At 37.6% G+C, this 1,137,603-nt stretch overlaps 2 protein-coding genes and 1 long non-coding RNA gene across 5 annotated transcripts; 1 reads left to right on the forward strand and 2 right to left on the reverse strand.

Annotated features, from left to right (window-relative positions):
- Positions 1-188,089: 188,089 nt before the first annotated feature.
- FER (FER tyrosine kinase) lies at positions 188,090-654,184 on the forward strand. Of its 3 annotated transcripts, XM_082651708.1 has the most exons (21): positions 188,090-188,108; positions 203,427-203,572; positions 230,723-230,990; positions 262,445-262,618; positions 279,003-279,102; positions 310,460-310,643; positions 312,904-313,041; positions 313,649-313,768; positions 336,298-336,420; positions 349,297-349,486; positions 397,390-397,482; positions 402,742-402,789; positions 415,314-415,517; positions 424,783-424,905; positions 494,521-494,577; positions 502,111-502,226; positions 504,905-504,999; positions 547,840-547,963; positions 626,598-626,752; positions 648,646-648,768; positions 649,952-654,184. In XM_082651708.1, the coding sequence occupies exons 3-21, from the start codon at positions 230,784-230,786 to the stop codon at positions 650,092-650,094; spliced, it is 2,517 nt and encodes an 838-aa protein (XP_082507834.1). In that variant the 5' UTR covers positions 188,090-188,108; positions 203,427-203,572; positions 230,723-230,783; the 3' UTR covers positions 650,095-654,184. The 3 variants fall into 3 exon arrangements, with proteins under 3 accessions (XP_082507834.1, XP_082507833.1, XP_082507835.1); XM_082651707.1 differs by lacking the exons at positions 188,090-188,108; positions 203,427-203,572 and having other exon boundaries at positions 230,607-230,990; XM_082651709.1 differs by lacking the exons at positions 188,090-188,108; positions 203,427-203,572; positions 402,742-402,789 and having other exon boundaries at positions 230,607-230,990.
- On the reverse strand, positions 624,484-720,982 carry LOC309820761. Its single transcript, XR_014296545.1, has 3 exons — positions 720,859-720,982; positions 719,991-720,043; positions 624,484-624,569 (listed from the first exon to the last, which is right to left on the reverse strand). It is a non-coding gene; the product is annotated as an uncharacterized lncRNA (long non-coding RNA).
- Positions 720,983-783,320: 62,338 nt separating this feature from the next.
- PJA2 (praja ring finger ubiquitin ligase 2) lies at positions 783,321-862,134 on the reverse strand. Its single transcript, XM_082650262.1, has 10 exons — positions 862,014-862,134; positions 835,210-835,327; positions 833,698-833,898; positions 831,182-832,232; positions 819,404-819,589; positions 807,523-807,708; positions 801,942-802,053; positions 789,581-789,695; positions 789,086-789,207; positions 783,321-786,503 (listed from the first exon to the last, which is right to left on the reverse strand). The coding sequence occupies exons 2-10, from the start codon at positions 835,238-835,240 to the stop codon at positions 786,378-786,380; spliced, it is 2,130 nt and encodes a 709-aa protein (XP_082506388.1). The 5' UTR covers positions 835,241-835,327; positions 862,014-862,134; the 3' UTR covers positions 783,321-786,377.
- Between the last annotated feature and the right edge of the window lie 275,469 nt (positions 862,135-1,137,603).

Raw genomic sequence — 1,137,603 nt, forward strand, 5'->3', positions numbered from 1 at the left:
TACAACCATCTTTTTTAAAGGAGTAGAGAGTCATGCTTTCTTGGAAGGATAAAAGTCAATCTACCTGCTTGTCCTCTCACCTATTGTCACTTCACAAACAACCCAAAACTTAATTCCTTAAAACAAGAACCATTTCATTAAGCTCAAAAATCTTCGGGTTAGGAATTTTAGCAGGGTGCAGCTAGGCAATTATTCTACCCCATGGGACATTGATTGGGATCACTCAATTGTATTCATTTGGTGGCTGTTTAAATTTGGAGGGTCCAAGAAGGGTTCATTTACATGTCTGGTGCCTTATTTGTGCTGACTGATGTGTGGGCTCAGGTGGTCACCTTTCCCTCTCCTTTAGTTTGAGAGCTTCTCCACGTGGTCTTTCCACAGGGTAGTTGAACTTCCTACATGGTGGCTCAGGGCTCTAAGAGAGTGTGTTCACCACGGCGGGAAGTGAAACCTACCAGTTTCTTAAGAAGCCTGGACCCAGATACTGGCACAGTGTTACTGTTACCAACCCTCCAGGGTCGGTTCCCAACAAGGGTCCTCCTGCCCAGTGTCCTTCTTGCCAAGTGAACGAGACCCAGTTCCATCCACAAGCAAAGCGAAGCTTTATTCTTTGATCAAATAACAGAGAGGTTTAAGCTCCGCGCTAGAGTACATGCTCGCCCCTAAAAGGCCCCAGGTGCGGCTGCTTTATAGGTTTATTGTCCTTGGGGAAGGGAGGAGGCGGAGTTCTCACAGGTCGGGCGCAGGTGTGCTGCTTCCCGCGCTCTAGACCAAAGCGCCGGCACAGTATCCCTGCGCTCGGCCAGCCGCCGCCATCTTGAATTGCAGTGTCGTGCACAGCGCTTGCGCGCATGTCGCATGGAGCTGAGGTTTCGGGAGCAGCCGGTTGGCATGAGGGGCTCTGGTCTGAAGCGACAGGTGCAAGGCCTTCACACGCAGCACCCTGTGAGCAAGTGAAACCGGACCAAGCACAAAGGAAAGAAAGGTTAGACTTTATTATCCAGATTCTGCTTTTATTTCCCAAGAATTGTTAATGGTAACAAATCCCTCCTCCGCCTTTTGTCCTGCCCCTCATTATTGAGGGGTGCTGAGGAGTGAGGTAGTCTTCTGAAACTATTTCCTGCTGGGTCTGTGTGTCGTCATAACCACCATTTGTCTAACCTTTCGGAGACAAAGAATGCCAGACAATTTAAGGTACATGGCCCAAATATTAGCAAGAGAATAATGGTCACAAGTCAAATTTTTCCTAAAAATGAAGATATCTAGGTCTTTCCCCTGTAGGCACAAGTGTGCCCTGATGGTGAGGCTCACTGCCACGGCCTGAATCTCCCTGGTCACGCTTTCGTTGTTTTTCCGGAAGAGAAGCTTCAGGTCAGAGGTTCACACAAATGGTCAAGGGGGGGCATGGCCCCAGGTTGTCTTTCCGGAGTTTGGGGCTCAGGGCCCTCTTCACTTGAGTGTGATGTCCCCATGGAATGATCCCCTGCACATTCAGGGCAGCATGGGTGGTTAGGATCCCCAGGTGGGGTCCGTTTCCACTTAGGGGTGAGTGGGTCTTGCAGGCTGACAGTTTTCCAGGTTTTTAGGTGCACCCAGTCTCCTGGCGGACGGGGTGGAGAGGCAGGTCAGTGGGTGCACACAGCACCTGGTTACCATATTCAGTGAGACCTTTCATGGTTGCTCCTACCTGAGGGCATACTTGAGTTGTTCCACTTCAAGGGGTTTAACGGGTCTCTTTTCTCAGGCTTGGGGAATGGATCTACCATACAGGAGTTCAAATGCAGTTAACTTTAACTTATTCCTTGGGGTTAACCACATGCAGAGCTGGACAATCAAAAACAACTTAATTCGATTTTCTTGGGTTTCCTGATATAGCTTGGCTCAGGTCTGTGTCAAGTTCTAATTGAATCTATCTACTTGCCCAGACAATTGAGGTCTCCAGGATGAGTTCAAGATCCATTTTATGTCTAGGGTATTGATTATCCCCTTCATCGCTTGAGACACAAATGCTAAATCATTCTCACTTTGTAGGGATCCTGGAAGCCCAGACTTGGAGATTATTTCTTTCAGTAATGCTTTGGCCACTTCAGCTGCCATTTCAGTTCTAGCAGGAAATGCTTCTGTCTGTCCAGAAGTTGTGTCTACTTGCACCAAGAGATACCTGAAATTTCCCGGTACTCTTGGCATGACAGTGAAATCATTCCGGCAATCTTCCCCACGATATGTTCGTCTGGTCTGAATGGGCCTTGTCTGGGGACCTCTCGAGGTGGGGGTGTCTAATGTTGGGGTTGTTTATTGTGCAGATGGGGTGCGTCTCAACTATTCAACTGGTTATACTTTTCATGCCAGGAATTACCATGACCTCAACTGGCCAATTATATAGGGCTTCGCTCCTATAGTCATTTCCTTGATGAGCCTCCCTGATGGCTTGACAAGCTGTAGCCTGGGGAAAGAAGTATTGCCCATGATCATTAACTAGCCACACATGGCCTCCTAGATCTCTGCTGAAGTCCCGTTTTCAGGCTTTGTCTAATTCTTCCTTTGTGTAGATTGGGGAGTAATTGGATGGATCTGGCCTTTGAGGTATGAGAGGTAGTTGCCGAGTTAGTGGTTCTAGGGCCACCCTTTTGGCAGTCATGTCCTCTTTGTTATTTTCCTTTATTACCTCTGCATCCCACTTTGGGTGACTCCTACAATGAATCACTGCCACCTTTATTGGAAGCTGCACTGTTTCTAGGAGTCTCAATATGGTTAAGCCATGTTTCACCTGCTTATTCTCCTCATTAAGCATAACTCTTTCCTTCCAAATAGCTCTGAGTGCACGTAGGATGGCATACACCTACCGGGAGTCTGTGTAAACATTTAAAATCTTCCCTGTCCTGAGCTCTAAGGCTTGGGTGCAGGCTATCAGCCTGGCCTTTTGGGCAGAAGTCCCTGGGGGTAGGCTTCCCACCTCTATGACTTGGGTCTGGGAGGCCACTGCATATCCCACCAGCCTTTTTCCCTCTCTCATAAAACTGCTCCTGTCTGTGAACAACTCCTCTTCAGCATTTGAGAGAGGTTTACTTCCTAGGCTGGGAGACTGGAATCATTCGTGACTGTGGTTTCTATACAATCACGCTCCGGGGACTCCGTTTCTGTGGGTAGCAGGGTGGCAGAATTTAGCATGTGACAGGTTTCTGTGGTAGCCACTGGGTTGTCTAAAAGCATAGCCTGACCTTGAATCGACCTTCTGGGGGACAGCCATTCTGTTCCCTTAGAACTTACTAAAGCCTGAACCTGGTGGAGTCTGTACAGTGACTGGCTGACCAAACGTTAACTTTCCAGCCTCCTTTAGCTGGGTGGTAGTAGCTGCTCCTGCCCGTAGGAAAGTAGGCCATCCATTAGTGGTTTGATCTGATTTTTCAGAAAAATAAGCCATCATCTGAGTGAGGAGTCCCAGTTTTTGAGCTAACGCCCTGAGGGTGATTCGCCTTCTCTCCTGAATGTCAATATCAAAAGATGTAGCTAAATCTGAGAGCGCCTGGGCAAGGGCCTGAAATAATTGCTTTTTCAATTCTTGAAAGATCCCTTTGCATTCTGGGTTCCATTCAAAAGTAGTATCATCCTTTCCTTTCAACTTTTCACATAGAGGCCTTGCTATTAGACCCTAGTTAGGGATCCAGATGCGGCCAACAGGCCATCCCCCAGGAAACCCCTCAGCTGTCTTCTAGTTTTAGGACGGGCAATGCTGCAAGTGACTTCTTTCCTTTCCTGGGATGGCTTTCTCTGATCTTCTGTGAAAATGAATGCTACATAGGTCACCCTAGTTTGTGATATTTGAACCTTTTTCTTGGACACCATATATCCTTTATCGGCTAGGTGGTTCAGGGTGGTTACAGTATTTTTGTCAGAGGTCTCTTAGTAGGACTGGCCATCAGAATGTCATCTACATACTGGAGGAACGTTCCTTCTCCAGACGTAGATCTTTTAGGTCTTTAGCTAAAGTTTCCCCAAAGATGGTGGGGGAATTTTTGAACCCTTGGGGAAGGACTGTCCCGCAGTGTTGTTGTTTTTGTTGCATGTTTGGGTCCTCCCATTCAAGACTAAAAATTTCCTGTGACTCTGAGGCTAATGGAATACAGAAGAAGGCATCTCTTACATCTAATACAGAATGCCAGGTACTAGTGTACAGTAGAGTGGCCAGCAGGGTGTAGGGATTGGGGACCACTGGATGTATATCCTCGATGGTTTCCTTGACTGCCCTGAGGTCCAGCACCATTTGGTATTCCCCACTGGGTTTCTTTACAGGGAGAATGGGGATATTACATCCTGATTGGCACGATCTAATAGGCTCTGGTCAATTAGGCCCTGTATAACAGGAGCAATGCCCCAAAAGACCTCCTGACAGAGAGGATACTATTTTCTGTTGGGCCATGTATGTCTGGGTTTTAAATGGACTATTATGGGACCAGCTCCTACAGCTCATCCTACCTGTCCCTGGGCCCAGAGCTCAGGATTTACTCTGTAGAAGCTGACTTGCTCTGGCTGGGGAGATTTGTCCTCAGCCATTAACATTATCATCTTGTGCCCTTTGTCTAAGGCGACGGCAATCTCCAGTTTTTCTTCCATCAGGTGGATAGTAGCCTCCAATTTATGTCAGCTATCCCTTCCTAGAAGGGTTATAGGGCATTTGGGAACATATCAGAAGGAATGGGTAAGAGTTTGTTCATCCAATTTGCATTCTAGTGGCTCTATGAAAGCCTATTCTTGGGCCTTCCCTGATAGCCCCATAATGACTGAGTTTGCCTGATCTTGTGTTCAGAACCAAGTAAGTGGTACTGGTGTTGACTAAGAATTCAACAGACTTTCTCCCTATTCCAGTGTCACCCAGGGCTCCTCAGAGGTCATTTGAAGTGCCAGCTTAGGACCCCCTGGGCCCATCATCCTTCATTGATTTGGACCATCTGCCTTCAAGGGGAGTGGCCGGGAACTGCCAATTCTGTCCCCCTTTGGGGGTGAGGAGGGCATTCTCTCTTCCAGTTTCCCTCTTGTCTACATATGGTGTGCTGACCGGGTCCTAGTTTCCTTGGCCTGCTGTCCCTCAGTGGGGGGCGGAGGTCACTCATTGGAGTAGAGGCTCCGTGGGCAGTTAGTCAAGGTTCCTGTACCTACCAGTTGACATTGGAGGGCAACAGCCAGAAGGTGGGTTTACATCCAGGCCTTTTTATCCTCTGACTTTTCCTCCTCTATATCTCCGTTTTTAAACACCTAGTAGGCAACCGCAGCCAAAGATAGGGTTATCTGGTTCTATTTCCAGTTTCTGAAGTTTATGTCTAATATTGGGGCACTTTGGGAAATGAAATATGACCTCAGGATTGTGTTCTCTTCTGATGATTACACAGGGCCATTGTTAGTATAGATTTGGAGACATTCCCTCAGGTGCTCTAGGAATGCCGAAGGGTTTTCTGTTGGCTCCGATGGATTTCCTTCAATTCCAATTGACAGGTTTCTTTCCTGCTGCCTGGATTCCCTTTAGGATCATATTTTTATAATGGATCAGTCTCTGTCTTCCACCCTATTCTCCGTTGTCTCAGTGGTCCCAGCTGGGTTCATTATCCGGCACCATTTGATTCCCCCATCTGAAAATATTATGACTTGCATCGTTTCTGTTTTGTTGTCTGCTTCCTCTTGGGCTTTTGAAAAGATTGTGGCCTTTTCTTCACCTGTTAGGAGTACATTGAGGTGGCTCTTGCTATCAGCTCAGGTGGGGTCATGGGTCTGAAAGTTTCCCCTAATCAGGTTCAGAAGCCTCTCTGGATCTTTCCTCAACACTTACTTTGACTTTCCCAGTTATACAGATCACAGGTGGTAAGTGGGATGTGTATCTGGATGAACCTTCCTTCTCCATGGGTGACTTGTCTCAAAGGGTGTTCTTTTCCTGGCAGGTTGTTGGGCCCTTGCTGGTAATGATTCCTGCTTCATGTACTTGCTGGACTGGGTTCTGAGGGAGGGGTCTGGTATGAAGGGGGGCCCTAGGGCATCTTGAATTGCAGTGTCATGTACAATGCTTTTGCACATGGCCTGCTGAGCTACAGTGCTAAACTTAGCCATTTTGCACCAGGAACTCTGGTCTGAAGTGCTGGGTGCAAGGCCTCTGCACGTGGTACCCTATGTGCAAGTGAAACTAGACTAAGCACAAAGGAAAATAAATTAGACTTTATTACCCAAGTCCGATTTTTATTTCCTGGGAATTGTTGATGGGCTTTGCCAGTAACGCTACTTCCAATGTATTCCGTCAGCCAAAGCAGTCACAGAACACACCCAGATCCATGGGGAGTAGACATGTTCTCCCAGACATATACCGAGGATTAGGGTCAATGAATTTGTGACAGTTTTTCATCTGTTGCACCATCCTTTTCCATTGTTAGCTAGTAAACCTGGATAAGGATCATAGGTACTCATTGTCAGGCCCCTACACATAGGCTCAGTCCACGGTCTTAAGCCAAACTCAGTCAAAGCAGAATAGGTCAGAAGGTGACTAAAATACCAAATTGTCTCTTGGACAGTTTTTTATTTTGTTTTGTTTTTAAAATTGTTTTATTTGGGAAAAGTGCATCTTACAAAAGAGCAGCTGCAAAATACAGAGACCTCTGCAACAATTACTTGTTTTTGCTTAACGTGAAAGAATGAGTGGTATCCAAGGAATCAAAGCAGTAGATGGACAAATCAGGGGCATCTTCAAGTTATTTTCAGGAAATATCAAATTGTCTGAGAGGAAAGCCAGATAATGTAACACTGGGCAGCAGGTTAACCTAATAATTAGGACAATAACTCCAGCACCTTGGAGTCAGGGGCTAAAACCAGAATGTCATTCCTTCATTCATTTACTTCATTCCATTTAATAAATGTTTATTGAATGCCTACTAGGTGCCGGTTAAAATTAGGCACAAGGGTGAGCTACTTGTTCTTCTGGAGCCTATAGTCTGTTGGAGGTTAACAACAAATGGATAAATGATTAAGTAATCTACAAAATGTGACAGATTTGTCAGAGAGTGAAAATCTATTGGTGATCAGGAAGGACTGTTTATGGAGTGGACGTTTAAATCAGATTACCTGAGTGTTACAAAGGAGTCAAGATCAGAAGGAAGCACGTTCTAGACAGAGAGAGAAGTGCCAAGTAGAAGGAGCAGAATAAAGGTCAGTGTGTTTGGACCAACATGAATGATGGGAGAGTTGTAGGAAATGAAAATGGAGAGAGGCAGATGTCAGATAATCAAGGGCTTTGAAAGCCGTGGTAAGGAGTTTAGATTTTATTTGGAGTGTGAAAGGAAGCCAATAAAGGGATTTGATTCAGGAGAGTTACATATCTTGATCGATGTTATAAAAAGACCTCTCTGGCTACCGTGTGAGGAACGGACTATGATAGCACAGGCATAAGAGAAAGGAGACCATGGATTGGGAGTGGGGTGTGTGTGTGTGTCCAAGGGAAAGCTGAAGTCTAGGTATTCGTGGTGGAGATGGAAACAATGGATGGATTCAAGAGATATTTAGGAGGTAACATCAATAGGGCTTCATAAAGGATTGAAAGGGGTACAGAGGGAGAGGAGGCCCTCAAAGGGGAGTCCTAAGTTTCTGATAACTGAGATCCGCTGTCATCTCAACCTGCCTTGTCATCCAAACCAGGACAGAATATTTACTTAGATCATTATTTTCACTCATCTCAGCTTGCTTTTGGGAACGAGGCTTCTCTATCACCATGTGGCTTTTATAAATGCTACCAGCAGTGAGCACAGAAAAGTTCAAAGACACTAAATATATTTTCAAAGTGCCTTTCAATTCACTAAGGAAAAAAAAGGGGGAAGTGCCTTCCTAACCCTTTCACCGTCAGCGTATTTAGCTGAGCCAAGTAACACAAGCTTTCCCCTATGTGAGTGTCACAGTGCATCTTTGAAAAGCAGCTAACCTGATTATGAAAATGAAATTGAGAGACTCAAGCTCTGTGGGACACTGACTTGTTCTCCCAGCTTGCACAGAAATAGCTCTGGGATACCTTACTTCCCTGCCACATGGTGCTGCTGCCCTTGATTTATTTTCTCAGATGAAGGGATGTTGAGTGATCACAGCTCTAGCTTTGTGCTGTCATGACCAACCTTAATCAATTATAGCCTCAGATTCTGGGCCAGACAAGAAGCCAGAAGAAAATCTGAGTGAGAATTATTTTCTGGGCAAACCTTTACAACTCTTCAGATTGTAGTTTATCATTCCAGGGTGAGTGGAAGGTGAGTTGGACACCAGAATAAAAATGTAGTTTATTGATGTGAGGAGTGACAGACAGGCACACTCTGAAGACATAGCAATAGAAGGAAATAAACATGCTCCATTAGCCAGATGTTGTGGTCTCTGTCAAGGAAATGCCCTGGGTTCAAATTTTCAGGCCGGCTTGGCTTCACTGCTTAGCTGGTTGCTGATTTTCCTTGTGTAAATATTTCCAGGCTCATGTGAGAAACTTGTACAAGTAAATTTAAAGGTGAGGGCTTCCCTGGTGGCTCAGTGGTTAAGGATCTGCCTGCCAATGCAGGGAACATGGGTTTGAGCCCTGGTCCGGGAAGATTCCACATGCCGCAGAGCAACTAAGCCCGTGAGCCACAACTACTGAAGCCTGCGCGCCTAGAGCCTGTGCTCCGCAGCAAGAGAAGCCACCGCAATGAGAAGCCCATGCACCGGAGCGAAGAGTAGCCCTCGCTCCCCGCAACTAGAGAAAGCCTGCATGCCACAGGGAAGACCCAGCACACCCAATAAACAAACAAACAAACAAACAAATAAAATCTATTGAAAAAGAGAAAAAAAATTTTTTTAATAATAAAAAAGATAAATTGTTCTTCCTCGGTCTAAAAAAAAAAAAAAATTTAAAGTGAGAAACAAAACACATCAGTATTCAAAAGTCACAACCCTTACCTCCAACAAATAAATTTTGCTTCAACAAAACTGCTTCCCTGCCTCTTCACTTTCAGCAACGTGCTATGCTCAGCGTGGAGCAAGAGGTTTTAGAATTATTTCTAAATCAGTCCAAATGTGCACAAATAAATGGAAATATACAGTCAGTACCTTCTGCTCTATATGCACCAGGCTAAGGATTGTACTTAAATGTGTGGACTAGGTATCTTCTGCTCAGGGCTACCACATGGGATGACTCCAGTGGACACCATTCACATTGTGTTCCCTTTGAATCCTGTCCGCTGGGCAGTGCCAAGGGGTACCATACACATGCCCCTTGGAGTTGTGGAATGAAGCAATCTCTTTGCTCATCCATCCATGAACCAACCTCATGAACCTATTAAATGTCTCTTTCCCAGCTGTGGCATGGTCTTGGGCACCTAGAATGGCTTCCAGGCAGTCTTGGCCTTACAAGGCTGCAGACTTTCCCCTTCACCCTGGTGGCGTACACTGCTTATAACTGGGCTTTTGCTTTGGTTTCTTATTTTGTCCTACTGGTACTAGAATCCTGCCCTAAACCCCACCCAGCACTTTTCATTCCCTTCTCTAGGTGACTGGAATCTGTTCTCTGTACCCATCATTTGGCTTTGGTCTTGTCCCACCAAGCTAAGTTTGCTTCAGTTTACTCCAGAAATTCTTTCTAGCAGAACTCATCTGCCAGATCCAGCCCAGATCAGGCTCAGGTGTGTTTGACCCCCTAAAACATTGTGACTCGTCCTGCTGTGAAAGCAAGACCAGGCTTGATCCTGCCATTTTGGGATTATTCCCTTCTTACAAGATCGCTTTTGAGGGTCCTGTGGGCAGCACAAGGGATGACATTATCCCATTATAGATCCATATTTTTGGACACTTCAGTGTGGGCCGAGTTATAAATTACTTCAAGAGTCTCTGACAGCAAAGTTTTAAATTTAGTTCATGAAACATGTCAATAAATACCACATTCTTTCTATTTTTTTATATGAAAAGCTCAAAATATTTGGAATATCAATTCCCAAGCATCAGATCCTCTTAAATTGAGTCAGCTAGTGACATAAACTTTCTTGTCCTGCACTGTAATTCTCTCCTTCCCATCCAAACTCCCCTATCTTTTCACCCCATGGAAACCTTAGGAATTTGGACAAAGGGAGGAAGTTAGATATAAGAGATGTAAGCCACAGGGTATCTTCAATGGTTGTTTTCCTTGTGGTGAGTAAGATGTGATCTGTCCTTATCTTCCAGAAGGGACTCATAAAGCTTTGGATGTAATGAGTTCTATTCTGGGAAATAAACCAAAAATTGAAGTTTGGATTTTTTTTTAGTGCTACACTCCAGTCATCCAAAGAAAATAATGAGTTAAGTATTTATAAATACTGTAATATGACTTAGTTACACTATATCTGGACACAGATTTAAGACACATGAAATCCCTGTGCTCCCTGGTGGTCCCCCCAGGGGTGACATCACTTATTATGAGGTTGAGAGGGAGTATCTCAAAGAATGTAGTGGAAAAATCCCAATGCACATGTAATTGGTTATGAATTCCAGAAAGTTCACTGTGTTCATACCGGGAAGACTGACTGCATCTTTTAGGAATCAAGAGGCTTTTGCTGTTACCACAAAACTGTCTGTTTAAGATGCTATTCCTCCCGCTTATGAACCCAGATTTTGTTGGTTAGGAACCCAGATGTAAGCACAGGGACCTTCGGGCACTGCCTTTTTGAGAAGAATGGGAGGTGGGGTATTTAGGGACAAGGGGCAAAACACCAGTCCTTATCTCTTACAACCTCTCCCCACTTTCAGAGTGAGGGGATTTGGATAAATGACCAAAGACTGTTTCCCTGGTTCTGTGCAGTAGCCGTATATGTACTGGTATAGTGAAAAGAGCCCTGCTTTGGCATTGGACTCACTGGCCACCACTAGTTAAAAGTGCCTTTAATCTCCCTGAATCTGTTTCCTCATATGCAAAAGTGGGGATAAAAATACCTACCTTGCAGGAATCATTGTGAGAACTGAAGATGATAAATAACTGTTATTTTCATGTTTCCCACAGAGTAGAAATTTATAGCCAATAATAGCTATTATAAGTATTTGTAATCATTATTATTTTCTTATCATCTCTCTCTTCTATTGCTTCCTCCTAAGAATTCCTTATAGTGACAGCTAAGTCCTGAGAAACATTCTCTTTCTTCCTTTCTCTAGGAGTGACCTAGGTACTGAGGCAGAAATATTGTCCACTGTTTCCCCCACAAATTGCTGAGAATTCCTCAGCCTAATGCATGCCCTGTAAGTCTCCTTACTCAGAACCTGAATGCACAGGAGCTGTCTTGCTTTAGTTATCTTTGTGGGGGTCCCCTCTCTCATGCTCAGGGCCCCCCGGAGACAGTCTGCACCTCCACTTTACCACTTAAAATCTGGCCATTGAATGAAGCACAGCATCTGTTCATGGGAGGCTAAGTCAATGTTTGCCTAAATAGAGGAATTAGCTTCATCATCACACTTCACTTAGATATCAAAAATGGTCAGACACTTATTTCTAATGTTTAATGCCTTTCGCACCATAATCATAGACTTACCCATGATTATAGATTTTAAATTTATATACTACTCAAGTGTGTAGAAATGTACCTTTTTTATATCTTTATGATTGAATTCAAATGACTCAGGACCCCACCCTATCCCCACTTACCATTTCTTCAGATGGTGGGAAAAATAATCGTGACCTTACAGATTAAAGATAATTTAGTCACATTCAGTTTAAAAATTAGTCTCTCAGCTAATTAGGTTCAGTTCAGGGTTTAGAGCCATACGGTTCAGAGTTCATAGCCTATCTTTCCATCCCCCCAATGGTACTGGGGTGCAGGGGGAGCTTATGTATCATTACTTATGTTGGGGCAGTGTATGTGGTCTATAGTCTGGCCTCAGCTCTTCGTCAACCTCCATTGGCTCTTTAGAGATCAGCCTCTGTAGCGCTTCATCTGCTGCTGATGTACCTGGTCACATTTGGTTGGGGGGCTTGGACGGAAATAAGATGCTGATGTTTGTTGTTTCTGCCAGAGCCTCTGGTGAGCAGGTCCATATCTTCTGCATCTTCTTCACCCCACCTGGGGCCTCTTTTAGTCTCCAGCTCCCCTCTTTGCCTAAACACAACACTCTACCCTTCGTGCCCATCCATCCTGTGACAATGCTAGCAAACTGAGAGTGAGTCTCCTCCCACAGTTCCAGACAGGAAGTGGAGCAGAAATCTCTTCCACTTTCAGCCTACTCCCAAACCCCCTGGGATTTTCATAGTCTTAGGCTGAGGATCAGGGGATGGGGGACATTACTGGTTATGATTCTGATAGCTCTTCCTTCTGTCCTCCTTGCTAAAAGAAACCCAATTTTGTTCAGGGTATCAAAGTTATTAGTACAAATATTTACCTTTTCAGACTTCTTTTTGCTAGGCATGGGCAATAAGATAATAACTGAAAATTACTGGGTAAACTTCTCAAAAGTTACTGTTTCCAGGACTTAGAAAAAAAAAAGCTGACATGTGCCTTTAGCCTTTGCCTTTCTTCTTCCTTGTTGATTAAAATACATATGTGATGCCAGGATGTAGAGTGGGCATCTTGTAACCAGCAAGACACATACTAAGGCAGCAGTTATAAGCTAGGAGACATTGATGATTGAGTACAGATTTGAGCTACTTATCTTCAGACTTCTTGTTAGAGAGGAAAAAAGAAAATCCTATTTACTTACACCTCTGTGATCAGATTACTTGTACATGAAGCTAAAAGCAGTAAAAATTGATTGACTTGTGCACCATATTTATCTTAGTCTTGCTGCCTGTAAATATACCTCCACCTGAACCCCCCAGATTAGCAAGTGTTCTTATTGCCATCCTACATGTCAGGAAACCACTGTTACATCATGGTGGGGAAATAAAACTTCCCTGGATTCCTTAGTGCTGTCGTAAAAAGCCGAGCTTCCTGAGACACAGAAATATAAATGATATAAAGATAGAGAATATTGGCTTCCATTTCCCCTGGACACATTTTCACATATCATAAGGATTAGATCTGTAGCCATTTGTTCCCTAATGATGTAGCTAATTGCTCTGATCCGAAAGGATAATACAACTTTTCTTATCCCTCCCAAAGCCAAATATCTGGAGATAGGCACCCAGATTAGCTCCTAGGAATATATCTGTAAAAATATATGAAGCCAGAGACCTCTCTAGGTGGAACACTCTAGGCTCTCTGACTCCTGGAGAGACTTTATTTACAATCCAGATGGTTAGGGTAAGATCCCAGCATCCTTTTCATCCTCATCTCAAAGCAACAAAAGTTTTTTTTCCCCTTCTCTTGTTTTGGGAGGAGATTAGAGGCAGCTTCTCTCCTGTACATAAACAGAAAATCCATTATTCTTCACCCAACCCCACCCCTGCCAACACGAGTTAAAAGCTTCCATGGCTCTCATCGAGAAGCCTGTGGGACTAGGTTTGGGGGACTCATGCTGCAACGTTATTCTGGTTGTTGATCTGGTTGTGTCAATAAAGAATTCTCTGGCCCACATGCCTCCTGTCTCTGCAGTATTCACATATTAAAAGTAACTGTGCAAGTGGTATAACATGTCACAGTTCTTGAGAAAACAATCATATCTTTATCCTTGCTATTCTTTGGTCCATTTTATAACCTCCTTTTGTTTTTTTTTGCGGTACGCGGGCCTCTCACTGTCGTGGACTCTCCCGTTGCGGAGCACAGGCTCCGGACGCGCAGGCTCAGTGGCCATGGCTCACGGGCCCAGCCGCTCCGCGGCATGTGGGATCTTCCCAGACCAGGGCACGAACCCGTGTCCCCTGCATCGGCAGGTGGACTCTCAACCACTGCGCCACCAGGGAAGCCCTATAACCTCTATTTTTGATTCCCCGTAAGTTCAGGCTCATTTAAAACTGCAAGTCCTTACTGGCTCTAAACAACCTGACTCTCACACTCTTGTGTGAAATGGACTTCATGAACTTAATGAAGAAGTCCAAATGGGAACATATAAACGTTTGTCTTTCCTGTGTTCTTCCCTCACTCTGAAGAGCGCCTTTGGAGAAGTAATCTTATAGGAATAAAATATGAGTAGTATAATACTTCACAATATTAACCTGTTGTACTTTTTTGTACTAGCTAGCATGACATTGTCATGTTACAGATGCTATAACCTTTCATGATATTGTAAATTTAACTCTTTGTCAGGTTCCTCCAGGACCACAGTAGCACTACCTCTGCTGACCTTACTGTTCATTTTGCACTGGGCCATTTCCCTCTGTCTCTTTTCTCCATGTCTTTCCTGCATGGACATGGTAGTTTGCATCTTGGGGAGGTGTAACGTGTGTCCATCAACCTCTTTTTTTCTTTCAAATTTGGTGGATTAAGTGGCCAAAAATTCTTTGATCCTTTTCCATTGAGGGGGGATGTTTATTTTCCTTCCCTCTAAGTCTATGCACCACCTGTGATAGTGACCAGTATAATACAGCAGAAATGATGCTGCACTAGTTTCTGGGCTGCTTCCACTTCTACGTCACAGGAAACATTCTCGCAGCCCTAAGCCACCATGTAAACAGTTCAGTTACCCTGCAGAAAAGATCATATGGAGAGGACAAGGGGCCCAGCCAAGCCTAAGCTTCCAACCCTCCTTGTCAAGGCATTGAGCACATGAAATAGATCATCTTGAACCTTGCAGATCAGCCCGTCCTCCAGCTGAATACCTTAGTGACTCTAGTGGATGCCCCATGGAGCAGAAAAATTGTGCAGCTGAACCCTACCTTAATTCCTGACCCGAAAATTATGAGATATAATTAAATTGGCTGTTGTTTTTAGCTGCTAACTTGTGTGGGGGGGAGTTTATTACACAGCAATTGATAACCAGAACACCCTGGTTCATTGCTGTCCTTCCTCTTCGTTGCTTCTCTTTGTCACTAGCATCTATTTTTTCCCTTCTTCTGTCTAGGACAGCCTCATAGCATCCCCAACATTGATTTTACCCAAATGCTATTTATTATGATAACAGTGGTTCAAGGAATCATATAGTTAATTGCCAGACAAATTGCTTAATAGCCTAGAATATGAATTGTAATCATTATGTTTAGATATCTTCAGGATCTAGGTCTGTCCTCTACATGGTGAGACAAAGTATTCACTCAGAAGTAGATTGTTTAAAAGTTCTAATCAACATTATCATTATGCTGATGGAAGTATTGGTATTAATAAATCCTAAGCAGCCTCAGGGTTTGAATCTCTTTTCCGTTTAGATCTATCAGAATTCATAAAACAAAACTTGGATTAATGCAAAGAAGTATATCCAACATGCAGTGATGTAATTAGTGTCCAAAAACGTAGGGGGAAAAAAACATTTAAAAAATGTTCAAAGCAGAATCAAGATTGAAATTCCAATATGTTTCTCAGAGGGATTTAGAGAGAGATGAAAGGAAGAGGTGAAGTGATTGCAGTATGTTTGCGTAGTCATGCCATTTTGATTTTTCTTGTAAAATTTTAGAACCTTTCTTCCTTCAAAGTTCTTTTTTCCAACAGAGCCTAGCCACGTTGCATGGTAGGCAAAACAGGTCCAAGGCCCCTCAGCAGTGGAAATCGAAATTATCAGACCCAAGTTCCCCTTACTCTTCTGAAATGAAATTCATAGGTAATGTGATCTATCTCCACAAATATTTTGAACAAAATATATTATGCCTTAATTTTAATGTAAAAGAAATAAATGGAATTTATAATACAGTATTTTCATAGGTAAGAATTTGGGCTCAATATTATAAGAATAATGAAGAATCTGGTGATGCACACGCACACATATAGAATCACTATGATGGTGACAGCTACAAATAATCTAAGTGTGGTATATTGGTGACTCAAATACCACCAGCACTGTTGCCACAAGTGATATGGTTTTCTGGAGTGATGAACAACTGTTGGTAACATACTGAACAAAACAAAGTAAAATCATCCTTTAATTTACATAGTTGTTGCATTCTGATTCAAAGACTCTGTTATATATTAAATTCATTATACATTAAAACTATCCCTATTTACTTTGTTTTCATGAGTGTCCAGTGGGCTATTCAGAAGTCATATGGCTACAGGACAATTTTCTATTGTGTAAGATTGGTCAACACGTGCACAATATCTAGCATCCCTGTTCCCTCCATCACTGTGGTGACAAAATTCCTTCCACAAATTATAAAAAATCTCCCTAGAGTAGGGTTATCAGATTAAATCCAGGATGCTTTGTTATAGTTGAACTTCAGAGAAACAGAATATTTTTCAATATAAATATATCCTATACAATATTTGGGATGTACATTCACTAAAAAAATTATTTCTTTGAAATTCATATTTTACTAGGCATCCTATATTTTTATTTGCTAAATCTGACCACCATACCCTCAAGGGAGGTACCGATCTCTTGCGAACCACTGCTCAGCAGGCTACTCTCAAGACCTCAAACCAAACCTCCAGCGTCTGGAATCATGACCCCAGGGCACATGGCGGCATCTCACAAGGAGAAGAGATAGGCAGCAGGGTGCAGGGGCACAGCCACTTTCCCTTTATGTCATCCACTCAACATGCAGAAGTTCTCTCATATCAGAAACTGGTTTTGGGGTCACTCCAAACTTGCCTATGGCATTGTATTTGCTTGTCATTCTGTTCTCTGTGCTAATTTTAATTTAAAGGAACTTACAAAGGAATCCAAGGCCAAATTTTCCTAAGAAACCATTTAAAACATTTCCTTTATTAGGAGAAAGGGACAGTTAACCTTTCATTGATTTTCACATTGGCATATTTTCTCTCTGGAGATAATGAAGATAAATAGAGAAATAACATAGTACTTTATTGCATCTTTTGCTGCACATATTTCTTCTGAATACCAGAGACAAATATAGGAGATATGAAGAGAGAGGGGACAGAGGGAAGAGAGAAATAAAAATATATGTACATGTCTGTCTCTCCGACATGACTGAGAGATTTCTTGAGGGGAGATGTCATTATTCATTCTCATGAGTTTCCCCAAAAGTGCCTAGCATAGTACCTTATAATGGTGGAAACTCAGTTTCTCTCTAATGTGATAGAAAGAAACAAAGGCACCAGAGTAAAGTAGATTTCATATTAAATAACATGACAAATGTGAGTCAAAAATAAGTAAACTAGTTTTACAAGGTCTACAAATATTTTGGAGCAAATTGCCTCAACTTTATAGATGAAAAAAGTCAAAGAGGTCTTCTGTGAATAATATGTTGGAGATGGAAGTTAGGCCTCTTGAAAATAGCACCAGATTTCATTTCATTTTCCAAAATGTGCTTAAGAAGAATGGTGTCAGGAGGTACTCTAGGAAAAACAAAAGTTTCTTTAGTAAAAGAAGATAGAAAGAGGGAGTTCCTTGGTGACCCAGTGCTTCAATCACTGGTTGGGGAAGTAAGATCCCTCAAGCCGCTTGTCACAGCCAAAAAAGAAATAAAAGAAGAAGATAGGAAGCGTTTCATACTATCCTTCTCTACTGCAGTTCACAATGTACATTATCCTTTTAAATTTTTGAAAAGTCCTACAGTAAGTAAATTTATTTCACTGTGATTAACTCAATTTCCCAAACATATTTAATCATGGATCTCTGTCAATATCATGCCTAGGAGCTTTAAGAAATAATGTTCTATTTCGCCCCAGAAGAATTAGAAATACATAAAACTGACATTGGACTTGGCAAGCCGTGGTCAGAGACTCCCTGGGAACTGAATTCTACCCTAGAGTTTCCTGAGTACTGTCCTGTGAGTATAGCTGCATCAAAATCACAAAAGGAGCTTATGAACATACAGACTTTTTGATTCTATACCCCAAAATATGATTCTCTAGATCTGTATGGGGCTCAGGAATGTGTATTTGTAAAGTTCTATAAGACTGTTAACTACTGCCCTTCTAGAACTTAGTCTGGAGGAGGGTGTAAATTACCTGATGTTCTGTCAACACGTATTAAGGGAAGGTAAAATGTATACTGCCTTGGACTTATGTTTCCTGTGATCCCAGGCTTTGAGGAACTTGCTCTGGAGATATTTGCACACGTGAAACAGGGGAAAATGCAAGATCATCTAAAATCAATTGCAGGTTTTTAGGCTGTAAAGGCAGACATCTATATGGTTACAAAGAAAGAGAGAGACTTCATGGAGTCTTCAGAATTTAGGTGGAAGGCTGGATTTTGGACCTATAAAGAAATAACATTTTGAATTACATGGTATTATGGGTTGATTAATGTCCCCCTGCCCAAATTAATATGTTGAATTCCTAACCCCCAGGACCTCAGAATGTGACCTTATTCGGAATAGGGTTGGTTGTTGCAGATATAATTAGTTAAGATGAGGTCATTCAATCAAATATCACTGGCTGTCATAAAAAAAGGAAACTGGGACACAGACATGTACCGAAGGATAGCGCCATATGAAGATGAAGGAAGTGGTTAGGGTGATGCTTCTACAAGCCAAGAAATGTTAAAAATTGCCAGCAAACCATAAAAAGCTAGGGCAGAGGCACAGAACAGAATCTTCCTCACAACCCTCAGGAGGAACCAATCCTGCTGACACCTTGCTCTCAGACTTCCAGCCTCCAGAACTGTGAGAAAAAACACTTCTGTTGTTTGAGTCACCTAATTCGTGGCACTTTATTATTACAGCCCTAGCAAATTAATACACAGGGACAGAAGTTACCATAGCCCATGAGGTTATCTTCCTATTCCTGTGTCTCCACTACCTCCAGAGTTCCCCAGCCTCTGATGCCTTCAACCCTACTACTTCCACACCCCTTCAGTAGCAACCGTCTGTGGATAAGAGGTTAGGAAAGCTGTTGGTAATGATAAAAAAAACTGCCCCCCTCCTCTTTCCACTTCCTCTACAATCCTCCATATTATAAAAGCAAACATGGCCTTTCAGACTCATCATTATTATTATGTATTACTATTAGTAATAATCGTAATTAAAAAGCTGTATTGATTATATACAACTAAGAAGCTTAGAGTTTGCTTCTTATTACTTTTTTTTCCCAAACACACTTAGGAGTTGAGCTCAAGGCAGGAGAGAAGCACAGAATTTCGATGACACAGTTATTAAATCACTTAGCATAAAAACCTGATTCTGAAACCAGTTCCCTTGACTTTCAGTTCACACACAACACAAGTCTAATGGTTGTAGCAGATGCTGTTGGATCTGGCCCATAGAAACGTTTATCACTCACCATGCTGGTAGACTTAGTTATCACAAGCACTCAAAACTCTTTGTCTGAATGCTTTCTCTCAACCCAATCAAGAACAGGCTAGCTGTTCCTCTGGGAACAGCCCTCAGCCAGTGACAGACAGGGGTTAAAGGGAGAATATCCTACTTTACTTATCCTACAGGTGGGATAACTCTTTGGAGTATTCCCAGAGGGTTTGAGCCCCAGTTGGAGCTGTTACCACACGCTCATTTTTAGCTTTCTTTCCTTCCTCTTTCACATCCTTATCCACTATGATCACTTCTAAAATAAACTACTTCTACTCAATTTCTTATCTCAGGGTTTGCTTCTAGGGGAAGCCAAGCTAAGACAATGATATAATGGTATAATTAATTTGGTTAATTTTTAACCTGTTATTTTATGCATTGATCTGTTTGTAGCTGGTGAATCCCTCTACAGAGCCCAAAGTAATTTTATTTCATAGACATGGCTGTCATTGGGGTTGTTGGTAAATATTGTTTCTCCTCTCCCCAGGCATATGTAGAATTGCATCTCCCCTCTCCTAAGACAGGTATGGCCATATGACTTGGTATGGCCAATGAAATGTAAGTGGAAGTGATGTGTCTTTAAGGGCCAGTGCCTGGCCCCTCATGTTTACTTTTCTCTGTCTTGGTGAGTGGTGGACAGACCCTAAGATGATCCCAAAAGACCTCCACACCTTGGAATTCATGTCCTTGTGCAGTCCCTTCGAGTGTGGGCTGGTCTGGTGACTTGATACTAACTAATAGAATATGGCAAAGGTGATGGGATGTCTTTTCCCTTATTATATCACATAAGATTGTAAGTACAACCTTGCAAGCACATTCTTTTCCCTGCTGGCTTTATTGAAGTAAGCTGCCATGTTTTCATTTGCCCTGTGGTGAGGTCCACATGGCAAGAAACAGAGGCCCCCGTCCCAACAACCTGCCAGGTACTATTTCTTGCCAACAACCATATGAGCTTGGAAGTGAATCCTTCCCCAGTCATGCCTTCAGATGAGACTCCCAGCCCTAATGCCTTGATTGAAGCCCTGTGAGAGACCATAAATCCAAGGACCCTGCTAAGCTGTACTTAGATTTCTGGCCCACAGACCCTATGACATAAGTGTGTGTGTTATTTTAAGCTGCTAAATTTATGATAGTTTGATACACAGCAGTAGAAAAATAGTTGGCAATTGTGGTAGCACAGAGATGTAACCTTCTCCCAGCTAGGTCTTGGCTGACCCAATGAACATGTAGTATGATTGAAAAATAAAACTTTGGTATTTAAAGCCACTATGATTTTGGAGTTGTTACTGCAGCATAGTTTAGCCTATCCCAAATGAATTATAATGCAAAGTCTTTTGCTCTCCTCCACCTGGCTACCAGATTTTTTAAATAAAGAAAAAAAAAATCCAGCTGTGCTAGTCACCTCGAGTTATGCAGAAAACAGAATTTTACATGGAACCAAACTTGGTTAAAAAGTCTTCCCCCCTAAATCAGTATTCAGCTATAATTATCTCTGTCTTTCTCAGCTACTGGTTCTAAAATGTGACCTCATCAAAGTTAAGACATATTCAGATCTCATCTTTGACATGCAAATATCCTAATACAAAAGTGCTAATACCCTGCCAACTTTCAGAGTAGTTGCCTCAGAAACTAAAAAAGCTAGTTCTATCCCTGTGGAAAATAACAACAACCCAGCCTCTAGCTCTAGTTTGATGATTCACCTTTCTGACATTTTGCATTTAGCAGGAGGTTAATTAGACACAATTGCAACACTGCTGTGCTGCCCTAGGGCACAATACAAAGGGCCAATTTGGAGACAACTGTATCTTAGAAATCCTGGGAAATACCAGCTTGAAACTTCCAGCAGGTTTAAAACAGAATCTTCTTTACAAATTTAGTGGCTTTATTGGAACCTTAAGTCTGTGGCATAAGCCCTAATTGGGCTAAAGTTTCCATTGCAATGATCTGCTCAAGAACATAATGAAAAGTCAACTTTCTGATGGGTTTATCTACTTCCTGGCTCCAAGGCACAATTGGAAATGCTAATATCCAGATGCCCTTCTACATAAAGAAACTGAGGACTTTTTATTTGAATTATAGTGTGCAGGTTTTTCTGTAACCTGAACTAACTCACAATTAGAAAGTGAGTATAGAAGAGACAACCAACTGCTTAGCTCTACGTATGTTATAACAAAAGGAAGAGGTAATCACCCCCAGGATTGAGGGCATTTCCTGGGCAGGCAGGCAAGCCTCAGGCTCCACCTTCCAGTCCTTGGTTCCTTCAGACCCCAACTCAGGAGGCCCTTGCTCTTCCTTCGGCCGAAGCTTCCTTCCTTCAAGACTTTGCTCAAGATCACTTCTCCCCCTAAAAACTCAAGTCATTGGAGGAGACAGGTCTGGATTCCAGTCCTTGACTCCTCACTTACTAGTTTACATGAATTTTTATCAAATTATTTTACCTTTATAAACTTCGGTTTCCCCAAATGAGGATAATCGCTCAGAGGTTGTGGAGAAGATTGGGTAAGACAATAAGTGGAAAGCCCCTGACCCAGGGCTGGGCACCTTGTTAAAGAGTTTTGACTACTTTTTTATACCATTCATTCTACTTAGCTGCTAATTATGATTGGCCTTGAAATACCTGAAAAACGGTTAAACCTGTCACAATTGTGTTTGCTCCTCAACTAGCTTCTAGGTTTCATAAAAGCAATGACCAGTTGTCATTATTCTTTATATTCAATGCAACATCTAACACATAGTAACAGTTGGTTTTATGGTGAAAATGGTGAAGGCATTCACCTTGCAGGACCTGTCACAGTGCCTTGCCCTCAAGAGTGACTTAAGGCATTGAATGATTGGTGGGACACACAATAGAGGGGTCACAGTAGCGCTAATTTCGGTGACCTTGCTGGAATATGATAATCTCACTAATGTGAATTATAAAGTGACCACCTGAAATAAATAACTTGTATTTTCAAGATTTGTGGGCAAGAAACATTCAGTTTGCTGAGCTTTATGAAGTTAAAGAGTGATTTGATTTGCCTCTATATGAGTGCCTTCAGGCATATTCTTGTATTAATTAAGTCTATTTTTCAGGGGTTTTCAGCAGTGCATGCCCCAAGTACTCAGGCATGAAAGGCAAGATCCTCTATACATATTCATATATTTGGAGAGGAGATTTGAACTTCTCAGGAGAGGGTAAATTTGTGACAAGGAAGGTCTCAGATGCTTGAGGCTGTTTCCTCTTCCAAGGAGAAATGTTCACATTGGCCTCTTTTATGGAATGTACAAGGGAGTACACACATCTATGAAACTTCTAATACCCAGAGACATTGTCCTGAGTCTAGAATAAACTCTTTAATGTGTAGCTAAGCAGGACTAGTAAATAATACAAGTATTCTAATATATTCCATTTTTGCATTAAAAACCTTTGGAAATAGAATTCTGATAGCACACAGAAACCTACAGACAGCTTCACTGCCAGGAATTTCTGTCAGCCTGCAGCTGCCCTGAGTCTCTGCTTAGCCAGCCTTCTCTCCCAAGGATAAAAGGGGTGAGTGACAGAAAACAGGCCTGTTCCATGTCAGTCTGAACAGGTGAGGGATTTTACCTAACAGCACAACAAATTGGATGATGCATGTTATTCCTCTGCCTTTTTGCCCTCCGTGGGTGGTATATTTGCCCTAAAGTTTCACTGAAACTGTCAATTTTAGTTTCAATATATATTTTAGTACCAGTTACTTAGCAGCAAATGTCTTTCCAAGAGAGCTACAACTTGTGGTTCCATACTTAACCACATCTCTCTGTTCCCATTTCCCAATTACACTCTTGCCTTTTCCAAAGGATCTGTAGGCATGTCACCTCCTGTCTGATACTCCAGTCTCTGGTGAGGAGATGTGAAGTCTGCACATGCACACTACTCTGGCTTGAAAACACTGCTCAGGACGTATGTCTGCTATTGTCATCGTAAACTTCACAATGTGTTATATTGTACCTATTATGTTGTATGTTGTCATTGTTGATTTTTAAATATGGTAATCTTGACATGAGACGTTTATTAGTGAATACATCAGGTGATCATATTATATCATTAGGACAATGAAAATGATAATGACTGTGCTGGATCTTACAGCAATTAAGATTTTCTGCGTTGTTCCATTAGTCAGGACACAGGCTAAGCTGAGGTAACAAAGAGACCCCAAAATAATGTAGCTTAAATTAGAAGCTTCTTTCCTTTTCATGTAACAACTCAGAAGCAAGCAACCTGTGCTCCATGTGTTCATCCAAAGACCAGGCTGCTGGGTTGGCCCAACCATGCTTAATATGCAGCTTCCGTCTCTACATCTAAGGCAGCTCCTCTTGTTGCTATTTCCCCCGATGATGGGAAGGGGGAAAGAGGGAGCCCAAGGGAAGGGGCTTCTCTTTATGGTCATGACCAGAAGTTCCCACATTTCTTATGCTCTCATCCCAATAACCTGCATCCTATTCAGCCTCATGTAACTACGACGCAAGCTGAGACATGTAATTTCCAGCTGGTCAGTGATGTGCCAAGCTAAAACTTAGGGCTTTTATTTTTTAAGTAAAAGGAACAAAGGAGAATGAATCTGAGAGATAATTAGCACTATCTTTTAAATTCCTTTCAATGTTAACCAAAATGGAGCAAGAAAAGAAACGGACCCACCAGAACAGCCAGGAGAGGCCACTTATCTTTGTTATAAAATTCCTCTTTGACACTTATATCCAAAAATGTTTGATGATCAATTAAGATACATATTTCTGGTCTCCGTCTAACCTTTGTGACATTTATGGAATCATTGGATCCACCAAATAAAATATCAGTTCTAGAAAGCATAGAAACAAGAGGCCTACTCAGACTGAACATTATTTCCCACTATTCTTCAAGAGTTGCTAGATTTCCTGCACAAGATGGCCGTCTTTGGCCCAGCTACAGACCTTGTGAGCCCCATGGTATGGGAACCAACACTACACATCCCTCTTTATGGAGAACCAACATGTGGAGAGCAAAAAGAGGGTGATCAGTAGACATTAATAGAAAAGACTGACCCAGAATGCATTAGCAATAATAACAACAACAACAATAATAGATCTTGAATGTGCATGTGTTTGTCAGATATGTACAATTACATTCAGTTTAGAATCGTGTGGTTTTGCTAACTGATAAATAAAAGAGGTCACCCTCTCTAGGGCTGAACCCATTTTCTATTTTCATGAGGTATAAATAACAGGTAATTGATCAGTGATAAAAATGCCTTTCTTCTTGTTAACCTTGCTAAAATAGAATTTTACATAGTATAAGTGTAAAGCTCAAAGCCTCAGTTTATCTAGCTCAGGGTTCTTTTGGTTCCAAAAAATAGTAGATGAAGGAACAGTCCTCTGACAGCAAAAATTTAATAATTTAAATGATGGTTAAAATTTGCACACAAAACTTATTGGGAAAATATGTATTTAAAAAATATAACTACAGGGGAGACCTTCAAGATTGCGGAGGAGTAAGACGTGGAAATCACCTTCCTCCCCACAAATACATCAAAAGTACATCTAAATGTGGAACAACTCCTACAGAACACCCACTGAATGCTGGCAGAAGACCTCAGACTTCCCAAAGGGCAAGAAAATACCCACGTACCTGGGTAGGGCAAAAGAAAAAACAGAGACAAAAGAGCAAGGAAAGGACCTGAACCTCTGGGAGGGAGCTGTGAAGGAGGAAAAATTTCCACACACTAGGAAGCCCCTTCAGCACCCATGTGGCGATGGGGGGTGGGTGGGGGGAAGCTTCGGAGCCATGGGGTAGAGCACAGCAACAGGGGTACAGAGGGCAAAGCAGAGAGATTCCCACACAGAGGATCAGTGCTGACCAGCACTCACCAGCCCAAGACGCTTGTCTGCTCACCTGCTGGGGTGGGAGGGAGCTGGGAGCTGAGGCTCGAGCTTTGGAGATCAGATCCCAGGGAGAGGACTGGGGTTGGCTGCGTGAACACAGCCTGAAGGGGGCTAGTGCACCACAGCTAGCCAGGAGGGAGTGTGGGAAAAAGTCTGGACCTGCTTTAGAGGCAAGAGACAAGGAGAGGGGATTCCTTCCCCATCTGCCCACAGAAGGCAGAGCAACGCCTAAATGAGCTTCAGAGACTGGCCCAAGCCACGGCTAGCAGCTCAGACCCCAGAGACAGGCATGAAACGCTAATGCTGCTGCTGCAGCCACCAAGAATCCTGTGTGCAAGCACAGGTCACTATCCACAACCCCCAGGAGCCTGTGCAGCCTGCCACTGACAGGATCCTGTGATGCAGGGACAACTTCCCCGGGAGAACACATGGTGAGACTCAGGCTGTTGCAATGTCATGTTGGCCTCTGCTGTCACGGGCTCACCCCGCATTCCAAATATAACTACTGTACCCCTCCCTCCCCCGAGCCTGAATGAACAAAGACCCCCTAATAGCTGCTGCTTTAACCCTATCCTGTCTGGGTGGGAACAGATGCCTGAAGGTGACCTACATGCAGAGGCAAGGCCAAAACCAAAGCTGAACCCCAGGAGCTGAGCGAACAAAGAAGAGAAAGGGAAATTTCTCCCAGCAGCCTCAGGAGCAGCGGATTAAATCCTCACAACCAACTTGATGTACCCTGTACCCTGCATCTGTGGAATACCTAAACAAACAACGAATCGTCCCAAATTGAGGCGGTGGATTTTGGGAGCAACTGTAGACTTGGGGTTTGTTTTTTCCAACTGATTTGTTTCTGATTTTTATGTTTATCTTAGTTTAGTGTTTAGCGCTTGTTATCATTGGTGGATTTGTTCATTGGTTGCTCTCTTCCCTTTTATTAATATTATTTTTAAAATAATTTTTACAATTTATTATTTCCTTCCTCCCTTCCTCCCTTCCTCCCTTCCTCCTTTCCTCCCTTCCTCCCTTCCTCCCTTCCTCCCTTCCTTTCTTTTCTTTCTTTCTTTCTTTCTTTCTCTTTCTTTCTTTCTTTTTCTTTCTTTCTTTCTTTCTTTCTTTTTTCTTTTCTTTTCTTTTCTTTCTTCCTTTCTTCCTTTCTTTCTTTCTTTCTTTCTTTCTTTCTTTCTTTCTTTCTTTCTTTCTTTCTTTCTTTCTTTCTTTCTTTCTTTCTTTCTTTCTTCCTTTCTTTCTTTCTTTCTTTCCTTTCTCCCTTTTCTTCTGAGCCGCATGGCTGACAGCATCTTGGTGCTCCAGCCTGGTGTCAGGCCTGAGCCTCTGAGGTGGGAGAGCTGAGTTCAGGACATTGGTCCAACAGAGACCTCCCAGCCCCACATAATATCAATCGGTGAGAGCTATCCCAGAGATCTTCACCACAACGCTAACACCCAGCTCCACCCTACAGCCAACAAACGCCAGTGCTGGATGCCCCATGCCAAACAACTAGCAAGAAAGGAACACAACCACACCCATTAGCAGAGAGGCTGCCTAAAATCATACTAAGTTCACAGACACCCAAAAACACACCACTGGATGCGGCCCTGCCCACCAGAAAGACAAGATCCAGCCCCACCCACAGAACACAGGCACCAGTCCCCTCTACCAGGAAGCCTACACAAGTCACTGAACCACCCTTATCCACTAGGGGCAGACACCAAAAACAATGGGAACTAAAAACCAACAGCCTGCAAAAATGAGACCCCAAACACAGTAAGTTAAACAAAATGAGAAGACAGAAAAATATGCAGCAGATGAAGGAACAAGGCAAAAACCCAGCAGACCCAACAAATGAAGAGGAAATAGGCAGTCTACCTGAAAAAGAATTCAGAGTAATGACAGTAAACATGACCAAAATCTTGGAAATAGAATGGAGAAAATACAAAAAATGTTTAACAAGGACCTAGAAAAACAAAAGAGCAAACAAACAATGATGAACAACACAATAAATGAAATTAGAAATTCTCTACAGAGAATCAATAGCAGAATAACTGAGGCAGAAGAGGGATAAGTGACCTGGAAGATAAAATAGTGAAAATAACTACCACAGAGCAGAATAAAGAAAAAACAATGAAAAGAATTGAGGACAGTCTCAGAGACATCAGGGACAACATTAAATGCAGCAACATTCGAATTATAGAGGTCCCAGAGGAAGAAGAGAAAAAGAAAGGGTCTGACAAAATATTTGCACAGATTATAGTTAAAAACTTACCTAACATGGGAAAGGAAATAGTCAAGTCCAGGAAGCACAGAGAGCCCCATACAGGATAAATCCAAGGAGAAACACGCCAAGACACATAATAATCAAACTATCAAAAATTAAATACAAAGAAAAAAACAGCTAGGGAAAAGCAGCAAATAACATACAAGGGAATGCCCATAAGGTTAACAGTTGATCTTTCAGCAGAAACTCTGCAAGCCAGAAGGGAGTGGCAGGATATATTTAAAGTGATGAAAGGGAGAAACCTACAACCAAGATTATTCTACCTGACAAGGATCTCACTCAGATTCAATGGAGAAATTAAAACCTTTACAGACAAGTGAAAGCTAAGAGAATTGAGCACCAACAAACCAGCTTTACAACAAATGCTAAAGGAACTTCTCTAGGCAGGAAACACAAGAGAAGGAAAAGACCTACAAAAACAAACCCAAAACAATTAAGAAAATGGTAATAGGAACATACATATCGATAATTACCTGAAATGTAAATGGATTAAATGCTCCAACCAAAAGACATAGACTGGCAGAATAGTTACAAAAACAAGACCCGTATATATGCTGTCTACAAGAGACCCGCTTCAGACCTAGGGACACACACAGACTGGAAGTGAGGGGATGGAAAAAGATATTCCATGCAAATGGAAATCAAAAGAAAGCTGGAGTAACAATTCTCATATCAGACAAAATAGACTTTAAAATAAAGACTATCACAAGACACAAAGAAGGACACTACATAATGATCAAGGGATCGATCCAAGAAGAAGATATAACAATTGTAAATATTTATGCACCCAACATAGGAGCACCTCAATGCATAAGGCAAATGCTAACAGCCATAAAATGGGAAATCAACAGTAACACAATCATAGTAGGGGACTTTAACACCCCGGTTTCACCAATGGACAGATCATCGAAAATGAAAATAAATAAGGAAACATAAGCTTCAAATGACACATTAAACAAGATGGACTTAAATGATATTTATAGGCCATTCCATCCCAAAACAACAGAATACACTTTCTTCTCAAGTGCTTATGGAACATTCTCCAAGATAGATCATATCTTGGGTCACAAATCAAGCCTTGGTAAATTTAAGAAAATTGAAATCATATCAAGTAACTTTTCCAACCACAATACTATGAGACTAGATATCAATTACAGGAAAAAAAACTATAAAAAATACAAACACATGGAGGCTAAACAATACACTACCTAATAGCCAAGAGATCACTGAAGAAATCAAAGGGGAAATCAAAAAATACCTAGAAACAAATGACAATGAAAACACGACAACCCAAAACCTATGGGATGCACCAAAAGCAGTTCTAAGAGCGAAGTTCATAGCAATACAACCCTACCTCAAGAAACAAGAAACATCTCAAATAAATAACCTAACCTTAAACCTAAAGCAATTAGAGAAAGAACTAAAATACCTCAAAGTTAGAAGAAGGAAAGAAATCATAAAGATCGGATCAGAAATAAATGAAAAGAAATGAAAGAAACAATAGCAAAGATAAATAAAACTAAAAGCTGGTTCTTTGAGAAGATAAAAAAATTGATAAACAATTAGCCAGACTCATCAAGAAAAAAAGAGAGAAGACTCAAATCAACAGAATTAGAAGTGAAAAAGGAGAAGTAACAACTGACACTGCAGAAATATAAAGGATCATGAGAGATTACTACAAGCAACTATATGCCAATAAGATGGACAACCTGGAAGAAATGGACAAATTCCAAGACTGAACCAGGAAAGAATAGAAAATATAAACAGACCAGTCACAAGCACTGAAATTGAAACTGTGATTAAAAATCTTCCAACAAACAAAAGTCCAGGACCAGATGGCTTCACAGGCAAATTCTATCAAATATTTAGAGAAGAGTTAACACCTATCCTTCTCAAACTCTTCCAAAATACAGCAGAGGGAGGAATACTCCCAAACTCATTCTACAAAGCCACCATCACCCTGATACCAAAACCAGACAAAGATGTTACAAAGAAAGAAAACTACAGGCCAATATTACTGATGAACATAGACACAAAAATCCTCAACAAAATACTAGCAAACAGAATCCAACAGCACATAAAAGGATCATACACCGTGATCAACTGGGGTCTATCCCAGGAATGAAAGGATTCTTCAGTATACACAAATCAATCAATGTGATACACCATATTAACAAATTAAAAGATAAAAACCATGATAAGCTCAATAGATGCAGAAAAAGCTTTAGACAAAATTCAACATTGATTTATGATAAAAACCCTCCAGAAGGTAGGCATAAAGGGAACTTACCTCAACATAATAAAGGTCATATACAACAAACCCACAGCCAACATCATTCTCGATGGCGAAAAACTGAAACCATTTCCTCTAAGATCAGGAACAAGACAAGGTTGCCCACTTTCACCACTGTTATTCAACATAGTTTTGGAAGCTTTAGCCACAGAAATCAGAGAGGAAAAAGAAAGAAAAGTCATCCAAATCGGTAAAGAAGAAATAAAACTGTCACTGTTTGCAGATGACATGATATTGTACATAGAGAATCCTAAAGAATCCTAAAATGCTACTAGAAAACTACTAGAGCTAATCAATGAATTTGGAAAGTAGCATGATACAAAATTAATGCACAGAAATCTCTTGCATTCCTATACACTAATGATGAAAAATCTCAAAGAGAAATTAAGGAAACACTCCCATTTACCACTGCAACAAAAAGAATAAAATATGTAGGAATTAACCTACCTAAGGAGACAAAAGACCTGTATGCAAAAAACTGTAAGACACTGATGAAAGCAATTAAAGATGATACAAACAGATGGAGAGATATACCATGTTCTTAGATTGGAAGAATCAACATTGTGAAAATGACTATACTACCAAAGCAATCTACAGATTCAATGCAATCCCTATCAAACTACCAATGCATTTTTCACAGAACTAGAACAAAAAATTTCACAATTTGTATGGAAATACAAAAGACCCTGAATAGCAAAAGCAATCTTGAGAAAGAAAAATGGAGCTAGAGGAATCAGGCTCCCTGACTTCAGATTATACTACAAAGCTACAGTAATCAAGACAGTATGGTACTGGCACAAAAACAGAAATATAGATCAATGGAACAAGATAGAAAGCCCAGATAAACCCATGCACATATGGTCACCTTATCTTTGATAAAGGAGGCAAGAATATACAATGGAGAAAAGACAGCCTCTTCAATAAATGGTTCTGGGAAAACTGGACAACTACATGTAAAATAATGAAATTAGAACACTCCCTAACACCATACACAAAAATAAACTCAAAATGGATTAAAAACTTAAATGTAAGGCCAGATACTATAAAACTCTTAGAGGAAAACATAGGCAGAACACTCTATAACATGAATCACAGCAAGATCCTTTTTGACCCACCTCCTTGAGAAATGGAAATAAAAACAGAAATAAACAAATGGGACCTAATAAAAGTTAAACGCTTTTGCACAACAAAGGAAACCGTAAACAAGACCAAAAGACAACCCTCAGAATGGGAGAAAATATTTGCAAATGAAGCACCTGACAAAGGATTAATCTCCAAAATATACATGCAGCTCAATGTCAAAGAAACAAACAACCCAATCCAAAAATGGACAGAAGACCTAAATAGACATTTCTCCAAAGAAGATGTACAGATTGCCAACAAACCCATGAAAGGATGTTCAACATCACTAATCATTAGGGAAATGCAAATCAAAACTACAATGAGGTATCACCTCACACTGGTCAGAATGGCTATCAGTAAAAATATCTACAACCAATAAATGGCTGGAGAGTGTATGGAGGAAAGGGAACCCTCTTGCACCATTGATGGGAAGGTAAATTGATACATCCACTATGGAGAACAGTATGGAGATTCCTTAAAAAACTAAAAATAGACTACCATATGACCCAGCAGTCCCACTCCTGCTCATATACCCTGAGAAAACCATAATTCAAAAAGAGTCATTTACCACAATATTCATTGCAGCACTATTTACAAGAGCCAGGACATGGAAGCAGCCTAAGTGTCCATTGACAGATGAATGGATAAAGAAGATATGGCACATACATACAATGGAATATTACTCAGCCATAGAAAACAAAATTGTGTTATTTGTAGTGAGGTGGATGGACCTAGAGTCTGTAATACAGAGTGAAGTAAGTCTGAAAGAGAAAAACAAATACTGTATGCTAACACGTATATATGGAATCTTAAAATAAAGACACAGACATAGAGAATGGACTTGAGGACACTGAGGGGGGAGATAAGCTGGGATGAAGTGAGAGAGTAGCACTGACATATATACACTACCAAATGTAAAATAGATAGCTAGTGGGAAGCAGCCTTATAACACAGGGAGATCCGCTCGGCGCTTTGTGACCACCTAGGGGGGTAGACTAAGGAGGGTGGGAGGGATATGTAAGAGGGAGGGGATATGGGGATATATGTATACATATAGCTGATTTACTTTGTTATACAGCAGAAACTAACACAACATTGTAAAGCAATTATACTCCAATAAAGCTGTTAAAAAAATGTAACTACAAAGAAAAGTAAATAATTCTAAATACATTTCTGTTATTGCATTTTATGCAATTCCTAAAGAATAATGCAAGTAAATTTAAGATTTTTTCCACTATAGATCCAAAGTCATATTTGTATCACTGTACTGTGCAAAGCATATTTGCAGTTCAGAAGTAGGTAGATATTTTTTAAAATATCATATTACTCATGATTGTATATAATAAGACTCCTTGGCTAGTTATTTCTGTGTGTATGATAAAACATCCTATGATCTACTTAGTAAAGCACTCCAAAAAAATGAGGAGGATAAAATTTTTAAAATGTGATTATGGAACTAACATAGAAAGTCTTCCAAGGGGAAAAAAAAAAGGCATTGCTTGTTTTGACTCACAAAATTATAATATAGAAATTCCTTCATTATTAATAACTGAATATTAATATGAAACCACTCCTTTTAAAAAACTGATGAATTGAGGTATATAATGTTGTAAATTAAAATTTAGCCACATACAGCAGATTCTTAGGAGAAAAGATTGTGTGACGAAGATAAGAAATTTCCAATTTTCAGATTGCTTTTCAATTTTCTTCCTGTTAAAATAAAAAGTGTGATTGAATTTACACTTTTGTCTTCCTCTCATCCTCCTATAAGGTTAAGAATTTCAGAGTGAAAGTTCTGCTTGGTTGAGTTTTATAATAAGAATCTTCAAGTCAAATACAATTAGGGTGGCCTTCAAGGACTAACTCAATTCTATATTTATACTGATATTCAGCTTCAACTTGTGAAAAAGCAAACCAAACAAGCATATTGTCTTGGACTTAGGGAAATTTAAAGTCCAGAGAGATTTCCATTGTGATGTTATATCGAAAATTGGGACTTAGCTTGGAGCCAAAGCAGTGAAGCCTTGTGGAAGGGCCAGTAGGTTAATGGTAGAGCACCAAAGAAAGGCCAACAATTGGGAAGGGGAACTAAGCACAAAAGCAGGCAACAATCTGATAACTGATGACATCTGTCACAAGCAGGTTACGTGCTAAGCAAGGAGTGGTAAGACAGGGGAGAGAATACTCATGTTGCTTCCATGAGAAGGAGAGAAAAGTGTTCTATGCCAGACTGGTCAGATTTAGAGGACATTTTCATATGATAACTATTGTTTTTTATGTGCATTTTGTTTCTCCCTACTGCATGTATAGTTGACAACTTTAAACGCTTTTTTGAATATCTAATCTTTCTAGATGTTACGAAGCACATGATACATGTTAAATGTAGAAGTAGTAACACATCACATTTTGTAAATATATTTTTGTTAAAATTCATATGAAATGTTTTTTGGGAGGAATAGCCAAAGCACCTCTTTAAGCAGTACACACGGGAGGGCAGAGGAGAAGGAAGTAGAGCTCTATGCCACAGTGTTTATACCGAGGCAAGAATTAACCACTGTCTCTTGTGTTCCTGTGTTTTATTTTACTTTGCTATGTATATTGTGTGTATCATGGACAAATGAGTCCTAATTTACAACATCTAGTCTTTGTAGATGTTAAAGAGGTTGCAGTGTATGACAAAACTAGACTTAATAACCAGTAAATTTTGTACATTTTGCACAAAAAATCCTGGGAAAAATTATCTTCTGAAAATTTGAGCATTATATCCTGCTGGGTTGATAGAGGAATGAGAGGAGGAAAGGATTTTAGGCCAGCATATTCACATTTTGAAGATACTTTCAGATTAGAACTGTTGTTACATGTGTGCAGTTTATTCAAGACTGTTGTGTATATAATGGAGAAATTAAGTCCTTATTTGAAACACTTAATCTGTCTAGATATTTAGAAGTGCCTTGTGTGTGTAAAATGTAGAGGTAGTAAAATATCACTTTGTAAATACCTTTTCACTAAAATTCATAGGAAATATTGTCTTTGGAGACTAGAATTGTTAAATCACCTCTGTGAGCAGTATACTATCATCTATACTTGTTCATTGGTTTGGAGGAAGTGGGAGGGAAAAAATTGCAAAAGGTAAAGGCTAGTATGATCACATTTGGAAAATGAGTCCTAATTTTGCAACACCTAATCTCTAGTTGTTAAAGAAGTTGCCAGTATATGACAAAGTATTTAGTAATATTAGCACATTTTGTACCCTTTGTGTTGAAATTCAGGGGAAACTTGTCTTCTGTAAATGACTTTCAGATATGAATTTGTTCAGCCACCTCCAAGCATTACACATGCCTTTACTTGTCTACTGAATTGGTGGTGGAGAATAGGAGATGAGGAGGGAATTGTTTAAGGCCAAAATGGTCATATTTAAAAGATACCTCAAATTATAACCATTGTTATGTTCATGGAGTTTTATTTAGCAGTGCTGTCTGTGTACATAGCAGACAAGTAAGTTTTTATATCTAGTATTTCTAGATATTTAGAAGTGTTCAATGTATTTAAGAGTAGAAGTAGTAAATAGCACTTTTTGTAAATAACTTTAAAAAATTGATGGGAAATATTCTTTGGAAAAATGAAATGGCTAAACCACCTCAATGAACAATATACTCTTTGTACTTGTTCATTGGGTTGAGGAGGTAGAAGGGAAGAAATTCCAAAAGGTGTTTTGTTAGTGTGTAATAGAAAATTTTAGCTTATCTATATGTTACGTTTAACTGAACTTTGCTGTACAATTATTTTTACCCACCTATCTATCCTTCTTTGGTTACTAAATCCTGCTTTCCTCTCAGAATCATCTCATCCATTTTCATTTCATGAAATGAAACTTCCTCAGGGAAGTTCAGGTGACTCATCTAGCCAATCAGAGCACTGCATTCCCTAATTTGTAGTTATTGGTTCAGAGATGGACACACACCCAGTCAGAGTTAATGAAATAGAATAAGACTTTTTGCTGGGTCTGCTGAAGTAAAGGCATAATTTTTTGCTGTTAGACTTAAACCTGGAAGGTTGTTGGCGTGAGATTATTGGTGCCATCTTGTCACTATCTGGAAGATAAGAATGAAGAAATGGAAAAGTTGCAGAGCCACAGAAAACTGGAGACACACTAGATCCTGATGACGTTGTTCCATTTCCTTAATTCAGCCATTTCTGAAGCCAGATCCACACTTGACCCATCAGATACATGAAGCAATAAGTCCTTATTTGATAAGCTACTTCTGGTTGAATTTTTTGAAACTTGGAACCAAGAGAGTTATGAACAATCAACTGAACAGCATGATAATTTGTTAAGAAATAAGCCAACTGGTGTGCCATTTTTTTCTTGCCCTTACTCCTGAAAAGGAGGTCAACACAGTGTTTCTGAAAGTCTGAGCACATCTCTCAGGCGGAAGTTAAGTGTTTTTCCATTTCAGGCTCACTGAAGCGACTTGCCGTAAAACAACAATAATCCTTTATTACCTCTTATGATTTCTGTGAGTGGGGATGACTTATCCCTGCTCCACAATGTTCAGGGGCTGAAATCTTCTGAAGGCTTATTCATTCACCAATCTCATTGTTGATCCTGGCTGTTGGCTGAGGACCTAGCTGAGGTTGTAGGGCAAAACACCCACATGTGGTCTCTCTATATGGTTCGAGCTTCCACACAACATAGTGGCTGGGTTCCAATGGCAAGTGTCCTGAGAGAGAGATCAGACAGAAGTCACAGAGCATTACTTCCCCCACATTTTGTTAGAAGTGAGTACTGCCTACATTCATGGAGAGAGGAATTAGATTTCATCTTTTGAAAAGAGGAGTGTCAAAGAATTTGTAGACGTGTTTTGAAACTACCACAAAGGAGAAGGGGAAAAAGAAGAGTTTCCCTGACACTAGGGAAAACTGGAACAGTGTATTTTTCTGATAAACAATTCCTTCCAGATGTCTCATTATATGTATTTAGGTATGCTTGGGAGAAATTATGTGGGTTTCTCTATCAGCTTTTCTGTGCGTTTTCCAAAGTGGACTCTTGGGGATATTATGTAGCCATTATGATTTTCTGAAAGTTTCTGGTTTCTATATTATTTCCCACTAACAGAATCAGGACTCCTTAGAAAAATGGTCGATTCTAGGTGTAGGGCAGGTAAAGAACAAGCTGTTTTGCCAAAAAACAAATCAGTAGTCAAAGATTAATGGAGGTGTATTAAAAGAACACAGGAACCAGCTTGAAGGGACTCCCACCAGTGAAACTTGAGATAACTTTAGCAAAAGAAGGATAATTATAATTTCTGGTTAAAAAGAAGTTGAATAAATAAAACTTCATGAGGCTTGTTGGGTGCACACAAGAATAGGTGCATTTCTGACATTGGCTATTAAGAAAAGGATGTGTGATGTAGGGCAAGAGTTGCTAGGCTGATCAGGTAATCGCTAAGACAAAGTGAAAATTAGATGGATCACCTAAAATTGAAAGAAGCTCACCAAGGCTCTGACTTGTACAGTATACAAAAAAGAAATAAAGAATAATGTATATGTTGGAAACCTTCCCACCACTGTCCATTGGGTAAAGAACATATTTCAAATCTGTTTTCAGCCAAAGTATATTCAAAATGTGCATTTTTAAAGAAAATGTTTTTCTTTTGTGATATTTGCAAATTCTGGAGAAGTGACTCATGCCCACCCAAAATGTGCACATAGGTTGGGAATTCCCTGGAGGTCCAGTGGTTAGGACTCTGCACTTCCACTGCAGGGGGCATGGGTTCAATCCCTGGTTGGGGAACAAAGATCCCACATGCTGCGCAACGTGGACAAAAAAACCCCAAAAAAGCAGAAAAAAGAAAAAAAACGTGCATATAGGACTTATGAAGGCCGAAGGCTGATTTTTTTTTTTTTTTAACATCTTTATTGGGGTATAATTGCTTTACAATGGTGTGTTAGTTTCTGCTTTATAACAAAGTGAATCAGTTATACATATACATATGTTCCCCTATCTCTTCCCTCTTGCGTCTCCCTCCCTCCCACCCTCCCTATCCCACCCCTCCAGGCTGTCACAAAGCACCGAGCCAATATCCCTGTGCCATGCGGCTGCTTCCCACTAGCTATCTACCTTACTACGTTTGTTAGTGTGTATATGTCCATGACTCTCTCTCGCCCTGTCACAGCTCACCCTTCCCCCTCCCCATAACCTCAAGTCCCTTCTCTAGGAGGTCTGCGTCTTTATTCCTGCCTTACCCCTAGGTTCTTCATGACATCTTTTTTTTCTTAAATTCCATATATATGTGTTAGCATACGGTATTTGTCTTTTTCTTTCTGACTTACTTCACTGTGTATGACAGACTCTAGGTCTATCCACCTCATTACAAATAGCTCAATTTCATTTCTTTTTATGGCTGAGTAATATTCCATTGTATATATGTGCCACATCTTCTTTATCCATTCATCCGATGATGGGCACTTAGGTTGTTTCCGTCTCCGGGCTATTGTAAATAGAGCTGCAATGAACATTGTGGTACATGACTCTTTTTGAATTTCGGTTTTCTCAGGGTATATGCCCAGTAGTGGGATTGCTGGGTCATATGGTAGTTCTATTTGTAGTTTTTTAAGGAACCTCCATACTGTTCTCCATAGTGGCTGAACCAATTCACATTTCCACCAGCAGTGCAAGAGTGTTCCCTTTTCTCCACACCCTCTCCAGCATTTATTGTTTGTAGATTTTTTGATGATGGCCATTCTGACTGGTGTGAGATGATATCTCATTGTAGTTTTGATTTGCATTTCTCTAATGATTAATGATGTTGAGCATTCTTTCATGTGTTTGTTGGCAGTCTGTATATCTTCTTTGGAGAAATGTCTATTTAGGTCTTCTGCCCATTTTTGGATTGGGTTGTTTGTTTTTTTGTTATTGAGCTGCATGAGCTGCTTGTAAATTTTGGAGATTAATCCTTTGTCGGTTGCTTCATTTGCAAATATTTTCTCCCATTCTGAGGGTTGTCTTTTGGTCTTGTTTATGGTTTCCTTTGCTGTGCAAAAACTTTGAAGTTTCATTAGGTCCCATTTGTTTATTTTTGTTTTTATTTCCATTACTCCAGGAGGTGGGTCAGAAAGGATCTTGCTGTGATTTATGTCATAGAGTGTTCTGCCTATGTTTTCCTCTAAGAGTTTGATAGTTTCTGGCCTTATATTTAGGTCTTTAATCCATTTTGAGCTTATTTTTGTGTATGGTGTTAGGGAGTGATCTAATCTCATACTTTTACATGTACCTGTCCAGTTTTGCCAGCACCACTTATTGAAGAGGCTGTCCTTTCTCCACTGTACATTCCTGCCACCTTTATCAAAGATAAGGTGTCCATATGTGCATGGGTTTATCTCTGGGCTTTCTATCCTGTTCCATTGATCTATCTTTCTGTTTTTGTGCCAGTACCATACCGTCTTGATAACTGTAGCTTTGTAGTATAGTCTGAAGTCAGGGAGCCTGATTCCTCCAGTTCCTTTTTTCGTTCTCAAGATTGCTTTGGCTATTCGGGGTCTTTTGTGTTTCCATACAAATTGCAAAATTTTTTGTTCTAGTTCTGTGAAAAATGCCAGTGGTAGTTTGATAGGGATTGCATTGAATCTATAGATTGCTTTGGGTAGTAGAGTCATTTTCACAATGTTGATTCTTCCAATCCAAGAACATGGTATATCTCTCCATCTATTTGTATCATCTTTAATTTCTTTCATCAGTGTCTTATAATTTTCTGCATACAGGTCTTTTGTCTCCTTAGGTAGGTTTATTCCTAGATATTTTATTCTTTTTGTTGCAATGGTAAATGGGAGTGTTTTCTTGATTTCACTTTCATATTTTTCATCATTAGTATATAGGAATGCCAGAGATTTCTGTGCATTAATTTTGTATCCTGCCACTTTACCAAATTCATTGATTAGCTCTAGTAGTTTTCTGGTAGCATCTTTAGGATTCTCTATGTATAGGATCATGTCATCTGCAAACAGTGACAGCTTTACTTCTTCTTTTCCGATTTGGATTCCTTTTATTTCCTTTTCTTCTCTGATTGCTGTGGCTAAAACTTCCAAAACTATGTTGAATAATATTTGTGAGAGTGGGCAACCTTGTCTTGTTCCTGATCTTAGTGGAAATGCTTTCAGTTTTTCACCATTGAGGATGATGTTTGCTGTGGGCTTGTCATATATGGCCTTTATTATGTTGAGGAAAGTTCCCTCTATGCCTACTTTCTGCAGGGTTTTTATCATAAATGGGTGTTGAATTTTGTCAAAAGGTTTCTCTGCATCTATTGAGATCGAAGGCTGATTTTTAATATGGCATATGTTTCCCACAGAAATTATCTGCATGCAAAATGACAGGATCTGACTACTTATGTGTAAAATCATTTAACTGCAAGTGACATTGATGTAGTGCAACTTCAGGAATAATCTGGACCCCCAAATATACCATAAATGTGGAGCACTAGAGCTTTCAGATGTAAGAACCTGACTAATTGCTCCCCTGCTCCAGAAATAGTGGAAAATATTTTGAAAAGAGATTCAAATTCATTATCTGTAGTCTGACTTATACATTCTTTTTATCTGTGCCTTCTGACCTCCAAGCAGTTCAGCTTTCCCATTGGTCCTATAGACCACTTTAGTGTCCCCAAGGCAACCATGAATGAGAAGAAAGAATAGCTAAAGAGGTCTCTAACTCAGGCAAAAGTTCACCTAGTCAGCTGAATGAACACAAGGCAGAGACTCCTGTCTGTGTCCCACAGTGTCCTAAGTCTACAGTGCCTAGGACAGATTGGGGACTCAGTCAATGTGTTAAACTGAACATTTGGTATTAAACTCAGTCAAATTATTCAAAACAATAGCAAAGCTGCACTGACTCACAGATCACCAGGCTGAGACCATTCTCCTTATGAGGTTACAGCTACAATCAAGAGAAGACAACCAAGATTTTAAATCTAACCTCTCTGTTTTTCAAACTCCCCTCCTTTCTTTACCTTACACAGGGCAAAGCCTGCATGTCCATTATGGCAAAAAAAGACCCTGCTCAACCAGAGAGCACCCAGAGATCCTATTTGAGGGGCTGTTATTCAAACTGTTAAACCACAGTGACTCATAGTTTTGCATTGCCAATTTGAAGTGAAGAGTGAAATTTGAAGCTGAGAAAAGCAATCAGCATGAGTGTACAAACCATGCAGATGGCAAAGATGTCGACAATAAACTTTGTCATGACATCAATAGACTCACATTCATCTAGGAGAGAAGTGCAGGCACACGGTGAATTCGAATGTAACTTCCCTCCCCAGTCAATTAGCAACCTCAACATGCTTCCTCGACATGGAGGAAGAAAGAATTTCCAACTGAAAATCTTTCTGTATTTAAAAAAAAAAGACTAGAAAAACCTTTCCAGGGAAGCCTAGGTTCCTAAAGTTGGCTCATTAGTGGAAAAAAAAGTTGATTGTAAATGAAAGAGACTGAGGTACAAAATCAGGGAGTAAGAAAATCAGAAAGAATTACTCTTCCTTGATATATGAAGTAATATGTAGCAACTACTAGAAAACTGGTACGTCCTTGAGCAGAGTTTTACTTCCACACACCTAGAAATCCCAAAATACACTCACTGTGAAACAGAATTAATTCCCCACTGTAAACCAGGGTAAAAACAATCCTTTGGGAATGACTCAGATAATAATTATTATTATTATTTTGATCCTACAAACTGAGACTGTCCCAATCCATTTTGTAAGTGAAAAGAATTTTAGGGGAAAAAGTTTCGAATTATCACTAGGATAACTGGAGTAAAGAAATCTAGAATTTAAGGAGATACTGGAGAACATCCACCCAGTTCTTTCCTTAGGCTCATCATTCTGTCCTTATAAACCACATGCCTTTCACCGTCATTTTTCCTCCTAAATAATAACCCCTGAAAATCCAATTTATTTGGAATAAGTAACTTGGTCAATCAAACACTCTGAGCCATTAGAATGTATTATACTTACAGGCTTAGCAATAATTGAAGTAAGTGAGCTAAGAAAGAAGAATAAACAATTCTACTACCGTCCTTACTTATCTGAGTCTAGTTTCCTGTAACTGGATTAAGGTCAACTGAAAAATAAAAGTTAAAAACAAAATTAATTTTAGGGAAAAAACATTTTAGTTAAGCACTTCTCAAATATATGACTTTCAAAAGAAGGTCCTTGTTATGGATAAGTAGTATCCAAGTTTTAAACCCAGCCTTTAGAAGCACATCTTCTGCCAAAGCTGGGAGACCAGGCATTGTTTGGCTCTATCTTTTATACCAGTCAGGACACAGGCTGTGTGACATGAACTCACTGTGACATCAATTGTCTTTCATAGAATTCTGAATTCTGGTTCATGTTCAGGCATGTTATAGAAAAATAAAATGTTAGAATATTAGTTTTAATCCTTTCATTATAGGTCTTTCACTTTTGAGGTTTTCGTTTTCTCCAAAGAAAATTTTCAGGGTTTGTCTAATCAAAAACCTATTTGGGAATTCAATTTTTAAAAATGGAACAAAAATCAGGCAACTGGGGAGGATAATCATGTCTTTAAAAGTCTAATCGTAGAAGAATGTTAAAATTTTATGTTTTAGTCACAAAATGGAACACTATGTAGTCATTTTAAATGATCCATATATATGTTGACATTGAAAAGATTTTTCATACTATATGATTAAGTGAAAACAAAGTTACAAAAGAGAAGGTAAACACTTGTACTCATCAGGTTTGTGTGACTACTAATTTCAGTAACTCAACCATGTCAGTCCAATTAACTGAGGGTTATTTTAGCTACAAAGGGATTCTTATGGATTTCCAGAAACACAAACCACAGTACAGTAGGGCATCATGAAAACAGTTGTGGAATCTGGGAGGACATCTAGCCCTGGGACAATTCTCTTCAGATATACAATGACAACACAGGAAGTAAAATATGACCAAGGGCTACTTTAAATTATTTTATTCTGCATTTTCACCTTAGCTTTTTGTTTCACTGAAAATTCTTAATAATTGTCTTTCATTCAAAGCTATTTTTAAAAATTTTTTTTCACACACACACACACACACACACACACACACTGTATTTTATTTTTACAAGAGATAAACTGACACCAAGCATTGTAAATGGATCACCACAACAAAAGCAACAATGATTGCAATTACCAAACACGAAACACACTCATAATATTGACATTCAGTCCAGTAATCCTCCACTGTAACAGCTCCTTTACTTTGCAGTGAAAATTGATTTGTATATTTTTTGCCTCTGAGTCCTTGTGGGATTTTTTTTTTATTCAAACAGAAAGTCACAAAAATTATAATCATCCTCATCAGTTCACTCAGTCCCATGTAATTAATTTTTTTTCATCTTCATCTTTTGTTAGCACTTTTCTGAATTCATCAGTTTTCCATTAGAGTTCTGAAAATGCTTATTCATTCAGTCCAGCAGTTTAGTCAGTTACTAGAAACCTGTACTTGTCAGAGTGTTTTCCATGAATTCCTTGAAGGTGAAACCCTTTTATAGGAACCCTTTTATAGTTTTGCAAAAGCATCAGAGTACACCCAGAACTGTCTGTAAATGACAAAAGACTTAAAAATGACCATGGTTAAAGATTTGATAAAGTTCATAATAATGCAATTAACAAGGAAATTCAGTTATTTCTGAGATACACATTTTAAAGTAATAACTAGAATTATGACTTCTTATACGAGAACATATAAGATTTTTAGAAATTTCATGTAATGTCTGAAACATTTATATTAACATATTTCCATACAAATAACCCAAAGAAAGTTTAGTATCAATTTTTTTTGTTTGTTTGTTTATACTTCAGGTTCTTATTAGTCGTCAGTTTTATACACATCAGTGTATACATGTCAATCCCAATCTTCCAATTCAGCACTCCACCATCCCCACCCCACCGTGGTTTTCCCAGCTTGGTGTCCATACGTTTGTTCTCTACATCTGTGTTTCAACTTCTGCCCTGCAAACCAGTTCATCTGTACCATTTTACTAGGTTCCACATTCATGCATTAATATACGATATTTGTTTTTCTCTTTCTGACTTACTTCACTCTGTATGACAGTCTCAAGATCCATCCATGTCTCAACAAATGACTCAGTTTCATTCCTCTTTATGGCTGAGTAATATTCCATTGTATATATATACCACATCTTCTTAATCCATTCGTCTGTCGATGGGCATTTAAGTGGCTTCCATGACCTGACTATTGTAAACAGTGCTGCAGTGAATATGGGGGTGCATGTGTCTTTTTGAATTACGGTTTTCTCTGGGTATATGCCCAGTAGTGGGATTGCTGGATCATATGGTAATTCTATTTTCAGTTTTTTAAGGAACCTCCATACTGGTCTCCATAGTGGCTGTATCAATTTACATTCCCACCAACAGTGCAAGAGGGTTCCCTTTTCTCCACACCCTCTCCAGCATTTGTTGTTTGTAGATTTTCTGATGATGCCCATTCTAACTGGTGTGAGGTGATACCTCATTGTAGTTTTAATTTGCATTCCTCTAATAATTAGTGATGTTGAGCAGCTTTTCATGTGCTTTTTGGCCATCTCTATGTCATCCTTGGAGAAATATCTATTTAGGTCTTCTGCACATTTTTGGATTGGGTTGTTTGTTTTCTTAATATTGAGCTGCGTGAGCTGTTTATATATTTTGGAGATTAATCCTCTGTCCGTTGATTCATTGGCAAATATTTTCTCCCATTCTGAGGGTTGTCTTTTCATCTTATTTATGGTTTCCTTTGCTGTGCAAAAGCTTTTAAGTTTCATTAGGTCTCATTTGTTTATTTTTATTCTTATTTCTATTACTCTAGGAGGTGGATCAAAAAAGATCTTGCTGTGATTTATGTCAAAGAGTGTTCTTCCTATGTTTTCCTCTAAGAGTTTTATACTGTCTGGTCTTACATTTAGGTCTTGAATCCGTTTTGAGTTTATTTTTGTGTATGGTGTTAGGGAGTGTTCTAATTTCATTCTTTTACATGTAGCTCTCCAGTTTTCCAAGCACCACTTATTGAAGAGACTGTCTTTTCTCCATTTTATATCTTTGCTTCCTTTGTCCTAGATTAGTTGACCATAGGTGCATGGGTTTATCTCTTGCCTTTCTATCTTGTTCCATTAATCTATGTTTCTGTTTTTGTGCCAGTACCATATTGTCTTGATTACTGTAGCTTTGTAGTATAGTCTAAAATCAGGGAGCCTGATTCCACCAGCTCCGTTTTTTTCCCTCAAGACTGCTTTGGCTATTCGGGGTCTTTTGTGTCTCCATACAAATTTTAAGATGATTTGTTCTAGTTCCATAAAAAATGCCATTGGTAACTTGATAGGGATTGCATTGAATCTGTAGTTTGCTTTAGGTAGTATAGTCATTTTCACAATATTGATTCTTCCAATCCAAGAACATGGTATATCTCTCCATCTGTTGGTATCATCTTTAATTTCTTTCATCAGTGTCTTATAGTTTTCTGCATACAGGCCTTTTGTCTCCCTAGGTAGGTTTATTCCTACATATTTTATTCTTTTTGTTGCAATGGTAAATGGGAGTGTTTCCATAATTTCCCTTTCAGATTTTTCATCATTAGTGTATAGGAATGCAAGAGATTTCTGTGCATTAATTTTGTATCCTGCAACTTTACCAAATTCATTGATTAGCTCTAGAACTTTTCTGGTGGCATCTTTAGGATTCTCTGTGTTTCGTATCATGTCATTTGCAAACAGTGACAGTTTTACTTCTTCTTTTCCAATTTGGATTCTTTTTATTTCTTTCTCTTCTCTGATTTCCGTGGCTAGTACTTCCAAAGCTATGTTGAATAATAGTGGTGAGAGTGGACATCCCTGTCTTGTTCCTGATCTTAGAGGAAATGCTTTCAGTTTTTCACCATTGAGAATGATGTTTGCTGTGGGCTTGTCATATATGGCCTTTATTATGTTGAGGTAGGTTCCCTGTATGCCCACTTTCTGGCAAGTTTTTATCATAAATGGGTGTTGAATTTTGTCAAAAGCTTTTTCTGCATCTATTGAGATGATCATATGGTTTTTCTTCTTCAGTTTGTTAATATGGTGTATCACATTGATTGATTTGCGTATATTGAAGAATCCTTACATCCCTGTGATAAATCCCACTTGATCATGGAGCTTGATCCTATTACCGTGTTGTTGGATTCTGTTTGCTAGTATTTTGTTGAGGATTTTTGCATGTATATTCATCAGTGATATTGGCCTGTAATTTTCTTTTTTTGTAGTATCTTTGTCTGGTTTTGGTATCAGGGTGATGGTGACCTCATAGAATGACTTTGGGTGTGTTCCTTCCTCTGCAATGTTTTGGAAGAGTTTGAGAAGGATGGGTGTTAGCTCTTCTTTCAATGTTTGATAGAATTCACCTGTGGAGCCATCTGGTCCTGGACTTTTGTTTGTTGGAATATTTTTAATCACAGTTTCAATTTCATTACTTGTGATTGGTCTGTTCATATTTTCTATTTCTTCCTGATTCAGACTTGGAAGGTTATACCTTTCTAAAAATTTGTCCATTTCTTCCAGGTTGTTTGTTTTTTTGGCATAGAGTTGCTGGTAATAGTCTCTTAGGATGCTTTGTATTTCTGCAGTGTCCGTTGTAACTTCATTTTCATTTCTAATTTTATTGATTTGAGTCCTCTCTCTCTTTTTCTTGATGAGTCTGGATAAAAGTTTATCAATTTTGTTTATCTTCTCAAAGAGCCAGGATTTAGTTTTATTGATCTTTGCTATTGTTTTCTTTGTTTCTATTTCATTTATTTCTGGTCTGATCTTTATGATTTCTTTCCTTCTACTAACTTTGGGTTTTGTTTGTTCTTCTTTCTCTAGTTCCTTTAGCTGTAAGGTTAGATTGTTTACTTGAGATTTTTCTTGTTTCTTGAGGTAGGCTTGTATTGCTATAAACTTCCCTCTTAGAAATGCTTTTGCTGCATTCCATAGGTTTTGGATCATCGTGTTTCCATTGTCATTTGCCTCTAGATATTTTTTGATTTCCTCTTTGATTTCTTCAGTGATCTCTTGGTTGTTTAGTAACATATTGTCTAGCCTCCATGTGTCTGTGTTTTTTACGTTTTTTTCCCTGTAATTCATTTCTAATCTCATAGCGTTGTGGTCAGAAAAGATACTTGATACGATTTCAATTTTCTTAAATTAAAGAGGCTTGATTTGTGACGCAAGATATGATCTATCCTGAAGACTGTTCCGTGTGCACTTCAGAAGAAAGTGTAATCTGCTGTTTTTGGATGGAATGTCCTATAAATATCAATTAAATCTATCTGGTCTGTTGTGTCATTTAAAGCTTCTGTTTCCTTATTTATTTTCATTTTGGATGATCTGTCCATTGGTATAAGTGAGGTGTTAAAGTCCCCCACTATTATTGTGTTACTGTTGACTTCCTCTTTTATAGCTGTTAGCAGTTGCCTTAAGTATTGTGGTGTTCCAACGTTGGGTGCATATATATTTATAATTGTTGTATCTTCTTCTTGGATTGATCCCTTGATCATTATGTAGTGTCCTTCCTTGTCTCTTGTAACGTTCTTTATTTTAAAGTCTATTTTATCTGATATGAGTATTGCTACTCCAGCTTTCTTTTGATTTCCATTTGCATGGAATATCTTTTTCCATTCCTTGACTTTCAGTCTGTATGTGTCCCTAGGTCTGAAGTAGGTCTCTTGTAGATAGCATATATATGGGTTTTGGTTTTGTATCCATTCAGTAAGCCTGGGTCTTTTGGTTGGAGCATTTAGTCCAGTCACATTTAAAGTAATTATCGATATGTGTGTTCCTATCCATTTTCTTAATTGTTTTGGGTTTGTTTTCGTTGATCATTTTCTTCTCTTGTGTTTCCCACTTAGAGAAGTTCCTTTAGTATTTGTTGTAGAGCTGGTTTGGTGCTGCTGAATTCTCTTAGCTTTTGCGTGTCTGTAAAGCTGTTGATTTCTCCATCGAATCTGAATGAGATCCTTGCCGGGTAGAGTAATCTTGGTTGTAAGTTCTTCCCTTTCATCACTTTAAGTATATCATGCCACTCCCTTCTGGCTTGTAGAGTTCCTACTGTGAAATCAGCTGTTAACCTTATGGAAGTTCCCTTGTATGTTATTTGTTGTTGTTCCCTTGCTGCTTTCAATAATTTTTCTTTGTCTTTAATTTTTGCCAATTTGATTACTGTGTGTCTCGGCGTGTTTCTCCTTGGGTTTATCCTGCCTGAGACTCGCTGTGCTTCCTGGACTTGGGTGGCTATTTCCTTTCCCATGTTAGGGAAGTTTTCGACTATAATGTCTTCAAATATTTTGTCTGGTCCTTTCTCTCTCTCTTCTCCTTCTGGGACCCCTATAATGCGAATGTTGTTGCATTTAATGTTGTCCCAGAGGTCTCTTAGGCTGTCTTCATTTCTTTTCATTCTTTTTTCTTTATTGTGTTCTGTAGCAGTGAATTCCACCATTCTGTCTTCCAGGTCACTTATCCATTCTTCTGCCTCAGTTATTCTGCTATTGATTCCTTCTAGTGTAGTTTTCATTTCAGTTATTGTATTGTTCATCTCTGTTTGTTTGTTCTTTAATTCTTCTAGGTCTTTGTTAAACATTTCTTGCATCTTCTCGATCTTTGCCTCCATTCTTTTTCCGAGGTCCTTGATCATCTTCATTATCATTATTCTGAATTCTTTTTCTGGAAGGTTGCCTATCTCCATTTAGTTGTTATTCTGGGGTTTTATCTTGTTCCTTCATCTGGTACATAGCCCTCTGCCTTTTCATCTTGTCTCTCTTTCTGTGAATGTGGTTTTTGTTCAACAGGCTGCAGAATTGTAGTTCTTCTTGCTTCTGCTGTCTGCCCTCTGGTGGATGAGGCTATCTAAGAGGCTTGTGTAAGTTTCCTGATGGGAGCCACTGGTGATGGGTAGAGCTGACTTTTACTCTGGTGAGCAGAGCTCAGTAAAACTTTAATCCGCTTGATTGTTGATGGGTGAGGCTGGGTTCCCTCCCTGTTGGTTGTTTTGCCTGAGGCAACCCAATGCTGGAGCCTACCTGGGCTCTTTGGTGGGGCTAATGACAGACTCTGGGAGGGCTCATGCCAAGGAGTACTTCCCAGAACTTCTGCTGCAGGTGTCCTTGTCCCCACAGTGAGCCACAGCCATCCCCCCTGCCTCTGCAGGAGACCCTCCAACACTAGCAGGTAGGTCTGGTTCAGTCTCCCCTGGGGTCACTGCTCCTTCCCCTGGGTCCTGATGCACACACTACCTTGTGTGTGCCCTCCAAGCATGGAGTCTCTCTTTCCCCCAGTCCTGTCAAAGTCCTGCAATCAATTCCCACTAGCCTTCACAGTCTGATTCTCTAGGAATTCCTCCTCCCATTGCCAGACCCCCAGGTTGGGAAGCCTGATGTGGGACTCAGAACCTTCTCTCCAGTGGGTGGACTTCTGTGGTGTAAGTGTTCTCCAGTCTGTGAGTCACCCACCCAGCAGTTATGGGATTTGTTTTTACTGTGATTGTGCTCCTCCTACCTTCTCATTGTGGCTTCTCCTTTGTCTTTGGATGTGGGGTATCTTTTTTGGTGAGTTCCAGTGTCTTCCTGTCGATGATTGTCCAGCAGCTAGTTGTGAGTCTGGTGTTCTCTCAAGAGGGAGTGAGAGCACGCCCTTCTACCCCACCATCTTGGTTCCTCCTCAAAGCTATTTTAAAAACTTAAAAATTGAAAAGAAAATTATAGCTGAAGTTGTGAAAGCTAATAATGCCTTTATATCAGGATATTTTTAATGTGCTCATAATTTGTATTTAATTTTTTCAAACTTTTGTATGAACATCTGTTTTCAACTATCTTGGGTATATTCATAAAAGTGGATTTGCTGGGTCAAATGGTAACTCTATGTTTAACATTCTGAGGAACTGCTAAACTATTTTCCAATATGGCTGCACCATTTTACATTCCCACCAGTAATGTATGAATGTTTTAATTTCTCTGTATCCTCTCCCACACTTATTTTCCTTTTATTCTTTTTTTTGGCTATAGCAACCATACTAGTAGGTGTTAAGTGTATCTCATTATGGTTTTGGTTTGCCTTTTCTTAGTAACTAATTATATTGAGCATTTTTTCATGTTCTTGTTCACCATTTGTATATCTTCATTGGAGAAATGTGGATTCAAATTCTTTGCTCATTAAAAAAAGTTTTTTGGGGCTTCCCTGGTGGCACAGTGGTTAAGAATCTGCCTGCCAATGCAGGGAACAGGGGTTCAAGCCCTGGTCCAGAAAGATCCCACATGCTGCAGAGCAACTAAGCCTGTGTGCCACAACTACTGAGCCTGTGCTCTAGAGCCTGCGAGCCACAACTACTGAGCCCACATGCCACAATTACTGAAGCCCGCATGCCTAGAGCCCACGCTCCGCAATGAGAAGCCACTGCAATGAGAATCCCATGCACAGCAACAAAGAGTAGCCCCCACTCACCACAACTAGGGAAAAGCCTATGCACAGCAACAAAGACCCAATGTGGCCAAAAATAAAATAAAGAAAAATAAATTGAAAAAAAGTAACGTTTAGTAAAAAAAAAAAGTTTTTTAAAAATTATTGAGTAGTAATAGCTCTTTATGTATTATTAATACTAGATCCTTTTCAAATATATGATTTGCAAATATTTTCTCCCATACTGTGGATTGTCATTTCATTTTTTGTTAGTACCTTTTGAAAAAGAGAAGTTTTAAATTTTTATGAAATCCAATTTATCTTTATTTTTTTTTTGATGGCTTGTGCTTTGGTGTCATATTTAAGAAACCACTGCCTATTCCAAGCTCACAGACTTACACTTGTGTTTTCTTTGAGAAAGTAAAATTTTCTATAAGGAAAATGAACAATAGGGTTACATAAAGTATGGGGATCAGGGTGTCAGATAAGGCCTCTGTGGAAGTGACTTTTGAGCAAATATCTGAAAGAACAGAGGAAGTAATACAAGGAAATATATTCCAGGCAAAGAGAATATAATTGTCAGAGTCACTGGAGCCAGAATGGATTTCATGTGTAGAAAGAGTAGCAAAAAGGCAAGCGTAACTGGGTAGTATGAAGAGGGAGGTGGATGAGATGAATTAGAATTGGTAAGCAAGGGTATTGTAGACGCTCATGACTATAATAAAAAGTTTAGACTTCACTTTGATTGTCATGGGAAGGCATTGAAGGGTGTCATGTAGGGTTGATGTTTTAAGGGTTCACTCTGATTGCTCTGCAGGGGCCTAGAGTAGAAGGGAGACCAAGAAGGAGGCTAATACAGTGTCCGTGTGAGAGTTAATGGTGGCTCAGACTAGGCTAGTAGCAGTGGTGGTAATGAGAAGTGTTCAGATTCTGGTGTGAATTTACATTGTGAAGGTCAATTCTACGCAACTGATTGATGAGTTAAATGTGGTGTGGGGAAAAACAAAGAGAAACTAGTTCATGTTCTTCTCTGGTTTCTTTGCTTCTCATTCATTCACCCAATAAATATTTTCTGAGCCCCTTTTATGTGTTGAGAACTGTGTTAGATACTGAAATTAAATGGTGCACGATAACCAGACTTGGTGGCCTTAGTGTTTCTAGGATAATGGAGAGAGAGGTGTTATTCAAATAGTCACAAAAATAAAAATGAAAAAATTTAACTATAATGTATGCTATTAAGGGGAGTTCACAGACCTATGAGAGGCTATAAGAAAAGAATGGGTATCCTAAAAAGTGATGTTTCAGCAAGGTGGGAGAAGGAGTTGTCTACGAAACAGGCAATAGTGTTCCAGGCACAGGGGCAGTACGTACAAAGTCCCAAGAACACAAGAACAAAGCACTAATAAAAGGCTCATGTGGATGCAGCGGAGAGATTATATGGTACCTTATTGCAAGCCGTGTGAAGATTTCTGTCTCCCTCTTATGTAAGATGGGCAGTCACTGATAAAATGTAAGGGGGTGGAGGATGGGGTGGGAGCAGTGGTGAGAGGATTGGATTTACACTTTTTTGTGGAGAATGGCTTAGAGAGGGGCTGGAGGGGTTGCAGGTAAGCCATTTACTCTAGGTGAGCAAGAACAATGTCTTGCACTAGGCTGGGGCTACCGGATGCATGATGGTGCCGTTCCCTGGGATGGGGAACAGGATGAGAACACTGCCCTGGCACAGAAACCCACTTGATTTCCTTTCCTCTGTTGTTCTCATAGTTTCTGCTCCCACAGCTTTGACTTTCATGTGACTCTTGCTTAATGTGTTCACCAAGGCCTCTCTCTTCCTACCTCTACTTCAGTGTCACTACTAACTGCTTCAGTTTCTCAGTTTCCCAATTCCAAATTCCTGGTAAAGGTTTCTTACTGGCCCAGTTATTCTTTTTAAGGCAGGTCACATAGACCACGGTTGGATCACCAGCATTTGTGACAGATGCCCACTAGCCAGGTCCAATCAGCTCTGACCTTTAGAGCAGAGAAATGATACAGGCCACATGGTAAAAACAGATGCAAAGGTGTTTGGGATTGGTAGACATTGATAGACACCTCCACTAAGATTCCATTTTGGGAAAAGGAGCTACATGTAGAGAGATAGATATCAACATATATAGAAATATATCTGATGTTGTATTTGGGTTTTTAAAAAATAAGCAGGAAACACTTTATTAAACTGCAGTAGGAAAGTGATCAAATACATTGTTCATTTTAAAACCATCAAGATAACCATCAATCGTTTTTATACAATATAACTTGAAAAAAAATCTTAGTAAACTAGCTTTTGAATCTTTTATATTAACAACAACCACAACAAAATCCAGGAGTCCACATTGGATAGAGAGAAGGAGGGAGAGAGCGAGACCCTATTTTCCACCTTCGGAGGGACAACAGTGCCATTCCTCACTCTGAAAATTGCAATGAAAGACAAAAAAGTAAACATTTACTAAGCCTTTTTAGGAGAAAATATAGTTTATTCCCAGCTCAGGGAAATGTCTTTATTACAGAAGAACATCAGCTAATAGATGTAGAAGGAATAAGTGAATTAGAAAAAACACCGTTTTGCAACACCATTTGAAAAAATGTTCCAAATAAAAATAATCAATGGAGGCTAAAATCATGAGATGAAAGATTGTGAGGAGCAGAATATTTGAAGGGTTCTAAAATATCATCCCACGGATTACTTGCTAATTGCAAAGGAAGTAACATTCATTCCTAGTGGAGAGATCATGTAATGATCAGTTTACCTAATAGTTCAATCTTAACATCACTAACAGTGGGGAACCTTCACATTTTCTGCCTTCTGATGTGATACACTCTGAGAAGCATGTTATAACCTACAGAATGTTCTTGCCAAACATATTTAACCTCAGTCTAATTAAACTTTAGACCTTTTTGCTAATATGCAGGATATAATTTCAGAAGAGGAATAAGACATCAAGAAGAATCAGACAAAACCAAAATATGATATGAGACATTTTTCTATAAGATGACTGGTTTAATTTCTTAAAAAGTCAATGTCAGAGAAAAAAAGAAACAGAGAGGGTAGAGACCTAAATACACACACACATTATAAAAGATAGTTGGATAAATTTAATGTAGAGCAGAATTAAAATGATATAATGATGGAATTACCATTATTTTTCTTAGGTATGATAATGGTACAGTGGTTTCATAGGGGAATGTCATTACTAGAGTCACCCACTTAGGCTGATCAAGGGTCCTGGTTTGCCCAGGACTGGAGGGGGTCCTCAAGACACAGACATTCACTTTAAAAACCAGGAAAATCCTGGGCAAGTAAGGATGAGCTTATCGCCCTAAACCCACCAAAGAATTTGGGGGTGAAGTGACATGATATCTGCAATTGATTTTCAAATGTCTTGACAAAAAGTTATAAAAGATAAAACAAATTACAGTAAAATGTTAACATTTATTTGAGTAGTGTATATATGGTTATTATCTTACTACTCTTTCACCATTTATATATGTTTGAAATTTTTCATAATAAAATGTTGGGGAAAACACATTTAGGTAACAAAAGATAATGCAAATATGAAATTAGACAGGACTGAAGTTCTATTAGAACCTGAAACTAAACTTATTAGAAAAAAATATTAGAAACAAAACCTATTAGAAACTGAAAATATAACAAAAGTGAATAGATTAATAGAAGAATTGAAAGATAAAATTAAGGAAATATCCCAGAAAGTAGAGCAGAAGAACAAAAAGATGAAAAATAAGAGATCAAAATGAAAATCAAATTAGAATATTAATTTAGTAAGTTTTAATATTCAAATAACTGGAGTTCCAGAAAGAGGAAAGAAAGAAAAATAGAAGGGAAGAAATAATCAACAAAGTAAGTGAGGAAAGAATTCTAGAATAGCACAGCTTAATTTCCAGGTTGAAAGGGCACGCAGTGTGCAATACTTATGGATAAAAAGAGATCTACATTGAAGTACATCACTGTGAAATTTCAGGACACAGGACACAAAGAGAAAGAATGAAAAAGAAACCGGCCAAATATTGGGCTGGCCAAAAAGTTCATTCTAATACGTTAGAAGCTGGAATACTAAAGAACCTAGAATACTAACGATGTTGGAATCAGAACATTTTAGAATTTTCACTAGCAATATGGAATACTAAAGAACCTAGAATACTAATGAAGTTGGAATCAGAACATTTTAGAATTTTCACTAGCAATACTGGAAGCTTGAAGGCAATAGAGTAATGCCTTAAACAAAGAAAACGGTCCTAATCTAGGTATCTGTTTCCAGCCACTCAATGTGTAAGAGTAACATAAAGCATCTTCAGACATACGAGTCCCTCAAAGCATCCTCTTCCATTCCTGTATTTTCAGGGCTCTTGGAAATTAAGTCAAGAAAGAGGGAAACATAGGATAGAGGGACAAGGAGAGCCAATAGAATAGGAGACAGAAGGAATGCCAGGATGATGGTGAAAGGAGATCCCAGGATGAGAGCTGTGCATCATACCTGGAGAACTACCATTCCAGATTGATGATGTCAGAAGTTTCTGTAAGGTCCTTCTTTAGCAAGCTAAAATGGAGGTAATGCTAATGAGCCTGACAGTCTTGAGAGGAGCCTTTGACAACTGATGGCAAGCCAGGGGATGAATTAGTGATAAGTAAATTTAAAAATCAAGACAATCATTAATTCCAAAGAAAAGAAAAAATTGTGCAAGAAAGAATAAGTTACCAGAGTTTGCCATGTATTTCAACTATGGACAGCATTTATGTAATCATAATAAAATAAACCCTGATACTTATTAACCTAACAAAATTATGATACAGTCATATTGGGAGGACAAGGTAAAAGAAAGGGAACACATGAATGGTAGGATCAGGGGAGGAAAAGGAGCCAAACTCTATTTTTTATAATGGGAAGACAATAATGTCTAAAATAAAAATTAATGATAAAAATTCAAGCACATTATTTCAAGTCTTGGAGGTAAATACCAAAATTCAGCTAAGAGTTAAATGTGATATCTCTTGGAGAGGTAGATGCTGGAGTGGGAATGGAGGACTTCTCTTTTTCATTAAAAACCTTGTAGAACTATTTGATTCTAAAGTATGTACATATAAAACTTAGGTTTTATTAGTTAAAAATAAAGAAAGATACAGAGAGCTGGTAAAGGATTGAGTCCAGAAAAATAGAACCTGTAACAAAACTTATTTTTAAAGGAGAGTATGGAACCATATTTTTAAGTCTGTAGAAAAAATTAAGAAAAATAGCTCTTTTCAAAATGTAGTCTGAGAGACTTCCCTGGTGGTGCAGTGATTAAGAATCCGCCTGCCAATGCAGGGGACACGGGTTTGAGCCCTGGTCCGGGAAGCTCCCACATGCCGGGGAGCAACTAAGCCTGTGTGCCACAACTACTGAGCCCGTGTGCCATGCCTAGAGCCTGTACTCCACAACAAGAGAAGCCACTGCAATGAGAAGCCCATGCACCTCGATGAAGAGTAACCCCCTCTACAACAAAGAGTAGCCCCTGCTCGCTGCAACTAGAGAAAGCCCACGAGTAGCAACGAAGACCCAACGCAGCCAAACATAAATAAATAAATTTATTTTTAAAAAAAGCAGTCTGAGAAAGTTATAAAACATTTAATACATCCATAATGGCAATGTATAAAATAGATAATAAGGGCCTACTGAATAGCGCAGGGAACTCTTCTCAATACTCTGTAATGACCTATATGGGAAAGAATCTAAAAAAGCATGGATATATATATAACTGATTCACTTTGCTGTACAGCAGAAACTAACACAACATTTTAAATCAACTATACTCCAATAAAAATTTAAAAAAACCAAAATGGCAATGTTTGTGACACACATCCAAGCATAAAATACTTAAACAGTGTTAAAGAAATACGTCAAGTTATTTCCAATGGAAAACTAAGGCATATTGCTGAAAACAGACAGGAGCGTGGTGGGTGGAAAAATGAACAAGGAACAAAATAGATGTGTAATCAATTTTTAAGAAATAAGAAATGATTTGGGTCAGCATCATCTGGTTGTTATGTCGACAGATTAAAAAGTTGTGGTGCAGCTATTGAAAGAGAAAAGTTGTAAGCAACCAGAGCACAGAAGAACTATGTCTAACAGAAGGCCGGATCTGCATAGAGGGCACATCCTACCAGGACAACCCCCAAGGAGGAGAGAGGGAGAATGCTGCCTAATTGATGGATGTAGGTGCCAATGGATCATTGTATCTGAGCCCTCCAAATCTTATTTACAAAATTAATTTAAAACAGGCTTGAATAAGAATCTAGTTATATTAAAAATGCTTGGATGATTATAAACAATTGGCAAATGATTAATGACAGCATAATTAAGTCTAAAGCAATGTGTAGTGGGGTGTTGCAAGGGTCCATATTGGGTCTGGTCTAGTTCAATGCCTTTAATGAACTGGAAAAGGAAGTGAATAGAATTTAGAGATGTTACTCAATTTTCCACTGAGTTCATGGCCCTAAATAGAAGGTTTACTTAGCATGGTATGGATGGCACTCAATCTGGCATAGAAAAGGATGGATTACAATCTCGAGTCCTTCACCCTTGAATGCTTGCCTTGTATATTAGAATTAATATTCTTTTCACCTGGCCCATTTTGCAAGCCCTGGCTTTCTCTAAAACATTTTTCCTCTGATTCCCTTTATACTACTTTCTGCTGAAAGTCATGTGAAATGGCTCTCCCTTTTCCTATATGTCAGTTACTGTTACTCTCTCAGGGCCTGAATTTATGCTCTGGTTTCTTATATATGCTTTTAACATACAAGTATACTCATCATACTTGAGTATACTTGTATACTGAGTTAAAAACTATAACTATAAACTGAGTTAAAAATCTGACCACCTGTGAGTTGGACTAGTCTCTCTCTCTATATATATATATACATATATATATACACATATATATATATGTATATACACACACACACACACACATATGTTATATATGTTGTTTGATCTAATACTTACACGCCCCTTTCAAAATCTGATTCTTTAAGATCTCTCCCTTAAATCATGGGCTAAACCATGCTGTGTTATCTCTTGATAAGACATTCTGCACTTTATTACCTAGTTAGGAAACTCCATCATTCTCTGTGAGGTTGGCTCTCTCCGTGTTTTCCACATTAGCTCCCTAAGAGAAGTTGCTAACTTGATTCCACTCTTTTTTTGCTTTTTTTTTTTTTTTTTTTTTTTTTTGTGGTAAGCGGGCCTCTCACTGCTGTGGCCTCTCCCGTTGTGGAGCACAGGCTCCGGACACGTAGGCTCAGCGGCCATGGCTCACGGACCCAGCCACTCCGCGGCATGTGGGATCTTCCCGGACCGGGGCACGAACCCGTGTCCCCTGCATCGTCAGGCGTACTCTCAACCGCTGCGCCACCAGGGAAGCCCTCTTTTTGCTTTTGATAGCTTATTAAATAAGCCTATTTCATGAAAATGTTCTCATCATTTGAAGGCAATGAAGTGCCTTGATTATCCATGCACTGGGTATTCAGGTGGGGAGAGAATCCACTAATAATGCAAAGCCTTCATTATAGCCAGAAATTTCAACCAAAATCAACTTTTTCACAGTGGATAAACACAGAAGGAAAAGTAGTATTTGATTTTCATATTTGCCTTTTCTCTGTCCTTCATACTTGGAGAACTAAGGAGGGAAGAGTAAAGATTAGAAGAGCAAAGGGTAAGGATAACAGCTTGAGAGCTTTATTAAATTATCTACGTGTAGACAGTTAACCCTAATTGCAAAAAAATCTTGATTTTGTAAAGTTAAAAACATCAAAATTGGAAATTAGAGCAAAATGATGAAATGGGCAAATGTATTTACCTCCCTTCCTACCTCAAATCCCTTTTAAATATAGAAAATATATTTTATGGTGAATAAATCTTTAGCAGCATGAGAAAGCAAATTTTAAAATTATGCTGTCAACAGATAAAAGATTGTGAGAAATTCCTGGAAGATAGAAAGCATATGGGACAAAAATGGAGAAAAAGATACCCTCAAACACACATACCACCACCACAACCAACAGCAGCTACAGAGGTAACAACAGATCCAGAAAAACTGCAAGCTCTGATTAAATAGCAAGATCAGGAGGGAGTCTTGGGACAGCTGTTAGGAAAGTTAATTAGAGAGATGAGCAAAGAACAGCAGGGCCGGTGAGACCACCAGCGCAATCCATCTCAGCAACACTTAAGAAAGTTCCTGGTTGAGTGTAGGACATTAAGAGAAGAACAGACTTCATAGTTCCTGGATATCCCATAGAAAAAAAGTCATTTTCCTGGAATAAAATGTCCTAAGAACCCTCATTCCTCATGTAAATCTTCCTTATTTTGGATAACTTGTAAAACCAGCGAGTCAACACACTTCCATCCCCACTCCACTTGGCTAATTTTCAGTTCACTGTCCTACAGGAGAAATAGCGAGCCTGTAGGGGAAACAGATCAACACTTACAGAAAAAAATTATGCCTCTTCTGATAGAATTCTGAGATGGCACCCAAGATTCCGGCCCCTTGGTGTACACATTCTGTGTAATCTCCTTCCCCTGAATGTGGACAGAACCTAGGAATACAATGGGATTTCACTCCCATGATTAGGTTACTAATAATTTGACTTTGAGTTAATCAAAAGGGAGATTACACTGAGTGGGCCTGGAATTATCAGGTGAGCCTGCAAAAGAAGTCAGGGAAATTCAAAGCAGCAGAGATGTTTTCCTGCTGTCCTTGAAGAAGTAAACAATCATGTGAACTGCATTTGGCAAGGCTCTAGGAGGTGACAGTTGCCCTGAAGAAAGTAACCAAGGAAGTGAGGACTTCACTTATTCAACAAGGAACTGAATTCTGCCAAAAACGAGTGAGCTGGGAAGAGGACCCTGAGATGAGATGAGACCCCAACTATGAGTCACATCCTCATTTCAGCCTAGTGAGAACCTGAGTAGAGGACCTAGCTGACCCACACTGACTCCTGATGCACAAAAGCTGTTAGATAATACATTTGTGTTGTTTTCAGCTGCTAAATTTATTGTAATTTATTACAGTTGCAATAGAAAGCTAATGCACTACCTATTATTTTGACCTATTTTTTTCTGTCATAAGAGTACCCTGACAGCCAAGAATACCAAATGCGTGAACAAGTCTGAGATGGATGAAGAGAACAAATGACTTCTGAGAAAGCAAAGATAATTCAGAGACCAGAAAAGAACGTTTTAAAAAATATATTGATATTCTCAGAATAGAGAGGATATTTATCCATTAAATAAGAAAATACCGCATTTAAAAAAAACACAAAAAGTTTATTTTAACTTAAAAACATGATTGTTGTAATTAAAAAAAATAAATAGAAGGATTTAACAATAAAATGGATGAGGCTGAAAACAAAATTAGTGATGTAGAAGATCAAGTTTAGAAAATATCCTAGAATACAAATTAAAAGAAGAGAAATGGAGTAAGGGAGAAAGAGAGGGAAGGAGAGAGAATGAGAAAGAGTACAGAAAATTGGGCACATGGAAAATTATCCCAGAATAATAATAATAAGTTGTTTAAATATGTCCATTAAATATATAAAAACAACTTCTAGAAGAGTAGAATCAGTATGACTGACTTTCAGATTATTAGCAGAAATATTAAAAGAGAAAATTAAAATGCAATTAAGCCAATAAATGGTAAAAATATGAAAAAAAGAATAATTAAAAGGTCAATAGAAACATAAGATGAAAGGGAAAAGTCCAAGTATAATACAAAAAAGTGAATGAGCTTCCAAGTAAAATAACCCAGGGTTACAGAAAAAAAAAAAGAAAAAACCAACTGTATGCTCTTAACCAAGAGACAAACTTGAAATGACAAGAAATTTAAAAAATAAAAGGAAAACAGATATTCCAGACAAATGCTATAAAAGAAAGAAAACAAGTGTAACAATAGATTTGAAAGATAAAATGTATTAAAAGAAAAAGAGAGTGATATTTGAATTGAACAAGAAGTTATTATCCACCAAGTCATTATAACAGTCAGGAAACTTTATGCATCTGAAAAAATAGATTTGAAATATGCTGACAATCACTGATATGTAAACTTATCATTAAGTTTACAAAGAAAAGTCAAAAAAACAATTTAGGGCTTCCCTGGTGGCGCAGTGGTTGAGAATCTGCCTGCCAATGCAAGGGACACGGGTTTGAGCCCTGGTCTGGGAAGATCCCACATGCCACAGAGCAGCTGGGCCCGTGAGCCACAACTACTGAGCCTGCGCGTCTGGAGCTTGTGCTCCGCAACAGGAGGGGCTGTGGCGGTGAGAGGCCCGCACACCGCGATGAAGAGTGGCCCCCGCTCGCCGCAACTAGAGAAAGCCCACGCACAGAAATGAAGACCCAACACAGCCAAAAATAAATAATAAAAAATAAAGAAATAAAAATAAATAAATAATTTTTTTAAAAAACACCAATTTAAATAGGAGATGTCAACTTACTCCTCTCATAAATAGTTGACAAAATAGATGAAAAATAAACAAGGGTATTGAAATAACAAAATTAGCAAGTATGATATAATAGCTATACAAAGAATTTTGAAACCTAAAAATTGAGAATAGTGTGGTACACACTCCATCAGATATCAAAAATTTATATAATGTTATAGCAATTAAAACAGGGCAGTATTTGAGGGGCCATTTACAAATGTATGTATAGAACAGATTTGAAAGTTCCAAAAAAAATCCAAGTATATAGGGGTATTTAGTATAAAATAAGGGAAATGTTTCAAATGCATGAGGAAAGAATATTTAGTAATAGTTGGATCAATTAGTTATCCATTTGGAAAAAGACAAAGGGAAGATGACTACTCTGTACACCAAAAGAAATTCCTGTGATTAAGGAATTGTCTATATAAAATAAAACCCTACAAAAGTGTTAGAAGAAAATATAGGAGAATATTTTTACAACGCTGGAGTGGAGAAGACTTTCTTTTTTTAAAAAAAAAAAAATTATTTATTTATTTTTGGCTGTGCTGGTTCTTCATTGCTGCATGCAGGCTTGCTGCTCGCAGGCTTTCTCTAGTTGCATCGAGCGGGGGCTACACTGAACTGCGGTACACGGGCTTCTCATTGTCATGGCTTCTCTTGTTGCAGAGCATGAGCTCTAGGCGCGTGGGCTTCAGTAGTTGTGGCACGTGGGCTCAGTAGTTGTGGCTCGCGGGCTCTAGAGTGCAGGCTCAGTAGTGGCACGTGGGCTTAGTTGCTCTGCGGCATGTGCGATCTTCCTGGACCAGGGCTCGAACCCATGTCCCCTGCATTGGCAGGCTGATTCTTAACCACTGCACCACCAAGGAAGTCTGAGAAGACTTTCTTAAACAATACCCCAAAGTCAGAAATCATAAAGAAATGAAAGATTTGACTATATAACAGTTTAAAACTTCTGAAAGACAAAATGACATCTTAAAGTTAAAAGATGAGTAACATACAACCCAAAACAATATCAGGGTTATATAATGAGTTCCTAAAACTCATTAGGAAAAAGGCAAATATTCAAACATTAAAATGCATACAAAGCACAAATAGTACACAGAAGAAAATAAATGAATAGCTAATAAAGGTAATTTAAAAATGGTTCACTTCTTTAGATATGAGAGCAAAGCATATTAAAATAAATAGGTGTAATTTATCCTCTATCTTATCTGAATAAATAAATAAAAATGAATATCCACCGAGGGCAAGGGTGTAAGGGAAGCAGGTATTCTCTTGCATTCCTGGTGCACAATGACCAAGCCTTTAATAGAGGACAGTTTTGTAGTACCTAGTAAAATCTTTTGATTTTACCTATGACCTAGAAAGTCCACTCTCAGATATCTATCCTAGAAAAATACAAATGTGCAGAGTAATGGAACAGTAATGTTGTTTGATACATTATTTGTAGCAGTGAAAACTAGGAACAGATATACATCAAATAGGTTATATGATGCATGCATTACTATGAAATATTGTATGAAGCAAGTTTAAAGAAGTGGGGTGGATCATAGGGCAAGGTTACCACGATACATCATTAATAGAAAAAAAGCAAGTTGAACTATAATACATTGTTATTTAACTTCAGTATTGTTAAAGGTAAAGAAAGCAATACTAGATATTTTTATGTGTGTCTATACATATATGAATAAAAGGATAAAAGTATGGAAAGTTACACACAAAACTGTTAAGAGCACTTGGTTTTCTCTGGAGAGTGGATTCGAATTTGGGGGGAGTGGTAAGGATTATGATCTTCACTTTATATTCTTTTGTACTGTCTGTGTTTTTAATAAGGAGAATATATTTGCAGTTTCCTTACAAAAATTGATGATAAAAATATTTAAAGAAGAGCACTTCTCTAAGCAGTCTGTATTTCCCCTTAGGGGTTAATTTTAATTTAGCCCCAAACATGTACAGAGAAAAACACACACTGCTTTCCAAATTAATTAATACTCAAGTGAGTAAAATTAAGAAAAGGTGTTATTATTTTTTTCTGTCTCATTACTGGGAATTAAAATAATTACCAAGGAATTTCTTCTAGAGACTGCATATTCTTACTGAGGAAAAATGCTGGAAAACTGAACAGCAAGTTTCCATGGGCTCTAATGAATGGGAGGTGGGAGAATGCAAAGTGTACAGAGATATTCAGGAACAATGGAGAAGGTGAATTGTGCATTGAACTACAGATAAGAAGACATCTATACTTTAGTCATGTTGTCCAAATGCATATATTTTTCATACTGATTTGAGAACCTATACCCTGGGTGAGCATGATCCCACTTAAGGGGCCCTGAGACCAATTCCCAAAGGCGTTACTGTGACAACAGTTTAGCAGAGTCTCAAGAAATGCATATTTGAAATGACAGGCAGCAGGCAGCTGAGTATTTCTCTATTACTTTTTAAAGTCATATTCATGTGGATCTGATCAAGCAAATCTTAGGCTCAAATCAGTTCCTATTTATTTACTGAGAACCAACCATGTGCTAAGCCCGGGACCAAGTTCTTTCACATACATACCTCATTTATTCCTCAAAACAACACACAAATTAACAAGTGTGAAAATAACTGTGCTTATTGCCTTTGAAACATGAAGTCAATCTGAAGATACGCAAAAGCAGTTTAGAATCCCGTTCCTTCCTCTATTACATTCAGAGATTTAATGATTATCTTAAAGGCTGAATGATTTTAATGCTAAGACATCAGCATTTAGAGCTTATTTTTGTCCCCCACCTCCCGACTTTTTACAAAGACTAACTCAATGGTGCTCAAACTTTAAAATTACTATTTAAAGTTACATACACAAACCACTTTAGAAATTTTCAAAGACTGTTTTGACTACAGGGGATTTCTGACTTACACAAATGACTTTAGAACCCAATGCTACTGGAAGATGTATAATCTAAAAGACGTGGGATTGATTCCCATGTTTTTAACTTCAGAAGCTCCTATACTTATGTACACGTTAGATTTCCAAGTTTGATCCTAAGTCCATTTATCTATGAGGACAACATGTCTAGGGACAAAGTATATTTGTGTAGAGACAAGATCAATTTGGTTTCCATCATAATCATGTACCTGTTTTTCTAAACACATTCAATACTACTATGTTTTTGCACTTACGGGATTTGACAGGGTTTGTAACAGATCTGGAAACAAAGCACAAATGTGACAAACTTGCTATGGGCTAACAACCAACACTGTATCACCACACAACTGCTGACCCCATTTTCTACAGAGGGGGCTGATAATGACACTCTTGCACAAGCACACAGCTTTGCTTAATCTCTCCAGATTCCTAAGTGAAAGTTGGTTTGTAGAGGAGCTTCTGTTTTACAGTCTTTATTCCCAACGCTCCCACCTCCACTATATTATGTCAAAGCAAATTTGGTCAGTTAAACAAAGGGAAGGAAGAGAATTTCATACCATTAATTACCTTCTCCTGACTTCTATGGATACTGAGATATTATTAACACAATGCAACTATTGATGTGTATCCATCACCTAAACTGCTGTTACCACCCAACAGTAAAGTGGGGAAATGGCAGCCTATCTTTCTACACTGCTTTATTATAATTCATTCACTGTCTGTCTCTCCAAATAGAATAGTTTTTTAAGGGCAGGGATTTCATCTGTACTGTTCATCTTTGTACCCCCATGAATAGAAGGATGTCCAGTATCCATGTAGTAAAGGAAGAAAAGAAAGGAGAAAAGGAGGACGAAAGAGAAGAAGGAAAAAATAGGAGCAAGAGTGTAAGAAATTAATTGATCTTTATTACAGTTCTTATCTAGCAATTATATTTCCTATTATACTTTTATGCAACCAAAAATTGTATTTGACAAATGGGACTTCCCTGGTGGTCCAGTGGTTGGGAGTTCGTGCTTCCAGTGCAGGGGGCGAGGGTTCGATCCCTGGTTGGGGAACTAGGATACCACATGCCGCGTGGCATGACCAAAAAAAAAAAAATTATATTTGACAAATGATGCAAGAGAATCAGTTCTCTGCATACAGATTTTATTTTCAATAAGCTTTTGATCTCTCAAGTCAGTTGTCATCCTTATGAAAAAAAACCTTTTTAGAACTTTTCCTCTCTTGCAAACGAATTTGCACTATAAACCAAGAAAACTGCTAGAAAATCTTCAATATCCTGCTGATCTTTAGTTCAAGTAAAGAAGGGAAAATGTGTGTGTGGTAGGGGGGTGAGGGGTGTGGCATAAATCAGAAACTAATAGAACTGAACTGACTACCCACAAGTGATGAATGAGAACAGAATGGAAGGAATAGGGAAGGAAGTGAGACCTTCTAAATATATCTTTTTTTTTTTTTTTTTTTTTTGCGGTACGCGGGCCTCTCACTGTTGTGGTCCCTCCCGTTGCGGAGCACAGGCTCCGGACGGACGCGCAGGCTCAGCTGCCATGGTTCATGGGCCCAGCCGCTCCGCAGCATGTGGGATCCTCCCGGACCGGGGCACGAACCCGTGTCCCCTCTATCGGCAGGTGGACTCTCAACCACTGCACCACCAGGGAAGCCCCTGAATATATCTTTTAATATAAGTTTTACCTTTGAATCAAGTCAATGTTTTATATATTTAAAACAGTATAATTATAACAAGGAGGGGAAAAACCTAAAATTGAACATAAACAAAAACAAATGAACCTAAAATTTTTCATATCAAATTTGTAACGAGCACAAAAATGCATCAAGTAACATCTGAACACAGTACATTATATGTATACAGTATATGCACTCAGAACTGCAAAGGAATCTGGGATTTTAGTTGGTTTGTTATTGGTAGTAGTATAAGTATAGTGCTTCTAAAATAATTTTATTTTTATTTTAGAATAGAGTAAATGATTAAATATATCAATGTTTGGAACCAAAACTCTCACTGAGGGAGTTGAAATACAATAAGGAATGGAGGTGGTGTTGAAATGAAATAGGTAATATCAATACGAACTCACGATTAAAAACAGCCGTCTTATTTCTTCACTTCAGTGAATGTCACTTCACTGAAATGACATTATTTAGAAATAATGATGCATGTGGCAATGTGCACATTTAGTGCTCAGGTTTCTCATTGCTACTCCCCAGTAAAAGGAACCAAATATCCATGGAGAAATAACCTGACTCCAGGCCTGAGGCAAGGAAAACACAAAGCAAGCTGGAAGATCTTATGCTAGAAGGAAAATGCTCAAGGACAAATGACAACATATCAAAAAGTCACAAGAGCCAGCTTGAGGACATTGTGACTGGCCAAATTTGGAATCTGGGACAATTTGAACATCAAAAAGAATAACTGTGAAAGATAATACATTGAATTTTAAAAATAGAGTGACCTTCTGGCTTCTTCTTAGGATCTGGAAAGTTGGAAGGAGGGTCATTCCTACCCTAGGAACAGGCAAATGCTGCATATTTTATAAAATCATTTTTCTTGAACCCATAAGAGCTAAGTTTTCAGTGTGTCCAACTATCATGAAATCTGAGTTAAGAATGGATGCCTTCAGGAAGAGAGAGTGCATGAGCCCTGGTTTGCCTGAGGCAGGGCACCGAGGAAGGTAGGGTCACTATGCAAGCAAGTAAGATTTCAGGTCACTTTTAATGAATTGCTAAAAGAAGAGGGTGAGCAAGCATAAGAACAGAATGTCTCTGGGAACCTCATACACAAGGATGTCATAGCACTTCCAGGCTCCTCTCTCAGACCCCAGAGGGTGCTTGCAAGGGGATGCTGTGGGTAGAGAGGGTAGATAACCTGCCTCCCGGGACTGGCTGGGAAGAGGAGAGCAATGGTCACTGAAGAGACTTGACAACTAATTGTAAGGAGCCTGGCTCTTTAAACAAACAAATAAACTACATGACATTATTGAGGAAATTGAGGAAATCTGAATACAGAATTTACATAAGAAAACTTTTTCAATATGATAATAGAATTGTGGTTATGTAGTACTTTCATGGTTCATGTCCTTGTTCTTAGAATATACACACTGAAGAATTTAGAAGTGAAGTGTAGTAATGTCTACAACTTACTCTTAACTGGTATAGATAAAATGTGTGTGTATGTGGATAGAGAGAGGGAGAGAGAAGAGAGAGAAAACAAATGTGGCAAAATTTTAACAACTGGTGAATATAGGTATAGAGTATATGTGCATCCAATTGTATTAATAGTCTTTCAACTTTTCTATAGGGTGTAGCAAAGAGTGAGGACCTGTTAACATTTGGGTTCAGGTGTTATTTGAGTTTTAAAACTTTTTTATTGAAGTATAACAGCTACAACATTTATACAGAGAAGTAAACAAATTATGAGTGTGCTGTTGGATGCATTTTTATAAATTGAGCACACCTGTATAATCAGCACCCAGATAAAGACACGGTGTATTCCTACATATAAGCCCACATATAAAGCAAAGATGTATGTACTGTGTAGACCCTGTGCTTTGAGTCAGAAGGCTGGGTGGGAGGAATAGTTATACACATGATCCAAGAAGGAGATAAATGCAACTTTCCTTACCTGTCCATGTAGTACAGGTAGATACTAACACAAGGCCTACCTGTTATCTTTGGCTAGTTGACCATATGTACTAACAAGGAGACATAGGAGAAAGAACATCAAATAACTAAACATCCTAAAAGGTAAAAAAACTATACTTAAAAAAAATTTTTATTGGAGTATAGTTGATTTACGATGTTGTGTTAGTTTCAGGTGTACAGCAAAGTGAATCACTTATACATGTACATATATCCACTCTTTTTTTAGATTCTTTTCCATATAGGCCATTACAGAGTACTGAGTAGAGTTCCCTGTGCCATACAGTAGGTCCTTATTAGTTATCAATTTTATATATAGTAGTGTGTGTATGTCAATCCCAATCTCCCAATTTATCCCTCCCCACCTAACCCTCTGGTAACCATAAGTTTGTTAGAAAACTATACTTTTTGACAAGGTTATTTCATTGAATTCAGTTTGGCATTTTTTTGGTGACCAATGAAGTTGAGTATATTCTCATATGTGTATTGGCCATTTGGATATTCCCTGTTCAAGTAAAAGTTTATTTTTGTATTGTCTGTGTTTTTCTTTATGACTTTCTTTACGTAGCATGTTTCCAAGTCTTTGGTTGGTTATCTGTATCACAAATATCTCTCCTCATACCATGGGCTGTAGTTTTGCTCCTGTAATGGTGTCTTTTGATACACAGTTCTTAATCTTATAGTTCAGTTTATCAATTTTTTTCTCAATATACTTAAATGCCTTGTGTGTCTTTTTTTTAATACATCTTTATTGGAGTATAATTGCTTCACAATGCTGTGTTAGTTTCTGTTGTACAACAAAATGAATCAGCCATATGCGTACATATATCCCCATATCCCCTCCCGTTTGAGCCTCCCTCCCACCCTCCCTATCCCACCCCTCTAGGTCGTCGTGAAGTACCGAGCTGATCTCCCTGTGCTGTGCTGCTGCACCCCACTAGCTATCTATTTTACATTCGGTAGTGTATATATGTCAATGCTACTCTCACGTCGCCCCAGCTTCCCCTTCTCCCCCACCGTGTCCTCAAGTCCATTCTCTATGTCCGAGTCTTTATTCCTGCCCTGCCACTAGGTTCATAAAGATATTTTTGCCTGTGCCACAGTCATGAAGATAGTCTCCTATCTTTTCTTCTAAAACGTTAACCTTTCACCAATTAGAACGTGCAACCCTCTTAGAATTTATTTTTGTATATCCTTGGGGGGATACAAATTCTTCTTTTTTTCATATGGACATCCAATTTACCCGGCACTAATTGCTGAAAAGATAATCCTTTCCCCCACTGCGCTGCATTGTCACCTTTGTGATAAATAAGTTCTGGAGATCTAGTGTACAGCATGGTGACTATAGTTAACAATACTGTATTGTATATTTGAAATTTGCTTAAGTGTTCTCACCAGAAAAAAAGAAAAGATGGTAACTATGTGAGGATGGATATGTTATTAGCTTGATTGTGGTGATCGTTTAACAGTGTATACATATATCAAAATGTCAAGTCGTACACCTTAAATGTATACAAGTTTTATTTGTCAGTTATACTTCAATAAAGCTGTTAAAATATATAACCATCCTAGATAATAGATATTATTCAAGTAAAATACACTGATCCATATTAATCCCTAACTTTAACTCTCCATTCTTGAGTCTAGTCATTTCGCGTCACAGAGTAGTCAAGGCAAATAATGATGAAAAAAATAGAAAGAAATTTGAGTTCAGAGTTCACATGAAACTTGCTAAAATCCGATCTCTTTGCATTTCCAGTCAATACATTTCACTTCCTTTCATTTTGTTCCTTTTCACTCACGTTGAAAGGAAACAAAAGTGGAGCCATGTCCTAACATTACCTTTTGTTATGCAGGTCATGGCTGCTATCACCTTCTCTGTGGGACAGCCCCACATTCCCAGCTGTTCTATATTATCATGGTCTGCATATAATCACTCTGTCTTTCTCCTAATTTTCACATTCCACTTGCAGCTCCTGGTATCATTTTGGTGTTGTCTCTGGGTGACAAAGGAGTGTTCAACTTTCTCTCTTTTCATGAGAGTATTATGTCATAGTCTCTAAAACTCAAGAAATGCCATAATATCTTTGTGAAACCGATGATAATACTGTCAAAGCTACGGAAAATTTCTTTAGACAAAGGAAAAAAGAATAAATCTTTGTCAACAAGCTTCTCTATCCATTAGAATAAGAATTTCATGCCAGCCACATTTAAAGTCTTGTAAGATATTAATACCAATCAGTGTTTATTAACATTCAGACATGTTCACAACTGTTGTAGCAGCTGAGTGCCTGTAAGTTAAATTGATTTTAGTCCTTAGCTACCCATTAACACCATTGCTTCCCATTTCAGTAATGGAGTACAGTTGTTTGGGGGGTGTTTATGAAATGACATCTATTTGATTTATAAGTAACTTTGACTAGGAAATCTCTGTGTGTTAGAATGTAAATGATCGGCTCCCGCGCTTTGACTGCCACATTGCAGCTGTGCATTCTGATTTCCAAACCATAAGAGACCAGAAAGATCTGGAAACACAGCAAATACTTAGTCTCTCAGCCTAGAGCAGATGCATTAGTGGAAATAGCTTTCAGATTTGCTTTTAACCGGCCCAACCACAAGCCCACTAAGGGGACTGTGTGAGGATGTAGTGAAGAGACCTTGGGAGTTTTTCTGAATTCAAAAGAAGATATTTTTTTTGAATTCTGGCTCAATATGCTAACAACCTATTCTCAGACACATTTTAACCCTAAAAAAACTTAGAGTCTGACATGCCTTGTATTGATTTGAGATATTCAATCAAAGCAAGCTCCAGAGTTATAGAGGAAAGAAAATGCCACCCCCTGGTTTTCTGCCCAAATGGAACTTAGCGTCGTTTCAGAGATTTGCTGGAACCAACCTGGTTGCAGACCCCAGGGTCAAGACACCTCCCTCTCATTCTCTGAAAAAGTCTGCACAGAGAGAATAGAGGGATTGACAGACTGTTCCTCTGCTTCCGTGATACTCCCTTCTGAGTACTTTTATTTAAAGAATTTTTTTTTTCTTTTGGAAGAAAGTGAGTACACTGGCCAAGAAAAGATAACTCCAAGTGCTACTCTTCTCTACTGAGGGGAAGAGTCAGGGAAACATCCCAACCCAAGCCCACTTTTAGATTATAACTACCTACTTCCTGAATTTTAGCTTGAGAATTGCATCAATTTTATTTTAAGCACAGCAGAAGTCCCAACAATGTTTTGTACTTCAGTGTTTTATTATTCAAGGCTGAATCACAATGTCCCTTACATAGGTATTGCAAAGCAAATTTATAGATGTGCTTACTTATTTTCCAGGGGGATTCTTTTTTTTTTTTTAATAAATTTATTTATTTTTGGCTACTTTGGGTCTTCATTGATGCACAGGGGCTTTCTCTAGTTGCAGCAAGTGGGGGCTACTCTTCCTTGTGGTGCACAGACTTACTGCAGTGGCTTCTCTTGTTGTGGAGCATGGGCTCTAGGCGCGCGGGCTTCAGTAGTTGTGGCTCGCGGGCTCGAGAACACAGGCTCAGTAGCTGTGGCGCACAGGCTTAGTTGCTCCGTGGCACGTGGGATCTTCCCGGACCAGGGCTCGAACCTGTGTCCCCTGCATTGGCAGGCAGATTCTTAACCACTGTGCCACCAGGAAAGTCCCCAGGGGGATTCTTTAAGTACCAGATTCTTCTTTGTGTAACACTAAAGGGGAAAGTTTGTATATGAGGACAGGTTCCCACTGGGCTCCATGGCTAGAAGGTTTTCTGAATGCTGATGTGCTGAGCATCTCCATTTTAATTTACAGGCAATATTATTGTTTCCACAGACTATAAATATTTTTTAGGGAATTTTATGGAAAAAAAGCAAATAAATGACTGTAGAATTAAGAAGGAAATGTAAAAACTTGCAGGTCACATTTGCAATAATATAGATAGTAGAAAACATGGCAGGAAATGGGAGGTAAGAAAATATGCAAGATAGAAGTACAACCTCATGCATGCATCAGGAAGAGGTCCAGTAGGGTTATCCTCACAGAAAGGACAAGACAAAATGCTTTCTTTGCGGGGAAGAATGGAGTTATTAGTTGTTGGGACTGGGGAGAGTGGACCTAAAATAATATGATAACAATAATGAAACCCACGTCTGTTTCATGGATAATTTTTGTGAATCTCCATCCTAGATTCTTGTCCATTCTACCACATAACACCCACCTCACATGTCCTATACTTTAAAAACTGAGCGGTCCCGAAGTGGAAGGTTTACAGATTCTTCAAGGCTGTTCATAGTAGTTGTCTTTCCTCTTTTTTCTGCCCTCCCCTTGTCTAAATCTCTGCTTCCCCCAGACTAACCTCTTGGCTCTGTACCTTCAGTCCTGCCTCTGACCCTTTGTCTGCCCGTCTCCTGCAGCGTCTGCTAGCTTGCTTTGTCCTTTGGCTCTCTAAACCCTCAGGACAAACTCTCAGATCCACACCAACAATTTATGCAGTGCCAAGCCAGCCAAACCACCATTCACTTCCCATAAGAGGTTCCGAGTTCACGACGAGGTCCAAAGCCAATGATTTCTATCCATAAGGAACTCACAAGCCAGGCTAGGAGACACAGGCAGAATTTTTCGGAGGGATGTGTGTGTGTATCTTCCTGTCTGGTTTTGTTTGTTTGTTTGTATTTGTTTTTTGGAAGGGTACGTCTTGATGAGGGAGAAATTATATGGGTTCTCCTGGACTATCACTTTAGTAGTTTTTAGAGGGATATGACCACATTTTTCCTAGGACTGCTGTTTTGCTCTGCTGCAAATTCCCATGCTCATGCAAATAGGAAAAGGGAAGAGAAGGCCGTGGAAGTGAAAATACAGAATGGAAACTTGCATTACTTGAGGTATGAGTAATTTGCTCCCCAAAGGCATAATATTTCCATATAGTTCTTATTCTAAAAATTAAGCAGGCTCAAGGTGGGAAAGGGTTACTGAAATCTGCTTTCTTTAAGTCATACCCCAAGACGAAATATGTAATGAAAAGAGCATAGAGTCAGGTCAAATTCTAGTTCACTCACTCTCTGTGTAGAAACCTGGGCAATTTACATATTGTCAGCCTCAATATCCTTACCTGTAAATATGGAAATAATAATTCGTATGTAACAGGGTTTTCTAGGACTGTATGAGCTAAGGTATGTGAAAATCCCTTATACTGAGGCCTAGCCTTAAATAGGCACTCAGTACCTACTTGTTTCCTTTCCCTTCACTATCTTTGTGGATGCCAAATAAAGAAGCTAATGTACTTTAATTTATTCTCCCATTCTTGTGGGGATAACAGTTATTTGAGCACATTAGAATGAATTCGTTGTGCATTTTCACTGACTTATTCCCTGACAGGTGTCTTTAATAATTAGTCCTTTGCAGTCCGAGCATGAGGATGTACAGTATATGCATTACAGAAACAAAAGTTGTCTTTAAGCTGATCTAATAAAAGGGATGGATCTTAAAAACACACTCTGAATATACCTAAAAGCACTATTCAGCAGAGAAGAGCAGTAATAACAGGGAAATATTCTTTTGGAATGAAGAGGTAGAAATCTGGTTGAAGCCAGCTGACATGTCACCAAGCTTTGTGGCCCCTTCCCCTCTTATGGCTCTCAGACCTTTTATACCTTAACCTCACAGGGGATGTCACAGTTGTGAGAAGTGCTTGTTTGTTCCCAGACCACACAGCAAGTCGCTGATCTGTGTTCTGTCTCTGGCCTGTACTCGAAGCTTGGTGCACTGGACTTCTCAAATGCAGTCTGTTCTCTTGGTGGCTGTTGACAATTATGATTTTATAGCCTGAAGTAATTTGTTTGAGGGAAGGAGCTGCAGCTTTGGGTATCCTCTGCCATGATTGGTGGGATGGGCTTTCAGCCTCCATAATAATGCACAACAGCTGCTGAAGAACATCTCGTTCTAAGTGACACCACATTGGAAATGGAGAACCAGCCTCCACAGTCATTTGTACAGTCATTTGTATGATTGAATTTCCCATTTTGAGCAAGGCAGATGACATTTTTATCTAAAAACAATTTAGCTTTCTTTCTTTGGTGATCTAGATCTACCAGCAGAATACAAAACAGGTTATGGAAAGAGGGAGGTCTGGATGGAAGGAAATGAAGCAAAGCAATAAAGTGAGGAATTTGCATCCACCTGTTTTTGTGCACAGTGATAACACAGTAACTATTTCTGCCCTTGAATGCTTACTCCCTTAAACTGGCTCCTCCCCAGTGCTCATAATAAAGAAGGATTGGAACAGCCAGAAGTTTAATTTGTATTTATCACATGGTCGAATTGCTGGGCATTTGAGCAGCTTGGGAAACAGGATAGCTGCCTGGGTGAGAAGTGAGAGCTGTTCTGAGACACCCCAGGTGCCCTTGCACCAGAGCCTTGAGCAATTTAGACTGGCTGGCATTAACTAAACTCCAGCTGTCTTCAATCCGGCAGTTCCCTCCCTACAATGAATTACTTCAGGCTGTAAATGTGTGGTCTTTAATCTGTTGTCACGGCTGAGTTGGCATCAGATTGTGCTCTGCTTGATTGTGACATCTAAATTCAAAAAGGGCATTGTGATGGGGAAAGGCTGGGCTTTAAGACATAGTTCCATGGATGGCCCCAAAGAATGGCATTTGGGGGAAGAATTATGAGCTTGAACCACCAAATCCAATGTTAGTTCGCTGCAACTTCTGAATTATTTGTGTTGTCTCTTCCAAATTTCCCTTCTTCTGCTCTTTCTCTTTGAGAATTTCCCAGAACTTCTTTTAAGAAGGAGGGAGGCTTTTCCCCTGACTTCCCACAGGCCTTTTTCTGTACACCTCTGCACATTTCACAGACACAGAGCAGGAGGGTTGGATTCCTGCCTTGGCAGGTTTCTACGTACCACTCTGACCACATCTTCCTCATAACCTGCTTTCTTTCTAGTTAAACATGTAGTTGGACATAAAGTAAACCCAGGTTTACATATGAACTACTCTATTACCGAGTTCATTCTTAAGGAAGTGGTTTGAATTCTACTTGAAAACCATGTGTTGGGCTATGCTTTAGCAAAAAGGAATAGAGTAGCAAGGGCTGAGTCTAAAATACAACTGTGCTGGATACAAAGTGGTGTCCAGGGACCCTCTGCAGAGCTCGCATAGAAGTGCAACCAGATCTCTAAATTCCAGGGTGTATGTGTAAGGTGAGTGGTAACCTCATCTCAACAGCTGTTTCTCCTTTGAAGGAGGACTTGTTCCTCTTTCTCTTGACACTTCTACAAGCAGGAAGAGAGCTATGAAGGAAGAAGTAGCATAATAGTGTTTCTTTCCTGGCACAGCCCCTTTCCCAGGGTTTTCCCATTTTTACCAACAATGAGGCATCCTCTTTGCTCTCAGACTTCAATCTGGAAATAAGAAAATTATTCTATTTGAGGGCAAGAGGAAAAGAAAAATGGGTCTCTGAGTCTGGGAAGAGAAAAACCTTCTTAACATAAAGTACTCTGAAATAAAATGCTTGTGAAAATTGATAGCTGGACTGAGATTTCCTTTCTCCTTATTACATGAGGAGATTACATTTTGTCAGGGGTACATGTTGAGTTAATACAGGGAGATGTGGAAGCTATTAAGTACAACTTAGTTATGAACCAGAGCTGCTGTCTCTCTACTGATGTGACAGAAAAACTGAAATTTAGAGAGAAATTCATTATTTGTAAACAAGAAACATGTAGCCTTGTTAGTCATTGGCAGCCATCTCACTCCATGAAGGAAGCCAGGTTGAGGACCAAACCAACACAGTGGGAGGGCAGAGCCAGCACTACAGAGAAGTGGAGCCAAAGTCCTGATCAAACCATGCTTGAAGGCTGTCCTACCACCAAACTGTTTATCACACGAACCGATAAAGCACTTTTGATGTTTAAACCACACTGCATGTTCTATTCCCTTCAGTCAAATACATCCTAACAGACACAATTTATTCCCAGAAATAAGGTGTGGAAAGTAACAGACTATAAAATGTGAGAATTATTGAATGGAAATTAGGTAGTGAATGTACTTTATTCTAGGCTGGGAAATTGGCAATCATTGTCATATGATAGCAAAACAATTGGTTAAACGTAAGGATGGTGATCATGTGCCTAATGAGGATATAGAACTAGAAAAACTGGTAAGAAAAATTCAGTAGGTTAGAATGCCTTGTGGTCTTCAATTTGATCCTAAAATAAAAAGGCAAGCTTAGGCTTAAGAGGGCTTGTACAAAAACAGGGAAGAAAGTACGTGTTTTCTAAGAGAGGCCCTCTCTGGAAGCTTGAATCTAGCAGTGCTGGAAAAGCCAAGAGAATTACAGAGAAAGACATGCAACCCTGATGAAAGCTCACCTGAAGCCCCAAACATAAATGATATAAGCTATAAATCCCCCTTCCAAGCTCAAGTTGGGGTTTCAGTTACTTATAGTTACTTATCTTCCATTGAAGTTTTACTTACCTTTAGTTACTTTCTTTAAATCAATACAACAAGGCCTAAAATGTGTTGTTGCTGTTGCTTTTTAACCTTTATTCCATTGTACTGTTTCTGCCTCTTCCAAGAGATTCAAGATTTGAATATTCTTCTCTTGAGTATCTGGCTTCTGCCTAATCCTAAAAGATAGAAACGCTAAATGCTATATATTTGAGTAGGGTGACTCCTTAACTACATGATATCAGATCAGGATTCAGAAAATAAACCTGAGTGTGTGCTTTAGCAATGGTTGCATGATAAGACATTCATCATTAAGGCTAGCTCTGGACGAATCTGGTGTCTGAATGGTGAACCAGCAGCCTCTTCTTGGTGTTGGCTTGTAGCTTTCTCCCTGCCTTTTTACTGAGGGCTTGATGATTTCTCCTGGGGCCAAGCCTTGGGAATGTAATTCTCTATACCAGGGGTCCCCAACCCCTGGGCCGCGGACTGGTGCCAGTCTGAGGCCTGTTAAGAACTGGGCCGCACAGCAGGAGGTGAGCGGGGAGGCAAGCGAGCGAAGCTTCATCTGCCGCTCCCCATCGCTCACATTACCACTCGAACCACCCCCACCCTGGTCCGTGGAAAAATTGTCTTCCACGAAACCGGTCCCTAGTGACCAAAAGGTTGGGGACTGCTGCCCTACACCTTCTCTGCCTCCAACATACACATTATCTCTCTAACCCTTTTTTAAAACTCCCTTCTTAGGATGGTCGTGACAGCAATTGGATAGTCTTTTCCATATTCTTTTTTTTGATGTGGACCATTTTTAAACTTTTTATTGAATTTGTTACAATATTGCTGCTGTTTTTTGTTTTGGATTTTTGGCCACGAGGCATGTGGCTCTTCGCTCCCCAACCAGAGATCGAACCTGCACCCTCTGCATTGGAAGGCGAAGTCTTAACCACTGGACCACCAGGGAAGTCCCCATATTCTTTTTTTTTTTTTTTTAAATTTACTTATTTATTTATTTATGCTGCTGTGTTGGGTCTTAATTTCTGTGCGAGGGCTTTCTCTAGTTGCGGCGAGCGGGGGCCACTCTTCATCGCGGTGCACGGGCCTTTCACTGTCGCGGCCTCTCTTGTTGCGGAGCACAGGCTCCAGAGGCGCAGGCTCAGTAGCTGTGGCTCACGGGCCCAGTTGCTCCGCAGCATGTGGGATCTTCCCAGACTAGGGCTCGAACCCGTATCCCCTGCATTGGCAGGCAGATTCTCAACCACCGCGCCACCAGGGAAGCCCCCCATATTCTTACCTAAAGCAGAAATGTCCACGGATTCTCAAGATCTCAATTGTAAGGTTCAGAAACACAGTTCCCACTATCTGAAGAAGGAATGAATTAGCTCACATAACACACCATGGAAAAGCTGGGATCTGATTCCAGGGATGATTGGATATAGGACTCAAAAGCCAAACAGGACAATCGCTATGTGTGTGTGTGTCTCTCTGCAAGTTTCTTCTCTGCTTCTTTCCATAAGTCAGTTTTGGTCTTCCAGGCCAGCTGTCCTTATGTCCTTCCAGGCTCTAATGATGGCCAGATTTAGGTTTACATCCTGATAACTTCCTGACCAGATATGAAAGAGAGTTCTGCCCAGCCAACTCCAAGTATGCAAATCTTGAGGAATGATAGAAGCTATAAGTGCTCTCATTGGCTTCACGTAGGTCACAAGCTCTACCACAGTCACTGTGGCCTTGGGGAAGAGATACAAGATTGGGCCAACTTGGGCAGGTGCCCACTTTTCCTGATAGAAGAGGATCATCTGTATCTCTCTACAGAGTCATGTGGTTGAAATGAGTGAGGAGCACTTCCCAAAAGAAGCGGAGGGGGTACTGTTCTAGGGAGACACAATAATACCTGTCTGTCCACTAAAGACAGCAGTGCCAGCAAAGGAACAATCTGTTTGGTAGTGAAGTGGACAAATAGTATAATAATTGCTGACTCACATGCAATATATCCTCAATAAATGCTACTGAATAGATAAGTTAGTCTTGAGTTCTCTAGCTTTAGAAATGGATTTTACTCATTTCTCTGTCTAGAGATTTCTGTTTGATCTCTGTCTCACCCCTATTCTCAGTCTGGAGTCCTTCCACCTAACTTCTCAAGAAACCTTATGACTCTTTCAGAAATAAAGCTACCAGTAAGTCATGCCATTGACTTGCCTCATTCCTGTTGAAAATTGAAATATTTTCTCCTTCTCAATCTTTGCTATCCCTCAGCCTCAACTCCTGGCTCCTCTTTGAACTTAGTGGTTTCTATAGCCACAGTCATGACAGTTTCCTAGAAGAATCATCCTGTCAGCCAGATGCAAGATTTATTTAAGGTATGTAAACACCAATGGCAAAAGTACAATTACACACACAGACTATATTTAGGAACCTTCACATGGGGATGCCTCCATTCATGATAAATCCCTGATATATGCCGTTGGTGACAAGTGCAGAATGAATACAGGCATACCAAGAGATTTCGTGGGTTCAGTTCCAGACCACCACGATAAATAACTGCAATAAGCCGAGCACAGGAATTTTTCGGTTTCCAAGTGGGTATTTAGAAGTTATGTTTATACTATACGATAGACTATAGTATGTACATACCTTAATTAAAAAATACTTTATTGCTAAAAAATGCTAACCAACATCCAGCCTTTCATTAGCTGTAGTCTTTTTACAGTAGTAACATCACAGATCACCATAACAACTGTAATAATAATAAAAAAGTTTGAAGTACTGTGAGAATTACCAAAATGTGATACAGTGAGCAAATACTGTTGGAAAAATGGCACCAATAGAGTTACTTGAGGCAGGATTGCCACAAACCTCCAATGTGTAAAAAAACAGTATCTGCAAAGTGCAATAAAATGAAGTAAAGCTGTACTTCCCAAGTCCTATTTCTAACCAGCAATAAATGTGGAAAATCGTGAAGCCAGTTTTTGAGGGGTTTCTCTTTGAAATTTCTTGCCAGCCGACTGCCTTGTTGCAATCAAACATGTGGGACACAGACAAGAGTTCCTGAAGAGTGATCATTAGGTGACTATAAATAACCAGGAGACAAATGTCCACTGGAAGCACAAAGAGGATTCGCTTGGCAAATAATGTAACAGAGAAGAAGTAGAAATGGATAATTGCTTCCTTCTTCTTTGTACAAATACAGAGAAATGGAATAATCTCTCAATGTCCTAGAAATAAAAAAGTGCATTCTTCTGAAAAACAAGGCAATAAAATTATGTATTGCTTTGGAAGAAGAGTAGACTCAGGATCACACCATTTTGCAGCATAACTACAAGTAAGAAGCTCAGATAATTTCAAATAGAAACACATGGTGTACAGCATTACCACCATGAATCCTCTGAGAGACACAAGAATCTAAAACATTGATTCTGGCAACTCTTGTATGACTTTCCATTTACAGCAAAGTTACTGAAGGGGAAACATGGACTGCCATTTTGCAAAAAGGATAATCTCAAAAACATGGCCATCTTGAGAACAAGAACATACAGACATTGGACTATTTATTTCTTGTCTATTATTGCTAGATTTCTCAGAATTCACGAAAACAGAACAAAATACTTGGTTAGCATTTACTAAGATGGAAAAAATAAGAATCTCCTATCTGGTATGTCAGATTAGTCATTGAGAAAAATGCAAATTGAAACAGCTTGTGGGGAAAATGTGATGTTCTGTAAATATATCTAGCAAGTTTAAAAAAGGAAAGTGTAGAGGATAAAAGGAAGCTCATAATATTAAGAGCAGCTGATGTGATTTGTCCAAAAATATCAGAAGTTTGTACACTGTGAGCTTCATAGTTTATCACTGATGATGTCAGTCTCTGTTATTAATTGAATGATGAGCATTCAGAGTTAATTTCAAACACTTAATTTTTACTGTGATTTTAAAGCAAAATAGATTTCAGGAGAAAATCATAAAGATTAAAAATAAAAAAAATTTAATTTCAAACCAAATAAACCGTTTATTTATGATATTAAGGATATTCTTCCCAAAGGAAGTCACATTTTAAGCGCATACATATTGTATTTCTCTTTGTAAGAGATGAGTGTGAATCTCAAGATTAATGGCTAGAAGATGACATAAGTGAGAATTGGCATTTCCTTAGATAATTTACAGTTATCCAAAAATAGTGTAGGCAGGGATCAAAGTAAAAAAAAAAAAAATAGAAGAAGAAGCAGCAAGTGACTTAGAACTGACCACAGTCATGGAGAGATGATAGATGTGGCCAAAGCTAGAGCATTAATAGAAACACAGTGGAAGAAGTGGTAACATGTAGTACTGGGGCTTTTGATCCAGTACCCACCCATATTGGTGGTGTGAAGAAAGTTCATAAGTTGATTCCAGGAGTATGTGATATCATGGAACGTTTGCCCTAGAAGAAACCCTTCAATGAGCCCCACCCTTCCATCTGACAGGCAGACCAAAATGGGCTGGGGGATTAGCTCAAGGTCACAGCGTCTTTCCAGCTCTTTCTGTCTGAAGACCACTTACAGGTGAGAGTTTCTCTAGTTCTTCTCACCATCAGAAACACAAAATCTTTGAGGACCTTGCCTGTGGAAAAGAAGCATAGGTTTAATTTCATTTTTTTTTAAGTCTTCATTTTCTGTCTTTTAAAAAGCAGTTTCAAATCTGTGATACAGAATATATATATTCTGGAGAAGTCCAAAGTGACAGAGCTTTTTCATTTGACTTGCATTTTGGATCAGCCCACACACCACCTGGCGAATATTAGAATCTCAGAATGTTTGCAATGAAAAGGCCTCAGGGAGCATTTAGAAGCACATCCCTGCTTAGAAATGGCGGGCTCTCTCACCTGCTGGAGTCTGAAAGAAAGCGGTGAGGCAGAGCAGGTTATGGGTCCAGCACTTCTGACCCCCACTCTAACACTACTTCCACTGTTCCCTGCTTTCTCTCTAGCTTTCAATTTCTTCCTCAGCAAGAAAAAAAAAAAAAGAGAGAGAGAAATAGGAAGTTCTCATACTGACCTAATATAGAAAGCCTTTTAATTATCTGACATTTTTGCCAATAATCTGTAACATCTATTTGGGGAAATTATCATTCAGGTAGATAAATCGCTAGTCCAGCCCTCTCATTTATAAATGATCATTATTCATGGACTGTTCGGGACTTGCATTTTAAGAACCACCTATAGCAAATGATTCTTTCATTCATGCATTCATTCAGCAATTATGTACTGAGAAGTTACTCTCTGCCAGAAACTGCTAGATATGGGGAGAAAAAAGCCCTTCCCTTAAGAGGCTCATGGTCTAGTGGGAAGGACAGATGTACATCAAACATAAGTGCACTTCCATGTTATGAGTGCTATGCTACAACCACTGTACAATATAGTAACTTAGCACAGCAGTTAATTGACTCGCAGTGCCAGGGGAGACGTCTCACTTCTGACACTTCTGAAAACTTACTTAATCTCTCTGAGCTTCAGCTTCCTCCTTTACAAACTGTAAACGAATAATAGTTCTTATGGCATAGGTTGTAGGAGGATTAACGGAAATATAACTTGTAAACATGACTGGCATATAGTAGGTGCTCAATAAATGTTAGCCACTGTTATTATTCTTTCTACAGTAGAAATGAAAAAGAGGCAGTGTTTTATTTGACTTGTGAGGGTCTAAAGATGCTTCATGGAAAGGATTTTCTCTAGTTGAGTCTCGAAAATGAACTAAATTTCTGCCAGGTAATTGTGGGGAGAGATAGGTTCTGGGCAAAAGTTACATGAGTAGAGAGCTAAAAGCAGGGCACAGCCTGACACATTGGAGAATCTTCTGGCCATAGGGAGTAGCCAGTATTCAGGATGCAGGCCTGGCTCTCCCGCACACAAGGCCCAGACAGGGCCAGGGCCAAAATGCTATGTGTACGTGGTTCTGTCCTACTCTCCCTGACCTGGGCCGAGCCAGTCCTATGCCTTGGCCTTAAGTTGCTTATTTGGGAATTAAAGTGGTAAAAGTAGATGACCTCTACTGTGCCTCCTAGCTCCAAAATGCTATAGTTTTATCTTAGGATCTAATCAAGTCAAACCAGAAGATTCATCATGTGTATGGTCCAAACTAAGTGAGTGCTATGAGTTGGGAAGCTGCTTAAGAAAGATATCAGTTCTTCTGTTACCAAACCAAACTTGGGTTCATTTGCCCGATGTGCAGCAAAGCCAATTTACTGATCCTAAGTTTTGGTGGAGGCAAGGACAGCATTTATTGCAAGGTGTCCAACATGGGGCCAAGCAAGTAGAAAAAGCAGCCCATGCTCAGAAGACTTGAACTCCCCGATGGCTTTTAGGGAAGTGTTTTTAAAGACAAAGTGAGGGACAGGGTCACAGCTTGATCAGCTTATGCACGGTTCTCTGATTTGTTGATGGTGAGGTCACAGGGGTCAGCATTACCAATCCTCAGGCTCCAGCTGGTCTGGGGGCTATGTGTTCATGGTCATCATGCAGTTAGCTTCTTCCACCTAGTGGGGGTCTTAGTGTCTGCAAAACAGCTAGGACATGGCTCGGGATATTACCTGTAGCCATTGAGGAGGCACTAAATGTCCTTGACTTTGTTTTATGACTAAACTATTATTATTTTGTCTTACTTGACTGTTTTCCTTTGTTTCTGCATTTTCTCACTTCTCTGATTAAATTTGCTCTTTGGAACTTGAGGAGGGCCTAGGAGGCTAAAACTTTTCTACACACAAGAGGCAGGTACTGGACATGGGAGTTTGGGGGTCTGTCTCTGGCAAGGCCCCTCAGGGTTCCTGCTCAGTTTCATCTCAAGGAAGTCTGTGTGGGGAGGTGCAGAACTGTGGGGAAAGGGTGGGCACAAATTCCTGAGCAGCCACTGAATTAAAGGATCAGCTCCTTCATCCTCATACTAATGACTACCCAAAAGTGAAGGATTGATGTGACTCAAGTATAGTACACTACTGTCTTTCAAACTTGTGAAATTGTTCAGTTTTTTTTTTCAAGGTGTTCAAATGCTTCTGCTTTTGTCATTAAGTAATTTTTCAATCAGTGGATACTAAATGTTCTGCTCCTACAATGTGGGGATCAGGAAACATTTTTAACCTGTTAAAGGGTCTTAAGTATGAAAATCCTGAGAATCACTAAACTAGACACTGCTAAATTGCTATGAATTGACTTTTACCTCAAGGTTAAAAATTAATCCACCCAACCTGAAACTTTAAAAATATAAAGAAAGTAAAATTATGCCCAGGCAAATAACATGACACTAAGGGAAAGTGAAATATGACAAAAATGGAGAAGCACCTCCTGAAGAATGAATGCAGTCTTTGTTGGAGCTTTTGGAGTTTTTCTGTACCAGAAATCTCGTACTGAAGATACTGATAATGTGGGACATTGTGGACATTTGTGGACTTTCTGTAACCACTCCTCACCCCCATGAGTTTGAAAGCTCCCAATAAGACAATTTACATAGAAGACATTTGCATGGCAGAAACCACCACCAGACTAGGTTAGTCCTCATTGGCGCTGACTGGTGTGATAGTAAGAGCCTTTCATATTTTCAAAAGCCCAGGTGAGCTCCATGTTTGAAGACAGGGTTCATTCATAGTGGAAGCTGCCCCAGGAAGGGTGCAGGACATAGGCCAGAATCTCAAAGACAGTTCTCTACCCTAATCCAGGGGTATTATCTCCCATTCATGAGGCACATCTCAGAATATTCACATAGATGTTGTTTTAGGAAGATCAGGCTCCAACCTAAGAGATACAGAGTGGTAGTGGGGAATTGGGTTCTGAAAGAGACAAGTGTGTGAAACTTGATAACAGCTATAACTGGCACTGAGATCACATGCACCCTTCAGTCTATCCATAGGGTTCAAACCTGACTTGAAATGTGGTCTGTATTTAACAAAGGACATCGTCTACCTCTGCCACTTCCGCTTGCCAATACTCTTCTCACAGGTCTCTTCAACACTCTCAATGTTAAGTCAGTGGCAGTTTTTTTAGATTTGAAGAGACTTTCTCACTTCTACTTGTATACATAATTCAAAATTATTTTATAATTATATACAATAATTCAAAATTAATTTATTTTGGGTTGTTTTTTTTTTTCCTTCTTAGAAGAATTTTCCATTTATGGTTGGAGGATTCGGGAAAGGTAATTGCTTATGGGTCCGACTGTAGCAAAACCCTAAACCAAAAATTTGGTGGTATTCTTCCTTTGAAGTAGTCACAGCTTCCATATTTGGTTATCTACAATGTCTCAGAAACAAATCTTGCTTTGTTTCTCATGTCACTGAGATGCTTCAAGGGTAATAGGCAGCAAGTGGATGCAAAGTCTGTTGCCTTCTGGGCTTTGTACTAGCTAAGATGAAAAGACAACAAAGGTGAGATGAGAGGAAAAAAATGGAGCTCCCCATGATGACCAGCACTGCCACATATAATATTGCAGCACAAAGTCACTGCACTGCTAGCCTGAGAGTCCTGGAGTAAAGATGCCAGAAGGAAAGGAGATGGGCCCCATGCAGGACACACGCAATTTGCATATTTTATTTCATTTAATCTTCACACTAACCCCTACTGATTTATAAATGAGAAATCTTATGTTTCAAGAGATGAAGCAACTTGCCCAAAGAGCTAAGAAGTGACAGAGCCAAGATTAAAATCTTACTATAATTTCAGGCTCAGGAGAAAGGACTTATGGAGAGTAAAAAATTATTGCCTTGACTGGTACATGAAGTTTTGTTGTTAAAATTAATTTTGTGTAGTGGTTTTCCAAATATATTCTTAGAAAAACCACTTCTCTGAAGTTTTAGTGGTTCTTCAGTGGTTCTAGAATAATCTATTTTAACTTCATTCACAAGATAGAGTTCTAATTTTAATAAAACACTTGTGTTATATACCAACACCTAGGAAACCATGAAATTATTCATTTAAATTCTTATTGGTTAATTTCATAAGTAAATGTTACAATTTGGGACTTTCAAAAAAAGGGAAGAGGGGATTCTAGTAAGAAAAAAGTTTTTTTCTACAGTTGGAATTCTGTCACCATCCCATTTCCACCATCCCATTTCTCTGCTTCTCTTTTAAGCAATATTTATTGAAAGAATTCCTATTTTTGATCACATCTCCTAAACCCCCATGCTGTCTATAACCCACTCCAATCAGCATTCAACCCCATCTACTTCACAGAAGCTTACTCTAGTCTGTGCCAACACTCCCTTGGCCAAATTAAGTCAGCCAAATTTGGGGGTTTTTTTGGTTTGTTTTTTGTGGGGTTTTTTTGGGCTCTGATTTTATGTGACCTCTCAGAAACATCCAACATAGATGACGCCTCCATTCTCCAAACCTCTTGCCCACCCACACTCCCCCAACCATGTCTTGCAGGATACCACGTTCCTCTGGATCTTCCACCTTATAATTTGGCCCCTAAATATTGGGGAGATCAGCACTCTCCCCTCTGCCCCTCCCAGTCACCCCTTCTTCTTAGGTTATCTATCTAGTCTCAAGACCTTAAGTACTATCTACATAATGATAACTGTTACTAAAGTAGGTTCGATTTGCTAAAGCCCTGACATGCCGAAATCTGCAGCAAAGAGAGGATGTATTTGCAAGTCAATCAAGCGAGGAGACAGGAGAGATCTCAGATCTGCCTCTCCCAAAGCAAAGGGCTGGGGTAATTATAGGATAAAGAATACGAAGCAGGGTGGTCCGAGGCACGGGGAACGTGGGGAAAGGTGATTGGAAAAAGGTGTGGTAATCGTTCTGTCCTGTGCGGGGGTAACTAAGCTACAGGTCTCTGCACATTTAAAAAACTGAGGCATTTGCCAGGCTCTGAGGGTGGAGCTTTTGGCCCGCTGACGTCAGAAGGTCACCAAACTGGACACTCGCGCATGCCCAGTTGGAGAGTTGGTGGTTGTAACCAGTCTTAACCAGCTCAGCTGGAACTAGACACAGCTGACTGCAAACTTCTTATCGTTTAGGCTACGTGCGGCTTGGGGGAGAGGCAAGTCTTTTGAAGACAACCTTGATGAGCGAAGTCAGGTGAAATGGATTTGACTAATGACCATCCGTGGTTTCATAACTAGCCCTGACCTTTAGATTCAGACTTCTATTCAGCTGCTCACTTGGTATCTCCACTGTCTAACAGATGCCTAGAACAAAACTCTTGAACTTTCCCTTCTCAGTCTATTTCTTGCCTATTCTTCCCCATCTAGGTAAATGACCTGACCATCTACTTAGTTGCTCAGACTAGAAGTCACCTTTGACTCCCTTCCTTGACTTCCCACAGCCAACTTATCAGCAGGTCCTGTCAGCTCTATCTGCAAAATATATCCTGAATCACTCTACCTCTCTCCAACTTTGTTGCTGCCATTTTAGTCCAAGTAACCATCATTTCTCCTGGGTTCCTGCCCCGGCCTTCTGCTTCCACTCTTTCCCCCTTCCCGAAAAATCTATTCTCTATACCATTAGCTCAGGGTTTCTCAACTACAGCAGTACTGACCTTTTAGGCTGCCTGTTTATTTGTTGTGAGGGCTGTCCCAGGCATTATAGGATATTCAACAGCATCCCTGGCCTCTACCCACTAGATGTCAGTAGCACTTTCCAGTTGTGACAACCAAAAATGGCTCCAAACATTGATAAATGTCCCCTGCGGGGGAGGGCAAAATCTCCCCCTGTTAAGAATCACTGCCATAGCAAGAGCAATTTTTATTTAAAAAATGAATCATAGATAATAATGATAATAAATATTAAGGTAAAAATAAAAATAATGTCACCTCCCTACTTTAAAACCTCCAGTGACGCCCCAGGTCTTTTGCGTGTCCAGGAAGGCTCTGCATGATCTAACCGCCAATTTCTCTGATTTTAAGGCTCCCGGTGGCCTTACTTCTATTCCTCATATAAATTAAGCTCATTCTGACCGCAGGACATTGCCCTTGCTATTCTTTCTATTTAGGATACTTCTCCCCTAACTTCCTAACTTTTGCATGACTTCTCTCTGCGCATAATGGATCTAGCTTCTCGGCAATTCTTCTGTCACTGCTCTGCCTTATGTGTCCCACTTTACATTTCCACATCTCCTTTCTTCATAGCATCTACAGGTACCTGAAATTACCTTATGTCTATGTTTGCTTGTCTGTCTCTCCAACTACAGTGTAAGCTCTGTGAGGGGAAGCTCCTAGTCTGTGGAGCACCCTGACTGCATCTCCAGTGCCTAGAATAGTGCCAGGCACACAGTAGCTGCCCGAGTAATATTGATTTTTAAAATTCTTCACGTCTTGGCTAAACATACTGAAGGGGTTACATGTGAAGCTTTGCAGTCTAATGTTTGCAGGTGTTTTTTAATAGAACAGGATACCTAATAGAACAGGATACACAGAGCTCAAATGAATTCCTGTGTTGACACCATGTGTTTGATGCGACAAATGTGGAAAATGCCCCTTTTGTAAGGAAAAGCTGCTATCCTGTTGGGATTGTGATTGGAGCCCAAATGCCAATAAATAAAGTTTGGCAAAGTTAACACCATGAAACTCTTCCTTTTCAAGTGACCTAAGCTGTGTGGAAACCCATTCCCAGAGGCGAAAGCCTAATGAATCTGTCTCCTGTGCCATCGAGCCTTCTGTTTGATATAAGCTTTGTCAGGGGAATGAGGTATTGATGTTTTAATGTCTGTGGATTATGGTAATGTGCTTAACTATATTGATCTGTTCAGCATTCTGTACTTGCTTTGGCTGCCATCCCAAAAACTCCAAGAGAAGGAGGTGTCCAGATGGTCGTAACACGGGCTATGAAAAGGGATCAAAGAAGTAGCACATCAGTGTTACTCATAAAATATTAGACATCACATTTTGACATTTCACTTAAGCCACAAGCCTAATGGGAAGGTGCTTAACAGGCTAAATTAAGCCTACCTCTGACAGAAATCGTGTGTGTGACAAGAATAAGAACTTCCCAGCTGACCTGCAGTCTGGGAGGGACAGAGAAGTAGCTTTCCATGGGTGAAACCTTGGACTGTGCCATTCAGGCAAGGACCTCAGAAGTAATGCAGGAGTGGATCACACAGACAGAGGAGGCACAGAGCACTGGGGGGTCCAAGAAGGCCTGGCAAAAGAACCAGGGCAAAAATCAGAAGGGTGAAAAGTACTCGGGCTGTGAAGTTGGGCAGTCCTGGGGTTAGCCCCCAGCTCTGCCACTTGCTGATAACTTCTAATCTGCATCCCTGCCTGTGGGTGATTTTATATCCTGATGCTTTCTCTTTTTTTAACCTATAAAATGAGGTAAATAATGTGTCTTCTCTCATAAGATGGAAGGAGAATAAAATGTGCTAATGTAAAGTACCTGCAGCAGAATAGGCACGGCAATTTTCCTCTTCCTTCTTCTCTATTTCCTTCCAGACTCTGTAGTGTCTACTCTAGATAAGACACCATGTGCATTACCTACCTGACCTTGAAATCAGCAAAGACCTTCAGAGAGGGAGCCCAGAGTCACTCTTCTGTTCCCAGCAGAGTTTTTGTCAGCTGCCTCAGAGGAAAGATTGGCATGTGTGAGTTGCTGACATTGAGTCGCCCTCTGTTCTGTAAAGGTGATCTAAGGTTTGGCAGCAGACATTGGGGGATGGGAGGGAGTGCTTGAGGGAGCATCTGCACCCACTACCCCAAATTGCCAGCCTACAGGAGAAGAGCAGGGAACAGCGGAACCCTGTCTTGCTAGGCTGATTCTCGTCACAGATGCCACAGACACTTTACAGCTATTATAATAAAAGCTGAGTCTGCCAGCCCTGGCTTCATAAGATGAGGGAGTAAACAATAGCTTGTAGATTAAATAACACAGGACATTTTACATTCAAGTTTGAGAGTTTAGTAGAAACTGAGAGCATAATAAATAAAAAGGACTGCAATAGCCTTTAATAAAGCAAACAGACCAAGGAGTCATTCATTTACCATATGAAGGATTTGTTTTCCAGGGCAATCATGCAAAAAGGCTTAGCCTATACTGCAGATGAAAAATTGGCCTGACCCTATCCTGCCCAGCTGAATGAACTCTGCAAACAGGATTTTCAAAGTGCTCTTTTTCAATTAATGTTTTAATATTTTGAGCCTTTTCATGGAAATTATAGCTTTAGCTGCTCAAGATGACTTAAGCGACTGCCTGATTTACAAATGCACCCAAGCAATGCCAATGGCCTTTGCAAATTAGATTTTTAAAATAATTCACATGGTGGTTTTTTAATGTACTCAAGTGCTTCCCATATGCTGCCTTCTAGCCTCACTCTGAAAAACAGATTTTCAGAGCGTAGTGCACACTTCACCTCTTTTTTCATACTTTCCCTTTCCCTTTTAGATAGCTTCAAACACTGCTTTTATTTATCAAAATAGTGAAAAGAGAGTCATAGGACTCAAGATGAGATGTCAGTCACCAAGGTTTCCTTCACATTGAGTCTCGGATCATCGCCAATCTTCAACCCTCTCTCCTCATCTAGCATCTGTATTTTTGCCACAGCCCCTTGCTGTTTGATCCACTCCATACATTGTGGCCAAGGTGTTCTTCTTAAAACATTGCTCTCATCACTATTCCCTGCTCAAGAAATACAGAAACACCCTACTGCCTCCAGTCTAAACTTTCAATTCCTCATACTGGCTTTTTTTCTCCATTAAAAAAATAAAAAAATAAAAGGCTATTTTTTAGAGTAGTTTTAGGATCACAGAAAAATTGAGCAGAAAGTAAAAGAGTTCCCCTATACTCCTTCCCCCACATACAAATAGCCCCCCTCCCCGCCCATTATCAGCATCCTGACTTAGAGTGGTACATTTGTTAAAATTGATGTGCCTACATTGATACATCATTATCACCCAAAGTCCATAGTTTACACTAGGGTTCACTCTAGGTGTTGTATATTCTTTGGGTTTTGACAAATGTACAATGACATGTATCCACCGCTGTAGTACATACAGAATGATTTCACTCCCCTAAATCCTCTGTGCTCTGCCTATTCATCCCTCTTTCCTCTCCAATCCCTGGCAACCACTGATCCTTTTCCTGTCTCCATAGTTTTGCCTTTTCCAGAATGTCATACAGTTGGAATCATACATTACACAGCCATTTCAGATTGGCTTTTTTCACTTAGTAATATACATTTAAGATGCTCCATGGCTTTTCATTCTTTTTAGCACCGAATAATACCCCATTATCTGGATGTGCCAAAGTTTATTTATCTGTACACCTACTGAAGGGATTCTTATTTGCTTCCAGGTTTCAGCAATTATGAATAAAGCTGCAATGAACATTCATGTGCAGGTTTTTGTGTGGACACAGTTTTCATCTCATTTGGGTAAATCCCAAGGAGTGCGATTGCTGGATTGTACAGTAAGAATACGTTTCATTTTGTAAGAAACTGCCAATTTATCTTCCAAAGTGGCTGTTCCTTTTTGTATTCCCACTAGCAATGAATGAGAGTTCCTATTGCTTCACATCTTTGCCAAGATTTGGTGTTGCCAGTGTTTTGGATCTTTGCCATTCTAATAAGTGTCACAGCCTGACTTTTAAATCCTGATTTCAATTTACCTTGTCTCTCCAAATGTGTTTGCAGTTTTTTCAAACAAGAGCATCCTACCGTTGTCCAGCTTGTGTTCCAACTGAGCCTCCACCAGCCTCAGTTCAAGCTCTGCACCTTTACCCATGCTCTCCCTCACATGAAAGTACGCCACCTTCTTTTGCGTCAGAATGTCCTTTGCTCTTGTCTGTGGGATCTTCTTGACTGTACCAGACATTATTTCCCTTCCTTTGCTATGAATTTCTCTAAGGATACGGTTGTCAACCCTAGACAGCTTAAAGAGATACTGGAGGCTAGGTCCCATCCCTAGAGATTCTGATGTTTTTGAGCTGCGAATAAGGACTTTTAAAAGTCCTCCAGATGATTCTAGATGTGCCCCCAGTGTCAAGAACCAAACACTGGGACTTACAGTCTTCACTGGACCATCAAGTACATTGTATGATCCAGTTCTCTGGAGGTAGGACTCAGCACCAGCAATTTTTAAAGCTCCCCAAGTGATTACAATGTATAGTTAAGATGGAGAACCACTGGCATTCTACCTTACAATTTGCTTCACATGTATTTTCACTACCCAGTTAGATTCCCAGTTAATAAATGAGGTTTCTACTTTTTGATTGCTGATCCCACCCCACCCCCTATTCCTAAAACACACTGTAATACTGAACACACAACAGAAATTAGTCAGTAAGTAAATATCTAAGCAGGTAAGTAAGTCAATCCTTCTGGTGGCCTGTTTGATTTTATCAATTGTTGAGGTCCAAGGATTAGAAGCAAGATCATAGGTTTCAATGTCAAACTGGTTATTTATCTTCACTCAAATTAAATTACTGCCCTGTCACCAAAGGCTAAAAATTTACCCTCTGCTAATTGCCTGATAAATGTGCCATCTTTTAGAGCAAAGACCAGCTGAGCAAGTGTAGATGATGTGGTACAGCCTGTCACACCATTGAAGAAAAGAAAAATGTCAATAAAAGATGAAGAAAAGAAGCATTCACATTCATTACTGATTTTTTGTTTTGAGGATTTTGCTGAGTCTTGTTCCATGACTTTGTTATGATGCCATCATTATCACTTGCTGACTTAAAAAAAAAAAAAAAGACTGTCAACCAGACAACAAATGCTACTTGCTGGCCCACCTAAGCTGAGCTTCTAGATTTTTCTTACCAACTTCAGCCCATCCTGAAAATATGATTCAGCCCTCTAGAAATTAGTTTTCTTCATTTCTTTACCAGGCACAAAGCATATCAGGAAAAATCCACTGATGGTCAGTCACAGCAAAGTTTCCAGGGAATGAGTCCCTTCCAGATAGTGATGGCAAATATTAGTCCATTGACTCAGTTCTCTGCTGGAGTGGTTGAACTTTGCCTTTCCTAAAATTCACCTCTTTTAAAGTTTTCTGCTCACTGTGATGCTGCTATAATATCAGAGCAGTAAGAATGTTTATTTTGTGAAAACATATTGCTTTCAAGGATGCACATGATGTTAAAGTGAACTAAGCCCATCAAAATGCAGAAGCCAGGTTTTGGTTCAGAAAGTTGACTGAAAACCTGTATTTATTTCTTCTCCCCCATGTCCCATAGAAATGACAGTAAAGATAGCCAAAGAGGGATAAATCCATAGTAATATGTGACATGCCTCCTTTCTTTTACCCTTTCAGAAAAGAAATCTCCTTTGAGTAACCTTTAAATAGTTCTCTGAAATGTGTTGATAAGGTCCCCTGATACCTTAAGGATGTAGAAATCCTCCCTCTCCTTTATCATTTATATGCTCTTCTAGGTGTATATAGCCATATACATCAGCAATACATTATGAGCTGGCTTGTCCTGGATGGACCAAGCTTTGGAATGTTTGCCATGCCCACAGACCTTTTAGGACGTGATCTTCCCAAAAGTTGCCTCACTGTTGCATGTGGTCCCAGGTGAATGAACAAGGGCAGCCAATCAATAAACCTACTGGCTGGAAACACTTTAGGGGGCCAACAGGTGAGCTTTGCCTAAAAAGATCTCTCTCAAGAGTTCTGAATTTAAGGCATTAGAATGAACCATTCGTTTTGGGAAGGAGGTGAAATACACAAGGAGAGACAACAAAGTCATGAATAATCACGAGTAATGAGAGGGCAATAAATAGAAGCCATATAAAAAGAGGAAAGTGCAGAGAAGTTGGTGGGAAAGAGCCGGAGTAGTAAAAGCAGAGATAATAAGTAGATGAATGGACCAGTAGAAGAAAGATAGGGCTTTGGGGAATCCTTTTTAAGGACGGTCTTGACCAGCATGCTTTTCTGGCTTTTAGCCTTTCATGAAAAGAAAAGTCCCATACACTAAAAATATCAGTGCAGGAAGTTGGAAAAAGGCATAGACTTTATAAAGTTCCTTTTCTAAGCTACTTACCAAGGCAAACACAACCTCCCAGATTTTTTTTCTGCTTAACTGTAAAGAAGCTCTTCAAGTATTTGTAGCCTATGGCAGTGAGGAAATAAAGGGAAAAAAGGTCTAGATTTAAGTCCTAGGATTCCTTTTGAATTCAACATCTGATTCTATAGGTTGTGTTTATATGACATCAAAGTAACTATTTTAACTTGTGGGGTAAAAAAGGAGTCTTTGACACCACATAGACAAGAGACTCAAGGATTTTTCTTGTTTAACCTCTCCAGTTAGCATCTATAGAAAGAGCCCCTCTTCTGCCAGACTGCAGTGTCATTATTTTCCTCATCCATAGAGGAGCTGTAAATCACTCAGAGGATAAACTGTCAGGTGCTATATAAACACTGAATACAACTGAACATTCCTTTCAAATAGTGTCATGGTAAAACTCACAAGGCTCAAAGAATTTGCAATACTCTGAAGAAGAAAGCAATACAATAGCCTCAGAAATACTGACATTGCTAGTGAAATAAATCTACAGTATTGACTTTGAGAAAAAAACAAACAACAAAACAACAACAAAGTCTATATGTAAAAGGAAGCAACCAATGTTAAAGTAAGTAAAGTGTCTTCCTATAACCAGAAATACTGCTGCTTCCCACAGGTTTAAAGTGCTTTTATGCTGCAAAATTACAGTTTACAGTTGCTTGTGTGATAAAGGAAGTGCAGTGGAATTGCCTACCTATCTTCTGGAAGAAACAAAAGCCAGGTATGAAGTAGGAAGGAGAAAAGCTATTTCCTGTTATTTTTCTCAGGACTTAAAGTCAGTTCACTGCAACAAATGTTAGCTTCATTTCTACATGGAAAGCCCTCCATTTTCCTTTTCTCTTTGATCCAAGTCGCACTAGTTTATTGAGCATCTACTCTGCGCCACTGGTGAAAGATGCTGAATATTTAATGACAAAGAAGATTCACTGGGGGGAGTGGGATTCAAATGGGGATAAGAACCTATGTGGCTGGAGGGCAGAGAAGATACCAGATGGGAAGTAACATCTGAAAGAGACCTTAAAAGAATGAGCAAGTGGAGGTGGCTACAGATTGTGTTCCACATTGAAAGAGCCACACAAGCCAAAGCATGAATATACAGTCATCAGGCTCTGAGACAAGAGCAGATAGTTTGGCGTAATTGTAGAGGGGTAAGAGGAGATGCTTGAAAAGGTAGATGAAAGCTGTATTAGTCAGAATTCTTTAGGTTCAGGATTCTTTAAGCTCAGAAATTGGCCCACAACTGGAAAGTCAAGGGGTGCTCTGGCTTCAGTCATAGGTGGATCCAGGCACTCCCACCTTGCTCTCTAAATGTCACCTCTTTTCTCTCTGTTGGTTTCATTATCATGTTTTACCTGTTAACTCCTGGCAGCTTCAGTCTTTTATCATACCAATTCTAGCAGTCTCAACAGAAAATGAGCTTCTTTTTCTCACCTGTTTAGCCCAAAGACTCAGAATAGAGATTCACTGGTCTGATTTAAGTCATTTCTGCCTATCCCTGAACCCATTACTGTGTCATATGTCCACTCCTAGAGCCAAGAAGAGGGATCGCTGCCAGCCAATCCACATGGACGAGGGAATGGGGAGTGGGTCCCCATAAGGAATCTTAAAGACACCTACCAAAAAACGAACTGACTTCTGGGAAGGAAAAACAGCAGGTGTCCCCACCAGGGGCCATATCTTGGGGGCTCTGAAACCAAACTGAAGAATATGCACTTGATTCAGCCATGGAGAGTCACCGAACATTTTTATGCAGAGAAGCAGCATAATGAGAGGTATTCCAGAATGATCTAGCACGAAGATGAAGGAAAAAATAAGACAGATGAGATATAAGAGGATCCAGTATAATTGCTGAAAAAGAAAATGAGTAAAATCCAGAAGCAGAGCCAGGTCCATAAAGGTAACAATGGGAAACATCAAGGTAATCCCAGGAGGCAGTAAGGTGGGCATAGGACAAGAGCAATCCGGGAGCAGAGAATGACCAGTCGAGCTGGTTTCCATGTTCACACCCATTGGTTGTGTGTGAGGTCCTGACAGGTACTGAAGAGCAGTCAAGGACCTGGGGTTTTGCCCAGGTGGTCACCATGGATAGGTAACAGAGGTAAGGAAAGAGGACAGGGCAGATTGTTTGTGTGATCAGCTGATTCTTTTCTTGATCTCTTCCCTAATAATTGAAAGGTTTCATTTCTTCCTTCCACTGTCTTACTTTTCATTATTCATATATATTCTAACCCTTCAAGGTTGTTAGCTGGTCTGTATAATCTTTCTATTCCCAAGTCTCTAGCTTATCGTTGTCAAAATTGCTCCTCTGTGGTTTATCAGCTTCCCCCCGCTTACCTCTGTCACATTCATTCCAGCAGTTCTTGTGAAAGAAGCCATTCCATCACGGAACTAAGAACTTTGCTCTGGATCACAGTTACTGTGGCCAAATTATTAGTCTTCTTTTTTTTTTTTTTTTTTTTTTTTGCGGTACGCAGGCCTCTCACTGTTGTGGCCTCTCCTGTTGCGGAGCACAGGGTCCGGACGCACAGGCTCAGCGGCCATGGCTCACGGGCCCAGCCGCTCTACGGCATGTGGGATCTTCCCAGACCGGGGCACAAACCCGCGTCCCCTGCAGCGGCAGGCAGACTCTCAACCACTGCGCCACCAGGGAAGCCCCAATTATTAGCCTTTTGAATCCTCAATTTCCTCATCTGAAAAAAAAAAGTAACCATACCTACTTCATAGGGTTGCCATGAAGATTAAATACATGTCGTGCAGAAGCAATAATGATGTGTTTAACTTACCCAATTTTGTGTCTTAGTGGAAAATAATTTGCGAGGAAGGAGTTCAAATCTGGATAAGAATTCCATCTTTCTGTTCTTGAATTTTTTACTCCATTCCTCATGGACCCTGTTCCATACTACCTTCCCTAGAAGCATATGGACAAGCTCAGTGTGAGGTTCCCATGGACAGTCTTCACTTTCACAGGTCACAGCAACTGAACAGATGGAAGAGTGAGGTGACCTCCTTCACCTTCACTGTGAGCACAGTGAGGCCGTTGTCATGGCAAAGACTCTCATGGTCCTGGGTGTGCAGCAGCAAAGGAGGCTGAGGCGAGCTTCCAAACCTCTGAGCTGCTATCTCCTCCTTCACAAATAAACCAGGATACCGTTAGCATTAGTTCCACCAAGGTGAGGACCTAGGGGTGTGTGGTGTGTGTAGGGTGTGTTGTCACCAGAGATATGTAGGAAAGAGGCTGGCATGTAATAGTAAAGGGGAAAGGAGCAGGACAGTGTTACAAGCACAGACCGGCAAGTGAACTAGGAATACAGGGGATGAGAAGGAAATGGTGCCATCTGGAAGAGATGCAAAAGGCAGGACAGGGTTGCCAGAGCCCAGTGTGTGTCTGAGGCCAGCCTCTATCCTCTCACTGTATAGAGGGTAGAAAAGAATAGAAAGCGCTAAGGAAGCCCAGGAATATCTACTTGAGAAAATTCGCTTTACGAGATTTTCTGCTTTCTTCATTTGCTACGGATTAGAGTCAAGAGCCTACACCTTCTTTATTCTTTAAATGTTGTGGTATCCCACGAAAAGAGTGAAGCAGGAGGACGTGGACAGCCAGCACAGGTGGCCTTGGAGGGGAACAGGAGGCCTGTGTATACTGCAGGTGCGGCCGCGTGCAGCAACACTGATTCCTCATTCCCACAGCGGGACCAGGCCAGCCCCAAGAGCATATGTAGGAACCACTCTTTAATGAATCGTGCTATTTTGAAAGGGCCGTTCATCTATCAGGCTGACCCAAAATAAATACAACTGTCACAGTCGGAAGCCCTGAAGAAAGCCCTTCTCTTTGGCACTCTGATTACAGCTGGAGCTGACATTCCACAGAATGCAATGATTTATGCAGCAGGAAGATGACTGGCTGCGGGGCAACAGGGAGATTTTCTTCTGCAAGAATTTCTGTCGTGGCCTTTCCTGACCCTTCACCCTGGTGATTGAAATTTAAAAGTAAAATGAATGCCTTTTCCATGAGTTATTGAGTTTTTCTACCCTGTACTTAGCATAACTTGCTACTTGGGGGGGGGGGAAGGGATAAAGGGCTCTGTTCAGTCAAATGTCTGAATTAATGATCTCCCTAAGCGTCTTGGATTTAAATGGTAGGTTTGAGGGTGTAGAGAACATGAGTGTTTTCAATGAGATGTGCAGCTTTAATAGGGCTTGTTATAGAAAGAGAAGCTAATCAGCAAAACGGTGATGAAACTCCAGCGAGGATGACGACCCCAGTTTGAAGTGATTTTGAGCTGTTCTGGTGAACCAGAGGAACTTGGTTTCCAAGTCCTCTCTGCTCACGTTGACCTGGTTTCAGGAAATTGATTCACAAAAGCACCAGCCCTGACACTATCAAAGGGGGGTGGTAGAAAGAGGACAAAGCGTATTTATCTTAGATTTGCCAAAAGAAATCTGGTGATTTAATTGAACAAGAATGGGTATCAATGAGAGCTGGGGGCAGAGAAAGCCAAAAGGAACCATATGGCAGCTCTCCATTTCCCTGAAATTGCTTTACAGAGAATTTTTATATTTAAATCAAAAGTTTCCAAGATCTTTTTACAATAGCCATCTGACACTACAGGAAGTCAGAGAGAATGGATGTATGTTGTACTACAGTGGACACAAAACCTGTGCACTGAGCACCAGCCTGTGGGTTGGCACTGTTTCCTTCTAGCTAGAAGTTTACCCTAAAGCCGTCAACATCTGCAACAAGGCAACTTAAAGAGAGCGAGGCTGGAAATACAGAGGTCCACATTAAACAGCTGAGATAAGCAGTGTAATGCAGAGAGAACAGCATCTGACTGGAACCAGGAACACCTTCATCCAAGCTGGCTACTTGGACAGCCCTCACCACAGCAGCCTCACACGGGAAGGACAAAGAGAGGTCTGAAAGAGAGGCTTCCTGAAAGCCTTCCATCCACTAAGCATACCTACCAAGTGTCAAGAGCCAAGGGACTATACACAGAAGCGAGGCACAGCATTTGATGAGTAAGAAATGCCTACATAAACAGCCATAATGCAAAACGCAATATCATAAGCATACAAAAATCTCATAGTTTGGGCTTCCCTGGTGGCGCAGTGGTTGAGAGTTTGCCTGCCAATGCGGGGGACGCGGGTTCGTGCCCCGGTCCGGGAAGATCCACCGCAGAGCAGCTGGGCCCGTGAGCCATGGCCGCTGTGTCTGCGCGTCTGGACCCTGTGCTCCGCAACAGGAGAGGCCACAGCAGTGAGAGGCCCGCGTACCGCAAAAAAAAAAAAAAAAAATCTCATAGTTAGCTTTCTGGCAATCTCTGGGACCCACCAGGCCTATCAGTAACTGCCTGGCAAGTCAAGATGTGACTACAGTACCCAACAAGCACTTATTTAGCACCACCGGTTAGAAAGTCTACCCCACAAGGCAGGGGACTTTTGTCTGTATGGTACACTGCATTACTGTTCCCAAGAGAACAAGAACAACAACAATAGCGGCTACCCCTTCCTGAGGGCCAATTATGCCAAGCACTGTTGTACAAAGTGTACATGTATTAACTCATTTCATCTTTTCAACGACCTAATGAAATAGACATCATTATCCCCATTTTACGGGTGAGGAAATTGTGACAGATCGGAAAATCAACTTGCCTAATATCTGACAGAGCTAAAGGACAGAGAAGCAAAGATGGAACCTGAGCCAACCACTGAAGAACAGGTAGGAGGAAGGTGTGGAGGTGGCCAAGCAATAAGAAACGCGGAAGTACAATATGAGATAGTTAGATGCAAGTCAGATTGCAAGCCAGGGTTTGGCAGCTGTGTCAAGTTTGTACAAGGGGATGACAGATGACAGAGAATGTTCTTGCTGGATAGCATTGAGTCTAAGGCTTCTCACACTTTAATGTGCATACGAATCACCTGGGGATCACGTTAAAATGTAGACTCTGATTCTGCCAGTCCTGAGATTCCGCATTTCTGACAAACTTCCAGGTGATGTGATGTTCCTGGTCTAAGGCTTCAATTTAAGTAGAAAGAATCTAGTTGATTGGTCCTGAATACTGGCCTAAGAACCAGTGCTCAACAGTCTATACAGTCCACAAAGCTAAGTAAAAACAATAAAGACAAACTGAGTGGTTTTGGTTTTTTCTGCTTACTAGATTGCCAAGTTTTTTAATAAAAGGATACCACTCAGAACAGCCAGATGGAAGAGGCTCACAGGCCAAGGTATGGGGAAAGGGGTACAGTTTCCATGCCCTCTCCAGGTGTGCCTCCCTCCCAGCACCCCCATGTGTTCACCAGCCCAGAAGCTCTCCGAACTCCAGTTGCTAAGTTTTTTATATAGTTAACTTTATTCAGTGTTTTCTTTGTATTCATGTTAAGTTGTAATTCACTTTATTTGCAACACAATCCTATTAAGATAGACTAACTGTATGAATATCAAATTTAATCGCAGACTAAAACACTGGGAACCCTATGTCAGTCTCCACATTTTTTTTTTTTAAATCTAGGAACCAATGATGTGATCCAACTTCTTATTTTATAGATGGGGAGACTGAAGCCTGGAGTGGAGAAGTGCTTTACCAATTGATAGAAGATGTAGGCTGGGAGTCTCCTCGTTCTGAAAGGTAAAGCTAAGGCTACAGAGGTAGGTAGATTAGAACACACTGCAGAGAGCGTTACTTGTCACATTGAGAAACGCAGATTTTCTCATATAGGCAAAGGCAAATTATTGAATATTTTGACAGGGAGAAGTGTCAATGAAAATTCTGAGTTAGGGTAACTAATCTAGCAACACAGCACAGCATAAGTGCCCAGAGGCTAGGAGATCAATTCAGAATCTTATGCCTTATTAGCTTGATCTATAAAATAGAACCTAAGGTGCCACCAGTTATAAGAATCACTTATGTATCCCAAAGAAAGAAAAATTTCTGTCAATAGAACTATGAAAAAATGATTTCTTATTGCTTTGGAATGTTTATTTTATACGTATTGAATTGCTCTTATATACTAATTTAGACATTACTTTTCTATTATGTATTATTCTTATGCATTCATAAAAATAAACCATGAGCCAAAAGGATTGACTAAGGCTATGGTTCCCAAAATATGCACCAAGCCACCTCAAGGAGCCACAAGGAGTGGTTCCTCAAGGAGTGAACTAACAGGGGTACCATGGGATGGTTTTATTTTCAAAGGAAACACAGTAATACTTGACATCTGTTAGACACGGTACCAACTATGAGCTCAAAGTTATTTATAATTTCAACATTAGATCAGGCTACACTCCTTTTGATGACGTCGTATTTTGTGAATCTGGGTTATTGGCAGTTGCTGCGATAAAAAAGCAAGTACTGAAAAAAATAACGTGGAACGGGAAATGAGGATGGCAGTGTCCAATTTGATTCCAGGGTTTGGAAAGTTGTGTACTGCCTCCAAAGCACATGCATACCATTAGTAAGTAATTCTAGTTATTTAAGAGTGAAATTAAAAGTCATTTTTTCAAATGGCTATTAAGTTGTTGAACCAAAGCATTTAAAAAAAATGAAACCGTTAGATAATTCTTGTAGCCTGGGGGTGCTATGAAAAAGTACTCAGACCCTAGAAGTGTCATGAACCGAGAAAGTTTGAGAATCTCTGGGGTAAGGTATTCCTAAAGCTTCTTCACATTCATAGTGCAACTCACCTGGATCACTGTTTGTTTCAAAGTAGTCTGCACGCATGTTTTATCTATATAGCACCAGCCTCTGTGCCATGGATGCATTGGGGATATGCCATATTTTTAAGAATGCTCCACTACTGTTTCTGCAATTTTTAAAGCCCCATTCACCCTGAAAATTTTGTTGCTGGCAAATATCCCAGTTTGTTCAATAGAAGGTTTTTAGGCAATAACCAGACCTCATATTCCTTCCTTGAACAATCTATTAGGAGCTAGCAGTTGAGAACAGTGAATTACATTTATTTCACCAGGAAAAATATGTCAGAATGAGCTAGCATAGGCAATGACAAATATACCACTACTGCTATCTTCTGTTAATACACCACTACTACTATACCAATAACAATTGTAAGTTGACATTGAGAGTAAAACCTATTACAATTTCAAATATATTAAAATGTGAAAAAAGGTATATGTAGCAAGAAACCAACAAAATATGATATCTGACTCACAATGCCATGAGAGTTGAGGTAATAATGCGAAAAGGTGTGTTGTAAACTATAAAGCACTACCAATATTAATCTGATTAGGCACCAGGAGGTAAGGGCCTGGAGGAAGGTATTGAAAGAGGCCATAGAAAAAGGGCTACAATGTTAAGAGGCACTGAAGTAGAATCAACAGGATTTCAAAATTAGAACACAAACTTGGGTCGTTCAGCAACTCTCAACTCATGAAGATTGTCCTGTAAGTGCTTGAGGTACCTGTACCCACCATAACTCATAAGTTAGAACTTATGAGAAACATACAATCCACCTGGCAACTCCTTGATCCTCTGTTACATCTTGTTCCAAAGTCATGGCCACAGATTCAAGTTACATGTGCTTTACCCTGATATTTATTCAGTGGTAGAATCTAGAGCCCTTAGTAAAATTATGAAGAAAATGTCCTAGATATTTACAGAAAATCACATACATTTCATTCTTGAAAAGCAGTTTAGGTTGGTAGCTAAATTTTAAACTGGTTTTGGTAGAAACAGTCCTAGGTTATAGGACTGTTTTTCTTAAAGCATTTATAGGACTTTTTTTCCTTAATTGAAGTGTAGTTGACTTACAATATTAAGTTAGTTTTGGGTGTGCCAAAGAGTGATTTGATATTTTTATAGATTATACACCACACAAATTTATTATAAAATACTGACTATATTCCCTGTGCTATACATTACAACTTTGTAACTTATTTATTTTATAACTGGTAGTTTGTACCTTGTAATCCCCTTCACTTATTTTACCCCTCCTCCCATCCCTCTCCTGACTGGTAACCACTAGTTTGTTCTCTGTGTCCGTGACTTGTTTCTGTTTTATTATATTTATTCATTTGTTTTGTGTTTTAGATTCCACATATAAGTGAAAGCTTATAGCATTTGTCTTTCTCTGTCTGATTTATTTCACTAAGTATAATACCCTCTAGGTCCATTCACGTTATCACAAATGGCAAGATTTCATTCTTTTTTATGGCAGAGTAATATTCCTCTGTGTGTGTGTGTACACCATATCCTCTTTTTTCTTCATAAATGTATTTATTTATTTTTGGATGTGTTGGGTCTTTGTTGTTACACGCAAGCTTTCTCTAGTTGTGGCAAGCAGGGGCTACTCTTCATTGTGATGCACGGGCTTCTCGTTGCCGTGGCTTCTCTTGTTGCATAGCATGGGCTCTAGGTGTGCAGGATTCAGTAGCCATGGCATGTGAGCTCAGTAGTTGTGTCTCGTGGGCTCTAGAGCTCAGGCTCAGTAGTTGTGGTGCATGGGCTTAGTTGCTCCGCAGCATGTGAGATCTTTCCAGACCAGGGCTCGAACCCATGTCCCTTGCATTGGCAGGCAGATTCTTAACCACTGCACCACCAGGGAAGTCCCTACACCATATCTTCTTTACCATTCATCTGTTGATGGACATATCTGGGCTATTGTTAACAATGCTGTTATAAACATTGGGGTGCATATATATTTTCTAATTAGTGTTTTTGTTTTTGTTTTCTTTTTATAAATACCCAGGGGTGGAATTGCTGGATTGTATGGTAGTTCTATTTTTAATTTTGGGGATAACCTCCATAGTGTTTTCCATAGTGGCTTCACCAATTTACATTCCCACCAACAGTGCACTAGGTTTCCCTTTTCTCCACATCCTCGCCAACACTTGTTATTTGTGTTCTTTTTGATGATGGCCATTCTGAGAGGTGTGAGGTGATATCTCATTGTAGTTTTGATTTACAATTCCCTGATAATTACAGTAGGCACACGAAAAGATGTTTAGCATCTTTTCGTGTGCCTATTGGCCATCCGCATATCTTCTTTGGAAACATACCTATTTAGTCCTCTGCTCATTTTTTAAATTGTATTGTTTGTTAACTATACCTTTTTTCAGCTGTGTGACCTTGGATCTCTAAGCCTCAGTTTCCTCATGTCATAAAATAGAAATAATTATAATACCTCCTTCATAGGGTTGAAATGAGGATTAAATGAGATAAAGCATAAATCACAGAGCTTGGCTTACATTTAGTATTTAAATGTCAAAAAGACCAAGATATTCTAGTTCTTTTGCCACTTCTTTGACATAATTGGATTCATTTCTCATGGGAGTTTGTTCTCCTGCCTAAAATTTCATTTGGAAAAGTTTCATGAGCAATTAATAAACTGAAGCCAAATGTGAATCATATGTAGAATCTTTTCACTCATTCCATCTTCACAAGTATCTCCCTAGTCTGTGCCGCCACCGTGTTTTCACTGATGAAGAATTATTCCTTCTAACTAGAAATCTTGCTTCCACTCTCAAATCACTGGAATCTGTCCTCTACCCACATTTCTAAATTTTCTTCAGAGTCTGTCACTACTCATGTTAAAATACGTCCAGCAGCTTCCCATTGCACTAAGAATAAAATGCAAATTCAGTACCTAGACTTTCCAACTCTACTGTTTCATCTCACTTCCTGCCATATACTTACCACTTCTCTCCACCCATGTAGACCTGCCTTTTTTTCCTTCAACATGCCAACCTCATTCCCACTGTAGGGACTTTTTATGTTCCCTGTGCTTAGCACTTTTCACTCTCTGGCGTTTTCCTTGTTCATTAATTTATTTAACAACCATGTTTTCTTCATCCACCCCCAGCCCCAGCCTTCCGAAGGTAAACTCTGTGATAGCAGATATTTTGCTCTCTGCTATATACCCAGTGCCTAAAGCACTATCTGGCATTTATGAGGTATTCTATAAATAATTGCTTCATCATAAATAAACACATACAAATTAAACATCAGCAAAATACCATTACATATGTACCCTTCTGGGTACACATTTCTTAAGAGACAACATTCTGTAAGCAATAAATAAAAGCATATATTATAATTCATATCTGACAGTGAAGAACTGAAAGAATCTTACCCAGGTACTGATGAACTGAATTTGCGCAAAGCCAAGGAAATTATGTTTTATTGTCACCTCTCTTTGTTTTAAACTGCTCTGTAACCAAAAGCTCACTGTAAGATTTTTCCTTTTACATCTAGAAAGTCTTCTGGTTCTGGTTCCTGAAAGATTTTCTTGTCAGTTTATTTGCTCAGACAATACGTCTCAAAGATTGACGTTCTATTGCAAATTGAATCCCTTGCGATTACTTGATCCTCCTAGCATTTAACAAGTAAGCTATTCCAAAATTCCAGGCTAGTAGTATGCTCTGAATAGCTATCAAAGGAGGAGACATTTATCTCCCTATGTATCAATAAACATATAGGAATCTCCCTTTCTCTCTCCCTCTCTCTCTCTCTCTCTCTTTTTCTCTATTTGTTATTGGTGGAGAAAATGTCAATTTACAGTAGAGGTTTATTTCTTTAAATTCTTTACTCATGAAGCTGGCAAAAACTGAGAGCCAGATACATTTATTCCATTCTGAAGGACTAGTCTCTTTCAAGCAATCAGCAGTAACAGCATATAAATCTGTCAGCATAATAGTAGTTGTCTGAGGAATATCTGTAACTTAGTTACTGAGAAGGTACAGCAGAAGAAAATGGTCCTCAAACTCTGAATCAATGTAAATAAGGTTCTATTCAATTCACTTAAATTAAAATGTTAATTGAACAACCACTATTACTCTCCAAGTACTATGCAATAGCAAGTCAGACACCTGAAGAAAGAGCTTTAGGAAAAGTGTATAAAGTGTCAAGCACAAGCCTAGGCACACAGAAGGTGCTCAGCAAACACTGGATTTCTCCCAGAGTTTCTTGATTTTGTGCTGTGACTCTGGGGATGTGTCTTTAAAAGTACTATCAAGCAACTCGACTCAGATATACCCCCAGGTGGGCAAAGGTGGGGGCAGCAGACCAATGGGGCAGCCTTGTCTGTGCCCAGCATGGGGCAAGACACTCACATACATAAAATCTCATTTCTGTCCTCATAGATAGGTATTTTATTCCCATTTGCCAAAATAGGAAACGGAGGCACTGGGAGATTAAATAAATTGCCCAATAATGTGTGATAGATACAGAATACAAATTAAATTCTTCTCATCCATAGCCATACTCATCTCAATCAGAACACATTTATTGATCACCTTGAATCCCTGAGGCTGAGGATTCCAACAAACAGGACATGCTCCAAATAGCCAAAGAGCTTTCATTTACTGTGGGATGATACATATAAAACAATTAACTTTCTTTTTAACATCTTTATTGGAGTATAATTGCTTTACATTGTTGTGTTAGTTTCTGCTGTATAACAAGGTGAATCAGCAATACATATACATATATCCCCACATCCCCTTCCTCTTGTGTCTCCCTCTCACCCTCTCTATCCCACCCCTCTAGGTGATCACAGAGCACTGAGCTGATCTCCCTGTGCTATGCAGCTGCTTCCCACTAGCTATCTATTTTACATTTGGTAGTGTATATATGTCCATGCCACTTTCTCACTTCGTCCCAGCTTACCCTACCCCCTCCCCATGTCCTCAAGTCCATTCTCTACTTCTGTATCATTATTTCCATCCTGCCCCTAGGTTTTTCAGAACCATTTTTTTTAGATTTCATATATATGTGTTAGCCACAGTATCTGTTTTTCTCTTTCTGACTTACTTCATTCTGTATGACAGACTCTAGGTCCATCTACCTCACTACAAATAACTCAATTTCATTTCTTTTTATGGCTGAGTAATATTCCATTGTATATATGTGTCACATCTTTTTTATCCATTCATCTGTTCATGGACACTTAGGTTTCTTCCATGTCCTGGCTATTGTAAATAGGGCTGCAATGAACACTGTGGTACATGACTCTTTTTGAATTATGGTTTTCTCAGGGTATATGCCCAGGAATGGGATTGCTGGGTCATATGGTAGTGCTATTTTTAGTTTTTTAAGGAACCTCCATACTGTTCTCCATAGTGGCTCTATCAGTTTACATTCCCACCAACAGTGCAAGAGGGTTCCCTTTTCTCCACACTCTCTCCAGCATTTATTGTTTGTAGATTTTTTGATGATGGCCATTCTGACTGGTGTGAGGTGATGCCTCATTGTAGTTTTGATTTGCATTTCTCTAATGATTAGTGATGTTGAGCGTCCTTTCATGTGTTTGTTGGCAATCTGTATATCTTCTTTGGAGAAATGTCTATTTAGGTCTTCTGCCCATTTTTGGATTGGGTTGTTTGTATTTTTGATATTGAGCTATATGAGCTGCTTGTATAATTTAGAAATTAATCCTTTGTCAGTTGCTTCATTTGCAAATATTTTCTCCCATTCTGAGGGTTGTCTTTTGGTCTTGTTTATGGTTTCCTTTGCTGTGCAAAAGCTTTGAAGTTTCATTAGGTCCCATTTGTTTATTTTTGTTTTTATTTCCATTTCTCTAGGAGGTGGGTCAAAAAGGATCTTGCTGTGATTTATGTCATAGAGTATTCTGCCTATGTTTTCCTCTAAGCGTTTGATAGTTTCTGGCCTTACATTTAGGTCTTTAATCTATTTTGAGTTTATTTTTGTGTATGGTGTTAGGGAGTGTTCTAATTTCATTCTTTTACATGTAGCTGTCCAGTTTTCCCAGCACCACTTATTGAAGAGACTGTCTTTTCTCCATTGTATGTCCTTGCCTCCTTTGTCATAGATTAGTTGACCATAGGTGTGTGGGTTTATCTCTGGGCTTTCTATCCTGTTCCATTGATCTATATTTCTATTTTTGTGCCAGTACCATACTGTCTTGATTACTGTAGCTTTGTAGTATAGTCTGAAGTCAGGGAGCCTGACTCCTCCAGCTCCATTTTTCTTTGTCAAGATTGCTTTGGCTATTCGGGGTCTTTTGTGTTTCCATACAAATTGTGAAATCTTTTGTTCTAGTTCTGTGAAAAATGCATTGGTAGCTTGATAGGGATTGCACTGAATCTGTAGATTGCTTTGGGTAGTATAGTCATTTTCACAATGTTGAATCTTCCAATCCAAGAACATGGTATATCTCTCCATCTGTTTGTCTTATCTGTAATTTCTTTCATCAGTGTCTTATCGTTTTCTGCATACAAGTCTTTTGTCTCCTTAGGTAGGTTTATTCCTAGGTATTTAATTCTTTTTGTTGCAATGGTAAATGGGAGTGTTTCCTTAATTTCTCTTTCAGATTTTTCATCATTAGTGTATAGGAATGCAAGAGATTTCTGTGCATTAATTTTGTATCCTGCAACTTTACCAAATTCATTGATTAGCTGTAGTAGTTTTCTGGTAGCATCTTTAGGATTCTCTATGTATAGTATCATGTCATCTGCAAACAGTGACAGCTTTACTTCTTCTTTTCCGATTTGGATTCCTTTTATTTCTTTTTCATCTCTGATTGCTGTGGCTAAAACTTCCAAAACTATGTTGAATAATAGTGGTGAGAGTGAGCAACCTTGTCTTGGTCCTGATCTTAGTAGAAATGGTTTCAATTTTTCACCACTGAGAACGATGTTGGCTGTGGGTTTGTCATATATGGCCTTTATTATGTTGAGGTAAGTTTCCGCTACACCTACTTTCTGGAGTGTAAAACAAGTAACTTTTTAAAAGTGGAAATATTATCACAGAGGTACACTTGGTAGGACAGAAGAGAAAATAGCTCAGTCTGCCAACGTGGAGTGAGGGTGAGGGATAGCGAAGACTTTACCAGGATGTAATAACAGATGAGTCTTGAAAAAATGAATAGGAGCCCATGGGGCAATCTATGGGAGGAGGAGAAAGAGGAGATGGTGGCGGTGTAGGAGTGAGGTGAGTTGGGCATTGGGAACTGCAAATGTGGGTCCAGGGGACTTTAGGGAACAGCAAGTCATTTGATTGGTCTGGAATGTGAATGTGTGATGGGGATGGCAGGAGTTGAGCCTGGAGGAGGGAGCAGAGACCAGGCAGGAGGGCTTTGTGTCCGGCTGAAGAGTTCAGACTATATTTTGAAGGTCACCGGGACCCAATAACAGATTTTTAAGCAAGAGGATGACATCCTTAGAATGGTATCTTCTAAAGGTCCTCCACCAGTGGTTTGGAAGAAAGATTAGAAAGAGACTTATTCAAGGAAGCAGGAAGACCTGAGAAGAGGCTTCTCCTCCAGTCCTGGCAAGAAAGGCCCCAATCCAAAGCAGTGGCTCAGAGATGCTCCTGTCTGGGCCCTCTCCACTGCATAGCTCAGCGTGGTGTGCTCCTTGAAGCAGCTCTGTTCCCTCAGCGAAGTGAACCGACTTCAAGGAACAGGAGAGCACTGCTGTCAGCCAGTGCCTGGCACTCACTCTCCTGTTCAGTCCTCCAACTGGATTTTGACCTTGCAAGAGTCCTGAAATTAGCCCATTAGTCACTCCTTTGCATCGAGTTAAGGAGACCCCTATTAAATTTACAGTAGATGCCCTAAGAGGAACGGAACATTACAAGCCACTAATGCCCTGCCCTTAATTGCTTCCCCAGATTAATTAGGTGGCTCCCCAGCAAGGCCCTAATCAAAGGGGGACAGAACAGGTAAATGTTGATGAGGTGAGGGAGTAAATGAGATTCAAAGCACTGGGCACAAGCTGGGAGGGACTGCACTCAGCAATCCAGGCAGAAATGGAGCACCGAATACAAAGGAGAAGAGTCAAGAAAGAAGGAAGGGCAAAGAGCTTTAAAGACAAAGGAGGCCAGCTGGGCTCATCGTGCATGGATTCCGCTTACATCCCTTTCACCATCTCTGATGGGTCCTCTGTCCTAAAAAGAGATCCTCACCTGGGACAGCAGTGGGGACTAATCAATGTCATTTTTACATCCAGCCAGTTCCTATAAGATGCTGAGCAGAGTACTGGATGCTTTCTATGCGTTCCCTCAGTCAACCCACATGACCATGCTCTGAGCTACATTTACTGTTTCCAGGTTTCCCAGGAGGAAACTGAGGCTCAGATAGCTTAAATAAATTGCCTACAGTCATACAACTGAGCACCAGAGTCAGGATTTGAGTCTAGATCCCCTTGGCTCCAGTATCTTAACTGCTAAGTCAACCGCGCCACGTCTTACCACTCATTCCAGCAATCACTACCTCAACTCTTCTCACTGGTTTAGGGTTCCCATGGCCTGCAGAGGTAGTTTGATGTTTAGAAGTCCTTGGATGCATTCAAAAAACCCCAGTCCAGCTCCATTTGCACCCCATATGGGCACCTTACTGCATCCTCACCATAGCCTAGCACTGCACTCTGTGGTGCACCAGGAGACTCGTAATCGCTGCAGTCTGAGCCCCAACAGAAGAGTTTACATACCAAGGGAGCTGCTGGATTCTTACAGCAGTAAGTGGTGGAACTGGAATTACAATCCAGGTCTGTTTGACCATAAAACAAATGCATGTCTATTCTATGACTTTCTCAGGTGATGCTTGAGATGAACTTGAACAATGAGTCACAGAGGTGCAGAAAAGTAGAAATTGTAGGCAGAGGCAACACTGTCGGCAAAGGCATGTAATGTAGGCCTGATGCGGCAAAAAAATGCTTGGAGTATGATGAGGAACTTAACGTGCTTGTGAGAGAAGACAGATGGCAGGAGATGAGGTTGGAAAAGAAGTCTGGATTGATGCTGGAAGGTGGTGATCTGGGAAGCATTCAGTGGAGGGGAATGCCCTCATTGATGAGATGGTACAGGCATCTGAAAACCATGGGGAGAACACGGCCTGCAGTGCTGTTGGCTGGTTACTACTAAGTTGTATTGAAGCCTCACAGAGGCATAATTAGGAACCAAGAGCTCCTAACAGTTAAAGGGTCAAAGTGAGCGCTTACCTGGTAGTTTACAATGAGGCCTTTATATCCTGCAGAGGGAAAGCATCATAGCTGAGGAGCAAAATCAGGATCTGGTAGTTGAGGTTCCTGAACTCTAGTGATATTTAAGTACTCAGCCAAAGCAGGTATGTGTGATAAGGTAAGGACTGGAATTGGGAAAACCTGGGACCCTGAAATGTGAAATGGGGACATCTGGGTGGGTACTTCTTTGTAGAGCTCCCTGAAATATTAGAGCTTGAAGAAGTGGCCCACTTCTCTGGAGGAAGAGCTAGAAGCCCCAAGAAGGAAGATCCTGCTGAGCTCTTTTCCCCATAAAGCAATAGATAACCCCCTCAGGAGTTAATTCTACCAGCACTTCTGGCGGCGGGCTAATTACTAGGATTAACCCCACATAATCTGGGGGACTTACTGTACCTAAGAAGGAAGGAAAGAGATTTCTGTTGAAGGAGCTGCAAGAGTTAATTAGCATGTATTATATATGAGCTGGGGGATTGTCTCTAGGATTGAATTTGGGCGGGGGGGTACTTGATCAAGGGAATCACAACATAAAACTGGATAAACAAAAATTCAGTAACTTGAGACACTTTCTCAGGACACAGGATTTACCACCCTGGCAAGGACTCAAGGGGATGGGACAAACCTTCAGCTATGATGGCTCTTAGAAGCCTGGAAAACACGATGTCCTATGCTAGACAAAGTAGAAATGCCTGAGTTGCCCTGCACATAATATAGGAGGGAATAAAAAGGCTAAAGAAAGTGGGATGCTAAAGTAGATATATTATTGAAACCAGAAGACCTACTGCAGGATTATATATTCCACAGAGGGCCCCCGAAGATACCAAGGCCATTGGGAATGTGCTGGTGAGAGGGGCACCAGCAACATTCAAGAGTTCAGGGGCGGCCTCGTCTGCAGGCCAGGGAGATCACAGAACTGGACTCATGATGGGAAGTGAAGTAATAGCGGCCAGTCAGTGGAACTCAACCACTAAAAGCCAGAAGGCCACAATTATCATAACAACCAGCAAGGATAGAGGGGCAACCAAGGATATGTGATCCAGGAAGTGGTGGAGAAAATTAAAAGAGCATGGTATCCCAAGGGGCAAAGTTGATCAGTGCCACTTAACATCTACAAGCAGAAGCAAGACCAGAGGGCACAAATAAGCTGCATGAACAGGTAGCCTAGCCCTTTACTGCAGTTGTACAAGAACCCCTGTCCCAGATCACATCTGTGACTATCTATAGGGCCCTTTATGACCAGCTGTAGGAGGGGAAAAAAGCCTAAGCTTGGTTTGCATATGGATCAGGTCAATATGCGGGTACAAACTAAAAATGAACGGCAATTGTATATAGCCGTATTCAGAGATGGCTCCGTAACACAATGGAGAGGCAGAATCTTCCCAGTGAGCAAGTAATATGTCTCATCATCAACTGTGTGTGTAATAAAAAGTGACTCAAGGCAAGAATATATATAGATTCCTCAGCAGTGACCAATGACCTAACCAGGTCATTAACCAGGAGCCTAAAAGGTAAAGCACTGGAAAATCAGAGACAAGAAGTTCTGGTGTAGACACAAATAGATAGCAAATGGTAGCGGGTACAAAGTATGAGGATTTTTGTTTTCCACAGTAATGCCCAGCAGAAAATATCTGCTATGGAAGAGACAGTGAACAAGCAAGTAAAAAAAAAAAAAAAAGCAGTTGGCATTAGCCAGCTTTCATTACTGGCACCGCAGAACGGGAACGATGACCCAGTAGAAGAGATGAAGGCTACACATGAATCTACAACGTGTACTTCCGTTTGCTAAGGCTGATCTAGCTGCCACTGCCTCTGAATATTGAACCTGTGAGCAACAGAAACAAATCGGTGTTGATCCCTCAATCTGGCATTACTCCTTAAGCAAACCAGCCATCTACTTGGTGGCAGGTGAACAATATTGAGACCCTTCTACTTTAGAAGGGCCAGTAGTGCACCCTCAGAGGGATAGATACCTATTCTGGATATGAGTTTGCCTTTCCTCTTCATAGATCCTCAGGCAGCATCCCTGTCTTGAGGCTTACAGAATGCTTGATCCATTGGATGGAATCCCACATAACATGGCATCCAATCAGGGGAACCACTTCTCAGCAAAGAACACAGTTTCTATCACCCACTGTCCCATCCAGAATCAGCCAGCCTCACAGAATACTGGAACAACCTTCTGAAGGCACATCTGAAGTACCATCTTTAGGCACAGCATGCTACAAGCATGGGCTGGCATCAGAGGACCTCTAAATGGTCTCAATAGGAAGAATACATACATCTGGGAACCAGAAGTAGGCACAGAAGTGGCCCCACTTATTTTCACTCTCAAGACCTACTGGGGAGCCCTGTGCTTCTCCCCCATTCAATTCTGAACTCTGCAGGGCTAGAGGGCCTGGTCACCAAAGGGGCACACTCTTGTGAGGAAGCATAGCAAGTGTCCCTGTGAACTACCAACTATGACTGCTGCTAGATCCTCAGGTCCAAGGATCAGCAGGTGAGAAGAGGAGTCACCATCTTGGCAGAGAGAATTTACCCCAACCAGCAGAAGGAGGTAGGAGCTGTATTGACAAAATGAGGGCAGAAAAGATATGTGGAACCTAGATCGTCCACCTGGCTGTTTCTTGGTACTCCTGGCACAATTTTAACTCTATGAACAGGCATGTGCAACAACCCTGGCCTGAGAAGGGTATGATTTCTAAGATGTCAGACCCATCAGGTATGAGGGTTTGGGTTATACCACTAGGTAAGCCAACAAGACCAGCAAAGGAGATATCTGGGGGTGAGAGGAATTTAGAATGGAAGGAGGGAGAGCATGGTTATCATTATATGGCAGTCCTGGAGAAGGGCTGTCCAGATCTCCAGGCTGCTGTAAGGAACATAGTTCCTGATAATTTCTCCCTGCTGCCCCTGGCAGCACTAAGACACACTTCCCACAGGCTGCTCCAATCACTGACTGAGCACAGCAGTGGTAGGAGAGCCAGTCCACTCCTGCTCAACACAATTTCTCTAACAGGAAACTTTTTCTCAGTGATGTCTCATCAGCACAGCTGAGATTTTCTTAGAGCTTCGCTATGGGCTGTGACTTTTCTCATCCAACCCTTCCTTCCTTCTCTACTTGCACAGCATCTAAGAGCTCTCCCTGCCTATGCCAGCTCCTGTATCCTGCCCAGGCATTTCCCTCAATATATCTCTTGCACATCTAATCCTGTCTCGACAACTGTTTTTTCAAAAGTCCCAAACTGATGCACCTCCTATACTTTATGTTCCATGAAGGCAGGAATCATATCTGCCTTGTTTGCTACTGTATCCCCAGTGCCTAGCAACATTCCTAGGAATGGAATTAATGCACTCATTAATCATAGCAGCATCGATTACATGGAAGGAGTGGAATACAGACTGGATGGAAATGGAGACAATAAGTCCAGGACACACTTTCGGGAATACTGGCAGTGAAAGAGAAATAAGACTGGGGGTTGAAGGTAGCTAGAGGAGATCGACAGGAGTTCTTTTTGGATTGGAGAGGCTTGGTCACATTTATATGCAGAGGAGAAGTCACTGAAGAGGGCAAGACTGAAGATACACTTGACATGGAAAAAAAATAAGTGAGGAACAGAGCTCAGATGGGAGTAGAGGAGGAATGAGAAGTTGAACACCTGCCTTGGGGTCTCTCTTTTTTTAGTGTCATAGGAGGAAAGATCATCTGCTGAGAAAGAGAATGGGTAGTGAGGGATAGTAGAGACCATGATGGAGAATGAGGCAACTAGCCCCCAGTGGTGAATGGACACAAGAACACTCTGGGCCATGTGTAAGGCTGACAGAGGAGTTCTTCTGAGGCCAGAATCATGAATCTATAATTCCAGCCATGGGATTTTCTTCAGTATCACTTAGGGGTCCCTATGAAGAACTGGAGATGTTAGACAATTACAGTGATACAGGGTGGGGAAAGGCAGCCTATGAGGAGGGTTCTGGGGTGGAACTACAGGAATGAGAGGAGGTTGATGGTGACTGATTTTAAGCAGTGATTTACCAAGGTCCAAGTTTGGAGGAAGGAACTCCCATTGAGGGCATAATAAATTGACCACATTTCCTCCCTGTATCTTGTCTAATTCTCCCATATGAAAATATTTTCTGCCCACAGATGAGGTCCTGGAGGCTCAGAGAGGTTTGTAGAACATGCCCAATTTCCCTCAATTTTTGTGTATTGAAAAACTCTTCCAAGGTGTAGAATTGGCTCATTCCACAAGAAGGTTTTTCTTCAAGGGAACAGAGACAGTTGCCCTGGTTATGTTCAGACTGGGCTCTGACAAGAATTTTAAGAAGTTTTGCAAATGCGATTGCTCCCAGAAACTTGTTCGCTCATTATGAGGGCCCTCATCCATTATCTGATAAAGATAATTTGAGTCAAGTAAAGGGTGAAGTTCAAAATGAAAGCAATAAAGGATTTATTTTCAAATCTGGTGATGACTGTGTTCCCATGAGCATTCTAGTGGATTTAGATTTATGGACATATGTGACTCTGCAACATGCCTTAAAATTATATTGCATTCCCTGTGGTGCCATCTTTGACAGCTGGTCCCATGTAAATGTGAGATTGGACTGTTAACCACACAACGCCACAGATGAATGTGAGAAGCATGGCTCAAGCTGTCATTCATTTTAATTTTTTAAGAAATTAACTAGAAGAAATGTGAAAAGATTCATTATACACAGAAGAGGAAGCAAAATTTCTTCCCTGATGTTTTCCTATTGGAGTTGAAAGAAATAGTTCACGGAATTATCAGTAATGGATAAGCTCTCCATTAAGGAGGAATTTTATTAAAATAATATTTTAAAAATCTAAAATGAATCAAATCTACCAAAAATTTGTGAATTGTTTAAAAAAAAAAAAGTAGTTCAGTAGGAGTACCAGGAAGAATTTGTGCTACAGGTTGATTCTGAATCACTGTTAATGTGGTAAGACCCTTGCTCATTACAAGTAATACCCAATTTACAGTGGGTTTATGTTTCCATTTTTTTCATAAGTGGGTAATTTAGAGCTTCAGAGACATCTTGCTAAAGGAAAAGAAAAATACTGCCACAGAACCAATATGGGTCAGACTCATAGTAGGAGTTTTAGATACCTAATCCTTTAGATAGCTAATCCTGCAAGGCTGCCCATTTCATAAGTGAGAGAGTGGAGGCCCAGAGGTTACCTGCGTGGAGCTAGTCAGGACCAGCAGTGTCAGTCTAAGCTCTGCATCCTGTGAGAGGGCCATGGCATTCGAGAGGAAAGACATGAAGCTTAGAGAAATTCTACCTAATTCTTAGTCCTGGAGCAGGGCAATGAAGAGGGCAAGTGCTCAAAAGGGCAAGTATCCTGAAGGTCTGGAGCCTTAAGGTTAAGAACTTTTTATTTTCAAAATCCTGACTCTTTTTTTTTTTTTTTTTTAAGAGAAGGAGGGCTCTGTTAATTGAATAAGAGGGAAGAACCCAGCTATAAGTAGAAGAAGTGGAGGGGTGGTGGGGTCTAGTGGTTGATAGTTGTGCCCAGTGGCTGACTTGGGTGCAGAGGCAGCAGATGCAATGATCAGCAGAAAACCACGTAATGATGAATAATAAGGATCTCAATGCAGTTCTGATGAGCCCAACACCAGGCTACTTGGGATTCCTATATAATGCTTATAATGCTAGAGAGGAAGGCCTCCTAAACAGGACTTATACTGAATTTCCTTGCATGCAATATGATTTTGAAAACTTAAACAAAATATCCTTTGTTGTCCCAAAGATTTTTTAAACCAATCCTGCCCAGTTATATACATACCTTCCTGAATGACAGATATTACCTTAACCATCCCAGAAGTTTTTGCAATCCTTATAAGAGGGTTTGATATTAATTAATCAAATGAATTTCTCATTGGTGAGAATTTTAAGCAATGTAAAATAATGAAAATTTAAGAAAAAGTCACGGGAAGATAGTCATCTGGGCTTTGGGGGATCCGTTAAGCAGCCTTGCTCCTGAGCATACCATTCCTCCACTTCTGAAATTATAAGATCTTTTGAAGTTCCAAGATGGTTTCAGCTCTTAAAGTTTCCAAGGTGATTTTCATCTATTTATTTGTTCCCTCTGGTGGAGATGTCAAATGCAGAAGTTTGTGTAACACAAAATATCCGGGTACACATAGCTATTGCTATGAATCAAATCTTCTCTATACCAGGGAAGATCTCCCAAACTACTCTCATTTTATTTCTCAGTAGCCTTTAAAATAACCAGATAAGATCAGTCATTTGGGTTTAGACACCCAGAAACTGATTGCTGGAAGCGTTTAATCCTTAATGTTGCCTCACTGAAATAAACCAGTTATTTGTTTTTGTCCATGAAATAAAACTAGATTGACTAAGGTCTCTTCTCAATATTTTTTTTTCTCTCCTTAATATGTATTACACTTGATCAGAGCAATTAGCCATGATCCAATTCAGGTAGGAAGGTATTTTCAAAAACCTGACAACCAATCTGAATTCCAAATCCATGAAGGAGACTTGCCAGAATGCTGTTAGTGTGTGCAAATATATGCACTGTTCAAAATCAAAGAGAAAATGATGAAATTCTGTTAAAGGTGGCCCAAGATAAAGGCATTGAAACTCCTGTTCCTGAGAACTGCTGCTGAGTTCTTTCTTTTATTTTTTTTTATTTTTAACTTTTTTTTATTTTTTTAACAACTTTATTGGTGTATAATTGCTTTACAATGGTGTTATAATGGTGTGTTCTGCCTTATAACAAAGTGAATCAGCTATACATATACATATGTTCCCATATCTCTTCCCTCTTGCGTCTCCCTCCCTCCCACCTCCCCTATCCCACCCCTCTAGGTGGTCACAAACCACTTAGCTGATCTCCCTGTGCTATGTGGCTACTTCCCACTAGCTATCTATTTTACGTTTGGTAATGTATATATATGTCCATGCCTCTCTCTCACTTTGTCACAGCTCACCCTTCCCCCTCCCCATATCCTCAAGTCCATGCTCTAGTAGGTCTGTGTCTTTATTCCTGTCTTACCCCTAGGTTCTTCATGACTTTTTTTTTTCTTAGATTCCATCTATATGTGTTAGCATACGGTATTTGTTTTTCTCTTTCTGACTTACTTCACTCTGTATGACAGACTCTAGGTCCACCCACCTAATTACAAATAACTCAATTTTGTTTCTTTTTATAGCTGAGTAATATTCCATTGTATATATGTGCCACATCTTCTTTATCCATTCATCTGTTGATGGACACTAAGGTTGCTTCCATGTCCTGGCTATTGTAAAGAGTGCTGCAATGAATATTGGGGTGCATGTGTCTTTTTGAATTATGGTTTTCTCAGGGTATATGCCCAGTAGTGGGATTGCTGGGTCATATGGTAGTTCTATTTGTAGTTTTTTAAGGAACCTCCATACTGTTCTCCATAGTGGCTCTATCAGTTTACATTCCCACCAACAGTGCAAGAGGGTTCCCTTTTCTCCACACTCTCTCCAGCATTTATTGTTTGTAGATTTTTTGATGATGGCCATTCTGACTGGTGTGAGGTGATGCCTCATTGTAGTTTTGATTTGCATTTCTCTAATGTAGTTTTGATTTGCATTTCTCTAATGATTAGTGATGTTGAGCATCCTTTCATGTGTTTGTTGGCAATCTGTATATCTTCTTTGGAGAAATGTCTATTTAGGTCTTCTGCCCATTTTTGGATTGGGTTGTTTGTATTTTTGATGTTGAGCTATATGAGCTGCTTGTATAATTTAGAAATTAATCCTTTGTCAGTTGCTTCATTTGCAAATATTTTCTCCCATTCTGAGGGTTGTCTTTTGGTCTTGTTTATGGTTTCCTTTGCTGTGCAAAAGCTTTGAAGTTTCATTAGGTCCCATTTGTTTATTTTTGTTTTTATTTCCATTTCTCTAGGAAGTGGGTCAAAAAGGATCTTGCTGTGATTTATGTCATAGAGTGTTCTGCCTATGTTTTCCTCTAAGCGTTTGATAGTTTCTGGCCTTACATTTAGGTCTTTAATCCATTTTGAGTTTATTTTTGTGTATGGTGTTAGGGAGTGTTCTAATTTCATTCTTTTACATGTAGCTGTCCAGTTTTCCCAGCACCACTTATTGAAGAGGCTGTCTTTTCTCCACTGTATATTCTTGCCTCCTTTATCAAAGATAAGGTGACCATATGTGCGTGGGTTTATCTCTGGGCTTTCTATCCTGTTCCATTGAGCTACGAGGTCTTTCAATGTGAGGTGCACCATTGTGTGCAGACAGGACATAAAGGGATCAAAGGAACAAGTAAACAAACAGAAAGTGTTCTCAGAACTCCTGCTTGATGGCCTCAAAGAAGAAGCGGAAATCGATCAAATCAAAGCCTTTTTTATAGGTGCTGAGATGGCTTTTTAAACATCAGCATCCTAAATGCCAGATGGTTAATGAAGGTCAGGCAGGCAACTTTCATAATTTGTCATTATGAGTTTAATCGTGTGCCTTTATTAGGAACTGGTGGATAACTTCCCAGTTGGCAATATTTTAGGGAGTATTTTTCCTATAAGTAAAGTTTTAAAAATATGATCATAAAAGTATAGCATAAAAGTAATTAAAAAATTTTTTTGATAGAGTTAGGAAGGCAAATGAACTGCTCGATAGCCATGTTTATGCAGCCAAATGAGATTGTTTGCTTTACTTTCACCTGGAGCAGTTTCTGTGAATCTGAATCACATTTTTGCTGACTTTTGAGTTCAAGAACAAAAGTTGAGGAGGATAAAGCTGAAGCAACCACTGTTAAAATGGCTTTTGCAGTACAGATTTCAGAGGCTAGAGGGCATAATTGTTTTAGCTGATCCAAAGCAAGGAAAAGCAAAACCTATTCATCTGTTTCTTACACAGTGACCTAGAAGCTTTAAAATTTGGATCATGAGTGCAAGTTCGTTTCTCATTAAAAACCAAATCGGTATCTGCAGAAAGGAGCAGCAGAATAAGATGTGCATTTTCTATGGTTGTTGGGGATGTTTTTGCAGAGGCCGTGGGCTTGTGAGAGAATGTAGAGCACGCTCAGAGGGACCCTTTTGTTCTGCATATATTCCTATCTTTAGGTTTATCAAGCGGTCTACTTGATCTCCACTTGGGCTAGTTTTCCCCCAAAACAGCAGCCCTCCCACCAAAGAATATGTATATATGTATGTATGTATATATACAGTGTCATCAAGGATCTTGATAAGTAATTGAATATCATTAGGAAATGAGAAGGTTGATTCCAGGTAGTGAGATTTGACTTTTATGAAAATGGTTTCTTTTCAAAATGTATGAACCTTGATAATTTTTCTTCCAAAGTGGTTAGCTAATCAGTGACATTGTATGGAACTAACGTGGTTTCTACCTTTATTTGGCCTCTTCCTACTTAGGACTTTCTGGGTCTTCTTTGCCATTTTACCTTCTTTATTATGATATACTTCTTATTTCCCCTCCTCACATATTGTATGTGACCCCAAGCCCCAGATCACCTACCTCTTCATTCATTTATTCTACTCCTGTTCATGCCAACATACCCAAATGGAAGGAGAACAGTGGAAAAAGTAACTTCCACACTCACAAATTCCTCCTTAATTTCATCATGTCTTTGCCTCACAAACCACAATTCCTATGACCACATTCAAATTTTTTTTGAATGACAGTTGTCTTTCCCCTCTTTCTGCACACCAAAAGCCCTCAAACAGGATATTTGTAGACTAATGAATACAAGTACTCAAGGAAATGATGGGGGGGGATCTTTAAGAAGTTTCTAAATAAGGGATAAATGTCTCATTAAATAAAATGTTAAACACTTTTTGAAGCAAAGCTTTTCACCTCCACCTCCAAAATATATTCCAAACTTATCTATGGTAGGCAGAATTTTGGTCCCCATGATTGTTATTCCCTGATGTTACTCCAGTGAATATGTTACTTTATGTACCAGAATGGATTTTGCAGGTGTAATTAGGGTCACTAATCAGATGACCTTAAAACAGGAAGATTATTCTGGATTATCCTGGTGGGCCCAATGTAGTCACATGAGTTCTTTAAAGCAGAGATATTTCTCAAACTGTAGCAGAAGATGAAGTCATATTTGAAGCATGAGAAGGATGTGTTGGTGTACCACTGTTGGCTTGAAAATGAAGAAGACCATATCAAGGAAATGGAAACCTAGTCCTATAACCCCCAAGGAATTGAATTCTGCCAACAACCTGAATGCGCTTGAAAGCAGAATCTTCCCAAGAGCCTCCAGATAAGAGCCCAATCCAGCTGATACCTTGATTTCAGTTTTGTGAGGCCCTGAGTAGCATACCCAATTGAGAGATGCTGTGCACAGACTTCGAACCCATGGAACTGTGCTTGTGGTAATTATTTACAGCAACAGTAGAAAACTATTAGACCACTCCTTGTTATGTGGGATTTTGAAAGTCTTTGCTATTTAATGTCTTCATTTTTGCTCTTCTGTTATTTATAATTGAAAACTAAAGTTTTATATCTGCTTCTCAAGCTGTGAAAGATAAGTCCTAAAATTCAAACTTTCCCTTCTTTTCTGATGGACTATTGTATGTATTGGCCTTTTGATGAAAGAATACAATTTTATTTGCATTAGCTGAATGTCTGTCAAGGACGAGGCTCTATGCTATTCAGTTTACAGATCCTACTTCCAATCTTCAGAACAACTTTTATGTCCCAGAAGGGAATATAAATGTTCAAATTGGGGAAGAAACAGTAACCATCTCTGATGGTAAGAAGAACAAGAAATAGTATTCCAAAGGAAGCAGGTATGTAAGGAAACAGTTTATTTTTGAATCTGACTCCAATATACAAAATATCCAGGATTTCAGGAACCAGCTACAGAGCAGAAATGTTTCTATTTTTAAGTCTTATGTCACAAACTGAGCTGTCCAATAAATGAAATTTAAAAATTTTTATATGACAGCTTAATTGTTTACTTTCGAATCCTATAAAAGAAACATTGTGGGCTTCCCTGGTGGCGCAGTGGTTGAGAGTCCGCCTGCCGATGCAGGGGATATGGGTTCGTGCCCTGGTCCGGGAAGATCCCACATGCCGCGGAGCGGCTGGGCCCGTGAGCCATGGCCGCTGAGCCTGCGCGTCCGGAGCCTGTGCTCCGCAACGGGAGAGGCCACAACAGTGAGAGGCCCGCGTACCGCAAAAAAAAAAAAAAAAAGAAAAGAAAAAGAAACATTGTGCCAGACCAGTAAAACAGTCAGGGAAAACTTTATTCAACACAATTGCAATAGGGGAGAGACACTGAATTCAACTCCACTGAAACAAAAGGTGAGAGGATTTTTAAATGCTGGGAGGAGCTAGTGGAAGAGTACAGGGGACTTTAGGGAAGTTGGTCACTGTGATTAGACCATCCAGATTTACTAATTGTCACTTTTCAAAGTTAGGATCCTACCTTCCCCCAGAGACTATGAGACAGGGCCTCTATCTTTCTTGATGAATTACATTTCAAAGGGATGGCTCCCTTGTTCTTGAGAAAGACATTTCTGGGTTGTATAAAATTTACATTACAAAGAGACAAAAGATTTACAACTGCAAGTTTTCTAAAGTAAATGCTCTAGGAAAAAGTTGGTCAGGAACCTATAGTCAAGAACAAGCTTGTCTAAAGTTTAGTCAAGCTGAGGGGACTATTAAGCCTATCTTGGTCAGTCCCCATTTTGCTTACCTTCAGGAAATTTAAACACAGTCTTTTGGGAGAGTTTTGCTTCTCAATTCCAGGATTCATTCCAACCCCTACCTACCTCTCAGCAGTTGAGTTGTGGTTCCAGGCACCCCTCTGAATATCAATTGTCCACCTGCCCAGTTTATGGCAGAATGGTCCATTGTGCTGGTTAGCACAGCTCCTTCAAGACCAAAGGCTCTCTGCTGCTTCTATGCCATATTTGGAGCACAGGAATATTACTTGTAAGTGGCTTGTGAGCCAGTCCGCCTACATAACCAGGATAATTCTCTCTCTGCCACATTTCACGTCTAATCAAACTAACACTTAGCCTGATGGAGGCAACAGGAATAGAAGAAATAAAAAGAAAAATAACACAGTTAATTTCTCAAACATATTTTCCTGCCACACATCCTAAAGAATAGGCGGATTCAGTCAACAGACACAAAAGCATTAAGATGCTAATGTTTTGCATTCACATGCTAATTCAGGAAAACAAAGGAAATGTATCTCATTAGCCTAAAGTCATTCGAGTGACTTTCACCATCCTTTCAGTTTAGTTTCAGTAGTATTCAAAGAACTTGTCAAGATGGAGCAGTAAATTTAAATATTAAATACATTTTCTTTTCAGTAGCACCCAGTATTGGAAACCATCATAATCATTCAATTTTAAAATATGCTTTTTACTCACATATTTTTAGAAGTTTTTGATTGTGTACTATTGTTAGCTATATAGGGATTTTATTTTTTAAGTTTTTTTTTTTGACCTTTCTGATAATCACATTTAGTGAAAAAAGAATAAGACAGAGTATAACATACCACATAGAATGCATCTATTTGTGTAATTCTGCAAAAATAAGGTATAGTCTTTTTTTTTCAATTTTAGAATTTTATTTATTTTTTTTATACAGCAGGTTCTTATTAGTTATCCATTTAATACATATTAGTGTATATATGTCAATCCCAATCTCCCAATTCTTCACACCACCACCCCTCCCCCACCACTTTCCCTCCTTAGTGTCCATACGTTTGTTCTCTACATCTGTGTCTCTATTTCTGCCCTGCAGACCGGTTCATCTGTACCATTTTTCTAGGTTCCACATATATGCACTAATATGTGATATATGTATGAAGTAAGTCTTTCTGACTTACTGCACTCTGTATGACAGTCTCTAGATCCACCCACGTCTCTACAAATGACCCAATTTCGTTCCTTTTTATGGCTGAGTAATATTCCATTGCATATATGTACCACATCTTCTTTATCCATTCATCTGTTGATGAGCATTTAGGTTGCTTCCATGACCTGGCTATTGTAAATAGTGCTGCAATAAACATTGGGGTGCATGTGTCTTTTTGAATTATGGTTTTCACTGGGTATATGCCCAGTAGTGGGATTGCTGGGTCATATGGTAATTCTATTTTTAGTTTTTTAAGGAACCTCCATACTGTTCTCTATAGTGGCTATATCAATTTACATTCCCACCAACAGTGCAAAAGTTTTCCCTTTTCTCCACACCCTCTCCAGCATTTGTTTGTAGATTTTTTGATGATGCTCATTCTAACTGGCGTGAGGTGATACCTCATTGTAGTTTTGATTTGCATTTCTCTAATAATTAGTGATGTTAAGCATCTTTTCATGTGCTTCTTGGCCATCTGTATGTCTTTGGAGAAATGTTTATTTAGGTCTTCTGCCCATTTTTGGATTAGGTTGTTTGTATTTTTAATATTGAGCTGCATGAGCTGTTTATATATTTTGGAGATTAAACCTTTGGTGATTCATTTGCAAATATTTTCTCTCATTTTGAGGGTTGACTTTTGGTCTTATTTATGGTTTCCTTTGCTGTGCAAAAGCTTTGAAGTTTCATTAGGTCCCATTTGTTTATTTTTGTTTTTATTTCCATTTCTCTAGGAGGTGGGTCAAAAAAGATCTTGCTGTGATTTATGTCAAAGAGTGTTCTTCCTATGTTTTCCTCTAAGAGTTTTATAGTGTCCGGTCTTACATTTAGGTCTTTAATCCATTTTGAGCTTATTTTTTTGTATGGTGTTAGGGAGTGTTCTAATTTCATTCTTTTACATGTAGTTGACTAGTTTTCCCAGCACCACTTATTGAAGAGACTGTCCTTTCTCCATTGTATATCCTTGCCTCCTTTGTCATAGATTAGTTGACCATAGGTGTGTGGGTTTATCTCTGGGTTTTCTATCCTGTTCCATTGATCTATATTTCTGTTTTTGTGCCAGTACCGTATATACAGATTCAATGCAACCCCTATCAAATTACCAATGGCATTTTTTACAGAACTAGAACAAAAAATCTTAAAATTTGTATGGAAACACAAAAGACCCCAAATAGCCAAAGCAGTCTTGAGGGAAAAAAACAGAGCTGGAGTAATCAGACTCCCTGACTTCAGACTATACTACAAAGCTACAGTAATCAAGGTATAGTTTTGTATATAATCTCTGTACATGAGGATGAAGCCTATGATAAAATTTTTAGAGATCATTTATGTGTTAAATATGGATCTGCTGTTCACATCAGGAATAAGCATCATAAGTCCATGGAATGATTTCTGAAAAGATTGAGAGATAAAAATTGAAGACTTTTTTTTAGAAAACCTTGCAGTTTTAAATAACATAGCAGACATCAACAAACATTAATGTTGAACTACTCAATTCATGATGTTGCCATGACAACAGATCTCAAAAACTGAAAGGCGAGGATAAAGTTGAATGAAAATTTGGGTTTTAGATCTTATGCTCAAATCCTTAATTTGTTTAAAAAGAAATTTTCCAATGGACAAGGTTCCTGTAGGAATCCCTAGACAATAGTACTTCTCTCTTTGCCTCCTAAGGGTTTCCTGATGCTGCCACTGCACCCAGCCTCTTGAGTCTTTCTGCTTCCCTTGACTGTTGGTTGAAAAGTGACAAAAAAAAATTCCATTTCTTGATAGTGCAACAGAAACAGCTTGGAATGCTCCAAGAGAGACTTTAATAAGAAAACAGAGAAAAACAAAAAAACAATATGAAAGCTCCCCAAATCATTTTTCAACGATTCCTAGGTGTGTCTCTCTTATGTGACCAGTTATGGAACTATGACTAGGGAGACTAACCTGTCTAAGCTTTCCCAGGAATTGCCTGGTTTTAGTAACTGAAAGTCCCACATCCTAGGAAACCTCTTAGTCTTGTGCAAGCTGAAATGGTTCATCATCCTACCTGTCTGTTAGGGGGAATTCCATAAAGGGCTTCTTTTCCAGTCCTTGGACTTTTTCTATTCAGCTCCTCCAGTGTCCCTTGATGGTAGACACAGATGATAAGGTTGAATGAGCTGGTTTCAGTCTGAGAATGGAAGGGTCCTGCTTATTCAGGTATGTTAGTGTGGCAGTAGCTAGTCAGAGGGTCATTGAGCCATGGACTTGTAAATGAGTATTTCACCATAGACCTCAATCAGTACTCTTAGAAACAGATGTCATCAAACTCCAATAGTAGACAGCTGCCCAAAAGTTTATCACAAGTATAGCAGGTGCTGGTGTCAAAGATAAGCTGAGGGCTTCCCTGGTGGCGCAGTGGTTGAGAGTCCACCTGTCAATGCGGGGGATACGGGTTCGTGCCCCAGTCCGGGAAGATCCCACATGCCATGGAACGGCTAGGCCCGTGAGCCATGGCTGCTGAGCCTGCGCATCCGGAGCCTGTGCTCCGCAATGGGAGAGGCCACAACAGTGAGAGGCCCACATACTGCAAAAAAAAAAAAAAAAAAAAAAAAGCTGAATCTTTGGGTAGTGTGAATAGTCAAACAACAGAACAGCTATTCAACTGAGTAATGTGTAAACAGTCAAAACAAAGTGGCTTTGAAGACTTTTTGACCCAAAAGTCCAGCACACTTGGTCTTTTATAGACCGAACACACAAGTATGGACAAAGAGAACACTCTCAGAAATATCAGAATACCATATACAGTGATAAATTACAAGTGGAGGATTGACTTTACTAAAATTAGAGCTGCCATTAACCTCAAATATGAGTGGAATTTTTATAAGTGACTTTTATTCTTTTTTATGTGTACCCATGTAGAAATATATATCTATACAAAATAGAGAAGACAGTGAAAATCACAATGATCTTATTCACAGAGAAATCCACAGATAACATTTTATCATTTCTTCCTGATCTCTCTCTGTATATACTAACACATATATGCATATGTATCATATAGATATAATACATGTAGTTTTCTAATCTTTTTTTGACATAACATTTGTTAGGGACTGAATGTTTGTGTCCCCCTCCAAATTCATATGTTGAAGCTCTAATCCCCAATATGATGATATTTAGAGATGGGGTCTTTTGGAGGTAATTAGGGTTAGATGAGTTAATGAGAGTGGGACCTTCATGATGAGATTAGTGACATTATAAGAAGAGACACTAGCTCTCTCTCTCTCCCTGCCATGTGAGGACACACCAAGGAGGCAGCCATCTACAAGCCAGGAAGAGAGCTCTAACTTGACACCAAATCAGTCAGCACCTTGAACTTGGACTTCCCATTCTCCAGAACTAAGAGAAATAAATTTCTGTTGTTTAAGCCACTCAGTCTGTGGTATTTTGTTATGGCATCCCCAGCAGACGAAGAAAACAACCATGAAAATTTTCCTATGTTAAACATTCTTCAGATACATAAAATGACCAGTCATCCACCATACAGTATGAATGCGCTCTAACTTATTTTACCAAACCACTAGTTTAATTCATTTAGATATACAATGTACACCTTTGGCTGCCCTTCCTATTTTCCAAAAAAGAATAATGATTTTGTTCAGGAATATACTTCTCCTCCATGTAACCTTGCACCTCAAAGAGAAATAATTCCACTACAAAATCCAGGAGTGGACCTGATTGGTCTAAGAATAATACAGTTCTTTCCCAGTGATTGGTTCAGAAATGGCATATGGCCACTTCTAGCCAATAAGATGTGAAGGGAAGTTCTGATGGAGAGATTTGAGGAAGTTTTCTGACATCTAAGACAGAATCATAAGAAGTAACAGACTCTCTTCTTCTTGAGGCCATTGTGAATTGTGGATGTGCAGCCATCTTACTTTTCGCCAGCTCTGAAGACTGCAGAAGAGATTAATGAAACCTAGTTCTTTGGTGAACATTGATGAACCACTGAATCACAACCCTGAAACCTACCTCCTCCTCTGTATTTCCTGTTATGTGAGATAAATTTCCTCTTTATTTAAGTCAGCTTGTGTCAGGGTTTCTGGTACTTGCAGATAAAAGATTTTATAAATTTTGCTGTTACAATCATCTTTGTACATAAACCTTTGTCTTTGTACATAAACCTTTGGACATATACCTCAGATTATTTCCTAGGATAGAATCTCTGAAGAGAAAATCCTAGGTCAAAGGTAGGAACACGTTTAATATTCTTCACACCTATTGCCAAATTTATTCTGAGAAAGGCTGCATGACTTTATACTCCCATCAGCAATATATAAGTGACTATTTCAATGTACCTTTACTAGCATCAAATACTATCCTTTTAAAACCTTTCATTGCTGTGATGGAAAAATAATGGTACCCTGTTGTGATATCAATTTGAGTCTTTGTTATGGGGGTTGAGTATATTTTCATATACAGTATTTATTAGTCACTTATATTTAGGCATCTGTACATTGTCTATGGCTGCTTTTTCTTATTGTTTTCTTAAGTGGAATTTGAGGACAAGTAGTCATTTTAAAATGTTGGTTATAACATACTTTTTATTTTAGTATCTTTCTAGTTTGGATGGAAAGGCATATTATTACAGGGAAGAAATTTATTTTGGCTTTTTAGTTCATAAAATGAAAAAAACCCCAAAAATCCCTGAAACTCACTAGAGACACAAAAAGCTTCTCTTCTTTAAAAGATGTTCTTATCTATGGAGTTTGGGTAAATTCGTGAAATACTTTGATTGTTGTAACCCAAATTCAAATGGAATCTTCTTTTTGATTTCTCTAATCAGTACTCTTAGGCTATCTAACTACCCATTTTAAAGCTTCATTTATTGTAAAACGGATGGCTAGTGGGAAGCTGCTACATAGCACAGGGAGATCAGCTCGGTGCTTTGTGACCAACTAGAGGGATGGGATAGGGAGGATGGGAGAGAGGCTCAAGAGGCAGGGGATATGGGGATATATGTATACATATAGCTGATCCACTTTGTTGTACTACAGAAACTAACACAACATTGTAAAGTAATTATACTCCAATAAAGATATTTTTAAAAAATACTACAAAAAAAAAGCTTCATTTATGACCTGTTCAGCAATATTTAGTTTTCCCTCTACTGTTTTAATAACTCACTATGACTTTCTTCATGTACCCTCTTGCTAAAAATTGCTTTATGTCAGGGCTTAGCAAATTTGTGATCAGCTGGAGAAAAACATGGGTGTGTGAAAGAAAAAATGAGCTCTAGTAATAATACATACTCAAGATATAGGAGCCAACACTTGTCCATTTTTATTCTGAATGTGCCAGTTTTCAGTGTGTCTGCAACCCTGAAAAATAGCATAATGCAGTCTTCATTATTAATGTGTTCAATTACACCTTTTTATATAGGTTGGCATTAGCTAGGTGCTGTCTTGAGAGAAAAGGGGAGATGTGATTAATGATATGTACTTCCTCATTGCCAAACTCCTCCCATGATTTTGGCTGGATTGGAAAGAAGAATATTGCCAAGTATGGCAGCCTGCTTTGCCCAGAAGCTTTGTCAGAAGGAAAATCTTTGTCACCTTTGGGTCTGGCCTTGTGTGTAGGTGTGCAGGAAGAATGGCAGCCTCCTCAGTGTGACTCAGTAGGTCCCTCTCAGGCAGGAGCACAGGAGCCAGGAATCCTGGATGGGTGATCCCTGAGTCAGACAGGCTTATCCTAGAGGTCAGTCCCCAGACCAGGCAGTGGGGCTGCAGTCACTGAAGTCTCGGGGCAGGGCTTTAGTGACCCAGGAGAAGCTGGCAAGGGGAAGACAGAGTAGCAGGACCAGATAAAAAAAAGCAAATCCTGGAAACTGAAACACATAGTGGTAGAAAGAGCTTCTGCCAGATTTGACTGGCAGCAAAGGAGACTCAGACACGTGGAAGCCCAGTGGTTGGCTCTGTACAACCCAAATTCCAGTTCTGTTGGAAGTGACAAATCTTTCCAAACTAGTTTTAGCAAAAGAGTGGGGTACAAAAGGGTATCATAGGACCCATGGGCAGGAATTCAAGAAGGGATTAGAATCAAGAACAGGAAAATCATCACCAAGACGTGTTCTGCCATCTCTGCTTCCCATTGTCCATCTGCTACATTCTTCTCTCTATGTACCTGTGTATAACTTACCTTGCTCCACACAGAATGTAGCATCTCCCAGCTCCAGAGTTTACATATTGTTGTCTAGCCACACAGACCCCAAATATTTTTTTTGTCACCCTTAGTCTCTTGCAAACGTTTCTCTTTTTTTTTTTTTTTCCAAACTTTACTCTTTAGATAGATAGATAGATAGATGGTAGGTAGGTAGATAGACAGATAGATTCTATTCCAATTTCTATTCACTGATTGGCCCAGCTCTAATCCAATGAGCTGTGTTTATGGCAGGTGAGGTCACAGTGAACAGACAGGACTGTGGAAACTCAACCCTAGGGACTGGAGTGAATGAGGGGTAGCAGGATGGGCAGTTAAGAGATTATTGTGAACCATTTACTCAAATTCTGAATTTCATTAGATTGGAGAGGAAGAGTGAGGCTGTTGATATACTGCCTGCTGCATAATGAGACTGGCCTTTGATCTACGGACACAGCTATTATTGAATTAAGGACAGTAGAAGTCACTACCGATGTAGTTCCTTTCTTAAGAAATATTTCTGAGGAAGTGGCTATGTAAGTGCTTATAAATTGTTTTGTTAAATAAGCATATATATTTAATATGTATTTGTTTTTATACTTTAAAAAAATACTGAAAACTTTCTGCCATGATGGAGCAATAGTGTCTAGATTTGCCCTCCCACCTTCAACAGTTAAAAAATCAGATAAAATATATAAAATGATGTTTTTCAAACATTAAACAATGAGTAATACAGGACTCATAATCTACAAGAGTGGACGCTTATGACTACCCAGTTTACTGCCTGGAGGGGCTGCAGAACATGTAAGCAAACCCAAACACAGCCCAGCACTTTCATGAGTTGAAAGTTCAAGGAGGCCAAGGGAGCTAGAATTTGTGGGGCATGGTGATGGAGAGAAGGAGAGAGAGAGCTCCATAGATCTGCAAATGGCCTTCCTCATATCTTCATTTGAGTAATGATCTGAGTAAGCGTGCATGTGAGGAAACTACCTGAGGCCATGGAATGAACCAACAGAAAAGAATAAGCATAAACATCACTGGAATTAATGCATAGCTAGGAGTAAGTCATGCTCCTATTAGCCCAGATGAAAAGATGTCCTAATACATAAGGCATTGAGTAGACCCCTCAAGGGCTATTGCCTTGGTGGTGGGACCAAATTAGCTCTAGACCAAAGGCCATTCTGGTCCAAACCAAAGCTTAAAAGCAAGCCTCAAAATGATTAAAACTCATTCCAAGTGACTCAACTATGTCCCTAAACAGAGCTCATCAATGGTTATCAAAAAGAAAAACAAAAACAAAACCACTTAACAACATAAAATTCACAATGTCTGGTATCCAACCAAAAATCACCAGACATACGAAAAGCAGGACAATATGATCCTTAGCTAAGAGAAAATCAATCCCACATATGTTAGAATCAACAGACTAAATATTAAAACAGCTATTGTAGATGTATTCCATGAATACATGAATATGATAAGAGAAATTGAAAATATAAGAAAGACCTAAGTGGAATTTCTAGATGAAAATACAATATCTGAGATGAAATCTGAAAACAATACCTGAAATGAAAAATACATTGCGCTGTGTAGATGAAAAATTGTTACTCGCCATCTGCCTTTACAAGGATTAGGTCACTATCCACTGAAGTCACTGACCTTCAGAAAGGAGTTTAGGGCAGAGATCAGGAATGAGGCACCCTGTGCTCTGGGAAAAACTGGCAGAATAGGCCTTCAGATAGTTAGATGTTTTCTGGAGAAGACTTTATGAGCCCAATTTCTTGCATCTTCTCATATCTAGAAAAGCACTAAAATCATTAATGGAGACACATCTGCTCCTTGTGACAAGAAGCAAACTTCTGCCAAAATATGAGCGTAATTGCACATAGCTCCCCTTCGCTAAAATCATATATATACTGACCTCCCCGCTACTTCTTCAGAGCAATTCCACAAAGCTATCATTTTGCTCCAAATAAAACTTACACACAACTCTTGCATTGTGCTTTTTTTTTTCAGTCGACAATGGAATTAACAGCAGATTAACACTAAGAAAAAAAAATTATTGGACTTGAAAATGTAGCAACAGAAACTATCCTCAAAGAAGAAAAGAGACTGAAAAAAAATGAATAGAGCATCAGTGCCCTGAAGAACAGCATTGAGCAGTCTCATACACATTTATTGGAGTCACAAAAGAAAGGATGGGCTGCAAAATGGAAAAAAATTTTTTTGTGAAGAAGTATTTTCCAGCAGAAGCAAGAAGAACTACAGTCCTCCAGCCTGTGGAACAAAAACCACATTCACAGAAAGATAGGCAAGATGAAAAGGCAGAGGACTATGTACCAGATGAAGGAACAAGATAAAACCCCAGAAAAACAACTAAATGAAGTGGAGATAGGCAACCTTCCAGAAAAAGAATTCAGAATAATGATAGTGAAGATGATCCAGGACCTCGGAAAAAGAATGGAGGCAAAGAGCAAGAAGATGCAAGAAATGCTTAACAAAGACCTAGAAGAATTAAAGAACAAACAAACAGAGATGAACAATACAGTAACTGAAATGAAAACTACACAAGGAATCAATAGCAGAATAACTGAGGCAGAAGAATGGATAAGTGACCTGGAAGACAGAATGGTGGAATTCAATGCTGCAGAGCAGAATAAAGAAAAAAGAATGAAAAGAAATGAAGACAGCCTAAGAGACCTTTGGGACCACATTAAATGCAACAACATTCGCATTATAGGGGTCCCAGAAGGAGAAGAGAGAGAGAAAGGACCAGAGAAAATATTTGAAGACATTATAGTCGAAAACTTCCCTAACATGGGAAAGGAAATAGCCACCCAAGTCTAGGAAGCTCAGAGAATGCCATACAGGATAAACCCAGGGAGAGACACGCTGAGACGCATAGTAATCAATTTGCAAAAATTAAAGACAAAAATTATTGAAAGCAGCAAGGGAAAATTGACAAATAACATACAAGGGAACCCTCAAAAGGTTACCAGCTGATTTCTCAGCAGAAACTCTACAAGCCAGAAGGGAGTGGCATGATATACTTAAAGTGATGAAAGGGAAGAACCTACAACCAAGATTACTCTACCCGGCAAGGATCTCATTCAGATTAGATGGGGAAATCAAAAACTTTACAGACACGCAAAAGCTAAGAGAATTCAGCACCACCAAACCAGCTCTACAACTACTAAAGGAACTTCTCTATGTGGGAAACAGAAGAGAAGAAAAGGACCTACAATAACAAACCCAAAACAATTAAGAAAATGGTAATAAGAATATACATATCAATAATTACCTTAAACGTGAATGGATTAAATGCTCCAACCAAAAGACACTGGCTTGCTGAATGGATACAAAAACAAGACCCATATATATGCTGTCTACAGGAGACCCACTTCAGACCTAGAGACACATACAGACTGAAAGTGAGGGGATGGAAAAAGATATTCCATGCAAATGGAAATCAAAAGAAAGCTGGAGTAACAATATTCATATCTGATAAAATAGACTTTAAAATAAAGAATGCTACAAGAGACAAGGAAGGACACTACATAATGATCAAGGGATCAATCCAAGAAGAAGATATAACAATTATAAATATATATGCACCCAACATAGGAGCACCTCAATACTTAAGGCAACTGCTAACAGCTATAAAAGAGGAAATCGACAGTAACAAAATAATAGTGGGGGACTTTAACACCTCACTTACACCAATAGACAGATAATCCAAATTATAATATATAATCCAAAATAAGGAAACAGAAGCTTTAAACGACACAATAGACCAGATAGATTTAATTGATATTTGTAAGACATTCCATCCAAAAATGGTAGGTTACACTTTCTTCTCAAGTGTGCACAGAACATTCTCCAGGATAGATCACATCTTGGGTCACAAATCAAGCCTCAGTAAATTTAAGAAAATTGAAATCATATCAAGCATCTTTTCTGACCACAATGCTATGAGATTAGAAATGAATTACAGGGAAAAAAATGTAAAAAACACAGACACATGGAGGCTAAGCAATATGTTGTGAAATATCCAAGAGATCACTGAAGAAATCAAAGAGGAAATCAAAAAATACCTAGAGACAAATGACAAGGGAAACACAATGATCCAAAACCTATGGGATGCAGCAAAAGCAGTTCTAAGAGGGAAGTTTGCAGCTATACAAGCCTACCTCAAGAAACAAGAAAAATCTCAAATAAATAATCTAACCTTACACCTAAAGGAACTAGAGAAAGAAGAATAAACAAAACCCAAAGTTAGCAGAAGGAAAGAAACTTAAAGATCAGAGCAGAAATAAATGAAATAGAAACAAAACAATAGCAAAGATCAATAAAACTAAAAGCTGGTTCTTTGAGAAGATAAACAAAATTGATAAACCATTAGCCAGGCTCATCAAGAAAAAGAGGGAGAGGAGTCAAATCAATGAAGTGAGAAATAAAAAAGGAGAATTTACAACAGACACCGCAGAAATACAAAGCATCATAAGAAACTGCTATAGGCAACTCTATGCCAATAAAATGGACAACCTGGAAGAAGTGGACAAATTCTTAGAAAGGTATAACCTTCCAAGGGCGAACCAGGAGGAAATAGAAAATATGAACAGACCAATCACAAGTAATGAAATTGAAACTGTGATTAAAAATCTTCCAACAAACAAAAGTCCAGGGCCAGATGGCTTCACAGGTGAATTCTATCAAACATTTAGAGAAGAGCTAACACCCATCTTTCTCAAACTCTTCCAAAACATTGCAGAGGAAGGAACACTCCCAAACTCATTCTATGAGGCCACCATCATCCTGATACCAAAACCAGACAAAGATACTACAAAAAAAGAAAATTACAGACGAATATCACTGATGAATGTAGATGCAAAAATCCTCAGCAAAGTACTAGCAAACAGAATCCAACAACACATTAAAAGGATTATACACCATGATCAAGTGGGATTTATCACAGGGATGCAAGGATTCTTCAATATATACAAATCAATTAATGTGATACACCATATTAACAAATTGAAGAATAAAAACCATGTGATCATCTCAATAGATGCAGAAAAGGCTTTTGACAAAATTCAACACCCATTTATGATAAAAACTCTCCAGAAAGTGGGCATAGAGGGAACTTACCTCAACATAATAAAGGCCATATACAACAAAACCACAGCAAACATTCTCAATGGTGAAAAACTGAAAGCATTTCCTCTAAGATCAGGAACAAGACAATGATGTCCATGCTCAGCACTATTTTTCCACATGGTTTTGTAAGTCCTAGCCGCAGCAGTCAGGGAAGAAAAAGAAATAAAAGGAATACAAATGGGAAAAGAAGAAGTAATACTCTCACTGTTTGCAGATGACATGATACTATACAAAGAGAATCCTAAAGGTGCCACCAGAGAACTACTAGAGCTAAACAATGAATGTGGTAAAGTTGCAAGATTTAAAATTAATGCACAGAAATCTCTTGCATTCCTATACACTAATGATGAAAAATCGAAAGAGAAATTAAGGAAACACTCCCATTTACCACTGCAACAAAAAGAATAAAATACCTAGGAATAAACATACCTAGGGAGACAAATGACCTGTATGCAGAAAACTATAAGATACTTATGAAAGGAATTAAAGATGATACCAACAGATGGAGAGATGTACCATGTTCTTGGATTGGAAGAATCAATATTGTGAAAATGTCTGTATTACCCAAAGCAATCTACAGATTCAGTGCAATCCCTATCAAATTACCAATGACATTTTTTATGGAACTAGAACAAAAAATCTTAAAATTTGGAGACACAGAAGACCCCGATAGCCAAAGCAGTCTTGAGGGAGAAAAACGGAGCTGGAGGTATCAGACTCCCTGACTTCAGACTATACTACAAAGCTACAGTAATCAAGGGAATATGGTACTGGCACAAAAACAGAAACATAGATTAATGGAACAAGATAGAAAGCCCAGAGATAAACCCATGCACCTATGGTCAACTAATCTAGAACAAAGGAGGCAAGGATATACAATGGAGAAAAGACAGTCTCTTCAATAAGTGGTGCTGGGAAAACTGGGCAGCTACATGTAAAAGAATGAAATTAGAATACTCCCTAACACCATACACAAAAATAAACTCAAAATGGATCAGAGACCTAAATGTAAGACCAGACACTATAAAACTCTTAGAGGAAAACATTGGAAGAACACTCTTTGACATAAATCACAGCAAGATCTTTTTTGATCCACCTCCTAGAGAAATGGAAATAAAAACAAAAACAAATGGGACCTAATGAAACTTAAAAGCTTTTGCACAGCAAAGGAAACCATAAATAAGACCAAAAGACAACCCTCAGAATGGGAGAAAATATTTGCAAATGAGTCAATGGACAAAGGATTAATCTCCAAAATACATAAACAGCTCTTGCAGCTCAATATTAAGAAAACAAACAACCTAATCCAAAAATGGGCAGAAGGCCTAAATAAACATTTCTCCAAAGAAAACATACAGATGACCAAGAAGCACATGAAAAGCTGCTCAACATCACTAATTATTAGAGAAATGCAAATCAAAACTACAATGAGGTATCACCTTGCACCAGTTAGAATGGGCATCATCAGAAAATCTACAAACAAGAAATGCTGGAGAGGGTGTAGAGAAAAGGGAACCCTCTTGTGCTGTTGGTGGGAATGTAAATTGATATAGCCACTATAGAGAACAGTATGGAGGTTGCTTAAAAAAGTAAAAATAGAATTACCATTTGATTCAGCAGTCCCACTACTGGGCATATACCCAGTGAAAACCATAATTCAAAAAGACACATGCCCCCCAATGTTCATTGCAACACTATTTACAATAGCCAGGTTATGGAAGCAACCTAAATGCCCATCGACAGACAAATGGATAAAGAAGATGTGGTACATATATACAATGGAATATTACTCAGCCATAAAAATGAATGAAATTGGATCATTTGTTGAGACGTGGATGGATCTAGAGACTGTCATACAGATTGAAGTAAGTCAGAAAGAGAAAAACAAATATCGCGTATTAATGCATATATGTGGAACTTAGAAAAATGGTACAGATGAACCGGTTTGCCGGCAGAAATTGAGACACAGATGTAGAGAAGAAACATATGGACACCAAGGGGGGAAAGCGGTGGAGTGGTGGGGTGATGGTGTGATGAATTGGGAGATTGGGATTGACAGGTATACACTGATGTGTGTAAAATTAATGACTAATAAGAACCTGGTATATAAAAAAATAAATTTAATAAAATTCAAAAATTTTAAAAAAACGTATTTTGCCAGGTTTAGTGAAAATTATAAACCCACAGATGGAAGATGTTCAACATGAAATAAACAACAACACTTTGGTAGGCAGAATCATGGTCCACCAACGATATCCATGTTCTAATCTCCACAACTTGTGAATATGTTACCTTACATCACTTTGCAAGGTAAGGTTCTTGAGATGGAAGATTATCCTGAATTATCTTGGAGGACTCAATATGATAACGATGGATCTTATGAGATTGATGCAAGAGAGAGTCAGAGAAGGAGATGTGACAGTGGAGGCAGAGGTTAAAGTGATACAAGGAACAGGCCAGGAGCCAAGGAACGCAAGCCGTCTCTAGCAGCTGAAAAAGGCAAGGAATGGATTCTCACTTAGAGCCCCTAGAGGAAGGCCGCCCTGTCACCACTTTGATTTTAGCTCCATAGGACCCATTTTTGAACTTCTGACATCTAGAACTGTAAGATAATACGTTTGTGTTATTATAAGCTACTAAGTTTATCATCATTGGTGACCACAGCAATAGGAAACTAATATGAAAGCCAAAGCACATCATAGCGAAACTGCCAAAAAAAAGATAAAGAGAAAAATCTTGAAAGCCGTGAAAAAAAAGAAGAGAGCAGTCAAAAAACAACAACAACATTGCATATTGAGGAACGAATCTTAAAAGCAACCAGGGGAAAAAATGCACAGTATATATAAAGGAACAGACTTGTTCTGAACACACTGACAGTGTTGGAGTTCACTTGCTATGCCTTCAGTATATGTTTTGGCTCTCATTTTTACACAGCTTGGAATACCATCCTTTCATGAGTAATAATAATAGTTCCCCCTGCTTTTTTTTTAATGTGCCCCTGCTAGAATCCAGGCTTTTTGGTTATATTTTCACTATTCCCAACCCCACCTCTAAACTAACCAGTAAGGTTTTGAACCTGAAGATAGATGATTAGTAAATGGAAGAGGCAGGATTCAAATCCAGATCCTCTTGAGAGGATATGCTCATTTCACCATGAGCACTTTTCTTTCCTTAGGGAGAACCTACACATCCATCAAAGCCTTATTTAAGTCCCACCTCTTCAGCGAATTGTCTTCCTCGACAGTCCTGAAGACAATAATCCTTATTGTCCCTGAGCTATGGTACTTTGTCTTTAAGGATATAACACTCCCCTTACCCTCAACCCCTACCCTACAAACCATACACCTGATAAACTCAAGGCCAGCATAGCCCTCATCTGAGCTGACTCTGTAACTCACTTTTTGACCAATGGATTACGATGGAAATGGAACTGCATAACTTCCAAGCCTAGGAAATAAAATATCTAGAAGCTTCTTCCTGGGTCTCTGAAATGTCTCCCTCTTGGGGACGCCAGCCTTCATGTAAAAACTCAGACTACCCTGAGACTGCCCTGCTGTGAGGAAGCCAAATGAAGGAGACACGTGAGGAAAGAGACAAATGTCTGATCAGCCTCTAACACTTCCAACTATTCCCATCCCAGCTGAGGCAGAAGAAAATGATATTGGATGGAAATTTGAACCTAGGTAGAGAAATGAAGAGCAGTAGGAATAGTAAATATGTGCAGAAATAAAAAATAATAATTTTTCTCATTTAAAAAATCCTTAAAAAAAGATAATTGACATTAAGCAAAAACAATAACAGTGTACTATGGCGGTTATAAAATGTACAGGTAATGTTTATGACAATATGACCACAATAGCACAAAGTAAGAGAGGAGAGAAATGGAAGTGAACTGTGGCATAGTTCTTAAAAGATACTTTCAAGTGGTATAATATTATTTAAAGGTATGTTGTGATAAGTTAAAAATGTATATTGTAAACCGTAAAGCAGGTGTTGGCAAACTATAGCCTGTGAGCCAAATCTGACCTGCCATCTGTCTTATAAATAAAGTTTTATTGGAATACAGCCAAACCCATTTATTTTCATATCTGTATGGCCCACAAAGTCTAAAAGATTTACTCTCTGGACCTTTAGAGTAAGATTTGTCAACCCTGCCTTAGAATAACAACAGAAAACCCAGCAAAACAAAGGAGTATAGCTAATAAATCAATAGTGGAGCTAAAACAGAAACATAAAAAAATACGCTTAATCCAAAGGAAGGCAGAAAAAAGAGGAACAAAGTAACAATCTTTCTGCTCCATCTTAGGCAGTTGAGCATGCTGTCCTTGATTCTCCTTCTCCAGCTCGGGCTTCTCCTTCTCAGTCTCCTCCCCAGATTTCTCTTCGTCTACTCCTCTCTGAAATGCTGGCCCCTAGCTACCAGCTTGTCTACCTCACTAGCTTGTCTGCCACTTGCCACATGCGTCCTCCTCTCCAGACATGCAGAACCAACTACCACACTATGTACTCTATGCTGAGTCTTTGCCCAAGATATTCTATCCTCTATGTGGACCTCCTCACTCCTTTCATCCCTCAGTCCCTACACCAGCTGCTGCCCTGTGCCCTTGCTAACTCTGGTTAACTGTAGTTCAAGTTTGAGGATTTAACTTAGACGTGATCTCATCCATCCCCAAAGCCTTCCCTCAAACCACCCCCCACATGCCCAAGCTTGTTTCTATTAAGGCTCTTACTGCATTGAACTGTAATTATAAGTTTACATGATTTTCTTCTCCATGAGACCCTAGGATCCTTGAAGCTAGTAATAATGTCTTACGTGACTTTTTTTATCCCCAATACCTACACAAAGTAGTAAGGTGTTGAATAAATATTTGTTAAATAAATAAATGAAAAGTTAAATGAATATGTACTTATAAAATAAGAATATTATAAAATAACTTGAATAATTATTAAAGGATACTTATGTGCCAGGCACTGTCCAATGTGCTTTACATGCATTAACTTATTTATTTATTTATTTATTTCTGTGGTAGGCGGGCCTCTCACTGTTGTGGCCTCTCCCGTTGCGGAGCACAGGCTCCAGACGCGCAGGCTCAGTGGCCATGGCTCACGGGCCCAGTCGCTCCGCGGCATGTGGGATCTTCCCGGACCAGGGCACGAACCTGTGTCCCCTGCATCGGCAGGCGGACTCGCAACCACTGTGCCACCAGGGAAGCCCAACTTATTTAGTTTTTATAGTAATACCTATTAGGCAGGTATTATTATCCTCATTAACTGATAGGGTAAGTAATTTTCCTAAAGTGGTAGAGGCATTCTGATCCCACAGCCTAAGATCCAGAATATTAGAGTTAAAAGAAACCCTAGAGATTGTGTGTTCTAACCCCTTCACTTTAGAGATGAGGAAGCTGAGGTTCACAGAGCTGATGTGTCTTAATCTTCAAGAGGATAACTGAACATTCAGAAATATTTATAAATTTGTTGTCTTATTTAATTTAAGAACTAAGTATCTTCAAACTATTAACACCTCCAGAGAGTGGCATTGTGTAATCCCATTTGGGTTACAGGAAAGCAAGCAGTTCTTCCTGGCAACTACTGTCTTAATGAAAGAGTGTAACGTGAAGAATTTAATAAACATTTTGAAATCCTTGGAAGAGAGAGATGCTGCCAAAGATAGAGGAAGGTTAATTCAAAGAGAATGTATGGATTAAAACACAGCAACAGAAATCTTTGTACTTAAAATTAAAAATGAAGAAAGAGGGCTTCCCTGGTGGCGCAGTGGTTGAGAGTCCGCCTGCCGATGCAGGGGACACGGGTTCGTGCCCCGGTCCGGGAGGATCCCACATGCCGCGGAGAGGCTGGGCCCGTGAGCCATGGCCGCTGAGCCTGCGCGTCCGGAGCCTGTGCTCCGCAACGGGAGAGGCCACAACAGTGAGAGGCCCGCGTACCGCAAAAAAAAAAAAAAAAAAAAAAGAAGAAAGATAATAGAAGGCAGGAATACAATAATTTTGTTATCTATAAATAAGCACTCATGATGAACACTGTGTGACCTAATTTGTGCTTGTGTTTATGAAAATGTAATATCCAGGAGTCTATATGCTGAGGTTATTTTTTCACTAATATAGACATAGCATGACAAGAAATGAAGTCCTGTATTCCTATTCAGTCCCTGGTAGTCAGGTTTTGTTTGTTCATCTTTGTAAATAAGTAAGAGACTCTGAGACTGGCTGTTTTTACCACCCCCTAAGTAGGATTTAAAATTTTTATATCACGTTTTAGAAATGGTTATATTTGATTATTTCAAGTAAAGTTTTTCTTTTTTTACCTCAAATGTTTATCTATATCTGTGAGCAGATATCAAATACAAAATAATCCTTTGTACAATAGTAATTCTAATGGTGAGACTGGTGATACCAGTTGCAAAGGACAGGTAAAATATGTTCTACATTCCTGGTGTCCTAACACAAAGAGATTATCAAAATAGGTTATAATTGAGACCTAAGAAATAATTTCAGACAAAGCAAACAGGCAGAGAATTTTACAAGAGTAACTTTGTATTCACAGAGTACAAGGTCTGACAGTTTTAGATTAAGTTTTTGCCTAATGAACTTGTAGTAAAAAATTCTCCAAATTCCCAAGGTTGGCCACCTAGATGGGCTCAAATACTGAATGTTAAATTAGAAACAAGACTTTGATTATGATGGAAAAAGGATACAGTCTTCTATTATTCATTTTTAAGTTGTTATTCAGTCTAATTATCCTATGAGGCACTTTTCTAGATTTAAAGAAAATATCCGTGGTAACAACCACATATTAAATAAAAATTACACCCTAAGCCACATTTAGATTTTTTGCCCACTTTTTATTAGAAGACCAAAAAAAAAAAATCTTTAGAATGAATATATATTTCCCATCAACAAGTACAGTTTTCAACTTTTCAAACTCTGGGGACTTTTAGTCTTCTTAGACCCACCTCTGGATTTATATCAATCTCTCGCTCTCCTTAAGCAGATGGGTTGTGGGTGCTTTCTTTTTATGAGGCAATAACTGCAGTCTCCACTAAATAAACTCAGTGGCTGAGGCATTTATAGGAAATAAACTCAAGACTAAAAAGCTAAAGGGTTTTTTAACTTAGGATTTGATAATAATTGAGTATTTCCAGGAGTACACCCTCAAGTTAACTGCTACACTGAACTGGGATCTCTCTCCCCCTTTCCATTTTTCTTCAAGATCTTAACTGACTCCACATTTAAAAAGTAGCTCTAAAAATTCTGTAATTAATTTCTCATTTCTCCATAACAAATACTTTATTTTTAAACTGTCAGACTTTAAACTTCCTGCAAACTCACCAATTACAAAGGCAGCACAGAGCATTCAAAATTTTAAAAGAGAGGGGTTTGGATCTCCTCTTCCTCTACTACAAGAAGCATAGGAAAAACATTTATTGGCACTCATGATTTAGAATCAATTAAAAACTATAGTCATACGATAAGGAAATAAACAATTTTAAAACAGTCCTGAGCTCTGTCCCTTGGGGAAATTGGGATTCGACGGTTTACTACTACCTTAGCTTATTTCAGTTCTGAAATCCAGTTTGTTACCTATATAAAGAAAACGGGGTCTCAAATAAAATGGAGTCTTTGCTTGCTTATTGCTACAGCATGGAAAAAGTAGCTGAACAGATTTTTACCAATTTTTAGGGTAAGTTTAGAATGGTCTGATGTAACAAAAAACAAACAAAAATTAGTTTACAAGGGTGTACACACGATTCATTTTGTAAAGTCGTTAGGAAGGCACTTCAAAGAGACAGGACAGTTTCCTCCAGAACAGCTGTAGGCTTTCAGATTTGCAGGGGCAATTCGATCACATGTACATACATATTACGTGTAAAAGCAGCATTTATTTGACAGTGGTTAGTGATACTCCAAAGCAATGCTGGCTTGGCCCAGTTAATGCTGCCAATGTTTTTAAATATGTAAATCTATAATCAATTGTAGTATGGTCTTAGGAATGAATATCATTTTAGTTTCTCTTTTTATATTATAAGCCTTCCTTAAATTGGGAATTAAAAGCTGAAAGCTAACTTATTTTATGATACAATTTGACTGAAGCAGAAATTCACTTATTTATGAAGTAGACTGTTCTCATACAATTAGTAAAATTTCTGGTGATTAATTGTTTTGAATTAATTCATGTCCTGTAGCAGATGCTGTCAACGTTCCACTCATATCTCATGGGTCCAACCCGTGTGTGTTTCAGTGGTGGTTTCCACGTATACCAAGGATATCCTTCCTTAAGCACCTGCATCTCCTACTCAGCACATGTATGCTACAGGCCAGAAATGCCAGGGAATTCACCTCTTAAGGAACTACAATCGATCAATGAGGGATGAAAACTGGCAGATAAATAGACCAACTTCCTTGCCCCTTGGTCGGTCCGTTTTGAGCCATGTTCTACACGGTATCTCATAGTTCCCGGGGGACTGAGCCCACACAGTAATGTATCTGTTAATGCACGCTTTATCAGCTGTCCTCCTTTCTCTGCCTTACCTCCTCACACTGTGCCTCCTGAGATCACTTCTCAGATGACCTCGCATGCATCCAAAGCCTTGTCTCAAATTTGCTGTGAGGGGAATCCAAACTAAGATAGATTTAAAGCAGTAGCAATTCCATAACTTGGTAGCACTAATTTTTTTCTGTTTTACATCTAATTAGGAGGTTAAAATTATGTGCTTGTCCACCAAGCAGGCCCAGATTTAAATCCTGACTTCCCCTCTAATTAGCTGGGTAATTTGAGCAAGTTACTTAACTTCTCTGAGCTTCAGTCTTCTGTATCTATGGAGTGGGGATAATAACAGCACCTATTTTAAGGTGTTGTGTGTTGTCTATGGAATTAAATAATACATTCAGCATAGTGTAATACATATAGTGCCTAATACAGGCATATCTCAGAGACATTTGCAAAAAAGTGGATATTGCAATCAAGTAGGTCACAAAAATTTGGGGGTTTCCCAGCATGTAAAAGTTATGTTTACACTATACTGTATATTAAGTGTACAATAGCATTATGCCTAAAACATAATGTACCTACCTTACTTAAAAAATAATTTATGGCTAAAAAATGCTAAACGTCATCTGAGCCTTCAGTGAGTTGTAATCTTTTTGCTGGTAGAAGGTCTTGCCTTGATGTTGATGGCTGCTAACTGATCAGCGTGGTGATTGTTGAAGACTGGAGTGACTGCGGCAATTCCTTAAGACAGGACAACGATGAAGCTTGCCACATCTATGCAGTCTTCCTTGCACAAACAATTTCTGTGTAGTATGCAATGCTGTTTGATAGCATCTTACCTACAGTAGAACTTTCAAAACTTGAGTCAATCCTTTCAAACCCTGCTGCTGCTTTATCAACTAAGTTTATGTAATACAATCCTTTGTTGTCATTTCAATGCCTTTCACAGCTTCTTCAGCAGGAGTAGATTCTGTCATAAAAAATTCCTTCCTTTGCTCATCCATAAGAAGCAACCCTCATTCATTAAAGTTTTATCATCAGATTGCAGCAATTCAGTCATCTTTTCAGGTTCCACTTTTAATTCTAGTTCTCATGCTATTTCTATTACATTTGCAGTTACTCCTTCCACTGAAATCTTGAGCCCCTCAAGGTCATTCATGAGGGTTGGAATCGACTTCTGCCAAACTCCTGTTAATGTTGATACTTTGACCTCTTCCCATGAATCACAAATGTTTTTCATGGCATCTAGAATGGTGAATTCTTTCCAGGAGGTTTTCAGTTTAATTTGCCTAGATCCATAAGAAGAATCACTATAGCAGCTGTAGCCTTACAAAATGTATTTCTTAAATAATAAGAATTGAAATTCAGAATTACTCCTTGATCCACGGGCTGCAGAATGGATGTTGTGTTAGCAGGCAAGAAAAGAGCATTAATCTCCTTGTATGTCTCCATCAGAGCTCTTGGGGGACCAGGTGGCCATTGTCAATGAGCAGTACTATTTTGCAAAGCATATTTTTTTCTGAGCAGTAGAAAAGTGGGCTTAAAATATTCAGTAAACCATGTTGTCAACAGATGTGCTGCCATCCAGCCTTTGTTCCCCCATTTACAGAGCACAGGCAGAGTAGATTTAGTATAATTCTTAAAGACTCTAGAATTTTCAGAATGTTAAATGAGCATTGGCTTCAACTGTAAGTCACCAGCTGCATTAGCCCCTAATAAAAGAGTCAGCCTATCCTTTGAAAATTTGAAGCCAGACATTAACTTCTCTGCTCTAGCTATGAAAGTCCTAGATGGCATCTTCCAATAGAAGGCTGTTTTGTCTACACTGAAAGCCTGTAATTTAGTGTAGACACTTTCATTCATTATCTTAGGTAAATCTGGATAACTTGCTGCAGCTTCTACATCAGCACTTGCTGCTTCACCTTGCACGTTTATGTTATGGAGATGGCTTCTTTCCTTAAACCTCATGAACCAACCTCTGCCAGCTTCAAACCTTTCTTCTGCAGCTTCCTCACCTCTGTCAGCCTTCATAGAATGAAGAGAGTTAGGACCTTGCTCTGGATTAGGTTTTGGCTTAAGAGAGTGTTGTGGCTGTTTTGATCTTCCACCCAGACCGCTAAAACTTTCTCCACATCAACAGTAAGGCTGTTTTGCTTTTTTTTTTTTTTTTTGTCATTTGTGTGTCTACTGGAGCACTTTTCATTTCCTTCAAGAACTTTTCCTTTGCATTCACAGCTTGGCTAACTGTTTGGTGCAAGAGGCCTAGCTTTTGACCTGTCTTACTTTTTGATATGTCTTCCTCAACTAAGCTTAATCGTTTCTAGCTTTTGATTTAAAGTGAAAGACGTAGGACTCTTTCTTTCACTTGAACACTTAGAGGCCACTGTTGGCTTATTAATTGGCCTAATTTCAATTTATTGTGTCTCAAGGAATAGGGAGGCCCAAGGAGAAGGAGAGAGATAGGGAAATAGCCAGTCAGTGGAGCAGTCAGAACACATACAACATTTAAAGTTAATTTCACTGTTTTATATGGCTGTAGTTTGTGGTGCCCCAAAACAATTACAATAGTAACATCAAAGATCACTGATCACAAGTCACCATAACAAATATAATAATAATGGAAAATTTGAAATATTGCGAGAATTACCAAAATGGGACACAGAGACACAAAGTGAGCAAGTGCTGTTGGAAAAATGGTACCAATAGACTTGCTCAAAGCAGTGTTGCCAGAAACCTTCAATATGTAAAAAATGTAATATCTGCAAAGTGCAGTGAAGTGAAGCACAATAAACCGAGGCCTGCCTGGACATACAATACAGTGCCTAATAATGAAGTACAATACAGTGCCTAATACATATTGTAAATATTCAGTAAGTGTTAGTGGTGGCTTCTTGGTTTAATATCTTCTTGTTTTGTTGCTAGAAGCATATAACCTATAGATATTTGTTGAACAAAAAATTAAATTTTAAAAATCACAACCTTGGATGTCTAGAATGACCAAAGATACTTATAGAATCTTAATGCAGGAAGGGCTCTTACAGATGCTTTATCCTCCTCACTTTAAAGTGTGAATGAGAAACTTAGGCTTTAAAAGGTCACATAGCTGGTAACTGGCGGTGCTTGATAGAACACAGGCAGTGTTCTTTACTTCAGCCTGACACTTCCCGAAAAAGCAGGTGGCACTCAAAGCCCTGCCAGAGGCAGCGTGGGGCCCCTACTATTGCCACTCTTGTGCACAGCCGAGACCTTAGCATGTTCTTTCAGCAGCACTGCCCACCAGTACCACTGTTGATACATAACACCCTTAAGCCATTGCCCCAAAGTTTCCCAACCTCCTATTCCTCTGGATTCTTGCTGGCAAAAAACAGCTACTGATTCTAGATAATTTAAAAACAAACCAAATGAACTTACTGTAAGTAGCCCATTGAGCTGGTAGGGCAGCTGGAACCTAGACTCAAAAATGGACAGGAGCGAACAGGGCCAACCTACAGTCAAAATTACATCATAGTAACAGTCTGTGGCCATTGGAGGGATACTCAAACCACCCTGCTGGACTCCACATTCAGGCAGGGTGGCATGAGTACTGACTACCATGAGGCAACCATCTCAGGCTATCCCCTGACCCTCACCCCACAAAGCCACATCCAGTTGGCAAAGACTGGTTTTATCCACCATACCCTTCCCCTCCCCAAGTGCATTAGCTTCTGAGAGCGGGACTATTTGCTGCTTTTCAAGTTTAATCATGGGAGGCAGTGCCTTTTTTTTTTTTTTTTAAATGGTTTCTATGGGAATTTCTTACTAATACATTTCAACAAAATCATTGCCTTTGGTATAACTTAGAATTAGGATTAAAAGTACACGTAATTTTCTGCTCTTGGATTGGAAGAATTAATATTGTTAAAATGGCCATACTACACAAAGCAACCTAGAGATTTAATGCAGTTCCTATCAAAATACCCATGACATTTTTTCACAAGACTAGAACAAATAATCCTAAAATGTATATGGAACCACAAAACACCCAGAATTGCCAAAGCTATCCTGAGGAAAAAGAACAAAGCTGGAGGCATAACCCTCCCAGACTCCAGACAATGCTATAAAGCTACAGTAATCAAAACAGAGTGGTATTGGCACAAAATCAGACATATGGATCAATGGAATGGAATAGAGAGTTCAGAAATAAACCCACACACCTATGGTCAATTCAATCTTTGACAAAGGAACAATGGAGAAAAGACGGTCTCTTCAGCAAGTGGTGCTGGGAAAGCTGGACAGCTGCATGTAAATCAATGAAGTTAGAGCACTCCTTCACACCATACACAAGAATAAACTCAAAATGGTTTAAAGTCCTAAATATAAGACACGACACCATAGAACTCCTGGAAGATAACATAGGCAAAGCATTCTCTGACATAAATCATAGGAATATTTTCTGGGATCACTCTCCCAAGGAAAGAAAAGCAAAAATAAACAAATTAATTAATTAAACTTAGAAGATTTTGCACAGAAAACCATAAACAAAACAAAAGGACAACCTATGGAATGGGAGAAAATATTTGTAAACAATGCAACTGACAAGGGGTTAATATCTAAAATATATACAACTCAATATAGAAAAAACAAACATCCCAGTCAAAAAATTGGCAGAAGACCTAAACACACATTTCTCCTAGGAAGACATACACACATAGCCAACAAGCACATGAAAAGATTCTCAACATCGCTAATTATTAGAGAAATGTAAATCAAAACCACAATGAGGTATCACCTCACTCCAGTCAGAATAGCCATCAAAAAGTCTCCAAATAATAAATGCTGGAGAGAGTGTGGAGAAAAGGGAATGCTCCTACACTGTTGGTAGGAATGTAAATTGGTGCAGCCACTGTGGATAAAAGTATGGAGCTCCCTTAAAAAAACTAAAAATTGACCTACCATATGATCCAGCAATCCCACTCCTGGGCATATATCAGGAAAAGATGAAAACTCTAATTTGAAAAGATACATGCACCCCAATGTTTATAGAAGCACTATTTACAAAAGCCAAGACATGGAAACAACTTAAATGTCCATAACAGAGGAATGGATCAAGAAGATGTGGTACATGTATACAATGGAATGTTACTCAGCCATAAAAAGGAATAAAATATTGCCATTTGCAGCAACATGGAGGACCTAGAGAATATAATACTAAGTGAAGTAAGTTAGACAGAGAAAGGCAAATATTATATCACTTGTATGTGGAATCTAAAAATTAATACATGGACCTAGAGACTGTCATACAGAGTGAAGTAAGTCAGAAAGAGGAAAACAAATATAGTATATTAACCCATATATGTGGAATCTAGAAAAATGGTACAGATGATCTTATTTGCAAAGCAGAAATAGAGACACAGATGTAGAGAACAAACATACAGATACCAAGGTGGAAGGGGGGTGTGGGGTGAATTGGGAGATTGGGATTGACATATATACACTACTGATACTATGTATAAAATAGATAACTAATGAGAACCTACTGTAAAGCACAGGGAGCTCTACTCAGTGCTCTGTGGTGACCTAAATGGGAAGGAAATCCAAAAAAGAGGGATATATGTATATGTATAGCTGATTCACTTTGCTGTACAGCAGAAACTAACACAACATTGTAAAGCAACCATATTCCAATAAAAATTAATTTAAAAAAATAAAATAAAAAGTAAAAATTAATACAGATGAATCTATGTACAAAACAGAAACAGACTCACAGACATAGAGGACAAACTTACGGTTACCAAAGGGAAAGGGGAGGTTGGTGGGATAAAATAGGAGTACAGGATTAACAGGTACAAACTACTATACATAAAACAGATAAGCAAAAAGGATTTACTGTATAACACAGGGAACTGTATTCAACATCTTGTAATAACCTATGATGGAAAATAATCTGAAAAAATATGTATATATATAATGGAATCACTTTGCTGTACCTCTGAAACTAACACTATATTGTAAATCAACTACACGTCAATAAAATAAATAAATAAATAAAAATTAAAAAACATTTCCAGCACCAAAAAAAATAATAATAATAAGTACATGTAATTTTCATGGAGTTGAAAATTGAATACAGCGTATAATGATGGAGTGCTAAAGTTACTCTAGCTGTGCTAAAAATCTTAATATATTCACTGTTAGAGCCCCTTTAGAGATTTTTTCCCTTTCATAAACCCCACAGTAGTAGGCTAACGAAGTTACAACTGTAAGTTTGATAGGATTGTGACTATGACAGGAACAAATTATATTTAAAACATATCTTAAAGTGTAAAATTTTTTAAATTTCATAAGGACATTACAAAGATACTGCGTTGTCTTGTACTCTACATGTTGCTCAAATGTTTGGTGTGTATTTCTCTATTCTCACCAAAGTGATTGTAAGTTCCTTGAGAGCATAGGGAGGCTGTACCTTGTATTATTTTCTTGGGCCCCACAGACCTCCAGTATTCTGTGAACAGCAGACATTTAATGAATGAATCGCTGGCTGGTGTACTAAATGAATATATACATGCACTAGGCATTGCTTTTCCAGGAGTAGATTTATATTAATTTGCAGTCACTTTCTTGCTCTTCATCACAATGAGAACCACTGGCATGAGGTAGAGTCTGTGGCCGCAGAACATGTGGGTTTTCCTGAAATTGGGATTCTATCTTGTTAGGCTACACCAAATATTAGTTCCTTTGCCTCTGCCAGATTCATGTGTCATGAATTCTGCTTAGTCATGAGAGATAGAACAAATTCACACTCCAGGAGGGCGGCAAGGGCAGCCTGTGCCCTTGGGCAAGTTCTTCACCTTGCTTGTACATGCAGACCATAATGGTACCTCCTCCTCTTGGGATCATCCTAAGAATTAGAAGAATGAATAATGGCCTCTGACAAGCACTCCAAGAACGCTAATCGTTGTTATTACTTCTCTCTGTGCGTGGTGTAGGTAAGAATGCTGCACTAGTGAACTCATAGGTTCCATCCTTGGTGGCCCAGTTATTGGCCACACCCCCTCTTGTGCTGTCCTTAGGGCAGGGTTGGTAAACACAATGCAGTCACGGGGGGCTGGAGGTTTTGGTGAGAGGCATAAACCTATAAAGGGCTCTACTGTAGGTTTTAAGATGAAGGTGTTTCTAAAACATTTCTATATATTACAGAGATAGGAGAGCAAATGGAGATGTGGGGTATTCTATATGATTAAAATATCACATGGTTAACGTTTGTAAAAATTTTTAACCTATCTTTGGTGTTGTAATTGAGCTACTAATGCCACTTGTGTTTCAGGCAGTGTGGGATGAGTTGTTTTCCCATCTTATTATGTAGAGATGTGCACAATTGATAAAATAAAAATTTATTTTCTAAGGCAAGTCAAGGAAAATTTAAACATAAAAAATTTCCCTGCCCTTTGACCTTTTCTCTCCCTTTTACTGTGCACAGTGTATCCTCATGATGCGTCAACCAAACTTCTCCCTCCGCAGAAATAGCTGCTCAGCCATTAAGAGCAACATATCCTAGCATCAACAAGATAAATCCTTAGAAGGTAACCTTCCTGCTTAATCTTGGAAGGGGCCACAATGATCCATGACCTACTACTCGTTTTTTATGCTTAGATCTGGATTGTGTAAACCGTCAATGATATGTTATTCAAAAACTTATATGTAACTGTGCTTTGACCTCACCTAGTGGAACAGTTCTTGGACCTTTCTGAGAGGCTGTTCCCAGATGATAGTCCTCAATTTGGCTCATATAAAATCTTCCATTTTTTTCTTAGATTGACTGATTAATTTTTTTGTCGACAAACCAAAGATAGCACCTCCAATTTTACTTCTTAGAATTTACTGTATTCTCAATGATGCTCATATTTAGATTGACGTCGATTGGTGTGTTGTTTGTAATAGCAGAATGTTGTAAGTGTCGTACATATCACCACCACCACCCCCCGCACACATACACACAACTGGGGACTGGTTAAATAATTTGTAGTGGATGGATATTGTGGACACTGTGTGGTTTACGGTCAATTAGCATTCAGCACCTATTTCTACCCCTCTCTATGTTCTTTCCCAAAGGAGAAAACTATTTTTCTCAAACTCACTTACAGATAGGCTTCTGGATGAGAATTTGCTTCCACCAATGAAAAGTGTGTGTGTGTGAGCCTTGGAAGCTGGAAGTTAGAGGGAGGGCTCCTTCGTAATGAGCTGCCAGCTTATTAGTATTTGCAGCTAGTCTCAACATTCCAATGTCTCGTTATCTCCCTTGTCATTATCTAGAGGCAGCAGCCCAGATGCAGCAGTCAGAGTCTAGTCACCAGCTTCAGGGGGAACTGAGGCAGCTGTGGGGCTCTAGCAGTAGAATCATCAGCGATTTGCCAACCTCTGGATTATAGTGGTGTGCCCTTGAAATCAATATTTGGTAACACATCTTCTGCTTCTTGAACCCAAACTACAATTTTGTAAGCACCTAATTTAAATCCCTTTCTATCTGAAGTACTTACTTAGAGTGATTTCTGTTTCCTGCACTAAATTCTGACAGATAAAAATACTATATGGGGCTTCCCTTGTGGCGCAGTGGTTGAGAGTCCGCCTGCTGATGCAGGGGACACGGGTTCGTGCCCCAGTTCGGGAAGGTCCCACATGCTGCGGAGCGGCTGGGCCCGTGAGCTGTGGCCGCTGAGCCTGTGCGTCTGGAGCCTGTGCTCCGCAACGGGAGAGGCCACAACAGTGAGAGGCCCGCGTACCGCAAAAATAAAATAAAATAAAATAAAAATACTATATGGATGTCAAGAAGAATTAAAATAGCTATGGGCTGTAGAACAATATTCAAGTTATAGCATTAGAGTACAAAAATAAAAGTAGAGAATAGTGTGTAAAGTATATTTTCATTTGTGTAAAAATTAATTGTGTGTGTATATTAACTTATATTGTTGACGTGAAACAAATGACTGCCAGATATTTCTCCAGCAAGGATGGGTTTATTCTGGATCAGCAAAGAATTGCAGTTGGGGGTCTGAAACCACCTACATGCAAGTCACCACCTGGCAAGGGAAAAAGAAGTCTTTTATAGAGAGGAAAAGGAAGTTGGGAGGGCTGTAGTAAACAGAGTCCATGGCTTTTCATTGGCTGAGTCCCTGCCAGGAAAGAAGAGAAGTCTTTTTCCTGGCCTCTATTATCGTGACAGGGCATGAGAGTTCCCCATTCTGGCCTCCCAACCCTATTTAACTATGGTTTCTGTTTATTAATTTTTTTACAACATATACGTACACATATATGCTTCTTTATATGTAGAAAAAATTCAAAAAGTTTATATAAGAAAATGAAATCAGTAATTGCCTCTGGGAAAACAAAAATGGAGTCTGAGATAGGAAAGAGATTTACATTTCATTTATATACCCCTTAAAGTGTTGACTTTCTTTTTATATGTTTATGAAATACATTTTTTCCATTAAAAACATTTTTAATTATAAGAAAATGGCAAGTTTTTGTAACAATTTGCAAGCAAAAGGAAAAACACCCATTAACCCACCAACCTGACATATTATCATGTGTTTTCGTGTATGTTTTCTCTAAATCTTACAGAAAGATATGAACACAGACTACTTTATAGTCCAGTTTGGTTTTTTAGTCTGTTTCATTTGTTTTGCTTTTGTTTTGCTTATCATATATAACTAGCACTTAGGAAGTACTGTTCATTTGCCAGGCACAATGGTTAGAAGTTTCCTTGAATTATATTTCATTGAAACCAAGATGTTATTGATGGTAAGATGCACCATTACCTTATGTATCATTAAGAAAGGAATCTTTTTTAAAAACTGCCTGCTAAATTCTTACACAAACCACACATAGGCTTTCTCCCTCAAATGAACCATGTATCTCTGGAATTTAAGCAACTTCTCTCTGAAGGCAACAGGACATTTCTGACACACTGATGCTACCACTCTGATGATGGTTTTACAGAAGGCATGAATTGGTCAGACCAACCTCTCACTGCTTTGAGATTTCTTTCATCTCTTTCAAGCTATTTCACAGTTTCTCTTGCCTTTAATGGCATTGGCTGGTGTATGACAGGCTCATCTGACAGTGACAAAATGCAACACAGCTTCCTCTTCAAGGTTGCTTTGCATGAATGTGTGGAATTGCAATCTTTCTTTCAGGGACAAATATTTCTTTGCTAGGATCGTATATAAGCCCTCCTGCTCTACTTCTGTACCTTGTCCATACACAATAACATTTATTTCCATGCTGAATCATAGTGTAATTTTAAGGCATTTAAAATGGCAGTTAAATTCAAATTGTGTGGTACCACGATGTACATAATTCAGTTGATGTGACAATCACGTGAACAGAGATGGCCAGGTTTACATGTGTAAACAATACCAACTCTGTGATTATAAGACACCTTCAACTATAAGTCACAGCCCAATATCAGAGATGTTAAAATAAATGTGAAAATAATATTCTCCTTAGAATAGATGAAACATTATCCATTTGATCCTCAAACAACCTTTAAGTCAATTCTATTAAGCCTCAAGTAAGAAAACTGGGAAGCAAGGAGGTTATCAGGGTATTTAGCTATTAAAAAGCAGGTCTTTTTAAAATGTAGTCAATCTGGTTCTGATGTCCAGAGTCTTAATCAGTAAGCTATGTTGTCCTCTTGTTGTTATAAAACTTTTCCTTTATTGCTACATACTATTCATAATATGGCTGCTTAGTATTCCATTAAAAGGACAAATCAGAATTTAATAATTATCAAATATTAGATAGATTGCTTCTAATTTTCCCATCATGAGTTATGCAATTAATGTATCAACGCATATGGCTTTTCACAACCCAAAGAGATATATTTTATTTTTTTAAATATGAAAGCAACACATGTTCTAGAAATTTTGGAAAATGCAGAAATTATAAAGAAGCAAACAACCAAGTTATTATAATTTCATCACCTAGGGGCAGTCATTGCCAACATGGTAGGAAGTTTCTTTTCAGTTTTGTCCATAAGCCTTTTCGTATAGTTAAGATTATAGTGGAAATACCTTTCCATGTTCTACTTTATTCTCTTAGAGTGTTGTATTAGTTTCCTGTGGCTGCCATAACAAATTACCATAAACTTTGTACCTTAAAACAACAGAAACCTATTCTCTCACAGTTCTGGAGGCCAGAAATCCAAAATCAAGCAGTGAACAGGGCCACTGTACTCCCTTAATCATAACTGATCAAAACATGTTGCTTTTATAATGTTCTAAGATTATAATCATAAATGAAGAGGGTAATAACCAGTTGTGAATACTGGCACCTCATTACATTCTCTTTAGAAGCTAGACACACTCAAATCAAGGAAGACTCATTCTCTATAGTCAGTAATCAACACTTTTCCTTTTTAAATTTTATTTATTTATTTATTTGGGCCCTGCCACGTGGCTTGCAGGACCTTGGTTCCCCAACCAGGGATTGAACCCTTGCCCGGCAGTGAAAGCGCTGAGTCCTAACTGCTGGACTGCCAGGGGATTCCCAATCAACACTTTTCTTGTTGCTTTAAAATTGGCTTGGAGAGATGTGGATGTGACTCATTTGTGACTGTGGCAAATGACGATGTGACTTCATCAAGTTGACGGGTCCTGTGCCCTGTGTGTACCACTTTCCTAAATAAGGCTAGACACGTTTGCTTCAGGTAAGTGTTCAAAACACAACAAAAATGCTGAGAAATTTCCACAGTCTTGGTGAATATCTCATTGAACAATGTTGCTTTATAAAGAGACTGATGAGTCGGCTGTGTTGGATTTGTAAAGGTTGCTGTCCTCTATATTCAGGTGGTTAATTTGAACGTAGAACTACCATTTTAAACTAAAGAATGGATTTGCTGGAGAGGCAGTGCTTTGTGAAAAGAGGAAATATGAAGTCAGATCTGGATTCAAATGCTGGCTCTGGCTGCTTTATTTTCTGTAACATTTGGGAATTTAACCTACCTTTAAGAGTAAATGAAGATGATAAGGAGTATTTAGACATTTGTGAAGATTAGAGATGGAGTATATAAAAAATATTGCACAGCCAGATTATTTTAGATGGCAGATTATCCTTCTAGAGGATAAGGCAGTGAGTGGACAACTAAAGACCTTGATATTACTCAGATGCCATTAAGCTTCAGTAGCAGTACAGTGTGCTGCCTTAATGCTAATGTTAGCTGCTTTGCATCAACAATGAAAACCAGTTAAATGCTTGGTGAAAGATTTCCCTTTGAAGGCTTATATTCTCCTTCTCCCCATTCAAAAGCAAAGGTTCCTGGAATGAGGCAGTCTACATTTAAGGGTAAATCTACACTTCAGTAGATCAAATGAGTGATTCACTATTTACAGCACATTGAAGAATTAAGTTGACACTGATGCTTTGGCCTTTCAAATAAAGTAAATAAAATGATGAAAGATAAACTGATGTTTCTAGAGTAGCAAAGCTTAATAAAGTGTAATATAATTAGCAGACCAGCTCATGGTGCTTCAGCACTGATAATTCTGACACCAGAGTGATCTTGAAATGACTTATCAATGAAGATATAAATTATTCTCTTTCTTATTGCAAAATAAAATTGTAAACCTGTTATAGTAAAGGTCTTTGGATATATTTAAGTTATTATGTGTTGCTTTAAATTTACAAAATTCTGTAGTATTTAGAGAAGTCTATAGCCCTCTTGGAAATTAAACCAAAAAACTCTTTGGCAAGAGGAAACCCCTGATGACTTTGACAGCAGCTGGGGTCATGGGCTTCTCAAGGAACTGCTGGGACAGAGCTCCAAATGCAGGAGATCACTACCCCAGAGTTGTGAGTTCTTTGATGGCAGAAACGTTGTCATATATGTTCGTTCCTTATACAACACCGTGTGGCTGGACCAGAGTTCATGCTCGATAAATGTTTGTTGGATCAATAGCTTATCTAGAGAAGCATTGTTTTCCATTGTGGTGCAGCATCATTGTTTAGGAAGTTCTTCACATACAAATCCTACGAAAGTAGTAATCCTAAAGTATTTACATTTCTGTTCTATTCCCTTCGTGTTCTCCATGTGTGATATTGATTCATTAGATAGAAAAGGGAAGCATGTTAAACTTATAATTAACCTTTTCTCTTGACATGTAATTAGCTAGGATTTATGAGATGCTAAAGATTTCAATGTCTGAGAAAGGGAGCATAAATAGGGCTAATTTTGTATTACTAAGCTTGGAGTAATACAGTCATTTATTTTCATTGAGACATTATGTATCTGATATATTTTTATTTTAAAGTGGCTAATCTTCTAAAACCTTAGTTATATTATTCTAGTCCAATCCTGGAATAGAGATCTGATTTTAACTTTTTTCCACCACAATTGGGGATCATATCAGTTCAAGTCCACATGAAATTTTACAGAGTGTGAATTCACTTTCATCTTCATTTTGTTAAGATAATTTTATTATTATGCTACTATCATAATTCAAAATTATACTGTCGATAGAGTAACATTTTAGATGAACCAAACGAATCTTATAGGAAAAATATATTAAAATTTATATTAAACTAGAACTTAAAACTCTTTGCACTGTTTTACAATACGTTGCAAGCAAACTTTTATCAAATAATGGTTATTTTGCATTAGATGGAATTAATTTTTAAGGTTTCTTCTCCTTTATTTAGGAAGAAATATTTCCCCCCTAAATTTAATAGGCTACCTTCAAGAGAAAAAAAATGCCTATAGTAAGGAAATAGATTACAAAGTATCTAATTTTTCACTTATTTGGAAAAAAATCTAATTGGCTTGCCCAATGAAATATGAGAGATTTTTAAACTTTGGAGTCTTTCTCCTAAACTTGAAAGTGTCTCACAGTTTCTGTGTTGTCAAGAACATAGACATCCAACCTCACCTGAACTTTTACCTTACAATTCTTGTGCTTCTAAATCTTGTGAAAACCTCTCTAACATCAGTTAGATCAGATATTTTCTTCAGGTCCTATACTTTATCATGCCAATTGATTAAGGAGGCTAAAATTAGCAGCTGGAACTGTTGTTTAAAGCATCACTTTTCCTCATCCGTACTGTAGTAAAGCACTCTTTTTATACTTTTAAAATTCACTTTCTAAAGTTTAAACCAGAAATAGTAGATATTTGCTCCATACTTAGCAATATTCCTTGGCTTCCTATTTATTTCAATTTTCAAATAGGAGCTCTACCTATAATTAGTATCATTATTAATACTATTGTTAGTCTTTCATAAGTACAACTTATGTTCTGCTGATCCCCTTCCCTTCTTGCTAGTTAGATGTATGTGATTATCACTAATAGGCTTATATTATAGTCTTCACAACCCTTCTTTCCCACATTTACTTTTCCTAATCATTTGAATAGCATTTATTTTGTTCTATGATTTAATAATTGTTATTAAACTTATTGTTGTGACTTTTATGGTAAAGAGTCTTTTAAGAAACACATTTTAATAGCATAAAATATGTGAGTCGAAGGAAGTAAAAATGCAATAAAAACAAGAAAGACATATGAGAAGAAAGAAGCAAAGTTAGCTGAACAGTGGTCTTTTGTTTAGGAAGTTCCATACCTTCTTATGAGACCCGCCGTAAATCAAAGATAGGCTGGTCTAGGTTGTTCTTGATTTTTGCTTATGATGGGAAGGAAAAATGGCTTTTAGTTACCTATTCCATTACCTATTCATCAAGAATCTGGGCGTTAGTTTTCATTTTATATTTTGACTACTATCCTCAGAGAAATTCTTTGTTTCCAGTGATTGCAGTGATTTCTCTCTTTTGAGAGCTGCGGATCCAAGGTTAAAGTTGACTATTCCCTCAACCTTCTTACAAGTGTTTTATTAAATGGTACTTGTCTGTGCTTAAATATTAGATAGCAGAGCTATTAGGAAGGAAAGCCAGGAGGATAGCAGACATAAATATCTTTTTCTGTGCTGCTGGGACAAGGTGACCTGGAAGCCAGTTGCTGTGTTACTGTTAATGAGGATAAACAAGCCCTATAGGAAGACTCAGATTGTAGAGGCCAAATCATAATGTTCAGTTCAAAGGGTACCAGGCTCTGTGGTCGGAATGCAGAGATGAATGAGATGCTCTGCCCCATGAAGATTCTTTTTTCCTGTGAGGATAGGAAAGCGCTATAGGAAAGCATCACTATTGGAATAACGTAGAGGAACCCCTCAGTGAGCCAGTGGGCATGTCTCAGAATGAGAAAAATCAGACTTCGTGTGACACAGAATTTTTAGAAAAAAAATAGGATTTTTAGCAATTAATACTATTCATCTCCAACTTTTTACTACTAGACTTATCAAATAGCTGGTGTGCCACTACCATCTTTATTTCCTTGCCACTTCATTCCTTAACCTCTTGAGATCATCCAGCCTGATCACTTAACTGAAACTACATTCTAAAAGGACATAATTTCTTGATTGTTAATTTAATGGTAAAATGTAGATGGAACAGCAAGGTAGTTAGTAGAATGAGCTTTGAAATCAGCAGACTTGGGTTAAGATTCTGATTCCACCACTTACTAACTAGCTCTGTGACTTTGAGAAAGCATTTTTTAAAGTCTCATCTGAGAAATCAGGATAATAAAATCAATCTAATAAGATTATCATAAGGATTGAGAAAATATATAAAGCACCTATCACAGGCCAGGGCACATAGTTGATACTCAATACTTTCATGATTATTTTTTAAAGGCTTTTCACAGTCTTTATTTTTCCTGACATTTCTATAACATGTAAAAAATGTCATCATCTCATACTTACTAAAAATGTTTCTTTCTTCTTCTAGGTCACAAACCTTAAACAATCCTTAATGTTCAATCCTTGTACTGCTATTCTTTATTCCATAAGAAGCTGTTACCCCATTTTACCTAAAGGGATGAAGGGAGTGACTTAAAAAGGCAGTGCATCACTTTGAAAGAAGAAATAACCCTCAGTGGAGGGACATAGCCAACCCAAGACAACCTTGTTGGAGCTAGAGTAGTCAGTATTACCCTGATCTCACTCTCTTCCTTCTCTCTTATCTGCTGCTGGGGCCCCTTATTGGCTAAGAGAGCCAGAAAGCATAGGAAGCCATGGATGGAGTCTGTGTAGTCTGTACTTCAACATAGGTTCCACATGAATACTGACAAATTTTCAAATCAGTTTGTGCAAATTAATTATTCTACTGATACTGTCTTTGATATGTTCTATAGGAAATGCAGCTCTGATCTTTGAATGTTCTTGTGTACAGAACAAATGCAATTAGAAAAAAATTACAGCTAGAATGAATGAATGATCCCATCAAAGAATCTGTTATTTTAAAATATTTTACTCTCCTATTTCTCAGGGTTGTATACAAGCAGGCCTGATTTTGCCCCCAAGGGACATTTGACAGTGTCTGGAGACATCTTTATTTGTCATACTTGTGGATGAGGGTGGGTGCTACCAGCAATTAGTGGGTTTCGTGTGTAGAGAAGCCAGGGATGCTTCTAAACAGCCTATAGTGCACAGGCCAGTCACCCACAATAAAGAATTATCTGGCCCCAAACCAAAATATTAACAGTGCCAGGATTGAGAAACACTCCTCTAGAAGAAACTAAAGATACCAACAATATATTTAAAAAGATAAAATAGATCTTTTTAAAGATATATATGTATATATATTTACACTGAATACACATGTATGACATGTGCTTATAAAGTAATGAGACGGGCTTCCCTGGTGGCGCAGTGGTTAAGAATCCTGCCAATGCAGGGGACACAGGTTTCAGCCCTGGTCCGGGAAGATCCCACATGCCGCGGAGCAACTAAGCCCGTGAGCCTAGAGCCCTTGCTCCACAACAAGAGAAGCCACCTCAATGAGAAGCCCGCGCACCACAACGCAGAGTAGCCCCGCTCCCCTCAACTAGAGAAAGCCTGTGAGCAGCAACGAAGACCCAACACAGCCAAAAATAATAAATAAATAATAATTTAAAAAAATAAATAAAAAAAATAAAGTAACGAGACCACTTTGATAGCATATGAAATTAATTGTTAACATTTCAGTAATGGTCTACTGTTTATGAAATTCTTTCTAAACACTCTCCCTGGCAATATTATCTATTCCCACAGCCTCAACTTTCATCTCTATAATTATGACTGTCAAATATTTATCTCTAGCCCAGGCTTCAATATGTTACCACATACTGATTTTCTGTCCTCAGTATTTCCTGTCACTCGCCCTGCCCTCATACCACTGCATTAGTTTGGCCTCATCCTTGTTTGCCTGGATTACTATGTGACCTCATTGTCCAAGATCACACCGTCTTGTGGCTATAAATAAGGAGACACCTTTTTCTTAGTGCACAAACTATAATAGTCTCAGTTCTGATTCACTCCCAGAAATCAGCTCTCATCAAATTACCTGTCGGCTGCTTCTGAGAGCTCCCAGGGTTCTGCCGTGTAGTCTTCTGAGCAGGTCCACAGGGGTCCCTGCTAAGGTTTGAATGCTGCCATGTCTCCCTGTAAGATCACACTGAGGACTCAGCTGGGCATGGCTTTCTGCAGACTGTTACCAGCACCCCGGTCTCAAGGAGGAGGTATACTGCTCACCCCTTTGCAACTCTTTCTGAAGTACAGGAGGAGCACTTCCTGCATCCCCCACAGTGTAACCGAGTCCAGACTGTAACTTTTGACAAAATTTTACTGCACGTTTGGGAATTTTAAAAAAGGGGTGTAGAATGAGGTAGTTACAAGCTGCCCAGGCCCAGACCCATGCAAAATTTCCATGCAGCGATCTCATTCCCAGCCAGTCCTCACCTGGCAGGGTACCTTCCACTCTAGAAATGCCCCAGGAATCTTTATGCTTGAATTCCATTCCAAACTGATTCTGGGACCAGAAACAGGATAGTTTTCCTTCATTCAGTCTGAGATCTCAAGTATGACTGGAAAAAGAATTTAAATTTCTTGTACACCGCTTACATGGAGGGATATGACCCAGTCCCCCAAAATAATCATATCAGAATACAGTGGCCAATTTCAGTTCATTTACCAGAGGCTGGATAATTCAATCTTAAAATAATCTCTCATGGGCCATCAACAACCTAGTGGAAGCTGGGCTGCACCAACTTTGTGCTAGCTTATTTTCAGTCTCTCCTCATGAAGCATTTAAAATCTCCATGTCAATCTCACAAAGAATCACCTTGTTATGACAGAGATGAGTTTCCAACTAATCTCCTTCCTCCAGTCTGGTCTCATCGAGTTCACTCCTTTCCTGCTGCCTATGTCCCATCAGAAATGCAAATCTGATCACTTCTTTACTTAAGACTGCATAGTGATTCCTCTTGCCTATTTCTCCACCCCCGTCACTTCTCTTTTCCCTACCCACACCCTGTGTTCAAGTCCAGACGCTCAGGTTTCCTACAAATACCTAACCATGGATTCTCTCTCATGTGTCTGCCTTTGCTATTGTCTAGGCCAGGAATGCTTTTCACCCAGTCATCAGGGGGCCATATCTTATTCATCTTCCAAGATGCAACTCAGTTGCCACTCTCTAGGAATCCTCTGTTTGCCCCATCCCCAAGCCTGGAGCGCATTGTACTTATCTCTGACATACCTCTCATCATACTGTAGTGAAATGGTTTGTGTCTTCTAGAAGACCGTGGGAGCTCCCTAAAGGCAGAGGAAATGGTGTTGCCCTCTGTGTTTTCATGCACCTGGCACAAGCATGCAATATAGTAAATCCTCAGTTAAGTTTAGTTGATGTTGACTCAATATTTTCATTTGATCCTCTTAACAACACGGGGAAGCTAGTATTATTTCCAACAGTGCTGGTGGAAAGCAGTGAATGCATTTAATTTAAGACTAAGATGAAAACAACCATGAAAATTATGGTTACAGAATAGAATGTAAAGTTTATGAATCATGACAATGTAGAAACAATATAATTAACAAAGAGGAAAGGAGAATGGAGTGAAAAAGTGGGATGTGTGTAAGTTGTTGATTTTCTCTGTTATAGACGAGGTTATAAAGGTAGGTTTTAAAGCTGACAGATCAAGTAATAAATGTACAACCACATTTTGCTATATAAAAGCAAACAGAAAATATAGAAAAATAATGCAGTTAATTAAAATCAGGGTTTAGAGGGTAGGGAGTGGAAAAGGGTGATACTACTCACAGTGGGGATATATAGATTTAGATATATTTTTAAAAGAAATAGAGAATAAAGTATGTTATATAAAGTTATGGTAACTTTTAGCCTAAAAACAACCTAGAGTACAATTTACTTTTTTACATATTCAGGAGAAATACATGTACAAAATATAAAATATAAATATAAGAATATATGGAGCATATATAGTAAAAAATAAAAACTAGAAAACATAAGAAGGGGTATCTATCATACCAGTAAATTTACCTATGAAAACAAAATGGCTCTCAGAAGGATAAGAAAACAAAATCTAATTAAATGCTATACACAAGATATATTCCTAATACAAAATATCGAAAAATGTTGAGTATTAAAAAGTATAGAAGCAAGTCACAGAGTGAAACAAACATAAATAACTAATACTGAGAAAATACTTGCTATAAAATATTAAGGAAAAGACTGAAGGAAAACAATAGAAAAATGGGCAAGAAACTTGAGCAGACACTGTCAAAGAGCACATCTTTTCATTAACACATGGAAAGGTGCTCTACCTCATTGTTGATCAGGAAATTAAAGCCTCTACAGGTAGCTGTAAGAGTGGGTTTGCCATTCCCCCACAGGTTTCTCTCTTTGTCTCTGCCTCTACAATAGGCAGTGTTTCAGGTGGTGGCTTGAGTTCTGGAGTAAGGATGCCACAGAGGAGTATCCCCAGCCCACCACAAGGACATGACGTGTGAGCAAAAACCGTGTGGCTGGCAGGATCTTGGTGCTCCAGCCTGGTGTCAGGCCTGAGCCTCTGAGGTGGGAGAGCTGAGTTCAGGCCGTTGGACTACCAGAGACCACCCAGCCACACGTAATATCAATCAGTGAGAGCTCTCCCAGAGATCCCCGTCTCAATGCTAAGACCCAGCTCCACCCAACGGCCAGCAAGTTCTGGTGCTGGATGCCCCATGCCAAACAACTAGGAAGACAGGAACACAACCCCACCCAACCTCAACAAATCACAGCTTGGGTCACAAAGAAGTAAAACTGTCACTGTTTGCAGATGACATGACAGTATACATAGAGAATCCTAAAGATGCTACCAGAAAACTACTAGAACTAATCAATGAATTTGGTAGAGTAGCAGGATACAAAATTAATGCACAGAACTCTCTTGCATTCCTATACACTAATGATGAAAAATCTGAAAGAGAAATTAAGGAAACACTCCCATTTACCACTGCAATAAAAAGAATAAAATACCTAGGAATAAACCTACCTAAGGAGACAAAAGACTTGTATGCAGAAAACTATAAGACACTGATGAAAGAAATTAAAGATGATACAAACAGATGGAGAGATATAGCATGCTCTTGGATTGGAAGAATAAACATTTTGAAAATGACTATACTACCCAAAGCAATCTATAGATTCAATTCAATACCTATCACACTACCAATGGCATTTTTCATAGAACTAGAACAAAAATTTTACAATTTGTATGGAAACAGAAAAGACCCTGAAGAACAAAAGCGATCTTGAGAAAGAAAAATGGAGCTGGAGGAATCAGGCTCCCTGAATTCAGACTATACTACCAAGCTAAAGTAATCAAGACAGTATGGTACTGGCACAAAAACAGAAAGATAGATCAATGGAACAGGATAGAAAGCCCAGAGATAAACCCATGCACATATGGTCACCTTATCTTTGATAAAGGAGGCAAAAATATACAATGGAGAAAAGACAGCCTCTTCAATAAGTGGTGCTGGGAAAAACTGGACAGGTACCTGTAAAAGTATGAAATTAGAACACTCCCTAACACTATACACAAAAATAAGCTCAAAATGGATTAAAGACCTAAATGTGAGGCCAGATACTATCAAACTCTTAGAGGAAAACATAGGCAGAACGCTCTATGACATAAATCACAGCAAGATCCTTTTTGACCCACCTCCTAGAGAAATGGAAATAAAAACAAAAATAAACAAATGGGACCTAATGAAACTTCAAAGCCTTTGCACAGCGAAGGAAACCGTAATCAAGACGGAAAAACAACCTTCAGAATTGGAGAAAGTATTTGCAAATGAAGCAACAGACAAAGGATTAATCTCTGAAATATACAAGCAGCTTATGCAGCTAAATATCAAATAAACAACCCAATCCAAAAAATGGGCAGAAGACCTAAATAGACATTTCTCCAAAGAAGATATACAGATTGCCAACAAACACATGAAAGGATGCTCAACATCACTAATCATTAGAGAAATGCAAATCAAAACTGCAATGAGGTATCACCTCACACCCGCAGGAATGGCCATCATCAAAAAATCTACAAACAATAAATGCTGGAGAGGGTGTGGAGAAAAGGGAACCCTCTTGCACTGTTGGTAGGAATGTAAATTGATACAGCCACTGTGGAGAACAGTATGGAGGTTCCTTAAAAAACTAAAAATAGCACTACCATATGACCCAGCAATCCCACTACTGGGCATATACCCTGAGAAAACCATAATTCAGAAAGAGTCATGTACCACAATGTTCGTTGCAGCACTATTTACAATAGCCAGGACATGGAAGCAACCTAAGTGTCCATCAACAGATGAATGGATAAAGAGGATGTGGCACATTTATACAATGGAATATTACTCAGCCACAAAAAGAGACGAAATTGAGTTATTTGTAGTGAGGTGAATGCACCTAGAGGCTGTCAAGTAAGTCAGAAAAACAAATACCATATGCTAACACATATGTATGGAATCTAAAAAAAAACCCAAATGGTTCTGACCAGCCTAGGGGCAGGACAGGAATAAAGATGCAGACATAGAGAATGGACTTGAGGACATGGGGAGGGGGAAGGGTAAGCTGGGACGAAGTGAGAGAGTAGCATCGACATATATACACTACCAAATGTAAAATAGATAGCTAGTAGAAAGCAGCTGCATCTCACAGGGAGATCAGCTCGGTGCTTTGTGACCACTTAGAGGGGTGGAATAGGGAAGGTGGGAGGGAGACGCAAGAGGGAGGGGATATAGGGATATATGTATACACATAGCTGATTCACTTTGTTATACAGCAGAAACTAATACAACATTGTAAAGCAATTTTATTCCAAGAAAGATGTTAAAAAAAAAAAAAAAGAAAGCCTCTACAAACCCACCAGAATGGCTAAATATTAAAAAGACTAAGAAACCAAGTATTTGTGAGGATACAGAGAAATGGGAATTCTCATACAGTTCTGGTGGGTGTATAAATTGATGGAACCACTTTGGAAGACAACTTGTTATGCCATTATGTTGAAGAATGTGTTCTCTATGATGCAGCCACTCAATTTCTAGGTATATACCCATCATAAATGTGGGCATACGTGTACCAGCGGACGTGTATAAGAATGCTCACCGGCCAAAAACAAGAAACAATTAAATGATTGTCAAGAGTAATGATAAATTCATACAATGTAAAACAACACAACAATGTAAATAAATGGATTATAGTGTAAGCAATGACACAGATGAATCTTACAAACATAATGTTGAGCTCAAAAGACTACACACTGTATGATTACTGAATGATTCCATTTATATGAACTTCAAAAACACACAAAACTAAATTCTAATGAAAACAGATGGCACACTTATATAGTAAAAGAATTAAAAGAATAAGGAATAAGTACATAATATTTCCATAAATATCAGGAAAGGACTACATTTAAGGAGAGAGAAGAAGCCGTGGTTGGGAATGGGCATGGAAGTAGGGGTGCTTCTTGAGCTTTACCAGTGTGCTACTTCTTGAACCTGAATTGGTGATTACACGATGTTCTAATTGTAGTAATTCATTAAACTGCATGTTTATGTTTTATGCAATGTTCTATATATGTGTTTCATTTGACAATAAGAAACTTTTTAAAAAGTAAAATATAACAGATTCTAAAAACTTCCCCTGAATTTTTTAAATAGACTTTGAGAGATGTTTATAAATTTCTAGTGTAAGAATGTTTTTCTTTTAAAAAACTTTTGAAAACTAAAAATACGAAAGAGTTTACAATGATAAAAAAAATCTATCAAATACATTATATCTGTGCGTGGAAACTTTATCAAGATCACTCATCTAGCAGATTCACTCCTCCCAAAGGCTATAAGTTCTAACGCTTTTCTCACGATGCTACTATATCTTTGCTTTGAGATAACTTGGGCTGTATTCATTCAAAGTCAACTTTTAAATTTTAAATAATAACAAACCCATGAGTCATAAAGAAGGCATATTCTAAGAGGAGAGAAAATTCCTGAATATGGTGGCATTACTTCAGAGCTAATAAAAATTTAAAACATCTAATTTTTAAAAATTTCTAGTATTCATTTGATATTAACTATTCCTAAAATAAAATATGAAAAGCAAAAAGAAAAGCATTTACTATTGATTTGCTAATAGCCATTTGGTAGACAGGTGTCAAGAAAAGAAAAATGCTTAATGTTATATTATATAATTATGTAAATTAATTGATTTTGTCCCCCAAGGGATATTTGGCAATGTCTTGAGACATTTTTGCTTGCTGCAACAAAACGGGAAGTGGTACTAACGGCATCTAGTGGGTAGAGGTGATGCTGTTAAACATCCAACAATGAACAGGAAAGCCCTGCCCCCCTCCCCAACATAGAATTATCTGGCCCCAAGTGTCAATAAATCAAAGGTTGAAAAAAACCCTGGAATAAGTGAATCAAGAGAAAAAAGTTATCACATATTGTTAAGCAAAAAGGAAGATTACAAAAGATTAAAGTTAAGGGGACTTCCCTGGTGGCACAGTGGATAAGGCTCCACACTCCCAATGCAGGGGGCCTGGGTTCGATCCCTGGTCAGGGAACTAGATCCCACATTCACGTCACAACTAAGAGTTTGCATGCTGCAACTAAGGAGCCCGCCTGCCGCAACTAAGACCCTGTGCAACCAAATAAATATTTAAAAAAAAGATTAAAGTGTGATTCCATTTTTGTTAAAACAAAAGTGATTGTCTCTGTGTATGTAATGTATGTGTAGTATATTTACATATAAATGCACAAAAATGTCAACAGGGTTTGGCCCTCAATGATGAAATCATGGATGAATTTTATTTCCTTTTGCTTTGTCTTACTTGGCTTACCTGGAATTTCTAATTTTTTCTATTGATCATTTATTACTTGAACAACAAGAAAAATACGAAGTTTGGTTTCTACCAAAGAAAGAACACGGCTTTGGCATCAGAAAAGAACTGAGTTTGAACACTGGTCATCTTTCACTAAGAGTATGACCACTTTTATCCTTCTGAGACTGTTTTCTTATTGGGAAAATGAGGAATTAATACCTCACATACTTGCTCCTTTTCTTTTGTTCAGTTTAAATACAACTACACATACTCACACATACATGCATACTTACCCCAACTCAATAGAAAAATGTTGAGAAAGAATTCATTTTACTTCTATCTTTAATGTTTGAAGGAGAGTATATTTATTTAAAGGGTAAGAAGATAGATGATGTGTGATGCTTCTGAAGGGAATTTCTAGGCATTTTCAGACTTTAGAAGTTAACCTCCCATTTATACCTATTTCACTTAAAACTTTAACAATGAATTCCTTTTTTTTTTTCCATTCAAAATACATTCACTGAGTACCTATAATATACCAGGCATTGTGCTAAGCACAGGGAAAACAAATGGAAAGAAAGAAGGAAAAAAAAGACTCAGTCTCTATCAGTAAATACAGTCATACACATATTCACTGGATATTATGGAAACAAACAGGAGGAACAGTTAGGTATACTAGCTTATCCTATAGTACTATGCTTATGCTACTTATGATTAGATCTCTTTTTTAGTTCATAAATAAAACTGATAATTTCCTAATCATAAACAAAAAAGACAAAAAAAGAAAAAGCAATGGATATGAACATATGGAAGGTGCCTAAAGTAGAATTACAGTGCTGTGAGCAGCAATAAGCAAAGGAAATGGAAAAATAAGATATGTACACAATATCCAGTCAGGCAGGAAAGTCGATGGTGGGGTGAGCTAAGTCAGTCTCCATCCAGTTACTATCGGATGGTTCTGAAATGCCTGGTTGGCATCTGGAGTGGAGGGATAGGAGATGAAAGCCTCCTGAGTGGGAAGAAAAGGAATCCATGTATAGTAAACAATTTATATGTTGGATTGGGATAGAATTCTTATAAATAAAAAGTATGCCTATATTCAATAACTGCAACTATTTAAAATAATAGTATTAGTCTATTGTGTTAGCAAACAGTGGTTAAAGGATAAACATTTTCTGGAGTTAAGGAAATATTTGGGATATCAAGAATCGGTGCGCTAAATAAGAACACAGCTGCTTCATAATGCGCAATGCTTTGAACAGATTTTAGATTAGAGAATTGAGATAAAGAATACAGGCTCCAAAAGAAGTCAACATCAACTGAAGAAAACAGTGAAGGGTGCAGCAGAGCAAAAGTTGGAATTGAATATGGTTGGTTTGATAGAAAACTTTGCAAGCAAGTTAGTTTAAATTTGATTTAGAAGGCAATGAGAAACCATAGATGATATGATACTGTTTTCTTCAGCTTTTCAAAAATACCTGTTTTGATCAAACAGGACATAGGAAGGAACTGCATGTTGCTTACTATAAGTAAAAAAGATTAGGACCAAAATTAGCTGCCGGCTTCATTGCCTTACTATGGGGAGGGCAGGGACATAAGGAAGGGGAGAAAACATATGAGTAAAGCTCTCTATCGGTGCTTTGCCAATACTTCCAGCGTGAGTCCTCACACGTACTCCTCCCTAGGCTTGCAATACTAGTAGAATCTGGTTGATTCCTCCACATCTTTTAGGTCTCTTCCCCATCTCCACCTCCTCCCCATAGGAATCTCCCTGTTATAAATTCTCAAACTTATAATTGTGTTTTTTGGTTAATTATTTAGAGTCTGTCTCCTGTTCCATACTCCAACCAACCTCTCATCTTCAAATAAGCTTCAGAAGGGCGCGGACCCTGACAGTTTTCCTCACCGAAGTGTGAGTGTTCTTCTCAGCGCCTTACACTATTGATTGATGCATAGCATGCTACAAGCATGTCTTGAATGAATGAGAATGAGCTTCCGTGTTTGGTGGTTAACAATACCAGGCCCACAGGAAGCGCTCAAGAAATAAACAGCACTTACTGGTATTCACATTTATTATCTCATTTATTTCTCACAAAACCCGGTAAGTATCAAACCCGGTACTAGGATCTAGAAAACTAAGGAAAGTTAAACAGCCCGCCCGGCGTCAAGAGACACCAGAATTACAGCGCCGGGCCTGGGACCAGCACCGAGCACCTCCCTGGCCGGGTTCTTCTCGGTTACCCCAAGCGGCGGGCCACAGTCTCGCCCTCCGCGGCTCGGTCTTCAGCCGCCGGCCTGCCGCAGACGAAGCTCGTTTCCGTGGTTGGAAGGAGGCTCGGGGCAGGAGGCAGCGCCGGGGGCGGGGCGAAGACGACCTAGGGTCAACACAGGCGGGCGCCGGAACCGCCCGAGCCTGTGGCTGCCCAGCAGGCGGAATCCCGCTCCTTGAAAGGAGCCGCTCCCCCTGTGGGTCGCACCCCGGTGTAGGGACTCGGGGTCCTCTCCCCAAAGCACGAGACGGCCCGCCTCTTCGAGGCCTGAAGCTGGCAGCTAAGCCGAAGCAGCGAAACTAACCCGGCGACCCCAGCCGCGCGCCGGCTCTCCGCGGCCGCTCTAGGAAGCCGGAGGAGGGGGCGGGACGGAGTGGGGGCCCTCCTCTCTGTGGTTGGGACTGGGCCGCCCTCCGCCGGAAGCCGGCTACCTTCGGGCGCGTCCTGGCCTGGGTCCTGGGTGAGGCGTAGGTCCGGCGTTAATCCTCCTGCGAGCGAGCTGGAGTAGGAGCTGGGAGAGGCTTACGATCTGGCCTGTGTTCCCCTTCCACGCGCAGGCTGTCTCTAGAAAATCTCTGATTTCTAAAAATCTCGGAGAACAACCGTCGTCAATTTTTGCTCGCAATTCCACCTTCCTTTGCTGCGTGGAAAAAAAGGAAAAAAAATGCCAGTATTTCTTAGTTTGTCTTTATTATCTTCAAATGATTTCCTGTGTATTTCTTAGTTTTGTTTCTAATTCTTGGTAAAGAAGCTTCACGTGGTGGAAGCACATGAAAGGAGCCTATCACTGTGATTTCCTAAGCATTGGGCAGAGTATGGGATTAGGACGTATTTTTCCCCCCATACAGAGCTAACAGCCTTTTTTTTTCCTTTTTAAGGATCAAACATTTGCTCTACTACACTGTAGCCAACTCAGCTAATTAATTCATAAATTTATAAGTACCAAGGGAGAGGGGAAAAATTATACCATTAGAACCACAAATATTAAAGATGAGAAGTTTATAGAGCCCCAAGTACTGAAAGTGAGTGCTACAGATTCCATTTGAAACTTGAGTAACTCTGTATAAGATAAATGGAAATAGCAAGGGAAAATGAAGTAATTGGTATATGTAGTTATAAATGTACAATTATCAACTAAAAAAAACCCTTTTATGACTAGGTTTATTGAAGTGACATGCACTAATCCTTTTTTAAATTTTTAAAATTTTATTTATTATATTAATTAATTTTTGGCTGTGTTGGGCCTTCGTTGTTGCGCGTGGGCTTTCTCTAGTTGTGGCGAGCAGGGGCTACTCTTCGTTGTGGTGCATGGGCTTCTCATTGCGGTGGCTTCTCTGGTTGTGAAGCACGGGCTCTAGGTGCGTGGGCTTCAGTAGTTGTGACACACGGACTCAGTAGTTGTGGCTCGTGGGCTCTAGAGCACCAGGCTCAGTAGTTGTGGTGTGTGGGCTTAGTTGCTCTGCAGCATGTGGGATCTGCTAAGACCAGGGATTGAACCCATGTCCCCTGCATTGGCAGATGGATTTTTTTTTTTTTTTACTTATTTCTGAGACATACATTTTAAAGTAATAACTAGAATTATGACTTATAACATTATAACAGAACATATAAGATGTTTAGAAATTTCATGTAATGGCTGAAACATTTATATTAACATATTTCCATACAAATAACCCAAAGAAAGTTTAGTATTAGTTGTTTTGTTTGTTTGTTTGTTTTATACTGCAGGTTCTCATTAGTCATCAATTTTATACACATCAGTGCATGCATGTCAATCCCAATTCAGCTCACCACCATCCCCACCCCACCGCGGTTTTCCTCCCTTGGTATCCGTAGGTTTGTTCTCTACATCTGTGTCTCAACTTCTGCCATGCAAACCGGTTCATCTGTACCATTTTTCTAGGTTCCACATACATGCGTTAATATACGATATTTGTTTTTCTCTTTCTGACTTACTTCACTCTGTATGACAGTCTCTAGATCCCTCCACATCTCAACACATGACTCAATTTCATTCCTTTTTATGGCTGAGTAATCTTCCATTGTACATATGTACCACATCTTCTTTATACATTCGTCTGTTGATGGGCATTTAGGTTGCTTCCATGACCTGGCTATTGTAAATAGTGCTGCAATGAATATTGGGTGCATGTGTCTTTTTGAATTATGGTTTTCTCTGGATGGCCAGTAGTGGGGTTGCTGGATCATATGGTAATTCTATTTTTAGTTTTTTAAGGAATCTCCATACTGTTCTCCATAGTGGCTGTATCAATTTACATTCCCACCAGCAGTGCAAGAGGGTTCCCTTTTCTCCACACCCTCTCCAGCATTTATTGTTTGTATATTTTCTGATGATGCCCATTCTAACTGGTGTGAGGTGATACCTCATTGTGGTTTTGCTTTTCATTTCTCTAATAATTAGTGATGTTGAGCAGCTTTTCATGTGCTTCTTGGACATCTGTATGTCTTCTTTGGAGAAATGTCTGTTTAGGTCTTCTGCCCATTTTTGGATTGGGTTGTTTGTTTTCTTAATATTGAGCTGCAAGAGCTGTTTATATATTTTGGAGATTAATCCTTTGTCCATTGATTCATTTGCAAATATTTTCTCTCATTCTGAGGGTTGTCTTTCTGTCTTGTTTATGGTTTCCTTTGCTGTGCAAAAGCTTTGAAGTTTCATTAGGTCCCATTTGTTTATTTTCATTTTTATTTCCATTACTCTAGGAGGTGGATCAAAAAAGGTCTTGCTGTGATTTATGTCAAAGAATGTTCTTCCTATGTTTTCCTCTAAGAGTTTTATAGTGTCCGGCCTTACATATAGGTCTCTAATCCATTTTGAGTTTATTTTTGTGTGTGGTGTTAGGGAGTGTTGTAATTTCATTCTTTTACAGGTAGCTGTCCAGTTTTCCCAGCACCACTTATTGAAGAGACTGTCTTTCTCCATTGTATATCCTTGCCTCCTTTGTCATAGATTGGTTGACCATAGGTGCGTGGGTTTATCACTGGGCTTTCTATCCTGGTCCACTGATCTGTGTTTCTGTTTTTGTGCCAGTACCATATTGTCTTGATTACTGTAGCTTGTACTGTAGTCTGAAGTCAGGAAGTCTGATTCCTCCAGCTCTGTTTTTTTCCCTCAAGACTGCTTTGGCTATTCGGGGTCTTTTGTGTCTCCATACAAATTTTAAGATGATTTGTTCTAGTTCTGTAAAAAGTGCCATTGGTAATTTGATAGGGATTGCATTGAATCTGTAGATTGCTTTGGGTACTATAGTCATTTTCACAATATTGATTCTTCCAATCCAAGAACATGGTATATCTCTCCATCTGTTGGTATCATCTTTAATTTCTTTCATCAGTGTCTTATAGTTTTGTGCATACAGGTCTTTTGTCTCACTAGGTAGGTTTATTCCTATGTATTTTATTCTTTTTGTTGCAGTGGTAAATGGGAGTGTTTCCATAATTTCTCTTTCAGATTTTTCATCATTAGCGTATAGGAATGCAAGAGATTTCTGTGCACTAATTGTGTATCCTGCAACTGTACCAAATTCATTGATTAGCTCTAGTAGTTTTCTGGTGGCATGTTTAGGATTCTCTATGTATAGTATCATGTCATCTGCAAACAGTGAGAGTTTTACTTCTTCTTTTCCAAGTTGTATTCTTTTTATTTCTTTTTCTTCTCTGATTGCCGTGGCTAGGACTTCCAAAACTATGTTGAATAATAGTGGTGAGAGTTGACATCCTTGTCTTGTTCCTGATGTTAGAGGAAATGCTTTCAGTTTTTCACCATTGAGAATGATGTTTGCTGTGGGTTTGTCATATATGGCCTTTATTATGTTGAGGTAGGTTCCCTGTATGCCCACTTTCTGGAGAGTTTTTATCATAAATGGGTGTTGAATTTTGTCAAAACCTTTTTCTGCATCTGTTGAGATGATCATATGGTTTTACTTCTTCAGTTTGTTAATATGGTATATTACATTGATTGATTTGTGTATATCAAAGAATCCTTGCATCCCTGTGATAAATCCCACTTGATCGTGGTGTATGATCCTTTTGATGCGTTGTTGGATTCTGTTTGCTAGTATTTTGTTGAGGATTTTTGCATCTATATTCATCAGTGATATTGGTCTGTAATTTTCTTTTTTTGTAGTATCTTTGTCTGGTTTTGGTATCAGGGTGTTGGTGGCCTCGCAGAATGAGTTTGGGAGTGTTCCTTCCTCTGCAGTGTTTTGGAAGAGTTTGAGAAGGATGGGTGTTAGCTCTTCCTTAAATGTTTGATAGAATTCACCTGTGAAGCCATCTGGTCCTGGACTTTTGTTTGTTGGAAGATTTTTAATCACAGTTTCAATTTCATTACTTGTGATTGGTCTGTTCATATTTTCTATTTCTTCCTGGTTCAGACTTGGAAGGTTATACCTTTCTAAGAATTTGTTCATTTCTTCTGGGTTGTCCATTATATTGGCATAGAGTTACTTGTAGTAGTCTCTTAGGATGCTTTGTATTTCTGTGGTGTCTGTTGTAACTTCTCCTTTTTCATTTCTAATTTTATTGATTTGAGTCCTCTACCTCTTTTTCTTGATGAGTCTGGCTAATGGCTTATCAATTTTGTTTATCTTCTCAAAGAACCAACTTTTAGTTTTATTGATCTTTGCTATTGTTTTCTTTGTTTCTATTTCATTTATTTCTGCTCTGATCTTTATGATTTCTTTCCTTCTGCTAACTTTGGGTTTTGGTTATTATTCTTTCTCTAGTTCCTTTAGGTGTAAGGTTAGATTGTTTATTTGAGATTTTTCTTGTTTCTTGAGGTAGGCTTGTATAGCTGCAAACTTCCTTCTTAGAACTGCTTTTGCTACATCCCATAGGTTTTGGATCATTGTGTTTTCCTTGTCATTTGTCTCTACGTATTTTTTGATTTCCTCTTTGATTTCTTCAGTGATCTCTTGGATATTTCATAACGTATTGTTTAGCCTCCATGTGTCTGTGTTTTTTACGTTTTTTTCCCTGTAATTCATTTCTAATTTCATAGCATTGTGTTCAGAAAAGATGCTTGATATGATTTCAATTTTCTTAAATTTACTGAGGCTTGATTTCTGACCCAAGATGTGATCTATCCTGGAGAATGTTCTGTGCGCACTTGAGAAGAAAGTGTAACCTACCATTTTTGGATGGAATGTCTTATAAATATCAATTAAATCTATCTGGTCTATTGTGTCATTTAAAGCTTCTGTTTCCTTATTTATTTTCATTTTGGATTATCTGTCTATTGGTGTGAGGTGTTAAAGTCCCGCACTATTATTGTGTTACTGTCGATTTCCTCTTTTATAGCTGTTAGCAGTTGCCTTATGTATTGAGGTGCTCCTATGTTGGGTGCATATATATTTATAATTGTTATATCTTCTTCTTGGATTGATCCCTTAATCATTATGTAGTGTCCTTCCTTGTCTCTTGTAACATTCTTTGTTTTAAAGTCTATTTTATCTGATATGAGTATAGCTACTCCAGCTTTCTTTTGATTTCTATTTGCATGGAATATCTTTTTCCATCCCCTCACTGTCAGTGGCAGACAGATTCTTAACCACTGCACCAGGGAAGTCTGACATGCACTAATACTTAAATATTCTGCAATTAGAAGAGTTTCTATGTTATGAAGGCAATTTACAAGATTATAGCAAGATGGTGAAGCCTGACTCCCTTTATATGCTTGTTCTTCATTGGAGAGGCTTTTATCAGTAACCCAGATCTTTAAAAAGGAAGCCTAATTCCACTTATTTTCATATGAGTACTCTAATAAATACCAATACCAAAATCAAATGTTTCTTTGTGTTTAGATACAGGTAGAAACATTCTTGCATGGATCAACAAAGAGGTATGGATAATTTAAACAGGAGAAAAAATAATAAAGTTGATGCCTTTGACTAGTTAAGAACCCTAAGGAATTCAGTTTCAGTTGGAAAACCTTAGAGCTATTTCAGAATACTTATTAACGAGCTTATTATATTATCCATTTTAAGACTCTGTCTTGGCAATCTTTTATTCATAGTGGCTCCCTCTGACAACTTCCTCGTTTTGTTGCTGTGTGCATAATGATGTTCTTTAGTATATCCAAGAGAGTTTTTGATGTTGGAATATGCAATTGCTCAAATTTCACTCTAGCAGCTTGAAAGAGTGATAATGAGGTGCTCTGTTTTTTTACTCTGTTTATATGCCCCTTCCAGGTGTATAATTTCATTTAAAAGTTGATGCTGTTCTTTTAGATTTTCTATTCAATAATGAAATGCAAAGCAGTGCTTATTCCCCTAAGAACAACTTCAAGTTTTCTGAGAACTGTGATAAGGACTTTGCAGCGAGCTCTGAAGGTATCATTTTGGGAATTTAACACAATATGCTTCAAAGCCAAATAAAAAGGAAGGTTCTGAATTAAAAAGTGTGGATGAGAATCTATAATCTGGCACTAAATTAGTTGAGATGTAGTGGCAAAAAAAATTGCAAGAAGAAAGTGAAGATTCTGGTTGCCTGTAGCTTTTATGAGTAGAGCTCAACTCCAGCTTAAAATTGTAGGAAGAATTACTTAGACCACAAAGACAGAAGGAAAAATGGTGTTTGAAGATGAGAAACTCAAGCAAGTAAAATACTAAAAATAATAGTAACAGTAACTAACACTTATAGAGCATGGTGCCAGGCACCATGATAAGCATTTTATGTGCATGTTGCCTTTAATCCTCACAACAACCCTGTGAAGTTGGCACTGTTGTTATCCTCATTTGACAAATGAGAGAATTAAGATTTAGTTAAGTAATTTCCCCAAGACCACAAGCTGGGAAATTGTGGAGCAGGTTCTCAAACTTAGGTCTGTCATACTTTTAGAGCTATTAAGAGATTTTTATATCAGCTATGCTATTTTTTACTTTGAAAGATCTGATCTCCCCTCCATTTTGTCGTTTTGCTTGGATGTTGATCATCTTTCTTTCCTCTCAGAATCACTCCTCTACTTCTGAATCAATGGACTTAATTGGCAAAGCAGCCTAGATAACAGTTAAGCGGCTCTTGCATTAGATCATGTGAATTCAAATCACAATACCTGTACCAACAAGCTGTGAGACTATAAATCATGTATTTAACTTCTCTTTGCTTTTTTTTTTTAACATTTGTAAATTGGGGTAATATTAATGCCTACTCTACAGGGTTTTTATGACTTAACTGAGACAATATGTGTAAAAGCACTTGGTACATATCTGAGCATATAATAAGTACTTAGTTTATATTATTTTTGCTGGGACCCAATAGTGCATATGAAAACATTCTCTAACAAGATCCTATGAAGAATCATAGGAGAATGAAGTAAAACATTTACCTCCAGGCCCCTTTGGATCTTATGAGCAGTTCACTCAGGGTTGGGGAAGAGGAGATGAAATAAAAAATTATCAGTGACTAAATACAATCTATAACTGCTGTAGAAAAAGCAATTTCTGTGTATTTTATACCATTGGTGATGCACTAAGTACTAAAGGATTCTTACTAAATTTAGACATTGATTAACATCATTAAATAGGCAGCAAAAGCTCAGGCTCCCTCTGCATGGAAAGGATTTATAAAGAGTGCTTTTTTTATATCAATCAAACAGTGCTTATTAAAGCAGGAAAAAAGTGCTGTTAAAGGTGTTAAAATAGAAGGCTTTTTTTTCCTTTTTTCTGCAGCCTCTCTTTCTTTCTCTTTCTCTTGAGATGTGCTTTTTATTTGCTACTAAATAAAAGACTCTTTAATTTTAAATTATTAGCATGAATTTACTGTTCTTCTTTCTATGGTGTATTAACAATTTTAAACGCGAATATAAGAGCATTTAACTTATATGTAGAATCACCAAAACTACAGAATTCATATTACGTAGTTCATATATGAGTACAGTATATATTTCATTCTTACCAGAACAGTGTAAACTACACAAAACTAAGTTTTTAAAATTTCACTTTTTGATGTGTGCACATCTATCAACCCTCCCTAGCTTTAGCTTGCTAATGAGTAAGAAAGGACAAAAAGGGAAAGTAACGATATGATGCCCTGTCCCCCTTTCCTCCTATATCATCATTTTAGTATGAATAGTTGGCTAATACAGGAAGTAACACAAATAAGAAAGAATATGATAGGATTCCTTGCGTGTTCATATTTCTTAGAATGCCATTGCTTTCTTTCTGCACTTGAAGCAAGTTCTGGTTTGAATGGAAAGCATACCCTCTCAGGCTTGTCAGTGTTCCTTTTAACTCAGTCATAGATGTAACACACTGACCTTGTGCTCTCTTTGAACTCTCTGAACTCTCATGCACTGTGGGTCTACCTGAAGGCTGTACTCATGAGGTATTGGGAATACTACTGAGAACAGAGTGGCAAGGAGCAGTGCAAAGGCATATCTTGCGTATCTTCTCTGTTTACATGTATGTTCCATCGTTCCTTCAGACTTCAGTTACAAAACACAGCTTCAAAGATAAAATTACTAAGAATTTCAAGATGGCTACAGGAGAGCATTAAGTGAAGGACAAGGCCTTCTTAGTGCGGGGACATGTTCAATTATATTGTACCTGTGTTCACGTGCTGAGTGGGCCCACCTTTCCTTAATGTGTATGTATTGGGAAGCTCTGTATATAGTAAGTCTATTATCTTAAAATATTTGGAGGAAATATCCATGTTACATATTTTCCTGGACTCTTGGAATACTGCTGCCCAGGATATTAATTTATTAAGGGCTCCTCATTTGGTCCTTAGCACTAATTCTAGGCCTAGCAAAGGGGGCTGCATTTAAATTTAGCAAATCGTGGCTTTTTGAAAAATGCAGTTGGGCTAAATGGCCTCCAGAATAGACAAAAGCTTCTGATTTTCAGAGAAAATGATAATACAGTAATGTTTGGCAAAAACTGAAACTGAAGAGAATTGCTATTTCAACAAAATCGATAAAATATATAACTTAGAATTTTTCCATTTTTTTAACTTTCTATAACTGTATACTTAGACAAATACATATTCACAGATCCATACAAGACATTATATATAGTTACAAAATATACTTTACCAGACCTGCCCTAGTTAGATATAACCTCCCTAAGGCTAAGATATAATGTAAGCAATTTGGAATCTGTAAGATAATGCCATCCATCCATAGTACTTATTATTTCAGTCAATAAAGTTTCATTTCATTCCATGGGAACATACTGCAATATATCAAGTGTCTGGCAAATACATTCAAGTTTTTAGTTAAAAAGAGGACCAGACTATAAGGGTATATTTATTAGTGTATACATTGTATTTTACAGGAAAGTAATAATGGCTGAGAAATGTTCATTCATTCATCCACTAATGGTCCAGACATATGGATTCTAGCTCATCTGGTCTTTGAAGTTTTCACAGAGCTGAGATTTGAGTTGAGCCTGAAAGAAGGGAAAGCATTTCTTTAAAATCAGAGAGTTGTATGCTGCATATATGCCCTTCATCAGATGTGTGATTTGAAAATAGTTTCTGTGGCTTGTCTTTTCATTCTCTTGCCCATATCTTTCATAGATCAATTTTCTTTTCTAATTTTAATCAAGCCCAATTTACCAATTTTTTTCTTCCCTATGTAGTGCTTTCAGTGTTGTATCTAAGCACTCTTTCTTTAACTGAAGTTCACAAAGATTTTCTCCTGTTTTTTCTTCTGAAAGTTTTGTTGTTTTATTTTATATTTAGGTCTATGATCCATTTTGTGTTAGTTTTTGTATAAGGTGAGAGATATGGGTAAAAAACAAGCCACCAGAAAACTTTTGCATGTCAATGGCCAATTGTTCCAGCAACTTGTTGAAAAGGCTGTCCTTTTCTCCACTGAATTGTCTTTGCACCTTTGCCAATAACCAACTGATCATGTTTACATGGGTATATTCTGGATTCTTTATCTATTCCATTGATCTGTATATCTATGTTTTCACTGATACCTCACTTTCTTGTTTATAGTAAGTCTTAAAATCAGGATAATAGTCCTTCAACTTTGTTCTTTCTTTCAAAACAACAATCCAATTTTTAAAAAAAATTTATATTTTCTTTTCTTTCTTTATTTGGTTGCACTGGGTCTTAGTTGTGGCAGGTGGGCTCCTTAGTTCAGCTCACTGGCTCCTTAGTTGTGGCACATGGGCTCCTTAGTTGTGGCATGCAAATTCTCAGTTGTGGCATGCATATGGGATCTAGTTCCCTGACCAGGGATTGAACCCAGGCCCATTGTATTGGGATTGTGGAGTCCTTAACCACTGTGCCACGCAGGAAGTCCCAACAACTACTGAAGCCCATGTGCCTAGAGCCCGTGCTCCACAAGAGAAGCCACCACAATGAGAAGCCCGCGCACCACAATGAAGAGTAGCCCCTGCTTGCTGCAACTAGAGAAAGCCTGCGTGCAGCAACAAAGACCCAACGCAGCCCAAAAATAAATAAATTAAATTAAAATTTTTTTAATTAAAAATAATTAGTGCATGTCACTTCAATAAACCTAGTCATAAAAGGGGTTTTTTTAGTTGATAATTGTACATTTATAAATACATATACCAATTACTTCATTTTCCCTTGCTATTTCCATTTATCTCATACAGAGTTACTCAAGTTTCAAATGGGATCTGTAGTGCTCACTTTCAGTACTTGGGGCTCTATAAACTTCTCATCTTTAATATTTGTGGTTCTAATGGTATAATATTTTCCCTCTCCCTTGGTACTTATAAATTTATGAATTAATTAGCTGAGTTGGCTACAGTGTAGTAGAGCAAATGTTTGATCCTTAAAAAAGGAAAAAAAAAAAGGCTGTTAGCTCTGTATGGGAGGAAAAAATATGTCCTAATCCCATACTCTGCCCAATGCTTAGGAAATCGCAGTGAGAGGCTCCTTTCATGTGCTTCCACCACGTGAAGCTTCTTTAGCAAGAATTAGAAACAAAACTAAGAAATACACAAGAAATCATTTGAAAATAATAAAGACAAACTAAGAAATACTAGGATTTTTTTTTAAATGGGCAAAAGCTTTGAACAGATACTTCACCAAAGAAGATATGTGGATGTCAAATAAGAACATGAAAAGATGCTTAACGTTATTAGTCCATAGGGAAATGTAAATTAAAACCATGATAATATACCACTACACACCTTTCAGAATGAGAAAACAAACAAACCCACCAATCCACCTCCCCCTCCTCAAAAAAACACTTGACAATACCAAGCTTTGGTGAAAATGAGGAAAAATTGGAACTGTCATGCATTACTGGTGGAAATGTAAGATGGTGCAGCCACTTTGGGAAAAGTTTGACAGTTTCCTACAAATATGTACTTACCACAGGACCTAGCAATCTCACTCTTAGGTATTTGCCCAAGTGAAATAAAAATGATCACACATATATGTGTTAATATATGATATTTGGTTTTCTCTTTCTGACTTAACGTCACTATGTATGACACACTCTAGGTTCATCCATGTCTACAAATGACCCAATTTTGTTCCTTTTTATGGCCAAGTAATATTCCATTGTATATATGTACCACATCTTCTTTATCCATTCATCTGTCGATGGGCATTTAGTTTGCTTCCATGTCCTGGCTATTGTAAATTGTGCATGGAATCTAGAAAAATGGTACAGATGAACCTATCTGCAGGGTAGAAATAGAGATGCAGACATAGAGAACGAATGTGAGGACATGGGTTGGGGAAGGGGGGTGGGATGAATTGAGAGATTGGGATTGACATATATACACTACTATGTGTAAAACAGATAGCTGGTGGGAACCTGCTGTATAGCGCAGGGAGCTGAGCTCGGTGCTCTGTGATGACCTAGATGGGTGGGATGGGGGCGTGGGGGTGGGAGAGAGGTCCAAAAGGGAGGGGATTATAGGTATACATATAACTGATTCACTTCGTTGTGCAGCAGAGACTAAGACAACATTGTAAAGCAACTCTACTCCAATTAAAAAAAAATGATCACACAGTAAAACCTGTATGTGAATGTTTATAGTAACTTTATTCATAATAGCCCAAAACTGGAAAAAACCCAAATGTCCCTGAACTGAGAAATGAATGAACAATGAAATACTACACTGCAATAAAATGAGAGAAACTGCTAAGACATGCTATAACATAGATGAATCTCAAATGCATTATTCTTAGTGAAGAAGTCAGACTCAAAAGGCTGTATACACTATGACTGCAATTATATGACATTTTGGAAAAGGCAAAACTATAGAGATGAAGAACAGATCAGTGGTTGTCTGAGGATAGGGTTGACTACAAAGGGGTAACATAAAGAGACTGTGTTCTGTGTGTGTGTGTGTGTGTGTGTGTGAGGGCAGGAGAGGTTTGGAACTGTTCTGCATCTTATATGGGTGGTGGTTTGATGGCTATGAAATTCTCAAAACTCATAGAACTCTACACCAAAAACAGTGAATATTACTGTATATAAATTCAAACTACATGTGGAGGTGTAACGTATTCTACTGCTGAAGGGAAATGGGGAAAGGTAACAATGAGGTGGGAGGGAAGTCTGGATAGTTAAATTGCTTGTAGATTTGTAAAGGCTGAAGTCAAGGTTAGGAAACTAGATTTACCTCTAAGTTAAAGAATTTGAATGTGGAAACATCAAAATGAAAATGATGGTTAGGTGGCTTAAATCTGTTGACAATGTGTACCATAGAACCTTACGGAAGCAGTCAAGGAAACCAGTTAAGAATTGATAAGGGCTCCCCAAGGGTAAAAACCTTATGTTTGAATAGGAATTTATATATTGAAAATTTATTCGTTTACTCTATCTCAATTTATTGTCATAAGAACCAGTGAAGTTAGAATTATTATTTGCAATTAATAGATATAAAAATGGAGGCTTAGGGCTTCCCTGGTGGCACAGTGGTTGAGAGTCCGCCTGCCGATGCAGGGGACACGGGTTCGTGCCCCGATCCGGGAGGATCCCACGTGTGGCGGAGCGGCTGGGCCCGTGAGCCATGGCCACTGAGCCTGTGCGTCCGGAGCCTGTGTTCCGCAAGGGGAGAGGCCACAACAGTGAGAGGCCCGCATACAGAAAAAAAAAAAAAAAAAAAAATGGAGGCTCAGAATAGCTAAGGGATTTGCTTAAGTTCATAGTATAAAACTGTGAAGCTAAGACCCAAATCTTAGTTGTTTGATTCTTTCCAGTTCTCTTTATTTTCTCACATTTTATTCATTTCCTTCCTGGCATTTATCAAATCTATAGATGGTCTGTTAATTTGTTTTCTTGCTTATTGTCTGTATCTCCTACTTGTCTTCAGGTGAAGAGCCCTGCCTCTACAGTTTCCTGTCATATCCTCAGAACTTCTCACACTGACACATAATAGGTGCTCAAGAAATATTTACTGAGTGAATAACCATCTAAGTTAGAAGGCAGATTATGTCTGGTTTTATTCTTTTTACCATGTATGCTATATGCAGTGATAGAGACAGGTGTTCCTGTTCCTTATCTCAGTAGTTCTTAAACTGGCTGTGCAACAGATTCACCAACAGACATTTTTTTAATGTTTATGTTTATCAAAGCAATGCAAGTGAAATGATAGCCCAAGATCGACAACCTCCAGCCCTAACCACTGTTACTTTTCAGTTCCCATCCTCATCCCCATAGTTGAACTCTACTTCTCAACACTGGTGTTTATCCTTCCTAGCATGAAGCAGGCTTTGAATACCCTGTCTTGATTTTTTCAGAATTAGCAATTATCTACTAACTTCCTACTATGGAAGAAGAGGATTTAACTCTCTTACATGATTTCCACTCAAGAATTTTCTTTACTCTATTCCTACAATATTGTAGGAATTACCATATTGTAATTTTTTGTTAAATCAACATTCAGTGCTTAGAATAGGATGATTATGTAATTATCTTTTTAGGCTGAGTCACATGTACACTATGGTTGCATTTTTTAATGGAAAAATTTTTTAAATAATTTTTTTTTTCCTGTGGCTAATAATTGCTTCATCTTTTATATACCTTCTCTTAAGTCATCTCCAAATCGTGTCATAATGGTAATACATCTCTCCTTGTAGTAAAATGTATCAGGTAATATATTGATCCCATTATGGTTTTTTTGTTGTTGTTGTTGTTTTCTTGGAAACATCAGACTTCCATTCTCCTGCCTCAGTCTCTAACTGGCTGCTTTTTAGGCCCCTCATACAGTTATTATCCTGGAAATTTCCTTCACCATCATTCTATGCATTCCCCTTTCCTTTCTCCAGTGTTGATCCATGTCTTCATCTCTCTTTTTTCAATCCCTCTTTTTGGTGGAAAATACTTTTAAGTAACTTCCTAAGAAGAGGTTTCATAGGAAGAAAACTTTCTGAGATCTTGCATATCTGAGGATACCTTTATTTTGCTGTTAGACGTGATTGATGGTTGGGTTTATAGGAAATTCTAAATTGTAAATAATCGCCCTTTGGAATCTAAAGATATTGGTCTATTTTCTTCTAGTTTCCAGTATCATTGTTGAAAAGTCCAGTGCCTTTCTCTATTATCATGCCTGATTTTTTGTCTGCAATCTGTTATTCTATTTGAAGCATGTAGGGAATTTTCTTTACCTCTGCTATTCTGATATTTTAGGATTACGTGAGTCTTTTTCATTTATTTTTCAGACACTCACTAGATCCATATGATTTGGAAACACACTTCTTTCAGTTCTGCGGAAATGCCTTTCTTTGATAATTCCACTCCTCCTCCGTTCTCCTTTTCTTTTTTTTATAACTTTTACAGTTTAGCTGTGCAATCTCCTGGATTGATCCTAAATTTTCTTTTATCTCATATTTTTCAATTGTATTTTTGATCTTCTTTTGAGACTTCTCAACTTCATTTTGTCATCTACTACTGAATTTTAAAATTGATTTTTTAATTTCCAAAACTCATTTTTTTCCCTCTGAATATTTCTTAAAAAAAAAAAAGAAAAGCATCCTCTTTTTATTCATAGAATTTCTTTCTTTAATGACATTGCTCATAGTTCTGAAATTTTCTTCAGCTCTCTGCTTTGGTTTTGTTCAACTCTCCCCTGCCTCTTCCCATAATTTCTTCTGTTTGTTTTGGTGTCTTATTTTCATGACTGTGGGTTTCCTCAAAAGTGCGGTGATTCCCCAAATGTCTCCTCATATTTAAGAATGACAGAAGCAACCTGCATGCTTGGAACTTGTGGATTGGCAGACTTCATTTTTGATGTGATTAGGCAAGGAATCACAATGTTGGAAGATTCTCCCCTCCCCTCCACTACTCGTGAAAGTATTTTCCTTGGGCAAGTCAGTTGTTTCCTCAGAAAGTGTTGACCTTAAAAACAAAAGCGCCAGGGCTTCCCTGGTGGCGCAGTGGTTGGGAGTCCGCCTGCCGATGCAGGGGACACTGGTTCGTGCCCCGGTCCGGGAGGATCCCGCATGCCGCGGAGCGGCTGGCCCGTGAGCCATGGCCACTGAGCCTGCGCGTCCGGAGCCTGTGCGCCGCAACGGGAGAGGCCGCGGCAGTGAGAGACCCACGTACTGCAAAAAAAACCCCCACAAAAAACCCCGAAAGAGCCAGCTATTTTACCAGTTAAATAAGTTTATTTGGGAATAGCAGAGAATTTCAATTTGGGACAAGCAAATTGTGGTAAACCATAGGCAAATCTGGAGAACCAAGGAGAGAGACTTGTTTTTTTAGAGAAGGGACGAAATTGGGGAGGCTGTGGTGGTTCTTCACAGGCTGCAGGTAGTGCAGCTTGTTGTTGGGTCAGAAGGCTACAAACTGTGGTGAGTGATACCTGCGCGAGAGCTCCCCCTTCAGGGCTTCCCAACTCCACTTTAAATGAGGTTTCACACACATGAAAGGGCGCTCAACATCACTGATTATTACAGAAATGCAAATCAAAACTGCAATGAGATATCACCTCACACCTGGCAGAATGGCCATCATCAAAAAATCTACAAACAATAAATGCTGGAGAGGGTGTGGAGAAAAGGGAACCCTCTTGCACTGTTGGTGGGAATGTAAATTGATACAGCCACTATGGAGAACAGTATGGAAGTTCCTTAAAAAACTACAAATAGAACTACCATATGACCCAGCAATCCCACTACTGGGCATATACCCTGAGAAAACCATAATTCAAAAAGAGTCATGTACCACAATGTTCACTGCAGCTCTATTTACAATAGCCAGGACATGGAAGCAACCTAAGTGTCCATCGACAGACGAATGGATAAAGAAGATGTGGCACATATATACATGGAATATTACTCAGCCATAAAAAGAAATGAAATTGAGTTATTTGTAGTGAGGTGGATGGACCTAGAGACTGTCATACAGAGTGAAGTAAGTCAGAAAGAGAAAAACAAATACCGTATGCTAACACATATATATGGAATTAAAAAAAAAAGATTCTGAAGAACCTAGTGGCAAGACAGGAATAAAAACACAGACGTAGAGAATGGACTTGAAGACACAGGGAGGGGGAAGGGTAAGCTGGGACGAAGTGAGAGAGTGGTATGGACATATATATACACTACCAAATGTAAAATAGATAGCTAGTGGGAAGCAGCCACATAGCACAGGGAGATCAGCTCGGTGCTTTGTGACCACCTAGAGGGGTGGGATAGGGAGGGTGGGAGGGAGATGCAAGAGGGAGGGGATATGGGGATATATGTATGTATAGCTGATTCACTTTGTTATACAGCAGAAACTAACACAACATTGTAAAGCAATTATACTCCAATAAAGATGTTAAAAAAAATTGCATTTCTTAGCATGGTGCTTGGCATATGGCAGGCAGTTTTTAAGTTGGGAGTGAATAGGTGAGAACTGAGAGAATGGTTGAAGAACTAGAAAGATTCTTACTCCTTTCAGAGATCTGAGTTCCTTAAAACTCACACACACAAACACATACACACACACACACACACAATGTTGTATAGCAAACAATTCTATTTTTCAAAACCAGACTTTTATTTAAAGCTACTTTCTGCACATATGTAATAACAAATTCATAAACCACATCTTTCCAGATTTAGATTTTCTTTGTATAAAGATAGAGAAATCCTAAGGTTCTTGGAAAAGATATGCCTTGGTGAAGCAATCCCCAAAGTTGTATTTTGGCTTTGTCTAACCATATAATGCATAAACATTCATCGATTTCTTTCATATTGATTTGACATATACCACAGTATTTAATATTTATAGAAAATTAATTTCTTTTATATTTTAAGAGGTTTACTCACATATGTTTAGTTTGTGCAGTTAACAGTCATTACAAAATACATACCAAACATTAACTTTATTATTTCTGACTCAAAATGTATTTTTAGTTCGGCAACACATTATCATCTAATGTGAGGTCATTTTCGAGAACAAATTAAAAACTAGAAACTAATTACTTTAACTTCATAGTCTTGATATTTTAGACATAGGTATTTTTTGTGGAATATAAATAAAAACAAAATGTTCTTCCAACCCAGAAATTCTCTCCACAAATGCAGTGGAGAAATAATACTTTTCTTATTGAATAAGCATTACACCAGAATGTGATGCATATTGCAGGCAATCTGCAAAGAGACTGCAAAGACAGAAAGCAATCTCACCCTTTTATAAAGCCTAGCAGATACAACCCATTACGTATGTTTTCAAGATAAACAATAACTAGTCATCAAGTAATAGGCCTTGATAACATTGCACACATAATTCATCTTGACTTTATTTCCTAATTGGGGTGACCATCAGAGTTAGCTAATAAGCATTATCCACAGGAAAAACAAATGTCTCATCTTTATGACAGAAGGTAGTTTCGCAACTTGGAAAAATTTGCCCACAAAGTTAGGTTCCTACTACCCCATAGAAACTGGGAGAGAGGGGTGCTATCTCTCTCTCTCTTTTATTTGAGGTATAATTGACATATAATATTACAATAGTTTGAGGTATACAACATAATTCCATATTTGTATATATCTCTAACTGATCACCACAGTAATTCTAGTTAACATCCATTACCATATATAGTTACATAATTTTTTTCTTGTGATGAGAACTTTTTAAGATCTACTTTCCTAGCAACTTTCAAATATGCAATACAATATTATTAACCACAGCCATCCTGCTATTACATTCCTATTTTTTATTTTATAACTGGAAGTTTGTATTTCTTGACCATTTTCACACATTTCACCCACCTCCCACCCCCTGCTTCTGGCAACCATCCATTTGTTCTATGTATCTATGAGGGTTTTTTGTTCTGTTTTTTTTAATTCCACATATAAGGGAGATCATATGGCATTTGCATTTCTCTGTGACTTATTTCACTTAGCATAATGCCTTCAAGGTCCATCCATGCTGTTGAAATGGCAAGCTTTCATTCTTTTTTTAAGGCTGAATAATATTCCATGCTGTATATATATGTATACCACAACATCTTTATCCATTCAAGGGTGCTAGCTCTCTTGACATTTGCATTTCAAAGAGATAGTTCCCAGGTCCTTGAGAAACACATTTCTGGGATATAACGCTAACAAAACACAAAATTACAGAGACCTATCCAGTCTTCAAAATAATTTATATACATTTCAAAGAGATGAAAAAGTATACAACAATTACCAGTTTTCTAAGGCAAGTGCTCTAAGAAAGGGAAATCCCTTCTTCCATATCCAATAGGGAGAATTAAGCTTTTTTAAAAAAAATTTTTGTCTTTACATTTGTCTAATTGGTTATGTGTAACCTTTGTAATTTTACTTAACCTTTCTCAACAGTAGAATAATTTAAGAATAAAATAAAAGTTCTTTTAGGCTTAAAAAATACAAATAAACAATTAAAACCCCCATAACACAATGGAAAAAAATAAAATTCTTGTCTTTACAGCACGTTTTGGTTTCTTTAAAAGAGTAGACATGAAAAGTCCCGTTTAAAATTTGTCTATGTGTAGGGGCGTTCACTACAGTAAAATAAATTACTTTGTTTAGAAATTATTAATTATGAACTAATTATTCACTCTTCTTTGGCTCCCATTGTAATACACAAGTTTTGGAGGAGGCGGGTCGAGATAGGGTTGACCTTAGAATTTGCTCCAGGCAAAGAATGTGGTTCAACCAATGCAATGTACGATACAATGCCTTAAAGAGTCGGCTACAGAAACATACCCTGCAATAGTGACTAATAACACCTATCATACTGTTACAGATCACCTACGTCTCTTTGTTTAGATCAAATTACTCATTTTCCACTAAATTCTTTTGGTGAAGGACGCTTCAGAAACAACCCTCACTGGACGAGCAAACCAACTTCGGTTCTTCACGCATGCTAGACTCTGGAAGAGGTAAGAACTTACTACAGGAGACTACTCACAGGACCTGCTGTACACTTTTTAATAGCATCCATCACAATTCCAGCATTGTCTAACCTGTTTTTTAAAGAAGGTCTCAGGCACTGGGAATTACAGGAATGAGAAAGACACTGTTCCCGCCTTTCAGGCACTTCAAGCCGAAAACTACTTTAAAAGAATCAACGTTACAATAGATGCAAGTAAGATACACAGTAAAAGTGACTGATTCGAAGGGGTGAAGGATGCGTATTTAGGGGTGGAGGGTCCGCGACCCCAAAGCCGCTTCCGTTCCCGGAGATTTCAGCTCCCGGGATCACCCAGCACCCCGCGGGCACAATTAACATTTTAATCACGTCTCCGTCCCCACCCTCCGAATTCCTTTCCGGCTGCCGACCCGCCGGGTAGTCCCTTCCAGGCGGCCCCAGCTTATCACCCCCGGCCCGGCCACTTCCCGGCCGCGGCCAGGCGAGCCTCCCAAAGTTTCCTGTGACGCCGCCGCCCGCCTCCGGCCGCATCCCGCCCACACTCCCACCCCGGCAGCCCTGGACACCGGCTAGAGAGGAGCGAGTTACAGGGACGAGGAGAGCTGAGCCACCAGGAGGGCCGCGCGACCCCACCCAAGCTGGGGAGCGAGCCCGGAGGGCGGCGGCCGAAGCTCTACGCCTCCCCTCGCCACGCCCGCAGCCCCCGGTCCGCGCGCGCCCACCGGGCCTGGTGCCCGAGTCCCACCCCTCCGGGGTCCAGGCCAATCGGCCGCGCCCCGCCTCCTGGGAGGTGGTGGAAGAGGGGGTTGGGGGTCGGGAGGCAGTGCCCGCCTTCGGCGGGTGCCCATTGGCTGAGACCTCGAGGGTGCCCGGAGACCGGAGTGCAGCTGGATTGGCCGCGGAGGCTGGTGACAGCAGCGCTCATTGGTTGTGGCGGCCCCCGTGACGCGGGGTGGCGACTGGCTCCCGTGTCTGAGGGGCTCCTGCTTGTCAGGTTCTAGGTAGGTGAGTTTCGCGCCGCCCGCGGCAGGCGCTGTTACCCGGGGCAACGCCGGGGGAGGGGGGAAGAGTTGGGAAGGCCAGCCGAGAACTGGGGCAACACTCCCTGCCCGCAGTGGGGCGCCTGGGGCTCTGCCCTGGCTGCGGCGGCTGCGCCGGCTGTGCCGAGGGCTCTTTCTCCGCCCTCAGCCATCCCCCCCCTCCTGCCCCTGGCTGCGGGGTCTCCCGTCCATCCTGCGCCCGCGGCGGCGCATTCCTGTTTGCGGCTTGGGCCGGGCTGCCCACCCGGCCGGGCGAGGCCCGCCCTTCCCACCCACCCGGGACTGGAGGCTGAGGGGGCGGGTGCCGGCGCGAGAGGGCTGAGGCGGGCGCGACGGCTCCGCCCAGTCGCCGGGTTCGGGGTTTGCGGGGTGTGGGGCGGTGCTGGGAGTACCGTGGGTACCGCCCATCACGCCCGCACCCCCTTTTCTCGGCGCGATCCCCTCGGCGCGGGCCTCGGGCTGGGCGGCCACCCCCAGTCCCTAGGTGTTACCTCCCCAGCCCCTTCCTACCGCTGGGGCCTTGCGGTCTCCCTGGACCGGCACAGTCCGCCCCCAGCTCTTCTCTCGTGTCAGCTTCCCCACCCCCTGCTTTTATCCCCCACCTTCCGTCCCTACTCCTGTCTTGGCCAGGAGTGACCCTCAAGAGATAGTGTGAAGCTAGCGCAGGCGGGGCAATTTCTGTTCTGTTCTCTTTGCCATTTACGGTTGAGGAGGTGTTTGGAGTCACCTTCGGGTCAGCTTTCTGGTTAGTCTCCTTTAGGATCAACTTTCTGAAACACGCTAATTGAGTTGGTTTTGGTAGGGTGGTACGTCTTGCACAAATTAACTGTGAAGCTGTCGCGTGTGTGTGTGTACATTTGTGATTTTGATATATAGTGTTGTGCAGTGCAATGTCTAATAATTTATTAAGGCTACACTTTCATTTTCGATTGCCTTATGGTTAAAAAACCTTAATCTTTTTTATTCATAAGAAGCTGCATATATTCGTAGTAGTCTCACTGTAAATTTGACATAAATTACTCTGGGTGTAGTGCCGTTTTTTTCTTTCTCCAGATGTTTTAAAATACTAAAAAAGTTTCTTAAATGGAGTAAGCGATATAAAAGTGTAACAGAAAAATCAATAAGAATAGACCAAATCTATTTTAGTGATTAAAGACTAGAAAGTACTTTTCCACCTATGGAATGGGGACAGGATTTTTAAAAACTATTGCAAAGTATAATTATTTCACTGTGCAGTGTTGTCCTGGTGTATCTATCTGTATGGGCTTTAGGAAGACATACTTGTGAAGAGCCACACATTTGTCAGTGAATGCAAAGGAGGGCTCAGTGTATGTTTTGTGATCTGGGGAATCTTTTCTGCTAGTTCTCTTGAGCCAAGTGAACTGTTTTCAAAGGTACTGGAAGTATATTAAGGGAGTACATAGGCATACTTGGAAACCTTTCTCCAGTTTCTTCCATGAAAGACCTTTGGCGAAGATCTGTTTCTCTTCCATACTGATGGTTGGCAGCGTTAAATATATACCATGTAAAATTATTTAGGGTCCGGTTAATGCAGCTTCTGCACTATTTCAGAGTTTGATGTCAGTAGTTGAAGGAATAATTCAGGCTTTTGGTAGACCCTTCCTTTTTATTTCATCTTCAACTGTTATGTAGCTATAACTCTGGTCTGTGAACATTTCACATTTGCCTTTTTTTTCCTCCAGTATTTCATTATGAAAAATTTCAAACAATGTAGGCAGGTTCAGTTGTGCTGTAAATACTCACCATCTACACAGAAATAACATTTTCAGGACAGCTGTTACATGGCATATACTAAGGAACAGAGGAACTGAAATTATCAAGTTTGAAAACCAGCATAAATATGTATCAAACCAAAATATTGTAAAGTGCTTATTTCTGTTCGTAGATGGTAATAGTGTTTATAAAAACTGTAGTAATTGAATTCCATGAGACTATTATAAAGCAGTCCTGTGAGTAGGAAGTCATTATCTTTGTAAATCAAGGCCTTGGTGAGTTAACTGTGTTTTGGTAATCAGAAAAAAAAGAAAATCTAATGAACTTGTTATACAAATAAAAGTCTTGTTTTAAAATTGGACTCTTGTGTTAATAGATTATAGTTTTCTACTTGATTTTTAAATGAGCGTCTTCTTTTGAAGACAGGTTGAAGGGACTATCAATTATGCACTGTTTTGGTAACATACTTAATAAATTGGGTCAATCTTATGTATGTTGTTTTGGAATAAGAATGTGTTTTTGTAATGGAAAAAGAAAGCTTACAAATGTGAACTTCTTTTAGTATAACTTTTCCATGGAAAATGAAGTAATTTAGAGAGATTTAAGTTAATTTTAATAGGACTTAAAACTATCTTGCATGTTGTTTCATGGTGTTGCTAAAGGAGTATTTTAATACAGAACTTCAATTTGTGATAAAAAGAATAAGAAACTGGTATAAATTAATTCACATATGTGTATATTATATTTATAATTTTCCCATACTAAGGAAATTCCTGCACTCTTCTTTAAGTATGTGAATCCTGCTTTTCAGTTTTAGTATGCCCTAAATCTGTTTTTCATACTTTGCTCAGTTAATAACTAATTTCTGAAATAGTGAAATTGAGCTATGTCTCAGAATTTATAGATCTTTGGATTGCCTCATTATTATTTTTCCGTATCTCATTTGACTTTGGCATGCTTATGTGTGGTTTATTTTTCATGCCATGCCATTGAGAGATAGAAGGGAACAAGGAGGTCATAATTTTGGAAATTTGGAAGGAATAAGATGTTCAGATACTTTTTAATCAAAGCTCCAACTCCCCCCCACCCCCGCCCCGCCTTCCTCCCTCTTTCCTTTTTTCTTGCTCTCCTGTTTTTATTATAAAAGTTAAATGCTTTAAAATCAATTCAGAAAACTATACAGAAAAAAAGTCATCAGTAATTCCACGATAGTTAATGTTTTGAAATAACTGAAACTTTTGTTTCTTCTGTAACACTCTACCAATCATTGCAATTTTATGGTCTTCATTGTAGTGTGTCAGCACTTACATCTAAACTTGGAGGAGTTCCTGAACTTGAGACTCAGTTAGCCTAAATTAGAAGAAGTCTCCAAAATCTGGAAGAAAAATGGAAAATAATCAATAGAGGACAGATTAGAGTCAGAACAAAAGAATCAGACCCAAGCAATTACCCACTTTTTCTTTTTTCTTAAGTATAAATATAGTCCTAGTTGACCATATGAAACTGCTGTATGACTGACAAAATATGGAGCCTCTCAGGTTTTTTCTTTGGAATTCAAAGTGTCCAGGTAAGATGAAGTTTACTTAGTGCCTTTCTACAGAAGTTTTCGGATATTTCTACTTGGGGGCGATATTTCATATTCAGCTTTTAAAAAATTTAATGTCATGCATGATTTGGAATTATTTCCTAAACATTAATTTATACTTATCAAACTATGACTAATTTTTAGCCTATACAGTATCACCGTTCACTATAAGCTTAATATTGTCTCCTCCTTTAGAAGATTTTAATTAGAAGACTGAAAAGTTCAATGTGTGTGTTTCTTGTGAGATAGCAGGGTATAGTGAAAAGAAGAGTCATTTATTTTGGAGCCAGATAGTCTGGGTTTCAGTCAGAAATTAGGATTTTCTTTTGTGGGATCTTGGGCAAGTTTCTTAATCTCTTTACACCATAGTTTCCTCATCTGTAAAGTGGGGATGATATAATTGCCTCACAAGGTCATTATGAAGAAGAAATGAGACAATTGAGGTAAAATGACTGAATTTAGGGAGTGTTCAGCATTCACATTCAGTTACTTTCATGGTAGTTTTCATTTCATCTCTTCTAGTATTACTGTGTTTATTCTACGATCCTAAAAGTCCCTAAATTTTAGACTTCGGAAATTAAAATAATGTACATTACGCTTACTTAAATTGAATGATATTTACATTTGTACAAACCAAATAATTAGAAATATCTCAGATTAGCAGGGTTTTTTTTTTTTTTTTTAGCTCTTGGGTTACTGTATCTCAGTAGCAATAATCAGAAATTTACCTTAACTGATTTTTACCTCAAAATATGTCCAGTTTGTCTGAATTCCTGAATTATTTTTCTTTCACATTAGATTATCATCTGTTGTTGGATGGTTTCCCTGAATTCTTTTCCTTTGAACCACAAATATTTGCTTAAAAGTGGTACAGAAAAGCTAAATGTTACCTTCTTAAATCTCTAATGCTCCCTGCCGCCTTAAATTACATTTACTTAATCTGTTTAAAAGTTAAACTTTATTTTCAAATGTAATAATACACAAAACTCTTAATTGAAAGTTTTCTGTCTCCTACAGAAATCTCCTATATGATTGTTTTTTAGGGAGCAACATTTTACAGATATCCCTATTTCAAAATGTGTGTTCAGTAAGTATGGGGTTCTGATTCTTAAAGAACACACACTTACAGTTTAAATGCACAGACCAGCCTATAGTTATTGGGTGTTGTGAAGCAAGCACTGAACTGGAAAAAGTTAGGATTGGAACTAAGTAGTCCTTATTGTCTCATCCAGCAGTAAAACAAAGATTTGTGATCTAAGTCAATGATTCTCAATATTTTTTCTACCCAAGTACAAGATATGTACATGTGTGACATATTCTAATACGTAGTTTTCTAGTATGCCCTCTGTAATTCCATCTTACCCTCCCCCACTCTAGGAAGCATATCAGAATGCAAGTGATTGAGAATGACACTGTTATAGGGATAAACTTGAATCTACTCTGATTTATTGAGAAAAGTGAGTCATTAAAAAAAAGGTAAATAACTATTATTAGTAACAAATACTTGAGACACACCTTATAGTACTATCATTGAGACCCAAGTTATTTCTGCATTTTCCTGAAACGAATGCTTCTTCACTTTTTCTTATCAGTGTTGTAATGCTTACGTAAGAAGAGATTACTAATTTTATGTAATTGATAGTGAAGAGCCTTACATTTTAAAGTCAGAGTAAATAAAATAACATTATCATAGAAAAATTGAAATTAGTTTTCCAGTATAAGTTATTTTACTTGTAGAAAAGGTATTTCCATAGTGGGACAAATGGTTTTAGGAAAAGGGGAAACTCTAAATAGTAGAATATTTATATTCTAGGTGTTTAGTATATAAAAATGCTCTTTACAGTGGCTCAGTCAGAAAAATTTCTTTAAAATTACATTTCTGTGAATGAAATTGCTCTTGAATAGTTCATCCTACATAGAAGTAGTATGTATAATATACAGTTTGAAGTGAAGACTTAGGAAGACTATGTTCATTAGACCCTTAGCATTAGCAAGTGGTATTTCTTGAAATGTTTGTGGACCTAGGATATAACTACCTTCATAAAATACAGATTTAATTGAAAAATTTAGTTGATCTCTTCAGACCCTTAATGATTCTATAAACAGGACTCTGTCATCAAAGTTGTTAAGCAATTTTTTTGCTTCTAAAATGAAGGCTGGATGATTTTCATTACATCATTAGTATACATGCAGAGTTTCTTATTGTTGGCTTTTTTGCCCTGGGGTTTGTAGAACAAGAGTGTTTTTGGCTTAATCGCAAAGCCTGCTGCACTGTCACAAAGTTGAAAAGTTAGTTGTTGGTCACTGTAATGCTTGATGCTTGCTGCTGTTTCTTGGTCATGGTTTGACAGGAGTTGGACACTTCAGGAGTTTGTGTCCCTTCTACTCTCTGTATGTCTTCAGCTTGGAAAGATTTCCCAAGCTTCTCCTGTCAGTTGTTGGAACTTTTTGTTAATTTCACGTTATACCAAGAATAATGCATTTGACTCTTCTACCAATATTCAGTTTTGGTAACAAATGGTTCAATAGCCACCCTAGCAGCCACATGACTTCTTACTTCGTGAGAATGTTTATACAGTGCTCTGACTTTGTCTTGAATTATATTTCCTTCAGAATCACATGCTTTCTATATACATTCATATACAAGTTAGCCATCATTTCAACTTTCAGTAAGGTTTTAAAATTTTGCTTTGGTAGGAGCAAAGGAAACATTTTAAGCATAACCTTTTTGTTTGTTTTAGTATACAGTCTGTGGTGTATGGTGGACTTTCTAATGACACTGATCCAGTCACTGTCACATTTCTTATCCATTCTGAATTTACTGCAAATTTATATATTTTGGTTAAGTACCATCACTTTGTCAGGCCTCTTTACTTTCTATGTATTAAATAAATTGGCAATAGTAGATTAATTAAAGGGAACTGAACAGTGCAGTTGTATCAGATAAGTTTTAATGACAAATAACTTGATGATCATTATCCTGATTATTTATAAACAATTATGTTGGACAAAGGATAAGAATTTTCATCTAGATTTATATATAATAGAACTTTTTGCAAAGCAGGAGGCTGATTTCTTTCTCTTACCAATAGTTATGTGTGTGTATATATGTATATATATAATATATTGTATTATGATTATTTATGCATAGCCCTTTTTTATCCCCTCCTCAACATTTCTAAGGAAGAAACAGTTTCTGTCAGTAAAAGTTTTTGAGTAAATTCAGATATTGTTATGGGGGAGAGGCATTGACATTTCTTTAGTGCCTGCTAAAAATGTTAGGCATTTTTGTACATTTGTTTTTATTTTCATCACAGCCCTGTAGATTGGGTAGCTTGTATTTTCTTTTTGTGATCTGGAACCAATCTTAGGTCATATCCAAGGAGATTTAGCTATAAAGTGATACCTGGGATTTAAATTTAGGTCTTTGATATGCTAAATCTCAAATAAATGAAATGATAAAAGTCTAAACATAGTGAACTATTAGCAGTCCTGGACTTAATATTTTCAGTTTCAATTACTTGGGAGTGACTCTAAAAGTCCATTTTGAAGTATTTGAAGTTTTGCTGAAATAATTTCCTCTTATTGGAAGTGAGACCCTAAGATATGCATGACCTCACCTAACTGCCCAGTGTCTACATCTCACCTTGACTTTGTTCTCAGTGTGAAGTTATCCTGTATAATAACTTTTGTCAAGTGATAAAATGTTGCTTCTTTGTAAAAATTTTCCTGAAAAAGAAAGCCAGCTGCTAGAAGTGAAGAAAAAGTAGAGGCCTAAGAAAGTGGTAGATCTTAGCCAGCAAATGGGCATTTTTCAATATGTTTAAAAATGGAATGTTGAATCCAGTGAGTCTGGATGTGAATCAATCTACCACACCTTCTAGGGAAACAAAACTTGCCTTGTGGAGCATTGTTATTGAATGTTTCAGCTCTGTCAAAAATTCTCATGGGGGCTTCCCTGGTGGCGCAGTGGTTGAGAGTCCGCCTGCCGATGCAGGGGACACGGGTTTGTGCCCCGGACCGGGAAGATCCCACATGCCGCGGAGCGGCTGGGCCCGTGAGCCATGGCCGCTGAGCCTGCGCGTCCGGAGCCTGTGCTCCACAACGGGAGAGGCCACAACAGTGAGAGGCCCGCGTACCGCAAAAAAAAAAAAAAAAAAAAAAAAAAAATTCTCATGGTTTTTAAATTTCTTGAAAATGTCAGGGGTCTTATATTCATAAATTCTATCCCATTTCCCTTTTCTCTCACACTCAACAATAATATTGATAGAGATTTGACTATTTGTAAATAGCTGCTACTTTCTAGAAGTTAATGTCATTCTGACAAATATCTTAAAATACTAAAATAAACAATAGTATTCTCACTTAAAAGATAATATGGGTGTCCTTTTCTGAGTTTCACAATTAATTATAACAATAGTAGCTAGTCAGTGGTGATGGTCTCTTTCTAAGGTTATGATGTTCTATTAATATTTTGGAGCCAATTTACCCCATCACTGAAACTGGCAGTCTAAAATTGAAGTGACTTAGCTTAAAGACACTTGCTATTACATGTCCTTAAGGTAGCTTACATTGTAAAAATAACGCAGAAATGTTCTATGCTATACAAGAGGCAAGTTGTTGCAGGAATGGGACAGAGAGGAAGAAGGTGTGAGATTCTTCTTTTTTTGGTTATTCAACAAATGTTAGTAGAATACTCACTTCATGTAAGGTCTTACTTTATGGCTACAGATAATTTTAAAGCGTAGAGAAGTTTCAGACTGTTTTCTTGAGAGAGAGAGTAGATGTAGTGGAAAGAGCATGACTATTAGAGCTAGACCCATTTAGGGTTGCATCTGTGCTACCTGTAATTAGTTGTATGAATTTAGGCAAATAATTTAATGCTTATATCTTCAGTTTTTTTTTTTTTTTTTGGTTTGAAAACTAACCCCAGTTTTGTCTAACTGGTAATGATACTAGATTTTTAATACCTTTCAGTTGCATGAGACTAAACCCCTACTCACAGTATCTTAGGGCACTGGGACAAACAGGAGTGTATTCTCTTTAGGTATGGATGGATTCAGGGGCTCAGTGGCCTCAGCAAACTCAGTGGCTTTCTCCTGTGTTAGATATGCTCTCAGGTAGGATTTCTCCATGAGGAGCTCCCTGATGGTTTACATTCTTTCAGTTTAGCAAGCCCAACATAAAAAACACTTTTCCTACTCATAGTTTTAGCAAAAGCCCTGGGATTACATCTCATTGAATGAGTTAGGTCATGTTTCCATCTTTGATCCTGTGGTCAGGGGAATAGTATATGATGATAGGCCAGGTCTGGATCACGTGTTAACTATTGGAACTGGGAATAGGAAGTGTGGTCAGCCACGTGGTCTGAACCTTGTGGACTGAGAGTCAGGGTTGGTGGTTCACTGAAAGAAAGAAGGTACTGTTACCATGGGAAGTGGGAGTTGATGCTGGGCAAGCATAACCAAAAAACATTCACTGTAATCCTCCTAGTGTGCATCCATGTCCTCCCTCATATATAAACCCTTGAAAAAATGCCCTCATCTAATATAATGCAGTGTTTCACTTAAAACTTCCAGTGCATTTACCACTTGACCCCCAACAGAGGAAGACAACTCAAAGACTTGTTTAATTACTGCATCAAACTTTAAGTCTAGAATCGCTGGGTAATTTCTCTCAGTTCTGTTTGAAAAGACAGTCTCAGGGTCAAAAAACTTATGGTTAAATCATAAATATAACTAATTGTAATAAAGCCAGTATTTGGTGATAGAAGGAAGATAACATAAGGACAATAAAAACTCTTAATTAGAAAAGAAAAAAAGGGGAAGTAACCCACAGAGATTTTCCAGTCCATGATCTGTACATATTTCATTGGTCAGACAGAGGTGGCAAGGACTCTGCCTGGGCAGTGGAATAAGATTTTTTTTTTTTTTTTTGCGGTATGCGGGCCTCTCACTGTTGTGGCCTCTCCCGTTGCGGAGCACAGGCTCCGGACACGCAGGCTCAGCAGCCATGGCTCACGGGCCCAGCCGCTCTGCGGCATGTGGAATCTTCCCAGACCGGGGCACAAACCCGTGTCCCCTGCATCGGCAGGCGGACTCTCAACCACTGCGCCACCAGGGAAGCCCAGTGGAATAAGATTTTTGATTAGCCAACATGGCTGTCTCTTGTTCTACCACCCAGGAAGATCTTTGTTATTTCTCCTCCTGGTCACAGCCAACATGGGTATTGAGAAGAATTCCCTTACTGGGGCCTGCACAGTTTTAGCAGCCCTTTTGCTATTGATGAGAGCTTGGAGTCCAGGAGAACATCTTGAGGGCTGAGCAGTAACAAATCTTTGTTGGGAGTTTCTTAGTCAATACAACTTTCTTATAAACTTAGTAGGTTTTTGATTTATTTGTATTTGACCAACAGTCTCCCCAGTACCTAAAGCCCAAAGCCTAGTCCTTGAATCAAACTATTGCCCTGGTATGTCTCTAAACAACTTTGCCACCCTAATTCAGTGAGTAGTTCTCCAACAGGGGACATTATTTTATTTTATTTTATTTTTACCTCGGGATATTTGGCAATGTCTGGAGACATTATTATTATCACAATAGGGGGTGGTGGGGTGAGTAGGCAGGTGTCACTGGCATGTAGAGGTAGTGCCCAGGGATACTGTTAAACATCCTGCAATGCACAGGACAGCCTCCCACAACAAAGAATTTTCCAGTTCAATATGTCAATAGTACTGAGGTTTGGAATCAAGCAAATCCTAGGCTTCTCAATCTTCATCTTGGCCTCTGTCTCTAGGCCATTCAGAGCAACTTGTTGAAGTAACGGTGCACAATTGGTTTGTTCCTGCTTCCAGGCTGTAAATATATTTTTGGCTAGGATGGTTGGGGAGGAGCCCAGAGCACCAGGCTTTCCCCACCTTTTATTTTGTGTGGTTAAAGACCCAAATTTTAGTTTAGGGATATTTGATTTTCAACCATGTAAACTGCAAGATAATCAGCTGTCTTGAATTTGTAATGAAAGACTGAAAAGATTTTCCTTTTATTAAGACTTCACTCAAAGTTTGCTTTTCTTTTGAGGGGCCTTACTGAAGACTGCTGCATAGTAGGCAATATACCAACATCCTGACATTTTTACTAAGTGCCCTTCAGTTCCATCCTTACTAGGCAAGTAGTCTGCTTTTTTTTTTTGAGGTGGGAATTTACCAGATGTTTTGCTTATTATGGATTGGTGACTTCTCACCCTATAATACAGGGATACCAGATTCCCTTCATTTTCTTTTATTGACTCAAATCAGTTCTACACTTTAGGGCTGTCATTTGTAATTATTGATTTCCAGCATAAATTTTTATATTTGTCAGTCTTCTTTTGTATGCCAGTGATAGAAATTCAGTTAAAAAATCAATCCTTCCCATCTCTGTAAGTGGCAACTCCATTTGTGTTAATGCTCAGACTCCAAACCTCGAAGTTATCCTTGACTGTTTTTCTTTCACCTCCCCAATACAATGTTTCAGTATATTCTGTTGGCTTCAAAATATATCTGACATCTGACCAGTTCTTATCACCTCTACTTGGGTCACTCTGGTTCAACACCATCTTCTCTCTCCTTCTACATAACTCCTAGCAAGTCTCCCCACTACTACTGGTACTCTCAGAATATTTGCCTCAGAATACTAATAACATTCTTTTGAAATGTAAGAGATTACATCACTTTTTCTCAGAATCTTTCACTAGCTTCCCGTGTAACTCAGAGTACAAGCTCAAGTCCTTAAAATGAGCTAGTTTTGTGGTCCTGCTCTCCCTCCCTCCTGAGGATCTTTCTCTGAACTCAGATTTTACTGTTGTCTCCACCGCTCACCCCATGTAGGCCTCCTTGGTCTTCCTTAAGTAGGTACTTTGACTTACTGTTCCCCCAGCCTGGAATGCTCTTCTCCAGATATCCATATGACTCACTTCCCCATCTGCTCTAGGTCCTTGCTGAAATAGGACTTCCTCTGTAAGTTCTTTGATTACCGAACAGAAATCTGAAATCTCCTACCTCCCCCATACTTGTTACCTTTTCCCACCTTTTCCTTCATTATAGCCCTTATCCTTCTCCTGCTTTTTCTTTCTTTATAGCCCTTATCACCACTTAGCACTTTGCATTTTACTTAGTTATTTTGTATTTTTTTCCCTCTCTCTAGAATATAATCTCCATGAGGGCAGGAATTTTTGTCTCTGTTGTGTGTGTGTGTGTGTAGGAAAATTCATGACACATATTTTAGTAGGCTTCCAGCAAATATTTGTTGAATGAATTAATAAATAAGCCAAAATAGTTTATTGCAACATGTAATTGATAATTCTAAAACACTGATGAGAACACCCTGCAGAGGGAGAGAGATTACTCATTTAGCAAATCTTCTGTAGGGGAGAGGGGGAAAGTGTCATTAGATTTATTAACCTAGACTATAAGTCAATATAAGTATAAAAAATATGAAGTAACGGGACCCCTTGGTGGCACAGTGGTTAAGAATCCACCTGCCAATGCAGGGGACAGAGGTTCAAGCCCTGGTCTGGGAAGATCCCACATGCTGTGGAGCAACTAAGGCCGTGCGCCACAACTACTGAGCCTGCACTCTAGAGCCCGTGCTCCGCAACAAGAGAAGCCACCACAATGAGAAGCCCGTGCACCACAATGAAGAGTAGCCCCCGCTCGCCACAACTAGAGAAAGCCTACGTGCAGCAACGAAGACCCAACACAGCCAAAAATAAATAAATAAATTTATATATATATCAAAAAAAGGCCAAATCTATTCTAAGATAAATAAGGCTTTAAAAAAATATGAAGTAACATAAGAAATATAAGTTAAAAAATATAAGTAAATGTCTTACAGGGAAGGGAACCAAAGGGCTTTATTTCTCATTGGAGGTCTCTATCTTTAGGGAGATATTGTTTCTAGTTTCTAAGTTTGTCTGTTATGCAAATACCCTTGTAGTACCTTTTGCTTAGAAGGCTCTGACTGTGCAGGAACTTGAGAAATCCAGAGAGAATTCTTTCCCATTAATAATTCTGCATTCCAGCAGCTACATCTGAACTCACCTGAACTCAGACGTGATTAAATCTAGAGATAAAATGTTTTCAAAGTTTTCTTCGTTTCTCTTGTCATCCCTTGGCACTTCCTTGGGTTGGCTCACTGTCAAATAGGTACTTACTGTGTTCTTTCAGTTTAGCAACCTCAGCTGAAAGTTTTCTTTCTGATTAGGTCCTGCAAAATTTTGGGATTGAGTCTTATTGGTCCAATTGGGTCACATGCTCATTCCTGAACCACTGCTTGGGGCAGGGAATATGCTGATTGTCCAGACCTGGGCGCCTATTCCACCTGCACCTATTCCAGGAACTTCCTGTTTATTTCAGTAACTTGAGAGTGGAAAGGATCAGTGCCACACAAACTACAGTGATTGACAATAGAGAAGGATGGTTCAACAGAAGAAAATTTAAATGCTGCTACCAAAAGGAAGGGAGTTGAAAACAACACAGGTCCATCACTTACACTCACATGCAACTCACACTCATTTTGTTTCGAAAGCTTAGACTCTTACTGTATGTAGGCATTCCTGCCTGATCTATTTATCACCTAACATCACATCATGAATAAGAAATTTTCTTTGAAAACATAATTTTAAATGGATATAAAATTAAATTTAAATTCATTGCTTGATTTTAGATATTTGGTTTATCAGAATTAGATTTTGGTTTATCAGAATTGGGATGTTACCTATTGGAGAAGTAGGAGAAGTAGAGATCAGAAGGAGAAGTAGGGCCAGGACTGGGGTGAGGCAAAAGAGATGCCTGGGACACAAAGTGTACATCGATACTCACTTTTAGGGTCATGCAACTGCAGGGTGGCACTTGCATGACCCTGAGAGTGAGTGTCTGTAAATTTTGCACCCTGGGCACCTCTCTTGTCTCACCCTAGTCCCAGTCATAATGAGAAGCACATTCAGGGAATAGGAACTATGTTTGGCTGTGAGTGTGAGTTAGAGATGGTAGCCCATATAATTGAGCAAGTTGGTGGGAATGATTAAGGTGCACTAGATAGTAGTTATTATGCATTTTCACTTGTCTATAGAAACCTTTGCTGAGCTCTGCTAAGGATGATAATACCTTTGAAGTAATACAAGGAATATAAGTTTTATTCATGGATTTATAGTAATTTGAATAAGGAAATGTTCCATTTAGAGATACTACCGAGAAAGCTGTTATTTATTTTTAACTCAAACTATTTCAAGTGGAATATTATTTTTTTCATTGAAAAATAAAAATTGTAGAAAAGACTTGAGTTAGAGAGTGTTACATAAGTAATACCTATGTACTTTGGCTAGCTTCCTTAAGCAAGACGTTTGCCACTGCTCAATGTTGGATATGAAATCCCAGTAGAATAGTTGTCTTTCTTGTTCTTAAGTCTTTGAAAATAACTTTCTGTATCATAGTGAGAGACTAGAATATGGAATTCTAGACATCTCTCAAGTTCCTTTGCTGATAGAGAAGAGAAGCTGAAAAAATTTTAAACAGATTGTCCAGTAATTTTGAGGTCTGTGTTTGAAGTGGAATTAGATAACATATGTAATGTGTGTATACTTAGGTACACATTCACTACATTTTGTTTCTTGGAAATCTGTAGTACTGTTTAATATTGGAGGTTTGATTTAAGATACTCGATTGAAAGCAGTATAGAAGTCATGATTAAAACTTCCATATTTAAATATCATTTTAAGGCTTTGACAACTTTTGTCAAAGCCTTACTTTACACCAAAGTGTACAAATCAGAGAAAGCCATAATTCCCCTTGGAATTTCATCCATTCAGTAGCCACTTGTTTGGTGGCTATAACGTTCAGGTATTGTGTAGGATGCTGGCTATATTAAGATAATAACCCCTGTCCTTAATCACGTCACAGTTTAGTGGAAGAAGAGGAATATAATAACACTTTCATTGTATGTTGATTAGGTTTCCAACCCATTCTAGCATTGAGAACCTTGTCAAATCTAGAAAAGTAAAATGCTTGTTAGGGGGCAAAGAAGGAATGCTTTTGGAAACGCGTAAAAAGCTTAGAAGAGTAGGAGACGTGGAAGATATTCCTGATATACTGTGTTTGGTTAGTTTCCTGACCAGAAAGAAAGGAATAATCTTATTTCTTGGTAACATCTATGAAATGTCCTCTGATTCATGCGAAAGTCAAGGAAGCAATGACAATGACAAAGCAAGCAATGACAGGAAACAGAATAGGCAAACAGAAAAGAGGAGCTTGAAAGAAGAGAGTTGATTATAAACCAAGAAGTCAGGGTTAGAAATATGAGGGCATGAGGCAAAAAATGAGAAACTGTGACAGGGCTGTAAACTGCACATTCAACATCAGTGGTAAAGATGAGAGCCAGTGACCAAGGAACATCTTAGAAATTCTCCTAGTTTCAAGGATTGAATGAGAGCAGCCAACATCAGAGCCATGCTTTGGCATACCGAATCATGTTAGACAAAGAAAGTGGGTGTTTGCCAGGAGAATCCTTCCCAAACCTTCCCAGCCTTTGACAAAGTTTTTCTTACATAGTTAGTTATTTCTTTAGGCTGTAATATCTTAACATATTATATATAAAATATTTAAAATTTTGCTTCTTCTAATGTGTTTCAAATTTGAAATTAGTTTTATGCTGTGAAAATGGAGAAAAACATGAATTACCTCTTCAAAACTGAGGAAATAGGTTAGGGAGAAGATAAAATGCATTACTTATTGAGAAAGTTGTGGAAAGAAAGGGGAGAGAGTAAGCAGGGGATGGACAAGCTAGGTAAGCATAGCATCCTGATTTTTAATGTCGTGAGCGTGATGAACTGCCAAAGTTGATTTCCAGTAGGAGCCTACCATACTCCATGTGTCCATTTTTACCTTTTTCTCTGTAGTGAACAGTTCTGACTCCTTGAATTTCTTCTTGCAGCTCATGTTTTCTGCCTAGACATATGACGATTCCCGTGAGACTTCACTGCACGTTTTCTCAAGTGTCTTCCTCATCCCTAATGTGTAATCCTTCAACATGGACCTGCTACTTTAGCTAAGATATGACCAGCAACGAATAGTAGTAAGGTAGGATTACTTTACTCTTCTTAGTAAATTACTAAATAAATTTATATATATATATACACACACACACATATATTAATACATATATATACATATATATAGATATATTTTTTTTTCCTCTGAAACTGTGAAAACAGTTTTGACTTGTTTTAATTTTATAGTGTTCTTTATGTTATTCTCCTACCTAGGCAGGCTACAATCATTTTATATTTGTGTTATTTATTTTTTTGCTTGGCATTTATCCTACTGCATTCTATTCCATTTGTGATTTAGTTATTATTTTTTTCAACTAACACTTACAGACAGCAGAAGCCAACTCTGTATCTCTTTCCCGACCTGTGTGCCCACCAGTCCCATATTTTCAACTGCCTTGTACCAAACTCAGTGTATTTTATTTTTCTTCTTAAACACTTACTTCTTCTGCTGGTTTTTGTATTTCCATTAATAGCATTATTAGTCCATTATCTAATATAGTCCTGTATTCATTTACCTTTTTATTCATTTATTTGATGCACATTAATAGGCTTGTATTAAGGATCAGAGAATTTCCTGGGGATTCTGGTGATATAATGATGGATAAGTTGGATATCCTATCTTTATAGCTTATATTCTAGAGGATGGGAGAGGTTAAGAACTACACTGGCAAAATAATTATGAATTGCAGTAAATTTTTTGGAGGAAAGTAAATGACTTGGAGATAAGGTGGCCGGAGCTACTTCAGATAGGGTGGTCACAAAAAACTCCTCTAAGGAGTTGGTATTTAAGGTGAAACCTATATATGAGAAGGAGCTATTTCAAGGAGGGGGTGTGTGTGTGTGGGGGGGGCATGGTGGTGGTGATATTTTTGGTGGGGAAAGCATTCTCATTTGAAGGAATGGAAGAGTGAAATAAGTCAAACAGAGAAAGGCAAATACTGTGTGTTCTCACTTTTATGTGGAATCTTAAAAAGCCAAACTCATAGAAATAGAGAGTGGAATTGTGGTTGCCAGAGTCTGGGAAATGGGAGAAATGGGGAGATGCTAGCGGTCAAAGAGTGCAAACTCCTAGCTATAAGATGAATAACTTCTGGGGATCTAATGTAGAACATGGTGAATCTAATTAAAAATACTGTATTATATACTTGAAAGTTTTTGAGAGAATAGATCTTAAATGCCAACACCACTCACTCACACACACACACACACACACACACACACACACACACTCAGTTGTAATTAGTGAAGGTATGGAGATGTTAACCAACTTTATTGTGATAATCATTTTACAATGTATACGTGCATCTAATTATCACATTGTACACCTTAAACTTACATATCTTATATGTCAATAATATCTCAATAAAGCTGGGTGGAAAACAAGAAAAAAAAAGGAATAGTGGGTACAAAGACTTTGAAGGAGGAAAGAGCTTGGTGAATTTGAGGAATTTAAAAAATTGCGTTGTGGCTGACATAGTAGGAGAGACGGAGATGGGTAGGAAGAAGTTATAGAAATATTCAGGGCTTTGAAGGGTTTGGCATGTAGTTTGTTTTGTTCTTAAATGATATCATCGTTTTAGCTTCTATGTGAGGAATGGACTAAGTGGGCTGGGACTGAAAGCTGGCAATTTTAGGAGCTAAGGTGAGAGATAGTGGTGCCCTGATTAAGATGTTAGCAACAAGAGCGAGATGGATGGATTTGAGATGACTTTCTTTTTTTTTAGTCAAAATCTATGGATATTTTTGGTGTGGAAAGAGTGTTACTCAAGGATGACTCCATGATTTTTGGGTTTTGAGCAACTGGGTGGGTGCTAGCATCAGGTACAGAATCTTTTTAGATAATTATCTTTCCCATTATCTCAAGGATTAGTTGTTTTACCAAAAGGGAAATTAATTATAATGCTACAAATAACATTAGTGCTGGAAATAAAAGCATCTGACAAATTTGTAATATGTACTAGTTAATACATTGTTTTGCTTTATTTTAGGTGCAAACACATAGTTTTTAATTCAATAGAAATTGAATAGATATTAAAGTAGACCTTTGCACTTCTGTGTTACTTATTTTTTCTAAGTTAATTAGTAGTCATATCTTTCTTTTGTATTTTTTTTGCTGAAGAATTTTTAAAGTGTTTTCAAAAGAGAGGAGTTAATATTGTTTGTGACAAGCATTTGGTTAGCTGTTTTAAATACTTTATTTTTTTTTTACAGTCCTGTGAGTTTTCCTTCTTCGCATTTGGTTATCTTTTGAGTTTTAGAGCTGAGAAGAAGTAGTTGAATAATGGGATTTTGTAGCTGGAAGGTTACCTTAGAGATCATTCACTTCCTCTTCTTTCAGCTGAGACCTAGAGAGCTTCCATGACCTGCCCAAGATCACACAGTTGATTTTCAAGTTTGCTGAGGCTAGTGCTGCTTTTACCCCTTATGCTTCTGTCAAGCTGGCATCTTCTCAAGCCATCTTCCCACCCCTTCAATATTTCATTTTGAAAATGTTCAGTGCTACAGAAAAAATGGAAAATGCGGGACAATGAACACCCATATCACCTTTCATCTGTATTCACTCATTTAATTTTTGCTACATTTTCTCTCTCTTTATCTATTTATATATTTTAAAAACTGCTAGAAACTATATTAAAAATATATATTATATTTATATTATACATAAATATAGAATATAAATTTTTAAGCGTGCATTTCCTAAGAATATGGATAATTTTCTGCATGGTTATATTATCAATATTTATATAAGAAAATTAACATTAATTTAAGAATATGTTTAATATAATGGTCCATATTCAGATCTCCCCAGTTGTCCCTAAACATTTTTTTTTGAGTTTTTTGGATTTAGGATTCAATCAGGTTTCATGCACTGTATTTGATTCTTATCTCTTTATTCTCTTTTAATCTTGAACAGTCCCCACCTCTTTTTGTTTTTCATTATCTATCTGTATTTTCTCTTAAAATATATAGTTTGTGTATACTTAATGTCTTTCTTGAGAATTGCCTGGTTTCTGAGAACATTATTCATCCAAAACTTATTTGCAGTTTGCTTTTTCCTTCCAATTCTCTGAGGTTGCTGGAGATAAAATTGTTTATTACAAGCTTTTCTTGAAAAACATCAATCCAACTTTAAATATACTTTGGCTGAGGTTTCTACATTTGGTTGCATTAAGTTAAAGATAAAAAAAAACTGGGAAATTTATGTTGTATTCAACCCACTGGCACCAGTTGGCAATTGAAATTCATTTAAAACAACTGAAGTCTGCAGGAGTTATTCTCCCACCTACAGTGGCCCACTCCCACCTCCTCACCAGTTGATTATACCTAGGAATATATACGTAGTCACTGTGGACGTTACAAAGCTTTAGCTGTCTAAGTCTTCATCTTTGAAAAATGCACAATTTCAAGTGGGAAGTAGATTGAAATGCAAATGATATATAAGTAAGTTAGTAGAGACAATCGGAGCTAGGCACAATAAGAAAAGATCTAAGTACCTGCTCTCTCTGGTACTTGTGTAGGGCTGGCCTTCAGTGAGTGTTTCTTTCTTCCTTCCTTGCTGGCTTTTGAGTTTCACAGATTTGTTTGGTTTTCTTTAAGAATTGCATGGAATTTAGGAACAAGTGGAGCTTTGTGGGGAGGAAGTGGGAGGTAAGTTTTAAGCAGTATTTTCCAAGTGGGGAGAGTCATATTTTGGTCGAGAGGAAAGGAAGATAAGTGCCAGTGAGGAAGGAACTACTCTGGATGTTTTAGGGATGTCTATGAAGACTTTTCCTTCAGGCAGGATTAGATTATACTTCTGTGTTTTTACTATACTTGGTACAGGGATTCCTTAGAGCAGTTATTGTTAGGTATTAGAACTATTCCTTTCCTCAAATAAGCTTCTTGAGGCTGTGACCAGTACTTTTTTATCTCTGTACTCAAGACTTCACTTAGTGTCTGGCGTATTGTAGACATTTTAAAAGTACTTATTGGATGAATAATGAATAAATAAATGAATGGGGCTTCCCTGGTGGCGCAGTGGTTGAGAGTCCGCCTGCCGATGCAGGGGACACGGGTTCGTGCCCCGTTTTCGGAAGATCCCACATGCCGCGGAGCGGCTGGGCCCATGAGCCATGGCCGCTGAGCCTGCGCGTCTGGAGCCTGTGCTCCACAACGGGAGAGGCCACAACAGTGAGACGCCCGCATACCGCAAAAAAAAAAAAATAATAATAAAAATAAATAAATAAAATAAATAAATGAATGAAAGGCGTTTACTAAGAGCAAAAAGACAAAGATTCCTTTCCTGGGCAACTACAGTAATGGTTCAACCTGTGGTTAGATCAATTTATTGTTGAGGTGCTGAATTAGAGCTAGAATTGGTTCAGGTAAAACCTGAAAAAAATGAGGGAATAGAGAAGGATGAGACTTTTGGTTCAGGAGCCTGGGATATGGAACAGGGATAAAATTGTTCCCTGGAAACCAGAAGCATTCTGTGAGAGGGGTCAAGATTCTGTTATGTGAATACAATTGGGAGATTTTTCTGTCTCATGATATAAATACCTTTGTCATTTTCTGAATAAAAATAAATTAACTATATTTGAGGGAGAAATAAATTTTTTTTTTTTTTTTTGGCCACGCCGTGCGGCATGAGACATCTTAGTTCCCCAACCAGGGATCGAACCTTTGCCCCCTGCATTGCAAGCATGGGGTCTTAACCACTGGACTGCCAGGGTAGTCCCATGAAGGAGAAATAATTTTTAATGTGAAGCATTCATCTCTGAAATTTGATTTTTATCTTCTCAGTCCTCAGTCTTAAAAAAAAACTTGTTGGGGAGTCTTTTCTTTAAATTTTGTTAACATCATAAAATGAATATACCCTCTTATAAAAATACAAGCTAGAGATACATAAAATAAAAAGTGACATTCTTCCCAGTATTCTAACTCTCATTCTTCAGAGGTAGCTAATGTTAAAGGTTTGATGTGTATCAGTTTGAACTTTTAAAACGTATATAGTCATCCCTTGGTGTCTGCAAGGGATATCAATGATGCAGGACCCCCTGCTGATACCAGAATCTGAGGATGCTCAAGTCTCTTATATAGATGGCATGGTGTTTGCATGTAGCCTACACACATCCTCCCATGTACAGGCTATGTCAGAGATATTGTGGGTTTGGTTCTAGGCTACTGTAATAAGGTGAATATTGCAATAAAGCAAGTCACACTAAATTTTTGGTTTCCCAGTGCATATAAAAGTTATGTTTACACTGTACTGTGGTTTACTAAGTGTGCAATAAATAGCATTATGTTTTAAAAAACAATGTACATACCTTGATTAAAAAATGCTTTATTGCTGAAAAATGCTAACCATCATCTGAGCTTTCAGTGAATCATAGTAGTAACATCAAAGATCACTGATCACAGATCACCATAACCGACATAATAGTAATGAAAAGTTTGAATTACTGAGAGAATTACCAAAATGTAACACAGAGACATGAAGTGAGCAACTGCTGTTGGAAAAATGGTGCCGACAGACTTGCTCAATGTGGGGTTGTTACAGACCATCAGTTTGTAAAAAACGCATTATCTGCGAAGTGAAAGAAAGTGGAGTGCAATAAAATGAGGTACGCCTGTACTTTAAATCATCTCTAGATTACTTATAATACCTAAAACAATATAAATATTATAGAAATAGTTGCTGGCATGTGGCAAATTCAAGTGTTGCTTTCTGGAACTTTGAGGAATTTTTTTTTCTTGAATATTTTCATCCACGGTTGATTGAATCCATGGTTGTGGAACCTGTGTATATGAAGGGCCAACTGTATTAAAAAACGTGTGTTTATATTTGTATAATTTAAAAAAGAGGATCATTTGATATACATGTTCTGAAATTTGCTTTTCTTACTTGTCCTTTCATTTCTACTTATACTTCATATACTTCCAAAATTTGTTTGATGTGACTTTATATTTGAAACGTAAGAGGACAGAATCACGAGCAGAGAGTAACAGGCAAAACCCAGAGTTAATCGAATATCTGAGGAAGATAAATTTAAAAAGCTCATGCTAAGGAAAATACCTGCTAGTTTTTATTTGTGTAATTGCTATCTTTGACTTGTTTAATCTCTATGAAATTGTAAAAGTAATCATTTTTCATATGATGCACTTCAGAATAAACACATGAGAGATAATTAGAGTCAAACTTTGAGGCTCATGGAGTACATCTATGGGAATATACGTATATGCCTGACATCGTATGAGAAACATGAGGATGCAGTCATGAATAGGATACTGTCATTCCCGAATGTTATGATAACAAAGGGAAGAGGCAAGAGAAGGCTGCCTAGTGGAGGTGATCTTAGCACAGTCTTGAAATACTAGTAAGAGGTAGTGAAGCTTTAAAAAAAAGTGGCTAGGGGGAAGAAAGAAGGATTGATTAAGAGTTGGAGGTTTTTAGGACAAGTACAATAGAAAGAAAGTTAAGGGAGGTCAGTTGATTCACAGTGTGTAGGGAAAGAAGTAGGAGGGCTCTATGTCCTAGTTTGTCTAGGACAGACCAGGTTTACACCTGTAGTCCTGGCATAATGAAGAATAGCACCTCATTTTACTCTGAAAAGTACCCTAGTTCTGGATGATAAGTGACATCCTTACCCTAGAAGGGAGAGAATATAGGGGGAGCTGATAAATTTTAGAGGAAATAGTGGGTGACTGGAGATCATTTTGAGGTCAAAGAGTAGGTATAGTAGCAGTTTAGACTCCAGAGAGGAGTAGGAAGGTAGTAGGTTATGGTCTAGAACTAGAATAGTAAAATTTACCATTGCAGAGATGAAACAGTTTTGGATTCAGATTATGGCCAGTAGCAATGGGTAGTTGAAATGGACTTGATTGAATGGATCTTTGGAGAAGAGAAAGACTACAGAGGTTAAAATCTCCGTGGATGAAGGTAAGACTTGGGTTGGAGAATAAGATTGGGAGCAAGTGGAGACTGAGAGGCAGATATGGAAATAATAACAGCAAGGTGGAATAGAATCTGGTAGAGCTGAATGGTGTAAATTTCAAAGGAGAAGAGATTTTTGAATAAGATTGGAAGACCAGTGATTTGATAATGGCACTAGGGAATCAGGATAATGTTACCCACCCCTCATCCCCCCTGCCGCTCCCCCCGCCCCCCAGCCCCATGGATGTGGGTGGTGGAATGTAGGGAAGGTGTAGTCTCCACGTAAGAGCCTGTGTTTTGGGGGAACCAGGTTTCTGATGGGAATTAAAGGGTAGAGATTTAGCGAAGTTTATTTACAAACTGAATGGAATTCTAGAAGAACAATTTAGGAAGAAAACAGATTTGTTGGAGCATGACTGTAGAGAAGGATGGACAGGAGTGGGAGTTAGGCCTTGCCTTTTGGGAAAAGATGGAATTATACAAAAAAGTCAAGAATGAAATTGACTTTCCTCCATGTTTTAAAGAGTGGCACAAATTTGGCCTGATATGGGCTCTCTGACAGGCTTTCTCACTGCAGAGTAGGGACTGGCTTTGGCCTAGTTCATATAATTTATATCTGATGAAACCTTGTTGGTTGCCATTCTGTTAGTATATGTGTGCCTTTAATGAGCCCATTTGAAAGTACACATGGATTTTGAAATTATTTTTACTTCTCCCTACATTGTTACTCTCCTTGAAGGAAAAAAAATTTGGCCTTAATTTGAAAACTGAACTCTTTTATAATAATTGATCATATAGGAAGAGTTAAAAGGCCAAGAGGTGTCCGGATAACAGTTATAGTTTGAGAATTTAGGGCATACAAGTTAGTATGCATTGTGCACTTAATCCTTTTAACTTTGTTCCCCTGTTTTCCTTCAAATTAGCCATGGTTCGCAAACATGTTCCCCATTTTTCCGCCTGTGTATCCTTGCTTATGTTCAAACTTGTATTTAGAAAGGAGTCCTCCTCCATCACTTGCTCTTCTATGTTCTCTCTTGTGTGGGTTCTCTCTCTCTCTCATGCTTTATTAGCAATGACTGCTTTTTAATGTCTCTCCAAAGCCGGACACACTAAATACTTTATCTCATCTAATCTTTACAATAACCCTGCAAACTAGGTATTACTATCCCCATTTTAAAGATAAGAAAACCGATCTCTTAGGAGGTTAATTAAAATGCGCAGTTACACAGTTATGAAATGGTAGAGTTAGGATTTCAACCCAGGACTGTTTCCAAAGCCACCTCTACACACACCTTTGCAGAGAGACATGCATGTACATGAGCTCCTTTCATGACTATCCCTCAAGGCTTGCCAGAGATTATTTTTTTTGATTAAAAATAGTTTTTCTAGCTTTAATGAAATATAATTGACATATAACATTGTATAAGTTTAAGGTGTAGGGCATGATACACATATAATTGTGAAATGATCTTCTCTTCTTAATAAAGGTTTTTTGAGTACTCTGCTCAGCTGTACTCTTTCCTTTCTCTGTGTCTTTGTAGCACTTTGTACCTCAGGCTTTTATATTCTGTGAAGGCTTCCCTGATTGTCTCTAGAAATGTGGTACATACTTCCCCTGTATCCCCACTGAGCTCATAACCAATTTGTATTTGTGAACCTGTTTAATTATATGGCATTTGTTTGTTTCCACATTTGTTAATCCTAGTAGGTGGTGAGCTTCTTGAGACTAGGGGCTGTAATTTTATGCATCTTGATATTCCCAGCACTGAGAAATATGCCTGGCAAATAGGTGCTCACTTCTGTCGCTGAATGAATTGTGTCATTGTTACCTGTGAACTTGTCTATTTATTTTTAATACACAGTAAGTTGTTTGAAGGCAGTAATCCAGGATTTTATTTATATTTGTATCCCTAACAGTATCTCTCCCATGGTTACTGAATAAATACCTGTTGATTTATATAATAGCTTAAAACAAATAAACAAAAATTCTGTTAATAATCCTGCTCTGTCCAAATAATTTTAAATATCAGTTCTTCAAATACATTTTTAAAATTAAAAAAAACCAGTTAATTTAAAAGCAAGCATGTTGTTCATTTGTTTATAACCTCACACAGCTTTTATTCAGTGTTCTCTCTCAATGAAACATCATTATCTATTAATGCTGTTCCCATAGGCTGTCTGGCCAATCTAGTGCTGTTTCAGTTGAATTTAACTTTTATTTTAAATTAAGCTAAAGCAACACTTTGAAATAAGGAAAGTGTTGGAGGAGTTTTAGATACCATATCTGTAAGGTGGTCAAGGTCAGCATATATTAACTGATAATGAATGATGTTGTCTTTGTGATTAAACTTTGGTGACTGTTCATTCCAGCCTGTTTAACTGCTTCTGAAAAAGCACCTCATTTTGTATTCATGTGAGGTTAGTTTTTTGTTTTGTAACTGTGGTTATTACTTGCACACTTGGTGGCTTTTTGTGACTTTGTTTCTGTCTTGCTGCAAGCAGCTTAAGACTTTGTTCACATAGTCACTGTTTCTGACTTCTGTCAGTATTGAAAAATATAAAAGGTAAGAAATACCGTTAAGTAATTATTTTTGTATTTGGGCAAATGATTTTATAGTCTTTATCAATGAACAAACATATTCTGATAAACTAACTTGAACCATAAACTGATTTGGAGGGGTTTTATTAATCAAGGAGTATAAATTCAAATTCTATAATTTTTTTAAAAAAATTTTAAATTTAAATTTTTTATACAGCAGGTTCTTATTAGTCATCAATTTTATACACATCAGTGTATTCATGTCAATCCCAATCTCCCAATTCATCACACCACCATCCCCACCTCCCTGCGGCTTCCCCCACTTGGTGTCCATATGTTTGTTCTCTACATCTGTGTCTCAACTTCTGCCCTGTAAACCAGTTCATCTGTACCATTTTTCTAGGTTCCACATGCATGCGTTAATATACGATATTTGTTTTTCTCTTTCTGACTTACTTCACTCTGTATGACAGTCTCAAGATCCCTCCATGTCTCAACAAATGACCCAATTTTGTTCCTTTTTATGGCTGAGTAATATTCCATTGTATATATGTACCACATTTTCTTTATCCATTCGTCTGTTGATGGGAATTTAGGTTGCTTCCATGACCTGGCTATTGTAAATAGTGCTGCAGTGAACATTGGGGTGCATGTGTCTTTTTGAATTATGGTTACCTCTGGGTATATGCCCAGTAGTGGGATTGCTGGATCATATGGTAATTCTAGTTTTAGTTTTTTAAGGAACCTCCATACTGTTCTCCATAGTGGCTGTATCAATTTACATTCCCACCAGCAGTGCAAGAGGGTTCACTTTTCTCCACACCCTCTCCAGCATTTGTTGTTTGTAGATTTTCTGATGATGCCCATTCTAACTGGTGTGAGGTGATACCTCATTGTAGTTTTGCTTTTCATTTCTCTAATAATTAGTGATGTTGAGCAGCTTTTCATGTGCTTCTTGGCCACCTGTATGTCTTCTTTGGAGAAATGTCTGTTTAGGTCTTCTGCCCATTTTTGGATTGAGTTGTTTGTTTTCTTAATATTGAGCTGCAAGAGCTGTTTATATATTTTGGAGATTAATCCTTTGTCCATTGATTCATTTGCAAATATTTTCTCTCATTCTGAGGGTTGTCTTTCTGTCTTGTTTATGGTTTCCTTTGCTGTGCAAAAGCTTTGAAGTTTCATTAGGTCCCATTTGTTTATTTTTGTTTTTATTTCCATTACTCTAGGAGGTGGATCAAAAAAGGTCTTGCTGTGATTTTTGTCAAAGAGTGTTCTTCCTATGTTTTCCTCTAAGAGTTTTATAGTGTCCAGCCTTACATATAGGTCTCTAATCCATTTTGAGTTTATTTTTGTGTGTGGTGTTAGGGAGTGTTGTAATTTCATTCTTTTACAGGTAGCTGTCCAGTTTTCCCAGCACCACTTATTGAAGAGACTGTCTTTCTCCATTGTATATCCTTGCCTGCTTTGTCATAGATTAGTTGGCCATGGGTGTGTGGGTTTATTGCTGTGCTTTCTATCCTGGTCCACTGATCTGTGTTTCTGTTTTTGTGCCAGTACCATATTGTCTTGATTACTGTAGTTTTGTAGTATAGTCTGAAGTCAGGGAGTCTGATTCCTCCAGCTGCGTTTTTATCCCTCAAGACTGCTTTGGCTATTCGGGGTCTTTTGTGTTTCCATACAAATTTTAAGATTTTTTGTTCTAGTTCCATAAAAAATGACATTGGTAATTTGATAGGGATTGCATTGAATCTGTAGATTGCTTTGGTTAGTATAGTCATTTTCACAATATTGATTCTTCCAATCCAAGAACATGGTATATCTCTCTGTCTGTTGGTATCATCTTTAATTTCTTTCATCGGTGTCTTATAGTTTTCTGCATACAGGTCTTTTGTCTCCCTAGGTAGGTTTATTCTTTTTGTTGCAGTGGTAAATGGGAGTGTTTCTTAATTTCTCCTTCAGATTTTTCATCATTAGTGTATAGGAATGCAATTTCTGTGCATTAATTTTGCATCCTGCAACTGTACCAAATTCATTGATTAGCTCTGGTGGCATCTTTAGGATTCTCTGTGTATTGTATCACGTCATCTGCCAACAGTGACAGTTTTACTTCTTCTTTTCCAAGTTGTATTCCTTTTTTTTCTTTTTCTTCTCTGATTGCCGTGGCTAGGACTTCCAAAACTATGTTGAATAATAGTGGTGAGTGTGGACATCCTTGTCTTGTTCCTGATCTTAGAGGAAATGCTTTCAGTTTTTCACCATTGAGAATGATGTTAGCTGTGGGTTTGTCATATATGGCCTTTATTATGTTGAGGTAGGTTCCCTGTATGCCCACTTTCTGGAGAGTTTTTATCATAAATGGGTGTTGAATTTTGTCAAAACCTTTTTCTGCATCTATTGAGATGATCATATGGTTTTACTTCTTCAATTTGTTAATATGCTGTATGACATTGATAGATTTGCATGTATTGAAGAATCCTTGCATCCCTGTGATAAATCCCACTTGATCATGGAGTATGATCCTATTAACATGTTGTTGGATTCTGTTTGCTAGTATTTTGTTGAGGATTTTTGCATCTATATTCATCAGTGATATTGGTCTATAAGTTTCTTTTTTTGTAGTATCTTTGTCTGGTTTTGGTATCAGGGTGATGGTGGCCTCATAGAATGAGTTTGGGAGTGTTCCTTCCTCTGTAATGTTTTGGAAGAGTTTGAGAAGGATGGGTGTTAGCTCTTCTCTAAATGTTTGATAGAATTCACTTGTGAAGCCATCTGGTCCTGGACTTTTGTTTGTTGGAAGATTTTTAATCACAGTTTCAATTTCATTACTTGTGATTGGTCTGTTCATATTTTCCATTTCTTCCTGGTTCAGTCTTGGAAGGTTATACCTTTCTAAGAATTTGTCCATTTCTTCCAGGTTGTCCATTTTATTGGCATAGAGTTGCTTGTAGTAGTCTCTTAGGATGCTTTGTATTTCTGCGGTGTCTGTTGTAACTTCTTTTTCATTTCTAATTTTATTGATTTGAGTCCTCTACCTCTTTTTCTTGATGAGTCTGGCTAATGGTTTATCAATTTTGTTTATCTTCTCAAAGAACCAGGATTTAGTTTTATTGATCTTTGCTATTGTATTCTTTGTTTCTATTTCATTTATTTCTGCTCTGATCTTTATGATTTCTTTCCTTCGGCTAACTTTGGGTTTTGTTTGTTCTTCTTTCTCTAGTTGCTTTAGGTGTAAGGTTAGGTTGATTATTTGAGATTTTTCTTGTTTCTTGAGGTAGGCTTGTATAGCTGCAAACTTCCCTCTTAGAACTGCTTTTGCTGCATCCCATAGGTTTGGGATCGTCGTGTTTTCCTTGTCATTTGTCTCTAGGTAGTTTTTGATTTCCTCTTTGATATCTTCAATGATCTCTTGGTTACTTAGTAACGTATTGTTTAGCCTCCATGTGTCTGTGTTTTTTACGTTTTTTTCCCTGTAATTCATTTCTAATCTCTTAGCGTTGTGGTCAGAAAAGATGCTTGATATTATTTCAGTTTTCTTAAATTTACTGAGGTTCGATTTCTGACTCAATATGTGATCTATCCTGGAGAATGTCCCATGCGCACTTGAGAAGAAAGTGTAATCTGCTGTTTTTGGATGGAATGTCCTATAAATATCAGTTAAATCTATCTGGTCTATTGTGTCATTTAAAGCTTCTGTTTCCTTATTTATTTTCATTTTGGATGATCTATCTATCGGTGTAAGTGAGGTGTTAAAGTCCCCCACTATGATTTTGTTACTGTCGATTTCCTCTTTTATAGCTGTTAGCAGTTGCGTTATGTATTGAGGTGCTCCTATGTTGGGTGCATATATATTTTTAATTGTTATATCTTCTTCTTGGATTGATCCCTTGATCATTATGTAGTGTCCTTCCTTGTCTCTTGTAACATTCTTTATTTTAAAGTGTATTTTATCTGATATGAGTATTGCTACTCCAGCTTTCTTTTGATTTCCATTTGCACAGAAAATCTTTTTCCATCCCCTTACTTTCAGTCTGTATGTGTCTCTAGGTCTTAAGTGGGTCTCCTGTAGACAGCATATATATGGGTCTTGTTTTTGTATCCATTCAGCAAGCCTGTGTCTTTCTGTTGGCTGGAGCATTAAATCCATTCACGTTTAAGGTAATTATTGAAATGTATGTTCCTATGACCATTTTCTTAATTGTTTTGTGTTTGTTTTTGTAGGTTGTTTTCTTCTCTTCTGTTTCCCACTTAGAGAAGTTCGTTTAGCATTTGCCGTAGAGCTGGTTTGGTGGTGCTGAATTCTCTTAGGTTTTGCTTGTCTGTAAAGCTTTTGATTTCTCCATTGAATCTGAATGAGATTTTTGCCGGGTAGAGTAATCTTGGTTGTAGGTTCTTCCCTTTCATCACTTTAAGTATATCATGCCACTCCCTTCTGGCTTGTAGAGTTTCTGCTGAGAAATCAGCTGTTAACCTTATGGGAGTTCCCTTGTATGTTTTTTGTCATTTTTCCTTTGCTGCTTTCAATAATTTTTCTTTGTCTTTAATTTTTGCCAATTTGATTACTATGTGTCTTGGCGTGTTTCTCCTTGGGTTTATCCTGTATGGGACTCACTGCACTCCCTGCACTTGGGTGGCTATTTCCGTTCTCATGTTAGGGAAGTTTTCAACCATAATCTCTTCAGATATTTTCTATGGTCTTTCCTCTCTCTTTTCTCCTTCTGGGGCTCCTATAATGCGAATGTTGTTGCATTTAATGTTGTCCAAGAGGCCTCTTAGGCTGTCTTCATTTCTTTTAATTTTTTTTCTTTATTCTGTTCTGCAGCAGTGAATTCCACCATTCTGTCTTCCAGGTCACTTATCTGTTCTTCTGCCTCAGTTATTCTGCTATTGATTCCTGCTAGTGTAGTTTTCATTTCAGTTATTGTATGGTTCATCTCTGTTTGTTTGTTCTTTAATTCTTCCTGGTCTTTGTTAAACATTTCTTGCGTCTTCTCCATCTTTGCCTCCATTCTCTTTCCGAGGTCCTGGGTCATCTTCACTATCCTTATTCTGAATTCCTTTTCTGGAAGGTTACCTATCTCCACTTCATTTAGTTGTTTTTCTGGGGTTTTATCTTGTTCCTTCATCTGGTACATAGGCTTCTGCCTTTTCATCTTGTCTATCTTTATGTGAATGTGGTTTCTGTTCCACAGGCTGCAGGATTGTAGTTCTTCTTTCTTCTGCTGTCTGCCGTCTGGTGGATGAGCCTATCTAAGAGGTTTGTGCAAGCTTCCTGATGGGAGGGACTTGTGGTGGGTAGAGCTCAGTCTTGCTCTGGTGGGCAGAGCTCAGTAAAACTTTAATCTGCTTGTCTGTTGATGGGGGTGGGGCTGGGTTCCCTCCCTGTTGGTTGTTTAGCCTGAGGCAACCCAACACTGGTGTGTACCTGGGCTCTTTGGTGGGGCTAATGACAGACTCTGGGAGGGCTCACGCCAAGGAGTACTTCCCAGAACTTCTGCTGCCAGTGTCCTTGTCCCCACGGTGAGCCACAGCCCCCCCACCCCGCCTCTGCAGGAGACCCTCCAACACTAGCAGGTAGGTCTGGTTCAGTCTCCCCTGGGGTCACTGCTCCTTCCCCTGGGTCCCAATGTGCACACTGCTTTGTGTGTGCCCTCCAAGAGTGGAGTCTCTGTTTCCCACAGTCCTGTCAAAGTCCTGCAATCAAATCCCACTAGCCTTCAAAGTATGATTCTCTAGGAATTACTCCTCCTGTTGCCAGACCCCCAGGTTGGGAAGCCTGACGTGGGGCTCAGAACCTTCTGTCCAGTGGGTGAACTTCTGTGGTATAAAGGTTCTCCAGCCTGTGAGTCACCCACCCAGCAGTTGTTGATTTGATTTTACTGTGATTGTGCCCCTCCTGCCATCTCAATGTGCCTTCTCTTTTGTCTTTGGATGTGGAGTATCTTTTTTGGTAAGTTCCAGTGTCTTCCTGTCTATGATTGTCCAGCAGCTAGTTGTGATTCCGGTGTCCTCACACGAGGGAGTTAGAGCACGTCCTTCTACTCTGCCATCTTCCTATTAAATTTCTTGTCAGCTTATGAAAATTTGTCTTGGAGAAAGAATGAAAGATTTCCTGTTTCTATGGCACAGCTTTTATTCACTTATTTTTTGATTTTTCTATGTAAGCATACCTTTGTGGTATATTTGAATTTATTTTCAATGTTAAAAAATGAAATGATTAAAGAAATATTTGTGACAACAATATATCATCTGTGTTAACATAAATTTTCCTTACTTGGAAGTATTCAGTACAGATTAAAGTTTCTTTATGCTATATAAAAGCAGTATTTTCTCTGTATATTTGGAGAATGTAAAAAAGTTTCCAGGATGTAAAAAAATTGTGGAGCCAAAAGTTGAAAAACAAGAGGCATTTTAGAAGAAATACTTGCCTATACCCTTATATTTATAAGAAGTACCATGGGAATTCTATTGTCCTGTCAAGGAAACTAGTTATCTGTTTTATATTTTGGTATTAAATAGTGTCCATTTTTGTTTAAGAAGTATGTATTTATAGATCTATTTTATACAGGATGAAATTCTAATTTTTGAAAATATGGCAGTTTTTAATGGTTCTTTTAAAGTTTTTAATCACTATTTATGGTGAATTGAAAACTCAGCATAACTCACTTGATCCTAAATACCAAGCTGAATGCCATTAAATAAGAAAGATTTAAATAAATTTAAATAGTCAATAATGTTTTTAGGACTTTTACTAGTTTTACCTTTTAAGAAAGATGCTATTTATTAGTTTTGCCTTTTAAAAAGATGTGTATTTTAAAAGATGCTATCTTAAAATAGACATCTTTGCTAATGACATGCCTGTAGTTTTGTATAATACTCTATTTCTGCCTGATTTGTACTCAGTATCCACTAAATTATAGAAATTCTTATTTTAAAATCTCATTTGCAAATCTTTTAAAAAATGGGTTTTCTCTTGCAATTATTTATAATAAATTGAATACCTACTGTATATGGATAGTAATTTTAGCCCCAGTGTTATAAAAGTGAAAACTCTGTAATATTCTTATTTTCATGTATATTGTAGTTTGATGGGAGAAATATACCTGAACAAATAATTAAAATATACTATGAGAGGTGTTATATTAATCACAGGTACATACATGATCCCTGAGATCTGAGAAAAGGGAACACCGAAGTTGGACTGGGTAATTATGGTTGTGGGGATGGTCAGAGAAGGTTTCACAGAGAAAACAACTTTACAGTTTAGTTGTTGAAAATTCTGCAGGCAGGCAAGGGATAAAAACATTTAGACTGAAGGAACAACATCTGCAAAGCTACAGAGGTATGATCATGAGACATTTAAGGGTAGAAAACTGTGGTACTGTTGTTTGAGGGTGGAAGGCTGTCTGGGGCCAGCTTGGATTACCAGGCAAAGGAGTTTGAATTTTAACCTATAGGTTAGGGTTGTAAATTTGATACCTCATGTTACAAGTAATAATAGAATTAATACCTAGAATCACTAAGTATCCTAAAGAATGAAGAGGGCTAAGTAGGGATTGTAGGGCATGAGGAGATGCATGTATAATGCTGTGTAGCCTCAACCAGTTAATTCATTTAACAAATTTTTATTGTCTACTATATATGCAAGGCACTGTTTTAAGCACTGGAGATGATAGTGGGGGAAGAGATCAGAGTAATTCCTTGCCCAATTGGAACTTATATTACAAATCAGTCTGTATTGTACCCCCGCCTGCTTGCTCTATCTCTCTCTTTGTAATTTTTGGCTACAGTATGATTGTATAATTTCCTTGTAATTTCTTTTTTCATCTTCCTTATGGTTGACATAGGCAGCTTTTGCTCTATTACTTGTGGAAGAATGTAGCTAAATTTGTGACACCCTCTCCACGTTATTGTTCTTCCCCCGACCTGTAGTTTGAGGTCTGGGCATTACTTTTTTTTTAAATTGAAATTTCTTTTGAGGTAATTGTAGATTAATACGCAATTGTATGAAATAATAATTCCTTGTACATTTGGTCTAGTTTCCCCTCATGGTAACATTTTGCAAAACTGTGACAACCAGGATATCAACATTGACATAATCCACTAATCTTATTCATATTTCTCCAGTTTTAATTGTACTCCTTTGTTGTGTGTATGTTAAGTTCTGTAACATTTTATTACTTGTCTAGATTCATGTATCCACCACTACCATCAAGGTACTGAACAGTTCCAACACTACTAGAATCCCTTGTATCCTCCTTCTATAACCATTCTTACCTCCCTTTTCCACTCTGCAGGCCCTAAACCCTGGCTACCCCTAATCTGTCCTTTTCCCAAAATTTTTTCACTTCAAGAATGTTATATAAATGGAATCATACAGTATATAACTTTGTGGGGTTGGCTTTTTTCGTTCAGCAGGATTCCTGAAGATTCGTGCTAGTTGTTGTCTGTGTTGATAGACTGTTCCTTTTTAATGTGGGTAGTATTCCATGGTATGCATTCACCTGTTGAAGGATCCCTGTGCTGATTCCAGCTTTTGGCTATTACAAATAAAGCTGCTATGAACATTTGTGTACAGGTTTTTGTGTGAACATATGTTTTCATTTCTATGGCATAAATGTCCAAGAGTGCAATTGTTGGGTCATATGGTAGTTGAATGTTTAGTTTTATAAGACACCAGAGTGGCTGTACCATTTTTTGTCTACTAACCAGCAACAAATGAATGATGCACTTTTTCCATATCCTTACAAGTGTTTGGTCTTGTCATTATATTTTATTTTAGCCATTCTGATAGGTATGTAGTGGTATCTCCATGTGGTTTTAATTGCATTTCCCTGAAGGCTAATTTATGTCGAACATCTTTTTGTGTGCTCATTCGCCATTTTTATATCCTTTTCTGTGAAATGTCTGTTCATGTCTTCTGCTCATTTTCTAGTTGGATTGTTGTTGTTTTTAAATGTTGAATTTTAAGAGGTTTTATGAATTCTAGGTACTAGTTCTCTGTCAGATATGTGGTTTGCAAATATTTTCTCCCAGTCCATAGCCTGTCTTTTTCTCATCTTCTCATGGGTTTTCACAGGGCAACCTTTTTACTTTTGATAAGCCCAATTTATCAATTTTTCCTTGTATGGATTGTGTTTTTTTTAAATTTAATTAATTAATTAATTTTTTTTGCGGTACGCGGGCCTCTCACTGTTGTGGGCTCTCCCTTTGCGGAGCACAGGCTCCGGACGCGCAGGTTCAGCGGCCATGGCTCACGGGCCCAGCCGCTCCGCGGCATGTGGGATCTTCCCGGACCGGGGCACGAACCCGTGTCCCCTGCATCGGCAGGCGAACTCTCAACCACTGCGCCACCAGGGAAGCCCTGGATTGTGTTTTTTTGTTTCAAGTCTAAGAACTTTGCCTAGCTTTAGATCCTGAAGATTTCCTTCTGTTTCTTTTTTCATAGAAGTTTTGCAGTTTTACGTTTATGTTTAAGTTTTTGAATTAATTTTTGTGTAAGGTGTTAGGTCAGAGTTCATTCTTTTTTTTCTGTTTTTGGCCTATAGATATCCAATTACTCCAGTACCATTTATTGAAAAGGCTAGTTTTCCTTCATTGAATTGCTTCTGGACCTTTGTCAAAAAATAGTTGAGCATATTTATGTGGGTCTATTTCTGGGTTCTTTATTCTGTTCCATTCATCTACTGTCTATCCTCTACTAATACCACACTGTCTTGATTTCTCATTCACCAAGTTGGACATATTTTTTTGAATACTCTTTCAGCCCTACTTTCTTCTCTCCTTCTGAAACTCAGACGATACAAATGTTGGGTCTTCTGTTATTGTCCTGCAGGTCCCTGAGGCTTTGCTTATTCTTCTTCTTATTTTCTGTATATTTTCTCAATGTTGTTTGGATTGGTTGAATTCTATTCCTCTTTCTTACATTCACTGATTGTATCCTTTGTTGTCTACTGTTGAGCTCATCTAGTGAGTTTTTTATTCCTGTTACTATATTTTTTAGTTCTATAATTTCCATGTTTTTTAATAACTTCTATTTTTTGCTTAGATTTTCTAATTTTACAGTTGTTTTAAGGGAATTTGTAATTGTTGGTTTACATTTGTTTTAAGAGAATTTGTGATCAATTGTTGAAGCATTTCTATGATGGCTGATTTAAAATCATTTTCTGATAATTCCAACATCTGATTCATCTTGTTGTTGGCATAAGTTGATTGTCTTTTCTTTTTTAACTTGTGATTATTTTTCTTGGTTCTTGATATGACAGGTGATTTTCAATTGAAGCCTAGATATTTTATCTATTATGTTAGGAGACTCTATTTCAATAGCCTATTTCAATCTTTTATTTTTACAGGCAGTCAGTCACTCTGGTTAGATTTAACATGCAGTTCTTGGCCTATTTTTGTGGGCTGTGGTTCCAGTGACAGTTTAATTTTGAGTGTGCTGTTATTTTGGTTTGCTTTATCTGGTATCACTAGGGCTCCCACTGATTCTTGATGGTGGTGGTGCTGCTTGAGGGAGTAGAAGACATTTTTCTTAGGCTGAGCAGTACTAGATGTCTATTGGTTAGAGAAGGGGTGAGATAGGATTTCTTTACCATGCCCCCTAGCTGCCCTACAGTCTCTGGTCAGGAAAGGAGAATCTTGGACTCGCAGAGAACAAGGAGCTTCCTGGACTGAACCTCTTGCTAGAGCTGGGTCCCTTTTGCCAGTTCTGTGTACCTGCTCTGGTGTTTCTGGGTGGGAAAGGTGATCCTTGGACCTGTGGGGACAGGGAGGCTTTCTGACTGGGCTGCTTGCTGTTGCTGGATCTCTCTTGCTGGTTCTTCCTGCCTAGTTCCGTTTCTCTTGGCAGAAAATGGGATTCTCAGGCCTATCAGGGAAGGAGAATGCTTCCCCTGGCTGTTTGTTTTTGGTGAGGCTCATAATCTGTCTCCCTTGCTGGTGGTGTCTGGCTTGCCTGATGTAGTCAGAGGGACTCTTGTCAGATCCTGGGAGGAGTTAGCCTACACGGACTGCCTTTTGTTCCCAGACTGGAAGTTGGGAAAAGTCAGAAATGGATGACCGTTTTCTGTTTGGTGAGGGGGGTACAAGATACCCTGCTTCTGTGCTGTTCTTCCAGTCCTAGGGCCAAAGGAGTTTCCCTTTTCTACCTCTCAGAGTTATTCTTTGGTCGTCTCTTTTGCTATTTTCAGTGTTTATAGTTGTGTTTTGTGGGGCTGAGCTGGGAAAAATGGTCTATGCCATCTTGTTTGGGTCAGAAGCTAGGTTTTACTTTTTTTTTTTTTTTTCTTTTTTGCGGTACGCGGGCCTCTCACTGTCGCGACCTCTCTCCCATTGCGGAGCACAGGCTCCGGACGCGCAAGCTCAGCAGCCATGGCTCACGGGCCCAGCAGCTCCGCGGCATGTGAGATCTTCCCAGACCAGGGCACGAACCCGTGTCCCCTGCATCGGCAGGCGGACTCTCAACCACTGCGCCACCAGGGAAGCCCGGTTTTACTTTTTTTTTTAAATTTATTTTTAATTTTTGGCTGCATTGGGTCTTCATTGCTGCACACAGGCTTTCTCTAGTTGCATCGAGCAGGGGCTACTCTTCGTTGTGATGCGCGGGATTCTCATTGTGGCGGCTTCTCTTGTTGCAGAGCACGGGCTCTAGGTGCATGGACTCAGTAGTTGTGGCATGCGGGCTCAATAGTTGTGGTTCGCGGACTCTAGAGCGCAGGCTCAGTAGTTGTGGTGCATGGGCTTAGTTGCTCCACGGCATGTGAGATCTTCCTGGACCAGGGCTCGAACCCGTGTCCCCTGCAGTGGCAGGCGGATTCTTAACCACTGCGCCACCAGGGAATTCCTAGGTTTTACTTTTAATTTTGGTTTATTTGTCATATGAGCATGGCGATAGAGGGGTGGGGAGGTATTGGCTGGGACTGAGTTTGGCCTTGTTGGGGGCCCTGAGATTTACTCTCTCTTATGAGATTCCATTAAACATCCTGTACTTCTGGATTTAATTTCATCCACCAGTTCTTCATAGAGCCCTGGAAAATGGCAAGCCAAGGCTGCCCTCCCTGCATTTTTCTGAGGTCCTGTCTTGGTACAGAGAAGCTTCTTTCTTTAGTTCTTTTCTTTTCTTTTTTTTTTTTTAACATCTTTATTGGAGTATAATTGCTTTACATTGTTGTATTAGTTTCTGCTGTATAACAAAGTGAATCAGCTATACGAATACATATATCCCCATATCCCCTCCCTGTTGTGTCTCCCTCCCGCCTTCCCTATCCCACCCCTCTAGGTGGTCACAAAGCACCGAGCTGATCTCCCTGTGCTCTGTGGCTGCTTCCCACTAGCTATCTGTTTTACATTTGGTAGTGTATATATGTCCATGCCACTCTCTCACTTCTTCCCAGCTTATCATTCCCTATGGTTCTTCAGAACCATTTTTTTTTTAGATTCTGTATATTTATGTTAGCATATGGTATTTGTTTTTCTCTTTCTGACTTACTTCACTCTGTATGACAGACTCTAGGTCCACCCACCTCACTACAAATAACTCAGTTTCGTTTCTTTTTATGGCTTAATAATATTCCTTTAGTTATTTTCTTGATTTTTCCCTAGGTTGGTCTGTTCAGTGTATGCTGCTTCTTTTCATCTTGGAGTATCCAGTGTGAATTCTCAGGATTTTGTTAATTCTTCTTCCTTGGGATATCTTCTGAAAGTTGAGGGGTAGCGTTGGGCACATTTCCATGCTGCCTAGAGCACCAGAATTTTCTCTCTTTTTCCTTTGAAACTATGCTGTGAAACTTGTGGCATAAAGTTTTACTCCTTTATTTGCTGATGATATGTTTAAATTTTTGTTTTTTCTTAACAGTTTTTGTTCTTTTTATTAGTTATTGGTGGTAGGAGCTTCTGAAGTACTTCTTTTACTATACTGGCTTTACCTGAAAATTCCAATAATGACTTTTTGCAGTTTTCACATCTCTCTCTGACATTCGGCATTGCTAATAACTTCTTTTATATCCCATCATCTGTAACTCTGTCAAACCTCTTTTTTGCTTACTTAATCTCTACCCTTTGGCTTTTCTTCTTCTAGTTCCTCCATTGATACATTCTCATGGGCTTTGTCCTTGTAATTCTCTGCTTTTCTGTCAACATTCAATCTATTGGTTTTATCACCTTTAAGCAGCTGACTCTCAACTTTGTATCCTTAGCCTTGTATTTTACCTAAGCATTTATTTCCTGCTGAAATGAATGTATTTTCTTTAAAGTAGCTCCGTATTCTCATTCTTCCATTTCTATTGATATTGTCATCATTTATTATTAAAGCCTTGAAATTATCATTGTATCATCTGTCTCTCTTTTCTTTAAATCCATTTACCAGGTCAAGCCTCTTTGGTCTTAACTCTCACTGACATTGTCAATTATAGATCCTCATTTCTCAAGCTGTATAACTGTAGTGACTTATTAATTTGCCTTCTTATGTCTCATTTTATGTTTTTGCTGTCTTCAAGCTATTTTATACCTAGCTTCCAGATTAAACTCTATCTCTATGTCTCTTTTTAAATTAACTATAACATACATATAGAAAAGTGCACAAATCACAGACGCTCAGCTTTATGAAATTTCACCAACTGAACACACTTGCGTAACTAGCACCAGCAAACTAACCATTTAAAACATCACATTCATGATCTTGTTATTTTGCCTTAAACACCAGTTAAGGAGTTTGAGCCTTGTTAGTTCCCTTAACGTTAGAATAGCAAGAGGTAAATTGGCATGCCGTCTGCCACTGCTTGCCACATATAGCTTGATTTTGGAGACATTTCTTGGTTTACTTCACCCCCTAGTCACTTATATTCCCCATATTGCTTCCTGAAATACATTTCCTTTTTAACCTTTTTATCTAAATCATGGTTTTTCCAACCTTAACTCATGTCTTGCCATTTCTAGGAAACTTTTCTGGATTACTTCAGGTTTCATTAATTTTTTCTTTTTCTCTTCAAAAATTCTTTAATTAATTTTTGAATAAGTAATAGCAATATGTTCACTTAAAACAAAATTCAAATGTACAAAAGAGTATATAATGAAGAGTCTCCTTCCCATTCCTGTGTCCCAGCCACTGTGTGTTCTTCTAGAAATATTTTATGTACTTAAGTAAATTTAATTTTTATTATTTTTCCTCCTTTTTACACAATGTAAGCATACCAACTTCTGTATCTTACTTTTTTCTATTAATAATTGTTAATGATATTTCCCAATCAATACACAAGTTTTCTCATTTTTATATTAGGGCTGAATGATACTCCACTGAATGAATATGCCATGATCACATCTACCACATATGGTTGTGAATGTTGGACACTGAACAGATTCACACAGACTATGATTTGAATGGTACTCCCTAGGATTTCTCAGTTATCAATACAATCAACTGCAGCAGCTTTGATTGTAATTTACCTAGTCAGTTCCTTTTAATTAATATTTCCAGTTTTTAAAAAACTTCCAAACACTACTGAATTGAATAGTCTTATGTATATCATTTGACATCTGTGGAAAAATTATCTGTAGGATACCATTCCCTTTAATTCCTTAAAGTATTTATAATCTCTACGAATTTAATAATTAGACATAATCAGTTAATTATGGAGCTGTTTTTAAAAATTTTTATTATTTGTGATTCCTCAAGGAGTGGTACCATGTATTAAATTATTTTATATTCACCCTGACCTAGAATACTGGTGTACATAAATAAGCCCTTAGGGTGGGTTGGAGTGTTTCTCAGATAGCTGCCAGATTGTTTCCCTTTTTATTCATCTAAGCTCTTCATAATCCTTTTGAAATTCCTAATAATGAGAGAAAAAAACTATTGTCAAAGCTTTGACCGCAGCTAGATGCATTTAGAAGCAGAAGTGATGTTTATTCCAAGCTACAGAATAAAATGAACCACAATCTCCGATATAGTTTTAAAAAAAAAAGCGAAACATTTCACCTTTCTTTGTATTCTTCCATTGAAAACATGGTATGAGATAGAGTATATCTTCACTGAGACTTAGTTGAGCTATAAGTAAAATAACAGAAAAATGTTCTTTTTTGTGACCCATAAAGGTACAGTATATCAAAGTAAATTTTTTAAAGCTACTATCTACAAAGTGAATAAACTGGAATTATCCTACTTGATATTAAAGTGAATAAGTCAATTACTTTTATTGACTTATTTATGTTAAGGTTCATTTAGTGTCCTGCTTGCAACTTTGGAAACCTTGATGGAGTACATTTTTCCACAACCTTTTTCCCGCTCTACTTGTTTGATCATAAAACCAGACAGTTTTCAGTTGGGAAAATATTGGAATTTGTTTTCTATTTGGAAAACCCACACATTTTTACCATCTCTTTAGATGGTATCACTGAGCTTAGAGAGAGAAACCTTTTCTTATTTTTCTGTATAGGTTAGAGGATTTCAGCTGAATTAAATTGACTTCTGATATGATGAGCCAGACTTAAAAATAAAAGATGTGTTTCTTTATTTTTTCTAACTGACCCTAAAAGATTCACTGCTTGAAATTCTAGGAGACTGGAGGGGAAAATAAATTCTATCATAGTTCTTGGGCTTTATAGCAAACAAGCAGGAATAACTTTGGGGTGTCTGATAACTGACCTTTAGATGATTATAAGTTATACTGCAGAGATTTTTTTTAACAACTTTGAGCTATAACTCACATGCTGAAGAATTCACCCATTTAAACTGTACAATTGAATGGTTTTTATTCTGTTCACAGAGTTGTGCAACCATTACCACAATCAATTTTAGAGCTCTCTACTCACTCCAAAAGGAAATCCAGTACCCGTTAGCAGTCACTCCTCATTTCTTCACAAATTTGCCAGCTCTAGTCAATACTAATTTGATTTATGCCTCTAAAAATAGATTTTGGACATTTCATATAAGAAGACAGCACAACATGTCAGTCTTTTGTGTTTGGCTTCTTTCACTTAGCATGTTTACAAGGTTTATCCATGCTGTAGCTTGTTTCAACATTTCATTCATTACTGTTGCCAATTTCATCTTGTGGATACATTGTTTTATTTATCCATTCATCAGTTGATGAACATTTGGGTTGTTCCCCTTTGTGACTATTATGAATAATTCTGCTCGAATATTCATGCACAAGTTTTTGTGTGGGCATATGTTTTTATTTCTCTTGGGTACATACCTAAGAGTGGAATTTCTGGGTCATATATAATAACTCTGTGTTTAAGTTTTGAGGAACCATCCATTTTACATTTACACCACCAGTATCTGATGGTTCTAATTTCTTCACAGTCTCCAACACTTGATATTATCTGTCTTTTTGATTATGGACATCTTAGTGGTGTGAAATGGTATCTCATTGTGGTTTTGATTGGTATTTTCCTAATGGCTAATGATATTGAACATCTTTTCATGTGCTTAGTGGACGTCTGTAAATCTTATTTGGAGAAATGTCTACTCAGATCTTTTGCCCATTTTTAATTGGTTTGTCTTGTTATTATTGAGTTGTAAGAATTCTTTATATAATCCAGATAAAAGTCCCTGATGAGATATATGATTTGTAAATATTTTCCCCATTCTGTGGTCTTATCAGTTACTTGATGGTGGCCTTCAAAGTACAGAAGTTTTTAATTTTGATGAAAACAAATTTACATATTTTTATTTTGTTGCTTGCACTTTTGTTGTCATATTTAGAAACCATTGCCTGGACAAAGGTCACGAAGATTTACTACTATATTTTCTTCTGAGAGTTTTATAGTTTTAGCTCTGATATTTAGATCTGTGATTCCTTTAGATTTAATTTTTTGTGTATGGTCTAAGGAGACATCCTGCTTAACTATTTTGCATGTGGAATCCAATTTTCCCAGCATCTTTAGTAGAAAAGAGTTTTTTTTCCTCCATTGAATGGACTTGGCAGTGAAGTCTGAGTCCTCCAGCTTTGTTCTTTTTCTTCAGGGTGTTTTGGTTTGTTTGTTTATTTATTTGGTTATTCTGGCTTCCTTGCATTTCTTTGTAAGTTTTAAGATTAGCATGTCAATTTCTGCAAAAAAAAAAAGCTTAGATTTTCATATGGATTGAGTTAAGTTTGTAGAACAAGTTGGGCAGTTGCTTTCTTAATATTAAGTCTTTTGGATCCATTAACATGAGTCTTTCCATTTATTTAGGTCATCTTTAATTTTTTTCAACAATATTTTATAATTTTAAGAGTAAAGTTTTGTATTTATTTTGTAAAATTTATTCCTAAATATTTTATTCTTTTTGATGCTGTTGTAAATGGAATTGTTTTGGAATATTTTTTAAATTTTGTTTTCAGATTGATCTTTGCTAATATATAGAAATACAGTTGATATTTGTATATTGATCTTGTACCCTGTAATCTTACTGAGCTCATTTATTAGTTCTAATACTTTAAAAATTGTATTTCTTAGGATTTTCTATATATGTCATGTCATCTGCAAATAAATATAGTTTTACTTCTTCCATTCCAAATTCATTGGAAATTATTTCACTTATTTCATTGTACTGACTGGAACCTTCATTACAGTGTTGAATAGAAGTGGTGAGATTGGACATTCTCATCTTGTTCCTGATTTTTGGGGGAAAGCATTCAGTTATAGTGATTTTTTTTTTTTTACTCTAAAAAGAATGGGCCATAACTTTGCTTTGAAGACTAATTTCCTTTTGATTTAAGATTCTTTTCTTCTGTTTACATACACAGATATGTGCTGATTAGACGGCTCAATTGTGCAGCGTGGAGGATAAGACAGTGCTTTACAAAAATGGGGTTTGGGAGTGACCTGAAGAATTCACATGAAGCTGTGTTAAAATTGCAAGACTGGGAATTACGGTTACTGGAAACAGTGAAGAAATTTATGGCCCTGAGAATAAAAAGTGATAAAGAATATGCATCTACTTTACAGAACCTTTGTAATCAAGTTGATAAGGAAAGTACTATCCAAATGAATTATGTCAGCAATGTATCCAAGGTAAGAAGAATGATTTCATCATTTATTGTCTATAGCATCATAGTTGTCCTTAAGGCAAATAGATCATACTATTGAATAAGCGTACCTAAGTCAGCATTCTAAAATCTTCCAAAATCTTTCTGATTATCAGAATCTCATGGGGAAAGTTTCAAAAATTGTAAAATTTGGGCCCAGCTCCTGATATTCCGAGTCAGTAGGTCTGAAATTTTTGAACTTTGAAATCCTTTTTTCCAATAGATGTCCAGATTATTCTAATGATTAGTTAGGTTTGAGAACCCTTCTTACAAATTTCGTTTTCTTTATTACCCTACCTCCTTGGGTTCCTTGAGCCCCGCTGTTTTCTTCTTTTGACACAAACTTTCATTATAACCCACCTTCCCTGCATTCTTCTGTGAATCATTTGTATAGTGAATCACATGGAGTATTTTAACATGTAGGTATTCTCTGCTGTCATTTCATTACTAAAATACTAATATATTGATGATTTAATCACACATAAAAATCCTTTGGATAAACAATATGGTTTTTTAGCTCCAAGATTATAAAGTATAAAATTTAAAAATAAGGGCTATAAAAATAAAGGCCAAAATTTCACTGCTAATTATCCTTTGAAGGCATAAAATATGAAATATTACACACCTTAATAGTTTTGGATTTTCGCTCTGTTTATTTTCATTGTCTTACTTCACACTTCACTATATTTATTCAAAGTTAAAATTTTTTTTTACCTTACTTGGAAAGTTAAAAAAATTAGTGTGTTTCTTGCACTCATGGGTCTTAGGATTTGAGTAAATTGTAGAAGAAACTCTGTTTCTTATGGGGAATGTGTGTATGTGGTATGTGTGATCAGGTAAAGATCTGTGATGTTGCTGAGAACTCCTAATGTTCATATCTTTAACATCCTTTCCTGGGCCAATGAGATTCCCCAAAGAACCATTCTCTAGTCTCTAGTCTGAAGGTAGGGTTGCCAGATGTAGCAAATTAAAATATAGAACACCAGTTAAATTTGCGTACAATATTTGAGAAATGCATACACTACAAATTATTTATTTTTTATCTGAAATTCAAATTTAACTGGTGTCCTGTATTTTGTTTGACTACTCTGCTATGTTATAGGAATAGATAGGGAAAGTAGATTGAGTGTTCAAAGAGTCATATTTTAGTTAATCCTCCTGTTTTTGGTAAGCTGCCTGGTGTCTCTGAGTCCAAAAGCTCTCTGGTTAATTTTTTCCTCTTGTTTTCTTCTGCACTGGGGGAAGAATAGTTGCATGTCTGTGGGCTGAGCAATAGGAACTAGAATTCTGGCTGTTCCTTATATAGACTGAATCAATCCTTCTGTTTCGGTGCCCTCTCCTTTTTCTTCATTTAGATTTCTCCAGTTCCTGAGCTTTATTGGAGTTATCTGACCCTATAAACTGGTCTTTTCTTCTTTTTCTCCCCCCAGTTTCTTTGAGATATAATTGACATACATCACTGTATAGGTTTAAAGTGTATAGCATGATTTTTTTTTAAAAAGGGCTTCCTCATTCTTTTATTTTTAATAAATTTATTTATTTCTGGCTGCATTGGGTCTTCATTGCTGCACGCGGGCTTTAGTTGCGGCAAGTGGGCGCTACTCTTCATTGCGGTGCGTGGGCTTCTCATTGTCGTGGCTTCTCTTGTTGCGGAGCACGGGCTCTAGGTGGGCGGGCTTCAGTAGTTGTGGCACATGGGTTCAGTAGTTGTGGCACATGGGTTCAGTAGTTGTGGCTCACAGGCTCTAGAGCGCAGCCTCAGTAGTTGTGGCACATGGGCTTAGTTGCTTCCCAGCATGTGGGATCATCCCGGATCAGGGATCGAACCCATATCCTCTGCATTGGCAGGCAGATTCTTAACCACTGCACTACCAGGGAAGTCCAGCATGATGGTTTGATTTATGTTATGTTGTGAAATGATTACCATAGTAGATTTAGCTGATATCCAAATAATAAAAAGAAAAGAAAAAAATTTCTCTTTTTGATAAAAACTCTTAGAAAGCACTCACTTAACAACTCACTTTATCATACAACAGTGTTAACTATAGTCATCATGCTATACATTATATCCCTAGTACTTATTTATCTTATAACTGGAAGTTTGTACCTTTTGATCATTTTCCTCCAATTCCCCCTCCCACCATGTGGCCTTTTCTTCTTGACCTCCCCTCCGTACACTTAAGTTTCAACTTTTCCTGATATGCTAATGAGTTACCACTTACATTTTCTAACATTTTGTTGGCAAGTCTTATCTGTGATTGTTGCCTTTTCTATCTTCTTTGTTATTGCGAATTTATATTTTAAGTAACTATATTATATTTTGGTAGGGTTTTGGAAAGGAGTGAAAAATAGCCATGTGTTTTATTTACTATGTTTAACTGAAATTATACTGTTTAGAAAAGTATGGGACTTCCCTTGGAGGTCCAGTGGTTAAGACGTCCCTTCCAGTGCAGGTGGTGTGGGTTTGGTCCCTCGTTGGGAGCTAAGATCCCACATGCCTTGCAGCCAAAAAGCCAAAACATAAAACAGAAGCAATATTGTAACAAATTCAATAAAGACTTTAAAAATGCTCCACATTAAAAAAATCTTAAAAAAAAAAAGTAAGGTAGTGAAAGGAACAAGAAATAGTATTAACAGGTAAGAAGATTGAGGATTTATGAGGTCAGGACAGAGAAGGAGTCATCAATGTGTATACTGAAGTGTCAGGTATTTTGGTGAGGGATAGATGGAGACAAATGCTAAGATAAAGAGGGCAGGAGAATTTGGGGGGATGGGAAAAGGGGATAGGAAAAGGTGATATAGATTGAGAAGAAGTGGTTTAATTGGTAGTATTGCCTTTCAGAGAGGAAGTGTTGAGAGATAACAGTTGAACAATGGTTGGAAACCCAAAGAAAAACAAGGAGTATGTCAGCTTTTCCTCTTAACTCTGAAAATGCATCACATTATTCTGATTATTGTTGCTTTATAGTAATCTCAAAGTTAGATAGTGTAATTTCTCTTTGTGCTTTTTTTTTCTTTCCAAAATTATTTTGGCTACTTTAGTTCCTGTGCATTTCCATATGAATTTTAGAATTAGCTCATCAATTTCTATAAAAAAGTCTACTGATTTTTGATTGAAATGCATTGAGTATATAGGTAAATTCGGGGAAAATGTATATCTTAACAGTATTGGAGTTCTAATCCATAAACATGGTGTATATCTTCTTTAATTTTCCTAATTAATCTTATATCAATAGTTTTAAGTATATAGGTCTTTTGGGTTTATGTGTATTTCATATTTTTTATGTTCTTATAAATAGTATTTTTCCTAATTTTCAGTTTTCCACTGTTCATTGTTATTATGCATGTTAATCTCATAACCTAAACTTTGCAAAACGTACTTATTTGCAGTTGTCTTGTAGAGTCCATTGAATCTTCTACACAGATGATTATGTTATCTGCAAACAAAGAGAATTTTAGTTCTTCATTTCCAATTTGGATGTCTTTTGTTTATTTTTGTGGCCTTCTTGCAATAGCTAAAACCTCTGGTGCAGAGTTTAATAGAAGTATTGACAGCAGACATCTATGTCTTGTTCTCGGTCTTAGGGGAAAAGCGTTTAGTCTTTCACTATTAAGTATGATGTTAATTTTGAGTTTTTTTAGATATCTTCTATAAGCTTATAGAAATTCCCTTCTGTTCCTGCCTAGCTGAGAGCTTTTTCATTAATTGCTGTTGGATTTTGTCAAGTGGTTTGTCTTCTTCTGCTTAGGTGATTGTATTGTTTTTTCTTTTCAGTTTGATAATATGTTGAAATGTATTGATTGATTTTCAGATGTTTCAAACATTTGAAGATTGTTAAAAAAAAAAAAAAGGGCTTCCCTGGTGGCGCAGTGGTTGAGAGTCTGCCTGCCGATGCAGGGGACATGGATTCGTGCCCTGGTCTGGGAAGGTCCCACATGCCGTGCAGCGGCTGGGCCCGTGAGCCATGGCCGCTGAGCCTGCGCGTCCGGAGCCTATGCTCCACAACGGGAGAGGCCACAACACTGAGAGGCCCGCATACCGCAAAAAAAAAACCAAAAAAAAACCACACAAAAAAACCTTCCCACTTCATCTTTTTGGATTATCCTTGTTTTTATGTCATTGGATTCAATTTGCTAAGAAATTTTTTTTGGAGAATTTTTGTATAAGTGTTGCTGAGGGATATAGATCTACAGTTCCTTTTCCTGTAATACTGTCTGGTTTTGGTAGCAGAGTAATAAGGCTGGCTTCATAAGACAAGTGGGAAGTATTTTCTTCAATTTTCTGGAGAAGTTTATGTAGAATTGGTTTTATTTCTTACTTAGGTGTGTGATAGAATTCACCAGTGAAGTCATCTTGGCCTAGAGTTTTCTTTGGGAGAAGGTTTTTGGTTATAAATTTAATTTTTAAAGTAAAGGCCTATTCATATGATCCTTTTCTTCTTCAGTGAACTATAAGGAATTTGTTTATTTTTGCCTAAGTTGTCAATTTATTTTAGTGTTGTTTATTATTTTGCCTTATTGTCTTTTTAATATTTGGAGAATCTGTAGTAGTCTTATCTCTCTCATTCCTGATATTGATAATTTGTGTCTTCTTTTTTTCTTTTCTTGATTGGACTGGCTAGAGGTTTCTCAATTTTACTGATGTTATATGAGAACCAACTTTTGATTTCATTCATTGTATATTGACATTCTGTTTTCTATTGCATTGATTTCTGCTCTGAAATCGATTAATTTTTTTCCCCATTTAATTTGTGTTTCATTTGCTCTTTTTCTCCCCTGGATTAATAAAGTAGAAGTTGAGATCACTGATTTAAGACTATTCTTCTTCTGTAATACATACATCCTTATAGTGTTCTTAATTTTTTCTGAGTACTGTTTTAGCTGCAACCCAGAAAATTCTCATATGGTTATTTTCATTTTTTTCAGTTCAGAATACATTTTAATTTCACTTTTGATTCCTTCTTTGACCCATGTCTTCTTTCAGTGTCTCTTATATAATTTCCAAGTAGTTGTTTTTTTTTCTAGAGATATTTTTGTTACTGATTTCAAATTGAGTTCCATTGTTTTCAAAGACCCTATTTTATATGACTTGAATCCTTTTAAATTTATGGATACTTGTTTCATGGCCCAGAGTATGGTCTGTCTTGGTAACTCTTTCATGTGCACTTTATACTCTGCTGTTGTTGTTTGCAGTGTTCTTATAAATGACAATTAGGTCAAGATGGTTGATAGTAGCGTTCAAGTCTTTTATTTCTTTACTCATTGTTTTTTTATTTTAAAGAATATGGTTACACATTTTTAAAAAAAATTTATTTGGCTGCGTCAGATCTTAGGTGTGGCACATGGGATCTTTGTTGTGGCATGTGGGGTCTTTCATTGCGGTGTGCAGGCTCTTCGTTGCGGTGCGTGGACTTCTCTCTAGTTGTGGTGCATGGGCTCCAGAGTGCATGGGCTCAGTAGTTGTGGTGCGCAGTCTCAGTAGTTGTGGTGTGCAGGCTCTAGGGCATGTGGGCTCCATAGTTGCAGTACATGGGCTTAGTTGCCCCGCAGCATGTGGGATCTTAGTTCCCCAACCAGGGATCGAACCGCGTCACTTGCATTGGAAGGTGGATTCTTAACCTCTGGGCCACCAGGGAAGTCCCTCTTTACTCATTTTTGTCCACCTGTTCTATCAGCTATTGAGAATGGTGTTGAAATCTCTGATTATAATTGTGAATAAGTCTGTTTCTCCCTGCAGTTTGGTTAGTTTTTTTTTCTTTTTTTTTTTTTGCGGTACACGGGCCTCTCACTGTTGTGGCGCACAGACTCTGGATGCGCAGGCTCAGTGGCCATGGCTCACGGGCCCAGCCGTTCCACGGCATGTGAGATCCTCCCTGACTGGGGCATGAACCCGTGTCCCCTGCATCGGCAGGCGGACTCTCAACCACTGTGCCACCAGGGAAGCCCCCATAGTGTTTTACATAGTAGCTGCACTAAATTACATTCTCACCCACAGTGTGTGAGGGTTCTGTTTTCTCTATAAATTCTCCAATACTTGTTATTTCTTGTCTTTTTGACAATAGCCATTCTGACAGATATGTGGTAATATCTCATTGTGGTTTTGATTTGCATTTCCCTAATAGCTGGTGATCTTGAGCATCTTTTTACCTACCTGTTAGCCACCCATATGTCTTCTTTGGAAAAATGTCTATTCATATCCTCTACCTGTTTGTAAATTGGATTTTGTTGTTGTTGTTTAGCTGTATGAGTTCTTTATGTGTTTTGGATATTACCCCGTTATTGGATCTGTGATTTGCAAATATCTTATCCTATTCTGGAGGTTGACTTTTTGTTTTGTTGATGGTTTCCTTTGCTGTACTGAAGCTTTTTAGTTTGATGTAGTCCCAATTGTTTATTTTTGCTTTTGTTGCCATTGTGTTTGAATCAGATCCAAAAAATATCTCTAAGAGTGATATTAAGAGTGATATTAAGTCAAGGAGCTTACTGCCTATGTTTTCTTCTAGGAGTTTTATGGTTTCTGATCTTACATTCAAGTTTTTAATCAATTTTGAGTTGATTTTTGTGTGTGGTGTAAGATAGTCATCCAGTTTTATTCTCTTGCATGTGGATGTTGGGTTTTCCCAACACCATTTATTGAAGAGACTGCCTTCTCCCATTGTATATTTTTGCCTCCTTTGTTGTAAATTAATTGACCATATATGTGTGGGTTTCTTTCTGGGCTCTCTATTCTGTTGATCTATGTGTCTTATGCCAATGCCATACTATTTTGATTACAATTGCTTTATAGTATAGTTTGAAATCAGGGAGCATGATACCTACAACTTTGTTCATTCCTTCCTTCTTTCTGTCCTTCCTTCCCTCCCTTCCTTCTGTCCCTCCCTCCCTCCCTCCTTTTCTTGGGGACTTTGGTCCCATACAAATTTTAGAATTATTTATTCTAGGTCTGTGCAGAATGCCATTGGAATTTTGATAGGAATTTCTTGATATTATTTCAGTCTTCTTAGATTTATTGCGACTTGTTTTGTGGTCTAACATGTGGCCTATCCTTGAGAATGCTCCATGTGCCCTTGAGAAGAATGTGTATTCTGCTGCTTTTGGGTGGAATGTTCTATATATTTCTGTTAAGTCCATCAGGTCTGATGTTTCATTTAAGGCTGATGTTTCCTTATTGATTTTCTATGTAGATGATCTATCCATTGATGTAAATGTGGTTAAAATCTCCAACAATTATTGTATTGCTGTCAGATTTTCCCTTTAGACCTGTTAATAGTTGTCTTATATATTTAGATTTTCCTTTGTTAGGTGTGTAAATATTTACAAATGTCATATCCTCTTGTTGAATTGACCACTTTATATTATGCAATGCCTTTCTTTGTCTTTTATTATGTTCTTTGTTTTAAAGTCTGTTTTGTCTAATGTGAGTATAGGTATACCAGCTTTCTTTTCATTTCCATTTGCATGGAATATCTTTTTCCATCCCTTTGCTTTCAGTCTGTGTGTTCTTAAACCTGAAGTAAGTCTCTTCTTGGTAACATATAAATTATTCTTTTATTTTTTTAAATTATTTTTTTATCTGTTCACCTACTCTGTGTCTTTTGATTGGATAATTTAGTCCATTTGCATTGAAAGTAAATATTGATAGGTATGTACTTGTTGCCATTTTGTTGATTGTTTTCTGGATGTTTTTGCAGTTTCTCTCTATTCCTTTTTTCATCTCTTGCTTTCTTCCCTTGTGGTTTGATGAATTTCTTTAGTGTTATGTTTAGATTCCATTCTCATTATCTTTTGTGTGTCTGCTGTACATTTTGCTTTGTGGTTACCATGAGGTTCACACATAATGATCTATATATATAGCAGTCTATTTTAAGTTGGTAGCAACTTACATTTGAACACATTCTAAAAACTTTTACATTTTTATTCCACTCAGTCATGTTTTATGTTTTTGATGTCATATTGTATGTCTTTTTATTTTGTGTATTCTTTAACTAATTATTGTAGTTTCAATTAATTTTACTACTTTATCTTTTAACCTTCTAATTGCTTCCTATGTGATTAACCCACTACCCTTACCATATATTTGCTTTTAGCAGTGAGATTTTTACTCTCATATATTTTTCTGTTATAAGTTAGCACCCTTTTGTTTCAGCTTAAAGAAGACCCATTTACTTTTCTCATGAAGTTGGTTAAGTGGTGATGAACTCCTTTAGCTTTTGCTTATTTAGAAAACACTTTAATCTTTCCTTCAGTTCTGAATGATAGCCTTGTCAGATAGAGTGTTCTTGGTTGTAGGTTTTTCCCTTTCATCACTTTAAATATCTCCCTTCTGGCTTACAGAGTTTCTGCTGAAAAATCAGCAGATAGTCTTATGGAGATTCCTGTTTATGTGACAAGTTGCTTTTAAGATTCTGTCTTTAACTTCTTACGTTTTAATTATAATTTATCTTGCTGTTCATCTTATTTGGCATTCTCTGTGCTTCCTGGACCTGAATGTTTCCTTCCCCAGGTTAGGGGAATTTATGGCCATTATTTTTTCAAATAAATTTTCTGCCCCTTTCTCTCTTCTCCTTCTGGGGCCCCCTATAATGTGAATATTATTCTGCTTGGTATAGTCTCGTATGTCTCTTGAGTTACCTTTACTTTTTAAAATTCTTGTTTCTTTTTGTTGATTGTTTGGGTGAGTTCCTCTGCCCTATCTACCAGGTTGCTGTTTAGTTGTTCTACTTTAGCTAGTCAGCTGTTGAACCCCTTTAGTATATTTTTCAGTTCAGTTATTGTGTTCTTCAGTTCTGTGACATCTGTTTAGTTTTTTAAAATATTTTCTGTCTATTTGATATAGCACAGTGAGAGTGTTCATCCATTCTTCTTTTGAGTTCGGTGAGCATCTCTTTTAACTCTATATCAGGTATATTGCTTATCTCTGTTTTATTAAGGTCTTTTTCTGAGGTTTCATCTTATTCTTTTGTTTGGAACATATTCCTCTGTTTTTATCTTTCGCTTGATTCTTTGTAATTGTTTCTGTGTATTAGGCAAAATAGCTACCTCTCCCAGTCTTGAAGAACTAGGCCTTATGTAAGAGATGGCTCTTATTCAACCTTGCTCTAGCTCTTGGTTGTCTCTGGAACCTATGTGATTGTCTAACTAGTCTGATTTATTCTTGATAGGTCTTGCTTATTGAAGGTGTGCCAAGACCTGTCAGTGTTCTAAAGGAAGTGATCCTAGTCAGCCTAGATTCAGGCTGATTGGAAGCCTGTTTCTTAGACAATAGCTTTTGAAGTATGCAGATAGATATATAAAGTCCTATGCGACGACAATTGTATACCCTGCCAACCTCCAAACTGAGGTGCAGATATGTCCCCTAGGCAGCAGTTGGAACAATTGGGGTTTCAGATGAGTGTTTAAGCTTCTTTCTGGGAGGTACCAGCATGCTGTGGTGAGGCCAAGACAGGGTGCAAAGGTGGTGTCTCCTTGCCTGCATTCCCAAAGAGCACCTATGTAGCCTTTAGATGTATTGCAAACCTGAAGCCTGCCCCTCAGGTTGAAGCTCCAGGACAATTAAGGGGCCTTTTTCATGTGCGGATCAGGGATGTTTCAGTCTGCTGTTTATGTAGTGTCGTGGGTGTGGTATTCTGCCCAGAACTATCTTTCTGATTCTTACGGTCCCATAGGGCCAGGAGCACAAGCCCTTCTGGCCACCAGAGCCTGGCAATCAAGAGGAGTCCCCTGTGTAGACTGTGCTTTAGTGAGGCTGTGCGATTATTGCGGGCAGGGTGTGCCCTCAGCTTTAGAGAGGCCAGGAAGGAGTGCTGGGGGAGAGGCACGCCTGCAGTTTTCACAATATTGGAGGAAAGTGTTGGGAATGGGGCATGCCTTCCGCTTTAGGGAGGCCTGGGATGAGCATTTTGGGTGTGATAGACACTTGACTTTAGAGAGGTTGTGTGCCTGCCCACTTGCAATAGCAGGGTGGAGGGAGAGTGCAAAAATGGTACTCTTCAGTGGCACCATCCATGACGAAAATCCCAGTTAATCCCTGTCCCTCCAGCAGATGCTTTAAGGTTAACAACCAAATCTCCTTTATACATAATCCAGTCACTTTTCAAACTTGCCTTTTTGCTTGTTCCTGGAACCAGTGAATCCACACGAGTCCCTCAACAGGAGTATCTAAGATTCACGCAGCCCCCTGGGCCCCCTGGATGTAAGCCCCATTGGTTTCTAAAGCCAGATGTTTTGGGGCCTTGTCTCTCTGGTGCAGGTCCCAAGGGTTGGGGTGCCCAGTGTGGGCACCCTTTGATCCTTAAAAAGAGGCTCTGGACTAGTGAGATGCCTCCCTGCTTTGTGTCACTGCACTGGGGGATAGGGTTTTAGAGTCACTGCATCTCTGCCTCTACTACCCATCTTGCTGTGGTCCCTTTATCCCTTATTGTGGAGGGTGCCGTTCAGTTAGTTTATAGTTCTTTTTACCTGGAATTATTACTTATGTAGTTGTAGATTTGGTGTGTCATGGGAGGAGGTGAGTTCAGGGTCTTCCTATGCTGCTTTGTTGGACCCCGCCCCTCCTTGCTCTTTAATAAGCCTGTCAGTGAGTTAACTCTATCGCTGACCTCTCCTATTCCAACAGTATCACTTCCTTCTCCTTTCTTCTTCCTCTGGCAATGTCACTTCCTGTCTCACCAGTATTTCAAGTTAAACATGCCGGTGTATGCCAATCCTTTTATCTTTTCATACCTGCCAAAACTCAGATCTTCCTTTTACCCCACACTTGTACTTAGGAGGGAGGAATTGGAGAGAAGGAAACAGAAACCAAGTAGCTGAGCCATTTCCATGTTGAAAATGAGCAAGTCATAAGTGAATCATTGTAATAGTTGAATTTGAATCTTTTAAAATATTTTCCATTTCTCTACTTAATATATTTATTCTTTCTTTTAGTTTCATGAACATATGGAATACTGTCATAGTGACTCTTTTATTCTCCCTGTCTTCTATCCTCAGTGTTACTTCTGGGCCAGCTTTGACTGCCTGATTTTTCTGCTCATTTTGGGTTGTATTCTCCTGCAACTGCATGCTCTTGATGCCAGGCATTATGAATTTTACATTATTAGGTACTGAATATTTTTACCTTTCTTTAACTATTCTTGAGCTTTGGGATATGATTAAGTTACTTGGACACAGCTTGATCTTTTCGTCTCTTGTTTTATACATTTGTTAGGTGAACCAGCAGTATGTATAGTCTAGGGTAAATTTATCTCCTCTGCTGAGACAAGATCATTCTCATTATCCAAAGGATGCTCCCCATATTATGAGGTTTTAAACTCTGGCTGTTGGGACCTGGTACAATTCCGTGATACTATGTGAGCTCTAGACAGTGTTTCCTGTAATCCTTATTGGTGGGTTATTTCCACGGCATAGAGTAGTTTCCTCATGCCCTGAGCTAATCAGTACTTAGCTAAAAAAATCTTAGCTAAGTAAGATTTTGGGTGAGTCTTTGCAGGTCTCTTGAGTTTTCTCTTTTTGCAGCTCTCTTCTCTCTAGTACTCTGTCCTTGTCTCTTCACCAGTACTCTATGTTGGTGTCTCTGTGCTCTGTACAGTCTCTTTAACTTGCAGAGATGACTGAGTTCTGCTTGGCTCTTCTTCCCTGGACCATATCCTGGACATTTTCTCCATTCAGTAAGCTGGGATAATCTTAGCGTTCAGTTCATTTATTTATAGTCTCTCAGGGTTCGCTGTCCTTCCTTGCCTGATGTCCAGTGGCTTGAATGCTATCTTACATTTTTGTCCAGTTTTTAGTTATTTTATGCAGGAGAATAAATTTATGCCTGTTTCTCTATCTTGATGGAAGCAGAAATCTTGCAACTAGTGATTTTTATGTCTTTACTTAAAAAAAATTAAAACGTGCAGCAGAGTTTCAAGAATAGAACAGAGATTCCCCTATGAACTCTACTGTATTTATTAATTGTTAACATTTTGCCATATTTGCTCTGTGGTTTCCTTTCCCTCTCAATATAATTTGTGTTTTATATATATAATTTTTGGGGAGAATGATTTGTAAGTTAGTTGAAGACATCGTGTCTCTTTATTCTTAAACATTTAAGCATGTATTTTCTAAGAAGATATCCACAATGTAATGATCAAATTTGGGAAATTTACCATTGTTACCATGCTATTATTAAAAATATATTGCATATCCAGCTTTTGTCAACTGTTCCAATAATGTCCCTTTTGGAAAAATTTTTTTTCATCCTCATTTAGGATCTAATAGAGAAACACTTATTTCATTTAGTTGTTAGGTTTCTTCAGTTTCTTTAATCTGGAACATGTATGTGAGAAGTCACACTTCGTGCTTTGGTAGTTTTTCTTTTTTACTTAAAGTTATTTTTGAAGTGTGTATATTCTGCCTTTAATCCTGAGGGCATGGTTTAGTGTGTTTTTTTTTTTTTTTTTTTTTTTTTTTGCGGTACGTGGGCCTCTCACTGTTGTGGCCTTTCCCATTGCGGAGCACAGGCTCCGGACGCGCAGGCTCAGCAGCCATGGCTCACGGGCCCAGCTGCTCCGCGGCATGTGGGATCTTCCCGGACCAGGGCACGAACCCGTGTCCCCTGCATCGGCAGGCGGACTCTCAACCACTGGGCCACCAGGGAAGCCCCAGGCTCATCTTTTGAATGTTCCTTTTCCAGTCCTTCAAGAAACCCTTTCCCTGAGGGATCTTGGTTCCTTTTGGTAGTGAGAATATTTAGATATTCAATGAAGTTACTCTGTTGGGATATTATGTCTCACAGTATTTTGCAGTCACAAGTATTGCTGCAGTGAATCACTTTGTTACAGATGTGTTTTTGTATCTTTATGAATATCTTTAAGGTACATTCCTGGAGATGGGATTTCTAGGTCAAAGTGTAAATGTCTATGTAGTGTTGTTATATATTGTCAATATAAATATAAATTTCCTTTATAGCTTTTGTACCATTTTGTATATCTACTGGGAATATATGAAACTACCAGTTTCTACTTAATCTGGGCAAGAGAGTATGTTGTCAAACTTATGAATTTTTATTAATATGATAGGTAGAAATGATACCTAGTGTAGCTTTAATTTATAGTTCTCTAATTGTGAGTGAAATTAAACATCTTTTCATATTTTAACAGCTATTTTAGTTTGAGGACTTGTTTTATTCTATGCTAAAGGTGAATTTTACTTTGTGTTTCTTTATTCATCTAAAATTACACCTGTCAGAAATAAAAGGCATCCAAATGGGAAAGGAAGAAGTCAAGTTGTCTCTCTTTGTGGAGGACATGATATACAGTAAGTCCCCTACATACGAACCTTCAAGTTGTGAACTTTTAAAGATCTGAATGTGTGTTCACATGTCCAATCATGTTAAGTTAGTTCACGTGTCTGATGTACATTGTCACATGTGTGCATCTCTGCAAGTGGTTGTGCATTTGTGTACTTTACTGTACAGTACTGAATAGAGTAGTAAGTAGTACAGTATCTTTATTTCAAGCCCAGGATGTCCAGAAGCCAGCGTAAAAGCAGCAGTGATGTAGCTGGTACTGCTAAGAAGTGCCAAGCGATAACGATGGAAATAAAAGTGAAAATAATTGAGAGAGTGGAGCAACAAGAGGAAGAAGAAGTAACTGAAGAATCGAAGAGATTCACGATGCAGGAAATGGCAAAGGGATTTTCTTTTTTTGAGGAGGCACTGTTTTTGAGGCACAGGACCTGAACATAGAATGGTACACAAAGGTTGCAGTAGTTGTTCAGAATGCAGTCCAGGGCTACCGTGTCATCTATGACGAGAAAAAAAGAGCTACTACCCAGACATCACTGGATCATTTTTTCAAGAGGGTAGATAGAATTGAATCCAGAAAGGAACCAGAAACTGTGCCATTAACGTCAGGCATGAGTGAAATTGCAGCTTGCCCTCTGTCTCCTATTGCTGACCATCCTTCAACTCTACCATCTCCCGCCTCCTCTTCCTCCTCCAGTCAGTAACTCTTCTTACCTGTTCACTTGATGCCAGCCCCTGTATGCCAGCTGTTGTACTGTACTACTGTACTTTTCAAAGTACTATACTGTAAGATTAAAAATGTTTTATTTTGTGTGTTTGTTTGTTTTTTATGTATTATTTGTGTGAAAAGTATTATAAGCCCATTACAGTACAGTACTGTATAGCTGATTTTGTTAGTTGGGTACTTAGGCTAACTTTGTTGGACTTATGAACAAACTGGACTTACAAATGCACTCTTGGAATGGAACTTGTTCATATGTAGGGGACTTACTGTATATAGAAAATAATAAAACTACTACCAAGAAACTAATAGATGAATTTGGTAAAGCTGCAGGATTAAAAAAAAATCAATGTACAAAAATCAGTTTTGTTTCTATACACTAATGAACTATCTGAAAAAGAAAGACAATAATTCCATGTACAATAGCATAATAAAATTAAAATACTTAGGAAAAAATTTAACCAAAAAGGGAAAGACCTGTACACTGAAAATTATAAGAAATTGATGAAAGAAACTGAAGAAGACACAAATAAATGGAAAGACATTCTGTGCTGATGAAATGGAAGAATTAATATTGCTAACATGTCCTTACTACCCAAAGCCATCTATAGATACAGTGCAGTCCCTCTCAAAATTTCAATGGCATTTTTCACAGAAATAGAAAAACAATCCTAAAATTCATATGGAACCACTAAGACCCCAAATAGCCAAAATAATTCTGAGAAGGTAGAACAAAGCTAGATACAATTCCTGATTTAAAAATTTATTATAAAGCTGTAGTAATCAAAACAGTATGGTACTAGCATAAAAGCAGACACATGGACCTATGGGACAGAACTGAGATCCCAGAAATAAACCCTTGAATATATGGTCACCTAAGATTTAACCAGGGAGCCAAGAATAGTCTTTTTAATAACTGATGTTGGGAAAACTGAATATTTCCATGCAAAAGGATGAAATTGGACCCCTGTCTTACACCACTCACAAAAATTAACTGGAAATGGATTAAAAACTTAAATGTAAGTGTGAAACTGCAAAGCTACTAGAAGAAAACATAGGGAAGAAAACCTCCTTGACATTGTGCTTGGCAACAATTTTTTGGATATGACACCAAAAGCTCAAGCAACAAAAGCAAAAATAAATAAGCAGCAAAAGCATTAATAAAAAGCTTCTGTACAGCAAGAAACTCAGCAAAATGAATAGGCAACCTACAGAATGGGAGAAAATATTTGCAAAAATCTATTTCATAAAGAATTAATATCTAAAATGTAAGGAACTCCTTTTACTCAAGAGCAAAAAAACAAGTAATCCAATTAAAAAATTATCATGTCAGCATGAGGTACTTCCTTTGTCTCTCCATTTTAATCTACAACCAGTAAAATCCATAACTCAACAAATGTGCCTCTGTCCAAAACACTAGGATGCTGGAGAATTCCACATATCTGTACATCTAAAGCGTGGGTGTCTTGGAACACATAGAGGAGGCATAGAGGGAACACTGAAGGCAGTACCATAATCTCAGACCCCTGACAGAGTCTGAGCCTGCAACCCAAGAGAACCTGGTAGCATTAGGGCATGCAGCACACACAACACCAGCTTCCTGGCTGCAGAGGCACTCACAGCTCCTAGGAACTGGACAGCAGTGGCGGTGGAGCCTGCAACCACATCTGTCTAGCTTCAGAAGTGCCCACCACTCCAGTCCCTCCCCACTTCACCCACAATAGCAGAGCCTGTGCACCCTAAAACTCTGGTCACAGGAAAGACAGCCGTAACCATGGCTTCTCTCCAACCCTCCCATCCCCCAAATCCATGGCAGCAGAGCCTGCTACCCAGGAGACTGAACGTAGGAGAGGCACCTGACATCGTGCCCCAGGGGGTGACACTGCTGACACCAGCAGCAGTAAGGCATCCATAACCCCAGAGGCACAAACAGTGACATCTAGGGCACTGGGTGACACCTCTCACCCGGGTGGTGGAAAGTGGAAACTGCCAACTCTCAAGTATAACTGGAGGCAGCTCAGGTGAGACAAGCCAAAATCTTGTGCTATAGTGCCACCTACTGGAAAACAAAAGGCCTCTAATTACTAACCTATTGAATCCCTAGAATCAAATTTTTTTTTTTTTTTTTTTTTTTTTCTGTAAAAGCTTTACCTAAAGGAAGAAAGGTATTTGCTGCTTCAGATACGCTGGCAGAGGAACAACTCATCAAGCACTGTGAAGAACCATGGTAACACGGCATCACAAAAAGAAAATGACAATTCTTCAGAAACTGAACTTAGTCATAGAGTATTGCAATGTAACTGATAGAGGATTCAAAATAGCTGTTATGAAGAAACTCAGTGAGCTACAAGAAAACTCAGAAAGGCAGTATTATGAGGGATAAAATTAATGAACAGAAGGAATACTTTACCAGAGAGATTGAAACTCTAAAAAAGAACCAAACAAATTCTGGAGTTAAAGAAGTCAATAAATGAGATGAAGAATTCACTAGAAAGCATTGGAAGTTGAGCAGACCATATGGAAGAGAATTAGCAAGCTCAAAGATAGAAATCTAGAAATGGTATGGTTAGAAGAGGAGAGAGCATTAAGATATTAAAAAAAAGGGGGGGGCTGCTTTTGAGGTACAGTGGTTAAGAATCCACCTGCCAATGCAGGGGACACAGGTTCGAGCCCTGGTCCGGGAAGATCCCACATGCCGTGGAGCAATTAAGCCCATGCACCACATCTACTGAGCCTGTGCTCTGGAGCCCGCATGCCACAACTACTGAAGCCTGCACACCTACAGCCTATGCTCCATAACAAGAGAAGCCACCGCAATGAGAAGCCTACACACCGCAACAAAGAGTAGCCCCCGCTCACTGCAGAAAGCCTGCACACAGAGATGAAGACCCAATGCAGTGAAAAATAAATAAATAAATTTATATATTAAAAAATAAAAGAAATTCTATGAGAACTCTTCAACTCTATTAGGAAGGGCAACATTAGAATAGTGGGTATCCCAGAAGGAGAAGAGAGGCAAAAGGGAGCAGAGAGTTTAATTAAAGAAATAATAGCTGAGAACTTCCCAAACCTGGGGAAGGAACTGGTTATCCAGTACGTGAAGCTAAGAGAACTCCTTATAACCTCAATATAAAAAAACCTTCTCCAAGACACATTATGTTAAAATTCTCCAAAGTAAATGCAAAAAAAAAAAAAAAAAAAAAAAAAACACGTTAAAGGCATCCAGGGAAAAAAGGATGGTAACCTACAAAAGAGCCCACATTCCGCCATCAGCACATTTCTCAGCAGAAACTCTATGGGCCTGGAGAGAGTGGAATGACATACTCAAAATATTGAAATATAAAAGGTGTCAGCCAAGAATACTCTGTTCAGCAAAGTTATCCTCCAGATATGAAGGAGAAATAAAGGCTTTCCTAGCAGGGAGTTCATCACCACTAGACACGGTTTATAAGAGATGTTGACTTTTCTGCTCTTCCCCTCAAAAAAAAAAAAAAAAACAGAAGTGCACAAAACTATGACTAAGGTAATAAATAGACAGAATCAGGAAATTGCAACCCTATATCAGAATAGGTTGTTAAACGCTTGATTATTGGATAAAGGTTAGAGGGAAAAAACAGTAAAAAAAAAAAAAAAAAAAAAAAGGGCTTCCCTGGTGGGGCAGTGGTTGAGAGTCCACCTGCCGATGCAGGGGACACGGGTTCATGCCCCAGTCTGGGAGGATCCCACATGCTGCGGAGCGGCTGGGCCTGTGAGCCATGGCTGCTGAGCCTGTGCGTCCAGAGCCTGTGCTCTGCAACAGGAGAGGCCACAACAGTGAGAGGCCCGCATACCGCAAAAAAAAAAAAAAAAATTATGGCTACTTCAATTTGGTAACGAACTCACAACATAAAAGGGATGATTTGAGACAACAAAAATATAAAATTAGAAGAGGAAAAGGATGGAACCTCTGTAAGCAGATGAAGATAAGATGCTATCCAGCAGAAAAAAGGACAATTTTATCTATGAGATATTTTATACAAGCCTCATGGTAACCACAAAACAAATTTAGAGCAGAGACATGAAACATTAAAAAAAAGGAAACTGAGAAAAATCTCATGGAAAACCATCAAACTAAAATGGCAGATAGAAACACAAGGAAAAAGAAACAATGGAAATATAGTGCAACCAGAAAACAAAAGATAAAATGGCAGTACTGAGTACTCATTTATTAATAATCACCCTCAATTAAGTAGATTGAATAAAAAGTCACATTATGGCTGGTTGGATTACAAAACAACCCAACAATATGGTGCCTCCAGGAGACTCATCTCAACTCTAAAGACAAACATAGGCTCAAAGCGAAGGGATGGAAGAAGCTACTTCAAGCAAATGGCAGCCAAAAGACAGTGAGTGTCACCATACTCATATCAGACAAAATACAGTAACGAGACAAAGATGGACATTGTATAATAATGAAGGGGACAACTCATCAAGAAGACATAACAGTTATTAATATATATGCACCTGACATAGGAGCACCAAAATATATAAAGCAATTATTAACAGACTTAAAGGGAGAAATTGACAGTGATACATGATAGTGGGGGCCTTTAACACCCCAATTACATCAATGAATAGATCATCCAGACAAAAAGTCCACAAGGAAACAGCAGCCTTCAATGAAACTTTAGATCAGATGGAGTTGTTAGATTTATATAAAACATTCCATCCCAAAGCAGCAAAATACATATTCTTCTTGAGTGCACATGAAACACTCTCAAGGATAGACCATATGTTGGGCACAAACAGTCTCAATAAATTTAAGGAGATTGAAATCATATCAAGCATCTTTCTAATAACAGTGGTATGAAAGAAACTAGAGATCAATTACAAGAAGAAAGATGGAAAAATGACAGATATGTGGAGATTAAACAGCATGTTCCTGAGTAACTATTGGATCAATGAAGAAATCAAAGGAGAAATAAAAAAATACCTGGTGACAAATAAAATTCAAATAAGACACACCAAAAATCTATGGGGTTTGCCAAAAGCAGTACTAAGTGGAAGTTTATAGCAATACAGGCCTGCTTCAAGGAACAAGAAAAATCTCAAACAATCTAACCTTACATGTAAAGGAACTAGAAAAAGAAGAAAAAATACAGTCCAAAGTCAGTAGAAGGAAGGAAATAAAGATCAGAGCAGAAGTAAATGAAGTACAGACTAAAAAGAAAATAGAAAAGATCAATTAAACTAAGATCTTGTTCTTTGAAAAAGTAAACAATATTGACAAACCTTTAGCTAGACTCACTAGGAAAAAAGAGAGAAGGCTCTGGTAAATAAAATCAGAAACGAAAGAGGAGAAATAGCAGTGGATACCATAGAAATACAAAGGATTATGAGAGAATATTATAAACTGCCATACACCAACAAGTTGGACAACCTAGAAGAAATGGATAAAAATTTCAATCATACCATACAATCTTCCAAGACTGAATCACAAAGAAATAGAAAATCTGAATAGACTGATCAATAGGAGATTGAAACAGTAATCAAAAACATCGCCGGCTTCCCTGGTGGCGCAGTGGTTGAGAATCCGCCTGCTGATGCAGGGGACACAGGTTTGTGCCCCGGTCCGCGAAGATCCCACATGCCATGGGCTGGGCCCGTGAGCCATGGCCGCTGAGCCTGCGCATCCAGAGCCTGTGCTCTGCAACAGGAGAGGCCACAACAGTGAGAGGCCCGCATGCTGCAAAAAAAAAAAAAAAAGTCCCCCAAAACAAAGTCCAGAACCAGACGGCTTCACTGAAGATTCAAAGAAAATTTAATAACTGTCCTTCTCAAATTCTTCTAAAAAATTGAAGAGGAGGGAATGCCTCAACTCATTTTATGAGACCAACATTACTCAGATGCCAAAACCAGACAAGGACAACACAAAAAAAGAAAATTACAGGGCATTATCTCTGATGAACATACTTGCAAAATTCCTAAACAAAATATTAGTAAACCAAATAAACAATACAGCTGATCCTTGAACAATGCAGGTTTTGAACTTCACAGGTCCAGTTATACATGGGTTTTTTTCTGTAGTAAATACAGCACTATATGGTATGTGTTTGGTTGAATCCACTGGTGTGGAACCATGGATATGGAGGGCCAACTGTGGTACTTGAGTATCAAGCAGGTTTTGGTGTCTGTGGCAAATCCTGGAACCAATCCTCCTTGGATACTGAGGGACAGATGTACATTAAAAGGATCATACACCATAATCAAGTATGATTTCTTCCAGGGATTCAAGTATGATTTATTCCAGGGATGCAAGTATGGTTTGACATCCACAATTCAATCAATGTGATTCACCACATTAATAAAATGAAGGATAAAAATCATATGATCATCTCAATTGGTGCAGAAAAAGCATTTGACGAGACTCAGAACCCATTTATGATAAAAACTCTCCATAAAATATGTATAGAAGGAATGTACGGCAATATAGTAAAGGACATATATGACAAATTCACAGCTAACATCATATTCAAAGGTGAAAAATTGAAAGCAAATCCCTCTAAGATCAGAAACAAGATGATGATGCCCACTCTCATACTTTTATTCAACAAAGTATTGGAAGTCCAACCCACAGCAATCAGGCAAGAAAAAGAAATAAAACACATCCAAATTGGAAAGGAAGAAGTAAATCCATCACTATTTGCAAATTTCATGATGTTATATATAGAAAATCCTAAAGACTCCATCAAAAAACTATTAGAAATAGTCAATGAGTACAATAAAGTTGCTGGGTACAAAATTAATATAAAACAAAAATCTTTTGTGTTCCTATATACTAACAACAAACTAGCAGAATGAGAAATTGAGGAAAGAATACCATTTACAAGTGAAACAAAAAGAATAAAATACCAAGGAATAAATTTATCCAAGGATGTGAAAGACATGTACACTGAAAATTATAAGACATTGAAAAAAATTAAAGATGACACAAAGAAATGGCAGGATATTCTATGCTCATGGACTGGAAAAATTAAGATTGTTAAAATGTCCCTATTACATTAAACAATGTGTGGCTTCAATGTAATACCTATCAAATTCCCAAGGACATTTTTCACAGAAATAGAACAAAAAAATCCTAAAATTTATATGGAACCAAAAAGACCCTGAATAGCTAAAGCAATCCTGAGAAGAGAGAACAAAACTGGAGGCATCACACTCCCTGACTTTAACTTATATCACAAAGCTATTGTAATTAAAACAGCATTGTATTGGCAGAACATTGGACACATAGATCAGTGGAACAGAATTGTGAGCCCAGAAATAAACCCACACATATATGTATAATTAATTTATGACAAAGGAGCAAAGAACATACAATGGAGAAAAATAGTCTCCTCAATAAATTGTGTTGGGAAAATGGATAGCCACATACAAAAGAATGAAACTAGACCACTATCCTACACCACATACAAAAATCAACTCCAAATGTATTAAAGACTTGAATATAAGACCTGAAACCATAAAATTCCTAGAAGAAAACATAGTATACTTTTTGACATTGGTCTTAGCATATCCTTCTGGGTGTGTCTCCTCAGGGAAGGGAAATAAAAGCAAAAAAAAAAAAAAATCAAAAAACAAAAAACACAAATGAGACTACATCAAATTAAAAAGCTTCTGCCCTGCAAAGGAAAGCATCAACAAAATGAAAAGACAGCCTACCAACTGGGAGAAGATAATTGCAAATCATATACCCATTAAGAGGCTAATATTCAAAATATATAAAGAACTCATACAACTCAACAACAACAACAACAAAAGACCTAATTAAAAAATGGGCAGAGGATCATAATAGACATTTTTCCAAAGAATACACATAAATGGTCAATGGGTACATGAAAAGATGCTCAATATCACTAATCATCAAGGAAATGCAAATCAAAACCACAATTAGGTATCATCTCATGCCTGTTTGAATGGTTATTATCAAAAAAGGCAAGAAACAAGTGTTAGAGAGGATGTGGAAAAGAGGGAATCTTTGTATACTGTTGATGGTAATGTGAATTGGTGCAGCTACTATGGAAAACAGTATGGAGATTCTTCAAAAAAATTAAGACTAGAACTACCATATGACTCAGCTGTTCCACTTCTGGGTATTTATCACAAGAATATGAAAACACTAATTTTAAAAGATATATGCACCCCTCTGTTTATCACAGCATTATTTACAATAGGCAAGATATGGAAACAACCTAAGTGCCCACCAACAGATGAATGGATAAAGAAGATGCGATATATATCTATATCTATATATCTATATATATAAAATCATACTGTAATGTATACAGAAATAGAAATATAGTACACATGAAACATATAATGTTACAAACCAGCAAAAAAAAAAATAGGAACTTACAACTCAAGAGCAAAAAACCAAACAATCCATTTATAAAATGGGCAGAGGATCTGAATAAACATTTCTCCAAAGAAGACATACAAATGGTCATAACTTGGTACAGTTACTTTGGAAAACAGTATGGAGGTTCCTCAAAAAATTAAAATAGAATGACCGTATGATCCAGCAATTCCATTTCTGAGTATGCATCTGAAGGAAATTAAATTATCATCTTGAAGAGATATGTATGCCCCCATGTTCATTGCAGCATTATTTATAATAGCCAAGATATGGAAATAACCTAAGTGTCCATCAGTGGATGAATGGGTAAAGAAAATATGGTATATATATGCAATGAAATATTATTCAGTCATAAAAAAGTAAATCCTGCCTTTTGCAACAACATGGATAGACCTTGAGGTCATTATGCTAAGTGAAATAAGTCAGACATAAAATAAGCACATTTAGGAATTCAGAAAATCTTTTGAAATAATGCATTTTATGTAAAAAACAATATGTTATAATATTAGTGTTATTTACTATAACACTTAACATTCTGAAAAATGTTCTAAAACTTAAAGTCCCAAACCAGTCATTTGTTTTCCTGGTTTTTTATGTTTTCCATAAAGAAATGTGTACTGTCAGTATTAAAGTGGTACTATTTCTAATTATCCAGTGTGATATTGGGGTTGGTTAGGTAAGAAGATGATTTATTTCTTAATTGTTCTGTTTAGGAAGATTTGAAGTGTGGTTCATTATTCTAGTTAGAAATTCAAATACAGTGAGAGGCCTCTTTCTTTTTCATCTTCATTTCTTCTAACAGACTGTGTCATATCAAGAATGACTCATTAATCTTGGCCTAGAAGGACTTCTTCACTTTAGCTGTTTGTTATTCATGCTACAAAGTAGGTGGCCTACAGAGAGTAGATGGCTTTTCCCTATAGCTCTTAAGCTTGTAATTTAATGATAAAGTACTAAATACAGATTAATGTAATATGTAACCAGTTTATAAGGTACTCTCATCAGTTTAGCTTAGATTTTGTTCTCAAAGTAGTCCTTCATTGCAAGGGTCTTTAGGTTCCCATACTTCTGTATCCTCCAGACTTCTTAGGTTGTTTCCAGTCTAGCACAGTAAGAGGTAGATTTGGGTTGAAGCTGAGCTCTTCCATTCGTTAGCTGTATGATCTTGGACAGATTACTTAATCTCTCCGACACCATTTATAAGATGAAGATATGTGTCTCAGACACATATCTTGATGTAAGGGGTGAATAAGAAAAAGCCTATGTGTGTATCAGAGGTAGACAGTGTTGGAGAGGAGGAGTAAAGGGCCGTCTTGACAAGCAAGGTTAGCTTTAATAGGGGTGGAGTTGGGGAGAAGTAATGGAGAACATCAAACTCACCTCTTGGTTCTGTATTACACAGGATATGAGAAAAGAAAACAGCATTTCTTTGGTAGAGCTTCAAAAGGGAGTATCCTAAGTCTACAGTCTGGTTCATACCTTCTGGAAACAAATGCAGAGCTTTAACTTCTTTTTCCCCCCAGAAGTCTATTTGAGGGGCTTTCAAAAAAGATAAGATTGAGCAGTATCTGGAAGAACTGGTTGGATTGGGGAAGGCAAAGGCTTTGCTTTTGTAAAAAATGTTGAGTTGAAAGAGCCAGTCAAGGAAATTTTGGGGATACAGGAAATAGGGAATAACAGAACCACTTCTCTAGGACATGGATGGGGAATGGGAGTGGGATGCAGCAGGGTGGAGAACAGGAATATTACCCAGAAACTAGAGGGAAGTAGGCAAACATCTCCTTACTGTAATTTATTGTTTTCTTTAAAATTTTCAAATAGGCCATCCCTGTATTAACAAAGATCCACTAGAGCTGGATCAACAAAGCAGTCTTCTGTGGACATGAGCAACAGAGGTCAATGAGTTTATGAGGATGATGAGGGAAGTAGCTAAGTAGAGAACAACCACAGGGTGTTGGAGCTGGAAGAGACTGTGGAGGTCTTTAATTCAACCTGTAACTTTTGGTAGGACAGACTGCTGAGCTTATGTGATTTACTTCTGAAGGACAAAGATGACTCTGGCCAGTTATCTTTGTTCCTCAGAAGAACAAGAAGAGTGGCCTTTAAGTCCAAGAATAACACAAGCAATTGAGGGGCACTGAGTCTAGAAAATTTGAAGAAAAATATTAGAAAAGAAAAGGTAATATAGTTTCCTTCGTGGTCTGAATCTGTGCTTAGACCTTTTTTTTTTTAAACATCTTTATTGGAGTATAATTGCTTTACAATGGTGTGTTAGTTTCTGCTTTATACGAAAGTGAATCAGCTGTACATATACATATATCCCCATATCTCCTCCCTCTTGCGTCTCCCTCCCTTTTTTTTTTTTTTTTTTTGGCTATGCTGTGTGGCATGCGGGATCTTAGTTCCTCAACCGGGGTCGAACCTGTGACCCCTGCATTGGGAGTGCAGAGTCTTAACCGCTAGATTGTCAGGGAAGTCCCTGTTTAGACTTACACTTTTTTGGTAGCAGTAGCAATATTCTGGTAGTCATAATGGCTTTCTTCTTACTGCTGAGATTGGGCAATGACTGAGATGATGTGGCTCAGCATATTTGGTACCACTCTTTAGAACCCAGATATTGACTTTGATTATGTTGATTCTATTTTATTTAAAAATATTTAGTAATTTTTTTTGTCTACATAGTATTTTTATTCAGGATTTGTTTTGATTGTGATGTTAGTGTTTGATAATATGAGAATTTATAGTACTTGAATAACAGGGTCTAAAAAGTTTCAACCCTTTCTTCCTTTTTTAATAAATTTATTTTTAATTTATTTATTTTTGGCTGCATTGGGTCTTCATTGCTGTGCACGGGCTTTCTCTAGTTGTGGCAAGAGGGGCTTCTCTTTGTTGCGGTGTGTGGGCTTCTCATTGCGGTGGCTTCTCTTGTTGCAGAGCACGGGTTCTAGGCGTGGGGGCTTCAGTAGTTGTGGCACGCAGGCTCAGTTCTAGAGCACAGGCTCAGTAGTTGTGGCGCACAGACTTAGTTGCTCTGCAGCATGTGGGATCTTTCCGGACCAGGGATTGAACCCATATCCCCTGCATGGGCAGGCAGATTCTTAACCACTGTGCCACGAGGGAAGTCCCTCAACCGTTTCATTGTTAGAAAGGCTTCATTAGAGAAGCCGAAATCCCCTGAAATTAAAGGACATACTTAACTCAGATGATCCATTTCTTGCTCACTCACTAAGTAAACTCAGTCCTTTGGTTCTTTGCAAATCTCCACCAGATGAGATCATACCTGTAGAGATTTCTGGATACTGGGATATAAACCATGCAGAGGAGACTAGTCAATTCCTGCTATATTTACAGGGGAGGAAATTTTAAATGCTGTAAGAAAAAAATAAGTTATCCAGAAACTCATCAAAATGAGTTATAGAATTGATGGGTTTCATATATGTAATCAGTTTGTGAGAACTATTATATTATCATTATAAAACATTTGAATGTGGGAAGGCTGTTTGACTCAGATACGGTACTGATAGTGTGGGGTTTTTGTTTTGTTTTGTTTTCATGCTTCTTGTGCTGAGATTTATTGAGCTTCTTGAATCTGTGGATTTTTCATTTTCATCAAGTTTTGAATATTTTCAGCCATTATTTCTTCAAATACTTTTCCTATTCCTCTCTGTCTCCTATGATGTTTCTAATTATACACATATTAGATCTCTAAAAGTCCTAAAGTTCAGTGATACTCTGTTTATTAAAAAAATTTTTTTTTTCTCTCTGCTTCATTTTTGATAGTTTGTGTTGCTATGTGTTGTTGAGTTTTGTTTGGGGACACAGTTACGTTACTTGGAAAGAGTTTGATCTTTTGGATTCTGAGTTTAAGATTTGTTAGGCAGGACCAGAACAGTGTTAACTCCAGGGCTAATTACTCCCCACTAGGACGGTAAAACTTTTTTGAGTATTCTACCCCATGCCCCATAAATTTTGAGTTTTTCCGTGTGGCTGGTGGGAACGGGCAGTATTCCCAACCATGGGTGAGCACCAGGTCCTGTTCCCTTTAGTCTTTTCAGCCAGTTCTTTGCCCAGCTCCTGTAGTTTTCTCCCGGGCATGCACTGATCAGTGTTGTGCTGAATCCTGGATGGAGCGGGGCTCACTGCAGATCTCTGGGCTTCTCTCTGTGTACCTCTGTCCTCTCCAGTAGTCTGTCCCATGAACTCTAGTTGCCTTGCTCTTTCCTGACTCTCAGCTTTGTTTCCTCACCCCAGGGATTCTGCTGGTGTCTCCTTCAGTTTCTCCTTCCTGTGCTGCAGTCTCTCAAGTCAGTAAGTCAGGGCAATTGTAGGGCTCACCTTGTTTGTTTCCTTTTCTTGGTGATCACTGTTCTTCTTTGGCTGATAAACAGTGTCTTGAAAACTGTTGTTCCATATCTTTTGTCCATTTTTTGCTTGTTTCAGGTAGAAGGGTAAATTTGGTCCCTGTTACTCCATCTTGGCTGATCTTATTTTTAAAGATTTTCCCAGTAGCATTTTATTTTTCTTCTGGGAAGACGTAATTAGCACTTAAGAAATCAGACTACATATTTAGAATTTAAGATAATTCAGATCAGGTGAGGGTTTGCATTATTATTTTAATAAAAAAATGTAAACAAGTATAAGCTATGTGAGGCCCAGAGAGTTTTCTTCTTGACCTTTTAATTTAACCCCTGTAATGGCCAAGTCCCCTGCCTAAAATTTCTGATTGGGCATTGTAATTGGTATATATCAAACTTTTTACTATGACTTCTAAGTCTGTTTATCTCTGATTTTCTCCCTGTACTTCCCTTAAGAAAATAACTCCAGGAAGACAACTGGGGCAGTTTTAGGCCTTTCACTTCTCTTTGGGATTCCAGCCCTGTGCTGCCTGCTGTCCAATATATGAAAAGAGTGTCATACATGATGCCCCATTTTCTAGTTGTTTTCAATGGGAAGATGAGTTTGATTCCAGTTAGTAAAGTATGTCATGGTCAGAAGAGGTCCTTTACTTTGCTGGTTATTTTATCTCCTCTTTCTAACATTGTTCCTGGTACAAAGGAATCAATCAGTCAATCAAGAAAACCAGTGTTTTCTTGTTTCCTTCATCTCATTTCTGAGTACCTGATAATATGCATGATTAATTTGTTAATTACAATTACTAATATATGGAAATATAAGCAGTGTGATAGGATCTTTACATTTCATACCTGTTGCTATTATATATACCTGAATGGAATAAATTATTTTCTGTGGAAAATTCTAACATTTAATTTTTAAAAATTAATTTAGACTATTTCCCCAAAGTAAGTTAAACTAGTGGGTTTTTACCACTTTATGGAGGAGCTGCTAATATTTCCTACTACCTTTGAGTAGATATTGTTTTATATTTTTCACACTATCACGTAATGATTAAAAAATAACTCATCTTGTTCTGTATTATTTTATTTTAGATATAGTTTTGGCTTGTAGTGTGATGATTGTTCCCTGTTCCATATGAGAGCTGCAATTTAATTACATGGAAGCATCTGTCCTAAATCAGGAGTGATATAGTAAAGGCTGGTGTTTCGTATTTTAGTAAGCCCTATGTTCAGAAGTGCTATCGTGGTGTTAGGTCACAGTGTGTATGTATTTTGAGCAGCTTGTGGATGGAATTTGAGTTGGAATTGAGTGGATGGAATTGAGAAATAATTTTGTTTTGTGATTAGATTTTTCTAAAATTAACTTCAGATATTTTCACTTTTTATTATTTCTTAACCTGTCTGTAGCTTTCAGCATCAGTGACTCTGACTACTGGTAAAATTCCATTATGAGGAACATTATTAATCCCTTAAGCAGGATTCTGTGTAATAAAGCAATTTGAATGTCTGCAGATGGTCTGCAGATGAGATGGTCTGCAAATAAGGAATTATCTTCCACAAATTATCCTAATCAACAAATAATTTATCTATGCTTTGGCCACTGCTATGCCTGAACTAAAGAGCCATATCTGCAAAGTGCTATATCAGTTTAATTATAAATGTTGAAATGCATCTTTTCTCTTTGTTTGTTTATTAAGCATCTGTTAACGTTTTACTCATCTCTCTTTTTAAGAAATATTCCAGCCATGCGTCTAATTCAAGTTATACACCACCCAAACATTTTCTTGCACACTCACTCATTCCTTTTAGGCCAGTGCTTCTTATTGCATTGTGTGCTGCTCTAATCCCTCTGTTGTTTTATCAGTTGAAGATAGACTTGTTAATTTTCCTTCCCCATCATAATTGGCATTGTTCTATGCTATCTAATTCCAGTTTGAAACAATTAAAAAAATCTTTTAATGGCATATTTTCACTTAATGGTTTTATTCTACATTTGTTCCTCTTTCCCTCCCTCTCACCCTTCCTTCTTTCAAAGAATATTTAGTAGCTATTATTTTAGGCATCACAGTGAATACCTAAAATAGTGAACACAGAGACACAGTACTACCCTTATGGAGCTTCCACTGTAGTTGGGGAGACATTAAAAAAAATGGTATACATACAAATAAATAGTTGTTTTAAGTGCTAAGATAAAGAATAGCAAGCATTAGACCTACATGAGATTTAGCTGATTCCTAAAGGAAGAGGTGGATCTTGCTATGTGAAAGAGAGGATGAGCTCCCAGGAAGAGAGAATGTTTAGGAAATTAAAGGAAGACCAGTGCTACTAGAAGTTATTTAGCAGGGTAGATAATGGCAAAAACAGAAGTTGAAAGGATAGACAGAGGACACATAATCTGAGACACTATAGGTCTTAGAAGGAAGTTTGAATTTTTCTTTAAATGAAAAGGAAAGCCAGTGTAGGATTTTATGCAGGAGATGACAATTTCTTTTGCTACTTTAAGGAGAATGGTTTGGAAAGGAGCATGAGTAGAAGAGAGGACACCAATTAGGAGGTGCTGCAACAGTCTCAGCCAGAGATAATCATATCTTCCAAAAGGGGTGGCAGTGAATATGAAGAGAAGTGGGTAGATTTGTGGTAGACTTTGGAGGGAGAATCAGAAGGAGTTTCTGATGGATTGTTCATGTGCAAGGGTGACTTGAGCTTCAGAAGAACAGAGACTTCTAGGAAGAGAGGGCATATTTATTAGCAGTATTAGGTTGTTTTTAGTAGGATCAAGCCAGGTTTTTGTTACAGATAGAAGACAAGTGGAAAGTTCTGATAAGAAGTATAAGGAGTTTTCTAATCATAGAGCAAGAGTTCTTGAGAGTACAGGATTCTATAGATAGTGTCCTGGGTCAGAATAGGAGATATTGAGGGCAATATGGGGTTGACAGTTGGGGTGATAATATATACCTTGGGAGGTTTTGACTTTGCACAGTGACTGCAGTGAACAGGGCTATTAGACAGGATGAGATGTGCCCTCCTGGGAGGTGAAGGGCAATCTGACCTAGTTGTGTGATCTTTAATGTTAGCTTCTAAGAAGGCTTCTCCCTAGGCTGCAAGGACTCCTACATAGAATCACAAAAATTTATTGCTACAAAGCACTTAGAGAGTATTTGCTTTTTGAAGATAGAGAATATTTGTTTTTTGAGAAAGAAACAGATTCCTCTCACTTTATTTTTGGTAGTCTTAATATTCTGCACATGCTATAACAGTGTTTTTCTAACATGGTATTTTTTAGAGTGAAAATATCAAATGAAAAAGGCAAAGCTACAAGAATTACTAGGGCAATTTAAATTATGTTTTTAATCCACATTTGTATAGTTTTTCTTGTTTTCATCTTTGTTAAATTTAATATTTTAATGGAGGAGCTACATTAGTTTTAAATGGCTTTGTGGTATCGAGCATCTTAGTACTGAGGTTATTGAATTTGAAAGTAAATATGATGAGTTCGTAGGCCATCTATCTTATTTCATGTTCATAATAGCATCTCACAACTAAAAATGACCCTTTTCCCTAAAGAAATGTCCTCAAAGATTACTTTTTTAAAAAAACGTATTGCAGTGTATCAAAAAGCAGGATTACTAAGTTAGACCCTGGTGAGTTCTGACTAAGAATTTGCTTCCTTTAGTCTATACTTTTGATTTAGATACCTATTAAATTTTGATTTAGGATTATTTTGGACTACTAACAGAAACAGAAATTCTGTTCATTCACAGATCAAAGGTAATAGTGTAGAAAATTACTCTTGTGAAATATCTGACACTATACCTTGTCTATTTTTTGTATTTTTACCATGGATCCTCTCTGACCATGGAAAGTCTCCAATACCTGTTTCTGAATAGAATTTTGAAGACCTGTAGTGAAGAGCATTCCTTTTATTTTTTTTCAGTATTAATAAGGTAGAAAGTCTAAAAACAGATGACTTGTTCTTCCAGCAGTATCCATATGCCCATTTGTCCCAAACCCACCATTATGTGTGTCTGCTATTGAGGCAATGTGTTGGGCTAGAAAACTCATTGAGAACTAATGGTATTTATTAAGAAAAGAGATAAGATAGAAATGTAGAGAATACAAGTATTTAAGACATAGACAGCAAAAGAAGAGCAGGTATAAAGTTGGAGAAGGAATTTTTAGGAAGGGAGGAAGGCAAGCCAGCATGTTGGAAGATGAGAAGCCATAGAAACCAAAAAAGAGGGTTTCAGGAAGAAGTGAGTCAGTAGGATCGGATGCCTCAGAGAAACAGGTTAAGAATGAATATGGGTAAATTTCTGTTGCATTTGATCATTAGGAAGTGTTAACCTTACTAAGGCAATAGAATGGTTTGGGCAGAAGCAATATATCAGTGTGTTGAAAAACAAACAAGAAGTGGTAAAATGAAGACTGCAAGTGTGGCTTCTCAGAGTCCCTTAATCCTGTCCTAGAATTCTGCAGTCTCTGATTACTGAATTTTGAAGCATTTGTTCTTGAATTTAAAGATATTAAATATGAACCACTCATATAGCTCCTTGCATAATTGCCAGAAACCTGCCATTTTTATATTAATGTAATAATTTGTGTAAAACTAAATATTTAAAGTTCCTGAAGACAGCTAAGTGGAAACCTCTAATACAAGTGCTAATTTTATTTCTTATTTTTTAAAAAGTCTTGGCTACTTATGATTCAGCAGACGGAACAACTTAGTAGGATAATGAAGACACATGCAGAGGACCTAAATTCTGGGCCCTTACACAGGCTCACCATGATGATCAAAGACAAGCAGCAGGTGAAGAAGAGTTATATAGGTGTTCATCAGCAGATAGAGGCAGAGATGATCAAGGTTTGTCTTTCCGTTCTGGAATTCTTTCTTTAATTTGATTTTTAAATTCACTGAAATACTTTATCTTGTTTGACTTTAAAAATTGTTTAGTCACCATTTCCTGGCAAGAAATAGATTTCAGTGTCTCTAATAAGTGGTATCTTATTTTTACTGAATGTACAACATTATTGATTATAAGATATACTGTTACTTTATATACTCTCATGAAAGAAAAAAATGCTGCCAATTAAACGATGATACAATGCTTTCTTATCACTTAGAATTTTTATTTTTTACTCACTGAAATAGCTCTTTTAGGCTTTTAGAAAATTAATTTGCATCGTTTAATTCTATGCATATAATAAAAATAGGCAAAATAAATTAGTTGGAATATTTCTAAATTTTTTTCACAGAGTCTGTCTCTTCTGGATAACTTTTTACAATGGGTTTTGTTATGAAAATTTGCAAATGTACAGAAGAGAGAATAGTTAAATGAACTCCCATTGACCTATCCATCCACATAGTCAATATTTTCTTTCTTTTTTTTTCATCTATACTCTCACCTACTTTTCTTCTACACTGGATAATTTTAAAGAAAATTCCAGTTATTATTTTATCCATAAATATTTTAGTATATATTGCTAAAATAAGTACTCTTTTTAAAAAAACTATGTTATCATTAACCACCTAAAATAACAATAATTCCTTAATATTATTAATTATCCTGACTATGCTCAAATGATTGTTAAATGTCTTTTTACAGTTGTTTCATTTGAATCATGATCCAAACCTGGCTCATATGTTGCATTTGAATAATCTCTTAATCTCTAGGTTCCCCTCACCACCCCACTTTTAAAATGCCATTTATTTGTGGGAGAAACTGGGTAGTTTATTCTATAGCATTTAATTCCTTCATTTTGGATTTTCCTGTTAGCAGCTTGTGATGCAGTATCACATATTCCTTCATCCTCCTATTTTCTTGCAAACTGGAAGTTAGATCTAGAGACTTGATAAGATTTTGGCTGTTTATTTTGGGCAAGAATACATCATAGGTGCTGGTATAGACTTCCTGTTGTTTCATATCAAGAGGTATATAATGTCTGCTTGTTTATCTTCTTCTGATGTTAAACTTGACTAATAGGTTCCAGTGTTGCCAGCCTGCTCAATCTATTAAAAAAGTTTCTTTTCAGCCTTTCCCCTAATAGTTTTAGCAACACTTCATATTCACCGCTTAGATCCATTAGCTCAGTGGAGGTTGTAAAATGGCAATATTTTACTTCTGTCATTTCTGATGCAATTGTTAGCTGGAGTTTTTCAATAAAAATTTTTCCTGTATCAACTATTTGGTTGCCATGAGGTGTAAGGTAGGATAAATTCTTGCTTTTTGATATTAATTTGCCTGTTTGGGACTTCCCTGGTGGTGCAGTGGTTTAGAAGCTGCCTGCCAATGCAGGGGCACAGGTTCGATCCCTGGTCCGGGAAGATCCCACATGCCACGGAGCAGCTAAGCCCATGTGCCACAACTACTGAGCCTGTGCTCTAGAGCCCGTGAGCCACAACTACCGAGCCTGCGTGCTGCTACTGAAGCCTGCGTGCCTAGAGCCCGTGCTCTGCAACTAGAGAAGCCACCACAATGGGAAGCCAGTGCACTGCAACAAAGAGTAGTCCCCTCTGGACACAACTAGAGAAAGCCTGCGTGCAGCAATGAAGACCCAACATAGCCCCCCCACCCCCTAAAAAATTGCCAGTTTGCTGAATAGTGAATTGGTTGTTTAGCAAGTTCAAAAGTTAAGACTTCTAGTTTCCAGACCAGCATGTAAGAAGTTTGGAAGTTGTCCCTCCATCCTAACAACAAGTAAAAAGCTGAACAAACTGAAAAATCAACAACTCTTTCTTAGATCCGTTAGAGAAAGTAGGTCACAGAGCAGATGACTGCCCCCCCCACCCCCCCACCAATTGGAGAGACTGACAAGCAAATACAGAGAATCGCAACTTATCAGAACAGCAGCAGTCTTGGGAACCATTGTTGGTTGTAGAAAAACCTGAACTGTAACTGACAAATTCTGGAAGTTCAGTGTGGACATTTCTGAGGGTTACAAACTCCAGGAGGACCCACTCATTGAGGGGCCTTCACACTTGTGAATTTTACCTCCCAAATCCCTATGAGGTTCTCACAGAGAATATAGGAAACAAAAAAAATCTCATGATCCTGGTAGTGGCAGAGGAAAAGGAATAATTTTGACATATGCTAGAACATTCTGTTTTTAACAAGGTCTGTCGTCAGGACAAACTGTTTAGCCAGAACCTAACTGACCTGGGGGAAGGGAAGTACCCAACTCCAGCTCACTCTAGCCATCCTGTCCCATGTAAGGTGGGGTGGGGACTGAGAAGTACATGTGAAGTTCATGGTCCAGAGGTACAGGCTCAGTGAAAGACCAAGACCTAATCAGAGGGCTATAAAATGCTTCTCCTTCCTTGCCAACTTAGCACCACATTAGTACAGTCCTGTTTACCTCAGTTCCTTTTACCCAGTACATTATACCTGACAATCAAGAAGAAAGAGACAAGGCATACCAAGAGGCAGGAAACACAATTGGAAGAGACAGAGCAAGCATCAGAACCAGACATGACAGGGATCTTGGAATTATCAGACTGGGAATTTAAAGCAACTATTAATAATGTGCTAAGAGCTCTAATGAGTAAAGTAGACAGCATACAAGAACAGACGGGCAATGTAAGCAGAAAGATAGAAATCCTAAGCAAGGACCAAGAAGAGATTCTAGAGTTCAGTAACGTTATGACAGAAATGAAGAATGACTTTGATGGGCTTATTAGGAGACTGAACACAACTGAAGAAAGAATCTCTGAACTTGAGTTTATGTCAATAGAAATCTCTAAAAGTGAAAAGCAAAGAGAACAAAGACTGAAAAAAAAAGTAAACAGCATAGTCAAGAATTTTGGGACCACTACAAAAGGTGTAACATACATATAATGGGAAGGAGAAGAAAGGGACTGAGGAATAGAAGAAATTTTTGAAACAATAATGACTGAGAATTTCCCGAAATTAATGTCAGACACCAAATGACAGATCCAGGAAGCTCAGAGAACACCAAGCAGAATGAATGATGAAAAAACCCCTCATAAACCTAGAATTCTGAACCCTGTGAAAATATCCCTCAAAAGTGAAGGAGAAATAAAGTCTTTGTCAGACAAACAAAAATTGATGGAATTTGTTGCCAATAGACTGAGAAGGAAAGTATGATATAGGTCAGAAACTTGGATCTACATAGAGAAAGAAAGAGCATTGGGGAAAGAATGAGTGAAGATAAAATGAAAACTTTTATTTTTCTCATTCTTAATTGATTTAATGGATAATGGTTTATTGAAAACGATAATAGCAACAATGTATTTGATTATGTACACTCATGTATATATCCTGTGTGTGTGTACATATTTTTATGTATGCTTATATATAAGTGAAATGAAAGACAGCCATAATACTTGGGATGGGAAGGAGGAATTAGGATTATTTTGTTATTGTAAGGTATTTACACTATGCATGAAGTGGTATAGTGTTATTTGAAAGTAGGAGTGGATTAGTTATAAATGTATGTTGCAAACTCTAGGGCAGCCACTAAAAAAAGCAAAAAAAAGTATACCTAGTATGCTAAGAAATGATAGAGAATAGAATCACATAAAGTACTCAATTAAAACCACAAAGACAGAAAAATAGTGGAAGACAAAAATTGGAACAACTAATAAGGGTAACAAATAGGAAACAGTGACAAATATGGTAGATACTAATCCAAGTATATCAATAATTACTTTGAAGGTCAGTGGTCTTAATGAACCAATTAAAAGACAGATATTGTCAGACTGGATAAAAAAACAAAACACAACTGTATGTTGTCTACAAGAAAACCACTTTATATATAAAGACACATATAGATTAATAGTAAATGGATGGAGAAAGATATACCATACTAACCCTAATCAAAAGAAAGTGGGAGTAGCTATATTAATTGCAGACAGGACAGACTTCAAAGTACAGAAATTTATCAGGGATAAAGAGGGGAATTACATAATGTTGAAGGGGTTAGTTCTCCAGGAAGACACTGTAATCCTTAACATATATGTGCCTAACAACATAGCATCAAAATACTGATAGAACCCAAAAAGTGTTAGAATTGTAAGGAGAAATGGATGAACCACTATTATAGTTGGAGAATTCAGCACCCTCCCCACCCCCCATCAGAAATGGACAGATGCAGCAGGCAGAAAATCAGTAAGGACAGAGTTGAACTTAATAATATCATCAGTCAACTAGATATAAGGAACATCTATAGTCTACTTCATCCAACAGCAGGAGAATACACATTCTTCTCAAACTCACATTGGATGGTTCAACAAGATAGACCACATTCTAGGTCATAAATCATACCTTAACAAATTTTAAAAAATGGAGTTGATACAGTGTCTTCTCTGAGACCACAGTGGAATTAAACTAGAAATCAGTAACAGAAAGATAGCTGGAAAATCCCCAAATACTTGAAGATTAAACAGCACATTTCTAAATAACATGTGGATCAAGGAAGAAATCTCAAGAAAAATTTAAAGATATTTTGAACGAAACGAACCTGAAAACAAAACTTATCAAAATTTGTGGGATACAACAAAAGCAGTGCTTAGAAGGAAATTTATAGCATTGAATGCATTTGTTGGAAAAGAAGAAAGATCTAAAATCTATCATCTGAGCTTCCACCTTAGGACAGTAGAAAAAGAAGAGCAAATTGAATCCAAAGTACACAGAAGAAAAGAAATAATGAAAATTAGAGCAGAATTCAATGAAAATATGAAACTAATAAAGTCAACAAAACCAAAATATGGTTCTTTGAGAAGAATAAAATCAGTAAGCCTCTAGCCAGGCTAACAAAAACCCAGTGTGAGTACAAATTACTAATATCAGAAGTGAAAGGTACATATCCCATGGATATTAAAAGGATAATGATGGACTACTTTTTAAAAACTCTATGTCCTAATTCAAAAAGAGTCATTTAGGGCTTCCCGGGTGGCACAGTGGTTGAGAGTCTGCCTGCCGATGCAGGGGACACGGGTTCGTGCCCCAGTCCAGGAGGATCCCACATGCCATGGAGTGGCTGGGCCCAGGAGCCATGGCCGCTGAGCCTGTGCGTCTGGAGCCTGTGCTCCGCAATGAGAGAGGCCACAGCAGTGAGAGGCCTGTGTACCGCAAAAAAAAAAAAAAAAAAAAAAAAAAAAAATCATTTACCACAATGTTCATTGCAGCTCTATTTACAATAGCCAGGACATGGAAGCAACCTAAGTGTCCATCGATAGATGAATGGATAAAGAAGATGTGGCACATATATACAATGGAATATTAGCCATAAAAAGGAATGAAATTGAGTTATTTGTAGTGAGGTGGATAGGCCTAGAGTCTGTCATACAGAGTGAAGTAAGTCAGAAAGAGAAAAACAAATACCATATGCTAACACATATATATGGAATCTTAAAAAAAAAAATGGTTCTGAGGAGAGCGCAGCAACAGGGGTGCAGAGGGCAAAGCGGAGAGATTCCTGCAGAGGGGATCGGTGCCGACCAGCATTCACCAGCCCGAGAGACTTGTCTGTTCACGAGCCGGGATGGGTGGGGGTGGGAAGCTGAGGCTCTGGCTTCCGAGGTCAGATCCCAGGGAGAGGACTGGGGTAGGCTGTGTGAACACAGCCTGAAGGGGGCTAGTGCAACACAGCTAGGCGGGAGGGAGTCTGGGAAAAAGTCTGGAGCTGCCGAAGAGGCAAGAGACTTTTCCTTGCCTCTTTGTTTCCTGGTGTGCGAGGAGGGGGGATTAAGAGCATCGCTTAAAGGAGCTCCAGAGATGGGCGTGAACCGCGGCTTTCAGCGTGGACCCCAGAGACAGGCATGAGACGCTAAGGCTGCTGCTGCAGCCACCGAGAAGCCTATGTGCAAGCACAGGTCACTGTCCACACCTCCCCTTCTGGGAGCTTGTGCAGCCCGCCACTGCCAGGGTTCCATGATCCAGGGACAACTTCCCCGGGAGAACACCCAGCGCGCCTCAGGCTGGTGCAACGTCACGGTGGCCTCTGCCGCCACAGACTCGCCCCGCATTCCGTACCCCTCCCTTCCCACCGGCCAGAGCCCCTGAGGCAGCTGCTCATTTAACCCCGTCCTGTCTGAGCGAAGAACAGATGCTCTCAGGCGGCCTATACACAGAGGCGGGGCCAAATCCAAAGCTGAACACCAGGAGTTGTGCGAACAAAGAAGAGAAAGGGAAATCTCTCGAGCAGGCTCAGGAGCAGCGGATTAAATCTCCACAATCAACTTGATGTACCCTGCAACTGTGGAATACCTGAATAGACAACAAATCATCCCAAAATTGAGGAGGTGGACTTTGGGAGCAATGATATATATATATTTTTTCCCTTTTTCTCTTTTTGTGAGTGTATATGTGTATAGTTCTCTGTGTGATTTTGTCTGTACAGCTTTGCTTTTACCATTTGACCTAGGGTTCAGTCTGTGCTTTTTTTTTTTAAGTATAGTTTTTAACACTTGTTATCATTGGTGGATTTGTTTTTTGGTTTGGTTGCTCTCTTCTTTCTTTATCTTTAATAATTAATTTTTATTTTAATAACTTTATTTTACTTTATTTTATCTTCTTTTTTTCTTTCTTTTTTTTCTCCCTTTTATTCTGAGCTGTGTGGATTATGACAGATTCTTGGTGCTCCAGCCAGGCGTCAGGTCTGTGCCTCTGAGGTGAGGGAGCCAAGTTCACGACGTTGGTCCACAAGAGACCTCCCAGCTCCACGTAATATCAAATGGCGAAAATCTCCCAGAGATCTCCATGTCAACGCCAAGACCCAGCTCCACTCAACGACCAGCAAACTACAGTGCTGGATACCCTATGCCAAACAGCTAGCAAGACAGGAACACAATGCCACCCATTAGCAGAGAGGCTGCCTAAAATCATAATAAGTCCATAGACACCCCAAAACACACCACCAGACATGGACCTGCCCACCAGAAAGACAAGATCCAGCCTCATCCACCAGAACACAGGCACTAGTCCCCTCCACCAAAAAGTGTACACAACCTACGGAACGAACCTTAGCCACTGGGGGCAGACACCAAAAACAACAGGAACTACGAACCTGCACCTGTGAAAAGGAGACCCCAAACACAGTAAGTTAAGCAAAATGACAAGACAGAGAAACACACAGCAGATAAAGGAGCAAGGTAAAAACCTGCCTATTGAAGAGGAAATAGGCAGTGTACCTGAAAAAGAATTCAGAATAATGATAGTAAGGATGATCCAAAATCTTGGAAATAGAACGGAGAAAATACAAGAAACGTTTAACAAGGACCTAGAAAAACTAAAGAGGAAACAAACAGTGATGAATAACAGAATAAATGAAACAAAAAATTCTCTAGAAGGGATCAATAGCTGAATAACTGAGGCAGAAGAATGGATAAGTGACCTGGAAGATAAAATAGTGGAAATAACTACTACAGAGCAGAATAAAGAAAAAAGAATGGGAGAGGATAGGCCCATGAGCCATGGCCACTGAGCCTGGGCATCCGGAGCCTGTGCTCCACAATGGGAGAGACCACAACAGTGAGAGGCCTGTGTAAAGCAAAAAAAAAAAAAAAGAATGAAAAGAATTGAGGACAGTCTCAGAGACCTCTGAGACAACATTAAACACACCAACATTGGAACTATAGGGGTCCCAGAGGAAGGAGAGAAAAAGAAAGGGACTGAAAAAATATTTGAAGAGATTATAGTTGAAAACTTCCCTAATATGGGAAAGCAAATAGTCAATCAACTCCAGGAAGCACAGAGAGTCCCATACAGGATAAATCCAAGGAGAAACAAGACAAGACACATATTAATCAAACTATCAAAAATTAAATACAAAGAAAAAATATTAAAAGCAGCAAGGGAAAAACAACAAACAACATACAAGGGAATCACCATAAGGTTAACAGCTGATCTTTCAGCAGAAACTCCACAAGCCAGAAGCGAGTGGCAGGACATATTTAAAGTGATGAAGGGGAAAAGCCTACAACCAAGATTACTCTAGCCAGCAAGGTTCTCATTCAGATTCGATGGAGAACTTAAAACTTTTACAGACAAGCAAAAGCTAAGAGAATTCAGCACCACCAAACCAGCTTTACAACAAATGCTAAAGGAGCTTCTCTAGGCAGGAAACACAAGAGAAGGAAAACTCCTACAATAACAAACCCAAAACAATTAAGAAAATGGTAATAGGAACATACATATTAATAACTACCTTAAATATAAATGGATTAAATGCTCCAAGTAAAAGACATAGACTGGCTGAATGGATATGAAAACAAGACCTGTATATATGCTGTGTACAAGAGTCCCACTTCAGACCTAGGGACACATACAGACTGCAAGTAAGGGGATGGGAAAATATATTCCATGCAAATGGAAATCAGAAGAAAGCTGGAGTAGCAGTTCTCATATGAGACAAAATAGACTTTAATAAAAAACTATTACAAGAGACAAAGAATGACACTACATAATGATGAAGGGATCAATCCAAGAAGAAGATATAACAAGTGTAAATATTTATGCACCCAACATAGGAGCACCTCAATACATAAGGCAAATACTAACAGCCATAAAAGGGGAAATTGACAGTAACACAATCATAGTAGGGGACGTTAACACCCCACTTTCACCAATGGACAGATCATCCAAAATGAAAATAAATAAGGAAACGCAAGTTAAATGATACGTTAACAAAATAGACTTAATTGATATGTATAGGACATTCCATCCAAAAACAACAGAATACACATTCTTCACAAGTGCTCATGGAACATTCTCCAGGATAGATTTTATCTTGGGTCACAAATCAAACGTTGGTAAATTTAAGAAAATTTAAATTGTTTCAAGTATCTTTTCTGACCACAACGCTATTAGAGTAGATATCAATTACAGGAAAACATCAGTAAAAAATACAAACACAAGGAGGCTAAACAATACAGTACTTAGTAACCAAGTGATCACCAAAGAAATCAAAGAGAAAATAAAAAAATGCCTAGAAACAAATGACAATGAAAACACGACAACCCAGAACCTATGCGATGCAGCAAAAGCAGTTCTAAGAGCTAAGTTTATAGCAATACAATCCTACCTTAAGAAACAAGAAACATCTCAAATAAACAACCTAACCTTACACCTAAAGCATTTAGGAAAAGAAGAACAAAAAACCCGCAAAGTTAGCAGAAGGAATGAAATCATAAAGGTCAGATCAGAAAAAAATGAAAAAGAAATGAAGGAAACGATAGCAAAGATCAATAAAATTAAAAGCTGGTTCTTTGAGAAGATAAACAAAATTGATAAACCGTTAGCCAGACTCATCAGGAAAAAAAGGGAGAAGACTCAATTCAATAGAATTAGTAATGAAAAAAGAGAAGTAACAACTCACCCTGCAGAAATAAAAGGATCATGAGAGATTACTACAAGCAACTCTATGCCAATAAAATGGACAACCTGGAAGAAATGGACAAATTCTTAGATATGCACCACCTTCTGAGACTGAACCAGGAAGAAATAGAAAACTTGAACAAACCAATCAGAAACACTAAAATTGAAACTGATTGAAAATCTTCCAACAAACAAAAGCCCAGGACCAGATGGCTTCACAGGCGAATTCTATCAAACATTTAGAGAAGAGCTAACACCTATCTTTCTCAAACACTTCCAAAATACAGCAGAGGTAGGAACACTCCAAACTCATTCTATGAGGCCACCATCACCCTGATACCAAAACCAGACAAAGATGTCACAAAGGAAAATAACTAGAGGCCAATATCACTGATGAAATAGATGCAAAAATCCTCATCATAATACTAGCAAGCAGAATCCAGCAACACATTAAAAGGGTCATACACCATGATCAAGTCATATTTATCCCAGGAATGCAAGGATTCTTCAATATATGCAAATCAGTCAATGTGATACACCATATTAACAAATTGAAGGAGTAAAACCGTATAATTATCTCAATAGATGCAGAGAAAGCTTTTGACAAAATTCAACACTCATTTATGATAAAAACCCTGCAGAAAGTAGGCATAGAGGGAACTTTCCTCAACATAATAAAGGCCATGTATGACACAGCCACAGCCTACATCGTCCTCAATGTTGAAAATCTGAAATCATTTCCACTAAGATCAGGAACAAGACAGTGGTGCCCACTCCCACCACTATTATTCAACATAGTTTTCGAAGTTTTAGCCACAACAATCAGAGAAGAAAAGGAAATAAAAGGAATCCAAATCGGATAAGAAGAAGTAAAGCTGTCACTGTTTGCAGATGACATGATCCTATACATAGAGAATCCTAAAGATGCTACCAGAAAACTACTAGAGCTAATCAATGAATTTGGTAAAGTATCAGGATACTAAATTAATGCACAGAAATCTCTGGCGTTCCTATACACTAATGATGAAAACTCTGAAAGTGAAATTAAGAAAACACTCCTATTTAGCATTGCAACAAAAAAATAGAATATCCAGGAATAAACCTACCTAAGGAGACAAAAGACCTGCATGCAGAAAATTATAAGACACTGATGAAAGGAGTTAAAGATGATACACATAGATGGAGAGATATACCATGTTCTTGGATTGGGAGAATCAACATTGTGAAAATGACTATAGTACCCAAAGCAATCTACAGATTCAATTCAATCCCTATCAAACTACCACTGGCATTTTTCACAGAAGTAGAACAAAAAATTTCACAATTTGTATGGAAACACAAAAGACCCCGTATAGCCAAAGCAATCTTGAGAAAGAAAAATGGAGCTGGAGGAATCAGGTTCCCTGGCTTCAGACTATATTGCAAAGCTACAGTAATCAAGACAGTATGGCACTGGCACAAAAAGAGAAATATAGATCAATGGAACACGATAAAAAGCTCAGAGATAAACCGTCGCACATATGGTCACCTTATCTTTGATAAAGGAGGCAAGAATATACAGTGGAGAAATGACAGCCTCTTCAATAAGTGGTGCTGGGAAAACTGTACAGCTATTTGCAAAAGAATTGTATTAGAGCACTCCCTAACGCCATACACAAAAATAAACTCAAAATGGATTAAAGACTTAAATGTAAGTCCAGACGCTATCAAACTCTTAGAGGACAACATAGGTAGAATACTCTATGCCATAAATCACAGCAAGATCCTTTTTGACCCACCTCCTAGAGAAATGGAGATAAAAGCATAAATAAACTAATGGGAACCAATGATTCTTAAAACAATAACACTTAAAACACTTAAACCAATGACAGTTAAAACAGATAAACAAGATGAAAAGACAACCCGCAGAATGGCAGAAAATATTTGCAAATGAAGCAACTGGCAAAGCATTAATCTCCAAAATTTACAAGCAGCTCATGCAGCTGAATATCAAAAAAACAAACAACCCAATCCAAAAATGGGCAGAAGACGTAAATAGACATTCTCCAAAGAAGATATGCAGATTGCTAACAAACGCATGAAAGAATGCTCAACATCATTAATCATTAGAGAAATGCAAATCAAAAGTACAATGAGATATCATACACTGGTCAGAATGGCCATCATCAAAAAATCTAGAAACAATAAATGCTGGAGAGGGTGTGGAGAAATTGAACCCTCTTGCACTGTTGATGGGAACGTAAATTGATACAGCCACTATGGAAAACAGTATGGTGGTTCTTTAAAAAACTAAAAATAGAACTACTGTACAACCCAGCAATCCCATTACTGGGCATATACCCTGAGAAAACCATAATTCATGGAGTAATGTACCACAATGTTCATTGCAGCTCTATTTCCAGTAGCCAGGACATGGTAGCAACCTAAGTGTCCATCAACAGATGAATGGATAAAGAAGATGTGGCACATATATAGAATGGAGTATTTCTCAGCCATAAAAAGAAAAGAAATTGAGTTATTTGTAGTGAGGTGGATGAACGTAGAGTCTGTCATACAGAGTGGACCTAGAGTCTGTCATACAGAGTGAAGTAAGTCAGAAAGAGAAAAACAAATACCATATGCTAACACATATATATGGAATGTAAAAAAAAAATCATGAAGATCCTAGGGGCAAGACGGGAATAAAGTCACAGACCTACTAGAGAATGGAGTTGAGGTTATGGGGAGGGGGAAGGGTAAGCTGGGACAAAGTTAAAGAGTGGCACGGACATATATACAGTACCAAATGTAAAATAGATAGCTAGTGGGAAGTAGCCGCATAGCACAGGGAGATCAGCTCGGTGCTTTGTGACTACCTAGAGGGATGGGATAGGGAGGGTGGGAGGGGGGGAGTCGCAAGAGGGAAGAGTTATGGGGATATAAGTATATGTGTAACTGATTCACTTTGTTGTAAAGCAGAAACTAACACACCCTTATAAAGCAATTATACTTTAAATAGATGTTAAAAAATTATTCTGATAGTTTTCTGTGGATAATGAGTAATTTGCCTTGTGACTTGATATATATCTATATAGGTGTGTGTGTATATATATGTATATATATGTGTGTGTGTGTGTGTAAATATCTTAATATACAAAAGATAAAGGAGTATTTTAAATTAAAAATACAGTAATCAAGATAGTTTTGTGTTTGTGAAAGACAATAGGAAAACAAATAGATCAGTGGAACAGAATAGAGGGAGAGAGTCAGAAGTAGATCCACATAATTGTAGTTAACTGATCTTTGACAAAGGGGCAAAGTCAATACAGGGGAGAAAAGTTAATATTTTTAACAAATGGTGCTGGAACAAGGGACCGCCATGTGCAAAAAAATGAATCTGGACACATACTTCACACCATTCACACAAATTAACTCAAAATGGATCACAGACCTAAATGTACAATGTAATAGTATAAAACACCTAGAAGATAAATAGGAGAAAACCTAGATGACCTCGGGTATGAAGATGACTTTTTAGATACAACACCAAAGGCGTGATCCATGAAGAAATAATTGATAAGTTGGAACTCCTCAAAATTTTAAAACTTCTCTGTTTTCCTTTCTTTCTTCCCTCCTCCCTACCTGTACTGCATGGCTTGTGGAATCTTAGTTCCCTGACCAGGGATTGAACTTGGGCCCTCGTCAGTGAGAACGCAGATTTCTAACCACTTGACCGTCAGGGAATTCCCTCCTTTCTTTCTTTTTAAAAACATTATAACTCCACAGAAATGTGTGTGATACGTGTTGCAAATGGCAAAGGAACACATGAGTTTTCATTCAGAGAAATTCTACTTAACACTGGACGTGAGTCATGGTATGAAAGTGTGCCTCCAATCTCAAATGGTATGGCATCTTTAGTACAGAATTTAAGGGAAAGTACGAGCATTGGAAGTGAAACCCAAAAGGGTCTCAGGCACACTCTGGGTGGTCTATAAGCAGTTATGGAACTATAATGACTTCATAAGTTTAAAAGATATAATGAACTCAAAGCAGCCTGATAGGCAAGATAAAATGAACCAGATTGGCAAAATTCTCAGAAAGATTTCAACAACAGACATCAATGTGATACAACAGTTTAAAAGTATGCAAAATGGAAAATAGTTCGAGCCCATGAGACCAGAGCAGTAACTGTGATGGGCAGTCACGTAGATGGAAGTGTCCATATTTCTTGCCTGCTCCAAGCTATATATATATTTTATATATATATGGTATATATTATATGTATTGTATTCAGGTTGTCCTCAAAAAAATAAAAAATAAAACTTCTGCTCTGCAAATACAGTATCAAAGGAATGAGAAGATAAGCCATAGACTGGAAGAAAACATTTGCAAAGGCACATTTGACAAAAGACTGTTATCTAAAATACACAAAGAACTCTTCCCTGGTGGCATAGTGGTTAAGAATCTGCCTGCCAATGCAGGGGACATGGGTTCGATCCCTGGTCCAGGAAGATCCCACATGCTGCGGAGCAACTAAGCCTGTGAGCCACAACTACTGAGCCTGCGCTCTAGAGCCTGCGAGCCACAACTACTGAGCTCATGTGCTGCAGGTACTGAGCCCATGCGCTGCAACTACTGAAGCCCGTGTGCCGCAGCTGCTTAGCCCATGTGCTGCAACTACTGACGCCTGAATGTCTAGAGCCCATGCTCCAGAACAAGAGAAGCTACCACAATGAGAAGCCCGTGAACCGCAACAAAGAGTAGCCCTGCTCGCTGCAATTATAGAAAGCCTGCACCCAGCAACGAGGACCCAACACAGCCAAAAATAAATAAAATTAATTAAAAAAATACACAAAGAACTCTTAAAAGTCTACTAAGAAAACCAGCAACCTGATTAAAAAACAAACACCTCACCAAAGAAGATATACAGATGGCAAATAAGCACATAAAAAGTTGCTCAACATCATATGTCATCAAGGAAGTGCAAATTAAAGGAACAATGACATACCACTACACATCTATTAGAATGCCCCAAATCTAGAACGTTGAGAACCACCAAATACTGGTGAGGTTGTGGAGCAACAGGAACTCTCATTCATTGCTGGTGGGAATGCAAAATAATCCAGCCACTTTGGAAGACAGTTTGGCTGTTTCTTACAAAATTAAAAATACTCTTACCATAGGACCCAGCAATTGAGCTCCTTAGTATTTGTGCAGAGGAGTTGAAAACATATGTCTACACTAAAGCCCACACATAGCTGTTTATAACAGCTTTATTCATAATTGTCAAAACTTGGAAGCAAGCAAGAAGTCCTTTAGTAAGTGAGTGGATAAACTGTAGTGCATCCAGACAATGGAATATTATTCAGAGCTCAAAGAAAATGAGGTACCAAGCCACAGAAAGATATGGAGGAACCTTAAATGCATATTACTAAGTGAAAGAAGCCAATATGAAAAATATGTATGATTCTAACTATATGATATTCTGGAAAAGTCAAAACTATGAAGACAGTAAAAAGATCATTGATTCCCAGGAGTTAGTGAATAGGTGGAGCACAGAGGGTTTTATGACAGTGAAACAACTGTGTGTGGTACTATAATGGTGGATACATGTCATTATATGTTTGTTCAAAACCATAAAATGTACACCAAGAGTGGAACTTAATGTAAACTATGGACTTATGTGATAATGTTGTGTCATTGTAGGTTTATCAATTGTAAAAATTTACAAACATACTCCAGTGGAGTATGTTGATAATCAGGGAGGCTGTGCATGAATCAGGGTAAAAGACAAGTAGGGAATCTCCATACTTTGTGCTAATTTGGCTGTGATACTAAAAGTGCTCTAAAAGGTAAAGTCCATTAAAAACAAAATGTTAACCAGTGAGGTTCTTTTTAAAAGGGAATGATTTGAACTCATTTATATCTATATCATAGTTGTAGATATTTTTGTTTATTTACACAGTGCAATCCTCCATGCTGTCAAGAACATTTGCGATGCAGAATTTGTTTAAAGTGGACTGTGGGATTTTCTTCCAAGTTTCTTATGCCCCTTTAGCAAGTTTCTAATGCTGCTGATTTCATACTCTTCCAGAAGGCTTATTAGAAGTTTTTTAGATACAATCTAAGACTCAATTTTTTCTCAAATGCTTGTTATGGTTTTTTGACGACAGAATCAAAGACTTGGATTTGTCTAGCTTTTGGGTAGAGATAATGACGAAGTTCATGTGTGCATGCAGTGACCACTGTCATGATTGCTGCCTGGCCAACAATGATTGTTAGATGTATCTTTTCAGAGATGTTACAGTGTGAAAAAAAAAAAAATCATGTTAGAACTGGTGAATTATGACAGCTCAGAGTTATTCTGTATAATTAAAATAAGTATTTTAAATTATTTTTTTATTAGAGAAAATATTTTTGTACACAGCAATTAATTATTGGCCTTTACATTTTATTTATTTATTTATTTATATATTTTTTTTGCGGTGCACGGGCCTCTCACTGTTGTGGCCTCTCCCCCTGTGGAGCACAGGCTCTGGACGTGCAGGCTCAGCGGCCATGGCTCACGGGCCCAGCCGCTCCACGGCATGTGGGATCCTCCTGGACTGGGGCACGAACCTGTGTCCCCTGCATCGGCAGGCAGACTCTCAACCACTGCGCCACCAGGGAAGCCCCTGGCCTTTACATTTTAGATGATGACAGCACTATTTTATGATCTGCTCTTCTTTTTAAGAAATGTTTTTTTTTCATATGCTGTTGAATTTATCACCGATTTCTAAGCTAATTTTAGTTTATTGGTTGTAATTGTATATTAAAGAGCACCTCTGCCCCATAAGCAGTAAAATATGCATCTATTAATGCTTTGGAATTTAGGTTCTCGACTGAAATAAATTTAAGCATTAAAAAGTTTTTTTTCATTTCTTTTTTTGACAGGTCACAAAGACAGAATTAGAGAAATTAAAAACAAGCTATAGACAATTAATAAAAGAAATGAATTCTGCCAAAGAGAAATATAAAGAAGCTGTAGCTAAAGGTATGATGCAATTATGAAAAATGTTTATTTTAGTGATTTTTATTCTTATCATTTGAAAGTTATCTTTATAAGTGGTGGAATGATTACACTTAGACCAATTCACATTTTAAAAATATTAAAGTAAGCCAAAATAGACTAATTACCAAACTGTGTAATAAGTATTTCTTTTTTTGTTTTGTTTTTTGAAAATAATGGAAACTATTTTTGAGTAGTTAATGCTATTAATAGAATTATGCAGTACTTGTAATAGAATGCAAGGAATGTTTAAATTTTTCTCATAGGCTTCAGATTTACTCATTTAATTACTGAGTGCTAAATAAGAAAAATAAAGTTGTATTTGTTTAGAAGCTTTTATTGATCCTCTTTTTACCTGTATTTAAATGCCATTAAAATCACAGGTCATTTTATAGCTCAGTTTTGCTTTCATAGCTTAATTTTATATCTATATTGTACTAAAATTTTCATAATAAGCTTTGGAAGTAAATGGAAAGGGAAACATTATGTTTTAATCAAAGATTTGTGGTTATAGTTTTTAAATGTGACTAGTCTTCATATTTATATATTTTTTAATTATAAAATTTTTGTTGTTTTCTGGTTAAATAGAAGGATTATTAGCAACTCTTTTTAAAATATTTTTTTAATTATTAAATTTACCTTTCTCATTTATTAATGTATTTTCTCTTTTTCTTTTACTTGTATATTATTTTGTCATTTGGTTGAGGTAAATGAAATAAACAGCTCCTATATTTGGATATACCTTACACAATGAAAATACTGTTTTTGTTGTTATTCCCAGTAGACTAGAAGAGAGACTGATTTAGATGCAGTTCCCCCCCCCCACTTCTGCCTCCCTTTCCTTCTTCCTCTTGCTCCTCCCTACTTCCTTCCTCTCCTTCCTTCTCTGTCCCTCCCCTCCCTTCTCCCAGTATTCCCTTCAGCATTTACTTTGTGTCTCCCTTTCTCCCTGTCTCCATCCCTCCCACATTTATTTCACGTTTCTGCTTCTTGCAGTGTTTCTAGATGAATTAGTATTCACAGTTTACTTATTTTTACTTATTTTTCTTGTACCTCAACCAGCATTTTGAGATTATGATCTCTTTTTAATACAAACTTATCTTTTAAAATGCTTTCGTAATTCAGTTATGTAAGTTATTTAAGTGAAGAAAAGAAAAAATGCAATAGTGGAAAGATGAGTCAGACTTTGGAGTCAGATAGCCTTAGATGTAAATTCCAATGTTGTATGATTATTTCATAATTTTCAAACTTCGTATACCTAATTATTATTCCTTTTTTATTTTAAAGAGTGCTTTATATAATCAAGAAGTATTTACTGAGCATTTGCTACCCTTAAGTTATTGAGATTCAAACATTCAAGGAGCTTACCCACTTCTAGTTGATATTCTAACTTGGGAACTGCAAGTCTTCACTGTTTTTCAAAATTTAGTCTTTATACAAGGGATCCCCTGCTAAACCATCAAGAGTGATTTAGAAATAGTTTTGTACATTGAGCATTACTACTCAATCTGTCAAAGGGTTAGTTTTATAAAGTTCATTACATAATACTTGGCTAGCATTCTCAAATTAGTTTCCTGTATTATAAACATCCACATATTAAATTCACCCAGAACAAGTGGTGATTTAATCCAACTATATTGTAATCCATCTATGTGAAGTATTTCACACTAGGTCTGTATCTGTTGGAGAATGATTAGTTAGAAAAAGGAGTACATAATTACTCCCAAGTGTTTGATACCTACTTTTAATGACATAGTTTTTGTTTAAAAAATGAAATCTAATTCTGATATCATAATAAAGTTTTAAATAGTTCTTGTACCTAAAGTTTATATTATCAAAGATTATTCACAGGTAATAATTGTTCTTTATTACTTATCTTTATTATTTATTATAGAGATAAAATACCATTCAGTGTTGTATCAGTAGTAAGAAGGCAACTAGAAAATCTGAAGACCGTAGTTTTAATTGATCTTAAGAAATGTATTATTTGACTGAGTCTCCTGAAGTTAAAATATGTGAGCTTATTTACATTTTCTTTCTAAAGGAATTAGTGATGTACTTTTTCATTTTCTGGAATTTGATTACTCCCATTAAATCAATGTAAAATGTATAGTGTATATACTTTTAAAGTAAGTTCTTATATAACTATGTAAATGTATGAGACTTATGTGAATTTCCGTTTTATAATCACAACTATCTTTATACTCACGATTACCTGAAAAAGTATAAAATTATATTTTTGAAAATTTTGTATCTGTTTTCAAACTCCTTCTTCTACCTTTAACATGGAAATAGGTTTTTTTTTGTGAAGTTATTTACTATTTATAAGGATGCTGTGTTGGCAAATTCTTCCAACATTTACAGGCTTTATGTCAGAACCTTAGTTTATCTGGAGAGGCCACAGCAGGCCATTTCTGGAATGGGCTCTAGGAATTGCTGGAGCACTGGTGGTGGATACCGAAGCCGTGGCTCTGGCATTCAGAGTCATTGCTTTAGACATTAGGGGGTCTTTGAAAAGCTATTTAAAAACTCAATCTGATATATAGTGTCCAGCTTGAGAAGACAAGGCTTCGGGGGAGATAGGACCCAGAAATAGCTCCTATAGTAAGTAAGGGTTAAATTCTGGATTTGATCAAGAATTGGTTTGGGAAGGTAGCAGGAATATGACAGAAGAGTAAGGCGCAGAGATCACCTTCCTCCCCACAGATACATCAGAAATACATCTACATATGGTACTGCTCCTATAGAACACCCACTGAATGCTGGCAGAAGACCTCAGACTCCCAAAAGGCAAGAAACTCCCCATGTACCTGGGTAGGGTAAAAGAGAAAAGAAAAAACAGAGACAAAAGAATAGGGACAGAACCTGCACCAGTGGGAGGGAGCTGTGAAGGAGGAAAGGTTTCCACACACTAGGAAGCCCCTTCACAGGCGGAGACTGTGGGTGGCGGAGAGGGAAAGCTTCGGAGCCACGGAGGAGAGCACAGCAACAGGGGTGCGGAAGGCAAAGCAGAGAGATTCCCGCACAGAGGATCGGGGCCGACCAGCATTCACCAGCCCGAGATGTTTGTCTGCTCACCCGCCGGGGCGGGTGGGGCTGGGGCCGAGACATGGGCTTTAGTCGGAGCGCAGGGAGAGGAATGGCGGCGTGAACACAGCCTGAAGGGGTTAGTGCACCATGGCTAGCCGGGAGGGAGTCTGGGATAAAGTCTGGACCTGCTGAAGAGGAAAGAGGCATTTTCTTCCCTCTTTGTTTCCTGGTAAGCAAGGAGAGGGGATTAAAAGCGCTGCTTAAAGGAGCTCCAGAGATGGGCGCGAGCCGCGGCTATCAGCGCAGACACCAGAGATGGGCATGAGACGCTAAAGCTGCTGCTGCCGCCACCAAGAAGCCTGTGAGCAAGCACAGGTCACTCTCCACAACTCTCCTCCTGGGAGCCTGTGCAGACCGCCACTGCAAGGGTCCCGTGATCCAGGGACAACTTCCCCGGGAGAATGCACAGCGCGCTTCAGGCTGGGGCAGTCATGCCGGCCGCTGCCGCCACAGGCTCGCCCCGTTCCCCTCCCTCCCCCTGGCCAGAGTGAGCCAGAGCCCCCGAATCAGCTGCTCCTTTAACCCTATCCTGTCTGAGCGAAGAACAGAAGCCCTCAGGCGACCTACACGCAGAGGCGGGGCCAAATCCAATGCTGAAATCCGAAAGCTGTGCGTACAAGTAAAGAAAGGGAAATCTCTCTCAGCAGCCTCAGGAGCAGCGGATTAAATCTCCACAATCAACTTGATGTACCCTGCATCTGTGGAAAATATGAATAGACAACTAATCATCCCAAATTGACGAGGTGGTCTTTGAGAACAAGACATATTACTTTTTCCCCTTTTCCTCTTTTTGTGAGTGTGTATGTGTATGCTTCTGTGTGAGATTTTGTCTGTATAGATTTCCTTTCATCATTTGTCCTAGGGTTCTGTCAGTCCGTTTTTTTTTTTTTTACTTAAAAAATTTTTTTTTTTCTTAATAATTATTTTTTGTTTTAATAACTTTATTTTTTTAATCTTTATTTTATTTTATTTTATCCTCTTTCTTTCCTCCTTTCTTTCTTTTCTTTTCTTTTCTTTTCTTTCTTCTTTTTCTCCCTTTTATTCTGAGCTGTGTGGATGAAAGGCTCTTGGTGCTCCAGCCAGGAGTCAGTGCTGTGCCTCTGAGATGGGAGAGCCAACTTCAGGACACTGGTCTACAAGAGACCTCCCAGCTCCATGTAATATCAAATGGCGAACATCTCCCAGAGATCTCCATCTCAATGCCAAGACGCAGCTTCACTCAACGACCAGCAAGCTACAGTGCTGGACACCCTACGTGAAACAACTAGCAAGGCAGGAACATAACCCTATCCATTAGCAGAAAGGCTGCCTAAAATCATAATAAGGCCACAGACACCCCAAAACACACCACCAGACATGGATCTGCCCACCAGAAAGACAAGACCCAGCCTCATCCACCAGAACACAGGCACTAGTCCCCTCCACCAGGAAGCCGACACAACCCACTGAACCATCCTTAGCCACTAGGGACAGACAACAAAAACAACAGGAACTACGAATCTGCAGCCTGCAAAAAGGAGACCCCAAACACAGTAAGATAAGCAAGATGAGAAGACAGAAAAACACACAGCAGATGAAAGAGCAAGGTAAAAACCCACCAGACCTAACAAATAAAGAGGAAATAGGCAGTCTACCTGAAAAAGAATTCAGAATAATGATAGTAAAGATGATCCAAAATCTTGGAAATAGAATAGAGAAAATGCAAGAAACATTTAACAAGGACCTAGAAGAACTAAAGAGGAAACAAGCAACGATGAACAACACAATAAGTGAATTTAAAAATACTCTAGATGGGATCAATAGCAGAAAAACTGAGGCAGAAGAATGGATAAGTGACCTGGAAGATAAAATAGTGGAAATAACTACTGCAGAGCAGAATGAAGAAAAAAGAATGAAAAGAACTGAGGACAGTCTCAGAGACGTCTAGGACAACATTAAACGCACCAACATTCGAATTATAGGGGTCCCAGAAGAAGAAGAGCAAAAGAAAGGGACTGAGAAAATATTTGAAGAGATTATAGTTGAAAGCTTCCATAATATGGGAAAGGAAACAGTTCATCAAGTCCAGGAAGCAGAGAGAGTCCCATACAGGATAAATACAAGGAGAAACACACCAACACACATATTAATCAAACTATCAAAAATTAAATACAAAGAAAACATATTAAAAGCAGCAAGGGAAAAACAACAAATAACACATAAGGGAGTCCCCATAAGGTTAACAGCTGATCTTTCAGCAGTAACTCTGCAAGCCAGAAGGGAGTGGCAGGACACATTTAAAGTGATGAAGGAGAAAAACCTACAACCAAGATTACTTTACCCAGCAAGGATCTCATTCAGATTTGATGGAGAAATTAAAACCTTTACAGACAAGCAAAAGCTGACAGAGTTCAGCACCACCAAACCAGCTTTACAGCAAAGGCTGAAGGACCTTCTCTAGGCAAAAAACACAAGAGAAGGAAAACAAGCACAAAACAATTAAGAAAATGGGAATAGGAATATACATATAGATAATTTCCTTTTATGTAAATGGATTAAGGGCTCCCACCAAAAGACACAGACTGGCTACAAAAACAAGAATGGATACAGAATGGATACAAAAACAAGACCCATATATATGACATCTGCAAGAGACCCACTTCAGACCTAGAGAAACATACAGACCGAAAGTGAGGGGATGGAAAAAGATATTCCATGCAAATGGAAATCAAAAGAAAGCTGGAGTAGCAATTCTCATATCAGATGAAATAGACTTTAAAATAAAGACTATCACAAGACACAAAGAAGGACACTACATAATGATCAAGGGATCGATCAAAGAAGAAGATATGACAATTGTAAATAATTATGCACGCAACATAGGAGCACCTCAATATATAAGGCAAATGCTAACAGCCATAAAAGGAGAAATCGACAGTAACACATTCATAGTAGGGGACTTTAACACCCCACTTTCACCCATGGACAGATCATCCAAAATGAAGATAAATAAGGAAACACAAGCTTTAAACGATACATTAAACAGGATGGACTTAATAGATATTTATCGGACATTCCATCCAAAAACAACAGAATGCACACTTTTCTCAAGTGCTCATGGAACATTCTCCAGGATAGATCATATCTTGGGTCACAAATCAAGCCTTGGTAAATTTCAGAAAATTGAAATTGTATCAAGTATCTTTTCCGACCACAATGCTATGAGACTAGATATTAATTACAGGAAATGATCTGTAAAAAATACAAACAAATGGAGACTACACAATACACTACTTAATAACCAAGAGATCACTGAAGAAATCAAAGAGGAAATTAAAAAATACCTAGAAAAAAATGACAATGGAGACACGATGATGCAAAACCTATGGGACGCAGCAAAAGCAGTACTAAGATGGAAGTTTATAGCAATACAATCCTACCTTAAGAAACAGGAAACATCTCAAATAAACAACCTAACGTTGCACCTAAAGCAGTTAGAGAAAGAAGAACAAAAAACCCCAAAAGTTATCAGAAGGAATGAAATCATAAAGATCAGATGAGAAATAAATGAAAAAGAAATGAAGGAAACAATAACAAAGATCAATAAAACTAAAGGCTGGTTCTCTGAGAAGATAAACAAAATTGATAAACCATTAGCCAGACTCATCAAGAAAAAAAGGGAGAAGACTCAAATCAATAGAGTTAGAAATGAAAAAGGAGAAGTAACAACTGACACTGCAGAAATACAAAAGATCATGAGAGATTACTACAAGCAGCTCTATGCCAATAAAATGGACAACCTGGAAGAAATGGACAAATTCTTAGAAATGCACAACCTGCCAAGACTGAATCAGGAAGAAATAGAAAATATGAACAGACCAATCACAAGCACTGAAATTGAAACTCTGATTAAAAATCTTCCAACAAAGAAAAGCCCAGGACCAGATGGCTTCACAGGCGAATTCTATCAAACATTTAGAGAAGAGCTAACACCTATCCTTCTCAAACTCTTCCAAAATATAGCAGAGGGAGGAACACTCCCAAACTCATTGTGCGAGGCCACCTTCACCCTGATACCAAAACCAGATAAAGATGTCACAAAGAAAGAAAACTACAGGCCAATATCACTGATGAACATAGATGTAAAAATCCTCAGCAAAATACTAGCAAAGAGAATCCAACAGCACATTAAAAGGATCATACACCATGATCAAGTGGGGTTTATTTCAGTAATGCAAGGATTCTTCAATATACACAAATCAATCAACGTGATACACCATGTTAACAAATTGCAGGAGAAAAAACATATGATCATCTCAATAGATGCAGAGAAATCTTTCGACAGAATTCAACACCCATTTATGATAAAAAGCCCTGCAGAAAGTAGGCACAGAGGGAACTTTCCTCAACATAATAAAGGCCATATATGACAAACCCACAGCCTACATCGTCCTCAATGGTGTAAAACTGAAAGTATTTCCACTAAGATCAGGAACAAGACAAGATTGCCCACTCTCACCACTCTTATTCAACATAGTTTTGGAATTTTAGCCACAGCAATCAGAGAAGAAAAGGAAATAAGAGGAATCCAAATCGGAAAAGAAGAAGTAAAGCTGTCACTGTTTGCAGATGACATGATACTATACATAGAGAATCCTAACAATGCTACCAGAAAACTTAAATTTGGTAAAGTAGCAGGTTACAAAATTAATGCACAGAAATCTCTGGCATTCCTATACACTAATGCTGAAAAATCTGAAAGTGAAATCAAGAAAACACTGCCATTTACCATTGCAACAAAAAGAATAAAGTATCTAGGAATAAACCTACTTGAGACAAAAGACCAGTATGCAGAAAATTATAAGACACTGATGAAAGGAGTTAAAGATGATACACATAGATGGAGAGATATACCATGTTCTTGGATTGGAAGAATCAACATTGTGAAAATGACTCTACTACCCAAAGCAATCTACAGATTCAATGCAATCCCTATCAAAGTACCACTGGCATTTTTCACAGAACTAGAACAAAAAAATTCACAATTTGTATGGAAACGCAGAAGACCCCCGAATAGCCAAAGAAATCTTGAGAACAAAAAATGGAGCTCGAGGAATTAGGCTCCCTGACATCAGACTATATTGCAAAGGTACAGTAATCAAGACAGTATGGTACTGGCACAAAAAGAGAAATATAGATCAATGGAACAGGATAGAAAGCCCAGAGATAAACCCATGCACATATGGTCACCTTATCTTTGATAAAGGAGGCAAGAATATACAGTGGAGAAAAGACAGCCTCTTCAATAAGTGGTGCTGGGAAAACTGGACACGTACATGTAAAAGTATGAGATTAGAACATTCCCTAACACCATACACAAAAATAATTTCAAAATGGATTAAAGACCTAAATGTAGGGCCAGAAACTATGAAACTCTTAGAGGAAAACATAGGCAAAACACTCTATGCCATAAATCACAGCAAGCTCCTTTTTGACCCACCTCCTAGTGAAATGGAAGTAAAAACAAAAATAAACAAATGGGTCCTAATGAAACTTAAAAGCTTTTGCACAGCAAAGGAAACCATAAACAAGACCAAAAGACAACCTTCAGAATGGGAGAAAATAGTTGCAAATGAAGCAATTGACAAAGGGTTAATCTCCACAATTTGCAAGCAGCTCATGGAGCTCAATAACAAAAAAACAAACAACCCAATCCAAAAATGGGCAGAAGACCTAAATAGACATTTCTCCAAAGAAGATACAGAGATTACCAGCAAACACATCAAAGAATGCTCAGCATCATTAATCATTAGAGAAATGCAAATGAAAACTACAATGAGATATCATCTCACAACGGTCAGAATGGCCATTATCAAAAAATCTTCAAACAATAAATGCTGGAGAGGGTGTGGAGAAAAGGGAACACTCTTGCACTGTTGGTGGGAATGTAAATTGATACAGCCACTATGTAGAACAGTATGGAGGTTCCTTAAAAAACTAAAAATAGAACTACCATATGACCCAGCAATCCCACTACTGGTCATATAACATGAGAAAACCATAATTCAAAAAAGTCATGTACCAAAATGTTCATTGCAGCTCTATTTACAATAGCCAGGACATGAAAGCAACCTAAATGTTCATCATTGGATGAATGGATAAAGAAGATGTGGCATGTATATACAATGGAATATTACTCAGCCATGAAAAGAAACGAAATTGAGTTATTTGTAGTGAGTTGCATCGACCTAGAGTCTGTCATACAGAGTGAAGTAAGTCAGAAAGAGAAAAACATATACAGTATGCTAGCACATATATATGGAATCTAAGGGGAAAAAAAAAGGTCATAAAGAACCTAGGGGTAAGATGGGAATGGAGAGGCAGACCTACTAAAGAATGCACTTGAGGATGTGGGGAAGGGAAGGGTAGGCTCTGACAAAGTGAGAGAGTGGCATGGACATATATACACTACCAAACGTAGAATAGATAGCTAGTGGGAAGCAGCCTCATAGCATAGGGAGATCAGCTCGGTGCTTTGTGACCACCTAGAGAGGTGGGATAGGGAGGGTGGGAGCGAGGGAGACACAAGAGGGAAGATACATGGGAACATGTGTATATGTATAACTGATTCACTTTGTTATAAAGCAGAAACTAACACACCATTGTAAAGCAATTATACCCCAATAAAGATGTTAAAGAAAAAAAAAAGGGTAATAATATATGAAAAAAAAGAATTGGTTTGGCATCAAGGGTTCAGTTACTGGAAATGGAGGTTCAGCAGCAGTAGCAGATCAGCTGGAGGCCTGGGTTAATACTGAAATTCCAAATTCCTGATCCCTGCTGTATGGGTTACACAAAATACGTTAAATTTTCAGTTAGAATTTATATCCAAAGGAACACTGATTTATGTTGTCTAATGTAAAATATAACATTCATTTGTAATATGAATATAGCACCATTTTAGTTAAATTTTTTGGTATTGAATAATATACACTAAATATCAAAGTCATTTTGCTCTATGCTGTGTCAAGGGAACAAATGTTTGTCTTAAATTGACTTGGACTAATTTGGATATTAGTCTACTGATTATTATTTATAACATGTATGCTGAGAACAACCAAAATAATTTTAGCCGATTTAGCTGAAGTTACTAGAGTGTTTCATTAGAGCATGGAATAATAAGTTCTTGGATGCAATATACACAGGTTTTACTTTCCTATAGCATATTAAGTTCTGAATGCTTTTAGTTGGTTAAGCACATTGTTAAGTTTGCCATAAAACAATTTTGTGAATCCATAAAGCTTGTATCCAAACTAAGGTTCTGACATAATGGCCGTAAATGGAAACATTTGCCATCACCTCATCATCAGAAAGAGTAGATGACTTCTCAAAAGAACTCCTATAAGATCATATTGTCTATGAACAAAGATAGTTTTCCTTTTCCTTTTCAATCTGGATGTCTTTTTTTTTTTTCCTTTTTCTTGCCTCTTTGCCCTAGCTAGACCCTTCAGTATAGTGTTGAACAGACGTAGAAAGACCAAACATGTTTGTCTTGTCCCTGATCTTAGGGGAAAGACTTTCATCATAAATATGAAGTTAACTGTAGTTTTTCAAACGTTTTTCCTTTTATCGGGTTGAAGAAGTTCCTTTTTATTCCTGCTTAAGAATGGATGTTAGATTTTGTCAAATGCTTTTGCCATATCTGTGGAGATGGATATTTTTTTTCTTCTTTTACCTTGATATGGTGAATTATTTTGATTGATTTTCACATTTTAAAAATATTATACCATCTTCACATTCCTGGAATAAACTCCTCTTGGTTATGATGTATTATTATTTTTTATGTTGTTTGATATGGTTGACTAAGTTTTTATGGATTTTCAAATATGTCTGTTTCTTTTAATATCTTTGTCTCATTTTTGTATAAGGATAATACTGTCCTCTCTATGATTGCCCCCTCTTAGTAATGTTTGTGTTCAATTTATAATATTTCTTAAATATTGGCAGAATTCACTTGTGAAGCCATCTGCGTCTGCTTGCTTTATTTTTTTCTCTTTTGCTAAGATTTTTAAACTATAACTTCAATTTCTTTAATTCATATAGGCTATTCAGTTTATCTTTTTCTTTGAGTTTTAGTAGGTTGTATCTTTCAAGGAATTGTCCATTTCATTTGTTTAATTTATTGGTACTAAGGTGTTCAGAATACTTCCTTATCCACCTTTTTATATTTGTAGAATCTGTGGTGATATTTTCTTTCTCATTTTTGTTATTGGTACTTTGTGTCTTCTCTTTTATCCCTAATCATTTTGGCTAGAGGTTTATCAATTTTATTAATCTTCTCAAAGATTGGCTTTAGGCTTTATTTTCTTTCTATTTTTCTGCTTTCTATTTAATTGATTTATGCTCTAATCTTTGTTTTTTTGTTTCTTCTGCTTGCTTTAGGCTTAGTTTGCACCAGTTTTTCTATTTTTTCTTTTTTTTAATCTGGAAGCTAACTAAGATCATTGATTTGAGAACTATCTTCTTTTCTTATGTAGGCATTAGTGCTATGAATTTCCCTAAGGACTGTTTTAGCAATATTCCATACATTTGTATGTATTGTGTCTTCATTTTTCTTCAGTTCAAAATACTTAAAGTATTTCCTTTTGGCTTTTTTTTTTCTTTGATACATAGGTTATTTAGAAATGTATTTGGTTTCCTAAAGATTTGACATTAAAAAAGGTCTATTTTTCATTTATAATTTAATTTCATTTAGTCTGAGAATATTCTTTTTGTGACTTTATTCCTTTTACATTTATGAATGCATGTTATATGGCCCATAGTATGGTTTACCTTGGTAAATGCTTCATGTGCACTTGATAAGAATATGTATTCTGCTGTTGTTGGTTGCAGTGGTCTATATTGCTATCTTGGGCCAGTTGGTTAATAGTGTTATTAAAAGTTTTTAGGTTGTTACTGATTTTCTGTCTACTTGTTCCATCAATTGTTGAGAGGGGGCAATTGAAATCTCCCACTGTAATTGTAGATTTGTCTATTTCTTCTCATAGTTTTGTCAGTTTTTTGCTTAATGTATTTTGAAACTCTAGTTATTGGGTGTAAAAGTAGTCATGATTGTTGTATCCTCTTGATGCCCTGACTCTTTTGTCATATGAAATGACCTTTATTATCCCTGGTAGTATTCTTTGCTGTGTTATCTGTTCTATCTGATATTAATATTAGATACTTCGATTAGTGTTTACATGATATATCTTTTTATCATCCTTTTACTTCAACATTTTTTAGTCTTTATATAGTTGAAGTGCATTTCTTATAAGCAGCATATAATTAGGTCTTGCTTTTTTATCTTGATAATCTTTACATTTTAACTGGGATAGTTAGACTATAATGTGATTGATTTTGACAATGTTAGGTTTAAATCTGTCATCTTGCAGTTTTTTTTTCCTCTTTGTTTCATCAGTCCTTTATTCTCCTTTTCCTTTTTTCTGCCTCCTTTTGGAATAATTGAAAAAAAATTATTAAGATTCCCATTTATCTCCTTTATTAGCTGTAACTTTTTCTTTTGTTTATTGTTTTTTCTTTTGTTTACTCTCCTTTATTAGTCTTATTAGCTGTAACTTTTTCTTTTGTTATTTTATCTTTGATTTACCATAGTATACCTTCAAGTGATGTTATATCACCTTGTGTATAATAAGGAAACCTTACACTGGTATATAGTCTTCCTATATTTGTGCTATTGTTGTGATATATTTTACTTTTGCATATGTTTTTAACTTTGTACTATATTGTTAATATTGTTGTTTAGTCAAGTATCTTTAAAATTATAATAAAACATCTTATATGTTTATCCATGTAGTTATCTTTCCTAGCATTCTTTATTCCATCTGGTATCATTTTACTTTTGCCTGAATGACTTACTTTAACATTTCTTGTAATGTAAGTCTACACGTAGTAAGTTCTTTCAGCTTTTGTACATCTGAAAAAGTTTTAATTTCACCTTTGATTTTGAAATATATTTTTGTAGGATGTAGAATTTTCTTTTAGCAGGTATTTTTTTCCCTGTTGGGTCTTTAAAGATGTTGCCCTTTGGCCATGTCAAGGAGAAATCTGTTTTAATACTTTTCTTTGTTGCTCTGCATGTTTTATATCCCTTTGGCAGCTTTTAGGATTTCCTTTTTATTGTTGATTTTGAGCAATTTGATTATGATGTGCGTTCCTGTAAGTTTTTTTTCTCCTTGTGTTTGTTGAGCTTCTTATATCTGATAGTTTATAATTTTCATCAAATTTGGAAAACTTTCAGCCGTTATTTCTTCATGTATATTTTCTATCTACGTCTCTCTTTCTGCTGTCCTTTGGAGACTCCAGTTACATGTATATTCGGCTGTTTGTATTTGCCTCACAGCCAACTGATGGTCTGTTTATTTTTTCCCCTTGTCTTTTTAGCTTTCTGTTTTATTTTGGTTAGTTTCTATGATTGTATCTACACTTTTACTAATCTTGTTTTCTGCAGTGTCTAATCTGCCTTTAATCTCATGTAGTATATTTTTCATTTTAGACATTATAGATTTTGCCTGGATAATTATGATGTGGGTCTTTTCTTAAATCTTTCATGTGTCTACTTAACACATTAACCTAAGTTTTACAGTCTTAGTGGACTTCATCGTCTTTCTTCATTTGTTCTGAAAGTTGTTATGAGTTTATTCACTCCCAGATTTCTTTTTGGTTCTCTGTAATCTCCACTTTTTTTCCCCCCAATTCATTCCCCCCCCGACTTCTCCCCCCCCTTGGTGTCCATACGTTTGTTCTCTACATCGGTGTCTCTATTTCTACTTTGCAAACCGGTTCACCTGTACGATTTTTCTAGATTCCACATATTTGCATTAATATACGATATTTGTTTTTTTCATTCTGACATACTTCACTCTGTATGACAGTCTCTAGGTCCATCCACGTCTCTACAAATAACGCAATTTTGTTCCTTTTTATGGCTGAGGAATGTTCCATTGTATATACGTACCATGTCTTCTTTATCCATTCATCTCTCGATGAGTGTTTAGGTTGCTTCTGTGACCTGGCTATTATATATAGTGCTGCAATGAACATTGAGGTGCATGTGTCTTTTTGAATTATGGTTTTCTCTGGGCATATGCCCACTAGTGGGATTGCTGGCTCATATGATAATTCTATTTTTAGTTTTTAAAGGAACCTCCATACTGTTTTCCATAGTGGCTGTACCAATTTACATTCCCACCAACAGTGCAAGAGGGCTCCCTTTTCTCCACACCCTCTCTAACATTTGTTGTTTGTGGATTTTCTAATGATGCCCATTCTAACTGGTGTGAGATGATACCTCATTGTAGTTTTGATTTGTATTTCTCTAATAGTGATGTTGAGCTGCTTCTCATGTGCCTCTTGGCTATCTGTATGTCTTGTTTGGAGAAATGTCTATTTAGCTCTTCTGCTCATTTTTTGATTGGGTTGTTTGTTTTTTTAATATTGAGCTGCATGAGCTGCTTGTATATTTTGGAGATTACTCCTTTGTCCGTTGATTTGTTTGCAAATATTTTCTCCTATTCTGAAGGTTGTCTTTTCGTCTTGTTTATAGTTTGCTCTGCAAAAGCTTTGAAGTTCCATTAGGTTCCTATTTGTTTATTTTTGTTTTTATTTCCATTACTGTAGGAGGTGGATCAAAAAAGATCTTGCTGTGATTTATGTCAAAGAGTGTTCTTCCTATGTTTTCCTCTAAGAGTTTTATAGTGTCCAGTCTTACATTTAGGTCTCGAATCCATTTTGAGTTTATTTTTGTGTATGGTGTTAGTGAGTGTTCTAATTTCATTCTTTTACATGTAGCTGTCCAGTTTTCCCAGCACAACTTATTGAACAGGCTGTCTTTTCTCCATTGTATATCCTTGCCTCCTTTGTCATAAATTAGTGGACCATAGGTGCGTGGGTTTATCTCTGGGCTTTATATCCTGGTCCATTGATCTGTATTTCTGTTTTTGTGCCAGTACCATATTGTCTTGATTACCATAGCTTTGTAGTATAGTCTGAAGTCAGGGAGTCTGATTTCTCCAGCTCCATTTTTTTCCCTCAAGATTGCTTTGGCTATTCGAGGTCTTTTGTGTCTCCATACTGATTTTAAGATTTTTTGTTCTAGTTCTGTAAACTTGCCACTGGTAATTTGATAGGGATTGCATTGAATCTGTAGATTGCTTTGGGAAGTATAGTTATTTTCACAATGTTGATTCTTCCAATCCGAGAACATGGTATATCTTTCCATCTGTTTGTGTCACCTTTGACTTCTTTCATCACTGTCTTATACTTTTCTGAGTACAGGTCTTTTACCTCCTTAGGTAGGTTTATTCCTAGGTATTTTATTTTTTGTTACAATGGTGAATGGGATTGTTTCCTTAATTTCTCTTTCAGATTTTTCATCATCAGTGTATAGGAATGCAAGAGATTTCTGTGCATCAATTTGGTATCTGGCTACTTTACCAAATTCATTGATTAGCTCTAGTAGTTTTCTGGTAGCATCTTTAGGATTCTCTGTGTATTGTATCACGTCATCTGCCAACAGTGACAGTTTTACTTCTTCTTTTCCAAGTTGTATTCCTTTTTTTTCTTTTTCTTCTCTGATTGCCGTGGCTAGGACTTCCAAAACTATGTTGAATAATAGTGGTGAGAGTGGGAAACCTTGTCTTGTTCCTGTTCTTAGTGGAAATGGTTTCAGTTTTTCACCATTGAGAATGATGTTGGCTGTGGGTTTGTCTTATATGGCCTTTATTATGTTGAGGTAGGTTCCCTCTATGCCCATTTTCTGGAAAGTTTTTATCATTAATGGGTGTTGAATTTTGTCAAAAGCTTTTTCTGCATCTGTTGAGATGATCATATGATTTTTTTTCTTCAATTTTTTAATATGGTGTATCACATTGATTGATCTGTGTATACTGAAAATCCTTGCATCCCTGGGGTAAATCTCCCTTGATCGTGGTGTATGATCCTTTTAATGTGTTGCTGGATTCTGCTTGCTGGCATTTTGTTGAGGATTTTTGCATCTATATTCTTCTGTGCTATTGGTCTGTAATTTTTTTTTTTTTTTTGCAGTATCTTTGTCTGGTTTTGGAATCAGGGTGATGGTGGCCTCATAGAATGAGTTTGGGAGTGTTCCTTCCTCTGCAAAGTTTTGGAAGAGTTTGAGAAGAATGGGTGTTAGCTTTTCTTTAAATGTTTGGTAGAATTCACCTCTGAAGCCATCTGGTCTTGGACTTTTGTTTGTTGGAAGATTTTTAATCACAGTTTCAATTTCAGTGCTTGTGATTGGTCTGTTGATATTTTCTATTTCTACCTGGTTCAGTCTTGGAAGGTTATACCTTTCTAAGAATTTGTCCATTTCTTCCAGGTTGTCCATTTTATTGGCTTAGAGTTGCTGGTAGTAGTCTCTTACGATGCTTTGTATTTCTTCAGTGTCCATTGTAACTTTTCCTTTTTCATTTGTAATTTTATTGATTTGAGTCCTCTCCCTCTTGATGAGTGTGGCTAAAGGTTTATCAACTGTGTTTATCTTCTCAAAGAGCCAGCTTTTAGTATTATTGATCTTTGCTATTGTATTCTTTGTTTCTATTTCATTTATTTCTGCTCTGATCTTTATGATTTCTTTCCTTCTACAACGTTTGGGTTTTGTTTGTTCTTCTTTCTCTAGTTCCTTTAAGTGTAAGGTTAGATTGTTTATTTAAGATTTTTCTTGTTTCTTGAGGTCGGATTGTATTGCTATGAACTTCCCTCTTAGAACTGCTTTTGCTGCATCCCATAGGTGTTGGATCATCGTGTTTTCATTGTCATTTGTCTCTAGGTATTTTTTGATTTCCTCTTTGATTTTTCAGTGATCTCTTGCTTATTTAGTATCATATTGTTTAGCCTATATGTGTTTGTGTTTTTTACATTTTTTTCCCTGTAATTGATTTCTAATCTCATAGCATTATGGTCAGAAAAGATGCTTGATATGATTTCATTTTTTTTGAGTTTATCAAGGCTTGATTTGTGACCCAAGATGTGATCTGTCATTTAGAATGTTCTGTGTGCACTTGAGAAGAAAGTGTAATCTGCAGTTTTCTGATGGAATGTCCTATAAATATCCTATATAAATCTATGTGGTCTATTGCGTCATTTAAATCTTGTGTTTCCTTATTAATTTTCTGTCTGGATGATCTGTCCATTGGTGTAAGTGCAGTGTTTAAGTCCCCAATTATTATTGTGTTACTGTTGATTTCCTCTTTTATAGCTGTTAGCAGTTGCCTTATGTATTGTGGTGCTCCTATGTTAGGTGCATAAATATTTATAATTCTTATATGTTCTTCTTGGATTTATCCCTTGATCATTGTGTAGTGTCCCTCCTTGTCTCTTTTAACATTGTTTATTTTAAAGTCTATTTTATCTAATATGTTTATTGCTACTCCAGCTTGCTTTTGATTTCTATTTGCATGGAGTATCTTTTTCCATCCCCTCACTTTCAGTCTATATGTGTCCCGAGGTCTCAAGTGCTGCATTTAATGTTGTCCAACAGGTGTCTTAGGCTGTCTTCATTTCTTTTCATTCTTTTTTCTTTATTCTGTTTGATGGCAGTGATTTCCACCATTTTGTCTTTCACGTCACTTATCCTTTCTTTTGCCTCAGTTTTTCTGCTATTGATTCCTTCTGTGTATTTTTCATTTCAGTTATTGTATTGTTCATCTATGTTTGTTTATTCTTTAATTCTTCTATGTCTTTGTTAAACATTTCTTGCATCATCTCGATCTTTTCCTCCATTCTTTTTCCGAGGTCCTGGATCATTTTCACTATCATTATTCTGAATTATTTTTCTGGAAGGTTGCCTATGTCCATTCATTTAGATGTTTTTCTGGTGTTTTATCTTGTTCCTTAATCTGGTACATAGTCCTCTGCGTTTTTAGTTTAATCTGTCTTTCTGTGAATGTGGTTTTCATTCCACAGGCTGGAGGATTGTAGTTCTTTTTGCTTCTGCTCTCTGGTCAATCCCCACTTGTTTATGTTGTAGAAAATATACATCAGGTTTACCTATATACTTATATGCACATCCTTCTTCATATTACCATGTAGTACCTTTTTCTAAAGTTAAAAAGTATTTTTTAAGAGTAAGTATATCCTAATTTTATAAAAAATAAGGAATAGCATATTGAACCAGGTGGTATTGAATTAAGTGAATTTAAATATGATTTTGGTTTGAAGTTTTTTAGTTTCCTTGAAGATATATTGAAATATTAGAAAAGATGGTCAAAACAATTGCTTCACAGCTATGTATTCTGATGGCTAGAATTACACTATGGTTTTTTTTTTTTTTTTTTTTTTTTTTTTTGCGATACGCGGGCCTCTCACTGTTGTGGCCTCTCCCGTTGCAGAGCACAGGCTCCAGACGCGTAGGCTCAGTGGCCATGGCTCACAGGCCTAGCCGCTCCGCAGCATGTGGGATCTTCCCAGACTGGGGCACGAACCCGTGTCCCCTGCATCGGCAGGTGGACTCTCAACCACTGTGCCACCAGGGAACCATAAAACTATGGTTTTACATTTACCAAGCCTCAAAATACCCACAAAGACATTTGTGTGGCTTCTCTTACATGGGTAGAAGTTTGAATGCTTCTGCTTTATTGCACATCATATTCAGGAAAGAAATAAGATAGGATGAGCTGTTCCCCATTGTACATGCCCGTACCAGTCAGGCTAGAGAAGTTTGAAAGGAGCTCTCTTCACCCCTTTTATAACAGGAGCAGGGAAACAAACTCCTTTTCAAATTCTTTTTTCTCTATGAGAAACAAAGAAGAATGCTAAAGGATTGGTAATATCCCTGATTATTTACACGCCCTCACTTACCCTAAGCAGACATAGTAAGAGGGTACCTACTGCTAGAACTGTGGGGAATTAGTTGGAAGACTCATTCAAAAGTAAATTTTTCTCTAATTGGGAAGTAGATTTTCTTAAATTGCCTCTTCATGTATTATGAATAGTTCTGTGATATTTTATAGCCAATTAAAATTGATTGGATCCATTGAGTTTTCTCTTTAGAGTACTTTAATATGAAAACCAGTTTGAATTGAGTCCAGACTTGAGACAGATGGTTAAATTTATGTTTAAAGAAATCTAAATTTAAAAAATGAATAAAACTTGGAAAAGGCTCTTTTAGTTGATTTCCTTATTTTGAGTCCACTAAGAATGGCAACTGGCTTTCTTATTTGATAATCACCAAATCTTGGAGATTTTAAAAAATCAGAATCATGTATGGATGATGCATGGAGGTCCTCTAGAAAAGTACTCTGAAATTCAAATTCACCTCTCAGTTCAGCATATGAAAGAAATGCATTTTGGATACATGACCTACTAAAGACCAAAGTAGAGTTCAGGCTATGTTTATTGGTTATCAGTTTTGTTGAAATGACCTGAAAGTGGGAGGATTTGTCTTTTTTGGACCTACTTATTAATACATGATTTTTCAGCAGCTAATTTATGGCATGAATGCTTTTCACTGCATGGAGCTTAATATGATAGGACCTTTACAAGGTCATAAAGAGTAATGGCGCTCTTAGTTATTAGTCTAATTTACATTGGGTTAAAGCTGCAGAAATTAGAGTGACAGCTGTAATATTTGCATCAGATGCTGAGATGTTATGTGGGATGGAATATTCTACATGATTAATTTATATTCTGCAGATAACATCCTAAAAATAATATGAAAGTTCAATAATATGGTTTGTCCCTATTTTGCTTAGTTTTATTAAGTAAACAAAGCTAAGTTTCATATACAACGAGATTAAGAGAAGTTATGTCCTTTTGCTGATTTTCCTCTATATTTTATAGGTGAGCTCCTTAACAATATTAGTTTTGGACTTGATTACTAGAAAGATGATATAAACAGATGCAGAAGGTAAAATTGTAATCTTTCTATAACTTCTAATTTTAAAAAAATTATTTAAGTTTAAATTTATTTTTTTAAAGTAAGAACTATATTAATTTGTGCATTTTCTTGTTATGTGCCAGGCACTGTTATTTGCATAACTGATCTTATAGATAACAGAACACATGGAAATCCCTGCCTCCTTGAGCTTACATTTTAGAGCAGAAGATAGCTAATTAGTAAAATAAATAAATGAAACATATAGTATGTTAGGTGGTAAAAGGTAAAGTGGAGAAAACATGGTAGGTAGATAGGATGTTGAGCGGATGATCAGGTTAGTTGTCATGGAGAAAGACATTTAAATGAAGAGTGAAACAAGTGAGGAAGTGAAGCATGTGATTACCTGGGGCAAAGAGTACTCCAGGTAGAGGGAAAAGCCAAAGCAAAGTCATTGAGATGGGATCATGTGTGGCATATTTGAGGAGTGGTATAGACACCTGTGTGGCTGGAACTGAGAGATTGATAAAGGAAAGTTGTGGAGGTATGAGATGAGGTCAGAGAGGAAGAATGATGGTGGGTGGTACGGGAGGCACAGCTTACCCTGGATCTTGCTGGTTCTTTTAAAACCCTTGGACTTTTACTCTGAGTAAGGTGGAAAACCATTGGAGGGTTTGAGCAAAGGAATGACATGAACTTACATTTTAACAGGATAATTCTGGTAGCTTTGTTGAGAATCATATGTGTGGTTGGGGAAGGATGTAAGTAAGATTACTTCTAGGCTATTGGAGTAATACAGGCAAGGATTCATGCTGGCTTGGACCTGGGTGGTAGCAGCAGAGGTGGTGAGAAACGGGCAAATTCTGGATACATGTACAATTGATTCTTGTTATTTATGGTCATTATATTCTAAAAAGTCACTGTGAATACTAAATTAGCATTAGCTGATTACTGAATCATTGCCCCTGGTGAGCATAACATAAGGGATTAGATCCCTTTAAGCAGGGTCACAACATTTTCGACAGTTGATCAATACATCAGTTTGTTTTTTGTGTGTTTCTGTTTAAAGACACCTTCTTTAGTATATATTGTTGACTCATTAACACTGAACTCACAGCTAGCAGTACTATAACTCACGACTAAACAACGCTATCTAACACATATTTGCTGTATCAGGGACATCACAGCCTCCTTGAGCATAAGAATACTAGGCAGCACTTCAGCACTCTGCTTGGGGGTCATTTTAAAGGCAAAGTTACCATCGAAAAGCACAAAAATGCAAAAAGTGTGGAACTAAATAGACTACAAAAACGAGTTTACAGTAGAAGAGCTGAAACAAAAGGCCGAGCATAGCTTTTCAACCTCAGCTGAGAATGTGTGTATCAGGTGACTCCTTTGCTGCTCTGCATGTGTGCATGTCCATGACTGACCTGAAAAGCACTGTGTGTATCAATTTTGGGATTAAAAAGAAATTTTAGGCAGTAGGTCTGAATTCATGGAAATATAGAATCCATGGATACTGAGGATTTATTATATACTGAAAGTAGAGCTTAAGGATTTGCTGATGAATTAGGTGTAGAGTGTGAGAGAAAGAAGTCAAGAATGATTCCAATATTTTTGGCCTGAGCAATGGGAAGGATGGCATTGTTGTTACTGAGATGGAGAAAAATAGAGGAGGAGCAGATTTGGAGGTGAAGATCAGGCGTTTGGTTTTGAGATTCTTATTAGACATCTAAGTGGAGATGTCAGATTTGCACTTGGATCTCTAATTTTGGAGTTCCAGCGAGACTTCTGGGGTTGAACTATCAATCAGATTGTTAGTTGATATTTAAAGCCATGAGATTTGATGATATTACAAAGGGTGTTAATTAAGATAGAAAAGAGTCCTAAGTCTGAGCCTAACATTAAGAAGTCACAGAAATGCGGAGGACGTTGTAAAGAAGACTAAGATAAAAGGAAAACCAAAAGAATATTATTATTCTGGAAGCCAGATGAGGTGAAGGGATTTCAAGGAAGAACAAGTGATCACGTGATTTGCAGTTGCATGCTGCTAAGACAAAAGATGAGGACTAAAGTTTGGATTTAGCAAAACGTGCGTTATTGGTGACTTTGACAAGAACAGTTTCAGTGGAACAATAGAAGGAAACACCTAAATGGGATGGGCTTAAGAAAGAATGAGAAGAAAAAAACTGGAGATAACTAGTATACACAAATCTTAGAAATTTTGCAGTAAAGGGAAAGAGAGAGATAGGGAGTTAAGTAAAAGAAGTAGAGTCAAGGGGGAATTTTTTTTTAAAGATTAGGAGCTGTTATAGCTTGTTTGCTGACAAAAATGTTCCCATGAAGAAGGAAAAGTTGATGAGGCAGCAGAATGAAGGAAGAATTGCTGGAGCAATGTCCTTGTTGTGTAGAACTAGAGAATGCATTTAGTACACAAGGGAATGGATTGGTCTTAGCTAAGAGCAAGGGCAGTTTATTCATTGAAATAGTGCAAGAGAGGCTACAGCCTTATTCAGATAAGAGGTTAGATAGACTGGTGAGAGCTTGGGGAATTTCCCTTGAGATTCCATTTTCCCCCCTTAGTGGGGTTCATGGGCTCCCTCTTCATACTTATATGGTTCCAAATTCAAAATCACATGGTACATATCAGTAAGTAGACAGTGAAAACTTTTTCTCCCATGTATTACCCAGTTTTTTTTTTTTCCACAAGGAAACCAATATGAAGTTTCTTCTAGATATATTCTACTCATAACCTGTGGCTTTTAAACCATTTCATTAAGAATATTCATCAACTTATTAGATAACCTTGTATATTATAGCACATTATTAGGAGTTTTAGATCATGACTAGTTGGTTATCCATACTAAATATATGGTGATCTCTACACTCCCTCTTCTACAATTATATCCTAACATTATGATGACTGTTTTGTGAACCTCCATCTTAATTTTCTTGTCAAGCATTTTTAAGGAAGAGACTATGAATATGTGTCTCTCACAGAACTTAGGACGTCATGGAATCTGGATAAAGATTTAAAGGATGAATTCCCTTAATTTGCTGTAAATGTTGTTCTCCCACACACTTGACTAGTCTTATGAAGCAGAATGATAGTTTTTTTTTTTTTTTTAAATTCTGGCTGTTTTTATCTATTAATATTACCTATAGTGTAAGCATACCTGCTTTGAAACATACATATTAAAACTAAATTTTTTTCTATCACTGAGACTTTTAATCTCTAGGCTAAATAACTGAATTTTTTAATTTAGTGAATATTCAGGTACTTCTGAGCTTTAATCAATTTTTACAACTTTCCATTTTTAACTTTTTATTTTGACATTATTTCAGACCAACGGAAATTTTGAAAGAATACTGCAAAGAATTTCCATATATATTTCACCCATATTCTCTAAATATTAATATTTTAGCACATTTACTTTATCCTTTTCTTTGTCTGTACATGAGAGAGAAACAAAAACTGGTTCTTCTGTCCTTTTGACATGTTCCTGTTATTTATTGAGCACTTATTTTCTGGCTCATCTTATACCCTTTCTGCTCTAGGTCTTGCTTCATTTCCCTAAGGAGCTATAGTTCCATTTAGTAGAAAATAGTATTTAGAAACCAATATTTGGGCACTGGGTGTGCTCATTGCTACTGGGATGTCTTTGTTTTAGGTCCTTTCAATGGATATAGATAAGAAATAAACAAATGTACGCGCACACACACACACACACACACACATACACACACACAAATACAAATACATCTGTGCCTATTTCTATACCTATTGCTCTATCTATAGTAAAACTGAAGTATTCACATTGATATTTCCAATTCCAGTTGAACACCAAATAGTTCATTCTGTCTTTTCCTATTTATGTATTTGTAAATTCCTTCTCTGACAGTGAGACACCTGGCTACTATTATTCACAATCTACTTACTTGTTCAATCCTAAAATAACAGAAGATAATTTCAGAATTGCTAATTTATGCCTCTGAAAAAAGAAACCTACTGACTACAGTTCAGTATTTGTTTAGACCTCTTTTTGTCTTTAGTCTTCCTCTGTAGTCAAATACTGTTTCCAAAGTTACTTGGATTAATGCTTTCCTTCCCCACTCCTTTCAGTGTGGTTACATTACTCACTGGGAAATACAGTTTGGTTCATTTGTTTCTATTGTGTCCCATTTTAGGTTGTTTTTCTGCTCTTACCCTTGTTGATTTTGTTTATTTATTTTGTTAATGGTTAGACATTAATGGTTTCAAAAGTCAGAACTGTACAAAAGTAGATATTTAGAGAACTATATCTTCTTTAACTATATCTCTTTATTTCTTATACAAAAACTACAATATTATGATATGTTTTTTATTTTGATTTTCTACCTGACATTGTATCCTGAAAGATCTCAGTATTTCAGTTTGTAGATTTCTTTGTTGTTCTTTTTAATTGCTGCATAGCACTTCATTATAAGTTATTCAAGCACTTTCCTATGTATGGACATATAGTTTATTTGTAGTTTTTTCAGTTATTTACACTACTACCATGAATAAGCTTGTGTGTAAGGTTTTTTTTTATTGTTGAAAGAATATCTTAAGCATAAATTTCTAGAAGTGTGAATGCAGAGTCAAAATATAAATGTGTGTGTAGTTTTGTTAGATATTGCCAAATTTCCTTCTATAAAAATTATACTGATTTACATTCCCACTAGATATGTATGAGTATCAGTTTCCCCACATCCTTGCCAAAACAGTGTTTGCCAATTTGGTACATAATTTTGATTTGCATTTCTTTTATTATGAGTGAGGGATTGAGGTTGACCACCTCTTTATATGTTTAAAGGCCATTTTAAAGTATTTATTTTTTAGAGAGTTCTTTTGCCCATTTAAAAAAATTGAAGTTTGGTCTTTTTTTTCCTTAAAATTTTAAGGATTTAAAAGGTATATTATAGTGAATAGCCCTTTATCTGTTATACATGGTACATACATTTTCTGTGAATTTGTTGGTCGTTGTTTGACTTTATGGTCTTTTGTCCACAAATGACGATACTTTAGCTACTCATACTGCTGTGAGAAATAAACGTCCTTTGTCTCTGTCCCAAGAGTCTTGTCTCTTTTGGCCACATCCATGAAACTGAGGCAGCCTAACTTTTTAACTTGCCAAGTAGGATAGAATCTCATTCTTTTCATGTTCTTGACAAAGATTTGTGTCCTTTTATTTTTCTTTATTTTCTTTTTCTGCAGGATTTTTTCTTTTTCCCTTTACCAAAGTCCCTTCGTTTTAACCATTTCTGCCTGAAGTATTACCTTTCTAAGACTGCCTCCTTTATCTTCCATATGCACTTTTACGTCCCTTCCTTGTAGTCAGTTCGGTGACCTACCATTACACGTTTTCAGTACTTTCACATGTAGGGTGGATCTTCTTATTCTTATGGTGGTTTTAGATGAGTCTTAGGCATACTGCTATCTCTTCTCTTCTCTCTTTAGTGCATTTTTCTTTTCTTTTTTTTTTCAGAACAGTCTTTGGTGTCCATGAATGCTTGCAGTGGGAGGGTGAGAGATCATTTGCAAAGATTTGATGTTTATTTTTCTACTCATTGAAAATTTTAAATTTGGACATTCTCTGCCTATTATACTGAGGGTGCAGGTTTTGTTTTTCTTTTTGTTCTTTATTATATTTTTAGGTGATATGTGGGAGATTCAGAATTATGCTGCTGCCCAGCTACTCAGAATCCCCCCATGCACAGCTTTGCAGTTAGAGAATATAGCTTTGGGACTTCCCTGGCGGTCTAGTGGTTAAGACTCCCGGCTTCCACTGCAAGGGGCATGGGTTTGATCCCTGGTCGGGGAACTAAGATCCCTCAAGCCGTGTGGCCAAATAAATAAATAAATAATTAAGGGGAAAAAAGAGAGAGAATATAGCTTTGACCATGGTATATCATTCAATTTATAGGCTATTAAAAAGACTGTGGGTCAATTGAATCTAGCAGTCACTATATGCAAGGAAATGATATTTCCTTGCTTGTTATTTCCAAACTAGAGAGCTTGCTTTTTAAAGGTATTTTATATTGAATTTTAAAATATCACTGTTTTAGTTCCTTGAACAGTTTAAAACTCATAATGCATTTCAATAAATATTTCTTGATTGATACATCAAATTTTTTTATACTAGGAAATTTATTAAAGCTAGCACACTGTGGATGTACATCTTGTATTTTTTTAATGCTTCATAGGAGCATATAATCAAAAAGGTTTTCTCAGCTCTCCAAATTCTGTGTCTTCTTTAGCCTTTGTTGTTAACTGTGCATTGTGACAATTTTCTGCCATTTGATTTCCATCACAACCCAATGGATGGAGAAGGGCACACGATTTAACTCCCAGGATTAAAAATTAGAAGCTAAAATTTAGATTAAATGATCTGCTTGGGTTGCACAGCTAAACAAAGGAGGAGCTGAGATGAAAATTGACTCAGAACATCACTGAGTAAAATAGGTAGCTCATTCATTGTTCCCACATATCATACTTGAACTTTAGCTTCCAAGTGAAAAAACATATGCGGACATTTAGGCCAAATAACTTGTAAGTTAAGATGAATTCTCATTCATTTTCTTTTTACTCAGAGTAATAAGTAAACGTTATATAGTTGAGGAGGAACGTTTTGAAAGAAAGGAAAAATGTTAAGGTGGGAGAATATTTATCCAAATCAAAGCAGAGACTACTTGCAGTTTACTTTTGGAAAATAATCACTTCTCATTTATTATCCAGAGACTTTTCACCATAATATTTAACAAATGGTAAATGCTTCAGAAGTTTATAATAAAAAATACTTGACTTTCTAGACTAGCTTAATGGCTAGTCTAGCCTGTCTCTTATAAATGTCAAACATACATAATTGAGTTTTGCTGGCTTCATAATATTGTTTGTGGCATGACGCCGTATACACACTCTGTTACTACAAACATTAAACGAGTTTGTCAACAAGTGGTGGAAAAGAATTGTAATTCAGTCTCTTTGTGAATTTCATTATGTGGAGGAGGAAAAATTGAATGTTTTTCTCCCTGTTAATTGACACATAGAATAACTCCATTTCCTGCTTCAGTGCTTCTCATCATTTGGAAAAAAAAAAAAAAAAAGCATACAGCAACAGAGGTATGATTCTGTGTCTGTCATTAGAATTTATTCACTCTGTGTACTTCACATTAATTTTAAGCTCAAGTGTAGTTATTTAAAAGTTAAGAAAGTATAATATTGATCTGAGATATATTCTGAACCAAAAAGCTGTGTGGCAGGAATGGTGGTGGGTAGTATTTTGCAATACATTTTACGTGAATGGAATTTAAAAAAATTTAGGGCTTCCCTGGTGGCACACTGGTTGAGAGTCCACCTGCCGATGCAGGGGACGCGGGTTCGTGCCCTGGTCTGGGAGGATCCCACATGCCGCGGAGCGGCTCGGCCCGTGAGCCATGGCCGCTGGGCCTGCGCATCCGGAGCCTGTGGTCCGCAACGGGAGAGGCCACGGCAGTGAGAGGCCCGCGTACCGCAAAAAAAAAAATTTTAGTTGTAACTTTGGTTTTCACACTATTTCTTGAATTTACTTACATAGTCTCTTTGGAACCCTAAATGTTTATTTTAAAACAAATCAAGAAAAACTACAATAGAATCCCGTTTCAAATCATGGCAAATGAGCATGTTTTTGAAACTTTTTGTTCATGTCTACAAGGGAGGAAGTATGGGGTGCATGCCCAAGTACATCTTACAACCAAGTGCACGAGTGTCTATGAGCGTAGAGGACAACAAACAAACCAACAAAAGAGCCTTACTATGACATACCCCATTTTCAGTTTTAGACCCAAAGCTGTTTTTAAAGAATCTTTTAGCATTATGTATTATTATTTTAATGTAATGGATTCTGCCTCAGATGTTTTCAAAAGCATTTGTTTTCTAAATTTGCTAATGACCACTGGTAAGCGATTGATAATTAGATTTTGGCTATGATAGCCTTCTTCAGATTGTTGGTCATACACTGTATCTGATAAAGAGAAAAAAATTATTTGGGAAGTTCTTAACTTTTCTAATGTAATTTTGGATTATAAAATCTTAGTGAGCTGAGTGTTGTATATTTCATGCATCATTTCTACACCAGCTAGAAAGACAGATGGGTAGTGTGCAGCTTAAAAATCTGTGCAAATAGGAGGACAGATGGGTGGTTTAAATGGTTTAAATGTCTCCATGAAAATGTTTGTGTGGAGAGCTTGACTCTTGAAGTTACACTAAAAAATCTAAGTAATTAATTGGGAATAATAGAGTTCATATAAAAAGCAATATTTTTAAAGAAGTGACATAAAATATGGACTTCATTGAATTTACTAGTTATAATTTTTTAACTTATAATAAAAATCAACAAATTAGAATACAGTACTCAAATATTGTTGCCTTATTTTCTTATTATGAACACGTGGACCCCAGAAGACTTCTTTATTACTTAGATTTATCTGCATAATTGTACGTGAACTTTTGAAATGTCTGTTGTCAGAATTTGTTGAATTCCAAGCAACAGCAACTTAAACTAGTTTAAAAATGATGAATCAAAAACAAAACAAAGCAAAACAAAACCAACTCAAGGAAAAAGGCCTTAGAAAGGGCTGTTCTGGCAACTTCTGCAGCAAATGTTCATGGACTTTCACTCCAGCAGGTGTTCAGGCATTAATGTGACATAGCTCCCAGCCAAAAGATTGGTACCTATTTCGTTGGGAATACAATTTGGATCTTGGGTGGTATCTTCACATAGGAGTCTCCCCCTGACTCATGTGGGTAAGCAGAAAAGGGGGTTGTCATTTTAGAGGAAGGCTGCAGGGCTGGCCGTAGATGTATCAATTGTACTGGTTCTTTTAGAAATGTGTTTCTGCAAGAAGGATGCTAAGTAGCAGTGTTTATGGGTAAATAAATATAGTATTCTATGAAAAAATTATTAAAGTAACTGTGAACATGTAGGCAGATGTGTTCCTGAGAATGTTAAAAAATCATTTGTGATTAGCATTATTGAAGTGGTTTATTAATTCCTAAGTTAATGCCATACAGAGTAAGTTACAACTACTCTAGGGATTTATATTAGATGAGGCAAAAAATTTATTGGTTTCTGAATGAACATTTTTAAAAATTCATAATTCAAAGATATAGTTTTAAAAAAATCACAGAGCATCCTTCATAATAAGGGGAAGAATTTTTTAATGAATTTCTTATTTCAGTTATGTATTTAAAAATTTATATGATTATTTACTAGTTCATGGTGTAAAATATATTATCCTGTGGGTTGCAGTCAAAAAGTGAGAAAACCCACTCGTTTGATGGCTAATGTTATCTTTTTCTGACCCCTTCATATCAGAACTGAATTAATATGTTTGCTCCCATCCTCCCACTGTACTGAATCTCTTTCACTCTGTATTAGAATCTCTTTCCAGTCAGCTGTGAAAGGGTTAGGAAATATACTCTAGTGATTAAGTTATTTTCTCATCAACAGGTTCTTTATGTTATAAAGTGAAATAGGTTATCCAGGGCAACATTTTGTGAATAACTTGGACAATTATGAATATCCCTCTGAATAGGAACCAGCCAATGGTCTTTGGCTAGAGAATTATGCTCTGTAAAATATTATATGCAGCTCCCCGGAAGAAGTCAGTGGTGGTTCTAGTATCCAGAAACACTAGAATTTGTTAGTAATAGAGACATACCAGTCTGCTGAAAAGTTCTGTTTCCTTTTTCACCAGCTGGATGTAGTTCCTTGCCTCAGAATTAGAAAAGTGATGAGAAAGGCAAGAAAATTGTTCTAATTCTATTGCTATACCTGAGCATGTTCTGAGTTTCCTCAGTCTGCAAAATCCCTGGCCTTTTCTCTGCTTTTGGCCCTTGGCTGAGGACATTCTCCAATAGGGAGTACTTTTCTGACTCCTGTCTATAGGGAATACCCAGATGGATGCTGAGCCTGAACAGGGTGGAAGCAGAGGAGAGCCTCTGGTGTCTAAAATTCTCAACATAAGATCTATTTTGGGGGAAGATTCATTTGCAGGAGTCTCTTTGGATAGAGGGCAAAAATTAATATATACTTTGAAAAGTTTATTCACTAAATCTAAATAATTGACAAGAAATATTTGTTCAGTTTGCATCAAACATTGAAGATCTGCTTAAAAATTTCATTTATTTGTATAGTCATTCATTTATATTGCCAGTCTGTAAATATTTTCTGAATGATTTTAGTAAAGGAACCACAAAAAGTTTTTTTTTTTAATTAATTTATTTTATTTATTTTTGCTGGGTTGGGTCTTCGTTGCTGCGCGTGGGCTTTGTTGCAGCGAGTGGGGGCTACTCTTTGTTGCGGTGCGTGGGCTTCTCATTGCGGTGGCTTCTCTGTTGCGGCGAGCGGGGGCTTCAGGAGTTGCTGTGCGTGGGCTTAGTTGCTCTGCGTCATGTGGGATCTTCCAGGACCAGGGCTCGAACCCCTGTCCCCTGCATTGGCAGGCGGATTCTTAACCACTGCACCACCAGGGAAGTCCACAAAAAGTTTTAGTTCATAAAATTATCATCTCCTAGACGACTTCTGTATCAAGTTTAAATTTCTCTGTTTGATTTCTAAGTCATTCACAACCTAAAACTGTCCTACCTGTACAGACATATTTCCTTCATTTCCTCAAAACTTGCTGTCTTTGAGCTTACTACTTTGCTTACCTATGGAACATTGCTTATTCTCTTCATGTTTTCACTCAGTATTCCAAATCACTAGACCATGGGTTGTATGTCAAAGACTCTGTTTTGCCAAGTACTCAATTCTCAATGTCTAGCACAGTTCCTGGGGGTGAACAGTTAATAATATTTACTGAATGAAAGGAAGGAAGAAATGGAGAAAGAGAGGGTGAGAGGGAGGAACTGTTGTCTATCCTGTCTTTCTTATACCTTTCCAGACTTGCCTCATCTTTTAAGGTCTGTTTTCTCCACAGACTCCTCTGACTTCCCTGGTCTTTATTCATATCTCAAACCTAGACCTCAGAATTTAACATTATTTACAAACTTTCTTGTTTTCTTGGTTATACAATTTCATGTGCACTGTTGTTCCAGTTTGGTGTGAGCTCCTTGAAGATGAGAAGGATCATACATCTGTACAGTTTTTCAAAAAATTGTACATTAACCTTTATTCACCAAACATTTACTGCAGTGCATGCTTCCTTCAGAGCATCCTTTGTACAAAGTACTGGCAAATAAACACAGTATGTGTTCAGTAACCTTTTGATTATTCATAAAATATATGAAATAACATGAAATAGTGGTAACTCAGTTTGCACATAGTGAAGATAGAACTTTTAAAATTATCTCTTTGCTAACTTTATTGAATTTTTTTTCAGGGAAAGAAACTGAAAAGGCTAAGGAACGTTACGACAAAGCCACGATGAAACTTCATATGTTGCATAATCAGTATGTATTGGCATTGAAAGGGGCGCAGCTTCATCAGAATCAGTATTATGACACTACACTTCCTCTGCTTCTGGATTCCTTACAAAAGATGCAAGAAGAAATGATAAAAGCACTGTAAGATACATTTCCTATTTGATATAAAATCCCTTCATAAAATGATTTTAACATTTTTTTTTCTGCTAGTTCGCCTTTCGTATAAAAATTATCTTTGTTTTGTAAGCTGCATCATTGAACTAGCTCAATGGGTATTTCACACCTCTTCTACCTTGGTTTTCACTTCTGTTTTCCTTTCAGTTTACACTCACTCAACTCTGCAACCTTCTAGCTAGCCCTAAGAATGTCTCTTATTTTTGTATGTTTTTGTTTTGCTCCAGTTAGCTAGAAATTTAGCTGAAAAAAAAATCTTTAGTTTGACAGTGTTAGTTTTTTTTTGTTTGTTTGTTTTTGGCCATGCCACACAGCTTGTGGGATCTTAGTTACCCAACCAGGGATTGAACCTGGGCCCTCGGCAGTGAAAGCACAGATTCCTAACTACTGGACTGCCAGGGAATTCCCTTGACAAGTGTTAAGAAGTGGATATCTACCTCCAGAGGATTGGGTTTAAATCTTGAGCAACTGATAAGCCCAAAGGAAATAACTTTTTGGTTTATTTGCCAGCTTTTTGTTGTATGAGATTAAAATGAACAAATGTTTATTGAAGTTCTGCTGTATACAAAGTACCCTGGTGCTTGCAGATGTAGAGATGAGTAGGTCACAATTTTTGCCTTCAAGGAGCAAACAGCGTTGGTCAGTAATTCAAATGCATACATGTTTACCATACAGATCAATTCAATATGCCACCCTATCGTAGACTTCATCCCCTTTATATGCTGGTTTAGGTGATCCCCCATTTCCCAAAAAAAGATAAAGTGTTTTTAGTCAACTTGAATATGTCAACTTTTAAGGGTGTTGATGAAATAGTGAAATATCTACTTAAAATATTTAATTCATAAATTTAGTAATGTCTACTTTAAATTACATATTGTTGATCTATAAACGTTGCCTTTCCTACTTTCATTTTATGAATCAATATTTTCTCAAACTCTCCATATGAATCTTCAATAATAGTGTCTTCATCATCACAAGAACATCCTTTTTTGAGACATATAATAGTTTCACACAGTGTATTATCTTTACTTTGTAATAAATTTTTTTAGATCTAGCATTTAAAAAAATCCAAGCATAATATCACTGAAATTGAATCCTATGTCACAAGTACTCATTCATATAACATTAGGAGACTTCTTCCTTTTTTTCCCCATTTGTCTTAAAGATGTGTTAATGATCTCCACATCATAACCACTTACTGTTTTGCTTTTTAAGAATTAGCTAGATAGTCTTATTTATATTAATATCATTCAGTACTTTCAATTGTGAGGTCATAACCCCAGGGATATTTACTAAATCTGTATTAAATTTCTCTGCCTCCCTCTTTTCTTTAAACTGTGTCTATCAGGTCATTTCTGTAATCATTCCAAGCTAGCATTGCCTGAAGCAGTTTGAATTTAATTTTTTTTTAACCCAAACAGTATTTTGCTGTTCAGACTGAAGTAATTGAGAGAATGCTTCATAATAAGAGAAATTTTGTAGGATTACTTTTTATGAGTGATGATTTTGGAAAAGAAAAACAAACAAGGCCTTATATTTATTTGGGTATATGCAGGATAAGCTTGTTTGTCCACACTTTTTAAGGCTACTAATGAGCAATGGTATATTTTTACAGCATAGCATTCTTAAGTTGGAGATTGGGTCTTTGTAACAGAATAGTTTTTCCTTTTGCATTTATTAGATAAGCCTAATAACTTTTATGATTATTTTTGCTACTAACTGGAGGTCAGGAGAAGATTGAGATGTCATTGAAGGTATAAACCAATTAAACTCTGTAAATATAATATGAAAAAGAGCAGAGGCCCAGGAGCAAGAGAAGAACCAGGAGCTAGGGCATGTGAGGAAGTGGCAGGCACTGAACGAAACATTAAATAGACAGGAGTTCATCCACAGTTCCATGTTACGGAATCAGCATTTCAGTGGTGATGTTTAGAAACGGAAAGTGGTTAGCACTGGCTTACACTTTGGATATATTAGATAGATATTGGAAGATGTAATGCCTTACTCTAGATCATTTACAATTATTATATTATATCAAATGTAAGTTGTTAATCTGTACACGTGTATAATCCCTTCACTTCACTATCCAGGTATATGAAATAAGGTGGTGTGTTAAATCACCATCTGTAAAAATTGACATTATATTTCATATTGTTTTAAATCCTTTTTGGGCCTATGTTTCCCTGATAAAACTTTAAAATGTTGTTAAATTTTCTTTTCTTTTCAGGAAAGGTATATTTGATGAATACAGCCAGATAACCAGTCTTGTTACAGAGGAAATAGTGAATGTCCATAAAGAGATTCAAATGTCAGTTGAACAGATAGACCCTGGCACAGAATACAATAATTTCATAGATGTTCACAGGTATGTATGATATTTTCATTCTTTCAGTATTTATGACAGTATTACTTTTTTTTTAACCATATAATATTTAACTGAATTAAAATAAGAAATATTGAAGAGCTTATTAGGAAATAGTCTATTTCATTATTAATTTGTTTTAATTATTTTCAAAATCCTTTCTCGATGATAACTAATTTATATAATGATCTTGAAAAGTTTTTCAGTTGTTACTACATCACTGCTTAAACCCATATTAATCCATGAAATTGTATTTTCTTTTTAACAATTACATAATAATAATAAACATGGTTTTCTATTTGTGTTAAACTTTATAGTAATAATATATCAATTATTTTTTCATGCATGCATCATCTTATTTTATACTCATTACCATTGAGGAAGGAATAAAGCAGGTTAATACCTGTATTCTACAAATGAGGAAGCTAAGCTGAAATTAGTTGACTAGATCTTTGAGGCCTAAGGTTTAGTTTGATTTATTCTATTTGTTTTTACTCTACTTTGTTAACATAATTTTAAATAAGAACAAATATTCTACCTTTGGTATGTACTAAGACATATTATGATAGTACATTCATATTGATAAAAATTATTTGGCATACTTTACTAGAACGACGGCTGCTAAGGAGCAAGAAATTGAATTTGATACTTCCTTACTAGAAGACAATGAAAATCTACAGGCAAATGAGATTATGTGGAATAATTTAACAGCAGAAAGTTTGCAAGTAATGTAAGTATTTAGAAAATCTGAAGCTTAAATATTAGTGTTACTACTTACAGTTAAACTTTATCAAATTTAAAATTCTAATTTTTATTTTCTTGGAAGTACTGAAAAGTCAATTAAACATGAACTGATCTTTGGTCAGAGTGAAATGTTTTGAGAAATATGTTAACTTTACCCATTATCATCACTAATTTCGGTAATTCTGAAAATCAAAATTCTGTGTGATGTTACATTCATTTGCCCAGTTATTGCTGATATCTTATATTGGAATAATGCTTTATTGTTTCCAAAATTTATAGAAAATTTTTTTTATCCCATTTCATTCTCTAAATAGCAGAACCATTTTGGAAATGAGGACATTGAGTGTTAGAGATAAGAAGAGACTTACAGATGTCAGAAGCATTTAGTATAAAAATTTGACTTTTGAGTTCTTTTCTCTTTATAAGCAGAAGTATCTTCCGTTATAGGCTATTATATCAATTCCTTTTTCACTTTTTGTTATTATTGCATAAAATTTTAAAAGACTTTTAAGAAATCTTAATGTGTTTTTTGTCCTTTTCAAACATTTAAGGCTATTAACAGTACATTTTAAAATTTAGAAAACATAATTAAGGCATTCTACTTTTAAAGTATATTTAAAGATATTTAACCTCTCTGCTGATTTTGTTCAGGAGCAACACAAAGAAACTTATATTTATTAATAAGTGTTGTATGTACCTATACCTGTGTGAGAACTACAGCCAGAAATGATTACATACTTACTTTCTTTTCAGTATTGGACATGTTATATCATCTGACTTACTGAAATTTTACCTCAAAAGACACAGCCGAAAGTTCCTATCTATGTAATTAAGCAATCTCCCTTCTGTTGTTCAGTGACGTTGTAGTGTTACAGATAATTAAGTGGTAGGATCCTGGGACTAGCTCTTGGTAAGGGGTTTAATGTATTTAAAGTCGTCCAGATGGAATGAAGAAACTAACAAATGCTTGTTGAATTACCTTGTCCAAGATGAAGGCTTAATAGTTACCGGGGAGTGACCGTTGATGAGAGGAATGGAGGCATGGGAGTACCCTGCATTAGAGGGTCTTTTTGAGCAGCCATAATGCGATTCTTGAAGCTATTTCTCAAGTTTTAAGACCCTTCTCAGGAATCTCTCTTTGACTTTAGGTATACTCTTACAATGTCAGCTATCTCTAAACCAGTGGTTCTCACCCTGGGCAATTTTTGTTCCCAGGGGACATTTGACAATGTCTGAGATATTTTTATTTACCAGTTGGGAAGGTAGAGGCCATGGATGCTGCTAAGCAGCCTACAGTTCACAGGACAGCCTCCAACAACAAAGAATTATCTACCAAAAATGTCAGTAGGGCCAAGGTTGAGAAACTCTGCTCTTAACAATAGAGTTGAATGCATGTCATAAAATAGATGGTAAAGTTTCTCAATTCTTGGGTAGTGACAAATTCCATTCCTTAATTCCTGTGCTGCTTGGTGAAGGAACATGACATAAATTACTCTTGTTTTTTTAAGTCATCATATTGACCCCAAATAATTCATTCATTTACTCATCAAAATATATTTACTGTGTGTTTAAGGTTGTAAGGTTTAATACATTCAAGGAGTTTATGCTACAGTTGATCAATTTAATTTAATACACCAAGAAGGAATGAGCATATAGATATTGGAGTGTTATGAGGTAAAATTAAAAATAGCTACCTGTTATAAGCTTATGTAAAATAAGAGATTTTGTGACCAAAGAAGAATTTGTTTTATTGCTTTTTAGGGTATAATTAGAGCAAAACTAGTTATATTCATAAATCATTATTTCTTAATTGTGGTGATGAAGCAATGAACAAAAATGCAATAAATTAAAGGTAATAAATCTTTGAAAATGTGATAGATTTAATTGCTTACCTCTTACTGAGGCAAAACTTTAGCTATATTTTGTTGAACAGTGTCTAAATTCAGGATATGAGTTTAAGATTAGACTTTCCTCAAGAATTTTATTCCAAGAATGAGTTATTCAGTGTGTCTATTGGCACTGCTAAAATATTCTAAATTAATTCCATTAAAACATATATGTATGTATATATATGTGTGTATATATATTTTAATGTAAGAGGAAAATCTTTCTTTTTACCATAATGTTAGTGTATTAAATGTAAACTTATATCTTTTCTTTCCTGAGGTATTGATTTGATAATTTTGTTGTTTATGTTGGAATATTCGGTGCAATAGAAATGAATGAAACAAATGAACACAGAGTTTCCAGAAAAATAAACACAAATGACCAGTAATCCTGTGACAATGAAAGAAATACACATTTTTAAAAAAAGAAGCTATTTCAACTACCAGCTTGGCAAGGATTACGTAATTTGATAGTACCCAGCGTTGTGTAGGATATGGGAAAATAAGCCTTCTTATAAAGTCTTGGCAGAAATGTAAATTAGTATAACCTTTTGGGAGAATAATTTGGCAATATACATCAAAATTCAACTTGCAAACCTTTTAACTTAGAAATTCCACTCCTAGGACTTTAGCATACAAGTACTCAAAGATACATGTACAAGCGTAACATATTGAGTTGGTTGGGTCTGAATCCTAACAGTATGGCTTATTACCTTTGTGAAACTGGACAGATTATTTAATCCTTTTATGCCTCATTTTCCTCAAAATGTAAAATGGTAATAATAATGTCACCCAATTCATAGTATTGTTATGAAGATTACATGTATGAGTAAATGTGGAATACTTAGAAGAGTCCCTGGCACATAGTAAGTTCTGTGTATTAGTTTTTTTTTTTTAATGGAAGTATAGTTGATTTACAATATTATATAAGTTACAGGTGTACAATATAGTGATTCACAATTTTTAAAGGTTATACTCCATTTAGTTATTATCAAATATTGGCTATATTTCCTATGTTGTACAATATATTCTTGTAGCTTATTTTATATATAATAGTTTGTATGTTTTAATTCCTTACCCCTATACTGTCCCTCCCTACTTCGGGCTCCCCACTTGTAACCACTAGTTAGTTCTCTATATCTGTAAGTCTATTTCTTTTTTTGTTATATTCACTAGTTTGTTATATTTTTGGATTCCGCATATGAGTGATATCATACAGTATTTGTCTTTCTCTGTCTGACTTATTTCACTTAGCAAATACCCTCCAAGTCCATCCATGTTGCTGCAAATGGCAACATTTCATTCTTTTTTATGGCTGAGTAGTATTCCATTGTATGTGTGTATATATATATATATATATATATATATACCGCATCTTTTTCTATCTATTCATCTTTGATGGACACTTCAGTTGCTTCCATGTCTTGACAGTTGTCAGTAATGTGGCTGTGAACATTGGGGTACATGTATCTTTTCAAATTAGCATTTTTATTTTTCCAGATATATACCCAGGAGTGGAATTGCAGAGTCATATGGTAGCTCTATTGTTAGTTTTTTGAGAAACCTCCATACTGTTTTCCATAGTGGTTGTACCAATTGACATTCCTACGAGCAGTGTACGAGGGTTCCCTTTTTCCACATCCTTGCCAACATTTGTTATTTGTGTTCTTTTTTTGATAGCCATTCTGACAGGTGTGAGGTGATATCTTATTGTGGTTTTGATTTGCATTTCCCTGATGATTAACTACGTTGAGCCTCTTTTCATGTGTCTGTTGGCTGTTTGCATGTCATCTTTGGGAAAATGTCTATTCAGGTCTTCTGCCCATATTTTAATCAGGTTGTTTGGTGTTTTTTTTTGATGTTGAGTTGTATGAGCTGTTTATAACTGTTGGATATTAACCCCTTATTGGTCATATCATTTGCAAATATTTTCTCCCATTCAGTAGGTTGTCTTTTTGTTTTGTCGATGCTTTCCTTTGTGATGCAAAAATCTTTAAGTTTAATTAGGTCCCATTTGTTTATTTTTGCCTTTATTTCCTTTGCCTTAGGAGACAGATCCAAAAAAGAATTTCTATGATTTATGTGAAAGAGTGTTCTGCCTGTATTTTCCTCTAGGAGTTTTATGGTTTCCTATCTTACATTTAGGTCTTCAATTCATTTTGAGTTTATTTTTGTACATGGTATTAGAGAATGTTCTAATTTCATTCTTTTATATGTAGCTGTTCTGTTTTCCCAGCATCACTTATTGAAGAGACTGTCTTTTCTCCATTGTATATTCTTGCCTCCTTTGTCGTAGGTTAATTAACTGTAAGTATGTGGGTTTTTTTCTGGGCTCTCTATTCTGTTCCACTGATGTATGTGTCTGTTTTTGTGCCAATACCATACTGTTTTCACTACTGTAGCTTTGTAGTATAATCTGAAATCAGGGAGCATGATTCCTCCAGCTCTGTTCTATTTGTTTTGGCTATTTGGGGTCTTCTGTGTTTCTATGTATTGGTTTTTGTTCTTTTTTTGTTTTGTTTTGTTTCTTTGCGGTATGTGGGCCTCTCACTGTTGTGGCCTCTCCCGTTGCGGAGCACAGGCTCCGGACGTGCAGGCTCAGTGGCCATGGCTCATGGGCCCAGCTGCTCTGCGGCATGTGGGATCTTCCTGGACCGGGGAATGAACCCTTGTCCCCTGCATTGGCAGGCGGACTCTCAACCACTGCGCCACCAGGGAAGCCCTGTTCTTGTTTTTTAAATTACTGCTTGGGGTGGTTTTGTACGTTAAGGACTCTGAGCACAATGCTTAGGTTTTTCAGGGGCCTTTGGCTGTGTTTGAGATCTGAAAGATTTTTGTTAGTTCCAAAATATGAAAAGAAAACTGTTACAAGGTATAATACTATGTCATCTTCATTAATTATTAAATTTGGTATATACAAAACATTTCAAACAATTTGTAGGTTAAACTTTCTCACTTATTAATATCTGTGTATGTACACACACACACACACACACACACACACACACACACACACATTTAGTTTGGATAGAGGCCAAGGATTATACAGGTCTCAAAACAGTGACAAAACACTGGAAACACAATAAATATTCATCAATAAGGGATTGGTAAATGAATTATGTTAGGTCTGTACTAACCCCACAATTTTCCCATATTATTCAGGTTTTAAATAGAATAAGATAGGTTTTAATATATGCTTGTATGGAAAGATCACCAGAGTATATGATAAAAAGCAAAAACAAGTTATAGAATAACATTTATGGAATGAATCTATTAATAAAAAAGTACATTTATGTTTGTATATACATAGAACATATTTAGGAATGGAGCTGAATTGATGGGGTATGTAGGGAAGCATGTTGGGGCCAATATTTATAATAATGTTAAATAAATGTGGTTTTATTTCTCATCTGTTTGCAGTTTTATTTGAAAACTTATGTTAGCATGACTCTCTCCAGAATATTAGCTATTTATTTTCCTTCCCATTATGTTAGTTCCTTATCCTTTCACTAAGCATTTTTTCCTTAGTCACATTGCTTTATGTAGTTTTAGAATAGAACTCTCTCAAAGCTCTTTTTGAAAATGCTAATATTTTATGGCCTGTGCTTCCTTTTGTTCTGTATTTTTCCTTAGCCCATCTAAAAGCTCTAATGCATTAATAAAGAATGGTATTAAGGAAAACTTCAGAAACATTTTTCTTTGTTTTGCATTCCTTTATGTTTGTTTGAGTGATCAGTGACCCTATCCTTTGTGAAAGGTTACATTTGTTTGGAAATGAGAATCATTAATTTTTGACTTCTGGAGAATTTTTCCATAAATAGAAGTCATGCTGGCAATCTGTCAAACTGCTGATTAGTAGTGACTATGAAACAAAGAAAAAATTGGATTACATTTCTCTCGGACTCTTCAGAATTCTTGGCTAGATGTCAGATGTTGTGGGTGATTTATTAACATCTTTGTTGAATGAATGAGTGAATGAAGACGGTTTTATGGAGAGATTTCAGGGAGTTTCTGAATAGTGAATCTTGTCTCTGGCTTCTTATTAGTATCACTTAGGGAGCTTTAAAAAATGCTGATGCCTGGGACCTGGCCCAAACCAATGAAATCAGATTTTCTGAGAGTTAGATCTAGGCATTGGAATTTTTTGTAAACTCTCCAGGTGATTTTAATGTGCAGACAGGATTTAAAAATCTGCTGTATCCCGTTAAAACTTTTTGTAGAAATGTGTGTTTTACTTTCTGGGGGGAGGGTGTGTGCAAATTTTCAGAGGGCTTCTTAACCCAAAATGGCTAAGGACTACTGCTCTAGTTGAATATCTTTCATATTTAAACAATGTCTTTTTTGTTAAACTTTTCTAACTTATATTCCTCAAGTTGTATAGCATTACTGGGGAAAAATTAGCATTTTTACAGTAGTCTAATCAGAATTTCTTTTTAACTCTGTTTTTTTTCTGATCTACCATACTTCTGGACTAGTCTTGACTTGTAAGGTATTTGAAGTTTAAAGAGATGCCTTTTCCCTGAAGTTATCTCTTTCACTTTGCTAGTCATAAAAAGATACCTGTGAATTTTTTCTTTTTTTATAGATTCCTAAATATAGCATAAAAATTGTTTTCATTAGCAAACACTCATAAATTTAATAGTTTATACTCTTGGTTGCTCTTTATTGTATCATGTAGAGCTTTCACAAGTAAATGCATGAGATTCTGAGATTATTACACAATTAGTATTTATATCTAAAACAAGATTATACAGTGTTGCTGCCTGCCCCCTTTTCAGATTTGATGGAAATCTAATGATATAATAATAAATGACAAAGTTACTGTATTTACCCATCTAAATATGTGCCACAAAGCATTTTTATCATACGCTCATTATTTATCTATCAGCTATAATTATAAAGGTAATACACCCCCCTCCCCGCACACACACACATATGGAGAGAGAGAGAGAGGAATTCAACTCAGCTATTTGTAGGTTGTTTGTTTATCTCCTATTTACTGGAAATGTTTTTGCATGGTAGATCACTATGTGGTAGAGGGCTATTTCTCAGCCTCTGATAATTTCTAGCACCTGAGATCATGCAGTGCCACGACACACGCGTTCAGGTTGTATTACCTTCAGGCTTGAATCTGAGGTTGCTTCCTTTGTCTCTGTCATCTACAGCCTCTCTCCTTCCCCTCCAGCACCCCTTTGACATCTGCCTCATTTTTGGATCACCCTTGTTTGCCAAAGGCTGGAAGAGGTACTATATTTTATTGACTTTAATCATCCATTTATTAAGATTATATATGCAAATATTTCCTCTCATCTAATCACTACTTAATTGACTAATTGGAGACTCAGTAATTTTAGTTCATCCAAATAACTTGAAAAAAAGTCAGGTCTATAAAATTTGGAACATTAGAAGAATATATTTAAGTGTCTGTTGTGTGGGTTTTGGCATTTTGGATAGACGAGGCATCAATTTGTGATCTATTGCAAACTAAAAGCAGGGTAAATGGAGTTATGAATCCATAGTTTAAGTGAGGCAAATTAAAGGTAGTAAGTTGCTCCAAAATATGAACATTAACATGTCTGCCAAAAGAGGAATTTTGATTAATTTTAGTAAAACGGTATAGAGTAAAGGTCCTGTTTAGTTCTTTTGTTGACTCAATTTTCTAGTTTCAAATGAGGTCTCTTTATCATAAGTTGTTATTATCTATCAGTAGGAAATATATTTGAATTCTAGAAGACTGTGTTTAGCTCTCTAGTCATATTCTAAAGTAAAGCCCAACCGCAGGCCTCATGTTTCCCAGTACATTTTAAAAAATTTAAAGTCAGAACATGTTTAACTTTTACAGTGGAATATAAATAAGATCTCTTAATTGAAGAATGGTAATTCTCTGTGTGGAAAAGTGATTATCTTGGATTTTTTGAGATATGAGTTAGCAAACTATAGCCTGTAGGTCAAATCCAGCTAACCACTTGTTTTGAGCAGTCTATGAGCCAAGACTGCTCATTACACTTTTAAATGGTTAAACAAATCAAAAGAAGAACTATATTTTGTGATATAAAATATAGTGTTTATATGTTTATATGAAATTTAAACATCAGAGTACATAAATAAAGTTATATTGGAACACAGCCATGCTAATTCATTTACCTGTTGTCTATGGGTGCTTTCCTGCTACAGTGGCAGAGTTGAGCAGTTGTGACCATATATGGCATTCTCATCACTTCACACTGCTGCTTGGCATACTATAAATCACAGTGACATGGTTATAATTCAACAGTGTTTTGAATGCCATACATATCATTGTACTACAGCATTTACTTACTTTTTATTATCAGTGCATGCATGTCATGTCAAAACAAGAAAAGAAGAGAAAATGGATTTTGGATGTCACACTTTAAGACACAGTGGAGTGTGGATTATTTTGTTATTGAATTAGATGGCAAAGCATTGTGTTTATCATGCACTGGCACTATGGCTGTGCTAAAATAATAAATGTTGACATTATCAGACTAAACACTCATCTCAATATTACTGACTCACAGGAGAGCACTAGTCAGAAAAATTAAAAAAGTTAAACTGGAATACCTAATCACAGCAGACTTTCTTCAGAAAAATAAAATATGAAAATGTGGATGAAGCCAAAATAAGTTTATGGGTGGCTTATTTGTTTGCCAAGCAAAAAAAGCCATTTATCAGTGGTAAATTAATTAAATAGTGTTTTACTGCAGTAACTGAAGAAATATGTCGAGAGAAAATAAGTTTATGACCATTACTCTTTTAGCAAGAACATTTGCTTGAAGGGTTGAAAACACTGGGGCTAAATCGTTAGTAAATTAAAAAAACACGACAAATGATTTCAACTAAAGAATTACTTTTGATGAATAAATAGCCTGTGTGGATCAACTACAAACAATATTTTCATTGAAGTTGAGAAAACACTAATTCAGTACAAACTGAAGTGGAGTTTGTTACATCTGTTAAGATGTAATTTTACAACTGATGTTGTTAAAAATACGTGTGTATCAGAAGAAGGTTTAGTTGAACAAATTTACAAAGCTTGTGAAAATGTTAGGTGTTTAAATCCTGTGGTTATTCATTGTATTATTCAATAGTAGGCACTTTGTGAAAAATGTTGTAATCTAATCATATGGTTATTGAACCAATAATGTCAACAGTGAACTTCATTTGCTCTCCTGGACTTGACTATCATCAATTTCATGGATTTTTGTCAGAAATTGAAACTGAATATCCTGAATTGCCTTATCATATAGGACTTTGATGATTTAGAACTGGTAAAGTTTTATTGTGATTTCTTTTGAGTTCAGAGTCATGATGAAAATTTTTTTAAAAATCAGAATATCCCTTTCACCAATGGAGAGACTTTCACCAATGGACAGATCATCCAAAATGAAAATAAATAAGGAAACACAAGCTTTAAATGATACATTAAACAAGATGGACTTAATTGATATTTATAGGACAATCCATCCAAAAACAACAGAATACACATTTTTCTCAAGTGCTCATGGAACATTCTCCAGGATAGATCATATCTTGGGTCACAAATCAAGCCTTGGTAAATTTAATAAAATTGAAATTGTATCAAGTATCTTTTCCAACCACAGTACTATGAGACTAGATATCAATTACAGGAAAAGATCTGTAAAAAATACAAACACGTGGAGGCTAAACATTACACTACTTAATAACGAAGTGATCACGGAAGAAATCAAAGAGGAAATAAAAAGTACCTAGAAAAAAATGACAATGGAGACACGATGACGCAAAACCTATGGGATGCAGCAAAAGCAGTTCTAAGAGGGAAGTTTATAGCAATACAATCCTACCTTAAGAAATAGGAAACTTCTCGAATAAACAACCTAACCTTGCACCTAAAGCAATTAGAGAAAGAAGAACAAAAAAACCCCAAAGTTAGCAGAAGGAAAGGAATCATAAAGATCAGATGAGAAATAAATGAGAAAGAAATGAAGGAAACGATAGCAAAGATCAATAAAACTAAAAGCTGGTTCTTTGAGAAGATAAACAAAATTGATAAACCATTAGCCAGACTCATCAAGAAAAAAAGGGAGAAGACTCAAATCAATAGAGTTAGAAATGAAAAAGGAGAAGTAACAACTGACACTGTAGAAATACAAAAGATAATGAGAGATTACTACAAGCAACTCTATGCCAATAAAATGGACAACCTGGAAAAAATGGACAAATTCTTAGAAATGCGCAACCTGCCAAGGCTGAATCAGGAAGAAATAGAAAATATGAACAGACCAATCACAAGCACTGAAATTGAAACTGTGATTAAAAGTCTTCCAACAGGGCTTCCCTGGTGGCGCGGTGGTTGAGAGTCCGCCTGCCGATGCAGGAGGCGTGGGTTCGTGCCCCGGTCCGGGAGGATCCCACGTGCCATGGAGCGGCTGGGCCCATGAGCCATGGCCGCTGAGCCTGCGCGTCCGGAGCCTGTGCTCCGCAACGGGAGAGGCCACAGCAGTGAGAGGCCCGTGTACCGCAAAAAAAAAAAAAAAAAAAGTCTTCCAACAAACAAAAGCCCAGGACCAGATGGTTGCACAGGCAAATTCTATCAAACATTTAGAGAACAGCTAACACCTATCCTCAAACTCTTCCAAAATATAGCAGAGGGAGGAATACTCCCAAACTCATTCTACGAGGCCACCATCACCTTGAGACCAAAACCAGACAAGAATGTAACAAAGAAAGAAAACTACAGGCCAATATCACTGATGAACATAGATGCAAAAATCCTCAACAAAATACTAGCAAACAGAATCCAACAGCACATTAAAAGGATCATACACCATGATCAAGTAGGGTTTACTCCAGGAATGTAAGGATTCTTTAATATACGCAAATCAATCAACGTGATACACCATATTAACAAACTGAAGGAGAAAAACCATATGATCATCTCAATAGATGCAGAGGAAACTTTCGACAAAATTCAACACCCATTTATGATAAAAACCCTGCAGAAAGTGCACATAGAGGGAACTTTCCTCAATATAATAAAGGCCATATATGACAAACCCACAGCCAACATCGTTCTCAATGGTAAAAAACTGAAAGCATCTCCACTAAGATCAGGAACAAGACAAGGTTGCCCACTCTAACCACTCTTATTCAACATAGTTTTGGAAGTTTTAGCCACAGCAATCAGCGAAGAAAAGGAAATAAAAAGAATCCAATTCGGAAAAGAAGAAGTAAAGCTATCACTGTTTGCAGATGACATGATACTATACATAGAGTATCCTAAAGATGCTACCAGAAAACTACTAGAGCTAATCAATGAATTTGGTAAAGTATCAGGATACAAAATTAATGCACAAAAATCTCTGGCATTCCTATAAACTAATGAATAAAAATTTGAAAGTGAAATCAAGAAAACACTCCCATTTACCATTGCAACAAAAAGAATAAAATATCTAGGAATAAACCTACCTAAGGAGACAAAAGACCTGTATGCAGAAAATTATAAGACACTGATGAAAGAAATTAAAAATGATACAAACAGATGGAGAGATATACCATGTTCTTGGATTGGAAGAATCAACATTGTGAAAATGACTCTACTACTCAAAGCAATCTACAGATTCAAGGCAAACCCTATCAAACTACCACTGGTGTTTTTCACAGAACTAGAACAAGAAATTTCACAATTTGTATGGAAACACAAAAGACCCCGAATAGCCAAAGCAATCTTGAGAACGAAAAACGGAGCTGGAGGAATCAGGCTCCCTGACTTCAGACTATACTACAAAGCTACAGTAATCAAGACAGTATGGTTCTGGCACAAAAATAGAAAGATAGATCAATGGAACAGGATAGAAAGCCCAGAGATAAACCCATGCACATATGGTCACCTTATCTTTGATGAAGGAGGCAGGAATGTACAGTGGAGAAAGGACGGCCTCTTCAATAAATGATGCTGGGAAACCTGGACAGGTACATGTAAAAGTATGAAATTAGATCACTTCCTAACACCATACAAAAAATAAGCTCAAAATGGATTAAAGACCTAAATGTAAGGCCAGACACTATCAAACTCTTAGAGGAAAACATAGGCAGAACACTCTACGACATAAACCATAGCAAGATCTTTTTTGACCCACTTCCTAGAGAAGTGGAAATAAAAACAAAAATAAACAAATGGGACCTAATGAAACTTCAAAGCTTTTGCACAGCAAAGGAAACCATAAACAAGACCAAAAGACAACCCTCAGTATGGGAGAAAATATTTGCAAATGGAGCAACTGACAAAGGATTAATTTCCAAAATTTACAAGCAGCTCAGGCAGCTCAATTAGAAAAAAGCAAACAACCCAATCCAAAAATGGGCAGAAGCCCTAAATAGACATTTCTCCAAAGAAGATATACAGACTGCCAACAGACACATGAAAGAATGCTCAACATCATTAATCATTAGAGAAATGCAAATCAAAACTACAATGAGATATCATCTCACAGCAGTCAGAATGGCCATCATCAAAAAATCTAGAAACCATAAATGCTGGAGAGGGTGTGGAGAAAAGGGAACACTCTTGCACTGCTGGTGGGAATGTGAATCAGTACAGCCACTATGGAGAACAGTATGGAGGTTCCTTAAAAAACTACAAATAGAACTACCATATGACCCAGCAATCCCACTACTGGGCATATACCCTGAGAAAAGCATAATTCAAAAAGAGTCATGTACCAAAATGTTCATTGCAGCTCTATTTACAGTAGCCCGGAGATGGAAACAACCTATGTGCCCATCATCAGATGAATGGATAAAGAAGATGTGACACATATGTACAATGGAATATTACTCAGACATAAAAAGAAACGAAATTGAGCTATTTGTAATGAGGTGGATAGACCTAGAGTCTGTCATGCAGAGTGAAGTAAGTCAGAAAGAAAAAGACAAATACCGTATGCTAACACATATATATGGAACTGAAGAAAAAAAAATGTCATGAAGAACCTAGGTGTAGGACAGGAATAAAGACACAGACCTACTAGAGAATGGACTTGAGGATATGCGGAGGGGTAAGGGTAAGCTGTGACAAAGTGAGAGAGTGGCATGGACATATATGCACTACCAAACGTAAAGTAGATAGCTAGTGTGAAGCAGCCGCATAGCACAGGGAGATCAGCTTGGTGCTTTGTGACCGCCTGGAGGGGTGGGATAGGGAGGGTGGGAGGGAGGGAGATGCCAGAGGGAAGAGAAATGGGAACATATGTATATGTATAACTGATTCACTTTGTTATGAAGCAGAAACTAACACATCATTGTAAAGCAATTATACTCCAATAAAGATGTAAAAAAAAAAAGAAAAGAATTTCCCTCAACCATTGTTATTGAACACTAAATTCTAAAAGCTTTGGAAATTAGCTATGTAATGAATTAAACCTAAAATTACAATATCATTCTGTGCTTACATATAGAACTTATACTCCATTAATGTCAGGATGACAACTAATGTTGTTTGAATCTCAGGTAATGTCAGGCAGTTTTATATACTTCCTGTACTGTCAAACATTAAAACATGAAGCCAGATCACCATTCCCACCAAATTTGTAGCTGATGTATTTTTTGAGCTCAAACTACATTTCCAGGTGTGAATTTTGGACTTCGGTACAAATATTTTGACATTTCAAAATCCATTTAACTGTGCAGTTGAGGAATTCCCACATAACTTTCAATTAGAAGTGATGAATCTCAACGTACTGACATGCTAAAAAGCATGCAATATAATTTTATAAATGCTTGCTAAGCAATAAATATGCTCAATTAAAATATGCTCATGGATTGATACTAGTATTTGGCAGTACCTATCTTTTCAAAGTGAAATACATAAAATCTCATTACATATCTTCATTTACAAGTGAATATTATAGTGGATTTTGTTGATAAGCACTAACTTTGAGTCCCAGTGAAAGGAAATAATAGCACCCTCGAAAGATTTCTGTCCTTATTAGTAGACTGGTGTTACAATAAATTGTACCCAGTTATTACTATATTTTGAATTTGTCGATAAAATATTTGTGAATATATTTTTCTCTTTTGCTATATTAATACTTATATAATATCCTTGATTTTGCCTCATGGGGGCAAAGCCTAAAATATTTACTCTCCAGACTTTTATAGAAAATGTTTGCTGACTTTTGTTGTAAGGAATGACACCAATTTAACCCATTGGAATGTCTGAATCAACCTTATCAATTAATGGAATGACAAATAATGCAGTACTCTCACATGTTAAGCAGGACCTCGGGTTTTGTTATGTCTGTTTTTGGCTGTTTTCATTTATAATCTTAACTCGATTTTGGTCTTTGTTTAAACATATACTGCAGTTATATTGGATTGTGTTAGGGAAATACTTTTTGAGTGAGTGAGTTGGGAAGATTTGGAAATATGTAAAATGTTAGAAGGCAGATGATATGTTAGAAGGACAGTTTGATCTTAACCAAATAAATCATGGAAGGCAGGTGGATTTTTTGTATTGAGGTGGATTAGGTTGTATATTAGGAGAAATTCACAACTTTTGCTTGGTTGGTTAGGAGCCATCCTCTTCGGTTTAATCTGTTTAATCTTGAGAAAAGCTAATAGATTTGTGACATGGGAGAGAAGGTCATCCATAAATTGCTATGCTGCTGCAATTGTATTTTAAGAAAGAGTTTCCAAGAAATGGTTTATTTCTTCAACTTATGTAATAGAGAAGAAGTAAATAAGTAATAGAAGTAAGTAATAGAAGTAATAGAGAAGAAGAGTTGTCAGAAAAATTACTTCAGGCAACTGTAACCCTTATTCCACTTGGGTTTTTATTAACCCAAATGTCACAATTAATGTGACAGTATTAGGAATTTGCAATTCATAATGTTTTAGGAAGTTGGGTCTCTTTAAGAGTGCTGTATGATTTAAATAATAATAGCCAATGGTTTGAAGATATACAAAGTATTGTTATAAGTATTAGAAGCTTGTTATTATCCACAATAATTGCTTTAAGCTTTTGTATCTTTTAAATACAACCAAATTTTTAAAAATTTTCTAACTAATGCATGTGGGTGATAAAACTGCAAAATATAAGCATATGAATGTATATAAATTGTATTCTTAAGTGGAGTCATTCTATACATACTCTTGCATCATCTACTTTTCTTAACATATATGAAATCTTCTTAGTAGTGTACAGTGCTTTCCTGCTTTCGTGTATGTAACACAATTCATTTAATTTAGTTATTTATTGGTGGACATTTATGTTATTTCTACTGTAGATTTTTTTATTGCCAGCGGCAGATGCAGATTCTGTCGAGCCTGAAGCTTACAAAATTTGGAGGGGAGGAACATCTAACAGAAAAGCTATACAAATTTGCAAATATAAAATTAAGTATGGGGCCTTGGAATGTATCATGCAGGTGTGGTTTCTGAAGGTTATGTGTCATTAGCATCATAGTAAATTCACCTTTGGTTATTGCGAGTATAAGTCGTGGCACAGTAAACATCCTTGTATTTACAGCTTTGTACACTTGTTGAAGCATATATATTGGATAAATTTTGTGAGGTGGAATTACTAAGATGGAGAATATTAGTTGTTAAGATCATGGACTTAGAGTTTAAGCTGCCTGGGCTCTAATACCAGGTCTTCCACATACCAGCTCTGTGAACTTGGACAAGATCCTTAACCTCTCTGTACTTCAGTTCCTCATATGATAATGAAAATAATACTAACAGTTTTGTTATAAGACTGATGTGAATTTAAGTGCTATTTCTAAAGTGCTTAAAACTGTGCTTGTCAGTCAGTACATGTTAAGTATTATGTCAGTTTTGTGAGTTTTTTTTAATGAGATAGTGTCATTTTATGACATTTAGATATTTGCGTCATGATTCTTTAAGTATACCATGATATCTAATTAAAAATTTTAAATAAGCCTTTTGAACTGTTACTGTTATATTTGTGTACAGAACATATACAACAATGACATCGTAGTGAATAGTTCTTTGAAATTTGCAAACTATTTTTATGTTTATTAAGTCATCTATATATAACCTGTATATACTGGAATGTTTTCCTCTTAATTCATTCCACTCCAGGTGGAGAAAAGGGATAATATTTTCCCCATATAATTCCATTCTTCTAAATCTTCTTTGTCTTTTGTACTTTGAATTTGCAACCGTGGGTCTGTAGAGATTTAGAAATATTAAGAAATTTTGACTTCAAAGGCTTATCTTTACTCAATTTTTTATTTAAGAAGACTTTGCATAAAGCTCTGCTATGCTTTGTTTGTGCTAAGGCTGTAAAAGATTAAAGCCTGAAGAAGAGGTACTATTTTTTTTGACATGATCAAGAGCGAGATAAAGTAGAGGAAACTAATATTATTATTCCTTTTTCTGTGATCTTCTTCTCCTTCCCTTTTTCTTGTCTCCTTTCTTTCTTCCTCCAGCCTTCATTGCTCAACGTAACAGGTAGTAAATTCTAGCTAACATAACAGACCTGCCAGAGAACAGAAGTATTACTAGCTCTTCTAGGCCTTTGTTTTAACTTCTAGGACCTTTCCAGCTCTTTAGAGAATCTAATAAGCTGGTGGTAGGTTTCTTTCTCTTTCTGGGTTAAAATTGTTTTAGCACAAATCAGAAATTTGAAAAGAAATCACGAGTACCACCTCATTCTTCTCACAAATGAGCTGACATGTGTACGTCACAAGTTTAGCATAAACAAAACTTCATATTTAATTCTTCATTGAAAGCTTATATGATATTTTTCAGAAGGCTGAATGATTGCTAAAGGAAGTAGAAAGTATTAGCAGATTTGGATTTTAATATACTTGGCTAGAATTGCCACGTGCCAGTGGTCTCTGATAGAGGGAGTTAGGCAGTCTAAGGTGGTTTAAACAATGGATCAGGACTCTGGCTTTCACCTCATTCCTCCCTTCTTACCCCATTTCAAAGTAAAAAGAGGGCAACACTACAATTAACTAGAGTAACTATGATGCTCACCACAATCAACTGTCTTCCCTTGAATTTTTCCAAGTGATAAATATGAAGAAATCAATAGTAAAACTCCCCATTTTTTGCTTCCTTTTAGATTTGTGGTGATATTATTACTGTCATGTCACATCAAATCAACATGTATGTGTATGTGTGTGTATATGTGTGTGTATAGAGACATACTGTTTTGTTTGCATCAAGAATAACAAAGACATGCAAGCTTATGTTAATTTCTCATGGAACCGAAATTCTTCACATTTCCAAAAAGTTAGAGTTCTTGGAAATGACACTGTTATAAAGGGAAAAACAACTTTTAATTATGAATGGCTCCTCTACTTTCAATGTAGCATTCTTGCAATTTCTCTACTTTACTTGTCCTTAATTAGGAATAATGTATAAATAATATAACCTGTTCTTGAGTTTTATTTAAAATACACTCAATCCTACCTCTGCCTTGGGAGCAATGTTAACTTTTGCATCCAATGTTAACAAAATATTCTTTAAAAAAATAGAAGACAATTTTTTTTTTCTTTTTTTTTGGCTGTGCCATGTGACCTGTGGGATTGTAGTTCCCCGACCAGGGATCGAACCTGGGCCCTCTGCAGTGAAAGCACGGGGTCCTAACCACTGGACCGCCAGGGAATTCCCTAGAAGACAATATTTAAAGTTACTTTTCAGAAAAATATTTTTTATGAAACTAGTAAAATTGGTTAATAATATACAGTTACATTTATAGGGAATATACTATGCTTCCAAATCCATGTTAGGAACTTTAAAACTATTCATCATAGTTACAGGAACTCTTTAAATTAAGTATTAATTTCTGTTTTATTAGGGAAGAAAATGGAAGTTTAGAAAAGCCAAGTAAATATTGAACATGAAGGTGTCTGCTTCTAGACCTGTTGTCTGTTATACCAGAGTAAGGTGCTTTACAAAATGCAGTAGAGGTGTACAATTATAAACACAAATAATTCTCTTAATCTGATGTAGAAAGGTAAAGTGATTAGCTTGACGATAAAATGTTTGCATGAAAGGAGTCAGCCCTGTACTAATGACATCTATATACAGAGAACTAAAGCTTCCCTCACTGCACCACTGCAGTAGGGGTTCATATATCAGTTTAGCCCATATGGTGGGTGAAAATCATAAATTGTGCTGTTCTCACATTGAGGTAGCTCTTTGGTTTCACACTCTAGATAATTGAGAATGATTGGAATCAGGAGAGCCTTGGGAGTTATTAGGGAATTGCAGAAAAAAGCTTAATGTGTGAACTCATGAGAAAAACAAGACATAGAGAACTGAGTTGAGCACATACTTGCAGAGTGTGCAAGACACTGTGCTAAGTGTAAGGGATGTGCTGTGAAGAGTAAGCCATGGTGCCTGCATCTTACAGTTTGGTGGGACTATGTATTTATTTCAGGATGGAGCAGAGAATATGGTACAGTGAGAAGAATTGAGAAGAAACTAGGGAAAGAAACAGTAATAGTCAAAGAGAGGAAAGAAGAAGAAGAGAGGGTTGGAAGAAAAAAGGTCGATGTCTCTTCTACTAGAATGTAAGTTTCCTGAAGCCAAACTTGTTTATTGTTGTATCCCTAGTGTCTAGGAGCATGCCTGACACAAGGTATGCTCTTAGTAAACACCTGTTTAGATGAATGAAGGAAGAATTGAGAAGAGAGGTGAATGGAAAATTGAGCAGGAAGAAAAGAAGAGAATAGAGAAAGGTATAGGAGAGAGAAGTAAAAGAACAGAGGAGAGGAAAGTGATAAAGAGAGGGAAAGAGCTTTCTACCAAATTCAGCTTTGATGCAACATGGCCAAGGCAGTGGTGAGAAGCTTGTCTTTATTACCTCTAGACTGGGGTTGGGACGGGTACAGAGGTAGGGTCCTGTGTTCCAGACTTTCATGCTGATTAAATGAGATTATATATATGGCAGAGTTTTATAAAGAGCAAAGCATTATGTGTGAGTGTTATTTACTTATGTATTTATAGTTGTTAATAAGTAGCTTGAAGCCAGAAGTTGAAATGTAGGTTTCTTGAGAATGACCTCTAATTTTAATACAGTAATGCTTTCTGTGTCTAGTAGTCAGGATATGAACTATTCTACAAAACTGAATTTTCCTGATAATCAAAGCTTATATTGTCATCAAATTCAACAAAATAATTTTACCAGATTTGATGTATGTCTCTTGTAAATATATATATATTCTTAAAAAAATACCTATCTAATTTAACCTTTCCCTTATGATTCTGGATCATTATTATAAGCATCATTGATTATGTTTTGCTATAATATATTACTGCCCTCAGAAACCTGTTGAGATTTATTATGTTGCTTAACTCTTAACATAGATGAAGTAATCTGGATTACTGTTTTTTGAGTTCTTCTGATTATGTCTCATGGTTTTTCTGTCTCTTCTATCTCTATTACCTATTATTTAATAGTTTAAAAATCAAATTAATTTTTGTTATAAGAGATTTAACTAATATAGATAAATATAGAGTAAAATACAAGAGGCTTTTTTGTCCTTAAATCACGCTTTATTCCAATCCCAAACCCCTCAGAGTGATGATGAAAGTTTGGTTTGTAGTAACCTGTTTTTTCTCCACACATAAATACATACATAGTGTATTAATCTGCTATGGCTGCCATGATAAAGTACCGTGAATGGGTGGATTAATCAACAGCATTTACTTCTCATTGTTCTGGATGTTAGAAGTTCCAGATCAAGGTGCTGGCCAGTTTGGCTCCTGGTGAAATTATTTTCCTGGGTGTAGACTGCTGCCTTCTTGTGTACTCACATGACCTCTTCTTTGTCTGGGATTGGAGAGAGAGACAGCATGAGCGAACCCTCTGGTGTCTCGTCTAAGGACACTAATCCCATCATGAAGGCTCCACCCTCACAAACTCATCTAACCCTAATTACCTCCCAAAGTCCCTCTCTCCAAATACCATCACTTTGAGGGTTAGGATTTCAACATATGAATTTTGAGGGAATACAATTCAGTCAGTAGCACATATACACATACATTTATTTCAATATAAATGGAACCATGCTATATGTATTTTTCAGCATCATGCCTTTTAATTTAAGACTTTGCCTTGGAAGAATGTTTTATGTGTGCACCTCATTCTTTTTAGTGACTGTATGCTCTGTATCTTAAATGGATTAAAATTTATTCAGCTATTCCCCTGTTGATGAACATTTAAATATTTTTTAGTTTTTTGTTTTATAAACAGTGTTATAACAAACATCTTCATATGGACTGATTGTGTGCACTTTGTAAAGTATTCTGGTAAGACAGATTTTTAGATGGTCAAAGAATATTCTAATTTGAAGTTTGAGAGACAATTCCAAGTTGACCACTAAAAAATTTGTGCTAGTTTTGTCACATCAATAGGGTATGTGTCTTCCTTCCTTCCTCCCTCCCTCTCTCCCTCCTTCCCTATATTTTGAGTTGTTCTGATTATGTCTCATAGTTTTTCTACCTCTTCTATCTCTATTACATATTATTTAATAGTTTAAAAATCATATTCACTTTTGTTATGAGATTTAAATAATATAGATAAATATAGAGTAAAATATGAGAGGCTTTTTTGTCCTTAAATCACCCCCTATTCCAATCCTATACCCCTTCCATCCTTCCTATATCTTCCTTCCTTCCTTTTTCTTTCTTTCTACAATATTGAGAATACTGAATATTATCACTTTTTCATGCTTGTCAATTTTAGTAGGTGAAAAATCTAACTTACTATTCATTTAATTTGCAGGGTTTTTTTTTTGTGATTCAGGTTGTAAATATTTCCGTGTGCTTACTGATCATTTGAATTTTTCTTGATGAACTTCCTGTTGTGTTTTTTGTCCATTTTCATAGTAGGTTGACTTTTTTCTAAGAGTTTTTCTACATGAGCTTTTGCTTGTAATTCCCAATGCAAATATTTCTTCGAAGTTTGACTTTTACTTTTGACTTTATTTATCATCTCTTTAACTTTAAATAAATTCAAATATTCATATACTTGGGTTATTTAATATTTTGTATATTTTGGGTTTCATGTCTCGCTTTAAAAAGCTGAAGATAAAAATTTTAATGTGATATGATAGCTGTGTATGTATATTTTATGATTATAGAAATTTTATTTTTCCTTTTTGTAGTTGAACTATAGTTGATTTAAAATACTGTGTTAATTTCAGGTGTTCAGGAAAGTGATTCAGTTATATATATATATATATATATATATATATATTCTTTTTCAGATTCTTTTCCATTATAGGTTATTAAAGGATATTGAATATAGTTTCCTGTGCCATACAGTAAATCCTTGTTGCTTATCTATTTTATATATAGTGGTGTATATCTGTTAATCCCATACTTCTAATTTATTCCTTCCCTCCCTTTCACCTTTGATAACCATAAATTTGTTTTCCATGTCTGTGAGTCTGTTTCTGTTTTGTAAATAAGTTAATTTGTATTATTTTTTAGATTCCAGCTATGTGTGTTTTCGTGGTAGAAATATTTCTATTCAGGACCAAATGCATTTTATGTGACCAAAAATTGTCTGGTCTATGGGTACATATTAATTTTACGTATTTAATTGTACTCAAATCTATATATTAATAAAAAATACCTCTATTGTAATATGTGACAACAGAAATAGTTTATATTAAATTACCATGTGACTGAGCCTTACTTTCTTTTCTTTAAAATAAGGATAACAGTATCTATCTCATATGTTGTTGTGAGAATTAAATGGGATAATATATGCAAATAATACTAGATGTTATTTACTCAGATGCCTCCTAAGTACCATTCATTGTTTATACATTAGTGTATTTCATCTTCAAAACAATGCTCTGAAGCAGGTATTACAGTACCCAAAATACTAATGAGAAAATAGATCCAATGAGCTTAAGCAAGTTGCCCAGGATCTCAGATAAAAAGTGGCAAAGCCAGATTATAAATACATGTTATTCTGAAAACAAAAATCATGTTTTTTTCACTATACACTCTTCCTGGGAGATGACAGGTATTTTTTACTTTAGTCCTTTTCTCTTTCTCCATTTTCAGTTTCTCTTTCTCTTTTGCTGTTTGATGAATAAGACTCCCTAAAACAGACTGTCCAAGAGTACTCACTGTGATTATTGAAATGTTCTTTTCTCTGTCCAAAGGGGTAGCCATTAGCCACATGTGTCTGTTGAGTGCTTGAAATGTGGCTGATGGAACTGAGGAACTGAAATTTTACTCTTAATTAATTAAATTTATATTTTTATATGCATTAACTTTTTTTTTTAACATCTTTATTGGAGTATAATTGCTTTACAATGGTGTGTTAGTTTCTGCTTTATAATAAAGTGAATCAGCTGTACGTGCACATATATCCCCATATCTCCTCCCTCTTGCGTCTCCCTCCCATCCTCCCTATCCCACCCCTCTAGGTGGTCACAAAGCACCTAGCTGATCTCCCTGTGCTATGCAGCTGCTTCCCACTAGCTATTTTACATTTGGTAGTGTAAAATTACATGCGACTACTGTTTTGGACATTGCAACCTTAGATATATGAATCCCTTTTTTTTTGTATGTATAAAGTGAGTGTAATTAATGTATTGATTGATAATGAGGAAACTGTTCATTCTAGGTTGAAAACTTTAGCAGAGGAACTTATACAGACACAGCAGATGCTTTTAAATAAGGAGGAAGCTGTCCTGGAGTTAGAGAAGAGGATTGAGGAATCTTCTAAGACCTATGAAAAGAAGTCTGAGTGAGTAAAACAAAAATAATTTGAAGGAAGAAAGTTTAATTGATGTAATTTTACAGAAGTACTTCAGTTACATGGAATTATGGATGTGTAATTTCTAGAAGCTGAAATTTCATATTAAGTATAAAACTGTGTATGGTTGAATTACTTTCTTGGACTCTAGAAGAGTGATTTTGTGTTTTTATCGATATAGTGTATTGATCATATGTCTCAATGTTTTAATGGTTTGAATTATTTTCTGAAAAACCCTGTTAAAACCTGTCTTTACTCCCCCTCATCAAAGTCTACCAGATTCACTGTGAATTCCTTGTTAAGAAAGTGACAGACCAGTATTATCTAGAAACTGGTTTCTACTGTGTTAGAAGGAAGCAAATAAACTTACTAAAAAAGAGCAGTCTGTTTCACCTATAAAAATCCTTCTGATATTTGCTGTGCTGTTTTTGTCTTACTGTTGTTTTTCTTGCTGATTTCTGGATCTGTAAATATTTTCATGGATCCTCTGACATAACTTGTTTTGCTATACTCTTGTTTTTACTGATTTCAATAATTATGTTTTCTACTATATTAAGGTTTAAATTTCGATCTAAAATTTAAAATTTCTAATCTGACTTTGGTCATTGTTTGCATCTCTAACAGGGGTTACTGGTATGGTTTCTCTAATCCTAGACTAGAATATATAAATTTCTTGCTATCATACTTTCCCAATTGGTGTGATTTGTCAAGACTTTCAAGGATTGTGATGTGTAGCATTTGTCTGGTCTATACTTGCTCTTACTTTCTACACAACCTTTCAAATATTTTCTACTTCTATCAAATTTCTGATCCTTTTATATACCCCATCATAGTCAGCAGATGGACCTCGCCTACATTATAGAAAAAATTAGAATCATTAGGTGGCAAGTCCCTTATTTTCTAGATATTTTAGATATCTAAATGCACCACGTTTGTACCCATTCTCTTTCCTTACTTCCATAGAGGATCTGTTCCTTTTCCTGTCTATTTCTTGTGCCTATTTTTATATCTCATCATCTCTTACTTTCCCAGAAATTTTACATTGTTTTATATATTATGTTCACCTTTTCTTCTCAACTGTGTCCTGTGCTCACTTTTTAAATATTCTTAGGTTTTGACTCCTGAAAATAATCTCTACCTTTCTTACCACCCTAGATAACCTGTCATTAATCTTCATCTTTTCCCTCAATTACTGTCTTTGCTTTCTGTTTTCTTAGTCAGACTTGTTGTAAGAGTGCTAATGAGCACTCATTTCCTCAAGTCTCACTTAGTAATTAACCCACAGATATCTGGCTTCTGCCCTGTCACTGTTGAAACAGGTAGATATCTATGAGATCATCAATGACCTTTATATTGCTAAGTTTAGCAATGATCTTACTTGACCTCCTCACAGTATCTTTGTTGACTTCATTTCCCTTGGCCTTTGGGACCAAGGTGACAGATCTTGCTTCTCTCTTTCTGGCCACTCCATTGTAAATTCATCCTCCCCACTCAGCCAGAATATTTTGGAGTTACCCAAGGCATGGCCCTAGGCTATGTCATTCTCCTCTCTGTACTCTATCTCTAGGTGATCCCCTGAAGATGACTCATGTATATTACTCTCGCTCAGAGTTCCCCTCTGAACTCTATGGCCGTGTAATCAGTTGCCTACTTGACATGCCTCCTTGGGTGCCTCAGAAGTACACTAAATTTCTCATATCTAAGGCTGAATTAAAAATCCCCTCAAGGGCTTTCCTGGTGGCCCAGTGGTTGAGAGTCCGCCTGCCGATGCAGGGGACACGGGTTCGTGCCCTGGTCCGGGAAGATCCCACATGCTGCTGAGCGGTTAGGCCCATGAGCCATGGCCGCTGAGCCTGCGTGTCTGGAGCCTGTGCTCCGCAACGGGAGAGGCCACAACAGTGAGAGGCCCGCATACCGCAAAAAAAAAAAACAAAAAAAAAACAAAAAGAAAACAATCCCCTCAATATAACCCAACCCAACGCAACCTAGTTCACTCTTAGTATTTTTTAAAATTTCAGTGAATGGCAACACCATCTATCCTGTTGTATAACTCAGGATATTAGGAGCCTACTTCTCCCACTTATACTATGGCTTTTATTACAACTTGGTGTTAAATGTCATATTGAAATTGATGAGCCTTTTAAAGGTGAGAACAGGGAAATTTGAGTTACTCTGGATATTCCTTTAATAAATCTGGAAATTTTCAGTATTGCATCAACAGAAGATTCTACTGGGATTATAAAAATAAAATTTATCAACCATTGCACGTATAAAGTTAAAAAAATTATCTTTTGTTTTTCTCTATTTGCTAGTAAATCTCTTCAGATGACCAAGCAGTTGTACGTTTTACAGTTTTGTACATGTGCACATTGTAAATGACTCCTGTTTTATAATTTAGCAGATATAAAGAAATACAGTAGGTTAGCTGACCCTCTCACCAGCATGTCTGAGTTGCTGGGGGAGGCAATCTTTAAGTGTTGTCTTATCCTGGTAGTTGTAGATTCTTTGATTTTTTTGGTATGTTCTCTTGACTCACATCTTCGATTCTCTCTTCATCTACATAATCAGTGTGATCCACATTCCTCCACCTACTTGTATTTATCAGAAGATGAGAATGGGCATAGAGGAGAGGAAGCTTAAAGGGTGGTGGACATATGGGAAATAATATCTCTTGAGTTTGTACTCTGTTCCACATACTATGCTAGATGTTTTATATATGTTAATTCACTGAATGTTATCTTCACTATGCTCCCTGTGTAATTACCTGGATTTTACCTTTAAGACTTAGAGAACTTAGATAACTTACTTAGAATCACATACCCAGTAAGTGATAGAAAATGCATGAGTTCCTGACTCCCAAGGTTTCTGTCTGTTTGATCACAGTAATTGCTTGATCTTACGATTTTAACAGTATTCTTAGGAGAATAAATTAGACGGGATAAGTATGTCAAGCAGTTCAGGGAATGAGTCCTGTTTAACCCAAGTTCTGTCACCCCTTTGTTATTAATGGAGTTTTTATTGTTAGCTTCAGGGCATAATCTTGAAAATGTTAAGCATATTTATATAACTAAGTAGTCATTTTGAAATCTCATTAATTTAGACATTGGTAGGGTTGAAGTTTGTCTTTGAATCATATGTTAAAATATTTTGCTAAACAAATAGTCTGAAAGGGATTCTAGGGTAAATGTTTGCATTTCATTTTCTTAATATTTCTTAAGCATTTCCATTTTTTGTGTGTATATGTAAATATATATGTCTACATATATTTATTTAAATATATGATTAAGAGCAATTTTTATCTAGTTTCAAAAATAGATTTATTTTTACTCTGCAGATATTTATAGCTTCATATACCGTGTTAGTTAAAAGTAATAAAACAGGGACTTGCCTGGTGGCGCAGTGGTTAAGAATCCCCCTGCCAATGCATGGGACACGGGTTCTATTCCTGGTCTGGGAAGATCCCACATGACGCGGAGCAACTAAACCCATGCACCACAACTACTGAGCCTGCGCTCTAGAGCCCACGAGTCACAACTACTGAGCCCACGTGCCACAACTACTGAAGCCCGCGCACCTAGAGCCCGTGCTCTTCAACAAGAGAAGCCACTGCAATGAGAAGCCTGTGCACTGCAGTGAAGGGTAGCCCCCACTTGCCGCAACTAGAAAAAGTCCGCATGCAGCAGCGAAGACCCAACGCTGCCAAAAATAAATAAATAAATAAAAAATGAAAGTAACAAAACAATAAAACAAAACTACATTTTTTCCAAATACTAAAAATATCCTATTAGATAATTTACATTCTTAAATTATTTCTAAATTAATGGAATTATGTGAATGTTTACTTAATAGAAATAGCATTTGTGTTCCTATGAAAATATAACATATGAGGGACTAATGTTAAAACCTTTAAATTTGGGTTTAACATAAATTTCTCCAAAGCATCTTATAATAACAGTGAAAAAATAAACGATATGAGAAATCATTTGATAGCTTTGAGTCCTATAATTGAATAATATAAAGTGAAAAATGAACTTAAAGAATGGTTTTTATGTGACATTAAATTCACACTAAGAAACACAGAGTTTTAGCTTATATAAATGATGCAGGTCTCAGTTGAAGTACAGCTATTGCAAAATTTTATTTAAAAAATAGGGTGGGGCTTCCCTGGTGGCGCAGTGGTTGAGAGTCCGCCTGCCGATGCAGGGGACACGGGTTCGTGCCCCGGTCCGGGAAGATCCCACATGCCGCGGAGCGGCTGGGCCTGTGAGCCGTGGCTGCTGAGCCTGCGCATCCGGAGCCTGTGCTCCGCAACGGGAGAGGCCACAACAGTGAGAGGCCCGCGTACTGCAAAAAAAAAAAAAAAAAAAAAGGGTGGGTGAAAGGAATAAAACCAACCATTTGAAATGGTATAATTTTAATAGAACACAAAGCGTCACTCTAGTATACATATCTTTGCTCAGTACTTCCAACGCATTTTTATTCAAACTGAAATAATATCCATCTTCTCCTGATCTATGATCCTTGACTACTGTATTAGAAAATAGTTTATGGGAAAATATACCAAGCAAATGTCATTTATGACTCATTGGCATAAAGAGCTGGTAATGTTACTATTGGTTTTAATGCTTAGTTTGATTTCCAAAAAGTGAATGATTATTCAGTTTTGTATTATGCTGTACCATTATCACCGAGTACTTAAAAATACTTTGTACATTATAAAATCATAACTCTTAGAGCCATGCAAAATCTTAAGAGATCACTTGATTCAACCTCCTTGTCTTTCAAATTATGTGACATCTGAGGGCCAGAAATTTTAAGAGACTTGCAAAGATTCACATCTGGCTTGTAGTGAAGGTAATACTTGAACCATCTGGAGTATTGTTCTGGTTTGCAAACTCAGGTACCTTTTATTTTTGTCTCAGAATTTTTAGATTATATCCACTAGGTGCTATGAATACAGTGAAAGGTTAAGACACATATGGTCACATGTCTCATGAAGCTTACACTTTTGTAGAGTAGACCAGTACAAAACAGGACATTAACAATTGTGATAATTGCTGTGAAACAAGGAGTTCAGATAGAAGAATAACAGAGGAGTACCCACTTAAGATAGGTGGTCAGGGGTCTTGTAGGAAATGGCAGTTTTGCTGAGACCTGAAGGACAGAAAGTGCCCTCCAAGTGAAGAATGCATGGAAAGAGTAGTCAGAAATAGGGAGTAAATAGCACCTGCATAAGTCCTGATCCCTTCAATGTTTTAAATTTATTTATAGCTTCTTGTGCATCTTGTATTATACAATCATGCATTTATTATAATTTTCTTCTTCTTGAAATATTTATAGCTTTTTTGCTCAATGGTGTTATAAGCATATAAAATAATTATAGTGTGTTACATAGTGATTATATAACAGTATTGTTTAAAAAGTAATTATTGGGGCTTCCCTGGTGGCGCAGTGGTTGAGAATCTGCCTGCCAATGCCGGGGACAAGGGTTCGAACCCTGGTCTGGGAAGATCCCACATGCCGCAGAGCAACTAGGCCTGTGAGCCACAACTACTGAGCCTGCGTGTCTGGAGCCTGTGCCCCACAACAAGAGAGGCCGCGACAGTGAAAGGCCCGTGCACTGCGATGAAGAGTGGCCCCCACTCGCCGCAACTAGAGAAAGCCCTCGCACAGAAACGAAGACCCAACACAGCCAAAAATAAAAAAAAAAATAAATAAAACTTTAAAAAAAAAAAAAAAGTAATTATTGAACAAAAGCAAGATGTTAATATATTTAGTAGGTCCTTGTTGATTATCTATTTTATATATAGTAGTGTGTATACGTTAATCTCAAACTCCTAATTTATCCCTCCCCCCTACCTTTCTCCTTTGGTAATCATAAGTTTGTTTTCTAAGTCTGTGAGTCTATTTCTGTTTTGTAAATAAGTTCATTTGTATCACTTTTTTAGATTCCAGATATAAGTGATATTATATGATATTTGTCTTTGACTTACTTCACTTAGTATGATAATCTCTAAGTCCATCCAAATTGCTGCAAATGGCATTATTTCATTCTTTTTTATGGCTGAGTGATATTCCCTTTTATGTATTTCCTAATTCTTGGTGTTAGGATAGTGTCTCAGAATGTCTAAGTGATTGCCGATATGACATAATAGATATTTAGAACTCCTGAAGAAGAATTTAAAAAGGCCTATTTCTGAAACAGATTATTTAGAAACCCAAGGTATATGAGATGATAGAAACCTCACGTTACCACAGGAAGCAGCAGTGAAACTTTTTGTTTTGGCCATGCTGTGCGGCCTGTGGGATCTCAATTCCCCGACCAGTGATTGAACCTGGGCCACGGCATGGGTGAAAGCACTAAACCCTAACCACTAGACCGCCAGGGAACAACCACTGATACATATTTTTAAATTAAATTTTAATGGAGATAATTACAGATTGGCATGTAGTTGTAAGAATTAATACAGAGAGATCCCATAAACCTTTTCAGTTCCCCTTAATGGTAGCATCTTGCAAAACTATAATATAATATCATAATCCGATATTAACATTGATACAGGCATGGTTTGGAACATTTTCATCACTGCAAGGATCCCCCATTTTGTACTTTTATAGCTACACTGCCTTCTATCTCCCACCCCCTCCTTAACACCAGTTAAGAGCAACCAGTAATCTATTTTCCATTTCTATAATTTTGTCTTTCCAAAAATGTTATATAAAATGGAATCATAATGTATGTAACCTTTTGAGATTGTCTTTTTACATTAATTGTAATTCTCTGGTGATTCATCCAGGTACTTTCATTCCTTTTTACTCTTATGTAGTATTCCATAGCATGTGTATTAGTTTCCTAGGACTGCCATTTTGAAGTACCACAAACTGGGCAGCTTAAAAAAAGATATAAATTTATTCTATGACAGTTCTGGAGGCCAAAAGTCTGAAGTAAGGTCTTGGCAGGCTGGTTTCTTATGGGCTCTAAGGGAGATTCTGTTCCATGCCTTTGTCCTAGCTTCTGCTGATGGCCGGCAGTTCTAGGCATTCCTTGGTTTATAGAAGCATCACTCCAATCTCTGCCTCCATCTTCATATAGTGTTCTGCCCGTGTGGTCTCTTTTCTGTATCCAGATTTTCTTCTTCTTACAAGGACATCAGTCATGGATTGAGGGCCCAACCACTCCAGTATGACCTCATCTTAACTAATTACATCTGCAACAACCCTGTTTCCAAAACGGCCACATTCTGAGGTTCCTGGGGTTAGGATTTGAACATATCTTTTTAGAGGACACAATTCAACTCATGACTGTATAGATATACCATAATTTGATCATTCACCCTGTGAAGAATATCTGGTTTGTTTCTGTCTCCATATAGCTTTCTTTTTACTGTCTCCATATAGTTTTGCCTTGTACAGAATGTCATATAATTAGAATCATACATTATGTAGCCTTTTCAGATTGGCTTCTATCACTTAGTAATGTACATTTAAGGTTCCTCCATGTCTTTTTGTGGGCTGGTAGCTTGTTTCTTTTGAGCAGTGAAAAATATTCCATTGTCCAGATATACCACAGTTTATCCATTCATCTGCTGAAGAACTTATTGGTTGCTTCCCAGTTGTGGCAGTTTTGAATAAAGCTGTTGTAAACATTCATGTGTGGGCTTTTATGTGGACATAAGTTTTTGACTCCTTGGGCTAAATACCAAGGAGTATGATTGCTGGATCATATGGTAAGAGTATGTTTAGTTTTGTAATAAACTACCAAACTGTCTTCCAAAGTGACTATACCATTTTGCATTTCCACCAGTAATGAATGAGAGTTCTTGTTGCTTCACATCCTCACCAGCATTTGGTGTTGTCAATGTCCTGGAGTTTGGCCATTCTCATAAATGTATGATGCTATCTCATTGTTCTTTTAATTTGCATTTTTTTGATGGCATATGATGTGGAGCATTTTTTCATATGCTTATTTGCCATCTGTATATCTTCTTCAGTAAGGTATCTGTTAAGGTCTTTGGCCCATTTTTTAATAGTTTGTTTGTTTTCTTGTTGTTGACATTTAAGAGATCTTTGTATATTTTGGATAACAGGCCTGTATCAGATGTGTCTTTTGTAAATCTTTTCTCCTAGTCTATGGATCTCCTTCTTTTTTTTTTAAATCAATTTTTAAAAATTGAAGTATAGTTGATTTACAATGTTGTGTTAATTTCTGCTGTACTGCAAAGTGATTCAGTTATACATATATATTCATTCTTTTCAAAAAATATTCTTTTCCATTATGGCTTATCAGAGGGTATTGAATATAGTTCTCTGTGCTATACAGTAGGACCTTGTTGTTTACCCATTCTATATATAAAAGCTTACATCTGCTAACCCCAAACTCCCCCTCCATCCCTCCCCAAACCCCCTCCCCCTGGACAACCCCAGTCTGTTTTCTATTTCTGTGATTCTGTTTCTGTTTCATAGATAGGTTCATTTGTGTCATATTTTAGATTCCACATATAAGTGATATCATATGGTATTTCTCTTTCTGACTTCACTTAGTATGATAATCTCTAGTTGCATCCATGTTGCTGCAAATGGCATTATTCCATTCTTTTTTTATGGCCGAGTAGTATTCCATTATTTTTATGTACCACATCTTATTTATCCATTCATCTTTCGATGGACCTTTATGTTGTTTCCATGACTTGGCTGTTGTGAACAGTGCTGTTATGAACATAGGGGTGCATGTATCTTTTTGAATTACAGTTTTGTCTGGATATATGCCCAGGAGTGGGATTGCTGGATCACATGGTAATTTTATTTTTAGTTTTATGAGGAACCTCTGTACTGTTTTCCACAGTATCTGTACCAGCTTACATTCCCACCAACAGTGTAGGAGGGTTCCCTTTTCTCCATGCCCTCTCCAGCATTTGTTGTTTGTAGACTTTTTTTTGTGGTACGCAGGCCTCACTGTTGTGGCCTCTCCTGTTGCAGAGCACAGGCTCCGGACATGCAGGCTCAGCGGGCCCAGCCACTCCGCAGCATGTGGGATCCTCCTGGACCGGGGCATGAACCCGCGTCCTGTGCATCGGCAGGTGGATTCTCAACCACTGTGCCGCCAGGGAAGCCCTGTAGACTTTTTAATGATGGCTGTTCTGACCAGTGTGAGGTGGTACCTCACTGTAGTTTTGATTTGCATTTCTCTGATAATTAGCAATGTTGAGCATCTTTTCATGTGCCTATTGACCATCTGTATTTTTTCTTTTGAGAAATGTGTATTTAGGTCTTCTGCCCATTTTTGAATTGGGTTGTTTGTTTTTTTTGTTGTTGAGTTGTATGAGCTGCTTATATATTTTGGAAATTCAGCCCTTGTAGGTTGCATTGTTTGCAAATATTTTCTCCTGTTCTGTAGGTTGTCTTTTTGTTTTATGGTTTCCTTTGCTGTGCAAAAGCTTGTAAGTTTGATTAAGTCTCCTTTGTTTATTTTTGTTTTTATTTCTGTTGCCTTGGGAGACTAACATAAGAAATCATTGGTACGATTTATGTCAGAGAATGTTTTGCCTATGATCTCTTCTAGGTGTTTTATGGTGTCTTGTCTTACATTTAAGTCTTTAAGCCATTTTGAGTCTATTTTTGTGTATGGTGAGAGGGTGTGTTCTAACGTTGATTTACATGCGGCTGTCCAACTTTCCAGGACCACTTCCTGAAGAGACTGTCTTTCCCAATTGTCTTTTATGTATTAGTAACTTACTTTCAGTAGTGCATGGCACAGTTCATTAAGATATTAATACACTTTATTATGTTGAGGTAAGTTCCCTCTACGCCTACTTTCTGGAGGGTTTTTAACACAGCCAACATCGTTCTCAGTGGTGAAAAACTGAAACCATTTCCTCTAAGATCAGGAACAAGACAAGGTTGTCCACTCTCACCACTGTTATTCAACATAGTTTTGGAAGTTTTAGCCACAGCGATCAGAGAAGAAAAATAAATAGCAGGAATACAAATTGGAAAAGAAGTAAAGCTTTCATTGTTTGCAGATGACATGATACTATACATAGAGAATCCTAAAGATGGTACCAGAAAACTACTACAGCTAATTAATTAATTTGGTAATGTAGCAGGATACCAAATTAATGCAAAGAAATCTCTTGCCTTCCTATACACTAATGATGAAAAATCTGAAAGAGAAATTAAGGAAACACTCCCATTTACCATTGCAACAAAAAGAATAAAATACCTAGGAATAAACGTACCTAAGGAGACAAAAGACCTGTATGCAGAAAACTATAAGACACTGATGAAGGAAATTAAAGATGGTACAAACAGATGGAGAGATATACCATGTTCTTGGATGCAAGAATCAATATTGTGAAAATGACTCTACTACCCAAAGCAATCTACAGATTCAATTCAATCCCTATCAAAGCACCAATGGCATTTTTCACAGAACTAGAACAAAAAATTGCCCAATTTGTATGGAAACACAAGAGACCCTGAATAGCCAAAGCAATCTTGAGAGAGAAAAATGGAGCTGGAGGAAGCAGGCTCCCTGACTTCAGACTCTACTACAAAGCTAGAGTAATCAAGACAGTATGGTACTGACACAAAAACAGAATTATAGAGCAATGGAACAGGATAGAAAGCCCAGAGATAAACCCACGCACATATGGTCACCTTATCTTTGTTAAAGGAGGCAAGAATATACAATGGAGAAAAGACAGCCTCTTCAATAAGTTGTGCTGGGAAAACTGGACAGCTACATGTAAAAGAATTAAATTAGAACACTCCCTAACACCATACACAAAAATAAACTCAAAATGGATTAAACACCTAAACGCAAGGCCAGACACTATCAAACTCTTAGAGGAAAACATAGGCAGAACACTCTATGACATAAATCACAGCAAGATCCTTTTTGACCCACCTCCTAGAGAAATGGAGATAAAAACAAAAATAAACAAATGGGACCCAATGAAACTTAAAAGCTTTTGCACAGCAAAGGAAACCATAAACAAGACGAAAAGACAACCCTCAGAATGGGAGAAAATATTTGCAAATGAAGCAACTGACAAAGGATTAATCTCCAAAATTTACAAGCAGCTCCTGCACCTCAATATCAAAAAAGCAAACAACCCAATCCAAATATGGGCAGAAGACCTAAATAGACATTTCTCCAAAGAAGAGATACAGACTGCCAACAACACATGAAAGGATGCTCAACATCACTAATCATCAGAGAAATGCAAATCAAAACTACAATGAGGCATCACCTCACACCAGCCAGAAAGGCCATCATCAAAAAATCTACAAACAATAAGTGCTGGAGAGGGTGTGGAGAAAAGGGAACACTCTTGCACTGTTGGTGGGAATGTAAATTGATACAGCCACTATGGAGAACAGCATGGAGATTCCTTAAAAAACTAAAAATAGAACTACTATATGACACAGCAATCCACTACTGGGCATATACCCTGAGAAAACCATAATTCAAAAAGAGTCATGTACCACAATATTCATTGCAGCTCTATTTACAGTAGCCAGGACATGGAAGCAACCTAAGTGTCCATCAACAGATGAATGGATAAAGAAGATGTGGCACATACATACAATGGAATATTACTCAGCCATAAAAAGAAAAGAAATTGAGTTATTTGTAGTGAGGTGGATGGACGTAGAGTCTGTCATACAGAGTGAAGTAAGTCAGAAAGAGAAAAACAAATACCATATGCTAACACATATATCTGGAATCTTAAAAAAGAAAAAATGGTTCTGAAGAACCTAGGGGAGGACAGGAATAAAGACATAGATATAGAGAATGGACTTGAGGACACTGGGAGGGGGAAGTGTAAGCTGGGACGAAGTGAGAGAGTGGCATGGACATATATACACTACCAAATATGAAACAGATAGCTAGTGGGAAGCACCTGTATAGCACAGGGAGATCAGCTCGGTACTTTGTGACCACCTAGAGGGAATGGGATAGGGAGGGTGGGAGGGAGACGCAAGAGAGAGGGATATGGGGATATATGTATATGTATAGCTGATTTACTTTGTTATAAAGCAGAAACTAACACACCATTGTAAAGCAATTATACTCCATTAAAGATGTTAAAAAAAAAGAGGTATTAATACACGAAGTATGATAGCATTCCCAGAGATATTCCTCACCGGCACTGCCTGTTTTCTTGTGGCTTTAATATGGGTGAATTAATTTGAAATTCCTATTAAGGACAGCCTCCAAGGGCTAAAAGATCACTATAAGGTAACATGTGGCCTGTGTAGTTCTCTAAAGGAGGAATGGGGAAGTCTACTGTCTTTATAATGATGTTATGGGGAAGATTTGGGGACTTACACTCATTCCCTTTGTCCTTATCAGAACATCTTTCCCCAGCTCTAAAAACACACCCCTCACAATATGCACACAGCTTGGTTCCAGGCTGTCACCTTGAGTTGGTTTATTTTACTCTAGGCACAGATCTGACTTATCTATGTTCCATTTAAGATTTGAAATAAAGTAAGATTCTCCTTCAGTCATATCAATTCAGTTTAGGCTCTACACTTCTGGACCTAAGTGTCTGTACTTTGTGAGGTAGATGTTTTAACTGTAAAATAAAATGAATGCTATATATTGTAATACATTTGAAAGCATCTTGAATTTGGTTTTTGCTTCTAAACATTTCCTTCCATTTTGTTAATGCTAACATTTAGTAACTACTGTGATGACTCAAAATCTGTTTAGTTTCATAATTCTTATGATTCTGTATGACTCTTATAAAGAGGAAAATGAAAGAAAATAGGAGCAAAATATACATATATATAGTTTCCTTTAAAGCCTTTATTTCTTAAAGAAGTTGAAATAATTTATATTAATCTGTTCTCTTTTAGTATTGTACTTCTGCTAAGCCAAAAACAGACACTTGAAGAGCTAAAACAGTCAGTCCAGCAGCTGAGATGCACTGAGGCAAAGTTTACAGCACAGAAAGAATTGCTAGAGCAAAAAGTACAAGAAAATGATGGGAAAGAGCCACCTCCAGTAGTAAATTATGAAGAAGATGCGCGATCAGTTACATCTATGGTAAGCCAAAGAGTAATCAAATGAGAAAGTTGAAAGAGTAGTATATAGGTAATAAGTGAATACAAAAAGTAATTCTGGTTGCTGTAACAAATTATTACTCTTGTTAATATGCAGGTCCTATTAAACTTGTTTGTAAATGCAAAATAGACTTGTCAGTCACCTCAGGTCACCTGGAGAGCACTTTCAGGAACCACCTGTAGAGTCAAAGGAAAAAGCTCTTCTCTTGCCTTCAAAACTGAAAACAAAGACTGCAGTTGTTTTTATTCCTGGGAGACAGCAGGAAGGTAGGGTGTTATTCTTAAGATAGAAATAAGAAATAAGGAGAAAGATACTTATTAATTTTTTTTCTTATATAAGAACAGTAGAATTTATCTGAGATTGATGATGTGTTTATTGTTTTCACAATACAAAACACTGATTTTTTTAAAGATGATTTTTTCTTATAAATAGCCTTAAACTACAATAAACACATTTAAATCTAGCAACTAGAAATTCAGCTTTATTTTATACAGATTTATTAACTGTTTAAGAATGCCTAGTTTAATTACTTTCTCTCTCTCTTCCCCTTCTTTTCTTCCTTCCTTTATCTTATGTTGGTGGTTTCTATCAGGGGGCAGTTTTGCCCCCCAGGGGTCATTTGGCCATGTCTCCAGACATGTTTGGTTTTCACAGCTGGTGGATGCTATTGCTATCTCGTGGGTAGAGGCCAGTGATGCTACTAAATACCATACAGTGCACGTTACAGCCCATCCCTTCTTACTCACAACAAAAACTTACTCAAACCAAAATATTAATAGTGCCAAGGTTGAAAAAGCCTGAGCTGTATCCTTGATTTTTCTGTGGGTAACTGTATGCAGTCCGTAAATAGAACTATTATAGTTAATTATGCTATAGGTGATATTTTAGTAATTTTTAGTTTATGTGATTCTAAATAGTACAATTAGATTGTTAAATGGATTCGAATGTCTCCATAGGAAAAAAAGACTGCATTTGAAATGTCCAATTCTAGATAAATCTGGATATGAATAGGAAGTGTTTAAATTATTGTGGTTATTACTATTTTTTATTAATTGAGCCATAGTGATCTATACATTACATTGTGAATTATGGATTATAATTCTTTGCTGTCCTTTACTGTCCTACCAGACAATAAAGATCTTACCATGTAGACCAGGGACCCTACTGGCGTAATTTTCTTGCTTCTTGAGTTTTGATAACTAACATGCATTTTTTTCAGAGGAACTTCTGAAGGTTTATTCTTTTGCTTGGCTTTGAAACCTTAGTTAGTAAATCTTTTGCTCTCTAAGTGTGGTTTATAGTATTTCCTTGTCCCCATGTGGGTGTGGAATTGGTTACTTCATAGCCTTTTTTAGTGGCAGATAGGTTAAAACGGGCTACCTAATTTATTTTAAGTAATTATGTATGCAGATGACTCATGTTGGCATTATTATTATAGAATAAAAGATAGTTTTTCAAGTCACTAAATGATAGCATATCCCCATTTGATAACAGCAGCTAAAAACTAGACTTTGGAATTTAAAATATAACAGTTCATTAATTCTTATTTCATTAAGAACTTGTAATCATTTGGAGTTTTATCTTTCATAATCATTGAAGAAAAACTTTTTCAGTAAATGAATAAATAATGTTTTAGAGAGAATGTATAATACAGTTTAAGAGGCTAAACTGCTTTCTGGTGCTTTCAAACTTTCTCTTATACCCATTTATTAAGTGATAATACCTTATAAATTTTTAGAAAGTGATGTCACGTATTGCATTTATCCAGTTTATTTTAAATAGTTGAAATGCTATTTGTTTCTATACATCTTATCTATTCACTGAAGCAATGACTTTAGTAAGTCTTTAAGGAATTTACAAAGGAACGCTATATGTAGTTTAAAGTAATAAAGTAACATTTTATAAATCAAACAGGACATTCCTCAGATTGATGGCAACTAATGAGTTTTTCAGTATGTTTTATAAAACAAGTAGAAATATTTGCAATTCATAGTTCTTAAAACTAAATAATACTCCCACGTATATCAGTGAAATTTTTGCATAATTCTATCTTTCAGTAATAATTAGAATATAACTTTTCATTTTATTCAAAAACAATCAAAATATTAAAAGTATAAATGATTTTTTCACCAAATGACTGTTTAAGCATTGTTTTATGAATAACATTACCCAAAAAGCTTGAAATTAATGTAAGCAGTTCCATTGCTTTTTCCTCTCTATAAATTCCATCCTTATAAATGGTGTTTCAACAAGGGAAATTTAGTTGAATATTGGAAGAATTGGAAGAACTAAAAATTAAAGCATAATATCATGGAAAATAGTAAAAACTTGGCCTAAATATTATTTAAGAGTAAGTATTAACTATTTTACATGATCCTAATTAATGGCAGTGTTAACCAAAACTCAGACTCTTTGGTGGTGAATGCTTCTGTGGAAGAGTGCCCTTAAGGAACTGTACTGCTGAGATGGGCCATGGATTGTATATTCTTATAAAAATTCCAAGGTGATTCAGATGTCAGGGTTAGAATTGTAGTCAGGCTCTTAGATGTATTGATGTTTATTTTGACTTTATAATTCGATGAGAATTAAGGCCCATCTATTAATTTACAGAAATCTAATAATCTGTGGAGACAGGTAATGTAAACATCTTTGTCAGGAAAAGTCATCCTTCTAGTGTTGTCTTTTTTCACCTAAGTCTAATTTTGGCCAAAATACCAAGGAGAAAATAATATTGATAAATATTAAGTATTGCACAGTAATTCTCTATTATCTGTGGATAAGTATGTTTCATTTATCCATTCAAGCAATATTTATTGAGCACCTACTATGTGCTGAGGATATTTCTAGATGCTTGTAATATATCAGTGAATAAAACTAATGAAGAATCTCTCTTAGAGGTTACATTCTGTGGTGAATGGCAGTTAATAAATAAGTAAATTATGTATTATATTGGAAGGTGCTAAATGTCGAGGCGTAAAAACAAAGCAGGATAGGGGATTGGGGGTCTAGAGGGTCACAGGTTGGGATACAATTTTAAATGCAAATAAAGATAAGCATCATCGAGAAAGTGACATTTTTTATATAAACAATGTTCTTTTTAATGAAAAAAATGAAATAATAGGTTAATAGTCATCACAAAATCTCTGCGTGGTAGGAGTTTTTTTCTTTATCATTTTTCCTAATTTCCAAGATTTTGAAAAACAGCATATGTGGCTTTAATAACTACAAAATAATAAATGTTATTAAATAAATATAATATATTCCTACTGCATAAAATAATAGTAAATAAAATAAAATATCTCATAGTTCTACTTACCATTCAAAGGCATCTACTGATCAATTTTTACACGAGAAAGTGACGTTTGAACAAAATCTTGAACTGGGGAGCTAGTAAACCACTTAATTTCTGGGGAAAGAGCATTCTAGTCAGAGGGTGTATTTATTGCAAAGACTATAAGGCAGGAGCAGGTCTGGACTGTCTAAGGTACAGTAAGGAGCTCTGAGTAGAGGGGAAGGTGAGAGTATAGGGAATGAGATTAGAGAAGTAATGGAGAACAGATCTCAGGACCTGTGGAACATAATTAAGGGTTATAGCTTTTCTCTGAATGAAATGGGGAGCCATTGGGTTGGGAGGTTATACCAGAAGATTGACATGCTCTGACTTTTGAATTAAATGGATCACTGTGTTGATAATATGCTTAAGGTTAATAAGAATGGAAGATTGAGGTTATTACAGCAACCCAGGTGATAGAAGATGACAGTTTGAGCAAGGATGGTATCACAGGAACTAACAGGAAGTGTTTAGCTTATGGATATGTTTTGAAGGTTGAGCCCTTGAGATTTCCTGTGGATTAAATGTGGGGTACGAGAGAGAGGAGTCAAGGACAACTTTAAGGTTTTGCGCGGGAGCACTAGAGGAATAGAATTTGTTTCAAGTGCATGGGAAGAGTACACGTAGAGCAGCTTTGATGAGGAAGAGCAAGATTTCAGCTTGTTTTTCCAAAAAAGAAAGAAAGAGAGAGAGGGAGGGAGGGAGGGAAGGAAGGAAGGAAGGAAAGAAGGGAGAAAGGAAAGAAAGGAAAGAAAGGAAGGAAGGAAAGAAAGAAAGAAAAAGAAAGAAAAGAGAGAAAAAGAAAGAAAGAAAGAAAGAAAAGAAAAGGAAGGAAGGAAGGAAAGAAAGGAAGGAAGGAAAGAAAACAAAGAAAAAGAAAGAAAAGAGAAAAAGAAAGAAAAGAGAGAGAAAGAAAGAAAGGAAAGAAAGAAAGAAGGAAAGAGAAGGAAGGAAGGAAAGAAAGAAAGGAAGGAAGGAAAGAAAGGAAGGAAGGAAGGAAGGAAAGAAAGAAAAGAAAGAAAGAAAGAAAAAAAGAAAGAAAGGAAAGAAAAGAAAAGAAAAGAAAAGAAAGAAACCCCATCAGTGTAGAAATTTGGTAGTTCCAGAGGATGATTTGGACTGGAGATATAAATTTGAGAGTTGTAGACATCAAATGGTATTTAAAATTATTTGACTATAGAATGTCACCAAGTGAGAGAGGATAGAGAAGAACAGAGAAACAAGGACTGAACTCTGGGTCACTGCAAGTTAGGTCTAGACAAGGAGGAATCAGGAAGAGATTAAGAAGGAATGACCAGTGAGGTAGTAGAAAATCAAGAGAATTTGGTGTCCTCGAAAAATGTTCCAAGGAGAAATGAGTTCTAGAATTTTGGACATACCCAGTTAAGGCAGAAGAAACAGTTGTATTGACTGCAGGAATTTTCTAAACTTTTTAATCAAATTCCCAAGAGGAGAACTATAGCACGGAATGCAGCATCTCTGGAAATACTGTTCCAATCCCTTTTCAAAGAATGTCCTGAAGGGACCACTGCGCAATGGAAACTGTACTTTGGGAAATGATGAATTAGAAGACAGATCCTTTCTTACCCATTTGAGTTATTGACACTTAAATGTGCTGTTAATGCTGAAGACATTTGAGTTGTTTACATGGACTATAGACCCAAGGATTATTTTATTTTATTCTTCACTTCTAGCTCTGCAGGCAGAAGAATCTGCCTTCTGGGGCAAATTAGAAGGCTAAACTCCTTGTTGGCTGCCCTATCTGGATAATGATGGAAATACCAAGATTTTCTAGTCCCTGACTAAGCATTGTCTGACTTTACTCTCTCTCTCTCTCTCTCTTAATTTATTCAAAAATATCACATTTGTTTTTAGCTATCCAGTTGTAAGAACATAAGTTTTCAACCAGTGTCTGTTGAATTGAGGAATTGAACTTCCTTTTTACTCCAGAGTAATCTAGTTATTTTCCTTTTAACAGCATGTGCTTTAAGCCAAATATAAGAATTTTTGTTGAAAGAATCTGTTATATGTCAAATATATCTGGCACCATGGAATGAGTTCCTACTTTTTAAATGTTTAGCTATCCTATAAGATAATTGCCTTTACTTTGATATTTCTGAAATTGCACATTTTTAAGCCCTTTTACTAGACTAATACACAACTTATATTTATCTTCTCTGCATATTTTATTGAGTTCTGCTTAATTGAACAGCACTATCAATAAAATCCTGTTTTGTTACATTTTTAACCAACAAAATATCTGGTTTGTTGACTAAATATTGTCTGTATTATGATTCAATAGTAATTCATTTTACCATAATGTTCAATATATTTTCAATTTTGTAGTTAGTCACTAAATTGGAATGATATCAATTGAGATGTATTGACAGCATCATTGAAGCTTTATCTGTTTTCATCATCAGGTATATTTTCTTTTTTTAAATACATAAGATAAATGTTAATTACAAGCCTTACTATCAAATACACTGAGAAAAGTACCAGACTAAGAATCAGGAGACCTGAATTGAGCTTTGTCTCTGCTGTATAATTATTGTCAGGTTACTTAACCTTTCTGAGTTTTCTTTTCCATAAAGGGAGGAAATGAATGTGTACCCACCTTGCCTGACAGGATTTCTGTGACACTGAAGTGAGATTATGTTAAGTATTTTATATATTAAGAAATACTGTTACAAAAAGATTCTATTTTACTTTTTTCTAATAGTGTACCTTAGTTCACATGTAAATTAATTTGTAGATACTTACTGAGTTCTTAAGTATGAATTGTAGATTTTTTCTGTAGGATTATCTTTTGTAGTATTTCTTATTTATGAAGGCAAAACCTTAAATAATTTCTCTGAATATGTAGTACATATACGTGCACAGGTGCCTAAGTGTCTTTTCCTTAGTCCCTAGTTCCCTACCTCAGAGGTAACCTTCCAGAAGCATTGTATGCAAATATAAACATAAATTTATATTATATGCTTCCTGCTCTTTTGACACAAATGGTAAAACATACAATACTGTTCTGTACCTTACTTTTTACTTAATATATTTTAAGTATCACTTTGTAACAGTGAGTATACAGTTACTTCTTTTTTTTTCATTTATTTGTTCAACAAACAAATATTTATGGAATGTCAGGTGTCATTTTAAGTTCCGGGGATACAGTAGTGAACAAAATAAACATTTTTTTTTTGTCCTCATGGACCTTTCACTCTAATTGGAGGAGACAGACAATAAACAATCATACACACACACACACACACACACACACACACACACACACACACACCTACATACATATATATGTCAGGTGGTGGTAAGTTCTTTGGAGAAAAATAAAACAAGCAGGGAGAAAAAGGGTGCTGGGAGGGGTTTTCGTATATATGGTGGTCAAATAAGGCTTACTGATAAAGTGATTTATACAGAGCTCTGAAAGACCTAAGGGAGCAAATGATGAGATTGCCTGGGGTGAGAATATTCCAAGCAGTGGGAAAAGCAGTTGAGAGGCACTGATGCAGGAGTCTGGTTCTTGTGTTGGAACAACAAGGAAGCCAGTGTGGCTGGAACAGAGTGAGCCAGAGTAGTAGGAGATGGGGTCAGAGAAGTAGTGGGCATTTAGATCGCATAGTCACGCAGACCATTGTAAGGACTTTGATGCTACCTCTTAGAGAAATAAGACTCTGAGCAAAGAAGTGACATATTTACATGGTTTACAATTGTTTGTTATTATAAAGATAGCTGGTGAAATCCTATAATTTTACTATGTGTATAAATAGAGATTATATGTAAGATACATTTTGGAAGGTTTTATGCAGTTTATATAGGTTTAGATGTTACTGTCAAAGTAATTTAAAGGTTTCTTAACCTGAGAACAATGTCAGTTATGGATATTAATTACTACATTAATATCGACATTAATATTTCAGTTTTATAGATTAATAAATTCTTGCTTCCAGCTTTCCTGTGGCAAGAATTTTATCATGCTGAACTTTCAGTGGCTTTCTAGACCATTAAATTAATAAATTCTCCTGTAGATCTGATACTTAAAGTGTATTTAGAGGTATATGCTTTATGTTTATTTGATGCATAAATTTCTAATTTATAAAACAAAGTTAGGAGGTGATAATGATTACATTATAAAAAACTTGTTGATTTTTCTAAATAATTCAGGTCAAGATTCCTTAACATTGCTAATCATCAAGGAAATGCCAATCAAAACCACAATGAAATATAACCTTACACTGGTCAGACTGGCCATTATCAAAAAGACAACAAATAACAAGTATTGGCGAAGATGTGGACAAAAGGGAACCCTCTTGCACTGTTGGTCGGAATGTAAATTGGTGCAGCCACTATGGAGAACAGTATGGAGGTTCCTCAAAGAATTGAAAATAGAACTACCATACAATCCAGCAATTCCACTTCTGTTTATTTATCCAAAGGAAATGAAAACACTAACTCGAAAAGATATCTGCACCCCCATACTCCTAGCAGCATTATTTACAATAGCCAAGATATGGAAACAATCTAAGTGTCCCTCAATAGATGAATGGATAAAGATGTGAGATATATATATATATATATTTCATATATATGTGTACACACACACACACACATACACACACACACACACACACACACACACACACACATGAAATCTTGCCATTTGTGGCAACATGAATGGGCCCTGAGGGCATTTTGCTAAGTGAAATAAGTCAGACAGAGAAAGACAATTACTGTATGACCTCACTTATATGTAGAATCTTAAACAAAACAAAACATAAAACAACTCATAGTTACAGAGAACAGACTGTGTTTCATTGCCAGAAGTAGGGATGGGGAGTGGGTGAAGGTGGTCAAAAGGTACAAACTTCCAGTTATAAAATAAAATGAGGGGGATGTAATATACAGCATGGTGACAATAGTTAATAATACTGTATTATATATTTGAAAGTTGCTAAGAGAGTAGATCTTAAAAGTTCTCATCAGAAGAAAAGAATTTTTATAACTATGTGTGGTGATGAGTGTTAAATAGACATGTTGTGGAAATCATTTCTCAGTATATACAAATATCAAATCATGATATTATGCATCTGAAACTAATATAATGTTATATGTCAATTATATTCAATTAAAAAAGATTCCTTTAAATGTTCATTTTTCTTTGGTTCATACAAATGAAGTCATTTCACATCACAGACTGGTTAATGGATAATGCCAGAGACATTTTTGCATCAGACCACTGTATCTTAAGTACCAGGGGGAAAGAAAACAAAATTTCAAGCTGTTTTTAACTTCTATTTTAACTATCTCTGTTCATATTTATATGCATATTCAGTGAGTAAATAAGCCAAATCAAGTATATGGTAAATGAAATGTAACTTTTTCATTTTTATACACAAACACACGCACACATATATACATGTAATATACTATAAACCAAATGAAAAAGCTACCTTTCATTTTCATGTATATATATGTATACATATATATATTCCTAATTTGTCTTTTTAATTATGGATTTCTTAATATCTTAGCACTAATTAACTAGCCAGGGGTTAGCTAGCTCTAAAAGGATATAATAAATGAACAAAGTAAAGTTAGGCAAGAATTAAGTATTGCTATGATTAATGCAAATTAAAAGATTAATTAATTATTCAGTCATTTGGGATTAAACAAGTGTTTAATCATTACTTATTACATGAATATTTTGTACCGGGGTTTTGTGGGAAGGGTGGGTCAAAGATAAAATAGATTTAGAACCTACCATAGGTTTGGTGGTGGTAGATGGAGCAAAAGTAATTGATTTAACAATTAATTTGAAAGTTGGCTGCATTTTGACTTGTATATATCCATATATTAAAACATTAGAAAAAAACAATTTAGGTGCCTAGCAGTACGTAGACATACACTCAGCTGATGTTTACAGAGGGACCGAATAGGTACAGAATTTCAAAATATCTATTTATAGGTTATAATTGATACCATTCAGTATTTTAAAAAAATGGGTTAAATGTTGATGTTAGCTTCTATCAGATATTTCTCATTTTATAAATAATTGTGGCAGTGGTAGTCTAACAGAGTGACAAAGTCTCCAGTAGTGACAGAGATAATGACTAATGAGTTATTGCAATAGAATTGTCACTCTAGAGAGAGCTCCAGCTGCAGAGCCAGACTGCTTGGATTTGTATCCATGCTCTACCACTTAGGAGGCGTTAGGCAAGTTTCAGGACTTTTCCTGCCCTCATTTCCCAATGTGTAAATCAGGAATTACAGTTTTACTTACCCTTGGATTTGTTGTAAGGAATAGTTAAGTTTATACATTTAAAGCGTGTAGAACAGTGCCTGCAACTTAGTAAACTACCATTGTCTTTTATGTGGATGATAATTATCACAGAAATGATGATTTAATGTAAACGCTTATTTTCTGCTAGTTTTTATTCCTTAGTCTTGATATTATTTTTCATTAAGCATGAGTATTTTCTTTTAAAAATGTATCCTGTTAATTTTTAGATGATAGATAAGCGTGTTTGGGATCTACTCTGTATTTGAAGTACAGACTTTCTTGGGTATCCAAGGGGGATCGGTTCCAGGAGCCCCTGCAGTAAAATGGTATGCTATTTGCATATTACCTACACACATGATGATACTTTAAATCATCTGTAGATTACCTGTAATACCTAATACAATGTAAATGGTACGTAAATAGTTGTAAATACAATGTAAATGCTATGTAAATAGTTGCCTGCACAGGGCAAATTCAAGTTTTACTTTTTGGAGCTTTCTGGAATTTTTTTTTCCAAATATTTCAGATCCATGGTTGGTTGGATCTGTGGATGTAGAACCTGCAGATGTGGAGGGCCTACTGTATTGTGTTCTTTAGCCATAATAGATTACAAAGTATTTTTTAAGCAAAGTATCATGTAATTAATTTTACTTATATATTGCTGGCATCAATAGGATTGACCAGCTAATTTTTTAAAGAAAATTTTTAGTGTTATTAGTTTACTGTAAGCTCATTTTTTTCTTCTACTACACTATTAAAATTTGTGTTTAAAATTTTGCACAAAGCAATTTTTATAAAAATATAACTCATAATCACATTTTTTGACAGTTTTCTTTTAGAGTAAAAAAAAATCCTAAATGGCATTATATTTTATAATTATTCATTCCTAAAATAACATTTTTCTTTTAAGTTTGCAATTATGGAAAATTCAATTAACAGTTTTTAATACTTATATTGCCTTTTAAAAATAACTCTCTTTGTTGTCAATTTATGCCATACCATTATTTATTCATTCTGTCAGTTGAAACCAGTTTTTCTTTATACCTCATTGATTTCCTTCTCTCAGTATTATTTAAAGGCTCTCTTTTTATCAGCAGGGCAGGGTGGAGAAAATGTGGAAACTTGAGTCAAATTGTCATGCGTTTCATTACCTTTAAGTAAATTTTTACCCCCCTAAACCTCAGTTTCTTCATCTGTAAAATGTGGTTAGTAATATGCACCTCAGAGGATTGTTATTAGGACTAAATGAGTGATGCAAATGCAAAGGCACATTATAGAGCCCAGACATAGGAAGGTGCTTAGTACGCATTTGGTTTTTGTCCCCTTTCTTTTCCCTCTCCTCTCCATTTCTCTTTTTCCTCCTTTCTTCTGTCTCTTGCACCTTTGTCCCCATTTCTCCTCTTCCCTCCTCTGCCTTCTTATTAAACACAATTAACCAACTTCTATGAATATCTATTGTGTGCCATGGATGGAGACGTCCTGGAGTAAAAGAGAGTCTCTGTACTCAAAAATCTACATTCAGCAGGCAGAAAGTTGCAATAAATAATTGATTAACAAGAAAACATCAGTGCTGTGATGAAATTGGTCATTAATATTCCTCAGGCTTTAGCCTTCAGCCCTTGGCTTTCAATCCTTTTCTTTTCTTTGTATTCATGTTATCTGTGGGCTTTTTTTCTTTCTGTCATGACTTAAACATCAACTGATGATCCCCAAATCTACATGTCCAAGGAAATTAGGAATACTGGAATACCACTCAAGATAAATATAAAAAATGAGAGCAGAGAAGTTAAGTGACTTATGCAAATTCACACAAAAAACGTTAAATGTAATACAAATTTTAATTTAACAACAATTTCATTATTATTCATACACCAATTAGATTTTCTTTTTGTGTGTTTTTTTTTTGGATTAACTGTTAACTGATAGATATAGTATTAACTGACATTCATTCTATGTTAATTCAAAATTAAAAAAAACTTTGGACTTTTTTATTGTAGTTTAGTGCAGATACATTATTTGAAAAGACAGGGGAGAGATCTAATCATCTGAAGAAGAAAAACAGATTTTTACATACATGTCTAATTTGTCATAATAATTGTGAATAATAAAATTACTAAAAATTTCTATTGATAATGAATACAGTTCTTCCTTTTCTCCCATAATATAGTTTTGTTTTTGCATACCCATTAAAAATAAATCAGTAAAAAGCAACTACTTGGCATATAAACCATTGCATAAGATGTTCAGGACATTCTTTTAAAAATTTAAAAATTATCTAATTTTCTTCAACCTGAGAAAAGTATTTCAGCCTCTACAATTTATTTGCTAATTCCTCTGTTACACTGAATAGTATTTGTCTTAAAATTTATGTGTGAGTATGTTATCTTTTCACTTGAATTGAAAGTAGACAGTTGGCCTTTCATGTAGTGAAGGATTCATATATTTTTATCTCTAAAGTCTTCTGTCATAAATTTTGAAAGTTATTTTTATGACATATCACTTTCTTTAATTTAATTGAAAGGTTTAATAAAGAGAATATGTGAATATTATGATTTATTGCTTCATTTGGTACCTAATGAAAGAATTTTAAATCCTAATAAATTTTCTCTTTTATTATAGTGTTCTGAAGAAAATTATTTCTCAGTATTAATATTTAAAAGATTAAGACTCAACTGTTAATTTTTAAAATCATTGGTTTAGTTTGCAAATCCCAGACAAATGATAAGATCTCGGACTAAGGAAAGATTTTCTCTGTCAGAATGTATCTAGAGATCTTTTAGAGTAGAGGCTAATTCTTCCAGATAAGTTCTCAAAATTGCTTAAAAATCATTTAATCCTTGGAAGGAGAAATAACTCTATCAGAAAGAAATCATTTATACTTCTACTGTGTATTTAACTATGTGGTAGATGTTACAAGGGCCTACAAGAGAATATAAACAAACTCAGATCGTTTTATCTGCCTTCATTTTGAAATTTGAATGAATGCTATCATACTGATAATGTTAGAAACATAACATTTGAACAACTAGAAGTTTACATTATTAAAACAGCATAGTTAGGAAGCAAGAATATACAGATAGATTAATAGAATACTCGTCCAAAGAAGCCTATATGTTCTTAATATGAGTATAAGGCTATTTTAAGGAAAACAAAAGATTAAAAGATTATTCAGTTTATATCATTTTAGAACTTAATCTAATGCCACATAAAAAATAAATTTCAGGTGTATTACTCAAATATAAAAAAATAAAGCCACAAAATGACTAAAGAAAATATAAGTGAACATTTTTCTGTGTCAGAAAACAAAGAATTAAATTGCAGAATAAAAATTGGGAATAATATGTGATGCAAATATGACAAGGATTAATGTTTTAACATATGTAAGTAAATCATCCAAATTGGTTTATAAAGAAGGAACGCGTCAATTAAAAATGGACAAAGAACATAAGAAATTTATAATAAAGGAAATATAAGCTTTAATAAAGATATGAAAGAATTTTCAACCTCACTAGTAATGAAAATAATCATTAAAAAAACAATTAGAAAATGAGATTTTTAACTTGTCTGTTACCATCCACAGTGGCCTCCTTTCCACCTGTTCGCTATGCTCCAGCCAGAGTAACCTTTTAAAATTTCAAATCAGGACAAGTCTGGTTATATTGACCCCCACAAGAATGGCTGCTTATAACTTTTAGGCTAAACAGTACTTTTTCTGAATGGCCTGCATAAAAGGCTTTCCTTATATTGTCTGGCCCCTACCTTGGACTCTGACCAATCAGAATGTATGCCTGTCATAACTACCAGGTATGTCCCTATGGAAGAAACAGCAAAAAAAGAAGTATATAAGGGGTAAAGGACTGGGATAAAAATCTTGGAGTAGTCCAGGGACTGACTATTCATCTAGTTTAAGAACAAGTATAGTTGGAGTAAGGTAGTTAAGAGGCTTATATGAAGCTATTAAGTGTGATCTGAAATTTCACATGTGAAGCAGTTTTGACTGGTAGGTTCCAAGTTATGAATGGTAGAATGCAATGCTGAAGTTAAGCATAAATGAGCATTGTTGGAGATGAAGACATCCAAAGGAACTTTGAGGCCTTGGGTATAAGAGTCATGTACTGGAAAGAAAATAATTATAAGCCACTTTCAAAGATCTCAGTAAATAAAGAAGAGTGTCTGAGAGGCCAGTAGATGATAGCATTGCGAATGAAAATGCCCTGGCTTCATTTATGCTATTATTATAGGTACCTCATCTCTTAAAATTCTATATAAAGCTTCTGGTGCTTAAGACAGTACCTGGCAAAGAGTAGGTGCTCGATAAATTTTTCTTCAACGTGCTTGAAGAGATGAAATCATCAGTGTTTAGATTCCGGTCAAATGTTTGACTCCTTTTCTATATATTCCTTGGCATATAAGCACCAAACAAAACAAAACACCTAGTCAGTTAATGTAGAGGGGTAAATTATTCTAGAATATGTTCTAGAAAGTAATAAATTCCTTAGCACTGATGGAAAGGAAAGGATACAGAGAAATAGCTTTAGCTAGCATATTCATCACTTACAGGTAGGCAAAATCAGAAACTCAGTATGCTGTGTCATTTAAGTGGGGTCAGGATGCACTGGGTTCTCAAAAATATCTTAACCACCACAACTGCTTTAGGAAAATTATTTGGCAATATCTACTAAAGGATATGGGCACACCCTGTGACCCAGAAATGAATACATATGTTCCGCAAAAGACATGTATAAGAATATACACAGGAGCACTATTTATAATAGACTGAAACTGGAAACTGCCAAATGTCAATCAACAATGGAATAGATAAACTGGGGGATATGTACCCAGTGAAATTGTCTGCAGTTATAAGAATGAACAAATTACAGTTATATACAGCAGTATGGGTGAAACTTACAAACATCATGTTGAGTGAAAGATACCAGACGTTACATAATCTGTGATTCCACTTATATAGAGTTCAAAAGGAGGCAAAAGTAATCTATGATATATTGGAAGTTAGGATAGGGTTTACCCTTGGTGAGATGAGGGAAGGACTGAAAGGGGCACCCAGGGGACTTCTGGAGTGGGAAATGACTTGTATTTTGATCCATCTTCTAGTTACCAGGATATTTTCAGTCTGAAAATTCATAAACTGTACACTTTTGATTTGTACACTTTGCTGAATGTATCTTGTACTTCAATTAAGAATTTCAGAAAAAAAATTTGCTCTAATTAAGCGTGGGACCAAAATGAAGGCATGTTCCACTGTGTGTGTGTGTGTGTGTGTGTGTGTTAGTTTGTGTCTGTGTGTTGGGCTGTTCATGGCTGTCCTTTCAGAATTACTTGGGACGAGGAGGGGCTTTTTCAACTACACAGGCCATACTTCTGTCTCTCTGTCAACCCTCTTCCTTCACCTTCTTCCTTCCCATATTATGTTTCCTCCATGGACTACATTTCTCCCTACCTTTCTCTTTTACTAACAAGCCATAGTTAACTATAATGCATGCTGTGAAAGTGTTGCATCCTTCAGGTCTCTTGGGGTTGAAAAAATTTTGAGAACTATTAGACAAAGGAGTTTGTCTTAAAGAACTCTTTTAAATTCCGAATGCCTCTTGTGAAAGTAGCTTATTAAGCATTGTAAGATAATAATATGTACCTCAAATCAGGAGCTTGGGGAGCTAAAGAGAGTGTCAGTTACCCCAAAACTGGGTAGTGCAAGCATGTTGATTCTGACTTTTCACTGGTTATTTAACTCACCAAGAGAAAGTGTCTTTGTACTTTCTAGCATTTGATGACAGCATACAATTTAGAGGTCTCACTTTAATTTAGTGGCCACTTATTATAATTTGAAAATTGTGCTGGGGAATTAGATCATAATTATTTCTATTTTGAAAGATAGACCATGCTTTTACAATGATGGAATAATTTGTGCAGATACTAAAGATATTTGGTATGTGAGCAGTAAAACAAACCTGGACTGGCCATACCATGAAAAAACGCTGATCTATTGTTTTCCATGGGAATTTGAAAGCCTGATTTAATTTTCGTCTGCCATTCTTATAGGCTTCTTGGATGATTTTTAGGGATGCTGCCTCTTTCTTGTCTCCCAAAGTCAGAAAGTCAGAGACAGCTTGACTTCTTGCTCTGTGGATGTACAATGTGATTTGGGATTAGGATGTTAAAAACCAAAGAACACAGGAAACCTTCCTCTGTCCTCCTATTTTTCCATAGAGTTCTTCAGCTGATTGACAGGAAGTGAAAAAGAGCTGATGCTTTAAGCTTCAGCTGTATCACTTCTAAGAAAGGCAGCCTAGTAGAATGACCATGTCTGGGGGTCTGAAGATTGCAGAGAGCATGATGTCACCAATATGAGATAATCAGGTTTGTTTTAAATTGTTCGGCGAAAAGACTGTTAGCTCTGGGAATTTGTAATCTTCACGTTGCAAGGTTTTTTGTATAGATTTCATATTTGCTAGTTTATATACTTGTGTCATTCACTCATTGATTCATTTCCTGCTTTAGTCCTCAGAGTATTTGAGGTAGCTAATGATGACAAAATACAGCAAAATACAAATAAAAAAATAAAATCAGCACCAGGAAAAATGGAGGTTGTAACAGATATCAAGACTGGAGGAAAAGCTATGTAGGTCATAGCTTGGATGGTTACTACAGTAGAGCTATTATTTTGTGTCTAAGCTTCCCAAAGGCCAAAATAAATTGTGATAAATTGTGATAATTATGATGTCTCACTATTTTCTAGTTGATTATTCTTAATTTAACTTTGTAGATTTGTTTGTTGGGTTTATGTATAATTACTCTATCGATTTTAAAGATAAGTAAAGAGTGCTGAAAATCTCACTATTATATGAAATGTTCCATTTTGGAGGATTTTTCTAAACAAACTTTTTAATATCTATTACAATTCAAAATTTAAAATTTCCTAAAGGATTATTCTTTGAGAGACAGTGGATTTGATTCATTAACATCTGGCCATATAAAGCCTCATATGTTAGGTTGCTCCAATATGTCATTTAAGGAAAATTACTAAAAGAAAGGAACTGACTGTATGCTGGACATAAACTATTGTTACTGGCAAACAACCCTGCAAGGGAGGAGTGATTCCTACCTTTCAGATGAGAACCCTGAAACTTGAAGAGAGTAAGGATTTTGATCAGAATAAGAGCGGCAGATTCAAACTCAGAATTTTCTGTCGCAATAGGTTAAATTCTATCCAAGCAGTGTTGCCTGTTTACTAAGCCAACAGACTTATAGTCAGAGAGAACTTAGTTCAGACCCTCTCTGTGTTATTAAAGATATGACTATAGGAAAGGTCAACACAACCTCTCTGAGGTAAATATCCTTATTGGTAAAATGTAGCAAATCATAGAAACCTCATAGAATTGTTTTGAAAATTAATGAGATAATGTTTGTAAAAATGTTTTAGCACAGTGCCTGGCATATAGCTAAACTCAATAAAAGGTAGCTATAAAGAAAGAAAAAGTTACCATGATTTCTCCTAAATGTGATTTTTCAGTGTATTTATGTTGGAGGCTATATTCCACTTAAACATATTTTAATTCTTTTCATAGTGTAATACCTAAAGATAACAAATTCCTAAAGATAAGAAACTACCAGCAGGTGGAGCTCAGTGTCAGAGAATCCAAGTTTCTGAAATTGAGCTATTTTTCATCTTATGTTTTAAAAATAAAATTAAATAAATGCATATACAGTTTTGAAATTTATATGTGAAGGCTTTCTATCTTTAACATGCTTACCAAAAGTCATCACCCTGCCACATAGTTCTTGAATATGTAAAAATAATGCTTTGGTTATTCGGATCAACTAAAATTCTTTGTTGTTTCTGGTATTATATATAATGTATGACAGTCATTTGCATGACGAAGACATACTTAAAGTGAACTTCATTTAAAAAGAGTGACTTAGAATTTGATTATTTCATTCAGGAATTGGACTGATGATCTCATATTTAACTTGTCAAAACCCTCAAATCTGCCACTCTCACAGTATTCCACTTCTTAGTAAATTAAAGGTATCACCTTTAATCAGCTGTTAAAGCCAAAAATCGTGGGAATCACCCTTGTGTTCACTCTTTCACAAATCTCACATCCACTCTATCCATAAGTTCTCGTGGTGCTATCTCTAAAATATATCCCAAATCTGACCTCTTGTCAGCATCTTCACTGTGATCATCATAGTAAAACAGTAAGTTGTGGCCTGACTGCTTCTTCCAGACTACCTGTCTGCTCCCTTGCCCTTCCTACATTTTATTTTCTATGTAGTAACTGAGTGATCACAGTGTGATCTTGTGTGATCTCCTGCTTATGACTCTCCAGTGGGATCCTTGTGTAATCAAAATAAAATTTCTTATCAGAGCCTGAACTACATGATCATGTCCCTGCCTAGCTCTCCCCCAGCATGGCCTCCCACTCCTTCTCATCCTCCGCACTCTAGCCTTTCTGATCTTACTGTCCTTTGAGCAGGCCAAACTGCTTCTCATCTCAGGGCCTTTCTGTTTCCTCTCTCTTTAATGCTCTTTTCCCCAGTTTTTCATATGCCTGACTGCCTTCTTTTCATCATTTCAACTCAAATGTCATTCCTTTGAGACATCTCTCTGACTACTCTAGCTGTAATAGGCTCTTTGATTAACCCTCTACTCCCTGCCATCATTATCCTATTGCCCTTTTCCACTTCTTACATAGCCCTTACTTCTAGTTCTTTGCTGCTACTACTGCAATTTTGTTGGCTAACATTTACTATGTGGTAGGTTTCTTTTAAGCGTTTCTATGCATTAAATATTTTAATATGTGTATTTATATGTTATTAACTCATTTAATTATGGCATTTGATTATGTACATATGTATGATTTTAGCATCTATTTTCTTCCCCTATAATCCCTGCTAGCCCCCCAACCTGTAGCTCCACGAAGACAGGGACTTTCATTTTGTTTACTTTGATTTCCTTGGCCTTGAGCAGTACTTGGCAAATAGAGGAGGCTTAGTAAGTATTTTCTGAATATTGCACAAGTTCTTAGAATTCATAATAACAAATAGAGTCATCACATATTTAAGTAAAAAAACCTTCTAGGGGAAAGGGAATATTTTCTAAGGAAAAAATCATGCCTGATTATTCTTAGAGTTCTTTTATATGAAGGTAATAGGGTACAGAAAAATCATCTACTTAGGTTTTAGGAAAGACTTGGCAATGTTCTTTACGAAAGATTGCTAAATATTAAGTCACCATTGGGTGGGAAGTATACTTTTAGCATGGCCCAAGAAAAGATTTAAAATCAGAAATCAGAGGGTACGAATAAACAGATATTTATTTAACTGGAAAACTGTAAAGATAAAGATACCTTAGCAATTAATAATCCCATCTGTTATGGGTTGAATTGTTTCCTCAAAAAGATATGTTGAAATCCTAATATCCAGTACCTGTGAGTATGACTTTACTTAATTGGAAATAGGGTCTGTAGATGTAATCAAGTTCAGATGAGGTTATTGGGGCAGGTTCTGATTTAATATGACTGGTGTCCTTATTAGAAGAAAATATAGACTGACCTGCAGGGAATACAGCCATATGAAGGCCGAGGCAGAGATTGGAGTTACCAGCTTACCCTTGCAGCTATCAACAAAGGATTACCTGGGGCTACCAGAAGCCATAAGAGGCAAGGAAGGAAAGTTCCTTAGAGTTTTGGAGGAAGCATGACCCTGTCAAAACCTTGATTTCAGACTTATAGCCTCTAGAACTGTAAAAAAACAGATTTCTTTTCCTTTAAGCCATGCAGTTTGTGGTATTTTTGTTAACAGAAGACCTAGGACACTAATACAACATCCCTTGTACTTATTATCTATATAAGTGACCTGAAAGACTGCCTAGTGGGGTATCTAGATGACATCAAATTTTTCTAGTTGTGAAGAGAAAACCAGTAGGTACAGATGATCACAGGAGAAATACCTGAATTAGCTTTTTTTCTGGGCTGGACCAAGAAGCAAGAAATCTATCTTCTCTAGATTTTATATTCCTTGACTGTGAACATTAATTTTGTTTCAAGATTTACAGTTTTGTGATTTTATGAGCCTGTGAATTCATATGCCAGGCATCTAGTAAATGCTCAATGAATATTGAAACTATAAATAAATAAAACCACACAGGAAATAAAGAAAGGTAGGAAAATATAAGTAACTCTATTAGGTGTAAAACTACAAATTGTATGTTTAAAATGGTTTAGAGAAAAATTGAAACAAAGGAAAGAATATTGAGAATCAAAACTCATTGTTTCTTGAGTGTGTCAACCTATAGCAAAAAGACAAAATTAATAAATTGCTAATGCATCCTTTGAGACTCCATTTTGGCAACAGAATATTTTGGTGAGATGGAGCAGGGATTTAGCCCAAGAAACATAATATAGGTTAATTGCATAGATTTTTGGAGCAGAGTTGCTTAGATTTGAATCCTGGGTTAACCGCTTATTGGCTGTGTGACCTTGGGCAAGTTAGTTAACTTTTCTGTGCCTCAGTTTTCTCTTCTGTAAACTAGGGCTTGTGATAGAACCTTTCTCATAAGGGTTATTGTGAGGGATTAAATGAGATAATCCACCTAAAACGTTTTAAACAATGCCTGGCTTATAAGGAGCTCCCCACCCCATGTTGTCTCTTATTATTTATTAGTTGTAACATTTTATTAAATTATTCTCAAAATATAAAATGGGGCTTTTCCCTGATGGACATGATATAAAGATGAATGATTGTTATAACAACAAAATCAAAATGTATATATTTAAGCTAGAGAAATAGAGGAAATTATGCAAAGATGTAAGTCTTAATTTTTTTTTTTTTTGAAGTGCATGGAATTGGAAAGGCAAGCAAAGGGTTTAAAAGAAGAGATTTTATGTCATAATTGTGACCCAGGAAAGTTTTACTAAGACTTTTGTATAGTATGTCTCTCTTGCTCTTCTTCTATTTTTTCTTATTTGTAAAGTTTCTTGAACTTTGGTCCATTTTAAAGAATGTGCTGCACAGTACCTGAATATGATATCTGGCATCTAGTATGGTTGCATAGTACCTTCTTTTAAAAAAAAAAAAGAATGAATAGAACAAGGATTTATGTAGCAATGAACAAACTATTATAGAACAGATTAATAAGATAGTAGCCCTATTTTCAAATTAAACGTTTATGCTTTAAGTATCCCGAACCCTCTACTGCTTCTCCAGCCCTTTCACCTCATTGTATGTTGTTAAGCTCAACACATTCCTGTCAGGAAATCTTTAATTTTTATTTAGACCTTAAAGATCATTTGTGTGTAATTTAGATTCTTTCTCTGTGAATCAGAAGAACTATAAAGAATTGGAGAACTATACCTCAGTAAAATTAATTAAAAAGCACTGGATTAAGAAAGGCTTTTTTAGCAAAGCTTTTTGCAAGATTTTTTTTTAAACATCTTTATTGGAGTATAATTGCTTTACATTCATTGTTGGTGTTAGTTGCTGCTGTATATCAAAGTGAATCAGCTATACGTATACATATATCCTCATATCCCCTTCCTCTTGCGTCTTCCTCCCACCCTCCCTATCCCACCCCTGTAGGTGGACACAAAACACTGAGCTGATCTCCCGGTGCTATGCAGCTGCTTCCCACTAGCTATGTGTTTTACATTTGGTAGTGTGTATATGTCAATGCTATTCTCTCACTTCGTCCCAGCTTACTCTTGCAAGATTTTGTTTCAAGAAATGCTTGAAAGTTTGGTCTGTTCTCAGAGATCTCAAGATCCAGAGTTCTGAAGCAGATGACTTCTACAGGTTGAATAGGAAGGTATTTTATTCAAAATATCAATTACAAAATAGATTTATTTCTTAAGTAATGGATCTTCACTTAATGCATGAAGATTTCCTCTTTATTGGTCAATAAACCAATAACATTTGTTGTATATGTCAATTCCTTTCATCCAGAGTTGACTGGTATACTTCCATGCCAACAGGGGGAGTTAGCGTCAAATAGGAGATCCAGATCTGTGCCTTTTCTATCTTGTTTTTGGCTCAGACAGGAAGGTCTGTGGACAAATTGGCTTCTGTGGGCCCACTATCATCAGCTCTTGGTTGAGATTTGAGATGGAGAAGAAAAATAGATGTTCCCATTGTGAGGGTAGGCCGGATCCTAGTTCTGACTCCCAGTCCTGTAAAACCTGTACTTTAAAGTACAGCTCTGAGGATTCCTATCCTTCCACATCTGAAGTCAAAAGAGAACAGGTAAGGGGGAAGGCTGTCTCAGGCCTACTTCAGCCAGGGCCCAGAAATGATCTCAGAGTCCAACAGATCATCTGTTTTATACTGCTTCTTTATAAATGGGAAGAATATTTTTTCTTGACTTCTGAATATGATAGTAGACAAAATTCTTTTGAAGGAGTTCTGTCATTCAGATGTCAAGCAAAGCCCATTAAAAAATGACAGGGGCTTGTTTTCCATTTTCATTTTATTTTATTTGTTTCCTTTATTCACCTCTCAGATTTGAGAAAAATATGTGCTTTCTACTATTCCAAAACATGGGAAGAGAAAAGAGTGCAGTTTTGTTGGATATCTGAGGAGAATCATTGCTCAATTTAAAATCTGTGATGCTATTAATATTTCATTTTTCCTGATTTCAGTTTCTTTCCTGGCTGGTGAGCCCAATTTTACCTTCTTATTTTCAATTTCTGTCAGCAAAGGAAAATAATATTTTTCTTGATTGGTATTAAAAAATTGGTGATAATACCTGATAAAGCTTTTCACAATGATATATAACTGTATAGTTAGTACTAATTTTATAATCAATTCTTACAGTTTAATTTAGAAACCTGGAACACACTAATTTTTTTAGTATTTTAGTGCATAGCATATCATTTCTATAAATAAAAGGAATGGAGTCCTATCTTAAATCTGTTGTTAGTAAAGGATTATGTTTACATGTTATTTTGTAGTTTAAATTTAATTGCCTATATCCAGCAAGTCCCTTAATTAATGACCCTATATTTTAGGCTGTCATTCTTCTAGATTCACTATATTAGGAAAAACAAGTTCTGGCCTTCAAATAAGAATGGTAAATGTCAAAAAAGAACATTTGATGATTATGTAGCCTTATATATTTTTTCTTTTATATTTGAAGAGAGTTTAATAGACATGTAATTCCTGTTTTAATGTTACTAAATTCAATATTTAAGTTATGGTGTTCTAAATATTAGTGTCTTATAGTCATTGGGTAAGTATTATTCATAAGTATAAGAATCATTCCTTATATTTGTACGTTTTGTGTTGTCTTGATTTAAGGAGTCATAAAAATGTTACAGGATGCAGAATCCATTGGTGTCATCTTGTCTAATCTATCATTTTATATATAACAATGTCTCTGAAGCCCTAGATAATTAGTGGCTCATGTAGCTAGCTAGTGACTTGTACAACTCTAATTTTCTGTAGCTTTAAAATAAAGTCCTGCTTCCTTTTCACTCTTCATTTCCTGATATATTTTATGATCTTTATTTGACATTTCTCTGTATTTGTATTTTTTGTATATCTCTTATTGTTTTTGCAAAAGAACTTTATACTTTTTATTTACTGTTCTTGAAATTGTTTTTAATCCTCTTAATTTTTATCTTTTGTGTCAGCTCTGCTGCATGTTTTCAAAATAAACTGGAAAAGGTTAAAATTTTGTTATTTAACTATTATATAAATTTCTACATTGTCATGCATTATTCCTACACTATCCTAAAGTAAACAGTAAGAGTTTTTGTGTTGATGGCTATCAGGCACCATCCTCAAGTAGACATTAAGTATAGGTATGCCCACTGTCTTCAAGTAGGTACTTATTGAACTCTCATACCTGTGAACTTCCACCCATAACTGTAATAATTTATCTTTGGTTATTAGCTAATGCTGGCCTAAATACAATGAGATGTTTTAGACTTATGATAAATCTATAAATATACTTTTAAGCATTTAAACATTTATCATCAGTCTGCTTAGTCAGATGTTACTATACCCACTCAGACACACACATATTCAGATCCACCTCTACCAGCTTATGTGATGATTCTGTACCTGAATTGATTAAAGGAGGGTCCTGTATTCTTATGGAGTCACTATTTATCCTCCTTTCATAGGGTGTTCTGACTTCTTTGGTTCTTGCTCTCTGATATTATTTTATGATGTTTCCAGTGAATCCTTATCACCGTAAGATACATACTGGCTCATAAGTGTTCATTTTAGGCAGGAGCCATCCCCTTTTACCAGAAAGTCAGATTCTGGTAAAAGGTCCAGGCCTAGTTTATCGTCTTCTGCTAAACTTTTGCCCCCCACGTTGCTGTCGCTAGCCATCTGCTCCCTCTGTCAATTAGTGTCATATTAATTCTGTGTTGTATATGGCAGATTCATTCTTTACTGTATTTTCACTTCCCTTAAGCATCCTCATGCAACTCTCATCTTTTCAAAAATTTTTTACTGTGCCCCCTGGAATCTTATTCTGGTAAGCAAACTTCCTTTTCAAGAGAGGATTCATCCTCTCATATCCAGTATAACTCAGTGTTGAGAAGTGTTCCTTAATACTGCCTTTTGTATTCCTTCACTTGATGTGAAAGCCTCTGTGTTTTCAAGGCTTGTGGGGTTTGGTTGTACTACATTTACTCCTTCTCATTGCTGAATTCTTTCATGTTTTTGGTCATTCCTCCTCATTTATCAAAGAATGTGTTCTCTGGTTCATTGTCTGTTTTTCTACCCATAGGTATTTGGGATGACTTTAGCATTCATGTGGAAGATCCATCCAAAATCTTAGTTTCTATGTTCATCAATCAAAAAATAGTATTGACCGAGGGATGGTAGCTAGTAAGCAAGTTTAGGTCAAGAGAATTTCTCTTAAATTGTTGGAATTGGAAGATTGGAATTGGAAGATTGGAATTGGAAGAGAGCTCCTTGGCCCTTGTTCCTCTTGAGTTTCTGGCATCAGCTCTGGACTGCTTACTTTCCTGTTTTATAAGAAACACAAAACCTTATTTGGTTAGGTTAGTTTTAGACATATTTTTGCCACATATAGTTTAGTGCAATTCTGACTGAAGGAATAAGTAAAATTTTAGTGAAAATAGAAAAATGTGACTTGGAATAGTACTGCTATTTTCACTGTTCTTATTTGTTTGTATGTTTTAGAAGGTGCTTGCCTCCACAGGAGCTTGTGTGGCACTAAGATTTTTAAGGTAGAATAATTTTAATGCGTCAATAGATGTTATTGATTCTAATATTAACAAATCTGGCTATCACATTTTGCTTTTATAAATATCTATATTTTGAAGGCATGGTATTCTCCCTCCCCCCCAGCTCTCTAGTCTCTGGTTGAATTATTTGGAAGACTTAATTGCCTCTGCAGATTGATACAGTGTCACAAGATGTTTTAAAGTTATATATGTATTTCAGTGTTTGGTGATATGATAACAGTATTTATGAAAGTAGTTAATTTGGTGAGTTCTTGAGATTTATTGTAGGACAATCTTTTTCATAAGGACAAAAACAAAGATTTCAGGATTTTAAGGGCAAATTTTACATATGTTAAGAGAAAACAAGGTAATTGTACATACTTCAGATTGTCCTTGCTAATTTTATAATTTTAGGTTATTGCTTTATATGCTCAATTTCTAATTAATTTCTGAAAAATGATTTCTTCTAGCTATCAATGATGTAATTTTTGTATGGCATCTGCCTTGAAAGTATACATCTATTAAAACTGTTTTTGCTTTTTTCTTAAGAGGATGAGAGAGAGTGGAAGTGGTAGAAAGTATGGTCAAAATTATAAAATAAACCAAAAGGATGAATGATAGATGAATACTTTAGGCTCTGTATCTAGTCATTTAGCCAAATAATCCCTGGGGTCTTTAAAGTTTACTTTTTGTTATGCTTTTCTATGTATTTAAAAAATATTATATAAACTTTATTCTGATTAAGAAACATACCTAGAGACATCTGAAAACATTGGATATATGTTGAAAATTCATCCCAAAATATAGACTCTAGTAGCCCTGAGGGAACTGGTGAAAGAGGAATGGCATGAAATATTTTTTAGCTTTTTTACTCAATCACAGCAGGTAAAGTATTTCTAAATTTCTAATATTATAGAGGTGTATATCTTGCAATAATCAGTAAAAATTGCTGTCTCTTGTTTTGTTTGGTGGTAGCAAGAAAGCATTGGCCACCTTAAAGCTTCTCTTTGCCCCCCAACAAAATAATCTTGAATTAACAAAACACACAAAAGTAGATTGCAGAATGTATTATTGCTAATTCACTTTAAGTGATTATGGAACCAAGGGCAAATACTTCATTAGATAAAGCTAAATCTTGTAAGTGAATTCCTATCATAACTATATGTTTCCAGGTATAATCGAGACACCATTCGAGTTACTGTTTACTAGAATTCCAGAAATCCTCGGTTACATGGTTTAGCTATTGCATTATTTCACCCAATGAAAGGTTAGCTTTTCCTTTGTATTTAAGTTAACATGTATTTAAGATACATGAGCATCTTATGGAATTGAGTTTGAGAAATGAAGACTCTTATGGCTTGCTGATGATGGGCTCTCTGTGAATGAAGGGAACAGAGGCATGGACATATGTACACTACCAAACGTAAGGTAGATAGCTAGTGGGAAGCAGCTGCATAGCACAGGGAGATCAGCTCGGTGCTTTGTGACCGCCTGGAGGGGTGGGATAGGGAGGGTGGATGGGAACATATGTATATGTATAACTGATTCACTTTGTTATAAAGCAGAAAGTAACACACCATTGTAAAGCAATTATACTCCAATAAAGATGTAAAAAAAAAAAATAAGAAGAAGACCTGTTGATGAAAAAATTGTTCCAGAATATGGCCTTGTTTCAAGGTTAAGAATACTTTAAGCCCAGTAGTAAACCATGTATTTTTTTTAAGAATGTTTATAAAAAGTGGTAGGCAAAATACTGCTTATTTTAAAATTATAGTTCTCTACTTAATCACAAATCTATGCCATTATTCATCTTTGCAATAAGCACAGAATACTTATTGCAAACATAAAATTTTTGAACTCCACAGTTAGCTGATAGTTCATGTAAACTTTACTATCTAACTTAGATTTTGGTCAAGTGTTAGTTTATATTTTATAAATTATTATAGATTTTTCTAAGGAAAAAAAAAAGCAAGTATGATTTGGGGGTGGTGGTGTTAAGTGAGCAGGAACGAGTGACTAACTGGCTCTATGAGTGAGTGAGAGGGAGAGACATAGGTGGAGTGGAGGGTGGCTACCATAGGTGACTGAGGTCATACTGGCTCTGCTCACCAAGTGCCCAGAGCAGTAGGAGCAGGCCGATGGGAGCGAGTGATTTCAGTTTGGGATGTTTAAAATTTGAGGTGTCCTGAACTTTCTTGTAGAGGTGATTAGCAGGCAGTTTGGGATGTCCTTCTGAAGCTGGAGATTAAGACTTGGGAGTGTCCAGTGTAATTAAAGAGGGAGTGAGAGAAAAAGAAGAAAGTAGGGTAATTTGAAAGATACAAGAACAAAAGAGTAAACAGTGCAGTGGAGAGATAAGGCTGAAAAGCTTTCTGTGATTTTGGCAACTTAAGAGGTCCTTAGTGAGCTCAAAGAGAATTGTTTCTGTGGATGGGGGAGGAAGGAGGTTAGGTTGCTATAGACCTAGGAGTGAAGGGGGTGAAGAAGTGAGGTTTCACTTGAGGAAACAGTTTCAGAATATTTAAGAATAAGATGTATTTGAGATTAAGTCCAGAATGAGGGACTTTAGACATGTTACCTCACCTCTCTGAGTCTGAGTTTCCTAAAAAACTGCTGGTGATTTGAGTCTGAAACACAGGAGACGAGGCTGTCTTGGTTATCGTAGAATCAGTGAGCACCCCACAGGAGCAGGAGTTTTTTTCTGTTTGCTTTTTCACTGATAGCTCCCTAGAGCCTGCATTACCATCTGGAATACTGTAGTTGTTTAACAAACATTTGTTAAAAAATGAGAGTGATCACACAGGAAGATGGTAAGGTATGAGGAAAAGGCTAAGACCAGAAGCTTGGAGAACTGGGTGGGTAGAGCAAGTAAGGCTCACAATGGAGACTAAGGAGGGACAAGAGAGAGGAAAGAGGAGAGTCACACAAAGAAGCATTTCAGGAAAGGAGCCATCAGTAAGACACAAATGCTGAGAAAGCTTGGATTAGTTTTCTATGCTGTGTTACCAATCACCACAAACTTAATGGCTTCAAACAGGACCTGTTTATTAGTTCACAGTTCTGTGGGTCCAGTTCTGTGTTGTCCAGGCCTGGCCCAACTCTTTGCTCAGGGTCTCATGATGTCAAAGTCAGTGTGTTGGCTGGCTGCATTCTCATCTGAAGCATGGGGGTCCTCTTCAAGCTCATGTGGTTGGGGCAAAATTCAGTTCCTTGCATTTGAGGACTAAGGTCCTTATTTGCTTGCTGGCTGACAACTGGACGCTACTTATAGCTCGCAGAGGCCACCAGAATACCTTGCCATGTAGTCCTCTCTGGCAATGGAGAATCTTCCTCACACTGAATCTCTCTTAAGCTTTAAATCTCTGCCTTCAGGAAGAGGCCAGTCTCTTTTAAGGGCTCACCTGATTGGGTCAGGCATACTCAGAATATTCTCCCTTTCTTACAGTCAGCTGTGCCACGTAACATAACCTAATCATGGGTGTGAAATCACCATATCACTGTCCTAGTGATAATGCAGGATGTGCATGCGAAGGGGTGGGAACTTTAGAGACCATTTGAGAAATCTGCCTTCCACAGAGCTCAAGCAAAATGAAAACTGAATAGAGACTAGGAGATTTGGCAATACCTTCTTCCAGGATGGTAGTAAAAACCTGGAAATACTACCCAAATTTAAGGCGTGCAGGTAGAGTTTTACACTTAGAAACAAATAGAAAAACACCCAGTTTCTCCATAGGTCATTCTTTCTGTGACCTCTACTCTGAAACTAGAAGTAGGAGAAAAAATGATCTATTTGGATTTCACAGATGAACGTGACTAAGTTCACATAATAAAGATCAGAAAGAATCTTAGAATTTTCTACTCTTATTTAGAAGCAGTTCTAATGAACTTATTTTCATGATTTCTCAGTGTACTGTAGATTAGAAGGAGCAAATGGTAAATAGCGAGTGCAGGCGTGGGGTGGTGGAGGAGAGGGGGAGGAGTGGAATCAAGAATTGTCAGTAGCAGTAAGTGATAACCCATATTTTAACACCAGGGGAGGAATCTGGAAAAAAAAAAAGGCACAAAATACAGACAGAAGAAATTCCAAAACGGAGTCTTATAGTTTTGACTCAGCAAGATAAGGCCAGATTATGTTCATTTTGAACTATGTAAGAAAACAGAAATACAAATTTGATTTGTGAGGATAATCTTTTTTAAAGATATGGTCAGATGAGGCATCTCATTAGTGCCATTTAGTTTTAAAGGAAGTTATTCTTTTAAAAAGTATTAATTTCTATGCATTAAGATATGATAATTAGCTATTTGATTTTATTTTGTACCTTTAAAGCCTTAAGACAATTTGTTGGTAATTTTTTGAATCTATATATAGTCCTTAGAGCGCTGAAGCTGATTTAAAACAATTCTAGATATTAATCCTTTGGTTCTATAAATTATATTGTTGCTACCCAATCAGTGTAGGGAAGAGAACAAATGATGTGATTTAGATTACGTTACAGGTTTGAGTGTAAGAATTAGTATTCTGAGTAAGAACTTCTTATTGTCCTTGCAAAAGTTATTTACCTACTCCAAACTTTGGCTTTCTAATCTATGAAGTGAGGCTAACAGGACCTGCTATATAGTGTTATAGATGATTAAATGTACAGAAGACTTCATGGACAGGGTCCGTGGTGCTTGGCACGTAGTTAGTGCTCAATAAATGTTAGCTACCTTCAGTGTTAGGGCCATTTTCTAAGCATGTCAGTATTTTTTTCACAGAGACTTCAAGCAGTGTATTATGACTGTCTTCTTTGACATAGCCCCTAAAACTTTAGCAATAGTGATGTTTTATTCATGTATTTGAAAATACTTAAAATCATTTGGGTTCTCACTACTTTGAGATTTAATGAATTTTTAGGCACTGAATGAAGCATCTCTGACATGTGGATCCAAACTTTCCTGTATCTGTATTCAAAGGCCTCTCCCCTATCTTAGTGTTTTATCTTTAGTGAAAAAAAAAAAAAGATAATTTTATCTGTCTGATACAGATACAATTTCAATCATATCTAACATTTCACCATTTCGGGTCCCAAATGGCTGTGTGTGTGTGTGTGTGTGTGTGTGCGCGCGTGTGTGTGTGTGTGTGTGTGTGTGTGTGTGTGTGTGTGAGAGAGAGAGAGAGAGAGAAAGAGTATATCTTCATATTAGCAGCATTCCTCAGTCTTATAATTATTTTTAATTAAGATTTACTGGTCTTTTTCTGTTTTTATTACATTCCTTGAGATATGGTATTCAAAATAGTGCATCTTTTTTGGGTGTAAATGAACAACAGTTTTATACTAAATGTTATAAATTTGAATGTAGTAATTGTTTCAATGTAATGTTTCTACTTTAATGTGATTAGAGCCTTTCCTCCCCACCCCACCCTAAATTTTTGAATGAGTGACCAATGCCCAGCATTTGGTTGACTTTGTGGATGTAATCTAGGCCATGTGTTACAGTGGAAAAAGGAGTTAGCTTTGTCATCATATGTGTGTCATGAGTCAAGTCATCTTACCTACTCTGATTTCCATTTTCTCAACTGTTATGAGTGAAAAGGTTGAAGTAGAAAAATCTCTAGCTTGAAAGATTCCTTCTAACGCTGATTCTATATAAAACATGAAAAAAGTGTGATAGAATAAGGACTATGGCCCAGTAATTTTTATACTTATTTTCAATGTTAATCTTTTTACTACATGTCCTATCTGTGTAAACTTATACTAATCAACTTATTTTTTTTTCTTAGTAGTTGGTTGCCTTTGAAATTCCTTCTTTCTTTGCTGGCACCTTATTATCGGAAACAATATTGGACCCCAAAATGTGAAAACCGCATTTGGTAATTAGTATGAAAATAGATGCTAGCAAAGCAAATAAAAAAGTTAGCCACTGTTCCAGCTACTGTACTGTAAATGAATGAAGAGCCAGAGGGAGACAGTGCTGTGACCTTGCTACTGCTGAGCTGTGCATATTGCTGTATAGTTTCTGGAGTTATCAGGGTTCCTGTTGAGAAAAACTGTCTTTGGGACTGCAGCTGTACTTCTGATAGTGGATTTGGGGGCAAGGTGTTGCTGGTCAGCAACCTTGTCTCTGGTCAGAGATTAGGTTCTAAAACCTGGAGTGGGAAATGAACAATAAAAAATGCATATATGCACATTTTAATCTCACTGTATAGAATTTATGAGAATAATGCAATTTTAACCAGTTTTCCTGATGAATAGAATTCATATAAGGGTGATTTTTTTCTTTTTTTATGTGTAGAGTAGCTGATGATCACTTTACAAGGTAAATATTCAGTGATTCTTTGTCAGCTGTGTATTAGTTTCCCAGGACTGCTCTCACAAATTACCACAAACTTGCTGACTTAAAAGCAACATAGATTTATTCTCTCACACTTCTAGAGGCCAGAAGTTAAAAATCAGGGTGTCTGCAGAGTTGGTTCCTTCTGGAGATTCTGAGTGAGAACAGTTCCATGTCTCCCTCGTAGCTTCCGGTGGTTGGCTACTGGCAAACCCTGGCATTTCTTGACCTGTGAACACATCACACCAATCTGTTTCCCTTCTTCACATTGCCTTCTCTTCTGTGTTTTCTCCTCTTCTGTTTAAGTCTTCTTATAAGGAAGCTTGTCTTTGGATTTAGGACCCACCTGGACAATCCAGGAAGATCTCATTTTGAGATCGTTAATTTACCTATATCTGCAGAAATGCTTTTTCCAAGAAAGGTCACATTTGCAGGTGCTGGGTGGACATATCTTTTGGGGGAGGGTGTCACATCCAACCCATTACAGCTGTGTATTATTCTCTTTATCAAGAAAGTTTTCAGAAGTTGAAGCTTTGGTTGTGGGTGAGACCCTTAACTTTGAGAGAAGCCTAGTTCTTTCGGCCTTTCATTCAAATATTTTTTGAGTACCTATTCTGTGAGCCCCAAAAATATTACATAAATTAGCCCAAGGTTATGTGGGTCAAGCAGCAAAATTTAAATCCAGCTTTGATACCAAATTTTTGCTTTTAATCACTGTGCTATTTTGTCTGCCTGGAGTAGTTTTTGCCAGCCCCTGACCTCATACTTCCCAAATACTCTTTTCCAAACCCCTCAAAAAGGAATGTTGTTTAAATTTTGGTCAATAAATGTCTACGAAATTGCTACAAAGATACAATAAACACAGGACTTTCTGGTCTCATAATACAGATGAGACACTTGATTCCAGTCCTGGTTTTGACTTTAACTCAGACTTGAACCAAAAACATCTTTGAACTTCTAGTGAAACAAGATTAGTTTTATGGTATCTCCCAGTTCTGAAATGTTATAACTATAACTATTTTTTAAAAGATTTTTCTCTAATTTTGCCTGTGGACATTTGGAAGTAGAATGCCTTTGCATATTATAATGTGTACTTTTATGAGATAGAACTTTTCCTGTGTTTTGATTATGGCAGCAGCAGCATATTTAGAGAGGGTTAACTAGTTATTGGGTGCTAGGAGCTTTGCTTAGTCCTTTTCATGCCACATTCAATCCTTACAGCAACCCTATTAGGCAGAACTATTATTATTCCGAATAGGCAGTACTATTATTATTCTCAATTTATAGAGAAAGAAATTGATGTACAGACAGTTAGGCAACTTGATATAGATTGCAAGTAGGAGAGCTAGGATTGGAATGCCCCCAGTCTGACTGTAGAATCTGTCCTCTTAACAACTGCTTATATAGCCTTTGTTGTATAGTTTCTGTAATTTAAGTGACATAATAGGGGTTGGAAAATTATGGCCCATGGGCCAAATCTGGCCTGCTGTCTATATTTGGGTGGCTTATGAGCTAAGAATTATTTTTACATTTTTAAATGGTTGAAAAAAATCGAAAGAAGGACTACTTTGTGATATGTAAAATTTATGAAATTCAGATTTCAGTGTCCATAATAAAGTTTTATTGGAACACAGGCTTCAGCCTAGTTGGGTAGGGTGACAGACACCATGTGACCCAGGAGCCTAAAATATTTCCTGTCCAACCCTTTAGAGAAAAAAATGTGCCAGCCAATATCATATTGCTGGTAATTTGTTATTTTAATCTTTTTATTGCTTTTATGGCAAAAACATTAAGCATGTCTTTTCAGGTAATATAGTTTCTTTTTCAAAAAGGCAGATTTTAAATATAGTTTTCAGATTTTTAAAAATTTATTTTTAATATTACATGCCAAAATAAACATTTGTCAGTAGTCAGGGAATGGTAATGAATGTTTAGGAAATTGTATAATTGAGAATTGTATATGAAAATACATTTGTAGGCCTATTAGTAATAGTTTGTAAATTTTCATAGACTATCATAGCAACTTCATAATGCAATGTCTAAAAGTATATTGAATACTTTCTCTATGTTTGAGCTAATTCTATGTAGTAGAATATCCCTTTTTTATCTTGATGACTTGTATTTAATTATTTATATTTGTGAAGATTGACATTCTTCGTTGGTATACTTATTTACCCTTAGTATGAAGAAAGTGATAATATTGTTTAAGTCTCAAGTGAAAATGTATTATTATTTGGTAAATGTAATAACTGTACTTGAATAGTCCAGTTAGCTAATCACGAATAGCCATCCCACACAGATTTCTCATTTAAATCTGTACCAAATGTCTTATTTAAGAGAACTACATGTTGCATTTCTGGTGAAATTACATTCTTATATTTATCTGTCAGATGAATTTTAATAAACTGGTACATGCCTGTTGAAGGGAGAAGTATGAAATGGTATCAGTAATAGGTCTCATCCAGACTAGCCACATGAGATTTAATCCATGTACTTGTACATTTTTTTCTGTCCTGGTTTATATAAGTATCGTTAATGTAAAAGCAAAACTGGTTAAGAAAACATTGTCTTTATACTCTTATGCATTCTGGTTAGTATTAGGCCAAATGATTAGCGTTGTATCTGTGCAACCTACTTTGTTTCATTTCTTTATCTCTCTTCAACATGCATTTCAAAATAATGAGTTCTTTTTAATTTTTTACACCCCATATTATCTAAGTAACGATGCTTTTTGTTAAGGTTATAAGAATTTAAGGATAAACTCTATAACCAAAGTTATTTCTAGCAGATTTGAATCTTTAAAAATACAGTTTTACTTAAACTTAGTTTTTCAAGAATCTTTACCAGTCAAATGATTCAGTGTGCTTGAGTACTTTGCTGGTTGAATTGATTTGCTAAGTATCCATTGGCTGATGTAGTTTCTGTTATACATTTTACTTGTTCACTCTTGGGTAAAAGCTTTAAAATAATGAGAAGTATGTATAACATGCCAGCCAGTATCTAATTTATGTATCTTGATTTTTCTTTAAAATCTTTTCCAGTATTATGGTATTTTTGTAATTCAAATAAATGGACTTCTGAAGAATAATTTTTACAAGTAAACATGAGTAAATGGTAGAGCAAATATCTATATACATTAAATTGTAGAGACCCAGTTAAAATACCTTGTTCTGATACAGAGATTATTACTTTATGTAGTATCTTTGGAACTTTCTATCTCAGCAGACATTTAGAAAACTTTATTGCAATGAAAGATTTTAGAGCCAATTTCTCATGTTAACCTTTGCAAAATAATAATTATAATTTATCTTTATAATAACATAGTTATTAGCTTATATCAATGCATTAGGTACTGTAATATAAGTTTAATTGAAGCCCAAGGTGGAATAACTTATTTTAAGCCAGAAAAGTAAATACGAATTTTCTTAAGTCAGAAAAAGAACTTTGATATACTGAATTTCATATTAGGAATTTGGACAAATTAGGGATAAGAAAAAAACTTAAAACATCTACTTGAATTAAAACTTCCCATCCAAAGAGAGATGGGAAGTTGAAAATGACCAAGGAAAAGAATTTAAAAGAGTTATAGATAAGTAGGGCTAGGTTTAGTGTAGCGTCAACCCTTGATTATCCACTTTCTAAGTATTTTATGGAATCATTTCTCTTTGTCACATAGCTAAATATCATGGTGCTAAATGGAGATAACCCTATAAGACTCCATAGAAATACATCAGTGAACTTGAGAATATGTGTATGTTTATTTCTGGACCACCTTTAAATGCTGATAAAGACATTACCCATGCCTCTATCTTGTTTCAGTCATTTACTAACTGTGCTTCAGTGTCCTCATCTTTAAAAAAGAGAAAATAATAGTACTTGTCTGATGAAGTTGTTTGTGAGGATTATGTGAGTTAATATATGTAGGGCCCTTTAAAAAAGTTTGTTATATATTCGCTTTGATTATATTTACCTTAATCACCACCATCATTGTTATTATTCCATTAATGAGTATATTTAAACTTATCTTGATTTGTTTGTAATTCTTGTTTCAAAGACTTTGAATTTAAAAAATGTATCCATATAAAACAGTTAAACATTTATCCTGCCTTTCCTATATGAACTGTATTACCAGATAATTGCTGATTAACCAAATAATTGATGAGGGAAAGCATCTTTTTATAGAAATATTCCAACTAATAAATGGGAAACAAATGATAGAATTTGAAGAAATACCCCCATTTTACAATACCCCATGATTTAGTGGATGTAGACATTGATCATCAGTAGCAGCTAACATCACAAAAAGAGAGAACCAGACGTTGTCTAGTCTCTGATCCTAGCTGCCAGTTTGTAGAAAAGAGGACAGAGGTCATGTTGGACTGCCCCGTGAGTATGAAATCATCAAATTCACGCTGTGGAAAACTCTGAGTCAAATGGCTGGGTCTTTTTTTTTTTTTTTAACATTTTTATTGGAGTATAATTGCTTTACATTGTTGTGTTAGTTGCTGCTGTATAACAGTGAATCATCTATATGTATACATATATCCTCATATCCCCTCCCTCTTGCATCTCTCTCCCACCGTCCCTATCCCACCGCTCTAGGTGATCACAAAGCACTGAGCTGATCTCCCTGTGTTATGTGGCTGCTTCCCATTAGCTATCTATTTTACATTTGGTAGTATATATATGTCCATGCCAGCTTCGTCTCAGCTTACCCTTCCCCCCCCGTGTCCTCAAGTCCATTCTCTACGTCTGCGTCTTTATTCCTGTCCTGCCCCTAGGTTCTTCAGAACCAATTTTTTTTAGATTCTCTCTCTCTCTCTCTCTATATATATATATACGTATAAAATGTTAGCATACGATATTTGTTTTTTTCTTTCTGACTTACTTCACTCTGTATGACAGACCCTAGGTCCATCCAAAATGCCTGGGTCTTTAAACAGCTGAATTGTAAGGAAAATATAGGGATGGAGAGGGAACTTATTGATTAAAAGATGCTTAAAGATACATTAAATAAAATTTTAAAAATGTTCAAAACTAAAAGTATAGTGTCTAGGGATGCACACTAAAAACTAAAAATAATGCAAGTGAGTGATTTACTGTGGAAGGCATGATAGTGGTAACCTTGGAGGAAGGGATATAGGTGGTTGTGACTGGGACCTGTCTGTCACCTGGAGGCCTTCTGCAGTATTTGGCAAAGTTCAGTTTCTTGAACTGGGTGTGATTACGAGGACATTTACCTTGATTTATATATTTCTTGTGTTTGATTTTCTGAATCAGTTTTTGTAATGATAAAAAAGGTAAGATACTTTAACTATTCTAATTAAAATATTTGGCAACAGTCTCTCCTCTGTCCACCAAATCTAACTTATGAAGTAAAATTGATTTGGAAAATGTATTCATTGATTCACCAAACTTTATGTATATGTGTTAGTACGTGTTTTGCATATCTCTACTCCACTGTGTGTGTACTTTATGACAGGCATTATTCTGATGATCTATTGCTATGTAACAGATCATTGCAAAACTTAAAGGCTTAAAACAACCAATTATTCATTTGCTCATGAGTCTCTGTTTGGGAAGAGTTCAGTGGGGAAGGCTTATCTCTGTTCCACGTATCATAAACTGTAACAGTTGGGCTAGAGGCATTAGGATCCACTTCCTAAGTGGTTCACCCACATGACTTGCAGTTTGGGTGCTGCTGGCTGCAAGTTCAACTGAGCTCTTGTTTATCTTCTTGTAGATCTGTCTCTGGGTTGCTTGATGTTTGTTACAGCTTGAGGTGCCTAGGTTCAAGAGTATATGTTCTAAGAAAACCAGAAGGAAGCTGATTGTATGACCTAGCCTCAGAAGTCACGTAATGTCCCTTTCACCATTGTCACATACTCACCCAAAATCAAGTGGAGAGAACATATGCCCCACTTCTCAGTGAAAGAAGAGTCAGAGTCTTTATGGTAAGAAGGGCATGTGTGATGGAGATATTGTTGAGGCCATTTTGGAGAGTGCAGTATGCCACACGCACTGTCTCAGCTTTGTATACAAAGCTGAATGAGATAAAGTCCTTGTCCGCAAGGAGCTCACAGTTCCTTGAAGTTAACAGATAACAGTGAAGTTAACAGATAATTATAACAAGAATGTGATGAGAGTAAAGCTTGGGTATTGTCAGAGGACATAAAAAGAATACTCTTGATTTAGAGTGCCAGATCTTGGGGTAAAAGTCTGCTTTGGGCCTGAAGAAGGAATAAGAGGTGGACAGGGTAAAAAAAAAGAAAAATATTGGAATAATATTTCAGGAAAAGGAAGAAGCATCATGTATCACTTAAGTAAAAGAAAATATGGTGCATTCTAAATCTTCAGTATTTATATATGACCATATTATAGGTATGAAAAGTTAAGTGGAGAGAGATGGGATTGAATAAGTATGTAGGAGCTATATTATAGAAAAAACTTTTTGTGTGAATTGGGATTTTATTGTGAACTTAGTGGGGGAGCCATTCAAGATAGTAAACAGCAGAGTGAAATGGTCTGATTTACCTTTTTACAAAGGCCACTCTGGGGGCTTTATAGAGAACAGGAGCAAATAACAATTGAGGGCAGTAATGCTGGTGCCTGAACTGAAGTCACATCAGGGAGTCCTGAAAGAAAGGGGCTGATTTTAGAGATATTTTACAAACTTTTGAATTCGGTGACTGATTGGATATGGATATGAGGGAGAAGGAATACCAAGATTGACCTCCAGATTTCTGCCTTCGGAATTCTGTAGTTGTTGGCGCTAGCCACGAAAGAAAGGCTCATAGGAATAGAAGCAGATTGAACTGGGGGAAGGATAATGAGTTCTAGTTGGAGGTCTGGCCTAGAGATGTAGCTTTTGGGCATCATCAGCATGCAGATGATAATTGAAGTGATAGAGATAAATGTGTTTGATTTTGGGGGGGGGCAAGAGAGGAGGGCCAAGGATGGTAATGTTGGGTGCCTGACATTTAAGGGGCAGGCAAAGAAAAAGGATGTTGTAAGGGAGAATGAAGTGGAACAACCAGACAGATAGGAGGAAAACCAAGAGGCAGTGATGTTACTGAAGCCTAGGGAAAAGAGGGGAGTCGTCAACAGGGAAACGTTCTGTGGAAAGTCAAATAAAGTACCCAATGGGTTTGGCAACATTGAGATCATGTGGGAGAGCAAATTAAAATTTCAGTGACACGAGAAGCAAGTGGATAACAAGGAATAAGCAGAGACGGTTATATAGTTGATTTTTTTTTTTTTTTCTATCAGCACTTTCAGGTGGCTAAGTTTCAGAGGGAAGGAAAGTTAGGATAATGATCTGTGGAAAATAAAGTATATTTTAGTTGGACCTCTATCCCAATGTTGAGATTGATCATTGTGGGTGTCAGTGGTCTTTCATCCATTGATAGAGTACTTCCTAATTATCTGCTATTCTTGTATAATCTTCCTCCATTAACTCATCTGCTTTATTTTATCACATGAAGCAGAAAGAAAGTAGGCTAAGGTACTTATGATAATGCTTTCATATTGTATCTGGTAGTTTTTTGTTTGTTTGTTTGTTTGTTTTATTTTTTAATGAGAGGAAAATTCCAGACTCCTTTTTAAGATCAAAAAAAATTTTTTTTGGTGAGATAATCTTTTTTCTTTATCCTTTGATAAAGAGGATTATTGTTTAATTAAGATTCATCCTTTATTGAATTGCTGTTTCTCCTGGTATTATTTCAACTGAAAATATTATGTATCTGTCAGCCAGTTCCATAGATACTATACTACAATTTGAGTAGTACCGATAAAAGATTAGGTTTTTACTTGGAATAAAGTATAGCTATGCAAAGGTATTCTGAATTAGAAATATTACAGACTAATCGTATAATTTCAATGACTTCTATGGCCAAGGAAATCATTGATATTTTTGTCTTACTTTTTCTAATCTTCAGTATAATGCCTGTCTTCTTTCAGCTTCATATCCATTAGATATAAAGTTCTTTATGCTCTTAGAATTTTAAATGTGAATTGTGAGCTTATCATGACTTAAGCGGGGGTGGGGGTGAAATGCTTTCATTTTTTGTCTTCTGAGAATTTTGTCTTCTGAGAATCTCTGAATATGGCTAAATAGTCTTTTGAGGCTCTGGAAAAATTTTTGCTGTGTCTAAGGCCATGAAAGTATGATTAGAGTCAAATGCCCTACACCTATATAGTAGTATTCTAATTCTCTTGGATATGTAAAAACAGAACAAAACAAAATAACTGCTGAGCTTGCTATGTACCTTTGAGCATAGCTATTTGTGTTAAATAGACCTAGATTGGCTGTAAACCACTTCCTCTTTTCCTTACCCATCCTGAGAAGTTGTGACTCCATCTGATTGCTACCAGACATTACAAATATTTGTATCAGCTTTCCTTCCCCTTTATAAGAACATTTTCTTCTGTATAAACTTTTCTGAATCTCAGATAAAACACATTGCAGCCACTTGTAAGGTAGGAAGTTAATGCTTGGCAAGGAGAAAATATTTCCAATGTGTATCTTGAAACAGGAGAGTTAGCTTGCCTAAGGAATGAAGACAGTGAAGAACAATCTTGGTGCCTTTAAAAGCTGTGCTTTCTAAAATGTGTAGGTCAGGCAAACCTAGGGAAGCTTAGTCAAGACATTTGACATTCCCTTTGGCCATTATTTTAATAAAATATAGCCTCTCAATTTTTAGGGCTGCCACTCCAATTGAACAAATCACTTCTTAACTCTAGTTATATATTGAAATAGAAAGTATATAATCAAAGCCAAAAAGAATGTTGTGGGGTAAAAAATTCATCAGGAATAAAAATTTAAACACCATTTAGAACCTTTCAGGTACTTTTATTAGAATCTTCATGAAATTTTGCTCTGAGTGAGATAACTACAGGAAACCTTCCCAGAAAGGCGTTATTTTGAGGTTCAGTCATCTCTGTACTCAGAGAGCTATACAGAGTTTTTACCTCAAACTGATGGATGAAAATATGATTAGTGTTTCTGGGCTATACTTTCTTTGTTGTTATATTTTCTATGTGCATTTACAATAGGTATAAATTAAGGTTTCCTCTATAAGGACAGAGATAGACAACGCTAATTATAAAATCTCTGGAGAACTCAGTAGGAACAAGGGGATTTAGGGAATTTTCAAATTCTCATTATCTCTAAACTTTTTCTCCCATGTAATAATTTTGCTTAATAAAAAATACAATTTTAAATATTTAGAATTATTGTACTATTATTGTACCTTTAATAATTTTGTGAAACCATTGATATGGTTACTTGATGAATACCCACTCTAAATTTTCAGCTGAAAAATTGTAGTTTGGACGATGACACCTAATCAGAGTTCTTCCTGATAGTAAGTATGATATTTGGAGTTACATATTGACTGTTCTAGGCCAGTATGCTCTTCATCACTTATTGATTCTGCTCTGCTTATTGCCTAATGATGAAATAGTGAATGAATTTATGAAAATACCAGTATATGCAATGGATGCTTTATTAATTTAAACAGATTAGTGCCTATTGTATAGGAATAGAGACTTGGTCCTGAGATTTCTAGCTTACATAGATAACTCTTTTAGGGATTTTTTTTTTTTTTTTTTTTGTAAAGAGCAAGCAGTAGCTGGAGCAGGATGTGTGGTAAAGGGAAAGGTTCATCCTTTCTTCTCTTCATTTCTCTCTCCCACCTCCTTTCTCTTACTTGTTTTCCTATGAGAGCAACTTAAATATAAAAGCTGATGGGACAGTACATCAAAGAGAAATCTATTAGGTTTTTTTTAAGGTGTAAAGTCCTTGGGAGGACAGGAAGGGATGAGGTACAAGTAGAGTGGTCACCCTTGGTGGGAGAGAGACAGCTTCGTGTTTCCATGGGAAGAGAAGGAATGGATTTGTAGATTTGAAAAGGGAAGTTGAAGGAGTTGCTGGCTTGTAGCTTCCTTCTAAAGAAGCTGTAGAGGGTAGAACAAGGTGGTTTTAGACACGAGAAAAGTAAGAAAGGTTTGAAATGGTTGACAACGGCAGTGGGAGAGTTAAGAAGAGAATTGGCCAGAGAATTTTCATAGTATGTCAGAAATTTAGGGCTCTTTTGAAGTAATAATCATGTGATTCTCCCCAGCAGTGGTGAGTTGCTGAATGCAGAAAGTTGAATCGATCCACCATTAGGGTTTGCTGCCTGGGGACAACAAAGAGACAGGAGAGCAAGGGAATTTAGAATATTGGCAAAAGTGTCAGTGAAATGATGTGTCATGGCATCTCAGTTAGAAAAAGAAGAGAAGAAATGAGCAGGTGATTGATTGGGAGAGATTAGGAGACTCAGAGCCTTAGGGTTTCAGTGATGTTGGAAAATGGTTACAGTGGAACTGGTGAAAGCAAACCAATGGGGTAGGTGCTTGTGGCCAGAAAGAGGGGAGCTGGAATTAGTTAATTTGGAGCTGTTACATGTGAAGATAATGTCCAAGAAAAAGCCATGACTAATGTAAAGTGGAGGAGAATGTTTTCCCTCCTACTGCCTCATAATGAAAGCCTCATGACAGCATTTCTTGAAGTGAATTTTGCAGAATAATATTTCTTCCAAAAAAAGAGTGCATGTACTAATGCATTATTGAGGCTCTGAGACATGTTGCATTTAAGAAATCTGTTTAAATTTGTTTAACTGAGCATTTCCAAAATCTGTGGAATTACTGAACCTTTTGTAATATAACATCTATTAATAACCATCTAAACTAGGGTTTTCACCAACATGTTGAGCAGTTATTTTGTGTGTCATGTGCTGAAACTGTTAAGTAATGGGAATAAGTAAGAGTAATCATCACAGCATAGTAAGTGTTTATTTTGCAAATAATTTTTACATTTATGTTAATGTATTTCAATATTAAAATATTTATTCTCCTGTTGAAAGTAAATATGTGTCCAAAACATTAAAAATGTTAGTGCATTATTTTGTTAGTGACAATTGTGATATTTGTAATCGTTTATTAGAAATCTTCAGTTACTCATGGATATTCTAGGAAGGCCTGCTGTATTCATTCTATGTAGCAGTCAAATAAGGCAGATTAGTTAAAGCAAAAAAGAGAGTTTACCCACTCACATAACTGGATATATCCGGAAATTCAAACCATGTCATCAAGAATTTGTCTGTCTTCATTTCTCAACTTTTATCTATTAACTTCATTCTCAGGCAGGTGGTACCAGCAATCCCATAGTGTGGAAGTTTCTCTTAGAAACGGGTTGAGGGTGAGACAAATGCTTAGAACATAACTGACTTCTTTCTAAAACAGGTTTCCCAGTTGGATTTTATTTGCTGATAATGGAAACGCAACATTATAAGCGCCACATTCCTTTCGTTAAAATTTATTCTTTTTTGTTACTTAAGTCATGATTTTCTTTTGGGTCCTGCAGTTGCTGATTCCATTCTAATAAAGTCTTGACTGAGGCCTTGAAACTTGAAATGTTCTCAGTTATTAGTTCCAGTAACAAAAGGAGCTCTGAACAGATAAGAGGATTATTGATACATGTGCAGTATGAAAATATCAAACAGTAAAACCATTCATGAAACTTCTTAGATAAAGTTGGAAACTTAAAATCTTTACAGAAATGAAATATGTACATAGTAGTCTTTATGGTGTCCTTGTGAGGTCCTCTGCAGAAAATATAAAACCAATAAACTTCATCTCCCCTACCCCCCAAGAGCAATCAACAAAAGAAAACAAACAAAAAACCAAAAAACAAGAAAACCAAAACAGAATAACAAGAAAAATTTTTGTGATGTCTAGAGTTTAACCCTTTAAATAATCTTCTGAGGAACATAGTCTTTAAAGGCCTGTTGTGATAATTGACTGCTTTAGAAAATGGTAGTTAAATTCAAGTCTGTAACTTTTGATAAATTAATGGCTTCTTTGTCATACTGAAGACCCTTAAATTGTGTCTTTTATTTTCTTGGTTTGTGAATAAAGGTAAATAAAATTATGACGGGTAGGTTACTTGTCTTAATAAAATACATATGAGTGCTGCATCCTGTTTGAATATAGAAAGTCATAAGAGATGTTCATTCTTACCTCATAACCAAAATAAGGAGGATAAAGTACAAAATAATGGTTAAAAAAAATACTCATCAGGGATCTGAGGACAGAAAGAAACCTAAATGAACCAAAGTCCAGAAAGTGGCAAGCCTTTCATAACAAAAACAAAACCAAAAAACAAACAAACAAAAAACCTGTGACTACTTCCATCCTTGGTGGAACTGTGTGATAAGAGGAAACTTCCATCGAAGGGAATAAGAAGTCAACTCAACAAGCTTTTAACAAGCTTGAAAGAACAGTGTGTAGGCTGGTGTGACAGATTAGAATCTGGAGGAGCCCTCCCCACAGAGTGAGGCAGCATCCACTCACCAGCATTTACTCAAGGGTCTTCACCAAGTGGAGCAGAGAATCAGAGAAGGAGACTTGAGAAAGATACTCCAAATGAAGTTCTCCCTGCACCAAAAAGGTGGTACACTGTTGTTGGGGGGTGGGTGGTGTTTGAGGCTTTTGGACAGGAGGACTGAGCACTCTGGATTTTCACCAACAGAAGAAAATACGAAATCCCTCCCAAGTTGATTCTCTTCAGGGAATTCTGGGTCTTCACAGAGTACAGGGCAATGGCCTTCCAAAGGCTAGGAAGGAGGGTAGAAAGTTATCTTAGGGTAGAAAGTTATCTTAGATATATAAAGTAGTGGGTGAGCCTGGAGAGTAAAGAGAACTCCCTAGTGCCCACCTATCCCACACCCCTCCCAAAAAAGAGGGTGCTGGAATCTTGCCAGGGCTCAGATTCCACTCGTAGCTGAAGAAAAACTCTTGATCTAGCCCCAAATATTTGAAGCTGGTGGTGAACTAATTCAAACCAGAGCAGCAGCAGAGGCAAGGCCCAACTTATTAACTACAGCCCCAATTCTAGCAGCCTGACAGAAAAAAGGAGTATGTGTGCCTCTTTCTTGAGGTAAATATTATTGAATTCAGATTCTACTGTTTTTTTATACAAACCATCTGGCACACAATCAAAGATTACATGGTCCACTAAAAAGTAAGAAATGTGACCCACAGCTAAGAAAATAAGCAGACTCAGAGATGGCCCAGGTATTGGAATTATCAATGTCTTTAAAGTAGCTTTTACAAAAATACTAAGGGATCTAATAGAAAAGATAGACAATGTATATGAAAAGATGGAGAAGTTCAGCAGCAATGTGGATGCTATAAAAAATAGAAATTCTAGAACGAAAAATATAGTATCAGTGCTGAGCAATTCATTAGATGGACTTGTCAGTAGACTGGACACAGCGAGGAAAATTGTAGTGAGCTTTGAAGACAGGTTGACAGAAAGTATTCACAAAGAAGCAAAAAGAGAAAAATAGGTAATAGACTGTTTGAGATCATGGGGTAATATCAAAAGGGCTAACATACATGTAATTAGAATCTAGGGAAGAAAGGAGAGAGGGAGGTGGGAGTAGAAACATATTTGAAGAGACAATGGTTAAGTGTTTTCCAACATTTTCAACCCACAGGTCCAGGAAATTTAACAGATCCCAAGCAGGATAATTAAAAGAAAAAAAATTACATGTACTTATTTCCTAGTTGATTATAAAAGCAGTGAGAGAAAAAAGAAACATTATGTATAGGGGAGTAATGACATGAATTCTAGCTGACTTCATACCAGAAACAATGGAGACCAGAAGACAAAGTGCTAGAAGAAAAAAAAAGCCATCGACTTTTAATTCTATATCCTGTGAAAATATCCTTAAAAAAATAAAGGCAAGCAGCACTTTACAACCACTGGGATGATGATAATCAGAAAAACAGAAATAATAAGTGTTGGTGAGGATGTGGAGAAGTTAGAAGGCACATCCGTTGCTGGTGGGAACGTAAAGTGGTGCAGCCACTGTGAAAGAAGTTTGGCTGTTCCTCAAAAAGGTAAACGTAGAATTACCATATGACCAAGCAATTCCACTCCTAGATAAATCCCTGAAAGAGTTGAAAACAGATACCCAAGTACATGTGTACGAATGTTCATAGCAGCACTATTCACAATAGCCAAAAGATGGAAGCAGCCCAAATGTCCTTGTCAATATTAGTAAAACCCAAATAATAATAATAGCTAATATTATAAGCATTCATTATGGTAAAGGAGAGAGGGAGGAGAAAAGAAGGGAAAATGGGAGGCAGAGAGGGAAGAGGGAGGAGAGATAAGGAAGCTGCTGTGAGAAAGATATGTTCAGCTTACACAGGTAATGGCAAAGGGATTATTTTGATCTGTTCAAAATAATTTATTAAATAGAATAACGAGCTTGGGAATAATGAATAATAATGATGAATAATGAATAATTTGTTAAATAGAATAATGAGCTTCGTGAGGGTGTGGCTGAAATTGGTAAAGTGCCTTGATTACTAGACATAGGGACCTCTAATGAAATACTTTCATTCTCATCGTAATGTATTCTTTGTTTAATAATTTATTAGTTTAAGCAAAGAAGATAAATGTACTGCCCTATTATTATATCCCTTAATTGTTTTAAAAGCAGAATTTCAGTTAAGATGTCTTGATAATTTAACTCATAGTACTGTAAGTTTTAAAAAACTGAAATGCACAGTTGCTTACTGAGCAAAATCTATTAGTACTTAAATTGTTGAGTCAGTGAGGTGCTCAAAAGGAAACTGTTTGGTGTACATCTTGCACTACTGGATACTTTATTAAAAGAATTATAATACGTTTTTGCTCATACATTTGAGAAAATCTCCATGGAACATGAATTATATTTCTATATTGAACAGGGAGGGAGCTGATTATAGCCTGAGGCTTGGGATTTATGTCCCTGGAGAAATCATTTAAGAAGATACAGAGTCAAGAAAGCAGGAAGAATGACAGAAAGCTTTACAACCTAGGTTTCATTGAACTCCATTCTGTTTTACTATAAATTTCCTTAGCATCATTATTTTAAGACAAAATCTTAATCATTCAAATGTTCCTTTTGCACATTTAGTTTCCAATTTCATTATTTCAAAATATGAAAATGCTTGACTTAGCAAGGGGGCTTTCTTTTAATAAATGTTCTTAATATGCAAGCATCAAAGAAAAAAAGACAGCATGACAAACTAGGTTACTAGACAGTGAATACTTCTAAAATGGTTTCTCTTCAGTCAGAACCCAATTGCTAAAATAAATCAATTAGAAACTGTTTTATACTTAAATTGTATACCGTGATGGGATGGGAATAGAAACTGTGTATCCTTCATTCTCTCCAGCAAATCAATATCTGCAAAAGACTAAGTTATTTGTTTATTTATAAATGCATTCCTTTTATGAAGGACATATTGATATTTGAAGTATTTCATTTATATTATAGAGTTATCAACAGTTGAGAATTTTTTTCAGGAGACAGTCTTCTCTAGCATTATAATTTCCCTGTAGTTATTTCTCGCAAAATCCCTCCAAATTTCATGGCTGCTTTGCATAAGTAGTCCCAGAGATATTTGGCCCTCAGCCTGGAGTTTGAGCGTGAATGTTATCTTTTTCTTGAATCTTATTGCCTACTGACTTGAATAAGTATCTGACTGTTCCTACAGGGCCAAATAATCACTTTCATTGTTCCTTCTAATAATGTTATTAGATTGAGTTTATTTACGGAAGTCTGTAAGAAATAATATATGGTTATTGCTTCAACAAGCTATTATTAACAAAAAAGTGTTCCATTGTTACCTTTCACTCTCCGTAGTTCATCCTTCCATTGGGGAACAAGTTCTGAGGGTACCCTCAGGCAGGATATAACTAATTGTCCTAAGGGGAGTAACTCTGGTTGCCAGCCTGATGCAGTGGAGCTCTTCTATGAAAGTTTCATCAATAATCAATGCAATGCAAATGGTTGGGGAGTTGAACAATGGTCACGAATTTTTTGAGATGAAGATTTTTATCTAGTCCAGTGTCCTCCTGTTTACTGATATGGAAACTTAAGAGCCACAATAGTTAAGTGATTTGCCCAGACTTATACCCTTTTTCCCTTCTGACATCAATAACCTTATTGTTTCTACCTTAGTGCCTCCTTTAAGAGCCTTGCTTTGAGAACTGTTGTGTGCTTTTTGGTTAAAGTTGTTCATTTTTAATTACCGTGGCATCTAAATAGACTGTCATTTGGAAGAGCTGGGGTGTTTGGGATTTTTTTTTAAATCTATTTCTAGTGCTTGAGAAATCTTCTGAAACAAAAACATTTGGGAAGGCGAAAACTGTTAAAAAGGTATAGCCAAGATGTGGAGAATGGACGAGTGGGGAGTAAGGCATATACAGCAGTTGTTTTGTAATTAAATTTATGAAGAATATGTCACAACTACAGTACTATCTGAAATTTTCTGTTAGACTGGTTCCTTCTAGCTGTGTCTTTTTGTTTTTCCTCTGAGTGCTAATATTTGGTTTTCTCTGTGTTTCCTTAGCATTTCTTGTTTTCTCTCATCTCATGAATTTCTATTTCTTTCTTATTTTTCCCCAAATCATGACATTTATTGAGGGACCAGGAAAATAAAATGCTATAGAGTTCATATGCGTTTGGTTATTTTTCATTCTTAATGTTAGGAAGCTTACATTTTATTTACTTGGAAGACAGAGTGGATGGACATAAGTTGTGGATAAATACCAAAATACCTAGCATAACTGTGTATATACTAGATAGTTTACTACTGCTGAAGGCTTCTTTCTTAATCTCTCCAGGAAAGGAAGGAGAGGCTGTCCAAATTTGAGTCTATTCGTCATTCAATTGCTGGAATCATTAGGTCTCCAAAGTCTGCACTGGGCTCTTCAACAGTAAGTAGGATGAACTCTCTATGCTACTGAAAATAGTCATTGTCTACCTTCTTTCTGATATACCAATGAATATAATATGTAAACTTGTATTTATGAATGGAAAGGTAAGTACACAATTTAACTTTTTGTGGGCATATGAGTCTGTGTATATATGTGTATATTAAAACCCCTAGTAACAGTGATGTAGGCAGGAAAGAAACTTGTATTGTAGATTTTCTGTACTACATATAAGTAGTTACAGGGAGTATTTTATGTACTTTGGGGCTTTATTAGAAGAAAAATATAAACAAGTTTCTTTTACAGTGAAACATGTTTTTATAATAGGGATTACTGTATATCTATTTTTAAAATGTATCAGTTTATATGTGTGTTCATATCTTTAAGAACATTTTAATTAGATAATTGAAGTCTGTTTGAAATTTGGGCTAGGCACATCGCAGTAATGCATAGAATATTAATTATCCCTAGTAATAGCAGCTATAGGCAAGCAAGATAAAAAATATTCTTATCTCATTTATATATAAAATTATAAAGTATTTTTCTTACTTCATGACCTATAAAACTAAATTATCAAACTTTTTATTCTAGCCATGCCTCATTCACAGTAGAGCTTTATAATAGTATTTTATTGAATGATGGTTAAAACGATATTCAGTACAAATTAATTACATGCTTTTCCCCCCATCTTGTGAAGTTTCTACAGAATAATATCTTAATGTCATTTCTTATTCTTTAAAAGTTCAGCTAAGACAATGTGACCTCCTCTTATTTAGAAAAAAAAAGTGTTTCCTAACCTTAGATTAGTTAAATGTCCATTCACATTTTGGATTTATTTGCTCTAATTCCTTTTTAATATAAAACACATGTTCCCATATTTATTCCACTCAGGCAACAATCTTTTATGTACAATTGTGGCAAAGCATCAAGTATTTTAATTAACAAAAAAGCAGGAAATTATATTTTTGTGTAAAAGAGATAGATTTTAACCTTTGATGCTGCCATTGTCACTTCCAATATGCTGAAGTGTTCTATGGGAGTAGAACTAATGCAGACCATCTCATATGGCATTAAATAGCAAGTGAAAATAAAAATAATTATGGGCAAGAGCTACATGATAGAGTAAGTCTCTTTCAAATCTTATCTCCTACTTTTGTTTTCTTAAATTTACAACTTTACAGATAAATACTAGTTCATAGGACTTGTTTTGTTATGATTTGACAGTCAAAATAAAGTATAGGAGACTTGATTAAGAGTTTATAAGAAGTTTCAGAGACTCTATGAAGAGAGTCTTTTGATAACTTTTATTAGAAGAAAAAAGAAAAACAAGTCTAAAAAAGGAAATATTTAAAAACAGTTTTTTAAAAAAGAAAAACAAATGTAGTTCTTGAGAAGAAATGTTCAAATACCTCAGTGAACCGTTTATAAAATTATTTAACATTAAAATGAGTCAGTGAAACACAGGACATAATTAAGTTGTAATAACTCACCTTTATTTCACTTAGGTCAGAGGTCTTTGTGCCAGCACCTAATAGCTGATTTGTGAAAGGTGTCCCCCACCATTTTTTCTTCCTGTGTGCTGTTAGAAATCAAGCTTGACTTGAGTAAAATGTCTGAAATACTTGAGAGCCAAGGCTCATTATAAACTCAAGGTTTCCTTTAGTTTTATTTTTAGATGGAAATGTAGGAGAGTGGAATTTAGAGCTTAAAAAGTTTAGCTAATGACAGAAAAATAAGAATTCTATGGGAATGGGGTACCATTTCCCATGTTTGTTTTTTTCCCTACATTACTTTGAAGTTCATTGTTATGGAAGTTCAGCTTTTGGCTCTAGACAGAGGCAGTTTTGATACATCAGCGTTGATCTGAGGACGAGAGAGGTTTTTTCTTTCAAGACACACTAATTTACATCTAAAATAAAAAAAATCCTATTTGTTCATTAAGATGAAGTTGTATAGGGTTGGCATTCCTAAAAGTGTGTCATGTATAGTATGTACAATCTTCATAATTAATTGGTATAAACCATAACTTTTTGAATATCTGAAAGTATTTGCATATTGTTTTCTCCACTTAAAAGTAAAATTATTATAAGTAATTTTACTTAATAAAATTCTTAAGTAATTTTACTGAAGAATAAAATTACTTTATTCTTCAGTAAAATTACTAAATTGACAGTGATTGATATAGGTTAAAATTTGGTGTTTACAAACTGCTTTTACCTGAAATGAAGTGCCTTTCCCACAAAACATGTGCCTCATTCAGATATACATTTTTAATAAATTTATGAACATCCTTGAAGCTATGAAATGCCCATTTCATTTAAGAATATGTTCCCTCTGTTAATTGAGAATTCTAGGGAACGGTCACTTCCCCCAGTTGATCACATTTTTATCTTCATGATTAAGGCAATCATTATCTCCATCAGTTAAGTTCCCTTTGATATTGCCTGATTTATTCAGAAATTTCATGAACTAAAAAGATTGAGATAGTCTGTAGTTTATGATGTGTGGTACACTATGAATAAAGGTACAGAACTATTTCTGTGAGGTGTTAGATATCCTATTTATTTGAAGAAGATTTTCCCCTTGACTACAGAGGTAACTGAGGTTTTAAGTCACTGCGAATGTGAAGGTTTCAGGTATTAAGTATGATAATCTAAGATGGATAAAATTTAGAGGCTCCTTAATTGTAATTTAAAATTTTTTTCTGACATAATTTAGTATTTTTTGGAGTATTCTAGTTTGGTAAAGGTAACATAGAGGAAGGAAAATTTTTAATTTCTATAAATGATTTTTTTCTTCGTAAAAAACATTTTTTAAAAACCCTGCAAAATGGCAGACTTACGCCTATTTAAATTATTTTATTGTGATATACTTCACGCAACACAAAAATCAGCATTTCAAAGTGTACACACAGTGGTTTTAGTATATTCATTATGTTGTGCAACCATCACCACTATAGAATTCCTGAACCTTTCAATCTCTGCAATAAGCAACTGCATTTCTGTTAGCAATTAGTCTTAATTCCCCCCCTTTTCAATTTTCTGGTAATCACTCATCTATTTTTCATCCCTATGGATTTGCCTATTCTGGACATTTCGCATAAAAAGAGTCACACAATATGTGACCTTTTTTGTCTAGTTTCTTTCAACTTAATGTAATGTTTTCAAGGTTCATCCATGTTGTAGCATGTATCAATACTTCATTCCTTTTTATGACTGAATAATCCCTTGTATGGATTTATCATATATTGTTTATCCATTCATCAGCTGATGGACATTTGGGTTGTTCCACCTCTGGCTATTATGAATAATGCTGCAATGAACATTCACATGCAAGTTTTTAAGTGAATGTATGTTTTCAGTTCTTTTAGTTATATACCGAGGAATTGCTGGGTTGTGTGGTAATTCTATGTTTAAGTTTTTGAGGAACTGCCAAACTGTTTTCCACAGTGGTTGCAACATTTTGCATTCCCACCAGCAATGTATATAATGCATGAGTTTTCCAATTTCTCTACAGTCTCAACGCTTGTTATTTTTTCATTTTTTAAAAATTATAGGCATCCTAGTAAATATGAAATGGTATCTCATTGTAGTTTTATTTGTATTTTCCTGATGACTAATGATGTTGAGCATCTTTTAATGTGATTATTGGTCACTTGCATATGTTCTTCAGAGATATTACTGTTCATATCCTTTGCACACGTTTTAATTGGTGGTATTTTTCATTGTTGAGTTATGAGTTCTTTATATATTCAGGATACAAGCCCCTTTTCAGATATATAATTTGAAAAAAATTTTTCTCATTTTGTGAATTGTCTTTTCACTTTCTTGGTAATGTTCTTTGACACACAAAAGTTTTAAATTTTGCCAAAGTCCAATTTATCTAATTTTCTTTCATTTCACATGCTTTTGGTGTTGTATCTAAAAAACCATTGACTAATGCAAGGTCATGCCAGTTTTCACCTGTGTTTCCTTCTAGAGTTTTATAGTTTTATCTTTTACATGTAGGTCTTTGATCCATTACAAGTTAATAGCTGTGTATGGTGTGAGGTAGACATCCAAATTCATTTTTTTTCCTGTGTGGAAGCATGTTTAATTTAAAATCTTAAAAAAGCAGCAACTATGAAATCTCTGTTTCTTTACTCAAATAAACATACAAAAATTGGAACTAGAGAGCATAATTTTAGATAAAATAAAACAATTGCATTATACATAGGGAAATGAATTAATCATGATAATATTCCCATTGAACTTATCATAGCTACTTATTTTACCATTTTTTTACAGTGTGACTAAAATGTAGAGCTATCTGTGAAGACAGTCTAATGGAACACTTTGATCAACAGTGTTGCTAGAAGGAAGAATGTTAGATAATTAGCTTTAGATGAATCTGGCTTTAACTGAATACAGTATCTGATGTCAGCTCCAAGCATGTTTTCTTTTTTTCCACTGTACTAAAAGAGTTAAATAACCTATCCATAGTACCTCCACGTATTGAGGTCTGCTCCACAGCCAGCATCTTTCCATGCTTCAGGAGGTTATAAATTTGCATTGAGGACTATTTCTCCTAGACTGCTTCTGAAGTCAAGGACAGAGGTGTTAGACAGGATTCATAGTATAATCTGAAAGCCTACTGGCAATCAACAGGGTCCATTTCCATTGAAAATCTTTCAAACCACAATATATTTGATGAGATCTGTTCTAGTCATGTCAAGAATATTGCCCTTTCTCCAGAGCCATTGCTTTACTGCAGAATTTTTGTTATAAGTGGCTGAGCAAACAGTTTGTTCCATCTTACAGCCCCTTGTGAGTACTAGTTGTTCACTGATCTGTGGAGTACAGAACACCCTTATAATAGTAGCACTCTTTGAAAAATGTTCTTTAAAACCAGAATAAAGCACATTTTGCTCCAGATAATTGTTTTTTAGATGTCAGAAGAATTACTATTCTTTTGTCTCTTTAAAATTAATATTTTTCTGGATTCTGTTGACATATAGTTTATTTTAATTTTTGAATTACTTTGCATTTGAACTTAGAAAATAAAAATACTGAAAAATAAAGATGTGCATCCATTATATATAATAATATAGTAAATAAGATTTGTTTATTTGCTTCTATTTAGAAAATTAGCAAACTATCATTTAGCTGTGTTTAAGTTGTATATCAGTTATCATGTTGGTATTGTAACACTTGGCTTCCACCATTGGCATAGGGCAATATAGTTATTTTCATTCATAACATAATAAATTGCTTATTTTTTTAGTGTTTTCCTTTGTGTCTAGCAGAACAACCTTGTACTTCTTCTCACAAGGCGTGTTGTTAAATTCAGCTTAAATATTATGTATTTTAAACCTTGGTTGTCTTCCTTTATTCTGAAGGTCTTAGTATTTATTTATTTATTTATTTAGCCCAGACACTCAGATGTAGAAAAATGAGAAACAACAGTAAATAAAAATTAAATTTCTTACATCATATCACTGACATAAATACACTGAATTCTCCAATATAGTTAGCCATGTTTAGGAAAACTAAATATTATTCTCAGAGTTGCAAGTTTTGAATCACTAGTATTATCATACATAAATTTTCAAGAAGAGCTTATCAGGATTTATTTTCTTTAATTTCATTATATAGAGAGTAAATCTGTACTTTTATGTGTTTGCTCAAATGCTTAAAACAAATAACCCACATCATGTCAGAATGATACTATATTCTATATATGCAATCCCAACTTGATGATAAATGTTTAAATTTACTGAGCTATGATTTCATACTGACTCATTAGAATGATCTGGTAATAGTTTTAGTTGAGATGTGTAGTATAACATTGGCACTGAATAGTTAATGGACTAAAATGTTATTGTTGATACTGTGGCACATTTTATATGTAATATTGCATGAAATTAAGGTAAGGATATTTGATACAGAAAAAATAAAGCTGTAGAAAAAATTGCAGTGATATGATGGGATGAGGGAGAATGAATCAAAGTCACAAGCACAATTGGAAAAAGTAAATGGATAAAAAAGATAAAGAAAAAAGAATGATTACTAATAAAGAGAAGATGAGTAAGGGAACTAAAGCAGGGGAAAAAAAGAGCAAAGTGAGGGGAAATCAGAAGGTAGTGGAGGAAGCAGAAGTGTGAGACCAAAAATGAATGACTTTTAAGAAAATATATTTTGCTAGAGATAGTGTCTCTTGTTAGAGATCCGAGAAGGTGCGTAAAAAGGCAATCGGGAGTTGGGGGGGAGACCTTCAAGATGGCGAAAGAGTAAGACGTGGAGATCACCTTCCTCCCCACGAATACATCAGAAATACATCTACATGTGGAACAACTCCTACAGAATACCTACTGAACGCTAGCAGAAGACCTCAGACGTCCCAAAGGCAAGAAAGACCCTAGGTACCTGGGTAGGGCAAAAGAAAAAAGAAGAAACAAAGACAAAAGAATATGGATGGGACCTGCACCAATGGGAGGGAGCTGTGAAGGAGGAAAAGTTTCCACACACTAGGAAGCCCCTTCATTGGCAGAGACTGTGGGGGGTGGAGGGGGGAAGCTTCAGAGCCACGGAGGAGAGCCAGCAACAGGGGTGTGGAGGGCAAAGGGGAGAGATTCCTGCACAGAGGATCGGTGCCGACCAGCACTCACCAGCCCAAGAGGCTTGTCTGCTCACCCGCCGGGGCCGGGGGTTGCTGGGAGCTGAAGCTCGGATCCCAGGGAGAGGACTGGGGTTGGCTGCGTGAACACAGCCTGAAGGGGGCTAGTTCACCACAACTAGCTGGGAGGGAGTCCGGGAAAAAGTCTGGAGCTGCCGAAGAGGCAAGAGATCATTGTTTCTGGGTGTTCCAGGAGAGGGGATTCAGAGCACAGCATAAACGAGCTCCAGAGACTGGCTCGAGCCGTGGCTATCAGTGTGGACCCCCAGAGATGGGCATGAAATGCTAAGGCTGCTGCTGCAGCCACCAAGAAGCCTGTGTGCAAGCACAGGTCACTATCCACACCTCCCCTGTTGGGAGGTTGTGCAGCCCGCCACTGCCAGGGTCCCGTGATCCAGGGACAACTTCCCTGGGAGAACACACAGCGCGCCTCAGGCTGGTGCAACGTCACGCTGGCCTCTGCCGCCACAGGCTTGCCCCGCACTCCATACCCCTCCCTCCTCCCGGCCTTACTGAGCCAGAGCCCCTGAATCAGCTGCTGCTTTAACCCCATCCTGACTGAGCGAAGAACAGATGCCCTTAGGCGACCTACACACAGAGGCAGGGCCAAATCCAAAGCTGAACCCCAGGAGCTGTGCAAACAAAGAAGAGAAAGGGAAATCTCTCCCAGCAGGCTCAGGAGCAGCAGAATAAATCTCCACAATCAACTTGATGAACCCTGCATCTGTGGAATACCTGAATGGACAAGAAATCAGCCCAAAATTGAGGTGGTGGACTTTGGGAGCAACAATATATATATATTTTTTTCCTTTTTCTCTTTTTGTGAGTGTGTATGTGTATGCTTCTGTGTGTGATGTTGTCTGTATAGCTTTGCTTTTACCATTTGTCGTAGGGTTCTGTCTGTCAGTTTTTTGTTTTTCTTCTTTTTTGAATCACTTTTCAATTTTTTTATTTTTAATATTTGCTATTTTAATAACTATATTTTATTTTATTCTTTCTTCCTTTCTTTTTTTCTCTCTTTTCTTCTGAGCCGTGTGGCTGACAGGATCTTGGTGCTCTGGCCAGGTGTCAGGCCTGTGCCTCTGAGGTGGGAGAGCCAAGTTCAGGACATCGGTCCACCAGAGACCTCCCAGCTCCACATAATATCAGATGGCGAAAGCTCTCCCAGAGATCTCCATCTCAACGCTAAGACCCAGCTCCACTCAACGACCAGCAAGCTACAGTGCTGGACACCCTATGCCAAACAACTAGCAAGACAGGAGCACAACCCCATCCATTAGCAGAGAGGCTGCCTAAAATCATAGTAAGGTCACAGACACCACAAAAATACACCACTGGATGCGAACCTGCCCACCAGAAAGACAAGATCCAGCCTCATCCACCAGAACACAGGCACTAGTCCCCTCCACCAGGAAGCCTACACAACCCACTGAACCAAACTTAGCTGCTGGGGGCCAACAGCAAAAACAACAGGAAGTACGAACCTACAGCCTGCAAAAAGGAGATCCCAAACACAGTAAGTTAAGCAAAGTGAGAAGACAGAGAAACACACAACAGATGAAGGAGCAAGGTAAAAACCCACCAGACGAAACAAATGAAGAGGAAATAGGCAGTCTACCTAAAAAGAATTCAGAGTAATGATAGTAAAGATGATCCAAAATCTTGGAAATAGAATGGAGAAAATACAAGAAACGTTCAACAAGAACCTATAAGAACTAAAGAGCAAACAATGATGAACAACACAATAAATGAAATTAAAAATTCTCTAGAAGGGATCAATCAACGGTTAAGTGACCTGGGAGATAAAATAGTGGAAATAACTACTGCAGAGCAGAATAAAGAAAAAAGAATGAAAAGAATTGAGGACAGTCTCAGAGACCTCTGGGACAACATTAAACCCACCAACATTCGAATTATAGGGGTCCCAGAAAAAGAATAGGAAAAGAAAGGGATTGAGAAAATATTTGAAGAGATTATAGTTGAAAACTTCCCTAATATGGGAAAGGAAATAGTTAATCAAGTCCAGGAAGCACAGAGAGTCCCATACAGGATAAATCCAAGGAGAAACACACCAAGACACATATTAATCAAACTATCAGAAATTAAATACAAAGAAAAAATATTAAAAGCACCAAGGGAAAAACAACAACATACAAGGGAATCCCCATAAGGTTAACAGCTGATCTTTCAGCAGAAACTCTGCAAGCCAGAAGGGAGTGGCAGGACATATTTAAAGTGATGAAACGGAAGAACCTACAACCAAGATTGCTCTAGCCAGCAAGGATCTCATTCAGATTTGATGGGGAAATTAAAACCTTTATAGACAAGCAAAAGCTGAGAGAGTTCAGCACCACCAAACCAGCTTTACAACAAATGCTAAAAGAACTTCTCTAGGCAGGAAACACAAGAGAAGGAAAAGACCTACAATAACAAACCCAAAACAATTAAGAAAATACTAATAGGAACATACATATCAATAATTACCTGAAATGTAAATGGATTAAGTGCTCCAACCAAAAGGCATAGACTGGCTGAATGGATACAAAAACAAGACCTGTATATATGCTGTCTACAGGAGAACCACTTTAGACCTAGTGACATGTACAGACTGAAAGTGAGGAGCTGGAAGAAGATATTCCATGCAAATGGAAATCAAAAGAAAGCTGGAGTAGCGATTCTCATATCAGACAAAATAGATTTTAAAATAAAGACTATTAGAAGAGACAAAGAAAGACACTACATAATAATCAAGGGATCAATCCAAGAAGAAGATATAACAATTATAAATATTTATGCACCCAACATAGGAGCACCTCAATACATAAGGCAAATGCTAACAGCCATAAAAGGGGAAATCAGCAGTAACACAATCATAGTAGAGCACTTTAACACCCCACTTTCACCAATGGACAGATTATCTAAAATGAAAATAAATAAGGAAACACAAGCTTTAAATGACACATTAGACAAGATGGACTTAATTGACATTTATAGGACATTCCATCCAAAAACAACAGAATACACTTTCTTCTCAAGTGCTCATGGAACTTTCTCCAGGATAGATCATATCTTGGGTCACAAATCAAACCTTGGTAAATTTGAGAAAATTGTAATCATATGAAGTATCTTTTCCGACCACAACGCTATCAGACTAGATATTGATTACAGGAAAAAAATCTGTAAAAAATACAAACACATGGAGGCTAAACAATATACTACTTAATAACCAAGAGATCACTGAAGAAACCAAAGAGGAAATCAAAAAATACCTAGAAACAAATGACAGTGAAAACATGACGACCCAAAACCTATGGGATACAGCAAAAGCAGTTCTAAGAGGGAAGTTTATAGCAATACAGCCCTACCTCAAGAAACAAGAAACATCTCCAATAAACAACCTAACCTTACACTTAAAGCAATTAGAGAAAGAAGAACAAAAAAACCCCAAAGTTAGCAGAAGGAAAGAAATCATAAACATCAGATGAGAAATAAATGAAAAGGAAATGAAGGAAACAATAGCAAAGATCAATAAAACTAAAAGCTGGTCGTTTGAGAAGATGAACAAAATTGATAATCCATTAGCCAGACTCATGAAGAAAAAAAAGGAGAAGACTCAAATCAGTAGAATTAGAAATGAAAAAGGAGAAGTAACAACTGACACTGCAGAAATACAAAGGATCATAGGAGATTACTACAAGCAACTATATGCCAATAAAATGGACAACCTGGAAGAAATGGACACATTATTAGAAGAACACAGCCTTCCAAGACAGAACCAGGAAGAAAAAGAAAATATAAACAGACCAATCACAAGCACTGAAATTGAGACTGTGCTTAAAAATCTTCTAATAAACAAAAGCCCAGGACCAGATGGCTTCACAGGCGAATTCTATCAAACATTTAGAGAAGAGCTAACACCTATCCTTCTCAAACTCTTCCAAAATATAGCGGAGGGAGGAACACTCCCAAACTCATTCTATGAGGTCACCATCACCCTGATACCAAAACCAGACAAAGGTGTCACAAAGAAAGAAAACTACAGGCCAATATCACTGATGAACATAGATGCAAAAATCCTCAACAAAATACTAGCAAACAGAATCCAACAGCACAGTAAAAGGATCATACACCATGATCAAGTGGGGTTTATCCCAGGAATGCAAGGATTCTTCAATATACGCAAATCAATCAGTGTGATACACCATATTAACAAATTGAAGGAGAAAAAACATATGATCATCTTAATAGATGCAGAGAAAGCCTTCGACAAAATTCAACAGCCATTTATGATAAAAACTCTCCAGAAAGTAGGCATAAAGGGAACTTACTTCAACATAATAAAGTCCATATATGACAAACACACAGCCATCATCGTTCTCAATGGTGAAAAAGTGAAACCATTGCCACTAATATCAGGAGCAAGACAAGGTTGCCCACTCTCAGCCCCAGTATTCAACAGTCTTTTGGACGTTTTAGCAACAGCAATCAGAGAAGAAAGAGAAATAAAAGGTATCCACATCAGAAAAGAAGAAGTAAAGCTATCACTGTTTGCTGATGACATGATACTATACATAGAGAATCCTAAAGATGCAACCAGAAAACTACTAGAGCTAATCAATGAATTTGGTAAAGTAGCAGGATACAAAATTAATGCACAGAAATCTCTTGCATTCCTATACAATAATGATGAAAAATCTGAAAGAGAAATTAAGGAAACACTCCTATTCACCATTGCAACAAAAAGAATAAAAAACCTAGGAATAAACCTACCTAAGGAGACAAAAGACCTGTATGCAGAAAATTATAAGACACTGATGAAAGAAATTAAAGATGATAAAAACAGATGGAGAGATATACCATGCTCTTGGATTGGAAGAATCAACATTGTGAAAATGACTATACTACCCAAAGCAATCTACAGATTCAATGCAATCCCTATCAAAGTACCAATGGCATTTTTCATAGAACTAGAACAAAAAATTGCCCAATTTGTATGGAAACACAAAAGACCCTGAATAGCCAAAGCAATCTTGAGAAAGAAAAATGGAGGTGGAGGAATCAGGCTCCCTGACTTCAAACTATATTACAAAGCTGCAGTTATCAAGACAGTATGGTACTGGCACAAAAACAGAAATATAGATCATTGGAACAGGATAGTAAGCCCAGAGATAAACCCATGCACATATGGTCACCTTATCTTTGATAAAGGAGGCAAGAATATACAGTGGAGAAAAGACAGCCTCTTCAATAAGTGGTGCTGGGAAAACTGCACAGCTACATGTAAAAGAATGAAATTAGAACACTCCCTAACACCATACGCAAAAATAAGCTCAAAATGGATTAAAGACCTAAATGTGAGGCCAGACACTATCAAACTCTTAGAGGAAAACATAGGCAGAACGCTCTATGACATAAATCACAGCAAGATCCTTTTTGACCCACCTCCTAGAGAAATGGAAATAAAAACAAAAATAAACAAGTGAGACCTAATGAAACTTAAAAGATTTGCACAGCAAAGGAAACCGTAAACAAGATGAAAAAGACAACCCTTAGAATGGCAGAAAATATTTGCAAATGAAGTAACTGACAAAGGATTAATCTCCAAAATTTACAAGCAGCTCATGCAGCTCAATATCAAAAAAACAAAGAACACAATCCAAAAATGGGTAGAAGACCTAAACAGACATTTCTCCAAAGAAGATATACAGATTGCCAACAAACACATGAAAGAATTCTCAATATCTTTAATCCTTAGAGAAATGCAAATCAAAACTACAATGAGGTACCACCTCACACCAGTCAGAATGGCCATCATCAAAAAATGTACAAACAATGAATGCTGGAAAGGGTGTGGAGAAAAGGGAACCATCTTTCACTGTTGGTGGGAATGTAAATTGATACACCCACTATGCAGAACAGTATCGAGGTTCCTTAAAATAGTAAAAATAGAACTACCATCTGACCCAGTAATCCCATTACTGGGCATATACCCTGAGAAAACCATAATTCAAAAAGAGTCATGTACCGCAATGTTCATTGCAGCTGTATTTACAATAGCCAGGACATGGAAGCAACTTAAGTTTCCATCGACAGATGAATGGTTAAAGAAGATGTGGCACATATATACAATGGAATATTACTCAGCTATAAAAAGAAACGAAATTGAGTTATTTGTAGTGAGGTGGATGGACCTAGAGTCTGTCATACAGAGTGAAGTAAGTCAAGAAGAAGAAAACAAATACCGTATGCTAATACATATATATGGAATCTGAAAGAAAAAAATGTTTCTGAAGAACCTAGAGGGAGGACAGGAATAAAGATGCAGACGTAAAGAATGGCCTTGTGGACTGGGTAGGGGGAACAGTAAGCTGGGACAAAGTGAGCGAGTGTCATGGGCTTATATATACTTTGAAATGTAAAATAGATAGCCTGTGGGAAGCAGCCACATAGCACAGGGAGATCAGCTTGGTGCTTTGTGACCACCTAGAGGGGTGGGAAAGGGAGGGTGGGAGGGAGATGCAAGAGGGAGGAGATATGGGGATATATGTATATGTATAGCTGATTCACTTTGTTATAAAGCAGAAACTAACACACCATTGTAAAGCAATTCTACTCCAATAAAGATGTTATTAAAAAAAAAATAGGCAATCAGGGAAATAGAAAGCAGTGGAAGTAAGGTAATATTTGAGTTTGGCCTAGGTGTTTATCTTTTTAAATAAAGTTTTGGGAAGAATTGTATAAGAATGTGAATTTTTTCAGCATGTAATTCTGCCTAGTTATTATGATAGACCATAGTTATATTATTAGTTAAAGACTGAACAAACTCAAATTTTCAAAAAGTACAAAAAATTGTTAATTAAGAAATTTGCACATAAGAATTTTGTTGCTTCATAGTGGAACGTGAACATTAGGTAAAGTATATTTATAATAAAAATAACTAAGCTATCAGTGTATGAAAACAGTGATCAGTTCTACTTTATTGCTTAAAAAAAAATAGAATTTGTCAATTTACAGATAGGCCTTAGTGCCTGTTAACGATGGAACCATTGTTTTACATCCTGTTTGTCTAGCCTGAAGGCAAACAATCATGAAGATCAAATATCCCACATAGTCTTTGTTTTTCATTATTTTAATAATTAACTCATTCAATGCATTCAAAACATAACTTTAGAAATTTGCAAAAAAGTGGCAGGAAGAGCATTATTATTCATGTTTTCATTTTATGTTATGCATTTGTTCAACTATCAAACTCTAATTGGTATAAAATACATTTTTCCTACCTGTGGTTACATTACCCTTTCAGTGAAAGTAGCTTTTAGTACCATCAGGCAGATTCCTTTTCAGTAGGCCGATATTTCTCACCCTTTGCAAGTGTTTGGTGCTTCTCTTACTTTTGATTATATGACATTTGATTCTTAATCTCCCCATAAAATTTCCCAGTGATATATAGCTTTAAAATTAAAGGGGTCATTATGAAATTTTTGAGAAATGTTTAAAATCCTGTGAGTTACTTGTAGTCCCCATAGAATATTATTATACTAGATCTGAAATAATTCATTACTTAGATTATTAAACTAATAACTAAATTTATATAAGAATATTAAAGAATTAAATTCACTTTTAAGGTTATTAAAAATTCATAAAAACTTTTATGTTAGTGTTGAAGTTTTATTTTGCTTGTTGACGCTCATTGAGAGGTTTACTTGTATATTTTCTATGCTGTTATATTTTAGTTTTTTTTTTTTAATGGTTTCGTATTTGGGTGCTTAATTTGAATAAGACTCAGACTTTGATTTTTGTTTTTAAACACTTTTGTCTTTGCCTCTCAAAAAGGATCTCATCTTGTGCTCAAATGTTTGAGATAAAAGCATACAAATCTTCATTGAATTCTTGGGAATTAGCCTGAACTAGGCTAAGAACAAAAATAGCCTCTTATTCTTAAGTCAAGAAAAAAATATTTTCATTTTCTTGTTCTGACTCCTCACTGCATCTTCATTTAAACCAATCTTTTTATTTCACTAAGCTCAGTATGTTTTTGCTGGAATATTCTTTAAGAATAAGGCCCAGGGAAAATAACTAACTAAACAGTTAGCCTAGTCAATCAGAAAAGCTTGTCTTATTAAGTATAACTTGTTAACTGTATTGGATTACTATACATTTTAAAAAGGAGGCTTCCCCTTCCCCATATCTTTGGCAAAAATTTTAGATAACTTAATGACAAGGAAAAGTCTATCCCCACTTAGGCTTAGAAAGCTGTGATATTTGAAGTAAAAAGCTTCATTTCATTTTTGATGTAATTATGAAGGCTTTTGGGATGCTGGGATTTTGTTGCTGGTACATCCAGCATTCTATCACTGTCAAGTTTGCAAAATTGTATTGGAATATAATTGAAATCATAGTAATTAAAACGTTCCTTCCAATGTTTCCAGGGAAGTCCCTGAAAGACCTGATAGAACCAGGCAGGGGATAAGTACAGCCTTTCCCTGTGTATGCCTGTCACACATGTACACACACACACACACTCATAGTGAGTTCACCTTACATTTCGTAACAGTATTGTCTAGGAGCCAGGAACAGAAGATCTCTATAAGTTTCCCTTCCTACCCAAAAGAAACTAATAAACCCAGAGGACTGACATGTAATCCCTATGAAATAGCAATGTAAGTTCCTTCCTATTTACTCCTCTTTTTTAAACAAAGAAACAAACATAATTTTTTTTTCCCCCAAAATGTATTCCTCACCTTCAAATCCTTAAATGAATTTCTCAGTGTTAGTTCACCTTTTGTATTTCAAATGCCCTTCTGACTTAATGAATTTTCCAGGCTCTTCATTCTCACAATTCTAAATAAATCAAAATTTGGGAGGATAGGTTGATTAGGACAAGAAATCAAGCATGTGATATCCTTGTTTGTGATGCTTTTCTATTATGTAGACCTTTTTTGAGAGATAATAGTAAAAAAGTTTTTTGCCAAGAGGTGACATTGAATTTCTTATTTTATTGATTTTTTTTCCCTCTGGAAAAAAGCAATAAAACACTTTGCCATTGGTGAGACTTGGAAATATTTGTATAACAGTAAAATATTTAGTATTTTCTGTATTGAAATGCACTGTGACAAAATTTTGAGGAAATATTTAATCATTTTGACCACCTACTTTAAGAATTATAAACTATTAGTATCAGTATACACAAAAAGTTAATTTTGTATGGATTATGCATTTGTTTTTAAAAATAATACTTTTTTAATCTAATAGTTGTGGCTAGTTCTTTATATAATTTACTTTTTAATCCCATTTTTGGGAATACAATTTAAAATTTCTTTGAAATATAGTATTTATCATAACTAGTACTAAAAGAAAAAGGCTTATTTAGCTTATAAACAATTTCCATGTACAGTCACATCATGTATGCAATTAAATAATGAAAGAATATCATAGTGGTAGAAGTAGAAACCAAACTGCGGACTCTTTGAAAAAGTATGATTGGGATTTCTCAAGGTTTTTTTTTTTTTTTTTTTTTTTGCGGTACGCGGGCCTGTCACTGTTGTGGCCTCTCCCATTGCGGAGCCCGGGCTCCGGACGCGCAGGCTCAGCGGCCATGACTCACGGGCCCAGCCGTTCTGCAGCATGTGGGATCTTCCCGGACCGGGGCACGAACCCGTGTCCCCTGCATCGGCAGGCGGACTCTCAACCACTGCGCCACCAGGGAAGCCCAAGGTTCTTTTTTTGTTTTGTTTTGTTTGTTTTGTTTTGTTTATTGTTTCTTGCGGTACGCGGGCCTCTCACTGTGGTGGCCCACTCCCGTTGCGGAGCACAGGCTCCAGACGCGCAGGCTCAGCGGCCATGGCTCACGGGCCCAGCCGCTCTGCGGCATGTGGGATCTTCCCGGACCGGGGCACGAACCCGTGTCTCCAGCATCGGCAGGCGGACTCTCAACCGCTGCACCACCAGGGAAGCCCCCAAGGTTCTTTTTTTAAATCAGTCGGATGGGTTTTGGATAATATAAAATGGAACTTTGACCAGTAAGTTTTAAGCCTCTTCGTGTGGTACAAAACAATGCAGGCTCTCTTCAAAACTAGTTCTCATTTACCAGAAAGGTACCGTATTTTGTCCCTATGTAGAGTTCATAATATCAACCTGAAAAACCTGATTGATGTGTGAATATTTGTCTTTCATTTATTAATTCTTATTTTTCCAATTTATGACTTTCTCATGAGGCATTGTGCATATTTTGAGAACGTTAAGGATTAGTGCATATTATTATACCTTACCCATAAAGTACTCTTACTGCCTGGGGCAATTTAGTTTCTGTGGGTGATAAATATAAGCAAACAAAAAACTTTTTACTTTTTTGCAATCAGAAAATGTGTGATTTCATCTATTATTAATTAGAAACTTTTCAACGAAACATAACTAGCTCTTAGTTATCTCTATTTGTTATTAGCACTTGGCCTCCTAAAATAACAGATAATTTGCTTTCCTGCTGTGCTCATGACTTATATTCCTCCCTTCTTTTTGCCATATGTTTGTAATTGAACATTGGTGGTTTCAATGAAGCTATTTCACCTAAGGCTTTGTCTGCCATTGCTGTACAGGATCAGGACCAGCCATGTGGCAGAGGTAATGGTTAAGGAAGTCAGGGGAATAAGGATAAGAATGAGAAGGCACAGCAACAGAGCAGCATCAAATGAAGACTTAGTGCTCCTGGGACCCTTGACATGGACAGTCCACAGCCCATGTGATTAAGAGTTAATTCCATAAAAAGATATAACTGAACTTTTAAAATGAAGTTATTTTATGGTAAATTTCTCTGATCATACTCTCTTTTCATCATAATTCTCTGATTGAAAAATTTTAAATATATGGATTTATTTTATGACATGGTGAATAAGACTATAAGTGCCAACTTTAAATGTTGATGTTTTGTGTACCTATGTATGATAGATAGAAAAAACAAATAACCTTCAAGTATTTAAGGATATGTATTTGTGCTAAGCTTCAGCACCAGTGCTCTAGGATGTATTTTCTTTAAAAATTATGAAAATTTCAGATTCATCATATAACTTTTAATTGGTTAATTAAAGGGAAGAACATAGGTAAGAAGTATTTATAATTGCTGTTAGCTTTACCAGAAAAAAATTGCTATTTTCTCTAATTTAGTTTTTTTTCAATATTTGCTCAAGTTCTGTGATACGATCCCCATTATTGAGAAGCCTCTGGCAGAACAGGATTGGTACCATGGTGCAATTCCCAGAATAGAAGCGCAAGATCTGTTAAAACAACAAGGAGACTTCTTGGTCCGAGAGAGTCATGGGAAACCTGGTGAATATGTCCTTTCTGTATTTTCTGATGGACAAAGGAGACACTTTATCATACAATTTGTTGATGTACGTTTCCAATTTAGTTTTTATGTATATTTTGATATAGTTAATTGAGGTATAATTGTAATAAATGATGAATAATTTGTGATAAATGCCTGTAACACTAACTTTAGCACTTAATTTTTCTTTTTTCTGAATTCCGTAAGTAGAGTGCTCTAAAATTCACTAAAATTTTAACCTTTTTAAGGAAATACATATTTTAAAATTTAAAGTTAAGAATAGTTGTTACAATTTACATTAAATTTAAATACATAAATATTTAATGTTTTAAGTTAACTTTGAACATTAATGATCCTTTATATTAAAAATAAAAAGAAATAATGTGATTATCATAATTTTTTTAGAGAAACTTAATTATGAATTTTATGCTCTTGAAACCAGCCCTTGAAATTGCTCAAAAATGTTACCATGAGAGATTTTTAAGAATATTATATTAAATAGTAATAATGAAGTACCTTAATGAATGGGACAGTGATAGTTGAATTGTTTTTATGATTCTTTGAGTATTAAGGGTTTTTTTCCACTTATATATAAGCTATTATTTGTTGGCATTAATGAACAATAAATAGATATCGAAGAAAAATTTTTAAACTGGTCTGGGCATATTGCTTATTCTAATACTGATTTATTTATTGAAGTTTAAGTATTGTAAACTTATTTGTTACATTCTTTATTAAGCACTCAACAGATGAAGAGTGATCTCAAAATTTTGTTTAACTTTACCCACTGAGAAATTTTTAATATTTTTGTCATAGGAAGGAATTGATGCCTCTATTTGTCATTTTTTACCCCATCATATCAAATGGCATGCATTTTCAAGCTGGCTGTCTGTAGGATTTCAGTTTATGTCCAGGCACTATAGTGATGCTAAGTACCGTACAAGAAGATTGAACCATTATCATTACATGAACTTCAGAGGGTTTTAGGAACATATATGTTCAAGTTCATATATAGTTCACATATATATAAGTTCTAGTGATAATATATATTGCATATTATATTATCTATCTACTATATAGATATAATTCTGAGGTAAAATTCACATACCATAAAAGTAACCATTTAAAAGTTGCATTTAGTATAGTCACATCTAGGGATTATATTTAAATGAAAATAGATGCTGTTCAGATGGGTTAAAATAAGTATATTAAAGTATATATTATAATTTTCATACTACTTGTTAATTTTGCATAGTATTCAGACTTCAACTTGATAATTATATTTGCCTACTCTTATACATCCAACCTGTTTCTAATAGTATGTCATCCCTTACTTTCTTTAAATTTGTATGTGCCCTTAAATTATGGATGTAGATAACCTTCCTTATTACAACCAGTGACCATGTTGACAATATTTATAAAATGGTATGAGAATTGTAGAAGGAAAGATGGTAGGTAAACTATAAACTACAACTTATATGAATGTTTCCTTCTATTTTCTAAGCTCTAAAAGTTACTCTTTGAAATATGTCATACATTAAATAAGACTGAAATATTTCCCTTATTACCTCTTATAGTTTAAAATATAACTGTAGGAATTTAACTTAGTACTTTTAGAAACAAAATGGAAAGGGTCCACTTGCAAATTATCACTTGTCTTTAACATTGCCATTTTGTTTTAAGTAACTAAAGTGAACAGCATAATATATTCTAAAAATAAGATATTGTTACAAGTTCACATTTAAAGATTTTATTCGGCTTCCTCTGTCATTGAAATTTTGCAAAGATCTCTTTTAAAGAAGAGAGTACTTGTATTTCTGTAAATGCCTCAGGTTTTCCACTGCCTAATTTTATTTAATTTGCCCTCATTATATAATGTTGAGTTCTTCAATCAGTTGAAAAATAAGAGTTTTAAGGTGAAATCGACTGTTTGGGGAAATTTTAATTCTTTTTCTTCTTGTGGAGGTGAATCTTACTTGGTCTAAAATTATCCCATTTCCTTCCTCATATACCTGTTGTCTGGAAGGGGTTTATAAATGGGGGAAGTCATTACCAGATATTTAATGATTGCCTATTATATTCCAATCAATGAATTTATAATCCATTAGTAGATTATAAAAGCTGTACATAAATGTGGGGTCAGGTGTCCTAAGTGAGGAAGACATAAGGAAATATAGGATTTTGTGGAAAAAAAGTCACATAGTAATCAATGAAAACTTGGGTTTCAGGCCCAGATAAGTACTTTACAAGCTCTGGTTTAGGAAGTAATTGGGGGTAATAGCTGATACACTGATTGTGAGAGTCAAACAGTGAATATATTCTTTGTAATGTGTGAAGTGCTATGCAGATCATTAGGCATTTTTACCATTGTTTGAACACTTTATTTGGAAAAACATACAAATGTACTTTGTATGAAATATCAGTGTAATTGGAAAAGTTAACTTAAAAATTTTCTTTTGGTTCCTATTGAGATTTATTTGTGAAATTTAAATAGTAATGAAAGTATTATTTTAGAATTTATATATTTAAGTTTGAGGTATTCATTGATTACAAATAACGTTATTTTTAGCAACATTATCTCTGTCAACTAGAGTCTAGTTTGGCAGTTGTTTTGAAGCTTTATTTTTGTATGCATATCACAGTTATTTTTTTTAACATGGTGTGAAACTCTGCATGCTGTGAACATTATGACTGATCAAGATGGATGCAGATACTTTAGATTTTTACATTTTTTACTACTCTAGCAGAGAATATCTGGTGTTTTAGCTAGTTCAAGCAAGGAGAACTGTACTTTTTATTGGACACTAATTACATTAATTTCATAAAGCCAGATATATTAAGCATAGCTAAGTATCTGAATCTCAGTGTAATTCTAGTGTTATTTACTGACTTATTCCATAGTTACTAACCTGTTTATGGTGCTTGATGTAAAGCCATAGTTAGAGTTTGTACCTAAAACTGTTTATCTTTTGTCATAAATATTGACAGATTTTCATAGAGATTCAAATAGCATTGTTTCATTTGATAAGTTGATATATAATCAAATCCTTGCTTTTGTATAAGGTAAACAAAAAGAAGTGATAAAACAAAGTACTTCAGAAAAAAACTTTTTGCGCTATTATTAATAGTAAAATACCAATTCATATTGCTCTAATTTTATTTATCTGACACATATTTGCTAAAAACACATTTTGGCAGAGTATCATGTTATGCAGTGTAGGGAGGTGAAACTGAAAATGTATGGCCTACTGCTCGGTGAGCTTAAGACCTGCTAGGTGAGACATTAGTAGAATTCATGAACAGAGAAACATTAAAGATGCAAATTTAAGGATAATTGAGCCAGACATTTGAATTAACATCTGGTGATGAATTTAAAAATCACAACATAGTAAATATTTTAAAATAAAACCTGGAGGAACATCCTCTACATAATGGCATATCATCCTTTTTTATTCATTCATTTCAATCAAAAAATACTAATTGAGCAAGTATTCTATAGAGTCCAGGGATACGGGCCAATAAAACAAAAATAGCACAGAAGTGGAGGCTGTGAGTAGTTACTATGTGAAATTGGGTAGCTCAGTGTATTGTATCATCAGTTCATTCAACAGATATCTATTGGATGTGTATCATATGCTGAGTTTCACTTTAAAGTGATGGATGTATTCTCTGAATGTACCAGACAGGTTTACTTTGTTTTTTTTGCCACAATCTCTAGGCTCTTCGAACTACCTTTTAAATTCATACTGTGGATCTTAAGAAAGACTAAGTGAAAGTATATACAGACCCAAAACTTGTTTGTATGACAATTCCAAGTTTGTGTTCTTATCCTTGTACACTTAAGATTATTTTAACTGTTTTACTCCAGCCATTCAAAGATTCAAGAGAAGGCAATACGTTCCTTGAAGTCAAAATGAAATCAGCATAAGATATCATTTTCTGTGCCCCAGACACACAATTAGGGACCTAGGAGACTTCCTTCTTAACAATAAAGCAAAGCCATTCCAAATCCTTATTAATTAGTTTCCAGGAAATACTAATTGAGTGAGTACTTTTAAGACACAGAGATATAATGGTGGAGCTTACAGTCTAGTGGGGAGGCTCACGGTCATTCGTAAATCACACGCAATATATGTAATTATAAACTTTATTAAGTGCTCTAAAGATACACAGTGCTATGAACACTTTTAACTGGAAAACTTAAGGAAATTACGTTTGAGACAACATCTGAAGAATGAATGAAAGTTAACTAGGAAAAGCCTTACCAAAATGTTACTAATTTTATTCCTCAGATTCCCCAACAATCCTTCCTGTTTACTGGTTTAACTAGTAATATAACTAGTCAGTGTGCTTTTTTTATTTGAGAAAGCTAAAATTTATGTTTTACATTTTTATTGTTGGGTATTACCCAAAAAAGGAGTGTTCTAGCCTTTTGTTTTTATTCAGCTTATTCATCTTGGCCTCTTTCAGAAATGATTTTCCCTCTTTCCTTTTTATTTTTTTCTTATGCGTGCTTATCCTTGATGGTTTCTCAGGAGATCTACTCAGATCTACTACTACTACTACTCAGATCTACTCAGATCTAATATTTCAAATTACACATTCATTGAATCCCCTTCTCATTTTTGTGTGGTTATTCTGTTCTGACTTCCTTGCATAATAATAGTCCTCTGGAAATATGTGTAGCAACAAAATCTGATTCTACTTTTTATTGTTTTTCATCTATATGCATGATTGATTCTTAAGTAGCACAGTGATAAATCAGGAATGAATTCTAGATATAGTGAATGTTTTAAAAACAAAAATATTGCATACTCTTAGTAAAAATTCAGAAATATGTATCACAGAACATGTGCTTCACAGTTAATACGCCCTTGCGGGCTCGCTGTATATTCTTTGAGATCTTAAAAATATATTTTAATTGTGTGCAACTATGTAATTCTTATTTTACAAAGATTGATTCATAACATATTTTTTATTTATACTTATTTTTAAATGATATATTACATGGTTTTTTTAAATGTAATACAAATGACTATCAACAAAATGATCTTCGTAGGAATTTGTAGAAATTTATTTTTTACTACTATTTTTTATTGCTTCTTTTGGAATTCACATAAGAGGTCATTAGTAGCTCCAAAGAGAAATCTCTTATTTGAAAGTTAATGTGGATTCTCTCTGTCACATTATTAGTAAAGCCATGTAGAAAAAATTTAAAAAGAATTCTCTATATGTGAACCCAACCTCAGGTCATCTGAACTATAAGAAATTTACACAGATTTGTACAAAGTCAAATGTAATATTCAGAATTTTGAATGTATCAAGAAACAAGTCCTCAACATTTTTGGTGAATGTATTCTTTTTTTATTTTTAATTGTAGTACAGTTGACTTCTAATATTACCTTTGTTCCAGGTGTACATCATAGTAATTTGATATTTGTGTACACTACAAAATGATCACCGTAAGTCGTTACCATCTGTCACTATACAAAGTTATTACAATATTATTGACTATATTCCCTATCCTGTACAATACATCCTCATGACTTATTTGTTGTTTAGCTAGAAATATGTACCTCTTAATCTCCCTTACCTATTTCTTTCATCCCTCTACCCTCTTCCCCTCTGGCAACCACCAATTTCTTCCCTGTATCTATGAGTCTGTTTCTATTTTGTTATGCTTGTTTGTTTTGTCTTTTAGATTCCACATATAATATTTATCTTTCTCTGACTTATTTCACTTAGCATGATACCCTCTAAATCCATCCATGTTGTCGCAAATGGCAAGGTTTCATTCTTTTTTATGGCTGAGTAATAGTGCATTGTGTGTGTGTGTGTATCTTGTTTTTTATGCATTCTTCTTTAGCCATTCATCTATTGATGGACACTTAGGTCTCTTCCATACCTTGGTTATTGTAAATAATGCTGTAGTAAACATAGGGGTGCATGTATCTTTTCTAATTACTGTTTTTTATTTTCTTCAGAAAAATACCAAGAAGTTGAATTACTGCATCATATGGTAGTTCTCTTTTTAGTTTTTTGAGGAAACTCCAAACTTTTTTCCATAGTGGCTGCACCAATTTACATTCCCACCAGCAGTGCATGAGGGTTCCGTGAATGTATTATTCTTGACCTTAGTTGCTTAGGTGAACTTTATAAGCAAACAGCCATAGCATCATTTTTAGATTCATTACATTATCTTCATCTTTAAGGAAGTGAATTAATTGGTTTTGCACTGTTTTAGGACTCAGAACTTCACTGATGTCAGAGGAATTGTTTTAAACAAATACTTGCTAGGAATCAGTTTCTCATTTTAGCCCATGAAGGAAGTACTGCTGCTTGTATTACTGTATTAGTTCATCATGATTACTGTGTCAATGGCAGAAAACTACCTTTAGATTAAAAACTAGATATGTTCTTAAGAAAGGAAAACTGAAAATTCCTATTATTTTATTCTCTATTTCTCTAGTTATAAGAGGTATATTAGAAATTTATATAAGGCTTTATGACACTAGTGGCTGACTTTAAAATTTCATTCTGTGTGAACTTCATCTCATTACTTACTTTTTATTAAACATTCTACAGGGGCATCTTGAGTTTGTGTGAGTGTGTGAACTTTCCAGTATTCATTTCTATGTTAAGTTGTCTTACTTTAACTTTATAGTCATTTTATATGCATTGCATTTCATTTATTTCGCACACTTTTATTTATCCAGGCAATATATGCCAGGCACTGTTCTTGACCAGAGGGATACTCAGATGAACAAAACAAAGATAAAAATTTATCATCTCATGAGCTTATATTCTAGAGGAGGAGATAGGCAATAAACAAGATACATAAGTAAAATATATGTGATGTTAGATAGTGATAAATTCTAAGGAGAAAAATTTAGTAAGGAAAAGGAGGTAAGAAGTTTAGTTGGGGTGAGAAAATGGATATTGGATGGCCTGAGTAGACCTCACTGAAAAGGTGACATTTGATGAAAGACTAGAAGGAAGTAAGGGAGCCATTACCCAAACGGCCATCCAAGGAACTATTTTCAAGCAGCAAGTGTAAACTCCCTGAGGAGGGAATATGTGTAGTGTGTTTATAAAACAAGAAGAAAATGAGTGTGGCTGGAGGGGACTGAGGGGGGATGGGGGATTTGGTAAGAGATGAGGTGACAGAGATGATAGAGGACAGATTAGAGGGCCCTAACGACCATGGTAAAGACTTAGGCTTTTATTCTGAGGGAGGTAAAAATTTTGTGCGAAATAATGGAATGGTCTAACAGGATTTCCTGGCTCTTTACTAAGAGACTGAAGAAAGACAGAGGGAGAAACTGTGTGTGTGTGTGTGTATGTGTGTTTGTGTATGTATATACACACATACATATATACACACACACACACACACACATATACTTCATTGAGGAATAATAAGCAAATATAATTGTATATATGTAAAGTGTACAACATGATGATTTGGTACACATTGTAGAATGATTGCCAAGATCAAGGTAATTAACACAACCATCATCCCACGTAATTAACTCTTTTTTTGTGTGTGTGTGGGAATGTTTAATATCTACTCTCAGGAACTTTCAAGTATACAAGACCATATATTTGGTTCAGATATTACTGTTATTATTACGTGTTACACATCTGTAACATTTTACCTTTCTTCATGTCTTATTTTCATGTAAGAATGCCTTCTAGGATATTTGGTTATTTACAGATAATCATTATTCCTTGAGAACATGTAATTTACACTTTTAAGTGTCCTTTGAAAATGTTTCTTATCATATATCCAGATTTGGAATTATTTTTGTAATCCAAGGTTTATTATTTGTATGATGACTTAATAATTGAGTGTGTACTGTATACTAAGCAGTGATTTGCATGTTTATACTTGTTCAGGCCTCACACTTTTTGTGTGAGGACGTCCAAATATTATTTCTGTTTTGAAATAAACTGAGGCATTGAGAGAAATTGCTCAGTGCATTGCACATCTAGTAATAGACTACTGTCCTTAGTGTGAAATATTCTTAAATATCTTTACTAATATATCATAGCAGGTCTGGCTGTTGTATGCAACAGTTCTTTAGTCAGTTTATTAACAACTGCCTTGAATTGACCCTTAACACAAACTGCCTTGAGTTGAACTATATAGTTAAGTGTTAAAATAAGCTAGTGCATGTTTGTTCCTCACTTGATGAAACGAAAATATTCATTTACAAAGCTGTATATAAATTAGATTCTGATAAATTGAATCTAATTTTATATTATGGAAAAGGAAGTTCGTGTTTTTTTATCCTTTAACTGGGAAAATAATCTTCCAGTAATGTAAATAGTATCCAAATTTAGAGAGTTTTGAAATTTCTTATTTCTTAGCATAGAGTTTTCTTAAAATGGAGCATGTTTGTATCTGTATTTGTACACATCACCCGTATATATACAGGTGAATACTTTGTGAACAATCAAATGGAAGCCTTTATTACATCACACTGTATTGTAACACTTTTTGCATTGAAAAACAGGCCCAATAAGATATTTTTTTCTTTGCTAAACTTATTGCCATCAATTCATCCCTATGATTACTGACCTACATGCCTGTTTGAAATATGAAGACAGAGAAAAGGGGTCTTGACAGAGTTTGGCAAAATGTTACTAACTTGATGTTTTGAAATCAAAAAGTGCTACGATTTGACTATGCTGATATATGCAGTTTTGTGTCTGCAGCATTTTATTTCTTTATCAAATATAAGTGAATGTGAATGACTGTGTGGTTTTGGTGAAAGAATAATACATGAATAACCCCAGTGTAGAAAAACCAATCAATACTGTATTGATAAAAGGGAAATAAATGATCATCAGAGGTATCCTTAAAATACTTATTATTATATTGGATATACTTCCTCAACCTTTTGACATTATTTTTTATCTTGAAAATTTTATCAAATGGAACATATAAGCAAACATATATACACATATTTCTTGTTCCTTAACTTAAATGTATCCCATGCTTTATTTCCTTTGGTTATTATTTTAGCAAAATGCATTCCAGGTCTGTAAGTTTTTCTTTTTCGTCTTTTTTGTTTTTTAGTAATCTGAATTATATTTAGTCATTATGAAAATTAATTTCTTGATGCAAAGGTAAATTTTTTTAGCATGTTGGAATTTTTTTATTTTTACCATCGTAACCATTTTTAAGTGTATAATAGTTCAGTAGTGTTCAGTATCTTCACATTGTTGTGCAATAATAGTTTTTCTTAAATGGAACTTTATTGATGAACGTAATGTTGCTGAAGCAATGTCTTCATATTTATTCTACTTTATTGTCCTTTCTCCAGAACATGTATCGTTTTGAAGGCACTGGGTTTTCAAATATCCCTCAACTTATAGACCATCACTATACAACAAAACAGGTCATCACTAAGAAATCAGGTGTAGTTCTGCTGAATCCTATTCCTAAGGTAGGTGCATATATTCACCTTTTTTTTTTTGAGACTGCTTTGTGAGTTATTCCCCACAGTAAATAAAGTTCTTAGATTATTTATAGAAGTTTGGAAACAATTATAGTCAAAACATGGAATTTCCTTGGTTTTATTAAGATGGGAGATGGGTTACCTTTTTATTCAGTGTTTGCAAATGGCCTGTTTTTTTTCTTTTTCCTTCCCAGTTTTTCTTGAAAGACTGGAGGCCTTCCTTCACACTATAAGGTTCAGACTTTAAAGGCTCAGTTTATAAAAGATTCTGAGATGTAGAAGTCAAAGAAAATGTCCAGCAATCAAGAGTAAATTAGAATTTCAATTTTGGGTGTTAAGGTTACAATATATTATAAGACACTGGAATTTTTTAAAACTACACTACTCTTCACAAAGCCAGTAAATCATAACTTCACTATGTACAACCAGGTAGCTGGGCGAGAGATTGTTCTAGGTCATTTTTACCTCTAAGATAGAACAGATTGCTTTCATGAGCTTTAAGAGATTTGCGAGGTATGAGGCAGGTTTGTGTTTTTAAGGTAAAACCTGTGGAGCCTGGCCTGGGAGGAACAATGGAGCTGGCTTAACTTCTGAGCACTTTTAATGTTCCAGGAATTGGGTTGGGGTCAACAAAAGTCCCTTTCCTTTGGGGGCCGTCTCATGTGAAGAACAGTGTAGAAATAGGAAAGTCATAAAACCTGGTAGGTTAATATTTGCTGACTTGAGGTTTACATATCTAGGGATGACTTTTAATATGAAGCAAGTGTTATTCCCAAGAATGCTAGTATATAATCCAAATTCACCTAAAACTTTTAAAACTTAATAAACAATTGTTATATTTCCCTTTGTTAGTCTGGAACATAGTGTCTATAGTTGTACTTGTATTATATTAGTCAGTCTTTATTGAGGGGCTGAGTTTTAACATTCTGCTCACAGAAGATTTTAACAGTCAGTTGCTAAATATTAATTCTGTGGCTAAGGAATTGTCCTTCTTGCATAATTTTCTAGAATTCTGAGATGGGCTCATTCTTTGTTCATATTTTTCCAGTCACTTTTTTTTACGTCTAATTGCAAAAAAACCCTATAAAAATTCTCCTTTAGTCTGGAACAGGTTGTCATATTTTAACTCTAGTAAAAAAAAAAAAAAAAAAGTTCTATTAATGTTTTCTCTTTCATCAACGAATAACTGCTGTTGTTTTACAGAATTCTAAGAGTTCTTTTTTTTTAGTTAAGGTCATCTATTCTCGTGGCTTCATTTACTATTAATACATCAGTGACTTGCAAATTTATATTTCCAGCTCAGATATATATCTTTCCCACATCTAAAAATTTTCTACTTTTCACCTAAAACTGAGTTTATCACTTTTAAGTATAAAATTTGTTCTTCCTTTTTAATAAGTGGTACCACCAAATACCTAGCTGCTCAAACCATTAATCTGGGGGTCCTTTGACATCTCTTCACCACTGCCCTTCCTCCAGCACTTTAAGTGACAGGAGTTTTGTATACTTAATTGTACATGTGAAAGTTTGAACTCAATTCCAGTATATCCCAATATGAAGTAAAGTTCACTGCAGTGAAGATACTTTTCAACCGCGTTAGGTTATTGAGATACACCTGAGTTTTCAGAGATAGTGACGTCTCATTTCACAAGCCAACCTAATATTTACATTGTCTCCTTGCTTAGCCAGGTCTAAACTGAGAGATCAAAGCCATAAAAGAGGCACATAAAAATGCTCATCTGGGCTTGGGTAGGAGCATATAATTGCAAATAAAGCTATATCCCTCATAATATAAAATTGTCCATGAAATGAGCTTAGATAAATGGAGTAGATTCTCTGGACTGTTACATAGCCAATTATTCTCTTTCTCCCAAACCCCCAGCACTGGCTGTGGAGCTGAATATCCCATCATTTTATAGCACTATCTATGAAAATAACTAAACTGAAAGCTATAGAAGATTAAGGGGCTACATATGATTGTTTTATGAGGTAGAAATTCGAAGTTAATCTAGCTATTAACCTGATCTAAAGTACTGATATTTGAAATATGCAAGTAATTATCTCAGTGTGTGGTAAATATTGGTATGCATTTGATTTAAAGAATCATATCACTCTTTTAAAAGAAAATCGCAAAGCAGAGGTTATGAAAGTAGATAATTTTCAATTATGAGTGGAGAACAAATTGATATGGATTTTTTTTATGGTGGTATTATCTGTTATGTATCTTCCTTTGGGAAGTGTTTGTACTCTTATAACTGGAATCTCTTTCTTGATTTAATTTGTGTAAGAAGTTAATGTCTTTGACCATATAATGTGCTGTAAAACATCTAATTTCCATCTTGCCAGACTTCAGTTTTAGCCTACATAAAGAATGCTATTTTGGTCTCAATATAATTTCTGTTTATAGTAACTTACTTCTCTCTTTCCATTTATTTCTCTCTTACCCATGAGAATGTATGTATAACATCATATGACTAACTAGAGGACACAGTGGCCAAGGGAGTCTCTTTCTTATCTCCAGAGGTACAGGAAACTACGCAATCTAAATTAGAGAAAGTATTTAACTTTCTCATGATAATAAAGCTAATGAGTGCCCTACCCACTCATGCCCACCCTCCACTGGCTGATTTCTCCTACACTACCTCCCAAAGCCTGTGTAAAGATATGGGAGTGAAGGTCATGTTGTACACGGGTTTTTGATCACTCATAATCATCATCTTTATAATTAGGAAACACTTTGGGATGCACAGGGCCTGTTCTTTATTTAGTTTAGTCTCTGTTCAAATGTCATTTCATCAGAGAGGCCTTTTCTGACTACCATGTGTGAAATAACACCTTACCTCCTTATGTTCCCCTCTTCTTAATTTCTCTTTGTTATGGTTATGTTTACCTGACATTATATTGTATTATGTATTTTTAGTTGTCTGTCTTCCCCCAAGAGAAATGTAAGTTCCATAACGGCCAGAATTACATTTAATAATCAGTGCAACTATATCTGCAGTACCTAGAACAGTGCTAGCCCCTAGTAGGTGTTCAGTAAATATTTTCTGAAGAATTTAATTTACTGACCAATTCCTAGAAGCCAGGTACTTCCAAGCTTTTTATATGCATTAACTGTATATATTCCTATGAAGTAAGTATTGTTATTAACCCCATTCAATTATAAATCAGGAACTGAAGCTTAAATGGTAAATGACTTGCACAAGATAACACAACTCTTAAGAGGCAGAGCTGGGATTCAAGCCCGTGTTCTTAACCATTATCTGTCTAGATTGTAGAGTCTAGATTTTAGACTTTAGAGAAAAAAGTGTTTATTTTAAGGAACATGGATGCGGGTTTAAGGGAAAAGAAGTGTCTTTGATTCCATAAAATGTCAAATTGAAAAAGTCTTTAACATAGCAAAATATAGGTCTCTGTAAAAGGTAAATTATTAAACAGTAATATCAGGTGACAGAGCTGGGATTTTAGGTAAAATATAGGACTTTGTAAGATATAGGTAAGGAAGACATCTAGTTCAACTTTAACATTTAAATGTTGCCTTGAAAGTTTGTTAAGTTTAATATTTCTTCAGATTTAGCTGTTTAAAACATTTTTTTCTTTCTGAATGGAAGTTAAAGTTCATGATTAAATTCAGGCAAGTTAGGAGTGAGTTGCTAAGTTGAACCTTAGACAAATGACTTGCCTGCCGGCTTAAATCAATTAATTGTGGCTTTTTGATCAGAATTTGGTATAGCATGCCAGAATATTAGAAACAGATTTTTGCGAGGAGAGTAAATCTTTCTGTGACTGAAACTAACTTGTCATAAGGTTCCTGATAACAGCATTCTTGATCAAACACATGCAAACAAAGAACAGTTTATGAGAGGAGAGCTTGAAGTTTCAGATCACTTAAAGACTATTAATTTTACTTTATACTTGAGTAATATAGTTACTTCTTCCAGTACTTACCAGATGACTTGTTTTTTATAAAAGGATGTAACTCAGGAAAAGTCAAATTTTCTCTGTGGATTTTGGAAACTGTAAAATACCTTATACTTTCCTGTTTAAAAACTTTTTTTACAGGACAAATAGAACAGAAGGCAAATTTGGAAGACTTTAAATTGTGAAGGAAGAAAAAAAATACATTTATTGAGTATATAGTCTGTTGATAACACTCCACTTCTATTATTATTATTATTTTTTGTTTGCGGTACGCGGGCCTCTCACTGTTGTGGCCTCTCCCGTTGCGGAGCACAGGCTCCGGACGCGCAGGCTCAGCGGCCATGGCTCACGGGCCCAGCCGCTCCGCGGCATGTGGGATCTTCCCGGACTGGGGCACGAACCCATGTCCCCTGCATCGGCAGGTGGACTCTCAACCACTGCGCCACCAGGGAAGCCCCCACTTCTATTATTTTAAAAATATTTTCAACAACTGTGAACTGAGTAGTAGTATTATCCCCATTATTAGGTGAGGAAACCCGGAGGTTGTAATGAACCTAAGCCACATTTCTCGTAAATTTCAGAGTCGTGACCTGAAAATGATTCTGTTCTGTTCATCATCTTTTTACTACAACCTCAGCTAGCATAAATTTTAATCTGTAGTCTTAGTAACGTCAGTAGTTCAAGAACAATTGTTTTCTGTATTTCAGTATTCTAGCAGTATGTAACAGTGAACATGACAGTTATGATCCCATCCCATAAACTTAGTCTAACAAGAACTATAATAGCATGTTGTGCTAAGGGAAATACAGAAAATACTTGAATGTTTAGCCTTCATTTAGCATAGTTTCGGAAGTCAAATTAAACTTGGATTTTAGGCTTGTTCCATTTAATAAAATAAAAGAACCTTGTTATAGCACATAAAATACATAGACTGACTTTCAGGTTTTATCTCAAACTTTACCAGCAGATAATTGTGAGGAGGAGCAATGTTGGTCTCAAAAAATTAATGGACCTTGGAGACCACTAATGTTTCTTCTTATGTGATCTCTCAAAGGTATTTCATGCTTAAGTCTTCCTCAGACTTTCTCAAATATCATAATATTTTTAGTCTGAGGAGCCAGGTTTTTTGGGAGATATGAACATTCTTCTTATCCATCCTGTAAACAGATGAAGGATGACGGGATTAGGCAGATGGTGCCCAAGTGGTTAAAAGAAAAGTCATTGGACTTTTTTTAATGCAGATTGAAAGATAGGATTTGGTATTTACAGCACAAACATTGCCTGAAGTGTATCATTTCATCATTTTAAAGTATTTACAAAATCTTCTATATATGTATGGATGCTGGGAAACATAGAAATATACAAGAAAATATATAAGAGGAACTCTGGTATGAACAGGGTTGCATAACTTAACATTATTTCCTTGTTCCTTGTTGGAGACCATAGAACAATAACAAAAGAACAACAACAACAAAATTAAAAATCTATAAACTGCATTTTTCATGAAACTAGGAACTGTATATTATCCACAGACTTAAAAGTACATGTTTAGGTAGCCAAAAGCAACTTAGATTGGGCAGAAGTTGTGTAGCACAAAGTTAAGAAAAGATGTGATCAAAGAACCAAGTTGCTGTAGATCTTACCAAGCTCCAGCAAAAATACCTGTTGAAAGGGAGGAATTTACCTTAGATTTCTATATTCCTTGCTTGCATCAATGAATGCAGGACATGTGTGGGGAAAATAAAGTTTTATATATAGCTTAAGTGATGCGGATGAAACTGCCCTTGGAGGAAAATTCAGAGCCTTAAAAGCTTAACATGGACAAAACAAAAAGAATGAAATAAACGAGTTAAGCATCCAACTCAAAAAATTAGGAGAAAAATCCACAGTTAAATAAAAGGAAAGCAGAAGAAAGAAACTAACAAAGGTAAAAGCATAAAGAAATGAATTAGAAAACGGGAAAACAAAATATATATAGTAATTGCTTTTTAAGAGATCAACAGAAAATTAAAATACTTGCTAATCTATTCATGAAAACCCATACCACAAGGGGCACATACCATAATCTCTTTAATATATAAAGAACCTCTAGAAATTAATAAAATAAAGACAATCAAATAGCAAAATTGGCAATGGGCATGAGTGGATAGTTCAAAAAATAAAAATACAAATGGCTTTTAAAATATGACATGATTACATTACTCAGTAGAATAAAAGAAAATTAAGGCTATAATGAGATAATTTTTTACCGATCAGATTGGCATAAACTCAGTTTAATAATTCACTTTCTTGGCAAAGATGTGCAGATAAAGACCCTTAGATAATTTGGTAATGGGGTATAAATTAGAAAAACCTCTGTAGAAGGCAATGTGACAGAATCTATAAAAATTATAAAACGTATATACCTTTGACTTCTACAATAGCAATAACAATAACACTTCTACAATTTATCCTTTAGTTATATTTGTATATATATGAAATGATATCCGTATAAGGTTATTCACTGCAGCATTGTTTGTAATATCAGGAGATTGGAAATAATTAAATGTTCATTAACAGGAGTCTAGTTACATCAATTATGGTTCCTCATCCAATGGAATACCATAAATGAGAAAGCATCTATGTACTGGTTGGAGAGAGTTCCAAGATATATTGCTAATAAAAGGAATTAGGCTAAAAAACAGAGTATATATTATGTTATCTTTTATATAAGACGTATGTGAGTATAAGATTATATGTCTGAATTTGCTTTTATATGATAAAGAAATTTTATATACTCAAACTAATAATGATGTTGATGTATAACAGGGGTTACATGTTTTGGGAGGAGGTTGAAATGGCAATAGAGGTATTAAGGGAAACTTTTTAGAGTCTAAATTTGGTATTTTTCACTTTTAAAAAACACTGTGAGTGTATTACCCCTTCAAAAGTTAAATTTAAAAAATATTTTTTTTTGGCTTAAGTGTCGTTTAAATTTTTTTTCATTGAACGTATTATTTTTGTAATGTTAAAAATTTTCTAAAACCATATTTTATGATAATATTTAATAGAACACTGTAAAGCAGTGTTTCTAAAGCTTTTTTTTCCACAGTGCATAGAAAGAAATTACATTTTATATTGAGACTCAGGACACACAAAATTGGAAACGTTGGTATGTATGTGTGTTTATAACTGAGACAAATTTTACAAAACAACTTTTCATGTTTCTTAATGTGATGCACTCTATTAATAATTTCTTTAAAGTCTACATCCAAAGAGTTGATTTTGTGAACCTCAGTTTGAAAAATACTTAAAGGATTTTTAAAGTAGTGATAAGTGAATTTAGAAAAGCATATGGCCTAGGAATGATTCATAGAGAAAGGTAGACTTGAAGTAGGTCTTGAGAATAGGCAGAAAGACTAGGGAAATTATTTGGGCTTATAGTAAGGAAGTAATCTAAAACTTGGGAAATTCTGAGACTTGTTTTAAGGAAGGCAAGATCAGTTCCCTTGACAGAAGAAGACGATTTAAAAGATGAGTAATCTGAAAAGTTTAGTTTAAAGCCAGATTTTTGAGAGCCTTGACTACCACGATTAGGATTTATCTATGGAAAATGCCATTTCATTGAAGGTTTACAAGCAAGGTTTACTAAGCACATCTAAAGTGTAGTTAGTGATAGCTCATACCTCACTAAATTACTGAAGCCTATCCAGCCTTTTAATTGCTTGTAGAATTTAAGGTATTTATTAGCACATTTAAAAAACAGAAAGAAATCAATTTTGATTTTACTGTGTTTCACAAAGAACTTGTGTAGCCATATCCAAATTATATTTCAGTGAATAATATTAAAATATAAATAGAAACAAATTATCAATACCATGGAAAAATAATTGATAGTGAAAATTTAACAACAGTAAATAAAATACAAAATGCAGTTTCCTAAAGACCTATAATAATTTCCACATTGAGCTTGAAATTTAGCTGTAAGCCATTGTAGAAAAAGTGAACTATTTTCATGATTAGAGAGGAGGAAGGTTATTAATTTGTTTAAAGTGAAGTTTTACTACCAATAACTTCTAAAGGAAATTTCTCTCTTGGGATTTTAGATATAACAGTGTCCTTAACAACATTTCTGCAAAAGTTTAAGGACAGATTTCATAGGTTGTTGCTTTCAGTGTCCTTTAATAATAGCCAAGGGCATAATATTAAGTTGTATTTTATACAACTTAATGAAGAACATTCTGCATTGGAATTTTTTGTCTACTTTCAATTTTTGCTGAACAGAATAGTAAAATTCTAGGATCCAGATTTATGATCAAAATAGTAATAAAATTAGCATTAAATACAGTAAAAAGTTTAAACAGGAGATCAAAAGTTTAACCGAAAGATCACACCTATGACATTTACAAATCTCTCTCTTAATTATATACCTGAACAATTTAATATTTAGCTAAGTTTTTCACACACAGTGAAAAAACCTTAACATGGAATGAGGTTTTGTTGAAGTGTTGTTTTCATTCATATTGCCCTTATGGGAAATAAAAAGTCCACAATATGTTGCCAATAATTGAATTTTTAAATTTTATACATTACCTTTTCTGGATAATTTAATGGAGGTTTACCATCTCTTTTACTGTCTTACTTTCCAAATCTTGAACTTAGACATTGAGAACATATTTGATGTTCTAAAAACCCCAGAGTACAATGGATTTAAGTTAGTGAGATCTGGAAAACAACATAAGTCTCTACCAACTAAAAGACAAAGGCATTCTAACAGAGTGTTCTTAATGTTGATTCTTGTATAATTCAAGCCAGGAGAGAAGTGGTCAGTAGAATAGGAGGGACACATGAGAGGTGGTAAGGGGTGAGTGAGGTGAATTGATAAGTAGAATATGGCAGAGAGAGAAGAGGGACCTGTTGCTTCCATGCTGGTTTAGTCTCATAAGTCACACAACCTCTTATCCTTATTACTACTCTCCTATCTCTGCCTCTACAGCCTGTAGCCCACAAAAACTTCTGAGGTAGAAAACCTCTGATGATGATGTGTAATTTCCATTTTATTATGGTCAACTTTAATATAGATGTTCATGGAGTATTCCATAAAAAACATCCGCTTCCTCTGGGCTCACATCTAACTTTTCAGTAATTAGGGTACTTACTTTATTGTCTGCTGTTATTGTTCATTTTGTAGTTTGACATCCCCATTCGATAAGCTCCTTGAGAGCAAGAATAGTTTTACTCATTTTTTATGTATCTCACGGTGTATAATGCGTAATTCACTAAATATCTGTCATTATTTTTTAGAAAATCTGGATATTTAATAAATGCTTGATATAATATTTGAAAAAAATTTATAACTTAAAGATCTTAATACCCTGTTTTTAGAATTATATAAAAATGTTAACTTTTACTGTTTCCAAAGTGGAGCATGGTTTAGATTTATGAATGAGATCTCTTTGGAAATGACACACTCCATTTCAGTTCTTTTAGTATAATAGCTTTTTTCTCATATTTTCATTTCCTTCTTTTATTGATTTATATTAGAAGTTAAATTTTCATGTAGTTATGTTGCTCTTGCAAACTTCATAAATACTTTTAAGTACAGATAGGAAATATTTCTGATGCTCTCGTATTCAGTTTATAAGTATTTTATACTACTATGAACTATGATTGGTTCCATAAAATTCATTTGACAACTTGTTGAGATTTCTCTCTGATATTAACTTTTAAATGGTGAAGCAATCTTATGTAATATTTAATAGTTCTTATATGCAAATTATTGTCCTGTTTTAACCCACTTCAAAAGTGAAAATGAAATACAAGAATTGGCAGTGCTTGTTTTCACTTTTTAAAAGAACCATTTATCTTTCTTTACCATATTAACTAAATTAGTGCTCACCTTCTACTATGTTGTCCTTGAGGGGGACAATTTAATTGTGCCACAAAAGATTTGTCCCACATCCTACTTTACAGAGACTAAATATGCATGCTAAGAATTCTAATGACACTGAAATAATAGGATTTAAATTAGAAAGACCAAGGACATTAAAAAGATATCTTCAAGTGATTTTTTAAAATGAAAAGCCTCATTCATATATAAGCCTTAGAGAAAATGAAACTTTAAGGTTTTATTTCTGTTATTTATATAACAACTGGCATGCATTAAAATTATACCAAAAAATAAAGTCTAATAACAGAAATACCCATAATAGGAAATTATAATCTCGTGGACATCCTTGGATCTTGATTGATAACTATTTAATGAGAAATAGACTCAAGAGCAACAAAGATCTGTTATAATTTCTTCTGAACATGAAGACATTCATGTTCAAATCATGGCCCTTACTGTTTTATGGTTTTATTATTAGAAATATTTTATAATGGTGAACTCAAGAGGTATGATTTTATTTATACTTTCTAGTAGTGCTATGATCTCTTTTAAATAATAAATCTGTATCTTTTTTTGCCCTTGGAATCCAATCACTTCAGTTGGAGACCATGAGAATCATTCTTTACTGTCCATAACACTGAATGGTGAGAGAGTCAACAGAGTTTTTAAAGTCTTCTCTAGGAATAACTTATAAAACACTCCTTCACTCCTTGCAATCTTGAATGTAGGGTTTCTGGAAGGTCATCAGTGTTCATCTGAAGTAAATAGGTCAGAATTATCTAGGAATTCACAGGTTTTAAGCGTGCCTCTGTCTCTTTAATTAGCATTCAGTAAATATGTATTGAGTGCCTATTTTATAATAAAAATTATATTAGGTACTGATTGAGATGATAAATCCTATTCTAGAGGAAATATGGTCTTTTAGAGGACATAAGAAAGGCATCTTACCTTGATGGTTCAAGGAAGCCTTCCAAGAATTGTGAAGGATGACTGAGGGTTTATGGGTAAAGGGTATGACAGAGCATAGTAGATGGACTTAGAGTCTGTCATACAGAGTGAAGTCAGAAAGAGAAAAACAAATACCGTATGCTGACACATATATATGGAATCTTAAAAAAAAAAAAAAAGGTTCTTAAGAACCTAGGGGCAGGACAGGAATAAAGATTCAGATGTAGAGAATGGACTTGAGGACATGGGGAGGGGGAAGGGTAAGCTGGGATGAAGTGAGAGAGTGGCATTGACATATATACACTACCTAATGTAAAATAGATAGCTAATGGGAAGCAGCCGCATAGCACAGGAAGATCAGCTCAGTGCTTTGTGACCACCTAGAGGGGTGGGATAGGGAGGGTGGGAGGGAAACGCAAGAGGGAGAGGATATGAGGATATAAGTATACATATAGCTGATTCACTTTGTTATTCAGCAGCAGCTAACACAACAATGTAAAGCAATTATACTCCAATAAATACTCCAATAAATTGCTTTTGTGAATCAATGCAAGGTTATTAGTCCATTCAGGATTTTCCCTAATTGGATCCTTGTTCATCTGCCCAATTTAGCCCTTCCTTGCCTCTTTTTTTTTCCCTTTCCTTTTTCTGTTCCTTTGGAATGCATATATAAGGATATAGAACCTCGAGGACACGAGGGGAAGATGGCAGAAGAGTAAGACGCGGAGATCACCTTCCTCCCCACAGATACACCAGAAATACATCTACACATGGAACAACTCCTACAGAACACCTACTGAACGCTGGCAGAAGACCTCAGACCTCCCAAAAGACAAGAAAGTCCCCAAGTACCTGGGTAGGGCAAAAGAAAAAAGAATAAACAGAGACAAAAGAATAGGGACGGAACCTGCACTGGTGGGAGGGAGCTGTGAAGGAGGAAAGGTTTCCACACACTAGGAAGCCCCTTCACGGGCGGAGACTGCAGGTGGCGGAGGGCGGAAGCTTCGGAGCCGCAGAGGAGAGCACAGCAACAGGGGTGCGGAGGGCAAGGCAAGAAGATTCCCGCACAGAGGATCGGTGCTGACCGGCACTCACCAGCCTCAGAGCCTTGTCTGCTCACCTGCTGGGGAGGGCGGGGCTGGGAGCTGAGGCTCGGGCTTCGGTCGGAGCGCCGGGAGAGCACTGGCGTTGGCGGCGTGAACACAGCCTGCAGAGGGTTAGTGCGCCACGGCTAGCCGGGAGGGAGTCCGGGGAAAAGTCTGGACCTGCCAAAGAGGCAAGAGACTTTTTCTTCCCTCTTTGTTTCCTGGTACGCTAGGAGAGGGGATTAAGAGCGCTGCTTAAAGAAGCTCCAGAGACGGGTGCGAGCCGCGGTTAAAAGTGTGGACCCCAAAGACAGGCATGAGACGCTAAGGCTGCTGCTGCTGCCACCAAGAAGCCTGTGTGCAAGCACAGGTCACTATCCACACCCCCCTTCCGGGGAGCCTGTGCAGCCCGCCACTGCCAGGGTCCCGGGATCCAGGGACAACTTCCCCGGGAGAATGCATGGTGCGCCTCAGGCTGGTGCAACGTCAGGCCGGCCTCTGCCGCCGCAGGCTCGCCCCGCACTCCGTACCTCTCCCTCCCCCCGGCCTGAGTGAGCCAGGGTCCCCGAAGCAGCTGCTCCTTTAACCCCATCCTGTCTGAGCGAAGAATAGACGCCCTCTGGTGACCTACATGCAGAGCTGGGGCTAAATCCAAAGCTGAACCCCGGGAGCTGTGCGAACACAAAAGAGAAAGGGAAATCTCTCCCAGCAGCCTCAGAAGCATCGGATTAAAGCTCCACAATCAACTTGATGTACCCTGCATCTGTGGAATACATGAATAGACAACAAATCATCCCAAATTGAGGAGGTGGAATTTAAGAGCAAGATTTATTTTTTCCCCTTTTCCTCTTTTTATGAGTGTGTATGTGTATGCTTCTGTGTGAGATTTTGTCTGTATAGCTTTGCTTCCACCATTTGTCCTATGGTTCTATCTGTCCATTTTTTTTTTCTTTAAAAAAAATTTTTTTCTCAATAATTATTTTTTATTTTAATAACTTTATTTTATTTTGTCTTACTTTATTTTATCTTCTTTCTTTCTTTCCTTCCTTTCCTCCGTCCTCCCTCCCTCCATCCCTCTCTCCCTCCTTTCTTTTTTTTCTTCCTTCCTTGCTCCCTCCCTCTCTTTCTTTCTTTCTTTCTTTCTTTCTTTCTTTCTTTCTTTCCTTCTTTCTTTCTACTTTTTCTCCCTTTTATTCTGAGCCATGTGGATGAAAGGCTCTTGGTGCTGCAGCCAGGAGTCAGTGCTGTGCCTCTGAGATGGGAGAGCCAACTTCAGGACACTGGTCCACAAGAGATCTCCCAGCTCCACATAATATCAAATGGCAAAAATCTCCCAGAAATCTCCATCTCAACACCAGCACCCAGCTTCACTCAACGACCAGCAAGCTACAGTGCTGGACACCCTATGCCAAACTACAAGCAAGACAGGAACACAAACCCACCCATTAGCAGAGAGGCTGCCTAAAATCATAATAAGTCCACAGACACCCCAGAACACACCACCAGATGTGGACCTGCCCACCAGAAAGACAAGATCCAGCCTCATCCACCAGAACACAGGCACTAGTCCCCTCCACCAGGAAGCCTATACAACCCACTGAACCAACTTTAGCCACTGGGGACAGACACCAAAAACAATGGGAACTACGAACCTGCAGCCTGCAAAAAGGAGACCCCAAACACAGTAAGATAAGCAAAATGAGAAAACACAAAAACACACATCAGTTGAAGGACCAAGATAAAAACCCACCAGACCTAACAAATGAAGAGGAAATAGGCAGTCTACCTGAAAAAGAATCCAGAATAATGATAGTAAAGATGATCCAAAATCTTGGAAATAGAATAGACAAAATGCAAGAAACATTTAACAAGGACCTAGAAGAACTAAAGATGAAACAAGCAACGATGAACAACACAATAAATGAAATTAAAAATACTCTAGAAGGGATCAATAGCAGAATAACTGAGGCAGAAGAAAGGATAAGTGATCTGGAAGATAAAATAGTGGAAATAACTACTGCAGAGCAGGATAAATAAAAAAGAATGAAAAGAACTGAGGACACTCTCAGAGACCTCTGGGACAACATTAAATGCACCAACATTCGAATTATAGGGGTTCCAGAAGAAGAAGAGTAAAAGAAAGGGACTGAGAAAATATTTGAAGAGATTATAGTTGAAAACTTCCCTAATATAGGAAAGGAAATAGTTAATCAAGTCCAGGAAGCACAGAGAGTCCCATACAGGATAAATCCAAGGAGAAATATGCCAAGACACATATTAATCAAGCTGTCGAAAATTAAATACAAAGAAAACATTAAAAGCAGCAAGGGAAAAACAACAAATAACACACAAGGGAATCCCCATAAAGCTAACAGCTGATCTTTCAGCAGAAACTCTGCAAGCCAGAAGAGACTGGTTGGACATATTTAAAGTGATGAAGGAGAAAAACCTGCAAACACGATTACTCTACCCAGCAAGGATCTCATTCAGAGTTGATGGAGAAATTAAAACCTTTACAGACAAGCAAAACCTGAGAGACTTCAGCACCACCAAACGAGCTTTACAACAAATGCTAAAGGAACTTCTCTAGACAAGAAACACAAGAGAAGGAAAAGACCTACAATAACAAACCAAAACAATTAAGAAAATGGGAATAGGAACATACATATCGATAATTACCTAAAATGTAAATGGACTAAATGCTCCCACCGAAAGGCACAGATTGGCTAAATGGATACAAAAACAAGACCCATATATATGCTGTCTACAAGAGACCCACTTCAGACCTAGAGACACATACAGACTGAAAGTAAGGGGATGGAAAAAGATATTCCATGTAAATGGAAACCAAAAGAAAGCTGGAGTAGCAATTCTCATATCAGACAAAACAGATTTTAAAATAAAGACTATTAGAGGAGACAAAGAAGGACACTACATAATGATCAAGGGATCGATACAAGAAGAAGATATAACAATTGTAAATATTTATGCACCCAACATAGGAACACCTCAGTACATAAGGCAAATACTAACAGCCATAAAAGGGGAAATCGACAGTAACACATTCATAGTAGGGGACTTAAACACCCCACTTTCACCAATGGACAGATCATCCAAAATGAAAATAAATAAAGAAACACAAGCCTTAAATGATACATTAAGCAAGATGGACTTAACTGATATTTATAGGACATTCTATCCAAAAACAACAGAATACACATTTTTCTCAAATGCTCATGGAACATTCTCCAGTATAGATCATATCTTGTGTCACAAATCAAGCCTTGGTAAATTTAAGAAAATTGAAATTGTATCAAGTATCTTTTCTGACCACAATGCTGTCAGACTAGATATCAATTACAGGAAAAGATCTGTAAAAAATACAAACACGTGGAGGTTAAGCAATACACTACTTAATAACGAAGTGATCACTGAGGAAATCAAAGAGGAAATAAAAAAATACCTAGAAACAAATGACAATGGAGACATGACGACCCAAAACCTATGGGATGCAGCAAAAGCAGTTCTAAGAGGGAAGTTTATAGCAATACAATCCTACCTTAAGAAACAGGAAACTTCTCGAATAAACAACCTAACCTTGCACCTAAAGCAGTTAGAGAAAGAAGAACAAAAAAACGCCAAAGTTAGCAGAAGGAAAGAAATCATAAAAATCTGTTCAGAAATAAATGAAAAAGAAATGAAGGAAACAATAGCAAAGATCAATAAAACTAAAAGCTGGTTCTTTGAGAAGATAAACAAAATTGATAAACCATTAGCCAGACTCATCAAGAAAAAAAGGGAGAAGACTCAAATCATTAGAATTAGAAATGAAAAAGGAGAAGTAACAACTGACACTGCAGAAATACAAAAGATCATGAGAGATTACTACAAGCAACTCTATGCCAATAAAGTGGACAACCTGGAAAAAATGGACAAATTCTTAGAAATGCATAACCTGCCAAGGCTGAATCAGGAAGAAATAGAAAATATGAACAGACTAATCACAAACACTGAAATTGAAACTGATTAAAAATCTTCCAACAAACAAAAGCCCAGGACCAGATGGCTTCACAGGTGAATTCTATCAAACATTCAGAGAAGAGCTAACACCTATCCTTCTCAAACTCTTCCAAAATATAGCAGAGGGGGGAACACTCCCAAACTCATTGTATGAGGCCACCATCACCCTGATACCAAAACCAGACAAGGATATCACAAAGAAAAAAACTACAGGCCAATATCACTGATGAACATAGATGCAAAAATCCTCAACAAAATACTAGCAAACAGAATCCAACAGCACATTAAAAGGATCATACACCATGATCAAGTGGGGTGTATTCCAGGAATGCAAGGCTTCTTCAATATACGCAAATCAATCCACGTGATACAGCATCTTAACAAATTCAAGGAGAATAACCATATGATCATCTCAATAGATGCAGAGAAAGCTTTCGACAAATTTCAACACCCATTTATGATAAAAAGCCCTGCAGAAAGTAGGCATAGAGGGAACTTGCCTCAACATAATAAAGTCCATATATGACAAACCCAGAGCCAACATTATCCTCAATGGTAGAAAACTGAAAGCATTTCCACTAAGATCTGGAACAAGACAAGGTTGCCCACTCTCACAACTCTTATTCAACATAGTTTTGGAAGTTTTAGCCACAGCAGTCAGAAAAGAAAAGGAAATAAAAGGAATCCACATCAAAAAAGAAGAAGTAAAGCTGTCACTGTTTTCAGATGACATGATACTATACATAGAGAATCCTAAAGATGCTACCAGAAAACTACTACAGCTAATCAATTAATTTGGTAAAGTAGCAGGATACAAAATTAATGCATAGAAATCTCTGGCAATCCTATACACTAATGATGAAAAATCTGAAAGTGAAATTAAGAAAACACTCCCATTTACCATTGCAACAAAAAGAATAAAATATCTAGGAATAAACCTACCTAAGGAGACAAAAGACCTGTGTGCAGAAAATTATAAGACACTGATGAAAGAAATTAAAGATGATACAAACAGATGGAGAGATATACCATGTTCTTGGATTGGAAGAATCAACATTGTGAAAATGACTCTACTCCCCAAAGCAATCTACAGATTCAATGCAATCCATATCAAACTACCACTGGCATTTTTTACAGAAGTAGAACAAAAAATTTCACAATTTGTATGGAAACACAAAAGACCCTGAATAGCCAAAACAATCTTGAGAACAAAAACCAGAGCTGGAGAAATCAGGCTCCTTGACTTCAGACTATACTACAAAGCTACAGTAATCAAGGCAGTATGGTACTGGCACAAAAACAGAAATATAGATCAATGGAAAAGGATAGAAAGCCCAGAGATAAAACCACACACATATGGTCACCTTATCTTTGAAAAAGTAGGCAGGAATGTACAGTGGAGAAAGGACAGCCTCTTCAATAAGTGGTGCTGGGAAAACTGGACAGGTACATGTAAAACTATGAGATTAAATCACTCCCTAACACCATACATAAAAATAAGCTCAAAGTGGATTAAAGACCTAAATAGAAGGCCAGAAACTGTCAAACTCTTTGAGGAAAACATAGGCAGAACACTGTGTGACATAAATCACAGCAAGATCCTTTTTGACCCACCTCCTAGACAAATGGAAATAAAAACAAAAATAAACAAATGGGACCTAATGAAACTTCAAAGCTTTTGCACAGCAAAGGAAACCATAAACAAGACCAAAAGACAACCCTCAGAATGGGAGAAAATATTTGCAAATGAAGCAACTGACAAAGGATTAATCTCCAAAATTTACAAGCAGCTCATGCAGCTCAATAACGAAAAAGCAAACAACCCAATCCAAAAATGGGCAGAAGCCCTAAATAGACATTTCTCCAAAGAAGATATACAGACTGCCAACAAACAGATGAAAGGATGCTCAACATCATTAATCATTAGAGAAATGCAAATCAAAACTACAATGAGATATCATCTCACACCAGTCAGAATGGCCATCATCAAAAAATCTCAAAACAATAAATGCTGGAGAGGGTGTGGAGAAAAGGGAACACTCTTGCACTGCTGGTGGGAATGTGAATCGGTACAGCCACTATGGAGAACAGTATGGAGGTTCCTTAAAAACTACAAATAGAACTACCATATGACCCAGCAATCCCACTACTGGGTATATACCCTGAGAAAACCATAATTCAAAAAGAGTCATGTAGCAAAATGTTCATTGCATCTCTATTTACAATAGCCTGGAGATGGAAACAACCTAAGTGTCCATCATCGGATGAATGGATAAAGATGATGTGGCCCATATATACAATGGAATATTACTCAGCCATAAAAAGAAATGAAATTGAGCTATTTGTAATGACGTGGATGGACCTAGAGTCTGTCATACAGAGTGAAGTAAGTCAGAAAGAGAAAGGTAAATACCGTATGCTAACACATATATATGGAATGTAAGAAAAAAAAAATTGTTGTGAAGAACCCAGGGGTAAGACAGGAAGAAAGACACAGACCTACTAGAGAATGGACTTGAGGATATGGGGAGGGGGAAGGGTAAGCTGTGAAAAAGTGAGAGAGAGGCATGGACATATATACACTACCAGACGTACAATAAATAGCTAGTGTGAAGCAGCCGCATAGCACAGGGAGATCAGCTCGGTGCTTTGTGACCACCTAGAGGCGTGGGATAGGGAGGGTGGGAGGGAGGGAGACGCAAGAGGGAAGAGATATGGGAACATATGTATATGTATAACGGATTCACTTTGTTATAAAGCAGAAACTAACACACCATTGTAAAGCAATTATACTCCAATAAAGATGTTAAAAAAAAAAAGAATATAGAACCTCAAATTCAACTTATACAAACATGAAGTCATGCTAATTCTTTCCTTCATTCCCCCCATGGCCCTGTTTCTCAATCTTGGTTTTGTTAACACCATCCATTTAGGCATGTAAGATATAAAAAAATAGTGGGAATATTCATATAATCCTCAGTCTTCACAGTTAATGAGTCATGAATTCCTGAAACGTTTGCCTCATAAATGGCTTTCCAGTCTGTTACCTCTTGTATTGCTCCTTGCTGCTGCTACCTCAGCTGAGGCGAATATCGAAATGGGTCTGAAGACGCTTGTAAAGAGTCCCTTGCTTCTCATTCTTGCTAATCATTTGCCCTATTGCCAGGCTTAGATGTCTGGGATGTCTACGTAGTGACTGATCAGGTCTGGGAGATGCTTCAAATACTCTTAAGGAACCTTTGTTTCCTGTTGCTCAGGTTGAAGCATTCTAGCATTCAAGGACTTTTTGCCATCTAGCTCCTTTCAGCCTTTCCAGTTGTTTTTCCCACTAGTCCTTCACATGTCTGAAGTTGCAGCTTGCCAAAATCCTTTTTACTTCTCAGAATGGGATCTGCTTTTTCACAATTTTCGATCTCTGTAATGATGCTGTCTTTTCCTGGGATGTAATATTTTGTGTGTCATTTCCTGTCTAAAGTCTTTCTTAACCCCACCGGTTCAAATTAGATTCTCCTTTCCCTGTACTTCCATAGAATTCTGCACAAGCCATAATTATATCACTTATTTTGTAGTATTAAAATTATTTTAATTTTTGTTTACTTCAAGTTGTGGATCTGTGAAATCATGGACTGTATTAATTCACTTTTGTCTTCCCTGAGCCTGATTTAATGGTGGCACACAAAAGGTGTTAAATAGATATGAGTTGAAAGAATAATTTAAAAAACATAGGATAACATGAACTCATAGATGCAGTTGTGTACAAGCTGTCCAAATACTTCTGGGCATTAATGGAAATGTTATAATTAATAAAATGGGTGATAGTCTGGTCTTTGTTCAGTGCCTTTGGTAGCACCTAGATGACTTAGACTATAATTCTAGTAGCCACCTTCAAGAAAGGAGCAATGAAACTAGAAAAGATCCAGACTGGGAGAATTGTAGGGATTACTAATTTGGAAATGTTATACCACTGCCAATAATTAAGCAAATAGTTATTGTTCAGTGATTCAATGATTTTTTTATGTGTATCATCCTTTCAGGGCATATTCTTAGATAATAGAGTAAATTTCCAAGCTGTTAAGAGTGGGCAAATTATTCCCAGCTACCACAGATCTTGTGAATCAAATTATTTTCTTAGATATTTTGGAGAAGCCCAAGTCACTGATTTGGTTGATGGCAAGTTGTATTCCCTTATTAACCCCTTAAAAATTCTAGTTTGGGGCTTCCCTGGTGACGCAGTGGTTGAGAGTCCGCCTGCCGATGCAGGGGACACGGGTTCGTGCCCCGGTCCGGGAAGATCCCACGTGCCGCTCCGCGGCTGGGCCCGTGAGCCATGGCCGCTGAGCCTGCGCGTCCGGAGCCTGTGCTCTGCAATGGGAGAGGCCACAACAGTGAGAGGCCCGCGTACCGGGGGGGAAAAAGAAAAAATTCTAGTTTGGAGTTAGAGGTTTTCCCTAATTATTTCCTGTAGTTGAGTAGGCAAGAAAGGCTGTTCTAAGGCTGATTCAGGTTGACACCTCCTCCACCAAATGTATCTTCACTGGACTGTTTTTCGTATAAGACTTTAGATAATACACATGATCTCTTTTGAGACCCAATTTATTTTTCTGTACCTACTTCACAGTGTTGTTGTAAAGGCACGGTGATGAAAGCACTTTGTTAACTCTCAAGTACTTTAAAAATGTCACATATTATCATATAGTATGCAATGAAATTATGGCTAACTAGGTTGGAAAGTCTAATATCCATAGAATTGGGAAAATGTATTATCCATTAAGCTTTGGAAGCTTTAAAAAAATCAAGATATCTGGATACTGGTCATCTTTTTCATAATAGTGCAAACTTCCTTAATATCCCTTATGTTCTTATTACAGAACTATGTTTGATCTAGATGTATTAAACAGATATGCTTGCAATCTGGGACAAAAGGCAGGGGAGACACTATATCATAGTGTGTGTAATAGATTGAAATAATGAGTTATACTGAATTCATTCTGAAAATAGAAAAGAAACTAGGTATATTGTGATGGTGAGTTCTCTCACTTAATAACCTAAGACAATAGTGGAGAAATACCTGGAAGTCAAAGTTATTAAAATGGAAAAATGGAACAATAACTGGAAAATAAAGAATTTAGAAAGTCAGTGTTTGAAGGTTATAGGTTATATATTTCACGTTTATATATTAAGATGTATTTCACATATATATATTAAGTCACATATTATAAATTAAGTCAAATCCAGGAGTTCAATAAATGTTATACAGTATTACTTTGAGTGAAGAGAAAGACATGACTTTAAAAAATTATTTTAAGAAGTAATTCATATTGAAATATCCCTTTCCTATCTAAGTATATCATTAACTGTGGTATAAAGTAATCTCAATTCTGTTAACACTGGATATTATGCAATATTACTTCTCTCCATTACCGGTAAAAAAATAATTCATACTAGAGGCTAATTTTGCTATGTTGACTAAGTGGCCGTGAAAGATAGTATGTCCTGTTTTGATCAGTTCTTTAATTGTTCCAATTCCTATGTCTAGTAGAAACCATTCAAGCCAAAATACCATTTAATACTATTTCTCTAATGCTGTTTCACCTGAAGTATATGAAAGTGTGAAACTTCATCCCAGATCCCCATGTCAAGAACTAATGTATTTGAAATTGGTTGATTATTTAGGCATTTTGGCAAGAACACAGGATATACTTAGAAGTCACAGTGAAAAAATTGTGCTTGAGGGTTTGGACCAATAAGGAAATGTGAATTTCCAAACACCCAAGTTGAACATATTTATTATTGTCACCAGATTCCCATAGTCCTCAAGTGGTCATTGAATATCCCCACTGGGTCGCTTACTGAATGGTACGAAGAAGCAAAAGAAACAAGTGAACGCTGGCCTCACATGTTTAGTTGCACAAACATGCGCCATAATAAAGTCTCTTGCTATTTGTCCAAATTTTAGTGAAAACTGAATGTATGTTTCTTAAAAGGGCAAAATAATGACTTATTGGGTGGGGTTTTTTAGAGAAGGTTTTCTAGAAGGGATTTGGGTCATAGTATAGCATATTATACTTCATGATTGTGTCAAAGGCACTAAAGAATAGCTGAAGTCATTTTTTTGTTCATAATTGAAGCTTAGTTTGTTTTAGTTTACTTCCATTGTTTAATAATTTTGGTACACATAAAAAAGTCAGAGCTATAATATTTATTGGCTTATTGATTTATATATATCATCCTTCATTCCAGTAAAGGATTTGGAGACTCTTACAAAGATATCTTTAATAAAACAGACTAAAAATGAGGTGATGATGACACTGGAGTGAAGAGAAAACAGTACAATAACATGTTCAATCAGGGAATAATTGTTATGTAGAAATGTTTATGAGACATTCTTCCAAGTGGATATAGGCCGGAAATTCAGTTGTGTGTTAATAAACAACAAAAGTAGAAAAAAAAGGAAGTTGCTCAGGAGAACAGATATTCATAGTTCTGAAATCTGAGAGAGAGTCTTTATTGAGGAAACGAGCTTTTACTTAATAAACACTTTTGTATACTCCTAAGTCAGACGTTGGTGTACTTTCCTCATTTAAATATCAGAAAAGCCCTTTGAGGTGGTATTATTTTCCCACTTTTGTAGGTAAGGAAATTGAGGCACGTAAGTTAAGTAACTTTCTCAAGAATACTTAGCTATTAAGTAGAAGTTTAGCAGACCTTGGATTCCAACCCAAGCAATTTGCCTTCAGAGTATTTGCTCTTAAACACTATGCTATGTTGCCTTTCCAAGTGGTATAGAGAGGACAGTGACTGTAATTCCATGGTTGTAGACAGTACGCTGAGTTTTGTGTGATTGTTCTCATTACAACCATCAATGATGCTAATGAAGGACCAGTGAAATTGAGTTAATTTAGGAAATATCAGTACTTTCCACTTTTAATTGTAGATCTCCCTAAGTAAGGTTCACCTCCTAGACATTAGGTTTTGAAAGTACATTCCCTGGATCAGTAGCATCAACATTACCTGGGAACTTGTTAGAAATGCAGATTTTCTGGCCTCACTCCAGACCTACAGAATCAGAAACTCTAGAGTGGGGCCTGGCTCTCTATTTTAACAAGTCACTTAGGTGATTCTGATGCTCCCTAAAGTTTGAGCACCGCTATTAAAGATGGAAAAAAAGAGCTATCTTGAACCTATAAATTATCTTAATTACCTTATGTTTGTAATTTAGACAGGAAGAATATAGGAGGAATTTGAAATAAAAGTATGTGTATTCTACCTTTGGAAATCAGAGAAGAAATCACATTTATCAGGTAATAGGCTGGTAATTATTTGAGGTGTAAACAATGACCTCTTTAAACTTTAATCATCTTAAAGCATCCTAATGATCAGGAATCAGTGAAGCAGAAATGCCTATTTTATGGCTTCTTGGAGAAGTTGATGTTCCAAAATTGATTTTCACAGTCTAATCAGAATTCAGAAGAAAGATATCTAAAATGATATTCTGCATGAACACTGTATTTTTTATCTTCTTTTTATAAGCTGTATATTCACTGTAATCATTCTGAAATGATTCTAAGACAGAAAATGATAAAGTTCATCTACTTAATTATAATTTTTAACCCTGTGTTTGGTTAGTCATATTTTAGAGTGGTCAAGAAAGCTAAACTGTAAAAATTATTTTTTCAAGAAATGTCCTTGACTTCCAAGCAAGATCAGATACCCTACTACACATTTTAAATTTCCTCCTCAACATTTTCCTTTTTTTTTTGTAATTATACATTTACTAGTATGACCCTGTTTAAGCCTCATTTCCTTACCTATAAAATGGTGATAATCTTACCTTATTGGTTCTGTTCTCTCAAATGAGATAACACATGCTTGGAAAATTTGTAGTTGTTTTGTAGTCATTTAATACTACTAATACAATAATATCACTACACAGTAAGGCCCATGAAGGTATGTTGCATTGTGTCCCGTAGCACTTACTAAGTAATCAGTATTCAGTGAATGACTTGGTGGATGGAATGATTCTAATCTTGATGAGATGCCATGGCAATGTGGAATTACGTATAGCACCAGTAACAATTTTAGAGATAATTGAGCATCACAGCATTTGTGGTGAAGGAGTCAGTAGCACAAAATTTTAAGACTGATAGCATCTCTGACCAAGAAGTATACATAGACGATGACATAACACATTCGCCCCATCTTATCGCTTTTCTGCTTCCTCAAAACCCCTATTCTCTTACTTTACTCTCTGCTTCCTTAAAACATCTTGGTACTATCGGCCTAAACCAAGTTGAAGTCTAATTATGTTTTGAAATTGAGTTGATTTTTGGCAGAAATTTGGACAGCTGATTCATAGTGTTCTTCTAGGTATGAAATATGTGCAAAGTAGTAAATTAACTTTTGTCATCTTATGACAGTGAATTTTTTGACATGACAGTCATTCTTAGCAGTTTCATCAACACATCAAGCAGATGAGTGGTATTTCTGAGCCATATGGAACTCCTAGGATAGAGCAGAGGGAACAGTAGAGTTACTCAACAGGAGTCTGTCAGTAAAATTTGATTTTAGGCACTTCGGAATTTTAATAGCAGCAGCAAGGTCACAGAGGAGCAAGAGAATCAGCAGAATTAAAGGTCACAGAGGAGCAAGAGATAAATGGTGGTTTAAAAAGTTGCAAGTCCTTTTAGGTCAGTTAGAGTGTGCTACCCAGCTCCTTCTTCCAAAAAAGGATAGAATTGTGAGACAATTCAAGAACCCTACTCAAGGCATGCTAACCTAGATATACTCACATGTTCTTTTCCCCTTTGCTCTATCACCTTTTTTCTCCCTTTTGCTGCCCTCTTGGTCTCTTTCATGCAATCAGCAAATATTTATTGAGCACCTGCTATGCACCTGGTGCTGGCAATGCAGTAGAAAACAAAAGAGACATAGTGCCTACTCTCTTGAAACACGTACTTGGGAATGTTACACGATTTTTCAAGAAGATTCTCTTAGGCCACCTAATCCTACTGGTACTTTTCTGTCTTCTTTGCTTGCCCTACATTCTGAGTGCTTTTGCGGAAGTGAGAAACTCCTAAAAGACTTCCTAGAGCCCTATATCTTATCTTTCTTAGCTCTTAAACTTCTCTTTGTGGAGAGTTAAAATTAATGAAAGCAAAGATCTGGAGGCATGTGGGAAACGGAATTGGGGATATGCTCACCACATTTCCAGAAGAAACTCAATTAGTCAAGTTAAAAATAACTTAGGAGATAGAAGTATAAAAATTGAATAAAGTGTCCCACCCAAACCAGGTAATTATATGCACAAGTGTAAGTATCTTTAGGGTCTAAAACTGGAAAATATAAAATTAAATGTCCATCAACAGAGGAATGGATAAAGAAGATGTGGTACATATACACAGTGGAATATTCGTCAGAAAAAAGAATGAAATAATGCCATTTGCAGCAGCACGGATGGACCTAGAGATATCATACAGAGTGAAGTAAGTCAGACAGAGAAAGACAAATATCATATTATATCACTTATATTGTATGTGTAATCTAAAAAAGAATGGTACAAATGAACTTATTTACAAAACAGAAATAGAGTCACAGTTGTAGCAAACAAAATGATGGTTACCAAGGGGGAAGGAGGGTAGGGATAAATTGGGAGATTGGGTTGACATATACACACTACTATATATAAAATAGATAACTAATAAGGACCTATGTATAGCACAGGGAGCTCTACTCAGTACTCTGTGATGGCCTATATGGAAAAAGAATCTAAGAAAGAGTGGATATATGTGTATATATAACTGATTCACTTTGCTGTACACCCAAAACTAATACAACATTGTATGCTATACTCCAATAAAAAATATTTAAAAACTAGACTCCAGGGCTTCCCTGGTGGTGCAGTGGTTGAGAGTCCACCTGCCAATGCAGGGGACACGGGTTCGTGCCCCGGTCCGGGAAGATCCCACATGCCGTGGAGTGGCTGGGCCCGTGAGCTATGGCCGCTGAGCCTGCGCGTCCGGAGCCTGTGCTCCGCAACGGGAGAGGCCACAACAGTGAGAGGCCCGCGTATCGCAAAAAAAAACAACAAAAAAAACTAGGCTCCAATAAAATTATTTTAAAAATTCAAAAGAAAACATTTATTGAGGTATAGTTGATCTACAATATCATATAAATTACAGGTGTACAATATAGTGATTCACAATTTTTAAAGGTTATGCTCCATTTATAGTTATTATAAAATATTGGCTGTATTCACTGTGTTGTACAATATATCCTTGTAACTTATTTTATACCTAATAGTTTGTACCTCTTAATCCTCTACCTCTATATTGCCCCCCCCCACCCCGCTTGCCTCTCCCCACTGGTAACCATGCGTGTTTTCTCTACATCTATGTGTTTGTTTCTTTTTTGTTATATTCAGTAGTTTGTTGTATCTTTTAGATTCCACATGTAAATGATATCATACAGCATTTGTTTTTCTCTGTCTGACTTATTTCACTTAGCATAATACCCTCCAAGTCCATCCATCTTGTTGTAAATGGTGAAATTTCATTCTTTTTTATGGCTGAGTAGTATTCCATTGTATAGTATACACATCTTCTTTATCCATTTATCTGTTGATGAACACTTAGGTTGCTTCCGTATCTTGAGAATTGTAAATAATGCTGCTACGAACGTCAGGGTGCATGTATCTTTTTGAATTACTGTTTTTATTTATTTCATATATATACCCAGGAGTGGAATTCGTGAGTCATATGGTAGTTCTGTTTTTATTTTTTTTTGAGAAACCTCCATACTGTTTTCCACAGAGGCTGCACCAATTGACATTCCCACCAACAGTGTACGAGGGTTTCCTTTTCTCCACATCCTCACCAACATTTGTTATTTGTGTTCTTTTTGATGGTAGACATTCTGACAGGTGTGAGGTGATATCTCATTGTAGTTTTGATTTGCATTTCCCTAATAATTAGTGATGTTGAACATCTTTTCAAGTGCCTGTTGGCCATCTGAATGTCCTCTTTGGAAAAATGTCTACTCAGGTCTTCTGCCCATTTTTTGATTGGGTTGTTTGGTTTTTTGATGTTGAATTATATGAGCTGTTTATATATTTTGGATGTTAACCCCATGTCAGTCATATCTTTTGCAAATATTTTCTCCCATTCAGTAGGTTGTCTTTTCATTTTGCTGATGGTTTTCTTTCCTATGAAAAAGCTTTTAAGTTTGATTAGGTCCCATTTGTTTATTTTTGCTTTTATTTCCTTTGCTTTGGGAGACAGATAAAAAGAATATTGCTATGATTTATATCAAAGAGTGTTCTGCCTAAGTTTTCCTCTAGGAGTTTTATGGCTCCCAGCCTTACAGTTAGGTCTTTAATCCATTTTGAGTTTATTTTTGTATATGGTGTTAGAGAATGTTCTAAGTTCATTCTTTTTCCTGTAGCTGTCCAGTTTTCCCAGCACCACTTACTGAAGAAACTTTCTTTTCTCCATTGTATATTATTGCCTCCTTTGTTGTAGATTAATTGACCTAAAGTGTGTGGATTTATTTCTGGACTCTCTATTTTGTTCCATTGATCTATGTGTCTGTTTTTGTGCCAGTACCATACTGGTTTGATGACTGTAGCTTTGTAGTATAGTCTGAAGTCAGGTAGTGTGATTCTTCCAGCTCTGTTCTTCTTTCTCAAGATTGTTTTGGCAATTGGGTTTTTTGAGTTTTCAGACACATTTTTAAATTATTTGTTCTAGTTCTGTGAAAAATGCCATAGGTATTTTGATAGAGATTGCATTGAGTCTGTAGATTTCCTTGGGTAGTATTGTCATTTTAACAATGTTAATAGTTCTAATCCAAGAACATGGTATATCTTTCCATCTGTGTCATATTCAATTTCTTTCATCAGTGTCTTGAGAAACATAAAATTTGAATGAAGATTAACTAAGCATATTTGAAAATATAGAAGAAAAATATCTGAGATGAATTTATTCTTAACTCAAGACATGATGCTCTAGAGTGAGTGAATGCCCATCAGTAGTTATTTCTCTACGTTTTTCCTAGTTAGATTTCATCAAGTATTATGCTTGTGTCTTCTCCTTACACTTAGAAACACACAGATGTAACAAATTACTATTCATGTGAAAGTATGTGGGGAAAATATGCTAAAGGATGTGTCAGAAATCAATTGGGAAGGGGATTTTCTTTCAATCAATGGTGGTGAGATAAATTGGTTAGCAGTTTGGTAAAGCAACAATTTAGTCACTGTCACAATATTATACATTTAGAATTGGTTAGAATTACATATAAAAATCAAATCATAATAAAGGAGAATATAGAGTTTAATATTTATAAACTTCTGGAGATGGGACTTTCAGATGTTAGAAAATATACAGAAAATTAATAAGGATAATGTGACCAATTTTAAATATCTAACAATATACTAATTTTAAATTTTAAAAGGAAAATGGTCTGAGATAATAAGAGAAAATCACCAACTTAACTGATGCTGCATATGGTGTGTATTTTTCTTTACTTGATCAGATTAGGATTTTTAAATTTCTTGTATACAGCTATTTCTCTCACTTTGTGTCTTGATAATTAGTATAAGTCTTTGAAAAATGTCCAAGGAAGCAATTATGCAAATATAATTATTATATTAGTAGTATTTCTGCTATAAAAATTTCATGTGGAATACGCATGGGAATACATAACTATTAGTATGAAGGAGTTTAATATGATATAGGTAGACATTTAATACATTTCTGTTCATTTGAACAAGATCATTTGTACTCTATTCACCAATGTTTGATTTAGTTATTTGCAAATATACTGTCCTTTAATCAGTCTAAGGTTAAGGAGTATATCATGATAATTTTGTATCCCTATAGTGCCTTGTACTTACTAGGGACTCAATACATGTTTCAAGAATTGATTAGGTGATTTGAGCCATGCCACAGATACAATCCACTTAATTTTTTTCTATTGGAAACGTACAAAATAAGCTGCTTCTTAACATTAACCTATGTCAGTAAAAGCCAAAAAATATTTTTTAAAAAATTAGCTTAGGAATGAAATAAAATATTGATGAATCTGAAACCAAGCTAATACTTTTAAGATTATTTTAGTGGTCGGTCAACTCAAGCAATATTAGAAGAAAAACGTATGATTTTGCTAACCTGTTGAAACCTGGTAATTCTCATTTATATTCCACTTGTATAGATAAATATTGTAATCAAATTGTAGAAAGTATTGTTGATGAGTAATTTTATAAGTTTCAAAGTGCCAGACTTAAATTTTATAAAAAGTATTGTTAAATGACAACTTGATTTATACATAGCAGTATTTCAGCTTAGAAAATTATGATGATACTTGCTATAATATTGGGGTATACATGTGTATATGTATATGTACCTGCATCCTACCTGCCCACTTATAATTCAAAGAAACAAACAAAAAGAGAAGGGGATTTGACAAAAAATTGCAGATGAAGAGAGAATGAAAGAAATGGATGAAAGGATACCGGATAGTAAGTTAATACCATAGAGTATTTTCAAAGTGTTAATATTTTTGGTGGTTGAAAGAGGTGAAGTGGATAATAGTGTCAAGAGACCAATGGAAAATACATCTTTATAAGACTAGAAATAAGGGAGAAAATGATGAGAGTTATTATTCAGTGAAGTAGAGAGTTGAGTCATCTTCCTTAGCATCTATAAAATAAAACTTAAGGCAATACAGAAACCCTCTACCCAAGTATACTGCAGAGCTGTTCATTTTTAGATGGACATTCATGATTTGTCACACTGATAACTACTAAAATAATCTCAGTACTCTACTCTTAACATTAAAATATGTACATAACTTATGAGGCATGAAATAAGGCTTTTTTGAAAATGTATTCACACATTGTACCTGTGAGCTTGACATAAACATTTCATATTTATACATACATATATATGTGTACACATATGCATATATATATATATATATATATATATACACACACACACACACAGAAAGATATATGTTATACAGTGGTACTCTTATTTATAATGAGACAGAAGGAATGTTATTAGCAATACAGTATATTAGAGAAAATGTCAATATTGACACTCAATACTCAGGTTGCCCCATACACACACACACACACACACACACACACACACACACACACACTCACTCACTCTCATATGTATGTGTGTTTCATGTGGATTCTAGCTTATCACTAAAGAAGTTGATTGGATTATTACATAGTTTAATTCTTTCAGTTATTAGCGAGGCAAATGAAAAAACTATAGGCATATTTTTTAATCATGAGTGATTACAATGAACTATCATGTTTCCTACAAAAACAAACTTAAAAAATTCAAATTAATGAAGAATTACTGATTTGGTCACCTATATGTAAGGCTTTAAAATTTAATGAAAAGATACAGATTTAATAGAAATCAAATGCTTTTCAAATAGATGGACCAACTTTGATATATTATTTTTTAAGGGTTATATATGATTTTTAGGAGTGCCATTTATACCAAAGTTTTACAAAATTTGTAATCTCAAACATGAACATTTTTTGTACTTCCAGATCTCCTACTTTACTCATTTTTTATTCATTCATTCAATAAGTTTTATTAAGTTCTGATTTTTCTTTTTTTTTAGCACTTGCTATTTTACTGAGGAAAAACTCTCTCTAATCAATTTCAAGCCCTCAAGCTGTAGCTTAGCCACAGAAATATGTTAAATCATCTCAATTTTTTTTCTTCTTTTGGCTCTTCTAGTTCTTTTTTCTCCCCATATATATCTCAAATTCAAGATGAGGATGTTCTGATATATAAATAGTTGAGTGAAATATATTGCCTCCCCCGACTAATTCAGCCTTATCTGTCTTTATATCGAAAGCTTAATGTCCAACTTGAGACAGGTTTTGAAGGTGAATGAAAGGATAGGACCTTTGAGCTTGATATTTGACATTTAAATATCATTCTGTGCCCTGTACATTGTGGGGATGCTTGATGAATGTTAAGCAATCGTTATAATAAATAAAATGAATAAGATGAATTGAGGTAAAGCTGTAACCAGAATCAGTCTTACAGAACTGCACAGATTTTAAGAAGTAAAATCTAGTCTCTGTTAAAATAGAAAGTACCAAAGAGTTAGTGAAAGGTCACCTGGCCATAAAGGCAGGGTTTCTCTCTCAGTTTTTTGGTACCCTTTCCTAACACATTTCTTCTCTGAGTTCCCTTTGGGTCCAAGTCAGGGCCCAAGAGAAAAAAAAATTAACCAGGAAACTCATCCTTGCTATGAGTTTTTATAAGTTATGCATCTCCTCCCAATCTGCCTGCCATTGTTAACTTTTTAGTGTCCTCAGATAATTGGTTTTTGTATTTTGTCCAGAGTTTTAGATGTAATCGGTACGAGGGGTAGATGGTAGTGAGATGACTTCATCTTGTTTGTTACTGGAAGTCTCCACTCAAATTGCCTTTTAAGTGATTTATATACATTTTATTTTGAAAAAGATTCTAGAGAATTCTTTTTAGGTTCTTTTTTTTTTATTGGTTAGTTTGGTAATATAAATTATTTCAAAGATGAAAAACTACAGAGAATAAAATAGTACGTACCCATATACAAGCTCATTTAAATTTTTTTCTAATATTTTACCACACTTAAGTTTTTTAGAAATAAGAAATTGAAACAATGTGGATAAATGTGAAGCCCTCCTTGATTCTATTCCTTTTTTAGTCACATTGCTACCTACTTATTTGATTTATCTTTTCCTATATTTATATACTATAATTATACTCTGCTATTTGTACTAGCCAAGTACTGTATTTGTTTTGCATTTGTTGCATGTTTTTCAATTTTCAATTTTTATAAAACTTTATCATTCTGCAACTTGCTTTTTGTACTCAACATTTTAAAAAATTATATTTGCCCATATTAGTAGCTCTGGTTTATTTATTTTAACTGGTTTTAATCTTTTAACCATTTAAAAAATTATGGATATAACACAATTCATATATTTTCCTGTTAATAAATATTTTAGTTTTTTAATTTGCCTTTAATTTTCACTAACACAAACAATGCATAAAGAATATCCTTGTGTAGATGTGAGGTATGTGTGTGAGTTTCTCTTATTATTTATACCTAGAAGTGGAGTAGCAAGATGAAAGGGTATGCACATCTTTAATTTTGTTAAATATTGCTGAAGTTGCTTCCCAATGTGTTTGTGCCAATTTATACTCCAATCAATAGGGTAAAAGAGTTTCTGTTTCCTTGCATCGTTACCATACTTACTATTTTTTGCCATTCTGTTAGATGTAGTTTCAATTATATCCCTCTGATTGCTAGAGAGACTGAACGTCTTTTTCTATATATATTGGCTTTTCTGGTTTCCACTTCTGTGCATTGTATATTTGCTGTTTCAAGCTGAGATCCTGGGTCTATTTTTAGTTCCTTTTGCTAAGTAGGAGGAAAGCCCTTTACCATAACTGTCTAATTCCAGACACATAACACGCAGAAACACAGCAGATGAAGCATCAAGTCTACTTGCTGCTTTGTATCTCTGTTCTTTGAAAGTATTTTTGTTTCTGAGTCCAGCACAGCCTTTTTGACTATTTTTATATTTTATTTGTCATTTGTATGTGTCTGAGGCAGGGGTGGTGTTTTGAAGTATGAGTTCACTGTTTCATCTTGACCCTTTTTTTTCATAAAGGTGATGAGCAAATTATGTATAAGTTGACATTTTATCTAAATTGGCTTGGGATAAAAACACAAACATAAGACCAATAAAGTTAAAATATAAAACTTCTGTATATCAAAAAGCATCATAACAGAATTAGAAAATTATTTGCAACAGATATGGCAGGAATTTATTTATTTAATGTATAGAGTACATATATTCTGAGAAAAGCAAATTCACCCTCTAGTAGAAAAATTGGCAAAGAGAAAGAACAGTTAACAAAAGAAAAACAGAAAACATGAAAAACTGTTTAACCTATGCATTTAAAGAAATATAAATTAAGAAGCAATTACCTCTATCTTTGCGTATCAAATTGACAAGTAATACATTGTCAATGAACGAATGGGGAAATGAGCACTTATTCTCTGCTAGTGAAAATGTAAGTTGCGACAACTTTTCTGGATCGGACATTAGGTATCTAACACTGTGCTGTGCAACACTGCACAGCCAATAGCCACATTGGCTATTTAAGTTAAATATTTCTTCAGTCTCACCACATTTCAGGTGCTCAATAGACATACAGCTAATGGCTGCATATTGCACACAGCAGATATAGAACATTTCCATAATCGCAAGATGTTTAATTGGATATCACTCATCAATAGTTTACAAATATTCATATCCTTTCCCCCCAATAGCCTTACTTCTAGGAATGTAGTCTAAAGAATTATTAGAAGTTTAGGGATCATCACCAAAGCATTGAAAACAATAGTAAAATTTTGGAAATAATTTAGGTATCCACAAAAAAAGAACAGATAAATGATTATAAATTCATATAATAGAATATTATGAAGCCTATTAAAATATGTTTTTGCATTAGTTAATGTCATGGTAATATGCTCATAATATGCTGTTAACTGAACAGACCAAAAAATATTATTTATAGCATGATTATAAATTTACTTTAAAATATTTTAAACTTTATATTACAAAACACGGCAAATTTTTGGTAATATTTTCTGTCAGACACACAAACACACTCGTATATTACTTTCATAGTCACAAAAATTAAAAAATCAAAAGTACATTCGTTTGGGAGCTGTCTGGTTTTGAACCTTATGAAGCAGTTAGTAATTGTGGTTGTTTTAGGTGGTCAGTTTCATTTGAAATTTAGTGTTGGTTGGTATATTTATATATGTAAGTATCACATTGTGTATGTGCAGGTGATATACTTCTCTGTGTGTATGTATGTGAAGGCCTGGTAGAAAACACAATTCAACCCAGATGGCTTAAATGAACAGATTTTTTAAAATGAAGGAACTACTAACAGAAACATGGAGAGGATTAAGGGAGCAAACTAGGGATGGTTAGTTTCCCAGAAACTGAACACAGTATGAAGTCATTACTACCCTTAGGAATAAAGAGACAAGAGACAGAAATAGAATTACTAGAGCCAAGTGTGTCCTAGAGCCAAGATGTTTCAGATAGGACTTCCCAGTAGAAGCTTTAAACCTGAAGAGATGCAGCAACTGCCAAAAACACAGCACCAAGCAAGAGAGTAGTGGAAACAAACAAGAAACACCCAGACCTCTTTTCTTTCACCCTTGGAATCTAACTGGAAGTTCATCAACTCTTCAGAGAATCTTCAAAGTGAAGTCTGAGGAGGGGTCAGGCTCCAAAGGCACAGAACCCCTATAGGTTGCCCTGTTCTGGTTGGAGTTGGATCAGGAGGCAGGTCGGCAAGTAGACAACCAGACACTGCGTGTGCGTGTGCGCATGTATTCATACATACTTGGATAACACTGTGTATATGGTATGCTAATGTTTGGTATTATTCCATGTAGGGTGATACATATATATATAAGTCTATATCATCTATGTGTGGGGGGATTCTGGCATTTTTATATACTTACACACACATACAAACATATACACAAGATATTTAAGTTCCAATAAGTATAGAACACTGCCAAACTGGCTGGAAAAGAATTCTGTTCTAGAGAGGAGACTTCCAAAAAGTACCTAGAGAACCTTCAGGAAACACTTATTTTAGTTACATGTGCTCTTGCACACAAATGAAAGCTTACCAAACACACAGAGTTTAAATATACCTTCAGTTGAAGTTCCTTAAAAGCAAAGGCTTTGTCTTCTGCCTTCTTGTACTTTGTAAACTCATATATAGTGCTGCATGTCTAGGGAATGTCAAACATTATATGAATGAGTGAATCAGTTATCCCATCTTAACTAAATATTGTTTTCCCTCAACCAGAGTTTAACTTAAGACAAATTCATATCTTTATGGAGACCACTTTTAGCACAATTAACTCCATTGAAAGGCAACTGTAAGTATTTTAAATTCTTGTTTTCAACTAGTGTTGCTTAATTCAGATATACTCTAAGATCACCTCCTGGTTTTGTTTACAGTACTTTACAAAGCTACTTATGTGCTCTTCATAAGAACCTCATGAGGCAGACAGCAACAGTATTAATGTAATATCATAAATGATGAATCTTGGATAGGTTAAACAATTTTCCTTTTTTCTTTCTACTCTTCCATAGTGAGATAGTGAAATGAAGAAAGCTATGATGCGTTTTCACTGAGCCATAAGTAAGATTTTGCTTTTTATATTTACCATGTACCTATGATGAAAAACAGCTCTCTTAGATTTTTTGCTTGTTTGTTTGTTTTGTTGTTTTGTTTTGTTTGTAGAGCGCTAACAGAAATAGGGGTGTGGGGGAAGAGAATTGTTATTTACATATGATTTGTAAAGATGAGTAAAAAATTGTAATCTAAGTTTATTCTTGAGCAAGTCTACTTTTATCTTACTTTATAATACAAACATCTCCTAAAATTAGCCTAAATAAAGTGATTGTGATGTTTATATGGTGGAAAGATCTTATCTACCTCACCTCACTTAATTAAGATTATTAAAGCAATATATTGATTCTAAGAGCAAATTTGTAGAGGAAATGCTTTGATAAAATTTTTTTTCAATTCTTTGTTTTAAACGTTTACTTAACTTTGGTATTGAATAAAAGTAAATTACTATGAAACCTATGCTTTGTGTACTCTGATGTGCTAAGCAACTATCTTTATTATTGGAAACGATCTAGTTAATGGCTTTTTATAATAGGTTATTTGGAAGATTGAGAAATAATCTTTAACTTCATTTTATTTAGGATTTAAAAAGTGGTTTTTAATTACATGGTTTATTGATATTTGTTCAATGGAGTTTTGAAGCAATACTTCACATTCTAAAATGCTATTTTTAACATTATATTAGTATAGTAGTCCTGTTGTGTTTTGGTCCAAATTAGTAGAGACAGCAGTCTTTGCAGTGTCATTTCATTTTGAAAGCCACTTTACATTGTTTCAGTCATACCTATGGAGGGATACTTTATATAAAGAGAAATGAAAATTAATCCATTTGAACATATATTCTAATGATTTAGACAAATGTGGGTATGCATTATATAACTTCCACCACAAACTACAGAGCAATTCCAGCACCCTCCAAAATTCTCCTGTGTTCTTTTCTAGTCAACCTAGTCCTTTAAAACTTATCAAGAATGTCACATAAAAGAAATCATGCAGTATGTATCCTTTTGCGTTTGACCTATTTCATTGAGCAAAGTACAAATGAGATTCATCCATATCGTTTTGCACAGATCAGTAATTTTCTCTTGTTGCTAAGTAGCAGTCTGTTGTATGGCCATACCACAGTCTGCTTTTCCATTCTTCAGTTGAAAGATATTTCCAGTTTTTGACAATTATTAATCTAACTGCTATAAACATTCATATACAGGTTTTTGTGTGAACATAAGTTTTCATTTCTCTTGAGTATATGCCTGTGAATGCGATTGGTGGTTTGTCTGGTAAATGCATGTTTATAAGAAACTGCCAAACTGTTTTCCAGAGTGGCTGTGTCATTTTGCATTCCCACCAATAATACGGGAGAATTTTATTCACTCTACATTCTTGCCGGTGCTTGGTTTTGTCACTTCTAAAAAATAATTAAGGGCTTCCCTGGTGGTGCAGTGGTTGAGAGTCCGCCTGCCGATGCAGGGGACACGGGTTCGTGCCCCGGTCCGGGAGGATCCCACATCCCGCGGAGCGGCTGGGCCCGTGAGCCATGGCCGTTGAGCCTGCGCGTCCGGAGCCTGTGCTCCGCAACGGGAGAGGCCACAACAGTGAGAGGCCCGCGTAACGCAAAAAATAATAATAATAATAATTAAGTATTAGTTATTACTTTTAGCCAGTCTCATAGTTATGTCGTTATCTCGTTGTGTTGTTAATTTGCATTTCCCTAATGATAATGATGTTGAGCATAATTTCAGGTGCTTATTTGTTATCCATATATCTTCTTTGGTGGTTACTTTACTTTTGACAACCACATAATATAGAAACCAGTGTATTAAAATGATAATCCTGTACTCATGGAGGAAATAAAGTGTGCCCCTCTTTAACATTACATTATTGAGTTTATTAATACATGGAATTGAGTAAAAATAGTCTTATTGTCTATTTAAATGACAAAATAGTAATTCTTCTCCCTAACTACAACTGTCATTACAGATGTTTATCATGTTGCTTGACATAATAGTTCTCATGTCTAATTGATTCTGCTCCCCATTTCCCACAGCTATTTCCAAACTTTACTATTTTTCTCAAGCTCTTAAACTATTTTCTGTTCCTTCAATCTTAGCAAGTGATCTTGCTTTCTTCTTTTTTCTAAGAACCTGGATAAGAAACTCCTGTGCACTCTACCAACAATTATTTTCACCTGTCCTAACGTGTCTCTCACTTATCCCAGCTCTTATAATTTACCTAACAAGCTTTTTTCTTTCATTTTTCTCTGGTTGATTCACTGTTATGGACTGCATGCTTGTGTCTCCCTCCCCCCTGCCCCAATTCATATGTTGAAGCCCTATCACCCAATGGGATGGTTTTAAGAGGTGGGGTCTGTGGGAGGTAATTAGGTTTTGATGAGGTCATGAGGGTGGAGCCTCCACCATGGGATTAGTATCCTTATAAAAAGAGAAGGAGCCAGGGGCTCTCTTTCCCTGCCATGGGAGGATATGACAAGAAGGTGTTTGCAAACCAGGAAGAGTGTTCTCACCAGACACCAGACATTGTACCTGCTGGTGCCTCGGTCTTCAACTTCTCAGCCTCCAAAACGGTGAGAAATAAATGTTTGTTGTTTAAGCCACCTGGTCTATGGTATATTGTTAGAGCAGCCCGAACTAAGATACTACTCAACCTTGTCCCATCTCTTCTCACCTCCCTTGGGCCTTTGATATATCAGTTTTCTCTATTTAAAAAATATTTTTCTTCCTTATCTTAAACAATCATGGCTAAAGCTTTCGTTCAACCAGTCTTCCTCTGCAGTCTTCTAAAGTAGCTCCTCTCTTTCCTTTCTTATAAAGTACCTTGTAAGAATAATCCATCTTTCTGTGTCAGTTTTTCTCATCAGCTACTCATTTGAAGCCCACCAAAAAAGGCTTCTACCCTGACCACCTTACTGAAATTGAACTCTCAAGTGTCTGAGATGACTTCTCTTTACTAGCTTCAGTGACCTCTTTTTAGCCCTCAGCCTTTTTAAAACCTCTCCTACTTCTTGAAAATTGTGACTTTTTTTTTTTTTTTGCGGTACGTGGGCATCTCACTGCTGTGGCCTCTCCCGTTTTGGAGCACAGGCTCCGGACGCGCAGGCTCAGCGGCCATGGCTCACGGGCCCAGCCGCTCTGCGGCATGTGGGATCCTCCCAGACCGGGGCACGAACCCATGTCCCCTGCATCGGCAGGTGGACTCTCAACCACTGCGCCGCCAGGGAAGCCCCTGACTACATTTTAATAGAACCTGTCTTCCGCCTTTGCATTTTGCTTCTTCCTGGATACAGTCCTCTGTTGGTTCTTGTTTCAGTTGATTATTCCCGTATAAAACACCACCCAAAAACTTAGTGTCTTAAGACTATGTTTTATCATTCCTCATGATTCTAGACTGTTCTGCTGATTTAGCCTGGGCTCACTCACATGTTTGCTTTCAGCTGACAAGTTAAGGGGCAGGCTCACCTGACAGCTTAAATGCCTGGTCTTTAGTGCCAGTCTTCACATCATCATCATCTCAGCCTAGTGTTCTAAGATCGTAAAGATGAAAACTTTCAGGCTTCTTGAGGTCTAGACTTGGTAACTTGCACAGAACCACTTCTGCCATAGTCTGTTGGTCAAAGTAATTAGCAAGACAGGCCAAGATTCAAGGTGAGGAAGAAACTCTATGTCTGGATGGGAGAAAAAAAAGTCACATTTCAAAATGGCATATATATACTTGGATGTGGATATGAAACAGTCTACTACAATTCTTCACTTTTGAAACTTACTCTGTTTTCTCTTTTGATTCTCTTTTTCTGTCCCTCTTGAAATGTTTTGTGCTCCCATTCTCTTACCAGTCTCATGAACGTTTGACCAATAATTATAATTGTCTCCAAGGATTAACACCTGTATTTGGGTGTCTTAAAATAGTACAAAAGGTAATTCATTATCTTCATTCCAGACCCCACACCTTCATGTCTTTTCCTGATTTTATGTCTTTATCCATGAGCAGACTAGGTTTTGGGGCTATCTTCCATTATCTCCCAAATCTAGTGCTTGTGTAGCTCTGCTGACTATAAATCTTAAACATCTGATCACTCTTATTTTCTACCCCAAACTGTTATGAAGGATCACATTATTCTCTTTACTTGACTATTGTTTTTACAGTGTTTTGGAGTTTTGAACATTTTGTTTTTGGCACAAATAAAATGAATTTATTTTGAAAAAATGAGAGACGGCTGTGCAAAAAATACAAAAGAAATTAATTCTTTTTTATGCTCTTGACACTTGGTTCATAATGCTAACATAACACTTATTGTGAAGATGTCTGTGATGGTGAGCTTCTTGAATGTAGAGCTCATATGTTAATATATGCCTGCCATGTTATAAGCTTGCTAAAAATGCTTAGCAAATTGGGTTAGTAAAGATAATGATTACACCAACGTTAATGTTTGCATACAACAAGACAACTCAGCTGGGTTTGTGTTTAAATGTAGAGAGGATGGTTGTGGAGAATAGGGGAATTGCTGATTTAGTTGGCTTTTCATAGCAGGGGTAGCAACATTGCCTTCTGTTAGCTGTCTAGTTAGATATGTGCCGATCAAAATTTTATTTACTTATTTTGTGACTAAATCCGAAACCACACTACCAATTTAGTCCTATTCAGGGGATACTTATAACCCCTCCCCCCTACTTTTTTTATTCATTTTTTTCGAAGTAAGAGCTTTTATTTTTAAAGCAATAACTTTTCTTCACGTGATATGATTTCCAGAAAGTCTTCTCAAAGGTTGCCTTCTTTGAGACTTGTGTAGTGTTACTGTAATGGCATTACATCAGCATTGTACATAGAACTTGAAACCGGAGAGGTTTGTTCAAAGAGATACAAATTTTTCTTGATGGGACATTCAATGAACATAGAGCTATGGATGAAAATAAATGCTAACTACAATTTCCTTTAAATTATGAATTACTTATTTTCTTGCTTTTTCTTTTGCCAAAATGGAAAGGGGAAAAATAAAGGTAAATGCTGGAAAAGTCTAGGAGAACATGATGAATAATAAAGAAAAATTAAAACTACCCAAATCTGATCTGGCAGATGTAAAATGACAAAAGCAAAGGACACTAGAAGTAAACACTATCTTCGCATGCTTAACTCACTGATTTCTTACATTGCTGAACATGGGGAGTGGGATTATCTATTCCCAGAAATCATGAAGTTGTAAATGCATTTTCTGACTTTAGTATTATCTTTGTTTTTAAAGTAATCTTTTTAAGTGTTGATTTTTAAAGAACATTTTGTTCTAAATGTCTCTGTAGGTGTTAATGTGAAAGTATGATATTTATGTTTCCAGAAATACTGTCAGACTCAATCTAATTATAAGAAAAAGTTGTTCTTATGTTTGACAGTTATATGGATCATGACTCTGGTGTGTATGTATGATTTCATAAGCTCCTTGGTTCTAACACATAGCAATGCAGCATTTTTATCAAAGCAACATCTGCTAGCCCCTTTGCAGTGATCACAGTGGAATCATCTTTTCCATTTATAAGTTTTTGCTATTCAAGCTTTTTAAAACTAGGCTGTATCAGTTTCCTTTGTAGTAAAACTTGAAATACCAGTTCTTGGCATCAAATAACTTTTTCTTTTAAAATTAACTTGTAGATAAATTAAAAGTGGTTTAGAACTTGATGGAGAGGCAAATGCTTGACTTTTTAAAAAAAAAACAATAGTTGGAGGGAGCATATAGTCACTCCTTTATTTATGCAACATTAATTGAATGCCCATTATGTGACAGTTTCTTAATAAACTCTGGAACTATAGTGATGACTAAGACATAGTCTCAAGGAGCCCCAGGTCTGCCAGAGGAGCCTGACAAGTAAACAGATAATTATGATACCAGGAGACATAATCTAAGCATGAACAGAGAGCTGTGGGACGCACTAGGGCAGGATCAGCATACCGTGTCTGGGGGAATCAGGAGATACCATTATAACATGTTTTGTAAGATGAAATGGGATCATGAGCAAAACTATATTTTTAAGCAGAACTGTGGTATTCTTACTGTAAATTAAGCCACTTTTGTGCTGTGTCATATTACATCTGTGATTTACCTTCAGTGGCTTTGGGTGCCCCTGAATGAAGTATTTGTATTTCCCTCACTCCTTTTGGAGGACTGGGCCACATTCAGCCAAAGGATCACAATAAGTGGACAAAGAGGAGAATAAAAACACCATGAGCTAAGGCAGCACTTTTCTAGGTGACCTTTTTTCCTCTATTCAAAGCCTGAATTGTCCACCTCTTCAACAGCCAGAGACTATAATTACATGTTTCTGTTTTCTCTCTCTGTATCTGCTTCGTGAGATCTTGGTGCACACCGGGGCACCCTATGTAGGAGAGTGTACAATATATTGTTAATTTTGGACCATTTTATCAGTCCATCTCAATCCTGTAGGTTGATACTAAGCTTGAAGATGATAAGGTCAGGTGACAGCCTGCTGGAGGAGCAGATCTTTAGTAGCTCAGGATCGTTTTTCTATAAAAATTCATTTTATATCAGTCAGTCTGATTTGGACTTGTGCTGAGAATGAATAACAGCAAAATGAGCAAGTTCTATACAAGGTGAAGTTGCAAGCAAAGTACAGAGCAAACTATTGTCATTTTAACTGAGGACCACTTTAATTCCTAAATACACCTGTGTACATTTCGGTGTCTCTGAATATATCAAACCAACTTTTGGTTTATTGATAAAAGTGTGATTATGAATATAAATGACAATTTTCGGTCATGTCTTTTAAGATGAAAAGCTATTGTTGCGAAACAATAGCAAAATTTTGAAATGTATGTTAGTATATTTTGTCAGTGTTTAGAACTTCATTATTTCTTATTTGAGAAATGTATATGTTTTCCTCAAGATTATTCTAGATTTTCCCCATGTGCTATGGACTGGATTGTCTTTTCCCCTTCACCTGCCCTCCCTCCCCCTCCATTTATATGTTGAAATCCTAACCCAGAATTAGACTGTATTTGGAGGTAGGGCTTTTAGGAGGTAGTTAAGTTTAAATGAGGTCATAAGGGTAGGATCCTAATCCAGTAGGACTGGGCGGTCTCACAAGAGGAAAAATAGAGAGAGCTATCTCTCCACATGCATCTAGAAAAGATCATTAGAGGACACAGGGAGAGTTCTCTCCAGGAATAAAATTAGCATGTACCTTGATCTTGGACTTCCCAGTCTCCAGAACTGTGAGAAAATAAATTTCAGTTGTTCAAGTCACTCAGTCTGTGGTATTTTATTATGGCAGCCCGAGCAGACTAATATACCATATTATAAACATGGTATTTTCTTCCTGTATTTCTCAATTCTTTTGTGTAGTTATTTTAAGAATTTTTGTATTGCATGCCTTTTAGTGAAAAGGGTCTAGTTTTTTACAGTGACCTTAAATGTATGAGCTTGAGAAGATAGTAAGGCCTATAGGGGGCATGGAAAGAAAATTTTTCCTAAATTTGTGAATTTTCTAGACTAAAACATCAAATTTGTCAAAAAGATGTTAGGCATTTTGCAAACCAAAATTGTTAGAGAAGACAAGATAGTTATTACAGAATTGAAGATACCATATTTTTGTGAAATTCTAGATACAAAATTTCAAAGCTAAGTGATCTAAGAATTGTTTTGGATTGTCTCGTTTTGAAGCAAAATATTGGATATGTCCTCTGTTCATGATTGCCGAGATAATAGACAAAGGACATGGTAAGATTTTCATGCTTTATAAATAAATATTTGTTACTCATTTTTGGATCCTTTGCCTAAAATAATATAATTCACATGAAAAGATAAAACTTATTTCCATATGATATAAATTTTAATTCTTTTGGTCCAAATAAAATTATATTCATTTAGCTTTTATTCTGTTGACTAATTTTGGAGGATATATATTATATTACTGGCCTTAACTTTATTATGGTTATCTTATTATTTTAAGATAAAATATGTCCTTTTTTGCAATGGATAGATTTTTTTAATTGAAATGCAATAGACATATAATGCTGTAAGTTTAAGGGGTATAGTGTGTTGATTTGATACATTTGTAGATTGCAGTATGATTGCCACTGTAGCATTGGATGCCTATCACATCATATAATTACAACTTTCTTTTTGCCGTGGAAACAATTAAGATCTAGTCTCTTAGCAACTTTGGCATTTATATGATACAGTATTGTTGACTATAATCACTACGCTGTGCATTAGCTCCCGGACTTATTTATCTGCTAGTTCCAATTTTGTACCCTTAAACAACATACTCTTTTTTTTTTTTTTTTTTCCTGGTACGCGGGCCTCTCGCTGTTGCGGCCTCTCCCGTTGCGGAGCACAGGCTCCGAACGCACAAGCTCAGCGGCCATGGCTCACAGGCCCAGCCGCTCCGCGGCATGTGGGATCCTCCTGGACCGGGGCACGAACCCACGTCCCCTGCATCGGCAGGCGGACTCTCAACCACTGCGCCACCAGGGAAGCCCTAAACAACATTCTCTGAATTCTCCCACCCACCACCTTCTGGTGACCACCATTCTGCTGTCTGTCTTTTTGAGTTTGGCTTTTTTAGATTCCATATATAAATGATAATAAACAGTATTTGTCATTCTCTGACTTGTCTCAGTGTAATGCACTCAGAGTCCGTTTATCTTGCTGGCAAATGGGAAGATTGCCTTCTTGTGGCTGAATGAATAATATTCCATTTTATAAATATACACTCCAATTCTTAAACCATTCATCTGTCAATGGACACTTGAGTTGTTTTCATGAGTTGCCTATCGTAAATAATGCTGCTATCAACAAGGGTACATGTATCTTCTCGAGATAGTGATTTTATTTCCTTCAGGTATATATACCCAGAGGTAGGATTGCTGGATCATATGGTATTCTATTTTTAATTTAAGGGACCTACATACTGTTTGCCATAGTGGCTGAATCAATTTACATTTCTACCAACAATATACATGTGTTCCCTTATCTCCACACCCTCACCAACACTTGTTATCTCTTGTCTTCTTTATGATAGCTATTCTAATGGGTGTGAAGTGATACCTCATTGTGGTTTTGGTTTGCCTTTCCCTGGTGGCTAGAGATGTTGAGTACCAGTTTCATGTACCTGTTGGCTGTATGGTTGTCTTCTTTGGAAAAATGTCTACTTAGTTCCTCTGTCCATTTTTAAAAATTGGGATTGTTTGTTTTCTTGTATTGAGTTGTAGTAATTCTTTATATGCTTTGGATATTAAACCCCTTATCTGACATATGGCCTGCAAATATTTTTTCCCATTCCATAGGTTGCCTTTTATTTTTTATTTCTTTTGCTGTGAAGAAGCTTTTCAGTTTGATGTAGTCCTACTTGGTTTTTTGTTTTGCTTTTGTTGCCTGTGCTTTTGGAGTCTTATCCAAAAAATCAGATTATCCACAGAAATTACTTGCACTGACTAGAAAGCATTAGTAAGAATCATTAAAGTTAATACTTTTGCTTTATCCTGCCCATTTAAAAACATACTTGTCTTCATATTGAACATATAAAGATTTAAGGTTGATAATCTATTATGATGTTGATGTAGAGTTAAAATAATACCTTATCATTGGGATTATACATATAGAGAACTATAGGTAACCAAGGTTTTTATACCCCCCTTTTCTCCATTATCTTTTGCCTTTTCACAATTTTCAATGTAGTTTGGCAGTGAAGAATACAGACTTAACTATCAAAACTGAATCCTGACGATGCAGATATGTAGGTTGGGTAAATTTATCAGTCTAAACTTTCATTTCCTCATCTATAAACTGGATTTATGATTGCCTGGTAGGTTTCTACAGATTTAAATGGATTCATACATATATAATCATACACATGTGAACATTATAGTGTCTGGCATAGAGTAATCTTTTAAAATGTCATAGCTATAAGAATTACTTCCCACAGCATTTTAAAGGATTCACTGTGCTCTCTAAGCAAAATATGAACTTTTAGAAGCGCTCAAGTGGTAGAGTTGCATTTCCCCCATGTTGTTTTCTGAGCATCTTTGCCTAGCCCTTGGTTGGATAAATAATAAGGAAAAATGCAAAACAAGAATATGAAAGTTTGATAGCTAGTTGAGTAATAGCACTATTAAACCATGTGACTTTGAGAAGCCACTTGTCTTAACACAAAAGGTTGAAATGTCAAAGCTAATTCAGGCAAATCACAGCTATCATCCAACACCAAAGTATTATAATAATTCAAAAGCTAAAGCAGAAATCAGGCACAAATGTAGTATTTTTTCCCTGAGGGGCTTGTGTCCATGATATAGAGCTTCAGAAAGTGTCCCTTTCTTCACAGGAGGATAAGTTTTGGTTTTGGATTAACAGATAAGTTCCAAACAATGTATGGTTTGGGGACTCTATTCTTTCAGTCCCTTAATTTTACAGAAAAAAAAATTCTTATGTAACTACTTCCTATTCTCTAGCTAGTCATGCCCTCATAAGTCCTAAAATTATAGGTTTATCTACAATAACCAATCTAGAACACCAGTTGTATCTGGCTTAACTTTATAGGTAAGCCCTCCCTGGTAACTTTCTCCTAGGTATATACCAAAATATTAGTAGTAGTAGTGTCAAAGTATGATCAGCAGACCAGCAGCATCAACCTCACCTGGGAACTTTGTAGAAATACAGATTCTTGGGTCATCTGCCAGACCTACTGAGAAAGTCTTGGGGTGAGACCTATCAATCTTGCAAAGTCCTCCAGGTGATTCTGATGCAGACTGAGGTTTGAAAAACAATCTATTCATAACTTTACAAGGAGGTCTGATGGAGGTGCTTCATTCCTTCTGGCATTCTACCCTGTAGTGCCAGAGAAGAAGTGAGTCACAAAGCTGCTGATAACTCTTTCCTTCCCAAACTGAACCTTTGGTACATGTAAATCTAGCTACTTCTATAAAGTTCTAAGACTAATGTAAAGAGATCTGATAATGATTTACGCTTATTATCATCAAGATAATCTTGGAGAAGAAAAATTCTAACAATGCTGTGCTTCCCTAAAAATGCTTTAAAATTTATTTCTTTTGCGATTGACTTCAGGGTAACATTTTTTTAAAATAAATTTTATTTGTTTGTTTGTTTGTTTATTTATGGCTGTGTTGGGTTTTCGTTGCTGCTCATGGGCTGTCTCTAGTTGTGGCGAGCGGGGGCTACTTTTTGTTGCGGTGCGTGGACTTCTCATTGCGGTAGCTTGTCTTGCTTCGGAGCCCGGCCCTAGGTGTACAGGCTTCAGTAGTTGTGGCACGAGGGCTCAGTAGTTGTGGCGAGCGGGTTCTAGAGCGCAGGCTCAGTAGTTGTGGCACACGGGCTTAGTTGCTCCACAGCATGTGGGATCTTCCCAGACTAGGGCTCAAACCCATGTCCCCTGCATTGGCAGGCAGATTCTTAACCACTGCACCACCAGGGAAGCCCCCAGGGTAACTTTTGAACCATACAAAATGGGTCTTACTACTTGGCAGTCAAATTGTTTTTTTTAGCAAGTTTGGCCACCTATCACACCCACTAGATTTGACTCTTAATGATTGACCTTACAAAATTCTACTTCCATAGGTTGATCATCTGCTAACATTGGAAATGTTCTTAAGTTCTGAAGGCAGTTTTTAAAATGGATTCCCAAAGGTGTTTTGAGCAAGAGCAGTATTTGTGGAATAAGTTTACTTAGAAATTGTGCTTAAAAAATATTAATTTAAATATTAATATTTAAATATGTAATATTACTTTACAGTCATAAATAATATAGCATAAAAAATAATATAGCATATATTTGGTCACATCTCTGGTCTCTACCACAATGTAGAAATACTCTGAATCAAATGGCATTTTTATTATCTTCAAAACATAAAGACCATCATGACATTAGTATACCTATAACCAGGATTTAAGGAATCATTCTACCTTTATTCTCCTTGGTTTTTTTTTTTTTCACAAATTTATTCAGTTTATTCAAAGAGGTTTGAATAATTCCAACCACATTTCTACCTATTTCATTCACTGTATTTCTTTTATAAGAAAGCATTTGATTTTCTGATTGTTAATATAGGCATTCTATAGTAAAAGTGATAATACAAAGAAGAAAATAATTATTATTCAAATCCTAGAGATAACTTCTGTTGATAGTTCAGCTTCTTTCTTTGCGATCTTTTTTTTTTATTCTTTTTAAACTTCAAGTTATTTTCAGTATTTTGCTTCACATATTAAGTAAAATTATTCTAGTGTAGCTACTTTAACACATCTGTTCTCACAAATGCCAAAATATTTCACACCCACCTCATGATTAGATTCAAAGAAACAATGACTTTTTGCTCTACTCAGTGCTATCTTACTACCACTATAATTAACAAACTTAGATTTTTAGCTGGTATGCAGGAGCATTGTAAAATTTAAATTTTGGCTAACCATCAGCCTTTTTAAGTTTTCCTTGACCTGAATAAGAGTGATATCAGGGGCCATAATATTGGATTCTCTGCTGTGGAATCTTCTTGGATCTTTCTTTTCATCTTGAAATCAAGAAACTTACAGACCAGTAGTTTCTTTGAAGAGATACAATTTGATACAAAATGCATAGTATAGTGGTATGCTTAAATAATCATCAAGTAATTTAATGAAAATTTGACTCACAAACAGAAATCGCTTTTCATTTTTAGTGTTCTAACAATTTGCTAAGTTCTGTAGCTAGAATCATGTTTTGAATATTCTACATATGCTGAATATAAAATACATTAGAATATTTTCTTCTAAAAGTAAGCCTTTTCATTGACCAGTTTCTTTCTACCTTTTAGCCTTCAGTTTATAATGAAAGATTCTCAGTATTTATCTTAATATTCTATAAAATTACTAAGGCTTTAGGATAACATATCTGCCATCTTATAAAGTTGATAACTTTTACTACACTGTAAGTCTTACACAAATAATATTAGTTGAAATGCAAATGCTTAAGTTTCCTTAGATTTGGTAGGTATTTATTTGCAAAGCATGACCTTGTGAAACATTTTTTCTAAAAGTTGTTGTATTTTCATGGTATCACTGTAAGAACTATAATCCAACAAGTGTTTATTAAATACCAGCGATGTATGTGTCAGACATTACAAGACAGACAAAGCTCCTATAAGTATGCAGCTTACCTTTTAGAGGGAGGAGATAGAGAAAAGTAAACAAATAAGTTAAAAGATAATTATAGTTTAATGTTGCTAAAAAGGAAACAAGTGAACTGGTGAGGTCCTTAGACCCAGAAAGAGTTTACACAGCTCCTGCTGTGGCTCCACTTTGGCACCCCACCAGTTGTACTCTGCCTGCAGTTGAGGAGTTTGTAGCCCCCGGAGTGTGTGCCCACATATGGTTGGTGGATTCCCCTTCAGGGTCTCGAGGATGTCAGATACCCTGCCCCAGCAACCCTGGACCCACCTCCATGGCCTATCCAGGTCCATGCTCTCAAGGGTAGACCATCTGAAGGGTAACCAACAAGTGGCTGTTCATGGCACACACACATGCAGCTTGGATGTGCAGGATGGGGTGTCCACAGGTGTGTATACATGCTAGGCTCCTTGAGGAGTGCGATGGAATCATGAGTGGGAAGAGAAGCAGAAAACTTAGAGAATGAAGCCTGGATCAAACTTATAGCATCAGATTATTTTCTTCTTAAAGTAAGTTTTTTTAATGGCCAGTTTCTTCTCACCATGTTCTAGTGCAGAACTCTTGAGAAGTATTTGACTTTCCAGATATTGGGGGAGGTATATTTGTCAAAGGCATGTCATAGAACATAATTTATGTAACAGTTTAAGTGAATATATAACTTCTACATATTTAGATAAGTGATATTGGGCCCCACAAATGTTAATGACATAACACAGAAATATTATACTACCATTTGAAATCCATTTTAGACCAGATGGTCAGATAAAGTTTCTTTGAGGAGATACAGTTTGACTGAAAGACCTAGAACATGAAATGGGTTATCTATGGGAGAAATTACAGAGATGAGTAAGTCCTAGGTAGAGTGACTTTGTAGTACACATGTACAGAGTTCAAAATCAACAATAACCACAGACTTAGTCTATGTAAAGAATGTAAGGAGGTCCTCAAAGGAGGGAGTGGAATAAGATAAGTGTAGAGAACTGTGGGAACGAGATCATGTCCTAGTATGCTATGGGAGAGAGTTTGCATTTTTTTCTAAGACCAATGGGACGCTCTTGGAGTGTTTTAATAAAAAGGATGACAGTTCTTAATTACATTTTTTAAAAGATCATTTACAACTCTCTCATGCATTTAGAATATTTATGAGGTAAGGATGGAAGCAAGAAATCAGGTTAAAAGACTGCTTCAGTGGTCTAGGGGAGAAATGATATTTACTTGGTCTTAAGTGGTGGGGTTAGAGATAACAGAAAGTAGATGTGTTAAGATCTTTTGGAAGTAGATGCAGCATTTCCTGATGGATTGTCTATGGGAGACGAGGCAGAGAAAAGACTCAAGAATGACTCTTATGATTTTTGGTTTGAGAAACTGGATAGATAGTAGTTAACACTGAAATGGGGAACACTGTGAGAACACATTTTTTGGAGATAGGAATAGAGTTCCATTATGAACCTGGTTAGTTTGAGATACTGTTATACATTCTAATAGAGATGTCAAGTATATAATCGTATGTCCAAGTCTAGAACTCAGGGGATCAATATGGACTCTGTTTCTTGAACATACCGTGCTCTTCCCATGTCTCAGAGTCTTTGTTCCAACTTTGCTTTCTGTCTGGAATATTGTTTCCTTGTCTCTGCCTGGTTTCAGACTCAGTTTAAATGCCAGTCTGTTTAAATGGCTACCTCCACTTTTAGTCTTTACTCAGTATTGTTTGTGTTTTGTACCTCTTTTTTTTTGTAATTTGCAAACATATTTTCACTTTTTCCTCTCCTCAAGCAGAGGGACTGGCTTCTGTCACCTTCTTTAGCCAGTGCCTAGCACAGTGACTGTCACTTAATAGACATTGAGTAAATCCTTGTTGAAGGAAGGAAGGAAGGTCTGAGCAGGATCGTGGTTTGCTTAAAAGGAAAGACAAGGTGCTTGAGGTAGATGAGTGTGAAAGACGATGAACTGCTCTCTTCCCAAAGGTTTGAGGGATCTTGGGTAAGGAGAATGGTTAGTGTTCAGTAAGCACTTACTGTGTGTGAAGCACTGTGCTGAGCTCTTTATAAAAATCTCTTTCAGTGTTTAGAACCACTCGATACGGTAGCTTCTGTTTTCATCTTCATCTTGAGATAAGGAGACAGAGGCTCAAAGAGGTGAGGTTGATGACATAGTACATAAATTATGGCACAGCCATAATTAAAGCCCGAGCACTTTTAACTCCACCGTCTCCTCTCTCAACCACCACATAGCACAGAGTGCTCATGCTGCAGTGCCATAGATCACTACGTTCCTTTAGCCTTTGGAGCTGTAGAGGAAGGTTCTGATAAATCCCATGGAATTGTCCTCAGTACCATTCAGCCGCCTTTTGCCAGTGTCTGCTTCCAGAGATAACTCCACTGACCCCCAAAAATGACCCTGTCATGTGTTCCTTGAGGAGAGGACAAGCGGCACTCCTTGCATTTTTCTTGCTCATGAGGCTGCCACCCCCTACACAGAGTAGAGAGAAGTCCCCAGGAGCAAGGGTAGATGCTAAGACTAGAAGGAAAAAGCTAGAAACTTCATCTCTTTTGCTCTCTAGGGATAAAGGTACTGTAAGATCTGTTTCTTTCTCCTGTTCTCACTGGATAATAAACTCCTAAAAAAAGAATCTATACTTTGCTGTCATTTTAATGAACCCTTGTGCCTTTCACATTGTGTTTGTTAAACTCAATCCCATAAGCAAAAGGGATAATTATCTATGACATAGTTTTAATGGATGAATAATAAGGTATATCTTGTAGGAATTTGATAGACTAAGTTGAACCTGCGTATTGTTCTAGCTGGTTATTTTTAGTCATTCAGTTTCCAGAACCTGGAAAGAGTCTGTATCAGCATTTTGTTTTTTAGTTTTTTTACTAATTCCAGCTGCATGTGTCTCCCTTTGGAGGGTGACTTTGGCTCTGAGAGTTTTAGTCAAGAAAAATGAGATGTTCTAAAGTTCAGATGAATGCAAGTGAGTTGAAAAATATTAATGTGTACAGAAAGTTATACAGCCTTTTTTCAATTAATAGTATACTAATAGAAACAGAAGCTTATAATGTAAGTAGGGAATTTGAGTAGGCATGAATTAAAAATAAGAATCAAAATTCTCAAAAGACAAAAGTATACCATACACATACAAAAACTATTTTATATAACTTGCAGATACAGTAATGAAATATTTTCTAAGGTCATAAATGGAAGTCTTTCCCAAATAACCATTTGGGGGCAAAGAACTTTTGAATTATTTAGTATTAATTTATAGAGCATTTAAACAAGTATTCAATTACTAAAAGCTACTCAAGTGGATTCCAGACAGGCAGACTACTTTGCATACTTGTCAATAAGGCGTTTTATCTAAAGCAGCCCTGATAACTTTAATGACAAAGCTGATCAAATTCTGAATAACCTTTGGACTCTAAAAATAAGCTATGGCTGAAATTTTGAGTGGAACAAATGTGCTAAGCAGGTAATGAAGCAGACTGACTGAAAACCTGTGTATAAAAGAAGAGATAGCAATCATTTCTCAGTATGAATAGTAGAAAAATTACAGATTCTGACAATCATTTTACGTTCTGTATTGTGACATTTTGTTAATTATTCCTTCTAAGGATTATATACTGGGCTTGTGGCTTCAAAATAAAAGCTCTGAAATGTCATGTTGTCAATATGTTCAGAAATTTATCTGCTTTAGGTGTTAAATTTTTGTAGTGAGATTTTTTTTAAGTCTGTGTTTTTGCCTTTTTAAAAAAATACATTATACTGGAGGATTACTCCCATCCATTTGACCATGGGATGGATAAAGCTTGTATTTTCACTATTTTTGGTAACTAAATTCTCAAGTTGGACCTATATTACATTGGCTCTTGCTTGGGAATAGATTGTATTATTATATTAGTGAGTTGTCCTGTATTTGTTTAAGGCAGAAGTAATTACTAAAAAAATGTAAGGGCACAGTGGTTGAGAGTCCGCCTGCCGACGCAGGGGACACGGGTTCGTGCCTTGGTCCAGGAAGATCCCACATGCCGCGGAGCGGCTGGGCCCGTGGGCCATGGCCACTGGGCCTGCGCATCCTAAGCCTGTGCTCCGCAACGGGAGAGGCCACAACAGTGAGAGACCCACGTATCGCAAAAAAAAAAAAAAAAAAAATGTAAAAATGAAAATGTTGCATTAAAATATATCTCTTCTTCACTCTTATGGAAGAACTCCTTTTACTGAATTTTGAATATGGGAAAGATATAGGGATAGATAAGATTGTTCTGTAGTATCGTTGGGAGTATTTTAGGTGGGCTTTTTTCCTGGAGAAGTGACTATTCTCTTAAATCATTCATTTAAATTATACTCCTAATCACTCTGAGTTATCTGCTTAATCTAATTTCAAATATGTCCCTATATCCCTGTAAAGCTCTTTAAAAGGATTACTGTAGGAAGAAATGTACAGCCATCCCAGAGCAATTTGGCAGGGATTAATTGGCATAATAAATGGTGACCATCTGCACCCTGTGGCAGTCCACCAAGAAGCACGATTAGTCTCCTGTAGCCCAGGCAGACTGTGGCTAGTTGTCTTCCATAGAACAAAGGAGAAGCTGCTTATTTGCTACTTTGTTCACTTCATTTAGAACAGCTACTTTTATGAAGCCAAAATTCTAAAATTCAGGTTTTAACATTTTAAAGCTATCATTAGGTTTTATTTGTAGCTATTTTTATAGCTCATGCCTATTATTATACCTATTCATGTGCAAAAATGAAGGATTACAAAAGCCTAGTGTTTTCATGAAAGTGGAAACTATTATTATGACTTAATTTTTTCTTGTTTTTTATGATTTCTTTAAATTTTAAAGAAAAATTGATAGAGTTACTGCGGGAAAACGGAATATTTGTCATATCTCATCTAGTAGGAATAAGTGGTCTAGAGACTGAAGTTCTTATTTTAGGTTATAGATTATAAAAAAATTTTACAAAATTGATTCATAATTCTGCCAGCTATATGGAGTCATTTTACTTAACTACAACTTTAAAGTTTTATTGTGACTTTATTTTTTGGCCCCCAAATTGTGAATCTGCAAAATGTAAGGCTTTAAATTAGATTATAATCTAGTAAATTCAGTTCAGTGAAGAGCAATCTATAATTGAATTACATAGCAATCGTTTGCTGAAAGCGAAGTATATAAAACATAAGTCAGAAATCTTCTTTGAGGACTAGAACTTGAAATAGAACGTATAACCCATTGTGTTTCAGTTAATTGAAACTGATAATTGCATGATAGTCAGTCTCTGGACTTGAACGAGTCATATGCATTGCTTTAAATATATTACTCTATTTGGGGGGGCAGCGTAAGTTGTTAGAAAGGACATAGCCAGCAAAGTCAGAAAGATGTGGGTTCAAACACTGTTTCTGCCATTTGCTGCCTGAGGAACCTAATGTCTCAGAACCTGAAAGCCCTGAGTGTCTTGATAGTCCCACCCCACCTACTAGTTCACTCTTTCACTGGAAAGACTCACATAGACTTACTAAAGTTATACTCAAGGCTAAGATTTATTGCAGCAAAGGATACATGTGAGAACAGCAGGAACAGCAAAGGAGAGGTCAAGTACAGGCTTTCTTGCCCTGTTTATGCAGGAATTGCATGGGCATGTCTTTCCACCTACAAACTGCAGAGATATGCTCAGGAAACTCTGAGTCTTAGAGTCCAGAATTCTGAGAGGGAGCTTATCACATACCTGCTACCTGACCAGCCATGGTGAGGACCTCAAAACAGGTACCAGATGCACAGCATGACTCTTCAGGTTTATTTTAAACAAGCTAATAACATGTTCATCTTGACCTGCCACTTGAGGCATATGGACTAACATTACTCAGTAACATTTGAACATTCCAGAAGTTCTCAGTTTTGACTAAGGGTGTGCTATCAAGGTAAGCAGGAACCAAGTGAAACTGATCTGTTGTGTTAACTCTTTCCTCACACGGAGTTAAATGAAAGTTAAAGGGGAATTGTCCCATGAGTTACTTTTCCTATGTCTCTTCTATCCTAATTAACGTTCTGTTGGCTTCAGTATCTGCCCCACTGGAGTATCTGGGGTGCAGAAAACGATTCATTGAGGAGTAGAGAGAAAATATTACAACTCTTTATATTTATTTTTGATCACATCCTTTTAGTTTTCCTTCACCCAAGAATGTCTTTATTTTTCCATTATTCTTAGAAGATAGTCTTGTCACCTGTAGTGGCAATTGACAGTACTTTTCTTTCAACAATTGAAAAATATTGTGCTACCTCCTTCTGAACCCCATAGTTTCAGAGGAGAAATCTGTCTTTGAATTGTTTCCCTATAGATAATATGTCATTTCTCTCTGGCTGCTTTCCAGACATTTTCTTTGTCCTTAATTTTGAGAAGTATAATTATGATATGTCTAGTTTAACTGATTTCTTTGGGTTTATCCTATGTAAATTTCTCTCAGCTTCCTAAATTTTTAGGTTTGTATCTTCCAAATTTGTGAAAAATTTGGAAAATTTTCAGGCATTATTTGTTTCAGTAGTCTTTCAGCATCTCCCTCTCCTCTCCCTCTCCTCTCCCTCCCTCCCTGGGTATAAGATTAAGTGAATACTAAATTGCTTGGTCCTTAAAGCTCTCCATGGTTTGGTCAGAAAGTTTATCTGTAGTTTTTCTACCCCACACTACCCGCTTTAAGAACTTTTTGCTTCTACCATATTGGTGTATTCACTCTACCTAGAAGATCTGCACTTTTTTTCTATGCATTTGCTGAAGTTATTTTCTCCTTTTAGTATATCAGAATTATAACCATAATCAAGGCTTATGTTAACTGTTACCTCTTTTTTTTTTTAAACTTTTACCCCTTTATGAAGCTTTTTTTCTGAGTTATCTAATACAATATGGCTTCTTTTCTCTGACTTTTATCATCAGTTATATTAGTCATGTGACACTTTAAATAACATTTTGAATAGAGTGTACTTTAAAAGTTTATCTCTAATTCTTTGGAGATGAACTTTCCTAGAGAAGCAGTGTTTGCAATGATGTTTGGATTCTTAAATTTATTGATCATGTATTTAACATATGGGTCATAACCACCATTTCATAAGGGTCTAATAGAATATACCCTTATGTTTTGAATCTGTCTTGAAATTCCAGGACTATATATTCTCCCTAGCGTTTCATCTCTTCCCCTCCAGTGTAGTTGTAATATTGAGTTCCATAGGAGTGATGGCTCCTGTGGCCTATGGCAGAGACTGCTGCTTGGTGTATGGGGAAAAAGTTTGGTGGGAATGAAACAGAAAAACAAACCCTCTAGTTTGAGGAGAGGCTGGGAAGAAGAAAGTTAGTGTTGGTGAAATGATGACAGTCATCCACAACAGATAAAACAAACATTGCGATCCCTGACCAACCCCTATCCTTCACTTCTGCACTGCAACACATACCTCCTGTGCCTTTTCTTTTTTCTCACCCTAAGCAGCTTCTACTTAACCTTTTCTTTTTCCTTTCAAGGACCCTAGGGAATAGCATAGCTGTTTTCTTTTCACAAAGACTGTGTATGACTTCTGACCACCTAAAGCAAGAACTTTATAGTTTTCTTAGTTTAGTAACTTGTAGGAAATTAAGGAAAAGTTACTCTGAGAAATTTGGGAAACATTTCTACCTCTTCTGTGAAGCCTTTTTTATGCATCTTTATATTGACCACATGCATCTCAGTGTTCCAGCTCTAGCCTATTCATACTTCTGACTCTTTACTCTCCATATGCTTATATTAAAGCCCTTGAGAATAGGAACTGTGTTTAACTCATCTTTGAATTCACATATCTTTGAATTTCTAGCACAATTCAGTGTATACATGGTAGGATGGATTTGGAGCCAGGATTTGTGCTGTATCTCAGCTTCCATTGTTTCCCCAACATGCTATTTCACTGTTTTGGCTTTCTTTTAGTAAGTTGCATAGCTTGGTGTATACCAGACTGTTCTGTTATCTTCTTGTGTATTATATTGTGCCTCAAAGTGAGTCCTGGAAAAATCTTTCCTAGTAGTAGTCTCTTTGACTATATAGAGCCCATTCATGTATATTATATGAACTAGACTAGACCTCTTTTTTTTTTTTTTTTTTTTTTTTTTTTTGCGGTATGCGGGCCTCTCACTGTTGTGGCCTCTCCCGTTGCGGAGCACAGGCTCCGGACGCACAGGCTTAGCGGCCATGGCTCATGGGCCCAGCCGCTCCGCGGCATGTGGGATCTTCCCGGACCGGGGCACGAACCCGTGTCCCCTGCATCGGCAGGCGGACTCTCAACCACTGCGCCACCCGGGAAGCCGTAGACTAGACCTCTTGACTGCTCTCTTCCAAGAGAGTATAATTACATTTTATTGTTATTGCCTTGGTAGTAGCAGGTGTATTCTAGTTTTCACTCTTCTGTTCCCCATTTCTTATTTGCATCCCTTTCAGAAAAGGAAAGGAAAAAAAAAAAGATGAATCTCAAGTCAGTTAATTTTACTTACAATTCTGGTACTAGAATGGATGAAGTTAAAAGTTATAAGCTATCAAATCTATTGAATAAACTTTCAAGTTTCTTTTATATCAATTTCTGTGAGTTAAATATGCTTTCTCTGATATTTATTGCAATATGTTTCTTTGTAAGAAGGGCTGACATGTAAAAATTCACTCTAACATAAGGAATTAATTAGGAAATTACCTGATAGCTTAGCTATGAATTTTAACCTTAACTGTTGGAGAAAAAATTTCCCTTTAATTCACTTTGTGGAGCATTTTAATCAATACTGCTTCTTTATGTTTCAGCATCTGCTTCTACTTTTGTCCATATTTACTAGTTTATTTCTAAAAGCCAAAGATTTTCTAAGAAATAAGAAACAAGGTTTGAGTTAGCAAATAGAATTGTCATGGTATTCTGCTTTAGAATATGGTGCTAAAATTGGATTAACTGTTAATGGAACTTCTAATCTCTGTTACTTTATTTAAATTTAATTCTTTTTACTTTGAAATATTTGTGTAAAACATGGACAATAAGCCTGGTTAGTTAAATTCATTTCTTAGAACTGGTTTTGAGTACAAATTATTCATATTTTCTTACAGAATTACCATTTTCCCTAAAAGTGTGATTTACAAGGATTGATCACATTCACAGATGAGAAATTTGGCCTCAAGATGTTATAAAATTACATCATTCCTAAGAAAATGGAATTAGAATATTTAATTTTGCAAATTTCAAAAATTTCTTTTTAGGGGGTCTTCCCTGGTGGCGCAGTGGTTGAGAGTCCTCCTGCCGATGCAGGGGACACAGGTTCGTGCCCCGGTCCGGGGAGATCCCACATGCCGCGGAGCGGCTAGGCGCGTGAGCCATGGCCTTTGAGCCTGCGCGTGCGGAGCCTGTGCTCCGCAACAGGAGAGGCCACAACAGTAAGAGGCCCCCATACCGCAAAAAGAAAAAAAAAAATTTCTTTTTAGGTAATTTTTAAGTGTCCTGAGTATTTAAACAATTCAGTGTTTAAAAAAGTATTATCCTTGGGAGATTTTTTTAGATATCAATAGTTTTTTAGCAATATTTGTCATTGTAATTATTATGTCTCTTTGATAAGACTTAAATCATCTATTTAGAAATACAGAGGTATCAGGTGCATTCCAATGGCTTTTGAAAAAACAAAAAAGAAAGCCATTTTATGCTAGTTGTACTGAGCTTAAAGAATATGGAGTCTATGGATATTACTGCCAGAGCCCATTGGAGTATTTGCTTCTTCCAAGTGCTGAAGCACCTCCTCTCTTAGTGATGAGGGTGAATTCCAGATGCACATTATGTCATAAATCTCCTAACTAGAGATAGTGGAAGCATAGGTATATACTCCAAAATATTACATAAAAGTTTCAGGATGATGTCAGTAAAAACAACACTCAAAATAAATATTAAGATAAAACCCCCAAATGTTAATAATCTGTCAACTATATTGAATATTTGTTTAGCTTACCTAAGTCATCTAGTTATTGCTTAGCTTGCCCGTTAACTTAGAATTGCCCATTTCTTTTTGTCTTTGTTAAAGTAGGTATAACTGATATTACCTTTGAAAGTTAAACAAATTTCTTGTTACATTCAGTGAGTAGACTCTGCAAACAAATATATATATGTGGAAGACTTGGAGTAAAGATAGAAAGAGGTAATGTCAGACAGATTTGTACTCTGTTAAAGAGTATTTGGTAAGGACAAGAGGGTCAGGAAGGTCTAGGGGAGAGGCATCCTTTGGGATTCTAAGTCTTTGGGAAGATCAGGATACACATATGATAAAGTGTTACAGCACATGCTGCCAGTGCAGTGCCCATATTGTTCGGACCTTTCACTGCAGGGTTTTTTCATTTAGTTGCCTTCTGTCCAAGGGTATGAAAACTGGGGAGTTCATGAAATATTAAAATCCCAACAAGTAGTGCTGGGAAACCTGGACAGTTACATGTAAAACAATGAAATTAGAACATTCCCTCACATCACATACAAAAATAAAGACCTAAATGTAAGACATGACACCATAGAACTCCTAGAAGAGAACATAGGTTGAACAGTCTGACATAAATTGTAGCAATATTTTCTTAGATCATTCTCTAAAGGCAAAAGAAATTAAAGCAAAACTAAACAAATGGGACCTAATCAAACTGAAAAGCTTTTGCTCAACAAAGGGAACCATCAGCAAATCAAAAAGGCAACCCATGGAATGGGAGACAATATTTGAAAATGATGCAACCCACAAAGGATTAATATCCAAAATATACAGACAGCTCATACAACTCAGTATCAAAAAAACAACCCAATCAAAAAATGGGCAGAAAACCTAAACAGACATTTTTACTCCAAAGAAGACATACAGATGGCTGACAGGCACATGAAAAGATGCTCCACTTCTCTAATTATTAGTAAAATGCAAATCAAAACAACAGTGAGGTAGCACCTCACACCAGTCAGAATGGCTATTGTTAAAAATTCTACAAATAATAAATGTTGGAGAGGATGTGGAAAAAAGGGAATCCTTGTACACTGTTGGTGCAACCACTATGGAAAACAGCATGGAGTTTCCTTAAAAGAGCTACCATATGATCCAGCAATTCCACGCCTGGTCGTATATCCTGAAAAAATAATAAGTCTAATTCAAAAAGGTACATGTGCCCCAGTGTTGATAACAGCACTGTTTTATAATAGCCAAGACATGGAAACAACCCAAGTGCCCATCAACAGATGACTGGCTTAAGAAGAAGTGGTATATACACACAATGGAATATTTCTCAGCCATAAAAAGAATGAAATATTGCCATTTGCTGCAGTGTTGGTGGTCGTAGAATATTATGCTTAGTGAAACAACTCAGAGAAAGGCATACTATAGATATTACTTACATGTGGAATCTAAAATAATACTCAAATGAATGTATACACAAAACAGAAACTAACTCACAGACATAGAAAACAGATTTATGGTTACCAAAGGGGAAAGGAAGGGAGCAGGGGAGGGACAAATTAGGAGCACGGGATTAACAGATACAAACTACTATACATAAAATAGATAAGCATCAAGGATTTACTGTATAGCACAGGGAACTATACCCAGTACCTTGTAATAACCTATAAGGCAATATAATCCGCATTGTGCAGTACAGCTGAAACTAACACACTGTGGTCAACTATACTTCAATAAAAAAAAATCCAGTATTAGACTCGTTTACCTGTATAGTTTAGCAACATTTTTGCCCTCCTGTGTCAGAGAGGAATTTTGATATAAATATTTGATGCTACAAAAATGCAAATAACTCTAATAAAGATAAGAAGTAACCTATAGAAAAAATTACTTCTATACTTTTATTTCTTACATTCTAGTCTCTCATATCTACTTGTAATGCAGTAATTTACTGATTTTTTTTAATGTACCACTAAAGGACTGACATATCATTAGAGTAATAATTATGCAGTTCCTGCTTACTATTAGTCTTAAAGCTCTTTATGTTAAACTACATTCATGAAGATTACCCATGTTTTTTTAATTTTTCATCATTAAGAAGAAATACTTGTAAATTTTGAGAAACTCCTAGTTGTTTATTTACTGGGTTATTATGGTTGTATGGTTATGTGAATTTTATGTTTGACCTAAAATTTTGACAACAGTCTTAATTACTTAAGGTCTGTTATTTAAGTTGTAAAAAAAATAAGGATATCAAGTATTAATATTAGCTCTACAGTACCTGCATCTTCTACTTATCATATCACTGACAAGATTCATCACAAAGTCATCTTTCAACAAAGTTGCCCATAAAAATACAGAAAGCAAACATTTCAATTTTAAAAACCTCCCTTAGAAAACTGGGATGTATTGAAAAGTTCAGTAAAAATTCTTTTAAATCAGTTGGGAATGTTTATGTCCTGCCACATTTTTCTTCTTGAAAATACAGTTTCCCTACTAATAATTTTCAAATGAATTGTTACGTTTTAGAAATAGAAAAAAAAAACTTTTCCCTATATCATACTTGATGATTCAACGAATATACAGTGCTAAGATATTAGTAAAATAATCTTAGTAATGAAGGAAAAGTTTGAAGATTGTAATATTTTTTCCTTTATTTGTGAACATAAAAGCAGAAAGGTAATGTGAGATGTACATACATTTCAGAAAACTAAGTAGATCACAATATTTGTTCATTATAATTTAACTATTATGTGCTCTCAGATATAGTTAATGACCACTACATATATTTCAGAAATGTCTAGAAGTCACTTCACATGAAAAAATGATGGAAGGAAAGCTAGACATTTAACATCGGAAAACCTTGCCTTCAGGAGGATGTGCTTTTCATCTTCAAACGTATAATTCCATTAGGTAGTAGACAGAGGAGGTGCATCCTTTGTGTTGCTAGTACTAGAACCAACTGATTAAAAGTTAAATATAATAAAATCCTTGTAAGAATTAGAATAATTCTAAATTAAATTGGCTTCGTTAATGAAATAGGGTGTTCTTCATTACTGGGTGTTTTAGTGATTTCTTAATTGCTTAAAGTCATGATTCTCATCTGCTGTGAGTAGCAGTGTTTGATAAAGATTTGTTGAAGGAGTGGATAACTAAACTGATGAATGGATGGATGGCCTATCACTGTTGGGGCAGAAGGTTGGAGTAGATCACCTCTGAAATCTAGATTGGCGTCCTTGCCAATCTATATTTCTTTGGTGTTTTTATTCCAGTAGAGTCGGAGAAGTATATTCAATAGCAGGAATGGGCTATCCTCAAGAGAGGAGCAGTATTCCTAGCATACTAGACAAGTATTCAAAGACTTAAAGGATATCCAAGATTGTGGTAAGGTTTTATAGGTACTAGTGGTAGAAGCACAAGCCTGGGAATCAAGAAACCTTCATTGCTTTAACAAAAGAAAACAAAAACTTTTGAATTTTTATTAATACCAGCTAATTAAATATTTCTCATTGTTTAGGTTACTTTATTTTTAGAATTGCTGGTTGTTCCTTGTCTTTATTAAAGTTGGTAAAACTGGCGTTACCTTTGAAGTTTAAACAAATTTCTCCCTATATTCAGTGGGTAGTTTGGACTCGGCAGCATTTGCTAACACAAGTCTGGAGGCCAAGGATTTTCAGGAAGAGAATACAAATAAACTTGACACATCCTAAAACCTTGACTGAGAAATGTTGCCATGACAACCATGTTTTAAAATTGTACTTAAAGCTATCCATGGAAATAAATGATGATCTACACTCCCAATATAGGGTTCTAAATTGGGACTTGGATGACAACTTATAATGTAGTTAGAAAATAGGTTGAAGTTCTGGGAGGTGAGCAAACTGGAATCAATGTTATTGCCATAGAGATGGTCGGCAGGAGGTGTGTAACAATTATGCAAGGTGCACTTTAGGTAGAATTCCCATATCTCCTGGCTGAGTTGCCTCAAGCCCATACGTTCTTTGCTCAAGATGATTCAATTCTCAAAGCTGCTTCATTGACCTTCCTGGTCTATAACTCAAATGAAAAACCTTTTTGCAATCGATTCTGTTAAATATAACAGTTAAAAGTCTCAATGAGACTTTATATATGTGAAAATTTTTACCTCTAGGGTAGTTCTACAATTTGGCATGAATTGGCCTTCTGGTAACGTAATGCTCATTTATCATATATTGTAGGTAAATATCTAAGATTTTAAATATTAATGGCACTTATTCAGGTTATAGATAGTATGTTCTATATTTGACCCTTCTTTTTAATTACCTGACATAATATACTTATATGTATTATTTAGGCTCAAAAAATTATTATACTACTGAGTTTCATTTTAAATGTAATATTCTTTACCACACTGAAGAGACCAGTGAAAGGCAAGGAAGAATGTGTTGGAATAGTGGGCCAAAAGACAAAACTTCAAGGTTCTTATCTCAACTCTGAAACTTCGTACCTGTGTGATCACAGTCAGGATTTCATCTTCTCAAGGCCTTGGTTTTCAATGTGAAGTGGAGATAATGCATTTCCTGCCAATCTAATGGGGGTTCTTCTGAGATTTAGCAAGCAAGTGTATGTGGGAACATGTTAAAAATGTGTCCCCAGCTTTTCTTTACAAAAGTTTGGATTTCAGACAAGTGATAATACTTACTTTCCTTTGCCTGTACTATGGTGGGCTGACTTTAAATCTGCTCTTAACCACTTTTAGAAAATATTCTGATCAGTTGATAAAACCAAGAAATTCCTTTTTTTTTTGCCGCACTGCTCGGCTTGTGGGATCTTAGTTCCCGTCAAGGGCTTGAACCCGGGCCCTTGGCAGTGAACGCGCCAAGTCCTAACTACTGGACCACCAGGGAATTCCCCAGAAATTCATAGTTTTAAAAAATGTATTCAGGTCTTAGAGTTGTCTTCCATTCCCCCCTTTAAAAATGAGTTGTCCAGTTTAGCCCAAATAATTTGATGTTTCAAAATGTTATTTTTTTCATTTTCAGAGATAACTAATAAATGGGGGAAGTATATGTTTCTTTCACCATAGTAATGATATGTTAATATTCATGAATTAAGGAGTAGAGTCCTAATGTCAAGAACATTTGAAGAGTCTAAATCAAGTTTTTTGTAGCTTCAACATCAGACAAATTTAATCATTAGTTTTGAACATAGGTTTGGGGATATTCCTGTATGGTCACAAATCACTAGCAAGCAGATGAAACAGTAAAACTGTCAACTCTATTCATTATGGTTTTAATGCATATTTTTATGTCTGTTTTACTTCTGTTGACTTACACTTTAGTACAACTTTTATTTTCGTTCAGTTAATCTGAAACCAGGGAAGATGCTACCATTCCTGTTTCTTGGAGGCAGTCTGCCTCGATTCTTTCTGTTCCTTCTCCAGATTCAAGAAGGTTGTACAAATCTCCTTGCTCCTCTGTAGAAAAAAGAGTAAAGATAAAGCCAAGAATATGTGGTATAATCTCTGTAGGAGATACCAGGTCTGGGACAGTTGTTAAGGAGTGAGCTGCAGCTCTTTCTGGCAACCCTTCTGAGTGTGACTTTGCTTTGGAGTAACGGGGAGAAGAAGAGAGGTCAATAAAGATGGTGGGGAAGACAAGGATCCAGGCTCCTTTGGCAACTCTCCATTCTCCAAACTCCATGTTACTTAATGTCCCTATTCCCTAACCTTACCTTTGAATTATCTTCTGATGTAGTCTCTCCTTGTTTGCTTTTTGTTCCCTTGACATAAATTTATGTAAGAGTTGGACCTCCTTTTGTTACCATATCCATCATTGCCTGAGCCAGAGGCATAGTGTTTGGTGAAGCTTTAGTATCATCATGTAACTAAAGTTGCTTGTCTATCTCAATCACTCAGCAGCCTCAGTAGGAGTATTTCGTTTATTGTCTAAGGGAGGAGTTGGGTAGTTCCCCTCTTCAGAGCATGTGTTAAGTGCTACTGCCTTTTTCCAAGTTGACAGTTTGGAGTTTGCCCCTCTATCCACATTTCTACAAAATTGCAGTTATCAAATTGCCACTGAATCCCCTTTGGGTATTTTGTCCCTCCCTCTTACAGATGGAGTCACAAGTCTAAATTCTGAGGCTCCAGGCTCCTTCTCTGTGATCTCCATTTTAGCTAAAACAGATTAAGAGCAACCTTATTCTTAACTGACTCCTCTTCAATTTTAGGGTTTTTGGTTATGCAGTTAGTCCTCTTCCCAGCCTTGTCTTCTCCCGGACTAATCAGTGGAAAGGTTATTTTTGTGACTTCAAATCAGGAGTGACCCCTAGCCATTCTGGCAGTAGTAAGCATTCCACATCGCTTTTAATACCCCATTTCTCCCCTTACACCTCTACCCTGACAATAGCACCCCTCATCTTTCCCCCAGGTAACACCATGGTCATTATTTAAATTGCAAGAGTTAGGGGTCCTTTCAATATCTCATCCTGTCACCAACTGTAAACAAGCATAAAGGATCTGAGAGACATCCCAGACACAGGCTCTTCAAGGCACTTTTTTTTTTAATTGAAATATAGTTGATTTACAGTGTTAGTTTCTTGTATGCAGCAAAGTTATTCAGCATATATATGTGTGTGCGTGTATATATATATATAAACTTTTACAGATTCTTTTCCATTATAGTTTGTTTGTTTTTTTTTTTACAAGATACTGAATATAGTTCCCTGTACTACACACTAGGAACTTTTTGTTTATCTATTTTATTATTTTATTTATTTATTTATTTTTGGCTGCATTGGGTCTTTGTTGCTGTGTGCAGGCTTTCTCTAGTTGCGGCTATCGGGGGCTACTATTCCTTGCGGTGCACAGGCTTCTCGTTGCAGAGCACAGGCTCTAGGTGCCCAGGCTTTGGGAGTTGTGGCACATGGGCTCTGGAGCACAGGCTCAGTGGTTGTGGCACATGGGCTTAGTTGCTCCACAGCATGTGGGATCTTCCCGGAACAGGGCTCGAACCCATGTCCCCTGCATTAGCAAGTGGATTCTTAACCACCGAGCCACCAGGGAAGCCCCATCTATTTTATATATAGTAATTTGTGTTTGCTAATTCCAAACTCCTAATTTATCCTTCCCCACCCCCTTTCCCCTTTGGTAACCATTAGTTTGTTCTCTGTCTGTGAGTCTCTTTCTGTTTTTGTAAAGTTCGTTTGTATCGTTTTTTTTAGATTCCATATATAAGTGATATCATATGATATTTCTCATGCCCTGTCTGACTTACTTCACTTAGTATGATAATCTCTAGGTTTATCCATGTTGCTGCAAAAGGCATTATTTCATTCCTTTTATGGCTGAGTAATATTCCATTGTATATATATACCACATCTTTATCCATTCATCTGTCCATGGGCATTTAGTTTGGTTCCATGTCTTGGATATTGTAAATAGAAGGCACTTAATTCTTTTTTTTTTTTAACATCTTTATTGGAGTATAATTGCTTTACAATGGTGTGTTAGTTTCTGCTTTATAACAAAATGAATCAGTTATACATATACATATGTTCCCATATCTCTTCCCTCTTGCATCTCCCTCCCACCCCTCTAGGTGGTCAAAAACCACCTAGCTGATATTCCTGTGCTATGCGGCTACTTCCCACTAGCTATCTATTTTACGTTTGGTAGTGTATATATGTCCATGCCACTCTCTCATTTCATCGCAGCTTACCCTTCCCCCTCCCCATATCCTCAAGTCCATGCTCTAGTAGGTCTGTGTGTTTATTCCCGTCTGGCCCCTAGGTTCTTCATGACCTTTTTTTTCTTTTTTTCTTAGATTCCATATATATGTGTTAGCATACAGTATTTGTTTTTCTCTTTCTGACTTACTTCACTCTGTATGACGGACTGTAGGTCCATCCACCTCACTAAAAATAACTCAATTTTGTTTCTTTTTATGGCTGAGTAATATTCCATTGTATATATGTGCCACATCTTCTTTATCCATTCATCTGTTGATGGACACTTAGGTTGCTTCCATGTCCTGGCTATTGTAAATAGAGCTTCAATGAACATTTTGGTACATGACTTTTTTTGAATTATGGTTTTCTCAGGGTATATGCCCAGTAGTGGGATTGCTGGGTTGTATTGTAGTTCTATTTTTAGTTTTTTAAGGAACCTCCATACTGTTCTCCATAGTGGCTGTATCAATTTACATTCTCACCAACATTGCAAGAGTGTTCCCTTTTCTCCACACCCTCTCCAGCATTTATTGTTTGTAGATTTTTTTGATGATGGCCATTCTGACTGGTTTGAGGTGATACCTCATTGTAGTTTTGATTTGCATTTCTCTAATGATCAATGATGTTGAGCATTCTTTCATGTGTTTGTTGGCAATCTGTATATCTTCTTTGGAGAACTGTCTATTTAGGTCTTCTGCCAATTTTTGGATTGGGTTGTTTGTTTTTTTGTTATTGAGCTGCTTGTAAATTTTGGAGATTAATCCTTTGTCAGTTGCTTCATTTGCAAATATTTTCTCCCATTCTGAGGGTTGTCTTTTGGTCTTGTTTATGGTTTCCTTTGCTGTGCAAAAGCTTTGAAGTTTCATTAGGTCCCATTTGTTTATTTTTGTTTTTATTTCCATTTCTCTAGGAGGTGGGTCAAAAAGGATCTTGCTGTGATTTATGTCATAGAGTGTTCTGCCTATGTTTTCCTCTAAGCGTTTGATAGTGTCTGGCCTTACATTTAGGTCTTTACTCCATTTTGAGTTTATTTTTGTGTATGGTGTTAGGGAGTGTTCTAATTTCATACTTTTACATGTAGCTGTCCAGTTTTCCCAGCACCACTTATTGAAGAGGCTGTCTTTTCTCCACTATATATTCTTGCCTCCTTTATCAAAGATAAGGTGACCATATGTGCGTGGGTTTATCTGTGGTCTTTCTATCCTGTTCCAATTATCTATATTTCTGTTTTTGGCAGTTCATTCTAATGGTATGAAGTGGCATCTTATTTTGGTTTGTATTTGTGTGTCACTGACTAGTGATGTTAAACATCTCTTAATGTACTTATTGTCTATTTGTCCATCATCTTTTGTTAAGTATTCTACCCAATTTCCTAAAATTGGGTTGTTTGTTACCTTGTTTTTGAGGTATGCATTCTCTATATGTTTTACATACAAATTATTTGTCAAATATACGTATTGCAAGAATGTTCTCCCAGATTGTAGTTGGACTTTCATTTTTTCAAAAGAGCCTTTGGAGGAACAAGTGTTTTTAATTTTGATGAATTCCAGTTTCTTTTATGTGCTTTTTGTGTCCTGTCTAAGAAATCTTTCTTTACATACTTGGTAAAGAAGATATTCTGCTAATTTCTTTTTCAGGACCTTTATAGTTCTGGCTTTTTATTTAGGTTGAAAGACTTGTCATGGAGAAAGAAAACTTCCTCTACCCTTCTAGGTTCTTCTGGCTGGTCTAATAATTAAATTGACATGAGACATATTAACAAGAGAATATCGGATCTAATTTTGTACATACAGGAACCCCACACGCATGAGAAGTTGAATTAGAAATGTAAAATGAGGTATATATGCCATCCTGAGCTAAGGGATGGGATAGGGGCATGAGACTTCAGAGAGAAGGAGGGTAATTCACAAATAGGAAGAGCAGATGTTTAGTAATTGGATATTTGCCCTGTCATACAGATAGGTCATAAAAACTTATTTCTGGTAATACCTCTTATCATGGGTAAGGCCCCCAATTTAAATTCTTTAAGGGAGAAGTAAAGCTTTGCCTTGAGGCCACAGGGTCTTATTTGCCTTTAGCTCAAAATAATCCACATGCTAAAGTAGCACATCTTGGGGAGGCTATTCTGAACCCCTAAAGATTATACATGTAAACTGTTTTTAAAAATCATTACTGTTCCCCTTGTTGAACAATCAGAGTGTGGTGGTTGAGTGTTTGTCACATGGTGTTTCAGAAGGTAAAGTACTTCAGCTGGCTGTCCAGGACATTTTTAAGCCATAGTTAGGGTGGATTCTTACTTCAAGGTGTTTGATTACTTGTTACAATTCATTCTATAGCTCATAATTATATTTCAGTCTGTGTAATGGGGAAATACTATACTTTAACATTAAATTTTTTAAAAATCAAGAATAAAATATATCATTCCAGGATTTTCTTTTCTTCTTTCTCTCTTTGCTCCATCCCCTAATTTTCCTTCTCTCCTTTCTCCCCCCACCCCACTTCATTCATTTTTCCTTTTTTTTTTTTTAAATCTAATATGTCTTTCTAACATTACAGTACTGTGTGCTCTCATAGCTGAGACTTTTTATTTTTTTTTATTTTTATTTTTTTTTTGCAGTACACGTGCGTCTCACTGTTGTGGCCTCTCCGGTTGTGGAGCACAGGCTCCAGACGCGCAGGCTCAGCAGCCATGGCTCACGGGCCCAGCCGTTCCGCGGCATGTGGGATCTTCCCGGACCGGGTCACGAACCCGTGTCCCCTGCATTGGCAGGCGGACTCTCAACCACTGTGCCACCAGGGAAGCCCTGTGACTTTTTAGATGATAAAATATTCCCTAAGTACTGATTAGCTCTTGAGATCACATAATGGGATGTTCTTTTATAATGGCATGTTTGCATCACTGATCTTGTGTACCTTGTGATACTGTAATTGATGTTTGTTGTTTTATTATACTACAGGAAATTACTTGGGAAAGATGTGGGACTATATGCAGTGCAATAGACAGCTATAATTCATGACCAGTTGTGGAAAAATTAGCTCTTAGTAATGTAGTTTGGGTATAAAATAATTCTCTATGATCAAGTGAAGATTGGAAATTTTACATTGCAAAATGAGATTCCCTCATGTACTTATGACACAACATTTTTGAAATGACAAATAATAGCATAGCCTAAGCTTTATGGTGGGAGGAGAGTGCATGCTGTGTTCTAGTTACAGGCATACTATCATTTTGAAGGCTGAGAATTCTGATAGAAGTTTGCTATAATGTAGAGCTTAAAGTTCTATTGTGTGGTAACATTTCTTAAATCTGTTTTATAACCTCTTGAGGTTACAGCTTCTTAGTGTGCTGATTATTGAATGGTCTGAATGCAATATCTCTTAGGTCTATTTGCCACTGCCTCAAATGCATCTTACAGGAACTGCATTCTTTTTTTTCGGTACGCGGGCCTCTCACTATTGTGGCCTCTCCCGTTGTGGAGCACGGGCTCCGGACGCGCAGGCTCAGCGGCCATGGCTCACGGGCCTAGCCACTCTGCTGCATGTGGGATCTTCCCAGACCGGGGCACGAACCCGTGTCCCCTGCATCAGCAGGCGGACTCTCAACCACTGCACCACCAGGGAAGCCCAGGAACTGCATTCTTGCTTGGGCTAAAAAACTGTTCTTTTTCTTTGCCACAGGATAAGAAATGGGTTCTCAATCATGAAGATGTCACATTGGGAGAATTACTGGGCAAGGTATGTAATCCACTGAGCTGAAAAACCAAATCTTGATAGTGATTGTGAACTCTACAGATTCATTTTCTTCAAAGCCTTTCTTATATTCCAGCACACAGCAAGGCACATTCCCCCATGAACCTAGAAGAACACAGTGCCATATCTGTTACAAATACTGTGATGTTCAGTGAAATAGAAGTGTGAAAATCTTTGAAAAGTTTAAGAATTATCTTGACTTTTAAGAATATTATTTTGTATATTTTCCCCTGAAAGAACTAAAAGCCACAAAAATTTTATTACAGTGTAGTAAAGCCAAAACTAGTGAGCTGAGATTTGAAAAGAAACTGTGATGTAATAAAAGTTTAAATACTTAATAGTCTTATTCTGTTTGTTTCTGGTTATACATGATAGTTCAGAGAAAATGCAGTACTGCTCTTTGGGATTTCAGAATTGTATATAGAATCACGGTATGTGACAACATGGGACATGTTATTTCAATCTGAAAATGATATGGACAAGGCACATGTTTCAATATATCCATTTTGTAGCTAGCTCTGTTAGTGGTCAGAGGAGGCAGCTATATATGATGAAAGTCTCTTTCTTCCAACGTGGTTGGGAGTTTCTTCTAACTCATTGGCCTTATGAAAGTATATTATAACTAATAATGATGGCAGACGTTTAATAATCAAATGGACTATTTGAAAATTTGTTATTTGTTTATAACTGAGTTCCAATAGATAAATATTAACTTCTTTGTCGATGACTTAATTAGTGATGTTTGAATTGAGTTGAGGTTCATAATGCAATATAAAAAATAGTATAAAATCCAGATAGCTAGGGAAAACTATCACTCATACATTTCTGAGTGATCAGTACTAGAATTTAAGGCTCAGCGTTTCAAGTAAAGAAATAAATGATTATTCATTACTTTTTTGATTTAAATGTAAACTTGATGAATTGACAAATTTCCCCTATGTTTTAGTCCTGATATGTGTTGAGAAAGTAAATCCCTGTTGAAACAATCTACTTTGCAGGATTCTTATTATTTTAAAATATCTTTTCCAAATAGAAGCATTAAATTGCTATTGGAAAACAGTTTCTATTGACTGCTAATACTTATTTAGTAAGTAAATTCTAAAGAATTTCAAGCTACAACAGAAGCTGGTGTGTTTATTTCCTCTGTGATATGGCCATAATTCTTAAGGAAATATTTCTTCTTTTTCATTACTTTAGGTAACTCAGTAGCAGTGATTGGGCTAAAAATTATTACAAAGAAAGTAAATTAATTTCCATGAAAATACAATTAAATAATAAGCTATAAATTTATTTATTTATTTTGCGGTACGCGGGCCTCTCACTGTCGTGGCCTCTCCCGTTGTGGAGCACAGGCTCCGGACGCGCAGGCTCAGCGGCCATGGCTCACGGGCCCAGCCGTTCTGCGGCATGTGCCATCTTCCCGGACCGGGGCACGAACCCGTGTCCCCTGCATCGGCAGGTGGACTCTCAACCACTGCGCCATCAGGGAAGCTCTAAAATTAAACCAGTTACTGAAAATAGTGTGTTGAGAAGAGCAGATTTTTCAGTTCTAAGGAAAAAATACTTTCAGTTAAAGAGAAATGGTTCAATTATCTTTGTTTAATATGTGATACATGGTATTTCACATATTAGGAGGAATTTTAGCCGTTGGGTCCTCGGTAAGGTTATTTCAAAGAATAATTGTTTTCAATGACAAGGCAGTAGCATGATATCAGCTTTAATAAATTTTATCATTTTTAATAAAACACTTCAACTTTAGAGACACTATATAGCTTAATTTCAGCAAATATATTTGAGTTGAAAATGTCATTTAATATTTTCGTTACCTATTCTGAATATTTATAATATACTGCATGAAAATGCATGAGAAAAATAATTAGCCATGGTTCTTATGTACTTTGGAATTTAGTAGTAGTATAAGGTTGAGATGGGAGCTCTTTTTTTGAGCACTGTATTTCTATAGACTGTACTTGATATATAATTGGTATTCAAAAATATTCATTCCTGGGCTTCCCTGGTGGCGCAGTGGTTGAGAGTCCGCCTGCCGATGCAGGGGACACGGGTTCGTGCCCCAGTCCGGGAGGATTCCGCATGCCACGGAGCGGCTAGGCCCGTGAGCCATGGCCGCTGAGCCTGCGCGTCCAGAACCTGTGCTCCGCAACGGGAGAGGCCACAACAGTGAGACGCCCGCGTACCGCAAAAAAAAAAAAAAAAAAGAAAAAGAAAAATATTCATTCCTCAAATATTTACTGAATGCCTTCTCTGTGCCAGGTACTCTTCTAGGTTCCTGGGATACATCCGTGAACCAAGTAGACAAATATCCTTGCCCTTAATGAAGCTCATATTCTATCTAGCAGGGAAAGACCGAAAAACAATAAACTTAATAAATAAGTAAACTTCATAATGTTAAAGGGTGCTAAAATCCTGTGAAAATATAAGGAATTTAGGAGTGCTATTAATTGGACTTGCAATTTTTAATGGGGGAATCCAGGTAAGCCTTATTAAGATTGTTTCTTTCCAATGAAAACCTAGGGAGGAGCGATTTAGCCATGTGCTTTTAGGCAGAGGGAGTACCAACGCAAATTACATTTGATGAGCAGGAGAGACAGTTTGCCTGTAACCCAGTAAGCAAGGAAGAATAGGATAGAGCAGCAAGTCAGTGAGGTGATGAGAGTATAGATCGTGTAGAGCCATGTAGATCACCGTAATTATCAATACTTTGGCTTTAAATATGTGTGGAAAGGGAAGCTAGAGGATGATTTTGAGTAGAGGAGTGGCATGATCTTACTTTCTACAGAGTCCACTCTGGCTACTGTGTTGAGAATAGGCTGAGTTGGAAGGTTAGGAAGCTATTGTACTTACCTAACTAAAGTTGATGGTTGCTGGATCAGAGGGGATGGCAGTGGAAGTGGTGAGAAGTGGTGAGTTTGGATTTGTTTTTAAGGTTGAACCACCTAAATATCCTGATGCTCTATGCGGGGCATGGGACAAAGAGGGCAGTTGGCATAGGTGTAGCAGGTTTGGGGGGAACAAGATTAGGAGTTTGGGATGTACATATTAAGGTTTGTCTGTTAGACTTCTAACTGGAGATGTTGGGAAAATGGTTGGGTATTAAGTCTGGAGTTTGGAAAAGAGGTGTGGATCAAAAGTACAAATTTGGTAGTTGTCACTTATTTGCTGGTTTATTTAGATGAGTTCAGCAATGGAGTGAGTCTAGATAGAGAAGAGAAGAGAGAGATTGAACCCTGGTCACATCAAAATCAAGAGGCTGGAGAGATGAGAAGCAAGATGATTGAGGTTGAGAAAGAGCAATCTCCTGGAAGGCAGGAAACCAGGAGATAGGATGCCTTAGAAGCCAAGAGAAGAAAGTATATGAAGGAGGAGACAGTGATCAGTGGTGGCAAGTGCTGCTGAGAGGTCAAATGGATGATGACTGAGAACCATTGACTTTAACAGTGAAGAGATCCCTAGTGACTTGGCTGAGCGCTTTCTTTAGAATGCTTTACGTGAAAGCCAAACTGAAATATATTTAAGGGAGAATAGGAGGAGAGGAATTAGAGATAGCAAGGATGTAACTCTTTGAAGTTTTGCTACTTCTTGTAGCAAACTACATGTGATGGTAGTTTCAGAAGAAATGATTTGTGTGTTGGTTAATTTGAGAGAGGCAGCATGCTGGTTTGCAGTTAGCAATATGCAGTGAAAAATTCAAGATTTTGGAAGGAGATGAGAATTCCTGAAATAATATCATCAAGTAGGTAAGAGGGGATGGAATTTAATTTACAGTGGAGCATTGAATTTAATAGCAGCACAGTAGTTCATTTTTTATAACAGCAAGGAATATTAGTAGGAGGGCAAATGTGGGACTGAGAGTCTGGAAGTTCTCTTTATATTGCTTCAGTTTTCTCAATAAATTAAGCAAGATTGTTAACTAAGAATGAGGGTGTGGGGAAGGTATGGGAGCTTTAAGAGGAGAGTCAAAGAGGGGGGAATAGTTAATTAGAAGAATGAGAGTGTGAATGGTCTAGGGAATTGTAATATAATTATTGAGCAGTATTAAGGCCCCCCTAGAGGTTTGTGTTCATGAATTTAAAGTGAAACTAGTCAACATCATTGTGGATTTTCTCCAGCCACATTTAGCTGCATAGGAACAGAGTAGGCCGTGTTGCATTTAATCTGGGTTGTGGATTGATAAGGGAGTTCTACAGATGAAAAGGAACAGAGAAGTTGAGAGTATATAGTAAACAGTTGTTATAATTATTGAGCATGGAATTTAAGCTGAATAAAGAAGAAAACAAGGCTGTTAGGGGGTTATGGACAATAAAAAGTAATAGGGTCTAAAGATTTGGAGGTTCCTATAGGGTCAAAGGATTTTGAGTCCGAATACTAGAGGAAGTAAGCTAGAAAAATAGAAGCCAGCCAGAAGATGGGATGAATGATGTAGGTGTTACAGAGGAGTTGCATTATTGGTGATGGCAAAGTTTAAGGTATGATCATAGAAAATAGGTTGGAACATGGATCACTGGAAGAGAGATGGTCACATAACAGAGTTTTGAAGTGTTGGAAGGATCTTTAAGTGTCTATTGAAATTTCCAAGTTTTAAGACAAGAGTAACACCAGGTACAGTGATCCAGGAGCTCAAATTGTCAACAAATGAGGGAAAATATTTTCAAATGCAATAGCTGCTAGCAACAGTAAGGGGTAGTGGGTATATAATCAAATAATAAAGTTTCAAAGCTAGGGATTTTTAGGAAAACAGAAGGGAAAATGTTTTGAAAGCAGTGACAAGGAGCTCGATGAATCCTGTATTCCATCTCTCAGACGGTGGGAGAAGCATAGTGTGTGTGTTGGGGGTGCGGGTGGGGTCATCACAGTTTTAGAAGGCACAGGAAGCTCACCCACCATTTGAGTGTTCTCAAGTGAGAGCCAGGTTTCTGTTAGAACAAGAAGGTGAAGAGAAGGACCAAAGAATAGATAGAGATAAAATTTTGATGATGGACCACAAGTTCCAGAAGGCAACTGGAGGTTGGGGACAGAAGGGAAATAGTTGGAGATAACAGGTTGACGAGGAGTCTGCAGAACCTAATGAGAATTAGAGAGGGAGAAATGAGGACCACCAGGATCTTCTGTGAGGACCAACAGAAACATACACAAGAGTCATAATGAAATTTAGCCTCATGGACTTAAAGCCAGTAGCAGAGATGAAGCCGTGCCTGTTACATGGTAGGGAGCAATGGATGTCGTAGGCTTTTTCCTGACCTCTTTGGATGGAGAAGAGGTGGTCCATGAAGCAGAGTCATTTGTGCAGTGTTTGGAGATTCCTCCCTTGACCACTGTTAACAGAATTGAAGTCTTCTGAGTAATGATTGTTAAATGAAGGTTTACAATTTTCAAATGCCTTGTATGTGCCAAGAACAGTTACATAGGACAGAAAGCATTAGAAAGGTACAAAGGGGCAGTGGGATGATAAGTGTTCAGGAACAAGATGTATAATTTTTGGAAGATCAAGAAAGTCTTCATGAAGGAGGTGGCATAGAAATGAATTTAAAGATTAGTTAGCATGTTCTCTGATTGGAGGTGAGGGGAAAATGTACAGAAGGCATGGCACACCTTTTGGGATCACTAAGTATTTGAATTTAGGACACATGTAGCAGTCAGAGGCTAAGATGGCTAGACAGAGGCTGAGAAAGGAATGGTAATGGAAGGATAGATATTAAATAAGGCAGTGGTATAATCAAAGTTCTGTGTTGGAGAGATTAAGGGGCCGAAGAGGGTGAGGGACTAAGGTTGAGATCAGTTCAGGTGAGAAAAATGAGATCTTGAATCAGAGTAGGCTGTCTGAGGTGCTAGGAGGAAGACAAAAGTGTTCCATAGGAAGAATCTGAATGCTTGTAGAGAGTAATGGCCCTAGGAAATGAAAAGGTAATTTAGTCAGGAAATGTCTTCTAGTGAATAAAATGTTAAGTTTCAGACAAGGTAAATTTTAAGGGCTTCAGAATCATTCAGATAAACAGAGGCCCAGCAGTAATTGTGTGTACTAATACCTTCTCTCAGCTCTAAATGATGTGATAATTGTGGGAAGGAAAAAAGCCTTGAATAACAGGGAAGGATATAAAGCTCAAATTTTTCTTTTTCTAGTTTGTGATGAATGTGCATTGTGTTGAAGTTATTGTATGTTTACTTTTCATGTAAGGGTGATCAATCATCGTTTTGAATGAATATTTAAGAGTTGAATATTAGATTTAATAATACTATTCATTATTTAAGTATACTTAAAATATTAAGTAAAATAAGTGTTAATTAAATTAAGCAAATAGTAATTCTTTAATAAATAAATTTATTAAAATACCTATTAGTAAATTTAAATGATTAGTAACATGTAAAATTTATACACCTTGGATCATGTTAAGAGTTACATTGAACTTAGAACCCAAACTCATTTATTATCAGACCTCTAGTTTAGTTACTTGTTACTCAACAATGACAGCATTAAAGCTGATTATAATACAGTGCTTGCACATTATAATTATAGCTATGTAAAAAATACATATGCATACATAGAAAGACTTGAAGAGAATACTCCAAAATAGCTGTTGTGTTAGCTTTATAGATCTTCTCTGTATTCTTTTGTTTCATAACTATAATAAAAGTGACTTCAAACTAGAAATAAGGCATTTTAAATCAAAGTATGTTCTAGCCATAGAGTAAGGTTAGGAGTTCAGACATTTGATAGAAATGAGCAGTAGCAGAGATGGGTGACACTGGCATTTGGGCAAGCACCTCGTTTTCCTTAGTATCTTTCAGGGACTGACAGCCTGCAGCAGTGGCTGTTGACAGTCCTTCATCTGCCTTGGTTCTGTTGCCTCTCATCTAGTGTCTTATTCTCTCACACTCTCATCCAAGTGACATCTGGCTGTGTGGATCAGTACCACCAGTCACCTCACAGAATCTTGGCTTGCTTTATTTGTTTGTTTGTTTATTTGTTTGTTTATTTTAACATCTTTATTGGAGTATAATTGCTTTACAATGGTGTGTTAGTTTCTGCTGTATAACAAAGTGAGTCAGCTATACATATACATATATCCCCATATCCCCTCCCTCTTGCGTCTCCCTCCCACCCTCCCTATCCCCCGCCTCTAGGTGGTCACAAACTTGGCTTTATTTTTAAACGCCAACCTGATAAAACTTAGAGCTAAGGGGGTGAAGGGAACTAGATGGAGTGAAACTTAGGTACTTCTGACAGCATTAGTTTTTCCTTTTATTCTTTTTCAGTTTTTTCCAGTTTCCTTTTCAGTTCTCCACAAGCCTCAGTCCCTCAAATGGTTGCTATGTTGGATAGTGTATTTAAAGTTAATTGGTAAGAGCAACATTCCCAGTCTTTATTTCCACTTAAAACTCTGAATAAAGCTAACAGAGTACTTTGATGAACTCAAAACTCATCATTACATGCTTTCCTTGTATTTTGCAAAGGTTTACGTGGCTGTCTTACACTCTAAACAATAAATATATTTGTATTTTCAGGGAAATTTTGGTGAAGTATTTAAGGGCATATTAAAGGATAAAACTGCTGTTGCTGTTAAAACGTGTAAAGAAGATCTTCCTCAGGAACTGAAAATAAAATTTTTACAAGAAGCCAAGTAAGTTCTCTAAAGTAATGTAAATATGTATTTATAATATAAGTAAGTGATTCATTAAAACGTAAATTTGAAGATATCTTAAATATGATTTGATGAATTAGAAGTAAGCACTTTCAGGGCCCTCAAAAGTAGGCACTTATTATACAATGTGAAAACAAAAAGTTTCTGTGTGTTTGAGTTAGACTGCAGGTCAGTTAGGAAATCACAGTCAAAAGAACCAGATGCTTTTGAGAACAGTGAGTATTCTTTGAGTCCTTGAAAAATATTGCAGTATTTTATGCTTTTATCACACGTGCATATACACATATGCATATATGCAGTGTTGTGATTGTCCTTATACTAAGAATATTACTGTATTCTATATATAAAATCCATAATTTAGACATATATTTAGGTATATAATTACATCTTTCCTACCCTCCTTAGATATTATTGCTTGATTCTTTATTCCCAGCTGTTAGCTTTATTTTCTGAGAATCTCAAATTTCTTCTTCAGCTCATTGCATTGTTTCTTTTCTAACTGATCTTTTAGGATGATTTTCTTCTCTTTCTTCTGTTTTAGCTAGAATTTAATGTTCCAACCTGCCAGCCCTATGTTGCAAATAGTTTAAACTCTTCTGTTAGTGGTAAAATCTAATATATACAACAAAACACAAAACAAATGGAAAGGAGCTTTGGATAGAGTGAGAATGGACATATGAATGGGAGATGGATGAGTAGGTGGATAGTTGGGAGGGAGAGAAGGAGAATGAGGATATATAGATCCATAGATTGGTGGTATAAAGGGAAGGAAGGAAAGGTGTGTGTGTGTTTGTGTGTGTGTGTGTGTGTGTTGTCTCCATCACTGCATTGTATATAAAATTGAAGTTTTTGGAAAGTGCCATGGGAGAACAGAGGACATAGCAACGAAATAACTAAATCCCGTGGCATAGAGCATCTTGATGTCATTTCTCCATCATCTAAAAATGGATATTTATAGCAATGGATTAAACTAGTTGGGTGCATTTATTAAATATTATCTGTGGAATAAAGTTGCAAACCTTTTTCATGTATATTATTAGCAATTCAGAAAAAATATCCTATGATGAATTTAAAGGTATGCTATCACAATTGAAACTTATAGCCTCATTATTTTAGTTATTCATAGGTATCTTAAGGTATCTTGCTTTCTAATTTGTGGATTTTTTACTGAAAGATAGAGTTTAATTTCTTCTTTTAAAGTGAGACTGAAATTTTATGTTAAAAATGACAATTACGGGGCTTCCCTGGTGGCGCAGTGGTTGAGAGTCCACCTGCCGATGCAGGGGACACGGGTTCGCACCCTGGTCCGGGAAGATCCCACATGCCGCGGAGCGGCTGGGCCCGTGAGCCATGGCCACTGAGCCTGCGCGTCCGGAGCCTGTGCTCCGCAACGGGAGAGGCCACAACAGTGAGAGGCCCACGTACCGAAAAAAAAAAAAAAAAAAAAAAAAAATGACAATTACATCCATGCAAACTCCCAAGTATCCTTTAACAGATAATAAAGCTATATATTTAGCTATTTAATGTCATTTGGATTCATCCTGGCTGTTTTGTGGAATTTCTTTATTAAGCAGTTTTCAACCTAAGAAATGACATTTTGGATTACAGTCAATCATTCTAAAACTTCCTTTTTAATTCCTCATAGAAACTGCAAACTCAGTTATTGACAGAACATTTTCTTTATCTCTAGAATTCTTCCCAGTGTACTTTTTCATTTATTAAATGTATATATTTTCAATCGATAACATTTTTCTTAGAGCTATCTCTGCTTTAGTTGTACATGTACAGCACACATATAAACTGTTTTATCTTTCTCCAAATGAAGTTATTTTTTTCATTCTCCTAGAAAGGAGACTGTGTTTTTTCAAATATGAGTGAATTTATAACTATGTCAGTAGGATAACATGGAAGATCATTTGGTAACAGAAATCATCAGGGTAGACAGGCCTCTGATGGAATCTAATCTATTTTTAACTCATGCTTGGGGTCCTATAGATGAGTCTATGCTTTTACAGCTCTCTGAAATTCTGCCTTTATCCAAACTAAAACTTCTCTGCCTCAGCTTAAGTCTTATATTACTCACTGTTTAACCTTCTGCCAGTTTTCTCAAAACTTCTTGAGTTTTTACTATTTTGAAGTTGATCATGATCATCAAGAGAGTATGTATTGTGAAGTCTAAATATGAAGTGATTACTCTATAGCATTTACCAATATGAATCGTTCTATTTTTATTTGTTTTAAATGAAGTATATACATAAAATAAAACAAAACAAAAAGATGCTGCCCTAACAGCTTACAGGTTTTGGTCCACTAATACTTTCCAGCTTTTGTGAGGGTGGCTAAAACCAGATTCTTTGAAGGGAGTTCTGCATATTTTGGACTAAGTAAGTTATTCCTGTTTAGCATGCTTATTACCTATTCAGAGTAGATAATAATTTTTAAATGAATATTTAACTGAATAAAAACTGACTCATTTATATCTATATTTTGCCAAGATTTGTCAAGACATATACATCCCATTTATCATAATTTGGGTTCGTACTAAAGTTTTAAAAATTGTGTTGATTAAAGTGCATTCTGCTTGTGCACACTACTCATGATCATAAATTAATGCTTACAACTTAAATGGTAACTATTCTTATACTTCTCTTATCCAGAATTCTCAAGCAATATGATCATCCCAATATTGTCAAACTTATAGGAGTTTGCACACAAAGACAGCCTATCTACATAATTATGGAACTGGTTCCAGGTAATATGATTTTAGAGGTTTCCTCAATGACGTTTTAATGTCATGTTTTATTGCTTTTATATGTTTAGTCTCTTTGATTTCTCCTTGTTAAGTTTCCAAGGATTTTGTTTAACATTTTCCTGATGATGAAGAGCTTGTACACATACTTGGTATTTTTATAGTCTATAATACTTGCCAGTTTCTAGAAAGTGTCAGCCAACCTTTGTAAGAGAAGATATATTATTACATTGCAGTTACACATGGAAATTAGTTATATATAATCTTTCGGTGAGAAAGGCTATTTAGATAAATAGTCTACTTAGGTTTGCTTTATAATAATGAAAGTACTGTCTTGTATTTCATTCATTGTATATCATTTTACAAGTACATTACCATACATCCTTTTGTTTAGTTGTATATAATAATATCATAATGTTTTGGGTCACAAACTATGAACTTGTTTGATGTGTGGACAAAAAAAAAGGTGATCTCTCTAGGAATTTGTCCTTTTCTTTCTTTCTGGTGACTTTTAACACCTCCAGGTATTTTGGTTAACTACTTTTGCAAACAAACAAGGATAACATCAAACTGATACCGTGTTATCTTTATTTTTATTGTACATCTTTCTGTTGTAGAAAATAGAATCAGAGGTAAAATATGACCTTGATAAGATTTATAAATACAGTATTTAATAACTGAAAAGGATTTGCTTTGTTACCTTAACTATTCATTTTACAAGAAGAAACTTAAAGGAATATAAAACATTTTTCTAACTTTAATATACATCACATAAACCTGATATTGTAGATTGCCCATTAAAAACTTTTCACATAATTCTTTCATTATTAAAGGTTAAATTGGTCCAATTTTACCATGCTGGTTTGATTGTTATTGGAATATTTCTTTATTACCATATAACTGAAGGATTCCTAGATCATAATCATTTTCATCCTCAAATGGCAATATATATTTGCATGGTTTACACTATTTACGATTTATATCTTAAAGTAGCTTTCATACAATTTTCATACAAAATTTTTAAAACAATTGAATAGCCTATAAGTTTAATTAAAATGGGATGTTTAAGTATTATAAATACATAAAACATTCACATAATGAAAATGATGCCCCCAGTTAATAAGGGATGTCACTGAGAAACTTAGATTTGAGAGGTAGGGCAGACTTGATGAGGAAAAGTCATTTTGGTGTTACTATGACTGATTAAAGGAGCATGGTAACAAATTCCTGATGGCAGGTCTAAATTGCATAAAGCAAAAGATAGCTTTGGAAGAGAGCCAGGAAAGTGTTTATCTGGACACTAAATAGTAACCTTTATTGATATATTTTTTTAATGATTAAGAATAATAAATTTCATTAGAAAATGTCCTACTCAACAATCTAATCTTACCCCAAAGCTAATTGCTATTTATTTTTTTGTGTTTTTCCCCTCAGGAAAATATTTACTATAGATACCATGATTTTATGCAAATGTTTTAATTATTCAAAATCTTAACATTGCTGATCTTTTTTTCTATTATTAATATAACATAGTTTCATTGTTTCATATTCATCCATATAGTTCTACCTTTTCTTTATAATGGCTACAGAATATTCCATTATATGGCTTTCTATAATTTAAATCGATCTTCTAATTATGGATACTTTGGTTGTTTCCATTTTTATTATTTGGGTTTTTTTTCTTTTTTAAACAGTGCTTGAGTTGGATCTGAGTTTATGTGCATTTTGATTTATGGTTAATGTATTAGCTTTCTATTGCGGCACAACAAACGATCATAACATGGCAGCTTTAAACAATATCCATTTATTACCTCACAGTTGTGTAGGTTAGAAGTCCAGGCAGGCTTTACTGGGGTTCTCTGCTTAGGGTCTCATAAAGCCAAAAATTCTTGGCTGGAGACACTGGGGAAGAATCCATTTCCAAACTCCTTCCGGTTCTTACAGTTGAGAAATGGGCTAAGGTTCCCTTTCTTTTCTTGCTGTGAGCCAAGGGCATCTCCCAGCTTCTTAAGGTTTCCTACATTCTTTGATCTTCAGACCCAGTGTGTCACATCTTTCAAGTGCTTTGAATTTCTCTAACTTCTCCTTCTGTTTTTCATTTTGTTCTGTTTTGTTTTTCAAAAAAGCTGGGAGAATACCCTCCACTTTTTTGAAAGGTCTTGTGATTAGATCAGGCTCACCTGGCTAATCTGCCTATTTTTAGGGCAACTGTGCAATATGATAAAACATAATTATGGGATTGATATCTAATCATGTTCACATGTTCCAGGGATTAGGGTGGGACATTACTGGGAGGCCATCTTCAAATTCTGCCTACCACAGTGGACTTTGCTAAATTTTCTTGGAGGTTAGTTGCAGTGTCTGATCTGAAACCACATTGAACTTTTCGTACTCTGTTACATTAATTCCATTTGTCAATCTTATAAGATGAATACATAATTTTTGTAGCATCATGCTTTGTCATTTCTCATTTGGAAAATATCAAGTGACCAGGTTATATAGATCTTCCAAACAGTGAAGTAATTCATTATACAATATCAAAAGACCACATTCATTAATGTCATCACTAATCTCACTGGAAAAGTATTAGGAGGTATCAATTTCTTTATAGCAAATGTGTTTTCCAAAATTTTAACTTCATTGCAAAGCTTGGATTTTTTTTCCCCTGGTAACAAAAACTGTCAGTTTTTTGCCTTGAAGTGTTGGACCTACTTAATTCAATTTTGAGAGAATGTCTGTCAAAAATCTAATATTTAATAATCATAATTTGTCAATCTTTTTGAAAACAGATTTATTGATATGTAATTGACATATACTTTATGTATGTACACTTCATTGTATTGACATATGTATACACTTGTGAACCCATCACCACAATCAAAGTAATGAACACATCTATCACCCCCAGATTTTCCCCATGCCTCTTTGTAGTCCCTTCCTCCTCCCCCTCTCAACCCCTGTCCCAGTCAACCACTGATCTGCTTTCTGTCACTATATATTAGTTTGTGTTTCTTAGAATTTTATATAAATGGAATCATATAGTCTGTACTACTCTTTTCTTTTTTGGGTCTAGTTTGTTTCATTCAGCATAATTTTGAGATCCATCCATGTTGTAATGTTTATCGGAAGTTCATTCTTTTTTATTGCTGAGTAGAATAGCATCATATGAATATATCACCGTTGTTATCAACTGTTGATAGACTTTTGGGTTGTTTCCTATTTGGGGCTACTGCCAAGTAAGCTGTTGTGAACATCCACGTATAAGTCTTCGTATGGGCATGTGCTTTCATTTCTCTAAGGAAAATACCTGGGAGTGGAATAAATGAATTAGATAGAATGTACATGTTTAAATTTTTAAGGAATTGCCAAATAGATTTTAAAGTGATTATACTAGTTGACATTCCCAACTGTAGTTTCTCTACATCTTCATCAACACTTGGTGTGGTCAGTCTTTAGATATTAAAATTTTATGCAGTAGTGTCTTATTGTGGTTTTTGTTGTCTTTCCCAACTGACTAATGATGTGAGCACCTTGTCATGTACTGATTTGCCATTCATATATCTTCTTTGATGTGTCTATTTAAGTAATGTGCCCAGTTTTTTAATTGGGTTGTTTTCTTGTAATAAAGTCTTGGTTCTTTATATATTCTGGATACAAGTCCTTTATCAGATGTATGATTTTCAAATATTCTCTCAGTTGACTTGTCTTTTCATTCTTTTAATAGTGTCTTTTGAAGAGCAGAAGTTTTTAATTTCAAACTTTAAATTATGTTTTTCTTTTATAGATCATGTTTTTGATGGTATATCTAAGAAATCTTTGTTGAATCCCAGGTCACAAAGGTTTTCTCCTATGTTTACTTCTACAATTTTTATAGTTTTAGAATTTGGAATTTCTAGTTCATTCTATGGTCCATTTCATATGGTTGTGAGGAATGATTTGAAGTTCATATTTTTGGCATATAGATATTCAGTTGTTCCAGCACCAATGACTCTCCTTTCTCTCCTGATTTTTTTTACCTTCATTTTTTAAAATATATTTATGTGTAGTTTTATTTTTGGACTCTAATTTCTGTCGATCTTTTTGTTTGTTGTAATGCCAATACTACACTGCCTTGACTACTGAAGTTTTATAGTAAGTCTTGTATCAGATAATGTTAGTTGTCTAACTTTGTTCTTTTTTAGAAATGTTTTGGCTGTTAGAAGTCCTTTGCATTTCTCTAGCAATTTTATTATTAGTTTTTCAGTTTCCATATAAAGGTTTGCTAATATTTAGATTGGGATTACATTGACTCTATAGATCAGTTTGGGGTGAATAGACTTCTTAACAATATTGAGTCTTCTCACCCCTCTACATGACATATCTTTCTAGTAGGATAGGTCTTCTTTAATATCCCTCAGCAAGGTTCTGTAGAGTTTAGTGTACAGGACTTTCCATCTTTTGTCAAACTTATCTCTGAGTATTTGATCTTTTGTGATGCTGTTGTAAGTGATTTTTTTAAGAACTATGTTCACTATGGAAGTCACAGAAGATGTGAATAACACTGTCAGTCAACTTGACCTACTGACCTTTATAGGACACTCTACACAACATCACCAGGACATACATTCTTTTCAAGTACACGGAGAATATTTACCAAGATAGATCATATCCTGGGCCATAAAACAAATCTCAATAAATTTATAAGAATTTAAGTTCTATGAACACAACAGAAATAAAATAGAACTCAAGGATAGAACAATATGAAAAATCTCTAAATATTTGGGAAGTAAACAATGCATAGCTGAGTAACCAGTGGGTCAGAGTGGAACTTAGAAAGTATTTTGAACTAAATGGAAAGAAAAAAAAAACACAACATCTCCGTATTTATATGATGCCTATTAAGCAGTACTTAGGGAAATAAATACAGCACTAAAGGCCTATATTAGAAAAGATGAAAGGACTCAAAGTTTTGACCTCAATTTCTACCTTAAAAAGAAGTGCAAATTAACCCAAAATATGTAGAAGAAAGGGAAAAAAATACAGAAGAAATCAATGGAATCCTTTGAGATTAATAAAATTGATAAAACCTCTATATAGACTCTTCAGAAAAAAGAAGACACAAATTACCAATATCAAGAATGAAAGAGGTGACATCATTATAGAGTCTACAGATATTAAAAAAGATAGTCATAATATTTCCTTAACTTTATATAAAGAAATTCAACAACTTAGATGAAATGGACAAATTTTCTGAAAGACAAAAACTACCAAAGCTCATTCAGCCTTCATAACACCATATCTTTTATAGAATTGGTCATTAAGGAACCATCCTTCAAAGAAAACTCTAGACCTGTATGGCTTCACTGGTGAATTATACCAAAGTTTTAAGAAGAAATACACCAACTCTACACAAATTCTTAGAAAATTGTAAAGAAGAGACTACTTTTCAACTCATTGAGATCATCACGACCTGATTCTGAAACTAGACAAAAATATTACAGCAAAAGAAAACTACAGACTATATGTCATTATTACATATATAAATTCTGAGCACAATTTTAATGAAGCAAATGCAACAGCAGATAAAAATACATCATGATCAAGTGGAATTTATCCTAGGACTACCAGCTGATTTAACTTTCAAATATCAATCAATGTAATTCATATTAATAAAATTTAAAACTACATAATCATTTCAATAAATGAAGAAAAATCATTTGGCAAAATCCAACACTAATTCCTGTTAAGAATTCTCTGAAATTGAGGAATAGAAGAGAATGTTCTCACCGTGAGTGGCTCCTAAGAAAGACATGCTCCTAAGATGACATCATATTTAATGGCAAATGACTGAATACTTTGCTCATTTATATCAGAAATAAGACAAATATGCCTACATTTACCACTTAAACACTATACTAGATGTTCTAGAACAATACAGCAAAAAATAAAGCAAGAAAAAGTAAATAAAAATCACCTTTTAATATGTTTAAGGTATTTTTCACCTTTGCCACAATATTTCTTTGCCAGTGTTTGAAACCAAAATTCTAGCTACTATACTAATATAAAAGACATTATAGCATTCAATGGTAAAACCACTATAGCACTTAAAAATAAATGATTGTTTTTTTGTTTTAAACATTTTTAAAGTAATTTAAGATAACAAATAGTCTTTAGTGATTTTTTCTCTTCAGACACAGCTTCAATATCTCTAGTATTGAACCAGTTATAATCTAACATTCTAATATTACGAAACCTGGGCCAAAATAGCAAGTTCAAAAACAATGAGCTCATAATTTTGACATTTTCAAGTTAAGACCTGGTAAGAAACTCTTCCTATTTTCTCAATTTATTGTTGTTTAAGCCTTATGAATCTTTTCCTTTCTCATCAGTGAACACGTTTACATACCAGAATATAAAGATAAATGAGGCAAACACCATAAGGTTCCTTGTAAAAAAAAAATATATATATATATATATATATATATTTCCACTATAAGATGAAAAGCTGATAAATACATGGTTATGAAAAGCATAGGAGAGATTTATCCCAGGTTTGCAAGCCAGTTTCAACATTTGAGAATTTGTTAATGTAATCCATCACATCAATAGGCTAAAAGAAAAATCAGGTGATCATATCAATAGATGCAGACAAAGCATTTAACAAAATCCAACACCCCTTCATGAAAAAAATTTTAAAAAACTCAGAAAACTTGAGGAACTTGCTCAGTTTGTTTTTTAAAAAATCTACAAAAACTCTACAGCTAACATTATACTTAATGGTGAGAGACTTGAAGCTTTCCCACTAAGATCACAAACCAAGGCACAGATGCCCCTCTGACCATTCCTTTTCAACATCTTACTCAAAGTCGTAGCTAACATAATAAGGCAAAAGGAACAAAAGTTGTACTGATTGGGAAGGAAGAAATAAAACTCTTTGTTTGTAGAAGACAGTTTGGCAGTTTCTTATAAAAGTAAGCATACTTTTACTATGCAATCCAACAATCACATTCTTTAGTATTTACCCAAAGGAGTTCAAAATTTATATCCACACAAAAACCTGCGCAAGGATGTTTATAGTAGCTTCATTCATAATGCCCAAACTTGGAAGCAACCAAGATGCTCTGCACTAGGTGAGTGGATAAACAAACTATGGTACCTCCAAACAATGGAATATTATTCAGCACTTAAAAGAAATAAAATATTAAGCCATGAAAATTCATAGAGGGAACTTAAATATATATTGCTAAGTAAAGGAAGCCAATCTGAAAAGGCTATGTACTTTATGATTTCAACTCTGGCATTTTGGAAAAAGGAGAACCATGGAGACAGTTAAAAAAAAAAAATTCAGTGGCTGCCAAGGGTTATGGAAGAGGGAGGTATGAATAAGTAGAGCACAGAGGATTTTTATAGGATATTTAAGCTACCATGTATGACATAATAGTAGATACATGTCATTTTACATTTTTTCAAACACATAGAACATACAACACCAAGAATGAAACTTGGTGTAAACTATGGACTTTGGGTGATAATGATGTGTCAATATAGGTTCATTAGTTGTAATAAATATAACAAATTCTAACAAGGGATTTGATTATACATGAAGCGCTCTAGTAAGGAGCAGGGATTATATGGGAAATCTCTGTATCTTCTTCTCAATTTTTTTTGTGAATCGAAAACCGCTCTCAAAAGTCTTAAAAATTTTTTTTAACATAAATGAAACAGACTTGGTTGTCTTTGAGTAAGTTTAAGCTCTGTCTCCCTCACTCCATTTAGCTCCTCCTTCCCTCCCATTCGTTTATTTATTTATTTATTTATTTACTTATTTATTTATTTTTGACTGCATTGGGTCTTCGTTGCTGCTCGCAGGCTTTCTCTAGTTGCGGCGAGTGGGGGCTACTCTTCGTTGTGGTGCACGGGCTTCTCATTGCAGTGGCTTCTCTTGTTGCGGAGCACGGGCTCTAGGCGCACAGGCTTCAATAGTTGTGGCATGCGGGCTTAGTTGCCCCGCGGCATGTGGGATCTTCCCGGACCAGGACTCGAACCTGTATCCCCTGCATTGGCAGGAGGATTCTTAACCACTGCGCCACCAGGGAAGTCCCCTTCCCTCCCATTCTAACATTCAGTGTCATATGTGCACGGTTATTGGAAGCCTACAGAGGGTAGTGGTGAAGATCATGAGCTCTAATAAGTGTTGGTGAGGATGTGGAAAACTGGAACCTTCATACATTGCTCATGGATCGTAAAATGATACAGCCACTTTGGAAAAGTGTCACAGTTTCTCAAAAAGTTATACATAAATTTTCCATACAAAGTAACAGTTCTGATCCTAGGTATCCACCTAAGAAAATTGAAATGTGTGTCCACACAACAACTGCAATTGTTCATAGAAACATTATTTATAATAGCCAAAAAGTAGAAAGAATCCAAATGTCCATCAGCTGCTGAATGAATAAACAATATAGTATATCCATACAAAAGTAATATTACTGTTAAATGATAGTGTCATGAGCTAATAATATATGCTACAGTATAGATGAACCCAAGTCCGATACAAAATGAAATGCCCAGAAAATGTTTCTATAGATAAAGAAGGAAGATTCGTGATTTCCTGGGACTAGGGGTTTAGATGGGGATTGACTCTATACAGGCGAGAGAGATCTTTATGGAGTGATGAAAATGTTCTAAACTGTATTGTGGTGACAGTCATACATCTCTCTCTGTAAATTTGTCAAAACTCACTGAATTGTACATTAAGATGTACAACTCTTAAAAAAAAAAAAAAAGACCAAGAGGCAGGCATTTTGGCCAGAAGCTTGTTAGTTCTATAATCTTGCTCAGTCTACTTAACCATTCTGTTCCCTCCCTTAGTTTTCTTACCCATGAAGTAAGAATAATAGAGTTGCTGTAAGAGCTAACGTACTGTGATTTTGTATGTGTATACCAAACACACATAGGCACTTTACATATGTATACGTATATATAATTTATATTTATATATATATTCTTACAATGTTTAACCATAATGACCACTCTGTGTATTCTCATCGTGTCATAATTTTTATTGTTATTATTTTATAATTGACCAACAGAAGAAAGTGATGATTTAAAATGACTCCTAGGGCCTCCCTGGTGGCGCGGTGGTTGAGAGTCCGCCTGCCGATGCAGGGGACACGGGTTCGTGCCCTGGTCCGGGAAGATCCCACATGCCGCAGAGCGGCTGGGCCTGTGAGCCATGGCCGCTGAGCCTGCGCGTCTGGAGTCTGTGCTCCACAACGGGAGAGGCCACAGCAGTGAGAGGCCCGCCAAAAAAAAAATGACTCCTATAATCCAGGCAGAACTTTAACCCAACCCCTGAACTTGCCCCTGCCCCTGACTCTAATCCTAACCCTAGATTTCTTTAGCCAAGTGATGTGACAGCAAATTGGGAAGCATAAAGTTTGGTTTAGCTCTTCCCTTTCCACCACCATTAGTGACTGTTTAGTTTGTATGTTTTAATATTTACCCTTCTTGGGTCTTTCTTTCCTTGTATCTAAAACTAAAGTGGCTGGATTAAAATGGCTTCTAAATTTTAGCTCTAACCTATAATTTTTTAGTTAGGAAAATTTTTCTTAAATTTGAAACCTCTCATCACAAACTATTGATTACTTCAAAAGAGCATCTTTCCTTTCCTCATTTTACAAAAGGCATGATGGGGAAATAACCAGCTACTTTCCATTCTTAATAAAGTAGCATAATAATAAACAATATTTTACATTTACATGATATTTTACAGTTCTCAAAGGACTTTAATTAACATTATGTCATTTGCTCTACCAGGTGGTATTGTTATCTCCATTTACAAATAAGCTAAATGAGGTTCAGAGAGCTTAGAGTGGCTTGTCAACATCAGTTAAATACCAAGTGGGAAAACTGTGCTCTTTCTATTTTGTATTACGGCATTCAAGTTATAATTGGGTCAAAATATATAATCCTTTTATGAATTGAAAATATAAATGAAAATTCAAGCAAAATGCCTATGCAAGTACCCTGTGGGCAGATACATGCATCCCCATTCCATTATTTCTCAACCTTGTGCACAGATAAGTAAACAGTTTATTATGGTAAACAGGAAGATTTTTGTTTGAGTTACTTTTTTCTCTACTGGGAATCAAGCTGTGGAGAGAAGATTTAGAGAACTGGTAGATTAAAAGCAAGAGTTAATAACTGCTTGGTGTCTTATATGCAAGCCATTTCAGAAATGTATTATGCAGAGATTTAAAATGCTCCTGTTCTTGTCAGATAACTGAGCCCTTTGGAAACATAAATCTGAAATACATTTTCACTAGAGTAATGTTTGAGGAGATTATAAGCATTTGAGGATTGAAGTTTAGAGTGACTACTCCAAGATGATCCTGTCTTCATTTGAATCATTTCTTGAATTACAAATACTTTATTTATTGCTTGCTTATAGGTTGCTGGATAAACAAAATCAAACAAAAGGCAATTGTAAATGGTGCTAGGAAATACTGAAAACAAAGACAAACTCTAATATGCTAAAAGATGACCCCATTTTATTTTGCAAACGAGTTGTTTTTTACTTAGAGATTGAAATGAAGGAAATGATGAGAGGACTTATTTTTCAAATGACAAGCCATGACTTAAAGGAGTATTTATAGTTCAGGCAGCTGTCATTTATTTTCACATATGTGGTTAAATTAGGGCTGATGTAAAATACCCTGATGAATAAGAAACCAAGCACCTTAATCTCCAAGTACAACAATGTGAGGTACAGATCCTGGGTAGAGGTAATTAATTTTAGCAAGACAAACATCAGTCTCTAGTCTTGTACTAGATATTGCTAACTGCCCCTTCTTTTGGACCTGGATGTTATCTTTGAGTTCAGAACTTCTTGGAACTAATTGAATGTTATATTATGTGGTACATTCCTCAGCTCTCACAGGTGCATGCTCTTTGGCAATCCTCAAACTTATCTTAATTTTAAAATGACTTATGGCTTTGGAGTTTTTAGAATTACTGAAGAATTTTTACCAGGTTTTAGACAACATCAAAATATCTCTATAACAAGTCTGAAAAAATATTGAGCTCGTGTAGTTTATATTGTCTAGAGATTTTAGCTTAGAAATTTGGACATTATTATTTATATAGTTCTCATAAATGCCTTTCAAAAGAAATCTTTCCATTGTCAGAATTTTTTCTTTTAATTATTCATTTCATTTGTAATTTCTAGGGTATGTTCACTAAGTTTAGCCAGAAGGTTAAATTGTTTTAAAAAATAAATGTTTTCCTTCCCAATTCATAATGAACTTTTATATTTTTACGTGATTCTAAGAGAATCAATTTGTTACATGACATCACAGCTATAGAAGGTTATTATGGGAGTCACTGGAAATGACAGTTTCTGTTCCTTTGATAACAAAGTCCCAGTATTTTGGCTCTGGATCCTTGCCTGGCATTTGTTTCTTTCACTCATTATAAATATAGAAAGGGTAAATTGTGCCAACAAAAGATTAAGGAACATGGCTCCTGGCACACAGTAAAAGAGCCCTTGAAGTCTGAACTGGCACCTGACCTTATACGGATTTAACCCATCTCCCATCATACAATCCATTACCAGATATGTAACAATATCACTTCACAGCAGTAAATTTTGAGTTCAAGGTAAAGGACAAATCTCAAATTAATATTTTGTGCTAAAGATTATAAGATATGTCAACTCAGTGGCTGAGTTTTTTTATGCTGCTGATAATTACTAAAGAAGAACCTAATTTTGTGGGCTTTATTACTTTGTTGTTTGGAGATGCCAATAGAATACTCTTTTTTTTTTTAACATCTTTATTGGAGTATAATTGCTTTACAATGGTGTGTTAGATTCTGCTTTACAACAAAGTGAATCAGTTATACATATACATATGTTCCCATATCTCTTCCCTAAAACAAAGTTTGAATGAGTCTAAATGAGTAATTATAAATTAGTGCATTGTAAATTTCTATTTGGAAGAATGGGTAGCTTTTCTATGTTAACTGACATCTAAACTTAGATATTGGTCTTTATAATTCAAGCATATTACATTAATGAAAAGCTAAATAAATGTGCTTAGTTGACTTTTTAATACTTGCAAAACAACATTTTAAAAAGATAGCATCTTTAAGTTGATATTTCTTTCTCAACCAAATGATACATTGGGTTACCCTAATGTTTCATTTGCTGCCTAATATCCCAAAGCAATTGCAGATGGAATAGTTTAAACTGGACGTTTCTCCAGACAATAAGAGCACTAATATCTTTTGAAATCAGTTACTTTACTTAATTTATGCACGACTTAAATTGATAACCTGGTGGTATTCCACACATGTGGTATTAGCATTTTTCTATTGTTGTTTTGGGTAGACCATACCCTTCCTTCCCAGAGGTTGAGCTAAACACTAAAAACATTAACCCAAAAGAAAACTATGAGAAATGAAATCTAAAATATAACAACTATTACTGTATCCCCTCTTTGACTTGAATGGTTATAAAGAAGTGCTTAGGGATTTTCTTTTCTATCAGTGAGCAAAGGTTGGTGTGTTATAACAGATACTAACTTTTCATGGTACATTTGAGCCATTGGTGCATTGTGTATATCTGAGCAATATTACCCATATGTTTTTCATGTTCTGAGCATCTGATGGCACTTATACCTTAAGTACCTCCTGCAAGGAGGCAGATAGCTTGGTGAGAAGGAGAAAGCATATTCTGAACCATATTTTCGCTCTTAGATCCTGTTTTGAAAATGTCTTTCTGATAATTGAAGTTTCTTAATGAATTAAAGGAAAGTGTAAGCGTTATGAACATATATGCATCCTTCCTCATGGATCAACTACTGATTAGTTTTACTTTTGTTATTGTTTTTAAGTTTTTGTTACTGTACATGGAAAAGTCTTAAAATTTGCAGAGAAACTTTAAAGTAATATAAATGATAAGAAAATTTGCTTCATTATTAAAAGCCTACTTATATTTGATGCAAATGTTAGAAGTATGAACAGGGCTAGTAAAACTGTGATGAATTCAGCTGAAATAAAAATTTTTACATATAATGTATTTTTTAAAATAAATAAATAGGTTTTTCCCAGTAGTATACCCAATGTATATGACTCTGACAGTGCCTATTTAGTATGAGATTTTCATATTATCAGAACTGTAAGGAGAACAGTTATTAAAACAATGGGGAACACAAAATATTTCCAAGATTAAAAGACAACTGAAAATCGGTTGAATCAAAGTTCTTAAACAATGCTTATTTTATTTATGATGAAAGTTGAAAAGTGAATATGTTGGGAGGTTTTTTATTTACATTGCAGTACCATAAATATTCAAACTATTTTACGTAGAAGCTGAACAAACGCCTCTTGTCAGCATTAGCCAAAGATATTGGCTCTCTCTTCTTTTGTTTATCCCCTTCTAGTTTTAAGTTATTTATATCCCTATCTAGTTGTAAGTTACCCTGTCTATTCAGAAATGATAGGCAAACTCTGGACTAAATTTGTGGAAGAAACTAAAACCTTATCCATTAATATTTGAGAAGTTATGTCACTCTACTCAGATACACCAATATTCTTTAAGTAGAATTGTACTTAAAAACTATTTAAGGCTAGATATTCTGTTAGATTGTTCAGTCATTTGGTCACCAAACAGTTACTGAATGCCTCCCGTATATGCCACATACTGGGGATTCAACAGTGAAGAAAACAGACCAAAAGACCCCACAAAAAGCAAAACTTCCTACTCTCGTGAACCCTATGTTCTGGTAGGGAAAGAAATATGTTAAGTAAGTAAAACATATGTAGGATGTTGAGTGGTGTGAAAAGATAGAGCATAGAGGGAAGAGGATAGCAACTATTGGTATGGGCAGAGGTTGGAGTCTTAGAGAGAGTGGCCAGGGAAAGCCTCAGTATGGGTAGAACGTTGAGTAAAATGCCTGGTGGAAGTGAGAGAACTCTGTGTAGACACTGGAGGATGGACATTCGACGCTTCATGAGAGAGTGGTGTGGATGAAGGAAGAGTAAGGGGAGAGTAGTAGGAGATGAGGTTAGAAAGGGGATGGGGTTCAAGCCATGCAAAGCCTCGTAGATCATAGTAATGAGTTATTTCATTTTAAGGAGTCACCCTGCAGTGATTATCTTAAACTGGGCATGCTATGTTCTTGCTGTTCTTAACAGCTTTGAGGGTAACTAATGTAAAGAGAGCTTCATCTTTATGAGCAATTCCTTGGAAAATACTGAATATCTTTTAGGCCCTTGAGGCCTAAGAGTCTGTGTTATGTTGTTTCCAATGGACAGGAATGTGTACATTTTTGCCTTTTTTTTCCCCATTTCCTTCATAAATTCGAGTACATTTTTAAGGATGAAATCAGTCTTCTACTTGCTAAATGCTCATTTTATGACCAGCCAAATTAATTACTTATGAAAATCTATTATGCATTTTTTCTTTTCTCATTTCTTCACAAGTCTTCTGGTCATATTTAATATCTCTCTTCTCATTTAGGTACTTCCTTTTTTCTTTTTCTAGATTTTCAGATGCTATATACATTAAACATCTTCACAGATTCATCTTGAGTGATTGCACTTTATGTTAAGTGTTGCATACCTTCTTGTCATTGAAAATGTGAAAATAATATTAGAAACTCTCATTATAATAAGGTTTTGTGTTTATGGAACTTTCCTGCTCTTCATTTGCCTCCATCTGTCCTTCTCTGTAGAACTGAAGTCAGTTGTCATTGGTACCTATTTATGGACATGAATTTCAGTTCCAGTAAGAATATTATTCAATACCTGACACAGCTGTGCCTCAGATTGAGAGCTTAATAAATACACATAGAAAATGTAACCTTTGCTAGAAAAGAAAAATTTGCCTAAATTCTTCTGTGTCAAACTTGAGAAAACAATATCACACTTGACAATACCTGGATTCAAAATGAAAGGCTTTTATATAACAAACTGCAGCAAATTTAAAAAGTGACTTTATATAGCATCTTTAATAATTTTGTATCTTAAAAGATTACATGTATTCCATATTTTCTGGTTTTTTAAGACATTATTTTGTTTTCTTTTGTTTTTTCCTTCTCTTACATGTTAGTCTTTTACCTGTTTGTGGATTAGTATTGAGAACATTTTTTTCAAGATCTTTGATAAGACTTCCAAGTGAATTTATCTTCTAAGATATTATTTGCTACCAGCAAGTGATTGAATTTCTATATTTCCTATCTTGGCTACTAAAATTAAGAAAGAAACCCTGTCTATGTTTAACATCTGTCATTTGTTGAATAGGATAAAAGAATTAGATACCTATCTTTTTGCAGATTTTTACATCTTCAAAAGTGCTTTTTAAGAATAAAGGATAGGTAATCATATATTAAAAAGTATAAGTATTGTATAATTGTTATTACTTCTAAGAGTCATAGTTATATTCTTCAATTCTCTTTAAAGTGGAATTTCTAAGCTAATGAGGCTATAATTTGAAGGAGCTTTATTATTCTGTCAAAAATATTCTAAGCCAGTTGATTTTGATAAAAAATAAACACAAAAAATAACTATTTTTTAGACACATATATCACCCTGTGTTTAAGTGATTTTTTTTTAACATCTTTATTGGAAAAGTGATTTTGAAACTTAGAAATACACCCCTTTTTCTTTAAGACTTTCCATTCTTTATAAACCTATTGTTGGGAGATTTGGATTAATTACTTTATTTGATAAATACTTAGCATTAACTGTGTTCCATACACCATATACATTGGTGAAAAATATAACTATGATCTCTTCCCTCATGAAATTCAATGTAGTGAGAGAGACATATATTTAAACAGTAATCGCAAATAAATTTATTATTGCAAATTATGCTATTAAGAGTTTTGCTCAGAGAGATAGTCACAGGTAGCACCTAATTTATTTTAGAGGTCTTAGGAAACATCTCTAGAAGGTGGCATTTGTGTTAAAACCTGAAAGATAAAAATAATCTACCCTTGCTAAGTGTTGGGGAAAGGGTAGGAATGGCCTTTGTGTTTGAGGAACAGGAAGAAGGGTAGAATGACTGAGGCATGTGCGCCTGGGAGAAACACGTAAGTAAGGTTGGAAAGGTAGGAGGGATGGAATGATGAAGGGCCTTACAGTTCAGGGTGACCAATTTGTTATTTCCAATGCAATTATGTTTTAAGCAGTGACTTTTTTTAAAATTAATTAATTTATTTCTGACTGTGTTGGGTCTTGGTTGCTGCACGTGGGCTTTCTCTAGTTGTGGCGAGTGGGGACTACTCTTCTTTGCGGTGCACGGGCTTCTCATTGCGGTGGCTTCTCTTGTTGCGGAGCACCGGCTCTAGGCACGCGGGCTTCAGTAGTTGTGGCGCACGGGCTTAGTTGCTCTGCAGCATGTGGGATCTTCCCAGACCACGGATTGAACCCGTGTCCCTTGCATTGGCAGGCGGATTCTTAACCACTGCCCCAGCAGGGAAGTCCGGCAGTGACTTTTTTTTAAGTGTTACTTTCAAAGAGTACAATAGGAAACACAATGAAAAGCCATTTTTCTGTCCCTGACTCCCCATTCCCTTTGGAATTCTTTTTAGAGGCAGCTGCCCTTACTAGTTTTTTTTGAGGAGGGATTTTGTTGTTTGTTTTCGTGTGTTTAATTTTACTTTTATCCTTCCAGAGTTTTTCTATGCACATGGAAATATATATGCATATACAACTTTTTATTTTTAACACAAACAATAGCTTACCATACATACTGCTCTGATCTTTGTATTGTTTTTACTTGACAAAATATCCTAGTCTTTTTACATCAGTATATATAGATTTATTTTGTCAATAATTGCATGGTATTTGCTTACACAGTGCTTGATAATTGTTTTTCTAGTCATCTGCTACCATAAAGAGCATTTCAGTGGACTTTTTTGTACATCTGTTCTCACATGGAGATACATTTTAGGTTAAATTCTACTGTCATGAATATCTAAATAGATATGTTATGGGAAAGATTCGTAGATATTCTCCAAACTTTAGACCACTGGATCAACAGTTCAGGCAGCATTAAATCTGAACTCAAGAGATTTCTCTAGAAAATACGTGACTCCCTGTGGAGCCTGTGCTTCCAGAAGCCTTCATAGTATTTTGTATAAAAGCAGGTACATGTGAGAGATGAGTTAATAGATGGCAAGCAAACCCCATACCCTAGTTATGGCCGTAATAGAGATTTAAGTTTTTATGAATGAGAGTATCAGAAAATATTTTTCTTATCTCTGTATAATGTTCCTTTTGTCCACATTTATTTCATCTGAGTGTGCTTGACTATGGAGTCAGGATTTCTTTTAAGAAACAGGGAAGTGGGAGGTTGGGGTTAGCAGATGTAGGCTTTTATTTATGCAATAGATAAGTGCCTACTGTATGGCACAGAGAACTGTGTTCAGTATCCTGTGATAAACCATAATGGAAAGAATTTTTTAAAAAAATGTATATATATGTATAACTGAATCACTTTGCTGTACAGCAGTAACTAACACAATGTTGTAAATCACCTATACTTCAATTTAAAAAGAAAAAGAAAAGAAACTGGGAAAAATACTCACCTCCAAAGTATTTGAGGATTCTCACTGATCACTTGTGATGTTCTGTCGTTATTGACTTTAACACTTACAATAAAAGAAATGCTCAGTGGGATTCAGAGTTCACGATGGCTCTCATTTGGGAGTTGCTATACTTTAGAGTGACTTGCCTGTGTAAACATGACCGTTTTGGCTTTGGAGCCAAATACGGGTTTAAGTTCCTACCCTACTGCTTCTAGCTGTGTGACTTGGGGCAAGTTACTGAATCTCTCTAAGGCTTAGCATCTTTCCTTATAAAATGAGGGATGAGAATAATAATGTTCCGAGAGTTAAATGAAGTAATATATATAAAGAACATGGCACAGTTCTTAACACATTCTGAGTTTTTAATAATTATTAGCTGCTATTAAAGTAATCTGAGCAGAGGAGTATCATTAGTATAGATTGGATTTTCAGTTCAATGAACTATCAGATTCCTATCATGCCCAGATACTTCAGAGTAAACAACATCCAGCCTTTGAAAACTGTCAGTATTTTCAAAGCACAGGTAGTTACCCATTTTGACCTATATTGTTTAGTCAAAATGTTAATTAAATAATTAAAAATTAATCCAAGACATTCATTTCTTTCTCTCCTACTAGACCATTACCAAATAATTGAATTTTAATTTAGCAGAAAAGAAGGCTATTAATGTACAGGTCAGTAAGTTCTTCTTGATTTTTAAAATACAAAGCCTTTAGATTTTAGGAAAATATACAAAAAGAATTTCAGAAAGCAGCTTTCAGTAGACCAAACATTTTATCTAAAGTCAACCATAAACAAAGAAGGAACTATGATTCTGAGATAAAATACAAAACGTATTTGTAATAGGAAAGAGTTTGAAATGCAGTCCAAGCAAAATCACAGTTCACAGATTCAGAAATTCATAACAAGAGATGGACAAATCAAGGTTAGAAGACTAGTGGTTAGTAAGTGGTTTGGAAGACAAGTAATCTTTGGAGAGCTCAAAACCTGTCCGAGGTGGATAGGAATGAACAGAATACCAATTTCTAAAATGTGTTGGATGTATAGAAAACCAGGGCATGTAAGACAAGTTTGGATGATAAAATAACTTGGCTGAACTGTCTTCATCCCCTGAGTGTACTGAAGATAGATTTATGAAGAGTTTAATTTTAATAGTTGAGGTAGGAAATGATTAAGCTATTACGAGTAGTTCTGAGTCCAAGTTAGTATAGGTTCTGGCAGTATTCCAGGGAGAAATGACAAGGTTTTTGCCAAAAAAGAAAGATGATGTTGATGTCAGTGATCTTTCAAAATGTTCTTGTATTTCCAAGGCAGTGTGGAGGTATGCTCAGTATCCATCTCATAAAGATGAGCCGTATGGGTTTTTCTATTTGAAAAATAGCTAAGTTGTTAAGGAAATAAAACATTTTTATTGTGATGAATTAAATATTTGACCTATTTTACTTCATTTTTTTAGGGAGCTAAAATTTTCATTGTAGAATGGACATTGAAGTTGTTTTATATAATCCATAGGTGCGTATAAACTTAAAGTATTGAATAATTCCTAGAACATGCTTCCAAAACTTTTTACAGTAGTTGATCATAAATAAACCTTGGGGTTTATGTGCTCTCCTGTTGAGTGTAAGTTGGGCTCACTGACAAACTGTTTTTCAGGTGTAGTATGTTACAGATTAAGTGAAGTGAAATGTGCGTAAATCTTAATTTACTGTGCTAAGTATTCCCTAATATTAACATAGAACTTCGTTTAAAAAACACGTGATGATTCCCAAAGTATAAGCAAAGACAAAATTAATGAATTGATGACTTGCTCCTAGTATTCTATATGTATAAAATGATATATCTTATATATCAAATTGAATTTTTATCTGAACCAGGTATTGCTAATTTAATGAAAATCAGTTTTTAGGCATCTAAATTCTGCGTGTATGATTAGTTTTCTGATGTTTCCTGTGTCTCTTCTGTACGCTCCCCTTCCTAAATCATTGAGTCTGTCTCTCGGCTCTCATCAGTCATCATCTCTCATTTCTCTTTCCTTGGTCTTGCTCCCCCAACCTCCCCTTTTTATTGAGAAATAACTGACATACGATCGCTGTATAAGTTTAAGGCCTACAGCATTATGGTTTGATTAACCTGTATTGTGAAAAGATTACCACAATAGGTTCAGCTAACATTCATCCTCTCGGATAGATATAATAAAAAGAAAAGAAAGAAAAATCGTTTTCCTTGTGATGAGAACCTAGGGTTAACTCTCTTAACAACTTTGCTCTATATCATGCAGCAGTGTTAGCTATAGTCATCATGTTGTATGTTAACATCCTTGATACTAATTTATCTTATAACTTGAAGTTTGTATCTTTTGACCTCCTTCAAATTCCCCTTCTCCATACCTCCCACCTCTGTTAACCTCAAATCTGATCTCTTTTTCTATGAGGTCTTTGTTTTTTTCAGATTCCACATATAAGTGAGAACATACACTTTTTATCTTGCTTTGTCTGACTTATTTCAGTTAGCATAGTACCTTCACGGTCCATCCATGTCGTTAGGTTGTTGCAAACGGTAGGATTTCCTTATTTTTAAATGGCTGAATAATATTGCATTATGTATACACATACACACACACACACATACACACACACATACACCACAACTTTATGCTTTATTCATTCATCCATTCATGGACACTTAAGTTGTTTCCATGTCTTGGCTATTGTAGATAACGCAGCTGTGAACATGGAGGTGCAGATATCTTTTCAAGTTAGTGCTCTTGTTTCCTTTGTATATATTTTCAGAAGAGGAATTGCTGGATCATCAGGTAGTTCTATTTTTGATTTTTATAGGATTCTCCATGCTGTCTTCCATAGTGGTTTTACCAGTTTACAATCCCTCTCACAGTGTATAGGGTTCCCTTCCCTTTTCTCCACATCCATGCCAGCATTTGTTAACTCTTGTCTTTCAGATGATAGCCATTCTAATAGGCATAAATTAATATCTTATTGTGGTTGTGATTTACATTTCCCTAATGACTTGTGATGTTGAGCATCTCTTCATGTACCTATTGGCCTTTTGTGTATCCTCTTTGGAGAAATGTCTATTCAGGTGTTTTGAAAATTTCTTAATTGGATTATTTGGTTTTTGCTATTGAGTTGTATGAGTTCTTTTTTTAAAATTTATTTATTTTATTTATTTTATTTTTGGCTGCGTTGGGTCTTCATTGCTGCACACAGGCTTTCTCTAGTTGTGGCGAGCAGGGGCTACTCTTTGTTGTGGTGCACAGGCTTCTCTTGTTGCAGAGCACAGGCTCTAGGCACACAGGCTTCAGGAGTTGTGGCACGTGGGCTTCATAGTTGTGGCTTATGGGCTCTAGAGCGCAGGCTCAGTAGTTGTGGTGCCTGGGCTTAGTTGCTCTGCGGCACGTGGGATTCTCCCAGACCAGGGCTCGAACCCATGTCCCCTGCATTGGCAGGCGGATTCTTAACCACTGTGCCACCAGGGAAGCCCCGAGTTGTATGAGTTCTTTGTATCCTTATCAGATACATGGTTTGCGAGTATTTTTTCACATTCTGTAGGGTTTTTTTTTTTTTTTTTCCACTTCGTTGATGGCTTCTTTTGCTCTGCAGAAGGTTTTTTGTGTAATGTAGTCCCACTTGTTTATTTTTTATCCTGCTCATTGTGCTTTAGGTATCATATCCAAAAAATCATTACCAAGACCCACAACAAGGAGCTTTTATTCCTATGTTTTCACCTGAGGAGTGTCGTGTTTAGGTCTTAAATTTAAGTTTTTATCCATTTTGAGTTAATTTTTATGAGTGGTGTAAGGTAGGGGTCTGTTTTTATTCTTTTACATGTGAATATACAGTTTCCAGCACAATTTATTGAAGAGACTGTCTCTTCTCCATTAAATATTCTTGGCTCCCTTGTCAAATATTAGTTGACTCTATATGCTTGGGTTAATTTCTGGGCTCTCTCTTCTGTTTCAGTGATCTGTCTGTTTCTATGCCAATACCATGTTGTTCTGATGAGTATAGCTTGAAATCAGTAAGTGTGATACCTCCTGCTTTGTTCTTCTTTCTCAGGATTGCTTTGGCTATTTGGGGTCTTTTGTTGTTATATATAAATTTTAGGAGTTTTTTTTTTCCCACTTATATAGAAAATGCCATTGGAATCTTGATAGGCATTGCACTAAATCTACAGATGGCTTTGGGTAGTATGGATATTTGAACACTATTCTTCCAGTCCATGAACACAGGATATTTTTCCATTTATTTGTGTCTTCTTTGATTTCTTTCTTCAGTGTTTTGCAGTTTTCAGTGTAGGGATCTTTCACCTCCTTGGTTAAGTTTATTCCTAAGTATTTCATTGTTTTTGATGCTGTTGTAAGTGAGATCATTTTATTTGTTTTTCAGATAAGTCATTCATGTATAGAAACACTACTGATTTTTGTATGTTAATTTTGTATACTGCAGCTTTACTGAATTCATTGGTTAGAGCTAACAGTTTTTTGGTTGAGTCTAGGATTTTCTGTACATAAAATCATGTCATCTGGGCTTCCCTGGTGGTGCAGTGGTTAAGAATCCGCCTGCCAATGCAGGGGACACAGGTTCCAGCCCTAGTCCAGGAAGATCCCACATGCCGCAGAGCAACTAAGCCTGTGCACTACAACTACTGAGCCTGCACTCTGGAGCCCACGTGCCGCAACTACTGAGCCCACGTGCCGCAACTACTGAAGCCCACGTGCCTAGAGCCCGTACTCCACAACAAGAGAAGCCACTGCCATGAGAAGCCCATGCACTGCAACAAAGAGTAGCCCCTGCTAGCCACAACTAGAGAAAAGCCCGCGTGCAGCAACAAAGACCCAACGCGGCCAAAAATAAAATAAATAAATAAATTTAAAAAATCGTGTCATCTGCAAATAAAGACAATTTTGCTTCTTCCTTTCCAATTCTTTTATTTCTTTTATTTCTTTTTCTTGCCTGATTGTTCTGGCAAGGACTTCTAGTACTATGTTGAATAGGAGTGGTGAGAATGAGTACCCATGTCTTGTTCCTGATCTTAGAGGAAAAGCTTTCAACCTTCCATCATTAAGTATAACATACATACTTATATGTGGGCTTATCATATATGGCCTTTATTATGTTATGTTCCTTCTACACCTTATTGTTAACAGTTTTTATTAACAATGGATGTTGAATTTTGTCAAATAGCTTTTCTGTGTCTATTGAGATGATTATATGATTTTTTTCTTTCATTCTATTAATGTGATGTAGCACATTGATTTTGCATATGTTGAACCATTCTTTCATCCCAGGTATAAATTCTACTTGATCATAGTTAATGATCCTTCACCTCTCTTAAATGTGTCTGCCTTTTATTCACTGTCCTTAATGTCAGCTACCTTGTCTGACTTTTATACATTGTCTTTAATATGAATTTAATACATTATTAAAAGCAAGAATGAAACCACATAGTGCCAGATTTTAACAATAGTACTAAAGTTAAAAAAGTTGAGACATTTTGGGTCAAAAATGTTTCTGAATCAATCTGTGATAGAGTCAGGTATCAGAGAGGGTTATTCCAAGAGAAATTGCATTTAAAGCACAGGATCAATTGTAATGAAGTTTGTTTAGGTTTTCACACCATTTTGATTTCCCCTTACTATGTAAATTAACTGCTAAATCCAGTCTAGTGTGGCCATTTAAACGGAAGTCCTTAAAAAAAAATCTTAAGGTAAGGTAAGATAATCTCTTACTGTATCAAGAATTACGGCATTCAGAATAATTTTTAAAAATTATATACGTCTCTTATTAATGGAAATTACTTTTAAAAAAGCAGGCTGTGGAATTTAATTTTTCAACAATATTCTCCCTATTTACCACTCACATAAAAAGATAATATCAATTTGTTACGGATCATTTACATTGCAAGGCCTTTTGGAAACTCTGTCCTCAAGCCTAATAGAAGCAGACCACTTACTCTGGACCACCCATCAGGGCAATACTCCTGGTTTCCTGGGCCCATTTTCTGGATAGGTCAAGGGCCCATCTTTCCCCTTCCATCTAGTTTTACTACTTTGTCATTAACTTACTTATTTGACTTTCTTTCGTCCGTGGCCAATAACCAGTCTGCATATCATTTGGCTAACAACAGCCAAACAGAAATAAAGGAATAATGGCAAAAGAATGTATATCATACAACAAATATTATTTTTTTTTTTTTTTATTTTTTTGCGGTACGCGGGCCTCTCACTGTTGTGGCCTCTCCTGTTGCGGAGCACAGGCTCCGGATGCGCAGGCTCAGCAGCCATGGCTCACGGGCCCAGCCGCTCCGCGGCATGTGAGATCTTCCCGGACCGGGTCACGAACCCACGTCCCCTGCCTGCATCGGCAGGCGGACTCTCAACCACTGCACCACCAGGGAAGCCCCAACAAATATTATTATTGTTTTTCTTTAACTTTTTCAAATTTGATAAGAGGACTTTATTTTATAAAGGACTTTAAGCATATTATTGGGTTAGTTTTTCATAATTATAAATAAATCTGATTTGTTTTACCCTATATAGTATTGAAGTATTACTATAGTTTTCATTTTAAAGAGGAGGAAATTGTGACTCATAGATTATTTAGTGTAAGCGTGTAAATCAAGAGTTTCTGAAATAAACTAGCAATCACCAGTATTAGCAATCACCAGTATCCCCAGAGGGTTGTAAAAGTTCAAGGCTGGGGCCACAGATTAGCTGGGAGTGGTCCACCAGCTGTGAGAAGAACACCTAGAGTATAAGAATAATAAAGGAACAAAATTGAAGACATATACTACTAGTGACATCCCTCTTTACTTCATATTATACAGCAATTAGGGATTCAAGAATATGTCCATGGAATCTATAACATGTTGCAGGAGTGCTGATCTTGAAAATAATGCTTATGGAGAAGCTGGTAGTATATTAGTTCATTACTAACCAGAACTTTTTTTCACTCCTTATTGTCAAGAAGGTGATTAAAATCCGTATGACTAACTTAATGGTGCATTATTTATATATAACCGTCTCTGGGTAATTTCTCTACATCTTTCTTAAAATGAGTAGTCACTGTCTGACTTCCAGTTTCTTCTTTTTTCTCAGTCAGCTTGGATAGTTCTGCAGAATCAGGCCAGGTCACACTAATGTCCTTTCCTCTTGGGCTTCCCTCAAGAAAGATGTATGTGTTTACTGACTTCTCTCCTTTCCCATCATCCAAGCAATGAGATTAAGAAGGTGATGCACTGCTTTAGAGTAGACAACTGTTGTAAAAACTAGGTATATACTCAGTAAGTATTTACTAAATCACTCTTACATGATGAACATAGTTACTAGGAATATAAAATACCATAAGTCTTTGCCCTATAGGAGTTGGTCTGTAGGAGTTTACATCTAGAAAATTTTGCCACCAGCAGATTTAAATAGAATGTCCACATTATGTCTTATATTCGAATACTGTCAAAATTGGTTCCTATGTAACATGAAAGTCCGTGAGAGAAGATAACTATAAACCGCATTTTAAAATACAGTTACCAGGTGAATATTTTTGCCATAATTATTACCTGTTCTCTAGGATGAAAGGAAGAGAACAAAGTGAAACTGCATTCATTTTATTTCTTGTTCCCATATATTTACAGACTCTGTGACGTCTTAAATCTTTTCACAACCATACCCACCAAGCTGAATACCAGATTGAGTGAATGATGGGTGGCTTTTAAAGATAAATTTGTACAAAATATCCCTTTCTGTTTTTTCCAGTAGTAGTGGAAGAAGACTAAATACATTTTGACCAGAATCTGTTTTATCTTACTTGAATAGCATAGACCTATTTAAAATCAATTGAAGAAGATGCTGTGGTTATGGAAGCATCCTAACCACTGCTGCTACACCAGGGGAGAAGGGAAGAGAGAAGAAATAGTCCATAACAGTGAAGGAAAACTTCTCTGGGGGTGATACATATATATAAAACACTTTCTTCTGTGTAGAAAAGTGGAGAGAGATTGGGAAATTGTTGAAGGCTTTTTTGACTTATGGTGACTCCAGATTAGTGCTCTAAAGTATGGAATGAAAAGTATTCTTTCATCATAAATCTTGAATGTCTTATGGTGTGGTATTACACCATATTTACTGAGTGAATGAATTGAAAAATGCAGTAATAGTAATTTCAGTTTTTTTCTCATTTTTTCCTAGCATTAATAAGAGCTGTCCTCATATTGTACAGCTGTAAGTCTGTAAGATAAACAGAGTCCTGGTTATAGAAGGAAGACTTATCCATGTAGATACTAGAACCCGTAGGCAAAATTCTGGCTTGAGTGTACTGTAGCCAGGCAAGAAAACGATACCTGGAAAAGGTTATAGCTACCCCAGAGAGATCTATTCAAGGCAGAAGGTGTCCTGTCAGATTAGACCCTGCAGATTTTTAGGGCACCCTTTCCCCTGTGTGCATTGCCCTGTAGTGTGCTGTCAGATACAACAGCTGAGCCACTGGCAACTGTATAGCTCCCTTTGTCCTCCTGACCCCACTGCTGGACTAAGTGCTAACGTGTGCTCTTGAAGCCCTTTCTGGCAATGTGGGTATTAACTTAAAGAAGCTCATTTCCTTCTGTCATTCTATCCATATTGTTTGGATCATGTTCTTACTATGGTCTACATTTATGGTTATGAGTTTGGTAGTTTAATAAAACTGATGTCTTTTTTGATAAATAACAATTATTTTTTGTTCCCAGGTATAATGATAAAGTATAACGAAAATGAAAAAGAAAATCCCAGTTATACTTGGCATTTTTCTCTCTGCTTGCTCATTGAGCTTGTATTCATGTCATAAATGAAAATAATATCCAGTAAGAAATAACCAACAATAACTTGAAGAGAATGCCCATGTAATCTAATAATCTAAATCTTTTGTTGGTCTCTCTGTGACATTTAACCTATCACTTTAATGAAAATAGTTTTAATTGCCTATTTGAACTTCGTGTTGTACGAAGTGACTTACCTACTGGGCTGTGCCTTCTGGAAGTTTATGATAAAATACTTGGAGTACTCCATGTGAGTGGTTTTGAGAAGGTCACATAGATAATAACAAAAAAATCTATATAAACAGTTAGTGAAATATTTACTGTTTGTAAAAGCGAAGTTTTGGGGTTATGAAGGGATAGAGGCTGCATTACTCATTTTGAATTGGTGATACTGGTAAAAGTAGTCATCTTTTGTTGAATGAGGAAGGAAGATGCTTAAGGATTTTACGTCTGAATAATGGGAGTGAATTACCTGGCAAACTGTAAGGCAGGATGGTTCCATTTTCTTCCTAGAGTTTGATATCTAAAAACAAAGTTCTCACTAATCCCAAAGGTTAAAGCACTAACAGTAAAGGTTAAATGATAGTGGCAAGGAAGAGGATTATAAATTGGATATGCAGAATAAAGTATGTTAATAAAGAAATCAGTATTCTCAGATTGCTTGAATGAGATTTCAGAGAAACGATGACCCTGATGATTGGGATGGGGAGAGTCAGGAATGGAGGAGAACGGCTGAGCAGCTCCAGCTTTATCAACAGGTCATACGCACAGATGACAGTGCCAGAGCCCTGGCATAGAGAGAGATGATATTGGGGGTAAGAGTGGAAGGCTTCTATAGTAAATAAAATATGACTGCATGCACCCTGTCCAAAGTAGAGCATATTAAGACTAGGAATCCAGAGATGGTGACTGAATAATCCTCACTGTCTGTTACACTGAGCTCCTGGCTCTAGATTGGAACTTAGAGGTCAGTCTAGCCCAATCCCTTTATGTAATGGGTGAAATCCAAAGAAATTGAATGATTTACCTAAATTCCTACAACTAATTACTAACAAAGTTGGAATGAGAAGACAGTCTGCAAGTTTATGTAGTAAAACCCTGTTAAAGTTAATCTTAAAGATGTATAGAAACTTTTTTTCCCTTTAGATAAATAAAATTTTACTGAATGCGTGGTTCTTATCTCTTTCCTGAAAGTACTTATCCTAGGAAAACCATTTAAGTCAAATTACTTTAATAAAACTTTTTTTCCCTGCTTAGATTTGAGAACGTTCAGCGTCACTGGGAACCCATTTCATGATGATCTGAATTAGTAGGAATATCTGTTCTGGCCAAACATTCTTGTGCTTCTAGAGGATCATAATTGTTTCTAGCGCAGACTCACATTCTACCAGAAAAACTCCAAAGAAGGCATTAATTTTTATTTTATATCCAAAATCAAGTTTAATGAAAAAGATATTTTCGATATTAGAGTGAACCCAATTTAGTTTTTCCTCCTAAGCAGTTACCCAGGAGAAAACGTCAGTATTCATCATCAGTAGTGCCAGTTTAGCGCAAAAAATTCAGCAACGTGAAAATAGAAACAAACACATACAGAAATGTGAGTCTTTGTTCTGTGGATGTTTACTTCTCATGAGCTCTTTGTTTTAATTTATATCTTTCACTTTTAAGGTAAATACAGGTACTTCTTTGTTTTCCCCCCACTGAAATCCTGTTCCATTCTTCACAGCCTTACCTACTTGCTGAATCTTTCTCCAGTTCCATAAGTCAGATTTCATTGTGTGTTTCTGAACTATTACAACATATTACTTGTGTATATATTTAGCTACTATTTCACTGTATCTTTTAATGTAGTTTATTTCTGAATTTTTTATCTTCCTTATTGGATCGAGAACCACTGGAAGAGAGAGTATCCATTAATCTTTAGTAGGCCTTCAGCAATTTACATGGAATCCTATGGAATTGAATTAAGCACTTCCACTTTTTTTAGGCTTAGTTTTTCTACTGTAAAGTCCTTTGAACATTACTCTTTCCTGTCTCCTTTCTTGATGGAGCTCTGCCTCTGCCTAATGTATCACAGGAGACTCTCTGAGGCAGCTGGCAGAAGAGCCTATTAACTGTCTCCCTTGAGAGGCTGTAGACAGGGCAGCCTGCCAGGAGGCCTCCACAGCCCCTTCACACGTGGAAGAGTTTGGTCACGTGTGCCCCACCAGACACACGACAAGCGCATGTCCTTTCAGGACACAGTCACTGCTCTATGCTTGGAAAACTGCTATAGCCGAGAGAATTCTGATCTCTAGACAGCACACATGAACTTGAGACCCAGTACTTCCCTTTTGTAGTGTATTCTTGGGAAAGTCAATTAATGCTTAAAGTATTGTTAAGAGAATTCAATGAGATAATGCCTGTGCCAGCACATGTAAACTATTAAATACATACAAGACACTTCTAATATTAAACTCCGTAACCGAGGGTTTTACTTATTAGGGAAGACGAATATTTTTCCTGATTCTCGCTGAAATCCCAAGTGTAGGGGGACTCACTCCTTGTAATAAGGTATTGCCAAACTAAGATATTTGCTGTACTTTATTAGAATGTCAACAGTCCTATTCTATATGTTTGCCTAAGATAGAACAAGTTAAGCCAATTTAATGTGCTAGAAAATTCATCCATCCTAGGAAATTTTTATACCTCTAAAATCTCTTATTCAATATGAGAAATCATCTTTTTATCATTGATTAGTCATCATTGTAGAAATATGTCAGACTCATCACAAGTACTCACTTTGTATTTTTTAAATTCTAAATGGTAAGCAACATAGCTTTTGTGCTCTAAGCAAAAAGGGAGATAAATTTTCCTGATGCAGATATTTGAAGGTGGAAAGATAGTGTGAACTCACACATGAGGATTTCTCTTAGTATTTTTGAAGAAATAATTTAGACATGGTATCCTGGCACACAAAACATAACCTTACTTGAAACCTGAAGTTACACGAGAAATAACGTTCTTATTTCATTTTTTTTTTTTAAAAGCTCTTTACATATTTGAAAGCAGCTTTGATATCACCTCAGAATTCTTTTTGTCAGATTATTAGAACAACTTCACTTAACTTTTTTGTATTACATGTAACATGCCTTTTGTGTCTTCATCCAAATTCTTGCTGAAAATTTTGAAAATGAGAGGATTAAGCATGGAATTCCAAGTCATACTTGATCACTTCCTGACAAATCTCCATCAATCCTTAAATCAAGATTCCATGGCTATCATTGTTCAACCTACAGATCCACTTAGCTATAATTCTGTCTAGCTCACTTCATCTCCATTTCTACCAAGTGATTACAATGATGAGTCAAATGACTTGCTGAAATCTTTTTGTATTTATGACCTTCCTCTGATCTACATTTTTTTGGTATTAAAAAAAAATCTAGTAAGCTTTTTATTAAGGTATGTTGAGAGGTACTCTTCCACTGATCTCTTGCATTCCTACTCATCTTACTGGGTATGTCAAGAATGCAAGGCCCTGACTGATCTTTACCTAGGCCACTTCTCAGGGATGTGTTTGTTGTGAGCAGCTTCTAGAGATAAGGTAGTGTCTCCCTCTCAGACAAAGAGCAGGCTTGCTTACTGCCTGCTATAAAATGGCAGCTTTCCCAAACTCATCGTTCCTCTCCTGAAACACATCCTGCTCTGTGTGCAGGCATCCATCTGGGCTTATCCACAACACCCCCATGCTGTGCTGTGAGTAATAAAGGTCTTCATCTCTGACCCATGAAAAAGTAACAGTCTAACTTATTAGCTTATAAATAGGGTGAAGTACTAGACCAAGCAAAATATAAGACAGAAGAGTACACAAATTATAGAGCTCAAATTATCACAAAGTATACACTCCCATGGTAACCATTTTCCTGACTTATAGATTAGTTTTGGCTGTTCTTGAACTTTGTATAAATGGAATCAAACCTTTATCTCAGAGGGAGACACTACTGAACTATATACTTAAAAATGGTAAAGATGCTAAATTTTATGTATTTTTTTAACCATAATGAAAATGGTTTTTATTTTAAATTAAAGAAAAAGTCAATTCCTTGGCTTACCTCTTCACTTTTTTTTTAATTTTTATATTGGAATAGAGTTGATTAACAATGTTGTGTTAGTTTCAGGTGTGCAGCAAAGTGATTCACTTATATATATACATGTATCTATTCTTTTTCAAATTCTTTTCCCATTTAGGTTATTACAGAGTAGCTGTTCACTTTTTTTTTAATGTTTATTTTTTAAAATTTTATTTATTTTCCTTTTTTTTTTGGCTGCATCGTGTCTTAGTTGCCGCACACGGGTTCATCCCATGCAGCACACAGGATCTTCATTGAGGCGTGCGGGATCTTTCGTTGTGGCACTCAGTCTCTTGCAGTGCTCGGGCTTCTCTCTAGTCGTGGTGCGTGGGCTCCAGAGCGTGTGGGCTCTGTAGTTTGCGGCACGTAGGCTCTCTTGTTGAGGCGCGCAAGCTCAGTAGTTGTGGCATGCGGGCTTAGTTGCCCCACAGCATGTGGGATCTTAGTTCCCCGACCAGGGACTGAACCCATGTCCTCTGCCCTGGAAAGTGGATTCTTTACCACTGGACCACCAGGGAAGTCCCTGTTCACTTTTTATAATGATGTATGTATGCCTTTCTCTCTCTGTCTCTCTCTTTCTCTTTATGGTTATTGCTTTCTAAGTTCTAAAAAATCTTCACCTTTACCAAGATCACAAAGGTATTTCCTATGTTTCCTTCTCAGAGCTTTAAACTTTAGGTCTATAGATCACTTGAAATTAATTTTGTGTAGGTGTGAGGTAGAGATTGGGGTCTGTTTTTCCAAGACAGTTATCGAGTTCTTCCACTACCAGTTCTTTAAAATGGTATATGAATTCTTTACCAGAATTTCCTTTTCCCATTGAATTGCTTTGGTGTCTTATGTAGTATATGAATCGGCCATAAGTAGGTGGGTTTATTTCTCGACTCTGTTCTGTTCCATTGATCTACTTGATTATCCTGAAGTCAAAACATACTCCCTTGACTGTAACTTTATAGTAATTCTTAAAATTGGGTAGTCTGTCTCTTCCCAATTGGCCCTTTTTTTCATCATTATTCTCTATTCTAAATCTTCTGCATTTCCATGTAAAAATTTATAAGCAGCTTGTGAAATCAAACCAAAAAGCCTGCTTGGAACTTGGTTGGGATTGCACTTGATCAGTTTGGGGAGAATTGACTCTTAACACTCAATATTAATCTTCCAATCCATGGACTGGGTATATTGTTCCATTTAATTTGCACTTCTTTAGTTTCTCAACAGTGTTTTGTAGTTGTCAGTGTAAAAGTGTAACACATCCCTGTCTAAAAGTATTTCTAAGTATTTTGGTTTTTGATGCTGTTATAAAGGATATTCTGATTTCAGACTATCCCCTCTTTATTCAGCCAGTGCAGTTTAAGGTGAATTATAGACAGTTAAGATAGCCCCAGGTGGATGAAATGATCAAGAGCTCCTTCAGAAATGAACGATCTCTTACAGAGAGAAGCACTACAGAAAGATACCTGTACTGAGACATGTGGTTCATCTAAAGAATCAAGTGTTATTGACAGTGAGCCAGGAAGTCAGAAGAGTTTCTGCTGTACGCTACCTCAGATTTCTGATGAGCAGTTTTAAAATGTGTATATTTTGTTCTCTGATGAGTGAGGATGGCAGTTAGTATTTGACATGAAAGTAGAGACAGAAACAGTCAGTTAGACTTTGCATAAGTAGCAGACATTGGATGGGGAGGGTAGAAGGAAATTTGTGATCTTAGTGTAAGTGTGTTTTATGTGTAAATATGATACAAGGGTGATTCAACATATGAAAATCCAGAAATGTAAGATACCACATTAACAGAATAAACAACGAAAGTCACAGGATCATCTCAACTGATGCAAGAAAAATATTTGACAAAATTCAACACCTTTTCATGATAAAAACACTCAATAAACTAGGAATAAAAAAATTATTTCAACATGATAAAGATCATATGGAAAAAAGCTCAGGGCTAACATCATACTCTGTGGTGAAAACTGAAAGCTTGTACCTCTAAGATCAGGAACAAGTTAAAGGTGCCCACTCTTACCACTTCTATTTAACATAGTACTGGAAATCCTATAACAGCACTCAAAAATCAGTTGTGCTATTATACAATAATAATTAACAATCCTAAAAGGAAATTAAGAAAATCCCATTCACAATAGCATCAAAAAGAATAAATTGTTTAGGAATAAACTTAACTGAGGAAGTGAAAGACTTGTACACTGAAATTATAAAACATTGCTGAAAGAACTTGACACGCAAAACATGGAAAGACATCCTGTGTTTATGAATTGGAAGACTTAATATTGTTAAAATGTTCATACTACTCAATGCAATCTGCAGATATGATGCACTCCCTACAAAGTCCCAATGGCGTTTTTTGCAGAAATAGAAAAAAAATTCCTAAACTTCACATGGAACATCAAAGGACCCAGTATAGCCAAACCATACTATTGAGAAAGAAGTAAAAATTTAGAGGCTTCATACTTCATGATTTCAAAACCTATTACAAAGCTACAGTAATCAAAACAATATGATACCAGCACAAAGACAGACAGATAGACCAGTGGAACCAAATAGAGATCCCAGAAGTAAACCCTAACATATACAGTCAAATGATCTTTGACAAGGCTGCCAAGACTACAGAATGGGAAAGGATAGTCTCTTCAATAAACAGTATTGGGAAAACTGTATATCCACTTGCAATTGAGTGAAGATGGATGCTTATTTTACACGTGTACAAAAGTTAACTGAAAATGGATTAAAGACCTAAATGTAAGATGTGAAACTATAAAACTCCTAGAAGAAATAATAGGGGAAAATGTAATGCATTGAAATGGGCAATGATTTCTTGGATATGACACCAACAGCACAGGCAACTAAAGGAAAAATATACACACATAAATGATACTACATCAAACTTAAAATCTTCTGCACAACAAAGGAAGCAGTCAACAGAGTGAAAAAGCAACCTACAGCACAGGGGAGAAAAAATTTGCAAATCATATCAGATAAGCGGTTAATATCCAGAATATATAAAGAATGCCTGTAACTCAATAACAAAAACCCAAATATCTCAATTAAAAAATGGGCAAAGGACTTAAATATACATTTTTCTAAAGAGATAAACAAATAGCCAACAAGCATATGAAAAGATGCTCAGTATCACTAATCATCAGGAAAATGCAAATCAAAACCACAAAGAGATATTACCTCACACCCACTGGGATGGTCACTATCAAAAAACAAGACAGGGGCTTCCCTGGTGGCACAGTGGTTGAGAGTCTGCCTGCCGATGCAGGGGACATGGGTTCGAGCCTTGGTCTGGGAGAATCCCACATGCCACGGAGCGACTAGGCCCGTGAGCCACAACTACTGAGCCTGCGCGTCTGGAGCCTGTGCTCCGCAACAAGAGAGGCTGCAATAGTGAGAGGCCCGCGCACTGCGATGAAGAGTGGCCCCCACTTGCCACAACTAGAGAAAGCCCTCACACAGAAACGAAGACCCAACACAGCAAAAATAAATAAAATAAATTAATAAAAAACAAGACAACCCAGAAAATAATGGGTGTTGGCAAGGATGTGGAGAATTTGAATGCCTTGTGCACTGTTGGTAAATTGGGACAGCCACTATGGAAAAGAGCATGGAGATTCTTCAAAAAATTAAAAATAGAACTCCAGTAATGATCCACCAATTCAACTTCTCTATATATATCCAAAAGAATGGAACAGGAACTTGAAAAGATATTTGCACACCTACATGCATTGCAGCATTATTCACAATAGTCCAGAGGTGGAAACAGCCTACATGTCCATCATTGGGTGACTGGATTAAGAAAATGTGCCATGTACATACAATGGAATATTCTTCAGCCTTAAAGAAAGAAGAAAATCCTGTCAAAATCTGCAACATGGATGAACCTTGACGACATTATGTTAGGTGAAATAAGCCAATCACAAAAAGACAAATACTGTATAATTCCACTTTATATGAGGTATCTAAAGTAATCAAACTCATAGAGAAAATAGGATGGTGGTTGCCACGGGCTGTTTGGAGGCGGAAACAGAGTTGGTCATTAGGTACATAGAGTTTCAGTCATGCAAGATGAGAAGGTTCTAAAGCTCTGTTGTACAATATTGTGAATATAGTTAACAGTATTATACTATACACTTAAAATTACGAGGATAAATTTGAGTTTTTTTGCCACAACTTTCTAAAATGTGAAAAAGGAGACTCTGGTTTTTTCTGATTTTTCCTTAATACTGACATTCCAAACTCTTTGTTGCAATGTGTTCTTTAAAAGTATATTTTAAAGTAATAATTTTTATTTTGATAGAAAGTTCCATAACTTGTGAATGTATTTCTGATCAAAACCTTTGCATAAATTCTGACCATATCCAACAAAAATGCGTAGATGTGAAGATATAAATATATGTTTCTAATTATTTTAGATAACAAGATTATGTAATAGGTCTTAATAAAGTAGTCACTGATATCATTGATTTGGGGAATATAATGTCTCTAAAATATCTAGCCTATGATAAATTCAATTTCTAAAAATATTGCTAGCTTTTATAAACATTTTTCCCTTATTAAATGTAAACGTACTTTTGAATTTGTCTTTTTATCCCACATGTCTTTAAAAATCTAAGGAAGCTTGAATTGATGCCTTTTTCTTTTTCTCTGCATTTTTCCTGTACTAGATAGAGACATCAAAATAAGCATTCCATTGAATTTTTCATTTAGAAAAAATTCCATTGTAGCATCTAAGTATTTAAAGGGTATTCCAGGAGCCAGCATCTTTATACACCTGATCTTCCTGTCCATTCTTTATATTTTATATCAAAGGCAGCTTTGAGGGGCATAAGAAGCCACAAATAGAAAAGTAAGTCGTTTGGCCTGAAAGCAGGGAGAGACAGACTGTGGAATTTCTTTGTCTTGGTGGCAGACAGTGCGTTGTGGCTTGGGAGGATGGCGGGGGATTTGTGATCTCACTCTGTTATGTTTTTGTGTGTAACTATGTGTGTCAGCCTTAGGACACAAAATTAATTGGTGAATCTACCTTTTCAGCTTCCTTTTTTAGCATTAAAAAGTAGCACTATTGAGCCCTCATGCAAAAAACACACAGTGAAAAGTAAAATCTTGGTTCAAAGTAGCCAAAGCAATCATAAGAACCTTTGAATGAAAGGGCCTACAGCTATGTGGAATACTGAGTAATATCTTAAACCAAGAGTCAGCAAACTTTTTCTATAAAGGGCCAGATAGTAAAATGTTTAGGCATCAGTTTCTTGTCACAACTCTGGCATCATAGCTTGAAAGCATCTGTAGATAGTATGTAAATGAATGAGTGTGGTGGTTTTCCAATAAAACTTTATTTACAAAAACAGGCAGTGGGCTGACTTTGGCCTCTAGGCCATAGTTTGCAGACACTTGCCTTAGAATTTCAATTATATCACCAAAATCACCACCTTAAGAATAAAAGTCAGGTTGATATAGTTCCCTCCCCCACAATATGAAAAAGCTGATTATCTCCAAAGTACTTTCTGGAAACTGACATTCTGATGGTTTGGGAAAGTTGACTCTGGCATCTGTCCTGGCAGACCACATAATGTCTAGCAAGATTATAGCTGGTGCCCCTTGAACCAGCAAGTTAAAAATACTGTGAAATGCGCTCTTTTATTTCACAGAACTGTTATCATGACCGTCAGGGAGTTATGTTCTCGGAGATCATCTACAAAGGAGAAATGCAAAAGGTCCCGGTACTCTGCAGTGCTGGCAGAGCATGGCTATTAGGAAACCTCACCTGAAAAGACTAATGTCATGTATTAATCTAAACTGGGAAAACCACACACTCAGCTCTGCCTTTGGCCCAGCCGAACTACATTACTTTAGGTAGCAAGCTGTTCATAAGGTGCGTCTTTAAAAAGAGCATGACGGTATCAGAAAAGCCAGTATATTCTTGGGGTCACTTTCAGTTTTTCAGTGTTTCATGTTTCTCATCTTTCCCCACAAACTGACCCATGTCTAGCTTTAGTACAGTCTTTTCAGATCTAATGCTTTTGTCTTTTTTTTTGGAGGGGGGGGGAGGTGGATAATTCTTAGTATAAGCCCTCATCACCTCGATTAACAACTCGCATGTTCTCCCGGCTAATCTCTCTTTCTGTGAAATCCATCTCTCCTAAGTATAACCTACAGGTACCAGTCAGTATTCTCTGCTTCAGTGTTTGATGGATCCTTTCTTCTTCAAGAACTTGTTTTGGCTTACCTCCTACTATATAAAACCTATTCTGTGTCTCAGTGGGTAAAAGTTGAATCAGCATTCATTGTTTATGATTATCATATAGATTTTTCCCCTTATTTTTGATGGGCTGGCTTAAAGTTTATTTTTGTTTTAAATAAGAACTCTGAACAATGACATAAATGGAGCCCCCATAATAGCTCTCTATAATTGTTGCTTTGATTACGATCCTATTTTAAATGTATAAGTGAATACAACTAAACCAAACTTCTCAGGAATAAATTGATAACCTAAAACACAAGGGTAATGAATTATACATTTTATATATCACTAGGGACTAGTATCTCTTAGTTTAATAATGTTTGAAGTTGTTTGAAGATAAATTAAGATCTCTACATGATTCAATGACAAGAAATCATTAGTGGTATGGCCCTGATGATCCCTTTTCTCAAATGACAAATTGATAAATTAGTATTCTTGTTTACATAATAACCTCTCCGAGTTTGTTTAATATGATCAGGTCCTCAGAGTCCCATTAATACTGAAAGAACGGGTAGGATCAGATTTTCACAGCACAGAGCAAGAAATCTTTGAGAAAGAGCTGCTGAGAATAAAATGGTCTTTTATCCTCTTACTAAAAGTTGGCTGCAAACAAAATAAAGCACTTCTATTCATTATTTCCTAATTGTTCCAGACATTTATATATATATATATGTGTGTGTATATATATATATATATTATCTTTTTAATTCTCAAGGTCTTCTAATATAGATACTGTTTTATCCATAAGGAATCGTTGAGTGCCAATACGGGATATATATCAAAAAACTTAGAGCTTGTATTCGTTCACTTAATTGGAAACTCTAGAGGGAAATCACTCTTGAGGCAGTATGTGATCCAGTGGATCAAACATGTCACCAAAAAGTATTCTTTTTCCTTTACTCTTTCTGCTTTCCGTAGTAATAGCTTCATCCCAAGGCTGCCAGTCTTTGTGGTGCTACATGCTGTCCTGTACACTTCCACTTGCAGAGAATGCTTCTTTCCTGGTACTTCTCTCAAAAAAAAAAAAAAAAAAAGTTTATTTCACGCTTTAAAGTATCTCCTTGTATCTCAGTGGCCTAAATTAAACTATGTGCCTATCCCCGAGTCAGTCACTGGGAAATGGACTCCATTGATTGGGTTAAGCGAATCTAGGATCACCTTTATTGTTGAGGTGAGGTAAATACTTTCTAAAATGGGAGAAGGGCAGTCTCCTAAAGGAAATTGAGGTGAATGAGGGAAAATTGATGTGCGACAAACAACCAGTCCCTGCTACAACTCTTCCTTATTTTATATGCAAAATACCTTCAACAAAAATAATGATAAGTTGTAGTGTTTATTGTGTGTACCATGTGCTAGGCATATGCTTAGTGCTTTAGATACATTTTAGTCTTCAAAACCATCTTGAGAAATAAAAGGAATTAATCCTTACGGGTTTTTTGTTTTTTTTTTGCGGTACGCGGGCCTCTCACTGCTGTGACCTCTCCCGTTGAGGAGCACAGGCTCCGGACGCGCAGGCTCAGCGGCCATGGCCCACAGGCCCAGCCGCCCCGCGGCATGTGGGATCCTCCCGGACCGGGGCACGAACCCACGTCCCCTGCATCGGCAGGCGGACTCCCAACCACTGCACCACCAGGGAATTCCAATCCTTATGTTTTAAAGAAGTTTAGAGAGATTGAACAACTTACCCCGGGTCACATAGCTAATCATGTACCCGAAAGTGGGGTCCGGCTGCTCACCGCTCAAAAGCCAATAAAGAGGCCAGGTTAGGGGAAAGGAAAGTTTGCTTTATTTTGGATGCTGGCAACCAGGGTGGAGGCGGGGGTGGACACCTGTCCAAAGGCCGACTTCCTCCACCCGCCGCCCCGACAATCAGGGGGCAAGAGCTTTTATAGGCAGAGGGAGGGAGCTACATGCAAAAACAATTCAGTCAGCTCTGACAGTCATCCTGAAATTGGTCATCGGTAGTCTGACAGTGTCATCTTGATTGTCCTAGGTACAGTTAATCTTCAGTTCCAGGCTCTTTGAGGCCAATTCTCAGAATTGCGGCAGCTTATGTCATGGCCACAGCCTAGCCATCATGTAGTTAACTTCTTCCACCTGGTGGCGGTTTCAGTATCTGTAAGACAGCTCACAGGATAAGGCTCAGAATATTATCTACAGCCCTTAAGGAGGAACTAAAGGTCCTCGACTATGCTTAATGACTAAACTATTATTATTTGGTCTCCTTTGACTGTTTTCCTCTGTTTCTGCATTTTCTCACTTCTCTGATTAAACATATTCTTTAGCTAAAGTTTTTCCACAGACAAAAGGCAGGCTGAGGACATGGGGCGAGGCAAGGACCATAGGGCCTGCTCCATTTCAATCAGACCTAGATCAGCACGACTTCAATTTCCATGTTCCTTTCACCATGTAATGCTGTCTCGTTAGTAAACTAAAAGTTGACTATAAAAACAGTCTAAGAATTGTCTTAGAAATTCATCACTGGTGAAGAATTCTAGAAAATAATCCATCCTGTCTTGGTTTAATGTGCCATACAGAAATAAGCTTTGGTAAGACAGAGTTACAAAGGGGGAGTTATTATCTTGTTTTACCCAGTTATGAACACCACCATCTTATTGCAGTGGTCAGGTTGGGCTACTCCAGCCACACACATACACACATGCATATGCAAACATGTATACACATGTGCTGCACATATGATTATTGTATGTATCACACATTCTAAGAGAGGTTCTTTAAACTGCCACAATGAAAATGGCAAAAGAATGAGTTCAAAGAAACAGACACTATCTTCTACAGTAACCTCACAGTGAATACTAAAGATCATATCATCTGATGTCAGTCTCCAGTTCTTCTTCACTAAATGATAATAATCAGGTACAGTCCCCACAGAAATGTTTCTGGCCCAGTCTGAATTATTTTCTTGGTATCCTAGCTTTAGTCTCATAGTCTGTCCTTTGGATAGTTTAATTTTTGCTTCAGGGTCCTTAATGGCTACACTCACCCAATGCTAATTATTTAATTTTTTTCCTGAAGACCTTGCTTCTCAACAGTGTTCTGCAGGAAGCTGACTAGGGCTGTGGAATGGTGCAGCTCTGCTACTTTACTTAAGATCACTGTGTCTGTGGCATGAATAACTATAAATGGGAAATAAATCTAAAATTTACTTTGATGATTTAGTGATTTTAAGCAAGAAATTTCTCTAAGGTAGAAATAGTCTTGGATTAACTAAGAGACAATCAGATACCCTTTGTCTGTATCTTTGGCTGTGTCACAGTATTCTGATAGCTGTATCTAACTCTACCTTCCTAGTACTTTTTTTTTTTTTTTTTTTCGGTATGCGGGCCTCTCACTGTTGTGGCCTCTCCCGTTGCGGAGCACAGGCTCCGGACGCCCAGGCTCAGCGGCCATGGCTCACGGGCCCAGCCGCTCCGTGGCATATGGGATCTTCCCGGACCGGGGCACGAACCCGTGTCCCCTGCATCGGCAGGCGGACTCTCAACCACTGCGCCACCAGGGAAGCCCTACCTTCCTAATACTTTATTGACTTGGCATCACTTTTCAGCCAATTTTTAATTCTATTTAAGTGTTGTCTTTTCTTTATTAATCTAGTGTGCATTTGTTCGTTTACAGTCTTATCTATTAAGGATTGCTTCTTTGCAAATTATTTTTTTAAATGATGCAGTTTGTAAGGCAGTGGTGTTACAGAAGCATCTATCAAGATGAGCTCAGAGTCTTAAATGTACTAAGTTTTATTGTTGGAATCTAAAGAATTTTATGGCATCTGTCAGGTGCCATTGATAAGTGATGTAATGTCATCCTTTTCTAAACATTATTTTAACATTGAACAAGTACTTGAAAAGCATAGTTCTAACCATTGGAGAGAAGCTAAGGAAGAAATGTTTAAAATTAATAAAAAATTTCATGGGTAGCTTGTCTTCATGCTTTTTGAGGTATTATTACGTGCTAGACATCCTGTGGTGGGCACTGAAATTAGCATGCTGAACAACAGAAGTGCAGTTGTCTTCACAGGGTTTACAGGCTGGGCCGGGGATTGGGGGTATGAAGAGGATTATGTGAAAGACTAGTTTAAAAAGAGCAGGAGGCAGAAGGAAAAGTGCTGAATGAGAGCTAGTTTTGGAAAGAAATAATATTAGGATTCCGCAGAACACTGGGGTTATGTCATATGATGCTTTAATCAAATTGCAGAAAAGATTTTTTCATTTGAAAGTTATTCCGTAGCTTAGAAAAAATCTTATGTGGTTTCAAGACCAGAAGGGTGCACTTTTTCTAAACTAGGCCAATGTATATCTAACAAAATAACTAATATATGTGAATATTGGTCCAGGAAGTAACTTGAACTAAATATTGATTTCAAGTCCATTTTAATAGACATTTTTTGAACGTATTAAAGTTGAGAAATTAGTGGTAATTTTGCTGTTTACTGTTGCATTTAGGTGTTTTTGTTTTTGTTTCAGAAAATTAAGTCAAGCTTGATAGAAGCTATTTTAGTAATGTTCATAGTAATAAATTTGATATTCTCTTTAAAAGAACAGGAAAAAAAGTAACTTATCTGACACCATTAAGATTATTTTTAAAGCATATAGCTTAGTGATTTTGCAAATAGTCCACCTAAATTTCTGTAATACTGATTTGTGAATAGGAGAAGAGATTAGAAAAAGAACTTTCTAAGGAGAGTTAGGCAGTTGTTTATTTTCTAGGTATTCTCATTAAAGAAAAAGCCATTAAGTCTTCATCTCTAGAGTTGTTCTATTTAACGAGGCCTAGATCCCTGGTGAAGAGGATGAAAAACATCAGGAAATGACAATTAAAATGTTAATCCCTCTTGCGAAATTCTGGCTTAATATCGGAGGGCCTAATAGAAAGAGAAAGTAGGGATGACTGTTTTTAGAGAACATTCATTCTAATATACTTTAACTTGGTTTTGTTTTGTTTTGTTTAATAATGCAATACATTACACTATACATTAACAAGGAAATTGTTTAATGCCATGCTGTTAGTGAATGCAGTCTAAGGCTACCCTATTTAACATGGTTGTCACTGGCCATATGTGGCTCCTGAGCTCTTGAAATTTTGAAATGTATCTAGTGCTTCTAAGAAACTGAATTTTGAATTTCATTTAATTTTAATTGATTTAAATTTTAAAATTTAATTTCCAGTAACATGATTCAATTATTAGAAAAGATTAAGTATGTTTGGAACAACCTAGGTATGTGAATCTACTTTTTTAACTGTAAATTTGATGAAATCTAAATACAGATCGAATACTTCAGATGGAAATTTGCATCTAAATTGAGATGTCCCATACATGTAAAATACACAACATATTTTAAAGACTTAGGATGATAAAATGTAAAATATGTCCACAATAATTTTGTAATGATGCATGTTGATTTAATAATATTTTATATATATTGGGCTAAAGAAAAAACATACTATTTCAGCCACTTTCAACTTTTTATTGTTGTTACTTTTTAAAATGTGGCTACCGGTATACTTAAAATTACTATGTGGCTTGCATTACATTTTTTTTGGACCATGCTGTTTTATGGAGTTTCTCTAAGTCATCACTGGAATTCATTTGATGCACAAAAATGCAATCTGACTCAGCAACTAAATCATATCAAAATCATAGTTTTCTTTTTTTTTTCCTGTCTGACTCTACTATTAGTGATGGTGTTGTTAATCATTTACTCTTTTAACTCATAATAATTGTAATCTTTTATTTGGTATTAGAGAAAATAAGATTTCTTAGAACATTTTATCCAGGCAAATTGGTGAGAAATTGTGACAGAGGAAAGTCTGTCTTTGTATGACTTTGGTTATTATTATGTGTTGGGTAATATACAGTGTGAAGCACTTAAAGTACTTAAACTGCATCTAAGAAAATTCATGGTGTCTGCTTTCTAATAAGATGTGTTCTTTTCATATTTTCTTTTATCCTCACCTTAAATGAAATGGGCAAAAAGTATGGTTAAATGTGTAATGCTTTTTGTTCTGTCAGGTATCTCTAATAGGTGATAAATATGACTTTCATCATGATCTTGTCTCATTGTTCATCTGTCAATTCTTCTAGGAGGTGATTTCCTCTCCTTTCTGAGAAAGAAGAAGGATGAAATAAAACTCAAACAATTAGTGAAATTTTCATTAGATGCTGCTTCTGGTATGGCCTATCTTGAGAGTAAAAACTGTATACACAGGTAAGGAGAATATTTTTTAAACATTTTCCAGTTTTATTAATAGGGTATTAGAAAACTGATATACTTGCTATCATAAAGCAGTGAATTTCTTTCACAAAACGTATTTTCTTGTTGGTTTTCATATTTTGTGTGAAAGCATTCTTTGACAGTTGCTTACTTAGTTTACAGAAACACTTGTTTTCTGTCTTCCTGGGGTAAGTATACCTCATTAGACAATGACTTACTAATTAAAATTTGTTTTATTATAATCATTAATAGCATAGTGATAAGATATACCACAAGTTAGTCATAGAAGCAGCTACAAACTTGTAGCCAAATAAGATTGTTTCATGTGTTACTTATTCTCCTTTTTCAAAGAAATTACTTATAAAGTTACAGAAAATCCTACTAGTAAAACAATTCATGACAGTGAATTTGGCCAAGGGTAAAAGATTTGAGCACACTAGTTATTTCAAAGGAGATTTTAGCAAACTTTCTCTAATTATATCAAGACCATCAACTTGGTTTTAATGCTTTATAGATTGTGGTTTTAGCTGCTTGTAGCTGAAAGTAATCTTTTTTTGCTAAGTGTGAATACAAATTAAGATCTCTTGCAGAATTCATGTCAGATCCTAAATATGGCTAAGTGTATATAAGCAAAATAAAGTGGGGGATTTGGTGTAGTTTTTATTTGCTTGAAACAGCACATGATACTGTGTACTGTGGGGAGGGTTCATTGTCAGATTGAACCATTGTGAACTTTAAGCTGGTTGGTTATTGAGGTATATTTTTCTCTCATGTGCTTCATTATGCAGCCTTTGACTTCATATTCTTGTGAGGTTGTACAACATAGAATTGCAGCAGAACAAAGTTATATGCACCTTAAATATACATTTATTTGATCTCAATGAATATTTTTTACTTAATTCCCCCCAAAAAATTTTGCTTGGTGTTCAGTTTTATTCTGAAACTAAAATTATGGCTTATGTTTCAAATATAGTTCAACAGTCACATGTGTTTTAAAATACATTTCAATAGGGATACTATTTTTCTGGAAATTAAAACAACTAAAACTAAGCTACTATCATATTCCTGTTTTACTTTCTATGAATATAGACTGTATTTACTTTCAATGATTGTAGATCAAATCACATTGTAATGTATATTTGTGAAGACTAAAACAATTGATTTTGGACAAGAATTGCATTATCACTAATTTCATTACTTCATGTTAAAAGTAACAATTAAGGATTTTGCCGTTTATTTAGAGAAAACCTATAATTTTGATTGCTCAGGTGTTAAAGCTACTTTGGGTATCACATTCTCTACTGCAGTTTTTATCGTGTCTCAGATTTTTTTTTTTAACTCAGACTATTTATAGCTTTAAGCCATAATAAATACACATTCTAGAAACTGTTTTAATGTCAGTTACCAGTAGCAGTCTTTAATTTCTGGTGTGTTGTGGTTGAGGGAACTGTTGTTTCAATTTCTTGCTGCCTTTAGTGATTGCTTTTCTTGCAAATGGATGATTGTATTTTTTTAAGTGCCTCTATCATGAGAATTGAAACCATTCTAAATTGCCGATGGCAGTTAGCTTTTAAAAATTTATCCCACTTACAGAATCATAACATTATCTGCTGTAATTTTATCTTCCCATTTTGGTTTTTAAGAATTTTCATGCATTTCCAAATTTTTGAAAGTCAACCCGCGCTTGACCACATATCCTAGAAGATTGTACATAGTCCTGTACTATTTGCCTGGGGGTAAGGTTTCTGATTGAACATCTTGAACAATGTTGGTGAGAGCAGGTTTGACAAATGGGTTTCAGTGCCAACTTTCAGTGATGGGTAGTGGCTGTCTGTGTTGTGCGTTGAGAAGGATTCCAGGATCAGTGACAAAGAGTCCAGTGATCGATTAGTCACATCTGTCAGGGTGCTGACAGGCATTAATACAAAAACTCCAAATTTGTCATCTGTCACATAGAATATTTTCTTTTTGTCTTTATTTTCATAAATACATTTTTGATACGATTTTCCTTACTAGCTATATTATAACAACAATATAATATTTTTCTATAATCACTTCCACTGATACCTTCTAAACTATTTGCTATTCTTATTTCTCTTGTTAATCATGATTACTGGATGAATTTTATGATACCTCTAGCCAGTGATCTTTTGTTCCTCTTCAAACTTAACATAAATGTTCTTTTGGATGAATTCAATTTTTTTCTCTTCTTTTTTGGTACCTCACCAGTACAGGACTCTATATTGAGAAAGTAAATCATTCTTTGTGTTGAATTTTTTATGGAAGTGACTTGTGCTACAGAACTCTGTTCCTCTGTGTCATTCTGTGGAACTATTTCTGTGATAGCAGTAGTAATTGCAGTGGAGTTTTAATTGATTTATATTTACTAGATATACTCAAGACATGTTATATGTTTTTTTCTCCTAAGAAATATCATATATATATTTATGTAGCATAAATATAACATAAATAGATAAATACTATATATGTATATAGTATACACTGCAGTGAAAAGTATTTTTCCTCATTGGAAGAATTTCTAGTAAGGTATTTCAAAATTTAATTAAAGTTTCTAAAACGTGATTAAAAGTTCCCTTTCATTTTTCAAGTAATGAAGAAAGGCCCCCAGGCTCCATTCTTGACAGCCCAAAATATATGTATGTCTATGAATTCTAAAGTCTTTGTCCTACAAATCAAAGCAAAAAAATTTAAATATGCTTTAAATTTTATATGAACTTATACATTTTATCCTGTTCACTGATTAGAGGTCACTGGAATTCAGAACTTGAAAATATTTCTAATTGCATCTCCCCAGAATATCATCTTAACTTTTGGGGGACGCATTCTCTTTCTTTAGCTTTGTTGTATTGTTTTGATTACTATGAGAAGAGCAGAGCAATGTTTCATTATAGGTAAACAAGTATGACAGCTATAAAATGGAAACAAATAATTGCATAAAGAAATGGCATGCTGTTTTGGAAAGCGTTCTTATTGTAATTTCCATTTCACTTCCAGGAGTGTTCTCTTGATACACTAAGTTTCTAATTGAAACTATTTCTGCTTATAGTTTGAGAGTGTTGGATATTTTGTGTTTCAGTTTAGTTGTAATCAACCCTGTTTTCTTTATAATTATTCTATAAGCCAATGTGAAATTTTCTTTCCTACTTGTACTTCATACAAATATTTGAAGTACACTGATAAACTTTGCAGGGGTGTGTTTACTTACAGTGCCGTGTTATTAGATTGCTAGTTGTCACTCTGGAAAAAGTATTAAACCTGATGATTCTTGATGTTAAGTGGATTGAGGTTTGACATTATATTAGATTTAAATGGTAACGGTGTTTATGGTTTTATTGCTGATGAGTTCTACTACAAGATTTATTTTTATTTGGGTTTATTTTTAAAAATTGGTTTTGTGCCATGTATTTTATTTGTCCATGGAAAGTAAAGGAAGGATAAACTCTTGATTGCCATGTATTTGAGTTAAAGACCATAATCTATTGGGAGTCTTGGAAGCATTTCTGCATTTCATGATATTGTATGTCATTGTCAGTGCCAGAAAAGGTATCTAGGGAGAGATACTATAGAATATGATTTCTTTTTCTATTTTAACTCTTGTACTGATTCCTTTTCATTTTTGATTACTCTACCACAGTGATGTTTTGTTATGGAGTAAGATTAATAACTCTACAAATGAAAATATATAAGACTGCAAATATTTTATTGTTTGCTAAATGTTTTGCTTATCCATTGAGAACAATGGTATTGCTGGCACTTCAAAAACATGAACGCTAGCTTATTCTGTGCCAGGATGAGAGCAATATGAGAATCATGATCCCTGCCTTCAGATGGATGTAACAGAAAATAATAATAATGCAAAGAGATAATAAGTTTAGTGACAATGTATACAAGATACCATGGGAGCAATATCAAGAGGGTCTAATATGACCTGTCAGTCTGGGAGCTATGGTGGGGAGTAATCAGGGAAAGTTTTGCAGATGATACTGTTTGAGTGAGACTTGAGTGTATCATTGAATAGAAGGAGAAAGAATTTTCTAGCTGAAGCAAAGTTGAAAGCAAAGTTATGTTTTTCATGAGAAAGTATGACTATCATGGAACTACAAAGAGTATAATACTATCAAAATGGGAATACCAAGGAACGTTGGGCTGAGCCAGATAAACAGGGTCTTTCTTTCCAAGGGCTGTGTCTACCCTTTAATTTGGCTAAACTTGGGAATATCTAGCCATACATTCAGATAATTTTAAGACAGTTAAAAGTCTGTGGTTTTTAACTGGAAAAGGAAAGTAATTTGAACAAAATTTACAGAATCTTGAAAAATGTATAATCTTGTGAAAAGGTATAGGTATGGGACCAATTTTATTTTTAAGTTTCATTGGAAAAACAATTTAAGAAAGCTAAGATTGCCCAGAAAGGAACAATATTACATTTCACTTACATATGTTCCAGAAGAAGATTATTTCATCCAGTGATTTCTGATAAGGTTTAAGCATGTGTACTTTTTAAGGTGAATGTAAAATGTAACTTCTGTCTTATTTTTGTTGTTTGTGATTTCATATTTCATGAAGCTAAAGATTTGGTATGATATTGATCATTTACATTTTTCCCTTGAAAATGGAAACTCTCTTGAGAGTTTATTTTTTAAATGCAACTGACTAGCATCTGAGTTCTTCCTAAACTTTGAATGTAGTGGAAAAGTATTCTTGTGCTTAATGTATCTGCATATTTTCTTCAGTGTTTTTGAACACTTCATCTTTTCTGTGTCTTATGATCCTCCATATATTTAAAAAAGGGATCTTAAGATCAGTTTGCAGACTACGTAATCGAGGCTGAGAAAGATTAAACGAAGGTCACCTAGAGAATTAGTGGCAGGGCCACTGTTAGGTCTTAGATGTGCTGACTTCATTATGACACATTCCCATTCCAGTGTTTTGTTCTGTCTCAATCAAGTATTCATGAGCCTAACAACTGACATTTATTGATTACTTACTGAGTACCAGGCATTATGCTAATTAAGTGCTTTTGATTCAATATATGAGAACTTAAGCTTCAGGAGGGCAATAATTTTTACCTATATTGTTTACTTTTGGATTCCAAAAGCCTAAAACAGTGCCTGGCACTTAAAGGTGAATGAGTGAATCCTCAAGGCAACAGTGGGTACTATTGTTGGGCCTGTTGTAACATGAGGAGACTTATGGTTAGGGAGGTTGAGTATGTTGCCCAAGATCATATTAAAAGAAAGTGGCAGATCCAAGATGTGGATCCTGGCACTCTGGTTTGAGAGCCCCACTCTGAATCACTACACTGGACTCAGCTGCTTTCCATAAGAAATGCATCTTCTGACTAATTAGAAGATTCAGGGCAGAAGGCCAGCTGGTGTTTGGTGTGATGGCTCAGCTTATAATCAACATCTGGACTCTTTATGGTCATGAGTAAAAACAGAAGAGGATGCTGAAGCCTGTGAAATGTAATTTTAGAAAGACATACCAAGGTCTTTTCTGTTGTTTTTTAATGAACAGTTGCTGAAATGCAGCAGTATTTTGTTATTGCTTCTCCATTTAATTAGAGCTTGAAATTTTTTTTCATTTTTTGTACACTATTGTTTAGATACCCCCTTCTACTTTATCTGTTAATTAAAAACACAGGATTAGCATAGAAATGTGATAATCTCAAGTTAGTTGACTAAGCATTTATGACTGGTTTTCTTGTTCTAACATTTGATTATAAATTTGAATATATTAAGCTTTACTTTTAGCTTCTAAACCAATTTTGCTACAGTACAAAGAGGACTGTAATTTTAAAAGTCTCAAAAATATATGGTCCTCCTGTAGTTTAACCTTTGTCTTTTTTCTAGAGCAGTTTGGTATTCACAGTAACACCTTTCTAAAAATTATTTATCCTGCTACGTTATTCAGTGTCAGAATTTCCTATCGCTAGTTTCATTCATTTTAATTAAAGGATTTTTTCCTAAAGTCACATCTATGTTTCCAGGAATGAAAAAGGAAGCCTTCTCTTATACTGGAATCAGTTAACACGTTGGGTTCAGTTAATGTACCAGAGTATCTAACTGCCTTCTTAGAAAACAAAAATGATGGATTTGGGGTAAAGGGTCAGAGAACGGATGAGTTTTGATTTATGGTTACTGGTAGGAAAGATGCAGCATATGTAGGATACTGTTCAGGAATTCAGCTCAGTCCAGTAAATGGAATGAAAGTCCTTGAGAGTGAAAAGAGAGGGGAAGAAGGGAATAGGAGTACATGAGCACTGTTTCATGGCTTAGTGAGGGCTAGCCTTGTCTTATGTTACATAGAAATGATAGAGGAAAATTAGCCTATACCTCATTCTCTACTATTTCTGACTTTTATTCACTTAATTACATTAAGTACGTTTCTGGTTCAGAATGTCAAAAGTGATCTTTTACATTAAACAAACACAAATGGTTGGTTTACCATTTTCTCTTAGGGCCTATTTGATTACAAAAACAGAAATTGCTTAAGCTAATTTAAGCAATAGGAAATTTATTAGAAGGAAATAGAGTTATCTCACAGAACTCAAAAGACAGGAAGTTCAGCCAGCTCTGGGAGTCATTATAATTAGGAACTGGGAAGCAGGAACCAAAGCAGCATCTCTTTCTGTTTACCCTCTGTGTTCACTTGGTCTTTCATTATTTCTTCTTGCTATGTTGCTACTTCATTTCCCTCTTGCTCTGAAGACTACATTCCTCTGCCCCGATGTGCAAAGGTCCCTCAAGTGACATTCGAGTCACAACGTTCCAAGCCCCTCATCTGCAGATAATTAATTACTCTTTGAGGTCTCATTTCAAATTCTTGGCAGAAAGAATTGATTGGCCCAGTTTATATTAGGTGTCTACCCCTGTTTTAATCAATAACATGGCTAGACAAGGGAAAAGTAAGCAGGATGACTGTTACATAGATTTACAGGAGCTGGTTACTGTGTGTGAGGGGATAATTCTCAGAGGATGGGACACATACTGAGCAGTCTCCCTAAAAGATGGCTACCACGCATTCATTGAATGATTCCTATTGGGCAAGCACATTCATTATCTTATTTAGTCTTCATATTTCTATGACCATTTATCTCTATTTCACACTAGAAAAAAATTGAGCCATCAAAATAAGTAACTTGTCCAATGTCATACAGCTGGTGAATGGATGATCCAAGTCTAGATCAAGTGAATGACAAAGGCTGTGAAACTAAGCAAAACACTTAAACTATGTGTTAGATACACTTTTCAGTTTCTCCCCTTTTGTGAATATAAGCAGCCATGTGGACATCTCTTGTATGAAGCAAATCTTAAAACCATTTAATAAATGCTGATTTAGAGAAAACCTCGTTGTAGAGATAAGAGAGTGCTTTACAAGTCTTAACTCCGTATTTTCCTGGGATGATTCATCCCCACCCAGTTCCTTGGTGAAGGGCTGGTGGGTTTACTCTTTCCTGCAGGTGGTCGTGCAGTCTCCTTGAATCCTAGCTCACACCACATCCATACGACAGACAGGAGATTAAGCCCAGAACCGTGGAGTTGGGTTCATGATTACCCCAGGCATTTGGGTAACCGTTGGTTGAATTCAGGTTCTAAAGTAAAACCTGATATATGCTAGAGTAGCTGCCTTTTCCTAATTAGTCTTGGTCAAATAGAAATTCTGGCTTCTGAGGAATCCATTAGAACACGGATGACATAGAAACAAGGTTAACCTTCTCGCTTGCTTTTTTTGTTTTTTTATGTTTGTTTCCTACTCTCTGGCCTCCGAGGCAGGATCAGAGCAATCAACATATGGAACTAGAGAACTCAAGCCTGAGCCATTTACTGGGCATTGACTCACCTCACTAATATTGAGAATTACTTGGGGTTTTGTCCAATTATCTTTAAATATGTTTTTGATTTGATGAAATTCAAAAGCACGATGAGAAGGCCTTTTCATTCCCAGGTTTCCCTTTTCAAGTGTCTCTGTGCCAGTCAGACTGTCTGCCTGTGCACTGCCAGCTCTAACAGCCTGGAAGCCCAGCATTTGCAGAGCCGTATAACAGCTTCAGCATAGTGGCTAAGCCCACAGATTTGACACTGGAATGCTCTGTGTTTGAATCCTGGCCCTGTAGCACATCAGCTGTGTGACTTTGGACCCCTTCCCTGCCCCTACCTCAGCATTCGCTGTAACCTTTACCCTGCTTCATTTTTCATCAGTCCTTATCATGACCATTTATATCTACATATGCAACTATGTGTATATAAATATATGTATAACAGTGGTACATGTAAACATAGAAACCATAAAAAAGTACTGGTTTACTTTTTATTGTCTGCCTCAACTAGAATGTAAGCTCCATGAGGATACTGGCTTGATCTTGTTCATTCCTTGATACAGAGAACAGTTGCCAGTATCTAGTTTTGGTGCTCAGTAAAAGTTTGTTGAATGGATGAATGAATGAAGTTACCTACTATACTTTCATCTCTTCCAATATAAATTGAAGATAATAATACTCTTTCTGACACACTGATTTGGGTTAGACACTGCAAGGCTACTTGAGTAGGAAAGGGATATCTCCAAGCTCTCCAATAAGAAATATCCCTACAGCATTTCAAGAGGCTCACAATTTAGCAGGAAGAGACGACTCATGTCCATACCACTGTAAGATTACGTTCAGTTGTCTACTTAGCCAAGGATGCAGAAACTTTTCAGAAGATGGCCACGTAAAGCAAAAGCAAATGCAGGATATCTCAGTTCACTTGACCGTGGTCCCCAGAGTTTCTAATGATGACACTGTCTACATAGGATAGGGCCTTGTTGAATCTGAGACACTCATTTTCTTACTAATGGCTGTAATGTGGAGCTTATGACACTATTCACAGAGTACTTATACATCTGTGTGATTTTGTTCAATGTGATATTTTAAACATTGGGCTCTATTGGTTCTTGTTGCTGTCAACAAGTCCACATCCTCACCCTGAAGAAAAAACAAAACTAAAGCCTAGGAATCTCCAGGTGGTTCATCTGTATCTCCAGCCCATTTCACCACAATTTGCTGCCTTACTCTCATTACCCTTTTAGCTATGTGTTTCCAGCCCTGAGTATGTTTGGGCCAGACACTCTTCTAGATACTATGGCTACAGCAGTATAGGGGAGGATAATAATTTTCCCTCTGCCCTTCTAGGTTCTTGGCTGAGACTCCTGTAATGAAAAACAGATCAACAGGAGAAAAACAGAAGTTTAATAAGAAGTACACCTCCTGTATACATGGGAGATACCCAGGAAAACTGAGTAACTCCCTGAAATGGCCCAAGCCACCACCTTAAATACCACATCCAGCTAAAGACAAAAGAAAGATGTTGGGGAAGAGGGGAGGCCAGTTATAGGGAGTTACCAGGAAAAGCACAGTAAACAAGGGTAAGGTTGTTATGCAGATTTAAGTTGGTGTTTTCTCCACTGATGAGTTTTTAGAGATTTAGTCATCCCTCTCTTCCTGGTAGAGAGGGAGACACCCTTACAAATGGAAATTTCCCTTAAAAAGGGTAACTACTCAGTTTTCAGAGCTTCTCCTGTGTCTGCTCAAATAATCAGCTCAAAGTAATCCTTAAGCCTAAAAGGTGTATTTTGGGGCTGCAAATTCTGCTCCCCCCTTCAGTGGCAAGTAAACAAAACTCTGCCCTTACGGAGCTTATGAAAGAGAGGGGAAGCAGATAATAAATGCACTTAAAAAAGAATAAGCAAGTAAATATAAAATATTCCACATGGTGAGAAATGTTATAGAGAGTCACAAAATAGGATTAAAGGGAATGGGAAGGTAGGGGCAGGCACTGTTTTTTTTTTGTTGTTGTTTGTTTGTTTTTCTTTCTTAGTGGTACGCGGGCCTCTCACTGTTGTGGCCTCTCCCGTTGCGGAGCACAGGCTCCGGACGCGCAGGCTCAGCGGCCATGGCTCACGGGCCCAGCTGCTCTGCGGCATGTGGGATTTTCCCGGACCGGGGCACGAACCCGTGTCCCCTGCATCGGCAGGCAGACTCTCAACCACTGCGCCACCAGGGAAGCCTGAGGCACTGTTTTATATAAGGTGTAAGAGAAGACCCAGAAGAGAGAAAGGAGTGAGCCCTGTGAATATCAGTGAGAAAAACTTTAGCAACTTTGTAGCAAGTACAAAAAACCCTGAGATAGGCACCTGCCAGGTATGTCCAAAGAAGCCCAACAAGGGAGACAGAAAATGAGGTTAAACGGTTATGTGGTGGCCTGATCAGGAAGATCTTGTAAGTCATGGAAAGGGCTTTGCTTTTAGTCTTCGTGAGATGGGGGCCATTGAGGACTGACTTGATCTGTCCCAGGTTTTTTAAGGATTAGTTGGAATTCTTTTTTAAAAATATACTCTAAGGGGGCAAGTGCAGAAATGAGAAGACCAGTTAGAGAGCTATTGCAGTAATCAATGTGAGAGACCATGGGAGCTGGACCAGGAGGGTAGTGGTGGAGAGCATGAGAAGTGGTCGGTTCTGGGTGAATGCTGAAGGTAGAGCCATCAGGATTTGCTGCGATATTAGACATTATATGTAAGTGAAAGAAAGACTGAAAGATAACTTCATATTTGCACAGATATCAAACAATGATCTTCCAGTATTACTTTCCTCATCAAGTCAGGTGACTGTAAGACACTCTCCAATGTTCTGTTTTCTGTAATTCTAGTAATTCAAACATGACTGCTTCAAACTATAATGAGCCAAATAAAAGCATAACACGTAGTTTTCTTTTTACTGGGAGCCTACTAAATGCTGAGAACTGTGCTAGTGACAGAGTCAAGAGTAGACAGAGCGCCACTCCTTCTGGCATTCTCACTTTCCCACATTAATCTTATATTTCTTATAATGGAAGAAAATAAAAGAAAGTAACCTCAAGATCTCATCTGCAATTTTTTGCATTTAATTGGACATATGTTTTCCAAATAAGATACAGATCTTTAAGAATGGTACCTTGCAAATAGTATCCTAGGTCACAGACCCATTGATTTAAAGAAATAAGTAAAATTAAATGTATACATAATTTATAGAGGGTTATATTTTCCCCCGGGTCTCTGGTTTTATGACTTGTGTATGAAAATAATTATTATTTACCTAACCTAATAACTCGGTAATGTTGCTAGTTAATTTAAGTCTGATTAAGTCTGGTTCAAGTCTGATTTTTGGAGGTTTAATGTCATCTGTAGAACTAAAGTGACACAAGAGAGAAGATGTCATTCACTTGCTATTTTGTTTACTAAACAAAGGCCATTTCCTTCTAATGTAAGGTTATATACTGTAAAATTAAATGGCCTCTATTATAATGAATATCAAAGTTTTATAAAATAGCTTAGAGACTTACTGTTTGTGGTCTGGTACACTTATTTATACTTCTTATGAATAGACATTTTTATTATTATAGAAAAGAAACACATCCCTATTTTGTGTTCTCAAATTGACCTTTTAATACTGAACATTTTTTATTGCACAGTTTGATTTGCTTCTTTGTGGGGAAGGAAATAGTGTAAATTTTCTGTGAACATTTTTCACTGGGTACTTTTCAAAAGGTAGGAGTGTGATAAATATCTAATATATGAATAAGTGGATAAATTAATGAATAAAGGAAATAGGTCTTATCTGCTGTCCAAAGTACTAATTGAATGCCATTAGATGACTAAGAACTTTCTGGAAAAATAATCCTAAACTGTTTCACCCCTAAATGTTATTCTTCCATTTTTATTTTTCACTGACTCATTTCTTTATATTGCATAAATGAAGAAGTAATTATGTGTGATGCAAACCAGTATGTGTTACACAAACAGACCAAAATTCTTTTTCTGTTGTGAGTCAGAATGAAGGTTTTAGGATGCTCAGAGTATTTTTTTGATTGTGTGAATGTGATCACCCCAGAGTTTTAGTGAGACAATGTCAGTGCTCTTCTCCAGATATTATCATCCTCCAAGAGTCACAGAAGGTGAATACTATCCTGTTTCAATCCCTTTTTCATCTAACAGTAGTTATTTTTTATATTGACCCTGTCCTATTGCAGACAATGATCAGGGCTTAAGAAAACAGCAGTAGTTTAAAACATGCCAGAAAGTATTAATATTTAACATGTAGTTTGAAATAATTGAGCAGCAAACATCAGATGTATTATTATGTATTAGAGAGCTCAATAGGCACATATTTCATTTAGCTTCTTTCTCCCTTACGTGCCCTCTGTCTCATTATTGTGTAAATAATGAGAGAATATGAATGGTATGGCTAGAATAGTGCAGAGGTACTTAGTTCCTTGCCTTTTAAGACAGTATATAATGAGTAACTTTAATTCTCAGTGAATAGTATTTCTCCCTTCACTCTTAAGATTCCCATTATACTTTTTTAAAATTAGGCATCTATTTACTTACATAAATTAATGAAGAAAAAAAATAAAATAATTATGTCTGCTATTTGAGATATTTTAAAACTCAAGGTAGGACATAACCATATGGCATGATATACAAATAATCTATAAACCTCTTTGGAATCAAATGAAAACATAAATGGTGTGTAATTTAAGAATTCACTCTTTTTTATCACATTGTGCCATATAAATATTAAGACTATTTTTCTAAATATATATTAGTAAAGGAAAGAAAATTATAATTTTCATATCAAATTTATACTTAAATGCATATCCTCGTAGAAACAATTATTGAGATTTCTATATTTTTGCTTTTTGATATCATAAAAGCTTGCCTGGTAAAATTCCTCAATTTATTCATAATTTCTAAAGCCTCTCTATGTTCCACGGGTTAAATCAATGCAAAACCATGTATTGAATGCCTTCTTTGTAAAAGGCCCTGTTTAGTCATGCTCTCTACTCTCAAGGAAAATGAGAGAAGTGAAAGATTTGATAATTTGTTAAAGAGTACATTGGGGGAAGGGAGTGGACAAGAAACAAGAATAGGATTTCCAAAGGCCTTTTATAGCAGGGATTTAAAAAATAGCATACAGCGGTCTAAATTGCAAGAGCCACCCAACAAATATTGGGGTAATTTATTGAATTTCTTTTACATGACTGGCTGTATTAAAAATAAGCTTAATTCCCAAGGGATTTCTAAATTGACCTTTTACCATATTTAGCAGAACTTAAACATTTTACTTTTCCCTTCTAATTTTATTAAAGAATACTTTATCCACTTACTTTGTAAGCATCTGGGTATTGAAAAGCAGTCAAAGGGCAAGTGTTCCATAATGTTTGTTCAATTGAAGTCATCACATATTTACTTAAGTACTTTCTATGTGTCAAGCACATGGTTGGTGTTTGGAATAATAAATTGAGCAAATCAGATGGCGTCTCTGTCCTTGAGGAGCTTAAAGTCTAGCGAATGAGCCATACATTAACAGATATTCATACAAAGAATGCATTTTAAAGTGGGATATGGCCCCATCCTGAGGCTGTGGAAGGCATCTCTGAAGAAATGACATTCGAACCGAAAGTTAAGTAACTAAGGGAAGATGGAAGAGGAGAGAGGAAACAATCAACTGGGAGAGAGTGGCTTGGAGGTGGGAAGGAGACCGGCCTTTCAAGGCAATGAAAGGTAATCAGACTATGACTCGGTTAAATAGCGACTTGAGATGCGACCAGAGAGGTAGCAGGGGCCAGACCCTGTGAGGTGTAGGCCAGGTGCAGGAGGGTGGTCCTGACCCTGAGAGCAATGGAGACCATTGTAGGGATTTTGTTTGTTGTTTTTTAAATTTTTATTGGAGTATAGTCGATTTACAATTTTGTGTTAATTTCTGCTGTACAGCAGTGTGAATCAGTTATACATATATCCACTCTTTTTTAGATTCTTTTCCCCTATAGGTCATTACAGAGTATTGAGAAGAGTTCCCTGTGCTATACAGTAGGTCCTTATTAGTTATCTATTTGTAGGAGAGATCACATTCATGTTCCATGCAGATTACTCTGGCTGCAGTGTGGAGACCAGACTAGAGGGAAGAGTGGATGCAGGGAAGGGAAGCTTTCAAGGAAGTCAGTATCAAGACATCTTCCATGTTTCTGGCATGTGCAGCTGGATGATAGGTCTCTAGACTCAGGAAATACTGGAAGATGAGCACGGTTTTTTGGTTTGTTCGGTTTTGGGGGTTTTCTTGTGGGGGGAGGAGATTGGGGGTGAAATGATGAGTTTATTTTGAGGCATGTTGAATCTGAAGTGCCTGTAAGATATTTGTGAAGACATTGAAAAGGCAGGTGAGTATTTAGAAGTAGAACTGAAGAGAAAGGTCTGACATGGAGATAAACAATGTGGAAATGATGAAAGCAAAGTGAATGAATAAATGGATGAGTGAATCAGTGAAACTTTGAATTAATCGTGAATCAGTGAAAGAAATATTTGAGGGTAAGAAAAGAACATGGAAAAATATATGTGATTTTTTAAAACCATTCATTCATTCATTCATTTAAAAACTATCAGTTCATTTTGCCCCTAGCTTTTTTAAATGAGGAGGGAATTTCAAAATTACTTTTAACTTTTGATGGTAGTACCCAATGTTTGTCATTTCTAGTACTGTTAATCTAGTTTGACAGTAAAATGGTTCTAGAATAACGTTTATTTAACTTATTTGCTTACTTAGGGATTCACTGATAGTTAAGTGTTTCCTTTAAGATCTTAAATTATTTCATCCTTGATAACTTATAGTGCCACAAATAACAATGACAACTGGAAAATGAAAGAGAAAAATAATTTTCACTCTATTCAGAAATGTCCCTAATTCTGTACAATTAAACTATCAGTCAAAGAAATATAAAAACACCATTCATAGAAAGAAACCTGTTTCCTTTGGAAGGTTTTCTTCTCTGGGAAGAAAACCAGGAGAGTAATGGGTTTTGCTTCTGGGGAGTCTTGCTATCTGGCCAATAGAACTCACTGTAACATGTGAAACAATGTAACAATGAAATACGTGGACACAGAATACAGCTTTGTGTTATTCTCAAATGACTGGGATTTAACAGTGACAACACCAAAAGTGTCTCTTGTTGTTTTTTTCACATCTCAAGGCATGAATATCGGTCTACCTAAAATAAAGACATTTCCCTAGTTTTTCTATGATTTAAAAAAAAACAAATTAAAAGAGAAAATTATCTTGAAAAAAGTGTATTATATCCAGATTTTCTCCCTTCCTCTGTTAAGAGAGTGTTAACAATACCTACTTTACAATCAGTGGCTATAAGGTTAAATTAAAATAAGAGATAAGAAAGCCTTTGAGAAAACTAAATGGCAATTCAAATGATACATAGTGTTAAATGACTGTCTAGTTACAGAGGAAGAGGGTGTTGTTCACCAAGGCATATTAGAACTAGATGAAAGAAAACAAAGATGGATGAAAAAATATATGGGTTAAATTTGTCAGTAAAAAAGGTTTGAATGAGGTAAAAGCAGCTGGTGATCATTCTTCTGTATTTACAGTGTGGTCTCTATGTAGCTACAGTAAAGGACGAAGATGTCAACCATAGTGGTCTGAAGTAAAATTTACAATTGGCAGCCAGTGCTAGCCATCTCCGTGGGCCTTCCCTGGGCTACTGCTCCAAACCGGCTACTGAAAGAGGTCACTGCCCAGAGCTATTTGACTGTATACACCTGTTCTCTTATTTTCCTCTTTCCATTTTCAAGGCTTTATTTATTTAGAAGAAAAACACTACAACATTGAAAAAGTTTTACCTGATGTATTTATGTCTGTTCTTTTCTTTATAAAAGACAGGAATTAGCCTTTTCCCCATCATCTTTATTAACGCCCTGTTTTTGAGCTGAATTGAAACCATTTTATGAAATATTTTAATATTGCTTAAAAAGGAACATTTAATGCAGAAGGGCCACTGCAGTTTTCAGCAGTGCATGTTCTTCCTATTCATCATGTGGCCGTTTGTCTGTACCCTGTTGGGAAGAGCAGACAGGCAGTTTTCTGATCTGACATATCAGATATACTGCCTCTCCATAGCATGAAACATTCATATTTTCATAGATATCTGTTGCCATTTGATTTATCTTCCTGTCTTTCCTGAACCATCTGCCTGTCCAGCTGTCTTTCCCAATGCAAGAAAACATGGTCATGGTCTAGAATCCCCTAGATTTTGAGAAGAGATAAGAATAGATTTCTGTCACTGCTGAATCTAAAACCAGCCTGGTGGCACTGGAATGCAACGCTCATCTTCCACAATCGCTGTTAACAGTTGCAGAGTTAATAATGTGAGGGGGCTTGTTACATCATTGCTGGACTGCAAAGTGGTTTACTCTTGCCTGCCTGAGCTTGATTTGCTCTAGCATCTTCTGCCTGTGCACCTATGACTTGGACATATCAGGAGTCCTCAATTAAGCAGGAGGAAAGGATACACAAAAGGTGTGAATTTTATATATCTTTTTCTCATTTTCTTTAAGAAACAAGGGAAACTGGATATTTCAGGAAGCTTTTTATATTACAGGATGAGAAGGTCAGAGAACCACCACTTTCAAATAGTATCTGTTGAAGGAAATCTCTTTTCACCTATTGGGCATCAGAAATTTACTTAATTTTTTTATTTGAAGCTCTTCTCTTTGAATTACTCAGTTCTTCTGAAGTTGTTTAAATATTGTTGCTTTAAACATACACAGGTGCACAGCAGAAGCTGTGAATCTCTTGAAGGGTGAAACTGTATTTCCTTCGTGTTAAGGCCTTATTCCTATAGGTAACACAGTGCCTGGCACGTAGGACAACTGAGTAATGTGTGTATTAAAGAATCAAATGTAGATTATTAGTTAGGGAATCTTAAAAATTTTGCAGCACAAAATATACCCAATTTTTAAAAATACTATTTAATAATGGTACTTGGTATAAAAAAGTCAATTCCCCTTATTTGCTCCAAAGGGCATAATATACTCAAAATGTTATCTAATGCTAGGTTATTTAATATGCAAGAGAAAAACCATGGGAAATAAATAACAGGTGAAGCAAGACATCAACATAGAAAAATATATAATCAGAGGCATAAGAATGGCATTTCTAAGATAGTATTGCCCTTACACTTTCTCAGTGTATGTGGTAATGATGGTTCCTACTGAAGGACATTCTTAGACATGGAAGTCTTTGTGCACACAGTCAGCCATTTATAGGCAGTGATGGGTGCTCATTTCCCTGCCCACTGTGTTAATGTTCATCCCTTGGAGGTACAAGGACTTGTCATATGATTGATTCCATAAGCCATGTCTTTTGTAACTTACCATTAATGCAGATGGTGAGGATGGCACACCCAGGACTAAGTTCAGTATCACTAATTACTTTTAAGGTTCCTAATAGCTCAGTTATTAATTTTTTCCTTTGTCACTTTTGAACTGTACAACACTGCAGATGTTTGAATAGACAGAAGTAACCTTTATTAAAGTAATATTCTGTGAATGGTACTACCTCCCTCATTTTTCATATGCTAATATCAAGACCTCATTGCATATAAAGATATCTGTAATATTGCACACAGGACTTTTTTTTTTAACATCTTTATTGGAGTGTAATTGCTTTACAATGGTGTGTTAGTTTCTGCTTTATAACACAGTGAATCAGTTATACATATGTTTCAATATCTCTTCCCTCTTGCGTCTCCCTCCCTCCCACCCTCCCTATCCCACCCCTCTAGGTGGTCACAAAGCACCGAGCTGATCTCCCTGTGCTATGCAGTTGCTTCCCACGAGCTATCTATTTTACATTTGGTAGTGTATATATGTCCATGCCACTCTCTCACTTTGTCCCAGCTTACCCTTCCCCCTCCCCATATCCTCAAGTCCATGCTCTAGTAGGTCTGTGTCTTTATTCTCTTCTTGCCCCTAGGTTCTTCATGACCACATTTTAAAATTTTTTTTTAGATTCCATATATATGTGTTAGCATACGGTATTTGTTTTTCTCTTTCTGACTTAACTTCACTTTGTATGACAGTCTCTAGGTCCATCCATCTCACTACAAATAACTCAATTTCGTTTCTTTTTATGGCTGAGTAATATTCCATTGTATATATGTGCCACATCTTCTTTATCCATTCATCTGTCAATGGACACTTAGGTTGCTTCCATGACCTGGCTATTGTAAATAGTGCTGCAACGAACATTGTGGTACATGACTCTTTTTGAATTATGGTTTTCTCAGGGTATATGCCCAATAGTGGGATTGCTGGGTCATATGGTAGTTCTATTTTCAGTTTTTTAAAGAACCTCCATACTGTTCTCCATAGTGGCTGTATCAGTTTACATTCCCACCAGCAGTACAAGAGGGTTCCCTTTTCTACACACCCTCTCCAGCATTTATTGTTTGTAGATTTTTTGATCATGGCCATTCTGACCGCTGGCGCACAGGATTTTAACTTGAAATTTTTGAGAATAATAAAAGGATTAGATGAACATATATGAATCCTTGCTCTAGAAATTTTTCTTTAGGGCCAGATAGTCAATATTTTAGGCTTTCCAGGTCATCTCCATCACAGCTACTCAACTCTGCCATTGTAGGACAAAAGCAGCTATAGAAAATATGTAAACTAAATGGCATGACTGTGTTTCAGTAAAGCTTTGACCTGTGGGTCAATCATTTAAAAAGGGTTACATCCCTCTTCTAAGCCTTTCTATCTCTTTTTTCCTTTGAGACCAGGCTCAAATCCTCCTCCCCCCACCAGCTTCTTCACCTCTTCCTCCCTGTTGTCTGATCTGGGTGTTATTACCTTCCAAAACGAATGTCTTATTTCTCCAACTACATTGTTAGCTAGTTGATTGTTTCCTTCCTTCCTTCTTTACTCCTTCCCTCGTTCCTCCTTCTACCTCCTCAGTTCTTAGTAGATGAGCCAATAGATATTTGTTCCTAAAAATGAGTTTAACTCTTAACTATCATTATGAAGATATTATGAAGTAATTATTTTATTTTAATGTCTCAGGCCCTAACATAGTAGCCATTCAATGCTTGTTGTTGCTAGCATATCTTAATTTTTTTCCTAACAGTATTAATAAAACTTTAGAACAGTGGTCCCCAGCCTTTTTGGCACCAAGGGACCATTTCGTGGAAGACAGTTTTTCCACGGATGGGGGGATGGTTCAGGCAGTAATGCGAGCGATGGGGAGCGATGGGGAGCGGCAGATGAAGCTTTGCTCGCTAGCCCATCACTCACCTCCAGCTGTGCAGCCCGGTTCCTAGCAGGCCGTGGACCAGAACCAGTCCGTGGACCAGGGGTGGGGACCCCTGCTTTAGAACACGTAAGACTAGGAAGACCAATTAGGCAAAAATACAACAAAGGCCTAAACTGTAGTAGACATGGAAAAAAGATGAAAAATTAAAGACAATTTATGCTTATTGATAGGAGTCATTTATCTCAGACCCAAATTAAATACAGATGTTTTCCGAGTAATACTATCATACATATTAACCAGCCTTGGCAGTTGTAAGTGGAAAAAGGCTTACGCAGGCATAGCAAAGTAAGTGGCACATTAACAAAATATCTCTACGTCTAGGAGTTTTGTAAGATTCACTTATAATAATGGTTTTCTTACATTCAGGTTATTCACCCTAAGATTATGAAAACACTCCAAGTTATTTTTAGACGTCTCTATAAGTACAGCTTATTAGTACTCTACCAGACAGATTTTATAGGAGTTTTTGCCACGAAAGACTCCTCTTCTTTTGGAAGGATTATTATTTTCAGCTCCCACTGACTTTTTGTGGTTTGTGGTACTTTTATTCTTACAGTTTGTAGTTAGATGCTTTTTCTTTATAATTCAAAATTGTAAGACTCTACCATACAAAAATATGACTATAAGTTCTTCCCATTTTTCCTACTCCTCCTCTTTCCTTTCTTAAGCCATGTTGGTTTACTCTGTGCAATTGTTAGTTCTGTTAGGGAATTCTAAAATAAGAAACTCCCTTCCAAGTGTTTTTTTCCCCTTGGAAAAGAACATATAAGACATACATATGCAACCAGACTGTAACATGGAAAATGATGAGCTGCAAAAGAAGTCAGATAAAGTAGTTTGAATTGAGGAAACAGATGAGTGAGCAAGAGAGAATGTGTTAGAACCCTGTGTAAGTTACAGATCTCAGACTAATGGTACTGGTGTCCTGAAGAGGTCACCACACTTCCAAAAATACTTAAACTGCACTAGAGAGATGGAAACCTGTGAAATATGATTTTTTACCAGTTTTCTTTGCTGATAGATATTGACAAACAATGTAATACTGCTGACTGTATATATCAGTTATAATGGAATTGTTTTAGCTTTAGCCTTGGTAAAAGCTTTGACTGCTTTGTAGATTTTCTCTTTTCCCTTTGCAAAGAGAATGTCAGATGATCCAAAACAAAACAACAGTGTCAACAAATTGTTTTATTTCTGCTTGCAAGTATAATTTGACAATGTGTTTGTTATGTAAAATGTTAAGAAATTAATCACTCTTCCAGTTCTATAGCATACCCATTGAATTAAATCAATCTGAACCAAGTTATTTGTTTAAAATGTTGCAGTTTTGCCTTATTCTGAGAAACAAATGGATATTCACATTCTACTTGTGCTGATGTCATTGATTGTAGGCTGCCACCGTATTTCAAGATAATTATTACTGATGCATCCTGTCTTTATACACATAAAACATTTGCATTGCATTTTGCCTTTGGGATGTCACTCTTTGTAAGTAGACAAACACATAGTTTGAGTGAAGACAAATGGCATTTTAAGCATGTTATTTTCCAGTTCTTCTTATATGAATGAAAATTATTCAGCAGTTCAGAGGAAGGACTTAAGTGAAGTAAATAAAGAAAAAGTATATCCATATGTGATCAGGCTTTTAAAAAATGTCAGAACATAAGATGAATGGAATTTCAAGGTTTATGATAAAAGATTTAGCTACCTTCTGTCAATATACGTCAGAACTCTTGGATGAGAACCTGTTGTGAGACAATTTGTCCAGGCTTTTCGGTTTCCATTTTATCTACCATCTGGGATTTTACTTTTATTTTAAGGGACTTTGTTGACAATACTGATTCTTTCTCAGGTGTAGTATGTTAACTCCATTATGCTCATAATGTTACAAATACTTCCCTCCAGGGTAACATCCTAGAATGGTAAAGGTAATCCATTAAGCGTTGAGCTTGTTTTTCTATACATGGATGAGATCACTGTATGAAATGCTATGGGTCAGAAGTATCATTGACTACAACATAATGATTCCCATGTGCTTTTAATGTATACAATTCTACAAGTTCATGCCAAACAAGGAAATATCAAGCTCTTATAAATCATATGGGCATAGTTATATACTCAGGTAGGGATAAATGTACATTTATCATTTTGTGAATTTAAGATATCAGTGCTGGGAAACCATGTGTAAGATGAGGTCCCTGGGAGTAGGGTTTTCAGATGCCTACATTTTTGTAACAATTAGCTATCTATTATACTGATATGCACCCTCAGTAGTGAAAATTGATGGTAGCTCTGCCTCCCAGTCACCTAGCAAAGGGACTTTGCATCAAATTGGAGTCACCATATGTTTATTGACTAAGTGATAATGTGCTAATGTAAATAAAAGTTATTTATAAATGGTGAACTATACAAATAGGTAACGTTATTATTTTTATTGTATAGGATCAGACCTAGAAGCTATCGTGTTGAAATAAAAAGAGAGAAAGTATTACGTACTACTTGTGGAGTATATATTCCCAAGTATACCTGACATAGTTCTTAAACCCATGAAAAACATCTTTCAAATATTTTCTCCTAATTTTCTTCACTTAATAACATTGTATTCACATTTACTTTTTAAATTAAAAGCTGTGTAACCATTTTGTGGTGTATGTAAAGACTGAAGTTTTAATACTTCGATCAATGACTGCTAGGCAAAAGAAGGTTAATTTACATTTTCACCATTGCTTCTTTTAGCTAAAGAACATTTTAATCTTTCAGTCATCTCAGAACATCTCAGTCAGTATCTCTATAAGCCCATAAGTTACTCTTGTGGGCTTATGTTAGCAGTGATATTGGCCAGAAACCTTTCAAAGGAACAGAAAACTAGGTGCTTGGCAGTTTCCTTTATCCTTGTTATAATAACCAACTTGAAAGCTTTGAGAAACAAAATGCAGGGGGAAATTATTAGCAGTATTCTTCCATTCAGTGGCTTGTACAAAAGACCAATAATTCATATGGAGTATGAACACCTTGAGCACTGGTGAAATGGAAGACATTTTTCATTAGATGCCTGTATAAATTCCTAAAAATCACTGTGTGGATTCCCTTCCCTTTCTCTGTGTTCAGAAAGGCATCAGTTTTCCTTAGAAACATAACACCTGTCATCTATAAGATTTTGCTCTGTCCTTTCTTACAGACATTTTTGTTGGTGGTTTTCTTTACCACCTTCATTGATGGACAGCAGCCTTCAACTGAGATCTCAAAACTGTGACTGAGCCAATTACTTAACCTCTTGTGGGACAAAAGCATTTCATAGGAAGAAAATATAAGATTAGAAATGTGAGTTCTCCTTTTAAGACAAGTTGACTACTACTCAGTAGGGAAAGTCTTTAATCAAATATTTTTTTTCTTTCAGTAAACTTTACTGTTCTCAAGATCCTAATACCTCAGGAGATAAATATTTAGAATTATTGCCTGTACTTTCCTCGTATATATGTTAGAACCCTATATACAAAACAGTGGATTCAAATGATTTGTGAACCATTGTTTGGGTAAATATATAACCATAAAGTAAGAAGCACTGTGAAAGTAGTGATTTAAACATCTTATAAATGCATACAAAAGATTTTATGTAAATAAGTTTACTAAGTTTTTCTTAGAGGTAAATTATATTCAAAGACTGTAAAAACATCTGCAGTTCAGTTTCTTGTCTCCTCCTACTACAGTCAGATTTTTTAAATAACATAACAGCCCCCCCCCAACTCATATAACACAGTCTGTAAAAGTGGGATAATAGCAGTACTTATAGAATTTTGGTGAACTTTGTGTTTAGCACAGTGTGTAGAATATTCTAATCACTCCATCAATGTGAGTTAGTATTAGTAGTAATAGTATTGTTTTCTAAATGTTAAAGTAGCAGACAGGAACTACTGGATTTTTTTTTTTTAATCTCTTGATGTACTTCTTCTAAAATCTGATATTCCCAAGTGTTTTATATTATAAATCATCTCATGGAAGACTTTGTTACTTGAGAGGTAGCAGTTTTAGGGTAACAGCATCCACACATTGTCCTTAATATGCTTGTTCCTAAATTGGAAATTCTTCTTAGGCGTCACCTCTAGGACTCCTTGTTCTTCTGACTTGTCAGAAAGGATGAAACAGTGAGGGCTCAGACCGCTACATCCAGGGATGGCTCATTCATTTCTTAGTGCTCAGAACCTCATATCTACAGCTGTTGTTTCTTTCCTGATGCAGCCAGTAATTGACTCAGTTCCAGAAACTATACTTTCAGTCTGAGAGACTCCCTGACCTTTATTGAATTCTCTATGGAAAACTACAGTTATGTGCTTGGAAATAATTGCTGATGTACCTTTAAAACACAGAAAAATACCTCTAAACATCCACCATGTGGTCTAGGATAGCTACTTAAGTCCAAAGGAGACTTCCTCTCCCCCTCCCTTGCACCCAGTTGTCTAGTCATCTGGGCCCCATTATATGTGCATTCTGAGGTAAAGGCCCTGCAGCTTCCCACGCTTGCTAGATCTTAAAGCAGTCCAGCTCCATTCCTCTTGGAAGGGCTAGAGCAATAGGAGCAGTACTCCCTTGTTTTTATCCTCTGTTTACTTATTCACCTTAGCCATTATATATGGAACTACTACACAGAAGGTGCTTGAAGAAAAGAGAGTTTGAGATCTTGATTTCAGAGCTGTGCCCATCAAAACCCAAGCATAGACAGGAAAATTTTCTAAGTCACAGTAATCGGATAATTTTCATTTTCAATAAAGGGATTGATTAATGAATCAGAATTCACTGCCTATGCCATTTCTCACAGCTATGAACTTACAGTGAATAAAGCAAACCTCCTCCAACCTACTCTCTACTTTCTTTCATCTTGCAGACACTGGAGTCTTTATTTTGTGCAAAGCATTGTATTAGGTACTGGCTGTATCACTCCTTGTAATTATATAGCTTATAATCAGGTACAGAAGGCAGATAAAGAGGTAAACACATAATTAGGTATTCACTAGTTGTGATAAAAGCTGTGATGGAAGCAAACAGGATACAATGATGAGAATAAATTGTATGGAAGTGGGAAGGGAAAATCTACTTACATGGGGAATCAGGAAAGACTTCTGAGAATTATTCATTTTGGTGAAAACTGAAGGAGTTAGCAATGTGAAGACTGGGGGGAACAGGATCCCAGGCTCTGTTTTGAAAGGTCGCTGTGGGGTCCACCAGCCAGCAGAAAAGATTATAATAGACTCTTACCCTTTCACATACTTCCAACACATAGAAACCTATTAATAACCCCTGAATTCTTAACTGGAAAAATTCTGAGATTATTTTTTTACAGTGTTTTAAATATTTATTGGCATTTATTATATGTACTTCCATCTAATCATGGTTTATCTTTCAATGTCATCACTTTGGGGAAACAAGAAGGCTTTGTCACACATCTGTATTGAATGCCAGTACAAAATTCTAAATACAGATCATTTTAAGGTTATCTGCCTTTGGGGATTATCTCTGCTGCTATTTATTACAACACATAATGAAGACTTGTATATATATTGTGTGTTTGTGATAGCTAAAATAATAATAAATTATTAATGTTAATCTGTACAAAACATACTTCAACTCTTTTTACATTTTCATTTTTATAGATTACTGTTTTAAGAAAGGTATTCCTAATTAACTATATTAAGAATCATAAAAAGTAAAAATATCCTTCTTGTTTTTATGTTCAAACTTAATTTTTACATTTCACTTGGGACCCAGAATCAGCCGGTACTTTCAGAAGTAGGCCCCTGAAATCAATATATATGTTCTCTAAATAACATTTGTTATTTCATAATAGCATGGACCAAAGAACATATATTTCCTCAGCCTCTCCTTCTCTACCCAATTATTGGTCACACACATCTTTATCATACCTTTGTGAGATATACAAGTTTTTTATGAGAGAAATACAGGTAACTGTTTCTTAATTATGAAGTAGTATACTTTAAGTTCCTAGATCCTCAACGTATATTTTTTACATGTAATCATGAACTTTGGCATATTGTGAATATCTGTGACCACTTTCAGTTGTCAGTTTCGTAGGCATAAAATAACAGTCTTCATCTTAATAAGGCATTCACAGTAAACACTTCTAGTATCAGTACGTGATTTTAGACTGTTGTCTTTGGCCTCGTTAATAATTTGATGATATTTCTAAATTCATATTTTGGAGTTACTTAATAAAAAGCAGGAAAATTACAGTTAGGATAGTTTGTCATCATTTGGGTGTTTGCTGCTTTATGGTATGCACTTCATCATGTGTATAATCTGTAATGCAGCAATGCAGAGTGAGGATTATAAGTACTATGCTGCCCACACTAACATTCAGCAATACCTATAGGTTAATCAAGCATAAAGTTCTAAAGTATGTGGATGGCAATGCATTAAAATAATGAATTCACATGTTATGCAAATAAAATGGATTGTAATTTTTATTTTAATATCTGGAGCATGCATTTAATATACTTCCTGTTAAAACTGAAATGTAGTTTTTCTTTGGAAACTTTATAAAATGATTCTAAAGTATATATAGAAAGATAAATATGCCAAAATAATGAAGAAAACATTGTAAAAGCAAAAAGGATGAAGAAGTTTCCCATTTGTGTGTTAAAACACTTTATAAACCTATAGTAATTAAAACAGTAATGTGTGGGCATAAATGTATACAAAAATATTGGGAAAATAGAATATAATGTCAAGAAACAGACTAAAGTATAGATAAAGATTTGGAGTACAATAAAAGTGATATTGTAAGTTAGTAGGAAAAAATTTATTTTAATAAGTGGTGCTGGAACAATTAGCTAACTATTGGTGCTAGGGCTGGAATGAAGGCAGAGGAATAAACTTAAATACTCACACTTCATTTTATTACAAAATGAACTCCAGATGGAGAACCTTAATAGTCTGTTAAGGTTAAGTAATTATTATTGGAAATATGGAAATTTTATAACTTAAAAATTAAATGATATTTAATATGTACCTTAATATTCTCATTAATTCTTCTAAAACCTTGCATATCTATGTATACTAACTTGTTTTTTCCTTCTTCTGTTTAATGCTAAAAGTAATATAGTAAAGTTCTCTATTATTTAGTAATTTTTTCAAGACCTCCTTGAATTTCAAGCCTCTTTGCCTTTTATTTATTGCCTGTTGTGTACTTCCACATAGCAATCAACCAACCACTGTTACATGGAAACCTGGAAGAAAAGGTTTGAAATAGGTGTGGTAAACTAAATCTGAATATTCCATAACATATAAAGAGCTCTTAAAAAGCAATAAAAGAGCAAATAGAAAAATGAACAGGCAGTTAATTTAGGACATGAACAGGTTTATTAATTTCTAATAAACATTTGAAAATGAAGAAATGTAAATTTAAAACAATGAAATATTTTCTGCTATCAGATTGGTAAAGATTTTTTAAATCTTTAATTCTTATAATTAATAAGTAACGAAAAACACATTCTCATATGCTCTTGGAAGAGGTATATATTGGTACAAGTTTTTTGGATTCAAATTATTAAAATGTACTAAACATCTGTAAGAATGCATACCCTTTGACACAGCAATTCACCTCTTAAGAATTTACCTCAAGGGACTTCCCTGGTGGAGCAGTGGTTAAGAATCCTCCTGCCAATGCAGGGGCACGAGTTCGAGCCCTGGTCCAGGAAGATCCCACATGCCGCAGAGCAGCTAAGCCCTTGTGCCACAACTACTGAGCCTGCACTCTAGAGCCCACGAGCCACAACTACTGAGCCCACGTGCTGCAACTGCTGACGCCCACATGCCTAGAGCCCGTGCTCTGCAATGAGAGAAGCCACCACAATGAGAAGCCCGTGCACCACAATGAAGAGTAGCCCTTGCTCGTCACAACTAGAGAAAGCCCACATGTAGCAACGAAGACCCAATGCAGCCAAAAATAAATACATAAAATAAATAAATTTATTTTTTAAAAAAAAGAATTTACCTCAAATCAGTAATCAAAGGAGACATAAAAAAATGTTTTGAAAAATATACAGTTTTGGATTGTCTATCATATCATTGTATATAGTAGCAAATTTTGGGAAACATCCTAAATCTCAACATATATGAGATTCTAATTTTACTATTAATAGACATAATCACAATACTAAATAAAGTATCTAATTTTATAGAAATAAATTTGTATTTCTATATGCATAAATATTGATACTTTAGGACATATAGCAATGTATTAATAATTGTAGATAGGTTTTCTTTTTATACGTTTATACTTATCTCTGCTTTCAAAATGATTCAGAGTGGACATACTTTACAGTTAAAAAAAAATGAAGCCATCTCCACATTTTAAAAATGATGAAGAAGATGATTAAAGATTTTATACTGTAGTAAATATCACAGTTAAAATATATTTGTTTAATAAGAAATTTGACATTTAATATGAGATTTACGTATTTGGTGAACTTTAATTGATTTTTTTCACATTTTGATGCTTAAGAGAGATCAGTTTTCCCCTGAGGAGGCTTTTTTTTATATTCCTTCCTCTCTTTACTGTACTATCCTAGCACTTATCAAAGATGACAAACTATAGTCCTCTGTTAATTTATCTGTATCTTCTATTAAATATATCCAATGAATATGTAATATGAGCCACTATGCTATTTAAAATATTCTAGTAGCAACATTAAAAATGTAAAAAGAAAAAGGTAAAATTGATTTAATAGTATAGTTTATAAACTCAATATATTAAAAATTTCTTATTTTAACATGTAATTAATATAAAACATTATTGAGGTATTTTACATTCTTTTGTTTGTTATACAAGTTTTCAAAATCCAGTGGGTATTTTATACTTAAAGCACATTTCCATTTGGATTAAGTGTGTTTCAGATGTCACATGTGGCTAGTGGCTACCATACGGACCAGCACAGCATTAGAATGTTAATATCTTTGAGGATCAGGGCATCTCTTTTACTCTTATATCCCCAGTGCCTAATAAGTGTCTGGAACTTAGTAAGCACTTTTAATATTTGCATCTACTTCTGCAGAGTTTTTTCTGCTACTCCTACCTCTGTAGTATCACTTGCTCTGTTGTACTTTTCATTTACATGCCCATCTCCTGTAATAACTGTGTGTTCCTTAAAAGAGCAACCATGTTTTATTCAACTTTATATGCCTGACACAGTAGATGTTCCATACATGGTTATTGGAAGGAAGTTCGGGAAGAAGAGAGAATACTCATTTTTTATTACAGAGAAATTTTTTTCTGGTAATTCAGTCTCTTGAAATATTATATGTTAAATCTCAAAACGTCAAATAGAATTATATAGCATTGAGCAATAGAAATTGAAAAACCTCAACTCTTCATTTACTGGGTCTTTAGATTAAGCCATCCAAAATGGTTGATCACTGATTTTCTTTTTGAAGATCACTATGGTTTAGAGCTTCAGTAGCCTTACTTAATATAACTCTGTCCCGTGTTGAATAAAGTTTATAACTACAGAGTTCTTCCCTGTCGATCCTAATAATCCCTTGCTGTAACATAAGACTTTTTTCCTGTGATCCTCAGTGGAGGCGGACAACAGTTGGTCAGCATTAATCATAATGTGAGCTTTCACATTAGTAATGTTACTTATTATATTTTCCTTCAACGTTCTTTTTCTAAATTATTGAACACCAATTTTCAAAAATTTACATCAGAATTTTAAAAATATATTTTTCTAATAGAAAAGATGAGATCAGTAATGTGTTTATTTATTGGGTTTGTGAGATATCTTTCACCACATAAATGATGTTATAAATACCACTGGTGAGCACTTGTCGACTGTCAGTAATAACTGAACAGCTATCAAATGCCAATATGGTGTTAATTGCTAAGAGCAAGAAATAATCTAATGTTTTTTTTCTGATGTGCTCTTCGCTTATAATTTTATTTTAGGTAGGGGCCTAGGAATCACTGTTGAGCCATGTTATCATCTTGCATACTGCTTATCAGAGTAGCTGGAGTGTAAATTAAAATAGGTTTGCTGTCAGACCCAGTTCAAATCCAGGCTTTGCTACTTGTCTGGCATCTCTAAATCTTACCTGTATGTTATCTATCTCATAAATTAGTTGCAAGGTTTACATGAGAAAAATCTGTCTGAAGTACTTGACTATTTATTGCACATATATGCATTAATATATGATATTTGTTTTTGTTTTTCTGACTTACTGCACTCTGTATGACAGTCTCTACATCCATCCACATCTCTACAAATGACCCAATTTCGTTCCTTTTTATGGCTGAGTAATATTCTATTGTATATATGTACCACATCTTCTTTATCCATTCGTCTGTTGATGGCCATTTAGGTTGCTTCCATGACCTGGCTATTGTAAATAGTGCTGCAAGGAACATTGAGGTGCATGTATCTTTTTGAATTCTGGTTTTCTCTGGGTATATGCCCAGTAGTGGGATTGCTGGGTCATATGGTAATTCTATTTTTAGTTTTTTAAGGAACCTCCATACTGTACCCTATAGCAGCTGTATCAATTTACATTCCCACCAACAGTGCAAGCGGGTTCCCTTTTCTCCACATCCTCTCCAGCATTTGTTGTTTGTAGATTTTCTGATGATGCCCATTCTAACAGGTGTGAGGTGATACCTCATTGTAGTTTTGATTTACATTTCTCTAATAATTAGTGATGTTGAGCAGCTTTTCATGTGCTTCTTGGCAATCTGTATGTCTTCTTTGGAGAAATGTCTATGTAGGTCTTCTGCCCATTTTTGGATTGGGTTGTTTGCTTTTTTACTATTGAGCTGCATGAGCTGTTTATATATTTTGGAGATTAATCCTTTGTCCATTGATTTCTTTGCAAATATTTTCACCCATTCTGAGGGTTGTCTTTTTGTCTTGTTTAAGGTTTCCTTTGCTGTGCAAAAGCTTTCAAGTTTAATTAAGTCCCATTTGTTTATTTTTCTTTTTATTTCCATTTCTCTAGGAGGTGGGTCTAAAAAGATCTTGCTGTGATTTATGTCAAAGAGAGTTCTTTCTAAGTTTCTCTCTAAGAGTTTTATAGTGTCTGGCCTTACATTTAGGTCTTTAATCCATTTTGAGCTTATTTTTGTGTATGGTGTTAGGGACTGTTCTAATTTCCTTCTTTTACATGTAGCTGTCCAGTTTTCCCAGCACCACTTATTGAAGAGACTGTCTTTTCTCCATTGTATATCCTTGCCTCCTTTGTCATAGATTAGTTGACCATCAGTGTGTGGACTTATCTCTGGGCTTTCTGTCCTGTTCCATTGATCTATATTTCTGTTTTTGTGTCAGTACCATATTGTCTTGATGACTGTAGCTTTGTAGTGTAGTCTGAAGTCAGGGAGTCTGATTCCTCCAGCTCCATTTTTTTCCCTCAAGACTGCTTTGGCTATTCGGAGTCTTTTGTGTCTCCATACAAATTATAAGGTTTTTTGTTCTAGTTCTGTAAAAAATTCCATTGGTAATTTGATAGGGATTGCATTGAATCTGTAGATTGCTTTGGGTAGTATAGTCATTTTCACAATGTTGATTCTTCCAATCCAAGAACATGGTATATTTCTCCATCTGTTGGTATCATCTTTGATTTCTTTCATCAGTGTCTTATAGTTTTCTGAGTACAGGTCTTTCACCTCCTTAGGTAGGTTTATTCCTAGGTATTTTATTCTTTTTGTTGCAGTGGTGAATGGGAGTGTTTCCTTAATTTCTCTTTCTAATCTTTTGTTGTTAGTGTATAGGAATGCAAGAGATTTCTGTGCATTAATTTTGTATCCTGCAACCTTACCAAATTCATTGATTAGCTCTAGTAGTTTTCTGGTGGCATCTTTAGGACTCTCTATGTATAGTATCATGTCATCTGCAAACAGTGACAGTTTTACTTCTTTTCCAATTTGCATTCCTATTATTTCTTTTTCATCTCTGATTGCCATGGCTAGGACTTCCAAAACTATGTTGAATAATAGTGGCGAGAGTTGACATCCTTGTCTTGTTCCTGATCTTAGAGGAAATGCTTTCAGTTTTTCACCATTGAGAATGATGTTTGCTGTGGGTTTGTTGTATATGGACTTTATTATGTTGAGGTACGTTCCCTCTATGCCCACTTTCTGGAGAGTTTTTGTCATAAATGGGTGTTGAATTTTGTCAGAAGCTTTTTCTGCATGGATTGAGATGATAATATGGATTTTATTCTTTAATTTGTTAATATGGTGTATCACACTGCTTGATTTGTGTATACTGAAGAATCCTTGCATCCTTGGGATAAATCCCACCTGATCATGGTGTATGATCCTTTTAATGTGTTGCTAGATTCTGTTTGCTAGTATTTTCTTTAGGATTTTTGCATCTATATTCATCAGTGATATTGGTCTGTAATTTTCTTTTATTGTAGTATCTTTGTCTGGTTTTGGTATCAGGGTGATGGTCTCATAGAATGAGTTTGGGAGTGTTCCTTCCTCTGCAATTTTTTGGAAGAGTTTGAGAAGGATGGGTGTTAACTCTTCTCTAAATGTTTGATAGAATTCATCTGTGAAGCCATCTGCTCCTGGACTTTTCTTTGTTGGAAGTTTTTTCATCACAATTTCAATTTCATTATTTGTGGTTGGTCTGTTCATATTTTCCATTTCTTCCTGGTTCAGTCTTGAAAGGTTATACCTTTCTAAGAATTTGTCCATTTCTTCCAGGTTGTCCATTTTATTGGCATATGGTTGCTTGTAGCCATCTCTTATATTGCTTTGTATTTCTGTGGTGTCTGTTATAACTTCTCCTTTTTCATTATTAATTTTATTGATTTCAGATCTCTACCTCTTTTTCTTGATGAGTGTGGCTAAAGGTTTATCAATTTTGTTTATCTTCTCAAAGAACCAGCTTTTAGTTTTATTGATCTTTGGTATTGTTTTCTTTGTTTCTTTTTTATTTATTTCTGCTCTGATCTTTATGATTTCTTTCCTTCTGCTAACTTTGGGTTTTGTTTGTTCTTCTTTCTCTAGTTCCTTTAGGTGTAAGGTTAGATTGTTTATTTGAGATTTTTCTTGTTTTTTGAGGTAGGCTTGTATAGCTATAAACTTCCCTCTTAGAACTGCTTTTGCTGCATCCCATAGGTTTTGGATCATCATGTTTTCATTGTAATCTGTCTCTAGGTATTTTTTGATTTCCTCTTTGATTTCTTCAGTGATCTCTTGGTTATTTGGTAACGTGTTTTTTAGCCTCAATGTTTTTATGTTTTTTACGTTTTTTTCCCTGTAATTGATTTCTAATCTCATAGCATTGTGGTCAGAAAAGATGCTTGATAAGATTTCAGTTTTCTTAAATTTACTGTGGCTAGGTTTGTGACCCAAGATGTGATCAATCCTGGAGAATGTTCCATGAACACTTGAGAAGAAAGTGTAATCTGATGTTTTTGGGTGGAATGTCCTATAAATATCAGCTAACTCTATCTGGTCTATTGTTTCATTTAAAGCTTGTGTTTCCTTATTAATTTTCTGTCTGGATGATCTGTACAATGGTGTGAGGTGTGAAAGCCCTCCACTATTATTGTGTTACTGTCGATTTCCTCTTTTATAGCTTTAGCGGTTGCCTTATGTATTGAGGTGCTCCTATGTTGGGTGCATATATACTTATAATTGTTATATCTTCTTCTCAGATTGCTTCCTTGATCATTATGTTGTGTCCTTCCTTGTCTCTTGTAACATTTATTTTAAAGTCTATTTTATCTGATATGAGTATTGCTACTCTGCCTTTCTTTTGATTTCCATTTGCATGGAGTATCTTTTTCCATCCCCTCACATTCAGTCTGTATGTGTCCCTAGGTCTGAAGTGGGTCTCTTGCAGACAGCATATATATGTGTCTTGTTTTCGTATCCACTGAGTGAGCCTGTGTCTTTTGGTTGGAACACTTAATCCTTTCACATTTAAGGTAATTATCGATATGTATGCTCCTATTACCATTTTCTTAATTGTTATGAGTTTGATTTTGTAGGTCCTTTTCTTCTCTTGTTTTTCCCACTTAGGGAAGTTCCTTTAGCATTTGTTGTGGAGCTGGTTTGGTGGTACTGAATTCTCTTAGCTTTTGCTTGTCTGTAAAGCTTTTGATTTCACCATCAAATCTGAATGAGATCCTTGCTGGGTAGAGTAATCTTGGTTGTAGGTTCTTCCCTTTCATCACTTTAAATATACCGTGCCACTCCATTCTGGCTTGTAGAGTTTCTTCTGAGAAATCAGCTGTTAACCTTATGGGAGTTCCCTTGTATGTTATTTGTCGTTTTTCCCTTGTTGCTTTCAATAATTTGTCTTTAATTTTTGTCAATTTGATTACTATGTGTCTCGGCATGTTTCTTCTTGGGTTTATCCTTCCTGGGACTCTCTGCTCTTCCTGGACTTGGGTGGCTATTTCCTTTCTCATGTTAGGGAAGTTTTCGACTATAATCTCTTCAAATATTTTCTTGGTCCTTTCTCTCTCTCTTCTCCTCTGGGACCCCTATAATGTGAATGTTGGTGCATTTAATGTTGTCGCAGAGGTCTCTTAGGCTGTCTTCATTTCTTTTCATTCTTTTTTCTTTATTCTGTTCCACAGCAGTGAATTCCACTATTCTCTCTTCCAGGTCACTTATTCGTTCTTCTGCCTCAGTTTTTCTGCTATTGATTTCTTCTAGTATATTTTTCATTTCAGTTATTGTATTGTTCATCTCTGTTTGTTTGTTCTTTAATTCTTCTAGGTGTTTATTCTTTAATTCTTCTAGGTGTTTGTTAAACATTTCTTGCATCTTCTCGATCTTTGCCTCCATTCTTTTTCCGAGGTCCTGGACCATCTTCACTATCATTATTATGAATTCTTTTTCCGGAAGGTTGCCTATCTCCACTTCATTTAGTTGTTTTTCTGGGGTTTTATGTTGTTCCTTCATCTGGTACAAAGTCCTTTGCCTTTTCATTTTGTCTATCTTTCTGTGAATGTGGTTTTCCTTCCACAGGCTCCAGAATTGTACTTCTTGCTTCTGAAGTTGTATAGTTTTGCCATGTTTGTTCCTGACCAGCTTTCATGCGAGGCCTCTTTTTCTCTGTTCAAATGTCTCTAGAGTCTCTGCAAAGGCACCAACCTTGGTCTAGCTTTTAGGAATTTGGGAACGTATAAGAGGAGGATAAGGCTAGCTTCCAGTTAGAAGGAATAGAGCCATAGGGGAACCCAAGACAGTATCCAAGGTAAAATCCAGCTCATTAATCACAAACTGACCTAACAAGCCTCCCATCTACAGGAGAAATGAAAGAGAATGAACCAGTGTCTGGTGGAAAGTAGCCACAAACAGAAATAGGAAAATCAGTGGTAGGGAGGTGGTAAGAGGCTGAGCTTGGTGAAAGGCCCATAAAAGATAAATACTCTTCATAGTGCCCTTGTGGCTGCAGCCCTGTGAGGAAATAAGCAAGTAAGGACACCAAAACTGGTTTTCAATTCCACTTCAGTCTTTAGGGCTTGAGGTTTCTGTCAGGCTTGATTCTACTCTTTTCCTTATGGACTTGGCCCCCACCCAATTAACTTGGGAAGGATGTCCTGTCCTAGTTTCCTCCTGAAGACATAATAGGCCTACCATCTAGCCCTAGCCCCCAACTGATTCACTGATTGGCTCTTCCCAGTTCCCTCCAGTGTAACTCAAGCCTGGAGGATTTCTGTCACATTGGAACTGGAGGGACTTCTGCCTAGGAAGTGTAGGAGAGGATGTTACATGTAGGGCTGGAACAAAGAATATACAGGAAAAGGAGGGTGAGGAAAAGAGGAGGAACAGCTACTTTACCCCTTGGTTTAATAAAAGAGGAAAATACTTTATCTCCTTGAATTGCCCATGGGATACTTGCAGGTCTTCAGGGTGTTTTGTAATTCATATTATTCATTATTAATTATCTTGTATGTTTTTTGTACTGGGCATTATCAAAGACAGTAAAAAGATGTTAGAAGAGAGATTCAGTGAGACCATAATGTTAACTAAAAGCCTTAGACTTAGTTACTCTCCGGAGAACTTCCATTTTTCTTGTTTGAAGCTGTACTACTGCCTTAAAAATTCTTCATTTCTCCAGTTTCTCCCACTCTTTTAGGATGCAATCAGCTGTCTGCATCCTAAAAGAGTGAGTTTCCATCTGATGTTTCACAGATTGGAGGCTGTGAAGTCACTTACCCTCTTTGAACAGTTAGACTATTCTAGTTGTCTAAGAAAGCAATGGAGGGCCTGTACTGTGGCACATGCAATGTGAATGACAAGGAAAGGTTAAATTCAAGAGTTTTTTCAGATGTAGAGTAATTATAAATTATTGATGTGATAGAGTGAAGAAAAGGGAAAGGTCAAAGAAGATTTTGAGAGTACATTTCTAATGAGGATAGGTGGCCCATGGCAATCCATGAACTAAGATAGGGAATAAGAGTCAGGAGCAGATTTGTGGGGGAGGAACTATTTGACATTTGTTTTGGACTTGTTGAGTTCGAACTAATTGTAGGCCATCTAGGAAGAGGAATCTTTAAGAGTCCAGCTGAAATAGTGGAGTGGGAGATACAAAACTGGGATCTGTTGATGGCTCTATGTGATCATTAAAGCCATGAGAGAGAACAAGATTGCCTAAGGAGAGAGAAGTGGGCCTGGGCTAGAGCAACATTTAAGGAGTAGGAAAAAGAAGAACCATTGAAAGACTCAAAAGGAGCACAGAGGGGCTGGATGGGTCAAGGGAGGTATAGATGAGCCTCAGGTCTTTTCTTTAATATTATATATCCAGATCTTCCCCTTGTCTCCCACAGACACCTTCCTGAATCTCTGTCCTGCTGCCAACCCTGCAGAAGATTCCCACTCCCACCCTGTACCCCAAAAGGACAGGGCCCATGTCTTTACTTCTCATTCTTCATAACTTAGGGACCTTAGTAAAGGATAGGAAAATTGTTTCTATTGAACCTTACCAAGGGAGCATTTTTAAGGAAATATAGTTTGACCGTTAACTTCAGATGTCAGAAGTAGTTTTTATTTCATTTTTTCCCCATTAAGTTTTAGAGATTTTCTGGTTAAATCAATATAAAAATTGTAGTAATTATATGTGCTGGTATGAAAGCAACCCCCCCCCCCCATTTTCTTCTGGATAGGATGTGTAGATATGGGAACACACATTTTGCTGACATGTTCTGAAGCTTAGTATTTTGATAAATTTACCTGGGAATAAGAATTGATTGAAAACTTCTCAGTTTTACAGTGACTGAGGTTAAGTATCAGTTAGAAAGATGGGCAGCCAATTAGCTGACAGGACCTGCACAGTGCTAGATGGATTGCAATAAGAAAATTGAATCAAAGAGAGAACACTACTATCAATTACCAACTGACTGGAGAGTATGTTATTGAATCATATCAGAAATAAAGGCCAAAACTTTTTTCTCTGACTTCCTGAAAAAGCTCAAATTGCAAATACCTTTAGTGCCTAGTAAGCAAAACAGTGCAGCCTTATGTAATGTGAAATATTATCGTAGACAATGAAAGTGCTTAGGTTGTTTTTGCTGTTAGCAGATTAAGCCTGGTTTTATTCTGTGAACACAAAATCCATATTCACATTACATAAAAAAGTAATGCATTATTTTAGTGGCTCTTAATAGTGATTCGTATAAAGCCTTAAATAGAAAAAAAAATCGGTTAAAGTAGAAGAGAATTACACCTATAATAAATTAAAATCACATTTCCCTTTTCATTATATTGGATAATTACACAGACACAAAAGAAGAAATAGTACAAAAGATATCCTTTCTGAAGCAATATTAAAGTCATCTTGAACTGGGCAACTTACCATATATTAATCATAAGGTCAGTTTACTTCATGCACATATTAGCTAAATTTTTCATATAAATCCCATGGAAAAGAGTTTGGTTGTCATTTGTAAGATATGTATCATCAGTGGTGTTGTTACTAGGGGCACAGAAAAATAGAAAAATAGTGTTATGAAAGACCTAGGCAACTAGAAAATATATCTTTTTAAAATTGTCATCAGAAAGCTATTGATCTCCCATCCAAGTACTAACCAGGCCCAACCCTGCTTAGCTTCTGAGATCAGACGAGATCAGGTGCATTCAGGGTGGTATGGCCGTAGACAGAAAGCTATTGATGATTTTTGAGAGAGCAAGGAAAAAAATTACTAAATTCTAAACCTGTTGAAATGATTTTGGAGTTTGATGCTGCTCCTTATAAAAGTCTTGGACTTCAAATGCTTTTTCCTTTAACACCCCTGTTAGTGATAGAAAAAGATTAAAGCCTTCTAACTTATAACTGGAGACATTAAGAATACACAGAAAGTGCCTTTCATCATCTGAGTCATCTTATAACAGGGTGGAGTGTATTTAAATTGCAATGAACTAGGGGGAAAGAGATTGTTATGTGATGGAGATAGACATTCTTATCGTTTATGTGAGTGGAGAACTTGGAGAGTTGAGCATTCTCCTCATAACTCATTACTTCCCTTCAACTCACAAGCAGTGCCAGAATCCACTGGACCCATGCTCTGTGAGAGCTCCTCTTCCTCCACATTTCTTGCGTATGTTTAGAGAACTGGAAAAATTTGTAGGAACTAGTAGCTACCTACATGTGTGTCCCTATAAGGGTCTACGTTCAAGTATAAGACTGAATGGAGGCCTAACTAGGTCAGCATCTCCAGAGGGCACAGAGGTGGCCTCTCTTACCTTGTGTACCTAACATGATGAGCTCTACATGGCACTAGAGAGGACCTTTCTCATGAGTAAAAAAAAATTTCATATTTTGAAAATATAAATTAAACTTCCTTTCTCCATTTTCCCACAAGCCATGTTAATGATATCCTATTTCATCAAAAGTATCTGAAGTATTTATTAGGAATGTGAAAAACTCACAAAAGTTTCAGGTTATCAAATCATTAAAGATAGCAATTTTTTTCCTCTGCAGTGGACTTGATTGAACATTTACTAAACTGAAAAGCCATAAGAGGTACTGCAGATCAACTGTAAATATCACCTATACTCCAGCCACCACTAAGAACAGAAAAGTTTTGCCTTCTGTATCAGTTAGGACAAGCTAGATTATGCTGCAGTAACAAACAACATGAGAATCTCAGGAACTTAAAACAGCTAAATGTATTTCTCACTGCAGTCCATCATGGGTCAGAAAAGGAGCTCTGCTCACAGACACAGGAAGAATCTATTGCTTCTACAATCACAGAGGCAGGGAACTTGCCAAGCCATGCACTGGCTCTTAAAGTTGCTTCCTCGACATACCAATCATCACTTCTCAAAATTTACTGACTAAATCAAGTCACATAGCCATGCTTGGGTTCAACTTGGTGAGGATGTATATGTTCAGCATGGTGAGGTATAATCCTCCTACAGGGAGAAACACTATACATTTGTGCACAGTAATAGAGCTACCACAGTGGTAATTCTACCTGCTATGCCAGTGGAGTATAGGTTCTTGAACAGTTTCCTTGGTTTGTTGTGATTTTAAAAGCCACCAGCTTAGAAGTCTAGAGACACATCAAGTGGGAGAGGCCTTAGACATCATGGCCTACTCTTTCCAGTATGGCTTCCAGAGCATGGATTCCAAGGTTCTTTCTTCCTAATTTGTTAGCACCAGTGAAATTTCCATGAAAATTATTACCTCCACTGTGATTTCACGTAGTACCTTTAGGCTGAGGGGAAAAAAAGCATTAAAAACCATCTCTGTTAGGAGACTGAAGATAGGAGGAGGGTACAAGAGACTGCTATAAAAATCTGTTTACCTTCTGTTATGGACTTAATGAGATTTTTCACTAGGAACTGCTTTTTTTTTTTTTTTCTTTTAGGAACTGCTTTTTACATGAGTTTTTTAAAAAATTAAATAAATTGTCAGTGAACCATACTAAAGCATTTGGAAGCTCAGTTCCATTCTTCATTTGCTTGACTCTAATAATCTGACCCCAACTCCCTTCCGCATTGTTTTTATTATGTAAATTATATGCATGGCAAGCGTGGGTGCATTATTGATGGAGAGCCACTGAACAGGTGTGGGAATTAGACAAACAAAGAGGCTTCAGTCTGGGAAGTTTTCATAAAAGAGGTAGAACTTTAGGGACTACAAAATTGTTTGAAACTGTTAAATAACAAGAACTATACTTGAGGGAAATAAGAAGAATGACATGCCTTCATGGAGTATTTATTAAACAACTGCTATAGAACAGACTGTGCAAGATGTCAGGGATCCAAAGAAGAGGAAGAAATGATGTTCCCTTGAAAGACATACAAAAGCATACCTAGTGTACATAATCATTTGGGGGGAACTTTGGAGGGAGATTTATTCAAAGGCCTCAGAAGGCAAATTCAGCTAACAAAAGACATGAAGATGGGGGAATTCCCTGGTGGTCCAGTGGTCAAGACTTGGACTTTCACTGCTGTGGACCCAGGTTCGATCCCTGGTTGGGGAACTAAGATCCCACATGCCGTGCTGCATAGCCCCCCCCCCAAAAAAGAAAGACAGACATGAAGGTGGTCTAGAGAATAGGAAGAAATTAAGCATCAGAACTCTCAGTGACAGTTCAATATATATCTTAGCTCTGAGCTCTTTTTACACTTCATTTCGGCCCTTCTGTGAAATCTACTGCTTTGTATGAAAATGTGAGAAGTGTAGAGTATTAGAATTGTAGATTGTATTCTAGTAGTCAATACTAATCGAGCTTAAAAGTTCTACCTCTTCAATGTTAGGGAGATTGATGGCCAGACAGTGACAAATAGGTCTTTTTTGTTATTGTTCTGTCACTAAAGATGGGATGTGATTACTTGATGACAAAAGCAACAACCTTGCATCACTTCTGGCCACTCTAATTTAGGCAAGAACCCAACTAGGTTGAGTGGTCTGTTCCTGTTTCATTAAGAAGGAGTTCAGGGTCAATGAAAAATGCTAGCAGCTTTGTCATCCCATTAAGTAACTCGGACAGTCCAAGTCAGCATTTGTAGAAATCTTGGGCACATCAGGAAGAGTTATATCAGGGAACGAGATACTGTACTGCTCGAGCCAAATTCACTTGCAGAGCACAAAAAGAAGAGCTTGTTCTGTGCAATAAAGTGCTTGACTATAGACACATAAATTTAGTTGTCTTCTTGCCAACCTAAAAGATAGGTTGTCTAATCAGTCTTGTGAGTATTGAGTTAAAGAAAGACCAGCAAAAACATTTGGGGAAAAACTAGGGTCCAGTGTGAATAAATCTTTCTTTAACTTATCTTTCATCTCAGAACTTTCTACCAGCCGAGCTGCCACTCACACTTCAAAATTCAAAGGTCTCCTCCTCTTCTCAAATATTACCTCCTCGGAGGCCTTCCTGTCAACCTTGTTAAAATCATCTTCCCCCGCTCCCTTACACTCTGTATTTATACCTGCTCTTTTTTCCCTAATAACAGAACTATCAGCAATTGTATTACTTATTTACTTGTTTATTGTCTGTGTGTCAAACTAATTTGTAAGCTCCATGAGGAAAGGAATTTATCCTATTTACTGTTGTATCTCAGTAAATATTTGTTAAATTGATTGTCAAAGCCATTACTCACCACAAATGCGTGATTTAGGAGAACACATTTTTCCTGGGGAAGGCAATTCATATAGCTGAAAGAAGAGAGCTCTCTAGGCTTCGAATCCCTTCTTCCCTGCTCTTTTTTTTCCCTAATACTTTTCCTTCTACCATTTTTTACTGATAGTTGTTTTTATAAAAGTAAATAGTATTAAAACACTGATAATTTTAGAAGTCAAACATCAAAATAGTTCCTTGTGTCTCAGAGGCTGCGTGGGAGTCCTTCATAAAGTGCCTACCGGAAGGAGTAAATGTTCATTGTGGCCCTGATGGGGCCTCTGACCAGCCATGGGGCCCTGGCTTCCTCCGGAGACCCAAGCCTTCCACGGAAAATGAGGAACTTAGAGGGAATCCTTTCAGGGCCTTCTACTCTGTAGCATGCTAATTGTGATTATCGACATCTAGGTGATCTCTTCTCACCCTCATTTATATCCTGAAAAGTGGGAACGCCTGAGAAAGGGAATTTGTATGTTTATTTGTCTCACGGTTTTGTTTAGTTTGGTTTGGCTGAGCTAGCCAGAACCGGAAAGCTTTTATTTTTTTGGCCGCAGGGCTTATGAGATCTTAGTTCCCCAACCAGGGATCAAACCCGGGCCCCAGTGGTGAAAGTGCCAAGTCCTAACCACTGCACCGCCAGGGATTCCCCAGGGAAGCTTTTTAAGGACCTAGTCAATTTCCCTTCATTCCTGGAATCACTACAGGCCTGAGAGCTGCTACCAAATATCGTTTGGACGTCCTAAGGACACAGAGTGTTTCAAGAGCTTACTGCATTCGTAGAGCAAGAAAGGAGTGTAATGAATATGAAAACAAATGTGAATACCTTTTATATTCATTCTAATTCCACATTAAGAAAATTGGAGAATATGAGAATAAATATGATATTGAATTTGTAACAATTTCTCTTTAATTCTTCCCTCTATGAGTAATCTTCAAGTTGTGAAGAGACAAGTACTGCTGCTTTTATTCATCAAATCTCCTGTTTCTGTTTTTTTCAGGAAGCTCAAATAATCTGACTAGGATTATTTCCTTTATTTTACTTTCTTGATTGAAAACATAACCAAAATTTTATTGTTATGTTTCTTACAGACAAGAATACACGTTTGTGCTAACAATGTGTGGCAAACTTGGCTATAGAAAGCTTTGCCTAACAAAATTCTATTTTTCCCTTCATTGTAAACTTTCTAACAGCTCCAGTGTTGCACACGCATATAAAGTCACTGACTACCCAATGTGTCCCAAAGAACAAGGTGACCCTCACCAGAGCTTGTACAGCCAAAACAGGAAAGTGACTCTCTCCCCAAAGGAAATGCTCTCTTTGAAATCTACAAGCTAAAAAATAGCAAAAACATTTCCTTGTAGAGCTTTACTACAGCGACATAAAGAAGGAAACAGGATGTTTAAAGAAAATTTTTTCATAGGACTTTATGAAGCTAAATCTACCTTCAAATTATGTGCTTTGGTGCTTTAGGTTTGCTTTACAACTATTTTCTTGCCTGAGTTGTAAAGAATTCTCCCTCTCTCCCCCTTAAATCACTCATCTGTGCTTTGCAGTAGTTGGCATCAACCAGTACTTGTTATCTTTCCAGCAGACTCCGAGGGCATCCTGAGTGCTAGCAGCATCTAACATTCAAAAGCAAAATAATGTTTTTCAGGGGATCTTTATTCAAGTGTGGTTCAATGTTTTCTGAGATTATCCAGAGTTGAGATTTGTGGAAGAGAGAGAGGCTGTATACGTAAAGAATGTTGTTATTGGGACTTTATTATTGTCACTGATATTGCATTTGTCAGGAAATGTATGTTGATGTGTTTCTGTTTGCTTTTGTTTAAGGCCTTGAGTAAATGGGCTGATACTGAAGCTATTTGGCTACCTACAAAATAGACCTTACAGTTTATAAACTGTATATTATTATGTTTAAAAAACAATAATCTCACAGAACTTTGTATAAATAACAGAGAGAGAAACTGAGATGATTTACATCTTGATATTTAATTTTTAAGATATGTACAAATAACATTCCAGGCAAGCAGTAAAGAGCTATGTGATAGAAAGGTTCCTCTCAATAAAATTAAGAGAATTTTTTCAAATATATTTTTTCATCAAAATTATATGAATATAAACAGCAAAAGAGGAAGACTGATAGATATTTGCAGCAAAAATATCTTTAGTTTGCAGCACTTTTCTAGGGTTTTTAAAATATTTGGGGGCTGCAAAGTAGAGACTTAGGTCCAGCCTCTTCCCATCTCAGAAACAAACGTAGGAAACTTCTGATCTAATCCAGCAGGCAGTAGAGAGACTAAATACATGTATTCCAAGGCTACTGATGGGAGTAATGTTATTGACTACTAATCTTTTCATGCTTATAGCATATCTATCTATTTATGTCTCTTCTTTCATTATCGTAATTGTTTTATCTGGCTTGTTTTTACCTTTCTACATGTAGTAACATTTCCTTATATGTCAGAATTTCTAAATTATAATTTTGTGACATTTATCCATGTATTCAACATGTATGAAGTACCTAGGATTTATGACATTATATACATCATATAATTACATATGCTTCAAAAAAGACACAAAGTCCTTCCTAATCCACATGTCATAGATGAAGTACTGACAGAATGAACTGCAGAGTTTAAAATGTTGCTCCATATGGCAAGTGCAGCACTGGCACAACTTTACTTACCATGCTGTATGCATCATTATCTTAGAACTGATGGGTTGGGAGGAAGTTCAAAGGAGATTGTATTAAAAAGCAGAATAGAGCCTTAGAAAATCTATCAAACTATTCAGTAATGTGATAAAGGAACAATTAAGAAACAATAGATTTTTAATTTAAACACCAAGAATAAAATTGAGACAAAAATGTTGGAAAAATATATAATATATATGACAAATGACACTTTTAACCATAAAGACTCTTTATAAATCAATAAATAAAAAGTAAACAACCAAATGGAAAAATTGGTAAAGGCAATTGAAAATGGTGAAAAGGCTATTCACAGAAGAATAATGACACAAATGCCTCCCAAAAACATAGGAAAACATTTTGAATTTAGCATATTTATATATTTAAAATTTTAACATATTTGAAAAAAATGTTAAAATCCCATAGTCATAAAAAATGCAAGTTAAAAATGGGTATCATTTTTCTCTTGAAGATTGGCAAGAATCGAAAAGAATGCTATGACGAATCAGTGTGAATGAGGATATGGGAAAGCAGACATGCATATGCCCCTGGTGGGAGTGCAAATTGCACCACCTCTTTGGGTCGTAATTTTAGAATATGTCCCTAAAATTATTCAAGTTGCGTTAGTTTATCCCAGATATTTCACTTCTAAGAATATATTCTGTGAAACTAACTACAGAGGAGCAAATAGATGTGTGTGACCACGTATTCATTGCAGTCTTATTCATGATAGCCCAAAAACGGGGGAATATCTGGAAAAATAATCTAAAATGCCCAACAATCAAGTGTTAGTTATATCAATTATAATATGCCCATTAATAGAACACAAATGCTGACATTATAAATCCTGTGATGCAGGAATATTTGTTGGCAGGAGAAAACGTTCATACTATATTCCTAGCTAAAAAAAAAAAGGAGGACAAATTTCAGAATCTACATGAGACCACTTTTTTAAACAGTGTATATGCACACAAACATAAATATTCTCTATACAAAGAGAATATATATGTATATATAAAGAGAGAGAAAGTAACACTAATAAAACATACCAAAATATTAACAGTGATAGCTTTAGTTAGATTTCAAGTAATTTTTTTCTTCTTCTAATTTTCCATATTTTTTCCACTGAGAATTATTTTTGTAATTAGAAAAAAATTAATTTCTCCATCCATACTCAAATATATTTATTTTGGAATTACATATAATGTCAGTTTTTCTTCTTTAATTATGTATTTCTTTGGTAGATTTTTTTTTTTATGTTGTACATATTTATATGGTTAACCATAGTAGGGACACCTCTTAGCTGGGTGCACTCGGGTGCCGGAATCTATATATGATAGCTCCCTTACTGGGCATGCAATTATTTAGCAACTCCACCTATCCAGAGCACGTTAAGAATGGGAAATAATCCATGAAAGATCTCTAAAGCCTAAATAAATGCCGTAAAATCCCCTGCATTGAAACTCCCACACTTTAGATATGGGAATTTTCCTTTGGAGCATCTTGATTTTTTTATTCTAAGCATAAGCCTCTTAAGTTTGGTTTTCAAATTCGCACAGATTTGAATCAGCAAATTAGAAAAGGCCATGGGGGGCTTCCCTGGTGGTGTAGTGGTTAAGAATCCGCCTGCCAATGCAGGGGACACGGGTTCAAGCCCTGGTCGGGGAAGATCCCACATGCCGCGGAGCACCTAAGCCCGTGTGCCACAACTACTGAGCCTGCGCTCTAGGGCCCGCGAGCCACAACTACTGAGCCCACATGCCCCAACCTGAAGCCCTCGCGCCTAGAGCCCGTGCTCTGCAACAAGAGAAGCCACCGCAATGAGAAGCCTGCGCACCGCAACAAAGAGTAGTCCCTGTTCACCGCAACTAGAGAACAGCCCGCATACAGCAGCGAAGACCCAACACAGCCAAAAATAAAATAAATAAATTTATAAAAAGAAAAGGAAAGAAAAGAAAAGGCCATGAGAAGGGTGTAGACCAGGGAGAGAAGAAACAGACACTTTGAGAAACAGACAAGACAGTACAAGAAGGAGGCAATATTCTTATAGCAGTAGATAGCATGTGAGAAGAAATCTACTTCCTTTTAAAGTCTCACTCAGGCATCACTCTCTTATACTAAAGTTTAGTCATCGTTATTCATAATGATTGCCAGTAAGTCATGGGGGACACAGAGACGTTCTTTTCAGTCTGTGTAGGAATGTAAGAGAGTGTGCTGCATTTTAGGAAATTTTTCATTAAAAGTGGTTAAAGCTATTTAAAAGTTTTTCTCAAAGGGTTATTAACCCTTAGTTACTTGGGTATTTTCCTTATGTAAAATACTTATTTCCTTGACCAGGACAGTCAAAATGAGGCTTTGCAGTGTGTATATTATCACAAGGCAAGAGAGTCTCCTGCAACATGATTTGATGGTTAGGATCATACATACCAAAGTAGCAATGAGTGTGCAGGATAGTTTTGAGGATGCTGAGAATGAGAAACAGTATAAAATAAGAATCTTATAGAGACTTGCATTTTAACCTATCAGTAAATTATAGTATTATTTAGGAGAGTAAAATATTGCCAAACTATATCTGCTTTACCTCTTGTGATCAATTGCCACCTAACCAAGTTGGATCAGAATCTTAGTTCAAAATGGTTACTCAGTCACCTTCCTTTTTTCTGTTATATTAAAAAATAAAGAAATGCAAAACTAGGTTATAAAAATAGTGACATCTTTTTACTATCCAGTCTTATCAGACTGTCTCTGTGATCATATGTGCAACCTCATTTAGATAGAGATAATGAGAAAAGTCAAATTTGAGGCCTCCTAAATGTAGACGTTTCACAAGTAACTCTTCCCCTTCACCACCACCCCAAAGAGCAAACAAGATATGAAGTAGTTCACTTGTAATGGGTATAAGGAGGAAGAGGAGAACGAGAAAATTCTTGGACATGAGACACCTCAAAACCTTTCTGAAGGTCTACAGTCTTATTCCTTAGACTGAGCATCTGAGAACAGAAGGTCCCTCAAGCTGAGAGACCTGATCAGCTGGTACCTCACTTCCTGTTACCAGTGCCTTCCTCTGAACCCCCCTTTCCCAGTACACCTCTCTTGTGCTCCACTGGCTTCAAATATACTTTCACTTCCCCTGGAGCATTCTACACCCATCTCACCTTGTTACTTCTTTCAGATTCCAGTTAGACCTCATTTCACTTAGCAAGCCCTGTTTCTCTACCAAATCTTGGTTAGCCACCCTTCTTTTTACCCTATTACAGCACTCACTACACTAAATTATGATTGTTTATTTAGTTGTGATCTTTCTCCCCAGTAGGCTTTATGACAATGCTCTAGAATATAAAGTACTACCTGCAGTTATCTAGGAAGTAGAAAACCAGCAAACAAATTCATAGAATAGCATGGAAGTCAGCTAGCTGGTTCTTAAAAGAGGAAATAGAACAGTAAAGTATCCCTTTTCAGGTCCTAGAAGCCAATATATCTTTGAAGTGATAGTTGGTGTTGTGTTAATCCCTATCATTAGTATTCTCCTGGCATATAAATTTACTGAGAAGCTACTGAAATTTCATGTGTCTTTGCTCTTTTGTTATTATTAGAACAATCTGTAATGTATTTGTGACATTTTAAACATTAGACCTTGAAGTACAGCCCATTGCAAATTTCTCATTCTTAACTCTGAGTCATCCTAACAGAATATTATAACTAAAAGATTTTAAGATAATCAAAATGACATTTTATAAAATTGCTATTATCTTGGAAATAAGTGATGGGCTCTATAAAATGAATTATAGACAAGTGTTTGGAAGAACATGTATCTTTGACTGGTTTGTTTTCCCTCTGAAAATGGGAAAATAAACTAAAATGGCCCTGCTGAACAGAAAATTGTTGTAATTCATTGAATGATGCTCTCCTATTGTGCTATACTTTTTTGATGGAGGTTTCAAAAAAAATTTTTTTTAACATTTTCTATATTTGTTGTCTCTATTTTTGAGCGTTAGTGGTAATATTTTTTCCACAAACCACTTTGAGACACAAAAACTAGAATCATAAGTTTAAATTCAGTCGAATTGGTGGTAAGACTACTAACTTCAAAACTAAAATTAGGTTTTCTATTTTACATACAATATACTGAATTATCACTTCAAAGACCATAATTGAAAAACTTGCTTAGTAAGAGAAAATGCAGATTGGTAAATTTACAAACTGGTACAAAAGCTATAGACACACATGTACCCAGGGTAAAAGATGAAAAAATATGCAAAGTTAGAAAACATGTCCAGGGTGTGTAATTTCCATTTTGCTTTTGCTAGTAGGACCTATTTTCCTTCATTGATATATTAGGGCATTTGCTGTAGCAGAAATTAAGGGAGAACTTGACCCCAGAAGAGATTTCTCCAGCAAAGACACTTTTAGAAATTGGTTGTTGTCATTACTCTGACAACTGTCATCTTCTGGAAGATAAGTTACAATAACTCTGGTCAAAGCATAATCTGACATCAGCTCAAAACATGTTTCATATTTCTGATGTTTTAGAGACAGTCCAATGGGCATGTTTACAGCCATTCAAAAAGATTTTCTAATTCTCATCCCAAATTAACTTATAAAATCAGAAAGCAAATGATTGCATCATTTTAGCTCCTTAAAAACGTGTCTTCAGAGTTAAGGTCTACTGTGGTGCCTCCTGCTTTTAGGGAGGATCAATACAAAAATTGTCAGTTTATACAGCATTTCTGAAACTTTGGGGCAACCATAGTTGAAGATAGTCAAGATCATTTATTCTAGGAGAGAAACTATTTCTACATGGGTTTAGTTCCACGAAATATTTGCATGTACAGCTGATTTTGTATATGACATGAGGAACCAAGGCTATGTAACCCCACATATTTGTCATTCTGCCTTAGCTGCCAAAAATTTAGAACCAGAATAAATGTCTGAATATGATAAATCTGCTGTATCATCAGCTCATTCTTCCATTTAGATGGTCCAAAAATTTTTTTTAATCCCATATCTGTTGTTTTACCTACCAGAAAAAGTCATCAATATAGTTATATAGTTTGTGCCCTACACCAGGGAGTGAATGGGAACTAAACGCAGCCTGCAATTCACTTGCCCACCCAGAGAGGGCACCCTTTTTCATTTTTCACAAAAGCATTGTAAGGGTAGTGGTGCTCCCACTACCATAAGCCCTTTAGAGTTAGGCAGGGATAAATCATTAATAAATATAAATATCAGTTTTAGGACTCATGCAGCCCTCTGGCAAAAGGATTGAATTATGATTGCTGTCAGAAAAAGGTCAACATATATCTGATTTATGTATATAAAATATATGAAACAAATATAATAATTTAGATACATATTGAATTACAAGTATTTGCAGAATAATTTCTCTGTGAAATTACTTGCATATGTATCGCTGTCTTATACTTATGGCTACATTTTCTATTTAATTGTCAGGAAAACAAAGCCTTTCCAGTAGACTTTTATAACTGTGTCAAGGAAGGAAGTATGAAACTTGTAGCTTTATTTACTACCTGCCTTATTATCACCATTTTAATAAAATTTGCATTATAATTTAAACCATTAAAATGTGCAGTTTTGGAGATTTCATTTTATAGTATTGAGCTTAAAGATCATTTATGTTGTCTTAAAAAACAGATTAACAATGGATTAACAAAATACAGATTAAAAATAAAGAGTAACAAAAATACAGCAAGAAGTTACCATAGTTTTATATGTGTATTTAACTAAAATCAAATGATGTAATCTTTGGAATTAGGAATGTTCACTAATTAGCCAGAGAGTCAAAATGAAGTTGAACATAAAGACTTCCTTAGCTCCTAATCAGCATAAAGTTCCATTTTACTCTGTTGGTCCTGTTTTCTAAGTGAACTTCTAACTCAGAATTTTAGAGTAAAAAAATTAGTTCACACATCCACTTGAGTTTTTATTAAAAAGCAGCATTATAATATGATCAGTAAAATTACCTATCCATTGATTTAGTTCTGTTTTCTGAGTATATGTATACATAGGGAGATATTCCAAGTGAAGGGATTTGAGGTGATATTTTTCCTTTGTAGTTTTCTATTATTGCGTGAATTCCTTATCAAAAACATGTATTATTTTATAAAAACAATGAAAAATTCTAAAACTTAAAAAAATTGACTTATGGTTGCATTTTCGGTAATAAAGCATGCTACCAAGTCAAGTATATCATATCTGACTTTAAGGATCCAGAGTGGGGTAGTGGAAAAAACACTAGATTCACTTGTAATACTAAGTCAATTATTAACTCTCTGCATAATAAAATAGTCTCAAACATTTTTGTATTGCTTGCTTACTATGTGCCAGGACTGGCTTTATTTTTTATTTATTTATTTTTGGCCGTGCCACGCAACATGCGGGATCTTAGTTCCCCGACCGGGGGATCGAACCGGTGCCCCCTGCATTGGGAGGGCACAGTCTTAATTAACCACCAGGGGCCGCCAGGAAAGTCCCTAGGACTGGCTTTAAATTTTACTCACTTAATCCTCACTATGAGGTGGGTAATATTTTTTTTCCCAATTTCACAGATAAGGAAATGAGGCCCACGGATGTACATGTAAGTGGCAGAGTCTGAATTTGAAGCCAGATTCCAGAGCCCTTATTATTAATCATTAGCAATTATGCTATCTTTCACCTTAGGAAAGTTGCTTCAGTTATCAGAGCCTGTTTCCTCCTCTCAAAAATTAAGATATTGGCCCCAAAATGTTATGTACGATTTGACTGAAAGCAGCAGAAAGCATCAAGTAGCAGGGGAACAGTGAATGGCCCTGTTCTCAGTGATCCTACTTGCTGGCTTCAACAGATGTTTTCTCTAGTCATCGTCTTGTATTTGTTTAAGTATCTCTAGGTTTACAGAAACTAGCAAGGATACTGACAGTTATGTTTGGGGAAAGTGCAAAAATCACATACTGTTGAAAGGTTAGGTAGGCCCAGGCTGCTTAAGAGTTTAGTTCTTAGGAGTCTCCCACTTGGAACCAGAAAACAGGTGTAACATATATTTGGTCATTATACTTCTTCTCAACAGGTGTCAGGGATATCTATAACATTTCTGAACCTTTACCAGAAGTATGAAAACTGAAGTAACAGGCAAAAGATCTCCAAAGATGGTACCACATTTGTCTTGCTGCTGGAGGGTATCACCAGCCCTGAGAATATTACATGCAAGGTGGTCTTTACAGTACATAAGCTGAAGGCTTGATGAATCAATGTCTGTGTTCCATATTACTGGGGAAGATAGAATAAATAATTCAAAAATGGAAATAGGAAAGATCTTTTTTATCGCAAGTTAAAAACGAAGCAAAACCTATGCCTGTAAGATGAAAATGGTAAAATAGGTAAGTGTAAGAATATAGGGAGAAGAAACTCTGATCCAGTAGCACCTACTATTGATACTTAGATAAAGAAAGGAAAGAAAAATATAGTTTAAGACATCATTCTTAGATGTGTTTACCTCAGACTTGAGAAAGTCATTTTCACCATTTTTAGAGAAAGAAAAAGTACTATTCAACATCTGTATTACTTTCCTGTTGCTGCTGTAACAAACTACCACAAATTTAGTGGCTTAACGCAACACAAATTTACTTTCTTACAGCTCTGGAGTAAGAAGTCCAAAATGGGTCTCACTGGACTAAAATCAATGTGTTAGCAGGGCTGCATTCCTTCTGGAGTATGCCAGGGGAGAATCTGTTTCCTTGCCTTTGCCACATTCTAGAGGCCACCTGCATTCCTCACCTCATGGCCCTTCTCTTTATCTTCAGAGTGCATCACTCCAACCTCTGCTTTTATTGTCACATTCCCTTTTTCTGAATGGCCCTACTACCTCCTTTTTATAAGGCTTGTGATTGCAGTGGGCCTGTCCAGATAATCTGGAATAATGTCCCCATCTCAAATTTCAAATCCCTTTTGCCATATAAGGTAACATATTCATAGGTTGCAGGGATTAGGACATAGACATTTTCGGGAATGGGAGATGGCTAAATTATTCAACCTATTATAGCATCTTAGAATCCTAAGGGGGAAAAAAATGACTCAATTGGATCAGGAGCCCGTCAAAACTAAAATTTGAAATAATGGTGAAAAATGCTGTATTAGCTAGGAAAGATTAAACTATGCTGCAATAACATAGAAATACTACATCTCAAGGGCTTAATGTATAAAAGAGTATTTCTTGCTAATGGAAAATCTGTTACAAGTTCTGTAACTGTGCAGAGCAGCTCCCTTCCAAGCAGTGACTTAGAGATCCAGGGAGGTTTTATGCCTCTACCATCTCAGTGTGTGCTCTACTGTCACCATGGCAGGGGGAAAGCCAGATGGTTGTATAGGACCTTTTCACTCCCTTAGCCCCAAAGTGACACATGTCACCCATTCCCTTGTCATATGGCACATATAACTGTAAGGAGACTAAGAAGGGCAGTCTTCCATGTGTTCAGGAATGAAAGAACCAGATATTGATGTGTCCTAAGGAACTGATACGATACTGCCTAGGACATTTTCTAGTGAGAAACTCTGTAAAAATAGCATCAGCATGTTAAAAGTTAAAATGAGGTGAAGCTATTGAAAAATATGAAGAGTAGTCAAAATAAAAAACTAGATGGACATTTTTTGGTGGAGGGTAATGTTCGGACTAGGAAGAATAGAGCCAGTTCTCGGAAAAGATGTGATCATTTTAGCAAGTGGCAGGGCAAGTTAGGAGAGAGCAGTGAAACATTAAACACAACACTCTCTCGAGTATGACTCGAGACTCGAGTGGATGTTGGTACCATTCTTTGTCAGGGAAAGACAGAAAAGACCCACTTGTATCATAATGCATTTTAGGTTTCTGTAGAGTAGTGAAATGGAGACATAGGGAAGCTCTGGAACAAAGGAGGGATCCAGGGTAGACATAAAGGTTTAGGAGTCATGAGCACATAGATGATCATTAGAGTTAGAGCAGTATGTGAAACCATCCAGAGAGAGCCTCTAGACTGAGAAGAAAAGCACCCAGGACCAAACCTGGGGTAACGTTGATGTTGAAGGGTTTCGTGGGCAGAAGAGATCAAGAGGGTATCATTGAAGGTGGCCTGGTGTCTCAGAAGCCAAAGGGAGAGTTTCAAAGAGGCAGTAATGTCAAGTGCGAGGCCAAGAACAGGAAGGCCTTCGAGTGTCCATAGCCAGTAGCCACAAGGAGGCAAGAGCATGGCCAACAAAGTGACAGGAAGTGGGGTGTGGGATGGAGGGCAAGGTTTTTACGTTCAGATGCTAATGACAAGAATCAGAGAAGAGGAGGCAGAACAGGCTAATAGGAAGTAAACTGTGCTAAACTGCGACCACTTATTTCTCACAGACCATTTAACCCAAAATATCGCAGTATTTTTTGAAAACCAGTAAGTTATGTGGAATTCATACTGGTCACATTGTTTGGAAGCTGGGTGTAGCCTCTTCCTGTCTCCACAAGCCAGTCAAGCCTGTGGACTTACTATTTTTCAATGAATCGAAATATATACACAATTAGATTGAATCAAGTCTTTATTATCTCCCAAGAGATACTGTTGTGTTTTTAAATCTGCTGGCAGTTTGGTGTTACACAGATTTTCTTAGTGACTATTTCTATGAAAACACTTTAAAATGAAATTTACTGCTGCGATCAGCAACAGGGGAATGCTGTAAACTTTCCACTGTTCTAAATTCTATTCCGCTTGATTTCTCATGCCTGAACTATAACTTTTTTTAACGCATTTATCTTCTTGTTGGACTTTTCTGTGGGCGTATACACTGCTAGTGATTTTATTTGATCGCTGGCAACGAGTTCTGGTATTCTTGTTCTGATATTGAGCATTTCAAGCAGTCCCTTAATGAGTCGGCCTCTGCACTCCAGTGCTGTTAACTTTGATAGATTTCCTATTGTGAGAATAAGCTCCAAAAATAATCGACTTATTTTCCTTAGTGCTTCTCCATTTTTGTGGAATTTCATTATTTCTAAAATTGTAGATTTTAGTGTGCCTACCCAGAACGTCCCTATTTAACTTCCCAATTTAAGTAACATTTGAATATCGGGGACTTGGCAAGTTGGGAATTTTCATGCATTTATTCAGCAAACATGTATCGAGAACTACTGTGTGTTCCAGGGCGTTGAGGTGCCAGGCTCTCATCAGAGGCTCTGCACAGAGCTGACATTTAAGACAGAGTCAGACAAGTAAATCTGTGATTAGCATTCAGTGAGATACACAATGAACTGTGCTATGGTATACAATCAGGAAAGACTTCCCAAAGGTAACGGTGCTTAAGTTAGATTTTGAAGAATGAGTAGGATTTAGCTAGATGAAGAAGGGAGGGAACATCTGAGTTAGAAGAAAAAAAAAGTTTTTTAAAAAATAGTCTGTATTTTATATAAAGAATCTGGGAGTCTGTGAAATAAATGAATTGGAAAAAAATGATGGCAGGGAGAATGCTTCACTTAAGAATTAATCTCCTCCTAGAATTATGGCCTCTATTCTCTCCCTCAATCCACCATCTACTCTTGCTTCAATATTCTCATAAAACTCAGCTCTGTCCATGATAATTCTCTTGAGAAATCTTTAGTGGTTCAACATTGCCTTCTGATAACATTCAGAGTCTAAAACCAGTCTTCATGGGCTTCAGGCCTCCTGATCGTCCTCAGAAACCCAAGTACTCACTGTTCCCTCTTTCTCATTTCTAAGTCTTTGTTTAGGTTGTATCTTCTGCTTAGAATAATCTTCCTTTCCTCTGTCTTCCTTCCCTTTCATATCTTACCTGGTTAAAAGCCTTTTTATCCTAAAAAGTTAAAATATCTCAAAAATGATATAGCCATACAATATAAAGTCATTAAAAATAATTTTGTGGGATTAATATTGTGAAAAGGTTATTTAATATATTCATAGGTAAAACAAACATGATATAATACAGTATGTTTAGTTTAATTGCATTTTTAAGAAATGCACATGCAGAACAAAAGACTTTAGGTACATTCAACATGGTATGAAACAGTCATTATCTCTGGCTCGTTGGATAATGGCTGCTCTTTTTTTCCCCCTTTTCAGCCCACTGTATTTTCCATTTTTTCCTAACAGTAAACATGTGGTGCTTTTACAGTAGGAAACAAAATGATTGATGATATTTTCAACTTTTTAAATAGTTTTTTTAAACCCTACTCTTCCTTCAAGGGGCTCAACTCATTATTTCCATCTTAGATTCTTCTGTCATCTACCAATTAGAAATAATCTTTACCTTCTTTCTACTACCCTTTTTGGTCTTCTCATATAATAACATACCATATTTTACCTTATATTTTAATTATTTGCTACAGCTCCCACAGGAACTGGCTGGCAGTATAAACAGAGATCACTACTTGAATGAATGAATGAATGAATGCTTATGGGAATTCAAAGAAGGATAGTTCATTTCTTTTTTTTTAACATCTTTATTGGAGTATAAATGCTCCAATGGTGTGTTAGTTTCTGCTTTATAACAAAGTAAATCAGTTATACATATACATATATCCCCATATCTCCTCCCTCTTGCGTCTCCCTCCCACACTTCCTATCCCATGCCTCTAGGTGGACACAAAGCACCGAGCTGATCTCCCTGTGCTATGCGGCTGCTTCCCACTAGCTATCTATTTTACGTTTGGTAGTGTATATATGTCCATGCCACTCTCTCACTATGTCCCAGCTTACCCTTCCCCCTCCCCGTGTCCTCAAGTCCATTCTCTACGTCTGCGTCTTTATTCCTGTCCTGCCCCTAGGTTCTTCAGATCATTTCTTTAAAGAACATAAAATCTTACTAGGGAGACATTACATGTAGTCAAGAAAAATATAAAGTAAAAGCTAATTTATAAGACACTAGGACAATAATTGTTAAGAAGCATATAATGTGGAATGTGGTGTTTAGTCAGTGGTGGAGGGATTTTTATAAAGTGTCAGAAGAATCCTGTTCGCCAAAATGAGATTCAGGGATTATAGCTGAGATAGACAGGTGCCAAGCACTGTTGTTTGGAAACATACTTCAGTGACATTTGGAGGTCAAATTATGAATGCAGAGTCACGGACTAGAGCCTGTGAATAGTCCCAGCCCACCGTCCCCAAGCCTCTCCTAGTGGCTCTGAACAGAAATAGAATGTGACTGCAATAATCTACAAAGCAGATCATCCATGCTGATAACAGGCCATTAACTAGTCTTAATTTACCTGGCTGTTGAAATTCTATTTTCCTAGCGATGGTTATTAAAGTGACAAAGAAAAGGACTGCATCTTTTTTTTTTTTTTTGGTCCCAACTTGAATCTTGTAAGAGCATCTGCTGAGAGGAAAGAAAATGAACCCAAGACATCTTTCTGTCTCAAATCAAATAAATATTTTGTGATAAATTGGAATGCCATTCATGCTTACTATTTTCAGATACAATACTCTAAGAAATAAGGCATCTTATATAGATTTCTCCCTCTAAAATGTAAAGTTAGCCTGTGGAGCTATACAGGTATCTCTTAGGGATTCAGTCATAAACCAGACTCAGTGATACTGATTGTTTTGTCTTCAGACCACATGGGAAGAAACAGTGATGAATCAAATGACAGGGCTGAGAAGAGATTCATGAGGCATCCTGTCCACCAGGTAGCCCTGATGCTTCCTAAATGCAGAACTGGTTCAGTCAGTTTTCTCCCATCTCCTTTCTTTATTGGTATCCTAATAACTTTTCTTGAAGGACTATTACAGACATAATTGCAAAGCTTCTTTATAAATGTTTCATGAGAAGAAAAATCCTATTACAGAAGCTTCCAGTCATAACTTGGTATGCAAAATACTAGCCCATCATATAAAATTTCTTCCTTACTTCAGGTATTCATACCTAGAGCTGTTAAATTTTAGTTCCCTGTACTAAGTAAATTAATACATCAAAATCCTAGTTCCTTCTCTCTGTCTTGATATTTTGTTTTCATTTCTATTGCCTTTAATTTTATTTTGTCTCATTTTAAAATGAAGAGTAGACATAACTTGGCATCCTTGAGCGGCATCACATGTGCGTTTCTGAGTTTCTTTTTGTAAGCAGAATGTCAGCTGTCTGGGTCATAGATAAAGGGAGAGACAAACCTTTAGGACCAGACCAATTGTGTGACTCGATAAAAACATTCTGAGAATTTTTCTATCTAGATTCTGAATTTAAGCTAAAAATAGACCTCAGTACCTTAACTCTCTCTGATAGGCTGATGGATGCGGCATATGGGAATTTGGAGGAAAACCATACCTTGATGTATTATTTTGGTTTTTCCCCACTCTGAGCATGATTACCTTTTTCAAATTCTGTCTCTTCAGCGTACACTAAAGGCTTTGGGGAAACTGTCATACAGAAACACCAGTGCAGAAGTCATGAGCAAAGTAAATGCAAAAGAATAAAAATAGGACCAATTGCTTCATGTACAGTGTAACACTGATACAGTGAATGTATTCTACTTTCAGCTTCACTGTTTGCAAAATGTCCATTATTTGTTTAATTATCCTTTTCTAGTACTTTCTCTAGGATGCTTTGTAATTAGTATTTTAAAACTTCTAAATTTTGAGGCCATAAAAATCTTGAAAGGCTTTATTAAATGTTTCCAGTGGTCTAAAAATAGTATGTACTTTTTCAGGAATGCCTTGCTCTCAAGTCCTTTTTGTACTGTTAGTATCTTTTTAAAAATATGAAATATAAAAAATAGATAAATGATGAGTTATGTAACACTTAATAGTATAACTCAGTCTCTAAGTTATGAGTTGTAGTGTTTAGTTTCTTTGGTAAGAGTTTGGCATTATAAGCCCTTAAAGGAAAATAAAGGGATTTCATTTGGGTATTAATGCAAACAACCCCTTTTTTAATGGGATAATCTCCTTAAAATAAAGTGATACGAAGATAGTTTATTGAATTTTCGTTTGACTATTTTACAAAAAAAGACCACAATAGAAAATATAAGCGCCATAAAGACAATTAGCTGTTCAACATTAGACAAATACCCCTTCACTAACAAACACTGGTTACAAGGGTATCGTTCCTGTGAAAATGAGTGAACAAAACTCTCGCCAAGATAGTAAAGAAAGCAGAAAATTTATCCTCAGAAGCATCTTCACAGATTAAAGAGAGACAGTATTTTAATAATTTTATTTGCTTGGTTTAACTTAAGAATAAATTATTTGACTATGTAATCCCTAAATTATTTTGAAATCCCGTGTAAAGAAATCCCAAAGTGAGGGAGACGCAAGAGGGAGGAGATATGGGAACATATGTATATGTATAACTGATTCACTTTGTTATAAAGCAGAAACTAACACACCATTGTAAAGCAATTATACTCCAATAAAGATGTAAAACAAAAAAGAAATCCCAAAGTAACATGCTATCCCAAGTTCTTTATTAATAATAACACTATTAACTTTATAATGATGAAATATATTTGTAAGAATCTTCAGATGCCCTACATATTTTTAATTATCTTTATTGTGATATAGTTTAAATACAAGAAAATGCATTTATTTTAAGGGTGCAGTTTGATGAGTTTTACCCAATGTGTACGGTCCTTGTAAGCAGCACTGCACTTCCATCACCCCCAAAAGTTCCCTGTACCACTTTGTAGTCAGTCCCCTTCTCCTACCCCTGGCCCTGGGAACCACTAATCTGTTTCTATCCCTATAGTTTATAGTTTATAATTTCCTAAAATTTCAGGTAAGTGGAACTATTTAGCATATACTAGCCTTTTGTTCTAGCTTTTTTCACTAAAAACATAATGCTTTTGAAATCCATCCATGTTGTTGCATATAGTTTTTTCCTTTTAAATTCTGAGCAGTATTCCATTTTATACCACAGTTTGTTTTTCCAGTCACCAGTTTGATGAACATATGGATTATTTCCACTTGGGGCCTATTATAAACAAAGTTGCTGTGAATATTCATATGTGTCTGTGTGTGAATATATGTTTTTGTTTTTCTTGAGTAAATATCTAGAAGCTGAATGACTGGGTTGCATGGAAAAAAATTATAAGAAACTGCCAAACCGTATTTCAAGTTCTGTTCTGTTTTGCATGCCCACCAACTATGTATGAGAGTTGCACTTTCTCCCTACAATAAGTAACACTTGTTACTGTTTTTAGTTTTTCTAGTGGGAATGTAGTGCTATCTCATTATGGGTTTAATTTTTATTGTACTTTCCTAATGACTAATGATACTGAGTTTCTTTTCACATGCTTATTTGCCATTCATATGCCTTCTTCTGTGAAGTGTCTGTTCAAATCTCTTGCCCATTTTTGTTAATGAGGTTTTTGTCCTGTTTTTAAGTTGTAAACATTTGTTATATTTTTTGGAAACAAGTCCTTTATCAGACAGAAATTTTATAAATTTTTTCTCTCAAGGTGTGGCTTGTCCTTTCCTTGTTTTTCTTTTCAAGAGAAGTTGCTAATTTTTTTTTTTTTTTTTTTTTTTTTGCGGTACACGGGCCTCTCACTGTTGTGGCCTCTCCCGTTGCGGAGCACAGGCTCCAGACGCGCAGGCTCAGCGGCCATGGCTCACGGGCCCAGCCGCTCCGCGGCATGTGGGATCCTCCCAGACCGGGGAACGAACCTCCGTCCCCTGCATCGGCAGGCGGACTCTCAACCACTGCGCCACCAGGGAAGCCCCGAAGTTGCTAATTTTAATGAACGTTAATCTATCACTTTCTCCTTTTACGCATCATGCTTTTGGTAACATATCTAAGAACTCCTTTGTAACCAAGGTGACAAAGATTTTCTCCTATGTTTTTCTTTCTAAAAGTTTTTTTTAGCGTTTTAAAAAATTTATTTATTTGTTTGGCCACACGGCGCAGCATGTGGGATCTTGGTTCCCAGCCCGGGGTTGAACTCACACCCCCTGCATTGGAAGCACAGAGTCTTAACTACTGGACTGCCAGGGAAGTCCCTCTGAAAGCTTTATAGTTTAGTTCTTGCTTTCAGATCTAAGACCTGCACCGTGCCTGCCTCTTGTTTGTGCTGATTTGGGACCTAAGACATTTTTCACTTTCCCATTTGGTTCTTTACTTCCTTATCTGCCTGTTTCTGGCTTTGCACACCTTCTGGTCAGAATATATCCTATTGCCCTTTCTGGGGACTCCCAGTTTCATTCCTATCTCATCTCTTCCTGGAGGTCAAAATACATTGGGAGTCCCCTTTTAATTGTCTACCTTTTCCTTTTCCTCTGACTTTTTAGTAACATTTCTAAGAATATTTCCTTAGGTGTCCTATACTTACCTCTTTCATGCCATCCTTTAGAAAAAAATGTCAAAATTTTTTTATTTGTTTGCCTGGTGAAATGTGAAGTTTCAAACATGCGTAGGGCTTGAAATAACTCTTTTAAGGTTTTAGACAACAAATATTTAAATTCGGCTAGAACTTAGTGCAAAGTTCAGAGAATTCCATGACGTTAATTTGATAGCACTGGAAGTTATTTAGTTGATCCTCTATGTAAGGACAAGATTGAGAGATTTTTTTTCCTGGGTTATGTCAAACATAGTTTTCATGTCTGGCTAATTGCCCTAGCAAACATGTAATCATTAGCAAGGCTCTCTTCAAGCCTGAAGCATTTCTGAGCATCCTTCTCCTACCTCCTTCCCCTTCTGTGCCCATCATGCCCTCTGTAGACCTCTACTGTCTCTCCTACAAGATCGCTTGTTACTACCACTGGATAAACTCCTTAAGGACAGCACCTGTTTTTTTCCAACACTGCACAGTACTTGCTACATATTTGGTGCCCAGGAAATGTTTGCTGAATCAGTCATCTTACCCTTTCTTAAACATTCCCAGAAAAGAGATTCTGTCATCTCTCTATATGCTAACATCCTAAAATTTCCTCTGGACAGAAATTCTGCTATTTCATCTGCTAAATAATGTGGACCCACTTTCTCCAGTATTTTCTTATTTTTCTTAATTACATTGTCGACTAAAATGTTTATCCACTGACTGTCACTCTCTTGTACACTATTGGCCTTTTATTAAACCCAATAGATGCTTTTGAATTTTTAGTAAATAATGATACTTTCTTTGAGTGTGGTCTTTATCTTTCTGCCACATATCCTTTGGAACAGGAAGACTTTTCTTTATCATGAGTCATCTTCCTGAACCATTCAGTATGAGTAGAATTCTTTGTTATTATTGTTGGAGAGAACTTTGGTAAGGCAAATTTTAAAGGGAAAAGAGTTTGGATATTTGTATAAAAATAAACATGTGCTCTTCCACTACTATCAGAAAAAAAGAACAAAATTATTTTTAGTAGATAAAATTCAATTTTAAAGAAAATATTCAACATTCATTTTAAAACATGACTGCCACTTAGTATATTCTTTGATAATCTGACATAGATATAATCCAGAATATGAAAACAAAAAAAACCTTTATAGAATAGTTTGGGTGCCTGGTATGACTTTAGACAATAACTTCATTGTTTAGCACATGGCAATTTGATAAGATTTACATGTCTATTCTCCAGCTAATATAATGGATTATAGAAACATTCAGAAAATAAAATCAATGTCTGCATAATGGTTGTTTTGCCTATTACTGTATTAATAGAATCAGTCACCAAAAGAACTAAACTGCAGAAAACCTAAGCTAGTTATTAGCTTTAAAAATAATAATAATAATTGGTTCTGAGATTATAGCTGTAAAGACCTAGTAGAAGATTTGCCCATTCTTTCTCAAAGACAGATTTGCTCCCAATAAGGTGCTCCCAGAGGCCCCAATCAGCCTTGCTTCAAGTAAGCCAAGCGGTGAAACAGGCACAACTTCTCCACCGAATGACATCATTCTTGTTTAGTAGTCAGACCGCATGCTGGTATAGTGTGGGATTCCATAATTACTCTGATTGTTTCTGCATGGATTGAATTTGAATGCCCTCTCTTCCATTAGTGATAGTATTATTAAAATACTCCAAGGTGGCCTCCATTTTCCTTTACCAGTGTTTAAGTTGCTGTTTGCTTGGAAAGCAGGTCCTCTGGTCCCTGTTTGATAATTGCTTCTGATCCTGTCTCATTCCATCTCTGCTGATACTGCTGACATTTCATCTATTCCATGTTTATACATTGACCCCTTCTAAACCAGTTCTGTGTCTATATTAAATTATGCTGCTTTTGTTTTTGCCCTTAACTCATGATATGTCTAGATTTCCTGTTGTTTTCACTGTTTGCTGCATGCCCCATTTAGTATCATTAACATGTATCATTTTGGTGAATTCTTTTTTAGAAATATAGTTCTTTTTATTCTTATTGATGCTCTTTTTTCCTCCATTCTGCTTTCTGATGGCAGTATTGCCACAACTGCTTTTGTTTGTTAGCATGCGCTTCTTACACCTGATCTTTTTTACATTCTAATCCTCTTCTCTTCTGGTGGGAGCAGGCTGATGCCCTTAGCACAGTTCGTCCCACTCCCTCCCACCTCCTCCCTTCCATTTAGCATGTTGAAGACATATAGGATTTTTTTTAACAGAATGGATCAACAATTATTTAGACATAATAGTGTCACTCATGTCTTTGCTCCTGATGTTTGTTGCTCACTACTTCTTTCTCTTTTATGGATTCCCTTTTTATATTATATCGAATATGTCTTTGAGTAATTCTTTTAGATGTATCATATTTGATAATGCATCATTTACCTAGTTTGTATCAAAGGAATGTAAGTTCCATAAAGGACATGAATTTTTGTGTGTCTTGTCACCATTTTGCCTAAAAGAGTGCCTGGCAAATAGTAAGTGCAAAATACATATTTTTGAGGGAATCAAATCAATTTATTTTATCACTTGGCCTTCTCTTTGTCAATTTTAAATCTTTTATGGAAATAATTATAAACTGCCTAACACATTTTCCTACTTTCTGATATCAGGTATTCCCCATAATTGTTCACCTTTATTGATGACTCAGGGGCAACATTATCCATATCATATCACTTACTCTGATTTGTTCTAATCTGATAACAAAATTCCCTCAAAGCATCTCAGAGAAGTTTACCTCTAAATTAACTGGCTTCCATGTGCCAGATAGCGTAAATTTATTTTTCTTCTCATCATATCACGTTAAAAGTGGTTGGTAGTACAGAAGCTTGGGACCAGGTGGAGCCCTCTGGGAACATCATTTTCTGGACACAAAGAAGCAATGTCTAGAAGAGATACTAGTCAAATAGCCTGGCAGTCATTAGTGCAAAAAGCTTGAAAGGGAAAATTCAGCCCATGAAAGCTATGTGGCCCATAAAAACTTAGATGAAAAAACAAGTTCAAAGCTGAGGATCAGAATCCAAGCGAAGAGAAATTATTGCACCAATAAGAAGGTGCCTGCAGCAGTTCTCTATCAGGTATGGATAAGAAAGAAGCAGGTAGCAGACTCAGACCTTTCGTGAACAGTGATCATTTTTCTTTGGTCTCTTGCCCCCAACTCCGCCCTACCCATCCTCACTGTTGAACTTTCGTTCTCAATGCTGTTGATAAGCTTGCTGTTCCAATTATCTATTGCTACATCAAATACTACCCCCAACATAGTGGCTTAAAACAACAACCATTTCTTATTTATTTTTGTTTCATCAGTTCAGGTCAACAGTTTGGCCTGGGTTCAGCTGAATGGTTTTCTGCTTTTATCTCCGGGGTCACATACATCTGGTAGCTTGACTAGGGCCGGAGGGTTTAATATAGCCTCACTCACATGGCTGGGCCTTCCTGCTTACTGTAGGGTGGTCCTCTCTATATATATGGTTTCTCACCCGTGCTTTTTTACATGGTGTCAGGACTGTTCCAGGAAGACAAAAGTGGATGCTGCAAGGCCTCCTGAGGTCTACACTCCAGCACTTCATAATATTACTTCTGCCACGTCTGCTCATTGAAGTCACAAGTTAGCCTAGATACAAGGGATGGAGAAGTACAAAATACTGGGGCCATAGTTTTCATACCACATCTGTCTCTGAGAGCCCACTCCTAATTTTCAAACTTGTAATTTCTAATATTGTAATGTATGTACTAGCATAGCTATTTCTTCTTGTAATATTTAATTCCCTGAGAGAAGGAATTAGGTTTATCTTTATCTGCAGCACATAGCAGAGAAGCCAGTACCTATTAAGGCCTTAATAAAGAGAAGTTGAACCAATGGTGGGCTGATTGGTTGAGATGTACATACAACGCATGTATGGATACTCTGTTTTATGTACTTTTTACAGCTAGATTCTAAGATTAATGGAATAGTACTTTTAAAAGTACAAAGTAAATTACAAGTATGTCTTTTTGTTGTAAAGTAGTAAGAGTTTTTGTGTGTATCAAACAGTAACTATAGAATGCCGGGTTCTTAGAAACTAGAAACTCATCTGTATAATAGAGACTTAGTAGTGTTTCCTTAATCAGTTCCCAGGTCAAAAAACCAGAAATGATTTCATCTCTTTTCTCTACCATCATTGTTATTAAAAATGTTGGGCCTCATAGTCTAAGATACATATTTGTCTTGTGGCATGCATTTAATGTCAGATTAATGGCCATTTGTGCCAAAATAACAAGATCTTAGTAAGGAAAGTCTGTTTGCAAATGTAGCCCCTAATTCCTTTGCTTTAAAAATACTTTGAATAATCTAACAGGCTCAACTATTACCTAATGTCAGCTAAGATTCCATTGATGGCACTAAAGAAACCATTCGGTATTTCATGGAATTTAAAAATCCTGTGTCCTAGTTGTTTCCACATAGGTGATTATTTTACATGTAATTTCACCAAGATCCAGGGATAGCCACTTTGATTTGCCCCCATTGCTGTACACTGTCCTGAATGTCGTTAAAGCAACTGTCACATTTTCCTCTGACAGTTTGGAGATGACGGTAATTTGCAAAAATATGTGGAATCCTTTAGGCATGATAGGCTTTACATTTATATAAATTATTATTTTGTCCACTTTGAGTCTTTCAGACACTTTTGTTTTATGTAACTGGCATCTGCAAGTTGGTAAGAGACCAAAAGGACATGTGTATGCAAAGTTAATATTTGCTCAGACAGGTAATCCTTCATGAAAGCAAAATGCAGATTTTGTGTGGACTACATCAAAGAATCACAGAACGAATAATCATTAATGTCACAGGACATTTGGTGAACATTTTTAAAAACTTTTATCTTGTAGAAGTACAAGAGAAAAATAGTTACATATAGGAAATCAAGTCTTAATGTAATACCACAAAAACAGTCTTATCAAACATAATATAGAATTAAAAATGAGCGAAGATAAAGCAAGCTCTCCTGGCTATGGAAAGAAAATATAGAGAGACAGAAAAGAAATTGAATTTCAAATCTTTGTTTCAAGATAAAAATGAATTATTATAATAGACCTTATTCATAACTTTGGCTTAGACCTTATTCATAACTTTGGCTCTCCTATTTGGATTTCATATGCTGAAAGCAGTCATAGGACTGAAGGGAAATTTATAATAAAGTCACCTGGGATATCACGTCATAAACCTAGAAAACAACATTAGACATTGAAATGGGAATAATGAAAATTTCATTTTAAAAGAATGTATATGGGAGGCAAGGAAAGAACTGTTCAGATACATGGAAGAAAGTCATTACTTCTCTTGAATTCCTATAAACACTGAAAAATGTTTTCCATGAGCAGGATACTGTTGCCACAGTAAATATGATTAGATCTTTCCCCTCTGTACATAGGGGCTCAAACTGTTCTAAAGACACTTTTTGTGTTAGCATGCCAGACACGGCCATCTTCCTACTTGGCTAAGAGTATGGCCTAAGAATCTACTAAGCATCACCAGACCAGAGGCAAACGTGCAGCTTGACCAAGTAGCTCTGTCTGGTTGGAAGAATTGAGGGGCAGGGCATTTGGAGGACATAATCCATTATTGACCCTCTCAGCAAAGTGCAACGTCTGTGGTATCCCTTGCACAGAGATTATTATCCTGCAAAGGGTTAACCATCTGCGGATCATTCAGTATCTAAATCTAGGTGCGTTCCATCGTAATTAGAGTGTGTTTGTTCATTAGTAACTGAACATTTTGCAGACCTTAAAAATTTAAATGATCTTGAAGCTCATTGTGGCACCTTGTGCATCAAAAATTACACAGTTGCTCTCCTCTTTATGTGCCTTTTATGTCCTAATTTAGGCGCCAGTGTATGTGTATCATATAGTGAAAGTATAAACAACAAATGGTTTTGGAGGAATTGTTATGTACCTTTATACAGAGTAGAAAAATAAAATAGAATAGAAAAAATAATGTTTAGTCCTCTCAATATAGTGTATATTCTAGAGCCTAAGCACTGATCAGGGGCTCTATTTCATCAAACTTAAATGGAAAAGAAGTCAAGTCTCAGGAACAAAATGGCAGAAATCTATCTACTCGGAGATTGCAGAGTACAGTTAAGTCCCCTACATACGAACAAATTCCGTTCCGAGAGCACATTCATAAGTCCAATTTGTTCTTAAGTCCAACAGTTAGCCTAAGTACCGAACTAACACAATCGGCTATATAGTACTGTACTTTAATAGGTTTATAATACATTCGCATCTTTGAAAGCGGCGTGAAGGTTCGTATGTAGGAGATTTACTGTATAAGTTTTGTCAAGATAAAAATGAACAGTAGTTCAAAGGAACCGGAATACTCAGCATTGTAGAATACTGAAAGCACACAGGCTTTGGAACAAGACGGATTCCATACTCAGCCACTTATCAGCTATATTTTCTTGAGCAAGTTATTTAATCTCTGAGCCTCAGTTTCTTTATCGGTATAATAGAGATACTTACACTTAAAATAGGGGTTAGGGATAATAGGTTAAGCTCCTGGTAGCATGCCTGACACATACTAGGTGCTAAATAAATTGTCACTCTTATTCTTACAGGGTTGAGAAATGTATTTCCTTGGTCGTAGCTTGTAACTTATAACTTACCCTCCCAGCTTTACTTCCATTCATCAGCTGTTGGCATTCACTCTTGCAATGGAAAGGTGGAAAACTCTTCACCAGGATCATCTAGCATCACTGTGTGGCTAGATTCATCCAGCCACTTACAGTAAGACAATACCTTTAACCTAGAGCTTACAGAATGTTAGTTGAAAGGACCATGTGCTGGCCACCAAGTGGTGGACCATGGACCACTGGTTCCTCCGACTTATTGCAAGTGTTCCAAGTGTACATCAAGCATTGTTTGAGACAGAATAATATATTTGTATATAACTATATGCAGTACTATTTTACTGTTGTGATTAATACAAATTTGTTTCAAAACATCTTTGAATTCCTAGTAGCCTTTCCATTATATTGTATCTTCTCTGTCAGCCATTATAAAACATACACCTCTCACATCAGGGTAGATGTGGTATAAAGGAATCAAAACTGTTGGATATTATGCAGGAACCCTTATGCTCAAAAAAAGTCAAAAACTGGTGCTCTCTTTCCCAAGGTCCAGGAAAATGATGTGTGATGTACTCGTTTACACATCTTGTTAAGGAAAACACTGGTGAGAACTCAAGTCTCCAGCCCCTTGTCCAGAACTCCCAACAGTGGAGATGTTTTCATTATTGCTTTTGGAAAAATCTGAAATGTATCTAATGTTCAGATTAGTATGCATGAAGTTGAGTATTAATCGAAAATCAGTTATTTGAAAAAGATCTAAAACTGTACCTGACACATATAAAACACTCAACAAATGGTTGCTATTATCTTGATGACTCTTTAGTAAGGAGTGATTTTGTCACTGTTTTCTACCTGTTGCTCAGAGTAACTTACCGCATCCAAGTGTAACATTGTAGGTTGTATCATTAGTCACCCAGGCAAGTGGCTTTTGTTCTCATTTCTCATACTCTCAGAATAGGAGTGGTTGGATTTTTTTTTTTTTTTTTTTTTTTGCGGCACGCGGGCCTCTCACTGTTGTGGCCTCTCCCATTGCGGAGCACAGGCTCTGGACACACAGACTCAGCGGCCATGGCTCACAGGCCCAGCCGCTCCACGGCATGTGGGATCTTCCTGGACCGGGGCACCAACCCATGTCCCCTGCATCGGCAGGCGGACTCTCAACCACTGCGCCACCAGGGAAGCCCTAGGACTGGTTGGATATTTTTTAAATCTCCCTTCCGGAAGTCTTTTAGGAGTAGAGGCTCTTGCCGTTAGTACTGAGGCTAACTTTGGAGGCAAGTCCTTGCAACACATTTTATTGCAGCCTCAAGACAGCTGTTGGCCTTTAATGTGCATGCTTAAGACAGCTCTGTTTTGTTGTTGAACTACCCACTGGGATTTGATACATTTCTGTGAAGGAAAGAGATTTAAACGTTTACTTGCCATCAATGTTTTTTAATTTGTCCTCCTCCCCGCCCACCATGCCCCAGTTCCTGTTGGCCAAACTCTTTTTATTAATAGAATCAACATTAGATCAATATTTATTTAAAAACTGTAGTGGTCTCTAGGTATCTAATTTCACAACGTGGCCTTCAGGTGATAGCAGAAAATGGTAAATGAGAGATATTTATTTCTGACCATACAAGTAGAGCTTTATAAAACTATAAACCATCCAGATTAATCACATTAGTTAAATACAAAGAAAGTTCCCCTTGGGTTTTTCAGGTAAATTGAGGACTGAAGCTATGTGTTTGGTTCTGAATTTTTTTTCAATATCCATATTTAGTATGAGGCCCCTTTCTTTACCTAACTTCCAAGAATTGATTTATAAAAGAATATGTGGAGTCTGTACTTGTGCATGCCCAACCGGAATTCTCTTGTTGCCCAAGGGAAGGAGATGAAAGAGCCAAAAGAAGTAAGCACTTCTATATGTGCTGAACATGTCCATTGTAAGTAAAGGCACATGACTTCCAGGAGCTTCCATAAGTGGTTCTCATGCAGCCAGCTCTGTCAGGCAAGGACTTAATTGTTTCATGCCCCAGCTCTCAGGCAGCAGCCTCATTAGAGGAGATCACCAAAGGCCTCTGTTTCTCCACAGAATGCAGCCCAGTGGAGCATTACTCCAGTATAAGTAGATTCAGTGGTTGAGGCAGCTAAGCCTCCAGTGGTGATCTTCCTTTGCTGTTGAGAAAGAGAGTCACCTGGTTTAGAATATACACTAGAGCTAGCCCTAGACAGTTTTTTTAGAAGTTGTAGCTGCATTTTGCCCACACCCAAAGCCCCATCACACTCATATATTCACCCAGTGCCCGGATTGACTTTCCCCTAAGAGCCCACTGTACACCCTGCCCAAGCCGGCTCTCTCAGCCAGTTCTTGTTACTCGATTTTACCTTTTCTCTTCTTTCTTCTCACTGTCAGAACATGCCTGCCCTATCATCCCTAAGATTTTGTATGATGTCTATTCAACTATCTCTTGGAATAATTTATGGTAAAATGTGAGTAAAAGGTAACACATGCCTCCCTCCCCACAGGTAACATATTCGCATTTTTGCAGAGGCTTTAAGTAAATGAAGAGACTCAGATCTTGAGGATTCTAAGTGTCCTGGCAGGCAGCAGGACAGGGATTTCAGGAGTCCATTAGCTCTCACCATATAAACCCACAGGGCACTGGACCAGCCCTGAGCAAAAAGGCCTAAATTACACTCTGACCTTCCCTGCACACATGGTCTGCTACTGCGTTCACAGAAGCAGCACTTTCCTTCCAACCTCCCAGAAGTCTGTGACACTCAACAAGTTTTCAAAGGAACAGGAAAAGCACAGTTTAATAATGGGGCTGATTTTCACACTGTTGCAGCTGGGGTTCCTTTGCGGCCTGTGCTTTTAGAAATAAGTGCCCCATTAACACTGGGCACAGAGCTCACCAAGCGAGAGGTATGAAGTGTGATGGAGGAAGTTGCGAAGGGAAGAGAGAGAGGTGGTGAGGAACAATGTGACCAGTGGAAAACTGGGAGTGAAGTCACAGGTGCAACTGAAAACAAGAAATGGAGAGAGATTTTCACATTTACATGTACTTTATTCAAAGGAAAGATAAGGTAGATTCTGAAGTGGAAATAAGCAATGTGTGATTGGCAGAAGGATCTGGCTGGTTATCTCTTTTTTGTCTAATCTCTGATCCCATCACTGTCAGCTAAATAGTGGCTTTAGTATCAGGTGGTATAAAACCGTCCCCTAGGTGCCAGCTCTGTTGCCAAAGATACGCCATCTTGCCCCACCTCCATTTGCTGGTGTGCTCTGTCAGACGGTTTACAGTTCTATTTCTGTTATCATGTGCAAAATTTTCCAACAAGAAACAGGCAATCCTACTCTCTTTCCATCAAAACAATCATGTATATTGTTTTAAAGCAGTTAATGACTCTTGGCATCTTCAGAAAATGGGTTTTTCATGTGCTTATTATATAGATTTTTTGGGTTTTTTCTTTCACTTTTGAGAGGGGAGAGAGTTTGAAGTGTCACTTCTTTTCTTAAAGGTAACCAATTTTAACTCTTTTGTTGTTTAAAATTCAGAAATTGTAGCCATTGGCTGTAGATTAAGTGGTATGTAATTGGATTACATTCCGAAAGAGAATTACAAAATGTGTTGAGGCATGATAACAGGTGGCTAAAATGTCAGACTCTGAGGCTGGGCTGCTGGAGTCCAATTCCTGATTCTCCTCACCTCACCCCCTTGTGGGCTGTGTAACCTTAGGCAGTCACTTCACTCTCTGGGTGTGAGTTTCATCATCTATAAAAATGAAGATCATAAATACAGTTAATTAGAAGAATTAGGTGACGTTTATGAAAGGAGCTTACATGCCTGACAAGTAGTAAATACTATATAAATTGTTGTTAGGAGCACTAAATTGAACGGCTTTTATATTTATATAAATAGAAAAATAGTCAAATATTCCAATTAGAAGCAGGGAAAAGGCAGTGATTCTCCAACACATGGTTTCTGTGGCTAAAATTCAAGTTTTACTGTGGTAAATGTGAAATTTTATATCTGTGTGGCTATTTTCCAATTACTGTGCTAAGCAGTTTACGTAATTTTCACAACAATCTTGGGTAGATACTATTATTATTCCTACTTTACAGATGAGAAAACTGAGGGTAAGCATAAGTAAATTTCTAAAGGTCCAAGAGCTAGTAAATGATGTAATGTTTCAAAATTGCTGCTTTTAACTACTTCTCTAAATGCCCCCAAAATGTGCTTCCACTATCAATCAGTTATAGAGGTTGTGCAGTAATAAGATATGAGAATTCTGTTCTTTAGCAGAACATAATAAGGCAGATGAAGTCTGCTTCATTTCTCCCCCACCTCTGAGTTGTTGGCTTTATGCCGTGTGTTAGAATGAGGAAATCTCAGGGCCTTAAAGAGGTTTTCTCCTCCTAAGTGCTGATAGTTACCTGTGGCTCAGTATTATCCAGACCCAGTGGGAAAAGAAGCAAATATTTCTCTAACTCCTTTCCTATGTAAGGGATAAATCTTGACTTGGGGGAATCTTAGCTGCAAGTAGTAAGTGACGTTTGGGATAAAGCAGCCAGCAAAGGAGAACATTGGCCCAACCTCCTGGTTGTTCCTGGTTTACCATAGTATTTGCCCTGAGAGGCAACATCACCACAGAGCAAGATGTGCACTGTTGTACTTTCCAGAGAACAAAGAAACTGTGCTCATCTCCATTGCCTGCTGGCGTTGGATTTCCTGTAACTGTCCTCTGTTCTCATTTTATCCTTAATTAGCCTGTCACATATTATGTACAACTTGTAAGACATCCCCGGTATACACTCAGAAGTTGGAGTCTTCAAATAAGATTACTCAGCAGACATAGGTGGAACATTTCCATATCCTTTCGGCTGCCAGCAGCATTCACTGTGATATTCCTCTGCACATGGTGAGATACAGCTATCTTCGATACCTCCTGTGAATGACCATACCAGCCTGTTACGAGACTTCTCATCTCTGAATTTCTGTAGGATTTGCAGTTGGTAACACACTGGCTCATACTGACTTGTTCTCTGGCAGTTTCATGTGTGAAGAGGAAGGGGGCATGAGCGGTCTCCTAGAGTGTCTGTCCCGGGTCTGGGCAACCCTGAGCTTACTAAAGAAAGGAATGGAGAGGAGAGAAGGGGCAGAGGCGTGTGTCTACCTTATCTCTCAAATTAGATTGTCAGCTTCTCAGCCCAGAGACCATATCTGTCGTTCCTATCTCCTTTAATTCTTTTCAGAATACTAGGCAAACTGTGAGTATGCAGGGCATGCTTACTGCTTGAAGGCCTAAGGTTTTAATTCATAGAGTATGCCCAAAAGATACCATTTCCATGCACTTGAACTTACTGCCACCCAAAGAAAGTAAAGTTTTCTGTAAATGTTACTGAAACGTTATTTACATTGAATTGAAGATACCGCTGCATTAGTTTTAGTTTGGTCCCTCATAAAACTGTTAAGCGTCATTTCAGAGGACAGACACTAAGCTGGCGCTGCAGTGAAGATGGTTACAACAACAGAAGTATATGTAGTTGTAAAGCATAGGTATTATTCTGAGGAAAGTACTAACACTGCAATCCTGCAAATGACTAAAATGCTGCACTGAATGAAAGCTCATTCCGACCAAGAGTAATGGCATTTGGCTCTGAGGAGGTGTCAGCCAGTTCACTGAATAAGATTGGGAGGTGTGCCTTGCAGTGCCATTGTACTTCTGTCACAATCAGTTGACCATACGTATGTCATCTATTTCTGGACCCTCTATTCTGTTTCACTGATCTATAATATCTTATTTTCCTTTACTTAACTATATTAATAACAATAGCTTTATAGTGAGATTTAGCATCAGGTTAGGTAAGTCATTCAACTTTATACTTCTTTCTTAAAATTACTTTATTCTAGAACCTTTACATGTCCATGTCCAATTTATATTTTTTTATTTTTATTGCAGCACAGTTGATTTACAATATTGTGTTAGTTTCAGGTGTACAGCAAAGTGAATCATTTATACACATACATATATCCACACTTTTTTAGATTCTGTTCCCATTATAGGTCATTACAAAGTATTGAGGAGGGTTCCCTGTGCTATACAGTAGGTCCTTATTAGTTATCTATTTTATATATAGTAGTGTGTATATTACAGTCCCAATCTCCCAGTCTCTCACAATATCCCTCCCCTGCCCCTTTCTCCCCTGGTAACCATAAGTTTGTTTTCTACAACTATGACTCTATTTCTGTTTTGTAAATAAGTTCATTTGTACCTTTTTTTTTTTAGATTCCACATATAAGTGATATCATATGATATTTGTCTTTATCTGACTGACTTCAGTCAGAATGACAATCTCTGGGTCCATCCATGTTGCTGCAAATGGCATTATTTCATTTTTTGTTTATGGCTGAGTACTATTCCATTGTATATATGTACAACATCTTCTTTATCCATTCCTCTGTCAATGGACATTTAGCTTGCTTCCATGTCTTGGCTATTGTAAATAGTGCTGCTATGAACATAGGGGTGCATGTATCTTTTTAAATTACAGTTTTCTCTGGATATATGCCCAGGAGTGGGATTGCTGGATCATATGGTAGCTCTATTTTTAGTTTTCTGAGGAACCTTCATACTGTTCTCCATAGTGGCTATACCAATTTACATTCCCATTACAGTGTAGGAGGGTTCCCTTTTCTCCACACCCTCTCCAGCATTTATTGCTTGTAGACTTTTTGATGATGGCCATTCTGACTGGTGTGAGGTGATACCTCATTGTAGTTTTGATTTGCATTTCTCTAATGATTAGTGATGTTGAGCATCTTTCAGTGTGCATCGTGGCCATCTCTATGTCTTCCTTGGAGAAATGTCTATTTAGATCTTCCACCCTTTTTTTAAATTTTTTTTGGAGTATAGTTGATTTACAGTGTTGTTTTAGTTTCTGCTGTATGGCAAAGTGAATCAGTTATACGTATACAAAAGGGAAAAAAACCTACAACCAAGAATACTCTCCCCAGCAAGGGTCTCATTCAGATTCAACGGAGAAATCAAAAGCTTTACAGACAAGCAAAAGCTAAGGGAATTCAACACCCCCAAACCAGCTTTCTGCCCATTTTTTGACTGGGTTGTTTGGTGTTCTTAGGGATCGACGTGCATGAGCTGTTTGTATATTTTGGAGATTAATCCCTTGTTGCTTCATTTGCAAATATTTTCTCACATTCTGTGGGTTGTCTTTTCATTTTATTGTTTCCTTTGCTGTGCAAAAGCTTTTCAGTTTCATTAGGTCCCATTTGTTTATTTTTGTTTTTATTTTCATTACTTTAGGAGGTGGATCAGAAAAGATATTGCTGTGATTTATGTCAGAGAATGCTCTGCCTATGTTTTCCTCTAAGAGTTTTATAGTATCTGGTCTTATATTTAGGTCCTTAATCCATTTTGAGTTTATTTTTGTGTACGGTGTTAGAGAGTGTTCTAATTTCATTCTTTTACATGTAGCTGTGCAGTTTTCCCAGCACCACTTATTGAAGAGACTGTCTTTTCTCCATTGTATATTCTTGCCTTCTTTGTCATAGATTAGTTGACCATAGGTGCATGAGTTTATTTCTGGGCTTTCTATCCTGTTCTATTGATCTGTATTTCTGTTTTTGTGCCAGTACCAAACTGTAGCTTTGTGGTATAGTCTGAAGTCAGGGAGCCTGATTCCCTCAGCTCCATTTTTCTTTCTCAGGATTGCTTTGGCTATTTGGGGTCTTTTGTGTTTCCATACAAATTGTAAAATTTTTTGTTCTAGTTCTGTGAAAAATGCCATTGGTAATTTGATAGGTATTGCATTGAATCTGTACATTACCTTGGGTGGTATATTCATTTTAACAATATTGATTCCTCCAATCCAAGAACATGGTATAGCTCTCCATCTATTTGTGTCATCTTTGATTTCTTTCATCAGCATCTTATTGTTGTCTGAGTACAGGTGTTTTGCCTCCTTAGGTATGTTGTTTATTGCCAGGTATTTTATTCTTTTTGATGCGACAGTAAATGGGATTGTTTCCTTAATTTCTCTCTCTGATCTCTCATTGTTTGTTAGTGTATAGGAATGCAAGAGATTTCTGTGTATTAATTTTGTATCTGCAACTTTATCAAACTCATTGATGAATTCTAGTAGTTTTCTGGTAGTGTCTTTAGGATTTTCTATGTATAGTATCATGTCACCTGCAAATAGTGACAGTTTCACTTCTTCTTTTCTGATTTGGATTCCTTTTATTTCTTTCTCTTCTCTGATTGCTGTGGCTAAAACTTCCAAAACTATGTTGAATAAAGGTGTCAAGAGTGGACATCCTTGTCTTGTTAGAGGAAATGCTTTCAGTTTTTCACCATTGAGAATGATGTTAGCTCTGGGTTTGTCATATATGGCCTTTAAAATTAGCTTATCTAATTTTACAAAGATGTCTGCTAGAATGACTGAGAGTGCATTAAATCTGTAGATTAATTTGGCCATCTTAGCAATATTGACTTCCACTTCATGAGCATGGACTGTCTTTCCTTTTATTATTTTTTCTCAGTCAAGTTGTATAGTTGTGAGTGTAAAAAACTTGATTGTCTTGTTTTATTGGCATTACTGTAAATGGAATTTATTTTATTTTCCAATTGTTTGCTGCTCTCATGCAAGAATATTTTTTAATATTAACCTTTTACCTTGCAACTTTGCTAAATTTGTTTATTAGTTGTTACATAAATTCCTTGAGATTTTCTGTGTAAAAGTAAAAATCATATCATCTGCAAATACTGCAGGTCACAAACTGTATCTCACTGTTCCAGGTCCTCTTGTAGTAGTAGTAGTAGCAGCAGCAGTAATAGCTTGTTTAAGACTTATTTTGAATCATATATTGCATACTAGCACTTTACAACCATTAGCCTCTTTAACCCAGCTAGGTTGTGTTTTTTAGATGCCTAAAACGAAGATTAACCAAGGCCACTCAAATAAGTGGCAAAGCTATTGTTTATTCTGGCCATCTCTGCCATAGGTAGGACTTGGTGTTCCTGAGCATATATAATATAGTTCCTTCCTACAGATTAAGACGGACCAGCATTTCACTATCAATCACTTTGTCTAGCAACAAACCAGAGTCCCTCACTCTTCCAGTGGGTGCTGGGAAGCAAGTCAAAGATTTAATTTTAACCTTGGGCTTCTTCTAAGGTTCTCCATTGTGAAACTTGGATCTGATGAATAAAGCCAATCTTAGCAAATTAGTAAGGTAGAAATTGTCACATTCCTGTCTGAATGTGTTTAGGTTCTATCAATCACCCAATGTTCCTACTAAAACATAAAAGGCTAATTTAACTCCCTGAGGAAATATCATCATTACCAGTCAACTACTGATATAAGTCAGTTGCTCAAGGTACTTCCTATGTTACAAGACCAATCCTATAAAGTAGACTTTATTTTTTTAGAAGCCTTGAGTCATGTGTGACATATAGGGGTGCATTTCAAAGGTAAATATGTAAAACCATCTCAGCTGAAAGAGAAACAAGTTGTTGACTCTTCCTCAGGGGAAAAGAATTACAAAAGAAAGCATAGAATAGACGACCTGCCTTTAGCAGGGATCACTGCTAGGATAAGACAATATATATGTATTGATTCAACAAACATTTATTGAGCACCTACTATGTGCCAACTACTATTCTGGACATTGGGGATACAGCTCTAAAGAGCACAGCTGGATACCATCACCTCTTTTCAAGGGCTTCACACCTGCCATTGTCACCTTTCCCTTCCTGCATCAGTTTTACCCTCTATACAGTATTATTCCTGTCTGCGTAAATACATGTAATAGCCCCCATATTAGGGGAAAAACTCCTTTGACCTGAAACCCCCTCTAGTTGCCTCCCCATTTCTCTGTACCCCTTTATAGAAAATTTACTCAGAAGAGTGTCTAAACTCACTATCTCCACTTCATTTTCTCATTCTCTTTGAACACACTCCAGTCATGCTATTGTACCCACCACTCCTCAGAGATTGCTCTTGTCAGTGTCTCATTAAATTCCATGTTTGCAAATCTAATGGCCAGTTCATAGTCCTCATCTTTCTTGTCTTCTCAGTAGTAGATGACAGTTAACTTCTATTCCTGCTTGAAAAGCTTTCCTCACTTGGCTTCCAGGACACCAGCCCCTCTGTTGGTTTCCCTCCTGCCTCACTTGCTGCTCCTTCTCAGCCTTCTTTCTTCAATCCTCGAAATTATGGAGCACTTTTTACTAAAACAGAAGAGGAAATGCACATTAGGGAGCAACTGGCTGTCTCTGCCACACTCTGTGAATCTTGTTCTTCCCCCAGTTCCCCATTTCACTGTCAGCTCCAATCTTCCAGTTGCTTAGGCCAAAATATCTTGGGTCATCCATGACTCTTTCTCTCCTACTCCACATCCAGTCTACCAGCAAACCCTGCTGATTGTATTGATACTTTCAAAATATATTCTGAATCTGATAGCTTCTGATCACCTCCACCACTTTCATCTTAGTGTAGGCTATCGTCACCTCTCCTAGACTTCTGAAATAGTCTGCTTACTGGTCTCTCTGGTCTCTCTGGTCTTGCCAGTCCATTCTCCACATAGTAACATATAATCCTTCAAAAAATAAGTGACATTATGTCATTCCTGTGTGCAGAACTCTCTGGTTACCTCCTAGCTGAATAAAAAGCCAAGGAGCCTACTATTAAAAGGCCACATATTATTTGGTCCTGGCTAACTCTGATTAAATCTGCTATTCTCTCCCTCACTCATTCCCCTCCAGCTCTGCTGGCTTCCTTGATGTTCCTTGAATATACCAAGCATGAACCAATTTTAGGGCCTTTGTATCTACTATTCCTTCTACCTTGAACGCTCTTCACCTAGATATCCCCATGGCTTGTTCCTTAACTCCCTTCAGGTCTTTGATCAACTATCACATTATCAAAGAGACCTTTCCTAACAACCGGTCTAAAATAGGATTCCCGCTTGTAAATCTTTTTCCCTTTATATAACTCTTTTTCTTCTTAACACTCAACATCATTTGACCTATTATCTGATATTCTTTGTGTGTGTGTGCATGCTCATATACTTTATCTATATTTTCTATATATAAACATTTATATGTACATATATGAATTTGATTATTGAATGTCTTCCCTGCTAGAATGAGAGTACTTGGTCTGTTTTGTTCACTGCTGTCTTTCCTATTAGTTAAGCGTGGTCAAGATAGATAGAGTTCTCTGAGGGGAGCAATGTAATGGTACTTCCCCTTTCTTTTAAAGAAACCTCCTAAAAATTCTAGACAACTCTTCTGCTTATATCTCATTGGCCAGTGTTTAGATTATGGCCACAGCTAGCTGCAGGGGAGGTTCGGAAGTATAGCAGTTTGAGCTAAGAATGAATGAAGAGGAGCCAGCTATGCAAAAGCCTAGAAGGAGAGCACTCCAGGCAAAGGGAATAGCTAAGTGCAAAGCCCTACAGTAGAAATAAGCTTGCCATGTTTAGGGGATTTGTCCTATGTTTGGGTACAAAAAGAAGCTGAATATGGCTGGAATATAGCAAATTATGGAGAGACTGGAACAAGACAAGTTGAGAGAGAGAGAGGCAGGGCAGATCATCACGTAGGGTTTTGCACATCCCAGATGCAAAAAAAAAAAAACAGAGTTGCCGGACTCTCTGGCACCTCAGCCATTCTCCAACCTTTGGGAAATTCTAGGGCTACACTGCCAAAGGCTACTTAGCAGCTACAAGCCACATGCAGCTATTTAAATTAAATTAACTGAAAGTAAAGAAAATTTAAAATTTCAGTTTCCCATCACAGCAGCCACACTGCACGTGTTCAATAGTCACACGTGGCCAATGGCTACCTCCTGGGCAGCACAGGTCATGCCAGACAGCATATGCCATTGTCACAGAAAGTTCTGTTAGTGCTGCTCTAGGAAAGCCAGTCAAAGGAGAAATAATGCCAAGTCTGCTTAGTCTCTTCTCTGTGATTTTTCTCTCTTAACCCTAGAATCAGTGTTTTTCTATTTAAATAGAAATAATATATGTGGTGCCTAGAGATTAGCCTGTGGCCTGTTCCATATGCAAATGTTCTTGTGGATGATTTTTACCTATGACAGAAAAGATGAGAAAGACTGGTAAATTGCAAGCATTCTTAACCTCATTATGAATACATTGCAAATGTAAAATTGCAAAGCATGGAAGTCAGTCATAAGTGTGAAAGCGGCTTTCAATTTGTTTTAATAGGTGTTTTCTATGTCTTATTGTAACCTAGGGATCTTGCTGCAAGAAACTGTCTGGTAGGTGAAAATAATGTTCTGAAAATCAGTGACTTTGGAATGTCTCGTCAAGAGGATGGTGGAGTGTATTCATCTTCTGGCTTAAAGCAGATTCCCATTAAATGGACGGCACCAGAGGCTCTTAATTATGGTAAGAATAGACTTTTTTCTTTTTGGTGGTAAAAATGGACTCCATTAGCACAAAACATTCACAAGCAAAGTTACAGGGGTAGAGCAGAGCTCCAGTTAGAATCATCTGAGGAGCAACAAAAAAGGATGTGTAAGTGTGCAGACTTTGCACTTGAACATGAGCACAAACTTAATTCATTGATCTTATTAATCAGATTTTTGTATGGAAGATTGCTAGATTTAAAAGATGGATAATACTTACAAGCATTGTTAAGTATGACTGTACCTCTGAAAGTTTTTATTGTTATCCAAAAAAAGATTATTTCTATCTTAATAGTCAAATTATACCCAGAGTAAAAATGTTGCTGTGGCTCTGGACTATTTCTTTTGAATGTCTTATAATTGGTCCAATAACCTCATCTAATGTTAGGTTCCTAAATATTAAGTCAGTCAATGCTGTAGTTTCTCACTCTGAAAATTGACAAGGTTTCTTAGCATCTCAGTCTCTGGAACTTGTATAAATCTCGTGGGAAGAGAGAGCCGGGAGTTACATTTTAAAACAGCAGGGATTTTTTTCACTTGAATTTTTATGTATCATTGTGATTGGAAGTAAATACAGCTTGTATTATCTGTGGTTGGGATGAAATGGGCCATAGCAAGATGGGTAAGAGCTCAAGAAGTTTTTTTTTTAAATGTGCTTTTAAGTGAAATTAAAAATTACATTTTCATTAAGGGAAGCAGCATATGAGCCATGAGTTGGTGAATGGGTATAGTATGTTTTGAATAAAAATATCATAAAGTGGAGGGAAGCATTATGCAATGTCCCTGTGTCCTCAGTCCTGCTCCTAGAAGTAGAGATGCACAAGAGGCAGGCAAGGGCACGCAGCTTGTGAGACTCTGTGCCAGCTGGCACCACGCGTGTGTGGCCGCTGCCCCTCATCATGGTCCCTGACTTGCTGCAGCTCGTAACAAAGTATTCATCAGAAAATATTTAGTAAGTGCCACCTCCACGTGGCCAGGGCACCAAGCCTCGCCTCAGCCTCCTACTTCTGCCTCCTTATGGCTGGACCTAGACCAGGTGTGGGAGGGAAGAAGCTGAGGTTTGTGACATGAAAGCATATTAGAGAGATTGAAGACAAGATGGCAGAATAGAATAGGACTTGAGCTCACCTCCTGTTATGAAAACACCAAAATCATAACTGCTGAACAACCATCAGCAAAAAAAGACTGGAACCTACCAAAAAAGATATTCTACATCCAAAGACAAAGAAGAAGCCACAATGAGACGAGGAACAAGATCCAGCTCCACCCACCAGTGGGAAGGCACCAGGAAGCCTGCACAAGCCCTTGGACCCATCTCACCCACCAGGGGTCAGACATCAGAAGCAAGAAGAACTACAATCCTGCAGCCTGCAGAGCCCACAAACACAGAAAGTTGGAAAAAGTGAGACAGCAGAGAAATATGTTCCAGATGAAGGAACAAGATAAAACCCCAGAAGAACAACTAAGTGAGGAGCAGATAGGCAATCTGCCTGAAAAAGATGATCCAAGATCTCAGAAAAAGAATTGGAGGCACAGACCAAGAAGATACAAACAATGTTTAATGAAGAGCTAGAAGATTTAAAGAACAGACAGAGATGAACAATATAATAACTAACTGAAGTGAAATATATACTAGAAGGAATCAGTAGCAGAATAAATGAGGCAGAAGAACGAATAAGTCAGCTGGAAGACAGATTGGTGGAAATCACTGCCACAAAACAGAATAAAGGAAAAAGAATGAAAAGAGATGAGGACAAACCAAGAGATCTCTAGGACGAGATTAAATGCACCAACATTCACATTATAGGGGTTGCAGAAGGAGAAAAGAGGAAGGGCCTGAGAAAATATTTGAAGAGATAATAGCCAGAGACTTCCCTAACGTGGGAAAGGAAACAATCACTCAAGTCCAGGAAGCACAAAAAATCCCATACAGGGTAAACCTGAGGAGGACCATGCCAAGGCACATATTAATCAAATTAACAAAAATTAAAGACAAAGAGAAAATGTTAACAATTTATTGGCAGGAGACATATTAATATGTCTCTTGTTACCTGAACATTATTGACCAGAGACGTATCAATACGTTTTTAGAGAGTGATACAATTAATATCCACTTGCAAAGTTGTTAGAGCTTAAATTGATCAACAGTTCATTAGACAACTTATGATGTCATTATCATTCACATTTTCCTCTGTTAGGTTTTTGTTCCAACCTTGTGTGTATTATAAACTCAAGTTTATTACCATAAAATTTTCAAAAATGACACATCGCTAAATTTTGAGTGAAGAAGAATTTTTCGGTGAATTTTATGCAGATACTTTCTCTGATTGAGCAACATATATACTAGTGTCTCAGAAGATGATAGTTCTTCAGAATATAGTTCTGATTCACACAATGTGAATATTAGACCAAGAAAAAGACAAAAAACCTTAGTGATTGATTCTGATACAGAAAGTGAAAATGAAACTCACGGTGCTGGAGAATGCTCCTTTGCTTCTACAGAAGAGTGGATTGAAGACAACATTTCATGAAAATTAAAAGACTTCACAGGTGTGTCAGGTGTAACTGCTGACTATAATAACCCACAAAGTGTTAGTGAAATAACAATTAATTTTTGGTAATGACTTTTTCGAGTTGGTCACTTCTCAAACTTGTATCACCAGCGGAATGAAAAATCATATGAAAACTATGATAAGGATTTAAAATGGACTGATGTAACCAGTAGTGACATGAAGAAGTTTCTTGGATTAATAATTTTGATGGGACAAATAAGAAAGTCACAATGGAAAGAATATTGGTCGACTGATCCCTTACTTGAAACACCTGTCTTTCCAAAGATTATGACAAGAAGAAGGTTCAAACAAATAATGATATTTCTTCACTTGAACCATAACTCAGAAACTGAACTTCCTGCAGACAGAACTTCAAAAGCTAAACCTCTTTTGTATTATTTTCTACCAAAATTTCAATTGATCTATATACCCAAACAAGAGCTGTCACTTGAGGAGGCAATGATAGAGTGGAGAGGACGACTCAGATTCAAAACCTGTATTTCCAGAAAACTTACAAAATATGGAATTTTGGTCGGGATGGTTACCGCAAATGAAACGATATATATGCTACCTTGAGATTTACATGGGTGAAGGAAAGAAACTGCAAGAAACAATATTATCGGTCCTACAACCTTATCTTGGTTCATGGCACCATATTTACAAAGACAATTATTACAACAGTGTGTCTGCATCTGAAATATTGTTGAAAAATAAAACCAGAGTTTGTGGGACTATAAGAGAGTATCATGGTCTACCAAACCAATTAAGGAAGAAATCTAAAAATCTACAGAGGGGAGAAATGACATTCTTATGGAAGGGAGAAGTGATCTTCTTATACGGAAAGACAAGAGGCTAGCCTGCATGGTGACAACTCTTCATGACGCCTCCATAGCATCTACAGGAAAGGAAGACAGGAGGACTGGCCATCAGATAACTAAACCCACTTGTATATTAGAGTATAATAAATATATGAAAGGAGTTGATCGGTCTGATCAATATCTGGCAAAATTCAATATCCTCTGGAAGACTCAAAACTGGTATAAGAAAGTGGGTTTCTATTTGAGTAGTTGTGGTTTATTCAATGAGTTTAAAATTTATTGTAGCCTTAATGCACAGAATTAAATGACTTAACAAGCAATTTTCATTAGCAGTAGCTAGAGAATGGGTAACTGACAATTCTGGTGAATGCAGTGGTAGTCCTGCACCTGGTCCTTCTTGTGGCATTTCTAAAAGAGCCCCCAACAAAGATCCACCTTGTCAACTATCAGGTAAAATAAAAGAACATATTCTAGAGGAAACAATACCCACAGGACTAACAGAACAAATGCCACCAGAAAGTGTAGAGTCTGCTCTAACAGGGGAAAGTGCAGTGAAACACAATATATTTGTAATAGATGTTCTGTTCCCCTGCACAGAGGTACCTGCTATACTGCCTATCACACTCTAACGAACTATTAGAATACTTTAGTAAGACATGTACAAAGTTTTAAATACGTTAAGTTCAAAAAAAGTTGTTGATATTTACTCAAACGCAGGTGTTTCAATATTCACTTACATAACAAATCGCCTGGCCATAGACATTATTTTCTGCAAAAATCCCCCAGTCAATAATGTGTTAAAAGCAATAAGAGAAAAGCAACAAATAACATACAAGGAAATCCCCATAAGGTTATCAGCTGGTTTTTCAGCAGAAACTCTGCAGGCCAGAGGGAGTGGCAGGATATATTTAAAGTGATGAAAGGGAAAAATCTACAACCAAGAATATTCTACCCAGCAAGCCTCTCATTCAGATTTGACAGAGAAATCGAAGCATTACAGACAAGCAAGAGCTAAGAAAATTCAACACCACCAAACCAGCTTTACAACAAATGTTAAAGGAACTTCTCTAGGTGGCAAAGAAAAGACCACAACTAGAAACAAGAAGATTACAAATGGGAAAACTGACCAGTAAAGGCAAACATGCAGTAAAGGTAGAAAATCATCCACATGCAAATAAGATATCAAAACCAGCAGTCATTAGAATAGGAGAGTACAAATTCAGGATATTGGAAATGCATTTGAAAATAAGAGACCAGCAACTTAAAACAATCTTGAACATATATAGACTGCTATATCAAAACCTCATGGGAACCACAAACTAAAAGTCTACAATACACACACAGAAAAGGAAAAGCAATCTAAACACAACACTAAAGATAGTCATCAAATCACAAGAGAATAGAACAAAAGAGGAAGGTAAGAAAAAAAAGACCTAAAAAAACAAATCCCAAACAATTAACAACATGGCAATAAGAACATACATATCAATAATTACCTTAAATGTAAATGGATTAAATGCTCCAACCAAAAGACACAGACTGGATGAATGGATACAAAACCAAGACCCATATATATGCTGTCTACAAGAGACCCACTTCAGATCCAGGGACATGTACAGACTGAAAGTGAGGGAATGGAAGATGGTATTCCATGCATATGGAAATCAAAAGAAAGCTGGAATAGCAATACACATATCAGACAAAATAGACTTTAAAATAAAGACTGTTACAAGAGACAAAAAAGAACACTACATAATGATCAAGGGATCAATCCAAGAAGAAGATATAACAATTGTAAATATATATATTTACAATTGTAAATATGTATATATTGAGCACCTCAATACATAAGGCAAATGCTAACAGTCATAAAAGAAGTCAACAGTATCACAGTAATAATGGGGGACTTTAACACCCCACTTTCATCAATGGACATCCAGACAGAAAATCAGTGAAGAAACACAGGCCTTAAATGACCTTAATTGACACATTAGACCAGATGGGCTTAACTGATATTTATAGAGCATTCCATCCAAAAGCAGCAGATTACACTTTCTTCTCAAATGCACATGGAACATTCTCCACAGCAGATCACATCTTGGGTCACAAATCAAGCCTCGGTAAATTTAAGAAAATTGAAATCAAGCATCTTTTCCAAACACAATGCTGTGAGACTAAAAATCAACTACAAGAAAAAAGCTGTAAAAAACACAAACATGTGGAGGCTAAACAATATGTTACTAAATAACCAGTGGATCACTGAAGAAATCAAAGAGGAAATCAAAAAATACCTAGAGACAAATGACAATGAAAACACTATGATCCAAAAACCTTTGGGACACAGCAAAAGCAGTTCTAAGAGGGAAGTTTATAGCAATACAATCTTAACACAGGAAACAAGAAAAATCTCAAACAACCTAAACTTACACCTAAAGCAACTAGAGAAAGAACAAAAGAAACCCAAAGTTAGTAGAAGGAAAGAAATCATAAAAATCAGCAAAGAAATACATAAAATAGAGACAAAGAAAACAACAGCAAAGATCAATGAAACTAAAAGCTGGTTCTTTGAAATGATATACAAAATTGATAAGCCTTTAGCTAGACTCATCAAGAAAAAAGGGAGAGAGCTCAAATCAATAAAATTAGAAATGATAAAGGAGAAGTTACAACAGACACCAAAGAAATACAAAGGATCATAAGAGACTACTACAAGCAACTATACACCAATAAAATGGACAACCTAGAAGAAATCGACAAATTCTTAGAAAGGTACAATCTTCCAAGACTGAACCAGGAATAAATAGAAAATATGAACAGACCAATCACAAGTACTGAACTTGAAACTGTGATTTAAAGACTCCCTACAAACAAAAGTCCAAGACCAGATGGCTTCATAGGCGAATTCTATCAAACATTTAGAGAAGAGTTAACACCTATCCTTCTGAAACTATTCCAAAAAAATTGTAGAGGAATGAACACTCCCAAGCTCATTCTATGAGGCCACCATCACCCTGTTACCAAAACCAGACAAAAATATCACAAAGAAAGAAAAGTACAGGGCATTATCACTAATGAACATAGACACAAAAATCCTCAACCAAATACTAGCAGCTACATCTAAAAGAATGAACAGCTACATCTAGAAGAATGACATTAGAACATTCTTTAACACCATACACAAAAATAAACTCAAAATGGATTAAAGACCTAAATGTAAGGCCGGATACTGTAAAACTCTTAGAGGAAAACACAGGCAGAACAAACACTCTTTGACATAAATCGCAGAAAGGTCTTTTTGGATCCACTTCCTAGAGTAATGAAAATAAAAACAAAAATAAACAAATGGGACCTAATTAAACTTAAAAACTTTTGCACAGCAAAGGAAACATAAACAAAATGAAAAGACAACCCACAGAATAGGAGAAGATATTCGTAAATGAAGCAACTGACAAGGAATTAATCTCCAAAATACACAAACAGCTCATGCGGCTTAATATCAAAAAAACAAACAACCCAATCAAAAAATGGGCATAAGAGCTAAATAGACATTTCTCCAAAGAAGACTTACAGATGACCGACAGGCACATGAAAAGATGCTCGACATGGCTAATTATTAGAGAAATGCAAATCAAAACTGCAATGAGGTATCACCTAACATGAGTCAGAATGGCTGTCATCAAAAAGTCTACAAACAATAAATGCTGGAGAGGGTGTGGAGAAAAGGGAACCTTCTTACACTGTTGGTGGGAATGTAAATTGGTACAGCCACTATGGAGAACAATATGTAGGTTCCTTAAAAAGCTAAAAACAACTACCATGTGCTCCAGCAATCCCACTCCTGGGCATATATCTGGAGAAAACCATAATTCCAAAAGATACATGCACACCAATGTTCATTTCAGCACTATTTACAATAGCCAGGACATGGAAGCAACCTAAATGTCCATTGACAGAGGAATGGATAAAGAAGACGTGGTGCATATACAATGGAATATTATATATAAATGGAATATTAGCCATAAAAAAGAGTGAAATAATGCCATTTGCAGCAATATGGATGGACCTAGAGATCGTCATACTAAGTGCAGTAAGTCCAACAGAGTAAGATGAATATCATATGATATTACTTATATGTGGAATCTAAAAGAAATTATACAAATGAACTTATTTACAAAACAGAAACGGACTCACATACTTTGAAAACAAACTTATGGTTACCAAAGGGGAAAGGTCGGAGGTGGGGGATAAATTAGGCGTTTGGGATTAACATATACACACTACTATCTATAAAACAGATAATCAACAAGGACCTACTGTATAGCTCAGGGAATTCTACTCAATGTCCTGTAATGACCTATATGGGAAAAAAATCTGAAAAGGAATGGATATATGTATGTATATATAACTGAATCACTTTGATGTATACTTGAAACTAACAGAACATTGTAAATCAAGTATACTCCAATATAAAATAAAAATTAAACTGAAAATATAAAATGATTCTTCGTTGATTTAAAGTGAAAAATTACTTCACCATGAAAAATTAATAAGGTATTTACAAATGTCTTAATGGCTTAATTAAAGACCAGGTAACTTAGAAAGAGCTTGGAGGTGAAACTCATGTAACATAAAATTAACCATTTTAAAGCAAACAATTCAATGGCATTTAGTACATTCACTGTGGTGTGCAACCACTGCCTCTGTCTAGTTCCAAAACACTGTCATCACTCCAAAATAAAATTTATACCCATATTAAGCAGTTACTCCCCATTCCTTCCTTCCCTCAGCCACTGGCAACCACATATCTGCTTTTTGTTGCTATGTATTTACCTATTCTGCATATTTCATATAAATGGAATCATACAATATGTAACCTTTGGAATGTGACTTCTTTCACTTAGTATAATGTTTTCAAGGTTTATCCATGTTGTAGCATGTGTCATTATTTTACTCCTTTTTATGGCTGAATAATCATTCTGCTGTATATATTTGCCACCATTTATTCATCTGTTCATTCATTGATGTATATTTGAGCAGTGTCTACCTTTTGGCTGTTGTGAATAATTCTGCTATAAACATCTGTATGCCAGGATTTATTTGAGGACCTATTTTCAATTATTCTGAGTACACACTAGGTAATATGGTAATTCTGTGCTTAACTTCTTGAGGAACCACCAAATGTTTTCCAGATAAAGCTTTGGAATGTTATTGTTTTGGAAGTGAATTAGGGTGGATCGAGACACCAGAATCTGCTTTGTATTTTGCATATCAGCAATGCTATGGCATAGATAAGTGTAGGTAATTGTCATTGTGAGAAATTGACTAAGCTGTTCTAGTTCCCAACAATGAAATTTTTTAACTTAATACTCCACAGATACTAATCCTCACCCTTAGTGTGTCTTCCCTGTGCTGGCAAGAGAAGCTTTTGGAAGCTTTGCAGATCACAAACTAATTCCACCATTCCTCAAAATCTAGAGAAAATGGCAGCCCTGCTATTTTCCACAGTGATTCTTCTCTGGGGTGGTTATTATTCTAAAGCTATATTCCTAAGGAGAACAATCACAGGGTAAAAGAAAGGACTGTATTCTTTTTATTTACACAGAGGTTTTCTTTAGATGACAAAACATTGTTAAGCACCTTCTTCTTGATTCTTACAGCATCCCTATAAAGGAGCTGGAGCTGGACTTGGGAGCCCTAAAACCTTATCAATAAAATCCAGCTCTCTAGAATGTGTTCTTAACCCTGTTTGCCAGATTCTCTATATTACACTGCCTTTAAAACTCCTCTTACTGCTAAGCAATTATGCCAAGTAAAATCCTGCCTTTAAATCACAGTGTATTTTAGTTGAATTTCAAGCTGACTAAAGTATTTACAAATCAAAATTCTAATTCCAAATATCTTTAAGAGCCAGACCTAAATTTGGTATGTCATATAACAAAGACAGGCAAGAAGATCTTTGATTGGCAGTGAGGGGCCTCTTTTAGCAGTCTTTAATGTTAACTTTATAAAATGCAGAACAACACACCCTCTCACCATACACAAAAATAAACTCAAAATGGCTTAAAGACCTTAACATAATACATGACACCATAAAACTCCTACAATAGATCATAGGCAAAACATTCTCTTACATAAATCATACCAATGTTTTCTTAGGTCAGTCTCTCAAGGCAATAGAAATAAAAACAAAAGTAAACAAATGGGACCTAACCAAACTTACAAGATTTTGCACAGCAAAGGAAACCATAAACAAAACGAAAAGACAACTTACAGAATGGGAGAAAATATTTGCAAGTTACGTGACTAACAAGGGCTTAATTTCCAAAATATATTAATAGCTCATACAACTCAATAACAAAAAAACAAACAACCCAATCAAACAATGGGCAGAAGACCTAAATAGACATTTCTCAAAAGAAGACATATAGATGGTCAACAGGCACATGAAAATATGCTCAACATCGCTAATTATTAGAGAAATGCAAATCAAAACTACAATGAGGTACCACCTCACATCAGTCAGAATGGCCATCATTAAAAAGTCTACAAAAAATAAATGCTAGAGAGGGTGTGGAGAAAAGGGACCCCTCCTACACTGTTGGTAGGAATGTAAGTGGGTGCAGCCACTGTGGAAAACAGTTCCTCAGAAAACCAAAAATAGAATTACGATATGATCCAGCAATCTCATTCCTGGGCGTATACCCACACAAAACTATAATTCAAAAAGATATATGCACCCCTATGTTCACAGCAGCAGCATCTACAATAGCTAAGACATGGAAACAACCTAAATTTCCATTGACAGATGAATGGATAAAGAAGATGTGGAACACATATACTATGGAATAAAAAATGAAATAATGCCATGTTCAGCAACATTGATGCAACTAGAGATTATCATACTAAGTGAAGTCAGAAAGAGAAATACCATATGATATCACTTATATGTGGAATCCAAAATATGACACAAATGAACCTATCTATGAAACAAACAGAATCATGGACACAGAACAGACTGGTGGTTGCCAAGGGGGAGGGGGTTGGGGAAGGGATGGAATGGGAGGTTGGGATTAGCAGATGTAGCGTTATGAATGGATAAACAACAATGGATAAGCACAGAGAACTATATTCAATATTCTATGATAAACCATAATGGAAAATAATATTTAAAAAAAAGAATGTATGTGTATGTATAACTGAATCACCTTGCTGTACAGCAGAAATTAAAACAACCTTGTAATCAACTATACTTCAATTTAAAAATTTGACAAAAAATAAAATGCAGAACAATTTAGATGAGGGAAAGATTTTTAACAGGATGAGAAAGAAGTGGGGAGTATTTATTACCCAATCCAATGAGGGAGTTCCTGAGTGTCTACAAGTGTCATGGCAACCCTGAGAAATTCAGTTCTCATAGACTAAGATTGCTGAAGATTGGCTCTGAATCCTAGCACTTTTTTAACAAGAGAAAATATATTTTATGAAAGTCTTATTTTTTGTTCCACTTCTTCCATGTTTTATGCAAATATCAATTTATGATTGGTGGTAAAATTTTGCCTCATTTCCAGGGGTCTTTTTTTCCCCACGGATTCTTTTTTTCACTTTTGCCCTCAGAGTAGATGAAATGCTGCCCAAGTCTCCATGCAGTGTGGGGTTAGGGTAGATGGAAAACCCCTTCAGTCTAAGAAACCTCTCTGAAATTTTAGCTTAGGGACATAAAATTAAAGTTATTTTCACCATTATTTTTTCATTAGAGTTGTCATTTAATTTTTGAAAAGATGATGCATAAACTTGTTTTCGTTTTGTTTTGTTTTAGTCAAGCAGTATGTAAAGGGCCTACAATGAAATGTAAGCCCCTCTCCCCACCCTTGTCTCTAGCCACATAATTCCCCTTCCTAAAGGCAAATACTCTTATCATATTGTTGTATTCTTCTCAGAGATTTCTCAGCCATCTAACTGTACATATCTCCCCCCCTTTTTAAGCACACAGTGGTAGCGTACTTCATAGCCTCCTCAGCATATACCGCCTCCTCAGTACAGGTGTTACCAAAGGTACTGTGATTGTAAGGGGCAAATAAGATACTGATTTCCAACTAAGGAATAAAACAATCTGTGTAACAATCATTAAAAGAAATTTTTTCATTTGTCACCTGCGAAATTGGGGCTGATACAACCCATAGAAATTTAATTACTGTGAAGTAACTAAGTACTCTGAAATGCAAGAGAGGTAGGATTTATAATGTAGAGAGTCCTGGATCAGCCACCAGGACCAGGTTTCCCAACCAGTCATGTCATTAGTTGCACGACCTTAGCAAGCGATCTTTCTCTACACCTATGTTTTCTAATTTGCAAATGAGAATGATAGTGTCTTCCCCTGCAAAGGGTACTGTGAGCATCAAATGAGACATGGAAAACTAGCAATGTGCTGTATGGCTGTAAGTAACTTTCAGCCCATTACAATTATCCAGCAAGGGTTCAGTTCAAGATGACGATATAGGTAGATCCTGAACTCACCTCCTCCCACAGACACATTGAATCTACAGCTACATATGGAACATTTGTCCCTGAAAAAAACCTAAAAACTAGCTGAGCAACTCATACACATTGGGCAAAGGAGGAAAAAAGCCACATGGAAGCAGGTAGGAGCAGCTGACTTAAAATGTTGCCCTAAATCCCACCCCTGGTTCAGTGACCACAATCAGGAGGGAACTCAAAACCTGTAGCTTCTCCCTGAGGAGCGAAGGAACATCAGGCATCCTATCTTTTAAGACCTACACCTGAGAGATGAGCCCCCAAAACATCTGGCTTTGAAAATGATCTGGGCTTGCATCCACGAGACCCTCAAGGCTTTAGAAAGCTGAGAACTGCTTCTTAAAGGGCTCACCTACCCCAGGGCCCAGCGCAGAATCAGCTAATGGAGAGACTCCTAGACTTTACATGAAAGAGCTTCACTTGCTAATCTTAACGCATTAGCCTGAGGGGCAGGCATCTAATTTAATGCATCTAGGGCCCTGACAGGGTATCTCTAGGGACAGAGGCTGGCAGGCACCGTCTTCATGCTTTCCCACTGCTATGATCTAGAGTGCCAGTATCTCCCAGAGGGGAGCTTTTACACAAGTCTGGTGCCCTGGTTTTTGTAGCTGCCACCCAGGGGACACCCTTTGATCACCAGGCTCTGGAGACCAGGGGTCGTGTATTCCTGGAACCCACAGGACTGTAACAATCTGAGAGTGAGTTTTTGGCAGACTGCCACCTCCCAAGGCACTGCACTGGCAGCAGACTGAAGCACACCCCCAGTCTTTCTGATAAAGACCATTTGCTTATCCAGGAGCTTTGGCCTGAGGGGCAGGCTTCTGGTCTGGCACACTTCTTGGGTCCCATAGAATTGCTCTCAGGGAATGAGGCTGGTGGATGCCGTCTTTGTGCTGTCCCTCTGCCTCACTCTAGCTCACTGGTATCTCCAAGAAAGGAGCTTAAACACTTGTCCAGTGCCTCAGTTTTTTCAGCTGTTGCCAGGAGACACCTCTACATTGCCTGGCTCTGGTAACACTCCTGGGTCCCACAGAACTGAGAAAGGTTCTTAAACAGCTACCACCCTCAGGGCACAGCAAGAGGCAACAGACCCAGGAGCACAGTCTTCCCATGAAAGGCCTATAATCTTGTGCTGGAGCTTCAGCCTGAGGGCAGGCTCCAGGTTTGTCACATGTCTGGAAGCCTATCAAGGTGCTCTCAGGGAATGCAGGCCAGAGAACACGATTTTGTGACTTGCTCTGCCTCGCTACAATTTGTCAGTATCTCCCAGAAAGGAACTTACACACTTGTCTGGAGCCCCTATTTTTGTGACTGTAATCCAGGGACCATTCCAGATCGCCTGGCTCTGATGGCCAGCATGGCTTACACTTGTAGTCTGACAGGACTGTATATATTTGCATGCTTTAAAGTTGCTGCCTGAGGGTCTGGCTTCCAATCAGCCTGAATCTATGTGCTAGATAGTCCTCTTGGGACACTGACAGGTCTTGGAACACCTTCAACTACTAGGAGCTATTAAAAAATAGGCTGCTTGGACAATCACAAAGGCTTGAGAGACAACGGAGAGTTAGATCAGAGCTGGATGGTAAGTTTTATCTCCTACAGGAGGCCACTCCTTCAGGACTGGGAGAGGTGGCTGTTTCATCTAATGCATGGAAAGAACACAGGAAGTCAAGCAAAATGAGGAATGTGTTCCAAATGAAAGAACAAGATAACACCTCAGAAAAAAACCTTTACTAAACGGACATAGTTTAATCCACCTGATAAAACGTTAAAGTTGGTAAAGAATGGATGAACATAGTGAGAATTTCAACAAAGACAGAAAATATAAGAAGGTACCAAAGAAGAGACATAGAGTTGAAGAATACAATAACTGAATTGAAAAATATGCTAGAGAGGTTCAACATCATACTACATGAAGCAGAATAAAGGATCAGTGAGCTCAAAGGGAAATGGAACTCATCCAATCACAGCAATAAAAAGAAAAAAGAATGAAAAAAGCCAAGAGAGCTTAAGGGACTTATGAGACAACATCTAGCAGACTAATATTTGCATTACAGGAGTCCCAGATGGAGGAGAGAGAGAGAAAAAGGGGCAGAAAACTTATTTGAAGATATAATGGAGGACTTCCCTGGTGACACTGTGGTTGGGAATCCACCTGCCAATGCAGGGGACACGGGTTCAATCCCTGGTCCGGGAAGATCCCACATGCTGCAGAGCAGCTAAGTCCATGCACCACAACTACTGAGCCTGCGCTCTAGATGCTGCGAGCCACAACTACTGAGCCCATGCACCACAACTACTGAAGCCCGCACGCCTAGAGCCCATGCTCCACAACAAGAGAAGCCACCACAATGAGAAAGAAGCCCGTGCACCTCAACAAAGAGTAGCCCCCGCTCACCACAACTAGAGAAAGCCCTCATGCAGCAGCAAAGACCCAACGCAGCCAAAAATAAGTAAATAAAAAATAAATAAATTTAAAGAAAAAAATAGATATAATGGCTGAAGACTTCCTACATGGGAAAGGAAAGAGACATCCAGATCAGGAAACCCACAGTGTTCCAAATAAGATGATGAACCCAAAGAGACCCACACCAAACACATTATATTTAAAGTGTCAAAAGTTAAAGAAAAGAAAATCTTAAAAGCAGCAAGGGAAAAACAACTTGTTATATACAAGTGATTCCCCATACAACTACCAGAAAATATCTCAACAGAAACTTTGCATGCAAGAAAGGAATGGCATGATATATTCACTGTGCTGAAAGAAAAATACTTCCAACAAAGAATACTCTACTTGGCAAAGTTATCATTCAAAATTGAAGGAGAGAGAAAGAGTTTTCCAGATAAGCAAAATCTAAAAGAGTTCATCACCACTAAACTGGCCTTACAAGGAATGGTAAAGGGACTTCTCTAAGCTGAAAAGAAAGGTTGCTAATTAGTAACAAGAAAATATATGAAAGTATATATATCTCACTGGCAAAGGTAAGTATGTAGTTAGGTAGTGGATCAATCACTTATAAAGGTAGTATGAAGGTTAAAGACAAAAAAAAATAAAAACTATAACTACAAAAATTAGTTAAGGGATATACAAGATAAATAGATGTAAAATCTGACATCAGAAACATAAAACAAGGCAGGGGGGAGTGAAAATGTAGAGCTTTTGAATGTGTTCAATCTTCAGTTTTTTTAATCAACTTAAAAGTGTAAGTTGTTATATGTAAGTCTCATGGTTACCACAAAGTCAAAATCTATAGTAGATACAGTAATGATAATGAGAAAAATCTAAGCATACCATTAAAGAAAGTCATCAAACCACAAAGGAAGAGAGCAAGTGAAGAAGTAAGGAACAGAGAGGAACTATAAATCAGCGAGAAAGGAATTAAAATGGCAATAAGTACATACATATCAATAACAACGTTAAATGTAAAGGGATTAAATTTGCCAGTCAAAAGACAGAGTTGCTGAATGGAATAAAAAATAAGACCCATCTATATGCTGCCTACAAGAGACTCATCGCAGACATAAGGACACACAAAGACTAAAAGTGAAGGGATGGAGAAAGATATTCCGTGCAAATGAAAACCAAAAGGAAGCTGGGGTGGCTATATTTATATCAAACAAAGTAGATTTTAAAACAAAGATTGTAATCAGAGACAAAGGAGGGCATTACATAATGATAAAGAAGTCAATCCAACAAGAGGATATAAAATGTGTAAATATTTATGCATCTAACATAGGAATACTTAAATATATAAAACAAATATTAACAGACCTAAACAACTTGTTATATACAAGTTGTATATATACAACTTGTTATATAAACAGCAATACAATAATAGTAGGGGACTTCAGTACCCTACTTGAGTCAATGTAAAGATCAGATGGAAAATCAGTAAGGAAATGTCAGCCTTAAATGACACTTTAGACCAGATGAACTTAACAGATATATATATATATATATATGTATATCTTGGGCTTCCCTGGTGGCGCAGTGGTTAAGAGTCCGCCTGCCGATGCAGGGGACATGGGTTCGTGCCCCAGTCTGGGAAGATCCCACATGCCGTGGAGCGGCTGGGCCTGTGAGCTGTGGCCACTGAGCCTGCGCGTCTGGAGCCTGTGCTCCACAACAGGAGAGGCCACAGCAGTGAGAGGCCTGCGTACCACAAAAAAAAATATAGATAGATAGATAGATATAGATATCTATAGATCAGTATACACATGCCATCCAAAAGAAGCAGAATACATATTCTTTCCTAGTGCACATTGAATATTCCCCAAGACAGATTATATGTTAGGCCACAAAACAAGTTTTAATAAATATAACAAGACTGAAATCACATCAAGCATCTTTTCTGACCACAATGGTATGGAACTAGAAGTCAATTACAAGAAGAAAGCTAGGAAATTCACAAATATATGGAAATTAAACATGTTACTGAACAAACAATGGGCCACAGAATAAATCAAAAGAAAAATCAAAATTACCTTGAGACAAATTAAAATGGAAATAGAACATACCAAAAGTTAGGTGATGCAGTAAAAGCAGTTCTGAGAGGTATGTTCATAGTAATAAATGCCTACCTCAAGAAACAAGAAAGATCTCAAACAACATAACATCACACCTCAAGGAACTAGAAGAAGAACAAATAAAACCCAAAGTTATTAGAAGGAAGAAAATGACAAAGATCAGAGCAGAAATAAATGAAATAAAGACTAAAAAGACAATAGAAAAGATCAATGAAACTAATAGCTATTTCTTTGAAATGAAAGAATTGACAAAACTTTAGCTACACTCAGCAAGAAAAAAAGTGACAGAAACCAAATCAAAACAGTTAAAAATGAAAAATGAGACATTACAACTGATACCACAGATATACAAAGGATGGTAAGAGGCTTCTATGAACAACTATATGCCAACAAACTGGAAAACCTAGAAAAAATGAAAAAAATTCTCAAAAATCTCCTGAAATTGAATCAGTAACAAAAAAAACTCTCAACAAAAAGAAGTCTAGGAATGACTGGCTTCACTGGTGAATTTTACCATACATTCAAAGAAGATTAATACCAGTCGTTCTCAAACTCTTCCAAAACAGAAGAAGAGGGAATACTCCCAAACTCATTTTATGAGTCCATCATTACTCTGATATCAGAACCACACAAAAGGGCTTCCCTGGTGGTGCAGTTGTTGGGAGTCTGCCTGCCGATGCAGGGGACATGGGTTCGTGCCCCGGTCCAGGAGGATCCCACGTGCCACAGAGTGGCTGGGCCAGTGGGCTATGGCCACTGAGCCTGTGTGTCTGGAGCCTGTGCTCCACAACAGGAGAGGCCACAGCAGTGAGAGGCCCATGTACTGCAAAAAAAAAAAAAAAAAAAACACACACACACAAAGAAATCACAAGAAAAGAAAATTACTTGGAGGGGCTGAAGGGTGTAACCATGGCCAGGTCGAGTTCAAGATTTCAGGATGTGGACGTGCAGCAGCTGGTGACACAGAACCTGGCTTGAGGTACTGACCAGTATTTCACCCCCAGATGCTTTGGCACCTACATCAATGTCACCTCAAGAAGTTCGGGCACATCAAGTAAACTATGAATCTAACCTTCCTGGGAGAGCCCCTCTAGATCTGCTCCAATCCTGACTGAGGAGTCTCTTCCCCTCTCTTCTGCCATTGTTCCTGATGAACACAGAAGCAAAAATTCTCAACACAATGTTAGCAAACGGAATTCAGCAATACATTAAATAATAAAAGGATTGTACATCATGATCAAGTGGGATTTATTCCAAGGATACAAGGATGGTTTAACATCTGCAAATCAATCAACATGATGCACCACATTAACAAAATAAAGGCTAAAAATCATATCATCATATCATCTCAATAGATACAGAAAAAGCATTGGACAAAACTCAACATCCCATTAAGATAAAAATTCTCAACAAAGTGGGTACAGAGGAAATGTACCTCAACATAATAAAGGTCACATATGACAAGCCCACAGCTAACATCACAGTTCACAGTAAAAAGCTGAAAGTTTTTCCTCTAAGAACAGGAACAGGACAAGGATGCCCACTCTCACCACTTTTATTCAACATAGTATTGGAAGTCCTAGCCACAGCAGTTAGGCAAGAGAAAGAAATGAAAGGAATCCCATTTGGAAAGGAAGAAGTAAAACTGTCCTTATTTGCAGATGAAATGATATTATATAGAAAATCCTAAAGTCTCCACCAAGAAACTGTTAGAACTAATCAATGAATACAGTAAATTGCAGGATACAAAGTCAAAATACAAAAGTCTGTTGTGTTTCTATACACTAATAACAAATTATCAGAAAGAGAAATTAAGGAAACAGTTCCATTTATAATTGCATCAAAAACAATAAAATATCTAGGAATAAATTTCACCAAGGTGAAAAACCTGTACATTGAAAACTATCAGACACAACCAAAGAAACTGAAGAAGACACAAGTAAATGAAAAGATATTTCATGCTCATGGATTGGAAGAATCAATATTAATAAAATGTTCATACTACCCAAAGCAATCTACAGATTCAGTGCAATCCCTATCAAAATTCCAATGGCATTTTTCACATAACTGGATCAAATAATACTAAAACTTGTGTGGAACCACAAAAGACCCTGAACAGTCAAAGCAATCTTGAGGAAGAAGTACAGAGCTAGGGGCATCATGCTCCCTGTTTTCAAACTATACTACAAAGCAATGGTATTTAAAGCAGCATGGTATTAGAATTAAACAGACACACAGATCAGTGGAACAGAATAGAAAGCCTAGAAATAATCCCATGCATAAATGGTCAATTAATTTATGACAGAGGAGGCAAGAATATACAATGGGGAAAGGACATCTCTTCAATAAATGTTGGGAAAACTGGACAGCCACATGTCAAAGAATGAAACAGACCACTATCTTACACCATATGCAAAAATTAACTCAAAATGTTTAAAGACTTGACTATAAGACCTGAAGTCATAAAACTCCTAGAAGAAAACATAAGCAGTAAGCTCTAATGCTGGAGATGAGGTTTTGGGTTTGACATCAAAGCAAAGGCAACAAAAGCAAAAATAAACTAGTCGGGCTATTTCAAACTAAAACGCTTCTGCACAGCAAAGGAAACCATTTACAAAATAAAAGGACACCTACCAAATGAGAGAATATATTTGCAAGTCATATATCTGATAGGGGTTAATATTTAAATATATAAAGAACTCATGCAACTCAAGACAAAAAACAATCTGATTAAAAAATGGGCAGAAGTTCAGAATAGACAGTTTTCCAAATAAGGGATATACGTGGCCAACAGTTTCATGAAAAGATACTCAACATCACTAATCATCAGGGAAATGCAAATCAAAACCACGGTGACTTATCACCTCATACCTGTTAGAACGGCTGTTATTAAAACAAGAAATAACAAGTGTTGGCCAGGTTGTGGAGAAAAGGATCCCTCCTCCACTGTCAGGAGGAATGTAAATTGGTGCAACCACTATGGAAAACAGTATGGAGGTTCCTCATAAAACTAAAAATAGAGCTACCATATGATCTAGCAGTTCCACTTCTGGGTATTTATCTGAAGAAAACAAAAATGCTAACTCAAGAAGATATATGCACCCCTGTGTTCATTTGCAGCATTATTTACAATAGCCAAGATATGGAAATAGCCTAAGTGTACATCAATGGACAAATGAATAAAGAAGATATGGTGTGTATATACAATAGAATATTATTCAACCTTAGCAAAGAGTGAAATCATGCCATTTGTGACAACATGGATGGACCTTGTGGGTATCATGCTAAGGGAAATAAGTCAGACAGAGAAAGACAAATACTCTATAATCTCATTTACATGTGAAATCTAAACAACAACAACAAAGCCACTCTCATAGATACAGAGAACAGACTGGTGGTTACCAGAGTCTAGCAGTGGGAGGCAGGGGGAGGGTGAAGGTGGTCAAGAGGTACAAAATTCCAGTTATAAAACAAATGAGTCATGGGGGTCTAATGTAAAACATGGTGACTATAATTAATAGTACTATACTGCATATTTGCAAGTTGCTAAGAGAGTAGATCTTGAAGTTCTCATCACAAGAAAAAAAAATTTTATGACTATGGATGGTGACTATGCATGGTGATGTTGACTAGACTTATCGTAGTGATTATTTTGCAATATATACAAATATTAAATCATGCTGTACACCTGAAACTAATATAATGTTATGTCAATTATATCTCAATACGAAAAATAAAGAAGTAATTATTAATTAATTTTTAAAAATTATCCAGTAAAACCAGACTCAAAAGTCAAGGTTACAGGGCTTCCCTGGTTGCGCAGTGGTTAGGAATCCGCCTGCCAACCCAGGGGACACGGGTTCGAGCCCTGGTCCGGGAAGATCCCACATGCCACAGAGCAACTAAGCCCGTGAGCCACAACTACTGAGCCTGTGCTCTAGAGCCTGTGAGCCACAACTACTGAGCCCCTGTGCCACAACTACTGAAGCCTGCGCGCCTAGAGCCCGTGCTTGGCAACGAGAAGCCACCGCAATGAGAAGCCCGCGCACCGCGACAAAATGTAGCCCCCGTTCGTCACAACTAGAGAAAGCCTGAACACAGCAATGAAGACCCAACGCAGCCAAAAATAATAAAATAGAACTCAAGGTTACAGAGTTAGGTTATAAGCTTTCACTTCTAGAGTGTGATCTTAGTTTATAATACAACTGGCCATTCTTGATCTCTTCCTAGATACTATCTTACAAAAATAAGGTATTTGGTTCTCTATGCTTTGTACTTCCTTAAAGAGTTAATTAGTCTTAACTTGTAACCATTGAATGATTTTCATAAAAAGTTTTAAATTATTGGATGCCAAACATGAAAAGAGTTGATATGCAGACAGGGAAACTAATCTTCCTACCGACTAGCATAGTGAATGTCCATAATTACCGTCTACTAAGAAGGAAGCTAATTCACACAGCTGGAGATGATGATCAGCAAGTACACTCCAAACTCTGACATCAGAGCAGTTATAACACAGGCATACTCTCATTCTCATTGTACTGTTTTCAAGAAAGAGAAAAGGCCATCCTACTCAAAGTAACAAGACATTTTGGGAGGATGGGCATTTATACATCCTGGAATGGCAGAAATATGTTGGAAAATCTTGAAAATTCATAGCCTTTTCTGCCTCCCCTCCTTGATTTCACATTCATTCCAGAAGATATCTGGTATTGGCTTTTATCTCTGTGTTTCTCTAGAAGATTACCAAGGGGAAAAAAACCAAACTAAACTAAGAGTTAGCTTATGTAATTCAGTAAAGCAGGTGCACCAAGATATTTTGACAAAACACAGCACCATGTAATTTAAAGAAGTTGTTTTTATCAGCCAGCTATGTTAATTTCTACTCTATTCAAAACACAGAAAAATGTATTTTCCATAAATGAAACTATCAGTGGAGAAAATGAGAACTTTAAGCGTGTAAGAATATCTGTAAACAGTGATGAGTAAAAAATTGAAGTTAAGAAACTTTCCTTATTGCTTTAAGTTTGTTTGTAATTTTAGTAGAAAGAAAATGATGCAGGCAGAAGACAAAATTGCAGAACTCAACTTATTTAATCTCCTAGGCATCGATGTGTACAAATTTATATCTTTTTTATATAAACCATCTATCTCATTTAGAGGCCACAGAGAAGGTAAGCTTGCATACTGAGTGAATATTTGTTCTTGGTGGGGGAAATGTGATTTGGAAGGTGGCTTAGTTAAAGTAGCAGCCTGAAGACTATTCATTTAATTGGTAATATTACTACTCCTGGAAAGCAAAACTAGTCAAGAAAATAAGATCACTAGTTATTTAATTCCTGGTAAGTTTAAATATGTTAATATGTGACTGACATAGACATACACAAGCAGAAATGGTCACCCGCTTATCCAGTGAGCTGAATGTGGTTTTGTTCGCCCTTCAGGGAGATACAGCTCTGAGAGTGATGTGTGGAGCTTTGGCATCCTCCTCTGGGAGACCTTCAGCTTAGGGGTCTGCCCATACCCTGGAATGACAAATCAACAAGCTCGGGAGCAAGTGGAAAGAGGTGAGCCAAAGACACAGGGTAGCAGTGTTCACAGCCAGCCCGGGCAGTGCTGGTGCCGGGTCTGCATTTCCTGGGAGGAGGAAGAGAGTACTCTCGGGCACGCGATGGAAGAGGTGCTGGTTAATCTACTTTTGAACTTTAAGGATGGTGTGGCTCTTTACAACCAAACCACCACCAACAACAAAGACTTTAAAAGATAGGTCCCAGCTCTTTGAAAATAGAAAGCTCTAGACTTTTCTTCCACGCCCCCTGCCTGGCATGACACCTGCAAGCCTGTGCCATTCACTCTCTTCCAGGGAAATAGCAGATTGAGGAATACCACCTAGTTTTTATTCTATGCCAAATAAACACTGTTAATATTACTGCAAATTGAAATGTAGTTAGACTTCAGGAAGAAGTTGAGAATTTTGGAACAGTTCTGAAGAAGCCCTATGGTGTTCTCAGATCAGGGACAGGAATAAGCAGGTGATGGTGACACCCTCACGTGCACTTGTATAGTCCCCGGCTTTCAACAACAACAACAAAACACTTGCAACAAAACACCAGCGCCCTAGGGTCAGGCCTGTCAAGGGGGGCATGGTTGTAGAATCGGGTGTAGGAAGATGACTTCCAGCTTCCTTCCTCCCTTTTCCTACCGCTCCTGAGGCAGATGCACACAGGCACACACACACCACCCAGCACACTGCCGGGACACTGCCAGGTGACTTTGAATTAAAGATAATATTCTTCTCAGACTGTAAAGGAATATGCCTCATATTCATTTTTATTTCACTTTTAAATTAATGTTTATAAATCCTCATCCTTTTTCTCATCTTCAAAACCCTGAGTTGTAGAGATGATTTTTTTAAACTCTGCCTACAGCATCTAAAAGCAAATTCTGAAAGCAAATACTTAGAGCAACTAAAACATGCATTTGTATGTGATGTATCTTACATCAGACTTTGTGACAAATGAACAAACAGAAAATGGGTTCTTTGAACTAGAAGGTAATGATGTTGCTCTATTAATATTAAAGTCTGCATTACTTATAGAGAAAAAATCAGTTTGCCCTGAAATGAATTTTTTGTTTCTATTAACCAACAACATAAGGTACTAAAAATTGCAAACTGCATAATGCCCTATGTGAACATTTATATCTTATTCCCATTCTAAATTCTCTGTTCTTCTTCTCTTGGGTCTTCAGGATACCGAATGTCAGCCCCTCAGCATTGTCCAGAGGACATTTTTAAAATTATGATGAAGTGTTGGGATTATAAACCTGAAAACCGGCCCAAGTTCACTGAACTTCAGAAAGAGCTCACTGTCATCAAGAAGAAAATCACATAGTGACAGAACAGTGCAAACTCAGCCTCCAGGACTTGGTCCTCCAGCAGAGTAATATTGTTCTTCTCATTAACAATGAGTTTATACCACGTTATGTGCAACAGTCTTCTAAGGTTATTTTTTTTTTATTAACTGTTTTTTAAATATGTGCCGTTAAAAAAAGTCAAAGGCGAATGCATTCAAGAAACAGGTCAGTCCTACCAAGGGCTTTCTCAGCTCACCACAGCAATCCTGCCATTTCAGCCCTTTGTAAATAGAAAAGCACAGGCTCTAAATGTGAGGGGGAACCAATCCATCTTTTTCACACCGGGACCATCGATGTTTCTCAGAGATTTTTTACTTCAGACCCAGTTCACGGCTGCTGTCCCATGCCACAGACCCTACTCGATCGGTGCTATCAGCTGCATTGGTAATGCCATGTCTGCAGGACACATTCCAACCAAAGTTGGCTTTCTGCTCTGCCAAGGCAAGAGTGTATTTGTAAACATCATTTTATATTGAGCATTATTTAGACCTCCTAGGGGTTTTCTTTCCTTTCTCACCAGAAATAAGCACAGTGTAAGAATCCTCACATTCCTGTCTTATTGGTAAAGCTGTTGTTTCCCTCCCCTTTTGTCCAGGCATCAGAAAATGATGCCTGGAATGTCCTCAAAGAGCTCTTAATTGAGGCCACAGCTTTTAAAGAATGTTTCAGACAGCTGTGACGGCAAGAAGTAAGTTGGAACAGGAGGACGGTCTGGAGAAAGGGGCAGCTAAAGTCATCATCAAAGAGAAGGAAAGGAAAATAGAAAATCTGCCTTCTTACCAGAGTTATGCCTTTAGACACACACACACGCTTTATTTTATGGTCTGATTCATGAAAAAGGTTCTAAGAAATGTTTTCAGGAGTTCACAGATAGAGCCTTCTTGTCAACAAAAAATTCTTTAGAGAAATTCCAAAGCACGAGGCTACAGAAATAACAGCATAATTTTAAGTACCCTCATTTGAGAGGAGACATCCCAGAATTTAATTCTGTTCATTTGTGCCAGTTTCCAGAGCTGTCAGAATTTCATGATTCTAGTTCATAAACACATCCATGTGTGTATACATATGGGCATGCGCCCCCCACACAGACACACAGCCACACACACACACACATAATACCGAGAAACCTGGCAGGTATGAATGGAGTAAATTGGTTAAGAAGTCAAATGAACATTATTAAGGAAAAAGCTATAGAGATAGCCCTCCTTTGTCCACCTTCCCCCTTCATTTACTCTTATACTGCTACCTGAAAATTCTTATCATTAGCCGACCCATATATGAGCACAGTTTGGAGATGCTTCATATGAATAAAATGGAACAGAGTTTAAACTAGGATTGTCTTTAGCTGAATCTTAGCTTCATCCAGGGAACTTACCCCATGGTCTGTATATAGTTGCCTCTCAGGATAAATATGTGTGTAAGAGATGGTCACGCTCAGGGGTAAATGTGGCCTGGGAGCTTTTAATAAGTGCTCAGGCCTGTGTCCAAATAGCACAGTAGTGATTATTTGGTCTACAGTCATTGGAAGAGCTTATGGGAATAGAAAATTCCTCCTGCCCCCTCCACCTATTTGCTGCCTAGGAATGTCACTGCACACAACTCACACCCAGTACTACTTTCAAGAGTAAACAGGATAATACTGAGGAGAAAACTGGCTTGTGTCTACCACTTCAATCTCCTTGAAGTTTCATACACATTTAATGATTACCACATCCAGACGAAAATGAAAGCATAATAAACTTGCCCGCAAAAATATTGCAATATACAAAGTAACTCTTTTTTAATCAGCATTGTTTCCCTTCTGTCAACTATTATGAGTAAAAGGAAACCTTCTTTTGATGGCATATACTGTGGTAAATCAAAGCACAGACTCATGAATTAAGATTAAGAGCTCTGGTCTTCAGGCACTTGTCAGCCTTCAAAAGCAAGAATAAAATGGGGACATTTCCACCCTTTGCCAGTACTTCCAAGTGCATCTCTCTGTAATATTCTTTGTTTAAAGAAAACAGCCTCCCATCACTTAGCAGCCGCACTGCTAAGCTCTCAGCAAAGAGAGAGAATGATGGTTTGGGCTTTAATTTTGTGAACAAGACCTGAAGCTTAATCATTGCATTTTGGTGTAAAGAACGAACATGGCGTTGATATTTCACTCATCCAGGCTGTTAGAATTTGCAGTTCACATCGTAACTGTGTGCTTAAAGAAGCTTTTCAAAACATCGTGACATCTGCAGCATTTAAATTCTATCTTATTCTTTGTCCCAAAGCAGGCAGTGGTACAGTTCAGGATTAATAACTCATTGGGAGTCTTTCAGGATCATATCAGTTATATAGAATATTAAATTTAATATAGGCACATGCATTAAGAAAAACTTATGCAGACTGTTTTTTACTGTTAACTTTGTTGTGCTTGAAGCATAATTTATTCATCCCTTCTGTCACAGATAATTATTGGAATTATTTACTTTAGGAGGCTAATCCGTACCCAGAAAGCATACACACAAATTCTCCTCTGAATTTGCAAGTTGATATAGGGAAAGAAGGATTCGGAAACACATAAAATCCTATGACTTGTTTAGTAAGAAAACAGTAACCAAAATTTTAGTAACCAAAATTTTAGTAACCAAAATTGCCACTGGTCTGAATGTAATTCAGCTAGGTCACAAATCTTTGTGTTGTTAATAGATTTTTTCACGTGTTGCATCTGTTACTCCTATGTAGTTTCTGTCATAATTCCTTAAATTTATGAATATGGAGTCGCGGGGGGGCGGGTAAGCCCAGGCAGCCTGACTCTCACCTGCATTTTTCTATCTTGAATCACCAAGGAGCCTTTATGAGAAGTATTTAAGTAGCTCATCATTTTTCAAGGAAAGAAATCTTTTATTGTCAAATTAACATTTATTACCGACATGTGAAACCTAAAATTATTTTGCACTCCATATAATCTAAGGTTACTTCCCAAAGCCAACATATTCTTTCTCTTCTAGGAAATAATAATAAAGGATGAATAGGTTTTGTTTAGACTTTCAAAACCAGAGGTTTCGTTTTAGTCCATCCTGCCACTAGGTCCCCAGTGCAAGGTCTTATGTAATCATTTCTCTCTTATCTCCCAAATTTAATATAGTCAATAAAATTCTTCATCCATAATTCACCATTTTATCACAGATACGATATTACTGAAACCTGTTACTAGCACACCAGTGTAGAACATGAGTCTGATTGCTTCAGCCAATTTTCAGCACACATTTCACAACTGTTTTTCATTTGAGGGTTGTTTTAAAAGAAAAGAAAATGTTTAGTCATTGAAATAGTCTTAATTTCCTTTAAACCATGGTATGGTTTTCTTGTCTGTGTTATACTCATTGTTTCAGTTTTGCCATATAGTTTTATATAAAGTTTGGCTAATACCACTAAAATAACCGTGGCTTCACAATACTGGTATGACTTGTGTCAAGAAGAAAGTGTTTTAATTATAATATATGCCACACACTGAGGATATTGTAGTGGGATAAACATAAAAATGAGAACGCAAAAATACATGTCTAGGTCGTATGTTACTGTCGTTCGGTTACCTCAGTCACACTACTTTCCAGTTCACTCATCAGATGTTCTAAAAATGTACCTGAAAACCTTCCTTAGGATACCCTATGGACACTGTTCTGTGGCTGTGTGTCTTTTGACGTGAGATCAGTTGATACTTTCTGAAAAGAGGGTTTGTTTGTTTGTTTGCCTCGACCCTCTTTTTACATATACGTACCCCCCCATCACACCATTGGTATTTTAGTTGTTTCTTATCAACAGAATTGATTGTCCATAAACACAATACAAATACAAAAGTCTGACTTTTGTATTTAGGAGGTCAGAGCCCTCACACAAAATAGAATAATGCAAAATACAAAGAACAAAAATGGACAGACAATTGAAAAAGACATGGTTTATGTATTAATATGTTAATTAAAACAAAGATTTTATATGAAAATGAGTTTATATTACAGTTCCATTACACTATTAAGTTAGCATGAAAGTTTACCATTAAAATAAAGTGTTACCTCTTTTATTACTAACTCTGATTTGCTTATACGTACCAGAAATTTTTTATTAAATATTTTAGTTTTATTTAGTTTTCTCTGTTTTGATTAGTTTCATATCAAGTCTGAATAATATATTATTTGGGAAGATCCAGAACTACATATTAATTTCTGCCAAAAAAAATATTCTAATTAAAAGTCAATATTTCATGTACCAAGATGACCTACTTGAAGGAGATACTGCTACAGTTGTAGAGTCCCATAAAATTCTCCTTTAAAAAATAATGCTATAATACAGAAGGTGTAAAACTATATATCTTAGTCATAATTCAATTTAAGGAAATATTTGTAACCCCTTGAAGGCCATTCTACTGCCTCATACTGATTCAAAGATTAAATTCTGAATTGTTAAGTGTAGACATTAAAGACTGCCTAATAAAGACTGAGATTCTTAGGTGGTAGAAAAATCCTACTGAACTAAATTCCTAGTCACTTTAAACTGGGGAGATATAATGAGCATAGGCTTCAGCACATCTGTTAATAAGGCACTGAGGCAAACGTCTACCAAGGCAAAAGAGGAGAGCACCAGTTATTCTAAGGCAGGATGATGCAGCCCCTACAGAGAGTGTAGGATAATTAAAGTGGAACGAAGACTTGGACAACGTCACTAGGAGGCCTGAGGAGAACAGTGCCACCAGGCCAGATCCTTTCCTACAGAAAATGTAAAAGGTATTGGAGTCAAAAGAAGCAAAAGAGGTCACCTGCCAGTGTGTGGGCCTTCCTGTGAGCAAACCGAAGACCTCTCCCTTGCATGTGTAGCAGTCTCTTATCCCCAGCTCAGAGGTGATGCTGTGCTGGGCGACACATGCTCATCATCCTCCCAACTAATGGGTTTGGCCATATATGCTTAGACTTTTAACAGAGACTTCTCTAAGTCTCTTTGTATTTGAGTTAGTGATACTATTTCTTAAACTAAATCACTGATTATTCACACCTCATTAGAAATCTGGTTGCAATGGGGCTGGTCTCCTAAGTGAGAGCACGCTGAGATCAGCCATTTCACCTTTTGACTGATGTTGACTAACTGGCTCCTAGAGGTACCCCAGAGGGACCTTCCTCTGATGAGCTCAGCTCTGGGGAAACATGGAATCCAGCAGGGAAGGAAGGGAATACCAATTAAATAGCAATGCTCCTTGTCTTTATACTAATAACATGTGAGGGAAAGGAATCATAGAAGCATCCTAAAGCCAGTCACAGTGCAGCATGGCTAAGGTCAGACATGGAAGGCAGAGAAAGAGACATCCACAAAGGAAGACTGAAGGACAGGAAGGGCAAAAACAAAGTACCAATGCAAAGTGACTCAAGGGCTCACCTTCCAACAAATAAATGCGGGATCAATGAGGGAAAGCGAATCCTCAAAAGGGAATTTTGAGGTGCTTCCCACTGCATGGTATTAAACATTACGTACCTGTCAAGTTTCTACAACACTTCTTAAAGGGCATTGAGTGGGGTATCGATTTGATTTTCTTTATGCTCCCTATAATCTCAAGAGGAAGCCACTGTTGAATGAGAATTACTCTTGCTTGGTTTTTCTGTTAGGCTGCAGGTATGACAGTGGTTCAGCCCACTTCCTAAGCAGTAAGGAACTGAGGGTGGCACACATATGTCTGGGGCAGCCAGCATTGGAGGAAAACTGCTGTGAAATTTCCTTCTTCTTATTTTATGAAAGAAAAGATACCTTGCGGGCGTCTCTGCCTGCAACATAAAGACAGATTGAGCTTCCCTCCTTGCCAGCAAACTTGCAAGGGCTCCCAAAGAAGAATATTTAGAATTCACCCTAAAAAGATTCAAATCTTGAATTTCTAAATTATCTTCCCAAACATTACCACTGAAGTCAGAAGAGGTGAGTGTTCTACAAAGTAATAAAATGTTCTAAGTGATGGTAATGGCCCTGGTAGCAGGATTTTGTAATGTTTGCCCTCAGCTCTATTCATTCAGAAGCTTTTTCTCGATATCTGCCATGTCAGGTTCAGGGAACCCTACCGGGTGCTAGTTTTTCTGGATTTTTTTTTTTTTTTTTCTGGTTGGTATTTCTTTTTCTCATGTTGTTTCTTAATCTTTACCAAAACAGAAACGCCTTTTCTCATCAGCTTTTATCAGACAGTGTCTTAACTGGCCTAGACCAAACAGTTTCTCCTCACGTGCTCAGGAGGCCCTTGCCTTATAGAGAGCTCCCAGGCATCCATTTACCAGGCCCACTGCATACCCTCTGTGTGAGAGGCCCCGTGGCTTAGAACACAAAGAGGCCTCGTTGTAGTCTTTGTGGTGGGGATAGGACGACTAGGTGCCAGATGTGTCTGATGAGTTATACTATCAATAGAGGTTCTTGGGAGATTTTGCCAGGATGGAAAGATCATTGTGAGCAGATGTGCCCAGGGAAGCAGACTGTTGACTTGGCCGAGTAAGCTCACTAGGTGACCTGCCTCCAAAGAAATGTTAAAACACTAACAATGATTATTTTAAAACCCCGGACATTTTCAATTTTCCCATTCCACTCTTCTCTGCCAGTATTTTTTATTGTTTCCTTCACACTCCTCTTGTCAGTAAATGTCTAAAAGTATTTCAGTTGCACAATGTCAAAGAGTTTTTCCACAGCTTCAGAAAAGAGGGTAGCAAATACAAAGACTCAAGTTTAAAATAAGGCAATCTACCTAGAGACACAGACCCCAAAGCACTACTGTGCTGAAACACAAACTCTACTCTAGTTTCCCCCAGAGCAGTACCCTTCCTACAAAGCCAAACATCACTCTTTCTCCTGTCTGTTAAGAACATCTTTAGTATCAGAATAAGCACCTTCTAGATGCTATCCAAAGCAGACTCTAAAATGACATACGAAGAAGCCAGATTTCAACCATTAAAGCAACAACAGAAACACTACTTTCATCCCTTTGTACTCAGTTAAAACATCCATGCAAAAACTATCAATAGGGCTTCCCTGGTGGCGCAGTGGTTGAGAGTCCCCCTGCCGATGCAGGGGACAGGGGTTCGTGCCCCAGTCCGGGAAGATCCCACATGCCGCGGAGCAGCTGGGCCCGTGAGCCATGGCTGCTGAGCCTGTGCGTCCAGAGCCTGTGCTCCGCAATGGGAGAGACCACAACAGTGAGAGGCCAGCGTACCGCAAAAAAAAAAAACCAAAAACTTATCAATAGAACCATCCAGGCAGTTCGTCTAATGAGGAGCTAGTACCTTATTTTGAAAGCATAGGATGGATGTCAATGGGAAATAGCAATGTTTTGAGCAACACAGGGTAAGTATAAGAAGGCCAATAAAAAAAAAAATCCCAATTCCCACATTGAAGCAGCAAAAATCTGAGAATGAAAACTGGAGTTGTATATGAGTCCAAACTTAATATTTTCTTCATGCAGCTCTTGTCAAATTGTACAACCTTGGGGGTCCTCTTTTGAGTTGCCTGAAAAATCCTTACGAAGCAAAAAACTAAATCCACCCCCCAACCCCCAATGGGAGCTTGAATTTCTAAGTGCCCTGGATTCAGAAACTTAGCGGCTGAGAGGGAATCTGTAATGTTATTACCAAGATCCCAGGCAAAAGGCCCATCTTGGCAGTCTTTGCAAGCTTGCTAATCCATGCTTTTGTTAATTTTTAAACATGGAAGATGGCAGAGTGGTGGGGGTGAAGAAAACACCCTATTAGCTAGAAATTTTTTACAAATAATTTTACTTGGTAGAAATAAACTTGCCTCCTTGCTCTTAAGAAATGCCAGACTGTTGTAAGCAAATGCAGAGGGCATGGTGCCCAGAGCCATGCTTAATATGACCGTGAAGTTTTCTCCTAACCCAAAGCATAACGGTTCTTATATTTAGATGATAGGATGCTAGAGAGGCCCATCCCCTGCCGGTCTAATTGCTTTGCTTCAGCTGCAAGTGGAAGACCAATTCCAACAGAAATGAACTTATTTGCCATAATTCCTCCTCAGATGCTAGGCCTTTCACACTTGGAATGCACGGAAAATATACATGTTTTAATGGAATTCACTATTTTTGGCTTTAGTGTCAAAGAGATTGGTTCCACAAGGTTCACCTGATTCCCCATAACAAGTATATGTTATAACCCTATGATTCTAAATCCAATCCCAGCTATAGGTTCTGAGCATCAAGTCAAAATCAAAGATAAAGGGGAACTGGTAGAGAGGGGTTTTGTTTGTTTCAGACTCATGACCAAAGTGGCCAAAAATGTGAAACTCCCTTTCACTTGACGAACATTTCACCATATGAAATGCCAGTCACCCCACAGCATCCTGTGACATAATCAGACTCTCAACATGAACCAGTGGCCAGGAGCACACTTTTCATGGGCCACTTCTGTTTATCATTTTTCTTCATAAATCATTGAGATTTCTCACTAAGACAGCTTTATTAGAGGTGTATAGGTTTTATGTTTAATTTATGTTAAATACATTAAATCACATGGTCTACTTAAGCAACATATGAGTATAGCAGGAGTTGGTGGCAGTATGAGTTCTGCTGACTTTATGTTATGGTTTCTTTGTGTTTCTCTTGGTATGGTCTGGTGAGTGCCCTAAAAGATTAGAACTCTCTGAAGTCATAGCCATACAACCACATAGGGTTAAGAAAAGCCAGATAAATGCAGGAGAATAAAATCAAGTTGTCAAAGTCCCGGGAACAGCCCTGACTTTTTCAGGAACGCAAGCAAACGGAAAGCAAAGACAAAATGTACAAATGGCGCCCAAGCCATTTGACGGTGGGCAGCCCACTGGCCTAAGGCACTGCATGCTCCTGGCACAGACCCACAGTGAGTGGTTGCAGAAATGTGACTTTCTGGGTTGCTTCCACTTCCCTTTATTAGAAGATGAGTGTGGGATGATGGGGTGGGAATGGGGTGTGCCCTCAGCCCCCCATGGTCCAGATGTTCCATCTGCAAGCCTGTTGAGCAAAGCACTCCTGTGGTTTACAGTTTCCTTTTAGTGCCAATATTGTCAGGTTAAAGCACCTTTAATCTTCTTTTGTTGTTATTTTAAAATAATATATTTGTTAAATGGATTAAAGAAACACTGGAAATAGGGTGCTTCTTATAAAAAGCTAAAGTGTAAAACACAGAAGCAAGTCCTTTGGTGAGTTTATCTGGCTTTGTAAACAAGTCTGAAAATGAATGAGAGAGAAATATCTAAGCAGTTAGTTGTCCGTCTTTTACCATTTTTAACTCGGATCTGTATTTAACACTTATTTATTTGTTAGTTTTACATTCAGAAGAAATACACTTTGAACTTCAGCTAACATTGTAGGATGTTTTTAAATTGTTTTCTACTTTTTTAAAACATGATTTCATCATTTTTGTAAACTTAGATCATTTTTGAATAGCCCTTTTTTCTTTCCCAATAGACCAATTACCATGCATAGGTCTGTGGAACTTTTTTTTTAACTGTATTCTTATAATAAATGTAAATATTTGTAGCAAACTGTGTCTTGTCTTGTTTAATCTTTCTATCGTGTTTATATTGCTTTCTTTTCCATATAAATATTCTCTAAGCAGAAGAAAAGGAAGGAGAGATTTCCATGGTAACTGGCCTCCTAGGGATGTAACAGTGTATAAAACATCATTAGCTTTCAGTTTCTCTGTAATTAAGCTTCTAAGTTCTGATGATAATGGGTGTGTGCTGCTTACAGTCCAATCACTGCTTCCTCTGTTTAGAAATCAAAACTGAAATATAGTTCAAAACGGAAATACAGTTCAAGTCCCATTTCTCTGTGCGGACTGGCTGTTTGCCAGGGTTCCTGTTGTTGTTGTTTCATAACAGGATTTGTTTAGACATAACAAAAGGATTTAGGGGAGAAAGGTGGCTGAGAGGGATGTTTAGAAAGAGAAGCTGAAAGCTGCTGTTGCACGGCAGTTACAGGCATGCATCCTTGCCTGGCTGGTGTACAGGGCTGAGCTGGTCACAGAGCCAAGATGCTGCTGGACTACTGTTTACCCTTCAGTCAGCAAATCGATAACATTTCTAAAACGGCATGCTGTTATTTACACAGTTTCCCCTGCATTAAACCAAGCCCTCTCCCCCTCCCCGATCTTGGATTGGAAGAGGTAACCACTCCCCTCTCAAAAACATGTTTCCTGTTTGTGGGGCAGCCGCCAAGCTTCTTAGGACAAGCAAAATGCATCCATACAACTCTTTCCAACCTTCCTGCTCCTGCAGCACTCTGGCTGACCAGAGCTGGGTGTTTCTGGCCCTTGGTGAATCCTTTCACCATAACTCTTAATTGTCTGTCTGAGATTGCATCCTCATCTCTGGCAGTTTTGATTTCTGATACAGCATCCCAGACAACCCGTGCTTTTACTGACTTCAATTAATTAGGACCAGGCGCATCCAGCCAACCAGGGAAGGTTGGCTATTGGACTGAAGTTCCAGTCCCCAGGATGGATGAACAGCATCTCTGAAATTCCCTGGAGTTCTCGTGGCATTTAAAGTCCTAGACTTCACTGTACATCCCCCTCTGGCTAGTGATTTCTTTAGGCAGACGGCAGTGATGTTGCTTGCAAAAAACCATGGATGGAAGAACTAGTTTCCATTAATTAAAAGCATCAGTGGTTGTTCCTGCAGGTAAGAACAGTGTAAATGCAGTGTATTTTGAAACTCCCCAAATCTGCTACAATTGGACTGACCCAGCACACTTAGGCCAAAGTCGTGACTACAACTGAATCAGGCTGTTGGTGCTACTTCCAAAGGCATCTGATATCGAAACAAGCATCAAACTGGGAGCTAGGAAACCTATGTTCTCATCCCTGGTTGGACTCTCACTAGTTCGTAAACTTGAACAAGCCACCTCACTATCTAGGCCACAGTTTCCTCAACTGTAAACGGGTTGGACTAAATAATTAACTAGTATTAAAACTTTTTGTTAAAATTTTGCTTCTCTAAAAGCATCCTGATTCCTTCTTCAGTATTTAATGTAGTCCAGGTGGTGCCCTCCCACTATGGAAGCCAAAGGACCGATCCGTAATCTTTATTTACCCAATTGGATACTTTCTCCCAAAACTGAGTCTTGAAGGACAGAAGAAAGAGTTGGAAGGCACTGTTCCTAGGAAAATACTGCTGTAAATTTACCCTAGTCCTCCAGAGCACCCTTGGTGTCTTCCCATCCCCAAGCCTCATTCTCTAGCCTCCTATGGACCTTGGAGCCTCCAGCTCATTCCCTTTTACTAAGCTATCCATAGAGCGGTTCTGTTGCCTGCAGCCAAGGATCCTGGCTGATACAGTGATCTCTAAGGCGAGGCCCCTTCCAGCCTTGGGATTCTGTGATCTCCCAAGTCTTCTCGGGGTCACTTTAGAATCTCTGAACACCAGCACTGTGCAGGATGGGTTCTGTTCTCTTGCTTTCACAGTGTAGCTGTCAGAATTCCAAAGTGATGAGAAAAAGGAAAATTCCTTAAAGGTTCAGTCATCTAATGCGCTGATTATCTAAACTCAGCCTTTTAACGTCTCCCCGGCTCGGGACCCAGGTAATTCAAAATTATAAATGTTTCTTTTGCAGCCTCCCTGTGGTGACAGTTGGCACCATAGGATAGTTAAATGATAAGGTCAATGGACTAGAACATTGCGAGAGGCTAATTGATCTATCACAGCAATATAAATGCCAAGAATTAATAGAAAAATAAATGTCATAGGAAGTGGAGATATTGACAACCTTAGAAGCTAGTCTCTCCTGGCCTCTTCCCACCTTTCATTAGGGCTTGGTCTTGTTCCATATTCAGAGGATCTTTCCCTTTCATGCAAACACATCCAGCCCCCAAACGTTTCGTTCTAGCCCTGGGTAAAAGCCAATGAATAATTTAAGCCTGTTGGGTTTTTATCCCAATTTAATTTTCCAAGCAGCCTCTGGAAGCCTTCCCTCTGCCCCCTGCCAAATGTCAAGGAATGAGTATGACACAGTAATACAGCACAGCAGGACTCGAAGGAACACACTGAGGATGTATGTGCGTTATGAAAGGGAGTGAGTGGGCAAAGTGGGAGGATTTACTCACTGATGTTCCTCACTGAAGCTCCTGTGGCAGCAGCCAAAATCCCAGAAACCAGGCTTTTTCTATTCGAGAACTGCACACTTCATTAGTCTTCCAGGGAATACCAATCAGAGATGGGAACATCTCATCTGCTATGGTTGAACCTTTAATCTCAATCAAATCAGGGGACAGGCAGCCATCTGCCCCAGCCAGTTTCACTCCTGAATTTCTTTTTATATCAAACTAAGTCCAGCCTCTCTTCTACGTCACTCTGATGCATATAGAAAGTTAGAAATGGGAGACCAGCAGATTCACAAGAGCATATCTCCTCTCTTTGCTTCATTGTTCTCTTTCTCAAACCCTTTCTTGTGGCTTGAAATCAGTCCTATATCAGGATACCCTCACAGTTTTTTACCCCAAAGTAGATGTTCCATAAATAATCATTGGTGTATATTAAAAGATATTCCTCAAGTACAAATTTGGGAAGACCAGAGTCATCTACAAGGTTAAACATATGGTAAAAGAGGAAAATTATAAATAAAAACAAAGTCCAATTATAAAGAGAAAAGAGAGGAAACCAGATATCTAAAATCTGTTAATTACAACGAGGCAATAAATTTTACTGAATTTCCTGACAACCAAAAAAAAAAAAAAGGCTGAAAATTCATGCGCTAAGCATTCAACTTAAAAGGTTAGAAATAAAGTAATTCTAGAACTTTGTTTTCTAAGATTACACATAAAAGTCATGGCAGTGGTTTTCAACTGGAAGCAATATTGCCCCCCAGGGGATATTTAACAATGTCTGCAGATATTTTTGGTTCGGCACAACTGGTAAGTGCTACTGACATTCAATAGGTAGAGGCCAGGGTGCTGCTAACCCTCCTACAATGCCCAAGACAGACCTTCATACTAAAGAATTCTCTGGCCCCAAATGTTAATAGTGCCATGGGTGAGACACCCTGAGTTATGAGGCTTCTCTGTATTTCCATCCAGTGGAAATGGAAGGCTTTCTTTAACTGGATAAATTTTAAAGGAACAATGAAAGACAAAAATGAAAGCTGCTTTTTAATTTCTTTCCCTACGCTGATATGTTTGAAATACAGCTTACATAGAAAAACAAAGCCAAGACTTTGTTCTTCAATGAGATTCACCAAGAAAAAAAGAATAAACTATCTTAGGAATGAAATAGTAGACATAAATAACTACAGAAACAGCAGGGATTGAAAAGGTAATAAGTGAATACTGTGAACTCTCTGATAATAAATTTGAAAATAACCTAAATTAAACAAACTTGATGAATTCCTAGAAACAATATAACTTGCCAAATCTTACTCAAGAAAAAATAGCATTCAAAATAGTTCTGTAACTATTAAAGAGCTGAAATCAGTAATTTAAAATCATCTTGTAGCATTTAACCCAGATAACTGAAGGTTTATTTCATGCATAAACTTTTACATACATGTTCATAGCAGCTTTTTTGGTTTGTTTTTTGGTTTTTTACTATTTTAAATGAAACTGGAGGAATTTAATAATGATACCCTTTAATATGATTCAGTTCACTGCAGGGCTATTAGAAAATCAGGGATGAAGTTCTTAGGCTTAGGAGAGAGATGTTAGAAGTAAGTTAGCAAGATATATTATTACATCTTTAAAACCATTTACTTTAAAACTTGTAAGGTCACAGAAGCATTTAAAATAACTTTTAGACAAGATCATGTGTGTTCAGGGTGGTACAGCTGTAGACTACAGCCAACATCATACTCAATGCTGAAAAGCTGAAAGCATTTCCTCTAAGATCAGGAACAAGACAAGGATGTCCACTCTCACCACTTTTATTCAACACTGTTTAGGAAGTCCTAGCTACAGCAATAAGAGAAGAAAAAAAAATAAATAAAAGGAATCCAAATTGGAAAAGAAGAAGTAAAACTGTCACTGTTTCCAGATGACATGATACTATACATAGAAAATCCTAAAGATGCTACCAGAAAACTACTAGAGCTCATCAATGAATCTGGTAAAGTTGCAGGACTTTGTTGCAGTACAAAATTAATACACAGAAGTCTGTTGCATTTCTATACACTAACAACAAAAGATCAGAAAGAGAAATTAAAGAAACAATCCCACTTACCGTCGTATCAAAAAGAATAAAATACCTAGGGATAAACCTACCTAAGGAGGCAAAAGACCTGTACTCAGAAAACTATAAGATGCTGATTAAAGAAATCAAAAATGACACAAACAGATGGAAAGATATACCATGTTCTTGGATTGGAAGAATCAACATTGTGCAAATGACTATAGGCAATCTACAGATGCAATGCAAGCCCTATCAAATTACCAATGGCATTTTTCACAGAACTAGACAAAAAATCTTTAAATTTGTATGGAGACACAGAAGACCCCAAATAGCTAAAGCAATCCTGAGAAAGAAAAATGGAGCTGGAGGAATCAGGCTCCCAAACTTCAGACTATACTACAAAGCTACACTTATCAAAACACTATGGTCCTACACAAAAGCAGACATTTAGATCAATGGAAGAGGATAGAAAGCCCAGAAATAAACCCCTACACCTATGGTCAATTAATCTACAACAAAGGAGGGCTAGAATACACAATGGATAAAAGACAGTCTCTTCAGTAAGTGGTGCTGGGAAAACTGGACAGCTACATGTAAAAGAATGAAATTAGAACATTCTCTAACACCATACACAAAAATAAACTCAAAATGGATTAAAGACCTAAATGTAAGACCAGGTACTATAAACCTCTTAGGGGAAAACATAGGCAGAACACACTTCGACATAAATTGCAGCAGTATCTTTTGGATCCATCTCCTAGGGTAATGAAAATAAAAACAAAAATAAACAAATGGGACCTAATTAAACTAAAAAGCTTTTGTACAGCAAAGGAAACTCTAAACAAAATGAAAAGACAACCCACAGTATGGGAAAAAATATTTGCAAATGATGTGACTGACAAGGGATTATTCTCCAAAATTTACAAACAGCTCATGAGGCTCAGTATCAAAAAAAAACCCAATCAAAAATATAGGCAGAAGACCTAAATAAACATTTCTGCAAAGAAGACATACAGATGGCCAAGCAGCACATAAAAAGATTCTCAACATTGCTAATTATTTATTAGAGGAATGAAAATCATAACTACAGTGAGATATCACCTCACACCAGTCAAAATGGCTATCATCAAAAAATCCATAAACAATAAATGCTGGAGAGGATGTGGAGAGAAGGGAACCCTCCTACGTTGTTGGTGGGAATGTAAATTGGTGCAGCCACTATGTAGAACAGTATGGAGGTTCCTTAAAAAACTAAAACTAGACACTACTATATGATCCAGCAATCCCACTCCTGGGCATATATCCAGAGAAAACCATAATTTGAAAAGATACATGCACCCCAATGTTCACTGCAACACCGTCTACAACACCGTCTACAACAGACATGGAAACAACCTAAATGTCCATTGATAGATGAATGGATAAATAGGATGTGGTACATATCTACAATGGAATATTATTCAGCCATAAAAAAGAGTGAAATAATGGCATTTGCAGCAACATGGATGGACCTAGAGATTGTCATACTGACTGAAGTCAGTCAGACAAAGACAAATATCATATGATATCACTTATATGTGGAATCTAAAAAAAAATGGTACAAATAAACTTATTTACAAAACAGAAATAGAGGGCTTCCCTGGTGGCGCAGTGGTTGAGAGTCTGCCTGCCGATGCAGGGGACACGGGTTCCTGCCCCAGTCCGGGAAGATCCCACATGCTGCGGAGCGGCTGGGCCCATGAGCCATGGCCGCTGAGCCTGTGTGTCCAGAGCCTGTGCTCCACAACAGGAGAGGCCACAACAGTGAGAGGCCTGCGTATCACAAAAAAAACAAAAAAACAAAAAAACAGAAATAGAGTCATAGTTGTAGAAAACAAACTTATGGTTACCAGAGGGGAAAGGGGCAGGGGAGGGATATATTGGGAGTTCAGGATTGATATATACACACTACTATATTTAAAATAGATAACCAAAAAGGACCTGCTGTATAGCACAGGGAACTCTGCTCAATATTCTGTAATAACCTAAATGGGAAAAGAATTTGAAAACGAATAGATATATGTATAACTGAATTGCTTTGCTGTACACCTGAAACACAATGTTGTAAATCAACTATACTCCAATTAAAAATTTTAAAAAAATAACTTTTAACCATGAGCAGTTAATTTGATAGCAGCTTTTGTCTAACAGCCCAAAACTGGAAAATACCCAAATGTTCTTCAATAGGAAACTGTGGTACACCCATACCATGAAATACTACTCAGCAATAAAAATGAGTGAACTATTTTTTCTTCTTGAAAACGTCTAATTACTTTTTTCTTTTTTTAGCCACGAGCAACAATTAAAACAATAGGCAAAGATTTTTTTTTTAACTTTTTATTTTATATGGCCAATTAACAATGTTGTGATAGTTTCAGGTGCACAGCAAAGGGGCTCAGCCATATATATACATGTATCCATTCTCCCCCAAATTCCCCTCCCATCCAGGCTGCTACATAACACTGATCAGAGTTCCCTGTGCTATACAGTAGGTCCTTGTTGGTTATCCATTTTAAATATGGCAGCGTGTACATGTTGATCCCAAACCCCCTGACTATCCCTTCCCCCCGTCCTTCCCCCTGGTAACCATAAGTTCGTTCTCTAAGTCTGTGAGTCTGTTTCTGTTTTGTAAATAAGTTCATTTGTATCATTTCTTTTTAAATTCCACATATAAGGGATATCATACAATATTTATCTTTCTCTGTCTGACTTACTTCACTCAGTATGACAATCTCTAGGTGTATCCATGTTGCTGCAAATGGCATTATTTCATCCTTTTTAATGGCTGAGTAATATTCCACTGTATATATGTACCACATCTTCTTTACCCATTCCTCTGTCGATGGACGTTTAGGTTGCTTCCATGTCTTGGCTATTGTAAACAGTGCTACAATGAACATTGGGGTGCATGTATCCTTTCAGACCATGTTTTTCTCCAGATATACACCCAGCAGTGGGACTGCAGGGTCATATGGTAACTCTGTTTTTAGTTTTTTAAGGAACTTCCATACTGTTCTCCATAGTGGCTGTAACAGTTTACTTTCCCACCGACACTGCAGGAGGGTTCCCTTCTTCTCCACAACCCTCTCCAGCATTTATTGTTTATGGATTTTTTGATGATGGCCATTTTGACTGGTGTGAGGTGATATCAAAAATGAGTGAACTGGACTTCCCTAGTGGCACAGTGGTTGAGAATCCGCCTGCCCTTCCCTGGTGGCGCAGTGGTTGAGAATCTGCCTGCCAATGCAGGGGACACGGGTTCGAGCCCTGGTCTGGGAAGATCCCACATGCTGCGGAGCAACTAGGCCCGTGAGCCACAATTACTGAGCCTGTGCATCTGGAGACTGTGCTCTGCAACAAGAGAGGCCACGACAGTGAGAGGCCCGCGCACCACGATGAAGAGTGGCCCCCACTAGCCACAACTAGAGAAAGCCCTCGCACAGAAACAAAGACGCAATGCAGCCAAAAATAAATAAATTAAAAAAAAAAATAGAATCTGCCTGCCAATGCAGGGGACACAGCTTGGAGCCCTGGTCCGGGAAGATCCCACATGCCATGGAGCAACTAAGCCCATGTGCCACAACTACTGAGCCTGTGCTCTAGAGCCTGTGAGCCACAACTACTGAAACCTGCGTGCCTAGAGCCTGTGCTCCACAACAAAGATAAACCACCACAATGAGAAGCCCATGCACCACAATGAAGAGTAGCCCCTTCTCGCCACAACTAGAGAAAGCCTGCGCACAGCTACGAAGATCCAACGCAGCCAAAAAATAAAATAAAACAAACAAAAAATGAGTGAACTATTGATTCACACAACTTGAATGAACCTCAAGAAAATTATGCTGAGTGAAAAACTTCAATCTTAAAAGGATACACACTGCATGATTTCATTTGTGTAGCATTCATTAAATAACATCACAGAGAGAAAACAGATCAGTGATTGCCAGGAGCTCGGGATAGAGAAAGGGGATGGATGTGGCTATAAAGGAGAAGCATAAGGGAGACTTGTGGTTACACAAGGCTACACACGTGATAAAACTGCATAGAGCTACACACACACAAACATGAACGTGTATATGGATAACTGGTGAAATCTGAGTAAACCCTATGGATTGTACCAATGTCAAAATTGTGGGACTGGGGAAAGGCTGGGGAAACATGCTCAGGATTTCCCTGTACAGTTCCTGGTAAACTCTTCTATATTTATTATTATTCAAAGTTAAAAGTTAAGAAAATAAATATAACAAAATAAAAATCTTTTCACAAAGACAATACCAGGCCTAGAGGTATAGGGTTTAGAGGGGATCCACCAAGCTTTCAAGGAACAGATAATTCCTTCTTACAAACTCCTCCAGAGAGAGGAAAATAAAGAAATGAGACTCTCCAATACATTTAATGAACTAATATAACTTTGAAAACAAAGAGCAAAAAACTACAAGACAAGAAAATTTCAAGCCAATCTTCATCATGAATATGGACAAACCTCCTCCAAAGTAAAGGCAAACTTAATCCAGCAATGAATAAAATATTTAAAATATCAATTTTGAATTAGATTTATTCCAAGAATGAAATAATGGTTTGATTTTATAAGATCTTTTTAATGCAAGTTACCATACAAAAAGAGAAAATAGGAAAAAAAAGAACACATAAAATTCTATGAGACAGTCAAAAATCCAGTAAACTGGGCTTCCCTGGTGGCACAGTAGTTGAGAGTCCGCCTGCCGATGCAGGGGACACGGGTTCGTGCCCTGGTCCGGGAAGATCCCACATGCCGCGGAGCGGCTGGGCCCGCGAGCCATGACTGTTGAGCCTGCACGTCCGGAGCCTGTACTCCGCAACGGGAGAGGCCACAGCAGTGAGAGGCCCGCATATCGCAAAACAACAACAACAACAACAAAAAAAATCCAGTAAACTGGGGAGAAAAATATAACTTCTTTAAAATCAGAATGGAATCTTCAAAAAACCCTACAGTAAACATTGGTGAAACATTAGCAGCATTCCCTTTAAAAATCAGGAATAAAACAAGAGAACATCTATCACCATTTCTATTCAACCTTGTACTGGTTGCCCTAACAGAAAGTTAAGAAAAAGAAATATACAGTGCTATTCATAGATGATATATGATTGTTTACATTCTAAACCCAAACACATTCTTTTAATGAATAAGAGAACTACCTAAATTTCTATATATAAGATCAACATGAAAAAGTATCAACTACATTTCTTCACCAGTCAAAGAATAACAGTAAGAACAATATTTTTTAAATGTTATTACAACAGCAACAAAAACTATAAAACACCCAGGAGTAAACTAAGGAGAGATGTGTAAGCCCTTTATGGAGAGTGTTTTCAAAGCATCCAAGAAGACAACTAAATAAATGGAGAGTTACGTCTTTTAATGGAAAGGGACACTCAGTATTGTAAACATATCAATACTTTCTAAATTATTTACTACAATCAAATCCAATTATTATTTAATATTCAATAGAAATCCTTATACAAATTAACAAGATGAATCTAAATGTATGTGAAAAAAGGGTCAAGAACAGCAAAGATATTTTTAAAGAAAAATCAAGGATTACAAGGTATAGAGGTTTCTCCTATTATACAAGACTTATCTTAACGCTATAATATGGTATTAGCACAGAGAAACAAACAGAAAAATAGACCAGAATAACGAGACTGAAAATAAACCCAAATACAAACAACTGATACATTGCAAAGGTGGTACTGCAGATGAGTGGGGGAAAGATGGACTAGTCATTATATGGTACAGGGAGATTAGGTTATACACATGGGGGGAAAATGATAATAAATCCCTACTTCACACTCTATGTACAAAAATTTTTAAAAATTTAAAAACTGACAAGTGGATTAAAAACTTAAATGTAAAAAGCAAAACATTAAAAATTTTAGAAGAAAACATTGGAGATATCTTTACAACTTTGGAGCCCGAAATGCTCCTTAAACAAGACATAAAAGGAAAAAATTACTAAATGCAATTATATTAAAATTAAACACTTCAATTCAGCAAAGGATATCATAAAAGACAAATTATAAACTGTAAGACAATATTTATAATACATGTAACTTACAAAGAATAATCAACAATACATAAAACACTCCTACTACAGACCGAAAAGAAAGGACAACCCAAAAGAAAAATGGAACCCATTCTACAAAAGAAGAAAGATGAATGACCCATAAACACATGGAAAAAGAAAACCTCATTAGTAATCAGGGAAATGTAGACTGAAACTATGATTACATATAACTTTATACCTACAAAGCTGGTAAAATTTTAAAGGTGGATAATCCCAAGCATAGGTGAAGATGTAAAGAGTAATAGTATCTGTACATGGCATCTTACCCAGTAACCTAGCAATTCCTTTCCTAGGTACATGTCTGAGAGAAATACTTGTGCTGGTGTACCAGGAGACATTTTTTTAAAACATTTATAATAGCATCACTTGTAATAGAAAAAAAAAACCCTGAAAAGTTCATCAATAGGAAAGTGGAAAATGAACTGTGCTATGTTCTTACCATGAAATACTATGCAGCAGCCAAAATTAATGAGCTGCGTTCACTAGCATCTACATGAATGAATCTCAAAAATAAAATTCAGGATGCTTCTACTTCTGCTTAGGATGTAGAAAGTCACAGAAAAATGTCACTCCCACCCTAAACAATGAGAAAGAAAGCTGAATAATCTACAAAATCATAATTTTTTTTAACCATCAGAGAGCTGATGTCACAAGATAACCAAGTAAAGTAAACTGCAAAGAGTGACAAGTCCTTTGAGGAGACACGGGGCACACAAATTGTTTCACCACTGACTGAGCACAGGAAAGAGTGACAGCCACCATAAAAGCAGTTAAATAGAAAACTACAGAAAATAACAAATTAAAGCCTAAGTGGGAGAGAGTGTAACAGAGAGACATCGGCACCCGCTTGCCATCTCTCTTCCATGGGTATCCACCACATACTCATGAGGGTGGGAAACCTGAAAATGTCCTTCTTGGTGGCTGAGACATGAGGAAACTGCCAATATTTGAGAGTGCAGCAAGAGTATTATGAGGAGTCTTAGCCCTGCAATCTTAGCCCAGCTGAGGTGCAGGGTCACCGTTGGTTGCTGCTAGAGGACAAACAAGAAACCAGCCCATGCCCTTGATTCAAGCGTTTCTGTGCTAAGAAACAAAAACCATCTGCCTCTGAGGCAGAAAATCCTCTGAGCCCCAGAACCTACACACTGATTAAGAGGATGTAGAAGTGGTCTGCCATCAGGGTGGGGACAGGTATGCTGAGAAAACCCCATCTCTAAACTCAAAGAAAATAGAAAAATAAAATAATAAATTTTCTGGAACGCAGCTAAAGCAATGCTTAGAAGGAAACTTATACCATCCAAAGCTTTTACTAAAAAAGAAGAAAGGTTTCAAATTAATGATCTAAAGAAGTTACAAAAAGAAGAGCAAATTAAACCCAAAATAAAAAGATGGAAGGAAATAATAAAAAGCAGAACTCAATGAAATAGATAACAGGAAAACAAAAGAGAAAAATTAGTGAGCGTAAATACTAATTTCTTGAAAAAAATCAATAAAAACAACAAAGTTCTACCAGGTTGATCAAGGGGAAAAAAAAGAAAGAAGTTACAGATGCCTAATATCAAGAATGAAATAGGGTGACAATCCTACTGACTCTGCATACAGTAAAAGGAAAATAAAGAAATATCATTAATAACTTTATGCCAATAAGTTTGCCAACTTACTAAAATCAACAGATTCCTCAAAAGACACAACGTACAAAAACTCAGTCAAGAAGAAATAGATAACCTGAATAGCAAAACTGTTTTTGACCCTTGAACAACATGGAGGTTAGGGATGCTGACCCTCCGTGCAGTGGAAAATTTGCGTATAATGTGTAGTTGGCCCTCTGTATAGGAGGTTCCTCCATATCCGCAGTACCCCTGCACCCATGGTTCTGCATCTGTAGATTCAACCAGCCAGGGTAGTACTACTGTATTTACTATTGAAAAAAATCCACCTATAAGTGAACGTGCTTTGTTCAAACCCATATTGTTCAAGGCTCAATTAAATAAAGTGAATTTGTAGTTAAAAACCCAACCACAAAGAAAACTGCAGGACCATATGGTTCCATTGATGAATTCTACCAGTGATGGTTGAAATAACAATGATATTACACACTTCTAGAATGTAGAAAGGAGGAAATACTTCAAGACATCTTATGAGACCAGCATCACACTAATACCAAAACCACACAAGGACATCTTAAGAAAAGAAAACTCCAGACCAATATGACTCAAGAACATAGATACAAAAATCTGTAACAAAATATTAAGAAATCAAATCCACTAATATGTAAAAAGGAAAATAAAGCATGAACAAATGGGTTTAAATCCAGGACTGTAAGGGTTGGCTCAACAATCAAAATAATAATAGTAATAACAAACCATGTCAACAGACTAATAAAGAAAATTTATATGATCATCTTATTGGGTAGAGAAAAACATTTGACAAAATTCAATAGCTTCTGATGATTGAAATTCTTAACACAACAGAAATAGAAAGGAATATCCTCAAATGATAAAAGGTTATCTGTGAAAGATCTATAGCTAGGAGTTTGGGATTAACATATATGCACTATTATATATAAAATAGATAAAAAACAAGGACATATGGTATAGCACAGGGAATTATATTCAATATCTTGTAATAAACTATAATGGAAAAGAATCTGAAAAAGAATAGTTATATAGATAGATAGATATGTATGGCTGAATCACTTTGCTGTACACCTGAAACTAGCACAACACTATAAATTAGCTACATTTCAATAAAAAAGATAGATGTATAGTTGTCATATTTAATGATTTTTAAAAGTAATGTTTTTTCCCCTAAAACTGGGAACAAGGCAAGGATATCCACTCTCACCGTGTTTATTCAGCACTGCCCTGGAGGTTATAGCAAGTATAATATTGTAAGAAAAAGAAAAAAAAGTAATAAAATCTGAGAAGAACAAAGTAAACTCATCTTTATTTGCAGCAACATGACCCTCCATGTAAAATACCCTAAGGAATTACCAAAAAAGCTGCTAGAACTCAATAAGTGAGTTTATTTAGCAAGGTCACAGGATAAAATGTCAACATACAAAATCAGTCTGGTTCTATATACTAGCAACAAACAACTGAAAACTGAAATTTCAAAAAACCATTTACAATAGTATCCAAAAAATGTAATATTTAGGATAAATTTAATAAAAGGTATGTAAAATCTGTACACTAAAAAATACAAATGATTGTTAACAGAAATTAGTGAAGAGAGACATCGCGGTCACGGATTGAAAAACTCAGTATTAACTTTTCAATTCTCCCCAGATGATGCACAGATTTGACGTAATTCCAATCAAAATTCCAGCAGGCCACTTTTAAATACTGCTGAGTCGATTCTATAATTTATGTGTAAAGGCCAAAATTTTTGAAAAAAACAGAGAAAGAAAACACCACCTAATTCACTATAAAAGCTACTGAAATCAAACAGCATAGTATTTGCATAAAAATAGACATAGAGATCAATGAAACCAAATTGTGATTCCAAAATAGATCCATACATGGTATATAAGATCAATTGACTTTCACCAGAGTGCGAAAATATTAAATATCTCTATGCAAAAAGAACCTTTGCATTACCTCTCACCAAATAAAAATTAACTCTAAATGGATCATAAACATGAACATAAAAAATAAAACTACAAAACTTCTAAAAGAAAACACAGGAGAAAATCTTTATGACCTTAAGTTAGGCAAAGAATTTTTAAATAGAATACAAAAGGCACAAACCGTAAAAGAAAATGATAATAAATTGGACTTTCTCAAAATTTTTTAAAAATTGCTCTATAAAAGATACTCTTAATAAAATGAAAAGACAAGTGAAACCTAGGTGAAAATAAAATATTTGAACCACCATTTTACCAAAGAAAAATGAAAAATAACACATAAAAAGATGTTTAATGTTGTCATCACGTAAATAAAAATTAAAACCTATACCACTGCACAGCCAGCAGAATGGCTAAGCCTATAAAGATTGACATTACCACCACTGGCAAGGTTGTTGAACAAGTGAAAAATCTCATATATTACTGGCAGGGATGCAAAATGGCATAGAAAACACTTTGGCCTCTTCTTTTCTTTCTTTTTTTTTCTCTTTTGGCTGTGCAGCTTCCAGGATCTTAATTCTCCAACCAGGAATTGAACTGGGTCCCCTGCAGTGGAAGCACAGAGTCCTAACCACTGGACCACCTGGGAAGTCCTGGCCTTTTCTTATAAATTTAAACATATACCTATCATATCAAGTGGAAAAAAAAAAAAACACTTCTAGGTATTTACCCAACAGAAATGAAAGCAAAAGACCACACAAAAACCTGTTTTCAAAAGCCTTTATGCTAAGTGAAAAAAAAAAAGCCTAATACAAAACACTTTATAGTGAAGGACTGATATCACCAAGATGTTGACAAAGGTTGTTCCTGACTTTTCTCTCCCTCACAAGAACAACTAACAACTGCTCATGGACAAGACACCAATGAGAGAATCCTAGAACACAGGGGTGAGGCTGAAGCACCCTCTGCACGACAGGGAGCAAGACAGACTGCATTTAGAAGAGTGGGGAGAGGCCTGCCCCAGGCCAGTGCAGCACCATGCTGAGAGGCCTCCCCTGAGCCCATGGGTTCCTCCAGGGGGGAAAGAGAGCTTACGGTGGATATCTAACTCCCCCAGCCTTAAGGGTCACTTCTTGGGAGCCCCATTTCCTCCAGTCTTGCCCCATGGGGATTGCAGGGGAAATCTGTGGGGCTTGACCACTAGGAAACTGATTTTGAATGAGAAGGGGGTAGGGACTTGCAACAACTGGCACTCTGACCTTGGCAGATCAAGTAAGTTCCTACCTGCAGTATCCAAGTAGTAGTCCCAACCAGCTGCTTTGCTTATCTGCAGAGCCAGGACGGTGGCACAGTTTGACCAGAGAACTTGGTGAGGTACACATCTGCCTGATTCAGGTCTTCTTCCTGGCCCTGAAGCCTGTTCTTCCCCCATCAAGGCAGGAGGGCTGAGTGATAGCTCCCCGCCACACCTGGCCAGAAAGCCAGGCTAGAACACCTGGAAGCTGCAGAGCCCGGCAACACTCAGGAACAAAATATGGCAGGTAGAGCTGATCTTCTGCAAAGCAAAACCAGTGGCTCTCTTTGGCCAAGAAAATTGGGGAGTGGGTCAGCTTGAGTCAAAACCACAGAAAGCCTTACTGGACTTACAGAATTCCCTTGCTTCACACAGGCATGCGAGCTAATTCATAGCCTGGCCCACTGTTGAGTGTATCTTGTGGCCCCTCCTGACCAGAAAGCCTGATTGGGAATACCTGGAAAGCTTCTTGGAGCAGGCCTTCCTGATCTTCCCAAACAAGAGACCTGATTCAGAGCCTCACCCGTTGCCGAGTGTAGCTCCTGGCTCCTCCCAGCCAGAAAGTCTGATTGGGAATACCTGGAAGGCGCACAGCCCAGCCACACTCAAGCAGAGAGTATGGCAGGCAGAGCTGATCATCCACAGAGCAAAACTAGTGGCACTGTTCAGCCAGGGAACTTGGGCATGAGTCAACTTGAGTCAAGACTACAAACAGCCTTGCCAGCCCTGGAGCTGGTTCTCCCACTACACCTTTGCAGGAAAACTAATTCATAGTTCTGCCTATTGCTTCAACCCACTCAACCAGGGAACCTAACCACAGCATGCAGGAAGTTGCATGACCCATCCAACAGCCTGGTTTACAATAGAACTTGAACAAAGAGCATAGCCCGTGACTTTCCACTTCTGCAGAGCAAAACCAGTGGCTCCATCTGGGCAAGGAATTCAGCACACAGTCTTGACTGATTGGTTCCCCAAGCAATGAGCCATGCAAGCCCTGGGTCCTATACTGCTGTCCTGGAATGGCAGGGAAGGTTTCATAGCCTCACCTACTGCTCAGTATAGTACCCAGTCCCAGGCATCTGGTAAGCTTGACCAGAGAACTCGGGTACTGTGGAGCTCATCCTACAGCCTTATTTGGGCAGGGAACCAAGCCAGCAGTCCTATCCAACTGATCTCAGCCAGCAGCACCCCATCCCTACTTGACCTCAGAGCTCAGGCAATGGCTTCTCACAAAAACAGACCCTAACAGCAAGCCCCACTGCCCAACGACATGACTAGCAGACAGGTCCAGAAACCCAGACTGAGATGACGGGTGAAGAACTATTTCTGCCAGCATGAGCCTGTAAAGTCTGGAAGAAGAGACTGCTTACTCAAATGTGCAGATGCCAATATAAGGAATAAAGAATCACACACAAAAAAGGTATACATGATACCACCAAATGAAACTAATAAAGCTCCCATGACTGACCCTAAAGAAATGGATATCTCTGAAATGATAGAAAAAGAATCCAGAATAATCCTCTTAAAGAAGTTTGTTGAACTACAAGAACACACATATAAGCAACTAAACAAAATTGGGAAACCAACAAATTAACAAAACAAGTTCAACAAAAAAATATAGAAACCATAAAAAAAAAAAAACCCAGATGTCCTAGAACTCAAAAATACAATGACAGAACTAAAAAAACCAAGGAAAAAAGCGAGAGAACCCAAATCAACACTGTTTTCGATGAAAAAGGAGACATTATAACTAATACCACAGATATATAAAGGATCGTAAGATGGTACTATGAACAGCTATATACCAAACAAACTGGAAAACCTAGAAGAAATGGAAAAATTCTTAGAAACATACAACCTACCAAGATTGAATCAGGAAAAAAGAGAAAATTTGAACAGGCTAATTACTAGTAAGGAGATTGAATCAATAAGAAAAAAAATTTCCCAATGGAGAAAAGCCTAGGAACAGAGGGCTTCACTGGTGAATTTTACTAAACATTTAAAGAAGAATTAATGCCAATCCTTCCCAAACTCTTCCAAAAAATCAAAGAGGAGGGAATGCTCCCAAACTTATAAGGTCAGCATTACCCTGATACCAAAGACAGAAAAGGACACCACCAGAAAAGAAAACTACCAATATTCTTGATGAATAGAAATGCAACAATTTTCAGTAAAGTACTAGCAAACTGAATTCAGCAGCATATTAAAAGGAAAATTTATCCCTAAGATGCAAGGATGGTTCAATATACACAAATCAATCAATGTGATACATCACATTAATAGAATGACAGAAAAAATATATAATCATCTCAATAGATGCTGAAAATGCATTTGACCAAATTCAACATTTAATTACGATAAAGTCTTAAATTAGGCATAGAAGGAACATACCTCAACATCATAAAGGCCATATATGACAAGCCCACAGCTAACATCATATTTAATGGTGAAAGGCTGAAAGCTTTGACTCTAAGATCAGGAACAAAACAAGGGTGCCCACTCTCACCAGTGCTATTAAACATAGTACTGGAAGTCCTAGCCAGAACAAACAGACAAGAAAATAAGTAAAAGGTATCAGAATTGGAAAGGAAGAAGTAAAATTGTCTCTATTTGCAGATGACACAATTCTACATGTAGAAAACCCCAAAGACTCCACCAAAAGCTGTTAGATCTAATCAACAAATTCAATAAAGTTGCAGGATACAAAATTCACATACAAAAAATTAGTAGCATTTCCAGAGATTGGTTCAAGATGGCACAGTAGAAGGATGTGCTCTCACTCCCTCTTGCGAGAACACTGGAATCACAACTAACTGCTGAACAGTCACTGACAGGAAGACGCTGGAACTCACCAAAAAAAATGCCACACATCCAAAGACAAAGGAGAAGGCACAATTAGGTGGTAGGAGGGGCACAATCACAATAAAATCAAATCCCATAACTGCTGGGTGGGTGACTCACAAACTGGAGAACACTTATACCACAGAAGTCCACCCACTGGAGTGAAGGTTCTGAGCTCCACGTCAGGCTTCCCAACCAGGGGTCTGGCAACGGTAGGAAGAATTCCTAGAGAATCACACTTTGAAGGCTAGCGGGATTTGATTGCAGGACTTCGACAGGACTGGGAGAAACAGAGACTCCATTCTTGGAGGGCACACACAAAGTAGTGTGCACATCAGGACCCAGGGGAAGGAGCAGTGACCCTATAAGAGACTGAACCAGACCCACCTGTTAGTGTTGGAGGGCCTTCTGCAGAGGCAGGGGGTGGCTGTGTCTCATCATGAGGACAAGGACACTGGCAGCAGAAGTTCTGGGAAGTACTCTTGGCATGAGCCCTCCCAGAGTCTGCCATTAGGCTCACCAAAGAGCCTGGGTAGGCTCCAGTGTTGGATCACCTCAGACCAAACAACCAACAGGGAGAGAACCCAGCCCCACCCATCAGCAGACAAGCGGATTAAAGTTCTACTGAGCTCTGCCCAACAGAGCAACAGCCAGCTCTACCCATCACCAGTCCCTCCCATCAGGAAACTTGCATAAGCCTCTTAGATAGCCTCATCCACCAGAGGGCAGACAGCAGAAGCAAGAAGAACTACAATCCTGCAGCCTGTGGAACACAAACTACATTCACAGAAAAACAGACAAGATAAAGAGGCAGAGAGCTATGTATCAGATGAAGGAACAACATAAAACCCCCGAAAAAAAACTAAATGAAGTGGAGGTAAGCAACCTTCCAGAAAAAGAATTCATAATAATGAGAGTGAAGATGATCCAGGACCTCAGATAAAGAATGGAGGCAAGAAGATAAACAAAATAGATAAACCACTAGCCAGACTCATCAAGAAAAAAAGGGAGAAGACTCAAATCAATAGAATTAGAAATGAAAAAGGAGAGGTAACAACTGACACTGCAGAAATAAAAGAGATCATGAGAGATTACTACAAGCAACTCTATGCCAATAAAATGGACAATCTGGAAGAAATGGACAAATTCTTAGAAAGGCACAACCTGCCAAGACTGAATCAGGAAGAAATAGAAAATATGAACAGACCAATCACAAGCACTGAAATTGAAACTGTGATTAAAAATCTTCCAACAAAGAAAAGCCCAGGACCAGATGGCTTCACAGGCGAATTCTATCAAACATTTAGAGAAGAGCTAACACCCATCCTTCTCAAACTCTTCCAAAATATAGCAGAGGGAGGAACACTCCCAAACTCATTCTACGAGGCCACCATCACCTTGATACCAAAACCAGGCAAGGATGTCACAAAGAAAGAAAACTACAGACCAATATCACTGATGAACATAGATGCAAAAATCCTCAACAAAATACTAGCAAACAGAATCCAACAGCACATTAAAAAGATCATACACCATGATCAAGTGGGGTTTATTCCAGGAATGCAAGGATTCTTCAATATACACAAATCTATCAATGTGATAAACCATATTAACAAATTGAAGGAGAAAAACCATATGATCATCTCAATAGATGCAGAGAAAGTTTTTGACAAAATTCAACACCCATTTATGATAAAAACCCTGCAGAAAGTAGGCATAGAGGGAACTTTCCTCAACATAATAAAGGCCATATATGACAAGCCCACAGCAAACATCATCCTCAATGGTGAAAAACTGAAAGCATTTCCACTAAGATCAGGAACAAGACAAGGGTGCCCAGTCTCACCACTCTTATTCAACATAGTTTTGGAAGTTTTAGCCACAGCAATCAGAGAAGAGAAGGAAATAAAAGGAATCCAAATCGGAAAAGAAGAAGTAAAGCTGTCACTGTTTGCAGATGACATTATCCTATACATAGAGAATCCTAAAGATGCTAGCAGAAAACTACTAGAGCTAATCAATGAATTTGGTAAAGTAGCAGGATACAAAATTAATGCACAGAAATCTCTGGCATTCCTATATACTAATGATGAAAAATCTGAAAGTGAAATCAAGAAAACACTCCCATTTACCATTGCAACAAAAAGAATAAAATATCTAGGAATAAACCTACCTAAGGAGACAAAAGACCTGTATGCAGAAAACTATAAGACACTGATGAAAGAAATTAAAGATGATACAAATAGATGGAGACATATACCATGTTCTTGGATTGGAAGAATCAATATTGTGAAAATGACTCTACTACCCAAAGCAATCTATAGATTCAATGCAATCCCTATCAAACTACCACTGGCATTTTTCACAGAACTAGAACAAAAAATTTCGCAATTTGTATGGAAACACAAAAGACCCCGAATAGCCAAAGCAATCTTGAGAACAAAAAAAGGAACTGGAGGAATCAGGCTCCCTGACTTCAGACTATACTACAAAGCTACAGTTATCAAGACGGTATGGTACTGGCACAAAAACAGAAAGATAGATCAATGGAACAGGATAGAAAGCCCAGAGATAAACCCATGCACATATGGACACCTTATCTTTGATAAAGGTGGCAGGAATGTACAGTGGAAAAAGGACAACCTCTTCAATAAGTGGTGCTGGTAAAACTGGACAGGTACATGTAAAAGAATGAAATTAGAACACTCCCTAACACCATACACAAAAATAAGCTCAAAATGGATTAAAGACCTAAATATAAGGCCAGAAACTATCAAACTATTAGAGGAAAACATAGGCAGAACACTCTATGACATAAATCACAGCAAGATTCTTTCTGACCCACCCCCTAGAGTAATGGAAATAAAAACAAAAATAAACAAATGGGACCTAATGAAACTTCAAAGCTTTTGCACAGCAAAGGAAACCATAAACAAGACCAAAAGACAACCCTCAGAATGGGAGAAAATATTTGCAAATGAAGCAACCGACAAAGGATTAATCTCCAAAATTTACAAGCAGCTCATGCAGCTCAACAACAAAAAAACAAACAACCCAATCCAAAAATGGGCAGAAGACCTAAATAGACATTTCTCCAAAGAAGATATACAGACTGCCAACAAACACATGAAAGAATGCTCAACATCATTAATCATTAGAGAAATGCAAATCAAAACTACAATGAGATATCATCTCACACCAGTCAGAATGGCCATCATCAAAAAATCTAGAAACAATAAATGCTGGAGAGGGTGTGGAGAAAAGGGAACCCTCTTGCACTGCTGGTGGGAATGTGAATTGGTTCAGCCACTATGGAGAACAGTATGGAGCTTCCTTAAAAAACTACAAATAGAACTACCATATGACCCAGCAATCCCACTACTGGGCATATACCCTGAGAAAACCGAAATTCAAAAAGAGTCATGTATCAAAATGTTCATCGCAGCTCTATTTACAATAGCCCGGAGATGGAAACAACCTAAGTGCCCATCATCGGATGAATGGATAAAGAAGATGTGGCACATATATACAATGGAATATTACTCAGCCATAAAAAGAAACGAAATTGAGCTATTTGTAATGAGGTAGATAGACCTAGAGTCTGTCATACACAGTGAAGTAAGTCAGAAAGAAAAAGACAAATACAGTATGCTAACACATATATATGGAATTTAAGGGAAAAAAATGTCATGAAGAACCTAGGGGTAAGGCAGGAATAAAGACGTAGACCTACTGGAGAACGGACTTGAGGTTATGGGGAGGGGGAAGGGTGAGCTGTGACGGAGCGAGAGAGAGTCATGGACATATACACACTAACAAACGTAGTAAGGTAGATAGCTAGTGGGAAGCAGCCGCATGGCACAGGGATATTGGCTCGGTGCTTTGTGACCGCCTGGAGGGGTGGGATAGGGAGGGTGGGAGGGAGGGAGACGCAAGAGGGAAGAGATATGGGAACATATGTATATGTATAACTGATTCACTTTGTTATAAAGGAGAAACTAACACACCATTGTAAAGTAATTATACCCCAATAAAGATGTTAAAAAAAAAAAAAAAAAAGAATGGAGGCAAAGATCAAGAAGATGTAAGAAATGTTTAACAAAGACCTATAAGAATTAAAGAACAAACAAACAGAGTTTAACAATACAATAACTGAAATGAAAACTACACTAGAAGGAATCAATAGCAGAATAACTGAGGCAGAAAAATGGATAAATGACCTGGAAGACAGAATGGGGGAATTCTCTGCTGTGGAACAGAATAAAGAAAAAAGAATGAAAAGAAATGAAGACAGTCTAAGAGACCTCTGGGACAACATTAAATGCAACAACATTCGCATTATAGGGGTCTCAGAAGGAGAAGAGAGAAAGGACAAGAGAAAATATTTGAAGAGATTATAGTTGAAAACTTCCCTAACATGAGAAAGGAAATAGCCACCCAAGTCCAGGAAGTGCAGTGAGTCCCATACAGGATAAACCCAAGAAGAAACACACCAACATAGTAATCAAATTGGCAAAAAAATAAAAACAAAGATAAATTATTGAAAGCTGCAAGGGAAAAATGACAAATAACATACAAGAGAACTCCCATAAGGTTAAAAGCTGATTTCTCAGAAGAAACTCTACAAGCCAGAAGGGAGTGGCATGATATACTTAAAGTGATGAAAGGGAAGAACATACAACCAAGATTACTCTACCGGGAGAGGATCTCATTCAGATTTGATGGAGAAATCAAAAGCTTTACAGACAACCAAAAGCTAAGAGAATTCAGCACCACCAAACCAGCTCTGCAACAAATGCTAAAGGAACTTCTCTAAGTGGAAACACAAGAGAAGAAAAGGACCTACAAAAACAAACCCAAAACAATTAAGAAAATGGTAATAGGAACATATGTATCGATAATTACCTTAAACGTGAATGGATTAAATGCTCCAACCAAAAGACACAGGCTCGCTGAATGGATAGAAAAACAAGGCCCATATATATGCTGTCTACAAGAGACCCACTTCAGACCTAGGGACACAAACAGACTGAAAGTGAGGGGATGGAAAAAGATATTTCATGCAAATGGAAATCAAAAGAAACCTGGAGTAGCAATATTCATGTCAGATAAAATAGACTTTAAAATAAAGAATGTTACAAGAGACAAGGAAGGACACTACATAATGATGAAACGATAAATCCAAGAAGAAGATATAACAATTATAAATACATATGTACTCAATATAGGAGCACCTCCATACATAAGGCAACTGCTAACAGCTATAAAAGAGGAAATCAACAACAGCACAATAATAGTGGGGGACCTCAATACCTCACTTACACCAATGGACAGATCATTCAGACAGAATATTAACAAGGAAACACAAGCTTTGAATGACACAATAGACCAGATAGATTTAACTGATGTTTATAGGACATTTCATCCAAAAATATCATTTTCCACTTTCTTCTCAAGTGCACATGGAACATTCTCCAGGACTGATCATATCTTGGGTCACAGATGAAGCCTCAGTAAATTTAAGAAAACTGAAATCACATCCAGCATCTTTTCTGACCACAACGCTATGAGATTAGATACCAATTACAGGGGAATAAAATGTAAAAAACAAAAACACATGGAGGGTAACCAATACATTACTAAATAACCAAGAGGTCACTGAGGAAATCTAAAAATACCTAGAGACAAATGACAATGAAAACACGACAATCCAAAACCTATGGGATGCAGCAAAAGCAGTTCTAAGAGGGAAGTTTATAGCTATTCAAGCCTACCTCAAGAAACAAGAAAAACCCCAAATAAACAATCTAGCCTTACACCGAAAGGAACTAGAGAAAGAAGAACAAACAAAACCCAAATTTAGCAGAAGGAAAGAAATCATAAAGATCAGAGCAGAAATAAATGAAATAGAAACAAAGAAAACAATACCAAAGATCAATAAAACTAAAAGCTGGTTCTTTGAGAAGATAAACAAAATTGAGAAACCATTAGCCAGACTCATCAAGAAAAAGAGGTAGAGGACTCAAATCAATAAAATTAGAAATGAAAAAGGAGAAGTTACAACAGACACCACAGAAATACAAAGCATCCTAAGAGATTAGTACAAGCAATTCTATGCCAATAAAATGGACCTGGAAGAAATGGAAAAATTCTTAGAAAGGTATAACCTTCTAAGACTGAACTAGGAAGAAATGGAAAATATGAACAGACAAACCACAAGTAATGAAATTGAAACTGTGATTTAATATCTTCCAACAAATAAAAGAAGAGGACCAGATGGCTTCACAAGTGAATTCTATCAAACACTTAAAGAAGAGTTAACACCCATCCTTCTCAAACTCTTCCAAAAAATTGTAGAGGAAGGAAAACTTCCCAACTCATTCTATGAGACCACGATCACCCTGATACCAAAACCAGATAAAGATACTACAAAAAAGAAAAAAAAAGAAAATTACAGACCAATATCACTGATGAACATAGATGCAAAAATCCTCAACAAAATACTAGCAAACAGAATCCAACAACACATTAAAAGGATCATACACCATGATTCAGTAGGATTTATCCCAGGGATGCAAGGATGCTTCAATATAAGGAGATCAATCAATGGGATACACCATATTAACAAATTGAAGAATAAAAACCACATTATCATCTCAAAGATGTGGAAAAAACTTTTGACAACATTCAACACCCATTTATGATAAAAACTCTCCACAAAGTGGGCATAGAGGGAACCTACCTCAACATACTAAAGGCCATATACGACAAACCCACAGCAAACATCATTCTCAATGGTGAAAAACTGAAAGCATTTCCACTAAGATCAGGAACAAGACAAGGATGTCCACTCTCATCTCTGTTAATCAACATAGTTGCTGAAGTCTCAGCCACAGCAATCAGAGAAGAGAGAGAAATAAAAGGAATCCAAATTGGAAAAGAAGAAGTAAAACTGTTACTGTTTGCAGATGACATGAGACTATACATAGTAAATCCTAAAGATGCCACCAGAATACTAGAGCCAATCAATGAATTTGGTAAAGTTGCAGGATACAAAATTAATGCACAGAAATGTCTTGCATTCCTATATACTAACAATTAAAGAACAGAAAGAGAAATTAAAGAAATAATCCCATGTACCATTGCAACAAAAAGAATAAAATACCTAGGAATAAACCTACCTAAGGAGGTAAAACACCTGTACTCAGAAAACTATAAGACACTGATGAAAGAAATCAGAGATGACACAAACAGATGGAGAGATATACCATGTTCTTGGATTGGAAGAATCAGTAATGTGAAAATGAGTATACTACCAAAGCAATCTACAGATTCAATACAATCCCCATCAAGTTACCAATGGCATTTTTTACAGTACTAGAACAAAAAAATCTTAAAATTTGTATGGAGACACAAAAGACTCAGAATAGCCAAAGCAGTCTTGAGGGAAAAAAATGGAGCTGGAGGAATCAGACTCCCTGACTTCAAACTATACTACAAAGCTACAGTCATCAAGCCAATATGGTACTGGCACAAAAACAGAAACATAGATCAGTGGAACATGATAGAAAGCCCAGAGATAAACCCACACACCTATGGTCAACTATGGTCAATCTATGACAAAGGAGGCAAGGATATACAATGGAGAAAAGACATTCTCTTCAATAAGTGGTGCTGGGAAAACTGGACAGCTACATGTAAAAGAATGAAATTTGAACACTCCCTAACACCATACACAAAAATAAACTCAAAATAGATTAGAGACCTAAATGTAAGACTGGACATTATAAAACTCTTAGAGGAAAACATAGGAAGAACACTCTGACATAAATCACAGCAAAATCTTTTTTGATCTACCTCCTAGAGTAATGGAAATAAAAACAAAGATAAACAATGGCAACCTAATGAAACGTAAAAGCTTTTGCAAAGCAAAGGAAACTACAAACAAGATGAAAAGACAACCCTCAGAATGGGAGAAAATATTTGCAACTGAGTCAACAGACAAAGGATTAATCTCCAAAATATATAAACAGATCATGCAGTAAAAAAACAAACAACCCAATCCAAAAATGGGCCGAAGACCTAAATAGACATTTCTCCTAAGAGGACATACAGATGGCCAATAAGCACATGAAAAGCTTCTCAACATCACTAATTATTAGGGAAATGCAAATCAAAACTATAATGAGGTATCACCTCACACCAGTTAGAATAGGCATCATCAGAAATTCTACAAACAACAAATTCTGGAGAGGATGTGGAGAAAATGGAATCCTCTTGCACTGCTGATGGGAATGTAAATTGATGCAGCCACTATGGAGAATAGTATGGAGGTTCCTTAAAAAACTAAAAATAGAATTACCATATGACCCAGCAATCCCACTGCTGGGCATATACCCAGAGAAAACCATAAATTAAAAAGACACATGCACCCCAATGTTCTTTGCAGAACTATTTACAATAGCCAGGTCATGGAAGCAACCTAAATGCCCATCAACAGACAAATGGATAAACAAGATGTGGTACATATATACAGTGGAATATTACTCAGCCATAAAAAGGAATGAAACTGGGTCATTTGTAGAGCCGTGGATGAATCTAGAGACTGTCATACAGAGTGCAGTAAGTCAGAAAAAGAAAAACAAATATCATATATTAGCACATATATGTGGAACCCAGCAAAATGGTACAGATGAACTGGTTTGCAGGGCAGAAATTGAGACACAGATGTAGAGAACGTATGGACACCAAGGGGGGAAAGTGGCAGGGGGGTGGGGGGGGAATTGACATGTATACACTGACGTGTATAAAATGGATGACTAATAAGAACCTGTTGTATAAAAAATAAATAAAATTCAAAGAAAAATTAGTAGCATTTCTATACACCAACAATAAATTATCTGAAAAAGAAAATGATTCCTTTTACAATTGCATCAAAAACAATAAAATACTTAGGAATCAATTTAGCCAAGGAGGTAAAAGATCTCTACACCGAAAACTACAAGATATTGATGCACGAAATTGAAGAAGACACAAATAAATGGAAAGTTATCCTACATTCACGTATCGGAAGAATATTATTAAAATGTCTGTACTATCCAATGCCATTTACAGATTCAGTGCGATCCCTATCAAAATTCCAATGGCATTTTTTACCGAAGTAGAAAAATCAATCCTAAAATGTATATGGGAACACAAAAGACCCTGAACAGCCAAAGAAAAACTGAAAAAGAACAACAAATCAGGAGGTATCATGATTCCAGATTTCAAGCTATATTATAAAGCTGTAGTAACCAAAATAGTAAGGTACTGGCATAAAAACACACACACAGACCCACAGAACAAAATTGAGGGCCCAGAAATAAACCAATGCATATATAGTCAACTAATATTTGACAGTGGGGCAAGAATACTCAAATAGAGAAAAGAACGTCTCTTCAATAAGTGGAGCTGGGAAATTGAATATGTAAAAGAATGAAACTAGACCCCTATCTTACACCTCACAAAAATTAACTTGAAATGGATTAAAGAGGTAAATGTAAGATTGGAAACCATAAAACTCCTAGAAGGAAACATGGGAAAAAGCTTCTTGACATAGGTCTTGGGAATGATTTTTTGGACATGAGATATAACTCTTAAATCACAAGCAACAAAATAAAAAATGAACAAGTTGACTATGTCAAAGTATTTTAAAATCTTCTGTACAGCAAAAGAAATGATCAATACAATTAAAAGACAACCTACAGAATGCCAAAAAATAGTTGTAAACCATATATCTGATAAGGAGTTAATACCTAAAATATACAAAGAACTCATACAACTCAATAGCAAAACCACAACCCAAATAATCCAGTTTCAAAATAGAGAAAGGACCAAACTCATAGAAGAAGATATCAGACTTGCAGTTATTAGAGGTGGGAATTGGGGGGAGGTGATATTAGATGAAAGTGGTCAAAAAGCACAAACTTCCAGTTATAAGATAAATAAGTACTAGGAATGTAATATACAACATCATGACTATAGTTCATACCACTGTACATTATATATGAAAACTGTTAAGTGAATAAATCCTAAGAGTTCTCATCACAAGCAAAAACAAAACATTTTCTTCATTCTTTTTTGTATGTATGAGATGACTAAACTTATTGTGGGTAATCACTTCACAATTAATGTGAATCAAATTATGCTGTTCACCTTAACCTCATACAGTGCTGTATGTCAATTATATCTCAATAAAACTAGAAAAAAAAGACTTTATACTGTAACATTCCATTTCTTTGATATTCTGGAAAAGGAAAAAAATCATAGTGACAGAAAACAGATCATTGGTTGCCAGAGGGAGGGACTGACTATTAGGGATAAGAGGAAACTTTATGATGTGATGGAAATACTATTTATCTTGGTTGTGGGGGGGTTATTATGCAGCTGTATACATTTATCAAAACATTTCAACTGTGCTCTTTAAAAGGTGAATTTTATTGTATGTAAATATACCTCAGTAAACCTAACTTAAAAAAATTTGAGTGTGAAAGCAAATCATAGAAGAATCTATATAGTATGAGCCCACTTACATAAAGATCAAAACTTTATATACAATTTATATTGTTTTGAGATAAATAAGTATTCAGTTAACATTATAACATAATAAACACAAAATTCCAAATAGTGCTTTTCTATGGGGGAAGAGAAGAGGTATAGGATCAGGAGAGGTAGGTAAGGTCTTCAAAAGTCTTCATCCTCTATGTCTCAGGGTGGATGATCTCTACATTATATCTATATTATTATTCTTTATTTCTTGTATACTATATATATATCTGTATATAACATAATAAAAATTTATTGGTTTAATATTTTTCCTATAGGGAAACAATGCTTGTAGTACCTTGTTTCTCTAATAAATGTGTCATATGTGCAGACAGCAGAGTTTTCTGCTGAAATGGGACAGCGGACCCATGGAATCACATGCTCTAGTTCTAAAATGTCTTTCAGGAAATCATCTCAAGACTTCCATCCATGTTAAAGAGGACGATCTCTACCTGGCAGGCCTGGGGGACAGAGAGGACACTTGGAAAGGCTGTCCTCTAATTTGAAAATAATTCCATCTTCTGGTTTTCTCTCAATAATGGCCAGAACTTTGCTTAAACATCTAGGTTCGGGAAAGATGACGGAAGAGTAAGACGGGGAGATCACCTTCCTCCCCACAGATACACCAGAAATACATGTACATGTGGAACTACTCCTACAGAACACCTACTGAACGCTGGCAGAAGACCTCAGATCTCCCAAAAGGCAAGAAAGTCCCCACGTACCTGGGTAGGGCAAAAGAAAAAAACAGAGACAAAAGAATAGGGATGGGACCTGCACCAGTGGGAGAGAGCTGTGAAGGAGGAAAGGTTTCCACACACTAGGAAGCCCCTTTGGAGGCGGAGACTGCGGGTGGCGGAGGGGGAAGCTTCAGAGCCGCAGAGGAGAGCACAGCAACAGGGGTGCGCAGGGAAAAATGGCGAGATTCCCGCAAAGAGGATCGGTGCCGACCAGCACTCAGCAGCCCGAGAGGCTTGTCTGCTCACCCGCCGGGACGGGCAGGGCTGGGAGCTGAGGCTCGGGCTTCAGTCGGATCCCAGGGAGAGGACTGGGGTTGGCAGCGAGAACACAGCCTGCAGGGGGTTAGTGCACAACGGCTAGCCGGGAGGGAGTCCAGGGAAAAGTCTGGACCTGCCAAAGAGGCAAGAGACTTTTTCTTCCCTCTTTGTTTCCTGGTGCGCGAGGAGAGGGGATTAAGAGTGCTGCTTAAAGGAGCTCCAGAGACGGGCGCGAGCCGCGGCTAAAAGCACGGACCTCAGAGACAGGCATAAGATGCTAAAGCTCTTGCTGCCGCCACCAAGAAGCCTGTGTGCGAGCACAGGTCACTCTCCACACCTCCCTTCCGGGGAGCCTGTGCAGCCCGCCACTGCCAGGGTCCCGGGATCCAGGGACAACTTCCCCGGGAGAACGCATGGCGCGCCTCAGGCTGGTGCAACGTCAGGCCGGCCTCTGCCGCTGCAGGCTCGTCTCACACTCCGTACCCCTCCCTTCCCCTGGCCTGAGTGAGCCAGAGCCCCCGAAGCAGCTGCTTCTTTAACCCCGTCCTGTCTGAGCAAAGAATAGACGCCCTCGGACGACCTACATGCAGAAGCGGGGCCAAATCCAAAGCTGAGCCCCGGGAGCTGTGAGAACAAAGAAGAGAAAGGGAAATCTCTCCCAGCAGCCTCAGAAGCATCGGATTAAAGCTCCACAATCAACTTGATGTACCCTGCATCTGTGGAATACATGAATAGACAACGAATCATCCTAAATTGAAGAGGTGGACGTTGAGAGCAAGATTTATGATTTTTTCCCCTTTTCCTCTTTTTGTGAGTGTGTACGTGTATGCTTCTGTGTGAGATTCTGTCTGTATAGCTTTGCTTCCACCATTTGTCCTAGGGTTCTATCCGTCTGTTTTTTTCTTAATAATTATTTTTTATTTTAATAACTTTATTATATTTTATCTTACTTTATCTTCTTTCTTTCTTTTTTTCATCCTTCCCTCCGTCCTTCCTTCCTTCTTCCCTCCCTTCTTTCTCTCTTTCTTTCTACTTCAACTAATTCTTTCATTCTACTTTTTCTCCCTTTTATTCTGAGCCATGTGGATGAAAGGCTCTTGGTGCTGCAGCCAGGAGTCAGTGCTGTGCCTCTGAGGTGGGAGAGCCAACTTCATGACACTGGTCCACAAGAGACCTCCCAGCTCCACATAATATCAAATGGCAAAAATCTCCCAGAGATCTCCATCTCAACACCAGCACCCAGCTTCACTCAATGACCAGCAAGCTACAGTGCTGGACACCCTATGCCAAACAACTAGCAAGACAGGAACACATCCCCACCCATTAGCAGAGAGGCTGCCTAAAATCATAATAAGTCCACAGACACCCCAAAACACACCACCAGACGTAGACCTGCCCACCAGAGAGACAAGATTCAGCCTCATCCACCAGAACACAGGCACTAGTCCCCTCCACCAGGAAGCCTACACAACCCACTGAACCAACCTTAGCCACTGGGGACAGACACCAAGAACAGCGGGAACTATGAACCTTCAGCCTGCAAAGAGGAGACCCCAAACACGGTAAGATAAGCAAAATGAGAAGACAGAAAAACACGCAGCAGATGAAGGAGCAAAATAAAAACCCACCAGACCTAACAAATGAGGAGGAAATAGGCAGTCTACCTGAAAAAGAATTCAGAATAATGATAGTAAAGATGATCCAAAATCTTGGAAATAGAATAGAGAAAATGCAAGAAACATTTAACAAGGACCAAGAAGAAATAAAGATGAAACAAACAATGATGAACAACACAATAAATGAAATTAAAAATACTCTAGAAGGGATCAATAGCAGAATAACTGAGGCAGAAGAACGGATAAGTGATCTGGAAGATAAAATAGTAGAAATAACTACTGCACAGCAGAATAAAGGAAAAAGAATGAAAAGAACTGAGGACCCTCTTAGAGAGGTCTGGGATGATATTAAATGCACCAACATTCGAATTATAGGGGTTCCAGAAGAAAAAGAGAAACAGAAACAGACTAAGAAAATATTTGAAGAGATTATAGTTGAAAACTTCCCTAATATGGGAAAGGAAATAGTTAATCAAGTCCAGGGAGCACAGAGAGCCCCATATAGGATAAATCCAAGGAGAAATACGCCAAGACACATATTAATCAAACTGTCAAAAATTAAATACAAAGAAAACATATTAAAAGCAGGAAGGGAAAAACAACAAATAACACACAAGGGAATCCCCATAAGGTTAACAGCTGATTTTTCAGCAGAAACTGCAAGACAGAAGGGACTGGCAGTGATGAGGGAGAAAAACCTGCAACCAAGATTACTCTACCCAGCAAGGATCTCATTCAGATTTGATGGAGAAATTAAAACCTTTACAGACAAGCAAAAGCTGAGAGAGTTCAGCACCACCAAGCTTTACAACAAATGCTAAAGGAACTTCTCTAGGCAAGAAACACAAGAGAAGGAAAATACCTACAATAACAAAGCCAAAACAATTAAGAAAATGGGAATAGGCACATACATATTGATAATTACCTTGAATGTAAGTGGACTAAATGCTCCCACCAAAAGACACAGATTGGCTAAATGGATACAAAAACAAGACCCATATATATGCTGTCTACAACAGACCTACGTCAGACCTAGAGACACATACAGACTGAAAGTAAGGGGATGGAAAAAGATATTCCATGAAAATGTATATCAAAAGAAAGCTGGAGTAGCAATTCTCATATGAGATAAAATATACTTTAAAATAAAGACTATTAGAAGAGACAAAGGAGGACACTACATAACGATCAAGGGATCGATCCAAGAAGAAGATATAACAATTGTAAATATTTGTGCACCCAACGTAGGAGCACCTCAGTACATAAGGCAAATACTAACAGCCATAAAAAGGGAAATCGACAGTAACACATTCATAGTAGGGGACTTTACACTTTCACCAATGGACAGAACATCCAAAATGAAAATAAATAAGGAAACACAAGCTTTAAATGATACATTAAACAAGATGGACTTAATTAATATTTATAGGACATTCCATCCAAAAACAACAGAATACACTTTCTTCTCAAGTGCTCATGGAACATTCTCCAGGATAGATCATATCTTGGGTCACAAATCAAGCCTTGGTAAATGTAAGAATATTGAAATCATGTCAAGTATCTTTTCCAACCACAACACTATGAGACTAGATATCAATTACAGGAAAAGATCTGTAAAAAATACAAACACCTGGAGGCTAAGAAATACACTACTTAATAATGAAGTGATCACTGAAGAAATCAAAGGGGTAATAAAAAATATACCTAGAAACAAATGACAATGGAGACACGATGACATCAAACCTATGGGATGCAGCAAAAGCAGTTCTAAGAAGGAAGTTTATAGCAATACAATGCTACCTTAAGAAACACGAAAGTCTCGAATAAACAACCTAACCTTGCACCTAAAGCAATTAGACAAAGAAGAACAACAAAACCCCAAAGTTAGCAGAAGGAAAGAGATCATAAAAATCAGATCAGAAATAAATGAAAAAGAAATGAAGGAAATGTTACCAAAGATCAATAAAACGAAAAGCTGGTTCTTTGAGAAGATAAACAAAATTGATAAACTATTAGCCAGACTCATCAAGAAAAAAAGGGAAGAGAGTGAAATCAATAGAATTAGAAATGAAAAAGGAGAAGTAACAACTGACACTGCAGAAATACAAAAGATCATGAGAGATTACAACAAGCAACTCTATGCCAATAAAATGGACAACCATGAAGAAATGGACAAATTCTTAGAAATGCACAACCCGCCAAGACTGAATCAGGAAGAAATAGAAAATATGAACAGACCAATCACAAGCACTGAAATTGAAACTGTGATTAAAAATCTTCCAACAAAGAAAAGCCCAGGACCAGATGGCTTCACAGGCGAATTCTATCAAACATTTAGAGAAGAGCTAACACCTATCCTTCTCAAACTCTTCCAAAATATAGCAGAGGGAGGAACACTCCCAAACTCATTCTACGAGGCCACCATCACCCTGATACCAAAACCAGACAAGGATGTCACAAAGAGAAGAAAACTACAGGCCAATATCACTGATGCACATAGATGCAAAAAACCTCAACAATATACTAGCAAACAGAATCCAACAGCACATTAAAAGGATCAAACACCACGATCAAGTGGGGTTTATTCCAGCAATGCAAGGATTCTTCAATATACGCAAATCAATCAACGTGATACACCATATTAACAAATTGAAGGAGAAAAACCATATGATCATCTCAACAGATGCAGAGAAAGCTTTTGACAAAATTCAATACCCATTTATATAAAAACCCTGCAGAAAGTAGGCATAGAGGGAACTTTCCTTAACATAATAAATGCCATATATGACAAACCCACAGCCAACATCATTCTCTATGGCGAAAAACTAAAGTATTTCCACTAAGATCAGGAACAAGACAAGGTTGCCCACTCTCACCACTCTTATTCAACATAGTTTTGGAAGTTTTAGCCACAGCAATCAGAGAAGAAAAGGAAATAAAAGGAATCCAAATGGGAAAAGAAGAAGTAAAGCTGCCGCTGTTTGCAGATGACATGATACTATACATAGAGAATCCTAAAGATGCTACCAGAAAACTACTAGAGCTAATCAATAAATTTGGTAAAGTAGCAGGATACAAAATTAATGCACAGAAATCTCTGGCATTCCTATACACTAATGATGAAAAATATGAAAGTGAAATTAAGAAAACACTCCCATTTACCATTGCAACAAAAAGAATAAAATATCTAGGAATAAACCTACCTAAGGAGACAAAAGACCTGTATGCAGAAAACTATAAGATACTGATGAAAGTAATTAAAGATGATACAAATAGATGGAGAGATATACCATGTTCTTGGATTGGACGAATCAACATTGTGAAAATGACTCTACTACCCAAAGCAATCTACAGATTCAATGCAATCCCTATCAAACTACCACTGGCATTTTTCACAGGACTAGAACAAAAAATTTCACAATTTGTATGGAAACACAAAAGACCCCGAATAGCCAAAGCAATCTTGAGAACGAAAAATGGAGCTGGAGAAATCAGGCTCCCTGACTTCAGACTATACTACAAAGCTACAGTAATCAAGACAGTATGGTACTAGCACAAAAACAGATATATAGATCAATGGAACAGGATAAAAAGCCCAGAGATAAACCCATGCACATATGGACACCTTATCTTTGACAAAGGAGGCAGGAATGTACAGTGGAGAAAGGACAACCTCTTCAATAAGTGGTGCTGGGAAAACTGGACAGGTACATGTAAAAATATGAGATTAGATCACTCCCTACCACCATACACAAAAATAAGCTCAAAATGGATTGAAGACCTAAATGTAAGGCCAGACACTATCAAACTCTTAGAGGAAAATATAGGCAGAACACTCTATGACATAAACCGCAGCAAGATCCTTTTTGACCCACCTCCTAGAGAAATGGAAATAAATACAAAAATAAACAAATGGGACCTAATGAAACTTCAAAGATTTTGCACAGTGAAGGAAACCATAAACAAGACGAAAAGACAACCCTCAGAATGGGAGAAAATATTTGCAAATGAAGCAACTGACAAAGGATTAATTTCCAAAATTTACAAGCAGCTCATGCAGCTCAATAACAAAAAAACAAACAACCCAATCCAAAAATGGGCAGAAGACCTAAATAGACATTTCTCCAAAGAAGATATAGACTGCCAACAAACACATGAAAGAATGCTCAACATCATTAATCATTAGAGAAATGCAAATCAAAACTACAATGAGATATCATCTCACAACAATCAGAATGGCCATCATAAAAAAATCTAGAAACAATAAATGCTGGAGAGGGTGTGGAGAAAAGGGAACACTCTTGCACTGCTGGTGCGGATGTGAATTGGTCCAGCCACTATGGAGAACAGTATGGAGGTTCCTTAAAAAACTACAAATAGAACTACCATATGACCCAGCAATCCCACTACTGGGCATATACCCTGAGAAAACCATAATTCAAAGAGTCATGTACCAAAATGTTCATTGCAGCTCTATTTACAATAGCCCGGAGATGGAAACAACCTAAGTGCCCATCATCGGATGAATGGATAAAGAAGATGTGGCACATATATACAATGGAATATTACTCAGCCATAAAAAGAAACGAAATTGAGCTATTTGTAATGAGGTGGATAGACCTAGAGTCTGTCATACAGAGTGAAGTAAGTCAGAAAGAGAAAGACAAATACCGTATGCCAACACATATATATGGAATTTAAGAAAAAAAAATGTCATGAAGAACCTAGGGGTAAGAACAGGAATAAAGACACAGACCTCCTAGAGAACGGACTTGAGGATATGGGGAGGGGGAAGGGTGAGCTGTGACAAGCGAGAGAGAGGCATGAACATATATATACTACCAAACGTAAGGTAGATAGGTAATGGGAAGCAGCCGCATAGCACAGGGAGATCAGCTCGGTGCTTTGTGACCACCTGGAGGGGTGGGATAGGGAGGGTGGGAGGGAGGGAGACGCAAGAGGGAAGAGATGTAGGAACATATGTATATGTATAACTGATTCACTTTGTTATAAAGCAGAAACTAACACACCATTGTAAAGCAATTATACCCCAATAAAGATGTTAAAAAAAAATAAAAACATCTAGGTTCAAAGTGTAGAGCATGATACTTTGTTGATCTTAATTCCAGCACTCAGGCTACAACATGCTTGGCTATCTTGGTCCAGGCAAATCGAGGGACCAAAGGAGCTGTTGAGAGAGTGCACAGAGCACTGGGGAGTACTAAGCAGATGTCCCAGCTTGGACAGCTTGCAGGGAAGTTTTGGCATGGAGCTTTCCTTCCCACTTCCAAATCCCCTGCCCAAAAGTCTGGACTGTGTCACCTGCTCAATCCTCCTGAATTTGTCAGTCTTTCTACATTTATTCTTTTTTTTTTTTTTTTTTTTTTTTTTTTGCGGTACACAGGCCTCTCATTCTTGTGGCCTCTCCCGTTGTGGAGCACAGGCTCCGGACGTGCAGGCTCAGCGGCCATGGCTCACGGGCCCAGCCGCTCCGCGGCATGTGGGATCTTCCCGGACCGGGGCACGAACTTGTGTCCCCTGCATCAGCAGGCGGACTCTCAACCACTGCGCCACCAGGGAAGCCCTCCACATTTATTCTTAAACTGCCTGTTGGCTGAGCTACCATACACCTCCTCTGTCCCTTGGAATAGATCAGATGCTTCATAAGTGTGGACTATGACAGCACAAGCAGAAATGAAAGTCATGAAAATGGTCCAGTGACCTCAGGACTGGCCAGGCAACAGAGTGGAAGCTGGGCAGTCACTGGTCCTCTCATAAATACTTCTGTCATGAGTTTGTCTGACCCAGCTCTCTTCCCTCTATTGAAGCATTAGGTCACTGCTGTTAAAAAAGTCTGTGCAATACTCAAACTCCCGCCTAATAAGAGAAATGAAAATGAAGGCTACATTGAAATACCATTTCTTTCCTTTCAGATCAGCAAAATTCAACACTTCAAAACAATTTAAAAAAGAAACAAGCAGATTCTAAAATATATATGAAAGTTTAAATGGCCTAGAATATCCAAAGCAATCCTATAAAAGAACAAAAGTAGGAGGACTTATACTAAGATGTCTATACTGGCATAAGGACTGACAAAAAGATAAATGGAACATAATGGAACCCAGAAATTGACCTCAAATTATATACTCAATTGTTGACAAAGGCATCAAAGTAATACAATGGGAGAAAGAAAGTGTTCTCAACAAACGGCCCTGAACTAGCGGGATATGGAAAAACAAAAAACAAAGAACTTCTACCCCTACCTCAAATGATAGTCAAAAATTGAGATGATACATAGACCCAAAATAATAGCTAAAGCCATAAAATTTTTAGAGGAAAATATAAGAGTTTGCGACTCAGTGAGGAGGTAGTCAAAAGTTTCTAGGACAGAAAAAGGAAAAACCTTAAAAAATTTTGTTAACTGGACTTCAAAATTAAAAACTTACACTCATCAAAAAGAGATAATGGGGCTTCCCTGGTGGCGCAGTGGTTGAGAGTCCGCCTGCCGATGCAGGGGACACGACTTCGTGTCCCGGTCCGGGAAGATCCCACATGCCGCGGAGCGGCTGGGCCCGTGAGCCATGGCTGCTGAACCTGCGCATCCGGAGCCTGTGCTCCGCAACGGGAGAGGCCACAACAGTGAGAGGCCCGCGTACCGCAAAAAAAAAAAAAAAAAAAAAAAAGATAATGAATAGGCAAACCTCAAACCAAGAGAAAATAATCACAAAACACTTATCTAACAGAACTTCTGCAACTCAATAATAAAAGACAACTCAATTTTTTTTAATGGATAAAAGATCTTTTTAAAATAAAAATCTTTTTTTTTAAATGGGCAAAAGAAACAGACCATTCACAAAAGATGTGTGAATGGTGAATAGGTACTGAAAAGGCACCCAACATCAGTAGTTATCAGGAAAATCAAAGTTAAAGTTATAATTAAATACCAGAACACATCTACCAGAATGACTAAAATTATAGGCTGACGATACCAACTATTGACAAAGATGTGAAGCAACTGGAATTCTCATACACTGCTGGTAGCATGTAAAATGGTGCAACATACACCTACCCTACAACCTGCCAATTCTACTCCTAAGTATTCACGCAAGAGAAATGAAAATATATGTCATAGGTTAACAAAAAATAGAATATTTATAGAGTGTTAGTAACCAAACACTAGAAAGAGACTAGGTGTCCATCAATAGGAGAATGAATAAACTGTCATCTTTGGGGTAAGATATCCCAATACAAAGGGATCCTATTCAGCAATAAAAAAGAATGAATTACTGATCAACACAACATGAATGAACCTTAAAAGCATTATGCTACATGGAGAAAGCTTTATATAAAGGAGTATATACTATATGATTCCATTTATGTGAAGTTAAGCAAAACTTCTCTATGGTAGAAAAACAAATCAGAACAGTGGCTGCCTCTGGGGTGGGAACAGGGATTGACTAAAAGTCATGTAGGAACATGGTTGGGAAATCATAATGTTCTATATCGTGGTAGGGGGTTGGGTTTCACAGGGACAGCCATTGCTCACAATCAGTAGGTGTACACTTAAGCTTTGTGCACTTCACTGTTTGTAAATTTTATATCAAAAGAGAAAAGTCAACAAATACTGAACTCTAATAATATTCATGCTGTACAGGAGTGTGATGATGTCTGTGGTTTATTTTGAAATATTTTTTTTAAAGATGAACTGAAGGGTAGAGGAATGAAAAAATGAATAGGTATGTGATAAAACAAGTATAGAAAAGTGTTAATTATAGAATATAAATGATGGGCATATGGTTGATCTTACAACTGTTAAAAATCTTCTAACTTTGCTGTTTGTTAGAAATCTGTCATAATAAATGTTTTCTTAAAAGCAAGATGAAGAACTTTAGATATAGTATGTGGTCTTTTATTTCAGAAATAGGAAGAAATAAGAATACATATAGTCTCTCCTTGCTTATATTTGTCTAGAGTAACACTAGAAAGATAAATGAGGAGGTTGATGAGGGCATGTCAGTGCACACCTTTAATATGATTTCACTGTTTGAAACATGAAAATATGTAACCTATTCAAGGCAATGAAACTTTTAAAAAGAAGACAGTTTGTCCATAGAAGGAATAAAGGCTTCGGGGATCTAGCTGATCAGCTCCTCATTTCTCCTGCCCTCACATGTTTGAAATCCACTCCTAAGGTCTTTAGGAGGAAAGAGAAAAGGCAGGTGGTTGAATTCTTGGACGTTCACCTCGAAATTTGGAAAGAGTGAGATTTCTGTCTTAGCTACACCTTTACCCTCCCTTCTGCCCTACATATACACTCACATCCACTCACACATACCCAAACACACACACTCACCCACACTCACTCACTCATCGAGGAGTGTGCATGAATAGTACCAAGGAGCCATCTCCAGTGTCCCTGTGGCCTTCTCCCCCTGCCCATCCCCACACACCCCCGTTCTTTTCCTCCCCGCCCCCCACCCGCCAGCCTCCTCTCCTCGGGGCAAAGGTTTTCAGCCAGGCACACAGGCTGGCGATGGTGGAGAAGAAGGGGTGCTGCTGTGAAATGCTTGGCTCAGAAATGTGACTGAGCTGAAGTGATAACACGACCCTGGGGAAAGGAATCCCCAGCTCCTACCAGAGTTTTCCGAAGGCTCAGTAACCTAAAATTGATACACTGTTCAGCTGAATCCTGCCGCACACTTTCCCTCCCCTTCAAAAGTAAGTGCAGGGGACACGGGTTCGAGCCCTGGTCCAGGAAAATCCCACATGCCGCAGAGCAACTAAGCCCGTGCGCCAAAACTACTGCGCCTGCGCTCTAGAGCTCGCGAGCCACAACTACTGAAGCCCACACGCCTAGAGCCCGTGCTCCGCAACAAGAGAAGCCACCGCAATGAGAAGCCCGCGCACCACAATGAAGAGTAGACCCCGCTCGCCGCAACTAGAGAAAGCCCGCGTACAGCAACAAAGATCCAAGGCAGCCAAAAATAAATAAATACATTTATTTAAAAAAAAAAAAAAAAGTAAGCGCCTTGTCCAGCTGGCCCCAAACTGCCAGAGGAAAGAGAACACCCACCAGCAGGACAAGGAACTCGAGGGCAACCACCTCCTGTGCAGGTGGCTCTATACGCAGGGCCCTGGTCTACCAGATGCCAGCAGCAAAGTGAACCAGAGGGGTAAGGAATTTATGAGAGGACAGAATATTTGGAGAGATGAGAGAGAGAAAGCATTTTTCTTTGGTAGGTAGAACGCTTGTTAAGACTGATTATTCTGGGGAAAGGCCAGGAAAGGGCAAATACGTCGACCCCAGAGCTAAAAATTAGGACTGTGAACAGCCGCCAAGAAAACCCAGCTGATTACACTGCCTCTAAAGGAGACGCACCAGAGAAGAGATTAAGCTCGAGCCGCGAATTTTAAATCGTGGATGGGCTGTCTGTCAGGATCGGCTGACACCGCTAATGAAATCCGAATCTCTGTGGAAAGCCGCGGGGGATAATACAGAAGTAGAAAGAACGTCAAGAGGAGGCTGGCTTGAGAAACGAGTGTCCTGGGAGAAGCGAGATGTTAATTAATCAGCGAGCCTGCGGGAACCACCCGTGATCTTCCGCTTCCCCTTCCTGGAGCTGAGCCCGGCTCTGGGAGAGCCTGAGCCCTGAGGGCTAAATCTGGGGGAAGAGAAATCGCTGGAAGGAAAGAAAGGAATTAAAGAACGCAAACAAAAATAAAAGGGGCTGCTCTGGAGATCATTTTGCATACAAGGGGCGTGGCCTCAGACGCTGCCGACAAGCTGCCCAGTGCAGTGCCCAGGCCGCACCTGGGGGCGCGTACGCCCTGCAGGGCCTCCACCTTTGGGTCCTCTCTGGCTTTCAGCCCGGGCTTTGCCTGTTGTGGGGTACACAATCCTACACTAGATGGGGCTGGCAAGATGCTGGCTCTCCGGCACGTACAGCCAAGCCTCAGTGGGATTCCCCTCCCCCTGCATTCGGGAACTAGGAATGATCCCATTTGCGCCAGAACAGGAGACATGTCCATCCTTACTTCTGCCAAGAAGACACTGCTCAGTGGGGCTCAGCAATATTATAGCCCCAGAGATTGGTTATTTACCCAGTTCCCCATAGGCTGTCCTTGGAAGTGGCTACAGGGGCCTTCTTGACATAACCAGAACATCATGGAAAGGAACAGAAGAGACCGCAGGAACCCTACCCACTTTGCTCTGGTAAGTCTCCTCTTCCACCTCCCAAGCAGGCCAGCTCTGGGCAAAATTACTATGGGGAAGGGTGGGGCGACAGGGTGATCAGCGTTTCACTCTCCTGAACCCTTCCCCTGAGCTCTAGAAGCCTGGCACTCTCTTTCTTCATCTTGGCAATGGCTTCTGTTAGGGGAAGTTCTGCTATCAATTATTGTCACCTCAAAGTGAATGAGACAGTGGAGTCTATTAACAGTTACGTGAGCTTTGGCATCAAATGATCTAGGTTCAAATCCCGGTGCCACCACACACTGTGAAGCGCTAAACAGATAACAGTCTCTTTGAACCTTGGGTCCTCCACCTGCAAAATAAAGATAATAACACCCACACCCGGTTGGTGTGCACTTTAATTAAGAGCAGTATGTGTAAAGGGGCCTAAAGTAGCACTTACTGCCCAGAAGGGCTCCATAAAGGGCTCCCTTTACCTTTCCTCAACGTTCTCCAAAGATCTCCACTTCAAAATGCTTATAGAGACAACAGTAACTGACAGGTAAAAAAATCCATTGTATTCCAACTAGATTTAAAAATGTCTTGAGTTAGGATGAGTTTTGGTGGACTCTGTGTTCCCTAAGTATACTAGAGCCCATTTTCTTAAGCACCTCTGTCTAACTGCTCTGACCTAACGACACCTCACAAAGGTGCCTTAGGACATCCTCTGCCTCTCATTTCTTCATCTTAAATCTGCTCTGTGACCAGTACAGCCCCGGTATCTGTGAGGCCTTGGCCTTTTCGGAAGGCTGAGAATTGCCTTTCAACATATGTTATGGGCTGAATTCTGTCCCACCGAATTCACATGTTAAAGTCCCAACCCCCAGACCCTCCAAATATGACTGTATTTGGAGAAAGTGTCTTTAAAAGGGCAATTAAATTAAAATGAGAGTATTAGGGTGAACCCTACTCCAATAGGACTGGTGTCCTTATAGGAAGAGGAAACTTGGACATAGATATGCTTGGAGGGAGAATGCTGTGTGAACAAGAAGAAAACTCAGAAGAAGCCAAGCCTGCCAATACTTTGATTTTGGACTTCTAGCTTCCAGAACTGTGAGAAAATAAATTTCTGTTGTTTAAGCCACTCAGTCCTGTGGAACTTTGTCATGACAGCCCTAGCAGACTAATACAGTATCTATTCTCCCCTTCTTCATTTTAGAAATAGAGTTCCTCTAGTTTTAGCTAAACATATGGCTGCCCAGCTAGCGACTACATTTCCCAGCCTTCCTTGCAGCAAGGTTGAGCCTTATGATTAAGTCTGAGCCAGTGGGATGTGACTAGAAGTGATGTGGCAACTTCCAGGTCCCGACTTTAAAGGGAAAGCTGCTTGCACTCCACTTCTATTTGTCCACTTCCTGTTGGCAGGGAGATGGCTACAAGCAGAGCAGCTTCTGTGGTCAAAGAGATGGAAAGCACAGCTAAGCTGTCTTCCAGTACTAGACCACCCCCCATCTATCCCCAGAACTTGATAGAGAAATACATTGCTACCTTATCCATGCCTCTGTTGGGTACTTTGGGCCACCTGATCATGGCAGCTTAGCCTGCCTTTGGGCTAATATGGCTGTTCTCCCTCCAACACCCAGATGCTCTAGTTCCCAGGTTCCCTAGAAACACCTGGCTGTAGGAAAAACAGAGACCACTAGTGCTGCTCAAAGTAGAGACTCTCAGAAATCAGGTGGATGGAGGCCCGGGATCCCCGGATCTTAGAGGGACCTTGGTAACCCTCTGGCTTCCCTTCCCACCTAAGGCAGGTATAGAAATCTCCTCATCTGTGTGGTCCACAAGTTCTTATCCAGCCTTTGTTGGAATGATTCCCTCGACACAGATCTCACCCCCTAGGAGGCCACCTTTAACACAGGTGTGGTCCAAGTGGGTGTGGGACCACACCTGTAGTCAGACAGTCCATCCTTCTGTGATCTGAAATCAGCCTTCTATAACTTTGCCCTCTGCTTCTAGTCCCAGCCTCTAGGGTGAAATGGAATTAGCCCTGCAAGCATCTAGAAGACCGGATTGCTGAACACAGGGCTTCCCAATTCTCAGGGTCCTGAGTCATAGGTAACTTTATTCACAACATCTAGGCCAAAAGAAATACTAGGAAGTTCCATTTAATAAGGAGTTACTCCAAACTAACTTAATAAGTATATCTTAACAACTTAGTAGCTTGAAATAGCACACATAAACTGAAAGAAAAAAATTTTTTGATTTTGTTCTTAAATAACCACAATTACTTACTAATGGGACATGTGCCCTGTTGGGCACTGCACAGCTTCTCAGACCTTGGAATCAGACTGGACTTAACCACTCCTCATTCTCTGTTCCACACCAATTTTTATTCAGTACTTGCTTTTTCTTGTAGCAACCACTGGAAATCCAGCTTCACAAAGATATGACATCACCAAATAGACTGTAATATGATCTAATGTTGAAAATGTAAGGTACATGGAGCTGGTAATTAACATAATAGTCAAAAGATGTTTCCCTCAAATTTTTAAAATATCCTGTGGGGTGCCTGTGAATTTCTATGGTACTTTGGGGTGCCTCAGTGCACAGTTTGGGAACCATGGGCCTAGTCATAATTATTTAGTTATTGGAAGTCTACTTGGGTTCAAATCTTGTCAGTTTCCACATCTATAACATTCGTAAAATTATGGTGCCTACTTCATATGGGTCTTGTGAAAATTAAATGTGAGTATACATTTGAAAATGGCTAGCATAGGATCTGACAAAGAGAAGTCCTTTGTATTCAGTTTCTATTGCTACATAACAAATTATCGTAAACTTAGAGGCTTTAAACAATACGTATTTATCGTCTCATGGTTTCCATCAGGAGACATGGCTTAGCTGGGTCCTTTGCACCAGGACCTTACCAGACTGCAGTCAGGCATTGGCCAGGGCACAGTGTCGTTAGAGATTCAAATGAAAAAAGCATCACGTCCAAGCTCCTTCAGGTTGGTGGCAGAATTCATGTCCTCAAAACTGTAGGACTGAGGTCCCCGTTTTATTACTGGCTGTTGGCCAGGGGCTGATTTCAGCTTTTTATGACTATACTCAGTTTCCTGTCAAGTGACCCCCTTCACAGGTAGTTTTATGTGACAGCAGCTTGCTTCTTCAAGGCCAATGGAAGACTTTCTCTTTCCAGTCTTCAAAGACAAGAGTCTTATGTAATGAAACATAATCATGGGAGCAGCATTTGCCATGTAAATAATCTCATCAAGAGAGTGACCTATCATCACTTTTGCATCACATATTCTGTTCAACAGAAGAAACCCACAGGTTCCGCCCACACTCACGGAAAGTTCCTCTAAGAGGGAATGACTCATTGGGGGCCACCTTGGGTTAGGTCTACCGCAGCCTTGAAAATACTGTCATGCCCCCTTCTTTTCTCCAGGCTAACAAGTGTGTCAACTCTACCCTGCGTGGCTCTACCCCCCGTGCTGACATCAAAAGACTTTTGCCTTGGGAGGAAACTGGCTGGGGGGGGGGTGGTGTCCAGCACCGCTCTGTTGTGTAGGGGAACTGGGTCCCATGAAGAGTGGTAGACGACACAGTGGAGGCGCTTTCCATTTCCATTTAATTTACTCACCCTTCCACTCATTTATTCAACCATTTTGGGGGAACAATTTCTATGATACAGGCCCCGGTCTGGCACTGAAGGCAAACAAGGATTAAGGAAAATCCTCATGGTCCCTGTACACAGGGTCCCACCCCCCCACATTGGACACAGACCCCACCGTTTGAATCCATTCGAATGGTACCTTTAGCACATTTCCTAGCCTTGTGACTCCTTTGAGGTCACGGAATTGATACTACCTGGGAAGAGCTGTGGCCATTCGTTTAATACAGATGTGGTCAAGAGCCATTGGCCCTGGGGAGAAAGAGAGGGGAGTGGCAGAGGTGGGTGACACAGAGCAAAGAGAATATGACCAGGTCAGGGTACTCGGGTTTCAGGGCCCTCTCGTTGTGTGTTCCTGGAGTTCCCCAGAGCTCAGTTTCTTCATCTAAACGGAGTAGGGGTGATCTGAACCAGTGTCTACTGAACTTTCCACCACTAAACACTCATCTTTATTATCCTCCCAACATGCACATTTCGAAAAACTGTGTCTATCCAGATCTGTTGCACACATTAAAAAGTAGTCACTAGGTTTTCCCATGAAATCAGCAGTGCTATGCCTGAGGTGCTATCATTCCAGTCAAACACTGAGAAGCTAATGCTTTTGGCAGACACAGATAGCCAGGGGGCATGCAACTAAGTGCAAGACGTTAGAAACTGAAAAATGCTCGTGGCACCCAATATTACTGCTGTGGCCCTCTGTGCATACAGGGGCCCAGCCTACCTGATATTTCCTCAAAGTGATATGTGAGCCACTAGGTAATCCTAGAGATGATTTAGGTGGCATATCATATTTATAAGTACATATTTATTTTAATATGCAAATATAAAAATTATAAGTAGCCCATCAAACCAATGAGATAACATCCATTTTAAATAAACTAAGTGAAAAAAAAATTATACATAATAAAATAAGTACCAATCCAGGTGGTACATGACTCAGTAACACCATGTGCAAATGACCAGCATTTGAGAAACTGGCTTCCCTCACTCCCAAGGACCCTCACCCCACGTTGTGTGATGCTGTTTGAGTGCACTTCCTTTCTCAGGGCAACTCCCACATACCACCCCAACTCCTCTCAGCCTCTACAAGAATGGGGCTCGTAGACACACTAGGAAGATGGTGCTCCGAATAGCCAAACTGGCTAGCCAGCTCTCTGGTTTCTGTGTTTTGAACTGCTGATCGGTTGTTTTACAAGAGTCCTAGCTTTTCCATCCCTATAATTTGCTGTCAAATATCAGACAGCAAAGCAAAACATGACAACGGTCAGGGATGTTTCTGTCTTGAGATTTAAAAAAATAATGGTATCGTTCTCACTAAAGATCAAATGCAAGGCTGTTTCACTCAGAAGCACATCAAGAATTGTGTTGCCTTCATGCTTCCCCTGACCCTCCTCTGTGTGATACATTAGGATGCCTGCTTTAAAAATCTTTTTCTTTTTTCTTTTTATTCCCCAGCATTTTTCCTGGCAAGAAGTGGACAGTGAAGAGGTGAAAACTAAGCCTAGAGCCTCGACACTGGAGATTACCAGGAGACTAAATGAGAGGTCTGTCTGTCTGTCTCGGGTATGTCCACAGGTCCCCACCTCCTCGCCAGCTAAGCACTGTGGACAGAGAGCCATGGCACACTCTCTTGATTTATTTGTGCTCGCTATATTCCTCAGAAACACATCTTTTAAAGGGAGGAAATTGGTATTTTTGTATCCCTTATGGATGGGATACTTTCTCCCTATCTATAATAGTTTGGAAATGCTTTTAAGAAACCCAGATGATGAGGTTAGGAATAAATCTTTCTTCTGGCCTTGGAGTTCCCTGAGAGGGGAAGAATGAACAAGGGCCTCTGCAAGGCCAGCAGAGCAACAACACCATCTCATGTGTCTAGAAGAATCATGCTGCTCCACTGTCATACCCACCCCTCCATGAGGCAGGAGTGGGAAAGAGGGACTTAGCCTCAGTGTAGGGAGTAAGGGCAGGAGGGAGATTTGCCTTGTATTGAATACAAAGGCCAATGTGCTGAGAACGGCTTATAGGATGGTTGCAATTGACATCTACCTATTTATCAGAGCAAAGTATGCTCCTAGTTTGAGGAAAATAGAATGGGCAGCAGGAAAGCCACCTGGCTTAGTTCTCTGAAAAATTTTAAACGCTTTTGCCTCTTCCAGTGGTGTATGTCATGCTGGATACTTCCCCCATCCTCTTCTCCCCTTCCATCTGCCCTTCTAAGATCTGCTGCCCCAATTCTGAGCTCCCTGCAGCAGCCCTGGAATTCATTATCTGTCTGTCTCCTAATGTGACTCAGCCCTTGGGCTCACCACTCTTTGGTTTCGTGGTGCTCAGAAGCCCAGGAAAGTAAGAGAGCATCACAGCTCACAGAGGGAATATTCTACAAGTGCTGGGAGGAGGGAGAAGAGAGGAGGTGGAGGAGAAAGTGGTTGTCACATGTTTTTTCTTGGGATCCTGTTAATTTACATCACTGTTGGAATTGAGGGAACATAGTCACCTTATGAACATATTTAAAGCTCTTTTATGCTAGTTATAACAATAACAGCCACTCACATAAGTAAAGCTCGAGTTATGTTTCAAGGACCTATCCTATCTATTGCCTCATTCATCCCCAAAGCAATGCTAGCTCAGGACACTCTCAAGGACCTGCTATGTTTGAACATCTACAAGGAAGGGTGCTGACTGACAGAATTCACTAGAATCACCCAACCTTCTTGCCCACAAAGTGAAGCAATGCCTTCAGATCTCTGGCCCACAGATGCCAAAGGGGGGTTGGAAGCATCAAAGGTTGGGGGCCATAAAAGTTTGAGATTATCTTGACAGTGAAAGGGGATTCTCTTAATAACTGGGACCACAGGACAATCCTAGGCAAGCTGGGAGGTGCAGTCACCAATTCTAAGGGACCCTGCTGGACACTGCCTCCCTATCTGCCACATAGAGCCCCTCCCCCTCCTTTTGTTTTTTGCAAAATTAACTTTGTAATGTTGAACTCGTACAAATTGAGATTTATTTAGGATGCATGCAATGCACTGGGGATGAAGAGAGGTAGATTTCCAGAAAATACATCTAAAAGGGAATATAGGGAAAATAAAAAATTATTGCTCATTGGAATTGAACTATATGGAAAGATACTAGCAATGTAATTCAGAGCCAGAAATGTGACTCTGCTCAAATACAGAGATATTTCACTATAAACTGCTTTCCTTTCATTATCTCATCAGCCCAAGTTCAGCCATCTTGTGCTACTTTGTCCAGTTGATTATAAAGGCAGTGGGGTGCTTACAGGACTCAGTGAAGCTGGCTGCTGGGGATTGGGGGAGAGCAAAGCAGGTGAAGAGATTGGCCTGGCACATGAGAAAGCAAGCTTCCCCAGCTGTGGGGCCATGAGTAAGTGATGACATCCCTCCAAATTTCAGTTATCTAATCTGTATGTGGCAGGGGCACAGCTCAAGCCTAAAACACATTCCCTGCAGGATTCAAGCATTGGCTCCAGTTGAAATCATGTCCCTGGAGGATTCAGGCCTATCTGGGGATAATTAGAGGACTGGTGGGCAACGCTCTAGGGCCTATGGTTAGATAAATGATTAAGGAGTCATGGTCAGTATGGGAGGATGGACAGATTCAGGCACACAAAGTCATGATTCCCAACTGATATAGCCCATCCAGAGGGGCCAATTTACATGCTTTTGTCTCTCTTTAAGAATACCAACCCCAAGGCCAGCATGACCCCAATACCAGACAAGGACACCACAAGAAAAGAAAATTACAGGCCAATATTGCTAATGAACATAGATGCAAAAATCCTCAGTAAAATATTAGCAAACCAAATTCAGCAGGATTGCTGAAAAGGGTACTTTTAAAAGGATTATACATCATGACCAAGTGGGATTTATTCCACGGATATAAGGATAGTTCAGCATCCACAAATCGATCAATGTGATTCACCATGTTAACAAAATGAAGGATAAAAATCATATGATGATCTTAATAGATGCAGAAAAAGCATCTGACCAAATTCAACATCGATTTACGATGAAAACTCTCAACAAAGTGGGCATAGAGGAAACGTACCTCAACATAATAAAGGCCATATATGACAAACCCACAGCTAAATACACACTCAATGATCAGAAGCTGAGAGCTTTTCCTCTAAGATCAGGAAAAAGACAAGGATGCCCACTCTTACCACTTTTATTCAACATAGTATTGGAAGCCCTGGCCAGAGCAATTAGGCAAGAAAAGGAAACAAAAGGCATCCAAATCGGATAAGTAAAACTGTCAGTACTTGCAGATGACATGACATTTTACATAGAAAACCCTAAAGACTCCACCAAAAAACTGTCAGAACTAATCAAAGAATTCAGGATACAAAATTAATATACAAAAATTGGTTGCATTTCTATACACTAATAACAAGCTATCCAAAGGGAAGTGAAAAAAACAATCCTATTTACAATTGCATCAAAAAGAATAAAATACCTAGGAATAAATTCAACCAAGGAGATCCAAGACCTGTACACTAAAGACTATAACACGTTGATGAAAAATATTCAAGATGCAAATAAATGGAAAAATAACCACGCTTATGGATTTAAAGAATATTGTTAAAATGTCCATATACCCAAAGAAATCTAGAGATTCAGTGCAATCTTTATCAAAATTCTAATGGCATTTTTCACGGAAACACAACAAACAAGCCTAAAATGTGTATGGAATCACAAAAGATCCCAAGAATCCAAAGCAATGTTGAGAAAGAAGAACAAAGCTAGAGGCATCATGCTCCCAGATTTCAAACTACACTACAAAGCTATAGTAATCAAAATGGTATGATATTGGCATAAAAACAGACACATAGATCAGTGGAACAGAATAGACAGCCCAGAGATAAACCCATGCATATATGGCCAATTAATTTATGACAAAGGAGACAAGAATATACAATGAGGAACAAATAGTCTCTTCAATAAATGTTGTTGGGAAAACTGGACAGCCATATGCAAAAGAATGTAACTGGGCCACTATCTTACACCACACGCAAAAATTAACTCAAAATGGATTAATGACTTATATGAAGACCTGATGACATAAAACTAGAAAAAAACAGTCAGTAAGCACCTTAATATTGGTCATGGTGATGATTTTTTAGATTTGACAACAAAAGCAAAAATAAACAAGTGGGGTTTTATCAAACTAAAAAGCTTCTACAAAGCAAAGGAAACCATCAACAAAATGAAAAGGCAGCCTACTGAATGGGAGAAAATATTTGCAAATCATGTACCTGATAAGGGGTTAGTATCCAAAATATATAGAGAACTCATGCAACTCAATAGCGAATAATAATAATTCAGTTAAAAATGGGCAGAAAATCTGAATAGACATTTTTCCAAAGATGACATAGACAGGGCCAATGGGTACATGAAAAGGGGCTCAACATTGCTAATCATCAGGGAAATGCAAATGAAAACCACAGTGAAATATCACCTCACACCTGTCAGAATGGCTACTATCAAAAAGATAAGAAATAATAAATGTTGGCAAGGACGTGGAGAAAAGGAAACACTTGTTCACTGTTGGTGGGAATGTAAATTGCTGCTGCCACTACGGAAAGAAAGCATGGAGGTTCTTCAAACAAATTAAAAATAGGACTACCAGCAATTCCACTTCCGGGTATTTATCCAAAGAATACAAAAAAACATTAACTCAAAAAGATGTATGCACCCCCATGTTCATTGCAGCATTACTTACAATAGCCAAGACATGGAAGTAACCTAAGTATCCAAACGATAGATGAATGAATAAAGAAAATGTGGTATTTATATACAATGGCATATTAGCCATAAAAATGAAATCTTGTCATTTGTGACAACATGGATAGAACTTGAGGACATTATTCTAAGAGAAAGACAAATACTGTGTGATCTTGCTTATATGTGGGAAGGAAGGAAGGGAGGGAGAGAGGGAAGGAAAGAAGGGAGGAAGGAAGGGAGCACCAAAAAAATGAACTCATAGAAAACAGATTAGTAGTTGCCAAAGGCCGAGTTGGGGGCAGAGGGGGGTCTTAGAAATAGGTGAAGAGGGTCAAAAGGAACAAATTTCCAGTTAAGTCATGGGGATGTAATGTTCAGCAATGGGGACTATAGTTAGTAATACTGTATTGCATATTTGAAAGTTGCTGAGAGCAAATCTTAAAAGTTCTCATCTCAAGAAAAAAGTTTCTGTAACTATGTATGCTGTCAGATGTTAACTAGACTTGTCGTGGTGATCATTCTGCAATACACACAAACACCAAATCATTATGTTGTACACCTGAAACTAATATAATGTTATGTGTTAATTATAGCTCAATTAAAAAACAAAGACAAAAAAACCCTCTTACAGCAATAGTAGTAGGCAGAGTAATATCTTGCACCTGTTCTCCAAACCCCGATTCTCACAGAGCGAAAAGATCAGGCCAAGTGTTGCCTGCACAGGCAGTGGGGTGCCTGCAGGCCTGAGATTAGCAAGCCCCAATCTCATATAAGTGTTTCTGGAAAACCTGCCCATCCTCATTTCCAGAGAGAGAGATTACCCTGGAATGCAAACAAATCTGCTCTGAGGAGGGGAGGAGCATGTCTCCATCTTTATTAACCTGTAACGTAATAGACACTGCTATCTTTCCAAGGCTGCTTGTTTAAACAAACATTCTCGAAAACATAGTAACTGGCTCTTATGCCTCATCATCTAGAAACCTGAGAGATTCATGGAGAATCATCTCCCGATTTGTACGCCAACACTGTAAACTTTGACTGGCAGAGGAGGTAGCCAAGGAAGTTATTATGTGATGGCCTCAATTTTTCTCTTTTCAGTCGAGTACCAAGTAAGATTATCTGTCAGGAAGAAAGGGTGGTGTGGTGGAGGAGCGGAGTTTTAAAAGGCAACTGAGAATGAAAAAGCACCTGAGCAAAGTGGAGAGATAACTGGCTCAGACCCAGCGAAGGCTTTTCCAGCATCAAGAGCCCAGCTAAGGCTGGTGATCATGAATGTGGAGCACAGAGCAGTGCTCAGTGTGGGGCAGGAGCAGAGACCACAGCCTGGAAGATGGATAAAGGGGTGGGAGATGGCAGGGCAAGCACAGTGGAAGCCAAGAGAGTTTGGAGCGAAAGCTAGACGGATTGAAGGGAAGGACTGTGAGATCTAGGCAGTATTTCCTAACTCTTTGCACCTGGTGGCACATGGGGGTGAATGGAGACTGCCTGCACTTGGACACAACTGACCAGGGGCTCCAGCCTCAGGAGACCAAGGGGATTGGTATTGCTACATACCTGTTGCTCCAACAGGACACGCTGGAAGGAAGCTCAGAGCTAGAGAAGGAAATAAACTCAGGGGGAGTTACTATACGGGGAAGATATCCAAGGTTAACAGAAGGCTGAAGAGTCTGTATTAGGGGTGAGTGAGGGAGACAGCTGAAAGGACTCAAGGCTATAGTTAGAATCAGTACCTTAATAATATTGAGTCTTCTGGATCATGCTTGGAATACTTCTCCATTCACGTAGGATCCACACCTTGATACACCACGAGTTCCTCTCATTCTGTCCGAAAAGGCGCCTGCCGACCCAGTGATGTCCCTCTCAGTCTGCTCTCCTACACACCCTGGCTGGTCTGCTCAGCCACACAGGGCCACTAATGTTGCTCTGAGGGCAAGGGGCCCTGTGTTCCCAAATGCCTCTAGCTGGTGTGGGTTTCTGCCCTTGTGGGTCTTGGAAGGAGTGGAGACACAGCAGGGCTCGCCTCTGCTCCCACCAGCATCTACCCACTAATCACTCTCCTTTTGGGCTCCCAGTCTCCGCGCAGGCTCAGAGTTGGGAAGCATTGTCCTTGTCTTTCACACATTTAAAAGGTTTCTTGATTACCTGCAGGGCCCAGGTTTTTGAAATGTAGAAGTTTCTTTTCCTTCGTTTCTGCAGTAATTACCCTTCTCTGAGGAAAAGACTCCCAAGTGGTCCAGCTGCTGTCTGAATGAGGATAAGGGGCAGGTGTAAAGGAAATACGAGGGCGGAGGGGCCAATGGGGGAGGGCTCCAGCAATATTTTGTCACTTTATTACCCCTACAATATCCAACCCACGTGGCACCATGCCTGGCATCTAGCAGCCACGGTAACTCTAGGGCCCTTCTCCCTAGCCGCCGCCAATATAAATTCCTTTCCGGATCTAACATTATCTGTTTCTCCACAACTGTGTGCCTCCCGCCCCAGGTGCCTCTTTTCCTCCTTGCCTTGCCTGGGAGTTCCCTGGGGGCTCTGCACAGGCACTTACAAATACAGAGCAGCTAGAAAATGCTTCTCCCCATCGGGCCCCAGTGCTGCAGTCAGTGTTTCTGGCTTGACCATCCATCTTGTATAATTACCACTAAATTCTGGGCTCAAGTTCTTGTGTGGGTCCCCTAAATAAATCTGAACAAAGCCCCGAGGAAAAATAATGACCTCAAGATGAATCAAACCTGACTGCTTTTGCTGAGTGTATCAGCTTGTTAATGTCATTTGGCTTCTTTCAAAATAAACGATTCAGTCACAATTCAATTGGTAGCTGGAGGGCAGAAAGCTGCTCAGTCCCTGAGTCTCACCCACAGGGAAGCCAAACGCTGCTCTGTCTAGAGAACCGCTTCCCCAAGACGTCATCTGTAAATCCAGTATTTCCTCTTTAAAATTCTCCATTAGTTCTGAAATGCTGAGACTTGAGTTTTGTATATAGCACAGGTTTGAAATTTGAGTCTAAATTAATTTATTTGAAGATTATTATTCAAGGATTGCTCTATATTCAATAAATTGTCCAACTTGGCCTTTAAGCCTAGAATGATTTCCTAGCTGATGAAATAACCAGGTGCCCAAGAAGCAGCATTTAGCCGAGAAGAAGTGAGAGCAGGAGGGTAGCAAAAGCCTGAACATTTACCTCTGTATAAGAGAGCATGTGATGCCACCACGAGACACAGGTGTGGTAGGTTAGAAAGAAGAGAGTCTGAGGTTTATAGAGACCTTTACAGTTTATAGAGGGCTTTCCCATATGTCATGGCATTTGTTTTGTGGGTTGACTCCGGCATTAGTTCAGAAGTTTCGGTGTTCTAGAAAGATGCTGAGCTGGGGGCCAGAGCCTGGGTTCTGCTCTTAGCTGTGCCACTGATTAGTTACCAACAAGAGCAGAGAGCCGGGGTCCTGATCCCAACCCCACCAATGGTGAGAAACCATCCCCTCCTGCGGGGCTGCAAGAGGGAGGAGTGGGTGGGAGCTGGGTCATGCCCGCCCCCCAGTGGCCTTGGAATCTTTTGAGAAGATATCTTTCAGGCCCCCTTTATTCTGCAGATGAGACCAGTTGGCCAACAGGCTGGGCCTTTTCCAAAGCCCAAGAGTGAGGACCACGAGTCTGACCACAGTGAGCTCCCCTACCGCCTGCCCTCGGGAGACCATTTGATGGTGTCCCTTGTCATCCACCACGCTGCTCACCCTGGCCACACGCTGTGAGTGAGAAGTGGAGGAGAAGGGGAAGGGAGAGGGATTCTTCCCAACAGCCGCAGGAAGACCATCATTGAATGCATTCAGATCTGACCCTCATGCTTCGGAAAGCACCCATCCTGTCAGCCAACCGACAGGTTCCAGGAGCACAAGAGAGCCTGACATAGATGTGCTCAAACGCTCTGAGGCCGTAGAGAGACACACGGCCCGTCAGGCTGTGGTGCTCACCTAACAATCCGCTCTCATGTGGGGGGAGCCCCGCGTGCCTGAGCATCCAGCAGCTGCCGCAAGAATCTCTTTGGGGGCCACCTTCTCCAGGGCAGCTTTCAGGAATGCTGGCTGGAGCCTTGGGCCCCAAAACAAAGGTGTAAGTTGATCCTGGGCCTGCTGGGTTTGGGAGGCCGAACCACGCTCTGTCATGTCAATCAACAGATGCTGGTTTGGGAAAGACAATTCGGGGATCCCAGCAGCTCAGAGGCACACTTGCACGCATGACCAAGTGGCCCCATTCCTTCAGACCTTGCACGGTCCCGGGTATCAGCACCCAGAACTCCCACATGTCAGTACTCCGGAGGCACGCTGGGTTATCTAGTGTCAGCCAGAAACGAAAGAGGAGCCTCTGTTCAACCCAAAGGAAAGAAACAGCTCGGCTCAACCTGGCCTTTTTCTTTATTTTTTAAAACCTTTCGTCTAGGGCTTCCCTGGTGGTGCAGTGGTTGAGAGTCCGCCTGCCGATGCAGGGGACACGGGTTCCAGCCCTGGTCTGGGAGGATCCCACATGCCGCGGAGCAACTAGGCCCGTGAGCCACAACTACTGAGCCTGCGCGTCTGGAGCCTGTGCTCCACAACAGGAGAGGCCGCGACAGTGAGAGGCCTGTGCGCCGCGATGAAGAGTGGCCCCCGCTCGCCGCAACTAGAGAAAGCCCTCGCACAGAAACGAAGATCCAACACAGCCAAAAATAAATAAATTAATTAATTAAAAAAAAAAAACCTTTCGTCTACCTCTCAGAAGTCTCCACAGATGCAGAAAATAAGTGCTGACTCCAGCTGTTCTTAATCCCCTTTTCAGTTTATTGGCTTTGAGTCTGATGCTTCTGCCTCTCTTAGACGCTAACCTTTTTCAGGACTTTTTGGTTTCTCTTGGCTGATTATATTGTTCTAAGGTGCTTTACCTACCTTAGAAGAACGTATTCATATCTAGCTTTCTGGATAAGATTTCTCCTCTAACAGCCCAGGGCCAGGATTTGGAGTGTCTCACACTTATTCTTCCTTCAAACGTATTGTTGCCCATACCGAGTGGATCGCTGCTGTTGAGGCCTCTTCTGGAATTGTTGAGCGGCCTTAACCAAGTCTTCTTGCCCACAGTGATCTCGATGACATTCACGGGAGTTTGTCCTCCTCCTGATCCTTTGGGAAATGGTGATAAAATCTCGGCCCAGAAATGCATCAGGAGACTTGTGTGGCTGTGAAATGCCACCTCTCCCAAGCAGCCAGCAATTGGTAGCCTTTTTTATTCCCAAAGTCAGGTTGCTTTGCCAGGAAAGGGAGACTTACTTGCCTCCCTTCGCAGGGGTGTGAAAGTCATGAGAACAGCCAGGGAGGAGAAGGGGCCAGTGGGCAGAGCTGGAAATAAGCCTTAGACTTAAAGGGGAGAAGGAAGGTAAAGCTGCTCTGAGGCCCTAGGAGTCCTCATCTATCACAGAGATGGACTTTGAGGATCTGCTCCCCAGCCCCCAAGGTGCCTGGTCTGAGAGAGGGAACTCACTACCAGCAGGGAAGAAATAAGCAGCAAGTGGGGAGAGGGTTTCAATTCCCAAGAGGCAAACATAGTTCAGGAAATGCAGAAATAATCCAAGCCTCTCACCTGAACCAATGATTTCAAGTGCTTCTGCTACCTCGGGTTTAACAAACATTGCACAAGAGGGAAGGACAGAGACCATGAAGCATAAGAGCACTGACCATGCTAGGTCTTAGGTAATTAATTTAGGGGAGACTAGGACTCAGGGAAATGGTTCTCAAAATGCTTGGAAAAGGTTGCAACCGGTTGAGCAATGAGATGGCGTGTGGACCTTCAGAGAGTGAAAGAGATAAAACTTTGGGCCTGCAGAACAGCCTTCTTTGAACACCTGCCAGCACTGAACCTCAGGAGACTCCACGGATTCAGTTCTGGCCCCAAAGTCTCCTCCAACCGCCTGATCGAAGGAGATTCTCCCCCAGGCATGCTGTGAGGTTTCTGTGAGTAAGCACTTGTTGGAAACCATGGCAGCTGGCCAGGCCTCCAGCGTTTTGCTGGGGTTAATATTGGTCCCACTTGAGGTTTAGTTTCCTTTGTGCCTCCTTTTCCTTCCCTCTCCACTTCCCTTTCCCTTGCAGTGTTAGTGTCGATGGGGTAATACTCTTCTGGTAGGGTCGGTTGGCAAACAGCCTTCAGAAGGTTTGTGTTTACACACGGCCTTTGGTCTGTCTCCCCCAGGTGCTGATTCAGTGGCTCTGGGACGTCCTCACAGCCATGAAGCAAGTGTCAGGTAGAGGCAAGGGTATTTTGAGGTAGAATGGTGGTTTTCCCACACTCAAATAAAAATTAAAATGACTAAAATAGCTGAACATAACCTTACTAAGTATTGCTAATCACTTAATAAGTACTGCCATCTTGTCCCAGACTTCCTGGGTTACTTTAACCCTCTAGATTCACCTAGAAGCCTGCAGAAGCATCCAGAACATTCTTTGTGGCCTCTTCCTCTCCAGCAGCCTTTTTCCTTTCATCAGCTTTGAAGATCCAGCCACCTTAGTCCACGCTGACGTTTCAGGGAAAATAAGGGGCCTCAGGGCATAGTTCGGCTACATTTTATTCAACTCAACATTCTTAGGTTTCCATAAAGCCTTTGCATTTGTAATAGACTGAATTAGCCTTCTCCAGGCACCACTGGAATTCGTTCTCTTTCAAATGCTTGCCATCCCTTCTTCTAGACTTGGTCAGGCTCTTTGGAGGATTTAAGGTATCAAAAAATGAAACAATGTGCAGCTTGTTGCTTTTTACCTGATGACTGGGTGTTACAGTCATTACTAATTCTTGCACTATTTTTTTCCTTAGTTCTGAGCAAGGTCTGATCACCTTGATTTAGGAGGATAATTTAGGGAGCCTTTATAATCAGTAGCATTATTTGCAAAGGTGGCACTTTCTTTTTTTTATTAATTAATTTATTAATTAATTTTATTTATTTATTTATTTATTTATTTATTTTTGGCTGCGTTGGGTCTTCCTTGCTGCACGCGGGCTTTCTCTAGTTGTGGCGAGCGGCGGCTACTCTTTGTTGCGGTGCACGGACTTCTCATTGCGGTGGCTTCTCTTGTTGTGAAGCATGGGCTCTAGGTGCGTGGGCTTCAGTAGTTGTGGCACGTGTGCTCAGTAGTTGTGGCTCACGGGCTCTAGAGCGCAGGCTCAGTAGTTGTAGCACACAGGCTTAGCTGCTCCGCAGCATGTGGGATCTTCCCGGACACGGGATCAAACCTGTGCCCCCTGCATTGGCAGGCAGATTCTTAACCACTGCACCACCAGGGAAGCCCCAAAGGTGGCATTTTCTAAGGAAAGTTGTTTGCATATTTTGACTCACTGAGCCCCCGTAATAGTCTGACAGGGAAACCTGAGACTTCATGGAGAGAGGAAAAGCATAGACGGAGGAGACTGCCTATACCCAGACTTGGCACTAAGAGTTACAGGAATGATGTGATTTTGCATCAGGTCCCCCTGAGTGCAAAATGCACGCTGACTCCAAATGCATTTGAGTCCCTCAAGCGCTAACTTCAAGGGGCTCTGCAACCCCTCCCCCCACACCCACCCCCACCCCCACCCCCACCCCCGCCATTCACTCCTCAGAGCCCTACCAGGGACGGAGGCCAGACACCCCAGAGCCACAGTGTTCTTTCTCCTCTCTGTGGTCATGAGAGTCTATGAGACTATTTAGTTTTTGTTTTTGTGGGGCTTTATTTTTGTATTTTTAAGCAACCTCCTGATTGTGATAGGTAAAAGAGGTACCTGATATCGGGCAGATCATGGTCACCCCGAAGCAGTACTGTTAAACAATCTCATGCCATCTCCCTTGTATGATTAAGATGTGGTTTCAAAAGCCCCAAATGCAGTGGCTTAAACGAGACAGAAGTTCATTTTTCTCCATACATATGTCCAAAATTAGGGGGAAAAGAACATGCATGAGGCCTCGGCAGGGGGAGGGGAGGGGAGGGCGGGGCTTCCTCTACCTCGCTGCTCAGCCACGTGGAGCTCCCATTCCCCAGGCCACCTCGTGGCTAAGGTGGCTGTCCCAGCTCCAGCTGTCATGTTCACACTCCAGTCAGAGAGAAGGAAGGAAAGCGTGGACAAGAAAGATGCTTCTCAGAAATGCCAAACACCGTTTCTGCTTCCACCTCATTGACTAGAACTTTCTCACATTTTCATGCCAGCTTCAAGAGGGTAGAAAATATAGTCCTTTTTTTTTTTTTTCCTGGAAACCCTATGCCTAGCTACAAAATGGGCCTTCTATTATTACAGAAGAAGGGGGAATGGATACTTCTGAGAACAGCCCACAGGGTCTGCCACACAGCCTCGGTTTCATTCCCCTGAACGCACATATTTTTACATGACCACGTTAAATTATCTTTAATCTTATTCTGTGCTCAAATCCACCCCGGACGTTGCCAACAGACTCCAAAACTTCAGACTAATTTGGATCAAAATCTCTTGAAACTTCCTCCAGTAGCTACTTTGCATTTCCTACTGAAAACCCACTGGCCTTTCTTGGTCATGCAGTTGTACTAGCATCCTCGTCCTTAACTCCTTGACCCCCATGCAGAAACACACACACGGGATCCCAAACTCTTATTTTTCCATTCATCCAGAAAGAAATTAGAATCACAGATGTTGTCTGTTGATAGAAACCCTATGGCTTTCTTTTGCAGCTAAAAGCTGGTAGTTTTCTAATCTCTTGTTTAAGAAGAGACAGAGGGTCCTCCTCTAAACAGGAGTCAGCAGAGCTGTGTGCCTTAACATCTTTGGGCTATCTAAGAACAACACCTTTGTACTCTTTTCAAGGGAAACTGTTTTTTAATCATAAAAGTAACATTATAGATAGAAAATGATCAAATGGGTAAAAGAAAAAATATATATTATGTATCATCTATAACCTCATTACTCTCACACAGGCACTGCTGTCACTGGGACAATTTCCTTCCAGCCTTTTTTGCAATGGGCATAATTTTATAAAATATACACATACATCTTTATTTGACATTATTTCCTAACATTTTTCATATCTCTACCTTAGTTTTCAATAAGCCCATTATTCTAATAACTGCATAATGGAGTCGATGTATCATAACTTACGTAACCGTTCCCTGTCATGGGCATGCAGCTTGCACCCACCTCTCTTCCTTTCCCTGAAATAATAAACAATAAGAACTCTTAAACAGATTCATTTCATATTCAGAGTCACAGGGATTCAGAATTTTACTTTTTAAATGGATATTTTTCAACTATTATGATTTTATTACACAAATAATACATTCACATGTTTTTTAAAAAAAGCTAACCAGAGTGGGCAGAGTCAGGATTGCGGACTAGGAGGACACGGAATTCGTGTCTATGCACGACTAGGCACCAGTGGGGGAACACGGACACCTAAGGGGGTGGGAGGAACCCACAGCGACCGCCTTGCGGGATCTTGGTTCCCAGGCTGGAAGTCAGGCCCGAGCTCCTGTGGTGGGAGCCCCGAGCTCTCTCAGCTCAGGGGCTGAGAGAAAACACATCTGATAAAGCAGAGAGAAAAGGATCTGAAAAGTGCTGGGGGATTTTTATTCCTTTTCTCACATTCCCTGCTTTTCTATAAATGTAAATTTTTTTAGCAAGAAAAAGGGGGGCTCTGACTAATTAAATCAGTGTGTATTAATTATGCATTAGTGAAAAATTCATTGCAGTTCTCACAGTCTTCAAGCAGAAGGTAAGTGTAGAATATAATTTTTCATGATAATAATAAGATCTATTAAAGAAGACAAGTCCTCGGCACCATTCTTGCTAGAAATTGAATCAGGAGTAAAGTACTTGACAAACTGTCTGCCGGGGGTTGACAAACAGGCAGCCTCTGTGGCCAAACAGCATGGCTGTGCAGAGGCTGGGCTAAGGAAAGCTGTCTGAGTGTGCTAGAGATGCCATAACAAAATACCACAGACTGGGTGGCTTAAACAACGAAATTTACTTTCTCACTGTTCTGAAGGCTAGACGTCCAAGATCAAGGTTCTGGTCCATTTGGTTTCTGGTGAGAGCTCTCTTCCTGGCTTGCAGTTGGCCATCTTCTCGCTATGTCCTCACATGGCCTTTCAGTGGTGTGTCTGTGGGGAGAGAGAGCTCTGGCGTCTCTTCCTCTTATAAAGACACCAGTTCTATTCGATTAGAGCCCCACCCTTATGACCTCACTTAACCTTTATTGTCTCCTTACAGCCCCATCTCCAAGTACAGTCATATTGGGGGAAGGCTCCAACATGAATTTTGCTGAAGACATGATTCGGCCTCTAACAGGAAATCTGCCACAATACAAGTAGTTTTCACTGGAGGCTACCTCATTTCTAGAATTTCTGAGATTACCTGAGCTGACATAGAAGGTGATAGCCGAGTGGCCATAACTAATATGATACCCAGTGCTCTTCCATCCTGTTCCAAGTCTCCCTTGCTATTCATTGTCCAGCCTCGGGGACACAGACAGCAGAGGTGGCCAGCATTTTCTCTGAAGCCCCCTGCCACTCCCAACACCCAGTTCCAGAGCCTTGAACATTTATGATATGGGGAAGTGGAAATGGGGCCACAGTGGGCCAGACAACAACCTTGGGGTAGCAAAGGTCTGGAATTGAGAAACGGAGGTTTTTCTAGGAACACATTCTTCAATCTCTCTGCAGCTCAGGTTTCTCATATATAAGATGATGCTAATGATGCCAGTTTCACAGGGTGGTCAGCACATTAGATAAAATGATGCATGTAAATAGCTGGCCTTTGAGAATTCATGCTTTTGGTTTTCTATTTTGGTACAATGGGAACTATTCCAAGGGTTTTTACTCTCCTTACTTAAAAAATAAACCTTGCTCCACAGGACAGAGAGCCAATAGAGAGATTCTGCCAGTTGCTAATTTCATCTTTTCTACTTACACCCTCAAGTGCCTGGGAAGTAGAATGGAGCCATCAGACACATTTTGAGGTGGACATGGACCAAAACATGAACTTGTACCAAAACACCATTTCCAGGTTGACCTCACATTCTGTCTAGTAGACAACACTGGCATTTTAAGAGCCAAGACCAATGAGCCCCTAAACGGCTGGGCATTTTCCTCCACCAGTATACAGTTACCCTGGTGAAAGTCTGCAGGTCCCTTAGAGAAGGCTAAAAGGGAGAGTTACAGGACATTTTTGTGACTTTGTCATCAGGTCCTTCCTCAAGGTTATGCCACACCCCTTCACTCAGGCGGCTTCAGATCTGCAAACCATCTCAGGCTTGGGAATTAGGGGAGGGGGCTTGATCCTCTACGATAATTCAAGCTAACTTTTATTCTGAGGTGCAGACTTTTTTCAGCTGCACAATTTCAGGAGTGCCTTAGTGGGCCACCCATCCATCCTAGTTCTAGGGACTCTGTCACTAATCAGTCACCAACAAAGGTCCTTGAGGATCAAACCATTCTGGTATGCCATCTGGCCATTTGCCCATGACAGAAACCATGCTAACCTTGCCCCTGGCAGATAACGGCTGCTCCTTGGCCTCTCCTACCCAGGAATCTAAACATCTGCACGGAAACCAGGGAGGCTATTTCAACGTCAGCATCTCCACCTTCATCCTGGTCCTCGGACGATAGCCATCTCTGTACTTTTCAAAGTTGTGAGCTGTCATAGCTCAGATTACCTAGAATCAGAGCCTGGCCAGGGTTTATTTGTGAAAATAATTTATTGGTGAGTGGTTTCAGGAGAAGGGAAGTGAGAGAAGCAGGATAGAGCAGGGGAAGAAAACTAAGCAAGGAGGTCTTGGCTGGACACTAGTTGCAGCCTGGTCCCCAGTGCTGAAGTATGGATTGCACCACAGAGCTGGTAGCACCCGGGGGCAAGGGGACCTGCCTTAGATTCTTTGTGTCCGTCAGTCTTTGGCCTCTGCCTGCTTAGGAGAGCAATGGGGGTGGGGTAAGCTCTCAGTCGAATGGCTTCTGTTTGGTGGAGGGGAATTCTATGGAGAAGGCAGTAGCCAGGACTCAGAGCAGCTGACGATAGATGTTCCAGCTTCATGAAGGGGATTTGGCACCGACAGTATCCATCATGCAAACATTCCCTTACCCATGTATCAGTCAACACTGTGGTGAAGGAGGTGTCCTCTGGATCTTTCAGGGGACATAGGGGCAAGTAAGCCAGTAGCACATGATTAAGTTACTGTAACATTTCTTCCTATATCCCCAAGTCTTTGAAATCCTTCTACACTACCCCAAGGAAGTTCTGACATCTCACCTTTGCTTACTGTCAACCTAGACCACTACACTAAATGGAAGGAAGGGAGGCAGTGTTCCAAACAGAGGAAACAACGACTGTACATACAAAGACTCAGACCCAGCACAGAGCATGGCAAGTTCAAGGACATGGAAGAAGTTCAGACAACCGGTGTGAAGAGAGTGAGGGAGGAATGACCAAAGACAAGTTAGAGAGGTAAGTGGAGGCCATGTGATATGGGGACTGGGGTGTAGTAAAGGAGCTGAACTTTATACAGCAGCAACAAGGGTTCTGACCATGGAAATAGCATGATCACACTTTGTCTCCAGAAAATTTCACTCTGACTATGTGTCAAGATTGGGAGTGGGTTGAAGGAGAGTAAGAGTGATCAAGGGGCAAACAGTTTGGAGGCTGCTGGGGTCACTCACGCAGCAGATGATGGGACATTGGGCTTAGGTGTTACTGCTGGCAATGGAGAGAGGAATTAGATCCGAGAGATTGTTAGGATGGTAGTTTTCAAACTATGGGTCTTGACTATTAGTGGGCATAAATTTAGTCATGACTAGAATTGTTTTAATGAAATAGAACTAAATAGAAACTGCCAGAGGGGAGTTTTACCCAGTTTTCCTGGGTAGCTCCCATGTATACAGGAGGTATAAATGTTAATAAACTTGTTTTTTCCTCCTGTTAAAGTAAATAAATAGATAAATAAATACAAATAAATGCTACCAGAGGACTTTGCATCTAAGATGGGTAGGTATTGCTTCCTGAAACGGTTGTTTCAGGTATGTGTGTGTGTGTGATTGGGTTGTACGGTACGCTGAGCTGCCACACACAATGCATGCCTTCCTGTGGGCCACAAGAAGCATTTGAGACCACAGATGTAGAAGCAAGACCTACTGAATTTGATGACTGATGAGACGCGTAGACTGACGGAGGGGCAGGAGCTGGGAGTGACTCCGTTTTCAGGTGCCACCTCCCCCAACTGGGGGGTAGAAGTCACTGAGGTAGGGATGGACGCTACTGAATGAGGAGATGGGATAAACAATGTTTCTTTATCATTTTAGGTGGACCAAAATAGGTTACAAACCCTGTGGGGATGGAGGGTCCTTGGAATACACAGTGCTTCCAAAAAAGGCCTCTTGGCGGGAGTAAGCTGGCTCCTCTGCAGCACTTCCTGCCCGTCAGAAAAGGTATCAGCAGCCGCTAGGCTGTGGGCAAGGTCTCGGACCTGGGCCTGGACCCTAGTCCCCTCCCAGGGGCATCTCCTGCGCGGGTGCAGAGAGGCCCACACGCCCATCACAGACTCTGCAAGGGAGGCTGTCCGCAGAGTCGGCGCCGGGATTTCGGCCTCGTATAACTCACAGCCTGCTCCTGGGGTGACGGATGGCCTCTGCGTGGCTGGGCATTGATCCGGGTCCTCGAGGAGGAGTAAAACAGCAGTGGCCCAACAGTTACATCGCGCGCTGACACGTGCCTCCCGGGCTGCGCCGAGGCCCGCGGGACTGTGCCCGCGACACCGGTGAGGCAGCACACGGCTCAATTGCTCCTTCTCTCGCCCCTTCGTAAATTGCCTTTGTCAGCTTCTCCTAGCGGAAGCTACTCTCTTCATCAATCAGAACCAATGGCCTGCTGGAATGAAAAATCCCCCTTCGCAGCCGGCTGAAGAAAAGGGTTTCAGGCCTGGGTGCTCCCACTTGGCTCTCAGGCACCACCAACACGCTACCACACCCATTGCTGGGCTGTCGGGTCCCAGCCCCACCCCGTACACACACACACACACACACACACACGCACGCGCACGCGCACGCGCACGCGCACGCGCGCGCGCGCGCGCGCGTCCTGCCTGCAGCCCAGGCACTCATTTCCTACCTGATGGTTTTGCTGCCTGAGCAGAATTCAGATTTTGTCCCTTGATTGTAGGGATCAGACCTGCCAAATTTCTAGTCCTAATAAAGGCAGCATCTAATTATATGATTTTAGCACTTTATGTATCCATTAAATGTTTCGTTAAGCCTTCCTTTATGAAACACATGCTAAATGCCTGCCTTCTGGAGGCAAGAGATTTCCAAGATAGTTGTTACACATAGATTATCTTGGAAAAGTTACAGCATGAGGTGATGAGAGGAGGCCCTGAGGCCAGGCTGCGCAGGGTTCAGTTCTGCTTTGCTACTACCACTGGCTAGCTGTACAGCTGTGGGCAAGTAAGTCACTCAACCCGTTATTTCTGTAAAACGAGGATCATATGGGTACCTATCTCATAGGAGGGATATGAGGGCTAAAAGAACTAATAGATGTCTTACAACACTGCCTGGAACGTGGTAGGTGCTATGTAGGTGACACCTATTACTTACTATCATCATTGTCATCAACAACACCATCATCATCACCATGTTCATCAATATCTGAGTCATCCTGTGACAGAAGAAGATTAAGCATTATTATGCCCATTTTCTAGACAGAGAAACTGAGCCTCAAAAACTTAAAGATGTTAAGTGACTAACTCACAGCTCTGATGTCCGCAAGTATGTCCCAACTCCAAACCTAACGCTCTTTCCACCTCAGTTACGTAGGTCTATAGAGTTAAGAAGTCTCTTTTATGCACTTTATTACAATTCTAAGAAAGCTTCCAGAGCTCCCCACTCCCAATATGATTTGAACATCCTTCTCTATGCACCCTCTCCTCCTTGTGGGCAGGCTAAAGTACCCCCCCACACCCAAATGATACTCCCGTTGGGGTGTCTCCAAAGACATGGCTTCCAAAGGCTGCTGCCATCTGTCACCAGGGGAATGGCGGGGGGCAGACAAAGTGTCACTGTCCTGAGGGCCACCACCACCATCCCTTTATGTCACCTGGGAACAAGTGTGCCCTGGAAAAGGTAGTCATCCAGTAAGCTGCGAATCGTTTCCCAGGTTGCTGGTGATACACAGATCTATGGGTGTTAACATCACTCCTCGTCTTCCAGCAGCTGGCTGGCCACCAGCACTGCAGGGCGCACTGCTCCACAGCCAGGGAGAGAAGTGGCTTGGCTTCTGCCTTCTGTTTGGCCGGAGGTGGGAGCACAGTGTGGACCCAAGGGGATCACTTGATGGGGGGAGCTGTTCAACAAGGTCCACACCGACACGGGGCTCCCGGGGCCCCTCCTCCCCACAGGGGAGGGGCTCCCAGGTCCTGAATGTCGCCTTGCCTGGACAGACAGCCCAGTCGGTGCTGCAGCACCCTCACCTAGGCCCCTCGTTGCTGCCTCCCTTCCTCTCTGTCCTCTCTCTGACATAGTCCCATGTCTCCAACAGCCAGCCGCAGCTTCCCGAGGGCTCTCTGTGGTCAGCACTTTGGGTTCTGGCTCCTGACTTGACGCCAGCCCCTCCCTACCCCAGCCTTGGGCCCAGTGGGCTTCCTCACTCCGCTAGGAAGTAGGAGCCTTTCTTTAAGGGTGCTCCTGCCTAACTGCACTGAACAATGATGGCCCACAGAGCTGGTTTCTGCTTGCGGCTTCCCTCTGCTGCTATTAGCCATCCATTTCCTTTCATGCCTATCTCCTGAGCGACAGAGCTAATCAGTCTCCACTAGCCCACCTCGGAGGCATGAATGCAGTTGATTGCCTACTGACAACAGCTGGTGGAAATACATGAGTCTCTCTTGTTTCGAGGTGGGAGAATGTTTATGTAAACAGAGTAGCCCCCAATTTTAACCTAGCAGAAGAATGGATGCCAGTATTGGAAGTTGGAATGAAAACCCTTATCTGTACTTACAACTTGCATCTTTCTGCCTTTTATACAAATTCTTCCTACGAAATTCTATGTCTCACACTGCTAGAATCCTGAATATTCCAAAAGCGAAACAGCAGCAACCCAAGCAAGAAAAGGGCATTTGCTGTAATTTACACTCACTGCTGGGACGCTCATTAAATATGCCTGTTGCGTGCTGTGAAGGCTAAACCCGTAGAGGGCAGAGGTTCCTTCGTGAGACACTAAAAACACTTAGACAAGGCTTCGGAGCTCATTTCCAAGCTCCTCAAGGTTAATGGAGGTGCCCCAAGAGCTTCTGCTTATTGTTGAAGGAGGTTGGAGTGTGTTGGGAAGACAGCGCTGTTTGTGATGTGACGGCTTAGCTCTTCTGCATCTACATTCCTCTCTGCAGCTTTAGAGGTGGATTTGGTGGTGGTCGCAGTGAGCAGAGGCGGGGACATGGCTGCTGTCACCTGTGCACATAGAGAAACGTGTCCACGAGCACAGCTGTGCAACCACACACTCTGGAGAAGCCACAAATGTGGCAAATGCCTGAGGATGTCTCCCCGAGCGCAGGCAAAATCACTGCGTGTCTGGGGTCAGTGAAGACTGGACGAACAGTGGTGTGGAGAAAGGGGATGGTAACTGTGGACTCAGTACTCATGAAGACTCAGAACTTTTGGGTCCAGGAATTTTCGAACCTCTCTCCCAGCTGCATTCAATTAAGGAGGTCCTTTGTAAAAACCAAGTGCTACACTTGCAATACGTTTTCTTCTGGTTGGCATTAAACCCACAAAGAAACAACCTAGTAAAGCCCCCCCTGATTTACCTGTTTATTTATTTTTTGCCATCTCCATCCCAATTCTTCTATTAGAATAAAATGTTATTGTTTTAGGTTTTATCAACCTTGGAGCTGCCTCTGTTCTCTGGACCAAACCAAGCTGATTCTGGTTTTACTGCCATGAGCTAGAAGTCACAGGACACTGAGAGAGAGATACTGTCAACGTGCTTTCCACATTCTGCATTCCCTGTCAGATGTCATGTCATGTCCAGATTGAGTATCTGCTCTGTTCCCGGCTTCCTGCCCTCAGTGAGACTCTTCACCTGTGTAATCAGGGCCCCCAACACTGGTGCTGCTTCTTCAACAGTGGGGGGCTGTGGGAGGGAAAGACCCAGGGGGTTGCCCACATCTTCAGCTGGCTCACTGCAGGTCTGCAGGGGCTCTGTTCTAAGGCAGGAGGCGGAGGGACCCACATTTTCCCGGTGCCCTCAGGTCTCAGCTGTGGACCCACGTCCATACGCAGTCTCAGCTCTCCAACCTTCTCCGGGACAACTATGGGCAGGTTTTCCCCTGTTCTTTAATGGGCACATAAAAAGTAAGGGAATTTACAGATGTTACCTCTGTCTACCCATTCTGTGGTGAGGTGCCCTGTCCTCATGGAAGAGGGAGCACGGGCCTGGGTGTATTTTGCTTCAAGAAGAGGGAGAGAATTCCCAATGTATCAATCCCGTCAGCTTCCCAGAGGACGTGCCTCGGGTGTCAGGTCCCTGTGGAGGAACTGTCCTGAGAGCCCCTGTGGCACGGCAGCTGAGTGACAGGTTTCTTGATATCAGAAAGCTTTCTCTTTCTCGACACATTTGCTCCCAGCAGAAATCACTTCAGAGCAGAACATGGAGCCACAGATCCAACACTGAAGCTTCAGTGTAAAGCTGTGTTGAATTCTACTGTACAGTGTGCAAGGGGTAGAGACACTCTTTGCCTGGGACAGAAATCCTGCCACTTTCTCATTACCAGGTTTCCCCAAACAACAGCAAAAGCTCCTGATTTATAAACACCTTCTCTTTCTCCACAGCCCCTCGCTGAGCTATTTTTGGCCACTTGCTGAGGAAGGGAAGCAAAATTACATTAGAACCAACCATTAGTTTACTGATGCTGAGAAGGTTTGTTAATCAATTCAGACTTTTTCCTTTCTTGATCAATACAGATCTGGCTCGTCCTGCGAACAGACAGTTACCCAATTACCCGCCTTCTAATCGGCAGCCTCTACATCCTTTAACAATTCAGCTGGTTCCACTGATCAGGTAACAGCTAAATTGGCACCGGGTCTCTTGCAGAACAGATTTCATCTGGCCTGCATTTGATTAAAACGCCTCACCAAAACCTGTGCCAGATGTGATTTTATCACTTGTTACAGTGCCCTCAGGAGTTTCCACAGCACAACATGTAACAAGGCCTAGCATGGGGAAATTGAACTTATAAGTCCACTCACCAGTCCTTGGAGGCTCCCAAATATATGAAGGGATAAATGTGTCCTAGAAACACCAAATTCCTTGAGAAAATTTCTAGAAGTGGAATTCTCAAGTCAGAGGGGCAGTTCCTTACACATCTGATGATCTGCTGACTGCAGAACAAAAAAAATCAGAATATAAATATCACCAAAATATAACTATGGGAAAATAGTGTTCCCTTTGTAAATTGATTTAATAAAAGATAAATTTTGTGAGAATCACAGTGTGATACACTAATAATTTTATAGAAATCTTTAAAACAATTCCTATGTCCTCAAGCATTTGTGTTGCTAAAATTTACTGAACAAATCTCTCATATTGTGAAAATTTTTTAATTAAAATGCAACTGTAGACTGCAATTCATTCATACAGAGTAATCACTTACCCTGTCCTTGGGGATTAAATAATGAAGCTAAAGGCTTTCTAATTACCAAAGGAAAATAATCTGTTATCTGTGTCATTAGTTTTCACCTCAACCTTGCAAAAGGAGAAGGGGCAATTAATTCATTTGCAATAAGAATCCTAAAATTGTAAGTAGAAAACCAAAATATACCCAGTATTTTATAATGTGTGATGTAAATATAAATTATTTATAAATGGATTACATTGTACTTGCAACAGAGGAACAATGAACTCCTTGTCCAGGATGAGGCAAATAAGGAACACGGTGACTCATTGTAAGATGCCTTAGAAGCCATGGGGGAAAGTTAGTGTCAGGATTCCTGCCTTGACTCCACATAAACGATCCAGGCAGCTGTGCAAAGGGAGCTCAAACCCAAAATATGTGCTCAAAAATGTAGAATTATAAAATATTTAAAAATATTAAAATGTTTTTTAAAATCTGCTTTCTCACCTGAGAGGAGAGAATTAAGTTCGTTTTTATGGAGTAATGCTTTATAGTCTTGTTTAAATAATATTAGAGCTGAATTCAGATGAAATGCCTGCACTTCCTTATCTGAAACCAGAAATAATAACAATAACAATACACCATTAATATTTACAGAATTACAATATTATTTACAAAAAAACCATCAGGTGACAATTTTCTTTCTGTAAGTCAGTGCTATACAATAAAGTGGAGGCAAATATAAGGGCAACAGATTAAAAAGAATACCTGCAAAAAACAAATTGTGGGATTTCTAGATTTTACCTTTCTAAATCAGTCATACTGCTCTGAGAAAAACTACCCTGAAACAATGGACACTGGAACCTGGAGCTTCACAGAACAGGAACCAAGATGGGAAATCTTCAGTTTGCTGGCGGCCACACTTCTCTGACTATTTCCCAAATACCAGAAACCCACCCTGTCTTGCTAGGTTAAGCAAGATCCAGCTTGTCATTTTCTAGGACATCGTGTGAAGTACGTTCTTGGATGGAATAGCTATTAATAGAACGTCTCTAGGAGTCCACAAGAGACTCTGCTTTTCCTTCCTTCTCCGGGCCCTTCACAATTGCCTTAACCCTAGTTCCATCTTTCCTTCTGACAAGGGGATTTGACTGAAGATTACCAATACGGCCAAGCACCTCAGCTATTCTCAGGGGACAAATTGGTAGGTTCTCCCCTGTTTTTTGTGGGTTTTTTTTTTTTTTTTTTTTGCGGTACGCGGGCCTCTCACTGTTGTGGCCTCTCCCGTTGCGGAGCACAGGCTCCGGACGCGCAGGCCCAGCGGCCATGGCTCACGGGCCCAGCCGCTCTGCAGCATGTGGGATCTTCCCGGACTGGGGCACGAACCCATGTACCCTGCATTGGCAGGTGGACTCTCAACCACTGCACCACCAGGGAAGCCCTCCCCTGTTTTGACTTGGCTTTAACTAGTGCTTTCTGAGGGAGCAGAATAGCTTTATCCTTTCTTCTGAGGAAATGTCTGAAACTGTTTCTGTTATAAAGTACTAGGTGGTGCTATCTTTCAAGGTTGAGAGCACCTTCAAACTGGGTGGAAGTGGGACCATTGAGTGCTTCCCCAAATTGTCCCCAGGCCTCCAGATTGGCATATAACCTGGGGGCCCTCAAGTGGAAATAACTCTCTTTGTGGAGATGATGCTGAGAAAGAGTAAAGGTGATGATTAAAGTGTTTCCTGCTAATGAGGAACTGGAGCCAGCTTCCCCGGGGTTTGTCATGTCACGTAGTGGGTGCCTAGGCCTGGCACACAGTAGGTCCTCAAAGAGTGTTGCCTGAATAAGTCTACAGGGCAGAAGAGTTGGGCTTTTACTGCCATTTCTGGTAAGAGTCTCTCGGGGTCAGGCCAGGGCACCTAGGGGCCAGGGCTCCAAGGAACCAGGGTGGCTATAGACCCAGGCTAGTCTACTCAACACCGTTTGGAAGAGTCTATTCACTACAAGGTTCCCGTGTCCAGTGGGGCTTAGGAATCTTCTTACTGTTTACATTCTTCCTCCTATGCCACGACCTCTTCCTTTTTCTGTCCCTACTTCATTCACTCCAGTTTGCTTCCCCTCCAATCTCAGCTTTCTTAGTCTCCTTTCCCTTAATGCAGCCCAAAATCATAGACATTAAGAGATGAAAGAAGCATTTGTGATTTTCTATTCCAGTGCTTTCATTTTACCCATGAAGAAATCAAGGATTGGACAAATTACATGATTTGCTCAAAGCCACATAGCTAGTAATAGTTATGATAGTTAACACTTGAGTGTTTACTGTGCTCCAGACACTGGTAAGTGATTTACAGCTGTCACTTAAGCTTTACAAAAGACCTGTGATGTAGGTACTTGCGGTGGGTCAACTTGACTAGGCTACAGTCAAGCATAATACAATTAAATGCTAATCTACGTGTTGCTATGAAGACATTTGTAGATTTAATTAAAGTCCATAATCAGTTGGCTTTAGTAAAGGAGATTGTCTTGGAAAATCGGGATGGGTTTAAAAGCAGAGGTTTCCATGGCTATGTGTGCGAAGCATTTTGTTGGAGGCTACATTTGAAGGAAACTTCTGAGCCCTAGGTCAGCCCTAGAAGCCAGGGATGGTGGTTCCTTCCTCCTTCCTGTTCAACTGAAAGCAAGGGTGCTGGGCTTTCATCAGAAAAGGTAGTACTCTCCCCCTGCAGTTTGGGGTTGGGGGGGTAGTCACAGTGGACTGGCATCTAACTTTGGCTATCAAATTTATTTGTCTGCACCGGGTCTTAGTTGTGGCATGCAGGATCTAGTTCCCTGACCAGGGATCGAACCTGGGCCCCCTGGGAGCCCAGAGTCTTAGCCACAGGACCACCAGGGAAGTCCGGCTATCAAATTTAAATGGCAAAATATGACTGCTCTGCTGGTAGAAAGAGGGGTGAGGGGCAGCTACAAAGGAAAGGCCTAATCCTGCAGCGCCTACCCACCGGGCTTCCCATGGACCAGCTGTGAGTCGTGGGCAGAGGCAACTTCAGCCCTGCTCAAGAGGGCCACCTGGAGGGGCAAAGTTCCCTCAGGATAACGGAGCTACAGGTGAACCTCCGAAGTTCAAGACACATCATGAGAGTAAATTACCCACATCAAGGGGACTGCAAGGGGCAGTTCCAGGCAAAGGGGTCAGGGAGGAAGCGTCTCTAGCCCCCATGAGAGAGTCAGCAATAATACATGCCAGGCTATGTACGAAAGGGTGACACTCATAACAGTGAGTTATGGCCCAAGCTTGGTGTGGGGAGATGCCTCAATTTTAAATCAAGTTCATAGTTTTGATTATTACAGGGACTGGGCTTGTAATTTCTAAATACCATGCCGAAATTTAGAATACCTTGAGGATTTGTATGACATGAGAGTGACCAGGAAATTCATGTGATACCCAGCTCCAGGGAAGGAACTGCCCCTACCAAATAAATTTAAATGGAAACAGAAAAAAGTTTTTGTTTTTTTTAATACAGTGAGACACTTGTATGAGACAAGTCTGCTCTATGTACCATTTACATGAGTTGAATATTTCCATAAAGTTTGCCACCCTCAATGCCCTAGAACTGGACGCCTTCTTCTCCAGAGAACATAGCACTGTTTTATCTTCTTTGAGGGTTCTTTGCAGTCTTAGGTGCTTGTGCTGCAAACTCAGATATCTGTGTCTTTCTTTGAAGTTACTCATTATCTTGTGAGTGACTCTGTTGATCGTCATTATGAAAGGAGAAAAATGCAAGCAAACAACTCATTCTTATTTATCCTTCTACTTCTGACAAATCATTAGTCTTTGCAAATTCTTCAGCTGTCATACTTCTCAACTATTGCTACATTTTAAGCCTCCTAATTTCAAATTTTATTTTTAGGCCCCCAATTCTGAAATCAGTACTTCTCTACTCTGTGGGATCTGACGCCACAGTGGGTCTTAACATATATTGTTTTTACTCTGTTCCATGAGGAGGTAAGAGAGTGGGAGATTTTTTTTTTATTATTAACACACACATACCCACACATTTAAAGGGAGATTTTCATGTATTTGTACTCAAGCATAGAAGATTATGAAGGAAGAATGCTACTCTCCAAAGCTGTAACTCCAAATAAAATTTACTTGTGGTCGTACCTCAGATGTTTGGATCTCATCTCCCTCAAAATTTGTTCTTCCCTTTCCTTCCTTTTCTCTCTTTCTTCCTTCTTTCTCTCCTTCTAAAGCAAGCCTCTGTCGTAATGTGAGAAGTTACATATCTTCTCCTTTCCTCTGTGCAAGAACACTTCTGCCCATCTCCTGTGATGATGCACCTATCCCACAAATGGAAGTTTCACAGGATCACTTGCTGAGAAGGATGGGCTCTCCCCCTCTCTAATCCATAAAGGGAGATTAATTGTCAAATGTGTGAACACAGTGAACCGGGCAGAGCTGCTGCCAGACCAGTGATCTTGGATCTTCAGTGTGCACTGTTTTAAAGACCTTGTCTCCCTCACCTTCGTGAAAGACTGAAAGAAAGATAAAGCAAGACAAACCCCAAATCCTACAGAAAGCAAAATAGTTTTCTATTAACTTAAGCAGCAAAAGAAAGCAATTGTACAGGGTTGTATATTTGGAAAAGCCTCTTTGCATTTCAATATTGTGCTACCTACAAATATAACCAGCAAAACTGAGTTTAGGTTAAATAGATAAGATGCAACATCTAACTGAAGGGTTACAATGCATGAAAAACGCGTATTCATTAGGAGATTACATTTATAATCTCTGCTTGTTATGAGAAGATAACACAAAGGTGCAGATAAGAAATGCGATGCCCAGAGCCATATAGAGGTTTACATGCAATCATCCTTTTGGAATTCCACTAAATTCTCCCAAATTGCCTCCTTTCTAAGAAAATTGTGTTGCTGTTTACAGGAGCTCTTTTCTCCTCTCGACATTTCCCTGTTGGCAATCACTGTCACAGACTATTATGTTTTCCTCCCTCGACTCAAGTCCAGGTCAGAGGCAGGATGGAAATAAGTGACACAGTCATTCAAGACAAACGTTCCGGCTGAGTTTCCTGGCTCACAGCAACCTAAGAATATCTGTGACCCTAAAAAGTGACGCTCGACTCTTGACCAGAGACCCCCCATTTCCACTCATTTTGAGTTTTCCCAGGTTTTTCAGTCTATGACATGAATGACCACGTGAGTAGGTGGAAATCACTGAAACAAGCCGATTTCCATGTTGTCCACAGCCAACCTGGAGTCACCCTGAAAGATGCCATCCAGTACAAGAATTGCCATGAGGACACAGGCTCCATGGGTAAAGGGACTAAGGGACTGGAAGTTTGCTGGGCAGAGCTGGAACTGGAACCCCGGTCAGCAGTCCTCCCGGCACCCTCCCTAGACTGGCTCAGTTTGCCCGTCGGAGGTTTTGTGGACACACAGCCCCAGGAATCTCAGGAGCACTTGGAGCGCCCATCCCATCTCTGTAAGGTGGGCAACTGTCTAGAAAGAGACAATTGTGAGAGGAGAGAGTCTTTGAGGATCCCACTCAGTACTCCGTATCCACTCTAGAAAGGGGGTCTCTCCTTTATCTTCTCTCTCTGATTCCCCCGAGGCGGGAATGGATCCAGTAACTCTCCTGCCACTGTCTGGCTATCCACCCCACCCCCAAATCTTCAGTTTTTATTAAGGCAAGTTTACTGAAATATAATTTGCACACAGTAAAGTTCACTCCACTCCCACTCCCAGCTCCTGGCAAATTCTTATCTGCCTTCTGTTGCTATAATTTTGCCTTTTTCAGAACGTCATTTTGTATCTAACTTCTTTCACTTAACAGAATGCTCGTAAGACTCATCCATGCTGTTGTACTTATCAGTATTTCATTTCTTCTTATGGCTGAGATGTGTTTCATTGAATCGCTGTTCTACAATTTGTTTATTAGTTTACAGTTGATGAACATTTTGGTTCTTTCCAGGGTGGGGAGATTATGACTAAAGCTGCCTTGCAGGTCTTTTTGTGGACGTGTATCTTTAGGTCTTTTCTCTCGGGTAATAACTTAGGAGTAGAGTTGCTGGGTCGTACGGTAAGTGTATGTTAATTTTATAAGAACTTGCTAATTGGCTTCCGAAGTGGCTGTACCATTTTGCATTCCCATCAGTAATGTAAGAGAATCCTGGTTACTTCACATGCTTGCCAGAATATGGTACTGTCCATTTAAAAACGTTTAGACGTGAGTGGATGTACAGTGGGATAGAGGAATAAGAAGAAGGCGGAGGAGGGTGAGAAGGACCGTCTCCTTAGCTTTCCCCAGTTGAGACAGTTTACTTGGGGTCGGTCTGCTACGGTCTGAATGTTTGTGTCCTCCCACAATTTATATATTGAAATCTCAATGCCCAATCTGATGGTATTAGGAGGTAGTATTGAGAGGTAGAGCCCCCATGAATGGGATTCGTGCTCTTATAAAAGAGACCCCACAGAGCGCCCTAGCCCCTTCTGCCCTGCGAAGACCCGGAGAGAAGTAGCAGTCTGCAGCATGGAAGAGGGCCTTCACCAGAATCCCACTGGGCTGGTGCCGTGACCTTGGACTCCCAGCCTCCAGAACTGTCAGAAATCAATGCTTGTTGTTTATAAGCCACCCAGTTTATGGTACTTTCGTTACCGCCGCCTGAACAGACTAAAACAGGGTCTTTTCTCTGCATACAGGGACCCGGTTCCCGCTCATCTGGTGGCCCAAGATGCAGACACACTCTTTGTCCACACCCCCCAGCACCTCCTCTGCACGCCAAGGCTGCCTGGCTGCCGGTACCTGCCACTCTCTGCCTGAGCGCTTCCTTTTCCTTGTTGCAGGCACCTGTGCACCAGGAAGCAGCCCTTAGCCAATGAAAGATGGGGAGTTGACGGAACAATATCCCAGCTTCCTCGCTGCCCTCCTCCCAAGGTGAAGTGACTGATGTGTGTTCCACACTGTCCCCAAAAGCCCAGGCAGGACTGAGCCCTGGTTTCCCCAGTGGCAATAGGCCTGAGGCACACCCTTTATTGGCCTCTTTCTTCTCCCTATCTCACTTCCCCACTTCCTACCTGGGCTCCTAGTGTCAGCCGTCAAATAACCTACTTGCATTTAAATTTGTCTCAGGGTCAGCTTCTGGAAGAACCCAAATCAAGATACATTTTTGCATTCTTTTGGACAGCTTTGCCCTCAGGTCTAAAATACAAGCCAAATCCTTTTCAGAGAAAGCCCTGGCCAATGCCGGAGAGGCAGAAGGATGGATTCTGGCAGTCTGGTATCAGGGTCTTCTGAGTAGTCCACTTGGAACCCTCTGGGCTGCCTCTTTATCCTCCATGCTTCCAGTAGATTCCAGGTCCAGTTGTTTCTAAAATTCAGAGCTAAATATAGTTGCACTTAAGAGAATCCAGTGGGTCTGGCATGACGTGCTACACACCAAGTCAGGCAGCTTCTGAGTCTCCAACATGAGTGGCTGTGGATGGACCACATTTAGATCAAACCATCAATGACCTTCACCGAAGTGCAAAGCAAAGCAACAGTTTACATACGAGAGATTCATCCAAGTACTTCCCTAAACCAAATAGCTGGGAGTATTTTATCTAACAGACTGGCAAAATGCTTTCAGAAAATTAGAAAAGCATCTTGCAATAAGAGTTGGTCTAGTCTCAGATCAAGCCTATTCTGAAGTATCCACCTTATGAGCCCAGGCCACTTTTAATACAATGAAACTGCCTTCTTTATTGGCCTATATCATGTTTGAACCCATAAAGCAACATGACCCAGCTTTGACATTATTTGTAGGTATAAAAACATGGTGTTCTGAAAAGAATTATAAATGCTTCACTGAGCTTTAGGAGGAAAGCCTTCTCTTGAAAAATGGAAATCAATATCTAGTGTAACATGTAACACACTTAGAATAAGACAGATTCTATACAAGCGACAGAAGCTTGCCAGAAACAACAAGCTTGAGTGCCCTCAATCCAGCCATTGCTGTTATTCCTCACGGTAGCTGAAGCAGGTTCTTAACAGGAGAGATGGGAATGCTGGATCCACAGCGCAAAGAGAACCACATGGGACACACCGTAGTGTCAGTGTCGACAGCTCTACTCACCATCCAGCGGGGTCTCATGCCAATGTCTAAAGCACTGTCACTAAGGAATGATTGAGAACATCCGGTCCACTGTGACCAGGAACTTTCACCTCTTCTGGTCTGTTCTGGTTGGGTCTGGGAGTCTCTTAAACTTGCCAGGTTCTACTGGTGTTCATCTGTGTGCCATGAACGATTTTATTATCTTCTTTATTGCCAGACTCTTTATTAATTTTCAGAAAACTCGTAGCTCCCGTGTATGCAGTTGTTCAATGCTCACTTTAGTACTGAATCTTTACTTGATTGCTAAGAGGCTTCTACCTTCCATCACTGTGCCCCACATCGCTGGCTGCTGGTTACTCACAGCCTGGAATGGCATCTCTCCACCTCACTGCAGGGCAGGGCTCTGATTCCGAGCGTCCCCATGCAGCTGCCCAGGCTGCCATCGTGCGAGGGTTATTTATTATGCATGCTTACTTTTAGGTGGGAGGTAACGAGCATCCAAAGCACACAAGGTTTAAACAACATATGGGAATATGAATCCCAGGACTATTAGAGTCCCCATTTGGATGGTTCCAGGAGATTCTTTCCCACCTGCATTTTCTGTGAGATTCTCTTTGAAAATTAAACTGTTAACACTGATATAACTAAACAGCAATGCTGACCAGTATATCTCTTTAGCTCAGGTCTTTGTTGGTCAGAGCTGAGCTCTCTCGAAATCACATAGAGCTCTGGGTTTGGGCCAAACTAATTTATGTCTCTGTAAACATCTTGCTTAGAGATGACGTTTGTTTTTAAAACAATTAAAGGTAGAGCAGATGCAATAGATCTTTAGAGGAAAAAAAATGTTCCCAAGATAATGAAAATCAATTGGATAATGTTAATGTGGAAATGGCTTTCAGAAATCGTTAGAGTTGTTTATCATAATATTAGTCACAGACCTCCGAGAACATTAAGAAAATGTTACACACGTAGTAGAGCACAGGGAGTCTTTTCACAATCACGTAACTTTAGATGCAGACGACCTGCCATTTCTCTTAGATTTGTTTAATGGCTCCAGTGCTCAAGATCCTACTTAATGATGATGTTTAAGATTCTTGAATGTGAGGGGGCAGCCAGAAACCTTTCCCCGCATGCATGTGTTTGCTGGATCTCAGCAACAGGCCAAACACCAGGGCAGGACCATTAATCATCTTGTATTAAAATCCCAGCCAGGTTCAGGGCCTTGTGCTATTGATTGTTCCCTTCCTCTGCTGTACCATCAACCTGTTCCTCGCAACTAGCTCCTTTCCAGTAACATTTAACTCTTAAATATGCTCCATGTGCTCCTGTCTTAAAATTCAAATGCCTCCTCTTACACCTTTCTTTTCACATTTGGATTCCTTCCATTTACTGGCTTCAACTCCTTACCTCTCTCATTCATCGCTCAACCCAAACGCAGCCGGACATGAGCTCCGTGAACACTACTCTCGCTCCTTGTCATTGAGTCCAATGGACACCTTTCAACCTACATCTCCCTTGACCTCTTGTCAACTCCTCATGTTGTTGACCTCCTGGGGATTCGGCTGGGACGGGGCAGAGGCTGACAGGCTGAGGAGGCAGCTCCCTGTGATGCTGCGTGAGATCATAAGAGGTGGGAGTGTTAAGGAAGTGGGAACTGGGAGAGTGTAAAGTTTCAGGACACACATCACCCCTTCACAGTTCTGCCCACACTGATGCTAGAAATATGACCTAGCACCCTGTGCTATTTGTTGCAGGAAGGAAGAACCAAGACTGGCTTTGCAGCACTTTTTTTTCTCCTCCTTAAAATTCACCCATTCAAGTAAGGATGACAGTTTCCAAGCAACATGGCAAAATAAGGGCATCAGCCTTCTCTCTGAATTTCTGGTTAGTTTACCAAGCATAATATGCTAAATTGTAAGCAAACTTTTTTTTTTTTAACTGATGGAACTGGGCAGGTTAGCTGTCATCTATGTTTTCCCCTTTTACCTCAGTCACATGTCCTTCGTCCACATCACCTCACTGTTAGCTTCATTAATTTCTATAAGTAGTCATAACTTCTTGGTTTACAAACCACACCTTCATGCTTGCCAATATATTTGTCTCCACCATGATTCTGTAGCCATGACTTCTATCCAGGTAGCTTTCTGTAATACCTGGAATGACAGTCATGAATTTGTTTTCTTTACAGTTTGCTTTTTTTATTTCCTAGACAGAGCTCTGGAACATTGACACATGAGGCCATAAATGCTGGTCTTTGTGATCTCCTTCTCATTCCCTCCTAAGCACTTAGGTAACCATTTTGTGACTGTGCCTTTTTTGTGCAACATCTCTTGTTGAACAGCTCTCTCTGCTAGAAAGCCCTTTTCACACATTGTGGTACTTAATAAATGTTTTGCTAGACTTGAAAATCTCTCTCCACCTCCAGCAACTTTCATTCTTCTTTCCTGTGTCTAACTTCTGGGGTTACCTGAGAATACCTGTGTGTTGGGTTAAAGCATGGTGTGTTTGCAGGACTGGTCATTCTACATGACAGTCATTACACTGAGTGAAGATAGATGTCCTGTGTTTGGTTAGGGCAGGCACCTCAAAGCACTCCCTCTTTTCTACTACAGTAAAGGAAAATGGTTTTTACTCTGATAAAAATAAAAATCCCTAAATCTTTACAGTGGTGTACAAGGCCATACTCCTGTTATCATCATGCAAACCTCCATCTACTCTCCCGGCTCACTGCTCTCCAGCCTCACGGCTTCCCTGCTGTTCCTCAAACACTCCAGGGACATCCTGCCTGAAGTTCTTGCTCTCCATTCCCTCTGCTTGTGCCGCTCTTTCTCCCCGCTTCCCACTGGGCTCTCCCGCCACCTCCATCAAATCTGCCCTCACTAGCTGCACAGTTTGTTGCAGAGTTCTCAATACCCCGAATTCTTGCTCCATCCTCTGGTCCACGGTAAATGATGTAATTTACTTATTTACTAAGTTCATTGCTTATTGTCTGTCAACCCTAAGCCTCGCCATGAGGGCAGGATGTTTGCCTCTTCGTGTCTCTTCACCGTGTATTCCAACTACTGAGAAAATGCCAGGCACATAGTAGGTGCTCAACTTATTCATTACTGTATGAATAAATTAATGTAAGCAAGGTGGATATAAAAAAGTAAAAGTGTATTAATTATAAGCAAGTTTCAGCTGGTTGTCTTTTTCTGACAAAATGTCTACAGCTCTATTTACTATCTTCATGCTTTTTCACAGCTCAGTGGAAAATTATCCCTTAGAAAAGAGATTAAAGAGGTTCAGTTGCCAGAAGCCATAATTCTGACAAAGGATCATGTGGTGGGGTGGGTTTGGAGAGGAATTGGAGGGTTACGTTCAAGAGATGGTGGTGAAGGGGGCAAGCAGCGGCCTCACACCCAGAGCTACTGAACAGCTGCACAACGGGGAGCGACCAGTTCAAATGAACTCATGGTTTCCTGCCAGAAAGGAGCCCCACAGAGACGTTTGCCGTTGCTGCTGTATTTCACCTGAGTTGCGGTAGGCTTTAATCATGCTTGCAGAGCTAGAGGAGGAAGGCCAGGAGACCTTGTAAACTGCCTCAGTCCAGGGAACAGCTGGCCTCAGAAAGAAAATCACAGGAACAACTTGTGAGTGTAGCAAGAGTGTGTGGCTGGCGACACCGTGGCGCCCCCTAGAGGTGTGTCTGCATTACAGTATCAACAGGCACTCATCCAAGAGCTGCTCTCACCCCTGAGCGCACTCTACGCTAGAACTCCTCATCTCAACTTCCCCAAACTGGGAACAGGAACTTTACTGGACAGTGGATTGAGCCAACCTTTCCAGAGCAGCTTCCCTATGCCAGGACTGTGTTGGGTCATGAGAAACATGAGAAGACAATAGATGTAGCAATTGCCCTCAAGATGCTCCTCACTGAGGGAGAAGACAGGTGTGCACACAGATGACCAATACAATGGCCACGACCGACGTTAAAAAAGGGCCTTTAGGGGGCTTCCCTGGTGGCGCAGTGGTTGAGAGTCTGCCTGTCGATGCAGGGGACATGGGTTCGTGCCCCGTTCCAGGAAGATCCCCACATGCCGCGGAGCGGCTGGGCCTGTGAGCCATGGCTGCTGAGCCGGCGCGTCCGGAGCCTGTGCTCCGCAACGGGAGAGGCCACAGCAGTGAGAGGCCTGTGTACCGCAAAAAAAAAAAAAAAAAAAAAAAATGGGCCTTTAGTCTGAGAGACTGTTTCTGTTTGGAAGAATCAGAGAAGCTTTTATAGAGGAGGTGGAGGCTAAGCTGGAATGCGAGAATAGGTAGGATCTTAGTGGGGTGCAGGGAGCCCCTTCCTGGCAGAGGGGACTGCATAGGAAGAAACATGGGGATGCTGAGAAGGGAAACTGTGGCAGATTTTCCACTCAGCAAAATGCATGGAACCCTTCAGGAGCAGTACAGGGAAATAAGCACAGAGAGGAAAGTCACGTTCAAATGGGGTAGGACCCCAGAGTCCGGTCTCAGGGATGAGCTTTACTCTGGCAGTGACAAGTCACTGGATGTTTCTGAGCAGGTATTTAAATGGATCAGAGGCAGTCTTTCCTTAGATGTCGAGAAGTGAAGACTAAAAGGAACCCATTGAGGGGCTTCCTTGGTGGCGCAGTGGTTAAGAATCCACCTGCCAATGCAGGGGACACGGGTCCTATCCCTGGTTTGGGAAGATCCCACATGCCGCAGAGCAACTAAGCCCGTGCGCCACAACTACTGAGCCTGCAGTCTAGAGCCCGTGCTCCGCAACAAGAGAAGCCACCGCAATGAGAAGCCCGCGCACCGCAACAAAGAGCAGCCCCCGCTCGCCGCGACTGGAGAAAGCCCGAGCACAGCAATGAAGACCCAACGCCGCCAGAAATAAATAAATAAATAATTTTAAAAATAAATAAATAAAAGTAGTATGACCAATATTCAGCAAATATTTAGAAAAAATAAATAAATAAAAGGAACCTATTGGGAAGGAGGCTGCACACTTCTGGACTATTGTCGGGTCCAGCTACCATGACAGATGTTAGAGATCGGATGGCCAAATGGAATATTACAGAAGCTCAGGGGACTGCTCCTCTGCTCCAGACTCTGGGTCACGACATCCAGGTCTCCCTCTGGACCTCCCTAAGGCAGGTGGCCCCAGGCCACAGAAATGAAGAAAGTATATCCAAGCCCAGGAGCAATAGCAGTCATGTATCTGAAATCTACGTCCCCTAAATAGATTCTCCACCTCAAATTGTTTCTGCCAGCCTGCCAGTTTCTTTTTCTGGTTTTAAATTAAGTCAAAATTTTTTTTTTAAATACAACCTTTAAAAGGAAACATAATAGACATACCGAGTGAAAAATAAGCAGAAGAGAGCTGTAAATCATATTCCTAAAAGTAGTAAGATGGAATAGTCACACCCATTTCAGAATCTTGGCCACAAAGGCAACATCTAACATCTGATTAGATAGTCCTCTTCAAGAAATAAATATAGATGATGACAATTTTGTTGCTCTTTGTGTATGTCATCATAGGCCTGACTTCTTCAGAGGTTACAGGGCAGGAGTAGAAAAACTGCTTTAAAATAATCCTCTGTCATTTTTCAATTTCCAAATAAAATTGGTTACTTGGCTCAGAAGGTACTGCACAAGAGACAAATCATTTTTAAGAAATATTGAACTCTATTAAATTTTGTTCTTTATGTGGTAGACATTCTCACTTTAAAGATAAATATGTACTTTACAAATTAAAGTATAGCAGGAGCATTTGTTCTACCAAAGTTGACAAGAAAACATGTCGAAAGGAGCATGCCATCTGTTTCCCTGCCTTGTGTTGATATGCCCCATTCTTCGTATGTATCTACACACCTCGATGTACATCATGTACTAATAACAGGCAGTGTGACAGATGCTCCTGTTTCTGCTGCTTTGGGAAAAATTTAACAGATTGTATTTAGCTATTCCGTGATTATACTATCTCATGTTGAACAACCACCGTAGACTTATGCTGTTCTGTAAGTAGCCAAAGCTAAGTAGCAGCCATGTCTTTTTACTTTACTCGAGGGCACTGGCTATGGACTGTATTTTAAAACCAGGAAAGTTGTCTTAGTTCAGGACTCTATAACAGAATACCACAGACTGGGTGGCTTATAGACAAGAGAAATTTACTTCTCACAGTTCTTGAGGCTGGAAAGTCTAAGATCAGGGCACTGGCAGATTTGGTGTCTGGTGAGAGCCTGTTTCCTGGTTCATAAACGGCCTCTTCTCTCTGTGTCCTCACATGGTGGAAGGCGGAAGAGAACTCTGTGGGGTCTCTTTTATAAGAGCACTAATCCCACTCATGAGGGTGCCAACCTCATGCATGCAGCACCTCCCAAAGCCCTCATCTCCAAATACCATCACACTGGTGATTAGGTTTCAACATATGAATTTAGGAAAGATACAACCATTCTGTCTATAGCAAAGGTATTTTGCTATTGTCTTCCTTCCTCAACTTCTTTGTTCCCTCTTCTATAACAGGTAATGCCGGCCATAAAAAAAAGCATCTTTATTTTTAAAATTTCTATGTATTTTGATTAACTAACGTGTGCAGAAATACTTCATTCTTAATTAAAAATAAAACATTGTGTGCATATGGGCACGTGTGCACGCTCATGCACACACACACAGAAACACACACGAGGATGTTGAGATTGCATTTTTCATTAAAGATATTTAGCTAAGGTTCACAGAATCATCCCAGCGCTTGAGGTGAAATCCAGTTTGGGTGCGCCTTCAATCAATCTCCACATTTGTTTCAGTAACTCCATTCCATTCCACTCACACACATCTTTGTCTTTTCACAGTACATCTTTGGAGTATTTTCAATTAGTTGAAAAGCAATGCTAAAAAGCGTTATTGTTTTAATACAATTACCAGGTAAAAGCACAGGATGTGTCTGTTGCTGAAAATTTAGACTTGGTTTGACAACTCTGTCTCTCCACAATGTGGAGGAGATATTTTATTGTGTGTTATTGGATTCAGGCTTATCATGCAGCATTAATGTATTTATTAGCTTACATTGAGGGTTCTCTATTTACATGCAGTCATAGTTTTATTTTCCTTTTAGTATAAACACCTCTGATGAACATAATGTATCCTGCAGTTAAGTGTGACATTTCCCTGCTTCTCTTCCACCTTGTCTGACCTTTTATGCATTCGCTGAATACCTTTCTGCTGTAGGACTTGAACAGCCCTTCCTGTGGCATGATGAATCCAATCAGAAGTGTGCCCTGGAGAAGATGGAAGTACTGACATTCAAGGAGAGGAGAGGAAGGAATTAAGGAGCACAGGCCATTCTGAGGTGTGGGTGTCACTAGGAATATTACCGAAGAAACTTACAGTTCCAACAAACATGGCATCCAGGGGACCATATTCCAAACACTTTTACCATTCTGAGCACTGTCCCGAAGAGTACAGAAACTCTTCCATGTAAAGAATAAAGAAGCTGCTGAGGAGCTTCCTCTCCTCCCTCCTTCCAGTCACAATAAGAAATGGCTAAGGGAAAAGGAGGGAGAAAACTGGTACTGTGTTGTTCCTGGGAACAGAGTCAGGGTCAGAGTGGGGAAGTCAGAAAGGACTGATTTTAGCATTCCAATATTAAGATGTAATCTGTACCTAGATGTGTCCTCTAGAGGAATGAACGGTCTTATGAATTCCATGGCACTGGAGTTTCCATGGGGAACCACAGATATTCTTCTCTGTTGGAGGGTGAAGTTGGCCCCAATCAGTGGTTCTTGGTGCTGGCTGTACTTTAAACTCATTGGAAGAAATTTTTTTAAACTGAAGATTCCTGGGCCCTATACTTACTAATCAGAATACTCAAGGGGAGGTCCTAAATATTTGTCTTTTTATAAACTCCCCAGGTAGTTCAGATGTGCAACCAGCACTGGGAGCTACTTGTAACAAATAACTCTTAAGATGTCATTCCAAATCAAACTTCTACTCAAATGTCCACAACAATATGATAGCAGTAACAATACTAACACTTTGGAATCAGATATCTGCTTCTCTTTCCATGCCTAAATTTTGCTTTCCTTGGCCTTGGATCAGCCAGGATCTCTCCAAGGGGTGGTAAACTGACAATTTCACATACTCCCTTCCAAATAATACTTATTTACCAAAAATCTTATATATCCCCTAATATGAATAGAGGCATGAAATGAAGCAGGAAGGAATTTTTAAGGAATTGTGTGCTGTTAACCTACACTCATATGAAAGCTTTTTTTTCCTTTTATTTATTTATTTTTAAACATCTTTGTTGGAGTATAATTGCTTTACAATGGTGTGTTAGTTTCTACTTTATAACAAAGTGAATCAGCTATACATACACAAATATCCCCATAACCCCTCCCTCTTGCGTCTCCCTCCCACCCTCCCTACCCCACCCCTCTAGGTGGTCACAAAGCACCGAGCTGATCTCCCTGTGCTATGCAGCTGTTTCCCACTAGCTATCTATTTTATATTTGGTAGTGTGTATATGTCCATGCCACTCACTCACTTCGTCCCAGCTTACCCTTACCCTACCCATGTCCTCAAGTCCATTCTCTACATCTGCATCATTATTCCTGTCCTGCCCCTAGGTTCTGCATAACCATTTTTTTTCCTTTTAGATTCCATATCTGTGTGTTAGCACATGGTATTTGTTTTTCTCTTCCTGACTTACTTCACTCTGTATGACAGACTCTAGGTCCATCCACCTCACGACAAATAACTCAATTTCATTTCGTTTTATGGCTGAATAATATTCCATTGTATATGTGTGTCACATCTTCTTTACCTATTCATCTGTCGATGGACACTTAGGTTGCTTCTATGTACTGGCTATGGTAAATAGGGCTGCAATGAACAATGTGGTACATGACTCTTTTTGAATTATGGTTTTCTCAGGGTATATGCCCAGTAGTGGGATTTCTAGGTCATTTGGTAGTTCTATTTTTAGTTTTTTAAGTACCCTCCATACTGTTCTCCACAGTGGCTGTATCACTTTACATTCCCAGCAACAGTGCAAGAGGGTTCCCTTTTCTCCACACCCTCTCCAGCATTTACTGTTTGTAGATTTTTTGATGATAGCTATTCTGACTGGTGTGAGGTGATACCTCATTGTAGTTTTGATTTGCATTTCTTTAATGATTAGTGATGTTGAGCATTTTTTCATGTGTTTGTTGGCAGTCTGTCTTCTTTGGAGAAATGTCTATTTAGGTCTTCTGCCCATTTTTACATTGGGTTGTTTATTTGATATTGAGCTGCATGAGATGCTTATAAATTTTGGAGATTAGTCCTTTGTCACTTGCTTCATTTGCAAATATTTTCTCCCATTCTGAGTGTTGTCTTTTCATCTTGTTTATAGTTTCCTTTGCTGTGCAAAAGCTTTGAAGTTTCATTAGGTTCCATTTGTTTATTTTTGTTTTTAATTTCCATTTCTCTAGGAGGTGGGTCAAAAAGGATCTTGCTGTGATTTATATCATTGAGTGCTCTGCCTATGTTTTCCTCTAAGAGTTTGTTAGTGTCTGGCCTTACATTTAGGTTTTTAATCAATTTTGAGTTTATTTTTGTGTATGGTGTTAGTGAATGTTCTAGTTTCATTCTTTTACATGTAGTTGTCCAGTTTTCCCAGCACCACTTATTGAAGAGGCTGTCTTTTCTCCATTGTTTACTCTTGCCTCCTTTATCAAAAATAAGGTGACCATATGTGCATGGGTTTATATGGGCTTTCTATCCTGTTCCATTGATCTATATTTCTGTTTTTGTGCCAGTACCATACTGTCTTAATGACTGTAGCTTTGTAGTATAGTCTGAAGTCAGGGAGCCTGATTCCTCCAGCTCCATTTTTCTTTCTCAAGATTGCTTTGGCTATTTGGGTTATTTTGTGTTTCCATACAAATTGTGCAATTTTTTGCTCTAGTACTGTGAAAAATGCCATTGGTACTTTGATAGGGATTGCACTGAATCTGTAGATTGCTTTGGGTAGTAGAGTCATTTTCACAATGTTGATTCTTCCAATCCAAGAACATGGTATGTCTCTCCAACTGTTTGTATCATCTTTAATTTCTTTCATCAGTGTCTTATAGTTTTCGGCATACAGGTCTTTTGTTTCCTTAGGTAGGTTTATTCCTAGATATTTTATTTTTTTTGTTGCAATGGTAAATGGGAGTGTTTCCTTAATTTCTCTTTCAGATTTTTCATCATTGGTGTATAGGAATGCAAGGGGTTTCTGTGCATTAATTTTGTATCCTACTACTTACCAAATTCATTGATTAGCTGTAGTAGTTTTCTGGTAGCATCTTTAGCATTCTCTATGTATAGTATCATGTCATCTGCAAACAGTGACAGCTTTACTTCTACTTTCTGATTTGAATTCCTTTTATTTCTTTTTCTTCTCTGATTGCTGTGGCTAAAACTTCCAAAACAATGTTGAATAACATTGGTGAGAGTGGGCAACCTTGTCTTGCTCCTGATCATAGTGGAAATGGTTTCAGTTTTTCACCATTGAGAACAATGTTGGCTGTGGGTTTGTCATATATGGCCTTTATTATGTTGAGGTAAGTTCCCTCTATGTTTACTTTCTGGAGGGTTTTTTATAATAAATGGGTGTTGAATTTTGTCAAAAGCTTTTTCTGCATCTATGAGATGATCATATTTTTTTTGTTTTGTTTTTTGTTTTTTTGCTGTACGAGGGCCTCTCACTGTTGTGGCCTCTCCTGTTGCAGAGCACAGGTTCCGGACGCGCAGGCTCAGTGGCCAAGGCTCACGGGCCCAGCCACTCCACGGCATGTGGGATCTTCCCAGACTGGGGCACGAACCCGTGTCCCCTGCATCGGCAGGCAGACTCTCAACCACTGCGCCACCAGGGAAGCCCAATCATATGGTTTTTATCCTTCCATTTGTTAATGTGGTGTATCACATTGATTTGCGTATATGAAGAATCCTTGCATTCCTGGGATAAACCCCACTTGATCATGGTGTATGATCCTTCTAATGTGCTGTTGGATTCTGTTTGCTAGTATTATGTTGAGGATTTTTGCATCGATGTTCATCAGTGATATTGGCCTGTAGTTTTCTTTCTTTGTGACAACTTCGTCTGATTTTGGTATCAGGGTGTTGGTGGCCTCGTAGAATGAGTTGGGGAGTGTTCCTCCCTCTGCTATATTTTGGAAGAGTTTGGGAGGGAAAGGTGTTAGCTCTTCTCTGAACGTTTGATTGAATTCACCTGTGAAGCCATCTGGTCCTGGCCTTTTGTTTGTTGGGAGATTTTTAATCACAGTTTCAATTTCAGTGCTTGTGATTGGTCTGTTTATATTTCCTATTTCTTTCTGGTTCAGTGTCACAAGGTTGTGCTTTTCTAAGAATGTGTCCATTTCTTCCAGGTTGTCCATTTTATTGGCATAGAGTTGCTTGTAGTAATCTCTCATGATCCTTTGTATATCTGCAATGTCACTTGTTACTTCACCTTTTTCATTTCTAACTCTATTGATTTGAGTCTTCTCCCTTTTTTTCTTGATGAGTCTGGCTAATGGTTTATCAATTTTGTTTATATTCTCAAAGAACCAGCTTTTAGTTTTATTGATCTTTGCTATTGTTTTCTTCATTTCTTTTTTATTTATTTCTGGTCTGACCTTTATCATTTCTTTCCTTCTGCTAACTTTGGGGTTATTTTGTTCTTCTTTCTCTAATTGCTTTAGGTGTAAGGTTAGGTTTTTTCTTTGAGATGCTTCTTGTTTCTTGAGGTAGGATTGTATTGCTATAAACTTCCTTCTTAGAACTGCTTTTGCTTCATCCCATAGTTTTTGGGTCATCGTGTTTTCATTGTCATTTGTTTCTACGTATTTTTTGATTTCCTCTTTGATTTCTTCATTGATCTCTTGGTTATTCAGTAGCATATTGTTTAGCCGCCATGTATTTGTATTTTTTACAGATTTTTTCCTGTAATTGATATCTAGTTTCATAGCGTTGTGGTTGGAAAAGATATTTGATACAATTTCAATTTTCTTAAATTTACCAAGTCTTGATTTGTGACCCAAGATATGATCTATCCTGGAGAATGTTCCATGAGCACTTGAGAAGAAAGAGTATTCTGTTGTTTTTGGATGGAATGTCCTATAAATATCAATTAAGTCCATCTTGTTAAATGTGTCATTTAAAGCTTGTGTTTCCTTATTTCATTTTGGATGATCTGTCCATTGGTGAAAGTGGGGTGGTAAAGTCCCCTACTATGATTGTGTTACTGTTGATTTCCCCTTTTATGGCTGTTAGCGTATGTAGTGCAGTGCTCCTATGTTGGGTGCATAAATATTTACAATTGTTATATCTTCTTCTTGGATCAATCCCTTGATCATTATGTAGTCTCCTTCTTTGTCTCTTGTAATAGTCTTTATTTTAAAGTCTATTTTGTCTGATATGAGAACTGCTACTCCAGCTTTCTTTTGATTTCCATTTGCAAGGAATATCGTTTTCCATCCCCTCACTTTCAGTCTGTATGTGTACCTATGTGTGAAGTGGGTCTCTTGTAGACAGCATATGTACTGGTCTTGTTTTTATATCCATTCAGCCAGTCTACGTCTTTTGGTTGGAGCATTTAATCCACTTACATTTCAGGTAATTATCGATATGTATGTTCCTATTACCATTTTCTTAATTGTTTTGGGTTTGTTATTGTAGGCCTTTTCCTTCTCTTGTGTTTCCTGCCTAGAGAAGTTCCTTTAGCATTTGTTGTAAAGCTGGTTTGGTGGTGCTGAATCCTCTTAGCTTTTGCTTGTCTGTAAAGGTTTTAATTTCTCTGTCAAATCTGAATGAGATTCTTGCTGTGTAGGGTAATCTTGTTTGTAGGTTTTTGCCTTTCATCACTTTAAATATGTCCTGCCACTCCCTTCTGGCTTGCAGAGTTTCTGCTGATAGATCTGCTGTTAACCTTACCGGGATTCCCTTGTATGTTATTTGTTGTTTTTCCCTTGCTGCTTTTAAACTTTTTTCTTTGTATTTAATTTTTGGTAGTTTGATTAATATCTTTCTTGGCATGTTTCTCCTTGGATTTATCCTGTATGGGACTCTCAGTGCTTCCTGGACTTGATTAACTATTTCCGCTCCCATATTAGGGAAGTTTTCGTCTATAATCTCTTCAAATATTTTCTCAGTCCCTTTCTTTTTCTCTTCCTCTTCTGGGACCCCTATAATTCAAATGTTGTCCCAGAGGTCTCTGAGACTGTCCTCAATTCCTTTCATTCTTTTTTCTTTATTCTGCTCTGCAGTATTTATTTCCACTATTTTATCTTCCAGGTCACTTATCCATTCTTCTGCCTCAGTTATTCTGCTGTTGATTCCTTCTAGAGAATTTTTCATTTCATTTATTGTGTTGTTCATCATTGTTTGTTTGCTCTTTTGTTCTTCTAGGTCCTTGTTAAAAGTTTCTTGTATTTTCTCTATTCTCTTTCCAAGATTTTGGATCATCTTTACTATCATTACTCTGAATTCTTTTTCAGGCAGACTGTCTATTCCTTCTTCATATTTTTGGGCTGGTGGGTTTTTACCTTGCTCCTTCATCAGCTGTGTGTTTCTCTGTCTTCTCATTTTGCTTAACTTACTGTGTTTGGGGTCTCCTTTTCACAGGCTGCAGGTTCGTAGATCCCATTGTTTTTGTTATCTGCACCCAGTGGCTAAGGTTGGTTCAGTGGGTTGTGTAGGCTTCTCGGTGGAGGGGACTGGTGCCTGTGTTCTGGAGGATTAGGCTGGATCTTGTCTTCCTGGTAGGCAGAACCACGTCCGGTTGTGTGTTTTTGGGTGTCTGTGACCTTATTATGATTTTAGGCAGACTCTCTGCTAATGGGTAGAATTGTGTTCCTGTCTTGCTAGTTGTTTGGCATAGGGTGTCCAGCACTGTAGCTTGCTGGTTGTTGAGGGGAGTTGGGTATTAGCATTGAGATGGCGATCTCTGGGAGAGCTTTTGCTGTTTAATATTACATGGAGCTGGGAGGTCTCTGGTGGACAAATGTCCTGAATTTGGCTCTCCCACCTCAGAGCAAAGGCCTGTCACCTGGCCGGAGCACCAAGACCCTGCCAGCCACATGGCTTGCTTCCCCCTCTTGCAATCCTATCTCCATCTCAATTTCTATTCCTGTGGCAGACACCTGACATTTGAAAGAGCAGAAGGGTTTAAAGTCAGAAGAACTGGATGAAGTGATGCCTCAGTCACTTGCTGGTTGTTGAACCCAGGTACAGCCCAAATGTCCCCGAGCCTGTTTCTCACCAATATTAATGGAAGTTTGGAAGAAGTTAATTCCAATCCTCATGGATGACTTTGAGGGGTTCAAGACTTCAGTGGAGGAAGTACATCCACTCAGCCCCAGGGCTGTTCCAACGTCGTCAGGGCTCCGCCTGTCCCTCGTGGCTGGTGCACCTCCCCAGTGTCTGGTTCTCAGGTGACCTGGAAAGTTTATTTTCTTATAGAAGGTGAACCACTGGTTTCAATTCCTCCTGAGAATAGTGTAAGATAAAACGAGTTTGGTTTAGACACGAGGACAAGCACCTTTTCACTGAAGGTCCGCACACCTATAATATGTTACTGATGGTACATGCATTCCTTGTAGGAATCTCTGGAAACTACATGGGCTCCTATGTGCCCAAGAGGACTGAGTTCTATCAGCAGATTAGAGGCTCTTGCAGCCCTAAATTCTGTAATAACTTTCAGCCCCCAAATGCATCTGCAGTTTTGACTGCTTTCTCAGGTGTAGCTTCAGTGTCTCTCTGGGAGAAGGTATGTCTGCATCTGGTGGCAGGGGTTGTAGTAGTGGCGTGGCCCAGGGCCTGGCTTTAATTTTCACAAACTTTATTTTCATCGTTTCTCTTTGAAACTAGGGCACAAGAAGGTGATTGGACTTTTGTAGTTGTTTTGTTTATTCATTTATTATCTAACTCTCCTTTTCATAATGAGAGAAATTTGTTTGATTGGCTCAAGGATGTTATCACCAATGCCTAGAACTTCTATTGAATGAATTAATCAGAAAAATAGTTTGTTTGGAAGCTGGGAGATCAGTGGCCAACTTATAGGTGCTTCTTACTTTTTTTTTTTTTTTTTGCGTTACGCGGGCCTCTCACTGCTGTGGCCTCTCCCATTGCGGAGCACAGGCTCCGGATGCGCAGGCTCAGCGGCCATGGCTCACGGGCCCAGCCGCTCCGCCGGCATGTGGGATATTCCCAGACCGTGACACGAACCTGCGTCCCCTGCATCGGCAGGCGGATTCTCAACCACTGCGCCACCAGGGAAGCCCTAGGTGCTTCTTACTTTATTTGCAGACTTTGCATGCACTTGGTCCACCTGACCAAACACAATGTCCCCTCCCCTCTGGGGAGTGAAACTCTGGCCAGGGTACTCCCAGAGTGATGAGGGCCAAAGAGAGTTTGTAGTCTATGAGCTGTACTTGCCTTGGGGAGAGGTCACTTGGTGGAGGTCATTAGTCACAGACCACTGAGTACTATCCTGCAGGAAGCTGGGAAAGTGGTAGGGAAGCATGGCTGGTGTGCAAAGTGTAGAAGGGCTGTTCACTGTGCAGAATATCTAGGTGCTCCATGGGAGTGTCCAAGAAGCTCCATGTTGTGAAATCAGGGAACTGAGGATAGATGTTTACTGAGCTGGTGTCAATGGAAAGCAATATCTCAGGTCAACCAATCAGAAATCTTTTCATCTCCTCATTTTGTTTTTTCATTTAACTTTATTGGTAAACATCCTCCTCTTTGGATATGTCAATGTTGCAAATGAAAAATATTTTACTGCTTTTTTCTTATAGAAATTCCAATTTATTGAGCCTACTTTGGCCACTTCTAAGATTGTATCTGATAGAGAACACCCTGTCTTCATGTGAATTAGTGCAAGAGTGATCAAGGTGATGGCCTGAAAGCCAGGAGGGGGATGGTTTGGACATGCCATTCCACAGGAAACCTGTCTTCCGTGGGAGCCACCAACTGGCCTTGACTGTGCCAGCTCATATTATTTTTGGATCCAACATTCTACAATTCACACTTAAACAAGAGATAATGTAGTGAATGTCTTGTATTCTTTTTTAACCTAGAATTTCTTTTGCCACCCACCATCTAAACATGACAGACCAAATCTTCTGAAGAGTTTTCAACACCCACAGCCTGGCAACTCAGAATAGGAAAAAATCACGCACAATATACACTTTAAAAGTATTTTTAGTTTTTTCCATGAAGTGACATTTTATCTTACTCTTCTTAAAAACATTTAACTGTCAGCAATGGCTCATGTCTGCTAAGTTCTGCAATTTCTCTGAACAACTTGCTTAGTTCCTCAAGACAATGGACAGCTTCATCATAACTTGTTTGCCCAAGTTACAGCAGGCTCAGAGCAATTTGGTGTGATTGTGAAACAATAGAAGTTTACTAAGGGAAGTGGTAGGATCTGCTCTCCCAAAACCAAAAATGTCCAAGTTTTAATCTAGAATAGAATACATTTAGATCTACCTGACATGATATATATGAGCTATATCAGTGTCCTTGGGGAAAAAATGGCCAATCCAAAGCAGATAATTTGAGGGGATTTTTTTTGAAATGGACTACTTGCAATGGTGTGGGCAGGGTGATGGGAAGTGGTACAGAAATTTGCAGGACTAGCAACAGCAGGGAGTCACCACCTCTAGGCCTTAGATGGATGGAGCAGTTATAGGACCCCAGAAACAGTAGTTGTACAGAAAGCACTTCCTAGTCCAGACCTCACTCTCTGCCTATCCTCCCGTCTCCTGCCAGTGGTTCCCATCAGCTAAACCTGTCGGAAGGCAGATGACAAGGGAGCCTGTTGATTTAGCCTCCTAGGTCACAGGGAGGATGGAGAAAGATGGACAATGGATCCCAGGGCAAGTGGAAGAAACGCAGTAAATGGGGATTTAGAGAAGCAGAGGTGACTAACCAAATGCTCAAATTCAGCTCTTTGTTCATTCATTTACTCATCAAACACGTATTTGTTAAGCACTCTCTATATATTATTAAGCACCTTGTAAAACACTGGTGAAGAATGATCAATAGTTCCTTCTCTCAAGGAGCTCTTAATTGAACAGGGGAAAGAAGGCATCACCATGTGGAATGTCATAAAACAAAAGCTCAGCTCAAAGTATGGCAGAGTCATGGCAGAGAGTCAGAGGAGGGGGTAGTCAGCATGATCCCTGAGGGAAGGGCGTGGGTGGAAGAATAAGAGGATTTTAACAGGATTTACGGAGTGGGGTGGGGGTGGGGAGAGGAGTCCTGAAGGCTTCAATCTCTACCTCAGCACCTCTGGAGTGACAAGCTAACCTAGTGACTTCTCAATGAATCTTAAGACCATACAAAAACTAAATATATATACTGCTTTTTATTGAGTACTTACAATGTATCAGGCATTTTACACACAATATCTCACTAAAGCCTTATGATGACATTGCTGAGATGGATGTTATTTTCCACATTTTATGGATGTGGATAAATGAAACTCCAAGAGGTAGTGTGTCTTATCTAAGATAACCTATCTAGTGGTAGAAAAGATGTGATTCAAAGCCAAGTGTTTCTGACATCAAATTCTAAGCTATTAACTATAAATAATAATGACAGTAAAGGACTTAGCAATGGTGCCTGACTTGGGTTTAAACATTTCTCTTGATAACACCCCCGTGTGTTCTCAGATGACTAGTAGCTAGAACTAGCTATTCCCCTATTTTAAGAAGCTGCTTGACATGTAAAATAGGTATTAGCTGCCTGCATTTAGTTGTAGCATTGGCATCTGAGGAAGTCTGAGGTGCTGCTATCTTCGTATCACCCCTATTTAAAGCCCTCTAATGATATTTCATTGTGCTTGGAATTAATTCCATGAGCTGTATGAACAAATGATCCAGCCTCTCCTACCTCTGACTTGTTCTCTTACTAACCGCCATTTTCTCACTCTGCTCTAGCCACACCGGCTTTCTTTCTAGTCTTTGAATAAGTTATGCTCTTCCCACCATGGTTGTTACTCTACATGTTCCCTCTGTCTAGAATCCTTGCCCGCCAAGTCTTCACAAACAGGCTTCTTTGGTTACTCAGTCTCAACAGAAATGTAAGAGAGTCCTTTCTGCCCATGTCCCATAACGGCGCCCCAATCAATCTCTAAAACATTACCCTTCTCCTAGAGTAATGGAAATAAAAACAAAAATAAACAAATGGGACCTAATTAAACTCAAAAGCTTTTGCACAGCAAAGGAAACCATAAACAAAATGAAAAGATAGCCCACAGAATGCAAGAAAATATTTGCAAATGATGAGAGTGACAAGGGATTAATCTCCAAAATATACAAACAGCTCATGTGGCTCAATATAAAAAAAAACAACTCAATTAAAAAATGGGCAGAAGACCTAAGCAGACATTTCTCCAAAGAAGACATACAGATGGCCAAGAGGCACATGAAATAATTAGTACATGAATAATTAGCTCAACATTGCTAATTATTTAGAGAAATGCAAATCAAAACCACAATGAGATATCACCTCACACCAGTTAGAATGGCCGTGATCAAAAAGTCTACAAGCAATAAACCCTGGAGAGGGTGTGGAGAAAAGAAAACCAGGGAACCCTCACATACTGTTTGTAGGAATGTAAATTGGTACAGCCACTATGGAGAACAGTATGGAAGTTCCTTAAAAAACTAAAAATAGAGCTACCATACGATCCAGCAATCCCACTACTGGGCATATATCCAGAGAAAACCATAATTCAAAAAGATACATGCTCCCTAATGTTCATTGCAGCGCTATTTACAATAGCCAGGACATGGAAGCAAACTAAATGTCCATCGACAGAGGAATGGATACAGAAGACGTGGTCCATATATACAATGAAATATTAAACAGCCATAAAAAGAATGAAATATTGCCATTTGCAGCAACATGGATGGACATAGAGATTATCATAATAAGTGAAGTATGTCAGACAGAGAAAGACAAATATAATATGATATTGCTTATATGCTGAATCTAAAAAAAATAATACAAATGAACTTATTTACAAAACAGACTCACAGACTTAGAAAACATACATATGGTTACCAAAGGGGAAAGGTGGAGGGGGAGAGATAAATTAGGACTTTGGGATTAACATATACACACTACTACTTTATTTTATTTTATTTATTTTTTTGCGGTATGCAGGCCTCTCACTGTTGTGGCCTCTCCCGTTGCAGAGCACAGGCTCCAGATGTGCAGGCTCAGCGGCCATGGCTCACGGGCCCAGCCGCTCTGCGGCATGTGGGATCTTCCCGGACCAGGGCACGAACCCGTGTCCCCTGCATCGGCAGGCGGACTCTCAACCACTGCGCCACCAGGGAAGCCTCACACTACTATTTTAAAATAGATAACAATAAGAACCTACTGTATAGCACAGAGAACTCTATTCAGTACTCTGTAATAACCTAAATGGGAATAGAATTCAAAAAAGAATGGATATATGTATACGTATAACTGAATCACTTTACTGTACACCTGAAACTAACACAACATTGTAAGTCAACTATACTCCAATACAAAATAAAAATTTTTTTAAAAAAACAAGAAAAGAATAAACATCTGTAATATTTTTTAAAATTTTTTAAATAAATAAAACATCACCTTGTCTTACATAACACTCATCACTACATAATGTTTCCTGTTGGTCTATTTACTCTCCGTCCACAAGAAGACTACAGACTTTCAGCATCTTATGCAATGCTAGATAACCCGTGTCTTGGTTAGTGCTGGACTCCTTAAAAGTTTGCCAAATGAATGAATGAATTCATGGAGATGAACCCTGGTTCAGAAAGAAAAGTAATCAGCATGTTGTGTTTATTATTTAATAGTCACCTACCTTTGTATTATTTCTCCTTATATTTCATGATGAGAAAATTAAAGTTTAGGGATGCTCAAGACATGCAAACAACAGAGCAGGACCACAACACACACCTTCTGACCCCAAGTCTATTGAGCTTTCGAACTCACTACTGCTGCTTAATAAGTGTTGGCTGTGATTATGAGGCCCCCATGTACAGTGGCTTAACTAAGATAAACTGATTTTTCTCCATGTAAGTGTAGAAGTCAGTGTCTCTGCCAGGTGGAAGGTGTAGCCTCCCTCTATGGGTCTAGGCTGGCTGTTCCAGTTGTTGCCATTTCCTAGCCCGTGGAAAGGGGGAAAGAGGCGGGGTGGGGGGGAGAGGAGGGCCCGCAGTGCCTTGTGAAGACACGACGGGGAAGTTGCACACTTCACCTTCACCAGAGCTGCATGAGAACCTGGTAGATGTAATTGCTGGTTTGGAGAATGTGTCCAATTAACACTTGGTGAATTCTATTACTAAGAGGAAGAAGGGGAAACTAGACGTGGGGACAATAAGCAGACCTTTAGGCCTTATAACAATCACATTAGATAGAGATTAGTATCATTTCCATTTTATATATGGAGAAACTGGGGCTTAAAGAGGTCAGAGATCACACCATTAGTCAGTAAAAAGGCAGGACTCATAACAAGATTACATTTTAGTTTGCTGTTTAACATTTTTGTCTGTCTCTCACACACACACACACACACCACATACACAAATACACACACAGAGCTCAGTGTTCTGTGCTTAGATGGGATTCATCCCATTTTCATGCTTGGAATGTCATTCAGCCTTGACCTCTTAGAAAGAACTCAACCAACGAGGACAAGGAAGGAAGTAGAGGTGAGTGTCCGGAGGGCCAGGACCCTCTCTGACCCTCTGACAGCAAAGCTTGCCTTCTGGGGAAGCTGCCTCTGGGGGCAGCATGTACTGATGAGTCAGGACCTGGGTCTCAGGTGGAGGGGACTGAATGTGCACTGGGAGCTTTGTAAATAATGAAAGGCCGGGGTCCCTGACTCTTTAGCAACAATAGCAAACAGGCCGTCAGTAGGTATGGTGGCCATATGTCCTTGTGAACTGAGATAATCCTTGTGCACAGCTGTTGTCCCAGTGTATTTATTAGAAGTACCCCTCTCAAAAGTGCCCCAGTTTGGATAAATTATATGGTCACCCTACTAACTAGCCCTATGTTACCACTGGTACTCAGCCTTGAAAGTGTCAGGGTAAAAACTAGGGAGATCTTAACAGCTTGGAGAGATGCCTAAATATGAGTCCTAAATTTAATTGCCATTGTTAAGTCCTAACAAGAAATTGATCAGCTGTTCAAATTAACAGTAATTCCTCCCTGCTGGATAAACCCGAACAATCTAATTATAAAGGTTAATTTTATAATTCATACTTAGATTACTGAACAGAGTAAAAATGTCTTGGAGAGTGTTTTATGCTGCAGAATCATTAATGATTAAAATGTCTGGGAACAGAAGCATGAATAGTTACAAATTATTCAAACCACACAGGACTTTATAAAATTCTATCTAGGAGAGGCATGCAATAAATAACCCAGAATTCATCTATTTCATGTCCATGCCCTTTGGTTTCAATGACATTCTCATTTTTCAAAACAATATTGAGTTACGCTGCACATGGAGTTTCAGAAAAGTTCTTCCCAGTTAATCAAAATTTACTCAATTTGTAGCACAACAATTTTATTCCCCAGAGGTCATCATTGACACTCCATATCTATGAACTTGACCAAAAAATCCTGGAAGGAGAATTGCAAAATGACAGTCCTCAAGGAACTTTGTGATTTGGAATCAGAAAAATGTAAAGATCAAGGCATAAGAGAAGTTTCTCCTTCTTGAAACATGTCCTAGAAATACAGGACATGTTCATTATCTAAGGATAATGGCTAAGAGAAAGAAAACAGCAATTTAAATTGAACTCACATAAAATAGGGACCAACATTTCACAGTAAATGATGAAAACAAAACAAGTTTCCATAGAAGTCAATGAAATTAAGAACCGTGCAGATTTTGCTGTAACTTTCCAACAAAATTGTACTTCAGCATATGCCATATTTCATTTGATGCTTGATTTTCACAACATGACCACAAAGAGGATCATTTAACAAAAATGGGTGAGGGCTTCCTTGGTCTCCCCAGGGGATTCCTTTAACCCTTTCATATCCGAATATTTACTTGGGTGCTTAGCTAGTTGGCCTCCTTGTCCTCTTCTCCTCTCAGCTGTCAATTAGTCTGACTCCAACAGGGCTTCATTTATCAAAGTCTTAGCACACGTGGGCTTCCCTGGTGGCGCAGTGGTTGAGAGTCCGCCTGCCAATGCAGGGGACATGGGTTCGTGCCCCGGTCTGGGAAGATCCCACATGCCACGGAGTGGCTGGGCCCGTGAGCCATGGCCGCTGAGCCTGCGCGTCCGGAGCCTGTGCTCCGCAACGGGAGAGGCCACAACAGTGACAGGCCCACTTACCGCAAAAAAAAAAAAAAAAAGTCTTAGCACATGGGCCTTTGAGCGGTTTTCACTTCCATCAACCTCAAGAAACCCTGCATCTTTCACAAGATGTGCACTTTCACTTTGCAATCAACGTGCATTGTACAATATTAACAATGCATTGTTGGATATTCTAAACAACCAATAATCCTGGGGTCTGAAAAACAAAGACATTGATGTGATCGGTGGGAATCAACCCTAAATGGAGCAGAATGTTTGAATGGGGAATAACTTTATGACTGTTTGGCCCATTAGATACCATTTTTCTTTTAAGCCCCCCTGGCCAACTGTGTGAACTCTGAGGTAGTTAGGACTCCCTACTATTTCAGGCTCAAGTCCCAACTCCATCAACTTGTTCTACGGTCTTGAGCAAGTCACTTTATTTCAATGACAGTCCAAGCCCAAGAAACCCAGATTCATCTTCTGGGATCCAAGGAGTTCTGCATATATGTTTTAATGTGCATGTTCTCAGGGAGTTAGCACATGTGTTTCTTCAAATTCTCAAAAAAAGTTAAACCATCAATCGTGAAGTTTCTCACATGATCTCTAAAGTTGCTTCTGGCATTCACATTCTCTGATTTCTGACTTTCCCTGAGTCAAACTATCTATAGGGAATACAAGTGGAGGATTGGATTAGGCCAGGGGAAAAATATTTGTGAACCTGTAATCAGTGTTGAAACATAGGTAGGTAACCCATCTGTTCTAATCAACAATCTGCTTCCCAGCAACCTCATGAAACTTGTTTTGAGAAACTAAAGATTTTCAAGTTTGTTGTTTCAGGAGAGGCAGAATGCTATATAGACGATTTAATAATGCTTGCACAAATTGTTAGAGAAATACTGGGCACTCAGCTGAGTCTATTTCTAAGGATCTGAAACATCACTAATAACTACCATCCTGTATTAGTAATTAATTATGACTAAAATCATTGCAAATACCAGAACCAGAAAGATAGAAAATAACACATAATATCTGATGTGGGCAGAGCAAGTAGGTTTTCTGAACTGGACTTTAATACAGTTATTCCAAACCTTGACAACATCATAGCTATAAGTTTATTAAATACTAAATGCTAAATTTATATTTAAAACTCTAAAGATGATCTCAATATGATATTCTTGTAACAGCAAATACAAGGGGCAAAAAAAGAAACTGCTTTGATGACATCAGTTTCACTTTTAAAGTTCTTTAGAATCTCCTTTGTTGGACTCAAAGGATCTGAGTCTCATTTACTTATCTATTCATCAGAAATCGAAGGGACTCAAGATGGAGAATCTGGTATGACACTATTGCACTATTACACTATAACTCATGAAATCTTAAATGACAATATTCAATAGTGGAAGGGCTAAGGCCCAAGACTTTAGGAAAATAGCCTATATATTTCTATTTAGCATTCATAGGCAAATAGAGCCCATCCCTTTGTAAGTGTGGGGTTGAGAAATTTACGGAAAAACTTATGGAAAAACTTGAAACAGGTTATAGAGACTGACTTAATTAAAATATAATGAGAAGCTAGGACACAGAAATTGATACAGCGATTTGCCATCTACTTTCTCAACCACAGAAAATTTTTGATTTTTAAAGGGCTCTGAGAGAACAAATATGTTGGACTCCTGATCAGACCATGCTTCCTTACAGATATGGAAAGACATATGAACAAAATGATTGAAACTGTATGGAGAAACAGAGAGCGTAGCTTACTAATTCAAGTATATGCCAGGATTTATATTGAAATTAGATAGAAGTATTGGGTAACTAACAATAAGAAGGAATTATTTTCTATTGCCAAACTACCAAGCGCTTATTTAAATCACAGATTCTCAAAACTTGCACAATGGTGAAAGTCAATTAATAGTTTCAGAAGAGATTTGTAGGTTTTTATGACCACATAGTGGGTGACATTTCGGACATTTGTGGACATTTGCCTTCCCAGCATTCGTCACCCCTTCTTTCTTGCGGTTGCCCCTGTTTTCCACTGGCATCCACCCCTTCCCCACTATCAGTCTATAGGTCTATGCAACTCCATCCAAGGCTCCAGCAGTGGTCTTGTGCTCAAACACATGACTCAGGCCTGACCAATTACAGGACCACTTCCTTCTGGTCACAGTGATTTGAAGAGTAATGGGTATGACCAACTTGGCTGCAATCATATTGCACCTCCGGGCTGTTGGGGAGGATACTGAAAAGACCTCTCTTGATTTAGACTCAAACGTAGGAGGATGTGAGGCTGTAGATGCCGTAGCGACTTTGTCAGGCACCACGCTGAGGAGCCTGAGGATGATGCACTGCTACCATCTAAGCCCCAGACCTCACTCCGGTTTATGCAAAAAGGTCCAGTTCTGCACCACGCATCGCATTTAATGATCATGTCTCTGAGGTCCTTTTTAGTCTGGAACAGTTTCTCAGCTTTTCTGACTTTCCTGACCTTGAACCTTTTGAAGATGACAGGCCAGTTGTCTTTGGAGTGTTTCTCAACTTGGGTTTTTCTGATGTTCCTTCATAGTTAGACTCCGGTTATGCATCTTTAGCAGGAATATCACAGAACATCTTCTGAAGGCCACCTGTCAGGTGACACAGGATCTCAATTTGTCTCATTACTGATGATGTTTGTTCACTTTGACAACTTGGATAAGGTGGTGTCTGCCAGATGTTTCCACTGCAAAGTTATCTTTTTGCAAAGTGTTTTATGGAAAAGTACTTTGAAATTATGTAATTATACTATTTTTTAATCAACCTTTCACTTATTTGTTTATTACCTGAACGGATTCATAGTTTCCTATTTTGGTTAATGGCTTATAGTCTTTCATGATTTAATTCGATGCACAAACTGTCCTCTATTTGGCCAGTGGGAGCTACTTCTAGCACCTTTTGAGACTTTGTGAACTGTCTCCATCATTCTCTGATCACTTCCTTTTCTGACTCAGGATGTTCTAGGCTCAAGTTGTACTTCTCCTAGCCCAGCCCTAGAATCAGCCATTTCTCCAATTTCTGGTCCCTTTTAGTGGAAGATGGTTTTTAGAGACCAAGATCTGGGTATTAGGATTATCACTACTCCTGGCATCTCAGTGGACAGAGGTAAGCAATGCATGTTTGTATGCACACACACATACAAGCATTTGCATCTGTATTTCTATATCTGTGTATACTGAAAACCATGAATTCACACTGACATATCCAATTCCAATCAACACCAGAGGGTTCATTTTCTCCCTCTCCACATTTGTAACTCCCTTCACTAACAGTAAAAAATCTGGATTCCGTATCATTAGTATATTTATTTATTTTGTCAGTCTCCCTGGATGTAACCAATCTCCTGTCTCTGCCACCACCATGTACACACTGCACTCCCCTCACGGGCTCTGGCTCTCTACACAGGGCTACCTCTGCATGGATGCCCACCTCACCCAGCTTGGCCTTGACTCTCTCTGGCAGCCACCCCACTACTTCTTGCAATCTGATTACCCTGCTGGGCCCTTCTCTGTGGGGACGCTCTCCACACCTGTTGGGCTCCAGTACCCCACCCTGTGGCACTTGGACACACCATGATGAGCTGCTATGGAGGCATCTCCTCCCCCTTCTCAGACTTGGGCACCCACTCTGTGCCACATGGCTCCCCTCACCCCGGTGCCTATACCTCCCTCACTCTGCTCTACCTAATGGCTTTAGGACTGCAATTGTTCAGGAAGGAAAGAGGAAGAGGTAAGCTTTAGATTTTTTTAAGTAAATTTTTTGTGCTTTAAAGAATAGCTTTGGTACTGAAAAGTGAACCATTCTTTTTGATTGGAAAGAAAGAAAGAGAAGGAAGTTTTAAGGGTTTCCAGTGGTAGTCTGGTCCTCACTTAAGCTTTTTGCTGAGAGTAATGGATGAAGGGATTATGAATGTCTTTATAGAAGCAGGTCCCAGCACAGAGAAAGTGCTTTTCCCCTTAATGGCTAAGAGAGACAACAGGCCTAGGGAACCACTACCATTGGCCCAGCCTTGGGGGCACCTCAGCTGGGTTCTTCAACACTAATTCTACCCTATAGAGGATAACTGCATGCATACTTCAGAGGGCCTCCTGGCCCATGGGTCTGGCCTCCTTAGCTGCCCTAGCAACTTGACCCTCAAATGTATTTTTCTTTTGCTACAGAAAAGCTCATGTCCTGGGAGGCTTCATACTTTATCTTCAAAGCTTTGAAAATAAATTTGGGCCTTTTATTCAGCACACTACTTAATGGAACCCTTGCTATTTAGGAGAGTGGGTTATTGGTGGATTTGATTATTATTCATGAATTCTGTGAAAATCTGGATGATCATTTTATCCTGGACAGAAATTACAAATGATTATAAAGGAAAGCATGAGTTAATTTTCTTTCTTTTTTTTTTTTTTCGGTGCACGGGCCTCTCACTGTTGTGGCCTCTCCCATTGCAGAGCACAGGCTCTGGACGCGCAGGCTCAGCGGCCATGGCTCACGGGCCTAGCTGCTCTGCGGCATGTGGGATCTTCCCGGACCGGGGCACGAACCCGTGTCCCCTGCATCAGCAGGCGGACTCTCAACAACTGTGCCACCAGGGAAGCCCAAGTGTGAGTTTTTTAGTAACTCAGTAGGCTTATTTACACACACAGGAGGTGAGGGAAGTTTGAATTTTCTTGTTGGGAGCTCTATTTTAGCAGAACTTGGCAAGATGGGCACAGGGACCTCCTGACAATGTCACGTGGCACCAAATGGCTGGACCCCAGCCTGGGCTCTCCATGAGCAGAGCCCTTGAGGCCTATGGAGTCCATCCAAGAAACAGCAGTGAGGAAGGAGTTCATGCTAGAGCCATAAATCGCCAGGAAAAAACCTCATCTGTCTTAGAAAACATGCTTGCTTACTTTTTATGTTTCTGAAAAAGATTAGGGAAATTTTTGCCCCTACAGAAGGTATCTTACCCTTCTTAAAAAGATAAAATACAATTTTGATTGGGTGAAACCTTGGGCTCTCAATTTCTGCCTTGAGTGAAATTCACTGTCTGAGTGAAGTCTCTAAAGTGTGAGGACATGCCCCACTTCAGCAGGGTTTCCTCTCTGTAGTACTGCGGAGGCTCTGTGGTGACAGGGGACAGGCCCGCTCCTCTTGGCACCTCACTGCCTGGAGGCCCAGGACTGTTGGGACAGTGGAGGATCCCACCCTTAGTTTGAGAGCTGGAAGCAGTGGGATCATGACTGGGTATTTCATGGCACTATAATAATAGAGAATTAAGGACAACTGAAACACTTTGGCCAGTCTTAGGACTCCAGAGTCCTATGCTTTCTGTTTTGTTGTGATCAAGAACCAAGTGAAGTGTGTCCTGAATAGTCAATCAGTCCTAACTATGGCAGGCAGGCCTCAAAGTGGAGGGAAAGCAAATGACAATCCTATGACAGGACAGCTTGCTTAAAAGATAATATTCTAAGCAGAAATTATTAGATTATAAATAAAAATTTCTAAAGAAAAGTCCTTGAGGATAAATAACACTCTGTTCACTGAGTTTTTAACTAAACACACACACATGGCATAATTTCACAGGATTCAGTTTGCTTTAAGAAATAATATAGATCACAGAAATCCCTGTGTGCTTTTCCTTGAGGGCTTTTGCCTAAAAAAAAGAAATTTTGCTCTAAACTTTAGTGAGCATGAGGATCACCCAGGAATCTGTTTACAAGGCAGATTCCTAAGCTCATCCCCAAAGACTTTTAAATGATACAAAGAGCATACTTTGAGAAACAACAAATTAGAGAGAAAAGAGCAAGTGTTGTCATAGGAGACAAGACTGCTTAGTGTGACTCAGGCATAGGGACCCTGGGGCTGCAGATTGCTGGGAGAAAGGCAATGGCTGACCCTCCCTTAGAAAGAAGGCATTTATTAAATTATATTAAAGTAATATAACTATATTACATTTTTAAAGCAGTAAGAAATAGAATCCAATTACTCTAACATATTCTCTATTATCACTTTATTCCCATCCTTTTTTCAGATGTTAAATTTTCCTTAGTTATAATCACAAGATATATGTTTATAAAGTTGTGTTGCCTCCTTTCCTCTTTATTTTATTTCACAGAAGGCTTATCCCCTGTCTCTCTCTGGCCTCCCTAACATAATGGCAAAGCACTCCATATTGGTTTATTGATTGGTTTAGCAATGACTTACTTTATCATGTCCTTCCTACATTTAGTGAACATTTAGCTTGCTTCCAAGTTTGCTATGTTGAATACCTTCATTCCTATAACCCTTGACATTATGAATTAAATGCTTAAGGTAGATACACTTCTTTCTGGGCATCTTGTTTTTTAACCCATGAATACACCCCTCTTGTCATCTTTTCCTCAAGTCAGGGCCCAGGTACAGTCTATGGGGCTCAAGAGCACTGCAGTTGAGGGCTAGGAAGTAAAGAATTTTCATTCAGTCCAAACTACTGAAGGATATTAAGAAAGAAGGGGATTTCTTTCTGTGCTATTGTCCAGGTCTCCGGAATAATCATAAAAACAAACAACATCAACAAAAAATCCAGGGATCTTGCAGAGCTCAGAGAAGAGTTTATAAGCTTTTGAGAATGGAAGGGAAGGAGAAAAATGAAACATAAAATGCAAACTGAGGAAGTGGTTCAAGACAGCAATGAAGGAAGACCCTGAACTCACCTCATCCCACAGACATACTGTATCGACAGCCGCACATGGAACAATTTCCTCAGAAAAAGGTCTGAAAACTAGCTGAGCAACACCTACACATGTGGCAAATGAGAAAAAGGCCACATTGAAGTGAGTCAGAGAGGCTGAGACACAATCTCACCATGAACTGCACTCCCAGTGTAGGGACCCACAATCAGGAGGGAACTCACAAACCCTGAGCTTCTTCTTGAGAAGCGAAAGCTTCATACCTCACACCAGACACCTCAGTTTTTAAGACATGCACCCGACCGACAAGCCCCTAAAACAGCTGATCAGTGGGGCTCGTTTCCATGAGAACCAAAGGGCTGTAATGAACTGAGAAACACCTCCTAAAGGGCTCGTGCATACTGTCACCCACCCCAGGTCCCAGGACAGAAGCAGCCATTTGAAATGTGCCCGGACTTCATGTGAAAGAGATTCATTTGCTAATCTTAAAGTGTTAGCCAGAGGAGCAGAGGCTTGTTGGGATATTCTCTGGGGATGGAGGAGTTGGCAGGTGCCAGTTTTATACTCTCCCTCTGCCTTGCTAAAGCCAGCAGACATTACTATTTTTATTTTACTCTAGATATTTGTTTTTTCTCAGCAAGTGCCTTCTTTATCTCAACTGACAGACATCACCTTTGCACTCTCTGTCTGCATCTCCCAAAGGGGAGCTTTCACATACGTCTGATGCCCCAGTTCTTACATCTGGTGCCTCAGTTTTTACAGCTGCAGCCTAGGGGATGCCCTTTCATCACCAGGCTCTGGAGGTCAGGGGATCTTGTATTCCTGTGTCCAAGGGGACTGTAACAATCAGAAAGACAGTTCTTGGCAGTCTACCACCTCCAAGGTACTATACTACACAGATAGCTGACTGAAATACACCCCCAGCCTCTCTAGGAAAGAGGCCTACTTGCTTACGCTGGAGCGTCAGCCTGAAGGGCAGGCTTCAGGTTTGGCACACATCTAGGGGCCTAGGGAAGTGCTCTCAGGGAACACAGGCCAGAGGACACCATCTTTGTGCTTTCCCTCTGCCTCACTACACCTTGCTGGTACCTCCCAGAAAGGAGCCCATAGATCACATAAAGCCCTGATTTCTGTGATTATCATCCAGGGGACACTCCAGATTGCCTGCTCTGGTGGCTGGCAGGGCTTACAGTTGCAATTACACAGGACTGTATATATTTGTATACTTTAAATTTGCCACCTGAAGCTGTGGCTTCCAATCAGCCTGAATCTAGGTGCTGAAATTCCACCCCTCTGGGACACTGACAGGTCTTGGAACACCCTCAAAAACTGAGAGCTATTAAAAATAAAACAGACTACTTGGACAACCCCACAAGTTCAAGGGACAACAAAGAGCTAGGACAAGGTTGAACAAGGTTCATCTCCTACATGAGGTTACTCCTTCATGACTGGGGCTGTTTTATCTACTACATAGAAACAAACACAGAGAGTCAAGCATAATGATAAAACAGAGGAATATGTTCCAACGAAAGAACAAGATAAAACCTCAGAAAAAAACCTTGGTGAAAAGGAGATAAGTAATCTACCTGATAAGGCGTTCTAAGTAATGGTCATAAAGTTGTTTCCTGAACTTGAAAGAAGAATGGATGAACACAGTGAGAATTTCAATTAAGAGACAGAAAATATACGAAAGTACTAAATAGAAGTCACAGACCTGAAGAATACAATAACTGAGCTGAAAAACACACTAGAGGGGTTCAGTGGAAGACTAGATAAAGCAGAATAAAGGATCAGTCAGCTTGAAGACAGGGCAATGGAACTCACCCAATCAGAGCAGCAAAAAAATAAAAAGAATTTTAAAAAGTGAAGATAGCTTAAGGGACTTATGGAACAACATCAGACAGATTAATATCTGCTTTATGGGGCTCCCAGCAGAAGAGAGAAAGGGGCAGAAAACTTATCTGAAAAAACAATGGCTGAAAAAGTCCCTAACCGGGGAAGGAAACATATCCAGATCCAGAAAGCCCACAGAGGTCCAAATAAGATGAATCCAAAGAGACCCAAGACAAATTATAACTAAAATTTCAAAAGTTAAAGACAAGAAGAGAATCTTAAAACCTGCAAGAGGAAAGCAACTTGTTATGTGCAAGGGGACCCCCATAAGACTATTAACATATTTTTCAGCAGAAACTTTGCAGACCAGAAAGCATGATATATTTAAAGTGCTGAAAGAAAAACACTTCCAACCAAGAATACTCTAGCTGGAAAAATTATTATTCAGACTTGAAGGACAGATAAAGAGTTTTCAGACTATCAAAAGCTAAAGGAGTTCATCACCACTAAACCTACCTGAAAAGAAATGTTAAAGTACTTCTCTAAGATGAAAAGAAAGGACACTAATTAATAACAAGAAAACATATGAAAGTATAAATCTGACTGGTAAAAGTAAATATATAGTGAAGGTAGTGGATTAATCACTTATAAAACTAGTATGAAAATTAAAAGACAAAGTAGTAAAAATAACTATAATAATTAAGGGATACATGAGATAAAAAGATGTAAAATCTGACATCTAAAACATCAAATGTGGTAGGGGAGAGAAAAATGTAGAGATTTGGAATGTGTTCAGACTTAAGCTGTTATCAATTTAAAATATACTGTTATAAATATATGTTGTTATATGTAAGCCTCATGGTAACCACAAAGCAAAAATCTATAGTAGATGCACAAAAGATAATGAGAAAGGAATCTAAGCATACCACTAAAGAAAGTCATCAAACCACAGGGGAAGAGAGCAGGAGAAGAATAAAAAAACAGAAAACAATTTTAAACATGGATAAGTACATATCTATCAATAATTACACTTAAAAAATGGATTAAATTCTTCAATCAAAAGACATAGAGTGGCTGAATGGATTAAAAAAATAAGACCCATCCATATGCTGCCTATAACAGTCTTATATCAGATGTAAGGGCACACACAGACTAAAAGCAAAGAGATGGAAAAGGATATTCCAAGAAAGTGGAAGCCAAAAGAAAGTTGGGGTGGCTATACTTATATCTAACAAAACAGATACTGTAATCTGTATTACAGATTACTGTAATTACAAAGACTGTAATCACAGACAAAGGAGGGCATTACATATGATAAAGGGGTCAATCCAACAAGAGGATATAACATTTGCAAATATTTATGCACTCAATATATGAGCACTTAAATATATAAAGCAAATATTAATAGACCTAAAGGAAGAAATGGACAGCAATACAATAATAATAAGGGACTTTAATACCCCACTTACATCAATGAATAGATATCAGTCTTAAACGACACATTAAACTTAATGGATACATACAGAACATTTCAACCAAAAGAAGCAGATTTCATATTCTCAAGATTACATATTCTCAATCTAAACATGGAATATTCTCAAGGATAGATCATATGTTTGGACACAAAACAAGTCTTAACATATTTAAAAAGACTGAAATTTTATCAAGCATCTTTTCTGATCACAGTGACATGAAACAATAAATCAATTACAAGAAAAAACTGGAAATTTCACAAATATGTGGAGATTAAACAACATGCTACTGGGCAACTAATGGGTCAATGGAGAAATAAAAAAATACCTCTAGACAAATGAAAATGGAAATACAACATACCAAAATTTGTGGGATGCAGCAAAAGCAGTTCTAAGAGTGTTCACAGTGGTAAGTATCTACCTTAAGAAATAAAAATAACCTCAAATAAATGAAGTTTACATCTCAGGTAACTAGAAAAAAAAGAACAAAGACCTAAATTAGTAGAAGGAAGGATATAACAGAGTGAAAATAAATGAAATAGGGACTAAAAAGACAAGAGAAAAGATCAATGAAACTAAGAACTGGTTCTTTTAATGATAAACAAAATTGACAACCTTTAGCTAGACTCATCAAGAGAAAAAGGCAGAGGACTCAAATAAGTAAAAATCACATACAAAACAGGAGATGTTACAACTGATACACAGAAATACAAGGAATCATAAGAGACTTCTATAAATAATTATATGTCAACAAATTGGACAACCTGGAAGAAATGGATAAATTCCTAGAAACATACAACCTTCCAAGACTGAATTATAAGGAAATGGAAAAGCTAAATAGAATGATTACTAGAAAGGAAACTGAATTGATAAACAAAAATCTCTCAACAAACAAAAGTCCAGAACCTGATGGCTTCACTGGGGGATTCCACCAAACATTCAAAGTAGAATTAATACCAAACCTTCTCAAACTCTTCCAAGAAAAAAAAAAAAAAAGAGAGAGAGAGAAAAGAAAACACTTCCAAACTCATTTAATGAAACCAGCATTATCCTGATACCAAAACCAGAAAAAAAATACAAGAAAAGACAATTATAGGCCAATATCCCAAATGAATATAGACACCAAAATTCTCAACAAAATATTAGCAAACCAAATTCAACAGTACATTAAAAGAATCATGCACCATGATCAAATGAGATTTATTCCAGGGATACAAGGATGGTTCAACATTCATAAATCAATCAACATGACACACCACATTAACAAAATGAAGGCTTAAAACCCATATAATCATCTCAATTGATGAAGAAAAAGCATTTGACAAAATTCAATATTCACTTATGATAAAAACTCTCAGTAAGGTAGTTATAGAGGGAATGTATCTCAACATAATAAAGGCCATTTTTTGACAAGCCCACAGCTAACACCTTACTCAACGGTAAAAAGCTGCAAGCTTTTCTTCTAAAATCAGATATAAGACAAGGATGCCCATTCTCGCTACTGTTACTCAACATAGTACTGAAAGTCCTAGCCAGAGCAATTAGGCAAGAAAAAGAAATAAAAGGCATCCAAATCAGAAAGGAAAAAGTAAAACTGTCATTATTTACAGATTACATAATAATACATATAGGAAACCTTATAGACTTCACCAAAAACTGTTAGAACTAATCAATGATAAAGTTGCAAGATACAAAATCAATATACAAAAATCTGTTGTGTTTCTATACTCTAATAACAAACTATCAGGAGGAAAAATTAGGAAAATAATGCCATCTAGAATTGCATTGAAAAGAATAAAATAGCTAGGAATAAATTTAACCAAGGAGGTGTACACTAAAAACTATAAACATTGATGAAAAAAGTTGAAGAAGACACAAATAAATGAAAAGACATCCATGATCATGAATTGTAAGAATTAATAGTGTTATATATATGGAATCTAAAAAAAAAAATGGTTCTGAAGAACATAGGGGCAGGACAGGAAAAAAGATGCAGATGTAGAGAATGGACTTCAGGACACAGGGAGGGGAAGGGTAAACTGGGACGAAGTGAGAGAGTGGCACTGACATATATACACTATCAAATGTAAAACAGATAGCTAGTGGAAAGCAGCCACATAGCACAGGGAGATCAGCTCGGTGCTTTGTGACCACCTAGAGGGGTGGGATAGGGAGGGTGGGAGGGAGACACAAGAGGGAGGGGATATGGGGATATAAGTATACGTGTAGCTGATTTACTTTGTTATACAGCAGAAACTAACACAACAATGTAAAGCAATTATACTCCAATAAAGATGTTAAAAAAAAAGAATTAATAGTGTTAAAATGTCCACACTACTCAAAGAAATATAGAGATTCAATGCAATCCCTATCAAAATTCCAATGGCATTTTTCATAGAAATAGAACAAACAATCCTAAGATTTTTATGGAACCACAAAAGACCCTGAATAGCTAAAGCAATCTTGAGAAAGAAGAGCAAAGGAGGCAGCATAATGCTCCCTAACTTCAAACTATATTACAAAGCTAAAGTAATCAAAACTGTATTTTATTTGCATAAAAACACATGAATAGATCAATGGAACAGAATAGAGAGCCCAGAAATAAACTCATGCATACATGGTCAATTAATTTATGATAAAAGAGCCAAAAATATACAAATGGAAAGGACAGTCTCTTCAATAAATGGTGTTGGGAACACTGGACAGCCACATGCAAAAGAATGAAACTAGACCATTATCTTACACTGTACACCAAAATTAACTCAAAATGGATTAAAGACTTGAGTGTAAGAACTGGAACCATAAAACTCCTAGAAGAAACATAAGCAGTCAGCTCCTTGACTCAGTTTTAGCAATGATTTTTTAGATCTGACTCCAAAAGCAAAAGCAACAAAGCAAAAATAAACAAGTGGGACTACGTCAAATCAAAAAGTCGCCGCAAAAAAAAAAAAAAAAAAGCCTTTGCATCAACAAAATGAAAAGACAATGTACTGAATGGGAGAAAATATTTGCAAACATTAAGAGTCCTCATCACAAGGAAAAAAATTTGTAACTATGTGTGATGATGGATGTTTAGACTTATTGTGGTGATCATTTTGTAATACATATATACACTGAATCATTATGTTGTATACCTGAAACTAATATAATGTTATACATCAGTTTTACCTCAATATTAACAAAATGTAACCTGAATGCTTAAAAAATGATAATAACTAACTTGGAGTGCTTACTATTGAGGACTTTGAGAGGGCTTGAATAAATAGCACCCCTCTTTCCTGACCAAATTCTAAACAAACTGAGGAATAAGACAAAAGGGTTGCAGTTAGTGGCCAAAATAGCACCTTTGTTACTTATAAAGGTAAGACGGGGGAATAGGTTTTTTCTATGAGCAAATGCTTTTCTTTAGGACAACCCCTAAGGTGTGCAAGGCTCCAAAAATATTTTTGTTGGGCCCTTGTCTAGAGAAATAATTTGATTAAAAATATATTATAAAACTCATGAACCCATGTGAGGTACTGTGATTCATCAATCAAGATTTAGAACCAATAATGAGAAAAGAAGATGTACTTACATATTTGTTTATTATCCATCAGTGCATGTGAATATTTTTCATACTATGCAGGCACGATTTCTTCCCGTCCAGGTTCAGGAGCCATTTATTCATGTTCTTTATTATCATATGCAACGTTCCTGGCTAATTTCATATCGCCCATAAGGAGGAAATGATAGCAATAGCATTATTACTCTTGAGGCCATGGCTTTCAGAACATGTTTGTATTGAAACATAGGTCTTCTTGCCTCTACACGTTCCTCCTTCCATTATTTAATGCTGGTTACATCATTACTCCTGATGCCACTGTATTGCTCAAAGTGTGGCCTGTGGATACCGGCTTCCAAAGACTCCATCAAAGGTTGTTATTGTGCTTCATTGATGATGACCACATATGCAAGTCTTATCCAGAGTAGGCAGGAAAATGGGAACAATAATTCATCTTCTAGATACGTTAAATGTACTGTTCTGAATTTTATGGCATAAACAGAACAGCGTATCTTCCAACTACATCCTCTCTTGAACTCCTTAGGCTGCAATCACTTCATTCCTCGAATGTGATCTCTTTCCATGTAGACCTCTTCCACACCATCAACAGGGAGAAGGGGTGTCAGATGGCGGGAGAGAGCAGTTCCTTCCGCACAAGAAATGCTGATCCCTCCCTCATCCAGCACAGTTTAAGACCAACCTGTGAGAGCACCACGAGGTCACCACGACTGGAGGCAGGAGACACAGGTGGAAAGGGTCCCACTGGTGTGGTGGGGCAATGGTCTCCAGTGTCCTCAGAGGAGATGGCACTGCCACCCCAGAGACAACCTGCTGGGGGTGGGTGACTGCCCTGGGTGCCAGCGGTGGGAGTGGAACAGGGTGAAGGACACCTGCTGGCCCCCACCTTAAGTGCCATAGAACAGGCGGCTTCAGTGACACAGGCCCACACATGCAGCTCAAGCCAAGACTGAACTTGCTCCCTTTCTGATGTGAGTGAGAGGCACTGCGGATCAGCATGATTCTGGCGGCCTAATCTTGTCCACTTTTCAAAAGACATATTGTTAGTCAGCGGGAGAAAGTTGCTGGCCAGCTCATGCTCCTGGGACCAGAGCCGGGCCACGGCTCATTATGCCCACTTGCATGTAGAGGGTGAGGGAGCAAATGCCGGGTCTGGGGTTCACAGGGATACCTGCCCAGACGTCACGGCCTGTCCAGCCAGACCCAGGCCCTGGAGGGGGACCAGGAACGCCTTGAGGAAGCAACGCCAAGGCGCAGGACCCTCACTTGCCGCAAAGCGCAGCGCTGCGCGTCTCACTAGGGAATCTGGGATTAGCCTGATGGCGCCGCCGTTACAGCGCTGGGCCAGAGCCAGTCTCGTACGAGGACTGCCCTCGGAAGGGCAGAGGCGACTACTCACTTCCAAGAGATGAAGAGAAGCTGAGACAAGCACGCCGGTTTACTCGCCCTAATTCTAACCGGATTAAGCCACTGCCCCGCAAATGAGAACGAGAGAGGTTGAGAGTGTCCCAGCAGCGGAGTTCCCGCCCCAGGGAGGGAAACATGGGGAGTGGGGAAGAAGTGTTCCGCCCTAAAAGTTATTAGGGGCCTGACCAGACTCAAGTATCACTGTACTGACTCAGTGAACTCTCATGACCACCCTACAAGAGAAATACTATCTATCCCTGATGTATAGATGAGGCAACACACGTGGAGGTCAAGTAAACTGCCCAAGATTTCGCAGCTGGTAAATGGTTGGATTTAGGATTTCAACTGAGCCAATCTGGCTGATGAAGGAAAGAAGTAAAAGAAGGAAGGGGAGGAGGGAAGGAGGGAGAGAAAAGAGTAGAAAAGGCTAGTGCCTCTCACCTCTGGAGTAACAAGCAGGATTGAGGTGTTTTTCTCTTCCCTTGTAACTTGGATTATGTAAATATTCCCTCATCTTCCCTCTTCTCAGGGTCAAGAAAGTCTACACAAAACAACCTGAAATTTGTATTTCCATTTGAAAAGAAAAAATATTCTCCTTGGGTGCAATGAAGCTTATCCTCACTTCTGTGTACATCATCTCTTACTTTTAACACCAGAGATGCTATTACTCAATTTACAAGACAGAGTGTTCCCTTCAATGTGATTTTTTTTTTTTTACCCAGCAGGTTTCCTACTTCGGGACCACGAAGCAATCACCAGTTCCTAGGGATGATTAATCAGTGTTATCCTTAAAAAGCTCAAAATTTCACCCTGTACTTTCATTGTAATAAAGGGCTTCCTGCAAAGCAAGCTGTCAGAAACACAAAGGCAGGCTAGGCTCCAGTCTAGAAGAGATGAAATGCACCTCACCTCCTGCCTGGAGCGGAAGAAACACTGCTTCCCATGCATGAGGCCTTCCACAGTCTTTCCAGGGAGGAACTACGGTGGAAAACAGGCCAGAGGTTAGAGGTAGAATTTTCTGCAGAGGGAGTTAACCAGAGAAGGATAAACTAATTCCTTTAAGACATGTCTTCCTGAATGCAGTGCAGTTCAGCTTTTACAGTGATTTGAGAGCAGAGCATTACAACAGCTCAGTCTCTTAAAGCTCGCAGGGTAGGAAGCTTATCTAGCTGCTGGGCTGAACAGCTGTGGCACATCCCGCAGTGAACAGAGGGCTGTGTTGGTGGGGGTGGGGGGCGCAGGGCGTAGTGAGGTAGAGCTGGGAGCAAGCAGGGCTCTCAGCCCCTAAGCCACCCCTCCCATACTGGAGCTGGACATACCTTCCCAGTCGTGGCACTCTCTCTCTCTGACCCTGGATTCAGCTGTACTCCCTCCAGCAAACTGATCAGAGTTGACAAGTTAGGCAAAGCCTATTTATGATCCTTGATGGTGGGAGACATATGTGGTTTTAGAAGGGCCTCTGAGAATGAATCAGGTAGTGGAGGTTGAAGTCAAAACAACTTTCCCAGGGACGCGGCCCTTTTTTGAGGAAAAGGAACGACTACTATACATAAATATACATATGAGCATTTTCTGTCAATGTGGTAAAATGTTAATAGTTCTTAAGTTGTCAAATCCACTGCAGACAGATAATGGGTATATAGGGATTTGCTATATGTTCTTTCAATTTCTCGGGTATTTTTGCAATGTTATTAAAATTTATTTTTTAAACTCGTGACATTTGTATTTTAAACCCCCTTAGAAGTTTAACGTTTGTGCTCTGCAAGAGCGCGGAACACCTATTGCGAAATTCCCGAAGGTGCTGGAAGCCAGAGAACCACTGACATTGCTTTTATTTTTTGTCTCATTCTAGCTCCCCACTCTGCCACTCTGTTTTCTCTCTCTCTCTCTCTCTCTCTCTCCCCCTACCTCCTCACCCCAAGTCTTTCCTAACTTAAAAAGGTCCAAAAATGGAAGAATAAAAACAGGAATTCACAAGCAAAAGTCTTCATCTGCTTATTTGTCATTTTCTCACTTTGTCTGCTGGCAGATGAGGACCTACGCACGGAGCAGGTTTGGAGGTAAATACAACCTATTTCTGATCTAATCTTGCTGCTGCCCTGACTCACCAGAGGATGACACTGGGCCAGAAAGCAAGAGAAGTTTGGGGCATGGTCAGGAGGCGTGGTTTCAAGTCCTAGCTCCAGCATTTTCCGGTTGTACGATCATGGGCAAGCTGCTGCTTCCTCCTTAGGCGAGGTAATATGTTGGTGATTTAATTGTTAAGTTTTCATTGATTCTAAGCACAGCAGTCTATGAATAGTAAAGCACCTTCTGCCAAGTTGCTTGGGCAATGCTCTCCCAGCTTCCCGTGGTATCTGTAACTGGAGATGATGAGGCCATGGGTATTCATTAACCAAAAGGATTAGCTATCTGGGGCAGAGACTAATTAGGACAGAACAAGACCATGTGGAGTAGATTTAGGGTGAAGAATAGTAGGGACTTGACATTTATCCCCATTCAATCACAACCTGCTTTCTACCCAGGGCTTACCGGTGTGAAAAATAACAGGCTTCCTTGACCACATTATTGTTCTTACTTAGAGATGTGGGTAATGGTCACTGGTACTGTGGGGACCACAGGGACTGACAAGAGAATGATTGAGGCAGAATTCTCTCTGCAGTGGATTGGAAAGTAACATAAACTTCTGCAGCTGCTGAGATCTTTTGCTTTCTTCAGGTAGGAGACTAAAGCAATTTAATATGTTTATGCTCCTCTCAGCCTCTTTGGGCTGATTGATAAAGGTAATTACCAACTTCAGAGTAGTTTTTGGTCCAAATGTTAGGTTAGGCTATTGAACTTGCAGGTCAGCCTGTGAGAACTATCAGTGCTGAAGCTGAAATTTACTTCATTTATTCTTACCTTGAGTGTTAACTCACTTGCCTATGCAGGATGCAACAGAACAAAGCAGTGAAGAGCACTGGATTGGAATCCTGACTCCCCTACTTACTAGCTGTGTGACCGTGGGCAGCTACTCAACCTTTCGATGCCCTTTGGAGATTAGAAGTCTACATCTAAAAATTTTTGTTAGGATTAACTAAGATAATGCATGTAAAACTGCCTACAAACGTTCCTGGCATATAGTATGCACTCAATAAATGTTAGCTAATTTACTGTCCTACGACATCTTTCTGCACCTCTTCTGTTCCTTATAACCTGAGTTCTTTTTCAGCTAAAGACTCACTCAAATTCTCTGCAGTAATGGCTTGTGTATGTGTTACTGTAATGGATGCCCTTTTTTTTTTTTTGCGGTACGCGGGCCTCTCACTGCTGTGACCTCTCCCCCCGCGGAGCACAGGCTCTGGACACGCAGGCCTAGTGGCCATGGCTCACGGGCCCAGCCGCTCCGTGGCATGTGGGAACTTCCAGGACCGGGGCACGAACCCGTGTCCCCTGCATCGGCAGGCGGACTCTCAACCACTGCACCACCAGGGAAGCCCACGGATGCCCATTTTGGTGTGGGGAGCAGATGGGGATGAAAAGTAAGGAGCTATGACTGCTTCTCCGTTCTAGTGTCCACAGTAACGAGGCTCCGCTTCCTGCCCTCCACTGCAGTTGCCTTCCTTCCCAATCCACTCTCGCATATCTTCTCGCACTTGTAGTTTCTAGTTGCTCTTACTTTCTGCTGCCTCATCGCTTCAGCATGATCGTAGCTACTCACAACTTTAATCCCTCCTCGTACAACCCTTTTGCTGAATTCATCTCCCATTTCCTACTGGGAATTGCCTTTTTCCCAACCAAAATAGGCAAATTTAGTGAGAGGACCTGCTGGCCTGCGTAACCTTTAGCCCCTGGCCACTGGCCAACCTCTGAATGGATGGGCCTTGAGTCTGATGCCCCCACCAGTCAAATCAGCTGTGGCTGGGGTGAGTGGGATTTCTTGACCTGCAGTATCCCATCCCTTTAAGCAGGGTCTACAGGCGTTGGGAGACAATTCATGGGTTTCTTGTGTTTCTCATGTCTTCTGAGCAAGAGGCATTGACAGCTTTGCTCTGTACTGGAGTCTGTATAGAAAAATCCTAGAAAACAGATATATATTATCCCTCCCTCATCCCCCCAGGTCGGAGGACAGATTTGTTTCCTGACCAAGATAACATATAATGTCTTTCTCCAGGGCAAGGTTAGGCAGGCTTACCAGCAGTCCCTTTATAAGACTAGGGTTTCCTAAGCTCGAGTTTTCTCATCTGTGCTACAGACTCACTGTGTGTCCAGCGTCCACCTGGGCCAAGATCTGCATTGTCCGTAGGGACATGGGGGCAACGGGAACTGTTTAGGCGATTATGTAGCTCATGCTGCCCACTGTACCATGAGAAATAAAACCCTTTGTCTCTGATCCAGGGGTCCCATAGATTCAGCTAGAATCTATGAAATGTGTTAGCTTACAAGCAGGGTCGGCAGCTCTGGACAATGAGAAGGGATGCTTCAAGTAGGGTGGCCGTGGCAGGCACCATCTAATGCAGCCTTCTACTCTGCTTCCTCTTTATAAAGTGTCACCTACAAAAGGATTAAATAAGCTCTAGGGGCTTCTCCAGGACCTGATCTGGGGGAGAAAAATGCGTTATACAGCAGTGGGGGTGGCGAGGAGACAAGAACCCAAAGGATTGTGCAGCATTTCTGCCCTCCCTGAGTGAGCCTTGGCATGCGTAGGTGTGGCACCTCTGTGTACCACGGTGCTGCTGCTGAGTCAGGCAGGGGCTGTCCTAACACGACTGTGCATCTGCATAGCGTTTAGTGCCCTTGCTGCCCAGTTCATTCAGTTTCTATGGTAATCACAGTGTAGCAAATTTGACAGTGGCGCTTACTCCTTGTCCAGCCCTTAGTAAGACAGTTTTCAGGGTATGTTAGCCCTGGTTTTCCAGCATGGTTACAAAAGCCAGCAGGAAAGCAATGTCTCAGAATTGCCTGCGTTATGTTCCATTTTCTGGGGAAAAACTCACTGGATGCTTACGTGTAAATGCCTTAGAGCACAGGGAGTAGGAAGCAAAGGTAATAATACAACACAAATAAGGTGAAACACTTTTAAGTTTTGCTTCTCTCCATTATGGCCAGCCCCATCTCTGGAAAAAAAATATATGTTTCCAAATTCTCTGGTTGTGAGATATCATGACCTGCTGGGGGCCATAGGGCATATAACCTCCTAAGAGATCTTCAACCTATAAATACAGTAACACAGCTATAGATCATTGGGGAATGAGGGTAGCTGCCGGTAGCTAGTCACCTTGGGGGGGCTCGGCACGTGTTAGTCTTTCTCCCTGCTTTGGTTGTTTCTTGTTTGGATAATCACAGGCACCCTCCAGGCCAAGATGAACTCCTTCCCATACAGTGAATCCAGCTGCTTTGGGAAGAAACGTGTAATAGAGTCTCCTCAATACAGGGAACACTCCAGGAGGCCAGGGAGTTTGATGATCTTGTTAACAGTTGTGCTAGATTAGGCACTTGATAAACATTTGTTAAACAGATAGCAGCTCAGCACACGGAGTTAATTTGTTGGCTTTGATGAAAGTGTTGTGTCCACAGATTCAGGGAGGACGCCAGCCTGATATGTTTATTATTTTATAAGATAACTAATTTTTATTAAAAAATTTAAGCATCTTCCTTCAGGTGTTCTTTACTCATTTAGATTGGGCTATAACCCCGGTTCACTTGTGAGTCATCATCATCCAATCTAGGCTAGAGCTTGCTTTCCAGACAAGGTTGATTTTGTAAGCTCCCCAATTCCTATCCTCATCTGCCTTAAATGTGAATTTAAACTAAAATAAAAACTCTGACATTCTTTAGTGGCACCAAATCTAGGGTACTGCAATACCAGGGTTGAAGGATCCTTGCTCCAGGTCAGGAGGAGGAATTGTTTGTGGAGGCCAAAGGCCGATCACAATGGTGGTACATAGTGAAGCCCCTTATAATATTTGCAACACTTGAGGTCTTTTAACAAGAAAATGGAAATAGAATAGACAAGAGAACTAGGGCATAGCTTAAATGCCTGGAAAGAATTTAAAATACCATTTAAGGACTGAAATCAAAAGGAAACCCTGTGTCAAATGTTTGTTTCTAATGATGAAGCAGTCTGGGGGTAAGTTCTCCACTCTGAGTGATTGCAACTGTGAGGGCAAATGTCCATGGCTTCTGAAGGAAGAAATCCAGAGACTTTTGGAAAGGGTAGGGCTAGTTGCTTATAGACAGATATCTGCATTAGTAAGGTCTCATTGGTTGAAGAGACAAGAGGATGCCACACACCTCTCAGGCCAGAGAGAGTTTCCACAGAATAATTTAAGGATCCCAAATAGTACGGCCAAGGTAGGAAGTTCTCATCAGATCTTAATGGTGACTAAGAAACTTCACTAAGTAGGACATTATAACTTTGGTCAGCAGTATATTACTTAAGGCAAAAATATCTCTCTATAACAATTTAGCAAAATAATACAAAAAGGAAAAACTAACAAAATATTTTTCAGAATTTTAAAGACCCCCTACTTTTCCCATTTTTAAAACTCAGACTACATTTCAAACAACTTAGTAAATATTAACGTTGATCATACAGGTTGTTCCTACCCAGGAAGGTGGCATGAACTACACAGAACCCTCAGGCTCTTGTTTAAGAACCAGGACTCAATTTTTTCATTTGTAAAAGTTGGGGCAATATAAACTACGCTGCAGATTCATTATGAAGATTAGCTAAAACAAAAAGCCTAACACAATGTCTAATATTTAGCACTTCATAAATGGGAACTATTCTTATAATGTAAAAATGCATTTTTCTCAGTGAATCTTATTAAGAATTGCTGCTTTATAATCAAAGGAAAAGAAATAATGGTGGCTTGCATAATTTCTCTTACTGACAGTGAATGGCTAAGAGGTATTATCTTTCCAAAAAAAATAAGATAAAGACCTCCCCTCTCTTAATATTTACTAAAAAACTGCATATTGATTATAAACTAAGAATACAAAATGGAATAAACTGCCACATTCAGGCATGTAGCCTTTTAGTAAAACTGACATTAATTACATTTTATTTCTTTTGATTTAATGAAGTTTCCATGTCAAATTCTTTCCGCTCCTGAGAGGTGATTAAGATGCTTTTTTATTCCCCATGACTTTGCACATCAACAAAGAACATTTTTTTCAGACCTTTACCCATGCACAAACAGGAGTACTGAACCTTTAATTTAGTCTTTATAGAGAAAACAGAAGCAGAGTGATTAAGTGACTTGTCAAGGTCATGTTACTTCAAATATCATTAATTTTTGAGAGGAAAAAAGGAAGATTCCAAAAATTAGAAAAATGAGGTTGACATTGATCACTTATCAAATTCTAGAGAAGATGAACAGATGCCATGTGAGCAGTTAGAAAAGGAGGTTGCATGGTTTCACTAAGAGTGAAGCATTTCCAGCTAACTTCATTTGTTTTCTTGATTTAATATACTAGCAGATTAGGCTACTTCCATAGTGCTTGTCGACCAAACAGGACAAAATTTCTTACGGTGTCCTTTTAGGAACGATGAAGAAACAAAAGCACTTAAGTGACTGGTAGTTGCTTCAACAACTGTACCCAGAGTACTGACTGGTGGATCAAAGTCATCTAGAGGGCAGTCTACAGTGGCATTCTAAAGAGGGTCTGTATTTCATCCTGTTCTATTCAGTATTTATCAGTAACTTGGACAAAGCCACTAAACACCAAAGGCATACTTCATCAAAATTGGGACTGATGCAGGATGAGAGAAGAATCAGAATTCATATGGACCTTTACAAGTTAAATTTAGTAAGGATGAATGTAGTCCAATTAGGTTAAGAAGAAATTGTGTAAGTAATTATTAGGAACAGACTTGGCTTACCAGCAATACCTTGAAGTTTAGCAAGAGACAACAACGTGATACGCTTGCCTAATAATGATGGTAATGATAACACTATCAACATATACGAGTCATGACAGTCATATGAGAGTCACTTTGATGTTGGCAATAATGCTTCTGGACCTTGCTCTAGTCAGAGGAACTGTGTTTAGTTCTGAGCAACACATTTTAAGTGAGGGATGGGAATAGCCAATGCCAGGCTGGTCTAGAATAGATATCATGCAAGATCTGAGAAAAGTGTGAAGCCTGAGGGAAGACAGGAAGAGGTGGTCACACAGAAGAGACAGGACTTTTCTGCCTAGCTTCACATATGTGCTATTTATAGGAATATTTGGGTGATACTTTTCTAACGAAATCCAACCCTTGTAGGGGTGCTGAGTGGGCTCCAACTCTGGAAGTCCATCAACCACTTCTGTACAGCTGAGGTCTCTTTTAGGGTTTTCCTTCTTAGATCACAGTTAAAGGAGTATAAAATCACGCACTCAGGAGCCTATTCCAGACTTCCTTAGTAGCTGTGTACTTTGCTATAAACACTAAATCCTCCAGGGGGTTACATTATAGAAGTGATAAGGCTACACAATTAAATATTAGAAATGACCACTGAGTATATCCTGTTTATTGTTTATGATTTACACGAAAAATGATGGATTGGGGTTGTAGAACAATAAACCAATCATTACGTTTAGACCTGGGCTTTTGAAAAACTTGCATTCCATTTTAACAGTTCACATATATTTAACAGTTTATATATAAATGCAGATCACAGATAAGAGTTAGTTAGCTTAGAGATAAACAATTAAGAAACACGAAAGAAAACCACATAGATCTACCTTTAAATATCAGCATTCAAATTACAAGAAAGAAGACGACGTTTAAAAAAATAAAATTATTAGGTCAAGTCACTTAACATATAATAGAGAAATAAGAGAAACAGTACTTTTATTAATATTTATATTTCTAATTTACCTTCATATATTCTTTACTTTTTCAAAAGGAGCCAAGACGTGATCAAACAATATTTAGGTGTCCTAACTTGTCAGCCTCAGCTTCTATCAGCTTGTTACAATGAAAATTCTAAAACCTCAATTTTCTTTTTAAAAGAATTTTTAAGCCAATTCTTATTCAACTTTTCTCCTTCATAGCAGCTGTTTACAGATAGTAGGGAGCCAAGAATGAAGGGCAGAAACAGATGGAAAGCAAAAAGTACAACAGCTATCTTAAGTTCAGCTCTCAACACTGCTGGTTGAATTTGGAACCAAAACCTCTTAACAACTGGCAGATAATAGTTAAATCTTAACAGCCAAAGAAGAAATATTTTCTTTGGGACAGCTGCTATCTAGGAAGAGAAAACCAAGGTCCCTTTACACTGCCTAAATATAATGTGTGTGGCTTATTACAGAGAAATCTGTAACAATGTCAGTTTAACCACTAAGTGTCACAACTGATCATAATTATTTAAAGGAAACAAACAACAACAATAAAAATCACACTAGCCACAAATTTCCACAATATACACATGAGAATTAATTTTAATTTGATTTGACTCCTTGACACTAATTGATCATCAATGAAATACGGTATGGAAAGATCACAGAGTAGAAAACAAGCAATGATTAGTTTATACAACAGTGACTATATACATCAGAAGGAAAACATGCTACCTAATGCAACATTAAGGCTTGAATGTAAGCATTTCCAAAGTCACAGAAGCCCCAAAGAACCCCTAAATTACAAAGTCACCACATTACATGCATGCAATGTTCAGTTTTGTTTTACCCATAAAACGATACACAGTATTTTGCTGTAAGTACCAGACACATTTACAATATATGCAAAAATTAGAATGCAAGTGTTATGTTCCTTATATTTAAGCCTCAAATGTGCCAACAGTGAAAATTCATTTATTTTTAAGAATGAAGAAAAGAGGTGGAATATAAATATGCAGAGAAATTACACAAATAAAATGTAATTTTGCATTTGGGAAGCCATATAAACATTCTTTTTATGTGTCTAAACTAAATCATCATTGTACTACTTGGATAGATGTACACTCACTATGTGTTTTACTATTTTACTTGGTCAAATGTGGCATTCTAACACCCATCATTCTCTGGTGTTGATACCTAATCACATCCGTAAATTAAATATTATGTCCATGTTGATACATACTTGCCTACTGGGTGTGATCACCTAAACAGAAAGCTGTGCACTCTTAGTTTGGTTACATGATTACAAAGATGACCCTGTGGGTCAAATTTCCCATTAAAAAAAAAGTAAAGTAAGGAAAGCTGATTTCCTCACTTTTGTAAAAGCTTGTGAACAGATCTCTTTCAGAGGATAAATGTGAGGTCAGCATCTTCTTTTCTCTTTTAGAGAAAGGAAATTAAGAACGGAACCTGTTCAGTTCTGTTCATACAATCACTAGGCAATCATACAATCTATTCCTTTTTCACCCATGGCTTAATTTGAAACTACTTGTTTTTATTTTAGTTCCAGGTGCATAATTTTCCCAAAATAAATTAGTGTAAAGAAACAAAGGCTGATAATGTAGTATGAATAATCCTTGTTCAACAATATTTTAAAATAATAAATTATAACATAGTAAGGTTTAGATATGTTGTAAAAAGGTATGGCCAAATCTGTCCTGGACCCCATCAGTTTTATGCTTTATACAAGACAGCACAATTAATTCTTCTAGTTTTTTAAGGATTCAGATTTTCCTTCGGGATACAACAGAATGAGTGTTTTAAAACACTTTATGCTTGTTTTCAGACTTTCCAAAATATTTCAGAGCCAAAATTACCTTTAACTATATCCAGTGTTTATTACACAAATGTGCCATGAGTGTTCTGGACCTTCAAGTATAATTTTAACCAAATAGAAAGGACTTCATAAGGCCATCTAATTCATCTCACTGTACCAAGCACTGAGCACATGAGATTGTTTATATGCTTTACTAACCTTACTTTAAGCACATCCACCATTTCAAATATAATAACTTATTTTACTACCTAACCATTTCAAGGAGATTACATCTAAGATTTTAAAATTTTGTGATGCTCTAGCCAGAAGTTTTGTTTGGCATTCTAAAAAGTCCTAATTTTAAACAAAGATGAAAGAGTAAGTTATCTTCTTATAAAACCACTCAGTATTATGAACCAAGAGGTTTTGATGAAGCAAAACCAAAGGGACCAATGAAAAAGCATGCTTTAGAATTCTTTTTTATTTCCAACAAAACCAAATTTTACTACTGTTGTGATCACAATCCTCACATTTGATGCAAATAGGAAAACTTAATTATAATCACTTAGTGGCAGTACTTCAGACAAAACCAATAATGTGTGCCACACAGATGATTATTTCTTCTGGATCAAGTTAATCAATAAGCTTGACATTACAATTAATAACATATTAAACTAAAGAAAATGAACGCACTACTTCAACATTCAGCTTGAAAATGTTTAGTACTTTCTGCAAACCTAAATTTAGTTTAGAAAGGTTAATATTCTCTTTCTAAACTATGGCATAGACTATATATAGCATTTTAAATATATTTATATATAATTATTTGCACATCATATTTTAGAAGGATCTGCAGATTTACTTGGATAGACCGATCTCATTCAAGTGTTCAGGCTTAGGGGGCTTCTGCAGTACTGTCATTTGCAGGTGGGGCATCATGATCAGGCTCAGAGGAAGCAGCTGCAGGTGTTTCCATCACAGCAGGTGGGAAATGACGGCGGCACACAGGGCACGTCCCTGACTAGGGGGAGAAAAAAACAAGTTCACAGCCAATGGAAAGATCTTAACTGCTACAAAGTATCAGAGCAGTATCATTATCCTCAAAACAAGTCAAATAACTTAAAAACAAAACCAAATAAACTTCAAATCCACACAGTACAGAGAGGCAAAATTTTGATGCTATTTCCTCTTCATCCCTATCAGACTCAATTTCTCTGAGGGTAAACAGTGTCTCCTAATCATGTTTGCATCTTTTAGGTCACTCATCTTTCATGTAGTGAGTATTAATTAAGAGTCTACTACATGCTCCACTTGGCACTGGTGCTACAGGGGTGAGCAAGGAGTCACAGGGCATGTCTTCACCTGCACTGAATGCATATATTAGAGAAACCAGAGACCTAATTAATTCACATATTTATTACACCAAATTATCCCCCTAGGACCTTCCTCATATATACTAAAGCCTTACTTTAGTGTAGCACAGATATGTCAAAGCAGATGGACCGCAGACCTCCTTTATAAGCCATATACTTCGTTTTCAAAAAGATATGGAGAGTTAGGTGCCTTCTAAATGATAAAACAAATCAATGAGGGAAGGTGGAACAGGGAAAGCAGTTAGACTGGGAGTACATTATTTTAGGACCAATGGAAGGTTATAGAGATGTGTCATCTGGCGATATGTTATCCCCTCACAAATCTTGTCTTTTTCCCAGAGATCTCCCTGATAGAAAAAAGGTTGAAGAAATCAGGTTATTGAAGGTGACAAAGATTCAGAACCTGGAAACCTTCTCCCTAGAGGAAAGGCTTCACAATAAGCTGCTTCCTGACAGGAGACAGACTATAGAGATTATTACCTTGGGTTAAAGCAAAATCAATGACAATTCAAGATGTACAACATACATAATATTTACAATTCAAGAATTTAATTCAGCAAACATTTATTGTGCACTTGCCATACAGATGGGGCCAAAAGAGCAACATTTTAGAGTCAAGAGTATGAGTATAGTCTCAATCAACCACACACTAGCTGTGTAACCTTGGATGAATAACAATGATTGGAAAATGAGAATAAGGATACCAATATGTCCCAGAGTTACTGTTAGGATTAAATGGGAAAACACACATCAATCATCCAGCAATACCTGACACAGAGCAGGCACAGACAACACCAGATCCTTCTTAAGGCTCTGATACTATTGTGAGAGTTTAAAAAAGAGGATATTAAGGATAGAAAAGGTCGAATTTAAGCGGACCTACCTAGATCATCTATTCTTACAGTAAGGGGAAGACCACACCAGGCTAAGCAAACATGAGTAAATGTACAGAGGAGTAAATCTGATGAGATAGACTAGATCACAGAAGGCCTGGAAAGCCTAGACAGAAACTTTAGATTTTTTATTTTATTTATTTATTTATTTATTATTTTTTTTGTGGTACGCGGGCCTCTCACTGTTGTGGCCTCTCCCATTGCGGAGCACAGGCTCCGGACGCACAGGCTCAGCGGCCATGGCTCACGGGCCCAGCCACTCCGCGGCATGTGGGATCCTCCCGGACCGGGGCACGAACCCACGTCCCCTATATCGGCAGGCGGACTCTCAACCACTGCGCCACCAGGGAAGCCCGAAACTTTAGATTTTATAAAGGAATCATGAACATTTCTGCACTGGATTTTAGATACCAACTAGAGTTTTGACAAAGATGAAGTAGCAGTAGAGGGGGAGCAACAGCAAAGAAAGAGAAAGGAAAGAAAAGAAGGGAGAAAGGAGAGGGTAGGAAATAAGAGAAGAGAGAAGGAAGGGAGTGCTTATAGAGAAGAAAGGGAGCCATATCCGTAAGTAATTAAGCTGGGAATGTGATTTGGGAATTTCTACTGAACTACATGTAAATATCCTTTATGCAAGAATAGAATTCACTGTGAAGATGTAAGTAAAACCTTTTTTTTCTTAAGTCAAATATACTTAAAAATTATTGGGTAAACATTGAAAAACAGTATATAAAAATTTGAATAGGAGCTACTTGGTAGGTTATTAAATATTTATCATATACATTTTAATTTTTAAAATTATTTTCTTGTAGTACAGTTGATTTCCAATGTTGTGTTAATTTTTGCTATATAGCAAAGTGATTCAGTTATACATATATATATTCTTTTTCATATTCTTTGCCATTACAGTTTATCCCAGGATATTAAATATAGTTCCCTGTGCTATATGGTAGGATCTTGTTGCTTTTCCTCATATACATTTTTAAAGATACCATCTCATATTAGCAGAATATCTGTACACTGTTATAGTACTCTGAGTAGTCCTAAAGGCTTCTTTGCTTAAGATATTTTTGAAAACATCAAATTTCAGGGATATAATCAAAGATCTAATTAGCTTTATCCTAAAATCATTTGCCTATATTGTTTTTAGACAATGTTAGTAAGGTAAAATAGTCTGATATATCGTTAATCTGTAATCATTAAAAGGTAACCAATTTTAAACACTGAATTAAAAATTACTACGAGTATGTAGCTAAATAAAATAGGCTTAAAAGACACTACTATCATCATTAACTTGTAGGAGAAACTATTAACTTTAAAAAAGTAAATCTGCAACTCACCTTCTGCAGCCAAATTGAGACACAAGGTTTGTGAAAGAAATGATGACAGGGTAACTCTGTTGCTATATCATCCTTAATATACTCACTGCAACAGATTGGACAGCATTGCTCCTGACCAATAGCTGAAAACAAATAATTTGATTTATCAATCCCATGAAGTTCAATTTTAATAAAATTGAAAACCAACATATTAACTCATAGACAACACCTATGAAAGACAAAAGAACCAGACTTCGGTGAATTAATTGGCAAAAGTGTTTCAGCTTAATACATGACAATTTGGAATTTAATAAACATTGCTTTTGTAGAAAAGTTGTCCCAGCCTATCACTTGATAAATTAAAAAATTCCACTAGGTAAAAGTTTGTCTGAATTAGGTTTCATACAAAATCTAATGAAAGTTTCTGACAGTCACTATTTTATCTTCTAGGTGTATTGGTAATATACTTGAATATGCAAAGTGTCGTTCAACATTAGAGATCAACTTTGCCCTTACCAGTGTGATCTTCAAGAACAAGGGTCTCTGGAAGACCATCAATGCTCTCCTTACTGGCTGGTGGATTGGCCACCTCAACATCCACTGCAAGAGACTCTAAATGTGCCAGGGCAGTCTGAAAATGAAAAGTCGCATTTCTTTGTTAGGAAACACTTTTTAAAACAGTAATGAAAAACTATTTTTAAAGGTATCTTCCAAAATTATATCCACCATTATCCTCTTCCTACTGGTTTCTTTTGCTTCAGTCCCTGCCCTTTTTGCCTCCTTCCAAAAGGAACCATCACCAAACCAAAAAATCAAAAAACACAGGAAAAAAAAATCCCTACTTTTCACAAGTACAACAAAAATCTATCTTGTCTCAATAACCATTTACTTGTCCATCATACTTATATTTTCAAGAGTGGTTACCTCTTCCAACTTATGAGCTTATATATGAGATCAATAACATGAAAGAAAATAAATACTTTGAAAAGGTTCAACTCATGAAATATAAAATGTGGCCAAGGTTACAAGATGTTCAAGGCAGGGAAGCAAATAATGCATTTCTGAACGGCTGTATCTACTACTGGTATAGAGTCAGCACACCCACATTACTGGTTCACTAGTACTGGCACAACTCATTTTATTGCACTTTGCAGGTACTGCATGTTTTTACAAATTGAAGGTTTCTGGCAATCCTGGCTCAAACAAATCTATCAGTGCCACTTTTTCCAACAGCATTTCTCACTTCATGTCTCTGTGTCACATTCTGGTAATTCTCACAATATTTAAAACTTTTTCAATATTATTATAATTGTTATGGTGATCTGTGATCAGTGATCTTTGATGTTACTACTATGACTCACTGAAGGCTAAGATGATGGTTAGCATTTTTTAGCAATAAAGTGTTTTTTAATTCAGGTATGTACATTTTTTTGGGACATACTGCTATTGCACACTTAATTGACTACAGTATAGTGTAAACATAACTTTTATATGCACTGAGAAACCAAAAATTTGTGTGACTCACTTTATTGTAGTGCTCTTGAACTGAACCTGGAATATCTCTGAGGTATGCCTGTATTCCTAGGTTATCTGGGTTGTGAACTTTATTTAGGAGTTCAAATGTCTGGAAAAAGTCACTCACAGGAATGGAAAGAACAGCAAATCATATGACCATCTAGTACAAGTCACCCTCATCTTTTTGTGGCTTGATTAGCCCTTATGGCTACAATTAGGTTAGAACTGCAGATAGGACCTATAATCACAGGATCTAAAAGGTAGAAACACACCAAGTATCCACAGATGAATGGATGAACAAAATGTGGTTGGTAAAGATAAATATTCAATATATAGTGAAATTCAGAATATTCTGATATCGTAATATGGTAATATATTAACCACTTCACTAAGAATAAATGTTAAAGGACAAGAGTATTAAAAATAATTATACTACAATAACTTATTAATGAATACTCAATATAAGAAAAGGTAAACTGTGACATCAAAAACGTAAGAGTGGGGAAATAAAAGGGTAAAGTTTTTGTAGGCAATTGAAGTTACCAGCATAAAGTAGGCTGTTAAGATGTTTTATGTAAACCTCATGGTAACCACAAAGCAAAAGTCTACATTAGATTCACAAAAGGTAAAAAAATCACCAAGTCACAAAAGGAGACAATAAGAGAAGGAGAAAGTAACAAGGGAACTACAAAACAGCCAGACAACATAAGAAGGCATTAGTAAGTTCTTATCTATCAATAGTTACTCTAATATAAATGGACTAAATTCTCCAATCAAAAGGCATACAGTGGCGAATGGAAAAAAAAACAAGACCCAACTACATGCTGCCTGTAAGAGACTCACTTCAGCTTTAAGAAACACATAGGCTCAAAGTGAAGGGATGGAAAAAGACACTCCATTCAAGTGGAAACCAAAGAGAGCAGGGGCAGCTATACTTATATCAGACAAAAGAGACTTTGAGCCAAAAATGGTAACAAGAGGCAAAGAAGATTATTATACAATGATACAGAATCAACTCATCAAGAGAATACAACAATCATAAATGAATATGTACCCAAAAAAAAAGAGCAACTAAATATATTAAGCAAATAAAAACAGATCTGAAGTGAGATTAGACAACAATATGATATTAGGGGAGTCCAATATTTCACTTTCAATAATGGAGATATTATCCGGACAGAAAACAAAAAGGAAATATTGGACTTGAACTATACTTTAGGTAAAATGGACCTAACAGACATATACAGAACATTCCACAAAACAGCAGCGGAAGACACATTCTTCTTGAATGCACATGAAACATTATCCAGGTTAGATCATATATGTCACAAAACAAGTCTTGGCAAATTTGAGAAGACTGAAATCACACCAATTATCTTTTCTGTCCAAAATGGCAAGAAATGAAAAATCAACAATAGGAAGAAAACTGGAAAATTCACAAAAATGTGGAAATTAAACAACACACTCCTGAACAACCAATGAGGCAAAGAAGAAATCAGAAGATATCTTGAAACAAACAATAATGGAAACACAATATACCAAAACTTACAGGACAAAACAAAAGCAGTTCTAAGAGGGAAGTTTATAGCAAAAAAATGCCTACATTAAGAAAAAGGAAATATACCAAACAACCTAACTTTACACCTCAAGGAAGTAGAAAATAGTTTGAAAATTTTTTTCAAAATATCTGAAAAAGAAACTAAGCTGAAAGTTATCAGGAGGAAGGAAGTAACAAAGATCAGAGCAGAAAGTGTAGAGACCAGAAAAATAGAAAATACCAACTAACACCTGTTTTTTTTTGAAAAAGTAACATTGACAAGCCTTTAGTTAGACTAAGAAAAAAGACAAAAGACCCAAATAAAATAATAAATGAAAGAGGAGACATTACAACTGATAACACAGAAATACAAGTATCAGAGGAGACTATCATGAATAACTGTACACCAACAAATTGGATATATTAGAAGAGAAACATAAAACCTACCAAGAATGAATCGTAAAGAAACAGAAATACTGAACAGACCAATACAAGCAGGGAGAATGAATCAGTAATCAAAAATCTCCCCCAACAGAAAAGCCCAGGAGCAGATGGTTTCCCTGGGAAATTCTACCAAACATTTAAAGAATTAATGCCAATCCTTCTCAAACTCTTTCAAGAGGAGGAGGAACACTCCCAAACTCATTTTATGAGTCCAGCATTACTCTGATAGCAAAGCCAGTTTATGACACAAGAGGCATACCTTACTTCATTGAGTTCTGCTTCATTGCGCTTCACAGATATTGTGTTATTTACAAATTCAAGGTTTGTGGCAACCTTGCATGACAGTTAGCGTTTTTAGCAATGAAGTATTTAAAAATTAAGGTATATACATTGTTTTTCTAGACATAATGCTATTGCCTACTTAATAGAGTAAGTATAGTGTAAACATAACTTTTTATATGCACTGGGAAATGAAAAAATTTGTTGACTTGCTTTATTGTGATATTCACTTTACTGCGGTGGTCTGGAGCCAAACCCGCAATATCTCCGAGGTATGCCTGTACAAGAAAAGAAAGTTACAGCCCAATAATCCTGATGAACATAGATGCAAAAATCCTCAACAAAATAGTAACAGACCATATTCAACAGCACATAAACGGATCACACACCATGATCAAGTGATATTTATCCCTGGGATGCAAGGATGGATCAACACATATGAATCAATAAATATGATACAGCACATTTATAAAATGAAAAGATAAAATGCATATGATCATCCCAATAGATGCAAAAAAAAAAAAGAAAAAGAAAAGGAAAACACTCATTTGACAAAACACAGCAACCTTTCATGATAAAAACTTTTCACAGATGGGTATAGAAGGAACATACCTCAACATAATAAAGGCACACAAAGCCCACAGCTAACATCATAATCAACAGTGAAAGGTGGAAAGTTTTCCCCCTAAAATCAAGAACAAGACAAGGGTGCCCACTCTCACCACTCCTATTAAACATAGTACAGAAATCCTAGCCAAAGTAATCAGGCAAGAAAAATAAATAAAAGGCATCAAATTGGAAAGGAAGAAGTAAAAGTGTCTTTGTTTGCAGATAAGATCTTATATATACAGAAATTCCTAGACTCCACACACACACACACAAAGTTAGAACTAATCAACAAATTCAGTAAAGTTGCAGGATACAAAATCAACATATAGGAATCACTTGTGTTTCTATACATTAATAATAAAATATCTGAAAAAGAAATTTTAAAAAATCCCATTCATGACAGCATAAAAAATTTAATAAAATACTTAGGAATAAGCTCAAGCAAAGAGGTGAAAGATCTATACACTGAAAACTATACCACTTTGCTGAAAGAAGACATGAATAATGCAAAGACATCCCATGTTCATGGATTGGAAGAATTAAAATATATGTTAAAATGTCCATACTACCTAAAGCAATATACAGGTTTAATGCAATCCCTATCAAAATTCCAATGGCATTTTTCATGGAAATAGAAAAAAATCTTAAAATCTGTACAGAACCACAAAAGATCCTTATCCTGAATAGCCAAAGCTGAAGCCATCACATTTCCTGATTTCAAACTGTATACAAAACTATAGTAATTAAAACAGTATGGTACTGGCATAAAAACAGACATATAGACCAAATAATGGAATCGAGAGACCAGAAATAAACCCTGGCAAATACGAACAACTGATAAGGGAGCCAGGAATACTCAATGGGGAAAGGATAATCTCTTCAGTAAATGGTACTGGGAAAACTGGATAATCACATGCATAAAGCTGAACCCCTACCTTACACCACTGACAAAAATTAACTTGAAATGGAATAAAAACTTACACATAAGGCCTGAAACTATAAAACTCCTAGAAGAAAATACTGAGAAAAAGTTCCTTGACATTGGTTTTGGCAATGATTTTCTGGATGTGACAACTAAAGCATAAGCAACAAAAGCAAAAATAAATAAGTGGACTACATTAAACTCAAAAGCTTCTGCATTGGAAAAAACCAATCAACAAAATGAAAAGCCTAGCTACAAAGTGGGACAAAATATTTACAAATCATGTATCTGATAAGGGATCAATATTCAAAACACGTAAGGAACTAAAGAGCTAAAAAACAAACAATAAAAAAATGAGCAGAGGAACTGAATAGACATTTTTCCAAGGAAGACATACAAAAGGCCAACAGGTACACTAACAGATGCTCAATATCACTAATCATCAGGAAAATGCAAATCAAAACCACAATGAGATACCACCTCACACCTGTTAGAATGGCTATCATGAAAAAGACAAGAAATCAAAGTGTTGGTAAAGCTGGGGATATAAGGGAACCCTCATGCACTGTTGGTGGGAATGTTAACTGATGCAGCCACTATGGAAAACAGCAGAAAGTTCCCCCCCACAAAATTAAAAATAGAACTACCATATGATCCAACAACCCCACTTCTTGATAGTTATCTAAAGGAAATAAAATCAGGATCTTCACTGTAGTATTATTCACAATAGCTAAGATATAGAAACAACCTAAGCATCCACTTATGAATGAATGGATAAAGAAGGTGTGGTGTGGTGTGGTGTGTGTGTGTGTGCATAGATCTATCTATATATCTATCTATAAAATGGAATATTATTTAGCCACGAGAAAAAAGGAAATCATGCCATTTGTGACAACATGGATGAAACTTGAGGGCATTATGCTAAGTGAAATAAGTCAGAGAGAGAAACACAAATACTGTATAATATAACTTATATGTGGAATCTAAAAAAGGTGAACTCATAGAAACAGAGAGTAGAATGGTGGTTGCCAGAGACTGGGAGTTGGGGGAAATGGGCAGTTACTGGTCAAAGGGTACAAACTTCCAGTTATGAGTAAGTTCTGGGGATCCAAGGTAGCAAAGTGATTATAGATAACAAATTGTACTATATACTTGAAAGTTGGTAAGAGAGTAAATCTTAAATGTTCTCACCACAAGAAAGAAATGGTAGTTATGTGAGGTGATGGAGGTTAACAATCCTACTGTGATAATTTCACAATATATGTGTATCAAATCAACACACTGTACACCTTAAACTTACACAATGTTACATGTCAAATACATCTCAATAAAGCTGGAAAAATGTGGTATACACATGCAATGGAGTAGAATTCAACCTTGAAAAAGAAGGGAATTCTGACACATGCTAAAACAAGGATGAACACTGAAGGCATTATGCTAAGTGAAATAGGCCAGTTACATTAGGATAAATATTGTATACCTGATATGAGGTACCTAAAGTAGTAAAATTCATAAGATAAACAGTAGAATGATGGTTGCCACAGGATGAGGAAAGGAGGGAATGTGGTTGTTTATGTACAATGCCATTTAACCATATACTTAAAAGTAGTTAGAATAGTAAATTTTACATTATGTGCCTGTTACCACAATAAAAAATAAACAAACTAGGCTTCCTAGGTAGGAATAGGATTCTTTCTGCCTGATGGTTAACATTGCGTTCTCTTGGATGGCAAACATAATCTTTTGTATACTCCTCAAGATCTAGCCAAGATATTTTAGCAACTGTCTTTCCAAAAAGGATTTGAGATGACTTACAAAAAAGGATAGGGCCAAGGCCAAAGCAAAGTCAGGACTAAAAAAAGAGCGAGCAAAAAAAATTCACGGTAATAAAAGTTAATAAACATAGTTAATAACATTGAACACCAAATTTGACTCTGGATTTGCAGATAGATATTGCAAAAAGAAAAACAGTGTGCCAGTAATAGAAGTATTGCCTCTGACAAATTCACCTCTCATCTCCGTCCTGTGAAAATAGATCTGGGCCCTTTAAATATTTTTCCTTTGTCAGCTACCATGATCTTAGGCTGTGCAGGAGAGGGTGCTGGAGAGACATCACAGGAGGAATGGGCTGTTTAGTTCTAGTGCGCAGTGTGTGAGGCTTCCCTGTTGTGGGCTTCTGGAGCACAGACGGCTTCTGCGCCAGGCTCCTCCAGCGTGATGAAAGGTTTCTCCAGCACTTGGATCCGGAAGCACATGCAGTTTCCCCAGTGCCTGACAGCTGCAGTATAAGGTGGCCAGCAGCTTCCCCTGGCACCCATCTTGGGTGGTTTTGTAGCAGGAGCGCTTCCAGTTAGTCTCTTCCCTGTGAATAGTTTCTTTAGCACTCCAAAGGTAGATTTTTGGCAAGATCCAGAGGGCAGATTTCCAGCAAGTTCTGCCAGCATAATAGCATAAACACTTCTCTAAGAGCCATGGTTGTGTCCTCTTCAACGCAGCCTAGCTTTCAGCCCTGGGGGGTGGGGAGGTGGAGTGCTTCATCTCAGCCCTAAGGCTATTCCTTAAATCTACTATTCCTATATTCTTTAGAATTCACTTTACTTCCTAGTAGCCTAACTATAGTTAGTAATTCTTTATACTAAACTTACCCCATTCAAATTAATTGTTTTCTCCCTGTGACTGAGCTCAGACTGATAAAGAACTGGTATCAGGCATGATTCCATGAAGTAAGAATGGGATTGGTTTGGTTGAGCTTTTGGGCTTGAGCTCACTGCTGAGCTCTTTACCAACTGAAGAGGGGTGCTATCAATCCATGGTCTTCAGTGGAATCAAAATTAAACTATCACTGTGGTTGAACACAGTGAAGTGCCAACTAAAGCACATGTCTTGGGAACCCAGGTGGCTGCTGCACCTGACCTAATGGCAATAATGATGACTATAAAAACTGTGACGTGGGATGGATCCTTCTGAGCGCTCCTGCACATTTACAAAGAGAAAGTGACAGACTTGGGCCCATTAACTCTCAAAGTGAAGCACGGTATGAGAACCAGAGCATGTCCATGATAGCCCCGAAAAAAATCTCTTACTTTTGAAAATCAAACATACATTTTAAATTAAATTAATTCTCAGTCAAGTTTCTCAAAAATTATATCACTGATTCGTTAAAAAACAGGATTCTGAGACTTAGAATGGGGACATCTGGTTGAACTCAGATGAAACTGACTATTTTGAATCCCCATGTCACTCTGAGCCTCCTTGTACCAGTAGGAGTAGCTTACCCTCCACAAACCAGCCTTTCTCTACTTTAAAATCCTGTGATAATTTCAAGTATAGAGTATACATCTCTTAGTACTTCTATGCCCAATAGTATAAAGTTACCAGAAAACTACAGCAGCCAAAAAAGGCAGGATGATTGAGGACACAGACTCTTGAGAAATGTAGGTTTGGGTCACACCACCAAGTAAAGAATCCCAACCAGGTGAGATTCTTGCTGATGACAGAGAAAATAAGGAAGAAAGACACTATAGCTATGAATTACAGCCTGTGACCAAATACAGAAACAAGGACTAGTAGCTTTGCATATTTTCTATTTGCTTGTTATATGTATATATTTATCTGTATCTACTAACCATTTTCTTTTTTCCCGATCTTCCCATTTTTATTTTATGTAGCAGTCAACTTTACAATTTAATCTTTATATAAGAGAATATTCAGTATGACTGACAATTTATGAAGTAATTAATATAGCCAGCGATGAATACAATGACTCTTGGGACTGTTCATCTGTTCATTCTGGGGAAAAGGTGAAACTTCTTCTTTTGTTAGAATAGCTGTATCTTGTTGGGTAGAAATATAGCTGTACTGTCGTTGGACGGCAGTTGAAATGTGTGTAGAAATGTGTATACAGAATCCAAGTAGTCAAAAATATGGACTGTTCCAATAATCAATTATTGCTTCTCAGATCTAAATTCACTGTTTTTGTAAGCTCTGTGAAAATGGATTTGGGCCATTTAAATATATTCCCTTCTGACAGTTGTCATGATGTTAAGCTTTGTTCATAGAGGATGCTGAAGAGACAGTGCAGGAGGAAAAGGGCTTTGCTTCTGATCCTGTTCCCACATTCCTTTTTATACTCACCGTTTTTCCACTTTATAAATAAAAGCATACTTCTTCCCCCTTCAAAGGGGCAATCTGAAATACCGGGGTCAAACTGAACTACAATGACTGATAAGAAATCTTTGTAGATGGCTTCCAATTTTCTACTTTCAAAAAAAATAGGAGGATCTAAACAACTTGCCAAGTTTTTGTGATTTTGGTAAATATCTGAGAAGAATTCAGTGACAATGCTATGATAAACTCCTTCCATCCCTACCAATTTACTTATTTGAATAAGGATTTTCAATCTACATTCATAAGATAAAAAACAGAAATAAAGTTGATGCTGAATTATGCCTCATTCTAGGAATAAAATTCACTCACAAAGTAATTAGGAAGGGAAAAAAGCTTCTATCTCATTAAGAGATACATATCTAGTAAAATTTTACTTTATGTTTAAGTAATTATTTATCAAATTTTATAACAGTTCGTTTTTGATCAATAGACACAACAAACATTTTATACTCAATCTAAACCATTTTTTTTTACATTTAAATTCCTGAACATATTTTTATTGCAAAAGTGATATAATAGGGTAAATAATATTACTTAAGATTTATGCCAAAAAATTTTAGATGTCAACGTAAAGATGTGCAAAGGAATACTTTTTTTTCCCCAAGATTTCTTTGGGAGTGAGTAAAAAGCTTTAAAATCATTTTTTCAAACAGTTAAATATCTTAAATATTTTGCCCTCATATCTGAGACAGAGATATGAGGCAAATGTTTATTGCCAATATATTCACCAGTATCTACTACCTGAAAAGAAAGAACAGCCTAGTACTGGAAAAATAACAGAAATGAAAACAACCACTGACAGAAAGAGATAGGGCTGCTGAGAAAAAAAACAAATCAAAGCACTCAGTTTGTCTTATTACTTGTTTTTGCTTTATTTAAAGAATGTTAGTATTAAATTTAAAAGGAAAAATCCTAAATTATAAATTATTTCAGTTTCATTTTTCAAAATGAATAAGTAAGTGCATGCTAGAAAAATAAAGATTTCTAGAGAGTGATAGGAAGAAGGAACTGTATTGATTCTCTAGAAGAGAAGCAAGTCTCAATCAAATTCAAATAAAATAAAGCTGAGCACTAAATCTGAAGAATATGTTATGCTGCGGAGAAGGGGAGACATTTAATGCTATTAATCTGAAACAGAAGGATAGGTGGGTAAGAACAACTGAAAGCGGCAGTGCCACTGGGTTCCTGAGAGCAGGAGGCAACAATGTGGAGACTCTATGTTCCCTGGACATACTACATTCTTTCCTTCCTCTTGTCTTTGTCCACTCTGCTAATGCCTTCACCTAGCATGACCTCTCATGACCAGTCTCTCTCGCTCTTCTTTCAAGATGCCAATCAAATGTCACAGTTCCCATTAGTAATAAACAATAAAACTTTTAATTTTCAAAACTTCTTTATAAAGACATCTCCATATTGTAGGAATCATAAACCACTAGCATAATAATGGAAACAAATCATTTAACGACTGTGAAACCAGACTCTAATATTGGTGTATATTCCATGTGGTCCCTTAAAATGCCTTTAACTCAAGAAAGTTAGTGATCCTTAATCTTTATATATTCTATTCCTGATGCAGGTTATCATGCTGTGCCACTGTTTCCCATGTGTCAGAATTTGGCAAGGCAAGTTATATAATCTGGGAAAAGTCCTAAGTGTATTATCCTGTCTCATGATATTCTGACTTTTCTTCTAGTACATAGTATTTTTCCTTTTCTTCTCCCAGTTTTACTGAGATATAATTGACATACAGCACCATGTAAGTTTAACATATATAGCATAATGATGTGACTTACATACACCATGAAATGATTATCCCAATAAGTTTAGTGAGCACCCATCATCTCAATATAGATGCAAAATTAAAGAAATAGAAAAAAAGTTATTTCCTTGTGATGAGAACTCTTAGGATTTACTCTCTCAACAACTTTCATATATAAAATACAGCAGTGTTAATTATATTTATCATGTTGCACATTACATCCCTAGTACTTATTTATCTTATAACTGAAAGTTTATGCCTTTTGACCACCTTCATCCAATTCCCCCTCCCCCCAACCCCCCGCCTCTAGTAACCACAAATCTGATTCTTTTCCTGAGTTTGTTTTTGAAGTATAATTGACCTAGCACACTGTATTAGTTCGTTACACTACATAGTGATTTGATATTTCTATACATTTCAAAATGATCACCATGATACACAGTATTTCTGCTATGGTCACTTTGAGAAAAACATACACTATAATGCATAACTGACAGCAATGATCTCCATGGAAGATTACACACACTTAAAAAAGTGATACCAATGCAGAGCTAACTTGTGTGTGTACCTGTGCATGCATATGTGCGTGTAGATAAATAGGTCTGGATCTCTCTATCTACCTAATACCTAATTTATAAATCTAAACTGGGCTTTTTTTTTTTTTTTTTGCGGTACGCAGGCCTCTCACTGTTGTGGCCTCTCCCGTTGTGGAGCACAGGCTCCGGATGCGCAGGTTCAGCAGCCATGGCTCACAGGTCCAGCCGCTCCACGGCATGTGGGATCTTCCCGGACCGGGGCGCAAACCCACGTTCCCTGCATCGGCAGACGGACTCTCAACCACTGCGCCACCAGGACTGGGCTTTCTAATCTCATTACATTTCAAGATAAAATGGTATTATAGTGTTCCTGAAAGTTCCCTCTTTCATTTTTAGTCTCTCACTTTTGACTCATTCACGTTATTACTGTTCATCTACTTTGGAAATCACTGTGGAAATAGTGATTTAAAGAAAGACTTCTTACAACAAAATCCACTAGTGCAGTGGAAGTTCCCAAACATGAAAATGCTTGGGCTTTTGACCATAGGCAAATACAATTATGAACAAGTTGTTGTGTTTTGGTCAAATAAAGCAAAGAAGGCAAGACAAACAGGCACCAAATGTGCCACATTTTTAACCTGTGTATGTGTGTGGGGATGAAAGGGAATAACTTTTCTAACTACATTAAGCAGCTAGATAGACTTAGAAGCCTTAAGAACCAAAAAAGGGAAGTGATTTGTAACATATCTTTAGAGATCTTTAATTGCAGTTAACAAATATACCTGTGTGTGTGTGTATAAAATATTCAGATTCACAGACCTGTATACAGTAATTCTATAGAGGAAGAACATTTTCTAAATGCAAGCAAAACAAACACTTTACATTCTGTAGTAAAAACTGGAAAATATTGTAATTTTAGGCAAATTGGCAGGATGTCAAGTACAATTTCTATACACATACTGAATCACTATTCAGTAATTGTTATTAAATTGGTAAGAAAATTATTCACCTTTTCTTAAAAGCAGTTAAAGAAACCTTTCATTGTTATCACTTGGCATCCCACCAACCTATATATGGGTACCAGCGCACTAAAATAAGCACTAAAATACCTCCATAGCCTGGGCTAAGCGTTCTTCTAGTGCCATGTAAGTGAGGAACTGAGGGTCCACGTAAGAAATAGCTTCAGCAACTCCTAGTCCATCTGCAAAGCCGTCAAACAGGCTGGAAAAAAAAGTACAACCGTGATTTGGGAAACCTTTATAGTGAAGACATAATTATATTAGCATACTGACAAGCCAATAAAGATGCTACAAGCAGAAAACCTTAAAATATTTTAATATAAATCTCATGTGGTGAGGGGCAGGAAGAACCCAACAGAAGAGTTAAATGCTAAGCATATGGAGGTAAGATACCATTCCCAGCCCCAATAGGCTGCCACACTCACTGCACAAAGTTTGTAAGAAAATTCTCTGTTTCTAGTTCTAGCTCTGGGAACTGTTTATGGCTGGGATAAAGGTAGTACTTTTTCCCTCCTAATTCTTTACCATATCTTTCCCCTTTATTTTAGTTTCCAATCTAAATTTAGGTGAGAACATGTTAAGAATACTGCATTTATTTTAATTCTTTCATTGGTCAAAGCCTCTTTTTCTTCTCTTACCTTGTACTGCTTAATTACTTCGGGCTTAAGAAAATTTTATTTTCTCAAGTTTATCTCACTAATCTCTCTTCTATTCTTCTAAAAACTAGGGCTCTTCCCTTATTATTCAGTTTGAAAAGATTTAGCTCCTAACTGCTCATTTTTATTAGTATTATTTTTTTCTGAAGGGTTGTAAGCCCCTTGAAGAAAAATATTATGTCTTAATCTGGTCCTTATCTGCTTCCTCCATGCCTACATATACATGGATCCCTCCTTTTTCTCTAGTCTTAGAAATACTAAGTATTTCAAGATTCAGAAAACGTTAAGTATATCCTCAGTCCTCTTCTCTCTAAACCTTGTTCCCTTGGCAATTACATTCAAGTCCACCCCTTCAATTATCCTTTCTACAGATGATCCCTAAACCTCTAATTCCAAAATCCCTCTTGAGTTCTTGACCTACATTTTTAGTTTTCTGTGGGGCACTTTACCTCAATGAACTCCTACCACCTCAAATCCAAGATCTCCAAAACTGAGCTTATTTTGTCTACCTAAAGGAAAACTTCTGTTGACTTCCGCATTTCTATCAGAAACTGAATATCATAGTCAGAAAAATCCAGTTACACATGCTAGCTCAAAACAGTTATGATGTCAATCCTTCTGCCACCATTAAAATTACAAATCTATTGCCCAGAGATACAGAAGTACTCCTATGAAGAATATATTAAAGCTTCGTAGTATCTAGAAATCAGCAGACATCACATGGTACAAAGGAACAGACATTTTCCTACAATCACAGATTTTAGAATTAGAATTAAAACTAAGATTACTGAATAAACCTACTCTGCAATACTAGAACTCATTTATCTATCAGTGAAATGTAGTGCAAAGAGGAAGAGTCTTGGAGTCAGATAGGAATTTAATGTCACATTTAACTGAGTCATACTTAAACAGTATGAAAATATTATTTAACTGTTACTGTTTCTTTACCTGTAAAACAAATTAAATGAGTAGATGCACACAGGTGCCTTGCACAGAGATGGCACCAGAGTAGGCATTCAAGAAACAGTAGAACCATTTCCTCCGTGCTGAAAACATACCGCTTTCTAAGCAGGTGCATGCAGTATGGGAGAGCCCTAATAGAAGTTTGAAACTTATGTGAAGTAAGTGCTCTAGTTCTGCCTGCTGAAGCAACACAAACTATGCCCACTTTCCCTTCGCAAAAAACTCCTTCAAATGATTGGAGTCAACTATCCCCCAAGAATTCTTTTCTTCTCTAGGCCAAACAAATCTAGACACTCAGAGCATGGTACTTGGTTGTAATTTGGTAACTTAAGAATAATCAGCTAATATTAAAAATTCTAGTATCATTCATTTGGTAAACACTATGGTCATAACTGTCTCAGACAACAATCACAAAGGACACTAAAACTAGTAGTTGGTAGCTTGATAGTTTGAAAGGAAACAGGTTATCTTCCCACTAGACGCTTACATAAAGCTAAAAATGGCAACTGTACAGTGATGATATCTGAAAGATAAAACCTTTACCAAGTGATCAGAATTAACATCATCAGTAATGGGACAATTCGACACCATGTGCCTTCTGATATGAACTGAGAAGAACAGAACATTGTTTCTAAGGTATTCCTGCTAAAAATGTGTAACTTGAATCTAATTATGACATTGGACAAAACCAACCTGAGGGACATTCTACAAAATAAATGGCCTGTACTTTTAAAAATGTCAAAGTTATAAAAGACAAAGAAGACTGAGGAAATATTCCAGGTTAAAAGAAACTAAAGAAACATGTTAACTAACATGGTGGTCTTGGATTGGACCAAAAATGGCCTTAGTGGGACAATTATAGACATTTGAATAGGTGTATAGATTAGATAACGGTACTGTATCAGTGTTAATTTCCTCATTTTGACAATTTTATTATGCTATATAAGAAAATATCCTTGTTTTTATGAAATTCATTCTAGGCTATTTATGAGTAGAGACGCATCATGTTTGTAACTTACACATAAATGCGTCAGAAAAAAATATGAATATAAAGAAAGGAAAGAAAGAATGGTAACACGAATGTGGTAAATGTTAACATTTAGGGAATCTTAGAGATATATGGGAATTTTCTGTACTACTTTTGCCATTTTTCTGTAAGTCTGAAATAATTTCAAAAGAGTTTAAAAATTCTATTATTAAAGCATGGTAATATCCACAAAGAATTAATTTCTCACAATCTTATTAGGTTAATTATTACAACCCTGATTTCTTATTAGGTTAATAATTATTAAAAAATAATAATTATAACCCCAATTTCTAGCCAAGAGAAAGCTTAAGTTGTTATCAAAGAATAAATAAATGGTACATTTGGGATATGTCTAAATCCAAAATCTATGTTTTCTGCACATCAACTCCTACCACACCAATCTATGAAATATTCTCTGGTTATTCTACAATATTTCTGTGACTTACTCAAAACAAATAAACCAACAAACTTTTGATAGAGGACTTTTTCCATTTTCCTTTAAGCTAAAATAAAAAAAACAAAGGGATTTAATTTTTTCCTAAGCAGTGGCAAAACTGAAAAGAAAGTGCCTCAAATTTTGGCTTTAGATAAGAATTGCTGCTGTTTGTCATGGCTTTTCCTTTTAGTTGTCAAAATGATATGCTATTTTAATATGAAAATCAAACCACATTTTCACCTTATCAACACTTAGCTACTACCATATAAATTGAACAGAGTACCACAAAAGCAAATAAGGAGGTATTGCCATATCTAGACAAAATTCAGAACAGTAACCTTCAAAAATTTTGTCTTAAAATCAATGCTAAATTGTTTTCCATATTAAAAAAAAAAAGTACTTTGAAGCTCCCCAAATTTTGGAACAACCAGCAATGTCTCTAAAATCTTAATACAACAGCCACATTTAGAAAGATCATCAATGAATTAGAAGTTTTCAAATTTAAGCTAAATTTTGTTCAATAAAGACCTTGATTATACCTTCAAATTTTTATGTGAGGGCTTCCCTGCTGGCACAGTGGTTAAGAATCCGCCTGCCAATGCAGGGGACACAGGTTCGAGCCCTGGTCCGGGAAGATCCCACATGCCGCGGAGCAACTAAGCCTGTGTGCCACAACTACTGAGCCTGCACTCTCTGCGTGCCTAGAGCCCGAGCTCCACAACTAGAGAAGCCACTGCAATGAGAAGCCTGCGCACCACGACAAAGAGTAGCCTCCGCTCACCGCAACTAGAGAAAAGCAACGCAGCCAAGAATAAATAAAATAAAATAAGTAAATTAAGAAAAAAAAAAAAGCTGGTGGGACCAATGGACTGCAAAAACAAGTGGAGAAAAAAATTTTTTATGTGAAACCTGTTTTGAAAGTTACTTAGAAATATATCCAATACATCAAGATCTTAAAAAATATCACACATCTCAGTAATGTCACCTCTTGCTAATCTGTCCTAAAGAAATAAACTGAAGTACAAATCAAGTTTTATGGGGGGGAAGTTTACTGCACTATTTCAATGGGGAAATAATTAAATTTTAGTGCATCTATAGGATGGAGCACCTATATAATGGAGCTGTAAAAATTATATTCATAAAATTTCAAAAATGTGTAAAAGAACGTAATTCCTCATATAAAACCATAACTGCTTCCCAACACACATAGATGACACTAAATAGGCAATTCTGTCACCTGCTGAGCACTGTAATGACTTTGTATAATGTCATCAGAGAAGACATCAGAATTAACAAGGAGTTCAGTAACAGGGGAATGGGCAGACATAAAAGAGGGAAGAGATGAAGGGGGTGTCAAGATCACCAAGACTAGGACTAGGTGAAGCCACTGATTTTCCACAATGTTTGGGAAGACAGAAAATAGGTTTTGGAGGAGAATATTTAGGATGGAATTACAAATTGTGTGGCTGTAAGGAAACCCCACTTCTACTTCCACAACATGGTCAATAAGAGTCTGCTCTGAACATATAATTTTTTTCTTCCCCTAGGGAGTGAGAAAAGGAAACAGTAAGGAGGAATTCATGGAGATGTTGAGTTTCATGTCTGGAACAATTTGGAGAAGTACAAAGAAGTAACTAAACACTCAGAAAGAGAAACTGAAGACACAAAGCAGGCCTTAAAAACATAAGTTCTAGAAACTTGCAGGGTTACCAGGGGTATGAATGAGTTTTTCTTACCTTTATTTTTCTAAATTTTCTGTAATGGAATTTTAACTGGAAAAAACAAGACAAATTCTTAAAAATATATCTGTGCAGAGATGAAAACGAGGGTAGTACCAAGTCATGATTTTTCCAGAAAAAGTAACAAAAAGGGATTAGTTGGAACATTCCCTCTATATCTCAATAACTAGCTGCTTCCAGAGGGTTACTGCACACTTGAAAAATAAGTCTAAGTTTATAAACCAAAACAGTTAAATTCTGATCATTATATCATGAGCCATAACAATTCTATAATCCATTTAATTTATATGTTACTTTTATTTGAAGCTCACTGTTCTTTGTCAGCATAAAGTAAATTTAATACATTCAACATTTCTGAGAAGGTACAATTATATTTTCCATATTTTGCATATGAAGAAGGAAAACTATAGTCTTATGATTCAATCACAGGTTTTGAAATTCTTCAGGTAGTATTCATCATGGACTTTTTATTTTTAAAGGATTATACTAAGTGTTATATTAAGGAGATTGGGATACATGACATGCATTTGTTGTATAAAAAATTTTTTTTAAAAAAGCCAAATTTAAAAGTCGGAATCCTCAAACCATTAATTGTATAAATAACTAGGATATAAAGTAAGCTTCCACAGAGCTAACGGTCAAAGAAGGAAGAGGTCATGACTGGAGTAAGAAAGAAGTTCACATATGAAGTGACACCTGAAATGAGCTTTGAGGGAGAGGAAGACTGACAGATGAGAAAATTGAGCTATTTCTTAGCTGATTATCAAAGATTCAGTTTTCATAATTCAGAATCAAAAACAAATTCTACTCAATGATCAATTAAGGATGGTAAACACACTGTGCTACATACCTCCAGTCCACATCCAAGTCTTCACTCACACTGGAGTCATCCTCAAGGTTATTGTTACCATCCAACATGAAAGCTTCTGGCTGTGCAAATTCGTTGGCAGGCTCATTTCCTTCATCACTGCTGCTTTCATTGACTTCATTGTACTGTAACCAAGGAATTTCTCCTTCTTCCAAGGATGTCTGTTCCCTAATACAAACATTTTAATGGAAGAAAAAAATATTATTTTTAAAACACATCATAAATTTTTTCTTTAAAGAGTTCTATTTAGTGCAAGTAGATACTTTATTCTTTGAGTTCTAAATTCTTGGTACTTAGATGATTCTAAAAATCTGTTTTCTTTAAAATGTAAAATTATTTAAAAGGGAAGCAAATTTGTTATAGAGTCATATGTATATAGAAATAGCTCCTAATTACATAATAACCTATTTATTTGATATACATACTATGTTCCTATATTTCCTCTTTTGCAGGAGAAAAATAAGAAAAACTCATCCTAGACAATCTGAATCTTTAAGCCCTGATCTTGAGTAGTTTCCCTTCACAGTTAAAATAAAACCCAAGTGCTCAGCCCGACCTACAAATCTCTACATTATACATGCTTTCCCCTCAGCCCTCTTTTCCAACTCTTCCTATGTTCCTCACCGCTCTTCCCCCAACCCTCATTTACTATACTCCTACTATTCTTTCTTCTCTTGGAGCACATGGAGGTCATTCACCTTGGGGCCATTTCCTCTACCTGAAATGTACTTTCACCAGAGTTTTGCACAGCCTCCTTCCTTGGTTTTCAGAGTAAATGTCACTTCTTTCAGGGAAGCCTGTCTTGACCACTCATTTTAAGTAGATCACCAGTCACTGACTATATGTCATTCTTCTTGTTTTCATTATAGAACTTACTTTTACTTATCATTTTCTTATTTGTTTACTGTTAGTCATTCTCCCACTAGAAAATAAGCTCACAGAAACAGGGACAGAGAAATCAATAAAGAAAATAAGAAAGATGAAAGAAGTATTTCAAAACTATAAGGAAAAGGATCACTCGATAAATGCTATTGAGACAACTGGGTATCCACCTGGAGGGAGGGAGTTAAATCTCTATGTCATTATTAGCCTTAAATAAATTCCATATCTACTTTTAAAAAATGCATGTCCATCCTCAACACCACTAAACAAAAAAAGTACAAGAAGAATCAGGAGAGACATTTTTACAAAAATCTCAGTGTCATTTTAAACATTATACAAAACCTTGAAGCCAAAGATAAACAGATTGTTAAATTTCACAACATACACATTAAAGAAAACACTTACAGAAAAGTCAAAACACCAAAAATCTGGACACAAAGACCAAATTGAGAAATATTAATAATTATATAAGAAAAAAAGGTATTTCAAGGCTGCAATGACCATTTATAAATAAATTATACTGGTAGGATTTTCTTTTTCATTTTATTTAACAAAAAAATACCTTTTACTATATCAAAAGGAGGTTAAATATAGTCTTGGCAAAGTTTAATTTTAGTTTGGGTTTTAAGATGAGAAATAATGTTATACAACAATTTATGTATTTCAACTTGAAGAACAACTCTAATTAGAATTCTATTCATTCTAATGTGCAAATTTAACTTGAGGGATAAAAATATTTATGAAAGAGATGCAGATAATGCCCACATACAAGAATCAACACATTTTAAATACAAAGAAACAGTATCTCTTTGTATAGCTAAATTCATAAATGTTTCTTTAATTTCAGATCCTAAACTACACTTCAGAATAACACATTTATAAGATTTAGTCTCGTAAAATTAGAGAAATTAGCATAACAAAATGTGCTTATTTTGTTAAATTTTTAATGTCTAATACATAAAGATAGTAGATGCTTTATTTTCATGCATAATAATTAGGTCCAATGAAAAATTAAGCCTCAAATGGTTTTAAAATACAAAATCAAACTAAAAATTCCTAAGCAGCACATCTCTCTTCACACCTTTATGAGAGTACTTGCCACATTGTACTGTAACTCTTCTGGTGACTCATTTGTCTTCTCCTAGACTGGGAACTTCTCAAGGGCATGTAATGTTGTCTCTCATCATTGTAGCCTCACTTCCTGTAACAAGTGCTTGACACATCATAGGTACTCTCTCTCTCTCTGTGTTGCAAATGTAATAATAAATCCTTGAAAAATAATCTTTTAAAAGTCGAATAATTTAGAGATTAAGCCCAGAATAGTCCTTGGAAATGTCTGTCATTTCTAAATACATTTCTGTTTCCTATTATACAGCCATCAAAATGACTCTGTGGGCTTCCCTGGTGGCGCAGTGGTTGAGATTCCACCTGCCGATGCAGGGGACACGGGTTCGTGCCCCGGTCTGGGAAGATCCCACATGCCGCGGAGCGGCTGGGGCCATGAGCCATGGTCGCTGAGCCTGCGCGTCCGGAGCCTGTGCTCCGCAACGGGAGAGGCCACAACAGTGAGAGGCCCGCGTACCGCAAAAAAAAGAAAAAAAAATGACTCTGTTACTCTGTACTTCAGATACATAACATAAAACTCAAATACATTGGTGAAAATGATTCAGCATAAGAAATAAACATTAATTTATGAGTTTTTTTTAATTCAAAGAAGGAAACTAAAATAAGAATTCTGAATCAATAAACAAAAATGTCATTAATACTCTTTTACTATATAAACAATTCTTGGCTACATATTTTGCTTAAACATTTGATTGTCTTTCACGACTCATTATATAACACAGTTACAGAAACAGAAAATAAGTGCTGTGTAGCATATGCTTTCAACATGTTACATAAAGTTCATTCACCATTTAACACAAAACTTATCAGGCTAGAAGAGTAGCCATGTGCTGGGCCAGAGTTGGCTTGAAACTGTAACAAAAGGAATTTTGATCTTAAAAAAAAAAAAAAAGAGATTCTGAATAATAGGGTCAAAAGTATCTTTCATTTTGTGTAGCTAACAAGAGAAACAAATATCCCCATGGGAATGTAAGTATATAATGTAAGTTTAGATGCTTAAAAAATCTTGAAAACATTTCAGCAATCTCTGTTTTCTTCCTCCCTATATATATACACATATGCCCATACCACACACACACAATAAGTAACACATTCACAAAAATTTAGACCTCCAAGGCCCTTTCTTCATTTTGGTAATTCAAAAATCAACAAAATGTCATTACAATGTTACACAGTAATTTATGAGACTTAAAAAGACATATTATTTAATCATACCTCCAAATGGTCAAGTCTAAAAAAGTAACCCAGTAGATGGAAGATGCAGAAGCCCTACTGCCACTACTACCAACGTCACAAGTATTTCACCTGGGAAGGGAAATTGCCAATCTGTTCTTTCCTTTTGAGCAATTTCAGCACAGTTTGGAGGAAATGAATGCTGCTGCTGTAACAGGAAGCCAAAAATGCCCCATCAGGTATCTGCACAACCTACCTCCAGTGAAAATCCTAGAAGACCACCCACATGATATTCTCTTAATTACAGGCCATACTGTTACTTCAAAGCTTCAGATAAATAGACTGTTGCTCCCTTTATGATTTATGCTTCATGATTAAAGATCTCTATTTTTCAATAACAGAAACTAAATTTAATAACATTACTGGAATAGCAATATTAAAAGTATTAAGATATACCAATAAACTAATACTATTGGGTATCTTAAAGAAATTTTCATTAAAAAGTTTTAAAATATGTTATTATATAATCATGCATCGTAGAATTTCTGAAAGGCAGACAAATCAAATTAAATCCCTGAAAACACTAACTACTCTGATTTTACAAATCTGAGTGGCTTCCTTTAGCTAATAAAATCACCAATTTGAGTATCCATTAAAAACAGCACAGAATATTAAATCTTCAGGTTAATACCAACATTTTAAAGTAATATAGCTATATTATAAGAAATTTATTTTATAAAATTCTGGACAGCATAATAAACATTCCTAGTTAAATGGTATTTAACTAACCGGTTTTCATTTTATAACAAGACACACATACATTTAAGTACTTGCTAAGCTTTAGATATAAGCTCATTTTTAATAATACTAATTGTATAGCAAATGTTTAAGATTTCTAATCCCTATCGTGGAGGTAAAGTACAGAAGAAAGTAAATGAAATTTGACTTAAGAGTCAAAAAAGCCTAAAGGGAATTACAGCTTACAAAATCAAGGGTACCCTGTTGCAAATCCTTTGCATGGATTCCACGGCATCCAGTTGCTAAGATGGATTCCCAACACTTAATTTGAAGAATTGTTTCTTTAGTCTAATATATTTAGCATTGATTAATAGAAAAATTTTATTATTAAATTTTTACTAAAAAATGTTAAGAGTATTTACATTAAAAGTTTGTAAAGTCACCAGAACAGCTGGAAAAGCCTAAAGAAAAATACAAAAGTGTGATGTCTCTAATTTAACTTTAAATTCAAAAACATAAATCTCAAATGGACACTTAATACTGTCCAGCAATTACTAAGTGTCTACCTAGTAAGTCTGTTGCCTGGTTCTCTGAAAGCCCATTTCCCACCTTTTTCTTCTTAAATGTCACCTTCCTATCCTCCCCATCTCTCAACATCTAGTAACAATGAGAATACTGAAGTCACTTGAGACTCATCTTTTCTTCCCAGCAGCAAATCTACAGACTCACCTACACTTGTACCTACCTGTTACCTTTCCACTAGTTACAACGGAGGAGTCTCTGCTCCTATAGACCCTCTCCCTGAGCTCTGGATCCCTTTTCATCTTATCTTCTCAAGAACTTCACTTTATCTTTGCTATAATTATCAGTTAATTACTTTCTTCTTGAACATTCTACAAGCAAACAATCATGCTTTTAGGTTTTTAGGGGTGAGAACAACACTTTTCTAGGCCCAAAATCCACCTGTAATCCCTTCCCTTTAGTAAAGAATTGGGTATCTCCATTTTCTCACCTTCAATTCCCTTTATTTTTTAATTTCTTTTTTTTCAAATGCAAAATATATACAATCTATTGTAGTTATAAAGCATATTATACTGAACATTCATAAACCCACCACTTAAGCCAGGAACTAGAATATTACCACTGACTAGCATATACCTTGTTTTCTACACTTTTCCTATCCCCTTGGCCTGACCACAGAGCAAAGTACTATCTTGTTGATGCTGTTGTCATTCCACTGCATTTTTCTTTTTTTAAATATTTATTTATTTATTCATTTTTTTTGGCTGCGTTGGGTCTTGGTTGCAGCACACCAGATATTTTGTTGTGGCACATGGGCTCTCTAGTTGTGGTGTGCATGCCACATGGCATGCGGGATCCTAGTTCCCCAACCAGGGATTGAACCGGCGTCCCCTGCATTGCAAGGAGGATTCTTAACCACTGGACCACCAGGGAAGTCCCTCTATTGCTTTTTTTTTAAATTTTAAAAAATATTTATTATTATTATTTTTTAAATTTTTGGCTGCGTTGGGTCTTCATTGCTGTGCACGCGGGCTTTCTCTAGTTGCAGCAAGCAGGGGCCACTCTTCATTGCGGTGCACGGGCTTCTCATTGTGGTGGCTTCTCTTGTTGCGGAGCAGGGGCTTCAGGCGTGCGGGCCTCAACAGTTGTGGCACGCAGGCTCAGTAGTTGTGGCTCGCTGGCTCTAGAGCGCAGGCTCAGCAGTTGCAGCGCATGGGCCCAGCTGCTCCACGGCTCGTGGGATCCTCTTGGACCAGGGATTGAACCCGTGTCCCCTGCATTGGCAGGCGGATTCTTAACTACTGTGCCACCAGGGAAGCCCCACCTCCATTGCTTTTTGAAAGATGTTTTCACTATTTTTGCATACTTAAACAAGATATTTACTACTGCTTGTTTTTAAGCTTTATGAAATAGGTATCATACACATTTTCCCAGGAATAGTTGTTCTCACTCAATATTCTATCTTTAAGGTTCATCCATGCTTTTGCATGTAGCTGTGGCTCATTCATTACCATTGCTATGTAATATTCCATGTACGAATATGCCACTAATTTTTCTCTTATTAATTAATACTTGGGTAATATCCACCTCAACCAGCAGTGTGTAAGAACTGATTTATATCCTCCAAAACACCTGACATTGTCATATTTCTTAATATTTGCTAATCCGATGGGTGGGTAAAAGATGATACCTCCTTGTAATCTTAATGTACACTCCCCTGATTACTAATGATCTAAGTAAGCATCTTCTGATATTTTTATTCACCATTAATATTTCTTCTTCATTGAATTACTTGCTCAATGTTTTGGTGATTTTGCAATCAGACTGTCAGTTTTTCTTACTGATGTCTAGGAGTTCTTTTTTTTTTTTTGCGGTACGCGGGCCTCTCACTGTTATGGCCTCTCCTGTTGTGGAGCACAGGCTCTGGACGCGCAGGCTCAGAGGCCATGGCTCACGGGCCCAGCTGCTCCACGGCATGTGGGATCTTCCCGGACGGGGGCACGAACCCGCGTCCCCTGCATCGGCAGGCGGACTCTCAACAACTGCGCCACCAGGGAAGCCCTAGGAGTTCTTTACACATTCTGCACATTAAGACTTTATACTATAAATATATTTTCCTAGTTTGGTTCTTTCCTTTTCGGTGTCTCTTCCTTTACATCTTCTTTTATTTTTCTGCCTTTTATTATTCTCCCATCCTGCCATGCTAATACTTCCCCCCCCAATGGCTACAGAAATGGTGCAACTTGTCTTGCTCCTGATCTTAAGGGGGAATTTTTTTTTAATGCTTCCTTATTGAAATGATTTCTATTTTTTTTTAGACAGTTTTTATGAGGGCAAGGAAATTCTGTTCTGATCTTAGTTTCTGAATTTTTATCATAAGGAGGCACTGAACATTACTAAGTGATTTTTTTTTTCCCTTGCATCTACAGAATTTATCATATGAATTTTCTCCTGTATTTTGCTAACGATTTGGTGATGACATTTACAGGTATTCAATGTGAAACTACTTCTGCATATCTGGAATAAACTCAGATTGGTAACTGAGTTTTATCTGTTAAAAAAATACACTTACAAATTCAGATTTCCAATAATTCTGTTTAAGATTTTGATGTGTATTTTAATGAACGAAATAGGTTTATAATTTCCTTCACAAACTCTTTTGGTATTAGGGTTATATTGGCCTTATTTGAATGACTTGGAGAAATAGTTCTTTTTCCATTCTCTCGAAGGGTAGTGTGATATGATCCTTGAAAGTTTAGTTTAAGAGAATTCAGCTCTAAAATCACCTGGATCAGTTGTTTTCTCCATGGGAAGATTTTAAACCACTGATTATGTATCTGTAATAGTTATATTATTTAGGTTTCCTATTTCTTCTTGAGTGACTTTTGGTGAATTCTATTTTTCTAGGAATTTGTCAACTTCTTCTAAGTTTTCAAATTTACTGGTATAAAGTTCATAGTACTCTTTTTTAAAAGTCTATACAAACTTTATTGTGTTTGCAGCTGTGTCCACTTTTGTATTTCAGTATTATTTATTTGTGTCATCTTTATTTTCCTGTTCATTATCAAGTAGAATGTCTCTTTTTCTTAATCTTTTCAAAGTATCAGCTTCTGATTTCTTTGATTCTATCGCAACTGTTTTCTGATTTATTGAATTTTGTTCTTATCTTCCCTAATTCTAATTCTTATCTCCTTAGTTTCTTTGTTGATTCTAATATTCCTTTTCTGTTTTTTAAGTTAAATGCATAGCTACTCCACTTTCAGCTTTTGTTCTTTTCTAACATAAGCATTTATAAAGATAAATTTCCCTTTAAATATCAATTTCATTGCAATTCCACAGATTTTGATTGGTGGTATTTCCATTATCATTGAGTTGGTGAGCATTTTAAACTTCTAGTATGATTTCTTCTTTGTCCTACTGCTTTTTTTTTTTTTTGTGGTACGCGGGCCTCTCACTGTTGTGGCCTCTCCCGTTGCAGAGCACAGGCTCCGGACGCGCAGGCTCGGCGGCCATGGCTCACGGGCCCAGCTGCTCCGCGGCATGTGGGATCTTCCCGGACCGGGGCACGAACCCGTGTCCCCTGCATCGGCAGGCGGACTCTCAACCACTGTGCCACCAGGGAAGCCCTGTCCTACTGCTTTTTTAAAAGGATGGATAATTTAAAATGCATGGAGGGTTTTATATAAAGTATATTTATATATTAAGAATTTATATTTGTATTATTTATTTCTAAATTAATTGCACTGTGGTCAGAGAAAATGGTCTCTAGGACATTGATTCTTCGAAATGTGTTAACCTGTACTTTGCAGTCTAGCACATGTTCAGTTTTTGTGTGTTTGTGTATTCCACAGCATGCAGTGTTCATTAAAGCAAGCTTAAGTAAGTTGTTCAAATCTGCAATTATTTTTTTATATCCATGAATTATTAATTGAGAAAGGTATTTAAAAATTTTCTAATATGACAGAAAATCTGTCAATATTCTCTAGTTTGGTTAAATTTTGATGTATATATTTTAAGTCTGTCCATTCAAGTTTAAAACTGCTACATTTTACTAGTAAATTGGACTTACTACATAGTGACCTCCACTCTCCCCATTAATGCTTTCTCTGTCGTTAAGTCTAAATTGCTAATGTTAGTATAATTAGTCCATTTTCTTTTAGTTAGTGTTTCCCTGAAATATCATTTTCTCCCCTTTTACTTTCAATCTTTCTGTATATTAATGCTTTAAGTGTGTCTTTTGTAAACAGCATTTAACTTTAAAAGAATCCAACTGATTTGAAGCTTTTCTTTCACAAGCAGAGAGTAAGCAATTTATGTTTATTACAGGACTTTTTCTTACATCCTGCTTTTTCATCTTTTTCTTCCCTTTTTTATGCTTTTTCTTCCTTTTTTTTAACTGTTATTTGGATTGACTTTAAATGTTATTTTTCCATGTCTTAAACTCCTTTTTTCCTCTTCTACTGGTTTCCAATACATATACTCTGTATTTATTCTTGTAGTTGTTACCCTTGAAATTTTACCATACAAATTTAACATGTCAACAGTTAACTTTCAGACCTCTCCCAAACTATACACTTCAACTCTGATCTTCCCCCATCAACTGAAATACTACTGCTGTCCAGCATTTTAGTTCTGTCCCCCCTCACCACTTGACTTCTATTTTTTTTTAATCAAACTACCGGTTTTATTACTGTAGGATATCAATGCAAGTAGCTGATGATTTTCAAATGTGTTTCTGTTTATACATATACCTGTACATCTACCTACAATTCAGGATACTTTCCTTAAACTTGCAGGTTAAATATCCAAGTGCCTCCTGCCATCTACAATGCATGTCTCACTGGCACTTAAAATTTCAAAAAGGAGTTCCTACTTCCCAGTCCTCTCCTCAGGCTTCCTCATCTCAGTCAACAACATTAACATCTACCCAATGTTCCAACCAAAAAACCTAGGCAAAACTGACTGATTTCTCCCTCATCTCACACCCAATCCTTCCTAATACTTATAACTCAAAAATATTCTGAAACCTCTTCACCTTTTTAAATTCTCACTACCATCCCCTCACAGCCTAATCCACTCTCATCCTCTTTTTTACTTTAGTCCCTTTCCAATTCGATCTCCACAAAGCTGTTAGAGTGATCCTTTAAAAATGTGTGTCAAATCAGTTAATTCCTCACTTAAAATCTCACTGCTCTCTGAATAAATTCCAGATGCTACATGTCCTGCATAGTCTGGTTCCTGCCAACTTCATCTCATATTACTATTCTTTCCACTCATCTGCTTCAGCCCCACTACCGTCTTACATGCCAAGCCCTTTCCTTTTCAGTACCTCTGCTCTCATCTTTCTTTTTGCCTAGAAAGCTCTCCTTCAACTAACTGCTAATTCTCATCTTTTAGAGCTCAGCTCAAAAGTCAATTCCTAAGAGAAGTCCTCCCTGATCACTCTAATTAATGTAAGCCTCTGTCAGTTACTTTATCACATTAGTGTTTTATTCCCTTCACAGTAATTATCAGTTTGTAATTTATCATATTTGTATCTTGTTTATTACCTGCCTCTCCCACCATAATGTAAACTTCATGGGAGAATCTTATTTGTCTTGTTCACTGATATAATCCCAGGATCCAGTATCATGCTTGGCACATACTATATGCTCAATAAATATCTGTTGCATGAATAGTTACTATCACAAATTACATATGAAAAAATTAATAAAACTTAGTAAACTAACTAATAGTGATTAGAGATGATCAAACATAAAGTTAGGAAGAGGAAAAAAATGCCACCTCAACCTACCACTATCAAAACCAATTATGTTCTTACATTTCTTTCTTTACAAATTTTCTAATATGCTTTATCTCCAGAGTTTCTTACAGAAGTAATCTCAAACTGGAAATTTATACTTTTTGAAAAGTAAAAATTGTAATGTCCAAGTTGAAATAGGTTTTTCCTAAGAAAACATATTTACCAAAATAGTTCCCTTGAGAGACTAAATTAGAACCAATTATTATAGAAAAAAATTTAATTATCAAAGAAATACTCCCTCACAACAAAACACCAAGCCTAGAAGGTTTCACAAGCAAATACTAACAGTCTTTAAAGGAATAAATAGCTATTTAAACACCAAAAGATATACACACACACACTCACACAAATATATATATATATTTGTGTATATATATATATATATATATATATACACACACACACACACACACAAATATATAAATAAATAAATAAAATTGCTCATGATCATTAGGCCAAAAGTAAAAAATCATTATATCATTTCCATTGGTGCTAACAAGACTTTAATAAAATTCAACGAACATTCTTGCCAGAAACCTATAAAATACAAACAGGGTAAAATTTCCTTAGTGTGATTGGGATTGACATATATACACTAATATGTATAAAACAGATAACTAATGAGAACCTGCTGTATAGCATAGGGAACTCTACTCAATGCTCTGTGGTGACCTAAATGGGAAGAAAATCCAGAAAAAGAGGGGATATATGTATACATATAGCTGATTCACTTTGCTGTACAGCAGAAACTAACACAACATTGTAAAGCAACGATACCCCAATTTAAAAAAAAATTTTTTTTTAATTTCCTTGGTGTGATTTAAGACAAAAAAATTGTGTGTGTGTGTGTGTACATGTATGAAATCAACCTAAAACCCCAAATCATTCTTACTAGGGAAATACTAGTGGAGCAAGGGCTGGTAAACTATGGCCTACAGGTTATTTCCAGCTTGCCAATTTTATAAATACAATTTTGTTGGAAGACAGTTACACCCATTCATTACATATTGTCTATGGCTACTTTTACACTATAACAGTAGAACTGAGGAGCTCCAACAGAGACTGACACACAAAGCTGGAAATATTTACTATTTGGCCCTTTGTAATATAAATTTGACAAGCCCTGCACTAGAGCATTCCCATTAAAGTTAGGAAAAGACAAAGATATATATCATCAACCACTAATTTCTGGAGATATCCAATGCAATTAGAGAGAAATATTATAACTTCAACTTTTCTACTGCCTGCATTTCCATGAAAAAATCACTGATTTCCCTCTGAGGGCTTCCCTTCTCCCTTGCTATTACCTTCACTGAATAGCAATGGCAGCTCTGATTCACTCATACCTGACTTACCAAAATGATCTTTTAAATGTCCAACATTTCTTCAATAAAGCAAAATGGAAACACATACTGTATCTAAGACAAGACACTGTAATTACCGGTATTTTCAATTTAATTGTTCTTTGGAAAACACCGAAGGCATAACAAAATTCAGCAGGATCTACTGATCCTACATAGGGCTTGTAAATGCAATTAATAGCATATCCAACATCTGAATGTGATGTATAACACTCTTGTGCAGTATGCATAAAAATAACAAATCTTACTGTTAACATACCCTTCCTGAAGAGATAATTCTTGGTTTTCCTCTTCGGGACCACTGCTATCACTTTGTAGTTCAGGTTCATTCTCATCTTTTCCTGGCAGAGTCTCCCAGCTTTCATCACTTGAGGACTGATCTTTTTCCGTACCAGAAAATCGATGAGGCAAAGAGGCAGACCATTCTCCATCACTGCATTCTGAACTGCAAATTTAGAACAGAAATATACTGTCATTACAAGTGCATTTATCATTTGGAGTGTTAACCAGGCATCATGGTAGAGAGTGGAGTACTGATGCTCTACATGTTTCATCAGGTGCCAATTAAATTTTAACATATTTTAAAAATAAATACAGGGCTTCCCTGGTGGCGCAGTGGTTGAGAGTCCGCCTGCCGATGCAGGGGACACGGGTTCGTACCCCGGTCCGGGAGGATCCCACATGCTGCAGAGCGGCTGGGCCCGTGAGCCATGGCCGCTGAGCCTGCGCGTCCAGAGCCTGTGCTCCGCAACGGGAGAGGCCACAACAGTGAGAGGCCCGCACACCGCAAAAAAAAAAATAAAAATAAATAAATAAATAAATAAATAGAGATAAATATTCAGCAGAATGTAACTTTTTCAAATGAACATAGCATATGGCAAGTTATGAAATTATCAATTTATTATTTTCTTCATTAACTTTAACTAATTCTATGGTGCTTAGACACAGGTTCTTTATATTTTAGACATACTTCTACACAAAATTTTCAGTAATTTATTCGATAATGCCAGGTTAAATGCTATCTGGAATAAATAATAGAGTTATTACTCACCTGACTTAAAACAACTTTCTAATTACATACTGACAACTGATATTATATCCTCTATGAATATATTTTCACTATTACCATGTTTTAAAAGCTTACTTTTTTCTTCCTTTTACAAAAAACACTTGACAATGGAGAGAGATTCAATTCATAAAAAGCAGCACTGACAAATCTTTACTGAAGTCCTTTGGTAAGACTGTGAACACAAAATAAATTTCAACTCAAGAGAATATTTCGATAAGGAATGAAAAAGTGTGATAAAAGGGTTAATAAAAAATCTCCGAAGAATTACTTTTAGATAGTATACGTATTTAACTTTGGTTAATTTGGTCACATTCAACAACTCGCAAAGCATCAGACATCTTATACTACCAGAAGCTAAAATACTACTTAACAGTGTTGAAAATAAATCTTAAATGCTTTTTCTAACCATATCAACCATTCTGGTCAAGAATTCTCTTAAAGATATTACCCTTTGTGCACTGACTTTTAAGAAACCCAAAAATAACAAAATTTAATCTACTTTTTTGAAAGGAAGTGATAATTGGTATTGTCTCCTTCTACAGGCAGATAAACCCAAGATGCAATTAACGAAGAGCAGCATTAATCTGAGCTCTGAGAAGTTAGCAGAAGTAAAAAAAAAAATAAAATCAACTTCCAATTTTCAGGGCCCAAACATCCTGGAGAAGAAATAGAACAGAGCCCTGGCATAGCAAATAAAAGGTGTTCCTTCACTGGGTATGAGCCAAAACTGCTTATATTCTGTAAAATTTTCTGTGACCCAAAGAATAATCTAAGATCAAGTAAATCATTTCCAGACTTGTATCAGTGTCAAAATCTAACACAGAAAATAGTTTTAAAGGAGCTTACTGAGCTAACTTCCCTTGACTATGAAGCTTCTCAAATTCACAGCTAAATTACCAACTCCAGTTTTGAAATGTTTTTAAGAAGTAGGGTTGGATTTCTAGATTAATTTCTGGCAATTTTTAACATCTACTTAAAAGTGAATTTCATTTTTTTAAACATTTCTCTCAGAGATTGATCCTGTCCAGAAAGATAACATATGAAACTTCTGAACTTTTCTGAATTAATGAAATAACTGATGGAATATCTCCAAATTTCAATAGAAAAAAGAATGTCTATGATAAGCAGTCAACATATTTAAGAAGCTTATGTCAAGGACTGGCAAACTATAGCCTTTTAGCCAAATCTGGCCCTGCTGCCTGCTTTGTTTGTTTGTTTTATGGTATGTGAGCTAAAAATTTTTTTTTTTTAACTATTTATATTGGATTTTGCCTCTTAGTTTAAAAAACCTAAAATATTTACTATCTGGCCCCTTAAGAAAGTTTGCAGACCCCTGGCCTACATCATTATTACTTATTACACATAACACTCACCTCGAAGTAGATAACTTTAAATCTATATCCCCAGCCCTGATCACCATACTAAGCTTTTATAACCACTAACTGCCCACCAAACATTTTTAGATTTTCAGCCTCCTTTTAAAAATTTTTATAACAAAATTCATCTGCCATATAAGTCCCTTTCTTGATTTTCTATCTAATGGTATTATCCTGCCCTTAAGCTGGAAACCACATATCTTTGACTCTTCACAAACTCCCCACTTTTAAGTCCTTTTTTACTTTCCATTCTTTCTGTTCAATGGCTCTTATGTCCTAGCTCCTTTTTCTCCATTTCCCCTAACAAACCTTGGTTCAAGTGCTTTTCTCCAAACCTAGACTGAGACAATCAATTATTAACTGGTGTCCCTAAACTTAATCCCAAATCCCTCAACTCAAAGAACGCATTCTGAATATTCCTATCACTTCTATTTATATCAAACAGTACATTTCTAACATTACTCCAAAAATTTTCAACAGTTCCTCTCTACTAAAGCTGCATTTCATAAACTTAAGCCATTTGCCTACAGTCCTCACAATTTTTGCTACAGTTGTACATTAACACTGTGTCTTAAGGTACAGCAGTTGAGAACACAGGTTCTGGAGTCAGCTGGCCTGGATTTGAATGCACCAGTTATTACCTGTGAAAAAGTTACTTAACCTCTCTGTACCTTTATTGCCTCACCTATCAGGTAAATATAATAGTATCCACTATCTCATTGAGTTCATTTGAGGAATAAATGAGTTAATATATAGAAAACAGTCTAACAGTGCTTAGTAAATAATGTCATCAGCAACTATTATCAAATCTTTTTTTAAACAACAGTTTTTTTTTCACTCAAATACATTTTAGTTATCTCTTAAGCAATATCCATAAAGTTCCAAATTTGATGTGCTAGCTATATTTTTTTTGATTCACACTAATATAAATATATAATGATAAAAATTAAAAACACTTGTCTGTGTGCCACTTAATATATTTTACCCTCTTTAAAAAATACTGGTCTACAGAAAAAAAAAGTTTGAACTTCGAATGGCACTTACGATTTACTACATCTGATCCTAGTTATGAGTACATCCTTACATCCAACTCTTTCCTTCCAATATATGCTCTATTCCAAATGCTGTCCCCCAAATACGAATTTTCATCACAACTATTCCTCCCACCACCAAGAATGTCTTCACAATCACTTCACCTTTTTTCCCATTTCAGGACCAGATCACTCTTTCAAGACCTTCCTCTACAACACTGCTTCTTTTGTTTTTCAATTCATTAATGGAGTAGCCTTCTCATTCGTTCAGTCTAAACCACTAAATTGCAGCTGCTTCTTTAACACTGCATTTAAAGGTATTTTTCTAAGTGCAAAATCACAGTTCCTTTTCCCAGAAAAGCATCTAAGGAGATCTGTCTGAATTGTGAAGCACCTGTAAGCTCTTGGAAGTTAACTAAGACTGTGCTATCGAATGACTTTACATAGACAACTTTCAGTGATATCAGTTTATTTAAAAAGGGCCAACAATTAATCGTCTTTAAAGTACGTTCCCCAGAAATTAACATACATTTGTGATATGTGATAGAAAGTAATATATCAATAATTTCCTATTAATAATTCATTCTGAACGTTATTATCTATGACAAATTTCAAACTTAATGTCTATTAATAATTTGTAGCTCTAAAAGTCCAAACTGGCTCAGAGGGCTAGTCAGAGGAAACTATGAATCGATGGCTAAAATTTTTTACTATGAAAAACAAAAAACCTACCACAGGCAATTTCTTTACTGAAGAAACAAAATACTACATTTAACATCAGGTGAAAGTTCCATCTACAACATATGATAGCCTTTTTCACCGTGGCAGTGGAACACCACAATGGCAAGAGCAAGCTCTGAAGTCTGATAGAGTTTAGGTTAGGATCTGCTCAGTACTTACTAGTACAAGCCTGGGCAATGAATGAACTTCCCTGAGCTCACTTCTCCTCATCTGTAAAATGAGGATATTAATATTTACTTTTCAGGTCTACAGTGCTGTTTAAATGAATACCACAGATAAAATGTTTTGCACAATTTTTGGAAAATGGTAAACATTTAATAAAGGTAGTTCCTTCTTTCATTATATAAGCTGTTTGCTTAGAAATTTCATTTGGATTTTCTACCAGTACACCACCATTTTCCTCTTTTCTCTACCAAAGAAAATCTACTTGACATCCTCTGGTCTTACTGAATAGCAGTATCAGCCTCCTGGTCACCCAACAGCTTTATACCAGAGGTCAGCAAATTATGCCCTGGAGCAGAAGCCAAATCCGGCCACCTGTCTGTTTTTTAGTGGCCCGGATGCTAAGGATGTTTTTTTCATTTTAAAATGGTCATACAAGTATCCACATAATATCCTCAATATTGCCTTTTGGTCCACAAAGCCTAAAATATTTACTATCTGGTCAACCTTTTAAAAAAAGTTTGCAGACCCCAAAGAAGACGCAGCAAAGAAGCATCGAACATAGGTCAATGGAAGAGAAACCATGGAGCAGAAAAGGGTGAGCAAACAGCTCAATGGTAGCACTGAAGTCAAAGAAAATGGGTAGAGAAAAAAATCAATTGGCTATGGAAATTGGGAGGTCACTGTTAACATGGGAGAATACAGAAATAATACAGGGAGTTAGATTTTGAGGCATTTAATAATAGTGGATAGTGAAAGAACAGAAGCAGAGTATGTGGAACATTTATTCTGAAAATTCAGCAGTGGAAGAGAAAATATAAACAGGCAAGTAGTTAAAAGAGCGAGCAAGATCAATGAAGGCTGCCCTCAGGATTTAGAAAATTTAGAGAAGGAACCCAGGAGTAAAGGTAACAGATATGTAAGGTGTCAGATATGACTGCAGGCACAGAATGAGAAAAGTCAGCTCTCTTCATTGAAGAAGAAATTTAAAATAGGAACCAATACCAACATATTCTAATATGTTAGTACGTTAATATGTATTCTGATGGAGGAGAGGAAACAAGAAAGTTCACATTTAATTATTTCAGTATCTCCAGGAAAGCAGAGACAAAGTTATCCACTAAGAATGACAGGAGTGTAAGGAACTAAAAGCAAAAAGAGAGAAGATTTTAAAATAACTTTTCAAGGAGAACAAGCAACAGAACAAACAGGACACAAAATGGTCATGGACTAACGAGGACCCATTTGTTCTTGATTATAAAAGCGTATGAGTTAAACATTAAAAATTTTTCAAAGTAAAAACTAAAATACCACTGTGACTTTTATATGGTCTTTCATTAGTACTGTCTCCTGTTAACATTTAGAGCTATATGCAAGAGCAAAAAACTATAACTTACTCAAGTATTACACTCTTTACAGATTCAATTGTGAATCAAAAAACCTTTTTCACATAAATAAAATTATATGTGGTTTCTAGACAAAACATTTTATGTACAAATCTAGGTAGAAATAAGATACAGAAGTAAAACCAGGCAAAAGCCACCTCTTATTCCCTAAGTCCCCCAAGGAATGGTTTGTTTGTCTTCTTTGATATTTATCACATCCACAAAAACTCAACTATATAGGAGCTTAGGGAAGAGTGAAATTTTAGATAATTTTCTTATCTGACCATCTGTGGATCAAAAACACTTTTGAATTTTATTGAAAATACTCTGGAAGGAAATTATATTAAAACATATTATATAATTCAATGCATTTTCCAAAATAGTATACTAAACATAATCTAACAGTTTGGGACTTTTTACTAGTACTAACACTGAACTATGTTGTAATAAAGTAATACAAATGGAAGCTGTTCAAATCTATGTCTACTTAATTTAGTAAATAAGGCCCAAATGGTTTGGTTTTTTGGCTGTGCCAGGCAGGTTGTGGGACCTTAGTTCCCTGACCAGGGATCGGACCTGAGCCCTTGGCAGTACCACAGGAAGTCCCTGGTTTTTCTTTTTGAATTCTGCCTGCCTTTTACAACTTTCTGATCTTTTCCCCTAGTATCAAAATATTGTAATCTATGACTCCCTAGCATGCCTGAGGAACGAAGTTATTTATCCCCAATTTACTCCTTTTAAACTTCTATGAACTTGGAAACAAGATATAAAGTTTTCCTAAAATATTAGAGCATGTGCTTAAAGATCTTTGTTTTGGCTGTTCATAGATGTTTTACTTGTTGGGAGATAGAAAGATCAGAGGAGCTTTCTTCATGGCTTTCAGCAAACATACAGGAGAGGAAAGGAGCTTAATTTAGCCTCAATGATAATTATCTGTATATTCTGTCTTCCTCATAAGGCTGGTGAACACCAAGGCAACAGGAATCATGATTATTTGTATTTACAGAGTACCTGAAACAAAATGTGACCCCTGGGAGGATTTCAATAAATCCTTTTTAAGTATATCAAATTGTAATCAACTAAATAACCAATATTCCTTTTATTCTCCCAAAGTCATCAACAACAACAAAAAAGTTGTCCTGACATTTTTATCTTTGGTAAGGTTTTTTACCTTTTAAGCAAGGTTAAGGCCTAGGGACAAAAACTCTGCCAAAAAACCTCAAGTACTGTAAGAAGTGGTTAAGAGATAGCACACCTCTTCAGAGCGATTAGGCCTAAGGTTAAAATGTGCTGGCATGGCCGAAAGGTTCTTTTAAACTCAAGATCTTGTCCTCAAACAGTTATTAAAGTTCTCAGGGTATATTTCAAAAGAGCAGGGTATTAACCTAACTCTCCGGTCTAATTCCAAGTCTGGTAATTATATGCTGCCTGTTAAAATTCCCCTTGCAGTTGTAATTTAATAAGGTGGCGTTCAGTTCTTGTCAAACAGCTCAGAGCAATGCAACCAGCTACAATGCTCATCCCATAAAGTGTAATGTTTCAGATGTGATTAAGTGATCATTTAGAATTTTTCAGGGAATCAGGCCGTACATTCATTAAAGTATTTTTCCAGTTGTAAAGAATAAACTATATACTTTTTAAGGGGCCCAAAATTCCTATACCTTGAAATGTCACAGTAAATTTTAGTTTATGTTCTTTATAAGAGAGTTCTGTAGTTATTATAATACTAACATGACAAGAAAACTCTTCAAATATATCATCTTCAAGTTTTACAAAGCAGAGAAAATGCAAAAATCCCTCACAGACGCAAAGCAGAAGCTATTTATACTTTCCTTCTCAAGGTACTGGTGAGAGAGTCACTGTGTTTCCCCATTTCTCCAATCTGCAAATACCAGAACTTAGGAAAACTACAGTAAAACATTAGGAAGATGAACAAGTGGCAAAATGAAACTAAACAGGAGTGTACAGCTACGAAATTTCAACATTTATCTGGCGCCATATTAAAAGGCATTCTGGAACTGTGATCTCTTGCAGAGAGTAAGGGCAGAGGAACTGGAAACAGTAGCACAGAAATAGAATTACTCCCCAAGATTGTACAGACTATTTAAATGAGGTCCTAAAATATATCTTAAGGCTTACAGATGCATATATAGGTAGAATCCTAGGTAGAATCATTATCCTTGATGAAAGCCTTAAAAAAGAAACAAAAAAAAATAGTGTTTCTGTCATTTCGATGTGTCTTAAAGAATACTCTAAAATTAGTTCCATCATTTAAGTACACCCAACTATAGGTTCTATAAGTCAATATATTACTAAAAAGTTTCTATTAACTGTGTTTTTCTCATCTATATTCTGTTTATTAAAAAATCTGTCATTTTTCAGAGTACTGACATTATCACTCAAGGAAAAAACTTATAAATACATATACAAAGACAACACCCTATAACTCTTAAAAGGCCAGAATCATTCTAGGCAAAGAAAACAATGCTACTATTAACAACAACAACAGCAAAAATCAATTTAAAAAGCAAAAGCCGAAAACACTACCATTTACCACTGCAACAAAAAGAATAAAATATCTAGGATTAAACCTACCTAAGGAGACAAAAGACCTGTATGCAGAAAATTATAAGACACTGATGAAAGAAATTAAAGATGATACAAACAGATAGAGAGATATACCATGCTCTTGGATTGGAAGAATCAACATTGTGAAAATGACTCTACTACCCAAAGCAATCTACAGTTCAACGCAATCCCTATCAAACTACCACTGGCATTTTTCACAGAACTAGAACAAAAAATTTCACAAGTTGTATGGAAACACAAAAGATCCCGAATAGCCAAAGCAATCTTGAGAAAGAAAAACGGAGCTGGAGGAATCAGGCTCCCTGACTTCAGACTATACTACAAAGCTACAGTCATCAAGATAGTATGGTACTGGCACAAAAACAGAAATATAGATCAATGGAACAGGATAGAAAGTCGAGAGATAAACCCACACACATATGGTCACCTTATCTTTGATAAAGGAGGCAAGAATATACAGTGGAGATAAGACAGCCTCTTCAATAAGTGGTGCTGGGAAAACTGGACAGTTACATGGAAAAGAATGAAATTAGAACACTCCCTAACACCATACACAAAAATAAACTCAAAATGGAGTAAAGACCTAAATGTAAGGTCAGACCCTATCAAACTCTTAGAGGAAAACATAGGCAGAACACTCTATGACATAAATCACAGCAAGATCCTTTTTGACCCACCTCCTAGAGAAATGGAAATAAAAACAAACATAAACAAATGGGACCTAATGAAACTTAAAACCTTTTGCACAGTGAAGGAAACCATAAACAAGACGAAAAGACAACCCTCAGAATGGGAGAAAATATTTGCAAATGAAGCAACTGACAAAGGATTAATCTCCAAAATTTACAAGCAGCTCATGCATCTCAATATTAAAAAAACAAACAACCCACTCCAAAAATGGGCAGAAGACCTAAATAGACATTTCTCCAAAGAAGATATACAGATTGCCAACAAATACATGAAAGAACACTCAACATCATTAATCATTAGAGAAATGCAAATCAAAACTACAATGAGATATCATCTCACACCAGTCAGAATGGCCATCATCAAAAAATCTACAAACAATATATGCTGGAGAGGGTGTGGAGAAAAGGGAACCCTCTTGCACTGTTGGTGGGAATGTAAATTGACACAGCCACTATGGAGAACAGTATGGACGTTCCTTAAAAAACTAAAAATAGAACTACCATATGACCCAGCAATCCCACTTCTGGGCATAAACCCTGAGAAAACAATAATTCAAAATGAGTCATGTACCACAATGTTCACTGCAGCTCTATTTACAATAGCCAGGACATGGAAGCAACCTAAGTGCCCATCGACAGATGAATGGATAAAGATGTGGCACATATATACAATGGAATATTACTCAGCCATAAAAAGAAACAAAATTGAGTTATTTGTAGTGAGGTGGATGGACCTAGAGTCTGTCATACAGAGTGAAGTCAGAAAGAGAAAAACAAATACTGTATGCTAACACATATATATGGAATCTAAAAAACAAATAAAAAGTGGTCATGAAGAACCTAGGGGCGAAACGGGAATAAAGACGCAGACCTACTAGAGAATGGACTTGAGGATACTGGGAGGGGGAAGGGTAAACTGGGACGAAGTGAGAGAGTGGCATGGACACATATACACTACCAAACGTAAGGTAGATAGCTAGTGGGAAGCAGCCGCATAGCACAGGGAGATCAGCTTGGTGCTTTGTGACCAACTAGAGGGGTGGGTTAGGGAGGGTGGGAGGGAGGGAGACTCAAGAAGGAAGAGATATGGGGATATGTATATATGTATAACTGATTCACTTTGTTATAACGCAGAAACTAACACACCATTGTAAAGCAATTATACTCCAATAAAGATGTTAAAAAAATAAATAAATAAAATAATTTAAAAAAAAAACCAAGAGCCAAGTAAACTACCCTTTTTCTTGAGGGTGGAAAACAGTGTAAATATTTCATCAACTTCATTAGATGACATCAGGCCTAATTATAAAAAGCAAACAAGAAAAGCTTTTATTTTTGATTAGTGTCTATAATGGAGAAAGCACAGCCAAATTAAATGATTTTCTTCAAAAAAGCAAAATGTAGTAAAAAATGCTTAGAAATACTACTTAACAATTCCCACTGGGGTCTAAGCCAGCACCCAGAAATCAAACACTTTCATATTTCTGTAGCAAAATGTATGAATACTTGAAAATAGTCCTCGTTTTAATTTAGATCTAGATCTGCCATCAAGTAAGTTAATGTTAGGTCAGGTTTTGTTGTCAATTTCTGTTTTTAGAACTTTGCAGATTTTGGATAAAAGATTGTGGACCTAAACTGAAAAAACAGAAATAAATCAGGCACAAGTTCTTTTTTTTTTTTTTTTTTTAATTGGCCGCACCACACGGCATACAAAATCTTAGTTCCCCAGCCAGGGATAGAACCTGTACCCCCTGCAGTGGAAGTGCAGCATCCTAACCACTGGACTGCCAGGGAAGTCTCAGGCACAAGTTCTTAACTAACTTTATTCTTAGCTTAGAAAATAGTAGGTTACATAAATATTGTCTGCTAACCCTTGAAGTTTACAAACTTCAAGATAGCAGTAGAAATATTTTAATTATTTCTACAAGTTACTTATACTATACTACGGAAGCTTAATTCATATATCCAATGAAAATCAAAAAGATTTTATTAAATTTATGATATGAAATAAAATATATAAAATGCATTCATATTCAAAAGGATAAATTTCTTCCCTTGTAGTACTTTCTAGTTAAAAAAAACTATTTCTTTAAATTAATAAAATCTTGAAATTGCACTGTAATTGAGCATGGCAAGGGTTCCCACTAGCTTAAAAGGATAGGTGAAAGTGACTCTGGGGTAATGAAAAGTCAGCAGTTGGACAAAGAAATTCTCCATTTCTCTCTTCTTTCTGTTGTCCTACAGTTTGGAAAAAAAGGAATCTATGTAAGAGGAAACAGAATGCTTATTATAAGAAAAGTTATATGTTCTCTTGAAAATAGTAAATTATAGTGGTGAAGAACACAGAGACTGGAGTTAGTCAATAAGTAGATAATCAAATTCCAGCTCCACCTTTTACTAGCTTTGTGCCCTTAGGAAGTTAGTAAGTGCTCTTATGCCTCAGTTTCATCTATAAATGCAGAAAATAATAGAATGTACCACATAAAGTTGTTAATGAAAATTAAATGCTAAACAAAAATAAGTAAAAAATAAACAGTGACAGGAACAGCAACAGGAAGAATAAACAGGTGATATTAGTAAATACTGGCAAAGTTAATGCAATATTACCAATCAAAATTTTCTGTGGTTTTAATCACTTTTTAAACCCAGACTGGCTTAGAAATTTTTTTTAATACAATAAATGTTTACCTTGCATTTTATTAACTGAAATACCATGAACTGAAATAATTAGTAGCTCTATCTTTTTATAATAATGAATAACCATTACCTGAACTTATAATTTCTGTAAAATCCTGAAATCCCTCAGAGAGTTTCTGTGAAAAACTAACGAGTAGTTTACATGTATGGTTACCACTCAGTAAATAAGAATATTTGATAAGTCAAAATATCTAACTCACTGACCATGTCAGACAGCCCATCCACCAAATATCATGGTACTAGAAATAAACCACTTTGCTCACTAAACCATCTCACAAAGCACAGCACGAAACCTTACCTATCTTCATCTTTGTCATACAGTTGGTAATAATCGCCACAGCCATTCCAAAACGTGTTATCCACAACTTCTTGCCTTCCTGTGGCTCCATTTTCTGGTGTTATTTGGTTATCTTCTGTTTCTCTCTGTGTAACTCTTGCGAAAGGCAGATCCAAGAACATACAATCATGTTCTCCATCATAGTCATCACATTTTATTAAGAGGTCATCTGAGCCATTTTCCTCAACTTCCAAAGCCTCTCTCCACCTCTGAACACTTCTTTGTTTAGCCTCATGCCTATTAAAACCTGTTTCTTGGTCCACCTGGCTTGAACTTATCAGTTTCCTAACTTTGGGCCTCACTACCTGTTCAGGAGAACTTCCCTGGTTTTTGCCCCTATCACTGGTATTTTGCTCACTGCAAATATGCCTGGGAGCACAGGCTGAATCTTCAACTGAATTTTCTCTTTGTCTCTCCTGGCTAGTATTATTTTGTTGTTTCTTTCTAACCACTTCATCTTCAGAAGAGGACCTCTGAAATTCCTGATTGTTCTGATTGACAAACTCAGTATCACCAGTTGAACTTTTCACTAAAGGTGCTGAATCTACCTCTTCAAACTCATCTCTTAATTCACAGTTAAAAGAGGGAACTGTCGGTGAAAGACCAGTGTATGCCTCTACCTCTCCATTTTCCAACTCAAACACTGTATTGCCCAATGCTTCCTGATATCTACCACCTTCCACAACGTCTGCAGAGAGCTGATGACTGTCATTATCCTCTCCATGTCTGCCATCTGGATCATAAGAGTCAGTATGAACCAATGTAATTCCATTTTGAACACTTGAAGCATTACAAACTTCTGAAGTATATTCTCCCTCAGAATGATTGTGAAGATCCGTACTGCTTCCTAAGGTCTCCCTGCCTTCCTCGCTATGATGTACTGCAGCAAAGGATGGACTGGTCTCAATGGTTTGATTCAATGCTGTATCACAAATGGGAATTTCTGCTTCAGTTTTTTCAAATAAAGGGTCATTGGGTAAAGAAGAATGAACTTGATCCAATGGACTGGAACCTTCATAGGGAACAAAAGAAAACATATTTAGAGGGATTAATTTAGATAATGTTTTATTTAATAATGACTCTTTAAATAGAAATCATACCAATTATTACTTATTTGAGAATATGAGTGAATTTCTCTGACAGGTGCTTATAGGCTCCCTAACTTAACTGGGAGGGCGGACTGGTTACCCTATGAGTTCATTTATGCCACTGTGTAGCCTCTTAATATCCTCTCCCTCAGATGTCTTCTGTAGGTTTTTCACCTAAATCCTAATACCTAAAACATTCTGTAAAAGACATTTAAAAGAGAGGCTAATAAGAGACTAACAATGAGAGGCATAAGTGAAGTCACAGGGTAACCAATCTGCCCTCCCAGTTGTTGGACTGTGCAATTCAGACTTAAATTACTTTATTACATGCAGATTTTTTTTTACATGTAGATATTTTAAAAGGTGGTTATAATAGATATAAGAACAGGCTATATACAGATCTAACAGAAATGAGACTCTACTGTGTTTTATGTCAATTCAGAAGATTATATCTCAGTCCCTAGACACATAATATTACATTTCTATCCCCAAAATGAATTGTTAAAATATACCTACAATGAGTTAACTGTAACTATGTTACAGCTATCAGTGAAAAACAACAAAAGAGTCAATGTGTTGATTCTCTTTGTCATAGTTTGTCAGAATTCTGAGACAAGAGTAAAATCCTATCTACCCCACAAATTACTTTAAACATGACTATCTTTTACCATCACTAATGTAATAACAAAAAATGAAGATGCTAAGACCTGTTGGAACAAAAATTTATAAATAACTGAAGGGAAGTCTTATCATATCACAAAAAGGCTGCTTTAACAGAAGGACCTTAGGTAATAATTCAGATTCTTGTATATAAATGACAGTAAAAAAAATAACCTAGAATTATCAAGTTTGCTCAGGACAAGAGGAAGATGACATTCCAGTCCAAAAATGTGTAGTTATAGTACATGGATACCTGCAAAATACTTTTTCAAACTAATGAATAATTAGGAAATTTTAATTAAATAACTATGTATTACTTGACATTTATATTTTATATGATTCTAAAAGAATCAACTTAACCAAGCTAAATTATTGAGATACAAATAAAACAAAAAGCTATTTAAATGTAATATGCAGGGAAAAATATACTCAGGTCACATTAAAAATTTTTTTGGATTGAAAGATGAAGAATTCCTCTGGCTGAAGGATGTGACAACATGTAATCACTGCCATGACAATGTAGTTATTGATTGGCCATATTCTATCTTTTTCTATGTTTAAATGTATACACTGTTAAGTTAATAGAAAATTTTGAAATGAATTTCTTGATAGGAAATGTATAGCATTTATACTCAGAGACACACATAAAACCCACTCACTATTTCAAATATTACAAGATCAATTCTTACATGGTTATTAATAGCTTTTAAATAATCCCATGTTGCATACCTGAGGAATTTTCTTTTGGAACATCATCTAGTTCCAACACTTCATAGTCATCACCAGCCCTACCTAAGCTTCTTTCATGCCTGGTCATACATGGTTTGAAACTGACATATGCATGTCTTCTGCCATATCGCCTGCCTGTGATTGTCTGATATCCTCCTGCTGGTTTGGGCCAGGCCGCCTTGCTGGATTCTTGATCCATTGCTGAAAAACAAAGTTAAAAATAAAAGAGACACAGCAATGACTTATTCTGACATTTGGGGTAATGTTTCAACATATATTGCCAAATCATATGCTACTGAACATCGAATGCCCCTTACTAGCAATATAAAACATACCTGAAAAGAAAACATGAAATACTACATTATGAGAGTTATGTGAACCCCTTATCCCCCAAATATCTTAAAGTTTGGTTCCTTTAAGGTATTTCAGATTTTTATAACCTTACTTACCCCAATTTTTTTCCACTTGCCAAATTACTATACTGTAAAAGCTCCTTAAGGATGGGAGAATGATTCTCCAAGTTATCAAAGTACCTTATGTATAAGTGCTCAATACATATTTGTTGAGTGAATTATTCACACGTACATGATACGATGGTTTCAATTACATTAAAAGTGAATAAATTCCAGTCAAAGGTAACAAGTAATTTCTTTAGATGGTATCTGTACTATTATAAAGAACTAACGGGACCACAATAAAATATATCCCAAAGATCAGGGTCAGGTAAAACTCTCCAAAAGAAAACAGTGGTGAGCCAAGTCAAACTCTTCAAAACTACAAATGGTATACATATGGTGTGTATGAAAAGAAAAAGCCATCAACATTTGAACAACTCGAATACTAAGTTCGATGCCTGAGGGATATACAGTAGCAACAGTAGCATCTTTTACTGAGTAGGACATTATCTCATATATACATATAGTAAAAGTTTGCTTAATCCATTGAGTTTTACATATATTATGCAGGAACTAAACAAAATATTTTCTCACAGTATACAAAATAGTCAATAAATGAAAAAGTTACACATTTTTGTTTTATTGCATTAGAACAAGAAATATAATTGCTTTTAAGCACAAAAACCTGTATTTATAACATTATATGATACCAAGTGTTACATTGTTACTTCATCCCCTCACAAACCTGTTGAGGTGGATACTGTATTTTATTTTAAAGAATAAAAAACTAGGGTTAAAATGAATTATTTAAGAAACTTGTCCAATAACCCAATATTATGACTCCAGACCAGTTCCCTTAACAAAACCTCCAAAAGAACAGTCTCCAAAGTGAAAAGCACAATAGATGCCAAGAGGGTACGGAAAGAAAATATGAGTTTCTATTTATACTCATTTTTGTATCAAAATTAGAAATTAAGCTTTATAAATATTCAATACATGGATTGAAACTAGCCTTAAGTAAGACGATGATCACACATCACGTATGGTACTCAAGGAATCTGGAAGGAAAAATATGAAGTTCTCAATGTAGAGGAACTGACAGAGACACCTTGCTTACCTGCTGGCTCCTTTTCAGTATACTGTGACATATATGGCAGTTTTTGTGTGCCCAGTTCGGTGGAATTATGGATGTGATTTAGTTTTTACTCACACAATGGATAAGCTGCAGGAGATTCCTACAAAGAAACCATGGATTAAACAAAATAGTAATAATACAGCACAAAACAAAAATAGCAAAACTAATACTACTTCTCCTAGTGAAGTTCTTAGCTAGCCCATAATAACAGAGAAAAACACAATTGGATCTGACAAGTCAATCAAAAAACCTCAAAACTATGAAGATGGCTATTTAAAAGAGATTTAGATCTCCTCTTGAAAAACCTTGCCTTAAGTATGTATCATCCTTAAGATTGACAATGATAACAACACACAAATAATTTATAAGGAAATAAGCAAATATATTGGGAGAAGTGTTGATTGGGGTATGTGACCAAACTGTTTGGGGGTCTACTACACACTATCTGCTTCTCCATCAAACACTAAGTTCCTTTAGCCCTTGTTAAAAGAAGTTAACCCTAAGAATACAAACTTCATTTTAAAAATGTATAGTGGTACATTTTAAAAATATATGGTGGCTTATGACAATTAATAATTAACGTGTATAAAAATGATACACTTGTTCTTTACAATAATAGTCAATTGATCATTCAGATATTTTAATCCCAAAGAAAAACCCATTCTAAATTAGAAGAACTAAAATTTACCATGCAAAGTATAAAATGACTTCATCTGTTTTGAAGTTAATCCACTTATTTACTATTTTAAAAGTTGCAACCTGTGCCTTTTTTTAAAGTTTGTCAAGAGCTTAGCTTTTTAATTAAATACTTTAATTACTTAAAAACGAGCTATTGCTAAACTGCCTACCACCAACTTAAAGCTGTTACAAGATGATAGTTCTGAAAATTAGTTTAACTGTATATATCTATCTAGCCATGTATAGCTATAAATTAACATACATAAAAGTACACATATCCTCCCATATAAATTACAAATTCAGCAATAGGTTGTACAGTAATGTTCTAATATAGCTAAATCAAGTCAGATGGTTAACAATAGCTAAAGGGTAAAGGAATATCAAGAAAATAATTCTACCATACTGGCAAAAACACAAGCTCTGATTAATATTGTTTTAATAGTAAGAAAAATAATGTGCAATTAACTTGAATCTTCACAGATTCACAGTATAATAATACATGCAGACTCAAAGGTCGGCCATGGATTTAAGTTCATGAGTATTTTACCCAAAGTCTTTTCTTTGAAATAAGGCAATATTCCAGGCACTATTTTCAGTGCTGAGGATATAACAATGAACAAAATAGACAAATATTCCTGCCTTCCTAAAACTGCAGTATGGGGTATAGACATTAAACAAATCAGTAAAAAATAAAGATATGTTAGACAATAAATACTATGGAGCAAAACAGAGCAGAGAATAAAGAGCTCCTAAGGGTGTGCAGTTTAAAGTAGTGTGGTTAGGGAAGGCCTCACTGAGAAGGAATCATTTGAGCAAACACCTGTGAGGAGGGAGCCACGTGTAAACCTAGGGAAAGAACATTCTCAGCAGAATAAAAAGAAGATCCTGAAGTAAGAATTTCCAGAATTTACCTTAGCAAGAAGTCTGGGATGGAATGAGGACGAGAGAAAGTAACAGATGAGGTCAGAAAGTTAATTAGGGAGAAGGGAGTAAGGTGGAACAAACAACATAGGTCTTTACAGGATAATAGAAGAAATGTAGGTTTTATTTTGAGTGAGAGGGAAAACCACCAAACAGTTCTGAGAAGAGAACTTCTGTTTTAAAAGGAACACTCTGGCTACTGTGTTTATTTTTTTATTTATTTATTTTTTTGGTACGTGGGCCTCCCACTGTTGTGGCCTCTCCCCTTGCGGAGCACAGGCTCCGGACGCGCGGGCTCAGCGGCCATGGCTCACAGGCCCAGCCGCTCCGCGGCATGTGGGATCTTCCCGGACCAGGGCACAAACCCGTGTCCCCTGCATTGGCAGGCGGACTCTCAACTACTGCGCCACCAGGGAAGTCCTGGCTACTGTGTTTAGATGAAGGGGAACAAGGTCAAAGGCAGGAAGACTGGCTAGAAAGCTATGGAAATACTGACAAGAGATCACAGTGGTTTGGACCAGAGTAAAAACAGGTGGTGAGAAATGGTCAGATTCTGTCTATATTGTGAAAGTAGAGCCAACAAAGTTTTCTGATGTAGGTTATGAAAGAAGGTAAGGATTTGAGGCTGACTCTAAGTTTTATAGCCTGGGCAACTAGAAAAACAGAGTTGACATTAACTGACAGGAAAATCTGTGGAAGACATAGGTTTGGAGAAAGTATCTTGAGTTTAGTTCTGGATGTGCTAAATTTGAGATATCTATTAGATATTCAAGTAGAAATGTTAAATAGGATGCTGGAGTTCACTGGACAATTCTGAACTGCCAGTATAATTTGGGAGTTATCAGGATATGGACAATATTCAAAAGGGCTTGAACTTGGAAGAGATGTCTAAGTAGGCTTGGAGAAGGAAAGAAGTTCATGGGCTGAACCCTGAGATGATCCAAAATTAAGAGGCCAGGGAAAAAGAAGTATCAGGAAAACCGACCAATGAGAGGGGCTTGTGAGAGAAAAGAAAAAATCCAGGAGTGTGGATGTCAAATGAAGACAGGGCTTTAGACCAAAGAATTGATCCACTGTGCCAATGCTGCTAAAAAGTAAAGTATGACAAGGATCTATAACTGACCACTAGACTTAGCAACATGGAAGATTACTGGAGTTCCTGACACGGGGCACCTTTGGTAGAACAGTGGGTATAAATGCCTGCAGAATGTGCTGTTGAGAGAGTGCTGTTAAGAGTACAAAATCATGAAAATCGCTCTGTTTCTTAATCATACTTTTCTTCAACATGAATCCACTTCCTTCTAAAAGATTATTTTTGGAGCCCTCCAACATCCTGATATAAATTTAGTCTACTTGTTTTCAAGATCCAACTACTTCTGTGCTAACTTTTGATGGTACTTCTGAGTTAGGTCCCCTGATTTGAAACCCATGTTTTCCTTTCTTTTGTTTGTTTTGGGACGGGGTGTGCATTTGTTTGTTTTGTCTTTACTAGAAGATCTTCAAGTAATTGTTTCAGGAATTTTATTTAAGGAGGTAAACACTGAGTCTTTGCATGTCAAAATATTTTCATCTTTCCCTTACACTTTGGATATAGGTCAAAACAAAATCATTTTTTACAAACTCTAAAAGGCAATGTTTTCTAAGCATCCCATGTTGCTGTTAAGAAACTGTTCTGCCAGTTTATTTCTCATCCTTTTGTAGGTAAACCAATTTTTCTCTTCGGAATAATTAGGATTTTCTCTTAATAAATAGTATTCTATAATTTCGCAAGGACTTTCTTAGACCATTTAAAAAATTTCTACTCCATAGCCCTAGTAGGGCTGCTTTAATTTAAAGGCTTTCATTAGATTGTCTCAAAGATGTCCTTCTTCTTTTCCTTCCTATTTTCACTGTATTTGGCCCATGCAGTTTAATCCTTTGTCTCTAAACTTTTCTTTCTCATTTTCAATTTACGGAATGGTAGCTTTCATCTGCTTTAAATTCCAGCCTTCCAACATTCTCTACAATAATTTTTGAAATTTCTTGCACTTTCTTATTCCCTTCTTCTTCTGTCATCATCATCATCATTTTCAATAGTGGCTCTTGTCTTACGAATAAAATGTAGACTAGAATCTCTCTGTAGACACTAATTATCTCTATTTTATCTGAGGCCAGCTATGTAGACAAATGTAACTCGTTCCTATCTCTGAAGTATAAAAGAGAAAACAAAGCAAAACAGGGAGGAGAGGATAAATAATAAAGAATAAAGACCTAGCTCTGTGTCAAGATTAAAATGATTAATTCATCAGTGCCAAATTTGTATCTAAAGTTTATTGGGAACATTTGGTTTCTGAGTCTTCTCTAAAGAAACGTTTCCTTTGCTAGTACTATTCACCTAATAAGTAACATATGATTCCTCTCTACTTGTGACGATTATTCATCTCAAATGCTGTGGAATCTTCATATACGTCTTCCTAATTATAAAAGCAAAAACAATAACCAAAAAAAAAAACCCAAAAAAACTCCATAAATATGCTGCTGTCTAAGAATTAAAGGAGTTAATCAGGGAAGTATTAATTCTAGATCTTCCAGCTTTTTACCTAGATAGCATCATTTATAATTTTAACTAGGATAGTACACCAGCAGCTCTAGATAGGCAATGGAAACAACCTTCAAAAGAATACAAGGAAAAGCATGGGTATGGGGTGTACACTTCCCACAGCAGAATTGAAAGACTGTGGTGAATTTAAAGATAAAGACCTTGCTTTAAGTGCATTATGTCTATTAAATGCACTGTGTCTTTACATTCTCTAACAAGATATGAATTTAAACAGTTGTGAAAAAAGGGATGAATGAATGAATGAATGGCAATTCTGTGCTCCTTTCTCTGATGGAAATATGAAAATATAATGAAAAGAGACGAACAGTTGGGAATACTTATATTCTAACTCCAACACTTATACTTACACACATTAAATGAAAGCTAGTGGTAGTAGAACTAATTCAGAAAACTAAAAATCTAAAATAGTAATAAAAGAGGACCTTCAAGATGGTAGAGGAGTTAAGACGTGGAGATCACCTTCCCCCCCACAAATACATCAAACATACAACTACATGTGGAACAACTCCTACAGAACACCTACTAAACGCTGGCAGAAGACCTCACACCTCCCAAAAGGCAAGAAACTCCCCCATGTACCTGGCCATCTGGTTGACAGGGTCTTGGTGTTCCAGCCGGGTGTCAGGCATCAGCCTGAGGTGGGAGAGCTGAGTTCAGAACACGGGACCACCAGAAACCTCCGGGCCCCACGTAATATCAATCCGCGAGAGCTCTCCCAGAGATCCCCGACTCAATGCTAAGACCCAGCTCCACTCAATGACCAGCAAGCTCCAGTGCAAGACACCCCATGCCAAACAACCAGCAAGCCAGACAGGAACACAGCCCCACCCATTAGCAGAGAGGCTGCCTAAAATCATAAGTTCACGGACACCCCAAAACACACCACCTGACGCAGCCCTGCCCACCAGAAAGAAAAGATCCAGCCTCATTCAACAGAACACAGGCACCAGTCCCCTCCACTAGGAAGCCTACATAACGCACTGAACCAGCCTTACCCACTGGGGGCAGATACCAAAAACAATGGGAACTATGAACCTGCAGCCTGCAAAAAGGAGACCCCAAACAAAGTAAGGTAAGCAAAAGAAGAAGACAGAGAAATATACAGCAGATGAAGGAGCAAGGTAAAAACCAACCAGACCAAACAAATGAAGAGGAGATAAGCAGTCTACGTGAAAGAGAATTCAGAATAATGATAGTAAAGATGATCCAAAATCTTGGAAATAGAAGAAAATACAAGAACCATTTAACAAGGACATGGAAGAACTAAAGAGCAAACAAACAATGATGAACAACACAATAAATGAAATTAAAAATTCTCTAAAAGGAATCAACAGCAGAATAACTGAGGCAGAAAAACGGGTAAGTGACCTGGAAGATAAAATAGTGGAAATAACTACTGCAGAGCAGAATAAAGAAAAAAAAATGAAAAAAATTGAGGACAGTCTCAGAGACCTCTGGGACAACATTAAACACATCAACATTCGAATTTTAGGGGTCCCGAAGAAGAAGAGAAAAAGAAAGGGACTGACAAAATATTTGAAGAGATTATAGTTGAAAACTTCCCTAACATGGGAGAGGAAATAGTCAGTCAAGTCCAGGAAATGCAGAGTCCCATAAAGGATAAATCCAAGAAGAAACACGCCAAGACACATATTATGTAAACTATAAAAAAATTAATACAAAGAGAAAAAATATTGAAAGCAGCAAGGGGAAGGCAACAAATAACATACAAGAGAATCCCCATAAGGTTAACAGCTGATCTATCAGCAGAAACTCTGCAAGCCAGAAAGGAGTGGCAGGACATATTTAAAGTGATGAAAGGGAAAAGCCTACAACAAAGATTACTCTACCCAGCAAAGATCTCATTCAGATTTGATGGAGAAATTACAACCTTTACAGACAAGCAAAAGCTAAGAGAATTCAGGACCAACAAAAAAGCTTTACAGCAAATACTAAAGGAACTTCTCAAGGCAGGAAACACAAGAGAAGGAAAAGGTCTACAATAACAAACCCAAAACAATTAAGAAAATGGCAACAGAAACATACATATTGATAATTACCTGAAATGTAAATGGATTAAATGCTCCAATCAAAAGACAAAGAGGGGCTGAATGGATACAAAAACAAGACCTGTATATATGCTGTCTACAAGAGACCCACTTCAGACCTAGGGACACCCACAGACTGAAAGTGAGAGGAAGGAAAAAAATATTCCATGCAAATGGAAATCAAAAAAAGCTGGAGAAGCAATTCTCATATCAGACAAAATAGACTTTAAAATAAAGACTATTACAAGAGACAAAGAAGGACAGTACATAATGATCAAGGGATCAATCCAAGAAGATATAACAATTTAAATATTTATGCAACCAACATAGGAGCACCTCAATACATAAGGCAAATGCTAAAAGCCATAAAAGGGGAAATCAATGGTAACACAATAATAGTAGGGGACTTTACCACCCCACTTTCACCAATGGACAGATCATCCAAAATGAAAAAAAATAAGGAAACACAAGCTTTAAATGACACATTAAACAAGATGGACTTAATTGATATTTATAGGACATTCCACTCAGAAACAACAGAATACACTTTCTCCTCAAGTGTTCATGGAACATTCTCCAGGATAGATTATATCTTCGGTCACAAATCAAGCCTTGGTAAATTTAAGAAAACTGAAATCATATCAAGTATCCTTTCCAACCACAACACTATGAGACTAGATATCAATTACAGGGAAAAAAAAAACTAAAAAATACAAACACATGGAGGCTAAACAATTTGCTACTAAATAACCAAGAGATCACCAAAGAAATCAGAGAGGAAATCAAACAATACCTAGAAACATGATGACCCAAAACATATGGGATGCAGCAAAAGCAGTTCTAAAAGGGAAGTTTACAGCAATACGATCCTACCTCAAGAAACAAGAAACATCTCAAATAAACAACCTACCCTTACACCTAAATCAATTAGAGAAAGAAGGAAAAAAAAAAAAAACCCAACGTTAGCCGAAGGAAAGAAATCATAAAGATCAGATCAGAAATAAATGAAAAACAAATGAAGGAAACAATAGCAAAGATGAATAAAACTAAAAGCTGGTTCTTTGAGATGATAAACAAAGTTGATAAACCATTAGCCAGACTCAGCAAGAAAAAAAGGGAGGGCTTCCCTGGTGGCACAGTGGTTGAGGTTCCGCCTGCCGGTGCAGGCAACACTGGTTTGTGCCACGGTTCGGGAAGATCCCACATGCCGCGGGGCAGCTGGGCCCGTGAGCCATGGCTGCTGAGCCTGTGCGTCCGGAGCCTGTGGTCCGCAACGGGAGAGGCCACAACAGTGAGAGGCCCGCATACAGCAAAAACAAACAAACAAAAAAAAAAAGGGAGAAGACTCAAATCAATAGAATTAGAAATGAAAAAGGAGAAGTAACAACTGACACTGCAGAAATACAAAGGATCATGAGAGATTACTACAAGCAACTGTATGCCAATAAGATGGACAACATGGAAAAAATGGACAAATTCTTACAAAAGTACAGCCTTCCAAGACTGAACCAGGAAGAAATAGAAAATATAAACAGACCAATCACAAGCACTGAAATTGAAACGGTGATTAAAAATCTTCAAACAGGGCTTCCCTGGTGGCGCAGTGGTTGAGAGTCCGCCTGCCGATGCAGGGGACGCAAGTTCATGCCCCGGTCCGGGAAGATCCCACATGCCGCGGAGCGGCTGGGCCTGTGAGCCATGGCTGCTGAGCCTGCGCGTCCGGAGCCTGTGCTCCGCAACGGGAGAGGCCAAAACAGTGAGAGGCCCGCGTACCACAAAAAAAAAAAATCTTCAAACAAACAAAAGCCCAGGACCAGATGGCTTCACAGGCGAATTCCATCAAACATTTAGAGAAGAGCTAACACCTATCCTTCTCAAACTACAGGACAATATGACTGATGAACACAGATGCAAAAATCCTCAACCAAATACTAGCAAACAGAATCCAACATAACATTAAAAGGATCATACACCATGATCAAGTGGGGTTTATCCCAGGAATGCAAGGATTCTTCAATATTTGCAAATCAATGTGATACACCATATTAACAAATTGAAGGATAAAAACCATATGAAAATCTCAGTAGATGCAGAAAAAGCTTTCGACAAAATTCAACACCCATTTATGATAAAAAACTCTCCAGAAACTGGGCATAGAGGGAACCTAACTCAACATAATAAAGGTCATATATGACAAACCCACAGACAACATAGTCCTCAATGGTGAAAAACTGAAATGATTTCCTCTAAGATCATTAACAAGACAAGGATGCCCACTCTCACCACTATTATTCAACAAAGTTTTGGAAGTTTCAGCCACAGCAATCAGAGAAGAAAAAGAAATAAAAGGAATCCAGATCAGAAAAGAAGAAGTAAAGCTCTCACTGTTTGCTTATGTCATGATACTACACATAGAGAATCCTAAAGATGCAACCAGAAAACTACTAGAGCTAATCAATGAATTTGATAAAGTAGCAGAATACCAAATTAATGCACAGAAATCTCTTGCATTCCTATATACTAATGATGAAAACTCTGGAAGAGAAATTAAGGAAACACTCCCATTCACCATTGCAACAAAAAGAATAAAATACCTAGGAATAAACCTACCTAAGGAGACAAAAGACCTGTATGCAGAAAACTATAAGACACTGATGAAAGAAATTAAAGATGATACAAACAGATGGAGAGATATACCATGTTCTTGGATTGAAAGAATCAACATTGTGACAATGGCTATACTACTGAAAGCAATCTACAGATTCAATGCAATCCCTATCAAAGTACCAATGGCATTTTTCACAGAACTAGAACAAAAAATTTCACAATTTGTATGGAAAATCAAAAGACCCCTAATAGCCAAAGCAATCTTGAGAAAGAAAAACGGAGCTGGAGGAATGTGGCTTCCTGACTTCAAACTATACTACAAAGCTACAGTAATAAATACAGTACGGTACTGGCACAAAAACAGAAATATAGATCAATGGAACAGGATGAAAAGACCAGAGATAAATCCACGCACATATGGTCACCTTATCTTTGATGAAGGAGGCAAGCATATACAATGGAGATAAGACAGCCTCTTCAATGAGTGGTGCTGGGAAAACTGGACAGCTACATGGAAAAGAATGAAATTAGAACATTCACTAATACCATACATAAAAATAAACTCAAAATGGATTAAAGACCAAAATGTAAGACCAGACACTATCAAACTCTTAGAGGAAAACACAGGCACAACACTCTATTACATAAATCACAGCAAGATCCTTTTTGACCCAACTCCTAGAGAAATGGAAATAAAAACAAAAATAAACAAATGGGACCTAATGAAACTTCAAAACTTTTGCACAGCAAAGGAAACCATAAACAAGATGAAAAGACAACCCTCAGAATGGGAGAAAATATTTGCAAATGAAGCAACTGACAAAGGATCAATCTTCAAAATATACAAGTAGCTCATGCAGCTCAACATCAAAAAAAAAAAAAAAAAAAAAACCCAATGTAAAAATGGGCAGAAGACCTAAATAGACATTTCTCCTAAGAAGATATACAGATTGCCAACAAACATATGAAAGGATGGTCAACATCACTAATCATTAGAGAAATGCAAATTAAAACTACAATGAGGTATTACCTCACACAGGTCAGAATGGCCATCATTAAAAAATCTACAAACACCGATGCAGGGGACGCAGGTTCGTGCCCCCGTCTGGGAGGATCCCACATGCCGCGGAGCGGCTGGGCCCGTGAGCCATGGCCGCTGAGCCTGCGCGTCCGGAGCCTGTGCCCCGCAACGGGAGAGGCCACAACAGTGAGAGGCCCGCGTACCGCAAAAAAAAAAAAAAAAAAAAAAATCTACAAACAATAAATGCTGGAGAGGGTGTGGAGAAAAGGGAACCCTCCTACACTTTTGGTGGGAATGTAAATTGATACAGCCACTATGGAGAACAGTATGGAGGTTCCTTAAAATCTAAAAAAAAAAAAATTCCATATGACCCAGTAATCCCACTACTAGGCATATACCCTGAGAAGACCATAATGCAAAAAGAGTCATGTACCACATTGTTCATTGCAGCACTATTTACAATAGCCAGGACATGGAAGCAACCTAAGTGTCCATCGACAGATGAATGGATAAAGAAGATGTGGCACATACATACAATGGAATATTACTCAGCCATTAAAAGAAGCCAAATTGAGTTATCTGTAGTGAGGTGGATGGACCTAGAGTCTGTCATACAGAGTAAAGCAAGTTAGAAAGAGAAAAAAAAATACCGTACGCTAACACATGTATATGGAATCTAAAAACAAAAGTGGTTCTGAAGAACCTAGGGGCAGGACAGGAATAAAGATGCAGATGTAGAGAATGGACTTAAGGACACAGGGTGGGGAAGGGTAAGCTGGGATGAAGTGAGAGAGTGGCATGGACATACATACACTACCAAATGTAAAACAGATAGCCAGTGGGAAGCAGCCACATAGCACAGGGAGATCAACTTGGTGCTTTGTGACCACCTAGAGAGGTGCGATAGGGAGGGTGGGAGGGAGACGCAAGAGGGAGGGGATATGGGGATATATGTATACATATAGCTGATTCACTCTGTTGTACAACAGAAACTAACACACCATTGTAAAGCAACTATACTTTAATAAATGTTAAAAAATAAATAAAATAGTAATAAAGCAAAAGACTTAAGCAAACAGAATAATGAATGTTCATATATCTAAATGAACACAATATACACTGAAGTTGATACATACTAAGCCTACACCTTGAACTGCCTTCAGAATCATAGTTCTCCTACACCACTGAGTAGTCAACTAACAGACCAGCTTGTATAATACTTAAAACTTACACATTTATTATTATTATTTTTGCAATGTAGCCCACTCACTTTAGTAATATCACCATACCTCTGTTAGAATAATGTGCTGGTTTTATAATATGTCCACAAATTCTTTGATACTTCTCCCTTCAAAAAGCAGAGCCTAATTTGTTCCCTTTAAGTGTAGGCTATAATTAGTGACTTTTTTCTAATGAAGATAAAATGATAGAAGTGTGTGATGTACAAGATTCAGGCACAGAAGACATTGTGGCTTCCTCCTTACTCTCTCTTGGCTCACTCTCTCTGGGAGAAGCCAGGTGCTACACCATAAGATCACTCAAGCAGTCCTATGGAAAGGTCCACATGATGAGGAACTGGCAGTTTCTGCCAAAAGCCAGAAGAAACTGATGTCTTCTGGCAATAGCCATGTGAATGAACCACCTAGGACGCAGATCCTCCAGCCCCAGTCAAGGCTTCAGATGACTGCAGTCCCAGCCTACATCTTGATTGTAGACTCATGAGACCTTGATCCAAAACTACCCAGCCAGGCTGTTCCTAAATTTCTGACCCATAGAAACTATGAGATAATAAATGTTCTGAGCTGCTAGGTCTATTGCTGCATAACAAATTATCCTGTATTAGATAAATACAAGCAATTTCAATTACGTGTACTTAGATTCTGAATTTTCTTATATTTCCACCTATCACCAGAATGAAGATTTTCTAATACCATCTCATGAAAGTACATTTTCTCCCTTTAAAAGATCTACTTATTCTCAGCTTGGAAAATGCCATGTTAGGGATAACAGTACCAAAATGAATTATACTGGCCTTTTGCTTGTTGACAGTGTCAGAACTGCTGCTTAGCACTTACACTCCACCTATCACCTAGTAGATACTCATTGAAAAGCTACTGGATCAGGAACACTTACTTTTAGAATTTACATCTAAATAATTTAAATGAAGTTTTAGGCAGAAAGAGAGAAATCAGTTGAACTTCCAGAAGAAAAGTTTCAACTGAAAGCCTGTATCTATACCACTGTGATCCATCTGCTGGGAGCCAGAAAAAACTCACTTGGAAAAAAAAAAAAAGGGGGGGGGGGTGTTAATGACATATAACATTGTATTAGGTGTACAACATAATTATTCAATATTTATATATATTGTGAAATAATCACAAGTCTAGTTAATATCTGTTACTATACAGTTATGAAATTTTTTTCTTGTGAAAAGAACTTTTAAAATCTACTCTCTTAGCAACTTGCAAATATGCCACATAGTACTATTAACTATTAGTCAACATGCTGTACATTACATGCCCATGACTTACATATTTTATAACTGGAAATATGCACTTTCTGAGCCCCTTCATCCATTTTGCCTGCTCCTAACCCCCACCTCTGGCAACTACCAATCTGTTCTCTGTATGTATGAGTTTGGGTTTTTTTGTTTTTTAAGATTCCACATGTGAGATCACATGGTATTCGTCTTTCTCTGTTTGATTTCTTAGCAAAATGCCCTCAAGGTCCACCCATATTGTCACAATACCAAGATTTCATTATTTTTAATGGCTAATATCCCATTATATACATACACACACACACACACACACACACACACACACACCCCACATCTTCTTTATCTATTTATCCACGGATGGGCACTTAGGCTGTTCCCATATCTTGGCTGTTGTAAATGATGCTTCACTGAACATGGGGTGCATATATCTTTTCAAGTTAGTGTTTTCATTTTCTTCAAATAAATACCCATAAGTGGAATTTCTGGATCAGATGATAGTTCTATTTTTAATTTTTTGAGGGACCTCCATATTGTTTTCCATAGTGGCTGCACCAATTTACATTCCCACCAAGAATATATGGTAATGAATGGTAACTAGACTTTTGGTAATGATCACTTTGTAATGAACACAGATGTTGAATCATAATGTTGGACACCTAAAACTCAGATACTGTTATATAAGAAACAGAACAAAACAAAAAGCTAGTTCAGAAACAAATACAATTTGATCCAACTATTTGAAGAGGGAAGTCTTGATTACTCTTCCAAGCCCACTGGAATATTTATTTTATATTCTCCCATATTTAGCTTTACATATATGCTTCCAAAGTGCCCTAGAAATGTTTCTTAAGATTCCTCTTAAAACAAACTTTTATAGGGCTTCCCTGGTGGCGCAGTGGTTGAGAGTCCGCCTGCCGATGCAGGGGACGTGGGTTCGTGCCCCGGTCCGGGAGGATCCCACATGCCGCGGAGCGGCTGGGCCCGTGAGCCATGGCCGCTGAGCCTGTGCGTCCGGAGCCTGTGCTCCGCAGCGGGAGAGGCCACAGCAGTGGGGGGCCCGCGTACCGCAAAAAAAAAAAAAAAAAAAAACCAAACTTTTATAATTATCTAGCCTGCATTTCCTTTTAGTAAGATAATTCTTTAGTCATACAAAATTTTGTAATTATTACCACACTTGAGCTATATATTCAGAAATCAACACTTCATGACAAAATGAGTTTATGACAAACTCTGACAAATGCCACTAGAAAGCTGTTTCATATATGTTGGAACCAATTACGTTGAAACTTAGCTTCCTAACATTATCTCATCGTTCCACTTTCAGCTGCTAAGGCAAAGTAAATATCCCAGGAGATTAATAAAGTATCCATTTTGAACAATGTAAGCTTGCACTTGATTCTGTTTCACGCTTACATATTATTTTTAATGTATCTCTAGATTTTTCATGTCTTCTATCCACAAGCACAAATAGTTGCTTATACATATATACAACTGCAAAATATTCAGTACATCTAACTAGGAAACAATAAATAAGGACTGAGGTGACATTACTCCCATATATCACTGTAAGCAACTGGACACATTCAGTAAATCAAGTAATCTATTATCAACCACAAGACTTGAAAGTTACAAGCTGCTACACAAGCAAACTTCCAGGCTATGACTGGCAAATTCTGCAAGGAGCAGCTGTAGAAATGATAATACCTAAATCAGAGAGAAAATTTCAGGTACAACTGTTAAACTTCTAAGATGAAATGGGTTTGCTATCCCTAGTTACAAGAGGTAACCTGACAGAAGGCTATACTTGATTAACTACTACTCTTCTCTGAAAACTTTTTTGTAAACCACTGTAAAAGAGGAACAGTAAACTCAGCATTGGTACAGTGAAAATTACATTACAAAACATAACTCAGACATAAAATATACATAATCAGAAACAAATAATCCAAAAATGTTATATTTAAGTAGGTAAAAAACTGTATTTTCAAATTCTGTTCTGGTAAACCCTCTATCTCACCAAGTGTTTATAAACTTCTCATTCTGTTAAAAAAAAAAAGTGTTAACAAAATACTGTTTTTTTTAAAGACTATCAACAGCAATCCTTGAAGAAAGACTTGAATGAGCATACACCCAACACAGTAGAACAATATTTTCTGTGTTTTACTGGAAGCGTAATTGGCTAAGGGGGAAAAAGATTAACAAAAGAAAAGTAAGATGAAAAAATATAGTATCAATTCATTAAAAAACAAGATGAAGAACATTCGTCAAATTTACCTCATTTAGATAGGAAGATCTCTGATTCAAATGTGTCACAAATAAGGATGCTGCTCAACCTACCCTCTTTTGAGATGTGCAAGTCAGTCAGCTCAGAATAAAAAAGCTGCAGAGAACTAACACAACACTGTAAATCAACTATACTTCAATTAAAAAAAAAAAGCTGCAGAGATTTATTTTCACGTCAGTGAGCCAGGAAAAGAAAAAACAAGGGTACAGGAAATAAGGAAAATAAAAAATAAAATGTTATGCATATGAAAAGGTAGCAAATTTCATCTGATGTTAAAAAACACAAAATATGCTCAGAATAAATTAATGTATCTGTGATAGACATTTAGATGTGAGTAATACCAAAAAAACAAAAAAAAAGGGAACATATGTGAATGGCGGTTGGGGAGATACAGAAACAAGCATGGCAAAATGTTGAAGCAAGATGGTATGTACGTGGGGGCTCCTTGTACTCTACTGAAATTTGTTTGGAACTTTTCATGATAAAAACTTAAATTATTTTCCTTTTCTCTGCAATCATTTGTTGAAGAATTGTTTACATATAATAAAGTATAAAACTCAAGTACATATTACAATTCAATGAATTTTTACATAGGTATATATCTGAAAAACTACCACCTATGTCAAGATGTAAATCATATACCATCACTTCAGAGGGTTCTCTCTCTCTCTCCTTCCAAGACACTGACTCCTCACGAACCAAAGGCAACCACTCTCCTGACCTCTATTACCTCAGTTTAGTTTTTCCTATTTTAAACTTCATACAAGTGGAATCATACATCATGAACTCTTTTGTGTCTGTCTACTTTTGCTTGACACAATGTTTCTGGGATTCATTCACGTTATGAACATCCTTGTACATGTTTTGTTTTGTTTTGTTTACCTTTCTTGGGTACATCTGACCTGAAATTACTGGATCACAGTCCACAGCTATGTTTAGCTATAACACATACTGACAGTTTTGTAAAGTGGCTGAAACAACCTGACATTCCCACCAGCAATATATAAGAGTATCAGCTGTGGGCTTCCCTGGTGGCGCAGTGGTTGGGAGTCCGCCTGCCGATGCAGGGGACACGGGTTCGTGCCCCGGTCCGGGAAGATCCCACATACCACAGAGCAGCTAGGCCGGTGAGCCATGGCCGCGGAAACTGTGCTCTGCAACGGGAGAGGCCACAACAGTGAGAGACCCGCGTACCGCAAAAAAAAAAAAAAAAAAAAAAGAGTATCAGTTGTTTCATACCCTTGGCAACACTTGATATTGTTTCACATCCTTGGCAACACTTGATATTTTCAGTCTCTAATTTCAGCCATTCTGACAGGGGTGTGATGGTGCCTCATTGTGACATTTCCCTGATGAGTAATAATGTAGAGGAGGGATCCTCAAACCCCGGGCCGCAGACCACTACCAGTCCGCAGCCTGTTAGGAACCAGGCCGCACAGAAGGAGATGAGCGGCGGGAGAGGGAAGCTTCATCTGCCACTCCCCATCTCTCCCCACTGCTCGCATTACCGCCTGAACCATCCCCCCTTGCCGGTCCATGGAAAAACTGTCTTCCATGAAACCAGTCCCTGGTGCCAAAAAGGTTGGGGACCACTGATGTAGAGCACCTTTACCTATGCACATTGGCCTTTTGGATAACTTCTTTTGTGAAGACCTGCCTGCTTTTTTGCATATTTTTTAATGTGTGTTGTTTGCCTTTTTCTTTTTGATTTTTAAGAGTTACTTATATTTTTCTGGATACAAGTCTTTCACCAGATTTACTTAATGTGAGTATATTCTTGCAGTCTGTGGCTTGCCTCTTTTCTTTAATGATGTCTTCATGAATAGAAATTTGTAACTGATTGTAGTCTAATTTATCAATTTTATGTTCTATTTAAAAAATTTTTGCCTACCCCACGGTGATGAAGATATACTTCTAGGTTTTCTTCTAGAATCTTGATAATTTTAGCTTTTACATTTAGTTCTATGATCCAACTCAAATGAGCTTTTGAATATACTATCAAGTAAAAATCAAGGTTCATTTATTCCCAAATATCCAATATCCAATTTATCTAACACTATTAAAAGTAAATGTTTTCTTAACTTCAGTGCAGCTTTTGTCATAAACCAAGAAATGACATATGTGAAGGTCTATTTCTAGACACTCATATTCTTCCATTGGTCTTTTTGTCTACCTGGTTCTAATATAACACTGTCTTAATTACTGTAACTTTATAGCAAGTCTTGAGACATTTACATTTTGATATAAATTTTGGAATCCATTTGATTAAAATTTTTAAATTCTGGGATTTTAATTGAAATTTTATTGAACCTATAGCTCAACCTGGGGTAATTGACATTTTAACAATATTGAGTTCCTACCATATAAAGATGGAATATTTCTCCACTTATTTAAGTATTTTAAAATGTCTCAGCACTGTTTTATATTTTTCAGTGTAGAAGTTTTGCCCAAGTTTTTATTATATTTATCCTTAGGTATCTTACATATTTTGATGCTATTCTAAATGTACTTTTCTAATTTTATTTCATACTTTTTGGTTGCTAACACACAACTTACAGTTAATTTTTGCATGTTGTCCTTGTATCCAGTCACCTTGCTAAATTCACTTATTCTAAAACTTTGCTGGTAAACACTTTTAAAATTTTTTTCCAATTTTTAGGGCTTCCCTGGTGGCGCAGTGGTTGAGAGTCCGCCTGCCAATGCAGGAGACAAGGGTTCGTGCCCCGGTCCAGGAAGATCCCACATGCCGCGGAGTGGCTGGGCCCGTGAGCCATGGCCGCTGAGCCTGCGCATCCGGAGCCTGTGCTCCGCAACGGGAGAGGCCACAACAGTGAAAGGCCCGCGTACCGCAAAAAAAAAATTTTTTTTTCCGTTTTTTAAAATTAACTTTTTTTATCCTGAGGGCACTGGTTAGAATTCCAGCATAATGTTAAATAGAAAAAAAAAAGATATGGGACATGAAACAAGGTTTTTCATTGAGTATGATATTAGCTGTAGGGTTTTTGTTGTTGTTGTTGATACTCCAGAAAATTAACAGTATTTTCTTCTATTCCTAATTTGATGAGGATTTTTTAACACGACAGATGGTGACTTTTGTCAAATGATTTCTCCATCTACAGAGATGATCGTATGAGTCTTCTACACTGTTAAAGAGATGGACTACATTGATTAATTGTAAAACAAAAACCAACCTTGTATTCCTGGAACAAATCTGTGATATCTTTTTTACATATCACTGGATTATCTCTGTATCTATGTTCTTGAGAATTATTGGCCTGTAATTATCTCTTTTTTCTCATGTTCTTGTTAGGTTTTTCCTACCAAGATTAGGCAAAAATCATAAAATGTTCAGGGAAATGTTTTCTTTTTCAGTTCTCGAAAAAGTCTGTGTAAAATTACCATTATATCTTACTTAAATGTTTGAGAGGTTTACCAGTGAAGCCATCTGGGCCTGGGGTTTTCTTGATGGAAAAGTTTTTAATAAATTCAATTTGTTTTTCAAAGATTATGACCTTTCATTCAAGTTAGCAAATATGTACTAATATAAAATTGTTCATAATTTTCCTTAACAATTTAATATCTATACAATTTGTAGTGATGCTTCAGTTTTTCATTCTTAGTATTGGTATTGTCTGTTGTCCCCCAATTTTTTCTTGATCAGTCACTACAGGCTTATTATTTTTTAAAAGTCTTCTCAACAAACTGTAAATTTTTCTGTTTCATTGATTTCTACTTTTATATTTACTACTTCCTTCTTTCTGCTTTCTTTGGGTTTAATTTGTTGCTCCCTTCAGTTGTGAGCTTACACCACTGATTTTGAACTTTTCTTCCTTACTAATATATGCATACAGGCATACCTCAGAGATATTGTGGGTTCAGTTTCAAACCACCAAAATAAAGTGAACAGTGCAACAAAGGAAGTAAATTTTTTTTTGGTTTCACAGTGTGTATAAAAGTTACATTTTTGCTATAGTGTAGTCTATTAAGCATGTAATAGCATTGTGGTTAAAAAAAACCCCAATGGACACAACTTAATTAAAAAGTATTTTACTGAGGCTTCCCTGGTGGCGCAGTGGTTGACAGTCCGCCTGCCGATGCAGGGGACACGGGTTCGTGCCCCGGTCCGGGAGGATCCCACATGTCGCGGAGCGGCTGGGCCCGTGAGCCATGGCCGCTGAGCCTGCGCGTCTGGAGCCTCTGCTCCGCAACGGGAGAGGCCACAACAGTGAGAGGCCTGCATACCGCAAAGAAAAAAAAAAAAGTATTTTACTGTCAAAAAAGTGCTAACTATCAGTGAGAAAATGCTGTTGGACAAATGGCACCGATAAACTTGCTCATTGCAGGGTTGCCGTAAACCTCAGTTTGTAGAGAAACACAGTATCTGTGAAGTGCAATGAAACAAAGCACAATAAAAATGAAGCGTGCCTGTATAAAGCAATAAAGTCCTCTCAAAGCACTGCTTCAGTTACACTCAACAAGCTCTGATGTAATACTTCTGTTGTTTTTCAGATCAAAATATTTTCTAATTTCCATCGTGACTTCATTTTGATTCATGGGCTATTTAGAAATGTCTTGATTAATCTTCAAACATTTGGAGCCTTGATAGTTATTTTCTGTTCCTGAGTTGTAATTAATTCCACAGTGATCAGAAAACATGTACTGTATAATTTCAATTCTGTGAAATTTGATCATACTTCAAGGACCAGAATATTTTGGCAAATGTCCCAAGTGCACTTGAAAAAAAAAGTATAGTCTTCAGTCTTTAGATAATATGTTCTATGAATGTCAATTATATCAAGTTGATTAATCATGTCATTCAAATTTTCTATTCCCATACTGGTATTTTTATATAATTGTTCTATCAGTTACATCAAATGTATATGTAAAATCTCCAGCTATGAATGCATACTATCTTTACTGCTAATTATATTAACTTCTATATTCAGAAGCTATGTTATTAGGTAAACACACACTTAGGATTATTATATCGTCTTGATGAACTGACCTACTTATTATGATACTTTCCTGTTATCTCTTATACTTCTTCCTTTATGTCTATTTTGTACAATATTAATATAGGCACATCAGCCTTCTTTTGGTGAGTGTTTGCAAACAATATTTATCCAATCATTTTACTTTCATATTATGTGTGCCTTTAAAGTGCTTTTCTTTTTTAAAAATAAATGCTTTTAAAGGTGTTTTTTTAAATCATGCAAACATGAATCAAAAGAAAGATGGAGTGGCAGTATTAATATCTGATAAAGTAGACTGCAGAAGAAATATTACCAGAGACAAAGAAGGATACTATATAATGACAAAGGGGTCCATTCACCAAGAAGACATAACAATCCTAAACATATATGCATCTGACAACAGAGGTTCAAAATTCATGAAGCAAAAATAGAACAAAGAGGAGAAATAGACAAATCCACAATTATACTTGGAGACTTCAATTCTTCTCAGTGACCAACAAAACAAGTAGACAAAACCTCAGTTAGGAAATAGAAAACCTAACAAGCACCACCAGTCAACTGACAATTACAGAATATTTCATATAAATATATAATTTAGTTTTTAATATGGAATGTAGAATTTATAGAATATTCCACCCCAAAGCAGCATAATATACATTATTTTGAATTGCACATGGAACATTTACCAAGACTTACCATGTTCTGAGTAATAAAACTTCAAAGAATTCAAACAAAATTATACAAAGTATGCTTTCCATCTAAAACAAAATTAAGCATAGAAATCAATTATAGAGCTAGGCAAAATCAACAAATAATTGGAAATTAAACAATATATTTCTCAACAACCCATGGGTCATTGTGAAAGTCACATAAGAACTCAGAAAATATCAACATAAAACTTTGTGGGACCAGGGCTTCCCTGGTGGCACAGTGGTTAAGAATCCTGCCAATGCAGGGGACACGGGTTCGAGCCCTGGTCCCGGAAGATACCACATGCCATGGAGTAACTAAGCCCATGTGCCACAACTACCGAACCTGCGCTCTAGAGCCTGCAAGCCACAACTACTGAAGCCCACGCACCTAGAGCCCGTGCTCCACAACAAGAGAAGCCACCGCAATGAGAAGCCTGCACACCACAAAGAAGAGTAGCCCCCGCTCGCCCCAACTAGAAAGAGCCCCCGCACAGCAACAAAGACCCAACACAGCCAAAAATAATAAATAAATAAATAATAATTTTTTAAAAAATTGTGGGACCATCTAATGTGGTGCTTAGAAGGAAAAGAAGAAAGGTCTCAAATCAATAGCCTAAGCTTATACCTTAAAAAATTGTAACAGAGTGGATTTAAATCCAAAGCACACAAGAAGGAATAGTAAAGAGCAGAAATCAATGAAATTGAAAACATTTGTTTTCTGAGTAATAAAATAAAAAGCTGGATCTTTGGAAAAATTAACAAAATTGGTAAACGTGGAAACAAACTAATAAAGACAAAAGAGGGGACACATTGCCAATATCAGGAATGAAAGAAAAGACACCACTATAGATGCTATAGACATTAAAAGGACAATAAAGAAACAACTTCATGGCAATTAATAGATGAAAGAGACAAATTCATTGAAAGATACAAACTACTAAAGCTCATATTGTAGGTCACTCACATAGTCAAAGACTGGAAGTTTTTAAGAAAAATGAGATAACCCTAACCATCCTATACCTATTAAAGTAATTAAATTTATCCTTTAAAGCCTTTCAACATATTAAACTAGGCCCAGATGAGTTAGCTTGCAAACTCTGACAAACATTTATGAAATAATACTAATCCTATCCAAGATTTTTCGGGAAATATAAGAGGAATAAACACTTTAAACCTATGAGGCCAGCATTATTCTGATACAAAAATATTACACAAAAAGTTATTCTTCATGTACACAGATACCAAAAAATACTCAACAATTAGCAAACCTAATCCACCAATTTATGAAAATGATAATACATCACAACCAAGTGAAGCATATCTAGAGAATGCAAGGTTGACTCAACATCTGAAAATAAATCAATGTAATCTATCTTATTAACACACCAAAGAAGATAAACCATAAGATCATCTCAATAAGTACAGTTAAAACATTTGAGCACAATGTCCAATCATGATTAAAAAACTCTCAGCAGTCTAGAAACAGAATGGGGACATCATTAACTTGATAAAAGGATTATTATACTTAATATAATAATATGTAGTATATAATAAAACCTGATAAAAGGCCCTTGTATACTTAATAATGAAAGATTGAAAGCTTTTCTCTTAAGATCAGGAAAAAAACAAGGATATCTGCTCTCACCACTCCTGTTCAACATCATACTGGAGGGCCTAGCCAGTGCAATAAGGAAAAAAAAAGGGTGGTAGGGGAGGTGGTTACACACAAACTGAAAACAAGAGAAACAAAACTGTCCTATATCCACAAATGATACAACTATCTACATGAGAAAATCCAAAAGAATCTACAAAGAAAAAAAATGTTACTAGAATAGGTGAGTTTAGCAAGGTTGCCGGGTTCAAAGTCAGTATACAAAACTGTACTTCTAAATACTGTCAGTGAACAACTGGACATGGAAATTTAGGAAAATTATATTTATAATACCGTCAGAAGTGATGAAATACTTGGACATAAATCTGACAAAATATGAACATCTGTGTGTTGAAACTATAAAATGCTAATGATGGAAAATGAAGATCTTTGATTAAAACAAAATAGACGGAGATATCCTGTGTTCATTGATTGAAAGACTCAATATTAAGATGTCAATTCTTCCAAAATGGATCCATGCATTCAATATAATCTAAATTAACATCCCCTCTGTACTCTCTGTAGAAACCAACAAGTCGTTTCTAAAAAATTTATGGAAAAGCAAAAGAACTAGAATAGCCAGAATGATTTTGGAAAAAAATAAAGCTGAAGAACTTACATTACCTGATTTTAAAACTTACTATAAAGCAACAATAATCATGACAATGTGGCATTGGCAAAATGATAGATACAAAGATCAAGGGGACAGTCCAGAAACAGACTCACATACACGGTCAATTCATTTTTGACTAAGTTAATTCAATGCTGGAAAGGAAAGTGTTCCCCAAAAATGGTGCTAGAATTGGGAAAATAAACTAGACCCTATCTCACACCATATACAAAAATTAACTCAAAATGGATGATACACCTTGACATAAAAACTATAACATTTGTAGAAGAAAACGTAAGAGGAAATATGTGTAACTTTGCACTGAGCAAACAGAACACAGAAATACAAATCATAAAAGGAAAAACTGACAAAGTGAATTTAGTCAAAATTAAAAGCCCCTCTATTTTAAACAGTTAGGAAAATGAAAAGGTAAGCTTCAGACTGCACTCTCTGTATATGCATCTGTGTGGGTCAAAGGACTTGTACAGAAAAATGTATAAAGAATTCCTCCAACTCAATAAGACAAATAACTCAACGTTTAAAAATGGGCAAAAGATTTGAACACGTACTTCACAAAGGAAGACATACAAATGACCCATAACACATGAACAAATTCTCAATATCATTAATCATCAGATAAATACAAATTTAAAATACAGTGTCATACTACCACATATCCACTAGAAGGGCTAAAATTAAAAAGACTAAAACAACCAAGTGTTGATGAGAATGTAGATCAACTAGAACTGTAAAATGGGAAAGTTTGGCAGGTTCTTATAATTAAACATTTGTTTACAATACAACCCAACAAATCCATTTCTAAGTATTTACCCGAGAGAAATGAAAACATATGTTCACACAATAACTCATGAATGAATGTTCATAGTGGCTTTACTAATAACAACCCCAAACTGGAGACAATCCAAATATCCATATATAGGTGAAATGGTCAATAACTGTAGTAAATCAATACCATAAACTACTACTCAGCAATAAAAGTGAACCAGCTAAACAAACAAACATATGCATTATCCTCAAAATCATAGTGAAAGAAAAAAACATGGATGCAAAAGAATACATATTACATAATTCTGTTTATATAAAATTCTAGAACAAATGAAACCCATTTATAGTGAGAAAAAGAGGACAAACTGTTTCCTAGAGCTGAGGGTGAAAATGTGACTTACTGCAAAAGGGCAGAAGGGAACTTTTGGGGATGACAGAAATATTCTGTGTCTTTATTGGGGTAATGAAAATATTCTACTCTTGATTGTGGTAGTGGAGACATGGGTGTATACATATGTCAAAACACACCGAGCTGGGGCTTCCCTGGTGGCGCAGTGGTTGAGAGTCCGCCTGCCGATGCAGGGGACACGGGTTCGTGCCCTGGTCCGGGAAGATCCCACATGCCGCAGAGCAGCTGGGCCCGTGAGCCATGGCCGCTAGGCCTGCGCGTCCGGAGCCTGTGCTCCGCAACGCGAGAGGCCACAACAGTGAAAGGCCCGCGTACCGCAAAAAAAAAAAAAACAAGAAAAAACACACCGAGCTGTACATTTTATTGTACGTAAATTATTCTCAATAAAGTTGATTCTTTAAAAAAGAGTTCTCTTGGGAAAATATTAACCAGGGAATACTGGTGATGCCCCTATACGACCACTCAAAAGATATCAAAAACATCAATAAAATTCAATACCCATTTATGGCTTTTTAAAATGTCATCAGAAATGAAAAACAACAATAAAATCATCTTGGAAAGCTGAGAATACAAAAACACATTTTAACCTATTATACTCTCCATTTATCAGAAAGCTTCATCAAACATCATAATTGATGGCTAAAACATCAGAAACAATCCCCTTAAAGTCTGAAACAACACCAAGTTGAACTATCACTGCTATTATTTAACATTATATAAAACGTATAATAGCCAAAGCAATGAGGAAAACACACAAATTATAAAATTTAAAAGAAAGCCACAAAACTGTATTTTCAGATAATCAACTCAATAAAGTGATTAGACACATGATAAGCAGAAAAAAATTCAAAAGCTTTCATGTAACTGGAGGGGGAAAAAAGAGAAAAAATGTTACTAGAAAGTTTCCATCCACCGGAGCTATCAAATCATAAAATAGCTAGGAATACTAAGAAGGAATGTCATACATATGGGAATAAAACTATAAAACTTTCCCTAAGCAAGGTGTGAATAAAATGTAGAGACATACCATACATACACATATTTCTGAGGGGAGAGATCCAGTTATCATGAAGGTCAGTTTGCCCCATATTAATCTAAAATTTCAATATAATCTCATTCAAAATACCTGAGGATTTTTAATTTAATTTACAAGTTGAGTCTAAAGTTCATTTGGAGAAGAAATGCATAAGAGTCAAGAATAATTTCAAAATGAGTAATAAGGAGGGAGAAATGGTTATCAAAATTTTAAATATGCATTCTCTTTTTAACCCAGCAATTCCATTTCTAGGAATCCATGCTCCAGAAATAATCACATAAAGAGGAAGTTTCCTGAACAGCTCTTAGGATGAAGGTAGAACTAGAAGGACAAGACTTTTTACATTACAGTCTTCCATACTGTCTGAAGTTTTAAAATTTAAGAAGATTTAAGGTTTGTAATTAAAAACAAATAAATGTAAAAGTTGGCTTCAAATAAAGCATTATTTGTGATAGGAAAAAGAAACTAATTAATTCAAATGTCTTTCAGTAAGGGAATGGTTAAGTAAATTACAGCCCACTGAAGCTATTGAAATATCATTTAGTTTTTAAAAAGTATCAGGGAGACAGGTTTAACAAGTAAAGATGGCCAAGATATGTAATTTAGTGAAAAAAGCAAGTGATATACCAATGTGTTTGGTATATCCCACCAAACTCCCCCAACTTTACATATGTGTTTAAAAGTGTACATGAGAAAGAAGTACAATACTGTTAACTCTAGACAGTGGAATGAGACTGGGGGATGAAAGGAAATGTTCACATTTTACTTAATAGTTCATTTTCTGTATTGCTGAATTTTACATCTAGTTCGTATGTCTGTAATTAATTTTTTTTAATTAAAGTTATTTCATATAAAAATGATAAATTCCAGAGGACATGGGAAAAATAGTTTAAACGTTTATAAAAATCTTTAAAACGTTTATCTTCATGTTTATTTACATACTCTGCAAATGATCTATAGTCTTCACCAGAGGTGGCTGCCAATGTAAAGAAATTTAACTTACCAGATATGATAAAAATAACAACATATTAGGCCTTTAAAAAAATCATAAACTTCCCCGAACCAGCAGACTCAAAGCAGTGCCTATGCGTATGTTAAAAAAGAAAAAGAAGAAAAAAAAAAAAAAATGCCTGGAGAGGTTAAGTCTCCTAAATAGATTCTTCCTCTCAGTAAAAAAGACTACCTCCTCCCCTCTTCTTCAACTTGGTCTGAGCGGCTTTAAACTCACCATTTTGAATGTGCGCAAAATGATTAACAAGCAGTAATCTCAGGGAGGCCGAAATTGAAGGTGCATCCGCCAGAGGCGTGCTCTGACCTGACAGCTCTAACTAGGCGAAGCATTGATGGAATGGTGCTAATATCGGGAGATGAACGATTGTTATGGTCTGTACAGGGTGTCTGCGTGACAGAGCCTCGGTGACAATCGGGAAAAATGCAAATACAGTCAGTAGAGCGACGGCAATGGAAGGTTTTTCGAGGAAGGGGTGCTGATGCAGGCCTGTAGCGTAAGATGGATCAGCTCTACACAGGGTGACTGGAAATGGGCAGAGAGGGCGGGTGAGAGGTGTTAGTAGGTGACACACTCTTCTAACACAGTCGCGATTGTAGGGATTAAGGCAGCGGGGTCCTTGGCCAAGGCACCAAGGACAGCAGAAGAGGCAGCAAGAAAAAGCGGCCGGTGGAGACCCCAATACCAATCTATGCCATCGCCGGAGGCAGCGGGCGCTGCGGCCGCCAACAAGAGCGTGGCCCCAGGTTCGGGCTGGACAGGGCCCAGAAGGAGAAGGCCTCTCCCAGCCATCAACCCCACCCACCATGGCCGGCGCGGCGGGCCAGGGACAGGCCCCACTCCATCTCGAGGACAGAAATTAAGAAACGGAGGAGGTGAAGGCAGCAATTTCCTCGCCTTGTCCCTCACCTTCCCAACATGAGAACAAGCCAGATTAAAAAAAAAAAAAAAAAAACCCTCACCGAACTGTGCAGCGCCTCCGGAGCGAGAACAGCGCTCGATCCTGCAACAGCCACCACCGCCTTCTTCTCCGCCTCCGACTCCTCCCCCGCCGAACGCGCAGCGGCTGGCGGCGGCGGCGGCTGCGGCGGCAGCGGCGGCGGCGGCGCCGGAGGCGGAAGCAGAAGCGGCCGCGGCGCGTCCCGCCCCTTGCGCCGCGGTAGAGGAGAAGGAGGAGGGACCGCAAGCCCCGCCCCCAAAACAGAGTCGACCAATAGGCTTAAAGGACCTCTGCGGGAAAAATCCACATACCCAATCGGAACCTGAGAGTGGGCTCACGTCAATGGTTGGGACGTGGCAGAAAAAGGGAAACATACTTGGACTGTCTTTACACCCTGGTCCCGCTTTCTCGCCCAGGGGCGAGTTCACCGATTGGCCGTAGAGCGGAAGGACGAAACCCACCCCTGCCTGGCCCCGCCTCCGTTCCCTGCAGCACTGCGACGTTGGGGGGCAGGGGCGGGGCACCATGCTAGGGCTGGAACAGCAAGCCTTTTGTGGTTTGGGCTGGGAGAAAAGGGCGGGGTCTCAGGGAAAGGGAAGTGGGTGCGGAGAGCTAAAGGAAGAACTGGCGCAGCTAGACTTTCAGAAATTCCAACAGCAGCAACCAAGATGGAGGCGTTAAAATGAATCCTAATTTGACTGGAAACCTAACTAACAAGATTAGGGTCTCCTGACATGAAGTTCAAACCTTTGCAGTTCAGATATGGGTGGGCCAAGAGAAAATAGCAGACGGAAGAAGGGCAGGGCTTCCTCCCTGCCCACCTTGCCTGCACACTATATAGTGCCTTCTCCCCTCCCACTCCGCAGTCCCCCACTCAGTCGCCTGCCCCTTCTTTTCTGATTCTTTTGGGGGTGGGGGCGGGTTATAGGGGATGCCCGCGTTTCCTCTGTATAGCTATGGCCTGACCAGAGACTTCCAGTTGCACCTTGGGGCTGATGGGTTGTCAAGCCGGGAAGTAACATCACATGCAACCAAAATAAATAACAACAGCTGTAGTCCCTGGACACCTTGCTTAATTTAAACAAGGATAACAGTTTAGGCAGTCATGTCACTGGTGCTAAATTGTTTCTTCATCCTGCATATGTCCTCTTTTTTCATCCTGAACGTGTCCGCTTCTCTGATTACAGTACCACTCTCCTCCCATCTTACCCCCAACTCTCTTCACCTCTTCACCCCCTCCGCACACATGCCCAATGCCCAAGATATATTTATCGCATCCCCTCCGCCAAGAGTTAAGAACCCCATTTCTTGTGCTGTCCCTGGCAACTGCGAAATCTCCTGCCAGTGAACCAAGACTCATTTTTTTGCTTTTGATGAAAACAAATTATCCCAGATTTCCTATAAAACTTGGACTATGAGAATTTGCTTGACATTTTGTGAAGCCAAACTAACTTGCAGCCCACTCCAGTAGTACATTTCTTACCCAGAAACCATTTCCCACTTGATATTTCTCTGCTTTACACATGTTGCTCTAGAAGTTGTGGCTTTTTCTCCATACAAGTCTCTCCTTCTTTGAAAGAGAATTGATACTTTAATCACATTTCCTTGATCTCCTTTTAGGTTGTTGCATATTGATTCAATTGGGTACACTAACCAGTTTGTTGGGGCAGGGTTTCCCCAAATTTCAATCTCTTTCATACCATATCTGTGTATACCACTCGCAGTAGTATTTATTATTTTCTTTAAATAAATGTGTCTTTCCTTCAATTTCTTTAAGAGTAAAACCTTTATAAATGACTATTAATGGAAAACCTGTGTCACCTCTCCTAAGCTGAAAGTAACTGAAAGAAAAGTGAACATAAAACAATGTTTTTAAATTCTGGGGATAGAGAGTATTTTTTCTACTAAGATCTCTCAGCCTAAAGACTACTCCCTGTAAAAAGGGAGCGTTACTAAGCACTAGAAACATTTAAAAAGCAGGTAGGCAAATGGCATTTTTATCATGATGTAATCAAAGGTTAGAAAAATAGTCATTGTTTTTAATCCTGCATGCATGTCCCAACTAAAGTTATCCAAGGCATCAGAAGTGATCTATGTTACTCTTTGAGAAACACTCTTGTGGAGGCTTATAGTATGTATTCCAGAAACAAAAGACTATACTCTCATCCTAGCTCCCGCATTTATTGCTGAGTGCCTCTGGACTCTTACATCTCTGGCCTCAATTTCCAGTTTAAATATGTGGAAAGTAATAAAGCCTACTCATGACCTGCTGTACTATAGACTAAATAACCTAATAAATGTGGAACATATCATACCTAGCATGTAGTAAGTACTAAATACATATTTATATTGGCTTATGTATTATATTATTACATAATATATAGAGAGATATATATTAATGACATATGTATTATTATTGATTTCAGAGGTGGGAAACACTCCCTAAGGCAATGAGTTGAAGGTACCACAGGATGTAATGCAGTAGTTAGTTCTTAAAGAGTGATCCGCATACCAACAGCATCAGCATTACCTGGGAACTTTTTTAAAATGCAAATTCTCAGGTAGGTCCAACCTCAGACCTGAATTGGAAACTCTAGGTGTGGAGCCAAGCGACCTGTATCTTAGCAAGCCTTTGAGGTGATTCTGATGCACGCAAAGTTGGAGAACCACAGATGTAACAGAAGGAGGATTGGTAAAGGAGTGAGAGGACCTGAATTCAAATTATATCCTTAGAGTGACATCAGCAAAAATGCAGATGTAAGCACCTCTGAAAATTCTTCTCTCTGTAAAAGCAATGAGAAAACTGGCAAAATTGTCAGAGTCAACTTTTTCAGAACTGTGGAAATCAACCAAGGGCTTGCAGCAACCCAGGAAGCATTTATTCAAGAAAACAGCTGAATCTCAGTAAGAAGAGCAAGGTTTGTAATGTTTTGGCTTGTTCTAATCTAATCCCATCATCTCCAACTCCACTATAGCACTGAAAAACAATAGTTGACAATCATGGTGAAAAGAGCAGCCTGGCAGATATCAGACAAGGCAGAATGAGGCTGGAACTCCTCCAAAGCCTAATTCCAAGAGAAGAGTCATCATTTAACCTATCTGGTGGTTCCCCAGAAGATCTCACTTGCAAGCCTATCTTGATTTGATTTGATTCAGAGCCAAACCAGTGGTTTTCTGGGGAAAAGGCTTTTCCCCAAAAGTGTTTGTAAAAAACAAAACAAAACAAACAACAACAAAAAAAAACACAAACAAGCAAGCAAACAAAAAAACACAATGAAAGGGAATTCATTAACTTTGCCACACTTTAGGCAGTGGAAACAGGTTGGGGCAGACAATAGGTTAACCAAAAAGCTTAAAAGGAAAAGCTGGAGATTTGTCTGTAGGAACTTTGTAAGCTCCAACATATTCATGAGAATCCAGAAACTCACACACATGCCCAGGGCTGTGCTAAGCAGTGCGTAAGCTCAGGAAAGACCTGAGAAGGCCCTAAACATTCACCTAAGGCTGACCTTGAGGCTTTGCATAAGGAAGAAGTGAAAGCTAAGGGAGAACTGTCAACTGCCTGGCTTGGTGTTGAAGCCCTGCCCAAAACACACACACACACACATACCCTCAACAAACCCTGGGAGACATACTGATTCAAGGCATCTAAGGAAATCTCTGTCTAATCATTAGATGAGCATGAAGCTATCCAAACAGAATCATCAATGGCCACACACCACTGCTGATGAAAATTTAATCAGTCAATATAAGAAAGAAATGGAAAATTTTATTCAAGACAAATTGAGAATTATAACCCAGGGAACAGCAACTCAGAAAGCTCTGAGAATAATCTGCCCATTAGAATTCAAGGCACAGTGATAAAAGCTTTTTGAAACAGGGCTGTGCATTAAATGATGTATTATTGAAGGTTTACATAATCCATATCTAAGCATCATTGCAGTCCCTTACAAGATCAAGAAGCAATGTTATCTTTTAAGGAGTTGTCTTGTTGATGCCAGGAAAATGTTGCTCTTTATGGTTAGCAGATATTTCTGCTGATGGGGGAGGTTTGGTCAATATATAATGCACAGTAGAGGGGAGAGAGGAAGCCAAAGGGAGAAGAAAAAAAAATTTTTTATGGTTAACTGTTTCTTGTCTTGTCATAAAATATGAATTTTATTTCACAATTTCCCCCTTTTGATCATTAACCTTTTGATAGAAAGCAGTAGGTGAGCAAATATTTTCCAGGGTGGTTGCTTGCCTGCACTGCGTCATCATGTCCCTTGATGCCAAGTCTTTTTTTTTAATATATTTATTTATTAATTTTTGGCTGCATTGGGTCTTGGTGGCTGTGCACGGGCTTTCTCTAGTTGTGGAGAGCAGGGGCTACTCTTGGTTGCAGGGCATGAGCTTCTCATTGCGGTGGCTTCTCTTGCTGTGGAGCATGGGCTCTAGGTGTGCAGGCTTCAGTAGCTGTGGCACACAGGCTCAGTAGTTGTGGCTTGTGGGCTCTAGAGCGCAGGCTCAGTAGTTGTGGTGCACGGGTTTAGTTGCTCTGCGGCATGTGGGATCTTCCCGGACCAGGGCTTGAACCCATGTCCCCTGCACTGACAGGTGGATTCTTAACTACTGCGCCACCAGGGAAGTCCCAATGCCAAGTCTTAATAGCCTGGTTCTCTGTTTTTTGGGGGATTATAATAGCAGAATGTTTGGCAAGGACTGACAGTCAATTCTAGGTTGTCCAGTAAGACTTAAGCCTATTTTTCTCACATGTGCATTGTGTATGTCCATTATTTTATAGAGAACTATTGGTGTAATCTATACTTTCAAGTCATTTAGACATCATTATCTTAGTATGAGCAAGTGACACATAGCGTGAAAGGCAAGAAACTCTTACCTTGCAAGTTCCACAAACTGTAGCTAAAATTGCCAGTAGGATCAACAACATCATTAGAGAAGATTTAAGCCAAGATCTTCCTGAATCAAACCATTTTCCTAATGTTTCCCCTAAACTGGGAAGAGGATTGTTCAGAGCAGAAATGTGACACTTCATATGGGTCATAAGACTGGTTACATTTGAAGACTCGTCAGGTATAAAGATGCAGTATTCAGTACATATTACAGCACAAGTTCCCCCTTGGGAAGTAGCTAAAATATTGAGGGCTATGCAATTCTGTAAGATTGCTTTTTTCATCATGGAGACTTCCAAATTGAGCACCTAATGGTTTGATTACTATCATTCTAATCTTGCTGAGTGAATTTTGTTAAAGCCTTTATATGAATAATGATATCTTCTATTCCAAGTGAAGGAACAAATAATGAGATCAAATGATCGTACTATTGGAAAACTGATCAAGCCCCATGTGCCTGCATTAAAGGCAGATTGGCAGATTGGCAGGGGCTGTTTCACCAATTATATACCTTCCTAAGCAACCTGGGGAGAGCCAAGGTCATAAACTTTTTCCAGAAATCCATTAGGTCCTGTTAGGAGCCACCCAATACTCAATATCTAATGAAAATGAGTATTTATGGCCAAGTTCAGAATAGGCATTATTAATTGGCTGGGTAAGAGGGTCTCAGTGACATTGGTGGTAACATTAGCTTGAGTGGTGCTAGAGTTCTTTCCTTTAAAATAAAAAGTTCTAAGAGCCATCCAGTTAGATCCCTGGAGAGGAGAAATCCACCAAGGCAAACAGGGAGTAATGGACATAGGTAATTGGCCATAAACTCAGCAATTTGATTAGTTTTTGAAACTTGCATAAGATTGAGCACAAAGAAGAAATACATTTGGTTTATAAGCAAAAGCATGAGCAATTGTCAAAGTAATCAGTATACAGGCCTAGTCCAGTGTCCTGGGTTAGCTGTATACTTCAGATGTCATCTTCTTCTCATCCCTGGTAGTGCTGGTCTTAGTTGTAGTCAAGTGTCAAAAACAGGAGTTGCAGTTCATCCAGGAGAGGGCTGAGATGGTTTCTTCCAAGGTGGCTGTAGAGAGTCCTTTATGTGAAATCTCTTCCAGTATGAATAATCTCCTGGTTGCAGGTCATGGTGAATCCGAACTTCAGCCAAAGTTAGATCACCGTGATAAGCTTCAGAAACAAATTTAGAGTGTCCTTTTAATAACTAAACTTTACAAGGAGCTATCTAGAAAGTGAGTCTTAGCCAGTAAGTACAGACCTCAATTAACAAAACTAGAATTTAATATTCACTAAAACATAATCTTTTTCTCCCTAAAATTACCCTCATTTCTACCAAATATAGCCAAATTAAGACTAATCTGTTTGTAAAATAAGTCTGGTTAATTGATGACATAGGCTTTTTCAAACTGGCTGTGCTGGAACTTTTCATAAGTAATCTCAGATTGAACTTTAAAAAAACAAAAAACAAAAACTCTCAAGGCCAGGAAAACCACACCAGGGGTGTGTCATAGATTCCACTTGTGATATCTATAGATTTGGGTGATGGATTTGGGTGAATTCTTCTCTTCTGGAGGTTGCCAAATACCTTGAGATTCTGGCATTTTTTAGAAATTGGCCTTCCTTATGCCTGAGAAAGCTTCTGGGAACTTAAGAGTTTCCAAATTCTGGAGGGATCAGGTAGAGAGGAAAGATAAATGTTTCAATTCTACTTATTGATGTATAACTTAAAGCTTTCCTCATATCTGGAAAACACAGGTTAAAAAACAGTGATATTTTAGACAGAAAGAAAAATTATAACCATACTCATAAGTTTGTTCAGTCCTATGTAACTTATCCTTGATCTTAATCTTCTGTTAGTAGTTTTTTTGAAGTAATCAGGTTTTCCTAGAATTCTTTAATTCCTTACCCAGTTCAGTGGTATGATCTGAAAGTTATCAGAAACCTGTACTTGTCAAAAAGTCATTTCTATGAATCTTCTTGAAGATAAAGCATTTTTGCAAAAGCATCAGAGTGCAACAATAAATGACAAAAGACTTAAAAAGTCAAGGTTAAAGAACTGATTACAATGCAGTTGAAAAGAAACTTGGCTACTGCTATGACATATAGCAATTTAAGATAATTACTAGCAATATGACTGATAACATTTTACCAGGACATACCAGAATTTTAGGAGTTCCATATAATTTCTAGAATATCTATGTTAATAACATTTACCCACATGATACAACCAAAGAAGTTTTATCACCACTCATTCAATAATGTTTCCCATGTAATTCAACATACCAAATAAGTTTAATTACTTTAATATTTCTCTCTGAGATAGAAAAAAAAAAAAAACAAATATTTTGAGGTGTTTCAGAGAGCCTTTGGAAAACCTCAAAGTTAGCTAGAAGTCAAATGAACTTTATTTAAAATTTGATGTTTGGGAATTTTGTCAAAAATATCAAAAAGTTTTAAAACACCTGGTCAAATAGGATCATAAATCAATGTGAAACAATATCCATTCACTCAACCAAAGTGACAATAAAAGATCTCAAAGGTTGTATTAAATCACTTAAATACAAAGAAACTCACACAACCTATTATCAAAAGCAGTTCAACATTTTAAGGAAACTTTGTCCTCTCAGAGAGAAAACCAAATTCAGGTTTAGTACCACTTTACCTTTAAATCCATTTTCTTAATTAAATTCAATCTTATCTTAGCCAATCCTGACCAAGCACAAAACTCCCTCAGTGTTCCTCTTCCACAAACCTTCCATAACTTTCTGTATCCATATTGATCCGTCCCCTATTTTCTTTTCCATTCAGAAACAACCAGCTCTAGAACAAAACTACCCTTTTTCCCTTTCACAAAATGCATTTTCATTCTTCACATCTTTTTTTTTTTTTTTACTGAAAACACCCATCTTATTTTCCTGGAATGCTGATTCTGGATTGTGTAAACCATTGGTAATAATATCATTTATGTACAGCCCTGTCTTCTGACTTCTTGTCTCCTTGTGTACTAAGAATGCCACTTTTGGCTTCAACTCTAGTACTTGGCACCACAATATGGTAAACACTGTCAAGGAAAAATCCAGGATGAATGTGAAGCTTCCCATATGTTTCACTTCTCTCAAGAATCATAGGTTCTTAACTCCTACCTGTGTTGGTACCTCTTCAATGCCTTCAAACATTGTTTTATATATTTTCCCCATTTTTATAATTACTTTCAGTGGGAAGGTTAGTCTGATGGATGTTTATCAACTGTGGTTGCAACCAGAAGTACACCAGATGATTGTTTTAAAGTTTGAACAAGGAAACACATTTTTAGTCATGAACCATCATTTAGAATCATGGTTCTTTATCAATAAAACTCATTTCAAATCTTAAACTTTTGACATTTTTTGTTCCATGCAGTCTTAGGTGATATTAGACATATCAAGACTTCTTTCGCAGATTTTATTCCCAAGTCTTGTTTAATTCTTTGCTTTCTAACCTCCATGCCTCTCTATTTCCATTTAATGGTGATTACCTCGAGGCCATCAGGCTTGGGTGGGAAAGACTAAAGATTAGTCTTCATTGGCCTGTATTGATAAAAACCTTTCTGTCTTTTATCTCACAGCTTAGAGTGGAAGTCCACTTTTCCAGTAATTTGCAGCTCCAAACTTCGGGAATTTCTCTATTTCTATTTGCATACAACCATTTCTTGCCTGAGCTCATCTCTTTCATCTTATACATTGATAAACTGTCGGTGGCAACAGCACACACCTCTAACATTCTGTTTTCAAAATTTTGTAGACTCTGCAGGCACCTTATCTTCCTCCCAAATTACCACAGTGACAGCTCTTTTATAACCAAAAGCTTTGAGACTGCATAGCATGGATCTCCATTTTTCTAGCATCTACTATCAGACACTTTACCATCTGCTGACCAACTGCTAGGTCAGTGCCATGTATTTACAATATTTTGTTATAAGAAATCTTGTATTAATTAAGCAAAACTAGATAATGTAACAGATAAACCCTAAAATGTTATGGAGAAACTCAAGAGAAGTTTAGTGGTATTTGCTGTAGACATAAGGACCACCTACTGGTGGGAGAGAAAGGGGATGGGGGAGAGGTACTTTTTTATACTGTAATTCAATCACCCATCCTGGAAGAGCCTGAGTCATCTACAACCATGTGTTCCAAGTTTGTTTTGAGACTCCCCACTGAATAGTGAAAAAGAACTTTGACCACCCAGAGGGCAAAAGAAAAAAGAAATAGGTAGTTGAAAAAGAGGTTACAAATAATATACCAATTACAGCCTGTGACACAATTTATTCTAAATCATACACCTGGAGAGGGCAGACAGCATAAGCAAGAACAACTACAGTCCTGCAGCCTGTGTAACAAAAACCACATTCACAGAAAGATAGGCAAGATGAAAAGGCAGAGGGCTATGTACCAGATAAAGGAACAAGACAAAACCCCAGAAAAACAACTAAATGAAGTGGAGATACGCAACCTTCCAAAAAAAAACTTCAGAATAATGATAGTGAAGATGATCCAGGACCTCAGAAAAAGAATGGAGGCAAAGATCGAGATGATGCAAGAAATGTTTAACAAAGACCTAGAAGAATTAAAGAACAAACAAACAGAGATGAACAATACAATAACTGAAATGAAAACTACACTAGAAGGACTCAATAGCAGAATAACTGAGGCAGAAGAACGGATAAGTGACATGGAAGACAGAACAGTGGAATTCACTGTTGTGGAATAGAATAGAGAAAAAAGAATGAAAAGAAATTAAGACAGCCTAAGAGACCTCTGGGACAACATTAAATGCAACAACATTCGCATTATAGGAGAAGGAGAAGAGAGAGAGAAAGGACCAGAGAAAATATTTGAAGAGATTATAGTAGAAAACTTCCCAAACATGGGAAAGGAAATAGCCACCCAAGTCCAGGAAGCTCAGAGAGTCCAATACAGGATAAACCCAAGGAGAAACACGCCATGACACATAGTAAACAAATTGTCAAAAATTAAAGACAAAGAAAAATTATTGAAAGCAGCAAGGGAAAAATGACAAATAACATACAAGGGAACTCCCAAAAGGTTAACAGCTGATTTGTCCGCAGAAACTCTACAAGCCAGAAGGCAGTGGCATGATATACTTAAAGTGATGAAAGGGAAGAAGCTACAATCAAGATTACTCTACCCAGTAAGGATCTCATTCAGATTCAATGGAGAAATCAAAAGCTTTACAGACAAGCAAAAGCTAAGAGAGTGCAGCACCACCAAACCAGCACTACAACAAATGCTAAAGGAACTTCTCTAAGTAGGAAACACAAGAGAAGACAAGGACCTACAAAAAACAAACGCAAAATAATTAAGAAAATGGTAATAGGAACATACATAGCGATAATTACCTTAAACGTGAATGGATTAAATGTTCCAACCAAAAGACACAGGCTTGCTGAATGGATACAAAAACAAGACCCATGTATATGCTGTCTACAAGAGACCCACTTCAAACCTAGGGACACATACAGACTGAAAGTCAGGGGATGGAAAAAGATATTCCATGCAAATGGAAATCAAAAGAAAGCTGGAGTAGCTATACTCATACCAGATAAAATAAACTTAAAAATAAAGAATGTTACAAGAGACAAGGAAGGACACTACATAATGATCAAGGGATTAATCCAAGAAGAAGATATAACAACTGTAAATATATATGCACCCAACATAGGAGCACCTCAATACATAAGGCAACTGCTAACAGCTAACAGAGAAAATCGACAGTAACACAATAACTGTGGGAGACTTTAACACCTCACTTACACCAATGGACAGATCATCCAAAATGAAAAAAAATAAGGAAACAGAAGCTTTAAATGACACAACAGACCAGATAGATTTAATGGATATTTATAGGATATTCCATCCCCAAACTGCAGATTACATTTTCTTCTCAAGTGTGCATGGAACATTCTCCAGGATAGATCACATCTTGGGTCACAAATCAAGCCTCAGTAAATTTAAGAAAACTGAAAACATATCAAGCATCTTTTCTGACCACAATGCTATGAGATTAGAAATGAATTACAGGGAAAAAAATGTAAAAAACACAAACACATGGAGGCTAAACAATACATTACTAAAAAAACAAGAGCTCACTGAAGAATTCAAAGAGGAAATCAAAAAATACCTACAAACAAATGACAATGAAAACACGACGATCCAAGACCTATGGGATGCAGCAAAAGCAATTCTAAGAGGGAAGTTTATAGCTATACAAACCCATCTCAAGAATCAAGAAAAATCTCAATTAAACAATTTAAGCTTACACCTAAAGGAAGTAGAGAAAGAAGAACAAACAAAACCCAAAATTAGCAGAAGGAAAGAAATCATAAAGATCAGAGCAGAAATAAATGAAATAGAAACAAAGAAAACAATAGCAAAGATCAATAAAACTAAAATCTGGTTCTTTGAGAAGATAAACAAAGTTGATAAACCATTAGCCAGACTCATCAAGAAAAAGAGGGAGAGGACTCAAATCAATAATATTAGAAATGAAAAAGGAGAAGTTACAACATACACCACAGAAATAGAAAACATCCTAAAAGACTACTACAAGCAACTGTATGCCAATAAAATGGACAACCTGGAAGAAATGGACAAATTCTTAGACAGGTATAACCTTCCAAGACTGAACCAGGAAGAAACAGAAAATATGAACAGACCAATCACAAGTAATGAAATTGAAACTCTGATTAAAAATCTTCCAACAAACAAAAGCCCAGGACCAGATGGCTTCACAGGTGAATTCTATCAAACATTTAGAGAAGAGCTAACACCCATCCTTCTCAAACTCTTCCAAAAACTTGCAGAGGAAGGAACACTCCCAAATTCATTCTATGAGGCCACCATCACGCTGATACCAAAACCAGACAAAGATACTACAGATAAGGAAAATTACAGACCAATATCAGTGATGAATATAGATCCAAAAATCCTCAACCAAATACTAGCAAACAGAATCCAACAACACATTAGAAGGATCATACACCATGATCAAGTGGGATTTATCCCAGGGATGCAAGAATTCTTCACTATATGCAAATCAATCAATGTGATACACCATACTAACAAATTGAAGAATAAAAACCATATGATCATCTCAATAGATGCAGAAAAAGCTTTTGACAAAATTCAACACCGATATATGAGAAAAACTCTCCAGAAAATGGGCATAGAGGGAAGCTACCTCAACATAATAAAGGCCATGTAAGACAAACCAGTAGCAAACATCATTCTCAATGGTGAAAAACTGAAAGCATTTCCTCTAAGATCAGGAATGAGACAAGGATGTCCACTCTCACCACAATTATTCAACATAGTTTTGGAAGTCTTAGCCATGGCAATCAGAGAAATAAAAGGAATACAACTTGGAAAAGAAGAAGTAAAACTGTCACTGTTTGCAGATGACATGATACTATACATAGAGAGTCCTAAAAATGCCACTAGAAAACTACTAGAGCTAATCAATGAATTTGGTAAAGTTGCAGGATACAAAGTTAATGCACAGAAATCTCTTGCATTCCTAAAAACTAATGATGAAAAATCTGAAAGAAAAATTAAGGAAACACTCCCATTTACCATTGCAACACAAAGAATAAAATACCTAGGAATAAACCTACCTAGGGAGACAAAAGACCTGTATGCAGAAAACTATAAGACACTGATGAAAGAAATTAAAGATGATACCAACAGATGGAGAGATATACCACATTCTTGGATTGGAAGAATCAATATTGTGAAAATGACTATAGTACCCAAAGCAATCTACAGATTCAATGCAATCCCTATCAAATTACCAAAGGCATTTTTTACGGAACTACAACAAAATATCTTCAAATTTGTATGGAGACACAAAACACCTCGAATAGCCAAAGCAGTTTTGAGGGAAAAAAGCAGAGCTGGAGGAATCAGACACCGTGACTTCAGACTATACTACAAAGCTACAGTAATGAAGACAATATGGTACTGACACAAAAACAGAAATATAGATCATGGAATAAGACAGAAAGCCCAGAGATAAACCCCTGCACCTATGGTCAACTAATCTATGCCAAAGGAGGCAAGGATATACAATGGAGAAAAGACAGTCTCTTCAATAAGTGGTACTGGGAAAACTGGACAGCTACATGTAAAAGAAGGAAATTAGAACACTCCCTAACACCAAACACAAAAATAAACGCAAAATGGATTAGAGATCTAAATGTAAGACCGGACACTATAAAACTCTTAGAGGAAAACATAGGAAGAACACTCTTTGACATAAATCACAGCAAGATCTTTTTTGATCCCCTCCTAGAGTAATGGAAATAAAAACAAAAATAAACAAATGGGACCTAATGAAACTTAAAAGCTTTTGCACAGCAAAGGAAACCATAAACAAGACTAAAAGACAACCCTCAGAATGGGAGAAAATATTTGCAAATGAATCATCAGACAAAGGATCAATCCTCAAAATATATAAACAGCTCATAAAGCTCAATATTAAAGAAACAAAAACCCAATCCAAAAATGTACAGAAGACCTACATAGACATTTCTCCAAAGAAGACATACAGATGGCCAAGAAGCACATGAAAAGCTGCTCAACATCACTAAGTATTAGAGAAATGCAAACAAAACTACAATGAGGTATCACCTCACACCAGTTAGAATGGGCATCATCAGAAAATCTACAAACAACCAATGCTGGAGAGGGTGTGGAGAAAAGGGAACCCTCTTGCACTGTTGGTGGGAATGTAAATGGATACAGCCACTATGGAGAACAGTATGGATGTTCCTTAAAAAACTAAAAATAGAATTACCATATGATCCAGCAATCCCACTACTGGGCATATACCCAGAGAAAACCATAATTCAAAAAGACACATGCACCCCAACGTTCATTGCAGCAGTATTTACAATAGCCAGGTCACAGAAGCAACCTAAATGCCCATCGACAGACGAATGGATAAAGAAGTTGTGGTACATACATACAGTGGAATATTACTCAGCCATAAAAAGGAACTAAATTGGGTCATTTGTTGAGACATGGATGCATCTGGAGACTGTCATACAGAGTGAAGTAAGTCAGAAAGAGAAAAACAAATATCGTATATTAACGCATATATTTAGAACCTAGAAAAATGGTACAGATGAATAGGTTTGCAGGGCAGATATTGAGACACAGGTGTAGAGAACAAACGTATGGACATCAAGGGGGGGAAAGCTGTGGGGGGGTGGGAATGGTGGTGTGATGATTGGTTGATTGGGATTGACCTGTATACACTGATGTGTATAAAATTGATGACTAATAAGAACCTACTGTATAAAAAAGTAAATAAAATTAAATTAAAAAAATGTGATGAGCAAATATGAATTTTGCTTTAAGACCTAAAAAAAAAATCTTACACCTGTGGTTCTCAACCTATTGAACCTGCAGAAGTGCAACAGCATCACCTAGGAACCTGTTGAAAATGTAAAATTTCAAGGTGTATCCCACACTTACTGAATCAGAAACATTGGGGGTGAGGTTCAGCACTGTGTGTTTAATGAGCCTTCCAGGAGAATCAAATGCAGGCTAGGATTTGAGAATCACTGGGTTTCAAAACATCAATATTGGTTTGAGAAGTGGGTGCAGTGATTGATAAGACTTTGGTTCTCTTTCCTAGAAAGACTAAATGCAGTTATATGGTAGCTGTTTTTGTGTGAAAGTTTAAGTATGAAAAGAAGAAAGTGGGGGCTGTAGTATGACAGACAATGATTATTGACCTCTTCAGCTTTCCTTACAACCTTCTGAGATATCTGAAAACTGGAAAGTTAAGAACTCTCCTTCCTAGATTCTATTGCTGCTAAGTTTCCAGGTATGATTTAGGTTCTGCCAATTACATGCACTCATGTGAGATTTGTAAGATGAAAGTGAATCTCACAAGTCAATGCTACCCTTCTACTGTTCTGTTTATTTCTGCTGTAAGCCCAGGTTGTAAGAATTGGAATTATCTCTAGCAACTGTGGCCGAGATCCTGGTGTCTGCTCTTAAGTTTTGTGGCAGTCCAGAGTTAGGAGGTGAGATATCCATTATGTTGGTGTCGATTGTTGTGGAGATGATGCAGTTCTGGAGCTGGGAACTAAGGTGATCATTTCTTTGAATTGCCAAACAGCTCCCGATACTCTTTTTTCTGTTCATGATAAGGGCAGAAGTTCTTTTGGTTGTCCAGCTTTTCAGTGCGACTTTATGGATAGTTCTTGGATGCCCAAATCAGAGCCTATTTCATCAGCCCTTCCTCCCAGCCATTCTTTATCATATAAGAAATTTTACTAGAGTGGATTTCAGTTTTCTGAAACTGTTTTTAAATGATATAGTAGGTGACCTGTAGTTTATCCCCTCTGGAAGCTTTTAGCACATTTTCCTTATCTTTTGTGTTCTAAACTTTTACAACAAGTTGTTCTAAATTGTGGGTCTATTTTGATTCACGTGCTAGGCACTGGGTACATTTTGGTATGAAGACAAATCTGAGCACAGGGAAATTTTTTTTAATATTATTATAATTGATAATTTCCTTCACTCTCTTTTCTTTGCTCTCTCTCTAGGTATCTTTCAATTCTTTGCTCTCACTCTTTCATCCTCTAAAATTTTCTTCAGCTTTCTAAGAGTTTGTAACTGTTAATTCCTCCTATTGAATTATTTTTTCAGCCATCATATTTTTTATTTCTAAGATTTCTTCCTTTTTTATGCCATACTGCTCTTATTTTTTGGATGTAATCTTTTCTTGAATCTTTCCAAAGATTAATTCCACCCCACTCAGCTTTATTGAAGTATGATTGACAAATAAAAATTGTATATATTTAAGGTATACAATCTGATGTCTTGCTATACATATACATTTTGGAGTGATTACCACAATCAAGCTAATTAGCATAGTAATCACATCATACAGTTACTTTATGTGTGTGTGCGTGCGTGTGTGTGTGAACACTTGTAATATACCCTCTTAGCAAATTTCAAGTATACAATACATCATTATCAACTATAGTCACCATATATTATGTTAGGCCTATTTATCAGGCCTCTAGAACTTGTTTATATTATAACTGAAGGTTTGTACCTATGATCAACATCTCCCCTATTCTCTCACCCTGGTAGCCACCATCCTACTTTCTGTTACTGAGTTGAGTTTTTGAAATTCCACAAGTAAATGAGATCATGCAGTATTTGTCTTTCTGTGTCTAGTTTAGTTCACTTAGAATAATGTCCTCCAGGTTCACACATGTATAAATGGCAAGTTTTTAAAAGGCAGAATAGTATTCCATAGATAGATACATCTATCTGTCTCATTTCTGTGGGTACTCATTCACTACGCTCTCACTTTCCCCTGTGGGAGAAATTGTTTGGTTAAAGGGACCTCTCTCAGCACTGAGCTGTGCTGCCTTGGGGAAAGGGTATCATGGGTAAAGTGAAACTATTCTTCGTACCTTCTTCAATACATCTATTCTTGGATTTTTTGTTCCAATGGTGTGCTGAAACTTTTCCGCTGGACTCCTGGGCTCCCACAAAGGTGCTCTTATCCATGGATGGTTGTCGGAATCAATGTTCTGTGGGGGAAATGATGACAGAAAACTCCTATTCTGCCATCTTGCTGACCCCAAAAATTCTAATTAAAGGTTTCTTTTATTTTTTTAAAGCTCCCTTCTGTTATGTTTCCTTCAATGTTATTTACAGTAGTTTTTAATATCAGTATTCCTCTCCCTTCTATTACAAGCTTTCTTTACATATATGATGACCCTTGATTTGTGTTCTGATTTGAAAATAATAAGTAAATTGCAAGTTCTGTGAATATGAATGGGGTTTGTTGACTGGAAGACAGCCTTTTATTTGTCTTTAAGCGGAGGAAGCTCTTTTTCTGCGAGAATCACAGATATTTAAATGCCAAAATATTGCTCCAGGGACATTCAGTTTTTTCAGGGGAGTGAAAGCGTATTTAACTATTCTGTCTTGGAGATGGACACTTGACTGTTTTACTTTTCCCCATGGAATTTCATATAGAGCCACATTGTGCAGTATAGTAGCCATTAGCTACATGTGGCTACTGAGCACATGAAATGTAGTCTAGTCTGAATTAAGATGGCTATAAGTATAAAATATACACCAGATTGTAAAGATTTGGTACAAAAAAGAAAACTCATTAAAATTTGTATATTGATTACTTATTGAAATATTAGTATTTCAGATATGTGTTGGGTTAATTTAAATATATCAAAATTAACTTCACTGTTTCTTTTTACTTTGGGTACTATAATATTTAAAATTATATATTTGGCTCAAAGTATATTTCTATTGCTTAGCATTTCTTTAGAGCTTTCAATGATCATTTTTCAGTTCCATATCTTACTCATGCTTTTCGTACTTCTAATATCTAGCTTGCTGAATACCAAGTATATCTGAAGCTCTTTTAAGTTTGCTAATTTCCCACATCAGCTATAACTCCTTCTAAGTATCCTTGAGATTTTAGCTTTTTTCTGACTGGTGCCATCAGTTACATTTTCCATTTGATTTCTATTTCCTATAAATTAATTGAAGTCTCTCATGTGCTGATGTCCTTCCTCCTATTACCTTTATAATTTAGGGTTTATACTTATAAATTTTAAAAAATATTATTTTTATGTAGATTCAAGAGGAAGAGGAGATAACATGTTGTTTCAAAAATACTCTTTGATCTAATAGATTATTCAAGCCTATAAGTCTTTCCCTGGATCTTATACTCGGATATGTCTTCAGCATTGCCTGGCAAGGAGCACTAAAAACAGTAGGGATTCATTTAATTTTGAATGCATCCATACTTGTAAGAGAAAGAGAGTATATATTTAAACTGAAAGTGATGAATTCTGTTTCCTTATGTTGGGGACTGTATCAGTTAAGGCTGTAATTAACCCAAAGTGGTTAATTAAAGAGGTAAGTGAAAGTACTGAAAAAGAAACTGGGGTGGAGATCAAAATAGTGGAGTAGGAGGACATGGTGTCACCTTCCCCCCATGAACACATCAAAAATACATCTATATGTACAGCAATGCTCACTGAAAACAAAGTGGAGACTGGCAGAAAGATTCTTGCACAATCAAGGCTGTAAGAAAAAATCCACACGTAATAGGTAGAAAAGTCAGGACCTATACACTTAGCAGGGAACACAGAAGAAGAGGGGAATCCTCCCTGGGGAATGAGTGGTTTGAGCCCCATATTGGGCACCACAGCCCTGGGATCCAAACCTGGAAGATGGGTTTGCTTAGCTGGTTTGAAAACCAGTGAGACTAGCAGAAGGGCTGTTAGAAACCTAGACTCTTCTTGTGAAGGGTGAGCCAACACTTGCTTACTCCCAAAACAAGGCAGCGGAAGCAGATGGAAATTGCCCAGGACTTTGGCCATTTTCCTGTGACTGCCACTGTGTGCCCCCCAGTCTGAGCCAAGCTCCTGCTCTGGCCACACTTGCTCTGTGGCACAGCTCCACATTAAGGTAAGGGCTGACAGAGCTTATGGTAGTGTGGAATTGTAAGGCACAGTACAAGCCTGGACCCAGAATGGCATCCGAATGGGGTAAGGTGGCCATTGCTGGTGCCTATAAAGGCAGTAGATTAGGAGCAGTCCAGGACTCTGACACAGTCTGCACTCTGTTTCACAATGAGCACCTGCTCCAGATGCTCTTGCTCCAGGATTGCTCCCCTCTGTGCCAAAAGTGTCAGTGCTGCAATGGGGGAAAGCACACTCTTACAGAGAACAGAGCCAGCTTGGACCCAACCATCAAGACTTCTGCTCCAGCAACTTGGGACCCAACCCTGCCCCCACAAGGTGATGGGTGGTGTTGGTCACTGAGAAGAGGAGAAGCCCTGGCTCACACCTGCCTCTGGCTTTAGTCCCTCCAGATCCAGCATCACTTTCTACCAAGGTGATAGCCATCAGCACACTCTGGAGGAGGGCATGACTCATGCTCACATCAGATCCAATTCTCCCACCCAAGTCACTGGGTACACAAAGACTGTATAGGGACACTCCCACATAAGAAAACCCCTTCAAGACTGCAATAGGTAACTATTTCACCTAATTTCATAGAGAAAGAGAAACTTCGTCAAAATGAGAGGACAAAGGTATTGATTTCAAATGAAAGAACAACAGAAAAACCCTGAAAAAATAGCTAATGAAACACAAATAATTTTTCAGATAAAGAGTTCAAAGCATTAGTATAAGAATACTAAGTGAATTAGGGAAAAGAATAGGTGAACACAGTGAGAAATTTAGCAAGGGACTAGAAAATATGAAGAAGCAGTCAGAACTAAAGAAAGAAGAACCAGTCAGAACTGAAAAATACAATAACTGAAATAAAAAATACACCAGAAGGAATTAATAGCAGACTGGGTGATATGGGGAAATGCAGAAGTGATCTGGAAGATACAATGATGGAAATCACACATTCAGAACAGCAAAAGGAACAACAAAAACTTTACAGTTTAAGGGACCTCTAGGATAACATGAAGGGTACAAATATTGGCATTGTAGGGGTCCCCAGGAGAAAAGAGAGAAAAAGTTGTAGGCAATGGATTTGATGAAATTATCACTGAAAACTTCCTGAACCTGAAAAAAGAAACAGATATCCAGGTACAAGAAGCACAGAGGGTCTCAAAAGAGATGAACTCAAACAAATCCACACCAAGACATATCATAATTAAAATGGCAAAAGTTAAAGAAAGAAGTCTAAACGCAGCAAAAGAAAAAAAAAAAGAGTCATATACAAGAGACGTCCCCCCTACCCCGGCAATAAAGCTATCAACTGATTTTTCTGCAGAAACTTTGCAGGCCAGAAGGTAGTGGCATGATATATTCTAAGTGCTACGGGGAAAGACATACAATTCAGGATATTCTATCCAACAAGATTATCATTTAGAATTGAAGAAGAGGTAATGAACTTCTCAGACAATCACAAACTAAAGGAGTTCATCAATACTAAACCTACCCTAAAAGATATAAAGGGTCTTCTCTAAGTAGAAAAAAATGGCTACAACAAGAAGTAAGAATCTATAGGAAAGGAAAAATCCTACTAGTAAAAGCAAATGAATACTGAAGGCTGTGGATGAACCACTTAAATAGTACAAAAATTAAAAGACAAAAAAAGTAAATTAACAATAACTACAATAAACAGTGAAGGGATAAACTTGAAGAAGTAGAATATGACATCAAAGTAGAAGAAGTAGAAGTAGAATATGACAAAATGTAGGGGAGGGGAGTAAAAAATGTAGATATTTTAGATGCTTTAGATTCTTTTTGAACCTAAATGATTAACAGTTTAAAAGAAGTAAATATAGTTCTAGGTCAACACATATGAACCCCATGATAACCACAAATCAAACACCTACAGTAGATACACAAAAACCATAGAGAAAGGAACAAGCATACCACTAAAGAAAACATCAAACCATAGGCAACAAACTAAAACAAAAATAAATGAACATAGAACTATAAAAATAATCAGAAAACAAGTTAAAAAATGACATTAAGCACTGTCAATAATCAATTTAAATGCAATGGACTAAATGCTCCAATCAAAGGACATATGGTTACTGACTGGATTAAAAAAAAAACAGACTCACCTATATGTTGCTTATAAGTGACTCAATTCAGAGCTAAAGACACACAGAGACTAAAAGTGAGGTGATGGAAAAAGATATTTCATGCAAACATATGACTAGAAAGTGGGTGTAGCAATACTCATATCAGGCAAAATAGGCTTTAAAACAAAATCTATAACAAACGACAAAGAAGCACATTAAATCATGATAAAGGGATCAGTACAAGAAGAGGATTTTATATTTGTTAACATATATGTACCCAATACAGGAGCAACTAAATATATAAAGCAAATATTATTGGTCATAAAGGGAGAAATCGCCAATAATATAATAATAGTAGGGGACTTTAACACTCCACTTACACCAATGGACAGATCGTCCAGACATAAAATCATTAAGGCAACAGTGGTCTTAATTAATACAATAGATCAGTTGGACTTAACAGATATCTACATGGCATTCCATCCGCAAAAAGCAGAATACACATTGTTTTCAAGAATATAAGAAATGTTCTCTGGGATAGATCACATGCTAGGCCACAAAACAAGTCTCAATGCATTTAAGAGGCTAAAAATTATGTCAAGCATGTTTTCTGACCACAACATTATGAAGCTAGAATTCAATTGCTGAGAGAAAAATGAGAAAAACAGAAACATGTGGAGACTAAAGAGCATGCTACTAAAAAACAAATGGGTCAATGAAGAAATCAGAAAATACCTTGAGAAAAATGAAAATAAAACCACAGCCTTCCAAAATCTAAGGGACACAGCAAAAGCAATTGTAAGAGGGAAGTTTATAGCGATACAGGTATACCTCAAGAAACAAGAAAAGTCTCAAATAAACACCCTAACCTACCATCTTAAAGAGTTAGAAGAAGAAGAAAAAACAAAGCTCAAAATCAGCTGTAGGAAGGAAATAATAAAGCTCAGAAAGGAAATAAATAAAATAGAGACCAAAAAAGCAATATAAATACCAATGAAACAAAGAGCTGTTTTTTTTGAAAAGATAAACAAAATGATAAACTTTTAGCCATGCTCACAAACAAAATAAGAAATTGAAGAGGAGAAATAACCAATACCACAGAGATATAAAAAATAATAACAGAATACTATGAACAATTATATGCCAACAAATTGGACAACATAGAAGAAATAGATAAATTTCTAGAAACACACAATCTTCCAAGACTGAATCAGGAAGAAATAGACAATCTGAACAGAACAATCACTAGTAGTAAAATTGAATTTGTAATTTAAAAAACTCCCAGCAAACAAAGGTCCAGGACCAAACAGCTTCACAGAGGAATTTACCAAACATATAAAGAAGATCTAATACTATCCTTCTCAAATGATTCCAAAAAATTGAAGAGGATGGAACACTCCCAAATTCATCTATGAGGCCACAATTACCTTGATACTATAAACAAAGACATCACATATAAAAAAATTGTAGGCCAATATCTCTATGAATATAGATGCAAAATCCTCAACAAACTATTACTGAACTGAATTCAACAATATATAAAAAGGATCACACACCAAGATCAAGTGGGATTTATTCCAGGGATGCAAGCATGGTTCAATATCTGCAAATCAATTGGTGATTTGATCATCAAGGATGGTTCAATGTCTGCAAATCAATCAATACACCACATTAACAAACTGAAGAATAAAAACCATATGATCATCTCAATAGATGAAGAAAAAGCTTTTGACAAAATTCAAAGTCCATTCATGATAAAACCTCATCAAAGTTGGTATAGAGGGAACATATCTCAACATAATAAAGGTCATATACAAAAAACCCACAGCTAAAATCATAATGGTGAAAACTGAAAGCCTTCTTTTCTAAAATCAGGAACAAGACAAGAATGACCACTCTTGCTACTTCCATTTAACATAGTACTGGAAGTCCTAGCCACAACAATCAGACACGGAAAAGAAATATGAAGCATCCAAATTTGAAACATAGAAATAAAACTGTCACTCTTTGCAGATGACATACTATATATGGAAAACCCTAAAGTCTCCACCAGAAGACTATTAGAACTACTAACTGAATTCAGTAAATTTTCAGGATATAAGACTAATATACAGAAATCCGTTGCTTTTCTATGCACTATAATGGACTATCACAAAGAGAATTAAAAAATCAATCCTATCTACAATTGCCCCCAAAATAATAAAATATCTAGGAATAAATTTAACCATAGAGGTGAAAGACCTATACTCTGTAAACTATAAGACACTGATGAAGGAAATTGAAGAGTATACAAATAAGTGGAAAGATATCCCATGTTCATGGATTGGAAGAATTAATTTTATTAAAAGGTACATACTATTCAAAGCCATCTACAGATTTAATGCAATCCCTATCAGAACACCCATGACATTTTTCACAGAACTAGACCAAATACTCCTAAAATTTATATCGGACCACAAAAGACTCTGAATAGCCAAAGCAATCTTGAGAAAAAAGAACAAAGCTGGAGGTTATCATACTTCCTGACTTCAGACTATACTACAAAGCTACAGAAATCAAAACAGCATGGTACTGGCACAAAACAGATATACAGATCAATGGAATAGAATAGAGAGCTCAGAAATAAGCCCATGCACTTATTCTATTAGTCTATGACAAAGGAGGCAAGAATTACAGTGGAGAAAAGACAGTTTCTTTAATAAGTGGTGCTGGGCAAACTGGACAGCTACATGTAAAAGAATGAGATTACAATTTTCTCATACCATTTACAAAAATAAACTTAGTATGGATTAAAGATATAAATGTAAGACCATAAAACTCCTAGAAGAAAACATAGGCAGAACATTCTTTAACATAAATCATAGCAATATTTTTTTTGGATTGGTCTCCTAAAGCAAAGGAAACAAAGGCAAAAATAAACAAATGAGACCTAATTAAACTTAAGAGATTTTGCACAGGAAAGGAAACCACTGACAAAATGAAATGCTAACCTACTATAAGGGAGAAAATATTTGCAAATGATATGACCAATAACGGGTTACTATCCAAACATATAAACAGTTCATATAACACAATATCAAAAAAAGCCCCAAGGTAACCCAATTGGAAAATGGGCAGAAGACAAGAATAGACGTTTTCCCAAAGAAGACACACATAAGGCCAACAGGCACATGAAAAGATGCTCAACGTCACTAATCATCTGAGAAATGCAAAGCAAAACGACAATGCGATACTAATTCACACCTGTCAGTATGGCTATCATCAAAAAGACTACAAATAACAAATGTTGGTGAGGATGTGGATTAAAGGTAACCCTAGTATACTCTTGGTGGGAATGTAAATTGGTGCAGTCACTGTGGAAAACAGTACGGAGGTTTGTCAACAAACTAAAAATGGAACTACCATATCATCCAGCAAATCCACTCCTGGGCATATATCCAAAGAAAATGAAAACACAAATTCCCAAAAATACATGCAAACCAATGTTCAGATCTGCATTATTTACAGTAGCCAAGATGTGGAAGCAACCTAAGTGTCCATCAACAGATGAATGGATAAAGAAGATGTGTTTTTAAAATATACACAATAGAATATTACTCAGCCACAAAAAAGAATGAATTTCTGCCATTCCAACAATATGGTTGGACCTAGAACATAGTATTCTTAGTGAAATAAGTCAGACAGAGAAAAACAAATACTGTATGTTATCACTTATATGTAGAATCTAAAAAATAAACAAAGGAATATAAGAAACAGAAACAGACTCAGTTATAGAGAACAAATTAGTGGTTACCAGTGGGGAGTGAGGAGGATTGAGGGGCAAGATCAGGGTAGGGGATTAAGAGGTACAAACTACTATGCATAAAATAAATGAGCTACAAGGAAATATTGTGCAACACAGGGAACATAGCCAATAATTTACAATAACTTGAAATGCAGTATAATCTTTAAAAATTAGAATCACTAAGTTGTTCACCTGAAACTAATATTATAAATCAACTATACTTCAATTAAAATATATATATTGGGTAGTTCCCAGAAGTGTATAGAAGACTGCAGAAGTAAGCTTGGGAAAATGGCAGGGACAAATAGAGGTTTGGCATGCAGAATCACAGCCTGAGATATGCCACATAACCGTGCTATCAGTACACTGCTGCCACCCCACTGAGCACTGGATGATACAGCCTGCACCAGTGCTGGATTTTACTCTTGGCAACTCTGCCTCTGAAAATTGGTTGCTGTTATTGCCAAAAGAATTCTTCCCTGACTATGCTTCTTAACATCACCAGCTCCTGAGTCAAAGTCACTGGAGGGGACATCTGATTACCAGAGCCTAAGTCATGTGCCAGTAGAGAGTAGGAAAGCAGGTATCTGGCATTTTCTGCTACTATAATGGGAAGCTCTGCCTCCCCTTAGGATTTGTATAGTAAGAAATTCCTCAAACAGCAAAGAAGTTTGGTTTCCAGGTAACCAAAAGAAGTAATAAATGGCCTCCGCAGAGCACATAGCCGATATTCAGAACCAATATTCGGCATAACTTTTAGAAATGTGAATGCTTAAATATGTTTAGAAAATAGATTCTTCTAATTATAGTAACAGCAAAATGCAGAGATAATTAGGCTGTGAGATCTACAACACTGTATCAAATGATTTCTGAAAGATAAAAAATCTGAAGATTTAAGAGAAAGAGTTGATATCAATAGTTCAGCTTCTTACTCAATGCAGAAATCCTTCCCCAAGATCCATTTGAACCCTTGTAGTATTTAGGGAGCTCATCTAAATGGGGTTTCATTCCAACAGACTTGTTAGTAGTGTGATGTTAGAAATTTCCTCCTCATATAAGATGAACTTTTCTCTCTTATAACATCCACCCATGAGTCCTAGATCTGATGACTCTAGTTATTCAGAATAGAGTGCAATACTTAAAAGTTTTATTTTAACTACTGGAGTCAGACCAATATTTGATTCCTGACTTTGTTTTTTACTAGCTGGGTGACCTCTCTAATTCTTATTTTCTTCATCTGAAAAATAAGGATTATAACAGCACCTACCCTAGAGAGTTATTATGAGGTATAAGGTAGTAATTTAGTGCTTAGATCAGTAACCAACACAGAGTGAGCATTCAACAAATATTAGTGATGATATTGATTGACTGACTGAAGATGATGATGATAACAGCATTTCTGAAACTGAAAGTCAGCTGCCATGGAAATGTCGAATGAAACTGAAGAAAGAACACTGAACTGTTGTGAGATTTCGGTTGCAATCGTCATTCTACCACTGAGCAATTCCATAGTCTAAAAGAAGTTACCATATCATTCTTTCTGCAAAATGAAACACTTGGATTAAATTATCTTAATAAAGCCCCTTTTATCTCTAAACTTCTGAGATTCTGTATACACATGTCATCTGTTTTTCATACTGAACATTACCAGTTCCCTCAATTGTACCTTGTATAACTTAATAGACTCTTCACAGCATTTGTCACGTTTCCTCAACAATGCTTGTCAGTACTCAAGCTATTATTTTATTAGTAGGCTTGTTTCTTCAGATAACTGAAATTCTTAGTCGTATTTTAAAAATTGAAAATAGAGCATAACATATATATGTATATATATAATACAACAATATAAAGCTATGAACCATATGGCTTGCATTAACTCATGAAAAGAAAGTAATCTTACACAAACAAAATATGATTACCTGTGTTTTAAACGCAGGTCTTATATTCCTAGAAATACATATATATCCTGTAGATAGTCTGTATGTTTGATCACACTCCTCTATAAACTCTATGAAGACAAGATATATGTCTTTCCTTTTCTCTGCTGTATCCTGGCATTTAGCAAAGTATACATGAATGTACACACACACACACACACACACACACGATGAACTGAAAACCTGCAACATGTGGGCAACCCTAATTCTACCTGCAACATTTGGGCAACCCTAATTCTACCTCTAAGCAAAAACTGACATTTATCTCTTCAACTTCTGACTTTGCTTTTGAGGAATGTTGCTATGAAGAAATTTGAATGGCACCTCAAAAAATATGGTGTATTTGTTTTGCTAAATTAATTTAATCCAGGCTTTTCAGCCATTACTAAGCCTTTGAAAAGTCAATGCTGCCTGGAGTTTATATTGCCAAAAGTTTGGAAATGTTGACTTAGAGATGGGAAGAAGTAGCCAGAAATTGCTTTTGTAGAATACCCCTTAATTTTGTTTTGAAGAAAGACTAAGTGTAGATGAGGACAGTGAGAAAGAGAGATATTTTGGACTGCAGGGCCATCATTATGCAGATAATATTCAGCTTTATTCAGCAATACATCTCCTTTTCCTCTAGCCCAGATGGTGAAATGACTCATCTATTCCACTGGCCAACAAAACAAGAGAGACAGAAGAAGAGCTGTTATAATCCAGATAAAAATGGATGATGTTTCAGAAGCAAGGGGAAAATATTTCTAGTCAATGATGATGGTACATTGATAGTACTTGTTAATACTTTACATTCCTTTTCAGATTCACAGCTTGAGTTTCATATTGCTTCCAGGATTCCTGAGGAGTAGTAGTTCTGGCCAGGAATTCTTTTTATCTTTGTCGTGGATGTAAGTTGCAAATATTTTTGAGCATCAAATTACTTACTTTAGCAATTTTTCTTTGTGAAGCCTAAACATCAACCTTCAAATGTGTGACTTTTAAAATTAGTTTCTTTGAAAATCATCTAACAATTCTGTGTGGAGCATATTCTAGTTAAGGATTTGGCTAGGATGAATGTACAAATTCCTTTACTGAATAACTGGGAAAAAATGGCTACTGGGTAGGAAGAACGATGAGGTAGATAATTAAGGGGCCTGAAAGACAAAAATTAATGGAGTAGGATAAAGAAGTTTTTGTGTATGCTTGCTTCTATGATTGTCATTATGGGAGGTTATGCTGAGTCTCTGTGTAGGACTTTTTAGATACATCTTTACAGAAAATCATGAATCTTGCCTTCTTCCCCAAAGATCTGAAGAAATAATTGATTTCTAGGAAATCATACTTGTCTCTCACTAACTAGAAACTTTGTTTCTAATGCAAGAGAGAATGGAAATAACTAGGTAAGATTTGTTCTTAGCTATTAGTGGCATAACTGTATTCTGAATCTAACTTGCTATTCCATTTGTTCCCAAAGCCATTGACCTGAGATTGCTTAACTATAGTGGCTATTAGCATTCCTCAATCCTAAAGCATTTGGTAGCTGTCTATGCCCTGTGACCTTGGGTAAAATCTCTCACCAGCACACTCAGGGACAGTTCTACACAGCTGAGCCTACTTTCCTGTTGTTATCCTGGAAGGGCTATTTACATGCTCTACGTTAGCCAAACTAAACTTATTGATAATATATAAAATTTATGTGATTCCACTACAACTAGCTGACAATGCTATTATTACTCAAGATACCTCTTCCTACTACAGGAGGCATCTCTTATTTTGCCTGCCTAACATACATTTCTTCTTCTTCTGATAATAATATCTAGATTTTCCATTGGGGAAGAACTTCCTCTCATTGTATACAATTTTTGTGGGTCCATCAATCAAGGTGCTCATCCCAACTCTGGCTAAGGAGTAGATACATTACTTATGGAAAGCCAGTCAGAATCTATCTCTCCCTGGAATTTCAATCTTGAGCAGCATAAGAATAAACATAGTTGGAACTATTCATCAAGATAGTAGTGTCTATTAAAAAGATTGTCAAACATCTCCTACCTTCTAGCTATCCAGAGCTGCTCTGTTTCACATCCATTCCAACACAAAATTATTCAGCTTCTCTGTAATTCTATGAGCTAAACCTTTATCCATCTAATAAATTCCCTATCTGCTTAAGTTAGAGACAATTTCTATTGCTTGTAAACGAAGAATACTGATGGCCTCCGTCATAGACAAAATAATGGCTCCCCAAAGATGTTCACAACCTAATCACCAGAACCTCTGAATATAGTACGCTACATGGCAAGGGGGAATTAGGGTTGCAGATGAAATTAAGATTGCTAATCAGCTGATTTTAAGATGAAGAGATTTTTCCAGGTGGCCCAATGTAATCACACAATATTAAATGGGGAAGAGGGAAGCATAAGAATCAGAAAGAGAGAGAAACATGTGACCCACAATTGCTGGCTTTAAAGATGGAAAGGAGTCATATGCCAATGAATGTGGGCAGCTTCTAAAAGCTGGAAAAGGTAAGGAAATGGATTCTTCCCTAGAGCCATCAGAAAAACACAGCCCTGCTGATATCTTCATTTTAGCCCAGTGAGACATATTTCGGATTTCTGACCGTCAAAACTGTAAGATATAAATCTGTGTTGTTTAAGGCCACTAATTTTGTGGCAATTTGTTACAGCAACAGTAGGAAACTAATACAGACTGATAAAATATGACTGTGTAAATCCCATATATCCTTCAAGGGAAATACCACTTTCTCCATGTAGGCTTTTATTTTTAATTATTTTTTAGTTGTGAAATATTTCAAACATTTATAAAAATCTAGAGAAATTTATCATGAATATACATGTATACCATACAGTTTTGCAATTATATTTATTGATACAATTATTTACGTCAGTATTTTTAAAAATAAATAAAATATAACAAAGTCCCTTTAGTGCAGTCTTTTTAATCTTATTTCCCTCCCACCTTCCCTAGATATATCTCCTAACCTGAATGTATCATTCCTGTGCATACATTTTATAATTTTATTTATTTATATATAAACAATATGTAGTTTTCTTTTTCATATTTTCGCACTTATATAAACCTGTATAAATCATTCAACAACTTCTTTTCACTGAAAATTGTATTTTGGGCTTTTATACATGATGAAATATATAAATATAATTCATTAAATTTTGGTATCTAGTAGTTCATAAGCTAAAGAGAAGTAACAAACCCCCTCAAAGCAGAGTTGCTTAAAACTAGATAAAAGCATATTTCTTTCGCAGCATAATTGTCCAAAGTTGGGCAGTACAAGGCTATTATGCCATCTTCAACATGTGGTTTCCTTCTGTGGGATGAAGATAGTTATGCTCTAGCTCTTCCCATTTCCCAGACAAATAAAAAGGGAAAGGATAAGAGTAAGGTAGTTGTATTGTTTTGTTTTTTGGTGTAACTAGGAAGTGACATATCACTTCAGCTCACATCCCATTGCCAGAACTAATCACAAGTTCACACTCAGCTGTAAAGTAGCTGGAGAATGCAACCTCTAGCTAGGCAGTGAAACGCCCGGCTATAATTTGGAAGTTCTGTTACTGAAGAAAGCAGGAGAAACTTCAACACTCTCCTATCAGTAAAATAGACCCAGTAGAAAGAAAATCAGCAAGGACAGAGAGAACCTGAATCCTATCGACCAACTGAATCTAGTTAACATTTATAAAGTGTTCCATCCACAACAGCAGAAAACACATTCTTTTGAAGTGCACAAACACTTACCAAGATAGATCGTATTTTAGGTCATAAAACAACCTTAACAACTGTAAAAGAATTGAAGTCATGCAAAATGCATTCTGACTATAATGGAATTAAACTAGAAATCAATAAAAGAAAAATGACAGAAAAATCTTTAAACACTTGGAATTTAAAATACAGTCCTAAGTTCACTACTCAAAGGACAATTCTCAAGGGGAATAAAAAATGTTGAACTAAATAAAAATGAAAATACAACTTAGCAAAATCTGTGGGATACTGCTAAAGCAGTGCTTAGAGGTAAATTTATAGTATTAAAATTCTTATACTATGAGAAAAGAAGTTTCAAATAAATAAAGCTTCCACCTCAAGAAACTAGAAAAAGAACAAAATAATCCAATGCAAGCATTAAAAAATAATAAAGACCAGAAATTAATGAGACTTAAAGTATAAAAACAATAGAGAAAAATCAATTAACATCTGTTTCTTTGAAAAGATTAATAAAATTGATAAAACTCTAGCAAGTCTGACAAATGGAAATAGAAGACACCAACTATCAATATGAGGCATTCAAGAGAGGATATTTATAGACTCTTCAGAAATTAAAAGGATAATAAAGGAACACTAAAATAACCCCCTACACACGTAAATTCAATAATTTGATAAAATGGACAAACTCCTTAACACCAAAAGATAAAATATATAACAGTCTTATAATTATCAAAGAAATTGAATTAGTAGTTTAAAACCTTTTAAAAGAGAAATCTCCATACCCATGGTTTTACTAGCCAAAGTGGGAACAATTTGAGCAAGAAAATAAAGTAGTATGGATTACAGCCCAGAGTGGAAACTTAATATCAATGAGTCCATACTGATAGAAACAAACGATTAAATGAAGTAACAAATGGGAGAGAAGAGACAAATCTGTGCAGAAGAATTTCAAATAATTTATGTAGATACTCCAACCTCAAGGAAGGGAAGTATAACTCCCCACTCCTTAAGGGCAGTCTGTGCACAGTGACTTCCTTCTGAAGAGGACCGTATGGAAAGTGGGGAAAAAAGAGTAACTTTACAACAGAGAAATGTGACATATACCACCTCAGCCAGGTGATAAAGATCAACATCAATATTCATAAATCATTTGCTGGTAGTACATACTCTTAATGAAATGTGATGAAAACAACACTTGACCTGTGGGGTCTTCCTCCCCCCTAACCTATGACTCCAGTCTTATCATGAGGAAAATATAAGACAAATGCCAGTAGTGGGACATCGTATGGAATATCTAACTAGTACTAAAACTGTTCTAAAACAATGTCTATTTTCAAAATAAAATAAGATAAAAAATAGCGGGGGAGAGGATCAAAAATCATTAGAAAAAATGGGGGAAAGAGAGAAACAGGCAATTCACAAAAAAAAGATATAAAAATTGCTGTTAAATATGTGACAAGCTGTTCAATTTCACTTATATTAGAGAAATACAAATTAAAACATTTCTAATTTTGTCTTTGCAGAACATCTTTCCTCTTTTGGAGACAGCCTTTAACCTTTTGTTAAAAAGTGTTCTTCCATTCCAGTAGTTCTAGTTAACAGGGTCAGTCATAACCACTTGATACATACCAAGAAGTCCATTAATGTCAGCTAGTAAATTGTTATTTGACTTGTGGCAACACCCACATTTGAGAAAATTTCTGTTCATGGACAGTTTGAAATTGAAACACAGTCCCCTTCTAGGTTTGGGAGTTTGGAAAGAGGGTAATAGTGATCATAGTGGGCGTAATGGAGGCAGCGATGCTGGCCGGGGAATTATACATATATCAGGATCCTCTATTAGGTCAGACCCAGGATATATGATACACAGCTACACAGAAAGGTACTCCAACCCTGCTCCCCCTTTCTTACTTGCATGATCGATACCTATCACAATGGCCACCACAGTGACAATTATGAGCTGGTATTAGTTTGATTTCTAGGTCAGACATCAGGAAAATCTATTTAGATTCTCTCTCTCTCTCTCTCTCTCTCTCACACACACACACACACACACACACACACACACAGACACACACACACACACACACTGTTCACCATAAAACTAACAGTTATGCAGGGAGGAACATCTCACTTCAAGGGCTGCTTGAGCCACATACATCTATCTGTTCCAGGCTCTGAGAATATGCTCATTTGTAGGTTTCAGTTGATTGGGCTGCCTACACAGTGGTGGATGTTGAAATCCACCTTGTGATATCAGACATCCCCAATTCTTTTTTTTCTTAGCAAACTGTGGTTTACAGACCTTGATTTGGTTTCTAATATTGTAGCCATGGTGGCTTAGTTTAGGATCAAGTATAGAAATTCCCAGGTAGATCAGCATTTGCAAGTGGGCTCAGGGAGAGGCCACTGAATATGGTCAATTTCTAGAAGTCCTGTGACACTGATTTAACATAAGCTGCCCAGGAGATTGCAGGAGATATCAGAATGAGAACTTACTAACTAAAAATGAAAAACAACTGTCATGGGAACTAGAAGACCCACAGTCAGAATGAAGAGCTTTTCCCTCTCTATAATCAAGTTTATGTGATTAAAAGGTTATCTGAACATAAAAATTTTAGCAACAGGCAATAGATAAATCAAATGATTGTTACTAACAGGGCTGATGTGTCCAAATCTCCATGGACATAGTCTTGCCCTAGAGACAGTATTCAAAGTATGATGCCTAAGACTCCCTCTCATTAAGAACCCATTGAGATGGACACTGCCAATGTTATCCTTGATAACTCTCCTTTGTGTGTGCAGGGAAGGATCCCAAACTACACTCCATGACTCTCCTTTTCTGGATTTCCTGGGCTGACATGACAGGTACGGATATAAACATCATCCAAACTTTATAGTTCTGAAGGGCTAGAAAGTTATCTCTTTTGCAGGATAATTTGCCCATCAAAGATATGGTAGTTATGCTCATTTCACAGTTTGTCTCATAAAGCAATCCATTTCCTTCATTTCTAAGTTCTTGAGGGCCATCTCTATATATAGTTCTCTATACACACCAGATCTAGCTTCTGACAAGCACAGCACTTTCAATTTGTTTCCATATGGAGAAAAGCATGTAAGAAATTTGTTTCCATATGGAGAAAAACATGTAAGAAAAGCATGGATAATAGCCTGAGAAATTTATCTTTATATTATGAAATGCAATAGACAGGTGAAAAAATGTTGAATTGCCAAGTTAAATTAATTATAAAAGATATATCCATAAAATAATAAAAGCAAAAATTTGTTCTTAGTCTAGACGGCATTCAATCCTTTTGGATCATTCATCATGTTTTCTGTAACTTAATTGATTTTTAATATTTGATGCATTTTTATCTTATTAACTGTATAATAGCAATCAGCATCAGATGAGGGTAAATTTGCTTCCAGAATGAGTGATTAATGTCCTAAAACCCTTTGTGAAGACCATAGCACATATCTGAGTGAGAGATCCAAGCATGTTAACAATACCAAAGGAACTACGTTATCAGCTAAAAATTGTTCAGATGCTGGCATCTGCACATTATTCTTCTTTTCTTAAACTTTTCATGTATGAGATAGTGGTAAATCTCAACTATTTTTCAAATAGGCAAAGTTTAAAATTATGAAATGTCATTAACTCATTTGCAATTTTATGTTTTGATCATTTGCCAGGTTAACTTCCTTTCTCACATGGCACTTATTTTAAAGCTCATGATACGTTAGTTGTATGAAATAGCTTGCCTGCTGGAAGGATTCTGGAAAGAAGACACCGTTCCATCTTGGTTTTGGTTCATACGGGCTAATGTTCTGACTCTGGAGAGGAGACGAGGCTGAAGTCAAACTATGCTCTGGATGTGGATAATAGAGCAATTGGTTCTGTATTTAAGCCAGTAACTCCTGCACAGTCACTCTACCCTGGAGCTGTTCTTCTGGATATTCATCATGTTTTTGGCCCAGTATTTTTGAACAAATGCCCAAGTTTCACAGAATTTCTACTTTATGAGGTCTGCCTCACCAAGGTAGAACACTGAAAATCCAGTCTCTTTAGCAGTGAGGAAACAGGCATATGACCTATGTGCCTCCCTCAATCACTCTGTCATGTGAAACTTTCATTGGGAAGTCAACAACTCAAGGAAGGAAGCTCTAGGGGCCCTATTTGACTGGCGAGGATAACGACTAAGATGTATGGCTTTTGAGGGTGGCAGTGGTTGCATGGTTGAGTTCTGGACTGGCAGTGGCCTTACTACCATCAGCATTTGAGCTTTTGGCACCGGTGTAAACAGAGCACCCAGCCTTGGTGGTGTCAGTGGCAGCATCATGGTAGTTTCTTTAGACCATTCTTGTTGGAAGCTTGGCTGCCGGCATGGTTCTTTAGCCTTTACCATTCTGTAGCCTACAAAGCAGTCATTTAATAAACTCACTTTCTGTTTAATCCTCAGACTAAGAGTCTGTGGTTACAAGTAAGAACTCTGACTATAATGTAAAACTGGTAGATATAAACCTAGAAATTTCAGGGGCCCTGACAAGAAGATAAATTTGAAAATAAAGTTAGCATAAAAGAGAGGATGACTGAATGATCAAGAGTTAGAAACAGACTGAGATTTGATGAGTACCTGGATCCAGCCTTGCCTGAAGCTAATATGAATAGCTATGTAAGCCAATAAATAAATTCTTTTATTTTTCTTTTTGCAGAGATCATTTTGGGTTGGATTATTTGTCATTGAAGTTGAATGTATTCTGATTAATACAGGTTCTTGATTAATATCTATCTATAACTATACTTATGGCAGGAGTGTCGAAGAATTTGTGGGTATTTTAAGACAACTATAATGTTGGTCACTGCTGGTCAGTGACAGAGTTGGGATTCAAACCTAGGAAGTGTGACTCTTACCTACTATGTCAAAAGGGATCTATTAATCAGAATATGATATACATATATATGTATATGCCCAAAATTACAGACATTAAAATTTATATAGAGCAGTGATTTTTAATTTTTCTTTTTACCAGCAGAGCCCTTTAAAGAGATAAGTTTTTTTTTTTTTAAGTAAAGCATGTTTAAAAACAAATCTCCTATTGATGAATGTTGGATTTGGGATGGGGTGGGGGTGGGGAGGCACCCTGTCCACTCAGCCACAGTCCAAACCCTGAAAACACCTCAGGAATCTCAGAGGAAGCTCTAGGTCTCTTCAAAGTGCCAGTTTGAAACTGTTTATACATGAAAATTCAGGGATTTATGAAGACGTTCAATATGGAGGGCTGGTGAGAAGAGCAAATTAAAAAGCAGTACGTGCACCATGGTCCCATTTTTGTTAAAAAAAAGTGCAACTCCACCTATATATGAAGAAATACAAAGGAAAAAACATGATAATATTAATGGACTGGCGGGCTTGCAGGTGATTTTAATTAAAAAAAAATTTTATCTGAATTTATTAAGATCATCTTTGTATGGAGAAAATCAAGGCTTTTTTGTTAAGTTCAACCTTTCTAAGATGACTTCCCCTATACTTAAACCCTGATGTCACTACTTTAAAATAATATGTTGACAACTTTTGATACTGAATCAAATTAATTTTTCAAAGTTATCAGTAAACTGAGAGACACAGTCAGTGATGTCTGGGAAATTATGCATGTAGCATATATTTAGCAGCATGCTGACACTTAGGAGTATTTCAATCCTGAACTGAACTTAGAATTCTTGGTTCTTCCCTTTTATTCTATTGAATAGAAACCCCAAAATGGCTTCATAGCTTTTGATCTAGCCAAGGAATATTTGTCCCTTTCAAAAACATGGCATTTGAATAGACACTGTGGCTTTTAGATGCAAATAGATAATTTATTTGATACAGAGACCTCATCTCCTCTCACCTCCTCTCTCATCAATGCCCTTTGCAATCTCACTGAGATAGATGTTCAGGCCTAGTCATTGGATCTGTTCTGGTTCAGTGGTGTACAAAATTAGCCTCTATGCAGATAACATCCTTCTATGTTTGCATGAAGAAGAGAAAATCATTATTGGTCCTTCATTATCACCACTAAAGATTTTGCCTTTCTGATTAAAAACTGTAACTTTTTAAGTCATTGAGACAGACAGAGATTCAAACTCTGTTTTTTTTTTTTTTTTTTTAGTTTTTCCTTTGGAAAAAATTTAATCTTGTTCCATAAAACAGATTCTTTATAACTTACTGCTTTTATGAGACTGTTTATTTACCTTTCTACAATTGTGACCATTTAGGTATGCTAAAGTTATAAAGTATGCTTATTCAGACCTTAAGTTTTTAGGTATGGATGACCGAGGGCAATAATTTCAATGTCAAACTCTGTTTTGTTCTCCCCTCCAATACATGACATCAGCGTTTGTGTATTTAAAGACAGCTCTAATGAGAAAAATCATGGCATGTTGGAGTTGTAAGGGGTCTTGGAGATCATATGGACTTGTTTTGCTGGTAAAGAAACATACACTGCAACAGTTGTGACTTGTCAGAGTTACATAATACAGAGTAGGATGACCAGACTAGAATCCACCTCTACTTACTTTGGGGCAGTTCTTGTGCAACCATGCTATACTACTTGTTATGACAGAGCTTCCCAAAAATTCCCAAATGGGCTTGAGACCTCTGGTGTTTCTATGCGATGATTTTTTTTTCTTATGGGAACATGGAATTATTAGCTCATGACCATTGTTTTTCAGCAAAGTATCCCAGGGTCACAGGGCCCTTTCTGAAAAAGAGGCTGTATGTCTGGAGTGTGAGTATATGGGTAATATCTGTGCAACTCCTGCAATGAATCTATAATTGAATTTCTCATTGAAGTCACAGTTTTACCTTGTGGAAAATAATAAAAAGGGTCAGAATATACCCTTCTTTATGTGGGAAGCACCCTGCTGCGATAGAGACTTGGATTTAGAACTATGAAAAAACATTTTCTGTCATATACTCCCCAGTTGCCACCTAAGAGACCTCAGCTCTGGGGCTCAGGACAGTTCAGACAAGATTCTCACCATTAGACAAAGAACTAGGAGGAACTATTAATTGGGAATTCATAGGAAATGAAGGGAGTATGAAATGCTCTATCTGTTGATATCCTGTTAATTCTTTCTCATTGCAATAAAAAGAAATTTAACCCAAACAGGAGGTAATTCCTGTAAGTTTAGGAGATTTCTACAATAACTCTATGATAGCATTCTACAATGTAAAGAAGCAATTTTATTTTATATGATTCTCTTAACAGTTCTGTGATATTAGCACAGATGAGAACGATGCGGTCCAGAGAAATGGAACAACAGGACTCGGTTGAAGTTCTGACTCTGCACAGGGAACTGCTCCTCAAGCTCTTAGTCATTGTTGATGCAACTATAGGAATCTTACAGACATGGAAACAATCAGTTCAAAAAACCATAAAGATTAAACAACAGGAAGTATTCTGTTAAAGGCAAAAATCCCATGACCTACATAGTCAAAATACTGTCCTCACAGAGGCATAGAGGCTGAGAGTGGCTTCTTTTCATTCCGGCTTTTGGATATGAATTTGTAACTTTGAGAGACCTATAGTACCTATAGTAGACATATTCATTATTTTCATAAACAAATCCTAGGGAACATTTGGGATATATACATAACCATATACCTAAGCTGGCAGTTCAGTAAACATTTTTATTATTTACCTGTCTTTTCCAAAAGTATGAATTAAATAACTCTTTGAGATATTATAAAAACTGTAACACCTCCTTGACCCAGATACAGCCATTTGATAATCTAGGGTCCTGATAATATTCCATAATCAGGGGTTGTTCCATAATTGACACCCTTAAAGAGACAGGTCCCTCAGTGTCTTCTGAGCAGGGGTCAGGGCTGGCTTTGACATCTGCAGAGTGTTGCACCTGCAAAGAATGGCTTTGGCTGATCAATAATGTGGTGAGTAGGGTAATTGTCACCAGACAGGACCTTTTGGAAGGAATGTACTCATCCATTCACCCTTCCTTTCACCCATTCAAGAGTATCTACTGAATGCCTATGTTGCACAGGCTTGGGTATAAGTAAGACCTAATCCTTGCCTTCAGATGGTTACAATTTAGAAGGATGATAAGTGACCAATGTAAAGCAAATGGGACAAGTAATTTGAAGGAACGAACAAAGTTAGCATTCAGTTGTTGAGAAAATCAGATTAAGTTATGAGAACTCAAGCAAGCAAGGATGGTGAGGTGGAAAGGGTTTTGTAACCAAGCAGACCTCTCAAGAAAGGGCTCTGAGGGTTTATCTGCAACAACTCCTTCAGTGAACTTTGTCACCCTAGCAGAACTGGCCACTCCCAACTTCATCCTCTTGTACCAGGAATAACTTTCAGTACAGATAGCTTTATTTTGGTTGCTATATTTTGTTTATTTTTTCCCCTCAAAACTCTGTCTTATTTATCTTTGAATCACCATCACCTAGTGTAGTATGTTAGGATTTAGATTGCAGATTATTTCATCTGATCCGGTGGTTGATATTGGACTAGGGGTTGTCTGGCCTTTGAGGGCGTATCAGCTATGAAAGCAGCTGAAATAATTAGGTTGTCTCCACACAGATTAATGACAACTAGGATACATTTTTTTCTACTCCATAGTACTTTGCACAATGCTCTCAAGGATATAGTATTTGCTCAATAAATACACAGTTACTTGCTATTTAGACAAGCTAAGCCAAGTACTAGTGCTTGCTTTACTTGTCAGCTGATGGTTGCTCTTCAAAGTGGATGTAAAGGAGTGAAAAAAGAGTAATAGGAAACATACCCTTGGCTCTTAAGTATATAGAAAAAATGATCAGTCATTTTCATAATAAAAGAAATGTAAATTAAAACCATATTGAGATAATATTTTTCACCAAATCATTGGCAAACACTGGGAAACTTAAATAACACTATTTTTAAGAACATGCAAGTGTAAAACTAGTACAAACTAGAAAAGTAGTTTCTGGAAGGCAATTTGACAGTATCTATCAGAATTACAAATATATATTCCCTTTTACTCAGGAATTCCACTTCTAAGGATGTTGGCATCAATATTCTCATATGGGGAAAATGATGAGCCAGAAAATTATTCAGTACATCAGTGTCTGCAAGAGCAAAATATTGGAAACAACCTAAATATGTAGTCAGTAGGTGTCTGGTTCAATAAATAATGGCACAAGGTACAGTGAAATACTATGCAGCCATAAACAGAATGGGGATGCCTTCTGTGTTTGTACTGGTGGAATAATCAGTAAGATATGCTAAGGGGAGATAAGAAAGGTACAGAACGATGTTGTAATTACGCTATTTTTTTTTAAGAGCTATTTTTTAAAATTAATTTTATTTTTGGCTGCATTGGGTCTTCATTGCTGCACGTGGGCTTTCTCTAGTTGCAGCGAGCGGGGGCTACTCTTTGTTGTGGTATGCGGACTTCTCATTGCAGTGGCTTTTCTTGCTGGGGAGCACGGGTTCTAGGCATGCAGGCTTCAGTAGTTGTGGCACACTGGCTCAGTAGTTGTGGTTCGTGGGCTCTATAGCGCAGGCTCAGTAGTTGTGGAGCACAGGCTTAGTTGCTCCGCGGCATGTGGAATCTTCCTGGACCAGGGCTGGAACCCGTGTCCCCTGCATTGGCAGGTGGGTTCTTAACCACTGTGCCACCAGGAAAGCCCTGAATTATGCTATTCTTCACGTAAAATAAGGGGAAAAAGAATATATGTTTATGCTTATATATGCAGAAGATATCTTTGGAAGATGACAGAAGAAACTAGTAACATTCATTGCCCTTGAGGAGGGCTGAGAGGCAGGAATGGGAAGGAGAGTTTTCCCTGTGTGTCCTTTTACATTTTTGGAATGAAGAACCTTATTACTACATGGCCTTTAAAAAAATAAATGACAATAAACACACTAAATTGGATGCTGTCCTGGCAGGGAGCTGCCGTTGCCATGGTCACCTGCTGCAGCTGTTACATTGGTGTGGTCACCTACAGTGACATCTGCTGGTATTTCCCAACAGCTCTTTTAGGTCAGTGTTTTTAAAACTGCTAGTTTGAAAGTGGGCCATGAAATCACTTTAGTGTGTTCAACTAGCATTCAGAAAAAGAAGGAAAGAAATAGAGTGTAGAATGAAATAGAATAGAAAATTTCAGGGTTCATAACCAGTAGTGAAAGTAAGTCCTATTGTGTAAACTTTTGTTTGGTTTATTTGTATATGTGCTCTGATATAACATATCTTTCTTACTCTGCTCAAAAATGTTATAAAGCCACCATCCTCAGTGGTGACCTTTTTCCAGCCAATCTAGACTTCCACAGTTCTCCCTGAGCAACCAATATATTTATAGGGAAGTCCTGAAGGTCCCATGCTGGTTGGGCCAGGATTTTCAGACCACGGATGTAGGGTTCCCAGCTTCGCAGGCTGGTCCCTCTGCTTATGTCTCCATTACTACTGTACACAGTGTCTATTCATGCAGGCTCCAGGCTGTGTGTCTCCTCACACAAAAGCACATCCATTCTCTTTAGGAGAGTACATCCCACCTCATGGAATACTGTGCTGTCAACAAGGATGTTCGGGGTCAAGGATGATGGGGTAACTGGGACTAAGAGCCAACGTGGAGTCCTTCATGGATCCTGAGATTATAACCCTGTAGCAACTTCCCTTCTCAGATTGACCCCAATGCCTTGGATCATGCAGCTGCACTCAGCAATGCCCTTCTCTCCATCTCTGCTTACTCCAGTCTAGCTTCCTTCAAGATCCTGCCCAGTACTACTTCCTCCATGGAACATCCCTAATTCCCCCAGTCTAAAGTGATTTCTCATGTAGCTTCATGCTCTCTTGATGGCAAATGAAAGAAACTCAGTGCAAACTGGTCTTAAGCAAAGAGGGGGAATTAGCTTAACTAATTGAGAAGTTCAAGAATAGGTTAGATGCACAGGCTAAAAAGGTACCATCAGGACTCAGGCTCTCCCTCTCTTCTCTTTCATTCTGTCTTCCTCTTTCTCGCTCTTCCTTTCCCCTGTCTACTCCTCCCCCATCCCCTTGCTTTCCTCTGTGTTGGCTTAATTTTTGAATAGACCTTTATTTCATGGTGGCAAAATGTCTTCTAGGAGCTCAAGGATTATATCCAACAAGCTGAATTCCAATAGGAAGAGAAGTCCATTTTTTCATGACCTTACCAAGAGTTCCATGGATGTGTCTTACTGGCCTAAATTGAGCCATGTGCCAAACACTGAGTCAATCGTTGCAGCTATGAGATTAGAATCCACTGATTGGCCAATCTCAGATTACTACTCACCCCTGGAGACCAGCCCGCCCAGGTGTGGAGAACAGCTACATAGAGTGTGGAAAAGGGATGGTTCCTCAAATATATATTAGACGTGCTGTCACCTGAAGGAGAGCAATGACAAAACAGGCAAAACCAATAAATGTCTTTGTCAAATTGTAATCTGTACAGTGAAAATGCCAACAACCTAAGTATGTTTTTCTGTGTTAATACCTTACCTACGTCAGAATGAATCATTTAAGATAAAAATGTCAGGAAAGTGAGATTAACATTTCAATTCTTATTGAATAGAATAAGTTATCTCATTCAATTGTTTTTCATATTTCAGGCTTCTCCATGATGTGTTTTCCCTTAGGATTCTATTTAGATCTCCCACTAACTAATCCTTATGAAGAACTGAATAATTCATCAGTTTATAAAATCTATACCAATTACAAAAATACTGAATTCATTGTTTTTTTGCCCCATTATTTTTGGTCAAATACTTTAATCACAATAGAAATTTAAATTTATAAAAGAAGACCAAAGCACACTTTGAGGAGCACATATGTCGCTTCTGCTTTTGCTCATTCTTTCTCAGGAAACAGAAAATATTTCTAAAGGGAAACATCTTAACACATCCGGTGTGATTTTCTAGTTATCCAGTTTAAGCCAAAAAAAGGTGGTGTCATCTGTTTTTCTTTTATACGTTTGGAAACATGAGTCTCTGAAAGCTATTTCCTAACATATGTCAATTTAACATCTGCCAGTTCCTACCTGATTGCTAGAAACAGCCGCGCTGGTAGCCCCCTGCAATGGTACCAAGGTATTTCCCATTAGAACTGTTTTCACTTCGGAGTTGTCAGTAATATTTTTACTCTGGGGGTAGCCTATTTCCTTAACTTGAAGGAGACGTGAGTTGGAAGCATAGAGCAGGAGGAATAAATAGGATGATGTATTTACAGTTATACAGGGGTATAGCGGAGAAAGGTTTCAAAAAGAAGTATTAGATAAGAAAGTCCATGTCATAGGTTATGGATTAAACAGTTTCTGGCAAAGCATGCTTCACTATACCACATCTTAATTGCTTCTTGTTATTCAATATAAAGAGTGTTTGCAAGCAGAATTAGGATGTATTAACAATATCTAAGGGTACCCAACCATGTCCAAAGCTTCTCTTATATTTCTTCTCCTTTTTAATCCTTTGATGGAATTTAAAGTGCATCAGTGAGCTTCCATTTCTGTCTGGGAATTCATAATAGAATGATATTCTGACATTTCTTTTGAAAGAGGGAGCTTAAGTGTCGGTCCTGGGACAGATCAATATTTTTACCTGCCCCAAGAAAATCTGGTGTTGAATTTAGCAGTTCAACAATTTCCAGACCTAGCAATTCAGGGGCCTCTAAATGATTAGTGTCATTTGTTCTCTTTAATACATTTTCCCCACCCTCATAACATTACTGCAATTTGTTTCATCGGACTTTAAAAGAAAGGTATCACGGTGGGCTCATCAAGGTCAAGGCTATCTGCATGTCATTACTTCTGTATACTCAGTGTCAAACTCAGTGCTTACACAGTCAGTGTGGAATGAATTAATCAATCCTGTCCTGAAATTCTGAGATCCAACATTTGCTCTTAGAGTCCTCAAATTCAGGCAACTTGAATAGTCTTACATAAATTATAAATCCATGAAACAGACTTTGATAAAGAAAGAAGAAATAAGTTCTAGGGCTTGGACTTCCACAGGAAAACTTTAATGGCAGTTTTCTCTAAATAAATTTGGGAACTCACATGTACTCTACACCAAATACCATTTATGGTAGTGGCCACTCAAAAACGTTTCAATGAATATAGTGGTTTTGAATATGTGTGGGAATTGTGGAATGAGAAGGAGGTTTGGTGACTGATGGAGTTGAAATAACTGGATCCACTCCTTACAAAGTTATTTAACCTCCACTTCCCTGTCCTCAAAATAGGCAGAACAACACTACCATGCAGGGTTGTTGTAATTAATTGAGCACAATAATAAAAAAAAAAGCTTAGCCAAGTGCCTCGATTTGTGGTCACTCACTAAGTGGTAGTTATTATGATGCTTATTATAACCACTCCTGATAATAGCTGTTCTGATATTATATAGCACAGAATATATATATATATATATATATAATATATAAACCAAACCTTTATAGCTTAGTAAGTTAAAGCCAAACTCTACCCAGTTCTATGTTCGTCACTGTTGCAGAATGGTAAATTATGTTCCTTTTTCTGTCATATCTTCAGCAGTGGGACCTAGCAAGGTCTAGACTTTGGGCATGGCTCATAGGACATGGCCCTAATAAAAGTCATGCCATGAGGTCTCTGTGGCTTACCCAGGTATCATTAATGGTAGTGAGAGAAGAGACATGCTTAGTATTTCAAACAATGTTTCCCCTGTTGGAATGACATCTCCCCAGTCTACAACATATTAGCCTACAGATACAAGCGTATATTTGCGTTTTGTAAATCACAGTCAAAGACTGAGCAGAACAGTCTCAGGTTAATTCTTAATGTGATGCAAAAGCAGGTTTCCAAGGGAGCCCTCCCTGCCTCTCTCCCTTCATTTCTCCTTTCTTTCTTACGATGTGCCAGGCACCATGCATACAAAGAATATTTACGGTTGATTGCATAGCAGATAAGAGATTCCATATTTTTTCTATCTTGACCTTTTCAGGAAAAGGTGAAAGTCATTCTATGAAAAGTTAAGTGCTGTAAAAATACACTGACTCTTGATTCACTAAAGAGATGCTATGAGTTATGTCTTCAAAACTTTTTGATGCATGAATAGTTGCCATAATCCTCCTTAACAAAATGGATAGAGTGTAAAAGGAATGAGTCAATAGAAGTTATTTTCCAAAATTATTTAACAGTATGAGCTAAAAGTAAGGGTGAAAGTTGTACTTCTACCCAACCATTAGGCTCATGCTTTTCCAGCAATAGTTCATCTCCAAAGTTATGGATTAAAGTGATAAATTATGTGCTTAGCTGTCGGTGGGAATGTAAATTGATACAGCCACTATGGAGAACAGTATGGAGGTTCCTTAAAAAACTAAAAATAGAACCACCGTACGACCCAGCAATCCCACTACTGGGCATATACCCTGAGAAAACCACAATTCAAAAAGAGTCATGTACCACAATGTTCATTGCAGTTCTATTTACAATAGCCAGGACATGGAAGCAACCTAAGTGTCCATCAACAGATGAATGGATAAAGAAGATGTGGCACATATATACAATGGAATATTACTCAGCCATAAAAAGAAATGAAGTTGAGTTATTTGTAGTGAGGTGGATGGACCTAGAGTCTGTCATACAGAGTGAAGTAAGTCAGAAAGAGAAAACCAAATATTGTGTGCTAACACATATATATGGAATCTGAAAAAAAAATATGGTTATGAAGAACCTAGGGGCAGGACAGGAATAAAGACACAGATGTAGAGAATGGACTTGAGGAAACAGGGAGGGGGAAGGGTAAGCTGGGACGAAGTGAGAGAGTGGCATGGACTTATATATGCTACCAAATGTAAAAGAGATGGCTAGTAGGAAGCAGCCGCATAGCACAGGGAGATCAGCTCGGTGCTTTGTGTCCACCTAGAGGGATGGGATAGGGAGGGTAGAGGGAGACATAAGAGGGAGGAGACATGGAGATATAAGTGTATGCATAGCTGATTCACTTTGTTATAAAGCAGAAACTAACACACCATTATAAAGCAATTATACTCCAATAAATATGTTAAAAAAAATTATGTGCTTAGGAGTTTACCTACTTTTAGAGAAAAAAGAGGCCTACATATGCTACATTGTATGACCAAATAGAGCATTTAAATGCAATCTACATATAGGCATAATTCTAGCCAACACCTTTTAATAGATAAATAACTTGTTTATAGATTATATATATTGATTTCTCTGAAATATAATAATTCTCTTGAGACTTATTTTTATAATCACACATTCTCATAAAAATGACCTCTGGGGGACTTCCCTGGTGGTCCAGTGGTTAAGAATCTGCCTTCCAATGCAGGGCACATGGGTTCAATCCCTGGTCAGGGAACTAAGATCCCATATGCCATGGGGCAACTAAGTCCACGTGCCACAACTACTGAGCCCAAGCACCACAACTAGAGCACCAGAGTGCTGCAACTACAGAGCCCACGCACTCTGGAGCCCACACGCCACTATGAGAGAGAAGCCTATGTGACGCAACGAAGAGCCGGTGCACTACAACGAAAGATCCCGTGTGCTGCAACTAAGACCCAACACAGCCAAAAATAAATAAATAAATATTAAAAAGAAATGACCTCTGCAGTTCACTGATTAGATGTACAAAATCTGGAAGTCCCCTGAAACCTGCCAGAGACAGAGAGAAAGTCAAAGTAGTTTTGAATGTCGCTGTTTCATGGATTTTAAGATAATTTCCTTCCTGGGAATAAATGAAGACCAATATTGATCTGATTCACTATTTGCACAATTCATATCCTATTAAAGGTAATTATTATATACTATCCAGTCAAATTACTTAACAATAGTCCATCATTTTTTTCTTAAAACTTCCACTTCTTGCTCTGTACATTTTTAAATAAAATTGTAGTTCACTCTAGATTTAACTGGATTTTATAGAGGTAGATGTGATACCATGGCTAATAAATGTAAACAAGATTAAATTCAAATTATAATTTTTACTGGTCTCTAGCAATACCATTCATACACCCAAGTTTTTCCACACTATTACAATCAAATGTTCTATCTTTACAATTTTCCTTTGCTTTCTCTCCTGGATAATGTATTAACTTCTTGTTTAATCTAGACCTGAAATATTAAATTTGTTTACCTTTGTTGCCTCTCTTCTCTTTCCAGTTATCTATTTCTGTATAAAAAACTGCCCCAAGACTTGTTAGCTTAAAACAACAACAATCATTTATTCAAAGAGATGGAAAGATGTCCCATTCTCTTGGATTGGAAGAATTAATATTGTTAAAATGGCCATACTACCCAAAGCAATCAACAGTTTTATGTGATTCCTATCAAATTACCCATTACATTTTTCACAGAACTAGAACAAATAATCCTTAAATTTATATGGAACCACAAAAGACCCAGAATTGCTAAAGCAATCCAGAGGATAAAGAACAAAGCTGGAGGCATAATCCTCCCAGACTTCAGACAATATGACAAAGGTACAGCAATCAAAACAGCAAGGTACTGACACAAAAACAGACATATAGATAAATGGAACACAATAGAGAGCCCAGAAATAAACCTACACACCTATGCTCAATTAATCTTTGACAAAGTAGACAAGAATATACAATGGAGAAAAGACAATCTCTTCAGCAAGTGGTGTTGGGAAAGCTGGATGGCCTCATGTAAATTAATGAAGTTAGGACACTGCCTCACACCATATACAAAAATAAACTCAAAGTGGCTTAAGGCTTAAATATAAGACAAAACACCATAAAACTCCTAGAAGAGAACATAGGCAAAATATTCTCTGATATAAATTGTAGCAATATTTTCTCAGATCAGTCTCACAAGGCAAAAGAAATAAAAGCAGAAATAAACAACTGGACTCTAATCTAACTTAAAAGCTTTTTCATAGCAAAGGAAACAATAAACAAAATTAAAAGATAAACTGTGGACTGGGAGAAAATATTTGCAAATGATATGACTGATAAGGAGTTAATTTCCAAAATATACAAGCAGATCACACAACTCAATACTAAAAAAACAAAACAACCTACCCAATCAAAAATGGGCAGAAGACCTCAATAGACATATCTCCAAAGAAGATACACAGATGGCCGAGAAGCACAGGAATAGACCCTCTACATTGCTAATTATTAGGGAAATGCAAATCAAAACTACAACGAGATATCATCTCACACCAGTCAGAATGGACATCATCAAAAAGTTTACAAATAATAAATGCTGGAGATGGTGTGGAGAAAAGGGAACCCTGTCAGTGGGAATGTAAATTGGTATAGCCACTATGGAGAACAGTATGGAATTTCCTTAAAAACCTAAAAATAGAGTTACCATATGATCCAGCAATATCATTCCTGGGCATATATCCAGAAAAGACGAAAACTCCAATTCGAAAAAATACATGCACCCAATGTGCATAGCAGCACTCTTTACAATAGCCAAGACATGGAAACAACCTAAGTGTCCATGAACAGATGAGTGGATAAAGAGGATGTGGTATATATACACAATGGAATATTACTTGGTCAAAAAAAGAATGAAATATTGCCATTTGCAAGAAACATGAATTGACCTAGAGATTATCATACTGAGTGAAGTAAGCCAGACAGAAAAAGACAAATATTATATGATATCACTTATATGTTGAATCTAAAAATTAATACAAATGAACTTATTTACAAAACAGAAACAGACTCACAGATGTGGAAAATAACTTATGGCTACCAAAGGGGAAAGAGTCGGGGAGGGATAAATTAGGAGTATGGGTTTAACAGATACACAACCCTATACATAAAATAGAAAAACAACAAGGATTTACTGTATAGCACAGGGAATTATATTCAACTAACCTATAATAGAAAAGAATCGGAAAAAAATATATGTATAACTAAATCACTTTTCTGTACACCTGAAACTAACACAATATTGTAAATCAACTATACTTCAGTAAAAAATTTAATAAAACAACAATAATTTATTATTATTTTATTAATTGCTCCCAAATCCGCAATTTGGGTAAGACCCAGCAGTGTCAGTTTTCCTCTGCTCCACATGATGTCGGCTGGTGTAGCTCAAGATGGTTCAATTACATTGAGTGAGATACTGCTGGCTGGCAACTGGAAGCTTAGCTGGGTTGTTGGTTGGGGGCCTTTGTTCCTCTCCATGTGGATCTCCCTGCAGGGTTTCTTGGGTTTCATCACAGCACAGTCACTGAGTAACAAAGAAGATTGTTCCAAGAGGCCCAGGAAGAAGTTGCAAGACTTTTCATGACCTAGCCTCACGAGTCTCAGAATGCCGCCTTTGCCACATTGATCAAGCAAGGCACTAAGACTATTGAGATTCAAGGAGAGAAGCAGTCTCTTAATGGAAGGAGTAGTAAAGAGTTGGAAGGCATTTTTACTCTACCATGTCCTGTCTTTATCCAAGTTCTGCTGAATTTACTATCAAGACATCTCTCAAATCCATTCCTCATGCTTTCCTCTACCTAAATATTCTTATGCAGAGCAGAAAGAGAGTATCATGTTGGCAGTGCCAACAGATCAGGGAAAGAGATGATGTAAGATCCTTGTAGCAATGTGTTGGTCTGTCTCCAAACAGCCACAAAGGCAGCTTTGAATAAGTTGAGACACTGGGACAGGTTAAAGGGAAAATATGCTTTCAAGGGAGGTCCTCACCATTGTCATTGTCATCTTTTTTCTTATAATCATCCTTAAAATCATTCACTAAACTCTTCCTTCTACTCTGTGGAGTGATTTTCAATGACTATATATGGATATTTACAAAGAAAAAAGTAGAGACACATTTGCTGATATCTTGGATTTCTTTTAAAAAAGATCTGGGCCAACAACCACAACTTATCCTACACTTTCTAAAAAGGAACAGAAAATTAATGATGATTCATTTATGATAAATATATTATAGCTGAATTTGATTTTTTTAAAAGTGCTATAGGTACATTTGCCCACTGTGTAATCAATGTAGATGGGAGCCCCATGCCCATTTTATGAGATGTGGAGTATGATTTTTATTGTTTAAATATTATAGATATATCTCATTGTTGAAACTTGATTTTTATGGCAAATTACCTGGAAAGTTTTTGTGTCTCTTATTTAGGACTATGACCCTCAGTTACGATGCTAATCTTATGAGGGAAAGTGATCTGTGTTACCACAGATGTCTATATGGCATGATTTACAGGAAAGCACTGTGGACATGAACAAGGACTGTCTGTACTGTTCCAGGAAGTGAAAACAATACAATCCAGCATTTGAGGGAACATTGAAATGCACCCTACAACCAACCACTGGATCAGGGCCCAAGACAGGTGAGGATTCTAATGGAACTTGGGGAAGAACACTAAATGGAGTTTAATATATTGTTCCCTAAATTATCTTTCTTTATGTCTCTATAGGAGGTTAATTCTTTTCCTCAATCCTGTGACAAAAAGAATTGGAGGAGACAGGAAGACCAAGAACAATTTGGCTCTAAGTTAATTTTCAATAAATGAGTAATGAACTTCATCAGGACAAATTTCAGGAGATTGATCAAGATGGCAGAGTAGGAGGACATGGAATTCACCTCAAAAATAGAACAATTCTCACTGAAATCTAACTGGAAACTGGCAGAAAGACTCCTGTACAAACTAGGCTGTAAGAAAGATCCACATGGAATAGGAAGGTAAGAGAAGTGATCAGGTCAGGACCTGTGCCCCTAGGAGGAGACTCAGAAGAAAAGGGAAATTACACAGCAGCAGATCCACCCTGGGGAGTGAATGGTTTGAGCCAAATATTGGGCACCACATTTCTGGGGTACAACTCAGGGAAGGTGAGACCCCTCGGTATGTTGGAGGGGTGCTGGGGCTAACAGGAGGGCTGTGCGGAGCCTGGACTCTGCACTGGCTTGCCCTCAAGGCAGGGAGGAGAGGGCAGATTGAGGAGTGCTTCAGTGGCTGCAACGTTTCCTGTGACAGCCCCAGCATGTGCCCCAGCCTGAGCCGAGCAAACGCTCCAGCCCTGCTTACTTCACCTCACAGGTCAACACTGGACTGAGGGCTGCAACAACTGTGGATAGAGCTTGGCCATGGGATGCAGAGGTGACTTGGACCTGGGGAGGTGTCAGAGAGGGGTGGGAACAGCCACTGCTGGTGCTTACACAGGGAGTTCATCAGGGGTAATACTGATCTCTGATAGCACAGTCCCTGCCCCATACACACTGAGAGCCTATGCAGGGCTGCATGTCCCTCAGTGCAGATCCACAATGGGGCAGGGGCAATGGAGGCTTGGGGAAGTGATTACTCGTGAGAAACAAAGGAGACTCAGGCCTGAGGCTGTGTCTGAGCAGGGTGAGGGCAGCCACTGTTGGCACTTGCACAGGTGGAACATTAGAGACAGTTTGGACCTCTGTCTGCAGCTGCCCATAACAGCCCCCACCTCTTAACCAGCCAAGAGCCTGCATGGACCCCTCTTGCTCCAACAATGCTCCCCTCAGGGGCAAGGGTGCTGCTGCTGGGAGAGGGGAGAACATACACTTAAAAGGAACAGAGCCAGCTCGGACCTGACCCACAGAGCTTCTGCTCCAACAAGTTGGGATCAGACCCCACACCCAACAGGGAAGTTATGGCCACTGAGCAGTGGGGAAACCCTGCTTCACACTTGGCTCTGGCCCTAGCCTATCTCCAGCCCCACCTCCTACCAAACTTATAGATGCCACCAAACCCTGAAGAAAGACATGACTTGTTTTCAAGTCAAATCCAGCTCTCCCAGCAAAGGCACTGGAGAACAAGAAGGGTACAAGGATGCTCCCACATAAAGAGATCCCTTCAAGACCACAATAGGTAACTATTTCACTAAATTCATAGAGACAAAGAAAGTTAAGCAAAATGAGACAGAGGGACTGGTCTCAAATGAAAGAGTAAGAGAAAACCCCTGAAAAATAGATAATGAAACAGAAATACACAATTTACCAGTTAAAGAATTCAAAGCATTAGTAATAAGAATGCTAAATAAATTACAGAAAAGATACATGAAAAAAAAAAGATAGATGAACATAGCGAGAATTTTAACAAGGAGCTAGAAAATACAAAGAAGAGCCAGTCAGAACTAAACAATACAATAACTAAAATAAAAAACACACTAGAAGGTATTAATAGTAGACTAAGTGATACAGAAGAATGCATAAGTGACCTGGAAAAGAGAATAATGAAAATCACCCAATCAGAATAGCAAAAGAAAAACAAATTAAAAAATAAAAACAGTTTAAGCAATCTCTGGGATAATAGCAAACATACCAACATTTGCATTATAGAAGTCCCAGAAGGATAAGAGAAAGAAAAGGTGATCAAACATGTATTTGATGGAATTATGGCTGAAAACTTCCCATATCTGAAGAATGACATATATATATCCAGGTACAGGAAGCACAGAGGTTCCCAAACAAGATGAACACAAACAGACCCACAGCAAGATATGTCACAATTAGAATGGCAAAAGTTAAAGATAAAAAGAGAATTCTAAGGCAGCAAGAGAAAAACAAAGAGTCATATACAAGGGACCCCCCCATAAGGCTATAAGGACCCCCCATAAAAGCTGATTTTTCTGCAGACACTTTGGAGGACTGAAGGGACTGGCATGATAAATATATTCAAAGTGGGACTTCCCTGGTGGTGCAGTGGTTAAGAATCCACCTGCCAATGCAGGGGACATGGGTTCGAGCCCTGGTCTGGGAAGATCCCACATGCCACAGAGCAACTAAGCCTGTGCGCCACAAATTCTGAGGCCATGTGCCACAACTACGGAAGCCCACGTGCCTAGAACCCATGTTCTGCAACAAGAAGCCATCTCAAAGAGAAGTCCACGCACCTCAATGAAGAGTAGCCCCCACTCACTGCAACTAGAGAAAGCCTGCATGCAGCAACAAAGATCCAATACAGCCCAAGAAATAAATTAAATAAATAAAGGAATGAGCATCTCAAAAAAAAAAAAGAAAAGAAATCTGCCACCTATAATATAAAATATATATATGTGTGTATATATATATATATATATATATATTCAAAGTGCTAAAGGGAAGAAAATACTATCCAGGATACTCTACTCATCAGGATTATCATTTAGAACTGAAGGATGATATAAAACTTCTCAGACAAGCAAAAACTAAAAGAGGTCATTAATACTAAACCTACCCTAAAAGAAATGTAAAGGATCTTCTCTAAGTGGAAAAGAAAAGGCTATAACAAGAAGTGAGAATCTAAAGGAAAGGGAAAATCCCACCAGGAAAAGCAAATAAATAGTAAGGGCTAGGATCAACCACTAAAATAAGCTAGTATGAAAATTAAAAGACAAAAATTGTAAGAGCAACTATAACTACAATAAACAATGAAGGGATAAACATGAAGATGTAAAATATGACAGTAAAAATACAAAACGTGGGGGAGGGGAGCAAAAAATGTAGATCTTTTAGAATGTGCTTGAACTTAAAGTAGATATAGTTATAAGTCAATGTATAGGAACCCCATGGTCACCACAAATCAAAAACCTACAATAGATACACAAAACTAGAAAAGAACAAAAGCCTACTACTAATTAAAATCATCAAACCACAAGGGAAGAAACAAAAAGAAAAAGAAATGAAGAGAGAAGAACTACAAAAACAACTTGAAAACAAGTAATAAAATGTCAATAAGTACATAGCTTTCAATAATCACTTTAAACATCAATGGACTAAATGCTCCAATCAAAAGCCATAAGGTGGTTGACTGGATAAAAAACAAACCTATCAGGCCTTCTCTGGTGGTACAGTGGTTAAGAATCCACCTGCCAATGCAGGGGATACAGGTTCGAGCCCTGGTCGGGGAAGATCCCACATACTGCAGAGCAACTAAGCCTGTGCACCACAACTACTGAGCCTGTGCTCTAGAGCCCACGAGCCACAAATACTGAGCCTGCATGCCACAGCTACTGAAGTCCATGCACCTAGAGCCTGTGCTCTGCAATAAAGAGAAGCCACCATAATGAGAAGCCCACACACTGCAATGAAGAGTAGCCCCCACTCGCCACAACTAGAGAAAGCCCGCACACAATGATGAAGACCCAATGCAGACAAAAATAAATAAATTTATTAAAAAAAAAAACCAAAACAAACCTATCTATACGCTGCCTACAAGAGACTCACTTTGGAGCTAAAGACACAGACTGAAAGTGAGATAGAAAAAGACAGGCAAACAGAAATGACATGAAAGAGGGGGTAGCAATGCTCATATCAGACAAAATAGACTTGAAAACAACATCTATAACAAAAGACAAGGAAGGGCATTATATAATGATTAAAAGGAGCAGTACAAGAAGAGGATTTTATACTTGTTAACATATATACACCTAATACAGGAGCAACTAAATATATAAAGCAAATATTATTGGACATGAAGGGAGAAATTGCCAAAAATACAATATAGTAGGGGACTTTAATACTCCACTTACATCAACAGACAGATCATCCAGACATAGAATCATTAAGGCAACAGTGATCTTAATTAATAAAATAGATCGGTTGGACTTAATAGATACCTACAGGATGTCCCATCCCCAAACAGCAGAATACACATTCTTACCAAGTACACGTGTAATGTTCTCCAGGGTAAATAACATGAAAGACTACAAAACAAATCTCCACAAATTTAAGAGGCTAAAAATTATATCAAGCATTTTTCTCACCACAACAGTATGAAATTTGATATTAATTACAGAAAGAAAAATGATAAAAGTACAAACATATGGAGACTAAAAAGCATGCTACTAAAAAACAAATGGGTCAGTGAATAAATAAAAAAGGAAATCAGAAGACACCTAGACAAATGAAAATAAAACCACAACTTTCCAAAATCTATGGGATGAAGCAAAAGCAGTTCTAAGAGAGAAGTTTATAGAGATACAGGTAAACCTCAAGAAACAAGAAAACTCTCAAATAAACAACCTAATTTGCCATCTAAAGGAATTAGAAAAATAAGAACAAACAAATCCCAAAATCAGCAGAAGGAAGCAAATAATAAAGATCAGAGAGAAAATCAATAAAATGGAGACCCACCCCCTCAAAATAGAAAAGATCAATGAAACGAAGAGCAGGTTTTATCTGAAAAGAAAAACAAAATTGATAAGGCTTTAGCCAAGCTCATCAAGATGAAAAGGAAAAGGACCCAAATAAATAGAATAAGAATTGAAAGAGGAGAAATAACAAGCGATATAAATATTAGATAATCATAAGAGAATACTATGAAAAGTTATATGCCAAAAAATTGGACAACACAGAAGAAATAAATAAATTTCTAGAAACACACAGTCTTTCAGGACTGAATCAGGAAGAAATAGACAATCTGAAAAGCCTGGTCACTGGTAGAGAAATGGAATTTTTAAAAAAAGTCCAAGCAAATAAAAGTCCAGAACTAGATGGCTTCACAGGGGAATACTACCAAACATATAAAGAAGAGCTAATACCTATCTTTCTCAAACTATTCAAAAAAACTAAAGACAATGAAACACTCCAAATTCATGCTACAAGTCCACCATTACCCTGATACAAAAACCATACAAAGACACTACCAAAAAAAAAAAATTACAGGTCAATATCTTTGACAAAAACAAATGAAAAATCCTCAACAAAATATTAGCAAACTGAATTTGACAATACATAAAAAGGATCAGATACCATGATCAAGTGGGATTTATTCCAGAGACACAAGAATGGTTCAATATTCTCAAATCAATCAATGTGATACACCACATTAACAAAAGAATGCATAAAAATCACATGATCATCTCAATAGACACAGAAAAAGTATTTGACAAAATTCAACATCCACTCATGATAAAAACTGTCATCAAAGTTGCTATAGAGGGAACATATCTCAACATAACAAAGCCCATTTATAACAAACCCACAGCTAACATAATACTCAATGGTGAAAAGCTGAAAGCCTTTTCTCTAAAATCAGGAACAAGAAAAGGATACCCACTCTTGCCGCTTCTATTTAACATAGTATTGGAAGAATTAGCCACAGCAATCAGACAAGAAAAAGGAATACAGGGCATCCAAATTTGAAAGGAAGTAGTACAACTGTAACTATTCGCAGATGACATGATATTATATATAGGAAATCCTAAAGTCTCCACCCCAAAACTACTAGGACTAATAAATGAATTTAGTGAAGTTACAGGATACAATATAAACATACAGGAATCTGTTGCTTCTCTATACACTAACAATGAATTATCAGAAAGAGAATGCAAGAAAAAAATCACATTTAAAATCACATCAAAAATACTAAAATACCTAGGAATAAACTTAACCAAGGAGGTGAAAAACTTACACTCTGAAAACTATAAAACATTGATGAAGAAAACTGAAGATGATACAAAGAAATGGAAAGATATCCCATGTTCTTGGATTGGAAGAATTAATATTGTTAAAACATACATACTATCCAAAGCAATGTACAGATTTAATTCAATACCTATCAAACCACCCATGACAATTTTTCACAAAACCAGAAGAAATAAACCTAAAATTTGTATGGAACCAAAAAAGACCCAAATTAACAAAGTAATTCTGAGAAAAAAGAACAAAACTGGAGGTATCACACTCCCTGATTTCAGATTATACTACAAAGTTACAGTAATCAAAACAGCTTGGTACTAGCACAAAAACAGATATATAAATCAGCGGAACAGAATAAAAAGCCCAGAAATAAGTCCATGCACCTATGGTCAATAAATCTATGACAACGGAGGCAAGAATATACAATGGAGAAATGATAGTCCCTTCAATAAGTGGTGCTGGGAAAACCAGACAGCTACATGTAAAAGAATAAAATGTGAACATTTCTTCACACCACATACAAAAATAAACTCAAAATGGATTAACAATCTAAATATAAGACCTAAAACCATAAAACTCTTAGGAGAGACCATAGAGAGAACACCCTTTGACATAAATTTTAGCACTAATTTTTTGGATCTGTCTCCTCAGGCAAAGGAAACAAAAACAAAAATAAACAAATGGGACCTAATTAAACTTAAAACTTTTGCACAGCAAAGGAAACCATTAACAAAGCAAAGCACAATCTGCTGAATGGGAGAAAGTATTTGCAAATGATAGGACCAGTAAAGGGTTAATATCCAAAATATATATACAGCTCATACAATTCAATATCAAAAAAACAAAAACAAAACAAACAACCTGATTTATAAAATGGGCAGAAGACCTCACTAGACATTTTTTCAAAGGATTCAGAAAGATGCTCAACATTGCTAACTACTACAGAAATGAAAATCAAAACCCACAGTAAGATGTCACCTCACAACTGTCAGAATGGCTATTATCAAAAAGTGTACAAATAACAAATGTTGGGGAGGATGAAGTGAAAAGGGAACCCTTGTACACTGTTGGTGGAATGTAAATTGGTGCAGCCACTATTGAAAACAAGTATGCAGTTTCCTCAAAAAACTAAAAATAGAACTACGCTATGATCCAGCAATTCCAATCCTGGGTATATACCCAGGAAAAAAAAATGAAAACACTAATTTGAAAAGATAGGGCTTCCCTGGTGGTGCAGTGGTTAAGATCCTCCTGCCAATGCAGGGGACATGGGTTCAAGCCCTGGTCTGGGAAGATCCCACATGCTGCGGAGCAACTAAGTCCGTGCACCACAACTACTAAGCCTGTGCTCTAGAGCCCGTGAGCCACAACTACTGAGCCCACATGCCACAACTACTGAAGCCCACGCACCTAGAGCCCATGGTCTGCAACAAGAGAGGCCACTGAAATAAGAAGCCTGTGCACTGCAACAAAGAGTAGCCCCCGCTCACCACAACTAGAGAAAGCCTGCACACAGCAACAAAGACCCAATGCAGCCAAAAATAAATAAATAAAATAAATAAATTTATATTAGATACATGCACCCCAGTGTTCATATAAGCATTAGTTACAATAGCCAAGATATGGAAGCAACTCAAGTGTCCATCAACATATGAATAGATAAAGAATACTTGGTGTATATAGACACAATAGAATATTAGCCATAAAAAGAACAAAATTCTTCCATTTGCAATGATGTGTACAGACCTAGAGAGTCTGTCCACATAACTTTAAATGGAGTATAATCTATAAAAACATTGAATCACTAGGTCGTACAAATATAATATTCTAAATCAGCTATACTTCATTAAAAAAAGATAAATAAGTACTAGGGATGTAATGTACAACATGATAAATATAATTAACACTGCTGTAGGTTATATATGAAAGTTTTTAAGAGAGTAAGTCCTAAGATTTAACTTCATAACGAAAAATATATTTTTCTTTTTCTTTAGTTTTGTATTTATATGAGAAAACAGATGTTCACCTAACTTATTGTGATAATCATTTCATGATATATGTAAGTCAAATCATTATGCTGTACACCTGAAACTTATACAGTGCTGTATGTCAATTACATCTCAGTAAAACTGGAAGAAAAACAGCCCAATTTAATATTTTAAAACAATAAAATTTAGACAAATGATTTTTCACAAGTATTTTCAAGCCTGATTTGTGTAGATAACTTCTTAGACTGATCAACTTATATCCAACTATTCCAGTGAAATATGACTAGAGCATGCTTATTCATTCTATTGAAAATTTTATTTCTGTTTGGATCCATTTTCAAGTCTAAAAGTGTTAAAACTTTTAAACATTTGCATTTATTTAATATGCTGTGTTTACAATGCAATACTAAATGAAAACATAACTAAACTATATTTTCCAAATTTTCTACAATAATCAGAAAAAGATTATAAATAATTAATTCCATGGGAAAATCTTAGAGTATTTCTAACTGGCAAATTTGACCTATAGTTAATCCTAACTTAGCATACCATGTAAACCAGAAGCTGGGAAATGCAGCTCATGTTATTCTAAACCTCAGCCACAGTTGAAAAACTGACATCCATATACCTTTCAAGCAAGTGAGTATTCCCTAAAAGCAATTTTTAAAAGGGAAGGAAAATGTTATCTCTTCCTCATAAGCACCGTCTTCTCTATTGGGTCTCATATTTTCCTCCTTTGCTTGTAAATTTCCAAGGTGGGGAACAAAGTCAGCATTTATACTATGAAATTTTCCCTGGATCAGATCAAAAGGCATCTGAATTCTATATTTTGAGGAACAAAAGAATACAGAGGATAGTTGATATAGGGCAAAGATATGTAGGAGGGGATCAAAATGTCAGCTTTCTTTCTTATGAAATATAAATGAATCACTAGAACATTCCTCACTTTACTTCAGGTAACTGGGGTATAATTTATGGAAAACTGAAACAAAATTTATTTAATTTTGTTTAGTGAAGACTGATAACAGTGTGAGAGAAGTAGCTCTTGCCATTTGATCCTAGTTCCTGGAGAGCTATGGTTAAGATTTTTTTCCTACTTACTCAGTCTATAATTTAATATGATTATTTGTAAATGGGGCCCTAAATTTATTACATTAAACTGGCAGGTAGTGGTGTGAAACAGAATGAAGCATGAGATGGAGGAATCTGGCCAGCAGAACTGTATCTTTGTTGCACAAAGGATACAATTATAATTTCTTTTTCTTGGCTTTTTTTGATGGGGCTAGAGTAGCTGTAAGATGAGTGGCTCTGATAACCAAGCAGATAACAGAAAATACACTAGAAAAAAAAAAAACTCCAATGATATTATAGGGCTCTGGAAACATGATTTTAATAGTCTGCGTGCCACTAGAGGTAGGAAGAGATGTTACTGCTTCTCAAAAAGAAAAACCAACATGAAAATTCTATTTCTTGTGAGAAAGTGTTAGAAGTAATCATTAAAAAAAAAAAGCAAAGAAACAGAACTGACTTTCTATTTTTTATTAATATTGCTCCCTAAATATAAAAATAAGATAGCATTGAAAAACAACTATAACTGTAAGGCTGTTAGGGATAGCTGAACTGACATGTCAGAATGCTTTTCTTATTTCTTTAAAAATAAAACTTGAATGTTGAAGTTAAATGTTTTCTTTAAATTATGACCTATTTTAAATATATAAATAATACCCACGTATTTGTTACCCAACTTTATCAAATCTCAACATTTCCCCTATTTGTTTTAGATTTTTTTATAAATGGAAAGTAACAGTTGAAGTTTCCTTTGTCTCCCTTTCCACCCTCCCCAGAAATAACATGATCATGAGCTTGATATTTATTTCCCAGAATTTTTTTATGATTTTATAAATAAATAATGATTCATAAACAACTTCTTGTTTGTCATGCTTCTAGACGTTATATAAATTGTTAAATAATGTAACACCATAAAAAACACACTTACTTATCCATTCACCTACCAATAGAACATTTAGGTTGTTTCCAAATTTTTGTTTTTACAAAAGATGGTACTTCTATGATATTTATCTAGAAGTGAAATTGCTGGGTAGTAGAAGGTAAGCATTGTGAAGCTTACTTGATATTGACAAGTTGTCCTAGGGAATAATGACCAATTTACATTCTACCAGGAGTGTATAGGAGTTACAGTTTCTTCACATTATCACAAAACTTAGAGTTAACAGATTTTTAAACTTTCACCACTGGAACAGGTGACTTTCTGTAGTTTTAATTTTCATTCCCCTAATAACAGTGAATTTAAACAGCTTTTCCTATGTTTATTGGCCACTCAGCTTTCCTATACTGTAGATTGACTTTTTTTTGTTTTTGTTTTTGTGCTATGTGGGGCTCTCACTGTTGTGGCCTCTCCCGTTGCGGAGCACAGGCTTCGGACATGCAGGCTCAGCGGCCACAGCTCACAGGCCCAGCCGCTCCGTGGTATGTGCGATCTTCCCGGATCGGGGCACGAACCCGTGTCCCCTGCATCGGCAGGCGGACTCTCAACCACTGCGCCACCAGGGAAGCCCTAGATTGACATTTTTATATTGGATTATTTATTTTAAAAAATTTATCTGGGATTAGGAACCAAGATGGTGGAGTAGAAGGATGTGCTCTCACTCCCTCTTGTGAGAACACCAGAACCACAGCTAGCTCCTGGAAAATCATCGACAGGAAGTCACTGGAACTCAAAAAAAAGACACCCCACATCCAAAGACAAAGGAGAAGACACAATGAGATGGTAGGAGGGGTGCAATCACAGTAAAATCTAATCCCATAACTGCTGGGTGGATGACTCACAGACTGGAGAACACTTATACCACAGAAGTCCACCCACTGGGGTGAAAGTTCTGAGCCCCATGTCAGGTTCCCAACCTGGGGGTCTGGCAACAGGAGGAGGAATTCCTAGAGAATCAGACTTTGAAGGCTAGCAGGATTTGATTGCAGGACTTTGACAGGACTGGGGGAAACAGAGACTCCACTCTGGGAGGGCACACACAAAGTAGTGTGCACATTGGGACTAAGGGGAAGGAGCAGTGACCCCAGAAGAGACTGAACCAGACCTACCTGCTAGTGTTGGAGGGTATCCTGCATAGGCAGGGGGTGGCTGTGGCTCACCATGGGGACAAGCACACTGGCAGCAGAAGTTCTGGGAAGTAGTCCTTGGCATGAGCCCTTCCAGAGTCTGCCATTAGCCCCACCAAAGAGCCTGGGTAGGTTCCAGTGTTGGGTTGCCTCAGGCCAAACAACCAACAGGGAGGGAACCCAGCCCCACCCATCAGCAGACAAGCGGATTAAAGTTTTACTGAGCTCTGCCCACCAGAGCAACAATCAGCTCTACCCACCACCAGTCCCTTTCATCAGGAAACTTGTACAAGCCTCTTAGATAGCTTCATCCATGAGAGGGCAGACAGCAGAAGCAAGAAGAACTACAATCCTGCAGCGTGCGGAAGAAAAACCACATTCACAGAAAGACAGACAAAATGAAAAGGCAGAGGGCTATGTACCAGATGAAGGAACACGATAAAATCCCAGAAAAACAACTAAATGAAGTGGAGATAGGCAACCTTCCAGAAAAAGAATTCAGAATAATGATAGTGAAGATGATCCAGGACCTCGTAAAAACAATGGAGGCAAAGATTGAGAAGATGCAAGAAATGTTTCACAATGACCTAGAAGAATTAAAGAACACACGAACAGAAATGAACAGTACAATAACTGAAATGAAAACTACACTAGAAGGAATCAATAGCAGAATAACTGAGGCAGAAGAATGGAGAAGTAACCTGGAAGACAGAATGGTGGAATTCACAGCTGCTGAACAGAATAAAGAAAAAAGAATGAGAAGAAATGAAGACAGCCTAAGAGACTTCTGGGAGAACATTAAACACAACAACATCCTCATTATAGGGGTCCCAGAAGGAGAAGAGAGAGAGCAAGGACCAGTGAAAATATTTGAAGAGATTAGAGTTGAAAACTTCCCTAACATGGGAAAGGAAAGAGCCACCCAATTCCAGTAAGCGCAGAGAGTCACATACAGGATAAACCCAAAGAGAAACATGCTGAGAAACATAGTAATCAAATGGGCAAAAAATTAAAGACAAAGAAAAATTATTGAAAGCAGCAAGGGAAAAATGACAAATAATATACAACAGAACTCCCATAAAGTTAACAGTTGATTTCTCAGCAGAAACTCTACAAGCCAGAAGGGAGCGGCATGATATACTTAAAGTGATGAAAGGGAAGAACCTACAACCAAGATTCTCTACCCAGCAAGGATCTCATTCAGATTTGATGGAGAAATCAAAAGCTTTACAGACAAGCAAAAGCTAATAGAATTCAGCACCACCAAACCAGCTCTACAACAAATGCTAAAGGAACTTCTCTAAGTGGGAAACACAAAGGAAGAAAAGGACCTACAAAAGAAAACTCAAAACAATTAAGAAAATGGTAATAGGAACATACATATGGATAATTACCTTAAACGTGAATGGATTAAAAGCTCCAACCGAAAGACACAGGCTTGCTGAATGGATACAAAACAAGACCCACCTATATGCTGTCTACAAGAGACCCACTTCAGACCTAGGAACACATACAGACTGAATGTGAGGGGATGGAAACAGATATTCTACACAAATTGAAATCAAAAGAAATCTGGAGTAGCCATATTCATATCAGATAAAATAAACTTTAAAATAAAGAATGTTACAAGAGACAAGGAAGGACACTATGTAATGATCAAAAGATCAATCCAAGAAGAAGATACAATTGTAAATATATATGCACCCAACATAGGAGCACCTCAATACATAAGGCAACTGCAAACAGCTATAAAAGAGGAAATCAACAGTAACACAATAATAGTGGGGGACGTTAACACCTCATTTACACCAATGGACAGATCATGCAAAATGAAAATAAATAAGGAAACAGAAGCTCTAAATGACATAATAGGCAAGATAGATTTAACTGATATTTATAGGACATTCCATCCCAAAACAGCAGATTACACTTTCTTCTCAAGTGGGCACAGAACATTCTCCAGTACAGATCACAACTTGTGTCACAAAGAAAGCCACAGTAAATCTAAGAAAATTGAAAACATATCAAGCATCTTTTATGACCACAATGCTATGAGATTAGAAATGAATTACAGGGAAAAAAACGTAAACAACACAAACACATGGAGGCTAAACAATACGTTACTAAATAACGAAGAGATCACTGAAGAAATCAAGAGGAAATCAAAAAATACCTAGAGATAAATGACCATGAAAACACGACAATTCAAAACCTATGGGATGGCTAGTGGGAAGCAGCCACATGGCACAGGGATATCGGCTCGGTGCTTTGTGACTGCCTGGAGGGGTGGGATAGGGAGGGTGGGAGGGAGGCAGACGCAAGAGGGAAGAGATATGGGAACATATGTATATGTATAACTGATTCACTTTGCTGAAAAGCAGAAACTAACACACCATTGTAAAGCAATTATACCCCAATAAAGATATTAAAAAAAAAAACAACTATGGGATGCAGGAAAAGCATTTCTAAGAGGGAAGTTTATAGCTATACAAGCCTTCCTCAAGAAACAAGAAAAATCTGAAATAAACAATCTAACCTTATACCTAAAGGAACTACAGAAAGAAAAACAAACAAAACCCAAAGTTAGCAGAAGGAAAGAAATCATAAAGACCACAGCAGAAATAAATGAAATAGGAACAAAGAAAACAATACCATAGATCAATAAAACTAAAAGCAGGTTCTTTGAGAAGATAAACAAAATTGATAAAACTTTAGCCAGACTCATCAAGAAAAAGAGGGAGAGGACTCAAATCAATAAAATTAGAAATGAAAAAGGAAAAGTTACGATGGACACCGCAGAAATACAAAGCATCCTAAGAGACTACTACAAGCAAATCTATGCCAATAAAATGAACAACCTGAAAGAAATGGACAAATTTTTAGAAAGGTATATAGCCTTCCAAGAGTGAACTAGAAAGAAACAGAAAATATGAACAGACCAATCAGAAGTACATGATATTAAAACTGTGATTAAAAATCTTCCAACAGGGCTTCCCTGGTGGCGCAGTGGTTGAGAGTCCGCCTGCTGATGCAGGGGACACGGGTTCGTGCCCCGGTCTGGGAAGATCCCACATGCCGCGGAGCGGCTGGGCCCATGAGCCATGGCTGCTGAGCCTGCGCGTCTGGAGCCTGTGCTCCACAACGGGAGAGGCCACAACAGTGAGAGGTCCGCATACAGCAAAAAAAAAAAAAAAAAAAAAAAATCTTCCAACAAACAAAAGTCCAGGACCAGATGGCTTCACAGGTGAATTCTATCAAGCATTTAGGGAAGAGTTAACACCCATCCTTCTCAAACTCTTCCAAAAAATTGCAGAGGAAGGAACACTCCCAAACTCATTCTATGAGGCCACCATCACCCTGATACCAACACCAGACAAAGATACTACAAAAAAAAAGAAAATTACAGACCAATATCACTGAAGAATATAGATGCAAAAATCCTCAACAAAATACTAGCAAACACAATCCAACATATATTAAAAGGATCATACACCATGATCACGTGGGATTTATCCCAGGGACGCAAGGGTTCTTCAATATATGCGAATCAATCAATGTGAAACACCATATTAACAAATTGAAGAATAAAAACCATATGATCATCTCAATAGATGCAGAAAAACTTTGGACAAAATTTAACACCCATTTATGATACAAAATCTCCAGAAAGTGGGCATACAGGGAACCTACCTCAACATAATAAAGGTCATATATGACAAACCCACAGCAAACATCATCCTCACTGGTGAAAAACTGAAAGCATTTCCTCTATGATCAGGAACAAGACAAGGATGTCCACTCTCACCACTGTTGTTCAACATTGTCTTCGAAGTCCTAGCCACGGCAATCAGAGAAGAAAAAGAAATAAAAGGAATACAAATTGGAAAAGAAGAAGTAAAACTGTCACTGTTTGCAGATGACATGATACTATACATAGAGAATCCTAAAGATGCCACCAGAAAACTACTAGAGTTAATCAATGAATTTGATAAAGTTGCAGGATACAAAATTAATGCACAGAAATCTCTTGCATTCCTAAACACTAATGATGAAAAATCTGAAAGAAAAATTAAGGAAACACTCCCATTTACCATTGCAACAAAAAGAATAATATACCTAGGAATAAACATATTTTGGGAGACAAAAGACCTGTATGCAGAAAACTATAAGACACTAATGAAAGAAATTAAAGATGATACCAACAGATGGAGAGATATACTATGTTCTTGGATCGGAAGAATCAATATTGTGTAAATGACTTTACTACCCAAAGCAATCTACAGATTCAGTGCAATCCCTGTCAAATTACCAATGGCATTTTTTACGGAACTAGAACAAAAAAATCTTAAAATTTGTATGGAGACACAAAAGACCCTGAATAGCCAAAACAGTCTTGAGGGAAAAAAATGGAGCTGTAGGAATCAGACTCCCTGACTTCATACTATACTACAAAACTACAGTAATCAAGACAATATGGTACTGGCACAAAAACAGAAGCATAGATCAATGGAACAGGATAGAAACCCAGAGATAAACCCACGCACCTATGGACAACTAATCTATGACAAAGGAGGCAAGGATATACAATGGACAAAAGACAGTCTCTTCAATAAGTGGTGCTGGGAAAACTGGACAGCTACATGTAAAAGAATGAAATTAGAACACTCCCTAACACCAAACACAAAAATAAACTCAAAATGGATTAGAGATCTAAACATAAGACCGGACACTATAAAACTCTTAGAGGAAAACATAGGAAGAACACTCTTTGACATAAACCACAGCAAGATCTTTTTTGATCCATGTCCTAGAGTAATGGAAATAAAAATAAAAATAAACAAGTGGGCCTTAATGAAGCTTCAAAACTTTTCCACAGCAAAGGAAACCATAAACAAGATGAAAAGACAACCCTCAGAATGTGAGAAAATATTTGCAAACAAATAAATGGACAGAGGATTAATGTCCAAAATATATAAACAGCTCATGCAGCTCAATATTAAAAAAACAAACCCAGTCCAAAAATGGGTAGAAGATCTAAATAGACATTTCTCCAAAGAAGACATACAGATGGCCAGAAAGCACATGAAAAGGTGCTCAACATCACTAATTATTAGAGAAATGAAAATGAAAACTACAATTAGGTATCACCTCCTACCAGTCAGAATGGCCATCATCAGAAAATCTACAAACAACCAATGCTGGAGAGGGTGTGGAGAAAAGAGAACCCTCTTGCACTGTTGGTGGGAATGTAAATTGATACAGCCACTTTGGAGAACAGTACAGAGGTTCCTTAAAAAACTAAAAATAGAATTACCATATGATCCAGCAATCCCACTACTGGGCATATACCCAGAGAAAACCATAATTCAAAAAGACACATGCACCCCAATGTTCATTGCATCACTCTTTACAATAGCCAGGTCATGGAAGCGCCTAAATTCCCATCTACAGACAAATGGATAAAGAAGTTGTGGTACATATATACAATGGAATATTACTCAGCCATAAAAAGGAACGAAATTGAGTCATTTATTGAGACGTGGATGGATCTAGAGACTGTCATACAGAGTGAAGTAAGTCAGAAAGAGAAAAACAAATATCGTATATTAACACATATATGTGGAACATAGAAAAATGGTACAGATGAGCCGGTTTGCAGGGCAGAAGTTGAAACACAGATATAGAGAACAAACGTATGGACACCAAGGGGGGAAAGCAGCGGGTGGTGGTGGTGGTGGTGGTGTGATGAACTTGGCTATTGGTATTGATATGTATACACTGATGTGTATAAATTGATGACTAATAAGGACCTTCTGTAAAAAAAATAAATAAAATAGAATTTGAAAATATTTATTTGTAAGAAGAATGTATGTGTTGCAAATATCTCAGTTCAGGGGTTGTCTTTTCTTCTTTGTGTTATCTTTTTATGCACAGAAATTAATATGGGAAAATTTATCACTTTTCGTTTTGTGCCTTTGATGTTTTATTTAAAAACTTTTTCCCTATCCTGAGATTAAAAAAAAAAAATCGTACATTTTCTTCTTACAGTTATAAAGCTACGGTTGAAAATATCTATGTTCTTAGCTGTCCTGGAGTTTATCTCACTCATGTGAGATAAAATTTTAATTTTATTTAGATTTAATGTTTTCCCTTTTGAATTCTCTTTCCTTTGATTTTTGTGATGCCATCATGGATTTTTTTAAACTGGATTTCTATTTTGTTCCATTGGTCAAGTAAGGCAAGTTACTGCCATATGGTTCTTCTTCGGATTGAACAGACTATGTATCAAGTCATGTATTATTATGTATAGATTTAGTATTATCTTGTTAACTTACACAAACAATTGTATTGGTATTTTGATTGTAATTGTATGTAATATGTAGATCAATATGCAGAAAGTGACATCTTTATATTATTTAGTCTTTCTATCCATGAACATTGTATACCTCATCATTTTTTTAGGACTTTTTAATGCTGTTTAATAATGCTTGATAATTTTCTGTATAAAGGCTTTGCACATCTGTTGTTAGCATTATTCCTGAGTACTTTATACTTTTTGTACCCATTGTGAATGGGATTATCTCATATAATATGTTTTCTAATTGGTTATTGTGAATACATATGTAATAATGTTATTGGTTTTTGTATGCTCATCTTGAGAAGAAAGCTTTTGAAGCCAACTCAAAATATTTACTAGCACAAATTTTTATTAAAGAAATAAATTTGGTATTCATTCTAATTCAGCTAAAATCATGGTTGTCTGGAGATGAGTTAATAATTACCAGCATTGGAGTGTTAAAACACTATCGATCTTTTGCTTTAAGATCATTACATAATATTGGACTCAGTTTGGTAAGACTTAATGACCCCATCTAGTGGCAGTTTGAAGTCTAAGTGAATTGGAAAATACACTTACAGATTTTATTGGATAACTATTTTTGTTTAAAGAATTATAATAGCAAAAATATCCTTGTTGCAAATGTCAAGAAACAGCAAAGATTAATTTAACATATCAAAATTAATTATGCATATAGTCTTGTGTTGCTGATTTCAAGATTGGAATGAGGTATGCTTACAGAAAAAATTATGTACAATCTCCCATGCTGGAGCCAAATTGTGTATGCGGAGATTTAATTTTCAGGACTGTTATTCAGGGACTTAACACAGGTCACGTTCACATATTTTTTTTTTTTTTTTTTTTGCAGTACGCGGGCCTCTCACTGTTGTGGCCTCTCCCATTGCGGAGCACAGGCTCCGGACGGGCAGGCTCAGCGGCTATGGCTCACGGGCCCAGCCGCTCCACAGCACGTGGGATCCTCCCGGACCGGGGCAGGAACCCACGTCCCCTGCATCGGCAGGCGGACCCCCAACCACTGTGCCACCAGGGAAGCCCCACATAATGTTTTAAAAATAACATTACCAACAGCCGGCTGGAGTCAATCCATATGACCTTTATAATAACATGATACTGAGAGTCTAACTCATAAGAGGACTGTTTTATAGTGAAGGACCCTTTAAAATGAGGCCCAGTTTTATATTTCACTAATTAGAATTTTTTCTTTGTGTAGGAAATAACAAAATTTTATGCATAATTGTACTCAATTTCAGAAAACATTGGGACAACTTGCTAATCACTCAAAAAAGTTTTTTAACTCTAAAAATGAATTCAAGATGTATTTAAAATGTAAATGTACACACAAAAAGATTTTTAAAGTGTAAGATTAAAATACTTGTGAAAGCCAATTTTGAAGTGGGGAAGACCTTTCTAATTATAGACAGAACCTCTAAGAGTAAAGGTTGTGTAAAACCTTTTATTAAAAAATTTAAAAAATTAAATTAAAACAACACTGTCATATCATTGGTAACATTTTAAAAATGATGACTCCCTGGGTTAATACAGGTGAAAGATGAAGACATCAAGAACAGGCTTTTCTTGGATTGCTAGTGGAGAATATATTTGGAATAAACTTTCTCAAGGGAAATTTGGCAATGCTATCAAAAGCCTTAAAATATGCTAACATTTGCCCCAGAAATTACACTACTCAAAATAATTACAGGCATACAACAGAGGAATGATTATAAGAATATTCTTTACAGCAGTATTTAAAATATTTTAAAATTATAAAAAATAAACCTCCATCAGTAGGTGAGTTGGGAAATTAATTAGAATATATACGTACAGTAGAATTTTATGTTACTATTAACCTTAATGTTGCAGAATAATATTTGAAGATATTTAAAATATTTTTACATATTTAATTACATAATTATACAATTAAGTGGGAAGATATTCTCAGAACAGTATTAAATGAAAAGCAGAGACTTACAAATCATTTCCATTTTCTACAATTTTTTTTTTGTTCTTATGCAGAAAAACAGAATTTAAATACTCAACAGGGGTTATATTCTGAATTGTGATGTGTCCCCCACCCCCCAATTTATATGTTGAAACCTTAACCTCCAATGTGATGATATTTGGAGATGAGACCTTTGGGAGGTAATTAAAGTTAGATGAGGTCATAGGGCAGGCCTTCATGATGGGATTAGTGCCTTTATAAGAAGAGTCATCAGAAAGCTTGCTTGTTCTCTCTCTCTACCACCTGAGGACACAGTGAGAAGGCAGCCATCTGCAAGCCAGGAAGAAACGTTTCACCAGGAACTAAATTGGCCAGCACCTTGATCGGGGACTTCTAGCTTCCAGAACTTTGAGAAAATAAATTTCTGTTGTTTAGGCCACCCACTCTTTGCTATTTTGTTATGATAGTCTAAGCAGACTAAATCACAAGGTGAGAAGGTTTCTTTTTTTCCCCTTTTTTTTGCTTATCTATATTTCTAAATTTTCTCCAATAAACATACTATGTTTATAAAAAAAAACATACTATGTTTATAATTTTAAAAGATATTATAAAATATATTAAACAGTATTAGAACATTTTCAGTGCATACAGATGAGTTTCAGTGAGAAACTCATCATTAGTAAAATCAGTTATTCGAAGGTTGTTTGTGATTACCTTGACATATCTTCATTAATTCTCTTCATACACTAATTATTTGGCCTACAATTAGACTTAACAAAACAGATTGAATCCTTCTTAGCTATGAATGTCAGAGATTGATAAGGTTTCTAAATATACCACTGAAGGACAGATTTGTTTCCCTCCCGTATAACTACCCTACAGTTATTATTTGGAAATATTGACTATTTTAATCACTATATTTCCAATTACAGTGACTAATTAGCATTCTGCCTTAGGATCACATGCCTAATAATGGTGGAATTATACATTTTCTTGCATTACAAGACAATTTTCTAATTATCTTATCCATCCTATTTCCCACTTATGCCATCAAATTTCTAAGAAACAATTTACTCCTTTTTCTTTTGTTACAATTATATCCAACCATAAAGCAGAGGTGAGATCATAAGTTCCTCCATGGCAATATGTTATGTCTGATACATCTACACATACATACACACATACGCACACACATTTTTTATCAGTTTTACCTTCATCACCTCAATATCCCATGTTAACACTGGGTATTCTGGTGAGGGGAGGAATGGATGAAGCAGGGCACATGTTTCATGAATGGCAACTTTTCTTTGTGGCAGCAAAGGGTCTGAACAATCCTGGGATCTGAGGAATGTGGAGTCCATCTCCAGAGAGCTGAAAAGTACTTGGCAGCAGGAAGCTTCTCCTCAGGCACAGTAATCCACAATCAGTGTATAGAGAACACTCCAAATGACTAGGCCCCTAATGTACATTCATCACTTGAGCTACCTGCCATGTTTGAGCACTTTCTTTACATTACGATAATTTCCCACATTTTATGTCTCACCTTCCCAAAGAGGAAACCAGAAAACCTGCAATCCCAAACCCCCTGCATTAGGGGGCAGGCATGACCTAGCTTCCTCTAAACAGACTATCCTCCGAAGACAGATCTGGAGGGAGCATGTGAGGAGGCAGGTGCACCTAGGAATACTGGTCTTTTGGCAATCCAGGAGGTGGAAGGATCCAGTTCTTGGGGGCAGGGAGTGGCAGTGCTTTGGGAATCCAGTCCTGAGCATCCTAAGTGCCAACAGCTAGTGTCAGTGGTATTTCTGCTTAGAAAAAGAGTGGTTGGCTACTGCTCATGGAGGTTCAGATTGATTGTTGGACCCTCTGGCCCTACCAGACATTCTGTGAACTGTCTCATATATTCTCATCAATTCCTTTTCTACTCAAATTTGCAAGAGTGGATTCTGTACATTACAGTTAAGCCCTTTGCCCAATATATCATCCCAATCATAACACTCCTTCTCTCCTCAAAGCAAAACAAAACAAAACAGAGCCTAACCCTAGTAAAGTTTCACTGCTCATTGTTTAATTACCACAAAGACCAACCATATTTATAGATAATAATAAGAAAACTTTACATGTAAATCAGTGCTCTTTGTTTATTTACAGAGCTTTAGTAATTAAGAAAAGAACTTTCAGGCCAAAGCACCCCTCTCTCTCTGCAGTGCTCAGCAGAATTCATTCTTCCTGTTTCCTTGGTTTCACAGATAACACAAGGATTCCAACAGAACCTGTGAAGTTGACAATTTCCTCATTAATACATGTTTGATCTCTGCAAAGCCTCTCTATTCATTTACCAGGTGCTTAACTGCTTATTTTCCTGTCATGCAAATATCCTGAAATTCTACTTCATATCACATTCAGTGTTGACTATCCCATGAAAAAACCTAGCGATCATCCCGTGAATATTCTCAATGTAAACATAAACGCCAGCAGGTGAATATTTTTGTCAGGAGCAATGTGTATCCAGGATGAAGGAAGGAAAGGACATAGGAATCAACTGAAATACATTCCTACATGAAAGGCCTGCAATTAGAGAGGCCACTGCACTCGGGGACAATAGAAGAACACCAGACTCAAGTGGCTGAAATTGGAATTATTTTTCCAGCTTTATTGAGATATATTTGACATAAAACACTATGCAAGCTTAAGGTGTACAACATGATGATTTGATATATGTTTATGTTGCCAAATGCGAAGTTGGAATTTAAAGAGATTGTGGGTGCACAATACGCATCTGACCATGTGTTAGAGTGGTTATGTCTCAAAAATAACTTCCATTTTCTATTTGATGGGATAATATACCACCTAAACATTTATATTTTGTGAAGGTTATTTTTAGCTAAAGTTATTGGACATTTAGTACAGGCCAGCATTAAGATTTTGCGTCCCATAACTCATTTATTTCTCCTGAGAGCGCAAGGCACATACTGTTAACTCTATTTAGGGCCAAAGTGATTCGCAGAGAGGTTATTCACCCAAGATAATACAATTACTAAATGACAGAGGTAAGATCTGCCCCCAGGTCTGTTAGACACCAAAACTCCCTACCCTGAATTACGAAGGCTATGCAGCAACACTGAAATAGTACTTATGGTTTTACGTTAAATGCCAAAGGAAGAGTAGAAAATTGTACGCACACCATGATGCAACTATGTGAAACTTTATACACACGTGGACAAAGGCTTGGAAGGGAGCACATATCATGTGCTGCTCATTTCTATGTCCAAGAAACTAAGAGAATGAGGAAACAGAGAGCCCTTAAAAGGGAAAAAAACATTAAGAGTTTGTGTGTGTGTGTGTGTGTGTGTGTGTGTGTGTGTGTATGCATTTGTGTACATGTGCTGCACCATGGTTTTAAGAAAAGAAGTTAGGAAAGTTGAACTCCTTTACTAAACACATAGAATACAGAGACTTAGAACTCATGGAGTCTCTTCACTATGCAGTTGGGAACTGGGATTATTGTTTTTCCCAGTCTTTTTTTTTTTTTCCAAATGTTCTTGAAAGCTGCTACATTGTTTTTAAAATAAAAAAAGAGGTAAGCGTATGCAATACACAGAAGCAGAAAGGTTCAGGATTTCAGTCCCTGAGAAGTGCTGAGCTTGTAAAGGCTGAGGAAACCAAGGTCAGTCCCACCCCATTGCCGCCAGGGCAACTGCTAGGCTCTGCCCAAAGCTGAAACCATGTTTGGATTGAGAGTCTGTAAAGTCACTGAGCAAACAGATTGAAAAGGTCATGCTGTCTCACAGACCATCAGAGACCTGCAGGAAGGTAAACATCCCCTCGTTCCACGAAGAGAAACATGTTATCCTAGGATCCTAGGGAATGAACCCTTCTATGACTGTTGGGAAATTGGTGGCTATTTTTTAAAATCAGTGATTTGGCAATCTCTTAATCTGTGGGGTTAGGGTCATCGTGCCTCGCCAGCTAACACAGTGGTCCCCAACCTTTTTGGCACCAGTGACCGGTTTCATGGAAGACAATTTTTTCACGGACCAAGAGTGGGTGGGTGGGAAGGGATGGTTTCGGGATGATTCAAGCGCATTACATTTATTGTGCACTTTATTTCTATTATGATAACATTGTATAATGAAATAATTATACAACTCACCATAATACAGAATCAGTGGGAGCCCTGAGCTTGTTTTCACTTGCCACTGATAGGGTTTTGATATGAGTCTGCAAGCAATTGATTTATTATGGTCTCTGTGCAGTCAAACCTCTCTGCTAATGATAATCTGTGTTTGCAGCCGCTCCCCAGCACTTGCATCACTGCCTTAGCTCCACCTCAGATCATCAGGCATTAGATTATCATAAGAAGCGCGCAACCTAGATCCCTTGCACGCGCAGTTCACAGTAGGGTTTGTGCTCCTATGAGAATCTAATGCTGCGGCTGATCTGACAGGAGGTGGAGCTCAGGCAGTAATGTGAGCCATGGGGAGCATCTGTAAATACAGATGAAGCTTCGCTCGTTTGCTCCCCACTCACCTCCTGCTGTGTGGCCTGGTTCCTAACAGGCCACAGACTGGTACTGGTCCATGGCCCAGCGGTTGGGGACCCCTGAGCTAACAGACTCGCTGCTGGTACTACCCCTTTACAAAGTTCTATCATATGAGCTGCAGCTTGTGCCCTCTTACCCACTGACGGGTAAACAACAGAAAGAGAAAAATCAGATAAAATGTAAATGTAGCTCAGAGAAGAGAGGAATGAAAGATCAGAGGAGGCTCCCTGAAGGACCTGTCCCTGAAGTTAGGCCATGAAAAGTAATATGAATACTTGGAGAAACGGTAGAAAGCTATTCTAAATGGACAGAAAATGAACAGAGTGCAAAGACCCAGAGGAAAGAAAATTCAAGGCTAGCTAGCATTCCTCTGAAACTTCATCTATTGATGATAACCATAATTATTTTTAATTTCTCAAAAACTAGGATGACATGCTAGATGCTATACAGTCAGTTACAGATATGTGACCTTTGAGTTCTGGTAGCTAATGTTTTTCAATAAACATATCCAGTTTATTTGGAAGAACAGATAAAAACCCTTCAAATACTTCAGTTATATATAATAGGGTGAATATTTTGGTTTGTGCTTTGAGAAAGGAAAACTTCAGTATCGCACAGTAGTTTACAGCAGTTTAGCTTGGAAAGAACAGGAAAATAGAGACAAACTGGATTACAGTCATCAGCAGGCTAAGCATGTCCAGGACCAACCAGGGTTGAAGAATAGGTACCCATGAGCGGCTGTGGCAGCCTGCTTCCAAGATAGCCCCAAGGCTCCCTGCCTCTTGGGATTCACACCCTGTGTAGTTCCTTTCCACATTACCCCAGGGTTGGTCTGTGTGACCAATAGAATACAGCAGAAGTAAAGGTATGTCACTTCTGAGATTAGGTTATACAAGACACTGTGGCTTCTGCTTCCATCTCTCTTGCTTTCTTGCATCACTTATTCTGGGGAAAACCAGTTCACATTTCATGAGCAGTTCTATGAAGACACTCACATAGTGAGGAACTGAAATCTCCTGCATGAATAAACTTGGAAACAATCCTGCAGCCTTGGATGGCAGCTTGGCTTTGCAGAGATCTCATGAGAGACCTTGAGCCAGAATCACAAAGCTAAGCTACTTCTGGATTCCTGGACCTCAGCAATCATGTGATAACAAATGTTTGTTGTTTTAAGGTGCCAAGTTCGGGAGTAATTTGTTACATAGCTCTCACTTTGTCCCAGTTTACCCTTCCCCCTCGCCGTATGCTCAAGTCCATTTCCTAGTAGGGCTGCATCTTTATTCCCGTCTTGCCCCTAGGTTCTTCATGACCATTTTTTTTTTTTTAGATTCTATATATGTGTTATCATACAGTATTTCTTTTTCTCTTTCTCACTTACTTCACTCTGTATGACAGTCTCTAGGTCCATCCACCTCACTACAAATAACTCAGTTTCTTTCCTTTTTACGGATGAGTAATATTCCATTGTATATATGTGCTGCATCTTCTTTATCCATTCATCTGTTGATGGACACTTAGGTTGCTTCCATGTCCTGGCTATTGTAAATAGAGCTGCAATGAACATTTTGGTACATGACTCTTTTTGAATTATGGTTTTCTCTGGGTATATGCCTAGTAGTGGGATTGCTGGGTTGTATGGTAGTTCTATTTGTAGTTTTTAAGGAACATCCATACTGTTCTCCACAGTGGCTGTATCAATTTACATTCCCACCAACAGTGCAAGAGGGTTCCCTTTTCTCCACACCCTCTCCAGCATTTATTGTTTCTAGATTTTTTGATGATGGCCATTCTGACTGTTGTGAGATGATATCTCATTGTAGTTTTGATTTACATTTCTCTAATGATTAATGATGTTGAGCATTCTTTCATGTGTTTGTTGGCAATCTGTATATCTTCTTTGGAGAAATGTCTATTTAGGTCTTCTGCCCATTTTTGGAGTGGGTTGTTTGTTTTTTTGTTATTGAGCTGCATGAGCTACTTGTAAATTTTGGAGATTAATCCTTTGTCAGTTGCTTCATTTGCAAATATTTTCTCCCATTCTGAGGGTTGTCTTTTTGTCTTGTTTATGGTTTCCTTTGCTGTGCAAAAGCTTTGAAGTTTCATTCGGTCCCATTTGTTTATTTTTGTTTTTATTTCCATTTCTCTAGGAGATGGGTCAAAAAGGATCTTGCTGTGATTTATGCCATAGAGTGTTTTGCTTATGTTTTCCTCTAAGAGTTTGAGAGTGTCTGGCCTTACATTTAGGTCTTTAATCCATTTTGAGTTTATTTTTGCGTATGGTGTTAGGGAACGTTCTAATTTCATTCTTTTACGTGTAGCTGTCCAGTTTCCCCAGCACCACTTATTGAAGAGGCTGTCTTCACTGTATATCCTTGCCTCCTTTATCAAAGGTAAGGTGACCATATGTGTGTGGGTTTATCTCTCGGCTTTCTATCCTGTTCCATTGATCTATATTTCTGTTTCTGTGCCAGTACCATACTGTCTTGATTACTGTGGCTTTGTAGTATAGCCTGATTCCTCCAGCTCTGTTTTTCTTTCTCAAGATTGCTTTGGCTATTCAGGGTCTTTTGTGTTTCCATACAAATTGTGAAATTTTCTGCTCTAGTTCTGTGAAAAATGCCAGTGGTAGTCTGATAGGGATTGCATTGAATCTGTAGATTGCTTTGGGTAGTAGAGTCATTTTCACAATGTTGATTCTTCCAGTCCAAGAACATGGTATATCTCTCCATCTATTTGTATCATCTTTAATTTCTTTCATCAGTGTCTTATAATTTTCTGCATACAGGTCTTTTGTCACTTTAGGTAGGTTTATTCCTAGATATTTTATTCTTTTTGTTGCAATGGTAAATGGGAGTGTTTTCTTAATTTCAATTTCAGACTTTTCATCATTAGTGTATAGGAATGCAAGAGATTTCTGTGCATTAATTTTGTATCCTGCTACTTTGCCAAATTCATTGATCAGATCTAGTAGTTTTCTGGTAGCATCTTTAGGATTCTCTATGTATAGGATCATGTCATCTGCAAACAGTGACAGCTTTACTTCTTCTTTTCTAATTTGGATTTCTTTTATTTCTTTTTCTTCTCTGACTGCTGTGGCTAAGACCTCCAAAACTATGTTGAATAATAGTGGTGAGAGTGGGCAACCTTGTCTTGTTCCTGATCTTAGTGGAAATGCTTTCAGTTTTTCACCATTGAGGACGATGTTGGCTGTGGGCTTGTCATATATGGCCTTTATGGTGAGGAAAATTCCCTCTATGCCTACTTTCTGCAGGGTTTTTATCATAAATCAGTGTTTAATTTTGTCCCAAGCTTTCTCTGCAGCTATTGAGATGATCATATGGTTTTGCTCTTTCAATTTGTTAATATGGTGTATCAAGTTGATTGATTTGCGTATATTGAAGAAGCCTTGCATTCCTGGGATAAACCCCACTTGATCATAGTGTATGATCCTTTTGATGTGGTGTTGAATTCTGTTTGCTAGTATTTTGTTGAGGATTTTTGCATCTATGTTCATCAGTGATATTGGCCTGTAGTTTGCTTTCTTTGTGACATCTTTGTCTGGTTTTGGTATCACAGTGATGGTAGCCTCATAGAATGAGTTTGGGAGTGTTCCTTCCTCTACAGTTTTTTGGAAGAGTTTGTGAAGGATAGGTGTTAGCTCTTCTCTAAATGTTCGATAGAATTTGCCTGTGAAACCATCTGGTCCTGGGCTTTTGTTTGTTGGAAGATTTTTAATTGCATTTTCAATTTCAGTGCTTATGATTGGTCTGGTCACATTTTCTATTGCTTCCTGGTTCAGTCTTGAAAGGTAGTACATTTCTAAGAATTTGTCCATTTCTTCCAGGTTGTCCATTTTATTGGCATATAGTTGCTTGTAGTAATCTCTCATGATCCTTGTATTTCTGCAGTGTCAGTTGTTACTTCTCCTTTTTCATTTCTAATTCTATTGTTTTGAGTCTTCTCCCTTTTTGTTTTTTTTTGATAAGTCTGGGTAATGGTGTATCAACTTTGTTTATCTTCTCAAAGAACCAGCTTTTAGTTTTATTCATCTTTGCTATTGTTTCCTTCATTTCTTTTTTATTTATTTCTTATCTGTTCTTTATGATTTCTTTCCTTCGCTAGCTTGGGTTTTTTTTTTTTTTCTTCTTTCTTTAATTGCTTTAGGTGTAAGGTTAGGTTGTTTATTTGAGATGTTTCTTGTTTCTTAAGGTAGGATTGTATTGCTATACACTTCCCTCTTAGAACTGCTTTTGCAGCATCCCATAGGTTTTGGGTCACTGTGCTTTCATTGTTATTTGTTTCTAGGTATTTTTTGATTTCCTCTTTTATTTCTTCAGTGATCTCTTGGTTATTAAGTAGTGTGTTGTTTAGCCTCCATGTGTTTGTGTTTCTTACAGATCTTTTCCTGTAATTGATATCTAGTCTCATAGTGTTGTGGTTGGAAAAGATACTTGATACGATTTCAATTTTCTTAAATTTACCAAGGCTTGATTTGTGACACAAGATATGATCTATCCTGGAGAATGTTCCATGAGCACGTGAGAAGAAAGTGTAATCTCTTGTTTTTGGATGGAATGTCCTATAAATATCAATTAAGTCCTTCTTGTTTAATGTATCATTTAAACCTTGTGTTTCCTTATTTATTTTCATTTTGGATGATCTGTCCATTGGTGAAAGTGGGGTGGCAAATTCCCCTACTATTATTGTGTTACTGTCGATTTCTCCTTTTATGGCTGTTAGTATTTGCCTTGTGTATTAAGGTGCTCCTCTGTTGGGTGCATAAATATTTACAATTGTTATATCTTCTTCTTGGAATGATCCCTTGATCATTATGTAGTGTCCTTCTTTGTCTCTTGTAATAGTCTTTGTTTTAAAGTCTATTTTGTCTGATAAGAGAATCGCTACTCCAGCTTTCTTTTGATTTCCATTTGCATGGAATATTTATTCCATCCCCTCACTTTCAGTCTTTGTGTGTCCCTACATGTGAAGTGGGTCTCTTGTAGACAGCATATATACGGGTCTTGTTTTTGTATCCATTCAGCCAATCTATGTCTTTTGGTTGGAGCATTTAATCCGTTTACATTTAAGGTAATTATTGATATGTATGTTCCTATTACCATTTTCTTAATTGTTTTGGGTTTATTATTGTAGGTCTTTTCCTTCTCTTGTGTTTCCTGCCTAGAGAAGTTCCTTTAGCCTTTGTTGTAAAGCTAATTTGGTGGTGCTGCATTCTCTTAGCTTTTGCTTGTCTGTAAAGGTTTTAATTCCTCTGTCAAATCTGAATGAGATCCTTGCTGGGTTGAGTAATCCTGGTTGTAGGTTTTTCTCCTTCATTACTTTAAATATGTCCTGCCACTCCCTTCTGGCTTGCAGAGTTTCTGCTGATAGATCAGCTGTTAACCTTATGGGGATTCTCTTGTGTGTTATTTGTTGTTTTTCCTTGCTGCTTTCAATATTTTTTCTTTGTATTTAATTTCTAATAGTTTGATTAATATGTGTTTTGGTGTGTTTCTCCTTGGATTTACCCTGTATGGGACTCTCTGTGCTTCCTGGACTTGATTAACTATTTCCTTTCCCATGTTAGGGAAGTTTTCAACTATAATCTCTTCAAATATTTTCTCAGTGCTTTTCTTTTTCTCTTCTTCTTCTGGGACCCCTATAATTAGAATGTTGGTGGGTTTAATGTTGTCCCAGAGCTCTCTGAGAGAGTCCTCAATGCTTTTCATTCTTTTTTCTTTATTCTGCTCTGCATTAGTTAATTCCACCATTTTATCTTTCAGGTCACTTATCCATTCTTCTGCCTCAGTTATTCTGCTATTGATCCCTTCCAGAGAATTTTTAATTTCATTTATTGTGTTGTTCACCACTGTTTGTTTGCTCTTTAGTTCTTCTGGGTCCTTGTTAAACATTTCTTGTATTTTCTCCATTCTATTTCCAAGATTTTGGATCATCTTTACTATCATTATTCTGAATTCTTTTTCAGGTAGACTGCCTATTTCCTCTTCATTTGTTAGGTCTGCTGGGTTTGTGCCTTGCTCCTTCATCTGCTGTTTCTCTGTCTTCTCATTTTGCTTAACTTACTGTGTTTGGGGTCTCCTTTTCACAGGAGGCAGGTTCGTAGTTCTCATTGTTTTTGGTGTCTGTCCCCAGTGGCTGAGGTTGGTTCAGTGGGTTGTGTAGGCTTCCTGGTGCAGGGAGCTAGTGCCTGTGTTCTGGTGGATGAGGCTGAACCTTGTCTTCCTGGTGGGCAGGTCCACGTCTGGTGGTGTGTTTTAGGGTGTCTGTGGCCTTATTATGATTTTGTACAGCCTCTGTGCTAATGGATGGGGTTGTATTCCTGTCTTCCTAGTTGTTTGGCCTAGGATGTCCAGCACTGTAGCTTGCTGGTTGTTGAGTGGAGCTGGGTCTTGGCATTGGGATGGAGGTCTCTGGGAGATTTTTGGCATTTGATATTACATGGAGCTGGGAGGTCTCTTGTGGACCAGTGTCCTGAACTTGGCTCTCCCACCTCACAGGCACAGCCCTGATGCCTGGCTGGAGCACCAAGAGCCTGTCCTCTACACGGCCAGGTACGTGGGGAGTTTCTTGCCTTTTGGGAGGTCTGAGGTCTTCTGCCAGCATTCAGTAGGTGTTCTGTAGTAGTTGTTCCACATGTAGATGTATTTCTGATGTATTTGTGGGGAGGAAGGTGATCTCCGCATCTTACTCTTCCGCCATCTTGAAGCTCCTCCTCTACTAGATTTTGAGTGTCACTCACATTTCTGTTGTTTCAGATTCTTGATTACCAGCCAGAAGTCATGTGACCTCAGTGATTCATACCCTTGAATGCCTGGACTCTGCTGTCGAACCCCTGGGGATGGGTGTGTGAGTGACTCACTCTTGTGGGGAGTTCTCTGAAATGAATCCTGTCTACTTTGTCTGAATACCATTGGGCTTTGACAAATCTAGAGGCCCTCACTGGTGGTTCTGGAGTTCCTGTGCATACTCAGTTCTCCTCTTCATATTTAATATTTAGAGTAGCTAACATTTTAAATAGCTGTGCCACTGACCATGTGCTAAATATTTCATATGAATTTTCTTATTTCATCTTTATGACAATCTTGTTACATAGTTTTAGAGTAATTCTCATTTTTGAGATAAGGAAACTGAGGCAAAGACAGGTTATATGGTAAGTGTCCAGGTCCGTAATGTTCTTAAGTGACAGAGTTAAGGCATGGATCTGATTGGTCTGATTACAATGCCCATGCTCTAAACTCCCCTGCTATAAATGCCTGGAAGAGAATTTTTGCCACCTGTAGACTTGGCACTTCTGGACAGTCAGCCCATTTGGGGGGATATTTGATTCTTCACACAGAACCCCTCATTCTTTCTGGTTGATTGCAAAAGTCAAGTTAAACATCCCCAGATTCAGCTGTATCAAATCCACAGCTTAAAGCTTTCCAAGAAAAGAGCACTTCATTGTAAAAATGTAAGTGGGGAGAAAACTGGCTTTCTTATCAATGTTCAAGTTTCTTACACCTAATCTAAAATTATACACTTTACGGTACCTCTTCACACTCTCTCCCACTGCTCTTGGCTTTATGATGGAATAATGCTTTAATTTGCTCCTCATATAATCTCCTTGCACCACTGTTTTCTGCAATTTATACCACACGCTGTCCACTTTCTTGTATTATTTTATTCAGTAAAGCACTTTGGATACCAGTTTATATGAAAGATGTTATTTGAAATGAAGTTGTTTGCAAGCTACATTATTATAATTTCCTTCTTGCTTTGGTCCTACTTCACCTTACATTGTTGCCTGTTGTTTGATGCAGTGCTGAAATTTAAATGAAGAGAATGTTTGGAATTGATGCACACGCATTACTTATTTAATCTGTGGCCAGAGCAATCCACTACCCAGTTCTCAGTTTTCAATATCTTCCAAGACCTGCCCTGACATCCATCTTACTTGTTTCATGGAGAAAATATGCACTATGTACTTTGTTACAAATTAAGTATAAATGAGCAAGTTGTTTTGGTTTTGAGGCAATGTGTCACAAGAGACAACTTAGTAACAACACACAATTATGGGTAGTAGAAAACTTCCTCAGATCTCACTTATTCAGGGACTAATTGTTTCTGTTCGTTTTCCATTCTATTATTTTTCCTTTTATTCATTCCAATGATTTACTTTAGTACTTTTAGAAGTTAAACAAAGAGGAAGAAAAATTTGAATGGGTCACTTGAATGACTTTCTGGCAGATCTTGATAAAGATTCAACAAAACAGAAGAAAAGATTACTTTGAAGACAAAGGTGAAGCTAGTGCCTGAAATCTACATGTTCTTTGTATTTGTGATTCTCTGGATTTGAATATACATTTTCATCATATTTCAGGTATTGACTGAATGTTGCCTAACTTAATTTTGCTAGAAGGAATATATTGATACTGAGTAATAATAAAGATGACAGTAATATTATTATTATTATCATTTACAAGAAAACACATTCTCTTTTTGGTAGAGAAGAAATATGCTAATAATGTAGACAGCACATAAGATAGTTCTGGGTTACTATTCTGTCCCCTTGCTTTAAACTCTGTTTCACTCATCCTGTGGCTTAAGGCTTACGGTCACCTCCCCACTCTGACTCTCAAAGGCACTTTGTGGTGTCTTTCTGGCAGTGGATATTTATATATTATGCACCAAACCAGAGCATGAACTTTGAGGGTAGAGAAAGGTTTTTGTTCATCTTTTATTCATCCCACCACATGTAGAAAGGAGGTGTCAGGAAGTACTTTAATAACTAGATTTTAATTTCTTTTTTATTCTAAATATTATACAATTTACCAGTAAAATACTGTTGATATGTAAATAACAACAGATTCTCCCAGGCAGTCTTTGAAGGGAGAGAAGATAGAACTGGAAGAGATCTTAGAGAGCAATCAACCCAATCCCAGATTTCACAGCTTGGAGATCTTGAGTGGATCTAACATTTATGGTCAGCATGCTCCTGGGTAGACCATTTATCAACTTTGAATTTAAATTTACTCTATCTTGAAAAATGGAAATATTTACTTTACACAGTTGCTGTGAACATTAAGTGAGATGATGGAGACAAAAGTGCATTGGAAAATGTTATTCTATCTACATTAGATCAGGAGACTGGTGTTTAGAGAAGTTAAGGGACTACTTCACAGTATTTTTTACAGTTGGTGGCAGAGTCAGGTTTCCTTAGGTGGTGTAGTGTTATTAAGTAAGAACTGAATTTGGTGTCAGAAGGAAGGTACATTTCAAGCAGATCACAGTGCTACTTGGAATATACCCAGAATATCCTTGCCACTTTGATTAGTCCTAATTAGAAATATAACAATTAAATTGAGAGTTTTGAAAAAGAAAACTGACTTCAAGATACTGTCACTCCTCAGCTGAGCTTGTTGGTGAAATGTAGAATGGGGATGATAAGAGCAGTTCTACCTACCTTATAAAGAGCTTTGTGTCTATCAAAGGGGATAATGCATGTGAAAGTATTTTGGTAAAGAGTAAGGAGCTATGTAAATGTCATTATTATGGTCTCCTGCTTCCTCTGTGTAACTTTTTATTGTATTTCTCACATCAGGAAGAAGAAAAATAATTCTCGTGCAAATTTTAGATTAAGTCAATGGAATAGTATAACATTTTTGGGGGAAATAACATTGATTGATTTTTTTTCAGCATGATAAGCCCATTAAACCCTCCTTTCATGATACCCATTCCATTTTTCAAAAATTCTCTCTTATTTTCTTATTTTTCTCCCAAAGACCATTACTGCATATTTGTTATTAGTTTTTGATCCTGCCCTGTGTCTCCTACTATTAATCATCTTGCTTCTTTATTTCTTTTCATTAATTTTTTACCATATACCCTTTTTTTTTCCTACTACCTGAGTAACTCTCTCCCTCCTTCTACACCCACCAAACTTATGGAGTCTTACAAATAAGGGCTCTGAATTAAGGCAATATTCTTTTCAGGAATTCTTCAGTTTCCCTTTTGGGAAATGGTTGAGATTCTGACATTGTGTTTCTCTTTAAGAGAATTACTATAAAAGAAAACCATCCTGAATCATAACTCTTACCACTCCCCAATTTATGGAGCTCTCTCTGCATAAGAAAAGAATCCATACAGAAAGAATAGCAAATAAACACCTAATAAACGAAATTCAGCTCACATTAAAATACTAGAATACCAGATGGTGGAGTTTAAGTATTATTCAACTACTGTTTATCCTACCCAGTGCTCATTTTAAATTCAACATTTCTGAGAATTATTCATGGAGCCACGGTTGCATCTCATGCAGATAACAAGCTTAGTTTGCAGTGAATTACCAGAATGCACCCATAATTTCCATACTTCCTTGGTTATTGTTAATTTGGGTTGCAACTATTAGTTAAAGTTGAGAGGCTTTTGAAAGCAAATTGACATCAAGCTATCATGGACAATAATTTGTTCAGCAATCTGCAGGGAGGGCAAATAATTAAATTTTACAGGGTGGAGGAACTCACCAAAGAATGTGATGTTCCATCTGCCAAAGCTGAAAAACACAACTGTTTGATGAGTGTGTTTTTTCCTCTGTAGCAGCCTGCCCACTGAGCAGGCAATTATTCTTGCTTTTATCTAATGGCTGTGGCATAACTTTTAAGTGAATGTAAAATGAAACTTCATCTTCCAACACCTCTCCATGTGAATGGAAAAAAGATCAACCGAGCTGTCTCTGACACAGCACAGTTCCCTATGTAAAGTCACAGGGCCCTTTGAGTTGATCGCTAGGACACACATTATGGAAAATGTAGATTACTGAGCTCCTCCCAACTCCGGTTCCTACCATACATTTGTATTTTATTCACATTGTGTTAGGAAAAATGACAAGCTGTCCTGCACTGAGTCATTAAAAAAATATTAGGAGAACTTTTAAAAGAACAACATCCATTCTAATGCTAAAAGCTAATGCTTTGACACCTTAAAGAGTTTTTACCCGATGTTTGAAATTAATCTTTGAACAAAAAAAAGTTAAATTCAATATGATACATCCCCAATGCCTGAAAAAGATTTTACATGGAAAAACAGGCCTTAAAAATCTTCTGATTTTATTGTTGAGTTTTCTAAATTTTGAGATCAACAAAAGCTAAGAAAGAGGACTTTGCTTACAATCATCCTACAAGACATCATTACTGCTCTCTATTGTTGAGCGCTCTGTATGTGCCTGAATTCTGTTCTCGGAGCTTCGCATCCATGATTTCATTTAATTCCTACAATGACTCTACAAGGGATTCCCATTTCACAGAGGAGGAAACAGCCTCAGAGAGGTTAGTAAGTATTCAGCTAAAATTCCAACTTGACATGGTCTGTCTACAGGGCTCCTGTTTTTTCTATTGTGACATACTTCCTTGAGCAAAGTAGATGTGAAATTATATATGGAAGTTAATATTTACATTTTAAAAGTGACATCACAGAGAGGAAAGCACAATTTATTTTTCAAAACACCTACAGAATGTTTACCTTGGGTGCTTCTTTACACCCAGCCCCATTCTTTGAATAGCTCCTAAATTCATGCAGTTCTCTCTAAGCTTAAAGTTCTTCATTTGTAAGGGGAATAATGATAGCACCTACATCATGTTGTGAGATAGTTCTCCATGAGTATCCTACATTTCTACATGTCCTGCAAGTACAGGCACAGAATGCCTTTGTTCTGGACTAACTGTTCAAGGATGTCTGTACAGTAAATACCCTTGAAAGACAGTGATAGTGTCTCCCTCTGGAGCAAAAAGTAGCATGCTTACTGCCTATTTTAAAAGATTCAGGTTCCCTAAATTCAGGGCTCCTCTTCCATAATGTAACCCACTTTGTATTCTTCATGTTGTCCTATGGGAACTGGGGCTTTGAGAACTGGCCCAAGAAAATGCTGATACTCTGGTTTTTGTTATTTCTGTGGGTAATAAAGTCCTTTGTCTCTGACCCAAGAGTCTCATGTCTTCTGCCACCATCTACAAAAGTATGGTAGGCTATTTTGTTAACTTCCAAATAGGGTAGAAATCTCAAACCCTTCATAATTTTTGATATCTCATAAAGCTGTGACAATTAAATGAGATAATCCATGTAGCTGGATTAGTGACTGGCGCATAAAAAGTACTAAATATATATTGGCTATTGATGTTATTATTGAATCAGAAAAAACAATACATCATTGTTTCATTAAAAATATAGGTACTTCGGAATTTTACATGAATTAACTTCAAATTGCTTTTTTCTTGGTATGATAAACTATCTAATAGTAATATTCCTTTGTACATATGCTATAAATAATGTAGTTGGGACTCCTGGAGGGTCAAGTCAGTTCTATAAATACAGGATTCATGAGTTTTTTTGTATCTTATGGCTAGAGAAGTTGGTATAGAAATGATTTGGAAGGCATATTTTATAATGTAACTTGAATATAGATTTTGAAATGTTATAATTGAATGTTGAAGGAAAATTAATAAAACAATCTTACAACAAGTGGCATTCAATAGTCTGCTAAAGTTTAATGACTTAGAAACCCCAAAGCCCATGACTGTTTATGAATTTCATCTAAGGAACACTGGAAGTATGATTTTTATTCCATCTGTGAACCATATAATTTACTGACATGAAAATGAGTTAAGATATACAAATGATAATGCAGCTTTGAAAACTATGGAATCCGTCTGGAATTTCTTCTGTTTCTCTTCACATTTTATCTCTTTATTTTAGCTCTGCCCTTGAATTATTGAAAAGAGAAGGTTTTTTGGTACTAATGGCAAATCATTTGATCCTTTATGCCTTTTTGAGGGTGCTTTTGTTTCATATGCTCTGCCTTTAGCATTTCTAAGATTCTCTAGTTTAGGATAATCATAACAGCCACCAATGTCTTCTGGCTTTTGGTGTCACTAGTAGAGTTCTCCTATGTATGGATTACATTTGCCTTTCCTTCAAAAGTGAGTTGCCTAGTGGGTGAAATTTAAGGAGAAATAGGACATTTGAATAATTTCAAAGTATCTCTTATTATATGTAAATAAATTCTTATTAATTACAAAGGGAAAAATAGTAGATTTGTGGTGGGGAAATTAGGCAGACACAGCCTTAACCAAGATTAACCTCAGGATTAACCTTAGCCAACCAAGACATATCCACAGGTACCCCCTTATATGGTACAGTGATGATGGGCACTTCTGTGATATTCTTTCTAACAAGGCATAATCTCAGTCTAAGCATGAGAAAACATTAAACAAACCCAGACTGAGGAACAGTCTACAAAGTATCTGACCAGTACTCTTCAAAAGCCTAAAGTTAATGAAAGACAACAAAAGACTAAGGAAGTGTCAAAGATTGGAGCAGACTAAGTATACATGACAAACCAAATACAATCTTGAATTAGACTCTGGGACATAGAAAAAAAGGACATTAGTAGAAAAAACTTGTGTAATCTGAACAGTGTCTCTTGTTTAATAGCATTGTACCGATGGTAATTTCTTAGTTTAGAGATCAATACTCTCTATCTCTTTGGTTAAGTAAGGTTAATGGAAACTGAATGAAGTGGACACGGAACTCTGTACTATTTTCAACTCTTCTCTAAGCCTAAAATTACCTTAAAATAAAAAGATTTTTAAAAAGTGAGTTATTTATTAATCATTGCGATAAACTCTGGTTTTATTTTCCATGCTAGGAAAGAAAGTTAAAAGGTGAATGAATACAACAGATTAATCTTCATAATTATGTAACATCATGGAGATGCAGAATAAAGTGAGGTCATTTATGAAAGACATTCATTAAATGGCATCCACTTTGCTTTGATCACTTTTAACGTGTAGGTGGGTCGATAGGCATAGTCTGTCTCCCGCAATAGGTAAGACCTCCTACCTTTTATTTTTCCACTGTCTAGTTCATATTTTTATACATACTAGATGTTCACTGGAGGTTTGTTTTGATTGTTGAGGATGATAACCAAGTGCTCTCTGCTGGCTCAGATCTCAAGTACTCTTTTATCTGGGTGCTGAATATCTGCTCTATAGACTCTCAAGTTGCATATTCAACATAAGTTCTGAGCTACCAATTTTTCTATAAAACTTAGGAAAAAATACTTTTTCTTTTACTTCTAATTCACAATTTCTCTCAGCATTACCAGAACATATACTCAAAGAAGATCGTATAACACGTTTTCTTTAACTAGTGACAAGAAAAATGTTTTATTTCCACTACTCAATTATGTTGAGTGTTCATGTCAATGAATTAAGGGTTGAAAGGGATGGGTGAAGGTTTATGCTTATAGTGATATTTTTGGGAGGCTGAAGAAAGATGCAAATTATACTGATGTTCATACAAAGGAACTCTTATTCTGTCACCATCTCCTCCTTCATGTATATTTTTTCCTTGAAACCCCAACAGGTTTTCATCATTCTCATCAGAAGATCATGTTTTGTCCATGTCACTACAACAGAGATGGACAAAAACATGTGGTCCCTGACTTCAGGATCCTGTAGAACTGAGACTTTTAGGTGTCGCATTAGAAAATTCAGCCTCCTTTTCTGAGACTATAATCTTAAAATACATCCTTTATCAAACTGTCACAGATCTAAAATTTCACCATTAAAATTTCATCCCATGGTTGCTTCCTATTCAAATGCAACCAAAACTAAAAATTATATTATTACATATATATTAAAAGTATATTATTATATTATTAAATCCCTGCTAAAATGATATCTGGTTGAAAGTCAGTTTGAATATGAAGAGCTCAGAAAAGAGGGAACACCAGGAAAGAAATAGGAAATAGGGAGGGTATGTTAAATATGTTTTTAGAATTAATAAGACCCCAGGTTATATTCTGGCTTTTATATTTACTAATTGGTTAACTTTGGATATATTGTTTCCCCTCTTTTAGCTCATTTCCTTCATTTGTTAAAGTGGAAATAGTTAGCTCACCTCCCTGGAAGTTATCAGATTTAAATGAGCTAAGACATGTGAAAACACCTAGCATGGCACTTGAACAGGAATAGGTACTGAAGAGTCTCCGGTTTGTCTTTTTTTTTTTTTTTTAACTGAATACAAACTTTGTCCTCTTCACAGTTTTGACTGTGAGACCAAATTTAATTCATAGACCTCAACACTATCCACAGAGGTTTAAAGACAGTATGGGAGACATCCTTGAAGCCCATCTCTTTGCGTGTTTGCGCCTTGGAGACTGAGCTCTGGATGTGCAGCCTGCCATTGCTCTGCCTGTGCAGAAGGCATGAAAACAGCTGCTCTCTCCTTTCCACCAAGGTGTGACCCTGATTTCTTCCAATAGTACCCTAGGCTGGCTTGACCTGGGAGACAGTCATGTTGGATGAAGGGGAGAAGTTACCAGCGATAGAAGTCGCTGTGCAACCCAACCGTGAGGGAGAGCCCCAGGTGAGTTATTAATGATGCCCTCAATTGGAGAGGCCAGGCAAGGTGAAACTCCAAGGCATTTCAGAGGCTGGACAGATTTATGAGGAGCAGAGCCCTATTTCCATTGAATCTGAGGGAGATAATTGGCCTTTTACATGGAACTGATACAGGTCATCTGTAATAGCTGTGTCCGACTTCTAACCACCTCTCCCCTGTCCTAGAAAGGTGTAACTCAAGCTTCTGTTTGTCCTGCCTCAGTGCAAACACTGTGAATACCCATCTCTATGTTGAGAACAATCTTTGAATAGCAGCACTTTTAGACAGCAGTTGAAGGAAGCTTTTCTTGGAAGCTACTTTTAGAATCCAACAGGGCTCTTTTTTAGTAAAGGAGAACTTTAAACAACAACAAAAGTAATGCTTATTTTTCCCTGAGGGTTTTCATTGAGGTCTACTTTATTCATCTATGTTTATACATTTACTTTAATTTTGTCTCATTAGTGTCTAAAATAACACTAACCAGCATGAACTTCTGTCATCATCTGTATGTTCTATTCTTTGGGTATTTCTTTTAATGTGTATCACCTCTGAATAATCTGAAAAAATAACCATCAATTTGAAGAAGCCATCAGAGAAAACAGGTAAACCCCACGTATCTGTCATTTGTCTTTTGTGATAGTCATTCTCTATTCTCATGAATGAGGATATATCTGTTCTTCAGAGCCTGTTGGCAATATACCCAATCAGTGTTATTACTTCATAGTCATATTATTTTGACTCAAACAGTGTCACACAGTTTGATGACTGATCTTATTTACTGCGTACTAATACAAAATTACTTTTTCTTTACGTTTTGGAGAATATAAAAGATGAATTTTTAGGAAGTGGTCTCCAAGCTCAAAGAGTTTATAATCTATGGGTGGCCGTATGATACCTAGTGAGGAATTTATTTTCAAAAATCAGGTTTTGTCAGTTTTGAGGGTATTCAAAAATATGAAATATGGACTGCTGGTGAAAGTGTCAGTTGGAGAGAAGTTTGGTAGTAAAAAGAGTTTTTAAAAATATATATTCTCTTTTATTATGGAAATTCTACCTCTAGAAATTAAGATAACTTCTAGGAATTGAAATTCTACCTCCATTGAAATAAATAAATGTACACAAAAATTCATGTACAAGATTATTCATTACAGTGTTATTTACAAAAACAAACTATAGAAAATATTAGGTAAAACTGGCAATAAATTGCTGTACATCTGTTGAACACTATGAAGCCATTAAAATGATAGTGACAATAATATTTAATGACAAGGGGAAATATTTACAAAATATTAATTGAAAAAAATCAGGTTACAAAACATGCAGAGTATTTCCAAATTTGTAAAACGTATACATGCACATTAGATAGATTAAAAAAAAACGGAGTATATACCCAAACTTTTATGATTATTTTTAAGTGGTGGGATTAACATTGATCCTGCATGTGTTTCTCTATTTTTCAAAGTTTTCAGTAAAAATTCTGTCTGTTTGTAGTTCAAAAAATAGTCACAAAAATTTTTAAAGTGTTTTGGCTTTTGAAGGTGATTACAACAGAGAAATTGTAAAAGTGTTTTGGCCATGTTTGGGTTATTATGTAAAAAGCTCCATGTGATGATTACTTGGAACTATCTCTATGTCTTATTAGTTTCCAAACAGGTTATTCTATAAAAATGTATTTCACATATTTGTTTAAATATAGGGAACATTTTCCCAAAGAAAACAGCAATCCAAATAATCTGTAAAGAAGCATCTGGGTGCTTACTCTCTAGAAATCTCTCTGCTACAAGCTCTGAAGAGTACAAAATGAATGAGAAACAGCTGGGCTGTCAGGCCTTGCAGAGCTTAGCTGACTTGTCCAAGGTCACCCATCTATGTAGAGGCAGAGTCTAGAATTAACAAATGAGACATGTCTGGAGGCCAAGAATCCTTAAGTTCTATTGATGACTCTTGTTCTGTGTCATGTGCCTCCACTCACCATGTGGTCTTTGACCTTCTCTCTTCCCAGTGTGACCAGTCTGGAGACACATGAAGATGCACTGACCATCACCAGCCCAGATCTCTTTCCCTTGTATGTACTGTTCACTGAGGCCCATCACTGCCTCCACCCTTGCCTCATCCTCCTTACCTTTTAGTTTTCATTTTTATTAAGGTTAATCATATACAATATCTAAAGATTCCAATAGTTGACAAGATTTGCTATGAAACACAGCATTGCTCCAATCCTTCTCAACTTTTGCCCTTCCCAGAATTAATCACTTTCATCTCTTTCACCTCATTATGTTGTCATTTAGCTTCATGACTCTAAGTAGCATTCTTGTTACTTCTTGATTTTTCAGTTTCTGGCATTGTTAGTTGACTTCCCATTATAAAGTTGAGACTTGCATCTCTCTTTCCCTCTCTCCCTCCTTCTCTCTCCACACATGCATAGTGTTCTCATTCCCTTTTCTTCTAGTAGATTTATATTGTAATTTTGGTTAAATTAATATTGCATATTAATACATTATCATGTGATGTAAATTCTATTTTTAGCTGAGACATGTAGTAAACTATGAGCACTATTCCTTTCCTGTACAACTTTGTGTTTTCCCTAGAGTTAAAATTGTTTTCATTTGCTTCATTTTTAATCTGTTTAATCATTATTCAACCTCTCACTCTTCAACAATTGTCTAAATTTTCTCTCAAGATTCTTCCTGAAAACACTTCTATTGAGTTTTCATTTTTAGCTATTTTTCATTTGTAAAAGCTCTTCTTTGTAATCTATTTCTTTAGTATCCTGTTCATGTTTTTGGTTGCATGATTTCTCATCTCTCTGTAGATACTAATGCTGTTTTGTATTTATTTTCAAGTTTTCTTATTTTTGCATAGTCTCTGTTGTCTGCAAGTTGCTTTAAATTTATTTGTTTTGGTCTCTTGCATTTCAAATTATATGCTGGCTTCCAATGTCTGATAACCCTTAAGTGTCTTCTCATATTTTATAGTATTGTTGTCTTCTCCTATGTCTTAATATTTTATATATAATTATATATATATGTATACATATATATATATACATATATATATATAGAGAGAGAGAGAGAGAGAGGTTTTTTTTTAACTTTCTTTTTTTGGCTGCACTGCGCAACATGTGGGATCTTAGTTCCCTGACCAGGGATCGAACCTGCACCCCCTGCATTGGAAGCACAGAGTCTTAACCACTGGACCACCAGGGAAGTTCCTATATATGTGTAAATATTATTGTCTTCTCACATTTGACATATACTTTCTTTTCGTATTTTGTAGTATTTTTAATAGCTCACTGGCCCCTCTGAATGCATTAGCAGGCCTTATAGATTGTGAATTTCATTTAGAGTGATGAGGTTGGGCTATTTACTCAGGAAAGTTCAGATGTTAGCATATTTAGAACTTCCTCTTGAGTTGGTATTATTTTTCAGAGACATTTAATCTCTTCCCTGGATGATGAAGGCCTGGCTACCAGCATATGGAGAGCTGAGTGGGAGAAAATGGCTAATTTACATAATTCTTCAATTTTCAATATAGTACTCATACCTTCAATTTTGTCTTTTTTCTTCCAGATCAGAGACCCTCTGTCTTACACACTTCAGAAAATGAACCTCCAGTCCTCAGTGAATATAACTGAGGTCGATTTAGAAATCTTATAAAAGATCAGAACTTGTCCAACAGAATTTGTTCAAGCATGTCTGTCTATAGACTTGTCACATTTTGGGGAAAAGTGTGGTTTAGAATTCCTAAGACCAAATAATAGTGTAATAAAAATAACATAAAAATATGGAGCATCAAATATACACATCAATTGTAATGGCTTATATTCCAAACATATATGTGTGAGCAGACAACTTCACATTAGATGGAAATGATGATGGGTATTGAAGCCCTGGCTTTCTCAATTCTTGACCCTGAACATCCCATCCTTTCACGAGAAGGTGGCCCAGCGTGACACGTCACTCAAGAGTAGAACATGTTGATGAAATAATATAAAATGGTCTGCGTGTGCAATGTGCTCCTGCCCATGTCACTTTAGGTAAATGGGAATGCCTTTTCAGACTACATATCTGAGATGAAGGTGAACTTTAAGTGTAAAAGTAAACATTTGTTTTGGACACTAAAATAAAATTTAATCCATGGCATTTTTCTATAGTGGCCAAGTCCCTAAAGCATTCTGTTCAACAGAACCTACCTTTTCTAGGGTCTTATTTGTAAAGACATCAAAGAGTTGAGGAAAAAACATTTCTTTTCAACCAGAGTAATGGGACTTCTTTCCTGTTTTGAAAGATCTTAATTTTCACTTGAATTTGAATATTGTTTCCCTTCTGATGATATCTGACATTCAAACAGGTCTTCTTAATAAAATTTAGGCCACCTTCCTTTTGACTAATTGGGCATGATTAGCTCCATCAATCAGGCTTTCTAACATTTTTCCCCATAAATTAAGCTTTGGAGCTTTGACAAATATGAAACAATCAAATTACTGTTCTTTGATAGATACAGTGTGTTATGCTGCAGTTTGGTTTATAATGGAAGCTCATTACCATACACATTACTGTGAATTATGGGAGTTTCCTGGCTGGCCCTCATTAACCATCTGGCTTTAAACATTGATTTGTGGTTACATATGTTATTTTTAGAAAAGAGCACCTGAACTTCTACTGAAAACATTTGTTTCATCTTGTTCTACATACTTTTAAAGGCCATGAGTCTCGCTGTTGCAAAAATCTTGTACATTCTGGTGTGTCTTCATCTTTGACTTATATTCAGGTATTATTTATCCAAAGAACATGCTAGCCATGTCATCAAGTCTTGATCCTATAAGCTGCTTTTACTCAAGAAATTTCCTAGGAAGTGTGATAGGAAAATATACTAGGTGGAAGACGAATCTAATCCTATAGATTTTCATTCCATTGTAGTGGAAAATTTTATATATTTGAAAGTATATAAGGACTTTGATGTTGGAGTATTTTAAACAAGAGGATACTAAAAACATTCATTCATTAATTTAGTCATCAAATATCTACTAAGCACTTTTTAGGGAACAGAGACTATTCAAGGAGATGCTGGGGATGGAACCGTGAACAGCAAGGCTCCTACCACATATAGTTGGATAACAAACAAAGGAAAGGACCAATAATAAAGAAAAGAGTATGAAGGAGATAAATTGGACTTCATAATAGAGAGAAAGTTAGGGAAGAAAGGCTACTTTTGAAAAAGTAGAAAAAGTCTCCCTGAGGATGATATGAGGATTACCATGTTAACAACCAGTAGAAGAAACTTCTTGGCAGAATATGCAGTGAATTCAAAAGACATCAGTCCATAAAGAGCTGGATGTGTCATGAGACAGAAAAGAGGCCTCTGAGTCTAGAGCACAGGTAATGCAAACAGACTGTGATAGGAGATGAGCTTAGAAGTGCTGGCAGGAACCAGATCCTACAGGGTCATGGTAAGGAGCCTGGATTTAATTTTCATTGTGACTTACACAAACATTATGGCTATGATGTAGAAAAATGACTCTAGGAAGGCAAGAGTTGAAAGATGGCAACCACTTAGAAGGCAACTGTAATAGCCAAAGTGACAGATAATGATGATCTAGACTAGGGCAATAACATAGAGATGGAAAGGAATAGAGAGTGTGTAGTTTTGGAGATGGAACCAACATGACATATTGATGCACTGCATGTGAATAATCGGGAGCAAGGATGACTTCTGGAATTTTGGATTGAACAAAATTTGGATTGAACAAATGCATGGATAGAGGTACCATTTACTGAGATAGAGAATTCTGACAGAGGAGCAGAGTGGTGCACCAGGAGTTCATTTGTTGACAAAATAAATTTAAGTTGTCTTTTAGACTTCAAGATGTTAAATAACAAATAGGAAGTTGTATATGCATCTTGAGGGATATAAATGAGTCAAGATAGACCAAGATCACCCTGGGGAAGAATATAGACCAAGAGAAGAAGGCCCAGAACAAGTACTTCCTTCCAGGAAGGAAAACAGAAACCATAATAGTTAGAATGATAGGCAACTGGTTATGCAGAAGTCAGAAGGTTGAAAGAGCAAAAGGAGGATGCTGAGGTGCCCAGAGGTGAATGACAGGAGGAAGGAGCTCCCACTCTCAGGCCTGGAGAACATAGGAAAGAGGCTGTTAACCAAAATCTATGAGCGAGGAGTATGGGACTTACAGAGCTAGTGCTTGGGCCTCTGGGAGGACACTCCATGCAGCTGGTGCTTGAACTTCTGAAGAGGGGCATGTCCAAGTAGATTCTCCCAGGTCTCAGGAGTAGCACAGTTGGTAAGAGATGGCAGTGTGCCTCCTACTAGGGCTGCCAAGGGTCAGCAATTTGGTGAGATTGGAACTGTGAGTGTTGGAAAAAGGTGGAAGTTGCAGCCAACTGTGAGCTATTATTGAAGATTTTTGATGGGGAGTAGAAAAGAGAAAACAAGCTCCTCGACCCCTCCTTACTACATCCAATAATCCTCTGGTGATTCCCATTGGTAGAACCTAATAGAAAGCCAGATGGTAAGGGAGTCTTGGAGATGTAGTTTGATCAATCTAAGTTCACCAGTATAGAAGATGGGCTTGGAGCTGAGAAATGTCTTCTAAATATTCCTTGATTTTCGACGTGAGGTAACAGCCCTGCTTTCATAGCAGGTATGCAATTCTTCATACAAGAAATGAAGGCTATTAAGGAGGCGTTATACTGATGGCCCTACAAGGGTGAAGTAACATCTCCTTGCCTATTGAGTAGACCTAGGTCAGGCATAGTGTCTCATCTAGTTTGTCTCTCACGCTCAAACCAGAACATGAGTTTCCTTCCTGTTCCGTCCTTAGAAAAACCAGCCTAACATTTTCTTGGGTACTTTATAGAAACATTTTTTGCATATATGGGTATTTCCTTTTTTCACTCATTCATTCAACATTGAGCTGTTTTTGGTGCAGCTCTAAGTATTAAAGGCATAGGGATGAATATGACAACATTCCTGTCCTTATGAACCTTAAATTTTAACAAGTTGTACTGTGTGCAAAAGGGAAGGATTAGTAATTAACATATAACACAATTTTTTAAATGAGATGTTTTCAAGCAGTGCTAAGTCCTATGAAGAATATAAAACACGGTGACTCAATACAAGTGACAGGGTGAGGCACTCTAGCAATTATGGACTCCACTTCACCAACATATTAGTACTATCACACAGTTTCAATCAAAATAGGCTAATTCTTTCAAGAAGATATAGCTACTAGCAGCTAGAAGGTTGGTCTAAGGAGGAGGAATCTGCACTAAGACTTGAAAGATGAGAAGAAAAGACAGTTATGTGAAAATTGGTAAAACATTCCAGACAGAAGGGCTAAGCAAGTACAAAGGCCCTAGGCTGAAATGAGCTGGGCAAACCTGGAAGACAGAAAGGCCAGTATGGCTGGAGGACAGTGAATGGGGGAAGATGGCAAAATATCTGCACTCTTTCGTCTCTACTTTATCTCACTTAACAAAAAAATCTTGGAAATCAGCCCTTATCAGAACTTCCCTCTTCTTAATGCCTGCATGTATTCTATTGTACAGGCATTTAGTTTATTTAAGCATTTTGCTATCATCAGATCTTTAGATTGTCTGCATTCTTCTGTTCTTACAGTGTTCAGTGCGGTAGCAAATACAGATGTCCCCAATTTACAATGTTTCAATTTTACCATGGCACGAAAGCAATATGTTTGCATTCAGTAGAAACTGTACTTTGAATTTTGATCTTTTCCTGGGCTGGTGATATGCAGTAGAGTACTCTCTCATGATGCTGGGCAGTGTCATTGAGCCGTGGCTCCCAGTGGGCCACGAGATCATACGGGTAAACAACTGATACACTCACAACCATTCTGTAGCCATACAACCATACTCTTTTTCACTTTCAGTATAGTACTCGATAAACTACATGCGATATTCAGTACTTTATTATAAAATAGGCTTTGTGTTAGATGATTTTTCCCAACTGTAGGCTAATGTAAGTGTTCTGAGCACAGTTAAGGTAGGCTAGGCTAAGCTATGATGTTCAGTAGGTTAAGTGTATTAAATACATTTTCAACCTACAATATTTTCCGTTTATGATAGGTTTATTGGGAGGTAAGCTCCTCATAAGTCAAGGAAGACCTGTATCATTGTACATATGGTTTTGCATGTTAACATGATTACGTCTGTACAAAAAGTCCTAGAGACGTGTGTGCCTTATGAATTTTGCTCTGTTCATTTTAAATTTTGGTAGATATTTCCAAATAGACTTCCAAAGAAGTTTAGCAATTTCGATCCCCACCAACAATAGCGCTTTCACCCTCATCCATCCAATGAACCATAAAACATCTGGGTTTTACTAGATCTGCCAGATGAAAATGGTATATCATTATAGTTTTGTCTTATATTCTTTATCAGAGAGATCTAGCTCATTTTCATGTGTTTAAAAACCATTTGCTTTTTGAGTGTACTTGAACTCTCAGCTCATGTTCTTTGCCCACTTACACTGGACTGCTAAGTTTATTTCTGTTATGAGTTCATTACTGGTTGTCTTCTCCAGCAAACCCACAGGGCGAGTGATTATGCTCACAAATGGGAAGAAGCAACGAAGATCCTCATCCTCCCTCACTGTGCGGTAAACTATTAGCTTTGCTACCAGTTTAGAAATTGTAGTGGTAATTTTGGTTTCTTCCCTGTACTCTGGGCTGGGAAGCTGAAAACAAAATATTTTTAGTTGGGGGAAACCAAGATTCAGTCTCTCTATTCTCCCCCGGCTGCTTCCAGGTCCTAAATATTCGGCACAGAACTGAGAAACATCTCCCTCTTGCGAGGTATTCAGAGAAAATCCACATGTGATCATTGGAGACTGCTTTCTAGTTCCATGTATTTCTTTTCCCTGACACAAACTGCAGAAGTTCTTGGTGGAAATTTGTTTCACACTTGTACTTGTGGCTGGATGAACATGTGAGAATGTTTCTATAACGCATTGTATGTGGTTATAGCCATGAGTAATAGAACATAGATATGTTTAATCAGGAGAACCAAGAAGAAGAATATAATATATTATAGTACCTGTCTCAAAATCCTCCTGCACTTCTCCCCTCCCCTTGCAATATTTAGTCCCCCATTCAAACACATATATACAATTATATATATATATATATATATTGGAATCTATGTTTGCCAGGATTTTAAAACAGTAATCAGAAAGCATTTTTCTTCACCGCAAATGATTAAACAAAGAAAGATTAAATGAAGATGAAATCAAAACTTCAGAGTGCATAATTCTGGAGACCACGTAATCACACATATGGAATATTTTTCCGTAGCGAAGCCCCCTGCAATTGATGTCATTGTAAATAAGCAGAATAGTCTCAGGTTTACCTAAATCCATTCCCATTTTCCTAAACTACAGATCATATATGTCTATCATATAAATTCGTTCAGACTCTGAATGGTGTTGGAAAGAATCTTCATAAAAAGGTTAAAAAGTCATCTCCAGGAATTACAAAGGTTTTCTTGAGAAACGTTTTAAATAATCAAGGGTATCTGCAACAAGGCAGTCATCCCCTAAAAGGCAGAGGGATTACTGAGTGTTAATTATGATACAATTTACTCTTTCAAGTTCTCCATTTTACTTCTTGTCCATGTCTTACTTTTTTTTTTTTTTTTTTTTTTTTTTTTGCGGTACGCGGGCCTCTCACTGTTGCGGCCTCTCCCGTTGCAGAGCACAGGCTCCGGATGCGCAGGCTCAGCGGCCATGGCTCACGGGCCCAGTCGCTCCACGGCATGTGGGATCCTCCCGGACCGGGGCACGAACCCGTGTGCCCTGAATCGGCAGGCGGACTCTCAACCACTGCGCCACCAGGGAAGCCCCATGTCTTACTTTTGATTAATGTCTCTCTTTGAGCTAGGAGAGCAGTAATTTTCTTGGCTGTTTCTTCACTAACAGATTTTCTATTCTTTCCAGCTCTTGATAGGCAGCTTCTTTTTCTACTAAGAGAAGCTGAGAAAAAAAGCATACAGCATCAAACATAGGGATGCTAAGGTCTGAGATATTGTTAAAATATTGTTCAATCACAGAACTTCCCTGAGCCAGTGCTGAACAATAGTTTTCTGTTTCTCTCTGTCCCATGGCGATCATTCATTTATCATTCTTTTCATTCATTCCTCTGTTTGATCATTTGTTCATTGATTTATCTGTTCATGCAACATTTGTTGAGTATAATTTGACTTCCACGCACAGGGTTAGGTACTGAGACTCACAAAATTGAACAAGATTCAGTCTGTTAGGCATTTCATTTATAGGCGAGACATGGGGATGAATAAGTGTAACATAAGTGCTTTATTCCATTTGAACCTCAAACTGGCCCTGTCAGTTAGTGCTATTGTCTGAATGTTTGTGTCCCTCCAAAACTCAAATATGGAAATTCTAACCACAGAGAAGATGTGATTAGGAAGTTTGGCCTTTGGGAGGTGATTAGGTCATGAGGGTGGAGCCCTCGTAAATAAGATTAGTTGTTTTATAAAAGAGGCTCCAGAGAGCTCCTTAGCTCCTTCCTCCATGTGGTATTACAACGAGAAGTCTGAGATTTGGAAGAGGGCCCTCAGCTAAGCATGCTGGTATCGTGACCTTAGACAGTCAGTCTCCAGAACTGTAAGAAATAAATTTCTATGTTTATAAGCCACCCAGTCCATGGTATTTTCTTGTGACAGCCTTATTGAACTAAGACAGGCTAAGTAGGATGTATCTTGATATTTTCACTTTATAGGTAAAGAAATGGAGACCTCATTACAAGGAAAACTTTTTTTTTTTTTTTTTACTTTTAGATGATGGGATGTTCACTAAACTTACTTTGGCCATAATTCCATGATGTATGTAAGTCAAATAATTATGCTGTGTAACTTAAAACTTGTATGTCAATTATATCTCAATAAAACTAGAAGAAAAAAAAAAAAGAAATGGAGACTTAAATGATGGTTAAGTAAATTATCCAGTGCCCTACAATTAGTAATTGTAGGACCAAGACACAAATTCAGTTCTATAATTCCAAATCCATGCTCTTCTCATTGCCATGCTACATGGTGCTAATGTCCTTCCTTGAGAAACTCCTGGAGACAGCATTGCTGATGTAACCACTTTACTAACCCTTGCCCATCTGTGCCATGAAGTATGTCCACAAGCAGACAAATTCACTAAATAAAATCATGTTTTATTCCTTTTATCTGTTGATAACAGAAAGACAAGCTTACACTATGCCCCAAAGTTTTCCATAGCTGTGCTTTAGCAGGAGCAAACTTTAAAATCCAATTAAGCCCCATGCATGGAGGAATCAGACTCATCCCTCACAGCAAACTAACACACATCTTCCCAATGATGTTATCGACACCACACATTTTCCTTTCCTGCAACAAGTCAAATTATCATGGTGTTCCCTGCAGGGCCAAATTTTAATATATAGCAAGCCATGTTGTGATAAGCGTAAGAAAGATATAAAGCTAGATGTGTATCGCTGGCATAATATAAGCTGACTGACTACTTAGAAATAATTTATCCAAGAGCAGAATTTAAACAAGAATGATGGAGATGCCAGGTCTGGACTTAGAAGAAACACACCCGTAGTTACAGTAATTATAAACAAATAGCATCAGGTTTGAGTAGGGCTTCACCCCCTCTCCTGTACCTTCTGATCTCTCCTGGGGTGATATATGATACAACCGAAAACTCGCCAAAAAGAGGTTTCCACATCCTGGATGTTGTTGGTCACATTACCCTAGCTAGACCAATAAGACTCAATTTGGGGATTTTTGTTGGGACAACAAGGAAAAAGAAACTCTCTTTTCTCCCTCCCTCCCTTCCTTCCTTCTTTCTTTTCTTGCTTGATTGGAAGCTGGGAGGATGTAAGGCTCCATAGAGCTTATAAGGGGCACAAGGCAGAAAAAGCCTGTCTGAGAGTTAAGCCAACACAGAGAAAATTTGATTTAAAAAAATGGAGGAAAACTGAATCTTAATATTATCATCTCAAACCATGACCCAGCCATGCCTAAAATGAGAGATACCTCTGTACTACTCTGGTAATTAAATCAATAAATTCCTTTTGATTTTCTCTCCCCCTTTCTGTTTCTTGCTCTCACTTTCTTCTTACACCAGTTTGATGTATATTTCTGTTACTTGTTACTAAGAGTTCTAATTCAGGAAAATAGCAACCAACCTTTCTTCTCAGTGACTCTGTATCTCTTTGTCTGAAAAATTACAGATTATTAGGGACAGTAGCCATTTAGCCCTATAAATCCTTAGCTGTGCTGTCCACAAGATTCAGCCTTGTCCCTTTTCTTGATATTTAATGAGCAATTAAAATAGGTTTTGGAGAAAACATAGCCTAGAATGATTTAAAATTTTATTTCTTTTTTAAATTGAAGTATAGTTGACTTACAATATTGTGTTAGTTTCAGGTGTATAGCATAGTGATTTAGTTTTTTTTTTTTCTTTTGCAGATTATATTCCATTATAGGTTGTTACAAGATATTGAATATAATACAGTAAATCCTTATTGCTTATCTATTTTATATATAGTAGTTCACATCTGTTAATCCTAATTTGTCCCTTCCTCTCTCCCCTTTGGTAACCATGAGTTTGTTTTCTATGTCTGTGAGTCTGTTGTATATAGATTCATTTGTATTATTTTTTAGATTCCACATATAAGTGAAATCATATAGTATTTATCTTTCCCTATCTGACATAAAATTTTACTTCTTAATGAAAAGCTAATTCTATTATGAAATCCTGAGACCAAAAACAGTTAAATGCTTGCAAGGTTAATGACATTTTCAGTTGCTATAATAAAATGCAATCTTTTACTTTAAAGATCACAGCCATTTAAAATGATCCAATAAACATGGTACACTGAGTTCATCCTAATGCTCTAGTCTCTTTTTCACAATCTCTTTAATCCTGCCAGTTTCCCCTGAAAAAACACCTCTGGTTTCAGTGAGATTCCATGAGCACATAGTTTTGTACAGTTTCCTTAATATTTAGAACCGAAAAGGGAAGAATGGTTTCTAAAAGTAAAGATCTCTGGAGCCCTACATCTGAAATCCCCAAGGTAGATATCATGTCTCAGTAGGTTTTTCTTTTTTATTTTATACCTTCATTCAACAACAACCATGACAACAACAGAATTTTTGAGGAACTATAGACTTTGTACACACAGATTGGCAAGACACATTCTCACTGTCTCATGGCAGAGAGGGATAAGAAAGTCAATTAGTAGAGTGCTTTTCGTTCGCTTTATTCTAAAAGTCTCCACGCTATTTTAATGCATTTATGTGAAAACTCCTCAGTCCCCAAAATTATAGATTGAATTTTGAGTAAGCAGTTTAAGCTTGAAACTAGTTTATCAGGCAAATATGTTGACTTGTCTGGTTTTGGTACCATATAAACACAAATATGTTGTATGGGCATGAAGTGTGGGCTAAGGTTTAATAAAACATGAAAACAACTTTAATACTTCAAGTGAAAGTCAATGTATAACGCATGGCAAATGCTAAAAGAGGTGGTAGGGAAACCAACACTTGTTATGCAATAATGTGCTAAGTACGTTTATAATAAGTTTTCTCAATTAATTCTCAGAACATCCTATGAGATTGGCACTGTCATCCCTGGGGACCCATTCTGCTCTCCCATCCCCAGGCAGGCCCCATCCTCCAAGGCAGTTGTAAGGGCTAGGAGAGCCCTCTGGGGAGGCCTGGGTATTTCAAACCTCTACAACCAGGTACCAGGAGAGTAGGCTTGCCATTTCTCAGTCCAGGGCTCCCAATTTTGAGGGTTTCCTTCCAAGCAGCAGTCTGATTAGACTAAGGGGCAAAGTGCAGATGTGCAACTACCTGATTTATTATTTACCTCTGACTCACCGAAGTCAGCCCCAAGAAGCAGCAGGTCATCATTACCAGATGCTCTCCCAGTGCTCAGGCACAAGGTAACCCTTTCCTGAACAATCATATTCTCTGTTGTGACATAAATTTTTGTCTGTAACCTAATCCCCTTTCAAACTCCCTCCCAGATAATTCTTAAGGCAACATTCATTCAATTACAAGGAATTGTTTTCTTTGTAATGTTAAAGCAAGTATCCTATTGTTAGGGCAACCTGATGTAGGGCATAATCGTGCAGGTTTGACCAACACCTTTATTCCTACCTGGGCAGAGTCCTACTTTGCTCCTGAGTTTTCCCATTCTGTGGTTAGAAGAATGAAAATCAGGTCATTGTTCTGCCTCTTTCTGGTGTTGTTTTGTCTTTGTCTCTGCCTGTGCCCTGGTTGAACTACATAGCTCCTCTCCTTCCTAGATCAACTCCTGCTCTTTCTACTAGTTAACCCTAGTTAACCTCCCATACTACAGATGACTCCTCTGAGCTCTCTCAATAACTTCCACTTTCCAAGTGAAGACAATGAGGTTCAGAGAAGTTAGTTATATCACTAGTAATACTAGACCAAAGATTTGAATTCATAATTTCAAAGCCCATATGCTTTACTCCACACTCTGTGGCTCCTCTCATGATTGCTTCATTTGTGATTGATTTAGAAAATAAAACAGTAACAGAATGGAGTTTTTGGATTATTTAACATGACTCATCCCCTATGGCCAATTATCCTGCTGTTGAACATTTTCAACAACACATAAATAAAACATATATGTTCACACATTATAATATTTTTCATTATTATTATTTCACCTAAAGACATCCTAAAATTGATTTGTTTTTTCCCTAGATTTTTAGTAAGAATCAATTGCATCATATAGCCTTGCAAGTTTTAAGAAAATTATGCTGCTTTGACATAAAGACCTTGTGAAAGGATATTCTCCAAAGGAGAAAAATGAAGTAATAAATAATATACAAGGTTAACTCTAGTTTCCTCAAAATAACTTCTGCCCTTGGTTGGGTTTGTATAATCTTATTGGCATTGGTATGTGTAAATATAACTATTGATGATGTTCCTATGCCAGGTTGCAAGTGGCTAACAATTATAGTTAGCACTGGAAGTTGAAAATATTTTCAAGGTTATCTATATTTTGAAGGTTTGCTTGTGGTTTGTTTTCTACAAAGTTCTTCTTACTGGATGGACAGGATTTTATTTTATTTGAGGGCTTTTAGGGCAATGTAATCTCATAAATAATTATTATTTTGGACTGTAAAATAGAATATATCCTTGAGATTCTGTTTCTTTTAGACCAAAGTTATTGATTGCTAAATTACTTCTCAGGTTTCTAAAAGCCATATTGTGTATGAATGTTAATCATTGTCAATAACTTCCACCACCTTCTTTTACTTCTATTTTATGCATTTAGCCAGCCTAATCTGCTAACAAGACAGATTGTGAAATGACTTTGTGATAGTCATTCATTTACTCATTCATTTATACAAATGATTTGAGCAGCTATTGTGTGTCGGGCACTGTGTTAGATAGTGAGGATGAACTAGCCAGCAAGACAGTCTCTGCCCCCATGGAGTCTAGTTGGGAAGACAGATGGTAAATTAGTAAGTAAATATCTCACCTACTATATGCGATCTTGGGGCTGTATAGGAGAACTTGAAAAGCAAAAACTGGTAAAAATAAAGACGGAGAACAGGAATCTACACTGTCCAGGTTCATCCTTCAAAAACACTCCCTTTGCCACATATTCCTGAATCTTAGCCATTGTACTTTTGCTGTATCACCTGAATAACATTGTCTTCCCCAAGAAAGTGGCAAACTTGGCCCAGTTAAGATAAAGAAGCAGGCAAAATTGGCTCTATTTATTTATTTAGTCACCCATTCCAATAAACATGTATTCACTTTGTTAGATCCTTTTTTAAAAATTAAAGTATAGATGATTTACATATTATATTAGTTTCAGATATATAATACAACAGAGATTAAATATTTTTAAAGATTATACTCCATTTCAAGTTATTATAAAATATTGGCTATACAATATATTCTTGTAGTTTATTTATTTTATACATAGTAGTTTGTACCTCTCAATCCCCTACTCATATCTGGCCCTTCCCCCCAACCTCTTCCCACTGGTGCCCACTAGTTTGTTCTCTATAACTGTGAGTCGGTTTCTGCTTTGTTATATTTATTCATTTGTTATAATTTTAAGATTTCACATACAACTGATACCAAACAGTATTTGGCTTTCTCTGTCTGAATTATTTCACTAAGCATAATACCCTCCAGATTCATCCATGTTGCTGCAAGTGGCTAAATGTCATTCTTTTTTATGGCTGAGTAATATTCCATTGTATATATATTTCTTCTTTATACATTCATCTGTTTGTTGGACACTTAGGTTGTTTCCATATCTTGGCTATTGTAAGTAATACTGTTATGAACATTGGGGTACAGGTAGCTTTTCAAATTAGTGTTTTCATTTTCACTGGATATATACCCATGAGCGGAATTGCTGGATCACATGGTAGTTCTATTACTAATTTTTGAGGAACCCACATACTGTTTCCCTTAATGGCTGCATATTAAGTATATCATGCCAGTCCCTTTTAGCCTGCAAAGTTTCTGCAGAAAAATCACCTGATTGCTTTATGGGGGTTCCCTTGTTTGTGACTCTTTGTTTTTCTCTTGCTGCCTTTAAAATTCTCTTTAACTTTTGCCATTTTAATTATGATATGTCTTGGTATGGATCTCTTTGGGTTTATCTTGTTTGGCACTCTCTGTGCTTTCTGTACCTGGAAATCTGTTTCCTTCTTCAGCTTCAGGAAGTTTTCAGCCATAATTTCATCAAATACCCTTTGGCCTCTTTTTCTTCTTCCAGGACCCTTATAATATGAATATTGGTATGCCTGATGCTGTCCTAGAGGTTCCTTAAAATATCCTTATTTTTTAAAATTTGTTTTTCTTTTTCCTGTTCTGATTGGGTGATTCCCATTATTCTATCTTTCAGATCACTTATTCATTCCTCTCTTTCACCTAGTCTACTGTTAATTCCTTCTAAGTGTATTTCTCATTTATTGTATTCTTCAGTTCAGACCATTTCTTTTTTATATTTTCTAGTTCCTTGTTAAAATTCTTATCGTGTTTATCTATTCTTTCCCCAAGTTCAGTTAGCACTTGTTTTGAACTCTTTATCTGGTAAATTATTTATCTCTATTTCATTAGGGTATTTTTTTTTCTTGTTCTTTCATTTGAAACAAATTCCTCTGTCTTCTCATTTTGTTTAACTTTCTGTCTCTATGAAATTAGGTGATGCAGTTACCTATCCAGATCTCAAGGGGTGTCCTCATGTGGGAACGTCCCTATGCCATCTGCATAGAGAGCTGGAGCCAAAGTGAGCATGGGTCACATCCTCCCCCAGGATGTTCTGGCAGCTATCACCTTGGTGTGAGGTAGGGCTGGAGATGGCAGGGCCAGAGCGAGGCCCTGTGTGAGCTGGGGCTTCTCATGCTCAATGGCCATCACTATCCTATGGGGATGGGCCCAAGGTGCTGGAGCAGAAACCCTGAGGGTCGGGTCTGGGCAGATCCTGTTCCCTCTCAGTGTGTGCTCTCCCCACCAGCAAAGGCACTTCACCCTAGTGGTGAGCAACACCTGAGCAAGAGGGTCTCAAGTGGGTGCCTGGTATGAGCCTGGTTGTGCACTGGGACGGTCCCAGCAAGCCAGTCAGAGCCCCAGGCAGTTTCCAATTCACTGCCTCTGTGCCCTCTCTGGCAATGGCTGCCCTTGCTCCATTCAGAGGCAGGGCCAGATCTGAGTTGACTTTGCTTCCTCCTGGTGCATGCATTCCCACCCCCCCCAACAATGGTACCTTCACACTAGTGAAGAGCAGTGCCCGAGCAAGAGGGGTTGCAACAGGTTCCCAGTGAAGGCCAGGGCATTCTCTAGGGTGTTCCTGGCATGCCAGTCAGGGTCTCAGGTGGCTCCCAGTCTGTGGCCTCCTTGTGCACACTGGCAATGGCTGCCCTCCTCTTGTTCAGATGCAGGGCTGTGTCTGAGCTGGCTCTATACCCCACGTGTGCATTCTCCTTGGCAACAGCAGCCAGCCTCCAGCCTAGTGCAGAGCTGTGACAGAGCAAGAGGACCTGGAGCAGGCACCTGGTTCGGGCTGGGGGACATTCTGGGGTGGTCACAGGAAACCAGCCAGGGCCCCAGGCCATTTTCAATTTGCTTTCTCCACCTTGTTTCGGGAATAATCAAGCATGTGTGCGCTCTCTTCTTGATCTGCGTCTTAGTTTCTTATAGCCCTCTGGTAAGCTCCACTGGTTTTCAAACCAGCTAAGGAGATTTGATTTCCTGGTGTTGGACCCCAGGGCTGGGGTGCCTAATATGTGATTTGGACTTCTCACTCTCCAGAGAGGATCACTTAGCCTGTGATATCCCCCTCCTCTTCTGTGTCCCCTGTTAGGGTTGTGGGTCCCAACCTGATTGCGCTCCTCCCTTCCTACCTTACTCTGCGTGGATCTTTCTTTACAGCCGTAAAAGATCTACTATTTACAGATGTATTTTTGATGTGTTCGTGGGGGACAGTGAGCTCAGCATCCTTCTACTCCACCATCTTGATCTCCCTCCACTTCTGTTCGATCCTCTTGGAAGGGCAGAGTTGTAAATATTAAAAATATGTGGAGAAGGACTTCTGCTTCTGAGCAGAATGTGAGAGGTCAATACTATTACTTGAATAAACAAAATATTACACGAGTCATTTTCAAAACTTTAGAAAGCTGTGAAGGCAATGAAGACTAAATGAATTAAACTTCTAGAGAGAGAGAGAACATTTGAGATGACCTCATGATTGTCAGCTATTTTTCTCTTGGGGCATTTGTCAGTCTTGGAGATGCACTGATGCTTGGGTTTGACCCATGTGGAGGGACTCTGCTGGAAGAGGAGAAACCAGCAAAGCTTTTATAAACTTGGAATATAATCTTGGAGCATTGGAAACTTGAGGAGCCTCAAATGCATGCCTGGGTCTCCCCACTGTATTGAAATCTCCCAGTCTCTTTTGCAATAGCCAAAACATGGAAACAACCTAAATGTCCATTGACAGATGAATGGATAAAGGAGTGGTGTATTATAATAATATGGAATATTATTCAGCCCTAAAAAAAGAATGAAATAATGCCATTTGCAGCCACATGGATGGACCTTGAGATTATCATACTAAGTGAGGTAAGTTAGAAAGAGAAAGACAAATACCATATGATATCACTTATATGTGGAATCTAAAATATGATACAAATGAATTTATTTACAAAACAGAAACAGACTCACAGACATAGAGAACAGACCTGTGGTTGCCAAGAGGGTGAGAGGCATGGGGGAGGGATGGATTAGGAGTTTGGGATTAGCAGATGCAAACTATTTTATATATATATATATATATATTTATTTATATATATATATATATATATACTGAATCACTTTGCTGTACAGTAGAAATTAACAGAACATTGTAAATCAACTGTACTTCAATGAAATAAATTTTAAAAACTAAGAATTGTAAAATACTTTCTCAACATGACCAAATTTATATATATACATTTATATATATACATGTATATATACTTCATATATATAATGAGCTCTGCTTCACATAAGAAAAAAGGGGATATGAGAAAATATATATGCATCTGTTAATCTGTGCAAAAAAAAAAAAGGGAGTATAATCCTAGCACTAAAGAAACTGTTTATCTATGGGGGGACAGTATGGAAAAGGGGTAGAAAGAATGGAGAAATGAAGAAGGAATAGTGAGGAGGAGAAGAAAGTGACACTTCTCTGAGTATCCTTAAGTATTGCTTTCTTTGAGCCCATTGTCTTCCAGTTGGTTTAGCAGAGAGGCCAATGACCAGGTTTTCTTCAGGATTGTACACAGGAAGCCAGCCGAGCTACAATACTCATTCCTTACTTTTGTGCTTTTTACACTAACTATATTATTTCACTTATAAAACAGCACATAGTTCTTTGTCTAGATTTTTTAACCTCAAAGTAACTAACACCCCATTTAGAGCAATGGTTAAAAGCAAAATCAATTTTAAGCACCAAATAGATCATTTTATTTCTAATTTGTTAATTATGAGTTTACAGTAACCATTCCCTTTTTTTTGATAACCACAGGGTACCCTAGGCACTTTTCACTACTCTGGACAATCAAACTAATTCATAACTGGTTGACTTTACACAGGGGTTAATTATCTCCTTAACACATTCCTCTGTCTTTCTCGGCACTAACTGCTCTTAATTGTCTTCAGCTTGTGATGAGATAACGGGAGAAGAAAAAGGGGAAGACTGGGAACTCTGGTACCCTGCCTTTCGTCTTTTGTGTAGGTGAAGCAGTTACTCAAGCAATTACTAAGCCAGTTCAGAAGCCTTCTCTTTTCACCCACCATGGCTTATATCTTGTGATATTTGCTACAAGAACATGTGATCACCATAAACCATGTGTCCTGATTATTTTGGCGTAACTCTATTTAAATTTGTACATTTTAATTCAAGTTGCTAATGTTACTTAGCCTTGTTTCCTTCATATAGGCAAAAGAATTAGAGCTGAATTTGAATTCTGACTACTGCTTACTGACTTCAGGCAAATCTTTCTGAGTACTAGTTTTTCTGTTTGCCAAGCTGTAAAAAGAATAACTATATAATAAAACCTAAGCCACAGTGCCAGTTACTGATAATATTCAGTTAATCTTAGCTTAATCCATTTAAAAAATTTAATCTTCCTTCTGTAATCAGTAATAACTCATTTTCTATCACTATTTTTGAAAATAACGCAGAACAGTGTTTCCTAAGGTCATTTGTTTCATTCAAGGTTTGCAATCGCACACAACAGAAACTAACTCTGGTTGATTCAAGCAGGAAATTATTTAATTAAAGGATATTGGACAGATCACAAAACCTCCAAGAAAGCTTGAGAACCAGGCTTGGAGGCCACATAATCTGGAAAAACTGCTCCACACCAAGCCCCAGAACTCTCTAGAACAGCTGCAGTGGGCACAGGCAGCAGATGGTACATCCAGCTCCTCAGATCCTGGAGCCAGGATGATGCCACCAGACCACAGAGCCCGTAGTCTCTGCCTGTGGCCTTGCTAGGACTGAGTCCGTGCAGTCCCTGATTCTATATGTCACCACCTTCTGAATCATGCCTAGGGCAGGCTCATCAGACTGGACAAGCTTATGTCTTGTGTCTGTGCACTGACCATAGGGGTGACTGGAAGAATGTCTTTTAGGTGTTTTCCTCTTCAAGGGGGAAATGTGTCTGGTTTATACCATGGAGGTCCCCCCAAATAAGAAAGGGGTTTCAGGTACTGGTCAGCCAAAAAAAATGACAAATGTGTACCACAGAATTTGAGGAGATGCAATAAGCATTGCATGAGAAAATGAGGGTATGGGCTTCCCTGGTGGTGCAGTGGTTGAGAATCTGCCTGCCAGTGCAGGGGACATGGGTTCGAGCCCTGGTCTGGGAAGATCCCACATGCCGCGGAGCAACTAGGCCCGTGAGCCACAACTACTGAGCCTGCGCGTCTGGAGACTGTGCTCCGCAACAAGAGAGGCCGCGACAGTGAGAGGCCTGTGCACCGCGATGAAGAGTGGCCCCCGCTCGCTGCAACTAGAGAAAGCCCTCGCACAGAAACGAAGATCCAACACAGTCAAAAATAAATAAATAAATAAATAAAATTAAAAAAAAAAAGAGGGTATATCCCATGAGCAGATAAACTGGGGAAATGCTCTTTCCCCTTATTTTTTTCCCTCTACCCCACCCTCATTCTCTATCTTCACCTCACATAAACTGTCTCATTCCTTAGGCAACTTCTGTCTGTCTCACTCAAGAGTGTATATGAAATGTTAGCAAGGGGTAATGGCATTAGGCTACGGATAATCTTGAATCCCCTCTAATTTATTAAGGAGAAAAGGGGAATCAACTGTAAAGTCTGGTATTTATTATTCTTAGCAAATATAGTAGACTATAGATGACTTTGATACATTATGAGTCATAACACCATGCCTAAAGCATGCTTTAGGCCAAAGAGTATCAGAAAAACATTCTGCTCAAAAAGTGCAGTTTTGGAGCTTGCTCTGTGAACATTAATACTCAGCCAAGACCCCAGTGGATTTTGCTGTGTCCTCTTTCCTTTCTATTGAGTACAGCTGGTTGTGCTATTACTAATACTACTTTGTTGTGGTGTCCACTTAAGCTTCCAATATCTTTCCACATAATCTGCCATCAATTCTAAATAATTACAAATTTAAATAAAACTTTGTAACCAGCCAACATTAATTGCTGCTTTCCTCAATTACAAGGCTTCCCAAATAATTAAGTCCATAGGCTAGTTAATGTACAGTGCTTTCAATTCTAGCCGATTATGTCAATTACAAATCATTTTGTGGCATCTGGTAGTGCCGATTTGTGAGTTGTGCTATCACGTTATTGAGCTTTTATCCTGTTAATGACCCTGATGCCACAATCCTCACATCATTCAATATAAATTAGCTGTGGTTCCATGCCTTACCAATGGAGTAGAGAGTGTGTGTGTGTGTGTGTGTGTGTCTGTGTGTGTGTGTTTCTCTTTAAAAAAAAAAAATCTACTCTATTGTTAATAGCCCAAATGTCTCTCATTCAATGATCAAGTCAAGGGTATTGCCAGAGATTGATTGGTGCCTTTAATGCCTTGGGGGGAAATTCCATTGTACTATATTTGCCATTGGCTCTCACCTCTAGAAAGAAAAAGACATTTATCTAAATTTAGCACAGAAGTCCCATGAGTGATCCTATCATCCCCATCTGGCCCAGTTTCTTCTGTTTTTGACTTACATCCCCTGATACAGTTTAAATTTCTCCTTGCTATCTCATTCTGAGCCCCTATCCCCAGTCCCCTCCTTCCTCAGGACTTTGCCTTGGTTTTGGATGAAATGGATACCAAGTAGAGCCTCCCCACTAGTATCCTAGGATGTCCCTGGACCTTACCTGTCCCCAGTTTTCGTTACCCCTGGTGGGAGAATACATGTCAAGGCATCTCTCATTCCATTGACAGTGCTGGTCTGGAGAAATTTGAAATGCATCTACACTATCTTTTCTCATTTTCCTTCTGACAGTGTTTCCAAAGTGTAAGAAATGAAAAAAAGGGAATCAACAGGAGACAAGCAAATGGAAGTTGCTTGTATAATCCATAGGCTACATATTTCAAGTTCCAAATAAACAAAGGATGGCCTAGATGCATATTTATAAACCTTAAGTTGTTCCTATTTGCTTTTAAGAACTGTAAAATTTATGGCATTTCAATATGGCAGGCACAGTGCTAGGTTATATTTGAATATACAACATAATACAATATAGTGTAATATACTGCCATGTACTATAAATTATATATGATATTATTAATAATGTGTAAACATACATAATTTATTTCTTACAACAACCCTATGGTACAAGGATTATGGGAAATAGTAATTATCTGGTTCGAGGCAATCGATTTTCCTGTCTGAAAAATTGGTCCCTAATTTGTATTTGACGTTTGTGTCTGAATTACTCCTTTAGGTTTTAATCTTCCTTCGATTTAAAGGAATTAAACAATGTTAGGTGACCTACTAGAACGACAGTTCTGCTTCTAGTAGCAGAAAATTAGGCTAGAATCCTCCGGAGATTTGCCAGCAAAATTAGCAGCAGAGGGTATAAAAGCAGCAACTAATTCTGCTAGAAAATGAACAGAAGGGAAGGCACTAATCTTATTAGCAGCTATGTCATTAGTCAAAACAGCAAGAACGTAGGAATGAAGTTTTGAAGACTATTTTCTTTTGAAGAGTCCCTGTTTCTCTTCTTATTTCAGACCAATGACAGGATAAAGGATAATGGTAGCAAAAGAAATTTAACAGAGGTGAAAAAGCAGAGTTGTATGATTGTTCTGTTGCATAATTCTGCAAAAACTGGACATGGCTCAAGAGTTACTTCAGGTATGCACGGCATTGATTGCCCAGATGCCACAAGAAGTTGTCACTGTGTTCAAAGTATACTGAAAGCGTTGTAAGAGTAGTCCCTCTGCATAGGGTTAGCCTGAGTGGGTAGGCTAATTGGAGTCAAATATGAAGGATGTGCATCAAGCCCAGGTACTCCTCAGAGAAGACAATCTGCCTTGTGCTGGCTCAGCCCACAGTCCAGAGGCCATGAAGATGGACCACAGACCATAGGGATGTGTTCAGTTCACTGACCTCTAACCACAGAGACTATATTATTGTGTATGTGGCCCAGCAGGTGAGGTGGGGTGGGTACTTTGTTTCTCCTTTTATTCAGTGTAAGGTTATAAGTCAACAAAAGCCTAGGGTTTGATGAGAAACCTACTTTTCTCAAAGGAAAAGGACTCAAAAACTATATAATGATCTCATACTTTACCAGTATGATAGACCTAATCTTAGACTATGGCTAGATGCTCAAACTTGGTTTACACTGAATTATTTCCCCTGATAAGAGTTGACCTGAATTTTATTTCTAGCATTTAGGGTCTCTGGTCTCTCATCTGTAAATTCTCCAAGTCTTCTTCCAACATTAACACTTGAATTTTTTAACAAATCAAGTCAGACTGACAAGAACTGGAACAGCTGAAACATGTAGACACAAGTGTTTATATGAAGTTTTATGAGGACATTAAAAAAATGGTATTTCTGAGTTGCCAAATATCATGGCATTAACTAAATTTCCAACTAGATACAATCTCTGGTGACCTGACACAGGCTCAGTATGAAATTTAAAATATAATTACGTTTCCATTTTCACATTCATTGCTGAATTGATAAAATATTCATTTTTTAAAATGCATATGGTTGTTTATTTTTCCTGAACACAATTAAGGAACTCCAAGTATCAATACAGTAATTCAGCCTGAATGACAATATAGTCTCATGTGATAATTTTCAAAGGAAACTGTGATAAAGCCAGAAGTAGTTCTGGGGAGATGAGCAAACCCATAGCTAGCCTTGTCCTTGGCTCTAGAGAGCTCAAAAATGTCATTTCTCGTCCCTCTTCTGTACTGTCTAGTTTACTCTGAAAAAATCATCGGCTAAATCCAGAATTCTCCATAAAACTACCCTGCTAGGAAAGTTGACCTGTTTTTCAAGCTGAAGGGTGGAGACTGGGCTCCCATATTGGCCTGCTGTTCGTTTGTATTTGCCCCATCTATACTCTTATTTTTTATTTTTATTTTTTTAAAATTAATTACTTTATTTATTTTTGGCTGTGTTGGGTCTTCGTTTCTGTGCGAGGGCTTTCTCTAGTTGCGGCAAGCGGGGGCCATTCTTCATCGCGGTGCGCAGGCCTCTCACTGTCCCGGCCTCTCTTGTTGTGCAGCACAGGCTCCAGACGCGCAGCCTCAGTAGTTGTGGCTCACAGGCCTAGTTGCTCCGTGGCATGTGGGATCTTCCCAGACCAGGGCTCGAACCTGTGTCCCCTGAATTGGCAGGCAGATTCTCAACGACTGTGCCACCAGGGAAGCCCTATTTTTATTTTTTTAATAGTACTTTGGTTTTCCTTTTGGGAGCCATTCTTTCATAACTCTCAGCCTATCAGATTTAGGTGGTTGGTGCCAAGATGGACCCATGCCTGGCTAACCAGCAAATTCATACATAATGATTCTTACCTTAGTTTACTTGAAACTCATCTGCCGCTAGACTTATTGGTGATATTATAAATTTCATTTCTTAAAAGCCAAAAGAATTCTACCTCTCTTATTTTAGAGCAAAGTCCTTTGCTTTCTACACAGGCAAATTCCATTTTGTGTGGCCACAGTGACACTAGGGTCATAGCATTTTTCATAGACAATGACACTCCCATACTTGCCCACTGTTTTGATTTTCTGAGCTCTGCTCAGTCTAAGACACTACTGACATTTTTTTTGAATTTTATTTTATTTTTTTCTACAGCAGGTTCTTATTAGTTATCTATTTTATACATATTAGTGTATACATGTCAATCCCAATCTCCCAATTCATCCCACCAACCCCCACCACCACGTTCTCCCCTTGGTGTCCATACATTTGTTCTCTATATCTGCGTCTCTATTTCTGCCCTGCAAACCGGTTCATCTGTACCATTTTTCTAGGTTCCACATATATGCGTTAATATACGATATTCATTTTTCTCTTTCTGACTTACTTCACTCTATATGACAGTCTCTAGATCCATCCACGTCTCAATAAATGACTCAATTTCGTTCCTTTTTATGGCTGAGTAATATTCCATTGTATATATGTACCACAACTTCTTTATCCATTCGTCTGTCGATGGGCATTTAGTTTGCTTCCGTGACCTGGCTATTGTAAATAGTGCTGTAATGAACACTGGGGTGCATGTGTCTTTTTGAATTATGGTTTTCTCTGGGTATATGCCCAGTAGTGGGATTGCTTGGTTGTATGGTAGTTCTATTTTTAGTTTATTAAGGAACCTCCATACTGTTCTCCATAGTGGCTGTAACAATTTACATTCCCACCAACAGTGCAAGAGGGTTCCCTTTTCTCCACACCCTCTCCAGCATTTGTTGTTTGTAGATTTTCTGATGATGCCCATTCTAAATGGTGTGAGGTGATACCTCATTATAGTTTTGATTTGCATTTATCTAATAATTAGTGATGTTGAGCAGCTTTTCATGTGCTTCTTGGCCATCTGTATGTCTTCTTTGGAGAAATGTCTATTTAGGTCTTCTGCCCATTTTTTGATTGGGTTGTTTGTTTTTCTAAAATAGAGCTGCATGAACTGTTTATATATTTTGGATATATATATATCTCCTTTGATTCCTTTGTCCTTTGTCCTTTGATTCTTTTGCAAACATTTTCTCCCATTCTGAGGGTTGTCTTTTTGTCTTGTTTGTACTTTCCGTTGCTTTGCAAAAGCTTTTAAGATTCATTAGGTCCCATTTGTTTATTTTTGTTTCTATTTCCATTACTCTGGAACATGGATCAAAAAAGATCCTGCTGTGATTTATGTCAAAGAGTGTTCTTCCTATGTTTTCCTCTATGAGTTTTATAGTGCCTGGTCTTACATTTAGGTCTTTAATCCATTTTGAGTTTATGTTTGTGCATGGTGTTAGGGAGTGTTCTAATTACATTCCTTTACATGTAGCTGTCCAGTTTTCCCAGTTCACTTATTGAAGAGACTGTCTTTTCTCCATTGTATATCCTTGCCTCCTTTGTCATAGATTAGTTGACCATAGGTGTGTGGGTTTATCTCTGGGCTTTCTATCCTGTTCCATTGATCTATATTTCTGTTTTTGTGCCAGTACCATATTGTCTTGATTACTGTAGCTTTGTAGTATCGTCTGAAGTCAGGGAGTCTGATTCCTCCAGCTCCGTTTTTTTCCCTCAAGACTGCTTTGGCTCTTCGGGGGCTTTTGTGTCTCCAATACAAATTTTAAGATTTTTTTGTTCTACTTCTGTAAAAAATGCCACTGGTAACTCAACAGGGATTACATTGAATCTGTAGATTGCTTTTGGTAGTACAGTCATTTTCACAATACTGATTCTTCCAATCCAAGAACATGGTATATCTCTCCATCTGTTTGTGTCATCTTTGATTTCTTTCATCAGTGTCTTATAGTTTTATGAGTACAGGTGTTTTACCTCCTTAGGTAAGTTTATTCATAGGTATTTTATTCTTTTTGTTGCAATGGTGAATGGGACTGTTTCCTTAATTTCTTTTTCTGATATTTCATTTTTAGTGTATAGGAATGCAAGAGATTTCTGTGCATTAGTTCTGTATCCTGCAACTTCACCAAATTCATTGATTAGCTCTAGTAGTTTTCTGATGGCATCTTTAGGATTCTCTATGTATAGTATCATGTCATCTGCAAACAGTGACGGTTTTACTTCTTCTTTTCCAATTTGTATTCCTTTTATTTCTTTTTCTTTGATTGCCGTGGCTAGGACTTCCAAAACTATATTGACTAATAGTGGTGAGAGTGGACATCCTTGTCTTGTTCGTGATCTTAGAGGAAATGCTTTCAGTTTTTCACCATTGAGAATGATGTTTGCTGAGGGTTTGTCATATATGGCCTTATGTTGAGGTAGGTTGCCTCTATGCCCAGTTTCTTGAGAGTGTTTATAATAAATGGGTGTTGAATTTTGTCAAAAGCTTTCTCTGCATCTATTGAGATGATCATATGGTTTTTATTCTTCAATTTGTTAATATGGTGTTTCACATTGATTGATCTTCATATACTGAAGAATCCTTGCATCCCTGGGGTAAATCCCACTTGATCATGGTGTATGATCCTTTTAAAGTGTTGTTGGATTCTGTTTGCTAGTATTTTGTTGAGGATTTTTGCATGTATATTCATCAGTGATACTGGTCTGTAATTTTCTCTTTTTGTAATATTGCTGTCTGGTTTTGGTATCAGGGTGATGGTGGCCTCATAGAATGAGTTTGGGAGTGTTCCTTCCTCTGCAATTTTTTGGAAGAGTTTGAGAAGGATGGGTGTTAGCTCTTGTCTAAAGGTTTGATAGAATTCACCTGTGAAGCCATCTGGTCCTGGGCTTTTGTTACCTGGAAGATTTTTAATTACAGTTTCAATTTCATTACTTGTGATTGGTCTGTTCATAATTTCTATTTCTTCCTGGTTCACTCTTGCAAGGTTATACCTTTCTAAGAATTTGTCCATTTCTTTCAGGTTGTCCATTTTATTGGCAAAGAATTGCTTGTAGTAGTCTCTGAGGATGCTTTGTATTTCTGTGGTATCTGTCGTAACTTCTCCTTTTTCATTTCTAATTTTATTGATTTGAGTCCTCTCCCTCTTTTTCTTGATGAGTCTGGCTAAAGGTTTATCAATTTTATCTTCTCAAAGAAGCAGCTTTTTGTTTTATTGATCTTTGCTATTGTTTTCTTTGTGTCTATTTATTTCTGCTCTGATCTTTGTGATTTCTTTCCTTCTACTAACTTTGGGTTTTGTTTGTTTTTCTTTCTCTAGTTCCTTTAGGTGTAGACTGTTTATTTGAGATCTTTCTTGTTGCTTGAGGTAGGCTTTTATTGCTATAAACTTCCCTCTTAGAACTGTTTTTACTGCATCCCATAGGTTTTGAATCGTTGTGTTTTCATTGTAATTTGTCTCTAGGTATTTTTTGATTTACTCTTTGATTTCTTCAGTGATCTCTTGGTTATTTAGTAACGTATTATTTAGCATCCATGTGTTTTTGTTTTTTACTTTTTTCCCCCCGTAATTGATTTCTAATCTCATAGCGTTGTGGTCAGAAAAGATGCTTGATATGATTTCAATTTTCTTAAATTTTCTGAGGCTTGATTTGTGACCCAAGATGTGATCTATCCTGGAGAATGTTCTGTGCACACTTGAGAAGAAAGTGTAATCTGCTGTTTGGGGGTGGAATGTTCTATAAATACCAATTAAATCTATCTGGTCTATTGTGTCATTTAAAGCTTGTGTTTCCTTATTAATTTTCTGTTTGGATGATCTGTCCATTGGTGTAAGTAAGGTGTTAAAGTCTCCCACTATTATTCTGTTACTATCAGTTTCCTCTTTTATAGCTGTTAGTAGTTGCCTTATGTATTGAGGTGCTCCTATGTTGGGTGCATATGTTTATAATTGTTATATCTTCTCAGATTGATCTCTTGATCATTATGTAGTGTCCTTCCAAGTCTCTTGTAACATTCTTTTAGTCTATTTTATTTGATATGAGTATTGCTACTCCAGCTTTCTTTTGAATTCCATTTGCATGGAATATCTTTTTCCATCCCCTCACTTTCAGTCATATGTGTACCTAGGTCTGAAGTGGGTCTCTTGTAGTCAACATATATATGGGTCTTGTTTTTGTATCCATTCAGTGAGCCTGTGTCTTTTGGTTGGAGCAGTAAGACACTATTGATTTTGAAGGTCAAAAAGGCTAATTCTTAGAAAAGAATACCAAGAAATATGCAGTTAGGGCAGAGATAATAGTTAGTGAATGGAATGTAGCAACAACCTACAATGAGCTTTTCCTAGGAGAAAGAAGAAAAGAAAGCTTATTCACATATACATGTCCACAACAGTGCAGTGAAATAGAAATCAGTGGTTGTTGTCATTGTGTACACCATAATCACTGAAGGAGAAAAAGAACACTGAGCGGCAGACAAATCTCTTTCTAGAGCTTTTGACTATCTTAAGAGAGGTCGTATAGCATGATGGTTAAGGTCATAGACTTTGGGATCAAATTGCCTAGTTCCAAATCCCACCTTGGTCATTAACTAGTTGTGTCCTCTTGAGAAAGTTAATTAACTCCTCTGTGCCTTACTTTGTTCATCTATAAAGTGGAGATTAAAGCTATCACACAAGTTTTTGCTTTTCTGTTTTTTGTTTTAAGGAATTAGTGTATGCAAAATGCTTACAGCAGTGCCAGGCCTATAGAAAATGTTATTTTTATTCTTGTCAGGTAGCACTGTGTCACCTTGTTATTATTTGCTCTTTATATTCACAAATTTCAGGATCACTCCACAACTCTTAGATCTATATCTCTACCTCACCTAATCTCAGGTCCTTTTCTCATCTACCATATTTCTGACAGTGGTGCCTCTATTCTCAAGTCTAAACCCCAAACTTCCGGATCATCTCAAGCATTCCTCCCCATGTGATGGATCAAAGAGGAGTAACCCTCTCAGATTCTAGCCAAGGCCAAAACAGACACATGTCTCATCCCAACCAGCAGTGTGAGTTTGGGAATATCCCTGTGATTCTCTTGTCTGTAAAATTGCTCCCGTTGAGTCTATGCAGGGCTGATGCTGGAGTCCGCTCCAAGCCTTACAGGCAGTCCTCATGTTCTAGGGCCTCAGAAGTCAGTCTGAGTTAGTGGGTCCCTAAACTGTGAGCTCCCTGAGGTGAGTGAGGGCACACCTTCCTGTTCCCTGTATCCCCAAGCCCCACCATGGGGTTGATACTGGAATGCATACTTGTTAAGTAAATGAATAAGTGGCTTAGAGATAAGAGCAGCTTCAACTCTAGGGATAACAATTGCCTAATTGCCTCAAGGCTAGTCACTCACAGGGATTACCCCCAATAACCACTTTTTCAGTGGGCCAAAAATTAGGTCATATTGTTTTTTTTAATGTAATTTTTATTTTATATTGGAGTATAGTTGATTTACAATGTTGTGTTAGTTTCAGGTGTACAACAAAGTGATTCAGTTATATATATATGTATATCCATTCTTTTTCAGATACTCTTCCCATATAGGTTATTACAGAATATTGAGTAGAGTTCCCTGTGCCATATAGAAGGTCCTTGTTGTTTATCTAATTTATATACAGTAGTGTGTATATGTTAATCCCAAACTCCTAATTTATTATATTGGTTTATGGGTTTCTAAAATTGTTTATCCTAGTTACTAGATTGTCCCAAGTGAAAGCTACATTTTATATGTTTATGATAATGCTTTCTTTTTAGTTTTAGTCTGGCAGGTTTTCTATTTCATGGATTAGTGCTGCACAAAGGCATATGCTTTATTATTTATTTCTTTTCATAGAAGTTCATTTAAAAAAGTTAAAAAATAAAATTGCTTGAACATGGTTCAGGTAATGAAATCTTTTGGGGGCCATCCTATGAGTACTTTTATAATAGCTCTTTTCTTATGCAGTCACATTGAGAAAAACATATTGTCTGTATGTGTCACATTTTCTTTGTTTTTAATTTGTTGGTAAATTTAGAACAACCTTTGGCAATGTTAGCCATAGGTTATATTTATAAAGCTAGATTGAGGCTTCATTAATCACTGTGTCATGAATTTACATTAGGCTTAGGAAATCTTACAAATATTTATAACATTTAGTTTTTCAATAACTTGCTAGAAGGAAGATCTTGAATAATTTGTTAGTTAAGACATCAGTGAAAACAGATTCAGTTAATTTATTAAGGAAATAGCTGCTACAATCTCTCAGAGGAAAACCTCTTTCCTGTTATATTTATTGAGTTCTATCCCTAGTATGTGAATCTGAGAACTAGGCTACTTAAGACTGGAATTAGAAAAGATTATGGCAACAAACTGAACATTTAGATGGGCATTCATTATTTTTAGCCATTAAGTTTTAATGGCAGATATTTGTTAACTGTGCTCAATTTCTTAAAAGTAAATCCAGTTTTATTCAAGGCAGGAGTTGATGCAACTGGAGGGTAGATTTTCTTGGTAAGTCACAGAGGGGCTATAAGAGGTGCTGGAGTGTGCCTGCTATTATTCCCTGAGGAAGTTTGTCTTTAAAGGAGATAATAGCACGACAGAAGTCATCTCATATGTAGTACCTTGCCATAAACTAAGTTGGCCTCGGGACAAAAAATTTTTTCGAAGAACTTTTCTTTAAAAAGGCCTCTGGATTATCAAATAGTTAACAAAAGTAACTCCTTTCATAAGTCTCAGGGCATCTCAAATTCAGTTTGGTTTCATGAAATCCAGAGAAGGGCTCTGTTTACTGTAAATTTGTGCCTAAGCACAATGCCATAAACCGGGCAAGAAACTGCAAAGTGCTCTCATGGGGTTCACTGTGATAGTGAACACCATAAATACAACTAAGCTGGGTGCTCCATTCATTCACTGAACAAATATTAAATGCAAACTCAGAGTTTCCTGCCTCTGCAAAATATGGACAAAAAGGCAGGAACCAGAATAGCTGATGTTACATAGCCCCAGTTTGATTTGCTACTGGTTGTATAATTAAAGTACAATGTATGCAAAACATAGTAGGATATAAAGCTAGAGTAATCAAGAGAGTATGGTGCTGGCACAAAAACAGTAATATAGATCAATGGAATAGGATAGAAAGCCCAGAGATAAACCCACGCACATATGGTCAACTAGTCTATGACAAAGGAGGCAAGGATATACAATGGAGAAAAGACAGTCTCTTCAATAAGTGGTGCTGGGAAAACTGGACAGCTACATGTAAAAGAATGAAATTAGAACACTCCCTAACACCATGCACAAACATAAACTCAAAGTGGATTAAAGACCTAAATGTAAGACTGGACACTATAAAACTCTTAGAGGAAAACATAGGAAGAACACTCTTTGACATAAATCACAGCAAGATCTTTTTTGATCCATGTCCTAGAGTAATGGGAATAAAAACAAAAATAAACAAATGGAACCTAATGAAACTTAAAAGCTTTGCACAGCAAAGGAAACCATAAACAAGATGAAAAGACAACCTTCAGAATGGGAGAAAATATTTGCAAACGAAGCAACGGACAAGGGATTAATCTCCAAAATATACAAACAGTTCCTGCAGCTCAATATCAAAAAAACAAACAATCCATTCAAAAAATAGGTGGAAGACCTAAACAGACATTTCTCCAAAGAAGACATACAGATGGCCAACAAACACATGAGAAGATGCTCAACATCACTAATTATCAGAGAAATGCAAATCAAAACTATAATGAGGTATCACCTCACACCAGTCAGAATGGGCATCATTACAAAAATCCAGAAACAATAAATACTGGAGAGGGTGTGGAGAAAAGGGAACCCTCTTGCACTGTTGGTGGGAATGTAAATTGATACAACCACTATGGAGAACAGTATGGAAGTTCCTTAAAAAAACTAAAAATAGAATTACCATATGACCCAGCAATCCCACCACTGGGCACATACCCTGAGAAAACCATAATTCAAAAAGACACATGCACCCCAATGTTCATTGTGGCACTATTTACAATAGTCAGGTCATGGAAGCAACCTAAATATCCATTGACAGTTGAATGGATAAAGAAGATGTGGTACATATATACAGTGGAATATTACTCAGCCATAAAAAGGAATGAAATTGGGTTATTTGTAGAGATGTGGATGGACCTAGAGACTGTCATACAGAGTGAAGTAAGTCAGAAAGAGAAAAACAAATATAGTATATTAACACATGTATGTGGAATCTAGAAAAATGGTACAGATGAACCTGTTTGCAAGGCAGAAATAGAGACACAGATATAGAGAACAAACATATGGACACCAAGAGTGGGGAAGGGGGGGATGAATTGGGAGATTGGGATTGACATATATACACTAATATGTACAAAATAGATAACTAATAAGAACCTGCTGTAAAGCACAGGGAACTCTACTCAATGCTCTGTGGTGACCTAAATGGGAAGGAAAAGCAAGAAAGAGGGGATAGGGCTTCCCTGGTAGTGCAGTGGTTAAGAATCCGCCTGCCAATGCAGGGGACATGGGTCTAAGCCCTGGTCTGGGAAGATCCCACATGCCGCGGAGCAACTAAGCCCGTGTGCCGCAAACACTGAGCCTGCGCTCTAGAGCCCGCAAGCCACAACTACTGAGCCTGCGAGCCACAACTACTGAGCCTGCACACCACAGCTACTGAAGGCCATGTGCCTAGAGCCTGTGCTCTGCAACAAGAGAAGCCACCACAATGAGAAGCCTGCGCACCACAAGGAAGAGTAGCTCCTACTCACCACAACTAGAGAAAGCCTGCGCACAGCAACGAAGACCCAAAGCAGCCAAAAATAAATAAATTTATTTTTAAAAAACAAAAAAAAGCAAAAAGAGGGGATATATGTATACATATGGCTGAGTCACTTCACTGTACAGCAGAAACTAACAACATTATAAAGCAGCTATACCCCAATTAAAAAAAAACAGAATAGGAGTTATTCATCTGACACTTATTTCGCCCTTAACCATAAGAAAAAGCATTGAAGTAAGGGCATGAGAGCAAGAATAAGACCCAGTGCCTACCCTCAAGGGTATATAGCACTTACTTGGTGTAGAGAAATCATGTAAAAATGAACGAACACTGTTAGTCCAAAAACCTGAAGCACCAAATCAATACATCCCCACTTCAACCCTTCTGTTACATATGGTCCAAGTGGTAAAAGCTACTGCAGGTGTGGGTAGTGCTTCCAATTACATATTGGGGCCCTTCAAGTTCAGTATAGTTTACCAGGTTTCCCTCCACAGTATGGCTGCCCTGCTGATGTCTACCTGGTCTTCCCAAGAAGAGCTCAACTGCATTTATAAAAAATAGCCTTCTGTCTCCAAGAAGCCGGTTCAGTTGGTCTTTGTGGCAGAAATCCTAGCTGTGGCCTCTCGCTTTGGCCACACTCCTAAACACTGGCTTCTTGACTCCTATGCACTCAGCCACAGCTTATGAGCCATATCACCTTGCTTCTTGCTTTCTTTCTGGTCCTGGCTAACCCTGGCAAAGAGTCAACACTGTGTTCTTTATCATTGTACCAGGGTCCACAGCATGTCTGCCTTTAGCTCAGCTCCCTCAGCTGTCCTGATGCAGCATTTGGTAAGGTGGGATAGGAAGGGCTTTGTTTGGGGCTCAGATAAGAGTTTTGACCCACCTTTGCTGTTTACAGAAGCTGTGAGATCTTGGACAAAACAGTTAATCCTCCCAGACTCTAAGACTACTACTTCAAAGCAGATAGTAATTTTTAACTTCCTCTGATTGTTACGAGGATTAAATGAGCTAATGTAGGTAAAATGCTCAGCACATAATTGTGCTAAACACACAAGAGTTAGCACTTTCTTCTCTTTTAGACTCTCACTTTAATTAGCCAATCTCCACACTTGTGCACCTGACAGTTTACCAGTTTAGCTCTTGAATATTCATTTACTACATTTGTCAGCCAAGCTTCCCCAGACCCTCCATGGAGAGCCCCAGGTCCCTTTCCCACTGCCTGTCAGGGAAGAGGGCAATTTCCATTACCAATGGACAACGCAGTGCCCGTGAAATTAGTGGTTCCCACAGACAACTCACACATCACTTTTTGGGCACAATTAAGATTGGTTCAAATAAAGGGATGTTGAGTATAGGAATGAAAGGCTTAGCTTAGGCCAAGCCCTGCAATTCCTCAAGAGCCTGCTGGAAAAGGTCAAGCAGAGAGAAGAGGTTGGCTTTATTTCCTTTGGGTCCATATCCTATTCCTCACATCCAGAAGCAAGCATGACATTTTGTTTGAAGGCTGCCAGGGATTCTAGGGCCAGACTGCCTGGGTTCAAATCTTGATTCTGCCATTTACCAGCTGATGACCTGGAGTGAGTTATTTAACTTCACACCTGAGTTTCCTCATCTATAAAGCAAGGATGGTGTCTACCTAATAGGGCTGTTTCAAGAGTCACTGAGATCAGTTCTGTGAGCTGCTTAGAACAATGCCTGGGACACAGTAAACACTATGTGTTTTTAAAACAGAACACATTTAAAATGCTAGGTACTGAAACTGTCCTCAAATCTTGAAGAATGCATTCATGCACTAGTTCTTTCCTTTTGCCTCAATTGCACCCAGGAAAGCTCTTCTGATGCCACCCACAAAAATTCTGCAGGTTGCCGCTCTTGCCATGTCTGCTCAAAACTGCACTGATCTAGAAATACAAGCTCAGTATGTGCCTCCCATGTCTCCATCAGTACATGAAGGGTATGGGCTTCATGACGTTAGACTGAGTGATCTTCCTCGAATGGATTGCTCAAGACATCTACCTGACTAAAGAAACAGTGCTATAGGTCTTTGTAAATAGAAAAAAAAAAAAAATCTTTAAAATTAGAATGCTACTTATGGGCTTCCCTGGTGGTGCAGTGGTTGAGAGTCCGCCTGCCGATGCAGGGGACGTGGGTTCGTGCCCCGGTCCGGGAAGATCCCACATGACGCAGAAAGGCTGGGCCTGTGAGCCATGGCCACTGAGCCTGTGCTCCACAACGGGAGAGGCCACAACAGTGAGAGGCCTGCGTACTACAAAAAAAAAAAAAAAAAAAAAAAAAAATGCTACTTACCCTTGGGGCAAATTGGATGACTTTTAATGATAAAGTTTATACATGCTTAGACCTGTGATTGTTTTCTCCATCCCCCTCTGAAGAATGTATTCTGTTACACTTGCATCCCTCAAAGCCCTCTGCTCAGATCCCTTCTGCCATGCTGCCTTCCTTGATTTCTGAAACAGGTGAGCCTTCTCCTGTTTAGTTTACCTTCTTTCTTAAGTTCCTTTCACTCAATATAGTAATGGAGTGCTCTCCAGGTGCCAGGCACTCAGTCAGGTACTGAGCGACAGCAATAAACAAGACACACAAGGGCTAGCTTGTCCTGGAGCTTTCAATTTTGAGAATAAGAATTGTGTTTTCTTTGTTTTGTAGCTCTGTCTAAACAGCTGGTAAAATGGTTTTCACTTAAACGGACATTTGGTAAACTTGTTAGCCTCAAGGAGCAGTTAACACAGAGTCAGGAGAACAGGACGCTGTTAATATATAAAAAGGCTGTGTTTTCTTGGATAAGCGACTTACATGTTTGGAGTTTCTGATTCTTAACTGTGATGTTAGGTTTGGCCTGTGTTGTCTTCAAAGACCCCTGCCTCTTCCAAACGTCACTAAATTGTGTTTGTGAAATTTTAAGATAATTGCAGGTAGATACATTAATGTTAGCTGCCTTTTAAGTGAGCGGTGGGAATTTAAAAATAAGATAAATTACTAAAACATCTCTGAAAGAAACATGAACGTTTCTAGGATCAGTTTTATAGGTTGCTTTTTAGGTATTATAACTTCAGTATTTAGATTTTTTGTTTCAAACTAGAAATATAATAACAAAAAAAGAGTTAAGGCAACAGCAGGTAAAGGATAGGTTAACATTGTGTCTTTTAAAACTGCTGATAGGACATTTTAGTTTCAACATAAATATTTGGTGATAAAGTCTCTTTTCTTCTTGAATGAGGTAAATCTATACTCATCCAAAAGCAACTACACAGGGGGTGAAAGTATCCACAAAACTTAGCTCAGTATGAGTCTGAAGTAATGACTTCCATGGCCAATTAGGCTTATGAATCCAGGTTCCCTGAAAATTGTATGTACTTGTATTTACAGTTTGATTTGTATATATTAAATGACTGATGATCAAGAGAAAAGAATATGTTGTACAATCCATATTTCTATGATTTTTAAAAAAGCAGCCCAAATACCACCATAGTAAATTTTATTGAATGCAAAATGTCAAGGAAAATATAAGTCCAATACTTCCTTATATCAAAAATTACAGCTGGGTTATACTCATATAGACCTTTAAGATCCTAAAAGACAATTCATTAAAAATCTGCCATTTTGCAGAAGCCTAGAGAAAATAAGTGACCTTCCCAAGGTCACTCCAGAGCCAGAATTCTAAACTTCTCCTTTGGTCAATTAATCCCAAACATTTTGTACTCTGTGTGTGGAGCAAATGGACACAGATCATATCTGTTACCCATCCTTTAAAGATACTCAGTTTAGAAAGCTCAGAATATCCATACTTTACAAATCTTTGTTTTAGCCATTTATCTTAGTCAAGCTGCTTATTATTAAGTTAAACCTTTCATTTCTCCTTATAACCTAAACATTTCTTTTAATTTTAAGAGTCCTCCCTTTCTCCTTCTTCTTTTTCTATTTCTGTATTTTGTATAAAGCTTACCTTCACTCACTTTTCTCATAATCTCACTACACTTGGTCCAGCTGTTGGTGCAGCCCTTGACAAGCTCTATAGCATCTCCATTTGGGATTCTTAGAAGGAGTTTACTTTTGATTTTGAAAGCTGGCACATATGCACTTATATCTGGTATTTCTTATTTCACTTATTTTTGAGCTGCTTTCAAAGATTTAATGTTGACTGTGTAAACTTTATCTTTCTCATCTGACACTTTGAAGACAAATTCCTTCATCCTGGATCATCCCAGGGAACCACACTATCAAGTCCTGGATGAAATGCCAGATATTACGTGACAGATGTGTTTGCCAGTGGTAACCCTTTTGAGGGCATAAGGTTGTGGGGAGATAAACACATAAAATGACTGCAGGAGGGAGCTTCCCTGGTGGCACAGTAGTGGAGAGTCCGCCTGCCGATGCAGGAGACACAGGTTCGTGCCCCGGTCCGTGAAGATGCCACATGCTGTGGAGCGGCTGGGCCCGTGAGCCATGGCCGCTGAGCCTGCGCGTCCGGAGCCTGTGCTCCGCAACGGGAGAGGCCACAACAGTGATGGGCCTGCGTACCGCAAAATAAAGAAAAAAAAAATGACAGCAGGAGAAAGTAATTAAATTTTTGATGCTACTTAGGCAAAGAAAGTTGTTACATTAAGCTTGTGCGGGTGGTTAACTATCAGCTTCTCTCATTCTACGTTGGTAAAACATTCTCCTAGAAACACTGGAGAATCACTCTTCTTCACCTCTGCTTCCATAGGGAAATGAAGTCATTTCCCACATCCATATGAACCTATATGTTTATAATGTCTTAGCTCCCAAAATACGCTAATTGCTAGAAAGGAAAGTTAATCTCTGAGACTGAGTTAATACTATGCTTCTAGAACAATCAATGTGAAAAATTGATGGGGAGGAATTCTGCTTTAGACTATGTCAAACTAGCTTATATTAGACCAAACCTCTCACTGACTAAAATTGTGAAAGCTTCATAAAAAAATGGCTGAAGCCATCCAAGAGCTTCCAAGAAGTTTCTCTCTGTGCTTGAGGTGCTATAATGCTGAAGAGAAGGGTAGAACAGAGAGAACCTGACATCTGGCTGAACATTTCTCCTGAGCCATTTGCTGATCTGTAAACAATGGATGAAGTGAAGAAAAACTAAGCAGAGATTTTGGCAGGCTCACAAGGCTGATGAGACAAAAATTTGGGTTTAGGGCCCACCAGAGAGGAGGGCTGATAAAAACTGTACACTTTCAATGAGCTCCCATGAAGCCTTAAACTTCAGGGCAAACAGGGAACATACTTGCCTTCACAAAAACTGAAACCAAGATTTGAGTCATCTCAATCCCCAATTAGATTAAAATGATCTGCCTCTAACCTAATTGCCTAACAGAAGCTAAAGTATGTTCTCTCTAGGAGGAAGATGACATCATTTAGAGCGTCAAATTATCTCTACAATCTTTCAGAAACAAGGTCTGGGATTTAATTTTAAAGTTACCAGGGAAAAAATAGAAGACAGTCCTTGTGAGCTTAGGTTAGGCACAAATTTCTTAACCACGATGTCAAAAGCTCAATCCATCAAAGAACAACTTGGTACATTGAACATTCTCAAAATTAAGACTTCCTACTCTTTGAAAGACACTTTCAGGAGAATAAAAAGTGAAGTTATAGAATGAGGGAAAATATTTGTAAATCACATTTCTGATAAAGGACTTGAAACCAGGGTACGTAAAGATGTCTCAAAGCTCAATAATAAAAAAACAAATTATTCAATTAAAAAATGGGCAAAAGATTTGAAAGGAGACTTCACCTAAAACAAATACAGATGACAACTGAGCGTATGAAAAATGCTCAACATCCTTAGTCATTAGGGAAATGTAAGTTAAAATCACAATGAGATACTACACGCTCTAATTATAATGGCAAAAAGAAAAATAAGAGACAAAACCAAATACTTGCAAGGAAGTACTTAAAGCCACTGGTATTCATACATTGCCAGTGGGAATGGAAAATGGTACAGCTAATTGGAGAAATAAAAGGTTTTCTATTTCTTATAAGATTAATCTAAGACCTAGCAATACACTTAATACACTTAATATAAGACCTAGCAATCCTACTCCCATTTATTTTCCCAAGTTAAATAAAAATTTGTGTTCGCACAAAATCTGTATATGAATGTTTACAGTGGTTTTATTTGTAATCACCCCAAACTAGAAACAATCATAGAGGGAGATTTTAATCACGTCTCTCAGTAATAGATTGAAGAAACATACAAAAGTTAGCTAGAATATAGATAATTTAACAACATGAGTTAAAAAATGGAACTTACTGGTATATCTAGGAAACTCTACTCAAAATTTCAGAATATAAATTATATTCTAGTGCTTTTGAATTATTTACAAACTGAGCTATGCTAGACCATAAAACATGTCTCTACAAATTTCAAAGAACATAATAGTGAGCATATTCTCTGACCACAGTGAAATGAAGGTAAAAATCTATCTAAAAAATAGGAAATCACCAAATGCCCAGAAATTTAAAGTATATTTATATAAAATCCATTTGTTAAAGAGATCACAATAAAAATTAGAAAATATTTTGGAGTGAAGTATATAAAATAGAACATATCAAATCTTGTAGAATGCAGCTAAAACTTATGTTAAAAGGTAAATTTATAGCTTTTAGTGCATGTATTTCAAAGAAGGAAAGGCTGAAAATCAATGATATAGGTATTTGCCTCAAAAGGTAAAGAAAAAGAAAACACCAGTAGAGCCCCCAAAAGCAGAAGGAAGGAATAATATATAAAAGTGCAAAAAAAAATGAAATAGCAATAAATCCAATAATAAGAATAAACAAATGTAAAAGTTAGTCCTTTGAAAAGGTTAATAAGAAAGATAAACCCCTGGCAAGAATGATGAGAGAGAGAGAGAGAGAGAGAGAGAAAGAGAGAGAGAGAGAGAGAGAATTCCTAATACCACTTGTAGAAATGGTGACATCACTATAGATTCTTCATTTGTTACAAACACATAGCTGAATAGTATTAACTTTTTGCCAACAAATTGAAAAATCAAATAAAATGGGCAAGGTGATTGAAAAACACAACTTTTCAAAAAATGATGTAAGAAGAAATAATATATGAATATTCCTACACCTAATTTAAGTAATCAAATTTCTATTTAAAAGCCATCCTACAAAAAAAACTCCAGGCCCAGATGGCTACTAATGAATTCTTCTAAACATTAAAGGACAAAATAGTATTAATCTTATACAAACACTTCCAGAGAACAGAAAACAACAGTCAGCTTATTTTTTGAGGTCAGCATAATTTTGAGTGCAAAATCCTATAACAATATTACAAAAAAGAAAAATTACAGTCTCTTTCATGAACATAGACGTAAAATAATCCTAAACAAAATGCTAGCAAACCAAATCCAGTGATATACAAAAGGAAACATACAGCATGGCTAACAATGTAAGTTTGGTTTAGTTATACAAGAATCAATCAGTATAATTCACTGCATTAAAAGACCAAAGAGAAAGAATTATATGATATCTCAATAGATGAATTAGAAACATCTGATGAAATTTAATACCCATTCATAATAAAGACTCTTAGCAAAATAGGAATAGAAGGAAACTACCTTAATTTGATAAAGTTTATCTATTAAAAAAGCCTATAGATAGCATCATCCTAAATAGTGAAAGAGAAGAAGCATTCCCCTGAGGTTGGGAATGAGATCAGGATATCTGCTAGCTATACTTTTATTCAGCATTGTTTTAGAGGTTCTAGCCTGGGCAACAGGTCAAGAAAAACAAGTAAAAGATGTCAAGATTGGAAAAGAAACTGTCATTATTCACAGTCAATATGATTATATTCAATGAAAACCCCAAAGAATCTATAGATACACTATTAGAATTAATAAGTGAATACAGAAGTTTCTTGATACTAGAGCATTATACAAAAAACATTTTTATTTCTATATACAAGCAGCAAGCAATTAGAAAACAAAATTTCAAGAATATTTAAAGTAGCATAAAATTCAAATACCTAAAAATAAACCTAAAGACAGATGTACAAGACTTCTTATACACACTCACACACCCACACATGCACACTATAAAACATTATTTAGAGAAAATAAATATGGTGTAAATAAAAGGGTATATCATATTCAAGCACTGAAAGCTATGATATTATAAAGATGTAATTTATCTTACCTACAGATCAATTGAATCCCAACCAAAATCTATTTTTTTGTGTGTGATTTTTTGAGGGGTGAAAATTGACAAGCATATTATAAAACATAAGTGGAAATATAAAAGACCTAAGATAGCCAAGACAATTTTGAAGGTCAGAACTGGAAGACTTATGTGAGCAAATGACAGAATAGTAATTAGGGCAGGGTGATATTGGTGCAAGGATAGAAAATAGGTAAATGAAACAAAATACAGTTCAGAACTGACCCCACATATATGGATATCTGATTTATTACAAAGTTGTCAATGCAGAGAAATGGGTGGAAATATTCTTGCCAAAAAATAGTGGTGAGTCAAAGGATAACAGTGAAAAAATGAGTCATTACCTCTACCTCACACTTCCAAATAAACTCAAGATGGGTTGTTGGCTTAAATAATAAAGGTAAAATAATAAGGTTTTAGATTGATAATATAGAAAAAAACATCTTTATGCCTTTGAGGGATGAAAAAACTTCTAAAAAGTACAGAAAAAAATGCCATCTATAAAATATAAGATTGAGGGCTTCCCTGGTGGCGCAGTGGTTGAGAGTCCGCCTGCCGATGCAGGGGACACGGGTTCGTGCCCTGGTCCGGGAGGATCCCACATGCCGCGGAGCGGCTAGGCCCGTGAGCCATGGCCGCTGATCCTGCGCGTCCGGAGCCTGTGCCCCGCAACGCGAGAGGCCACAACAGTGAGAGGCCCGCGTACCGAAAGAAAAAAAAAAAGATAAGATTGAGAAATTTGACCTCCTCCTTAACATAAAATTCCATTCATCAAAGGAAACAATTAAAAAAGAGAAATGAACTCACAGAGTGGAGAATATATTTGCAGTACATAAAAACAAAGAAAGGTTTGTAAATAGATATATAAAGGAGTCCTATATTTCAAAATATAAAGACAGACCAATTTTTAAAAATGGGCAAAATCTGAAATAGGTAATTCACCAAAGAGGATATCTAAATAAACTTATGACAAACGTCATTACCCAACATCATTAATCACTAGGGAAATATTTACAAAATAAAACAACAATGTTATGCCACATATACCCCCCAGGTTGGTTAACTTTTTTTTTTTTTTTTGCGGTACGTGGGCCTCTTACTGTTGTGGCCTCTGCCGTTGCGGAGCACAGGCTCCGAACGCGCAGGCTCAGCGGCCATGGCTCACGGGCCCAGCCGCTCCGCGGCATGTGGGATCCTCCCGGACCAGGGCACGAACCCGTGTCCCCTTCATAGGCAGGCGGACTCTCCACCACTGCACCACCAGGGAAGCCCCAGATTGGTTAATTTTAAAAAGACTCACAATATGGCAAGTTGGCAAAGATGCGGAACAACTGGAACTTTCATATTCTCCTGGTAGAACCACTTTGGAAAACTGGTTTGCATCCTACCCTAAAGCTGAACAGTTGCATATTTTGACTTAGAAATTCAACTCCTACATACATGCCTAACAGAAATACACACATATGCATGCTAAAGACATATACAAAAAGTTACAAGCAGCATCACTCATAATAGTCCAAACCTGGAGATAACTCATAAGTCCATCCACAGTGGAATGGATAAATATATTGCAGTATATTTATATAAAGAAATACTATGCTGCAATAAAAAAGAACAAATCACTGATATGTGTAAAAACACGGATTAATCTCACAAATGTAATGTTGAGGAAAAAAGACACAAAAGAGTAAATAGTATATAATTCCAGTCATATAAAATTCAAAACCATTTAAGACTAATCTGTGGTATTAGTGTGAATAGTGGTTACCTTTGGGGTGTGAAAGGGTTGGTGTCTGGTAGGGAGCACAGGGGTTGTTTCTCTTGTGCTGTGAAGACTTTGTTTCTTGATTTTTGTGGTAAATACAAAGGTGTGTTCATATTACAGAAATCAATCAGCTAGAAAAATTATGATTTTTACATGTTTGTGTATGTGTGTTATTACTTCCATAAAATTTTGTTTGAATAAAACTAGTGGGGAGACTTAGATAGGAGCAATTCCCATTAAAGGGATAGCAGAACGGCAAGGTTATTTTCCATTTCCAATTTTTTTAATCCAAAATAATAAATAGCATAATTTAGACAGAATTAATTAATGGAAACAGATAGTCTTATAGAAGTTTTTATTTCTTTCATCAGAAAGGCAGGTTGTAAGCTAGCACATTATAGGAAAATACTTTTTAATATATATATATATTTTTTGCGGTACGTGGGCCTCTCACTGTTGTGGCCTCTCCCGTTGCGGAGCACAGGCTCCAGACGCACAGACTCAGTGGCCATGGCTCACGGGCCCAGCCGCTACGCGGCATGTGGGATCCTCCCGGACTGGGGCACGAACCCATGTCCCCTGTATCGGCAGGCGGACTCTCAACCACTGCGCCACGAGGGAAGCCCTACTTTTTAATATTTATAATTATTACATTTCCTTTGTTCTTTATCGCGTCTCTTAAATGTATATTCAAGGAAGTGATGGCTATTTCCTTGGGAACACTATGTTCTTAAAAAAAGCAAGCAAAGCATTTCTTGTTTGATCACATTTGTGATTCTACTGAAGAGTGTCTAGTCAATAAAAATTCAGTTTCCCGTGGAGATAAAAGTGTTTGCTTTGGGGCTTCCCTGGTGGCGCAGTTGTTGAGAGTCCGCCTGCCGATGCAGGGGACACGGGTTCGTGCCCCGGTCCGGGGGGATCCCACATGCCGCGGAGCGGCTGGGCCCGGGAGCCATGGCCGCTGGGCCTGCGCGTCCGGGGCCTGTGCTCCGCGACGGGAGAGGCCACAGCAGTGGGAGGCCGCATACCGCAAAAAAAAAAAAAAAAAAAAAAAAAGAAAGTGTTTGCTTTGTTACAAAACAACCAAATAAAAAATGTATCATTTTAGGATTAGGCTTTAAATGTCCCTGAAACTAGCAGGAGTTTTCTACAACCAGTTAAAAATAGGTAACGAGAATTGAAGGACAGGAATGAGGCTAGTGAAAGATCTTGAGCAAGCACAAAAGACAAATTGAACTAAGAAGAGATGCTTTCCTTCTCTAAGAATTAAAAAGAATACAATTTTGTGACAGAAAATTTAGAAGGTATATGGAGGGATACAAAAGAAAAGAAAAACCATCTATGATCCCACTACCCAGAGGTTAAAACCTACCTATTATTAGAATTTATTTTCTTGGTCTATATTTGAGTAGGATTTACTGTATTATAACTGTATATATACTGTATATATATGTATAACTGTATAATATATACTGTATTATAAATGTCTATAAAATAAGTGTGGATTATCCAAAAAAAATTAAAATCCAAATGCGTATCTGGACCATATCATTGCATCTAACTTCTTATCTAAACATTTGTTGAACATTGTATCACCTGGAGTTCCAACAGGAAACAGTTACACATAGTAGCATAATTTGAGGAAGGTTTATTTACAAAGGACTAGTTAACAAAGATGTGGGCGTGGTAATGGAGAGCAGAGGAACCAGGGCTGGCATGAGCAAGACTGCTCCATCCTCAGTCCTGAAAGAAGACAGAGTTAATTGTATAGGAGACCACCCTGAGAGATCAGTGATTTTTGGTGGAAGAACCCAGTCAGTCTACAGTCATTTCATAAGGAAGATGCTAATGAATAAACTCCCTGACAAAAGGGTCCTGTAGGACATCATCTATACTTTCCAACCTTATCTCCTATCATTTTCTCCCCATGTCTTTGTATGCTGAATTTCTTCACTTCAGTTGGATGTCTACCCAAATGTTATCTCATCAAAGAGGCCTTCCCTGACAAGCAAAGTAGCCAGAAGAGCCCTGTCCTCCTTCCCCCAACTCCTTACCCTGCTTCACCTTACCTTATAAACATTATTGCCACTTGATATGGTACCTTTTTTTTGCTTACTTCACTGATTGCCTCCATTGTCAGAAGGCAAGATTTATGAGGACATGGATTTTGTCTGTGCCATGTCATCTGTATCTTCAATGCCTAGAATAGTGTCTAGCTCATAGCAGGTGCTCAATAATTTTCATCTTTGAGAAAATACTTAGTAAACTCCCATGTACCATAGAAACATGAAATATCATCATTTAAATTACATATAACACTGTGTAAATACACACTTTTTCGGAGATTATCCCATTTTCACTCATGTGCCTTTATTAGCACAAATAACTCATTTTATATCTAATTATATTTCCTACAGATTCTACTTCCAGTATACATCTCTAACCTGTTCACTTCTCTCCATCTTTACTGACATCATTCAAGACTAAACTATCATCTCCCACTTGAACAAATACAATAGCCAACTGGTCTCCCTGCTCTATTCTTTCCTCTTTCAATCTTCCCGCACACAGCAGCCAAAGCAGGCTTTAAAAAATGTGGTATCTATTCCCTGCTTAAAAAGCTTCAAAGGCTTCATTTTGCTCTCATGAAAGAATTTAACATCTTTAGCGTAACCTAGAAGGAACTACATAATCTAATTCACCTTCCCCCTCTAATCAATCCCTTTTCTTTCACTTATAATAAGCCAGTGGCCACTCTGGCTTATTCTGTTTCTTGAACACCTGAGGTCTTCCCTGCCTGAGGGCTTCTACACATCTCTCCACTGCCTGGAACTCTCATTCCTCATGCCTTTCCTATCTAACTTTTACTCAATCTTCACATCACAGCTTAAAGATAACTTCCTCAGGAAGCGCTATCCTGACTCCCTGATCTTCATGGGGATCCTCTATCTTAAGTGCTTAGAGCACTCCATAATTTCTTTTCCTAAATTTTTTACAATTGTAGTTATATTTTATTTGTGTGACAATTTGTCTAGTCTGTCTTCCCCACTAGACTATAAGCTCCAAGGAGGTGGAGCTGTGCCAGTTTTGATCCTGCTATCTCCAACAGTTATAACTGGAATGTACTGACTTAATTTTAGTGTCTCACTTTTGAATGAATAATATAATTTATAAAATTCTCACCTTTAACATTTCAAAATGTATTGTCCTTGTATGAGAAAATGGCATTTAAAACTCAATTCTGTGTATCAACTGCTTCTATTGCCTAGCAAGGCAATTCTTATTAATAGACCCAGAATAAACACTTCTGAAGAATTCATGCATATCCCCAAATGAGACTTATTCTTCATGTCTAGTTAGATTCTTAGCTCCTCAGGTTAAGGGGTGATGGCACATGGCCCAGGTCTCCACACAAAATGAAAGTATGCTGGATGGAGAAACATCTCTTTTCTTACGGCATTCTTTTGTCATCCTAATGTTAAATGGTGGTATCACACAGTTTTCCAGGCTGAAATGGGGTTCTGAATTTTACGGGTTGTGAGAAAATGTCCTAGGGTTGCTACTAACTCAGGTAACTCATTGGTGGCTTTGAAAAAGAGTCCCCTTCCTCAGGATATTTTGCTTCCATCTGTTTGCAATTGTTATATTGCTGATTTCATTGGAATTTTATGGCCAAAATTGTTCTAATTATTACACAAATCTGCATCATCCACAATGTGAAGGGTGCCCCCTGGGTGGTGTCATTGTACCTGCCCCAATGTCCATGGTAGTCTTGGGAGGTACAACAGATATGGAACATAATACTGAAAATGTGTTACCCATTGCATACCTGTGCAGTGGTTTTTCTTCACCAGTGATATTAAGTACAGGAAATGTGAAAAATCTTTCTTTGTGCTCATGGGGATTTTTCTGAAGAAATACTATAACCTCATAGATAGGCCTTAAATATTTGATTTTCCTATTCTCATTTCTTCTTCTTAAACTCTATCAGTTTTGCTTGATTCCATTTTGCCCATGTCACCCTGATGGATCTCTTACTTCACTTTTAGGACAGACCTTTAAATTCACTCTGTCAATTCATCCCAGAGGGCAGCATCTTTCCTGCCTTGAGGAAACAACAACAAACAACTCAGGTAGTCTTCTGGAAAACTTAGAGTAAAATGCAATTAAATTTTAAAGTAGTTGTTTTGTTGGCATGAATTTTCTCATTTGCAATGAATTTTATCCTCTCATCCAGCATTTCCTAAAGTAGTATTCTGTAGGATGCTAAGAAGAGTAGGGTGGAAAAAGTATACTATGCTGTAAAAATTAAGGAACTTTTGGTTTGTCACATTTAATATGCTTTATAAATTCTTCTAATGGTTTGGGTTTTGTTGGTTTTACTTATATCTTTAATTAAGTTAATGTGTATTTGAATTTAAAGTGTTTTGCAATTTAGCCATAAACTTTTTGTAGCACCTGTTAACAAAACCCTGTAAAAGGCTCTGCAGAACACAGGTTTGGTAAATGTTGCTTTATTGATTGGTCCGTTTGTGTGTGCTCTTGGGAAGAAGCCTCCTGAAATGGAAAGGCATTGACTAACAACTAGTAGACCCAGTTTCCAGGCCTTGTTTCTATTAAGCAGTTAAATACCTTGGGCAATGAACTATATCTTTCTATGTCTAGTTTTCTTCTCATTGAATATTTTTTCAAAAATGTGTCAAGTCAAAGTGTGGCCAAGATGGCTGAGTAGGAAGACTCTGAACCCACCTCCTCCAATGGGCACACCATAATTACAACTATTTAAAACTATTTTCAGAGCAACTATCTATGAAAATGGGCTGAAGACTACCAGAAAGGATTTTCCACAAGTAAAGATATAAAAAAGGAGCCACAATGAGATGGGTAGGAGAGGCAGAGACACAGTATAGTCAAGACCCACACCCCGAGGTAGGTGATCCGTAAATGGCAAGATCATCATAACTGCAGACATGCTCCCCAAGGAGCAAGGGGTCCAAGCCCCACCCCAGTCTCCCCAGCCCGGGCTTCCTGCCCAGGATGATGAAAGGAGAAAAACCTACAACCAAGAATACTCTACCTGGCAAGGCTATCCTTCAAATTTGAAGGAAAGATAAAGTTTTACAGACAAGAAAAAGCTAAAAGAGTTCATCACCACTAACCCAGCTTTAAAATAAATTTTAAGGGAATTTCTATTAGTGGAAAAGAAAAGACCACAACTAAAAAAGCAAAAATTACAAAAGGAAAATTCTCATTGGTAAAGACAAATATGCAGTAAAGGCGGTAGATCAACCACTTATAAAGCTAGGAAGGTTAAAAGACATAAGTAGTAAAATCATCTATATCTCCAATAAGTAGTTAATGGATACATAAAACAAAAAGGTATAAAATAGGATGTCAATATAGATGGCCAAAAGGCACATGAAAAGATGTTCAACATTGCTAATTATTAGAGAAATACAAATCAAAACTACAATGAGACATCACCTCACACTGGCCATCATCAAAAAGTGTATGAAAATAAACACTAGAGAGGGTGTGGAGAAAAGGGAACCTTCCTTCACTGTTGCTGGGAATGTAAATTGGTGCAGCCACTATGGAAAACAGTATGGAGGTTTCTTAAAAAACTAAGAATAGAGTTGCCATATGATCTAGCTATCTGACTCCTGGGCGTATATCCATAGAAGACTCTAATTTGAAGAGATACATGCACCCCAATGTTCATAGCAGCAACATTTACAATAGCCAAGACATGGAAGCAACCTAAATGTCCATCGACAGATGAATGGATAAAGGAGTTGTGGCTTATATATACAACGGAATACTACTCAGCCATAAAAAGAATGAAATAATGCCATTTGCAGCAATAAGAATGGACCTACAGATTATCATACTAAGTGAAGTAAGTCAGAGAAAGAAAAATACCATATGATATCACTTACATGTGGCATCTAAAATATGATACAAATGAACTTCTTTATAAAACAGAAACAGACTCACAGACATAGGAAACAAACTTATGGTTACCAAAGGGGAAAGGGGGTGGGTGGGGGTCAGATAAATTAGGAGTTTGGGATCAGCAGATACAAACTACTATATATAAAATAGATAAACAACAAGGTCCTACTGTATAGCACAGGGAACTATATTCAATATCCTGTAATAAACCATAATGTAAAGTATAATAATATGAAAAAGAATATATATATATATAAAATGGAATCACTTTGCTGTACACCAGAAACTAACACAACCTTGTAAACCAACTATACTTCAATTTAAAAAAAAAGCAAAAAATGGGGAAAAAAATATGATGTCAAAAACATTAAACTTTGTGAGGGGGAATAAAAATGCAGGATTGTTAGAATGCATTCAAACTTAATAGACCATCAACTTAAAATAATCATATATATATATTTATATCTAGTCATATATGAACCTCATTGTAACCATAAATGAAAAATCTATAAAAGATACACACACAAAAAAGAAAGGAGTTAAAACATAACACTAAAGATAGGCATCAAATCATAAGGAAAAAAGCAAAAGAAGAAACAAAAAAGACCTACAAAACAACCCCCAAACAGTTACCAAATGGCAATAAGAACATACCTATCAATAATCACTTTAAATGTAAATGCTCCAATCAAAAGATATAGAATGGCTGAATGGATACAAAAACAAGACCCATATATATGCTGTGTATAAGAGACATACTTTGGATCTAAAGACACACAGAGACTGAAAGTGAAGGGATGGAGAAAGGTATTCGATGCAAATGGAAACAAAAGGAAAGCTGGAGTAGCAATGCTTATATCAGACAAAACAGACTTTAAAACAAATAGTGTAACAAGAGTCAAAGAAGGACATTACATAATGATCAAGGGATAAATTCAACAAGAAGAAATAACAATTATAAATACATATGCACCAATGCATGAGCCCCTAAACACACAAAGCAAATATTAACAGGGGCAAAGGAAGAAATTGACAGTAACACAATAATAGTAGGGAACTTTAACACCCCACTTACATCAATGGATAGATTACCCAGACAGAAAATCAATATGGAAACCCTGGCCTTATATGACACATTAGAGCAGATGAATATATATATTTGTGGGTATATATAACACACACACACTCATTTATTTATTTGTAAAACATTCCACCTGAAAGCAGCAGAATACACATTCTTTTCAAGTGCATGGAACATTCTCCAGAATAGATCATATACATGCTAGGCCACAAAATAATTCTCAGTAAATTTAAGAAGATTGAAATTTTATCAAGCATCTTTTTCAACCACAACAGTATTAGACTAGAAATCAACTACAAGAAAAAAAAACTGCAAAAAGCACAAACACATGGAGGCTAAACAATATGCTACTTAATAAACAATAATTCACTGAAGAAGTCAAAGAAGATATAAAAAAATACCTGGAGACAAATGAAAACAGAAATACAACAATCCAAAATATTTGGGACACAGCAAAAGCGGTTCTAAGAGGGAAGTTTACAGTGATATAAGCCTACCTCAGGAAACAAAATCTCAAATAAACAATCTAAACTTACATCTAAAGGAACTAGAAAAAGAAAACCAAATAACAGCCCAAAGTTACTAGATAGAAAGAAATAATAAAATCAGAGCAGAAGTAAATGAAATAGAGACTGAAATCTCTACTAAAATCTATTGTAATTTTTATACAACAACAAGAAACTATCAAAAAAAAATGAAGAAAACAATCCTATTTACAATTGCATTGAAAAGTATAAAATACCTAGGAATAAATCCAACTGAAGAGGTAAAAGACCTATACTCAGAAAACTATGACATTCTTGAAAGACACTGAAGACAACACAAAGAAATGGAAAGCTATGCCACACTCCTGGATAGGTAGAATTAATGTTGTTAGAAGGATCATACTACTGTAGGCATCTACAGATTCAGTGCAATTCCTATAAAAATATCAATAGCATTTTTCATGGAACTTGAACAAATAATTCTAAAATTTGTATGGAAACACAAAAGACCCCAAATAGCCAAAACAATACTGAGAAAGAAGATTGAAGCTGGAGGTATGCTCCCTGATTTCAAGCTATACTAGAAACCTACAGTCATCAAAACAGTATGGAGCTGGCACAAAAACAGACACATAGATCAATGGAAGGTAATAGAGAATGCAGAAATAAACCCATGTTTATATGGTCAATTAATCTACAACAAAGGAGGCAAGAACATACAATGGGGAAAAACAGCTTCTTCAATAAATTGGGAAAAATGGACAACTACATCTGAAAGAATCAAACTGGACTACTTTCTCACACCATATACAAAAATAAACCCAAAATGAATTAAAGACGTAAATGTAAGACCTAAAACCATTAAAATCCTAGAAGAACACATATGCAGCTCATTCTTTGACATTGGTTTAGCAATATTTTTTGGATGTCTCCTCAAGGCAAGGGAAACAGAAGCAAAACTAAACAAATGGGACTACCACTAAAAATCTTCACATAATGAAGAAAATTATCAACAAAATGAAAAGCCAGCCTTCTCCATGGCAGAAGATATTTGCAAATGATATATTTGATAAAGGTTTAATATCCAAAATATAAAAGGAACTCATACAACTCAACATCCAAAAAACAAACAACCTAATTTAAAAAATGGGCAGAGGACCTGAATAGACATGTTCCTAAAGAAGACATAGAGATGTCCAAAAGACACATGAAAAGATGCTCAACATCACTAATCATTAGGGAAATGCAAATCAAAATCACAAGATACCACTTCACACCTATCAAAATAGCTATTATCAAAAAGACAAGAAATACAAGTGTTGGTGAGGATGTGGAGAAAAGGGAACACTTGTGTACTGTTAGTGAGAATGTAAATTGTTACAGCCACTATAGAGTATGTGGGTTCCTCAAAAAATTGAAAGCATAACTGCCATACAATCCAGTAACTCTTCTTCTATTTTTCTGGAGAAAATAAAAACATTAATTTGAAAAGATATATTCACTCCCCTATTCATTGCAGCATTATTTACAACAGCCAAGATATGGGAACAGACTAAGTGCCCATAAATGGATAAGTGGATAAAGAAGAAGTGGTGTATATACACAGTGGAATATTACTCAGCCACAAAAAGAATGAAATCTTGCCATTTGTGAGAACATGGATAGACCTAGAGGGTATTATGCTAAACGAAATAAGTCAGAGTAAAACAAATACTGTATAATTTCACTTATATGTGGAATCTAAAAAACAAAACAAACAAATAAACATAAAACAAAAACAGAGTCATAGATATAAAGAACAAACTGGTGGTTGCCAGTGCAGGGCGGGGGGGGGGGTGGGTTGCTGAAGGACATAGGTGATGGAGATTAAGAGGTTATACAACAAATAAGTCATGGGGATGTAATTTACAACACAGGGAATATAGTCAATAATACTGTAATAAATTTATACGGTGACAGATGATAACTAGACTTGTAATGTATAAAGATATTGAATCACTATGCTGTACACTTGAAACTAATATAGTATTGTAAGTCAGTTATACTTCAGTTCAAAATAATGTGGCAAGTCAATATTCTTATTATTTAGCCATGTACTGGGCTGCCGTAACAAAATATCAAAAACTGCGTAACTTAAAACAACAGAAATTTACTGTCTCACAGTTAAGGCGGCTAGAAGTCTGAAATTAAGGTGTTGTCAGGGCCAGGCTCCATGATAGCTGTAGGGAAGAATCCTGCCTTGCTTCGTCTAGCTTCTGGTGTTTGCTGGCAGTCCTTGGTGTTCATTGGCTTATTGATCCATCACTCCAGTCACATGGTCACCTTCTCCCTGTGTGTCTTCACATCATGTATGTCTATCTTTGTGTCCAAATTTTCCCTTTTTATAAGGACACCAGTCATATTGGATTAGGTCTCATCCTAATGACCTCATTTGAACTTGATTACCTTTGTAGAGACCCTATTTCCAAATAAGATCACATTCTGAGGTACTGCGGCTTAGGACTTCAACAGTATCTTTTTGGGGGGCAATTCAGCATATAACAAGCAGCCACCAACAAAGCTTGCTTTTTCACCTGAAATACATTAAATTTGCAAATACTGCCTTTGTTAGGAACCACACTTGCTCCCCAACCCCATACTCCTCACTCTAGTTAGCTTTCTAGTTATCTGCTTTGCTTATCTCCGGGTTAGTCTAAGACTCTGCTGTATAATATATGATCCCTGTACCAGCAGCATCAGTATCATCTAGAAGTTTGCTAGAAATGGAAACCCTAGGCCTTATCTCAGACCTCTTGAATCAGAATCTGCATTTTAAATGATCCCCAGGGGATTCATATGCACTGTATTGAAGAATTAGCTCCCATGAGAACAGTAGACTCCTAAAACTGAAGTAGGAAGTTGCCTCTTCTCTTAAACCTTATTTGACCCTGAGGAAGGCTCTCCAGGTGTTCCCTGTGCTGCCTTCCTGCTTTCTTGTCATCTGCTCCCCTGACTGTCCTGACCGTGTGGACCTCTGTTAGCATCATATGGTTTGACTCATATCTTGGTATCTATCTTCCTCATTGGTCCTTCCCCTTTCCTGGATACCCACCTTGTACTTATATTCTGCCACTGCTGCCTAAGCACCAGCATGCTATGAATAATTATAAGTGACACTGCACCTGAGTACAAAGAGTTATAACAAAGCAAGTCAAAGACTATCAAACAGATGTATTATTGTATCCTCAAATGACTCAGAATGTTGGTTTCATTAGTTTCACAATGTGTATGATAACTCTTTCCCCTGTTACTAATATAATCCACAAAGCTAAAAACAGAAGCTGCCCACCAGCTGGGAAAGTGTGTGATATAAAGCAAAATCAAAATATTATGATATTGAAGTTATAAAAGTATGTATATAATTATGCTGGCTCTATCTTACATTGGATTCTCTCTGAGGTAGAAAATGAAATCGCCTTCCTTTGATAAAAAAGTAAAATTCCATTTATACCAGATACCATTTTTAATAGAATTTCAGATAGAGGAAAATAAAAGTGACTGGCAGAAAAGCAATCAATAAGCCATAGGAGACATGACATTTTTATTCTATGTGTAAATTCTAGTTCACTAATAAGAGGAAAAAAAGACATACTAAATTTATTATACTTCATCATTATTTAAGTGTTATTTTTAATAAAATTTTAGGATGAACTCCCAACTTTTCTTTTTTAGAAAATTAATTTGGGTCATCTTGATTGCTACTCACTCTATTAAGATAAGATTTTATTACCTGCTTATGAAAAAGATGCATTTTTTCCTATTGTTATTTACATATGAATTTTTATGTCTCATAGAGCTGGAATTTTTCTTACTAGTCATACTTATTCCCCAGTTTTTCATCCTATTTTTTTATACAAAGCCAAATAGTGTCTTACATTTAATGGTATATTGCCACTATCTATATGCAATCACATGGAATTATTTACCTTTACTTTTAAAATCTATATCTGGTTCCTTTTCTTAAGTCAATTTTTTTAAAATGTGAGCAATATTTTAAATGGAGTTGTTTGCCTGAAACTTGATCATTAATAATTCTTGCCAGCCAGTTAGATTGAGATTTTGAGATACAAATGGAAAACAGTCAACAACAAATACTGTCTTTCTTATATAGTATATGTTATGCTCTTCCATTAAATGTGCTTTTGGTTAGGCATCCTAGAAAGCAAACATTTATGACCAGGAAAGTGCATGCACTGAAAAACAGAGCAGGCTAGACAGAGACTGACATTTTACACTGAGAAAGGCAAAGATAGACTCAGACTAGACAGAATTGGAGCTCGGTGTTTCTTGTTCTGTAGTAAATCACTTATATGGCTCTAGGCACTTAATTAACCTCCCTGGACCTCATTTTCTATCTATACAGGTAGGCCTGTACTTATTGCAGAAAGGTGCTTTTGATAGGAAATATGGAAATGAACTAAATAGAAACTTGAGTAAAAATACATTCCTATTCAGTAGTCATTAAACAAACAGTGTGAACACCTATTTCCAGGCAATACTGCTGACTTGAGGAGCTAACTCACAATCTAAGGAATATATCACACACTTGGAACTGAGGGCAGTGTGAGGCAGGAGAAAAATCTTATGATGTGCAGTTTGGAAGGACCGGGCTTAACTCTAGGTGAACCTGGGTATATCACTAAACTCTTCCATCTCAGTTTTCTTATCTGAAAAATGAAACAATATTTTTATCTGCCTGGAAAAGAGAACTATAAATTGAAAGTGCTATACAAACATTAGTTGTTATTATTTTTATTAATTTATAGAAACTTAAAATGTGCAAAACTATGTTGCCAACTGTCAACTAAAAGAATGACTGTAGTGCTTTAAACTTTATTATATAGTTAAAAAGGTACAGGATGGAAAGTAGGAATTATTGTAAATATACTGCACATAAAATATGATATGGAAATCCATAACTGTAATTTATTTTCTCAACTCCAACATAGAATTTGCTAAAAATCTGGGCAATCACTCATCTCTTAACTATAAAGCCCTTGCAGATGAAAGGTTCTCTGTGAATTCAAAGTAACATTGTTGACAAGGATTTATCATAATTCTCAATCCACAGACTGGGTGATCGGACCCTGAATTAGATCTGTTCTCTTTGGTAGCTGCAATAATTTTGCATGAGTATTGCTGCAACAGGAGTCAGGATCTATCTGCTTCTTGCACAGGCAGAGATAAGCTCCTATATCCTGAGAGGTCTGCTGTATTTTATAAATGTCCCCTTACTGACTCTGGCTGGACCTGGAAGGGTATCCTTCCAAAGGATGCAGAGTTACAAGTGAGGTGGAAAGAAAGGATGGAGAAGCATTGAAGGGGTGTTCCAAGTGAGACAGGTTAGAGGAATTACCAAACCACAGGTTATAATCTAATAGAGACTTTGTGCAAATCTCATCACCACTCTGCTCCTTGGTTTTATCCTATAGTAAAACATTAGGAACAATGGTCTCTATGGATCATTCAGAGAAGTATATGAAATGACAGGTAAGCACAGAGATGGTGCCTGTTACATAAGAGGTGCCCTATCTTTATCATCATCATCACCATCATTTTATTCTCTCTTCCTTCCTCTAGGATCAGATCCTCTGGGACTAACTCACTCTGGAGTTAAAACTGTGCCTGTAGCCAGTTTTTCTTGCTTCCAGGATGGTGACTTTAATTAATGTTCTAAATCTCTCAAAGATAATCTCATGTTATTTGTTATCTACTGAGTCTCTCAGGTTCTCTCAGCTGTTTCCGCTCTGTCATAGGGGAAAATGTGGCCATTTTTCTCTGTTCCTTCTATTAAGAAATATTTGTAATTTGTAACTCTGCTTCCCCTTTCATGTGTCTGTTGCATGATTTTAAAGTTATTTCACCTTCTCTGTCACTTTACCATGAATAGAATTTCTACCTTTGGCAACCAGTTTGTATCTTCTTAATCCGAACTTCTTTTGGAATCATTCTTCAATCAGCCCCTGATTTTTCTTCAGGGCATTGAAATACAATAGAGTACAGCTTTTTTTTTAATCTTAACATTTAGAAAAAGCTATTTCTTGTAAAAGCTAGTGATTTAATAAAACATTTTCATTTTATTTAAGTAGTATTTGTATATGCCATCCTTCTGTACTCTAATAGTTAAGAGGTGATCATGAATATTTTCATTATTAATGTTTTATTAATATAGAAAATAGCCTATGTTCTCTTCATCTTTGTGTCCCTGCTAGAGCAAGCAGCAAATTTTTTTTTTTTTTTTTTTTTTTTCGGTACGCGGGCCTCTCACTGTTGTGGCCTCTCCCGTTGCGGAGCACAGGCTCTGAACGCGCAGGCTCAGCGGCCATGGCTCAAGGGCCTAGCCGCTCCGCGGCACGTGGGATCTTCCCGGACCGGGGCACGAACCCGTGTCCCCTGCATCGGCAGGAGGACTCTCAACCACTGTTCCACCAGGGAAGCCCAGCAGCAAATTTTTGAATGAATAAATAAGTAAAGGATTTTTATGTAGGAAAAGGATCTCTGTAGTTATAAGTTTATTTATGGTAGAGAAATTATGAAAAAAAAAATAAAGTGAAGCTATATCAAAGAAAAATCTAATCAAGAAAGTCAGAGATTAATCTTCACATCATAATTATGACTTAAACACCAATACATCCAGTGGGCTTATCTGAAAGCATGAGTACTGTTTTCTGCAGATAAGGTAACAAACAAGAGTATGTATTCTGCTATAGAATTCTGCAGTTCAAATGCTAAAAAAGAAAACCCAGGTACCATAATTTTCCTTCCAGAATCTTTTGCTCACAGGATATTTAGAGATAATTCTCTAAAAAGAGTAAAATTAAATTATATGCAAAGAAGAATAAAATACTAGACTGTTGAGGAAAGACACCCCACTGAGAAAGCATTTGTGAGGGTCTTAGCTGCACTGTCAGGGGAAATTTTAAAATTACAGTGTACAGGTGAATGACAGCTACCACAAGTATACTGAGTCACTGAGAAATATGAGCTAAAGACAGGAAGATTATTGGAGTTATTTACTGAAATCAGTATCACTTAGCCTTAAAAATTAAGATAATCCAGGATTTGTTTACCAGGTTACAAATCATAAGGATTCTGTGATCAAAAGCATTTTTTGGAGTAGTGATGGTATTAGTAGCAACAATATTAATTATAAGAAATTAGAATATAGCATAATTAGTTTTCAAGACACTATTTTCTCCTATCATTCTGAAAGAATTAGGAAATCATATTAGAGTCAAAATTTTCCAGAAAGAGTCATGGAAAACTCCCCAAATTCAAGCAAAAGGATTACTTATCAACCAAAAAGGGAAGAAAGATAGGATGCTTGCAATTCACTCAGGAAATAATAAAAATAGCTAACAATGGCTTATAGCCTATTATATGATGAAAACTGATAGACCGTCACAAAAATCCCACAAGGTAGGTGCTATTATTATAGCCATTTTACAGATGGGGAAACTAGGGCACAGAGACATAGTGTAACTTGCTCCATGTCACGCATCTGGTTAATGAGAGATATGGAAGTTGAATTCTGACAGCCTGCGCTCAGAACCCAGACTCTTATATTCTACATAATACTGTTTTCCAGACAGCAAAATCCCAAAGTACTATTCATTCTGAAAAAGATAAATGTTTAGACATTGGTGTACAACATGAAGCATTTTCCAGAACACACTCAATTCAGTTAACAGCATTAACAATTCTACTTTAAGAAAACCCAGTTCACATTAATTAGGTCTGATTTTTCAGTTTGTCTTTGTTGAATGTCCCCAGTCTGGGGTCACACTATTACTACTGTGTACAGCAGTCATGAACGTTCAGACCACCTGGGAGAAACAGGATGCAGAGAAAATTTCAGGCCTTGCCTAGAAGGAGTCTTCCAATGTTGTCTGGGACCCAGTGGCCACAGATGGCAACTATCCTGCTGTGCTTCCAAATAGGGCCAAATGTCCACCGAGATGAGGACACTATGCAGTTACCTACTCCTTCAGCTGACTCAGCTTTGCTTAAATAATTAAAAAAATTTTTTCTGGCACAACAAGAAGCCCAAAGGTAGGGACACTACAAGGTTAAATTCAGTGGCTACATACTATCATGAAGGATCCAGGTTCTTTCCATTTTGTCACTCTGCTATGCATAGTGAATTGGATTTGTCTTGTCATAAGGTAAGAGTTATAGCCAGTCTGGTAATGTCCAGACAAAGTGGAAACCATCTTTTCTAGACCTTTTCTCATGTTTTATTACTAGGTCACATGTCCACCCTAGGCCAACACTGGCAAGGGGAATGGAGCTGCTATGATTGATTGACAGAAGCCTTATAGCTGGGGACAGGATCCCTTTCTTTAGTCATTTGGAAGACAGATAGAAACCCAAACACCTTGCTCTGCCAGCAAGGTAAAGGAGAAAGGATTGGGGATGGGCCACTAACAGTGTGAACTGTAGGAGAATCAACTGCTCATTTTGAGACTGTTCACCTTTAAGTTAAAAAGGAAAAAGAAGCTACCTTCAATTCCAAACGCTATATTCGTAATACTGTCCATCTTTCTGTTTATGAGAAAGGTTCATTGGTGTTTTCTACACTCAGATATTTTTCATATTCCTAGCTCTAATTTAATTTTAACTTTGCAGGAAAAATATTATGCAAATAAGACACTCAAACAGAGGAAGCAAAAGCATGATGCACTAATACTTTAGCAGTTGAAGAGGGAGAGAAGAACCTGAAGTCTCTTAATAGATCAAATAACTGTTTAATGGATTGTCTTCCTTTCTCATGAAAGTTCAAATTTTTATCACAGTTAGGGAGAGAAGAATGGTGGAAAAAGCACAGAGAATTTGGGATTTCCAGTACTTAAGCCCTGGCCTGCCTTTTTCTCGTGTGCTCTTAACTGACACTCCATTAATTTCCCTCTTTCCATTGGTAAAATAAGGATAATGAGAATCTACTACAGATTTATCATGAAGCTCAAATGAGATATTGTCTATAAAAGCATTTCATCAGTCAGAAATATTTTCAGCTACAAGCAACAGAAAATTAAAATTCTAATACTTTTTTTTTTTTTTGCAGTACGCGGGGCTCTCACTGTTGTGGCCTCTCCTGTTGCGGAGCACAGGCTCAGGATGCGCAGACCCAGCGGCCATGGCCCACGGGCCCAGCCGCTCCGCGGCATGTGGGATCTTCCCGTACCGGGGCACGAACCCGCGTCCCCTGCATCGGCAGGTGGACTCCCAACCACTGCGCCACCAGGGAAGCCCCAAAATTCTAATACTTTAAACAACAATTTTTTTTTCTTATAACGAGACGTCTGCAGGTAGGTTGGCAGGTATATCAGCTCCATGACATCACCAGTGTCTCAGGATCCTTTTATCTTTCCATTTCAACTTCCTTAGCAAAGTGGGCTAATTGCTTCATGCTCACAGCCTGGCTGCTGGATCTGTAGATATTGCCAAGTTACACGCAGAAATAAAAGGGAGAAGTATCCATGAGCTTTGTCTGTTCCTGTCTTCTCAGAACTCTCGCAGCAGACTTGCACTTATATTGTATAATCTCCAGAACTAAGTGGCATGGCCATGTCTACACCTGGGAGGCTAAACAAGTATTTGGCTTTTCAGCCTCTATAGCTGGAGAGAGCTGGGAAAAGAAGGTTGGATAAGGTAATCAACGGTGTCTGCCACGTGCATTTTGTAAAGCGCTAACTCTGGGTAAATGTTAATTACTAGTGTTCTAGTTGAAAGTTTCCTGAAAGTAAATCAGTCACTCAATAGATGGTTGATGAAAACTAGTAAATATATGTAAGAAGAAGAGAAAGTTAAAATGCTAGCTTATTTAGAGGGATACCTAGTTTCTACTTTATCACTGTGGTAAACACCACTAGGTCATACCTGTTACCTTTCTCACAGCAAGGCATGTCCAAAACAGGCCTCCAAGTGAAATGCTACAAAAAACGTGGATTAATTGGGCACCATTTCCTACTCTTATCATTATGTTTTACAAGCAGATGAAATAATTTGTGCCCTTTCCCAGCCCCTTTTTAGTATTTGTTAGTAGAATGGAATGTCAAAAAGGACTTACAATGCCTAAAACATTTAGAAATTAAAATAGTATGCAGTAGTACCATGACCTTTTCAATATGCTGGATTTGCAATTGTTCAGCCATTCCTCTTGTTCTTTTTCCCTGACTCTTCTTAATGAGAGGAAAAGGTGAATTGGCACCTAAAATATGGAGTACTCACAGGAACAAAACAGCACATCATTAAAACAATTCAGAGGCAACCCTGCACTGCTTCAGAGTGGCAGGGAAACAAAAGAGGGTAACTTTATTCATTGTGACAAGGCTGGGAGAATGGATTTAGAACCTTGCCTTACCAATTTTCCTCTAGTGTGCTCTGCAGGTAACCTGGTCTGCATACAAACATCTATCCATGATCAATATGTGACCCTGCCTATTCCAAAGAATAAAAACTAATAAATCCCCTGATGGTACTGCTATTTGGCTCCTCTGAAGGGAAATAGTTGCTTTCGTGTCATTATGGTTCCATGACGTCTCTTGAAAGAAGTCTTCTGGGGATGCCCAAGCCCCTCTTCTGCGTTTCCCTAGCACTCTGCATGTGTTGCCATGTAGAAATCACCACATGTTACTGCAAGTTTCTATTCACCCACTTGGTTTCCCAGGTAAGTGTGATTTCCTGAAGGGCACCTAGCACATGCCTGGGACACAGGAAGAATTCACAAAATGTTGGCTTAATAAATGCCACCCTGTGCCAAAGAGCAGGATAAGTCTGCAACCAAGAGGCCTTCCCTCCAATAGTCAGAGGGTCTTCATCTCTGAAGAGACTTGAGGAAACACAAGGCATATTGTATGTGTGAAGTCTCTGCTCCGCCATCTCCCAAGTTTTATCCCAAAGCTGATTTTGGTATAGCTCTCCCTATACCATAGAATTAGACTACCTAAGAATTCCACAGATGTAAGCAGCTATAACGCCATTCTGCTACTTTCTTCCAGTGAAAGAGGAGACAGGTATTATTTTTAGATAATAATGGTAATTTCACAAATCAAAATAAAATTTAAAAACCCACTGCCTCACCCTTTTATTTTTATCCTTCTCCTTTCTTGCATCATTCCTCAGAGGTGGGTAGCTTCAGAAACTGATAGCCAAGGATGATTAGGAAGAGTCAGTCTCAAAACAGGTGTTTGCACATACATGCTAAATAGGTGTCTGCGCAGAGCAGGTGCTGGCATATGGGACTATATATAGCAGGGGGAAACTATTTTTCTAATTCTGTTAAAAAGGAGGGGATGGGCAAGCCATAACACATGTAACAGTGAATGATAAAGCATATTATATTGGTTGAGGGAGAGGCCTCTGAAGGGAAGGATGGGAGTTCAAATCCCAGAGCTGCCAATTTGTAGCTATGTGCCTTGGTTACTTAACTTCTTCAGTCCTTGTTTTCCATCTCTGTAGAATGGGGATAATGCTGATGCCTACATCACATGGAGCTGTCAGGAGAATGAGAAGCCATGTACAGGGCTTGGCTATTGGTGAGCTCTCAGTAAACATTAGCTGTCAATATGAACTACTACTATGTGACAGTGGCCTGACATTGCTCTTCTAGGACGTTGAACGTTTAGAGTAGAGCAAGTGCAAGGGTCAGGAGACCTGTGCTATAGACTCAGTTCTATGAAAAACTACAGACTCAATGCTGGGCAGTTCCTAGGGCCTCAGTTTTCTCATCTAATAAACGAGAAGAGTTTGGATGAATGACTTCCTGGAGTGTTCCGGAGACTCTGGATTCTAGCAACCAGTGCAAAACAATCTCAAGACTTAGTTCTGATCATTTTCTGTGAGATTGGATATAGCAAAGATTGGTCTCCCGGGAGCATCCCTTGACAGGTACATGCTTTAAGCCTGTATGAGGTGCATGCCCACAAAAAAGGAAAGTGCGTTTCTTACTACAAAGCTACTGCCAACCCACAAATGAACACAGACTGTCCTAACTGGTTCCAACCTCTCCACAGCTCTGTTTGGGGTTCCTGGACCCAATTCCTACATGTGTGTTTTGGAGTGGGGGTAGGTGGGGCTCCCACACAACAGCAAGCAATTCTCAGACACCAGCAGGGTATCCGAGAATTCAACTCAATTCTGATGCTATCTACCCAGAGGCAGCATCAGACTCCACAGGTTAAGGGCTCAGTCCTACAAGATGTGACCCACCTCCATCCCCAACTATAGTTGCCAACAGCGAGCCCAGGTTGTCATCTGTACTTCTGACCAACTGGCTATAAATCAGCGGTTCCCTTCACTCCCTTCTCAGGTTTGATAATTTGTTAGGAAGGCTCACAGAACTCAGGGAAACACACACTTATGTTTATCAGTTTAGTAAGGATATGATAAAGGATACAGATGAATATCCAGATGGAAGAGATGCATAGGGCAACGTATGTTGGGAGGGCTGAGGAGTTTCCACGCCCTCTCTAGGCCCACGTGTTCACCAGCCCGGAAGCTCTCCCAACCCAGTCCTTTTGGGTTTTTATAGAGACTTCATTACATAGGCATGGTTGATTAAATTATTGACCATTGGCAACTGATTCAGCCTCCAGCCCCTCTCCCATCTGGGAGGTTAGGGGTGGGACTGAAAGTTCCAACCCTCTCATCATATGGTTGTTTTCTGGTACCCCAGCCCTCATTCTTAGGTGCTTCCTGAAACCCACCTCATTAACATAACAAAAGACACCGTTGCTGTTCTCCAGTCTTAGGAAACTCCTTAGAGGCTCTGGGGAAGAAACAGGGAGGAAGACTAAATACCAGGTATATTTCTTATTATAAAGTACAATATCACAGCCACCTAAGTCCTCCCAGCATCCAATGTCTATTTTCCTTGGTTACTGCCCAAGGACACCTTTCTAGTTATGCTTCACCCTCTAACTTTCATTCTAATAATGCTTTGTTGGTTTCCCTGCTCTAATCTCCTGTTCTTCCCCACCAAACTCTCCTTTAACACTTTACAACTCCTTTTCCATGGCCCCAAATCATAATCAACATCCTCAACTTCTTCAAGCAACCTTCCCTCAATCCTTTCACCTGCACAGACATTTGGCTATCACCCTGTAAAACCACTGGTCCTGCAACCTTTTTGAGTAGAGGCTGTGTCTTCTCTTCCACACACCGTGCAGCTCAGCACTGGAAGCAGAGCGTGCAGCCCATTATTTCTGCCTCTAGTCTCTTATAAATGCAAACTCCTGTCTCTGTGAAGCTCATGACAACTGGACTCAATCCCCACCTTTGGCTTCTCCTCACTCATTAAGTGGTGACTTTTGCAACTAGCTCACCGTCTCCCTCTCTCTCCCAATTCCTGTGATTGTGCTACGGAATTCAAAGGTGTATGTGGCTAGCCGTCCCCCGGCACACAGCCTCTCAGGCCCATGACTGCTGTTTGCTCAAACATCTCCTTCTCTCCAGCTGAGCCACTCAGTTCCATTTTCACATCTTGTACCCTGTCATGCCACTTCCCAAATCTCTGATTATACAATCCTATGCTTCAATCACAGCTCCTTATTTTTCAAGATTGACTATTCACTTACTTTCTCTATAATTGATCATCCACTTCATCAAAATAGCCAGTCCCTTGACCCATCTACTTTCTCTGTACTCATAGGCCTTCTCCTGCTTGATGTCCTCCTAATCAAGCTTAGATATCACGGTCCATAGTTTTCCCGTCACCTGACAAAACCCCAACCTCAGATGAATTCACTACCTGCTATTTGCACCTATACTTGAGCTGCTGAGATAGCTGTAGAAAAAGAAATTACATAACCAGACAAATTGATATCAGTATAAACCCATGCTTTCTATCCATCAGGATAGACCAGGTTATGTTGTGGTAACAAACAAAATGAAACAAGATGAAGCAAAACAAAACATAAACAACAAATCTCAAATATCAATGGCTTGATACAAGTTTATTTCTTGTCTATGCTACAAGTCCAGAATGGGGTTCTGCTCATCTTAGTCATTCAGAGACTCACGGGGATGGAGGCTACATCTGAGTTTGTGCTTCCTAGGTCATTGCAGCAGAGGAGAAGGAGACATGGTGGCAAATGCACTGGCTTTGAAAGCCTTCTGTTCATCTTATATTGGCCAAAGGAATTCAGATAGCCATAGCTGAGTTTAAGAAGTTGGAGAAGTGCAATCTTACCATGTGCCAGGAAAGAGAAGAACCAAATATGAGTATAGATAGATAGTCAGTGGCTGCCACAGTAATCAATTTCAGCTGCTCCTGGTTTCTTAATGTTTTTCCAGTTAGCTTCCTCTCTCCATGGCAATGATTTCAAACTCCTTTACCCTATTCATTCTCTTATTCTGCCTTATTCTCACGCTCCCACAGACGTTCAGGTTGGAGAGAGATGAGACTAGTCTTAGGACAGTGGCTGTGGGAATCTATCATCTAGTTTCCTCATCTGTAACACTGAGGTAGTAACATCTGTCAACCTTACTTCAAGGCCAAGGAAGTGTAAAAATCAGCTGAGAACATATTTGGAAGTACTTTGAAAAGTCAAACACTATACTTTGTAAATGTAAATTCTTATTATCATTATTATTAATTTCAGAATACTTAACATGCAAAAAAATGCAAAACAGGGATATTAGCATTGCATTGGTTTAGAATTTAAGCTCCACATGGCTGACTTTTTTTTATCTGTTCACTGATATATTAATTCCAACACATAATAGGTACTCAGTAAATACTATTGAATGAATAAGTTTTTATAAAATATGTGGTCTGATTTATATCATAGCATCACTACTGTAAGGTGATAAATACTTTGATCTAAGTTCATATACTAGGAACTATTACCTAGTTCTATATACAATTGAATATTTTCCTGTTTATCCAGTATCAGAACTGTGTGTTGAGAAGTGTAGGGGGTTGGTTATCTCAAAGAAATAAGATTAAAGTCCTATCTAATGGCATTTTGAAAGTAAAGTTTGGCTTGCTAAATTTTCCATATTTTAAATGTTGCTCAAATTCATATGAGTTTTGTATAAGCATAATAAAATAGTATCATTATCATAAATTTAAAATGCATTATTTAACATATGTGGCAAATGTTTGCCAAAAATGTTTTCATTGTATATTAGACAAGGCAAATACATCACTTAAAATATGGCATGATAATTTAACAGGAAATAGTCACAGTTGATCTTTTTTTAATAAATTGGATGTAAGTCAATATTTACTCAGCAAATTATCAGTCATTTTTTAAGTTTATATAAAATAGTTCTTGTCTTCATTTTTTAAAGTTACATGTAGTATACATGAACAGATAGGCAGTTATTATTTATTTGGTTTCCCTTGCAAATGCACTGCTTGCTAATATTTTCAAAAACAACTATTTCCGAGTTGTTAATCTTTGAAAACATTCATAACTCTGGGCAATTTTTTCAACTTGCAAAATTCAAAACGCAAGTCTCTTTCTTTAGCTTTTTATTCTAAACTTTTTTTCATATGTTATGGTTCTTTCTCAGAATGGACATTTAGATGATGTTTAAAGTGGCCACCATAAAGGAACAGTCTTCCTGAGAAGTGACATCCAGCCGTGACAGCCCCAGAGCTGCCGGTATTGCTGAAGCAGAGCCTTGTGCCTCACTGTGACCCCCAAGCTACAGATATCAAGTAAGTCAGGTTTACTGTGTTACCAAAGACTCAGGGTTCTCCCACATCCCCATTCTTGCACAGAGATCACTGAGATGCTCCATTACACCTGCTGAGGGCAGCATTGATTATCTCTTTTGACTTAATTCCCCTTATCAAAATCATCCGTCTTAAGGTTCACTACCTTTAAATCTTAGGTGATATCTTGCTACTCATCTAATAAGTGAAACAAACTACACTGTTAATGGACACTTGATGCGTTTACCTTCAACAACTTAAAACATGTTTGAGCATCTATTATGTACAAGTGATATGCTAGGCTCTGCTTGTCTGTGAAAGGAGCTAGAAAAAGATCTTCTCGAACATAGGCAAAACATCCTCTGACATAAATCATACCAATGTTTTCTTAGCTCAGTCTCCCAAGGCAATACAAATAAAAACAAACATAAACAAATGGGACCTAATCAAACTTACAAGCTTTTGCACAGCAAAGAAAACCATAAACAAAATGAAAAGACAACCCACAGAATGGGAGAAAATATTTGCAAACAATGAGACCAACAAGGGCTTAATTTCCAAAATATACAAACAGCTCATACAACTCAACAAAAACAAAAAACAAACAACCCAATCTAAAAATGGGCAAAAGACCTAAATAGACATTTCTCCAAAGAAGACATACAGATGGTCAACGGGCACATGAAAAGATGCTCACCATCGCTAATTATTAGAGAAATGCAAATCAAAACTACAATGAGGTATCACCTCACACCAGTCAGAATGGCCATCATTAAAATGTATATAAACAATAAATGCTGGAGAGGGTGTGGAGAAAAGGGAAGCCTCTTGCACTGTTGGTGAGAATGTAAATTGATACAGCCACTATGGAGAACAGCATGGAGGTTCCTTAAAAAACTAAAAATAGAGCTACCATATAACCCAGCAATCCCATAACTGGGCATATATCTGGACAAAACTATAATTCAAAAAGATACATGCACACCTATGTTCACAGCAGCACTATTCACAACAGCCAAGACATGGAAACAACCTAAATGTCCATCGACAGATGAATGGATAAAGAAGATGTGGTACATGTATACAATGGAATACTACTCAGCCATAAAAAAGAACAAAATAATGCCATTTGCAGCAACATGGATGGACCTAGAGATTGTCATGCTGAGTGAAGTAAGTCAGACAGAGAAAGACAAATATCATATGATATCGCTTGTATGTGGAATCTAAAAAAGGGGTACAAATGAACTTATCTGTAAAACAGAAATAGAGTTACAGATGTAGAAAACAAACTTATGGTTACGAGGGGGTAATGGGGGGAGGGATAAATTGGGAGATGAGGATTGACATATACATACTACTGTATATAAAATATCAATAGATAACTAATAACAACTTACTGTATAGCACAGGGAACTCTACTCTGTAATGGTCTATATGCAAAAAGAATCTAAAAAAGAGTGTGTATATGTATATGTAGAACTGATTCACTTCGCTGCACACCTGAAACTAACACAACATTGTAAATCATCTACACTCTAATAAAAATTAAAAAAAAATCTCTTTAAGGATTTCTACCTGTAGAATTACATAATATACAATTTTATTACATTTTTAAAATCTAACTAAAGTTAACCAAAATTTAAGGAGAAGGTATTACGGGCCAGTCCTTGTGCTGGGTTCTGTGTATACACAAGTGAATAAGATTCCTTCCATGCCCTCAAGGAACTCACAGTACAACAGGGCAGAACTTGCAGATGGGTGCTTGCAGGCCCAGTCTGGCAGACTGCTTTAGCAAATTTGAGACTAACCATGAAATTGTGAGACTTCATATAAAAACCTAACTTTCCAATTGCTACAGAAAATCATAACATCTGGCACTGCTAGTCCCACATTCCTGGCACACCCACCTGGCACTGAGTGGCAGCCTCATTTTGTCGAGTGTGAGTTTTACAGTTTGTCATAGTCTTCACCAGTCCCTCTTTTTTCCTGACACTAAGGTTGAGTCTTAGTGGCCATTTATCAATGAGTTTGAAAAAATACTAGAGAAAATTTTTTGTACATATGTCTACATCAAAAGTGGGAAATGAAAGTTCCAAAGGACCACATTTTAAGAAAAATGGAGGAGAGCAACCTCTGTTAAAGAAGTGAAAATAACCCAATATATTAACTGTGCAACTAGTAGGCTTTTATCACTCATTTACTTTATCTGTTTCTCCTCTTTAAGCATTTGAATGCAGGGGCCCTGTTTTAGGGGATACTGGTATAAACTGTAAGATGGGAGGAAGAGATAGAAGAAATCATATGGGGTAATGGGATACATAAAGAGAGAGTGATAATTAGTAAATTTGAAAGGGCTTCAATCGGATGGTGGCAATTGTGGATAGGGTAGGAAAGGTCACTCAGAGACAACTGAACCAAGCCCTGAAGGTGGGAGAGCATTTAGTGAATATTAATGAAATAAGTGGTAGAGTGAGGTGCCATGGAGGGCAGGGGTGAAGGGGTGATTATACAAAAGCTGTAAGCTCTGATGCATAAAATACAATATTTTATATGGGCTTCGGGAAGACTAATATGAATACCTCTATCTCATCCTTTTGGTGGCTCCTTCTTAGAGCCATTATAGACCATTTTCATGATGCTTTTCAAGGCCACCCCTGAGTAAGGCTAAAATGTAGTGCCACTCCATTTTTGGATGGTGCCAGTATGCCCTACAGAATCATCTCAAAATCAGGCCCAAGTTGTGTCTTTATCAGCCAGAGGATCATAGGGAATTCCCCCAAGGACTGTAGCTATGGGTCAAGGGAGAGGTGACAAAGCAGCAGGAGGAGGTGCCATGAGAAAAGAGCTAACTGCTCACGTAGCTTTTCTGCCTTTGAGCCTCGCTTGAGCATGATCTCGCTTATACTACTTCCACTTGATTATGGAGTGACGCTGCCCATGCCCACTGTGGCTCAGGGAATTCAACAACTTCCAGCTCATGATGGGCAGCTCAGACTGTATGGTTGCTTGATGTGCTGTCATTCAGTCTTTACTTGGATCCAGATTTACTCCAGGAGTTATTTCTCAAAAGAAGAATTATCTGTCGAAGAGAGCATGTTTCGCTCTAAAACCTCAAAGGTTGCACTGTAATTCTCTTATCTGGATTTGTCAGAGGCTTAATACAGCATTTCCCTTTGTAGCAAGTGGCCTTTATGAATTGATATAGAGAAGAAAGCATTTGTCAGATCAATAGTGGCATACTTGATGCCAAAGGATGTGTTAATTTGCTCCAGGAAAAATAGCACATTTGAGGCAGTAGTTGTCATTGATGTCACAATCTGATTAAGTTTATGATAATCTACTGTTTTTCTTCAAAAGCTCCAAAATTTCTCCAAAATTCATCTTTCTTCTGCACAAGACAAATAGGAGAGATTTATTGGAATGTGATAGGAATCACCACCCCTGTATCTTTCAAATCTGATGATAATATTAATCTCTGAAGTTCCCCCAGGGTTGTAGAACTATTAATAATTTACTACTTTGGTAGAAAAGGACAGTTTCAGGGGCTTCCTCTTGGCCTTTTCTATCATAATAACCCTCACTTGAAGAGTCAGGAAGTGAGAGTTCTACCAGTTGCCAAATATACTTTTAGGAACTGGGGAAATAACCACAAAGCTAGGTTTACAGATCCTCTGGGCCCTCTGAGAGAGGAACGTAAGCCAAAATTCTATTCATTATCTAGCATTCCTAAGTCCCCACACTAACTGGTGGCACCTGAAATTTTGGGGGTCATTTCAGAGCCAGTGTCCAAAATTCTTGAAATATCTGGGTATTTTCCTTTCTCCAGAGTATATAATCACCCTGATAAATGGATGCATTTCCTTTTGGGGAAAGCGAGAAGGAAATTTTATAGTACATTTTTGTTAACAGTCTTACTGGGTCTTTCCTCAAAGGTCCCAGCCTCCCCTTCTTTTAAGGGACCCTGTTAACTAGCTTAGATCTGAGGATTGGTGAGTCCATGACTCTTTACTGTGGATATTTTAGTAAGATATCTGTCCACTAGATTTATCTTTTTTGATTTGACAAATGAACTAAGGATTATTAGCCTGACAATCCATTTCAGTCCCAGGGACACTATGATCAAAAGTCACTGACAAAGATCTCTGTGGATAAGGTCACTCAGATTAGAACTTTGGCCTGTTGTCCAGTACAATAATCTTGACTACCTTGTTTCTCTGGCGGGTAAGTGCTGTCAATTGGCCTCTGCAACTTCCAGTAGTCCTTCTGTTATTATTACACTCTCATGCCTAATCTGAAAAGTGACAGACTCCACTGAGACTTTCAAGGATGCTGGTGTTTCCCTTACTAATATACTTTTCAATACCTTCCTGATGGGAGTGTTCTCTGGACTCTCCTTGGGGCCATGGTAAGGGGCGGATGAGCCAGTTATAGATGATTAATCCATGCCAGCAATTTTATCTTCCTAATCCTTTGAATTTCTTCTTCTTATACCAATTTTCTTTAATGAAGACCACTATTGGTCAACCAATCAAGCAAACTCTTTATAGCGCTGTTCCCAGTCACTCAAACTAAACCATGAATCTAGAATATCTATGTTACCATCAATTTATGGTAATTGCACACATACCAACATATTTGCCTATATCCGAAATTATGTTGCTTCTTCTCTTGTCTAAAACCATTAGATTCCATTCCCAGTAATGTTTCCCAGGTTTCTGATATCCTCCCAGGATCTGCTGGGCTCTGACTATAGTTTTAAGTCTGGGGGCAGTAAGTAGTGGAGGTAGACCATGAAGAGAACTTGGATCCCTGTGAAAGGTAAATTTTCAGGATCTTTAGCCTAGGGAAGGCTACTTTCAAACAGGGAAGAAGGGCAGCTCAGTGGGATTTAGACGCTGGTGACTCTGAGAGTCACTGGGATCCACCTAAATGTCCTCATTCCAATTTTGTTCTTTCTCAATCAATGCCCAAACTTTTATGTAAGAGACCTGGCAAGTCTATGAATTCCATCTGGGTTATAACTGTGCAACCTACAGGATAAAAAGAAAATATACATTAGCCATATGGCTATAAGAGATATTTTTAGGGCAGTCTTAGAAGCTCTCTGGTTCTCTGTGCCTTAAGCTGAGAATTTGAAGTCCTAACCTTTTATTTAGAAGAAACCAGCCCATACCATCATCCTTACAGTCCTTATTCCCTCTAAAATCCTACTGTAACAGTTAGTAGTCCCTTGAAGGCTTTTCTGCAATAAATACTTCATTCCGGAAAACTATAGATAATTATCTTGCCACTGCTTTCTATAGACTACTAGTATTTCATTTTTCATTGGCAATGAAGTCTTAACTGCTTTTTAATCTAAGGAGGTCAGATAACTAATCCCAGATTCCTGTCTTTGAGTTTCTGCATCCGGGAACTCAGGAACCAAACACTGTTTTATCAGTCAGGGTTTTGCCAGGAAAGCACTTACCTCTTTAGTTTATAACAGGAAGAGATGGTTAAATACAAAGTGAATTACAAACTTACAAAATTGTTGGGAGAAGTGCGGCAATTAAGGTTCATGGTAACATACTGATGGCTTTGAGGAAATTTGGAAATCCAGGAATGACAGTAAGTAACTAGAGATTACAGTTACTTGAAGTACCAAGGTAGATAATTCACAAAAGCTCACGCAGAAGCATCTGTAAAGTTCATGTCTTACTATCAACTAAGACACCTACCAGCCACTGCTGGGGAAGAATAATGGCTGTCCTCTCTTACGCCTTCCAAATTTTGTGGAAGATACCTTTTATTGGCAGAATCTAAAGGAGGCAGCGAGGGAGTTTAAGCATCGTATTTTCCAGAATTCAGACACTATAATACAGGGAAGAGTTTGGATGGATGGAGATCATATTGAGTGTAAAGTTAATATTTGACACAGTATATAACTATCAGCTTCTCAAAAATATTTTACATGTGGCAACAAAAATTAATATATGAACATTTAACTTTTTCCAACTGCCTTTCCAATAAGTAGAGGATTATAGTTTGCCCATGATCTGTTTCTTCTTTTTCCTCACATTTCTGAACCAGTTATTTTGAGCCTTTAAGATGAGATTAAGTAGGTAAGAGGTAGATAGAGAAGGATTAAAGGATCAGGGGTAGTGACTAGGGAGGGAGATTTTAGGCAGGTTGGAAAGGCTCAAAAGTAGCAGCAATATGAGAGCTTTGGATGGAAGGGGAAAATGACTTTTAGAAGCATTTAGTGAAATATATGTTTATTTCACAGTTCTTAAAAAACACAAATAAAGGATTTTAGTTATTTTGAGATTCCTTTGGCTGCTGCACTTTGTATGTTTGTTTACTGCAGAGATTCTCTAAGTGTCCCCAAGAGCCTTTCAGGGGTTCTGTGAAATCAACGTTATTTTTGTAATACCAAAACATTGTTTGGCTTTTTCACCGTGATGAAATTTATACGGATGTGCAAAAGCAATGGTGGGTAACACTGCTGGCAATTGAGCAAGAATCAAAGCAGGTCACCAAGCTGTACTAGTCGGAGTCAGTATGTTCTTCACCACCATGCACCCACATTATACAAATAAAATTTAAATGCCACCTTCACTTAATAATGTCCTGATGAAGTAGTAAAAATTATCATTTTATTAAATATTAATCCTTGAGTATACCTCATTTTAATATTCTGTGTGACAAAATGGCAAGTACATCTGTAAAGTGCTTCTGCTACATACAGAAGTGTGATGCTGTCTCAAGGAAAAGCACTTCTGTCATTGAGTTGTGAGATGAACTAGCCAGTGTTTTACATAGAGCACCATTTTTACTTGAAAGAATTACTGACAAACCATCATTGTTCAGACTTGGGCATTTGGCAGACATGATGTTCAAAATGAACAAAATGAGCCTGTCACTTCAAGAAAAATAATTTATACTATATGTTGACAGTGATAAAAATCCAAGCTTTTAAGTAAAGATTAACATTTTGAAAAACTTTTATCTAAACTATGAGCTTGACAGTTTCCTAATACGTATGAAAAGACTTTTCTAATGAGATTGGTGGTGCTATTAAGTAATGTGACATTTTGTATTGGATAACGATCTGTGTCAAGGTTTAGAAGATCTGCATAACTCAGTGAACCAATATTTTCCAAAGGACCAGTGCATGACATTACAAAATCATACATGGGTTAAAGATCCTGTCAAAGGACAAGACAGTAGACTTTAATGTTACAGACTACCACTGATATGGTTTCAGATGCCACCTTGCAACTCACCTTTAAGTAGATACTACTTGTTGAGTTTTGGTGTGTTATCAAAGAAGAATATCCACTATCCATCTCCATCTGAGAGGGCTATTAAAATACTTCTTTCTTTTCAACTGTGTATCTATGTGAGGCTGGATTTTCTTAGTATACTTTAACCAAAGCAACATATTGCAACAGTGTATGCAGAAGTAGATGTGAAAATCCAGATGTCTTCTATTGAACAGCATGTTAAAGAGACTTGCAAAATGTCAAACGATGTCCTTACTCTCACTAACTTTAATTTTATTTCGAAAAATATAGATGATTTTAATTAAAATGTTATTTATGGTAACATGCAATGGATTTAATCATTATTAAATAAATTCATCAATAATTATTTTTAAAATGCTTCAGTTTTATTTTCAGATACAATAAATAATGGTAGCTATAACTCACATAAATAAAAGATTCCTGGGGTCCTCAAGATGTTTTTAGTGTAAAGGAGTTCTGCGACTAAAAAGTTTCAGAATCATTGGTTCACAGCAATACCCCTCTGAGACCAAGTGAAATGGATTATGGAATTAAATATGCTGCATAAAATACTGAGATGCATTTGTGTATAAGTGCTTCCCTTATATTAATATGTGTTGTACACATCTACTGGTATAAAAATCTAGGACACCTTAAAAATTACCATGACTTCTTTTAAGAAAAACACATTGGGTCACGTTACATATACAAATTAATTTAGAAATAGATAAACAATATAGGAGAGTGGGAAAGTACCTGACTTTGGAGCCAAATATAAACTTAAATCTCAGTTCAGCCATTTCTTTACTGTATTATCTTATACTTTTATACTCATACTTTTACTTAACCTCTTAGTTTTACTTTCCTTATTGTAAAATAGAGATAATAATACAGACCTCATGGGAATTATTATGTTAAAGCAGAATTATGTTTAGATATTACCTAGAATATACGCTAAAGTGCTATAAGAGTGAGATAAAAAATTACAGCAGTTCAAACAAGATTACTTTTATCTCTGTTAAAAGTCTAGTTGGTCAAGAATAACTAGATATTTCTGTTCCACACAGACAGTCAGGCAGCCAGGTAATTTTCATTGTGTTGCTTCTGAGTTCCCAGGGTTCTTGTTCTATATGCATGGCCGAGCTAGTTTATGGACACATCTGTATGTCATCCAGTAGAGAAAGGGCAAGAGAGAAACACAGTACAAGAAAATTTTATTTAAGTGATGCAGAAATTGCACATTGCATTGCTCACATTCTTATGAAAAAAACTTAGCTATATGGCCACCTACCTGTAAGGTAGGTTGAGAAATTGTCTCAAGGTGGAAAACCATGTGCTTGCCTGAAAATTCATTACAATTGAAGAAGAAAATACACTAGAAGCCAATTATCAGTATACAGAAGCTAATGTGTGTTAAATACCTAGTACAGTATCTGCTAATTCAGAGATGCTCAACAGTCGGTGTCTATTTTTATTATAAGAATAATAATATAAACAAGCGTGTGTTTTGTCAAATAAGTTAAATGGTTTATGAAAAGGTCTCTGAGAGAGCTTTTCAGCAAAGCCATATTTTTAAGCAAAGGCAGAAGTTTGGCACAAATATATATTTCTTGGCTTAATATGAAGGTTCATAGCCTCAGGGTGCACTTCTTCCACTATGCTGCAATGTTTGAAAATTTTACCATTAGGGTCTAATTTCTTTGAATACCCTGGGAGTGAGTAATCAAATGTTATCATGGGCTATTACCATCTTAGGATAAATTCATTATTATCTCCTGTCTCACTCCTCCCCCTCTTTCCCTGTATTCTTGTAAAAATCCAAAAGAATACATATGGAGAAGGAGGAATTTCCCATTTGAGTAGGGGAAGAGAGGAAACTAAGCAAGGAAGGCCAGGACCCTCTTTATAAGCTCAAGGCAGGTACTTGTCAGAACAAGTGAGGAGCATAATAGGTGAATTTTAGTAGAAAAATGGGGGAGTGTGGGGTTCTGAGTCAGGGCTCAGCCCTGAGAGGGTACGTCTTAGTGAAACTATAAGAGCACTAGGTACAAACGGCCAACTGGCACATGAAAGGATGCTCAGCATCACTAACCATCAGGGAAATGCAAATCAAAACCATAATGAAATATCACCTCACACTTGTCAGAATGGCTATTATCAAAAAGGCAACAAATAACAAGTGGTGTAGAGGATGTGGAGAAAAGGGAACCCTTATGCATGGTTGATAGGAATGTAAATTGCTGTAGACACTATGGAAAACAATATGGAGGTTCCTCAAAAAATTAAAAATAGAACTACCATATGATCCAGCATTTCCCATTTCTGGGTATTCATCCAAAAAATGTAAACACTAATTTAAAAAGATATATGCACCCCAATGTTCATTGTAGCATTAATTACAGAAGTCAAGATACAGAAACAATTTAAGTGTCAACTGATGGATGAATGGAAAAAGAAATGGATAAATGGAATATTGGCCACAAAAGAGAATGAAATCTTGTCATTTGCGACAACATGGATGTACCTTGAGGGTATTATGCTAAATGAAATAAGTCAGACAGAGAAAGACAAATACCATATGATCTCATTTATATGTGGGATCTAAAAAACAAAACAAATGAACAAACAAAACAAAACAAAACTCACAGACACAGAAAACAGAATGGTGGTTGTCAGGGGGATGGGGGTGTTGGAGGGTGGGAGAAATAGGTGAAGGAGGCCAAGAGGTACAAACTTACAGTTATAAAATAAATAAATCATGAAGATGTAATATACAGCATGGTGACTATAGTCAATAATACTGTATTGTATATTGCATATTTGAAAATTGATGTCTTAAAAGTTCTCATCACAAGGAAAATATATTTTTTTGTAACTTTGTATGGTGATGGATGGTAACTAGGCTTACTGTGGTGACCATTTAGCTATATATATATATACACACACACACATATATATATACAATATATACATACATATATCTTGAATCATTATGTTGTACATGTAAAACTAATATAATGTTATATGTCATTTATACCTTAATAATAATAATAAAAAAGAGTATTAAGTGCTCCTGAGGGGAGAGAAGGCAACAAAAGGGGGCCCCAGAGGTGCTGATATCAAAGTAGCTATTTCACGCTTTTTTCCCAGGGACAGCTATACTTCAGAGGCTTTGCTGCAGCTACATTTAGCTAGAGAAAAATAAGGTATATGAAAGCTCCCAGGGCTTCAAGCTCTTAAAAAGCTTGTGTAATTTCTGGGTTTTGCAGTTATTTAATTAAGGCAAACAAGAGGGTTATAAATTCAACAACTTTGTGATTGAGATTAATGTGCTCAGAAGTTAACCCTTACCTTCACAGGAACTGAAAAGTGAACATTAGACATTCAACATTCTCTAAATTAAATCTGCCTGCTTGGTGGCCTAGAACAAAACATGGCTCCTAGAATTTAACCTTTTCAATGGTTGGTGCCAGAGCCAGATTAAGTGGTGGCCAGTTAGGACATTACCAAGAGTTGAAATCTGTAAAGGGTGGTAAAGCATCAGTAATAATGTAACAAAATGGATAAACATGATTTTGTTTTCAAGCAAAATTTCTTCTGGCTATTCTGCTATTAGAAGGAATAATTTGAATATGTTATGTAGGATTGATGTCAAAGCCAAAGAGTTGGCTTAGAATTCTTTCTGTTTTCATTTAAACTGAGAATAAAACAATAGGTTATAGATGTCAAGCTGTGCTCACAGTCCAAAATAAAGTGCTAAACAGCATACAAAGAAGGTTGACCAATTTTGCAGACTTAGGCAAACATTTGAGGACATAAACAGGTTTGGGTTGAAGATGTTGGGGAGGGGAGTGCTTTGCGGAGAAAGTTGTTGGAGTATTATGGCCCCATCTTCAGTAATGCTGGAGTGGTAGGGTGTCCTACTCCTCTACCTCAGGAAGAAGAATGTCAGGAAAACTACTTAAAAAGTTTGACTTATATCCCTAAAGTTTGCAAGGAACAGAGACTGGAAAAGTATAAAAGTGAGAGACTGTGGCTGGCTTGCTACTGTCAAGCAGTTAAGCAGTCTCTGGGTAGCAGCAGGTGGATAAAAGTCCTAAGGGTCGCTATGGAAACCACTCGGTTGGCTAGCCACACTTCCAGAGATTTGGCTGGTAAAGTGACAGTGAGCCCAAGTGGATTCAGGTAGATTCTTATTATGTAGCAAATTCAAGGTCACCAGGGTGTCAGTTCTCCATGTCTCTCTCCCACAGGACAGGGGTGGAGATGATACCAAATAAGAAGGGTGATGTGGGTAGTGGCCAGTCTGATGTCAAGGAGCCAATCCTGAACTACAGCCGAGCAGTGTTATAGACTCACACAGAAGCCTATATCTGTACCCTAAGGAGGGAGGGGAGAAGTGGGTGGAAAGCCCTGTGCTTGGCTAAAATCAGGGAGATGGATGAGAAATGGTCTCATGGCAGTTTCTCACAAGATAGAAGGCAGATGAGAAACTGCGCTGGACAGCTCTTCACGTGGCTGCTTATCTCCCGTTGTTTTGGGAATCACAGGGCATTCAGCCAAGACTTGGATAACACTGTGATCAAACCTTTCCTATGTGGCCTATGTGGAGAACAAGGCTGTCATGGTGCTGAACTGAAGCTGACCCAAGTGTGCCTTGGTATGACAGATAAAAGAAGGCTGCTTTGGGAAGTGCTTTGGATTTTGCCTGAAAAGACAGCCTGGAGGATGGATGACATTCCCAACAGTGGAGATCAACTACGTGCAAATGACCAGGAATCATGAGATGCAAGTGGAAAGAGATTGATCTCCAAATTACATGAAATGCAGTTGGATATTTCCAGTTGGTAAATATCAAAAAAAAAAAAAATTCAGAAGCACCCGATAGGGAAAAAGTCAGCCTTGAACGTGCACGAAGCCCAGAGGACACCTAATGTCTTATTACAACAGCACCAAGACAGGCCTTTCCTACTACCTAGCGTTTCTGTCTAACCCCACCCCCAGAGAAGAAGTCAGTCAGGTGAATGGAAATGGAGTGCTCTAACAGAAGTACAAGTCAGAGAATAAAGAGGCTGATTGTGCATCCATTTTACCACCATAGGCTTTCAGCTAGAAGTAGCCTAATACAGAGGAAGAGAGAAGATTTACATTGGATTAAAGTTTGTAGTTTTGACTACCATATTGGAATGAACATTTTAACAACTGATATTGTGCTGTGACTAGAAGTTCCTGGAGGACTTTTAAAACATTATCTACAAGTGAACATAAAAGCCAGGATTTCATCCACTGACAGGGAAAGAACTAGTGTACAGAGAGGATTTAAGGGAACTTGAGGAAAAAAATAACATTGTTTTCTTTTTGTATCTTATTGGGTTCTGCTTTTTTTTTTTTAACATCAAGTCTATATCCAAGAGTATGCCTGAATAACAGTAGATGGTGAGCAATTGACTTTAATGCAAAGCAAAGTGGGTGTCCTTTGCTGAGTGGGGTATGCAAGTTTGGGCTGGAATTGAATTGCCTAGGGAAACTGAGGGAGGACTGAGCCTGCCCCCAATCCCACCTTCCCCCCAAAAACCTTCAAATAAATATTAAAATAATATTTAAGAAATATAGATTTGAAGGAGTGGCAAATTATTAGCCTGTTAGCTGCAGCACATAAATTGGTACAACCTTGGACCAAGATTTTTCTTCCTAGCTAGACTAAGAATCAAGATGGAGGTAACTAAGTGAAATAGATTTGGAATAAGAAGAGGTGGAGCATGTCCTTTTCCAAATCTTGCTGCCTCTATGAACAATTCATTTGGGCTTTCAAAAACTCATCAGAAAATAGTACTGTCTTCCTTGGTTGGTTTATGGTTTATGTTTTATTATTAGGACACATAGTATCCAGCAAGTTTCAGTGTTTTTGAAAATATGAAACAACTTTTACATACAACTGCAGGTTTCATGTAAAGATATGGTTAAATGCTTTAGAAAAATAATTTGTTTAAGCCAAGAGAACAATTTGTTATAATCAGGCACCATTTAATGGTTCTGGAAAAACTGTGTCTAGGTAAACACTGGTGGGTGTTCATGACTGGATGAAAACCTGGGTACCAGGCCACTAAAAATAGTGCTTAAGAGTTTCAAACGATCTTTTCATTTTCCTAGTAACCAATCAGGATGTTTTTCTCTTCATCCCATAGATCCAATATAACTATTCAACCTTTGTTTTCTAAATGCCAAGACTCATACACCTCAAATCAACATAGGAGCTTAATATTGACACTGACATTTAATAGAATGATGGAACTAAAAAGAGACTTGAATCATTTGTTTGGTTCATCCAAGTGAATGCCCCAGACCAGTAATTTTCATTTATTTTTGTGACATCTTACATTTAATTGAGGGAATCACAAGGGGACTTTTAAAATACTCCAATTTAAGTTTAAAGCAATATGCCTTAACATGCTCTTAGCAGGATGCTTTGGTATAATAAAATAAAGCAAATAGTGAAGGTATCTACAGTCTAAAAGGTTCGATCTTAGTGTCTGAAACCTGTCAAACTGGAAAGTTGTCTACCTATGGTTTCCAGAAATGGAGAGCCAAGAGGTTCCCTCAGCAACGCTTTTCAGTAATTTATTACATGTCTATTAGAAAAGCAGATAATCCCCATGGTAAATACCTTGTCTAGTGTCCCAAGTACTAGCTGAAGGAAAATTCATATACTCCACACAAATATAATGGGGATAAACAGAATTTTGTTTAGGGTATAATAACTCAGGGCTATCACCATATCCTTAAAACTGAGGATGGGGTTTCCCTGGTGGCGCAGTGGTTGAGAGTCCACCTGCTGATGCAGGGGACACGGGTTCCTGCCCCGGTCCGGGAAGATTCCACATGCCGCGGAGCGGCTGGGCCCGTGAGCCATGGCCACTGAGCCTGCGCGTCCGGAGCCTGTGCTGCGCAACGGGAGAGGCCACAACAGTGAGAGGCCGGCATACCGCAAAAAAAAAAAAAAAAAAAAAAAAAAATATATATATATATATAATAAAATAAAACTGAGGATGGAGGGGAATGATGGTGATGACTGGACAGACAGCAGGCAGAAGGGTCCTCATTAACTTGTGTTCACAAAGAACAGAGTTTTGAACACGAGACAGGCTAGGACCTGGGATCCTTTACTGGAGCACTTGCACCTAAACAAATGTCTCCCCGAGCAACAGACTACAAAGAAACTATAAGAGACTAAAAGCAACTGCATGCATATGAATAATAAGACACAAAAAGGCCGCAAACCAACTGCCACTTTTGAGATGCTGGGAGCAGAAGCAGGATACGGTGCATGATCCCTGCACACAGCACCACCGAGGGGGTGGACAGATCACCTAAGCTACCCCTCCAGCCCGACCCACCCATCCTCCCCTACCCCCACCCCATTTAAGGAACCAGCCATCCTCCTCTGGCAGTGAGCAAGGGAAACTGTATTTGTTTTTGCTCCCTCATGCTGCAGCGTGAGTCCCAATAAAGCTTTGCCTGAATTCCTTATCTGGCCTCTTACCAATTTCTATTGATTAAAGAATCTAAGACCCAAGTCAGTAACAAACACATAACATCTATTCAAACCTTATACACTACTATCAAAATGAAACTCAAGAGGCTCCCTTCTAATGCCAAATATTGCTCTCATTCTTTCAAAGGTGTTCTTGATGTTAATTTAAACATGATTGTTCCTGTGTGAACACTGTTTTCAGGCTGAGTACCTGGACAATTGGTTCTGGATCTGGACTCACTTGGATGGCTCTGGACCTCTTCCTACTTGGAAACAATTATAAAGTTAAGAATGAAGAGTCATCCAAATACAGGCTGTTCCTCCTTGTCACTGGAAGGCATATGTAACTCATTTAATCACTTCTCATCATATTCACAGTCTCTGCACAGTTCCAACTGTATTTCTCTAGGAATCCTTTGAATTTCCCTTCTGAATCATCATTGGATGTTTACACTCTGCTCACTGCACCACACCTTCAGAGAACGGCATCTTTCTGACTTCTGCAAGAAATTCAAACCTACTAATTATGATGTAATCATAATTATATCATGATTTGAGGAGGGTTCCTGAAGATTCGTGGGATCTGAGGAAAAAAACCACATTGTACGTTTCGGTGCCATCCTACTACTGCCTACACAACCCCTCCCTTGCTCATTTACATTTTCTTTCTCAGATTCTCTTCTAGTTGTCACTTGCTGCCTTCCCAAAGCCTGTGTTCCTGCCATGTGACACTCTCCATCCCGTATGGAGCCCAGGATTAGTTGTAGAGTCCTTCATACCTGTTTTGACTTCTTATTCTCCATACCTCTTTCTTTTGTTAATAGTGCCTCTATTTCTCTTCTCACACGCATGCCATTTTGGGCAAACTGTCAGTCAAGGTGTCCTGGAGTCCCTGGTAGAAGAGCCTCAGGATGTAAGCTGGGCCAATCAGCCATCATCTTCCAGTGTTTGAATAGCTGCACCCTCAAGAAACTGCCTCTTAGGTGCTCTTGTTCCTTTCCTTTCTAAAGCCTTTCCTCTTCAATTCTCTCAGCTACCCCATATATTTCTTTTTTACTTACGTCAGCAGAGCTTCAACCAAAGGACCCTGAGTAATACAAAAATAGTGTCTACTTTCTTGCCTCAACTGTCTGGGAAAAGCACTTTCTCTGGAATTCTGACAAATATTGTTTTTTAAATTGAAGTATAGTTAATTTACAGTGTTGTGTTAATTTATGCTGTACTGCAAACTGATTCAGTTATACATATATACATTATTTTTTAATATTCTTTTCCATTATAATTTATCACAGGATACTGAATATAGTTCCCTGTGCTGTACAGTAGGACCTTGCTGTCTATCCATTCTATATATAATAGCTTGCATCAGCTAACCCCAAACTCCCAAAGAGTTTTGGGAGTCTGACAAATATTTTTTTCATCTTGTTATAAAATATCAGGAAAATTCTCACAGTTCTCAAACTTAGCAGGTTTTTTTTTTTTTTTCCTTTTTTCTTTTTTTTAAGAGGGGTAAGAGAAGGAGAAAAAAATCTCAACTATCATTTATGGGCTGTCCATGGGGAGAGGAGAAGGAGTTAAAGTTGATACACAAACTACAGGCAAATATACTTAAAGCTGCCCACAGAGGCTTTAGTATTTGTCCTACGTGGGCTGAGATATGCAACTGAGATGTGTTCTAAAGGCATAATTCACTGTATGATGGAAAGATTTTCCTAGAAGTTAAATAGTGATTTGAACGTAATTGTTCCTTTTCTTTTTTTTTGCATTTTTTAACATCTTTATTAGAGTATAATTGCTTTACAATGGTATGTTAGTTTCTGCTTTATAACAAAGTGAATCAGCTATACATATACATATAACCCCATATCTCTCCCTCTTGCGTTTCCCTCCGTCCCTCCCTATCCCACCCCTCTAGGTGGACACAAAGCACCAAGCTGATCTCCCTGTGCTATGCAACTGCTTCCCATTAGCTATCTATTTTACATTTGGTAGTGTACATATGTCTATGTCACTCTCTCAATTTGGCCCAGTTTACCCTACCCGCTCCCCACGTCCATTCTCTACATCTGTATCTTATTCCTGTCCTGCACTTACATTCTTCAGAACCATTTCTTTTTTTCATTTTTTTTAGATTCCGTATATATGTGTTAGCATATGGTATTTTTTTTTCTAACTTACTTCACTCTGTATGACAGTCTCTAGGTCCATCCCCCTCACTACAAATAACTCAATTTCGTTTCTTTTTATGGCTGAGTAATATTCCATTGTATACACGTGCCACATCTTCTTTATCCATTCATCTGTCGATGGACACTTAGGTTGTTTCCATGTCTTGGCTATTGTAAATACTGCTTCAATGAAAATTGTGGTACATGACTCTTTTTGAACTATGGTTTGCTCAGGGTATATGCCCCGTAGTGGGATTGCTGGGTCATATGGTAGTTCTAGTTTTAGCTCTTTAAGGAACCTCCATACTGTTCTCCATAGTGGTTGTATCAATTTATATTCCCACCAACAGTGAAAGAGGGTTCCCTTTTCTCTACACCCTCTCCAGATTTTATTGTTTCTAGATTTTTTTCATGATGGCCATTCTGACTGGTGTGAGGTGATACCTCATTGTAGTTTTGATTTGCATTTCTCTAATGATTAGTGATGTTGACCATCCTTTCATGTGTTTGATGACAATCTGTATATCTTCTTTGGAGAAATGTCTATTAAGGTCTTCTGCCCATTTTTGGATTGGTTTGTTTGTTTTCTTGATATTGAGCTGCATGAGCTGCTTGTATATTTTGGAGATTAATCCTTTGTCAGTTGCTTTGCTTGCAAATATTTTCTCCCATTCTGAGAGTTGTCTTTTCATCTTGTTTATGGTTTCCTTTGCTGTGCAAAAGCTTTTAAGTTTCATTAGTTCCCATTTGTTTATGTTTGCTTTTATTTCCACTTCTCTAGGAGGTGGGTCAAAAAGGATCTTGCTGTGATTTATGTCATAGAGTTTTCTGCCTCTGTTTTCCTCTAAGAGTATTATAGTGTCTGGCCTTACATTTAGGCCTTTAATCCATTTTGAGTTTATTTTTGTGTATGGTTTTAGGGAGTGTTTTAATTTCATTCTTTTACATGTAGCTGTCCAGTTTTCCCAGCACCACTTACTGAAGAGGCTGTATTTTCTACATTTTATGTTCTTGCCTCCTTTATCAAAGATAAGGTGACCATATGTGTGTGGTTTTATCTCTGGGCTTTCTATCCTGTACCATTGATCTATATTTCTGTTTCTGTGCAGGTACCATACTGTTTTGATTACTGAAGCTTTGTGGTATAGTCTGAAGTCAGGGAGCCTGATTCCTCCAGCTCTGTTTTTCTTTCTCAAAATTGCTTTGGCTATTCGGGGTCTCTTCTGTTTCCATACAAATTGTGAACTTTTTGTTCTAGTTCTGTGAAAAACACCACTGGTAGTTTGATAGGGATTGCACTGAATCTGTAGATTGCTTTGGGTAGTAGAGTCATTTTCACAATGTTGACTATTCGAATCCAGGAACATGGTATATCTCTCCATCTGTTTGTATCATCTTTAATTTCTTTCATCAGTTTTTTATAGTTTTCTGCATACAGATCTTTTGCCTCCTTAGTTAGGTTTATTCCTAGGTATTTTATTCCTTTTGTTTCAGTGGTAAATGGTAGTGCTTCCTTAATTTCTCTTTCAGATTTTTCATCATTAGTTTGTAGGAATGCAAGAGATTTCTGTGCATTAATTTTGTATCCTGCTACTTTACCAAATTCATTGATTAGGTCTAGTAGTTTTCTGGTAGCATCTTTAGGATTTTCTATGTTTAGTATCATGTCATCTGCAAAGAGTGACAGTTTTACTTCTTTTCCAGGTTGGATTCCTTTTTCTTCTCTCATTGCTCTGGCTAAAACTTCCAAAACTATGTTGAATAATAGCAGAGAGAGTGGGCAACCTTGTCTTGTTCCTGATCTTAGTGGAAATACTTTCAGTTTTTCACCATAGAGAATGATGTTGGCTGTGGGTTTGTCATATATGGCCTTTATTATGTTGAGGTAAGTTCCCTCTGTGCCTACTGTCTGGAGGATTTTTTTTTATCATAAATGGGTGTTGCATTTTGTCAAAAGCTTTTTCTGCATCTATTGAGATTATCATATGGTTTTTATCTTTCAATTTGTTAATACGGTGTATCACAGATTCATTTGCATATATTGAAGAATCCCTGCATTCCTGGGATAAACCCCACTTGATCATGGTGTATGATCCTTTTAACATGCTGTTGGATTCTGTTTCCTAGTATTTTGTTGAGGATTTTTGCATCTATGTTCATCAGTGATACTGGCCTGTAGTTTTCTTTTTTTGTAGTATCTTTGTCTAGTTTCAGTATCAGGGTGATGGTGGCCTTATAGGATGAGTTTAAGAGTGTTCTTCCTGCGCTTCCCTGGTGGCGCAGTGGTTGAGAGTCCACCTGCTCATGCAGAGGACACGGGTTCGTGCCCCAGTCTGGGAAGATCCCACATGCCGCGGAGCAGCTGGGCCCGTGAGCCATGGCTGCTGAGCCTGCGTGTCCGGAGCCTGTGCTCCACAATGGGAGAGGCCACAACAGTGAGAGGCCCACGTACCGCAAGAAAAAAAAAAAAGAAGAGTGTTCCTCCCTCTACTATTTGAGAAGCATAGGTGTTAGCTCTTCTCTAAATGTTTGATAGAATTCGCCTGTGAAGCCATCTGGTCCTGGGCTTTTGTTTGTTGGAAGACTTTTAATCACCATTTCAATTTCAGTGCTTCTGATTGGTTTGTTTATATTTTCTATTTCTTCCTGGCTCTGTCTCAGAAGGTTGTGCTTTTCTAAGAATTTGTCCATTTCTTCCAGGTTGTCCATTTTATGGGCATACAGTTGCTTGCAGTAATATCTCATGATCCTTTGTATTTCTGCAGTGTCAGTTGTTAATTCTCTTTTTTCATTTCTAATTCTGTTGATTTGAGTCTTTTTCTTTTGTTTTCTTGATGAATCTGGCTAATGGTTTATCAATTTTGTTTATCTTCTCAAAGAACCAGGTTTATGTTTTACTGATCTTTGCTATTGTTTTTTTCATTTCTTTTTTATTTCTTATCTGATCTTTATGATTTCTTTCCTTCTGCTAACTTTGGGGTTTTTTTGTTCTTCTTTCTCTAATTGCTTTAGGTGTAAGGTTAGGTTGTTTATTTGAGATGTTTCTTGTTTCTTGGGGTAGGATTGTATTGCTATAAACTTCCCTCTTAGAACTGCTTTTGCTGTATCCCATAGGTTTTGGGTCATCATGTTTTCATTGTCATTCATTTCTGGGTATTTTTTTATTTTCTCTTTGATTTCTCCAGTGATCTCTTGGTTATTTCGTAGCGCATTGCTTAGCCTCCACATGTTTATTTTTTACAGTGTTTTCCCTGTAATTGATATCTAGTCTCATAGTATTGTGGTTGGAAAAGATACTTGATATGATTTCAATTTTCTTAAATTTACCAAGGCTTGATTTGTGACCCAAGATATGATCTATCCTGGAGAATGTTCCATGAGCACTTGAGAAGAAAGTGTATTCTGTTGTTTTTGGATGGAATGTCCTATAAATATCAATTAAGTCCATCTTGTTTAATGTGTCATTTAAAGCTTGTGTTTCCTTATTTATTTTCATTTTGGATGATCTGTCCATTGATGAAAGTGGCGTGTTAAAGTTCCCTACTATGACTGTGTTACTGTGAATTTCCCCTTTTATGGCTGTTAGCATTTGCCTTATGTATTGAGGTGCTCCTATGTTGGGTGCATAAATATTTACAATTGTTATTTCTTCTTCTTGGATTGATCCCTTGATCATTATGTAGTGTCCTTCCTTGCCTCTTGTAACATTTTTATTTTAAAGTCTATTTTATCTGATCTGAGTATAGCTACTCCAGCTTTCTTTTGATTTCCCTTTGCATGGAATATCTTTATCCATCCCCTCACTTTCAGTCTGTTTGTGTCTGTTGGTCTGAAGTGGGTATCTTGTAGACAGCATATATATGGGTTTTGTTTTTGTATCCATTCAGCCAGTCTATGTCTTTTGGTTGGAGCATTTAATCCATTCACATTTAATGAAGTTATCGATATGTATGTTCCTATTACTATTTTCTTAATTGTTGGGGTTTGTTATTGTATGTCTTTTCCTTCTCTTGTGTTTCCTGCCTAGAGAACTTCCTTTAGCATTTGTTTTAAAGCTGGTTTGTAGGTGGTGCTGAATTCTCTTAGCTTTTGCTTCTCTGTAAAGGTTTTAATTTCTCCATCAAATCTGAATGAGATCCTTGCTGGGTAGAGTAATCTTGCTTGTAGGTTTTTCCCTTTTATCACTTTAAATATATCCTTCCACTTCCTTCTGACTTGCAGAGTTTCTGCTGAATGATCAGCTCTTAACATTATGGGCATCTGTTGCTTTTCCCTTGCTGCTTTTAATATTTTTTTCTTTGTATTTAATTTTTGATAGTTTGATTAATATGTGTCTTGGCATGTTTCTCCTTGGATTTATCCTGTATGGGACTCTCTGAGCTTCCTTGACTTGACTATATCCTTTCCCATATTAGGGAAGTTTTCAACTATAATCTCTTCAAATATATTCTCAATCCCTTTCTTTTTCTCTTCTTCTTCTGAGACCCCTATAATTCAAATGTTGGTGCACTTAAAGTTGTCCCAGAGGTCTCTGAGACTGTCCTCAATTCTTTTCATTCTTTTTTCTGCTCTGCGGTAGTTATTTTCACTATGTTATCTTCCAGTTCACTTATCCTTTCTTCTGCCTCAGTTATTCTGCTATTGATTCCTTCCAGAGAATTGTTAATTTCATTTATTGTGTTGTTCATCATTGTTTGTTTGCTCTTTAGTTCTTCTAGGTCCTTGTTAAACCTTTCTTATATTTTCTCCATTCTACTTCCAAGATTTTGTTTCATCTTTACTATCAATACTCTGAATTCTTTTTCAGGTGGACTGCCTATTTCCTCTTAATTTCTTTGGTCTGGTGGGTTTTTACCTTGCTCCTTCATCTCCTGCTTATTTCTGTTTCTTATTTTTTTTTCCTTACTGTGTTTGCGGTCTCCTTTTCACAGGCTGCAGGTTTGTAGTTCCCATTGTTTTTGGTGTCTGCCCCCAGTGGGTAAGGATGGTTCACTGGGTTGTGTAGGATTCTTGGTGGAGGGGACTGGTGCCTGTGTTCTGGTGGATGAGGCTAGATCTTGTGTTTAGGGTGGGCAGGACCACGTTCAGTGGTGTGTTTTGGGGTTTCTGTGACCTTATTATGATTTTAGGCAGCCTCTCTGCTAATGGGTGGGGTTGTGCTCCTGTCTTCCTAGTTGTTTGGCCTAGGGTATCCACCACTGTAGCTTGCTGGTTGTTGAGTGGAACTGGGTCTTTGTATTGAGATGGTGATTTGTGGGAGAGCTTTCGCCATTTGATATTATGTGGGGTCGGTAGGTCCCATGTGGACCAATGTTGCCCTGAACTCAGCTCTGCTCTCCCACCTCAGAGGCTCAGGCCTGACACATGGCCTGAGCAGTAATACCCTGTCAGCCACTCGGCTCATATGAAAAGGGAGAAGAAAAAAGAAGGAAAGAAATAAAATAAAATTTAAAAGTTATTAAAATAAAAAAATTATTAAGAATAAAAAAATTAAAAAGTAATTAGAAAAAAGAAAGAAGAGAGCAACCAAACCAAAACACAAATCTACCCATGATAACAAGTGCTAAAAACTATACTAAAAGAAAACAAAACAAAAAAAAAAACGGATGGACAGAACCCTAAGACAAATGGTACAAATGGTAAAAGCAAAGCTATACGGACAAAATCACACAAAGAAGCATACACATACACACTCACAAAAAGAGAAAAAGTAAAAAATATATATAGAGAAAAACAAAAAAAGGAAGAGAGCAACCAAATCAATAAACAAATCTACCAATGATAATAAGCTGTAAATATTAAACTAAGATGAACATAAAACCAGAAACAAATTAGATGCAGAAAGCAAACCCCAAGTCTACAGTTGCTCCCAAAGTCCACTGCCTCAATTTTGGGATGATTCATTGTCTGTTCAGGTATTCCACAGATGCAGCGTACATCAAGTTGATTGTGGAGATTTAATCTGCTGCTCCTGAGGCTGTTGAGAGAGATTTCCCTTTCTCTTCTTTGTTCACACAGCTCCTGGGGTTCAGCTTTGGATTTGACCCTGCCTCTGCATGTAGGTCGCCTGAGGGCATCTGTTCCCCACCCAGGCAGGACAGGGTTAAAGTAGCAGCTGATTAGGGGGCTCTGGCTCACTCAGGCCAGGGGAAGGGAGGGGTACAGAATGCGGGGTGAGCCTGCAGTGGCAGAGTCTGGCGTGACGTTGCACCAGCCTGAGGTGCACCGTATGTTCTCCTGGGGAAGTTGTCCCTGGATCATGGGACCCTGGCAGTGGCAGGTTGCACAGGCTCCTGGGAGGGGAGGTGTGGATAGTGACCTGTGCTTGCACACAGGTTTCTTGGTGGCAGCAGCAGCAGCCTTAGCGTCTCATGCCTGTCTCTGGTGTCTGCACTGATAGTTGCGGCTTGCACCCGTCTCTGGAGCCCGTTTAGGCAGTGCTCTGAATCCCCTCTCCTTGTGCACCCTGAAACCATGGTCTCTCGCCTGTGAGGCAGTTCCAAACTTTTTCCTGGACTCCCTCCTGGCTAGCTGTGGTGCACTAGGTCCCTTCAGGATGTGTTCACGAAGCCAACCCCAGTCCTCTCCCTGGGATCTGACCTCTGAAGCCTGAGCCTCAGCTCCCAGCCCCAACCCGCCCTGGCGGGTGAGCAGACAAGCCTATCAGGCTGGTGAGTACTGGTCAGCACCAATCCTTTGTGCAGGAATCTCTCCGCTTTGCGCTCTGCACCCCTATTGCTGGGCTCTCGTCTGTGGCTCTGAAGCTTCCCCTCACGCCACCCCCCCGTCTCCACCCGCAAAGGGCCTTCCTAGTGTGTGGAAACTTTTCCTCCTTCACAGCTCCCTCCCAGAGGTGCAGGTCCCGTCCCTATTCTTTTGTTTCTGTTTTTTCTTTTTTCTTTTGCCCTACCCAGGTACATGGGGAGTTTCTTGCCTTTTGGGAAGTCTGAGGTCTTTTGCCAGCATTCAGTATGTGTTCTGTAGGAGTTATTCCACATGTAGATGTATTTTTGATGTATTTGTGGGGAGAAAGTGATCTCCACGTCTTACTCCTCTGCCATCTTGAAGGTCCCCTCTGTAATTGTTCCTTTTTATTTGAGGACTCAGACTGTCAGCACTCATTATGTTGTAGAGCCCTCCTTTTTGTCATGTGATTAATCAGAAAAGTTAATTGTACCTTCTTCTCAGCTAGGAAAATGCACTGTTAATATGTTAATGATTTTATTGTCCTGGATTTCTTCTATATAACTAGATTTCTGAGTAGAAATTATCAATCAGTTTAACTGAAAATCATGTTCAAAGAAAATATTATGCAACTCTCATCAAATGAGCATCCACTGTTTCTTGCAAAGGTTATAATACTAAAGCTAGGTTTTCATTTGGTCTTGCATATGAAATTCACAGAGAAACTTAACAGTATTCCAAAATTTTGGTCTGGCAAGTATTATCAAGGAAATATTTTCAAGAAATAGAAATGTTTAAGAAATAAATATTTATCTAGGCGATGTGAATAGGCATAAATGGTGGGATGGTACTTACCAGATGGAGCAAGTTATCTGGGTTTTCACATAAGGTGAAAGCATACTATGAAGAAAAATTATTATATAAAGTGTAGTAACTCAATAAAAGTATATAATTCAATAAAAATGGAAATTGGCTTGAATTATACTTCAAGTTGGTCTAATATTGTGATTGATTATCTTGACTGTAACAGAACTGAGTCTTACAGACTTAACAGAACTGTAACAGATTGATTGATTATCTTGACTGTAACAGAACTGAGTCTTACAGACTTAAGATATTCTAAAGCAGTCTACATGTTGCCATGGAAACTGCCCCAAGTATATTCCTACACTATCTGGGGGCATTTCCATTGTACTGATTGACAAGTGCCTGATAGAGAGACTGTTCAGTCAGTGGCTTACCAGAGTAGTTTTGCACTGGACATCTGAGGAAAAGATATTTGCTAATAAGAATATGTATGATTTCACAAAATTAAATAACAAGGTCAGCCTCAGGGATCAGAACAGGTGGTCAATCCATTCTCCCTAACTCTCACATAGAAGAGTGCTCTCACCTAATCCATTCCTGTCACTTCGAGTAGTAAGCCTACACAAAATGCAAACAAAGAGTCATTTATACATTGATTCATTCAACAATGCCTACTGAAGTCTTACTGCTGGACACTGTCCTAGGTGCTGCTGATGTAATAACTCAACAGCACAGACCAAGCTCTAGCTCTTCTAGGACCATTTTCCTAAAGCCCTTCAAGGGCTTCCCTTACTTACAGGATAATACTCACATCCTTTATTAGGAACAATTAGTCATTCTTGACTAGGCCTCTGGAATGGAGAGATTTACAATACAGTTTGGAGAACATGCAGGCAATGGGAGGCCTCGAATGTTGGGAGAAGGTAGGTAGGACATGAGAGAGACAGAAGGAAGGCAGGAGTCTGAAAGGCTAGGCAGGACCATAGACTGGACTTGAGGAAGTGTGACTTCTGGCTCCAGCTGTGAGCTCTGTGTAAGTTCTCCCTTTCTCTGCCCTGGCTCCCCATACCCCTGCAAGCTCCATGAGGATGGACAGAATTATGGTACCCTCATCTTGTACCCCTATTGTGTGACCCAGGCCTACACATAGTAAGAGTTTAATAAATCTTCCAACACAATGGTCCTAAGTATCTGTGGAAATTTAAGTTTCTAAATCCAGTTCGGGTCAGATTTTTCTCTTCTGAAAATGAGGTCATACAGATTCTTGCAACACAAAATGTGATCCACAGACATACAGCATTGGCGACACCTTGTTCAAAAAGAAGAATCCCAGGTCTCACCCAAAATAACTGACTCAGATTCTTCATTCAAACAAGATCCCCAGTTGATGTATATGGACATTAATGTCTGAGATGTGCTGGCCCAGATCTTTTTTTTTTTTTTTTTTTTTGCGGTACCCAGGCCTCGCACTGTTGTGGCCTCTCCTGTTGCGGAGCACAGGCTCCGGATGCACAGGCTCAGCAGCCATGGCTCACGGGCCCAGCCACTCCGCAGCATGTGGGATCTTCCCGGACCGGGGCACGAACCCGTGTCCCCTGCATCGGCAGGCAGACTCTCAACCACTGCGCCACCAGGGAAGCTCCCAGATCAGTTTTATAACTGATTATAATTTTAAGACAAAATATAAGCAACTCTATAACATTACACTCCGGTAGTGTCCACTATTTTCATAAATATCAGGGGACAAATACAAGGCCAGGGCCTCCGTAAGCTGCAACGGGATAGACTCTGAAATCCTGTAAATCTCCTCGGAAATATTGGCACCCAGAGGGAAGGACTTTATAGATCCTGAAAGTTAGGAGGCTGTAGACAGAACATATTGCATTTGTCAACCTGGAAACATTAAAGAAAGTTTGTTCTTTTGTGCAATCATTTAGCAATAAGGTAAGGCTTGCCAGCTAGATTTATTGGGATATTGGATTTTATGTTTCTTGTAACAAATAATATTTTTTACATTGTTTATGTCTAAATAAATCTGTCTTCTATTTTACATAGCCCTGTGGTATTGCTGCTTACAGATAAAGGGTTCAGGTAGCATAATTTGCTCTGCCCTTGGGACATGCAGCCATACATTAAAACCCAGTCACATAGTGACTACAGCAGAGAATTTCAATGTGCTCTGAAAAGTTTCACAGAAATAGTGAAGGAATAAAGCTCGATGAGAAGATGTGGTTTCTGATCTGGTCTATCTAGTCTGTGCCTGGCGGACACTGATTAACAGCAGAATTCAAACCCATAGTTGATAATTTCTTTTTCTTTTTATTTATTTATTTATTTATTTTTGGCTGTGTTGGGTCTTCGTTTCTGTGCGAGGGCTTTCTCTAGTTGTGGCAAGCGGGGGCCAGTCTTCATCGTGGTGCGCGGGCCTCTGACTATCGCGGCCTCTCTTGTTGAGGAGCACAGGCTCCAGACGCGCAGGCTCAGCAGTCGTGGCTCACGGGCCTAGTTGCTCCGTGGCATGTGGGATCTTCCCAGACCAGGGCTCGAACCCTTGTCCCCAGCATTAGCAGGCAGACTCTCAACCACTGCACCACCAGGGAAGCCCCCATAGTTGATAATTTCAAAGTAAAATGTAAAAGCCCTAAAAAACCCACTTACGATCCAATTCTTGCAACAGCTGTTTTGTGACACCCATGGCTGTATGACCATCAATACCTCTGTGGTTTTGAGGGTTTTTTGGTATATATACAAGAACTGAACCAATAAGCAATAGTGAACACTAAAAAAAACATGATCACATTAGAGATTTAAAATTACTTAAAATTTTGCAAAGGAAATCATGAGTATTGTGAGGCAAATCAATGTAGACCCTTCTTTGTGCTTATGAAAGAAATAGAAATGTGCTCTCATTTTGAACAGACAGGATAAAATATGTCCATTTGTGTTATAATCTTTATCTGTTAGTCTGCTTTATGATTTGATTTCATGTTTTCATTGTTCCAAAGCAATTTTCCAGATTGAATCTTTTTTTTTTTTTTTTTTTTTGCGGTACGCCGGCCTCTCAACTGTTGTGGTCTCTCCTGTTGCGGTCGGAGCACAGGCTCCGGACACGCAGGCTCAGCGGCCATGGCTCATGGCCCCAGCCACTCCGCGGCATGTGGGATCTTCCCGGACAGGGGCATGAACCCGTATCCCCCGCATTGGCAGGCGGACTCTCAACCACTGCGCCACCAGGGAAGCCCCAGATTGAATCTTAAAAGGATGATAAACCACAAAAGTCATTTAAAATTCTAAATGGAGTTAATACACCTACTGCAATTCTGTGCATTTGTCTTTTAAATTTTATGAAAAAATTTGTTGACACTTTCACTTGTTTCTTACAATCCATTTTGTGTAAAAATCTGTCAAACACTGATGCCTGTCTTATTTGATATGTTTTAAAATATGCCAGCTAATCAGCATAATCTCAAATGTCAAAAATGCTAGAGTTTTACATTTTTTTCTGTATTAAAATACTACCCTGAATTGAAATCATTTGGTGATGCAACAGAAATAAATAAACGCTTAAGTTTAGAAAGCAATCTCTGGAGGTTGTTGGTTTTTTTCTCTCCTAAGTCTCCCTCTGACAAAAGGACGGTTGTGTCTTTCTTTTCCACTCTAGAGTGGGGCCACTGTTGAAAGCACTGGGGAATTTAACGGATCAGTCTTCCTGAGCACCTCTGAAAGACAGTCTGTGTTTGAAATCGAAGGGAAAAAACTGAAGAGTAGTGAATTCTTCCATCTGGAGAAATAAGAACAGGTATAATAGTTTTTCAGCAGACCCAGAACATTTAAGCAAGTTGGCTAAGAGGGGCATTAATGTTTTAATTAGAATTTAGCCTTTTCAAAATGAAATGAGGAACCAGTATTTCCCTCAATTATTCTCCTTTCCATAATTCAAGCAAAGGAATTCATAACTCAGTTATTCTCCTATTCATAATTCTTACTGTTTGTCTGAGATCCCAGTGTAAGAGTCCAGGCCAGGAACACCTGGGGGATTCAGCAATGTTCAGGAGGTGGGTCGGCTTTCCCAAATAAACAGAGGAGCCTTATGGGAATAACTTCATTGTGAACTTTCATAGGAAGGACTTCACTCCAAGGAAGTTAGAACTGAGGGAGACACATCACCTCTAAAGACAAATTTTACATGAAATAGCACATGTGCATCATCAAGCTTGTCCTCTTGCCTTTCCAACACCGGCCTCCACCTCTTTCTCTTCTTGGGGTTTACTCCTAAGCTTGAGGAGGAGAAAGCCCCAGAGAGTATGAGGAAGCCCTGCCTCTGGCCCATGGAGGAGCACATGAATGGGAGCAAGGCATCTGCAATACCAAAGCTGGTATTGGAGGATGGTAAAGTATGAAATAGAGCATTGGCTATGAGTTCAAAGTAGCAGAGGCAGAGGAGGCCCATAGAGCTTCTGTCTCATTTTAGAGCTATATATTTATGTTTCTTACTTGATAGTGAGATTGTTGAACACAAAGGTGTAGTAAATTAGCCAAATATTCAACCTGCACTCTGTAGTTCTCAAAGCCAATATCTTGCATGAGGAATAGGTGGGCTAGTCCACTATAGATTCTGTTATAATCTATTAACGCTTGGAAAAAAATCTTTCAGGAATAATGTTAGTTTATTTGTGATTTTATTGGCCTTTATTCCACCTTTGGTTCAAAAGACAGCAACCGGTTTTAGGCATAATGTAGAAACCTGATTATTGATACAATATCTGCATATTAGTTCTGCTGTGAGAGTCAGGGTTGATAATAATCTGCATATAAAACAAAGATTTCCAGTAGAGTAGAATACACTTGTGTTCTGTTCTCCTGCCTTCCCTTCCTTTTAATTTTTAAACACCATGTTTGGATAGATTATTGCAGCCCATGTAAGAGGGTGCACTTCTCTGATCTTGGGAGCAGGTAGTCACTAATTTCCAAATTGATAACTCCAGGTGCCTGACACATGCCAGAAGTGGGCTTTCATTCTTTCTTGGAATAGATGATTCCAATTTTTCCAGCTTCTCTGATGGCCATTTTTCACACCAGTGCTACTAATGGTATCCAAACAAGTCCCAGCATATCATATAACTGGAGTGGCAGTGCTCAGGATATGATTACTCAAAAGTGTTTTTATTTGATAAAGAGTTTCTATCAAATAGGCAAAAATCAGAGCTTATTTTGTACTTTGAATTTGTACCTACTAATAAACACATTGCTTTGGTCATATAATAATCCAGAACATACTTCTGTCTTAAAAAAAAAAAAAGTTAAAGTCACAGCAGTTGTAAGAGTAACCTTTTTGCTAAGTTTTCACAAAAGATAAGATTCTTCTAAAAATATGAGCATGTAGTCAAAATCTTGAATTCACTACTCACTTTCTTATACTCCCACACTATTCCACACATGTTCACAACTTAAATTTGCCCTTTCTCCACAGTTCAGAACTATGGTCACTCCTTTGTACATCCCTGGTATGGACGGTGAGTAGACCAAAAGTGAGAGTCTGCTAGGGGCATGCGATTGCCTCACAGTTGGTTATGTCTCACTCTGTCACTCTCCACTGCCCAGCTGCCAGTGTGAAAGCTGGCACTTGCCAACATCACAGTCCCAGAACGACTGGGAGGCAAGCCTCTGTGCAAGTGGGGAGACGATGAAAAAAGTTATTCATCTACAATTAGAAACTCAGAAGAGCATGTGGTTGGTATCTCTTGCATAGTTAGGAGACCTGAGCTCACTCTGCTTTATAGTCAGACTTCAAGAGGAAGCCAGTTCACTTAATGTAAGAAAGTCATTCTTCACCAATTAGCAATGGTCTCATTTTGTTTAACATTTGAGAAAAAGATTGTGAATATTTTTCAGGAAGCACAATCATGTACTACTGAGTTTCCACATGAAGAGACATCGATTTGTACAACTTCCAGAGGTACCATCATGCTCAACCTTTTCCAATGCTAGATGGCTCTCAAAAAAGTGTCTTAGTAAAGGTAGCATTTTAGAGCTAGGATGAGAAGGATCTTAGATTTTGTCTGGTCTTATTACTTATTTTACATCTGAAGAAACTGAAGTCCATAGAGGTTTATATATATACTGATGATCAAATAGATAATTCATGTAGATTGTCTGCCACGCTGCCTCATGTGTTCAACAAATATTAGCTATTACTATATTGGTCTACAGTTTGCTCTCTCTTTAAATATATATCCATAAGAATACATATCATGAGAGATAAACCTCATGCACATATGGTCAACTTATCATTGATAAAGGAGGCATGAATATACAATGGAGAAAAGACAGCCTCTTCAATAACTGGCGCTGGAAAAACTGGACAGCTGCATGTAAAAGAATGAAATTAGAACACTCCCTAACATCATACACAAACATAAACTCAAAACGGATTAAAGACCTAAATGTAAGGCCAGACACTATAAAACTCTTAGAGGAAAACAGAGGCAGAACACTCTATGACATAAATCACAGCAAGATCCTTTTTGACCCATCTCCTAGAGAAATGGAAATAAAAACAAAAATAAACAAATGGGAACTAATGAAACTTAAAAGCTTTGCACAGCAAAGGAAACCATAAACAAGATGAAAAGACAACTCTCAGAATGGGAGAAAATATTTGCAAACAAAGCAACTGACAAAGGATTAATCTCCAAAAGTTACAAGCAGCTCATGCAACTCAATATCAAGAAAACAAACAACCCAACCCAAAAATGGGCAGAAGACCTAAATAGACATTTCTCCAAAGAAGATATACAGACTGCCAACAAACACATGAAAGGATGCTCAGCATCACTAATCATTAGAGAAATGCAAATCAAAACTACAATGAGGTATCACCTCAAACCGGTCAGAATGGCCATCATCAAAAAATCTACAAACAGTGAATGCTGGATAGGGTGTGGAGAAAAGGGAACCCTCTTGGACTGTTGGTGGGAATGTAAATTGATATAGCCACCACGGAAAACAGTATGGACGTTCTTTTAAAAACTAAAACTAGAACTACCATATGACTCAGCAATCCCACTACTGGGCATATACCCTGAGAAAACTATAATTCAAAAAGAGTCATGTACCAAAATGTTCATTGCAGCTCTATTTACAATAGCCAGGACATGGAAACAACCTAAGTGTCCATCGACAGATGAATGGATAAAGAAGATGTGGCAAATACATACAATGGAATATTACTCAGCCATACAAAGAAACAAAAATGAGTTATTTGTAGTGAGGTGGATGGACCTAGAGTCTGTCATACAGAGTGAAGTAAGTCAGAAAGAGAAAGACAAATACCGTATGCTAACACATATATATGGAATCTTAAAAAAAAAAATTGTTCTGAAAAAATCTAGGGGCAGGACAGGAATAAAGACGCAGATGTAGAGAATGGACTTGAGGACATGGGGAGGGAGAAGGGTAAGCTGAGACGAAGTGAGAGATTGGCATGGACATATATACACTACCAAATGTAAAATAGATAGTTAGTGGGAAGCAAACGCATAGCACAGGGAGATCAGCACAGGGAGATCGATGCACTGTGACCACCTAGAGGGGTGGGATAAGGAGGGTGGGAGGGAGACGCAAGAGGGAGGGGATATGGGGATATATGTATTCGTATAGCTGATTTACTTTCTTATACAGCAGCAACTAACACAACAATGTAAAGCAATTATACTCCAATAAAGATGTTAAAATATATATATATATATCATGGAACTTTTTTGGATCTATTTCATTTATTTATATGAATGTATCACCATTTCTTAAGTAGTTCTTAACTGATGAGCATTTAGGTTATTTCTGATGTTTTAAATTTCAAACAATACGTAATGAACATCCTTAAAGAAGTATCTTTCCATATCCATGTATTATTTCTGTAGGCTAGATACTTAGAAGTGGCATTGCTGAATGTGTGTATTTAAAGTTTAAAAATTATTGCCAAATATTTTTCTAGGGCTGCTCTACTAATTTCTACTCTATCAATCATGTATAGGAAGATTTCCCCACAACCTTGCTTGCACTGGATATAATCAGTCATTTAAGCATTTTTTTTGTAATCCAGAAGGTTAAAAAAAGATAATTTGGTTTTGTTTTAATTTATATTTCTATCATTATTACTGAGATTGAGCTCTTTCCATGTATTTGCAAACACTGCATTTTTCTGTGTATTTCCTACCATATCTTTGCTTATTTTTCTATGGTGTTTCCTCTTCTTATTAGTTTGTAGAAGTTATTTATTTATTCAACAAACACTTATTGAGTGTCTTTATGTGCCAGATGTCCTTGCACTGAGGATGTAACAGGGAGCAATCACTACCATTTACTGAACATCTACTATATACCAAAGACAATGCCCAGTGATTCTCACAAAAATGCTATGAAGTCAGTACTCTTGCTATCCCCACTGAGCTGTTACACTGAGAGGTGGAGAGGCTACATGACTTGTCCAATGTCATGTGGCTTGTAAATGGCAAAGCCAGAGTTTCAACCCAGACTTGGTTAACTCTCTTCAAAATCCCAGGAATTCTGGATGAGGATAGACCCAAGAACTTAACCAGAGGGATGGTGGTCTGAGAGAAAAGCTTCCCAGCAGTAAGGGCCTCAGTTTGAAATTTCTGCTGAGAGCCATTAAGGAGTAATGCTGAGGAGAGTCCAAGTAAGAACATTAACTCTTTGTCAACAAGTGTCACAAATATTTCCTCCCAGTTCTGCTGCTTGAGGGGTTTTGTGATAATTTTTGGAATATTTTTGGCACAGATGTAAATTTAAAAATTACATTATCATTTCTGTCAGATATTTGCCTTTTTAGTCTCTGGATTTTGTTTCTTAGAAGGGCGTCTCCCAAATTCAGATTTAAAAATTTATCTAATTTCATTCTGATACTTTATTACTTTTTTTAATGCTTAGATATTTAATTCATATGGCACTTATTTGGGGGCTGACTCTAACATTATAGATAATGTATATAAACCTTTTCCTAAGAAGAAATAAGTTGCATCTCATTCACTGCCTTTATTACTTGTAGTCACTAAATTATTTGCTGCTAAAGGATTTCAGGTTGAGAGAAAGGCATTGATAAAAAGTGTCTACCTCAAAGGATTTTGATATTGCAGTTCCTTTGAGAGGATTTTAATGTGTCTTTCTGCAGTTGGCACACTATTGAGTACATGTAGAAAAGTCTAGTCATCAGCACCGGGTTGATTTCTTCTTGGGCCGGTATGTTGGAAGAGAAAGAATCTGGACTTTGAAATCAGACAAGTTGAGTTTAAATACTGGCTATATTACTTATTGGCCAAATGACTTTTAGCAATTATTTAGACTTTATGAAACTCAGTTTCCTTGCCTGCAAAAATGAGGTGGGGAATATCCACCTTATGAGGTAAAGGTAATTAAGATAATGTGGGGAAGGTCTTCCCTGGTGGCACAGTGGTTGAGAGTCCGCCTGCCGATGCAGGGGACGTGGGTTCGTGCTCTGGTCCGGGAGGATCCCACATGCCGCGGAGCGTCTGGGCCCGTGAGCCATGGCCACTGAGCCTGCACGTCCGGAGCCTGTGCTCCGCAACAGGAGAGGCCACAACAGTGAGAGGCCTGCGTACCGCAAAAAAAAAAAAAAAAAAAAAAAAAAAAAAGATGTTTCTCTCCACTAGGCAAGGACATCAGCCATTACACACTTAATCAAATAAATGGTTTCATATACATATTTCTTATTTAATTGATAAAAAATTCAATAATGACTTAAAAGCTCTGGTGCTATAAACAATTAGCCTGGTTGACACATATGTAACAAATGTAAGGGAAGAACCCATTAGAAGAGAGGCATCAGCTAAGTGGTGAAGGAAGGAAACAAAGACCTTAGGGAAATAAAACACATTCCAAATCATATTGTTAATTTCTAACGTAACTCCCAGAGATTCATACAAAAGCTAGATGCAAATGACCATATCCCAGGAATTCAGTAGACAGTACTTAATGCCAAGAGGCTGGATAACCTGTGAACTAAATGGAAATAATCAGAGTAGATTTGAAAAGAAATGGTAGCGGCTTCCTCTTTCACCCAACATAGAGTAACAGGGACCAGACTTAGCCTCCCATATTAAACAACCAGAAAAGGGACAAAATATATGAAAGAATGATTTGCAAAACACTGGATGGAAGGCAACAAAGGACAGTAATCCTTGAGAGATGGGAAGCAAATAGGTAAGCCCTACAATTGCTCCAGCTTACTGCCAAGAAGGTGCTTCCAGGCTGTGGAGCACTGAGAGGAAACCCAGTTAGATTCCAGCGGCTTCCTAGCGTTGAAGAGATGGAGCTGGGTGTCTAGAGCCATCAAGGTGATCAGTGGTCATAGTGTACAAGAGAGAGGAGTGCTGCACAGCGTGGAAATTCCAAAGATCTGGAGACAGTCTGCCTCAGTTGAGGTTTGAGCAGGGCATGCCTGTGCAAAACTATTTGAGTTAAGAGAAAGAAACATTCAAAAAGATTAGAGGTAACAGCATCTGGCACTCACACAGGGCTGGGAATAGTGTCTGTTCTTACCAGTCAGGTCAGAAACCCTCAGAATTCATGGAGAACTAAAAACAATACATAGAAAAGTCTTGCCTCAGTAGTGGGAATAAATAGCCCTAAACTGGAGTTACTCCAGTTCTCACAAATCTTAAGAGCAAGATCAGAAAGGATAGAACAATTGCTAAATAACTACATTCCAGAGTAAAGCTCAAGTGTTCTTGTAGGCATACAAAAATATCTAGCACCCAAAAAGATAAAATTCATGAGATCTGGCATATATAAAAAATTACCAGGCATGGGGCAAAAAAAAAAACTAGAAAAATAATATCCATAATAAGGAGAAAAATCAATCCACCTAAACTGACACAGATATTAGAATTAGCAGATAAGGTCATTAAAACAGGTATAACTCTATTCCATAAGTTCAAAAAGTTAAGATATAACAAAGACCCAAATCAAGTTTCTAGAGATTATAACTACAATGTATAAGATGGAAAATATACTGGATGGGGTTATTGGCAGGTTAGACACTGAAGAAGAAAGATTATTGAACTTAAAGACATAGCAATAGAAACTATCCAAAATGAAAACCAGAGAAAAGATAATTTTTTAAAAAAATGAGCAGAGCATCATTGATTTATGGAACAACTTCAAGCAGACTGATATTTGTTTAATTGGAGTCTTGAAGGTGAAGGTAGGAGGACAAAAATATTTGAGGAAATAAGGGCTGGAAATTTTCTAAATTTCATGAAAACTATAAATCCATAGATCCAAGAAGTTCAATGGACCTAAGATACAAGAAACATGAAGAAAATGACAACAAGTCACATCATAACTGCCTGCTCAAAACCAGTGATAAAGAGAAAATATTAAAAGCAGCCAGAGGAAGAAGTTACATTATGTAAAGTGGAACAAAGATGAAGATGATAGAATCCTCATTGGAAACAATGCAAGTGAGAAAAGAGTGGAGCAACATATGCAAAGTACTGAAAGAAAAAACCTATCAACCTAGAATTCTATACTCAGTGAAAATATCTTTAAAAAACAAAGGCAAAATATCATTATTTTCATACAAAAAAAAAAAGTTAAAAGTATTCACCAGCAGACATACCCTATAAGAAAATTTAAAGATAAAGTTCAGGCAGAAAGAAAATGATAACAGATGGAAATATAGATATACAGAAAGGAAACATCAGAAATGGTAATTACATGGGTAAATATATATAATTTATTTCCTTATTATTTAAATGTCTTTAAAAAATAAGTGAATGTTTAAACAAAAATAATTTTAATATAATGTGTAGCTTATATAAGAAGTAAAGTATGTGACAACCACAGCACAGAGACCAGAAAGGAAGAAATGGAAATGTGCTGCTTAAAGGTTCTTATACCATATTAAAGTTGTATAATGTCAATTGACAGCAGACTGTGACAAGTTAAAGATGTGTACTATAAACCCTAAAGCAACCACTAAAATAATAAAACAGAGTTATAGCTAATAATTTAACTAAGGAGATAAATTGAAATCATAAAACAACTTAAATAATCTACCATAAGGCAGAAAAGAAGGAAAAAGAGAATAAAGAAGAGATGGGAAAAATAGAAAACAAATTACAAAATGATGTATGTAAATCTAATCATATCAATAATCACATTAAGTGCAAATGACCTAAACATCCCGATTAAAAGGCAAAGATTGTTGGACCTAAATAAATGCTGTCTTACTGGAAACTTACCTTAAATATAAAGATACACATGAGTTAAACTTAAAAGGCTGGAAAAAGATATACCAAGATTAAAGCTAGATAAAGGAAAGTTGGAATAACTACTATCTACTATACCACTACTATTTTACCATCAAGTGAGGTAGATTTCAGAGCAGCAAAATACTACTTGGAATAAGATCATTTTGTAATTATAAAAGAGATGAATTTATTGAGATGACATAACAATCCTAAACATTAATGAACCTAATAACAGAGCATCAAAATACGTGAAGCAAAAACTGATAGAACTTCAAGGCAAAATAGAAAAATCCACAGTTATAGTGGACATTTCAATACCCCTCTCCCAGTAACTGATGGAACAAGATGACAAAGTTTAGCAAGTATTCAAAATATCTGAAAACAGTATTAACCAACTTGACCTGATTGACATTTGTAGAACAGCAGAAAACATATTCAAATGCACACAGGACATGCAGACCATATTCTGGGTCATAACATAAGTCTCAATACAGTTAAAAATGATCCAAGTTATACAAAGTATGACAGAATATTTCTGGAAACTCCCCCCTCCCAATTTGGCTATTAAATAAAACAGTTCTAAGTAACTTATGGGCCAAAGAAGAAATCAAAAGGGAAATTAGGAAGCATTTTGAACTGCATAAAATATATATATATATTTTAATATATGTAATTCCACTTATGAGGAAATTTATGGCACTAATCATCTATATTATAAAAGAGGAAGTGTAAGGTGATGAATATTAAGTAGACTTGTGATCATTTTGCAGTGTATACAAATATCAAATCATTATGCTGTAGACCTTAAACTAATACAGTGTTATATATCAATTATATCTAAATTAAGCTGTTAAATAAATAAAGGGGTCAACAAAGAGGGGGAAAAAGAGAAAGGGTTATAAATTCAAGGATCAGTGTATGGGGTAAGCTATTTATAGTCTGGATTAGGAAACACAGAAATGAAGTTATTTATTAATGAGCAGATTGTCTCCAGCATCTAAGTAATTCTCTAATAGGAACTTAGGTGTATAGGGTTGAATATTATCTTTTCCTAATCATCAGGGTGCCATTTAGTGACTCTCTAGAAAACCAGCCACAATTGCAGCAATGCACTAATTGCCCAGAGAGGAGCCAGTGACTCCCTGGGGATTCAGCACGGCTCTCAAGATTCAGAGCATCTGATGTTTGGCCAGAAGTTTCAGCAGCACGCAGAGGGAGTGACATGGAATCCTCAATGTCCTGTCCTAGGGAGAACCTGTCCTAACTAAAAAATATTACCATTTTCCCAGGTTTCCTACCTGTATCCTGGGCCATCTCTAAGCCTGTCCCCTAGGCAGAACTAGCAATAGTGAGGGAAGTGGTGACAGTGGTCATCACTGCTCAACTTTTACTGAGCACCTGTTCTGTCCCAGTTGCTGTGCACAAAAGCTCAGAGTGCAGCCCCTTCTGAGTAGGTGCAGGACCATAGGTGGTAGCCTCTGCTGTGGCTTCCGAGGCAGAACATACTCCTTATCACAGTTGGCTCTGGGCATTTTGTGAGCCTTTTCTTAGCCAGGTCTTTCTCAAGGTTAAAATATGGAAATAAGTACTAAGCTTATCTCCTTATCTGAATATATCTTACCCATTTAACTTGACTTTGTGGCTGTTTGTGTGTGTGCATTTTAGATATCATCTACTGAGTTCTTTCATGAGTCAGAACCGTTTTAAAAGCCTAATGTGGATTAACACATTTAATCCACATAAGAACTCTGTGGGATAGTAGTAGTATTATTCTCACTTAAAGATGAGGAAACTAAGGTATAGAGGGTCTAAGTAACTTGTCCAGCTTTTCAGAGTTAGTAAGAAATGATGGAGATAGGATTTGCATCCATGAGTCCACACCCAGTTCATCATAAGACTAATGAAACTGAATGAGGGTGAGGATATAATTGGCTGGGAGCCAAATGACTTTGCCAAGTGAAAAACATTCTGTTTTGTGGTCACAGAGTCCTTAAAATGTTTGCTTCTTGGTGACAACCCGTATCAAGTGAAAGAAATAGAATGGCTCATTGTACAGCCATTCTGATGACTTGAAAAATAGCCCTGAGCTCAGTGAGTACCAGCAATGCCAGCTCCCCCAGAGGGCCGGAGTAGACTTCCCTCTCATCTCTGCCAAACTTCGCTCCTGGGAGGAGTGGGGGCTGCAGTGAGCGGGAAAAGCAGGCACTGGAGCCCTGGCCAGAGGAAGATTGCCGCCCATTGCCCAAAGCTGTCAGAGAGAAGAGGGACAGGCCTGAGCCTTGTTCTCTGAGACTCTAAGGGAGAAAAACAGAGGAATCCGATTTCCAAGTAAAATAAGAACTAGAAGGAAACACCCCAACATTTCAATAGCGGGTACCTCTAGTTGGTGGTGGTAGCGTTATTATGAATTTTTCTCTTTATTGTTCTTTATTTTCCATATTTTCTACCAAAAATCTACAGTCAATGTTATAACCTTTAAAACAATAAATGGTAGAAAAACATAAGTAAGGATTTTCTGGCAGAGTTGCCAAAGGATAAAATAGCCTAGAAATATCAATAGCAGGACTTAGGAAACACATATACACACAAGCTGTTAACCAGGAAGGATAAAGTTTGAATGGGCCTCATCAGAGGTAGGGAGATTCCTTTCACAGGAGATAATCAAGGATAGGTCAAAGGACCTTTTGATAGAATACAAGAGAGAAGATTCAAGCATCTGCGGGGAAGTCAGTCTAGGACCCTGCTACTCAAAACATGGTCCGTGAACCGGCAGCACAGGCAGTTAGACATGTAGAACCTCTGATCTCCACCCCAAGACACAAGAATCACCTGAGAAGTATTTAAATGGCTCAAACGTGGGCACTTGCTCTTCAGTAGTGCTAGATCAGGGGCTATGTTTGGGACCTCTGGGCTCAATGACATTTCAGAGCCCTTGCAAGTTAGGGAGTCTGAGCATCTCAGCTTTCCAGCCCCTGATGGGCATACCCTAAGAGCCAGGGGCTTACTCCTATCACAGATGTCAGAATTCTGCCAGCCCAGCCACCTTGGGCATCCTCTGCTCTTGGGTGTATTTCATGGCTTTGATCCTTACCAGATGGGGCTTCCAGTCTCCACCCTCCTCATGGTGTTGAGTGGCTTTTCAGCTTGCTCTGCCTCTGTCTTTGCCAGACCCCCACCCATGGGCCTGCTGATGACTTCCCCTTTGCTTCAGTTCCACCGTAAGCCAATCTTGTTGAAGCAGGAGTGAGAGCTATCACTTCAGTCCCAAGGTCTGCAGGAAGGAGGTGTTTAGTTAAGTGATCCCACCTAATTCATGACACTGGAGAGGGTCAGCCTACTGTTCATCAGAGGGTTCTAGGGGTGACCTATGAATGTCTGTGTTGCCCCCCTTAAAGTGCAGTAAGCGCTAACCTTCCTTCTTTCATATTGTCCCGTATGACTGTTCTTGTGTCTGGTCCCGAGGTCTGACTGATTCCTCTTCCTTATATACCTCAGAATCTCTCTAGAACCCAAAGGAAATGAACCAGTCATATGTGAGCACCTATACTGTGCTGGAAACTTTATCATGCTTAATCTTACCCTCATATTAAGAAGATGTTACTAATTGCTCTATTTTGCAGATGAGAAAAATGAAGGACTAGAAAGATTAAGGAACATATTCAATATTAGACAACAAGTAAGAGGCAGAGATTTGATCCCAGAACTGGCTGATCTCAAATTTCTATGTTCATCGCTTGTCCCATCCACCATGCTAAATTCCCAGCTGGCAGCTGGGTGGCCAGAGGACCTGCCAAGTTCTAGCTCCACTGAACTAAAGAATCCTGTGTAACAAGATGGAGACATTTTTGTCTGCCAAAATTCCAAGGCTAGGGGACCATGAAAGACAAAGCAACCTGGTGAGGTCATGGGGTCACACATCAGTGCACGGGCTTCAGAGAGCTGCAGAGCATGACAGACTGGCTCTAGTGGAAGGGGAGAGTGGAATGGCTAGGGAACGGGAAGCTGGCAGGTGGTCACACCCTCCATGAAATTTATCATCTATCTCTCCAATTGGACTGGAAACGCTAGGAAGACAGAAATTTTGTCTGTCTTGTTCACTGCTGTATACATAGCACTTAGAACAATAACTAAAACATAGTAGGTGCTCAATAAATGAATAGATATGATTGCCCCCTGCCCCTTGTCCCAACAAATATTCAATAAAGCTACAAAAGTTATGATATACTTTGTGTGATTGGATTTCTTATGAAAATTGATGAGGGACTGGGGTATTGCACCTTTGGTTTGGTGAGGACCTAAATTGCATAATGTATGCAGGAGTAGAGATAGAGAATAGAAACAAGCCTGGAAACGAACAGCAGTTGTGGTGAGTCCTCACTCATCTCCAATTGTGAGCACGGAGATTTGAGGAAAGTTTATCTAAACCTCAGAGTAGAAAAACCCCCAAGTGACTCATGGAAGACCTCAAATAGACAAATGTTCTAGATGACAACTATGTCCTTCCTAATTTTTAAATACCAATAAACGTCCTTGCCCTGCATGCTTATTGGACCAATATCAAGAGTTTCCAATATGGGGACTAAAAACTGTTTTTTCTTGGGCACTAGGTCTCATTTTCCCTGTTGTCCCCTCTGGTGTTCATTCTCCAGAAGAGCTAATTTAATCCAGTTGCTGCCTAACTCTGGTCCATAGCGTTTTGTATTCAAATCCATGTTGTTCCCTAGTGACCCACACGTCTTGAGCTCAAAATCCAGGACCATGACATGAACCCTCATTTTTCTCTGGCTTTTGTCTTGGCTCTAGTGGCCCTGATTGATGGTCTATCTGCCTCACCTTTTGCTGCCCACAGCCTGATTGCAAAACACTCCTAGGGCTCAGGGTCACAGGCTGCAGACCGCTGCTCAGTTGTCTTCATCTCACGTAATAATCATCACTGCATCAGGCATGCTCTTCCCCAGGCCTATGACTAGCCCAGGATTGGTGCTTTCTTTTCATATTCTTCACGCTTTCTGTGCATACACATAGCATGTGCTCAACAAACATGGCTGACCAAGAAGATGTTTGATCACTCTCATTTTTAAAGTCCTGTAGGGCAGCAGTGGTTTTCACATAACTTGACTCTAGGTAGAGGGATCCTGAAGGTAGGGTGAAAGCTCTAATTTCCTTAGTTATGCCTCTGCATAATTTTTGTGCTATCAAGTTTTCTTCTGCACCAAAGATTCCACTTCCACTTAAATTCAGCAAGGCCTTAGTAAAAAAACAAGGCATATAGACACACATTCCACAGAAGCCTAGAAACATAGTCCATGACTTTGAAAAAAGAAAGAAATCATTATCTTTTTTTTCTTCTTATATCCTATGTATTAGGTACACAGTGATGATGAGCAATAGCAGTGTTAATGAGAGTAGATGCAAATGATGAACTATTATGGATCATTATTATGTTATTGTGATTTGCATGATTCTACTGTTGATGTCTAGTAATTAAGAGACTCAAACTCAACTATAAAGTACTGGATATTAAGGGGAAAAAATCACATAGAGGAAAGAGCAACTCAGTTTTAAAATTTTGGCAGTCTTTGAACAGGTGTGCTTGCTGAGGAGCTATGCAGAACTTACATGTGGGTAGCTGCGGGATTCTAGGAAGAGTGGCAAAGTGGTAGAGGGTTTTGGTGATGATAAACCGTAGACTGCATTGAACACTACTCTTCCCATTGCAGGGACAGAGTGGGAGGTTCCTATCGTCAATGTGCATGTCCTCATCCTTTGTCTTTTGGCATCCTGTGACCACTCTGAAATGATCTCATTCCAATTTGCTTTTTCCTTCTAGAATTCCTCCCCTCCCCCACCCGCTTTCCTGCTGTCTCCTTTCCTTTCCTTCATCCTTGAAATGCAACTGCTCTCCATGCTGCTATTCTCAGCCCTCTGCTCTTTTCTTTCTATACCTTCACTCAGAGACCTTATTCACTAACGAGGGGTCAAATACTACCTCTAAGTTGTTAACTCCCAAATCTTTATTTCCTCTCCTAGCTCCTCTTCCCAGGCAAGGGCACATATTGTCGACCTGATTTCATACTTCATTTCCAAATGCTCCGTTACTTAAAGCTCAGGATGCTTCAGACTGAACCCTGCCCAAATCAGCTCCTTTCCCCAAAGTCTCTCTTTCTAAGTAAGGCATCACTATTCCCTTAATTCCCAGCTGTCCCTCACCCTCCATATCTAATCAGTCCTCGAGTAACATGCTGTTGGTCTTCGCAATTCTCTCATCTATCCCGCATATCCATGCTCATTTGCCACTGCCAGGATCTTATCCTTATTTGGACTATTCAAATAGTCTCCTATCTAACCTCCCTGCCCTTAATCTCATACTGCCTCATTCCATCCTAAAATTTGCTGTCAAAGTAACTTTTTTCAAATACCACTGGGTATTGTTCTCTGAGACTCTAAGGGAGAAAAACAGAGGAGATTTACTCAAAAATCTTATGGCTCCTCATTATCCATTGACTAAAGAACAACTCATACAATCCTTCACTAAACAAATATTTATTGAGTACCTACTACATGCCAGGCACTTGCACAGTGCTGAGGATTCAGCAGTGAGCAAGATAGAAAAGATTCCTGTTTTCAAGGCTTTGCCTTCTAGTAAGAAGATAGGCAGTAAACAAGTAAGCAAATGAACAAGATAATTTAGTGCTGTGAAAGAAATGAAATGCAGTAATAGGTAGACTGAGTTGCTGGGTAGAGAGGGAATTGCTTTAACAAGTTGGTCAAGGTGAACCTTTTGGAAGAAATGACTTTGTTTGCAGACCTGAATAATGAGCAGGACCTGATCATCTGGAGATCTAGGAAGAACATTCTAAGTAGAGAGAACACTAAGTGCAAAGGTCCTGAGGAGGAAAGGGAATTATTTGTCATTCTTGGCCCTCTACCATGTTGACCCAAGTTAGCTTTTCAGTGTAATCTCATGTAACTTGTCCACACAATACTCAGGTTCCAGCAATATTATTTACCTTACTTTTCTCCAAACATAACTTTGCATTCCTACCCCATGTTTTTCTCCATTTTCCCCATTTCATATGGAAAGCCCTCCTCTTTCCTTTCTATGACTGTTTAAATCCAGCAAATCCTGGTTCAGAGGTCACCCCTTCTGCAAAAGCATCACAGAGCACTCACAGCAGAAGTCTACATTTTTTCCTCATTGAAATCTGATTGCATATGTTGGGACCTCTCATGTCTTACTTGCTATATCCAGATAGTTCTATAGGGGGCTGCCTTCCCAGAAAAGGTATTATAATTTGAAATATGTAAGTCAAATCAGAACTTCCTCATGGAGATTGTATCATGATGATGGTTATACTCCCATTTAAGGACCTGATCGCTGGTATACAAGGAAATGTTCCAAAACAATAAATATAAGGAACTCTAATAAATCCATATTCTATCTCAGTGCTATTCAAACCTTACTTTTAAGCTCCCCAATGATATATACCTGAATTTTCCACTATATAAAGCATAAAGGCAGAGCTGGTCGGGTCGAAACAGGGAAAGGAGATCCCGGAGTCTCCCTGCTCAGCTTCTTTGCCTCTGAAAGGAACAGTTCCTCCATCTCCACCCTTCACCTCTATCCAGTGAGCCCCTGAGACCTCTGTGGAACCCTAGGGCTTCCAGAACATGATTCAATAATGCACAGTCTTACCCAACATAAAGCATATGTAAATCAATTCAATTAATCTCATATTTTAAATTTCTTTAGAACTCTAATGGAGGCTTTGAGGAAGTCCATTGCTATAGGCTTACAGAAAAGAGCTAGCTAGAGTATTTATACGAGAGTTTCTGAGGTCCTATCTGCATTCACCTTTGTTTAGCCAATTCCTCTTTTTCCTTTGAGTCTCAAATTCAGTGCCATTTATTCCTGAAAACTTCCCCTGATGCCAAGCCTGGGTTAGATTCCTCTGATACGGGTTTGTACATCACCCTGCACTTTCCTAACTGCAGTTCCCTATTGTGACTGCTTGTTACACTGTAACTGTAGCAGTAGCCAATCCACTGTTTTTTTTTTTCTTTTTTTGTGCTTTATGAACATAATTGTTTATTTGCTATGTGGAATAAAGATTAGGGAAGGGAGACACAAAAGTTAGAGACACCAGTTAAGAAGGTACTGTATTACAAGGGTACAAAATAATAGGAAAGGGCAATTACAGAGGTAGTTAGAAGAGAAAGCCAATTCAGGAAATTGTGTTTCTTTCTAACTGATAAGACGTCCAAGAATTTTATTTTTTTTAACATCTGTATTGGAGTATAATTGCTTTACAGTGGTGTGTTCATTGCTGCTGTATAATAAAGTGAATCAGCTATACGTACACATATATCCCCATGTCCCCTCCCTCTTGCGTCTCCCTCCCACCCTCCCTATCCCACTTCTCTAGGTGGTCACAAAGCACCAAGTTGATCTCCCTGTGCTATGCAGCTGCTTCCCACTAGCTATCTATTTTACATTTGCTAGTGTATATATGTCCATGCCACTACCTCACTTTGTCCCAGCTTACACTTCCCGCTCCCCATGTCCTCAAGTCCATTCTCTACATCTGCGTCTTTATTCCTGTCCTGCCCCTGCCCCTAGGGTCACCGAACTTTTTTTTTTTTTTTTTTTAGATTCCATATATATGTGTTGGCATATGGTATTTGTTTTTCTCTTTCTGACTGACTTCACTCTGTATGACAGACTCTAGGTCCAACCAACTCACTACAAATAGTTCAATTTCATTTCTTCTTGGCTGAGTAATATTCCATTGTATATATGTGCCACATCTTCTTTATCCATTCGTCTGTTGATGGACACTTAGGTTGCTTCCATGTCCTGGCTATTGTAAATAGAGCTGCAGTGAACATTGTGGTACATGACTCTTTTTGAATTATGGTTTTTTCGGGGTATATGCCCAGTAGTGGGATTGCTGGGTCATATGGTAGTTCTATTTTTAGTTTTTAAAAGAACCTCCATACTGTTCTCCGTAGTGGCTGTATCAATTTACATTCCCACCAACAGTCCAAGAGGGTTCCCTTTTCTCCACACCCTCTCCAGCATTTATTGTTTCTAGATTTTTTCATGATGGCCATTCTGACCAGTGTGAGGTGATATCTCACTGTAGTTTTGATTTGCATTTCTCTAATGATTAGTGATGTTGAACGTCCTTTCATGTGTTTGTTGGCAATCTGTATATATTCTTTGGAGAAATGTCTATTTAGGTCTTCTGCCCATTTTTGGATTGGGTTGTTTGTGTTTTTGATATGGAGCTGCATAAGCTGCTTGTAAATATTGGAGATTAATCCTTTGTCAGTTGCTTTGTTTGCAAATATTTTCTCCCATTCTGAGAGCTGTCTTTTCATCTTGTTTATGGTTTCCTTTGCTGTGCAAAATCTTTTAAGTTTCATTAGTTCCCATTTGTTTATTTTTGTTTTTATATCCATTTCTCTAGGAGGTGGGTCAGAAAGGATCTTGCTGTGATTTATGTCATAGAGTGTTCTGCCTTTGTTTTCCTCTAAGAGTTTTATAGTGTCTGGTCTTACATTTAAGTCTTTAATCCATTTGGAGTTTATGTTTGTGTATGATGTTAGGGAGTGTTCAAATTTCATTCTTTTATGTGTACGTGTCCATTTTTCCCAGCACTACTTATTGAAGAGGCTGTCTTTTCTCCACTGTATGTTCTTGCCTCCTAAATTAGGTGACCATATGTGCGTGGGTTTATCTCTGGGTATTCTACCCTGTACCATTGATCTATATTTCTCTTTTTGTGCCAGTACCATACTGTCTTGATTACTGGAGCTTCGTGGTATAGCTTGAAGTCAGGGGCCTGATTCCTCCAACTCGGTTTTTCTTTCTCCAGATTGCTTTGGCTATTTGGGGTCTTTTGTGTTTCCATACAAATTGTGAAATTTTTCCTTTAGTTCTGTGAAAAATGCCATTGGTAGTTTCATAGGGATTGCATTCAATCTGTAGATTGCTTTGGGTAGTAGAGTCATTTTCACAATGGTGATTCTTCCAATGCAAGAACATGGTATATCTTTCCATGTGTTTGTATCTTCTTTAATTTCTTACATCAGTGTCTTATAGTTTTCTGCATACAGGTCTTTTGTCTCCTTAGTTAGGTTTATTCCTAGGTATTTTATTCCTTTTGTTGCAGTGGTAAATGGGACTGTTTCCTTAATTTCTCTTTCAGATTTTTCATCACTAGTGTATAGGAATGCAAGAGATTTCTGTGCATTAATTTTGTATCCTGCTACTTTACCAAATTCATTGATTAGATCTAGTAGTTTTCTGGTAGCATCTTTAGGATTCTCTATGTACAGTATCATGTCATCTGCAAACAGTGACAGTTTTACTTCTTCTTTTCTGATTTAGATTCCTTTAATTCTTTTTCTTCTCTGATTCCTGTGGCTAAAACATCCAAAACTATGTTGAATAATAGCGGTGAGAGTGGGCAACCTTGTCTTGTTCCTGACTGTAGTGGAAATGGTTTCAGTTTTTCACCACTGAGAATGATGCTGGCTGTGGGTTTGTCATATATGGCCTTTATTATGTTGAGGTGGGTTCCCTCTGTGCCTACTTTCTGGAGGGTTTTTATCATATATGGGTGTTGCATTTTGTCAAAAGCTTTTTCTGCACCTATTGAGATTATCATATGGATTTTATCCTTCAATTTGTTAATATGGTGTATCACATTGATTCATTTGCATATATTGAAGAATCCTTCCATTCCTAGGATAAACCCCACTTGATCATGGTGTATGATCTTTTTAATATGCTGTTGGAGTCTGTTTCCTAGTATTTTGTTGAGGATTTTTGCATGTATGTTCATCAGTGATACTGGCCTGTAGTTTTCTTTTTTTGTAGTATCTTTGTCTAGTTTTGGTATCAGGGTGATGGTGGTCTTATAGGATGAGTTTAAGAGTGTTCCTCCCTCTACTATTTGAGAAGCATAGGTGTTAGCTCTTCTCTAAATGATTGATAGAATTTGCCTGTGAAGCCATCTGGTCCTGGGCTTTTGTTTGTTGGAAGACTTTTAATCACCATTTTAATTTCAGTGCTTTTGATTTGTCTGTTTAAATTTTCTGTATCTTCCTGGTTCTGTCTTGGAAGGTTGTACTTTTCTAAGAATTTGTCCATTTCTTCCAGGTTGTCCATCTTATTGGCATGTAGTTGCTTCTAGTAATCTCTCATGACCCTTTGTATTTCTGCAGTGTCAGTTGTTAAGTCTCCTTTTTCATTTCTAATTCTGTTGATTTGAATCTTTTTCCTTTTTTTTCTTGATGAGTCTGGCTAATGGTTTATCAATTTTGTTTATCTTCTCAAAGAACCAGCTTTTAGTTTTACTGATCTTTGCTACTGTTTCCTTCATTTCTTTTTCATTTATATCTGATCTGATCTTTGTGATTTCTTTCCTTCTGCTAACTTTGGGTGTTTTTTATTTGTTCTTTCTCTAATTGCTTTAGGTGTAAGGTTAGGTTGTTTATTTGAGATGTTTCTTGTTTCTTGAGGTAGGATTGTATTGCTATAAACTTCCCTCTTAGAACTGCTTTTGCTGCATCCCATAGGTTTTGGGTCATCATGTTTTCATTGTCATTCGTTTCTAGGTATTTTTTGATTTCCTCTTTGATTTCTTCAGTGATCTCTTGGTTATTTAGTAGTGCATTGTTTAGCCTCCACGTGTTTGTATTTTTTACAGTGTTTTTCCTGTAATTGATATCTAGTCTCATAGTATTGTGGTTGGAAAAGATGCTTGACATGATTTCAATATTCTTACATTTACCAAGGCTTGATTTGTGACCCAAGATATAATCTATCCTGGAGAATGTTCCATGAGCACTTGAGAAGAAAGTGTATTCTGTTGTTTTTGGATGGAATGTCCTATAAATATCAATTAAGTCCATCTTGTTTAATGTGTCATTTAAAGCTTGTGTTTCCTTATTTATTTTCATTTTGGATGATCTGTCCATTGGTGAAAGTGGGGTGCTAAAGTCCCCTACTATTATTGTGTTATTGTCAAAATCTACTGTCAATTTCCCCTTATATGGCTGTTAGCATTTGCCTTATGTATTGAGGTGCTCCTATGTTGGGTGCATAAATATTTACAATTGTTATATCTTCTTCTTGGATTGATCCCTTGATTATTATGTAGTGTCCTTCTTTGTCTCTTGTAATAGTCTTTATTTTAAAGTCTATTTTGTCTGATATGAGAATTGTTACTCCAGCTTTCTTTTGATCTATTTGCATGGAATATCTTTTTCCATCCCCTCACTTTCAGTCTGTATGTGTCCCTAGGTCTGAAGTGGGTCTCTTGTAGAGAGCATATGTATGGGTCTTGTTTTTGTATCCATTCAGCCAGTCTATGTCTTTTGATTAGAGGATTTAATCCATTTACATTTAAGGTAATTATTGATATGTAATTCCTATTACCAATTTCTTAATTGTTTTGAGTTTGTTTTTGGAGGTCTTTTCCTTCTCTTGTGTTTCCTGCCTAGAGAACTTCCTTTTGCATTTGTTGTAAAGCTGATTCGGTGGTGCTGAATTCTCTTAACTTTTGCTGTTCGTAAAGTTTTAATTTCTCCGTCCAATCTGAATGAGATCCTTGCTGGGTAGAGTAATCTTGGTTGTCGGTTTTTCCCTTTCATCACTTTAAATATGTCCTGCCACTCCCTTCTGGCTTGCAGAGTTTCTGTTGAAAGATTGGCTCTTAACCTTATGGGGATTCCTTTGTGCGTTATTTGTTGCTTTTCCATTGCTGCTTTTAATATATTTTTCTGTATTTAATATTTGATAGTTTGATTAATATGTGTCTTGGCATGTTTCTCCTGGATTTATCCTGTATGGGACTCTCTGAGCTTCCTGGACTTGATTGACTACTTCCTTTCCCATATTAGGGAAGTTTTCAACAATAGTCTCTTCAAGTATTTTCTCAGACCCTTTCTTTTTCTTTTCTTCTTCTGGGACCCTATAATGTGAATGTTGGTGTGTTTAATGTCCCAGAGGTCTCTGAGACTGTCCTCAATTCTTTTCGTTCTTTTTTCTGCTGTGTGGTAGTTATTTCCACTATTTTATCTTCCAGGTCACTTATCCATTCTTCTTGCTCCGTTATTCTGCTATTGATTCCTCTAGATAATTTTTAATTTTATTTATTATATTGTTCATCGTTGTTTGTTTGCTCTTTAGTTCTTCTAGGTCCTTGTTAAACCTTTCTTGTATTTTCTCCATTCTATTTCCAAGATTTTGGATCATCTTTACTATCATTACTCTGAATTCTTTTTCAGGTGGACTGCCTATTTCCTCTTCATTTGTTTGGTCTGGTGGGTTTTTACCTTGCTCCTTCATCTGTCTTCTCATTTTGTTTACCTTACTGTGTTTGCAGTCTCCTTTTCTCAGGCTGCAGGTTTGTAGCTCCTGTTGTTTTTTGTGCCTGCCCCCAGTAGGTGAGGTTGGTTCAGTGGCTTGTGTGGGCCCCCTGGTGGAGGGGACTGGTTCCTGTGTTCTGGTGGATGGGGATGTATCTTGTCTTTCAGGTGGGCAGGGCCACGTCCAGTGGTGTGTTTTGAGGTGTCTGTGAACTTAATATGATTGTAGGCAGCCTCTCTGCTAATGGGTGGGGTTGTGTTCCTGTATTGCTCGTTGATTGGCATGGGGCATCCAGCACTGGAGCTTGCTGGCTGTTGGGTGGAGCTGGGTCTGAGCGTTGAGATGGAGATCTCTGGGAGAGCTCTCGCTGATTGATATTGCATGGGGCTGGGAGGTCTCTGGTGGTCCAATGTCCTGAACTTGGCTCTCCCCTCTCAGAGGCTCAGGTCTGACACCAGGCCTGAGCACCAAGACCCTGTCAGCCACATGGCAGGTAGGAGACAGGTAAATATGCAAGTATCTCAATGGCTTCTTACATGATGGGGAAGATGTGATCCATGAAGGACACCAACTCAAGTCTCACAGCTTCTTTTTAGCCAAAATTAGTCTTCCAGTTTCTTCCTTTTACAGTTAATTGAAATTCTTTGCAGTGGGGTAGGCAAAATTTGTTTAAGTCTCTCTTGACTCTTCCTATATCTCACACTTAGTTCTGGGATATTGAATCAGGCAGTGAACTTCTCTGTGCCTCAGATTTCCTTTCGTGCAGCACCTCCTCACCTCAGAGGTCCAGTCAGGTGTGAGGAAAGGGCTGTTGCTCACAGGCTGTGCCCCTCCAGTGTTTTGTGAGCTCCATGTGAGCAGCAACTATACCCATCTGTTCACCCCATTAGTCCCAGTGCCACCAATGTATGGCACAAGTTCAATGCTCTGGTATCTGTTGGATGGATGGATGGATGAACATAGGCAAGGAGCAATACAGGACAGGAGAAGACAAGGAATAGGGCCTTACCAGCCAGTGCCCACCTGCAGGCACCCTGATGCCATGTAGATAGTGAGCACCCTGCTGTATTAAGGAGTGTTGTTGAGTGCCCTTCATACCTGTTTTTCTTCCCTTCTAAATCATAAGCTTATTGGGAGGCTCCAACCACAGTTTATATCCAAACCCCTTTAGAGAACATTTAATGTTTGCTGCCTAGTATTCATCTCCTTTTAACAGTTCCTTTTGGCAAGTACTCCTAGTACCTCATCCAGCTGCTGTCAATGCACTAACCACACTGCCAGCTCCAGGGTGGGTCCTAATTGCTTTAAGCCAATCAGCATATTCTGTTCCCAGCAGCCCACAGTGATTGGCTCGAGAAGAGGCACATAATCCAATTAGAGTCAATGAGCTGTCAGCAGCTTTTAGCTGGGGATTCTGGGAAGAAAGAGCTCAGCAGAGAAGTTATAAGTACAAAACTTAGCTCCAGACTGGGTTGGAGTCCTGCTCACATGGCTGTGTAGCTGAAAAATCTTAAAAGTTAATAAGTTAATAGTACTTAATCTCTTTGTGTCTCTATTTCTTCATGTGTAAAATACATATAATGAGATTTTATATAGTATATACTCTTCCCGCTATATCAATCTCTATCCCTATTGCTTAGAAAGGCACCTGAGATGAATATTAATTATCTTGTTTGTAGTGAATATTTTACAATGTATACATATGTCAAATCATCATATTGTATACCTTAAATATATACAAAGAGGAAAAAAGAAAAGAAACGCACCTAACACACAGATCAATGGATAGTAGTTGTCATTGTTTCCACTGTTGTCATTTTTGATATTACTCCACAGGTTATGGCACTGTGTAGATGTGAGGCTTTGGGCTGCAGACATCAAACCAAGTGGTCTGCTACCCTCTGTTAGTCAGTTTTGCTTGTGCCATATCATTTAACCTTCATTATGACCTCTAAGATAGGCATCTATGATAGGTTTATCCCCTTTGTAAGGATGTGGAAACTGATGCTTAGAGGGATTAAGTGATTTACCCAAGGCCTAGAGCTAGTTAGGGGTGGATTTGAACCCTCCACCTTCTGACACAAAGACCTGTGTTCTTTCTACCACATCCTTTACTTCTCTCCAAGGGAGGAAGAATAGATTGAGCTTCAAAGGATTAGTGCTCCATATTTGGGTACTTGAAAAAAACATGGAGTGAAATTCAGCCCTTCCTGATTTTCATATCTCCTCAGTACCATGTAGTAAGACTCTATCCCAGGGGCAAGTGCTAGTTAGCAACCAAATGTTTAGAGAATCAATAATCTAATTTTTAAAAAGGGAACCAATTCTATACTTACATTTTAGGCTGTAGATCTCAATTTTTTAGAGCTACTTTAACCTGGCTGAACATTAAAAATAGAAGATCATGAAATTGGTGTGCAGAGGTTTTTTTCCTTTCTTTTTCCCTTTCCTACTTTTTAACCTCAGGCTCTAGATGGGTGGCAATCCTAATTAGAAATGATTTCCTTTCAATTAATTGTAGATGGTCACATTCATACTACAGCTATAATCCACAGCTCAATATATGTACCTTGGTGAATCGTGATTGTCCTGTTTTTAATAGTTATTTCCCTCCTGCTCTCTGTAGAATTAACCTTTTGTGAATCCACTTATAAATTGTTAGCAAGAAATTTTAATTGTGAAGAAAATTATATGGATTCTGGTCTACTTCCTGACACCCACTCTGCACATACAGTTCTCTACATGGTGATGTAGGGCCCTCACTTGAGCTGAAAGCTCTCACCCACGCAGTAGGTTGAAGGCTGCTAGTGATAAGAAGGGAAGTTTGTGGTAATTCTAACCCTCCTGTGAAAGATCTCCAGGATTTCTGCCACTACTCTTTTGCAATTCATTATTCTTGATGTCACTGTAATGTTTCATTTTTGCAAAAGCAGAAGTTGCAAAACATTCATTCATTGCTAGTATAAATTATTTACCCCATGATATCCCTAGTAAAGATTAAAGTTGCTTTCTGAAATGCAAATATCATAAAAGAAAACATAAAGATAATTTTTACAGTAATAACTTATAAAATGGAGTATTGGGACTTCCCTGGTGGTGCAGTGGTTAAGAATCCGCCTGTCAATGCAGGGGACACAGGTTCGAGCCCTGGTCTGGGAAGATCCCACATGCCGCAGAGCAACTAAGCCCGTGCACCGTAACTACTGAGCCTGGGCTCTAGAGCCCGCGAGCTACAACTACTGAAGCCCATGTGCCTAGAGCCCATGCTCTGCAACAAGAGAAGCCACTGCAATAAGAAGCCCACACACCACAACGAAGAGTAGCCCCCACCTGCCACAACTAGAGAAAGTCTGAGCACAGCAACGAAGACCCAACGCAGCCCAAAAATAAATAAATAAAATAAATAAATTTATTTTAAAAAAATGGAGTACTGATAGGTGCAATTTTTCAAGAATGTCTATATAATTCTCTCAGTACACCCTTTCTAATTACATTTGATCTATGTAATAGATAATTAATTTTATCTATGCTTGCAGTTTGAAAGAATTAGTTTTGTATAAAAAGGCAACAGGAAAGGAAGAACCCTGTCACTGAAGTCACTTTGGTACATTTCTTTGGAGATAAATCGGATAATACTTTTAGCAACTAGTTAACATATACTTTTTTGCCATAATGAGAATTCTTAATTATTCTGCTGCAAGCCAGTGAAGGTTTACCAGGCAGGGTTTGTGGAAATAGAAGCTTCCTAGAGAGGGTTCATGGGACACTTTATACCATTTCCTCACACAGAGTTTAGGACAAAGAATGTCACTTCACGGTGAAGCCTGGGGAAGAGGGAGACCTGAGGAATTGTAGGCCTTCTCCCTTCTCTGAGGCTTATGCTTGGGGGGTTGCATACTGGATGAACCATCATGTTTAGGATGAAATTCCAACACAAATAAAAAGTGGTATGGTTTTCGCATAATCTGCTATGTTTGTTCACTGAAAGCCAGCTTGTTGTGCAACCTGTACGGAAAGGTTTTGGGCCATACATCAGAAAAGGCAACCAAAGGTCAATTTGTTAAGTCATGTTCCCTGTGCTCCATGAGCATCCCTGATCAGGCCAACTTCTCTCTCTGTCACACACCTTATACTTAACATATGTCCACATCTCTGTAACTTGGGCCTTCTACCTCATCCAAGGAAGGGAGCAGGTAGGAGAGTCAGGTGGCCTTCTTTACTGGCCAGGGCAAGCCAGTGATCCTTCATGGCTTGCCCTTTCTCCATCTCCCACTCTGGAAGAACTGAGTGTGTCTACAGACCAGGGGTGGGGTGTGGGAAGATAATAGAGTGGCATATCCCTAGGCAAATGTTACCAAGAATCCTTAAATTCAAGTAATATAGTCTTTACCTTAGATTCAAGTAATATAATCTACTGGACAGAATCCAAAGTGTGGTGAGTGTCTCTAGTCTGGCCAGCTTGTTCCCATGCCTCTTCTATAGGCATGGGGACACATTTCTAACCTTTTGGGGAGCAGCACTTGTCTACCCAATCAATAGTTGGCAGATTCTCCACGTAGCCCCTCCTCTACATTCTTTTAACCCCTTCTCCACCCAATCCCAAGCATCTGACTCCCCTCCTATTTCATTTTTTGGCATAGGGTCTAGTCAGTCTCAACACCAGATAGAGTGGAGGGAGATGCATAGGATCCGATGCCTGGAGAGAGTGTGGGTCATCAAGTGGTCGACCGAAGGCTGAAAGATCTTTCTAAAACTCTTACTTTTCACACTGTGAAGGTTATAAAGACTTTTTTCCATCCACTCCCAGGCTGTTTTAGCCCAAATGTATATATCTCTGTACATGTCCAATTAACAGTGACCATTCTTTGCATGTTTCCGCTGCTACCTGTAAGTGTTCCTATCTATTTTCATTTGTAACTGTCTCATTTTCTTGCCTATGTATTTTATTCCTTCCATTAAATTTCACACTCCTAAAAGGAAGGGGGCCATGCCTTCTATTTCATTTTAATTCCCTAAAGTCTCTACAAACAGAGCTTAATGGATGCTCTTGGCTGCCTGATACGTTTTAACAAATAGCTTTGATTCTGCTGGTGCCCTGGGCTTTTCACAGGAAGCTTGTCACATGAAGGTGCCCCTTCTGACCTTGAGCAAAGCTCTAAATCCTTGGCAGCTGCGTGTTTTCCTTTCATCATAAAAGTGCTGCCGAGGAGTTGTGGCCCAACACGGACTTGGGAATCAGACCTCGAGTTTGACCCCACTGTCGATACTGAGGACAAGGGTGAGTGCAAGTCACACACTGGACACTGGTTTTCTAGCTCTAGGGAAATCGTGTGGAATGAATAGTTCTGCTGACATAGTTTCAACCACTCTCTTCCTCTGAAAAGAGAACAGTTTGCCTGACAGGCTCGTATTGAAATTCTTTTTGTCCCTTTCTTGTATTCTAAAAAATAAAAACAAGGCCATCCACAGAATAATGATATCAAAATAATACTAGGCTTGTGAATGAGCATAATGAATGCAGAGAAAATTACGGGCAATTAAGGCTGAAACATTGTCCCTGTCTTTCTAGGCACAGCAACGCCTTTCCCAAACTGTTTTCTTCCTCTTCCATTCTGCCCAGGTTTTTTGAGGACATTTAGACATTTGGTCATTTTAGCCTTTGTTATGATTTTTCCTTGTTGTTTGCTCTTTTGGTGTTAAGACTTCTTTCATGTACTTGTATTTTCAAGGAGGATGTGAATGATCCCATGGAGGACAACGTTTCAAAAGCTCCTAAACTGACAGATAATGATGACTTTGGGTGAGCCAGTAAACAAAGAGAACAAAAATTAAGCCCAGGATCTGAGGAAGATTGGCATTTAAAGCTCAGTACAGAAACCTGAGGTCATTCATTCAGGCACTCAGAAACCCAGCATGGGTTATGACCAGTGCCAAATGATGAGGACCTCAGGTCAAGATACAAATGGCATCATGTTTGATGATGGGGATGTTGGATAGGATGCTTTTATTTTGACTGATTATACTTTGATACCAAAATGGTAAATGATGGACGTTATTGGTTATCACATAAGTGCAGTCTAAGAAAGCTGGAGATAGTGTTCCTGTAACTCTGACTTTGTCTTCAGATTAGTCTCTTGAGTTTATTAGCTGTTAATCTAGTGAAAAGTAATGGATACCCAAAGTTTTAATTTTCTTATTTGTTTAGAAGAGCACTGCTTTCTCTCTACACCTCACTTCCAAATTCTCCTTTTCATTTCATTGTAATTAACTCTCTCTTGCTTATGTACGATCTTAAAAGGAAATTCCACATATATTTATGAGAATCAGCTCTCCCAGTAAGGAGGAAATTCAGTCTTACTCTATGTTATTCCAGGCCAGAGAGAAGGATTCACTTTAAACACTAACTTTGAATCTACTTTAAACCTCATTGCTCTTTTTTTCAATGTATGCTGATACTCCTCAACCTATCTTGAATTATCTTTTTGTTTCCATGCCTTTACCTGCTTTGACAATGAAGACCCATGCTTCTGATTTCTTTTGATGCCCCTAATGTTTGAAATCATGCTGAGAATCTTTACAGTTTAATAAACAGTACGATGTATTTACCTTGTACCTGTAGCTACTCAGGTCTGTCTCACAAAGAAAATTAATTCATCTCTAAAGTTCAGGGCTTCCCAACTGCTTCAAAGTCATGCACTCATATGCACTGATGTGAATACATATGTATACATACAGGGCTTAAGAAATGGAGTCCCCTCTGTGCTGCTGCAGCTGGGATCTGGGACTAGTGAAAAAGCAGCTGGGAATTCTTTTCAACTCATAATGGGCTCTACTCCAAGTTTCAACCATCACACTGCTTGTTTTAAAACACTTATTCAACTTCCAGGGAACATACAAATTCCTGTAGGGGGTAGTGCGGAAAGAAGAAGGCACAATCCTGCCAAGGTCTAGAGGGCATGAGCCACCTTCTCCTGACGGATGAGTAAAAGCAGAGGAAAGGGTCAGGCACTTTCTTCATTTGTCCTGCAATTACCCTCTGGTAGTGGCTGAATTCAGTACCAAAATTTGATTGAAAGTAAAGCAGGGGAAAAAGTACAGTGGCCCTCCATATCTTAAGGCTCCATATCTTTGGGGTCAACCAGCCGAGGACTGAAAATACTAAAAAAAAAAGTTCCAGAAAGTTCCAAAAAGCAAAACTTGAATTTGCCGTATGCCAGCAACTATTTACATAGCAGTTACATTGCATTTACAACTATTTACATAGCATTTACATTTTTTTAGGTATTATAAATAATCTAAAGATGATTTAAAGTATACAGGAGGATGTGCATAGGTTATAAGTAAATATTATGTCATTTTATACAAGGGATATCAAAACCCTCAGATTTATGTATCTAAGGGGGTCCTGGAACCAATCCCCTACGGATACCGAGGAACCACTGTAAAGATGGTTGAAAGAAAGTTAGTTTTGATTATTTGATATTAATAAAGACATCCCTTATCTTTTTTTTTTTTTTTTTTTTTTTGCGGTACGCGGGCCTCTCACTGTTGTGGCCTCTCCCGTTGCGGAGCACAGGCTCTGGACTCACAGGCTCAGCGGCCATGGCTCACAGGTCCAGCCGCTCCGCGGCATGTGGGATCCTCCCGGACCAGGGCACGAACCTGCGTCCCCTGCATCGGCAGGTGGATTCTCAACCACTGCGCCACCAGGGAAGCCCGACATCCCTTATCTTTTCCACTGCATTCCCATTGCAGAGATGAGTCATCCAAGAAAGGACAATTAAGTTAGTTTGAAAAGTTCCCTTATAAGGAAACAGAAATTTCAAAGACATGAGAGTAAGCAAATCCCATGTTTAAATTGAAGGACCAAATGTAAGGCTTTTGAACTAACTCCTATTCTTAGGAATGCAAGATATTTTCAGTATAGCAAAGGACTCATCCACAAAATATTCTTCCCCTCCCTAATATAGTTGGTTTAATTTTAAAGGTAGATGTCAGGAAGGGTTTATGAATGTTAATTTTTGCTCTGGGTACTACAGCTTTTACCTGCCGAGGTTTCTCTTCTTTTCTGGCCATGCCTAGAGTCACTGGTCAGGCACACACTCACCAGCTTTTTAAGGAAAAGCAGCCAAATTGGGCAGGGTGCATGTGTATATACACATAAAATTCAAGTATTATTGTCAGCACTAAAGTTTGAAAGCATGAGAAACTGGTTCTATGCCCTGTCATGACTTGCATTTGGTCTGCTGATGCATAAGCTTTGGTTGGAGGAAAATAGGTCCTCTGACAATAATTCTAAACATTAATTTTAAGTGCTCTCCCATAGATTTATTTAACTTCCAAAAATACCATGCTTCAAATTAATGGTACATTTGTTTGAAAAGAATGAATGCAAAAATGGTGAGAATGATATTCAAACTATCAGCTCAGAGACAGGGCTCCTGGTTACCTGTCTAGGTTATCCTGGGAAGGGGAGAAAAGTGTACACCAAAGTCACTGTCAACATTCTTCCCGCCGAAACAGAGAAATGCAAGTGCCTGAATCAAGACACATGATGAGATTTTTTAAAACATAAAAGAAACATATGTTTAAAGTTACTTTTTTATAAACTTACATTGTAACGGCTTTGCAGGGTTTATATTATTTTTTGAGAAATTCACTGTCTTCCCACCTATTCTCTCTGCTCTCCAAAAATGAATGAGAGTTGAGAGAATGGTTTTCTTATCCTGATTTAGGAGTGAATGTCCCTCATTCTTTCATTGAATAAATATTTATTGAATGCAAATCATTGGGCAAGTTCTATCACAGATGTTAAGGATACAGCAGTGGGTGAGCAAGATCCAGTCCTTGCCCATTAAGGAATTTAGAGTCTTGGGGGAAAAGACAAGTTAACAGATTACTGTCATCCAGAAGGATACAGGTCACTATTATAGTTAATACGGGGTACTGGGGAGCAAACAGGAAGGAAACCTAACCCAGTATGTTTGGGGAAGAGGTCAGGGAATACTCTCTGGAAGAAGAGATGTGTAGGTTAAGACCAGAAGAATCAGGAGTTAGGGGAAAAGAGTGGTAAGTTGGGGTATGTGGGAGAGCTTCTCAGGAAAGCAATATGTTCAACCCTGCTGGCAGTGATGGAGGGATGAGTTTCCCATTAACCAGACCAGCCAAACTCCAATCGCTGTCTTTACTCGCATTCTCCAATGTAGGCGTGGTCAATAATGAATATTTCTATAGAGTTGGTAAATATGCAAAACAACCTGGTACTGCACTTGTACTCATGGAGGCAGCAGGCACACCAGTGGGCCATTTTGCCTTAGGATGGGATTTCATGCAGGAATACTACTGCCTATTCCTGTGATTGTTTTTGAAAGTGGAAACCATAGCCTTTTCACTTATTTTTGAATGTTATATACATTTGCATGGTTGAAAATTCAAAAAGAACCAAAGGGCATATGTCTTGCTTTATTTCCTTAACAATGTATTTTTAAAACCATCTTTAATCAGTAGGTTAAACAGCCCCCTATGTTTTTTAATGGCTTCATAGTGTTCTGTTTTATGGATGTACCATATAATGGTACTATTATATAGACATATATATTGATCCAAATTTTGATATTACAGATACTTCTGCAGTAGTGACATTGTACATTCCTGCAGGTTAAATTTCTAGAAGGCACACTGCTGGATTGAATGATATGTGGATTGTAATTTTGTTAGGTACTGACAAATTGTCTTCCAGGGGTATGTCAATTTGCAGTCCCATTGCTAACGTATAAGAGTACCTGTTTCCCCCAAGTCTGTATAATTTTTGGATCTTTACCAATCTGAGAGATTTCTTTTAAAGATATATCAGAATAATTTTAATTTGCATTTTTCTTATAAGTGAAGTTGATCATTTTCCATCTTTTCTAAAGAGCCATTTGTCTATCTTTTGTGAACTGTCTGTGCCTAGCCTTTGACCCCGTTTCTAACACGTTTTGAATTTCTTTTATTGGTTTGAAGAAGCTCTTTATATAGACAGATAGTATATGTATGACAAACAGTTTTTTTATATTTTGCTTAGTGTGGACCTAAATACTTTTGGGGTCCAAACTTATTTTAGCTTACTCTCCAGGGTGGAAAATGGGGTCTCAAGCATTGTTTCAAGTGATATAGGGAATTCAGACCACCTTCCTAAGAAATATCTTGATTTGGATTTCAAATACCCCTGACCTGTCACATAGAGGAAATTTTGCTTTAATTTCATCATAAAATATCCTTATCCCCTACTCATCTGCATGGTTTCCAAAGCCGGTAACTTAGTAGTGAAATCCTTTATTTCAGGCTCTCTTTAGGGAGTAGAGTCTTGATGTGCCTAACACCAGCTGCTATGAAGAGCTGTTGAAGGTAATGTCCTCAAGGTATGCAGTATGATGAGGTATAGGGATAATGTTACCTGTTTACTCCTCAGGTATCATAGTCTAAGCTCTGTCTATGCATCATTAGAAGACCTCAGGGCTACACATTAAAACCATAGTCCTATGATCTATTAAACAACTGCCTTCATTGTGGTGATGGTTTTATGGGTGTATACTTAGCTCCAAACCCATCAAGTTGTATATATAAATATATCTCAATAAAGCCTCAACAAAATGTTTTTATAAAAAAAGACATTCCTTCACTTTGTCATCAAGCATGAGAATTTCTCTCAAAATTCGTGCCAGGAAAAACTGTTTCCTAAAGCACTAGTTTGTTTCCTCCCTTGAAATAAAAGTTTGAATTCTACCAACCCAACCCCTTCTATTTAAATTCCTTTAATTGTTGTTACTGCTATTTTTGAGGAACTTACTTTTATGAGGGGAAAGGGTTATCCAGCTAATTAATAACCAACCAATTCAATCAGCATTTCTCAACCCAATCTGCACACTAAAATCACCTGGAGTGGTTGAAAACCTCCCTACGTCCTGGTTGATTCAGTCAGAATCTCGGGGGTGGGTCTATTTAGAAGCTGCCCAGGTGATTCTGATGCTCTGTGAGGACTAAGGACCGGTGACCTAACTAAACAGGTTAAATTGTAGCAGCAGGTAGAAACGGCCCAATGACATCATCATGTCCATTCTCTGTGTGATTAGTAAAAATAATAATAGCAAATAGTTATTGTATTAACAGTCATAAGTTTGAAATGACATTGGGGGTGAAGAGCTTGCCCCTCGCTCTCTCTCTCTCTCTCTCAGTGCTGGAAAAGAAGATTCATGCAGTTCTTTTCTACAAAACAAGAAAATTTCCTAGAAAATTTGACCAAAGAGCTAATATTATCCTGGGCTTTTCTGAGGTGAAATTTTGTCATTTCCTCACCTTTCCACTCAGTAGAGTTCATTAAAGGCATGGATCATATCTTAGCAGCTTTATATGCTTAGTGTCCTCCATGTTGCCAGGAATGTAGTTGGTACTTAATAAATGTTTGTGAAAGGAAATAAGGATTAAGTTTGTTTCAGTTACCCAGGAATATATTGAACATTCCATTCCAACAGTTATTCCATAACTGTTTTGTCATTTTGCACTGCATTTAATCATCCACCTGGAAAGCCTCTTATGAAAATTAATTACTCTTTTAAAAAAATCACCTAAATAAATGTCCTATGAAATAGGCATTAAAGTTTACACAGAGCAAAGACAGGACCAGTAACTGTTGCATATTCCATCCTGCCCGATACATATTTATCTATTTTATTTCTTTCTCATCTCATTGATGTTCATCTCTGTAGACAGAAAGTGAATCAGTGTGGAGGAAGGGTTTCAGAATGAGAAAGAGATGGGGGGTGGAAAGAGAGATGGGAAAAGAAGGAACAAAAGGAGAGGGATAAAGAGAAAGGAACAAAAGTACGAAGAAAGGATTAGTTCTACACCATATGCATTTCTAGTTTAAAAGTTGAAAATAACATTCATGAAATTTTTCTATAGGAGTTGATCCTTCAGATAAGGATGAGGGAAGGGTGAAGGGGGCAAGAGGGTGTAGTAAGGGGTCTTGACCTGTAGAACGTGTGTCCAAACCCGCTATACAGATGGTATATCACATAAAGCAAGCACCCCTTCCATGAGAGCTCCACAGCTCACCCCATTTCCATTAATTCAAGAGAAGTTCACTGAGTACTTAACATTTGCAAGACATGGTGCCTATGAGAATATGAGGAACATATCAAGATGATTTCAATAGGAATCCTGCCCTCAGGAATTCTTGTGTCTGTACCTTCAACTATAATTTTAAATAGAAAGTAATATTTGGCATAAAAGGTACAGATATCATGGAACTTTATAAAAGGGATATATCTCACACTGATTCTCATTAGCAGCCCTTTTGATGTTTCCTTTTCAAAATGGCATTGTATTATCTCTAAATGTCAACTTCCTAGAGTCAATCTATTGTGCCTAGAAAGAGATATTCATTATTCTGAAGTACTGACTCCGAGTTATGACCAAGGTACCTCCTAATTCTTGAATTCCACATCCTTATCAGTAAATAGTAAAGTTCCCAGATACATATGTCATAGCTCTAGACTTTTAAATACACATACGTAGCCCTTGTCTTTAAGGAGTGGAAAACCTCAGCAGGACATCAAATATATGAACACAAATATGCATTGTAAGATGGACACCCTCCCCCGATTATTTATAGGAATGAAGTGAGAACTGACACAGACATCGTCAGAGGTTCTTCCATTATCGGGACCAATCAATTGGAGTACAATAAGGAGGAGTTAGAGCCAGGCTTGACACCAAAGAAAATCTTCTGAAAGAGTTGGGGTTTCAGTCAACTCAAAGGGTAGAAGAAAGCTAACTTTAAAGTGCCAGAGTACCCCTGCTAAATGAAACAAGATGTGAAGGCTCATGTTTGGAGGGGATAGAGAGAAGTACCACTTTTTAAATACCTAGATTCAAATAACATCTGATATATTTGTAGAATGTATAATTTTGCTGTCTTATGGTTAATGATGAATTTGGAAAGGGCTTCTCCTGGACACATCTTAGAACTGCACTAAGAGAAACTTGGGAGACAAGTGGAATTGACTGCTACTTTGATGTGTGGTAATCATCTTTTCTCCTAATCTGAGGAAACAGACCTCTGAGGCAAGTCCAATAGGAAACATGGATTCTGACGTGCAAAAGGCCAGGACAAAGGTCTTAAACTTACCAGGTTCTGTGCATTGGTACTTGTTTGCGCTTCACTTTGTTTTCAAGTGAAAAATTCTTTTTGGAAAAGAAAAGAGGTAATTTGGTTCCAGTGACCCAGTGGCCTAGGGGTTGACTGCTCTCATTTCAGTGCATCAGGGAGCAAGATCGTGCTTGAGGTACATGCAGTGGTGGCAGCAGCAGCTGCCTCAGCTCAGCCCCTCTCCGAGAGCCTGTGGGGTTCCAGTAGAACTACAGGCAAACATGCTGGATGAATGGGAGAGGAGGCTAGGACACTGCCTTCACTTCCCCTGGGTCTAGCCTTTGCCAGGTGGCCAACACTGTGCTGACCTGGGCTAAGAGAGTGGGGAAGGGCTTAAGAGATGTAAATAGAGGTGGTTAGATAATCAGAGCACCATGTCCAGGACTTAATACTGACATGATCAGTGGGGGAAGGGGTCCCCGAGGAGCTGCTGTTGAGGAGAAAAGCAACATGGTCAAGGAGGGGAGAGAAATCCTCTTGGTAGCAGCATGCACCTTTATGAAGTAGACTTCTAAGACAGAGTGTGCAAATCCTATCAACTGCTGCTGTGAATCTGGCTGAGCTGACTCCCAGCACTTCATATTGTCCGTGTCGTTGTCAATTTGGTCAACCAGGCAGCGACTGGAGCCACCATTTCAGGAGCCTCATAAAGTGAAACTGCATTATAATTTCAGGAGTGTTAAGAGAAACTGAAGGTTTCAACAAAATGAAACCCTGTAACTATAGATATGAAGCTCTGTCTTCCCTGAAAGTGGCTTTATAGCATATAAAACCAACCTTCCTTTCTGCAATTAAATCAGAACAAGATCAGTGTGTCTCCTTCCTTGACGTAATGGCCTTGAAGCATCGTAATGGAAACACTCTAATAAAAGTTTATCTCAAATACTGACCAAACTTTAGCACTGGCTGCAGTGAGAATGGTGAGCAACAGCCCCAAGCATTTAGCCTGATGGAAAAAGAAACTTCTATGTCAAACCTTGGTGATGAAGAGATCAGGATGAATTGTGAGAATCGGGAGGTTGAGAAAAACACAATTACATCTGAACCGAGCCCCTCACCTCACAATCTCGGAGAAATAATTTCTGATCTCTCTGTCAAAAGGTCTTCTGAAGACCTCCTATACCTCCATCAACCCATCTACAATGGCTGGAAGATGAAAAGAATGTTCTCCAGTCTCTCTTTCCTATGAGAGCTGTGTGAAGAAACAGGGCATCACTGTACTTCTCACTCTGGAACTGAGCTCCTTAAAAATAAAATCCCTTTTTAATCTCTAGAAGAAAGGAAATAAACGTCTTTGAGCAGCCATAAAGAAAATCCTAAGAAGTGTTCAGAGGGAAAAGCACTCCTAAGAAATGCACCTCTCAGCACTAATACACCACCTTCAACATGGATGGAAACGTGAACGGCATTCCCTCACATCGTTTTCCATTTCCACTGGAATCATGACGTTTCCAAGATTTGCCTCCCATAACCACTGTATTCCACAAACTTCAGGCCCAATTCACACATATATTCCACTTCCCAACCCTGTCCCCTCCATGGGGCACTAGGGATTGATTGATCCTCATTTCAGTCGGTGCATCCAGGGGACAAGATGGTGCTTTAGATAAAGAAACAATAATCAAGCCACCTTAATCTTAAAGGAAGATTTAAGGTTTAAGATTTTACAAAATTGAGATATACTGGGTAGTCATTTTCATGTCCACAAAGATTACTCAATCTCTTCAGCTTTATTTACAAAGGGGCAGAGTTTACACTGAATTTTAGCAGCCAAAAATGGAATTTGATCACTCAGTTTGTTTCCTGTTGTTCACCTTGCTTGGACCTACCACCTTGTACTAGTGCTGTGATCTGATCAGAGTGCTGGGAAAAGCCATGTCTATTTAAACGATAGCTGTTTAAACAATATCGTTGTGAAGTCCCAGAATGACAGTCTAGTTAAAGTCCTTGTTTGAATTGGTATCAGTTTGAGTCTATTTCACAAGCTGCTGGCTATGCGACACCTCTCAACAACGCAGTTGTTTCATCTGTAAAAAGGTAGCTACTTCATAAGTGTGTTGGGAGGAGAAATTCAGATAAGGGTTATAGGTGGTGGTGTCTGGCACCTGGTATGTACTCCATAAATGGTAGGTGTTAGTAGTAGTGGTAGTATTTTTATTCAGTTCCTCTGGCTGAGAATATATAAACCAGGCAGAATAGGCCAGAGCTGAAATAGTCAATGTGTCTCCAGTTTTGTTTTGCTTGTTCTACTTTCTGGCAATGGAAGGGCATCAGTGAGGCTTTGGAGGAAGTGGATCCAATTTTTTTTTTTTTTCTGTATTCAACTGGTGCCCTCTTTGTTTGGCCATGAACACACTGCCACAATGAATAATGAAAATTCTATAATGTTTCCACTCGACTTCTGCCTCTTGGCAGCCATGACCAAAACCACCCTGCAGCTGTCACTTACAACAGGGCTCCCCAGCCAGTCACTTGCAGCCACCCTGCTGTGAGGGGCAGCTGCTCAAGAGTATTTCAAGCGGGAAAAGTGACAGAGCCAGATGCTATCACGAATCCCTCCATGAGGTCAGGGCATTAGAAAACGGGAAGTCCTGTCCCCCCGACCCCCAAAAAAAGGATGGGGACTCCTGCTTCCAACCCATGCCAGGCCACTAAACATATGATCTTCCTGAGATCTTATTAATTACACCAAAGGCCCAGATAATTTACAGCGCTTGGAGACCTACATACTTAGGAGGAAACCAGTGAACCACCATGATAAAGTTTCAGGGAAAGGTGATCTGTTAGGACAATCCTTTAAACCTTTCTTGCAGGAGTTCAGTGTTTTTTAATGCAATTATATGGGATAATAATGCATAGTTGGAACTTACATACAACTCTTTCAAATATATAATATACATTATCTCCTTAAAAATTCTGAATTCAGTAATGTATCTGGGAAATCTGAGAATTCTTCCTCCACCATAATGGGAAAGATGTTCAGAAAAGCATCTCCCGCTGGTTGTTTGAGAAATGCTAGTTTCTTGGACTGTCAATAGGTATAACACAAAAGGTATAACTAAATTTATCTGAATGAAATAAAATTAAATATGATTCTTTATCACCAAACACCCAGAACTTTTAATATGTTGATGCATCCTGTGTATGGCATTTCCCAAATGTGTTTGATCAGAGAGAGAGACCAGGGTGGGGGGGTGGGGGGGTGGGAAAGGGACTTAGAGAGAAAGGGAAGTGAAGCAATTGCAGGAATGTTTTCTCCGCAACACACTTTGGGAAAAGCACTCTAGATCATAAGCATCTTGAGAACAGGGACATTTTAGTTTTCTTTATTACTCCTAGACCTCTAGCATAATGACTGGAATGGAATAAGTATTCAATAAATCATTCACTGAATGAATTAATGAATGCTAAACCAATTCTTCAAATGTATTGATAAATTCTTATACAGCATGGAGGAGAAAACAATTTTTGGTCACACCAAAAGAATGGTTGCTAAGATGTGTCACTTGATGAAGGGCACAATCCGTTTCATAGTAAAATTTAGAATAATTCAGAAAATAAAACAGAAATTGATATGTCAATTCTTCAAATGTATTGATAAATTCTTATACAGCATGGAGGAGAAAACAATTTTTGGTCACACCAAAAGAATGGTTGCTAAGATGTGTCACTTGATGAAGGGCACAATCCGTTTCATAGTAAAATTTAGAATAATTCAGAAAATAAAACAGAAATTGATATGTCAGGGAACAAAAACGTATTGGGTCACCTATCTAGTAAAACAGAAATTATTTTAATACAGGAAATTCAATAAATGATGCTTTTCCAAATAAGTTCTGCAGGATAGTGTCTCCTACCTGCTTATGTGCTGGTGATGGGAAAAAGTGACCTAAAGGCCCACCTCGCCCCAAGGCAGGGCATCTCCTTGTTTGCCTTCTCTTATTTTACCTGCAGCATGCAAAAAAGCTGAAGCGGTTCCGCAGGTGTGATTGCCCTACAATCCCTAGTGAATACATGCTGGCGGAAGCAGAGAAAACTGTAGGAGGGAGGAATATTTCTCCATCGGAACCTCCTTTCTCCAGCCCCGACACACAACAGATCCCGCACCACACACAGGGCCACTGCTGCCCTGTCTCTAGCCCTTCCCTGATCCATACAGCACTGTGAAGACCACCTGGACCACTGCCTGAAGGCAGTGCGGATAACAAGTGCTCTGTCGAGTAGCTGCAGACATGATAAGGAACCCCACATCGGCTGCCAGGATGCCAGCTGCCAAGCCTAGCACCTGTCTCCTGTGGAGACTTACGGAGATGCCAGAGAGGAGAGCTGAGGACCTGCCCACACCTGGCAGGGTAGTTGATACAAGGAGATACAATATTTCACCTATCATATAGGAAAAGATCAAACAGTTTGATAGCCACCTACGCTTACTCATTTTCTTAAAACCTTATATTATTTTTTCTGAGAAGACTAGGCTGGTCAAGAATTTTTGGTAGATTGGTAAATTATCAGCATTTTCTATTGAAGGCAAAGAAGGTGCTACTGTCTAAAGTAAGATAATTAAGTTGCAATTCTTCAGTGCACAAAAATACTTTTAAATCTCTAGCAGAATATCTACAATCAAGCATAGTCTCCTCTTCCTATGCCAGCAGCTGCTACATTTCAAATGCTTTCCTAGGAATTCTATGTTGCCAAAGAATACAATTATTGTACTTTTCAGTTACTTCAGAAAACTTTTAAACAAACTGTTGCAAAATGTCAGAATCTGAAATAAGAATCTGCAAAGAAGCTTGTTTCAATCACATTCATTTTGGCTGTGAGGTGCAGGCTTGGTTATTCCATCTTGATAGATTGTGTTTCATTTGCCTTGTAAGCACCGTGTATTTTATGTCCACGGTTGAATTCTATCAGTGGAAATCTGAGCTCTGCGGGATTTGCTGTCGGGTTGCTTTCTGTGTGTAAGTAAGGCCTAGGATGTGCCTTCTGGTTGAACCTCGTGTTCTGTTAGATCAACTACACACAGGGCAGTGAGGACAGTCAAGTCTCCAAATTGATCTCATATAATTACAAAGTTACAGTTGGCACTGGGGACTTCTAGAAAACCTTTACCATTTCTGAAATGGCTTTAGGCTTCTATTTTCTACGACTATCTTAAAACTAGAAGACCACTGCTCCTAATGATTAAGACAGAGGGCTGTGCTTAAATAACCAGACTCCACCAGGGCCTTAGCTGATGGCTGGAAAGGAGAGAAAAACTCTAATTGACTGCCTACCATATGCTATTAACACTACACTTCAAATGATAATATCTGTGATCTTATTTAATACTCACAAAGCCCTGCTATGTTGGAATTATTCTCCCTAGTTTCCAAGACAGGACACTTGGAAATTCATTCATGTGACTTAAGTCCTCTAACCCTTGTATTATGTGGCAGAGTCAGAATTTGAACACTGATCTGTCTAAATCCAAAGTCCAGGCTCTTTCCACTAAATAACCAAGAAAGATTATATTAATTTGGTCAGTCCATTAAGACAGTATCTGAGATGATCTTGAGCTATTCTGTCCAACAGAAAGTTATCAGAACAGTTTAGCGACTTTCTTATTATGCACACCTCTAATTGCGAACCAGGCAAGGGGAGAAAGTGTGCAGGACTGTTCTTGTGCCCATGACTCTAGTACACTCAGGCACCTTGTAATACAGTGGACTGGAATTTAGGCAGCCTCCACAGGAGACCACCTTGAAGAAGAGAGTTTCATTGGCATTGGGAAAATGTGGCCCATTCGGGTGAAGGCCATCTTCATCTCCCATGCTATGGCATACTAAAATGGGATGGATTCCAGCCCTGCCGGTCCTCACCATGACCTGCCTCTCCTTTCAACTGTCCTGTTTAGCTACCAAGAGGGTGGACTGCTTAATCTCACTATCAGAGAAAGAAAGAAAACACGAGTTGCAAAGGAAGAAGGTGTCCTTCTTGTCCCTTTCGAGCCGTGAAGGTCAATGGCATGCACAGTCTTCAAAAATAAGTTCAAGGCCACACTGGCAGAACCCAAAGCTCATGTCAGGCCTGAGGCTGGGGCATCCTGCCTAAGGAGAGACTTGAAACATGTGAAAAGGATAGAGTGATTCATCAACTCACACTTTGTCTCACAAGTAACAGCTGCTACTCTGTTCCATCTGGAACCTAAGGGGATCCAGTTTAGTATAAAGCATCACATATTCTCCTTTTCGAGAGCATCCAGGCACTTTGACATTTCTGCCATCATTTATGAAAGTATTTATTTATGACTCCTACTATATGCCAGGCACTGTTTTAGGTACTTATTGGATATTCAGTAATGAAAAAAACCCAGCAAATGACCATTAAAAGACTTCAATGAATATAATCAAAGTAATAAAAATTTGAGTATATGCTTTAATGACAACTATGTAAAATGCATATACCTTGGGCTGAAGAATGCAATAGCAAATATACAACTGAAAGTAATTTTGTTGGCATCCAGGATAACAGCTGAGTTTTAATTTTTTCAAAATTTTCTTTAATATTGGTTTTATATTGATTTTATAATTTAAAGGAAGCAAAAAATAGGAAAATATTTGTTAGGCACTAGAGTTAACTTGTTTGAGCTGTATTTTTTTGTGGGTCTCTGATTCTTCAGGGTAGTTTTTTTATCCTAATTTTAATTAGGAGCTTAGATTCCTTGAGCATTGAAACTCAATGTCATTTGGGATAAGAGTTGGGAATGGTATGGTAATAAATCTATGAAGAAGAGAAAAATCTAGCTTCTAAAAGAAGCACCTACTAAATCTTGACGTACATTTGTTATATTGTCAAACTGTAATTCCCAGTGATAGGAAGGGGAAAAAGGAAAGAAAGTATGTCCTGTAATCAAGAATTAGAAAACAGACAGGGTTATGCATTGAAGTATGTTTGCATATACTTTAATCCAAGTGAATTTATTATTTGAGACATGATTTTAGAAGCCATCACAGTTTGCCCAAAATTTCCTACAATGTATTGTTTCAGCAGTGTCTGTGTATGTTAGTTGTACTATTTACCAGTTGAACATTATGTGGAGGCTATGCGCAAATAGATGTTGATAAACTATTATATGGAAATACTGAAACTATTAATGTCACAGTGAAACTGCACTTTCCTTTCTTTACCACCATCTTTTCAGCATCTGTTATACACATGGGATCATCCTCGAGGAGACCAGGCTGAAATCCAATCACACCCAGGTTGTTGGGGGTTTTTTTGGTTGTTATCTGTCAAGTAAAAATCTTAAAGTACTGAGTCTTGTTTACAGTCTGCATTAAAAAAGAATTAAAGGGCTTCCCTGGTGGCGCAGTGGTTGAGAGTCCGCTTGCTGATGCAGGGGACACGGGTTCAGGCCCCGGTCCGGGAAGATCCCACATGCCGTGGAGCGACTAGGCCCGTGAGCCATGGCCGCTGAGCCTGCGCATCCAGGGCCTGTGCTCCGCAATGGGAGAGGCCACAACAGTGAGAGGCCCGCATACCGCAAAAAAAAAAAAAAAAAAAGAATATATTGTCACCACCAACTCATTTGACCAATTTCTCATTACAAATTTGCAACATTTTCCGATTACCAAACACCTTCAAGCATTACATAAATAATTTCCAACTGAGCAGAACTTCAGGTATTTTGATGTAGTACCAAATGTCACTTGTAATGTTTTTTCTTCCTTAGGTGGGCAGAAAGTTTTGTAGTGTCACTGAAAAGCAATCTGGAGGCTCACTTTACTGCATCTAGAAAGCATCCAGTTTCATATCATGATTAAAAATATAATAAATAAATAAAATGCACAAAATGAGAAGCATTTCCATGAGTAATTTCACACGTGCTGCTAAGTACTGCAGAGTATTGCCAAGACTAACCTGTAGTCTCTATGGGAGCCATAACAGCTGTAAACTCTTATTTGCTGTCAAATGTCTTTTGCAGGGTTATTAGAAAAGATAGGATGTAGAAAATCCTTCCAAAATACCTTACTTTATTTTTTGACCTGATTTTATCATCATGGCCACTTTATATCTGCTGATAGCTCAAAATGTGCATATTTCACCAGCCCCAGGAAAAATTATGAAGCAGGATTCATGAGGCGTTGGTGTTTTCCCCACTCTGCTTTCTGGGTTCTCACCTAAATACATGCTCTCCAGCAAGTTTCTCACGCCTTGAACCTAGCTCTCTCCAAAGCACTTTTTAAGAATTTTGAGGATATATCCTCAGCAAAATGCAGACAAGTGTGATCTACTGACCCACCTTCATGGATACATCTCTCAGGTAAAGATCTCATATGAGAAAATGGGCCTAAAAGAGTAAAAGCTGTGGAGAAATCAGACTTGCTGAAGTGGTCCTTCTCTTGCAGTGGGGGTACACTTCTAGATCTTTAGCAGGTTCTGAATGTGCTCCAGCTTTTCTTTCTATAGAGTTCCATAGACATGCTTTGGCAGATTACTTGATTCCCCTGTCCACACTTCTGTCACTTTGGGCAAAAACCCAAACTACCCAATAGTTTCCCAACTTTGATGCTACCCTCCTAGTGCTGTGAACACACTCCTAGCTTTAAAACCCTTTAGAATTTGTAAGGAATAATAATTCCTGCTGTTAATTATGTAAGGGTAAGGTGGGTAAGATGGGAGGTAGTTTTAGTGCCGTGCCAAGCCTGGAGAACTGAACAAATTTTCTGAACAAATTTTCAGGAATTTTGTGAATTAACTGACATCACCTTGGCAACTTACTATCAGCCACAGGTGGGACTACTTACACCATGAATCGGACAAACTTACACCAAGTAGTTGTTCCCCTCACCACCAGCTGCTATGGGGAGAGCCAGGACTGGCATGTGGTTGTATTTCCCCCCACACCTGTGTGTCCAGCTCTCCTGTATCTATATTGTTCACTCTTGTATCCCCCTCCTTAAGTACTCACTAAGGGACTCACTAAATGTGTGTTGAATGAATGAATGAGTTGGAGACAGAAGAGATTTTTTTATACAGTATGTAAAATTTGTTCTGGTCTTTACTGAAATGTCAAAAAAGTGTAGACCTATTTCCTCCTGGCCCCTCTTTGCCTGCCTATTTAGAAATTCCAATAGTATTTGCATCCTAGCCTACTGTGACTTTAATTCCTGGGACTGGAGTTCACCATCTGCTCTACCTCCTTCCTTACACCCATAACCTTACCCATTTATTTCTGTCACATAGGTTCATGACTATCCTACAGAATATATTCTTAAAAAGTTAGGAAGAAACAATGAAAGAACATTAAGTGTTTTAGTCTATTTGGGCTGCTATTACAAATTACCATAGACTGAGTGCTTACAAACAACAGAAATAGATGTTTCATAGTTCTGGAGACTAAGAAGTACACAATCAAGGCACTAGCAGATACAGCGTCTTAGGAGAGCCCACTTCCTCTTTCATAACCCCATCTTCTCTCTGTGTCCTCACATGCTCACATGGCAAAAGAGGCAAGAGAACTCTCTGTGGTCTCTCTTATAAGGGCACTAATTCCATTCATAAGGGTCCCACCAGCATGACATCAGCACCTCCCAAAGACTCCATCTTCTAAAACCATTACACTGGGGATTAGGTTTCAACATATGAATTTGGACCAAACCAAACATTCACTCCATAACATTAACTTTTCAGAAAACTCAGCTTCCAGGTCATTTCAGCCACATGATACCTGTGTCACCTCAGGAGAACATGTAACCTTTAGGTTATTTGGTGTCTTCATATATAAGTGAAAATGTTATTAGTGCTATGCCTACCTCAGTGAGTTCATGAGGATCAAAGAAGGTGATACAAGCATTTTTTCCCAACCACAACAGTATGAAACTAGAAACCAATAATGGGAAGAAAAAAATGGGAAGTTTCCACAAACGTGGAAACTAAACAACATTTCACTAAAAAAGTCAAAGGGTCAATGAAGAAATCAAAGAGGAAATCAGAAAATACCTTGAGACAAATGAAAATAAAAACAAAACTTTCCAAAATCTTTGAGACATAACAAAAGCAGTTCCAAGAGGGAAGTTTATAGTGATACAGGCCTTCAAGAAACAAGAAAAATCTCAAATAAACACCTAACCTACCACCTAAAGGAACTAGAAAAAGAAGAATAAACAAAGCCCAAAGTCAGCATCAGGAAGGAAATAATAAAGATCAGAGAGGAAATAAATAAAATAGAGACCAAAAAAAATAATAGAAAAGATCAATGAAACCAAGAGCTGGCTTTTTAAAAAGATAAACAAAATTGATAAGCCTTTAGCCAGGCTCATCAAAAAAAAAAAAAAAAAAAAGAGCAAGAGGACCCAAATAAACAAAATAAGAAACAAAAGAGGAGAAGTAACAACTGATATCACAGAGATACAAAAACTATCGTAAGAGGATACTATGAACAGTTATATGCAAACACACTGGACAACCTAGAAGAAATAGATAAATTTCTAGAAACACACAATCTTCCAAGACTGAATCAGGAGGAAATAGACAATCTGAATAAACTAATCACTAGTAGTGAAAATGAATCTGTAATAATAATAAAAAAACCTCTCCCAGCTAATAAGAGTCCAGGACCAGATGTCTTCACAGAGGAATTCTACCAAATATATAAAGAAGAGCCAATACCTATCCTTCTCAAATTATTCCAAAATACTGCTGAAGAGTAGGGAACACTTCCAAATTCATTCTATAAGACAAATATTACCCTGATACCAAAACCAAAGACACAACAAAGAAAGAAAATCCAGGCCGATATCTCTGATGAATATAGAAGTGAAAATTCTCAACAAAATATTAGCAAACTGAATTCAACAATGTATAAAAAGGATCATACACCATGATCAGGTGGGATTTATTTTAGGGATGCTAGGATGGTTCAATATTCACAAATCAAACAATGTGATACACCACATTAACAAAAGGAAGGGTACAAATCACATGATCATCTCAATAGATGCACAAAAAGCATTAGACAAAATTCAACATGCATTCATGATAAAAACTCTCATTAAAGTGGGTATAGTGGAAACATATCTCAACATAATAAAGGCTGTTAAAGACAAACCCACAGCTAACATCATACTCCACGGTGAAAGCTTTTCCTCCAAAATCAGAAAAAAGACAAGGATGTCCACTCTTACCACTTCTACTTAACATACTATTGGGAGTCCTATCCACAGCAATCAGACAAGAAAAAGAAATAAAAGGCATTCAATTGGAAGGGAAGAAGTAAAACTGTCACTATTTGCAGACGACATGAACTATATATAGAAAACCCTCACATCTCTGCCAAAAAAACCCACAAAAAACTATTAGAATAAATGGTTTCAGCAAGATTGCAGAATACAACATTATTATACAGAAATCCATTGTGTTTCTATACACAAATAATGAACTATCAGAAAGAGAAAGCAAGAAAACAATACCCTTTAAAATTGCATCAAAAAGAATAAAATACCTAGGAATAAACTTAACCAAGAAGATGAAAGACCCATACTATAAAACACTGATGAAGGAAAGTGAAGATGATATAAAGAAATGGAAAGATATGCCATGTTCATGGATTGGAAGAATTAATATTGTTTAAATGGCCATATACACAAAGCAATCTACAAATTTAATTCAATCCCTATCAAAATAACCATGACAGCTTTCAAAGAACTAGAACAAATAATCCTAAAATTTATACAGAACCACAAAAGACCCTGAATAGCCAAAGCAATCTTGAGACAAAAGAACAAAGCTGGAGGTATCATATTCCTTGGCTTCAGACTATACTACAAAGCTACAGTAATTAAAACAACATGGTGCTGGCACAAAAACACACACAGATCAATGGAAAAGAATATAGAGCCTAGAAATAACCCCACACACTTATGGTCAATTAATCTACAAATAAGGAGGCAAGAATATATAATGGAGAAAAGACAGTCTCTTCAAAACATGGTGCTAGGGCTTCCCTGGTGGCACAGTGGTTGGGAGTCTGCCTGCCGATGCAGGGGACACGGGTTCGTGCCCCGGTCTGGGAAGACCCCACATGCCGCGGAGCAGCTGAGCCCGTGAGCCATGGCCACTGAGCCCGCGCGTCCAGAGCCTGTGCATCCGGAGCCTGTGCTCCGCAACGGGAGAGGCCATGACAGTGAGAGGCCCGCGTATCGCCAAAAGAAAAAACAAAAAAAAACCATGGTGCTAGAATTAAAAAGGTGATACACATGACAAAGCTTTACAACAGCTACATGTAAAAGAATGAAATTAGAACATTTTCTCACGTCATATACAAAAATAAATTCAAAATGGATTAATAACATAAGTGTAAGACCGGGAACCATTAAACTCCTAGAAGAAAACATAGGCAGAACACTCTTTGACATAAATCATAGCAATATTCTTTTGATCTGTCTCCTAAGGCAAAGGAAACAAAAGCAAAAATAAACCAATGGGACCTAATTAAACCTAAAAGCTTTTGCACAGCAAAGAAAACCATTGACAAAATGAAAAGACAACCTACTGAATGGGAGAACACATTTACAAATGACAGACTGATAGGGGATTAATATCCAAATATATAAATAGCTCATACAACCCCAAATCCAAAAAACCCAAAAATCCTGATGAAAAAATGACAGAAGACCTGAATAGACATTTTTCCAAAGAAGATATACAGATGGCCAACAGATACATGAAAAGATGCTCAACATCACTAATCATCAGAGAAATGCAAATTAAAACCACAATGAGATATCACCTCACACCTGTTAGAATGTCTATCATTAAAGAGTCTACAAATAACAAATGTTGGGGAGGATGTGGAGAAAAGGGAACCTTAGTACACTGTTGGTGGGAAGGTAAATTGGTGCAACCATTATGGAAGACAGTATGGAGGTTCCTCAAAATACCAAAAATAGAACTGTCACATGATCCAGCAATTCCACTCCTGGTTATACATCCAAAGAAAATGAAAACACAAATTCGAAAAGGTACATGCACCCCAATGTTCACAGCAGCGTTATTTACAATAGCCAAGATATGGAAGCAACTAAGTGCCCATCAACAGATGAATGGTTAAAGAAGATGTAGTATATATGTAAGAATATTGTTAAATAGAAGTGGCGAGAGTGGGCATCCTTGTCTTGTTCCTGATTTTATAAGATATGGTATTTATATATATATATATCAATATGATATACATAATATATAGTATGATATATATTATATATTATATATATATATAATGAAGTGCTACTCAGCCATGGAAAAATGCAATTTTTTCATTTGCAAAAATGTGGGTGGACCTGGACCTGGAAGGTATTATGTTAGTGAAATAAGTCAGACAGAGAAAGACAAATACTGTATGTTGTCACTTATATGATACATAATAATCATATCATTCAACTTTGTAAATTCTAACATGAAATCTAAAAAATAAAACAAACATATTAATATAATAAGACAAATTTGTAGATTCACAGATATAGAGAATAAAGTAGTGGTTACCAGTGGGGAGATGGAATAGGGGAGAGGCAAGACAGAATTAGGGCATTAAGAGGTACAGACTACTATGTATAAAATAAATAAGCTGCAAGGATATATTATACAGCACTGGGAATATAGCTAATATTTTATATTAACTTTAAATGGAGTATAATCTATAAAAATATTGAATCGTTATGTTGTACATCTGAAAATAATATAATATTGTAAATCAACTATACTTCGATAAAAAATTTAAAAGGTGATACCCGTGACGAAGCTTTGTAAACTGTAAAGTGCACATTTGTGTTAGAGCCAGTCAGATGTTATGAAGTAATCATTGACTTCAGAGACAGCAAGAATTAGATTTGAAATCCATTGCTGTGCTTCCTAGCCCTGTAGAGTTAAGCAAAGCTTTTAAGTTTCCTGAGCCTGTGTTTCTTCATTCATAAAATGGGAATAATGATACCTAACTAGGTTGTTGTGAGGGTTAAATGAAATCGTTTAACTGAAGGGCCTGACTAGCACAGTGTCCCAATAATGTTTTTTCCCTTTTCCAATTTCCCAGCTCAAATATCTTTGGGATGATATTATTATCATTGTTATTTGTCCATCACTAAGGTTCCCCTGTTCTCAAGAGAGAGCAATTTATATCATTTTTTTTTTTGGTGAAATGTTTGTTACAAATTCTTTTAAAGTATAATTGACTTACAATATTATATTAGTTTCATGTGTACAATATAGGGATTTGATATTTTTATACACTAGAAAATAATCACCACTATAAGTCTGATTTATCATCTGTCATCCTACAAAGTTATTACAATACTATTGATTATAGAGAGACCATTTATATCTTAGAAGTTAAGAGTGAGGGCTCTGGAGCCAGACCTCCTGGCTTCAAGTGCTGCCTCTGCCGCTTGCTACGTCTTTGATCTTGAGGAAGTCCCTTAACCTCCCTGTGCGTCCCATTGTTTTTTATTTGTAGGACTACCTGTTTGGGTGACCAACCATCCCAGCTTGCCGGGGACTAAGGAGGTTCCTGGGATACAGGTCTTTCACTGCTCAAACTGAGGAACTTCCAAGTAAACGGGAACAAGCTGGTCACCTTGGGACCCACCTCACAGGATTGGAACAAGGATTAAGGGAGCTGTGTACATAAGGTACTTGGACACAGTGGCATGCAGTTACTAAGAATTATGTATGACTTACTTATCACTATTATTTCTCTGGATACATTCTTTCGGTTCAAAGGTTGAATAGCAGAGTTAAAGGCACAGTGACAAAGATGCTCACGGATAGAGGGGGCTCCTCAGAACCACTTATCTAAGCTCGGACACAGCCGTCTACCTGGGTCCTGGTGCTGACGATGTTCTGAAATGTCCTCCACTTCATGCGGTGACCGGCAGAGGAGACCCCCTGTCTACTGTCCCTGTCTGCTACTGTGACTGTTGTTCTTATCACTTTGAATCGGCTGCTTGAAGGGAGGAGAGAGGTCAGAGAAGAAAACTACCTGATTGTCTGATGCTTCTTGTGAGGACTCACCGAAGGGGAGAGGGTAGGTGAAGCAGGAATGGATTTCAGTTCCCCATCTTTCCTATCCTGCCTCTGAACAGGTTCCACTGGGGTCCCTGGACTATATTTTTGATGCTGTGCACTGAACATAGGCACTTGACTATTAATACTGTGCATATCCCTGAGTCTGAAACAGCCTGCCTGGGTTCTAGTCCTGCCTCTGCCCCTGAGAGGTGGATAAGTTATTTAACTTCTTAATTCCTTCATCTGTGAAATGGGAATAATAATAACAGGACCCACACCATGAAAGTGTTGTGAGAATTAAATGAGATAAACCACATAATGAACTTTTCCCAGAGCCTGGCCTGGCATGTGGGAAACTCTTAAAAGTTATTCCCTTCAGTGCCCATTTATATACGGGGCACTGAGGGGAAATGATGACTCAATGATGTTTCATTGCTATGCTTACATTTTGAAATACTAAAATCTTTTTAGCTAACTACACTTACACATGATTTTTATTCACCCATTTTAAACACATCTCTGAAATGAGAATGTTCAAATTTACTACTAAATATTTTCCTAGGCCTAATGTTAGTTGAAATGGAGATCATGTGTAGTTTCTCTGCCTTCTTAAGAATTAGTTTGCGAAAAGATAAAATTGACAAAATTTTAGCTGGACTAACCAAGACAAAAAGATCTAGGACTCAAATAAATAAAGTTATAAATGAAAGCGAAGACTACAGAAATCCAGAGACTATATAAGTAATTATCTGCTAACAAATTGGATGACCCAAAAGAAATGGATAAATTCCTAGAAACATATAATCTACGAAGACTGAGTCTGGAAGAAATAGAAAATCTGAACAAATCAATAATGGGTAAAGATTTTGAATCAGTAATCAAAACCTCCTAACAAAGAAAAGCCCAGGATCAGATGGTTTCACCGGTGAATTCTACCAAACACTTAAAGAATTAATGCCAATCTTTCTCAAACACTTCCAAAAAATTGAAGAGTAGGGAACATTCCCAAACTCATCTTATGAGGTGAGCATTATCCTGATACCAAAGCCAGGTAAGGATACAACAAGAAAAGAAAACTACAGGCCAATATCCCTGATGAATATAGATGCAAAAATTCTCAACAAGATACTAGCAAACCAAATTCAACAGCACATTAAAAGACTCATACACCATGATCAAGTGGGATTTATCCCTGGGGTGCAAAGACGGTTCAACACACACAAATCAATAAATGTAATACACTACATTAACAGAATGAAAGGTTAAAACTATGGTATTTTGAGCTCTATCTTGGGAGAACTCTGTATCTTAAATATAATTGGGGATGTTGTCCACTCTATATATGCATATCAATTTCAAAATGCTAGTTTGTGTCAGGAGGTGTATCTGGCCAAATGCTTCAAATCTTGTATGACAGTTATAGAAAGCTTAATAAAGAATCAAAGGGAATTACAAAAAAAAGAGTTAGTTTGCTTATTTTCAATAACCAATAAGAATTTAAAATCTGAGCTGCCAAAAACTGGTTCCAGAAATTAGGTTTTAGTGTGTCATTCTCCCAGAAAGATTGCCAGAAATGAACATCGAACAATAAGTTACATCTTGCATGTTTAAGTGCTTACATGTTTACCAAATCACTATTTTTCATACTGATAAAATTCCCGATCCTCCCTCTTATCAGTGTTTCAAAAGCAGTTTTAATCGTGATAAGGAAAATTGAACAATGCCTTAAATTTCTGGTTCTATTTGTCCTTCCTTCGTGCTCCTCTTCATTTGACTTTTTGGTATTCTCTAGTATTTTTCCATGCAGAGGATGTTTCTCTTGGAAGCATGGCACCAGACAAGTCTTTTTCCTTTAGACAGGCTGGTGCTGGTAGAATTACCTGTGCTACTCCCTCTCCCACCTTCTCTCTATATAATAACAGGACCAAGTAAGGGTCTCTATTAAAGCTTTGGTGACAAGATCATACCGCCAGGAGCAGCCCCCTGTACTCATTCTTCTCATACAATCCTATTTCTCCATAACAGGACTTAAGGTCATATCAGTGGGGTGAATCACAAGGGAAAAATAACTTCTGGCTTCATGGTCTTCCCAGAATTCATTGATGTGCATCATTAATTTGGTGTTCTAGAGTATATACTCAAAAAAGAAAATTAAAAAAAAATTATATATTGTGACTCTGGTCAAACTGTACCTTCTGAGTAAATTTAGCCCAAAATATATTTTAAAGCTAATTTTAATAATCATCATCATTTCTTCTAAGTCTCTGAATTTCTTCTAGCCTTATAGGTATTCAATGTGCTGCTTGAAGGTCAAAGACTGTGCATCTCTGAATTTTATGGCATCTCAATTTCAAAAACTGGATCCCTCATCAATGGTAGACCAAAAATCTGCATGTGTTATTCTCTGTAAATTAAACTCAATTTTTTTAAAAAAGGAAAAAAAATCTCAGCACGTAATTCAGGACCTCTTGGCAGTAGGGCCTGGATATGAGTATTTTTGTTTCAAAACTCTTGAGGTGATTCTAATGTGCAACCAGGGAGGATAAACATTACTCTCTAATATAGGAAAGTCAAGGTAGTTTAGGTGTAAGGTTTGGGCCCTCCTACAACATCTGGGCATATCTGTGTCTCCTAGTAGTGAACTCCTACCCTCAACCTCTAACCATATGCTACAGAAGCGTCGATAATGCCATTCCCTTTTAAGCCCTCCACTCCTCTCCACCTAGACCTTTTAGAACTTTTATTAAGTATGCATTTTTGAAGGGTATTTATGAAGTTGCCATGACCTCAGAATCACTTCTTTCACTCTTCGTTCCTGCCAGAACGAACATTTGCCTTATTGTGAGATAAAAAAATGCACAAAAATTGTTGAGCTTAGGGACTTCCCTGGTGGTAAGACTCTGTGCTCCCAATGCAGGGAGCCCAGCTTCAACCCCTGGTTGGGCAACTAGATCCCACATGCATGCCGCAACTAAGAGTTCGAATGCCGCAACTAAGAAGCCTGCATGCTGCAACTAAAGATCCCGCATGCCACAACTAAGCACGCTGCAGTGAAGATCCCATGTGCAGCAACCAAGACTCGGCGCAGCCAAAATAAATAAATAAATGTTAAAAAAAAAAAAAAAAGTTGAGCTTACTCTTGTCCTTTAATCGGAGAGTACAATCATTATTTTCACTGCAGTGAGTAATGAGTTTAAATAATGAGTTTAAATCTCCCCTTTTTCTTGCCTTGCCCCTCTATTTTTTGTCAGCCACAGAAACACTTCTCCATGACACACTTAGAACTAAGAAGGAACTGTGCATCTCACACAGGAAGGAGTGAACATGTTCACCACAGACCACAAAAAGCATAGTTGGCAGCTTCCTGGGCCAACCCAGAAACCAGAAGTGTGGCTTGCAGTGGGAATGACAGAATAGCTTGCATCTATTCTCTCTGAACACTGCTGGCAGATGTCCTTAATCAGAATTTTCCAGTGGTCTTTTGATTGCAGGAGAAAGTGCAGCCTCCACAGTCCACCACTAAATAGCCTTACTCCTCAGACCCACAGCTGCTAGTTCTAGCCTCCTATTCCAGCACTACTTACCAGCACTACTACTTGCAGTTCCCCAAGTGAATCCTTCCTTTTACCCCCTACTCCCTTCCCTGTGCTTTATTCTGAAACATCCTCTATCCCATTCAACCAAATTTTGAAGTGACCTTTTCCTTTCCTGAAAGTGTAAGATTGTGCTCCTACTAGAATAAATGTGGGCTTTGGACTCAGACAGATCCACTTTAAAATTCCATGACTTTCAGCAATTTCTTCATTTTTTTAGCCAAAAAAAGCAATGATAATAATACTCCTGGGGGAGGATGGCTGTAAGAATTATATGAGATCATATGTGAGTGCATTTAGATGATCAATACATATTTCCCTTCCTTTACCACTCAAATAGCATTGCTCTGTATTATGGGTTTTTGAAAGCAGGTCTTACTGCCTCTGTAAGAGCATAGGGTCTTTGAAAGCAAGGGCCTTTTCTTAAACTCATTTGAATATTCTCTAACACTAAGAAGAGTGCCTTGCATGTAGAAAGTCCTCCATAAATATATCTGATGGCTGAATAAATAAACAAATTAATTTTCTGACCCTCTGTTGGATAAGATAATAGCACGAAGGGAAATGTGAAGCACAGTGCCAACCTACTTAAAACAGAGTGCCCTCACAAAATGTTATAATGATTAGCATTAATGATCATTACGGAAAATGAATTAAATAACTTGTCCAGTCATAGCCTAGCCTATCTAGGCTTCCTGGGTATGGACATGAGGATTTAAACTTCACAAAGAATTGTTGAGCTTATGTTCCACAAAAAGGGACCCAGAATCACACAAAAATAAATTCACTGACATTTGATGTCCTTACACTTGCAATGTAAAGAATAAAATAGGCTCTTACAGTTTCCTATTTAAAACTTCTCTTTAATAAACTGCCCACTACTGTGTAGTCCAGATGGCTGTTTGGTATATCAATGTAAAAGAATGCCAAAAATTCCATGAAAATAGGGAGGATGCACACAAAAGGGATGTTTTATGGACAGTCCAGGCAGGGACAGTGTCTCTTTCACAATAGGGACAAAAAACCCCCATATTTTTTAAAGATTCTGTATATAGAAAGATTATTGCTTCATTAGGAGGAGAGCTGTTTGACAGAGAGGTGATGCCAGAGAGTTTCTATTCCTTAGGAGGAGACATCTCCGTCCTCTCTCAAGAGAGAAAGAGAAGAGAACTAGATGTGATGCTTTTGAGTGTTTACTGCTAACACTGCTAAAAAAGCACTCATAGTCTTATTAGATGACGAAAGAACAGACTCAGTTTTATATTGCAAGGTAGGAATGAGCCACTTACTGATGTTTAAGATCCATCAAGACTTGCAGGTAAATTGAGACTCTTGACAGACGACCTTGAAACAAAGCAGGGCAACGTGATTATTTCTCTACCACCAGAAAGAAAAGACTTTTTTTTTTTTTTTTTTTTTTTTTGCCGTACGCGGGCCTCTCACTGTTGTGGCCTTTCCCGCTGCGGAGCACAGGCTCTGGACGCGCAGGCTCAGCGGCCATGGCTCACGGGCCTAGCTGCTCCGGGGCATGTGGGATCTTCCCAGACCGGGGCACGAACCCGTGTCCCCTGCATCGGCAGGCAGACTCCCAACCACTGCGCCACCAGGGAAGCCCAGAAAAGACATTTTTGACAGCTGAGAAATGGTGACCAAATCTTGAGGTCATTGTTTTTCCTCTTAAAGGAATTTGAAATATAAAACTTAGGACAGAGGTCACATCTTTGCTAGGCTCCTCAAGAGCTTAAGGTAATATCAAGATCGCACAGATAAACAATGACTTCTAATCGTTACGTTTTTAAGGAAAAATAAGTGATATGATTCAGTGAGAATTAAATTTAGAGCATAGTTTAACAGATGACTCACAATTTCACAAGGAGAGATATTTATTCAGTTGGACCTTCATTGCCATATGTAATATTGATGGAAAAAATATAGGTTAACATGAAAACTCATTGATGTAAATGCATGGTAATAGTAGCACGGTTATTTCTCCAGCTAATTCTCTTTCGGGTAATAAATATGACCAAAATTAAACAATGGTGCATTTTATTAGCACCTTCAAGACTTATTATTCTTTCAGGTCTTATAAAACCAATCACTTTTTATATTAAAGATTATATTATAGCTAGTGGATAATCAATGACACATGATTATTTTTCTAAAAGCCTAGATATAAAGAAGGAAGGAAAACTGAAGGGAAACGCATGAAATTCTAGGATCTATCACTCTCACCAAGATACAAAACATTTAACAAGAATCAAGTTACAAACAGTAATGTTACTGTTATTCTCAGTTACCAAATATGACTGTTAATGCTAGAGACTTTTTTCAGTTTCTTTCTAACCTAAATCTGACTATGAAATGTAAGTGAAGAAAAATGGCTTACAATTATTTACTGCCTTATTGGAGGAAAGCTTTTGCTGACACCATTTCTAAAATGGATACCCTTTTTGCAGCATAAGCTACGTTTCTAAATTTTACCTTATGATGTGTAAGCATAACAGACAGTGATAAGACAGAATACAAAATGGGAATTCATATTTTAATATATGCCCTTTTTTATAATTTTCTTCAATCACAGAGCTGCCCTAATCAATAAAAGTAGAGGTGGGGAGGGGGAAGGGTAAGCTGGGACGAAGTGAGAGAGAGAGTGGCATGGACATATATACACTACCAAATGTAAAATAGAGAGCTAGTGGGAAGCAGCCGCATAGCACAGGGGATCAGCTCGGTGCTTTGTGACCACCTAGAGGGGTGGGATAGGGAGGGTGGGAGGGAGACGCAAGAGGGAGAAGATATGGGGATATATGTATATGTATAGCTGATTCACTTTGTTATAGAGCAGAAACTGACGCACCATTGTAAAGCAATTATACTCCAATAAAGCTGGTAAAAAAAAAAAAAAAAGTAGAGGTGGAAGGATTTTCAGAAAAATGTTCTCCCCAGAAGTGATCAAAATGTATTAGTCTTTTTTTAACATCTTTATTAGAATATAATTGCTTTACAATGGTGTGTCAGTTTCTGCTCTATAACAAAGTGAATCATTTATACATATACATATGTCCCCATATCTCTTTCCTCTTGCATCTCCCTCCCTCCCACACTCCCTATCCCACCTCTCTAGGTGGTCACAAAGCACTGAGCTGATCTCCCTGTGCTATGTGGCTGCTTCCCACTAGTTATCTATTTTATATTTGGTAGTGCATATATGTCCATGCCACTCTCTCACTTTGTCCCAGCTTACCCTTCCCCCTCCCCGTATCCTCAAGTCCATTTTCTAGTAGGTCTGCATCTTTATTTCCATCTTGCCCCTAGGTTCTTCTGACCATTTTCTTTTTTTAGATTCCATATATATATGTTAGCATATGGTATTTGTTTTTCTCTTTCTGACTGACTTCACTCTGTATGACAGTCTCTAGGTCCATCCACCTCACTACAAATAACTCAGTTTCGTTCCTTTTTATGGCTGAGTAATATTCCATTGTATATATGTGCCTCGTCTTCTTTATCCACTCATCTGTTGATGGACACTTAGGTTGCTTCCATGTCCTGGCTATTGTAAATAGAGCTGCAATGAACATTTTGGTACATGACTCTTTTTGAATTATGGTTTTTTCAGGGTATATGCCCAGTAGTGGGATTGCTGGGTCATATGGTATTTCTATTTTTAGTTTTTTAAGAAACCTCCATACTGTTCTCCATAGTGGCTGTATCAATTTACACTCCCACCAACAGTGCAAGAGGGTTTCCTTTTCTCCACAACCTCTCCAGCACAAAATGTATTAGTCTTTATTTCACCCTGATTATCCGAAATAAACACCTTTGTCTAGAAGTTTCTTTTTTTTTTCCTTCTAATCTCCCAGGTACTCTCTAATTGCTTCCACATTGTAAAGAATGTGAATATTGTCATGACAACTAAGAGGAAACTATGCCACCAGAAGTTATTCAAAATACAAGGAAACACTGTTGGCCTTTCTAGTGTTGGCTGAAATTATAAGAATGTGCTTCGTACCTCCCACCTCAATCTAGATCAAAGTATTTTGGACTAATTTGTCTGCTTACATCAGGAAAAAAGTGTTTGCTTTTAATTTTTGTGTGGGCTTAGTTGAATATATTTTGGTTATAGTAATGGTACATTGAAGGAAAGAATGTTTAAAACCTAATTACTTTTCATGGATGGGGAAGGTAGAGAAAATTCAATGGGAAAATTATGTAGCCTGTCTTAAAGGACATGTAGCTTTGAAAAGGTATACCAAATTAAACAAAAATGGGCAAGGTTAAAACTATAGGGTCCAGGTTTGTACTCTTGGGTGACAGAACTATAAAGCAAAGCATGCAGGGGATAATTATAAAGGTAGTGGTTGCTTTTGAGGGACAGACAGCTGATGTTGAGACAATTCATGTGGAGAGGCTTTTGAGGTAACCTTGTAATAATTCATTAAGCTGTACGTTTATATAGCTTTCTGTATCTGTGTTTCATTTTACAATAAAGAGTTAAAAAAATTTTAAGACTATGTAGCTTTAGATTATGAGCATAACTCTGTAAACTATTTATAAGCTGGGGGTGGTTTCTTGTACTTTAAGCAATGCCTTTGCCTTTTTATGTCTCAATATTGTACAGAAAGGGTTAGAGGTCAAAGAGACACATCAAGAAGAAATGACAAAAAAAGAAGGAAAAAACCAAATACTTGAAAATAAAGTTTTAATTTAAAATTGCCTTTAAATAATTATTATTCAGGGTAATAATGATAGTTTTTCCAAAGAGCTACATGCTGAAGTATTTATAAATGAAATAATATCTGAGAGTTGCCCCCAAAATAATCCAGTGGGGAATGAGATATGAAAATAGTGGGGTAATAGGTGAAACCAGAGTGCGCATATGTTGATGACTGTTGAAGCTATGGGATTGGTGTATGGGAGATCATTATATAATGCTCTCTACTTTTGTGTATGTTTGAACATTTCCATAACAGAAAAGTTTTAAAAGTAAAATAAATTCTAAAGTATAGAGTGAGAGTATACATATTTCATAAAATGTCTTTCGGACACTGTAGTCTTTATGAGGTTTGTAGCATTACAATCAGTTTTATGTACCTGAATATGACTATTTGTAAAAATTCTAACAGAACTACCTTAGAGATTAGCCCTTCATTTGGGACTAGTTCAATTACAAATTAATGGCTTAAAATAATTACAATCACATGGTCCTGAAACTGAACTAAGACAAATCTAGGTATATAAGCAGGTGGGGAGGTTTGCTGTTCCTGGCATTCAGAGAATCCCTGCATTATCTCTAACTCACAGTGAGGAGAGGAAGGTAGACATGAGCAAAGCAGACTGTGAACAGTCAAAATGAAGCAGAGAACTGAATTTATTCCTTACACAACTTAAAGGAGAAAGTACTAGAGGACAACGATGGTTTCTAAAGAAGCACTGTAAGTTTTCCTTTTGTTTTTTCTCAAAGATATCATACCTATTCTCTAGAAAGTAGTTTGTTTTCTCTCACATATTGTCATTTATTTAAAGTAAAATGTTAAAGCTATAAGTAAATTTGCTATACTTGCAATTTTATATTCTTCCCATTAGAATTTTATTCATTCTTGAGCTAACAACTTCTCAGTATAAGAAAAAATATCTTTTCTTGGAGCAAAATAGTACTCATAACCAGCTTCTTTAGCTGCATTCCTAATTACTGCCATCTTCTTTACAGGTCAGTGGTCCTCTAAAAGACGGAAAAACAGTTCACTATGAGAAGACGGATTCTTAAACAGGAAACTCTTCAGATGAAAAAGCCCTTTTCTTAAAAGTGTCTTTCCCAAACATACAAGAAACGTAAACAAGTCCCAGTAAACAAACAAAAAAACCCCACCCTTTTAATTTGGAAATAATTTCAAACTTATACAAAGATACAAGAATATTACAGAAAATACCAACATTCACTTTACCCAGATTCACCTACCGTTAATATTCTACTCCACTGCTTTGTTTTTGCTTGCTTGCTTTCTATTTATCTACCCATCCATCATGTGTGTATATACATATATATGTATATTTACATATAAAATATGTAACACTGTCAACAATTTGACAGTAAAATGTATATATCATGTTCTTTATCCCTAAATACGTCAGTGTATATTTCATAATATTAGGGATATTCTTTTACATAAGTAACCACAATAAAGTCTTCAACTTCAGTAAACATACAATGAAACAACACTTAGACCTAGTCCACTATCCACATGTCAATTTTACCTATTAACAAAATAACATCTTTATAGCATTTTTTCCCTCCAATATGGGATCCAGCCTAGAATCAGATATTGCATTTACTTATCAGCCTTTCATTGGACTATTTCCACAGGCTTCCACAGTGTTTCATGTTATTGAGTTTTTTGGAAGTAAATAAAAATATACAATAATATCTCTCATTTAGGGTTGTCTGATATTTCCTCTGATTTGATTCAGCTTATACATTACTGGCCAGAATATCACAAAAGCAATGTTGTATCCTTTTCAATGTATCATATCTAGAAGTGAATGATGTATATTTGCCCTTCACTGGTGATGTTAATTTTGATTACATGGCAAAGGTGCTGTACTATTTGTTTACTACATAGTTATTATTTTTTGCCTCGTAACTAATAAGCAACCTATGGGGATTTCTTGAAGGCCATGCAAATATCCTGCTCCCCATAAAAATTACCCCTATATTCAGCATCTATTGGTGATTCTAACCTGGGCCAATCTTTGTGAATTAATATTTACCCAACTTCAGCTCTCCCTCCACATTTGCCACTCTACACTCAGCACTCTACTGTAAGCAAGAGCCCTCCTTATCCTCTATCGATTTATCTACCTATTATCAGTATGAACACATGGATTCCTATCTTATAATTGGTTTATAATTCATTACTGTATTCAGTTATTTTGGCACTAAAATTTTCCCAGATTTGGCAGGTGTCATCTCCTTCAAACTGGCCTCTATTATTTTTTTAATCACTTCCTTTATTTCTGGCATGACAAAATATTATAAGTTCATCTTGTACCTATTCTGCTCCAGTCTTGTAAACAGCCCTTTCTCTGAGAAGCCCTGGATCCTTTACATAAAGGAATGTTAGACACCAAAATAAGCATGCTAAGTATGCTCATTTTGACTGTGGTCTCTTTATTCCTATGTGGCCAGGGCTAGGAAATATATGCATATATGTAGATATAATCATATATACATATGTATACATATATGCATATACACATGCACTTAGATATGCCTGTGCACATACATACACATATTTTAGAAATCATGAATTCATATTCATTTCTTCAAGTCTAATTCATCACCGTGGAAATATTTCCTGTCCTTCTCAGCTCTATATATGTGGGTCTCTTCTTTCATAGTGAGAACACTGGCTCTTAACATCATCAGTATATTTATTATCTTGCTTAACTCTGCAATGCATCTAAAATGGCTCCAAAATTGTTTTTTCCATAACATTACAAAACAAATAAATAAACCTACTAAGAAGACCTCAGAATTTACTTAAATTCTCACCCCATCCCATCCCCCAACCAAGACTGAGAGTATATAGTCAAATACTGTGTTTATAAATAACTTTGACTAGAACTTTTCACCCCCACCCCATTCAGTGTAGTTATGACATGCATTTGAAATACAATTGTGTTTGTTTATTGCAGGTGGTTTTCCATTGTAGCTTTTTCCCCTTTTCATCTTGGCGAATTAATTTTATTTTCAACTTGTAGAACACTAACATGCTTCCAAAAGTCAAAACTATGCAAAAAGGTACAATGAAAGAAGTGGAACTCCTTCTTGTATCCCTTTCACCCTATTTACTGTCCCCATTGTAAGTAACCAAGTTCATTGTTCTCTGGTTTATCCTTCTGTTTTAGTTTGGTAGAGTTGCCGTTAACAAAATACCACAGGCTGGTTGGCTTAAATAACGGAAATTTGTTTTCTCACAGTTTTGGAGGCTGGATGTCCAAGATCAAGGTGCCAGCAGTGTTGTTTTCCTTTGAGGCCTCTCTGCTTGGCTGCCCTTTTGCTGCCTCTTCACATGGCCAACCCTCTGTGCATGAAAGCTCCAGGTGTCTCTCTGTGTATCCTAATATCTTCCTCTTAAAGACACCAGTCAGATTGGGTTAGGGCCCACCCTAATGGTCTCATTTTAATTTAATTACCTCCTTAAAGGTCCTATCTCTAAATACAGTCACATTCTTAGATACTGGGGGTTAGGACTTCAGCATATGAATTTTAAGGGGACACAATTCAGTCTACAATACCTTCCTATGTTTATTTTTGTAAAGATAAGTAGATAGGTAAATGTTTTCTTATTTCCCTTCTTACACAAGTGGTAGCATAGTATTTATATTCCTTTGCACTTTTCTGGCTCACTTTTTATCAGAGGCATTTTGTTAAACATGGCTTTGAATTTTAGTATCCATTATGTAACATCTGTTGCATATATTCAATAAATTTCCAAGATTTAAGAATTTTTATGCATTTGTAACGACTATGGGTCTTAGCCTCATAGAAATTACGTGTGAATTAGACAGTAAGGAGTCATTTTGGATTTCTGGCCTACCAAGGGGTCCTGAAAAATAATAATTTCTAGGCACAGTGGCTTAATCCATTAAGGTGGATATGAAATAATTAAATAGCAAAATTTCACATGACTATAGCCAGGAGGCATTTGATGTGTGAGATAAGAAAAATAACTCTTGCTCAGAAGAAGAATTTTTTTCAAGTATGAATTAATATTTTCTCTCCAAAAGGCAGGGTGGTCTGAATAATCCTTCTCATTATCACAACAAGCAAAAAGAGAAAGCACAGACATAGAAAAGATATCTCTCAAATGCCTCTCTCCCAACCTCAATACCTAAAAGCAATTACACTGCAGATTAAGTTTGGATCCGTACAATAGCAAATTAGGAACTTTGGTGGCTAATGCAATAGACATACAGTTGCTCAAGACGCTATACCTAAAGCCTGAACATACATCATTGAAACAGAGTCTGAATTTCTTTGCAGGGAAAGCAACCTGTAATTGTGAAAAGTGCACACAGCTTTTGGAGTCAGATATCTGCATGTTTGTCAAGTGTCTTTTGCTACTCTGCCAAACCACTTTTGCGTGTTTGGAGAATCTGTCACTGCATGTGTAAGTCTAGCGGAAGTCAGGACCTAGACTCCCATGATGGAAGAAAAATAAAGAAGCTGGTTCACTGTTATTGACTGAATTGTGTGTCCACAAAATTCATGTGTTGACATCCTAGCCCCAATGTAACTGTATTTGGAGATAGGGTCTTTAGGAGGTAATTAAGGTTAAATGAAGTCATGGGGTAGGACTCTAATCTAATAAGACTAGTGGCCTTATAAGAAGAGGAAGAGAGGAAGAAAGAGAGTGGGAGGGAGAAAGAGAAAAAGAGAAATCTCTGCTGGCACACAAAGAAGAGGTCATGTGAGGATGCTTTGAGACAGAGGCCATCTGTAAGCCAGGAAGAGAGGTTTCACAGACCTGGACTTGGCCAAACCTTGATCTTGGACTTATATCCTCCAGAACTATGAGAAGAAAATTTCTGTTTAAGCCACCCAGCCTGTGGTAATTTGTTATGCACCTGAGCTGACTAATACACTTGCCCAGACCAAGGCAGATGCTCTCCATCCTTAGATGCTCTCCTTCTGGAGCAAAGAATGCAGAGAAGGTACAGATGCAGAGAGCTCATGTTGATGGTGGCAGCAGCAGTTACAGAATCCTAACCAGACCCTCCTCTAGCATTTAAAAAATTATTTATTACATGTATTACATAAACACAACTTTACATAAATGTAGAAATATAATCATATACATATGGTGTATCTTCTTAGATTTTTTGCCTTGCCTTTTTTTGCTTGCTTCCATCAACCCTCACCCTGCAACCCCTCCCTCCCATTCCCACCTCAGCCAATCACTTCTGGTATAAGTACTTTTCTTAATCAGCAATTCCTTATGAAAATTTATCCAAGGTACCAGGGAGAGTGTTATTCATCTTAATTAGTGGCTGCATTACATTCAATTAATTCCATCATAATTTATTCAGCCATTCTCCTTCATAGACATTCACTGTCTACATTTCTTTTTCTATTATGAACAAGTGGCATAATTTGGGCTGAGCTTCTGACTGCCTAGGCTCTCCTTTGACCCTCTGCTTAGTTCTGAGCCTATTTCTCCAGTGTAATAGTATACTTTTTTTTAAAGGGGAAAAACACATGTATATATAATTTCTGGAAGGATACACATAGATGTTGTGATGTTTCTGATATCCTTTCAATGAATTACTCTTCTGCTTTATGTTAACCAGAATGAGAGCTACTGTTTGCAACCCAGAACCCTAAGCGGTACACTAGGGTTCCCATTTAGCTTTCACAATTATTACCTGTGTGTCCTCTCTGAGCCCTTACTTCCTTATGGAGTTATAAGAAATTGGAAAATACATGCAATGTGGTTGGCACAGTGCTTGACATATGCTAGGTTCACAATATATGGTAACAAGAATCATCATTAATAATAGTACTTACTGATAACAGTAAAAGGACTTGGATGAGGATCAGTGGAAGACATGGAAGAAGGTGAGAATCCAAATGGGACCAGGCTCAAGACTTCACCAATCCTTTAATGAGCATAATCTGGGATTACTGACAGACCATATAGTATTTGTGTGCCTAATTACCTATTTATGATCCCATATATTCATTCCCCAGTGTGGATTCAGGCATTCTTATTTTGCCCCTTCCACTGTCATCATAAAGTTCGGCATTACAAGAATCCCTTGTGATATTAACATGAATCCTGAAAGGAGTGAAGCAGTAGACACATCTAACAACAGGTATGATTTGGCCCAAAATGGGTAAAGCAAGGAGATACCTCCTACTACCCCAAAGCCTATCCTTTCCAAACGCCACATGTTAAGTCACCATTTGACACACTCCAAAATGTATATATTCCTTTGAATTTGTCTTTTCCATGTAAGGGTATGGTCACAGCAGTTATTCCAATGAAAGGAATGTCTACATTTAGATGTCAATATTTTAAGTGGGTCATGAAATTAAATTTCCCTTCAGTAGTGAGCATCTGCTGACAGTGATGGCAGAGCTGTGAGTAAGTGTAGTTAGGAAGAAGGGAAGAAGCCTTCTGTCTTTTAGATGCATATTCATGGGGAGACTCAAGTTTCATTTATAAATTTGATTCTTGATAATTAAAGCAACTGACTGAAAGGGAACCATTAGCTTCACAGTTTTGTTGGTAATTTAGTGCTGTTAACACATGGCAACTAATGTGTTTACTGTATTGTTCAGCATTTATTTTCTGGTTGTTTTATTTTAGAACCAAGAGATAAATTTATTTCCACTGAAAATTATTTATCTCACTTTTTGACCAAATAATGATTTCCCTTTGTTAAACTTACAGTTTTTTTCTTTGATGTATTTGATATTTGCCATTAACTGTCCTTACAGTTTTTTATTAATTTTTTCTCAGCTTTAAACTAGTTTACTATTATGGTAATTCATGCTCATGTCTAAAAATTTAAAGAATATGAATATATACACACTGAAAAGTATAAATACACCTCTCACCACAGTTTCACTCCTAGAGGTAGTCACTGTTCACAATCTCTTGTGTATCCTTCCAGAAATAATTATATTTATATATGTATTTTCCCTTTGAAAAGGTATATATATATGATACCATTATATAACTAGAATTATTTTTTCACTTAATAGCTACCTTGAATATCTTTCTACATCTTGAGTATCTACATCTTATCTATCCATCCTAATTATGTGATTTCTGTAAAATATTTAAATACATTTGGGTGTACATGTTATTTTAATAGCTGATTAGTACTGCATTGCATTGGATGTATTATAATTTTTAGTCTTCAATTTATTAACATTCAAGATATTTTGAGGCATTTTTTGGTAGATTACTTTTTTTATTGAAGTATAATTGACTTAAAATGTTGTGTTAGTTTCTGGTGTACCAAAAAGTGATTCAGTTTTATATATATATATACACACACATACACACACACATATACATATACATGATCTTTTTCAGATTCTTTTCCATTATAGTTTATTACAAGATATTGAATATAGTTCCCTGTACTATACAGTAGGATCTTGTTGCTTATTTATTTTATATACAGTAGTTTGTATCTGCTAATCCCAAACGTCTAATTTATCCCTCCCCAAACTTTCCCCTTTGGTAACAGTAAGTTTGTTTTCTATGTCTGTGAGTCTATTTCTGTTTTGTAAATAAGCTAATTTGCATCATTTTTTAGATTCCACAAATAAGTGATATCATATGATATTTGTCTTCCTCTGTCTGACTTACTTCACTTAGTAATAATCTCTAGGTCTATCCATGTTGCTGTAAATGGCATTATTTCATTCTCTCTTATTTCTGAGTAATAGTCCATTGTGTGTGTGTGTGTGTGTGTGTATATGTGTGTGTATATATATATATATATATATATATATATATATGTACATCATATCTTCTTTACCCATTCATTTGTTGATGGACATTTAGGTTGCTTCTATATCTTGGCTATTGTCAATAGTGCTGCTATGAAAAATGGGGTGCATGTATCTTTTCGAATTAGAGTTTTCTGTAGATATATGCCCAGGAGTGGGATTGCTAGATCATATGGTATCTCTTTAGTTTTTTAAGGAACCTCCATACTACTTTCCATAGTGGCTACACCAATTTACATTCCCATTAACAGTGTAGGAGGGTTCCCTTTTCTCCACACCCTCTCCAGCATTTATTTATTTTTATTTTTTTCCAGCATTTATTATTTGACTTTTTGATGATGGCCATTTTGACCAGTGTGAGGTGGTACCTCATTACAGTTTTGATTTGCATTTCTCTAATAATTAGAGATGTTGAGTAGCTTTTCATGTGCCTATTGGCCATCTGGATATCTTCTCTGGAGGAATGTCTCTTTAGGTCTTTTGCCAATTTTTTTGATTGGGTTGTTCGTTTTTTTGTTATTGAGTTGTATGAGCTGTTTGTATATTTTGGAAGTTAAGCCCTTGTTGGTTGCATCATTTGCAAATATTTTCTCCTAGTCTGTAGATTTCCTTTTCATTTTGTTTATGGTTTCCTTTGCTGTGCAAAAGTTTATAAGTTTGATTAGATTCTATCTGCTTTCTTTTTTCTATTGCCTTGGGAAATTAAGAAAATATTGCTATGATGTATGTCAGAGAATGTTTTGCCTATGTTCTTTTCTGGGAGTTTTATGGTATCACATCTTATAGTTAAGTCTTTAAGCCATTTGAGTTTATTTTTGTGTATGATATGACCGAGTGTTCTAACTTCATTGATTTATATGTGGCTGTCCAGCTTTCCAACAGCACATGCTGAAGAGATTGTCTTTTCTCCATTGTATATTCTTGCCTTCTTTGTCAAAGATTGACTGACTGTAGCTATGTGGGTTTATTTCTGGGCTCTCCATTCTGTTCCATTGATCCATATGTCTGTTTTTGTTGCTAATACCATGCTGTTTTGATTGCTGTATCTTTGTAGTATTGTCTGAAGTCTGGGAGGATTATGCCTCCAGCTTTGTTCTTTATCCTCAGGATTGCTTTAGCAATTCTGGGTCTTTTGTGGTTCCATATAAATTTGAGGATTATGTGTTCTAGTTCTGTGAAAAATATAATGGGTAGTTTGATAGGGATCACATAAAATGTCGATTGCTTTGGGTAGTATGTCCATTTTAACAATATTAATTCTTTCAATTCAAGAGTATGGGATATGCTAGATTACTTTTAATAAGATCATGGATTGTCCATCCTATTATTGAGTAACGGATATCAACTGACTAGAGGAAAGACTTGAAATTCACCAATATCCAACCCATGCCAGCCTCTGTCCCATTAATGATTCATACTCTACTTCTCTAGCAGTGTTCCGTAAACCAGTTAACTAAAGCAATAAGCTTCCTAGCATCAGGACTTTTGTCAGTAAAATACACTTATGCTTTCATTTCTGGGTGAGAATTTACTACAATTTAGGAAAATTTATTATTTTGATGGCCAATTATATAATTTTCTTTTTGATGACAATGAATGCTTACCAAAAAGGCCATGGATCAGTAAGATCTCAACTTAGCCTGTGTACATTACATAAGTGTCTGGGTGATTCCCATAAGAAATGGAGTAATAGCAGCAAGATAATTCAAAGTGCAAAGGAGGATTCAAAAAATCTCCCATAAAATGTGCCAAATGCCTCCCACTTATTTATTTTTATAGAGATTTTTGTTGTTGTTGCTTTTGAGTGTTATACAATTTTTTAAGTGGAAATTGACTTCTTACCTTTCTATTAATGGATAGGGTTCTCTTTTTTGGTTGACATCCCCCCATTTTGTGGTACCTACCAACATAAAGCTAATAGTGAATACGAACAAGTTTATCTTTAAGTATGAGTTGAGTTTTCATCTCTTTCATTTCCTTAACGGCCTCAATTTCACAAATAGTCCCTTTTCATACTTTTAATTACTCTTTACTTATTTTTATTTATTTCTTAAGTCATCACTATTGCACCTATCCCATGATGCATGTGTCACATGAACTCCTTTCTTTCTTTTTTTTTTTTTTTTTTGTATCACTCCTATTTTTACCTTTTCTGTAACATAAATGATTCCTAATGCAGGATATTCCTATGCCTCTTAGAATGGGCTCAGCTATTATGCACGGATTGGTCAGACATTCTCCAGTCACTTCTCTATTTTACTACCAGCTCTGAAATATGCATTATCTTCTGTTTCTTGACTCTTCCTCTATTCCTCTCTAGCAACATGTGAAAATCCTTATGCTGTGGAAAAAAAATACACTACCAAAACAAAAACCAATACTTTATTTAGATTGACTGTCAGTTTTCAAGGTGTTTTCTTCTTTGTGTTCTCAGCACCTTAGAATAGTGCCTGGTACTTAGTAGGCAGTCAATAATTGCTCATTAGGGGATTTATTTGCTCTTTTGAATGAATCCAAACTGCTACACATGCAACTGCAAAATTATGTTTGACAATGGACAAACTTGAAAAAGAACATAAAAAAATAATAATTGATTTGTTAGGGTGAGGAGTAGTAGTAGGTACTTTGCTGCTCTTTTTATCATATGGTATGATTTGACTGCTAACTGAACAGTAAAAGTTCTGCTAGAGTTCAACTGTTATGGGTCTGTGGCTAAATTCAGCATTCCCTCTTCTTTGACTAATGGCAGAGCACATTGTGGCCTTCCTCTGACTCACCCCCAGCATTTTTTGATACAGTAAATTGAACTGAAAGGACATTAAGATCAGTGTTAAGGATAATGATCTAAATAAAAGCCCAAATTGCTTATTCACACTATTTAGCACCTTGCGTGTAGTACCACATTTAATCCTCCTGACATCATTAGGAGGTAGGATTATTATTGTTTCTGTTTTAGACATAAGGAAGCAAAGACTGTGAGAAGTTAAATAACTTATTTGGGAACCCCCACTAGCTTGCGTGTGTCTCCCAAGTCCTTGCTAGTAACTGTAACCGGATAAGCAGTTCAGAACCAACAGCTAGCAGGTACATCTACTTTGCTCCAACAGGATTAATGGGTTGATTGACTGCTGCCTCAGCTTTGTTTACCCAAGACTCAGATAAATCAGAATATAACTGAAGAACAAATAGAGTGGATCCATCAAGGGAGTTATTTGCATAAAAGATAAAGATGTAGGGCTTCCCTGGTGGTGCAGTGGTTGAGAGTCCACCTGCCGATGCAGGGGGCACGGGTTCGTGCCCTGGTCCGGGAAGATCCCACGTGCCGCGGAGCGGCTGGGCCCATAAGCCATGGCCGCTGAGCCAGCATGTCCGGAGCCTGTGCTCCGCAACGAGAGAGGCCACGACAGTGAGAGGCCCACATAACGCAAAAAAAAAAAAAAAAAAAAAGATAAAGATGTAGGCTTTGGAAGTAAAAATATAAGGAAAACAACAGCAACCAAAACCACATCTCATTCTTCATAATAAGACAGTCGAGACTGCAGGTTTGATCTAAGGCTAATCACTTAGGATCAGAGGAAAGCACCTGTTCAGATCCATAACAGTCCCTGGGTCTGAGGCCAAAGGTATTTCAAGCAAGATTACCAAGGGGCTGTTTCATACCATTTCTCTGAGGCTTTGAGACCACCATTTTCTAAGCCACATAACAGACCACATACAGTACAAGGGGTAGAGTGTGGGGTGAGGGACCCTTTACATTGCAGCCTCAGAGTCCTTGCTGCAGGAAGCCAAAGCAAACAAGAAAAAAAAAAAAAAAAAAAAAGAGATGACTCCAGTCATGAGGTCATGTGAAACAGCCTTCATGTTCATCCTGGGTTCATCAGAACCTTCTTATCCTCCCTGGCCTTCTGACCACTTCCACAAGTCATGCCCCACTGGATAAGGGTCATCTGTACCAGAATTCACTATACCCAAGGGAGAACAACATTTTATTGTTTTTTTAATTAAATATTGTTGCTCTAAGAAGACGGTGAACTCTTCAAGGGCAAAGACAATATTATTTTTTGCCTCACAGGTAGGGCTTAGGACAATGTTGGGCACAGTGCAGTTGATAATTCCTCACTAACCTGACATGACATTATTTGACAAGTTTGCTTCTTACTGTTAGTAACTCAAAACTGTACAAGATTGCTAAAAAGGTATAAATGAAAAGAAAAAAAATCCCTCCTTCCTGGCTATCACCAAGGACAACATTGCTTGGAAAGGATTAAAACATTTTCTGTCACTACCTACCATTTCCCTGGGAAGCAAAGCCAAGCCTGTAATGCTGATTAACAATGTTAATGTTCTTCTGTAGGCGGACAGGCAACTCAGAGGCTTGCTTCTCTCCTTCCCCCTCTTCCTTAGATAGAATGACTTAACTCTTCAAATTTTCAGAGAGAGAGAGAGAGTCGGGGGTGGCGGATGGGGGAGAGAGACTTATCAACAGTTTTGCAGACTCCACCTGGTATACGCACATCCTACAGGAAGTTAGAAAGCAGTGAACTTCAAATTACGACAACAACACAAATACTCTTCGCTTAACCCCATCTACCGTATCAGAATAAATTAGGAACCAGGAACAGAGAAAAGACTTGACGCTGTAGGCCATTTAAAGGCCTTCTTAGTGAAGCCAGCAAGGTTTCATTATCAGAAATAGCTGCAGCCTTCAGATCTCAGTGACTATGGGAAAAATAAAATACCACAACACACCTGGCAGATTATAGTCTTTCAGCTCAGTTGTTTACTTATACTTCACCACACACTTACTTGACTAAGAGACCCTGTTTCTCTAAAAAATTTTATTGCCAGACTTTAACCCTTGCCAGATTTTTCTGGTGATTACTGGGTGTTTGTTAATTTGTTTGCCCTCTGACAGAAATTAAATGGTGGGATAACTTGTCAAACTTACCAAACTAAGTTTCATAAAGAATACTTACCCAGGAGTCAATAAATTTTAGCCTAATTCCTTACTGAACTTCAGAGAGAACCTCATCTCTTTGGTCCCCATTTTCTTACTTGTAAATGAGCAGGTTGGATTAGATGATGTAAAGGATCCTTCTCAACTCTCATGTTCTGTGCTATCATCTATGAGAGAATGCCATATGACAGAGATGTCCAACTAAAAACCAGAAGACAGGGCTTAAGGCCCCCACCTTGCCATTTAACAACTCATTAAACCTTTCTGAGCCTTAACTTCTTTCATCTATAAGATCCATTCCAGTTCTAAATTCTACGATTTTTTATGACATTGCTTATTGAGTCTGAAAATATCACAAACATAAGGTCTCAGACATTACTTTTAAGACTTTCGTACTACAGGGATTGTATCACATAAACAACTCAATTTGATAATCAACCAACCACCAGCATTTATTGTGCAAGCAAACAGTTTTTCTGAAAAACTGTGCAGGGGTGAGAGGATGCATGTTTTGCAAACATCACTCAGTAGTGATGGTTTTATTTGCCCTATTTTAACTGAATTTTAGATCACTTAATATTTAGCACTAATAACCACCATGATGTCTGGTTTTCATGAGATTAAACACTGTGTCAGGTTGCTAAGTTCTATATTTTTAACAGTCTGGGTTGCCTGCTTTCTACAGAATGGTACCACTGGCAAATAGCCAAACAAGCACAGATTGGTACCTTCATCCAATTGGCCATTGGAAAACTGCCTTCTGAGGTGCTTTGGTAGTAAGCCTGCTTCCTGTAGTAGCTCCCACTTTATGGTTTGACCAAGTCATCTCCTTCCTTCCCTAGGTAATAGAGTGCCATTTTTGTACCAGCTTTAGTATGGCTGGGCTGTTGTCTAAGCTATGAGAGTGCACTGAGCAAAGAATGGCTGTTTCCAAAGAGACATCTGTCAGATGCAGAGGGAGCTTGCATTGCTCTAGGGTGCTGACTTTGTGCTCACCATTTTCCAGCCTGTCTGATTGGCTTTCCTCTGAAAGCAAGAAACAGAAGTGCTGGCTGCCAAAGATGGTTTGAATCCTTGTCTGGCAGCTGCCAAAGTCAAAGAGGGAGGAAAAGAGATGGCAAATAACATTTATTGAGCACCTCCTGTGTTACCAGACACTGCTTAACTCATTCAATACTCATGAAGTGACATCAAACATGAAGGAATCCAGGGGCCCAAACAATGTGGTCAGGACTCTGTCTCCATCTCCCAGTTCTGCTTTACCCTGCCTGACTGTTCTCACATAGGTTCTTCTCATTCGGTAGCAAGATGACACCAGCGGCTCCATTCTCACACCCTCCTGTCTTAGCAAGCCCATGGATGGAAGACTTCTCCTTCCCATGTGTGCACAACAAGCCCAAGGAAGATTCAGGGTGGGGCATGCTCCATATGTCACATGTTCATGACTGAACCAATTTCCCACCCCCCTACCCAAACATTGTGAGCATGTGCAGGAGTCAGGGTGGCACAGGGGTGGATAGTCCCAGTGTGAAGTGGGGGGAAGTTTCCTTAAAAAGCCAAAAGAAGAGGGTGGCAACCCTTGCTAGAGAGAGGAAAACTCTGTCTGTCCAAACGGCTACCCTAGTCCAATGCAATGAGCTACTGAAGAATACTGTTGGTTTGAGTTGTCAATTTGAATGTTTTCTCTAGAAGAATGGAATCAAGAATGCAATAGGGAAAGTTAAGGGCAGTTTATCAAACCTCAATGGACATATATATTAACATACATTTATCAGACAAGCTACATAAATCTGTCTTTTTTCATCTTTTGATGACTCTCATGCAGAAATGGCAATTAGCTTTCTCTTGGATACGTATACAGTCATCTAGATTTAAAGGCATATGGTCTATCTTGGATCGTTTACAGATTGCAAGATGGCTCTGAAGCCAAACTTGCTGCTTATTTCATGCCCTGCACATTTAATTACTGCTTGATGTGAATGAAGCGTTTTACCCGAAGATATGCGCTGCTGGAATTTTAGCTGGGTTGAGTCATAAAACAGTTTTCAACAGATTGAGGCAATCTTAGAGGGAAGTTTGTGAAGAAAGTTGGCTTGAACTATCTGACTGTAAGTCATAAATGTTTTGAGTCAGTCTGAATATTGCTGGATAAGATGACAAATACAAGTGTTTCTAGTTTAGTGCTTTTCTGGAAAATTCTAAAAAACAAAATTCTTCTATTGGGCTTAATCACTAGTGGTAAACGGTTAATCATTATAGGAATTAGTTCTGAAAGAGAGATAGGGCATTTTTCCTAGTCATTTGTTTCTTTTTTGGAAATTAATTCTCTGCAGCACAGGTTTTCTTAGTTCCACTCTCTGACTTAGCTTCCATGTCTTCATGTCAGTTAAACCATTCCTCTACCTGGTCATCTCAGGTGGTACTAGCCTGGGACAGGGAAGAAGCAATAACCGGGGAGCCTATACAGCTTGGTATTCAAGCAAATAAATAAAGAGTTTGTGAGTTTGGGTTGTTCTATCTCATGGGTTGCTCTACCAATTTCTAATTATGTAAATGTAGGAAAATAGCTTTGCTTATGATGAGAACTGAGTAAAATAATGCTATTGAACTGCCCAGAAGGGTATCTGGTACATGCCCTTCATCTAAAATGGCTGCCATGTTGCTGTTATCATGCCAAAGCTGCTCTCCAAGCACATTCTTCATATTGGAGCACTTGGTGGGGGGCATAGCTACTAGCCACTTCTGGCTCCTGCATACTTGCTTTGAACTACCCTCTGCTTTTTCTTTCTCTACTGCCCTCCCTTTGTGCCAAGTAATTTGGACAATGCAAAAAAAAGTTTTCTTTCTTTTTAATTCAAGCTCTGATCCTAAGAAACAGAGTAGAGAAAATAATTTTATTGACTTCTTTAAACTTCTCCAAAACATGGCATGCTCTCTTTCCCTTATGAGTCTTCACACAGGCTGTTCCTTCGATCAGAACACTTTTCCTCTTGTATTTGTTTCTTAAGCTTTCTCAAAGTCAAGGCCTTAGTTTAGACTCCTCTCTCCTCCAGAAAGTCTTAACTGACCCCTAACCCCACACATTCTAGGTTTTCTATGTCTCCTAGCATGTTAGACCTTCCCTATCACTGCAGTGCTCATTCTGGTGACTGGCTCAGACAGAGACTGTGAGTTCCAGGAAGGGCAGAGATCATGTCTGCCTCATCAATCGGTAGGGATCATTGTACCCTTGGCACCTAGCACAGTGCCTGGCCAAGAGCAGGCACTCAATAAATGTTCTTGCTTGGAAACACATGTCAGTGCCTTTTCTAGAAGGGACTCAAGGATCATTTACTCTTTTGTATCTCCTCAGTTATGTGTCTCCTGGAGCACTGCTGCTATCATGGTGGAAATGTCCCATAGCTGTGCTGACTAGCAGAGTGGACACTAGCTACATGCCGCCATTGAGCATTTGAAATGTGGCTAGTGCAACGGGGGGCCCTACATTAATTTATTTTGAATTTAATTTTAATAGCCAATGTGCTATCATATCAGCCAGCACAGTCCAAGAGCCTGAGGTTTAAAAGTTTGTTTCCAGGAGCTATAACTCTAAGAACTGTCACTTTTTGAGGGAATAAAATTGTCATAAAATTCAGAAGTTTGGCAGTAACACTCAAGTTTAGTTAATGTTTGGAACCAACTTCCCAAAGAAAACACACATTGTGTCACTTTTTGGGCTATGCGGAGCATCTCAATTTTAGGCAAAGGAGTGTAGTGCTTGGGTTAGCAGTCCTACTCTGATACCCTCTGCTGTGTTACCCTGAGCAAGTCACTTAACATCTCTGTGTCTCAGTTTCCTTACCTAGAAAATGGAGCTAACAGTTTCTACCTCAAATTGTGTTAAATGAGAATGAGTGTGTGTGTGTGTGTGTGTGTGTGTGTGTGTGTGAGAGAGAGAGAGAGAGAGAGAGAGAGAGAGAGAGAGCAAGCAAGCAAGCAAGAGAGAGAGAACAGTCCCTGGCACATTGTATGTTCTCAAAAATGCTAATTACCATGGTTAATTATTCCATTCTTCTATGTTTCTAAATCAACATGGCATTTGGATATATATGTGTGCATATATACACACACACCCCGCCAACAGATCCACTAAACCTGCTTCATAAGTTTTGATCAGGCAGAACAAGAATGTGAGTGTAAAGTACTATGAGAAAGTTAGAGGATAGGTATAATAGAATGTTATATGGGATCATTATTAGGGAAGATAACTCATTTTAGAAAGGTAAAGGACCTTGAAATGTCATTTTAAAAGAGCAACAGTATTTGAAGTAGGGATTAGAATTTCTGCTTGCAGGAAGGCTTTCAGCAAACATTTCCGTTTTCCTTCTCCATTTTTGTCACCTGTCCAGGTTGCCCTTTTGCCATCCTCTCAATAGGCAAAATGTTCAGGGGATGGCTGCCTTGTGCCATGCACCAAGGAGACTGAAATGAGCTGATGCAATGAGTCTAACATCCACCCTTTGAGTCTTACTATTCAAATTAACATGCTACAAAATGTTTGTGTATCCTCTGTGGCCCCTTAGCTCCATTAGAAAACTGTGTGAGCAAGGACAGGAGACAGGGAGATGCTTCCTGGAATCAGTAGCTGATTTGCAAGCCTGAGGAGTTTGCATGAAAGGCAGCAGTAAAAGTCAGTCATCAGCCCTGATATTTATAGTGAAGGGGGAAAGAAAGGAGAGAAAACCATGAAATGTTACTAGGAAGTCAGGGAAATAGAGAGAGCTACTCAGTATAACTCATACCTTACTACCTGTTCTTCATTTAAAAAAAATTTTTTTTTTTAATGTGTGATATATATGTGGAGTCTTTTCTAAGAAACTGAAAGGGGAAATCTCCTCCCTCTGATCAATGGTATATGGTAAGTTACTATAGTATTTTGATACAAAAAATTGAAATGAACTAACCACAAATGCAGGAAGATGAGGTCTAAAAAGCAATACAAAGTTTCCTTTATTTCCCTTGCTTTTTTATGTTAGAAACTGGGGAATCATGCTGAATTTCAAATAATTTGCCTGGTCCCAATACCAAACCATTGCATGCTTTGCAAATTGAGATGCATTTAAAAAAAAAATTTATAAAATACATGTCAAATAGTGAGAAAATAGACGAAAAAGTAATTCTCACATTATATTAGAAGACTATCTAGTGGCTTGAAAATAAGGAAGCATTCATTTTATTGTCAATACAAATAAATACATAACAATAATAGTCTCAGATGCTTTGAACACAGTTGGAACTACTGAAATGGCACAGAATTAGGGAGTTTTAACATGCCCTGATGAACTGTCACTATTTTAAGTGCAGAATTATCTGGACTCATCGCTTGTGTTTGTATCTTTGATTTATTATTATCCTGGAGAGATTAGACCATGGTGTTTGGAATTCTAAATGAACCTCCACACTTGGAAATTATTCCCTTATACTACCTAGCAAATAGAAAGTGGCTAAGCATTTTTGGGGAAAATATGCTCAAATACACAGTAAAGTGAAAAACATATAGGTATCCTGTCTTTAAATGTCTTCTTGGGTCTTTGAAAAGCATTCATTTTTAGCACAAAACTGCTCTTTGGATTAGAATTAGGACCCTTTGGGAAGGCTTATAAAAGCATTCACCTTTGGGAAGCTACTGTGTTTCCAGGGCGATGAGTAAACCAAACCAGAAGTAATCACAGAATGTTAGGGTCTGAAGTTAGAGAAGCTCTGTCCACCTCCTATTTTGCATGTGAGAAAACTGGAATCCCAGAGGTTGATGGCCTTGCCCAGGCCACACATGTCAGGGGTAAGGCTGTTTCTATTAGAATGGCACCTCCTGACCTCATCTAGTTGCTCCTTTGACCACAGCATGCTCCCTGGAATTCTACAGTACCCAACACCTCCTCCAATGCCTGGCACGTAGTAGACTCACAATAAATGTGTATTGACTAACTGAATGGCCTGAGAACCTTAATAATTAAAAACATCATTTTAACTTACTTAAAAACACTGAACAAATGTGCTTCTCAGAGAGGCTAGCCAATTGCAACAAGACCATTATGAGCAAGAAGGGGGCTGCTGAATAATATAAACAGGAGGAAAGAATTCAACTATAGCCTGTAGTAACAAGGTGAAACACCCCATGACGATGAGGGGCTAGAAAGGCTGGCGACCTGTGACTACATCAGAAGCACTAAAGCATCCTTGGCTATGATGGAGAAAAACATAGTATGAGATTCCTTTGCTTTCTGCTGCTATTCAAACAGCAGGCATATGTTCAGAATGGTTCTTTTAGAGAAAACAGGGTGAAATTTTGACATCAAAAGGTCTTGAGATAACCACAGTAATGAGAATGACCACTGGAGGAAGAGCATCCCTTTTTTATACTGAGTTAGAATATAGCTATTTTGAGCATTTTTATTCAAAAAAATGGAAATTTTGCTTAATTTCCATTTATCCTGTTCTAAGTCTACCAACCCTGAAAAGCAGAGGCATGATTGATCTTAAAATGTCAATCTCTTACCTAAAGAGAGGAAGAAAAGATTTATTTAAAGAATAAAATGTCACAGGGATTCTTAGGAGAAAAGCTCCTGGGTTTGGATTTTCTTTGACAGCCAGGATTCCAAATGAGTAATTTTCCCCCTCCATACATTTTGTAGTAGCTCCCCAGGTAGCTATCAGTGCAGATGTCCAGACTGGCAAATGCTTCCATGTTTTAGGGTCCTTTTTGTCAGTTAATCTACCTGGATGCTGACTTTCAGGAAAAACTTTTTGGTACTGAAAGAAAAACTCCTCAGGCCCTTGGGGGGCCTAATAAAATTCTACTCCTGGATACACCCATCCCATTGAAAATGCATCCACTAGGCTGGGGTTGGGGATGAAGGAGCTGGGATTTAATACCTTTGGTTTAGTCCTAGGGGATCAGGGAGGCAAGTGAAACCCAGTTTAGAGAGCTCACCTGACTACAGTTTAAAGTATGAACGGGTACAGAAAATGTGAATGGATTCATCAGAGAGCCTGAAGAATTCTCAGCATCTGTATGCAGTTTTCACATTGGAGATTTAATGTACACATTATGCTATATTTCCAGCATCTACAACAGTGCCTGCCTGGCACATAATAGGCATTTGATGATTATTTGTTAAAACATTTCAGTGTTAAAATTAGAGGAAATCTCCCACTAGATGCAGAGAGAAATTTATATTATTTATGAAAATTTATCCATTTTTTATGACCTTTTCAGGTAAAAAACAAAACAAACAAAAAATGAGTTTAAAGACACCTTGGGTTTTACCTAAATTGGCCTCTTGTTTCAGAAAGAATCTTCCTCAAATCACCCTAGATTAATGAATTCTACTTCTAAAGACAGTTAGATGGAGAATGGCTATATATAAAGTCCAGTGACTGGCACCTTGGTTTTCTTTGTGTGAGGATAAATAATTCCTGCTCTTCAGGTATTCCGTATTTTCCAGATGGTGCGCAAGATTAATGGTGCCTGTTGCCATTGCTCTGAACTAGCTGGAAAGACCTCTAGTCATCCTGACAACCTGGAAAACTAGGTCTCTCTTCTCATCCTTGCAGTCACTACAGAGGATCAAAAGGCAGAGAGGAGAACCACTGTCATTGAAGAAAACCAGACTAAGGAAGAGTCAATCTAAAGATAGGAATGTATGGTCTGCTGTCACTCTCAGGGAGCCTGAGGAATGAGTCAGTCTCTCCAAGGACCACCAGGCTGCCAGAACCAAAAAACTTTCATTTGTCCTCTTAAGGATGGGGAGGGACAGAGGGCATAGGTGAGAACACAGCTGCAGCTGGCTATCCTGAAACCTTTGGGAAAGCATGGCCCCAAGAAAGAGAAAAAAGGAAAGGGGGCCTGCAATGGCCTGACTATTTCATTTTCAACAAAATTTATATTTTGAAATCCTAACCCCCCAAAGTTGATGCTATAGGAGGTAGGGCCATTGGGAGGTGCTTGGGTCATGAGGGTAGAGCCCTCATGCATGGGATTAGTGCTCTTATGAAGAAAGAGAGTCCATAGAGCTCCCTAGCCCCTTCGGCCACTTAGAGACTCAATGAGAAGCCTGCATCCTGGAAAAGGGCCCTCGCCCGACCGTGCTGGCACCCTCATCTCAGATTTCCAACCTCCAAATTTGTGAGCAATAGATTTCTGCTGTTTGTAAGCTGCCTAGTCTATATTTTTACAGAAGCCTGAAATGCTTAGGACAGGGACAAACTAACAACGTTCCTAGTTAATTCTCTAAAAAATAAATCTACCAGGAAACCACCTATTCCTGGTTTCCAGATAATGCAAAGTTCATTTATGTATTTACTCATTCAATAAATAGAGCAGCTCAGACCAATGCTATGGATTGGCTTGGTAAATATGTCTGCTTCTTGACAGAGAATCAAGCAAGAAACTTACATATGATTTTGGACTATTCTAATAATTTCTGTAGGTTACATAGTTACATGTGTATGGTCAAATATACCAAGGATAAAGGGAATATTCTCAAAATAAAATCACCCTTCAAAAATTATTTAAAAGGTCTGGAAGATCATAAATTGAAGAGATGGCTTGGCATGAAGTCAGAGTCCGAATGTACCAGAACTGCTATATCTTAGCAGATTTACTCCCTCAGGGGCAACATAATCTATATTAAACTTAAAATGCACAGGCCTTTGGCCTCCCAGCGGCTGTAGGGTAGTACTCTAATTTATTTGGAATCTGCCAAGGAAACAGTTTACCCTTTCATTTATGTCTCATTTTATGTTTTTGAATTTTTAGTAAGTCATTGATTTTTGTTGACCATGTTTCTATGGCACATGGAGAAAAGTAAATTGAGTGTTTGAGAATTTTCTCTCTAAACGCCTTCCATAAAATGTAATGATAGTGCTTTTCCTTTGTATAGTTTTTGGATGCTACTTTACCCTTTGTGTCAATGACTCATCACAGGAACAGAAAAGTTCCCACCAGTTCCTTACTTGGTATCTATATGGCTCTAAGTGAAGACATGGGCTTTATCCACAAACTGCTATAGTCAGATTGTTGCCAAAATATGAATTAATTACTGCAGGACCCAATGTACTGCTGTCACCAGGAACCAGAGAGTTAAATCCGGGATCCAAGGCGATACCTATAAGCAAAAGTGGTGGGAACTTGTATCTGAATCATGGTGGGGTGCTAAGGTTTAAGAGGGAAGGTGAGATGGAGAGACACAGAAAACCTCACCACAGCACGTGGTTGTTTCTCCTTAGGAGAGCCTGTGGCTTGTTGTGCCTGTCAAGTAGGCTAATGTGCCTGTAAATTTCCTCTGACAGAAAACACATCACAGCAGCAGCAACACTACCAGAAAACGATACAACCAAACTGTGGAAGACCGAAAGCCCAGCGCTTTCAAGGGTGATCAGAATGCAACAGAGTAAAAAAAATACAAGGCATTGAAAATAAACAAAGGCTAGGAAGAAATGAGATCACTTTCTAAGAAAAAAGCATTTATCATTTATAGGCCAAAAGAAATGCTTCTCCCACAGCCATTTTTTATATGTTATTTGGCAGTCTCAGTTCAAGGTCAAAAATATTAGAGGGCAAAAGGAATATGACTCAATATTTAAGATTTGTCATGACTGGCTTTGTAACTACATAAATATTAAATATGTAGAAATAATTGTAAGCACATTATCTCCACATCTCCACACGTTGCTTTAATTTTTAATGTAATCTTTTTCCTGAGCTGGCTGTGGGTCTGTGATTTGCATAGCTAGAATGATCCGGTGCCATCAATTTAGTAATGAAGTTACTCATTGAACAGAAGAGGCTTCTAAAAGATTATACAAAGCTGCAGGAAAGGAGAGTGTAGAAAGAAATTTTATGTTTCAGGTAAATGAGAAGTTTATTTTAGAGCACATTTTCCCATTATAAATTTAATATGGCTACTTTACAATAAATTTGGAAAACAAAAAAGAGGGGTAAAAAGCACCTATATTTTCATCATCCTAATTTAGTGTTTTATATTTTGGTCTTTTTATACTTATGCATATATATATTTAACATAGATGTAATCATAGTTCTGTGTGTGTATAGTTTTGCAACCAGATTTTTTCTCTTATTAATATGGTTTTCATAACTATAACTTTTATAACTATGAAATAATGATAATAAAGGGGTCTATAATTAGACTCACCCACAAAATTTCTGTTGGCTAGCATTAGCAGAGTACTTAAGCACCTGACATTGGGGCCTGATGAATCAAATACCAGCTCTGCTACCTAACTGTGTGGATTCGGACAGATTAGTAAAGGCTATGCCTCAGTTTCCTCATCTATAAAATGGGCATACTAATAGTGCCTCTATTAGCATGTTCCAGTGAGAGTTAAATGAAATAATCCATGGAAAGCACATAGCCTGGCTCTTTCATACAGTGAGTACTAAGACTAAGTGTTATTAAAGACAAAAAAATCAAATACATTATACTGGGTTAAAAAAATAAGCTTGAGTTTTACAAAACTGAGTTTCCTGAGACATTGCCATCATCCCCAAAATCCCCATGTGCATTTTTCCAGTAACAACTCCCCACCTCCACCACTAATCAGAATTTGATGGTTAACACTTCCTTGTTCTGCTTCATACTTTAACATCTGAGTATGCTTCCCTAAAAGTATAGCTTCATTTTGCCTGTTATTGAACTTGATATAAATGGAATCTCTCTCTCTCTCTCTCTCACACACACTCACACACACACACACACACACACACACACACACACACACACAATATCACTGTATTTAGGAAGCATACAATCCAAGGCTTGGTTATGTTGTGATGAAAAAAAGCTTTGGACAGGGAGCCAGAGAACTTGGCTTCTAGTCTAGTCTCCATGAGATCTTGGGCAAATCTTTTTACTTCTCTGGGGCCTCCATGTAAGATGTTTGGATGTGCTGTGTCTTTGAAGCTTTAGAGTACTAAATTGTTAAGCCCTTCCTATGTGAGTATTGTGTTGGCATATGAGAAATCAGAGTAAAAAAGAATCCAGAGAAAGGCCTGGGGCCTGCTGGAAATAAGCCTCCTCTTCTGAAAATTCATGCCAATAATAGTGTCAGCAAACAAAAGGCTATGGAAAAATGAAAGTAATGATCCCACATCACAGATAATTTTCTCATCTCTGATATGTGTACATTTTGGCCTTAACATGCATAGGGAACATTTTTTCCAGGATAAATCATAGCCATTAAGAGTTGCATGTTAGGAGTTTGGAGTTCAAATAAATAATCATATCATATAGGTTTTCCTGGACAGAGTCAGTTTTGAACATTTTAACCCATTCTCTCTGTAGAAGTATTTGTATTTCTCCAAATACTGCCTGGGCTAAGTACTGCAGGTTGGCTCACCCAATGTCCATTCTACCGTCTTCTTATGGCGGCGTTCATAATACAGAGACTGGAAGCTTAAAAAATGTCCTAGACTTCTTTGCACCTAGAGCTATGGATATGAATTTGGTCTGCCAGTTAGGTATACTTGTGCAAGATTTAGAAAACATAAGAGAAGTTGAGGCAACCTTCTGACCACTTCTGACTGTATTTCTCTTATAATTAAGGTCATGGAAACATTTTTCTAGAGCAATGTTCCATAGTTTATTACTCAGCCTCCTGGAAGACAATCAGCAGTTGTGGCAGCTATGAGAGTAGTAGCTTTTTGACTCCACCTTCTATCACAGGGTTATGTTTCTGAATCCAGTGTTCCAGTCATCCTCAGCAATAATAGCTCCACTGATAGGTCAACTCTGTATTATGCTGGAATCGTTCATTCTTACAGGCCTAGTCTGTTAACGCACTTCTCCAATCCTGACATGGATTTTTGAAAGTACCCTGTATTAAATACATTCCTGCTTAAAATACTTAGAATTGTTTCTATTTTTTTTGCACTGAATCCTACTGATACACATCCTAGATATTATTTTGGAAAATCTATTCACCATAACACAAGATGCAAAGTATTATAACTCTATAGAATGCTATAGCAAATAGAGGAGGGGTTTTGAAACTAGAAAAAACAAGCTAGTTTAGTAGTTATGTATCCTTAAGCAAGTTATTTAACCTCTTTGTATCTAAGTTCATATACACACACACACACACACACACACACACACACACACATATATATGAAATAGATATCAGTATACTAATCTTGTAGAGTTGTGAGAATTAAATGAGGCAACACAAGCAAAGTATCTATGTACTTAGTATCTAGCATTGAATGGTCACTCACTAAATAGAGTTCATTTCTTTCTGTCCCCATATGGGATGTCCTTTGGTGACTGAGGTGATTAGCAAAATAATTTTGGGGGAAATTCTCTTTAAAGGACTTTAAAAAGACCTTGTAGGAACACAAAGATTTGGCGCTGAGTCACAAAGACAAGAGGAATATCTTTAAACTCAGCTCAAGAGCAAACAGACTTCTATTATGAGTACTACCAATTCATCCCAACTGGTGGCTCAGGGCCCAGATAATTTGTTAATTATCTCAACAAATATTTATTAAGCCTCAACATTTCTAGGCACTACTTTACTCATTAAGATACAGTGGTAAATAAAAAGGTCCCTGACTTCCAGGAGCTTGCATTCTACTGGGAGAGACTGACATAAAATAAGTCAGCATATAATTTCAAATAATGAGAAGGATTATGTAAAAAGGCATTCTTCCTTTAGCTCTCTTTCCCTTACCTTCTCAGAAGTTTATTATGTTACTTGACTCATCCCGTCTCTCAGCTTCCTTTCATGGGAGGAAGGGCATACGTTGGTGGAGATTATGCCAATAATGTCAAGATTCTCTTAGGTAGGCGAGTAGTTTCAGGATATGTGAAGAGTCTGGGGCCTGTTACTGTTTCATGGATGCCAGCAGAAAATAGATGATGCCTGGATTAGAGACAAAGGAGCATATGTCAAAGCAGCGTTAGCATGATGTTGGCACTTGTTTCTTATGCCCCCCAAATCCCATGGTGTCTAAGGGGAGGGGTCCAGGTGGCTGCCACATACTCAGTGGTTTTCTGTCACAGCCAAGGAATATTGAACTCGGGGAATTTACTGCTTTTATAGTGTTTGGTAAGCAATCCTACTCTTTGGGAGGAAGCTATTACTTGGTTGCTCAAGGTTGCTTGCTACAAATCCAACCCTGAGAAATGACCCAAGTAAAGAGTAGTCTGGGCTCTGCATCCTTGGCATACCCAGAAATAATGTACAGAGATGCTCAGGACCCTTGGCAGATTGCTTTTCCCAACAGGTAGAGGGGAGAAAATAATTGAACCCTCCATCCTTTACAGTTTTGTGCAATCATAACTACAAAATTTTCTAAGGTCTTACAAGTTAGAACTTTGTTTCTACTCCCTTCGAAACTTTCACCCTAGATGTGATATATTTAGGCAATTGAAGACCTCAGACAGATTACAGAAGAAGTTGATAGGGGAAGAGATAGATTTTCCAGTTATTACCAAATATAACCTGAGGCTTCTGTATGGATATACAGCCTCTCATCTCCAGAAGCATGGTGCTAGACCTCACACCTAGAAACCTCACCCTAGGCTCTTTTCCTATTCAAGCTATCATTGAGTGCTCACTTTAACAAACCTCCACTGCAAACATATATTTATGTGGGAGGGAAAAGGGCAGAATATGATATGTTCTCAGCCCTGAGCTCTCCTTGTATGGCCACTGCTCTTGAATCCTGGTAGAAAGCGCCATTCATGGGTCATCCTCAGAGTCCACTTTCCTTGCGCTTTCAAGCCAGGGAGAGAAAATTGTAGACTTGCTCCATAATAAATCAATGTTGTCCAATTTATCTATGTGGACTCCACTCTCCACTTCCAATGGTGGTAATTTCAAATGTTCTCTACCCTATTCACCCCTTCATGGAACCCATTTTTCCATTTCCCAGAGAAAATGGAAGGTAACTGGGGAATGCTCTCCCAACATGTCATTTGTTACCTCTTGATTCCTACAGCAAATGCTGAAAAATAGTTATTATTATCTCAATGGGATACATTAGAAAATAGTTTTGGAGATTTCATGTAACTCTCCCAAAATGACAAAGGCTGTGTGTCTTGGAGAAGGAATCAGAAGAAATCTTTATGACATGGGACCTCACTCATGTAGGCTTTAGAAATGGGAAAATAAAACTTCCCTGGGTTTTTTTTTTTTTTTTTTTTTTTTTTTTTTTTAGTGTTCCTGTAAGAGGCTCTAGCCTCCTAAGCCACAGAAATGTATGCACTACAGAGAATGTTTTCTTTCACTTTTCCTAGATACATTTCTCATACTGTAAATATTATATCTGTAGCTGCTTGTTTTCCTAATGACAGAGCTAACTGCTATGATCCAAAGGGTTAATAAAACCTCTCTTATCTTCCCCAAAGCAAAAAATTATATCCTGGGAAAGGCACCTAGGTTAGTTCTGAAGGTGCTGGGGAGACTGGAGTGTTATCTTTCTAGTTATTTAAATTTCAACTAGGAATGAAGACATTCCTAGGCCCTGGAGTTTGAAGACATCTGGAGTAAGGAGGAGACCCTCCCAGGAGAGGAGGGGCACAGCTGCCTCCTTTACCTTTATAAGCAGAGAAAAATCATTTTCCCTTGTCCTTTGTCCACAGAGTATCTGGCCACTCATATAAGGACATTTCCATTCTTTTTCATCACTTCGTTGTCCCAGGGGTAAGGCCTGGGGCAAACTGGGAGACGGGAGCATGCAGTTCTTACTTACTGTGGGATAATAAGAAATTTGCCTCTGATCCAGAACACCTCATGTGCTCATTCAGGATAAAATGAATAAAGATGGATATTAAAAACCCACTACTAGACAATTCAGAGGAGGGATAAGAACCACAAATATTTCTAGACCATGAGATAAGTAGCTATAAAAAATACCTGACAATATTTGAAGAGATAGAGAGATAGTGTTTGAGTTTCCTTATGTGGAATGAGTAGGAGTTTGCTGGTGGACAAGGCAGCTGAAGGACATTCTAAACATAAAAACTTATACCAAGGATTTGAGGTACATCTTTGTTCAAGTTTTTATACAACTGACACTTTCTTCAAGGTAGTACTCTATTTCTGTTTGTCACGAATCTGTCATATTAATTTTATTAGAATAGGACAGTCTACTGCCATCTTCCAGAAAATAGTTCTAATAACTATACAAACTGACAATATCAGCAATATGTGTGGCACTTCTTGGAGATGTTCCATGTGCAGTCTGTACAACCATACACAGCAGCCCTGTCTGCCTAGCCCATTAGAGAGAGGTAAGTTGTTCAACATAACTGGAGTGAAGATTGTGTGTGAAAGTGCGATAGGAGATAAGCCTGGATAGAAAGGCAGAGGTCAGACACCCAGGTATATAACCAAAAAAACCCCAAAACACTCATTTGAAAAGATACATGCACCCCAATATTCATAGCAGCATTATTTACAATAGTCAAGGTATGGAAGCAACCTAAGTGGTCATCAACAGTTGAATGGATAAAGGAGATGTGGTATACATATACAATGGAAAACTATGCAACCATGAAAAAGAACGAAATTTTGTCATTTGCAGAAACATGGATGGACTTGGAGGGCATTATGCTAAGTGAAGTAAGTCAGACAGAGAAATTACTGTATGATATCATTCATATGTGTGATCTAAAGAATACAACATACTAGTGAATAAAACATAAAAGAAGCAGACACAGATATAGAGAGCAAACTAATGGTTATCGGGGGAGGGGCAACATAGGGGTGGGAAAGTGGGACGTACAAACTATTGGGTGTAAGACAGGCTCAAGGATGTATTGTACAACACAACAAATACAGCCAATATTTTGTAATAATTATAAATGGAAAGTAACCTTTAAAAATCATATTTTTTTTAAATTAAAAATAAAATGGCAGAGGTCAGAACTTGAAGGAACTTAGGGTACATACTAATGCGATTAGTATCAAATGTGAAGGTGCTGGGGAACTACTGAAGGATTTTTAGGCAATTGGGAAAGTTGTGACAGTAGGACAAGATAGTCAGGAGACCTGGTAAGAGATAGACCAGAAGAGAATGGGAGCGCCATGATAGAAAAGGATAGGAAGGAGGCTTCTCTGGTCTCAGGGAAGGGAGTGTCTTCCTTTCCAGAGTGGTTCTCTCTACCAAGCTATTGGTCCCCATCACTGTATCTTCTTCTCTACTACCTTGATATATTACTGAACTCTTCTTTTTCCTGTGTCTTCAATCTCTCTCCACTTACTTCATCCCTACAGCCTTTAGCTGCCCCAATATATCAAATACTTGCTTCTGCTCACTCCTACTTTTTCACATGAATTATACTGGCTTAATTCACTCTTCAGATTGGGAAAATCCTACCCTTCTAAGTAACAAGTGGCTGAGCAGCCCCTAAGCAACAGTGCAGTGGCTAACAGAGCCACAAGGATCACAACAAAAGCTTCTAGGTTGGTTTGCCACACTTAATAGCTGTGGCATCAGCCATTAAGGTGACCACAGGCTCAACTGAATTTACACAATTTATTACTTGCACAGCAAAAACAATACCAGGATGGTGTCACCTCCCCACATCTCCAGTCCCACTGAAGGACACTGAACTGGAGGGACACAGTGACAGAGACAGGAGTGATGGTTGATCTACTACTGAGAAGCCATCGCAACTATAGCCAGGCAGTTTCTAGACTTACACAGAAGCTTGCAGCTGTATTTGAAGGAAGATGGAGTTAGATGGAAAGTCCTAGGCTCAGCTGAAATGAGGGAGATGGATGAGAAATGGTTTTATGGCAGCTCCGCACAAGAAGCTTATCTCCCGCTGGTCGAGAAGGAATTGCAGGGCATTCCAGGAGGACTCTGGTCAGATTTGCCTGACTGGCCTACATAAAGCCATGTAAAGCCATGTGGTAGCAGAGCTGTCTCTCAGTAACTCCATCCCTGACCCTTCATGTATCCAAGAAAGAATTATTTTCAGGAATTCAGGCCACCCATTAGATTACCTAATTAACTCTACTGATTAACTGCAGGGGCTTGAACCAAATAGTTTCTATGTTTCTTAGGCTACCTCAGATGAGAGTGACCATGACTCTGACTCCTAGCAGGATGATCAGACCCATTTGAAGGCTAAATTGCAAACAAGCTCCCAACCAGAGCCAAGCCAGCTAAGTACATCTCAGGTACCACTGATATAGACCTTAGAGAGCCACACAGCTTCCTCTCTAAGGTAGGAGATATATCGCTCCACCTGCCCTGATTTATTAATATCAGTGCAGCAACAGGTGCTGGCGTTTGAATATATTTTACCTTCATTGGCCAGCAGGAGGTCCAGAGAAATGTGATTGTCTATAACCACTTACATTAGAGAGTTCAGACTGGTTGTTAGGCAAGTATAGGCCTGATGTCCACATTAGAGGTAGTACCCTATTGGGGGCATAAACTGTATTAGGAGTGTTTAGTATCATTTATTGCAGCCAGTCAATTTTGTGTCCCTTGTGATGACAAACCCCATGGTTAAACCTAAATTATTCCTGCAAAGCAGCCTGCAGTGCTTTTGAGGAGAACAATCTGGCTGTCACAGCCAATCAGCCTAGCCTTTACAGCAAGAACTGCTCCAGGTAAACTAGATTCTGCTAATAGGTTTATAGTGACTTCAGCAACAGCATTTTGCTGACATGGGGGTCAAGGTTTGACTTTTCAGTGTCCAAAGGAACATCTGTTAAGTATTTGGCAGTAGGGTCAGGAGGGAGTGATAGATACAGCAATCAGTCAAATTCAGAGCACGAGCAATGGTCTGGGGAAAGCATAGAAGAGAATTTTTTTTTTTTTTTTAAGCTGGTAAATAGAGAACACATGGGACTGAATAATCTCAGGCTAGGTGGAGCCATATTAACGTCCAGAAAATTAATCTTGTTCTGTCATCGTGGGTGGAAGTCATCCATCTGAAAGGTCAACAGTCCTGAGTTTAAGATCTAAGGACTAAGGATCTATGTCCTAAGATCTAAGAATCTAGGATCTAAGTTAAGAATCGGTATTCAGATACCAAAGCATCCTGAGATACCAGGCCAGGTGTCCTACAGGTAAGAGCCAAGAGAGGTTAATGAGTCTTCCCCCGACTCTTAACTTCCTGGGGTTTAGGGTGTTCCTTTTCCACCAGTTGTACTGTTGATTTCCTTCCATAGCCACATGATTGGTATGACTGTGTCTGCAGCACTCACTTCACTATTTTTCCAATCCTACAATTTCTAACCAGCACCATTTGCTTGGATTTCTCTCTTAGTGGCTTTTTCCTTGTATAGCTTGTACCATCCTAGAACTTATCCCACCCCTGAGGTGTGGGCCTTGCCAGGACCACTTCAGAGTTGTCATCTCACACTCCTGATTACTATCTGATGCCCTCTAGTTCAAAGAAATCTTATTAAGGTGTATAAAATACTTGCTGCTTCCTGCTTATCATATTCAATCAGCATACTGTTGTCATTATAAACAACCAAGATGAACCTGTGTGGTGTTTTGTGGAATGTCAAGATGATCAATATTTCTGTAGGCTATACTGAGGAGAACTGATGTGTCCCTGAGGCAATACTGTGGAGGTATACTTGTAATAGGGAAGAACAAATATGACTCCACATTTAATGTTTCTTTTACTTTAACCTTTGTATTCTATTGCTTTTGCTACAAGTTAAGAATGTTGCCTATAGCCTGAAATATACAGGACAGCCCATTCTCAAGGCTCTGATCTTTAAGGGTATAACACTTTTCCATTCACATAGAGATAAAAAGTTGCAGAACAGAGAATAACATTTCTTGTTGGGCGTTTACAGGAACATTACCACCTGACCTACCTGGACAGTTGTAAGAACAAAGGATTCTGACACCAAGAAGTTTGCAACAACTAACCACACCCCCTCCCCTTTTGGTATAAAAGAAGCCTGAATTCTAACGAGAAAGATGGTTCTTTGGGACACTAGTCCACCATCTTCTCAGTCTGCTGGCTTTCCAAATAAAGTTGCTATTCCTTGCTCCAATAACTTGTCTCTTGATTTATTGGCCTGTTGAGCGGTAAGCAGTTCGAGCCAGGATGCAGTAACATACTGTTGGCCCTGTTAGGTAAAAGCCAGCTGCTTCTGGTGGTTTTTATGAGTAAGTATAGAGAAGACAGCATTATCCATGTCAGTACCTTTATACCAAGTGCCAGGTGCTGTGTCGATTTGTTTCAGTAAAAACACTGCACCTGGGGACAGTGGCCACAATTAGAATTACTGCCTGGTTAAGTTTATAATAGTCCACAGTCATTTTTCAAGATCCACTTTTGCACTGGCCAAACTGGTGAGTTAAATGAGAATGTGATAGGTAATAGCACCCCTGCTTTTTTCCAAGTCTTTTATGATGACATTGTAACAGGGAAGAACAAATGTGACTCCACATTTGATCTGTTTCTTTTACTTTAACATTTGTATTCTATTGCTTTTGCTACAAGTTAATCACTTAAGAGATTTTGCCTAGAGCTTAAAGTATGCATAAGGGCCCATCTCTGGGAACCCAGCCTCCCATGCCAGAACTTAAGCTTAAATACTTTCGTTTAGCTCACAGGAAACATCCTGACCAGGCCCACCTGTAAATGGCTGCAGGAAAGAAGAAATTAACACATCCCCTCCAGAGTCTGCTGAAACCCAGAAATATTTGCAAAAACTTATCAGCTTTTTTTACTTTACCTCCTCACCTCTTCCTCTTTGCTCTATAAAAGAAACTAGCATCCAAACCCAGGCAAGATAGTTCACTGGGACACCAGTCCACCATCTTCTTGGTCTGCTGGCTTTCTAAGTAAAGTCACTATTCCTTGTC

The sequence above is a fragment of the Grampus griseus genome, assembly GCF_964374135.1.
Source record: "Grampus griseus genome assembly, chromosome: 3".
Classification (NCBI taxonomy): domain Eukaryota; kingdom Metazoa; phylum Chordata; class Mammalia; order Artiodactyla; family Delphinidae; genus Grampus; species Grampus griseus.

Coding starts and splice junctions, on each gene's coding strand:
- FER (XM_082651708.1), top strand. CDS start 230,784: ATGGGGTTTGGGAGTGACCTGAAGAATTCACATGAAGCTGTGTTAAAA. Junction 310,644..312,903: donor GAAGAAATGATAAAAGCACT/GTAAGATACATT, acceptor TTTTCTTTTCAG/GAAAGGTATATTTGATGAAT. Junction 336,421..349,296: donor ACCTATGAAAAGAAGTCTGA/GTGAGTAAAACA, acceptor GTTCTCTTTTAG/TATTGTACTTCTGCTAAGCC.
- PJA2 (XM_082650262.1), bottom strand. CDS start 835,240: ATGTCACAGTATACTGAAAAGGAGCCAGCAG. Junction 789,696..801,941: donor GCTTAGCCCAGGCTATGGAG/GTATTTTAGTGC, acceptor TTTCATTTTCAG/ACTGCCCTGGCACATTTAGA. Junction 789,208..789,580: donor TGTTCTTGAAGATCACACTG/GTAAGGGCAAAG, acceptor ATTTGTTTTCAG/CTATTGGTCAGGAGCAATGC.